The following is a 1,150,696-nucleotide window of genomic DNA, read 5'->3' on the forward strand; positions in this document are numbered from 1 at the left end:
TAATGGGAACTGTGTTCCACCTCAGACATGGCTGCATTCTAGCAAGGAGTTAAGTGATGTGGGGTCTGATCCAAAGCTTATTGAAGTCAATAAATGGAGTCTTTCCATTGACTTCAATGGGCACTGGGTCAGACCCACAATTCATTGGGAGGATAGGTGCTAAATACACATCAAATATTATTAATTGTCAAGACTGGGGGATTATTTAGCCTGCAGTAGCAATAATGTAGGGACTGACGCCTGGCTGAGGGTTAATAGTACTGTACTGTAAACAACCTAAGCCAGCAGTCACCTTTTCCTCACCTAGTCATTAACCCGCAGGACATGCCCTGTGTCTCACCTGACAACAGATACATTTATTTGAATTCATTTCTCCATAAATAAAGACAGCTGTCCTAGTCTAGAAACTAATAGAATTTGATTTTATGCTGAACCATTTTTTTCAAACTTGCAGTTTCTGAAAGAGCTATCCAAAGGTGCATACATTAGATTCTAGAACGTCCTGTGAGGAAACAGCAGCAATTATACAACCAAAAAGCGCTCCCATGCTCACTATTTACTGGAAATTAGCCAGTACGTGGGAGTTAATCTTAGTCTGTTTTGAAAAGTGCCATAAACTCTTCAACTTTCACCTGCGGAGCCACCCAAGAAGGGACCTTAGTTTCAACATCTCTCCCAGCTTCTGTAAGGCACTCTAGCCCATAAAAAGATCAATTTCTAAATTAACCAGAATCTAAAACAACAACACTATATCCCATGCATAGGGGCACATTTTCTGATGCATAACACATGCACATTACATTGTAAATTGCTCAAAAACTAGATGGTGAAATCTAGGGTTCATTTTAATCATCTAACTTTTGTCTCTTTCCCCATAACCACAATCCTCTAACATGAGCTACACAGATTCCAGCAAGGAACATCTGTGCATTGCAGCTTGCCCATGCTTCACTCTTAAGATGGTGGTGCTCAGTCACTGGTATGCACTTATCAGGGGAGTATGCTTAAGGTATTGGACTGGGAATCAGAATATCTGGGGTCAATTTCCAGCACTGGTAACAAGAGTGCCTAACAGAACAGGACCCTGATCTCAGTTGGACTGTAGGCACGTAATAAATGATGAGAGGTAAACCTCACTTGCCCACCAGAAAATCTTGTCGTAGCTGGCCTCATATTGTAAATTCAATGCAGCCTTCTTGTGAGACTCGGTCACTATATTCCATTGGAGTTTGAATGCCTATTCTGAGCGGCTTAAACTCAGTGGCACTGTGCTGCTTACCAACTCTTAGTTTAAAATCTGGTTTTCAGCAGCTGGCTTAATCTAATATGTCCTGATTATGTCAGCCAAGTAACAGATGAAGAATCCTAACAAATGTTGGTCACATATCCATTCAAACCACTTAAGAAAATAGGGAATGACTTATGTGGCAATATACCTTCCTGCTAGCAAGGGGGAACATATCTCACATCAATCTGACTGTCGTTCAGCTGGTTGTTCTCAGCACAGCTGTAGTAAAGGAAAAGCAGCAAACTGAGTAAACCAGCTGGAAAACCAGTCTCACTAGTGAAATGTACCGTTTGAAAAGAAATGAGGTCATGAACTCTGAACTCCTGGATGCATAAGCTAAGTTTCTTTGTATACGGTCACAGAGCGGAGACTTTTTAATATCCTCTTTCCAGGAGGGAAATGTAAAGAGACAGGTGTTGGGTGTGAAAATATGCATGCAACAGGTAGTAATATATGTTTTCTGTGGAACACACACAATCCTTTACACGTCGATTAAGTTTGTTTTAAAACTGTTTGTAAATAATGAGCACATAAGGGAACATCCACCCCATGCAGAAGGAAGGGGAGGGTCAGCTGCATTAATGGCACTTCCTTTCTAGGACTCCATGGAGGTATGATCAGGATCTATGTTGGAGTGAGGGGGAGGGGCAACTTGGAAGGGAGGGAGCTCCCTTCAGTCCTGCCAAGGTTCCTTGGGGTAAGTTATCCAGCCTGGGGCTGCAATATCTGCTGCACGGAGCCCTTTTCATGCGAAGGATCCCCAGTTAAAGAGAAGCCCAGGGCCAGCAGCAGCCAGAGGAATTCCTGGTAGCACAGTCACTGTCAGGGAGGGGAGAGTATTACAGAGGAACAAATCTGGTATGGGGCAGAGATCCATGAGCATCTCTCAGGTTTGTGGGTAGGCCCCAGGGCTCATTCTGCAGAGGGCAAACCCCACTTCGCCAATGGAATAACTGAGGAGTTCTGCAAGGGGATCCTGTTCGAGATTCTCTCCCCTTTAGTCCCCTCCTTTGGGTTTTACCCTGGGGACAAGGTGATCTGATGATTCACTAGCTTCAAGTAAATTATTCTGATACATGAAAATAGCTGAGTTCACGCCTAGGGACCAATCTACCCAGGGTTTGTGATAGACTCATAGATTATAAAACCAGAAGGGACAATCATGATAATCTAGTCTGACCTCCTGCACTTTGCAGGCCACAGAACCTCACCCACCCACTCCTCTAGTAGGACTGTAACCTCTAGCTGAGTTACTGAAGTTCTTAAATCATGGTTTAAAGACTTCAAGGTATAAAGAATCCACATTTACTCTAGTTCAAGTCAGCAAGTGAACTCTGCCCTGTGCTGCAGAGAAAGGTGAAAACCCCACAAGATCTTTGCCAGTATGACTTTTGGAAAAATTCCTTCCTGACCCCAAAGATGATGATCAGTTAGACCCATAGCATGGGGGTGAGACCCACCATCCAGACACCTGGGAAAGAATTTTCTATAGTAACTCAGTGCCCATCCCCTCTAGTGTCCATCTCCAACTGTTGGAGATATTTGCTGCTAGCAGTTGCAGATGGGCCATATGCCGCTGTAGGCAATCTTGTCATACCATTACCTCCATTAACTTATCAAGCTCAGCCTTGAAGTCAGTTGGGTTTTTTGCCCCCATTGCTCCCCTCGGAAGGTTGTTCCAGAACTTCACTTCTCTGATTACTAGAAACCTACATCTAATTTCAGGCCTAAACTTATTGATGGCCAGTGTATGCCCATTTGTTCTTGTGACAACATTGGCCATTAACTTAAATAACTCCTCCCCGTCCCTGGTATCTATTTCCCTGATGTATTTATATAGAGAAATCATATCTCCACTCAGTCTTTTTTAGGTTATGCTAAACAAGCCAAGCTCCTGGAATCTCCTCTTATAAGGTTGGTTTTCCATTCCTCGGATCATCCTGGCAGCCTTTCTATGCACCTATTCCAGGTTCAATTAATCTCTCTTAAACATGGGAGACCAGAACTGCACACAGTATTCTAGATGAGGTCTCACTAGTGCCTTGTACAATGGCAATAACACTTCCCTGGGTCTACAGGAAATACCGCACCTGATGCTTTCAGGTCACACACCTGGTTGACAGCAGGAGCCATGGCTGCCATAGCAATTTCTAGGTAAAATTAATCCTGACTCATGATCTGGGGATAGAATTCTCAAATGTCATTTGAGAGTTCTATCAGGAGATCATGAGTCAGGGCTTAATTTTACTTAGAAATCATGTATCTCTAAATTAATTCGCAAGAGTTGGCATGTCTGCAAACAGGAAGACTGCCTGAGTCACTCAGGGAGTGATGCTTTCAGGGCAACGGGCTTGAGGATAGCCCAACACTGCTTGTGGAGACAGACTTTGAAAGATGCTCCTGGAAGGGGAAAACAGAGAGCAACCTGGCTGGAAGGTCAAATCACAAAGCAGCATTTTGGAAGAGAAAAAAAGTGGGTACGGAACCTGGTGGAGCAATCCCAGAATTGCCAGAAGGAGGTGCCACCCAGTGGTGAGTAGAGCCCCATGACACTAAGGCGTCATTTAGATGTTGAGCCATACCTGGATTATCTTTAATCTCCACCCCATACCCAGTGTCTAGCAGTCCCACTTCTTCTTTCCTTGTTTTCTTTTTATTTATATGGCTAAAAAACTTCTTACTATTGATCTCCGTTACATGGGTATAAATCAGGAGTCAATCCATTTAACCAAAGGGACAAATTCTAACATAAGAACATAAGAATGGCCGTACCGGGTCAGACCAAAGGTCCATCTAGTCCAGTATCTGTCTACCGACAGTGGCCAATGCCAGGTGCCCCAGAGGGAGTGAACCTAACAGGCAATGATCAAGTGATCTTTCTCCTGCCATCCATCTCCATCCTCTGCCGAACAGAGGCTAGGGACACCATTCTTTACCCATCCTGGCTAATAGCCATTTATGGACTTAGCCACCATGAATTTATCCAGTTCCCTTTTAAACATTGTTATAGTCCTAGCCTTCACAACTTCCTCAGGTAAGGAGTTCCACAAGTTGACTGTGCGCTGCGTGAAGAACTTCCTTTTATTTGTTTTAAACCTGCTGCCTATTAATTTCATTTGGTGACCCCTAGTTCTTGTATTATGGGAATAAGTAAATAACTTTTCCTTATCCACTTTCTCAACATCACTCATGATTTTATATACCTCTATCATATCCCCCCTTAGTCTCCTCTTTTCCAAGCTGAAGAGTCCTAGCCTCTTTAATCTTTCCTCGTATGGGACCCTCTCCAAACCCCTAATCATTTTAGTTGCCCTTTTCTGAATCTTTTCTAGTGCTAGAATATCTTTTTTGAGGTGAGGATACCACATCTGTACACAGTATTCGAGATGTGGGCATACCATGGATTTATATAAGGGCAATAATATATTCTCAGTCTTATTCTCTATCCCCTTTTTAATGATTCCTAACATCCTGTTTGCTTTTTTGACCGCCTCTGCACACTGCGTGGACATCTTCAGAGAACTATCCACAATGACTCCAAGATCTTTTTCCTTACTCGTTGTAGCTAAATTAGCCCCCATCATATTGTATGTATAGTTGGGGTTATTTTTTCCAATGTGCATTACTTTACATTTATCCACATTAAATTTCATTTGCCATTTTGTTGCCCAATCACTTAGTTTTGTGAGATCTTTTTGAAGTTCTTCACAATCTGCTTTGGTCTTAACTATCTTGAGTAGTTTAGTATCATCTGCAAACTTTGCCACCTCACTGTTTACCCCTTTCTCCAGATCATTTATGAATAAATTGAATAGGACTGGTCCTAGGACTGACCCTTGGGGAACACCACTAGTTACCCCTCTCCATTCTGAGAATTTACCATTTATTCCTACCCTTTGTTCCCTGTCTTTTAACCAGTTCTCAATACATGAAAGGATCTTCCCTTTTATCCCATGACAGCTTAATTTACGTAAGAGTCTTTGGTGAGGGACCTTGTCATAGGCTTTCTGGAAATCTAAGCACACTATGTCCACTGGATCCCCCTTGTCCACATGTTTGTTGACCCCTTCAAAGAACTCTAATAGATTAGTAAGACACGATTTCCCTTTACAGAAACCATGTTGACTATTGCTCAACAGTTTGTGTTTTTCTACATGTCTGACAATTTTATTTTTAACTATTGTTTCGACTAATTTGCCCAGTACCGACGTTAGACTTACCGGTCTGTAATTGCCAGGATCACCTCTAGAGCCCTTTTTAAATATTGGCGTTACATTAGCTAACTTCCAGTCATTGGGTACCGAAGCCGATTTAAAGGACAGGTTACAAACCTTAGTTAATAGTTCCGCAACTTCACATTTGAGTTCTTTCAGAACTCTTGGGTGAATGCCATCTGGTCCCGGTGACTTGTTAATGTTGAGTTTATCAATTAATTCCAAAACCTCCTCTAGTGACACTTCAGTCTGTGACAGTTCCTCAGATTTGTCACCTACAAAAGCTGGCTCAAGTTTGGGAATCTCCCTAACATCCTCAGCCGTGAAGACTGAAGCAAAGACTCCATTTAGTTTCTCCGCAATGACTTTATCACCTTTAAGCGCTCCTTTTGTATTTTGATCGTCAAGGAGCCCCACTGGTTGTTTAGCAGGCTTCCTTCTTCTGATGTACTTAAAAAACATTTTGTTATTACCTTTGGAGTTTTTGGCTAGCTGTTCTTCAAACTCCTCTTTGGCTTTTCTTATTACACTCTTGCACTTAAGTTGGCAGTGTTTGTGCTCCTTTCTATTTGCCTCACTAGGATTTGACTTCCACTTTTTAAAAGAAGTCTTTTTATCTCTCACTGCTTCTTTTACATGGTTGTTAAGCCACGGTGGCTCTTTTTTAGTTCTTTTACTGTGTTTCTTAATTTGCGGTATACATTGAAGTTGGGCCTCTATTATGGTGTCTTTAAAAAGGGCCCATGCAACTTGCAGGGATTTCACTTTAGTCACTGTACCTTTTAACTTTTGTTTAACTAACCCCCTCATTTTTGTATAGTTCCCCCTTTTGAAATTAAATGCCACAGTGTTGGGCTGTTGAGATGTTCTTCCCACCACAGGGATGTTGAATGCTATTGTATTATGATCACTATTTCCAAGCGGTCCTGCTATAGTTACCTCTTGGACCAGCTCCTGCACTCCACTCAGGATTAAATCTAGAGTTGCCTCTCCCCTTGTGGGTTTCCATAACAGCTGCTCCATGAAGCAGTCATTTAAAGTATCGAGAAATTTTATCTCTGCATTTCGTCCTGAAGTGAAATGTTCCCAGTCAATATGGGGATAATTGAAATCCCCCACTATTATTGGGTTCTTAATTTTGATAGCCTCTCTAATTTTCCTTAGCATTTCATCATCACTATTACTGTCCTGGTCAGGTGGTCGATAATAGATCCCTAATGTTATATTTTTATTAGAGCATGAAATTTCTATCCATAGGGATTCTATGGAACATGTGGATTCGCTTAAGATTTTTACTTCATTTGAATCTACATTTTCTTTCACATATAGTGCCACTCCTCCCCCTGCACGACCTGTTCTGTCCTTCCAATATATTTTGTACCCCGGAATGATTGTGTCCCATTGATTGCTCTCAGTCCACCAGGTTTCTGTGATGCCTATTATATCAATATCCTCCTTTATCACAAGGCACTCTAGTTCACCCATCTTATTATTTAGACTTCTAGCATTTGTGTACACGCACTTTAAAAACTTGTCCCTGTTTGTCTGCCCTTTTCTGATGTGCCAGATTCTTTCTATGTGACTGTTTATCATCTGATCCGGCCCTTACATTATCCTCTTCCGTCCTCTGCTCCTGACTATAACCTGGAGATTCTCTATCATTAGACTCTCCCCTAAGAGAAGTCTGTGTCTGATCCACATGCTCCTCTGCAGCAGTCGGCTTTCCCCCATCTCCTAGTTTAAAAACTGCTCTACAACCTTTTTAATGTTTAGTGCCAGCAGTCTGGTTCCACTTTGGTTTAGGTGGAGCCCATCTCTCCTGTATAGGCTCCGCCCATCCCAGAAGTTTCCCCAGTTCCTAATGAACGTAAACCCTTCCTCTCTACACCATCGTCTCATCCACGCATTGAGACTCTGAAGCTCTGCCTGCCTACCTGGCCCTGTGCGTGGAACTGGGAGCATTTCTGAGAATGCCACCATAGAGGTCCCGGATTTCAGTCTCTTCCCTAGCAGCCTAAATTTGGCTTCCAGGACATCTCTCCTACCCTTCCCTATGTCATTGGTACCTACATGTACCACGACCACCAGCTCCTCCCCAGCACTACGCATAAGTCTGTCTAGATGCCTTAAGAGATCTGCAATCTTCCCACCAGGCAGGCAAGTCACCATATGGTTCTCCCAATTCTGTTCTTAGTTACACTGATATTAAATTTTTATAAGTTCTATTGAAACCAAGGGAACTGGCATAAAACCAGAGTAATAGAGGAGAATCTAGCCTGAAGCGTTCAGCTGTATATCTAGTCTCCTTTCTGTGTCCTTCTCTGGTACAAAGATTGCTCCTCTTACAAATAATTATATTTGTCCCCTGTTATAACTTATGGGGGCTTGATTAACTGTTGGTTTGAGGATTTTTGCTGGCAAGCATTAGCAACATGTACATTTCATTTCTTCTTCATGAATATTGCTTTAATGGGGACCTACAAAAGCTTTGTCCCCTAGCAACAGTTCTCTGCAAGCTCCACTTATAAATCAATGCTAGCTAGACTGAGTGAGTGGAAGGGACTGAGGTATTAAATTCTCTATTGGTCAAATGTATCTTTTTATTATTATTATTCACTTGATTGTTAATTTTAAAAAACCTTTCATTGTCTATTTTTTCTCTTCATCTAATACCCACAGATTCTCTATCAGTGCGCTACAAAAACCTTAACAGTTTTAGATCTTGAAGTGCGCTCTGACATTATATGAATCGGCACAAGCCAAAGCCCAGGGAGACTTAAAGAGATGTGGGCATTTCACTGACAACTGAAACAGCATCAAAGCACTGTAAATGTGATCAACGGCTGTCATGTCTGTATAATGCAAATGATGTCATACAATATTGATCTCCAGCTGGTCTATGTCTTTAGGGACCAGTTTTGCCCAGCGTGGTTCAGTGGTACATTGTGTCTCCCACAGGTATTAGAGTAAACTGTTTTGACCAGCTTCATAAGCCTATGGCCACTCTGAGAGTAGGGGAGAAATTCATTTTGCCAAATCTTTAGAACTTAAATATGATGGATTCAAATGTTTCATTCATGATGTAAGATTATAACTCATTTCCCCTGACTTCCAGCCCAGTGCTCCTTTCCTTCAGCCAAAGAGTACTGTGACACTCTATACCTGGGGGGAGTGCCCTGTAACCCCTATATTCATCATTTGTATATAATTGTGATATTGCAAATAAAGCATGCCATGTGAGGTATCATGGGAAAGGGTATGATCTGCTGAAACCACTGTTACACATATTTAGATGTATCATTAGTGCATATGAAGTTATGAGAATTGTGTTGTATGGTTGTCACTAAAATATGCTGTTGGCTTGGGAAATGCCCAGGTACTAGCTCCCCAAAGATAATAATCAGAGGGATAACCAACTCCTGAATGGGCAGGTGTTGAACAACCAACAGCCATTGTCCAGCAAGGGAGCTACAATACAATGACTCACCTGCACAAGGCCACGCAAGTGGAATTGCTCAACCTTGCCAGGTGGTGACTTAACAATGCCCATCAGAAATGCCTGGACTTGTGTTCTCCAAGCACATGGATTAAGGGTATAAAACAGAATGCAGTGGCCCCATGCTTGGCCTTTTCTCCTCCCACCTACCTACGCTGCAAGCAACAAGGACACTCAGAAGACTGATTTCAACAGAGGAGACTGGCCCAGGTTTAAGGAAGAAACCTATATATTAAGGACTGTAAGATCCAGTGGGATGAGAACATTGCTTGATCTAAATACTGTCTAGTGTGATAGTTTAGTGTCTAGTTTAGACTGCGAGCTTATATTTTATTGTATTTTGGTAGGCAAAAAGTCAAAGTGGTTATCACTTATAATCAATTAAAATCTATCTTTTGTAGTCAATAAACTTGTTTTACTGTTTATCTTTACCAGTGAGTTTGCTTGAAGTGTTTAGTAAATCTGCTCCAGTTTACAAAGGCTGATGTATATCCACTTTCCATTGATGAACCAATTAATAAACTTGCACAGCTCATCTTAAATAGTACAAAATGGTACATTCCTGAGGTACAGTGCTGGGAGTTGAGGGGATTTGGCTGGTACCTTTCTCTATGTGATTCATGAGTGGCTCTGGGAGCATTCATGCAATCAAGCTGGATGTGGGGCTCCACAGGCTGTTGTGCTGAGTGATAACAGCACCTGGAGGGGTTTGCTGCTTGTCACCAACAAAGCATTGTGAGAGACAGCCCTGGCTGGAGAGTTAATGGGGCACAGAAGTCCCACAGTCCCATGCTGCACCTCAGGGATCCCGTCACAGATACTTTGATAGGGGAAAGCAGGTGCAGGAAGAACAAAATCCATTTTGCCAGTGTTCTGTTGAGAGCTATAGCTCCATACAGTTGTCAGGAAATGATGCAGTAGGCTCAGCAGGGTCTAGACAAATGTGCAGCACAACATGGCTGACGTCCTACTGCACACATGCAAATGGTGATTATCTGCTGCTTACAACTCAGTCAAATCCGGAATGATTTTCATGGGGACAGTGAAAGGCACCTCTGATCCCAGGACCTCCCTCCCCACCCCCACCAACCAAATTTCAAGTTCCTACTCCAACCCCTGAGGCACTAAACCTGTTTTTAACAAATAGCTGGAAAAATATTTTACATCAAAGTGATCTATTTTTTCATTGATCTCATTCTCAAAACAGAATGAACCTCTTGGGACCAACTTCTCCAGAAAATCCTAAGAAACACACCAAGTAGGGAAACTTTCAGCCCAAAAGGTTAGTTTTAACAGTTATAAGCAACTCAAGGGAAGAGGTATGGGGGAACTGTTAAGCAACCTTAATAAATATCAAGTATAATTATTTATATATTTGGCTACAATGCTTTCTGCATCAGTTACAGTATTCTGACCTGTGTTAGCACAGAAGGAACATTTAAGTCATTCACTGGTATTTTTCTTAGAAAATGTGAAAAAATTCCCACGAAGATAGAAGTTTGCCATGAAGAAAGGCAAAATCCTTTCCCACTTCCAAAAAAGAGCAGGAAATTTCCTTGCACCACAAAGGATTCCATTATTCGTTTGATAATTTGATCTTACACCCAATGCCAGGCACAAAGCTGATTACACATTCTGCACGCCCTTCAGCTGTAAATATTTCAAAGCTGACTGTTTTATGTCCCTTCTCCATAACAAAGTTACAATCTGCAGAATGTTTGTAACCTATAGTGCTCGTCGTAAAGATTTAATGGCCTCGGCCCCAGAAAGGAATTGTTCTCAAGAAATAAGCTTTGGTCCGTTATGGCAGATTAGGTTTAAATTCAAAGTAAAAAAACATAAGTCTCTAAGCGACACATTCTGTAAAAATAAAAACAAGGGACGTGCTAATGTGGTTGGAGTCCCGGTTAATCAAAGCCAAGAAACCAAGTAGAAAATAGCTGACTTTAGTAAGAACTAAATGCATCTATATGAGCAAAATGGACTGGGCGCTAGAGAGAGTGTATCTGAGATGCGCTTGATACTGCTCAGGGTCAGTGTACAAAGATGTCTGTAAGTCACCTTTATGCTTTCCCCTGTTCCCGGAGCCAGTCAGTGGGTCCGTTCCTGACATAAAGCAGGGCTTTAGGGCGGCTCTACTTTTCAAGAATTTAGAGTAGTTGTTTGCTGAGTACTGACAATGTGCTTGGTGGTGCAGAGAACAGGGAGAAGAAAATGGGGCAGGGATCAAAGAACTTACAAACTGAACAGACAATTCAGCCACACAAAGGGTATTGGAGTAACACTGCAGGGCTTCAAGGAAGATATGGATTTTGATGAGAGAGTTAAAAGGAGAGAGTGGATGCCAGCAGCACTAGGATAAGACATGAGTGGTTTACCAACATACATCTTCCCCTTTTTAACCTGTGCTCTTCTGTCTTGGCTCAAAGATTGGTGGGATGGTTCTAATAATGCATTGTACTTACTAAGCTAAATTGTGTTCTCAGAACCCTCATTGCATCAGAGTCAAGGAAACCGTAATTTTCCCCACGGAGTGAAAGTTACACTGTACAGGAAATTTGAGAGCATGTTGCAAGTATTTTTTCAGCCTCCTAGCATATCTGTGAATTAAGCAATATTTACATCTGGGAGGGTAAATGGGATTTTGCTACAAAAGACATTTTTGATTGGACCTGTATTACTGTTCTGTATAAATTCCCTTCTCTCTCCCGCTCTCACCACACACACACACACACTTCCCTGCTGTGGGAGCTGAGCACAGACATATAGTCACCATGTGCTCCTACACATTGCTCAAGAATGGGCTGGTCTCATTCTGGCCCATGTTGCCAGATTGTGCCCTGTGGCTCTCTTCCCATACAGAGGGCAGGGGTCATCTGCCTAAAGAGCATTTTACACCCTCTTCTCTTTTCCCAGAGCCCATGGAAGTTTCCAGGTGGGGGCCTAGCAATCTGATGGGAAGAGGGATGGGGCTGGACAAAGGGAATGTGACTGAGACTTCATAAAACACCAAGCTGAGCTGGCTTCTTGCTGTGGAAGAGGCTTTCAAGGGACAGGAGCATGAGGTTGATTGAATGAAAACCATGAGTTTCAGAGGCCCAAATCCCCTTGTTCTTGCCACGGAGAAGGCAATCCCCACCCCCGATGGAAAAGTCCAAAGGAAACTTTTAAAAGTAATAGATCAAATTAACTTTTATTTCATTAGCCTACCTGAAGTAATACTGCTAAATTATTGCAAAAGCCTTTGATATCTTACATAAGCATAAATAAAAGCCCAAGCTGCTGCTGCTTGAGAAAAGGGAATAGAATTATTTTTCTCTTTACCTCAAATAAACCCTTGGCTTGATCTTTCTGAGCACGTAGGTAATCTGGAAAGCCATTTCAGTATTCAATGGTGCCCTCTGCTGGAAAGAAGATTCAGCAATCCTGATTCTGCAGTTCTCACTCCAGCAAAACTCCCATTGACTTCAAGTTGGTGTTTTGCCTCACTGCAGACTGCAGCATTGGCACCTGAGGGGGTCTAGTTACCATGTGTTCATTTTTCTTAAAAGAAACAGCTGTTAGATTTGTTTAGCATATGTCTGGAATAACCTTGAATATCAGTTCATTGATTAAAGGCATCAGATCATGGCTGCACTGATCACTTAAATCTCACGCTTTATTTTAATACCAGATTAATTCGGAAAAGATTAGTTGCAACAAAAAGGGACTGAATGTAACTGAATGCTACTTGTTAGTGGTTTAAGTATAAAACATTTAGATATAGATTGATCACATAGCAATTTGTTTTAAGAATTAATCTGCATTTCAAGTGAGACAAATATTTTGCTTTTTTGCAATGGTCATTAGGGTCACTGGGAGAAATTCATCCTTGATGGAATTCCATTTAATTCAGTGGAGTGACACCAGAATGGATTGGATCTGATATGCTTAATATCTATTAAACTGAAACTAGTATGAATCAACTGAGTTTACATGAATTGTAAATCACTTTGCACACTCAGATGAGTCTATGCTGCATCTTAGGCCCCAATCCTTCAATGGAATTCCACTGAGCAGATCCCAGTGCTTGTTCAGAACCCACTGACTTCCATGCAGCTCTACTTGTTCACAGGGAGTTTGCTCACATGGGGCATTCACTGCAGGATCAAGGCCTTAGATTGTAAACTCTTTGCAGTAATGAAGGTGTCTTACTTCATTTGTAAAAAGTGCTGTGTTCATTTAGTGTGCGAATCATTAATGACAGCAGCACCAAACAAGGAAATTGAAAGTAAATTCATCTTCACAAATGTGTTAAGTATTGTGAGAAGGGAAAAGACTGGGAAAAAATCACCAATATTTCTTTGGCTGTGAGCTTGATGGATGCTGTGCCCAATATTCTTGTGTGAGCATCAGCGTATACTGTGCATCCCCCAACTTGCTTCAGAAACAGCTTATATATATTATATGAGGCAGACTGCAATCCTAATGCTCAAGTGCTGGTGCAAAAGGTACATTTTCATATGTCACTCATAGGATTGTTTTCTCACAGCATTTTTCAGATTTTGTGGCTGGCATGAAACAGTTAACTTTTTAAATGGCCTATAGAAGGAAACCAACAGTGACTTTCTCTGCTATCCTTCATTTTAAGACTGTAATTTACTATTGTAAGTGGTCCGCAAATTGGTGAGTGACCAAGAAATTGGATCAACAGTCTCCACCCACCACCTCCCAACCACACAGGCTGTATTTGATCTCTATGCTTCCCACATTGCCCTGGTAAATAGAAATTGAGATCATTTTATTGATTAAATACAGTGGGGCTGGAGCTGGGGGTGCTGCCGTACCCGTTGGCTTGAAGTAGTAATAACCCAAATACATGGCTTACATGGTTTCCATCATCAGCACCCCCACTAAAAATTGTTCCAGCACCCCTGATTAAATATTTCTTATCTTTCCCTCTTGTTCTCCCATTCTCAATTCAGACAACAAAGGAAATCTGTGTTAAAATGGCTGCATTGTAGATTCACCCCATGTTAGGTAGTGTGCTGTTATTCTGTAAAACAAAAGAGGAAACAGATGTCCTATGCTGTTGGAGTACATCAGCCAATGGAGAAGAATGGGGGTATTGGCAAAGAAGGCTTCTTGTAGTCAAACCGTGTCCTTGTCCTTACCTTTAAAGCCCTTGTCACTTATATTGAAGGAGCTCTTCAGAAACCGTTTTTGAGGCTTTGTTGTTCAGTTTGGACAGACTAAGCAGCTAAGTGGCAGTTCAGGGGATTACTCCTCTTTCTCACCTGGATACCTTTCCGGGCTGTTGATTTATTTTAGACTCTATTTGTAAATGTGTCTCAAATTGAGCTGCCTTTTCTACACCTGTTACAACTCACTCTTCTCTCCCTAAAATTAGGTGTACTAACAAGCAAACATCACACTGAAAGGAAGTGCAAATTGCCACACCTGGTCTTAATCCAACATGGAATGTAACACATGGTAGCTATCCTGTCACCAGCCATCATCACTATAGCAATAAGATGTATTATGGGAGAAAACAATGCATGATCTGTAGAGACAGATGGAGGACAGACATTCCATTTCTCAAGGGTCTTGAGGTTTTGAAATTTTGGCTTTTTCAAGTCTCCACAAAGGAAAATTCCAAAAATCCTTTTTCACTTCTGACCAACCAACATATTTCAATTTTGGCTTTATACAATTTTCTATTACAATATACTACAAAATAAAGTAATTCAAAACAAAGTGATTTCAAAACTAAAAACTGAAACCTTTCCTTTTGAAAATGTTGTAATGAGACTTTTGATATTTGTCAACTTTTTTCAGTTTTTTTTCTGAAACAAAATTTTGGCAAAACTGATTTTTATTTTTTCACAAAACATTTTGATTTTACTGGAACTGCATTTTCGAATGGAAAATGGTGTGAAAGGGCAATATTCCCAACAAAACCTTACTGAATTAAGTGTAAGTACCTTAGGAAAAAATGCAACAGTTTATATATTGTGGGATTGTAACATCTCTAGGGAGGAGACCTGACTAATGCAAACCCTGGAAAGTGTTATGAGTTTCAAATGACTATTTGGATCAATGTGAACTTTTAAAGTTAAGTGGGTTTCCCAGGAAATCTCCAGGCAGAGTTATATGCAAATATAAACCCTCTGGTTATGCAAGAATTCAGCTTTTGGACCTTTGCTCTGAGGGGGCCTTTTGTCTGCTGACCACCTGTTACATGGGGGCTGACCAAAGACCCAAACTGTATAAAGAAAAGACTCTTTATACATGCCTGGACCATGATGGGAAAATACAAGTGCAGTTGCACTGACCAGTGACAAATGATTCCATCAATGTTGTTTGTTCGCCCACCTCTAACGATCTTACTACAACAGAAAATGGGAGCATGACCTTGTGCCTTGACTTACTCTTTGCACATATCAAGGACTCGATTCTGCCACCCCCACTGACATCAAGCACTTCCTTAGTCATGTGAACAGTGCCAATGATTCCACTGGGGCTACTGAGCATGAGCTGGGGCAGGGATCGGCAACCTTTGGCACGCGACCCATCAGGGAAATCCGCTGGCAGGCCGAGCCAGTTTGTTTACCTGCAGCGTCCGTAGATGTGGCCAATCGCAGCTCCCACTGGCTGCCATTCGCCGTTCCAGGTCAATGGGGGCTGCAGGAAGCGGTAGCCAGCACATCCAGATCCCTGAACTGGGGCAACAAAATTAGTCCAAAACTGAATGCTTTATTTCTAAAATGATTATCAAAATGATTTCACTTTAATAACAAGAGAAAACCACTGTTGGATAGACTAATATTCTGCATATATTAAAATTCCCCATTACTGTCACATGGGGTACTAGAATAATGCACTCATGCTCCTGAAAACCTCCATTTGATGCTTCTATTTAAGAGAGATTTTTAAGAAGAGTAATTTAACCAAAGCTGTCAGCCTCTCTTCTCATGGCGGCTTTGCAGCAGGGATTTTTGATACAAGAACAGTAGGGCTGCAAATTAGCTTGTCTTTCAATGTGATAATCTCAAAATCAATTACATAAGTGTATTGAATAAACAAGTCAAACACTTCTTTTATAGTGAATCCAGTTTTCATGAAAGGCACTGGGCTCATAATTCTGGGGATGGATGTCCTTGATTTCCCGTAAAGCAAGTACAGCATAGGCCAAAGGAACAACTTCCCCTTATAAAACATAAAAAAGCTTTTACGTCCATTCTATGCTCGAAAGCTCTGTTCCTTCAAGGTGTACAGCTGGCCAAGACATTCTTCCCCCCTCCCTTAAAAGTTTCGCGTTTTTGTCAAAAATTATTTTAAAAATAAGGACATTTTCTATGAAAGTGTCTGTCAATTTTTATTTATTTTCATATATGTATGTTTATATAGCACTCTTCCTCTGTAGATCTCAAAGTGCTTTACAAAGGAGGTCAGTATGATTATCCCCATTTTACAGATGAAGGAAACTGAGACACAGAGGTGAAGTCACCCAGCAGCCTAGCGGCAGAGCCAGCAATAGAAGTCTGGCCTCCTGAGTCCTAGTCCACTGCTCTGGGCACTACCTGACAAAACCATATTTTGTCCAAAAAAAGTATCAGTGGAAAATTTTCCACTAGGTTTAACAATGATCTGCAAGCAGACAGACCCTCTGTCCATGCAGAGCCCCACGGAAGTTTAATGGAAGTGTTTGTGGGCCCAGGAATGAGCCAATATGGAGCTCCATTTCCAGATCAGAGCCTAAAATGGCCTATGATGTCTTTCTTATCTCAATACTAGATTGCCCCTTCCCAAGAAACCATGTGTGGGAGAAGAACTTTGAGTTTTCCCCGCATCATGTGTTGGTGGGGTTGGTGTTTACCCCTCGCGCTGCTCCTGCCCTGGGGGCAGGAAGTAAGGTTCTGCTTCCTTTATAATACTGGTGTGGCAAACAAGAGTTGAAGGAAGAGACTGAACTTTATTTCAGTCTCTTGACCTGGGTCAGGACTAGTGAACTTAGGGCACTTGTCAAACACACTTCTCAAGACCTGAGCAGATCCTGTATAAAGTGACTATATGTTTTAACAAGACAGTCCTATTTTTTCATATGATGTCCTAGGAATTTCTTTGAGAATGCCAGATATGTCCTGATTGCTCATTTAATCAAACAAAACAGTTTATAGTTATAAAAAAAAATCTTCAAGACAAACCACTATAGTGAGTAAAATTTGCCCCGTTCCCCAGGAGACAACAGTTCAGTGGAACAAATGTTCAGCATGCTGAATAGCGTCTGGAAGGAATAGAAGTCAAATGAGTGTAGAGTCTATAAATAATGTTCTTTTGCTTAACATGATATTTGTTCAAAGTTCCATGACACAGTTCATTCTAGCTAAATTGCTAGAAACAGTCCTCCACTCTTAGCCATATGCCATATCGCTAATGAGCCTGAAACTGATATTGGCGACACTAGAACATTTTTTAAAGTGCCCTTTTGTAGGAATATTTGGGGACTCTTAAAAAAAAGTCACTGCAAAAGCATCCTGGGGTTTTACTTCAAAAATATGAATAGTGGTAGCAAATATGGTCTCCAACGATATTTGGGAGATAAGTGCTACCTCCACAGAGACTCTGTGCTTCATCAGTTATGGTACATCTACATTGCAATTGGAGGTGTGATTGCAGCATGTGTAGACACACCCAAACGAGCTCTGATCTAGCTATCTCAGGTACCATTTGCAGTGAAGCATGGCATCACTCGCTAGCCACTCAACTAAGTACCCAGGGTACTGGGTAGATTTGTACAGCCCACACTCAAGCCTGTGCTGCTGCAGTTTCACTCTTGTTAGTACTTGCACTGGATAGATTAAAGCTAGCTCAGGTATGTCTACACATGCTGCAGTCACATCACTGATTGCAGTGTCAATGTATCCTAACTCTTGGGATCCTCTTCTCCCCTCTGTCACCCAGGCAACTTGACTTAAGTGGAGTGAGATCTGCTCCTGGAATTTGCCTGCTGAATTCGGATTGGGGGAAGAGGGGGATGATCAGATGCTTAATCATTATCTGAAGACAACCTGTTATCCTTAAAGTTTTCACTCCAAAGCACTCAAAAGAGTAAATACTGTTCTTTCCCAATCACTTGGTTAAACATTCCCCCTCTCAAATCCCTTTGCTTTCTGTGTTCTCCTGTGTAGCAGAGGCAGAAAGTTTTGTGTAATTTTGTGAATGTAAACACATTGGTTGCCATGGAAGCGGGAGCAGAGCTATGATTACTGCCTACAGCTGCCACATTTGCCAGGAGCCCAATTACCTTACCTGGTTGCTTGAATTCAAGGCAGAATGAACACAATGTGCATTGTTAAAGCAAGTTCTTGCTTCCATTTGAAATTGGAAGGCTGGTCAGGCAGGTCTGTGATCTACAGTGTTCATCTCATATTGGGTATTATAATTCCATGTGTTATATAAGGCGAGGTTGACTGAAAGAGGAGAAAGCAAAAGGGAGAGAAAAAGCAAATCTGGGTATAAAATACTATATATAAATAAAAGGCATGTGGCAAAATATGGGTTGTATCAGGGCCTGGAGTCTCTGGGATTTAGGCCCAGATCCTCAAGGGCATTTAGGAGTCTAAATCCCATTGAAATCCAGTTTTGATTTTGGTTATGGCTCTGGTTCACTTAAGTATTCTATCACAGACTTAAGTAATTTGCTGAGTAGGGAAAGACCTACGCATGAGCTTATAATTAAACATCTGCTAAAGTCCTATTAAAATTAAACACATGTGCTTTGCTGCATTGGGGCCTTAATGTGAACATACACCTCGAGATGCCAAGGACATCTTAGATACCAAAAAAAACAAAGATGAGCATTAATGTACTTAATTGATCAAGTACATAAAGGCTGTAATTTTTTTAATCTAGTGTAGTTAAATGATTATTCCCTCTTTTGAAACCCCTGCTGGCCAATCAGATTTAAAAATGCATTAAATAAGGTAAAAATATATTTATTTAAAAAACAGGTAAGGAGCTAAATTTGGATAGTACGCTGTGGGCCTGCATTGCGTGACATTGCCTTCTATAGACTACTCTTCTAGCCCCAGATTTTCAAAAGATATTTAGCTGTCTAGAAATACAGATAGGCACCTATTACAATTTACAAAACTGCCTAAAGGAGTTAGGCAGCTGTTAGGATTTTTTAGAAACGCCTAAGCAGGTTAGGAGCTTAGCTCCCATTGAAATCAATGGCAGTTTGGTGCTTTAGGGCTAATGGCCAGATTTCGGTATTTAGGCACATAAAGATGCAGATAGGCAATCAGCTGCAAGTCATAAGTGGCTATAAAGCTTTAGTACAGTCAGTATGTAAAACATATTGCTGATGTAACTTGTATCTCCTTGTGCAAGGAAATGAGCTCTAATGGTAGTAGGGCTAGAGGTCCATTAAGTTATAGACAATGTGATTAATCCCTTGCCTTTTTATGATCAGTTAATATAATTCATCATAGAAATGCTGTATTTTAAAGAACACCATTTAGCTTTTATTGTACTTCTCATTACAGAACATGCACAGGAGATTAGAAAACAAACTTCAGAAAGGAGGTAGGAAACTCCCCAGACACCTTGTCTTCTAATTGAATTAATCTCTGAGGTACAGCACATAGATAATTATTTTAGTGTGGGATGTGATGGATTAATCTGGTGAGACAGATCAAACACAGTTTGTCTTTCCTAATTACATTAGCAGACAGGAACTAGAATGAGTTATTAAAATGTATTTGGGAAAGCTCTTTGAGGAGCAAAAGGATGGTGTGAAGATACAGATAACTGATGAAGCTGTGCAGAAGACATTGTGTGTCCATTATAGTGTGAGGAGCTATAATGTTTTACTGAAATGGGCATTGATTGGTTAAAGCACCAGGATTCTGGCCTCAGTCTTATCTGCTGCAGTAAGCTTTGGCTTTTCTGCTAGTCGTTCATTCTTTGGGAAGGGTGGAGGAAGTAGAAGTGTCTGCCCAGACCAATCCAAGTTCAAGACTGGTGCCTGAAAAAACTGGCACCTAAGGTACTGGGGCAGTGAATGTGAGCTGGGCTATTAATTCCTGCACGTTTTCTGTTTTTAATATAATATCTATTCATTTCCTCATCTTTGCTTAGTTTTTACAATAAATTGCTGCAAGTTTATGAACAGTCTAGTAACAGGGTCCCATACACTGTTACTGGGTTCTGTGTGCATTCGGGGTTTGAAATACATTTCATGGATCTATTTTTATTTCTCTTCTGACACTTTGGATTTGCCAGCCCTGCCATATGTTATTTGGGGGAGGCGATGCGAAGTCAAACTGGTGCATTACCTCCACCCCTGGGGCAGCTGTCATGTGGCTGATGCAGGCACATGACAATCCCAGACCACTTTATATTTGAATCCCTGTTGAGTTTGCTACCTAGTATTATAAAAACAAAAACAAAACAAAACAAAAAAGCCCGCTCCATTGGAGGAAGAAGCAGCATTAAAAATGCATTGATGCAAGATGTCCAGGCCCTTAAAATTTTTGTTATGAAACTCAACTCTCAATTGAGATCCTTTAAGTCATAGACAGGGACAGCTCCAGACCCCGGCGCGCCAAGCGCACACTTGGGACGGCGTCCTGCGGGAGGGCGGCAGGCGGCTCCGGTGGCGCTCCCGCAGGCGTGCCTGCGGAGGGTCTGCTGGTCCCGCGGCTCCGGTGGAGCATCCGCAGGCATCCCTGCGGGAGGTCCACTGGAGCCGCGGGACCAGCGGACCCTCCGCAGGCACCTCTGCAGGAGGTCCACCGGAGCCGCGGGACCGGCGACCGCCAGAGCGCCCCCACGGCGTGCCGCCCTGCTTGGGGCGGCGCAAATCCTAGAGCCACCCCTGGTCATAGAAACCCATCCCTGGAATCTATCACTTTTTAAAACCCACCCTTGATCAATTGTTCATTTAAACTTGGCTCCAAACAGGACACGAAAGAACTATTACATCCTCGTGAGTCAGGAAGAATGCTTTTTTCACTCTGATTTACTGAATCTTTTTTCTCCTTGCATGTAAAGAACAGTGAGCCAGACCCATAGCTGGTGTATACTGGCATTACCTCTGTTGATTCCAATGGAACTATACCAATGGACACATGCTGAGATGTAGTATGAATGGCGGGAACTCCGAGTAATTCAGCTTGTCTAGTTGCTGAACACCAGTTAGAGCTGGAAATACTCAAGTTCACACAATGAACCTAAGTAGGTTTGTCATGCAGCATGATCGTGGGCTTCAGCCCATACTTGTGAAAGTTCAACATTATGATGGGCTGAGGGTTGTTAACATAGCTGTGAACTAATGAGCTTAATTTCCCCACCAGCATCTTTCAAGATCAGATCCGTCCATTCATGAGAACCCCTGTGGGACACCTAGGTGAGGACTCCTGACATTTGAGGTCCATTAGTGGAGATAAGAAAGGGCTGCTTGTTGGAGGTACTCCTTAGTAGCTCAGAATTACTAAACTATATGTGAACATGCAATGATTGATTCACTTCCAATTTCTGTGACCCAAATGGCAAGGTTCTGTTGGCAAATGGTGTTTATTGCCTCCACTATAAACATTCCCCTTTAAGTATTGGGGGTAGTCGTGTTAATCTGTATCCACAAAAACACCAAGGAGTCCAGTGGCACCTTAAAGATTAACAGATTTATTTGGGCATAAGCTTTCTTCAGATGCATCTGAAGAAGTGGTTTTTTACCCACAAAAGTTTATGCCCAAATAAATCTGTTAGTCTTTAAGGTGCCACCGGACTCCTTGTTCTTTTTATTCCCCCTTAATTATTTTTCAGCACTCTTGCTTTTGGAGAGTTCACCTTCAGGAATATTTAGTTTTTTCCCCATAGTGCTTTGCCTGATTTTTTCCCTGGTATTGCATCTTAAAGCATAGGTGAATAGTGACAGATGTGCTGTACCATTTTGCAAATTCTTGGGTACTTTCCCATTGCCTTGGGAGTTGGAACAGCTGGTGCATGGCCTTAGACTAGATGGGAACACTGTCACCTCCTATGGATCTACCCTCACTTCTGCAAGCCTCTTTTATTTACTTTAGGACGTTAGTCATGGCTATGGATTGACATCTGTCATCATAATAATTAATATCTAGCTCTCATATAGCGCTTTTCATCAGTTGAACAGCACACTATTTTTTATTGCATTGTTTGGTTCGTTCCCCTTTTCTGTTGCTGAAAATTTCAGGACATTTTGATTACCTGACCGTTCAGGATCACTTTGAGAACATTTGCCCACCATGTATTATTTAAATCAGGCACTATGCAACCAGCTGGCCTATCATTAAAATAATCATATATAATATGTTACATTGTCAAGTCATTTGTTATTCTACACCTCTGATTACACATTCCGTCTGTTCAGTTGTGACTATTTATTAGGTCTCTTTCCTTTGATCATTTAAATTTTTCTGAGATGTAGCCCATAAAAAAGGGGGGCAAGAAGTGACCATCATTCTAATAAAACCCAGAATGAGCCTGCATACCAAAAAGGAGCATTTACCCTCCACAGGGCTTCCAGCGGTATCTCCTTCCAGCTCATCGCCTGAGGAGATTTCATATTGTGCTGATTACAGCCAAAGGGAAAATTGCTCAAATTATTTAATCATATGCACACCGTGTGTGCTCCTGCTCACTTATTTAAAGTGAAATCAACTTTCTTCCCCAGTCAGCTGATATTTACTGTGCTGATTTTCCTTTATGGTAGCTGCTGCAACCTAACAATAGGAAAAGAGACAGAACATTAAAAAATCATTTAATCCCCTTGAAGCAGTCCAAGGCATCTAGTTACCACATCATTGTGGTGTCTTTGTCTGAAAAAAACTTTAACCTCTTACTAAAGTCAGCCACCATAATAGTTTAATCAGTCAATAACCCTGACATACATATTTCCTCTCTCTCTCTGTCTTCCCCCCACCATTCCTACTACATAACAGCAGTTTTGTCTCTTGTGTAGTAGAGGTACATTGTATATCTGTACTTGTCCACAGACAGAGGGTGATCTCATGGTTAAGGCACTATACTGGGACTCGTATCTGGGTTGAATTTCCAGCTCCACCACAGACTTCCTGTCGGTCCTTGGGAAAGTCACTTAAGGCCAGATTTACAAAGATATTTCAACACCTACAGATGCACATAGGTGCCTGATAAGATTTTCTACAGCTCCTAAATGAGCTAGATGCTTAACTCCCATTGACTTTTTCTGAATGCAATGCCCACTGAAGTCAAAGGAAAACCTCTCACTGTCTTCAGTGACTTTTGGATCTGATTCTGTATCTCTGTGCCTCATTTACCATCTGTAAAATGAGTCCAATAATACCTCCTTCCTCCCACACTTTGTCTTCTCACTTTAGATTGTAAAATCTTTAGAGCAGGTCCTGTTCTGCTATGTGTTCGTACATCACTTAGCACAATGGGCTGATCTTAGTTGAGGCCTTTAAGGGTACATCTACACTGCAATAAAAGACCTATGGCACGGTCATGGCTGATCCAGGTCAGCTGACTCCGCTTCATGGGACTTTGCGCAGCAGGGCTAATTGCAGTGTAGATGTTTGGACTCATGCTGAAGTCTAGGTTCTGAAACCCAGTGGGGGCAGGGAGGTGAGTCTCAGGGTATGTCTACACTGCAATTAGACTCTCGTGCAGTCCGAATCAATTGGCCTGGGCTCTGAGACTTAGCACCGCAGGTTTTGCATTATCGTGTACACGCACCCTAAGTTCTACTGTTGTACAACTAAAAAGTAATTGTGATCCATACACAATGTATTTTTAAATTATCTCAAATTCCTATTAACATCAATGGTAATTGCATGGGAGTGTCAAGAGGGAAATGGTTCATGAAATTACATTCTGTAATTCACAGTAGAGGAAATGAGCCCCTTGTATGCTATAATTGTAAGGATTCATATTTGGCCAGAAGCAGGAATTTAAGATCTCATGGCTCAGATCTCATCTGCTAGATACTAACCGCTATTTACTTTAGTATGAATGACTGAGTCAGCTCTGACTGCCATATCCTCATTTAATTAGAAAGATCCCTTCAAACTGTATGTGTTGACTTTTCTGAATTATGCTTTTTCTTGACAGATGGCTTACACTTTCCAGTCTGACAAAGCACTGGCACACAGACAAACAGTACTGGACCCAGTTTCTCTCAAATTTCACTGATGTAATACTATAAAAGATTTGATAAAGCTGCCTACATTATTGATATAGGAAACCATTTGTCACCAGTTTAGTAAATATTGAACTGCATGATTAGTGACAAATTAAGTATAAATTGGCAAAACTTAAATGCAAAAAGCCTGACTAGCGCAAAAGATTAGCCATGACTATACAGATAAGTAAATAATACTCTGTTCGTATCATTACAGCCTGTACCCTTATGTCACCTTTTTTACAAGACTATGATAAATTTTGTACAAAGTATAACTTGTGAGGTATCATTTTAAAACTCATAATCTGCTGAACATTATTGTCCTGGTAAAATGTGTGTCAACATTGTATGTAAAGTTATAAAATTCTACTGTATAAGGCCTGGTCTACACTAGGACTTTAATTCGAATTTAGCAGCGTTAATTGGAACTAACCGCTCAACCGTCCACACCAGGAAGCCATTTAATTCGAACTAGAGGGCTCTTTAGTTCGAATTTGGTACTCCACCCCGACAGGTGGAGTAACGCTAAATTCGACATGGCTAGCTCGAATTAGGCTAGGTGTGGATGCAAATCGAACTTAGTAGCTCCGGGAGCTATCCCACAGTGCACCACTCTGTTGACGCTCTGGACAGCAGTCGGAGCTTGGATTCTCTGACCAGCCACACAGGAAATGACCCGGGAAAATTTGAATTCCTTTTCCTGTCTGGGCACTTTGAATCTGACGTCCTGGCTGGACATCGGGGCGAGCTCCGCAGCACCTGCAACGATGCAGAGCTCTCCAGCAGAGGAGTCCGGCCAATCCAAGAATAGAAAGAGGTCCCCAGCATGGACAGACCGGGAAGTCCTGGATCTGATCGGTGTGTGGGGCGAGGAGTCTGTGCTGTCGGAGCTGCGCTCCAGCAAGCGGAATGCAAAGACCTTCGAGAAGGTCTCCAAAGCAATGATAGAGAAAGGATACAGCCGGGATGCAATGCAGTGCCGCGTGAAAATCAAGGACCTGAGACAAGGCTACCAAAAAGTCAGAGCGGCAAACGGACGCTCCGGAGCCCTGCCGCAGACATGCCGCTTCTACGAGGCACTGCATGCCATTCTAGGTGGGTCTGCCACCACTGCCCCACCAGTGACCGTGGACTCAGTGGATGGCATAGTGAACCTGGACAGTTCCTCCTCGATGTTCGCCGATGTGGAAGATGAGGAACGGTCTGTGGAGGACGGCGCAGGCGACAGCGAACACAATACCGCTTTCCCTGACAGCCAGGATCTCTTCATCGCCCTCACAGAGATCCCCTACCAACCCTCCCCGGCCGTTAACCCAGACTCTGAATCAGGGGAAGGATCAGGCGGTAAGTGCTATAAACATGTAAACATTTATTTTTTATAAAACAGGTATAAAAAAAAAATACTATATATAAAATTTTCAATGAAAAACTATATGAAAAGTAGGTCCACACATATAGGGATTGAACAATAATCCTCCAGGGACAATTCAAGAAAGGTCTCATTTAGGTCCTCGAAAAGCCTCTGCAGGAGGTTCCTGGGGAGAGGTGCCTTGTTGGGTGCTCCATGGAAGCACACTCTTCCGCGCCAGGACATCCTTATGTAGATGGGAATCATCGCCTCCACAAGCATGGCCGCATATGGTACTGGTCTCTGCAGGGCTTCCCTTAGCATCCGCTCTTTGTGACTCCGAGGGACCCGCATCAGGGTGATCTCGTTCATGAAATGCTGCATCTAATTAGGGCAATTAGTGTATTGTTACTGTTGTGAATGGTTGACTTTTACTTTGCATAACAATGACCCTCGCTTAACAGCCACGTGTTGTAGGCCACATAGGAAAAGCATACATTGATCTTTCCCGTGCACTGGCGGGAGTGGCTGGAAAAGGGTCAGAGTATATGATTTCCAGATTGCCTTTAGCGGGAGGGTACAGCTATCCATTAACTGATAAGCAGAATGTACTGTAAGGCTTACCAGGACTGTCTGCTAGACGGATTCAGCTGTCTCTCCTCACTTGTCCGCTCTTCTGTGCAATGCCGCAGCCAATGAGAGCGTATTCCGAAATCTCGAACTTGTCCTGAGATCTCGTGAGACTTGTTGCCCTGTATGGTCTTGTTCAGAGAAACTGACTAGACTGTGTTCACTGTTCGCAAACATGTATCTGTTCAAGGAAATCAGTTACTTTTCCCATCACACAGCTTCGGCTCTTTCCCGGACTGCCCCGGCATCCCCCTCGCAGAGGCTGGCGCAGATTAGGCGGCGAAAGAAAAAGACTAGGGACGAGATGTTCGCGGAACTGATGGCTTGCTCCAGAGCCGAGGCGGCAGAGCAGAGACAGTGGAGGGAGACCCTATGTCAACAGCATTGCACACACATCGAACGGGAGGACAGGTGGCGGCAGGAAGATCAGCAGGCGACTCAAACGCTGCTTGGGCTAATGAGGGAGCAAACGGACACACTCCGGCGCCTTGTTGATGTTATGCAGGACCGCAGGCAGGAGGACAGAGCCTCCCTGCAGTGTATCTGCAACCGCCCTCCCCCGCCAAGAAGTCCTGCCCCCCCCTCACCCAAAAGTACAAAACGGTGGGGCGGTAGGGGCCGTGAGAACTGTCACTGCACCACTGCATAGCGCTAATGTACCACACACCTCTCACGCTATAAATTTGTAGAAGTGCTTCCCTTACAGGCTCACCCAGTCCCAAATCCAAGTTTCATCCCCCCACTGTGTATTAGATTATTAAAAGCTGTTTGCTGTTATTCACTGTTTCGGTCACGTCTTTCATGTCAGAGGATTTTTTTGTGTATGGGGGGGGAGGGGATTTATAATTGCACGGTATAGCCTACATTACCAGGGTACAGACTTGGGGCCATGATCAACTGCAGGGCACACACACACTGCAGTCAGTAGGCACCAGGGTCACTCTGTGTGGTGTATGCTGCCCCGGGTCATTCTGTGATGTGTATGCTTGTCCAGGGTCCTAGCGCCTGCCACCCCCTTAATGTTAAGGCACGCTGCCCTTACCATGCACTTCCACCGTAGCAACGAGCCTCTCCGCTGCCCTGAGCCCCAACAAGAGCCCTCATCCATGGACAGATACTCACCCTTCCCCCACACCCCTCACCCCTTCCTACGCCCAAACCCGCAGCCCACTGCCGTCATCCAAACCCCTATCCAAAGAAGGCACCACTCGCCCCTTCCTGCAAACCCACCCCTTCCTGCAATCCCTCCCCTTCATGCACAACCACTTGCAACCGTCCCCCACCCCAGAGACCTATGTAGGAGCAGGAGGATGTCATTCCTCTATGGAACAAGCGGTCTGTACATCAGTGCACACCGTGCCCAGCACAGTATGCGTCCATGTTTCAACACCTGAACAGAAATGCAAAGTAAAACAAGAATTTATTAATAATGAGTGTTACAATTAATTTGCTTTAAAACGTGCTTTGGAAGTGGGGGAAACTTGGAGAACGGGGTATGTAACCGCAGATCGAAATCGACACATACAGACACAGGCCCAGGGTCAGTTTCTCTTGAAAGCAAGTGGAGAGTCATAGGTTACCCTGCTCTCCGAGGAAACTTGCTTTCAAAGCCTCCCGGATACACAGCGCTTCCCGCTGGGATATTCTCTCGGCACGGGTGTCTGGCTGAGCGTAAACTGCAGCCAGGCGATTTGCCTCAACCTCCCATCCGGACAAAAAGGTCTCGCCCTTGCTCTCACAGAGATTGTGTAGCACACAGCAAGCAGCAATAACTACGGGGATATTATTTTCGCTGATGTCCGAGCGAGTCAGTAAGCTCCGCCATCTCCCCTTGAGACGTCCAAAAGCACACTCCACCACCATTCTGCACTTGCCCAGCCGGTAGTTGAAGAGTTCCTTCTCTCTGTCCAAGGCACCTGTATAGGGCTTCATGAGCCAGGGCATTAGCGGGTAGGCTGGGTCCCCGAGGATCACTGTAGCCATCTGCACATCCCCAACCATTATTTTGTGGTCCGGGAAGAAAGTACCTGCCTGGAGGCGTTTAAACAGACCAGAGTTCCTGAACACACGCGCGTCATGAACCTTGCCCGCCCACCCAACGATGTTGGTAAAACGTCCCCTATGGTCTACCAGTACCATTTATGCAGCACCATTGAAAAGTAGCCCTTTCGGTTAATGTACTCGCTGGCCTGGTGGGCTGGTGCCAGGATAGGGATGTGAGTCCCATCTATAGCCCCACCGCAGTTTGGGAATCCCATCGCGGCGAAGCCATCTATGATGTTCTGGACGTTTTCAAGAGTCACTACCTTTGAGAGAAGTTGCTCAACGATTGCGTGGGCTACTTCAATCACAGCAACCCCCACGGTAGATTTGCCCACGCCAAAGTGGTTCGCTACTGACCGGTAGCTGTCTGGCGTTGCAAGTTTCCAGAGGGCTATGGCCACTCGCTTCTGCACACTCAGGGCTGCTCGCATCCGGGTGTCCTGGCGCTTCAGGGCAGGGGCCAGCAAGTCACAGAGTTCAAGGAAAGTGCCCTTACGCATCCTGAAGTTTCGCAGCCACTGTGATTCATCCCAGACCTGCAGCACTATGCGGTCCCACCAGTCTGTGCTTGTTTCCCGGGCCCCGAATCGCCGTTCCACACCATGAACTTGACCCATTGCCACCATGATCTCCACGGCGCGGCGTAACCTGCTTTGTGAGAGGTCTGCGCCACTCTGTGAATTCCTGTCCTCACCGCGCTGCCGGAGCCTCCTCGCACGATTTCTCAGCAGCTGACTGTGGAAGAGGTGGACGATAAGGTGCGAGGAGTTGACAACGGCCATAAGTGCAGCGATGATCGCAGCGGGCTCCATGCTCGCAGTGCTGTGGCGTACGCGCTGTAACCGACAAGAGAAGGGCGCGAACAGATTTCCCGCCGGAGCTTTCAGGGAGGGAGGGCGTGATTGACGGTTCAATGACAACAGTTACCCAAAAGCACCCTCGACACATTTTTCCCCCAGGAGGCATTGAAGCATTTGGGAAATTCCATTTGACATAAGGTTTGTGCATATCATTTTCTATTAATAAAATGACAACATTTCTATGAGTTTTTATTGTCCAGGAGGGTATTGGACAGTACAAGATGCACATTTCTGGCAACAAATCTGGGACTGTGGATTTGCTGGCATTGCTCTAATATAATTCAGGAGTGGCTGGCTAGAGTACTCATATTTGACAGTTGGGAGTAATTTACATGCAAGAGGCTATGCATGAGCAAACCAGGAGTGGTTGCTCTCATAGTGAAACAGTGTAAAGACACCCCAGGCTGGAGAATTGAGTGGACACAGCTGTTCAACAGTCCAGATTATACCTTGGGTAATGTCACGCATATAGCATGTTATAGCAGACAATCTCAAAACACATTATAAAAATTAACATATCTTAGCCTGGAAGCCCTCTCTGGGGGTATGTCTACACTACGGGATTATTCTGATTTTACATAAACCATTTTTTAAAACAGATTGTATAAAGTCGAGTGCACGCGGCCACACTAAACACATTAATTCAGTGGTGTGCGTCCATGTACCGAGGCTAGCGTCGATTTCCGGAGCGTTGCACTGTGGGTAGCTATCCCATAGCTATCCCATAGTTCCCGCAGTCTCCCCCGCCCATTGGAATTCTGGGTTGAGATCACAATGCATGATGGAGCAAAAACAGCATTGCGGGTGATTCTGGTAAATGTCATCACTCAATCCTTCCTCCGTGAAAGCAACGGCAGACAATCATTTCGCACCCTTTTTCTCTGGATTGCCCTGGCAGATGCCATAGCATGGTAACCATGGAGCCTGTTTAGCCTTTTTTCACTGTCACCATATGTGTACTGGATGCTGCTGACAGACATGGTACTGCAGTGCTACACAGCAGCATTCATTTGCCTTTGCAAGGTAGCAGAGATGGTTACCAGCCCTATTGCACTGTCTGCTGCTTTGGAAATTGGCAATGACGGTTACCAGTCATATTGTACCATCTGCTGCTGTCATGGGTGCTCCTGGCTGGCCTCACTGAGGTCGGCCGGGGGCGCATGGACAAAAATGGGAGTGACTCCCCAGGTCATTCCTTTCTTTATGTTTTGTCTAAAAATAGAGTCAGCCCTGCCTAGAATACAAGGCAAGTCTACTAGAGAATCAGAGAGCACAGCCGCTCTGGGTCAGAGCCCCAGATATCCCGCAGAAATGATGAGCTGCATGCCATTCTAGGGGGTGCCCCTCCAACAACCCCACCCGTTACTTCTCTCCTCCCACACCCCTCCTGGACTACCATGGCAGTTATCCCCCCATTTGTGTGATGAAGTAATAAAGAATGTAGGAATAAGAAACACTTGCATCCGATGAAGTGGGTATTCACCCACGAAAGCTCATGCTCCAAAACGTCTGTTAGTCTATAAGGTGCCACAGGATTCTTTGCTGCTTTTACAGATCCAGACTAACACGGCTACCCCTCTGATACTTGACTTTTTAGTGAGATTAAAATGAGGGGGAGGCAGCCTCCAGCTGCTATGATATTCCAGGCAGGACATCTCCATTACTCATTAAAGGGTGGTGGGGGGAGAGGAGCTCAGCCTCCAGCTGCTATGATGAGGATGGTTACCAGCCCTATTGCACCATCTGCCAGGACTGAATCTCCAGGCCACAAAGCTTAAAGAGGGGAATGACCAGGAGTCATTCCCATTTTTGCCCAGGTGCCCCCAGCCAACCTCACCGAGGCCAGCCAGGAGCACTCACAGGATGATGACAAGGCTGGCTATCAGTCATATTGTACCATACCATCTGCCGGAGAGGATGCTGCTGTTTAGCGCTGCAGCACCCCATCTACTAGCAGCATCCAGTAGACATACGGTGACATTGAAAAGAGGTGTGAAACAATTTTTTTCCCTTTTCTTTGAGGGGGAGAAGGGGGGTAAATTGACGACATATTCCCTGAACCACTGGCAACAATGTTTTTGACCCTTCAGGCATTGGGAGCTCAGCCAAGAATGCAAATGCTTTTTGGAGACTGCAGGAACTGTGGGATAGCTCGAGTCCGCAGTCCCCTCTCCCTCCCTCCATGAGCGTCCATTTGATTCTTTGGCTTTCCATTATGCTTGTCACACAGCACTGTGTTAAGTCCCTGCTGTGGCCTCTGTCACAGCCTGGAGATTTTTTCAAATGCTTTGGCATTTTGTCTTCTGGAACAGAGCTCTGATAGAACAGATTTGTCTCCCCATACAACGATCAGATCCAGTATCTCCCGTACCTCCATGCTGGAGGTCTTTTTGGATTTGAGACTGCATGGCCACCCGTGCTGATCAGCGCTCCACGCTGGGCAAACAGGAAATGAAATTCAAAAGTTTGCGGGGCTTTTCCTGTCTACCTGGACAGTGCATCTGAGTTCAAATGGCTTTCCAGAGCGGTCATAATGGCGCACATTGGATACCGCCTGGAGGCCAATACAGTCGAATTGCGGCCACACTAACCCAATCCGACATGGCAATACCGATTTCAGCGCTACTCCCCTCGTCGGGGAGGAGTACAGAAATTGGTTTTAAGATCCCTTTATATCGATATAAAGGGCTTCGTTGTGTGGACGGGTGCAGGGTTAAATCGGTTTAACACTGCTAAATTTGGTATAAACGCATAGTGTAGACCAGGCCTGGAGGATGGGAGATAAGCCATCTATTTTCCAAATGAAGAAACATGAAGGGCATCTACACTCAGCAAAAATGGTGTTGCTACCAAATGGTGGGCACCACATGCAAAATAAATGCTGTCTTGGTTTGCATCATCGGTTGCACCATTTGGGAGAAAGCATTTAGAGCTTGTGTAAGCATTTAGTCAGGAGCTCAGAGTGGAGGAAGCACTCTACTCCCCCTGCTGGTGAAAAGGGAAAACTCTCTCTATAGAAAGAGTACCATTTTACATATGTTACATACCCACAATTCCATCAGTCACACTTAGAAATCACCCTACTGAACCAGACTTGCCCTTCAGTAGGGAGAGGAGGTTGGAAGTCTATATGGTGGGGGGGTTCCTCTCCCTTGGGAGGGAAGTGCATGTCTGAGTAGCAAGATAGTTGCTTTAGGGTCAGGTGCTCTTAACATCCCCCTCCTGAGGGTCTTGTGGCAGAATAGACTCTTTAGTGGAAACTTGTTGGGTGATAGCACAGCTGAGGCAAGGTCAGTGGGGTTCTTCCTTGTTACTTAAACTGAGCTGAAATACAAAGCATGGTCAGGTGGTGGCACTTTAAAATGGGATTAAAGTAGCAGTTTCAACAGGGCTGGATCCAGATCTGTAGAGAGTACTGCCCTTAGATACTTGGATTGTTACTATTTACTGATCTGAGCTGTGAATGGGATTGGGGGTGGATGGAGTGATGTGCCCAGGGAACTCTTACCTGCCAGGCAGTCACAGTGACTGGAGGGGAGAGCACTGATTGGATTATAGTAGATTTATAGAGCGCTCTAATCTTTGAATGTTATAATATTGCTGAGTTTTCCCTGATTCTATGACCCTGTTTCCACTAATAAAGATTCCCTTGTTTTGCATCTAGACTTGGAGTACAATAGGGTAGTCTGCCCCTTTAAGTACAATAGGATAGTCTGCCCCTTTAACGGCCTGCAGAGCCAGGGACCAGTGCAAGCCCTGGCTTAAGGAGAAGCTCAGCAGGCAGGTGTTGGGAACCAGCTGATCCAGCTAAGCAAAAGCTAATGATTGGCTCTGATTCCCAGCAGGAAGATATAAATGAGGACCCAGGCCTGTAAGGGGGTGGTAGGAGAAACAAATGTATTCCTCAGCAGCAGTGGGCTGCAATGGGGTATATCGGCCAGCCCTGTAGTACCCCTGAGGTTAGGGGAGGACCATGACCCTTGAGTTACTGGATAGTAGAGGACCCTGCAGTATCTGCCTTGGTCAGGACAATCACTTCTAGTTTTTTTCCATATTTCTTGCATTTGTGTGGCAGAAAAATAAAAAAGCCTGTGCAGAAGGCTAAAACAGAGTTGGGTGTGGCTGACTGTATCCCCCCCACGCTGGTGGACAGGCCACCAGACTACACAATGTACTTGCAGGAGAGGAGGTGCTGCCTGTTAAGGGCAAGCAGATTCATTTATTTTTCCTGGAATTCTGGGGGAACAAGCTAGTTCTGCTCTTTGGGAGGGACCCTAGACATACTGAACCTGGACCTCGTTACAGCTCTTAACCACCTGGCAGAAGGGTATAATGAGGTCTGGTCCACAGCTAGGGCTCCTTGGCTCTCTGGTAATACTACTACTAATCATAGTAGTGATACTTGCCTGCAGTTGCGCCAATGAAACGTGCACCAGCTTTCCCATGCTTAGAAATCACAGGCATTGCAGCTGAATGATTCAGCCACTCCCCAAGTTCCAACCCACAGCGCAGCGCCTCACACATCAGTGACTGGAAGAGTACAGCAATACACCCCCTCACCCCAGTATCCCATGGGGCAGTGCTACAGGAAGTTTGTTACCTGTAATAAAAAAGGCAAACATATGTTACAGACAGCAATTACCAGATCAGTTGCATCCACTAGCCAGATCCTTGAACTCCTGTGCTAGTTCCCACTGCTTTTGGATTGTAACACTTCCTGCTGCAGTGAAGAATTTTTTATTGGACTTTTTGGGGGGGCATTTATTCTTGTTTTCTGATGCTAAACTTAATACATTTTTTATTATCTGAATATTCAGAATCACTCTCAGACCGTTTAAGTTGTCTAGTCAACAAATCAGACCCCGTTGGCCTGTGTCATGTGACTATTGAGATAATATGAAGACTCAAACTTATGAGTGAGGGACCTGCTCAGAATGTGGAGCTAGCAGACAATCCAAACCAGCCTTGTCTCTGCCAAAGTCCTGGGTGTTCTACTTGCAAAATGTCACAGAGGCTGACAGAGTTGGACACTGAAGCCGGTGCCAAGCAGCGCAATGATAAGAAAAAGGGGCTGAAGGTGCAGTTCAGAAAGGCCCAGGACAATAACCAGAATTCTGAGGCCAACAGATTCAGCTGCCCTTCTTGAAAAGCTGTATTTGAGCCTCATGGACAGGCCATCCAACAAGTTTACCATGCGTGTGGCAGCTAGCCAAGAGCCCAGCTAGGACATACATAGAAAGGGCCCTAAGGACCAGGAGACGACTTAACTGAAGTCCAAGGATTGGATGACAGAAGAGATAAGGAGCCATTGTTGCAAGGTATAATGCTGCATTTCTTTTTATTATATTTTCCCATTGTTTAACCAGGTACTTAGAAAATGGGGGGGGAGGTAATTTAATTCCATTGCCACTATTGTTATTTTATTACTTATTGTAAAGGCAGACATTCCAGCGCCAATATTCTTGAAAGTCAGCTGATGATGTGATTGCAGATAGCCTTAGAAATTCAATTTAACAGAATACATATGTGGGCAGTTGGGCATTAGAGAAAGGCTTATTGTTAATTTGGGTATGGTTCTTTCTAGAAGCTGCTTCACATCACTGGTAAAGTCTGTTCACTACTTACTCTCTGTCTGACTGCATCATTTCCTAGGGTGTAGATGCTGCCTACATGATACTCCACACAAAGCAAGTAAAAACATGTGATTGGTTCAAAACAATAGAATCACCCGTGATGGCAGAAATTCCCTGGTTTCTGGAAGTGTCAAACAGTACTAAAACTTACTGTACACTCCATTAATGCCACCTATAATAAATTAGTCAGTGTGACAGCCCTCTTCCCATTGCGAAGTAAATATTTAATGCAGGTAGGTAAAAGCTGCAGATTGGAGAAAAAAATTTCTTGAGTATCAGAATAGTTAAATCTCTCCGCCATCCACCCCTCTAGCTCCTGACCATGTTAAACATCTTTTCCAAGTCTCATGAAAACTAACATGCCTCTGACTGCAACAGAGAGTCGGTTCTGATCATCAAATTAAAATGTTTTGTTACAAATTTCCAAGAGACTTTAACATAGAAGTGAGCTGGTGCTGTTAGTCACTATGTATCTACAGGGAACTACAGGCCAGTCAGTCTCACCTCAGTCCCTGGAAAAATCATGGAACAGGTCCTCAAGGAATGAATTCTGAACTACTTAAAGGAGGGGAAAGTGATCAGGAACAGTCAGCATGGATTCACCAAGGGCAAGTCATGCCTGACTAACCTAATTGCCTTCTATGATGAGATAACCGGCTCTGTGGATGAGGGGAAAGCAGTGGATGTGCTATTTCTTGGCTTTAGCAAAGCTTTTGATACTGTCTCCCACAGTATTCTTGCCAGCAAGTTAAAGTAGTATGGGCTGGATGAATGGACGGTAAGGTGGATAGAAAACTGGCTAGATGGTCGGGCTCAACGAGTAGTGATCAACAGCTCCATGTCTAGTTGGCAGCCGGTATCAAGTGGAGTGCCCCAAGGGTTGGTGCTGGGGCCAGTTTTGTTCAATATCTTCATTAACGATCTGGAGGATGGTGTGGACTGCACCCTTAGCAAGTTTGCAGATGACATTAAACTGGGAGGAGTGGTTGATACACTGGAGGGTAGGGATAGGATACAGAGGGACCTAGACAAATTAGAGGATTGGGCCAAAAGAAATATGATGAGGTTCAACAAGGACAAGTGCAGAGTCCTGCACTTAGGACGGAAGAATCCCATGCACTGCTACAGACTAGGGACCGAATGGCTGGGCAGCAGTTCTGCAGAAAAGGACCTAGGGGTTATGGTGGACGAAAAGCTGAATATGAGTCAACAGTGTGCCCTTGTTGCCAAGAAGGCTAATGGCATTTTGGGTTGTATAAGTAGCATTTCCAGCAGATCGAGGGACGTGATCATTCGCATCTATTCAGCACTGGTGAGGCCTCATTTGGAGTACTGTGTCCAGTTTTGGGCCCCATACTACAAGAAGGATGTGGATAAATTGGAGAGAGTCAAGCGGAGGGCAACAAAAATGATTAGGGGGCTGAAGCACATGACTTAGGAGAGGCTGAGGGAACTGAGATTGTTTAGCCTGCAGAAGAGAAGAATGAGGGGGGATTTGATAGCTGCTTTCAACTACCTGAAAGGGGGTTGAAAAGAGGATGGATCTAGACTGTTCTCAGTGGTAGAAGATGACAGAACAAGGAGTAATGATCTCAAGTTGCAGAGGGGGAGTGTAACGGGTTGGGACTCACCACCCTGCTGGTGACTCTGGGAATTAGCTCTGTCCAGTGGAGCGCCCCCTCCTGGTGGTGTCCCGTCCGTCGTTCTGCCCTCTGTTGCTGTCTCTGGACCCACGTTGCTGCCTGCTTGGCAGCATCCTCTTCGAGGCCACTGCCCTCAGGCAGTGCCCCTTAGTCCATCTGCACCCCCTTCCGGGGGTTGGTGCTCAGCAGTCCCACACCCCAGCCACTATGTCCAACCACCCTCTGAGTCCAATCCCCTTTTGTCAGGGATCTGGCGTAGTATAATGGCCGCTCCCTATGGCCATTGGCTGGATGTACTGCAAGGAGTGAAAGGGGGGGGGGGGAACCCAGGCCCACCCTGTACTCTGGGTCCTGGCCCAGGGACCCTCTTGCGTCAGCCTCACTGTCCTTCTCTCCCTTCCGCTGTCTGTTTCCCTGGGCCGCTTCCCCTACGGCCCCTTGCACCCGCTAGGCCCTTCCCTTCAGGGCCTGCAGCCTGGCAGCTATGGGCTTAAGCTCTCTAGCCTCCCCGAACCCTGGCCAGCACTGCACTGTCCATGGTGCTAGTCTCCACCCTTGGAGACTGACCTTCCCCTCTCGAAGGCCTGGGACAGACTGACTGCTCCTGCTCTGGGCAGCCTTTATATATGTCTGAGCTTGGCCCTGATTGGCTGTCTCCAAACTGGGCCCTAATTGGCTCTCAGTAAGCCCTTCTTTGATTGGCTCCCTGTCTGCGCAGGCGCCCTGGCCTGCCGCAGCCCACTCTCACAGGGAGTGGGGCAGTCCGCCCCACTACAGGGAGGTTTAGGTTGGACATTAGGAAAAACTTTTTCACTAGTAGGGTGGTGAAGAACTGGAATGGGTTACCTAGGGAGGTGGTGGAATCTCCTTCCTTAGAGGTTTTTAAGGTCAGGCTTGACAAAGCCCTGGCTGGGATGATTTAGTTGGGTTTGGTCCTGCTTTGAGCAGGGGGTTGGACTAGATGACCTCCTGAGGTCCCTTCCAACCCTGAGATTCTATGATTTAGATTCAAACTCCCCCCACGTAGCCCCTTCTACAATAGGCTGACCCAATACACTCCAACTTCAAAAGTGTTCAGATCTGGATCCAGGGTTTTGGCTTGGGCTCAACTATAATTATAAGGTTAAAAATAAACTATAATTGTTAACAATCAGGATGACTGGTGAGGCCAAATCCTGCTCTCTCTCCATCAGCTTACACTGACCTTACACAGGTGTAACAGAGTTCTGAGTTTGTCATTAACAACTGCATGTTGCATTTTCTCCAGTTTTGTTGATTTCTTCCTGTCTCTTGTTGTTCTCTTCACTAGCTGGAGGAGAAAACATTTTATGTGCTTTTTCACTGTCACGTATTTGTTACACTCCTAGTTCTTTAACTGGCCACTTTTTCTTCCTTAAGGGATGTTGTGAAGTCAGCTGCTACTGCTTCAGAAAGGGACCACAGCGTGTGAGACAGAAGACTAGAACATGGAAGTGGCATGTAACATTTACAACCTGTTCTGTCAGTAAAGAATCCCTCCTAGTTATACTGATATGCCAGCCACTGATAGAAAAGCCCCAGGGAGTGCTATTTACGAAGTGGGGGGGGAGGCGGTAAAGTAACAGTGTGGCATCATGGAGAAGGCAGCCCAAAAATGAGCTCAACAACCTTGCTTAAAAAACCTTGAGTCAGTGTTTCATCAAAGTATGAAACTGAACCCTTGTCATACATTTTGTTGTGTCAGAAAGTGAGTGACCCAACTCACAGAGGGATTCATTAGATTAAGCACTGTAAAAAGAAATCTGCTCTAATTCTAGTCTTGTGGTACTGGTGTCCCATTTTTGAAGATTCCTACCACTGCCACCATCTTCTAACCTAATGAATGTTATGTGGGGATGGCTATGTTCACAGAAGCCCAAGACAAACCAAACTTTGTCAAACTTAAAATAGTGATATGTCAAACATCACTCCACTTGACTCAGAAGTGTGTGCCAGGCACAGAAAGTTTCAAAAGGAGTACAAGAAATATTTGGGGACTGCTTGTTTTTAATGGTACAGTTGCAATTGAATTACAAAATTGTATAAATGAAGTTTTATGGCTATTTTGATTCTTAGGGTAGCTTAATCCATGACTCATCAAATACCCCTGTGTGTGCATGTGCCCAAATCTTTAAATTCTAAATCTCCTGGCTGGACTAATAGCTTGATTATAGCATAGTTTCTCACATAGTGATGATTATGGCTCCCTCCTCCCCAGAAACCAAATATATGACAGGCTGAGACACTCAGCTGGCCCTCTAAATTCCTTCCACCTAGATTAGCTGGGAAGACTCCCCACCCCCTATAGCCTTAAAGGGCCAGTATACTTGTTTACACCATGCATTGCTTGTCCAGTGAGCATGATATCCACTGGACAAAGGCATCAGGATTCCCAGTCTCATTTCTGAACCCAGGTTTCCAGCATGGCAGCACAATAAACTGCCACTGTGCTGCATGGAGTGTCAATGTGTCAAAGGTCATATAATTTCTTGATTTGTTGATATTAAGACCCATGTTTTCATTTCTGATTAAACAAGTATTTAAAAAAAAACTAACATTGGGACTCATAATTAAGTCAATGTCACTGTTCATATGAGTAAAGTTATACAGGTGCATAAGCATTTGCAGGATCAGAAGCTAAGTACATGCTTGTAAAAATATCCTTCATCACCTTGGAGCCCCTCTATAGATTTACATTAATTTTGTTTATATTTTGAAATATATTCCTCTACCTGAGCAATGCAGACTTTTACTTCCTTTCCCAGTAAAACAAAAAAGCTTTGAGTGTGATACGAGGGCATCCTCTGTTAAGTGACTCAGCCAGCTTACACTTCACCGGATTTGACATCTAGCAGTTTGCTTCACTGTTTACAGTTTTGCCATCAGCTTTATCTGTGCTACAGGATTTTCAGTGGTTCTGACAAATGGGTGTTAACAATGTCAGAAACCCTACTGTAAGAAAAGATTTTGGCTACCAATGTGGTTTTCAGCACCATGTTGATTAGCCTGGCCCCAGCAGGGTTTGATGACATTCATTGAAATTGTATCTAGACTAGGGCTTCTAACATTGCTAACATCCATTCACATTAACCAACATTGCACCACTAGGAAATTTTGATAACACTTTTTAGAACAGACATAGCTTCTGTGAGCCAGACCACACCCACCCAGGGTACAAGGCAAGCCATGACAGGTGGCTAAAGCAATAAGAATCTGAAGCTCCCCTAATCAAATTCGTCCTCACTCATTCTGCCAGGGTTGCCTTCCACTAGCCCTGGGGCTCACCCCCAAACCCGTAGGATCCCCAGGTTTCTACATGTGGCTAAAGCCATCTGCATGGCAGTCCTGTGCCTCCACACCATCTCTTTGCACCCAGTGAGCCTACTGCTTCCTGAAAGTTCTGCTGCAATGGAATTGCACTACCAGGAGCTCCTTCCTGCCAACAGCTGCACCTGGGACTCCATAAAGGGGGATTCCCACTACCAAGAAGCTAGGTTGTATTACCTTTTCAGGGTACTCCCTGCAAGACTAGATGGGGGTCATGTACTTCCTCCTATCCCCACCTGTAGCAGGGTGGACCTCTGCTCCTGGTTTTAAGGGGTTTAAAAGTGGCCTGGCAGGGCTTGAGAGCTGCTGCTCTCAAAGCTGGGCTGATTGGGGAAGTGGCTGCAGCTGGGGCCACGCCCCAAACTGAGCAACAGGGCCTTATAAGAAGGCCAGGGACGCCAGAAGCCAGACAGTCTCTCTCTGGATATAGAGAGAGATGGGCCTGGCTGCTTAGGAGCTGAGACAAGGTACCTAGGGTGAAGCAGGGCTGGGGAAAGGCTGAGGAGCTGGGGAAGCTCCAGCCTAGAAAACCCCAGGCTGTGGCCTAGCACAGGGCAAAAGGTACTGGGGGTTGCAGGGGGCAACCTGGGGGTTGCAGGGGGCAACCTAGGGGTAGGCCAAGGCAGCAGGTCCAAACCCCCTTTGCCGATGATGAATACTGGATACTGCAGTCTGCCCCAGTGAATGGGGGCTAGATAGAGACTGGGCAGTAGCCACTACTGAGGCGAAGTGGGGATAGCAGGGTGGGGGTTCCCCTGGGAAGGGGAAACCCAGTTCAAGGTTAAAGGGGCACTGGGGGTCCTGGGAGGGACATGGGGGCCAGTACTAGACAGGCGGATCACCGGCCTGCAGAGGGTGCTCCCAGAGCTGGACTGGAACTGAGCTAATTCCCAGAGTCACCAGCAGGAGGCGCCGCAGGGGTGAGTCTGACCCGTTACACCACCCTCAGCCAATATGTAGTCGCCCATTCCCTGCCTCAGGCCTTTGAGTCCTCGCCTGTTGGGTTCCTAAAAAGAGTGATGTTGCATTAGAGGTGCTGGTCCCACTCTTTTGCCTGGGGTGGGGGAAGATCCACAGGCAGACTGTGGGGATGTGATCTGGCCCTGTGTAAACAGGATGGTGACAAATATAAGTGATGGACAGAGTAGAAGAGCCACATACAACTTACTTTTTACTTGAAAGAGCCTAAGAATGGTCAGCCAAATAAATCAGTTCTCAAAGGGTAATGCCCTAATTTGCTAGTATTGTGTTCTCAGTGTTCATAAATATCTCCAACATGCCGCTAATGTTCAGCTGGTCACAATGAACAAGAACGCTTTAAATACTGTCACCTATTAAATAAAGATGTCAAAGGGTTGGATTCATCTTGCTTTTCTAGACTGTTCAGTAGTGAAAAGAGCAAGAGACAATTTGATACTAATGGTCTGTTAACATTTTCAGAGCCTTTTTTTCAACTCTAATATAAATATTCTGAGGCATTTTGGAGCCTAAAATGTCTGTGCATCTATAGTCTCTCTAAATAACACAAGTGCTGATGATCTTTGTGGTAAATTGCATTTATCTTGCACCTTTGACTATCTCACCTGCACTTTGCACATTAATCCATTTCCACCAGGAATCCTCCTAACATTCCAAACCCCTGAAGAGCTTTGCCTTCAAAAAAAGCAATGAAACTGCCAGCTAAACTTTCCCGCATATTACACTGGCTTGAGGCATAGGATTGGGCAATATTCAGTTCTGTAATAGTGACACATTTAAGTGTGACCCTTCAGGGCTAAGAATGGGAACTTTATACCCCTGGGAAAGGAAGATTCACAATTTTGTAATGGTACAAAGAGCACTTTCTTCTGGCTTCACAGTTTCTAGGATATTGTATCTTAAAATCCTAACATTATTCTATATAGAAGAGCTCCTTTTAGGTTCCTACAATGTTACTTTTCCCTATACAGTTGCAGCAAAGATATTGGCCCTCCTCTTTACAGACAAAAAAAAAATATTAAAAGCTAGTCTATACGACAAAGGTTTTGCCAGTATAGCTATACTGACAAAGTCTCCTATTGGAGCCACAGTATATATTGACAAAAAGTTGTCTTGTCAGTATAGTGAAATTACTTCCAGGAACAACATAAGCTATACCAGCAAAAAGAATCACTTGCCAGTATAAGCTGCATCTACATGGTGTTTTGCTGGCAAAACTTTGTAGTATAGACCTGGCCAAAGACACTTTTTTATAAAACTGTCAATCATTTCAGAAATTATTTCTCTAACAAATATGCACAGGTAGTGAATATATAACAGGGCAGTGTGGAACAAAGGTTTGATTGTCATTGATTTGGGATGACCAACATAATGTAAGTGTGACTTTGCCATTCAGGAATGAGGACATCCTACACTCAGGCCAACTATAAAGCACATCATCATATGTTCGGGGGAGGGGGTCTATAATATAAATGTGATAGGCATAGGTGCTGTAGTCTGGAAAGGGTTAACAGGTCCTTGGTACATGTCTTCTTAGGACAGAATATAAAGGGAAAGCTGAGTCCAAGGGAAACAAAGGAGTTGGTGTATCCTCTTTCCTCCTGTCTGGTTAAAGCAAGAAATAATTTCCAACTGTTATTCATTTGATATTCCTTCAAAAGGCCTTAAAAGATTAACGCTGCCCTAAAGCTTTATTGCCCTGCCCTGGCTGGCTTACTGCCCACTAACTTATGCTTTTTTTTATTTTTATTTTTTATTTTTTTGGGTGATGATAGCTTGAAGTCAAAGGTTTTATACAAGCATGTATGTACCGAATGGCAAACGCGTGGATCCAAGGATCAGGGAAGTTAATACTGCCCCTGAAGACTAAGTGGTGCCCTGAATGTCCCAGGAGCATAGGCCAGTGGGAAGTAGTACAGCTGCTCTGCTCTGCAATGGAAAGAAATTGATCTAGAGAAGAAAGAAAGTAATTAATGCTGGAGATATGAGAAAGCAAGAATATACTGAACTGTCCACCAAGTAAACGTTGATAGATTTATTTTCATTGATTTCCGACCACCTGTTCTGAGGTATCCCTGGTGGAGTGATGCTTTTATTTGCAGAGTCATTGCATGATTTTAAGAGGTTTTTTCCCCTTCAATGGCAATGATGTACTTATTATAGCATACACACAGCCCCTAAGAGCCACCTAGTGTTTTTAGGCTTAAACTGATACTTAAAGAAGTCTCCAAAAGTAATATCAGAATAAGAAAATTAAAATGAGTGTATTAATAGGCCTTTTTAGTCAGTCTTCTCTTCTTTGTAACAAATCATGTTTCCATTCATAAAAGAATTACCTGAACTGAATAGGTAAGCTGAAAAGAAAGGTTTCTGCCGTTAGTGGATTTTGTCAGCCATTCTGGAGTCTTCTCCTTTGCTCAGAGAAATATGTCTAAAAGACCATGGGTGAAATCCTGGGACTTCAATGGGGCCATTAGTTTGGGGCTTTTGTTTTGCCTTTGATCTGTGCTGACTGAACATGAGGGAAATGTCTCATCTACTTAACTAACTCCCTACATTTTGTTTCCTAATGAACAAAATCTCTTCTGTGACAATATTCCTTTTCAAACAATGGGCTGGAGTGTGCATAGCCCTGCTGTAGCAGGAACTCCATACCCCATTCTGTGTGCCTGCATCTGGACTAAATACAATTTGGGTCTTTGCAAACCCCTTTTTCCTGGAAGTAGGATGAATTGTCCATTCACTGGAATTCCATTATGTAGAAAGATTTGCTAATGCAGTACTTGGAGCTGTATTTTTAATTAAGTAAGTTGTCTTTGTGTACCCTTAGAAATCCATTACAGAGACAGATCAGACATGCCGTTAGCAGACGCATATTAAAGGAGGTTTGTGTGTAAAGTGGGAAGGTCTGAACTGTACTTTAATATTGCCTCATGTCCAAGCACTGAAGCATGTGTTTAACTTTCAGTATATAAATAATTCCATTGAACTTCAATGGCCTGCTCATGCTTAAAACTAAGCACCTGCTGACCTGCATTGTTAATCAGATCCTATAGTAGGAACAAACCTTCCTCTTCAGTACCAAGCCTGGGGCCTTGCCTATACTTAAAACTCAGGTAAATTTAGTTACATTTCTTAGGGCTGTGAAAAATTTCACAATCTGTGTCAGGTAGCTAGGTCAACCTAATCCCCACTGTAGATGCAGCTAGGTGGACAGAAGAATTCTTCCATTGGTCTAGCTACCACCTCTCGGAGAAGTGGATTACCTGCAGCCATGGAAAAACCCTTCTGTTGATGTAGGAAGCATCTATGCTATGGCTGTACTACAGCACCACTGTAGCTGCTGCAGTGTAGACATTCCCAAGTAGCTGGCCTTGGTGCAAGAGGATTCTGTGACAGTGAGAGGGGAAATTTTCTTCCCGTGCCTAAATCCTGGGACCACTGTTGTAGCTCGGAGGCTATAACAGACCTTCCTGTTGCAGCAGCATTGTTTTATAAGGAGCAGTGGCCAGAAGATTGTAGCTTCATCTTCCCCTTCCCCTTCTTCCCATCAGACCTCACTGCCCTGCCTCACTGTGTTGGTATGTGAGGGGAGCTACCAGAAGCCAGGCAGCACAAGAGTACAGATCCCACATGTCAGCTGCCTAAATCCTCCCTCCATCCTTTCACACTCAGCACAGTAAAACTGGACAAGTTCGTCAGCTGACAGTGCCAGCCATGGATGCAAAGGATTTGTGCACTATTAAATAATTTAACCGCTGCCTCAAACTGTGAATGAGCCTGACTCTAGAGTGCCAGGAAAAAATAGATATTTTTAACCTAAAAATGACTGGCAGGAGTTTGTGGGATTCCCCCCTCCCCCGAAAAATACAATATAAGGCATTTTTGTGTTGTAAAACTGAACACTTTAAAGTAGTGCGGCAGTTTTATTTTTGTATCATTTCCTTTTAGTGTCTGATTAGAGATAAATGTATCCTTTTAAATTTTGCATTATCCTCCACCACCACTTCATTACTTGGTTCAGGGATAGCATATTAGCATGTGTAAGTAAAAGAGTTTAATTTTTATGAATGGCAAAAGCATTTACAATTATATTTTGAGACTTATCAGGTAACCAGTGTTTGAGCCACTTAATAGCTACCATGTTGATTTTGTATTGTTCTAGCTTCTTAATGAAACTGTCCTACAGAAATCTAAGTATATTACACTATTACCTTTATCAACCAAACTATTGTATTCTAATCAAAAATAGATATGGTCAAACTAACTTGATATCTATTTTTCATACAATCGTGTTAATTGGCATTAATTATATTACCTTTCTTTTAATTCTTTATTAAAACAGTCTGCTATTACCAGTGATTGATGTCAGGATGGCATGCCTATAATAGCTCTTGCATTTACCCATTTAAAATATTGGTACAATTTTAGCTTGCTTCCAGTCCTCTGGAACTGCCACAGTGTTCCAAGACTTATTAAAAATCAATATTAACGATACATTGAGTTCCTCGTACAGCTCTTTTAAAACTCTTGGATGCAAGTTTTCTGGAGCTGCTGACTTTAAAAATGTCTAACTTTAGTACCTGCTGTTCAGCCTCCCCTTTAGTAAATCTGTTTTGATTCTTTTTCTCTTCAAAGTTCGTATTTTTAATCTACTATACAGCACTTAGATCTGCAGAAAAGTGTCTTTTAAAGTTACATAAATAAATAAAACATCTGGCCAGTTTAGGAACATGGGATCTGTCATACTGGATCAGGCCAATGGTCTATCTAGTCCAGTATCCTGCCTCCAGCACTGAGTAATCCCAGCTGTTTCAGAGAAAGGTGCAAGAAACCTTGCAGTAACCAAATGTGAGTAATCTGGTCTCAGGGAAAATTGCCTCCTAATCCCCATTATAAATTGTTTTTGTGCCTTTAAAGCAGAGGATTTACATCCCTTCTAAAACTCTTCTCTTTTTTCCTTTGTGTTTCTTTTTAATCCTTGCTCTTGTAAATAACTTCTATGACAGATGTGGCAATTTCCTGAAATATCCTTGAAAAACCTTACTGAATTAAGGTGAAGTATCTTTGGAGTCCATTGTATTAAGTGCAAAGAGATTATATGTAATCTCTCTACGGGGGAATAAGATATGAACCCTGGGAAGTGTTACAAACTTCAAAGAACTGTATTGAACAGTGGGCCACACAGGAATGGACTTTCAGGACAAATGGCATCAAGTGGTTTTCCTTGTGATCTCTAGAGTGAGCTGAGTGCAAATTTCCCACCTCCAGTTATGCGAAAACCCAGCCTCTTACAGCTACACCCTGGGAGAAGGGACCACTGTCTGTGATTTGTTTCTGGAATCTGAAGTTCAAAGGCCCAAGCTGTATAAAGGAAAGACTGGATTAGTCATGGTGACTCTGGTTCTGAGCTAAGGCTTCATGAACTTGTAACCACAGACAAACCCCTTGGTTTGAAGGATTGACTCCTACCAGAGCCCTGGCTGGAACTGGGGGGATGATCTTTTGTAAGCTTATTAGCATTCAGGTAGTTTCTTGTATTGTTTTAATCTGTTTTCTCTGTACTGCTTTCTCCTTGAGAATAAATGTGCTTGCTTAGAAAGAGCTGTGTGGTAGCTCATAACTGCTGGCAAGTACAGCTTTTCATAGACTTTGGAGAGAGAGCAAAGTGCAGACCCTGGCCTGTTTAGGCAGCCTGGCTTTTTGGGAATATCAGTGTAGGCATGGAACTGTGCAGCCTGGAAAAACCCTGCAAGAAAGTTGTGACAGCTGGAATCCTAGAGTGAGTTCCCTTGGTGGACCACAGAGGGGGAATACAGGTGCAGTTTCTCTTAACTATGGCATCTTCCATTTATAAGAGTGAGTGGTAGACAGGGATCAAAAGACATCACTATCCTGCAATTACATTACCTGCAATTAAACTGCAATTACAATTACAATTATTAATATATAATGTAATTATATTCTGGAGTTACTTAGGCCCAGATCCTATAAACCACTACACAAGTGAATAGCGTTATGTATGTGAGTAGCCCATTGACTTCAGCTAGTTCAGGGGTAGGCAACCTATGGCATGGGTGCCGAAGGCGGCACGCAAGCTGATTTTCAGTGGCACTCTCACTACCTGGGTCCTGGTCATCGGTCCGGGGGGCTCTGCATTTTAATTTAATTTTAAATGAAGCTTTTTAAACATTTTTAAAACCTTATTTACTTTACAAACAACAATAGTTTAATTATATATTCTAGACTTATGGAAAGAGATCTTCTAAAAACAGTAAAATGTATTACTGGCATGCGAAACCTTAAATTAGAGTGAATAAATTAAGACTTGGCACACCACTTCTGAAAGGTTGCCGACCCCTGAGCTAGTTAATTACTGCTAATATCCAAAATATTGTTATATAAAATATGTAAGTTTTTATTGCCATTCTCTGCTACATCCAGATGCTATGATATTGTAGCTAAAGCATGAACTGTTATAGGTTCTCTGAATTTTAATATGCTTAGATTAATGGGCACAATAACTAGGGGACATTAATATATTATTTAACTTATTTGGCTACATTGTTCTTAATACTTATCACTGCTTCTGATCTCTTATAAAACTGGCTTCTCTAATTTTTTGCTTTAAAAACAAAATACACAGCCCTCCCAATAATGTTGTGTTCTTTTCACAAGTTGCTGGAAACATTTTTTTAAAACACCACATGTCATATCAAGAGGATCATGTTGCTGACTAATTTGGCTGCTAGATGTAGCTCACCCACCCCCATGAAACTTTTAATAATATAATTCATTTCAGCTGCAACCAAGGCATTATGGGTTCTGCTTCAGTAATTGTCAGTCATTTTTTTTCATTTTGAAAAGCATAACCTCTCAGAATGCATAATGATCTTTTTAAAATGCAATAGAACTTGTCCTTATTTAGGATGTAAATTGGGCCCTTAATTATTTCTATTCAGAGTAGACCTTGTTGCCATCTGCAATAAATCTGTTCCTTTTGGGAAAATTTGCAGTAAGCACAGACTGATCCCCAGACTTAATCATGTTAATCCACCTTAGGGATGCTCATTGGTAATGTTATAAAATGAGTTAGTGGTTAACATAAGGTCCAACCCAATTAATAGCAAATGTAAGACTATAAAACAAACTACAAAGCTGACTGCAATTTCCATCAATTAGCTATAAATATTACAAATTAGCTTTGTAATTAGGACTAAAGTGAGAAAAAAAGCAAGGGTGGGAAGATACGTTGAATTTCCAGCCAGGCATTCAGGAAGTATGGAGAAAGTTATGTTGTTGAGTGAAAATGAAGGAGAAAAATCATGAAGACAGAAGAGCCACAGCTTATTGGGAATTAAATAGAGTTTGAAGTATAGATGACCTAAGCGGGTTAGTTTTGGTTTTGCCAGACCCTATTCATCAGTCTTTGATCCTGCAAAAACATGATGGGTTTTTCCTTCATACCCATCCAATAATCTGGGGAGGTGGGAACACTTGGATACATTATTCTAATTTGGGTTCATCTGTAGCCTAAAGTGCTTAATTTGAAATGAAAACGTCATTAAATGGGTTGGGGGGAGGAACTCCTTGTCTCAATCTATGACATTTGCAGTCAGATGCACCATATGGTTTTAAGGGGGCATTGTGATCATCTAGTCTGACCTCCTGTGTAACACAGGCCAGAAAATTGTGATTCCTGCATGAAGCCAAACAACTTGTAGTTGGACTATGGCATATCCCTTAGGAAGACCTACAAACGGCAGAGAACTTGCTACATCCCTTAATAACTTGTACCCATGGCTAACCACTGCAACTTTTAGAATCTTTCTAATATCAAATATCCCCTTTCTGGTTTAGGTACTTGTAGACCATAATTAAACCATCTACCTTATACAGTATCTGAGACACTAAATAGACTGAGCTCTTGTAGTGTCACAGGTCAGATCGACACTACAGACTTCAACATAGCTATACTGGTAGGTCAGTCCCTAGATTAGATGCAGCTATACCAGCAAATATTTGTATTTACCAATATAGCTCATTTTGCTTGGTGAGGAGGGTGGTTTTACTATACTGGCCCAAAGCACAGGTTTGTTCGTACAGCTGCATCCACCTTAGGGCTATGGAACGGCTGCCATATGAGGAGAAATTAATAAGCCTGAGACTTTTCATCTTGGGAAAGAGACGACTAAGGAGAGATATGATAGAGGTTTGTAAAATCATGATGGATGTAGAGAAAGTAAGGAAGGAAGTGTTGTTTACTCCTTCTCATGAAAACATAAGAACTAGGGGTCACCTTATGAAATTAATAGGCAGCAGGTTTAAAACAAACAAAAGGAAGTATTTCTTCACACAACGCACAGTCAACCTTTGAAACTCCTTGCCAGAGGACATTGTGAAGGCCAAGACTATAACAGGGTTCAAAAAAGAACTAGATAAGTTCATGGAGGATAGGTCCATCATTGGCTATTAGCCAGGATGGGCAGGGATGGTGTCCCTAGCCTCTGTTTGCCAGAAGCTGGGAATGGGCAACAGGGGATGGATCACTTGTTCTGTTCTGTTCATTCCCTCTGGGGCACCTGGCATTGACCACTGTCGGAAGACAGGATACTGAGCGAGATGGACCTTTGGTCTGATCCAGTATGGCCGTTCTTATATAGTATACTCTGTTCCTATATTGGTACATGGCTCCTAAGATAGACATAGCCTCATTCTAAGGTATGTTTGCCAGGCCACAAATCATTCTTTTATGAACCCTCTGAAATTAGGGTTAAGCATAATCCTATTCCCAGGCCATGCAATACTCAACATTCCAAGGGATTTTTTTGTCAAATTGTGCAGCCAAGGTACCTATTCTGACACACAGTCGTTCACCAAGGGAACAAAGAACATGCAGCACTCTGGTTTTATCACTGTTTAAAGTTTTGAAGGAATTGTCTTATTTTTCTCTTTGCACTGGGTGAAACTTACTCCTATTCAGAGGGTGAGTACAAGCTGCACAATTTAAGCATTATATTGAGGGCTTAAGTGGGATTTTAAGTCACTGATACATGTTGTGTTGGCTCCCTGCACAGGAATCTATTTCTCCTATTAAGAACTTTATGGCCTAGAATGTTCTGTATGAGACAGATTTCCTAGTGGGCAATGCAATGCATTGAATTTGTAGCTGATTTAAACCAGTAATACAAATTAGAGCATGGACAATTATATAGGTAGGACCCAATTCCGATCTCACTTACACCAGTGTAAATACAGAGTAAACCCACTGAAGTCAATGGAGTTAAACTGAATAAGTCATCTATCCCCTGTGCAAAGCTGTAACCAAATTCCATGAATGCAAATTACTTAGAATTCCATACCTGTAAAGAAAAAGCAGCTTGTATTCTCCAGACTAGTACAATTAATATCAATTGACAAGGTAAATACAGATTGATTCAGCTTTTACTGGTAGCCCATAGGTAACCCACAGTTTTGTGACATGAGCAAAGCCTTGTGACTGGAGGATACAGTATTCAGTTTCATTGTGATAATATTATCCTTGAGTCCTATTAGGTTTTTGCAGGACAGTACATTAGACTTTAGCTTTACTGCAGCTATTCTGGACAAATATTTTCACCCAGAACCTTTTTCTAAACTCAGTTCTGAGGTCTTTGGATCTCAGCTCTATTTAGATTCACATTCCAGCATTTCTCTGATCCAGTTGTCTTCTAGAGGGCCCTCAATAAATTCCTAGAGGCTGATCAGAGCAAGAGAGAAAATTCTATATAACATTATTATTAAATCTCTCCATCACTTCCCACTGCAGTATGTTAACAGTATTTTAGGTTATATAGTTGCATTTAATCCTCAGCATTTGATACACTGTTCAGATATAATTCCAAGAAAATGTACAATATTGTTTCATCTGTGGCAATTTCTACAAACAAAAGGGAACGGGGAAATGTGTTTTTGTACCAGGCTTAGAACAATGGAGCCCCCGACCTGAGTTGGAGGCTCTAGGCACTATTGAGATACAAAGAATGTATACCGTAATATTCTGAAATTTAAGAAAACAGGGCAAACATACTGCCTTGAATATCAGCTATGAGCAAATGTACTAGGGAAGAAATGACCCTGCTGCTGAGCTTTTTTGTTTGTGCTACATACTGTCTTTGTCCAGTATGACATATATCCAATTGGTGCTTCGTTCTGCTGTCAGCAGGTCTAGCTCTGTAAAACAGGCTGCTAAACTCATTTTGTCTACAGCCTGCACAGAACAGTGGTTAATAAAATGTCTTTTCTGGTTAAGAAAAGACAAAAACTCAATTTAGATGTATAAAATAACAAATGTTTTCATAGGTGGCCAGCCCACCCACCCAAAAGGCACAACAAAAACACTTCCCCCTCCCACCCTACTCTCCCAAAAATACCCAGGGATTTGGCACCAACAAATGTTTGTGCCCTGGTGGCAACCCTGATCACCCACTCCTCAGGCTGGCCCTGCTTGGCATCTGTTCTGATATTATTGATTTGAAATAACAGAAGCATCTGCTGCTAAATTTTGGACTGGTGTCAAAAAGTTCAATGTAATATAGTGGGCTCAGGATTTATTTTCTATACCTCTACACATGGTTCTGTTTCGATATTTTCTCCCAAGAAATAAATAGCATTGACTGGCTGTCTTTTTCATACATTGTATTCCCTTCCTTAAGTTATGAAATGTAGTCTTGTAGTTCCAAGATTGTTGTAAATTTGTTATCATGTGCGTGGTACTGAAAAATAACTGAAGTAGGCATATTTTATGAACAATATCCCTCTCTGTAGCTCACATGCATGACTGTAAAATATGCAGTATCATCTGATTGACTTTAAGTATTTAGACTGTTTCTGAAGGACATTCCTGAATCTTCAAGAAGGCACTGTGGTCTAGTGGATAAGGCTATGAGGACTCAAGAGTCGTGCATCAGAATCCAGATTCCAACACTGACTTTCTTTGTGACCTTGGACATGGTACTTGACAGGGCCGCCCAGAGGATTCAGGGGGCCTGAGGTCTTCGGCAGCGGGGAGCCCCCGTCGCTGAATTGCCACCGAAGTCCCGGCACTTCGGCGGCAGGTCCCGGGGCAGAAGGACCCCCCGTTGTGGGTCTTCAGGGCACTTTGGCGGCAGGTCCCAGGGCGGAAGGACCCCCCGTTGCGGGTCTTCGGGGCACTTCGGCGGCAGGTCCCAGGGCAGAAGGACCCCCCGTTGCGGGTCTTCGGGGCACTTCGGCAGCAGGTCCCGGGGCGGAAGGACCCCCTGCCACCTAATTGCCGCCGAAGACCAGGAGTAGAAGAAGCTCTGGGGGCCCGGGCCCTGCGAGAGTCTTCTGGGGCCCCCGGAGCGAGTGAAGGACCCCGCTCGAGGACCCCTGAAAAACTCTCGTGGGGGCCTAGGGCAAATTGCCCCACTTGCTCCTCCCCCCCACCCCGGGTGGCCCTGTACTTGACCTTTTAGATGGCGAAATTGAGAATCAGTAATATGGAGATAATCATATTTACATACTAAATAATGGGCCAGATCACTCCATCTCAGGAAAAATCCTAGGGGCCTTCCTTGTTGCCTGGATTCCTCAAAGAACCCATGGGTGCTGGAGGCTGAAACATCTGCCCATTATACTGTGGGAAATCAGTAGCTCTCTAGAACATAAGAATGGCCATACTGGGTCAGATCAAAGGTCCATCTAGCCCAGTATCCTGTCTTCCGACAGTGGACAGTGTCAGGTTCTACCAAGGGAATGAACAGAATAAGTAATCATCAAGTAATCCATCCCCTGAGGCCCATCTCCGGCTTCTGGCAAACAGAGGCTAGGGACACCATCCCTGCCCAACCTGGCTAATAGCCATTGATGGACCTATCCTCTGTGAGTTCTTCTTTGAACCCTTTTGTAGTGTTAGTCTTCCCAACATTCTCTTGTGTGAAAAAATACTTCCTTTTCTTTGTTTTAAATCTGCTGCCTATTAATTTCATTTGGTGACCCCTAGTTCTTGTGTTATGAGAAGGAGTAAATAACACTTCTTTATGTGCTTTCTCCACACCCATCATGATTTTATAGACCTCTATCATATCCCCCCTTAGTTGTCTCTTTCCCAGGCTGAAAAGTCCAGTCTTACTAATCTCTCCTCATATGGAAGCTGTTCCATAACCCTAATCATTTTTGTTTCCCGTTTCTGTACCTTTTCCATTTCCAATATATCTTTTTAAAGATAGGATGACCAGATCTGCACACAGTATTCAAGATGTGGGTGTACCATGGATTTATATAAAGGCAATATGATATTTTCTATTTTATTATCTATCCCTTTCCTAGTGATTCCCAACATTCTGTTTGCTTTTTTGACTGCCGTTGCACATTGAGTGGATGTTTTCAGAGCACTATCCACAATGACTCCAAGATCATCTTTGAGTGGTAACAGCTAAGTTAGATGTATATGTATAGTTGGGATTATGTTTTCCAGTTTGCATTACTTTGCATTTATCAACAGTGAATTTCATCTGCCATTTTGTTGCCCAATCACCCAGTTTTGTGAGATCCCTTTGTAACTCTTTGCAGTTTGCTTTGGACTTAACGATCTTGAGTAGTTTTGTATTGTCTGCAAATTTTGCCACCTCACTGTTTACCCCTTTTCCAGATCATTTATGAATATGTTGAATAGGACTGGTCCCAGTTCAGACCCCTGGGGGGCATCACTATTTACCTCTCTCCATTCTGAAAACTGACCATTTATTCCTAAACTTTGTTTCCTATCTTTTAACCAGTTACTGATACATGAGAAGACCTTCCCTCTTATCCCATGACAGCTTACTTTGCTTAAAAACCTTTGGTGAGGGACCTTGTCAAAAGCTTTCTGAAAATCTAAGTCTCTGTCTCCAGTCTGGCTCCAGGACCTCTGTCCTCTGGGTGTCTAGCTTCATTACCCCAGAACCCCTATAGGGGAGCTCCACAGAGAAGGCGACTGAGTAGGGCTAGTTAGAAATTTGCCATCAGAACTGCTTTTTGCCTGCAACGGTGTTTTTGACTAAATGAAATGCAGAAAACTTCAAGTTTTTGCTGAAACAATAAAAATGCAGCCAAAAAGCAACGTTTTGTTTTTATTTTTATTTATTTTTTGATGAAAATTAAATTTTGTTTTCATCAATTTTCTGCAGGAGAAAAAATCCATTTCCAACCACCTCTATGGCTGGGGCTGTACTGCCTTGATAGTGTATTCACCATGTGGCTGTGTGTCCAGTGCACTCATTCCCTTGGTCTCCCACTCCCCTGTATGCCTGGCGCAGCAGAGGACTCTTCATCCAAAAGGGCAGACTCTTGTTCCACACAGAAAGGTCTGGCCTTTGGGAAATGTGACAGGTAACCTTTATGTCAAAAAAGCCCGGGGGGTGGGGGGGAAGAGAATGGGTGAAATATTTCACCCAGTTACAATTATAACAGAATTAACTCCAATTTTGCCTTTTAGCAGAAGAAAGTAATCATCAGGCTGAAAGAGCGGTTAATATAACCTACATGCAGACCCTAATACAGCAAAGCGTTTAACATATGCTTCAGTCCACCCCTAAGCATGTATTTAAGTGCTTTACTAAATTGGACCCTAACAAGTTTAAACAGACCCTATACAGCCCTTCATAATCTCCATTTCCAGCAGAGTGATAGCCCCATTTTTGTCTCCTGCAGCTTGAAGGAGCATTTTCGCTTCTCTTCTGGGATTCCTAGTGCCAGTGTGCTTATGGCTGTAACATAGCCACTAGTCCATCCTAATAGAACATTTCAAAGGAGTTAGATTATATTTGATCTGATGGTTGTTTACCTGTCCTACTTAGCTTCTTTTAAAGGGTTTATGATGTATCCCAAAGGTTACTGGCATTTAAAGAAACTAATGAAAAATGCCCACATAAATGACATGACATTTCAATAATCTGCACTCAGATTTTCACCCTTATGGCTTTCTGCTGCAGTGAGACAGTTTAAATATTCCCTTTAATGATTATTTAGGATTAGGATATTCAATTGGAGATGAAGGTATGAGCTCATAAAACATTATAGATATGTTGAGAACATTTCCACACTTGCAGACATCTGATCTTCCACATACAGCATGTGTATACATCCATAGGGAGACAAGGTGGGTGAGGTAATATCTTTTATTGGACTGGCTTCTGTTGATGAAAGAGACAAGCTTTCAAGCTACATGGTTCTTCATCAAATCTGGGGCACACATATGCATGCATGCCGATGTTTTATGCCAGCTATAGTTAACGCTATGTTGAGGCTTTCATTATAAATTCCTTATTTCAATGTTTGTTGCATTCTAAAAGATTCTCTTTTGGGGCTCAAATTTTCTGTGGTCGGCCTCTGGGTGGGAATTATTTCTGGAAAGCTGAAGCAAAATTTTCTCAGTCTGTCTTTGAGTTATAAGAGTGAAAAAAATCCAATTGTAGGGGATTACATAGATTATATGTAATCTTTAAAACATCTGAATTGCAATTTGAAATGTTGTAGTCCCACCTCTGAAGAGCAAGGCTGGAATTATCAAAGAATCCTAAGGGAGTTAAACACCTAATTCTCATATCAGTAGGAGCCAGTTACCTCACCCTTAGGCCAGGTCTACACTACAGACCTGTAGCAGTATAACCTCATCGCTCAGGGGTGTGAAAAGTCCACACTCTCGAGCAATGTAGTTATACCGACCTAACCCCCCTTGTAGACAGTCAGGGATGGCTCTAGGCACCAGCGAAGCAAGCACATGCTTGGGGCAGCCCATTTGCAGGGGCGGCAGGGATCCAGCGTGGGAGCTGAGAACCAACAGGGGGCCCTGGGAGCTGTAGTTCCTTGGTTAGCTCCTTGCCTATAGAGCCAGCCCTGGATCAGGGAAAGAACTACATTTCCCAGCATTCCCTTGGCCACTACCAACAGGAAAGGAAGGGGGAGGGAGTGAGGTAGCTGAGACCTCATGCTGCAGCCTGCTGTGAATGGAGAGCTGCTCTGTGAAGGGTAGGGATACCCTATTTTAACATTCAAAAAACAGGACACTTCACAGGGAGGGTAGCTCCACCCTGCCACCATCCACTCCCTCCGACTGCCCCACACAGAAACCCCAACCCATCCAACCCCCACTGCTCCCTGTCCCCTGATCACCCCCTCCCAGGACCCCACCCCCTATCTAAGTGCCACTGGTCCTTGTCCCCTGATGGCCCCCTCCCAGGACCCCTGCCCCCAAGTGCCCCTTGGGACCCCACCCCCTATCTAAGCGCCTCTGCTCCTTGTCCCCTGATTGCCCCCTCTCAGGACCCCTACCCCTAACTGCCCCTTGGGACCCCACCCCCTATCTAAGCCTCCCTTCTCCTTGTCCCCAACTGCCCCCTCCTGAGACCCCCCCAAACTGGCCCCCTAGGACCCCATGCCCTACCTGTCTGTTAGGGGGCTTATTCTTTCATCCTCTCACTTCCCTGGTCCTTCTCTCATGAACAAAGAGCAACAGTACCCGAAGTCCAAAGGCGCAAACAATTCAATGTTTATTGGGGTGAACTTCCAGCAAGCATGATTCCAGTTTCCTTCCTTAGTGTTCCCCTTCCCAGCTCTGACACCACAGAGCCTTGCCTGTGTCCCTGTTCCTGTTCCCATCCTCTCTTCCCATTTCCCCCTTTAGCAAAACATGATTCCAATTTCCCCCATCCCAGTCCCCATTTCCCTCTACTCTCCAATTCCTGGTTGACTGCAGACTATATAGTAAAACTTGAATTCTGCTTAGCTATACCATAACCAATCATTTTACTGAAATTTAACTAATCAATCCTAACATACTGTAACACGGTTATTTAACCAATTATATCCCCAGGGGCGGCTCCAGGCCCAAGCACACCAAGCACGTGCTTGGGGCGGCAAGCTGCGGGGGGGCGCTCTGCCGGCATCGCAAGGGCGGCAGGCAGGCTGCCCTCGGCGGCGTGCCTGCGGAGGGTCCGCTGGTCCCGCGGCTTCGGCGGACCTCCCGCAGGCGTGCCTGCGCAGGGTCTGCTGGTCCCACGGCTTCGGCGGACCTCCCGCAGGTGTGCCTGCGGGAAGTCCGCTGAAGCCACGGGACCAGCGGACTCTCCGCAGGCAAGCCGCAGAAGGCAGCCTGCCTGCCGTGCTTGGGGCTGCAAAATTCCTAGAGCCGCCCCTGTATATTCCACCACCTTAATTAGTTTACACCCAACAAAATTAATTATACAGCAGACAGAAGCAATTACAGAACCAGACAGAGATTATACAGACAAACAATAGGGTAGTGGAGACTACAGTGATAGAACAATACAGAAATGAGGATTTCACATCCCAGCTATTGATAAGTGAGTTCTTGCCAGATGGGATGCTATGAAACAAAGTTTCTTTTACATCTTCTAGGCTCTTCCCTTTCTCTGGAGGTGATAGGAGGATCACCTTCCTAACAGCCCCAGATTGCCTTATTTCAGTATGACTAAACAGGGCCTCAAACTGTCACAGTAAGAGAAGGCCATTACACAGACAGACAGTGATTTTTTATTCTTTCTTTTATATCTCTATAACTAGCTAAGTGATAAGAATACACCTAAATTCTTAAAGTATAGGCCTCTGCAAACAGGCCTGAATATCTGTATCCTAACACTGTCCCCTGACAAACCCCTGGGACTTCCATGCCTATCCAACCGCTGCCTGTCCCCTGACTGCCCCCCCGAACCTCTGACCCATCTAACCCCCTTCTCCATGCCCCCCCTCAGAACTCCCTACCCCTTCTCCAACCCCCAACCCCCTTACCGTGCCACTCAGACCAGCGTGTCTGGCTCCGCACAGCGCCAGACACACTGCTGCATACATGCTGCCGTGCTCCCCTACGGAGCCACAGCCCCCACCCTCCCTGCACCTGCCTTCCAGATTTGAACACCTCAAAATTCAGGAGTGCTCAAGCTCAGTTTGGGCAGCTGTTACATATTTTCTCCCAAATCAAATATACTGATCCACTGTAACTTGCTGTAGAAAAAGTAGGATAAAATTGAGAACGAAATGCTTCCCCAGGGCCGGCTCCAGACCCCAGCGTGCCAAGTGCACGCTTGGGGCGGCATGCCACGGGGGGCGCTCTGCCTGTCGCCAGGAGGGCGGCAGGCGGCTCCGGTGGACCTCCCGCAGGCATGCCTGCAGAGGGTCCGCTGGTCCCGCGGCTCAGGTGGACCTCCCGCAGGCATGCCTGCGGATGTTCCACCGGAGCCGCGGGACCAGCAGACCTTCCACAGGCACGTCTGCAGGAGGTCCACCGGAGCCGCGGGACCGGCGACCGCCAGAGCACCCCCCGCGGCGTGCCGCCGTGCTTGGGGCGGCGAAATTGCTAGAGCCGCCCCTGTGCTTCCCAGTGGTTATTAGGACTGGAATTGCTATTTTCAACAGCCTTTGTTTGTTTGTTTGTTTGTTTGTTTGTTTGTAAGGAAGACAGTGATATTGCATTGGCAAATTCCCCATAGAAACAAAGAGTGGAACAAAAGTATAATAAAGGCACCTTGACTTTTCCTCATTTATGTAGGACAGTCTTATAATATGCATCCAGATATCCTCCAATCACACAAGCTGAAAATTGTTCCACTTTACTGCAGTTCTGTAACCATATGGAAACCAATCCTGTCCATGGGCACCAACTAAGCCCCAGGAATATTCACAGTCAGGGGCTCTGCTCCAGCAATATTTGGAGCTAGGTTTCTCCCCTGCTCTGGGCTGCCGGCAGCCCCCGCGAGCCCAGAGCCTTTTAAATCCCAGCCTCGGCCAGGAGTCAGAGGGCTCTGGGCTGCCCCCCGCTGCCGGCAGCCCCGCGCCCTCTGACTCCGGCCGCGGCTGGTTTTTAAAGGGCTCTGGGCTCCCCGCGGCTGCCAGCAGCCCAGAGCCCTTTGAATCCCAGCCCCTGGCCGCTGATTGCCCCCTCCCCAGACCCCTGCCCTAACTGCCCCCCAGGACCCCCACCCCCTATCTAAGCACCACTGGTCCTTGTCCCTGGATTACCACTTCCCGAGACCCCTGCCCCTAACTGCCCCTTGGGACCTCAGCCCCTATCTAAGCCTCCCTTCTCCTTGTTCCCAACTGCCCCCTCCTGAGACCCCACCCAACTTCCCCCCAGGACCCTCCTACCTGTCCCCTGATAAACCTCCTGGACTCCCATGCCTATCCAATTGCTGCCTGTCCCCTGACTGCCCCTCCGAACCTCTGCCCCATCCAACCCCCCCTGCTCCTTGTCCGTTGACTGCACCCCGGAACCTCCTACCCCTTCTCCAACCCCCAAACTGCTTACTGTGCCACTCAGACCAGCGTGTCTGGCTCCCTGCAGCTCCAGACAGATGCTGCCATGCTCCCCCATGGAGCCCACAGCCCTCCCCCACCCCCAGCACCTGCCTTCCAGATTTGAACACCTCAAAATTCAGGAGTGCTCAAGCTCGGTTTGGGCAGCTCTTACTTCATTTCTCCCAAATGAGTTTCCCCTGCAAGGTGCCAACTGAAGGTGTTGGAGAACAGAGAGATCGGGTGGCCTCCTAATGCCTGGAAAAGAGACAAAGGCCGGAGGAGGGAGTGTCAGTGCCTGTGCGGACTTCTGGGAAGTGCACGGTGTGGAAGGGGATGCTGTGATGCTTTGGAACAACTCCATACAAAGCCAGTCAGGACTCTGGGGGAGCCTCCTTTCTTGGAGCAGACTGTCTCCAGGGCAAGAAGCTTACACCTTCCTGGGGTCTGACCTCGGAGCATTCAGCTTGCCCTTCCACATCATGCACTTTCCACAGCGAGTCTGCCCAGGCTGGTCCTGGGGCAACCAGAGGTCCCTGCACCCCAACTCCGCAGTCAGATGTGACTCTCAGCCAGACAGTAAAACAGAAGGTTTATTAGATGACGGGAACACAGTTTAAACAGAGCTTGTTGATACAGAAAATAGAACCCCTCTGTCAGGTCCATCTTGGGGGGTGGGGAGCCCAGAACCAAGTTCTGGATCTATCCCCATTTCCCCAGCTAGCTCCAAACTGACACTCCCTCTGGCCTCTGTGTCTCTTCCGGACAGGAAGGCCACCTGATCTCTTTGTCCCCAACACCTTCAGTTGGCATCTTGCAGGGGAAACTGAGGCACCCACACAGTATTCAGAGAAAATATTAAGAACATTCCCACTTCATTACAACAGGTGCAACAAAATATAATACTGTATATTGAAGTAGGCAAGTGCTGCTTCTGACTTTCCACTTTTAATTGACCCTTGTAATCTTGTGGCACTGACGTGTTGTAGCTTCATTTTATATCAGCTTACAGGGCGGGAGCTGGGGGGCACCACCATTTTGGGCCCCACCAAAAATTATACAAACCTGCCGCCTATGATCCTGTCTGTGTTCTGTGCACATCCAAAATTCCTGCTGAATGACCCGCCCTGGGAGCGAGTTACCAGTGACCCAGGGCTGTGGCGGAAGGAGGGTGCAGGTGGGTGGGGAGAGCCCAGGGCTGGGGCAGCAGGAGGTGTGGGGGGGGGCAATGGTGGGGGGAAACGGGGAAGCCCAGAGCTGGGGCGGCAGGGGGTGGGGAGGGGAGAGCCCAGGGCTGGGGCAGCAGGGGGGTGTGGCGAGGAGCCCAGGGCTGGGACGGGGTGGACAGCTAAAAAATTTTTTGCTTGGGGTGGCAAAAAACCTAGAGCTGGCCCTGTAGACAGTGCTATGTCAGTAATGTTGGAGCATCTTCACTTAAGTACTACAGTGGTGCAGCCCTGCCAATTCAGTGTTTTAAATGTAGACCTGCCCTCAGACTCCTTTGAAAATCCCAGATTAAGTTCTTTCTTTCTTTACACAAATTGACTGAGTTGGAAGCATTTATATACTTAGTCTTCATTCATGCATAGGAGTAATTTTATGCTAATATTGGGAACTCCAATACTAACTGCAGAACTAAAGCCTGTCTCCAACGCAGAGCCAGTATTAATGGGCTATGCACTGAGAGAAGGAAGGGCAAAGGATTGGAGAAGGAATCCTCCTCCAGACAGCAGAGTGGCACCTGAGATGTTTCATAGCTGCTAAAGCAGGCCCAAGGCCTTGCTCGGTCACTACGCCATTCTGGAACATTCAGTGGCACAGGTAGCCCAGTCCTGACCTGTGCTTCAGAGAGTGCAGTGGGTCTGACAGCCTGCTCAGGGTTTGCCACCAATTCACTCTTATAGTGGATATCTGTACGGAGTGTTTTCAGGAGAGCTGGATGATAAATAGGAAAATCAGTATGTGAAAATTAAATTTCAAAGTTCTTCCCATTTTGCAGGATTCCAAATGGACCCATTTCCTGGTTATTTTTTTTTCAGAAAAATGTCTACTGAATTTTTTTAACTGAAATTGTTTTTTGAAAATTTTTGTTTACCAAAACCCAGTTTTCTTTACAAGACTAAGTTTTTTGGCAAACTGAATTTTGTGATGACAACTTTGAAAACTTTCTATAGATATCTTGGGAAAAGTTTAACAATGGACAATTTTTCTCAAAGATTTTTTGATAAAAGGGCCACTTTTCTATTTTAAAAAGTTGTTCAAGAAATTTTCCATCATCTCCAATTTTCAGTGTAGGAGACTTCCTTCACAGGCAGATTTCAATGCAGAAACAGATTCTGTATTGAATTCTCTATGCTACCAACTCAGCATTTGCAAGCTCAGTGGGAGAAAGGCTCCCTCCTGTGGAACTTATGATCTCTGCAACTTTTCTCCTGCAAAGCAAGTAAGATTTTATTTCCTTTATTTTATTTTCCTTTCTTTATTTTAAAGTTGGCAAAAATTTTGAGACAGCCCAGAGTTCAAGATGGGTGGATTCAAGAGGCCATAATCAAATGGCCATTGATCTTGAAACCTTAGGATGAAATCTTGGCCTCATTGAAGTCAATCACCATTAGGATGACCAGATGTCCCAATTTTATAGGGACAGTCCTGATTTTGGGGTCTTTTTCTTACATAGGCTCCTATTACCTCCCCACCCCATCCTGATTTGCTGTCTGGTCACCCTAATCACTGTTGATTTCACCCTTGGCTTTGGAGAGGTGGCTTTAGGAGGCCTTGTCTAGGGATGACTATGTTCAGAGATCCTGGGTTAAGATCAGCCATATCTGAGAGGTTTTCATGAAAGGCAAGCTTGTTTAGAAGGTGTCAGTTGAGAACATTTGGTTTAAGGAACCTGGGTTTGGGACCTTTTACTTAAGGAAAGCAGCATTCAGAAGGCATAAAAAACCAAACACCCTATGCATCTAAAGATATGGGGAAATTGCATCTTATTACAGAACTATACAGTAACAGACATTGAATTAAGTTTACATTTACCAATCCTTCTCACAGGAAGATAATGCAGGCCACCCACCTCAAGTACAAAATCATCTTTCATCCCTATATCAGCAATTCTTTGATAGATATCTAAAAACATCTATACACCCTCTCTTCCTTGTTACTGTCCAAAATATAAATCAGCATATTCTGAGGATATTCCAACTGTATATCCACAAAAATGTGGGTTTTTTTCTAAACTTGTGGAGTGTTATCCATTCACTAGGGTTTTCATTGACAAATTTGGGGGGGCGGAGAAAAGAAGTAAACTATAAATAAAAGTGTTCATTGATAAATGTTACCGTTTTATGTAAGACTTTCAAAGACTGTTCGGGGTGTATTTAAATACATTTTTGCATTTTTTTTAATGATTACTTCATTTGCAAGATCATTTCTTTGATTCCAGATGATCCATTTGGTGCTGTACTTCACACATTCCAAGGTCCCAGTGTGCTCTGGTGGTTGTGTGATGATCAGAAATCTCAGACAAAACAGAGTCACTCTGAAGCAGTAAGCTGTTAGTGTTTTACCTGCATTACAACACTGAGGATACTAACTTATCCAAACCCAGAGTTTATAGTAATAAATGACTTTCTCTTAGCAATTTGAAGTGGAGGTGTAGCTGCGTTAGTCCCATGCAATTAGAAAGAGGCAAGGTGAGTGAGGTAATATCTTTTATCACCCCAGCTTCTGTTGATGAGAGACAGAGCTGAAAAAGAGCTCTCTGTAGCTTGAAAGCTTCTCTTTCTCCAACAGAAGCTGGTTCAATAAAAGGTACCCTCATCCACCTTGCTTCTCTTAGCAAAGCAACAGTGCACATCCACTAGACATTGATAAGCTTTTTCTACCTACAGGAATAGCAGCTCCCCCTGTGTAGTATATTCTAGATGCATCTGACCCATCACTAGGAGAAGAGATGAACCACTCTAGTAACTAAATTTATTCTGTACATCTGTTAGACTTGCAGGAACATAGCTAACAGATAATGATAGAAAATGGGTATTGGCATTATAGAACTCTAAGCAAGGATTAGGTTAATCATTCCATTTAAATATAATGTACTGTATCTCCCTCCTGGAAGGTGATTATTTACTTTCCTTTGCTGGCATGGCAGAATTATACATTACAATCTTGCTGCAGAGGAATAAGTCAGACTACTGAGTCATAGAAACAATTGGGACATTACAAGCATCCTCAAGAAATACATTTTGAAAAGCCATTGACTTCAGTGGACTTACTCTACATTTACACGAGGGTGACAAAGTGTAGAGACGGGCTCAGTTGTCCTTTAGGGTGTAATATTGTTCTTTAATAAATGAAATACATTAATTTCCCCCTAAACACAAAGGAATCTGCTCAAAAGAGACCGTAGGCTGAGTGGTTGTATTCTGTGTCAGAAAACCCCCACTGGGGGAGTTCTGGAGGCAGCGCACAGTGGGGGAAGCTAACAGAGGGAGGAGGGTGTGAAGGCAGTGCAGAAGCCCCTGGTTTCCAATGGATTGTCCAACAGCCTGGTGGTGTGACAGATTTTCATTACCAATCTGACTGGGCCACATGGAGACGATGATGAAGCTCACCAAGGGTCTAAGTTTTGATGCTTTATTAATAAAATAATAAAATACAGCAGAGAGTGCTGGGAATGCTCCCCCATCACTCAGGGGAAGAAAAAAAGCATTAGAGCCCCAAGCACTAACCCACTTTCATATTCACTCACGCACTACCCAAAACTGGCCAGGCCTGGGTGTGACGTAAAAGGAAGAGCGGGGAGGGTGGACAGGAGTTCTTGCCCTGGGCCCAGGTCGTCCGGGAAATCCGCTGTAATCTCCGAATTGCTCCAGCTTTTGGGAGGGTTTTAAGTCCTGGGTTCCTTTGCGGGTGTCGTCATCCAGGGCCCTCTGTGCCTGGTGCTCTTTGTACCAGTCCAAACAGGCTTGCTGTGGCCTTCCTTGTTTGCCAAAACATCCCGGCTCCGGAGACTGTTTTCCCTTCTGTTGGCCTCTGCTGTTGCTTTCACTGTTCTTGTTATTATCTCTGCAACTCTGCATTTCATTCTCTTCTCACAGCTGGTCGGAGGGGGGGGTGGATTTCCTCCCTTCTGTCTTGGCAGGTAGCAACGGGCCTTGGTGGGAGTCAACTTCTTATCTTCAGTCTGAGCTTGCTAGCTACAGTGTTGAGTTAACCCGTTCTTCTTCTTTCCCCCGCCCCCCTCAGCCTCTCGGACTCTGTAAGGAAATTTACACTCTCCACTCACACACCTTTGACCCTCCCCAAAATGCTTTGCGATGCTTGCAACAGCATTAGCAATATACAGTGCTGATCTGCCTTCCCAGGGGACTCCCTAAGGGGAGGGGCCATTGGATTGTGACACTGGGTTCTGCAGTTCTGCCAAGGGAATCTTATGGCACTCCTGGCTGGTGGCTTTCTCCCAAGGAGGCGGGAGGAGTGATTTGTCCTCAAGCTGAGAATCTTGGCATCACTGTCAACCACACTTAGACTATGGAAAGCCATTTATCAGCCATGATAGAAGTGTTTTTTCCAGGCATTGAATTTATGTAAGTGATGCTTTAATTAAACCTGTGATAACCTCTGAACAGCCATGCATGCCTTGAGACCACAGTATCCTATTAGCAATGTCTAAATCCCCTACGCTGCTTTGAAAAGCTCAACTGTTGTAATTTAATCCAGTTTTGTTCTTATGCAGTACCCTTAGTACCGCAGTAGAGCTCTGCTCTGCAGTATATAGAAATATTTAGTCAGTCAATCACTTTTCCCTACCTTAGACCTTTCATTTGAAAGTTCCTTTTAAAAATGTAACCCTTTCCTGTCAGACATAAGTCAACTTTTACACCAGTATAATTTGTGTCTGTCTTCATTCCTTGCAGCTTGGAAATTATGTAAATTTTTTATATCTCCGAGTTGTTTAGATGTTTTTCATTTCTATGTCAAAATGTAAAATTAGAATTTACACTTAACTGATATGGATGGAAACTGTTAACATTATTTTCCAGAGAAGACTGGAGGCATTTCATTCAGTTAAATCAAGCAATAATCTTGAAAGCCGTGGTCATTTTTTGAACACCAGTATTAACCATCACACACACACACAGACACACACACAGTGTTTGCACATGGAAAGTTTCTTCCATTTGAAAAGCTTCTACTGGCTTGAGAGAAATTCCGTATGCTTAAAAGTTGTGATCCAATGCCTGTTGAAGTCAATGAGTCTCTCCTTGGACTTCATTGGGTGTTCAATGAAGGCTCAAAGTGGGGAATGCTGATAGAACTGGTAATACCTCTCAAATGAGAATTTTTTAGGTTCACCCCCTGTGGGTATGTGTGCATGTATAAAATAGTTCTTCTAATATACAAAGAAAAGGCAGTAACTCAGCTAAACGTATATTTTAAAATGTACTTATACAACTCTCAGTAGCTCCATAATGTAAGTTCCATCTGTCCATGGCAAAGTTGCAGCCTGTCCAATTCCTGATCAAAATAACAGTAGAAAATTAAATCTCAGTATTTATACTTAATGCAAGTAAATTCACTTTATATACTGTACAAACTGAAAGATTAGTGTCAGCCTATCAAACATTCAGTTCTGTGAAGTCAGATGCATCTGTAGAATTAGATTTCAAGTAGATAATCTGCTCAGAGTAACAGCTCTCACTGCAAATATAATTACTCCTGTCTTAATCCATTTCAATTAGGTGAGCAAAAAATAGGTAGGCCAGTTTAGTAAACAAACCTTGATAAATGTAATCAAGAAAGACATTACTTCAAAATTGCTAGCTAATTTTTTTTCTGCTATTTGGTAGAGTAAGTTTAGCCTGCTATTTTTAGTTAGAGGTAAGAATACTTAATTGATAACCTGCAAGATGTAACAGTTTTCCTGGTTAATGAATTCTGCCACACCAACTTTATTAAATTCTAGTCAATATCATGTATTTGTCACAGGCTTGGACAGGTGGGTCAGTAATTTAATTAAAATCAAATTGGATATGGAGATTAGGCATTAGTTAATTTTATTTCAATTATGGTTTGCAATTGGATAAGAAAGCATATTAATACCTGGGTTATATATAATGCACACAATGTTGAAGTGAGCTAATGTAGAAGTTAAAATTTCATGCATCAAAACATATTGAAAATAACAATATAATCAGTCTTGATCCTTTTAAAAAAAATTGGTTTAAATGTTGACTGTGTTTACATAGGAAGTAAAAAAAAAATTAACAATCCTCTCTAGAAAGAAAGAATCGTTGAAAGGCTGCATGGTCCAATGAAAAGGGCACTTGACTGGGACTCAGACTTGGGCTGTGTCACTGATCTGCTGGTGACCTTGGACAAGTCACTTTGCCTTTCTGTGCCTCTGTTTCCCCATTCTATGTAGTGTCTATTATAGGCAGGGCTGGAAGCAATGCCCATTATTAAGGGTTCCCTGACATTTCCCATTATGAGACCCTGTTTTCAGTTATAATGTTGCCAAACTTTTGCCAGTCAGACTGAAATTTTACATTCCGGGTGTATGCCTTAATTTGGGCATTTCCTAACTTTTGAGTACTTGACGTTGCAACCTTAATGTTCTTTTAATTGGAGTGTGGGGCGAGGGGAAAGAGAATAATTTAGGCTGCAAGCTCATTATGTTTTCAGTATGTGTATGTACAGTGCCTAATCTGATGAAACTCCTGTTGTGGCTGCTACCGCTAGGCAGTATTGTAATAAGAAAACATCATCACAGTTGATGGATGCTTGGACACCTTGTACTGCTTGTAGACAGGGTCAAATCAGCACAATTGCCCCAGTCATTGGCTACAGGCAAGGAGAGTACACAATGCAATTTAGAGGCCGACCGTGTGTTCAAAGATGGTTTTAAGCCACCTTTTTTCTCCTTCAGTGGGCATAGGTGGCGAGTTCCATACCCACGTGGTGCTCGGGCAGCAGCAATATTCAGAGCCAGGGGGCCCAGCTCCACCAAAATTTGGGGCCGGGGCGCCCCCACCCTCGGTCCCACCTGCGCCCTCCCACCGAGTGTCCCATGGCCCCGACTTGCTGCCCCTGCCCCCACCCCCCCGCTTGTCTTTCCTGGGCCCCAGAGCAGAGTGTCTCTGTCTTTATCTCCTCCATGCTGCTTCCCTGCAGCAACTGCTGCCACAGGGTCCTACTGCCCCCCATCTCACTGTAGGGGCAGACTGACTCTGAGCCTGCCATTTCCCCTCAAACCCTTCCCTTTTCCACAGCCCTCCCCCCTGAGTCACTGCTCCTGCCCCATGCTGGGCAAGGATGCAGCCCCCTCTCTCAGCCCCAGTGAGGCTACAGTCAGGGGCAACAGCAGGGGAGGAGGTGCACACAGCACCCCCCGGCACCCACCACGGGGAAGGCGAGGGAGATTCCTGGACCTGAGAGGAGCCCTAGGAGCACTTGCAGTGACAGCAGTGAGGGTGAGTGTGCTGCTGGGGGGGGCAGGAAAGGGGGGCTCCTCCCCAGAGCTCGCTGCTGCCAACAGGGAAAGGGCTGGGGGAGTCCTCCTCTCTGGCCCCTGTCCCGGAGCAGCCTGCCTGCACCCCAAACTCATTCCCAGCCCTGCCCCACCCCAGAGCCCACACCCCCAGTCAGATCTTTCACTCCCCACCACACCCTCAACCCTCTACCCTAGCCCTGAGCCCCTCCAGCACTCCAAACACCACCTTATCCCCAGTCCCAGCCAGAGCCCTCATCCCCCCCCCACACTCCTACTCTACCATGAGCCCTTCCCACACCCCAAACCCCCCATTGCCAGCCCCAGACAGAGCCCTCACCCTCTACACCCCTACTCTCACCCTGAGCCCCTCCCATACTCCAAACCCCTCATCTGCAGCCAAATCCCACAGCCCTCACCCCACACCCCACAGCCCTCTGCACCCCTCCCATCCCCAAACTCCCTCCCAGAGCCTGCACCCTGCACTCCAATCCCCTTCCCCAGCCTAAGGCCTGCACCCCAGACCTCCTCCCTCACCCAAACTCCCTCCCAGAGCCTTGGGCAGGTGGGGGGGCAGAGTTTGGGGGGCGGGGTTTGGGCAGGGGCAGGTTCTTGGCACCACCAAAATTTCTACAAACATGCCACCCCTGTCAGTGGGTGATCACCAAAACACAAAGAAGCCCCAACTATACCCTTTTTTTCCATGGTCATTCTCATCCTCCATCTCTCATTCCAACTCAACTCCTCCAGCCAGGACATCTACATCACTTCTCCCAACCTTCTCCAGTCAGCATATTGTTCCTCCACTGTTCGTGACTGACATGTTGTTGCTGCAATGCCCAGCTACTAAACATATGCCCAGCCAGCCTCTCTTCATGGTTTTTCTGTCTGTGCAGTTCCCTGCACAACTTCTGATCTAAGCCAGCTACCTGCCCACATCCTTCTCCAAAATTGCCGCAGCCTAGTCCTGGATCTCATGAACCTGTGGTTTAATACACACCTGCCTACAGTGTTGTGCAAACTCTGTAGTAGTCACTTGCAAGCCATGCAAGTTCATGCAAACCATATCACGCAGGCTAAATTCACGTGTTGACAATGTGTCACTTGATGATATGAGTTCCATAGCAATTGTGCTCTAGGAGAGAGTTGTGATAAGAACACTGGAGGCATCTGTGCCTGCAAGCTCTGAGTCAGCATCAGAAGGAATGGGATACATTCATGCCATTCATTGTCTTCCAGGGAAGGACAAGTGAATCCTGCTTCTTTATCAACCATATATAGGTTGGAGGGGTTCATAGGCTCATACAGGACACCTGCACAAAGACCCTTTTAAAGGTATCAGTGACTTCACTTCCTGAAGATCCCACAGAGATGAACAGGCCACCCAAACACCCTGGGGGGAGGTAGGGGAGGATGATAGTTGGAAAGGGTGACTGGAGGAAGGATGTGGGTGGATAGTGGTAGTTGAACAACATTAACACAAATTTGAAATTGCTGTCTTATCCTTCCACTGTTAGGCCTGATTCTCCACTCACTTCAGTCAACCTGCCACTGGAGTAGCTCCTTTAACTTCAATGACACCTGAGTGACACTGGCATAAGTCAGAGCAGAATAAGGCCTGTTGTCCATCACTTTGTCATCCTTTTGGCCTGATTCCAACTGCTTAGGCAGAAACACCCTAATAACAAGAGAGATTTTCTAGGGAGCGTAATACTGATAATTCCTATGCTTCTTCATATTCTCTCTCCTCTCTAGTGTTTGGATCCAATAAAGGTCATTCCAGAGGTTAATTTATATGGATTTATATGACTACCGGCACTTAAATTGCAGTTAACCACATTTTCAAATCACAATTTCAAGCAGCGTGATGTAGTCTTGGAACGTGTAGCTTGACTTGGCTCCATTTAGCTGGTTCTTTCTACAAACTGTTAAATTTCTAATAGATGCTGAATAGCCAAAGTGATCTCTTCAATTTTCCTTTAGAAGCCACCTGGTTTGAGAGGAATTTAGACCATTCATGACCTCATTTCCACTGTCTCTCATTCAGGCTAAATTTAAATCTAAGCACCCTCCTGACAATTATCATTTTAGCTCAGGTCTTTCAATCCATCACTCTCTGATGACCTGCAAGAAATGTTGAGATTTCTTATTTCAATCATGACTTATCACTGCTTTTTTTATGTAGGAAATTATGGCATTTCTGCTCAAAATAAATCAGCCAGAAGAGACTGAAATTCTTGTCTTCACTGGCCCCAGACATTTCAGTCATCTCTTAATAAAAAACATATTTTATCCTTATTTCTCCTATATGCATGCTGCTTATGTTAACATTCCCTTTCTTGTGCTGGGAGCCCCTGGATTGCTTGTAACATTGCTGTACGCAATAGATTAGTTTCATTCCTGGTCCCTTCGTTGTCCAGTCAGGAGATACTGCAATGTCAGCACCAGCATTTCTCACAGGGGAATAGAAAAAAGGATTCCCAGTTACTAACCGAACTCCTCTTTCCTCTTCAACTTTCCTCATTCTCGGAAATGAGGAAATGAGTTTTCAGTCAGTGCTGAAAGTATCAACCTCCAGTCCTGAGTGACAAGGAGGATGGTAACTTTGACTCTTTCCTTTCCCTTACATCCAGGCCCTCTGTTTCAATGAAACCTAAGGATATGTCTACAATGGCGCTGGAAGGTGTAATTTCTAGCTTGAAGAGACACAGTCACTAGCTCCAGTCGAGCTAGCCTGCTAAAAATAGAAGTGTAGCCGTAGCGACGCTAGTGGTTGAAGGTGCTACCCACCCAAAGTACATACCTATGAGCTCATACTTGGGACAACTAGCCTGGCCCACCACTCACGCTGCTGCGGTTACACTTCTATTTACTCCTTCCAGCTCTAGTGTAGACAAATCTTAAGAAAGGGGGAGAAGCTGTGAGCTAAAGCAGTCATACAGCTGGATTTCCACACCCTTGTAGGTGGCCAAGAGACTTGGAGCCAGCTTGTAGAACTGAGATGGGAGAGGGCCTCAGGGTCCACAACCATGCTGATCCAGCACCCCAAAGACCTCTGAATGGAGGGAGAAAACCAACCATAGATATTCTTACCTAGGCCATGAGTTCTCAACCTTCAGGTCATGACCCCCAACAGGCGTCAAAAGAATTACAACCGCTCTGCCCTTCCTCGCTATGGAAAAGACATTGCAATACGGGTAAAGTTGAGAACCACTATTGTAGTCCGCAGGCTAGTTGCCACGGATTGCCCATGGGCTAGCAGGCAGATTAATTACATAGGCTTGATACAGGAAGAGGGTGACTTTCACTCAGTCTGAATTGCCACTGCAGGGAAGTTTTCCATGTGGTGCAATGGGAATTATGAATCACATAAATTAAAGATAGAAAAAAGTCCATCCCTCTTCCCTTCTGTTAATGCAAAATTGTTTCCCACAAGACATTATCTCGTGCATTGTTCCGTCCAGTTTTAGATGCCCCAAAGTGATAGCCTTTTACACATCCCTTGAAAGACTATGCCACAGCCTAAGAGATCTCACTGTCAGGAAGCTTTTCCTGATATTCAAGCTCTAATTTCCATGTCTTAATTTCATCCTATTAATCCTGATTATCCCTTTGTTTAGTGCTCAAATAAAGACTCTCCATCATTGCTGTTTACACCTTTCAAATATATGCAACTGTTACAATATTACCCCCTTCTTTGTCAGCTCTTAGACCCTGATCCTGTAATGGATTTATGCAGGTGGGCCTATAACCTCTAATGGGAATCCATCGACTTACTTGGGTGTCTACACAGACAGACGGGTTTAACTATGCACCCTTCATTGCAGGATCAATCAGGGTCTTAGTGAAATTACACATTTCAGAACTTGGGGCCCACTTTCCTAAGCACAGCTAAACAAGAGGTCTCTATGCAGTGCTTCACACACAGCACAACTAAAGACTTAAACATTAAACATAGCAGAACTAAGGCATTAAACATATTTTCACATACAAACACTGCTTATAAAAATCAACTATTTTATAAAGTAGTTTTCGGCTTGCAGATGTAAATGTCTTTAGACTTTTTCATAAATAGACCATGCCACTGATTTTTAAAAAAAGTTCCATAAAAAAAACTACTGGGGTTCTGTATACATTATTCTAAACAATAATCTTTCTCTAAGCTTTTTCTGAACCATCCTATATAATTGTAGCTGCTTTCTGTTAAATTCCATAGAAAAGTTCATTTAGTAAGTAGGAAACCTTTTCTCTCCCTGGACCTTTTCCGTAAGGGATGTAAAGTGTAAATGTTGAGACATGCATCGACTTTTTATGAATTGCCACTGTGACTATTAATCAAACACCACCACTCCCTCCCCTCTCCCCTCGCCAGAACATCTGCTGTGGCTTCCGAGACCCAGCATTCTTTATTACATGCAATGACTTTTTAAAAAAAATTCTCTACAAACTGATACAAGTAGAACTTGGAGTTTTCTTTTAACATTTGTCCCAGATTTTATGGCATTTAATATACACTCTCCTCATTTATTTTCTAGTTCCAGAAGCTGAGTTTATTTTTTTTTTTTACTTTTTTTAATTATAACAGTTTAGTATGTACAGGTAACTGCACTGCATTTAAAAAAAATCCTGAAGTTTACTTTCAGTTAGAGAGACTCATAATGCAAACCCCAGATCCAAATATCCCTAAACTTAAAGTGGATTGTCTCCATCTCCATGTTCAGATATATATTCTCAGACTTAGCAGTTTCATAGTAGCATTTCTATCTAGTATGTAATTGTAGAAAAGCACCAGCCCTCCACCTCTTCCCATTCTGTCTCTCCTACATAGTATTTTTACTCTTCAACAGGTCATAAGCATAAGCTCCCCTACTCTCCTGCATAACTACTTTAAGTCCCACTTAACAAACGTCATCTGTTTAAAACCCTGCAGTTGATACACCCTGTACCTAAATGCAGACTATCAAATCCAAATAGTCCTCTCTCATAACATATGGAATTCCAGTGCTCCTTGAATTCAAATCACAGTTGATGCCTTCACTGGTATCATCCTTCTCCTTTCTTTCTTTGTGCTTGTCAATGGTAGGATCTTTGAGAAGATTACATGCTATGCTCCTCCAACACCCTTAAGACATTTTTAGTTCCATCACACCTTTCTCCACTGATGTCAGTTGTTCCCATATTAATTCCATTCAGTGGTATGTACCAGCATTTTTAAGGCTTGCTCTTACTCTTATTGTGGCATACTTTATTCTAGCACCCTCCCAGCAGCCTACTTTCCTTTGTTTACCTTATCTGGACTGCAGGTGTCATGGACTATGTTCCACATTGTGGACAGATTTCTTTGTGAATACTCTCTGCCAGTGCTTGCCATGTGTTCTTTAGTTGAGCTGTTCTTAGTTTGATCCTCCTCCTGTCACATCAAGGGCATGATAGCTATTGTTGATATCAAATTAAATGGTGCCATCCATGTTTCCCTTCTTCTCCTCCTACAGATTCTAATCTCCTTGACATCTCCATCTTTCTTCATTTTCCTACTCTCCCCCATCCAGGGCCGGTGCAACCATTTAGGCGAACTAGGCAGTCGCTTAGGGCGCTGGGATTTGGGGGGCACCATTTTCTTCGGCAGCAACTGCGGTGGCCGGATCTTCGGCCACCCCTGTCGCCACCAGCATTTAGGCAGAGGGAACTGGGGCAGGGGAGCACGGAGAGGGCCGCCTGCAACAAGTAAGGGGGGGAGCGGCACGCAGGGGAACTCCCAGCCCCAGCTCACCGCTACCCCGCCTCCTCCCCAGCACACTGTGGCTGCTTCACTTCTCCCACCTCCCAGGCTTGCATCACCTAAGCTGATTGGCGCCGCAAGCCTGGGAGGCGGGAGAAGTGAAGCAGCGAGGGCGTGCTCGGGGTGCTCGTGCTCGTGCATGGAGCAGGGGTGAGCTGGGGCGGGGTGGGTGCCTCAGGGTGGGGGGTGGGGAGCTGCCGCGGGGGAGGGGGCACCTCAGGGCCGATAGGGGGAGCTGCCGCGGGGGGGGCGCCTCAGGGTGGAGGCGTGGGGGAGGGGGGCGCAAGGTGGAAGTTTCACCTAGGACGCGAAACATCCTTGCACGGGCCCTGCCCCCATCTAATGTATCAACCTGGTATGTCTCACCGGATTGTTCCCATTGGTGTCTCTCCATTAAAACCTGCTTTGTTTTTATCAGGGACTTCAGCTTGTGTTCAGGCTCCTACAACAGTTTTGCTGATTTTTTTTTCTTCTCACAACAGTTTTATGCTAGTGCAATTCTATTGGTTTCAGTGGAGTTGCTTCTGCTTACACCAGTGTGTGAGGAGACTCAGGCCTCTCATCTGCAAATAAGGAACCAAGCCTCAGCAAAGGGCATGTTCAGACTCACTGATCAATCTGTCTCAGGGTTTGCCATTTGGTTTCAAAATTAATATCATACAAGTACATATGTAAAAGCAAGATTATCCTCACTATCAAAATTTCATTGTCCATATCCTAAGTAAGAGACCCAACTGTAGAAAATGGGAATAGGCAACATTTTAGGCAACTTTGACTTCAATCAGAGATTTAATTCAGGAAGTAAATCTTGATGTATTTTAATTTTGCTTCTCAGTAAGATCCGCCAGATATATCACTGCTGCATAACGTCCCTAAGCAGGGAAAATGACTGACAAACACAGTCCCATTTGTTTTCACTTTACAGCAATTGCCAAGTAATAATGGTAGCAGTCATAAACAACACCAGCTTTAGAGAGCACAGTCATCAAGTTGACGTCTGTTTGATTCATGTCCATGCCCCCAGCCTAGCGGGTTTCTCCTCCTTAGGGCTGTGGTTTGCTTAGAGCCACAATAACCATGTGACCAATTCAGTGCTTTCTTGAGGACTAAATTGTAGTCTTTCAACACAGCTGTGCATGACCCCACATCCCAGTTAACACTCCCACATAAGAATACAAGATTTTCAGCATGTGTATGTTTACATATGCTCATATATGAGGAAAGATGTCACTTCACTCACTGCTAAAATCCACCAATCTCAGAAAGCAGAGCACAGCAGCAGCTTACAAAGGCCACAGTGGCACTGCACAGCAGCTAGGACAGAAAATGAAGAAAAATCACCCCAGAAAATTGAAATGGCACCAGAAATTTAGATAAGCAGAATATAAATTACTTGAATGGGACTGTGGCCATGAATCATCCACCAACACATCTATTTTTATGGAAAGTAATACAGAAATCTGCAGTCAGCTTTTCAAAACATTTTTGCGTGCGCAAGTCTGCTGTAAATGAAAGAATTTACGTATACATTCAGCACTTGTACATGCAAGTATCTTTTTGCCTGTGCAAAATCTATTTGCATGTGGGTACCGTAGTGTGTCTGACTGGGGCTCCAAAAGGAGTTCCAAATAGTTCTCTTTGAGTGAGAAGATGACGACTATGACACTGGATCAAAAAGGGTAGAGGGGACATACTGGGGAAGCTCTTTGGCACTCTAAAGCAAGTGCAGAGGACTCATAGACTCATAGACTCACAGACTTTAAGGTCAGAAGGGACCATTATGATCATCTAGTCTGACCTCCTGCACAATGCAGGCCAAAGAATCTCACCCATCCACTTCGATAACAAACCCCTAACCTATGTCTGAGTTATTGAAGTCCTCAAATTGTGGTTTGAAGACCTCAAGCTGCAGCGAATCCTCCAGCAAGTGACCCATGCCCCACGCTGCAGAGGAAGGCAAAAAACCTCCAGGGCCTCTGCCAATCTGCCCTGGAGGAAAATTCCTTCCCGACCCCAAATATGGCGATGAGTTAAACCCTGAGCATGTGGGCAAGACTCACCAGCCAGCACCCAGGAAAGAATTCTCTGTAGTAACTCAGATCCCAACCCATCTAGCATCCCATCACAGGCCACTGGGCATACTTACCTGCTGATAATCAAAGATCAATTGCCAAATTAATTGCCAAAATTAGGCTATCTCATCATACCATCCCCTCCATAAACTTATCAAGGTTAGTCTTAAAGCCAGATATGTCTTTTGGACCCACCATGGTAAAACAAGTTAAGTAAAGGTAATGTTCTGCATATTCCACAGCAACATTCATTTTCATAATTATTGTACAGAAGTATTGTTGACTGAGGGAAAACCTGTAGCAGAGTTTTTACAACAGAGTTACAGACCTACCAGGAATAGAGGCTACACGACATGAAACTCTCAGTTAAACACCTGGCCCCTGGAATCCCAGTAAATAGCAAACACTGCTGAGCTAGAATCCTTTTGTGCAGTCCATTGTGACAGGTAGGGTATGGGCAAGAAATGTACATAGCTGCCTTCCATTCTGTTCGTTGGAATGAATATTCTATTTTAAACTGCTCCCTGGGTAATAAGCAAAGTCCAGGAGCAGCAAAGCAATTATCAACAATGGTATTCTGAGGGATCAATTTGGCCACTGGCTGGGAGAGCACAGCTTGAATAAGAATAGCAAACCTGGTCTAGCACTATGGCAGACCTTGCTAATTCATTAAATAAATTCTCCAAGGATGTTCTACCAAAACAAATTAGAAAGATTCACTGGGCACCATGGACCACATTCATTCTTGATTTATCTCTGTTATCCCCAATGGCACCACATGAGGAATAAGTTTGGCCAGATATGTTCAGATTTCCAGGAGGTGCTTTTACAGAGCTCTCTATTCCCATCTGGACTTATTGTTTAAAGTTGATAAAGAGTCATGGAATGGAAAGGGGAGGGACACTGTGGATTGAAAATGCTCTGAAAGGGGAAAATGCTTGTACTCAACTTCACTGAGCTAAAAAGAAGCAGGATACAGCAGTGACAGAAATTGGAGCGCTAGCATTTTTTATTATTTATTTAAATAATTCCAAGAGTTGGCAATAGAAGCAACACATCCAGATTTGCATCAGATATTTTAATGATATTATTTGGGAGCCACAGCAAATCATGAGAAACAATGTATTGGCACAGAGAACTTCTACCATTTAGGTCTAACACCTGGGCTAACAGATGGCAAGTGACACAAAACTGATAAGTATAAAGGAATAAATCCAAGAAGGGGGAGAAGAGGAAAGAGCTTGAGCATATTGATCAAGCAGCATATTTGTCAAAAAATCCCCAAAGTTTCACTTCAGTTTGCAGATTGTCTGGAGTAAGGGAACTGGATTCCAATCATTTTGTTCCTAGTGATGTTGTCACGTTTAATTCATTATTGTATGCAAAACACCTTGAGATCCTTGGATTGAAGACCCTGTAACTATGCAAACTAATATAATTAGAATGCAATCAAAGGCGAGATCATCACTGCACAAGGTGTTCTCTAATCAATACATTTCCAGCCCAGAAAAAATGAGTCTTGTATATCTTTATGTGGGCGGGCAGGGAGGGAGGAGAATGCATAATGTAGGGTATAGCCTGTTGGAAGTTTGGAAACATTGAAAGAGGTCAGTGAGACTTTTGTTCGAAGTTCACTGTCTCTCGTGATAACAGCTGCCTTCCTCTTGGTTCCTGCATTTTATTCCACAAAAAATTTTCTTTTGGCTGAAAAGCCATTTTCATTGAAAAAGCTTTCCCATAAGATCTTCAAAATAAGATGTGGCTGCGTTTTGGTTTAAACTGAATGATTCTGCACCACTCTCTAGTCTAGGGGGTAAACCATAAACACTACCTAAAGGGGGGGAGGGGATGGTTAAAGCACTGGATTAAGATTCAGGCGGTTTCGGTTCAATTCCCAATTCTGCTACCAGCTTTCTATATGCCCCGGGGTATATCACTTAATCTCTCCGTGCCTCACTTGTAAATGGAGATAATAAGACTTCCTTTCACCTACCAGTTGTCTGTCTTGTTTATTTATACTGTAAGCTCGTCAGGGCACACAGACTATCTTACTATATGTATGTACAGCACAATGGGCCGCTGATGAAAAATGTGGCCTTTAAGCGCTACTGTAATCATGACTCTAATGAACTCCTCTGCTGTGCCCCCTCTTTCAATGAGTCCTGTAGTCTGAGTACTCACGCCTTCACAGAGGCAGGCAGCACCTTTATTATTTATTTATTTATTTATTTACTTGACTGTGGCCAGGTTGTCAAGGCATTGAGAAACAACAGCGGTTCAAGAAGTTTAATCACCCTTGTCATTTAAGGCAATGGCTGTAGCAGGGGTTAACCCTGCTTCGTTGCTTTCCAGCACTGAGCTGACTGTACAAAGAAAGTGACTTTCTCCTCACGTCGGCGGCTCTTTACCGCCAGCTGGTGAGATGATTTGAATGTTCTTCCTGCCAGTTTCCTGGCTGTCTCACTTGTGCCCAGAGCGAGCAAAAAATGACAGAAGCTGAGCTCCCTCCACAACTGGCCCAACTACCTACACATCTGAATCTAAAATATAAACAGTTTCTAATTGTTTCACTGGAATATTAAAGAAGAGAGACATGGACAGAAGGCACAAAAGAGGAAAGAAGGAGCGGAGGGCATGGATGGGCGGCTAATGGTAAAACATGCAGGAAGGGGGTTAAGGGTAGAGCACTCCACAAGGAACTCCTCTACTACCGTTCCATTGAGTGGGACAGGATTGTTGCCCTCACAGAATGAGCTGCAAGTTTGGCCCTACCCCTGTTCTCCACTCCAGAATGAGCTGCAGGTCTAAGCCCAGGAAGTCTACGCTATCTCAACCAGCTCAGGTCCCTTTCCCACATTTCCCCCTGGTCCTCGTGGGCTCCCCATTCCCCTTTTGCCCCTAACTCCTGCATTCCCAGCCCTTGCACCCCCTTCAACCCTAAGCCCTGCCCCCTCCTGTGCCCTAACGTCTACACTGTATCCCTTTGCCTCTAACTCCTGCATTCCCCTCCTGCACCCACAGCCACTTCCCCGCTCCTGCTCCCTCTTCACCCATAACCACTGCACCCCCTCCTGAGCCCACGTGGGGAAACTGATTTGGATGCATGGAGCAGCTGGCATTGCTGCCTGCTCCCGCCGGAATGCTGCTCCTCTGCGCATCCCTAGGGGGCTGGTGGGGGGGGGGGGTGAGGAGCGACCAGGGCTCCCTGCAGGGCCGGCTTTAGGAAGCGTGGGGCCCAATTCGAACAGTTTCAACCGGGCCCAGGCAGGGATGACTTAAAAAAAAAAAAAGTGGGGCTTGTACTCACCGAGCGGTGCTCCGAGTCTTCGGCGGCAGGTCCTTCACTCACTCCAGGTCTTTGGTGTCACTGAAGGACCCGCCGCCACAGACCCGGAGCGAGCGAAGTACCCACCGTCGAAGTGCTGCCGAAGACCCGGAGCGCCGCCGGGTGAGTAAAAATTAAAAAGGCGCCTCTAGCCAGGGAAGGGATTCTCACTGGGCGCGGGGCCCTCTTAGGCGCAGGGCCTGATTCGGGGGAATTGGTGGAATAGACGTAAAGCCGGCCCTGGCTCCCTGCATCCAGGTGACTTTCCCCAGCCAGCCTGCATAAGTGGAGGGCAAAGAGCAGCAGCTTCTAATGCTCGCCTCACAGCACAGCCCATGGAGGAACGTGTGTGGTGGGGGAGGGGTGAGCTGTATCTGTGTGCCACCGCTTCCCCCACATGCCCATGTTCCTCCACTGGGAGGAAGCAGGGAGAAACCTGGGAGCCCCCCAGAAAGCAGTTTCTGACACTACACCAGCAGCACACATCTTTGTACTGTCACAGAGCGCCCCTTTGACCACCAGGTGCCCTGGGCAGCTGCCCGGGTGGCCCACCCCTAAGGCCAGGCCTTGCCTCTAGGTGGCTTTGAACATGTGAATTTAGATGGTCTTCAAAGACAAACTGAGGAGATCTGCCTAGTGCACATGCAGAAAAGGCCTAAAAATGGTACTACAGGTCATGAACTGAGATGAAATGCTGATCGCCTATATGTTTAGTGCAAACAGTGAATTTCATGGTGTTCTAAAAATCCTGAGATCTCCAGGGCTTGCAAGATATGCCATAATACTCTAATGAAAGAAAAACAGATTGCTTGTGAGAATTATTGTGAGATAAATGTGGTTTCCACATGATGGCAGTGTAGCTTCTGCTCTCCCTGAGGTTATATAAGTCCGCAGCACAGAATCAAATTGTTCATTGATCTGAATTCCATGGGGCTTAAACTTACTCTGATCTCTTCTGAGAAGGAGTTCCACTACCAAGGCCCTATTACTGACACTATTTTGTTCTCAATGCCTCATGGTCAGAACCTGGGTCTACCCAGACACATGCAATTGGGGAGTTGTGCTGAAAGAACCAAGTCTTTCTATATTTGTATTATCATAACACCTACGAGCCCCAGTCACGGAGCAGGACCCTATTCTGCTAGGCGCTACGTAAACACAGAACAAAACGATGGTCACTGCCCCCCAGAAGTTTACAATCTAAGTATAAGACAAGAGACGAGTGATGGACACAACCAGACAAGGGAGTACAAGGAAACAATGAGACAGTATTGTCAGCATGGTAGGCATTGTTCTCTGCACACCAGCAGCCTGTTTGCCTTGTTTTTTATAGGCATCTTGGCAAATGAGGGATTTGGGGAGGGTTTTGAAGGGTGATACCGAAGTAGCTTTGCAGCTGCTTATGACGAAGCCTCCCAGGCATGAGGGGCAGCATGAAAGAAAGTACAAAAGTGGCTGCTGAAAATTTCACAAGTGGGCAATGGAGAGGTTGTATCCTGGGTTGATCGGAGGCGAGCATCAGCAGCCTGGTAGCAAATGAGAGAGAGAACAGGTAAGGTGGGGATTTACCATGAACAGCCTTGAAAATGAATACAATCTGCTTTTGTGTGATGTTATACAAAGGGGGAGCCTGTGGAGGGATTCAAAGAAAGGAGTGACCTGGTCAAAACTCCTGTAGTCTTCACTCAGGGAAAAGCTCCCATTTACTTTACTCTTGCTAAGGTTTGCAGGTTTGGGGCCAAAAACTTTACAACAAAATATTTAAGTTTTAACTTGAAATGTTTTTGGTTAAATGACTTAGAAAGTCAGAAAATAAATTATTTCTTAGTATGGGGCTTCTGAATGATTTATTAGTGTTCAGATCTAAACGTCCTGTCCCACTGAACCCTTTGGGAGAACTCTTCTCTCACTAGCTGCTGCTGTCACTCTGGGAATAATTCAAGGAGATGGCCCCGATGAACTGCTTTGTTCAAGAGCAACTCTCACATTTTGTATTTCAGTCAACCCCTCCACTGACCATTAGCAGATTTTGGGAAGTTTCCCACTGGAGGAGAAAGCAGTGACACGAAGTCTGGGTGTTTTCTTAGTGTAATTAATTTCATTGGCACTTTATTCCCCAGACCAGGGGTCGGCAACCTTTCAGCAGTGGTGTGCTGAGTCTTCATGTATACACTCTAATTTAAGGCTTTGCATGCCGGTAATACATTTTAACGTTTTTTAGAAGGTCTGTCTATAAGTCTATAATATATAACCAAACTACTGTTATATGTAAAGTAAACAGGGTTTTCAAAATGTTTCAGAAGCTTTATTTAAAATTAAATTAAAATGCAGATCTTATTAGTTTAGTGTGATCCTTGCACTTGCTTTTCCTTGCTGAGTTTTCCAATGTCTGGTGGCATGTATTTGGATACTTTAAGCTGCACACAGGCTTCTGAGTGATCAGTTGTTAACCACCTGGAAGCCCAGATCGGTAGCTGAGGTGAGTGGAGCTGGCAGCTGGTAGGGCTGAGCAGGGCCGGAGGCCTGGACCCTGTCTGGCAGGGGGCCTACGCTGGAACTCCAACTGGAAGCAAGGTGAGTGGGGCTGCGGTGGGGACCCCAGCTGGTAAGGGGCCAGCAGTTGGAACCCCAGAGCGGCGGCGGGCTGAGCAGGTCAGCCCGCCCAGCTCTGGGGTTTCGGCAGTGGGCTGAGTGTCTCTGCCCACCCCTGCTCTGGGGTTTCAGCCGCCGGCTCCTGCCAGCCGGGGTCTCAGCCCGCTGCCAGCCTGGGGGAAGGAACCCCAGGCCAGCAGCGGGTACTGAGTGGGGCTGCAGGGGGCACCCCAGCTGGCAAGGGGCAAGCAACCAGAACCCCAGAGCAGCAGCAGGCTGAGAGGCTCAGCCCGCCCCTGCTCTGGGGTTTCAGCCGCCGGCTCCTGCCACCTGGGGTCTCAGCCCACTGCCAGCCTGGGGTTCCTTCCGCCAGGCCAGCAGCGGGTGCTGAGTGGCACCGGCGGTGGGACCCCGGCTGGCAAGGGGCCAGCAGCAGGAACCCCAGAGCGGCGGCAGGCTGAGCAGCTCAGCCTGCCCCGCGTGCCATCAAAAATCAGCTCACGTGCCACTTTTGGCATGTGTGCCGTAGGTTGCCGACCCCTGCCCCAGACCTTGAACAGAGGTGGTCACAGATGGCATGAAACAAACTCTTTTTTCAGAACTCTCAGCCCCAACACGAGTGTCTAGGTCCCAGAAAGCAACTCTGCCCCAACAATTGACTTTTCTTGCATTGATTAAGGCAGAGAACAAACTGCCTGGCCTTTTGCATACAGCTTGCCCAAAAGACCCTGCATCTAAAGGAAAACAATCCAGCAGTTCTTCAGAATTGTGTGTAACAGTGCCATCTGGTGACTCCTGCCATAACACTGTTTTCAAAATCTTAAACAAATTTGCTGCACAATTATTGTATATGTGAAATTGGCTTGGTTTAGATTTTAAAAACTATCCATGTTTTGTGATTGTGCTTTAATTCTAAGTCTTAAACTGATTGCTAAGGGAGGCGACTAATCTGTAATCATTGATCATGTGTGCAAATCCCACTCTCTTACTGTCTGGAAAGAAAGTGTAACCTGTTCTTTGCTGGAAACCTTTGTAAATCAGTAAATAGTCCTAAAATATTTTAAAATCATTTCTAGTTCTGGAGTGTCTTGCCTACTGTTTGTCCCTTCCCTTCCTTCCCCACACTTTACATTTTCTTTTTCTCCATTTTCCTGAGATGTTTTCTGGCCATCCACCCCTCTCGACCTACAAATCCTCCCTTACCTCATGACTGCCCCATATCTCTGGTTCCCGCCTCTCCACAAATTCCTGGTCCTTCTTTCTCTCTAGGTACCCCTGCAGCAGTGGTTCTCAAACTATAGAACATTGCCTCCCAAGGGACTTCCCAGATCATGTCTGATCCTCCCTAGTAGTAGCATAGTTTACCTCAAAGAACTGGAAATGGCAGCTGAAAAAGTATAGGGCCAACACCAGGGGAGGGAAAGGGAAGCTATTAGGGACAGGCAGGGAGTTGCAGTGAAGAAAAATGGGAGACAGACAGACTGAATCAGCCCAGAGGAGGGGACCTATACGACTGGTGTAGCAGGTATGTCAATATGGAAAAAAATACTAGTAGGAAATACCGGCTATACCGGCTCTCTTTGTGCCCTGATTGCTCCATAATTCACAGTTACCTGTTGTTGGGGTAATACCCTTTTTTCATTTGCTCCTAATTTTCAAAAAATTCACCCTTTTAACTAAAAATCTCCAAAGTTGGTCCAAAGGTTTTGTTTGTTTTGTTTTTAAATTGAACAACACTGGTTCCTCTATGTCTTTTTCTTAGAACAGGAAAAGTGAAAGTACACACTTTCCCATTCTAAATAAATTCCTGTGGGGTTTTAACCACTTAATTGCCAAAATGGCTGGAAACAGAATGTCAGCACTTGGTTTTGAGATTGTGTGCACAACATTAAGCCTTGATCCCGCAAACTCTTGTGCACAGGTATTCCGTCACCCCCAGCAGTGTAGTTAAGCTCATTGTAGTGGGGTAGTCACCCTGCTCCGGCCCTGAAGGAGTTAAAACAGCCCTGGGAAAGGGCTGCCCTGGGGAGCCAGAAGGCTAGGCTGAGTGGGAAGGCAGCCACAGCTGGGGCCATGCCCCAGTCAGGCCACAGCAGGCCCTATAAAAGGGCTGCTAGACAGGTGCTTAGGCAGAGTCTCTCTTTAGCTGTGGAGAGAAATGGGCCTGGTTGCTGAATAGGGTACCGAGGGCAGGGCTGGGGGAAGGCTAGAGGAGCTCCAGCCTGGAAACCCCCCAGGTTGCAGGCCTTGGTAAAGGCTGGGAAGGGTACTGGGGCTGCAGAGGTGTAGCCCAGGGCAGGCAAAGGCAGCAGGTCCAAACCCCTCTTGCCAGTGATGAGTGGTTTACAGACTGTAGTCTTCCCCTGTGAGTAGGGGCTAGATGGTGACTAGCAGTAGCCCCTGAGGTGAGGTGGGGCTAGGGAGTTGGAGGTTCCCCTTGGGAGGGGAGACTCAAAGTGTGGGGGCACTGCCAGGGGGCAGCACCCCAAGATAAAGGGGCACTGGGGTCTGGGAGGGACATCGGGCCAGCAGCAAGGTGAGACACCAGCCTGCAGATGGTGCTCTGGAGCTGGAGAGCTAATTCCCAGGACAACCAGTAGGAGGTGCCATGCTGGTGAGTCATCACCTTGCTACACGCATGTATAAGGGCTTGGCTACACTTGAGAGTTGCAGCGCTGGGCGTTTACAGCGCTGGTCATCCAGCTGTGTAGGAACAGCGCTGGTGTGTGGCCACACTCACAGCTACCAGCGCTGGTGTGTGGCCACATTTGCAGCATTTGCAGCGCTGTTGGGAGTGATGCATTATGGGCAGCTATCCCAGTGTTCAAGTGGCAGCAACGTGCTTTTCAAAAGAGGGGGGTGGGGTGGGGCGTAGTGTGACAGGGGAGAGAGAGAGAGTGGATTTTTGGAGCCAACACTGTGTGTTAGCTTCCTGTCTTGCAAAATCAGAAAATGTTCCAGATCCCTTACCCTTAACTCTTAACTGCAAACAGCCTGCAGCCAACGGACTCCCTCTCTCCCCTCTGCCCCCACTGTTTCTGTCAAGCAAACACTCACTCCCTGCCTGCCTCATTCATAGGGGTTATCTCATTTGATTGTTCACAGTCAGGTACAGATTGATCACAGCAAACAGGAGGTGTTTGATAAGCAGCTCCCGGAGCACCGGAGCTCCGAGTTCACAACAAAACAAAGAGAGGCTACATAACAAAACAAAGAGAGTAATTTAGTTAAAAGCATTCTGGGATATCTGCTAATACCCTGGAGGCCAATAACAGCGCTGGTGTGTGTCCACACTTGATGAGCAGCGCTGGATCACCAGCGCTGCACTCGCTACACCCCAAGCAGACCAGGTGTTCAGCCAGCGCTGCAGCGCTGGATGTGCCTTGCAGGTGTGGACGGTTACTAATTGCAGCGCTGGAAAGCCTCCACCAGCGCTGCAACTCTCAAGTGTAGCCAAGCCCTAAGTGTTTGAGCCTTAACTTTGGTATCTTTTGATTGTGGTGTGGGGTTTTTTTTGTGTTAGTAAATCATTCAACCTTGCCTTTTTTTGTTGTTGTTGTTGTAATGAACATATATATTTACACATCTCAGGAAGTTCTAATGATAATGTCAGTGTCACAATTTCAGGGCAACTGCGCCTGCATGGTTCACCAAGGGCACCCACTCCATGGTTGTGGTTCCCAGAGGTCACCTCTCTTGGATAGAGACCAGCATCTCACTCCCTCTTGACTGGGGATTTTAAGGCTGTATAGCTCCCTGCCTTACACTGTGATATCCCCATCAAGACAAACTGCCTAAAAAGGCAGTTTGCTCTCTCTCTGAGGGCCATGACTAGTGTATTGCCCATAGTTAAGTTACCACAAAGCGCCTTCTAAGCCAGCACATGTAAAAGCACTATGGACAAAATATTACAACCATCAAAGAAGCTAGACAGATGCTAGCAAGCCTATCAGAGTTCAACTCCAACATAGGGTTCTGGGAGATTTTAGTCCAGGGGTTCTCAAACTGGGGGTTGGGACCCCTGATGGGGGTCATGAGGTTATTACATGGGAGTTTGTGAGCTGTCAGCCTCCACCCCAAAGCTCTCTTTGCCTCCAGCATTTATAAGGGTGTTAAATATATAAAAAGGTGTTTTTAATTTATAAGGGCGGGGTCACACTCAGAGGCTTGCTATGTGAAAGGAGTCACTAGTACAAAAGTTTGAGAACCATTGTTTTAGTCCCTAGAAACCCACAATGGAGGTTTCCCCCATGATTACAAGTTCATATCTGTCTTTGATCTAGAACCAGAACAAAAGTTGGGCAGAGCAGCGATTTCTTTATACAGTTCTAGCTTTTGATCTTGGCCTTATGTATCAGGTAATCAGCAGACAATGACTGTCTCCTCAGGGCATAGCTTCAAAAGGCTGGGTTTTTGCATAACTGGAGCTGGGGAAACCTCTCCCTAGGGATTTACTAGGAATCCACTTGACGCTTATTGTCCCAAAAATCCATACTTGTCTGCTGTGGCTCAAAAGCTTGTCTCTCTCACTAACAGAAGTTGATCCAACAAAAGGTATTCCCTCACCTACTTTGTCTCTCATACTTGTCTGGCACATTTTCAGTGCAGTCTTTTGAACTCCTTTTTGCTTCCCAGGTCTCACATCTGTCACATCTCTCCCCTCAGGGAAGTTGCATGCAATCCCGGCCCACGTTAATAAATTTAATACAGTAAGGTCTTCCCAGGTGATTGCCATATCTGTCACACAGTGAAAACATCCAAATCAGTAGAACTTCATTTTCAGAGTTGTCAGAATCCTGCATAAACAAACTTACTCACCGATTAGTAGTGTCATAGTTAAAGAACTGCCCAGCATTTTGTATTTTAAAATGTTTATTAAAATCCTATACAATATATCCTTCTGTCTGCATGTTTACTGTTTTTAAGATTCAGTTTCTTAGAAACATGGGAAGGAAGGTGTGAAGCTTTTGGGGAGTTGTAAAAAAAGCCCACATTTGTTTCTTTTCAAAGACCAAAAAAAAAAAAAAAACCCCAGCAAGATGATTATATCAGAGATAACAAAGAAAATTATGATGCTGATTTCTTTATTTTATTTGCATATAGTTCTGTCAGTTAAAATGGTGCCTGTAATTTCCTTTGGGCTTTCTCACATTCTGAAAAAGGTATTGCTTCTGTGAAGTCATAGCTGCGAAGTATAGCCTTCACAATACTTCATGGTTATGATATGTATGCTATTACACATGTCAAAACTCGCATTATAGGGTAATAACATATTTTAGCTGTGTTTTGAGGTCTGAGTGCATGAAGCTCTGATCATTCCTATTACAGTATCACATGTCTTGGAATGTGTCATTGCTTCTAGTTTTGAAAAAAATGTGGTTGCTCCAGTAAATCTACTAACTTGGATTCATACTTACATTTGAAGTGATTAAAGCACTATTATAGCTAGGGTGACCAAACGTCTCGTTTTTAAAGGGACAGTCCCATATTTAAGCCCTCCTGCAGGTATCCTGACTCTTTCTTAAAAAGGGGCAAATTGTCCCATATTTTCTGTCTTCCCCTCCTCTTCTCCCCCTCCCACCCCCACCAGCAGTACTGGCGGGTCCTGCTGCTGGCCGGATCCCTGCTTGCCAGCTGCCCGCCCAACAGCAGTGGGGGGTCCAGTGCCGACGATGGAGGTGAGTGTGTGGCCGGGCTAAGATGTAGCGCATAGGGCTGGCCGCTCCCCTGGCTGGCCTATCAGCACAGCCCCTGCTGCGTGCTGGCTCTTGGCCAGCAGGGCCCAACCCCCGTCCCATTTCCTGCCAGCACTGGGCATGTGCTGTGAGCTGCGGTGGCTGGTGCATGTGGGTAGGCACTAGGTAGCAGCCAGTTATGTGTTGTCAGGGGGAGGGATAGCTCAGTGGTTTGAGTGTTGGCCTGCTAAACGCAGGGTTGTGAGTTCAATCCTTGAGGGGACGATTTAGTTGGGGATTGGTCCTGCTTTGAGTAGGGGGTTGGACTAGATCTCCTGAGGTCCCTTCCAACCCTAATAATCTATGATTCTATGCCCCTGCTGCCTGTCCATCAGCCCTTTACATGTTCTCCCTCTTGCTGTCTTCTCCCTGTTTTGCCCCGTCACCACCCACCCAGTCCCACTGCTCCTCCATATCCCCCATGGCAGGGCACATTCCACTCCCAGCACTGTAGGGAGAAGCCACCCCTGGTCCGAGTGCTCAGCTCACTAGCAGGCTCCTTCCTCCCCACATTGCCTGTGGCTGGGCTGACATCCCAGGAAAGCCCAAGACCCTCCAGCCTGGGGCACTGTCCAGGAGGAGCCGAGCCCTGTGTGCAGGGATTTCCCTACACCCCCTGTGAATTTTCCCAACCCCTCCCCCACAGTTTTGTGAACTAGTTACATGCAGTGTTGCCAATTTAGTGATTGTTTAGAAATTTGAATTGAAATTGAAACATTAATACACACTTTAAAAGCATATACAGTGTATGATAAAATACATGTATCTGAAAAAGGACAATAGATTTGAAAAGTATGAACATAGACTAGCTTCCTTATACAGCTGTCGTTTTTTATGACAATGTCAGTGCATTCATTTTGGTGATGTTGGCCAACCTAATAATTTAAAATTATGATTTGTAAGCAAAGTCTAAATGAGCTCTCCCTGACAGCTAGTGATGAGCTAGGGGCTGAGGGAAAAGGCTTCAGGACCAGATTGTATTTACATTCAGACCTAATCTACCTGGGCAACACAGATCTGTTTGTTGGATACCTAAGTGATAGATTTTTGGCTGGGGTTGGGTTACAAATCACTTGAGTGTGTGTGGGGGGGGGAGGTAATGAAATGTTGTTGTTCTTATTGTATGAGTAAAGGGCAGTAGAACTGTACTTAGCCAGTGCTGATTGAGGGCATCAAGAGAGAGGGTGAGGACAGTTGTCTTGCTTGATGATCTGCCTGAGTCATAAGTACTATTTGACCTGCCCCTCTCCACTGTTCAAAGACAGAGCTGATTAGGCTCCATAGATAGTCTTTTGTTTTAAGTGACCACTACAGCTGAAGTCACTGATCAGGTCTAAGTGCTTAGTCCTGCTGTGGGGACAGTGTTTCTGTGGAAGATACAGCCCAGTCTACACTAGCAGCGAGGTTCCCCCACCGAGAGCTCAGCTGAAATCACTGAGAGCTGGGTGGAACCTCAAGAGACCAACTCGCAGAGATCACAGTGACAGGTGGCAACAGAAGATGATGGCGCAGGGCTATCGGCAACAGAGCAATGGCGTGAATGGTGGCACAACGAACAACAGTGGCCAGAGCGTACAGTGAGCAGCTGGGGGAACAAGCAAGGTGCCTCCTTGCCCCCCCAACTGGGAGGTGAACTCATGTGAAAGCACCTCTGAACTTGGTCAGTGGAGACTCAGGACAACACTGGTAAGTGTTAATGAGGCTGTTAAGAATGCTGGAGACACACCAAAGTTCATGTGAACAAACATGGCTGTGGCATCCTACTTCCTATTTAAGCAAGAGATACCACACACTACAAACTGGAGGCCAATGTTAAGTTCACTGTCACTTGTTCATCCTGAAGTTGAACACTGGTTCCGAACAAGACCAGCAAATGCTCACTATCTTTCTGAAAGAAACTCAACTGGCTGGCTAGAAGCATGTAGTGCAACAGTGAAAGACTCAACAGTTGAAAAAGTGAACTCTCTCATCACATGCAAAAAAATTGCATACATGGCTGATGAATGCACCAATGCAAATAGGTATCAAGTATTAAGTCACTGTGTATGTTATCTTGATGTCAGTGGTAGGCCAGTAGATGCATTTCTAGATCTTCAAGTTATAGAAGACACATGGGCTGCATCTGTGACAACCTACATATTAGAGTTAAATGTTTGTCAGTTGGACCCCAAACAGATGGCTGCTTGTGCATCTGATGGAGCTGCAAACTTCTCCGGAAGACATGGTGGAGTACAAGCTTTGCTCAGAGAAGTGTAATCCTAATCTCTCCTATACACACTGCAGAGGGCATCTACTCCAACTAGTGCTAGTACAAGCTGCAGACTCTTCAAAAGATACTTAAAAAGCTATACATTTAAAGTCTTCATTATATTTTTTTCAGTAAGAGTCCAAAAAGACTGAATATCTTGGAAAATATAGAAGATACACTCAGACTGAAGTTTGAATTAGTCCAACCTGGGAAAACCCTCTGACTTTCTCATGAGCGATTCTTGGCTATCTTAAAATTACTGTAGCCGTTATTACTGGCTTTGGAAAGTATCCACCAAGATGGGATGGATCTAAATAGTGAAGCCGGTGGATTACTTTTGCTACTATGTTCAGAGAACTATTGCCATTCTTTCTTGTAAGTCTACTGTTGAAACCACTTGGGTCATTAAATAATACAATCCAGGCATCTGGTACAACAGTAGTAGATGTTTGATCCAAATGTAGCTTCTATTGCTGGACAATCGGAGAGCTATCCATTGAAAAAGTACTGGAAGAAGCAAAGACTTCCATCCAGGAGTTGACTAATGAAGGCATATATATTGAATCCTTAAGTGAAGAGGTCAAGAAGTGTTTCAGACAACTGAAAGTACACAGACTTGATTCTTAAAAATCTACAACAGCGACTTCTAGATTCTACTCAACCTCTACGTAGCTTTTACAGATCACTGTCCTATAAAATACCGACAGTTGAGTGGAGTGAGACACTACCAGCATGGGGGCTGCCATGTGCTCAGGACAGAATAGAGAATTTGAGTGGAATATCATACAACAAACGAATGAAAATTTGACTGACTTTTTTATAATCACTAGTGGCTTGACCCGATCTTTATGCTGTTTCCTGGAATGAAAGAAGTAGTTCATCTCTTGCTACTCCCAGTCACAACAGCTACAGTTGAGCGTTCTTTTTCATCATGCCTGATCATGTGAATGAACTAATGAGCATATCAATTGAAGGAATGGAAGTATCGGACACATGAGAAGCCACCAAAGATGAACGCATTGCATTCAAGAAGTTCATTAACAGAGTTGTGCAAAATTATAACAAGAAACCAAGAATGTAGATGTGCTTCATAGAAGGCTTCAGTAGCCAACTTTAATTTGTGTGATTTTTTAAAACATGAGTTAAATCTAATAAAATGGTCATGAAACATTTCAGTTTTTACTATGATGCCATACAGCCTCCTACCTGTGCACTCATGGTCTCACCCCTCATCAGCCCTGACGCCCATCTTTCATCACCACCACCACCACCCCCGGCAAATTTGAACACCCTCCCGCTAATTTAAATTCCTGGGGTAAAACACTGCCTGTGTGTGCAAAAGCCCTGCACAGCGCAGGCATGGGGAAGCCTCTCTGTCCCTCAGCTAAGCTCTGGAGTGGCGGGGGAAGGAGGGGGAAGCGATTTCCAGCCTGTTCATGCCCCGAACCTGCAGCCTCCAGGGCAGGGGGTTAATACCCTCTTCACACACACACACCCCTGGACCCTGTCTCCAGGGAGTATGGGGCTGCTCTCTCTCCTAAGCACCCTCCCATGCTGAGCCACCTCTCTGGACTGGTTTGCTGAAGCCCCTGCAGTCAGGTTCCCTGGGCCCTTGTGCACAATGCATCCTTATGGCTTAACCCCTTCTGGCCCGTGCTGTAGCCAGAGATGACTGGGTCATAATAGGCTTTGCCTTCCTTGGCACTGACTCACCACCGGACAACTGGGCTACGGTGCCCGCCCTCTTCCCTGAGACCTCCACCACCTCCTCTATTTGTAAAACTGATGAATGAAATTGTTTTTAATCACTTTATTAATGTAACTTCAAAAGTAAAGTTTTATGAATGAAACAACATTCATTCATAAAACCAGTTACCCCAAGAACTGGCTAATTGACAATGAAGATGCTTGTTAAGAGCCATAGCTGTTCAGTCAGCTGCCTTTGTAAGTTTCACTATCAGTCCAATTCCTGCTTAAATCACTGAGACTTGCACTGTTTCAGTATTGTAACTTCTGTTCACCCTTTATTACACTTGCCTACATTGTAACTTCTGTTCACTGTTTGCCATCCACTACACTTGTCTATATTGTAATTCAAACCCCATTTTAAAACGCTCATTCCATTTTGTAAAAGCTTCCTCCAACCTTCATTTTGCAAATCCTGCTGTAATCTTATTAGTTAGTTTAGATGTGTGAATGAGGTATGTATGGATGATGGAATCAACCTCCAGCCACAACCTGTCCTGATGAAATAAAGTTTAAACACCAACAGCTGAAGATGCAGACAAGAGCCATAACAAAGTAAAAAGAATCCACTCTAAAAAGAAAAGATACAATAGAAGGAAGATCAAAGCCAGGTCCCAGGCTGAAAGTCACGCCTGCAATTGACGGGTGATCAATCACCAAACCCAGAGGCAGCGTGACACAGCAAGACCTATAGACACTGGATTCAAACTAAAGCCTACAAAAAGGATGGGTGAGATGGAAGACTTTGGAGGGTAACATTTTGCTGCCAACATGGAAGGGCATCGGTGCATGCTCAACAGAGACCCAGCTCGTCCTTGTGCCCGGCTTTCCTGGCCAGTTAGCCGCCAGAAGCTATGAACCCAAGCTGCAAAATCAAGCCACGAACTCAAGCTACATTCAGCACTGGTAACTATGCAGCAGCTGCAGAACATCTGGGGTGTGTGTGTGTGTGTATTAGGTATTTATTAGATATAATGTGTGTGTATAAGGATTAAGATATTAGTTATTGGTCATAAATCAAATTATCATAATAAATGTGCCATCTTTGTCTTGCCCCCTGAAAAGATCCTGTGTAGTTTTGTCTGTACAACATATTCCACCCCCCACCCCTGAAGGTCTGTGCTGCTGGGGCTGGTAGCTTGGCAGGGGGAGAAGGCCTTTGGGGTGGGAGGAGCTGGTGCTTGGGGAGGCTGCCCGTGGCTCTTGGCCTGGCTCAACTCTAGCAAGGGAAGAGCCCGTGGCTCAGCCCGGTGCTGGGGCCAACCTGGCACTCAGGGGGGCTGGCAGCTCAGCCCAGGGTGGGCTGGGGATCTGGCTGGGGTGGGCAGGCCAAGGCACCACTGGTCAGTGGGAGGTGCCCCCTCAGGGCTTTTCCTTTTAGGGGGGATTTGAGGCTCTGGTGTGCAGGGGGGTGGGGCCGGCAGGCTAGCCTCCCCAAAGCAGAGGTTCACCTGCTGCCCATGGGCTGGGTTATGTCAGTGGCCAGCAGCAGCCTGGAGGTGTTAGCTGCATTTCAACACTATGCAGGTAGGAAGGGACAAGCTGCTTCCAGCCACATAGCAGCGGGGGGAGGGGTGGGTGGGTGGGTGGGAGAGAAGAGATAAGCAGAGAAATCAAGGGAGGGGAGGCATGTGACCCGCCTCCAGTGTGGTGCCTCTGGAAGACACATACCAGGAGAGGTGGGTCCATCCCAGGGCCCAGCCAGGTATGGAGGGTAGAGAGTACTGGGCAGGGAGAGAGGGGTGTGTGTGTGACATATGGCACTCCTCCCTGTGTGAACCCTACAGCCATAAAGATAAGAAGGTAAATAAAAAGAATCCAACTACACAATATTTCTTTTTAACAGGGGCTCAGTCAACTTGTTAATTTGAATGTACTGTATTCACCCACGAAAGCTCATGCTCCAAAATGTCTGTTAGTCTATAAGGTGCCACAGGATTCTTTGCTGCTTGCATAGTTCTGATTGCCATTGAATTCACTTGAATATGTCATTTTACCAGGTGTCCTGTACTCACCATAAGGAAATATAGTCACCCTAGTTATAGCTTTAACATAGCATTTAGCGTAGTACATATTGTCATTATTTATCATTTTAAGTACCCAGACCCTAAGACCCCTGTGTCATGAGAAAGAACTAAAAATAATAAATACCTCCTAACACAGTAGGAAAACAACCACCCGCACACAGGGCCATGATGCTGCCACCACTTAGGCGAGTGCTGAACTTTACTGCCCTGTATGCCTCAAACTTGGCAGGATCAGTGCCACAGTTAATAAAGGAGAAAAGATCTAAAGTCCTGTATGTATGTGTGGACATCTCTAGGTGTGCTTTGGACTATGTGCCCCTTACCCATCTGGATTATACATTCGTTCCTGTTTGGAAAGTGCTCAGCATATTGTGCCGGCGGCTGATCATAAGTAATAATTTGTGTGCGTGTGTGATTGGGGAAGGGAACTGTCTATGTAAATATGTGATTGTGTACCTATCTTTTATGTGCCTTTATGGCTGGTTGCTTGGGTGTGCTTATGCGTGGGCATGGGTGTGCCTAGAAGTGTCTGCATTTATATGTGTGTGCATGCCTTTATGGCTGGTTGGTTGAATGTGTGAGCGAGCACGGAATCATAAAAAGGTAAGGCTAGAAGGGAGCTCCAGAGATCATCGAGTCCAGCCCTCTGCACTAAGGCATGTGGCAGTGTAGGTGTGTATTACTAGATGTGGTTTGATGTTGAAATCAAACTGACACTTTTTTATTCTAAAATATGTGCCCATGTGCTATACTGGCAAAAGGACTTTTTTGCTGGTACAAGCTGTATCTACACTGGGCCTTTTGCTAACATAGCTATGTCAATTGGGAGTATTCTCTCTCTCTCCTCTCCCCCCACCCATTCCTAACAGACATAGCTATGCCAGCATAACTTCTTAAAATGTAGATTAGGCCCCAGACTTTTACCAAAGTAACAACAGGTGTGAGTTAAAACTAGATTAGTTAAATTGGTGCAGCCCAGCCCTGTGGGTGGCTGTGTATGACAAAACTTCTATATCTGTTATTCAATAGGCCTTGGTCTAGGCTCTGTCTACACTACAAACTTTGATGGAGGCCTGTTTTGGGTATAAGTAGTGTCTTGCTCATGCAGGGGCACGCTTGGTGCTATGGGGCGAGAAGAGCTAGTCTGTTGCCTATAGGGTTGCCAGGCATCTGGGTTTTTTACTGGAACACCTGGTCAAAATGGTGGCTGTCAGCACTGCTGACTGGGCAGTTAAAAGTCTGGGCAGCAGCACAGCAGGGCTAAGGAAAGCTCCCTGGCTCCACGCAGGTCCCAGAAGTGGGGAGCATGTCTGTGTCCCCTAGGCGTAGAAGCAGCCACTGGGGCACCATGGGCTCCCCTGCTCCGAGTGCTGGTTCCACAGCTTCCAGTGGCCAGGAACTGTGGCCAACTGGAGCTGCAGGGGCAGCGCCTGCAGACAGAGGCAGTGCACAGAGCCATTTGGCCCTGCCTCTGCCTAGGAGCCAAAGGGAAAGGCCGGCCCCTTCCGGGAGCCACCTGAGGTAAGCGCCACTCTGAGCCCAAACCCCAACGACCTCTCACAACTCAACCTCCTGCCCTAGCCCTGAGCCCCCTCCTACACCCAAACTACCTCCCAGAGCCTGAACCACCTCCTGCATCCCAACCCCCACCTCAGCCCATAGTCCCCTACCCACACCTTGAACCCATCATTTCTGGCCCTACCCCAGAGCCCAAACCCCCTCCTGCACTTCAACCCCCTTTCCCAGCCCCCCACCAGAGCCTGCACCCCCCAGCTGGAGTCCTCACCTGCCCCACAGACCAACTCCCAGCCCAGAGACCCCCCCCCGCACCCTGAGCCCCTCATTTCTGGCCCCACCTCAGAGCCTGTACCCTCTCCCAAACCCTTGCCGCAGACCGGAGTCCCCTCCTACACTCAATACCCCTAGCCCACAGCTCCAGCTGGAGCCATCACTCACCCTGCAACCACCCTCCTGCCCCAGCCCAGAGCCCCACCCTGAACCCCTCATTTCTGGCCTCACGTCCTCCCACACCCCAACCCCCTGCCCAGCCAGGGAAAATGAGCAGGGGAGTGGGGAGATCGATGGAGGGGGCGGGGCGGGGGTGTTCGGTGTTTCTTCCGCAGTCGGAAAGTTGCTTACCCTAGTTACCTACACGCTTTGTTTGGGGGACTCGCCTTTCGGCCCTCACCAAAACTCATGGCAAAGTTGCTCTGTCCCCTCCCTTGCTATAAAGCGCTGCCGGAGCCCTACCCAGCTGGATCCTTGTCGCCCACGGACTGACTCCCTCCCTCGCCAGAGGCTCAGCCCGCCCCGTCAGGTGTCCTTTCCCTGCGGGCGCTGCAGCGAAAAGGTTACCGATCCCCCCCCGCCCCTTCCTGCCACGCCGAGTTGCCGGTGAGCAAAGGCAGGGCGAGGCCGGCTGGGCGTGCGGGATCGGCGGGGGCCGCGCCCACGCGGGGAAGTCCAGGAGCCCTGCCCCCGGGCCAGAGGGAGGGAGAGAGGGCGCGCTCCTCCCAGCTCCCATCGCCAGGCCGGGGGAGGAGCAGGGGGCGCGGCTCCCTCCTGCCCCTGAGGCGGCGGGATCCTGGCAGCCAGCTGCTACCTGCGCTGCGGCGAGGGCGTGGCACAGCCACGGGCTGTCCGGCCCCGTCCGTCCCTCCTGCACTGGGCGCTGGAGCTGGGCGGCGGCGGCGGCTGCTCAGCCAGGGACCGTAGGGAGCAGGCTCCACCGCAGCCTCCGCTGGAGCTTCTTCCCCCAGCTGGACCATGGGCACCCTGGACTCTGCCGCCGCCGCCGACCGCAGCTACATCCGCACCGTCCTGGGCCACCAGACCCTGCAGGAGCTGGACAGTTCCACCCTGGCTCTGCCCTCCGAGGCCAGGCTGAAGCTCTTGGGCAACCGCGCCGGGTTGGAGAAAAGTCTCCGCATCCAGCAGCAGGTCCAGCAAACGCTGGCCAGGAAAAGTAGAGGCTCCCTGTCAAATGGTGAGTGCCCCAAGCAGGGCCCGATCCCGTCCCCCCTTGTGACTCCCCCTTTGCATTCTTTTTGCTTTCCTCCCCCCCACCACCTTTCTTTTTCTTTTCTTTTGATTCTTCCTCCCTCCCCCTTACCAAGATTAATACCAATAGTCTCTGGTACATTTTCCTTTCTTCTTTACAGTTCTCTCACACGGCAGCCTTATCCTGTAGGAAGGCTCCTCCTGAAGGTGATAGTGATATTCCATGGCGCTCTGTATTCCCATCTTGCCCACAGAAAAGTTTGAATCACTCACCTCCAGGAGTCAAATGTTCCCCTTACAACACCCCCCCCCCCCCAACCATTCTGCCTGTCTTCCCCCTTATGGCCTGTTATGCTAAGACCAGCTGTGAGGTTCTCCATTTTTCTGGCTTCTTTCAACTGTGTGTCAGGTCTCCAGTTGAAATTGTTGCTATATAAATGTAACCAGGAGTACCTAAAGGATTTAGGAGTGCAATATTGATTTGAAAGTCAAGGGGTTTTATGCTCTATCAGTGCTTTTGAGGATTGTGGGCGTTTTGATTAAGCTCAGTATTGGTTATGTTCTCTACCTTAGTGTTTGTAAACTGCAATGGCCCTTAGGGAAATGGCCTTGAGATGATCTAATGGGACTTTCCTGCCTCTTACAGTATTTACCATATGATCATAGCTGTGTCTCTTCTTTTTTTCTTTAATGCTCTCTCTTTCCTTTCTGATTAAATAAATTAGCCCTAATTTTCCTCTCTTGCGACAGTATTTTCACAGTAGTATAACTCAATTGACTTCAGCTGAGTTACTCCTGGTTTGCCACGGTGTGAAAGAAGAATCATGTCTCTTCCTCCTCCAACCCGCCATCCTGTAACCATTCCAGTGTGTTTGTTTTAATCCTCTTTTAATTATTTTTTCTAACCGTGGAAAGAAATAAAGAAAATATCTTGCCTGCCTTCAGGCTGCAAACATTAAATAAACAAAGGAGAGGCATAATAAAATACACATGGGAAAGGAGTTATTAGGAGACATGGAAACAATAATACCATAGAACAGGGATCGGCAATCTTTGGCATGTGGCCTGAGGGAAATCCACTGGCAGACTGGGGTTTGTTTATCTGTAGCATCTGCAGGTTCTTGGTTTGTCATTCTGAGGTCAGTGGGGGCTGCGGGAAGCAGTGGCCAGCACATCCCTCGGCCCGCACTGCTTCCTGCAGCCCCCATTGGCATGGAATGGCAAACCGTCGCCAGTGGGAGCTGTGATCCTCCGAACCTGCGGCCACTGCAGGTAAACAACCCCAGACTGCCAGTGGATTTCCCTGACGTGCCAAAAGTTGCCGATCCCTGATATAGAAGATTATTATTCACTGTACACATTGGTGTGTGTAGTGCTTTATAGTTAAATCCCTGCCTTTAGGAGGCTCTGACCTGTGGGTTGGATTCATGCAGCCACACTCTTTGCCCACCACATGGATCCAGGGCCTAAGAACTTGATCCTCTAAAGCGCTGAGAGTTGGGTGCCTTCAGCTCTTATAATATGGCCCTATATTGGTATTAATCGGTGTTGGAAATATGATTTTATTTTAAAACAAAGGCACCCAAAAAGCTGCGGCTATAAGGATCAATTATGAAAGCTTTAATCCTGTTTTTAAAAAAGATGAGGAAATATTGACTCACTCTTTATTATAGTCTGATGCTCCATTTATGTGAAGAGTCTTAAACTGAGTTTTAAGTATGGAAGCGATCATCTTTTTGTTCTCATAAAAATATGAGATAAAGTACCTCTTATGGATAAATATAATTCATCTAGCTGTCTTGTTCCCAGCAAAAAAATAATAATAATAATAATTGTGATCTAGTGCTATTGGTGGCTTCCAGCTTAAAAAAATTCACTAAAAATGAATGGGATGCAGTCACAACTGTACCTTCGTTAAAAAACTTTGCAAGACATCCATCAAAATCATGTACCCTTGGTTTCACAATAAAGTACTCGGTAGCTCTAGACAGAATAGTTTATATGTAAATTCTCAGCTTGTGAGCTTGAGTATAAAAGAAGCTTCCAAAGATTTTAACAATTGCCATTTGTTCTGTTGAAATGCATTTTTACAGATGAGTCTCATCTTACGCGCATTTAACATGCGCGAATTCAGCTTTGCACGGTTGGCAAAAACAAAAAAAAGAGAAAAATAACAATTTAAATACTGTACATGTAGTGCAGGTGATTCCGCCTGCCATTACACTCAGTGTAATTTTGACTATCCGCGATTTTCGCATTACGTGCTGACAGCGGAACGTAACCCCAGCGTAAGATGAGACTCGCCTGTATTTTACTTTATTTTATGGTTGACATTAGAGTTGAGACTTTGAAAAATGCTTCTTTAAACAGAAGCTGACAAATGAGGGTGGGTTAGGAGAATGCTAATGTCAACACACCCAAAACACTCTGAAAGAGAGCTCCAGACAGGGGTGGCACCAGCACACCAAGCGTGTGCATGGGGCGGCGAGCCGCCTGCCGGTCCCTGTGAGGGCAGCAGTCAGGCTGACTTCGGCGGCATGCCTGAGGGAGGTCCGCCAGTCCCGCGGCTTCAGCGGCAATTCGGTGGCAGGTACGCCAAAGGCACGGGACCAGCGGACCTCCCGCAGGCATGCTGCCGAATCCGCATTACCAGTGGACCTCCCACAGGCGCGCCATCGAAAGCTGCCTAACTGCTGTGCTTGGGGCGGCAAAATACATAGAGCCGCTCCTAGCTCCAGACCTACTACTTTCTCTAATTCCTCTGCAGGGTGTTTGCAATTCTAAGGGCTTGGCTACACTTACAAATTTGCAGCGCTGCAGCAGGGTGTGAAAACACACCCTCTCCAGCGCTGCAAATTGCGGCGCTGCAAAGCGCCAGTGTGGTCAAAGCCCCAGCGCTGGGAGCGCGGCTCCCAGCGCTATCCGTTATTCCCCACAGGGAGGTGGAGTACGGACAGCGCTGGGAGAGCTTTCTCTCAGCGCTGGTGCTTTGACTACACTTAGCGCTTCAAAGCGCTGCCACGGCAGCGCTTTGAAGTGCTAAGTGTAGCCACAGCCTAATGGATTTGGGATATTTGGGGGGGAGGGGTTATTACTATTATTATTTACTCTTTTTTTGAAATTCAAGTATTTCAGACATTTTGCATTTTTGAAATGCCAATAATTTTTTTAAATAGGCTTCAGAAACAAGAAGCCTATATTATAAAATGCCTGTGATATGTGAACTAGTTATGGCACTAAGGACTTGAGCAACGGTTCTTCCTTATATGTACCTGTGCTCAATTTATCACACTTCTTTGGGTTATTTCCAACTCAAAACACAGAAAGACCCAAGAAAACTGGATTCATTTCATATTAATGTTTATACTTAGGTAAGCCCCCTCCACAGAGATTTGCTACTATTTTAGATGGAAAAAATGTCCATCTTCCTGAATTATAAAGCCTTTCAAACTTTGCTTTGACACCACTGGCTAAATATACACCAAGTGCCTAATCCTGCACCCCTTAAAGTCAATGGGAAAACTCTCATGCACTTCAAAAGGAGAATGCTCAGTCCCCTCTGGTATAAATGACCCATTAGTAAGCATTTCAGACCCAGTTCATCAAGCTACTTAAGCATACTCACAACTGGACTATTCACACGCTTAAAGTTAGGCAAGCACATAAGCACTTGTTTCTACATCTGTAAAGAGGAATCAATGATACGTACTGCAAAGGGCCTGATCCTATAGTCCCTGAGGCCTAATAATTTCCATTGGCTGAACTGGAAGCTTTGTGTGTGCAAGGAGTATAGCATCAAACAGTATATTTTGTATAAAAGGCACCAGACTAATTGTTCCAGCTTAGCCTTAACTGTGACCTACAAAGAGAAACAGATTGGGTTTGTGCCCTTTTTTGCTGTTTCATAATGCATAAAGAAGCCTGAAAGTGCTCTGTTCTGTTATGGGTTTTTCTTTAGTTTCTTTCTGCTCCTTTTTCTTTGTTAGAAGTTCAGATCCATCTTGAAATATATGTGCATTTTTATTCCTTGAAAAAAATGTATAGTTAGTCTTGAAATGAGAATTATTCCAGTTTCTATACGATTAAAATTAAGTGCTGATTCAGTTCTAGTTCAAAAGAAAAACACCTTGTCAGTGAATCAGTTGCTGTAGCTTTATAAGTTAAAAGTTTGGTCAGAAAGAAATAAAATTGAGTACTAAAGCAGTCAAATGAAAATTTTGATTGCCTACATAAATAAACTCTCTCCCACTTGGTCTCACTGCAAAACAGAATCTGTTATCACAAAGAGAGATAGCAGTATCAAAATGTTATGCAATAATAGGTCTGGAATTCCTCCCTTCAGTTCACATGTGTAATTTAACAGTAGTGGTGATTTCATGTGCTCTTCAAGAGATTAGAACCCATTATATTTCTCCTTTTCACCAATCTGGATCTCTTTGATGTGTCTTTACTGGCTACTTAATTCTGTAGCTGGCATTTCCATTCCTCTAGTGATTGACCAAATCCACACTCCTTTACATCCTTAACAATTTTATTGATGGGTAGGAAAGCAGAATCTGGCACCATAGCTTATCAAAAAGGGCCCTGATTATATAATTAATTTCACTGAAGGAGTTGCATTCTATTTTATGAGTAATAGACCTATAAATCTTCTGAGGTTTTGGAGGACAGTTTTGAGTGTAGGCCAGTTATTGATTAGGTTCCCTTTTATGGCTCCCTTACGTTTCTTCAGTTGTATAGGTCTTAATGGGATTTTTCTCCCTTGCTTTTAGCTGATTTTCTCTCTTCTAGTTTGAGTAGATGTTTCAGTAGAAATGCGATCATACTCAATCTCACATTTTAAAATCAAAGAATCATTCCCTTTTAAAATCATTGTAGATAGAGCCATTAGTAGAAGGAACATTTGCTGAAGACTTCCATTCATATTTTTTCCTGTTAAATTCTTTGCTACTTCTTCCTAAACAATAAAGGCTTTTTGCTTTTCTTAAACTATGAGAAATTGTGCAACTGTTCCAGCCTGGACAAATGTAAAGTATAAAACATTAGGAAATATACTGTGGGGATCACTCCTCCATTGGCAGGGAGATGGACTGAATGATTCGGATGATTCTTTATCTCAAGCATCTGTGATTCCGTAAAGGGCTGATACAATATGGGACAAATCTAAGTGCTTCCGTGTTTCATGAATGTTTGAATAGGAAATTAGATAGGAGAAGGAAGAAAGAAGGAACCCAGAACTCTGAAGGGTACCTATAGGGGACACTTTCACCCACTCTGAGAGGTGGGGGGGAACAGTGATTCATGAGGTGAGAAACCATATCAATATGAGAAGATCATGACCGCTACCGGACTCTGACTACCTGGGGTGTGATTATATTGAGACCTGTTGGGTTTCTTGGCTCCGCAAAGTTTTTGTGGTAGCGATCCAAATACAGGTACACATGGTAAAGAACCTCATAATTGGGATGTGAGCACACACAGAGTTTGAGGCATTTGTTGCTCACTGAGTCTTTACAGACTGACTGTCCCATTCGTATTTTGTGCTGTCTCAGGTACGCCCAGATTTGTCCTATTGTCACTGTAACTTAGAGGTTGAGTAGTAGATAGGTGGACTTTGGCTGCAAGCTGCAGACAGGCTACCATCCATGACCCAGGATTATTGGGAGGAATTCAAAGCACTTTGAAGCCTTTCTGGACACAGGAAAAACTCTGGTACCAAGTTCAAGGGATCAACAACGTCGGGAGGAGAAACACAAGATGGCTGGGAGCTTTTCCCAGAGTCCACTCAGACTCTTCAAGACTCCCTTTTCATTACAGAAGATGTGTTGCTAATTCTCATGATTTTATCACAAGTCTAGTGATGTTTGGTGGCTTTTTTTAAAAAACGCCAGCTTCTGGAGTCCTGTGATTATGTAAGCCTTTTTGTTAAAATGAAAGCTGAGATTAAGCTTCTGGCACCCTAGTTGCAGGAAAAAAAAGCCTTAAAATCTGATCACTAAAGTCAGGAGTGTGCCCTGCTTGTCCACCCTGAGACCCACCCTGGCCTAAAGGCTCAAAAACCAGAAGGCAAATATGGAACACCCAGACTTCATTTATGTTTGGCTTAAAAACCATGAGATTTAACAATCTTCTGATTTTGGTGGCCTAACTTGTGATTTTTGAATATTTGGAGTTGGCAAAACTAAGTCTAAGGGCTTGTCTGCACTTACAGTGATATAGACCAGGGCTAAGAGTTGGAGACGAAAAGCGTATATTTGTCCAGCACAGAGCCTAGAGGAAGGAGTCACTCTCCTTACTCCAGGGAATGCAAAGGCAAATCTGACCCAGAGCTCCTTCTCTGGGTCTAATAGCTAATGCTGGCTTTCTCCATTATGTAGCAACACTTCCTTTAGAAGCAGAGTTTCACAAGAGCACTGAAGATCAGACCAGCTGGCCAGTTAAAAATCTAAAATCCTTTGCTTAATAAAAGATCTCTGAATGCTGCAACTTCTGATCAACAATATTTTGGCTTTGCAAAGAGAACAACTGTGCTTGGTATGAAGCTTAGGCTAATTTAGTTAATGGAGGGCAATGTAATCATCATTGTATTATTGGTTGAGTGCAGACAGTGAGTTCAGAGCTGCACAAAACATGCAGGAGAAAGAGGTCTTGCTCACAGGAGCTTTATGTCTTAACTAAATAAATAATAGACAATATAGACCTCTAGCCTGGGATTTTCAAAGGAATCTAAGGAAGGTAGGTCCCCAAATCCTATTGAATGTCAAGCTGAGTTGGTCTCCAGTCTAGATCTCTTTGTAAATTCCCCAACCATAAAACACTGGGCAAACAGAAAGTGGACTAATGACATGGCATGATTGCAAATATATGTATTTTTAAGGAATAAATAAATAGCAGTTCTTTGAGTGGAGAAGTAATACTGCTCGGCTTCAAAAAACGTTTATAATTGCTGAAGGAGTTACACCAGTGAATTACATCTTAGTACTACTGGGGCCTTGGGAGGACAGTGATGTGTGATATAAAAAGTCTATAAATTAAACAAACTGTATGAACATGTGGGGTCTCAGTTGGTATCGCACAGTGGTAGGCAGAATAACCAGAGTGCACATGTTTGTAGAGCAAACCAGACATCGCTGGCACCACTTGGTCAAATACAGTACTTGGGTATCTCTTGCCTGGTATAAAAGACACACACAGACTTAAAGTGACAGAGCAATGCAGCTGGCACATATGACTGAATTTTGCCCAACGTCTTTAAATGCTTTTCAATAGTATACAGAGGTTCTGATTTATACTTACACTGTTACATTCCAATGAAAATCCATAATAGCTCCATAACATAATCCTTTTTCAGCCTTTTGGTCTGTTTCATTTTTGCAGCTTCAAAATAGTTATCCAGGTCCAGATCCACAGAGATATTTAGATGCCTAAAAGCACCTAAGCAAGTTAATGCTTAACTCCCACTGAAAGTCAATGGGTGTTTGTTTTTGCAAATCCCACTAGGTTCGTAACTTTAGGCACCCAAATATCTTTGTAAATCCGCCCCCTAGAGTTTTAAAGATGCAAATTTCATCCAGTTTTGGCTCAGTTAACTACGTAGTTCTTTGGTTGGGTTCCATCTGGCATTTGAGGACAAACTGCCTTTTGGATCAAAGTGATGTGACCAGTCAGTTGCTCTAGGTCAGGGGTCGGCAAGCTGTGGCTCTGGAGCCACATGCGACTCTTTGGCTGCCCCCTTGCAGGCAGCTGTTTTTTGAGAGGGTGCAGGCTCTGTCCGAGAGGTGCTCACCACAGGTGGCTCGCAGCCAGCAGTGCAGCAGAGCTCTGGCCCCACGCTGCTCCGGAAAGCTACTGGCATATTTCTGTACACCACTAGGGGGAGGGGGGCAGCGGGTCTCTGTGCGCTGCCTGCTCCCGCAAGCATCACCCCCTCAGTTCCCATTGGCTGGGAGCTGTGAGGACAGTACTGGGGGGAGGGGCAGCACACGGAGCTGCCTCCCCCCACCGGGGGCACACAGAGACGTGCAGCAGCCAGCCGCTTCTGGGAGCAGCCTGGGGCCAGAGCCCTGCTGCGCTGCTGGCCGGGAACCACCTGTGGTAAGCACCTCCTGGCCAGAGCCTACACTTCACACCCCCTCCTGCACCCCAACCCTCTGCCCAGGTCAGAACCTCCTCCTGCACCCCAACTCCCTCCCAGACACCACATCCCCTCTCGCACCCCCATCCCCCTACCCCAACCCGGAGCCCCCTCCTGTTTATTTTCAAATTCAAATGGCAGAAGTCACATTAAAAGTATTGGTGAGTAGTAGTAACTTTAATATGTTCAATAATTATTAGCTGATAAATTGTAATTCTACGAGTAGCTTTGCGTGTGATGCATCTCTCAAAATATTTTGGTCAAAGACAAAAACAAAAAAAAATGGCTCTTCTTTGAAAGGTTGCCGACCCCTGCTCTGGGTTCTCCATTGTTGAAGACTAGTTTTCTATCCATATAAACTGCTGCAATTATGCTTCAGTCATATCCTTCCTGAGATTTTGACTTTTACTTTACCCCTGGAAACACCTCTCTATATTTTATGTGTATAACGGTATTTTCAGTTAGTCATAGTCAGTGGATTTTTGTGAACAATAATTTAAATAACACCTGTTACATAGTCAAAAAGTATTTTTTTTTTTAAGCAAGGGACTTTACCTTTAGGAAGCTTTATATTAATTATAGACTCACAATCTGAAAAAATGTTAAATGAAAACAAATAATCTGATTGTAACCAAGGCAATAACAGTGAGTCACAGTTTCACCTTCAGTGCTAGACCTTGGATAAAACGTGAGAGAGACAGTACAGCATGCCTCCCACACTTTCTGCAGGATTACTTAACCTTTCAGGTATGGATTGGGACTGTCATTAACCCCCTTTCCTCTCTGAGGGTCTTATGCCATATGTCTCCATAATCCATAGAATTTGCTCATGGCCTCTTACTGCACTCTGCATGCAGAACTCAAGGGATTAATGAAGCACTGCCTGCTCCAATATGTTACCACTAGATTAGAGCCTAAGGGGAAAAAAAACATCAACAGTTGAGCTAGGTAAGTATGCAGTGCAGATTATATATACCATGTGTGCTGCATTTTTTCAAAGCTGTGTCAAAATTGCCCTTGCAATATATGTACAAGGAATAGCATTGACACATGAGCATGCATTTTTGCAAGAATTTCCATCTGCAATTTTCTGTTTTCAGCCCTGCTAGCCAGGGCTGGTCCACAACATTTTGGCACCTGAGGCGGGGAGCTCAAATGACGCCCCCATTCTCCCTTGCTTGGGCCAAAACTTTGAAAGGTCTCAATTCTGCCTTCTTCCTGTTCTACTCCTCTCATGGTACTGCTCTGCTACCTACCCCAATAAAGGAGAATTAACTTAAAATGCCTTGTTCAAAAATTTTAAGTAACATTTTATTTTCAAATGCCTGAACAGCAAATGTAACTTTTCTTGTCTGCATAGTAAACACTGGCATTTTTATCTGTTTGAATAATCAAAGTGATGCTTTCTGTGCCTTCTTGGTTGCAAAGATTTGAACTGCTTCCTGAAGGGCCACAGTCTGGGCCAGCTCATGCTCTATTGAGATGGTTGCAAGGCTGACCAGCCTCTCCTGTTTCATTGTGGAGCATAGATGTGTTTTTATTAACTTCAGCTTGGAGAAGCTGCGTTCTCCACTGGCAACTGTTACAGGAAGTGTTAGAAGTATGCACAGAGCAAGAAAAGCATTTAGAAAGACAGTGGTCATCTTATTTCTGCACATATATTCCAGAACGGCCTTTGGAGTTGATCCTGCTGAAATGTATCTTGAAAAGGCTTTCAGTTCATCACCTAAATCACTTGCATCAATATCGCGCATGTCATCATGTGCCAACGCTGTCTCTAGTGCCCTGCATTGCTGATGTAGGTCTTCTTCAGGTATAGTGAGGAGTTTTGGAATATCATACAACATCCCAAATATACTGCTGTGTTCCTTGAGCTGCATGAAATGTTCTTCAACTGGCTGTATTGCACAATCTAGCGCCTGGTTAAAGAATTCAACTTTGAATTGTTGTTTGGGGTCTCTTATGGGTTTATCCCGTGCCTCATAATCAAGATGTCTTCTTCGGTGACTCTTGTATTCTTGAAGGGTGGGAAAATAGCTTCAGTGTGAAGTACCTCTGCCAACTTCTGTGCACTCTTCAGAATGTTTTGAAATCCCTCATCTGACCGGTAAGACTGTAGGTATGACTTTGCTTTGTCCAGTTGTTCCATTGCTCCAGATATATCAAGGTCAACACCTTGGAGTCTCTGGCTTACAACATTTATTTCAAACAGTATGTCATGCCACAACACTAAGCCACACAGAAATTTGAAGTTATGTATATTTCTGGTGATTCCATTTCCCTCTGCCACTGTTCTCCCATGAACAGTTCCTGTCATAGCATTATCCTCCATAATAGCAACTATGGCATCGTCTATCTTCCCCATTTGGTGTTTGATAGGCTTTATCGCCTCCACTGGACTTTCCCATCGTGTGGCACTCAGTGGTTTCAGTGTCAGAGTGGATGTTCCCAGATGTTGCTTCAAAATTTGCCATCGATGAGTTGATGCAGAGAAAAATACATATATGCTTTGAATTACATTAAAAAATTTAGCAGCCTCACTTGAAGTTGACACTGCATCACTGACCACCAAGTTCAATGAATGAGAACTGCATGGGACAAAAAAAGCTTGAGGGTTTAACTCTCAGATCCATGTCTGCACTCCTCTGTTCTTTCCTCTTATGTTGGCACCATTATTGTATCCCTGACCTGTCATGTCAGCTATCGCAATTCCCATATCTTCCAGCTTCTTAAGAAGCACATTTGTCACACCAGCTCCTGCAGTATCATCAACATCAATAAATTCTAGAAAATGCTCTCTGACAGTCACCACTGCAGGGACATTTTCACTAGGTTCTGTTGTTACAAAACACACCACTAAAGTCATTTGTTCCGTATGGCTGATGTCAGCTGTGCAATCCAGAATAACAGAGTAATATCTTTCTGACTTCAGGTCTGCCACAATCTTCTGTTTGACTTTTGTTGCCAGTAACTGTATGATCTCATTTTGAATTGTTTTTCCAAGGTAGTGGTGTGTGGACATTTCCTGGATGCTCCTGGAGTACAGCATCAAACTCAGCCATCAGCTCCACAGTTTTAAGGAAGTTTCCATTGTTTGGCATATACAGCTGATCTGAAGTGCCACGCAGTGCTAAGTTTTGGGTAGCAAGCATTCTCACAATGGCAATGAGCCTTTTCAGAACATTTTGCCAGTAAAGAGACTCTGATGCAATCTTCTCTTGATGCTGATCATCTATGGTGGCCTTTAACCTTAGTCTCATCTCAAGCTCTTTCCACCTATGGAATGCTCTCCGGTGATTCACTGCCTTCTCATGGCATGTCAGATTTCTAGCCAGATTTTTCCAGTCCTTTGTTCCTGTAGAACCTAATGTGGCTGGAACATTAGACTGGAAGAGTTTGCAACAAAAACAGTATGCAGCATTCTGAGTTTTTGAGTACATAAGCCATGGCCTCTCCACTTTATCACCATTGGGAATTTCATGCCAGTAATGCGTTACATGGAAACTTCTATTTTCATTGTCTTTGGGGAACATGAAGTTTTTCACTTGCTGTGACCCATGCAGTACAAGGAAGTCCCTCAGGCTACTGCTCAAGTGGGTCCACAGTCCTGGATCATCTAGACTTAAGGAACTAAACTCCACAGCAGCTATTTCTTGCACCTCCACCACACTCTTCTCTGATCTACACTTTTCTTCAGGAATGTGCATGGTTACATCCATTTGAGGTGGAGATATGGATGCTGCAGTAACTGCCAGGTCACCTGCACTCTGACTGGAAGATCAGGCATCTCCTCACCACTCACATCCTCACTGGGGCCGGAAGGCTCACCATGAACATTTGTGTCTGTGTATCTCAGGAGAGCTCCTTCCTGCTTAGATAGAAAAGCTTCCTTTGCTTTCTTTCTTTTTCTGAATGCTGCCCCAGAGGGGCGTTTTCTTCTTTTACTCATGACTGCTGCGTCTTAAGGGCCTAGCTGGCTCCTATTACTTCAGTTGACGGCCTGTTCCCCCTCAAGTGGGTTTAGGGAAGCAGCAGGAAACAGGAAGCTCCCTGAGAAGCTGGTGTTAATCAGTGCAGGCTCTTGGGGGTACTAGAGAGGTACATAAGAGGCTCCTCCTCCTCTTTCTCCCTGCAGCTTCTGCTACTTTTTGTTATTCCCTCTCACCTTTTCTCCGGCCTGCCTGTTATGTCTCTTGTGCCCTCCTTCCTCCAGCACAGCACTCCACCATCTCTGTGCATCTAGAGCAGAGAGAATACATATGCACCAGTAGCAGACACAATCTTTTACACTCTGGGTCCTAGTGGTGCCCCCCCACAGTCTGGCACCTGAGGCAGCCACCTCAGTTCGCCTCATGGTAAGGCCAGCCCTGCTGCTAGCATATTTTGTGTGTGCTTCACACCCTGATTTAAAATTGTAACTTTGTATGCATATATTGGGTTATATGGAAAACTTTTGTTCTGTAGTTGGAAAATGTGCCTTAGAGTATCCATTCATTGCTAGAAGCTATATTAATGTAATCCCTGTATTACTTTAGTCAATCATCCATCAGAACATAGGATGTTTCTAAAAATTCTCACTTGCTGTTATCAAAATATTTTTATGAAGTAGTTGTTTTGGCCTCTGGCCATAAGAAAGCTAAGAGGTAAAAATGATCTAATATTTAAATATCTTTAATATGAGAGACTGAAAAAATGACCTATTGCTATCAGAGAACATTGCTTATCCATTACCTGAATATAATACAGTGAATACCTAACACCTTTTCCATTTCTCCTTGTTCAGTGTCCAGGTAATACACCTCAACCCCAATATAACGCGGGCTGGGGCCGCATCACTCCGCTTCCCGCCGCCGGTGAGTGCAGGGAGGTTGGGGAAAAGACGCCCTCCGCACTCACTGGCGGCGGGAAGCAGAGTGATGCGGCCCCAGCCCGCTTTACTCCACCTCCCAGCCGCGGCACTCCACTTCCCACTGCAGGTGAGTGTGGGGAGGTTGGGGAAAGGATGCCCCCTCGTACTTACCTGCGGCGGGAAGCGGAGCGCTGCGGCTGGGAGCTGGCGGAGTGGAGCGGACTGGGGCCGGGCTGCTCTGCTTCTGCCGCTGCTGGTGAGCGCAGGGGGGGATTCCTTCCCCCAAGCGACACGGCTGGGGCTGGGGTGAGGGAAGCAGAGCGGGCTGCACCCAGCCCCCTGCTAATCCCCCGGGCCACTCTGAGACTGTGGGGCCCCCAAAAGTGCCCTCCCACAGCTCCTGCCCCCCAGACCCTGGAGGGGGGAGCCCTTGACCGCCCCCGACCGCCCCCTTATCGAACCCCCCGGCCTGGCCCAACACCCTTAACGCTGCTCAGAGCAGCATCAGAGCTTCACCGTGTTGTATGCGAACCCACCTTATATCGGGTCATGTTATGTCAGGGTAGAGGTGTATGTATGTTGTTAGCATCATAGGCTGGACATATATTGTCCTTTTGTTATAAAATAGTGTTTCCTTAAGACTGTACTTACGTTAGTCTTATTTCAATTACAGGCAGTCTCCATCGGGCCATCAGTGTTCCAGAACATGTTTATAATCTGGACACAGTTGATAATTATTCTGTTTCAAGACCTCCACATGGAGTCTCATATTATTCATCTCTCCAGGTGAGGAAAATGTAGGAAATAACTGCAAATATGTAGAATTGCAAATTCATGACTTTGTTTGCCGCCACAAACAGTGGCTAGATTTTTTTTTCTATCATGTTAAATGTTCACATTGCCAATCACTGGTTTAAAGAGATTACAATCTGCGGCCCATCAAGTTAATCCACTCACAGGCCACCAGACATTTGTTTACTTTTGCGCAGCTCTTGGTGGCCGCGGTTCACTGTTTCTGGCCAATGGGAGCTGTGGGAAGCAGCGGCCAGCCCAGACTGCTTCTCGCAGCTCCCATTGGCCAGGAACGGCAAACTGTGACCACTGGGAGCTGCAGGCGGCCGCACAAATGTAAACAAACTGTCTATTGGCTCGCCATGGGCGGCAGGTTGCCCAACACTGCTTTAAACCTTGCAAAATGCAAGAATTTCTGCTGGGGTGTCCTTGTCATATAGGGTTAGTGGAAACCTGAGGCTTTAAAAGCACCACATACCCATTCATATTTACTATATGAAGCAATTCAGATCTGAGACAGAAATGTGTAAAGGCACCTGTATAACATCGCCACCTGTGAGGGAGCCTAATCCCTATTTCAAATGCTAGAATTTTTGATCTTGTATGAGTCAGTGTGGGTTCTGTTCTTGTTTTTGTGTCCCAAAGGACTAACATCGCCCTCAACAAAGGAAGTAGACCACTTAGGCTGAACCCATGCTGCCTAGTTAATTAAGTAGGACCCAGTTTTAATTACAGTCTCTGTTTTCTGAATGTATCTATTTACCCTCTTCAGACACCCTCACAACCAATTACATAACTGCACTTGCCTCACTGCCACCCTTATGCTCTCACCCCCCCCAATTAGAAAATATTTGAAATGGGTTTTACTTCACATTACAGAATGAATAGTGTCATCTCTACAAAGGAGGGGGAGCACTGAGGGCAGGAACTGGAGGTAACACAGGAACCTCAAGGAGATGTCATCATTTTGATGGTAGAAATGGAAGAACCAGGGAGAGTGGATGGTATGGGAGAATGCCTTGCAGCCTCCCTGTATCACAGTGTGGGACTGACACTCCTGAAATGAAGCATCGTTTTCCCCCTTGCAGTTCCCTCCGTCACCCTTAAATATGTACCTCTCTTCAATAACAAATGCAATCAACCCTATGAGCCTGACCCAATCTGACAGCTAGATTGTGCACTCCTTCCTTCCACTGGTGAGCATTCCCATTGTTGAGACTAGCCCTGTGAGGAGCTCCTCACCAGTGAGAGTAAAGGAGTTTGTTGTCTGGCCCCTAGATGCTATGGCCTGTACCTTAAATTCATAATTCACATTAACTTTTTAATGGACGTGTATGTAAATAAGGTGTGGTTTAGCGATTATGACAAATTGCCAATATGCCCATTGGTGCCAGAAAAGCTGTTCATCACTGCTCCAGTGCAAGGTCAGATAAGCTGACTGCATGTACAAACCTGACTAGAATATCGTTGTTAATGCTCTTTGTTGACACAGCCTCTTTCATCTGTCTGAGGGTCTCAGATCCTTTGCAGATGTTTAACTTCAGCTGGAGATGTTGGTGTTCAATATCTTTGAAAATCAAGCCCTGGGTGTGTCAATCTGAACACCTAAAAACAGAAATGACTCAGCATGTAGAGGCCTTTTTGAATATCTAGCAATTTAGTGACTTGCCCAGGATAACACTTCAAGATAGTGGCAGAGCAGGGACTAGAACCCAGAAGTCTTGACTCCTAGTCCTGGGCTCCTAAGCACTAGAATGCATTCCCTCCTCGTTTCACTGGGAGGTTAATGAAGAAGTGCAAAAAAACCCATTGTCATCTGCATCCTTGATTGAAGTTCTCATTTTATTATTCTGTAACTCCTCGCTTAACATTGTAGTTATGTTCCTGAAAAATGCAACTTTAAGCGAAATGCTGTAAATGAATCCAATTTCCTCATAAAAATTAATGTAAATAGGGGGGTTAGGTTCCAGGGAAATTTTTTTCACCAGACAAAAGACTAATACACACACACACACACAGAGTAAATTGTTTGTTTAAAACTTATAATACTGTACACCGCAATGATGATTGTGAAGCTTGATTGAGGTGGTGGAGTCAGAGGGTGGGATATTTCCCAGGGAATGCCTTACTGCTAAATGATAAACGTGCACTCAGCTGAGCCCTCAAGGGTTAACACGTTGTTAATGTAGCCTCACAATATACAAGGCAGTACAAATGGAGGGAGGGAGACGGCATGGCAGACAGAGACACACACCCTGTGTGTGTGTGTGTGTGTGTGTGTGAGATGCACATTGCCCCTTTAAGTACGCTGACCCCACTCTAAGTACATTGCCTTTTTAAGTAGATCAGCAAGTTGAGACAGCAGCTGCTGCCAGCAAGCTCCCTCCATCCTGAGCCCTGTCATGACCCCCCTCCCTCATCGCCCCCCCCCCCCGGCTCTATGGAGATAGGGTAAGCGGGGGTCAGGGGGAAGGGAACACCCTGACATTAGCCCCCCTCATTGTCGAGGTCCCCCCACGCGCACACACAGCAAGCAGGAGGCTCCTGGGAGCAGCTCCAAGGCAGAGGGCAGGAGCGGCACATGGCAGTTTGGGGAGGGGACAGCTGAACTGCCAGCAGTTGATAGCCTGTTGGGCGGCTGCCACACAGGGAACTTAGGGGTGTAGGGAGCTGAAAGGGGGGGCTGTCGGTCCACCCTGGTTCCAAGCCCCCACCAGCTAGCTCCAACAAGCTGCTCTTTCTGGTAGCAGTGGACAAAGCAGGCGACTGCCACACAACTTTATAAGGGAGCATTGCGCAACTTTAAACGAGCATGTTCTCTAATTGATCAGCAACGTAATAACGAAACAATGTTAACCGGAATGACTTTAAGTAAGGAGTTACTGTACTATTCTACTAGCAACTGGCGCAAAAAAAAATTATCCACCCAAATTATAAAAGAATAGTTAAGAAAATAAAAAAGCTCTGTTCTTCTGGTGACCTTTGTCCCTTTTTGCTTCTTTTGTACAGGTGAGCTCACCAATCACTTACAAACATGGCTGGGGAAATACAGCCACACAATATAATTCATACAAGACAATGGAGGAGAGGAATCAAAGGCAGCCTCTGAAGAGATTAGAAGTTTCTCCCCAGAAAGGTCCTGAGAAGCTGGCATATGTATACAATGATTTCCGCTACAACAGGGGAAACCAAGTTGGAGTCTCTGCAAGGCATGGTGATAGGAGGAGATCCAATATTATTGTCCCACCAAGATATGCTCGCTCTGAGGTTGTTGGTCACAGTAATCATGATTCTGCAATCAGAAAGCAAATTTATCAAACCCAGTTCCGTAGAGGATCTTTTAATGACACAGTCTTTGACAGTGCCCCCACCAGCCCATCTGTATCTATGTACCCACAAACTGGATTCAGTCGCAGTATGACCAACCTCTTAGAGAAAGAGAACTACCTGACTACAGGTAGTGCTGTGGGACAAGTCAGATCACCCATTGCTTCCCAAATTGGATTGCAGAACAGGCAGTCTCTGAAGTCCAGCTGGCAACAAAGTACCTTCAGAAGCACACAGCCCCTGAGGGAAACTCCCCAGACAGCTGCAGTGACCAGTGCTACTGCCGAAACAGGTGGGAAGAGGATGGCAATGACTGCTGCTGTTGCGGCAGCAGCAGCAGAAAATGTTCTCTTACACAATGGAAAAGCAGGCTTCAGTGGATCTCAGCTAGGGTAAGTCTGACTCTAAATCTCCTCTAGTTCACAAATACCTGGAAGTTTTCATACGGATTTTGTACCCCACGTGTTTCCCAGTTAAAAAAGAAATGATCCCAGTCCATCCGTTCACAAAGAATAGACGCATTTCTGGCTAGTGGCTCAACAGCTGACTCAATCTAAAATATTTCAGTGTGTAAGAGTCAATTTCTGATTTCTTTTTGGACTCTTATTTTGGATGAATGGAAGGAAGAAGGGAAATTATTATTATTGTTAACTATATATACTATAGTACCAAAAAGCCTCATGACTGGGGTCCCATTGTACTAAGCACGAGTCAAACATATAGGGAAACATGTTGTTTGCCTTGAATAATTTACAGTCTAACTTGCAATAATATATTGACAGGCCTTGTGCTGTTGGGTAGATTAGATCATTTCAGCTCTGGTTCATTTGGCTGTTCTTATATAGATTGAACCGCTTGATAACCAGAAGAATATTACACAGTTTATTATACTTCGCGTTCCTATTTCATGTTTTATTGTACATGTAATTTAAATGTTAATTGTTCTGCTAGCACCAACAGTGTAATTAGAGAATTTCCTTTTTTTCCCACAAGTATGTAGGCTTCAAATTCCTTTTTACCAAAACTTTATTTGCTTTTGTATTTTGTTTTTGTTTTTTTATGTTTGCTGCTGTATTTGATGGAGCTTTGCTATGGGTCTTGAACATTTCTGATCAGATAGCTACAGCATCATTTGTTTACCGAGGAATTAAGTGTATAGACCATTAAGGTTTGCAGTATCTGAGTAGAGCATTGTTCTGTATGTTGTCAGGTCAGGACAAGTTATCATACAGTAAAATGATTCCAGTCAAATACAGCCTGTTTAAACAAAAATACTGAATTCCTGATGTGATTCGGATGCTCTTTTAAAGCAGGCAAGGTTAGCAAATTAAGATGACTGAGGCTATGGGGCAGGCAGTGCTGACAACTGAATTTCTATATGTATCCTCTGACTAGGTATGAGGAAGTGACTGGGTGAACCTTAAAAGGTTTGACTGTTCATTTCAGTTGGGATGTGCATGCAAAAGTTCAGATTTTATTTGTACCCGAAAAGAAATATGTGAACCTTAGTTGGTCAGCAAAATTGTCCTAAAAAGCTCTCAGGAAGAGCCTCTCTCATGGGCATTCCTTACTTCCTGTGTCCAGTTGGCCAGTTCTGAGAATGATCTGCCTTGAGGTGTTACGGCACTTCTGGTCCTAGTCAGAACCAGGAAGTACAGAAGCACAGGAAAATGAAACCATCAGAATAAAAATTAGCCACACTTTTTAAAAAACAAAAAACTCAGAACAGGTGGTTTTGGGGACAGTGGGGAGAGGGAAGGGGAGGAGGGAGTTGGTTCAAGTTTTAGCTCATGATTTAGGCCAGTTCTTCCTTATCCGTGCCAGTTTATTTCTCCATTGTATGACTGTCAGTTGTGTCAAATGATGGATTTGATTCACCCTTCGTTAAGCTGTTTCAGCAGATACATTTTATACTGGAGATAAGGTAGACATAAGTCCCATTGCTGCCCTCCCTCAAAGGTCCTGCTAGGGGAAGCAGCCATTCTCTGAGACTTCCCAGAAGATAGGGTAAATCAGTGCATCTCCTGGGTACCCTGGTCCCATGCTCTCCCAGTCTGACTGTATTTACTATGTGAGCAATGTCAGTTGGCTCCAGGTCCCCCAGCAGTGCACAGGTTGGGGACATATTTATACCATTTGCTCCCAATACCAGAGGAAATTTCTACTGCATAAGCCCATATCTTGGATTCTATAGGCAGAATGAATCCGGCCCTCATATTATATTTTCCTGTATAAGCTGCTGCTAATTGTTGAATGGTAATTTATGTGGCTTTGTCTCTCCACTGAGGCCCTGATTCATGAAAGCACTTACATGCCTAAGTCCCATTGATTTAAGTATGTATTTAAAGTTAAACACATGCTTAAGTGCTTTCCAGAATCATATCCTAACTCTGGACTTGATTCAAACTAAACTCATTCAGGGGAAAGAAGAGTTCTTTACCCAGACACCAGTATATTTTTATAGAGAAGGTTTTTTATAAAATTAGAGGAGCAGCATAGAACAAAATACAGAAATGATTCACAATTAGACAACATGCGGGTGAGTTTTCAAGGCAGCACCCAAAAGTAAGTGCCAAAATCCAGTTAGCAAACAACTTGACTTGTATCTCCCAAGGTAACAACACTTCAAGGGCCACAATTTAAAAACAAAACAAAATCCTTTAGCTTTGTGCTGGAATAACTTGTGTTTGCAATTAATTGTGGGCACAAATACTAGAATTTAGATGTCATACTATAAGGATTGTTGGCAAAATTGCTGTTCACACCTGTGAGAGTGTGTCTGTGTTCTGTTGTTGTGCCTATAACTGATTGTGACCATGTTCAAGTACAAAGGCAAAATTAGTGGCCAGATTGAGGTCCTCTTTGAAAGTGTAGCCGTTAACAGCCAATTTTTTCAGCCCAGCTTTTGCGGGTTTACTCTCTGTTTTTGCACCTGCAAATTATGGACACAAATAATTGTGGGAAGCCTGTAAGTCACTTGAGTATCTAAATACCGATATGCTCCAAGTTTAGATGTTCAGGTGCCCTAAATTGCATTTCGAATTACAGCCACATTATGAAAATCTAGCCTTAAATTTCCATAAGGACATGGCATTTACTCAAAGTATAAGAACCTATATGATGGGTCATATTAGTTAGAGCAGGGGTGGGCAAACTTTTTGGCCCAAAGGCCACATCAGGGTTGCGCAACTGTATGGAGGGCCGGGTACGGAAGGCTGTGCCTCCCCAAACAGCCTGCCCCCCGCCCCCATCTGTCCCCTCCCACTTCCCATCCCCTGACTGCCCCCCTCAGAACTCGCAACCCATCCAAACCCCCCTGCTCCTTGTCCCCTGACTGCCCCCCCAGAACTCCTATCCCCTATCCAACTGCCTTCTGTTCCTCGTTCCCTGACCACCCCCTCCCGGGACCCCCCGCCCCTAACTGCCCCTCGGGATCCCACCCCCTTATTCAATCCCCTCTGCCCCCTGACAGGCCCCCCAGGACTCCCACTCCCAACCCTCCCTGTTCCCCATCCCCTGACCACCCCCCAGAACCTCCCCCCCATCCAACCGCCCCCTCCCCCCTGACTGACTCCCAGGACCCCCCACCCTCCACCCCCTTACCAGCAGCAGGAGCTCACAGCCACAGCCCCTGGCCAAAGCCAGCTGCACTCCCCACGCTGCCCAGCGGGAGCGGCAGGCCAGAGCACGGCCCACCTGGTGCCGTCATTGCAGGGGAGGGAGGACAGCGGGGAAGGAACCGGGGACTAGGCTCCCCACCCGGGAGCTCAGGGGCCAGGCAGAATGGTTCTGCAGGCCGAAGTTTGCCTATGTCTGAGTTAGAGATTGGAAAAAACAAATAGTCAAGATATAGTCCCTGAAAAAAGATGTATCACTTGATAGTACACTTGATCTTAGACAAAAAGTAAAGAATAAATTATAATGTAAACTGTCTTTAAATACTGAATTAAGAATAGATGCATTACAGGTGCTGGTGTATAACAACGCACCTGCAGAACACAGGTATCTTATGTTCAGGCACCTACAAAAACTGTAATTACAAACTCTACAAATTCCCCCTTATTAAAAAAAAATCTCTAGATGTGAATAATATTTAAGTAGAGCAGGGATCGGCAGCCATTGGCACGTGGCTCGCCAGGCATCCTGGCGGGCCTGGCTGGTTTGTTTACCTGCTGTGTCTGTAGGTTTGGCCGATCGCGGCTCCCACTGGCCGTTGTTCGCTGTCCCAGGCCAATGGGGGCGGTGGGAAGTGGTGGCCAGCACATCCCTCATCCCGCACCGTTTCCCACAGCCCCCATTGGCCTGGCGCAGCGAACTGTGGCCAGTGGGAGCCGCGATCCGCCGAACCTGTGGACGCGGCAGGTAAACAAACCGGCCCGGCCCGCCAGGGTCACATGCCAAAGGCTGCCGATCCCTGAAGTAGAGTATCTTTTGCAGTTCATTCTATTCCATGTTAACATGGTCCATCTACTCTTACAGACTGCACAGCATAATGTAGAATTAAGTATAAGAGATACCAGACACATTGTGCTTTCATGTACACCATTGTAAATTGAGTAGTGTAACTACACTGAAGTCAAGGCAATAAACTGTGAGCATAAATTGATTTATTCTGGGTTTACATCAATGATACCAAAAACAAAATTTGGCCCTGCAAATGTTATTCTATAATAGTAATCACCATAGGGGAAGAAGAATCAGACAGGTCTTTCTCTTCCAGTAAATGCTGGATAATTAAATGTTATGAGTCCAATTCTGTAGTCCTTTATTGACTTTTTGGGGTCTGATTCTGCACCAATTAAATAAATGAGAGTAGGATCAGGGCATTACTCATGTAAGGCAGAGAGGATGGAATCCTGCCTCCATGGAAGTTTATTGGAGTTTTGTTATTGACTTCAGTGGAGGCAGGATTTCACGCAGAGTAATCAATCGCCTTCCCCAAATATCTCTTAATCTAAGACATGAGTAAAAACTTGAGTATTAAGCCTTAGCAAATTTCAGCATTTAGCCTTATAATAAAGCACACACTGTGTATTTTACAGCTGTGTGCAGGAAGTTATTTAAAACTTAAGGATTCAGTCCTACTCCGACATCTTTAAAGATTAACCGAGAGGACGCAGAATCATTAAACTTTTTTTATATATAAAATACAAGCATTTAAAAACATTTACAGAATATTTAGCTAACACTGTGAATAAAGAGCACAAGGCTTAGAGACACTTGTCCCTATCTTTTGGACGTGCCAATAGGATGATGCACCAGAAAGACTCTCATATCAAAGGCTTAGAGAGTTCCTGGAGTGCTGCTGCTCTTCGATGTTACACAGCTGTTCAGAGAGCAGTTCCTTCTGGAGTCATCATTCTAATTGTGCTGAGTGCCACCTTAAAATTATCAGACAAAATGGTGTATTGCAGCTACTCTATAGTCTGGTAATCAAGATAAAGTGGGAAGCCATCATGGAGTCGTCTGGAAGAGATACAGATATCTTGGAAGTTCATTTGCTTATTTACACTCTGCTTGCTCATTTGTAATATGATAGTGGTTCATCTGTGAAGGTTTTGGAGTTAAGACAAGATCAGAGCTTCAAATTCTGATTTTAAAACGTTGACAAAAGTTTGGGGTGTTTGAACTTTTAAATATGCCATACAATGGCTCACAAATAACATATTCCACTGTCCTGTCAGATAAACTTCAGTGAAGTAAAAATCAGACTAAGCCTCAGACCTGTTATAATTAGCCTTCTTATAACCTTGTGAACATGAATGAGGACTAGTGAAAAGACTGCAGTAGACAACAACAGGGTGGAGCCTTTGGGGAGGGATAGCTCAGTGGTTTGAGCATTGGCCTGCTAAACCCAGGGTTGTGAGTTCAATCCTTGAGGGGGCTACTTAGGGATCTGGGGCAAAATCAGTACTTGGTCCTGCTAGTGAAGGCAGGGGGCTGGACTTGATGACCTTCAGGGTCCCTTCCAGTTCTATGAGATAGGCGTAGCTCCATATATTTATTTATTTTTATATTTATGTGAATGCAGATATCAGCCATGAAGAACCATATATTGCTCTAGTTCGCCTTGCAGAATTACACTGGCTTCAGTGGGAGTTGTGTGTATTCATTTTGGGTAGTACATGACCATGTCTTTCTTGACTGATCTCAGTGCCATGGATTAGCTGTTCCTGATGTACATGTCCTGCTATCAGGCCTACTTTTATAGCAAAAAGCGTGAGAAAGTATGTACTTTTCTGGCTCACATTAAGGGGAGTAAGAGGAAGGAATGTGATTCAGTTTGATCAGTTCACTGCTGTTCAGGTTCATTATGTATGATTTTGATCAACTGTAAGATCCTTACACCAATGTTGCAATTTAGAGTACCTCAGCAGCTGCACTAAATTGCATCGGCGCCAGGGTCAGTTGTGAGAATCAAGGTGCTGTAACTGGCACCAAGCACAGTTTGGTGCACAAGAGAAGCTATCCCTCTTTGATATTATTTTTGCTCATAAGCCTGTTTCTATTTCTCCCTTCCATTGACACTCTCATCCAGTTTCTCCTTCACTTCAGCTTTCATTTTTGTCCTATCCTTTTCAAAGGTATTGATATGCCTAGCAGATGTCTATGTCCTACAAGAGCACACTCCTTGGCACCTGTCTGCTAAATAGATCAGTTCAAAACACTAATTCAGAGAAGAAGAGAAGACAGGAAATTGCATGGTTCATAATAAATGAAAACATAGTGGAGACCTCAGGACATAAGAATGTAATTTAATTTCTAATATGGACGTCACAGTTGTTTTCCTTCTCTTTGCTGTTCTTGCAGCCATACTACAGGGCCGCCCAGAGGATTCAGGGGGCCTGGGGCAAAGCAATTTCGGGGGCCCCTTCCATAAAAAAAAATTACAATACTATATTCTCGTGGGGGCCCCTGTGGGGCCCGGCGCAAATTGCCCCATTGGTTTCCCCCCCCCACCCCCCCATGGGCAGCCCTGGGAAAAATAAACCTGCATCTCGGCACAAATCCAGTTTTGAGAAAACTTCTTTACAAGGTATCACTGGTTCTCAGCATCATCTAGTGCTAAAAGGCACTAAAGCTCATTAAAAGGGTTGGACAAATATGTGCCGTCAAAACCGTTTCTGGATCGAAAACTAGGTTTTTAAAAAGCAGAAAAAAATCACGGACAACATCTGCTTTCCTTCAAAATTTGTTGTGGTTTTTTTAATTGAAAAGCTGAAATTAGTCTGCCATAAGCTGAATATGGTTTGGGGTTTCAGAAGTGTGTGGCCAAATATCTGCTGCTTGCTGTGTTTGATTGTTTAAAGAAACAATAAAAAAATTCTGCTTAAAAAAAAATCCAAACCTTTTTGAACCACCTAAGCTTGTGACCAAATGCCTGAGCCCATCCAGTCAGAGATTTTTCCAGGTTTCTGATACTGTGCTGGCTTTCTTGACTCATATCTGTCTCCATAACTTTGGGTTCATTTAAGTTAGAATATAAGAACAGCCATACTGGGTCAAATCAAAGGTCCATCCAGTCCAGTATCCTGTCTACCGACAATGGCCAATGCCAAGTGCCCCAGAGGGAGTAAACCTAACAGGTAATGATCAAGTGATCTCTCTCCTGCCATCCATCTTCACCTTCTGACAAACAGAGGCTAGGGACACCATTCCTTACCCATCCTGGCTAATAGCCATTAATGGACTTAACCTCCATGCATTTATCTGTTTCCTAGAGACTGGCTCCATGGGGTCCCTCACAAACTGGAGATGGTTACTGTGGGTTTGTCTTTAGTATAGCCTATGTACATACTCCACGAACTGAGCATTTGAGCTTGCTCCAAATCTGGGATGAGCCTATGTTGTGAAAACTGAAATACTCAAAATAGCACATGCATGTGAACGGACATAGGGTGTTAAAATTAAATTAACCCAGGGGTTCTCAAACTGGGGGTCAGGACCCCTCAGGGGGTCATAAGGTTATTACTGGGGGCCGCGAGCTGTCAGCCTCCACCTCAAACCCTGCTTTGCCACCAGCATTTATAATAGTGTTAATTATACAAAAAAGTTTTTAATTTATAAGGGGGGTCACATTCACAGGTTTGCTATGTGAAAGGGGTCACCAGTACAAAAGTTTGAGAACCACTGAATTAACCCCTCTGGAGCCTCAGGAAATGTAGGGGGAGGGGTGTCTCCCTTGGTAGGGTTGGGAAGGAGGTAGGTGGTGTAGGATATTGCTCTTCTCATGTGATCTCGCCCCCAGTGACTAATTTTAAATGAAGCTACCCTCCCCTGACATGAATCCCCCTATGGCACTGAAATGAAATATAGACTATAATTTGGCATTTGAGAAGTGAAAGGGATGGTAGCCCTAATGGAAAAGCTAACAGCTTGGCTCTTTTGCAAGCCTCAAACTGCTGAATGAGCTTTAGGGTAGGGAAGGCTGTGCCTCCCAAACAGCCTGGCCCTGCCCCCTATCCGACCCCTCCCACTTCCTGCCCCCCGACTGCCCCCCCCAGAATCCCTGACCCATCCTGCTCCTTGCCCCCCTCACCGTCCCTCAGAGACCATCCACTACCACCCCAGGACCCCACCCCTGCTCCCTGTCCCCTGACTGCCCCAACCCCTATCACCCCCTCGCTGAGTCCTGACAGACCCCTGGAACGCCCACGATCCAACCCCCCCATTCCCTGTCCCCTGATCGCCCCCCAACCTCTGCCCCCTCCCTGTCCCCGGGACTCCCTGCCCCTTAGCCACCCCCCCACCCCCCAGCCCTGGCCTCTTACCCCCAGCTCCCCTCTCACCCGGAGCCTCAGCGTATCCAGGAGCTTCGCTCAACAGAAGCAGCGTGTTTCCAGCGGGGCCTGAGCTCTGCCCGGCTCAGAGCCACGTGGTGAGGGGGTGGGGCTGGGAGCTCCTCGCTGAGCTCTGCTCCCTCCGCTCGGCCTGGAGCTCGCAGCCCCGCCCCTTCACCACGCCGCTCTGAGCAAGGTGGGGCTCAGGGGTCCCGCCGGAGCCACGCTGCAGCTGTCCGGGATGCTGCTGGATGGGCTGAGGCTCCGGGAGAGGAGGAGACGGGGCTGGGGAGGGAACCTCAGCCATGCTTGTGGGGGCCCCTGCGGAGCCCGGGGCCTGAGGCAAATTGCCCCACTTGCCCCCCCCTCTGGGCGGCCCTGCCATACTAATCACTCTTATGCCTTCTGATGAACCTCCAACTCTAATTGTAAATTATAATCTATTGCTGCTGGTCAGAAAAACTCTGATAAAACATTTTTCCATTGGAAATGTGCCTGGTTTCCTGCCACATCACTCACTTCACAGACTGGGGGGAACACCAGAGCTCCTAGGGTCTGCAGCTCCAGGATAGTTCACTATTTGGACTGTCTTGGAGTCAGTGACCTCTCGGCTTTCAGACTTCTGTGGCAATTGGCTCTCTACTGTTATCTTGACAACAAGAGTCTGGTCAGTTTCACAGTGTTGTTCAGTGGTGGGCACAGCAAATCTGGCAAGATTCATGTTAATTTCAGTCAGAAGCAACCAGGGCTTCCTGAGTCCTGGGTTCAGCTGCAGACCACCAGGTGAGCAATCAGGGATTCCAGGAATATATTTTGTTTTGGAAACACCATGCTTTGGTGTTGCCAAAATAAATTATTGCAGGATTTCAGTTCCATAAATTTTTTTTGTTTTTTTGCCCCAATTCAAAATGAATTTATTTTCTGAAATCTCAAAATTTTTCATTGAACTGAAATTCGGTTTCCTGGCTAGCTCTGCTTCCACTGTAGAGAAACGTGCTGGGGGTGAAAGGGAATGAGGGATGTACCTTACCTGTCCTATTTCTACACATGCACATGTATGCATTTTATTGGCTTACATCCCCTGTAGATACATTTTATGGGCAACATGTGAGCCTGGTGACCTCTCCTTCCAGCTTTTGACATTTTGCCTGATGTCATCATTCAGGCAAAGATGCTGGCAATTAGGGGGAAAATTGGAACATACTTTTGGATGCTCCTGTGAGGCAATTTTTTATGTTTCATTCAGTGAGTGGAAAATAATTTTGTTCCACCATAAACAAGTACTGTCTGTCGGAAACAAAAGCAATTTTCAAGTTCCCCCCCTGCCCCCCCCCCAAAAAAAACCCACAAAGGCCGAAGCAGCAGATGTTCCATGCATAGAGCAGCTGAGAAAGGATAGGACATGGTGCATATATTCCATCATAATGGCATTGCACAGAAAAATAAACATCAGAGAACCCTGACAGTTACAAACACGCTTTCTAATTTGGCCTCCCATGGGGCCCAATCCTTCATGGTGCTATGCACCTCCTAAGGTCAGTGGAAGTGGAGGGATACTTGAACTTCTGGTGTGGTTGTGTAATTCCGGCAGGATTTATTGTGTGCTGACCCACTTCATGTTATAACAACTCCGCTTGTCAGAATTTTTTCCAAAGCATGTGTTAGACTGTTATAGATACCATGACCTTTCTCAACTCTCTCCTGTTATTGGGAGGAGCATCATAGTCTAAGTATAACTAAAGAGTGTTATGAATTGCCTGGTAAAAAAAACAAACCACTGTCTGAATGCTGGTATTCTACCATCTTGATTCACCAAAACTTCCATGGCTATATATTTAGGAGTCCAGAAGGGGAGATGACTCTGGAGCTCGCAGTGAACACTCTGGACACTGAAAGGACATCCTCGTTACCCAGGATCCTTGCTGCAATTAACTTTATACAGCATGAGTGCTTCCAGAAAGCAGAAGCCAGAAGGAAAGTGAGTAATTGTTTTCAACTTCATGCTAGTGGAGCAAGGAATGTTCTGCATTTACTGTACTGTGTTGTCTGCCATTGAAAGAGAAAATGACAGTTTAAGAAGCATCATGGGAAACAATAAATAACATTCTAAGGCAGACTCTCTGCTGCTGCAATTTACTCCAGCACCATTGAAGTCAGTGGAGTAGCTCCAATTTACACTGGGAAAAAATCTGGCCCCCTATTTAGTATTTACGAGCTGTTGTGCTTACCATACAATTAATATGTATTTTCTGTTTCTCTTCTCCCTTCTCCATTTTTTAAAAATTAGGGACAATTTCATTAAAATAGATGTTCAGTTACAGTGGAGATGACAGCCTGATAAATACCTTGGTAGAAAGAAAATAGGTACTTTCATTGTGCCAGTGGAAATCAAAATGTGCTGTGGTGTTTGGACAGGAGTATACACTGTGGGATAATGTGAAAGAGCAAAATTATTTAAGGGTCTTTCTCATTTAAGTTGCAAAATCAGTTACTCGGTTATTTAGCACTACAATAGCTGAGGGTTGGGCATATAAATAAAAAAATAAAAACCCACATAACCTGCTGAATCTAGCTCAGCAAATTGCATGTAAATATAGTAAAATGAGTAGTGTGATTCCTCATTTGAGAAGAAAATGATCAATTATGGACCACTAATTCCAATATTTTTAAAAGATATGTGCCCAGAGTTAGGCTCCTAAATTCATATTAAGGCATCTAAATAGTGGCTTCATTTTCAAAACTATTGAGCACCCAGCAGCTCCCAGGAGCACCTAAATATGAACTTAAAAGCCTCACTTTAGACATGATTTTTTAAAAAGATCTTGGTCAAAATCTACATTTAGCAACTAAATGTCTATTTTAGATACCTAAACCAGTACTTGGATGGTAGTTGTGTGTCTAAATACAAATATGGGTATCTAAGTTTGATCACCCAAGTTTGAAAACTATGTTTTTATGACTGTATCCTGTTTATAGTTGAGGTGATACAGACCTGAGCTGCAAAGTTAAGACCTAAATTTGTACAGTACTTTCTCAGGGTTTAGGAGTAGTGTTTGTGTTGGATTGAGATTCACTTGCTCAGCAGATGGGTCTAACAAATCGTTATTAAGGCAAAACCCTCAGCAAGCGATTGTAGTAAAAATTGTACTGGGTGATCTCAAATCTTGATAGTGTAGGAAAGCCTAGATTTAGGAAGATGGTCTTGCTGTTTTTAATGGAACAAAAGCCTAAAAAAATACAAAATGTAGTAAAGCCCACCTTCCTCCTAAATAACCCAAGTGTTTGTACACCCTTCCAAGGCATACAAAGTAGAAACAGTACTTATTACATAGTTCTTGTTACTGCTGAGCATGCTGTCTTGTGAAATCATTGTGTAGACTATTACATGTGCTGGGTTTGTTTGCTTTGTATGGTAATGTTTAATCACTCTTACTAGACTTTTAACCATTGGAATAGCAAATAGATAAGTGACACAGATTTCTTTATTTTAAAGAGCCCTATTAGGTTATTTTACATAAAGGCTGAATTAAATAGTTTTGTTAAATAGAAACATTTACTTACAATATAAGCATTTTTATCTCTGTTGATTGTGAAACCACTTGTGTCAGACAGTAAAAATGCTGATCATGGTGGACTGCTGAATGTTCCCCAAACAAATTTTTCTATCCTTGGATCAGCAGCTTTATCAGGAATGTAGTGTCCCACAGTTTAGGGGGCGGGGGGAATGTAGACTGTATGCACGCCATTCCTTCTAGTCCATGTTTTATGGCATTTGGAACCCAGATACTGAGTATTTTGTGTGATCAGTTTTCATGATATATTGGATGCTATGTAGTGCTTTATTTATTACTAGGATCTTGTGTAACTGTGGCGGTGTCTGTAGTAATTCCATAGGTAAGGCTGAGTTGAGTTTTGCACTTAAAGCAGAGAATCAATCTCTTTATTATATAAGAGAAATACAGTGTATCTGCCCCAAATTACTGCAATTACTTTTTTAATACAGAATGAATTTTCTGAGAATTTACAAGTAAATCTGTTAATTTGTTTAGGAATTAAAATGAATTAAAAATGGGTCCTTTAAAGAAAGTGAGTATCTACTATCAAACTTTTTTTTTTCCATTTCCCCAAAAATACTCAGTAACACAATAACACAGACTCTTCAAGCGTCCCATTAAGTTAAAACTCACTGAAATATTGGGATATTTTGAATAGATTGATTCTTATCATCCATCCATGGTCATTTTCCCCCATTATTCTTTGTAACTGAAAGTTTCTCCTTCAGCAGAGACTGAAAGGTTAAAATGGCCTACAGAGAATATCACGAAGAACCTCTCTTTCAAAATGGCTGCTTTATCCAGTTGGTCTCAGTGGGACTCACATTACTGCTGACCTCAGCTGGTGGTCATTTTACGAAAGGTATCTTCTCTCTCTCTCTTTCATTGTTCTCAGTGGTTCTGAGTGTGTCTACTGCCACACAGCATAGGGGGCCACCACTGGAGTTTTCCCTGAGGACAGCTGTGTCCTCAATCCCATTGAGAACAAGGGGAGGTGGTAGCCATTTTGAAAGGAGCAGTTCTTTGTGACAAACTTTCAGTTATGGAAAATAATGGCAAAAAATTGCCACTAATCCTAATTATCTTTTCAAAAGCTAGCCTTTGCATCAAATGTACTCAAACTGGTAGGCTGGGAAGAGGGAGGAAAGTAATGTGTGCGCATGCATATGTGCATGCACAGAGAAATGAATTGGGGTGCAGGAGGCAGAAGTAAGCAGATATGTACATACAGGATAATGCACAAAGGTGCAGGAGGGAGAGAGAAATTGGATGGGTGGAGGTTTGTGGTGCAGGGGGGTGGAAGAGGCAGGGGGAATTTGGAGGAACAGAGGGAGGGGGAAACAAGATGTACACTCTGGCTGGTTTGCATTGCTCTAGCTAACTAAGCAGCTATAAACCTATTTTAGCTAGCCCCATATGCTTTGGCTACTATTTGCTGCTCCAGATTGGGGCAAAGTAGTCAAGAGTGTATCAAAGAATCTGGTCAGAAAAGTTAAAATTATTATCTTCATATAAAATATCAACCTTTTTTATATTTTCAAATCACTAAAAATATTACAGGGCAACATTCCCATTGAGTTTCTGGTTTAGGGTTCATGTGTGAATTTTTTAATTTGAAAAAATTAATCAAGGAAATTCCTGGACCACCTTAATTCTGCCCTGTCGCAGACCCAGCAACCTTCTCGTATAGTTAAAACTCATAAGCTATGTTGATTTTTTTTCCCGATTAGTACTTATTATTTTCCCCCATTATGCTTCATAACTGAAAGTTTCTCCTTCCTCAAAAATCTTAATTCTGCTTTGAAATGACAACAGTGCAAGAGCAATACAATAATGTTTAAAGCTTGTTAGTGTTTGTGGACCCTGCTTAGATTAAATGAGTTTCAAAGACACATTTGACTTTTTCCCCCTTTTATAGTGTCAGTACAGGGCAGAGTTAAGGTTGATTGGGTGCCCTAAACTGTGCATTACCAAACCGTAATGTGTTTGGATTTCCTTTAAATTTAATCTCTAAGTGTGAATTTCTTGGATTTCCTTGGTTTTGAGATAATTACAACCACCTTGTAATGTAGTCTACCCTAAATTACTGATATGTACTCTCAACCTTAACTCCATTTTAATGTTGTCTTTTTCTGGGAACATGTTATGTTGCTGTGTATACTAATCTTTTGTATGGATGGATTATTACTTGTTTGTTTCATTAAATGCCAGATGTTGAAGGGATTATATGGCTTACTGTGTTGGGTACATGCTACAGAGCATTTTCCTATTTAGGTCCCAGCTCAAATACACTTATGCTTCTGTTTTTCTGAGTTTATTCATTCAATTTTCTGGGTTTATTTTTAGCAGTTAGAGTTTTATGTAGATGTGAAAAAATCAGCATGTTTCTGGGTTTTCTCCTTGTATATATTGTAATATGCATTATTTATTACATTATGGTAGTATATATTTAGGGCTTTGGATTTTAGATTTTAACTGATAAACACTGATAAAATGCCCCTGATTTTTTTTTTTAAATCTGTTTATCCAATAAACACCAGAAAAAACATGAGAAATGGTTACTTGGATCTCAGGGCTTATCTGCACAGAGCAGTAATACAGACAACAGGGGTGCAATTTCTCAAGCACACTAACATGGTGCGCATTAATTGGCTTGTATAGACCCTGCTGATGTGCACTAAACATTCCTTGCTGTGCTTTAATGTAGTACTGTTTGAAGCAGAACAATGTTAAAGCACACTAGGGAACATTACAAAGAGATTAGTCATTACAGTATATACTACTGTATATACATATATATACATTATAACATATAATATTAAGTATACATTACTCTTTACAGTTTATATCCAGAGAGAGCCTCAAAACCCCCAGTGTTTGGACATCTACATACAACTCACAAATTGCTAAAAATAAATAAAAAAATGAAATTAATAAACCCCCAAAAACCAGAACTCTGTATATACAGTGAAGAATAATCTCTTCGTAATGTGCTGATTATGCTTTTAATATAGTTCTGTTTCAAACAGCACTATATCAAAGCACACTCAGAAACCCTAGTGTACACCAACACACGCTAGTGAGCTTTAGAAATCACACCCCCTATAGTCTGCATTACTGCTCTGTGTAGACGAGCCTTAGCTGCAAGCTACCATTTCCAGTGTTTATTAGACAAATACTGTTTTTATTATTATTATTATTTATTATTATTGGTAGTGGGGGGTGTTTATCAGTTAAAAACAAAAATCAGAAACCCTAAATACAATCTAGGTTAGCAGAGACCAAACCTTGTTCACGACCTTGGTGGTCTTAATTTACTTTCTGATGGACCAGTGTCTGCCTTTTAAAAACTACCGTCATAACTAGCACCCTTATTTTCAGTCTTGGCAGAGAGTCTCAAAATGGGTTGTGAAGGACAGTCCCAGCAGACCAGAGCTTGAGGAGCATTTGTGTGGCATCATGAAGGAAGCTTGTATTGCTGCTTCTTGTGTTGTACTTGTGTGGGTTAACAAAAGAGTTCAGTCTCCAGGTCTGGAAGCTTGACTGTGGGGCCTTTTACCGTTTCCTGGTCCATTCACACATCCAGGTAGAGTTCCTCTGGATGGAGTCCACTGATTCCTTGGATTCGTCTCAAAGCAGTGAATGTAGTCTGGGGTTCTCTACTGGATGTCCCTTTCGGGTTCCCTTGTTTTACACTTCCACCTGCACCTGTCCCCCTATTTTTATTCTTTGCCCCCCATAATCTGTTAGGCCCTGTGGCCCCTTCTTCATCTGAGAGCATGGCCCTCTGTTGTTTGGTGGATATAAATAGGCCAGTAGCTTTCATGAGCTCTAGAGTCACTGACAGTTACAAAAAGAAAGCCAGTAAAAATGTTTAAAGAAAAACTAAGAAAGCAATGTCAAAAGGACGTCAGGTTTGTAGCAGTAAGCAAATAGCCCTTCAGTGTTTGTGCTCTACTTATCTTGAGAGATGGCTATTTCTCTAGTTCACTCTTTGAGAATCAGAGTGCTGAAAGCATGGGGAACCAAGTCAGTAGTGTATTAGCAGGAAACTTTACCTTTTATGCAGCTGAGTCAAAGCAAAGGCAGGCATGCAGAGTACTTTGCCAGGGCATGAAGATAACAGGAGGCTTTGTTGCATTTCATTTCTTCCTATCTCAGCAGCTGCCAGTTAGATTAAATTCTTTTTATCATAGGGCTCCATGCTACCCATAATAGTTATATCACGTTTCTAAGTCTTGTATGTACAATCCTTGCTACACAAGGATGAGTTTGTCCAGAAGACCCTATTACATTATGGGATATTGGATTAAACCATTCCTAACTGCTTGACTGCAAGACATACTGCATAAGAAACATGTTCCTAAAGAAGCCAAAACTCATTTACACCACATTTTGGGATAACTGGGATACTGAGAGTTGCCAGAGCATATAATCCCTGAAAAATATTTTATTTCCCTACTACTGCTGTGATATAAAATGCTCCTTATTTTGCATTCTTTTTGGATCAGATCCTCACTATCTGGTCTTCTAAAAAGAGATTGAAGAGATATCTCTTCTATAGGTAATGCAGTGACTTAAGAATTGTCTAGATTTATTTAATTTATAATTGTGTGTACTCTGAGGCTTCATTTTATGTTTTTATTAAATTATTTTATAGTGTGCTACTGCTAAGAAGTGCCTAGTAAGTAAAATAGGTTATTTATTATGCCTTCAGCCCATGCAGCAGGGGACAACAAGGAAAGCTGCAGGCTGGCTAGCATGGGGAAATAATAATTTTGAACTTCTGTAGCACCTTCCGTCCACGACACTCAAAGCACTTTACAAATATTATTGCATTAAATCTAAGGACAACCCTGTGAGGTGCAGAATTATCATCATCCCCATTTTATAGGTGTAGAAGCTAAGGCACAAAGAGGTTAAATGACTTACATGAGGTTGCACAAGACAGTGGCATATTTGGGAACGGAACACTGCTCTCTCTAATTCCAGCCCCACGCTTTAAACCATGCTACCTCCCTTAGCTGTGGATTTTGACTGGGACTTATTCAGAAGCCCTAAGATAATGGGTTCCATACCAAAATTTATAATCAGAGCTGGGCAAACTTTTATTTGGGGGAAGGGAATAGCACATTTGAAAAATGCAATTTTGGGGTAACTGAAAACCATTCACATTTGACGAATAATTTAGGCTAGATACAAAATGAGGGGGAGGGAAATTTTAAAAAGCCAAAAACATTTTCAAAACAAAGTGTTTTGACATTTCTTTTCTAAACGACCTATTTGGTTTTGAAATGTCACTTCATTAGATCTAAACAAAAAAAATATGGTTTTTCATTTCAATAGGAAAACCTGAAAAAAATTACTTTCCGTTCAAAACTAACCAATTTTTTCCCAGACTTTTTAGTTCCACTGAACCAAAACTCAGTTATTCACTCCGCTCTACTTACAGTCATAGCCGGTTCACTGCCCTAACTATTAACAGTCAGAGCTTCAAATCATTCAGCCCACTGTTAGACCTAAGCGAATGAAAAAGCTCCCAGAAGCTATATTTGAGAAGGCATTTTTTTTCCTCGTAGCTAAACAATGAAAACACTTCTCTTTGGTTTCCTTTCCCAGGTTTATTTACTTGGTGGCATTCCCAAGCTTCTACAGCTTCTGAAAACGCAGAATGAGGACGTTCAGCGAGTGGCATGTGGAGCTTTGAGGAACTTGGTGTATGAGGACAATGACAACAAACTAGAAGTGTGTGAGCGGAACGGGGTCCCAGTCCTGCTCCATGTACTCAGACAAACCAAGGATGTGGAAACTAAAAAGCAGATAACAGGTAATACTTGCATGCAAGTTTGCAGTGCTCTACATAGTACACAGGCTTGCTGTAATATGTGTTTGTTTATTTAGCTGGATGATGGGTGGGTCAAACATAACCGGGAGAGGAACAAGGATTTAAAGGGGCATTGTCAGCTAGATAGGGCTCCTGTCCTCAGCCAAACCCTAAAGTCTTGATTCAAGGCCAGTTTGTTCTCCTAGGGGGTAATAGCCACATAGGAGCCAGGAAACTGCAATTTCCCTTCTCTAATCTTCTTCTGAGTCCTTGCTTTGGAGGGGCTCAATGGCCTACAGCTCTGGAGAAGAAAGTCGGGGGCCCTTTCAGACTCATACTGCTCTGAGAAATCCACTAGGGACAGAGGGCCACTGGTACCGATGCCGTGGATCTCTGCAGTAGCTCTGGCCCCCTGCAGAGTTATTCCTATAATAATAATCCCCAGAGTTATTCCTATAACTTTCCTGCCGTCAGAGCTATGTGAATGTCTTGTTAACCTGTCATAGTTCAGGAAAGTTTCGGAGCTTGGCAGTGCCAGACTTGACTCCTGTGAAAGTGAGAGGCTCATATGCTACAGCCTATGATTTTTCCTTAATGATGATGTAATCTCTGTATAAGACCAGGGCAGGAAGGACGCACATAGGAAGCACAGCACCAGAGTTCTGTATCTGAGGGAAAGAAGGTAAGCTTGAGGCAACGGCTAGCCTTTAAAGAGTATTAGTTAGCTATTCCCTCTGTGAAGAGGGTCAAGAAGTCTTCGGTCAGAATTCTTTGTGTGATATTTATTCTCCACCAAATGACAGAAAGGTTATCTAATTTTCATACACAGGAGAGCAGTGCATCCCGAACTTAGAAGCTCAACTTCAAGGTCACTGATTAGCTAGTGGCAGGACTGTTAGTTTTAGCCAGTTAAATCTACATTAAGCCAGTTCTGACAAGACTAAAATTTATCTCTCCGTTCCTAATATGTGTCTGTCTCTCTCTCTCACACACACGCACACAATGGAGTTCCCCTAAAGAAGCGTGACTCCAACTATATGCCTCTGGAGTATGTAGCCTATAGGTATTGGCTAGGTAAGGTGTAGATATAAGGTAAAATATAGGTATAAATTAAGACTGTACAGGCCCAAGTCTGTAAGACAATAGCTTAGCATAAGGCCTATAAAGCCTTAGCAGAAGTGACCCTATGTCACAAGGTATAAGATAAACATCTATGACTAGATGGCTGAAAGGTAACTGCAAAATATCAGTTGATGCTAGTTTAGATATTTTAAGATATTTTAACATCAGTAGATGTTCAGCATGAAAAGTGCCATGGCAACCAATTGACATATATGCTAATAAGTTTCTTATCAGAAGACAGCACCCCAGCGTTATCACAGTAGGAAGTTTAGATATGCACGGAGGAGGCCAGGCATCCTTATGAATATTCATGGTGGCCACAGAACTGTACATCAGGGCCGACTACGGCCTAAGCCATTGAGATCTTAGAATGCCAGGGATAGGATAGGCAGTCTAATAATGGTTATCTCACCAGTTTTAGGGTCTCTGCCAGGAATGGTGTGGATGTATGGCGTATCAGACGCTAGACGTAGTGACTGTCTTGTATTATCTCTATCTACTTTGCTGGGTCGGAATATTTGTACTTTTGCTAACTGTACTAATAAAAATATTACAAGTATAGCAAGGTGTGACAGGGACACTTGCCTCCTGTCAGCTGGGTGGGATGCTGCAAGCTTTCCTTCCCCAGGTGCTCCCTGTTGGTTGTTGACCTTACTAGGTGGGTCTTCAGTGGCACAACCCTCCAGCCAAGTCACACGGTCTAAAATGAAAGATCCCCTTCTGGGGCAACAAAGAGGTCTGCCGTCACCAGGGTCTTCGGTCCTGTTAACGCCTACCCTTCCCTTGAATATCATACAAGAAGATCTGGAGGACCTTGAAAACTGGAGAAATAGAAATGAGGTGAAATTTAATACTGCAAAGTATAAGGTCATGAATTTAGGGACTAACAACAAGAATTTTTTCTATAACCTGGGGACATATCCAGGGCTGCCCAGAGGGGGGCAAGTGGGACAATTTGCCCCGGGCCCCACAGCAGCCCCGCAAGCCCTGGCCCAGCGGCGGTCCAGGTCTTTGGCGGCATTTCAGTGGCGGGGGACCCTTCAGTGCTGCCAAAGAGACAGAGCGAGTGAAGGGCCCCCTGCCGCCGAAATGCCGCTGAAGACCCGGACTGCTGGCGGGTGAGTACAAGCGCCGCAGCTCCCCCGCTTTGCCCCAGACCCCCTGAATCCTCTGGGCAGCCCTGGACATATCAGTTGGAAGTGACGGAGGGGAAGAAAGATCGGGTATATTGGTTGCTCACAGGATGACTATGAGCCACCAGTCTGATGCGGCTGTGAAAAAGGCTAATGCGGTCCTAGGATGCATCAGGCAAAGTATTTCCAGTAGAGACAGGGAAGTGTTAATACCATTATACAAGGCACTGGAGAGACCTCATCTGGAATACTGTATGAGTTGTGGTCTCCCATGTTTAAGAAAGATGAATTCATACTGGAGCAGGTGCAGAGAAGGGCTACTAGGATGATCCGAGGAATGGAAAACCTACATTATGAGAGGAGATTCCAGGAGCTTGGCTTGTTTAGCCTAACCAAAGGAAGGCTGAGGGGAGATATGATTGCTCTCTATAAATACATTCAAGAGATAAACACCAGGAAGAGAAGGGAGTTATTTAAGCTAAGCACCAGTGTTGACACAAGAACAAATGGATCTAAACTGGCCATCCACAAGTTTAGGCTTGAAAAAAACCTAACTGGCTTCAAGACTGAACTTGATAAGTTTATGGAGGGGATGTTATGATGAGACTGCCTACAATGGCATGTGGCAGATCTGTGCCTGCTATTAGCAAATACCCCAATGACAAGAGATGGAGCACTAGATGGGGTGGGCTCTGAGTTACTACAGAGAATTCTTCTCCAAGTGTCTGGCTGGTGGGTCTTGCCAACATGCTCAGGGTTTAACTGATCACCATATTCAGGGCTGGGAAGGAATTTTTCCCCAGTTCAGGTTGGCAAGACCCTTTGAGGGGGAGGGGGTGTTTCGTCTTTGTAGCAGGGTGGACCCTGCTCCGGGGTTTTAAGGGGTTAGAAAGCAGCCTGGCAGGGCTTGAGAGCTGTGGCTGGAGGCTGCACTGATGGGGAAAGTGGCGGCAGCTGGGGCCACGCCCCAAACTGAAGCCCTGGGGATTATAAGAGGCAGGAAAGCCAGACCCCAGGCAGAGTCTCTCTCTGCTCCAGAGAGAGAAGGGCCTAGCTGCTTAGGGAGCTGAGAAGGCACCTAGGGTGAAGCAGGGCTGGGAACAGGCTGAGGAGCTGGGGAAGCTCCAGCCTGGACAGCCCCAGGCTGTGGCCTAGCAAAGGGCCTATAGGTACTGTGGGTTGCAGGGGGCAGCCCAGGGGTAGGACGAAGCAGCAGGTCCAAACCCCCTTTGCCTGTGATGAGTGGGCTGATACTGCAGTCTGCCCCAGGGTGTGGGGCTAGACCATGACTGTCAGTAGCCACTACTGAGGCAAGGCGGGGATAGTAGCGCGGGGTTCCCCTGGGAGGGGGAGACCCAATTATAGATAGCGGGCACCGGGTCCAGGGAGGGACGCCGGGGCCAGAGAACAGGCGGGTCACCAGCCTGCCGAGGGCGCTCCAGGGCTGGACTGAGGGACATTCTGGGACCAACCAGCAGGAGGCGCGGCAGGGGTGAGTACCGCCCGTTTACAGTGGCACCTGACCAGGGACCGTTAGAACCGCCCCTGATACAAAGGGCCAGGGCAAGAACTGCGGGACAGTTGCCCAGAGGACAACGGCCTTAAAGCATGGCGACAGAGGCTCTCGTTACATTCCTGGCTGAAAGCCAGCGGCAGCAGCAGGAGCAGCTCATAGACCAGCTGGGGGTCCTCCAGCAGCAATGGCTGCAGACCGTGGAGGCCCAGTATCAGGGCCTACAGCACGAATGGCTCCAGCAACTCGCCACCCTGTGGCCGAGCCCCGGTGGCAGCACACCAGGGGGCGCCGCTTCATCCGCACCCCCTGCGCCGCCTGTGCGGCTGACCAAGATGGGGCCCGAGGACGACCCCGACGCATACCTGGTGACGTTCGAACGGGTGGCGGCCGTCGCCGGGTGGCCATCGGACCGGTGGGCGACCATCCTCGCCCCCTATTTGACGGGGCCGGCTCAGAGGGCCTACCGGGACCTCCCCGACGCTGAGGCCCGGGTTTACGGTCGGCTGAAGGCAGCCATCTTGGACAGCTTTGAGGTAACCCCGGAGGCCTATCGTCGACAGTTTCGGGGAAGGCTTTACCCTCCGGGTGTCCGGCCCCGGGCTGTGGCCCAGGAGTTAAAGGATGCGGCGACTCGATGGCTGCAGCCGGAGCATAGAGCTCCCGCGGACATCACAGAGCAGATAGTGCTTGAAACAGTTTCCTGCACATCCTCCCGGCCTCCGCGAGGGCGTGGGTACTGCGGCAACCGCCCAAAGACGCTGAAAAACGGCCGTTAGCCTTATGGAAAAACTTTCTCGAGGCTGAGGCCCCTCTAGGACCGGCCGCCCGGGCCCCGAGTTCGGGGCCGGGCACTCTGGGACCGGCCGCCTCAGGAACGGCCCAGGGCACATGGACCTCAACAGGGGCCAGGCACCTTGGGCTGGAGGCCAGTGCCAGGGCCCAAAGACTGTTTCGCCTGTGGGCGACGGGGACACTTGAAAAGGGAGTGTCCCTACCAGACTCGAGTGCCCCCTGTGACGTTAACAGGGGGCCTCCGAACTTGTTGGGCGTGTGGGGAGCGGGGACACATAAAGAGACTATGCCCTCATAAGGCTCCCAAAGCCCGGGCCAAAGCCCACAACCCAGGGGCTGAGGCAGGGGAGAGGCAGCGAGCATGCTTCCTCTCCCATACTCCGTCCCCCTATCAAGGGCAAGGGCCCCTGGGGAAAAGGGGGGACGGGCCGGTAAAGCCTCGCCGTGAGTGGGGGACCCAGACAACGGCCGGGAGGGCCGACATGGGGACCCAAACGCGCGGGGAAAACCCACAAGGGACCGGGGAGGTCTACGGTGAGGACCCAGAACCTGAGGGAAGTGGACAGGCTTCTCCGAGAAATAGAGGGCCTGCGGAGAGAAAGAGACTCCCTGCGGGTCCAGCTAAGGAGAAGCCTGGGCCGGTAGAGCACCCTGCCTCCCCCGGTGGAGCGGTTCTTGAGGGGGAGGGTGTGTAGCAGGGTGGACCCTGCTCCGGGTTTTTAAGGGGGTTAGAAAGCAGCCTGGCAGGGCTTGAGAGCTGTGGCTGGAGGCTGCACTGATGGGGGAAAGTGGCGGCAGCTGGGGCCACGCCCCAAACTGAAGCCCTTGGGGATTATAAGAGGCAGGAAAGCCAGACCCCAGGCAGAGTCTCTCTCTGCTCCAGAGAGAGAAGGGCCTAGCTGCTTAGGGAGCTGAGAAGGCACCTAGGGTGAAGCAGGGCTGGGAACAGGCTGAGGAGCTGGGGAAGCTCCAGCCTGGACAGCCCCAGGCTGTGGCCTAGCAAAGGGCCTATAGGTACTGTGGGTTGCAGGGGGCAGCCCAGGGGTAGGACGAAGCAGCAGGTCCAAACCCCCTTTGCCTGTGATGAGTGGGCTGATACTGCAGTCTGCCCCAGGGTGTGGGGCTAGACCATGACTGTCAGTAGCCACTACTGAGGCAAGGCGGGGATAGTAGCGCGGGGTTCCCCTGGGAGGGGGAGACCCAATTATAGATAGCGGGCACCGGGTCCAGGGAGGGACGCCGGGGCCAGAGAACAGGCGGGTCACCAGCCTGCCGAGGGCGCTCCAGGGCTGGACTGAGGGACATTCTGGGACCAACCAGCAGGAGGCGCGGCAGGGGTGAGTACCGCCCGTTTACAGTCTTCCTCTGCAGCATTGGGCACGGGTCGCTTGCAGATTTAAACTAGAGTAAATGGGGGATTCTCTGTAACTTGAAGTCTTTAAACCATGATTTGAGGACACCAGTAACCTCAGCAAGAGGTTCTGGGTCTATTACAGGAGTGGATGGGTGAGGTTCAATGGCTTGCAATGTGCAGGAACTCAGACTAGACGTTCGTGATGGTCTCTTCTGGCTTTAAAGTCTGAGACAGAACACCTTTCCTAAGGGTAATTATCTCCCTTGTGCACAGTGGGGCTCTCGTAATAACTCCCAAACTCCAGAGTGTTAATAGGCTTCTCTAATAAATCCATATGATACTAGACCAGGTAACAAGTAGCAGACTGCAAATGGGTGGCATGGACTGACATATAAGGTAGGGAAATGGGGCTGGGAACAATCATACTATGTGTGATGTACCCCTTAATGAAATATGTAAATTATGCTGTGAAACAATGTGGTGATGTATGCTGCTTACAGCAAGTGCTACCTTCTGCCACATACTCTGTGAACCCCAGCAGAGGGTGAGAGGAGGAACCCATGTCAGCACACCAACCTGACTGGCTGTGATGCTAGTACTGGGGATTGGAAGTTTCATAGAATATCAGGGTTGGAAGGGACCTCAGGAGGTCATCTAGTCCAATCCCCTGCTCAAAGCAGGACCAATCCCCCAGGCAGATTTTTGCCCCAGATCCCTAAGTGGCCCACTCAAGGATTGAACTCACAACCCTGGGTTTAGCAGACCAATGCTCAAACCACTGAGATATCCCCGCTCCCTGTTGAACCAGTGTGTTTTATCCAGATGTGGCAAACAACTGCAGGGTTCCCTGTAGCATTTTCTGTGGATCTCTGGCCTAGTCACAGAAAGGTGAAGTGACTTCCTCAGAGTCACACTGGAAGATATGGAGTTGTTAGCTTCATAACTGCATTGTAACTATTAAAGAAAGGAAAAACTTAAATTTGCCCCCAGTTTAACATGCAAGCTAATTAAGATATTTGAATTAGATTCTTTTTAGGCAGGGAAGGAAGTTACAAATTACTTGTAGGAGAAGAGTATGTCTGGTTGGGAAAGTGGGTTTTAGCCCATGAAAGCTTATGCCCACATAAATGTGTTACTCCCTCTAAGGTGCCACAAGGTCTCCTCATTGTTTTTGCTGATACAGACTAACACGGATACCACTCTGAAACCTGTCAGTATGCTAGTAGTGGCATATGTTTCTTCCCTTAGAGAGCTGATTCGTGCAAGATGGGAGGGTTTTCCTTTTAAATTATTATTTCTTTCTATGACAGCTCGGCCTGTCTGTGCTGTAATCCTGCCTGCAGGAGAAATTTTCTTTCATTTCTTAGATGAATGTTGCACAATAACAAGATCAAGAGGTTAGACACTCCCCTGCAGGCTTACCTGGCTCACCTTCAAAAGCTGATTTTTTTTTGTTCTGGGTGTTCTACTTTCTGATCCCTGCTGAACTCTCTACATAATCAACAAATACGCTGTTTGATGCAGACAAGGCGGTGAAATGAGGACAGACCCATGCATGGAATTAAGCAATAGGCCGCAACTTTTATTTAACTTTTGCACACAGGAGGGTTGCTACCCACCCATCACCCAGACTCTCCTGTAGCAGGCATTTAATTGGCTCCAGTGCAGGGGTTACAGGGCTCCTTACCATATAACCTATAATGTGGGGTAGGCTCTCCTCAGCCTACCCTGCCAGGACTCAGCTCTCTCTGAGTCCTAGCACGCTCCCAACTGCGAGAGGCATAGGTGCCAACTCCATGGGTGCTCCAGGGCTGGAGCACTCACGGGAAATAAATGGTGGGTGCTGAGCACCCACCCGCAGCCCCCCCTACCAGAACCTCCCTCGCCCCCCCAGCGGCTCCTGCATGCCGGCAGGCCCCACTGATCAGCACCTCCCCCTCCCTCCCAGTGCTACTGCCTGCCACAGATCAGCTGCTTTGCAGCGTCAGGAGGCGCTGGGGGGGAGGAGGGAGGGCGCAGCATGCTCGGGGGAGGAACTGGGTGGGGAGGGAAGAGGTGGGAAGAAGCAGGGCAGGGATAGGGTTTTGGGGGAAGGGGTGGAGTGGGGGTAGGGTCTGGGCTGAGCTGGGGGGGGGAGTTCTCCCCCCCCCAGCAGATTAGAAACTTGGCATCTATGGTGAGGGAGTCAGAGGGTGCCAGGGCTGGCTCTAGGTTTTTTGCTGCCCCAAGGGGTGGGGGGGAAACACACCTCAGAGAGCGCAACTGCTGAAGTAAAAAAAAAAAAACCCAAAAAAACAAAAAACCCCAAAACCTCTGAGAGCTCCTGGAATGCCGCCCCTGAAATTGTGCTGCCCCAAGCTTGGTTTGCTGGTGCCTAGAGCTGGTCCTGGAGGGTGCAGTGCAGCAGGGTGGGGTCCTCAGCCCACGGTTGCCACAAAATCTGACCCTAGCCCACAAACGCCACAAGGTCTCACCCTAGCACATGAGCCCAAGGCCCATCACCAAAATCCCAGGTCTTTCACCTCTGGGAACCGTCCATTTATCCTTTTCACTGCACTGGAACCTGACTGCAAGCGGCGACGAATTAACAACTCAACCCAAGTACCTGAGTTAGGTACTAAGTGCATTCCTACTTAACCCACTGTGGCTTGAAGGTGCCAAGAGGAAGGCAAATAACTCTCTGATCCATGGCCAATTGGCCCATGAGAGGAAAAAATTCCTTCCTAGCCCGCAAATGGGCAGTTGGCTAGGCCAGCAGCAGCTGTCATGCCGGGTTCCCATTCCTAGTTCAGAGTGGGTCCGGTGGGGCTGCTGGAATGGAGCCAAAAGAGGCTCCACGTAGCCCCTGCACCAGGTTAAATCCTGGGAGCAGGTGAATGCTTCCCACCACTGGCCAATGGGTGGCAGAGGCTCCCAGGAGGGGAAGGGCTACCTAGTGTCCCTCAGCGAGTGTCTCCTCCTTTGCTGCTGAGACTGGATCCCCTCGCCACCGGTCTCATCAAGTTCCCCCACCCATTGAGGCAGATGGGTGGCATTTCTCTCAGCATCACTCTGGTGAAGTGGGTTTTAGCCCACAAAAGCTTATACACAAATAAATGTGTTAGTCTCTAAGGTGCCACAAGGACTCCTCATTGTTTTTACTAGCATACTGTGTAGCATATCTGAAGGTAAAGGGCCTGATCCTGCAGACATTTTTGCATGTGAGTAACTTGATTCACGCCTATAGTCTCAGTGGGATTGCTCAAATGGGTAAAATTAAGCATGTGTGGGAGTGTTTGCAGTATCAGCAACATTTTAAATATTTTGGCAGCTGTGAGTCTTCTGTTCGAGGTGCTTTTATTTTTTTCTCATTTTTATATAACACCTGTGTTCCTGTGACAAATTGATATATGTTGTTTTGTTACATGAATTTTGTTTTACAGTAGCCAGTTCACAACATATTCTACTTGGACCCTCCCATTTTACTTCCTATTTACTGCACTGGTTTTTGTTTGTGTTTCATTTTTCCTAGAAGAAAGTTTTTGTAATACACAAGTGTGGCAGCATTTCCAACATTTGAGTGTTTTTTTTCCCCACCGTTGGCAATTATTGTAATTAAAACACATGTTGTATCTAGGTATTATAAAGGAAACGTTATCCATGAGCTGCTGAGAGGAACATCAGCCCTGCACTGTGCTGCTTTTTTAAAGGATGAGGTTTATAAAAGTCAGAGCAGCAAGCTGGAAAAACAATCATTCTCTTTGTAGTTCAGAGCAGCAGTTTACATATTTCACTCAGAAAAGTACCTTTAAAATCCTTGGCTTAGTCTGTTAGTTTTTCCCCTACACTATTCTAACTAGTTAAAACTAGCTATGTAGACTGTGAACATACACAGTATACAGCACCCCTTCCTGAGTGTTCTTTTGGCTGGCTGGCTGGCTGGAAGATAACAGAATTCCAGACATTACTATTTTCACTCCTGTGACGAATTCTGCTGTTAAATGTGGAAGAAACTTAGTAACAAGAATCTCTCATCTTGGTGTCTGCAATGTATGATGGTGATGTGCAAAATATTCTGTAGTGAAGTATTGTTGGTGAGCTAAAATTCCACCCATGACCAGGAAGGAGGAAGGGGAGTGGGTATGACAAAGGTGGTCAGGGGATTTGCTGATTCAGAGCTTCCCCATTGTGACCTCCACCAAGGGGAACTTCAAAATGCCCACACCTGCATGACCTCAAAGGTATACTGCCTCCCTGCCTCTGGAAAGAAAATAAAAGTAAGAAAAGGTGAGATTTCTGGAGGGCAGCCTTAACGGCCCCACCCTCCAAAAAGAAAGAATTTACTGTCTTATACCATCTCCTGTGTCACACCCACCTCCATCCTCAGTTTGGGATTTTCTTGTCAAACTGCTTATAACTAGCTTTCTTTGAGTACCTGCCAATGGTAAAGAAAATGCAATGACAGTCATAATTATACAGTGGTACCTATTGACAGACCCACATGTTCCAGACCGGTAGTTCTCTTTGCAATATCAGGCTACAGCTTCCACTGCTGCTCCTAGAAAATAAAAGGCAATACATTCAAAGGGCCATATACTTGCTATAATCCACCCATTGAAGTCCATGGGAGTTGTGAGTGCAGATGTTAGGAGACTTAGGATAAGTTTCTCAGGTGACATGAATGGACCTAGTACTTCATAGCTCTGTTGATATCATTGGAGCTATGCCAATTTACCCCGGCAGTTTCTTTACCTATATACAGAAAACAGAACTAATCACATTCTCAGTACCTTTGCTCCCTTTTCTTCTCCATTTCCCTTGAGAGTAGATATGTGAATGAGTAGTTACCTGTTATCTAGTTACCCAGAACACCTTCTCATTATTCCCTTCTGGGCTTTGGAACCCCACCATGTGGTTCAGAGCCTTCCATCTTTATCCTTTGACATAGTGTGTATACTATGTTGCAATAGCTCCATGGTGGGGGAAGGGAGCTCTCACTCATTTGATTTGTGTGTTTAGTTACATTATGGCTTTTTTTTTTTTTTGAAGTATGATAGCTAAAATATATATCTTGAGAGAGAGAGAGCAAGGAAAGTAAATTAAAAAAAAACTCATCAACTCTGAGCGGAAACTCAGAAACATGCAGTCACTTCTGTTACCATTGTAGGCCCCTGGGCACTTCTTACCTGCTTGTGCAGGTACAGTAAATGCCAAATGGAGTTCTTTGATCATTGTTCCTCACTAGCTGCCTGTCTCCTGATTTTTGGCATTGCTTTTCACTAATTGGTCACTGCTACATAGGAGAGAAGTTCTTCTATACTTGGTTGATACTACAGAGTTTTCCTTTCAAAGGAAAAAGACAGTGTTGTATTTAAGGACAAAACCTTAGCTTGCAGACTTCAATTTAAATTGTTTTAAGTCCTTTGTCAATACTTTCAGTATTAAAAGCTATGTACACATAGTAAGAGCAACAGTGCAATACTTGTCCAGTAAACTAGTATTACATGAACTATTAAACATCTGACTTGCTCAGTTAAAATTCCTGTTTAAATTTAAATATATGCAGTAAAATACCATAAATCAATAGTTCTCAAACTTTTTTTTTTTTTTTGGCGGACCATTTGAAAATTGCTGAGGGTCTCGGCGAACCACTTAATGATCTTTCCAAATGTTGTTTGTGCCATTAACTAACTATTGTAAAGCACTTTGGATAAAAGCACTATATAAAAAAACCCTTCATAATTAACGTTTTTTTTGTTCTACAAATAAAAGCACACAACTCATATTTTAATATCAGTAGTCTTACCTTTCTAATGCGATGGATGTGCCCTCTTTCTCCCAGTGCATCAGTTGGGCCTGGGAAGGAGGGGGGTGTCTCCCCCACCCCAGCAGCCACAGAGCTGAGGCTGGGAAGGAGAGACGTTTCTCCCCAGCAGCCGCAGCTCTGGAGCTGGGGAAAGTGCCCTATTTCTCTGGCAGCCGCAACCCTGCACATCCCAAATTCCCCCCACCCCCTCTTCTCACCCCACTGCCCCCTCCCCCCTATTCCCCTCAAGGCCACCACCTCACCTTACATGTGAGTCTTCTCCAGGGTCCAGGCATCTAATTAGTGGAGCCATGCCTGCATAACTCCACTAATTAGGTTGGTGACCCTTCATTCTCTTGTGTGTATCCGCCCAGGTGCACACCTTAGAGGGAACTATCCACGGACCACCTGAATGGAGCTCGCGGACCACTGGTGGTCCGTGGACCGCAATTTGAGAGCCTCTGCCATAAATCACTGTGCCTTTCCTTCTGTGCTTGATACACTGCCATGCCATGGGAATTTGTGATATCGGTTCCATCACATTGATGCTTTAGGTCTAATATAACTGAGGATAGCAGGATTGAGTTGTCTTTTAAAAGTTATCAAATTTTCACCTGATCCAAAGCCGACTGAAGTCAATGTGCGTCATTAATTACAGTGGGTTTTGGATTAGACCTTGTAAACTGAGTTCTTGTTGCCATTCTAATTTATTTTGGCTATTGAAGGTTTGCTGTGGAACTTGTCCTCCAATGACCAGCTGAAGACCCTGCTGATCAGAGACACCCTGGACCCACTGACAGAGACCATTCTTATCCCCTACTCTGGTTGGCCAGATAGAGATTACCCAAAATCGAGTATTGTATCTGACCCTGATATCTTCTACAATGCCACAGGATGCCTGAGGTGAGTTCTCCATCTTCAAATACCCTAAATGCTACTGATGATAAAGCTGGATTGAACACTTTTTTTGAACTTTACATGCTTCCAAGCACAGAGGGGAATGTCTTGTTTTCAGGCTGATGTGTAGGTCAGATTTTGAAATGCCAACCTAGTGCGTATCTGAACTGAACAGCTGCTGTTGAGTATCATAAAAACAACTTTATTTATAAAGTTCCTACAACTCTCTCAAAGGAGTGCAGCTAAACCATTTCAGTAAAAATAACCAGTAATCAAGGACCCAGTTATGCAAGCCTTATTCTTGCAAATAGTCACATTGAAATCAAGGGGAAGGCTCATGTGAGCAGGAACTGTTGCTGTGGCTTGCAGGATTGGGCCCTAAATATTATACTATTAAAGGTCTTTTAAAAAATTGCACCATTACACAGTCTGTGCAGGGGAGGGGAGAGTCATTTAGTCTAATACAAGGGAAGACAGTCATTTTTAAAAAAAAAAAAAAGGAAAAAATATTTTCCAGTCAGTTTTGTAAAGTGTAGAGGGATGGGTGAAGCTGAGTATCCAGCTTTCCACACCGAGGGGCCGTTGCAGCAAAGCTCTCTCACCTACAGATCTAAACTGTGGATGCTGAAAGGTAGTGGTCATCTCCACAGGGAAGAAATGTCAGAGCACATATACCTCGTCCACAAAAGTATTGCCTCTGACCCAGCTGTCACATCACTTGCAGAATCAATGCCTGTTTAGTTTTGTTCCATATAATTGATAGGAACGGTGAAGTTCTCATTCAAATATCTAGTAGCTGGTCCTTTGGCAGTCTCACAAAAACATGTCTGCCCTTTTGCTCTCTCCCTCCCATACACACCCTAAATACTTAACATACTCACACTCAGCTTTGGGTATTTGTCAGTACCTCTGGACAGCTGGGTGGATTTAGGATTGCAGTAAATGAAGCATTATTATTTAAAAAGTAATATTGCAATGCTCAGTGATGCGCGTGGAGAATAACAGTTAAACCAATAAGTTTGTTTAGTTATTTTTTTTATTGTGCTACAATGAAACATTGTTATGGGAAGTACTTACAAATTATAGTAAGTATCCTCAGTACGTACATACAAAGAAACCTGTCTTAAGCATTCAAGTGACTGATGTATCAATTCCTTGATTAGAATGTGGCCCTCTAATAAAGGTGAAGCAGAGCTGTATTGTGTGCATGTATAGCTACTTTGGGGATGGTTTCTTAAGATATTATCAAACAAGGTGGCAGGCTGCATGTTATATTGATTTTACTATAATGGGTATATTTTCTGAAATTCTGGGTTCACTGACAGCTCACAGGCAAGACTTTAGAAATGTGGTCACATTTATAATTAATGAAGCTGAGCATATTGTAAAACAATGGCTTGTGCAGCCTCTGGAGAGGAGGTTCCAGGTACATGAGTAATTCAAGTGCTTCTGTGGTGAGTCTGTGACACTGGGATCAATCCCATGCAGAATTTGCTCCTCTGCCTTCCCAGCTGTTGTAACAGTGCTGTGAAGCTGTGATGTAGCAAGGGGAAGGACATCAGACACATGTTGCATTATTTATGGTCCTCGAGCTGGCCAAAATATTTCTATCCCATGCTGGTGTACTGCATCTGCTTGAGTGAGACTGGATTCCAGAGGTCCCCACACACCCAGCCCACTGAAAAGAATCACCGTAGGTGACAATTTAATTTGTGAACTCAGCAATAAGGCATTTAGGTTCTGATCCAGCACTAAGTAAAAAGGGTCTTTCCATGGACTTTAAGGAGTCAGGATCATTGAATAACCAGATGAGTAATTTACAAACTATTCACTCTGGAATTGTAAAACAGACACTATTCCAGGGGTCGGCAACCTATGGCACGCATGCCAAAGACGGCATGTGAGCTGACTTTTAATGGCACGCTGCTGCCTGCTGGAGTCCCAGCAGGCAGCAGTGTGCCATTAAAAATCCTGCCCAGCCCGGCCCACTCTTCTCTGCCCTCCGCTTCCCCCACCCCCCGTGGGGGCAAGGGGCAGGGGCAGAAGCTTGGTCCTGCCAGCTCCCCTGCCTCTTCCCGTAGTGTGCTGGGTTCCTGCCCCTCCTCCGCCTCTCTGTCCCTCCCTCCCTGCCAGCTGATCAGCTGATGGCCTTCGTGAGGGAGGGGGTCAGGAAGGATTCGAGTCAGCGTGCTCGCTGCTCCTGGCAGAGACAGAGAAGAAGCGGGGGCAGGGCCTTGGGGAAGGTGGGGTGGAATAGGGGCATCTCCTCCAGCCCCCTGTCCTGACACCCCCCCTCACACACACCCAGCCCTCTGCCCTGAGTCCCGCAACCCTGCACACTCCCCAGGCCCCTGCCCTGAGCCCTGTACCCCCTTCATACACACCCAGCCCTCTGTTTGAACCTTCACACACACCCACGACCCCAGCCCTGACTCTTGCACCCCCCACATCCCCACCCCCACCCTGAGCACTAAACGGGAGCTCTTGCCCCCCCCATGTTCCCACCTGCACCCCTCGCACCAAATGGGAGCTGCCAGGTAAGTGCCCCACACCCGAACCTCCTGCCTCAACCCTCATTCTAGCTCCTGGCCAGACCCTTCATCTCCAGCCCTGTGATCAGTCCACTCCCACCCTCAGCTCAGTGCAGAGAGAGGAAGAGAATGGGCCAGAATCAGGGAGAAGGTAGGTACCCACTGTATGTGGGCAGGGCCGGGACCCCAGACCAGCAGCGGGCTGAGTGGATCTGGCAGCCGGGATCCCGGCCAGCAGGAGCCGGCGGATGGAACCCCTGAGTGGCAGTGGGGTCCCGACCACCGGCCCCACACAGCCCGCTGACGGTCTGGGTGAACAGAACCCCAGACCAGTGGCGGGCTGAGTGGGCCGGCGGTGTAAGGTCAACATTTTAATTTAATTTTAAATGAAGCTTCTTAAACATTTTGAAAACCTTGTTTATTTTACAATACAACAATAGTTTAGTTATATAATATATAGAGTTATAGAGCGAGAGACCTTATAAAAAACATTGAAATGTATTACCGGCACGCGAAACCTTAGAGTGAATAAATGAAGACTCAGCACACCACTTCTGAAAGGTTGCCGACCCCTGCACTATTCAGTTATAGTAATTTTATACCAAACATGTATTCACTTTCTTATTCACTGATAATTGTTGTGCCACTTGTTATTGAGGACATGGATGAGATGCAAAATTAATCCATGGAAAGCCTAAGATGTGTCAGAACTGGAGATTAAAACTAGACAGTCAGTGAACACAGTTGTATTCCCCTCTGTCCTTTCTGTCTGCAGGGTATGTTTTTCTTTAAATCTGATATGTGATACACTGAGACACATCTTAGTGGTAGAAACTTTAAAGAAATGTTCCTTCGTCTTTAATTGGAAATAATCATAGAATCATAGACTTTAAGGTCAGAAGAGACCATTATGATCATCTAGTCTGACCTCCTGCACAACGCAAGCCACAGAATCTCACCCACCCACTCCTGTAACAAACCTGTGTCTGAGCCATTGAAGTCCTCAAATCATGGGTTAAAGCAGGGGTAGGCAACCTATGGCACACGTGCCGAAGGTGGCATGTGAGCTGATTTTCAGTGGCACTCACACTGCCCTGGTCCTGGTCACCAGTCCGGGAGGCTCTGCATTTTAATTTTAATTTTAAATGGATCTTCTTAAACATTTTAAAAACCTTGTTTACTTTACACACAACAATAGTTTAGTTATATATTATAGACTTAGAGAGACCTTCTAAAACCATTAAAAATGTATTACTGGCACGCGAAACCTTAAATTAGAGTGAATAAATGCTTTTGTAGATTTCCCTTCAGATACTATGAGATGGTCATTAGAGAATATATTTAATTTGTAAGCTCTTCTTTGGAGCCCCTCCCCGTGATATCCGAGGACTGCACAAACATTACTGAATATATCTTCACAGCATCCCATGAGGTAGGGAAATACTATGGCCACTTTACAGAAGGGGAGGCTGAGGCACAGGGATTAAGTAATGTGACATACCTGTGGTCACACAGGAAGACAACAGAAGAGCCAGGAGTTGATCCTAGACTTCCTGATTCCCAGGCCAGTGTCTTAATCACAAGACTCATTTCTATCAGCAGTGAAAGGAAGTCTCTGCATTTTACCTGCAAAATCCACTATAATTATTTATCTCCTCAAGTTACAGTTTTGATTTTGCAGCATCAGCAGCATGACAGTGTTGTCCTAAAAACTCTGAGGCAGTTTTCTAGAGGCAACTTCTAGTTTTCTGGGAATGAAACAGAAGTGGTGGACACTGCATTTTTTTTATTTATTTTTTTAAACGAAAGGCCAGATAGCTGCAATACCCCTTCCTCCCTTTGGATCTGAACAGTACCCACTGAATGCTCATTAACTTCACTGGGCATTGGATCTGCCCCTGAAACCTGAATATGCTCACCGATGGAATGGCTATTTTTATTTCTACTCATTCAGCATATAAATGACATTTGTTATGGAAGCACCTCTAGGCCCCAGCTGAGACTCAGATCCTATTGTGCAAACACAGTAAGGGATAGTCACTGGCCTCAGGACCTTACGGATTGAATAGACAAAACGGACAAAGGGTGAAAGGGGAGACACAGATGAGAAGAAGCGTTACCCAACATCACATAAAAGGTGAGGAGCAGAGCTCGGAAGAGAACCAGGGTCTCTGGACTCCTAGGCCATAGCCCTGGGACTTTATACCATGGCAACTTTTCTTTGCAAAGGCTAGGTGGACGCTTATTTCTGTTTAAACTTATTTCAGTTTAGTTAGCTTAAGTCAGCTTCTAATCAGACTAACTGGCAAAAGTCACTCTTAAACCAAAGTACAAGTGTCCACACATCTTTTTGCATCAATTTAAATAAATTGGTTATAAAATCAAACCTTTAGTTAAACCAGTGCAACTTTCTTATGTTGAGAAGCCACTGGGCTCTGCATCATATTATGACTTCAGCAGGGCCGGCTCCAGCATTTTTGCTGCCCCAAGCGGCAAAGCAGGGGGAAAAAAAAAAAAAGATAAAGCCGCGATCGACGGCACTTCAGTGGCAGCTCTACCGCGCCGCTTCATTCTTCAGTGGCAATTTGGCGGCGGGTCCTTCACTCCGGGGGGACTGACGGACCCGCCGCTGAATTGCTGCCGAAGACCGGGACGTGCCGCCCCTTCCCATTGGCCGCCCCAAGCACCTGTTTCCTTTGCTGGTGCCTGGAGCCAGCCCTGGACTTCAGACAGGTACACTACACTTGCAAGAGCTAAACACAAGTGTGAGCACAGGAGATTTTTGGTTTTGCTACCAAGTCCAAGAAGATGTATAGTAGATCAACTGTTGCGATTAATTACAAGTCAATTCTATGAGAAAGTAACCTGGCTGTAGTTTTGGACATGCCTCAGTGAAGTCTGTAGAGCTGAATGTGAAACTTCTAGCCTAAGAAGCTGTCCTGTTTCAGCTTGCAGATGTGTGTTTTGTTAACAAATTCTCTTTGGTTTTGGCATACAGATCTCCTTTAGTGGAGTAGTTGTGTATATATATTGCAGAAACCACTGCTGCTGCACTAAAGGTATTACATAAGCCATTCTCCCTTGTCAAACATCATGGTTTTACAGTACACATGCAGTGGTGGTTATACCAGACACATGTTCAACAGTGAAGATTCTGTTCCTGTAGGAGCACTTCAGGGCCACAGATATCCTAACTAATAATTAACTTCAGTTATAGTGGATAATAAACCGGTGTAAAAGGCAAGACATTTTATTTGAGGGATTATAAAATCAACCGAGACAAACATTAACTACTTGGTATAAACTTTTGTGTCCTAGTTAATGTCTACTATGGGGTAGCGTACATGGAACTAAAAAGATAATCCTGGCATCTATAAACTTGCCAAAGCTTTGTGTATACAAAGAGAGATGCCTGTTAGCTGTGCCGCTTTACAATGGGCATCTGTCATCTTAGGCTTGATTAGTTATTTGCTTACATATATAGCCCAGGACAGCCACTTCAAAGTCCGCCAGGATGCAGATGCACAGAATTATTCCCAGTGCTGGCCAGGAACTAGTCTTATTGTAGCAACTTTTCAATTCAATTCATGCCCGTCACCCCAGTCGGGGTATGGGCCGCCAACAACAGATCTCCAGAGTCCTCTATCTTGGGCCATTTGCTCTAACTGGTTCCAGGTATAGCCCATTTTTGTGCAATCAGCCTGAAGGTCGCGTTGCCAGGTGTTTCTTGGACGGCCTCTTTTCCGCTTGCCTTGGGGGTTCCACCGCAATGCCTGTCTGGTGATGTTGGTTGGCTGCTTGCGTAGTGTGTGTCCTATCCACCTTCTTCTTCTAATTTCTTCCTCTGCTGGAGGTTGACGAGTCCTCTCCAATAGGTGGATGTTACTGATGGCGTCTGGCCAGCGGATCTGAAGAATCCTTCTAAGGCAGCTATTAATGAAGGTCTGGATCTTCCTAGTGGTTGTTTTAGTTGTCCTCCAGTTTCAGCTCCATACAGTAGGACTGGTTTCACGTTGGAATTGAACAGTCGAATCTTTATTGCCAAAGATAGCTCTCTGGAGCTCCAGATGTTCTTGAGCTATAGGAAGGCTGCTCTTGCCTTACCAATCCTTGCTTTGATGTCTGCGTCTGTGCCACCCTGCTGGTCGATGATGCTGCCTAGGTAGGTGAAGGACTGCACTTCTTCCAGGGGGCTTCCATTCAGTGTGACTGGGTCGTTGCTGATGGAGTTAATCTTGAGGATCTTGGTCTTGTCCTTGTGGATGTTGAGGCCGACCTGTGATGACGTGGCTGCCACTACGTTGATCTTCTCTTGCATCTGCTGTTTGCTGTGTGAAAGGAGTGCAAGGTCATCGGCAAAGTCCAGGTCATCAAGCTGGGTCCACAACGTCCACTGAATTCCGTTCCTACGCTCGTAAGTGGATGTCTTCATTATCCAATCAATGACGAGGAGAAAGAGAAATGGTGACAACAAACATCCTTGTCTGACTCCGGTTCGTACCTGGAAGCTGTTTGTGAGCTGCCCTCCATGGATCACTCTACAGTGTATGTCGTCATATGAGTTCTTAATCAAGTTGACCACCTTTGCTGGGATGCCATAATGCCGAAGGAGCTTCCAGAGGGTCTCTCGATCCACGCTATCGAATGCTTTCTCATAGTCAACAAAGTTGATATACAACGAGGAGTTCCACTCCATAGACTGCTCCACTATGATGTGGAGCGTTGCTATCTGGTCCGTGCATGATCTATTCTGCCGGAAGCCTGGCTGCTCATCTCGTAGCTGTGGATCGACTACATCCTTCATTCTCTCTAAGAGGACTCGATTGAAGACCTTCCCAGGCACCGACAGAAGTGTGATTCCTCTGTAGTTGGCACAGTTGCTAAGGTCTCCTTTCTTAGGGATTTTGATGAGGTATCCCTCTTTCCAATCTGCCAGAATCGCTTCTTCTTCCCATATCTTCTCAAAAAGGGGGTACAGCATTTCCACTGAAGCATCCAGATCTACTTTCAGGGCCTCTGCTGGAATATCGTCAGGTCCAGCCGCCTTCCTGTTCTTCATCATAGTGATGGCTTTTCTGATCTCGTCTCTGGTTGGTTTGTCGCAATTGATTGGAAGGTCCTCGTTGGCTGGGTCAATGTCTGGTGGATTTGGTGGTGCTGGTCTATTCAGGAGTTCCTCAAAGTGCTCCGCCCATCTACTCATCTGTTGTTCTATTCCTGTTATAGACTTTCCCTGCTTGTCTTTAACGGGACGTTCCGGCTTGCTGAACTTTCCAGACAGTCGTTTGGTAATGTCATACAGCTGTTTCATGTTGCCGCTGTATGCTGCCTGCTCCACTTCTGCTGCCAGTCCATCCACATAATCTCTCTTATCCTTCCTAATACTCCTCTTCACTACTCTGTGAGCTTCAGCATACTCTTTTTGAGCTTTGGCCTTTGCTGCTCTAGTCCTGCTGTTGTTAACTGCTGCCTTCTTCTTCTTTCTGTCGTCGATGTTAGTCAAGGTCTCTGCTGTAATCCACTTTTTCTGCTGGTATTTCTTAATTCCAAGCACTTCCTGGCATACTGACCTAAGTGTCTCTCTCACTTTCTGCCATCTGTTGAGTACACTGTCTTCCTCTTCCTCAGACCGATCCTGTAGTACTGAAAACTTATTCTTTAGCGTCAGTCCAAAATCTTCCTTGATCTTGTGGTCCTTCAGAAGGCTGACATTATACTTCGTTCTTCTATCTGACGCGTCTATCCAGTTCTTCTTCAGCTTCAGCTTCAATCTGGCCACCACTAAGTGATGGTCGGATGCTGCATCTGCTCCTCTTCTAACTCTAACGTCCTGTAAAGATCTTCTGAACTTCTTGCTAATGCAGACATGGTCGATCTGGTTTTCTGTCGTGCCTGCTGGCGATACCCAAGTACTCTCGTGGATCCGCTTGTGAGGAAAGATGCTGCCTCCTATGACCAGGTTGTTAAATGCACACAGATCCACAAATCTCTCTCCATTCTCACTCATCTCTCCCAGAGCGTGGGTCCCCATGACTTGTTCGTATCCTGTATTGTCGGGTCAAATTTTGGCATTGAAGTCTCCCATAAGAATAGTGATATCTTTGTCTGGGAGAGTCTCTAATATTTTCTGAAGTCTATTGTAAAAGTGATCTTTGTCCTCCTCTTCGCTGTCATTGGTTGGGGCATAGCACTGAACAACATTCATCTTAATCCTCTTCATTTTAGTTCTGAAGGATGCTGTGATGATCCTGGGGCCATGTGCCTCCCAACCAATCAGTGCTCTCTGTGCCTGCTTAGACAACATGAAGCCTACTCCCTGTGTATGAGGTGCGTCGCTCTCTTCATGTCCGGAATACAGCAACAGCTCTCCTGTCAACAGTCGCCTCTGTCCAGCTTGTGCCCATCTTGTCTCACTAATACCAAGTAGGGTCAGGTTGTTGCTCCTCATCTCTACTGCAACCTGCGCCATCTTTCCTGACTCGTACATGGTCCTCACGTTCCATGTGCCGATGGTAATCCTTCTGGTTGCAAGAAGGGTGATCGGCTTAGTGGCTTCCTCGCGGCTTTCACCACCCAGCGTCATGCGTCTTCGAGTTGAAGACCCTTCTTTTTCCAGGATAAAAGCCTCTGTTGTCTCTATTGTTGGCGTTTCTGTAGCAAATTGATTTTTTACGGGGTGGGGTTGCTAGCCCCACGCCCAACCCTCCTCCTTTACCCTGACTTGGGACAAGCAGATGGCCCCAAAGGACCGCTCTGGTGGAGTTGTATCAACTTTACAAACCTTGATATTTGCTTACTAAAGGATAAAGAATTCCAATGTGAACTGTTTTTGATCAAATAAAAATGGACATTGAGCCAAAATCGTCGTTGGGGTAGCTCCACAGAGTTCAGTGGAATTACAAAACCTGTTCAGAGAATCAGAAGAATTTTGATTAACATTTTTAAAAATTCTTTTTGTTTGCACTCTTCTGCCCTTCCCACTTTTGTGAAATGAAATACCATGAGATGTATTTCTGACCAAAATGAGATCAGGAAGTACTGGGCAACTCACAAATAAGGCTGACCTGTCAGGTTGTATAACCCAGTTCTTAGGGGGGGGGAAAAGATTCTGATAAGATTTAGGATCCTTTCCAAGCCAAACCTAACCTTATAAAATTGTCCATTTTCAATAAAGGATAAAGAGGAATGGTCTTGATTTTTTTTTCTCTCACACTTCAACATTGTTGTAGTCCCATAGATTACAGTGGAATTACCCCTGCTGTGTGTCTGTATTAAATATGGGAGAATCTGACTCAAAGGATCACTGAAATCCAAAGGAATGCTACAGAAAAGTCATGCAGTGAAAAACAGGGCACAGAAGGTGCTATGCTGGCAAATAATTTGTTTTAATGTTTATACATTGCCAGAATATAAATCTGTAATTAGTCCTTTCTTTTGTAATAACTGACATGTTTGTTGCTCACGTTGTTAGTCTGTAGCCTGCAGCCTGTATTGCAGCAGGAAAGCTGTACTTTGAAGTTTAAAAATTATACGTGGCATATTTCTCGTGTTAAAGGTGAACTGCAAAGCTGCTTTTCAAAAAATTAACACACTCTTCATGATATCTTCATGATACCAAATGAATAGCTGCCGAAGATAAATGCAGGCCAAAGAATAAGTAAGAAAAATGTTTTAAGAAATTTACATTGAAATATTTAAAAATTTATTCCTTCTTTACTTACAAGATAAGTCCTAAATTCAAGATTCACTTTCAACAGCTGATAACATTGCAAATAGCTAAAACACTGCAATGAACACAGGAAAATGCTCACCACCTCTGGGCCAATGTGTATATGATCTTAATCAATTATTTCAGGAGAAACATAGAAGCCCAATCTTGAGCCCAGGATCAGGTCCATGAGTGGAGGCTGGGGTGGGAGGAGGATGAAGGTTGAACTGATTTTCATGTATTTTGCTTTAGAGTGTTTAAAAAATTGGCAATATTTACCCTGGGCATGTGATATGAGTGACAGTGGGTTGTGATTTTTAGAAGAATTTCAAAATCCCTTTCTACTCTATTTGTGATCCCCCTCCAATTGTTTGCTCCCTTTTGCACATACTGCTGGTCATAAAGCTAAACATTAGAAAACAATCAGGCATGTTTCAGTGGCTGCCAGACACTGAGCTTCTGACACAATGGCATGGTTTGTATCTGAAAGAAACTTTGGCATTGTTTCCTGAACACGCAGAGTTAGTTACATCAAAAGAAAGGGTGTGTTGCCTAACAACCAGGCAAATAGATAAAATTGGCTTTACTATTTAATGAGCTAGTCAAGGCAGACCTGGCACTGAACCCAGGGAAAGTGTTGTGGGTTTTAAAGGTAATGTTGCATATCTTTCTCCTGATTTGAAAGTACTGCGCTCTGCTTTGACTTCATTCATTCCCTCAAGTGGAACTAGATGGATTGGGTAGCCTCACAGCCTGAAATGTTATGGTAGCCACTACATACTGAATATATGGCCTCGGGCCTGGTCTACACTGGGGCGGGGGAGGGGTGTCGATGTAAGATACGCAACTTCAGCTATGGGAATAGCGTAGCTGAAGTCGACATATCTTATGTCGACTTACCTCCCGTCCTCACGGCACGGGATCGACAGCCGCAGCTCCCCGTCGACTCCGCTACCGCTGTGCGCCCTGGTGGAGTTCCGAAGTTGACGGGAGCGCATTCGGGGATCCATTTATCGCGTCTAAATGAGATGCGATATATCAATCCCTGATAGATCTATTGCTACCCGCCGATCCGGTGGATAGAGTGGACGTACCCTTGGATATGACAGTGCATGGCTGTGCTTCTAAAATAAAAAACAAACCCCTGTTTTTGGCACAAGACTTCCTGTGTTTCTTTGCTATACTTTGAACACCGATGAGAATGTGATCTCCCTTTTGGCATGAACTACCTGTTCAGAAGGGTTCTTCATGAATAACAGGAGATAAATGCCTCACACTTGTCAGAAGATGATTGTTCTGCCCAAGTTGCTGCAGAAGCAGATTTACACAAAGCAGGCGAGAGGCAGAGCTCCTTAACTGCAGAGCGGGAAGGCTGCTTCCTTATCAGAGCCGTGTGCTGCCCTTACTAGGCTCTGGAATGTTCATTGCCCCTTCACTGTCCACTTCTTCTCCATACCAATACATTCTTCATTTAAAACAACACAGACCTAGGGTGTAGGAGCTAGTGCTCAGCGTACCACAGCCGCCAATCTTTCTTATTTCAGCAGAGGAGTCCTGGCTTTTTAAAATCAGTCCTGTGGGTCGCTTTATAACTGGAATGTCCCACAGCAAAATGCATCCCAGTTCTTTGAAAGGACGGATGGTCTTTTGGTTAAGGAACTGACCTAGGGCTTAGGAGATCTGGATTTAGTTCCCAGTTGTGACTCAGAATTCCTGTGACACCTTGGAAGAGTCATTTAGTCTCTCAAAATGTGGTTGTACAGTGCTCAGCAGACTGGGGGCTTGATCTCAGTTGGAGCCTGTAGGTGCAACTCTAATATAAATTAGTAATGATATTACACCTCTTTGACCCCTGTTGCAGCAGGATCTTTTTACATGATCTCCATTCTCTGAATCTGTCCCTATCTTTTCTGGTCTCCCACCCAACTTAACACCCATTCATTTCCTCCCTGTTCTTTCCAGCTCAGCAGCTTGCAGCCCAGCACCTTAGTTGGTTAACTAAATATGTCGCTGAATTCTTAGCCGTGGCTGCTTTTGCACTTCAAAACTGTGTAAGGTATGAAGGGAATGCAGCTCCCTGAACTTCCTGAGATGTTAGGAATGCCATTGTCCAGTGACACAGGAAAGCAAGGCACTGATCTCTGGCCTTCACACGCAAAGTTTTTCCGGTCACTTTTTAAAATAAAACTTTAGTGACTTTCATTTTGGTAGAAGGAGTACAAAAGTCCTATATTTATCAGCAGAACAGCTGATGCACAGGCCCTCAAAGTACAGTATAAGCAGTCCCACAATGCCCTGCCAATGTGTCTCAGTGCTGGAGGGGCCTCCCCTCTGCTTCAGTTCAACCTTGATATTAGTAGTTCTGTAAAATATTATTTTCTTTCAAAATCTTTTCTCATTTTACTTTATAGTAATCCTTTGCCCTAAAATGCCCCTCTCATCTCAGGATCCAAACATTTTACAAAGAAGAATTAGTTGAGTCTCTAGAAACATCCTTATGAGATAACTAAAGGATTGCTTCAGCAACAGGACATAACACTGTGCAAGAGTTTAAGACGGAATGAAGGAAATAAGCATATTGTGTAGACATTAAATAAGGAATTTAGGTGGGCAGAATTATCTAGACCAGTGTGTGCTCAGGTTTGGCCAGGTCACCAGGACTAGCACCCCTATGTGAACAAGTACCATGAGATTTTTATTGGCCATAGGTGATCAAAACCTCATCCAAAAGAGAGTGCTGCCAGCAGCAGTGTGCTCCCTAACAGTACACTGCAGCATTGATTCAGTACAGCCTCAGAATGAAAAGCACCACCTACTGATTCACAACATCCGCTGTCCTCGTGGTGCTCCCTGAAGGACTCTCATCCACATTCTGACCTGGCCTGACCCTGCTTAGGGCCAAATGGTCACAGCCCTTATGTGGTCATGTACAGGGGAGTATGTCTTCTCTCCACCCTGTTACTCCCCTGCTCAGATTGTGGTAGGGAATGGGAGGAGATATGACCATACACATGCGTGCAAGCTGGGCACACAGTGGAGAGTAAAGGAAGGGATGAAATAACTTACTTCTCCCTAGAGTAAAGGAAGATCAGAGGAGGAGTTGTTCTCGGTTCTGCTCCTTAGGCAGTGCAGCCATGTGCCAGCCCTGGCCCATCACAATTGTAAGGCTGCACCATAGCCCTTTGTAAGATCTGACAGTATTACGCCTCCAAGCACATGGCTGCTGCTGTCAAAAATTCATACATGAGGATGCTTTTTGTGCAGTGATTTTAAACTAGTGTGCTGTGGCATAGTGCAGTTCCATATCAGCTAGTGTATCTTTGCCAGTAATGGAAATTCCGTACTTATCATTCATGATATTTTTAGCTCTTATAAATAGTGAAACTATTTTTGATAATCACAAGCAAGGCTGTTGCACACACCTCTGTAGACATAACCATAAACTGGCAAAAGGGATCACTTGTTTCAAGTGTGTTGTGTCTGAGGAAAATTTAAAATTGCAAAGCAACACTGATGGGTGCCATGTGAATAAGCTTGATTTCCAGGTCCATTAATTCTACTCAGTATCATTTCACGAGGGAACAAATGAACTCAGAATTATGCATACTAACAACAAAGCATGACCGAAAAGAAAACTGCAGTTATAGTGTATCCTTGTTTAAACTGTATGAATACCACCAGAGGCAAAAAAGCACAAGAATTGCATTGGCAGCATATAAAACACCACATCTGTTTTACAGTGCATAAACAATAGGGAACTTTTAAAGTGGTAGCTCATCAGCTTTATGGCATTAATAAAATTTTAAACCATTGTAATTTGCCACCTGGTTGTGTAAAACTTTTTTGATGAATTTATTGTGAGTGACTCATTTAAAGGGAAATTTTGCTCCTTTGTTTGTGATGAACTGTGATATCAGACTGCATTTTATATTCTTTTCCAACGAAAAGCCTGAAATGTGGTGCAGTATGCAGGCCTCTCCCCAGCAGAACTGCCTGAGGTCTAAATAGTGAGGCTTAGATTTATGATGCCATTATTCTGAAATTCAGATCACATTCCGTTATAGACATAAATGTATCTTAAAGTTATTGGCCTCGCTGCTCTCTCCATAAATTGGTAGTTCATTTGGGGCTCAGCTTCAAGTGGGAGTTTTTTGGTTTTTAAATCACTTTTATAGTTAATGTTAAGATTATATCTCACAAACCACAGATCTTCTGACTGAAAGCTGGGGCGGACAGTTGTTCCCTGTTGATCTGTGAGGCAGAAGAAATCATGTAGCAGAGATTCAGTGGTACTCTGAGCTGGAGGGAGAGAAAGGTGGCTTTAAGCTGCCTTTGCACCTCCTATATTCTGGGACTCTTCCAGAGCCCTCTGGGCTCGCCTGACTTAGACTCCAACTGCCAGTAGCCTTCTGTGGGCCATGGAAAGGAGGGAATAGCCAGAGCGTAGTATGCTCTAGCCATGTTCCCTGCCTCTCCACTCCCTTGGTAAATTACCTTTGTCTGGGGATAGCAAGGGAGACCAGTGTAAAGTTGCCCTTCAGCTGTACACGTCAGAGCAAAGCCCTTTACACAGAGGGCATTCCCTGGGGTGGAGACACCTACTTGTTGCCTTTAAGCCCCTTTTTATATAAAGGGGCCTTGAAGCAAACAGGGAATTAGGGCAAGGATCCTATATTGGGACACTAAACCAGGTGAGTGTAAATATCCCCCCACCTCTCTTTCACCTGTGGAAGCCAAGGGGGGAACTAAATATTTATAGCTGATGAGGAGATAGGCTCGACCAGGCGGTCGAGGAGATGAGGTGAGCAAGGAAGAGGTACTTGGCCACTGACCAGTCCATCAGTTCTTCATAGCATCGCTGTGGGGACTCTAGGGGAGGGAAGGGAACCTTTCCCAATGGATCTAGCAAAAGTCTCCTCTCATGCTTACCTTTTGCATGCAGCAGCAGCAAATGTGGCTCATCTCCTAACTCCTCACTCCAAGAGGTGAGGCAAGACTGCTGCTGTCGCTTCCAGGGAAAGCCCACTTCCTGTTCCTTCATGCCACATTCCTATCACTGCTGCAGTAAAGAAGCTCTGGGCCTTTTTCCCAGAAGAATGAATCTCTGGTTCTCATTTGCTCACCAAGTGAGGTGAAGGGCAGTCACAAAAAGGGAGGGAAATATACACTTGTTCACTCTCCCAGTACAGTAGCTGGGACACGGACTCTGATAATGTCTAGGCCACCGCCTCTGGTCTCTGCTTTCAGCCATTAGGAAGTAGAGATAGAGGCTAGGGAAAGAGGAAATACAATATGAAAATTAACTCTAAAAGTTAATTTGAAAAACAAACTCCCAACTGGAGTTCAGCTCCAAAGGAACTACTAATTCTTGGCAACCCTTATGGACAAGTCCTAATATTATTTACATTATTTACATCTAGACACCAACCAAGTTGGTACCCCCTTTGTACTAGTGTTGTATAAACACATAGAAATGAGAGTATAGTAGAAGTGAAGCCAATAGGGTTCAAGTAATCTATAGAATCCTCTTTAAATTCTATAGGTTTTCAATTAAGCCTAATAAATTCTGTTGTGGGAATATAGTTCTCTATTAAGTGCTATATGGTAGGATTTTAAAAAAATCTATAGAAAGGCACTTGAATTTGGCCTCATAACTAGACTTTAAATTGCAGTGATCTGAAGAAGTATGAACTTGTTTTATGGCAATTTGTGGAATTGGGGAATAAGTATTTAGAATGCAGAGTATGGAGAAGGGAGTCGTCTTCCATTATACAACACCTACGTTTTATAGCTAATGTACAAAGGTTGCAGAACTTTTTATCACGTGTAACTATAGATGAGTGATTGTGGTTTGGAGGATTGAATTGGTTTGGATAGCTGCCACAAAGTATGGATGCTTATCCAGACCTGGGGCTTGCCATACTGTAGCAGAAATCTTAAAATAATCTTTCCAGTGATATTTTGACACATCTATTTACAGTCCTGAGTTAAACTAGAAATCTCAGTGGCACATGGAAATTAAATAGTGGAAAAAGTCTAACCAACTTGTTCAAACTTTAACAAGTGTTGGTCCAGCTTCTGGGTGAAGGTTTAATACCGTTCTTATTCTATACAAATAGATTCACCTATCCTTCTACAGTATGTTATATTGTCTGGGAGTACTTCCATGGTTTTAAGATGACAACCTTAGTTAGCAGAGTCTTTTGTTACTTGATGACTTTTTGATTACTCAACATCTGGTGACACCCAGCAGGGGAGTCAAGTCATGGCCCAACAACTTCAGTATCATTTCTACTGTTTAGCCAGTGGATGGCAGGAAGACAAGGAAGTGACCAGTATAAATCTCTTCTTACTAATGTATTCCTTTCTGGACAGAAACATGAGTTCTGCTGGCCCAGAAGGAAGGAAAAAGATGAGAGAATGTGATGGATTGATTGATTCTCTTGTGTATTACATCCAAGGAACCACTGCAGACTACCAGCCTGATGACAAGGTACCTCTTCAAAATGAAAGGATTCTGCACCAGGACTAACTAAGAGGGGGAAACAACCAAACCATTCAATTCATAGAGAGATGGTAGAACCTCAAAGATATGAACACTAGAGTTCTGGACTTACCGGTCAACCAGACACCCTGTGGAATCGGAAGTAATCAGGCAGCAGCAGAGAAGCACACACACACACACAAAGCAAATACTTTACTGCCTCGGGGCTTTAGCCCTGGGGCTCAAGGCTTCAGCTGGGGGGAGGGAGGCTAGGGCTGCAGCTCCAGGGAGGTGAGGAGGTCAGGGTTCTGGGCGGATGTGACATTCCCCTCTGGTGTTATCTGGACTGGTGATCTGCTAGGTCACTCCAATCCTTTACTCTGGGAGCCAGTCTTACCCTGCTCTGCTGTGAGGACCGCCATCCTGGGCTGTTCATGCACAGTCTTTGGCATGTAAGCTGCTCCTTGGATTGTGCAACCGAATGACACTAGCCAATATCTCCAGTCCCAGACACGACCCTAGGAACCTCCATCTTGTAGTGTCCAGTTATGCCCCCTGGATGCTGGAAGCTTATATGAGTTCATCAATTTAACAAAGAAATTGATATGCATTAGGCTTGTTATCCCAAGGTGAGTCTCGGACACACTTGAAACCAAACACACTGCTTCAGGTAGAATAAACAAACAAATTTATTAACTACAAAAATAGATTTTAAGTGATTATAAGTCAAAGCATAACAAGTCAGATTTGGTCAAATGAAAAAACCAAAACGCATTCTAAGCTGATCTTAACACTTTCAATGCCCTTACAAACTTAGATGCTTCTCACCACAGGCTGGCTGGTTGCTCTTCAGCCAGGCTCTCCTCTTTGATCAGTGCTTCAGTTGCTTGGTATAGTGTCTGTAGATGGAGGTGGAAGAGAGAGGAAGAGCATGGCAAACATCTCTCCCTTTTATCATGTCTTTTCTTTCCTCTTGGCTTTGCTCTCCCCGCCCCCTTTCAGAGTCAGGTGAGCATTACCTCATTGTAGTCCCAAACTGACCAAAGGAAGGAGGATGACTCTCTCGAGAGTCCAACAGATCCTTTGTTGCTGCATAGGCTGCCTTGTGTCTTTTGTTCCTGGGAGGCTGGGCTGCGTTTGTGCCATATATGCCCTGATGAGGTGTGAACTGCCCCTCTGCTCTTGGAAAGTTTTTTCCTGGGCTTGTTTTAAGCCATGAGGACACATTTTCAGCCTCATAACTATTTACATGGAATTACAACCTATAACAACAATTAGTATAACATCACTATGGGCAGGTCTATGCTACAGCCGGGATCAACGCTCTGAGATCGATCCACCGGTGATCGATTTAGCGGGTCTAGTGAAGACCCGCCAAATCGACAGCAGATCGCTGTCCAGTCAACCCCTGCACTCTGCCCCCGATGAGAAGAGTAAGGTAAGTTGACGTGAGAGTTTCTCCCATCGAAGCCCTTTGGTATAGACCCCACGGTAACTCTGCCTAAAGTATGTTGGCTTACAGTGGTAGTGTAGACATAGCCTATGACAACAATGCTCAGTGCATCATGAGCCTTCCGAAGACACCCGACATGACAAAATTTGCATTGGATACCACACAGTCATTTTATAAGGATGAACATGGGAGTGCTGGATGTTCCCCCAAGGTACAGAATGTCACAGCAGGAGAGCACCAGGGCTCAGGGCTTTAGGTCTGGGGGGAGTGCTGGGGCTCAGAGCTTCTGCCCCCTGGCTCCTTTCCTGGCTTCAGCCCTGCAGGAGGTGCTGGGGCTCGGGTTGCCTCCCGCAGCTGAAACCAGGAGTGCAGCCATGGGGAGCCCCGAGCCCTAGCACCTCCTGCCCCAGGGCAGAAGACGGGAATGGAGCCATGGGGCTGATGCCCCTAGCCCCAGCACTCCCCCTGGATCTAAAGCCCTGAGCCCTGGTGCTCCCACGGGTCCGAAGCCCTGACCCTCCTCACCCTTCCTGGAGCCCTGACCCACCCTGCAGCCGCAGCTCCAACCTCCCCCAACCTCAGTGGCTGAAGTCCATAATATCTTGTTCAGAGTTATGGACATTTCAGAGTTACGAACAACCTTCATTCCCGAGGTGTCCATAACTCTGAGGTTCTTACTGTATGCCGAAATGATTGTGAAGGAACTATCACATTTTCACTTAGCAGAGGTGAATGTCAGATAAGACACTTTTCATAGGTGGATTTATCATTGTGTCCTATGAGGATAACACACATAGGTAGAGAGTAAAATTTTCAAAAATGCCTAAGTGAATATAAGAAGATGCCCCATATTTTAAAAAGTGATTTACAGCTAGATTTGTTAAAGTTTTTAGAAGCCTAAATATGTAGATGGGTTTTAGTGAGGTTTTCAAAAGCACCTGTGGTTTCTGGTGGCCTAATCACTATTGTCTAGTTCTTCTTCAGGCGACCAGAAACCCAAAGGTTGGCCATGTAAGATCTTGAATCAAACATTCCTCCCATGTCTGTATTGTCTCTTCAACACGTGCAGAGAGCTATAATATTTACTTCTTCATTATTTTAGGCCACAGAGAACTGTGTATGCATTCTTCACAACCTCTCCTACCAGCTAGAGTCAGAGCTGCCTAGCAGTTATGCCCAGAACATCTATGTACAAAGAAAAAATACTCCTACCAATGATAAAATCTTGGGGTGCTTTGGAACACGCAGCAGGAAAGCAAAAGTGGTAATGTGTGAATTTATTATACTTTGAATTGTTAGGCAGTTCTAGCGTGGCTGGTGGCGAATGGTGATCTAACAACAGCTGCAATAGACCTGGGGTCCTTCAGGGTTAATAACTTGTCTGGCAGCGTGAGCCAATCAAATTCATTTCAAATGATTGACACTTAACTAGAAGCTTGTAGGTTTGTGACCTGCTGCTGTTAGTATGATAATGTCTGATGTCACAATATTTTTAAATACTTATCTTTTATAAACCATTGTTTGAGTTCACAGCATACTGTAGTTTGTTATATCTGGGGGTCTGAAGAGCCAAGCAATGAACTTGATTCTGATCTTATACTAGTTTTACATTGATTTAATTCTGTTGACTTCAGTTGGTGGGGTTACTCCTGATTGACATTAGTAAAAATAAAAGCAAAATCAGGTTACAGTTACAGAATGCCTGCTTTAGATTGTAATGAATTGGGCCATATAAGTTCTCCAGTTCTAAAAGTTTGATCTCTTTACATGTTTAGAAGCAACAAGATACTCTGCTACCCGAGGAAAAGAGCAGTCCCAAAGGGGTAGAATCACTCTGGCATTCCACACTTATTAGGATATATCTCTCCTTAATAGCAAAAAGTACAAGAAACTACACTCAAGAAGCATCTTTGGGAGCTCTCCAGAACCTCACAGCAGGCAGTGGACCAGTAAGTTCCTTGTTTCTTTTTTAATTTAGAAATGTGGAGACTAGGGCCACAATGTGAGATGTTTACAGCTTTGAGCTCAGACCCCCATTGTGAAGTTGCAAGTTCACAGGATTAATCAGTAAGAAATAATCTAAGAATATGGACATGGGGGAGCAGGCTCAGAATTGTGGATACTTTCTGCTTGGCGCATTAAGGGACTGTTCCTTCTCTGTATGCATCTCCTTCTATGTAACAAGCTAATTCATTTGGACAGAGATGAAGGCATAGGTGTATAAAATAATGATGTAAAACATTTTTTCTTCTAATATTATAATTATTTCTCTATGAATTTCCTCAAAGAGCAGAAAACTCCCTCTGACACACCCACAGCCAAGGTATTTTTAAAGTGTCATCACTTTTCTAGTATACACCACTGACTGGCCAAACAATCCCAGGATCAAGTGGTATAAAAGGGATTTAAAGCTGCTATTGCATCACCCTTCTCTTCTGTCCAAGCTTCCACATAGTTCAGAATCTGGGCTAATATCTCAAACGTTCCTGAAAATGATCTATAGAGAAACTCGTAACTGCATTGCCTGCGCTTTTCAAAAAATGAGATAACTTAATGTGATGGTTGTTTATACAGCAGTAGAGTCATAACAATTGCTCATTAAAGTTGTGTGCCTTATGACAGATGCCATTTTCAGCAGCTCATACTGTTGTCCAGAAGGCAAATGGCCTTCAGAGTATTCGATTCATGCTGCATGTAAGCAATCCAAGTATAAGGAGGACAGCCGTCTCATTGCTCAGGAACTTATCTCGTAATGCCTCTCTGCAGAGTGAAATAGGTGAGCAAAGTACTGTTTTCTTTCAGATTTTATCTCTGTTTCTTCTCTATTTTCAGTTTTCCTTCTTTTTAAGAAAAGATTGGATTAGTGGATTTAACAGATTTAGGGCCAAACGCTTGCAGTCTTTTTTCAGGTAAAGGTCCCATTGACTAAAATATAGGTTTTGCCCAAATGAGGATCATAGGCTCAGATTCTCTCTGTTTAACAGTATTATGTATTTCTCAGCATATCTTTTCAGAAAAGATTAAATGAAAGAACTTAAATTAGTCCAATTTTGGAGAGGGAAGATAGTTTTGCGTTTAAAGTGATTAACACTCTCACAAGTGTACAATGACGTAATTAATCCCTATATTTGACCCTTTGAGTGTAGCCACTAGCTGTCAAGGTGACTGTATGCTGGCAAATCTTCTCATTGCGGCCTCTTCCCACTGGCACTAGTGTAAGGCCATGTCTACACTAACACTTACGGTGGCAAAACTTTTGTTGCTCAGGAGTGTGAAAAAACACACCCCTGAGTGATGTAAGTTTGCCGGCAAAAGTGGTAGTGTGCACAGCGCTATGTTGGGGGGAGACATAGCTACTGCCGCTCGTTGAGCTGGTTTTATTATGTCGACGGGAGAGCTCTCATAATGCGGTTATACGAGCGACACAGTAGAATTACACTGTGTAAAATCTATGAAAGTGTGTGTAGAATCAGGCCGTTGTTCACGCTACTTGTGTGTTCCACCCCTTCCCACCCCCATCCTGTGTCTCTTGTCTATTTAGATCGGAAGCTTTTCAGGCAGGGGCCATCTACTACTCTGTGTTTGCTCAGTGCCTTGCACAGAGGGGCCCCATTCTCAGTCACTGAGAATAACTGAGGCACTACCGTAACAAACATGATTAGAAACATGAACACAGGAGGCTCCTTACCCACTTTACCAATGCAGCCCAGTGCAGCGTTTAACCAATAACTTCAGTATTTTTTGTTGTAGGGATTCATGCTGCATATTTCTGTGCATCTCTTGAGAAGTGCTGAGTATCCAGAACTCTCACTGATTTGGTCTCTAGCGTCATTTTTCTGAAAGTGTTCTTAAGCACCTGTGTAACTTTAAGCACATTTAATTTTCAGCCCATGCTTAGGTGCTTTCCTGAATGAGGATTGGTTTAAGCACAATCTTAAATTCTTTCTTAAATCAGGGCCTCGAACTGGAGTTCAGAAAGCTCAGTAGCTCATGTGGTCAGGCCCATAATGTATATACCTCACAGTTCAGAATTGCTACGCTAACATTTATGCTATATTCATCACACTTCGCACAGTTAGTGCAAAGATATTTTATAACAGTTACATGAATTAATTGAAAGTTAGTGAAGTGTCCCCAGCTTGGATGGGTTGGAGTAAAATATAATATATGTTAATCTGCCTCAGACTGGGGGGTGCAAAATATACTGTAGGGAGGAAATCTCAGCCTAACAATATTTATAGCTAGGCATCATTATACCCACAATTGGCTATAAAATACAATCATGAACTTTCTTATGAAGGGACAGCCCACCTGTTAGCAGACACCCAGTAACATAGGTGGAGTAAACCTGGTATTAGTGTGTTGTATATACAAAGCAGACTATATGGTACATTTGTAATTGAATTATTTGTTTCCCTTTCATCCTCTAGCCAGAAACGTCTTATCAGATTTGGTCTCCATACTTCCTGACTCTGTCCAAGGGTCGGAGGTTACCAATGAGACCACAGCTTCTGTCTGCTACACCTTGTACAACTTGACCCAGAACAGCTCCCAGAATGCCCGGCTTCTCCTAAACACAGATGGCCTACCAAAGATAATGAACATCAGCATGAGTGACAGGTAAGCCATTTTAAAGTTCCCCCCAAGATAAAAGAGCAGCAGCATCCATTGGAAAGAATATAACTTAAAGGAATAGACAGCCTAAATAATAATTGTAGTGTGACTCAAATCAAACACGTTGGGTAAAACAATGAAGCCCTTTTTAATAACTGCTCTATCCTGTCTTTTTAAATGGCTCCTCAAAAGGTGATAGGTAATGCTGAGAGTCTTTCACGGAGGTCACAGAAGTCACGGATTCCGTCACTTTCCGGGACCTCCGTGACTTCTGCAGCAGCCAGTGGGGCTGACCCCAGGGCTGCCTGAGCAGCTGAGGCGGCCACGGGGCCAGCCACACCAGCCGCTGCTCCGGCTGCACCAGACAACTGGTCCCGGCCACTGCCCGGGAGCAACGGTCCGGGACGAGCATTGACATCCCAGGCCGCCCCACCACCAGCAGCAGCAGTTGTGCCCTGGGCCGCCCCCCCCCCCACACACACACACCCATTCCAGAGCAGCAGCAGTGAGGCCCTGGTACCCACCTCTCCCCCCAAGAAGCAGCAGCAGAGCCTTGGACCGTCTCCCCACCCCCACCCAGCAGCAGCTGCAGGGTCCCAGGCTGCCCCCCACCAGCAGTGCCAGGGCCCCAGGCCAACCCCCCCAGCAACAGCAGTGGTGTGCCAGAGCAGCAGCAGTGTCCACTGGAGTGGCCCCCCCTCCTCCGAGCACCTGCAGCACCCTGGAGCCCCCTAGAGCACCAAAGATTTAGTCAGGGGTATTTAGAATACAAGTCATGGACAGGTTAAGGGCTGTGGCTTTTTGTTTCTTGCCCGTGACCTGTCCATGACTTTTACTGAAATTACTCATGACTAAATCACAGCCTTAGTAACATGCTGTGGCTATGTGTACACTGCACACCACTGGTGGTGTCATGTAGGGCATGTGTAGAGAGACACAGCAGTGAAAAGCAGGCTGTGTCCACCTGCAGTGTGTACATGTGCAGTGTGTACGGCTACACGCGGCAGTGAAAGGCTCTGGCAGGGGAAACGTAGCTGGGAAAGGCTCTGGCAGCAGCGAGGCTGTGGGACACTATGCTGGTAAAAACAGTAGTGTAGACAGGGGAGGCACTGCTAGAGCATTTAGAGAGCTGTGTAAGTAAGGTGCATACCCACAGCGTTCAGGCGTATCTTTACTCTACTTGCCTAAGTGGTGTCTCACTGTCTACACTGCTTTTTATACCTGTACAAGGGGGGTGTGCAACATATGTTCTCTATCAGACACTGTAAGGAGCGAGCAGTGTAGATATACCCTATATTATAGGAAATTCATCTATTGAAGGACTAGGTCTTTTATATAAATAATTCTGTTTGTGCCAGCTCTTCTCTCATAAGGGTGAAAGTCACCTCAGTAATGGGGGCCTACACAGGACCGTCCATAAACTAAAGCCCCACTTTAACCCTTAATATTGGGTTTAACTAGGACAGAGGGCCTTCGATGGGCCCACTGTGCTGCAGTGTCTTTCACCCTTAATTAATACCCCTTAGAGGTGGAGAGTTCAGACTACTCTGTTGGGAATATCGTCACTAATAGCTAAAGCAAGGAAGTGTGTTCTCTATGCTACTTTAGGTGGTAGGGATGTCATGAGCTGTACTGGGGAACCTGAGAGAATGAACTCAGCTCTTCTCAGGGAAATGAAGGAGGAACTGATCATAAACAATCATGTTTTTAAGTCTGAACACACATTGTGTTCACGAATTGGTATTTTAAATGTTTTATATTTATTTTTTACAAATTGCAGTAATATGCTCAGCAAAGCTAGCAAAGCTGCCTCAGTCCTCCTGTACTCCTTGTGGTCACATACTGATCTCCACAGTGCCTACAAAAAGGTAAGATCTGGGTTAGTGCAAACATTGAATCTGCCTTCAGATTAAACTGCTTTGGGGTTTCTTTGTGCAATTCATGGAATGCAATGTCCTGTATACAGAACCAGGGCCGGCTCCAGGCACCAGCAGAGCGAGCTGGTGCTTGGGGTGGCCCATGGAAGGGGACGGCACATCCGGGTCTTCGGTGGCAATTCAGCAGCAGGTCCCCGAGTCCCTCTCGGAGGGAAGGACCTGCCGCCGAATTGCCGCCGACATACAGTCACAACTTTAATTAAACCACTGTTGCATGTCCACACTATGCCTCTTGTGTCAGCAGAACGCATCCACACTAGCAGCTCTTGCATCGACACAGAGAGCAGTGCACTGTGGGTAGCTATCCCACTGTGCAGCTGGCCGCAGGGTGCTTTGGGAAGGGTTTGCAATGTCTCAAGGGGCAGGTACAGCATCACATGATGCAAGTTTCTCAATCCTATCATTCCATGGGCATCCTACTAGATTACCAGCTGCTTCTCAACTGAAGTGTGAGGAATGGAAGGGGGGCAGAGTGTGTGACAGAGAGGAAGGGGGACGGGGGAGAGACAGAGACCACGTGTGTGTTGGGCGAGAGTGAGTGGGTTAATATACTGTCCTATGCATTCCCTTTGTTTTCAGAATTGTCATTAACTATAATTAGATCTTTTTGTTTCATTCCAAAGGCTCAATTTAAGAAGATAGATTTCGTCAATACCCGTACAACAAGAGCGTACAACTCACTCAAAGACTAAGGCAGGCTACAAATATATAGAGACTGTGTGTGGATTTGTATAATTATCTACTCAGTATCAGCCTGGCCACCATGAACTGTCAAGTATCTAAAAAAACAGAGACTGATTTTGTATGATAGCTGATGCTGTCTTCTGCCTTTACCCTATATCACACTGTTCTCGGTGTACTTCAATATATCAATCGTCAAAGATGGTATTGTTAGGGATTCCTAGTGCAAATTTTTTTAAGCTTACTATACTAGTCAGTGTTTCAAACAATAGGTGTTTATACAGAGAGGTTTGAAATTCTGACCTGCAACACATTCTTTATAGGCTACTTTTTAAACATGGAATTTATCTCCACATTCTGTGAAATGGAACAGAATGTACAAAAAGTTGTTTTATCATGTGCATTTTTAAAAGCACCCAGAAAGTTAGGAGGAGGGTTTTTTTTATAGAGGGGGGTGTTTGTCTTTGTTTTATTTTAGTTTTTGTTTTTTTCTATTGCTTGTATTCATGTGCTCAATGGCTCACCAGTCTCTTTTGCTTTGAGATCTCAGCAGCAACAGCAAAACTGACAAGCAGTAATGCAGCTTCAGCCCACTTTCCTCCCTTTCACTGCTGCCAGAATTTTTGGCTGTGTCCCAGAAGGAGTTTTAAAAAGTGTCGGCAAGTTACTCCTGGGGGAATTCTGTGCCACTGCGCAATGCAGAGTTTTGCAGAAATTAATGTTATGTGCGCAGAATTTCTCTTTTTCCCCACAAAAAAGGGCTGCAAAGATGTGGCCCCTGGACCCGTCAGAGCCCAGCTTGCAAATAGAAAGCCAGGCCAGGGGGAGGGGGAAGGAACTGGAGGGTTCCCAGCAGCTGCAGTTCCCAGCAGGGGCGGCTCTACAAATTTGGCCGCCCCAAGCAGTCATGCCCGGGAGGCGCCCCCCAGCCGCGGGAGCAGCGGACCTCCCGCGGGCATGACAGCGGAGGGTCCGCTGGTGGCACGGCTCGGCTGGACCTCCCGCAGCTGCGGGCGGTTCGCTGGTCCGGCAGCTCTGGTTGAGCTGCCGCAGGCATGCCTGCGGGAGGTCCAGCCAAGCCGCGGGACCAGCGAACCGTCCGCAGTCATGCCTGCGGGAGGTCCACTGGAGCCGCCGGCCGAGCGTCCCCTCCGCAGTCATGCCTGCGGCAGGTCCGCTGCTCCCGGGGCTCCGGTGGACCTCCCGCAGGCATGACTGCCGCCGGCCCAGCCTGCCGCCCCCCCGGGAAAGAGCCGCCCCAGGCGGGTGCTTGCCCCGCTGGGCTCTGGAGACGGCCCTGGTTCCCAGCATGCCCTGAAGGAGGGAGGTGGCAGCATGCAGGAAAGTCTATGCAAGCCAAGGACTGAGCATCGGGCTGTTTCTCCCTCTGGATCCCTGGGCTCTAGGAGGTTAGAGGAGTGAGTGTCTGGGCTTTGGAGGGCCCCATGGCTGGGCTCTGGGGGGAAGGGGGCATGAATGTCTGGTCCCCTGGATGGGCTTTGGGAGGGGAGAAACAGGAACTGGGTTGTTGTGGGGGTTTCTCTACTCTTGGGGGAATTTTGTGTGGGTATTGTTACAGACATACTTGCTGACAGGTATTTTGAAATAAATTACCAAAATAATTGAAAGTGGCATGATTATATAGTGTTATTTTGACAAATAAAATTTGCAGAATTTTAAAATATTGTGCGCCAAATTTTTAATTTTTTTGGTGCAGAATTCCCACAGGAGTAATCAGTGTCAGGTACCTTGGGCTAAACTAGAATGTATCATTCATTGCCAATTGGGTTAGAGAACTGATGTTGATTCATGGACAAGTTTGAGAAACATTCAGTTTAAAAACAATTCTGTTGATAGCTATAAATCGGGGGCGGACAAACTTTTTGGCTCTAGGGCCACATCAGGTACAGAAGTTGTCTGGAGGGCCAGGTAGGGAAGGCTGGGGGAGGCTATGCCTCACTAAACAGCAAGGCATGGCTTGGCCCCCACCCCCTATCCAGCCCCCATCCAACCCCCCCTGCTCCCCACCCCTGACTGCCCCCCGGGTCTCCCGCATCCTATCCAAACACCCCTGCTCTCTGCCCCCGACCACTCTCCCGGAGCGCCCCGCCCCCATCCAACCCTCCCTGCTGTCCCCGCCCCATGTTACTTGTGAGGTGGGGGAAAGGGGGGCTCAGTCCTTTCCCTGTATGTTTCCCCTGCTCGTTTGGCTGCTCTCCCTGGCAGTCAGGCAGGGCTCGCTCCCTATCTGGGCTTGGCTGCTGGGGACAGGGGCCAAGCATGCTGGGGGCGGAGGGGGGCCCTGGCTTGCTCTGCCCCGTCCCCTGCAGCAGGGCCTAGGCCCATTGACTGCCCCCCTGCAACCTCCCCTGCTCTTCGCACCCCCCCCTGCTCCCCACCCTCTGACCATACCGCCCTGGAGCACCAGGTCTGGCGGTGCTATAGCTGTGCCACCCAGCCGGAGCTGCAGCCACACTGCCCAGGCGCTGGGGGAACTGTGACTGCGAGGGAGGTAGGGAGGGAGGGGAGCTGAAGGGGAGGGGCCAGGCACTAGCCTCCACCCCACTCACCATGCTGCTGGGAAGTTGGGCTGGCTCCTCTGCAAGGCTGTCCTGACCCCGCTCCCTGGCAGGAGCTTGGGGGCCAGAGGGAAGGGTCCTGCAGGCTGGAAGTGGCCCGTGGGCCGAAGTTTGCCCCCCTCTGCTATAAATGGTAACGAGAGTGGGGATTGGTCCCGTATCTTTATTACTAAGGATTTACGTGAGAGATTAGTGACATTGTTGCTTAGGAGTTCATCTGATCCGCTTTATATGGTTTCACTTGTAGACATAAATTATCCATCGGCAAAATCATAGTCTTTCCACAGCAATTAATTGCAATATGACAATCAGAAGAGTGTGACTTCAGCTGTGGGAGTAGGTAACAGCTGGAGATGAAATTCTAAGTAATACAACACTAGGGGTTTCTGACATGATCCTGTACCTGGAAGAGGGGACGTAGGCTAAAATACAGAAAATGTGCAATGCCCTCAGTAAAAAAAAAAAAAAAACTGTCTCTTAATAAATTTTTCATGGCTTTCTTTGAGCCAGCAGCTGATCTTTAATGTATAAAACTCTATAGGCCGGATTATCAACTAGTATAAATCGACGGCTCTCCATTGAAGGCATTGGAGCTACGCTAATTTTATGCCATCTGAGAATCTGGCCCTATCTATTTATAACCCTCTTTGGCCCAGCCATCACCCTCGCAGCACCTTCACTACCAGCCTCTGGCACAGGCGTTATTACCGTAGCCCTGATCCACCAAAGGATTCCTCCACATTAGGGAAATCCTCAACAGAGCCTGTTTTATGCCAGGGGGACTGGGAGCAAGGACTTAATGGGCCAAGAATTGTACCCATTCATTTTAACAGTCCTTACCAAAGGACTTACCTTATCTAAAGCTATAACCAAACAAGCCACAGCACAGCAGCATATGCAAATGTATCTCTGGGTACTAGGGAGCTAAATTCTGCTCTCAGATGTACATAGCTGTCTTTGACTTCTGTGGGAGCCACATATGTGCATCCAATGCAGAATGTGTCCCAGGAAGTTTAACGAACATTATTTTCCTACCCTAGATCATTTTTATATATTAGTTGAGGCTTTTTCTTTGCTTTGAATAACTAACATCAAATGCATCAAGTGGGAGGTTCTTAAAATAGTTTGATTCTCAAGGGACATTTGCAACAAGTTCTATACCCAAATACAGATATTGCTAAAAAAAAAAAAAAATCTACAAGGGGAAGACAAGAATACAACCTCATGTATGTGAAAATGTTTTCATTATTTTTTTAAATGCGATTGAAAACAGGTATTTAAAATCTGAATATTTCTCTCCGGTGTTCTGAAACCAAACCCCGCTGCATTGTACTGATGAATGAACACTGGGAAGTGGCACTGAACAGTGTTGTACTGCCCTGAAATGAGTAAAATGCAAAAAAGTGTACAAAGAGCACAAAGGGTGAAAGTGAAGAATGAAAACCAAGACCAGTACCATAGAAACAGAGAAGATCTAAGACTTGAGAGGGAGACTTTCAAAAGTGCTCAATATTGGCCTAACTCTGCTCCTCTTGAAGTGTGATTGAATTAATTATGGTGCTAGTTATAGCAGGTACAGATTTGTTTTTTATGTTGACTGTGGCCCTTTAAATCATGAGTGTTCAAAATGTATCTTGCCGTTGTAAGCAGGAAAAGTCAGAGCTGCCATCACTCGCAGTGATAAATAGGGCTGTTTGGGAAGAAATCTAGGGACACGCCTTATTATTAGGCGTGGGAGGATTCGATTTTTATCGGTAAATGGTGAAATCGACATTTACAAACATACATCTACAGAACAATTTAAAAATATTTCCCTCGATAATAATCAAAATGTACAGAGAGGCAAAGTAAGAAACATGCTGCTTGAGAACTTACTAGAGCACCGTCTTCATGTGTGCAAAACGTGTTGTAGTGCCAGCGGTAGCAGAGCTGGGGCTGGGGCTCCATTGAGGTAGCTGTAACTTTTTGAATCTCAGTATCCACTGTCGTTAAGTAAGCACTGTCGGACCCACCCAAATGTCCAGCAACTGTGGGGAAAATGCTTAAAACCCATAATTTTGGGCAACAGAACATTGTAATAGTTAACAATCAAATGCTGCCAAGCCTACGTACCGTATTGTCCCGAGTATAGGCCGCACTTTTTCCCCCTAATTTAAGTCTTTAAATTAGGGGTGCGGCCTATAATCAGGAACTTGAAAAAAAAAACAATAAAAATACTTCAAATCCCAGCCGCGGCCGGGAATCAGAGCGCTCTGGGCTGCCCGCCGCGGCGGGGAGCCCAGAGCGCTTTCAATCCCAGCCACGGCGGGGAATCAGAGGGCTCAGGGCTGCCCGCCACGGTGGGAAGCCCAGAGCCTTTTAAATCCCAGCCGCGGCGGGGACTCAGAGCGCTCTGGGCTGCCCGCTGCGGCGGGGAGCCCAGAGCCCTTCAAATCCCAGCCGCGGCGGGGACTCAGAGGGCTCTGGGCTGCCCGCCGCGGCGGGGAGCCCAGAGCCCTTCAAATCCCAGCCGCGGCGGGGACTCAGAGGGCTCTGGGCTGCCCGCCGCGGCGGGGAGCCCAGAGCCTTTCAAATCCCAGCCGCGGCCGGGACTCAGAGGGCTCTGGGCTGCCCGCCACGGCGGGGAGCCCAGAGCCTTTTAAATCCCAGAGCAGCAAAGCAGGGGAAAAAAAACAGTGCGGCTAGAGCAGGGGGGTGGGGGGACCACGAAAAACTGCGCGGCTGAAACTGCAAAGGGGGGGGGAGAAACAACAACAAAAAAACTTAGTGCAGCGGGAGCAGTAAGGCGGCGGCGGGGAACAAAAACGGTGCAGCTGAAGCGGGAAAGCAGGTGTAAAAAAAAAAAAAAACGGCAGCACGGCCAGAGCGGTAAAGCGGGGGGGAGAAAAGAAAAAAACCCACGGCTGGAGCGGCAAAGGAGGGGAAGAGGGGGAAAACAGCACGGCTGGCAAAGCAGGGGAAAAAACAAAACAAAAAACCCTACAGGGCGGCCAGACCCAGGGTGCAGGGGGACTCCCTGTGCTACAGAGTGGACGCCTGGTCTAGTTGGGGGGAGGGAGAGGGAGGCGGCCAGGGGGAGCGGGGGGAGAGAGAGAAGGGGGGCGGCCAGCACTTCAGCGGGGAGCTCACCCCACGGCCCCAATTGCCGTGCTGTCTTCCGGGAGGGCTCCGCGCTGCTCCGGTCGTCAGGGAGGGAAGGACGCGGGCTGCCCTGTGGAATTTGCTGCAGGGCGCTCCCCTCCTCCGCACCCTATAGGGCAGCCAGAGCAGCAAACAAAACCAAAAAAAAAAAAGCAGTCATTCTACTAATGTGTATATTTTCTTTGTTAAAAAAGTTAAAAATTTATTTTTTTAAAAATAGCACCAAACTTTAAGGGTGCGGCTTATAATCAGGAGCGGCCTATACTCAGAACAATACGGTATTACAGCTGAGCTTCTTTGTTTATATGAAATCAAAAACATTTCAACTGGAGTCCAAGGGGGGAAAACTGTTAACTGGGGAAATAATAAAGCACTTGCTGAAATGGAAAATTTGCCTTTGGATTGTATTGCTGTTAATGGAAATATTTGTTCTCGGTGAAAATGTCCTGCTTTCAAGCCTTATCTACCTTAAAGAGGCCAAGTCCATTTTTGTTATTAGATCTTGGTATGGAGAAACAGAATTGCGGTAGAAGGATCATGTAGTGATGCAGTTTAGCTGTTTCTGGTTATACCAAAGAACCCCTGTATTAATCTGTTTACAGTAGAGTGCCTGTTATGCATTCCTTGCAGATGCAGTAGTGATCTGCCCAAACACTTGGCATTCCTGAGGTTCTCACTAGCCTTGCAGAGGTGTTTTCTATTGGGCTGATCACACCGGTAGTATCTGAGCATCTCATAAACATTAATAAAATGATCCTCACAGTGTTCTGATGAAGCTGGGAAACATTATTACCCCACATTTTACAGAGGGGTAACTGAGTCATAGAGATATTAAGATCCAAGGAGTCTGTGGCAAAGCTGGGAATTGAATCCAGATCTCTTAATCTTGGGCTGGTGCATTAACCAGAAGAACCTCCATTCTCCTTTAGCAGAAATAATTAGGAGTTAATAGTATTGTGCTAGGACCATGGGATATTGAGATATATTCACTGCCAGAGAGTGGTTCATTCTTTTCCTTGTTCCACCCATCTAACTTCCTCTCTCTGCTGTCATGGCTGGTAAGTAAGGGGCAGGGCTCTCTCTTTCTCTCTCCCCCTTGCCAATCAGAGTTCAGTTGCAGCCATCCACAATTATGTATTGTAGCCAAAATAGCTTAATTAGCCTATGTGTATATGATTTTTTTTCCCAATTTGGGGTAGAAATGATAAGGTATGTATTAAGTTAAACCCAACCACTGCAAAGCCCTGAGACTGCAAGAGCTCCAGCCCTTGCAACATTTAGAATTGTTTAGCCTGGTTGTGTGTCCTGGAAAGCAACTTATGAAAGCTGAGGGATTGCTTCTTCTGTTTCTTCAATCACCCTGAGTCTGGATGTCAGTGTGTCTCGGGGGTTATCTCAGCTTGCCCAAAGAACTCAGATTTCCCTGTCCCTTGGGTTGTAGGACAGAGACCAACAGCCTGAATTCACATACCTCCCCATTGCCCAAATTGAGACACATTCTGCCTCCTAAACACAGGGAAATGGCTACCGCTGTGCTGCAAGTGGGGACAGGTCATGGCAGCTCAGGTCAGGTGTAGTAAAGTAATCAAGGAGCTAACTGGGTTACTCAGAGTATGCCGGGAAAATTGAGGCGATAAGTACTAAAAATGAGGATTGGCAGCAATAAATTGAAAAATCAGGCCACTGTTTTCTTGCAAATGAGATTCTAGATAAGGACAGCCGGAAAGCTATTTTCCTCAGTGCTCATGGCAGTAAAACCTACTCCCTCTTAAGGCGTTGGTTACAAATTCACAAACCAGGGGATAAAAATTTGGATGGTCTGCAGATGATCCTAGCAGAGCATTAACCATCCAAACCAAGCATCGTTGTAGAATGTTTCCAGTTCCATTGTAGAATGAGGAGGCAGGGTGAAACTAGCTGGGTATGTGACAGAGCTAAAAAGATTAACTGAATATTGCTCCTTTGGAAACGTCCTAGAGGATATGCTGCAGGACAGATTGGTTTGTGGTATCAATAATGAGAGAATTCAAAGGCAATTGCTGGCTATGATGAAGTGGGAATTTTCCCTTGTTATGTTGTATGTGAGTCTTACTGTTGAGCCTATGTGAGTTTTACTGTTTTGCATGAATACCGTGTGTGCCTCAATTTCCTGTGTGCTGCACCAATACCTCGGTGGTGGGAATAGGGGTGTTTGACATTGGCTGAGACCTCTACGGCAGGCAGCTGCCTGCACATATGCTATGACCGGTGCCCTTCATATCCTGAGACCCAGGGGGGATGCAACCAGGTGCTGACCAGGTGACTCTTTGCCCAGGAAGCAAGACAAAGACAAGGAGGAGGAGCAACAGGGGTGTCTGAGGTCAGGTCGCTGGAAGCTGGGAGTCTGCTTGGGGGAAATGGAAGAGGGTGAGTCCAGGGCTTCTGACCTAGGACTCCCCAAGATGGACTTGGCTGAAAGTCACTGATTTTGGTGCTAACAAGTTCTGTCCTATGCTGTGTTCCTGTCGACTAATAAATCTTCTGTTTTACTGGCTGGCTGAGAGTCACATCTGGCTGTGGAGTTGGGGTGCAGGGCCCCCTGGCTTCCCCAGGAGCCCCACCAAGATGGACTCGCTACGGGAAGCACACAGTGTGGAAGGGGATGCTGAATGCTCTGAGGTCAGACCCAAGAAGGTCGAAGCAGTGTAAGCTTCTTGCCCTGGTGACAGTATGCTCAGAGAGAGGAGGCATGCTCCCCCAGAGTCCTGACTGGCTTCATATGGAGTAGTTCCAGAGCAATTGCAATGGAAGCAGCAGTGGAAAACTTACAAGATTTGCACTTAGAATCAAACTGACTCAAAAAACAAAATGTAAATTGAGTTGCAAGGGATTCAGACTCCTGCGGTGTATTTTCATTCTGGAGAAGTTCATTTTGCACCCCTTTGTAAACTTAAAACAGCCTGTTGTCCTATATGCCTCAAGGTTGGACACTTGGCCAGAAAATGCAAAGGTGACTCTCAAACAGCTGTCATGTCCAGGAGGGTGGACTCGAAAAGGCCAGCCAAAAAGAAGAAAGCAGAGGGCTTTTTACCTTGAGGGGATGGGAGACACAGAGAAGGAGGTACACAATATGTACCATCCAAAGGCAAGAAAGTGGGCTTGTACTAAGTAATGGTAGAGTTTAAACAATCAGTACAAATGGAAGTAGGTAGAGGGGCTTCAGATCCTGTGATCAATGAACATATATATTAGCAGTGCAAAGCAGGACTGAGCCCACTAGTGAATGCACCGTATAGGAGGTAGGTTCTGTGTTTTTTCCTGTAAAATACAAAAACCAGAAGAAAAAGTTACCAATCCTAGTGATCCAGAGATAAAGGCAAAATCTCTTAGGCAGTGATTGGTTGCAACCATGAAAACTGAATTGTGATGAAATTTTCAAATTAGAACCTACTAAAATAGCAGCATTCCAGAAGTCCTGGATGGTCAACCAGCCATGTTTAAAGACTGGTTAGTGGCCCTGGAGGATGTAACAGGTGGTATCTAGGATTGGCTCAAGCCAAAATACCTTAAAGCAAGACCAGTTCCTTACGCCTTCAGAGAAAAAGATTGGGACTGAGTTATCATTTCACCAGTGCAGTTTTCTGAATGGACCCATGAGGAGGCCACCTGTAACAACCTGGGTACAAAAGAATCTTAATGAGGAACCAGAACTCTGAAACTGAACCAAGAACTCTGATTGGTTTTAAGGGGTAGCAATTTAAATTAAATGACATACAAAACACAAAATTCTTGTAGAGAATTAACACCCATTTTTAGCAAGATTTGAGAAGCAATTCCACTCACTTACAATTCCATGCACCACTGCTACATTGTATTCCTTTGAACAAAATTATTTTAAAAATAAGAATGCAATTTAGTAGCTGCATTTGGCTATCTTCTAATGCATTGTTTAGCCCTCCTCAGAACAAAAGAACAAAAGGACAGGGACATTCAATGAAATTAAAAGGCCACAAATTTAAAACTGATAGAAGGAAATGTTTGTACAACACAATTAGCCAGGAAAATTGAGTGCCAGAAAATAACAGCTAACTCAAGAGTTGAACAGGATTCAAAAAAGGACCAAGCATTTCTATGGCTAATGGGAATATCCCCAGTCACATCATACATGTTTTAAAATTTAAAAAAATGGTTGGAAGGAATATGAGCCTTCCTTTTGTTAAGACAAAACCAACCTCTAATGGAGCAGAGGTCAAACAAACTTCCCCACAGGGGATTCATAATTGATCACACCAGAGTTTACAACACAATTTTCTGCACCTTTCTTTGAAGCAGCTCGTAATTTGGACACTGTCAAAGACAGGACAATGAACTAGATGAACCACTATTCTGATCATGGCAGATGCACATCTGAAATAGTTGGATATTCACGTGATGATCTCCACTGCTACCTGTGAAAAGTTCAGACAGACCTTTGCCACAAGGACTATGAGTTGTACTTGTCACAGACAATGGGCCACATGTTATGACCATGAGGTTTAAAGACTTTCTGAGCAAAAATGGATTTAAACGTATACAAACTTCCCCAAAGTCTTAGCAGAGAGAACTGTGAGGAAGAGAACTCATCTGGCCTCAATCCATTCCAGCCTGGATGGAGAAGTGTTAAGAAATCAAGCTTTTGAAAAACAAAACCATGGCTGTCATGCTGAATCCAGAGAGTTGAGCCCAAAGGACTCGGTCTACAGCAAAAGTTTCAATACTTACCTGCCAACATGGATTCTGGGTACCATCCTAGAGCAAAATGGACCCTTGTCTTTTAAAGTCTATTTAAGTAATGGTCAAATAATAAGACATCCTCAAGATCATGTCTACTTGCAAAGAAACGTGCCAGCACCACAACCTTTGTCCTTGGGTAATGACCATCTGAAAGAGCCACAGTCAGGAGAGGACACCGTTTTGCCAGGAATGCCTGGGAGGGGGGGTATTTACAGAACTGCTGGACCAGTAGACTGCGGGTAATGGGTCTCAGCCCCTGTAGGCAGCCCTGGCTGTTGAGAGTTGTACTCTGTGAGAGAGAGAAAGAGAGAAGAGCCCCATTTAAAAGACTACACTTGGGCTCTAAAGTAAGGGGAAGGAAGTAGTAAAGTGGCTTAACTGGGTTTCTCAGAGTATCAGGGCCGCCCAGAGGATTCCAGGGGCCCGGGGTCTTCAGCGGTAAGTCGGCGGCGGGGGATCCTTCCGTTCCGGGACCCGCCACCAAAGTGCCCCAAAGACCCACGGCGGGGACCCCCCCGCCGCCGAATTACCGCCGAAGCGGGACCCGCCGCCAAAGTGCAGCCCCTGCCACCGCCAAAGTGCAGCCCCCACCGCGGGTCTTCGGGGCACTTTGGCGGTGGGTCCCGGAACGGAAGGATCACCCCCGCCGCCAAAGACCCGGCTGCACTCCGGCGGCGGGTCCCGCTTCGGCGGTAATTCGGCGGCGGGGGGTCCTTCTGCCCCGGAGCGGAAGGACCCCCGGCCAGCGAAGACCGGGAGCGAAGAAGCTCCGGGGGCCCGGGGCCCACGAGAGTTTTCCGGGGCCCCCGGAGCGAGTGAAGGACCCTGCTCCAGGGCCCCAAAAAACTCTCGTGGGGGCCCCTGCTGGACCCGGGGCCTGGGGCAAATTGCCCCACTTGCCGCCCTCCCCCCCTCTGGGCGGCCCTGCAGAGTATTATAGGTTGGGACTATGTTCCAACTCTCCCTTCCTGTTTAGTTAGTGGGAGTTTTCCTCCTGACTCTACCACGGTGCAGTAAAATAAAGCAGTCAGTTCCCAGCCTGCAGTCCTAAAGGCCTGGTCTACACTATGAGTTTAGCAGCGTTAAATCGAATTAACGCTGCACCCATCCACACAACGAAGCCATTTTGACATAAAGGGCTCTTAAAATCGATTTCTGTACTCCTCCCCAACAAGGAGAGTAGCTCTGAAATCGACATTTCCGGTTTGAATTAGGGTTAGTATGGACGCAATTCGACAGTATTGGCCTCCGGGAGCTATCCCACAGTGCACCATTGTGACTGCTCTGGACAGCAATCTGAACTCAGATGCACTGGTCAGGTAGACAGGAAAAGCCCCGCAAACTTTTGAATTTCATTTCCTGTTTGCCCCGTGTGGAGAGCTCATCAGCACAGGTAACCATGCAGTCTGAGAATCGAAAAAGAGCTCCAGCATGGACCTTACAGGAGGTACTGGATCTGATCGCTGTATGGGGAGAGGATTCCGTGCTAGTAAAACTACGTTCCAAAAGACAAAATGCCAAAACATTTGAAAAAATCTCCAAGGACATGATGGAGAGAGGCCACAATAGGCACTCACTACAGTGCCATGTGAAAGTTAAGGAGCTCAGACAAGCGTACTAGAAAACCAAAGAAGCAAATGGACGCTCTGGTGTAGAGCCGCAGACGTGACGCTTCTACGCTGAGCTGCATGCAATTCAGTGGGGGGTCGCCACCATTACCCCACCCCTGACCGTGGATTCTGAGGAGGGGATGGGGAAGATGAGGAGGAGGAGGACGACGAGCTTGCGGAGAGCACACAGCACACCATTCTCCCCAATAGCCAGGATCTTTTTCTCACCCTGACTGAAATAGCCTCCCAACCCTCCCAAGGCAGTATCCTGGGCCATGAAGCGGGAGAAGAGACCTCTGGTGAGTGTACCTTTGTAAATATAAAACATGGTTTAAAAGCAAGCATTTTTTAATGATTAATTTGCCCTGAGGACTTGGGATGCATTCATGGCCAGTACAGCTACTGGAAAAGTCTGTTAACGTGTCTGGGGATGGAGCGGAAATCCTCCAGGGACATCTCCATGAAGCTCTCCTGGAGGTACTCCAAAAGCCTTTGCAGAAGGAGGTTTCTGGGCAGGGCAGCCTTATTCCATCCTCCATGGTAGGACACTTTACCATGCCATGCTAGTAGCAAGTAATCTGGTATCATTACATGACAAAGCCTGGCAGCGTATGGTCCCGGTGTTTGCTGGCATTCAAGCAACATCCGTTCTTTATCTCACTGTGTTATCCTCAGGAGAGTGATATCATTCATGGTAACCTGGTTGAAATGCGGGAATTTAATTAAGGAGACATTCAGAGGTTCCTACTGGGCTGTTTGCCTGTGGCTGAAAAGAAATCCTCCCCCGCAGTTAGCCAAGCGGTGGGGGGGCCCCCACTGGCACTGAGCTGTTTGCATTTGGGTAGCAGAGATCTTCCCTGATACCAGCCACGCGGTGGGGGGAGGGATAAAGCAATCATCCCAGAGAATTGGGGTAGTTTGGTTTCTGATGCTGCATGTTAACATGAAAACCTCAGCACTCAACGGGCTTTCCTTGGTATGGGAAAGGAGGGCACTGCTTTTATGAAGGTTGCAGAAGCCGAAAGACAATGGCTTACCATGGCTGCGTGCAAACCGAATTCTGTTGCCCAGCCCTGCATCTGTGATCTCTAATGCCAAAGCCTCAGGCACTCAATATTAAGATGCAAAATGCGACCTTGTACCGAAATCACATGTGCTATGTAATGTGAATAGTGTTGTACACCGTGAAAGAGTATACCCATTGTTCTATAAAATGTATCTTTTAAAATACTTCTCTCCCTTTTTTCCCTCCCGCAGCTGCAAATTTTTCAAGCCTCCCTCCTACGTCCCGAAGGCTATCTCAGATAAGGCAGTGAAAAAATGCATGTGAGATTAAATGTTCGCTGAGATCATGCAGTTGACCCACAATGAAAGAGCTAATCTGAATGAGTGAAAGGACAAAGTATCACAGTACAGGAAAGCCGCCAATGAACGTGAGGACAGGAGGGATGAACATGAGGACAGGAGGGACGCTTGAGATGAGAAGTGGAGGCAGGAAGATCAGAGGAGGCAGGATGCAACGCTGGGGCTACTGCGAGATCAAACGGACATGCTCCGGCATCTGGTGGAGCTTAAGGAACGGCAACAGGATCACAGAGTGCCGCTGCAGCCCCTGTTTTACCGCCCTTCCCCCTCCCCAAGTTCCATAGCCTCCTCACCCAGATGCCCAAGAACACGGGGGTGGGAGGCTCCGTGCACCCGCCCACTCCACCCCAGTGGACAGCCCAAGCAACAGAAGGCCGTCATTCAACAAGTTTTGAAGTGGCCTTTTCCTTCCTTCCTCCCCTCCTCGCACACCCCACCCGGGCTACCTTGTCAATTCTCTCCCTATTTTTATAATCAATTAATAAAGAATACATGGTTTTTAAATGATAGTGACTTTATTTCCTTTGCAAGCAAGCTGTGATCGAAGGGGGGAGGGTGGGTGGCTTACAGGGAACGAGTCAATCAAGGGGGCGGGGTTTCATCAAGGAGAAACAAACAGAACTGTCACACCGTAGCCTGGGCAGTCATGAAACTGGTTTTCAAAGCTTCTCTGATGCGCAGCGCTTTATGGTGTGCTCTTCTAATCGCCCTGGTGTCTGGCTGCACGTAATCAGCGGCCAGGTGATTTGCCTCAGCCTCCCACCCTGCCATAAATATCTCCCCCCTTACTCTCTCAGAGATTGTGGAGCACACAGCAAGCAGCAATACCAATGGGAATATTGGTTTGGCTGAAGTCTGAGCAAGTCAGTAAAGTGCATCAGCAACCCTTTAAACGTCCAAATGCACATTCTACCACCATTCTGCAGTTGTTCAGACTATAGTAGAACAACTGACTACTGTCCAGGCTGCCTGTGTATGGCTTCATGAGCCATGGCATTAAGGGGTAGGCTGGGTCCCCAAGGATAACTACAGGCATTTCAACATCCCCAAAAGTTATTTTCTGGTCTGGGAAGTAAATCCCTTGCTGCAGCCATTTAAACAGACTACTGCTCCTGAAGACGTGAGCGTCATGAACCCTTCCCGGCCATCCCACATTGATGTTGGTGAAACGTCCCTTGTGATCCACCAGTGCTTGCAGCACCATTGAAAAGTACCCCTTGCGGTTTATGTACTGGCTGCCCTGGTGCTCCAGTGCCAAGATAGGGATATGGGTTCCATCTATCGCCCCACCACAGTTAGGGAATCCCATTGCAGCAAAGCCATCCATTATGGCCTGCACATTTCCCAGTCACTACCTTTGGTAGCAGCAGCTTAGTGATTGCTTTGGCTACTTGCATCACAGCAGCCCCCACAGTAGATTTGCCCACTCCAAATTGATTCCCAACTGACTGGTAGCTGTCTGGCATTGCAAGCTTCCGGAGGGCTATCGCCACTCGCTTCTCAACTGTCGGGGCTGCTCACATCTTGGTATTCTGGCGTTTCAGGGCAGGGGAAAGCAAGTCACAAAGTTCCATGAAAGTGCCCTTACGCATGCAAAAGTTTCGCAGCCAGTGGGAATCATCCCAGACCTGCAACACTATGCGGTCCCACCAGTCTGTGCTTGTTTCCCAGGCCCAGAATCGGCGTTCCACGGCATGAACCTGCCCCATTAACACCCTGATCTCCAAAGCGCCGGGGCCCACGGTTTGGGAGAATTCTGTGTCCATGTCCTCATCACTCTCGTCGCCGCGTTGCTGTTGCCTTCTCCTCGCATGGTTTTTCAGGTTCTGGTTCAGCATAAACTGCACGTTAATGCGTGAGGTGTTTACAATGTTTACGACTGCTGCGTTGAGCTGATCAGGCTCCATGCTTGCCGTGGTATGGCGTCTGCACTGAAAAAAGGTGTGAAATGATTGTCTGCCGTTGCTCTGACGGAGGGAGGCGCAACTGATGACATGGCTTACAGGGAATTAAAATCCACAAAGGCGGAGGCTTTGCATCAAGGAGAAACACAAACAACTGTCACACAGAATGGCCCCCTCAAGGATTGAACTCAAAAGCCTAGGTTTAGCAGGCTGTTAATTTCACGGAGAGAGAGGGGAAGCAAATGAATACAAAACAAATCTGGTCTATTTCTTGTTTTGATCCACTCCACAGACCTAGTGGTGCCCTAGGCGGCTGCCTATTCTGCCTATGCCTAAGGACGGCCCTGACTCCATCTATCTTTTACATCTTAGGCTGGCAGCAGACAGTGCAGTGTGACTGCTAGCCATCGTCATCTGGGTGCTTAGCAGAAGATGCTGCATTAAGACCGCAAGCCATCATCATCTCCAGGCTGCTTGCCAGAAGATGCTGCATTATGACTGCTAGCCCTCATCATCTCTTGGGTGCTCAGCAGAAAATGGGAAATGACCTGGGTGAGTCACTCCCATCTCTATATGATAGTGATGGCTTTCAGTCCTAATGCACCATCTGCTGCCAAAAGGCAATGAGCTGCTGCTGCTGCTATGTAGCAATGCAATCCCACGTCTGCCAGCACCCAGGAGACTTATGGTGACGGTCAGCTGTGTGGGCTCCATGCTTGCCATGGTATGGCGTCTGCACAGGTAACCCAGGAAAAAAGGTGTGAAACGGTTGTCTGCTGTTGCTTTCACGGAGGGAGGGAGAGGGGGGCCTGACGACATGTACCCAGAGCCACCCACAACAATGTTTTTTGCCCCATCAGGCATTGGGATCTCAACCCAGAATTCCAATGGCCAGGGGAGACTGCTGGAACTATGGGACAGCTACCCACAGTGCAACACTCTGGAAGTCGACGCTAGCCTCGGTACTATGGACGCCCACTGCCAAATTAATGTGCTTAGTGTGGCCGCGTGCACTCGACTTTATACAATCTGGTGCCAAAAATCAAATTCTGTAAAATCGGAGTAATCCCGTAGTGTAGACATACCCTAAGAATAAACTTATTTCTGTTGCACGAGCCATACCTTTGCAAAACAAGGTGACTCCACATACTCCGTATGCTGCAGAGCTCTGCTTTGCTGAGCGTCTCTGTGATAGAGTAGAAGAGAATTTAGAAAGTGGCCATTGAATCTAGTACCACATGAATTAATAGACTTAAATTCTCCATAGATGGGTGTACAGGGGGGCTAGCTACTAGCATAGCTATAGCAGTGGCAGAGACAAAGCTGAGTAGCTGCTCTTCACTCAGCTACCAGTTTACAGGGAGGGATGCCTCCTCCCCCAACCCCCCGCCACCACACACACATTTTTAAATCCCGCCAACAAAACCCATTCGTTCTGACCTTGTGCAGGAGGAAGGATCTTTTGATCCTTAAGCAAGGCTCACTTACAGAAGCAAACAAGGTAACCCCAAGGGTGTGACTTTCTGTGTAGAGTTAGCCAGTATAGTGCAGTGCTATTGCACAGCACTTTTCTGCTAAGCGGGCAAGTCAGTGACACAACAAAGAGAACAAACAGCCTTTTTATAGCAGGTAATATACTTAAGCTGATGTTTTCCCTACCCCTTTATGTGTACTTTGCACTTTTATAGGTTCGGTGAATCACAGTTCCGGGGAGTGGGGGATGACAATCTGTTCATTTTCTTCACACACTGATCACGAAAGTATTTTCCATATGCAGATAGCAGAAGAGTTACTAATTCGGTATCGTAAATTTGAATTCTTTCCTCTATGTTTCCCAGTGCTTTTCCCAATCTATTTTTAAATGATTCAAGTTAAAGGGCTTTAATATCATGGTTACAAAATTAACCTGTTAGTTATCCTAAGCTCTCATGTCCTTAGTTTTATCCCATTATTCCTAGCGATATACCCCTAAGACTGCCCTAAAATAGCCAGGCATATGAGGAAGGAGAGGAATTGGTTAATCATTTGATATGTCAATATTAAATATAATTTAGAGAAATCACAGGAACACCCCACAGACAGAGACTTCTGAACGTGAGCACCCTCCCAACCAAGAGAGGAAAAGCATTGCGGTAGTAAAGAGGAACTGGGATCTCATGGTTAAAGCACAGGACTAGTAATCAGGTTCTGTTCTGCCTCTGCTATGGACTGTCCGTGAACTTGAGTGAGCCAACTTAGCTGTGCCTTGGTGTTCCATTCTGTAAATTGGGGATAATGCTTACCTGCCTTGCTGGGCTTTTGTGAGGATTTATGAATTAATGCTTGTAAAATGCTTTGAGGTCCTCTAACGCAAGATATTATAAAATGTAACATGGTGATGTGATTCTACTTGGAAATCTTGTTCAGCCCCATAAATGGGAATCTCAGCATGCTACTGACACCATGGAGTATGTGATCTTTAGTGGGAAAACTAGTGGATGGATGCAGGTGCCATGTAATACAAAAAGCAACTATCTCTATTACAGTTGAGAAACCAAAAATAGGAGTTGAGGTTTGGATAAGAAAATTAAGTCTTTAATTCTGAAATAAATGAGCTGGAAATATCGTGAAAACAGATTTTCTTGTCATATTACTGGCACCTCTGCTTTCTTCATGGCCAGAAATGGAAGTGGAGGAAAAAGTCAGTAACTTAACTGACCTCCACACCAAAGCTTTTTTTAGAGTGAGCAAAATTCAGGAAGCAAAATTGTACATTATTTTGCTGAATGTAAGCGCACTAATAAAGCAACATGTCAGGAATGACCAAACCAGGTTGGAAAAATAATGCCCAGCACAATAGGATCAAATTTCTGTTGGAGCCTCTGGCCTCTATTGTAATACAAACCATACTCAGCTGTTTCCTGTTCTGAATGTGAGGTGGAAATTGTACTATCTCAGATATCATTGTATGGCAGCTCTTGACACCATTACAGTGAGCAGTAGCACCACTGTTCAGGCTGCATCACAACTTCTGCATCACAAAATCACTCTTTCTAAGTCATCTAAAATTGACATGCTTTCTTTAAAATTTGGTGTGCCTCAGGTGGGTGAAGGATAGGATTAATTAATTCAATTTCAGATCATCTGAATCAGGGGTTCCAGAGATATAAGCCCTGAAAAAACAGCCATTTTTCAGAAAGTTTTTAGGTGGGTTCAGGGGCAGTGGGGATCTTTCTTTTTTTTTGCACAGAGCTAGAGATCAAACTATTCATGTGATGAGGAGCAAATTGAATCATAGACTCATAGAATATTAGGGTTGGAAGAGACCTCAGGAGGTCATCTAATCCAACCCCCTGCTCAAAGCAGGATCAACACCAGCTAAATCATCCCAGCCAGGGCTTTGTCAAGCCAGGCCTTAAAAACCTCTAAGGATGGATCTTCCACCACCTCCCTAGGTAACCCATTCCAGTGCTTCACCACTCTCCTAGTGAAATAGTGTTTCCTAATATCCAACCTAGACCTCCCCCACTGCAACTTGAGACCATTGCTCCTTGTTTGGTCATCTGCCACCACTGAGAATAGCCTGGCTCCATCCTCTTTGGAACCCCCCTTCAGGTAGTTGGCCTCAATCTGTCATGTTTTACTCAAGGTAGTGCATGGCACCCACTAAATCTTTGAAGAACCCAAACTGAGAGTGGTGTTTAAGAAAATGTACATTTTTTTACAGTGTACATGCAGCAATACAGAAAAACAGTCAGAAGGTTTCCATTCCCACTATTTGCTATGCTGTAAAACTTAACTCTTGTAAATGTTCTAAAATCTATACAGTTCCTCAGATTGCTAGGAAATTTGGTGTGTGTCATTGGGGGGGCATGGAGCAGCATTAGTGATCTAAATTTGGAGTCATTTGACCAAAGGGTTCCCAAGTTACAGGTCCCCCCAAAAACAGCTTCCTTCTGCTGCCTTGTTCTATTAAACTGAGAGGTACTAAATAATGACTGAGTGAATCACAGACCTCTGTGAATTCACTGGCGCTGAATTCACCCTTGAATTAACATAACGAAGGATAAATTAATCACAAGCCCCTACTTAAAATAAAAGGAATTTGGAAGTGTGTGTCTGGAGGTTGCTACAATTTGTGAGTCATGAGTGGTAACTTTATTTGGGGGGAATGTAATCCCAGTCTTTGGGGAAAACAAATCAGACATCTGACTGCTTCCTGGGAGGGGAGGGATATTAGGCGGTGGAGAAATGGGTCGGGGACTGCAGCAAGGAGAGAGGGGTTATGGGAAAGGGGGATAAATGAGGATGAGTGGGAGGGGTGGGTGATACAAGCAGGGAATGTGCTGAGGCTATTGCCGCTGATGTCTCTTGTCGGAACCTTTGTACATTGTGCAATAAAGATTTGCTAACTCATTCTGCTTGCTACACGCTGCCTCTGTCATAACATAGCATGTTTTTATTTTAGGGGGAGGCTTACTGTGAACACAGCAGAATAGTCAGCAGCCAGTCTAACCAAAATTGTCTTATTGGGTGAGGGAGAGCTGGAGACATAGGACTGTGTGTGTGGAGAGGTGGGGATGGTGATAAAGACAGGGACAGGGTTTGCAACCATAGAGGGGTTGGGAAATGAGGATGGGTAGTAAAGAAGCCTTTGATTGGTTGTTTGAGAAAAATCTGTGTTTTACTAGCCTCTAGGGGGATGGGCAGAAAGGGACAAGTGGCTGCTTCCTGATAGGGCAGATTAATGTGGTGTTTCCAAAGACACATAATGCAGAGGGTTGGAACTGACAGCGCAGGTACCTTAACCATTCAGGAAAATGAAATGTGTGCGCTGCCAGTGTGTCAGTCCTGGGTGATTTGTGGATCACAAAGTTGCAGGAGAGCAAGGAGTACACCATGACATGGGGATTGCTGACAACAGGCTGATTTGGGTGGAGAGAGGCAGCCTGTGTTGGGATCGTAATTTTGCCCACACTACAGTGTCTAACTGGTGACTTAAAAGTTTGTGATCTACCGGACATTGGGGTGACTCACATGGAAAGAAATAATCTGGGCCTTTATTCCCGCTGTGCACTTCATAGAGTGTATGAGAGCAGATTTGGATGGCGTCAGGGATTTGTGTCTGGGAGCTGCAATAGTTTTCTCTGATTTGGCTGAGCAGCTGACTAATTGCTACAGTGACAACATGAAAGCTATTAATAAGAGTTGAAAAAACATTAATCAAGAAATTGGAGAGTTCATGGCTGACTGGAAAACGTGTACCGTATGGCATAGAAACATTACAAGCTCTGACATCCCCTGTTTCTTGTAGATGGGGTACATTGGACAGGGGTCAGAGAATCTTTCTCTCAAACATAAAACTGTAAGTCATTTGGAACAGAAACGCCGTCTGTAATTTCTCTCACTGGTCCTACCACAAACTCCACCCTCCAACCATTCTGAAACACCATTCCACTGTAACATAATTGTCCTTGGCTCCAGGCACTGCATGTGAGTTGGGTTACAGGAGGGAGAAAGAAATGGCAATAGATACATTTATATACCAGAAAGTAAGGACTTCAGGGAGATGAGTTCCTTGCTTGCAGGAGGTGGTGCCAGGGCACAGTAATGGGGAAAAGGCTGGGGGGAGGGATGCAGTGAATGGGTCAGGGGTATGGCAAGAGAGATGTGCTGTAGCAGGGATGGTGGAGCCAGCTCATCAGAGGAGAAGCTGACTGGCTTGGTATGCAAATAGCAAGCTATATGTAGAACTGCCTGAATGATTACTAAGTCCTACCAACAATATCTGTTTTTCTGTTCAAAAAAGTGGGAAATTCAATGACAAAAAAACTATGTTAATGCAGAGTTAAGTTTACTTGGTGGGATGTCATCCCCTTGCAGAATTCTGAGTTGAGCAAGACTCAAACTTCTGAAAACTAGGAAATGCACAGTTAAGGTTGCCCATGCACCCTTAACTCTGCCTGCATTCAGCAATGCTCAGTATGCTCCTACCAACATGTCTGGGGATGTAGCTCAGTGGTAGAGCATGTGCTTTGTATGTATGAGGCCCTGGCTTCAATCCTTGGTATCCCCAAGTTCTTTTGGGCAGGGAGGGATAGCTCAGTTGTTTGAACATTAGCCTGCTAAACCCAGGGTTGTGAGCTCAGTCCTTGAGGGGGCCATTTAGGGAACTGGGGTAAAAATCTGTCTGGGGCTTGGTCCTGCTTTGAGCAGGGGGTTGGACTAGATGACCTCCTGAGATCCCTTCCAACCCTGATATTCTATGATACCTTTAGTCTGATACCCCACAGTTGCTGAAATGTACAAGTGCTTTACCTCTTTTTACAATCCATTCACTCTCACCCAACTCAACATCCTCCAAAAGGATGACATACAACCAAGCAACCTTAACTCTGCATTAAAATAGCTTTTTGCCATTGAATTGAATTTTTAACTGGTGCCCATTGTACTCCAGATGAAATAACGGTGTATAATTACTACATTATTTAAAAAATTCCCCTGCATAAAGCAGGGCATTGAAAGGATGTAATGGACCACTTTAGGTGTAAAGGGATGAAAAAAAGGAAATCTATGAGTTAATTGTGTCCTGGGTGTGGTGTGGTATTTTCCAACTGAATATAACCCAGCTCAGTGGTTGGGGTTTCAGATTGATCATGGCCCAACAGAACTTGTTCCAGCTAACTTGAGCAATAACTCAGCTTGGATAGTGAAATAGAATGCTCAGTTTCACTTTGATTTCAATGAGTTTCTCCTTCTGGTTCTCATTCACTGGAATAAAGCTGCTGTGTTTGGGTTCACACCACCACAGGTTAATGTTTTCAGTTTTGAATGTTTCCACTGACTTTTGTTTCAACTGAATCAAAAACATTTCCGTTGCTATGAGGCTTTGTAAAATCTTTTCTTTAAAGAATGAAAATGTTGAGACTAAAACAACTTGTCAGTGTCCCTTCAAGGGAGTCTTAAAATGAGTATCTTCAAAGGGCTTGGCGTATCTCATTTATTATATTTTGCCAAGTTCTTGATTTCTCCAACACCATCACCCGTCTGTATTTCCTTTCATTCCTCCCTTCTCCACCCCCTTCATTATAATTCTCATATTACAGCTCCAATAGCCCCAGCAAAGCAGGTTTGGGACAGCTGCCGCCCTTCTTTTAACCAACTCATTAATCAGAGACTCAGACATAAATCCCACATCAAGAAGAATCCAAATCTCTTAAAGAACTTGTTAAGAGTCTCGTTTAGCTGATGAATGAACAGCATCGGCCAAATGTCAAGGACAACTGAGATAAAGATGAAGGCGAAGCATGTCTATGCAATCGTTTTGGGCTGCTTTAATCAACAGATTGCTTTCAAGCGCTAACCCCAAAGCCACTTTAATATTTCTAGTAAAGGTCCCAACATCTGGAAATTAATCAGTGATGTCCACATCTTTCTCGCTTATTTTTCTGCAAATGCAAAGCATTGTGCTGAGTGGTCATGTAAATTCTTACAGGATTAGTAAAGGCTTTAGGCTATGATCATCTAAATATCTTTGATGCCTAACTCCTATTGATTGCAGTAGGAGTTAGATGCCTAAATATCTTTGAGGATCTGGCCTTCAGCTCCTCCCACTGGTTTATATTGCTCAGAGGGAAAGGCATTATAATCCTTAATTCTCCAAAATGTTGCTATGAAAATCAATCAGTTTAGAAATTGTAGACCTTCCCTTGATAATACACAATATATCATAAACCAGAAAGATAGATTGGCATTGCTCTCCTTTTGCTCTAGCTTCAAATGGGAGATGTTAACCCCACCCTGTGAAACTTAATGTCGTTGATTGTAGGATTAAAGGCAACCTCCAGCTTTGCTTGAAGCAACCACAGTGACTAAGTGCCACAGACAATAAATGAGTGATGCTGACATTGCATCTGGCACTTGGTAAATCCTGGACACTGAGTAAAAGGAATGGAGAGCGGTACCGTGGTATGGAATGAAATAACTATATTTAAGGACATCAGGTGAAAGAACCTCACACAGAAATAGTCAGTTTGTTATGCCTCCAGGCCAAAATACCATAAGACTCTGCTACCCTCGCTATGATGAAGGTGACCTGGCCACAAGATAACACATGGGTTCCTTTGCTACTGAAAGTAGCTTCTGAAGGTGTGCTAGAAAGTGTGTCCCCAAGTTGTTGATACTGCCTGAGAAATATTCTGATAGTGCACAGTTGCCTTGCATCCTGAGTGCCCAGACAGCATGATGGTGGATGACGTAGACATATATAGAATAATTAGCCTTGTGCTTCTAAATGTGCGGTGTTATGGGATTCCATGCAATCTTACGTGGCTCCAGAGCAGTTTCAAAGGATTTCATTCCAGCTCGCACTAGAAAATGTTACCCCTAAGTCATAGTTTGGTGATTTATAAGAGACTTAAGAGGTAAGGGGCTTGTCTGTGCTGCTGCAGCACTGTAAGTGTAAACAAGCCCCTTGGCTTCTCAACCATTCTATGTTTTTGAAAAATTTAGGCTAGGGCCATTGGGGGCAAGGGTTACACTCCGATCTTAGGCTTCTGCATGTCAACGCGCACCGAAAATAGCTGCTGCGATAAACTGAATCTTGAGCCTATCGCTCACTCTGCAGAGAAATGACATGGTTCAGAATGTACTGTAGACACCAACCAACTGGTTTTACCTGTCTTTGCACGCTGTACTTAATCTTCCCACGCCCATAGTTAATCTATTTACAAAAGCTCTGTTGTCAAATTTGTGAAAGGTTCTTTGCTTCAGCAAAATCTACAGTTGACTTGATGCCCTCCAAGTCCAGCACAGTCTTATAAACCAATTTTCACTGGCATCTGCTAGTACGATGATGGGTCCGTTATCCCAAACGATGGTGTCTTCAATTTGTGAGAGAGATGTCATTGGGACAGAGAACTACCTGTTGTTAGTATTATTTATTTGTACTACTGTAGCACTGAGGAGCCCCAGTCATGGACCAGGACCCAATTGTGCTAGGTGCTGTACAAACACAGGTACTTGCCCCAGTGGTCTTACAATGTAAATATAAAAATGAGACAGCAGTGGATACATCCAGAGGGGGAATACAAGGAAACAGTGAGACAGTATTGATCTGCATGCTAGGCAGTGGTCTTTGCACACTGGCAGCCACCCTAAACTCATAAATAAACTGTGACTGGGTGTATCAACCCCTCACCCTTGCTGGGCATGCCCCCAGTGGAAGGAAAATATAAAAGGAAGCAGATCATCTCAGTCCGGGCAGGCAGAGGAGGAGCGTGGACATGTGCTGCATGAATCCTGCTGAGAGACCACTGAGGCGGGTATCTGAGCTGCGCCAAGTGCAGCGAGCTGATCATAGGGACCCAAGGAGATGATGAGCCACAACAAGCAGAGGAGATACCAGAGGTGGAGGAAAGGATAGGAAGCAACCCAGGGAATGCATTTGGGAATACGGAGACTTGAGTCCCTTAACAAGGTAACTGGTTTTGAAGGGTCTTGGTGGAGTAGGGTGGGCCTGGCTTCTCTTCTCCCCTCCCCTGCACTCACCACTTGGTGACCTTGCACTAGGGAAAGTGGCTTACTGGGACTCTAGCTATTGAGCCATACTACCTCTTGCCACAGAGGCTACTGGGACTCTAGCCATTGTGTGGCACTGCCGCTAGGAAAGCGGCCTACTGAGACTCTTTAGTCCTTGGGTGATACCACTGCTAGCTATAGCGGCCTACTGGGACTTGAGGCATTGAGCGATCCTGCCACTGGCCACAGCGGCCTTCTGGGACTTGAGCCATTGTGTGCGACTGCCTCCAGGGAAAGTGGCCTACTGGGAATCTAGCCATTCGGCAATACTGCCACTAGTTACAGCGGGATTGGGACTTCTGCCATTGTATGGAACTGCCACCAGAGAGAGGGCGGAGCCTTGGACTCTTGCCACTAGGCACCCCCACCATCAGAGAGAGAGGGCAGCTCCTTGGATCCCTGCTGACTCCTTAACACAAACTCATAAAATCTAAATTCATTCAGAGCAGCATGTTACTAGTTAAAATCCTCCACTCCAAGAAATAGTCATGTGTCACTAAGGTATTGAGTTAGAAGCCGGCGGTAACAATATCATTCATTATTTAAAGCGCACTTTTGTCTGACTATATCCCAAGTCTACAAAATGTTATTACAAAAGCGTCCTTTTTAAAAATGTTAAAAACATGGGTTTCATTAGCTAAATCACTTTGGAATGTGGCAATCCAGCAACAGCAACAGACTATGAAGAACAGTGTTTGAATTGGGATAAGGTACAGGTGATTACTCCATACATCCATGTCTCACCGCTAAAGAATGTCAAAAGGAAACAAGACTGAGAAAAAGAGAAAAAGGACCATGATGCAGCTGCTTTGCAATAATTTATGAATAGTGTATGTTGACCTGATCACTGGAATGTTCACTGTATGAAGATATTGTTTTAACACGACAGGGACTGTCTCAAAAAATAGTTAAGAAGGACAAGAATAGTTCAAGATAGTCACCTCTCAGCAAACACTTGAGAGCAGTTAAGGGACAATGACAGGACTATTAGCTTTAAAGATTTTGCCTCCTTCTCCAGCCTACCTGCAGAACTGGTTTCGACCAGGACAGGAAAAGACCCCTGACCACAGGAGATCAAAATATTTATGACAGGATTTAAAAGGAACACTCTTTCAAAAGAGGCAGCAGTTGTTTGGGGGGACCAGATTGTGACACACTACACTGCACTCTGAGATTTACCTTGCAAATAGTACATGATTTTTTTTTTCATGAGAGCCAGTGGGTCAGGACCACAATATAGTTCTTCAGCTCATCTTCTGGAGACAGGTGCTAAACACATCCCTCCAAGTAAAATGTTTCCTGACATGTTAATTTTCAGAACTATTATAACAAACCCATATCTAAAAAAAACAACAACAAAAGACCAGATGGCATTATTGCAGAATCTGAGCATTCTGACTGCTTGTAAATATAGCTGGTATTTTCTTTTGGAAAATACTCCACACTCAAGGTCAACTAACTACCTGCTGTGTTTTGCAGTCAGATTTATCCCTTCTGACAGACAAGGCCATATGAAATATATTTAGGCACTCCCACACATTTGACTGTAAGATTTTCTTCATTCATCATGCTAGCCTAGGGGCACTCTTTACCAAGGGAGTTCCTGTAATCCCAAGGCAGTTATTAGAGAGGGTTAGAATTAAGATAGAGCCCTAAGCTCTCACCTGCTCCCTCATTCGTTACATACAAAATAAAACCCTAACAGAATGTTGTTTAGGTTGCAAACTCAAGTATTCAAAAGTTAGGAAATGCTAATGTGATGGTTGGACCCCCCTTCTGGGATGCCACCTGATATACTGGGATTTCACTGAGCCTCTCTTGCTCCACCAGCCTGGGTTCCCTCTCCCTGCTTTGCTGAATTAGGCTCTCCGGCCTCTTGCAGCACCCACACAGAGGTAGGGCCACACCCTGCTGCAGACACAGACACAGAGGTTTCGATTGCACACAGTTCCTGGAGTAATCCTTGTGCTTGTGTGCATTTCCTCAATAAGCCACTAACATTGTTTGGCCTCATCCCACGTAGCACATTTGAAATACAGAGTCACTAGGTCAAGATTCAGGTACAAAAATGATACATGCATGCCAATTGGATAAACACAGTCAGTAAATTATAACTTTTCCAATGATATCTTACAAGACCCATCATGCATAAAGTATATCTTAGTTATACCATAGTCATATCGTAAGCATATTTCCATAAAGAATATGGGGTGTAATGTCATAGCTAGATTTACGGTTGCCCATGTAACCTTAATTCTGCTCTCTTGTGCATCCATCCTATGCACTGAATGAGGCAGGGGTCCCCTGGGAAATATAGCACAAGATCACACAGTTGAAGAGTGTATCATAATGCACATGCACAAGGGGACCGTGAGCACCATAGAAGTAAACTCTGAATGTGGTGGTAATAATTATTGAATCTTCGCCCTTCCCCAGTACTCTGTGGATACTTCATGCGGCCTAAATGCTGATATAGCAGCTTGCTGCTACTATAATAGTGTGTCTCAGAAAATCCACGCAGTCTTAGTATGACTTTAGCAACCCTTTTTCTCAGGGTTACTAAAACTGCAGAAGGCAATTAGGGCCGGGTGAACAGCTCAGGCAGAAATTTGAGCCTGCCTGAACCACCCACATTTATATCTGACCCATGAATCCCAAATTTGGCTTGGCAGAAAGCTATTAGATGTTTGCATGTTCAGTGTTTTGATGTTGTGTCAGGACTCAAATATCTTGTGCTCTCTGGACCTATCCCATGGCAATAGCGTGTACAGGAAAATGACTAAGTGAGCTGTACTCTGGTAGACCATCCCCAGAGCACAGGAGGGAGGAGTTCAAGTTTGCCAAACTTCAGTTATGTTTTTAGGGATAAGCACTTGATACTGTTTGAATTTTGCTGTCAAACACAAACATATGATGCCAATATTAAGAGCACATCCGCTCTTCTTAGAGTGAGGTTCTATACTGAAAAGCAGCTTGGGGGAAATGACAGCATGGGGATCCATATATATTCACTCAGTCACTTTCAGATTCCAGTTTGCTCGGATTACAAGGGAAAAGATGGCTTTTCTGTCTGCGAGCTCTGCAAATTCACTCTGGGATCTCTGAGAAATCAAGCTCTTTTCCTTCTCCCTCACATTATCACTAGGGCCCTACCAAATTCACAGCCATGAAAAATGCATCACAGACTGTGAAATCTGGTCTCCCCACCTCCGTGAAATCTGGTCTTTTGTGTGCTTTTACCCCATACTATACAGATTTCATGGGGAGAGACCAGTGTTTCTCAAATTGGGGGTCCTGTCCCAAAAGGGAGTTGCAGGGGGGTTGCAAGGTTATTTTAGGTGGGGTCGCCAGGGCCGCCCAGAGGGGGGGCAAGAGGGGCAATTTGCCCCAGGCCCCGAGCCCCACAGGGGCCCCCACCAGAGTTTTTCGGGGCCCCTGGAGCGGGGCCCCTCACTAGCTCCGGGGGGCCCGGAAAACTCTTGCGGGGCCGGGCACAGGAGCTTCTTCGCTCCCAGTCTTTGCCGGCGGGGGGACCTTCCGCTCCGGGGCGGAAGGACCCCCCACTGGCGATTTACCGCCGAAGACGGAGCGGGACCCGCCGCTGGAGTTCAGCCCGGTCTTCGGCGGTAATTCGGCGGCGGGGGGCCCTTCCGTTCCGGGACCCGCCGCCGAAGTGCCCCGAAGACCCGCGGCAGGAGCCCCCTCCGCCGAATTACCGCCGAAGACTGGGCTTCACTTCGGCGGCAGGTCCGGCTTCGGCGGTAATTCGGCGGCGGGGGGGGCCCCGCCGCGGGTCTTCGGGGCACTTCGGCGACGGGTCCCGGAACGGAAGGGCCCCCCCGCCGCCGAAGACCCCGGGCCCCCGGAATCCTCTGGGCGGCCCTGGGGGTCACAGTATTACCATCCTTACTTCTGCACTCACTTCAGAGCTGGGCAGCTGGAGAGCAGTGGCTCTTGGTTGGGCGCCTAGCTCTGAAGGCAGCACCCTGCCAGCAGCAGGGCAGAAGTAAGGGTGGCAATACCATACCATGACATTCTTACTTCGGTGCTGCTGCTGGCAGCGGTTCTGCCTTCAGAGCTGGAATCCCGGCCAGCATCCACCACTCTCCAGCTACCCTGACTTCTGTGCTGCTACTGGTGGCGATGCTGCCTTCAGAGCTGGACAGCTGGAATCCCGGCCAGCATCCACCACTCTCCAGCTGCCCAGCTCTGAAGGCAGCATCGCCACCAGTAGCAGCACAGAAGTCAGGGTAGCAGTACTGCAATCCTTCCTACAATAACCTTGTGACACCCCCCCACACACACACACACACAACTCCTTTTTGTGTCAGGCTCGCTAAAATTACACCACCATGAAATTTCAGATTTAAATAGCTGAAATCATGAAATTAATTATCTTTTAAATCCTATGACCGTGAAATTGACCACAATGGACAGTGAATTTGATAGGTCCCTAATTATCACAAGCAATAAAAATTCTTCAGGGATAATTTAGTTGAAAATTGTGTCGGTGAATGACAGAGGCCAATAAAATTGTTTGTTCTGCCATAATGGTTTGGGCTTCTCAGTACAAACTTCTTCTTGTTGGTAAAGAAAGCAGATATGCCATGAAGATCCATAATTACCATTTTTTACAGTATTTTTCTGACCATAACAACACTTTGTGTTTTCTGTCCTAAGTGTACTTGTATCACAGATTTAGAACAAAATTGATCACAAAAGAAAATTGGTTCTTTATATTAAACATTCAAACAGTCCTAGGAAGTTATGACTTTCTCTAACATTTCCACAATGGGGAGACTTCCTTATGAGGGAAGAATTTTCAAAGACTTGGGTCTGTCTGAGGTGTATGAAAACATCACTTATATGTCAAAAATATCCCTCCAGCCCATCTAAAAACAATTTCTCAATGGGCGTGCCTAAGAGAGAGCTTTTTTTGAGGATTTCCTAATGCAAAAGTCAAAACTCAGGCAGACCAGGGTCGTGGTCTTGACCCCAAAGCATCTGTGTCCAGTTTCACTACCTGTAATGGTGATTCCCTATCTAAAGCTCCATCTATACTGCAATCATGATAAGAGAATGGTTAAAGCATGGTTCTGTTTTCCAGTGTAGACAGGGGTTAACTGTGTTTAAATAGTTGTGCTGAAGCCATGACATGTCCACCAAAGCTTGGAAGATTGACTGAAGGGCTCCAGTGTGTATCCAAGATGTATCAAGGCTGTAGCACATCTGGTAAACATAGTTATGCCCTGTCTACATTAGAAAATGGAACCCTACTTTAACCATGTTGGAGGGTAATTATAGTGTTACTGGGTACTCTGACGCAATTGTATTTGCAATGCCCAAAACCAAAGAGGACAGCTGAGTTAAGGTGACTGAATGTTCATATGGATCTTATTGTGATTGCTGTTGAAACTCCATTTTGCATTTGAACTCCTTACTTTGCCATGCCACAGGAAATAACTTGCAGAAGCTTAGCTCTGTTCACTGATCTTTTAAAAAAATATATTTTCTTTTCTTTCATGTGGACTGTTTTTTCTAAGAGTTTATCTCAGGCAGTTGTGCTCCAAAGAGCTATCCGTATACCTTTGTGTTTCCTGGCTTGTATAGGCCCTTTTTCAGGGCTAAAATGAAGAAAATGCTACTGAAGAAAATTGATGGGATAGCAAGAACTCTGGTTTAAGCTTGAGCTGGTTACCTGCATTGCCGGTAGCCAGTAATTAAAGCTCATACTGGCTGAGTCAGGTGCCTAAGCACATTTTCGACACATTTGTGCAACATTTGTTGTGCACTGCAAAATTGGTTGTGTCTTTGATCCTCACACAGGGTGGTGCTAAAATGCCCCAAATCGGAATCTCTGAAAATCGAGATCTTAATTCTGCCCTTGTTGAAGTTAATGGGAGACCTTGACGGAAGCAGAATTGGGGCATAGACTCCCTAATTTTAAATCACCAATTTGTTTCCAGACAGGAAAAGAAAGCAGAAGCAAGTCTAGAGAAAAGGTGTTTAATTGTTTAAGGTGAGATACAGGGGTGTTGGTTATACATTTAAAATGTGTGCAACCTCACCCAGGTTTCCTCAGGCTAGTTCCAAGAATTTGCAGTCACCAAGTTGTCTGACCATCTTTTACCTGCTGTTTGACGCTCTTTTACATTTGATGCCTTACCAATCTGAATGTATTGCTGACCAGTTTTCAAACGTTTGCAACATTTACTTACTTAATGAGCACTAATCAACAGCAGGCGCATTCAGCAGTTTAACAGATGTCAAAGTTAGACTCAGGACTCACAGTTTGTCAGACCACTCTGTTTTATTAGCACTGCGCTCTGCTAATAACATCCAGATAATGTGAGCTCCATGCAAGACACAAACTATCTTATTTATACAGATAAAAGGGTGAGAACTTAACAAGATAACAAAGGAAACAGAATCAGATAAGTTTACCTGGGCTAGGCATGCATATCTTATTTCCTTACTAACTATTATCGATCTTCTGTTAATGTTTCACCATTAGCACCATTGTTTATGCCTAATGTTTCTTTTCCTGGCACCTGTATTTCAACATTTCTTATTTCTGCTTAAAGGTACATACAACATTTCTTTAATCCAGTCTTATTTTTACAATATAATTCATTCTACTTTCACAATCCCTCCTTTTGGTCAAGCTCACGCCATGACCAACATTTTACTGGGTTTTACATATTAACCGTTCTTTATCTCTTTGTTCATCAGCAATATTCAAAATCATCATATTAGCACTCTGGTTTGGGGCAGACACCTGGGTGGCATGCCTTACACAATTTTGGATACAACAGGAGACTAACTGAAAACATACAAAAATTATTAGGATTCCAAACAGGATAGTCAGGGCTCCCTGAAACAACCAGTTTCCTATGCCAGAGAAATTGAACAGGTTACTTAGCCACTTCCATAAAGAACTTGACTCTTCATGGGGAAGATATGCGATTTGTTCTAAGTGGCTAGCGCGATCGATTACCTCATTGGTATCGTCAGGTATAAACACACAACATTGTTTTCCAATGAGAGCACAGGTCCCTCCTTTGGCCGCCAGCACTATGTACTGACGGTTTTGGAGGACCACCTGTCAGATCGCCCCTGTTTCTTTGGCTAGGGCTCTCAAACTTTCTCCAGTTTTATTTGCCATTATTTTAACTACTGCTTGTAACCTCAGGAGCCTTTTTGCCTGGTGTATTACTCCTCCAAGTGGGATAAAGTAACTGCCAATAGTCTCTTCCCAGGTGTAATTGCTGTTCCATATTGTGTTAAACGGACGAGGTCCTCCAGTGAGGTCTGAGAAATTGAGTGGGATAGCCAGGACAGGAACACCAGTTTGAGAGTGGGCTGGGATGTGGCTGCAGACCCAGCATTTAGAAATATTAAGGGTCTGAGCTATCCACACTTGCTGCTGGATAAAAGAATTGTCATTGTGAATTCCCCAGACCTTAAGACACCAGCAGCTGAGGAACAGGCGCCACCAGAGGCGCATGTTGGAGGCAGGGCCCTTCTGGTTCTGATAACCTCAACTGAGGGAACTGCAGTCACGGTTTTACGTCCACCAGGCAACTGGTGCTAGGCTCACTACTGCTTCTTCTTGGGCCTTGCTTTAGGTCATTGTCTGCTTCTGGCAACCCTTAGGAGAGCGTAGATTGTAAGGTATTGCAGGCTGTTTCTCTACATTTTCTTCTGGAGTCAAAATTGACTCTGCGTGGTCCTGAGGTGATGATTGGTTCACTGCGGGTGGTGCATTCTTACACTGCGAAGCATGTATCCACTCTGCAATGCCAGACAGTTTAACAGCCGTCTGGCTAGTAAGCAGTGCCTGATGATTCTTTGATGTTCTTTAAGGCTGTGGCTACACTTAGCACTTCAAAGCGCTGCCGCGGTAGCGCTTTGAAGCGCTAAGTGTAGTCAAAGCTCTCCCAGCGCTGTCCGTACTCCACCTCCCTGTGGGGAATAACGAACAGCGCAGCTCCCAGCGCTGGGGCTTTGACCACACTGGCGCTTTGCAGCGCCGCAATTTGCAGCGCTGGAGAGGGTGTGTTTTCACACCCTGCTGCAGCGCTGCAAATTTGTAAGTGTAGCCACGCCCTAAGTCTCTTTACTACTTCTTCCTTGACTCTGGCTATAACAATGGCCTTCACACCTTATCTTTTCCTAATGCATACAGTCCTCATTCACACAAACAGATTGAGAATACAAACAGTAGTATTTTATAGCCAGCAAAAAGGCATTGCAAATTAAACCTTGCTAAGTTTTACAGTTAATAACCAAGACAATTTACATTGAGACCCAGGCCTTCAATGTTTCTTTAATTTACTTAACATAGACACAATAGAGAATCCTGTCTCTTACTACCTAAATCTTAAAACAAAAAGTTAGAGAGGGCCCAATTTGTAATGCATATGGGAAAACAGAATCTTATAGTCCCAGAGGGTCATTTCTTTCTGCTATTTAAAAAGGGTGGCTAGCAGGATGAAATCAAATTATACTTTAATTCTTATGGGACATTATAAAATCCTGCTCCTACATATCCCCCTTTTGACACTAAGATTATTCTTATTTTTACAATATAATTCATTCTACTTTCACACAGAGAACTTAGAAATCTCAACTTCTTGTTTGGAAGATAATTGACCACAAATAATCATGAGGTTGGGAGGCCAGAGGCAGAAAACAATATGGAGCAGGAGAATTCTGTGTGGTAATTTGGATTTAGCTGCCAACTTCTATGTAATTTTAGAGCTAGCCGTCTGAGCTTGCACCTCAGTCACCAGACTGGGAATGCTCTTGTGAGTTCCTTGTGATTCTCATCTGCGCCAATATTTAAAACAAGACAAAGGAAATATGTTTGCTGCTTCTCTTAATTAGTCCAATTTCCTGATATTTTATATAGTTGAATAGTTTGACATCCTGGGGCTCAAAAGTCAAAAATTTCCACAGGGAAAAGAAAACAGCTCTAGTCAGCACTTCTGGGTCCTGTTGTTCCCAGGCCTGTTTCATTACTGCATTGCTTCAACTTTCTTCCACTGTAACGCCATTGATTTCTGTGCAGTTACATCAATGTGAAGCTGGCATAATATTGTGGTTTATCAAGCCTGCTGTCTCTGTAGCTGACTGCTTCAGCGACCTTGGGCAAGTCATTTATGGGCAAATTTTCAAAAGTGGTGTCTAACTGTGGTTGCCTCCATTTTGGAAGGGGTATCTTTAGTGGCGACACTCTCTGGGCCTTAGTTTACTCACCTACAAAATGGATATAATGAAGCATAACAGAGGTGAGGGGAGGCTTTATCATCATTAATTGTTGTGGACTTGGCTAAAAGGGACTCTGTATAAGTGCCAAGTATTAGTACTATGATGCATATGCAGTGGGATTTCTTTGTGCTCTATTTCTACTGAACAAGATTTATGGTACATAACAATGAAATAGAAATTACAGTGAAAAGCAATATGCTCTGGCTGTGCAGATTATGGACATTCCAGATATGAACTGGGGATACCTGATGTGCTTCTTTGCATGCCTTATCCCAAAGGTGTGTCCCGCTATTTTGTAGCAGCACTAAAGACGTGTGAGCCTTAGGAGCACTCTGAAGGCCATGTTTACACTTCAAAGCAGAAAACCATTTTGGAGTTGGAATAATCCATTGTGGGGGCCGTAGTCATGCAAGTGTGCAGGGCCACTAATATTCTCCTGCTATACAGAACAGTGACTCTCTGCAATGTGCAGCATATAGTGGATGGCTTTGCAGCTATGGGGTTTCCGAACTGTAGTGGAGCAATAGATGGCAGGCACATCGCTATTTTGGCCTCAGGGCATCTTGCCACAAAATGAGCTACTTTTTTATTGTTATGCAAGCACTGGTTGATCACCAGGGATGCTTCACTGACATCAAAATTGACTGGTCAGGGAAAGTGCATGATGTGCGCATCTTTAAGAACACAGGACGTTCAGAAAGCTACAAGTAGGGACTATCTTTCTTGACCAGCAGATTCCCATTGGCGATGTTGAAATGCCAGTAGTGATCCTGCCTACCTGGCTCATGAAGCCATACGCTGGTCACCTTGACAGCACCCAGGAGAGATTCAACTATGACCTCAGCAAGGGCAGAATGACAGTTGAAAGTGCTTTGGGTACATTGAAAGGATGCTGGCGTTGTTTACTCAACAGATTGGATATCAGTGCAAAAAATATCCCCATGGTTATAGCTACCTGTTCTGTCCTGCATAATACTTGTGAAGCAAAGGGAGAGAACTTGCCTCGGGATGGAGGGCAGAGGTGAAGTGGCTGTCTGCTGAGTTTGAACAGCAGACACACAGGCTAGCAGATGAGCTCAGCAAGGAGCTATATGGCTTAGGGAGGCTTTGAAAGAACACTTTAACAGCCAGCCACAGCAATGTGCTGTGGTATATTGTGTTCAACCTAGTGCTGCAGTTTGGGGGCCTGTTAGGAATCATGTATTGCTCACTGCACAGCTGTGCATATATCCCTGCCAGTGCTTGCTGTACATTTCTGACGAGTCTACTGTTTGCCTCTCATCCTGTGGATTGTGAGTGTACAAGACCATTATGTTCACTGCCAGCAGGCACAGTATGCCAAGTGCTGTAAAGTAATAAAGATGAGTCACTTTCAAAATAAGAGTTTTATTCAGTTACGGAAACACCAAACAAACAATCTGAAGAGCATAGTAGCAAATACATTATAATGTCAGAATTTTGGAATCTTAATAACTAAACAAGGGAAAGGCACATTCATGTCCACTGTAGCTACACACACAGCCCTGTGAGAGCTGTGGCTGATGTATATGTGAAGCTGTGGTTGTCCCGGTGTGCAGTAGCAGGGTAGGTGTCCCGGTGTGGAGTAGCAGGGTAGGTGTGCTGGCCCTGAAGCAATGGGGAGTGCTGAGTCGGGGATGTAGGGAGGCACTATGCTGCAGTACTCCACAGACTTCAATAGCAGTCAAACCCACAAGGTCCACAAGAGACTGTAGCATCTGTGTTTGCTGACAGAGAAACTCCATTATATCCTGGTGCATTTCCCTCTCCCTTTCTCGCTGGGACTCCTGGACTTCCTGCTCTCCGGTCTTTCTTGCTCCATACAGTCTGCAGTATTCACCATCTGATGCAGCAATGGCTTGCAGGGCCTTGCAGAATATGTCCTCCCATGTCCTCTTTTTCCTCCTAATTATCTGGGTCAGTCGTTCTGCTGAAGTGGAGGGGGTACCCCTCAAGGCCACAGTGGCTGCAGCTATAGATGAAACACACAGAGGTAACAATGTCAGTATAGTATGTACAGAAAGCAAAACTTCCGATTCAGAAGTACCCCCTTCCCTTGCTCCCGAAAAGAGTTAAACAAGACATACTTATTGGCACTTCTGCTTCAGAGTTCTTGTTCATGGTGCCACTAACTGCACCAGCACTGGTGAGTATGACTTGCCAGGAGTGAGGGAAATACTCAATTGCACGAAACGAAGAGTATAGGGCACTGGCACTGAATACTGGTGACATTTTCCACAGGCAGTGGTTTTAGCTGACATCTCACTCCTGAGGGTAACAAAGGCAGAGAGAGCATAGCTGCAGCTGGCGTCCTGAAATCACCTGGACCTGTATGTCACTAGCCTGTTTAAGGCAATAGTGCCTGCCGAAGTGATCGTCAAATTGTGTGGGAAAGTGTCCTACCACAGAGGAAGAAAAAAGGCTGCCATCCCTAGGAACATTCAGGAAAGGATTGCAGAGTACCTGCATTGAGATCTCTCAGGAGGATGGAAGGGACATCCCTGTGTATATAAACAAACTGCTTTGCATAGCCCCTCCCCCACCTAACTCTAGAGGGGAATGAAAAGCAGGTAACAACTCTACCTCTTTGTTGTTCCTCTACCTCTTCTAGTACAAGTAACTTAATGGAAATTTTATAGCTGTGTCCTTTTAAGATGGGGGTGCCATGAGTTGTTATAGGAACTGTATTTACACACTTACTCAGGTTTCCTTCCCCTGCTTCCCGCTCGCCTGTGCTCAACTGCAAGAATTGGCCCGACTGTGGTGGAGTCAAAAACAGGTCCTGGTTCGCAGTACAGCTGGACCTGCCAATTGTCTGTCCCCCATACTCCTCCTCTTCTTCATCCACCTTCTCCTCATCACTGTTCACAGAAGGAGCCTGTGACTCAGGCTCCTCGGAGATATCCACAGTGGTTTGCAGGGGTCATGGTGGGTCTCCACCAAGCATGGCACTTTGTAAACATGACAAGTCTGCAGCTCTGCACCCAAACGATTGTTGGCCTCCATGACCTTCTGGCACAGCTCCTTGGTTTTCCCGTGGCACTGCTGCTGGTCACTGTCATACCTCTTCTCCAGCATCTCTGAGCAATCTGCGCCTAGATGTTGACGTTTCTATGGCAGGTTTGGAGCTGTGCCTGCCCAGCCTCTTCTCCCCACAGGCCCAGGCGATCCAATATCTCCTGTCTGCTCCAGGCAGGAGCACATCTGGAGCATGTAGCCAGCATGGTCAGCTGGGCAGTTGCGCACAGCAATGGAGAGCAGTTAGGTGGGCTTGCTCAGCTAAGAACCAAGAAAAGCCATTTAAAAATTTTTGCAAGGTTTTAAAGTCAGGGAGGAGAGGCTTGCAGTCTGTGTGACCCCTGGCCAGTGAAATTAACAATTGTGTGCAAAGCAGTGTGTGTCGGGCATTGTGGGACAGCAGCTGGAAGACTGTTAGGGTCCATATAGGTAACGCAGTGTCTACATTTGTGCTGTGTCAACCTACGTACATTGACCCTGGCTCAACGCCGCTCAGGGAGGTGGTGTTACTATATTGGCATAACAATGTATTTACATGGTTTGGAGACAATTTTAAATGGAGACCCAGAGACAATTAGGTTGACGCAAGACCACTTATGTTGGCCTAACTTTGTAATGTAGCCCAGGCCTGAGTTCTGCACCATACTCACTCACCAGGATTGAAGGGTGTGCCTTCATTGAGCCTTCAGGGCCCTGTGGTCTGCAACTTTTCTCTGGAAGTAGTATGGTAATTACCAGCTTATCTGTAGCTGATAAATAATAACTGATTCTTTGTGTGAGTAACAGGCTATAAACAAGACTTCATTGTGGTGACTGGCTGACTGTACGTAAGCCAGGAAAACCACACCCAGCCTCAAATGCAGTTTCAGCTGGATTATTCTGACTCAGCACGTTAAGTTTCCCTGCAGTGTTCTCACCAAATGTACTGCAGCCGTTATTTACGTATTGGAAACCCAGGGATCCTCCCACAATCTGTGCAATCCTCTGCAGCTCAGTGCCTCTGCAATGACACTGGGGCCCACTGCCTCTTACTCAGTTTGACTCCCTAGTACACAGCACCAGTCTAGCTGCGATGCCAAGTGATACCTTCTGGCTACAGCCCCTGAAGTCCCTCCTTAGTTAGGTTCCATAGCAAAGTCAACGTTGACTTGGTTTGTATTATCATCCTATGTTGTAAAACCTAATGAGATTGATGGAGGTCAGGGTCATAGGTATCCTTCCAGCCTCTCCTGCTCAGGTGTGCCCGTTCTCTAGACAGATCCATAACCTTGTGAAAGGCTTCTGCAGGGAATGCTGCTGCAGAGGTGGCACAATGCCAGCTGAAAATCCACACGTTTTTCATCCCTGAGGAAGTGGAGAGGACACTTTGGCCAAATGCACAGCCAGAGCATGCCATTCAGGCACAGGTCTACATTGCAGACCATGCAAAGCTGCACTAACCTATGGAAAGCACCAAAGAGATTTTGCTGCAGAGAGGTGTCCCAGAACTCCATAGAGAGCCTACACAGTATTGCACCTTGAAGGTGCAGCATGCTTCACCCCAGTGTGGCCAAGCAGCGCTACTGGCTGGTGTGTGAGGCAAGGGGAGTTATGGCTCCACCATCTCCCAGTTCATTCCTGCCCCTTTTGGGTCACTGTACTTCCTGTGGCAAGCAACTCAGCAACAACCCAGCACTCCCCTGAATGCAAGTGTCATAAACAGATAGTTAAGGGTTAATGTCTCTTTTACCTGTAAAGGGTTAAGAAGCTCAGTAAACCTGGCTGACACCTGACCAGAGGACCAATAAGGGGACAAGATACTTTCAAATCTTGGTGGAGGGAAGTCTTTTGTTTGTGCTCTTTGTTTTTGGGGTTGTTCGCTCTTGGGACTAAGAGGGACCAGACATCAATCCAGGCTCTCCAAATCTTTCTGAATCAGTCTCTCATGTTTCAAACTTGTAAGTAATAGCCAGGCAAGGCGTGTTAGTCTTATTTTTGTTTTCTCAACTTGTAAATGTTCCTTTTTTGCTGAGAGGATTTTACCTCTGTTTGCTGTAACTTTGAACCTAAGGCTAGAGGGGGTTACTCTGGGCTATATAAATCTGATTACCCTGTAAAGTATTTTCCATCCTGCTTTTACAGAGATAATTTTTACCTTTCTTTCTTTAATTAAAAGCTTTCTTTTTAAGAACCTGATTGATTTTTTCCTTGTGTTAAGATCCAAGGGGATTGGATCTGGACTCACCAGGAATTGGTGGGGGAAGGGAGGGTGGTTAAATTCTCTTTGTGTTAAGATCCAAGGGGTTGGGTCGGTGTTCACCAGGAACTTGGTGAAAAAGCCTCTCAAGGCTGCCCAGGGAGGGGAAGGTTTTGGGGTGACAGAAAGTGATCCAGACACTGAAATTTCTGGATGGCGGCAGTGTTACCAGATCTAAGCTAGTAATTAAGCTTAGAAGTGTCCATGCAGGTCCCCACATCTGTACCCTAAAGTTCAGAGTGGGGGAGGAACCTTGACAGCAAGGTTTGCCAATTCTGGCAGGCATGACTGGAGTCTGTGTGCCTACTGTAAAACAAATAGTGAGTGATAATACCAAACAAACAACCCTGGGAAGAAAAGGTGATGCTGATGCTGTGTGTGGAGATTTTTATACATTGCCAATACACCAGTGTGATGCATGGCTAGAAAGGGTAAAACATCCTGCAAAATAAATAACCCTCAAAAGACATGTGGGGAGATAATTGTGTTTTTGTGTATTTACATATGTATAAGTAGGGTGAACAATGTAATCAACAGTCCCTGTCTATGCTGTATTCTGATAATTCAGAGGTCAAAAGAACATCCTATCATTTAAATGAATTGTAAACACAGGATATCTTGGTTTACATCTCTCTTTGAAATGTACTGTGAATGGTGGAGGAACAAGCAAATGGCCTTATGTTAATTCATATAGCTAAATACCAGTGATGGACCTCCTTCAAAGTCATGGTAATTACCCTTTGTTTCCTGAGGAATTCCAACTTGTCAAAAGACATGAAATTGTATAAAAGATCCTTGGGTCCTGATTCTGTCATCTCAGACCTGCTTAGGCTTCATCAAGGGACGTTTGTGTCGCAAGACAGGTCCCAGTTATGTTGGTACGCCCTAAATATGAGATTTGGACATTGGACTGTAACCTATGAACTATTTCTGAAAGAACTCTTTGCAACTACAAAGCTCACCATCTCTGCTATGAATCTGAACCTCAGTGAACTGAACTCATGTCTGGATGTATATTGATCTTTTAACCATACTCTTTCTCTTTTGTTTTTTAATAAATTTTAGTTTAGCTAATAAGAATTGGCTGTAGCATGTATTTGGGCAAGATCTGGAACATTCAATAGCCTGGGAGGTAATGTGTCCGATCCTTTGGGATCGATAGAACCTTTTCTTTCATATGATGAAATAAGATTTACAGAAATTTTCATCATATTTGATGTGGGTACCTGGATGGAGGCCTGAGGCTGGATCATTTTAAGGGAGCTGAGTAACCAGCGAGGTTAAAAAAAAAAAAAAGCTGTTTTATGCTGGCTTGGTAAATCTAAGTATTGGAATATCCAACAGGTTTATGGGGATTGTCTGTCCCATTCTTTGCAGTTCACCCTAATTGATTGACCATAGCTGGCCCCCACTGGGACCCTGGTCACAACCAGCTACTGTCTACTTTATTAAAAACCTATTTTTGCAGGAGAAACAGACTGGGTGAGAGCCTTATCCCTGCTCTGGCCCCGTTATTCTGCATGAACGGGCTGGAGCAGCTTAAAGGGGCCAAAAAAACAATGAATGATCCAAGCGTTTCAAAAACAGCCAGACCCCATTGCAAGCCCCGGCGTAGCACATGCACTTGGTGGGGTAGGGCAGCAGCAAGCAGCCTGTGGAGATCCCAGGAACTAACGGGATCTATAAGGCAGCCCAGAGAGGCAGCCATACCTTACCAAGTTACATCTGGGGCTTCACCAGCCCCTGCAGCAACCCAGGACTTGGGATGGTGACTTAAAACTACCTTAGTCACCCCCTCCACTTGGGCTGTGAGTTCGGTGATGTGCCTCTCAGAGGCCCAGTGCAGAATCTCACCCACCGTGTATGTATATATTTAATTTGAAGAGATTGTATTTCAAAAAGGAAAGTCCCTCAGGTGGGGGACTCTGGAGGGCTCTTCCAGCTCTACATTTGTGTGTCTGTAGGTATGTCTACAGTACAAAATTTTCAGAAGTGATTTTATACATTCGGTGTTGTGTGCCCCCACTAAAGTGCGTGAATTCAGTGGAGGGCATCCACAGTACCGAGGCTAGCATTGAATGGCGGAGCGGTGCACTGTGGGAAGCTATCCTACAGTTGCCGCAGTCCCCGCCACCCATTGGAATTGTGGGTTAAGCTCCCAGTGCATGGTGGGGCAAAAACATTCTTGCGGGTGTTTCTGGGTGTGTGCCATCACTCGCTCCTCCCTCCGTGAAAGCTATGGCAGATGCCATACTGCCAGCAGACGGTGCAGTACGGTGCACTGCCTGTCTCCTGGTACTATGAATCCACCTCGTGTGTCCTCTCGTCTTTCTATCTACTCTTTTATCTAACTATTTCCCGCCTTTTTTGGGCTACCATGAACCGAGTAGCACAGCTTCCGCCACAAACTCTGCTCTCCCGCTCTTGCATCGCTAGCTAATTTTTCCATGTTGTCTGTCCTGGGCTCGCGGGCAAGCTACAGAAGGCAACAATTCCCCGCCATTTTTTGGCCATCGTGAACTGAGCCGCACAGATTCCGCCACTTTTTCCATGTTGTCAGTCCTGGACTCCCGTGGAAGCTACAGATGGCAACAATTCCCCACCATTTTTCAGCCATCATGAACTGAGCCGCACAGCTTCCACCACAAACTCTGCTCACGCTTCCGCCGCAAACTCTGCTCTCCTGCTCTTGCAGTTCTAGCGAGCTTCCCGACCCCGTGAAAGCTACAGAAGACAACCATTTACTGCCTTTTATCAGCCATCTTGAATTGAACAGCTCTCCTACGTTTCGTGCCCTTTTCCCTGGATTACCCATGCAGGCGCCATAGCGCGGCAATAATGGAGCCCGCTCAGATCTCCGCTGCAGTTTTGACCATTGTAAATACCTCGTGCATTATCCAGCAATATGTTCAGTACCTGCAAAACTAGGCGAGGAAGTGACGACAGTGCGATTACTATACCGATGAAGACATGGACAGAGACGTTCCTAGAAGCATGGCATGTGGCAATTGGGAGATCATGGTGGCATTGGACCAGGTTCATGCTGTGGAACGCCGATTCTGGGCCCAGAAAACGAGCACAGACTGGTGGGACCAAATAGTGTTGCAGGTGTGGGATGATTCCCAGTGGCTGCGAAACTTTTGGATGCATAGGGCCACTTTCATGGAACTTTGTGACTTGCTGTCCCCTGCCCTGAAGCGCAAAAACACCAAAATGAGAGCAACTCTCACAGTTGAGAAGCAAATGACGATAGCACTGTGGAAGCTTGCAGTGGAAGGAGCAGTTCAACTATAGGCTGAGCAAGTGCAGAATGGTGATAGAATGTGCTTTTGGACGTTTGAAAGGGCGCTGGCGCAGTTTACTGACTCGGTTAGATCTCAGCACAACCAATATTCCAATTGTAATTGCTGCTTGTTGTGTGCTCCACAATATCTGTGAGAGTAAAGGGGGGATGTTTATGGCGGGGTGGGAGGTTGAGGCAACTTGCCTGGCGACCAATTTCACACAGCCAGACAACAGGGCGATTAGAAGTGCGCAGCAGAGCGTGCTGCGCATCAGAGAAGCTTTGAAAGCCAGTTTCATGACTGGCCAGGGTACGGTGTGACAGTTGTGTTTGTTTCTCTTGAAGTTACCCGCCTCCTATATATATGAAAGGAAATAAAGTTAAAATTGTTTAAAAACTGTTCTTTATTATTTGTTGCACAATGCATTGAGAGAAATCAGAAGGCAGACTGGGGAAGAGGGGGGGTTGGGTTAGGGGGGTGGAGGAGGAGGGAAGGACAAATCCAGAAACCAAATCAAAAGTTCACATATGCCAGCTTTCTGCTGCTTGGACGATCCTCTGGGGTTGAGTGTGTGGGTCCCCGTAGCCTCCCCCCTCATGTTCTTGGGCGTCTGGGTGAGGAGGCTATAGAACTTGGGGAGGAAGGAGGGCGGTTATACAGGGGCTGCAGTGACAGTCTGTGGTCTTAGTGCCTTTCCTGCATTAGATCCACCATACAGCGGAGCATGTCAGTTTGTTCCACCATGCGCTTGACCATAGCGTCCTGCCTGCTCTCATCGCGTGCGTCCCTCCTCTCTTTGAGTTCCTGCAGTGCTTTACGGGACTCTGCAATTGTTTGCATCCATGCATTCAGCTGGGCCCTATCAGTGCGGGAGGACTGCATGAGCTCAGAAAACATGTTGTCCCGAGTTCGTTTTTTCCACCTTCTAATCTGGACCAGTCTCTGGGACGGATTAGACAGGGGCCACGTTGAAACATTTGCACTTGCGGGAGGAGAAAAAGAGAGGGCAGTATTTTAAAAGATACATTTCAGAGAACAAAGGGGACACTTTGGTGTGAGTAAGCCATCACACGCAGCCAGGCAGCAGAATTCAGCTTGCAGGCAGCCTAGGGGCATTCAGGGTTCTGCTTCTTCTACATTCATTTCAATGCTTTCAAACTGCTGGGCCCCCTTTCCCATAGCAAGCAATGCCTGGTGGGTTTGCCATGTAAAAGAATGGCCTGCAGGCTCTCTGGGATGATCGCTTCACACAACACACACACACACACACACCCCTCTGCACTCACCACGTGGTTCCGATGAGGCTCTGAGCAGGGATGAGCCCTTTAAACTAAATGCGAACATCCCAGCACAGCTGGGTTTCCCCGCCCCCCACTGCGTGGCTCCGATCAGGTTCTCACTCACCAGAAGTACCTTCTCGAGGGTCATGGTCCGGGAACCTGCCTTGGGAGAGCGGGGAGGCTATTGGCTAGGGGGGCAAACAGATTCCCCATTTGCTGCCTGTGCACTGTCCTCCTCCTCCTCTTCATCCTCCAATGACTCTTCCTCCTCGCTCCGTGCAACTCTCCCCTTGCAGGTGTCCACGGACAGTGGTGGGGTAGTGGTGGCATCACCCCCCATAATTGCATGGAGTTCACAGTAGAAGCGGAATGTATGGGGCTGTGACCCAGAGCGCCCTTTCGCCTCCTTGGCTTTTTGGTACGCTTGCCTGAGCTCCTTGATTTTTGTATGACGCTGCTCTGTGTCCCTGGAGTAGCCTCTTTCCGTCATGGCCCTGGAGACTTTAGCGTACTTATTTGCGTTCCTTTTTTTGGAATGTAGTTCTGCCATAACAGACTCATCTCCCCAACACGTGATGAGATCCAGTACCTCCCGTTCAGACCATGCTGGCGCTTGTCTGCAAATCCGGGACTTCATGATCTCTTGTGATGGTGGACTCTGCATGGTCACCTGTGATGGTGGACTGTGCTGATGGTCACTTGTGCTGATGGTGACCAAACAGGAAATAAAATTCAGAAGTTTCTGGGGCTTTTCCTGCCCACCTGGCTAGTGCATCAGAGTTGAGAATGTTGTCCAGAGCGGTCACAAGGGAGCATTCAGAGATAGGTCCCAGAGGTCAATAATGTCGAATTGCATCCACAATATCTTTAACCTGGGATTGTGAGCTTGATTTAAGCGCTACTCCACACGGTCTGGTGGTGTGGACAAAATCATTTATTTTTTTGAATTAACTCAGCTAATTCCGAAATAACTGATTAGTGTAGACCAGGCCTGTGGTTCGTTTTTCAAAGTGTTGATAAACTCTGTGCAGCAAAACCCTTTCTCAGGCTGGTCCCTACTACCTCCAAATCGGAATGTTATTATTCACAAAAAAATTGTCATAGTGCCTGTATAAGTTGGCCCTTCTGTGAGCCAGTAATTGACCTTTTTATTAGTGACTCCAACAGAAACTTAATGGTCCTGTTTTGGAAAGTTAAGATCTGAACTGGAGAAGCATGGAGCATCCACAGCTCTCACTGACTTCCCAGGCCTGGATCCTAAGGCAAGAACTCTAAATCTTTTAGTAAAATATGGAAACGTTCTGGCCATTGAAAGAGCTTCCAGGCAGGGCCGGCTCCAGGCACCAGCTTAGCAAGCAGGTGCTTGGGGTGGCCACTCCGGAGAGGGGCAGCATTTTCAGCTATTTGGCGGCAATTCGGCAGAGGGTCCCTCACTCCCGCTCGGAGCGAAGGACCTCCCGCTAACTTGCCGCAGATCGCAATCGCGGCTTTTTGTTTGTTTGTTTTTGGCTGCTTGGGGCGGCAAAACCCCTGGAGCTGGCCCTGCTTCTAGGATAACTTGTAATAATCTCTGTTTTTCACATGAGTGCAACAGAACAGTTTACAAATAATTAACCCAGCATGCTAGCACCTCTGAGTGTCAGAGCTCAGGACTGACATACTGCTTTATCAGATGTACTTTGGCTTTACTTGTTTGAGTACTTAGTTAATAGAGTACAATCAGCCCCAATCTTCAGTTGAACTGGTCACTGTGTCTCAAGGACAGTGGGATAACATCAGTGTAAACCACATTATTGTGTAGTTCATTGCCGGTTCAGCAGTTTCTCTCTTATTTTCCTGGAATTTTCCAAGAGGGACATGTAGTACCAAAGGGCAATTTTACTATATTATTGATCTGGATCAAGAGTATGTTGCTTTGCCATCAATATTATATTAACTCCACTGTTTTAAGACAATTAATGTTAGAGGCACTCAGCGTGGTTCTACTTGAAACAGGTTTAAGAAACAAAACTCGAACAGACGTCAATGATATTTTTGGTTATAGCATATACACAAATAACAGCCTAGCAATTTTTTGCCCCTCTGTTCACTGTTTTGCTGATAAAGAGGTCCCTGGGCCCAACAATGATAAGATGTGAATGGAACACTTTTTCACTGTTACCTCACAGCACAGTTAGTGTGTCCTGGATTTTTGTGTCAAGTTATCAGTGGCTTATTTCCATTGTAACAACCGCCATTCAAAATCTTTGAAATCTTTTCTTAAAAAGCAGCTTTTATAGGCAAAGCCCCTGTCCGCCATACTTTTTAGCTGGTATTATAGAGTCTTAAATGTTCCTCTGGGGAGGGTGGGGGGTAGAGAAGGAACAGTTAGTTTAGATGGTCCGGCGCGATTGTTGCTGGAGTTTAATTTGTTCCTTTTGGGAGGAAATAGTTAGTTTAGATGGTCCAGACCGACTGTTGTTGGAGTTCAATTCTGTTTTCTTTAAGGGAAAAAAAGCCAAACCCACCCAGAAGGGGAGAGGAAAAGTCTAGCAATAGTAGAAAATGCAGCTTCTGTCTGATATTTTCTTTAACTTGCAACCTCACTGTTGAAGGAACAGCACACAGTCTCGGAGACCTGGCAAACTGCTGCCTGCACTGGGATGTGTGAGGCATTACTTGTAACTGTCTTTCTGGTCACCGGCTTACAGCAGTGCTGCAAAGGTTGTGTTGGCCTGCTAAGCCTAATTCTTATTGGACAGAGACAAAAGGAGACAGGAAAGAGAAGAAAGAAGGTGATAAAGGAAAATGACACCAGGGAAGGGTTAATGACCTATAGCTCACATCCCAGGTGGTGTTCAGGAGTTAGCTGATGCTGTTGGAGGTGGTGATGATATCTGGTTCCCTCTCTGGCCCAGTCTGGTCAGGATGCTTTCAGGATCAGGACAATGAAGGCCCAAAGGTGTCAAGATGGATCCCAGCGTCCCAGGAGATAGTGGGGGTGGCAGCCATGATGGTAAAGCTTGTGTCTTCCAGACCATGTGACCTTACTTTCCCATCAGCAACCCTGACATAAACAACATCCAATTAAAATTAACCAATCAAAACACATTTCAGTGGTTTCAACTTTCAATATTTCCTCTCATTCCTAGAGTCGTTTAGTTTGTTATGCCAACTGTGACTTTGCCAAAAGCCTTGAAAATCTCTTATCATAATTCTTTTAACTTAAACAAACCAGTTTGTACCAATCTGTTTGTCTTCAGCTTTTGCTGACTTTCATAAACAATTTTATGGAACCGGCTGAGTTGGCCTTTTTTTTTACCTTGGGCAACTTAGAGCACAGGACTTTACACAACGCCACAAATCCTCATGATTCCTGCTTCCTATTCCAGAGTCTTAAATTATTCACTCTCTATGCCTGGCTAGGCTCACAGCTGTGTTAAAATGCAGCAGAACTAGCTGATCACAAATGTAGAAGAGCATTTCAGGCTCAGCAGCAGTGCATAGCTGCAGAGACAAGAGGGCTTTGCTTTTTTAATGAAATGTGTGACTTCTGTTGTTATCACTGCACTGCCTCTCACCTCTCAGCTGTACCTCATTCTGTGGGATATCACTCAGTTTGTAGACCCAAAGTTCCTGGTGTTCCACAGAAATTTGGGTCTCCGTCCTGTTATTTCTTGCATGATTGGTGGACTGTTGCACTCACACACAAACAATTGTAGTATCAGGGCCTACACCCTTCTTACTTGATATTACTGAAAAAGGTTTACAGCAGTAATATAAACTGAAGGCACAGAAAGAATTATCAACATGAAAGGAAGGAATCTCTGAGGATGTAAAGTTTCCTGCATGGCTTGCTTTTGTGGAGCCCTCCTTCTGGGTGTTTGTCAAAACCTGGGTCCCACATTTGGGCCTTGGCAGGTCAAAAGTAGAGCCGGCCAACCTTCACAGTTTCCCATGGAAGGGAAATTCCAACGGAACATTTATTTTGGAAAAATCAAAATGTTTTTATTTAATTTTTCAGAAGTGAATTGAAGCAGCTGGCTGCCCCAACGCCCAGGGACTCTGCATGCTGGCCAACACTGAGGGACTCCCCAGGCCAGAGTCAGAGGCAGCCCAAGAAGTTGCCTAGAATTAGGGGCAACCAGGGAGTCAGGTTTCAGAGTAGCAGCCGTGTTAGTCTGTATCCGCAAAAAGAACAGGACTCCCTGTGGCACCTTAAAGACTAACAAATTTATTTTAGCATGAGCTTTCGTGAGCTGCAGCTCACTTCTTCGGATGCATAGAATGGAACACACAGACAGGAGATATTTATACATACAGAGAACATGAAAAGGTGGAAGTACGCATACCAACAGGCAGAGTCTAATCAATTGAGATGTGCTATCGTCAGCAGGAGGAAAAAAAACTTTTTGAAGTGTTCTGTTATTTTCTTTTTTAGGCCTGTCCTGTAGTAGGTGGCTTCTGGGTACTCTTCTGGCTCTGTCAATCTGTTTTTTCACTTCAGCAGGTGGGACCCAGAAGCCACCTACTACAGGACAGGCCTAAAAAAGAAAATAACAGAACACCACTAGCCATCACCTACAGCCCCCAACTAAAACCTCTCCAGCGCATCATCAAAGATATACAACCTATCCTTAAAGATGATCCCTCACTCTCACAGATCTTGGGAGACAGGCCAGTCCTCGCTTATAGACAGCCTCCCAACCTGAAGCAAATACTCACCAGCAACCGCACACCATACAACATAAACACTAACCCAGGAACCTATCCTTGCAACAAAGCCCGATGCCAGCTCTGTCCACATATCCATTCAAGTGACACCATCATAGGACCTAATCACATCAGACACGCCATCAGGGGCTCGTACACCTGCACATCTACCAACGTGATATATGCCATCATGTGCCAGCAATGCCCCTCTGCCATGTACATTGGCCAAACCGGACAGTCTCTACGCAAAAGAATAAATGGACACAAATCTGACATCAGGAATCATAACATTCAAAAACCAGTGGGAGAACACTTCAACCTCTCTAACCACTCAGTGACAGACTTGAAAGTGGCAATTTTGCAACAAAAAAACTTCAAAAACAGACTCCAAAGAGAAACTGCTGAACTTGAATTAATATGCAAACTAGATACTATTAACTGTGGCCTAAACAAAGACTGGGAATGGTTGGGTCATTACACCAATTGAATCTATTTCCCTATGTTAAGTTCTCCTCACACCTTCTATGGGCCATCTTAATTATCACTTCAAAAAGTTTTTTTTCCTCCTGCTGACGATAGCACATCTCAATTGATTAGACTCTGCCTGTTGTATGTATAAATATCCCCTGTCTGTGTGTTCCATTCTATGCATCCGAAGAAGTGAGCTGCAGCTCACGAAAGCTCATGCTAAAATAAATTTGTTAGTCTTTAAGGTGCCACAGGGAATCAGGGGCAGCCCAAAGGCTTCATGGGAATCAGAGAAGTTCCCATCACACAGCAGGGAGTCTAGATACCCCAAGAGCCTTGGCTTCCCAAGCTACCAAGCTCCTGGCTGCATGGCAGGGCACCTGGAAGCCCCAGTGGTTCCCAGCCCCCAGGCAGTCTGCATGGCAGGACTGTCTTGGACTCACAGACCCTGGTAGTGCAGTCTGCCCAGCAGCCCACTTAGAGAGCCATCAGGAAACCAGGCAGGTTTCAGTAGAAATTCATCAAAAGTGAAACATTTTCACAAATCAGCATTTTCCAGTGAAAAACCAGTTTGTTGGGAAATTGCCAACCTGTTCTAGCTGAGAACTGTGCTAACTGCACATGTACGGTTTAACTCCAAACCCAGTTTTATTGGCTAAACAATGTTTCTAAAATGGGCTTTTAGCCAAAGGGCTCTTTTTAAAAGTGTTTGTTTTCCTAATCAGAACTTTTGTTGAGTGCTAGCCTCAAACTGCTCTGTTTTTTAATGCCTAGGTTATAAAGTGCTGAATAGCAGGTTTCATAATGGAACTGCTGCCAGACCTTCTGCCAGACTGGCACTAGCAGGTGTTGAGTGAGAGTCATGGCAGTGATTTGAATCGAGTCACTACCACTGTATCTGTACAAGAACAAACACGGAATCTGCATTGCCCTGACTATACCAAACTTTTAAACCTTCATACTCCTGGCCCCCAAGCCCAGCAAACTCCAGACCTTCAGTGGCCTAAATGTGAAATTTGAGTGTGCAAGGAATGCAGAATTGGGCCCTTTATGATTTTGCATTTACATGGGGTCTGTTTCTGAAAACTGTTATTCACGGGAGCAGTCCTTGGTGCTCCCTGATCTAGCTCCCACTCAGTGGAATTAACTTCAATTAACTTCATTAACTTCAATGGGAGCTGGATCAGGACCTTGTCTAGTCTCCGTAGACTGCAGAGGAATGTCTTGTGTGAGTCAGGGTTTGCAATATTGGATCAATCAGATTCCATCGTCATATAGTAGGAATCATTTTAATAGATGCCTATTTAGGGCAAAATGTGTAGCTATAATGTAAGAAAATTCTTATTCTAATTCTCAATTTCTATAAGCAGCAAAACTTACTCTGGCTTGCATGGATCATTGTACACATTCAAAGAACTGCCTCTCTATTCAATTGTTAAGATTAATGTATTTTTAATTTTCTATTTTTACGATACTTGAGGAATAATAAAGGGAGCCCCCTAGGGCTGAGTTAATGTAGTTTTGTGAAATGCGTCACATTTCAAAGTAAATGAGTTTAAATGTTTTACAGATTGGATTGTGTTAACCTTTTGAATAACTTTGTCCAATCAATGCAATTCCAGAATTCTTTTGACCAAACATATTTCATTCTTTATATTTACAAATAATAATTAAAAAACAAACAGGGTCAAACAAACACTAGTGCCTAGCAAAAAGGGCAGTCCTCCGAATATTATTATTAGCAGCCAAGGAGTCCCAGTCATGGAGTAGGACCACTTCTTGTCTTTTTCGGGATCGTTGAACAACCTAACTTCAATACAATTACAGACTTAACTTCAAGCCAGGGCTGATGATAGATTCTCACAGAAAGCTCTCTTTTTACTGCTCCAGATGAACTAAATTTATCCATAGTGCAACTTGATTGTAGTTAACGGATTGGCACCAGACATGGGTTTGGGCTCTTTTTAGAAACAATCTTTTTTAAAGAATAACTTATGTCTGAATTAAGAACTATCAGTTGATGTATGTCAGATGAGCATTATCTGTATATTCCTGCTCTTCCCAGGACTGATTTTAATCAAAACAATCAAGGGAGCGTCCATATCACAGGGACGATTTTTAAAAGTAAACTATGGAACTAGAATTTGTAACCCAAAATATTGCATAACTCTCTGCTTCAGTCAGTAGCACTAGAACTATCAAAATATGTACTGGAATTGCAGCATTTTTATGATTAATACCTGCATAGGTGGAAACAAAAGTCTGCAACAAAGAGTGGGGCTCACTGCACTGTATCCCTAGATCAATCTCAAAATGATCCACCGTTCAATTGCTCTGCTGATATAGCCACAAGGGTTGTGTGAAACTCAGCAGTTTCAATACGTAGCAGCTCACTGGAATTTTTTTCTTCCTTTTCCATCCATGTGAGGTTCAAACCTTCCTGAGTTTGGATTTGAATCCAAAAACACAAAGCAAAATTCCCTAGCAACTCCTTTGGTTTACCTGGTGTTATGTTGAAAACATGAACAATGGAATATTTCTAATTTGGCACTTTAAAGAAATATACATGAAATATTTTGGATCTGATATATGCCACTACTAAACTCAGATTCACATTAGTAATCTTGTGCTCACCCAGGAGCACTCTGAGCTTGTACTGATGTCCAATGTATTTTGAATAATAGAGAGCATCACCAATCCTAGCATATATGTTCATATTTGAAATGTAACAGCAGTCCAGCATCCCTTTACAGATAAGAAATGAAATATAATCCTTTAAATGAACACATTGTAAAGCTTACTTAATAATGCAATTGCTTAGGATTACTCACTCATCACATGAGTCTGACAATTTGAGTGGCACCAAGTGTAAAATCAGATTGCTGTGGTTTTCCTTATCAATGCAGAAAACCCATTATAAACACAGTGGAAATGATACATATTGGACCAACTTCATCCTTGGTGTAATTCCATTATTAGTGAAATCAGTGGTGCTACACCAGAGGTAGATTTGGCTCTTTGCATTTCTGTAAGGCACATGTCACTTTAAAACAAGTAGAGTGGAATGCTGAGAGAGCCGAATGCTCAGGCAGGTGTCAATCACAAAATGGACGGTGGGGCTCAGTGTTCTGGTTATGGCCACTGGAGCTCACCAGCAAGCGGCACCGCCCTGTATTTCTATGTCACCATATTCTGACTGTTCGGTTACACGGGGGAGGAGAGAAAGAGAGCGAACACAAGCTGTTCTTTATGATGGATATAAGCATAGAGAACATCAGGTTCTGTCACCTGTTCAGACACCTGGATACTCCAGTAACAGTTGCCATTTTAAGCACCTAGGTAAATGTCTATTTCCTGAGCACAGTGAGACATCGTCTGGTAATGAGCTGCAGTTCTGGTTGTGCAAGCTATTATAATGAAGTGCCACTAAAGCAAACCTCATCAGCATGGGGCAGTGTTGTAGAAGACGACTGCGGGAGTTCTCCTCACTTTTTTTCTCTTCCCATGACTTTTTTTTAGTCATGGGAACTGCTTCCAGGTCCTTCTCTAATGAGGTTGGTCTGCAACCATTTTCATACAAACCAAGTATTGAGCCTGTGCTTATTGAACTGCTCTTTAGTATCATTAGCTCCCCAAAGCCAGGAATGAAAAAAGTGACAGATTCAGAGTCACAACTGGAACGTTTGGATACCTTAAATTTCCATCCATCCTGGTGAAGACGTCCCATCACACAAATGAACTACATGGAATAACACTAGCCAGCTGGAGTAACAATAGCAGTGTAGCCAAAGCAACACAGGAGGCTGCCTGGCTTACCCACCCTCTCACATACTTGAGCAGCCATTGCCCATGTCACTGCAATGTTATTGCTATTGTTACTCAAGCTAACTTTGATATGGCTAAACATGCTGCAGTCACACCCCATGACTGCACCATAGACAAACCCTTAGTTCTTATTAGAAAGATGCTGCTTGCCTGCAGGACCAGTTGAATTTTCAATATCCAGGCCTGTAAGATGCATTCTTATTCTTTAGTTATTTTGCAGCACTCAGAAGTGTGCTAAGCACGTCACACACAATATAGAAAGACCCAGCCGCTTCCAAAAGAGCCTCCAATCTAAAATTTGTAACAAACTATAGACCTGGTTGAGGATGGACTGGAGTAAAGCCAATATGATCACATTGCTGCTTACTGTACAGAATGGGCATGTCTTGGCTTATTGTTTTAATGTGCACATGTAAAAGGTGTCCAGGGAAAACAATTGGCTCCCTTACTGAGGGTATCAGAGAAGAACTGAATTTTCAGGCATTGTGGCATTCATTCTTCGTTTGGTGAAGCACTAAGAGTAGGGTTGCCAGGTGTCTGGTTTCCGACCGGAACGCCTGATCAAAAAGGGACCCTAGTGGCTCCAGTCAGCACTGCTGACTGGGCTGTTAAAAGTCTGGTCAGAGGCGCAGAAGGGCTAAGGCAGGCTCCTCACCTCCTGTGGCTCCACACAGCTCCCGGAAGCAGCGGCATGTCCCCCCTCCAGCTCCTATGTGTAGGGGCAGCCAGGGTGCTCCACACACTGCCCCCGCCCCAAGCACTGGCTCTGCAGCTCCCATTGGCTGGGAACCATGGCCAATGGGAGTTGCAGGGGTGGAACCTGCAGACAGGGCAGCACACAGACCTGCCTGGCTGTGCCGCCACGTAGGAGCCAGAGGGGGGACATGCCGCTGCTTCTGGGAGCTGCTTGAGGTAAGTGCCACCTGGAACCTGCACCCCTGCCCCTCTCCTGCACCCCAAACCCCTCATCCCCAGCCCCACCCCAAAGCCTGCACCCCACTGGAGCCCTCACCCCCTCCCACATCCCAACCCCCAGCTTTGATCCCCCTCCCACCTTCTGAACCCCTCAATCCCAGCCTGGAGCACCCTCCTGCACCCCAAATCTCTCATCTCTTGCACCCCATCCCAGAGTCTGAGCCGGAGCCCTCACTCCCCAATCCCCTGCCCCAGCCCGGTGAAAATGAGCGAGTGAGTGAGGGTGGGGACAGTGAGTGACGGAGGGAAGGGGAGTTGGAGTGTGCAGGGCCTCAGCGGAGGGGCGGGGCAAGGGTGTTTGATTTTGTGCAAGTAGAAAGTTGGCGACCCTAACCAAGGAGCATAAGACATGTGCTACTATATATCATTCAATAAGCAATTACAACAAATAATCCCAGGAGACGGCATTTGCAGAAGAACATCTTCCTTACCTGGAAAGGCTACTGTGATTTAAAAGAAGTGAGTTGGTCTGTTGGGCTCTTATATTTGTCCAAATGCAACTCTAAAAATCCAACTCAACTTCTGACCAGGTTCAGACAGAACAAATGCTGCATTAGGCTCTATTTATCTCCATGATAAACACCTCCCTGCCATGGAGCACACTGCAGACACCTCTTGGCTAACGAGTGCATATACGTTTTTTCTTAGTACAGATTTTTGTGTCCTGATGGCTGTTGCACAATTCACTAAGCTGGTCTTTTACGCTGGCTTTTGTTGTTGCTGAATGGTCTAATAAGTTTGATAACATTAAATCAGAAGCTTTACACTGAGCTTTGGGCAATTATGTTTTAATTCTTTTCTCTCCCTTACACATCAGTTTATTTATTCCTCCTTGCTCTACTTGTTTTTTATTATTCCACCCAGAGTGGAATTCAGCTGCCACAACAAAGTGGGGAGGTCACTTTCATTTAGTTTGACCTCCCATAAGTGATTCTAGGGCTTCTTATTAAGATCAGCAAGAAGCTGGTCCAGGGCAGGCAGAGAAAACAATGTCCACCCTGTTTATTCAGTGGTTTACGTGCTGAGACAATAGCCACATAAAATAAAGGAAAGAAGACAGACAAGTGAAAGAAGGGCTAAGAAAAGCTCCAACCCAGAGAGAAATCAGAATCCCTTAGTTCAAATATTTTAAGTAATGCATGTTTTTCTCAAGGTGTCTTTGCTTTTCTGCTGCTTTCTTTAGCACCCTCGGATTGATTTCGCCTGCCTCAGCCTGCAGCCCATGCTGCAAAGGCTTTATTTTTCAGTGCCCCATCACTCCTTTATACTGTCTCTGTCCACAAAGAGTCATAGGTTTTTAAGGCCAAAAAGGGAACATTATGGTCATCAGCTAGTCTGATCTCCTGCATAGCACAGGCCAGAGAACCTCATCCAATAATTTCTGCATCAAGACCATAATCTCTGTTTGCGCCCTAGTACATCTTTTGGAAAGACATCCAGTCTTGATTTAAAGCTACGCAACCCATCGGTGTCTCCTGCCCCATCACCCTCTGTTCCAGTCCTGGGTTTACAATAGCACCAGTGGCACCACGGAGCCAGGCCCATGCTCAGAAGGGGTCATTGCCTGCTCCTCTTGTACTGCGCCCCGACACCCCACCAGCCTGCTGGCTCCCCCGACCCTGCCCATCACTGGGGCCCCACCTGTCTCCCCAGAGCTGAGCCGCCTGGGACTGGTGCAGAAGCCTGGCCAGTCTCAGCCAGGTGGGGAGGGATGTTGCGGGGGGGGCTTGGCTGGGCTCCTCCAGGCAAGTGGGTCCTGAGGGAGCCCAGCCGGGGCAGGTCCTGGCCTGGCTGATTGCGCCACTCCCAAGGGGCCAGAGCGATTCCCGACTGTGGGACCAGCCCTGGTCGCCTCCCAGCAGGGCCAGTGAGTGCAGCCGGGAGGCAGGGTGTGGGGGAGGGAGTCTCTGGGAAGGCTGGGGGGGTGCTGGGCTGTGAGGGGTTGGGGAGGATCTGTGTGTGTTGGGGCACTAGGGAGTGGGGGTTCTATGAGGGGTGCTGGGCAGTTGTGGTGGGGCTGTGGGCAGGGGTGGTGTTGTGCAGTGCGCTGTGCATTTGGGCAGGATCTGGGGTGGGGGGTGCGCTGGGCGTAGCGGGTCCAGGGGCCTCTGGCCATAGGGAGTTGGGGGTGTTTGTGTTGGGTGAGGGGGGCTGTGTGGCAGGGCATGGGCCCACCCCCGAGGGAAGGGGCATGCTGGCAGCACAGGGGATTGATTGAGTGTGCATCTGGCAGCTGCCGGTTTGTAAATAATGCCCTCGCACTGGGCTGGGCGGAGCGGGGCCGCCCCTGCCATGCCGTTCCCCATTGCCTCTGGCTGGCCCCTCGCTCTGGGGACCCTCCTCCCCCATGCCATGCGCCACTGCCTCCATGGGGGCCCACAAATATGTTTGGAGCTGGGCCCACAGAAGGTAAATCTGGCCCTGCTCTGTTCAGCCAGCAATACCAGCCTGGATGGCCTTTTTATTCTCTCCTTCCAGCCATCTCCAGCACCGTGCTGTTTTTCCACACTGCACATGAAGCCTGGAACACTCTTCCCAAATCTGGCCTGTCCCATGCTCCTCCCCATATTCAGGTCTCTCCTTAACACTCTCGTCCACACCACAAAAAGTGAGTTGACGCTGATAACAATTATTTTTTGAAAATGGCTTGAGCCGCCTAGGTATATCTGCATTAAGCCACAGTGTCATCATTGCTATAACTCTTTCTCTCCCTTTCCCCAGTGCCTCCCTTCTCTTTGTTACCCCCATTTAGCGTGTCACCTCTGAAATTAGCTTGTAAGATCTTAAAGGCAAAGGCAGGGCCAGTCTTAGGGGTGGGGCCACCCAAGCGGCCATCCAGTAGTGAAGGGGGCACAATACAGCAGATCAGAGGTGTGCGCTGCCAGTATAGTGCCAGAAACTGCTCCCTGGCGAGTGCCACATGGGGAGGGGGCTCCCAGATTTCTCCCTGCTTCCTTCTAGTGGAGGAACATGGATGGTCAAAATAGCCAGGTCATTTTTCCCACATGGGTGCAGGAGTGGGGGTGCAGGGGTTAGGGGCACAGGAGGGGGCAGGGATTAGGGGTGCAGGAGGGGACCGCAGGAGTTGGGGGTGGAAAGGAATAGTGCAGGTTTGTGGGGAAGAAGTGGGGGTAGTGGTTGGGGCAAAGGGCGGGGAGTGCAGGGGTTGAGGTGAAGCGGGGGGTTGGGAGCCTAGGGAGCCCATGGGGACTGGGGGGCACCCACAGGGTCTATGAGCAAAGAGGGGCACTGCATCCATGGGGGCCAGGGGTGCCAAAATACAAGTTCACCCAGGGTGCCATTTTCCCTAAGTCCAGCCCTTGGCAAAGGTGATGATGGGCCAGCACGCCAGGTCCAGCTATGTTGAATGTGGAGCAAGGACTCATGGTATATTGGTGTAGAAAGGTGAAGCTAAGCCATCCATCCTTTTGTCTGATCCCTGGCCCCCTCTCCTCTGATCCCTGACCCCCGGCACATGTTAGAGCAGGCTAAGTGTTGCTCTAAGTTACTATAGCTACAGTGGTCCCTTAGGGACAGTTTCGCCAACTGGGAACTGTCAGTGGGGCGTGTGCTTTAGCTCCACCATCTTCTGCCAGCCTATTTTGGGTTGCAGATCATGTGGCATAGAGCCAGCTCCATGGGCTTTACACCACCAGGGAATTCTCTGGCTACCCCCTTTGCGCTAGGCCCAAAATATTTTGATAATCTGCAAAGAGCCTTGCACAATTTGGGGGCACTATGATAAATATAACTATTAATCGGTCTCTTTGATTGTACTCAATTGCAGTAGAAAGCCAAGAAATTCAGGCAGCTCCTTGCCTTGTTCTGTTAATGGGATCTTTGTGTAGCGAACACATGCTTTGTCTGAAAAAAGTGCTGAACAACATCCTCATAACAGGTAGGTTAAATTGAGCAAATAGTTTCACACGCAGCAAATTGTTTACCCAGCTGCACCTGGCCTGATGAAGCCCATACAAATCAATGAGCTCCATTGCATTCTGCAGCTGTCTGTTTTTATTTTGGGTTCCGAAATAGCATGTCCCCTTATCTACTTACCCTTAAATATACCGGATCTAAGAAACATAAGCAGTTCATGGTAACACCATAGCAGGCAGTAATGCTGAGCTGCTTCACTGAGTGAGGAAATGGTATTTACACCCATTTTCAGGGGAAATTCAGTAACTGCAGGAGGAGAAAGACATTTCCCTTGCTTGGCATTCCCCTTCTCCCTCCCCTCCACTCCCTTTCTCCCCCACCCACACACACACAGTATCAAGTTTTCGAGCAATGTATGAGTCCTAAAGTAACAGGGCAGATTGTTCATTGCTGTGATATATTTCAAGTATTTGCAGAAAATCTAATGACTAATCCTTGTTATGGAGATTAGTCAAATACTGGCTAAGCAAATTTAGGACTTCCATGGAATTCTCACAGTCTTTGGTGGCTTTGTGGCATTGGGCTGGCTACCGGATTTGCATTGTTCCTATACAGAGCTTTGGTTTTCAAAAATAATCTAATAAACGTCATTTTTCAGCTTGGGGAACATGGCCAAAAATCCAGCTGCTAATGGGAGTGGATGTTGGGCAGCTTCAAAGCTCTGAGAGTCAGCGGGAGTGTTTGTTTATATTTAGCATTGATTGAAGGAATGATTGTCTGGACTGACTGACCATTCAGTGGTCAAGCCTTTGGGCAGTTTTTCAGACTCTCTTGGGTTGATCTGGTTAGTGGATCTGGCAACATTATAACTAAAACAAAGCCACACACACTGCAGAGGATGCAAAAGATACAGAGCAATGTGGGTCATTTTGTAAATTTGGGCCATTCATATGAAATGCCTTTTAATTACAACCAAATGAAAAGTTATAGATCTAGGAACAAGGATTACAGCCCATATATACAGAATGGGGGACTGGGTCCTGGAAAGCAGGGACCCTGAAAAGGATTTAGGGACCATAGTGGTCAAGCATCTAAACATAAGTGCCCAGTGTGATGCTGTGGCAAAAAAAAAAAGGGGGGGGGGAGCAATGCAATCCTTGGATGTATAAACAAGGCAGTAAGAGTAGACAGGTGATTTTGCCTCTGCACAAGGCATTGGTGAGCACCCATACTAGAATACTGTGTACATTTCTGGTGTTCACATGTTAAAATTGTGAAAAATTGGAGAGGGTGCAAAAAAGAGCCACAAAAATGATTTGAGGAGTAGAAAACATACCTTACAGTGCGAGACTTAATGAGCTCAATCTGAAGATTTAGAGGTGACTTGATTATAGTGTATGTACCTTCAGGGGGAGAAAATAGCCAGTACTAATGGCCTTTTTTAACCTAGGAGAGGAAGGCATACCAAGAACCAAAGGTTGGAAGCTGGAGACAGGCAAATTGAAATTAGAAATAAGACACACATTTTTAAAGGTGAGCATAATTAACCTTTGGCACAAACTACCAAGGGAAGTGGTAGATTCACCATCTCTTAATGTTTTCAAATCAAGACCAGATCATAGAATATCAGGGTTGGAAGGGATCTCAGGACGTCATCTAGTCTAACTCCCTGCTCAAAGCAGGACCAATCCCCATCTAAATCATCCCAGCCAGGGCATTGTCAAGCCGGACCTTAAAAACCTCTAAGGAAGGAGATTCCACCACCTCCCTAGGTAACCCATTCCAGTGCTTCACCACCCTGCTAGTGAAAAAGTTTTTCCTAATATCCAACCTAAACCTCCCCCCACTGCCACTTGAGACCATTACTCCTTGTTCTGTCACCTGCTGCCACTGAGAACCCCCTTTCAGGTAGTTGAAAGCAGCTATCAAATCCCCCCTCATTCTTCTCTTCTGCAGACTAATCTTCTGCAGATGCCTTTCTGGAAGATACACTTTAGTCAAACATAAGTTATTGGGCTCAATAGGATGAACTTTTGGGGCCTATTATATACAGCAGATCAAACTATATAATCTAATTGTCCCTTCTGGTCTTTGACTCTATGAATCTTCCAAAGATTCCCCTTCAGGAGGCTCCTGAGAAATCTTGGCTCTCAACTCAACCAGAGGCTGAAAAAAATCCCCACATGAGCAAGTGACTGATGTGCTGGTTCTAGGTTCCAACACAGGGAATTCAGTCAGTGATGGATTTAGGCAGGCTACTTGGAGCCCCAAGATCTGAGCCCTCAGTTTATAGGGTACTAGACTATGAGGGAGGGAATCTCCTCCCTGCTACAGCCTTTGGAACAGAGACTTCGACATGGATCCTTTATATTGCAGGTGAGAGCCCTAATTACTGAGCTGCAGAGTCATTTTTTTCTTGCTCTCTCTGTCTGGCCCAATGACTATTTAATCATTTATACAAAACTGGATCGCTCTAACAGTAGAGATTGAGAGACCCACCCCAGACTACCCACATCACCCAATGGCTAGGGCACTTATTTGGGAAGGCGGACGCCCTCGGTTCAAACTGCTGCTCCAAATCAGTCAACATAGGGATTTGAACCTGGCTCTCCCAGGGTGAGTACACTAACCCCTGGGATAAAAGGTATCCAGGGGCAACCACCTACTTCTCCAGTAGCTTTTGTGCATGGTCCAATCCAGCAGGCAAGACAACGCTTCACTTGGGGATCCTACTGGTGCTTAGTCCTGAGCTGGGCACCCAGATTTAGGTGCCTGGGCACCACCTACTGGCAGACATTTGAACACTGTGGGAATTTTACTAGCACCTAGGGATTTTGACACCTTCAGGGTTAGACAACAGTTAACATGGGGTTTTGAGGCTTTAAATTTGGACATAGGCACCAGAAATATTTTGTAGATCTATCCCTAAGTAACTTGCCCAAGGTCACACATGGCGCCTATAACAGATCAGGGACTTCAACCCACAGCTCTCAGTTCACAATCAGCCTCACAGAGGAACTAGATGATATCTCTGAGTAGCTGGGTATTGTTTCTTAAAAGGGCGTAGCTGGAAGAGGGGCTGACAAAGGTTCTAGCAGAAGTCTGCAGCGAAGTAGAGAGAGAGAGAGAGATACACACACAGAGACAGAGTAACAGTATTTCAATTAACATCTTTGTTCACTGTAAGAAGAAAGCAGATTCTTCTGTGATTCTTTACCATTGTCATACGACAGTGTCACAAACTCCATGCAACTTTAGTAGTACCAGCTACAACTGGTGGGAATGGGAAGGGGATTGACATTTTAGTGATTAAAATAGAAGAATAGAGTTGAAAATGTTCCACGTGACTTGCAATTCGTTTTCGGTAGACCTTTGTGTGCTGTATTAAGCCTGTTTATCACCTAAAACTTTGCTTTAGTTGGGAGGACGGGAACATACATTACGCTGGTACCAGCAGATTTCTCATGCTTTCCTGTTCGCTCACTCTATCTAACATACTCCAACAGGTGAACTAGGACCGGTCACATCTTAATCCTCTACTGATATGAGCAATCAAACACAGCAGACATATTTGGCAATATTGTAACAAGCAGCATTGTGCAAAACAATCAATTTTTGCTTTTTGAATTGCTTGTTGTGAAACCACTGATTTATACCACCCCCCGAAAAAATGTGGCTCTGTAAGTTTGCACTAATTTTCATTATCCCGCACCAAATGAGACCAAATTGCGCGTGAAGCTGAGTCGTAAAGTAGATGTTGTCATCTGTATTTGGTGTCCTCCCATGGAAATGAATTGGTGGCTTCACTGTCATTCCTAATGGACAGGTTTCCACCACAAACCCCTCCCCACCAAAATGGGCACTAAGGCCCAGATCCTCAAAGGTATTTAGGCACCTACCTTGCATTGATTTCAATGGGCATTAAGCACCTTAATACCTTTCAGGATCTTGGCCTAATTGCCCCTCGCCCCTCTGTTGGCAACATCAACAGAGAGACTGAGAGACGAAGAGCCATGGAGACCAAACGCCACGCTCAGCCCGACCAGGGGGGGCTTTCTAGTTCAGGATGGAGGCACAATGGCAGGCCAGCATGGGGATGCTTTGCACTGTGCCTGCCATGTTATGCTTGTTCTGTTGGTAGAGTTTCTAGTATCCAGGACCTTTCACCACTACTAAAGTCACAGTCACTTTTTTCTTTTTTTGAACCCTCTCACCTTAAGCACTTTGCCTCTTTTTTGCCAGAGCATTTTTTTCACCAGGGAATAACAGTTTTTGCCACAGTGACGTTGGCAGCAAGACATTTCTTAGGATAAAAAGGAATTTTCATCTGTGGAAAAGTTGCTTTCGCCTTAGCGAAAAATACCACCTCTGAGGTGAAAACATTATGTTTTCTGCAAATCCAGCAAGACTGTTACTTTTCAGGGTTCTCACCATCTTGAACTTTATGTGATTAGGGACTGTGCCTTTAAGGGCTTCCCAGGCAGTGTAGCTGGGTGGGGTACTGTGAAGCTCTTGTTATGCCTATCCAATTGGAAATGGACACAGAATAAAGCAGATCTCAAGCATCTTAAGCACCAAGTGGTAATTGATAACCACAAACTTCATAGGATAGCCATCATTTTGCTGTGTAGCCATAATATCCTCCATACCAGCTTAGATATTATGGCACTGTGATACTGCAGTGATGGGCCTTCTATAAACATGATTATCTCTTTTGGGATTAATGCAATGTTATCATTTCATGCCATCACAGCATGATGTGCTGTTTTTGCACTGCAGTGAGTTCGTCCAGCTGATCTATTGGTGACACCTGCAACAGGCAGTGTTTTTCATGAGCGCTCCCTCTCCCTCTTGAGAGCTATGGGAATGAATGGCTACTAAATTGCAATGCAAAAGCCTCCCTGCAGAATCCCAGAAGTGCTTTAATGCATTAGCTGTCACTTTTCAATAGTCCCCTCTCTATTTTATCATGAGGAAGAAATATGTCTTTTCACAACAGTTGGGCATATTCATCTGACAAATACAGTACAACAAAGGAGGCAGTCTGTATAATAACGTTTCTTTTTTCTTCTTTGGGCCAAGCCATTTCTTTTAAATTAGTTTGCCATGACAAGGTAGTTCCTTATTAAACTATGCGTGTGAAAACACAGCTCTAGACTTGTCGCAATTTAGTTTTTATACCAGTCACTCCCATTATATTTAAGAGCTATTTGCATTGTCTAGGAAAGGAACAATCTGTTTAATCAGCGAATATGATCTTGAACCAATATTTTGGCAGCTTTGCAGTTACACCTAAATGTAAACATCCCCCACTGAGACTGAATCTAATCTGTCAGTGTTAACCCAAGATCTGGAAAAGTATTACTGTGATAGAGCATTGTAGGAATGGAAGTATACTGTAGACTCTCCTATAACGTTATCTCTGATGCCTGGCCTTTGATGATTCAGGCCTGCTGCAGTTCATCAGAAACCCTTCAGTCAGTTTTTTCCACAAACACACGCCGCCTCCCCCATAGTGGAGGCTTTATACTTCTTAACCACTCCTCTGAGGGCATGTGCTCTGTGTCTTGATCAACCTGAACCCTGGATCAGATAGCTGTGCCTCGGTCTTAAACTACTCTTCAAACTCACTGTGGCCCATCTCCATGGCTTCCTGAAAGAATCCTGCCCAGAAAAATCAAGGGCCTCTGAGCATCAATAACAGACAAGTTGGACTCTAAAATAAAATGTTGCTTTTCTATAGCATCTTTTCTCTATGGTATAGACTATTCCTACTGAGTCGGCTACTCCAGCACGAGTCCATGCTGCTCCACAGCGCAGGCTGGTGTTCTGTATAAATTATTTAATAGCACCCAAAGGTTTTTAAGGCACTTCCTGTTAAGAATGTTTGCATTTACATGACCCAAGGATTTCAAAGCACTTTACAAACATTAGGGTGGATTTCATATCTGTGTTACGCCTGAGGGAATTCTGCACCAAAAATTTTAAAATTCTGTACCATAAAAATTCTGCATGCAATATTTTAACATTCTGCAAATTTTATTTGTCAATAAATAAATGTGTAGGCTCCAACATGGCAGTGGGGAGCATAGGCCACTGACTGCATGGAGGTGGGAGATCACCCTGCAGCCCTCACTTTCCCCCCAGGGACGTGGACTTGGCAGTGAGGCTGCACCAAACCATGACACAGCAGAAGGGACAGGCCTGCCCAGAAACATCCCAGGGCCCTGCCCTTCTGCTCCAGGTGCACAAAGTGTGGGGCAGGCAGTGGGGAGTTTGGCAGGGGGGTCTGGATGCATGGGGGCTCCATATGCAGGGAGTAAGGTGCAGTGGAGCAGAGGTTTCAGGGTAGGTGGCTTAGTGGGGCAGTTATGTGGGCAGGGGGATGAGGCTTCGTGGGGGAGATCTGGGTATCGGGGGGGGGGTCCAGACACACAGGGTGGGTGAACAGGGGTGCAGTTCCCTGTTCAATGACCTCTCTCCCCATGGCTGAGGAGTGATGGGGGCAAGAAGTGTGGGGGTTGGAGCTTCCTGCAGCTAGGGAGGTTTCTGGGGATATGTCTGACTCAGCCATGATCAAGGCCACTCTTTGCAGGGGAAGAGGAAGTCCCGTCCTCCCTTGCCCCCAGCCCAGCTGGGACTAGCAGCTAAGCCTGGTGCAGGATAGGAGCCACTGTCCAGAGCGTCCCCAGCCCCCACCCCTCAGATTTACCTCTTCGTTGGCTGCTCTGGGCCCCCAAAATGACATGCCCACACTGCTGAGCAGGGGCGGGTGACTGCTTTTGCGGCTTCCCTTTGCTTCCCTATCAGAAAGTCATTTTTCTGCAGGGAATCAAATAAATCTACAGGGGACATGAATTTTGCATGCACGCTGTGGTGCAGAATTCCCCCAGGAGTAACACTGAGTACAAGTTCATCAGTGAAATGTTGCCTAAAAAGCCTTCTTTTGAGTGGGTCCATCCATGGCTGTAGTTGGGAACGGCAAGGATCCCCAGCTACTGCTGCTCCAGAAGACATTCAAGCCCATTTTGTTCCTTATTGTTGCTCAGCAAGTGGGAACCTATTTCTCATGCAAGAATGCACTAATGGAATGCCAGCTTTAAGATCACAGCATCGTTATGTTACACATCTAGTGTGTGAAAGCAAGGAACCTATAAACACCCCAGTGTCACATGAAATGTGGCTATTGTCCTCTCTATACGGGGGGCTTTCCAGCACTGTAGCTACACCAGAGCAGAGTAAGTCAAACTGGTGCAATGTGTCTTTACTTGGGGTTTGCACCTACATCAATGTAATTACACCAGTGCAAATTTCCCTTAGCTATGCATACATATGAAAACTACCACAAGAATGCTTTCTAGGTATATTAAACATGAAGGCACTTAACTGCAAATAAATAAATAAGACACATATTAGGTGTGTTTGTCTTCGCAAGGTGTGTCACGAAACTCTTCTCTGATGAAAACCCTGCATTGGAAACTCTGCCGACCTTTTGACATTTTCAGCCTGTCGCACCCTCTATCTGTAGGGTGTCTGTGGCATACTCAGGAGAGGTCCCATGGGCTTAAAGGACGCTAAATGAACTCCTGTTGTCTGATTCGCCATTGAATCATATGGAGGTAGAGGGAAAAGTGAGCAATGAAAAGCCTGAACTAAGTGCATTCACTGGCAATTCCTAGGAAGAAAAAAAGAGAATCCCCTTTGGGTAAAGAATCAGTATTTCATGTTGTTTATCTGGGAAGTATCAGTGACACCTGCGGTGCTGTATAAATAAAATCATGATTATTAATATCTACCTCCACCCTATTATGAAAACATGAGCTGTTCTCTAGCAGTCAACTATGGCTCTCGTGATTCTTTGATGTGGTCAGCAGATGCCTGCTTTTTCAGTGAAATGTTTACTGAATGTTTTAAAACACCATGCATAGAAAAACACACACTAACTCTGATCCATTGCCCATTGAGGTCAGTTGACAGATGCATTGGCTTCAGAGGGAGTTGGATCAGATGTACAGAGAATGCTGAAGACATACAAAAGACCAGCAGGACACGAGTTTGGAGTAGGAATTATATTTGATGTTCTGAATGGTGTATGGACAACTTTTCATGAATACTTACCAATGAAACCACCCTCAGCCTGACTGAAACAAAACATGAAGAATTGCAGGCAGCTTATGAAGACATTCCAAGAAGATTTTCATGCTATTTCAGACTCCTGGCAAGATTAGGAAAAAATATTTCTATAATAACAAAGATCCTGCATTTTAAGGTCGTTTCTGCACATTTCAGAGCCCTTTCCCCCTATCCTACAGTGTCTTAGTCATTACCAAATTCCAGGCAAGAAAACAAATGACATGCTGAAAGCAAAATACAGAAGGATGCCTGCTTATAGACAGTCACCACACAGCCAGCTGGGCATCTCAGAGGATGAAGCTAAATGAAGGAAAATAGGGAGAGTCTCATCTCCTCCGCAAGGTAAAGTATGTAGTAAATAAGCTCTCTACCAGGTATCCAGAGGTGCTGCGTATGAGGGGTCAAGTGCCCCCCCAGATTGGCCTGCCAGGGGCAGGGAGGGAGAGAGGCTCTGGCCTGCTGTCCCTGCGCCTCCCCCCCGCCCCCGACGCTCTCCCTAGAAGCCGGGCGGGGAGCGGGATGGAGCCGCCCCTACCTGAGAGACCCTGGGTGCGAGGCAGCAGTAGCCCACTCCATGCCTGGGCTCGGCTACCAGGGACTGGGGCTAAGTGAGCTGGATCCCACCCACCTGCCCATCTGGCATGCTTGTCACCCCCTGCCCAGGCAGGGAGTGGGCTGCTGCTACCGTTCAGCCAGGCTCTCTCAGGCAGAAGTGACTCCGTCTCGCTCCCCACTCAGCTGCCAGGGAGAACAGCTGAACATGCAGGGACAGAGAGCCTCCCCCCACCCACCCCAGCAGGTAACGTGGGGTGGGGAGAGTGCTGCAGCCCCAGGCTGGGCATGGGGGTGTGTCACTGGGCAGGGGAGACAGGTGGGGTGGTCACAAGCCCTCCTCTTTACATTGTGCCCCCCCAGTAGAGGGCGGCATCAGTCGTCTATGCAGCGGTGACACATGGGAGGGTGATGGGGGTCACAAGCAGCCGAACATGCCAGAGGCAAAGGCAGATTACCACACGGGCCGACAGGGCATGTTCCCGGGGGTCCCGGCCCTGCCCCTCCTCTCCATTGCCCTCAGCTGTGGTAAGAGCCACCCAGGCAGCTGTGGGGCACCCCGGAGCCTCCACCTGCCTTGACGGGGGGGCTGGGATGCACAAGAGCAGCTCCTGGCACATGGCCCTGCCCCCAGGGTATGCCCCAGGCCAGGTGGAGGGTCCAGGGCCCCCACTGTGGGAGCTGTCTGAGGTAAATGCTGCCCAGCTGGAGCCCACACCCCAAACCCCTTCCCGCACCCCTACCCCCTGCCCTAGGTCAGAACCCCCTCCTGGATCCCGCACCCCACACTCCCTCCCGCACTCCAACCCCAGCCCTGAGCCCTCTCCCACACCCAAACTCCCTCCCAGAGCCTGCACCCCCAACCCCCTGCCCCAGCCCTGAGCCCCTTCCCGGAATCTGCACCCAGCACCTCCTCCTGCACCCTAGCCCCGATCCCTCTCCCGCACCCAAACTCCCTCCTGAAGCCTGCACCATCACCCCCTATACCCAACCCCCCCCCCGCCCCAGCCCTGAGCCCGCTCCTGCAGTCCGAACCCCTCAGCTTCAGCCTGGAGCCTCCTCCTATACCCCAAACCCCTCATCCCCGGCCCCACCACAGAGCCTTTACCCCCAGCCAGAGCCCTCACCCCAACCCTGGGAAAGTGAGAGAGAGCCAGCAACAGAGGGTGGGGAATGGAGTGAGTGGGGGCAGGGCCTCAGGGAAGGGAGCAGGGCAAGGGTGTTTGGTTTTGTGCAATTAGAAAGTTGGCAACCTAGGGGAAGCACAGGTACAGAAGGACAGAGTAGCTCCCCCCCCCCCCCACCGCCCCACAGGTAATGAGGGGGCAGGGAGAGCATGGTAGCCCCAGGCTGGGCACGAGGGGATGGTCACTGGGCACGTAGACATGTGGGGTGGTCGCATGTCCTCCCCTTTAGATTGTGCTCTCCCACCCCCACCCCAGTATGGGGAGGCACCACTCATCTATGTTTGGAGGCAAGATTGCTTTGCGACACAGAAAGAAACACTTCAGGGTTGTTGGTAGCATTCACAGAGCAGCTGCAGATGATGGAGAGCTGGTTCTGGGCCCAAGAAACAAGTACTGACTGGTGGGATCACATTGTCATGGGATGACAAGTGGTGGGTGCAGAATTTTTGGATGTGCATTCCTGGATCTGTGCGCCTAATTCTCCCCAGCTCACCTGTGCAGGGACACCAAAATGAGAGCTGCGCTGAGAGTTAAGAAGCAAGTGGCAATTGCACTTTGGAAACTTGCAACCCCAGATTGCTACCAGTCAGTTGGGAATCAATTTGAAATTGGGAAATCCATCCCAGGGGTGGGGCTGGGGCCAAAATGCAGTTGGGCAATAGATGGCACACATATTTTAGCACCAGCCACACAGTGTATCAACAGCCAGGGCTACTTTTCTGTGGTAATGCAAGCACTGGTGGATCACCGGGGTCCTTTTACTGACCTCAGTTTAGGCGGGTCAGCGAAGGTTGCATGATGAACTCATCTTTAAAATCATAAAACTGTTCAGAAAGCAAGAAGCAGGGACTCTCTTTCCTGATTGGGGGATTACCATTGGTAATGTTGAAATGCCCATAGTGATCCTGGGAGACCCAGCCTAACCCTAGCACCTCTGGCTCATGAAGCCTTACATGGGCACCTCAGCAGCACCAAGAAGTGCTTCAACTACAGGCTTAGCAGGTGCAGAATGACAATGGAATATGTCTTTGGCTGTTTGAAGGGGTTGCTGGCATGGTTTACTTTCTAGATTGGACCTCAGTGAGAGAATATCCCAATGGTTATAGCTGCCTGCTGTGTCCTGTATAATTTCTGTGAAGCAAGGCAGGGAAATTTTCCGCTGGGGAGGAGGGCAGAGATGGAGCAGCTGCCTGCTAAATTTCGACAGTCAGATATCAGAGCTATTAGAAAAGCTCCTTGTGGAGTTTTATGGCTCAGGAAGACTATTTTAATAGTGAGCCAGTGTAGTGTGTGTTGCTGTAGTGTGCTCTATCTGGCCTTACTCTTTTGCAGCAGGGCATGAATCGTGTAGCGATTGCTCTGTATGTAGGACTATAACATTGTCAGTGCACCTGTTAATATGGTTTGTGAATGATGTTATTGGTTCTGTGACACAGTACAGTAGCAGGAAATTAGTGGGTGTCAGACCTGTCCAGCAGCAGACAGCATCCGTTGTGAAATAATAAAGATGATTTTTGTTCCAAAAATAGAATTTTATTCTGTTCCACGAACAGAGCATTTTTTTAAAAATTAAAATTTACCAAATTAAGGAAACAGAATGTAATGAAGGGGAAAGAACACACATTTCCATTTCAAGTACACATACACCAACCATGGCTTTCACTGGTCAGTGTATGGGAAGCTGTGATTGTCTTTAATGTCCCCCAGGGTACAGTGGTAGGGGTAGTGTAGTGACCCCTTGATGCCTTGTTGAGGTGTGATACAGGGAGTTCCCGATACTGAGTTCTCTATGAGCTGCGGCGGGAGGTGAGCATGGGCTTGTTGAACCTGCTGGTCTGCCAAAGTCTGCAGCAGCTCAGTTTGCTGTTTAAGAAGCAAAAGTAGCTCCTGCTGCACATCCCTCTCCTTTTCCTGTGCCTCTCTGCTCTCCACTCTATCCTTCTCCATGCTGCCTGCAAGGGTGATCCTCCAGGCCCTGTGCTTGTTCTCTGATACAGCAGGCGCTCCTGGAACATGGCATCCCAGGCACTCCGCAGGTGTGAAGGAAAAGCCCCTAAAGCCACAGTGACAACAGCTGCAGCTACAACACACAGAGGTACCATTGTCAGTGTATTCGTGATGGAAACTGAAACTTAAGAACTCACTGCCCTTGCGCCCCAAAAGTTGTAAGCGCCACATTCTCACTTCTGCTTGGAATTGAGAGGGCACAGCAGCAGTCACAACCCCAGCCATGGTGAGTAGGGCCCCCGGGGGGGCCTGGAGAAATGGGGGAGGGGAAGGGAATAGCTCACGGGCATGATTACAGTTGCAGATGGCAATGGAACTGATTACTGGCACCATTTTCCACAGGCGGTGGTTATTTTAGCTGATATCTCACTCCTGAGGGGAACAGAGGCAGAAGGAGCACAGGAGCTGCTGGCATCCAGATGCTGCCCGGACCGGCCTACTGCTAGCCTGTGCACTGCCAAGGAGCCTGCTGAAGTGATTGGTGAATGGCGTGGGAGAGTGGCAGAAGAAATAAGGCAGCCATCCCCAGACACCTTCGGCAGAGGATTGCAAACTACCACCATGAATGTTTCATTGAGCTCTCTCAGGAGGATTCATGGGACATACCGGTGCTCATAAACAAACTCTCTGCATGACCCTCTGTGCCTAATTCTAGAGAGGAATGAAAGCAGGGAGCAACTCAGTCTCTCTCAGTTGTCCCACTACCTCTTTTAGGACAAGTAAAAAAAGAGTAAATCAACAGATGTGGCCTGCTATGTCAAAGTAAACTGCATACTTACCAGAGCTTCCTTTCCCCTGCATCAGGCTCACCTGTGCTTGACTGCCAGGACCGGCTGGACTGTGGTGGAGTCAAAAACATGTCCTGGCTTGCTGCACAGCTGAATACCCTAGTCACCTAACCCCCATACGCCTCCTCCTCCTCATACACCTCGTTGTTCATGGCAGGGGACTGTGATTTGAGCCCCTCGGAAGTATCCACAATGCTCCTGGGGGTGGGGGTGGTGTCTCCGCCAAGGATGGCTTGCAGCTCATTGTAAAAGCACCAGAGCTGCGACTCAGCATCAGCTCCATCGTTGGCCTCCCTTGCCTTCTGGTATGCCTTGGCTTTCATGCAGCACTGCGGCTGGTCCCTCTTGTAGCCCTTCTCCAGCATCCGCCAAGCAATCTGCTCATAGATGTCGATGCTTCTACAGCTGAATCAGAGCTGTGCCTGCACGGCCTCTTCTTCCCACGGTCCTGTGGAGCCAATACCTAATGGCAGGTGTGTGTCTGCAGTGTGTAGCCGGCATGATCAGCTGGGCAGTTAACGGTAACAATGGAGAGCTGCTAGGTGCGCTCACCAAGCCAGGCCACCAGGAAGACATTTCAAAAAATTCACAGGGCTTTAAAGGGCAGGGGCAGCTTCCTGTGTACCTGGCCCCTGGGTAGCAGAGTTCACAATGGTGACCACAGCGGGCAGCTCCTGGGGGTCAATAACAATCGATCTAAGTGACACAGTGTCTACACTATCACTGTGTTGACCTAACTACATCAATCCTGACTCTACACTGCTCGGGGAGGTGGTGTTATTAAGTCAGCAAAGCAGAGCGCTTACATCAGCAGGAGTGAAATTTAAGTGTAGACACATACACAGCTCAGTTGACATAACCTGCCTTGTGTTGACCTAGCCATGTAGTGCAGACTAGGCCTAAAGTTTGAAAACTTCTGACACTTCACCCTTCACCAAAATGCAGCCAGCTCTGGCATGGAGCATGGCCCTTATGTGGCAGTGTGTAGCAACTCTAAACTTTAGCCCGGGACAAAGAGTAAAGAGCCTCAGCTTGTTAGAATACTGAAATAACAAAATACTATAGTCAGCTGCAACTACAGGGAAATTTAGGTAACTAAAACTATTACTGGACGTGTAATTTGGCCAGGAAATTGGGACTGGTTACCCCGTCTTTTCTAAAGTGTTGCCCATGATCTTAAATATTGGGGGCTGCCATTTTCCACCTAATCCCAGATCTGGCCTCTTTGGCCACACACTGCTCCACCATTGTATTGGCTCAGTACTAACTTGCAGAGGAGACTGCCCATTATGGAATCCTCTTAATTTTCACAGAGGTCACCCATCCAAACAATGACCACACCACATACCTTCTGAAATCAGCCAAGAGCACAGCCTAGGGATGCCTGGCTGCAGGCCACACTGCTATAAACACTCAAACAGCTGATACACACATACAAGAAGGCTAAGTCAGGGATCAGTATAACTATTTGCCTCCAGAAACAGAACCATCCTTGAGGGAGTCTTACACCTTTTCCCAGAAGAAAGCTCCTATTATCAACTTTTAGGACAATGTCTTATTTATAACCTAGCTGAACAGGCAGATAAATGGACATTAATAAGTTTACTGATAGTTGGCAGCACAGCAACTCAAGCCCAAGGGCCTTTTACCAAGAACTGTGTTTAGCGTACTCCATGCATGTAAGTTTGATGACAGCAGCAGAGATGCATATCTAGTAAGCAGAACCACAGTAACTAACATGAGAGAGGGGTGCTGCTAGACAGCTTCTTAGTTCAAAGTTCCTTGCCCTGAAAACTGTTTGCAATAATACAGTCTGTCATGTCCTTGCTCTCTACACAACATTAAGAGTATGGGGGAAATCACTTGGGCACAGTTCGATGTCCAAAAAAAAAAAATGTGTTTATTAACTATGTACAATTATACAAGACCTAGCTCCCTGTGGACACTGCTCAAAGGCGGTGGTTATAAGAGGACAGTGGAGGCTAAGCCTCCCCAAACAGCCAGCCCGCTGCCTTTGGAGCATGCCACTGCTGAAAGGGTGGGTGCCCCGGCTAGGGCCCCGCTCATGCTCCGCCCTGAGGCTCTGCTCCCACTCATCCTCTTCCCCTGAGTCTCTGCCTCTTCCCATCCCTGCTCCGCCCACATGGGAGCCTCACGGGAAGGGGTGAATATGCGCACAAGCTGGTCGGCTGACAGGCAGGTGGCGGGGGTCCAGGGAGGGGGCAAGAGGCATGAGTGGTGGGCCTCGGGGAGGGGGCCGAGTGGGTCCAGGGGTGCAGCATGGATGGGGCTTCAAGCAGAGGAGGTTGAGTGGAGGCAGGCCTTGGGGTGGGGCCCCGGTGTGGGGGCGCACAGCCTCCCCAAATGGAGGAGTCATGCACCACCCATGGCACTTCTGTTCTCGCAGGATCCTGATGGGTTCAGCAATAGACAACAGGGAGGGCCACTACAGAGCACCCAGACTATTTCAAGGGCTGGTCCCCAATTCCCATACACTATCTGGAATTAGGTTTGTAAAACTAACTGTATTTTACTGCAAGTACACAGTACTCATGCCGCTGTGTCCACAACAGATCAGAGAGCCGGACCACACCCAGTACACATTCTGAGTTGGCTTACTAATGCTTCCTTGTTAAAAAAACTCTTAGCTCAAGAGAAACAATTCTACTTCTTATCAGTGTCTTATCTTCTCATGCTCCTTGGTGCTGCTATTCATTTACTTAACCACACAGTCACTCAGTACCAAAAAGAAGAGTTATGCAATATCACACTGAATCATAGTATAGCCCTCAAAAACATGTGACAAAAAAGTTTCCCAATTCTAAGTATTTATATAGCACAATGCAACATAATGCCCTTGATTAGATTCATAGATATTCTCTCTCTAATGCAGGACAATTCAAATTCTGGTAAGTGAGAACAGCAACAGTTCTGCAAGCTGTTATGTCTTTGAGCAAATTAGCAAAGCGCTGGTTTCTGATGGGCTCCTCATCAGCTTGTGTTACTAATCTGTAAATAGTAATGGTGGATACAGTAGACATGTGACACATGCTGCAGAATTAAACAACATATCTCGACTAAGAGCCATTCCTGGCTCTACATAATCAGATTTTTGTATGTCTGCTTTAAGGAAGAAGTAATATATGCTGTAATGCTGTAGATTTAAATTCATCTTGAAGGCATAATGCTGAAAACGGAACAATGTCTTATATATTTTATTCCTCACAGGGTCAGAGAAATGAGACCTTGCTATTGAAGATGATGTTGATGCTCTTAATATTTGGGAATCTGCAACTGATATGAATTGTTTTTAGCAACAAGAAAGGAGGGGAATGATTACCATTTTAATTTGGTTTAATATACTGTCCAAAGAACTAATGGTGATAAGAGTCAGACATGCTGAGAAGTGAATCAGCAACCCAAATGATAAAAAGTATTAAATAAAGAAGGCTGGGGTTTTCAAATAGAACCTAAGAGAGTTAGGCACCTAGCTACTCCGGAAATTCAATGAGAATTGACTTCAGACTCTCTTGAAAATCCCAGACCAAATTTTAAAAGCCCAGTAAAACAGTAGACTACTCTGGGTGAGTTAGAGCAGCTTTATGCCACTTTGGTATAATCTCTCCTGAGCTATGCGGTGTGATCCTAGGCTATCGCTGAGTATCCAGCCCTGAACCTTTTATCAGCTGCTTAGTCTTCCTGAATGTAGGTACCAAGTTACCAGCTGCATAATAGGGACTAGACTTAAATTGTACTTAAGTTTGTATGGATTAACACTTGACCATTCTCAGTTTGTGCACAGAAAAAAAGTTAATGATGTATAATGTGGGATAACTGTTTATTATTATTTGGCAGGACAAACCAAATAATCAAACATAATAGCAACACTAGACATGAAAATATCTCTGTCTCAGTTAACTGAGAATAAATGTAACAACCTCAGCGAATGAATGTTAGCATTATTACTTAGTGGATAAAGCTGTTATACTGCCACCCAGTGGTTAACATATATATGAATTAATTTATTTTTGACATCTGTGATAGGAAAGCCCTTTGTCCACCATTTTATCTGAGTAACTGTTGTACCTGTAGTTTTCATAGGCAGGGTACCTAACTATCATCATGGCAAGTAAATTAGATCAGAGTATTTGTCTCAGGGAATACTTATTTATGGGATGTACTATGCCATATCACTGTGCGCCTGCCAATATTATCCTGCTGATGTGAAAAGCCTGAAGTTGTGCTGCCGAAAGATATTGACACTCAAATGTGGCCAGCTGTCTGGCTCAAAGGAAAAAATGAGCCAATTCTGAAATACTCCCTCTCAGTAACACTTGAGCTTCTGACTTGGTTACCGGATCCTTTATTGGTCATCCAAAACCATAAATGTTCCAGTGAAATTTATGAGAAGCCTAACATCCACATAGAATACAATCCTAGCATATATATGAAGCATATTTTTAACATGTGAAAAAGCTTCTCACAATAAGTTTATTTTTCTCAGGGTATTTCTCCTGTGACCTCCCAATAAAAATCCTTAAATCTTTAACTCAGTGCTAAATTGGATCCTGGACCGGACAAGACATAAATACATGTAAGTTTACTCACATGAGTAGGCTCCTTAAATAATATAATATAATGTGTCATGCATATCAAACTTCCCCTATTGGTGTCCAGTCCATAGATCAATTATTGGGCCAGTCAAATTTACATGCAATTAGTCAGTTTTTGGCTGCTACTTTATTGTATGTACATTTGGACCGGACTACCAACTCCACTTTCAACCTAGCTAATTTGATCTACGGTGATCAGAATGTATATAAAGAATTCCTTGCAGTGACTAGCAACTTACTGTCTGGCACAAGGCAATGTAGAATTTTAAATTTCAACTTGTGCTTAATGTAAATACACCTTTACCTCAATATAACGCTGTTCCCGGGAGCCAAAAAATCTTACCGTGTTATAGGTGAAACCGTGTTATATCAAACTTGCTTTGATCCACCAGAGTGCGCAGCCCCCCTACCCCCCAGAGTACAGCTTTACTGTATTATATCAGGTCAAGTTATATCAGGGTAGAGGTGTACATCTCTGTGGAGTTACTATCTTCCTTCTTAAAAGAGAGAGAGTTAAAAACATGACAGAATGTTAACATACAGTCTCTGTTATGCCAGTTATAGCCTTTGCAAGAAGAGTGTAAATCAGATAAGAATCCATTATTTAGCTATCTATCAATATACTCTATCACGCAGAAACTTCACTTAGTTGCCCTGGCATTATTTTGTTGGTGAGGCCAACATAAGAGTACCATATCCCAGAAAACTAACATGTCACCATCACTAAGCAGTGGATTACATAATTATTTTAGTATGATCCTTCTGGGAAATTCCTGTAATAGTTCAGGAGGCCAGGGAGTGACTCTGAATTTAGTTGGAATTGAGGCAATTCTGTTTTACCTGTAAATTTGTCTTTTTCTCAATTCTTTACAACAAACTTTAACCATAAAACGTACATATCACCATTAATTGGGCATGTAAACAAAACAGAGTTGGAGGCTCATGTATGAGTTTTTGTGAGGCTAAAGGCACGAAGCAGGATCGATTGCTCCTCTTCTTGAGTGACAGTACCATCAGGGGTCCCAAGTGGCCCAGGTCAGACATCTGGGACATGGTGTTCATTGCTAAAACTATACAAATGCATAGGAAACTGCAGGCAAAATAATATTCTCAGATTAAGACTCAATCAGTTGCTCAGCTGGAGAGCATCCAATCATATGACTCACCAATACATATAAAGTTTTTAATTAAAAACAATACAGCTTTATTAGTCTCAGCTCTGTTAACTAATCAGTGAGTAATAATGTCATGTCTGGAGTCTATCTTCCAAAACGTCATGATAACCACACTACCCTTAAAATGTATCCCTGGTTCTGCATCTATTTCTGAAGGAAAGATACAAACAATGCCATGCTCAGCTTTGTTTTGATTCATTTATTTAAATGACTTCCAGTACAAGGTAATTTGACAATTATAGCACTAAAAAAAATGGAAAAAACATGTAAAAGCTGTTACCAAAGCCTGATATCTAATTCCACAAGAGGCTATTATGCTAGTAAGGGCAGGTCTACACTAGAAGCACTACATCTGCCTAGCTGCACCGAGTGCAGGGTGACCAGACAGCAAATGTGAAAAATCGGGACAGGGGATGGGGAGGTAATAGGAGCCTATATAAGAAAAAGACCCCAAAATCGGAACTGTCCCTATGAAATCGGGACATCTGGTCACCTTACTGGAGTGTCTGATGAAGATGCTGTATGCCAACGGGAGCGCACTCTCCTGTCAGCATAATTACTGCACCTCCGCGAGCTATGTCAGTGGGAGAGCGTCTCCTGCCAACATAATGCCAGTGTGAACAGCGCTTAGGTTGCTGTAACTTGCGTTGCTCAGGGGGGTCTTTTTCACACCCCTGAACAATGTAAGTTACAGCGATTTAAGTGGTAGTGTAGACCTGGCCTACACTGTGTGTGTGTATATATATATACAGCTCTACCTCGATATAACTCGACCCGATATAACACGAATTCGGATACAACGCGATAAAGCAGTGCTCCGGGGGGGGCGGGGGCCGGGGCTGCGCACTCTCATGGATCAAAGCAAGTTTGATATAACGCGGTTTCACCTATAATGCAGTAAGATTTTTTTGGCTCCCGAGGACAGCGTTATATCGAGGTAGAGGTAGATTATATATACATACCACACACACACACACACACTCTCTCTGAAATGGGGCAATTACTTCAAAATTCTATTAGTGTATAATTGTTTATATATATGCTACCTGAAGAGGGAGTTTCTTTAAGAATCTAGCATACTTTGATAGACCGTCTTTGAAGATATTGCCAGCACAAGTTTCCAGTTATTTTCACCAGGAAGGATGGTTTATTGTTCAGACTCTGGTGTGGGCTCAATTCCTGACAGCCTTACAGATTTCCAGTGAAAGTCACTTAGTCTCTATGTGGCTCAGTTAAAATGGGCATAATGCAACTTTCTCACAAACTGTGTTGGTCTGATTTTTAAATGACACGTTTGCAAGTGTTCGCAGGTCCAGGGTCTCAGGCTGTGAACTCTTTGGTGACAGGGATTGTCTTATAGTATGTGTTTGCACAGCACTTGGCACAATGGGCCCCCACAATCGCAGCTGGGGCCTCTAGATATTATTATAATAATAAAAGTAATTTTCCTGCATATGTCCAAACATTTCCACATTGTGTGTCACTCTGATTATTTGGGGACTCTAGGTACAACTTATTAATTCTGTTTGATGTTATGAAATTATGAAATTGTTGTATCAGGAAATGCCTCTATAAGGATGTAGATTCCACCTGACCAGGGAGTTGTGAACCTTAATGATTGTTCTCTGACCAAAGGGTCTGCTAAGGAGATTGCCCAAGTAGGGAAATCAGTTCAACCAAGTTTCTCTGCAGGAAGGGGAATCAGAAAATACCCAGCAGGAGAACAAAGAAACCAGATGTTGGTAGTGGCCATAAAAATTTGAGGGAAGACTCACAGATCAAGACACAGGAAGCTTTGGGCAGAAGAAAGGAAGAGAAGTGCATGCGTTCTTAGTAGGGGGTCCAGGGCTAGCCAAGTTCAAAGAAACCTAACTAACTTAGAAGTACTCAGTGATTCTAAAAAGAAACCATGAGCTGCAGAAGAAGGATCCTGGACAGCCCAGAGGAAGCCCAAGTCCAAAGAACTCTCCAGAATGGTTAGGAAACGGAGGTGTGCTTATTCTGTTGTCTGTGTATCTTTTGTGTTGCTAAGTAAAGAGTAATTGTGTTTTAGAATGCTGTGCAAAGTTAGTCTGTGTGTCTGTTGGCTTTCCACTGTCACAGGGGTAAGGTCTGGACTCTGTTCAGGAGACTTAAAGAGCACACAGGGCCCATCTCACTGGATCCCTGGGACATGCCCAACCAGATTTGGGAGCTCTACTAGGGCTGTTTGTGTGGAACTGTCATATAATATGTTTTCAGTTATTTTTGCTAAGATGCCTAGAAACTTATGGAAAGAGGTACCTATACGATTAAAATGCATTATTATTTTAAGTTTATAACATCATATAGTGCCTGGCATCTCAAGATTAATAACCTGATACTGAACTATCTGAGTTTTTGGGGGGTTGCCATGTCCCTAAAACTCTTCTGATTGTTCTGATGTTTATGCTGGTTCATCTTCTGCAGCATTCACAGAGGGCCCCTCTGCATTATGTGACTCTGAAATTATTGCAAAAATATAAGACATATTAAAAATAATTAATTGGTAAGATAATTCCTGGCTGATACTTTGCTAGTCATTGAATTAAACAGATATGGGTCAACTGAGGCTCTCACTCACTAATCTGCACCCCCGTGTCATTTTAGTGACTTACAACTGTTATTCTAAAATCGTCACAGGTACTCTTTCCACTTCCATATTAACGTGCTTCAGTTTGTATATGTAGTTCTACACAGTGCACTTCTCAATTCCACAAGGCCCTGTTTTTACAGAATGTCCTGCACAACCTACACAAACATGTCACTGTGGCACTGGTTTCCTGCTTATTAAATGCAATGGCCCACCTATTGTGGGTCAATTAGTCACTTTCAGACCTCCTCACGGTTGGTCGTGCTTCAAGGAACTGCCTTTCTGTTCTGTGTTTGTACAATGCCTAGTACAATGGGGTTTTGGTCCATAACTGGGACTTCTAGACATTAGAGTAATACAAATAAATAAATAAATAAAATAATAATAATAATAATAATAATAAATGCTACTCTGGCTCTAGCTACTTCCAAAATCATGAGTTACAATGACACAAGGTTACATCCCTGACTCACCTGAATCTGTGTAATGAATTCCTTCAATTGGTGAGACTAAGTATTTAAGAAGCCAAGAGTTAGCAGGGGTTCTTCTTAAGACATTTCCCATGTGACAGAAGGGGAATATGTGCTGTGACAAAGTTCCTCCTCTACCTTGGTGGGTCCTGCGCTTATTGGGAGATTTGCTCACCTCAGTGATCTTCCCCACAGTCTGGGTCAACTCCTGTGTCTGATCAGGAGTGGGGAGGTTTGGGAGGAACCCGTGTCCACCCTCTACTCCGGGTTCCAGCCCAGGGCCCTGTGGATTGCAGCTGTCTATAGTGCCTCCTGTAACAGCTGCATGACAGCTACACCTCCCTGGGCTACTTCCCCATGGCCTCCTCCAAACACCTTCTTTATCCTCACCACAGGACCTTCCTCCTGGTGTCTGATAACACTTGTATTCCTTAGTCCTCCAGCAGCACACCCTCACTCTCAGCTCCTTGTGCCTCTTGCTCCCAGCCCCTCACACGCACTTCCTCTCCTCTGGCTCCCCCCTCGCCTGACTGGAGTGAGCTCCTTTTTAAACCCAGGTGCCCTGATTAGCCTGCCTTGATTGGCTGCAGGTGTTCTAATCAGCCTGTCTGTCTTAATTGGTTCTAGCAGGTTCCTGATTACTCTAGTGCAGCCCCTGCTCTGGTCACTCAGGGAACAGAAAACTACTCATCCCGTGACCAGTATATTTGCCCTCTACCACACTCCTGTACCCCACTGGCCTGGGTCTGTCACAGTGCCAAAATACAATTTAGATTTTCCTGCTTGTCAATTGAGAAAGTACAGGATTCCCAATTTGAACCCCTCAGATAAAACAGAAATATTAGTTCATTGGTCTATGCTATGTACCTTTTGGCTTGTCCAAGGATTCAGTCTCGGTCAATAAAGGATTTGTTTTTTCACTGTCTTCTTTCACTATGCCATCTCTGTGGGATGCAGACGCTTCTGATGAATTTAAAATGGCCTGCTAAAATAGAAATTTAATATAAATAAATAAATAAATAAAATGTAAAAATAAAATACGAATAAATATAAAGTTTCGTGATTGGTTATATACAGTGCAGAGTATAATAAATACAAACTATCTGAACAGAAATACCTTGTTTATAGGCAACGATGGGAACAGTAATTACAAAATTTTCTGTTAAATAGGGGTTGGAGGACATATGGTCTGCATATATTAGACAAAATGTAGTTGAAGAACTGGAAGTTAATTAAATATTAAACATTTCAAGCTGTTATATGGTACTTGAGTCTAATAAAAAAATCTTGCAACTATCCCACAGTTTTAAACCACTGCTTGTACATTAGGGCAGTAGTTCTCAACCAGGGGGCCGTGGCCCCCTAGGGGGCCGCGAGCAGGTTTTAGGTGGGCTGCCAAGCAGGGCCAACATTAGTCTCACTGGGGCCCAGGGCAGAAAGCCAAAGCCCTGCCATACAGGGCTGAAGCCCAGGGCTCCGCCACCTGAGGCTGAAGCCAAAGCCTGAGCAACTTAGCTTTGCGGGCCCCTATGTGGTGTAAGGGCCCGGGGCAATTGACCTACTTGTTACCACCTAATGCTGGCCCTGGCTTTTATATGCAGAAAAACAGTTGTGGCAGTGGTGGGCTGTGGCATTTTTATAGCATGTTAGGGGAGACTCAGAGAAAAAAGGTTGAGAACCCCTGCATTAGGGGAAGATGGGAGGATCCATGCTCCAGATGGCACCTGAAGATAAATTCCCCATGTCCTCTGGTGTAGCTCACAATGCATCAGCAGCTCCAGCACACTTTCAAACAGTGATTAACTCATGATTTTTGGCCCTTTGGGGATGGCAAGCCCCATCCAGGGGTTGAAGTGGGGCTTCCTCCCATCCTCACTGGAAGCTCTGGACTGGGCACTAGAAAAAATTAATGGCAAACCTGCACCTCCAGCATACACCAGTATTGTATTGTGGCAGGTCTTTTCCTTCTTTTACTCTACCTCTTCCTGGGTCATTTGATGTCTTGTCTCTTCAGGGTCTGAGAAACTTACTCCTCCTCAGGATTGCTGTATCTTCATGAACATTTTCCACAGACCCTCCTGGGCTCAGTGCCTACCCAGTTCTATAAGTTGTCAGCCCCACACAAGGCCTGGTCTTTCCAGAGAACTTTCCCCAGCAAGTACATGCTCCCCTCCTTTCTCCAGTCACTTTAAGGAAAGGTTGCCTTTTAAAGGGCCTGCTTTTTCTCCCACCATGCACTGCAGTTCTGCCCACAATTACCAAGTATCTGTGAGAACTACATCTCCCAGAATCCTTAGATTGGAAGGCCAAGCTCTGTTAGTAGGCAGCCCAGCAGTGCCTGCTATTAAAGGGGCCAGCAATCTCAGTTACAGTAGGCAACGAAATTATGATAAATTTGTCAGTCTCAGAAAAGACTAGACAATCAGACCTGCATACTTCTCAAAATGTCAAGTACAATTAAAGTCAAAGGGATAATCCCCAACCAATTAAAAATGTTGGCATTCATAATTTTATTCATCACTCACAGGCCAATTTAGTGAGTTTTTATCTTTACCATATTATTAATTATTATTATTTGTATTATAGTAGCACCCAAGAGCTACTGGGCACTGTACAAATGCAAATACAAAATTAAAGGATGGTTCCTTGCCCAAATTGCTTACTATCTTAACCATTCTAATCTAAATATTTAAAGCATTATGTAGGCATATTTTTCTGGTTTTATCCGGTTTATTTTTTTTTTTAATGTGTTTACCTGACCAGAAGCATGTCCCTCATCTGCTGGTGACTGTATTTCCATTGTCTTTCCTTCCTTCTCTCCTGAGACCTTTCTATTACATTTCTCTCGATCAGCTGTAAGTAAAACTACAACTATAAATACTGCCTGATGAAACTTAGAACTAAACAGAAACACAACTCCCTCTCCTCCTTAAAAGAAAAGTACATTCTTATGTAAGTCATTTGTAAGTCTGGGAAATATGAGTTGCAACAATTTTTCAGAACCATGCTAAGGCCTTTTTGATGGACAGTGGGTTCTTGAGCACAGTTTTGTCTTAACATGATTTAACATACCTGATAATTCCTAAAGGACTAGTGTGGATACACTAAACTGATTTTGAAAGTGATTAGACTAACATACACTTTCAAACTGCATTTAAAATTGGATTAAACTAATGCCAGTGTAGGAAAGGCTAAAAACACTAATCAAACTTCCTGCTGAATTAAACCTTAAAGTCATTACAGTCTTCAGCAGATCTCAGAAAAAGTATTAAAAAGCCAGAAAACTCACCTTGGAGTGCTAACAACTTTTCACCACAATGTTTTTTGATGCTGCTTTTTACCTGAAAGGATTCAGTGCTTGGATTATTTTCTTCTTCTGAATGTGGGATTCCATGTGGGGGAAAATTTAAAGTATTAGTATGTTTAGGCAATATGCACTCAGAAGACAGTTTAGTGTCAGTCTCCAAAGCCATGGAGTCCATCCACCTCAAGAGTTCAATACTTTTACTCCAAATAATTCCTTACATTGGTACCGTTTTTACAAACATATGGAAATACAATAAAATAATACAAATGTGTATCAAGATAGCACTGAAAAACATAGCAGTTCTACAAAATGCTGCAGAAACAGTTGCACAATTTTTGCAAATCAGTCATTTCTCTTGATGTATATGAGCAGTTCTCATTAATATTATGCATAACCTACTAATGTTAACAGGAGTTGCATATTTATTAAAGGAATAAATTACTTCATCATTCTACATGACTTGGTGTTTCTACATTAACTTGACTATTTTATGTATCATTGCTTTCATGATTAAGCAAATGTATGTCAATAAATCACAGTAAGTAAAAGTCAGACTATAACAAATAAGACAGAAGTTAATGTGCATCTGAAATGAGGAAGAGCAGCAGTTCAAGTTGTTTACTTTGTGAACTCACATGCCTACAGAAAGATTAAACTGTTCTGATTCTCGGGGTCCTCTTTACTTTTTTTGAACATATAAATTAGCACCAACTTTCTAGTTTCCATATACTGAATTCTGCTTTTAAGAGAAAGGATGGCAGCAGATCATTGATGTATAGTGTATATTCCTCTCTTCTCAGGGGAGAGTTCATTGGCGGGGCAACAGGATGGTATACAATTTGGGAAAGAAACAGTAGGATACAAAAATAGGAAGTTTCCTAAATAACTTTGATAGGGCTCATGTACTGATGCTAGATAAAAGGACTGTCCCTCTCTCACAAAAAGAGAATAAAAGGCTGAATTGAAAAGGCAACTCTGCTGTGAACATTTATGCACAGGACTAACTTTACATATGTGACAAGTCTCTTTAAACTCAATGGATCTTCGCATATGTAAAGTTATGTATTTGCCGATCAGGGCCTAAAGCAGTATTTTCATGCAATTAATATTAGCTCATATTTTATATAGTTGCCTACCTGTTGGCTCTTTAGTTGCACCTTCTGGTTGCTTCTAGGAGGAAAAAAAAGAATAAATGAATGGAAAATATTAAAAGTGGCACTATTTAGTAGCTTGTTGTGCTGAAGGGATTTTTTAAAATAATCTTCTAGATTAATTTCATAGTGGGGCATAATAGTAACTATCACCCTTGACATGAGTTGTGACTGTCAAATCATTTTATTTCAAACTCTAACCAGGTTAGACAGCTGTGTACATTAATTCTTGTGCTGAAATGACTCTACAGAATAATTTATAGTTATTAAAAAAGATCTTAGTTCAATGAGCTGTATTATCTTCAGAAAAAAGAAGTCTTCATTCTACATTAATAATTATACTGTAGGAATATCCATATATAGGAAGTGACTGCAGAATCAGGCCCTCTGGCCCCAGTCAAGGAACGATTTGTGAACTGAGTTAAATCTCTGCAAGATTGAGACTTGTGACTCCAAATAACAGTCCTAATTCACTCTATCAAATATTAATGAAACACTGTTAATGGAACATCATAGCTGATACATATTTAACAAGCACCAAGGTCAGAAAATTCAGTTACGTTTCCCACAGCAGCTGCAATTGAGCCCCAGCTGCATATACAGGACCAAACCCTGCCCCCTTCCAAAGCAGAAAACTCTAAAATACAGCAAAACTTCCATGGTTTTATCATGCAAGGTGGCTGGCCATAGAGAGGGTGTGCAGGGGAAAATCACATTCTGTATCATGGAAGTTCCAGATTTTTGTGCCTGGGTAATTTCAGTTATAATGCTTTTGTCTGAATTTAATGTCTTTGGCTAGCTAAAAATCATTACACCATGAAATGGAAGTCATAGCACCTGGTCCTGTAACCACTGAAGTCAATGGTAAAACTACCACTAATCTCAATATTGCAGGATCGGGTCCTTAATGCACTATGATTACATATGCAAATAAATGCACTGGAGCCTTTGATTAAATATTAAAATAAAGAAGTGGCTATTCACCCACGAAAGCTTATGCTCCAATACGTCTGTTAGACTATAAGGTGCCACAGGACTCTTTGTTGCTTTTCACATATGTTCAGGCAGCCCTTGTTTGAATTTTCCCATCTTGTAAGAAGAGAGATTTGCCAGGCATTCTGCTAGGTATCACCACTGGAAATTTCCAATGTCATGTATTCTATAGGTAGGGTCCTTCATTTGCAGTTTTAATTTAATTTAATTTAATTGTTATTTAATTAATTCCCAGGAATGTATCAGTGTTTGTTACCACAAAAACAGGTGAAAATCAGTAAAAAAACTATTAATAATTTTTCTGGGTAAATATCAGGGTTTATTTTGATGGACGGAAAAACAAGGGAAAAAAGCATTCAGTAGATTAATGCTTTGAATTCCGTTCATCAATGTGATCCGCTGCAGAACTAAAACAGAACTCAAAACACAATGCCACCTCTGAGTTTAAGAAAACAATGTCTCTGTAATCCCCAAATAAAACTTTTCACTTGAATAAACAATTTACAGTTATAGACGTAGAACTATTAGTCTATAAATATTTACATTTAATAATTGGGCCACATCATTTGCAGCGCATACACTCAACTTCATTCCTTTCTCCTGTTTTTTTTTTTAAACTTTCAAATACTTCCTTGTGTTGTGAAATGTATTCCGATACAGATTTTCGTTTTCTTCCCATTTTCGTGTGTCAAATCTTTAAACAATTATCTGCTAATAGCTTGAAAAGTGTGTGTGGTGGGCGTGAGATTCATCAGTACGTTCAGATGCACACACACTTAAGAGCTTGCATGTGCACCTGTTTGTTTATTGTGTGTATCTTCTAGACTAATACATAACCTTACTTCAACAGGCAGCTTGGCATATACACACAGACTAATGTATTATCGTAATACATATATCTCATGCAATGTATTGTATTTTCCTAATAAAACAATTTATTTTTATATAGATATTTGAATGATACAAAAGTAGGGTGAAAATCAGAAAAAAATGAATAATACTTTTTGTAAAACCCAGAATTTTTTTGGCAAAAATCAGTTTAAACAGAAAATGAAGGGGTTTATCTATAGGGCACAATATTCTCTGGGGCACAGAGCTCATGCAAATTGCCATGACACACTCCATCAAGAAGGCTGATAAATGCCTCTCTTAATGCCACTGTAAAAGTTGGAGGAGATTTCTAAAGGAAATGAGTCAAAAGATGGATTACCAAGAGGGGAGGGGGTCAGGGAACCAATGGTTGACTGGGACTACGTCTACGCTATGAGCTAGGGGTGTGATTCCCCTGCTTGTATACACATCCTAGCACTTGCTCTCAGTGAGCAAGTTCAAATTTAAATAGCTGTGTAGTCATAGCTGCACAGGTAACAGCAGCAGAGGCACAGCTGAGCCGTGCCGAATACTTATCCACTAGTTTCAGGCGAGCCTGCAAACACAAGAGGACAATAGGATTTGCTCTCGGGGGGAGCGAGAGCTAAGGTGAACCAGGGCTGTCTGGGGCAAGCTAGACCTATCAAGGGCCCCTTGGTTATTTTAAGATCCTTTTCTCTTAAGTGCTTTGTGCTTTAGTTAAATAAACAATGCTCTTTTTTAAGGTCTCTGTAATCAGCAGGTCATAGGTTCCCAAAGGGAAAAACAGCAGATACCAAACCCAAACAGCAGATACCAAACCCAGCAGATACCATGAGTAAACATGTTTGGTAAACAGAGTACTGCAGCCTAGGGCCATTTGAGAGTGGGAAAATCATGTGATTCCACCCGACAAGTTGAGGCGATCCACTCAGAGAAGGGGCAGAGTTGCAGTTAGCCCTGTAACTGTGACACATGGCTTTTTGCTGTAAACTTTCTGCTACCTACTTTTCCATCTCGATTAGGCCAAATGATTTTCTCTATCTTCATTGCTTTAATTAGGTTTTCACAGACACTACAGGGCTCACATGTGGTGATTAATTCAGTGCCACTCAGATTATCCTTAGTCCTGTAAAAGACAAAAACACTGTCATTTTTATAAATTAGCTCTTTGTTGGTTGAAGTTATTTCTCTTAGTGTATCTAAAGCGAGTTCTTCTTCCTTCTCTTCCTCTGCCACAGACCAAAGGAGACTAGTAAGGAACCTCAGCCCCATGGCTAAAATTCAGGATATACTGTGGACTCACTGTCATGGGAAGTGATGGAATGAGGTTGCTAGACTCTATCCAAGGAGGAGTCTGCATGGCCCTCCTTTCAGCTGTGTGCTCCCAGCACTGCAGAGATAATACTCCTGTCCTCACACACCCCCTCCACCCACCACCACCCAGATCCTCCCAGTGTCCTAGCTCAGCAGCCTTCCTCCACCTCTCTAGTAGGGTGAGGTAACATACTCTAGTAGGGTGAGGTACCTTTTTGTAATCATGTCCATCCACCATTCATCCATGGCTCTCACCACACCTCTCTTCTACATCATAGCATCCATCATCATCCTCCCTCCCCCTTTCCCCATGGTCTCCGTTTCCTCTTCCTTCTTACTCTCACATCTCTACAGTTCTCATCAGGTCTATCTACTCCTCTTCCCCTTCTCACCCCTATCTCCTTCCACCCACACAAATTTAGGTTCCACATCTGCATACTCCTCCTCACCTCTGGTGACATTTTCCCCTATTCTGCCCCTTCCTCTACCCTCTCCACCTCCCCCATCCACACTCTCTGCCACCACCTCCTTCCCCTTTCGTGCCACTATTCCTCACACTCCTACCTTAGAATAATTGCATTAGCTTCTGCACAGATGATTGCATGCTGGTCACAACTACCATCATCCTTCTGTGCAAACAGACTATTCGCTGTCCCTTTTGGAAATCCATTGTAGCCAACAGCGACCTATAACAACACCAGGCAAAAATAAACAAAAAGAATACTTTCCCAGGACTCTGATGCATTTAGGCCCAATCCAACTCCCAAAGATTGTCATTGACTTCCATAGGAGTTGCTGTATTGTTGTGCACTTTGATCAGCTCATTGTTATTCTTTGAGCATGTAGGTTTCCATCTCCCAAAATGTTTGGTTTTTGAATCATGAATACTAAATGTATCTGAAGTCCCAGTTAGGGTTATAGTTCCTAACAACAAATCCTGTTTTTAGGACAATTTTTCTTTCAATTTCCATGAAATCTTGTTCATGCAAATTTGAAGTTTGCTTTCCATGAACAGACATCTCAGTAAAACCTGATTAGTCATGAAGCCAAATGAAAAAAAGATTGTGGTCCATGAAGTGAATAATTTAAAAATTTGAGCAAGACTGTATTGTTTGCCCAGCTGAGGTGGAATTATTTATTCATTTTGCAAGTATTTATGCTGTAGAGATTGCATGAGTGTAGCAGGACTGGAATGCAGGGAAGTCAGCTGATTAGTAATAATATGTATCAAATTGAGGGGGCTTTGCACATTCCAAGCACTGTGTAAATATTAAATAATTAATCATCACAACATTCCTGGGAAGTAGGTCAGGAAGTATTTTTATCTGTATTCTTCACATGGAGACACAGACACAGAGGGCCTAATTCTGATCTCACAGTGTTGTGACTCCACCGACTTGGTAATGGACCTCAAAAGTGCATTCCTTAGTCCTAGTCCCATCCTCAGTCAGCTACACCATGTTACATTTCAGCATGTGTAATTGTGTGAAATATTAGTAGTGCTATGGGTATACTAAGACAATAAATTCTAAGGCCTATGGAAGACTGCAGCTGCACATTTCATAAGCCTTATTATATTCTATCTGAATGTTTGAATATTTTTTATACTCTGTTAAAAATAATCAAGTGGAAATATGACCATGTGAGTAATTTGCTCCTTGTGCAAGTTTAATTGTCTTTAAAATCCTTTCAGATTTTGACTTGAATGGGGAGGGGTGGTGTAGGAGAGTTTTTAAGAATCATTATTTATGTCAGTAGAATTAACTTGCTCACTTATATAAATAATACTGAGGAAATCCCACAGAAATGCAATGCATATCGATGGCAGACTTGGTCTTTTAAATATTTCTATGCATCACAATACATTGCACAAAAATCCTACAAGCAAAAGTTTAATGTGACAATCAGCTATAATAGATTAATGTTTGTATCAAAAATGAATACTTGACTATGAGACTGAGGGGTTTTCCTCATCATTTTCAAACTGTATCCAGACTAATATTAATAGTTCTTGGGCTGCATATAATGTACTTACAATGTCTTCTTTCCTGTAGATCAGTGTCCCCACTCCAATATTAGGACTGTCTGGCATGAAAAAAAAATCAAATAGTGAAGCTACCAACAAAGTCTCAGGACTTGATTCACCCTGTTGTGCAAATATATGCAAAGTACACCTCCCTGAGCCAGAAGAGGTTGCTATTACCACTACTGCCCTCCAAAGGGGATTCAACCAAGGAAAGAAAGTGTTAAGTTGCAGTGAGGGCTCCATATCAGCACCAGCAGTGAAGACTATCCAGGGATGTGCTGATTCACCACATTCCAGAGTTGACTCACCTGAAAGACTTCAGCCCACACAGCCCTATGTCCCTGTGCAATCCACCTCTACCCCCCTACATGGTGGTGTCTTCTTGAGTAGAAGTGCCAACGATCTGTTACATTCCTGTAGCACTCCTTGCTGCTCATTCCAACAGTTATTGTATCTCCCTGTATCTCAGAAAAAGCATAAAAAATACTATCTCCACCTGAGCAAGCGAGTCATAATGGTTTCTGCTAAGCCTTCTCACTACAAAAGGTGAACTCATCCACTCAGTGAAGCAAAACCAATACAATATGACTCTGGGTTTTTTTGCCTTTCTCTGCAGCATGGGGCATGGGGTCACTTGCAGGTTTAAGCTAGTGTAACTTGAAGTATTTAAATCATTATTTGAGGACTTCAGTAACTCAGCCAGAGGTTAGGAGTCTATTACAGGAGTGGGTGGATGAGGTTCTGTGGTCTGCAATGTGCAGGAAGTCAGACTAGGTGATCATGATGGTCCCTTCTGGCCTTAAAGTCTATGAGTATGACCAATCACAGCCAGTCAATCCAGCTTGAAATGCAAAAAAAGTAATATTGTCTCAGAATTGTTTTAAAACTGTTATAAAATTACTCCAAATTTGCAAATGTTTAATGGACTCAAAACCAGGAAAATCTGAATAAAAAAATATATGTTGGACCAATATGTCCGACATCTTGTATGAGTGCACAAGAGTGGCAGCAAAAGAGTGGGCAAGGGACCAGCCATAACTGTAGTGTCTGCGCTCAGAGCACAAGGACAACTGTCCAATAGCACCCCCTGAGGTGCTAGAAACCACAAAGGGGTGTGGGTGAAGGTAGGGTCATGTACTTGCTGGTTAGTCAGAGATAAAATATGAGCCATCCTCCTAGAGGTTAGTGGAATGGATGTTCTTCCTTTGCTCACCCTGGACCTCTAGGAAGCACTGTGCTTCTTTGGGGCATAATTCTGCATGGAATTCTTGGTAGTGCAGCATGGCTCTTCATCAAATGCAAGCTGGTCTAGGGTTAAAGGTGCAATCTGGGCCTTTGTTATGGATATTTTTGCCGATCTCTACTACCAGCCTTGAAAGTATTTTTTCAAATGACCTGTATTGATTTTGTACTGACGTATAATTAATTTAACCTGGTCTGCATACCACAGGCTAATTTTCTAACACAGGCGATACCACTATAATATTTCACCTCTAGCGTAACAAGTTAGCTAAATGCATGCACAGCTTCCTTGAAAGTCATTACCATGAATAAGGTCACAGAACTCAGTGTTACAGCTTCACACACATTAAATACATATGTCATAAACAGATAGTTAAGGGTTAATGTCTCTTTTACCTGTAAAGGGTTAAGAAGCTCAGTAAACCTGGCTGACACCTGACCAGAGGACCAATAGGGGAACAAGATACTTTCAAATCTTGGTGGAGGGAGTTCTTTGTTTGTGTTTGGGTTTTTTTTGGTTGTTCGTTCTCGGGACTGAGAGGGACGGAACATCAATCCAGGCTCTCCAAGTCTTTCTGAGTCAGTCTCTCATGTTTCAAATTTGTAAGTAACTAGCCAGTCAAGGCGTGTTAGTCTTATTTTTGTTTTCTCAACTTGTAAATGTTTCTTTTTGCTGGAAGAATTTTTACTTCTGTTTGCTGTAACTTTAAACCTGAGGCTAGAGGGGGTTTCCTCTGGACTATATGAATCTAAGTACCCTGTAAAGCATTTTCCATCCTGATTTTACAGAGATAAATTTTACCTTTTCTTCCTTTAATTAAAAGCTTTCTTTTTTAAGAACCTGATTGATTTTTCTTTGTTTTAAGATCCAAGGGGATTGGGTCTGAACTCATCAGGGATTGGTGAGCGGGGATGGTTAATTTCTCTTTGTTTTAAGATCCAAGTGGTTTGGATCTGTGATCCCCAGGGAAGGTTTTGGGGGGACAGAAAGTGTGCCAGACACTGATTTCTGGCTGGTGGCAGCGTTACCAGATCTAAGCTAGTAATTAAGCTTAGAAGTGTCCATGCAGGTCCCCACATTTGTACTCTAAAGTTCAGAGTGGGGGAGGAACCTTGACATGGTGAGCTGCGGTTTGGGATATTTTTTTTAGGAACCAAAAGCCAGTGAGATTTTTTTTTCTCTCCTTTCTAGCTGCTTGGAAAGCAGCCTGAGGGCAGAGGTGTTAAGTTTTTTTAACTAGGGTCTTTGTTAAGAGAAGGCTTCAAGCTGTGAACAAACCGACAGCAAAAGGAATTTACAAGCTGAATTGTTTTCTTTCTTTCTACCTCTTGGGCATAGCTAGTTAGAAAATCTCTGTTAACCAGGCAATGAGCTGCAGAGGAGTGTGGCCAGCACAAGAAAGCAGAAAAATGAGTACCAAGGAAGCAACTAAACAGGAGCTGGCTAGGCTGGACGCAGAAGAGAAAGCCAAAGAGGCTGACCACAGGAGAGCTATAGAGATGAAAGAAAAAGAGATGGAGATCCAGAGGGAGGCCCACCAGCAGGCCCTGGAATTAGAAAAGGCTAAGCAGAATGGAACAGCCAACCCTAACAAACCTTCTCCAGGTACTGTTTCCCATCCCAGGTGATGATACTGAGGCCTTCTTAGAAAATTTTGAAAGGGCCTGCCTTGGGTACAACATCCCTACAGACCAGTACATGATAGAGCTGAGGCCACAGCTCAGTGGACCCTTAGCAGAGGTGGCGGCTGAAATGCCTAAGGAACACATGAACAATTATGATCTTTTTCAAACCAAGGCCGGAATCAGAATGGGGCTAACCCCTGAGCATGCCCGTCGGCGGTTCAGAGCCCTAAGGTGGAAACCAGATGTGTCATTTACCCGACACGCCTACCACATTGGAAAGAATTGGGATGCCTGGAGCAAATGCAAACTCTCTGGCAGAGCTGTCCTTTCTAATGCAAATGGAGTAGTTCTTAGAGGGTGTTCCTGAGGAAATAGAAAGGTACATCCTAGATGGGAAACCCAAAACTGTAACCGAGGTGGGGGAGATTGGAGCCAGATGGGTGGAAGTGGCAGAAAAGAAAACAACTACTAGCAAGGGGAGCGAATATCAGAGGGGGCAAACCGAAAATAAACCCTATCACCGGGGGCAACCCAAGACCCCACCTACAACCCAAGGAAAGCCCCAGACACCCTATTGCCCCACCTCACCAGTCTCCAGCAACCCACCTCGGCCCAGTGACCAGTCAGCTGGGCAATGTTTTAAATGTAATGAACTGGGACATATAAAGGCCAACTGCCCCAAGAACCCCAACCAAGAACAGTTCATTATACCACCATCACACCCAAGATCCCCAGGCCCTGATGCCTCTCAAATACCCTTGGAGCGAAGGGAAACCTTGAGAGTGGGCAGAAAGAAGGTTATCACATGGAGAGACACCGGGGCACAAGTGTCAGCTATCCATCAATCCTTAGTGAACCCCAAATTCATCAACCCAGAGGCCCAAGTGACAATTCGCCCATTCATGTCAAAATCTTTAAACTTGCCTACAGCTGAATTGCCTGTCCAGTAAAAGGGCTGGTCAGGAATGTGGACTTTTGCCGTCTATGACAATTATCCCATCCCCATGCTATTGGGGGAAGACTTGGCCAACCAGGTGAAGCTGGCCAAGAGGGTGGGAATGGTCACCCGCAGCCAGGCCAAGCAAGCTTCCACACCCATCCCTGTTCCTGAGCCGTCCATCAGGGCCCCGTCTGTGTTACCAGAGACCCAGACCGAGGTGGTGGAACCGGATTCCCTGCCAACAACTGAAGCAGTGCATCCAGTCCCAGAACCAGAACTGGAAAAGCAACCAGCACCAGAACCGTTGCCAGCACTGACTCCAGCGCTTGCAAGCCCATCTACAACTCCAACGCCAGAGGGCACCAGCGCGTCTGAACTGGCAGAAGCAGCAGACAACCCTACCCAAGAGGCTCAGCCAGAGCCTGAAATGTCACCTAATGCACCAGCGGAGAGCGGTTCACAGTCAACGGAAACAACCTCATCACCTACATCATTTCCACAGGGACCAAGCCCAAGTCCACAGTCTAAGGAGGAACTGATATCTCCAGCATCAAGGGAACAGTTCCAGGCTGAGAAGGAAGCAGATGACAGCCTTCAGAAAGCTTGGGTGGCAGCACGGAGCACCCAGCCGCCTCTCAGCTCTTCTAACCGATCCCGGTTTGTTGTAGAACGAGGACTTTTATACAAGGAGACTCTTTCTGTTGGACACCAGGAAGACTGGCATCCTCAAAAACAGTTGGTAGTTCCAACTAAGTACCAGGTAAAGCTCTTAAGCTTAGCCCATGATCATCCCAGTGGCCATTCTGGGGTGAACAGAATGAAAGACAGGTTGGGGAAGTCCTTCCACTGGGAGGGAATGGGCAAGGATGTTGCTAATTATGTCCGGTCTTGTGAGGTGTGCCAAAGAGTGGGAAAGCCCCAAGACCAGGTCAAAGCCCCTCTCCAGCCACTCCCCATAATTGAGGTCCCATTTCAGCGAGTAGCTGTGGATATTCTGGGTCCTTTCCCAAAACAGACCCCCAGAGGAAAGCAGTACATACTGACTTTCATGGATTTTGCTACCCGATGGCCGGAAGCAGTAGCTCTAAGCAACACCAGGGCTAAAACTGTGTGCCAGGCCTTAGCAGACATTTTTGACAGGGTAGGTTGGCCCTCCGACATCCTTACAGATTCGGGAACTAATTTCCTGGCAGGGACAATGAAAAACCTGTGGGAAGCTCATGGGGTGAATCACTTGGTTGCCACCCCTTACCACCATCAAACCAATGTCATGGTGGAGAGGTTTAATGGAACTTTGGGGGCCATGATACGTAAATTCATAAATGAATACTCCAATGATTGGGATCTAGTGTTGCAGCAGTTACTTTTTGCCTACAGGGCTCTACCACATCCCAGTTTAGGGTTTTCACCATTTGAACTTGTGTATGGCCACGAGGTTAAGGGGCCATTACAGTTAGTGAAGCAGCAATGGGAAGGGTTTACGCCTTCTCCAGGAACTAACATTCTGGACTTTGTAAGCAACCTACAAAACACCCTCCGCCACTCTTTAGCCCTTGCTAAAGAAAACCTAAAGGATGCTCAGGAAGAGCAAAAGGCCTGGTATGATAAACATACCAGAGAGCGTTCCTTCAAAGTAGGGGCCAGTTATGGTCTTGAAGGCGCAACAGACCCATAAGATGGAAGCGTCATGGGAAGGGCCATTCACGGTCCAAGAGTGCCTGGGAGCTGTTAACTATCTCATATCATTCCCCACCTCAACCCTAAAGCCTAAAGTGTACCATGTTAATTCTCTCAAGCCCTTTTATTCCAGAGACTTAAAGGTTTGTCAGTTTACAGCCCAGGGAGGAGATGACGCTGAGTGGCCTGAAGGTGTCTACTACGAAGGAAAAAGTGACGGTGGCGTGGAAGAGGTGAACCTCTCCACAACACTGGAACGTCTGCAGCAGCAACAGATCAAGGAGCTGTGCACTAGCTTCTCCCCAATGTTCTCAGCCACTCCAGGACGGACTAAACGGGCATACCACTCCATTGACACAGGTAATGCTCATCCAATTAGAACCCCACCCTACCGGGTGTCTCCTCATGCCCAAGCTGCTATAGAATGGGAGATCCAAAGCATGCTACAGATGGGTATAATACGCCCTTCTAACAGTGCATGGGCATCTCCCGTGGTTCTAGTTCCCAAACCAGATCGGGAAATACACTTTTGCATGGACTACCGTAAGCTAAATGCTGTATCTCGTCCCGACAACTATCCAATGCCACGCACCGATGAGCTATTGTAGAAATTAGGACGTGTCCAGTTTATCTCTACATTAGACTTAACCAAGGGGTACTGGCAAGTACCACTAGATGAACCCGCCAAAGAAAGGTCAGCCTTCATCACCCATGCAGGGGTGTATGAATTTAATGTGCTTCCCTTCAGGCTGCGAAATGCACCCGCCACCTTGTAGATGGTCTCCTAGCAGGATTGGGAGAGTCTGCAGTTGCCTACCTCGATGATGTGGCCATTTTTTCTGATTCATGGGCAGAACACCTGGAACACTTGGAAAAAGTCTTCGAGCGCATCAGGCAGGCAGGACTAACTGTTAAGGCTAAAAAGTGTCAAATAGGCCAAAACAGAGTGACTTACCTTGGACACCAGGTGGGTCAAGGAATGATAACTCCCCTACAGGAAAAGGTGGATGCTATCCAAAAGTGACCTGTCCCAAAGTCAAAGAAACAGGTCCAATCCTTCTTAGGCTTGGCCGGATATTACAGGCGATTTGTACCCCACTACAGCCAAATCGCTGCCCCACTAACAGACCTGACCAGGAAGACACAGCCAAATGCGGTTAAGTGGACTAATGAGTGTCAGAAGGCCTTTACCCAGCTTAAGGCAACACTCATGTCTGACCCTGTGCTAAGGGCTCCAGACTTTGACAAACCCTTCCTAGTAACCACAGATGCATCTGAACATGGTGTAGGAGCAGTTTTAATGCAGGAAGGACCGGATCAAAACTTCCATCCTGTCGTGTTTCTGAGCAAGAAACTGTCTGAGAGGGAAAGCCACTGGTCCATCAGTGAAAAAGAATGCTACGCCATTGTGTATGCCCTGGAAAAGCTACGCCCATACGTTTGGGGATGGCGTTTCCAGCTACAAACCAACCATGCTGTGCTAAAGTGGCTTCATACTGCCAAGGGAAACAACAAAAAACTTCTTCGATGGAGTTTAGCTCTCCAAGATTTTGATTTCGAAATTCAACACATTTCAGGAGCTTCTAACAAAGTAGCTGATGCACTCTCCCGTGAAAGTTTCCCAGAATCAACTGGTTAAAAATTGTCCTTGAAATGTGGAAAATCTTGTAGTTTTACATAATTAGTAGTATATGTAAAGGTGCATGTGTTTTATTAATCTGTTTATTCTAAAGTTCTAGGAAGAAATCACCGCCAGTGTGGTTCCACACCATCTGAGATTTGGGGGGCGTGTCATAGACAGATAGTTAAGGGTTAATGTCTCTTTTACCTGTAAAGGGTTAAGAAGCTCAGTAAACCTGGCTGACACCTGACCAGAGGACCAATAGGGGGACAAGATACTTTCAAATCTTGGTGGAGGGAGTTCTTTCTTTGTGTTCGGTTTTTTTTGGTTGTTCGCTCTTGGGACTGAGAGGGATGGAACATCAATCCAGGCTCTCCAAATCTTTCTGAATCAGTCTCTCATGTTTCAAATTTGTAAGTAACTAGCCAGGCAAGGTGTGTTAGTCTTATTTTTGTTTTCTCAACTTGTAAATGTTTCTTTTTGCTGGAAGGATTTTTACCTCTGTTTGCTGTAACTTTAAACCTGAGGCTAGAGGGGATTTCCTCTGGGCTATATGAATAAGTACCCTGTAAAGAATTTTCCATCCTGATTTTACAGAGATAATTTTTACCTTTTCTTCCTTTAATTAAAAGCTTTCTTTTTTAAGAACCTGATTGATTTTTTTTTGTTTTAAGATCCAAGGGGATTGGGTCTGAACTCACCAGGGATTGGTGAGGGAGGATGGTTAATTTCTCCTTGTTTTAAGATCCAAGTGGTTTGGATCTGTGTTCCCCAGGGAAGGTTTTGGGGGGACAGAAAGTGTGCCAGACACTGATTTCTGGCTGGTGGCAGCGTTACCAGATCTAAGCTAGTAATTAAGCTTAGAAGTGTTCATGCAGGTCCCCACATTTGTACTCTAAAGTTCAGAGTGGGGGAGGAACCTTGACAACATATAATTCTCTGCTACCCAGGACTCTAAATTCCTGAACTCATATCTTTCCTATACCATATTACAGTACTTACTGACTTTACCTTAATACTAATCATTCACTTACCATTTCTGGCTGCTAGTAAGTTACAGAGCTGCAATGCATGAGTATACTTGGGCTGTTTTTCAACGGCATGTTTATCCTCTTGAAAATTATTTTCCTTTATTTCGGTATCAATGCCACCTGCCAGTGTCTGAAAAGAATCAATTGCTTTATCAATATCATCTTCATATGATCGTTGGAATGATTTATCTTTTTTAATGTGCGTCAGGTTAAGTATTTCTAAAAGTTTACGTGATCGTTTATGATCATATACAGAGGTAATTGGAGTGGTGTTCTTATCAACTGGAGGTGATCCTGTTCGTGGAAAAATCCTTCGCTTCACCATTTCAACATCTAATATTGGTACGTAGACTGCTGCAGTGATATAGCTTTCCCTAAAGATGTTATCAACATGTTCAGCTTCCATTTCAATTTTGTTCAGATTAACTTCTGTTGTTTGTATTTCAAGATTAGGCCAGTAATACACTTGAGAAACTTGAGCTGTATGAAGAAAAATATATGTAAGATAATATTTTAAAAGAAATATAATAAAGTGGACACACCTTCTTCACTAGTAAAATTAAAGCAGTACTGGAAGTAATTATATTAGTTATACTTTTTCATGTATTATTATTTATTATTCATGAGAACAGCAGTGTGAGGCAGTTACGCCTAATACACAAAAGGGGGCCTGGTCCATGACTAGTGTTCCTAGGTGCTACTGCACTACAAATAAATAATAAATAATAATAATAAATAATAATAATAATAATCACCCTCTATGTGCAGCACCAGCTACACAAACATGAAAAAATGAGAAATTAACAGCTATGTCATTAACAATCTAGATCTTCCTATTAATTTCAGACATAATACATCCTCTTCACTGAACACATTCAGTAAATTGAAAACATAGCTCAATCAACAATAAAACAGAAGCCTCGAAGCAAAACAGATTATTATTAATAGAAATTTTAAAAATTGACATCTTTTGAATTACAGACATAACATGAAACCAGGTACTTATTTTGTGATATTTATTTTAAGAACTTTGTTGCCACTGTAAATGGAAATCTCAATACGACCCTAAAGACGGAACTGTCCACAAATATAAATAATCCATTTTAATGCTCACAGAAATGTACATTTTAAAATTAAATTCACCACTATAAATCTTAGAAACATAACTCCATTTAAAATTCAGCTTAGTCAAGTAGATCTTGATGTTTCTATTTGTTTAAAAGGTGGTCACTACTTAACTGTGATTGGACTAAAGATATATATGATTCCTTTTTATTTAGCATTTACCATATTGTAAAGTGAATCTCTTCAGACCATCCAGGAAAAGATGGTTACTCACCATTGTAACTGTTGTTCTTCGAGATGTGTTGCTCATATCCATTCCAGTTAGGTGTGCACGCGCCGCGTGCACGTTTGTCGGAAGACTTTTACCCTAGCAACACTCAGTGGGTCGGCTGGGCGCCCCCTGGAGTGGCGCCACCATGGCCCCGGATATATACCCCAGCCGACGCACCCACCCCTCAGTTCCTTCTTGCCGGCTACTCCGACAGTGGGGAAGGAGGGTGGGTTTGGAATGGATATGAGCAACACATCTCAAAGAACAACAGTTACAACGGTGAGTAACCGTCTTTTCTTCTTCGAGTGATTGCTCATATCCATTCCAGTTAGGTGATTCCCAAGCCTTACCCAGGCGGTGGGGTCGGAGTGAGATGTGGCGGAGTGCAAAACCACCGAGCCAAAGGCCGCATCATCTCTAGATTGCTGGACTAGAGCATAGTGCGAAGCAAACGTGTGGACCGATGACCAGGTCGCTGCACGGCATATCTCCTGGATTGGTACGTGTGCCAGGAAGGCGGCTGATGAAGCCTGAGCCCTGGTAGAATGGGGAGTGAGGTGGCCCGCTGGGACATGGGCCAAGTCATAGCATGTGCGTATGCACGCTGTTAGTCAAGAGGAGATCCTCTGTGCAGAGACGGGGAGGCCTTTCATACAGTCCGCCACTGCCACAAAAAGCTGGGGGGACTTACGGAAGGGCCTTGTGCGGTCAATATAAAATGCAAGCGCCCTGCGGACATCTAGGGAGTGTAACCGCTGCTCCCGTGGGCATGAATGAGGTTTAGGGAAGAAAACTGGGAGGACAATGTCCTGATTAGTGTGGAAGGCCGAAACCACCTTAGGGAGAAAAGTGGGATGTGGCCGCAACTGAACTTTGTCCTTATGAAAACAGTGTAAGGGGGGTATACAGTGAGTGCTCGAAGCTCGGAGACCCTCCTGGCCGAAGTAATGGCCACCAGAAAAACTGTCTTCCATTATAGGTATAGCAGAGAGCAGGTTGCCAGCGGCTCAAAGGGGGGACCCATAAGCTTGTTTAATACCAGGTTGAGGTCCCAGAACTTGAGGGTAGAGGCGATCCAGGCCTTTTCGAAACCTAGCGACCACCGGGTGAGAGAACACAGAATGATTACCCTCTCCGGGATGGAAAGCAGATATGGCAGCCAAGTGAACCCTCAGGGAAGATATGGCAAGGCCCTGCTGTTTAAGGTGCCAGAGGTAGTCCAGAATGACTGGAATGGGGGCCTCCGAGGGAGTAAGAGTCTGTGACGCACACTAGGCTGAGAAACGCTTCCATTTGGCCAAGCACGTGGACCGAGTGGAAGGCTTCGTACTACTGAGCAGAACATGCTGCACAGGGGCGGAACAGTGCAACTCCGAGGTGTCTAGCCACGCCGTGAGGTGGAGAGCTGGGAGGTCCGGGTGACGGAGACTGCCGTGCTCCTGGGTTATAAGGTCCGGGCAGAGTGGGAGGGTGATCGGGGTGGCTACGGAGAGGCTGAGCAGCGTGGTGTACCAGTGCTGCCTGGGCCACGCTGGAGCAATCAGTATAAGATGAGCTCTGTCCTGTCGGAGTTTTAACAGGACCTTGTGCACCAGCGGAAATGGAGGGAAGGCATAGAGCAGCTGGTGCTTCCACGGGATGAGGAATGCGTCTGAGATCAAACCTGGTGAATGACCCTGGAACGAGCAGAATACTTGGCACTTCCTGTTCGTGCGAGACGCGAATAGGTCCACCTGGGGAAAGCCCCACTTGCGGAAGATTGAATGGATAATGTCCGGTCTTATGGACCACTCGTGACACAGGAAGGATCTGCTCAGTCGATCCGCCAGAGTGTTCGGAATGCCCGGGAGAAAGGATGCCACCAGGTCTATCGCATGGGCTATGCAAAACTCCCATAGTTTGATGGCTTCGTGGCAAAGAGGGGAAGATCGGGTCCCTCCCTGCTTGTTTATGTAGTATATGGCCGTTGTGTTGTCCGTAAACACGGAGACACAACGGCCGTGCAGGGGCTTGTGGAATGCGTGGCATGCCAGGCAAACCGCTCTGAGCTCTCGGACATTTATATGGAGGGACAGATCCTCTGATGACCACAGCCCTTGGGTGCGAAGGTGACCGAGGTGGGCTCCCCAGCCAAGGGATGACGCATCTGTCGTCAGAGATAGGGTGGGCTGCGGTGGGTGGAACGGCAACCCCGCACACATCATGGAGGGGTTCAGCCACCAGTCAAGGGAGCGCAGTGTACTCGGCGGGATGGTGACTAAAGTGTCCATCAAGTCCCTGCCCGGGCAGTACACCGAATTGAGCCATATCTGAAGTGGGCGGAGGCGGAGCCTGGCGAACTTGGTGACATACCTACATGCCGCCATGTGGCCTAGGAGACCGAGGCAAGTGCGGACCGAGGTCGTGGGAAAGGCCTGCAGACTGCGGATGATCGCGGCCATCGCCAGGAATCTTGGCTGAGGCAGACAGGCCTTGGCTAGAGTGGAATCCAAGGTAGCTCCTATAAAGTCCAGCCTCTGAGTGGGGACCAGGGTGGATTTGTCCATATTGAGCAGTAGGCTGAGACGTGCAAACAGGTTCTTTGCCACGCGTACATGTAGTCTGACTTGCTCCTTGGAGGCTCCCCTGATGAGCCAGTCATCCAGGTATGGGTACATGTGAAGCCCTTGATGACGGAGGTGGGCGGCGACCACTGCCATACATCTTGTGAACACGCAAGGGGCTGTGGACAGGCCGAAGGGAAGGATCGCAAATTGGAAATGCCGATGGTCGGCTACAAAGCGGAGGTATCTCCTGTGCAGAGGAAAAATGGCTATGTGAAAGTAAGCGTCCTTCATATTGAGGGCAGCATACCAGTCTCCGGGATCCAAGGACGGGATAATGGTCCCCAGGGAGACCATCCGGAACTTCAACTTTATCAGGAATTTGTTGAGGCCCCGTAGGTCTAGGATAGGCCTGAGACCACCTTTTGACTTGGGGATCAGGAAGTAACGGGAGTAAAACCCTTTGCCCCATTCCTCCTTTGGCACCTCTTCTATCGCTCCAATGGTGAGAAGCGTCTGGACCTCTTGTAAGAGGAATTGCTTGTGAGAGGGGTCCCTGAAGAGGGACTGGGAGGGAGGGTGGTAAGGCGGGGTTGAAGCAAATTGGAGGTGGTAGCCTTGTTTCACGGTGCGCAGGACCCAGATGTCCGAAGTCAGGTGGGACCACGCAGGGAAAAAGTAGGAGAGGCGGTTGGAGAAGGGAGGGAAAGGATCCTGAACGGGAAGTGGTATGCTGTCCTCGGGCGTACCTTCAAAAGGACGACTTTGGACCCGCCGGCGGCTTGGAGGGACCGCGGCTTTGACCCGTTTGTGGACCTGAGTATCGTCTGCGTCCACCGCACCCTCGGCGCCTGCCAAAATCCTGTCTCTGCCGAGGGACAGAGTAAGGACGGAAGGGCTGCGGGCAGAAAGTGCGACGCTGGGTCACGGGGGTATGCATGCCCAGATTTCGCATGATGACCCTGTTGTCTTTTAAGCTCTGGAGTCTGGGGTCACTTTTCTCCGAGAACAAGCCTTTACCATCAAAGGGTAAATCCTGGATGGTGTATTGGAGTTCCGGAGGAAGGTTAGAAACCTGCAGCCAGGATATGCGCCTCATGGTGATACCGGACGCTAATGTTCTGGCTGCGGAGTCCGCTGCATCCAGGGAGGCCTGCAGGGAGGTTCTGGCCACCTTTTTCCCTTCCTCCAGGAAGGCCGCGAATTCCTGGCGGGAGTCTTGGGGAAGCAACTCCCGGAACTTGCTCATCTCCGCCCAGGTGTTTTAGTTGTAGCGACTCAGCAGAGCTTGCTGCTACCCGAAGTTGCAAGGCACCTGCCGAATACACCTTCCAGCCCAGAAGGTCCATCCTCCTGGCCTCGAGGCTTGCTGTCCATGGCGCTCCCTTTCATTAACGGACTGGACCACCAGGGATGAAGGAGGAGGATGTATATATAGGTACTCATACCCCCGGGATGGTACCATGTACTTACGCTCGACCCCCTTCGCTGTTGGCGGAATGGAGGCCGGCGACTGCCACAAGGTGTCTGCATTGGCTTGTATAGTCTTAATAAAAGGTAAAGCCACCCTAGTGGGCGCATCAGCTGAAAGTATGCTGACTACGGGATCCTTGACCTCTGGGACCTCCTCCACCTGGAGATTTATATTCAGGGCGACCCTCCTGAGGAGGTCCTGGTGAGCCTTGAGGTCTATCGGAGGCGGGCTCGAGGATGATGTGCCCGCCACTGCATCATCAGGGGAGGAAGAAGATGAGACGCCGGGAACAAGGGGGTCCCGTATCACCTCCTGGTCTTGTGGTGGTTCCTGCTCAAGCGGCGTCGGTGAAGCAGACGGTTGAGCCAACTGGTTGTCTGTGCCCACTGGTGGAGGGCGACTAACTGTGGCCTCTGGGGCCTGGTGCTCTGATGAGGCAGCATGTGAGGGAACTAAAGGAGCACCCTGGGCCTGGTGGTACGCCCACGGTGTCCAGAAGGGCCACTGCTGAGCACCCTGCGCTTGGGGATGGGCTTCTTGAAACAGGCCTTCGGGCAAATCCGCATCACGGTCCTGTGAGTAATAGCTGTCCGCGTGGGACGACACCGACGGATGTCTGGATGGCCATGGAGGAGCAGAGAAGCCATGCGTGGATGTCCCGACAGATCTGGTGCCCCTGCGCACGGGGGACCGGTGCCGTGGAACATCCCGGTGCCGAGATCGAGACCAGGACCTGCGACCAGCTCGGTGCCGGGAGGTCGACCAGGATCTGGAGTAGCGGTGCCGTGAGCGGCTCCTAGGTGAACGGTGCCGGGAGCGGTGCCAGGACCTTGAGCGGTGCCGAGAATAGTAGACCGGCGACCGGGACAAGGAGCGGTGCCGCGAGTCCGACCGGTGCCGAGCGACGGAGCAGTGCCGGGACTGCGACCGGCGCGAAGAGCGAGAGCAGTGCCGGGACCTGGATCGTCTGCGGGACCGCGATCGAGAGTGGCGCCGGTCAGGGGCGCTGATGGAAGCTGGGCGAATCAGGGCCGGCTTTCCTATTGATTGGATCACCTGCACCGGCGATGCCGGGGGTGGTGGTGGTGCTGGGTCTGTCAGCGCAATCAGGTCCTTCGCCACTGAGCATACCTCCGGCGTGGAGGGTATGATGAGCTCAACCACGGCGGGTGCCGGGGAGGTCACGGGTGCCGGACTCGACGGCCCTTGCCAGACCGGAGTCGACGGCGCCGGCCTAGCAGGTGCCGCGGCGGGAGCGGGCACCAGGCGGTGTAGCTGAGCCGTGCCCTCGTGCCGCGCATCGGGCGGTGCCAGAGCGGCAGAGGTCTTAGTCTTCTTTGCTCTCGGCGAGAGCGAGCGCCTCAGGCCTGGCTTTGGAGCCGGCGACACCCGGTGCCGAGAGGGCTTAGGCGTTCCGGTGTGGCCTGGTGCTGAGGAGGAACTTCTTGAGTCCGATTGAGCCGCACTCGGTGCCGAGGATGGAGGGGTGAGAGCCGCCTCCATAAGGAGCTGTTTAAGCCTGATGTCCCGCTCCTTTTTAGTGTGTGGCTTAAACGACTTGCAAATTGGGCACTTAGCTGTTAAGTGCGACTCGCCGAGGCACTTCAGACAGGAGTCGTGCGGATCCCCTGTGGGCATCAGCCTGTGGCAAGCCGAGCACGGCTTGAAACCCGGGGAGCCGGGCATGTGCTCCGGTCCCGGTGAGGGAAGGGGGCTAAGCCCCGAACCCGACTAAACTCACTAACTATCTAAACTACTAACAACTAACTACACTTATCTAAAAATCCAAATATATCTACAACTATATACACAAAACGGAACGAGAAACTGTGAGAATGCTAGGGAAGTGGAGGTCAGCTAAGCCGCACTCCACTGTTCCAACGACTGACATGGGCAGTAAGAAGGAACTGGGGGTGGGTGGGTCGGCTGGGGTATATATCCGGGGCCATGGTGGCGCCTCTCCAGGGGGCGCCCAGCCGACCCACTGAGTGTTGCTAGGGTAAAAGTCTTCCGACGAACGTGCACGCGGCGCGCGCACACCTAACTGGAATGGATATGAGCAATCACTCGAAGAAGAAGCATTGTTTCACGTGATGTGATTAAACTGAGTGAAACTACAGATTACTCATATTTATCAAACCAGGTGTGCCTATCAAATGCTAATATTAAAAAATATTAAATGGGTTCTATATGGTTTTGTGTTTGGATTTTGTTGTTGTTGATTAGGTTTTGTTTGTTTGTTTTTTTGCAGGCAAATGCACTTCAATAAATGGCAACCAAATATTTAACTATTTGTCTTCTGCCTTTTTTGCTGGGCATAATTGATACATTAATTTTTCCATAGCAACACCCTCCCTTAATTTTTTTATAATTATTCCTCTAGCTTTGTATTATTTTTCTTTTTCCAATCAGAGGTTATCAGTAGCTTAGCAGCTGCAAGCACATGAGAGATGAATTTTTTATTTCTTTGAGTGTGACCATTTCTTCTAGGAAGCCTCAGAAGGCTTGCCAAAGGATCATTTGGTAATAATATCCAACAATTTGTATTATCAGGTTAGAAATTGCATCCTAATACTCTCTAATGACTGAACATGTCCACCATACATGCCTAAAATCTTTCTGTCAAGACAATTTCTACAGCATTTATTCCCATACAACCTCTCTCTATTTTTAACCTGACTGGAAATGTTAAAAAACAACAACAACAACAACACTTTCCTAACCTGAGCATCCAGCAGGCCACCTCTGGTCAGTGTTAAGGTTGCAGTTTCGGTTTTAATTTGACTCATTTACTCGCTCATTTTCAATAACAGGATTCAAAGTTAATTGAAGAGGACAGGATGACTTACCTCTCTAGCTAAACCATCACTCAACAATAGGATGAGTTATTCAGCAGAAGACATGCAGGAATGGGAAAAGAGTAGAGAGGAAAGGAAGTAACCCTTGACATCACTATTTTATCAACCTGTGAGCCTTTCACGGGTATGATGCCAGTTAGTTACAAATATCGTATCTCTGATACTGACCTTGAATCAAAAGTTTTGCACAACTGATGCAAGGCATTCGAGACAGGTAAACTTCACAGCCTCTCAGTGCATTTGGAAATCTTAACAATGCTTTTGGCACAGCATGAAGATCCTTAGTGGAGCAGTCCATTGTGATAATCCTTTTCGGTTTATTAGCTTCACAGATGACAATTCCAGTTTTGAAAAACTACAAAAAAATGCTTTTACAATATCTTTAAAACAAATAAAAGGAAATATTTCTTCACACAACGCACAGTCAACCTGTGGAACTCCTTGCCAGAGGATGTTGTGAAGGCAAGACTATAACAGGGTTTAAAAAAGAACTAGATAAATTCATAGAGGATAGGTCCATCAATGGCTATTAGCCAGGATGGGCAGGGATGGTGTCCCTAGCCTCTGTTTGCCAGAAGCTGGGAATGGGCGACAGGGAATGGATCACTTGATGATTACCTGTTTTGTTCATTCCCTCTGGGGCACCTGGCATTGGCCACTGTCGGAAGACAGGATACTGAGCTAGATGGACCTTTGATCTGACCCAGTATGGCCGTTCTTACGTTCTTATGTTTAAGCCTGCCAATTAAAACAGGGGATGGCAATATCCATTTCACCAAAGAAAACTGCTTGCAACACTTCCTTCTGAGTGGAGGCATGTGCAACCAGCTAGCAGAACACAGAAAATGTTTGGGTTTGACTGGGAAGGTGGTGGGTCTAACGCACCCAGGAAATCTGCTGATTCAGTGCCTCTCCAGGGAAATCTCCATTAGGGCTTGTCTTCACTGCAACAATTAGTTCTAGTGTACTCAAATTACTGCACTCAAGCTTGCCTAGTTTAAATGCAAGCGACCATACTTCAAAACAACCCCTGAGATACACCAAGTGATCTGACTAGCAGCACAGATAATTGAATTAGCTGCTGATGCGTTATTATAACTCAAGGGGTTGCATCCCCACTGCATTACTAGTTTGAGCTTCACTCCAGCATGACTTGAGCTTCAACTCACCATTAGCTAGATGCGCCAGCTAGTTTGATCTTAAAGCACCACTTAACTCAAGCAAGAGCCTGGTGTGTGAATGGGAGTCAAGTTAGGGGTATCACTCAAGTTATAACTCAAGCTAAATGTGCTGTGAAGACACACCCTCAGTCCTAGCTAGAATTATGCTTGCTCCCCATGGTGAATCACATGCAGGAAAGTAGAAGTTGTATGACTGACTGCTTTCCAATATGGTGAACCCTCCCCCAGAGCAACTGCCCCTTGAGGTGCAATTTACGTCCTCTGCAACTGCAGGGATGAAACAAGCACAATAATTTCACTGCAGGACCAAACATAAAAATATTGGCTAAGGGACAATATTTTAAACAGAGGTAAGTGAGATTAAAAATATAGGTAAGAATTATATATTTTAGTATTACTTATTTTAAAGCTTTCTTCAGTATGAAAGTCTTGCTTTTATATTTCTGTCCTTGAAAACTAAGGCTGACTATGCTACAAACTTAAGTTTGTCAAGAGCCAAATGTTATCAAATATATTACTGGTATTATTTAACATTTATATTGCTGTGGTACCCAAAGACCTCAACAAAGTTGAGCTCCATTGCACCAGGCACTGTGCGAACATATAACACATGTCAATCCCTAGCCCGAAGAGCTTACCCTGGACATTTTTAATAAGGAGAATTAGTGAGAAGGAAGGAAAATAGTCCTTCTGTCTGGAAATTCTTCTCCAGACAGACGCACAGATCCATCAATTTCCATAAGGATAGATGGGAACTGCAATAATTTAGTACTAATATAGCCAAACTATTCTGCTTACTACTCCTAGTTCTGCAGCTCCATGTTAAACAATATAAGAACATACTAGACAATATCACATATAGAATTCCTGATTTGGGGGGCTGAATTGTGAAAATGAGGAACTATCAGAGTTGGCTTGAGGCAGATACTTTGTCTGCAAGCCTTCTGTACACAAGTGACAGTGCACTTCAACCCCAACCTGCAAAATCTCTGCTCATCTGGTTCTGAACCACTTAAAAACAGACACTATCAACTGTGCTGTGTGCTTGTTTTATGATATACCAAATTTGGACTATGATGAGATCATGTAAGACTAAACATTACATGACCATGTGAAAACACTAAGATTTGGAAACCACTTCACTCATATGAAACCTTTACCAGATAATGTTGTGATATTTTAAAGGCTATTCCACCACTGTTGGCTGGCATAATGACTGAGTATTTATGCAATTTGGAAAAATAAAAGGAGTTTTTGATTTATCAGAGCTTGTACGTTTTGCATACTATAGGTTAAAATCCTAAACAGTCAAAATCATAATCAGCAATATGTAATAGTTAAAATCCTAATTAACATCATGGCCTCTCTTATTCTGCACAATAGATACTGAATTCACTCAACTCACTTTTAAGATATTTGGGTTTTTTTGTTTGTTACCAACATATTTACATGCTGGCTCTTGACAGTTTGGTGAATTTTCCATATGGAGTGCTAAGAAGATGCACAAGTCTTCTTTATTTGGTAGACGAGAAGGAGGACCTGAAGAAAAAAAGTGGAATTAGAAGCTAGTTCATCAAAACAAGCATGGAGCAAAAGGAGCAAATGGAGTAAATGTAAAATAGCAAATGAGACTGAGCTACAGAGGATAATTCCCAAACTATGCAGTCTCTGGTTAAAACAAATGCTGCTGTACCTTTCATTTCTATGTGTGTTAAAATAAAGAACTATATCCTAAAACCACATTAAAATTTTGTCCACTGACACTCTGAGAATCCTCTTTCTTGAACTTTCCTGATCCTGAGACCAATCTGTGCCTCTCCAGTCCCTGCTGTAAGTTACACTGGCCATTCCAGCAACTGGGGATTGCCAATGTGCAATGATACCCTAGTCTTGCTTCCTTCTCTGGCTACTCTGCCTGCATCTGCTGAAGGGAGAGTAACTCCTATGCCTGCCCCTTCCTTGGGCTGGCACAAGGAGTGACTTCCATTGACTTCAACAGGCTTTGTATCAGGCCCAAAGCGGATATCCTATACCTGGAACAGCCTTTTCCTCACTCACTCTCTCAACTTCACGTTCCTCTCCAAAACTCATTTATTTCAGCTACCATTCTGCCATTTATCTTCTCTTTGATGCTATATGTCCTTCCCTGTTACCTGAGCATTATTTAAATAAATAACTAATTCATAATTAATACAAATAATATAAAATAAGACAATTTATACAATCAGCCTTATTTAAAAACAACACTCTCCCAAAAGCTATATTCCCTTCCCGTCCATTACTGTTGTGTCTATCCCCTTCCCCACAATGATCTGTTGTCACTACCCATTATGTTACCTGTGTGTTTTAGGTTGTAAGATCCCAGGGACCTTACGTCCGTACATGTCGGTAAAGCACCAGTGGCACAGCCGTAGTGCTATACAATTAACAACCCATACTATCAGAACAATAACTTTATTTCTATTATTATAGGAAGAGGCCCAGAAGTGGAATAGCATGGACATTTCAAATTAAGACTGAGGTATATTGCTGGAGATGGATGTTAGAAGTATGCAAATTGCCTGCCCACACTATGGCTCAAGACTTTCAGAACAATTAAATTTATTCAAACATCTTAAAGAAAAAAGAATTATGTAAACCAAGAAATAAGAATATATGAGCAAGTTTGATTAATTTTTTTTGCCTTTATCATTCTTTCTTTCTGTTTCTTCTCCATCTCTTTTTTCTGAATTCTCTGTTTGCTTACTGAAGGGGGAAGCTGGAGGATAAAAGAAAAAAAGTTTAAATTAGGAATGATATATCAGATTTTCTCTGATGAGGTTTAGTAATGGATGGGATCCCATCTATTACCATGAATGGCACCAGATCCCTGCTCACTAGAAAAGGGAGAGGGTGAGGTATCTCAGGATCAGTTTACTACAATATTTGATAAACAAGAATTAAAATCTGGTTGATATTTGGAGCCAAAGGTCCTTCTACGCAAAATTCAGATTTGTCAAAGCTTATCATGAAAAAAATCAAAGACAAAATCAAGACAAAAATGTGAACCATAGTACAAGATGCAGGGGAGTTAGATCATTATCATCATTGCACAGAAAAGACCTTAGACAGACCAAGTCATCCTCAAATGATCATTGTGGGAGCCTTGAACTTCTCCTATCCCAATCTTGTCAATTCTAGCTCCTCTATCCTTTAGTCTTTCTTTGGACATAGACTTCTAATTCTCATGCCTTTGATGTGTAATCCTGTTATTTTATAATAAGGGGCCTGATTCTTTCCATTACCCTAGTGTTACTCCACTGACTTCAGTGGATTTATACCAGCATAAAATGAATGTAGTAGGCTGAAGAATCAAGCCCAAGGAATCCAAGCTGTTCTTAGAGAAAAGAAAAATAAAACGCAGGATTCTGATCAGCCTATTTAGCGCCAGAGGAAAGCACCTAAACACACATCAAAGGCATGAGAATTAAAAGCCTATGTCCAAAATGAAATTTTCATTTCATATTCATTTGAGTCACAAAGAAAGACTAAAGACATCAAAGACTGGTGAGCAAAAGACACCTGCTATTTTGTAAATGTATTATTCATTTTGCACATTCCTATAGCTAATCTGAGGCCCATTACCACATCCAGAAAACTGGGCCACTTACGGTGCAGAGAGCAGGATTCTTGTACACATCAGCCTGTTGTTCATTCTGAAGTATTAAACCAGCAAGTAGAGTGGTAGGATGCAGATATTTGAATTGTATGGCCCTGAACCAAAATAGAGCTAATAGGTCTAATTCAGAGGTCGGCAACCTTTCAGCAGTGGTGTGCCGAGTCTTCATTTACACACTCTAATTTAAGACTTCATGTGCCGGTAATACATTTTAACATTTTTTAGAAGATCTCTCTATAAGTCTATAATATATAACCAAACTACTGCTATATGTAAAGTAAACAAGGTTTTCAGAATGTTTCAGAAGTTTTATTTAAAATTAAATTAAAATGCAGATCTTTTCAGTTTAGTGTGATCCCTGCCCTTGCTTTTCCTTGCTGAGTTTTAAAATGTCTGGCGCGTATTTGGATACTTCAAACTGCACACAGGCTTCTGAGTGATCAGTTGTTAACCGGCTGGAACCCCAGATCGGCAGCTGAGGAGAGTGGAGCTGGCGGCTGGTAGGGCTGAGCAGGGCTGGAAGCCTGGATCCTGTCTGGCAAGGGTCCTGCGCTGTAACTCCAACTGGAAGCAAGGTGAGTGGGGCTGCGATGGGGATCCTGGCTGGCAAGGGGCCAGCAGCCGGAACCACAGAGCAGCAACTCAGCTGCTCAGCCCACTGCTGCCGCTCTGCGGTTTAAGCTGCCGGCTCCTGCCAGCCGCGGTCTTAGCCCGCTGCCAGCCTGGGGTTACTTCACCCAGCAGTGGGAACCCCAGAGAGGTGGCAGGCTGAGTGGCTCAGCCCGCACTGCGTGCCATCAAAAATCAGCTCGCGTGCCACCTTTGGCACGTGTGCTGCAGGTTGCCGACCCCGGTCTAATTTAATAATAATAAAATACCAACTTTAGTAACCTTAAGACACAATGTTCAACTGTATTTAGTTATCTTACCAGAACATTCCGCATATTGAGGTTTCCACTGTTGAAAAACAGAAGGAATTTATGCAAAGCACAGTCCCAAATAATTTTTTTGAATAGTTCTTTTTCTGACCACAGCTGTCTTTATTCATCCTAGCTATTCATTAGATATGTCCAGGGAATTTCTTGGGACATCAGACAATTCCGGGTACCTTTACCCATACCTACATCCCATCTATGTCATTATTTCATTCCTAAATCTTTCAGTCTATTCAGGCAAGGCAAGCTCCAGGTCAAAAAGCTACTTTTATATCAGTATTTATCTAATTTGTCACTAACTCTGCCTCTCCCATTTCTCTTTCCTCCCCCAAACTCTGATTCCTTTACCTCTATCAAACATACTTAATAAATCTTAATTATTTAAGTGACATTGTCTTCCTCCTCTGGTGCTATTCCTGACATTTCTTCTTGTTGGTGTTTCCCACTCTATCCCTAACTGGATGATTCCCAAACCCATAATGAGCTTTCAAGAAAGCCACTAAACACCTCTATTGTGAACACTAGTGTGAATACATATTTAAATAAGTATGCTCCTCAGTTTCTTGTTTGGTGAACTTTCTTACAAACCAAAATTGGCTTGGATAAACATTTAAAAAAAGAAAATCAAAGTGGTCTTGAGCAACATCAAAGTGAATTTGATTTTATTAAATGAGTGTTTGTGAATACTTTTTTGCAACATTTTTCCTGCTTTATACTCCTCAATAAGGATACATACCTGATAATATTCAAAGTTGCTCTTTAAAGAGTCTGTAGAGTCCTGAAAAGGAAAAAAACCTTTTTAAAAATACATATATATATCTGGCCGATCTGGTCTTATTTGTGAATATTCTTTCTAGAATTCTCCATGTCTGGGTAGTCTTTACAATATGCATATTCCCATTTCTCCTATTAACTGGAGGCAGACTAGATATCTGGATGTAAGCCAGGCTTAAGACAACCCCCCAAAAAAGAATTATCCAGAACTATAGTTTCCAAAACTGTAAAATACTAACTATGTAAAAGTTAACAAATCAACTCAAGCCATTTGCAATAGAGCCAAGGAAAGAAATATAAGTATTTCCTTGGAGGAAATGGTCCTCCATTTCAAGTTACTCAGAAAATGAGTAATGGCCAGGAAACTCTGGATACAATACAATGCTCCAAGGGAAGGCCAGACTGTCAGATACAGAAGGTTCAAGAAAGCACATTCACTTGCATGATCAAATTTTCAATTCTCTGTTTTTCTTGTGTCCAACAGTCTTTAAAGTGAGATGTAGAAAGCACTTGTAAAGTGTAGTAAGCCCAGGGGTGAAAGTAACTTAAAGGACTTACCGGTACGCCAGAGTCCTGAGACGGGGGCATGGCCTCAACCGGAAGAGGCGGGGTCTTTAAATACCTAGGTCCTTTAAATCACCCCTGGAGCTACCAGCTGCAGAGGCGGTTGGAAGCCCCAGGGCTCAGGGGCGATTTAAAGGACCCGGGGCTCCAACAGCAGGGCTTGGGTGGCTATTTAAAGGGTCCGAGGCTCCGGCTGCTGCAGAGAACCCCGGGCCCTTTGAATCACCACCGGAGCCCTGCTGCCGCTACCCCGGGCCTCTGGCAGCTAGGGAGGCTTTTACTGTCAGTCCCTAGGATTAAACTGCAGGAGGTTAGACTTTTTCAATGAAGAGTGTCCTAGAATATAGCATTTATTCCCTTTTTGGCTCCAGAAAAGTTTGGATTTAAAGGCTTTCAGGGCACAGTGAAAGCCATATTGTTTTAGTCATTCATTTGTATAATTATGAAAGTTTAAGTATGTTGAAGGTGTTTTGTATAGTGGAGCTTCCTCTACTACATGATGCAGGCATGTACAGATGCTTAGGGTTTTTTAAATTGAGTACGTTGATCATAAACTATAGCACTAAACATCAAATGAATGTATAAATAAATAATTACAATAAGGTAATTGCATTGCATTAGCTTACTTGTTGGTTTGATGATGACTGTAATGATTCTTGTACGGAAACAATTTTCTTTATGCCCACAAACTGTATATAGTTCTGACATTCAGAGCAGGGAGGTTTCGTGCAATAAAGAACATCGTTCTCTTCTATTTTTTTTCTGGATCTGAAAAAAAAAGTAGCAGCATTTATTCTCTGCAAAAGTAAAACAAGAGATCATGGTGAGGTGTCCCTCAAATAAATCCTAGGACTTTCCCTAAAGAACCTTATTTATTGTTAGTTCTCTCTGTCCCAGATTTCCCATCTCACTTTACTTCTGCCTTTGAGCTTCTCATCATTAGTCATATACATTTTCACTTATTATTTACAACAGTAAAGTATTTATGTCTTAACTGAAACCATTCCAGTCTCGTTGAAGTACTCTGTCTTTTCTCTACAGAGAAAATGGCCATAAATTGGCTGCTAAGCCAGTTATAACTACCATCTTTCCCTCAACAGCTGGATGTATAGTCTTCTTGTACTCTCAGTGTGCTCTCAGCTGTGAATCAAGAGTAATTCCACTGAAAATGGAGCTGGAGCAATGTAGTCTAGTGGAAGGGAAGCCAGGAAATTTGGATTAGTCCTGGTCCTAACACTGCTTCCCTTTGTGGTCTTGGGTAAGTCACATAACCTCTATGTGTACTAGTTTCCATATCTGTAAAATGAGGATAATATCTGCCTTCTTCACAGGAATGTTATGGATTAATTAATTAATGCCCCAACATAATTTTGAAGTTATATGCTAAGTATTATTAATGGTAATTACAATATTCAGTGTAAAACAGACGTGAGTTCGCAATCAGGCTCATACTGCAGTACTGGGAATATTGTTATTTAATTTTGGCATATTTTAAAGGAATGTGAAAATTAAATGACAGTGAATATTTTCAGCCTGGCCAGGGAATGCTGTAGGTTGGAGAGGAAAGAGCAGTCTGCTGGACTCAGGGGTACTAGCTAGAAGGAAGGTTTACTCTTGTGCAGTAATTGTGGCTCTTCAAGATGTGTGTCCCTATGTGTGTTTCACTTCAGGTGCATATGCACCTTTCAAGCCCTTGATCGAAGATTTTCTGTAATTAGTGTCCGCTCAGACCATGCATACTATACAACCTCATGCCACACTCAGAGGGTACAGAAGGCTGCACAGGTGAACTACCCTCATTTCCTTCTCTATCCCAACATGCAACAAGAACAGTCCAAAGCAGAGGGGAAGGAGGGCAGGTAGTGGAGCACCCATAGGGGGACACCTTGAAGAACCACAGTTACCGCACAAGGTGAGTAGCCTTTTCTTTTTCTTTGAGTAGTGTCCCTATGGGTGCGACTCCTGAGCAGTATTCTCACAGGAAGCTTCAGAATCAAGTCCAACACTGAAGACAACACAGCACAACCAAGTTCTGCATCAAATCTGATGGTGTGGACCAAGGCGTAGTGTTTAGAAAAGATGTGTGCTGAAACCCACGTAGCAGCTCTGCACATCTGAGGCACTTGGATGTTTTTGAGTCACACTGTGGAAGTTGCTTGTGATCTGGTAGAGTATGCTGTAATCCTTTGAGGAGGCAAAACACCAGCTGCACTATAAAAAGCAGTAATACACCCCGAGATCCATCTCAACAGTCTCTGTGAAGAGAGTGTAGATTCTTTTGATCCTTCCACAATGGAGACAAAGTGTCTCAGTGATTTCCAAAACTGCATGGTCCTATCCAGATAAAAGGTCAATGCTTGTCTAACATATGCCTGTCTAACATACGAAGGGAAGTCTCCCTCTGAGATTTATGTGGTTTAGGAAAAAATACCAGTAGATTAATAGACTGATTAAGATGGAAATCCAACAGCACCTTAGGTAAAAACTTTGGGTGTGGTTGCAGGTAGACTTTGTCCTTGAAAAATACTGTAAATGGGTCAAGGCTCCAATTTCTCCAGCTGACAAGATAGCTACTAGAAAGGCCATCTTCATAGATAAGTGAAGCAAGGAGTAGGTTGCCATAGGTTCAAACAGAGGTCTCATAAGGAATCTAAGTACCAGGCTGAGATCCCAAGTCAGAATATAGATTCCCCAGACCACTAATAAATCTTAAGGACAGAGCCGGGGTCAGCAACCTTTCAGAAGTGGTGTGCTGAGTCTTCATTTATTCACTCTAATTTAAGGTTTCGCGTGCCAGTAATACATTTTAACATTTTTAGAAGGTCTCTTTCTATAAGTCTATAATATATAACTAAACTAGTGTTGTATGTAAAGTAAATAAGGTTTTTAAAATGTTTAAGAAGCTTCATTTAAAATTAAAATGCAGAGCCCTCGGACTGGTGGCCAGGACCCAGGTAGTGAGTGTGCCACTGAAAATCAGCTTGTATGCCGCCTTCGGCACATGTGCCATAGGTTGCCTACCCCTGGGATAGAGGATGTGCAAAAACAGAATACCCCACTAGTGGGGAACGAAAAGCTGATACTGCATCAAGGAGAATCTTAATGGAACTAACTGATAAACCTGTTTTGCTTTTTTTTAAGTTGAGCAGATAATTCAAGATGGCTGAGAGCAGAGACAATTCAGACACAAGGCAGTGAGGGTGACACCAGTGATTGAAGCTCTTCCATTCTGAAGATAAATAATTCAAATTGACTCCCTTCTACTGTTTAATAATACTTGTTGTACTCCTATTGAGCAGATGGATTCTAATCCCATGAGCCATCTAGGAGCCATGATTGGAGACGGAGGACCCCTAGGCTGGGGTGAAGCACATGACCCGCTTCCTGGGAGAGGAGATGAGGGACAGTTGAAAGCTTGAACGGTGGTTGGACACACAGGTGAAGCAGATAAGGATACCAAACTTGTCTGAGCCAGGTCAGTACGACGAGGATAACTCTGGCTTTGTCCTGCCTTATCTTCCTCCTCACTTTTAGAATTAGTCGTGTTGGAGGAAATGTGTAGAACAGGCCGTTTGTCCAAGGAAGGAAAAAGGCATCTCCCAAAGAGAGGGGAACTTCCTGTTGCTGTATGTGGCCAATAGGTCCATCTGTGGAAGTCCCCACCTCTGGAATATCCCATGAAGGATCTGAGAGTCCAACTCTCATTTGTAGTACTGGGAGAAGCATCTGTTGAGCATATTGACTGTGACATTCTGGACTCCAGGAAAGTAAACAGCTGAGATCTGAATCTGACGGGTTATACACCAGTTCCATAACTTTATAGCTTCGGCACACGGGGAGGGGGAATCTTTCAGCTCTATTTGTTGATATAGAACATATAAGCTACATAGTCCATCATGATAAGTCTTTGATTTGCCTTTGATGAGGGGTAGGCATTGAAGGCAGGCATTTCTGACTGCACTGAGTCCCAACAAGTTGATATGGAGACCAGTTTCCTGAGGTGACCATGTGCCCTGAGTTGTGAGTATGTTGAGGTGTACTCCTCACCCTAACAGTGAGGCATCCATTCGCACAGTTATTGTTGGAGCTGGGACGCTCATGCAGACACTGCGTTGATCTTTCCACTAATCCAGGGAGTTCTTCACCTTGAGAAAAACTGTAACCAGTTTGTCCAAGCTGTTACTGGCTGAGTAATAGGTCCTCCTGAACCAGTCCTTGATAGCAGCAAAGACATAGGCCTGGTCTACACTACACAGTTAGGTTGATGTAAGGCAGCTTACTTCAATCTAATTATGTCAGTGTACACACTGCAGCTTTGCTCCCACCTATGTAGGGGCTTGTCTACACTACCGCGCAGGATCGATCTGAGATACGCAACTTCAGCTACGTGAATAGCATAGCTGAAGTCGACATACTTAGATCTACTTACTGCGGTGTCTTCACTCCAGTAAGTCGATAGCTGATGTTCTCCCATCGACTCCACTTGAGCTTCTCGTTCTGGTGGAGTACCGGAGTCCATGAGAAAGCGCTCAGCAGTCGATTTATCGCATCTATAGAAGACACGATAAATCAACCCCCCCGCCCCGGATCGATCACTGCCTACCAATCTGCCGGGTAGTGTAGACAAGCTCTAAGTGCCCTACTACACCAACATAATAACTCCATCTCCAAAAGAGGTGTGGTTATGTCGGTGTAGTTAGGGCGGCACAGTGTCTGTGTAGACAGCAGGAGCTGTGAAACTGACAAGAAAACTGGGCAGCTAGAGCCCAGCTGCCCTCTGCTCTCCTGGAGAGCTGGGCAGCTAGACCTCACTCCCAGCTGGGAGTCAGGCCAAGAAGCCCAGGTGACTGGAGAAGCTGGGAGCAGACAGAGGAAGAAGCTGGGGCAGCTGGACCCTGCTCCCTGGGGGCAAAAAGCTCCAGATAGTTTCTCCCTTGCTCCTGACAAGGAATGTGGAGGTGAGAACCCCAGGGAAGCTTCCCGCCTCCTCCCAGTGGAGAACGGGGAGGTGAGAAGCTCCGGGCGGCTTCCCTCACTCCCAGGGGGGAACAGGGAGGCAAGAGGAGGCAACCCACCGGGAGCTCCTGGCAGAGAGCTGCCAGTTGAGCTGAGACACTTGGGTCTCATCTCCCCACACTGCCCCTCTTAGGTCAGTGGAAGTGCTGCTGGTGAGGACACACACCACCAACCCAAGGAGGATAGTGTGGACATGCACCACTGCAGTAATTACTTCGGTGGTTGTATGTCAACTTACGTTTCTAGTGTAGACATGCCCATAATCTTGCATGTTTGATCATGAAGGTGCAAGCTGCCATATGACCCAGGAGCTGCTAACAGTTCCTTATGGTAGTATGGGGACTACCTTGAATTGTCCCAACTGGATTCAACAAGGTTATGAATCTGTCTGTGGAAAGGGAGGCTCTGGCTGCCAAAGAATCCAAATATGCCCCTATGAATTGTGTACTCTGTGCAGGGACTAACTTGGACTTCTTTAGGTATAGCTAGAGACCCAACTCTTGGAAGAGGGAATAGAGCTGCGTGGGTGGAAGTTAGTATTGCTTTGTAAGATCAGCCCTTGAGTAGCCAGTTGTCAAGATACAAGAAGACTAAAGTTGCTTCTCAATGAAGGTAAGCAGTCACTACCACTAAAATCTTTGAGAACACTTTTGGGGCCAAAGAGAGGCCAAAGGGAAGAACTCTATATTGAAAAGGATCCGGGCCCATGGTGCAGCAGAGATATGTCCTGTGTGCGGGATGTATTGCTATATGAAAATAAGCCTCCTGTAGGTTGAGGGCTGAAAACCAATCTCCTGTTTCTAGAGAAGGGATTGTAGCTGCCAGAGTCACCATCTGGAACTTCTGAGATTTTACAAATTTGTTCAGTTGTCTTAGATCTACGGTTGCTCTTCCCCCTCCATCCTTCTTTGGCACAAGAAAATACTTTGAGTAAAACTCTTTCCTCCTGTGAGGGGATGGGACCAGTTCTATTGCTTCTAATCAAAAGAGGGAGTGTACTTCTTCACTCGGTATACTCTTGTGGGAGGAGTCCCTGAAGAGGGAGGGGGAAGGGGAGATGGGCGAGACCTATAGTGGTAGCCCGATGTTATAACCTCTCTGACTCACTTGTTTGTTGTAATATGCTGCCAAGGCTATTGGAAATGGGAAAGGCGGTCTCCAAAAGTGAGAAGGTGGGCAAAAGGTTGCAGCTTGCAAACTAGAGGTGTGGGAGGAGTAGAGCCCTCAACTGAACTGTCATAATTGCTGTTTCAATGATGATAGGGTACTAGCTGAAGGAGGTTGGGAAGCTCTTTTTTGCTGAAATCTGTCTTTTTCTTGTGGGTTTGGTAGTTATATGAAAACCAGAGAACTGAGCAGGGCACAATCTCTGGGCAGTTTGAGGCCTGCTAAATCTCCCCTTGTTTGGAGGGGTGTATATACCCAGAGATCTCAACATGGGCCTAGAGTCCTTCAGCATGTGCAAAGACTCATCTGTAGTTCCTGAGAAAAGTTTCTGACCATCAAATGGGAGGTCTTCAACCATATTCTGAGCCTCTCTCAGGAATACTGAAAACTGGAGCCATGATGCCCTGTGCATGACAACTCCTGTGGAGATGGATCTAGCGGCAGTGTCTGTGGCATCCAAGAATGGTTGGAGAGAGGTTCTGAGTAATAACTGACACTCCTTAATGACGGCCTGGAAATGTTCTCTATGCTCCTGTGGAAGATGTTCAATGAAGGATGTGAACTTGTTATTCGTGTAGTCATACTTGGCTATGATTGCCTGATAACTTGTGATCCAAAATTGGAGGGTTGCGGATCATTACGCCTTCTGTCCAAAAAGGTTTAACCTTGTCATGGCCCTTGTCATGAGGAGTAGATCTGGAATAATGCTGTCTACTCTGCTCACTTACAGTATCCACCATCAGGAAATAAGGTTGGGATAGGAAAATTAAAATTCTGAGTCCCTGGGGGGAAGATAATATTTCTTATCCCACCCATTTACAAGTTGATGATTTGGTGGTGGGAGTTTGCTACACAGTCTTTGCTGGATGCAGGAGTGCTTCATTAATGGGTAGCACAACCCGAGTGGGTGTTGCCGACTGCAAAATGTCCAGAAGCTTGTAATGTGAGTCTTTAACCTCCTCAAGAGATGTCTGGAGAGTGTCAGCCATCCCCTTCACAAGGTCTTGGAACTGACAAAAATCATTGGCTATCGATGGTGTGCAGACATTAGTGCCTCATCTGGAGATGCATACAAAACAGAGGCTTAAGGAACCTCTCATTCTGCCCTAACTTCCTATTCTTCAAAGGTCTCCTTATGCTGGGGATTTGGTGCTGGAGACTATGTGACCCTAGTTTCCTGGTGCAGTGGAGCTGGAGATCTGGCAAATTGTAGCTAATATGCTGCCCAAGGATCCCAGTATGGCCACTGGGGAGGCCGATACCAGAGAGTGGGTGATACCCAAGACTGAGCCCACCATCCCTAATGTCAAAGCATGGGTTCCTTTAGTGATGTGAAGTGGAACCCTACACTGATAAGAGGGCGAATGACTAAACGTCTCTTTCATCCTCCTCATTGTCCTCCAAAGGCGAGGGCAGAAGAAAAGGGTGGAGAATCCTGCAGTACCAGGAAGCACCAGTAATCCAGAGATTGGGGTCTCAGTACCAAGAGTTGTTTGGTACCCATAAGCAATGGGGACACCGACTCATCAAACACTTGCAAATCCCTGGAGTAATGGCATTCCTGTGGTACTGAGTAGGTTAGCACTGATGCAGCAGTTGACTAGGGCAGTATCAGTGGTTTGGAACCCACAGGTGTCAGGGCTGAAGATAAGTGCTTCGATGTTGTCAGTACCAATGTGGAAAGGCACCATTGGTAAGTCTGAAATAGATGGTCCCAATCTGGAGGCAGATGGTAGCGGGGTCCTGCCAGTGCCATGTTTCTCCAAAGTGCTCCACAATCTGGTACCCGAAGAAGTTTTTAGCCTCCATGGGACCAAGTCAAGAGGCTGATGCCTCTGACACTGTAAACCTAGCAGGAGATTGGGACTTCTTGAGAGCTGCTCCTTGTGGTGAGAGACTGAGTGCCTCTTCTTCAGACCCTTCAATGAGTCCTCTGAGCTCCTCCCCTTCTTAGACAAGACCTTAGCCGAAGTCAAGGAGCACTGGATCTGTCTGGAGATAAATGTATGGGGAGGGAGTCTCCTGAGCTGACTTGGAAGCAGGTCAAAGGGAGTGCTCCATCATCAGCAGCTTCAGTTTGATCTCCTAATTCTTCCGAGCTCTAGATTTTAGAACCAGGCAAAAGTTACACTTTGGGGAAATGGCAGTTCTGGGTGCCAAATTTCAGAAAAGATGTGGACAAATTGTAGAAAGTCCAGAGAAGAACAACAAAAATGATTAAAAGTCTAGAAAACATGACCTATGAAGGAAGATTGAAAAAATTGGGTTTGTTTAGTCTGAAGAAGAGAAGACCGAGAGGGGACATATTAACAGTTTACAAGTACCTAAAAGGCTGTTGCAAGGAGGAGGGAGAAAAATTGTTCTCCTTAACCTCTGAGGATAGGACAAGAAGAAATGGGCTTAAATTGCAGCAAGAGCAGTTTAGGTTGGACATGAGGAAAAACTTCCTATTAGGGTGGTTAAGGGCTGGAATAAATTGCCTAGGAAGGTTGTGGAATCTCCATCATGGGAGATTTTTAAAAGCAGGTTAGACAAACAGGTGTCAAGGATCGTCTAGATAATACTTAGTCCTGCAATGAGTGCAGGGGACTGGACTAGATGACCTCCTGAGGTCCCCTTCTAGTCCTACAATTCTATGTCTAGGTGTTGGAATCTCCTAAGCAACAGATACCTGTACAGGGGCTGTCGCTGATCTTGATAGCCTCCCGATGAGAAAGGCAGTGTTTGAAACCTGGGGAGCCAAGCATGCCCAGTCATGCCAAATAAGCTCCCCAGAAAAAGTGTGGGAGAAAAAAGGAGGAGAGGAAAAATGGAAACCTCTCATAACTATCTAACTACTTCTATACTAGCAGTACCTAATACTAATTAGAAACACTAAACTACTAAATAACTACAAAACACACTGAGGCACACATGAGGCAGACACGCTATAGCTCCTTCTCAGGCCAAGGTGGTAGAGAAGGAACTGAAGGTGGTTCACCCACGCAGCCCTATAGCATGGCATGAGGTTGTATAGAGTGTACACATGGGCTGAACGGCCACTGCTAATAGAAAATCTCCTATCAAGGGCAGGAGTGGCACATGCACACCTGAAGTGGAACACCTATAGGGAAACTACTCAAAGAAGTGTCTGTTTTGAAGGGCAGGAAAGTTCTGTAATTCTAGTGTATCTGAACCTCAGCTAGTCTTAATCTGCTTCAAACACAGCTGTTTGCCTATTGCTAAGGCAGTGGCAATGCCAGCCAAAGCATCTTCTCTCCTTCTTCTCCAGTACCACAGTTAAGTGCCTGCACAAGGAACAGTGCTGTTTGCTTGTTGCTAGGCAATGGAAGTAGAACATTTTCTTCCCAAAATGGCCAGTCTCTGCTATCAACAAAGTAGATAGTAGCAGTGCTGCCCTCATCAGCTCCTCACATATACAGATGTAAATAACTCACCAGCCACTACCGTTGCCACCAGAATCCTCAAGGCAACCCACCTCCCACTACTGTTGCTGTCCTAAGGATCAGCTGATGCTGCCAGGTAAATCTTTCAAAAGGTGCTTGGAGCTTCATGTTGTGGGGAGGAAGTAGGCATGTTGGGTAACTATTCCTGAAGAGTGGAATAGTGAGGTGTTATGGTGAAAAATTTGTGAAAACCCTTTGTTAAAAAATTTGATAGCATATTACTGTGCTCAGAGATGTAGAATATTAGTAGTCGTGGGGGAGATAAATTACTGGGCAGACACCAGGTGAGGTGGTGAAAGGTGAATGCTGAATGCAATTTATATCATGGGTCCACAATTAATCACATGGATATTACAACTGCATTGATAAATAGTATCATAAGGAATTTATGTAAAACCACTGAATTATTTTTAAACAAACAAACAAACAAACAAATAAATAAATAAATAAATAATAACAACAACAACCTGAATAGTAGAGCATTTGCTTCAGCATGGATAAGGACTGGTCCTTTTGCTGTTCCTGACTCTTTTTTGATGTTTCTACCTGCACAAGGCAGGTTTGCAAATATTGCACCAATAGGGTATCCATTATAACCTGCCCCAAACTAAGAAAAAAAATTAGTAGAACCTAACAGAGCTGTAAGATAACAAGAATGACTAAGAAAAATAAGACACATATCACTGTAGTTTAAATAAAGATAAATACAAATACATTAAATTGCCTCTTTTTTTTTTAAAGACGCACACAATTTTCATGTTTGAGAAAACTTTGCAATATACAATAGTTACATCACTTTTACTTCTCAGGGATTTTTCTACTCAAATACTCAGTCACTACCTACTATCGAGACCAATTATTTCTTACATATATACATCAGTCTGAGAGCCCTATAATGAATGTAATATACACTATTTTGTATATTTTAATAAACTGTTTCCCAAATTGTTTTGAGGCAATTTTTCCAATTTACCAGACTAAAATATCTCAACTGCACCAGCAAATAACCTTCTCACACTCACTATCCCATTCAAAACCACTAACTACTATGCATACTTTTTTCCTGCATCCAGTGACCTCAAAATTCCTCCACCATCATAATATCTTTCCCTTCCTACCTTAATAATATAATTAGGGCTAGCTTCTTTGCTGGGCCATGGTGAATCACTTGTCTGGATTTCAATGATAAAATGTTATCATTATTGTTACTGCGTTTATAGTTAAGTGATTAGGAGCTAGCCTTCTGAGGGAAAGGAGGCTGGAAGTGAAATCCAGAATATCGGAGGAGGGAGGTGCCAGGAACTGTTAGCTGCAATTACACAAAAAGAAGGTATGTTTCTTTAAATGAACAGTATGTGGTATTCTAGAAACTGTAGGTGTTTTAATAAGTATTTTTAAGTTTTCAAAGAGGTGAGAAAGGTACAAGGCCGGATTCTGATTCAGTTATCTTGATATAAAATGAAGTCTAGTGTAACTAAGATTAGATTAAAATCTCATCACCAAGGCCCAATGATAGGGTATGCATTATCACTGTGTTACAGAAGTGATTGAGAGTGCAGCCAAAAAGCCTGGGGCTCCTATGAGGTATTGTACCGTATACACTTTACTAAGGGCTAATACTGAATGCATTATCTACTTGTAAGGTAGATACATTAATGCAGCAATGACCAGCCAGGTAACAGTGGCAAAAACTGGAAGTACCAATACTAGTATACTTATTAGCTAATGCACTGGAGAGAGTGAACATTAAAGGAAGTGCATGAAACATTTGCCATACTTACAAAATATCCATTCTGACTGTATAATATGCAACCAACACCTCGATCTGGATCATCTTTTATAAGAAAAAGAGCATTTTATATCACTTTAGTGGTAAGACTTAAATATTATATTGTGTTTTAAGGTGTCACGCTTTAGAATATTGAAACAGAATGTATAAGTAGATTGATCTGTCTAAACTACCACTAGTACAGAGCATACACTATATTAATACATTATCTAGATAGCAACATATACACCGTTATTATGGAAAGGCATTATTATAATCAGATACAAAGAAAAGCATATTTCATCACAACACAACAACCCAATGTAAAGTTTTTCCTTGATTAGTAATCTCAAAATATAAACACAAAACAAAACCCTGAAAATGGAACATAAAACGTTTTATGTACACATTAATTGGGTATGGTGAGGACTCCAAATGCAAGGCAACTTACATACATAGTTTTACCATAAACAGATACTTTTCCTGGTAAACTACAAATGCAAAAGAAGAAGGAGCAAGTATAAGTACTTTACCAAAAAATGTGCCAGTTGATAAATATAGTAACTGATCATTTTCATCTGACATTATCACAAGAAAATATTCAGAGGCCAAACTCATGAAAATAAAAAATATCTAAATATAAACATTCACACATTCACACAATCCAGGGAGTCAGAATTATGGATGCTGTGTTGTGATGAAATATGTACTTCTTTGTACTTGATACAAAACTTTTGTTTATGTTTACTAGCTAGACATTGTAAGATTTACTTATCATTTCCTTGCTTTTAATTGCTTAGGTTTTATAAATGATTTTAGATAAGGACATGGTTGTCACTTACTAATCTTCATTGTTTTTAAACAAAGCTTTTTGGGTTTCAAAATAACTTGTTGCAATTTCACTTGAACTGATTTGAGTTTAAGTCTATTTTCACTCAAATGTAGTACTGGATATGATTTCAATAAACATATCTACTTATTTAAATGAAAAAAATATTTATTTAGATCCTGGGTGAGGAAAGCCTACCAATTCCTGTGTTATCAACATGAGTGATGAAATATTTGGCTTAGCTCTAGCTAAATTTATTAGTAAAAAATACCTGGTTTTCATATTTGTTTGCTATTTTTTCCTATATTTTCAGTATACTTACCGGATCTTGCTGCTAAAAGATAACAAAGCTGCAATGCATGTGTGTGCATTTTTTCCACATCGATCTTTTCTTTTTTTTCAAATTCTCCATGGGGACAATGTAGTAAACAATCAAGGCAACACAATGCATTCTTCATCTGCTCTGCACATATCCTTACATGGCCTTGCATATTAAGCAATGAACTATTTTTTTCCAGGTCTTTAGGGACAGCCTCAGCATAATGGGAACTGCATTCTGTGCACTTGTATATTTTGATTCTAGATGAAATCTTAAATACAGAGTCTGCGATTGGTAGAAAAACACTGCTACTTATATGACTTCTGAGAAACATTTGGTCAACTTGCTTGAGATCTTCCTCAACTGCTGAATCTTCCCCTTTTAGTTCTGGAGACATTGGCCAGTAATAGACTGAAGAAACTGATCCTAAAGATTTACAATACAATTCAATCAGACAGGCTCATTAATGCCTACATTTCTTGATAACAATGGTGGGCCTAATTCTCTGTTGCAGTGCAGCCACTATGTGCAACACTGTTGGTGCATTCTAATGTCAAAAAACTAATGTAGCTGGCCACAGAGAATATCCCCACCCCAGTACAGAGGGCTCCTTGGATGCTGTAGAATCACTGTAACAGCTACTATCACACCCCTCATGCCTGAGGCCAGTAGAGAGAGCATGGTTGAGAAAGGAGCCAGGGCCAGGTTAGCCCTACACCCTGCTGTTCTAACTTTTGCTAGGGGCTGGCCTGGTGCCCAGCCAGCCCAGCAGTGGGAGGGCATAAAAGCAAGCTTTGAACCACCATCTGGAGCTGTAGCATGTGGTCCTTCGGGCAGGGGAGGCTCTATGTATTTTGCCGCCCCAAGCACGGCAGTCAGGCGGCTTTCGGCAGCGCGCCTGCGGACGGTCCGCTGGTAACGTGGATTCGGCAGCATGCCTGCGGGAGGTCCGCCGGTCCCAAGCCTTCGGCGCAGGGCCGGCTTTAGGAAGTGCGGGGCCCAATTCGAACATTTTCGGCGGGGCCCCGGCAGAGATGACTAAAAAAAAAAACCATGTAAAAAAAAGCCTTTCATTTCTTAGCAATCGGTTCCCTGTAAAAAGTTCTGCTTTAAGGGATGTGCCACAGTATGTATTTTTTGTACCAATAGGGTTACCATACGTCCGTATTTTTAAAAATTCCTCCCAGATGGCGATTTAAGAACCAAAAAGCTGGACATGTCTGGGAAAATACGGATGTACGTTAACCCTACCTAAAGTTATTTTTTTAAAAGATGGGCCTGAACTAGAAATGAGCTCCGTTTCACATGTGTGGGTCCCTGCCACTCCCTGGGGGTGTGCTAGGGTGACCAGATGTCCCGATTTTATACGGACAGTCCCGATTTGGGGGTCTTTTTCTTATATAGGATCCTACAACCCCCCACCCCTGTTCCAATTTTTCACACTTGCTGTCTGGTCACCCTAGGGTGTGCACATGTGTGGGTCCCAGCTGTTCTCTGCCCCTCTCATTGAAGCAGGTGTGCAGGGTTACTGCCCTGGGAACTGCAGGGCACCAGTGGACATGGGGCTGGCTGGAGGCAGGGCAGGGGCTGGCTGGAGATAGGGTCTGGCTGAAAGCAGGGCAAGGGGTGTGGGGCTGGCTGGAGACAGGGGGATGTGGGGTGGTTGGCTGGCTTCAGGCAGGGCCGCAGGAGGGTGCGGCAAGGGTTGGCAGGCCTGGAGACAGAGGAGTGCGGGACTGGCTGGCTTCAGGCAGGGGCGTGTGGCAGGGGTTGTCTGGAGACAGGGCAGGGGGTGCGGGGCTGGTGCGGGCAGGGGCTGGGTGCGGGCAGGGGCTGGGTGCAGGCAGGGGCTGGGTGCAGGCAGGGGGTGTGGGTACAGGGGGTACAGCCCACCCTGTACGGTAAGTGCCTCCTCCTCCTCCCTCCGGGGTAGTAGCAGCAGCAGCCCGGGCTCGGGGGCTATTTAAAGGGCCCAGGGTTCCCCTGCTTCCACCTTTAAATAGCCATGGGAGCCCTGGGGAAGCGGCAGGGCTCGGGGGGCTATTTAAAGGACTGGGGCAGCAGAGGCAGCTGGAGCACCCCGCTACCCCAGGACTCTGGGGCTTATTAAAGGGCCTGGGGCTCCCCTGCTTCTACCACCTTAAATAGCCACGGGAGCCCTGGGGAAGTGGCGGGATTCCAGGGGCTATTTAAAGGGCCGGGCAGTAGAAGCAAGGGGAGCCCCAGACTTTTTAAATAGCCCCCAGGGCTCCAGCAGTGGGGCTCTGGTGGCAATTTAAAGGGCCTGAGGCTCCAGTCCCTGCTGGGAGCCCCAGGCCCTTTAAATTGCCCCCTGGGGAAGCTGGGCTACCCTGGTACAGCGCACTGGCAGGGCTTGGGTGCGGGGCCCTCTTAGGCGCGGGGCCCGATTCGGGGGAATTGGTTGAATTGGCCTAAAGCCGGCCCTGCTGGCGTACCCGCCACCGAATTGCCGCAGAAGCCGCGGGACCAGTGGACCTCCCGCAGGCATGCCGCCGAAGGCAGCCTGACTGTTGCCCTCATGGTGACCATCAGGCTGCCCCCTGCGGCCTGCCACCCCAGGCACGCGCTTGCCGCGCTGGTGCCTGGAGCCGCCCCTGCCTTCTGGACAGGGGAGCCAAAAACTGAGAGTTATATATTTTTGGACCTGCTTCATAAGTAGATCCTGACACAAGTTCACATTACATGACATGAGAACTACAATTTATGACCCTAGCCTGCAAATTCTTCCCAGGCAAGTAGTTTCATTGATTTCAAAGGGACTACTTACATGAATAAAGGACTACTTGTGAGAGTCAGGATTTGCAGGAATGAGCTCCATAAGATAACATGATTTTTTCAAACCTGATATTCAGTATGGGCTTATTTCTGACCTCCTTACTCAAAAAAACCTCCCATTGACTTAAATGGGTTAGTCAGTTTATTATTTACCTTGAATGAGAAATGTAGTACAGGTGGAACAGGGTTTCCTGGACAAGTACACAGTGCAGTTATTCAAAGAACAGGGAACCTTCAGCATAACATGTTGCACAGCATGTAGGTTTTCTCTGGAGCAGCTCATTGCTACCACTTTGTGTATTTTGTCTGACTCACACACAACAATCCCAGTTTTATTGAACTGAAAGAAAACAATGTGACTTACTATTTGTTTGCAAATTTTATTTTACAAACACCTATGTTTTAAAAAGCAGCTTCAATGTATTACAGATTTGGCTACACTGTACGTAAGTACATTGATTCTTCAATCCTAATAACCTTTGGCTCTTAATTTGTCTTTCTGCTTTATCAGTCCTATGAATATTTATTTACTTGTTAATTATTAATTCACTATCTTTATATGCGTATGCTGTTTCTGAATGGACACAATCAGTCTCCCTTTGAAGTCACTGATGAAACTCCAAGTGACTTCAAGCAAGCAAGATCAACCCATAGTTTTCTAAAACACCCTCAAGTGAAATTTTTGAGCAAAAAGGAAGCGTGACTTTGTGAGGGCTCTAAATCATTTCTATCAGGTTCTTTTGTCAGCATTACATTAGCTGTAATGGATCCAGTAAGGCAGAGAGACATCAGTGCTACTGATTAGATTGCAAGCTTTTTGGATGAGAAACTATATCCCTGTATAATGGTATGTGTATACAGTGCCCAGCACAATAAGGACCTAGTCCTTCTGGGTGGCTTTGGATTCAAATAATAGATAATATTATCTGACAAAGTTTTCTTATGAAGTTAGTGTATAAATTAAGCTCAACCAAATTCACTCTTAAAGATAAAATTCTAGTCTTCTCTGTGGAGGCAGTAACTGGAATAATCTACCCGAGGGGGTTTCACATGTTATTCAATTATCTTAAAGAACAGTAGCATACTAGTTAATCTGGCCCATTATGCACAGGAAGGATGGAAAGTGATCAATAATAATAATATTTAACACATAAAATGTTTTACATTTTAAAATCGCTGTACTGTACAGTATGAATTAATCTCCACAGCCCTCCTGGGAAGTAGGCAAGTGAGCATTACTATCCCCATTTAACAGATAGGAAAACTAAAACAGAAGTCTTGTATACACTAGCCTTTTTCCAGAAATCTCCCACCACCATACTACCTACCAGCAAGTATGCTAAGAATTATGGTATATTGATATGCTATAGTGGCTGTGAATGATCACATCTCAGCTGTTATCTAATCAGGGAACTGAGCTCTTTATGTAACTGTTCATCTCCTTACTGACTGAAAACTAAACGGTATTGATTACTGTTGGCACCTATTAATTGACATTATCCGTGATTTTAAGGGTTCATCCCCTTTTATTGGAAAGAAACACCTCTTTGCAGTGACATCTCATTGCATACCTTGTCAGATGGGCTAACACACATTGGAGAATTCTCCATATGAAGGGCTAGAAACATACACATGTCTTTTTTATTTCCTAAACGTGTGGCAATCTTGTAACCTACATAGTTTCAAAGAAAGAAAAAGACATATTCAATAGACATATTCAAAAAGAGCCCCAATCCATCTTGTTAAAAACCCTGTCAACTGTTGTAATGCAGGTAATTTACAGAGCATCTATCATGGAAAAAAAAACCAAAAAAACACTTTGGGTGAAAACTTGGCAGCACTGAAGTAAATGGGGCTAAGATTTAACCCTTGGGCACCTTCTAACTATAAGGACAGTTAAGCTCTGGAACAGGCTTCTGTGATGCTGGCAGACCAGGTGCCAGCTCTTGCCAAGGCCTCTAGACATCACTGAACACTGACAAATGCATAGCTGGAAACCAGTCTGGCTCACCTGTGCGTTAGTATTTTTACAACAGATGCTAAGCTTATAAGAATGTGTTTAGCGGAATGCTTGTGAATTGCTGCGTGCAGTAATCTCACTTGTAGTATCTGTATCCCTTGTTATAAGGTAATATGGAAGTGTTTGCTTTGTACTATGAAAGTGTTTGCTATGAAACTGACACACACACACCCCTCACCCCCCACACAGGAGAGAAGAATTACCAAGTGTGAAATACTAGTTTATCATAAGAGGTATCATTTCCTCCCCAACAAAATAAGGCCTGTAGGCACCAGACAAACCACTGTGGAACACCAGTGGACGAATCAACTTTGTTGATTGCTTCCCCCACATCCATGAAGTGGATACTTGCACAAACCCTCCTCCCATCACAGTTTGAATGCTGGGGGAAGGGAATAAAAGTCCCTGTTAAGGATAAATTGTTATCACTATGCTGCTTGGAATTTGGAGAGGGCAACAATTCTAATAAACAAGGGATTCCCCCAGTTGCTTAGGCTGGGTTAGTCCTAAAGGACATATTGAGCTTGCGCATGACAGCAGCTACTATTATCTTTTGAAACCTAAGACAGTAACTCATTTGTGTATGTATGTTTACCTGCTTTAACCTTATAGACCAGCATTTCTCAAACTGGGGTCTGCGGACCCCTGGGCAGTCCCTGAGGTACCCCAGGAGGTCGACAGGCCCCGCTGATCAACTCCTTCCCCTCCCTCCCTCAACTCCTCCCCCTCCCTCCCAGCGCCTCCTGCATGCTAAAAGTCTAAGGTGCAGCTGGGCTAAGGCAGGCTTCCTACCTGTCCCAGCTACACACTGCTCCTGAAAGCAGCCATCATGTCCCTGGGGTGGAAGAGGAGGAGGGGGTCTCCATGGACTGCTCCCACGCCAAGCACCGAGTCTGCAGCTCCCATTGGCCAGGAACTATGGCCAATGGGAGCTGCGGGGGCAGTGCCTGCTGGCAGGGTCAGCACGCGGAGACCCCCTTGGCCCCCCGCCTAGGAACTGCTGCCAGACAGATGTGCAGGTCGGTCGCTGTTGGGGCCACTCGAGGTAAGCGCTGCCTGCCCAGAGTCTGCACCGTGCACCCACTCCCATACCCAAACTCCCTCCCAGATCCTGCACCCCCTCCCACACCCAAACTCCCTCCCAGATCCCGCACCCCCTCCCACACCCAAACTCCCTCCCAGATCCCGCACTCCCTCCCACACCCAAACTCCCTCCCAGAGCCCACAACCCCCGCACCCAAACTCCCTCTCAGAGCCCAGAGCCCACACCCAAACTCCCTCCCAGAGCCCTCACCCCCTCCTGCACCCAAACTCCCTCCCAGAGCCTGCACCTCACATCTCCTCTATGACGTTATCTGATTAAAATATGACCATGTACAAAGGTTGTCAAGCAAGTTGTCTATGGAAAGGTTATGATTTGCTGAACATGATTATGCTATTCGTATGCATGTATCATTTTTTGTATTTAAAGTTACAAGTATTGGCTCTCTACCTGGATTTCAAATATGTTTGCTCCTGTGGCAATGCCCACAAGGTATTTACCCTGCACATCTTGAAGTGATTATTCAAGTTAAGTGGCCCATCAAAAGAACACTTAGCTCACAATGGAAGGCGCCTATTTACTCTTAGTAGAATTTCCTGCTATGACTAAGCGAAATCATGCATGGACATGTGACTTACTCGTGTGACTCCAAATTCCATTTTTTACCTGTAATTTTCCACTAGCTGTCCTAAGGGCTTTGTTTGAAACAATGGATTTCCCTCCACATGGCAGAAGCTATAAAAGGTGCTGGAAACATCTCATTTTTGCCTCTTTCCTGCTCAAACCTCTGGACAATGGACTTGTACTAATGGGAGCATTCTAAGCAAGGGACTGAGGTCCTTCCAATGCTTTGGAAGCAATCAGAGACTTAACAAACCCACAGTTTATTCCATCATTGCTACACGCCTGAACCAAGGACTTTGCAATTGTTGTATGTATTTGATTCCTTTAACCAATTTTAACTCTCATCTTTCTTTCTTTCTTTCTTTCTTTCTTTCTTTCTTTCTTTCTTTCTTTCTTTTCATAAATAAAACTTTAGATTTGAGATACTAAAGGACTGGCAACAGCATGATTATTGGGTAATATCTGAGTGATATAGTGACTTGGGTGTGTGGCTGGTCTTTTGGGATCAGAAGAACACTTTGTTTGATGAAACTGGTTTTAAAGAACCACTCATCTTTAAGTCTAGTGTCTGGATGTTGAACCCAGGACTGGAATGCATAAGGAAACTGCTTTTCTGACTTCTTGTTAGCCAGTGTGGTGAAACAGACGTTTATTTGTGTTGCTGGTTTGGTATATCTTATGGGAGAATAACCACCAATTTTGGGATGTAGCTGCCCTATTTCTCAGCAGTTTGTCCTGAATTTGGTATTCTCAGTTGTGATCCCCGAAGACATGCTGACACCCTCCCATATCCAAACGCCCACCCAGAATCCGCCCCCCTGCACCCAAACTCCCTCCCAGAGCCCGCACCTTGCACCCGCCCTGCACCCAAGCTCCCTCCCAGAGCCCGCACCCAACCTCCTGCCTGCCCCAGCCTGATGAAAGTGAGTGGGAGTGGGGGAGAGCCAGCAACGGAGGGAGGGGGTATGGAGTGAGCATGGGGCAGGGCCTCAGAGAAGGGGGAAGGGCAAAGACTGACTGGGGAAAGGGCTTGGGGGGTCCCCCAAAATGTGTACCTCAAAATTGGGGTCTTCGGGTTGCTAAAGTTTGAGAACTGCTGTTGTAGATAACTCTCTAATTTCTTTTTGTAGTTAATAAATCTTTAGTTAGTTTATTACAGGATTAGCTACAAGCCTTGCCTTTGGTGAGAGATCTAGGTGCTACTGACCTGGGGTAAGTGACTGGTCCATTGGAACTGAGAGTAACCTGAATTTTGTTGTGCTTTTTGGTATATGGGACCATCTATCACAAAAGTCAGGCTTGCCTGGGTGGAAAGATAGACCAGAGTGCCCAAGGAGACTGTCTGTGACTCCATGTTATCATAGAATCATAGAACCACAGAGTTAGAAGGGACCACAAGGGTCATCTAGTCCAGTGGCTCTCAACCTTTCCAAACTACTGTACCCCTTTCAGGAGTTTGATTTGTCTTGCATACCCCAAGTTTCACCTCACTTAAAAACTACTTCCCTTACAAAATCAAACATAAAAATACAAAGGTGTCACACCTCACTATTACTGAAAAATTGCTTACTTTCTTATTTTTACCATATAATTATAAAATTAATTTGAATAAACAAATCATTGTCTGTATGAAATTTTACTTTGTGCTGACTTCGCTAGTCCTTTTTATGTAGCCTGTTGTAAAACTAGACAAATATCTAGATGAGTTGATGTGCCCTCTGGAAGACCTCTGCATACCCTAGGGGTACATGTATCCTTGGTTGAGAACCACTGATCTAGTCTAACCATGTTAGGGCTATTATAGTGCTTGTGGAGTTCACACTTGTTACTTGGTTTGTGAAATCTAAGTATAGACCATACAACCAATTTGAGGATTGTAGCCCTGCTTCTTGACAGTCTGCCCTTAGGTTGGCACCCATGTTCATGAGCCACTCCGAGTAGCCTGACGATTTCTAAGGAAGGTTATGTAATCCACCACTGGAGGTTTTTAAGGCCTTGGCTACACTGGCGCTTTACAGCGCTGCAACTTTCTCACTCAGGGGTGTGAAAAAACACCCCCCTGAGCGCAGCAAGTTCCAGCGCTGTAAAGCACCAGTGTAAACAGTGCCCCAGCGCTGGGAGTGCGACTCCCAGTGCTGTAAGCTAATCCCCACGGGGAGGTGAAGTACCTCCCAGCGCTGGCGTCGCGACTACACTGGCACTTCAAAGCGCTGCCACGGGAGCGCTCCCGCGGCAGTGCTGTACAGCTGCAAGTGTAGCCATACACTTAAGAATAGGTTGGACAAACTCCTTTCAGGGATGATCTAGGTTTATTTGGGCCTGCCTCAGAACAGGGAGTGGGACTTGCTGACCTTTCCAGGTTTTTTGTTTTGTTTTGGAGTTTTTTGGTTTTACACAGCTGTATGCAAAAAACAAACACACAGCCCTTAGCTTTCTTCACTACTCACCAACCAGCCTACACATTGGATGAGGCAGGGGTCTTACAGAAAAAATAATGGGCCAGATCCTCAACTGATGTTAATTGGCATAGCTCCATTGCCTTCAAGGATCTGTCCCAGGACATCATTGCATATGTTAAGACTGAATCATACAACATATGCACAAAAGGAAAGAGTTAAGGTCATGACAACCTCAGCTTTGGTATTTGCTGAATTCTGAGTACTTCACATTACACCCTTTATATTATTTGTAACAATTTTTCTATGGAATTTCTTATATTTACTAAAACATCAATAAATCCATTATGTGGAACAATTTGCTAGACATAGAATGCTCTGTTCTGCACAAGATTGATACTCACTCCACTGCATCAGTTTTACCCATTTAACTTTATAGACCAGAATATAGTTACACTGGATAAGACCAATAGTAATGGAGCAGGGAATCAGGTCCAAGATGTGCAGCCTTGCCTCTGCTGATGCCCAGTCACAACACTGCTGAAGTCTTTCAGATGACTTCAACAAATGTTGGATTGGGCCTTAAGTAAGTGCAATTCTGAGTACTGAGGTACACACGCCAGAGATAATAAAGGATTTTAGAAAAATAATTATTAGTGATTTAATGTTGTTCACACTGAAGCAAGTAGTTGAAAATTATTTTCTATTCCACCCACTTTTTCCTTTAAATTACACTGGAAATTGATTCTTACAAATATTCCACATCTTTCATCAAACTTATCAATGGTACCTACCACTTTGTTCTTTAACTGCATAGTTCTCAGGCCTGGTGGACTATCTTTTGTTTACCATATTTTACCTATTGTAAGACCCCATATTGTATACATTGCTTTATAAATAGTAAGGCACCAGTCTTCTACTAAGAACCATGTAGTCCTGTGACCTGTGGGTCCCTTCCAATGATGTTGTACATCCCTACTATTATTTCCTCTACAGCCACCATCCACAAGTGGGCAGAAAGAAGTTGTTGTGATCCTGATCTATGATTGGAGCCTCTAGGTGCTACCACAATACAGACAAGCAATAAATAAATAATAATAGACCTGGGCTGCCACAAATTTCCTGCATGTCCATAAGCAGCTTGGATCTGCACATCAGATCTACCAGGAAGAGCCCAATTGTCAAATGTGTAAATATTTTTAACTGGGTACCAGTTTCTTCTATTAGTCACCTCAAAATGTAAGACAAAAGAAATACAAACCCCGTTCCATGTCTGACTGTAAAGAGTCTCTTCCTTTGGAAAATATTTAAGAATTTCTTCTTTCCTTCCTCTTTCTTTCATCTGATATCACTGTGGTAAAGAAAGATTATATCATTACATCCAGAATCAAAATCATACATATATGAAAAAATATAATTTCATTGTGCTTACAAATGTGTTTTAAAACCGTATAATAAATCCTTTTCCTCCATATGAATGAAAGGTACATGAACAGGAAATTTGCACCCTCATACTGTTTGCCAGCAAAGTAAACCTTCATAAAAATAAAGAGACGTGAGCCCTTCTTTGTAATTAGATTAATTCAAACATACTATCTAGTTATTTGTAGAACAATAACATTAATATTTCAACTTCTCACAGAGTACTAGAGACACATTCAGTAAATATTGCACCGTCATTTTGGTGTGTCCTCTCCATTTTCTTCTGTTATTAAGTCCAGTTTCTACTTTTCTTTTAAGGAATTGTTTATTATTGGTGACTGAAAGAAACTTTTCTTTGTGTATTCTAAACACTTAAATAAAAAGCCATTTAATATCACAGAGTAAATTTATGCTTTTCTTACCTGTTTCTCTATTACCAAGAGCATTTGCTTCACAGAGATTTAAAAGGCTTTTAAAGAGCAGAAGTGAAACTAAAAAGCTACTTTCAGTTCGTCTGTCCTGATCACAAGCTATTTCCTGTTAATGTTGTAATAGCTCAATCCTGTTTCATATTGCTGTGTGTACTATTTAAAATACACAGTGTTTATTAAACAAGATTAATTCTCTGAAATAATGGAAATTGACCAGACTAATGCAGGGTATGAAGATAAGCTCCAAAAATGCCCTTTGATATGATGAACCAGAGGGTGCTTTATTTTGTACTTTTCCCATCTCTAGCAAAAAAATTATGTCTCCCCTTTTAAATGTTAATTTGCAAGTGAATAGCTCCTTGCTTCTGATTATGGAGCGATGTACTGGAGGGCCGGGGCAGCGAGTTGTACGGGCCCGTGGTGCCCAGGCTTCAGCAAATTCAGGACCCGGGGGACCCGGCTCCACCAATGTTCAGGGCCAGGTCTGTCCCTCTGCCCTGCCTGCCACCCCGCCCGCCTCTCCAGGGCATCCCTCACTGCCCTGGGCAGTGGGCGGCTGCCCCCTGAAGCTCCTTGCTGCGCTGCCATGCCGGCCGCTGCCACAGCCGGCTACAAGGAAGCATCACAGGGGGCAGGCTGAGGCGGTGGCTGCTGCGCCTGCAGAGGAAGGTGGGGAGGAGGCGCATGGCAGCCTTCCCCCTCCCCCCCAAGCAGGTGACTCCTGGCTGGACCTCCTGAGCAACAGCCTGGGGTGAGGGGCTGGCTTGGGTGAGTGTCATGCCAGGGGGCCAGGGGGACCCCCCCCCCTCTCCTGGAGCTCGCTGCTGCCAGTGGGGAGAGGGCTGGGGGGAGTCCTTCTCACTGGCCCCAGCACCAGGGCAGTGTGCAAGTAGAATGAATTATATTGTAAAAATAAGACTGGATTAAAGAAATGCTGTGTGTACCTTTAAGCAAAAGAGCTGAATTGCTGCAATCCAGGTGTCAGGAAAGCAGACATTAAGGTAAAACAATTGCTCCACTTAAGGGTGATTGGTGAAGTATTAGCCTTAGATCCGATAAGAGTTAGTAAGGAAGTAGGATATGCATGCTGTGCCTCAGGTAAATTTTACAGTTTTGCTCTCTTTGTCCCTTTGTTTAGTTCCCGCCCTTTTATCTGTATAAATAAGATAGTTTGTGTCTTGCATGGTGCTCACATTATCTGGGTGTTATTAGCAGAGCGCTGTGCTAATAAAACAGAGTGGTCTGACAAACTGAGAGTCCTGAGTCTAACTTTGACAGCAGCTTGCCTGCTACACCCCAAATTCCTCATCCCGGGTCTACCCCCATGCCCTGCACCCCCTCCCACACCCTAACCTTCCTTCCCAGACCAGAGCCTGCAACCAAACCCCCTCTTGCACCCAGAACCCCAAACCCCCTCCCACACCCTCTTCTGTACCCCAACCCTCTGTCCCAGCTCAGAGCCCACACCCAGCACCCACTCCTTCCCAGAGCCCGCACCCAAACTCTCTCCCAGAGCCTGCACCCCAAACCTCCTCCTGCACTCAAACTCCCTCTCAGAGCCCACATCTCTCCTGTACCCCAAACCCCTGCCCAGAGCCCACACCCAGCATCCAACCCCCCTCCCAGAGCCCGCATCCCTCCTGCACCCAAACTCCCTCCCAGAGCCTTATGCAGGTGTGGGGCGGGGTGGGACTTGGACCCATTCTGGGCACCACCAAAAATTATACAAACCTGCCGCCCCTGCTGGAGAGGGCTTTTAAGGTTGGCAGGGGCCCCCTGTTAAAATCCCACCATCAAATCCAAGAGATAATTGGGATGTTTTTCTTGACTGCCCCTGAACTTCAGTCCCCATCTGACTACTGAGAAATCCTCTCTGACAAAAAATGTATTATCCATTAAAATTATATCTGAAGAGCATTGCCTAAGGAAAACACCAACTTGCACCAGGTGAAAATGTGTGGTATTATTCATAAAAGGTCTGCACTACGTTCATCATAAGGATAGGTACATTAGTTCTTTAAAACTGTAGCAGGAAGTTGCCAAGAGGAAGAATGAAAAAAGAAGTTCTACATTGAAGCAAAGACAAGGTAGATTTAGGAATAATACTGTTTTTCCTACTCTAATTAACTTTCTTGTTCAGTGCTAGAACACAGTGACTCGTGTTATTCTTTTTCATTGTGAAAACGTGTTATCATAAGTTGCCTTATTTTGTACCAGCAATAGAACTAGGCAAAAAACTAGGAAAATATTTTGAAAAACCAATTCAAATTTGTTTGTGAAAAATGTTTATTGAAATTTCAAACTTTTGAAAAATGTTAACAAAAAGAAAAGTCAATACCAAAGTTCAGCCTTCAATAAAATGTTCAGTTTGATAAGCCCACGGAATGACTTCAGTGGATGGAGTAAGTTACCTGATTCAGACCTGCCATAAAGCTTAACATAGAGCATAGCAAAGTGCAGTTCAGTTCATTAATTCATGTAACTGGTAGTGCAGACTATATATAGCAGGGGTCTCAAACTCAAATGACCCCGAGGGCCGCATGAGGACTAGTGCATTGGCCCGAGGGCTGCATCACTGACACGCACCCTTGCTGCCCCTGGCCCCACCCCCAATCCACCCCTTCCATGAGGCCCCGCCCCTGCCCTGTCTCTTCTCCACCTCCTCCCCTAAGCGCGCGACTCCCCGCTCCTCCCCCCTCCCTCCTGGAAAGTGCTAAGCGCCACCAACAGCTGTTTGGCGGCTTGGCGGCGGGAAGCGCCTGGAGGTAGGCAGAAAAAAAAATGAAGAGTAATATAGTAGTATAGTATTAAAATATAGTATGCTATTAAAAGTCAATTTATTAACTTTTTTATTAACTTCTTTAATTGTAATGTGAAACGTCAGTGCTAATTTTGACAGTCATTTCATTTTTGGCCACTTAGCTGGCAGCGTTTTGCATCAACCAGAGCATCAATATTAGGTTTGATATCCTGAGACGAAACCAATCTCAGTGTTGCTTGCAAATGTTCATCAGTGAGCCTTGACCTTAACACAGATTTGTTAATCTTCATGGAAGAGAAAAACTGTTCACATATATATGTACTTCCAAACATTGCCATTATCCTTGCAGAAGCAGAGAATAACATGGGAAATCTTTCTTGTGAAAGAAACCTGTAGAATTCTGGAATTCCAACATCTGTATACTTCTGCTTCAAAATCGTGTCACACTGAAGCTCCACTAACTCCATCTGCATTTCCTCTGCAACATTGTCAATTTCAACAGCAAATGGTGTGGAAAAAAGTTGAAAATGTGGTTCAAGTGCCTTGAAATCTTTAAACCGCACATCAAACTGTTTGTGTAAATTAGAAATGATCTCTGCATATTCTTTCAAGGATTTGGGTTCAACTTTTCCTAAGGAATTCAGAGTTGAGAAATGGACCAAATTGCCAGCAGCCAGCTGTTTCCCCCATAAAGTAAGCTTGACTTTGAATGACTTAATACTGTCATACATCTGTGTTATCACCTGTTTTCTACCCTGAAGTTTCAAGTTCAGTGCATTCAGGTGATCAGTTACATCTGTTAGAAAAGCAAGGTTGCAGATAAAAGTGGAATCAGCAAGCTGTGGAACCTCCTTGTTTTTCATTTTCATGAAGGAATCAATCTCCTCTTTAAGTGCAAAAAAACGCTTCAAAACATTTCCACGACTCAGCCATCTAACTTGAGTGTGATACAGAAGTTCCCCATATTCACTGTCCATACTTGCTAGAAAATAAGTGAACTGTCTGTGATTCAGCCCTCGTGCACGTATAAAATTAACAGTTTTAACAACTACATCCATAACTTCTTTCATTTGTAGACTTTTACTACACAGGGCTTCTTGGTGCAAAATACAATGTATACTGGTGAAGCTAATTCCTGGTATATTGAGGCTGTTCAGTTTGGTCTTCAATAATCCAACCACACCAATGTTTTCAGAGCACATTGATGGCGCACCATCCGTAGCCAAAGATACGAGTTTGTTCCATGGCAGCGCAGCTTTTTCAATGCACTCTTCCAATCCTTGAAATATGTCACGTCCCGTTGTGGTACCCTTCAGTGGCATTAAGTCTAGCAATTCTTCAGTTATATTCAAATTGCAGTCCACACCTCTAATGAACACTGCACACTGTGCGGTATCTGATACATCTGTACTCTCATCAAGAGCAATTGAAAATACTTCAAAGTCTTTTGCCATTTGAATCAATTGTTTTTGCACATTATCAGCTAAATCCGTTATCCTGCAGGCAACTGTATTTGCAGACAAGCTTATGCCTTCAAAAACTTTCTTCCTATCAGGACATAAAATTTCACTGGCCTTCATAAGACATTCTTTTATGAATAAGCCTTCTGTAAAAGGTCGCGATGATTTAGCTATCATTTCGCTTATCACAAAACTTGCTCTTACTGAATCTTCGCTAGACTTGTTAATCCCTGAAAATAAATTTCTTTGCTTGGCAAATGCTGCTTTAAGTTGCTGAACTTTTTCCTCTCGGATTTTTCCGGTGAATGCATCATATTTTTCATGGTGCATCGTGTCATAGTGCCGACGCACGTTATACTCCTTGGGAACAGCAATCGTTTGCTGACAAATAAGGCATTGAATTTTATCTTTTACCTCTGTGAAAAAATATAAATTCTCCCATTTGTCTTGGAAAACTCTCTTTTCTTCCATGAGTGTTCTTTTTTTTGACTAAGTCATTTCCAAGCAGTTTTAATAAATATATACACTCAGTAATGCACCTCACTCAAAGGACAAAACACGCACTTAGATTTACTGCCTAAGGCTCTGGGAGGGAGTTTGGGTGGGGGAGGGGGTCTGGAGTACAGGCCCTGGGCTGGAGTTTGGGTGGGGGAGGGGGTCTGGAGTGCAGGCTCTGTGCTCGGTGCAGGCTCCAGGCTGCGGCAGGGGGTGGGGGTGCAGGCTTTGGGACGGAGTTTGGGGATAGGAGGGGGTGCAGGGGTGAGGGCTGTGGGGCTGAGGGTGAGGGGTTTGAGGCATTGGAGAGGCTCGGGGCATTGGAGAGTCTCAGGACTAGGGCAGAAGGGCAGGGGAAGGGCAGCCTGCCCTGGCCCTAGTGCAGGGGGGCGCTAGGACCCTGCGGCAGCAGGTGATGCCGGAAGCCGGCATAGTGGAGGAGTGGAGTCAGCGTGAGCTCCCGGGCAGGCTCCCGGGCAGTGAGGGGGCAGCAAGTGGGGGCCGGGAGACACTGGGGGGAGGCGCGTGGGGGCGGCAGGTGGGGCCAGGGGAGAGACCCGGCCCCAAACATTGGGGAGCAGCGCGCGGGGAGCTTAGGCACAGAAAATAACTCGGGGAGGGGGGCGGGGGTGAGTGGAGTTTGGCGGCGACAGGAAGTAACTGGGGGAGCTCTGCGGGCCGCAGGGAAGAGCTCCGAGGGCCGCATGCGGCCCGCGGGCCGCATGTTTGAGACCCCTGATATATAGTCTTTGCCTTCACTCAGAAAAGAGATTAAGAATAATTACATTCTTTAAAAGTCTGATAAGCATTCCATTCCACATATGTAATATATGAATGGAATTGCTTTTACCAAAGAGGTGCCAAGGCTCAGAGAAGGCATGGAAGCCTGTTTTAAGGACCTTATATATACAAATAGAGCATTGTGACTGTGGTATCTATAAGAAAGAATAGCTAAGAGATCAATTAAAAGTTTGAATTTTAAAAAGGAACTTTCTCTACAATATGTTATCGTTAATGTCTGAGCTGACAAGTGGTGTAAAAATCACAGATACCTGAGTGGAATAAGTGCGAGTCACCTAGCAAGAAAGCAGTGGGTAACAGCATGGTGCAAGAAGCAAAGAAATAATTCCCATGGAAAAAAGGGAAGAACCATTACTAAAATACCTGAGTTACTGGGCAGAAATGTGGTAGGTGTAGAAAGAGAGGACGCATAACAGATGAAATGGAGTGGAACCAGTGGAAATGTGCAGAGAATGTAAAGAAAAGGGTATTTGTCTTAAAAAAACAAAACAAAACAAAAGGAATCAGCAAGATAACTGAAACAGGGATAATTGAAGCCTATTTCATGGGTTTGTGTATCCAAAGATGGCATGCCAAACAGGTTTGGACTGTTAGTGAAATCCTATTACATTTGAAATTAATTCAGGAACAGAGGTGACAAAAATGAACTCCCTAAAGCTGAAGGTTTAATTTCCTATGGAAATTGTATTGCAGTTCTACATTCTTTTACGATGACATATTGGAAAGGATTCACGAGGCATCCCAAGGCCACAAATTACATCTAGTTGCTTTTGCTTTATTATTTTGCTGTATAACAAAAATCATTTGGAACATAAATTTGCAACATTTTTAGCACTGTTTTATTTTATATTAGTACATAGAGTCTTTCCATATTTCCTTTTCAACTGATAGTCACAAATATAACTAACAACAGGTCATCGTGCTCCAGTACTTCAAATGTATTGTTTTATGTTGGTAAAGAATTTCACCTCCCTCCCAAGGTACCTATAGAGACAGAGTCTGCAACCTCTCTGCCCTTTTCTAGGCACCATTTTAGCTAAGTACTTAAGCATGTGCTTAATTTTAATCACTTCAATGAAGTCACTCACAAACTTTAAACTAAGCACATGCTTAAGTGCTTTGCTGAACTAGAGCCATGCCATTTGGTCACATATGGTCCAGTGAAAAAAACCTCTAGTTTCTCTTCTATCCAGAATAGAGAGTCTCATCTTTGGAAGGTTCAGCTAGAACTTGTTCCCCAATAACGGCAGCCAAATCCGATTGTGGTGTCATTGAAGCCAAATGTTAAGAACAAGAAGCACATAAGGTGGAAAAAGGGAAAGAGTTTAAAACTACAGTAATTTTAACCTATGTAACAATAACAGAGGCTTGAGAAATGAAATTGGCCAGGGAGCTAGTCCTGAAAAGATTTCACAGTAGCAGCCCTGTTAGTCTGTATACACAAAAAGGAGTACTTGTGCACCTTAGATACTAACATTTATTTGAGCATAAGCTTTCATGGGCTACAGACCACTTCATCGGATGCATGTAGTGGAAAATACAGTAGGAAGCAGCAAAGAATCCTGTGGCACCTTATAGACTAACAGACGTTTTGCAGCATGAGCTTTCGTGGGTGAATACCCACTTCTTCGGATGCAAGTGGTGGAAATTTCCTGGGGCAGGTATATATAAGCAAGCAAGAAGCAAGCTAGAGATAACGAGGTTAGATCAATCAGGGTGGATGAGGCCCTGTTCTAGCAGTTGAGGTGTGAAAACCAAGGGAGGAGAAACTGGTTCTGTAATTGGCAAGCCATTCACAGTCTTTGTTTAGTCCTGAGCTGATGGTGTCAACTGGATGCTCAGCTGAGCTCCAGTTCATCTGCAAAATTGACACCATCAGCTCAGGACTAAACAAAGACTGTGAATGGCTTGCCAATTACAGAACCAGTTTCTCCTCCCTTGGTTTTCACACCTCAACTGCTAGAACAGGGCCTCATCCACCCTGATTGATCTAACCTCGTTATCTCTAGCTTGCTTCTTGCTTGCTTATATATACCTGCCCCAGGAAATTTCCACCAGTTGCATCCGAAGAAGTGGGTATTCACCCACGAAAGCTCATGCTGCAAAACGTCTGTTAGTCTATAAGGTGCCACAGGATTCTTTGCTGCTTCTACAGAACCAGACTAACATGGCTACCCCTCTGATACAGTAGGAAGATATCTATATATACACACAAAAGAAACATGAAAGAATGGGTGTTACCATACACGCTACAAGGACAGTGATCAGTTAAGGTGAGCTATTATCAGCAGGAGAGAAAAAGAACTGCTTGGAGTGGTAATGAAAATGGCCCGTTTCCAGCAATTGACAAGGAGCTGTGAGGGGCAGGAAACAAGCATGGGGGAAGCTTTACTTTGCCTAATGACCCAGCCACGCCCAGTCTTTATTCAACCCTAATTTAACGGTGTCCAAATTGCACATTAATGCCAGTTCAGCCGTCTCTCCTCGGAGTCCTGAAAAGAGGAGCCCTTTGTGCCGGCCTGACGACCACGGGGGTTGAGCTGGTCACGTCAGCGGCCGCACGGACTCAGTCTCTGACAACGGACTGTTTTTCGTGAGCGAGGGCAGCGCGCGCGCGCCACTCTCCTCGCGCAGAAACCCCGGCTTCAGGGGGGCGGGGCTAGGAACCGCGCGGGGACAGGAGGGGGGCTGCTCTCCCAGCTCTAACGCAGCGCCCAGGCGCCTCACAGGGCAAAAGGGGCGGGGCCTAGGGAGCCCGTTCCCGGGACAACCCGGGCGGACCCCGCCTCTACTCAGCCTCTCCTCCCGGCGTCCCTCGCGCTGCCCTTCCCAGCCAAGATGGCGGCGCCCATGGTGGTGCGGGTCGGGTGCCGCCGGGCCGCGGGTCTTTGCGGGGGCCTCTCGCGGCGGATCCATCACCAGCCGCAGCGGGCTCCGGCCGCCAAGGGGCTGCTGGCGGCGCAGTGCGAGCGGGGCCTGTTCCAGGAGGTGTTCCCGGCGCAGCGCGCGGAGGAAGGGCTGCCCGCCCTGCTGGAGCCGGGCCAGCCCCCGCAGACCGTTTACTGCGGCTTCGACGCCACGGCCGACTCGCTGCACGTCGGCCACCTGCTAACCGTCATGGGCCTGCTGCACTTTCAGCGCGCGGGGCACAACGTCATCGCCCTGGTAGGCGGGGCCACCGCCCGCCTGGGCGACCCGAGCGGCCGCGCCAAGGAGCGCGAGCCGCTGTCGGAGGAGCTCGCGCGGGAGCACGCGCTGGGCCTGCGCGAGGGGCTGCGGAGGCTCTTCGACAACCACCGCCAGCTGTTCTGGCCCGCGGCGGGCGGCGCGCGCTGGGGCGAGGTGATGCTGCAGGACAACGCGTGGTGGCTGGGGCGCGAGCCGGTGGTGGGCTTCCTGTGCAGGGTCGGGGGGCGCCTGCGCATGGGCACCCTGCTCAGCAGGCAGAGCTGCCAAGCTCGGCTCCGCAGCGCCGAGGGCATGAGCCTGGCCGAGTTCCTCTACCCGGCCCTGCAGGCCTACGACTTCCTGCACCTGCACCGACACCACGGCTGTCGCATCCAGCTCGGGGGAGCCGACCAGATGGGCAACATCATGTCCGGATATGAACTTGTCACTAAGTACGGGCAGTAGGACAAGGGGGCGGCCGGGCTGCACCAGTGGGCTCTGGCTTAATCTCTCATAGGGATGGGCAGCCCCTGAGAGATGCTTCATCTCATCAGGATTGGCAACCCCTGAGGTGCCAGCGAAAGCTGCACCATGATGGCCACCAGCTTCATCTCTCATAGGGATGGCTGGCTGAGAGATGCTGGCACAGCCTGCCAGGTGCCATCATGGGCTATACCATGTGTCCAACCACTTCGTCTCATTGGGCTGGGCAGCCCTTGATAGATGCCAGCATGAGCTGCATCACCATGGTCTCCGACTTCATCTCTCACAGAGATGGGCAGCCTCAGAGAGACCACGTGTCCCAAATTGCCAGGAGCAGCAGAAGCATGGCTGACTGCTTTCTCTTATAGGGCTGGGCACTGGAAGCCCCTGAGAGATGATGGTTCCAACCTGCTAGATGTCATCTTTTGCTGAGTGGCCTGAGGCACCTAGCAGGTTGGAACCTGTTGGTTCTACACTGGGCGGGGGGAATTGATCTAAGATCAGCTACATGAATAGCGTAGCTGAAGTTGCTTAAGTCGAAGTATCTTAGTTCGACTTATCTGGCCATCCTCACGGCGGCAAGTTGACTGCCGCGGTGCCCCCGTCGACTCCGCTTACTCCTCCTACCGAGGTGGAGTACAGGCATCGATTTGGGGATTGATTTATCTTGTCTAGACAGAACATGATAAACTGATCCCCAATAGATTGATTACTACCTGCTAATCCGTGGGTAGTGTAGACATGTCCTAAAAGCAAGGAGGTGGCTATCCCAAGTTCAAGCCTCTTGCTTCACACATGCTAATCCACAAGTGTGACAGTGATGAGGGTGATATTAAAGTACTGGAGGGGTCAAACTTTTTCCTTTGTTTCTCAAGTAATGGAAGGAACTCAGGATGGCCAAGTTCAAGTATTCAAAAATAATGAGTCAGGCCTCAAATAGTTTATATTGGCTTAAAAAAAAACCAGCGGGTATTATTTGTCTTCTGATTTTTCAGCCTTTAGGAACACAAGGATCATGCTTTCAAGCTTTTCCTTGTAGCCAGGAGGGCTAGACATTTTTATTTTTTAAATGAAAGCTGAGAGTCTCACACTCATTTGACTCCAGCATCTGGGGCTTTAAATAAAATATCAGATATGAAACTTGATAAAATTGTAAGGAGTGGTAATGCTAAAGTGGTCAATATTTTCCAAAATTTCAACAAGTTTTCCACCAAATGAAAAATGACCCTTTTTTTAACAGGGCTTTGGAGCTGTACTCCGGCTCCGCTCCAGCTCCAGGCAAAAACCTTCAGCTCCATTGCTCCGGAGCTGCTCTGCACTCCAGCTCTGGGCTCCGCTCCAAAGCCCTGTTTTTTAACATCTCTAGTATATAAGTAGACACAGTTCTTGGGTGCCTGGGTGATAGTACAATCCTGCATTGTCAGGTTGCCTGAGGTATAGCAACTTTGAGGGAGCAGCATTGAAATGCTTGCTCAGACTTTTTTTTATTATTATTAAAGTTACAATCCATAATAAAAGACCAGGGGACACTTACGTTCAGTAATTGCAGTCTGCATCATGGCAACAACTAGCCTGTTAAGAAAAGATGCTTCTAAACATTTCTGACTCTCTCCAAGGTATAAGACTGTTTGTGAGATTTATAGCAGCATCCACTGCAATAGATAAGTGGAAGTAGAGGAGAAAAGGCTGCTGAAAAATGCTTTTAAGGAACAACTGCAGATACCAATGGTGGTGGGGTGTTGCTGCTGTACTAATAAGTGAAATACAAACAGAGTGCTAGGTCTAGCCTGTCTTGGTAGTTGAAATGGAAATTAAGCACTTCTCAGAAAGCTAGACAACATTCAAAGTTATTATGCAAGTTATGTTGAACATAGAATAACATCTACAAGACATTATACATGAAAATTGACATTCGGCGCATCCTAATACAGTATTATGAACCAGATGCTTTAGAAGAACCTTCCAAAAACCCTGTTATGAATAACCTGCCAACAGACAAAGTTTTTTCCGAACCTTTTATTAGCTGCTAGTTGTTATATACTCTGAAACTTGAGGTTTATATATCACTTCTAATTTTTTAAAAACCTAAGTGGATAGTCTCATTATTACATATAAAATTGTAGCTTATTTTGTATCCCACCAATATTGTTGCCTCAAACATTTAGTGGCAATGAGTTCACAAGACACATTTTAAAAAAATGTATTTTAGTATAATCTAATTACTTTGTGAAAGGCTTAGAAGCAGCTCAGAAGAACCAGTAGTTCCAGGTACAAGTTACATTTAAGCTTACCAAGCAATGTGATCTTAATGCATTGTGGTTTTTTCCCCACAGAGTGACAGGAGAAGATGTGTTTGGAATCACTGTGCCTCTTATTACCAGTACCACTGGAGATAAATTGGGAAAGTCTGCTGGTAATGCAGTTTGGCTAAACAGAGATAAGACCTCTCCATTTGAGCTGTATCAGTTTTTTGTTAGACAGCCAGATAGCACCGTTGAAAGGCAAGTAGTTCTTCTTAAACCTCACTTTTCACAAAATTTGCTCCAGAAAACTGTATATAACAGCAGCACTGAAAATGTGCCTATGTTTTATACCGATAGATACAGTGTGAGATCATGCAGTAAGATGAATTTCCACTATCATCATGCCAGTTTTTCTTTTGAAAATGAGTCTTTATTGGTTAAATAACATACATCAGATTAATAAATGTACATGACATTAGCACTTCATTTATTCACACATACCGGTAGACGCATCACAAGTTAGCATCAGAAAAGTGGCCCGTTGAGTTTTAAGTGGCATAAAAGTGTATGAGTGTGCAGTTGAGGAAATAATCTACAAAAGATATGGTTAGTCCTAACTTTGCAAATGGAAATAAAGGTTTGGAAAAAGTAGAATATCTAAAATCTGGATATTTTAAAATAAAAAGACAAATCATTTTAACACGGGGAATTAAGTTTGCATGGGAGAGAGAAAGGAAGTCTACTATACAGACCACTGTAGAGATAAAATAATTCCCTCCCTGCCCTTAGGTACCTGAAACTCTTCACTTTCCTTCCTCTTCCGGAGATTGAGCACATGATGGAGATGCATGCTAAAGAACCTGAAAAGTGGGGACCTCAAAAACGACTTGCTGCAGAAGTAACTAAGCTTGTTCATGGAAAAGAAGGTCTGGAATCTGCTAAAAGGTAAAATTTGACTAATTTATCTGTTCAATTTCAGGCTTATTTAGGAGGAGTGTTCTTCATGACCAGAGAGAAATACTGTGTGGTTAGTTCATGAATAGGGCTCCGTGTCTGTCACGGCGGTCTCAGAAGTCATGGACTTCGTGACTTCCTGCAACCCTGTGACTTCTGCAGCTGCCACATCTCGGTGGCTCCCAGCAGCGGCTGGCCCCCCAGGGTGCTTCCCACCCTCTGGCAGCTGGTGCCGCGGGCCCTCAAGACTCTTTCTCCTCTCTCTCTCTCAAGATTTATGGTATAGGCCATGACTTTTTTGTTTCTTACCCGTGACCTGCCCATGACTTTTACTAAAAATACCTGTGTTTAAATCGGAGCCTTATTCATGAACAGTTGAGTGGGGGAAGGGAGGGCAACAAAATGGTGAAAGGTACATGTCATGTAATTCTGCAGCTACTGTTATCCTTGAGTGGCATGGTTTTATGGGTTTCAGTTCAGTCTTTTTTTTTTTTAATATGTAATATACAGGAAGGTAGGCTACTATGGTAAAAAGCTGAGTTTGGGGAGAAGATCTTAAAACAGGAGAACCTTAACTTGGTTAACCATTTTTTTTTTTTTTAAGATGTACAAAAGCACTGTATTACAGCAATGTGGAGGCACTGGAGGCTATGTCTGACCAAGAATTACAGGAACTTTTCAGAGAAGCTCCATTTGCTGAATTGTTGCTTGAACCTGGAATGAGTGTACTTGACCTGTGTCGCAAAGCAAATGCCATTCCAGATGGACCTAGTGGGTATGTTCCATTTGTATTCTTTAATACCTCTTTGTTATATGAGCTACATTTGTACATTTCCAGGAATTCACTTCTAACAGAAGGTCTGCTTTGTTCAGTCCTCAGTTATATCAAAACAACTAGTAGTCATCCATCTGAGAAATCAATTAGTGAGGTGTTGATGATCTGCCTACCAATACTACAAACTCAGGTGGGAGAAAAGCATAGGTGTAGAACACACTAGATTGATTGATTGATTTATAAGTTAAGGTGAAGTAATTAGATAGGTCTCAACTGTGCTGCTAAAATATCTTCACTCTATTGATTCAAGTTGTAGAATGTTGCTCTCTGCTAAATTTCATTAAGTAACTAAATTTGGCATGCTTGTATGTTCTGGTGCACAGTAAAAAGTTCTAAAGGAATGGCACATGAATTCCAAATGCACTAAAAAGCAAAAAAGCCATAAAGAGTATTGATTGGCTAGAGCAAAATATTGAAATAAGTGAATTTATTGCCGGTGCAATGCACCAAATTAAGAGCCATGAATAATGAAGGGCAAATAAGAACAGCCATACGGGGTTGAACCAGTGGTCCATCTAGCCCCAGTATCCTGTTTTCCGACAGTGACCAATGCCAGGTGTTTCAGAGGGAATGAACAGAACAGGCAGTCAAGTGCCCCATCCCTTGTTGCCCATTCCCAGCTTCTGACAAAGGCTAGACAACCAGAGGGACACCATCCCTGCCCATCTGGCTAATAGCTATTGATGGACCTATCCTCCATGAATTTATCTAGGTTTTTCTTTTGAACCCTGTTATAGTCTTGGCCTTCACAACATCTGGCAAGGTGTTCCACAGGTTGACTGTGTATTGTATGAAGAAATACTTCCATTTGTTTGTTTTAAACGTGCTACCTATTAATTTCATTTGATCACTAGTTCTTGTGTTATGAGGAGTAAATAGCACTTCCTTATTCAGTTTTTCCATACCTGTCAATTTTATAGACCTTTATCATATTCCCCCTTAGACTGGGACTTTTCAGCTTGGAAAAGATGACTGACTAATCGCTCTTCATATGGAAGCCGTTCCATACCCCTAATAATTTGTTGCCCTTTTCTGTACCTTTTTCAATTTCAAGAGACCTTTTTGAGATGGGTCACCAGATCTGCATGCAGTATTCAAGATGTGGACATACCATAGATTTATATAGATAGCAAGACAGAAAGTATCATATTGCCTCTATCCTTTCCTAACGATTCCCAACATTCTATTAGCTTTTTTGACTGCTGCTGCACATTGAGTGGGTGTTTTCAGAGACCTTTCCTGAGTGGTAATATAAAATGATGGGGTCTAAGTTAGCTATGTATAGTTGTATATGTATGTAAAGACAGCAGTAGAGTCAGTTTCCTCCTTTACTTCACCTCTCAACAAAGACATCATATTGCCAGAGTGAGGGATTGGAGTGTCCTTTAGGAATGTGACTGATACCAGTTACAGTGTTGACCTGAAATGAACTTGAATAAGTGACCTAGAGGCAAATGGTTTCATACTCCAGTATGAACTGCCCAAGTTGTCCAGTCTCCCACACCAAAATTAATACAGTAATTTTTTTTCTAAATGGAATGTTTGATTGTTGCTAACTCTCAATCAGTTTCATCTTGCAATTACTGTTTTGTTTCAAGGTACCGAAAGATTACAGATGGTGGAGTCTCTATAAACTACATTCAAGTAACTAATCCTGAAACTGTTCTTGTTATTGGGCAACATATCCTCAAGAATGGAGTGTCACTACTTAAGATTGGAAAGAAAAACTTCTACATTATAAAATGGCTGCAGTTATGACAAAAGGAAATACCTAATTAAAATAAGACACCTTCACACTAAATTTCCCAAAGCCTTTCTTACCTTGTCCTTTCTATATTGTGCATATTGCACGTCTCACAAGAACAGCACAAGAGCGTAGTGTTTCTCATTCTTCTCACAATGTGAGATTCTACCTAATATGTGGTTCAAATAAAAGCAGCTAAATTTATGAAGATGGATAATTTTGTATTTAATTTTGACAGTGTTAATAAATCTGAGAGGTTTGCTACGTACTATGAGTCATGGAGTTAAGAATACAGTAAAGAAACTCAGAGCAAAATATTCCATCTAGTCTACCCCAGAATTCCTTTAGGTATAGAGCAATTGCCATTCCCATAATCAGTCCTCCAAAATAGAATTCTCAATGCAATAAATATGTCCCAGAAGGCAGTCTACTCATTTGCCATCAGGGTTACAAAAAACTCATTTATTCCCTGCCCCCTCTAGAAAAGACATGTTTTGTGCTCTAGTTTGAGACTTTCATGTTTTTGAATAGTAACAGAATTTGAAAGTTTAAACACTGGGCTCTCATTTCAACCAGTGCAAATCAACTTTTATCCAAAAAGGTGAGCTGTGGAGAGATGACAGTTAATGTTTCCTGAAGAGCAGAACAGTAAGTTACCGAAATGTTTAGAAGCTAAACTCATGGGGGGCTTTGGTGATTGGAGGAAGAGGTGTGAGTAAAGAATAGAATGAAATGTCATCAGATGTTGGATTTGCTTAAATGTAGTCTTGCTTTACCCCCTGCAACTCCTTCGGCCTTCTAGTCTCTTGTATAGGAGTTAGCCCACTGGAGAAATTACACAGGTTCCTACTGCTACTTTCCTGGAACACTTGTAAAGAGGATATGCATAAGAATGTAAAAATACCAATTTATGAAGGTAGTTGACCTCAAGGGCAGCCAGAAGCCCTGTATGTAATAGTGGATCTGTTCCTTCCACAACCTGGAGCTCAAGATTCTGATGAAAACCAGTGTGAGGCTGTTGAGTGTGACTCAGGGAACATGGGCTAGAATGTCTCATTCCTTGATCATCAACCTATTAGAAGTGAGAGCTACCAGAGTCCTCTTGTAGAAGAAGCAATCCTTGGCAAACTGACTTCATCCTGACAGAGCAGCCTACATAAATTGGTAAGGCGAAATGAGCTCAAGCTTGAAGACAATAGAGATCCGTTCCTGGGCAGATATGGCTTTCATCAGGCAAGTTACATAAAAGATCCAACATAAAAGCAGACTGGCTGAGCCTCACTTAAAATGTAAGCTGTCTGAAGCAAGGACTATCTTTGTGTATGTATTGTGTCTATTTATAGTACTTGAGCCTCTAGATGTTGTTGCAGTGCAAATAAGCAAGCTGTCAGAACAAGTTTTCCACAGGAGCAGACACATTTTGGACCTCCTAAATTAGACTCTTCAGATACAGACACCACACAAAAGAAAGAGCAGGTAAAATGTACTTTGGTGTGGGTGGAATTGGGTAGGCAAAAATAACAGTGCAGTAACTTGTAGGAAAACACAATTCCTGTTTGTCAAATATTTCAGCAATGTAAAGCAATTTTTTAAAAATAAGTTTTAGTACTTAAATTTCAACAAGGGATAGATTTGATGTCTGTTATAATAAAATTTTTTACATGGTTTAGGTAAGATTTATTGTTTTAGTGATAAACATTGTTTGAATTCCAATTATTCTTTTAAAAAATACCAACTGTAGTGTGGCTTTTTTTTAATAGCATGGGGTAATCTCCTGGGATTTGGTGATCTAATTTTTTTTGTGGGTGGGAGAAGGCTAACAATGCAGGAGCAGAAGTGGGTATTGCAGGACAGGAGGAGAAGTGGGATTTAAAAATAGTCCCATGCAGGGCTTTTTCTAGACACTGAAGCCAACTTCAAGCTCCCCCTACCCTGGCACATAAGAATTAGAGTTGGACTTGTTGGACAACATAGCAGTAACCAAGATATGTACATCTAGACTGCTTGGAGAACAACAAAACCTTGAAAGTAGTTATTGGCGAAATTTCTTGTGAGTATTTTTGAATGCACTCCATAATTGACAAAACTTGTTGAAAGGTTTTTGCTGTATGCTTGAGACTGCCTGTGCCCCTCCGACAAAGTGCTGCAGGTGGCCTAGCTTAGTACCTTCTTTCCCACCAAGGACCTTGTCAGATTCATCTCCTAGAGTAGCAACTATTGCATTGTTTTCTAGAAGGTCCAACAACCCAGCCTATGCTTTTGGTTCCCCATTATATGGTTATGAACTGGAGTCTTGTCTTCTGGAACCCATGCTACCTGGCAACATGGAAACGTATAGGAAGCATGCATGGTAATCTAATTGGTTCCCCACTAACGGGGAATGCTTGAGTTTAAGAAGCAGTTACTAGCAACAAGTCAGTCACCTACTTGCAGCAAAGGATAGTTACAGCGCAAAAAGTAAATTCAGTAGTATTATGAGGAAAAAATGTCAGTCTGGGTCCAAACAGGCAAAGACTAGATGGGTTTCTGCTATATGGAGCCCTCAAAGAGCACAATACATAGTGCAAGCAGCCTGGATGCAGCAATACAGAGACCCTTTTATACCCCCACTCTACCTGAACCTGATACTTAGTAGACAAATTCTAACCCAGATAGGATACATCATGATGTTCTAGCCTCTCACAGGTCATCTACCGACATTATCTATATAAAAATCTGAACTCAGTTATTGTATCAGCCAGGAGCCCCAGACATGGTCCAAGGCCCATTGTGCTAGGAACCTTTTTGTTCAATGTTTATAGTGTGTCTATGTGTATTACATAAATCAATAACACTAGGAAACCAGACATTTTAGTTCTTTTCTTTAAGATAGTCTAGACTTTGGCATTAAAATCCATGCCATCATTTCAGCTTTATAAATCGTTAATTGCCTGCACCTTACCTGTGAGGTTCCTGGAGCAGTCCTAGCCAAATCATTAATCAGACCTTTCCTACACCTAGGATTTGCCCTTGATACTACAAAGCACTCCACAGCTCACGCCATAGAGTCGATGGAAGTCTATTTTTCTTCAACTCTGTCAATGTCCACGTGCTGGTAACAAGCATAATAGCAAGGAGAGTCTGAGACCTTTACCCTACTCCATATTGCATGAAACAAAAGTTGTGCTTTGCACTCAAAAATCATTCCTACGCAAAATCAACACATCCCTTCACGCCTCAAAATGGGAGTCATACCACTATCATTTTGCCCAAAGCCACATCAGAAAGCAAATAGCACAAGACTAGAAGGCAATGATGAACTCTAAAATAGACCAATTCAGGAAATCACCTTCACTGTTTCCTTCATCTAAATTCTCATGGATTGGTGGAAAAGTCAGAATCCAGAAGTAATATAATGGAAATCCAATTTCCTTTCTGGGATTCATCTCATCCTGGCTTTATTTTTCTGTGATCAATTAATCAGATTCTGCGCTTGTGCTCTCTCTATAAAATTCATAGCTAGATAATTTAAAAAAAAAAGAAATTGTGTTCAATATAGCTTTAGAAATACTCTTTGAAAGGGCAGAAGCAACAGTAAACATGGGGGCAGGCAGGTTTTTTTGTTTGTGCGGTGCCAAGGATTATAGAACCATGGTTTGGTTGGCCTCTAGATGCTACCACAATATAAATGTTAATATAATGAGGTCTGCTATCCCAGGATGGAAGAGCCTTCAGTATCTGCACAGAGGAAGCACAGTCAAGATAAGGGAACAGGTCAGTCCTAGAAATCAGATAAGAAGTTTGTACTCGGTACAGCTACAGAAAAAAATTAGATTGCAGGGTTTGAACACAGTAACTCCTCGCTTAATGTTGTAGTTATGTACCTGAAAAATGTAACTAAGCAAAACTGTGTTAAGTGAATCCAATTTCCCCATAAGAATTAATGTAAATAGGGGAGTTAGGTTCCAGGGACTTTTTTTTCCCACCAGACAAAAGATTATTATATATAGATATATACATACATACACACAGTATAAGTTTTAAACAATTTAATACTGTACACAGCAATGATGATTGTGAAGCTTGGTTGAGATGGTGAAGTCAGGGTGGGATATTTCCCTCTAATTTTTGTCTAGACTTTAATACAGTTGAACTCGCTGCTATGGTAAAAGCCATAATTAAAAAACAGTTCTCTCTTCTCGACCCTTATATTCAATAGAGGTTTTTATAACACACTCATTGCCATTGTCTCTGAGCTCTTTCCAATATAGCTCAGTAAGGATTAAGTCATGTGACTACACTTCTGTCACGTTTGTTCTCTCATCCTCTTCTCAGAGGGAATGCCTTACTGATAAATGATGAACAAGCACTCGGCTGAGCCCTAAAGGGTTAACACATTAATGTAGTGTCACACTCTACAAGGCAGCACAAATGGAGGGAGGTGAGACTGCATGGCAGACAGAGAGACACCCTGTGTGTGAGAAAGAAATGCACATTACCCCTTTAAGTACACTGACCCCACTCTGAATACATTTCCTTTTTAAGTAGCTCAAGTTGAGATAGCAGCTGCTGCTAGCAAGCTCCCTCTGTCTTGAGCCCTGTCATGTCCCCCCACCCCCACCCTATGGAGATAGGGTAAGCGGGGGGTGGGGTAGGGGGACACCCTATTAGCCCCCCCCCCCACCTCCCCTCTACAGCAAGCAAGAGGCTCCTGGGAGCAGCTCCAAGGCAGAGGGCAGGAGCAGCACATGGCAGTGGTGGGAGGGACAGCTGAACTGCCAGCAATTGATAGCCTGCTGGGCACAGGGCTGGCCTTACCCTGAGGTGAACTGATGTGGCCGCCTCAGGTTCCAGACAGGGGGGCCACTACTAGAACCCAGAGTGTAGAAAATTGTGTCTGCTGCTGGTGCATATGTGTTCTCTCTGCTCTAGGTGCACAGAGTTGGTGGAGTGCTGTGCTGTGCTGGAGGAAGTGGGGCACAAGAGACATAATAGGCAGGCAGAAGAAAAGGTGAGAGGGAATAACAAAAAGCAGCAGGAGCTTCAGGGAGAGAGAGGAGGAGGAGCCTCTTATGTACCTCTCTAGCACCAGCTTCTCATGGAGCTTCCTGTTTCCTGCTGCTTCCCTGAACCCACTTGAGGGGGAACAGGCAGTCAACTGAAGTAGTAGAAGCCAGTTAAGCCTTTAAGACACTGATATCTTCCCTCTCTCAGGCCCTGATACCAGCCTGCTTATTTAGCCCCTTCAATTGAGTGTTGAGAGCCACTAGAGCTGGCACAGAACAGCAGTCATGAGTGAAAGTAGAAAACGCTCCTCTGGGGCAGCATTCAGAAGAAAGCAAGCAAGCAAAGGAAGTTTTCTATCTAAGCAGGAAGGAGCTCTCCTGAGATACACAGACACAAATGTTCACGATGAGCCTTTCGGCCCCAGTGAGGATGTGAGTGGTGAGGAGATGCCTGATCTTCCAGTTAGTCAGAGTGCAGGTGACCTGGCAGCTACTGCAGCATCCATATCTCCATCTCAAATGGATGTAACCATGTGCATTCCTGAAGAAAAGTGTAGATCAGAGATGAGTGTGGTGGAGGTGCAAGAAACAGCTGCTGCTGCGTTTAGTTCCTTAAGTCTTGATGTTCCAGGACTGTGGACCCACTTGAGCAGTAGCCTAAGGGACTTCCTTATACTGCATAAGCCACAGCAAGTGAAAAACTTCAAATTCCCCAAAGACAATGAAAATAGACGTTTCCATCCAGCACATTACTGGCGTGAAATCCCCAATGGTGACAAAGTGGAGAAACCATGGCTTATGTACTCAAAAACCCAGAATGCTGCATATTGTTTTTGTTGCAAACTCTTCCAGTCTAATGTTCCAGCCACATTGGGTTTTACAGGAACAAAGGACTGGAAAAATCTGGCTAGAAATCTGGCATGCCCTGAGAAGGCAGCAAATCACCAAAGAGCATTACATAGATGGAAAGAGCTTGAGATGAGACTAAGATTAAAGGCCACCATAGATGATCAGCATCAAGAGAAGATTGCATCAGAGTCTCTTTACTGGCAAAATGTTCTGAAAAGGCTCATTGCCATTGTGAGAATGCTTGCTACCCAAAACCTAGCACTGCGTGACACTTCAGATCAGCTACATGTGCCAAACAATGGAAACGTCCTTAAAATTGTGGAGCTGATGGCTGAGTTTGATGCTGTACTCCAGGAGCATCTAAGAAGAGTCACCACCCAAGAAATATACACACACAACAATTCAAAATGAGATCATACAGTTACTGGCAACAAAAGTCAAACAGAAAATGGGAGGGATCAGCAAAGAAACCTACCTTATTGAGGTCAGAGGGTGTAGGGAAGCAGTGAGAAAGGCAAAGAGCCGGGTGGAGATGGACCTAGCGAAGGGGATTAAAACCAATAGCAAAAGGTTTTTTAGCCATATAAATAGGAAGAAAACCAAGAAGGAAGAAGTGGGACCGCTTAAAACTTTAAACGGAGTGGAGATTAGGGATAATCTTGGAATGGCACAATATCTGAACAAATATTTTGCCTCGGTCTTTAATGAGGCTAATGAAGGGCTAAGGAATAGTGGTAGGGGGACTGATGGGAATGAAGATATGGGGGTAGACATTACGGTATCTGAGGTGGAAGCCAAACTTGAACAGCTAAACGGAAGTAAATCGGTGGGCCCGGATAATCTTCATCCTAGAATATTAAGGGAATTGGCGAGTGAAATTGCAAGCCCGTTAACGATGATTTTTAATAAATCTCTAAACTCGGAGGTTGTACCGTTTGACTGGAGAATAGCTAATATAGTTCCTATATTCAAGAAGGGGAAAAAAAGTGACCCGGGTATCTACAGGCCTGTTAGTTTAACATCTGTAGTATGCAAAGTCATGGAAAAATTTTTAAAGGAGAGAGTGGTTACGGACCTTGAGGCCGATGGCAACTGGGACAAATTACAGCATGGTTTTACGAAAGGTAGATCGTGCCAAACCAACCTGATCTCCTTCTTTGAGAAAGTAACAGATTTTTTAGACAAGGGAAATGCGGTGGATCTAATATATCTTGATTTCAGTAAGGCGTTTGATACGGTACCGCATGAGGAATTACTGGTAAAATTGGAAAAGATGGGGATCGAAATGAAAATCCAGAGGTGGATAAGGAGCTGGTTAAAGGGGAGATTGCAGAGGGTCGTATTGAAGGGTGAACTGTCGGGTTGGAGGGGGGTTACCAGTGGAGTTCCTCAAGGTTCGGTTTTGGGTCCGATCTTATTTAATCTATTTATCGCTGACCTCGGAACCAAAAGTAGGAGTGGGCTGATAAAGTTTGCGGATGACACAAAGTTGGGAGGTATTGCCAATTCGGAAAAGGATCGGGATATCCTTCAGGGAGATTTGGATGACCTTGTAAACTGGAGTATTAGTAACAGAATGAAATTCAATAGTGAGAAGTGTAAGGTTATGCATTTAGGGATGACTAACAAGAACTTTAGTTATAAGCTGGGGACGCACCAGTTGGAAGTAACGGAGGAGGAGAAGGACCTAGGAGTCCTGGTTGATCGTAGGATGACTATGAGTAGGCAATGTGATGTGGCCGTTAAAAAAGCTAATGCGGTCTTGGGATGCATTAGGCGAGGTATTTCTAGTAGAGATAAGGAGGTGCTAGTCCCGTTATATAAGGCGTTGGTGAGACCTCATTTGGAGTATTGTGTGCAGTTTTGGTCTCCCATGTTTAAGAAGGATGAACTCAAACTGGAACGGGTACAAAGAAGGGCCACTAGAATGATCCGAGGAATGGAAAGCCTGTCGTATGAAAGGAGACTTGAGGAGCTCGGTTTGTTTTCCTTAACCAAAAGAAGGATAAGAGGAGATATGATTGCTCTCTTTAAATATATCAGAGGGATAAATACCAGGGAAGGAGAGGAATTATTTCAGCTCAGTGCTAATGTGGACACGAGGACAAACGGATACAAATTGTCAGTCAGGAAATTTAGGCTTGAAATTAGACGAAGGTTTCTAACCATCAGAGGAGTGCAATTCTGGAACAGCCTACCGATGGATACAGTGGGGGCGAAGGACCTCCATGACTTTAAGATTAAGCTGGATAAGTTTATGGAGGAGATGGTATGATAGGATAACGGGCTTAGTCAATAGGTCAATTAAGTGCCACACTGGTAATTAGTACAATGGGTCAATGATAGGATATTGTTAGCCTTTTTCTAGAGGGTATAGCTGGAGAGTCTTGCCCGCATGCTCGGGGTTCAGCTGACCGCCATATTTGGGGTCGGGAAGGAATTTTCCTCCAGGGTAGATTGGCAGTGGCCCTGGAGGTTTTTCGCCTTCCTCCGAAGCATGGGGCAGGGGTCGCTTGCTTAAGGAGTGGGTGGATCGGCTTATGTGGCCTGCATCTTGCAGGAGGTCAGACTAGATGATCATAATGGTCCCTTCTGATCTTGAATTCTATGATTCAGAAGATTGTGGCAGACCTGAGGTCAGCAAGATATTACTCTGTTATGCTGGATATTACTCTGTTACATCTGACATCAGCCATACGGAACAAATGACTTTAATGGTGCGTTTTGTAACAACAACAGAACCTAGTGAAAATGTCCCTGCAATGGTGACTGTCAGAGAGCATTTTCTAGAATTTATTGACAATGATTCTACAGGAGCTGGTATGACAAATGTGCTTCTTAAAAAGCTGGAAGATACGGGAATTGCGATAGCTGACATGACAGGTCAGGGCTACAATAATGGTGCCAACATGAGAGGAAAGAAGAGAGGAGTGTAGACACGGATCTGAAGGTTAAATCCTCAAGCTTTTTTTGTCCTATGCAGCTCTCATTCACTGAACTTGCTAGTCAGTGATGCAGCATCAGCTTCTAATGAGGCTGCTGAATTTTTTAATGTAATTCAAAGCATCTATGTATTTTTCTCTGCATCAACTCATCGATGGCAAATTTTGAAGCAACATCTGGGAACATCCTCTCTGACACTGAAACCACTGAATGCCACACAAGTGGAAGCAATAAAGCCTATCAAATACCAAATTGGGAAGATAGATGATGCCATAGTTGCCATTATGGAGGACAATGCTATGACAGGAACTGTTTGTGGGAGAACGGTGGCAGAGGGAAAGGGAATCACCAGAAACATACATAACTTCAAATTTCTGTGTGGCTTAGTGTTGTGGCATGACATACTGTTTGAAATAAATGTTGTAAGCCAGAGACTCCAAGGTGTTGACTTTGATATATCTGGAGCAATGGAACAACTGGACAAAGCAAAGTCATACCTAGAGTCTTACCGGTCAGATGAGGGATTTCAAAACATTCTGAAGAGTGCACAGAAGTTGGCAGAGAAACTTCACACTGAAGCTATTTTCCCACCCATTCAAGAATACAAGAGTCACCTAAGAAGACATTTTGATTACGAGGCACGGGATAATCCCATAAGAGACCCCAAACAACAATTCAAAGTTGAATTCTTTAACTAGGTGCTAGATTGTGCAATACAGTCAGTTGAAGAATGTTTCATGCAGCCCAAGGAACACAGCAGTATATTTGGGATGTTGTATGATATTCCAAAACTCCTCAATATACCTGAAGACCACCTACAACAGCAATGCAGGGCACTAGAGACAATGTTGACACATGACGACATGCACAATATTGGTGCAAGTGATTTAGGTGATGAACTGAAAGCCTTTCAAGATACATTTCAGCAGGATCAACTCCAAAGGCTGTTCTGGCATATATGTGCACAAATAAGATAACCAACCTCTTTCCAAATGCTTTTGTTGTTCTACGCATATTTATAACTTCCTGTAACAGTTGCCAGTGGAGAACGCAGCTTCCCCAAGCTGAAGTTAATAAAAACACAGCTATGCTCCACAATGACACAGGAGAGGCTGGTCGGCCTTGCAACCATCTCAATAGAGCATGAGCTGGCCCAGACTGTGGACCTTCAGGAAGCACTTCAAATCTTTGCAACCAAGGCGGCACAGAAAGCAACACTTTGGCATTTTTAATCTGTTTGAATAATCAGTGTTTACTATGCAGACAAGAAAAGAGACATTTGCTATTCAGGCATTTGAAAGTTAAGTGTTACTTAAAATTTTTGAACAAGACATTTTAAGTTGTTAGTTCTCCTTTATTGGGGTAGGTAGCAGAGCAGTACCATGAAAGGAGTAGAATAGGAAGAAGGCAGAATTGAGACCTTTGTAAGTTTTGGCCCAAGCGAGGGGACATGGGGGCGTCGTTTGAGCTCCCTGCCTCAGGTGCCAAAATGTTGTAGGGTGGCCCTGGCTGGGCGGCTGCCACACAGGGAACTTAGGGGAGTGAGGAGCTGCTAGGGGGGCTGTCGGTCCACCCTGATTCCAAGCCCCCACCAGCTAGCTCCAACAGGCTGTTCTTCCTGCAAGCAGTGGACAAAGCAGGTGGCTGCCAAACAACATAAGGGAGCACTGTGCAACTTTAAACAAGCATGTTCTCTAATTGATCAGCAAAGAAACAACATTAACCTGCACAACTTTAAGTAAGGAGTTACTGTAATTCCTTCAGTTTTGTGGGAGAGAATGTGTCTTCTGGTGGCTGGGTCAGGTTCCTTTGCCTAAGACTAGAGAGTGATGTTTTTTGCTGAACCTTCAGTTATCAGTTTCCCTCTAATTTTTGTCTAGACTTTAATACAGTTGAACTCACTTGCTGCTATGGTAAGAGCCATAATTAAAAAACAGTTCTCTCTTCTCGACCCTTATATTCAATATAGGTTTTTATAACACTCATTGCCATTGTCTCTGAGCTCTTTCCAATATAGCTCAGTAAGGATTAAGTCATGTGACTACACTTCTGTCACATGTTTGTTCTCTCATCCTCTTCTCAGAGGCAGATGTGTGTGTAGAAGAGTAGTTTAGTTTAGTAGTGGATGTCTTTTTATATATAAATGTACCTGTTGTGCGTTTATATTAGAGAAGGCAAGGTCAAAGAAATGCACCTTGCACTTGGAGCAGAAAGTGATGTTTGTTCCTGGGCAAGTTCATTCTACAGTCTCACATCGCCCCTGGAGAAAGCTGTATCTTGCACAGACGAGCTTTACTCTTATTACACTAAGTTTCATTGGGCCAGAGGAGCATAGTTGTAGACCACAGTCTTCCTCCTGGAGCTTTAGGTATGTCCTGGCCCAGGTCATGGAATGCTTCACAGATAAGAGCTGAGACTTTGAACTTGATTTGAGATTCTATGGGAAACCATCATAGGGAGCAGAGGACATCTCCAATGTGTTCCTGGAAACCTGTATTGCTGAGGAGACATGCTGCAAGATTTGTGTACTAGTTGGAGTTTCCTAAGTGCTGAAGGCTTTAGGCCCAAGTATATTGCATTCCTGTAAATTCAGTCGAGAGGTGACGAAGGTACTACTAACTGAAGCTAGATCTTCAGCTGCCAAGATGAGACAATTTCCTAGCCAAGTGGAGATGGCAGAAAGTATTACTTGCGGATGCTGCTATGTGAGAGGAATATATCAGCAAGCAATATCAGCAAGGAATTCAGGAGTACTCCGAGACTATGGCCTGAACTGACCAATAGTGGGTATAAATCTTCAACCAACTGAGACTGCACCATGGCTATGAGATCTTGAAAATACTTTCCTCTAACCACCAGCATCACCTCTGTCTTGCTCAGGTTCAGCTACAGGCAAACGTTCATTATCCACTAGCTGATCTCATTCCAAGCACTGGGACACAGTGATAGTAATATAGTCAAAAGTGGTGAAGGACAGGTAGAGCTGTGTATCATCTACATATTGCTTGCACTTGAGTTAGTCTCATGTGACCAGTTAACCTTGTAGTTGCATGCAGATGTTGAAAAGGACTGGACAGAGAATAGATCCTTGTAGAACTCCACAAATGGGGTATAGTGGTAAAAGTGCAGTTACCCATCAGTAACTCTTGCAGTGTTCTTCCAGGAAGGATTCAAATAATTTTAGCATATTACCCTGGACCCCTGTCATCCGTCTCGGGCGAGACAGCAGAATCTCACATTTAACAATGTTGAATGCTTTAGAGGTCCAGCAAGAGGAAAATAACCCATTGACCAGAGATCATACATCAGTGCCACTAAAGCAGTTTCAGTTCCATGTCCTGACCTGAATACAGAATGTGCTGGGTCTAGAATGTTAACTTCAGTTACATGAGCCTGTAGTTTGCCTTTTGCTAGATTTTTTTTTTTTAAATGAGCCTGCTCAGGAATGGGAGGTTTGACACTGGGTGGCAGCTGGCTAGGACTAAAGTATCCAGGGTGGGTTTCTTCAGTGTTGGTTGGACCAGTGAATGTTTGAAGGAGGAAGGGAAGATTCTCTGAGAGAGGTGTTAACTATTTTGGTCAGGAGTGGTGCCAGCTGTTCATGATTCTTTCACAAGCCAGGAAGGACATGGATTGGATTCACAAGTCTGGGTTGAGACTCATTTAGGGTGTCCAGAACTTCTTGATGTGTTACTGTACTCAACTCTGTGAATGTAGGTGGGCTGTTGGTTGATGGAGGTGAAGCAGATCCTTACTATTTGAGAAGCCTTCCCAAATGTGCGTGGTCTTCTTAGCAAAGTAGGATGATAGCTCTTCACTAAGGCTAAGATTTTGTCATGGTTATTTTAGTAAAAGTCACAGACAGGTCATGGGCAATAAACAAAAATTCACAGAAGCTGTGACCTGTCCATGACATTTACTAAAAATAACGACAAAATGGGAAGTAGGAGAATCCAGCACCCATTTGATTGGGAATAATGTCCTTAAGTATACACACATATCCCACTCCCACCTACCCCCACATAAGTAAAATTTAAAACTGATCACTTAAAAAAAGTAATTTATTGATATGAAAGCTATGTGCAAGTCTTTCACACTATCAGTTTTATTTACAGTAACATACATACGTCAAGTATATTAAATGTCAAATTTCTATTTCTCTAACTTTTCTCCCTTGATTACTTGCTTATGCCAGTAGTTTCATTGGATCCTGGATTTGTTCAAGGTGTGCAAAAAGAATAGCTGTTCTTGATGAACAAATGTTAAATTAAATTTCTCAAGAGGTGTTAGACTTTCATTTCCACAGATTTAGGTTTCTATGGAAGAAAACTTCTAATAGCTTGTGTGCACAAAGCAAAAAATAGGAAGGGTTGGAAATGAAGTCAAACTCCCTCCCTATTCCCTGCCAAGTAAAACCAAATAACTACAGCCTGGCCTACACTAGGTTTCTTTCACTAAAATTTCTATGCCATTTCTTCCATCGATGGAAGTAACAACCAGAGTGCTAGCATAGACAAAGTGCCAGTGACTGCTGGCATTTTAACCATCCCATTATCTAGCACTGCTTAAGCTAGTTGTAGACAATACTGTGCTTAAAACATAAGCAGCCACCCGAGTCCTGTTGACACTAAAACTCCCACTACTGTACTAGATCTAGTGATGGGAAAATTCCGGGAGAACAAATCACAATATAGAAAAAGCTGTACAAGTGTAGCTACATTAGAAACCTAAAGTTCAGATGGTGATGGGTATCTGACCCAGTTCCTCATAATTCACAGTTGACTTATCTGGTATATTCAATACACTATATATAGCAGGGGTTCTCAAACTTCATTGCACTCCGACTCTCTTTTGACAACAAAAATTACTACATGACCCGGGGGAGCGGGAGAGGGACACAACACAAAGCCTGAGCCCACCGAAGTCCCACCACCCTGGGTAGGAGGGCCAAAGTCAAACCCAAGGGCTTCAGCCTGAGGCAGGTGGCCTGTACCCTGAACCTCACTGCCCAGGGCTGAAGCCCTTGGACTTCAGCCCCCAGTGGTAAGGCTCGGGGTTTGGCCCTGGGCCCCAGCAAGTCTAAGCCAACCCTGTCAACCGTATTAAAATGGGATTGTGACTCACTTTGGGGTCCCAAACCACTGCACTATAGCTTATTTAGTCAAAGGATGAAGTAATGTTAGAGCATGGACTGATTTTTTTAAAATATGCAGTGATAATGGCAGACCAAGTTCATTCCTTTCAAATCATTACATATCCTTAGCTTATTTACAAGTTAGTGTGATACCAAAATATTATCACAGCATTTCCAAAAAGAATTCAGGTCACCAATGCTAATTAACACTTAATCATTTGTATCATTTCTTGTGACATTTACTTTTCACTTGTGAGAATTTCTTGAGTAAACTGCACTCATTTGCTTTGTGCAGCCTTCTGAAAGTTCACATGATTAGTGTATTTCCTGACAAGGAGACTAAATTATATTTTCCAATTAATCACTGATTAACCTCTGTCAGCCACTAACATGTTGAAAAGTAGCATTTCTAAACCAAGAGAGTATATAGATGGGTGGATGGGGAGACTAGGGCAAGAAAGAAGCACAGTTGCAGAGAGTTGAACTGTATTAAAAGTGGATTCCAATTAAAAGGCATTTAAAATAACTGTTAGTTAAATTAGTATGAAAACTAACAGTTTGGGACCCTCTCTCTTTTGGTCTCATGTTTCCAGAACCACAGGAAGCATTTTTCCCTGGTAATTAAGAATGCTAAATTGGTTTCTTTATGTTGATTAAATAGGATATTTAACATGTAAAGTTCTAGACTAAATTCCACATTTGTAAGCAATGTGGCATATTAGGGAGACAGGATTCTTAAGCCAAATAATGTTGTTTCCATCTGTTGATCTTAATTCAGTGTATCAGTGATCAATGAAAACTGAGAATTAGCCATTATTTTAAACTAGTCCCTTAAATGTTTGCAAATGATCTGGTTTGTACATTTATAGTTTTAGCAGCTTAAACAGGAATTCAGTTTCTGTTAAGTGATGAAATAGTGAAGGAACTGTGTGTGTGGGAGAAGAAACCCAGGCCTGCTGCACAGAGAAGAGCCATAAAAATGTGGACAGTGATGTCTATTTAATTCTTCTGCAAATAAATGTGCATGTGAGAGAAACAACATCAGGAACAGCATCATGAACATTTCTACTTTATCAAATAAATAAATCTGGGTGAAAAAATACATGCAAGTGTGCTGGAGTTTAAATTCAAATTGTAGGAAGCTATAATGTATAATAAGATTTTAACTTTTAAGAGGCTAGTGTGATCAACATGTACTGTGCTAGCTATGGCCAGAAGAAAATAACCATCAACTTCATTCCCAACCTCACGTTTATCTTACAACAAATTGGGTTGTCTTAGAAAAATTCCTCACAGCACAGTAAAATTTGTTTCCCCAGACGGGGACAGTATTTAAAGTAGACTCTGGTATAAACATTCTAGTCATGCTGTCTCTTCCACAGATACTCTGAGCCTTCATACTTTACAAAATTATTTGAAATGAACTAAAAAAAATCCCACCTCCTTTCTGTCCAACAATTTTAAAAGATACAATTACTATCCCACAACAGTTTTGAAATTCATTTTATTTTTAAATTCTATGAGAACAATTTTGCTAGTGGATGGTCCAGAGGTTTGGTCCCAGAGGGGGGAAGGGGTTCTTACACTTGATTATCATCCCCGACAATGACATGCAAACTCTGGTGCACATTCATTGGTTTGCATCAATTCTTTAGTACATCCTCCTGTTTGTTTTTTAAAGTTCCAGGCTAACTCACCTAAAGTGAAATTCATTTATCCAGTTCAAAAATGTGTTTTATAATGCTGCTTTCTTTTAAAATTCTGAAAAAAAATGGGTGCACACATACTTATATAGAAGACATTTTTACTGTGCCAGGTATCAAATTCAGATCTCCGTTTGCCATGGTGCATGCAGTATACTCATGAAAGAATACCTGGTGCTTTCTCATCTTCATGGTATTTAAACCTCTATTATAAAAGCAGCTTAAAACTATGCAACAAGACTACACTGTCCATCTAACCCACAGGCAACCTGTTTAGCAAGCCAAGCACTGGAACTTTAATGGTTCTGCCTAAGTTTAAATGAGACTGTCACAGGACAGTAAACTTGGTCTGTTTTATTTGCACCAGATAACTGGTAAGGAAACATTTAGAGCCATTTATTATGTGGATTAAATATGACTTGTTTTGCAAAGTACAGCATACTTTTCTGTCTGTAAGCCAAACCAACTGTCTTTACATGAGCAAATTTACACATAGTTGCAGTACACAGATAAGAGTTCATAAATAAAATTCTACCAAGTATACAATGCTTAGCAAATTTTCAAGTCATCAGGATTCTCCACCCATATAAACAGTGTGGCGGGTAGAGATAACCTTCACCAAAGATGCGTCTCTCGAATCTCAGCAATAATCTGACTGGCTCGCTGCAATGCCTGCAGAGAAGGGAAAAACAAAAGAAGAAATATCATTTTTTCCCCTATTTGCTTCTCATATGACAACCAGGAGATCATTCTGTGGAAGACAAGGTTAATTCAGCAATGTTTTACAAAACAAGATCAATCATTGTTTTCACTGTGACAGTGTTGGGAGGATTAATTCACTAATATTTGTAGAGGCCTCTCAGATCCCCAGATGGAGCATACTACACAAGTGCAAAATATGACAAAAAACAAAGGTATTGTCAAGATAGTAGCCCAGAGTTATTGTGTCAAGTCACCCCCTCAGCCTCTCATTCACAAACTGAAAATGTTAGAAATTCATGCAAAACAGGTCTCAGTTTAAAACAAAAAGGTTCTGTTCCAGTCATAACTTTTTTAGACTTTTCTTTTGGTTCGGAGATGTTCTCGCCTACCCAAAGCATTTGTATTAACATTCCATGTGGATCAATTAATCTTTAGGTAAGCTACACAGATATTTGCCACCACATATCATCATAATAAAGAATAGTTTCTTTCTGCAACTAACGTATAAATTGCACTCATTTTGTACCTTTAAACCTCTTCACTAGCATTCTGCCTAATTCATGCACCACTGGACTATGTCCAAATCCTAGCAGCTTTAAAACAGCTGTCATTTTAAACAAACTTAACAAATAAACCAGTTTATGATAAATACTAACAATGCACTCAGGACTGTACAAAACAGATGATTCATGCCCAAAGAGTTTACCATCTACAAGACTCTCTCTGACTCAAACATGTGGGTTAGGTAAGAGCAGAGATTTAAATTTACACTTGCTACATCCAGTCCTGGAACAGTGACAGGTTAGGGAGTCTGGTATCTCAAACATCCAGAGTCAATGCCTGCTGCATTCTACGAGAGAACTGACCCACACTATTTCTCCCTCACTGTGCTGATTTGGTCTTTTAGAAAGCATATTTCTCTATGCCAATTCAGTGCAAATGAATGGAACAGGCAGTATTTGGTACACCACAAAATTAGTGGAAAATTAGAGCTTTGGAAAAAACAATTTTACTGTATTTATGACAAGTTCAAACTCACTGAAGTACAAGAAATACAGGTGCAGCATCTGCAGTCACAGCCAAATCCACAGCAGTATGTCCCTGATCAAAATCTTTAGGACAGGATACTTTAGGACAAAATAGTTTGGTACTATTCACAGAAATAAGCATGGAAATTTGTGGGAGGGTGGGGGTGGGAAGGACACGGGACGACACCTCTTAACCCCACCTTCAAAAGGAAATTCTGTCAAGGGAGGCTTACAGAGCTTTAAAAGAGTATGTTGGAAAACCTAACAAAGTTCACTATTCTAAAACTATTCATCTCCAGGAGCTAGATTAATGATGTATAGTGAACATTACTAGTATTTCATTATTGCTTTCTTGCTCACGCAGGGCTTCTGTAAAAGAATGAACTAGATCAAAACAAAAAACTGACTTGAATCCAAAGAGCATGGCAAAAACCTGAAGACTGTTATATACCTGAAATCTCAGCAGATTTAATATGCTTCAGTTTAATTAACTGTTCATTGGGTGTTTTGATTTTCGATACCTTTAACATGTCAGCTGCCTCCTTTCTGCGCTGTGCCATGTCCTCAGATTCCGTCAGAAGGTCATCTAACAACAAGGATTTGTACAGCTGTCCAACTAGCTCGCTCTGAAGAGTGTCTTTCACATGATTCACTAGAAAATGCATCACCGCCTTTGGCACACTGCAAGCAAAAAAAAATATAAAACAAGCCACATAAAGCTAGGGCATTAGCTATTCTAGATTCAACATGCAGTTTGAATAAATCTATATGTTCTGATGTAAGCAATTATACAGAATCTTGACAGGAATCTTACAGCAATGTCTTAAATAGCTGTAAAGTGATTATGTGCAGTCCAACAGCTGCTGAGTTTATTGCCTGTGAGATGGCCACATTTCAAAGTGAACTGAATCTCATATGTACAACCCTGAACAGTTCTATACCAACTGTTAGGTCTAAATTATTTTTATTACAGTAGCACCTAGAAGCCCTAATCAAGATCAGGCCCATTGTGCTAGGCACTGTAAAAACACTAAGCTCTTCGCAGCAGGTTCTGTTTATTAATATCTAAATAGACAATACAAAGGATGAAAAGGAAAACGGAGGCACCGGGCAGTGACTTGTCCATGGTCACACACTAGGTCAGCAAAAGAGCTGAGAACAGAACATAGGTCTACCAATTTTCTGCCAGTACCCTATACACTGGACGACACTGCTTATAAGGCACCACACAACAAGAAGTGATGGGAATTTCAAAATGCGAGGAGAATTTAGACAAGCAGAATATAATTACCCAAAACAGTTTGGCCATGACCCAGCGTGAAGACTCCTATTCATGAAAAGGCAGCTATGAAATCTTTAATGATCACATGTGGGCAAGATTTCAGTTTTATGTCACACTTGAAATATCAAGAAGGAAGACTGGTTTAGTATGGATTTCTGTAGTTACAAGTGCCCCTGAATTTCCTGCAGTAAATTCAAAATACTGACTCTGCCTTGCTTATGGAATCTGACAGGACACAGCAGAGCTCTTCTGACAAAGTGGAAAAATCAATATAGATAGGAATTGGCAAGATAAAAACCATGCACTTCTTGTGGAGTGATAAGTGCAGTGAAAACATATCCTAACTCAGGTGATCAGCACCCAGGTAGGAGCACTTGGGATAGCCTAACCTGGATGTAAGCAGCTACACTGAAAAGCCATACCCAAGTTAATGTGTCCTCACTGGTGCTATACTATGTCTGTCACTAGGACTTTCTGGGGGCATACCCCAGGGTTTGTTGTGCTGCACTAAGCCAAGCTACTCTATTCTTTCCAAGTGAATTGTGGGAGAACTTGTCTGTCCTTTTGGGCATGTGGGAACATATTGTAGGACAGTAAGCAATCAAGTGATTTAGTCTGTGTCCTCATTGCAAAGCGGGCAGGTTACCAGCTTGAGTGAAAACAGGTTTTAAGCCTACAGTCACAGATGTGATGGCTAACCTAGGTTGAAAGCACCGCTAACCTCAGGTCAGATGGTTGTGCGGATGGGTGGACGATAGAGGGTTAGAGGCGACATCCAAATAAGAGCCTGAGTTAACTTTGCAACTACACTTAGAGATGCAAGTGCTCTTTTCAATGGCCAATTCCTAAGACATCTTTGCATGGGAACACATAGTGGCTCTTAAGTATTGTAAAGTTACACAGTGCAAAAGTAAACAGCCATGACACACACAGTATGTGAGCCTATGGGGGGAAAAGTGCATGAAGAAGGGAGAACAAAATTATTTAGGGGAGAACAAGAGGGTATATAACGTGGAATACAAGGATAAAGTGAAGTAGAGGTAAATCAAGGTTGAACGTCTGAGGTAAAAGGACTTTTGGATAGCATTAAAATGGAAAATGAGGAAACACCATTTGAGTCATTTAAAATTAAACTGGACAGAATACTGGAGAACAATCTTGCAATTGTCAGAGTGTGGCTAGACAACCTGATCGAAGCTTCAAATTATAGAATTCTTTTACTTTGCCTATAAAAAAAAGGGATCAATTGCTGGCTTTTCTGTAAAACCTTCAGTAATAAAACCATTAGTCTCTTCTTTGCTTCATTCTTCTTACCAAAAACAAAACAACTGGGCAACAGCAACTTTAAAGACAGTCTACACAGCAGAGGCAGCATTACTACATCTAGCCTTATGGCTGAGAATTGGCACACACATTAGTCAAAAGAATTCTATATGAGCGTCCTCAGATGGAAAGCTGGTGGCTGCAAAGCTAAGTCCTTTGACTGCACCTTGGATGTATGCCAATTATTTGCCCCCAGTCCATCAATACAGATTGCAGTATCCTATACAAAAGCAGCCATTCTCTTTAAAAGCAAATGAAGTTTAAAGTGCAATACAACAGAGTACTCAAAAACAAGAACTAGTATTGGATGCTTTGAAAAAGTGTGCTCTTTTTGCCTATTAAGTGGACTTCAATTTTATAAGGAATCAAATTTCACAGCTCCTCCTTGTAGAGCTACTAAACTCTGCCTAGAGAGATAACGCAATATAAATGTTATATTCAGCAACAAATGGCATGGCTATATTACACAAAGATTTGCAAGGTTTACATGTCTACATAAAGTTAGCTATTACCTGTCCTGAATGTTCTTCCTGACAATAAGGAAGTAGGATTTGATAAGTCGTTCAATCACTTCGCAGTCTCGTTGCTCACGGGAAGAGAGTCTGCGTGCAACAGGTACAGGCTACAGGAAAAAATAAAGACAATCTTATTTTAATGTTTACAGGTTGATTTTATTTAAAACACTTCACCTACTTTCGATAGCAGCGTGTGAACTCCATTCATCTTTCAGCTTGATTCCAACTGGTCTTGCAACAAGTGTTTACTCTCCCCAAAACAGAACTACAGATGTTTTGATAAGTCAAAAACATGAGCCTGAAACTGAGCGGAGAGGTAGTACAAAGGACAGGAAATTCTCAAGAAAACAACCTCTCAGAGAAAAAGGCAGGAGTGATTTAATCTAATCAGGTGACTTTAGTTTTTATAATAGCTCATGGTTCCTGACAGCGAAAGTGATTGTCCACTTGATCCTGCTGAAGTCTAGGGCAACTTTGCTACTCTGACAAGAGATTAATCTTTTTATAGCATTAATGAAGTAGACAAATAGTCCCTTAATTTAGATGGGTGTGAAAGTAAGTCAGTTTCCCCCAGTTCGTTCCATGAACTAAAGGGAATGGAAGTGTTAATGGCAGAGGACCTCAGAAGGTATCTACCTGTCCATATGCCAATAATAGTTTCATATTCTACAAGTACAGAATTCATATAGATTAAAATCCTGTTTCCTGTGCCTGAGCTAATCATGAGAGGTGCAGATATATCATCTCTTTCACAACTCACCACATCCAACAGGTTTACAGCATGGCCTTTTTGAGGACTGGCAGGTAGGACTGTAACTGGTTTAGATTTTTCCTCCATTAATAGCTCTTCGGCTTTTGAGGGTTTCAGCATTCCTCTCCAGTTGCCTGTTCCAGGTTCTTGAGTCACATCTCCCACCCCAGGAGCAGCCTGCAGAAACAGAACAATGCAAAGAAATATTGGTCAGCCAAAACTCAGGCACTGCAAGGCAGTCTCCTGTGAAGCTTACTACTACCACCACCAGGTGATCATGCATGGCTCACTTCATTTCATTCTTTGCTTCCAACAACTCTTCCCTCCCTCCAAGTTTCATCTTGGGAGATGGATTGGGGGGGACACATTCAATTCACTGTGACAATGTTGAGCAGTGTCAGTGTAAACAAACTGAGTACAATTTTTCAAATATGCATAATAGTCTAACTCCCATTTTAAAAAGTGAATTAGGCACTTCAGAGCCTAAATCCCACAAAAGTCTCTGAGACTTGGGCTTATGTACACAGGACCTTTTCCAATATATTAAGATATTATGATGATTATTATAGTTTAAGAGCTATAGTTATATTGGTATAACTACCCTGCCTGGATATTCTTATTCTTGAATAAGAGATAGAGTCTTCTTTTGGTTTTAGCTTACATTGCTCCCGAAGTGACATAAGCAACACCAGAATTCTGGAATAGGAGTGTCCCTAGGGGGAGTTACACTGGTATGGCTATAGTGCCTTAAACTCACATTCTCCCTTATAGCACTTCAAGATTTCCCATGTAGATCAGGCTTTGACTCTTAAGTACCTAGTTCATTTTGAAAAATGGGAAGTAGGCTCCTAAATCATTCAGGCACGTTGGAAAGTGTTACCCCCTATCTTGTAGCAGTAGGTACCTACAATAACTGAAAGAAGCAGCTTTTGTTAAACACATTTGGTTCGGTAAGTATATTTCTAGGCAACATAATTCTGAAAGGTTTGAACCCATTCAACAGATTTTCTCTAGTGCCTCAATTCAAGTAGAAGCAAAAATAGTCCCTTACAATAACAGTTGTAAAACCCCATGCATTCAGGTTCCCAGGTATTAAAAGCTTATGTGTGTGCCGCAAAGCTTTAGGGATCTGTCTCCAAGAGACCAACTGCCCAGCCCCTCCTTGTGCAAGAGCTGGCATACAATGGGACATAAACCAAAGTTAAATAATCCAGATCAGCAAAACAGAAGGAAATCTCCACCCACTGGGAGACAGGAAAGAACTGGCGTTCTCAGCAAGCAAAACTTCCCTTACAGAGAAAGGCTGTTCTTCTTCATCTCCCAGTAAAAGGATGCAACACTCACTCTGGGTTGCACATTAGGGACACTGGATGAAAAAGTAGTAGTAGGTGATACTGTTGCATTACTTTGAAGGCTACATTGCTAGATGCACCCATATTCACAGAACCTGATCATCCATCCCGCATCACTCTATAACCCTACCGTCTGTTTTATTCACCCTGCTCATGTACCTTTGACAAAGCGATTACTGTCTGTGAAGAGAAATAAATTTAAATCTCATAGCTGAATCACTGAGAACCTTGAAATACTTCTTATATCTTGTTTCAAGTACATGTGGAAAACAAGCCAAACCGCTCCTTCTGTGCTCATGGTTAAAAAAATAATAATTACCAAAGCTTGTCATGGGTCAAAAGGAAACTACAAGCAAGCAAGCAAAAAAAAAAAAAGGTATATATATTCAGGTTAATGATGAATCAATCTAATCAGAAGACAACTCAATTTTATATCTGAGCAACTCAACTGTTGAATTCAAACAGGTGTTTTGGGTTTTTTTTTAAAACACAACTGTTAACAGACAATGTGCATAAAACACACTGATTTGAATTTTTACAGTCGTAATCTTAACCACTAACAAAACAGGAGACATTAAGACAGACAAAGACTTAAGAAGGATCATTACATTTTCTGCTAGTAGTAGGACTGCTGCCAAAAATGACTATCATCAGATTAGGTGCTAAACCACAGAATATGGCTTCATAATAGTGATCTCTAAATGCACCCCATATCCTTTCAGCACAGAATCAGTCACATATATCACTGTCCAAAATATTCCAGAAACAATCTCACAGACAGACTACATTCTGTTAAACATACTAAGAAAGAGTATTAAGATTAGCACATAGCCTTATCAAATTTACAAACACAAATTTTATACAGTGAACAGGAACGTACTTGAATTCAACAGTTCCCCTGTAACCAATCCTGCCATCATAATGCCTAAGGAATACACATCATTAGTACACAAAGCCTAGTCTAAGAAGAGCCGTTTTCAGCTTTTGTTTAGGTGACCTTGGTGGATTAAACCCCCCTAAATCACTTGCTACAGTGTACAAATAAAACTCCAGTTTCAACTAGAATTCATTTTAGGTTCTAACTCCTTAATCAGGGCGGGGGGGGGCGAGAACACGACAACACATGACAGTGTCTTTGCATATATACATGCATCATCTAGCACAACGGGGCATGAAGCTCCTGTGATATCAATATTCAACAGCAAACATTTCTGCCTGTAAAATAATGACGACTGGGGGGGGGGGAAAGGTTTTTCACACAGATGTGCTGTAAATACAACAAAACAGGCAGTACACCGGAGCTGAAATGTAAAGAGCCATTGCAGGATGTATTATACAGATACAAATAAATTGGTTAACAGGGATTATTTTTAAAATGACAAAAAGGGGGTTCAGTTAGAACAGAGCCTAGAGAGATTCCTTGCAGGCAGCAGGAGACTCACATTTTTAATTTATCTTCTGCTTTCTTCCATTAAACATTAAGACATATTAAAACACATAACTTGACAAACATGCTCAAAATGTTGGATTACAGTATGGCAGCTGAATAGACTATTTTGGTGAAACAATTTCCTGCAAATTATGTCTATCCACATTCGCACCACAATTCATTCCAAACAAATACGCAGATAACGAAAGCTATGAAATTTCTATCTGTGTACACCTCACACATTACCTGCCCTGTACAACCTAATGAAATGTGAGTAATGCTAGGCAACCTCAGCACTACAGGACACATGATCTGACAGATGCAGAGGACACTGCATCATTGACAAAACACTATGTATATGAACTACTTTTTGTACTATCCACGGTGAACCACAACAGGAATGAGCATGCAGTGCTAATAGGAAGGATCAGGACAGACCTTGCCATCAGCCTCAGCAGAAGCAGCAGTAGAGGTCTCCTGGGAGGCAGATGTCAATGCACCTGGAGGTTTAGTAGACTAAAAAGGTAAGAAATGCAGAAAAAAATCAACTAAGGGCAGACACTGAATGTGCCTAATACAGTCATACATTGTTCTCTACTAACATCTTAGCTATCCAGAAAGACATTTTTAACTTGTAGATTTACAAGCAGCCCAGCACGAACAGGAGAAGAATCCCAAAGGCCTTAAAAAGCAGCCAATTAAAAATTAAACACCTTTGGCTTGTTTGGCCTCCAAACTGTGGCCAATTCCCATGTTGCAGATTTAAATTTGACTATACAATGAAATCACAGAAAAGCATGATGTAATGGGCATGATCAAACAGCATACAAAACAAACTCTGTACTGCTGCTTAACACTCCCAGTTCTTCCACCAACTGGTTCACACAGGTCCTAGGTTGATCCTATAAAGTAATATTGGATACATTTTGAATGCTTCTCTCACTTGTTTAAAGTTCCGTTCATTAACTGTTTTTTAAATTACAAATTGCAACAATTCCTGCAAAGCTTAAACAGTATTTTGGAGACTCATGAAAAAGATGTTTTGCACCAATCTGGGCTTATAATAATTTCACACAACACAGTGCATGAAATACTCTAAAATGACAGATTGCCCATTTTCACAACTAAGTACACTTTTCTCTGTCACTTAGTGCTGCCTCATGTGCACTTACCAACTTATCCTGAGAACCTTGCACACCTAAACGAGCTGATGGGATACAGTTGAAAGAGCAGTAATGTAATAGTACTGGTCAAAAGGTTGGAATTGAATAGACAGGATCTATGTCTAAGCCTGAGAATAAAATGCTGCATTATTAACTGTAGCTCTAAAAATGGCTTTAAAAGTTTGAATCATCATGTTGGCTTTGGGATCTTAAAAAACAAACAAAAAAAACCACCACTACACCACAGAGGATTAAAATCTCCAGATTCTCCCTCAAACCACATTAAAGCATACAAGTTATGAACCACTTTTTTTTTTTTTTTTAACGCTTGCAAACGCATTAAATATCACCTACTTAACAAGATGCTCATGGACTATAAGTGTGTAATACAGTTCTCACACTTTGGATCAAAGATGGTGCATTAAACAATTTTTTTTTTAAATCAATACTCACTCACCTTGTCTCGTGGCACAGCAGAAGGCAATTCTCGGGCTAACCTGTTACGCCTTTGCTCCTTTAAAAAAAGCCAGCAAAAACCTTGATTATTTATCATTCTGGGTCAAGGCGCATTCAAGCTTTATTGCTTCAGGGACACGCATCTAAACTGTAAAGACTGATGCTAGCAACATGTCTCTCATTTATCGCAAAGTAGCTTGTATCCCACACTATGATGTTTTAAATCAAAACCTGTTAGCTGGACAAGACAGTTTTGAAGGATTAAGTGGCCAGATCTAATTTGCAATATAAAATCTGAACTGAACAAAGTGTTCAATGCACAAAGCATTCAAGGCACAGATCTTTGCAGTACACTCAAGAAATTGAGCTTCTAAGCCACAGCCCTTAAAAACCAAGATACAGCTTGGATCAGGATGGATTCCCTATAGTCTTCATTACGAAGTGTGTTTATGAAATAATATCCATAAGGAACTGACTACTAGAACAGCATAGTCAGGTTGATAATTACTGGCCCAAAAGAAAGGGGTAAAAGGAGAGACCTTGCACTACCTATAGAACAACAAAGTAGCAGTTGAAGCAAGTCAAGGTGAATAAGGAGAAAGATTGGACTTTTATGGTGATTAAGAATAGATCGCTCACTAGTAAGAACAAAGCATTACAAACTTAGAAGAAACAAGAGATTTCAGACCCAGTATTTTTTTTCCAGAAAATGTTAGAAAAGGGGGTATTGTATGCTATTCAGAATTTGTATAAGATACCATAGAAGTTTACATGCACTTACAGAGTCCTCATTCCTGCAATCGGATCATCACAGACAGACTTTGTTCCCACACTAAGTTAATGGGAGTCCACCTGCGCAAATCTGATGGCAGAATTGTGGCCATCGGTAAAAGACTTACCCCCAACGAACTTACCATTATATAACACAAAATAAATAATAAAAAGCATCAAAACATAAGAGACAAGAGGAAACTATAAGAAGTGAATGGACGGTGAGAGATGTGGTTGGAGAAGTGAGAGAAGAAATTAATGTTAGGGTAGGGAGAAGTGGGAAGCCTCAGGATAATGGCCAGTTCTCAACATCTATAAGGCTATTTTCTCTCTCAGAAATAGATAGATATTTAGGGGAGAAAAAAGCCAATCACTTGTGCTAAACAATGTACATTAGTTAGTACTGGCCTCTGTTCTGTGCAGTTTGCGTCTTGTCAATTAGTTTTGTTTTGTACTTTAAGTGGCATTTGAAACACATGGAATTAGTATTTACAATGTATTATCCGAGTTTATTTCACTTCGCATATTTTAAAAACATGCTATTTTAAGAAAGAATAAGGAATACTTACTGATGCCTTAAGAAACATGCTCCAGAGGAACATGTAAGCAATGTCTTAAGTTTATATTTATGGGTTGTAATTATAAAGGTTTTCATATTAAGTATATAAAGGCACAGGACAGTTGTAAGAAAATACAATTTATGTTCAGATTTAAAAAAAAAGAAGGTTCAACTTAGAGTCCCTTCTAAATAATCAGTGCATCACTTAAAATGCTGTGTTTTCCTTACCTCTATGTTGTTGTTTATTAACCCACAGGCATCAGCAAAGTCTGGGTGTTTCGTGTTGATATAAGCTAACTCAATGGCCACCAAATTATGAACCTAGAGGGAGAAAAGTCATTCATAGTTAAGATTTTATGAGTTAATTTACTGCTAGGAAAGCATGTTGGACTGGCAACTCTAGAAACTGCAGTCTAATTATCCACAGTACAGCATAAACACCCACAGCATAGGTTTTGCCCGCACTGCTCTACTGTTGCATTTCATTTCTGACCCAAAAGGACAAATTCTTAGGGCAAGAAGGTAATTCATCCATCATGACCTAAGTTCCCTATAAGCTGCGTGGCCATGCAGCAGCCTATTTAGCACCCCGCAGATGCTCAAGGAAACCGCCCGGGATCTGCCGCAGCCAGGGGAAGGGCACCCCCTACCCTGCCCACATCCAGCCTGGCTCCCAACCTGCCATGGCACCCCTCCCCCAGCCCCACATCTGGCCACCCAGACCCAGCCCCGGCCTGGTCCTTATCATGGCCAGAGGGGTCCAGCCCCAGGTGTAGCCAGGACAGCCCTCTCCTGGCCCGGACCTGCTGGGGCTGGGGTACTTATCCTGCAGTCCCAACCCCAGAGCTGCCGCAGCCAGGAGAGAGAGCTGGGGGGAGTCCTCTCTCCCCGCCATAGCCCCTGAGCACCCTCCTGCACCCCAAACCCCTCATCCCTGGCCCCATCACCCCCTGCAACCCAATCCTCTGCCCCAGCCCTGGGCCCCTCATCCTCGGCCCCAGCCCTGAGCCCAACACCCCCTGCCAGAGCCCTCACAGCCTTGCACCCCCACCCTCTGCCCAGGCCCTGAGCCCCTCATCTCCGGCCACACTTCAGAGCCTGCACCCCCCAGATGGAGCCTGCACACCCCTGCACTGCAACTCTCTGTCCCAGTCCTCAGCCCCCTCCCACACTCCGAATGCCTAGGTCCTACACATCACCTCCATATTGGTGCACATAACAAAATTCGTTCCGCACATGGGTGGGAAAAATTAGAGGGAACACTGATAAACAAGACATATTTAATCTTTTCCCTGTATTGAAATCCCCCCGATCCCCACACAGTGGCACTCTTGGTGGTATTTTCAGGCAGACATCTGTCCACTAGGAATTGGACTAAGTTGAAACTCATTTCACACTGTTCACCTAACAGCTGAGACATAGTAACTTTCAATCACAAGCACTCTGCACCACATTTGAACCAGTAACCTGAGAGACTGTCCCAGAGTTGCTGATGCCATCCAGTGGTGCAACAACCCAACATGTTTTTGTACAATAGTACTGACTACATCATTTTTTATTATGAAGGGTGATCAGTCAAAACTACCATTACATTCACCCACGAAAGCTCATGCTGCAAAACGTCTGTTAGTCTATAAGGTGCCACAGGATTCTTTGCTGCTTTTACATTCAAGTTTGAGCAATGAAATCAAATTACAAAATCCAATCCAAGACAACACAGGCATTATCTTTTACATTTATCATAGGATAATAAAAAAAAATTAGTTAGCCTAATTTTGGTTAAGAAAATACCATTCACTTTAGTTTGTGGCCAATAGGGAAAAGGCCCCAATCAGCAAGTAAATGAAGGCCTTGAGAATAAGTAGTGTTATGGAAAGATGTATGATTTGAAAAGTAACAAAGTAAAAGAGCTGCAGTACCAAGACAAAGGGAAATTGTCTCAAAAGAAAAACCCACACCTTCCCACTGTTCTGCTGTGCAAGCAAAGATTGGGGAGAGAGAAGATGAGACAAGGCCTTGAAGGATGGAAAGTAGTAAGGAGAAACTGCTTCAAACCAGGTTTTTGCTAAAGCTCGTAAATTAGCTGGAAGGTATAAAGAAGGCCATGAATTAGGGTTCTTTGTCAGACCCTACCTGATCATGCTGGAGCACACCAGAGTGTGATGGTCATCCCTAGGTGTGGCCTATTTGTAAGTATAAGTCCATTAATGGCTATTAGCCAGGATGGGTAAGGAATGGTGTCCCTAGCATCTGTTTGTCAGAGGGTGGAGATGGATGGCAGGAGAGAGATCACTTGATCACTCCCTGTTAGGTTCACTCCCTCTGGGGCACCTGGTATTGGCCAGTCAGCAGACAAGATACTGGGCTGGATGGACCTTTGGTCTGACCCAGTATGGCCATTCTTATGATGTATGGTGGTACATGCTATATTACCACTCCACAGCAGCAGTGTCAGTGTCTACATACTAATCAACTATGGAAGTGAAGTGAGTAAGTTTAGTAACGTATTTGTGTGCATCTCTGAGTCTGATAAGAAAGCACAGGTTCCATTTTAGCAATAAAACAGAAGGCTAAGAGGTTTAAAATGTGAATTCTAGGTAAAACTTTTTTGAAAGGGAAGGGGATTTTTTTTTAAATTAGGTCAAGGTGTTCAAAATCAGGAGCCTAAAGTTAGGTGCCTAAATATGGATTTAGCTTCTATTTTTGAATATTTTGGTTTAATCTAATGTTTTTGGAAACTTTAAGATTATATGGTAAACAAAAGCACTAAGAAAGGAAGCCACCAACAGAAACAACGGTTTGCTAGCAAGCAGGAATGGAATACAAGGTGGTAAGTAACAACACTAATTACCATTTCATTTGTAACTGGTAGCCTCTTACGCAGAAGACTGGTCACTACTTCAACTATGGCATCATGTAGTTTGGGAAACCTCAGCAATTCCTAGAATACAAGGAGGAAAAGCAACATAACACAGTCAAAGTCTAATGCCACCATTAGAGTGACCACCAGATCATCTAGTCTGACCCCCTTTATATTACTGGCCACCAACACCACCCAGCAGCCATACAACAACTTAAATTGCCCTTAAAGTTGGAATTGCGATTACAGTTCTTGTTGATTTCAGTCAAAAGCTGGGTTAATACCAAGTCAATGGGCAATAAGAGTTAACAGCAGGGAATGCGCTGTTATCGTTTATAATTTTTGTAGCTACAGCTTGATATTGTTGTCCCACTAGGCACATTTGGGGGAGATTTTCACAGATAAAAATGGCAGTCACCTAACTACAATTTGTGCATTTGATAGTATCCCCCAATGTAAGTTAAAATTAGTGTTACATGCAGATAATTTGGAGATGCTGAAGTCACCACAGTTTACAGTATCCAATTAAAATTGGTGAGAAATTTAGATAGGCAGAATAAAGTACCCAACTGGGACATACCAAGATGCTAGGGTTAACACTTCCATTAATGAATAGCGCTGTGAGGAGATCTTTTATAGCCACATGTACAGTAGTTTGGACCTCGCTTATGTCTCATCCAAAGATGATACACTGATTCCTACCACTGAACTGATTGTGCCTCTAAGTTCCTTCCTATCTCCCATACAAATCTGCTGTGGCTTCTCTCATAAGCCTCGATGAAAGAGGGAGGAAGAATAAAGTTATTCTTAATTAGGCACTTTCCTGCAAGTCTCAGCCCTTCCCTGGTGTTGTGTTGATTCAGAATATGAGAATTTTCAACACATAGGCTAAACTATCAAGGTTAAGAGACCTGGTAAGCAGGAGATTTGTGGAGGGCAAAAAGCTAAAATCTATGCTCATTCTGAGCTATCAGTGAGATGAGAACGGTATTTTCATGAGGACTGCAAAACCTGAGAATCAATTTTATATTCTTGTGGCCCTGCAAACATTAAGTCTAGCGTGGGGAATGACAACTTTGAATTTTCAGACTACCGCATTTAAAATCATAGTCTAAACAATCTCAACCATTGTATTAACTTTTGGCATTCAATAACAGTACTGTATCTGCATCTCTTCTATCAAAACTAGAGCATCTGAACCTGATGGCCAAATCCATTAGTGCCTTATTAGAGTTACATGCCAACAATGACAGTCTGCCCTTATGAATAAGATCCTTTGTATTCTGTGGGAAATGTGCACTTTCACAAGGCTGTTTACACAAGTTCACGAATGATTTTTATGTACACTGACAGAGTCTAACTCTGTGACTTTTTTGTGTCTGTATAAAAGGTGGATACTGAATTTTTACCATAAAAGAGACTGCTCGATACTGTTAGACAAGTCGCAGTGCACTGAAGCTGGGTCTTAAGAGTTGATATTTCTAAAAAAAATACTTGTACATGTTTCTAAACTTAGTAGTCAACCTCTGCTTTTACCTGTGTACTGTAATTGCTACAATGTTGGATAATCCTCTGCATTTCCTCATGAACCAGCTCCACGCAGCGCAAGCTGGGCTCCTCTAAACGTTTGATTTGCCTCTTCACCAACAATTCAAATGACACTTCAGGCACGAACAATGCAGGTCGGGGTCCCTAGTCGAAAAAGGGAAGAAAAAGGGCAGATACTTTTTGTATGATAATAGCACCCAAAGTGTACTAGGTGCTGCATGAACCCTAAAGGGGCATTAGATGATGAATCCCAAAATTAAATCATGTTATTCCCACATCAAAATATTATATTCAGATGAAGAGAAGGTTGAGAATATGTACCAGTAACCTAAGGATTTAAAAAAACAAACAAACCACAGAATAATCCCAAAACAGCACAAGGAAGATGTTGTAATTATTCAAAGCAATATAAACTCATTTTCACATTAAAAGAGAAGCTCACTAGTACACAAACGCTGCACAAAAAACCACCCAATGATGAATCTTGCCCTCAATCTACAGTTGATTTATAGGTTCAGAGGGGTAGATTAGTGAGAATTGTACTATGAAGGGGGAAGCAGGGAGAACCCAGTCCACAAGGCCTGGTCTACACTGGGGGGATGGCTTGGGGCGGGGGGAAAATCAATCTAAGTTATGCAACTTCAGCTACGTGAATAACGTAGCTGAAGTCGACGTACTTAGACCTACTAACCGTGGTGTCTTCACTGTGGTGAGTTGACTGCTGCCACTCCCCCATCAACTCTACCTGCGCCTCTCGCGGCGATGGAGTACAGGAGTCAACAAGAGAGCGCTCAGGGGTTGATTTATCGCGTCTAGACTAGACGCAATAAATCGACCCCTGCTGGATCGATCGCTGCCCACTGATCTGGCGAGTAGTGTAGATATACCCCAAGTCTCTGTGCTTTAAGGTCTCTTCCCTGCACTCATACCTCCTCTGGTAAAGGAGTTGAGGCAGCAGTGCTATGGGGCGCCTTTCAACTATTTGGGGATGTCAAAGCTATTTTGTGACCATTGAACCTTTAAAGACCAGTGTCCACTGTATCAAATATTCCATCAGTGAAAACTCTTGACAGATGCTGTCCAGCCTTCCCCACAGAATTGCTGCATGTAAATTAGCTGTAGAGTAAAGGTGGTGAGTGGTTGAGTTACCTCTGATGCCACAATGGCCCCACTCAAGAGCTGCCTGAGTTGTTGACCTGAGCCTGTCTGTAGCCTAAACAATCATAGTAATGAGATCCAATCATTAATCTCAATTCCAGTCTAGTTTCTTTGCTTTACAAACTATGCATAAGACTGACTATTTCTGTAACTATTAGGAAAGTTTGAAGTGCATGTGTTATTCCACCGTTAAGATTACTTGGGACCAAGAAAAGACTGACACCTTTATATTTCTTGAAGGACCTAGTTTTAAATTAATTTTAACTGAAATTAACTAACTTGTATGGTCTCAGAAAATGTGGGGAGGAAATATTGTTTTCTTCACACAAAAAAGAATTCCTGCTTTAAGCACAACCTTAATTTCATAATACAACAGACATGAATCAAGACAAGATTTTTTTAAATCCCATTTCAAATCCAACAAGCAAAAACCTTAGGAAATCTAAGATAATACTTACTGTAGCATTTCTAATAGCAGTCAAAATATCTATAGTGTTAAGGCCACCTAGTGGATCAACAGATTCTAAGGTTCGTCCAAATGTCTCATGAAAAATGTAGCAAATTCTAGCTCCACCACATCTAAAAAAGATAAAATTAAGATTGAAGTTACAAACGAGGAAGAAGAAAAAATATTAACTGCAAGGTTTTCCTGTGCCAAACACATTGTATATTTTAAAGTTAACATTATCAAAGTATAAATTTTTAAAATATATTATGATTTGCTTTTACTACTACTACTGTAGTTTTAAAGTAATGTGATCCAGTGTTTCATGCCAATTATCACTATCTAGATTCTATAAACAAACAATTATACTTACAGCTCAGAAGTTTCTATATATTTTGCTGTTCCTTCAATGGTGTTGCAATATTCAGTGGCAAACTTGGTAATCAGCTGCAATAAAGTGGCACTCTTGTCCTCTACGGGTTCCCCATAGCTGTTCAGCAGAGACTGATATTGAGCAGCTAAAACATTTATTCTAGTTTTCAGTTCTGGCAAGCAATCTCTGATATGATGCATTAGTAACCTAAAAATAGAGAAAGTATAAATTCCTCTGTTAGAAAAGGGAAGAAATCCTCTTCAAACTTTGTTACCTCCAGCACAACTTAAAATATAAACAATTATTATCAAACAAATATATTCTATGACATTTGCTAAAAAAGAGTACAGTAACCGCAGATACTAAATTTTGTTTCAAATTTCAAATGGAGACATCCCAATGTTTCACTGTAGAGCAGCAGTACTTAAGGGATGCTAAATATAAAAATAATTTTTAAAACATTAATTTTAAAATCTTTTTATTTGTTATTTGCTTTTTGCATTTTGCATGACAATTAATCTGTGGTACCTGTTAAGTGTCCTAGCGAGATACTTGGTTCCATTTCGGTTGGCTAGAGATGGATACTTCTTTTGAAGAAAAGCATATTCATCACGGATAGAATCAGCTACATTCTTCTTATTGTTAATATCTAATTGACTCCTAGAGTAAAAAGGAGAACTATTAGTAAATAAATGTAAAGTGCAATTATTTTATTCACACTCGCACTTTTCCTGACAGTGGCATCCTGAAGTCATCAGAATATCTGGCATTTTTGCCTTCATTCTTAACTCATTTCTCCAACCATTTTCTCTCTTTCACTAACCATGTTTACCCAAAGTTTGGTCAACATTTTCCTCTGACTACGAAGGTGGTGGTTCGGTACTGGGGATGAAGACATGTCATCTCTTCTGAAGGTACAGAAACATTACTCCATGGACTGACTAGTTGGCGTTGTACAGTAAATAGGAAAGCAGTATGGGCAGTAGCCATCCCCAGTAGACTAAGCATGCAGCCTCTACATCAAAGTGGTATATCAGCTCTCACATGGAAGATGTGAGGGGTAAAGCAGGTGGGAAGAAGATTAAGCTTCTGAATCCAGGTACCCACACAGCAGCCAACATTTTGAAACTGGGCCACCCACTGCTTATTTCTTTCTGCAATTAAATACAGATGCTATTATTGTCTCCAAATCCCTTATTCTAAATCCCACACCCATATGCTTGAGAAACCTAAGCATTCCTTCGTATTACAGAAAGATCCAGCTTTCAAAAGAACATATTAATTGCCATCCCCTTCACCAGTGGTCACCAACTGGTAGATAGTAGAGCCTCTGACAGTGCATCTCAGTCTCAGTCACAGTGACTGAGACTGAGATCCACTGTCAGAGGATCTGCGATTGACCAGCCAATCACGATAGGGTTGCCAACCCTCCTGCAGCCAAACCGGGAGATCGGCCGCTAACAGTCCGGCAGCACAGCAGGGCTAAGGCAGGCTCCCTGCCTGCCCTGGCCCCACACTGCTTCTGGAAGTGTCCGGCATGTCTGGCAGCGGCTCCTGAGAGGGTAGGGGGTATAGGGGCTTCACGTGCTGCCCTCACCTGCGGACACCATACCTGCAGCTTCCATTGACCAGGAATGGGGAATGGTGGGGAACCGGCCACTTCCGGGAGCAGCGCAGGGCCAGGACAGGCAGGGAGCCTGCCTTAGTCCCACTGCACCACCACCCGGGAGCCACCTGAGGTAAGCAGTGCCTGGCTGGACCCCCAGCCTGTACCCCTCCCACATCCCAACCCCAGCCTGAACCCCCTCCCGCACCTTCTCCTCTACCCCAACCCCCTGCCTCAGACTCAGCCCAGAGCCCCTCCCACACTCCCAACCCTTCACTGAGCAAGATGGGGCCTCTGAGAAGGGGTGGGGCAAGAGTATTTGGGTTTGTGTGATTACTGTTATTTCTACAGTTTCTTTGAGGTAGATCCTGAGTTTCACTTAAATTCAAAAAGTGATCTTGTACTTAAAAAGTTTGGAGACCACTGCCCTACACTCACCTGTTCACTATCCCAATTATGCCAAGTTTAACTGGAATCACTCTTCCCATAAGTACATCCATAGCATCAGTGCCAGCATCCATGAGATCCAGCTTTGTGATAACAGCAAGCGTTCTTCGACCTATCAAAACAGCAGGAAAATTGTCATTTACAAGAAGTTTGTCAGCCTTAAGCAGTTTAGTAAGGCCACAGAGCAGGGGTGAGCAAACTACGTCCCAGGGGCCACATCTGGCCCTTCAAATGTTTTAATCCGGCCCTCGAGCTCCTGCCAGGATATGGGGTCTGGAGCTTGCACCACTCCGCGTGTGCCATGGCTCTGCATGGCTCCCAGAAGCAGCGGCATGTCCCCCCTCTGGCTCCTACACGCAGAGGCAGTCATGGGACTCCGCACGCTTCCACTGCCCCAAGCGCCACCCCTGCAGCTCCTATAGGCCGGGAACCACAGCCAATGAAGCTGCAGGGGCAGTGCCTGAAGACGACGCAGGGCGCAGAGCCGGCTGGCCACACCTCCATGTAGGAACCGGAGCGGGGACACGCCGCTGCTTCTGGGAACTCCTTGAGGTAAGCACTGCCCGGAGCCTGCACCTCTGACCCCCTTCTGTGCCCCAACCCTGATCCCTCTCCTGCCCTCTGAACTCCTCAGTCCCAGCCCGGAGCACCCTCCTGCACCTCCAGCCCCATCCCAGAGCCTGCATCCACAGCCGGAGCCCTCACCGACCCCCCAACCACACACACACTCCAACCCCCAATTTCATGAGCATTCCTGGCCCACCATACAATTTCCATACCCAGATGTGGCCCTTGGGCCAGAAAGTTTACCCATCTCTGTCTTAAGAGTATTCAAGAAGGTCCACAGCTGAATGCAACGGTCAGAACAAGATGACTAGAACTATGAGCAGCAAGATTCTAGGCTCTATGGAGCTCTAGTAACCTGCATAGAAAAGAAGGTTTGACTGGTGCGCTGGCTGGAAATTCAGATAATTGACGTCAGTGACAGGAGCACTGTGTCAGCTGAGATGGGGTTAGAGTGAGAGAGAACAGGAAGTACTAGGCTCACAAGCTTATAGGTTTTAAAGTGTGAGCTGAAAGAAGAGAGCCCTGGTATATACCTAGAACTAGCCCTGACTTGTTTGCAGTTGTGCAAGGGCTACACTTGCAATACTACCACTATATGAATGGCTAGGGAAAAAAACTATTACTTTTATTCTGTACACAATGAAACAGATTTAACCAGTTTCTAAAGAATATGATCAGATGTTTCTTAAGGAAAATAAGAACTTTATATTTGGATACGAACATCTCTAGACCCAAATGTGGAAAGAAACCTGTGTAGGTATACTGGATTTGCTTACTTATAAAACTTACGCTATCTTGGAGCCTTAACATCTTAAATAAATTTGTTAGTCTCTAAGGTGCCACAAGAACTCCTGTTCTTTTTGCGGATACAGAATAACACGGCTGCTACTCTGAAACCTGGTGAACTAAGCAGAGTTTGACTGGGTAAGTATTGGGATAGGAGACTACTGCAGACAAACCAGGTGCTGCAGGAAGAGATAATTCAGTGTTCAGTACTGTCCCCAAATCTATACTGTATCAGCATCTCAGCCCTGCGTTAGCTGTCGCTGAGCTGTTATTGTAAGAGCCATCTTTCAAATGGATGCAGATCAGCAGTCCTGACCACTGGTAGGCATTAAAAAAATCCTATAGAACTTTTTGCAAGAATAAGGACGTATAATAGCAGCTGCAGACAGCACATCTGTTACAGGCCTCAAACCTTTAAGGCGGGGAATTATGGAAAGTAGTCCTAGGGTTATATGCCTGATCATATGAACAAGGCAATAAATAAGAAGCAGGATCTGTTGCCCTGACAGCCCTGGTTCAAGGAAAGACCTAGGAGGAGGTTCTCCAAAGGGGTTAAGAAGGTGGGACCTGCGAATGGGTACGTCTACACTGCAATCAGACATTTGCATCTGGCCTATGTCAGCTGACTCAGGCTCGCAGGGCTCAGGCTAAGGGGCTGTTTAACTGCGGTGGAGAAGTTCAGGCTTGGGCTGCAGCACGAACCCTGGGACCCTCCTAACTCGCAGGGTCCTAGAGCACAAATGTCTACACCTCAATTAAGCAGCCCTTTAGCCCAAACCCCACGAACTCAGGTCAGCTGCCATGGGCCAGATGGGTGTTTTTAATCTGTGTAGACACACCTTGAGGGGCTTTGCCTGAAGAGGCCCAAGCAGAGACTACGTTCCTGTGCCTGACACAATGGAAAGGGAAAAAATCCCATGCACCAAGGTGAAAAATACTTGGGAAGCCACATTAGAAGGGTGAAGCATTGAATATATTTTATTTAATAATAAATGAAACCCCAGAACAGGGAAGGGAGAGGGGAGAAGAATTTTGTTGTGAACTTCAGCTCTGTGTTTGGGGACTTTGAGTTGGGCCCTGAAGAAGAGGGGAAACCAAGGCAGGGTGGGTGCACTGACAGGTAAGGCAACTGCATGACAGGGTGTTAATCCCAGTGTCTTCGGATAATTTTAACTTGAGTAACTACATTCACTGTCTCTACATATTTCTCCTCTAGGTTCAAATAAATAAAATACTTTTAGCTATTTCAGTGGTTGTGAAAGTGATTCTCACATACATACAGTCAGCAAGTGTGTAGAGTGCTTTAGGACTCATTTGGCTCAGTCACTACATAAATATAAAATTAGTATATATCCACTGCTCAGAAGGAGTTCAAATCAGCAGACTTGCCAGACAAATACAGAGCACTGAAGTGGGCAATAGCTGAAGACCAATGCTTCCAAATGTATTTTCTCCCTTTTGAGACTAGAACAGAACCATATGCAACAGCCAATTACTAACTGTAGAAGTATGCATTTTCCCTGCTACAAGACACACATTTTACTCCTCCAAAATTGTAATCACCTGAGCAGGCCATGCTCAGTAACAACTCTCATGAAAGCAGCCTTCTTCAATGCAATTATATTGCTTTGTAAACAGCGGTGGATTACATGACCATATTAGAAGAGTAACAGGATCTGGACTGGCCTTGCCTGTGAGCCAGCAGGCCCTTAATTAGATACTAATTCATCTCAGCATTGTTAACAGCTTCCGAATGACACAAGCTACAATTGGACAATGTTATTTGTTAAAATACAACAACTGTTTCCTAAGAAAATCCACTAGTATGAAAAACAAATACCATTTTCTCTAAAACTTTAATTTGATTCCTATTTTTCCTAGGAAAATCCATTTTAAGAGAAATGCTAAAATGCAGGCTCCAGTATGTCTTGCTGCTTACCATCTGGATCTACCTCCCGTGCAATTTTAAGTGCCTCTGATGTAGCCATGTCTGTGTTGGCAGCTGTGACTGCCAGAATAATTGAATTTGGGTTACTAATGAATCGAAGGATTAGTTCTCTGATTTGAAGTTCAATGTCCTTAGGCTGATCACCTACAGGTACCTAAAGGGAAACAAACAATATAGAACTAAAGGGGGGAATGAATTATGCAAATCCAAATCACACACTTCTCTCTATTAAAAAACACAACAATATAAAATCAAATTTCTCTGGACTAGAAATCAAGTTTGAAACCAGGTTAATGAAGATACTATAACAAAAGTACAAAAACATGAAAATGGTGCACAATGAGAACCAAACCAAATACTCCAGCTTACTATGTTAATTTTGAGGAGATTTTCAAAAGGAACAAATGGCAGTTCTGCCCCTAACTTGTACTGCAAGTCTAGGGAAGTTACGCACTTAACTGCCATTGGGGACCCTGAAAATAGCCCCCTTCCTGTAGAAAAAGTTACGGTTCAATAAAAAACTTTCATATGGGACCTGAATATTTCCTCCCCTTCAGAGCACCCTGTGTGTCCTTCAGAGCTCAGAGGGTTTCCTCCATTGTTTCCTTGCTTTACACAATTCTTCAAGCATTGCCACTTCTGTAAGATGGGGAGGTGTCATTTTGATTCTGGTCAATACTTACCTAATTAACTACAGTTGTTACTGCTGACACTAAAGTGCTACCTCTCCTATTAGCCAAGCATGCTACCTCCACAACATTTCCAAGCCTCTTAGTGTACATCTACTCTGCAAAAGAAAAAAAGAAAATCCCACAGCAGCAAGTCTCTCAGCCCAGAAATACGCACATGGGCTCAAGGAGCTTGTACTGTAGTGATAAAAATAGCATGTAGACATTTTGGCTCGGCCTCTAAAGCCCAACTCCCTTCCCGGTCTTTAGAGCCCAATCTCCAGCCCAAGCAGAATGTCTACATGTTTATCTTTAGAGCCGTAGTGCAAGCTCAAGTATGCAGACCCAGGCTCTGAGACTCGCTGCTGAGGTTTGTTTTCTGCAGTGTAGACATAACCTTTATAAGAAAACTCTCTCCCCTCAGTGTACAGCACTACCAAAGATCCAAATTCTAATCATAAAATGGGGACACTTAATTTTAAAGCCATACAGAATTGTGGTCAACTTGATGAACAATAACATTTTCTGTTTTTAAAGGGAATCTTAGATGATTTATCAAATGGTACAAAATGGTCACGGCAGAGGTCATTTTGCCCCTCTCAAAAATAATCTACCTGCAGCAAACCAAAAGGTAAAATTCAGTCTCTTACCTTTGTCATTCCTGGCAAATCCACAAGAGTCAGATTGACAACATTTGGTGAAAAAATTTTAAGGTGAATAGGTTCAGGACTGATCCCCTAGAAATACATTAAAATCACCAAGAATTAGAGTTAGAGGATTTGTTTACCTAGACATACCCCTCAAAAAGCCAATTCTTTACTAAAATTAAACTCCTGCACCAGAGACCTCTACACAAGAATTAGTCCAGAAATAAAGTCATCAGTTTATCAAACAATTTCTGTGTGTGTACAATCCTGCCTTCTCCTACTTGATGGATAAAAAAAAATTCAGCAAAGGCACATATGCACATAAACATGGCTGCCGATTTTACAAGCTAAACAAAGTGTCATACATACACACAAAGCTGTTTATATAAACACCATATGGGTTCGACCTAGGGAGGTGGAGGCTACTTCCACTTGTGGCACTACTACATAAACAAGTTTTGAAGCGAATTCTGCCAGCATAATCATTTCATAGCAGTGCTGGTATCACCTCAGAACTATGAACTACCGTATTTATCGGCGTATAACACGCACTTTTTTCCCCTGAAAATAGGGGGCAAATGATGTGTGCGTGTTATACGCCGATATAACCTTAAGAAGCCCCCCAGCGGCGCGGAGCGCCGCCCTAGCCCCCGCCCCCCTCCCGAGCAGCGCGGCCCTAGCCCCCGTCCCCCCCAGCGACGCGGCCCAAGCCCCCACCCCCCGAGACCCGGCCCGCGGCCCGAGCCCCCACCCCCCGAGACCCGAGCGGCGCGGGCCCGAGCCCCCGAGACCCGAGCGGCGCGGGCCCGAGCCCCCCCCCCCCGCGACCCGCGCGGCGCGGCCCGAGCCCCCACCCCCCGAGACCCGGCCCGCGGCCCGAGCCCCCACCCCCCGAGACCCGGCCCGCGGCCCGAGCCCCCGAGACCCGAGCGGCGCGGGCCCGAGCCCCCGAGACCCGAGACCGGAGCGGCGCGCGGGCCCGAGCCCCCGAGACCCGAGCGGCGCGGGCCCGAGCCCCCACCCCCCCAGACCCCCGCCGCGGCCAGAGCCCCCCCCCCCCCAGACCCGGCCCGCGGCCCGAGCCCCCACCCCCCGAGACCCGAGCGGCGCGGGCCCGAGCCCCCGAGACCCGAGCGGCGCGGGCCCGAGCCCCCACCCCCCGAAACCCGCCGGGGGGGGCCCGAGCCCCCCACCCCCGAGACCCGGCCCGCGGCCCGAGCCCCCACCCCCCGAGACCCGGCCGGCGCGGCCCGAGCCCCCACCCCCCGAGACCCGGCCCGCGGCCCGAGCCCCCACCCCCCGAGACCCGAGCGGCGCGGGCCCGAGCCCCCACCCCCCGAGACCTGGCCCGCGGCCCGAGCCCCCACCCCCGAGACCCGAGCGGCGCGGGCCCGAGCCCCCCCCCCCCCGCCCCGCCCCGCCCCGCCCCGGCTCGGCTCGGCTCGGCTCACAGCGCAGCAGCCGCATGGCTCCGGAGGGGGCTGAGCTCTTTCCCGCTCAGAGCCACGTGGGGAGGGGGCGGGGCCGCAAACTCCAGGCTCAGGTCAGCTGCCTCTGCTGGGCCCGGAGCTTTATTTGAAATTTACCGGTAAGTTTTTTTCCTGAAATTTCCCCCTTAAAATGAAGGTGCGTGTTATACGCCTGTGCGTGTTATACGCCGATAAATACGGTACATGTGCTAGTGGATCCACTACATTATTTACTGTACACCGGAGTTGTATGAGTCTTTCCCAATGTTTAACCACCAGATTTTCTGCAAGTAGGATGGGGTGTTTGCCCCACGTCAGCCCCAAAAGGGCCAAGGAAGCTGAGAAAGGGCCAATCAGTGGCCACACATGAGAGGTTAGGCTGCCAAAGCAATTCCTGATTGGAAGACGGCATTCAGCTGAGCAGAAAATGGCTGCAGCGACCCTCTGTGCTTTAGAGAGGAAAGGAGGGAACCTAAGGAAAGAGTAGGATCCTGTGGTCCTGGCCCTGAGAGAAGGGTGTACCTAACAGAGAGATGGGCAGAGAAGAAAGCCTGCTGGAGATGAGTAGGAAGCAGTCCACGGAGAAAAGGGACCGAGCAGACCTTGGCTACATGTTGTAGAGTCCCTGGGCTGGAACCCAGAGTTGTAAGAAGGCCTGGGTTCCCCTACCAGGCACTGATGGAGTGGCATTGCCTTGACAGCAGGTCCACTGTGACTCTATACCCCAGAAGGGGAAACAACATAGTGACCTGGCAAGAGGGCCGAGTCACAAAGAGGAAGCTGCAGTCCCTGGAGTGAGGCAGGGGCTGTAGAGCGAGAGAGAAGACAACAGGCTGAGACCCTGCAAAGAGAGGTGTCGGACCTGGAAGAGAGCTAATCCCCAGAAAAGCCAGGAAGAGGTGCCACCATCGAGTACCCCATGACAGTAAGGAATGATATTCTGTGAATCAGAGTTGAATTCATCTCGTACCAACCTTATTATTTCCTGAAATCCTCTCTGTTTCATTTTCTATTTCTTGTCGAATTTCATCAAAGTCTGTATAGAGCTGAAATACAGAAGCAAAAGTAACTTAAAGTCAGACAGCAATGTACTTACTGCATATATCTATGAGAGAGAGAGAGAGAGAGAGAGAGAGCGCGCGCGCGCGCTATATATCACCAAAATGTTCTTCTTGCCAACAAAGTGATACATACTGTAAGTATGCATATAAAAAGCAAGAATCATCTTCAGCACTATTTTACAATGCTATCAAAGTGAACATTAATAGCTGGAATAGCTTATGTTCTTATGTATCCCCCATCATTCTCCATCTTTGGCTTTGCCAGAAGTTGTAGAAACAGTTTGGCATCAACAGCAAATCAATTAATAGTTCAAAAATAATTTCATAACAGTGTTCTATAAACATGTGAAAAAAACCCTCTACATGAGTGGCCTATGCCATAGCTTCAAGCAACACACAAAGAGGGGGGAAAACACAATGACACAAAATACTGCATTCTGCCACACCTCTTCACAGCAAATTTCTCCTCCCTGACCCAAAGTACAGGGAATCAGAACTGGGGCCCTCTTCAACCCACTCCAAAAAGATCCAAATCAAAATCAACAAGCAAGTCATCAAATCAAGGATGGCTTGCTTCAATCAAGGGAGACAAACTGTCCTTATCGTAGAAAGACTCTTTAGCATTACAGTCCTTCACTGTTCACCACATGGCTGGGGAAGCTCTTTCTATTCATTTCAATCCCCCTCCTACAGTCTTCCACTACTTTCCTCTTATCTCTCTGCTCAAGTAAGTCTCTAGTTAACTCCTTCCCTGACCATCTTAATCTGGAGTAATAAAAACAATTTGTAATGGTATATGTACTTATCTTTGTAATTTCCACTCAATGCTTCACCAAAACACACTAAAAGCAAAGCCAACAATACATACAAATTTGGAATTTTTAAAGCCTAGCCATTCAAGCCAATATAGTGAGGACAAGCACTGTAGAAGAGAAACAACCCAGAGACACCATAACTTTAAACTTCCTTTTCTGAACTTAAAAACCCCACAAACTTCTCAAGAAAAAAGTTCTATCTTGGCATGAAATGTAGCATGTGGAATTCATCCCTTTTAGGGGAAGTTGATGGTGGAGAAAGGGTTGGGATTGAACTTCAGGCTTATAATGGAAAGCTAGCTCACTTTAACTATGAAGGAGCTACTGTCACTCCACAATAAACATACCTTATTTTTGGTGTGAAGAAATTTACCCCATTCTTCAGCATCAATCCCTGAAAACAAAACCATTACATGAGTTAGAGAGGAAAAAAAAAAGTTTAATTTTCAAGGACACCCTACTAAGAGCCTAAGTATCCTCGTGTCTTTTTCACATGAACAGTTTGTTGAAAACCAAGATACATTTTCTTTTAAAGTAGCAGCAGAAATGCAAAAGTTAATCTACTTCCTACTGTAAGAAATTAAATGGCTTTAAATACATTACTTAACATTCTGCATCTCATTCCAAATGTTAATTTGTAGATCCGTTGCCTAATTTCCACTCTCTGAATAATGGATTTGAATAAAAGAATGACTCAATTTCCTATCCTAGCAGTCCCCAGAAATGCTCTGCCTATTTAAAGATCAGTTTGTGACCAAAAAAAATAACTTTTTGCAACATCCTTTTTTGCATACAAGTAAGCATACATACAGCGCACTCTACATGGATCAGATTACAGCTGAAAGAAATTGTTAGAAAAATCTGCTCAAGCAAAAAAAAAAAACAAAAAAAAAACAAAAAAAAACAAGTAGAACACTTATGTATTGTTTAACAATGAAACCTTGGGGCAGAAGTCTTATAAAGCCCAATTCTGCCAGAGGTCAAGCATCCTTAGCCTTATGGACTTCAATGTTGGCTGACAATACTCTGTGCTTCTTAGGACAGGCCAAAAACCAGCAAAGGAGTCACAGAAGTGGCCACTTCTGTTATTGAGTGTACTTAAGTGCAAGCTCCTACTAAAAAAAGTAAGTTTTAGTCATATCTGGAGACATCTGTATTCCCTCAACTAGATCTCCATTTTTTTAAGTGATGTTGCATTTCAGAAATTCACAGTTTCTCTATACAGAAATCAGTTCTAGAAAGGAACCAACAAGAACTCTGCTTACTACTTGCTCATCCAAATACTGCTTATCTAAAAGTAAGTACCATTCAAACTGTCTCATTCTGGTAGGAGTCCCAAAAGAAACTCACCTATACATATGAAAAACACATTACGTAACTAAAATGTTATGAAAGTTATATGATAAAGCAACACATCGCAAAAGAAAAGTTAAATCCATCCCTTAGATGCTAATGCAGAGCAAAAAGACAGAAATTACTGAAATTGAAAAAAAAGCCACAAGACTGACCAAAATAATCATCAGTCAACACAGTAGGCAGTGTGTTAAAGTAAAAGTGCAGTCAGCAATAAAGTAGCATGAAAACAGGTAGTTATAATACATAAACATGCAGATAATGTGTAGGGACAACAAACAAGTGGCTAAAAGAAACCTTTAGTAAGGTGTCTTGGATTTTTCCATGTAGCAGGGTCTGCAGTTAAACAGAAACAGCATTGAATAACGTTTAGTATTTGCCATTAAGTTTTACATAGCATTCTCTTTACCTTTCTGTACCAGACTTAAAGGGATTATAAAAGCATGCAGACAGACATGCATGCTATTCAATTATTAATGAAAATGCATAATGCATTATCACAATACACTGTAAACAGATCTTGAACACTCATCACTAAATGATATCCATTAATCAAATATATCGTCATGTCGTTTATTTGATGCCTTTATTATTGCTGTTCATCTCAGAATTACTGTTTTGAAGTACTTTGATTTCAAACACACAAAACAGTGCCCTTTTCAATAGAGCAATCTAGGACTTCCCTTGATGAGGGTCATTTCTCACCTTGGATAAGCTATAAAACCTATTTGAAAACAAGGATTTAATATGTGTTGTTTTGTTTTTTTAACATATTGCTGGAGATGGCTAATGTTCTGTAGAGAGATTAACTTTTTGCTGCATAAATCACAGTTATGCATGACAACTTCCTGCACATCAATAAGAAACTCATGAAAATTAAAATAAGCAGGATACAATGGCCAGAAATCTGAGATTATTTAAGAAGAGACAGTGCCAGGTAATTTAGACTTTAAAAATGTAGGTTTCTAAAACAAAGTTTATCCACATCCTGTATCTCCCTTTACACTAAGAAGGCTATTTCCTCACACCATCCTCTACTGGGAGTGGAGGAAGCCAACTAGGGTCATAAAAGGCTGCCATCAGAACCCCAAGATGGGGGAGGGATAGCTCAGTGATTTGAGCATTGGGCTGCTAAACCTAGGGTTGTGAGTTCAATCCTTGAGGGGGCCACTTAGGGATCTGGGGCAAAAATTGGTCCTGCTAGTGAAGGCAGGGGGCTGGACTTGATGACCTTTCAAGGTCCCTTCCAGTTCTAGGAGATTGGTATATCTCCAATTATTACTTACTTATTACTTATTACTTCTAGGTTGAGATGGGGACAGCAAGGACTTCCCAAAACAGTAACAAGCAGCACCACTGGTGCATGAAGAGACGCAGCTGGTCTCCCAGCTCTCCCTCTCCAATACTTTACAGTCCCTAAACACCAGTAGACCACTTATTATCTGAAATCTAGACATCATTGTTCCTGTTTACTCATCCCTTCATTCCACCCTATAACAAACAAAAATAAAGAAATGGAACAGAAGAGAGACATGCCCAGCCACACTCTGAAGATGCTGTACCAGTTACTCCACCCTTTGTCTTTTTAGATGGTAAGTTTTTTTGCAGCAGGAACTGTCTTCCTTTGTGCTTGTACCAATTACAACAGGGGGCCCCAAAACCTGACTGGGTCTTCTGCCTGCTACTGAGATATAAACAGCACTTGCTTCAGATATCACAAGGTCCTATGTTTGGAGGTACTGATGTGAAAAGCTGATAAAATAATGTTGCTTTAGTAAACTTCAGATTCTAGATTCAGACTCTTGCTCCTATCTTCTGGCTCCATTTTAACTGTCCAGTAAGACTGCAACATTTAACTTCCCACCCCAAATACTAAAACAGTAACGGTTCCTAAACTGATCCGTCATACGTCCTCTTCCCCTATCCCATCCTCCCACAAAACGGATGAAGTTTAATTGTAAAAATGATTCTTAGCTGCAAGGCCAATTTAATAATTAATGGGGGCAGAAATTTAACAGAGCTCTCTCAATTGTTTTCTTTGTCCTGTAATTTAATAGAAACCAATGCAGCATGCTATTGCCACGAACATGTTATATGACTATCAACAAACAGAACTATTATGAGGTATTTGCTCTGATCAAACCAAGAACCCCTCTCAGACCTCAGTGCAAATGAGAGCTATGGAGATTGTGTCTCTGTCAGATATGATGATGTGAAAATACAGTGCTTACTCCCTCACTTCTAATGGAGTAGACTATTCTCTTTAGTTAATATATTTTCTGTATTTTGGGTTAGAAGCTCTTTGGAAGCTTCAAATTCTGTTCTACTGAATAGCAATCGTATTTACTATCCCTTCATTTCAGTGAAGCGGTATGATTTTATCATGCACAAAAGTGACTCAAAAAATAGTTGCTCTTTGGTCTGGCACAAAAGAAAATCAGAAACATTTACAGTTACATGGTTCTTAGACTTATCCTCCCTACCAGAGTGCTGAGGATCAAACTCAAACACAGTAGGTAGGCTTCTTCAAGAGAAAAATTATATGGGCTCATTCTTCAGGTAAATCACACTGACTCTTGTCAAAGGATATAAAAATGAAATTAGCATCACTGGAAAGTAGAGGTTATTTCCAACTGCCTGTACAGTTATGTCATGTCAATGTATTTACCTTCAACTTCTTTTTGAAAAACAATCTAGTATTGGGCACAATAATATTAAGATCTGAAAACAAGTACAATAGGTGACAATTCGAAAGTCTCTAAACTACAAAACAAGGGAGGAATTTTCTGGGTGAATATACCTATGCTGAAGATAAATTTCTGTTTATAAAAACATATGTATAAAGCCTCACTTTTGGAACCAAAATGTGTATGATTTATATCCAAGCTTTAGTGAATAAAGCTGGTGTTAAAATGTTAAATCAATATCAGCACAATACAAGGAGGCATTCAAATGAAAGCACAAAGAACCATTATGTGTTCTTACGTTTATGAGCAAAGAGTTCATTAACAGTATGTTCAAAATAGTACAGTGCACTGGTGCAGAAACTGAGGACTTCTTGTATAAGATTCAACTAGCAGAAAAATCTCCCCTCACTTAGGGACAATTTGTCATTTTGATAGGCAAATATTAAGTTTGTTTTCCTCATTCTAATTCATTCAAATTAGAGGTGAACCATAATATTTTTTGCCCACGCTAATAATTTTTATTGACCATTTTGCAAGTTTAGTGTATTTTTTAAAAAACTGAAGGAAATATGTCGATTTATTTAATGATCGGATGCTAAAATATGCTTGAGAGAACAGATTTCCACAAGAGCTCTGAAACAGAAACCAAATTTACTAGACTGGAATAACTGGAGCAGCTAAAACATTGTGGATAATATGAAATCCTTCTTTATTATACAATAAATGTCTAGCATTCCTGATTATCCAGCATTCTTGCAAAAATGTCATATGTTGCTATCCAATGCCCTGTCTGGGGATTGCGATATTATGGGCTGGACTTGTAAAATTAGTAGCTAGCCTATGACATTACCTGGCACTTTAACAGGTAACCAACTTAATCAACTACAGTCAAATGCCCCAGGGTTAGTTCCATGAAATGCACTTCAGAGTTAGACGTGTAGGGTTCAGATATGCAACTGTCCTTCGATTTATTTACAAATTGTATTGTATGGCCACCATACACAACTACTATACATCAGTTTTAGAAATATATACTTTCATCTTATTAGCAAGTGGAATATAATTCTAATTATTTTGAAAATAATCCATTATTTGCACTATTTTTGGAATTTTAAAAATGAACTACCAAGTTGTCCTAGTTCATTTGGCAAAACCTTCACACTACATTTCAAAGCTAAAATGGTTCTTATTCTGCATATGCATTAGCACAATGATGTCAGCAGGAACATATTTAATTCTGAGAATAGCATTTGTTAGGGAACAGTATTAAAGGGCCAATAGATTAAGCATCAAATCACTCCTCTCTCCCCCACTGGTGTTTGTCCTATGTTGTCATTCAGCTTCATATTAATAATCTAGGTTTGGTGACAAAATTACACATACAATTCAAATTCCAGAGGGTATTTACCTGCCAAAATGTTTTTGGTTTTTTTAAAATGTAGGTCAAATTCTGGACTTCATCTCCTTAACTGTTTGCTTTATAATATCAACAAAACAGACCCTCTGACAGCAGGCAGCTTTGACGTTGTATGAGAAACAACAGACCATGCTGACTCATTCAGGAAAGGCTGCAGTATGAATGGCTGTAACTCAACAGTATATAATTTTGTAAATACTCAAAAGAAAGCAAAACAAGTTATTTTTTCCAAAAAAGAAAATTCTCTAAATCCCTAAAATTATTATAGGACAACTATGCATAAGGACACTATGTAAGGATAAAGTTCATATGGTTATTCTTTATTTCATGCCATTTTAGTCCTTGAAGCTGGAATGAAAAAAAGACAAGTCTGATGATAATCATAATTAGCTATATATATAGACAGTTGTTTATGTACTTATATCTAACACACAAATAGGGCCCTACCAAATGCTTGAAAAATGCGTCACCAACCGTGAAATCTGGTCTTTTGTGTGCTTTTACTCTACACTATACAGATTTCATGAGGGAGACAAGCATTTCTCAAACTGGTGGTTCTCACCCAAAAAAGAGTTGCAGGGGGGATGGAAGGTTATTGTGTGTGGGGGGGGGGTGGTATGTGTCACAGTACTGCCACCCTTACTTCTTCGCTGCATTCAGAGCTGGGTGGCCAAAGACTGGCGGCTGTTGGCTGGGCGCTCAGTTCTGAAGGCAGCACCCTGACAGCAATACCATACCGTACCAAGCCACCCTTACTTCTGTGCTGCTGCCTTCAGAGCTGGGCAGCCAGAGAGGGGCAGCTGCTGACTGAAGGCCCAGCTCTGAAGGCAGCAGCACAGAAGTACGGGTGGCAAAACCATACCATGCCATCCTTACTTCTGCACTGCTGCTGGCAGTGGCTCTGCCTTCGGACTGGGTTCCTGGCCAGCAGCTGCCGCTCTCAGGCCACCCAGCTCTGAAGGCAGGGCCACCGTCAGCAGCAATGCATAAGTAAGGGTAGCAGTACCACAACCCCTCCCACCAATAACCTTGCAACCCCCCCCAACTCCTTTTCTGAGTCAGAACCCCTACAATTATAACACCGTGACATTTCAGATTTAAATATCTGAAATCATGAAATTTACTATTTTAAAAATCCTATGACCTTGCAATTGACCAAAATGGACCGTGAATTTGATAGGGCCATACCCATAAAGAAAGGTATCTATTGAAAAGTGTCTGTGTATTTTGCTCTTAGTATTTGTCCCTGCTTCTTGGAGCATCCATGCAGTTTGTCTGCACCTTGGTAAAGAAATTCTAACTTAGTTGATAGAAGCCATAAAGCTCTGTCCATTCCGATCAGATGAGCCTACCTTACTCTGAAAATTAAAAATGTAGATATAACACTTGGCACATATATAGAGGCTTTCATCCAAAGATCTCAATGGGCTTTATACCATAAATATTTAATTTAATTCATCATCCCTGTGCAGGAGGTACCATTATCCCCATTTTACAGCTGAAATGACTGAAGCCCAAGGTCACAGGAAATTTGTGACAAAGCTGAGAACAGAAGAGATGCCTACAAACTCCTAATACTCTGTCCTAGTCTACAAAACCATCTTTTCTACCCTTAATCTTGCAGACTAGTACAAAAATTAGTAATTAGCATGCATCTCATTCTACAGTGCATGAAGTGAAAGCAGTTCAAAGGGTACCAAAACATTAAGTGCAGATAAAACGCAAATAATGTGAAATTAAATTTCACAGATACTTTAAAGAAACCAAATGTGTTCTATGGTTCTATTTTAGTATTCATATGCCTCTCAGAGTCCATCCTTGTCAATTAGTTAATTGTGCTGTGTGTTAAAAGCTTTTAACTTTTATACATTGGATTTGTGTTTTCTGTCACTTTCAGCAACAATGGCATTTGGAGCCAGAACACAGTCAAGGTTCTCTGGTGTTTAATGGTAATTTTTCAAGAACCAAAAGATACAAAAAGTATATTAATAAAACAAAACAAGTAACAGACTTCTAGAACCTTGATTTAATATTTTCAGGAATCTGTTCTGAACTAAAGGTTTTAAAAGGAGCTTTATTTAAATTCAGGAAAAAGTAACAATTTTAGTATATATATTTAAGTTTATCATGCCATCAGAAGTGTATGTGTTTTCACTGTCAAATGGAAAGATTTTTTGCTATGATTGATTAATTCTAGTGGCCTTACTCTTACATAGACCAAGAGTATTACTTAACGCAAAGTGAAACTGTTCCAACTTCCAGCGGGCAATTGATCTGCTAATGGGTAAGGAGTAGCCACTAAAAGAGACTAAAGCTTTAGACTAGACAAGATTTAGAATAATCTAAATCATCCTGTTTTTATATGGCTTAGAATTTCTCAATACTGCTTAGTAAAATGATAGCAATAAGCCACTGGAGGTTCCAATTAAGTTTTAAACTAATAAAGGTTGGTTTTCGTCATCCCCAGCCCACTATTTTTTCCAGTGTACATACGTTCTTTAACTCCTCTCTACAGTCATGCACTTGTTGGGGAGGTTTTATTTATCAGCAGGAACAGGGAACATAAGCAAAAATGCTCTGCACACCCTATGCAATCACTACCAGTCAGATACCGTAATACTCTCTTCTCACAGGTGCTCACTGAATTCAAGGGAGAGAACAAAGGTAAGACTAAAAATATGAAACTTAGAAAAGCTACTGAAAGAATCAATTAGCCTAACTGCCAGAACGTTTGCAGCTTCTGTTGTATGGGTAGCATAGTTGGTGACAGTGGCTATGTTTTCTCAACACAATTATATGTATAAAATAAGCCTCAAAGGAATAAGAAAAAAAGTTAGTGATTTTTTTTCCCACAGAAAGGATAGAAATATCACGAGGTATTTCCTTTTAAGGACAACTACATAAACATGAAGATTAAAATCCCAGTTGGATCACTCTTACCATTTTCATCTCCAGATGTTTTCCGACGATCCTCTGGTGAAACATGCACCAGCTGCAGAATAAGGGGTCTCCGGGTGATAATTCCAGTACCTCTTGGGAGCAGATCCCTCCCCACAAGACTTTCCAGCACCGAACTCTTTCCACTGCTCTGAAAATTGAAACACATCCGTGACTTTCTTATATACCTATTATTGCAATGCTGTAATATTAACCTTTTAACATTTTATTTTATTTAAAGGAAAACAAATGCCTCCGCAGATTGTATTCATTTGTTTCACCAACCTTGAAGTAGGAACTTACTGGGCTTAAAAAAATATTTTGCACTTTTTTAGCACTTTCCATCCAGAGATCTCAAACCACTTTAAGAACATTAATCTTCACAACAACCTTTTGGAAATAACTGAAAAGTTGTTTAATTATACTTTAACTTCTATAAAGCACCTCTGTATCTTCTGGGGTGACTATTTTGTTATATCTTACAGTAACACTACAATGAGTAACAGTATAGTAGAGAGTTAATTTTCCTGGCTACACCATGATGGAAACATACAAGCGTCACTGAAAAAGTTGTTTTGCATTTGGGTACTTATCCTTTCTACATCAATACAGTAGAATCTTTCACATGAAAACGAGTACCCCAAGTAGAATTTTGCACGGCTATTGTACACCTCTTGGCAGGTAACTCCACGGATTGCAAAGCTGATGCATCTTGCCTATAGGACAATCAACCAGCAGCTGCTGACACAACACAGCAGTTAAGAAATACTTTCACTGAGGCCTGGTCTACACTGGTGGGGTGGGGAGGGAAGGGAAGATCAACCTAAGTTACGCAACTTCAGATATTTGAATAACGTATCTGAAGTCAACTTACTTAGATCTACTTATCGCGGTGTCGACTGTGGACGCTCCCCCGTTTACTCCGCCTCTCGCTCCAGTGGAGTACCAGAGTCGATGGGAGAGCGCTCAGTGATCGATTTATCGCATCATCACTAGATACAATAAATCGAACCCTGCTGGATCGATCGCTGCAGAGGTAAGTGTAGACATGCTCTAAGACTGCACAATCCTAAATTCCCCCTGAGTGGCATTTCCCTCTGCAGAACTTGTATATGAGGTTGGTAGAAGTGTAACGAGATCGGCAAAAATATCATATACATAAAGGTTCGAGGAAATACCTTGTTAATCACCTACTAACATTTACTACACCTGGGTACATTACCTCAATTCACTACAATTCTGGATTGACAGGTTTGGTTTGAGGTTCTATTAAAACAAAACTCCCTACTACACTCTTCAATTTCTCTGTAGTTTGCAGTTGAGGGGATAAGAATAGAAGGCAGGGAGCTAAAAAGGTCTTTGGCAATCACTGAATTATTGAGTCCCCAAATTATCACCCACCATCATGGTAGTTATTTAATAATCATTGAGCATACAGACATATCTACCTGCTACACATAGCTCTATGGAACCCTCTCCACTGGGTTCCAATCCAGGACCCAATAGTAAGCAGCTACGTCCTGCTACTCCAAGTGCTAGACTGCTGTTTTGCCTCCCTGGATCATTTCCTACCAAATCCCTCTTTTCCCAATGGATAAAGTAAAAATATGAAATAACTGAAATCAAAAAGTCTCAGACCTTCTGAGAGCTGCAAGTCCCTTCTCTGTGGGCTTTGCAAAGGTGGTACAGGTAGTAGCAGCACCTGCAGTGCTCCTTCCCAAGAGATCAGGGTGCAGGTCAGTTCACCTCTGCCAGCCACCTACTGAGCTGATCGGCTCCCCTTCCCTTTTAAGTTCCTCCTCCAGCCCATGCATGCTTTGCAGGTGAGGTGGGGCAGGGCTGCCTGGGCCCAAAGTAGCTCCTTACCCCCTTCCTTTCCAGTGCAGGGTTTGTACACTGTCACAGGGGCACTATTTAAGTCAAAATAGTAAATACAATTTGGTAACAATTGTCTTATTCCCAAGATTAGCTGCTGCTACCCTTCATTATCTTCAGTGTAGAAAGCTGTTTCTTTAACAATAGTTTAAAACCAAGAACTGATATGGAGGACATGAACCTAACCATATCATTGTTTACAAAAGCAGATTAAGGTGTCACAGTGAAAGGAGGATAAGAGAATGGGATTAAAAAGTGACTTGCTAAGGAGTTAAATTATAAAGTGCAAAGTAGTAACAGATTTTTACTGATGTGATGGGACAAGACAGCCAAATCACTATCTGCCCCACTAAAGGAAACACACACAGCAAGAGAGTATTAAGGAGAATATTTATGAATAAGGCTTCTACCTTAGAATGTATCACCTCCTCCTCAAGCATACAGGGCCAAAACCTTCAGTTGTTACTCAGAATTTCAACAGGAACATTGCCTAAAAAGAGCTTCTTGCTGAGGGAGAGAGCTATTTTACCAACAAATAGAGAAAGACTTAAAAACCACACTAAAAGTTATGCTGCTGTCAGATTTGCAAACCACAGCTGGAGTTACATTATGATGAAAAGAAAGTCCAAAATAATCACACCTAAATAATCTGAATTGGAATGTGGACCCACTCTAAAAAAATAACTACATAAATATGGAATATATGGAGTATACTGGCTCAGTCTCTTGTTACGGAATGTATTTATTGATGAAGGATTTGCAGTTGGTACCTTTTTGCTGTGTCTCACCTTTCTGCCAGAAAATCGGCATAAATATGGCACTCTTTCCACAGATCAGGTTGCCGACCCCTGTTCTAGTTTATATTAAATTCAGTGTTGAGTTGCAAGCTTTTGAAAGACCCATAACATTTTGTTCAGCGTTACAAACATTTCAGAGTTATGAACAACATCCATTCCCAAGATGCTCATAACTGAGGTTCTACTGCAGTCTCAAACTGATTCCAAAATCCAAACAAGAAAACTCATTACTAGAGATTTATTATTCAGATATTTGACAACATAAAGACTGTGCCTTGTGATCATCACATGTAGGGATCTTCTCCAACAGCTTCTAACATACATTACAGATTTCTCTGTTTAGAGAATACATTTGTGGTTGTCAAATTGATTTTTTTCTCAGCTGTTTTGGAAACATTTTTTTTAAGTGTGGGCAGGATTAAGGTACGAGGGTAAAACAAAAAAAAATTATCAAGTATTTGGAAAAAGCACTCTGCCACTCAGAAGGTGAACGGAGCCCAGGCAGCAAGCAGGAGTCAGTGGAAAAGAGAGAAAGAAGATCCTCTTATGTATTGATAACCGGTTAAAAGATAGGAAACAAAGGGTAAGGATAAATAGTCAGTTTTCAGAATGGAGAGAGGTAAATAGTGATGTCCCCCAGAGGTCTGTAGTGGGCCCAGTCCTATTGAACATATTCATAAATGATCTGGAAAAAGGGATAAACAGTGAGCTGGCAAAATGTGCAGATGATACAAAACTACACAAGATAGTTAAGCTACAAAAGGATCTCTCAAAACTAGGTGACTGGACAACAAAATGGCAGATAAAATTCAATGTTGATAAACACAAAATAATGCACACTGGAAAACATAATCCCAACTATACATAAAATGATGGGGTCTAAATTAGCTGTTACCACTCAAAAAAGATCTTGGATAGGTCTCTGAAAACATCCACTCAATTTGTAGCGGAAGTTCAAAAAGCGAACAGAACGTTGGGAATCATTAAGATATGGATAAGACGACAAACTATAGTGCCTCCATACAAATCGATAGTACGCCCACATATGGAATACTACGAGCAGACGTGGTCAACCCATCTCAAAAAAGATATATAGGAATTGGAAAAGGTTCAGAAAAGGGCAACAAATGATTAGGTGTATGGAACAACTTCCATATGAGGAAAGATTAATAAGACTGGGACTTTTCATCTTGGAAAAGAGATGACCAAAGAGGGATATGATAGAGGTCTATAAAATCATGACTGGTGTGGAGAAAGTAAATAAGGAACTGTTATTTACTCCTTCTCATAACACAAGAACTAGGGGTCACCAAATGAAATTAATATGCAGCTGCTTTAAAACAAACAAAAGGAAGTACTTCTTCACACAACACAGTCAACCTGTGGAACTCCTTGCAAGAGGATGTTGTGAAGGCCAAGACTACAACAAGGTTCAAAAAAGAACTAGATAAATTCATGGAGGATAGGTCCATCAACAGCTATTAGCCAATATGGGCAGGGATGGCATCCCTAACCCATTTGCCAGGTATGATGCCAGTTAGTTACAAGTATTGTATCGCTAATACTGACCTTGAATCAAAAGTTTTGCACAACTGATGCAAGGCATTCAAGACAAGTAAACTTCACAGCCTCTCAGCGCATTTGAAATCTTAACAATGCTTTTGGAACAGCAGGAAGATCCTTAGTGGACCAGTCCACTGTGATAATCCTTTTCAGTTTGTTAGTTTCACAGATGACAATTCCAGATTTGAAAAACTACAAAAAAATGTTTTTACAATATCTTTACAACAAACAAAAGGAAATATTTCTTCACACAATGCACAGTCAACCTGTGAAACTCCTTGCCACAGGATGTTGTGAAGGCCAAGACTATAACAGGGTTCAAAAAAGAACTTGATAAATTCATGGAGGATAGGTCCATCAATGGCTATTAACCAGGATAGGCAGGGATGGTGTCCCTAGCCTGTTTGACAAAAGCTGGGAATGGGCGACAGGATGGACCACTCAATGATTACCTTTTCTGTTCATTCCCTCTGGGGCACCTGGTATTGGCCACCGTCAGAAGACAGGATACTGGACTAGAAGAACCTTCAGTCTGACCCAGTATGGCCGTTCTTATGAAAAAAATGGTAGTACTTTAAACTTAGGCTTGGCAGAACCTTTTTTTATTATTATTATTTCAACAGAAAATATCAATGTTTAAGCATTTTACTTTTTATTGATTTTAAACTTTCACAGTTGTACAAAATTATAGGTTTTAAGCTTTTATTTTCATCAATTTAAATTTTCATAAGTTACAGGAAATTGGGGGGCAGACAATTATTTAATGACATGTTGCAATTCAAAAAGTTAAATCTTCATAACTGTTAAAACATAAATTGTCCACCTCTGTGTCAACATATACAAAGTATATGCGTGACGGAATTCTGTGCCACTGAGCATGCGCAGAATGTGTCTCCCCCGCAGATTTTTGCTTCCCTCCAGAAAAATGACTTTCTTACAGGGAAGCAAAGGAAAGACACAAGAGTGGTCATGCAACCCTTCCCAGTAGTATGTTTTCAGTGCCCAAGGCAGCCAGCAGAGGTAAATCACTGTGGGGCAGGAGGCGGGAGCGGGGAAGACTGGGCTGGTGGCTTCTACCCTGTGCCGGGCTCGGCTGCTAGTCATGGCTGGGCTGGGGAGGACGGGACTTCCTCTTCCCCTGCATGGTATCTGAGGCCGGGTCAGACCCACCTTTAGATTTCTCCCCAAGCTGTGGGAAGTTCTGCAAACCCACCCCCGCTTCCTGCTCCCTGAACCATCGTTCCTCAGCTGCAGGGGGAGGGATCCGTGTAGAGGGAGCTGCTCCCCCATATGCCCAACCCCCATGCATCCAGACCCTCTCATACCTAGACCCTCCCGCCGAGCCCCACTCCCCCTGCACCTGGACCAACCCGACAAGCCCCAACCAGCTGCACCTGGACCCCTACCCCACTGAGCCCAACTCCCCCAGCATCCGGACCCCACACTGACCCTCCACACCCAGACCCCCTTGCCAAATTCTATCCCGTCGACACAGCCCCCCACTGAGCCCCAACCACCTTTACCTGGACCCCCCTGCAGAATCGCATTACCGTTGCACCCAGCACCCCTGCCCTCAACAAGCCCCCTGTGCATCCACATCCCCCCTGCACCTAGATCTCCCACTGAACTGCCCGCACCTAGATTACCCTACACAGAACCCTCTCAACCCACACCTGGATCCTGCCCAATACTTGGATCCTGCCTTGCTCAGCCTGCATGCCCACACATGGTGCGCCTGGCCCAGAGAGGCAGAGACCTGGGTTGTTTCTGGGGTAGGCCTGGTCCTTGAGCTGTGTCAGGGTTGGGTGTAGCCTCACCTCTGAATCTGTGTCCCCGGGCGTGGGGGAGGAGCTGCACAGTGATCTCCCACCTCTGTGCAGCCAGTGGCTTGTGCTCCCCAATGTCATGCTGGAGCCGCCAGATTTATTTAACAAATGAAATTTGCAGAATTTTAAAATATTGTGCGCAGAATTTTTATTTTTGGGGCACAGAATGCCCTCAGGAGTAAAAGTAAATATCCTTAAAGCAGGTTAGATTTGATTTAAATCAAACTGATTTAAATCACTAGTCAGGAAGACTTGATTTAATCATGGATTTCTACATAAAAGTGCATTCTTGTCGGTTGTTATAACCTTAATACATATTCTTCACAACTCAGAGATAGATGTAGAAGATACACATTATACATTTTTAAAGTGATTTATTTTGAAAACTTTTCAGATTAGTTTTATAGCTATATCAGGAAATGAATGATTGTTTGGTTATTTCATTTATCAAAGGTAATTGAAGCAGATATTTATGAAGTCATTGGAAAGTGAACTATCTCCAATTCAACAAGTTAATCATTAATATTTGGAGGATTTTCTTGCCATGCTGTATTAGAAGGAGATCACCACCAGACAGATGTTTAAATTGTTTTAGTTAACTAAAACAAGAACGTTATGTATTCTGGATTTTTTTCTTCAACAGCAAACATAATATTTTAACAAAACAAGCATATGAATTTTTGAATTTAGTTAAACATTCAAGTTTTTTTAATTAGTTTTTTGTTAAAATTATTTTTAACTAAAACAGTTAAATTAAAATTTAAAAAAAAATTCAAATCGATTATGTCAAAGGTAATAAAGGTAATAATTGGAGATATACCAATCTCCTAGAGCTGGAAGGGACCTTGAAAGGTCATCGAGTCCAGCCCCCTGCCTTCACTAGCAGGACCAATTTTTGCCCCAGATCCCTAAGTGGCCCCCTCAAGGATTGAACTCACAACCCTGGGTTTAGCAGGCCAATGCTCAAACCACTGAGCTATCCCTCCCTCCATCCCTCATGTCAGCCAGGTCAACATGAGAAACTTAAAATATTGGCTTCTGCAGTTAACTCAGTCGTCTTCACCTTCATTTTCCTGTTCATTCAGAATCTGGAAAAGAAAAAACAAGCTTTCCTGCTTTTTCAGGACCCAAACAATTTCTCAATTTGGAATCAATTAGTCCAAAGGAAGAAAATATTCTTTCTACACCGGCAGAAGAAGCTACTGCTGTTAAAAGAGAGTATCACTTCACTTAAGCACTTGGATTCAGAGACTGTTGACTTCCACCAGTTCACTGATGTGACTTTCTTTAAAACATCAGCAGCAAACATATTTCTTGAATGGTTCTTATTCCCAAACTGGGTCTCTTTTACGGCCTGCTGCCATTTTAGGTTTTCCCTTCTAGTGAGAAAATGGTATGGTAGATCTCAAATCAATGAAGGCTACACTCAGAAAGACTGCAAGACTTCTGGAATATGCTGCTCAAACAGTTTCACTTTTGTTTCTACTGCCTGTCCCTCCCTTCTCACATTTATCTCCAGACTTCTTCTCCTTGTCCAGCTCTATTCCGCCCCCAAAAATCTTCAATTCATTGAACTTTTTTAAACTTTGCACTTGTAGAGAGAGGTAAGGGATAGACTCTGTGTACACAAATTTGCAGAGAGAGAACAGGGTTGAGGTCTGTTATTTCTCACCCCTATAGATTATTTATTTATGTATTTAATTTTTTTTTTTTGCTGTTAACAAGCATGTTATCTCTGGAGACACAAATCCACAGTTTGAGAACTGCAAAACTACTCATCTCTGATGGTATCTTCTAGACTGAGCACAGAGTCCCATTGGATAGACAGAAAGATTATCCTAAATAATCTATACAGAAGCCCCTGGAACCCCATAAATTTAGGTCCCTAATCCATGAACTATTGGAACTCATTTACAAAACTTTTCTTAAATATTACATGAATATATTGTCTCATACTATAGAACTAGAATTTATAATCCCTATTCCATGATGAGATATCTTTGAGCTATAATGTATCTATCTTTAGATAAAATGCTTTTTGAGGAAAAAATCTATCAAAAAAATCAGATTTTAAATAAAAAATCCGATTTAAATAAAAAAAATCCGCTTTTTAATTTATTTTTTAAAATCATTGCTTTTTATCCACCCCGCCTTAAAGCCAATTCTAATAAGCTCTCAAGCACCATTTTTCTCTCTTGCCGATCCATAAATTTTTATCATTATCAATGGACATATCTTTTCATTCATTTGTGGGGAAATTGATGTTTACTGACTTTTACCAATCAAAATCTAATCCTTCCAAGTCTATCTATACTCAGCTCTGCCCACACGCTCAAACTAGCTAGATGTACCCACTAAACTGATCGGCAGTAAAATAGTCAACACTGCCATTGGTTTCAATGTTAAAATCCTTTAGATGAAGGGGATACAGTTCATGCTTCTGTTACAACTATCCTTTCATTCATTCATCTGCAGACTCAAGTGCCTCACTGTCTCACAATATCACATTCTGAATGTTTCCTTCAAACCTAAAGGCCCTAAAAAAATTCTGCAGAAACTAATGATTGTATGCTGTACTGGAGCATCTCTGGCCCCATCAAGTACTACTCAATCTGACTTACATCAGAAGTAGATTACACAGTATCTTGACAGTGTAAATAGCTAATTAATGTCAATTTCAAATCACTGCTTCTGCTCAAAGCAGGCACCAGAACAGGCAGGGTATGAACCATTGGGAGGAGACACTTGAGAGGAAGAAAGACAATTGCACACAAAACCAGACACCATGAACAGCAGATAAAAAGCAACAGGTCTGGGAGGAGTTGCAGAGACAAATGCACACTCCTTGCCAGTTGTCTGGATTATGCATTTGCAGTTCTGTCCCATCAGTGGCCAGCCACTGGTGTAGATGCACAGATGCAAACCCCTTCTACAGACACGAAAACTGGAGCTTTCCTAAGTGGAGCACACCCCTGTTTGAAACCTGGGTAAACGAAACTGGTGCAAATTGCAGCTTGCCCTATCTAAAGCAGGGGTTTACACCAACACAGTGCAAGCACACCATTGTTTTACAATTGAGAGCTGTAATTGGGACAAATCCCCAGTCGAGACAAGGCAGGAGAACTCAAATTTAACAAACTAAATCAAGGCTAGCACAAGTACGAGGATATCCCGATAGAACATCTGGTACAGTTGCCCCTGAATCCAAGTAGTTCAGAGTGTACACCTGGCTTCACAAACCTTTTTTCCCCAAACAGTCTCTTGCTGTGAGAATTATAATCTTAACTTTATCTAACAGAATACAGTGGATGTCCAGGATAGCTGTTATGCAGAACCTGACATACCACATTATGACATTCAGAGTGGTTCCATCACTGGGGTACCAAGGACACCACATCCACTCAGCAAGATTAGAAAATTAATAGAAATAAAAGGAAGTTAAGGCAATGCCAAATCTGTGAGACACTCACAGGCATTAATAGAATAAAACAGCTGTTGTCTTTGAAAGATCCATGCAGGAAGACTGTATGTTAAATACTGGGAAGTACACTTAGGCACTTTCCAATAGGAAGCCCCCAAATAGCTGTGAAACAATAGTGAATAAGTCAGAAGACAAACATAAGTCTGAGAGGCAATTTCAGAAGTGCTAATGAGCATATGTGCAGCTAAGTATCACAATATCTCATCTGAAATATTGTCCCAAAGTCATGCCTGTGATGCACAGGTAAGATCACAATTTTACACATAGTATGGGTTGACTCGTAACTCATTTCTGTAATGGTATAATGGTATTTACTACTAAGCTAGTCATTATTTAAATCAATGGGAGAGGCAATGTTTTCTAGGAACCCCCTGCAGAAGGCAAACAATAACCTGGAGGAGTAAAGCTACCTCATTCATAGCCATTTGGATTTACGCCCTCTTGCGATGGACAAATCTGATAATATTCTCATTCTCCATAATGAGCCGTGTGTTTTGACCTCTTCTTGAACCCAGACCTGATTTTGTAGTGTAGGCAATTAACCACAGCAATAACTTTCACAGATGTATTTTGTATGTATATACATTCAAATAGACTCATTGTTTTGGGAATGATCAACATTACTCCTTCTCTCTTTTTATTGTAGTGTTTTGTGCTATTATGTTGAAGCCATTCCATAATGCTTTGTAAGTAACAAGTCTTAACCACAGAGCAAAGTACAGGTATAAGATGAAAACATCAGAGTGGTTGGATGCTATGGCACTATTGTATTGTGTGAGTTGCTTATACAGTATTCCCAGCCTGTGCCTTTTCGTAAAATTTGATAATGCTGAAAGCTAACATCTAAAACCAAAGGAGAAATAAAAGCACATATCACTAGGAATGACAGAATAACCAGAATTAGTGACACAAGATTAGTGTAACAGGAAGGGTTCAAAGGGCAGAAACCAGTAGCAACAACTCTTAACTCCTTTTGCTAAGGCTGGCAAGAATGCTAGCAAAATATCTATACTATGACCCAGAATTGTTGCTCGACGCAATGCCTAGAGAGAACTGGAAAATGAACAATTCTCACACTGTTTGGAGTAACACAGAACATGACTAGAGGGGCAGAGGCATCTGAATAATAGTGCCCAAAGCCCAGTTAGGAAATATTTTATAATTAGGACTAAAATGTGTTTACAGAGAGAAAAAAATAGGACACTGAAGTTCAGCAGAGCATGTTTTCAAGGAATGCAGGAAACACAAAGCAATGGAGGAGCACACTGGGGAAATAGAAAGCGTTCAAAGATAAATTAAGTGCATGCCCGCAGGATATGGGCAATTTCTAGCTAAAAATACTGTAGGAATGAATAGAATCCACACAGCATGCACAAAAACACAAAATATATCATGGATAAGAGAAAGGCATAAGCAAGGTATGAAATATTATATACAGAGAAAGAGTGGAACCATTGTAATATAGAGGGAGAACAAAAGTGATGAGTGTGAAATTAAAATTACAGAAGATTAAAACAATATTCCTCTCCAAGTAGAATGTAGATAAAAAAATAAGGCCATTTAAGGAGAGAAACAGACACAAGGAAAGAATGAGAACAATTCACTGATAGGAGACAGAGAAATTCTCTTTCATTTGACAGTGTCCATTTTCCACAAAGAATGAGGCAGGTGAAGAATACAGAAATGGATCTGAAAAGTCAAAAGGAAGAAAGGCAAAATATTTTTAAAAGTTTTCATATGCCAGCAAACTACTAGGAAATTAGACATCTTAGAAGAACTCCAGGGCCATATGACATTTAACCACAAAATTCTGAAGTAACTGGCCTACACAGAGAATCTTAAGAAGGTTAATTTCAAAATTTACTTAAAATAAGGTAATAAAGCTAAAGTAACAATTTAAGAAGAAATTTGAGGAGTCTCCAGAAATCTGTAGAACCATAAACCAACCTTAATAAAGGAACACAACAAGAACACACCCAGAAGGCTATAATTTCACTGAGGGCAGACAACACAGATTCACATCACAGCAATCAAGGCTAACAAATATAATAATTATTTTTACTTTTAAAATATTAGGAAGGATGCAATTTATCTAGACTTTACAAAGCCCTTTAATATAGTGTCATGAGACTCCCATCTACAAGGTAAGTAGGATAATTATGAAATTATTGAATACAGAGCTGTTATTAATATAAAAACAGAATATTTATAAGAGTGGGCCATTCAAATTACATGTATTGTAAGGAAGACCATTATTTGCTCTATGCATTTATGAATGGTATACAAGGAGAAAGTTGTTAATCCTTTGAGATTCTTACCCTCAAACTGCCATGTCAATAAATTGCACCAAGTTAGGCAAGGAAAGTTTCAAACACAGGGTCAGGTGGAAGAATGCCACAATTACACTTGCTTTGGGAAGTGAATTACCCTGAAATATGCTGTAACTATTGCTTTACAATTCTTTTACATTAATAATATCAGTGGAAGAGATTAAACGTTTTCAGAGGATAATGGTGTCCTTTCTGCTACAAAAATAGTAACTTTTTCCCTAAGAGTAGGAAATATACCCTTGGCAGTGTTCTATTACAAGTATTTTACATCTGTTATACTAAATGACTGATGTATAATTATTCTATCTGATGAATGTTGATAAAATAGAATGACAGCTGATTCCTGTACTTCTCTTGACCACTACATTCTAATTGGCATACAGAGCCAACCTATTATGTGCTTCAGCAATACAGCTGCTTTTGTAGTACAAGTATTTCAAAGTTCAAAATGTTTAGTGCTCTCCTGAATAAATCATTTTCTGAGTAACTGATATTCTATTATTTCCCATTCGCCCCATATATAAATATAACTGATCCTCAAGTATCCAGAAATTGAGTTGGATTTGGTATCACTTACAAAAAGAGACACATCAATCCTAAAAATTAAGCAAATTTTTTCTTCCAAAGTTTTTAACAAAGGGTACTACTTCTACACAGAAATAGGATGTTGCAGTAGTGACTCTCACAGCCCAGATCAATGGGCTCATGATGTGACACTAAAAATAGCTGTGTAGACATTAGGACTTGGGCTGGAGCTCAGGTTCTGAAGCCTAGGGAGGGGAGCAGGCTTCAAAGCCAGAGATTCAGCCTGAACCTGAAGCCTGAGTCTGTAGAGACAGGCTCAGAATCGCTGCCACGGGATTCTGCTTGCTACGGAGATGTACCAATCCTGCAGCAGGATCCATGTGGCCAGACTGATGTACTTGCAGAAAGCTCCACTGAATTCAATGGGAACGCAAGGGTCTGTCCACGTAGATCCACCTGCAGAAGTGCAGCCAAAATATATAGGTTCTGCCTAATTTCCATGAGTTGCTATGGTCATAGGAATACTGTCAATTTAAGTAGCTACGGTAAACTTTTTTTTTTTTTTACCTACAAGAACAACACTGCCTTACGCTACTACAAATGAAAGAATTTTAAAAATCTAATTTAGCTGGTAACTACTTATTTGCTTTACTTTCTGCATTTCTCCAAGTGTAGACAATGGGGGGAAAAATGCAGTACTACTACTTTTAATTCGTTTCACTTTCAGTATCCTAGTGCTCAATGTTTGGGTTTCAAACCCTGCACAGGAACTTTCTCTAAGAACTATTTTCAGTCAGATAGGTAAAACCTTATTAATAGTCTATGATTTTATAACTTGGTTTTAAAAAAAAATAAGGGTCACATTTAAATTGACATCATCCCTTTAAACAACAGTATGGTATCAATCTGGTTTTTAAAACATACTAGCTCTGCTAGATTAAACCAGTAATTTGTTCCAATTATTTTGAGCCAACAGAGGCTTGTGGTTTTTAAACAGGTGCACCCAATTGCCATTTAACACGAAATCAAGCCAAGTAACCGCCAGTGATGTTAAATGACGGTACATGAGAGCAGAGGGCCAGGGTCACAAAGATGCGGAGTTGGGAGTCACCTTACCAGCCCCATCTCACTACACCCCCTTTCCAACGTGATGCAGCCCGAGCTCCGGGAAGGTCAAGCCCGGACTCAAACGGGGGCCTGCTAGCGGCCCAACACGGCAAGATGCTGGAGTGGGCGGCGCCGTCACCTTCAGCGGGACATTTGGAGCCGGTCCCTTCACCCCTCCCCCTCGCTCAGCCCCCCCCCCCGCCGAAGAGGGAACAAGCCTCCACCGCCTCCCGGGGCTGAGGCGCCGTCTGTCACTGACGGGCGGCGGGCGCAGCAATGCGGGACCCCCGCTGAAGGGCGCCGGCGGCTCTCCCCGGGGTGGCCCCGCCCCCCGCCGGCTGGCAGGCCCCGGAGGTGCCCTCGGGCCTCGGCCCCGCGCGAACCCAGCTCCCCGCCCCAGCCCGCGTCCCCCGGTGCCCTTCGCAGCCCGCCCCGCTCACCTGCGTCCCCACCACCACGATCTGCGGCAGCTGGATGATGTCGGCCCCCACGGCGTTGAACACGTCCTGCAGCTTGTTGATCACCGGGATCAGCGCCTCCATGGCGGCGGCGGCGGCGGGGCGCCCGCCCGGCCGGGGACGCGGCGGCGATGAACGGGCCCGGCCACCAACGGTTCTAGCTCCCCACCCCCGCCGGCCACTACCCACCACGGGCGCCGGCCCCGCGCGCAGCCCGGCCCCAGCAGGCTGTGCGCGCGCCCCCGCTGCCGGGGCGGTGGCAGCCGCCGCAAGGCCCGACGGGAGTTGTAGTACCAGGAACCTCGTAGCGCCCTCTAGTGGCTCCCGGGGGCAGCGGCAGGCTGAAGCGGCGCAGGCTGCCCGGCCTCGCCCCTGGACCAGAGGGAAATGGTGCAGCAAAAGCCCACGGGCGGCTCCAGGCCCCAGCACGCCAAGTGCGTGCTTGGGGCGGCAAGCCACTGGGGGCGCTCTGCCGGTCGCCGGCACGCCTGCGGGAGGTCCGCCGAAGCCGCGGGACCAGCGGACCCTCCGCAGGCAAGCCGCCGAAGGCAGCCTGCCTGCCATGCTTGGGGCGGCAAAATACCTAGAGCCGCCCCTGCTCTGGCCCACCCCCATACCATAAACAAACCATAGCCCTGAATTGTCATTAATTATTGTGCCTAATAGAACAACAGATACTCTACTACAGAGGTGCTGCGACTGGGGATGCTACTGCACCCCTTGGCTTGAAGTAGTGACAGCCCCAATACAGGATTTCTGCCCTCAGCACCCCTACTGTAAAAATTGTGGCAGCACCACTGCTGTACTAATACCAAAGTCCCTGCACTAGGTAACCACAGAATAACCAAACCACCAGGCCTTCCCCAGCTGTACAGTGTTTATTTACTACCCCCAGGTTTGCACAGCACCTTCCCTGCTCCCTCCATAACAGGCTCCTCACAATACTCCCAAATTCCCCCCCTTTGCCCTGCCAAGGTGCAGACGTAGAGATTAATGGGGGTGAAAAAACACAAGAGAGACCCTCAAAAAGTATTCCTCAAAATGCTGTGGGATTCCTGCCTTGCGCATGTGCAAGTTAACTCTGCCTTTCACCTCAGTTGCATGCATTTTTATTTCTGTTGTAAGTAATTTTCAGCAGTCACTGTGAGGAGATGGCAAATTAGCATAGGACACAACCTGGGGACTGATTAGCACCAACCCTCGCACTGGGATACGCTGGAGAACAATGTCTCTGAAATGCAATCCTGGGAGACAACCTAGTTGTTGTAAAAGCACAAGTGCCCTGTCTATGCTATAATTTCCATTGCTTCCGCTGATGCAGCTGCACAGGTGTTGAATTACAACTCTGAAGTTTGCTAGAGCTCTGTTAACACAAGTAATTAAAAATGAGTGCATCAGCTTTACCTCCTAAGCAACTTGTCTGAGGGCAAATTGGTGCACTTCCTCAGTGACATTAACCCTGCAAGGTCATCCAAACAGGTGAAAAGGGTAGCCAAAGGGATATGAAAATGCTATAAATGGACAGAAACAAAATTAATAGCATTAATTTTCATAACTTGCCACGTTTAGTAGAGTGGAGATGGGCCCAAACCCCAACATTCAGATCCAGATCCAAAACTTCACCAAAGCAGAAGTAAAGCTGATCTAGCATTTCAGCTCAGATCCGTTTTACCGGGAGTCATGAGGGCAATTGCACATGCACAGCAGGGGGATGCTGTGGAGAGGACCTCAAGGACCTTTTATCCTCCTGTACTGGGCAGGGCCGCCCAGAGGATTCCGGGGGCCCGGGGTCTTCGGCGGCCGGGGGCCCTTCTGTTCCGGGACCCGCCGCCGAAGTGCAGCCCGGTCTTCGGCGGTAATTCGGCGGCGGGTCCCGGAACGGAAGGGCCCCCCGCCGCCGAATTGCCGCCGAAGACCGAGCTGAACTTCAGCGGCGGGTCCCGCTCCGTCTTCGGCGGTAATTCGCCAGTGGGGGGTCCTTCCGCCCCAGATCTGAAGGACCCCCCGCCGGCGAAGACCGGGAGCGAAGAAGCTCCTGCGCCCAGCCCCGCAAGAGTTTTCCGGGCCCCCTGGAGCGAGTGAAGGACCCCGCTCCAGGGGCCCCGAAAAACTCTCGTGGGGGCCCCTGTGGGGCCTGGGGCAAATTGCCCCTCTTGCCCCCCCCTCTGGGCGGCCCTGGTACTGGGCTTTCATTGGGGGCTGGATTAGAAATGAGGTGTTGATCTTCTATTGTAATTTACAGTAATTGAGAATGGGGTGTTTGCAGAGTTTAGCTTCTGGCAGCACTAACAGAGGAGTCCTATATTCCTCAAAACGTGAGTGTTTATGGGAACCCACCAAGACTGTGGAGGCTGATGCCAGGAACATATAATCCCTTGTCGCCACACTTATGGCACACAGTGAACACTACCACACATCTAGAGGACTGGTGTACCATCAGCACTCACAGCGACACCCTGCAATTGAGTCAGTTACATAACCTATTCTCCCCTAAGAGATATCTCCCTTTACTTGCAGTTATATTCTTGGCTTCAGGGAAGAGCAGCAGGTCATTCCCCCACTCTCCAGCATCTGCTGGGAGCATCTCCTGTATGCTTTTTGTTGGGAACTGGGGACTCCTCGCTTTTCCCCTTTTTGTCTCTCTCCTGGGAGTTAGGGAGTTTTATGGTTTCCTCCGTCCCTTAGTCTCCCTCCTCCACCCCCACCCCCAACCCCCCACGCAATCCTGTATGTCCTCTGTTTATCCCCAGTGTCCGGAAGTCAAAATGCCTCTCTAATCCCCCTAAAAAAAAAAGTCTCCCTCCACCCCACTTCCAAAAATAAACCTTGCTCTGCAACCAAATTTCCTGATGCCCCCCTCAACACCACATCATAGCTGCCTTTTGTCTGCCCGCACAATAACCCCATAAAAGGAAGGGAATCTCTCTACCTTGCTGTCCTAACACATGGCACCTTGGTTTGGAACATTTGTAGAAACTTAGAATTGGGCTGGCTAAATGGAAACTGCTGGAAACCATGAAGGAAAGGACTGGGGTAATTTATAGGGGGGAGAGAAAGACTACAAGTGATAAGCAGACTCTATAATATGTAAGGCATCAGCAATATTTGGCAATGAGATGGATCCCAGATTTAAAATCAGATGGATGAGGGTAGAAGAAAGCTATCAGCCAGATTTATTAGCTAACAGACTTTGCATTAAATGTGTTTTTGTTATGTCCATAGCATCTAATTACTGGCAAATCACATCCCAAACTGGCTTCTGCTAACCAATTTTTGCATTTCACCTTGCTGATCAAATCACATCTGATGGGCTTTATCCCTGCCAGCAGGAGCTCATATGACCTATTATACACAGAAATGATAACATTGGGAAACTATCCCCAAGTCCTGAGCACCGCTCCCTAAATATCTACAGTACACTGAAACCAACTTCCTTTATGTTCTGGCACTGGACCGTGTTCAAAGTGTCTCTAGGCAAGGGACCTTTCTGTTGCTTGAGCATCCCCACTCCTATGCCCTATGCTCACTGATGTTCATGCTAAGTGATCACTCCATTATATTTATTCAGCTTGGTTGCTTATTTTAAAATCATTGGCTTTTTCACCTGTTCTCTTCCTATCTGTAACAGCCTCACTCCAAAGCACATAAAATGAGTTTTAAAGAAGGTATATAAGGTAGCTTGTTGAGCCTTTATAGCATGAATACAAGTGTTCACTCAAGAACTACCAAATGAAAGAGTTATGGATATAATGGAATTGAATTTTGTTAACTTTTACCCCACTATTCAGCCAGCTGTAGTACTGACACCCCAGCACTTGTTTGAGTCTCTGTGACAATTAAGTGCTGGATGACATCATGCTTTGTATTCATTCTATGGATAAATTGGTCAGTCCTTTCCCATTTCCGCCAACCATCGAGGGGTGACAGGAAGGTAAAGACAGAAAAGGGGAAAGAGAGCAGAGTAAGTCTTGTCTCCTCAATCAGCATGGGATCTTCTCTGCACAATTCTTATTCCCAGTCAGTAAGATGTATTTTCCAGCCATATTTGGATTTATTATTCATTTATGTTTTCATAAGTGAGACATCCATAGCAAATGGAATCTCAGTGCTACTGGAATGACTAATATTTCATGACAAAAGTTTAAAGCAAAAATTAATTAGTCATAAATTAATATATTCATGAAAGAGAAAAGCAGTTAAAGCTCATGCAAGGTAAAGTGCAGAAAATTGTGCTTGAATGACTGTACTACCAGGGCCGGCTCCAGGTTTTTTGCCATCCCAAGCAAAAAAAAAAAAAAAAAAAACGGGGGGGGGAGGGGGCTATGGAGTGCCGCTGCAGAAGCCAAAAAAAAAAAAGCCAGAGTGCTGCCCCTTGAAAAGTGCCACCCCCAAAGGGCTGGAATGTGGACCCTTGAAAAGGGCCGCCCCAAGCACATGCTTGGAACGCTGGTGCCTAGAGCCGGCCCTGATTGTACCTGATGGGGAAAAGTCCCAGTGGAATGTATTATTCCCAATAATGATACAGTAAGCCATTGTGATTATCCTACAGTGGTATCCATTAACCTTTGGAATGCTAACGCTCAAGTATTCCTGTCAGGCAGGAACACTGATGTCATGGGTAGCAGGTCGCATAGGCTGGGGAAGGCTGTACCTCCCCGAACAACCAGGCATGGCCCTGGCTCCCTGCGTGCGGCAGCTCCAGTCCTGCTCCTACTCCAGCCCCTGAGTGCTCCAGTTGGGGCTAGGGCTGGGGAGGCTGCGCGCTGCCCACCTTCCTGGTGCTCTGGAGCTGTGGAGGCTGGAGCTGTGCATGCTGCCCACCTTCCCGGCGCTCCAGGGCTGGGGGACTGGGGCCATGCTCCGCCCGCCCCACCGAGCTGGGAGACTGTGGTCGCCCACCCTCCCCTGTGCTCCAGGGCTGAGGGGACTGCGGCCACATGCCACAGGCCCTCCCACGCTGCAGAGCTGGGGAGCCTGCGGCCACATGACACCTGCCTTCCCAGACATCCGGGGCCGGGGGAACTGCAGTACGCCCTCCCGTGCTCCGGAGCTGGGAGGACTGGGGCTGCGTGCTGCCCACCTTCCCGGTGCTCAGGGGACTGCGGCTGCACGCCGCCCACACTCCCAGCACTCCAGGGCTGGGGGACTAGCCTGGGGCGGGACTGGGCAAGTGGCTGCGGTGGGGGAGAGGCTAAGGCAGAAGAGGTGGGGCTGGGGTTAGCCTCTCCCAGCCGGTGGTTCACGTGCCACCCAGGACTGAGGTACAGAACCTGAATTCTGGATCCTGGGAATTGACGGGGGAGCTGATGGTTAGACACCTGAAATTGCAGGCTGGCTGTTGACCAAATTTTCCTGTCAAACAAGTCCAGCCTCTTGGTGTCTTTATTTTTCGGTGTACTACTGGCCTGTCCCTTTCGTTGATGATGGACATGACCAAGGACCCCGCTGGAGGATGGGTATACAGTCAAATCACTTCACATGGACTTAGTACTTCTTTTCCACCTTCTTGCAGGTAGGCAGAATAGATGAGGCGGTCTGCCACACAGACTTAGCAATTTTTAGGTCCCCTGGGTGGACGGGCAACATGACCTGGGCCACGGTAGAGGAGGATATGATATTAAAGAGGTCGTCGGACTCCTCTGCTAGCTCCTCGACCTCGAAGTTCAGCTTGGCAGCCCCCCTTGTGAGCAGGGCCTGGTGCTCCTAGAAGTTCTTCGGGAGGGATGTTCATTTGCCAGGGGCCTGCCACTGCTTCGTCAGGAGACGACGAAGATGACTGCACTGCAGGGGGAGGGGCGGCTTCCCCTTGCTTGTCTGGGGATGGCTCCTTGAGCATTAGGGTGACCAGATAGCAAATGTGAAAAATCGGGAGAGGGGAGTATGTGTGTATGGGGGTAATAGGAGCCTATATAAGAAAAAGACCCAAAAATTGGGACATCTGGTCACCTGATTGGGCATTGGTGTCACCACTATGTCAGATTCAGCACCGTGCTCCAACTCTGGTGCCAGCTGTGTCGGGGGCAGTTTGTCTGATGTGGCCTGGGAGGAACGGTGGAAGTATGGGACAGGCATAACACGTACACCCTACAGGTTCCAATACTGCTACTGAGCAGGCCACTGTCCCTGCCTCCATACCGCCACTGCAGGAGCCATGCCAATGGCAATTAGTTTTTTGTTTTTTTTTTTTTTTTTTACAGGCGAGGGGCTGAACTCTTTCTGACTCAGACCATTGCCCTTCCAGTGAGTAGGGCAGGGCTGTAGGTGCCTGAGACCGCCAACTGACCCTCGTCAGCAACAAGTAAGGAGAGGGCGAGGATCAGTGCCTGCCCAAAGAGCGGGACTGGGGAACCAGAAACCGGTGCTATGATTGGGAATAATCCCGCACTGGGAGGGATCCATGCCTGGGAGACCGCTTAGTGATAGTAATCTGCACTGTGGTGATCGCTGGTGGGAGATCCAACAGTGCAGTGGGTACAGGGATCGGCATCGTGACTCAGGTGTCCCGTGCCTTGTAGGTGGGGACCTTGGTGGAGTCTTCTAACCGAGGCTGCCGTGCTGAGGTCCTAGACCATAGTGATGGGGATTGATGTCTGTGGTCCAGGGTTCGGAAATGGCCGCTGCTTTAGAGGATGACCCCATAACTTGCTTGCCCCTAGATGCCGGGGCCTTAGCCGGGTCCATTGCCTGGCTATACATCGGCGGTGCTGGCTGGCCTACTTGATCTTTGGTTGCTGGGCACAGATGGCCCTATGAGGGACTGGGACTCCCTGCTGCTCCCAGGAGTCCGAGGTTTAACATCCCTTCCAACATTTTATCATAATTAATTATAACTGGATATTCTTGTTTTCCATATAGATGTCCAATCTTTGTTTTAATGTTGCCAAGTTCTGGTCCTTAATAACTTCCTGTAACAATGTGTTCCAGTGTCTAATTGCGCGTCATGTGAAAAAGTATTTCCTTTCATCCGTTTTGAATTTGCTACCTTTTAATTTCATTAAATGTTCCTTTGTTCTCATGTTAGGAGTCAGAGAGAATATAAGTTCCCAATTTATCTTCTCTGGGACCATTCATTATTTTATATACTTTTATCACGTCTCCTCTGATTCATTTCCTTTCTAAAGAAAACAGTCTTTTCAATCTCTCTTCCATATGGATTTTTCCATGACCTTAAGCATTCTTGTCACCCTTTTCTGAACTCCTTTAATTATGCAATCCCCTTTCTGAGACAGAGTGACCTGTCCTACACACAGCATTCTGGAGGCTGCAGCACTAAAAGTCATATAATGGTAAGATATTTTCCATATTATTATTCTCCATCCCATTCCTTATGCATCCTAACATCTTATTCGTTTTTGACTGCAGCTGTACATTGAGCAGAAGTCTGAATTGACCTATCTACAGCCATTCAATTCCCTTCCTCAGAATCTTGCAAGGTGTAGGGGTACTTTACATTTTCCCCTCCAGCATGCATTACTTTGCCTTTGTCAACACTGAACTTAACTCGCCATCATGCTGCTCATTTAGTTGGCTTGTTTAGGTCTCTGAAATACCTTAGTCCTCTAGTTTTGATTAATCTAATAACTTTGGGTCAGCTGCAAATTTTGCTACCTTCTCTACTCACCCTCATGCCCTTTTTGCAGATCTTTAATAAATATATAAACTCCCGATTGCCAGCTCAGGCTAGAGCAATAGGGCAAGTCACTTGCATGCGACAATCAAAGAAATGCTAAAAAGTCACAGTGTATTCAAGCCTATCCACTTGTTAGAACAGATCAAAAGGAGATGTATTGTTTTCACCTATCTGCATTCTGTTGTCTGCTATCTCATTACATGTAGTTCCATTATGTATACCCTGTAATTAGCTAATCCTAAATCAAAGGTATATTTACTTGATGTTTAAACTTCATGAAAACTGAGGAAAGATTGTTTGGATTGTTGTAACTAAATGTATTGTGTATGTATCTGTAATTGGATTGTCCAATCGGGATCCGAGCCTTAGAACTGTAAATGAAGAAGCATGCTAACTTCAAAGCATGGGTCATTGTGTTCGACAATGGGAAATCCACAGACCCAGTTTGTGTTTAGTCCGAGGAAAAGCCCATGCTGGAGCCACTTGCCAGATTGCCTCCCAGGGAAGACACCTATAAGAATGGATCTAGGGAGCAATCCGTATCTCTGGATGTCGACTAGGTGGAATACTGAGTGATTGAACAGATACCTAGAGCGATTCTAGGTAATCCTGAGAGATTTATGGAACACTAGCAGATTACAACATTTTTGTAAGGTTGCCAGGCATCCAGTTTTCGACCGGAACGCCCAGTCGAAAAGGAACTCTGGTGGCTTGTCTCTAAAAGTCCAGTAGGTGGCACAGTGGGGCTAAGGCTGGCTCCACATGGCTCCCAGAAGTAGTCGATATGCCTGGCTCTTAGGCGCAGCTCCCATTGGCCTCGCCTGTGGGTATGGGCAACGTGCAGAGCCCCCTGGCCAATGTGCCTAGGAGCTGGATATGCCAGCTGCTTCCGGGAACCACTTGAGGTAAGCACTGACCAGCCACAGCCCACACCCCTTCCCACACTCCAACCCCCTGCCTGAGACCTGAGCCCCCTCCCACACCCTGACTCCCTCCCAAAGCCCACACCCCTCTCCTCTCCTAATCCCCTACCCCAGTGCTGAGCCCCCTCCCACACCCAAACTCCCTTCCAAAGCCCGCACTCCTCAGCCCTCCCACATCCCAACCCACTGCCCAGCCCTGAGCCCCCTCCCACACTACAAACCCCTCAGCCCCAGCTGAGAGCCCTCTCCTGCACTCCACAGCCCAAGCCCCCCCACCCTCCCCCGAGCCCACACTCCAAGCCAGAGCCCTCATCCCCTCCCGTACCACATTCCGCTGTCCCAGCCTGATGAAAGTGAGGGTGGAGAACAAGCGATGGAAGGGGGGGGGGGAAATGGAGTGAACCAGGGGGTAGAGGCTCAGAGAAAGGGTAGGGCAGGGCCTCAGGGAAGGGGCGGGGCAGGGGTTGGAGCAAGGATGTTCAGTTTTGTGCAATTAGAAAGTTGGCAAACCTACATCTCTGCTGGACTTACAAACTTTGACTCACGGGTTAATGTATTTTACCTGCTTTCATCTCTCAATAATTCATTTCTTTTTCTTACCCGATAAACCTTTAATTAGTTTACTAGAGAAACTGGCTGTCAGCTTTGTCTTTGGCGTGAGATCCAGAGAATCCATTTACCTGCAGTAAGTGACCAACCCTTTAGGGTTGGGAGAAATCTAATGTGAGGTGATTTTTTGTTTTAGTAACCTTTCATCACAAATTTGTTTGTCTGCAGAATTCTATTTTTTTTCCCAGTAAAAATACCCCAAATATTCCAATTCCATTAAAGAACCTGAACCTTTCTACTAGGTGACTTCATTGCCAAGGCGACCTTTGACCTGACAAACCCATGCTTAGGTACATGATATTGTCTAGAGAAATTACATTTCAATGCTTGAACATATTAAGTCAATGACCTGCTTTTATTCTTTTGCCACCATGCTTTGGAATGGCATTCATGATAACAGTTTTTATAGTAATGACATAAGAACGGCCATACTGAGTCAGACCAAAGGTCCTTCTAGCCCAGTATCCTGTCTTCCAACAGTGGCCAATACCAGGTGCCCCAGAAGGAATGAACAGAAAAGGTAATCATTGAGTGGTCCATCCCCTGTCACCCATTCCTAGCTTTTGTCAAACAAAGGCTAGGGATACCATCCCTGCCCATTCTGGCTAATAGCCATTGATGGACCTATCCTCCATGAATTTATCTAGTTCTTTTTTGAACCCTGTTATAGTCTTGGTCTTCACAACATTGTATGGCAAGGAGTTCCACAGGTTGACTGTGCATTGTGTGAAAAAAAAACACTTCCTTTTGTTTATTTTAAATCTGTTGCCTATTAATTTCATTTGGTGATCCCCTAATTCTTGTGTTTTGAGAAAGAGTAAATAACACTTCCTTGTTTACTTTCTCCACACGTGTCATGATTTTATAGACCTCTATATATCCCCCCTTAGTTGTCTCTTTTCCAAGCTGAAAAGTCCCACTCTTATTAATCTCTCCTCATATGGCAGCAGTTGCATACCCCTAATAATTTTTGTTGTCATTTTCTGAACCTTTTCCAATTCCAATATATTTTTTTTGAGATGGGGCAACCGCATCTATACTCAGTATTCAAGATGTGGGCTTTTTTGACTGCCGCTGCACATTGAGTGGGTGTTTTCAGAGACCTAGCCACAATGACTCCAAGATCTTTCTTGAGTAGTAACAGCCAATTTAGACCCCATCATTGAATATGTATAGTTGGGATTATGTTTTCCAATATGCATTACTTTGCACTTTCTCAACATTGAATTTCATCTGCCCTTTTGTTGCCCAGTCACCCAATTTTGAGGGGTCCTTTTGTAGCTCTTTGCAGTCTGCTTGAGACTTACAAAATAGCTCAAGATAGGTATCATCTGCAAATTCTGCCACCTCACTCTTTACCCCTATTGAAGTAATATTCAAAATAGCTTCATATCATCAACCAAAATTTATGTTTGTACAGACAGCTTCCCAAATTGAAATAAGCCTAGTTTGAAGTAAAATAAGCATCCACATGACGTTTTGCATTGGTTTAAGATCACACATTAAGTTAAGTCATTACAATCTTATATAGACAAACCCTTAGTCTCCACAGTCATCTATATGCTCGGCACTGTATTTTAAATCATTTATTAGGACAGCAATAAATCATGGACAGATAGTCAACAATACTTAATGATGTTTTATTTTACGGCATACAAACTAAGTATTCAACAGGAATTAAAGTGCTTAATTTTACAATATGCCAGCTCCCATCTTTATGACCAAATATACATATGTTACACAAAATCTGCAAATATTTTACATTCATATTTCTTGACCAGGAAAATTACCACTTATATTTGCACAACTTAAATTTTGCCTCTTTTTTGAAATTTTGCAATTCAGTGTAAAATCAGAGCAAAATTTACCTCTTCGAAACTTTAGGTTTTTTTTTTTTAAACAAAAAAGTCAGTTTCTTCCAAATTAAACTGCAAACAGTGTTTTTATAATTGAGAGATTCTAATGCACTGCATGTATATCTGATATTACACAGAAGGGCTGATCCAACTCCCACTGAAGTAAACAGTCTAACTCCCATTAGCTTAAGTGGTAGCAGGAGATATCTTACTGTATGTAAAATAATCTTCTTCTATTGCAAATGGTTCCCCATATATAACAAACTTGCCCTCCTTCCTCTAAACATTATGGCACCTCTGTGTAAAAGAGGCTTTGACACAGTTCCCTTCCCTTTCTTGAACATTGCCACCATAAATAGTTTATGAATCCACAAGGATAAACTATAAATTGAAGTAGGTTAGTATCGCACATTGACAGAAACAATATGTTTTATTCATGGAAACCATCTGCTTTACCATTTAGTCGAGAAATAAAATCTACATTTATTTGGAGGGATGGGGATGACAATGCCATGAATAAATGTGAGAATAATTTAATGAAAAGGCAGTACAAAAAGCACATTGAATATTTAGACTGAATTTCAGCTTATAAATCAGTTGGAACCAGTAAACAGGCAAGTAAAGTAGATCTCCTTATGTATTGATTTTTATCCCCTTAAGGTATATACAATTTTGTCAAAAGACTACTTATATTTTTAATCCACAGTGTACTTTTGATTGTAAAATGCTGTCTGAATCAGATTATAATTGTCGTAAAAATATATGTTAAATAAATCTCCCTATTGTTTTATTAAAAGGAGAGAGGACTAAAGAAGCAATCTGATTGGCATATGTAAATTTCCATCCAAAGAATATATTTCACTACAGTCCAATGGGTCAGAACCATATTGGTAAGTTAACAACCTCTTACCAATATGGCCATGAAGAAGATAACAGCTGGGTTAAAACAAGTTCTCCTTTTTATAGTTCATTTGAAGCTCATCACAAACAGTACACTACAGAGTTAAACCCATACCGACCTTGACAATTTTTTTTTAAGCATTAGAAGATTCTGCTCATACAGTTGTTGGTATTGCCCACCCCCATTCCTTATTATTTGAATTATCTGCCTGAAAGCAAATTATTTGTTCTCAAGGATTTCCACCTGCTTATTCTCACCTCTGCCATTGTTAAGTTGTTTTGGAGATTGCAACAGTGTGATAGAGGATTATGAACTTGATCCAGCTCAATTTTGAGTTGGATCTGGTCCTACGAGTGCAGGTGAATGGCAGTAGCAGCAGCACGCCTAAAGATGGAGTGATCCTGGTTTTCATGAGCATGCCTTCAGAGAATATAGGCCAGATGTAGCGCTAGTGTAAAACATCATAGCTGTTTAGGCTCCATTGGAGCTATGCCAATTTACACCAGCTCAGGATCCGTCCCTATATACTTTCATGGATGGGTCTCAATTTATTATTTAGAATTATTTCCATATTATTTTTGTTTAAAACTTCCTGCAAGAAAAGCAGGTTCTTAGAACAAGAACTTGTTAAAAAAATGGGAAAAATGGCAACTTCTTTTTTTGAAATTCCATGTTTTGAAATTAAAAGTTTGACCAACTACAGACGTTGTAAAAATGGGAAAAGATTTATTAAAAGTATTTGAAGTTTTCCCCATCTTTTCAAGTTTCAAAGTTTTGACCACTCTACTTAGAACCTATTTGAATTCTTGTCTGTAACCTCTTCTAAAACCTATACAGGCTTGGGGTATGTGTTTTGTATTTAGTCTCCCTGCCTCAATTTATCCCATATATTAAAATGGAAGGAATAATACACCTCTAATCACACAAGGGTATTATGAGGCTTATTAAAGGTTAGTAAAGAGCTTTGAGATCCTCTTTGTAAAAAGCTGCAATTATATGATGCACACACGTACTTTAAATATTTTCCACATTCCACTCCAATGAGAAGAGAATGTTTTTCTTTTTCAGTGCTTGCTTTTTAAAAAAAAAACATTTTCCTGTTGAACTGGAGTACTTAAATACAAAAAATACTCCTGTCAAAGTCAATAGAGTTGAAGCTGCAAGATGCTCCAGGCATTAACAGCTTTTAATCATTCAAGTGTAATTACATGAAGCCATAATAAAATAGATAGGAACAGTAGTGCAGAAATGTTTAAGACATATTAAAAATAATGCAAAGAGTTTCCAATCAAGATTCTGTTCTTGTAGACATCAGGAAAAATATGTTGAAAAAATAATGTTGTAAATCTTACCATTATTTGTCAAATAAATGCAACTAATGCTTTTTGATTAGCCATAGTTCTGGTAGAATACAGAAAAAAATTAAATCTAACAAAAACATTAAGTAGTCAAATATTTGATAAGCTCTAAATTGCACAAAAATATCCTCCATCACATAAAACATTTTAAAATGAGCACTTCTTGAATATAGGGGTCACAGAGCTTAAATACTGTAGCTAAGGCATTCACATACATTATAAATGAATGCCCATTTGTCACTTACACATATGTAGCATTTCTTCATGCTACTAAAATTATCATTTGTCAATGTTTTCTTTCAGGAACTTTGTTTAAAAAAAATCACTCAGGGCTGAAATTTGGACACAATCTAAACATTCGGGTTGGAACATTTTTTTCTCCATAATTCAGATGTTCTAATGTCATGGAAATTAAAGCATAGCAGTTACCACTTTCAGTTTGTGTCTTTACAGTCAGAACATAAACCTTAAAATTAAACAGAAGCTTTTACATGCGGTTATGTGGATTAGCCTGTGAGGTACTGGGTAAAATATTTGGAGGAGTTGTCACTGGGTCCAGAAAAGCAACCTCTCTCCTTCACTGTCTGTACCTTTTTTTTCCAGAATGGTTGGCACGTGTCTATACTTGTAGAATGTACACATAACAATCAAATAATTCTTGCTTTTCAAAGTCTCCCATTACGTGCTGACTGAGAAGAGAATAGGTTTTGAGCAGACTGTTTTATTACTGTATAATAAAGTGAAATAAATTATTGGGTCAAAAACCTAATTACAGATTTACATGAATGTAAATGTGAACGTTATTCACGTAGCTGAAGTTGCGTAAATTAGATCGACACCCCTCCAGCGTAGACCAGGACTACATGATTTCCAGGGTATTGGCACTCAAGGCTCCCAGAACCAGCAGTCGCCTTGGGAACTCCTTTTGAAGGCAGATATCCACTGAGGAGAATGGCCATGGAAAGATACAATACTGACCCTCAGGTAGTTCTTTCTGGCCAGAGCTCAGCCTATGCGTTTCCATGCCCTAAGCCTGGATGTTCCCAGGAGACGGTACCCATTTGGGGAAAGAAGGCAAAGTCACCCTGCACTTTCTGTGTGAGATGAGCAGACCCATGCTTTAGTCTGCCCCTGTGCACCGGCAAGAATCTAAGGGTATGAGTGGGCCCAACTTTAAGGGAAATAGTATGAAGTGGCTTGAATTTCTTTAAACTTCAAAAGGATTTTTAAAAAAATAAGTTGTACATTATATACTGTATTAAAATAAAGTAGTGAACAGGATTACATGCAGAGCAGCCTAAACCTAGTGAAGACTAAGGGACAAACTGTGCAATGACATACATCCTGGGCAACCTTATGAGGCCAGATTCTGATCTCGCATGGGTAAAAATCTGGACTAACTCTGCTGAAGTCAGAGGGTTACACCAGGTTTACACTAGTACAACCGAGATGAGAATCTGGCCCACTGACTTCAGTGAGGTGGCGGAAGAGTTAGCACAGAATCTGCTGTGACTGCCTTTTACTCACCCTGGTCTCCCTAAGTATTGGGCAACACAAAGATTTGGGATGCTCAGAAGTAAATGACATTAGGTGAATGACTATACCTAAGTACAACAGTTGACTGAAGGGTAATCTTTCACCCTCAATGACGATTTTAAAAAAAAGGGTAAGGTCTGTCAGAGTGACAAAAATAAATTTTGGGTTAAAATAAATCTTGACTCAAGTTACTAATTTTTATTTAATTGTAAAGATAGGCCCAATCAAAGCTCTGGATCCATCCCCCAGAGTTTTTGAGAAGACTGTATCTAAATCTGAACTTTGTGACTTGGGACCATCTTAACTAATTGCTGTATTTTAGAAAATAAAAGACTTCATTTAGGTTTTTAAAGTCAGAAATTGATTAACTTGCTCTATTAGAGAGACAGTCATTGCATATGCACCATAAAGACCTATAGTTCATCTAAAATGTTACAGTGGAATCCTCTTATAGCAGAGTCTATTTGCCTCTACATAAAAGACTACTAGAAATGAAGATTCATCACGGGCCCAATACTCAAAGCCTGACTCTCACAGACAAGTCTTTACTCCCAAGAGCAGTCCTACTGAACTCAATAAGAGTAAGGACTACTCATGCAAGTCAAGAATTGCAGGATCAGACTTTATATCTGAGTTCATACAAGAAGGCTCTAACATGATGTATAATCCTTGCAGATAGTTTTTAGTGATCACTAGCTGATGCAATATGTGTATTGGTGAAAGTTAAAACACTTTAAACACGTTCCAAGTGTTCCAATGACCATAAAGGCAAAAAATATATGATCCCAGAAGATCATTTAAGATCAGGATGTTAATTGCTAAAGCACATACTGTATTTTAGAAGGTAGCACCGGCACCTTGAAAAGATAACAGGCACAGAACCAAACCAAACCAAAAAACAGACTACTCTTTTTTAAAAACACAGCTGGAACTCACAAATCCATTACATGCCACTTAAATTACTGCTATTTAAAAAATATTCTTAATGTATAAAAATATCAAGATCAGTAGGTGTAAGCTAGTTAAACAAATCACTAAAGAGTGATTTTTTTCAATTTAGAACCCTCTTCTTAATTTACAAGAGAAAACATGCTTTATTTTAAATAAATTACAGACTAATAACCTATGTATTGTCATGAAGCAAAATCAAGTACAATTTTTTCTAACACTGTACATATATTGTACTTTATTTGTATTTTAGCAATGAATTTCTAAACTGAAACAATTAGATTCTTTTCCTGATAAACTGACAAAAGCCAATATTATTATAAAAGCAATTTGCATTAAAAAAGTGAATATAACATATGTACAGCATTGTGTAAGTAGTTCTATAAACTAGATACAATAAACCCAACTGTCCCTGTATATTTCACTACAGATCTATTTTGGCAACGTGGAGGTATATCTTTTTACTGATAAAGTCCTAACATGTAAAGGATGCATCAAATATCCACATTCTTTAATAAAGTAGCAAACTTTAACCCAACAGCAAGCGAATCATACAATGCAATTTACTTTGAGACAAACAAGAAGTACACTAAAGTTAATAGGTTTTGTTCTTTTAATGGCATTTATGTTTTAAAAAAAAATTCTGTGGAATGGATCTGTACATTAACTTTATTGACAGAACATAAATATAAGAAAATGATCTCTAAATAGATCAGTATCTTTTCAACATAAAGTGCTAAGAGATGCATGTAGTAGTTAGGAGAATTTGCTTCTTTTGCTTGAACAAAGAAAAATCAACCAAGAATCTGACTGGATTATTTTAAAACACAACATGGTCTTGAGCTTCAGCATTCGGATTTTTTAGAAGATTCAGGCTGTTCCTCTAAACTCATCTGCAATTCATTTTGACATTCCGGTGTCTCACCTTTGACAGCTAAATGGATGACTTTCAACCATTTCTCTTTCAGTTCCTCACTGTCTGCTGCAAAGCTGTGTACAGATTTGGACTGGGTCAGTTTAAAGCTATGTGGGAGGTCAGCACTTCTTGGAGTGTCATCTACTGCATAGCCCAGTAGTGGAATTGTAGCCAAAGCTTTAACATCCTAGGAAAAAGAAATAAATCCTGATAAAAACCTGCTTTGGTTCACAATACAGGCTGAAAACAACTCCTTGACTATTCCCAGACATGAAGAAAAGCTCTGTGTAAACTCAACAGTTTGTCTCTCTCACCGACAGAACCTGGTCCAATAAAAGATACCTCACCCACCTTCTCTCTCTTCCCATATATCCTGGGACTGACACTGTTACAACACCACGGCCTACACAGATTTCCCCTTATTCTCACATTACATGTCTTTCCCCCCAGATGCCCCAATGGGGCAAAGGAGTGAGGGGGGCAGGAGGGATTTCCTATTTGTTTTCACGCTATTTCCTCGCTACATACCTGTGGAGCACCATACATGTACAGCACGAGAGCTTCATGTTTAGGAATAACACACCAAGCTTTCTGCCAAGGCTTTGATTTTTCCATATATTGAAGAAAGCTACATATGACACTGTTTCCAGAGACTTCAGCTGATTCAATCTGTGGGGAGACAGTACAAAGTGTCAGAAGGAAAATATTTTCCTTGAGAAAAATTCAAGTTTTCATGATGCTGACAAGAATGCATAAAACAGGACAATTAAATACGACACCATTTATAACAATTTGTAGAAGTTTCTCAGAGATGTTCTAAGGTGCTAATGAAGAGCCAAATCTTGGCAAACTTCTGCTGAAGATCATGGGAGTTTGCTTGATTAAAAACTGAATAAGGGCCTCAGGATTGAATGTATGAAAAATAAAAATGTATCTAGATATATATTCAACCTCCACTGCCTTAAATATGCCCAATCTGCCTTGCTCCCTCCAGAATTTTTTTTAAAGTGCAGGTGGCAGAATCACCCTTAACTTTTCATCTACCTCCACCAATGGATAGTTGCCAGATACTTTAATATCTGAAACAATCTCTCCGATTTCTAGCATGTCCACCATGAAGGCGCCCAAATGTTACCAGCAACCCATCACAATTACACTCCTCTTTTGGCATTCAAAATTTTATGAAGGCATCCAACAGAAATGTATTTTCAAGGATCATACTGGAATTCAACCATTAACCCTGGGTAAACCCAAGAGAAATAACTAAATACATTAATGGAAGAATATTGATAGAGTGATCTATTACTTGGACTCAGCCATCTTGGGAACCTGTAGAGAGAACATGCATGATGATTTAGTTGGGAATTGGTCCTGCTTTGAGCAGGGGGTTGGACTAGATGACCTCCTGAGGTCCCTTCCAACCCTGATATTCTATGATTGTGTAGTGTTAAGATTTTATTGGCATGAATTTGGGATAAATGCATTTCTCAGAAATGGCAAGAATTTAATAAAAACTGACTTGGACAATAATGTATATAAATTGGTGCCTATCCTCTTTATTCCCTGCCTTCAACAAACACACATTTCTAGACCTGATCGTTGATGAGATATTGACCTTACCCTGCACCTCACACACAGAATTTCACAAAATGTTCACATTTTAGGAAGAGGAAGGAAGGAAACATTTTGAAGCTACTTGATTTGCAGTGTTTTAATATTGGATTAGTGAACAGACTACAGTTATGCTGGGCAACTTCTCACAGTGACCACCTCTACTTGTATGTTACAGTGCATGTGTTATATACTTTTTCCCCCCCAACCAATTTTTCAGTCAATCAATCTTAGTTCAATTTCTCTTGATGTTCACCCCAATAGAAATCTCTCTCAACGTGATATGTTTTTGCTAATATTGGGAGGTTTACTGAGTACATCAGAATGCTGCTACATATATTGATCAAAACAAAATCTTGTTTTGGGCATTTGGAATGTCATCAGAAATATCTGAAATTCTCTCCATTCTGGCCACAAATTTCAAAGATGTAGCATATTTTGGGGTTTTTCTGAACTAGCATACTGAAGAGATATATGGTGAAGTCCAGTAAAAAAAAAAATTCAACTTTGAGGATGCATATTCAGTCTGTTTGGCTCAGAGATAAAGAGTAACTTTCACAGAGTTCCATTGCAGCCAGCTACAATGATTTACCTAATTGGCATATGCAATCTGGTTGGGTGGCCTTGCTCCAAACTTCAATATTGTTTATTTCTAAAGTGGTAAAAAAAACAACAGAATTTTACTGGCTCACAGGACTTTTCAGCCAGTGATGAGCCAAGAGATTCTTATTGTATGTAGCAATACAGGCCCATGCAGGAATTTTACAGATTCAAGTATTTCATTTTTTAAACATCATACCTCCAAGATGCCTTTCTTTTTCTTTTCTTCACTATCTGTACAACCCCTTATAATCTGATAGCAGTCCTTACAAACTTTGTTCAATTTATTGCCATCATATTCAAGTTGAGCTTTATAATCAGAACATTTCCAGCAAACCACCTTAGGAAAAAGAAATAAAAGATTAAGCAAGCAAAATTCCCAGAAAAATCAAATGATCAATTTAAAAACTACTAAAATTCAGATCAAGTGAGGTGTAAGTGCTGTTTTCTGACACTGGCAGTGTTATCATTCCAATTGTAATTTAAAAGAAAAACTTAATTTTTAACTATATTTCACTATTTCTTGAATAAGTGAGTGCTTTTTATCTTTCAAATTGCTGGACTGAATAAAATGAGTACTAGGATTCTTTTAAATGTTCTACAATTTAGGTCCTGATTCAGGAAATCACCCACATTCAGGATAGGTGCTTACACAATAAGCTTAACCTTAAGCACATGTTCAAATCTCACTAAAGTCAAATAGAGCTTTCAAATTTATATCTTCACGTCAATATTAAGGACCACTTCAGTGTAAGATAAATTCTCCTGCAGAAACCTCCCCCACTCAGTTTAGCCTCGTGGTCCTTTGTCTGCGAGAAACACGCAAGAGGTACTTTTACTATTTCATTCTCTATACCAATGGTTCTCAACCTATTTACCATTGTGGGCTGCATATGCAGCTCTCTCTCTGTTGTGTGGGCCACATCCACACAATATATACACTACCTGTATTGCCCTGAGGATGTCACATGCATGGGCTGCAGATGTGTGCTGATTTGACCGTGGATTGAGAACCACTGCTCTATACACTCCAATACATATAAAATGATACTGTGTTTTTTTTGTAAAATAAATTGTTGCTTTTATCAGAAACAAACATCTTTTAACTTTGTTATGAAATCTAAGCGTACAGCTTCATAGTTTGTTACAAAACAACCACACACACACACCCCCCCCCACACCCACCAAGGGAGGAACAACTGAAACAGTTCCATGTTGTATCCTGACAGTGAACTTTTTTCTTTTAAAATAGACTAAAACAAGAAAGCTAGACTCCTAAAAGGTGTTGGAGGAAGGTCTTTTATTGTAAATATTTTTCAGCAGAAAATACTCCTGAGGAGAAAAAGAAGCCCAGCGTGAAAAATGAAAGAGTGAAAAGGAAGAGAATCAAAATAACTTTTAAAAATGGTTGTTGTAGTAGCTAACTGGAATAGTACATAAGCGGTACTATGTACTCTGCACTCTGATACACCACCAAGACAAATGTTTTTCGTTGAGCCCAACCCAATCTAGATCACAAGGTCTTCAACCAAAACCCCTAATGAAAATTAAGTGAGCAACATTAATTATCATTTCTAGAAAAGACTTCTGGCATTAACCCAAATTAGCCTTTAAAAATATATTTATATCCCCATGAAACAACATTTTAAAATGAAATGGAAGGAAATGCATTAGAGATTATACAAAACGAAGTCAGTTAAGAATTTCCTGAATCACCAACTATGCAGAAGGAAAAGGAATTATCATAAATTTAACTGGGCACCTCTAAGCTGGAGGAAGCAATCCAAAAACTACTAAAAAAGAGTTAGTGCTAACCAGAAAGAGCTAAATGACAATGCCTGAAGCATAGTGCAAAGCACAAAAGGAAAGCTATGAATGCAATAAAGGCATGAAAATGTACATCAAGCAAAATCACCCAGGATGACCTCTGAGACTAAGATTAAAATCAGAGGTTGCACCATCACTTAGTGAAGAAAGAAATAACTTACTGGGGGATAAGGGAAGAAGCACGGTAGTTTTGCTCTATTTATAGTGCATCCAAAGGTGAGTGAATAGATCATAGTTGATATGGTCTGGACTGATATTTCTAGCATTTTGCATATCTTACACATTTAGATACCTAGCTCTGCTGAGAACAATTGAAAATATATTTTGCCCAGCTTTTGCTCCTTTTCTGGGTTCACCTAATAGAGCTGCTTCTTACAAACCATAAAGGTCACAGCTGAAGTCTCTGCTGCAGTAACATGAACAACCAGCCACCAGATGGGGACTCTAAACAACTGTTTAGATCTGTTCTAGCGTCTGGGTCACCCAGTTAGCAGATGTGGCTTTCCACTTACATGTCCACATGCTCGACAATGATGCCTTCTCCTTGTCAGTGCATTGAAGGGCTCCTTGCATTTCATGCACATTGTTACTTCATTGTCTCGGATCCATCTCGGTGCTCTCTTCCCAAGCTCAGCCTTCTGAAGTGGGAAAAGAAGGACAATTGTGCAGTATTTTTAGTAGAGAAAATAATTATTCTCTTCCTCTGGAAAGGAAATGGCAAAGCACAGCTCAAGCTATGTTTTGAAATCTATGCGAGAGATAGCTAACAAAGAATCCGGTCAAAGATTGTAACACATTGCTGAAAGGACACTCTTTCATTTTAGAAAGAACAGGATTGTTTATAAGGCATGCTCTGGCTCATAAAGGGAAATGGTTGACCAGCAAAATGATTACTTTGTAATTCCATTTCTATAAGAATCTTAAGCCTGAATATGCAGCTTCTGACACCCTCCAGCAATATGGCATTTGTAACTGGAAAAGGACAAAAAGGGCACCAGTTGTACAAAGCTACAGTAACCCGACTTACAGAAACTTCAATGGGCATGTCCTCATATTCTTTTGCAATGGCATTTCTGAAGGTTTCATTCCTCTGCTGAAAAGCTTCTATGGTATTCTGAAGAGCCTATTATAAATACAATGGATAAAGGTCGCAAACATACAATATTTAATAGAGTCTTTGAATTTAAACTATTTAATGACCAACAACAAAACTACCAGAAATGTGAATTAATTATGATCAGCATTTGATTACATCAGAAGTTAATATTTCAACTTAAATATCACAGGCACAGCCCAAAAATAAAGGTTTTTTTTAAGTAAGTCAAAATATAGATGTGTTTACCTTTATCCATTCTTCCTTATCTTGTTCAGAACTAAAACAAACATTGACATATTAGTATAAAACTAGCTTAGGAAACATTAGCTCATGGTAGTTGGTGAATGAAGCTGTAACTTACAAAAGAAGCAGAGACTTTGAAATGATTCCAACATTTATAAAAACAGTAGAGCTCCTGAAACTGTCTAGTTAAAAATGAATCAGAATCATGGTTTGAAGCTTGGTAAATTTAATAGCCTAGAATTAAGTTCTACTTGAAAGATCATCTTAAATGCACTCTTTAAACATATATAACAATGGCATTTCCAGCATTAAGCTTTCTTAAAGCACAATGTATAAAAGAAACAGCACACAAACTTCAGTGTGAATTTAAGATAGCTGTAAATGAAACAAAATGGGAGAAACTGCATCAGTCTACCAACTTTTCCCTGCAGCACTCTTCCTCAAATTAAAGTTAAAGTAAATGAGAGCAGAAATAAAAAGGGTTGACATAATAGGGTGATACTATCTAACAGAAACAAAGAAAAGTTTTGTTTTAACACTATAAACCAAGCATACATATGTTTCCTTTTATTCATTGGGGTAGAAGATCTATAGAGGATGACAGGCTAAGCATTTTCCACCCAGTGTCTTGTACATTAATTGTTTTCAAAGCATCTCAGAAAGGCTTCTAAATTCAAATCCTATGAAAATATGCCTTGTACCCCAAGGAAACGCACTACTGTAATCTAGTGATGGAGCAAATACAAACCCAATTTCCCATGAATTTTGAACCAGGAAAAAAAGACTTGAAATAATGTAACCCACACACCTTCCGGGTGTGGTGTTCTGTCCCATCCAGTGGCACCGAGACCACTTAAAGAGAGAGATAAAATGAGTCTGCTCTACAATGTTGGCTAACAGCCAGTTGGATTTTAACTTATGTGGTAGAGGCTCATGTCCTAAATTCCAGAGGTCCCAAGTTCAATCCTGCTTGCCGACCACTGGGGTCGGTCGATGTTACAATAGCACCACAGTATTTTTTGTTCTGCTACTCATTTAATACTTCCTCCACTCACTTTGGTGAAGTAAGGTGCATACAAAGAATTCTCTCTCTCTCCCCCCGCCCCCCACTCTCCCACACATACACACCCCTACCTCCATTTTGATTTTTCCTACTGCTAGATGGGATGTGCAGGTGAGATCACATACCCATCTATGGTGGGAATGCCTCCAGTGAGACTTTTATATTTTGTAATATTACTGCAACTAGCAATAAAACTAGAATCCTAAAATAGAAGGACAGAGTCCTGTTCCTCATTCTTTACCACCTGTATATTGGAAAAATGAACCTAACTAGACAAAATAATTCTCCCTAATCCAACAACTCAATTAACTTTTAAAAGTAGTATGTAATCCCCATACCAGACGAGCAATCACTCCATGTAGGAAGTGATCTACTATCTATCTGTTTAAAAAAGTGACTGAAACACTAAAATGCACTCAAGCAGTAATCTGAAAATAAATATATAAAATTATCTGGAAAAGGGAATTCCTGGGGCAAACTAAATATTTAATCAGAGCTTCGACAAATTTATAGGATGAGATTTATGCATAGGATACATTAAGAATAAAGTATGCAGCTACTAAGATTATTTTAGTCTCACTGATCTACTTTTAGGATGGCATTTTTGTACATATTACTTCACAATTTTGAATGATCTTTATGAAATACATCCTAAAATGTTCTAAAAAACTAGACAAGCTTTCCCCCTAAACTAAATAACTTTAGTGCTAATGGAAGTACTAATAAGCCTGGAAGTTGAACAAAATAAAAATAGTTGATAACTGCATTTTGTTCACAGTCACAAAATGCTTTTCACATGTGAAATGCATCTGTCTCCAGGTGGAATACAGTGGACATGTTGTATGGTGTTACTTCTGCCACCACACAATTTCTGACCAGTATGATATGTAATAAAAATAATCTATTATTGAATCAAAACATTAAAGACAAATTTACCTTTATGGAAGAGTCCTAATACAATTTAATACAAGTAACTTTTCTATGGGTTTTGAATCATCCTATATAATTGACAATTGTATCCCTGCCATCAAATTATATTGAATAGTTAAAAATCTGTATCAAGATTATAATTTTCAATTATATTTTAAAGCTTTTAAAAGTAATTTATATAGATCTGTTACATTTTTAGAGAAAGCATTATTATAATTCCTATTCAATTATAGAGGATTTTTCCATAAAGCTAAGTAGGCAGATTACAATGAAGTCTTTGTTTATTCACAGAACATATACAACGTGCACAAAAAAGACCACAATAACTTTTCTACAGTGCTTGACAGTAAGCTTCTATCACGAACTGCAAACATAGCTGTTCAGGATGAAAGGTCACTTCTGCATGCCTGTTTAATCCTTGGTCTTTCTGCAGAGGCTGTCAATAAGGGCTAAATGTGGCAGTGATTTCTGAAAAGAGGAAACTTATCCACTAAAACAGAACTAGGGCACCAATTCATTTAAAAAGGCCAAACAGCAGTGAGGACAATTTCGAAGTCCACCAAGCTGGGCCCATTTTTAAACTAATGATTTACAAACAAAAGGCTCCATATCACCTTATCAGTTCTCCAAATCAACCAGTCCAACAATTCTCCTCTATTTTGATATATTTTTAATGCTTCAAAAGTAAAATCACACGTCTCTTACCTGGCCTGCAACTCCAATGTTCGCTCTTTTCCAGACACCTGAAAGGTGCATGGATATTCTTCATTGTGTGTTTCTATAATCTTCATGCCATCAATACCAACTCTTGTTCGCACTGAGTACTTTGATCCCACCAAACTGAATTTGGGTACACAATACAACAACATGTTGTTGAACTATTAAAAAAAAGCAAAGAAAAAGGACACATCAATAACAAAGAAAGTCAAGTACAATATATTAAGAGATGACTCGCACTATCACTTTTCAAAAACAACTTGAAGGACAGCGTGGCTAGGCTTGTTAATGTCAGACAAAATCAAAATGGAAAGAACTGATAATATGGATAGGATTTAGAAATAAAATTAAAAAGTCAACTATTGATGCATTTAAAAACCAGCTACTGCATATGTGCAGTAATTTTCATAATGTTTATAATCATGTGATGTTTAGAAACACTAAGCCTTTTGTTGAGAATTTTCCATGCTGATTTCAATACGCTGAACATCTGGGTAAATAGATTTTTCTTAAAATCTTTATACTAGAAGAGCAGCAAATTGAAGGAATTTCCCATCTATTATATCAAATGGTAGATTTCTGTCTTTTCTTCACAGTACCCATTTTTAAAAAAAAATCAAAGTTATGGTGAGACTACGTAAACCCACAAAACGAACGGAAAAATTATGAGGCCAAGGTGGACATACTGATGACACTGATCTTTTTTGTAAAATGCTTTGATTTCTCTGGAAGAAAAGCACTATACAAGAGCTAGGTATTATTAGTATCATTTATTATTTGTAGCTTTTAAATAATAATTTTTAACAGCCTAGAATTTCAGCCCAGGGAGGCATCCACTGCTATGCATTTGTATTTTTGAAGATTTAAATCAGTTCAGTAGTATACTGCTTGATAGTATTCATCACCATGCATTTTTGACAGCTTTCCACGCCCCTTTTAGGGCTTATGTCCCGCCTTCTCACATTTCTGTTGGCGCCGAAGTGTGGTGCCATCAGCAATTTTGAAAAAATGTGTGTGTATGTGTTTGACTAGGGGAAGTGTTGTGTATGTTTGTGCTTGGGTACATGGAGAGAAAAAGGTTGAAAGAAGTGTGAGAGTGTAAAGATGAAAAAAGAAAGTTTGAGTAAGGTTTAGAGAAAAAAGGAAAGAAAGGTTATTTGGATGTGATTGAGTAAGGAGAGAGGCTGGTAAAGGCAGGTTATGAAAGAATAGAAAGAAAGATTTTTGTTTTTAAAGCGTTAGTTTGAAAGAAGAGATTTTTAGTGAGTTTGAGTAAGGAGAGATGATGGTAAAGGCTGAGTTTGGTAGGCTATTAAAGAATAGAAATGTTTGAGATAATGTAAAAGGTGTATTAAATATCAGGGTGGGTTAAGAAAAAAGCTTTTAAAAACATTAAAAGCTAGGTTTATAAAGGGAATTTACTAAGGCAGAGCCTGTTTCATAAGCACATGGTAAAAAAGTGAATAAAAAAGCATTTAAACTATTCAGTATCAGGGTAGGTTAAAAAAAGAGGTTAAAAGAAAGAACAGGACAAGAAAAAAAGAATAGAGAGCCCTCTTTGCAAAGAGCAAAGAAAGAGAGCACATGGTGGAATCAAAAAGAGAAAACAACGTTGGCGTCAAATCTGGCCATTTTGAAAACATGTGTGTGTGTGTGTGTGTGTTTGAATAGGAGATGTGTTGTGTGTGCTTGTGCTTGGTTACATGGAGAGAAAAAGGTTGAAAGAAGAGAGTGAGTGTAAAGATGAAAAAAGAAATTTTGAGTAAGGTTTAGAGAAAAAGGAAAGAGGTTATTGGATGTGATTGAGTAAGGAGAGAGGCTGGTAAAGGCAGGTTATTCAAGAATAGAAAGATAGAAGTTAAAGAAAAAAGGAAATATTTGTTTTTAAAGGGTTAGTTTAAGAAAAGAGTTAAATAATACCGGTATTTAAAACTAGGTTTAAAAAGGGAATTTACTAAGGAAGAGCCTGTTTGGTAAGCACAGGGTAAAAAAGTGAATAAAAAAGAATTTAAACTATTCAATACCAGTGTAGGTTAAGAAAAAGAGAGAGGTTAAAAGAAAGAACAGGACAAGAAAAAAGAAAAGAGCCCTCTTTGCAAAGAGCAAAGATAGAGCGCTCATGGTGGAATCAGAATATGAGAGAGAGAGAGAGAGACACGCAGGCAGAGTGTTTAGTAAGCACCTGGTAAAAAATGAATAGAAAAGCATTCAGTATCAGGGTAGGTTAAGAAAAAAAGAGAGGTTAAAAAAGAACAGGGCAAGAAAAGCAGGGGCGGCTCTAGAAAATAGGCTGCCCCAAGCAGCCGTGCGCAGCGCCGCCCCTTCCCCGGTCCCGCGGCCGGTCCCCTCTTCGCGCGGCTCCGGCTGAGCTCCCGCAGGCATGCCTGCGGGAGCTCAACTGGAGCCGCGGGAAGAGGGGACCCGCCGCAGTCATGCCTGCGGCAGGTCCGCTCGTCCCGGGCTCCGGTGGACCTCCCGCAGGCATGCCTGCGGCAGGTCCACCGGAGCCAAATGCCGCCCCCCAGGGAAAGGGCCGCCCCACGCGCCTGCTTGGCGCGCTGGGGTCTAGAGCCGGCCCTGAAGAAAAGGGAAGAGAGCCCCTTTGTAAAGGGCAAAGATAGACAACACATGGTTGAGTCAGAGAAAGAGAGAGAGAATTCTCACCTTTTAAGTAAAAAAAGGAGCAGGCAGAAGCACCCCAGGTTTAAAACCCCAGGTTTTTAGTAACAGACAGTTTATATTCCCCTTATTTTGTAAACCATTGAATTAGAAAGAAGATTGCTTCTTCCCCCACTTTTTAACAAATAGAGGTGAAAGTTATATTAAGGCTTTTAAGGGAATAAACACTTGAAAAGACATGCCTAAATGAAGACACATTTCTTTATTTAACCCCTTTGGCATAAGTGTTTCAATGAAAAAGAACAGGCAGAGGGATTTTTATAAAAGTTAAAACCATAAGCTTTTAGTAACAAACAATTTTTAAAAGTTTTCCCTTAGGTTTTAAACTAACAGGGGTTTTTTTTTTTTAAAGTAAAAACAATGTGAAGCTGCAGAAAAGCACCTGTTTGCAAAACTTAATGTAACTTTAACTTGTGTTTGTTAAAAAGTTTGGGAAAGAAGCAGCCTTCTTATCTCTGATCCACTGACTCTCAGAGGCTGCTTTGCTAAGGAATAAAGCTTTGCTTTATAATGACTTGAAAAGACAAACCTAAGATGCATCCCTTTTGTATGTGTTGTAATAAAAAATGATGCAGAAGCACCCTAGGTTTAAAACCACAGGTTTTTAGTGACAGACAGTTCATATTCCCCTTATTTTGTAAACCAGTGGATTAGAGAGAAGAAGATTGCTTCTTCCCCCACTTTTTAACAAAAAGGGGTGAAAGGCTTGGAAAGGAATAAACACTTGAAAAGACAAGCCTACCTGAAGACCCATACCTTCATTTAACCCCTTAGGCATAGGTGTTTCAATAACATGCATGTCCGCAGAAACAACCTAGGCTTAAAAACAGAAAGCCTGTTTATAAAAGTTTTTCCCTAGGTTTAGGCTAGCACTAGTCATTTTTTTTTTTTTTAGTAAGGACAGCAGGCTTTTGCAGCAAAGCAGCTGTCAGCAAAAACGGCTTACAGAGGCTAGTAGATCAGAGATAAGGCTGCTCCTTTGCCTGCTTTTTAACAAATACAAGTGAAAGTTATATTAAGTTTAGTAAAGGAATAAACACTTTAAAAGACAAGCCTATATGAAGACAGAGCCCTTTATTTAACATTTTTACATGCGTGTTTCAATTAAAAAAGAGAGCATGCAGAAAACACGCCAGAGTGAAAACCACAGAACCTTAGTAACAGCTAGTTTATATCCCCCTTATTTTGTAATCCAGTGAATTACAGAGAAATTTATTTTCCTCCCCATATATTTGAAGCATTATGTTTTTTTAAAAGTTTATTATGAAAACGCAGTATTGCCTGAGCTATAACAAAACAAAGTACCTTTTAGGGATATTTTGTAGAAGTTTAGTGAACTAAAAAGGCTTAAAATACTAGCCTGTTCTTTTAAAAAGAGTGTTTTTAAAGTACCAAAAAAACAACCGGGTAAGAATATGAAAACTGGCAATTCAGGGGAGTTTACATATGTGTTTTAATTAAAATAAAACCCCAAGATTGCTTTTTAAAGTTTGGATTTATACAAAAAACACAAGAAAAAACAGCATATGTAAAAAAGTTAGCTTTTTTTTTACTAGAGATATGGAGCCTCTCACACACCCACTCTCCACACACACACACACACACACACACACACACACTTACTTCTCCCCCACACCCTTCCCCCTTTTTTTCCTTCTTTTTTTAAAATGTTTTTAAAAATCTAAACCAAGGACAAACAATTTAAAAAAAAAAAGCCAGAGCCACAGAGATCAGGCCATGGGGGTAAGAAAGCTGTCCTGAGTTTTAGGGGGCATGTTGATAACTCTTTTAGTGAAACGGTTTTGTAGGCAGCCTGCCTGTGTAAGTTGTTATGCTTTAGCATGGGCAAGCATTTATTATTTGAAAGCACTTTCCCACTTTATGAGGTATTATCTCTCCCATCTTATGGCCTATCAGAAATATTAACAAAAAAGCTAAAAGATACATTGTAGCAAGGACTGCAAAGCAATAGTTACAATATTGTTGATTATAACCTTGTCTAAGCCCCTAGAGAATATATTTTGTTTTCTTTTTATAAAACACTTATGCAAACTGTAACCCTGGGTGATGTACAGCATTAAATAATATGAAACAGTAGACGAGAGACCTGAGACATTGTTGAAATCAGAGAGGTCACAATTAAGTCCTAACACAGAGGGCCTTGGGGTGGAAAATGAAAAGGTGCAGCCGAAGCGGAAGATGGTATATTTAAGAGGGGTTCTGGGGCTGCTTTGCAACGGTCCATAGGGAGCCTATAACCCTCATGTACAAACACCAGGGCTGGGTGAGGTGGATGGGCCTTTGTTAGAGGAACAGGCCATTCATATACCTTTTGTTGTTGTTGACAAACTGTAACCTAACTGCACGTATACTACGGGGGCAACTTACTGCCCTTTTGACAAACCCCACACTCCTTGAACTCCATAAAAACATGTTTTACACAGTTATTTTCAACTGACATTTTATTTTACAACACAATCTGTTTTGTTTTCAAAACACACTTTAACTGATAGTGTTTTTTCTTAGCAAGATTTTGTAATTTGCTGAACGAAGACGACGTTCAATATTTTTCATTAAACATTTATCTGTCGGTTTGATGATTTCATCTAAAACGCTATTTGGGTCCTCGGTCTCTGTCACTTTGTCCACCAGTTCTGCCCCTAGAGCTAAATGTTCCTGGGTTAAACAGAGGCACTGCAGCACATATCCCAGCATGATGATGATATTTAACACGCTCTCCATACACAAACTACCGCTAATTTCTTTAATTTTACAATTCACATAATCTAAAGACCAGTACACGCAGGCATGATGCCTCTGACCAGGGGCATCTATGGCACACCCAGGACAATTATAAAAGACTAATACTGCATTTACTCTGAGATATGTTACTAGACCTTCATTTAATTCTGTTTGAAACACATTCTTTTCTAAACGTTTTTTGTCATTTTCCAGAAAGCACTGTGGGTAAAATCTTGGCTCCAGACAAAGTTAATGGCAAAATTTCCCCATTGACTTAAATGGAGAGAAGACTTCACCCTTGCTTTCAGGCAGCTCCTTAGAATTTGAAAGAAGCCTAACATCACTCACACAAACACAAGTTTTGATACTTACTAAGAAAAGGTATCGTTCTTGGGCTGATGTGTTACGAGCGGCAAGTTTAAGGATCTGTCCTTCTTTTATCAGCTCATTTGAGGGGTTGACAATATCTTCCTCTTCTCCCAACATCTCATACACCTCCAGCAACTTCTTTAGATTCTCCTTTTCAATTAAAATAAAATTACATTTGTGAATAAGCGATTTTGCCAGTGTAAAATGGTTTACCTGAAGCTTATGTAAGAGTCTGAAAAATGCTAGTTTAAAAGAATATATACCTCTATCTCGATATAATGCTGTCCTTGGGAGCCAAAAAAATCTTACCGCGTTAAAGGTGAAACTGTGTTATATTGAACTTGCTTTGATCCACTGGAGTGCGCAGCACCCCCCCTCCCCCCGGAGCACGGCTTTACCACATTATATCCAAATTTGCGTTATATTGGGTGGCGTTATATCGAGGTAGCGGTGTATATGAGCCGTTCATATAGGTTGCCAGAACCAGCTTATATTTGGGCATAAGCTGTTTCTAGTAATCTAATTTATCTAACCAGTATTTTTAATTGTACTTATATAGTGCTATTTCATGTCCTAAATATTGTACAAATATTTAACGGTTTATGTACCACAACATCCCTGCACGGGAGATAAGTATTTTCTCCATTTTACAGGTGCAGAAACAAGCACAGAAAAGTTAAGTGATCAGCATAACCTCTTACTGGCAGCCAGGAATAATACACAGAAATCCCAATTCCCACTCCCGAGTTTTAGTTACAATATCATAGTTTATCAAGCATTCCAGGTGACAGTAAAAAGGACAATATAAATAGCAGCATTTTGGAGCAAAGAAACCAAAGTTTGCAAGTTCAACTGTTTGAAAAATCTGCATTTCAAGTATCTGGTAAAATTCACAGAATTTCCTAGCTGTACATGCTATTAAAAACACAAGACTAAGAACAGAGTATTAAGAAAGGGAAAACCTCACAAAAACCACTTACCATTTTTCGTATAGCACTATTGGAGTGACTGGCTGCTGTGGATATAATTTCCAGGGATTCTAGATGGCACCGAAAATGAAAAACAAATGTAAATACATTGTTATTTACGACAGTACACAGACTGCTAGGTCTAATGGTATACTTGTAAATTTCATATGAACGCGAGACTTCTTAAGCCCCAAAATTGTCAATAAAGTAAGCTACAAGTGTTTAGTCCAACTGGGTACTTTTGCCTTAACTGAATATAAAATACAATAAAAGTTAGAGTTAACAGATTAGATGCTGGAAAAGTTTAGCAGGAATCCTTGCCAGTTTTAATCAATTATTGTAGGGTGTTTGTGGAATGAATTTCAAAATTCATGAACTTGAGTACTTGTACCCAAAATATGATTCTAAGAATCATGGCTCCCCCAGTCAGGGAGCAGAAACATGCAGCGTGACCTACAGATCCAACTAAAACAGCTCCAACTTCAATTACTTTTAAGAAATTGCTCCAGGCCAAGAATTATTTGCAGAAGCTATTTGATAAATACTTCTGAATAATAAGAAAAAATATGCTCTGTTCTTGCATAATTCAAACATGAAAAATGATAAAACTTGAAAATGGAATCTATTTTCACAAAATTGCTGAAATGTGTATTTTAAATAAACAAAATATGGATCCCATTTTCAAGGTTCCCCTCCCACCCCAGCAAAAGACCATTTCTATATCAAAAGCCACACAACAGTGTGCTTAAATGCCAGACTAGCCTTCTCCTAAGAATCGTGCATAGGGCGTAGTTTCAGAAAAGGGTGCAAAATCATGTGAAACAAAAGTAGACTTGTTGTGCTCCTTGCCAGGAAGGACAAATTTTAAGTTTCACTGCTCTAATGCTAGCCTAGAAATCAAAATAAACAATGGATCATTTTTCAGATAATATTACAACTCTACATTAACATTTTCCCTGCAACTGTGTTTCTTTACCTCGTTTTTACTGGGATAGCTTTAATTTACAGAGTCCTTTTATTACTGTTTTTTTATTGCTATATTAAGTTATCACACAATCCATGAAATATTTACTTTCAGCATCCTTCCAGTCTGGGGAATCTTGAGGCAGTTTCCTTAGGTAGTCCTTTAGTAGCATCTCATAGCGTGGAATACGTTGTACTGGTTCTAGCATATGATGTTGCAATGTCAAACTCCCACAGACTTTTTGTGTCTAGGAAAATGTAAATATATTTAGATACCACAGTTCAGACAATATTTTTCCATAACTTAATATGTCCTAACACAATACAAAGCTGTGACTGACCTAAATCCAAGACTACTGTATCTTCATAAAAAAGGACTACAAAAACATGGGATTTTAACATAAGAAATCCTGATTGCAGGAAAGTGAGTTAGTTTTTTCATCATAATCAAATAATTAAAATCCTTTCCAATGACTTTAAAAGCAAGTAAAGCAGGGAGAATCACTGTATTTATTTTCTTTGTATCCAGCAGAAAGAATTTCATAAATAGAACCACAAATGACACTGCATTTCAACTTAATTTTTCAAATAATATCTGTAATAACTGATCTTAAACATCTAATTAATTTAATAAGGGACAAACAATTTACCATGACAAGTCATAAGAGCAGGGCATTTTATTCTGGACTCTTGACCTTCTTTCAATACATCGCTATCCATGATGTAAAAACAAGGGTAGCTATTTTGAGAAAAATGTCTGTTTACTTCCATTTCCTTAAAAAGAAGTAAGCTGTAGATTAGACTAAAGCACAGAAAAGAAGTCCCTTACTGAGGACCACACATTCTGCTTAAATTGCATCACATTGCAGGAATGTCTTATTCCTTTCCTAAACTTCTAGTTGGTAGGTCTGTAGGTTGGAAATGACATCCATACTAATTAACAGAAAAATCAAGATGAGGCCCCGGAAAGGAGAAGTTACAGACTTTTCCAAAAAGAGATACATTCCCATGACTGACTGCTCCTTCAACCTTCAGTTACTCAATATTTAGGAATGTAAACATACTTCCTAACTCAGGTGTTTTGGACAACTGCAGGTCATGCACGACAGGTTAGAAATTTAGAGATGGACAAATATGTAATTGTAAAAAAAGTGTTATTTACTTTTTAGTATCTATGACCGACAAAGCAAATTCGTTGGTCCTCACGTGTTTTAACATTTATACTTTGATTGATGATGCGTTTCACTGGAGAGGAAGGATGTGGGGGAAAAAAAAAAGGAAAAATAGGACAAAATTAAATGGACAAAACGAAACCCTGACTTACTTCTAAGGGACCAGAAAAATAGATTGTGTTATGGAATGGGCCACCCAAATACCCCGTGAGAACCTGCTTCATTAGAAAAACCGCACTGACTGCATAGCCCTATTTGTCACCTAACACCCCACACTGGAATCCATAAGGGGTATCAAACAAACAATTACAATGCATACTTGATAGGAACCACATCCTGAAATAATTCTTTCCCAACCCCCTCTTTTGGGCTTCAAACAATCCCCCAGCCTACCCAAGCACATCATCAGAAGCAAGCTTCCCACAGACCAGGAAACATCAATTCAAAGCACCAGACCCTGTCAAAACAACAGATGCAAAACCTTCAGACATAACTCCACTGCTACAACACAACACACCTTTCAAGATCCATGGGTCCGACATACCCATTGCAACATGTGGTATACCTCATCCAGTGCAACAAAGACCTCAACAACAACAAGGGTGAAACCAGACAATCACTACACCCTCGAACAAACTCACATAGAAAAATGATAAAAGACAAAAACCAACCTATCACTCATAAGTGTATATTTTTCACAAAGCAATTACTCCATATCTGACTTCAGTGCTCATCCTCTGAGGCCTGGTCTACAGTAGGGGGGTGGATCGATCTAAGTTATGCAACTTCAACTACGTGAATAACGTAGCTGAAGTTGACATACTTAGATCTACTCACTGCAGTGTCTTCTCTGTGAGTCGACTGCTGCCGCTTCCCCTGTCAACTCCGCCAGTGGAGTACAGGAGTTGATAGGAGAGCGCTCAGGGATTAATTTATCGCGTCTAGACTAGATGCGATAAATTGACCCCCCACTGGATTGATCGCTGCCTGCCGATCTGGTGGGTAGTATAGACATATCCATAGGAAACCTACACAACTCCTTCAAAAGACAAGCCTGGGAACTTAAATTCATAACTCTATTGGACACTAAAAACCATGAACTTAACACAGAGATTGGTTTTATGGCTCATTAAAACAATTTGTAACACACCCTACTGCCTACTCATCCTTTACTTAACATGACGTGGGAAGTTGTCTCCTACAGTGTGTGTGTGTGAAGCCCTTCGACTTGTCCCACCTTGTATTTAGCTCAGATGCTCTGGTTACCTTCTTCAGATCTGAGGAAGAGCGCTGTGTAGCTTGAAAGTTTGTTCCTTCCACCAACAGAAGTTGGTCCAATAAAAGATATTACCGTACCTACCTTGTCTTTCTAAGGGACTGGATATTTAATTATTTAACACCGTCTTTCAGAAATACAGAAAATGACACATACACACTACTTTGTAGCTTTTCAAGAAATAGTCTCTTTCATTACCTGAATGTCCTGAATAATGGATTTGAATAGAGGAGACCGCTCAGTCCACATTTTCACCAGTTCCATTGCATTATCAAAATTTTTCACATACTCTCCATACATCTTGAGGAAAGGAGCTAACTTCTGCAGAATATCTCCAATTCTGGGGGTTGCAGCCCTGTAGAGCAAGAGGATTGAGTCTCAACTTCACAGCAAATAAGTAAAAGCCGACAAGGTATTAACTAGTAGACAAAATGAGGGGAAAATATTTAAAAATCTAAATTAATGAATCCTCCAGTTCAATACTACTACACAAAGGATCCCAGTCTGACCATCAATGGAGACCTGCAAAAGTGAAAACAATCTTTGTGCCCTATCTTGATCATGTATAAAGGCCACAAGTAAGGAATAAAGCACTACATAAAATGTTAATTCTTCTTTCATTATTTCCATTTAGTAAATTGCATTTCTCTGGGCAGCAGTTATAAGTGATATAACACTGCACTTCTCAGCTGGAGGTGAAAACTCAGGAGGCCAATCAATGCAGAACTGAGAAGATTCCAGTATTGCTAGAATTTATTGAACAAAATCAGACAGTTTTAAGTTATACTATGATAAATTCCATACTTTGAAAAAATATTAAGTCACTTAGAAGCTTAAAGTGGTAAAGACTATAGTGTTGCTTATGTCCACAGTAAGCAAATAGCTTTAGCAGCTTTCCAAAATTTGAAAAAATCACTTCACACTGACCTTTTCACAAACAGAGTTTGCAACAAGGTTCCAGTAGTTTTATAAGCCTGCCAAACAAGAAATAGATTACAAATGAAATGGGCTACTTATCTATAGCTGCTAGCTCACCAAAGGTGGTCTGATTTCACTTTCCCTCCAGAGAAACTAAATTTTCAAGGCTGTCTCTAATGCCAGACCTGAAGGTGTCCAATTTCTAAAAGCTTGGGCACTAGGCCATATCAGATATGTCCAAAAAAATCTAGCACATTGAGTCCTGGCAAGAATAAAAGTCTCCTATGACTTCAGAACCCCTCCATAAGTAGGGCCCTTCATTTTCAGTTTTTATTTTATTTAATGTTTCGCAGGAATTTGCTGGTGCTTCTTACAGCCACAAAAGAGGTGAAAAATCGGTGGAAAAAACTATTAATTTTTCTGGGTAAATATTGGGGGGGGGGTTGGTGGATGGATGAACAGGAGGAAAAGTATCCAGAAGATTAATGCTTTGATTAATGGAATTCAATGTGGTTTCCTGCCGAACTAAAACAGAACTCAAAACACAACGCCACCTCTGAGTTTAAGAAAACAATACATCTCTAATCCCCAAATAAAACTTTCCATTTGAATAAAGTTTACTATTGTAGACTTAGAACTATTAGCCTATAAATATTTACATTTAATAATTGGGCCACACTATTAGCAGCACATACACTCAACTTCATCCTTTTCTCCTGTTTTAGTTTTTTAAAAACTTGTGAACACTTCTCTTGTGTTCTGAAATTTATTCCGATACAGACTTTCCTTTTCTTCCCATTTTAGTGTGTCAAACCTTTAAACCATTATCTGCTAAAAGCTTGAAATATGTACGTGGTGGGCATGAGATTCATCAGTATTCTTCAGAGCTTGTGTGCACCTGTTTGTTTATTGTTTGTATCTTCTAGACTAATACATAACCTAACTTCAATAAGCAGCTTGGCATATACACACAGACTAACATATTATTGTAATATCTATATCTCATGCAATGTATTATATTTTCCTAATAAAACAAGTTATTTTTTATATACTTGAATATATAAAAGTAGGTGTGAAAATTGGAAAAAAAAATACTTTTTGTAAAACCCAGGATTTTTTGTGTGTGTAATAATCAGTTTAAATGGAAAACACAAGGGTTCATCCATAAGGCACAGCCTGAAGCACTCTAGAAGAACATGCAGTGCAGAGGTGCCTTGGAAAGAAGAATCTTCTGATGAGAGAACGTATAGTGCCATAGGTGAACTGAGGGCTGTAGATAACCAGTCCATTTCAGATTAAAAACAATTCATGCTTTGGCTGGCTCATCAAAACTACTGGAATCTTGTTACCTGTTCCCAAACCATAATGTTATCCTCGATATATGCCGCTGTCTGAAAATGCTTGATTCTAGTGACAATGCTACCCATTTACCCATAGACTCAAAGCCATACCCATTTTTGGTGGGATATGGGCACCCACAGCAGACAGGCAACAGTTCCCATAAGAAGAGTTAGAACTCCAATGAATAGCAAATTCAGAGGCACTTCCGGACACCAGAGATAACATCCTCACGATGTTCCAAGTCAACAGAGCTAATGTAATAAAAACTTTTCATAGTTATGTAAACCCTGGGACACTTCATATTTCTGCATTATGAGACCAATCTTCTATGGGGAACTTATTGCAGTGAGTCAAGTCTATTTGGTCATTTCTCAAACTCCTCTTTTGCTGTCTCCAAGCTGCACAGCACACAAGAGGTACTTAAGTCTGGTTGTGATATCTCAAGTAGGGCTGTCAAGCGATTAAAAAAATTAATCGTGTGATTAATCATGCTATTAAACAATAATAGAATACCATTTATTTAAATATTTTTTAATGTCTTCTATATTTTCAAATATATTGATTTCAATTACAACATGGAATACAAACTGTACACTGCTCATTTTTTATTACAAATATTTGCACTGTAAAAAACAAAAGAAATTGTATTTTTCAATTCACCTAATACAAGTACTGTAGTGAAATCTCTTTAACATGAAAGTTGAACTTACAAAGGGAAAATTATGGAGAAAAAAACCCTGCATCCAAAAATAAAACAATGTAAAACTTTAGTGCCTACAAGTCCACTCAGTCCTACTTAAGCCAATTGCTCAGACAAACAAGTTTGGCTACAATTTGTAGGAGATAATGTTGCCCACTTCTTGTTTACAATGTCACCTGAAAGTTAGCATAGGCGTTCACATGGCATTGTTGTAGCCAGCGTCGCAAGATATTTACGTGCCACATGCACCAAAGATTCATATGCCCCTTCATGCTTCAACCACCATTCCAGAGGATATGCATCTATGCTGATGACAGGTTCTGCTCAACAACAATCCAAAGCAGAGCGGACCATCGCATGTTCACTTTCATCATTTGAGTCAGATGCCACTAGCAGAAGGTTGATTTTCTTTTTTGGTAGTTCAGGTTCTGTAGTTTCTGCATCTGAGTGTTGCTCTTTTAAGACTTCTGAAACCATGCTCCACACCTCGTCCCGCTCAGATTTTGGATGGAACTTCAGATGCTTAAACCTTGGGTCAAATGCTGTAGCTATTTTTAGAAATCTCACATTGGTACCTTCTTTGCATTTTGTCAAATCTGCTGTGAAAGTGTTCTTAAAATGAACATGTGCTGGGTCATCATCTGAGACTGCTATAACATGAAATATATGGCAGAATGTGGGTAAAATGGAACAGGAGACATACTATTCGCCCCCAAGGAGTTCAGTCCCAAACAGGGCCGCCCAGAAGATTCAGGGAGGCCCTGAAGCAATTTCAGGGGCCCTTCCATAAAAAAAAGTTGCAATACTATAATACTATATTCTTGTGGGGGCCCCTGAGGTGCCTGCGGCAAATTGCCCCACTTGCCCCCACCCCCGGGCAGCCCTGGTTAAAATAAACATTTAGCACACCCCCAGTTTTGAGAACACTTCTTTTCAAGTCACCTTTACAAGGTATCACTAGTTCTCAGCATCAGCTAGTGCTAAAAGGCACTAAAGCTCATTAAAAGGGTTGGACAAATATTTTCCATCAAAACTCTTTTTGGATTGAAAACTAGGGGTTTTTAAAAAGCAGAAAAAATCATGGACAATGTCTGCTTTCCTTCAAAATTTGTTGCTTTTTTTTTTAAATTGAAAAGCTGAAATTAGTCTGCCAAAATCTGAACATGGTTTGGGGTTTCAAAAGTGTGTGGCCAAATATCTGCTGCTTGCTGTGTTTGATTGTTTAAAGAAACAATAAAAAAATTCTGCTTAAAAAAATCCAAAACTTTTGAACCACCTCAGCTTGTGACCAAATGCCTGAGCCCATCCAGTCAGAGATTTTTCCAGGTTTTTGATACTCTGCTGGCTTCCTTGACTCACATCTGTCTCCATAACTTTGGGTTCATTTAGGTTAGAACATAAAAATGGCCATACTGGGTCAGACCAAAGGTCCATCCAGCCCAGTATCCTGTCTACCGACAGTGGCCAATGCCAAGTGCCCCAGAGGGAGTGAACCTAACAGGTAATGATCAAGTGATCTCTCTCCTGACATCCATCTCCACCCTCTGACAAACAGAGGCTAGGGACACCATTCCTTACCTATCCTGGCTAATAGCCATTAATGGACTTAACCATCATGAATTTATCTGTTTCCTAGAGACTGGCTCCAGGGGGTCCCTCACAAACTGGAGACGGTTACTGTGGGTTTGTCTTTAGTATAGACTATGTACATACTCCACGAACTGAGCATTTGAGCTTGTTCCAGAATCTGGGATGAGCCTATGTTGTGAAAACTGAAATGCTCAAAATAGCACATGCATGTGAATGTACACAGGCTGCTAAAATTAAATTAACCGAGGGGGTCTCAAACTGGGGGTCGGGACCCCTCAGGGGGGTCATGAGGTTATTACTGGGGGTCACGAGCAGTCAGCCTCCACCTCAAACCCTGCTTTGCCTCCAGCATTTATAATAGTGTTAAATATATAAAAAAAAGTGTTTTTAATTTATAAGGGGGGGTGTCGCACTCAGAGGTTTGCTATTTGAAAGGGGTCACCAGTATAAAAAAGTTTGAGAAACACTGAATTAACCTCCCTGGAGCCTCGGGAATGCAGGGGAGAGGGGGTCTCCCTTGGTAGGGTTGGGAAGGAGGTAGGTGGAGAAGAACAATATCCTACACATGTGATCCCTCCCCCATGGCTCTCTTGGCTCTATCAATGTTACTCTAAAGTGGCTAATTTTAATGAAGCTACCCTCCCCTGACATGAATTTTCCTATGGCACTGAAATTAAATATAGACTATAATTTGGCATTTGAGAAGTGAAAGGGATGGTAGCCCTAAGGGAAAAGCTCTTTGTGTTAAATAGCTGTCTGCAAGCCTCAAACTGCAGAATGAGCTTTAGGGTAGGGAAGGCTATGCCTCCCCAAACAGCCTGGCCCTGCCCACATCAGACCCCCACCCACTTCCTGTCCCCCGACTGCCCCCTCAGAATCCACAACCCATCCTGCTCCTTGTCCCCTGAGTGCCCCCCCTGAAACTCCCCCAACCAGCCCCCAGCCCCTGTCCCCTGACTGCCCCAACCCCTATCCACCCCCCTGCCAAGTCCTGACAGACCCCCGCAACGCCCACGATCCAACCCCCCATTCCCCATCCCCTGACCGCCCCCCCGAACCTCTGCCCCCTCCTTGTCCCCTGACTGTCTCCGGGACTCCCTGCCCCTTATCCAACCCTCCCGGCCCCCTGCCATGCTGCTTATCCCTGCCTCCCCCCTCTCCTGGAGCCTCAGCACGGCGCATCCAAGAGCGGCCCTGGACAGCGCTGCAGAGGCCTGGCTCCACGTGACCTGAATTCCCGCTGGTCGGCCTAGAGCGCACAGCTCCGCCCCCTAGCCACACCACTTTAGCTCAGTCCAGGGCCACTCCTGGACACGGCGCGCTGAGGCCCTGGCAATGGGAGAAGGCGGGGGCGGGGTTGGGGGAGCCTCCGACATTCTCGTGGGGGCCCCTGTGGGGCCCAGGGCAAATTGCCCCACTTGCCACCCTCCCGGGTGGCCCTGGTCCCAAATTTAATTAACACATTTTTATTTTTTTAAACGCACATCATCAGCGTGTAAGCATGTCCTCTGGAATGGTGGCTGAAGCATGAAGGGGCATATGAATGTTTAGCATATCTGGCACATAAATAACTTGCAATGTTAACTACAAAAGTGCCATGCGACTGCCTGTTCACACTTTCAGGTGATGTTGTAAATAAGAGGCAGGCAGCATTATCTCTCGGAAGTGTAAACAAACTTGTTTGTCTTAGCGATTGGCTGAAGAAGTAGGACTGAGAGGACTTGTAGGCTCTAGTGTTTTACATTGTTTTGTTTCTGAGTGCAGTTATGTAACAAAAAAATCTACATTAGTAAGTTACACTTTCACAATAAAGAGATTGCACAACAGTGTTTATATGAGGTGAATTGAAAAATACTATTTCTTTTATCATTTTTACAGTGCAAACATTTGTAATAAAGATATAAAGTGAGCACTTTACACTTTGTATTCTGTGTTGTAATAGAAATCAATATATTTGAAAATGTAGAAAAACATCTAAAATATTTATTAAATATCAATTGGTATTCTATTGTTATAAGTGCGATTAATCACAATTAATTTTTTTGAGTTAATCGTGTGAGTTAATTGTGATTAATCAACAGCCCTAGTCTCAAGATGTCATGACCTGGTGGAACACCATTTACTCATGATTAAATGCCTGCTGTAATATAAACAGGTTCTCACCGCCATTTGTTCAAAACAATCTTAGTTAATCCACCAAACACAACCCAGCAAAGTCTTGTAGAGTTTATAATTCTAGTCTGGTGCCATTTAGGGTACACGTCTTCGCTGTAGAGTTAGCTTAGACTAGCCTCGCCTGGTGCATCCCCAATGCAAAGTCTTACTTGTGCAACAGTATCCCCAGTGGTGCTGCATTAGTCAATGTACTGGGATGGGATTTCTGGTGGATATCCCATGATTCTTAGTATGAATTAACCTGGGCTGTTCCATAATTCATTTGCACAGTGCTCTCTCTCACTTAGCATGGAGCTGCTGTCTGTGTCAATGACATAAGAACACCTTCTCTAAGTAACTTCCAGGTGGAGCTCCTCATTATTAACGCGGACTGTTCTGTACACAAAAGCAAACAGCATTTGGCATCAAGAACTTCTAATGAGATTATCACTAAGGATTTCAGTCTGCAAGCCACAAAGTGATTCTCAGCACACGTTCATGGGCTGTATCTCTGCTCAAATTCTTTGGAAGCACAGCAAAAATGGAGCGAGAAAATGTGGGGTTAAAGTACTAAGCCAGTGTAGATGACTTCAGTGCAGAAGGAAGGAGGTAGACAAGAAATCAGAGCCTAGATAGATTTGTGGGTTAGCACGGGAGGCCTAACAGAACCTGGGCTTGATTAGCCTGCATTCTCACTGCAAAGCAGGCAGGTTGCCAGACCAGGCTGCAATGAAACTCGACCTCAAGCTATACCCTCAGCTGTGCCTGCTAACCTGGATTTAAAACATCCTCAAGCCAAGGTTACAGATTTGTCTATGTACACAGAAAGTACAGCCTGGGCTAACTGCAGTGAAGATATACCCTTGGAGTGCTCATGCATGAGATCAGCTCAGATCAAGCAAAACTTTACATCAGGGGTAGGTAACCTGCAGCACACGTGCCAAAGGCGGCACACGAGCTGATTTTCAGTGGCACTCACGCTGCCTGAGTCCTGGCCACTGGCCCAGGGGGCTCTGCATTTTAATTTAATTTTAATTGAAGCTTCTTAAACATTTAAAAAACCTTATTTACTTTACATATAACAATAGTTTAGTTATATATTATAGCCTTATAGAAAGAGACCTTCTAAAAACATTAAATTGTATTACTGGCACGCAAAACCTGAAATTAGAGTGAATAAATGAAGACTCGGCACACCACTTCTGAAAGGTTGCCAACCCCTGCTTTACATGACGGTTCTGCGGTCTGATCATTGACAGCTTATTTAAAGAGTGGCATAACACATGAAGGCGTTGGATGTGAAAGTTCCACTTTAGATCACTTCAGCCATACCAAAACACAGTAAAGTTAGGAGTATTGCCTATGTTCTGGACTCCCAGATTTAAGATCTAGACTTATCATCCTAACGGCTGAAAACAAAACAAAACAAACAAAAAAAACCCACACAGCTGAGGAGTTACAGTCAGAGAAGACATTATCCAGCAATTTGTATAGAAAGCCAGAGACGATACCACAATTGTATATGGAGTTACCAGATGATATTCACAGAGTTCCTGGCTCTCGTTTATGGAAATGCTAAGGAAAATGTATGGTCTTTTTTTTAAAATGTCAGAGGACATGATGAAAGAGAGCAGATCCCAGAGACGGGTGAAAAACAAGATCTATCAGATTTCTCTTTCAGAAATATTAAACATTTCTCCTAGGCAACATCCTTCCTTCAAATATGTGCACAATATGACCCATGAAAGGCAGTTAAGCAATTTCCAAGGTATCCAAGATACACCAATCACAGATGAAGATTGCATCCAGATAATACAGGATGGTGTGTTGTTCTTAAAATGCAGTTTATGAGTTTAAGACTAATATTAGAAGTTGATTTAGAGAGGCACTTATTACTTTAAAAATAATCTGAGCATTTACATTACTTATGTATGCTGCTTTTACATACTCCAGAAAATGCAATTTAGTATTTGTGACACTCTGTACCTCAAAATAGCACCCTGGAACCCATATATTTACCATTTTGATATGATTATATGTTTCGTACCAATTATGCCTTGTGAGGTATCATTTAAAAAGTCTTGATCTGCTGAACATTGCTATCCCATTGGATTGTATGTACTATCACTGTATGTGAAGTTATGAAGTATTGCTGTATGTTTGGTACTGAACTATGTGGTCAGTGGGGAATGCTCACAGCTAGCTTGACAGTGGCAACAGTGGAGCAACTATCACTGGCCAGACTGGCATTGATGGCCCATTAAGAAGAATCCATTCTCTTAGAGAATCCTTAGAGAGCACATATGCAATGGTGGTGGCCTAACCCTCCCCTCTCTCACAGCAAGATCTTTCTAGCAGCTGGAAGAAAGTAGAAAAAAGAGGGACAGTGACCTCACCACCTGGCCTCTCTCCTCCCCCATCTCAACACCTGGAAGACTGTCTGGAAGACAAAGGCTTTGAACTGGGGAGATTGGTCCCAGCCTGGGAAGGGAATCCAGCCTGTGTATTCAGAACTGTGAGCTGCCTGTAATATCTATTAGGGTGAGAGACTGATTCAAATCTTGCTTAGTCTCTTAAAGACAGAAACACAGTCTAAATTTTATTTTCATTTCTTACGTAACCAATTTTGATCTGTATGCCGGCTACTCGTAATCACCTGAAAAAAATCTTTCTGTAGTGAATAAATCCATTTTATATTTTACCTAAAACAGTGTGTTTTTGGTTAAAGTGCTCAGGAATCTCAGCTCAGATTACTACGGCTGGTGCAGGTCCACTTTCCTTTGACAGAGTGGTGAACTAATTAATGAGCTTGCACTGTCAAAGGGAGTCTTGAACATGTAAGATGGTATATTTCTGGCATGCAAGGCTGGGGTAATTGGCTGGTGCCTCTCTGTATTATTCATGGGTAAGGCTATGAATCTTTCATGGAGATCACAAAAGTCACGGATTCCATGACTTTTCAGGACCTCCGTGACTTCCACAGCTGCAGCCGCTGGGGCAGTCCCGGGGCCAGCTTCACCAGCTGCTGCTCTGGCGGCCCCAGGCAATGGGTTCTGGGCACTGTCCCGGATCAGCAGCAGGGCCCCGGGCCGCTCCCTACCCACTCAAAGGAGCAGCCGTGGCAGCTGCAGGGCCCCAGGCCGCTCCCCCACCCGAAAGAGCAGCAGCGGCAGCAGGGGGGACTCAGGCCGCCTCCCCCCCCGCCCAGAGGAGCGGCAGCGGCCACCAGAGCACCTTCCCCCCAGCAGCAGCAGCAGCTGGAGTGCCCCCCCTCACCTCATTCCTCAGCACCTAAGATTTAGTTAGGGTTATTTTTAGTACAAGTCATGGACAGATCACTGTTTGACCTGTATGTGACTTTTACTAAAAATACCCGTGACTAAATCATAGTCTTATTCATGAGTGGCTCTGGGTGTGGGGCTCCATATGCTGATGGCTAAGCCATCTCAGTGCCTGGAGGGGTTTGCTGTTTGTCACTGGCATAGCCTTGTGAGAGACAGCCCAGGTTGGAGCATTAAGGGGAAAACAGTGGTCCTACAGTTCCAGGTTGTACTCCGGGATCTTGTCACAGTATTTTACTAATATGACACACAGCACAAAGTATAGGAGACAGACTGTACTTTCTCTAAGGCAGAATGTAGTTTATATATACTATAGCTTTTAAAGCATTACTGACGTAAATCATACTTCCCCCTCCCCCCAAATTGAGGAATTTAATATTTGGGTTCACATTTAGCATCAATTTTTTTTATTTGATGAATACAAAAAGATGAATTTCTCATATACACTATTAAATACTTTATTATAATGGAGTAAGGAATGCAAGCTTACTGTTAAGCATTACTTTATTTCATGCTGCTTAGGTGTTATCTAATTATATTTCCTTGCTTTATAGAAAATGTTTAGTTCTCTCTGTGTTGGTGCATGGTAACCACCATTTTATTTTGAACCCTGTGGGAGCTTACCCTGCCTAGACACCTGGTGCTCTGTGCCTCAAATTTACCCTCCTCCTGTGCCCCTGGAGGAATTCATCCCATACAACTGGTGTTTGAAACTAGAATTTTCTCAGGTTTGTTAATAAACCAAGTCTGTTCAACCCCTTGCCCCCAGATCAGGGTTCCCACGTAGCCTTTGTTATCAGTGTTTCCTGCTAACTTTACTCTGGCTCTGCCCAGCTCCCACTGGGCAGTGAGTGATGTCATTCCCACTGTGGTTCTTTCCTAGGCAACAGCTCTTCTGTAATCTGCTGTGCAGACCTGCCCCCCCAACCAGGAGTTCCACAGCCCCTCATCTCCCTTTGAGCAACAGGCCCTGCTTCTTATTTCCTGCCTTGCACATGACACACACAAAACACGCATGCATGCACACCCTATGCTGCAAGCATATCTACATTGCCTGCAGGCAGTTATGACCCTTTCTTGGTAGAAGGATTAATATTTCACCTGCCAATCCAGGGATGAGGCCTGTGCACCCTGTCACAACCCTTAGGGCTCTTCTATCCCAGTTTCCACCTATTCTTCCTCCATTACCTGGACTGGGACAAGCAGTTATTTTAAGATTTTCTTGGATGTTGCAGGAATCAAGAATTCCTTAACTCTTCTAAAAATGCCCCTGATTTTTGACATTTGGAGTACTTTGTAAATGGGTGTCTGGATGTGACGAGAAGCAATAGAACCTAGGGAGGTTAAACAGTAGGAGCTCAGCTCACTGAGATGACATAGGATCAGACCAGTGTATTGCTGGTGAAAACTTTAATTCTTTCTTTTTGCTAACGAGTTGTCACCTTTTCTTGAGGCAGAGAGAAATGTAATTTTTTTTTTTGTGAAGAATTAGGTTGGATTAAATACACTGAGTTTGTGCTGACAACCGCTATGTCTAGTGTTATCACAGCACAGGTACACTTCCAATTATTTGCACTAAAGATGGAAAATAAAAAGCTTATCCACAGTACAAAATCCCTATTACACAACATATACCACCCTGACTTGCTCTTTTAACATGACTTTCCCTTGAAAAAATGCCATGACAACACCATCCTAAAAATAATCAAGAACCAGGTGTTAATTACTAAATGATAAAGTTAAAACATGTAATTATTCTACATTATTATAGAGTAGAAAGCAACAATAAAATCATCAGGTTATTGCACAATAACTATATAAATATTCCTTTGCACCAATTCCTGTATTTCAGGCAACAAAATCACCAGGTAGCATGTCATCTTAAAAGGCTACCGCTCCCATTCAGCTAAAGGTTTCACACGTGAGTAATCCCACTGACATTCACATGCTTAAACTAAGGACATGCTTAATTCCTCCATTAAACAAAACCCTGATGAACAGTAGAGCAGCAGACATTTTTTCCCAGCAGCAGAACTTCCTTGGAACATTTTAATGGTAAAGGTCTTCTATCTCAGCCACATAACAATTTCTATGCTAGCTCAGACCCATTATTAAAAGGCTTAATATCTTTCAAAACAATTCTTACCATTCTTGCATTCTTTTCTCAAGCTCTGGAAGCAAGAATTTACTGTGGAAGGCGTTGATTGATGAAATATTAGAAAAGATTTTATTGACCACCTCAGCTGGAAATGAACCCCGGTTAGCTTCCTCCAATAGTTTGCCATAGAATACCTGAAACAGAGGAGAAGGACTTAAAAGTTAACAGGCCAATGTGCATTTCTGTTATCTTTAAAAGGTACACAGCAGACAAACACCCCTTCCACCACCCCCAAGCATTTCAAGATGGTTACTTTTGTAGCTCAACTGTGGGAGCATCCAAAATTACTCAACTATCATTGTCCCCCTTCACCTCACCTCCTTCAGGTATCAGTGGAACTCCCCGCCTCAGTGTGCCCTCCAGGAGCCAGAGCAGCAGTGAAGCCCTGGGGAGTAAGGCACTTCCAGAATGCACTGGGTGCAAGTGATGTCATCATACTCTACTTTCTTTCAGTTTGGACTACAGACACTATCTGCTGACTGGCCTTTCTTTCTGGCCTCCTTTCCAGTCTTCCATCCTATCTTCTTTTCCTTGCCTCTCCCTCAACACCCCCTTTCCCTTCCTACTTCCATACTCTTGTTAATTCATCCCCTTGATGCTCCCTTGTTGCCCCATACTGTCTCATAAAACACTGAGCTCAGCATGATGTTTTGCAGCCATCACCCTGAGCACTTTGCTTGTACATTGGATCCCCTTGTCCTTTTAGAATATGAGTGCTTTGGAGACAGGGGCTGTGCCTTCATGTGTGTTCTAAGACATCTAGCAGAACAGGGCTCTGATTCTGAATCTGTGCCTTTTGGTACTACAGCAGAATTAAAAAAACCCACCACCTACAGAATCATAGAAACATAGGCATGGAAGGGCTTATAAACATCTCGTAAGTATTATTTTAACCAAATTTAGGGAAATAAGCTGAGCCGCCACCATTCTCCTTTCTTTTCATGATGCTGGTGGTTATAGGTGCTACCTGTAAACTTCAGAATTTTGCCTGATATTTTAGAAAAACGTGAATGCAGAAATGCATCTAAAATTGGGATAGTGAAAATACTTCTACAATGCCAGTCAAAAGAGACTAAAAGCAAACTCGAATATCTTACTGTGATTTCTTGTGTCCCTAAAACAATGCTCTTATTTGCAAGAAAGGTCTATTTTCAACACAATGTGTTCCTGTAAGACAGCTATGTAAATCATTTCCCTTATATTCACGAGAACCAAAACGGATATGCCTAAGCAGTCTGACAGCTACTAGCTGTTTAATGTAGCAATTAGGACTTTTAAGACCTGATCTTGATTTACAAGCCCATGCACTAGACCAGGAAAATATCAACATGAAATAAAGATGAAGAACAAGGTTAGTTGACAAAGCAATGCATGATCAGAGATATTTAGGTATAGTCAGGGCCGGTGCAAGGATATTTTGCGCCCTAGGCGAAATTTCCACCTTGCGCCCCCTCCCCCCAGAGCATCACTTACTATAAGCTTTCAAAAATGAATACTGAATAATGTGGCATTGTTCATTAGAATTAATACACATTCAGCTTGAAAGTTTATTAATTTCATTGTTTAGTCTACATATTTAATGAAAATAAATGAATAACCTGACAGGGTGTGGGACTGGCTGGCTTTGGGCATGGGGGTGTGGCAGGGGTTGGCTGGAGACAGCGGAGTGTGGGGCTGGCTGGCTTCAGGCAGGGGGTGCGGCAGGGGCTAGCTGGAGACAGGGGTATAGGGCTGGCTGGAGGCAGGGTGGCTGGTACCAGGGCCGTCCTTAGATATTCTGGGGCCCTATGCAGCCCCCCTGCGGGGGTGGGTGTGTGCTGCCTCAGGCCTCTGGGGAGGGAAGCGGGGGGGCCCCAGGCTTCTGGGGGGGAGCAGGCCTCAAGGGGGCAGGGCTCACTTGGGAGGCAGGGGGAAACCACTCCCCAGCAGTGAGTCTGGGGCCAGGTCTCTGCACTCCCCCCCACTGGTGAGTGCAGGCCGGGCCCTGCTGCAGAGCTCAGGGAAGTGGGGGCGGGGCGGGGGCCCTGGGGAAGAGCCAGAGCAACAGGGAGCAGTGCAGCACCCCCGGCGGCCAGAGGAGGAATGACATCACTTCCCGGCCTGCCGGCTGGAGCTGATCAAAACCACAGTGCCCCCTAGCACAGCGTCAGGAAGAGGGCTACATGTTTAGCCGGTGCCGGGTGAGTATCCCAGACATTTTGGGCACCGCTTTTTGGCGCCCTAGGCGGCCGCCTAGTTTGCCTAGTGGTTGCCACCGGCCCTGGGTATAGTGGGTATATATGAGAAAGTAGGCAGGCTCAAAGAAAGATTTAGAGAACTACAGATTGACATTTAATGACTAATACAGTTTGAAGCTGTGAAAAGTGCAAGCGCTCAATTCTTCCATCACAGAATATGCATAACTCCCATTCACTTTAATAGGAATCAGGCAGACCACGTGATGGAAGAATAGAGCAGAGAAGGTTTAAGATGGGATGCTTCTCTTCTAGGTCACTGTTTGAAAGCTGGCTAACAGTAGACACCAAAGTTCTACCAGAGACACTGTTCAGTGGCTTAGTGTGCAGGTGATTACATCAAACACATACCACTATACACTGACTTCCTTGTTGGCAGTTTCAGCAAAAGTCAAGAAATGAATGAGCAGAGAGGTGAAATTAGCCTCTCCTCCTTGTAGGCTGTCCCACTGGTATGGAAGCTTGCACTTCTATTGCTCACACTGTGGTCTAAGTAAACACAAGAATTCAGTTTCTATGTCCATCAGGGACCAGTATGTTTTGCAAACATTAACATTATTTAAAAACAAAAAAAAATGAAGTCGTTGTTGCAAATGACTGCTTAGTTGAGAGAATTAGCAGAAGGCAAAAACCCACAATCCCTTAATGTGGTTTTTACAAACAGATAAAGCTCACATGAACTGCAGTATATGTAAGTAAAAGAATGAAGCACTTCTTAAAGCAAAATTCACCTGGTCTAGGAGGTCAAGTCGGCTGACGTAGGCTCTTTCTGTATGCAAAAGCTCATCGGCAATTTTGTGACGTTTCTGCTCATCTGTCTCCTGAAAAAAACATAAGATTCTTTTTCTGAATAGTTCAGGGTAATTCAATTCACGTTCTACATTTAATTAGTAACTTTTTTTTTCCAAACACAAACTAATTCAAAATGACAAAGTTCCCAAAGGATTTAGCAGGAAGTAAAAATCAGGAGCAGCGCAGAACAAACATGTAACAGTTTTCCTGTTTGTGCAGATGGCTTTGTATTATTACTAGGTATTTGCCAAACCCTTCCATACTCCCCACCCCCAGGTTCCTACCCAGTTGAACAACTAGTGTCCTGATAATTATCATTAACATTTCAGAGCTGTACGAATTAACTCCTATTTTTTGCCAGATGAATTCAACCCTTTTGTTTTTTTTGTTTCCAATATAGTTTAAACTGCCTGTTCTTAGCATGACTTTGTTACTTAATCAAAATTATTGCACAAACATTTTATGTAGACAATCAGTCTATGGATTCCAGATGAAACGTTAGCTGCAGTAAGAGTATTCACTAGGGCTGTGCAGGAAATGGATTTTCTGTTTCGTGGGAAATTCCACAATTCTGAATTCCCCTCCATACTGAAATTCCAAAAAATAATATTCCAGATGGATAGAAACATTTTGTTCCAATTTCAATTTTTTAAAAATATATTAAAAACCAGAAAAAAATTACAATGGAGTCATTCTGAAACAGAAAAATTGAAATGCTCCATTACAAAAAGCTTGAAACAGAACATTTAAACCTCAGGGGGAAAGAAATGACATCAACATTTCCACACAACATTTTGATTTTGATGAAATGGCATTCTCCAACGGAAAAACGTTCCATAGTAAAATTTTGGAACAGCTCTACTATTCACTTGTGTGGCTGTTCACCTTATTCACATGGAGTGAAATCCCAGCCCAATGAAGTCAATGGGAGTTTTGTTATTGGCTTCCCTGGGGCGGGGATTTCATTCAAGGTATTGTTTCCACTACCTGGCTGTAAGAGTAAATCTTTTATTAAGAAGAGAGTATGAATAAGTAATTTGTGGTGCAACTCTTCCAGCAAATACATTTTCATGACTAAAACACACACATGCTGCAGACATCTTTGCAAACGTTTGCAGAACACTGAAGTACATTGTTTTTATTCGATAGTCCGTTAGCGGCTCAATTTTTGTAGTATTCACCCAAGCTTTGATGCTATTACCATCCTTGTAAATGTTAGTATCTGCAAGCAACTGAAACACACTTTGGTCCTAAGCTTCAGGGCTGCCACCAATCATATTGCTGCATGCCAAAACTTCTCCCTTCAGACTTAAGTAACTGCTTCGACAAGATAGTCTCCATTGAATCTGCTTACCCATATAATGGCCACTGTATTACTGAAGCTTATAAAATAGCACTCCTGTGGTCTACATGCACTCAGAAGCATTGCAGAGACCAGAAAAGCTTAAACTACAGGATGCTGTAGGTTAGAATCAGGGATGAAAGCAACTTAAATGACTTACCGGTACGCCAGAGTCCTGAGCAGGGGCATGGGAGCCCCAGGGCCTTTAAATCACCCCAGAGCTAACAGGTGCAGAGGCGGCTGGGAGCCCTGGGGCTCACGGGCGAATTAAAGGGCCCGGGGGGTTCTGGCTGCTGCGGAGCTCCGGGCCCTTTAAATCACCATGGGAGCCTGGCTGCCAGAGCTCTGGCGGCACTTTAAAGGGCGCAGGGCTACCCGCAGTGGCTGAAGCCCTGGGCCCTTTAAATCACCGCCGCAGAAGCCGGTCCAGTCCGGCACGGCATACTGGCTCTTGCTGGTACGTCGTACCGTACCGTACCATACCAGTTTACTTTCACCTCTGGTTAGTATGATAATTTACAGATAAAGTCTTACATTTGGACTTTAGAGGCTACAAAGATTCTTGGTTTTTTTGTAAAAATTATTTGGCCAAAAAAACAAAAAAACAAAAACAAACAAACAAAAAAAACCCCCAGCAGTTTCCTCAAGTGTGCGTGAAGAACCATTTCACTACATATTTTCAGGGGACTATTTTAGTCCCCATTATTTGCATATTTGTATGTATTACAGAACCTAGTTAAAGGAAAAAGCAAGCAGCTAAACAACAGACTTGTTCAAATAATGTAACTGCGATATTGCCAAGCAGCATTAAACGCATCATGAGTTAGGGTCCTCAAATGTGGGAGATTAAAAAAAAATCCTATCATTTTTAAGCCAAATACATTTTAAAAAAAGTTTGCCATCTGCTTTTTGCCCCTTTTAAGGGGAAGCTTCCCACAACCAAAGGGTGAGAGGATTTCAGGTCCAAAATTTAACCTGGAACATACACAAACGAGTCCTTGTGGCACCTTAGAGACTAACAAATTTATCTCGGCATAAGCTTTCGTGGGCTAAAACCCATTTAATCAGATTCATGGAGTGAAAAATACAATAAGCAAAATGTATATTATAGCACATGAAAAGATGAGCTCTGCCTTACCAAATGGGGGGTCAGTGCTAACGAGGCCAATTCAGTTAAGGTGGAAGTGGCCTATCCTCAACAGCTGACAACAACTTGTTGTTTTTGCTGATGTAGACTAACATGGCTACTACTCTGAAACCTATCACCACACAAACGTGTGTATGAATTTCCACTCTGGGCCATCTCTTAAACCCCAGGGGTGGAGAAGCTGCCATTCTATCCTCTTTGGTCCTCTGCTGGATCACTACCCTGGTCTCCCCATGTCCCATTTCCTTCAATATCCCACTGACTTCCGTCTCCTGCCCCCATATTTTCCCCTTTATATTTTCCCCACAGTTACCTTCTCTTCCTCTGCAGCCTTATTAGTCTCTTCCTGAACCTTTTCATTTTCCCATCTTGTTTAGTCTTCTTCTACCTCTTACGTTCCTCTGACTCACCTTAGCCTCCCTCTTGCACCCCACATTCTCCTCTCCAGTCTCTTTTCTGGACCCTGTGGTAAATGGACACCCAATTTCCCCCTCCCCTCATCTTCTCCTGCTCCCACATTACCCCCTCTCCATTAAATATGCTCCTGAATCCTATGCCTCCTCTGTCTCCTGCTGCACCTTTCTTCTCTGTGCCCCTGTCAGGGCTGGTCTACACAGGGAAATTTACCATCCTAATTATATCATTTGCTTTTATGTTGCTTTGGAAATGGTATAAGATAAACTAGACAAAGGTGCTCTTATTCCAGAATGGGAGTGTCCATATGGGGAGTTATACTGCTGTAACTATAACAGTATAATTTACCAGAATCATATTAGTAAATTTGCTCACATAGACAAGCACTCAAACTCAACCACGCCTTCTCCTAGTCTCTCACTCTATACCCCGATTCAGCTATTCTCAGCCTTCTGCTGCCACTGCCATCCTCATGCATGTCCTCACTCTCCTCTGCTCCCCAAATTCTCATTCTCCTCCTCATGGTGTCCTGACTAGTCCCCCAACCACAAAACTCTAAACAAGGCATATTTTGTAAAAAAACAAAAAAAGAACATAAAACCCAACATTTTCTGACTATGATCAGTATTGTGGCAAACTACTAATGATTTATAATTAGATTTCTTTTAGTTGTATACAAACAACTTACAATTTTATACAACAAAAATGGAACATACAAATAAGAATAGTAAAATATATAATGTACTGAGCCACAGCATGCCTTCTTGGTTAAGCAAAACTATCTACTGACCTCAGTAAAGAGGACTGCTTAAAAAAACCAAAAAAAACCTGATGGCTTGATATAGCTCCAGGAAATCATCTATTACATGAAATATCACAAAGGAACATAAGAAAAAGAAGTATTCTCTATTATACACAAAATATTAATATTAAATGAAAACTATAAGATTCCAAAATGTTGATTAACAAGGTGTTGGGGGAAGGAGGGTGCGGGCTCTGGGAAGGCGTTTGGGTGTGAGAGAGGACTCTGGGCTGGTGCAGGAGAGGGTTTTGGGTGCAGGGTCCTGGCAGTGCTTACCATGGCTCCTGGGAAGCAGCCACCAGGTCCTTGCAGCCCCTAGAGGCAAGGGCGGTCAGGCAAGCTCCACGTACTGCCCTCGCGCCCACAGGCGCCACCCCCGCAGCTCCCATTGGTTGCTGTTCCCAGCCAATATGAAACTGCAGAGCTGGTCCTCGGGGCAGGGGCAGCACACGGAGCCTTCTTGGCCGCCCATGCGTAGAGGGGCTGCAGGGACCTGGCAGCGCTTCTGAGAGCCACACTGAGCTAGGGCAGGCAGGGAGCCTGCCTTAGCCCTGTGCCCCTGCTGCACCACCAACTGGACTTTTAATGACCTGGTTGGTGGTGGCAACTGGAGCCACCAGGGTGGGTCCCTTTTTGACTGGGAGTTCCGGTCAAAAACTGGATGCCTGGCAACTCTATGCTGCTATGAGTTACCTATTCCAACCAGTAATTTGGAATAGATAACTTTTGTGTTCAGTCTTTCAACAGCCGTTTTTTTCAAAATATTTAACCACTGTGACAGATCCAAACCAGTGGGGTACAGGAGTCTGGTAGAGGGCAAATATACTGGTCACTGGATGAGTAGCTTTCTCTTCCCTGAATGACCAGAACAGGGGCTGCACTAGAGTAATCAGGAACCTGCCAGAACCAATTAAGGCAGACAGGCTGATTAGAACACCTGCAGCCAATCAAGACAGGCTAATCAGGGAACCTGGGTTTAAAAAGGAGCTCACTCCAATCAGGCAAGGGGGAGCCAGAAGAGAGGAAGTGCGTGTGAGGAGCTGGGAGCAAGAGGCGCAAGGAGCTGAGAGTGAGAGTGAGAGGGTGTGCTGCTGGAGGACTGAGGAGTACAAGCGTTATCAGACACCAAGAGGAAGGTCCTGTGGTGAGGATAAAGGAGGTGTTTGGAGGAGGCCATGGGGAAGTAGCCCAGGGAGTTGTAGCTGTCATGCAGCTGTTACAGGAGGCACTATAGACAGCTGCAATCCACAGGGCCCTGGGCTGGAACCCGGAGTAGAGGGTGGGCCCGGGTTCCCCGTAAACCTCCCAACTCCTGATCAGACACAGGAGGAGTTGACCCAGACTGTGGGGAAGATCACTGAGGTGAGCAAATCTGCCAATAAGCGCAGGACCCACCAAGGTAGAGGAGAAACTTTGTCACACCACCCAGACCAGAACACCTTTCCTGTTTCACCCAACTCAACTGGCAAAATCCATGCATCAGACAGGATTGCAAATAACTAATCAGTTTACAGATGATGCCTAAAATTATGCATTCTATGTGGTCTGGGTACACACTTCTTACTACAAAATTATTAGTGTTACTCCCCCTCAGAATCATTTTACGGTGATACAAAACAAAAAAACAAATAGTTTACATTTAAGTTATTGCCTGAACTGAGACATTAAGCCATAGTGAGAAAAAGTCTGCAGAGATTAAAAAACATACTACACTTCCATACTTAAAATATTAGCAGTATGTAGACATTTTTCATAATCCTGCAATAGATTTACACATCCTGTGAATTTACATCAAACTTTTTCTATGAACTACATCTCAATTTATTTGAGGCAGTTTCTACTGAAATTTGCAGATCGAAGTAAACTAATATCAATCCCTTACCAACAAAGCTTTTCCAATTCTGACAGCAAACATGAAGAGGGTATGGGAGTATAGAATATGATTCTTTCCTTTCCCGACTGAGTCCTTGCCTCAGAGAATTTACAATCTAATACAACAACTGACATACGAAGGGTGGAGAGAAAAATACAAAGTATGTATAATTTTTATACATCACCACTACTGCCAAACTCTCATTCAAAAATCGTTAGTTGGAACCCAAAAATAACGAGTGGCCTAAAAGCAATGAGATTTAAAAATATAATTCATTTGACGTTCCTTTTTATTTGACTTCTGTTTGAGCATTTAAGTCACATGGACTCTACATTTTCAAGCTTTTCTCTGCGATCAAGTGGGCTAGAAATTTAATTTAAATGAAGACTGAAGGTCTCATGCAATCTCTTGGTTCCAGCAGCTGGGGCTTTAAAGCAAACACCACATATTATGAGTCTTGCGATAAAATCATTACAGCTGGCAACATCATATCATCTTATTTACTAAGTACGTATCTCTCTTCAGCTTCCCTTCAAGCTGCCAAATATTACACAAATAAATGTATTGTATATCTACCCACCTCCAAGAAAGGGTATACAGATTTCATTACCCCTGAAGGTAGGACAGCACTAGTTAAGACACTGCTGTCACCCGGATACACAATGCTAAAGGGATGAAATTTCGAGTATTCTTCCCTAGGGAAATGCAGCAATGTTCACACTCTGACTTCTGCCCCTTCAGGGAAGACAAAGCCTGGGGCATAGAGATAAAGGAGAGCTGTTTTCTCTCCCTCACAAGTGTGGCAAAAGGCGTGTCCTTTTCGGGCAGAAAGTTCATCTTACAAGAAACTCTCCCTCCCTCTTCACAGACCAAAAGCATCACATCACACCTGCAGTGTGCATGAACTCTGGGATACTTAAGTGTGCCTACAATATTGCAGCCTGCAGCACTGCCACTAAAAGCACGTCAAACAAATGTTTTGTTTACTGAAAATACACAATTGATTTTCATCTCTCTAGAACACAATCGTTTATATTCTGATTTTCCACTACATTCAAAATGTGTAGTCAGACTTCTTTTGGAGGGGTGTCTTCAGTTAGTTCTAATGGAACACTTCTCCCAGAGTGTTCTCTCATACAGCTGTGGCATTCTTGTACAATTCAGTCTTCAGGTAAAAAACAACAACAAAAAAAGCCACACACATCCTATTACAGAAGGTATTGCTGTAGCAAGACTGGCAATTTTCTTAAGATCTTCTCTTTAAACGCCTTTTGTCATGTGTTATTTGCAGTTCTTGATTTTTTCTTACATCCCGTAAAGTGTTTAAAACTCAACAAGTTCCATACAGGATTATTTTTGCAGCAACAACAGAACAACCCTTTGCCAAGTCTAGTCACAATTTTGTCTGGACCCCTTTACAACCTGTAATTCCATAATGCCTCAGTCAGATCTACCTGCTATAGAACTGAGAAAAGGAACAGGGAAGAGCATTCAGAATTAGCTCTCAATTATGAGCTCTGGCTTCACATTACTCCCCAGCCTCAAACTCACCCCCATCCTTGAAGCAATGGATCAAATCTACTTATTTTCTTAAGATACATAAATTCAGAAAGCAAGGATATTTCCTTCTCCTTCTCTTTTCTTGAGTTTTAGGACTGTGTTTCAAAGCATTAAATTGGTGGTCAAGGAATATAGCTGGTAGTTTACATAGTGGTTCTCTAGCTTTTAATACCGCAGCTCCATTGCCCCATCTTAAAACTTGGTGATTTGACACACCCAATATATATATATATATATATATTTTGGGTATTTGACACTAGATTCCAGGAGGACACAAGAGCGTGAACAGTTCTGTGATTTTAAATGTCTACAGTTTAATTATATGCACTGGTCTAATCTGGGTTTTTAAAACTATAATTTAATTATATGGATTTTTGGCATGTTCAGACACAGTAAGATTTTAGTGAGAAGAGTGGGCCCATTACAAACTGCATATTTGTGTAATATTTGGTTGAATATCTGCTAGTTTCCAAGTGTAAACAATTTCTATGGTTAGTTTTCACAGAAATCACTGCTTAAAACTCAGCCTTAAAGTAATAACTGGGAGCAAATGGAACCAGTATTTTCATAGCTTTATCACTGACTTCTTTGTACTCTCTAACAGAAATCCAGAATTCCTGGTTTGTTGGATTTGAAAACTTGGTCTTCAGAGTGAGTTTACTTGAAAATTCTAAGATTTTTTTTTTGAGATGAAATATCTAAGGTTGGAATGGAGTCAACTGTTACCAATATCAGATTTCGACTCCAACTGGTATTTGGAGATTCATGTCCAACTCCAGGAAAGTATTCATCAAAATGGAAATATAATCCAGAAAAAAATGAGTTAATATTTGGTCTCAATAGAATTTTGATCACTTTCCCTCTTCTAAAAAAATTAAAAAACTCTGATAACATCTCTAAATCTGGAAACACCTCAGTAACTCTTTCCTATGCGGCATCTCCAAAGACAAATCTTTTTTTATAAATCCCCTGATTTTCTCTCTTTCATATCTAGTATATCTGTATTCCTAGTTTGAAGTGTCAGGTTCTTTGCATTCAATTTGCCAAATATGTCCATCAGGTAAATCAGTCAAATGCGGCCAAGCAGCCCCCCTTACAAACGTAATCTGCAAGGTCTGTTTTCCCAAGGGGGAAATTCTCATTTTATCAATCAATTTAAAGATGTGTTGTAACACTTTCCCACATGACAACCACCTGACTTTACTGTGAAGGGACTGTAGTCAGAACCCATCTCAGCACATTATACTAAAAAAAACGTGTTCACTGCCCAGGATTTTATTATATTATTTTAACAACAATGTTGAGGGCTTCATGTATTTCAGGGTGCAACTTCTTTGATGCCAAAGCTAGGCGATGAATCATCCAGTTTCCACATTGCTGCTGTTGCCACTTGCTTTACCCATGGCTGAAACCCCAATAGTCTCTCCAGTTATAGCTGCTGCCCCATCCATGCTCAGCCCCGTCACACATAGCCCAGTTAAGACCTTCATCCATCATGAGTATTTCCTCACTGATTCTTCAGGTCGGGATTTCTTTGCAAAATAAAAAGTCCTTCATCTATTGTACTTGCTTTCATAAATCTCAGATAACACAGAAGTTGAGCCACGTTAGCTACGTCTGTGGTTGATCAAGCTACAGTGCAAATACTGACTCTTCTTAAATTTGTTCTATCAACTGATCCTGGATCTTTTCTGCAAGGTCATCAATGCACCAATGGAAGGTGTTATTTGATAAAGAAATGGTTTTTCAGTGTCATGGCTGCTTGTTTCCCAAATCAGAATTCTACATGTCTATTATTTCTGGAAGGAGACGGGTTCTGCAAATGGTGTGTGCTTGTTTGCTTTTTGTAATCTGCATGGACACATAAGATGCCTCTGAGGATTTGCCCTCTTTAGACATAACTTTTTGGGCGGGGAGGAAAGGTGGGGGGGGGGAAGGATGCTTTAATTCTTCTAGTTTCTGAAGGAAAAATCATGGCTTTTGTTCACGAATTCCAGGTGCTGGTTTCTAAATGCTCTTGGCGTCATACTTTCAGTTACTAACATTTGAAAATAAATGACACACTGTAGCTGCGGATGTTCTGCAGTAATACTGCGACATGAATATCCAGATCTAATGTAATATCATTGTGTTATCTACTTTTCTTCCTCTTCTGTTTAACTTTATTAAAATCACCTTCTTTGGTCAAAGATATGCTACATGTAGGCTTAGCACTTGGCAAAAATCATTCCATTATCAAGATAAGACACACCTGTCTCTACCTCAGTCTCCTTGCCCTATCTGCTGGCACTGGTGCTGCTGCCGCCAGTACTGGGAACCTCTCAATATGTTTATACTTCACGCAGCAGCCCCCCAGTCCGAGTAGACACACTTGGCTGGTGATAGAGTTGCCAATTTTGGTTGGATGTATTCCTGGAGGTTTCATCACATGATATAATCTTTAACTGAAAACTAATCTTTAATTCCTGGAGACTCCAGGATAGTCCTGGAGGGTTGGCAATCCTAGCTAGCAGGGCTCACACTACTGTTCTAAAAACAGCTGTGTAAACTTTGTGGCTCAGGCTGGGAGGTTCACTGCTATTGGCAGTGATTCGGGCTTTGAAGCACAGAGAGGAGGATGGGCTCCAGGGGCTGGAGCTCCAGCCCAAGCCACAACTGTCTAGACAGCTATTTTTAGAGTGCTAGCATAAGGCCCACTAGTCCAAGTCTCTAGCCCTGGGCTGAGGCGGTGGGGGGAGGGGGAGGGGGAGAGGAGAGACGGATGGTTGCTTTGATGTAGAGTCCATGGGTACTATATGCTCCAGCAGGAAGTCTCTCAGCTGAGAGTCCATCCTTGGAGTGGAGGACACAGAAGCTGCCCCTGTCCCAACAGCAGCATAATTGAGAGTCCAATTTAATTGTGTCCTAATTAGGAACAAAAACAGCCATACAGATTAAAATTTGTTCCCGAACACTTGTGGCTCACACATGAGCTCTTCATGGCTCCCCAAGGGAACCACTGTACAGAGTTTGGGAACCACTGTATTATGTTAAGAAAAATATCTACTTCTATTGATAATTGTTAGATATATTTTTTTTGCTAACAGGACAGTGTAAATGCAATCAACTTAGGATGTTAGGCAAAAATTAAATTTCACACGCATTTCTTTTCCATACTCATTCACATCATTTGCTTCTGCAGTTTCTTGAAGATGGTAACAAAAATCTGCACCCAGGACAGAACGAAGGTCTTGTTCGTATTGCAAACAAATACATAGTTCAGAAACAGCTGTCATCTCTAATGTAATATACTGGGTGCTGGTCTTACTGTTCTAGATTTTAACCATTCTGACTTTGTGTCTGCTTCTTTATTCTTCTAGCATCAAAGGATAATGCATCTAGCCATAACTGGTTCAAATATTATACCTATTCTTTTTGGTCAGTTAGGCCAGATAACATCTGTTGGTTATCCACAAGGCCAAGAGCAGGCACAGATGGGATTGCTCTCGTTAGCATTTTCCTCAGGCTTTTGCCCAGTTCCTTCCTGTATTTTATGTTCCAGCAGCCTCACATTTCTGCCTTTTCCTGTACATACTGCTAACACCTGTTGCATAATTTGGATTCCCATTCTGTATTGCCTAAGGAGTGTCTAGTGTATTGTACTGGACTAGACATGCACATAAAAAGAAACAGGCATCACAGAACAGGAAGCAAAGAAATATAATAGAAGGTGTGGCAGGGCAAAGGTACCTTGGATTCCTATCAGATCTATGCACAGATGGGATCCTAACACTCTTCATCAGCAACAAGTATAACCTCCCATTCACTGGCTAAGATATTCAGCTCTGCACATGTGAAAGTTTACTATGCACTGTTTATCCTGCACACACACAGGATCACCATCTATACAAAATTAAATGCCCAGTGATATGTTGTTTCTTCCATAAGTGAAAACCCAAAAGAAAATATGCAAGACAAAATTTGTGGGAACAAAATACACATCAGGGAAAAAAAGCAGTACAAAATCATGAATGCCTACACTCACAAACTGCTAAAATACATAATCCTACAGCAAACAGACATGTAGGGAGAGAGACACATGGTGGGTGGGTGAGTGTGAGAGACACACACACTTGAGCATTGCTAATTCTGTCTGACAGGCCCTACGTTGCCAGAGATTGTCTTTTACTTCAAGTATTAGTGGGCTGTGCTTTCAAGACCAAGAGCTTGGTTCTATTCTTCTCTTCCCTCTGAAGTTCCAAGTGACTCTGGTGTGCAGCAAAGCAGCAATCACACAAATCTAGCTGGCCATGGTTTTGTTACAATACAGTGACTCTTGTACTACATAGTCATCTGAATTTTGAAACAGGATATGATTTTTTTTTTGCAGTTATATTTTCCAAGACCAATTCACTTTCACCCACTCATTTCCTCTTAACAACAACAAAAGAAATCTCTACTAGGAAATCTCAGATTCATCCCCAGTGTAATTCCACTGACTTCAATGGGATTTCAACAAGGGATAAATGTATTTCTTCATCCCTTATGTCTAACTGGGACATCCCAGTGGCTTCCCATTGTCTTGCTAGATCTGTTCAGAGGGTTATACTCGAGCTAAGCTCTCACAAGCCAGTTCTGTCTCCAGATGTCTTGATGCTGCTGTGTTAGTGTGTGTTTTTTGCCACTCCAACCATTTGTTCCTCCACCCTCTCTCATGGCACAAACAACATGACTAGACATGCAAGTTCAGGTCAGTTAGTCTTTTCCACAAATATCCTCTCTTACCTCCTTCACCAAACAATTTGGAAGGGTTGCCAAATTTTGCATATTCAAGATCTTTGAGGAGTCCCAGTTTTGGTGCACTGGGACATCATAATGTCACTGCACAGCACATAACCTGGGTCTATTTCCACAGGTTAAAAGTATTCAGCATTTTCAAAAGTGCCTCATTAAAAGGCTAATCTATTGTTGAAAGGTTTTTGGTTTTATTTGATTTTATTTATTTGCAGAGCTGGTCACATTTTTTTCAAAGTTTAAAAAAATAAATCAGGGGGGAAATAAAAAATATCTTCCTTTTTGAATAGTTCTATAAAACTTTTTTTTTTTTATATGAAACACCTGGAAAAACACAGGAACAGTTATATGCAAGGAAAAAATACAGAATGTAATTTTACCTTTGCTTCTACATGCTCATCTTCCTTACCGAGTTCCTCATTCTGTTTTTCCTCTACATTAGTATTAGTTTCTACAGTTTCATTTTCAGATGGGAACAGTGTTTCCCTGCCTGGAGTCCTGCAGCAGTCAAAAGTTTGTCCTGTGCAGATCATTGTAGCTTGCAGGGATTCTGTAGTTGTGCTTTCTTGTTCCCCATTTACTAAGTTACTGTTGACTGCAATATCTGAAGCTGGAGTGGATGTATTGGTGCTATGTTCCAGTAATTTATTGTCATTGCATTCCATCTGGCTTTGTGCTACTACTCCATTGGCCGTGTGCTTCTGTACAACCTGAGTTTGATCTGTATTATTTCCCTGCTTTTGTAGTGGGTGTTGGGAGATGAGTTTTGGCTGAGGTGATGCTGACCCATATCTTCCTTGAGATTTAGCAACCGTTACAACAGAGGATTCTTTCTTCAAATCACTATGACTTGAGGAACTAAAATGTTAAAAAAAGAAAAAGAAAAAAAAAGTTAAGGGAATCATTAGAAAAATATTTTATTTTAGGACGGCATTTATATTGCACAACTTTAAATTTCTTCAAAGGTATTTTTTATTTGCTAATATTAGAAATGTTTAATTATGCAGAACATGTCTAATATAGGCCTTCCATGATGTAATGCCATATTTAATTCAACAAGTCACAAGGGCAACAGTACACATCCTTCTAGAAATTAAAATAGTGTCCATTATCTGCCTGTTAATAAACAACTTATGACACTCTTCACTAGTAGAACTCAAAAGAACATTACAAAGGTGGCCAGTGTTGTTATCCCCATTGTATAGACAGGGAAACGGAGGCACACAAGTGAAGTGACTTGTTCATGGTCACTCAGCAGGCCAGCAGCAGAACTGGAAATAGAATACAGATCTCCTAAATCCCAGTCCAATGCTCTGTCCATGGCTACACTTAAGTGTGCAAGAAACATTCTTTTAATTTTTCCCTATTCCTTTCTTTATCAGAATATAGTAAAAGCTTTATATTCTTAATCTAGCTCTATATGCTTATCGCAGGTCAGTCAACCTATTTAGTGCCACCCTTTCAGATCCTTGTCACTATCAAGAGGAAAGCTTTCTTTCTCTTCAGGCCTCATCAGTTCAAGTCAGTTCCAAATATGCATCCATCCCTGGCATGTACCCCAAATTTTATCTTTCTGCGGTATTCTTTCATGGTTCCAACTCTGGGTTACTGTTAACATTAAAGATACTCTATAAAATAAAGTTATATTGCACTATTGTAAAATCACTGGGATGAAAAGGAATACTTGCATGTTGATGTTTTACTTGAAATTCATATTTACCAAAAATAAAAAATTTTAAGAACTGTGGTGACAAAACTATTTTGTATAAAGTGATAAATAATGCAGTTTTCCTACTGCACTGTTTGTAATATGTGAAGACCATTAATTCCATTGCAAGCTTAATTTAGAAAGGTTAGAAACATCAGGTTTACTACCAAATAACTCTTCCTTAAAATAACGATTACAACCATATTCTGGACTCTACAGGTTTATTGGTGGTTTGATGAATGCACTTCATTTGGATTTTGGTTTTCTGTGTTTGTTTTTTTTGCAGCATGTAAACAAATTAAAATTGCTTTGCAATTTGTTTTGTGAAAATTATACCCTTTAAAAAACTCAGTGAAATGCATATTATGCTACATTCATTTATAAAAATAGTTAACTTTCTATAGATTCATTTTGGTTTTCTTATGCCAAATTTTTTTTATATATTACATTGCTGCATATAGTTAAGAATCATTCTAGATCTTCCCCATTTCTATTAGCTTTTGTGCTGTGCAAGCTAACAAAAACCTATTACTGTAATTCACAATCACAATTTACTACTGCACAGTTTGGGTATATGAAAACAAAAGATTAGCAGAGGCTATCAGTCTTCCTGCTTTAAAGCAGCAGGACACTGCCAACTGAGGATATGAAAAAAATTCTCTTTTCACAACCCGCAATAACAACACAGAACTGGGTAGGTGTATTATGGAGGCTTCTTCTCAAAGGAGGATTAGCCTTGCTCTAGAAATCAGGTACAGGCTAGTGTGTAAAATTAAACACTAGATAGTTCGATCAATTATCTCTTCATGTAAGGTAATTCCCATGTTTATAAGTAAAAGTGAACAAACATTGTAAATAGGGAATAATAGGGCTTTAGCATAATATTTATAGTCCCTTTTGGTCATAAAATAGTACAGACTTCTCAAAACCTTTCAGACATCCCCAAAAGATGGAACCAACTGACCACCTTCTGAGGAGGACAGATATCAAAGCATGCTACCTGTGCAATTCCCAGTCAGGAGACCCTGATATTAGAGGGTAGTTAGAAAGTTCCTTGCCTTTTTTTCCAGCATCAAGGAGATGCATGAGATCATCTCAGATCTCTCTCAAGAAGATAAAACCTTGGAAAAAAGCTGGAAGGGGTGGAGTCCTATGGCTATGTTCGGATTTCTTTTATTTCCCTCCTTAACCAAAAATGAAGCAGTTCAGTTTGAAGGATGGGTGAAAATTCATCATGTGGCATAACGAGAGTCAGTTAACCCATCCTGTATCATGCAGCTCCATCATGACATTTCCTCTCTTTTGTTAAACAGGCCTCATAGTAGGTCACTGCCAGACTGGATAACTATTAAAGCAGATGGAAGAGTAAGAGTAGCTTTCCTAAGGATACCAGACTGTTAAAAGAATTCTGAGACTGATACTTCAGGAGAATTATAAAATGGAAAACAAAAAGGAAATTGAGGGCGGGCCCTAAACTGAAAGAATTCTTGTAAATCCTCCAACACTATATTTCCCCTTTCCCTATTCACAGCTGTCACAGCAGTGTAGCAGTGAGATGAGATCTCGGGTTGGTTAGAGGCTCCTTTTCCTTTCACAGATCAAGCTCATCATCCCTGTGATAGTCTTGGTCTTCTAGTAAAAGTCTCCTCTTCCAGTACTGGACTACTCCTATCTTAGGATACATTCCACCGCCTGGAGGCCAAATTCTGCCCTCTGATGCATGTGTGCACATTGGCCCTAAATTAGTGGACTGGCAAGGCATAATAAATCATACATTCATGTACAAAATGTTCCTTCAGAATGCTGATGTCCTTGAGATATTGGAAGGCCAATGCTATATATACCCACTACAGAACTCTCGCTGCTCCTAGAATTGGCCCAGTCTGAGGTTTTACAGCTTTCTGAAAGATCATCGTATAATATTTAGGACCATTTATCCAATTGTTTAAACAAAGAGCTACCTGGGGTTTGTTTTTATTTGATATGTCTCCTTTTAAGATGAAGATAACACCAGAAATTATGTTCACTTAAAATGTATTCCCTCTTCGGATGGTAGTTATTCCAGTTTTTTTCTTTTAAATTTATGTTCGCACACATCATATCTTGAGTGAGGAATTGACCTTTCATGTGTATAGAGAACTATGGAAACCTCTTGGGACATGGATATAAAAAGTTTGTTATAGTACACCACTACCTCGATATAACGCCACCTGATATAACAGGAACTTAGATATAAAGCGGGAAAGCAGTGCTCGGGGGGGGGAGCGGAGGGGGACTGCGCACTCCGGTGGATCAAAGCAAGTTCAATATAACATGGTTTCACCTCTAATGAGGTAAGATTTTTTGGCTCCCAAGGACAGCGTTATATCAAAGTAGAGGTGTATTATAAATATGTTTCTTCTCACTGCCTAAAAAAGTGTGTTTTTTGAGCATTTAGTCCCTTCATGTATATTTTGATTGACAAAATATGATGTGAACAGTAAATGTCATCACAGCGGATATTTTTCAGTGTTCTAAATATCTGCCTGCACGTTTGTAAAATGAACAGCAGCAGCAATGTTCTAATTCACTACAACCAGAAAGTGAAACGGACCATAAACAGATAAGTGAAGGTGACCCATTTAGTTTTCCTATTTATGCGGAATGATGTCAGAAAGGGTAAGCCTGCATGAAAAGTCAAAAGGAAAATTAAGATTTCAAATGATTCCACTAATAACATGATGATTATTATTAAACACAAAAGGAATTAAGGTTACCTGAACAATTTCATTTTAAATGTTTATTCCAAACTATGAACATTTTTCAGGATGTTTTAATCATGCAAATTATTTACTTCACTTCAGATTGTGCTTGAGAAACTAACCTTGAAAAAAGTGTGTATTCCAAGGCCTAAAAAAAGTTAAGTTTCTATTATTAATTATTAATATTCTAAATCAACATTTACAAGTATTAGGCAGACCACCACAAGTTAGATTTGTTTAAACACATTTTTCCTTTTAGTGAAATACTGCAATTAGACAATATATTGTAAAGCAAGAAGCCCTGTGTTGCAGCTAATCCTGGGGAGATATCAGATAGTTATCATAGGCATTACTCTGTTCCCATTTAAATCAGTAGCAAGACTGTCATTGACTTCAGTGAGAGCAATACTGGAGTTTATACTTTCACAACGTATGCCATTCATTTACACCATACATTATAGTTCATTAATCTACACACAGTGTTGTTAAAAGAATTAGGACACGTCCTTTACCCCTTACTTTTAAAAGAAAGCAAGTGACGTACCCGCCTCCTTCAAAACGACTGATGAGATCTGACACCTTGCTGGGTTTTTCCTTTGACACACAAGAAGCAGAGGTAGGTGTGACTTCCTCCATTCTTGGTTGTGCAGTAGCTAAAGCTTTCCGTGTAGGGGTTTGGTGTGTGATGGATAAAAATGAATTCTGCAAGTGCACTGGCTTTGGAGGCACTGTAAGAAAAAAATGGAAAAAAAAACCCACACCACAGACATTAGCTGTTACTTTGCATTGCTAAAATGAAGACAGATAGACCGACTGACAGAAACAGATACCAGGAGCATCAAGAAAAGTTCCTTGAGTTCACCTAAATGTAATTATTCTCTTACCAATTCATACCTGAGTTCAACGTTTACTGTATGCAGTCAGACATCTAGTTAGTTATTGGATAGAAGCCAGTCAATGTGCTACTTTAACAGTCTAATCAAGTTGCTTTATAGAATCTACTGCAGTCAAATGGAGCAGTTTTGATCCTCATAACCAGCAGTTTTACCCAAAATAAGAACTAGTATAATTCCAAGATCTAGCTGTGATGAAGGGCACAGGAATTATTCCAGTCACTCTTCCCCAGCACAGGCTAAAAAAGGCGCCAAACAAAACTTTGGTGCTCACTCTCTCTCACACCCACACACCCACCAACTGATATCAGAAGGGCTTTGCTTCAGGAAAGCTTCGGTTTTGGTTGTCCAGTACCAAGAGACATTGCCCTGAGCACTAAGGCTAAAGTCTATGAGCTCTTATATTGGCGTGAACAGGTGCAGCTCCATTTACTTCACTGGACCTGTGCCCTTTTGCAGAGGCTGACAATATGGTCCTATATATAAACTAATCTAGATTTATACAAACTTTTATAAATACCCACCCTTTGAAATACACAATATAAAGCAAAATAGAAATAACGACTTGGATATGAATAAAAATCCAGCAAGTCCCTCCCTTTGATCACCCCCTTTCCATAACACCCAAAAGGGATAAGCTTTGCAGCACATCCAGAAAGTTGGGGGGGGGGGGAGAGAAATCAGGCATTGGCAGACCCAGATGGGTAAGTAAGCTCCCAAGTCATGGGTTCCTAGAGGAAAATGCCCCGCTACCACCTCCCTTGTTTATAGCAATGGAACTACAGGTCACTAACCAACAGCAGCAGTATGGTAGGGCATAGACAAGAACAGTAAGAACAGATAGCTTGCTAGTTATAAAGCAACTGTTGTACAGTTTCTTAATCTAAAATGAGCCAACATGGATCCTTTTGCTTTCTAGAATTTGCCTCAAATCCTGGGGCTTTTCAGTCTCCACCCCAGCATCACCAGCTCTACAATGAAGTTTAGCCTCCTTCCTCCCACCAAAATAGTTAGTGATATTTGCTTACTGTGTCCAGAACGCTTTCATTCCCTTCCCCTCATCCCTTATCCCTACAATAGCCAAGTGTTTCTGGAATTGTTAGTAATCAACACTGGTTTTACACAGCCGTAGCCAAGAGGCAGCAGGCCAGGCTGCATGAGAAGCACTGCCCTTCAGAGTCACAGCTGCTGGCAGCTTTCAAACTAATCTTATCCCTATCAGAAACCACCACCCCCCACATCTGAGAGGCAGAGCTTCCACTGTGGCCTGACACTGCTTCCTGCGATCATTTCAGAGCAGCAAACCGGCTTCTGAAAGGCAAGGAAAGGGGCGGGGGAGGAGAAATCACATGTAACAGCCCCCCAAAAATTAATTGTGGGTAGAGGGAACAACATGAGAAGTGGAAAAGGAAAAAGTTCACACACACACACACACACTTTCACTTTCTTTAACAAACAAATAAGTTACTGATTGGAAGTCAAAAGAGCGGCCACTTTGTTACTTCCTGAATCACACTTCCACTAAAGACCATCAGCTTTTGAAAGCCTGCATCCAGCCAATAAACCAAGACTCCCACCAAGCAGGGCCGCCCGGGGGGGGGGGGGCAAGAGGGGCAATTTGCCCCAGGCCCCGAGCCCCACAGGGGCCCCCACGAGAGTTTTTCGGGGCCCCTGGAGCGGGGTCCCTCACTCGCTCCGGGGGGCCCGGAAAACTCTTGCGGGGCCGGGCGCAGGAGCTTCCTCACTCCCGGTCTTCGCCGGCGGGGGGTCCGCTCCGGGGCGGAAGGACCCCCCGCTGGCGAATTACCGCCGAAGACGGAGCGGGACCCGCCGCCGAAGTTCAGCTCGGTCCTCAGCGGTAATTCGGCGGCGGGGGGCCCTTCCATTCCAGGACCCGCCGCCAAAGTGCCCCGAAGACCCGCGGCGGGTGCCCCCCGCCGCCGAAGACCGGGCTGCACTTCGGCGGCGGGTCCCGCTTCGGTGGTAATTTGGCGGCGGGGGGGTCCCCGCCGTGGGTCTTCGGGGCACTTCGGCGGCGGGTCCCGGAACGGAAGGGCCCCCTGCCGCCGAAGACCCCGGGCCCCCAGAATCCTCTGGGCGGCCCTGCCACCAAGAGGGGATAGTAGATGGCACGAGTACAGGGTATGTGTCACCCATGACTAAGAAGAGTAAACATCCTAGAAGCTACTGATATATAGTACTGTACATGGTTAAAAGCCACACAATTCCCTAGCAGCACTGACACGCCTTTCCCTGTGATTCTACTGATTTTGCATATATTTTACTTGAATATCAGACCTTCACATTGTAATTATTCACAGAGTTAAACAGGGAGAGGGACTCCATTCTTAGGAAAGATTGAAGAGTTAGGTCATAAATAACTATAGTTTGACTGAAGGACAAACAGCGTGCACACTATTTAAATGATGCCATCAAGGAGAGGGCAATCATTTAAGGCAGTTTACGAGACATAGGTGCGCAACCAGGTGTCCCCTCCTCCCCCCTTATCAATAAAGCCTACTTCTAGATCCTGAAACAGTTCCTCATGGAAAGCAGTTTAAGCCCTATCATCCAAGATTTAAAGACCGTGTTGAAGAAAATAGTTATACTCCGGAGGGCATTCTGCACCCAATATTTTAAAATTCTGCAAAATTTATTTGTCAAATAAACATGGAGGCTCCAGCATGGCATTGGGGAGCACAGGCCACTGGCTGCACAGAGGTGGGAGATCACTGCGCAGCTTCCCCAGCGACACTGACTCAAAGGTGAGGCTGCACCCAACCCTGACACAATCCAAGGACTGGACCTGCCCCAGAAACACCTCAGGGCCCTGCTCTTCTATGACAGCTGCACCACTTGTGGGCAGGCAGGCTCAGCAAGGCATGACCCAAGTGTGAAGGGGCTTAGTGTGGGGGGATCCAGGTGTGGCTGAGAGGATTCTATGTGGGGCAATCTGAGTGTGGGCAGGTCAGTGGGGGATCTGGATGCACAGCGGCTTGTTGGGGGGTTCTAGGTGCAATGGTAATGGAACTCAGCGGGGGAGGTCTGGGTGTGTGGGGGTCCAGATGCTGGAGTAGTGGGTCTCAGTGGGGTGGGGATCCATGTTCAGCTGGTTCGGGGTCAGTAGGGTGGGGATCTGGGTGTGGGTGGCTTGTCGGGTGGTCCCAGTGCAGGGGAAGTGGGGCTCAGTGCAGGGATTCGGGGGGTGGGAGGGTCTGGATATGAGGAGGTCTGGATGCATGGGAGTTGGCCAGATGGAGGAGCAGCTCCCTATACAGTGATCCCCCCTGCAGCTGAAGAGTGATGGGTGCAGGAAGCTGGGAAGGTGGGGGGGAGTTTGCAGAGCTTCCTATAGCCAGGGGGAGAAATCTGGGGGTGGGTCTGATACAGCTCCGGATGCCGTGCAGGGGAAGAGGAAGTTCTGTCCTCCCCAGCCCAGCCAGGACTAGCAGCTGAGCCTAGCACAGAGTAGGAGCCACCAGCCAGGTCTTCCCCAGTCCTATCCCCTGCTCCCCAGTGATTTCTCTCTCTGCCAGCTGTCCTAGGCATATGAAACACACTGCTTGGGAGGGTTGCATGACTGATCTTGTGGCTTCCCTTTGCTTCCCGGCAGAAAAATGAGTTTCTGAAGCGGAACCAAAAGACATCTGGGGGAATTCTGCGCTACTGCGCATGCGCAGAATTTATATCCTCACAGGAGTAATAGTTGCATATATACCATACTGTCAGGAACAACCATGCCCTGGCAGAAAGATGGACTTGATCTAGCAGAGCTTTTCCATCTCTACCTTGCATTAGTGTATGAGAGGAAATAGTGAATTCTGCTACCAATAGAGAACTTCACTACCAAGGAGTAGCTTTAGTGACAGCTTCAGTACAAACAGGAGTGTACATGTTACTTTGAATAGATTAAATAGCCAAAACCCTTTCCCAAAGAGTTTATAACTTCAATCATATGAACATCAAATGATGATAAATGAAACAACAATAGTATGAAAGAACAATGGAGAAGGATGAGGGTCACAGTAAGAAATGAGACTTTTCTTAGGTATGTAACTGTCCTTGGCTCTTAACATTTATATGTATTAATACATATCTATGGTCCAGGATATAGACTAGACTAAGAATGGTGGAGCGGATATCAGCACTGGAAGGGTAACTCAACATGCCATATTTTAAAATGATTGCTTTATAATCATTGAACAAGTGAAACAATTTTCTCATCAGCATTTTGTACAATGAGATGCTTTCCAGAGAAATTAAAAATGTTTGTTCCATCTGCCTGCTTGCTGCTGTAAAGCACTGTTTCCTCTTTACTGTTCTCCCTTCTCTCATGCAGTTCTCAGAAGGACTGGCAGATCTAGGCCAGTGAGCATCAGATAATTGTCAGAGAGCTGAATAGCTAGATAGCTAGCTGAACTCAAAAAAAAAAAAAAAAAAGTAATGAGATAGCTAAAAAAAATCATCAGACAGACTGACTGGGAAGAAGCAGGACACAACTGAGTATCGGCATTCCAATTTCCCTGGGGGAAGAGATGGAAGGACGAGAGGAGTTTGGGTGGATTTAAGACCAGAATTAAAATGATGTATAGCAACATTTCCTGTGATGCATTTCGCAGAGTAATTGTAATGTGCCTTGTACAATTGCAGAAAATCAGTTTGTTAAGTAATTAATACTGAAGTGAGAATTCATAAAAATTGCTGGTGTTGATGGAGTTTATGTTGAACAAATACAAGTGGTGCATGTCTGGAGCAGAAATCCACCCCCCACCATTGGACCCTACATCCATTTTGAGGCAAAATCAGTTTCTAAATCCTTCCTAAACAGACCATGGCCAGAGGTGGTCAAGACATCCTTCTAGCTGGTAGAAATAATATCAAGACAAAATCCTGGTTCCACTAGAACTGACAAGCACTGGGACCATCCTAACTGTGACAATCACAATATGTTAGAACATCTGGTCAACCTGAAGATATTAAAATTTGTAGGTGGCAGGACACACAGGGAATGAAACCAGACAGCCACACTAGTCCCATTAAAGCGAGTTTATTTTCATCTTCTCTCCTTAATAAATACTGCCTTTCTATGAATTTTTCCTGTAACCGAGCAATGTCATTACTGCATGGAAGTCGGTGAATCAGAATGGGACATGACCTCATGAGGATCACTGTTTGAAAGCCACTGATAACAAGGAAATAAAACTGGTAGTTTAAAAACCTTACAATAAGGTGAACCTTTCAGTAGGGATTGTGGAAAACAAATTAATCCTATTAATTCCTCATTCTATGTACCTTCTGTAGCTATTTAGTTTAATCACAGATTATTTCTTCTGTGTACACACAGGAGATCTTGAAGAACAAAGAGGAAGAGACTGGACCACGGTAATACACCACTGGATAATTTAAAGCTCTTTTCAACAATAAAAATTTCCCAGCTTCTATGCTGTGCAACTATGAGCACATCTGGGGATGCATGCTGCATATCCAGCCCAAAGAAAACCTATCACGGTGCCCAAGTAGCCACTTCCATACACTACTGACCAAAACTAGTTAATCAGGATTTAATATGTAGTATACGGCTGTACAATCAATTGTGTGTGAACAGACAGTGAATAGGGAAAGTAGGTGCAAAAGCTGCAATGAACACAGAATATCATCTCCACAAGGCATGAGAGGAATTTTTCCCTTTCACTGGAGGCCTCTTGACTTGCCTGGCCTTTTCCCCTGGCTGTTACTCTAGGAAGTTTGTGGGTTTGGTTTTTATAAATAAAACTTTAAATTTCTCCCTGGCTCACTGATATTAGCCAGAAGATTTGTGGCATCTTGATTCAGTGAGAATACAGAAGTTCCAGCACTTAGGAGTGTCATCTACATTACAGTTCCCCTGGCTGACTTGCATCAGTAATCATCACGGAGCATGCTCCATCACCTTCCAGTAAATTGTCAAACGAATTTGGACAGACAGCTGCCACAGAATCTCTGCAGGAAAAAGCAATGCAGAATAATACTCTGGATCCAGCAAAGAGAGGAAAATTACACCAGTCTATTCTATTCTACATAGGTTCTTATATCATGCTAATCAGCTTAGTATATGAGCACCTTTCAGCAGTGCAGTAAGCAACGTGACTGATATCTGTCATGTTTCACTTCTCTCATCTGCTATCCAGGGGGAGAAGAGAGAGTGCAGTGAAATGTTTTATTTTGGTAGAGGTTTTCTTTTTTTGTTACTATATATTACAAAAATGTGTTGCTACGTGTTAATGTTAGAGAGAACAAGGTCAAAGAAATCCATCTTGGCCTTGGAACAGAAGGCAGCAAGGTTTGTGATGGTCCTTAGTGTGACAGACTGACAATATCCTGGACAAGCCTTACTGATTAAATGGAACCTTACTGAATTAAGTTTAATACCCCTGGGGTCCATTGTATTAAAAATGTAAATGTTTGTTTATGTACTATTGAACACTGCATGGAACTTGCAGGAAAATGGGGTTAATGCGCTCTCTGGGAGATAAGAGGAACTTCAAAGGACTTTTGGAACAAAACATGTAAAGTGGATCTTGTTGGAAATAGCGAGGGGGTGAGGAGAATGTAAATGATCCACTTAAATCTATCCTTTTTAAACTCTGCCCTGGACCTCCGTGACTTCCGCATCTGCAGCGGCTGGTGTGGCTGACCCCAGGGCCCCCCAAGCAGCTGGGGCAGCCCTGGGGCCAGCCACATCAGTTGTTGCTTTGGTGGCCCCAGGCAACTGGCCCTGGGCACAGCAGTGGCACCACAGGTCACCTCCCAGCCTGGAGTGGTGGTGGTGGGGCCCTGGGCCACCTCCACCCCAGGAGCAGCAGCATCTACTGGAGCACCGCCGCCACCCCCACCCATCCCCCAAGCAGGTAAGATTTAGTTAGGGGTATTTTTAGTAAAAGTCACGGACAGGCCACTCGCCGCGACTTTTCGGTTATTGCCCGGGACCCGTCCATGACTAACTAAAAAATCCGTGACAAAATCGTAGCCTTAGCTGTGATGAACCTAAAATCATAAGGAAACCCCTTGTGTAGGGTTTTGAAGGACTGCTCCAGCCAGAGCCCATGCAAGGGCTGGGGTGAACTCTGGTAAGCTTATTAGCATGTGTGTAGGTCCTTTTATTGTTGTTAATGTGTTCTCTGTAGTGCTTCAGTTTAAGAATAAAACAGGCTTGCACAGGAACAATTGTCTGGTAACTCATAACTGTGGGCAGTCACACTTATTAGTCTCTGAAGAGAAGGCAAAAGAAGCTTGCTTAGGCAGCCTAGCTTGTGCTGGGAATAACAGTGAAGGCAGGGAACTTGGGAATCGCATAACAGTGTGAAAGCAAGTTACCTAGAAGGGAAAAGTACAGAGAAAAAAGTATCAGTCTTTTCAGGAAAGAGACAGTGGAAAATGAATTTTTGAACAGCTGAAGAAAAACTGGTTGGTTGAGCTATGCAGAGAAAGGCAGCTGAGAACTGAGGACCAGACAAAACTGCAGCTAGTACATTTGCTGTATTCTAACGAGCAGCAGCAGAACAGTCCAGGTTTGCAGAGAACCTCCAGTCTGCTGGCAAAGGATCCAGCAGATGGGAGAATCTTGGAGCCAACTCCCTGGAAAGAAACAGGGCAAAGACGGACAGATGCAGCAACTGTGTTCGGTCCAGACCAGTACATCACTGCAACAGGAGTTGTGGAGAGCCCAATAGCCAGAGCAGGAAAAGCTGCAGCTGGAGAGAGACAAAGTGCATCTGGGAACTTAGCAGCTTGAAGATCAGGAACAAAGGAGAGCAGATCGGGAGCAGCAGCATCAGTGGAGAGAGAAGAGAAAGAAGAGCCAGAGTCAGCACGAGAAGGAAAGGGACAAGAAGGGGCACTATCAGCTCAAGATGGAGAGACTGTGCCAGATAGACCAGGAAAGACATCATCAGTTTGAGGTACAGAGACTGCCAAGTAGAAGAATAGTCCATAGGTAAAGCCAGTCCCCAGGTACCTGTCCCAATGGGAGGCCTAGACTCCCAATTACTTCCTGGCTTTAGGGAGGGGGATGACATGGATGTGTTCCTAGACGTTTCTGAAATGGGGTATGAATTGAATAAGATGAAGGAAGGAAGACATGATAAGGAACCTGGGTCCACTACTGCCTTGGACAAAGGTCTTGGACATTTTTACCCTTATGGGTAGCCTATCAAGATTATGATAATTGTAACCAAGCTTTGCTGCAAAAGTTTAAACTGACACTGAAACATTTAGGAAAAGGTTACGGGGAGTTCAGGAAAAAATGGGCCATGATCTATGATGAGGTTTTAATTCAAATGAGGGGTTATGTAAAGAAATGGGGAACTGGTCAGGGAGCTAAAACAATCAGTGAGGCCTAGAAATTAATGGGTATAGAATGAGCCTATAAACTCTGCCATGCCAACCTGAAATCATGTTAACAGACAGTAATCCTAGAGATGTTACGATGGCTGGAAAACTGACAGGTCAGGATATGGATAGTCATCCTGGTTTGGAGAGAAAACTAACAAGGATGAAATGGCATCAGAAGACAGGGATCAAACCCAAGAGGAGACCCACACCCAGCAGGGAGGGAAACCATCTCCCAGAAGCCTTGGGATGGGCGGGGATACGTGGTGTACCATATGCGGCCAGCAGGGTCACTTTGTCCAAGAATCCCTGCGACATCTACTAAGTCCCTTGGGGTTCTGAAAGGCCAGCTATACCCCAGCCACAGAGTGAACTGCGTGACTGAGTCATTCCAGAGTCTTGGATGGGCTGCCGAGAGAGCATTGCCTCCTGCAAAGATGAGTTTTGGCTTTACTGGGGAACGTTCTGTTTTGCCAGAGGAGTGCCATGGTATTCACCCTGGAGCTTTAGGAGACCTTTTAGATCCCCTGGGTCCAAGTCATTCAGCATCTTGAAGATAAGGACAGAGACCTGGAACTTTATTTGAAGTTCTACGGGAAACCAGTGTATAGAATGGAGGACAGCTTTGACAGGGCTCAGTGTAGCCTGCATAGCTGAGGAGATGTGCTGAAGCATTTGGCACTAGCTGGAGTTTCCTAAGCACTGAAGTCTTCATGCTGCAGTATTGTAGTCCAGCTGAGAGCTAATTTCTCAAAGCAATTAATAAATCAAAACCCAGCAACATTAAAGACTGAATTGTGATCTACAAACTGCTGAGCTTATTTGTTGTTGAAAGGAGTCCTTAGGAAACAAGAACTATCCTTTTACCTTTGATATCTTAGACAAACTAACTTGTGTTCAGCTTAAAATGCCAGGAAATAATATAACAAAAATTGAGGGGAAATAATTTTATATTGGACTCTGTTCAGCAATTTATTCACTTGCTCTGGCTGCATCAGGACTGGTATGTAATGAGTGATTATTTCCAAAGATTTAAGTTATTTTTCAGACAGACACCAAGTACTTACACTGAACAAAGACAGGTTCAAGGTCCAAGGTTAGTTTCAAATCCAAATCTTGGGTAATATGTAGGACTGTGAACATTCTACACTTTATTTCCAAAACAGCACTGATGAATTAAACACACACACTTGGCTTTATCTTTACTTCTGGTTATTTCTATCTCCTAAACTTTGGTAGGTTAGATTAATCACTAAGTGACATTCGTCTATCAACAGCAAAGAAACTGGCATTGCAATGCAGGTCTGAGATCTTATTTCCTTTCATCACAGATAGATATTCAAGGTTGGCAAGACTAAAGCAGTCGCCCCAAAAAGTATTGGAGAGGGAAAAAAAAAAGTGTACGGTACCTGTAAACTAAAGCTACAATTCTGTTAAAAATACAGCTTCTCAACGGAAAAAGAACAGGAGTACTTGTGGCACCTTAGAGACTAACACATTTATTTGAGCATACGCTTTCGTGGGCAACAGCCCACTTCATCGGATGCATGCAGTGGAAAATACAGTAGGAAGATGTATATATACACACACAGAGAACATGAAACAATGGGTGTTACCCTACACATTCTAATGAGAGTTATCAGTTAAGGTGAGCTATTACCAGCAGGAGAGAAAAAAAACTTTTTGTAGTGGTAATCAAAATGGTCCATTTGCAGCAGTTGACAAGAAGGTGTGAGGAGCAGTGTGTGTGTGTGTGTGGGCGGGGCAATAAACATGGGAAATAGTTTTACTTTGTATAATGACCCATCCACTCTCAGTCTTTATTCAAGCCTAATTTGATGGTCTCCATTTTGCAAATTAATTCCAATTCAGCAGTCTCTCGGAGTCTGTTTTTGAAGTTTTTTTTGTTGTAATATTGTGACTTTTAGGTCTCTAATCTAGTGACCAGGGAGACTGAAGTGTTCTCCAACTGGTTTTTGAATGTTATAATTCCTGATGTCTGATTTGTGTCCATTTATTCTTTTGCATAGAGACTGTCCGGTCTGGCCAATGTACGTGGCAGAGGGACATTGCTGGCACATGATGGCCATGGGATTCCTTGAGGAATTCCACCATGATTTCAATAATTTCCACCCCACCATCAACCTCATCCTGGACCAGTCCACACAAGAGATCCACTTCCTGGACACTACAGTGCTAATAAGCGATGATCACAACCACCACCTTATACCGGAAACCTACTGACCACTATATTTACCTACATGCCTCCAGCTTTCATCCAGACCACACCACACGATCCATTGTCTACAGCCAAGCTCTAAGATACAACCACATTTGCTCCAACCCCTCAGACAGACACAAACACCTACAAGATCTCTATCAAGCGTTCTTACAACTACAAGTTGCGGAAGTGAAGAAACAGATTGACAGAGCCAGAGGTGTACCCAGAAGTCACCTACTACAGGACAGGCCCAACAAAGAAAGTAACAGAACGCCATTAGCCGTCACCTTCAGCCCCCAACTAAAACCTCTCCAGCGCATCATCAAGGATCTACAACCTATCCTGAAGGATGATCCCTCACTCACAGAACTTGGGAGACAGGCCAGTCCTTGCTTACAGACAGCCCCCAAACCTGAAGCAAATACTCACCATCAACCACAGACCATACAACAAAAACGCTAACCTAGGAACCTATCCTTGCAACAAAGCCCGTTGCCAACTCTGTCCACATATCTATTCAGGGGACACCATCATAAGACCTAATCACATCAGCCACACTATCAGAGGCTCGTTCACCTGCACATCTACCAATGTGATATATGCCATCATGTGCCAGCAATGTCCCTCTGCCACGTACATTGGCCAAACCGGACTGTCTCTACGTAAAAGAATTAATGGACACAAATCAGATGTCAAGAATTATAACATTAAAAAAACAGTTGGAGAACACTTCAATCTCCCTGGTCACTAGATTACAGACCTAAAAGTCACAATATTACAACAAAAAAACTTCAAAAACAAACTCCAATGAGACAGGGCCGGCTCTGGCTTTTTTGCCGCCCCAAGCAAAAAAAAAAAGGGGGGGGGGCGGCGCCGGAGCGGCAAAGCAGGGGAAGAAAAAACAAAAACAAAAACACAGCACGGCCAGAGCGGCAAAGCAGGGTGGGGGAACAAAAATACGGCGCGGCTGGAACGGCAAAGTGGGGCGGGGGGGGGGACAATGGCGCGGCTGGCAAAGCGGGAAAAAACAAAACAAAAAATCCCTACAGGGCGGCCGGAGCCAGGGGACTCCCTGTGCTGCAGTGCGCGCGCCTGGTCTAGTGGGGGGGTAGGGGAGGAAGCGGGGGGGAGAGACAGAAGGTGGGCGGCCAGCGCTTCAGCGGGGAGCTCGCCCCACGGCCCCGATCACCGCGACGCCTGCGGGAGAGCTCCGCGCTGCTCTGGTCGGTGGGGAGGGAAGGATGCGGGCTGCCCTGCCGAGTTTGCTGCAGGGCGCTCCCTTCCTCCACCCCCCACAGGGCGGCCAGAGCAGCAAACAAACCAAACCAAACCAAAAAAAAAAAAAGCGGCCATGCCGCTCTAGGTTTGGGCGGAATGCCGCCCCCTAGAATCTGCCGCCGCAAGCACCAGCTTGCTCAGCTGGTGCCTGTAGCCGGCCCTGCAATGAGAGACTGCTGAATGGAATTAAATTTGCAAAATGGACACCATTAAATTAGGCTTGAATAAAGACTGGGAGTGGATGGGTCATTACACAAATTAAAACTGTCTCCCCATATTTACCGCCCCCCACCCCCACCACTGTTCCTCAGACCTTCTTGTCAACTGCTGCAAATGGACTATTTTCATTACTACTACAAAAAGTTTTCTTCTCTCCTGCTGGTAATAACTCACCTTAACTGATCACTCTTGTTAGAGTATGTATGGTAACACCCATCATTTTGTGGTGGTGGTGGTGGTGTGTTCCTACTGTATTTTCCACTCCATGCATCTGATGAAGTGGGCTGTAGCCCACGAAAGCTTATGCTCAAATAAATTTGTTAGTCTCTAAGGTGCCACAAGTACTCCTGTTCTTTTTGTGGATACAGACTAACACGGCTGCTACTCTGAAACTTCTCAGTGGAACAACCCAAACAGTTTAAGGCACTGGGATTGTTTTGGTTCACGCAGGTACACCTTATTCCATCCCTCATTTCTGCCTGCTTGCTTTTTATGAACAGGCAGGCCCAATACAAAATGCTTTAAGATAATTTTGATACCCTGAATGCACTCAGAGGAGCAGAAAGAGGGAGACACACAGCAGGCCCCAAACATACCAGGCCCAAAACTATTTGCAATAGCATTATTGCTTTTTAGCTGCAAATCTGTACTTCTCATCTTGCAACAACATTGCTGGAAGTGGCCCTGTCTGGAGGAGGTTCTTTTGAGATAAACACATTGGACTCATGGCTAGGAGGGAGCAGTATCAGCTGCAAAACTACCTGAATTAGACATGTTCACAGTTACCCAATAGACAGGTGGCCTTGTAATCTATAAGTTGATACAAACTGGTGTTTAAAAAAAAAAAATCAGTCTATTTTTATGGACTTCCTACTGCTCTTCATCCATTAATTTTGTGTGATTTTGTTTTTGGGGAAAATAACTTTAAAAAAAACTTTTTTAGCTTGGTTTCAAATACTCAGTTACAACAGGACATTAAGGCAATACAGAAAGGCTATTAAGCTGAGCAACGTTTATATACGCCCTTCACTATAAACAAGGTTCTTTTACGAGGGGTTTTATGTACCAAAAGCACAGCTTTGTTTTGCTCATGTTTCCTGAACCAAAACTTGCCCTCAACACCCACTGATTTTTTCCTCCCTTAAATGTGAGATGAATTTGATATTTATGAAAGGTGCTGGAGTGGCACCACTAGGGAGTGGCCTCCCCATTTATCCACAGTACAGGCAAAAGCAATGCTAGTTTCCACCACACCAGGAATGTGCTTCAGCCTAACCTGGATGGGAATTATCTTAGGAAGAGAGGCTCAGTTTCCATACTTGTTCATTTCTCTGTGGAGACTGAGATAAAGATTACTAATCATCACAGTTGCTGTCACAACTGGCACCCATGGACACGTCCATTCAGAAGTAAATTGAGATCTTTTTATTTCCTAGAGGACAACATTTTTAGATTGCAATGACTTTTGGTCACTATCAACCTGGGCTAAATGTTAAGCAGTGACCTCAAGGTGAAAAGGTTTACATCCCACTACCAGCATTCTTAGTGCTGACATTTTTGTAAACCAGAGGAATGTATACTGCACACAAAAATATGGTTTGTGTTTTATATATTCTAACTCAACTTGTAGCTATGAAATTATAGAAATGTAGGACTGGACGGGACCTGGATAGGTCATCTAGTCCAGTCCCCTGCACTGGGGCAAGACTAAGTATTATCTACCACCCCTAACAGGTGTTTGTCTAACCTGTGCTTAAAAACCTCCAATAAACACAGATTCTACAACCTCCCTAGCTAATTTGTTCCAGTGCTTAATTATCCTGACAGTTAGGAAGTTTTTCCAAAAGTCTAACCTAAATCTTCCTTCCTGCAATTTGAGCCCATTGCTTCTTGGCTTGTCTCACTGTTCTCCTTAATCACTGAGATCACTCTCCTCTTCAAGTACATAAAAGGTTGTTATAAAGTCTTATGTTCCCCATCTTCTCTTCTGCAGACTAAACAAACCCAATTTTTTCAATCTTCTCTCCCAGGTCATGTTTTCTAGACCTTTAATCATTCTTGTTGCTCTTCTCTGGACCTTCTCCAATTTGTCCACATCTTTCCTGAAGTGTGGTGCCCAGAAGTGGACAGTGTGGAAGCAGGGAAAGCTTCAATAAGGATTTGAAGGGGATTTTAATGTGTGTCAGTCAGTTAGCAAGAGTCAGGCCATACTGTAACCCTAATGACGTGAGACTTGTAGGAGCAAAGATAGTGCGAGGCGACAGGACAAGAACTGTGTACAAAGTTATTACGACCTTGCAATCACTAACCAAAATGCAGGCTTGCTTTTCTTAAGAGAGAGACAAATAAGATAAGCCTTTCTGCTATGTATAAACAAAATGTATTTGTTGCTTTTTACTGTCTCCATGATTGCTAGAAATTGTCTGTAACAAAGGTATAAAGGCTTGATGTAATTGTTTACCAGTTGAGAGACCTGTCCGGGACTGGGGTGACCCTGTGTCCTATGGCACTCTCTCCCTCCATTGTAATTACTGGAGAAATAATAAAGTATTTGATTTTGCTGCACCCAAACAAAAAGCGAGAACTGAGTTTTTCTTCGACAACAGTATTCCCACTGAGGTCTTATCAGTGCTGGGTAGAGTGCAAAAATTATTTCTTGCATCTTGCTTACAACATTCCTGCTAATACATGCCAGAATGATGTTCACCTTTTTGCCACAGTATTACGTTGTTGATTCATACGTAGTTTGTGATCCATTATAACACACAGAGCCTTTTCTGCAAAACTCCTTCCTAGGCAGTCATTACTGATTTTGTATTTGTGCAATTAATTATTCCTGCTTAATTGTAGTACTTTACATTTGTCCTTATTAAATTTCATCTTCATTATTTCAGACTATTTCTCCAGTTTGTCAAGATCATTTTAAACTCTAATCCTGTCCTCTAAAGTGCTTGCAACTCCTCCCAGCTTGGTACTGTCCACAAATTTCATAAGTGTACGCTCTATGCAATTATCCAAATCATTTATGGAGATATTGAATAGAATCGTATCCAAGAAAGATTCCTGAGGGACCCCAGTCGATATGCCCTTCCAGCTTGACTGTGAATCATTGGGAAACTGTACTCAGAGAGCAGTTGTCAATCACTTGTGCCCCATTTTATAGTACAGGAACTCCTCACTTAACATTGTAGTTATGTTCCTGAAAAATGCAACTTTAAGCGAAACGATGTTAAGTGAATCCAATTTCCCCATAAGAATTAATGTTAATGTGGGGGTTAGGTTCCAGGGAAATTTTTTTTTTACCAGACAAAAGAATATGTTACACACAAAGTTTTAAACAAACAATTTAAGACTGGTACCCAGTGATGATGATTGTGAAGCTTGGTTGAGGTGGAGGAGTCAGAGGGTGGGATATTTCCCTTACTGCTAAATGATCAACTAGCAATTGGCTGAGCCCTCAAGGGTTAACTCTCTCACTCTACAAGGCAGCAGGAATGGAGGGACAGAGGGGAGGGAGGGGAGACATTGCAGTGCGAGAGAGACATGCACATTTCCCTTTTAAGTACACTGCCTTGTTAATTAGATCAGCTTGTTGAGACCGCAGCTGCTGCAAGCTCCCTCCATCCTGAGCTCTCATGTCTCCCCCCTGCTCTGTGGAAGATGGGGTAAGCGGGGTGCAGGAGCAGGGGGAGGGGGACACCCTGACATTAGCCCCCCTCTTCCTTCCCTCCCCCGAGCACAGCAAGTAGGAGTCTCGGGGAGCAGCTGCAAGGCAGAGGGCAGGAGTAGCATATGGCAGTGGGGGGAGGGACAGCTGAACTGTAGGCAGCTGCTGCACAGGGAGTGGGGAGCTGATAGGGGGCTTCCGGTCCACCCTGGTTCCAAGCCCCCACCAGCCAGCTCCAATGGGCTGCTCTTCCTGGAAGAAGTGGACAAAGCAGGCGGCTGCCAAATGACGTTAGACGGGAGCATTGCAAACTTTAAAAACGAGCATGTTCCCTAATTGATCAGCAATGTAACAACAAAACAACCTTAGCCAGGATGACTTTAAGTGATGAGTTACTGTAGGTATGTTTAGGCTACGTTTCCCTAGTTTGCTTATGACAATGTCATGTGAGACAGTATGAAAAGCCTTATTAAAGCCAAGATTATATCATATGTACTGCTTCTGCATCCCACCCTCTGCTTCACAAGGCTTGTTACCCTGTCAAAGAAGGATATTAGGTTGGTTTGACATGAGTTCTTGATAAATCCATGTTGACTGTTACTTATCTTTTTAATATCTTCTACGTGCTTCCAAACTGATTCATTATTTGCTCCATCGCCTTTATAACTGGGCTATGATTCTCTGGGTTATCTTTATTCTCTTTTTTATAGATAGGTACTATATTTACCCTTTTCTAGTCCTCTGGAATCTCTTCCCATCATCCATGAGTTCTCAAAGATAATGGCTTAGAAATCTCCACAGCCAGTTGCTTCAGTATCTCGTCAGGCCCTGCCGACTTGTTTAAGTAATTCTTAACTTGTTCTCTTATTTTAAGCCTCAGATCCTATCCCATTTACACTGATGTTCACTATATTAGTCATCTGATCACTGCTAACCTTTCTGGTGAAAAATGAAAGAAAAAAAGGCATTTAACACTTTGGCTGTTGCTGCATTTTCTGTTACTATCTTTCCCTCCTCGTTAAGTAATGGACCCACCCTGTCCTTGGTCTTCCTCTTGCTTCTCACATATTTGTAAAATGTTTTCTTGTTATCCTTTAGCTATCTTTAGAAGGCAAATCAAAGTGAATATGTAATTCATTGGCGGGAGTGAGGGAAATATACTTCCTCCATTCAATGTGCACATTTGCATAATAAAGAGTAAAGAATAATACGTTCAATATCAAGTGTTCTTCTCCCACTCAAACCACCCACCTCACTATCTAGGGTTCCCATTTCTGCTAGAACCTGAAATGCCTCCTTAACGCCTCCTACTCAGCTGAGCTGTTTTGCTCACCATCTAGTTTAAATATAGGATCATATCCTTCCAGCTCAGGGATGTAGGACTCCTTCTGAAAACTAGCATGAGACTCAGGGAGCCCCTCAATGCCAATTGGCAGAGGGTAAACCAAACCATAACTCATCAGGCCTGACCCACTCATTGCCCCAATTCACCTTTGTCAATCTGTAGCTAAATGGTGTTGTGTGAAGTGTCATATGCAAACTGGTAATATACTGTGCCTAAACCCTAACCCTATTGTTTTGCAAAAAGAACAGGAGTACTTGTGGCACCTTAAAGACTAACAAATTTAGTCTTTAAGGTGCCACAAGTACTCCTGTTCTTTTTGCGGATACAGACTAACACGGCTGCTACTCTGAAACCTATTGTTTTGCTGGCTTGACTGTGTCTCCAATGTAAATTAAGCAAAGTAAACCAAATACAATGAAAAGGACATTTACTTGTAAGGTAAACGAAGGTGAACAAGAAGACCACTTAATAATCTCAAAGGAGAATGGAGGCTGCACTCCCCAGGAAGCCTGCCTGCCTCTTGAAACAGGGTCAATTAGCCACAGAATGACTTATGTAAACAGAGCATTTGCATCTGTACTTACCTTGTGGCTTTGGACTTGAAGCTGAACGTGGGGACTGTTTAACTGGCACGTTTCCATTTATTCCCTGAGCCGCTTCATTGGATGCGTTCTGCTTGACTAACCAGGTTGTGCTATTTGCTGAGCAAGACTTCGTTAGGAGACTCTTTGGACAGGTGCTGCTGTCTGTAGGGGGAGAAAAAAAAAAGCAAGCATGAATAATGCGTAGGATAGCAAGGATATAATGTTCTACACCAGTGGTCTCCAAAGTGGGGTGCGTGCACCCCAGGGGGTCTGCAAGAGGATCCTTCGGGGTGCGCAGAAAGGGGAGTGCCGCTGGAGCAGTGCCATTCAAGCAGCTTTTTTTTTTTTAAGCGTGCTTTGGCAGTTCGGGTGGGAGTCTGAGTGGCTCTTTTGGGGGGGCGCTTGGGGCAGCAAAAATGGTAGAGCTGGTCCTGCAGCATGGCAGGTGGAGCGTGCTCAAAATTTTTTTACTGATAGGGGTGCACAATCAAAAAAGTTTGGAGACCACTGTTCTACACAGTATGTTCTATCATTTCACTTCTACAGAGAAAGTTATGAATGATTTTGTGGCAGCCCTGGGTACTGAGTTTCACATTTCCAGCTACTGTTCCATTTAAATGTCTATAAATAGTATCACTCTAGATGTGTGTTCTTTCTTGGAAAAATTAAAGAATTTGTCTAGTTTTAAAAAACGTGTTGCCACATAAAGACAACCTCTCAAATGCTTTCATATCTAGCAATGTTTTGCGAACAGATTTAGATATGCAAAAAGAGTGACCAAACAACTATTTCACTTCTCTACATTGATTTTGCCAAGATGCACACCGAGCTACCTAGATTGGCAAATAGATACTTCAATAAAGACTACCGTAGTGGACATTTGACTGGCTAAAGGTAACAACTTTCCTATACGATCAACCATGCTGGTGATAATGGGGTACGTACATAAAGAAGGAATCTTAAAATTGCCTTTTATCTCATCTAACTGTATTTGTTATTTCCTTCTCCAAGCATTCTATTATAAGCATCTGAAAAGAAATCGGCTATGTTTCTCCCAGCAAGATGTGATTTATGCCAACAAGTGAAAAGGTATGTTATCTTCTTTGCCTAAAGACAGCTTGATGCAACACCAGAGGTTAAGATTATTTTTCACAAACACATTGGAGATTACAAATGGACTAGCTGTATTATTCACTCTTTTCAATCTCACATTCAATTAATATTTAATTCTCAGGAAGCATTTCTTGACCGGCTACTTTTACAATTCCACTAATTTAATAATAGAAAAATAAGATAATCAGATATTTAAGACCCTGAGTCAAAGTTTTCAAAAGTAAGAGTCTTTAGTGAGGTCAGTAGGAGCTGTTCGGTGCACAGCATTTTTGAAAGGCAGGCAGGTGGGCTAAATATAGCTTTAGGAGTCTTAATTGTAGGCTTTTATGTTTGAAATTTTTGATCATGGTTTCTTAAACCCTAGCGGCAAAGTAATAAAAGACAAAGACTAGCATAAAAGGTTTCCAGAATCGTTTCCACTGCAAAGTTGATGGTTAATAAATTATTTGAGATTTAAAACATATACCCCCGCCCCACACACACACAAAAAATCCCACCAAGGGGCTGGTTTTATGAATGGGCTAGACTACGTTCGAGATTCCTGTCAAATGAACAATCTTTTATTCAAAATAAAGGAACACTTGTCCTGTTTACAACACAATATTTGTTGGAGTTTTAAAAGTTGTTTAGAAATTTAAGTTATATTTCAAACTTTTGGTGCTATTTTCTTCAAAAGCACATGAACTGGCTACTATGAAGTGTAGTTTATTCTGGCATGGTTAATAGGTTATGCTTAGTTTTCATGAAGGGTACCCAGAACTTAAACTGAGGTAGTGCAAGGAAACCTTGCTGTAAGATATCCTTATACAATGTTTAGTACTCATACCCTAGGGCAGGGGTAGGCAACCTATGGCACGTGTGCCGAAGGCGGCACGCGAGCTGATTTTCAATGGCACTCACGCTGCCTGGGTCCCGGCCACCGGTGTGGGGGGCTCTGCATTTTAATTTAATTTTAAATGAAGCTTCTTAAACATTTTTAAAACCTTATTTACTTTACATACAACAATAGTTTTGTTATACATTATAGACTTATAGAAAGAGACCTTCTAAGAACGTTAAAATGTATTACTGGCACGTGAAACCTTAAAATTAGAGTGAATAAATGAAGACTCGGCACAGCACTTCTGAAAGGTTGCCAACCCCCACCCTAGGGACATCTGATGTACAATAAATCTCAGGAACTGTCAGCGTTGGCTTCAAACCAGTGTCTTAAAACAAACTTAATTTAGCCTGGAAGGCAACAGAACTTGGAAGTGCTACTTACAATCCTATTAGGCGTGCAAGAAATAAAATACACTGCAAAAGGCTGCAGATTTTAATGGACTGCAATAGGTTTGTATTGCATTTGTTTTCAACTGGAGAAAAACGAAACATTTGTTTACCCCTGCAAATTTGTTCTCTGCATCAAATATTTACAAATCTTGACTGAAACTCCCAGAATTTCAGTTGTTTACCAATATAATGCTAGCTAGTTACTTTTACGGTGTTAATACAGGAATAACTTTGGGGATGGTAAAATTAAACACATTGCGGGAGGACAAAGGAAGAGAAAAAGATTGTGTGAAATATATCCCGGTGAGATTTTCCAATCTTTATTTATCTCTCTATAATCTATATATCTCATTACCAGGAAGGAGGGTTAGGCACCAGAAATTTGATGAGTATTTTATTATTCACTTTTGCCAATCACCTGCAGTGAGGTTAGAAGGAATCCTCCATCTGTTCTAGGCTGTGAGATACAGTATCTAATTTTCCAGAAAATTTTAATTAGGAACATCTAGTCATATTTCATCTGCCACAGTTAGAAGTGCCAAAAAGAGGGCTGATTTGCATTTGTAGAAAGTAAAAAAATATTTTGGCAAGGTGCAGATTCTTAAACTGTGGTTCTGTAGGGCAGGCCATAGGAAGATGAAACAAGATCATTAGGTTTTAGGTCAGATTTTTTTTTTTACTTTCAATCCTGTTCAAGACACCTAGGTATCTCCAACAGTATGCAATGTTTTAGGGTGTAGTCTAAGCCAGTGGTTCTCAACCAGAGGTCTGAGGCCCTATGGGGCTGCAAGCAGGTTTCAGAGGGGCCACCAAGGAGGGCCGGTATTAGACTCGCTGGGGCCCAGGGTAGAAAGCTGAAGCCCCATCGCATGGAGCTGAAGCCCAGGGCTCTGAGTCCTGCTGCCCGGGGCTGAAGCCTGAGCTATGTAGCTTCACGGAGGCCCCAAGCAACTGCCCTGCTTGCTACCCCCTAACGCCAGCCCTGGCTTTTATATGCAAAATACCAGTTATTGTGGTACAGGTGGGCCGTGGAATTTTTATAGCATGCTGGGAGGGACCTCTGAAGGAAAAAGGTTGAGACCCCCTGGTCTAAGCCACAGGGATACATAGACTTATTCTTGTCACAAATGAAAAAAAAAGTCAAATGTTTTCAGGAGGAAGAACTATTACAGTCTCAAAGTCAGTTTAAGAGTACAGATTTTTTTTTAAAAAGGTCACATTAATGATTACTGAATTCACATGTACATTCCCATGCACGCTGTCCACAGCAAATACAGTTTCTCACTGTCGTGGTGCTAAACTAATTCAAGGATATATTCCACAGACGTCTTAACTAATATTTTTTCCACACTTCACAAAATTAGAAAAACGATCTAATTATCCGACTACCCAAGCCCTTAATTAAATGTTCTTTTCTGCTTTGCAGAGCAATTTCAGTAAGGTTGAAACCTGAGAGAAAGCTAGTCTGACAGATAAAACAAGAGAACAAACTGCAGATATCCTGAAAGGCCAACAATTTTAGAATAAAATGGCGTTTATCAAATTGTTTTCAAAGCACTTCCTGTTAGAGTTGAATATTCTTATTACACCACTATCTTGATTTCTTAGATCTCCTGCAGTTTTGATGACTATCATTTGCAATAAAAAAAGGCAGGTTGCTTATCAAAAGATGATAATATTGCAAAAGCTTTCCAACCAGCTACCCTGGATTTGCTTTTGGAAATAGAAAATATGGGAAAGGGAATCCAGTGGATTCATTTCTGATCCACACAGACATACAGCGCTTCCACAGAGCTGAGCTTATTAAGCACATGGGAGGCATCAGCATCCTGCCCCTAACTTTATGTAAGAAAACTACACCAGTTCTACGATTGCCTGGGACTGCAGTAAGGAGTGAAGGATTTGCTCCATAAGGTACAAGTCTTTCCCCAAAGCTATCATTTGGTAGAGTGAGATCTATGGTAAGAAAATCCAATTACCCAGAACAAGCCAGAGCACATAATGCGAGTGTATGGTAATTCTGAATACTTTAAGTGAGAAAACGTGACCCAAAAGGGAGTGGGACTCAGAACACCTGGATTCCACCCCTGGCTACCTGCTCAGCTCCTCTTAAAAAAAAAAAAAAAAAAAAGTCATGTATGTATCACAGTGGACACTTCAAAAGCAAAAGTTCCCAAAAATCAGTGGGCACTTTTGAAAATGTCAGCATAACATCTCATCTGCCAGATGGCGTTACTTAACATTGCTTACCCAACTTCGTAAAGTGACGTAAGAGAAATATGGATGAAAAAGTGGTATGAACATTTTATTCTATTTAATACAATTAACTTTATGGAGGCTGATTTGTGAAGATCCCTCAATTCAGACTCACGTCTGGTAAGTGCAGTTTTGTGAATACAAAAGAAGCATGGGGTTACTTGATATAATTTACACATCCCACTACAGTCGCTGATTTACTAGCACAGGGGTAGGCAACCTATGGCACACGTGCCGAAGGTGGCACGCAAGCTGATTTTCAGTGGCACTCACACTGCCGGGGTCCTGGCCACTGGTCTGGGGGGGCTCTGCATTTTAATTTAATTTTAAATGAAGCTTCTTAAACATTTTAAAAACCTTATTTACTTTACATACAAAACAGTTTAGTTATATATTAATGACTTATAGAAAGAGACCTTCTAAAAAACATTAAAATGTATTGCCGGCACGTGAAACCTTAAATTAAAGTGAATAAATGAAGACTCAGCACACCACTTCTGAAAGGTTGCCGACCCCTGCACTAGCACAATAAGGTAGATTTGTAAATCCCATCAGCTGCATCCACTAAACTGTACATGCAAGAAAGGACACAATTCAAGGAAACTGCAGGATTTCCACTGGTTTTGGAATGAAACCATGGAAAACCAGAAGTTTCAAGCATCTTTCATACAAAACTAGAAAGAGCCAGCCCCAGCTCATGAACAGTAATTGTTAGAACCAATCTGGGCTTTTTCAGGTTTAATTGAACCTGAAACTAACTAAAACTCAAGAGTGTGAGGCAGGGAATCTACACATTCAATAGCTGGGGTGGGAGTGGGGGGGGGACTGCTGACTTGCCCTCAATTGTTTACACATTTGTATTTTGAAGCAATTGTCAGTTACAAACTGTAAATGCTTTAAAGAGTCTGCTCACTCTGTTCTGCAAAGAGTTCTGAGGTTAATTTAAGGTGGTGCTTGCAGTGGTAAGCCAGTGATTAAATGCTTTAGGCAGTCAATGATGCTGTTAATAAGAGAAAAGCAACTGTCTGGGTAGGTCTACACTACAGCAGCACATCTATCAGGGGTACCAATGTAGTGTTGTAAACAGTTCCTCCACAGGTGGAAGGAGGGTCTCTTGATGCAGGTAATCCACCTACGTCGACCAAAGAATTCTTCCATCGACTTACTTGGGTCTACACCAGGTGTGAGGTCAACCTAACTACAGTGCTCAGGGTATGACATTTTTCAAGGCTCTGAGGGAGATAGCTAGGTTGACCTAATTTTTAAGCATAGACCAAGCCCTCTATCAGAAGACTAGTGGGTGGAATATTCAAGAGGAAACTAGCTTTGCTTCTTTGCAAAAACCTAGTTTGCTAAAAGCATTGTGTAAATTTCCACTGGGCAAATATCTGGGATTATGTTTGAAGGGTTGAATTTAGGCAGATAAAGAACAGATCTTTATTGGCAAAACATATGCCAAAGAGCAAATTCAAGTAAATATTAGTTCTGATGTGTGAAAATTGGTTATTTTTACTATGTTATTCTCTAGACCAGTGGTTCCCAAACTGGGGTTCATGAAATGTTACAGGGAGTTCTCAGGGGAAAAAAATTCCCTAATGGAGGACAGAGCTTCCCTAGGGACCCCGGGCAGCAAGGGACCAGCAGCTAAGCAGATCAAAGCAAGCATATCTATCACACTGAGGAGATTTAAACTTCAAGAAATGGAAAGGGAGGTGGATATTTTTTGCTATTTTTAAAATTAAATAGGCAGCTAGTCTTGTTTTTAAAATTATTATGAAGAACAAGTTTAAGCTTTGTTGTAATATGCGTTGTTTGCCTGGACTGCTCAAGCCCTGAATGCTTGTGTAAGAGGAACTCTGAGTTGGCTTCTTAAATATCTTCATGCTGTTTCACATCTGATACTCCTTGATGAAACATAGGAGCCTTGTCTTATAAACATAGGAGCCAGGCTTATTCAAAGTGATACAAGCTACGGAAGTGAGACGAATGTTGCCATTTTCATAATGTAATAAAAATACTGTAATGATAAATAATTAATAAGTGTGTAATAAGCATGTCAAAAAACAAATTTTATATTTCCAAGATCACTGCTTTTATAATTTATACTCAGGTAAAGGAGAAAATACCTAGAAATATTCATTTTTAGGAGGGGGTTCACAAGACTTGACATTTTATTGAAAGGGGTTCACAGACTGTTAAAGTTTGGGAACCACTGCTCTAGACACAACCAAAGAGATTTTGTATGTTGCAGTAGACAGTAGAAGCACATCCCCTCCCCACAACCTTCCCCACAAACCTTCCTACCCTCCCTTCCCTGCATTATTTTCAATGGTTAAGTGTATGTTATACATCCTGCTAATGTTCTCTGGGCTACATTAATTCCCTCTTCTTTTGCTGTATACCATTTGCTGCAGGGAATAAATCAATCCTCACCAGATTTGTCATATCATTTTAGAGGAAGCAAGAAGGCATTTACCCTGTTTTCTCCTTACTAATAATGTTTAGCACCTTTACTGATAATGTTAATAATGTATTTCCAAAGACATTGTTCTGTTTTATCTCAGGTTCAATTTCACACCAACAATATTCAAGCCAAAGCCTGAGCTGGATGCTGAGTATTTACTACCCAGTATTTTCTGGGAGAGGCAAAATATTTAACAAGTGGGTATTTAATCTAGAAATGTTTTTCTGGTGTTTTACTCCCCCGGTTACCCAAGCATGACCAGTTAGTACCCTTCTGTTGATGTTGCACCAAGTATTCAGCTTTAATAGAGGTTGTGCAACATATAGATGGAACAAACAGGAATATAGGATTTTAATAGCATACTTAAAGCTGATAAACCTAAAATTAGATACCAAAGCATTGCTTGGCTTATGGGTGTGAATGAGACACAAACAACCTTTCCTTTTCAAGGATGGTCAATTCTTGATACCAGGCAGGGTGTTTTATGATCAGTCATCTTCACTACCCTCTCTGCTCGTAAGTTTGACACAGAAAGGAGGATAAGAAATAGGGCAACATGCATGTATGTGCACACAACCTGTTGTAGAACTCATGCTGGAAGATAACAGCTGAAATGCGGAGATTTTATTTACAGTGGTTGCTATTAAACTATAAACTTTTGCCAACAGTTACCCGATATGGGTGTCGCCCTATTTTGTCCCATACTTTAAATAGTAGGTATCTGTGGCAACTCTGTGATAACAGTCAGTCAAGTTAAATTTTCAATAGCTTCTTGATTTTGCAGCCTTCATTATAAAAAAAGGCTATAGAAGTTCACAGAAATTACATTTTAAATAAAATTTTAAGGGTAAGAAAATGTCAATCATTTATTTTTTGAAGTATTCTACAAGATTATATAATACTGAAACTTCTCTTAAATTCTATAGACTACTTTAATACAAAATACCCTTACTAATCTCTTATGGACTTTTCTATAAATGTAGGAAAAGGCAAAAATTTCCATCCTCTTTATCATGAGGAACCCCACCCCAAAAGGGCTCAAATCAGTTTTAGGACTTCAAACAAAAACACCCACACAAACACCCCTCCCCCTCAAAAAACTACCCTGAACCCCACACAAACCTGGAGGAATTTAACTTATTAAAACAATTTGAGTGAATATATGCAGAAGATTATTTCTTCTGCAATACTCACCCAAATATACAAAGATGACTGCCAAACCAAGTAAGCTCATTTTATAACACACACCTAAACAGAAAGAGGTTGATCTGAGGAATTTAAAATAGTTGGACTTTCTAGTATTTTTCTATATCTATCAATTGCTTATGTCCTTATTTAACCAACAGGTTTTCTTGATCAAAATCACGTGTAATCCTTCAGTCTTGACACAGACAAATTCTCAGATAGGTCAATAAGAGTTGCGCCTCCCTGAGAACTGTAGGATTAAGCTTTAAGGATAGAGTGGAACATCAACAACATGATCAAGATTTACAGCAATAGGTTTTTGGATCCCAACCTGGAATCTTGATGTACGGTACATCATGCAAACTAAGTGACCAAAGGGGAAATTCAATACTAATTCACTAGAGGTATTACACTGACACTGGGCAATTTATAAAATCCAGGAGATTGCCAAGAGTCAATTTATCAATCCAGTCTTGTGTGTTGCATTGATCTTCATCACTTGGCCCTGATCCCATAAGCTGCTCCACGCAGGCAAACCTATATGCTCACTCTGAACCCAAGTAAAATGAAGGGATCCAAAGAATAGGGTTTACATACATTACCTTTCAACATTTTTTTAAAACTAGTTTTAACCTGAACAAACTCATGGTATTGTTTCAATAAGATAAAAGCATTACCACAAGATTTCAAACAATCCCTTGAAATCTTGAAACTGAAATCTGTGCTCTTCACAGAAAGTAAAATTTCCCTCCATCATGGGAGCACACACTCATTTGTTACAGTACAGTTCCACATCAGTGTTAATATGTGGGGGCATCTTTTTGTTCTGTATTTGTACAGCACCTTGCAAAATGGGCTCCTCAGTGCTAAGATAACACAAATAATATTTGAGGGCCAGATAAAAGGAAATGGGGGAAAAAAAAGACAAAAATGCAGCATGTGAAATTGATCGTTACCAACCAGGACAAGGTCTTTCCAATAAGAGACAGTTTCATGCTTGAAATTAAATGCAAGTCCAGGCCATATATGCTCTTCTATTGCTAATTATTATAGTTTAATAAAATTAAACAAAAAACAAAGCAATCATATTTAAAGTAGGATAGTGGGTATGATGATAGTGCTAGAATTACATTCTGCTCTCCAAGAGTTACTTATGATTCTGCATTTTGAATATCACTGAAAATTTATGAGCATTCCAACCTAAAGGCCTGAACCCAAAAGACAATGAGCATCCCCCTTTACATCAAGTCTCATATGGAACATTTCAGTGATGGAGGAAGTAATCTACACTAACATTTGCATGCACTAGGATAATGACCTATTGATGACAGTGGTTATCAACTCGTTAGTGACAAAATGGAAAACAATGTTTTTTTAAAAATAATTGGAGATATACCAATCTCCTAGAACTGGAAGGGACCTTGAAAGGTCATCGAGTCCAGCCTCCTGCCTTCACTAGCAGGACCAAGTACTGATTTTGCCCCAAATCCCTAAGTGGCCCCCTCAAGGACTGAATTCACAACCCTGGGTTTAGCAGGCCAATGCTCAAACCACTGAGCTATCCCTCCCCGTTTGAAGTAAAAAAAAGTTTCAGGTATTCTGTATGTTGATTCATTTTTTACTAACCTCCTAGAATATTCTGGACCTTTGTAGAATCTCATGGAACCTTCCAGACTTTTTGAGAACTACATTTTTCTTAAACTCCTAGAATGTTGTCACCCATGTCCTTGCGGGTATATAAAGGGTGGGGTGTCACCAGTCAGTCACATATAAAAACAAAGTGAGAGCCCAGCTGCACTATAGGGAACCTTGTTTTATTGTGTAATTGCGAAAGTGTACTTGTGTTTTAAGACTTGAAGAGTGTAAGTAGCAACTAATAAAAGACAGATTTAATGAGACACCAGAGATACCTATCAAACCCCTATGTAAGCAACAATATAAAATAAATACTATTGCTTCTTTTGCCATGCTTAACACATAATGTTTGGTGACTTTCTAATACTGTCTGTTTTCCCCTGTAGAAGATAAAAGATACCCCTAAAGAAGACTTCAGGAGCTCAGTATAGGAAGCGAAAAGCTCAATTGCAATCGAGTTTGCAGCAAGGAGCAAATCTGATGGGAAAATATCTGAAACAGAACAACATAGACTAGGCTTTAGGCAACAGTGATCATGCCAGTGCTGAAGAAATTGAGAACCAAAGCCTAAATGATGGAAGGCCTATTACTAAGGAATTAGCAGATTTACCTGAAGATAAAGAATAGAAATATGAGGAAAGTGAGAGAGAGAAGAAAATGAAGAGACCAAAAGGGGAAGCACAGCAGGCCTCAAGGGCCAACAGTGCACTGGCTTTATCTTCTGGTCCTGCACTTTATGCCTGCATTATCTGTGCCAAGAACTGTCACATGAGAATTGGACATTTTAGATACTCATACATCATGCTGTAGTACAACACATGGTAAATGAATGGCTTTGGAACTTACACCATTGTCTTTTGAGATGTACGCTTGCCATTCATTCATAACATTTGTACAGTTACACTAGTTAACCTGGAACATGATTATGCTTACAAATACACCTCAACCTTGCTATAACACTGTCCTCGGGAGCCAAAAAATCTTACCACATTATAGGTGAAACTGCATTATATCGAACTTGCTTTGATCCACCAGAGTGCACAGCCCCGTCCCCCAGAGCACTGCTTTATCGCATTATATCCAAATTCGTGTTATATCGGGTCACGTTAGATCGGGGTAGAGGTGTATTAGTTTTAAATCAAAAGAAAGCTCTTCAATAGAATGGAGCTAGAAATTGTTATACATATCATGTATTTAACTATTCCTTCAGCTTAACTTTATGTGATTTACCTCTTTCATTTATGTTACAATCAAGAACTCTTCTTTCACATGCTTAGTTCTTGTCTGACAGAATCTTACCTCAAATCATGTCTGACTCTGGTTTGAAGACTGGTAAATTCCCAAAACAAAAGAAAAAACCAAAAACGTTTAAAAAAATGTAAGGAGTACATAGTAATGATCTTTATCTTGAGAGACTTTTAATCGCTGGATTTTTATAAAATAACGTAGGTAGGTATATGTATAAGTAGTTCAGCCCAACATTTGGGGGTATTTTTGTGTCCCCCTGCCTCTGTAAGCAGACAGTTCTGTTATGACGACTTACTGTCATCTCTTCCTCTATATTGAAAACAGCCATGGTTAATCCATAATGTCATATATCACTGGGTATTGCAGTGGTTCTCAACCAGGGATACCCATACCCCTGGGGGTACACAGAGGTCTTCCAGAGGGTACATCAACTCATCTAGACATTTGCTTAGTTTTACAACAGGCTACATAAAGCATTAGAGAAGTCAGGGCAAACTTGAATTTCATATAGACAATGATTTGTTTATACCAGGGGCATAGCCACAGTGGGCCCACCCAAATCTGAGCAGGGGTGTAGTACTGCCACAGCGACCTAGAGCATCACTCAGGCACCTGAAACCCAGGATGAAGCTATGCACCCGCCCTTCAGAAAGCTACACTCTGGCAGCTCTGCCTTGCCATCTTCTGAGCTGCCCCATGCGCATGCCCAGCTTGGCAGGTGAAGCCCTGATTAGGGCTGCAAACTTTCTTATTGCAGAAAACTGAACACCCTAGCCCCGCCCCTTCCCAGAGGCCCTGGCCCCAGCTCACTACATTCCCCCTCCTCCGGTGGCTCGCTCTCCCCGACCCTCACTCACTTTCACTGGGCTGGGGTGCAGGAGGGGGCGAGGGCTGTAACTGGGGATGGGAGCTCTGAGATAGGACCAGAAATGAGGAGCTCAGGGTGTGGGAGGAGGGAAGGGGTGAGGGCTCCGGCTGGGGCCAGGGATGAGGGGTTCAAGGTGTGGGAAGAGGCTCTGGGCTGAGTCAGTGGGCTGGCATGTCGGGGGGTGCGGGCTCTGGGATAGGGCCAGGGATGATGGGTTTGGGATGCAGGAGGGGGCTCCAGGCTGGGGCAGGGGCTCCGGCTTACCACCAGCAGCTCCTGTTAGCAGCGCAGTGGGAGGGCTAAGGCAGGCTCCCTGCCAGTCCTGACTATGCTGCACCCCGGAAGTGGCCAGCAAGTCTAGCTCCTAGTCGCAGGTGCAGAAGGAGGTTCTGCACGCTGCTCTCACCTGCAGGCATTGTCCCCGCAGCTCCCATTGACCAAGGCTCAGGGCAAAGGCAGCGCACGGAGCCCAGTGGCCCTCCCACCTAGGAGCCGAACCTGCTAGACGCTTCCCAGGCACAGCACGGAGCCAGAACAGATAGGGATTAGCCTGCCTTAGCTCCACAGCATTGCCGACCTGACTTCTAATGGCCCGGTCGGCGGTGCTGATCATATCCGCCAGGGTCCCTTTTTGATCAGGTGACAACTGGTCACTCTAGCCCTGTGTCTGGGGGCACGGGGGCTAGGAAGAGGGCATGGCATCAGGGGAGAACCTGAGCTAGCGTAGTCTGTCATTGCCTGTCTGAAAGTCAGGGCCCACCCAAATTTCCACTCTTAGTTACAGCCCTGGTTTATATTGCTCTACATACTAAACACTGAAATGTAAGTGCAATGTTTATATTCCAATTAATGTATTTTATAATATTGTGGTAAAAATGAGAAAGTTAGCCATTTTTCAGTAATAGGTTTGATTTTGTAAACAAGTAGTTTTTAAGTGGGGTGCACAAGACATATCAGACTCTCCAAAGTAGTACAGTAGTCCAGAAAGGTTGAGCGTCACTCAGGTATTGTGTCTGAGGGCTGATTTCTTCCTCCTCCTCCTCCTCCTCCCTATCTCTTTGTTGGCTTTTACAGCTTAGTGCACATGTGACTGGGGAAAAGAGGAAACCAGTCAAGTTTCAGTTGCTTTTGTAAGTCACTCCCTACATCACTGGTAGTTTCAATTGTAAAATATACCTCTGCTGGAAAGCACTAACCAGAAGCATTTCTGTAATGATACTCCAGTGGATTTTTCCCTTTATTCTCATGGCACTACTCTGGAATGTGAATAACTCTGCAAATGTCTGCGTTCTACATCACTGTTCCCACTGGAAATGTTCTGCTTAAGGCTTATAGCCAGGATCCCAGTGAAGTCAAGGGGAATCTTTCCACTGACTTCAATATGCTTCGGGTCAGGCCTCAAACGTTCTGATTTATTTTCTAAAGAGCTCAGTTCTGCAGTCCTTAACATAGGGAATCCTTACTCTCACAAACAGAGTCATTACATTCAGTGGGATTACTTGCATGGATATGGGCTGCAAAATGAGGCCCTAAGTGAACAAAATGAAAGATACATTTTCTTCAGGGCATCAGTGGGGTTGCCAAGCATCCGGTTTTCATAGGGACCCTGGCAGCTCTGGTCAGCACAGCTGACTGGGCTGCCAAAGGTCCATTTGGCAACAGCGGGGCAGGCAGGCTCCGTGCCTAGCTCCTGGGAAGCAGCAGTATGTCTCTCCAGCTCCTAGGCGGAGGGGTAGCCAGGGGCTCCGCACACGGCCCCAGCTACAGGTGTAGGCCAAAAGCCTAATGGGAAGAAATTGTCTCAAATAAAATTGTATTCCATTTGGCTAGCTTTGAATTCGTAAGAAGAAATTGTTCTGAGTTTATTTTTTGCTGATTATGTTAACATTGGTTCTTAGAAGGATAGAAGTTTTACGGCTGTAATTGCCTTATTTACTGTTTGGTGTGAGTGAAGAATGTATTGTAATTAACTGAAAAAGGACAACTAGGCCGGAGTTGGGGAGTGGAGGAGTCAAGAGGCACCAACTTTATCATCAATCACCCGGATGGCAGATTGATGACCCTAAATCAAAGGCATACACCCCAAGGACAAGATAAGGAGTTGATCCAAAGGGACAGATAAGAAACAGCTGCGGATCCTTCTGGTAACAACTCAAAATAATGCTAATTAAGAATAACCTTGACTACCTTGTGGGTGTGACACAGCAAGATATGGGAATTTATTGCTATAAAAGAAGAGTGTATTGCCATGGGACTTTGGGTTTGTTTTGCATCGACATCGGAGCTTTGAACACATTTGACAGAGGCCTAGCTCCCCTCCCTCGTGTGCAGTTTCAGCTGGCCACTGGAACTGACCGAGCAACACTAAGGGCCGGTAACTATAAGATCCGGTTGCAGAACTCTGTGTGTGCGTGTGTGTGCGCGAGCATATGTTGATTTCAATGCTTAAATTGTACTCTCAATAAACTCAGCGTATTGCCTTATCCCCTTTAAAAAGATTTCCTGTGCTTCTTATAAGCATAACACAGGCACCACGCTGAACACCAGCTCCACAGCTCCCATTGGCTGGAAACTGTGGCCAATGGGGCTGCAGGGGTAGCACCTGCAGGCGCGTGGAGCCCCCCTGGCCGCTCCGCCTAGGAGCCGGAGGGACAGGCCACCGCTTCCTGGGAGCCATGTGGACTTCTGCCATCCCCAGGAAATGTCAGGGCCACCTGAGGTCAGCACAACCCGGAGCCCGCACCCTGAACCCTGTCCCACACCCCAACCCCCTACCCCAGCCCAGAGTCCCCTCTGCATCCCAACCTCCTGCCCCAGCCTGATGAAAAAGAGCGAGTGAGCAAGGGCGGGAGAGAGCAAGCGACAGAGGGACAGGGAATGGAGTGAGTGGGGGGTGGGGCCTCAGGGAAGGGGCGGGGTGAGGGCAGGGCAAGGGTATTCAGTTTTCTACAATTAGAAAGTTGGCAACCCTAGATACCAGCAATATACAAGACACCTATCATGGAATTATGCTCTGTAACAGAGTAAAAATCTAACATTCTTTAGCATGGCGATCCAAATACTATTGGAGAAGCTCTAGTTTAAAATAAAATAATAAATACATTATTATTATTATTATTATTGAGAAAAGAGAGTTCTCAATGTTACATAAATACAAATAGCTGTAGTTACAGTGGTAGTTGAGGTTCTAAAATACAGTGAAAATGTTAGTGTATTTGCATTCCCTTTTTTAAGCTAATATAGAATAATGGTATTGGGCAACAGGCTTCCTAAAAAAGAATAAAAGCTAAATATAAACTCAAATTCCTTCATTCCTTTATTGCTCATCATATGAAAATGCTTAGAACACATTTTTAATGCATCTCTATAATGTCTTTTGTAACCTTCTGGTCCGTCATTCTTACTGGCTGTTGATCTGTGCAGTTAAGACATCTCTCAAGCAACTTGCTTATTTTAAAAATAGCTACATACATTTTAAAAGATGAGCGCAGATATCTTTCACTGAACGAAGGCTCTCTGCTACTAGGTAATATTTTTAGAAACAGGATGCTGCAAGAAAATAACCTCATCCCCAAGAAGAGAAAAACAAACTAATTAAGAAGTTTTAAAATGGACTATTCCTTTGATTAATTTAAATGCAAATGTACAAATCTTGAAGATTATACCACATAAAATAAACTGAGGTAAAGACTCAGTATAAAATCTGCCTGAAATATAGAAGAGGCACAAAAGAAAAAAAGTCAAAGCAAATTTCAAACACTTGACCCAAACTGTTAATAGTGTGAACCATCTCTTTTATTTCTAAATTCTTCTTTCAAATTGCAGAAGTGGATAACGTGTATGGCATAACCACTTATAGCCCCACTAATTCAAGCATGAAAAGAAAACCACGACTCTAAGATCTGTGGATTCAAATATGAAAAGAAGTTTTAAAAGAAGTGCCTTAATTCTAGAATGCCGTGCACTGGGGCTAACTCCATAACAAAGGCCAGACACTAACATTTAGGGCTGAAAGACAACAAATCATGTAAAAAGGGAAGTATACCTTAGAAAATCATCCCGTTTGTTAGAGCAGACTGAAGTAGGCTGTGAGTCCTGTGCTTGCTGCCCGCGACATAGGTAATACCAGCATTGCCTCTCTGCAGCATTACAGCTGCTCTGTTTAGCATGCTTTTTCTAATCTTTGGGGCACACAGCCCATTTTCAGGCTACTTAAGTAGTCCCAGCTTGCTGCCAAGTAATTAACAGCCAACATCTACAAAACACAGAACAAACAGCAGCTCCCTGGGAACGTCTGCAGCACCAACTCAGAAATATAAAGAACTCAAGCTGCAAACCTCACAAGAATGCCAGTACTTCCTGCTTTTGACCTGGTTGGAAATACCATAAGAATTGCCTTAAATGGCTGATTTAAGCAAATGTAGGGCTTCCTGTGAAATCATTCAGTTGGAACCCCTCCTGCAGTCTCCTGTCATTCTCCTCTACTCAACTTGTCACAATGGTGCCAGTTTTCATGTGGACATTGCCTATGAAGACTTAGACCTCCATATATCATCAGAGCAGGGGTCGGCAACCTTTCGGAAGTGGTGTGCCAAGTCTTCATTTATTCACTCTAATTTAAGGTTTCGCGTGCCAGTAACACATTTTAATGTTTCTCTTTCTATAAGTCTATAATATATAACTAAACTATTGTTGTAAGTAAGTAAATAAGGTTTTAAAAATGTTTAAGAAGCTTAATTTAAAATTAAATTAAAATGCAGAGCCCCTTGGACTAGTGGCCAGGACCTGGGCAGTGTGAGTGCTACTGAAAAAATCAGCTTGCGTGCCGCCTGCGGCACATGTGCCATAGGTTGCCTACCCCTGCATCAGAGCATAATGGCCATCATTAAGGAAGTAAGTCATATTCACATAAGTATTGTCTTGGATTCAAAAGAAAAATTAAAACAAATCTCATCTGCCAGAGAACATTGTTTTGCTGTTCAAATCCTCACTTCAGACTGAACGTTAAATGGATTTGCATCAATTCTTTCAACTACTCTGGGTAATTAAATGCTAATTTACTCTGCTTACATGTTACTATGATCAGGTTGACAGAAATAATAGAAATCCAGAAAGACCAAGCCCAACAGTTTAATGTTTTTACATTGTTCAAACCCTTTGTCCCTCTCCCTGCCCTCACCTCCCAGAAATGTATTTATTTCAATCCATCGACTAGTATTAGCACACATCACTTGATTAATTCCCAAATTGGGAATCCTTTGAAGTTATTTTTGATGCAAAAACTTGGATAATTGCTTATCGGAAGCACTGCACACTGAAAACAGCTGAAGTGTCATACAATGATTTAAAATTAATCATTTTCCTGTCCTGGCATTTATAATATTCCTAAAATAAAGAATAGGAACTTCCCACAAAATCCCATGCTACTGGAAAAAAAAATTCTGAAATAAGCCTCCTTGTAAAGTTACCAGTGTTTCATGAAGGCAAGTGTCTTTGTGTTGGGTTTGCCAGAGCCAACGCAGCATCCACTGTGGCCTGTCTGGGAAAGGCCTTCAATCTCCCAAACCCTTCTTTCTGCAAATACCCTCCTTCAGTTTATCAAATTAAAGCTTCAAAACCTTTGGCCAGGTAAAAAAGACAACTTAAAACCAACAGATTTTTGCCAACTCACAATATTTGGTGTTCTTCTGAAAGCTCCAACATCATTTCATGGTAACTGCGGTCCCTCGAAGGCATTCATTCTAGGTTCCCAGCCATCACCTCTCTTGGGCAAAGACCCACATCTCTCCCTCCCGACCAGGGTTTTTCCAAGCTGCACAGTTCTGCCTGCCTACATTGTTATATCCCCAGAAAGCCACACTGTCTCAACAGGTCAGCACCTGCACTTGGCTCTCTCTTTGAAGGTTATGAGCAGCTGTAATTGCCAGCAGTCACAAGTTACCACACAGCTCTTTATAAGCAAGCACATTTATTCTTAAGGTAAAAGCATTATAGAGAAAACATTAAAAATAGTAAATATATGCATGCTAAAAGCTTACGAGAAGTCACCCATCAGTCTTATACAGCCTCACTAGATTAAGTCCTTCTAACTCCTCCCTGAAAGGACTGAGGGCCCCCTTGAACAGAACGCCCTGTCTGTTTGCTGGACCAGAAAGACAACCCTGAGTCTGTTTAAACTCAAGCTATCTATCCAAAAGTCCTTTCTTTGTCTGTTGGTTGCTGGAGAACACAGTTTGAACTAGTATATGCAAGCCTCTGCAGGTAGTAGTGCTTTTCTGGAGGAGTTACAACTTGAGTGAAATTGCCTGATCACCATTCCCCCCCCACATACACACACAGTTCTTAGCTCTTGAAGGAAGCTAAGAACAGCCTACTCTTAGGTTCTCCCGTTCACTCAGATATGAATCTCACAATATGGTAGTATTTCTCTTAACAGTGTTTTACCGTAAGACCTCCCCTTGTGCTGGAAGTCCATTTCCTACCTTCATGTCTTCTGCTTTACGTCAACAACTCAAGCAACCTAGCTGCAATGCAGCACAAGCCCAAAAAAACTGTCAGTTATTAACCGAGGCCTCCTAGTAACACACAGGCAAGGTCATGTTAAATTCCCTTGTGGAATATAGGAGTCCATTTAATATTTGGCCTTTCAAGATCAAGATTCTCAACTTCATCCTGCCAGTTTGCATCCAGACTATTAGCATGTATGTTCATATTTTAGCCCAATGTGAATTGAGGTGGCCAAGTAATAAACTCCTGACACACAGAGAGAGATTAATTATAAACAGCAGCTGGGGCAGCACTGCCACAATGCAGAAATCCATGCTCCTCAGCAATGTCAAGCTAGTACAGCTAGTTTACTTACCGGTATTTAATATTGATCGGTTTCTGTAAACTAAAAGGCAACCGCTGCCCATCACCAATTGTTCTATCGCAATGGTTCTCAAATTCCCCCCCACCCATTTCCCCTCCCCCCCCCACACACACAGACCACTTGAAAATTGCTGAGGATCTCGGCAAACCACTTAATGATCTTTCCAATTGTTGTTTGTACCGTTAACGAGCTACTGTAAAGCGCTTTGGATAAAAGCACTACATAAAATCAAACTTTTTTTGTTCTACAAATAAAAGCACACAACTCATATTTTAATATCAGTAGTCTTACCTTTCTAACGTGATGGATGTGCCCTCTCTCCCCCGCTGAAGCAGCCCCTGAGCTGGGGCTGGGAAGCAGGTGGGGGGCGGGGGAAGGCTCTCTTTCCTGCCACAGAGCTGAGGCTGGGAAGGAGGGTCATCTCTCCCCAGCAACCACAGTCCTGGAGCTGGGGAAAGTCACCTCTTTCTCTGGCCACCGCAGCCCTGCACGTCCCAAATTTCCCCCAGTCCCTCTTCTCAGCCCACTGCCCCCTCCCACCTACCCCTTATTCCCCCCAAGGCCACCACCTCACCTTACATGTGCATCTTCTCCAGGGTCCAGACACTTAATTAGTGGAGCTACCCTGCACAGCTCCACTAATTAGGTGGGTGGCCCTTCATTCTCTCATGTGCAGCCACCCAGGTGCACACCTTAGCGGGAACTATCCACGGACCACACTTTGAGAACCCCCTGTTCTATCGCACATCACTCAGATGCCAACTAACCTTAAAGAATTTTGCTCTTAATACCATGTGAACAGAATTTGACCACAATAACCATCCTAGAAATTTTTTCCCCTCAAAAAGCAAAAAATGTATGCATACTATGTACAAGGACCATATGCAATACTATCATTTACTTCCAATGCACAGCTGTGCCCATCCTGCTAACTTTCTTTCTGCAGTAATTTGTGTTTTACAATACAACTTCATGAAGCATATTTTTTATGAAGCATATTCTTTCACAGACATCGTGTCCCCAAAACAGGTTGGTGTTACAAAGTTGAAATAAAAATACAAAAGCAGAGAAGGGGAAAAAATGTAAAGAGAAAAATTCTTGCATCCGTCATGGTGAGATTGTGCAAAGGTGCAGAGAAAATAGTACACAAATTGAGGGAGTTAGGAATAAGAGACCAGTTCTTTGAGCTAAGACACAAAATCAGAATGGTTTAAAAAACCTCTGGGCCTGTGCATTGGTACATGAAATGAATGAGGAGCCAATAGGAGTTGCTTGATATGGGTGACATATCACACTTTATACCTGTGAGAAGTTTGGCACCAGCAAAAGCTGAAGTTGGGAGGACTGTGCTTGGGGTGGATAGACCAGCAGAGAACGGAGTCCTGCAGAGTTAGCTGCACAGTTTACCCCAAACTTCCTCAGCAGACTGCTATCAAAACCCCAGACCAAACCCAAGCACATAGAAGTTCTCTCCTCTACTCCTGCCAACTGGTTCTGTGCTTTTCAGAACAGCCAGGGGTGATGGGCTTTACAACGTACCTCTTCACAAATCTATTTCATCTCTAATTTTGGATTAGATTCCATTTTCAAAAAATATTATAGTTTGCTCTTAGGATTAGAGAATGTTTACATTGTGTGTCCTGCACAGTAAGCACTTGTCAAGGCTGAAATTACAATGCAACTATATTTTTTTAACACTATTCCTTACTGCAAAGCAAGTTAGAAAAATAAGCATAGAGTAGGTGAAAGTGGCCACTGCAAGACCGCATATACAGAATTAATTGGCAAAGCAAACTTCTCTCTCAAATTAGCCAGGTGTACTTAATTCATGAACCACTGAGAAAAAAATAAATATTTCAGACAATACTGATTTATAGCAACAGTCTAGGGACCTTTCAACTGTAAACAGAATTGTTGCTGTCAGCTCAATAGCAAACCAGAAATAGAAAGCACTTAAATATCTGCAAACTCAATTGTTTGAGAGTTGAGGTGAAAGTAGCAAGATGTGCAGAAAGAAACAGTATTTTTGCATGATGAACTTAGCAAACACTGGAAGAAAAAAAAATCTACAAACTGATTAGTCAGTTAGAACAAACATGTTCCAAATGTATTACACAATCAAGCAGCTGAATTTATAATATGTTTATACATCTAAGGCACCAGATATAAAACTTTGCTTTTCGTTTGTCTTTGGACTAAAACACTATTAAATATTCTGCAGGTAACAACTCAAATTCGAAGACTTAACAGTCAACAAAAACAATTCAAAAATCCAAACAAGTCAGTCTTACCTAGATCAAAAGACATGGTTTTCATGTATGCTGATACCAAATTCACTCTAATGCTGCTGTATGCACCAGTAATCGAGTTCACAATGTTAATGATCATATGACAGGTTCACATATACCCCATTTACAAATTTTGTAGCCCATTGAGAAGGAGTTCTAATCAGATGCTCTGTATATACTGAAAGTTTACAGTTCAAAGACACAGCATGTAATACGCCACACCTCTTTGACGGCATGCCTGTTTTGTGTAGGGGAGAGAGAGCTCGAGCAAGCAAGCAAAACTAACGAGAGAGGAGAGAGAGTCAGTTGGAAGAGGGTTTATTCCTGTTAAATAGAAAAACAAGGGAATCAACTTACGTAACCTTCAAACCACAGGAGCAAAGCACGGGGAAACAGTAAGTGGTTTTCATCTAATGCCTCAGCTATTTTGGAAGTTTCTACAACTGTTGATTTCACCACTGTATAAAAAAACAAGGTTAAATGATAAAATCAGTAGCCCTTTCCTCTGGTTGGTACTTACAGTCCCATTGTTACTAAGTGACTTTTGTTTCCAGAATCCTTTTCATTGTGCAAATAGAGCGTGTTTAAACTGCTTCTTTGAACTAAAGTAAAGTTGAAGATTAGAACTCCAGAGCAGAGGAACAACAGAAAAAGATTCTACAATGTATTCATAAAATGCTGGCCTTTTTGGTGTAGACTGCAAATAGAATGGGGTCATTGGAATGAATCCAGTTTTAAAATAGTAAGGCTCTTGCACCCTGTGCTTGGCAATGCCTTGGTACATATTTTGATGGCATCTCAAAAAAAACTGACATGATGCAGCATTGTGAGTAGCTAAAAAGTTCAATTTTTGAGGAACAGTCCTTGCCACAAATACTGAAGGAAGGTGCAGGGTCAGAGGATGAAGCCAGTACACTGGTAGCACTTGAGGCCTACTGACCGCACTTTCCTCTTCACTCTCCTCTGTCTCAACCACCTCTCTTCTGACTCTTTGCTTGCAGGTAAATGTAAGGAAAGAGATAAATCAGAGTCAATTTTGTATTGTGTAAATGCAAATCATCTTAGAAAAGTACAGACATGACAGATGAACTGGAAAGAGTAATGTTATTATTTACAAACAAACTGTTGAAGATCCCCAAGTCTAGTTTGCTAAGAACCCCACCCCTTTTCCTTCATGCCCTGTTGACCTTGTAGGACAATTACCCTGTTGCAGGTGTAATTTTGCTCAGACCATATCAAACAGTATCCATGACTAACAAAGTGGTCAGCAAAATAAAATACATAAATGCAACGTATCCAGTTTCCTCCTCACCCAAATAGATGGTGTGACAGGGACAAATGCTCCCTGAGCTTGGGGGGAGGGAGGGACAAGGAGAAAAGAAAAGAGACAAAAAAAAAAAGCTTAAAAACCCTGGATTAATTTCATTCTGGGGCAAGAGGAACAGAATGGGTTAAACCTGACTGACTGTTCTTGGTAAATTTGGATAATGTGAACCAGAACATGGCACATGTTCATAAACAGCACTGAAGTAATCTTCCTCAATAACTGTTCAGATGATATATTTGCTTTGCTTTCCTCTGACTTTTTGCACATGCCACAACTCTGCCTCTGTCTATAGGAAGACTGGAAGGTGGTATGTAAGATGGTGCAAGTGAGTATATGCTGGTGTAACTTGCACACCAAGTGAACAGAAGAGATACATATAGCAGGAAAAGTAACTGACAGGATAGCGTAGGTCATAGGTGCTGGAACTAGGGGTTATGGGGTACTGCTGCACCCCCTGGCTTGAAGTGCTTTCCATCATATATGGGGTTTACAGTTTGGCTCAAAGGCTCTCACCACCCCCACTATATAAATTGTTCCAGCACTCTGTTGTAAGGTAAATTAAAGTTCATACTTTAACTCAGCTCCTCTTTCAGTACCTGAGCACAGAAATTATACCATCTTAGACTTGCATCATGTTCAACTTTGCTCTCTTTTTTTTATTATTATTCCCTGTCCAAATGCCTTATTTCACCACTTCCTTTGTATCTTTATCCCACTCCTGACTTCCTGCTTTCTTCTATATTTTCTTTAATGCTTTCTTGCTGTAACTGGGAACTCTTTCACCCTAAAGGTGCAAGTAACACCACTTCCATTCAAATTCCTTCTTAAAATTCCTTTCTTCCAAGAGCTCACCAGTCAAAGCCACCTGCATAAAATCTCTTACTCATCTATCGTAGAAATCCTGCTACACTTTTAAGACAGAGCCATTTGGGGTCATGCAGTGTACTGGGCATGTGTTTTGTACCATGGCAAATACAGTGTTAGAGGTTTTAAAAAACCACTATCACCATAATTCATCTAATACCCAGTTCATGCTGAAGAATTTTACCAGGATCTAAGCCCCGAAGAAGCATTACAAGAGCTAAGTGCCTCTGTTACTGACTAGTTAGCCTCACTTGTACATCCTGGTGGGAATTTCACTTTCCCCACTCTGAAATATGTTTTAGTCTCCATCTTCTCCTCACGTCTGGATGTGTTATGAAGCAGGTGGTGGGGTTGAACTGCGCTTCCTAAATCTGAATCCAAATTTGTATGAGTTCGTATCAGATCATTCACTCTGTCTACCACCTCCCAGCTTTGATAGATAGGACTACTTGATCATGAAAGTACATATTTAAAGGCACGGTCCACTACAAAAAAACATTTCCTATTACCACACACAGGCAATTTTAGTAGGGAAACCTCTTAAAAGCCAATCCAAATGGTGTTTAGCCTCCATAACGGATGCAACATTGGATCCCAAAAGGATATGTAACCTACTTCAAAAAAAAAAAAAAAACACAACAAACCTATTTTGAACATTCAAAAACCCCAAGGATAACTAATCCCCAACAAGTAACATTTTCACCAATTTTAAGGAAGCAAGTACCTAAAAACTTGTATTCCCCACAGCCCTGCTTAGTGCTATATATATGCAAAACAAGCTATTATTATTACGTTTGTTAATAATTAGTTTACTATCTTTGTATTGAATAGTCGGTTCGCTGGAACTGGGCCACTAATTATTTCCTTTCTGGTACAGATGTTAAGTCCTATCAGCAGAGTTTTGCCAAAACACACAATATAATTTATAACAATTTTGCTTCTGTTATTTTAAAAACTTTGACACATGTTTTGACTTTGAATGCTCAAATGCAAGTCCAACTTGTATATATCTGAAACCGGAATACAACCTTGCAAATCCTAGTTTTCCTCTACTCCAAAATGTTTAGAGATGATCTCATTCACTCTCTCACCGAGGTGAGCAAGCAGGAAAACTCAATTTCAGCAAACAGTAGGAGTCCATGTTTCCTTCAAAAATAATTTTAAATTCCACTGTTTCTTTGTTTTGAAATTAACCCCTCCCCAACAATTGTGTTTTCTCGGGAGTGGGGGGGGGGGGGAGTGACAGCAGGATAGAAAGACATGCTATCAAATGGAGCTCTGCCCACTCCAGCCGGTTTAGTAGGTTTGAACCCATTACAAATATCTTAAAGAGAATATCAATATATTGATGAACCCTTGGAGTGAACACTGGGTAAATTTAAAAATGAGAAGAACTGTAAAGAGGAGAAGCTGCGATTCCCCATCCTTGAGGATCTGAATGAGAAGCCCAAGTCCTCTCAAACCAACAGACAAATACCTTTCAATTTAATTTCCAGCAGTAATTCAAACACTACCAAGTACGTATTGCAAATTTAGCACATTCAGAGATGAAGGGTGGGTCAGTGGTTAGGTTTTCACCTGGGAAAACTGTTTTCATTTCTTCATATTATTCATCTGGATTTCAGAGCCAGGCTCAGGAGCCCATTGTGCTAGACCCTGTGAACACACAATAGAATACAGTCCCCCGCCCCCAAAGAGACTATCCTCTAGCAGACAAAAAGAGATGTAAGAAAAACACACAACACAAAAGCCATTTGCTGTAAGTATAATACAATTTCTCTTTTCCATTTCACGTACGTAAACCCCCTCCCCATGACCTCCTGTGTCCAGCTTCTTCACACTCCTTGCTTGGCCTGACTGTCCTCCTCCTGCCCTTCCCATAGTAAAAAATTCAGCCTTGTTTTCAGAGACTCTCATGCAACAAGGAAAAAAAAAATCTTTTCAAAGGTGGTTCTGTCCCACTTTCCCTCCCCACCATGTGTGGATGTGGTGGAGAGAGAGGAAAGGAGAGCTTCTGATCACCCCTGAACAGTCCACGTGGCACAAGCCCACAATGACCCACAGTGCCCTGGCTCTGGTGGCTTTCGATCCCTTTCCCTGCAGGCAGGCAGGCCGGGGGGGGGGGGGGAGAGAGAGTTTGTGTATCCTCGTCCCAGGGTCAGTATCTGTTCCCCTGGAGACTTCCCATGTGACCATGAGCTAATGACTCAGGGTATTGGCCCATGGGAATTAGCCTCCCAGCCTGGGTCAACAGACTGAGGCTAGTGGGGCTTGTGCTAGCAGTCTAAAAATAGCTGTATAAACAGCACTTTGAAGTTGCAGCTCAGGCTGGATCTTGGGTGTTGGACTCAGCTGCAACTCAGCTCCCCATTTGAAAAATAGGATAATAGTCCTTCCCTACCTCAAAGGGGTGTTTTGAGGATAAATACATTATAAATGGCAAGGTGCTCAGATAATATGGTAATGGTGCCATAAAAGTACGATACACAGTGACTGATTTTAAAGACAAAGATACTATCATCAATATAGTCTGAACTCCTGCACATGATAAGCCATATATCTATGTAGTAAGCTACTGTTCAGTATGAGAAAAGGTTGCAGAATATAGAGATCTGCTCAGATAACAGTAAAAAAAGAGAATAGTTTAGCAGTCTGCCTATTAAATAAGGTACAGAACAGGGGTCTCAAACACACAGCCCGTGCCCACCCCCTCGGCCTACCTCCAGGCGAGGGGTGGGAAAACTACACCCGCGGGATTGCCCCCTCAAGCCTCGTGCCTCTCCCTGAAACTGCTGGCATCGTATCCCGCGGAGGGGGGGGGTAAGAAGCAGAGGGCTCCGTCCATGTGTTGCCCTGACTTCTAGGCACCTCCCCCTGCAGCTCCCATTGGCCGGGAATGGGGAACCACGGCCAATGGGAGCTTCGGGGGAGGTATCCTGAGGCGCGGCAAGCAGCATGCAGAACCCTGCGTCCAGTGGTGAGCTGGAGCCGGTTCCCACAGGTTCCCAAGAACTGGTTGCTAAAATTAGACCTCTGTGGAGAACCGGTTGTTAAAGGGCCAGGGGGTGGGCAAAGAACTCCGGTCCGTGGGCCGGACCATCCTGTTGCTCCCAGGATTCCCAGCTGGGGAGGCTGAGGCTCCCCCGGCCCTTCCCCCGCTTCCCCCCAGCTGCAGCGTGGCCAGCCGCCGGCATCAGCTGGGCAGCTCAGCTGAGCTCTGGAGTTGTCCTGTTACCACTTTTTGAGAGGCCCGGCAAGGTGTGTGTGGGGGGTCCTGCTGCAAGCTCCAGGGCTGGCTAGAGGGGAGGGGGCAAGTGGCCCGGGCCCTGCAGGGGTCCCTGGCCCCATGAGGATGTCTCCCCCCAGCCACCCCCCGCAGAGCTGCAGCATGGCCAGCAGCTGGGCAGCTCAGCTGAGCTCCTGAGTCGTCCTGCTGCTTTGAGCTGACCGCAAGGTGAGTGGGCTGTAAATTTTAGGGTTGCAGGGGGGCAAGTGGGGCAATTTGCCCCAGGCCCTGCAGGGGCCCCCGGCCCCACGGGTATGTCTCCCCTGGCCCCTCCCCCGCTCCCCCCCTTAAATCAGAACTTTTTATAGGGAACCGGTTGTTAAGATTTTGGCAGCTCATCACTGCCTGCATCCCCCTCCCCCAGGGGCCACAGGGACATGGTTCCAGCTACTTCCGGGGGCAGCAGCCTGCCCTGGTCCCGGCCCACACCGCTGCCACCCCAGAGCCCGAAGCCCTCCTGCACCCCTCACCCCAACCCCCTGCCCTGAGCCCCCTTCTGCACCCCTCACCCCAACCCCGTGCCCTGAGCCCCCTGCTGCATCCCACACCCCTTCTGCACCCCAATCTCCAGCCCTGAGCCCCCTGCCTGAACCCCAACCCCCTGCTGCACCCCCACTCCCTGCCCTGAGCCCCCTGTTGCACCCCACACCCCAACCCTGTTCACTGAGCCCCCTGCTGCATCCCAAACCCTTGCCCTGAGCCCCCTGCCTGAACCCCAACCCCCTGCCGCACCCCCACTCCCTGCCCTGAGCCCCCTGCTGCACCCCACATCCCAAGCCCCTGCTCTGAGCCCCCTGCCTGCACCCCCACCACACCCCTCATACACCCTCTGGGGGCAGGGAGGGGGCAGAATTGGGGTGGAGACTTCAGGAAAGGGGTTGGAATGGGGGCAGGGCTGGGGGCAGCGATGGGGGAGGGTGTCACTGATGCAGCCCTCAGGCCAATGAACTAGCCCTCATGGTCATTTGAGTTTGAGACCTCTGGTATAGAACATGACCATCAAAGACACTGTAGCCCGGGGAGCGTGCGTGCGTGCGCGTGACGACAGCTGAGTAATCTCAGAGCTAGGGCTGTCGATTAATCGCAGTTAACTCATGCGATTAACAAACAAATTTATCACGGTTAGAAAAATTAATCATGATTACTCGCAGTTTTAATCGCACTATTAAACAATAGAATACCAATTGAAATTCATTAAATATTTTGGATGTTTTTCTACATCTTCATATATATTATATTGTGTTGTAATTGAAATCAAAGTGCATTATTTATTCCAAATATTTGCACTGTAAAAAAAAGATACAAAAGCAACAGTATTTTTCAATACACTTCATACAAGTATTTGTATTACAATCTCTGTTGTGAAAGTGCAACTTACAAATGTAGATTTTTTTGTTACATAACCAGTCAAAAACGAAACAGTGTAAAACTTTACAGCCTACAAGTCCACTCAGTCCTACCTCTTGTTCAGCCAATCGCTAAGACAAACAAGTTTGTTTACGTTTACAGGAGATAATGCTGCCCTCTTCTTATTTGCAAATGTCACCAGTAAGTGAAAACAGGTATTTGTATGGCACTTTTGTAGCCGGCATTGCAAGGTATTTACGTGGCAGATATGCTAAACATTCGTATACCCCTTCACGCTTCAGCCACCATTCCAGAGGACATGCTTCCATGCCGACGACACTCATAAAAAAAGAATGTGTTAATTAAATTTGTGGCTGAACTCATTGGGGGAGGAATTGCGTGTCCCCTGTTCTGTTTTACCTGCATTCTGCCATATATTACATGTTATAGCAGTCTCAGATGATGGCCCAGCACATATTCATTTTAAGAACACATTCACTGCAGATTTCACAAAATGCAAAGAAGGTACCAGTGTGTGATTTCTAAAGATAGCTACAGCACTCGACCCAAGGTTTAAGAATCTGAAGTGCCTTCCAAAATCTGAGAGGGACAAGGTGTGGAGCATGCTTTCAGAAGTCTTAAAAGAGCAACACTCTGAAGCGGAAACTACAGAACTCAAACCACCAAAAAAGAAAATCAACCTTCTGCTGGTGGCATCTGACTCAGATAATGAAAACAAACATGCGTCAGTCCATACTGCTTTGGATTGTTATCAAGCAGAACCCATCATCAGCATAGACGCATGTCCCCTGGCATGGTGGTTGAAACATGAAAGGACATATGAATCTTTAGCACATCTGGCAGGTAGATATCTTGCAACGCCGGCTACAACAGTGCCATGAAAACGTCTGTCCTTACTTTCAGGTGACATTGTAAACAAGAAGAGGGCAGCATTATCTCCTGCAAATGTAAACAAACTTGTTTGGGCAATTGGCTGGACAAGGAGTAGGACTGAGTGGACTTTGTTTTCTTTTTTAATGCATTTTTTGGTACACAATTGTACATTTGTAAATTCAACTTTCATGATAAAGAGATTGCACTACAGTACTTATACAGCAACTCCTCACTTAAAGTCATCCCAGTTAACGTTGTTTTAATGTTAAGTTGCTGATCAATTTGGGAACATGCTCGTTTAAAGTTGTGAAATGCTCCCTTCCAATGTCATTTGGCAGCCGCCTGTTTTGTCCACTGCTTGCAGGAAGAGCAGCCCATTGCAGCTAGCTGGTGGATGGTTGGAACCAGGGTGGACCAGCAGCCCCCAACACCAGCTCCTCACTCCCCTAAGTTCCTTGTACAGCAGCTGTCCCTCCCCCCACTGCCATGTGCTGCTCTACCCTCTGCCTTGGAGCTTGGGAACCAGCTGTTCCCAAAGACTCCAGCTTGCTGTACAGGGGGAAGGGGGCTGTCAGGGTGTCTCCCCCTATCCCCTGCTCCTGCACCCCATTTACCCCATCTTCCATAGAGCAGGGGGGACACACGATGGACGGAGGGAGCTTCTAGACAGTAGCTGTGGGTCTCAGGTCTCAGCAAGATGATTTAATTAACAAGGCAGTGTACTTAAGCCTGGGGTCAGCTACTTAAAGGGGAAATGCACATTTTTTTCCTCACACACAGGGGGTGTCTCTGTCTGCCCTCCCTCCTTTCCTGCTGCCTTGTAGAGTGTTGAGAGAGTTAACCCTTGAGGGCTCAGTCAATTGCTAGTTCATTTAGCAGTAAGGCATTCCCTGGAAAATATCCTACCCTTTGACTCCTCCACCTCAACCAAGCTTCACAATCATCATCATCACTGTCTACCAGTATTAAATTGTTTGTTTAAAGCTTATAGTGTATGTGAGTGTGAGTGTGTGTGAGAGAGAGAGAGATTAGTCTTTTGTCTGGTGAAAATTTACCTGGAACCTCACCCCCTCATTTACATTAATTCTTATGGGAAAATTGGATTCACTTAACATTATTTCGCTTAAAGTCACATTTTTCAGGAACATAACTACAATGTTAAGTGAAAGCTTATGCTCCAATACGTTTGTTAGTCTATAAGGTGCCACAGAACTCTTTGCTGCCTCTACCTACATAGAAAACAGAGTGCCATGAAATGAAATCTCAGTAACTCTGGTTCAAAGAAATGTTTTCATTACTGGTTAACTAAGAGAGTGTTTCTAACATGGATAATTTTGTCCACATTAAATTGTTCAATATAGAAAATATACATCCAATAAAACAGCATATTGTTGGTTCAAGGACATGCATAGTACATAGTTGAATTCCACAGGAATTAGTTTACCACTGTCTACAAATTGAGGCCACTTGCTAAATAAAATGCCCCTTGCTTCAGCACTCCAGGAACTGGAAAAATTAATGCAAATGCATCTTGATAAAATACTTGGCACTTCTGTTTTGCCTTCCATCTCAAAGCAGTCTTCAAGCCATAATTAAGCTTCACCAGCACCCTGTGACTCAGTCCTGTGCTCTGCCCTTTCTACAGGTGATGAAACTGAGGAAGAGAGGTTAAGTGACAAAGTCAGTGCTAGAACAAGGAACAGAACCCAAATCTCCTGATGCCAAATCCTATGCTTTTTATCACTAGACCAGGGGTAGGCAACCTATGGCATGTGTGCCGAAGGCAGCATGCGAGCTGATTTTCAGTGGCACTCACACTGCCTGGATCCTGGCCACTGGTCCGGGGGGCTCTGCATTTTAATTTAATTTTAAATGAAGCTTCTTAAACATTTAAAAAATCTTAATTACTTTACATACAACAATAGTTTAGTTATATATTATAGAAAGAGACCTTCTAAAAACGTTAAAATGTATTACTGGCACGCGAAACCTTAAATTAGAGTGAATAAATGAAGACTCGGCACACCACTACTGAAAGGTTGCCGACCCCTGCACTAGACCATGGTTCTCCAGCTTCATATTTGAGTTTCACATTTCAATTACATACATTATACTATAGCACTTATCTGTATGACTATGAAAACAAATGCATGTGATAATCTTTTTTTAAGCAGCACACAGGTGAGATGTACATTCCATGCCCGTTGTGCCTCTGCGGTCTATTTTGTTTCATTCACAAAGTGTGAAGCTAACTGCAGTTTAAAAAAAAAATTTATTAAATGCCATAGCCTGATTTGTTTATGCGATGGGGAGTTTTAGCCTAACTCCCCATGTTTCCTGTTCTACTGGTGACATGTCAGTAACAGTCCCTTCAGGGAACATGGGCCCTCTGACTCCAGTTCCACTGATTACAATTCACTTTTCCTATTTTAGGATAATTTTAATACAAACATTAAAAACAAATCATTGACACCCAGGACCTCACCCCGGGTCCCTTTGGCCCCAGGCTACTAGCACATAGCAGAGATGGAAACTTGTCTTTACCACAGACTCAGCTGGTCACTGAGTCTTTGAGATAGTTTGATCTCCTCAGCAGGCAACCAACATGGGGGAAGACTTCTCTCTCTTCCTGTCACCTGTCTCTAAGTCTAGCAAACGCTCCTCCCTCCCTGTGGAGTTGGCTTCTCATTGGTTCTCTGTTACTCCATTCTGATGATCTCTGATCACCTACCACTCTTGGGTAGTCACCTCATATAACCTGGGTGCCATTGCATCCCCCAGAACTGCTTTAGTCCACTTCTTCTGCTGTCTCTCTAATGGCTGAATCCTCACACGAGTGCCTGTCTCCAGGGCCAGTAGGACCTTGGCAGACCTGCAGTACTCCAGTGCAGTGTTTCCCAACTTATGTGCCAAGACATGCTATTGTGCTGTCAAGCACGAACAGAATTTTGGAATTGTCACTTGTGGGGAAAAATAATCTCATTTATTTTAATTAGTGTCAGACCCAAATTGCATTTGGTGTTGTTGATCTTTGGGTAAATGTGCGTGAGACAGAAATTGCATCACGCTACACTCAAATGACCTTGCCACTTTCATGGTATTATACAGTAGCCGTGTTTTCTTATCAACCTTTCAGTTACAGTGGTGAATTTTGAATTGAAGACTCAAAAAATGGATACACGTTTGAAGAAAGATGCTGGCACGGCACCACCACATCTACTTTCAGTGATTAAACGGAATGTGAACACAGCGAAGTCAAAGTGGTGAGCCAACGCTACTGGGAGACTTATTTGCTATTTGGATTTTTATTCACAGATGAACCATCTTGCCCTCTTCCACAATGTCTCGTATGTGGGAAGAAACTCTTAAGCCATGCCATGGGGCCAGATAAGTTAAAACACCTTACAAGCAAACATCTGGCCCTGGCCAACAAGCACAACATTTTTTCAAGTGTTTGAAGGACCATAAACAAATGACCAAAGACTGTAACAGTTTCTGATTAAGTGCTGGACGCAAGCTCATGCTGAGCTTGTGGTGAAGGCAAAAAAGCTGCATACAATCACAGAGATGTTAATTTTACCAGCATGAAAGAAAAATGAGAAAGTAACATTAGGTGCAAATGCAGTCAATGAAATCGCAAAAGTTTCCCTTTCAGATAATACGATAAGTCACCATATTGACATTCAGATTGCTCCAAGAAAAAAAAAAAATCAAGCAGAAGGTTTACACTGCAACTTGATAAATCAACAGATCTCAGTGGTCATGCTCAACTCTTGGCTAACGTCAGGTACATTGACGGTCCTCTGTGGCTCGTCGTCTGGTGCCCACCAGATGAAAAAGGTTGGGGACACTGGTATAAGATATCTATTTTTTTATTTTGCAAACAACTGCCAGGTCACACAACTTGAGACGCAATATTAAAGGTGACAAGAACCTTCCCTGAAGAGGGAGAACTGCACTGGAAAAATTGTCCTAGTATTCGCACGAACAGGGCAGCCTCCATGACTGACAAAAGTGAAAGGGATTGTAAGCAAGGTCAAAGAACAAAACCCAGGTGTGTTGGTGACCCACTGTTTCCTACACTGTGAAGCTCTTGTGGCCAAAACACTAACAATAAAGAAAGTTCTCCTGGCAGAGGGAGCAGTAAAGATAGTGAACTTAATAAAAATCACGGTCCTTAAAATGTTGCCTTTTCTCGCTGTTGTGTGAGGAAATGGGAGCAGAACACCCAAATTTACTTTTGGACACAGAAATATGTTGGTTTTCCCATGGAAAAGTTCCCTCACGTTTGTATAAGCTGAGACACTAATGTAAAATGTTCTTAACTTTGAAGGAATCTGTATATACAGACTTGATCGCAAATGTGGCATGGTGTGCAAAACTTGCCCACCTGGTTGATATATTCTACATCCTAAAATGAACTGAACAAGAAAATGCAAATCTTCTACCATTAAACCACATTCTGCTTTCAGCTTTCTAATGCCTGAGATACAAAACATTGTGGGTCAAATTCCACAATGTTGTACACCCCATGCAATTGCATTCAACTTATTTGTGGAACTGATGTTCAATGCTCACGATGATTCTCTGGTCATGAGATGAGCTGCCACACTCTGCATCTACTGAAGCTTTCATTAGCCAGCTTCCAAAATCCAACGTGTGAGACAGAGCCATTGCACCACAAAAACAGTAGTGCTGCAATCACCCAGTGTGCCACCTAAACCTCTTTACACTAGGGCTTGTCTACACTGGCAATTAACAGTGCTGCAACTTTCTCGCTCAGGGGGGTGAAAAAACACTCCCCTGAGTGCAGCAAGTTGCAGTGCTGTAAAATGCCAGGGTAAACAGTGCCCCCAGCGCTGGTAGCTACACCTCACTTTGAGGGTTTTTTTCCCCCTTTTTTAAGAGCGCTGGGAGAGCTCTCCCAGCTCTGCACCGCGACCACACAAGCAGGGCCATCCTTACCCATACGCATAGTATGCAGCTGCATGGGGCACCAAATTTCCTGGTGCCCTGTGTACCCTGTGTGCTGCTCCAGCCTCTGCACCGGCTCTTCCCCAGGGCCCCTGCCTCTGGCCCTTCCCTGCCCCTGCCCAGCCCCTACACCCCTGAGCTCTGCAGTAGGGCCAGGGCTGCAGTCACCGGCAGAGGGAGTGCAGCGACCCGGCCCCAGCCACGCTGCTGGTGAGTGCTGGGGGTGGTTCCCCCTACCAGGGCCGGCTCTAGGTTTTTTGCAGCCCCCCCCGACAAGCTGCTGCCGGGCTGTTTAGGACCCGGGGAACAAGCGGAGGAGGAGCGGCCCGTCTTCTGCAGCCAGGCGGGGCCGCGCTACCGGTAAGGGGCCATCCCTCTCCCCCAAGCGGAGCCGGTAGCGCGGCCCTGCCCGGCTGCAGGGGACGGGCCGCTCCTCGGCTCGCAGCGGCAGGATGAGCTGGGGCCCCAGCCCCAGCCTTTTGCCGCCCCCTATATTTTGCCGCCCTAGGCAGCAGCTTGTTTTGGTGGTGCCTAGAGCCGCCCCTGCCCCCTACTCCCCAAGCCAGGCCCCCTGCTCCCTCCCTCAGAGGCCTGTCCCCCCACGGGGAGGGGGGGGAAGACGGGGCTGCGTAGGGACCCAGAATAGCTAGGGATGGCCCTGCACACAAGGCACGTTAAAGTGCAGCCAGGGTAGACAGGGGTAGTGAACATTAATGCTACGTTACAACGTGTGCATGCAGGGGGGCGGGGACAAGGAGAGTAACATGGAAATAAATATTATGGACACATTCAAAATTAATCTGAATTAAGATCATTGCAAAGGAAGCCAAATTAACGATCTGGCAGACTGATGCTCTTTGATGAAGCTGGCAGTTAATATGTCACATGATTTTGAGGTTTATTACAAAGTCTATATGGAAGTTTCACAACAAAGTATAAAATAGCTACTTGAAGTTTGTATTGATGTACACTCAGGGCAATCCCATCGACTACAAATTAGTTCAACTGACAGTGACGCACTTGAACTAAGGCTTTGTGCATTTACAGCATGAATCATTATTGCAGACTCCTTTGTAACGTAGCACATTATAACGTCCACTCGCTTTGAAGAAAAACAAGGAGTACTTGTGGCACCTTAGAGAATAACAAATTTATTTCCAACTCTATTCACATATCTGTTCAAGGGACACCATCATTGGACCCAACCACATCAGCCACACAATCCAGGGCTCGTTCCCCTGCACATCTACCAATGTGATGTATGCCATCATGTGCCAGCAACACTCCTCTGCCATGTACATTGGCCAAACCGGACAGTCTCTAAGCAAAAGAATAAATGGACACAAATCAGACATCAAGAATTATAATATTCAAAAACCAGTCGGAGAGCTCTTCAACCTCCCTGGACACTCAATAGACTTAAAAGTGGCAATTATTCAACAAAAAACCTTCAGAAACAGACTCCAATGAGAAACTGCAGAACTAGAATTAATTTGCAAACTGGACACCATCAAATTAGGCGTGAATAAAGACCAGGAGCGGCTGGGTCACTACAATAACTAAAAACTAATTTCCCAATGCTTATTTCCCCCAATTGTTACTCAGACCTTCTTGTCAACAGTTTGAAATAGGCCACCCTGATTGCCAGTACAAAAGTGTTTTTTCCTCATGTTGATAACAGCCCACTTTAATTGAATTGTCTCGTTAGAACTGACCCCCCCACTTGGTAAGGCAACTCCCATCTTTTCATGTAGTGTGTGTGTGATATATATATATATTCCTACTGTATTTTCCACTCCATGCATCTGATGAAGCGGGTTTTAGCCCACGAAAGCTTATGCCTAAATGTGTTACTCTCTACGGTGCCACGAGGACTCCTGGTTGTTTTTGCTGATGCAGACTAACATGGCTACCTCTCTGAGACCTCTCACTGTGAATAGTTTTGCATAGGATACTGCACCGTAGTATCAAGCCACTGCAAAACAATGATTTTGTTTCATAGACCAAATCTTGAGAGGTCTCAACCCAAACTGTAGCTCCAAGCTGATGGCAAATGCAGCAGCTTGTCTCTCTGATGGAGTGAATTGTTCTGAGTGTTGAACACACCAGTGCTCTGCACTGAGTGTGCTGGTTTCGCAGGGATAGACCCCACTCTCTTAAGTCCCCTTTCCACTGCTCCACTGGTCTAATGGGGATTAAAACTGACCCCAAAAGAGACATCCAGAGCTTCCCCTTGCACAGAGAAACCCCCAACTGGTGAAGGCAGGCAAGGCTGGCTCCATGCCACCTCCTCTTAGTCGTCCTACTGCACAGGGGGCATGCCAGGGAGCATTCTAGGAGCAGAACAGGGCGTGGCCAAAGCACACTGTGCTTCTGCAATCTTCACCGATATAAATGGCCCTTCTGGAGCTGGTACAAGCCTACTGCTGCTCTAATTCACAGCGGGTGCCCAAACCAGCTACCAGCTCTTCCCGGGATCTGATGGAGGAGAGGTAGATAGGGGGCATTGTTTTGCATCCTCCCACATCCCACCATGACTAAGGATTGAGCCCCTGTTAAAAAAAACTTATCTGATGGGCCCCTATTGTTTTGTTGAATTTTGGTGTACTCTGCAATCAGTAGCAAGATGACATTCTCCCTGGAAGGCCCATAGCACTGAAAACCTGATGTTTTTCATGATTCATCAAAGCAAGAAAGTGATGAGATTCAGCATGAAACTTAATGACGTCTCCATTCATCAATATTGTAATTCACCTGTTGACCATTATATGGGTATAAGTACTCCTATTTTACGTGGATATGGTCCCAATATAGGAAGACTATTTTAAGCTAGCAGTGTAATATCGCAATTGGCATTTAAGAGACTATACAGCAGAGTACTCGAGGCTCCATGTAGTATATCTAAGAAATCTAACCATGCTATGTTATGTATGTGCATACATAAGCACACAAATGGATTTCAGTAACTGCCAAATGTACTTTACTGCAATAATTACCAACAAAACAAACAACCCCCCACCACATCCTTCTGACCATAGACTCCCATGAAAATGTAATATTAATAAAAGCTGTGAGCAATTTTAAAATAGGGCAACAGCAAAAATATATTTGGATTGGTGGTAGGCATTCACACGTGAAAAGGTACTGTGGCCCAGTGGCTAGGGTACTGGAGTGAGAGTTGGGAGACCTAGCTTCTCCTCCCAACTCTGCCAATGACCTGCTGTGTAACCTCTGTTTCCTCTCCTATCCTTCATCTTTATTGTCTATTTACATTGTAAGCTCACTGGGGCATGGACAGTCTTTTACTTTGTTTTTGTGCCATAGGGCCCTGATATCAGAGTCCTCAGTCTGATCTGTAATGCAAAAACAACAAGAAAAGATAATGATCTATCGCCTTTTCTTTCAGTTCCCTTTCATCAACCTGTTAGACATTTCCCCAAGGGCAGACTGCTCCACATCTGTCCTTTACAGGGATTCTTTTAACTTTTTACAGAAGCCTCTGGTCCTGGCCACCACTGAATAATGGACTAGAGGGACCACTGGCCACTACTGAAACAAATTTTCAACTATATTAACACTGACAACAAGACAATTCCTACATTCCTATCCAAATTATACAAATGGGAACATTTTTGGCCACTCAAAGATTTCTAAGAACTTAGCACATATAATAAAACCATGCTACTTATTAGAAATGAGTCCAAACTACAACTCTAAATCTCAAACCCCATGTATATTTTGGGGTGGAAGGGAAGAAAAAAAATTGGATTCAAGTACATGGGGCCTTTTCAGAAGGAAAAAACAAAAAACCGAAGTTAGCTTTTTTAGCTGCAGTTCAGTGCACAGGAATCACAAAAGAAAACAAAATAAATCACAATACAAATTGGATCTGCAATCATTACATCAGAGTTACTGAGCTAATACTATCTTTTTTGAGTGGAGCTACTTTGTATATCTTTCAAACTTCTTTCAAAGGGAGCTCGTTAAGTGCTGCAGAGAGAAAGCCATTTGCAGTGTACAACAACAGTTTACCTAGATTGAAAGTCCCTGCCTCAAAGAGCTGTCTTTTTGTTCTGTATTTATACAGCGCCTAGCACAATGGAGTCCTGGTCCATGACAGGAGCTCCTGGGTGCTATCATGGTACAAATAAAAAAGTAAGTTTTACTGATTTTACAAAAGCCAGCAATTGTGCTACATATTCTTGCGTATCAACTACTGGCTCCTTATCTAGTTACACAAAAAACAGAGTGAGCACTCCTGCAACTTTTACTATGCATGCTTTATTATGACTACAAAAAGTGTTTTCCGCTATTTTCACATCCTCTACAAAAAATGGGAACTTGTGGCTCATTTGCTAATTCTCTCCAACAAAGAGACTTTGCCTTTATCAGCGTGGGTTTAAAATGTTATCTAACTTTGTAGACTTTACCATTAGTGGTTTCTCCTTGTTAGTAAAGTTAATAGCTCAATATTTATTAGGCTTCATCGTTAACCTAACTCTAATTTCAGAGAATTGTGAGAACCGTTTTGATATAGAAGACTGAAAATATCATATTGCCTCTATATAAACACATGCTATGCCCACATCTTGAATACTGCATGCAAATTTCGTCATCCTATCTCGAAAAAAAGATATATTGGAATTGGAAAAGGTACAGAAAAGGGCAACAAAAATGATTAGGGCTATGGAACGTCTTTCATATGAGGACAGATTAATAAGACTGGGAGTTTTCAGCTTGGAAAAGAGACAACTAAGGGGGGATATGATAGAGGTCTATAAAATCATCACTGGTGTGGAGAAAGTAAATTAAGTGTTATTTACTCCTTTCTCATAACATAACATAACTTTGGGGTCACCAAATGAAATTAATAGACAGCAGGCTTAAAAACAAACAAAAGAAAGTATTTCTTCACACAATGCAGTCAACCTGTGGAACTCTTTGCCAGAGGATGTTGTAGAGGCCAAGACTATAATAGGGTTCAAAAAAGAACCAGATAAATTCATGGGAGGGTAGGTCCATTAATCGCTATTAGCCAGGATGGGCAGGGATAGTGATCATCACCTATCTTTGCCAGAAACTGGGAATAGGCAACAGGGAATGGATCACTTGATGATTACCTGTTCTGTTCATTCCCCGTGGGGCACCTGGCATTGGCCACTGTTGGAAGACAGGATACTGGGCTAGAGCCACCATGGTCATTCTTATGTGTTTTTATTTCTGATTTGCCAAAAAAGTAGCTATTAATTACAATGCTTGTCCATTCTATTTTAGTAGCACTAGTGCAGAGGTGGGCAAACTACGGCCCGCAGGCCAGTCTGCCCGGCCCCCGAGCGCCTGGCCTGGGAGGCTAGGCCCCGGCCCCTCCCCTGCTGTCCCCCCTCCCCTGCAGCCCAGCTCGCTCACTCCACCGCTGGTGAAATGTTCTGGGCAGCGGAGCTGTGAGCTCCTGGGGCAGCACAGCTGCAGAGCCCGGCCTGACCCGGTCTCTGCGCTGCGTGGTGGTGTGGCCCTGCTCCAGCCAGGCAGCGTGGCTGTAGCGCCGCCAGCCACTGGTGCCCCATGCAGTAGGGGGGGTTGGATGGAGGGCAGGGAAGTTCAGGGTGGTGGTCAGGGGGCAGGGTAGTCAGGGAGGAACAAGGGGTTGAATGGGGTCAGGGTTCCCGGGGGGGGCCAGTCAGGAAGGAGGGGGGTTGGATGGAGTGGTGGGGGGCAGTCAGGGGCAGGGGTTCCGGAAGCAGTCAGGGAACAAGTAGAAGGGGTGGTTGGATGGGGTGGCAGGGGTCCAGGGGCAGTCAGGGGACAGGGAGGAGGGGGTGTGGATGGGACCGGGGTCCCCCAAAGGGGCTATCAGGGAACGGGGGGGTTGGATGGAGCAGGAGTCCCAGGAGGGGGGGCAGATAGGAAATGGGGGCCGGACCACGACCCCCTCCCCTAACTGGCCCTCCATACAATTTATGAAACTGGATGCGGCCCTCAGGCCAAAAAGTTTGCCCACCCCTGCACTAGTGTGTATTGATTAAATATAAACCAAGTTATAGGAAGATTTTTAAACTTTGTTTTTGATAGTAGTGGTGGTGGTACTTCTCACTTAATGTAGATTTACTTACACCTGTTTAATCCTCACTGAAATCAGTTTAGTTTAATAATTTACTAGTATATGCTAAACAAGGATTGAGTGGGTTTAAGTGCATCTACATTAGAGGGTATCACCTATTTAACTACACAGACTTCAAATTAATTTAGTTAAGACTGTACAACTTGTCTAATATAAACAAGCCCTAAGTATTAGGACACAATTGCAAATATTGACATTTACCCAATGTGCATCCATGTATTTGTATAATACCACAATTAATCTGCTCATTAGATTTGCTTCATTTGAGTGTGCAATGTTTTCTCTTTTTTTTTTTTTTTTTTTTTTTTAATTTTTAAAAAGGGCCCCTGAGAAGGTGAGTGGGGAAAGCCTACCTACAGAACAGGTGAGACATTTAATGCATGCCCTAATGCTAGAGGTTTTGTCTACATCAGGGGTAGACAACCTATGGCACGGGTGCTGAATGCGGCACACAAGCTGATTTTCAGTGGCACTCACACTGACCGGGTCCTGGCCACCAGTCCGGGGGGCTCAGCATTTTAATTTAATTTTAAATGAAGCTTGTTAAACATTTTAAAAACCTTATTTACTTTACATACAACAATAGTTTAGTTATGTATTATAGACTTATAGAAAGAGACCTTCTAAAAACATTAAAATGTATTACTGGCACAAAAAACCTTAAATTAGAGTGAATAAATGAAGACTTGGCACACCACTTCTGATCTACGTGATTTTTCTGTGGAGAATTTTGTTGTAGAAAAGAATCAAGTATGAGAAAAAAGCAAAGAACACACACTTCTTTTAAACCTCTCATACTGTTCTAAGTCTCATGAATCAGCACTATCTTGCTCAATCACACCAGCTTCCTCAGAGGAGGAGGCAAGCAAGCGGAGAGAGAGAGGAGGGACGGAGGAGGGCTCTGGGGGAAGAGACAGGGCAGGGGTGTCTGGTTTTCAACAATTAGAAAGTTGGCGACCTTATTAAATCTTACACCAGTGTATGTGTTTTAATCAAACTACTGCGTGGCTAGCACATTTTTTTCTTCAATAAAAAACTATGACCAATCAACCCCTACCCCACAAATCACCATTGTAGTTTGGTCCTCAGCAATGTACGCTACAATACGTATACATCAGTAGGGCAAGGCACCTTTTACTCAAAGTGATTCTTGCAATGTTAAAGACACAAGATAAGAAGGTGGAGTTCCCAAGCTGGTCCCATTACAGTTACTCTTGAGTGAATTCTGTGCCCCCCCTTCCCCTCAAAAAATAAAAAAAACTCTTCAAAATTCTGCATATTTTGTCAAAATAACACAATATATGGAGATATACCTATCTCAGAGCTGGAAGGGACCCTGAAAGGTCATTGAGTCCAGTCCCCTGCCTTCACTAGCAAGACCAAGTACTGATTTTGCCCCAGATCCTTAAGTAGCCCCCTCAAGAACTGAACCCACAACCCTGGGTTTAGCAGGTGAATGCTGAAACCACTGAGCTATCCCCCCTTATAATCATTCTATTTTCAATTATTTTGGTAATTTATGTCAAAATAGCTGTCAGCAAGTATGTCTGTAACAATACAGACAACAAAAAAGATTCAGGAAATGTTTTTTTGATAAATAGATTCCTTACTAGGCATGAAGAACGAGGAGTACTTGGTGGCACCTTAGAGACTAACACATTTATTTGAGCATAAGCTTTCATGGGCTAAAGCCCATTTCATCAGATGCATGCAGTGGAAAATACAGTAGGAAGAGATATTGTATAACACACACACACCATGAAAAAATGGGTGTTGCCATACCAACTCTAATGAGACTAATTGATTAAGATGGGCTATTATCAGCAGGAGGAAAAAAAATTTTTGTAGTAATAATCAGGATGGCCCATTTCAAACAGTTGACAAGAAGGTGTGAGTAACAGCAGGGGGAAAATTAACATGGGGAAAGAAAGTTTTTAGTTTGTGTAATGACTCATTCACTCCCAGTCTTTATTCAACCTAATTTAATGGTGTCCAGTTTGCAAATTAATTCCAGTTCTGCAGTTTCTCATTGTAGTCTGTTTTTGAAGTTTTTTGTTGAATAATTGCGACTTCTAGGCTCAGTGGTTTGAGCATTGGCCTGCTAAACCCAGGGTTGTGAGTTCAATCCTTGAGGAGGCCACTTAGGAATCTGGGGCAAAAATTGGTCCTGCTAGTGAAGGCAGGGGGCTGGACTTGATGACCCTTCGTGGTCCCTTCCAGTTCTAGGAGATTGGTATATCTCCAATTATTACCAGGGAGGCTGAAGTGTTCTCCAGCTGGTTTTTTGATATTATAATTCTTGACATCTGATGTGTGTCCGTTTATTCTTTTGCGTAGAGACAGTCCGGTTTGGCCAATGTGCATGACGGCATTGCTGGCACAAGATGGCATATATCACATTGGTAGATGTGCAGGTGAACGAGCCTCTGTTAGTGTGGCTGATGTGATTAGGTCCTATGATAGTGTCCCCTGAATAGATATGTGGACAGAGTTGGCAAGAGCTTTGTTGCAAGGATAGGTTCCTGGGTTAGTGTTTTTATTGTGTGGTTGCTGGTATTTGCTTCAGGTTGGGGGACTGTCTGTAAGCAAGGACTGGCCTGTCTCCCAAGATCTGTGAAAGTGAGGGATCGTCCTTCAGGATAGGTTGTAGATCCTTGATGATGTGCTGGAGCGGTTTTAGTTGGGGGCTGAAGGTGACAGCTAGTGGTGTTCTGTTACTTTCTTCGTTGGGCCTGTCCTGTAGTAGGTGACTTCTCGGTACCCTTCTGGCTCTGTCAATCTGTTTCTTCACTTCCACAGGTGGATACTGTAGTTGTAAGAACTCTTGATAGAGATCTTGTAGGTGTTTGTCTCTGTCTGAGGGGGTGGAGCAAATGTGGTTGTATCGTAGAGCTTGGCTGTAGACAATGGATTGTGTGGTGTGGTCTGGATGAAAGCTGGAGGCACGTAGGTAAGTATAGCGGTCAGTAGGTTTCCGGTATAAGGTGGTGTTTATGTGACCATCGCTTATTAGCACATCTACATGGCTCCACAGAGCAGATGGCAACACTACTATTTCCATGTATGTCAAGCACAGATGACTTTAAGGGTATGTCTACACAGCAATGAAAAACCCGCAGCTGGCCCGTGCCAGCTGACTCGGGCTTGGGGGGGGGGGCCCTCAGGCTGTGGGACTGTTTCATTGCTGTACAGACTTTCAGGCTTGGACTAGAGGTGGAGCTATGGGACCCTCCCACCCTGCAGGGCCCTAGAACCTGGGCTCTAGCCCCACAGAAGTCTACACAGCAGTGAAATAGCCCCACAGTCTGAGCACCACGGGCCCAAGTTGGTGGGCACAGGCCAGCTGCGGGTTTTTCTTTGCTGTGTAGACATGCCCTAAAGGGAACACATCCTTAGGAGTGAAGTTAGGCCGAGATCTGGCCCAGCACTTAAATATGTGCATAAAAGTTCAGCACCTGAGTATCCCCATTGAAACTAATGCTTTGCCAGACTGGGGCCTTAGTGAACGGCATGACTAAAGTAGTACTTGGTACACCTCTACTTGGTCACTGGTCTAGAATTTAAATTGTTGCAGACAATAGATTAGAAGGGCAATAGAAATGAGGCTCCAGCACGGCAATGGGGAGCACAGACCACTGGCTGCACAGAGATGTGTGATCACCCTGCAATTCCCAACCACCCTGGGACAGGGACTCCGCAGTAAGGATTCACCAGCCCCTGACATAGTGCAATTGCCGGACCTGCTCCCAAAACACTCCAGGGCCCTGCCCCTCCATGCCAGGTGTGCTGCAATAGCAAACCAAAGAGATAGTCTTACATACATGCCCAGCCCAACCCTGCCCCTCAAGGTGGTAATCGATGTCTCCCCTGGCACCCAAACCAAACGCACATGTTTGGGACTGCTGCCCAAGAGGGGCACATGAATCTATTATTTTTCAGGGAAAGAGAAAAATCTGTGGAGGACATCAAGTCTGCGCTTGCACAGTAGCACAGAATTCACCCAGGAGTACACGGTGTACACACGAAGTCTGATCCAAATACAGCTGTTGTCTGGAGTTTGCTTACACACAACTTAAACAAAACCACCACCACCACATAAGGTATGAACAACTCAAAAACAAATAAATAGTCTTGCATATAGCTAGTATACATATATTCCTATCCACGTAAACATCACACCTCTAATTTTATGCCCATTTTTAATATTTTGTCTTAAATTAAACTGTAAACTCGTTGGGGTAGGGATGTTCTCTTCCTACCAATTTCCTTAGCAGCCTGCATGATGCTCTCTATGCCCCCCACCCCCCATTCTCTCTGATAAAAAAAAATCCTCATCTTAAGTTTTTCCTGAGCTCAACTGTTCTTAAGGGGGCTTATATCTAAAGATACTTATTCTCTGTCCATGCCCTTATTGCCTTCTGTCTCAGATGCACAAATTATTTTGTTCTTCTGGCTTGGCTCTATTAGGACCCACATAATCTGGTATCAGAGCCAGTGAGCAAAAACAACAGCATTTCTACACAGGGTCCTAGCATCCGCCATCTTAACATACACAATTGCTACAACTGGCATCCCATCTACCCCAGTTGAATTTACATTTCGAGTTAAAAAAGGTTGAGAGGAAGTTAATAAGACACAGTCAAGGGTAAAGTCCATCTAAAGAAAGAAGGTAACACTTTTATGTGAAACTAACAACTAAATACTGTTACATCATTTATATTTGTAGTTCTTGTGTTGAAGGTACAAGACCACATTTCCAGGACCACCCTGCTTTTTGTTTTATACAGGAAAGAATCAAGTTACACTGCTGGTTAAACACATAGTTTACAATGTAATTACTGCTGAAGCAATTTCTGAAATTTCTTTTAAATTACTACTGTCTACATCAAAGCCTACATCAGCCATTCAATAGTGGCTTTTCATCATTTATTTTAACAAAAGAGCAATCAATTATCTTTTCTCACGTTTCCTCTGCTGCCATCTACTTGAGGAGCTCTGTGGAATTTGAAGAACAAAATATGTTTCCTATAAGCTACATGATTATTTAAAATTTCATGTTTTCCTTTCTTACCATAATCAAAGATATAAAAGTTTTACTCTCTTCTGAAACCGAGCAGGGCCACCACGTCTGTCTAGATATTTTTAAATAAACTGGTTTTGCAATATTTGCATTGAAATATATGGGAAGAATCTGAATAAACCAAAACATGATCAGCAGACTAACATACTATTGTATCTTATTGAAAAACCTAGCTAGATCAAGTGTATTTTCACAAATTGCTTGCCTCTCTCCTCTTTGTCTTTATCTCTGTCCACTACATAACTGGTTATAGACAGCTCTACTCTAACAGCTATACTCAAGATGCATTCTATACTATACCATACTATAGTCAGCATTAGCAGATTGCAGCAACATCTTCCAGTTTGCACAGAATATAATTCACCAAATATCAGAAGGCATTTTACAATTAAAAAAGAAAACAAAGGGAAAATAAAGATTAAGTGGCCTACTAGCTAAAGTTTTAGCCCTATAAAGTACTGAGAAAAAGCATCCTTGCAACTTGTGGAAATGTCAAATACTCAGCAGGCTTTCAAGCAGGGGTGGGCAAACTATGGCCCATGGGCTGGATCCGGCCCATCAGGGCTTTGGATCCGGCCCGCGGGACTGCCACCCCTGTGGCACCGGGGGCCCTGCCCTGCTCCCAGAAGCAGCCGGCAGCACGTCCCTGCAGTCCCTGGGGGGCAGGGAGGGAACAGAGGGCTCTGTGTGCTGCTCTTACCTGTGGGTACCTTCTCTAAAGCTCCCATTGGCTGGGAACGGGGAACCGCGGCCAATCAGAGCTTCGGCGGAGGTACCCGCAGGCAAGGGCAGCGTGTGAAGCCCTCTGGCCCCCGCTCTCTCAGGAGCCACAAGGACGTGGTTCCGGCTGCTTCCCGGAGCAGCACGGGGCCATGGACAGGGAGCATGCCCTGGCCCCAGGGCGCACTGCTTCCACTCCGGAGCCGCTCCAGGTAAGCAGTGCTGGGCTGGAGCCTGCATCCCACACCCACCCCTCCTGCACCCCAAACCCCTGCCCTGAGCATCCTGCAGCACCCCAGTCCCTGCACTGATCCCCCTGCTGTACCTCACACCCCTCCCTGCACCACTGCCCTGAGCCCTCTCCTGCACTGTGCACCCCTCCTGCACCCCAACCCCCTTCCCTGAGCCCCCGCATACATCCTGCACCCCCTCCCAACCCCCTTCCCTGAGCCCCCGCATACGTCCTGCACCCCCTCTCACACACTTCAACCCCTTGCCCCAGTCCTACATTCATGGCCCTGCATGCAATTTCCCCACCCAGATGTGGCCTTCAGACCAAAAAAGTTTGCCCACCCCTGCACTGAAGATATGTTTCAGGTATTGGTGCTATCTTATACAAAAGGCTGAATGCAAAAATCACAACTCAAGCAAGAATCACTGCAGCATGCTGGAAGCCAGCTACAGTATTCTGAACCAGGTGAAAAACAGCATTTAGCAAAATCAGGATGCTGGCAGAAAGAGCACTGCAGTAATACAAACTTCTTTTGTTAGTAAGCACTGACAGACAATGATCCCTGCATCTACTAAGGAAAGTGACTATTTTATCCTGAACAGAACACCACAGTTTTCATGTGTTGGGATTTATGTAGCAATAAATTTTTAGATAAAAGAATTAAATGTGACCACCACGTTATTACCAAGCATCTGTTCTTAAGAGAACCTCAGCTCTCTATTCAGACACCTTTTATAATACACCACCAATCCATAGCTATAGAAACAAGCTTCTCTGCAGTAGATTAAAATTTAGTCATTTATAGACAGAGGAGAAAATTGTCACAACAGGACCAAAGGGCAAAAATGGGTCACATGGATTATAGTAAATGTCCAATCATAACACCAGAATATGGCCCCAAGCAATGGCACATTCAGTGGCTATTGAAGAGAACTGGTGCAGAAAACCCACATAACCTAAATCATGCACTTGCCAAGGAGCGATTACTTTAGTCTGAAGTAATAAAACAGGACTTTTGAGAAAGTAAGGGTGGTATCAGATCATCCAGATGAAGCCCTTTGATAGCACAGCAACCCCCTATACTTCAGCATTAATCACAGTACTGAACACAAACTATCCTGTCAAGACACCCCTCTCAGAAAGCTCACCAGTATGAGGCCTAACCAAGACAATCCCAATACTCTAATTTGACCAAATACCAGGCACGAAGCTATCACCAAGCATTCTTTCTTATAAATACATATAAATTTGTTGAGTTATTCATCTTCAGGAGCATCAGAAGTTTCTTTATTAAAAGAAGGAATACAGTAGAGCTTCAGAGTTACAAACACCAGAGTTACTAACTGAAATGTAAATGTAAACTGCTAACAAATAAAGGGAAGTTTAAAAAAAGATTTGACAAGGTAAGTAAACTTTCTGTGCATGTTTCATTTAAATTAAGATGGTTAAAAGCAGCATTTTTCTTCTGCATAGTAAAGTTTCAAAGCTGTGTTAAGTCAATGTTCAGTTGTAAACTTTTGAAGGAACAACCATAATGTTCAGAGTTACAAACAACCTCCATTCCCGAGGTGTTTGTAACTCTGAAGTTCTACGGTAAGAGATATAATAGAAGAGAGCATGTGTAGGACACAGGACAGAAATTAGGAGATTTGGGTTCTAAATCTCCTTCTGCCACTAACATGCTGAAGTACCTTGGGTAAGTCACTTCATCTGTCTGTGCCCACCTTCCCCTCAAACCCTTTCCCTTCTTGTCTACTCTGTAAATTCTTCGGGGCAAGGGACAGTCACTATGTGTTTGTATAGGTACCTAACACAATGCGGTCCCATCCCAGCTTAGGCCACTAGGCACAATTATTTATTAAATGGTAATAATAAAAAAGGAAAGCCAGTATAAGGTATTCCATTTGAGACCCTCACAGTCTGAGCTACTGGGAACCTTAAAGCTAGCCTACTATTCTGTTATGAAAAGATTTCATACATAACTGTTGCAATGCAGGTTAAGGCCCATGAGACTTGCATTTTCATATAGAAGTAAGCGTAGGCTGCTTATGCAGTTTAGTATCACTGAAAACGAGATCCCCCAGGACAGAAGCCTGATTGGTATTTTGAATATCACACAATTTAAGTGCATTTAGAATTAGAGTGCAAAGGGGGCAGGACATTAGCATGGGAAACCCCAAATCTGGAATTACTACCCTGGAAGAGAAGGTTACTACAAAGTGATCATTAACAGTCTGTAGGAGGATGACGAGTCTTTTTCTTCAGATGAGTAATACTCTTTAGAGAACACTGCTGCCCACAAATATATGGAGAGCCTGGTAACAGTAAAGATGGCCCACAGTTCTCCAGCTGATAGTACACAGACTTCATGTTGCTAAAAGCCAAGCCAGTCAACCAAAATGAAAAACCTCAATATACAGAAGAGGATACAGTGCTTCAAGCACAGGACTGGGATTCAGGTGTTTGAGGTTTAGTGCTGACTGTTAGACTTATGACCTTGGGCAAATCAAACTGTGCCTTATTTTCCCTTCTGTAACAGAGAAAAGATGGCATACCTACTTCAAATGGAGGTGTCTTGCAACTGATGTCTGTGTAACAGCTGTGGATGGAAAGTTCTGTATAGAAGTACAACAATCAGCATTTTCAAACTCAGCGTTCAAATCCATACTTACGACCCCAAAGAGCCAGATTATCAGAGTTGTGGTGCACCCACAACTTCCACTGAAGTCAGAGAGCATTGTGGGTACTCAGCACCGCTTTAAAAATAAAAAAAGATCAGGGCTTTCATTTAGGCAATTAAATATGGATTTGGATGCCTAATCAGCATCCAAGTTTAAACATTTATACTAGTAAGAGTTATGACCAAAATGAATTTGGCGATCCAGAATGTGGTTTAAACACAGATTGTCCACTTGCTACATGAAATCATTAACAGAGTTTAGTGCTGTTTTCTTAAACACAACAGATATCAGTAAAAAGCATGGTCCAAAGCCCATCAGTTACTGTATATAGACATTTCCAAATATACAGATGAGAACAGGTTAAAAATTACAGCAAAGGCTATTAATAGAAACAAGTGTGGAAAAATTATTTTCATTTAAAGGATGATCCCTGTGGTACGACACTGTAGGATCCCTTTGCAGGAATACGCTCCTAGCATGTAGCAAAAATAGCCAGTACAGCAATTACTGCAGCTCAATTATTTCCACAATTCTAGTCATTAAAAGGCAGCTTATAATATGATGGCATTAGTCATCATATCGGAAATTAAAATTTCCGTCTTGCATGTTTTTGCCTTGGGTAATAAAGTTAAGCTCCCCTGACAGTTGTGTAAAAAGTAAAGTTGGTCTAATAATGAACCACAGATTTGTGAATAAACAGCTCGATTTAGATTTGCTGCTACTTGTGGAGTCATATTATTACTTACAAGTATTAAGATAACCATCAGGGATTCATAAAAATGGCATGAATCCCTGAAGTTTCACAAATTGATAATGTACTTGGCATTCTTCAGCTAAGTTTTAGCTGGCCAATCAGGGAGTAGAAGTACCATGAGCCAAATACATGCCATGAATAGGGAAGAGTCAAAATGAAATATTCATAAGCCATTCACAAATGACCCACAGTCTGAAAAACAATTTGTCTGAAATATACAGAGTACTAATGAGATCAGTCTCTATTCTTAAAGAAAAAAATTAATTGAATTTTCAGTTGAGAGAATGTAATTTGACCAGCTCCAACCAAAAGCCAGGCAGCTATTTTTCATTATGTATGCAATTGTTGATCCAGCACAAAAACACCTATGACAACAACATAACACGTTCATAAGTCGCATTCACATCAATCAATCTAAAAACACCTTACTAACTAGCAGACTGATCCTAAGCATGTGAGTAACTTTACTCACATGAATAGCCTTTCGGAACTCAAGAGGGATTACTCACATTACCATCATGCATAAGTGTTTGCAAGGTCAGGTTTTAGGACTGTTTGATTTAAATACTCAAGTAGCCAGTTTGCTCAGTCATTTCTTACATACAATAACAAACACACATTTTGTTCCATGATGGCATTTAAGTAGCATCATCTTGCATTTAACTACTGGTTAATTATATATAGCAGAGCAACTGGATGATAAAAAGCAACATTATTTTTATAATCTCACTTTAATATACTATTCCTGCCTCATCTGCCAACCCACTTACCCTCTGTACTTACTTCCCTATATGCAAAATGAGAATAAGGCTACTTACCTCACAGGTAAATTGTGAGAATTTATTCCTCTTTATAAAGCAATTTTGAGGCCCTCCAAATCTTCAGTTAGATGTTGGTAACGGAGGGTAAAAAAGTATTATATTCTTCCCTACTGAATAGAAATCCTTTGTAAAACACTAAAAATTCTATTATAAATTTATAGGTGTATTTTAATCCTTAACTGCCACTCTGAGTTTCTTATATTTAGCTATAGTTGTTAGGCAAAATCTCATGACACCAAGAGCACTGATTTGCTTTCAACCAAATTAAGCTATTTCACAAATTTCCTAAATCCTTATATAGCAATTTCTAATTTGAGAGGGGAGAAAATGCAGACATCAGCAATATTTTTAAATAAAAAAAGGCATGGAAGGCACAAGTAATTTCATATAGAGGACTTACAAATAGACCAGCAGTAGCAACAACCATGTCAGCAGGATTTTCCTCCCACATATAACATCCCTAGACCTCCATTATCTCACACAAGTTGCAAAGAGAGTGGCTTGTAAACAGACGCTATGGCTTTCCAAAACAGTGAATGTTGAGAGAGGATTGCCAGCTTTAACCTTGAAGCTAAGGAGCATCCCCAAGGAGGCAAACCACAAGCTGGGTTTTGTTTTGTTTTTTTAATTCAAAACATATCAGTAAGCAGTAGAAAAATGTATCAAAACTAAACTTGTATACAAATGCTGCAAGCAAACAGCCTGGATGCAATGCATAAATCCAAGTCATGTCAGACAGCATTCCACAATAATGTGTCAAAGAAAAAGCAGAAAGACTTGTCTGTTTGTGGGAAACAATTGGGTCAGTTTGCTGACAAGCCCTTTAGACTGCTTTACATTGAATCAAACCCATTATTCAATGCCAGGTTTCCTTTATAGTTTAATATACAGAGATATTGCAAATGAGACTTAAGAAATGTCTCAATTAAGTACCTACACTATACATACAGTTCTGGCCATAGTATGTTGGTTATGTCTTTTTTTGTTCATTAATTAAAATGCATCTTGGAGTAGGTTTTTTTTGTTTTTGGATGGGGTGGGGAAGGAGGTTGTGGCAAGATGCACTGAAGGTGATCTTTCCCTCATGTACATCTCCTATAAAGGTAGCAGTGTTGCTCTCGGATAGTTTTTAGGGAGGAATTCCAAGGAGTGAGAGAGTCCTCCTTTACGGTACTCCTCGGAGGGGCTCAGTGCAACCTATTGACTCTGCTGACCGAGACAGCCAGCGTTCCAGGATAGGTCTCCCTCATGACAGTGTATTGGATAAAGGCATTGCAGTAGCCCTCATTTGTCACTGAATCAAGTAGGAAGGAAGGTCAGGGACCTTTGTTGTCCACAATATATTAAATTAACTGATTCCATAAGAATCAGTGTCCACGTATTTTAATATGGATTCGGGGCATCCAGAAGATTTAAAAAAAAACAAAAAACCCTGTTATGAATGGCCAGATGCTTTAATGGATTAAATACTGACTGGCCTTTAAATCCCTCTGTCTGCAGATCAAGACTGACCCAGTGACCAAAGTTACAAAAATTCACATTTTGCAGCCTCTTATATAAATTCCAATTTTAAAAAAAATCTTTTGTTGAAAACCTTTTACACCATGACATTTACACCATGTTCATCATTGTCATTTAAAATCCAGAGATACATCTGAAAATGTCAGTTGTGAAGTCCTCTATTTACTCTGGAAACAGAACATAGGCAGTGGCAGTACAAATTCCATGCCAATCATATAGCCAAAAAAAAAAATCCACACAAGAAGCCACTTTTAAGTCCATTCCACTGTTGGCCTCTCTGCCTACACTTGCCAATGAGATACTAACGGTGTCAACTGTGATAGTGAATTCTGTGACTGACACCAGTCAACTAGGAAATGAACTGGGACCAACAACTCATTTCACATAGGCCACAAAATAACCTTTACATAAAACTTTTGACCCAGCTAAATCCATAATGTTCTAATGGTGAAAGTCTAATCTCTTTCCAACCACGAGCCAGTCTGCCCCTTGAACCTTCTTTTAAATAGCACCCAAATAGAATAGTACAAATACAAGTAATACACATGAACAAGTGCACCACAACTTTAAGTCCAATAAAACAAGCTCTAAATAAATGACACTGTTCAATGTCAGAACACTGTGAAGGAGGAAAGGCTCTGTCCAAAAGCAAAACCATTTAATTATTACAAAAGATGGTACAGCCTCTACCAAAACTACTCTCCCACTTCCACCATGTATAAGCATGGCATTGTTCCTTTATACATTTAAAAGCACTTTAAGCCTATCTACCTCCCTCCAGAGCACATATGCAGTCATGCTACTGTGCATTCTACATAACAAACCCATATACTGTATGTAGTGCTGCTACCACCATAACTGCTCCAGGGATAAGAACTAAATGTTCAGTACTTCAAGACTTTAAAAAAAAAAAAAAAAAAAAAAATTCACAACACAGCCAGATTAAAAATTTACCATTTCAACTGTTATTTTGCACGCTGTTGACTTATTAACCATATCATTTTCAAACTTTCCTCACAGACTCTGACCTACTGACATTTTAAGTGTACAGATCAGTGGAATGAGGAGGACTGACATGGCATAATTAAAAGGCTTTAGTGCTGCCCTCCCCCATACAAAATAAAAATGGCAGTCTTGGTAAGATGCATGCAGCATAAGCGCTTTATTTCAAAAGAAAATCCCAAAACATGGCCAGAAATCCTTGCAAAAGGGACACTATCTTAATGATGATTTTTGGTACAATAGTGCTTTAAGACATATTTTAGAAGTCCCTTGTATAAAGGCAACAGTAATTTTAATGGTACACAAAAAATGTTAAATCAAGCATGTGTTATACCTACTACCTCCTACAGCACAACAAACACGTTGTTTAAAAAGGACTCCATGGATACAGAAGAAAGGAGCCTTACAAATGAAAGTGCATCTCCCTACTTGTTTTTACTGAAACCCTGACATGAAAGCACTGTCACGTTGTTTCCACACGCACAGCACCAGCACCCTGAGAACTCGTGCAAAGTCACTGCACAATTGAACTGCATATTGTTACAAAATAAAGATTCTAAACGTTTGATCTGTCAGTGAGTTCGGGGTGGCAGTGAAGGGGAGAGGGGGGAATTCATCTTGCATTCGACTACCATTTCATATTCCGTCCAAGTCACTTACATGAACTATCTAAACCAACCATGTATCTATTGTACTGGTACCTCCATTGAATGCCACCCCCCGCATCCCAATCCCCCCTTCCAAAAGGAAACAAACGTGAAGCTCACCACAAGCTACTCAAAGAAAAAGCAACTAACATAAAAAGGTGTGTAAATCAGTCAGTCAATTAGTTCAATGTGTAATGGGGGCAAGGAACAGTATTTCACATAGAAAAGAGGTATGAATTGCCCCAATTCGGCTAGTCATTCTTATTTCCTACTTCAGAGATCCAAAAATCAACTACTTAAAATGAGACAAAAGAATCTTTAGAACATTAATATTTCCAGTCTTTACTGATAAAAATTGCTAGACTGAATGACTAGTAGTAATTAATCTCTAGATCATTAAACCATATATTGAATTAATATTACAAAAATGTATATATATTGCATTTAGTACTAACCTTATAAAAGCTGCATTTGCTCCTCTGGACTAGAAATCATTAATAGTTTTGGTAAAATCCCTTTATGTGCTCTTCCAGCTTGCTAATTCAAAGCTTCCATTAACACACTCCATTGCAGATAATTGCAGACAGCACACGCTCCCCTGCTTTTGCTAGTCCCCAACACAGTAAGGATAATCACATTCCAGCGGGGAGTGAACAGATGGTGGATTCCATGGTAACCAACTCTCCTAAGGCTATTGGTAGAGTGTGTGACTACCACTTATTGGGTAACAATCACTCTTTGTGCTTCAGCCTTGCAAATCCTTAATGAAGGGACATATAAGCTTCTAGCACTCACTGGGCATGCCTAAGCAGGTGTTTTGCCATTTAAACAAGGCACTGCACCACAACAAAAGCTTTCATCAGGATTTAACCTTGCTGGTGCCTATGTCTAATATTTTGGGTAGGTTTAATGCTGAAGAATAAGATCACACAAAGCTCAACTTGAAGTCTATTAAAAATAACTCTCAACAGTTATGAACACATGTAATTATCTTCTAGATTTATTCTTCACTTTAGTAATTTCCAGAAGGGTTAAGTGCACTAATTCAGTCTTTTTTTTTTCCTAATGAATTAATTTCCAAACCATAGTGGATAGATTGAGATTTACATTATCTCACAAGCAAACAAACCAGCTGTTAAAAATTTAAGTCTTATTCATAAAATACAAGAATGCAGGAGTGTAAGGTAAACTAAGTCAATGCTAGTATGGAACAAAAATAATTGCCAGAACAATTTCCCAAAGGTTGGTTTATTTCCACTGGAAAAGGTTTCATACCTACTCTGTTGGAACACTTGCTGCATTTTCTGGAGCTACTATGCTTTGCCTTACCTACAAATGTTCTAATCTCCTAATTTAGGGTTTTATTCAGCAAGAATATTGCAGTCCCTTGCTTTTGTTGTTAGAGCCTCTGCTGGGTTCTCTGTCTCTGCATCCTGCGAGACTAAAGCTGATTCAGCAGCCAGAAGCTACCTGTTCTCCGCAGGCAGTCTGAATATGAAGCAGAGAGGATTGTCTGGAAAATGCTTTTTGGACTGTGCAGTAACTGAAGCTGCTCATCTCACCTGACCATACCCATCTAACAAGACGCCTACATTGACACACGTAGCAGCTCAATGGAGCAGTCTTGGCAAAATCCTCAGTGACATTACCTTGAGGACAGGAAGAGCAGGGAAGTGGTTTTTCAAGAACAATTGATAGCAGTCTTGCCTGCAGAGAAGAGCGAGCCTCAAAGGCATACATTGAGGCTTTAATTGCATGCCATCCTCATTCAAAATAATAAGAGCCCTATTTAGTGACAGAACATGCCTGTCAGTTTACCAATATTTTGTTGGTGGGATCTGTTTACAAGTTCAGCCTTTCACTGCCTCGCCCTCCAAACTCTGTCATTCATACTTGACAGTGCTTTGGAGAATGGAAGAGGAATTTTGTAAACTGATGCCAAACCACCTAGTATCTGGATCCATCCTAAGCATGAGGAGTTTCCAATTCAACAGACTTACTATATGGAAAGAAAAAATCCTTTCCCCCCCTCCTTCTCCAACAATATCGCTCTTATATTCTGCTAGCTAACTCTGATCCTGCAGGCCCATTAGCAATTCCTAATGGAGAATGAGAAGCCCTCTATTGGAACTCGCTGTGATAAATCTTGCGATTTCCCTGCAGTTGATGCTGCACACCATGAGACCACTCAGTGCTGCCCTTCATTCCTGGATCCTCAATTCCTTTCATCCTCACTGCACCGCTGAGCTATATAAAGTTGATTTAAAAGAACTAAGCTGATATAAAAGAACAAAAAAAAACTAACTACAGTTATAAATTAAAATAAACCTAACTATTGCTAATAATTTGTTTTAAGGTAGCACCTAGAGACTGCTGGAGAGATTGGAGCCCCATTGTTGTAGCCACTGTACAAACATGTAATAAGAGTCCCTGCCCCAAAGAGATTACAGTCTAAATAGATGAAACAGACAAAGGGTAGGAGGAGAAAGAGGTACAGGCAGGCTAAGTGGCTTACCCATGGTGTCACAGCAAATCAGTGGCAGAGCTGGGACTAGAACCCAGGCAGTACCCTGTCCATTAGACCACACTGGTTCGCAATGTTAACTGATGTCTGAAATGCATTACAAGTGACATTTGGGTTCAGAAGCCCAAAACTAGACCTGATATTTCCCCTCATGTCTATGTCGACCCCAGACAATTCTCTCTGCAAATTCTAATCTATTCCCATTCCAAAACCATGACACGTGAAATGAGAATACTCAGGTGGAACTGGGTAAGAGGAGAATTGATAGGTGAAGCAATGAAATGGTACAAGCTGTGATGCAAGTAGGCCCTGTGATGTTTCACTCCATATTCTTTATGAAAATATGTTTATGATACGAATATAATATACCAGATATACTTTAAGCAAAACGGGTCTTGTAAGATATCGTTGGAAAGGTTATAATTTATTGAACATAATTATCCAATTTGTATGCCTGTATCATTTCTGTATCTGAAGTTAGGAATATTGACTATGTTATTTTAGGTGACACCCACTGCCAACCTTTCAGGTACAACAATGGAAAAGCCAGACAGGGTGGATGGCCCATCAGCAAGGAAAATGGACTGTGAAAAGGCTTGGCCTCTCTGCAGACACTCCATACTGCCACTGACTCATGAATGCTGTGATACTATGGAGTCAGGTGGTCTTGTCACCTGATACTAAACATTACCTGGGACTTCTTGTAACCTTCCACTGGAAGGGAAGGGGTGAGGGGAGGTGTCAAGTTTGGGAAACAAAGGATTCCCGCCTTATGTAAATCCTATTTAAGGGTGGGGAGGAAGGCAAATAGGACAACTCCTCTCCATGGCCTGTCCGCCCAAGAAGAAAGACTGCTAAAGCCACCTGAAGGGAAGGCGGGGGGGAAGTTGCGACTGAAACGGGGTCTAATCTGAAAAGAAATATAACTGGAACTCTGAACCACAAAGAAACTTTGCAACCTACCGAAAAACAACATTTAAGGTAAGAAATTACATTTTGTAACCTGTTTCTTTAGTATCTTGAGCTTAGCTTGCGTACTTTGTTTTATTTGCTCAATAATCTGCTTTGTTCTGTCTGTTATCTCTTATATTCACTTAAACTCAGCTTTTGTTGTTAATAAACTTATTGCTTTTTTATAATAGAAATTACATAAACTGCATTATAACTGGGGGGGGAGGGGGCAAGAAGTTGTGCCTATCTCCCTCCACACTGAGGGAGGGGGCGAATTTCATAAAACCTTTGTGTTTGTACTCCTTAAAGGGAGACAGCATGTGAGTGCTGGGGGATCCCTCTCACACAGAGCTGACTTCAGTGTGTCTCTGCGGTGGGGTGTGGCCCTGCCTATGTGCTATGGAAGAGGCTTGTGAGTCTAACCCAGCAAGACCAGGTAAAGGGGACCCAGGCTGGCAGAATAGGCTGATTGAGTAGGGAGAGGCTCAGTTAAACCCCAAGACATCAGGTGACACCCCAAAGGGCCCAAACCCCTCACAGCCCCCGTCACGGAAAAGCTGAGGGAACACCGACTGAGATCGCTGGGGAACGTGAGACAATGAAATGTGGGATATATTGGACAGAGTACAAGATCTAGTAGTTCCAGGAAAAAGACTATGGGAAGACCCAGAAAAAGGTGATTTGAGACACTGAAGGAGGACACAAAAAAGATCAGCGTTAACTTGGAAGACCCACTCGACAGGAATGTTTGGAGATGAAGAACAAGGACCGCTGACCCCAACAAATGGGGCAAAGCAAAGGCGAAGAAGAAGATATGGCAGACTAATATAGGTCTGTATTATCTGAACACCTCAATCTTTAATGTATTTATCCTCAACACCCCTGTGAGGTAGGGTACTATCATCACCATTTTACAGATGGGGAACTGAGGTACCAAGAGGCTAAATGACTTGCCCAAGTTCCCACAGAAGTCTATGACAGAGCAGGTAACTGCAATCAGATCTCCCAAGTCTTAGCCCAGTGCCCTAATCACTAGACCATCCTTCCACTTCAACTCCCAGTGCCTGTGCCACCTCGGATAATGGCTAAAGATCCCTTAACTCACTGAAAGCTGAGGAGATTGGTACGAACTGATTAACGCACAGGAGTTGCTGCTGCCCTTGAGGATTTTTAGAGTGTTTTGCTGAGGAGGGTGAAAAGTGTGGATGGGAACTGTGGGGCTGCCATTCTTCTCTGGCTCTAAGGAGCTCAAATCACACACACTTGTATGCCATGCCATGGTCTCCAATCTTTTTACACACAAGATCACTTTTTGAATTTAAATGCAACCCAGGATTTACCCCAGCCCTCTCACTCCATCCCCCCTCCCTCTGTCACTCGCTTTCACTGGGCTGGGGCAGGGGGTTGGGGTTCGGGAGCAGGCTCTGGGCTGGGGCCGAGGGGTTTTTGTATGTGGGAGGGGGCGCCAGACTGAGCGTGGGGCAGGGAGTAGGGTGTAGGAGGGAATGAGGGGTGCAAGCTCTGGGAGGGGGCAGAGTGCTGGGGTGCAGGAGGGTGTGTGGGCCCAGTGCTGGTGCAGGAACGGAAACAGGGCTGGGAGGGGTGCGGGCTCCCGCTGGGCAGTGCTTACCTTGGGCGGCTCCTGGTCAGCAGCACAGCGGGGCTAAGGCAGGCTCCTCGCCTGCCCCGGCACCGGGCTGCTCCTGGAAGCAGCTGGCATGTCCCTGAGCCCCTTGGGGGTGGGGACATGTCGCTCCGTATGCTGCCCCTCTCTGCAGGCACCACCCCCACAGCTCCCTTCGGCCTCAATTCCCCGTTCCCGGCCAATGGGAGCTGCAGGGGCGGTGCTTGCAGACAGGAGCAGTGCAGAGACCCCCTGCCCTCCCTGTCCCCCGGGGCCACAAGGATATGCCGGCCACTTCCATGTCCGGGAGCGGCATGGGGCCAGGGCAGGCAGGGAGCCTGCCTTAACCCCGTTGCGCCACTGGACTGTTAGTGGCCAAAGATCGTGACTATCAGAGGCTCTAGGATTGACCAGTCGATCGTGATCTACCAATTGGTGACCCTGCTGTAGAGAGACTGTGAAGTCATCACCTTAAGAAGAACAGAGGGAATGTATAGGTGTATGTACTAAGGCAGCATTTTTCAAAGTTTGGTTCACAACCCAGTACTGGGTTGCGGCATGTCAGGCACTGGGTCGCTCTGGTCAGCTCTGCTGACCAGGACGTTAAAAGTCCCATTGGTGGTGCTGCCCAGCTAAGCCAGGCTAGTACCTACCAGCTCCAATACCATGCTACGCCTCGGAAGCGGCCAGCAGCAGGTCGGGCTTCTAGGCAGAGGGACCACGGGGCTCTGCGTGCTGCCCCCACCCTGAGCACCCACTCTGCACTGGAGTGCAGCACAGTCCACGGTGCCAGGACAGGTGGGAAGCCAGCCTCTGACCCCAGCTGCACCGCTGACTGGGAGCCACCAGAAGTAAGTCCGCACCCCAACCTGTGCCCCAATCCTCTGCCCCAGCCCTGAGCTCCCCCCAAACCTGGAACCCCTTTCTGTACCCCAAACCTCTCATTCCCAGCCCCACCCCAGAGTCCTGACCCCAACCCTCTGCCCCAGCCCTGACCTCCTCCCACACCCCAAACCCCTCATCCCCAGCTCCGCTGAGTTGTTGGCATCAACAATTTTCAACTGGCTCCCCAGAAAAAGAGCTTGAAAAAGTCACTGTACTAAAGTACATCCCACAATAATAATTATTTAACTACAACAGAATGGTGAATCCTATGTGGAAAAAAACACCAATATAGTTACCACCCCATAATAACAAAATTATTTATAAGTATTTCCAGTGCTAGTTGTATATGTTTATATATATTAAATCCTTGTTCATTAAACCTGAAAGACTGTCATACAATGGCCTAACTCTGTATATCATCTTTTAAGTCCTGAAGAGACAGAGCTCTGGCCTGTGTTTCAACAGAGAGAGAGATAGCCTACACATCAAGCTAAGGGGAGTATATTAGAGTTATATGTAACATTACTCAGCATCCTCTCTTTACCCCGGTACAGGTGCCTAATGCATTAGTCAAAGAGACCCTGTAACATCAACTAAACAGATGGCAAACACTGTATCAAGAGAACAGTTTGATGCACCTTAAATTCTAACTGCCACAGGAGGAAAGTGATGCAGAAAGCACTACTGGCAATTCTTTGCCACCAGTTGTTAGGCCTTAGAACTGCCTTTGTTCGATGTTCATGCACACAGTCTTTTTGTGCTGCTGCAGAGTATGAAAAAGTCTTGCACAGCAATTTTCTGACAAATTGGCACGTCTATTTTGTAAGTCATCTTGCTGCTCTCTAGCCTGAAGCCCCTTCAGTGGGTGCTGGCTTAGTTAGCAGTACCGTTATCCAGGAAATCAGGTCCTGATATTTAATCATGCAACTACCGAGTCTGCCCTATCTGTGACCACAGCTGTCCACTCTAATGCCAAGCGCGCGAGAGGGGGGAGGGCAAAGGGGGAAAGAACAGCAACAGCTCAAGTTTTGCTAACAGCAGCAGAAGCTGTGCCAATGAATGAATGCTCAAGATACCGTGGGGGGGGGGGGCGCAATTGCCACAACTTGTGTTGGTCATGCTGTCTGGAGTGGCTCAAGACCACGAGTGCCAACCTCAGGGCAGACTGTCAAAAAGCAGGGCAGAGACACCAAACTAGTTGTATGGTGAAATCTTTTTATAGAACAAACCAGTAACAAGCGTGAACTCCTAAAGCTCTCCAACAGTCTTACCATCGCATCACAGACGGTCCCCTTGGGCACTCCAGTTTATCTTGCCACCCAGGCAGGCTGGACTACGTGATAGATGGTCACTTCACCCCCAAAATCACAATAATATTCAGGTTACAACCAGTCCCAAAACACCAGTCACTTCCTATATGTCAGCTGTACTCAGATCTCAAACCAATGACCATGCCTGTAGCCAATCCTGTAATAAACTAACTCAAGATGTATTAATGAACAAAAGAAATGAGAGTTTTACAAGGTTAAAACAGGAAACATACATACACCAATGAGTTACAGTTGTAGACTTAAAGAAGCTCATATTAGCTTCTATAATAAGCAGCTGTATGCATCCTTTAGGGCTGAGCCATACCCAGCAGCAAGGGGATCTCTTGCTTGTGTTTACAAATCTTTGCCCTTCAGAGTCCAGACACCATAAAGAGACTCAGTTTCCTTTTCAGGGATTTTTATCCCCTTCACCCCAGAAGCCAAGCTGATGGGATGAGTTCATCCCCAGGCCTCCCCTTCTGGAGGGAGAGAGAAATACAATCAACAAGGTTTCCTCTCCTTTGAGGCTACATAATGCCTCATTTGCCTTCAATGGGTCATCTTGGGTTAGGGTGACCAGATGTCCCGATTTGAGGGTCTCTCTTATGTAGGCTCCTATTACCCCCGACCCCCGTCTTGATTTTTCACACTTGCTATCTGGTCACCCTATCTTGTGTGCTGGATGAGCACTTCACTTTAATTAATGCTTTTTCTGTTTGGTAAATTACACAATTGCAGAAGTTTACAATGCAAACACTGAATATAACTTTATACTATGGGTTACAGATATTATAAGGTAGGATTAATACATGCAGCATCCTACAAGCAATTCCATAAAGTCTAAACACTGGACACATTCTTATATCTATTTTAACTATACTAACCCACAGATAAACCAGACTGGCCAGACCAGCTATTCATTAGTCAGTGCTCACTGAGGCCTGGGGCCCTGGCATAAAATGGCACCTTGTCTGCAAGCACCACAGTGTTAGCTTTCAGCGACCCCATGTATAATACTGTTTGCCTCTCTAGTAACATACACTCCTTGTTATCACTTAAAGAGTGCACAATCAAAAACTTTTTCCCTCATTTCAAAGTTTTAGTTACTACGGTGGTTCCATATTCCCCTGTGCAATCTCACTATAGAAAAAGGAAGCACACACAGTTCCCTGATTGCAAAACTGGATTACTCTACTTGAATCTATTTCCTTATGATAACTATCCTTACACCTCTTGTCAACTGTCTGTAACTAACCATCTTGATCACTACAAAAGTTTTTTTCCTGCTGATAACAAGTCATCTTAATTAATTAGCCTCTTAGAGCTGGTATGGCATCTTCTCTCTCTCTCTCTGCACACACACACACACACACACACACACACTCTTCTTATATGTTTCATTCTATGCATCCGATGAAGTGGGCTGTAGCCCACGAAAGCTTATGCTCAAATACATGTGTTAGTCTGTAAGGTGCCACAAGTACTCCTCTTCTTTTTACAGATACAGACTAACACAGCTGCTACTCTGAAACCTGATTGCAAAAAGACATTTTAGTAGTGCCTGTCTCTATGTGCGCTAGGTGTTATGCATACACAATGGGTTCTTGATCCTGAGTGGGGTCTCTGGATGCTGCCATGATATTATAAATAGTTTTATGAAACTATAAGATCGAAGATACAAGGTCATTAAAAATAATCTCTCTATTTACTTTTGTGTTTAAAATAATGTTTCCCTCTCTGCTGATTTACATGGAGCTTTACAATATTATGAATATGTATTTCAGCAACAATAGAGTGAACCAGAGGGCCAGCAATACCTTTCTTTCCATCAAACCCGTAAGAATCAGATATTGGCATGGTGACATTTGCAGAAGTGGCAAATAGGAATTTACATTTTTCATAATTTGTCCATTAACCTCTTAAGTAATCTGTAGTAGTTTTCATGTGTACAGATGGCAGGGGGTGGGGGTGGGGGGAACCATGAAAAAAATATTCATAAAAGAGTACCATTACTTGCATTTCCAATGATTGCACAGAACAAAATGAAGTGCATCATAAACTGAAGAAATATTGTTTTGCTAGTAAGAAACAATTTTTCAGACAGACATTTTCAGCATTGTCAATAGTCTATTGACATCAGTATTGAAGCACTATCCCAGTCAAAGGAATACTGAACGCATTTTTACCCATCTGTATGGATGCAGCTGTATAAATTTGCTACATTGTCAAATGCTTTACTTACTATAGTGTAAGTTCCACCATCACCTGGCAACGTGTTATGTCACATAGTCTCAAGCCAGGTAGGGATACACAAAGTTTTGCCAGCCTAGCTATTCCATTAAGGATGTGATATTTTATTTTTATTTTTAAGTTTAGCTATGCCAGCAAAAGCCCGAATGCAAATGTAATTATGCTGGCATAAAAGGGGCTTGTGCAAATACAGCTTGTTTTGTTTGGGGAACAGTTATAAGATATATTAGCAAAAGCATTTTTTTGCCAGTATTAGCTGTATCTGCAGTAGGAGGGTTTGCCATTATAGTTATAATGGAAAATCTTTTAAATGCAGACGAGGCTTCACTGTTAAGGAACCAAACAAAAGACCACTTAATGAGGCACTACAACCATCCCCTAATTACAGATATAGGCAGTAACACCAAGTTCCATTTCCCATCCCGTGAGCCGCACAGATCGACCGGCAACAGAAGCAGAAAGAGAAAATTAAACTGTTTTCTGCCACCAACATTTGAATACAAGACTTGAGCACAAAGCATATCTACATTTTGCCATTGCTATGAAGAGACACCTGCACAACACACCAACATTCTGCTTACTCCACTGACTCTCCAGTGAGCACAGAGTCCAATTCAGTGTGTCTGACCTGATGTTCAAAACCCTCAACAAGGGAGGGGAGAGCGGCTTTATTTACCTGAGAGATGAACTCTCCCTCCTCAACAGCTACATGTGTGCATGGGAGACAGAAGTCTCAAAGGAGAAGGACCTAGAATGTGAAACTGAAAGGCAAAAATGACCATATAGGTCTTATCACGTCCAGCAACAAATACAGAACATATCTATTTGACTTACGTTTCCCTCAAATTATTTTTTAATTCCCTCACTCTCACAAATCAGATGTATAAATTAATCAAGCCTTTCCTAAAGGCTGGAAAGGAGGAAATATTTCTCATCTCAATGGGGGGATGCTCAGATACTATGGCGATAGATTGTTATATTTAGCTAGCTAAATATATACCAAGGAACTATACTATACTTAAAATGCATTAGATTAAAAATAGCTTACTTACAGCCTCCCATGCCTTTCATCAAACAACCAACCAACGATGTGAACTGAACTTCTCCTTAATCGCAAATATTTACCTGTTAATGCCTCTACACATTTTGGATTTAGCCCATAAACTGGGCACAGAAAAAGGTTTACAAAACACCACATTTAAAAAAAATAGGAAGTTCTGAATTTCATAATAGTTACTAACACTGACGTGACTCAGGAAATATGCAATACAAATTTCAAAACACAGTAAAGAGCAGCCAGGGGTTGGGAACTGGAGCAGAATTATAATTTTTTTTAAAAAAATCATACTTTTAAAGGATTTGTTAAAAAACAAAAATACCACTTAATGTTCACAGATCTCATGCCAGTTCAACTCAGTGTCCTGGGCAAATTTATCTTGGTAACTAAATTCTGTGACTTAAAAGTTCTGTCCAATTACAGCTATGCAGATTATACTTCCCTTTCTTAAAAACCTGGTATGCAGTGTTGTTCGTGAAGAATGACTATATAATACACAAGAAGTGGTATTTCAGTTTATAAAGCAATTTGGGCTCTTTGAATGACTTGAGTTAGGATATTAGCTTATTCTCTGGTTACTTCCATTTGCAGGATCAGATTAAAGTTTGTCCTCTAAATTATATTTTAAATATTCAATTTATATCCAAGGAAGAGATGCAGTGTCTACTCAGGCTAAATTATTAGCCTTCAGCAACAAGCTGAGACTAGTAAATAGGACAGCCTTATATTTTTAACTGTTTCATACTTACTATTGATTTAGTACAAATTACATAAAAATAAGATGCATTAAATATTTGAATCCTCTATTATGTATTTCATTCCTGCAAAAAGCTAATACAGATACAATCAGTCATTGATGTGACTTCCCAATTCTTTTCCTCTTTTGAATGCCAAGTATTCTACTAAAGCTGTACTATTGTTGCAACAGTGTTTCCAAAAGATTTAGTGATCTGTTGGCCTAAAATGCTCGTACAGCAAGCCATGCTTTCAACTCAACATTCCCTCAAAGTCACAGACTTCCCACACATCAAAGTAGCAAACCCTTATAGAATAATCCTATAGAATTATGCGGAGATGAAACCAACAGGTTTCTAAGGAATTTTTTCTAAACGACTATCCTTTCTATAGAACGTCTCTAAAAATCTATAACTTATAGAATTTGTTCAGGCACATTACATAAGGAAAGAGAAGTCCATTTCAACAGATTTCCACGTGTGCAAGCTGTATATTGTACTTAAAATACTGTAGTGAACACTCAGTGTAACATATTTCTTTCATACACAGTCCTCCTCTTTCCTTGAAGCTGGACTGTAAAGCATGGTCATTCTAACATTTCCTTTTATGAGTATACCTACACAGGTAACAGCCATAGGCAAGGAATTAGTTGAACAAACAGAATGTTGCCAACTCTCACAATGTTTGCCATTCTTCTCAAAGCCTCAGTTTCTGTTTTTTCATTCACAAAGTGTGAAGCTGAATGGAGCTTAAAGTTGAATAAGTGAAAGTTTATTAACCCCCCCCGGACTATTCTGTCCACATGTCTGAGCTGCTTCCTGCCTAATTCCCTGCATTATCTATTCCACTGGTATCCCATCAATAAGAGTCATTCCAGGGAATACTGACTCTCTGACTCCAATTCCACTGATCATAATATACCCAGGAGCCATGTGATTATGTGAAAATTTCAGCTTCCATTTAAAATGCATTTTTTTCAGTTGTGGAGAAAAACTTGACCCCGCTAAAACCTCAGAAATCAAAAAGTAAAACCACATATTGTGGCTCTGTTTTTAAAGTGTCATGATTTTTAAACAATTTCAAGATTATATTTTTAGGACCGAACATTATTTTGTTGGGTTGGCAGTACCAAGATAGGCCCAGAGATTAAAAGTAGTGAACAGATTTTATGAAACACTGTGTCTTTAAGAACTGCCCACTAGCTGATAAGCAGTTCTCCAACAACTTAGTGCTTATACATTCAGATAAACAGAACTAGGAAGACCATCTGCAGTGGTTCCATCTGGTGATGCCCAATAGTTACCTCCATCTCAAGGGACAGAAACAGGAAGTACTAGGAACCAAGACAGCCGAGAGAATCTGGGAACATTAAGCTGATTCCTGTTGAGCTACTGGTCTATCAAACATGAGGCTTTCCTGAAATCCAAGAACTCACTCCTTGATCAACAAGAGTTGTCCCTGAAAGCATAGCTGGACCATGTTACCGTATGTACACATCATGCCGAAACAAACATATTTACTATATCTAAAGAACCCAGTCAGTCAATGATGGATTCACAGTTTAATTATTTTTCTCTGCGCCTTTGCCAAGAAATCTGCTTGCTCAGAATGCCTATTACATGACATTTATTAGCATTTCTGTTTTTTTCTGCAACGCCTACTAGCTAACATCTCATGTGACAATGGTACAGAATAAAAGAATGAGTCACTTCTAACACTCAACAAGGAATTTGTCAGAATAAGCAAAACACTATTATCCCCAAAACTGCTTTCTCTCATCCCTTTACGGTACAATCTTGATCCAGAACACTCCTTCAGTCCCTTTCCTCCAGGCATCATGCCACATATTTAAACAAACAGTACACAATGCCTTTTTAAAGCAACATTTTAGTCCTATAACTTCCCTTTGCTTTTAAAGCATGGACAGTAAATTCTTCTTTATCCCACCCTAGTAATTTTGTGTTCTGAAAGGAGCAATAGTGTGTCTGGCACAATTAATTAAAACATCACTAAAAAACCCCACTTTTGTTACACTTTTTTGTCTGAGTTAAATTTGGTTTCATCACTGCCATTGCTAGAGTTATTGCTCACATCAAAAACAAGGAGGAGTTATTCCATCTAAATGCATACAGAGCAATATCAGTGCTATACCACAATTATCTGAAACAAAATAACGCTTCAACATCTACTATACAAACAATACACTTTATATTCAAGCTTACTTTAGGTCACCCATGACATTCAAATAACTAAGGTTGTACTGTTAGACAATATCCATTTTTGGCTCCTCCCTAATCCATTTTCATTGCACCAATTTACATTAATTGGGTCTTAAGATGCTCACATACTACAATGAAGAATCCTGTGGCACCTTATAGACCTTATAGATAAGGTGCCACAGGATTCTTTGTTGCTTTTACAGATCCAGACTAACACGGCTACCCCTCTGATACTTGACATACTACAATGACTGACATGATATAACCTAGGTAGAACAGAATTTGAGATCTAAGTTTGAGATCTATTCTTCAATGCAGCTGTTGATTTTGGTAGCAACTATAGGCCCTAGCCAAGATGGGGGCCAAATTGTACTAGGTGCTATACACTGATATACTAGCAGTCCCTCGTCCTAAAAATCTTACAATCTAAGTAAGCAAACGAGATAAAAGAAGTATTGTCTCTATTTTAAAGATGAGAAGATTGAGGCAGAGATTAAATAACTTGCCTGAGGTCACACAGAATCCTGAAACACAGCCATTAACTGACCCACGTTCCCAGTCCAGTACCTTAACCAAAGACCATCTCTTTCACCAATCCACAATTGACTTTGATCAAGCCACTTTTTCTACACACGAGTCTGCCACAGTAGCTTTAACATTTATATAGACAAGCAAGTCCTCGGTAAGTGTTTCACACACTGATTACCAAAAATGTCTTTGTTTTTCTATTTCAGGTTTTCTGTGGTGATGTCAGTTATATATTCCCACGGCTCTTATGTCTTCTTCTTCCAACTCCCCTTCAACTCACTTTTGAAGAGTCCTCTTTTCATTTGGTTTCATTGCTACTTTTTATTTGTAAGCATGAAATAATTTATTTCACCCAGATGTGTTTTCCACTTCTCTGTTGAAGTTCTTGCATCTGGAATCTCCTTTTACAAGGATTGCTTAATCATTTGGAAAAAGTCCTTTTCACTGTCTTAAACAAAACAAAAAAAGCAACAAAAAACAGGTTTAAGTGGGGCGGGGGGGAGGACTGAAAGGGTTGGCTACCCACTGCAGAAGTATTTCAAGGTTTGATACTTAAAGATTGTCAATGAAGCTTCATTTTAGTTAGATTTTCACAGTGATGACTAACAATCTTAGCCTCATATTAAAGCTGGCTACCCCAGTCTTGCCCCTTGTCCCAGTTGGTTTGTAAATGAGGAGGCGCTGAGGCAGCACGTGTTGGGTGTTCAATAGAACTTGCCAGCTACAACACCTGTGGTTTAAATGGGCTGCTGGGCTGTAACTGTTCAAGAGCACTTTCTGCTGTCCTTCCAGGTCAACTTCTTTTATTTAATTTCCTCTTTATTTTTATCTGATTCTCATGGTCCTATCTTGACTGCACACCAGGGACCAGTTAGAGAAAGATGGAGCAAGTATATCCTGCTTCTCTCTCTCCTTTTTTTTATGCAGTGTTCATAAAAACTGCACTCCCTTCCCACTTTCAAATTTCCTCCTACCCACTCCCCTTATTGTGTCACTTACATTATTGAACTGTATAAGATTTTGGTTACTTTTTTACCATATCATCCCTCCATCTGTTTTAAACAAATAAATAAATAAACCTTCAGTCACACATGGTTCAATAGAGCCGCTAAGCCCCCTCCTCAGCCCTCTAACAAGGATGTATGTCCCCAACACACAGCCCTACGGAGAGGGTTGAGCATCTTTAAAATGTAAGACACATTTAGTTGAGTAAGTTAAGGCACCCAAATTTGAATGTTCTGGCCTCCATTTTCCAGGCTGAATTTAATACAGTGTCTTTCATGACACCAACAGGGACCTCCACCATCACGCAAAATGTTCATCAAAACATAAGCAAACATTTAACCTCAAACGTAGCAGAGTTCAATATACATATTGTGGAGCAAGACAGTCATTTGGTTTAGGTTATTCAACATTTACATAAGTTTTACTTTTAAATGCAATTATTTACATAGCTTTACAGGTCCAATACATAGGTCAAGAATTGAGATCTTAGCCTTGCATGTAAGCGGATATGAACATTACTACAACAGTGTGCCTAGAGCTCTCTAGCATTGAAAGACAAGACTAAAAAATATGGATCACATTTTAGCATTTAAAGCACCTGACTGGCGGTGCTCCAACAAAATAAATTTTTTTAACAAATATGAGTTTGGTCCAACAGGTGAACCAGAATAGAAACAATACGCCATTCAGTAAAGGGCAGGGGAACTCAACTCACACCAGTGTTAGAATACATCCTAAGAGTTTCCATTTGCCAATATTTCTCCAGAACATACTAGAGAGAGTGTACTCATTTATTTTATTATATAAAATATACCTAATACAAACTGATGGGTACCTTGCATAATGGGGCTCTGATTCATGACTGGGACTCCAAGGTGCTGCTGCAATACAAATAATAAGGTACATATAAACAATTTCCTTTTGAATTTTATATGACTTAATTAAGAAAAATGTAATAGGCCTGCTCAAAACAAAATCAATACCATTCTAAAAAAACCCACATCCCTTCCAATTAAAGTCTGATAAGAGACAGGCCCAACACCATACCCTAAATGCCAGACTGATTGAAAATTGTTTCCCTTGCTGGCACAGGGCCATCGAGCTTTCGTTGCACTGCAAACACCACACCACCAGCCCACAGACATTTATATCTATATCATTTTGTTGACGCAACTAAAGTGCTCTCAGACGCCAGTGGAACATGGGGACAGAGCTGGCCCCTCAGGTATCCAAGTCCCAAGCTATTCAGGCCTTTATAAATCTAAGACTCCATCTTGATTTGCACATGAGAGTAAATAGTAAGCCACAATTTCTGGCTACTGATTCCACTTGAGTTTCCAGGAACAGTCAGGATCTCGAAACATCCCCAATGTGTGAAATGTGAAGAAACCTCCTCAATGCTGATGGCTGTAACCACCTCTGCTATTTAATCAGCATCTCTCCTCCAGTCCACATCATCTCAATCTTTTCTAGAGGAAACTTCAACCATTTGTTCTCATCGACACCCCAGGCTTGGCCAGGCAATATGAACGCAACCTGAGGAAAATGCAGCAACGTTTCATATCACCTGGACACAGGGGTGGCTCTACAAATTTGGCCGCCCCAAGCAGTCATGCCCTGGTCGCGCGGCTCGGCTGGACCTCCCGCAGCTGCGGGCGGTTCGCTGGTCCGGCGGCTCTGGTTGAGCTGCCGCAGGCATGCCTGCGGGAGGTCGAGCCGAGCCGCCGGCCGAGCGTCCCCTCCGCAGTCATGCCTGCGGGAGGTCCGCTGCTCCCGGGGCTCCGGTGGACCTCCCGCAGGCATGACTGCGGCAGGTCCGCCGGACCAGCCTGCCGCCCCTCCAGGAAAGGGCCGCCCCAGGCGGGTGCTTGCCCCGCTGGGCTCTGGAGCCGGCCCTGCCTGGACAATGACACCACAACTCAGAATGCCTTGCTATCTCCTTCAGCAGCCTCTCACACACATTGGCTAGAAGAGGTGACAGACTAAGTGGTTGCTTGGCTGTTTTTTGTTTGTTTGGTGGGGTTTTTGGGGGTGGGGGGCAGAAGAGGGGAAATCTTCCAGGATCTCTACATATCTAGAGATGATGAATGCAATTGCCTTTTCTCCCTCTTCAATAAAGGCAATATTTGATAAAATAAAAACTCCACAATGTTAAACAGCCATATTTTTCCAGAATTTACCAATGTCTATAGTATAAGGTTGAAGGAAATTAAAAAATGGGAACTGACAGAGGTTCTCAGGCTCAAGTTTTTCTCTTGAAGGAAGGAAAAAAACCACACATTTAGGTTTATCTTATCTTATAAACCACTTTGCAAACCATCCTGTAAAATTCTGAGGTTTGACTTCTGTACTATTTGCCTTTTTGTCTTCACGGTAGTAGTGCTTTTTCTCCAAAAGACTGTCAAATTGTTTCTGCTGCTTACACTGTACATGCTAAGAGCCAGAATTCAGTGCATTTTAGGAAACAGCATTTAGTTATATATATAATTTTTTAATTTAATAACATTTATAAATATAAATATATAAATAATTTATTTTAGTTACATGCCATTGCCCCATCATCCAACTTGAGCCACCATAGGTAAAAGAAATGTGAACTTGTAAGAATACACTATTAGTGGATTACACACAAGATTTCAATATAAATGCCTCCAATCCACCACAAGTGGCTCAGAAGTTTATCTCCTATTGTCTACTTTGTAACAGGGCAACTAGAAGTGAAAAAGGCAAGTGAAGAGGAAGGAAAAAGCAACAGCAAGCATTCAGAAAGAAAGTGGAGCTTTGATAACGCTGGACCAAAGCAGCAAGAAGATGAATCCACATGTTGAAGCTGAAGCAATGACAAGAACCTAGCTCTAGGAAGCTTGCTTTGGTTTTAAAGTTGAGATTTTAAAGAAAGCTCCTTCCATGTGTATTACCAGCCACATGCCGTCATGCCCTGGTGGCATTCTAGCAGCGTGTAGGTACCCTAATAGAACAAGTGTACCACAGATGGCTCAGAAAAACTGAAGCACTTAAATTATTTTTTTAAAACTAAGAAGTACATTTGATTTATCATCTGCTAGTTGTGGGGAGATGGTTGCAGAAGGGGAAATTCTGGAAGCCTAGAGAACATGCACCAATAGTCACTACTGTACAGTAAGAAGAATGTCAAGGAAGTGCATTAAAAATGAGTAAGTCAATCAGCAATAATATAACACCAAGAACTTTTCAATAAGGTCTTGACAGCCACGTAAGCAAGAAAATAGCTTACGGAGCCAGAAAAGCACAATAACCCTTCACTAACAAAGTTCAATGTCAATCCAGGCCAAAGGTCCTGTTCCCTATTTAGCTAAACACATACATGTCAAAAATTTCAGAGGATCCTACCTAAATAACAGGCGCTTTTGAAAATGTTACTCGTTAAATTTTACTTGGACTTTGTTTTCTAAGTTACAATGGATAAAAATTTCAAAAAGGTATCAGCTTGCTCCTGAAAGGCTGATCCTGCTAGTCAATCCTTACTATGGCAATGGGTGTAGAGCCAGGCCTAGACTCTGATCCTGTCCCTTGATGAGTGGTATAGATGGACAATGCAAGAGAAATTATAATTCTGTCATTTGGTCATCTGTTTTTTCCATTACAGCAAGTCCTGGAACAGCTGGCCCTGTTGTTGCCATGCTCACGGCTACATACACTCATGACTCTGACTCATGATTTTATTGTACAAACATTATTTTCCTCTCCTTTTTGGCAGCTTTTTACATATTTTATGGTTTACAACTCCATCTTACTCTTTCATTTGAAGTAAGTTCCATCTGGAGAATAAATACTAAAAATCTATTCCAATCTAAAAGGTCTCCGATTTCCTCACCACTATGTTTACTGCTAAGTTTTTGAACGCTGCATCAAAAAAATACCAACTACAAATGGCACAGAAATAAGCAAGTTTTGCCTGTTTCCAATTTTTTTTTAAATTTATTCTCTATGGAATTCGAACACCTGTTTTATGTGTTGCTGCCTCCTAAATCTGTCGACCACTTGTCAGTGAGATTTAATTGTTGAAGTGGGAGACGGAGGGACTTTTTTTGCACCAACAAGCATGACTGATTGCGAGGGTTTTTTTTCTTTTTGTTTTAAAATCATAACCTTTTCCACAACTGTAAGAAATAAAAATGGTCTGTGCAGTAATACTCTGTTGCCAAAGTTAGGCAACTAAATCCCTATTTAGGCACATCAGTGGCCCAATTTTCAGAAGTGAGAACCTGCATCTTCCATTGAAAGATACCTGCTTTTGTAAATGTTGGCCTCAGTATGTGCATTTCAATATTTTACTATGTTGCATTTCATTTGGCACCTGAATACTTAATTATACAGAAAAAAAGAAAAAAAACCCTTTATCCAAGAATGAAAAAAATTATATCTATGGTCACCAGCTTGAGAGGCACAGACACCAAAGTGGAGACTGGGAACTGCGGGCTTGAAATAGAATCAGAGAAATATCTTTGTTTCCCAAGTCAAATAACTTGTGAGAGAACACCATTCCTAGAGAAGAAAGATGTTCTTCTGGTTAAGGGACAGGCAGGGCCGCCCAGAGGATTCCGGGGGCCCGGGGTCTTCGGCGGCGGGGGGCCCTTCCGTTCCGGGACCCGCCGCCAAAGTGCCCCGAAGACCCGCGGCGGGAGCCCCCCGCCGCCGAATTACCGCCGAAGCGGGACCCGCCGCCGAAGCGCAGCCCGGTCTTCGGCGGTAATTTGGTGGCGGGGGGGGGTCCCCGCCGCGGGCCTTCCGGGCACTTAGGCGGCGGGTCCCGGAACAGAAGGGGCCCCCCGCCGCCGAAGACCGGGCTGCGCTTCGGCAGCGGCAGCGGCGGGTCCCGCTCCCACCCCCCGCCCCCGGTCCCGGACCCGGCCCCAGCCTCTTACCAAGCACGTCTCCGGCGGGGCCTGAGCTCCGTCCCGCTCAGAGCCGCGTGGTGAGGGGGCGGGGCTGTGAGCTCCACGCCGAGCGGAGGCAGCTGCCCCGCCCCCTCCCCACGGCGCTCTGAGCGGGGCGGGGCTCAGGCCCCGTTGGAGCTCCCAGCCCCGCCCCGCTCACCACGCGGCTCTGAGCGGGACGGAGCTCAGGCCCCGCCAGAGACGTGCTCGGTAAGAGGCTGGGGCTGGGGCTGGGGCCGGGGCGGGACCGTCTCTGAGCGGGGCGGGGCTCAGGGGCCCCGCCGGAGACGCTGAGGCTCCAGGAGAGGGGCGGAGGCGGGAGCCTCCGCTCTTCTCTTGGGGGCCCCTGCGGAGCCCGGGGCAAATTGCCCCTTTTGCCCCCCCCTCTGGGCGGCCCTGGGGACAGGACTGGGACTTGTGTTGAAGAGGTGGGAACTGAACTCAAAGCCCACTTCCTGCATGATTTTACTTGCCCAAAGTCACTCTCTGCCTCAATTCCCCAGCTGTAAAATGGAGATACTACTACTTCATCCGTCTAGCCTATTTTACTTGTAAGCAATTTAGGATGGACACAGTCTCACTGGGAGCTTGATCTCAGTTTGGAATCTATTGTAATACAAATCTTTCCTGTAGCATTGCTCTATACCAGGGATCAGCAACCTTTGGCACGCAGCCTGTCAGGGAAATCCGTTGGCGGGACGGGACCATTTGTTTACCTGCAGCATCCGCAGGTTTTGGCGATCGGAGCTCCCGTGGATCGGAGTTCACCGATCCGAGCCAATGGGGGTGCAGGAAGTGGCGGTCAGCACATCTCTTGGCCTACGCTACTACCCGCAGCCCCCATTGGCCTGGAACAGCAAACTGCAGCCAGTGAGAGCGCCCATCAGCCAAACCTGTGGATGCTGCAGGTAAACAAACCGTCCCGGCCTGCCAGCAGATTTCCCTGATGGACCGCATGCCAAAGGTTGCCGATCCCTGCTCTATACTAATAAGTCTTTTACAAATACAAGTACAATCAGAAGATGCCATCCCTGCCCTAATGATTTAACAATCTAAGTTAGACAAATAGTATGACTGTCTCTGGGAGAATTGAGGGGGAAAGTGCAAAAAGAGGAAGAATTGTTCTCATCAGAGGGTCAAGACCAGACTATTTGTAAATGTGTGTTAACTTCCTTAGTTCCTGATTTTTTGGCAGTGGGGGAAGAGCTTTTTTTTTCTTATTTGTTGAGGAGAATAAGAGAGAAGAAAGCAGGTAGATCAAGAGAGTGAATATTACAAAATTTTCCTCTAAAGGTGACTTAGAAGGCAGAGTATCAAAGTTTAATAGTTTTAAAAATGTGCAGGAGAATTCAGGAATTTTGTGGCCTGCTACAGTAAATTACAATGGTCATGAACTCACAGAAGCAGAGGCCTTTGTATACAGCTGAAAGTTTGGAACTTCTAGTAGAGAAATATAAAACATTCAAGATAACTTATTGACACTCCATATTCCCCTGCTGTTCCACGATAATTAGTGATTCATTATCACACAGTGAATTAGATTCTGCATAGGATTTGTTTGTTTGTTTTTTGTTAAACAACAAAAACTAAATCACAGAAGTGTAGAGCTGGAAGGGACACCAAGAGGTCATCAAGTCCAGCCCCCTCTATAAATCCAGACCATTCCTGACAGGTATTTGTCCCACCTGTTCTTAAAAACCTCCAGACACAGTAATTCCACAACCTCCCTTGGAAGTCTGTTCCAGTGCTTAACTACTCTTATAGTTAGACAGTTTGTTCCAAATACCTAACCTAAATCTCCCTAGGTGCAGATTAAGCCAATTACTTCTTATCCTACCTTCAGCGGACACAGAGAACAATTAGGCACTGTCTTCTTTATAACATATGAAGACTGTTCTTAGGTCTCCCTGTAGTCTTCCTTTCTGAAAACTAAATATGTTAGGGTTGGTTTTTTTTTAAACCCTTTCCTCATAGGTCACATTTTCCAAACCTTTTATCATTTTTGTTGCTCTCCTCTGGACTCTCTCCAATTTATCCACATCTTTTCTAAAGCATGGCACCCAGAATTGGATACAATACTCTAAGCCTCATCAGTGCCGAGTGGAGCAGCACAATCATCTCTCATGTCTTACATATGACATTCCCATTAATACACCCCAGAATAGCAGTCTTTTTCACATATCCATCACATTGTTGACTCTCATTCTACTTGTGATCCACTATAACCCCCAGATTCTTTTCAGCAGTACTACCACCTAGCCAGTTATTCCCCATTTTGTAGCTATGCATTGATGTTTCCTTCCTACATGAAGGACTTCACACTTATCTTTATTAAACCTCATCTTTTTAAGTTCAGACCAATTCTCCAATGTATTAATGTTGTTTTAAATTCTAATGCTGTGCTCACAGCTTGGTGTCATCTGCAAATTTTATAAGCACACTCTCCACTCCATTATCCAAGTCATTAATGAAAAAATTGAGTAGTACTGGATCTAGTACTCACTCTGTGGGACCCCAATAGATATGGCCTCCCAGTTCAATAGCAAACCACTGATAACTACTGAGTACAGTATGTTAACCAGCTGTGCACCCATCTTATCATACTTTAATCTAGACCACATTTCTCTAGTTTGCTTCTGAGAATGTCATGTAAGACTGTGTCAAAAGTCTTGCTAAAAAAGAAGGCATACCATACGTCTACCGCTTCCCCACTTCTCACTATACTGGTAACCCTGAAAAAGAAGGACGTTAGATTGCTGTGGCTAATGCTCTCTCTAAATTTGCCAGCATCAAGAGTAGATGAGATGCTGGACCAGTTTCACGGGTGAAACACACCTCAACCCCAGACCTAAGAAAAGGTTCCTGGCAAATCCTCTGGGATCTACCACTGCACTTTAAGACCACATTTGTGACACCAGTTTGGAAATTTCCAAAAGTTATCTGCTGCAAGAGCTCATAAGGTACTGTGCTGCATGCCTTGACATGGTGATCTCGATCAAGATTTAGGAAAACAGAGGCACCTACGCCAAAAATCCCTAACCTCAGGTCTAATTATTAACCCATATACATGTTATTCTGGGTAGAGCGTATTCGATTCTTTTGGGGGCAAGGGAAAGATGAAACCTAAACAAAAGAAATCATAGACGATCAAGTCCCTACCACAAAGAAAAGGCTTTTTTATAGAATTAGCTTGGTATTTCAGGAGGCTTATCCCCAATGTCTCTAAAATTGCTACTCCATTAATGGACCTCACTAAAGAGGAGTTAAAAAATTTAGTGGAGTGCAGAATTCAACAACCCTTTCAAAGAAAAGAAAGTTGTGTTCTTCTGTTTAATGTAGCAGAATAAACGGTTCTCAAAATCTGGACTAGCAGATGCTTCTAAATTAGGAGGATCACAAGAATTTTAAGGACTGAAACCTCTTTTCCTTGTATAAGAGTAGAAAACTCTTCCCAAGAGAGCAAATATATTGCACAATAGAATGGAAATGCCAAACTATTAAATGAGCTATTGAAGGAGTTATTTCCTAGGATGAAGATTTAACCTAGGTTAATTGCATGAAAGATAATGATGGTTGTCTTGCAGTTAAGCCATTAGACTGCTAATCAGGAGGCCTGTGTTCAACTCCTGGCTGTACCACAGACTTCCTATGCGGTCTCGGGCTAGTCATTTAGTTTTGTGTGTCCCATTTCCAAATCTGTAAAATGGGGATAATGATTCCCTGTCACATAGAGGTGTTACAATTATTAAGGAACCTGTCCTTGCGAGTTACTCAGATGCTGCAGTGATGGGAACCATATAGGTATAAAGGAAGAGACGAACATACACAGGTTCTAGGTGGTATTTAGAACACTAGCCATATCAGAATATAGTAATATGCTGCCCCCTTCAAAAAAAAAAAATCAACAAAGTTACAAAATGTATATCCTACTGTGGGATGGAAGAAAAAAAAAAAGATTGAGGAAGTTTGTTTCCTCTTGACTGAGGAAGAGAGCATGTGTGTCATCGCCTAAATAATAAGAGAAGAGGAAAACGTAATAGGATAACTCACCAGCAGCAGGTGGAAGAGGGAAGATACAGAAGGCAGCTGCCAGTTGCCAAATTACCACTTTAAGCTTGCAGCTACTTGTCTCTGCCAAATTTAAAGGGTCAGCTATTCTAAAACTACACTGGAAAAAATGACACGGGATTTTCAGAAGTGAGCTTGTAAAGAAAGGACAGGGGTTGAATTCCCTCTTCATTAAGGACAAGGCATCTGGTTGAAAGTCATCCCAAAGTTTGCCAAGTTTAGATCTCAGTGTTATTTTTATATATATAATATATGAAAACTATAATAAAACAGAGATGTAATTTGGTATCAACTGATACCTTTCAGTTCGTACCACTTCATCTCCAAACTACCCATTCCTATTGAGCAAAGTTGGAAACAACCATAAAGATGGCACTTTTTAAATTTCTCTATCAAAATCAGACTCATTTATTGCAAAAACAGTAGTAAATCTAGGCAGGCAATTAGCATGGTAGGAAGACCAATATTGTTTCTAAGTGATTTATATATTATCTGCCCTGAACATAAAAAGCTTGATGTTTCCATAATGCGCAAAAATACTTGCACTGGCCTACTGGACCTTTGAAATATTCCTCTTCGAGTTCAATAGTTACTTTTCACAGAGATTAACAAAAAAGCAGAGTGTTCCACAAACATGAATCTGAAGGCTCCAACAATACATATATCACAGACTCTCTAAACATCAGTTCATGCATCCAATTTCACTCCTGCAGCATCTTGAAAGTCCTACCACAAACTGAAAACACGAGTCACAGACTATTTACAGTTATTTATTGTGCATACTTTGAAAAGCTTTTGCATCAGGCAGCAACACATAAAAGGCTCACAGTCGTATTCTTCTTGTTCAAGGAAGGATTCCAATTGAAATAAAACAGAAGTCACTGGAGATATTTAAGCAAGTAAAGCAAGCAGGATATGACTCAATGTCTTTGCTGCTAAAAGAAAAAAAGTTTAGTGGGAAAAATTTTTTTTACATTACTGCAGTTACACCCAAACCCCAGACATATCCCTATAAATTGTTCAAAAGTTTCAAGTTGTTAGCAACCGTTTGCTGGTGATAATCATATTAGAAAGTTCTAATGTACACTGGCAGCTGATGTTTAAACTAGTGTGTCATCTAACCCCTCACAAACTAGCATCTACCAGCACCTATCAACTGGAGTTCTCTCCACTGATATCACCATTGGAGCTGCACTGGTGATGGCAACTGTGGGAAATTTTAACAAAGGAGTCTAGCACAGGCCTATGCCTAGTCTACACAAGAAAATTAAGTTGTCTTCTCTACATCACTCAGGGGTGTGAAATATCCACCCCTCTGACAGACATTGGTATACCAATCTAAACCCTGGTGCAGACAGTGCTAAGTTGATTGAAGAATTCTTCTGTCAACTTACCTACTGCCTCTCAGGGAGGTGGATTCCCTACACTGACAGGAGAATCCCTCCCGGTGGTGTAGATAATGTCTACACTCAAGTGCTGCAGTGATACAGCTGTCCCACTGTAGCATTTTAAGTGTAGACATACTGCAACTCTTGTAAGGCCTAATAGAACACCTGTTGAAGTAAACAGCCAGGCTCCCCACAGACATAAATGAGAACAGGACAGCCCACTGTGAATAATAAGAAAGAAGAGTTGGCAATAGGTGGTGGCTCTGGTACCATTTTAAGACTACAGTAAGTCAAATCTATATTTGAGACTAAATTGCAAGAGCACATGACGAGTTATTTCCTATAAAATATAGTTGTTTATTAGATTTCACACACACAAAAAATGTAAGTTGCCTTTTAGAAATGTATTGCAGAAATTCTGCCTATGAGTCATATGGCTGCTTTAAGAAAAAAGAAGATACGAGAGACAAAAAAGTAACTATTTCTGAGTACTTGACATATGCATTCAGAAAGTGTAGAAGGAAGGAGTCACCTAAAAGTGTTAATATCAAAGACCAAATGACTGACACTTGATTCCTGCAATAATGAATTTCAAATAGATTGCCTTGAACATCTTATGGGTGAAGAGAAGGGTAATGAAACCAAGGAAGAACATCAGATTCACACATACAGTGGGGAACATTTCCTCTAGTCACACCCTTGAAACTAATGGCTACATTGTCCTTTATTTTAAACCCTTACAAAGTGTTTACGAAATACTTAGTCCAGTCTATGAACTTTTAGCAGGATTCCAATTGGTTATACTCTTAATTAAAAGCAACTGAACAGTCTATAGGTTAATAGTTCTGAAAGTTTCCATAGTTCTGATAGTTTCCATTCTATCTCCTCCACTAGTACGTGTGTGTGCGTGCATGCAAGCAAGCAAGGGGAAGGACTTTTTTTTTTAATTAAATATCTTACTAAATGACACCATTTGCCACATTAGGAATTCAAGACCAGTAGCATCAAATGTTGTTATATAGACATTAGGATTTCATAGCAAGTTTTATCAATGGTGGAAGAAAATACTTAAATCCCCATTTGACTCTGCCCATACAAGGTCCTAGATCTTTACTGTTAATGGTTATTACAATTATTTTACAGCACCTCTCTCAGCCATTACGAAATATAGTAAACATGATTAAAACATAAGAACTTCATCGTAACTCTATTGTAGAGATTAGGCTGGCTGATACTATTCATTGGTGGTCAGACACGAAAACTGACAGGCTGTGTACGCTTTCTTCTGAAAAAAAGATACCAAGGTAACCTTTCTTGAAATGAATGAGCTGCTAGTGGTTTGCTTTTTCATCTACCTGAACTCCTAGCTCCAAGAATTATGATTTGGAGGCAGCATAAGGCTAGGGGCAGCCTTGAAAGAAGCTATTCTGAAGAGCTCAAATAGAAATAAACGAGGTTTGTAATTACTATTTTCGGCATTATTAGGTGGTCAGACTACATTAGGAGGTGGTTAGCAAAGCTTTTGACATCCACACAGTGCAAAGTTAAGTATAGGGTTTGGGGTTTTTATTTATTTGTTTTTGGTTTTAAAAAAGTGTTGACAAGGCATTTCTTACTACACACATATGTACTTACTGAAGATATCAAAGACATCAACATGTGCACAAATGCACATGCTATGAAGTAGAGGGATGTGTGTCAAGGCTGATAGAAACCAAAAAAAAAAAAAAATCAAGTTTGAAGGTCTCTTGTAAATGTAAATGCTTGCTGTGCATTTTCAAGCTTAGGCCAAAATTATCTTTTATTAAGACATTTGGAATACACTAAAGAAATTAGTACAGTTTAAAAAACTTAATAGCACATCCCTTCAATAGACTTTTTAATGTGACAGTAATAGAGAGATAAGATACAATGAAGCACTTTTTTTTTTTTTGGGTGTGAAATGGGACCTCAAAGAAAAAGGAAGAAAACTAATGACTAAACTCTCTCCTCTGATGGCTGCTTGGGGTGACTGGAAACCTCCAGTCCAGTGTACACCCAAGGGCATACTTCGCTGACAAGTATTTTTCTTTACTAAAGACAGGTGTAACAGATCAAAATCTCTTTAACGTATCTCAAGTTGATTGCTTCTTTACATGCAAAGCAGTCTCCTCCAGCCCGTCAACCTCACCACGGCAGCGGCAGCCATTTTGAGGCCACATGCAGCCTCCAACAGAGAGATACAGAGAATGCATTCTGTGCAGGTCCAGGTTCAAGTGGCAAGAGGCTCAGGTTTTAAACAAAAATCCCTCTCTGGTGTTTCTACTTCATTTCAGGAACAGATTTAAACAAAAAAGCATGAACTTGCCCAAAGTCTTTGGCTTCACGCTTACCATCAGGCCTGCCAAGTGTTGCACATCAGGCCTGGCAGTCAGTCATAACTGCATGTTTCCCATCCACCCAATACATTGCAACAGCCCTGCTAGAATGTCACCCATCTTGCAATGGTAGGGACTGATTATACCTCCTGGCAATCAAATCCTGTATATGATGGCAGCATGGCTGTCTGGATGCTCTGGTCCCCTGCTGTCCCCCAACTCTCTGCAGTTAGGGATGCCAGGTGTCTAGTTTCTTTTACTGGAACACCTGGTCAAAAAAGGACCCTGGCGGCTGCTGACCGGGCCGCTAAACGTCTGGTCGGTGGTGCTAAGGCAGGCTCCCTGCCTGCTCTGGTTCCACATGGCTCCCGGAAGCGGCTGGTACGGGTGTGCGTGTGTCGCCTCTGGCACAGAGTCCCCTGGCCCCTGTGCCTAGGGGCCAGACAGGCTGGCTGCTTCCAGGAGCTGCCTGAAGTAAGTGCTGGCCAGAGCCTGCACTCCTGAACCCTCTCCCACACCCTTGGCCCAGCCCTGAGTCCCCTCCCGCACCAAAACTCCCTTCCAGAGCCCACACCCAACACTCCCTCCTGTACCCCAGTCCCCTGCCCCAGCCTGGAACCCCCTCCTGCACTCTGAACCCCTCATCCCCGGCCTGGAGCACCCTCTCCTGCACCCCAAACCCCTCATCCCCCAGCCCCACCCCAGAGCCTTCACCCCCCGACAGAGCCCTTGTCCCCTCCCGCATCCCAAACCCCTGCCCCAGCCTGGTGAAAGTGAGTGAGGGTGGGGGAGAGCCAGAGGGGAGGGAGCAGGAGTGAGTAGGGGCATGGCCTCAGGAAAGGAGTGGGGCAAGGATGTTCAGTTGTGTGTGATTATAAAGCTGGCAGCCCTATTTGCAGTAGGGAAGGAAGGGAAGGCACCTGTGGTCAGACGCTTCCCTGCTGTGAGAAGAGAGGGGCAATGGGGGAGCAGACGGGGGAGGGGGAATGGATCAGGGGCTAATACAGGATGGAGTGCTCTCTAACATAGCAGCTGGAGATTACCCTGACAGAAAGGAATCTTTGTGGCATGGAGTGATGGAGGGTGGGTGGGGAGAAATGTAGGAACACTCCTGGGTGGGTAGGGAGCATGTCAAGGGGCAAAGTCAGAGAGAAGCGATCCAGCAGAGTAGTCCTGAGGAGCCAGCACACAAAGCCGTTTGAGGAGTGCTCCAAGTTATGCTAGGAGCTAGTATTGGCCCCACCAAACCCAGTACCAACGGAGTGAAAGAGTGGCTTTCATCCTGACCAGGTCCAGCACTGAGCACAGCTTGGCTGGAGCTGGGTCATATGTAAACAAAAAAAATCCTTTAAAAATAATTCAGGATATACATGCTAAATAAAACACAGCACAAAAACTGTATTAAGTCACAGGGTCCACATAAAAAAGGGTGTTATTTTTCATGCAAGTAGATTCAATTTAAAACTGGCGAATTTTTAGCCCTAACTCCTTGACAATATCTTCTTAATTCAAAAGAACTCTGATTTCATCCTCACACAGAAGGCTGTGCTGTATAGGAATAGGCTGCAAAAACATATCATATTAGGGTCTAGTTTAAAAAAAAAATTGTACCCAAATTTGGAGACTGGCAGGCTGTGTGCTGTTAAATGAAAGCTAGAGAGGAAAAACTCATGAGATTACTGGGGTTTTTACTACTCAGTTTATTATGCGGAGGGTAGCTAGAAACTTAGACTCAAACTCTATATGGGAGCCAGTCAGGGCCTGGAAGTTCTCTACATATTGACTCAGTGGAAGCAGGACAGACATTTTGCTATCCCAAGTGAATTTCAGGGCACAAACTGTGCCCTCCCGTCTCAACTGAACCATATTTTTTAAATTTGTGTTATTTGACTGGTTAAAAAAAAAAAGCCATCTCCTTCCCCCTCTCCATCTTCTGTATAACTTTTCCTCCTCCTGTTTTCCATTAAAAATATTTCCCTGAAATGATAATGGTTTCCTCTATGTTTCATCATCTCACTCCTCCCTGAAGCATATTTTCAGTCTCTCTGCTCATCCCACCTCTTCCTCCTTCCACTTCTCCCCATTGCCTCAGTTTCAGCCCTCTCTTTTCTACTCTTCTTTCCTCCCAGGCTTTCCCCCTTTGATATGCCCTCCCGTACTGACTGCCCTCCCCACATCCCCACTCAAATTCCCTGGATCTCCTGTACACACATCAATTCACATTCTGCTCCCCAGCACCTACCTCTCTGCCCTTGTCAACATTTCGGCTCCACGGGGTTTACAAGAAGTTTCAGTATGGGGAGAGGAAGCTTAGAGCATCCTTTAAAGGTCTTTGCTCAGCAGATTCTTCTCTTCCCTTGGTTCCTGTGGCAGGATCTGAGTTTCCCCATTCTACCCTTTTCATTTCCTTGTGAAAGAGGGAGTTGCACATGAGATAGCTCATTTTCACTCCCTTCCCTACCAGGCACACAACTGCAGAGAGGTGGTCCCTGAATGGTACTGCAGTGAACGCACCACTGGGTCCTTATAGATGCAAGGCCCTTCGCAGTCTATGTTTAGCAAAGAACTCTGCTTTCTCCTTTTATTCCCCTTTCCCTTTAATAACCCATTATGCGGCAAACTATAGTTAATGCCTGTGTGATTTACAATTTGACCCCAGATTATTAGTGTCTTCTGGGTCACAACTGAATAATTCAAAAACTGAATATTTCTGATTATTTTTCTCTTTCCACCTACCATCCTCAAAATAATCCCCAAATAATAGCTGCCTTTTTCACTAGGAACTAAACTACTGACTTTTAAAGATTTGTAAATCAATGTGGCATAGAAGTGGTGTGAGCATTTCAACATGCCTTGCGTAGCCAGACTGCACCAAACCATTTAATATTTGACATGTAAGTAGAAGCTGAGGGACAGGGGAAGCGTTATAAGTGACATAAGCCAACATTTTCTGTAGAGTCAATGATTAGCTGACTGCAGAGGACGTGTTTAAAGTTTCTTCTCTTTTACTCTGTACTTACACAAGTGAAACAAAAATTGGCCTAATTCTGTCCTTTGTAGTTTGCAGAAACTGGAATAAGCAGAAGACAAAAATTGTATATTCTTCTTAAGTGATTTGTTTACTGTCTACCCTTCCCTGGAAAAACAAACCACCACCCCCCGCTCCCACCACACACACACACGGATATTTCCTGTTCAGAATTGACTCATCTTGCACTTTGTGGTAAAAATAATTTCTTAGGACACATCTACGCTGGCAAAGTTACAGCACCGCTCTGAGAGCACTGAAGGGAAACTGCTGTTGTGTGTTCACACTGTCACCTGCCTGCACAATGGCATGATCACACTCGCAGTGGTATTCAGAGCGGTGCACTCTGGGCAGAAATCCCACAGAGCATCTCTTCCTCTTCTGCTGCTAACAGTTGTAGGAAGGTGGAGGGGGCCATGGGGCATCCTGGGTCCTGTCCCAATGCCCCGTGATGCATTGCTTTGTATCCCAGAAATCCCTGTGCTTCCATCTGCATTTAGTGCCATCTTTCAACTGTTTTTGTACTGCTCGCCCTGCCTCTTTGGGCTGCAGGAATGGATCCCGAACTGTTGACCAGTATGCCATTCACTCTGACTAACATGTCACGAGTGGCATGTTATTCCTTAAACTACAAGAGGAGTGCGACATTGATCTCACTACGGGTGATAGCTACGAAATGAAATTGCTTGTGGCATTCACAGAGGTGCTGACCACAGTAGAACGCTGTGTTTGAGCTCGGGAAACAAGCACTGAATGGTGGGATTACATCGTCATGCATGTCTGGGATGACATGCAGTGGCTGCAGAACTTTCATATGAGACGAGCCACATTCATGGGATTGTGTGATGAGCTCACGTCAGCCCTGTGACACAAGGACACGAGAATGAGAGCTGCCCTGTTGTTGGAGAATCATACAATGTCAGGGCTGGAAGGGACCTCAGGAGGTCATCTAGTCCAACCCCTGCTCAAAGCAGGACCAATTCCCAACTAAATAATCCCAGCCAGGACTTTGTCAAACCTGACCTTAAAAACCTCATTCCAGTGCTTCACCACCCTCCTAGTGGAAAAGTTTTTCCTAATATTCAACCTAAACCTCCCTCACTGCAACTTCAGACCATTAGTCCTTGTTCTGTCATCTGCCACCACTGAGAACAGTCTAGATCCATCCTCATTGGAATCCCCTTTCAGGTAGTTGGAAGCAGCTATCAAATCCCCTCTCCTCCTCCTCTTCTGCAGACTAAATAAGCCCAGTTCCCTCAGCCTCTCCTCATAAGTCATGTGCTCCAGCCCCCTAATCATTTTTGTTGCCCTCCGCTGGACTCTTTCCAATTTTTCCACATCCTTCTTGTAGTGTGGGGCCCAAAACTGGACATAGTACTCCGGATGAGGCCTCACCAATGCCGAATAGAGGAGAATGATCACGTCCCTCTATCTGCTGGCAATGCTCCTACTTATACAGCCCAAAATGCTATTAGCCTTCTTGGCAACAAGGTCACACTGTTGACTCATATCCAGCTTCTCGTCCGCTGTAACCCCTAGGTCCTTTTCTGCAGAATTGCTGCCTAGCCACTTGGTCCTTATCTGTAGCAGTGCATGGGATTCTACCATCCTAAGTGCAGGACTCTGCACTTGTTCTTGCTGAACCTCAGAGTTCTTTTGACCCAATCCTCTAATTTGTCTAGGTTCCTCTGTAACCTATCCCTACCCTTCAGCATATCTACCACTCCTCCCAGTTTAGTATCATCTGCAAACTTGCTGAGGATGCAATCCACACCATCTTCCAGATCATTAATGAAGATATTGAACAAAACCGGCCCCAGGACCAACCCTTGGGGGACTCCACTTGATACCAGCTGCCAACTAGACATGGAGCCATTGATCACTACCTGTTGAGCCCGATGATCTAGCCAGCTTTCTATCCATCTATCATTCATCCAGCCCATACTACTTTAACTTGCTGGCTTGTGGCGATTGCACCATGGAAGCTGGCTACTTCAGAGAGCTACCAATTGGTTGCCAACCAGTTCGGAGTGGGAAAGTCGACCATTGGATTTGTGTTGACGGAAGTGTGCAGGGAGCATCCTTCTCCAACAGACTGCGACTCTGGGCAACATGAATGACATTGTGGATGGCGTTGCACAAATGGACTTCCCTAACTGTGGAGGGGCGATAGATGGCACGCATATTCCAATTCTGGCACCAGACCACCTAGCCACTGAGTACATTAATCGGAAGGGGTATTTCTCAATGGTTCTCCAGTCGCTTGTGGATCACCGTGGGCATTTCACAGACATTAACGCAGGCTGATCCGGAAAGGTGCATGCTGCAAGCAGGGACTTTCTTCCTGGACCAGAAGATCACCGTAGGGGAAGTTGAAATGCCCACTGTGATCCTGGGAGACCCTGCCTACCCCTTAATGCCGTAGCTTATGAAGCCATACACGGGGCATGTTGACAGCAGCAAGGAGCGGTTCAACAACAGGCTGAGCAAGTACAGAATGGCTTTTGAATGTGCTTTTGGCCATTTCAGGCCCGCTGGCCCTGCCTCTATGGGAAGCTGGACCTAGCAGATGACAATATTCCTATGCTTACAACCGCATGCTCCATAATATTTGTGATGGGAAGGGTGAAAGCTTGACTCAGGGTTGGACCGCACAGGCTCAGTGCCTGGAGGCTAAGTTTGAACAGCCAGAGACCAGGGCTACTAGATGGACACAGCGCGGGGCCATAAGGATCAGTGATGCCTTGAGGTAGCAATTTGAAGCCGAAAGCCTCCAATATGTGTTGCTATGCTTGGGACTGCAGTGCTTGTAATGCCAGGAGGTGATTGGTGCACATGCAGGGGTGAAAGTAACTTACAGGACATACCCATACTGCCGGAGTCCTGAGGGGGGCGTGACCTCTCCTGGAAGAGGCGTGGCCCCTTCAAGATTTAAAGGCCCTGGGGAACCAGCTGTGGCTGGGAGACCCAGAGCCTTTAAATCAACCAGGGGCTCCCAGCTGCAGAGGTGGCTGGGAGGGTCCGGTGCTCCGGCCGCCAGGGGGAACCCCCGAGCTTTGTGGGACTGGGGCTGGGATTTAAAGGGCCCAGAGTTCCTGCCGCTGAGGGAAGCCCGGAGCCCTTTAAATCTTGGCCCCAGTCCAGCCGCCAGAGCCACGGACGGGATTCAAAGGGCTCTGGGCTGCCCGCAGCCGCGGGGAGCTCTGAGCCCTTTAAATCCCGGCCCCAGCCCGGCTGCCGGAGCCACGGCCAGGATTTAAAGACCGGCAGCCCAGAGCCCTTTCAGTCCTTGCCGTGAAGTCGATGCAGTCCAGCACAGCGTACTGGCTCTTGCCGGTATGCCGTACCGGACCAGACCGGCTTACTTTCACCTCTGGAGCAGCAGAAATACTGTCTCCCCTGTCCCCCCACCCCTCAAAAGGGCACCGGCGCCCTCCCCACGAGATATTCATACACATACATACAGTATGTACTACTGTGTCACAAACAATGCAGCTGCAGCCTGCCACCGACCAGCAGCGACCCCAGCAACCAGCCCCTGTGGGCTGCTACCTGCAGAGAGCCAGCAGGTGCCGCTGGGCTGGGTCTGCCAAGGAGTAACCAACCAAGGCAAAAACCACAGCCAGCCAGGGAGGGGAAGTCAGGGGTGAATGAAGGACAACTGGAATAGCCTTCATGAAATATACAAGATATTTAGAGAAAAAGTTTTGTCAATTTCAGCCTCTGCACTCTGCAGGCAGGACAAAACAAAAAGAGATCTGAGATTGCACCCGATGTCCTAAGGACATTTCAGGTGTTTAAATCAATATATAAAGAGAGTGGATTGGAATGAAAACTACTATTTCTTTCAAAGGAGGCACAATAATTTCCCTGAATATTCAGTTTTCCCCTCCAATCCCTTTGTGGTTGTGTCTATGGGGGCTATTTGCTTTCCCTGTGAATCTCTAGTTGCTTTAGCACAATTGCTTTGCCCAAAATAAACCCTAATCATCATGACATCTTTCCACCATGTTCTCCATGTTTTCTGTGTAGTTTTTTTTTTTTTTAAACAGTAACATTTCAAAGAGGATCTGCAAGCGGTTTGGATATCACAACCATGATCATCTGCTGGGGAGGGAATGGGATAGATTTTAACTTGGAAATGGTTCCTGATTTTGATTGTGTTTAGGAGATCCCCTCATCCCGGGGGCAGAAAAGAACTGCCCCTGCCATGGTCACACACACACACACACCCTTCCCTGGACTCCCTTCCCCCAGCTACTGTGAGTGAAATTAACAAGGATGCCAGAAACCTAGCCCTGAGGGCTGAACCATCAGGGAACAGCTGAGTTTAAACTATTCTTATGTGGGGAGGCTTCTCTCTCCCTCCCTCCGTCTCCTTTTCTTACCGGTCCTCCGTACCGGCCCGTACCAGCTTACTTTCACCTCTGTGCACATGATGCAATAAGGGGGTTTAACATAATTGTATGTTGCTTTGCAGTGCTCTTTTTGCTTTCAATTAATAGAATGAAGATTGCTTTCAAATCAACATAATTCTTTTATTAAAAGACAACAACCAGAGGAGAGAGTCAAACAAACAGGAAAAAACCATCAGTAGGGAGTGGGATGGGGGAAGATAAGGTTTCAAGAGGAGGTGGGGTTCTGGGACAGCTACAGATATGTTTGTGTCCAGGGATCATATCCAACCTTCTCCTTTGGAGTACAATGCAGTAGGTACTGTACTTCAGCAGGGCCAAACTGCAGAAGGACGGGTGTTGATTGCAGTGGTTAGTCGGAGTCCCCAGTGCTGGACTGTGAGGGGAGAGGAGTGGAATGCCGTGGATATAAACTAGAGCCAGGAGGCTGATAAAATTGTGTTGGCGGTGTCTGGGGGCGCGTATGGGAAAGAGTTTTGTGACTGTAGCTGCAGGGGAGGGCAGGTGTGGAGCTGCTCGGTTTGAAGAGCTAATATCGCCTGGAGCACATCTGCTTGGTGCTCCATAACCTTTAAGAGCTGCGCTGTGGCTTCATTCTGTCAAGCCGTGTTCTCCTTTCAGTCCCTCTTCTTGCTGTCCCACCACTCCTGTAATTCCTGGTTTTTGGCCGTGGAGTGCATCATGACATCACGCAGAAAGTCCTCCTTAGTTCTTCTTGGCCGCTTTCTAATTCTATGCGGCCATTCAGCCACCAACAACAAAGAGGGAGGTTGGGATCCCAGGGCCATCTCGGTGAAGTTTAAATGCAACATTTTATAGAAGCAGTATTGTTTGCAACACAGATAACACTGATACAGTGCCTTAAAACACAGCCAGTAGTCACACACCTGTCACTAACTGGCTGACCTCAGGCAAGCACACATGAGCCACAAGACCCCCAAAATGATGAGTAGCCGCAGGAGAAGGGTAAATCACTCTTCCTGGACCTTGCTGTACACTGGGCACATGGCTCTTGGGGAGAGCCAGCACTGTAGGGTGGGCTTGATAATCATTCCTGTCCCCACACTTTCCACAGGACGTGATCATTATGGAAGATACCTTGCTGCAGAGGATGAGCAGGGAATCAAGGGAGGGTCTTCTCCAAGCCTGTGGCTTCCACCCTGGCCCCTATGTGTCTCACCGGTGTGCAGGACTGCCCCCCCCACCAGTGACAGCACAGTGGCGCAGGAAAGTTATCGTTAATGGGACAAGAAACAAAGCAGCTCTGACAAAGAACCTGCAGTGGCCGATTGCCCACCATCTCCACAAGAGTTTCCTGGAGATCTGAGGGAGATTCCCATGAAGTGAGGGAGCCAATCAACAGCCTGTTCTGCCTCTCAGATTAGGCGTGTGGTGGGAGACAAGCCTGCTTTCTGCAACCCTCCTGCTCCCAACGACTCGCTTCAGCAATTCCCAAAATCAGATCCACTTAAGAGGGGCCTCCTCTCCTGTTAGCGCTTCGCCAATCTCCAACAGCTGTGACTGGCTAGCCTCCTCCAGGGTAGAAAAGAGCTCCTGGATGCATGCATCTCAGGCCTCCGAGTCATCTTCTGCCTCTGGGTCCCCCTTCCCCTCCCCATCCTCGTGCAAGATTTCCTCCTCCTGGCTCAGTCCACTTTCGATTGGCACGTGAGCCACCGAAGTATCCACAGTGGTCTTCGCAGTGGACGTGGGGTTGCTACCAAATATCACGTCCAGTTCTTTGTAGAACCGGCAGCTTGTGGGCGCAGCACCGGAGCGGTGGTTTACCTCCTGTGTCTTGTGGTAGATGTTCCACAGCTCCTTCACTTTGACCCTGCACTGCAGTGTGTCCCGGTCATGGCCCCTTTTTGGCATGCATCGTGAAATCTGTCCATAGGTATCATAATTCCTACAACTGGAGCACAGCTGGGACTGGACAATTTCCTCTCCCCAAATGCGGATGAGGTCCAGCAGCTCAGCATTGTTCCACACGGAGGATCAGCTGGTGCTTGGAGCAGGCACGGCCACCTTGAAAGATGCGCTGAGACCACTGCACGCATCACCGAGCAAACAGGAAGGGGACTTTCAAATTTCCAAAGGAATTTATGGGGTGGGGATGGTCACTTGAGGGCAGGGCAGTAGAGTTGAAACCGACGAACAGAGAGATGAGAACAGGCATTGTGGGACACCTCCTGGAGGCCAATCACAGCACTGTAATCACCATGGTGTCTACACTGGCACTGCAGCACTGTAGCCCCGGAGCAGAAACCCGTATGCCTCTCGTTGGGGTGGTTTTTTTACAGCGCTGCAACTGCACAGTTTGTGCACTAAGTAGCTTGGCAGTATGTACCCCTCAGGAGTTACAGTGCAGAAAGCTGCTTTACTGCACAGAAACTTGCCAGTGTAGACAGGGCCTTAGTGTAGCACAAGTGTCTTGTTTAAAGGTCATTTCCCTTTCTTCACTCCCATTTAGTCATTTCTAAGGAGAAGATTTTAATGCTTTTGCTGACTTGTATGGGCACAGGGAAAGCATCTAAATTTAACAAGGCTTTTTATCTGCCAGACATTATACAAGCACATAGCTCCTATGTGGCTCATTCTTTAGCCATGAAAAACTGGTGTTTTCACACTAAACCTTCATAGTCTGAGCCTTATTTCAAATTAAATACTGGAAGAAATTTTCCCAGAGAAAAGCAAGAGTTTTACAAGATGACATGGGCGTGAGCTACAAAATTCAATTCTGGTTTGGATTCAGTCTCTCTCAAAGTTCAGTGCTGTTTGGATGCAAGATTAGAATTGGACCCCTCTGTACTATTAATAAACACCACAAATGTATTAATGGAAGTCCAAATTACTACCCATCTCCTCTTTTTCATGTCTCCTACTCTGGTGGCATAGAAATCAATGGAATGGTGCCTGTACTGGCAGGAAATTCTGTTCTACTGAGTGGGTGGGGATGAGTAATTAGACAGTTGTGTAACCCCAAAGATTTTTTTTGTAGTTCCTCTTTCTTACATTTCCCCGAATACTTTTATTTCTTGTTGGGCCGAATCTTGAAAATGCTCAGACAAGCAGCATTGCCGAGTTCAACATGAGGACTCCCAAGGGTAAGCCTATTGACAGTAGCAAGCATTGGCAGGGTTAGACTCTCAATCTCCATGGTACTACCAGAGACTCACTGAAAAAGGAAGTTTGGTGACCTATCAGTGCCCTATCTCACAACTCCTGAAACAGTATAGCCATGGCAGAAGTCATTTCCAACAAAATATAAAGGTTTTTAGTGGCAGTGGTCCACAGTGCTGACTTGTAAGATTTTAGTTTCAATAAAGCAAGCCTTTTCTAAGAGAGAAAATTGGAGCAATAAACACAAATTTAGGCTTGCAAATGCTGAGACAGTCAGTAATGGTTCAGATGAAAAGGCCCAGGATCCAGCAGATGTTGAATCTTTTTTTTTTTTAAAGTGCAATTGCTACTCCTGGAGTAATTCTACACTACTGCACAATGCAGAATTTATGTTCCGTGCAGAATTTCATTTCCCTCCTGCAGAAATGGGCTGCTGGGCTCAGCAGTCCCCAACTTCCTTGTAGACAGAGGACACTGCCAGGTGCAGGGAGAGGGGGAGTCAGAGGATTCCGGGCAACTGTAGTTCCTGGTACCTCCTGAAGGAATGAGGCGATGGGTGGGCTGCAGCCTCACAGTGAACAGTCTACCCGGCCCAGCAGGAATGAAGGCCCTGGGCAGTGTCAGCCCTGCACAACCCAACACTCAAGTCACCACAGGAAACGCCATACAAAAGTCTGGTCTGACCAGCACCAGGCTGTTTCTCCCTCTAGACCAGAGGGGCAGAGTTTTCTCCCAAGATGTGCCCAGCTGGCACATGTGACAAACTCAGACTGAGGTGCCCAACAAAACCACAACAGAGAAACAAGGGTTTGTGGGGATTTCTTCAGGGCTGCCCAGAAAGGGGGGGGCAAGTAAGGCAATTTGCCCCATGCCCCGCAGGGGCCCCGCGAGCCCTGACCCGGCGACGGTCCGGATCTTCGGCGGCATTTCTGTGGCGGGGGGGCCCTTCGGTGCTGCCAAAGGCACAGAGCGAGTGAAGGGCCCCCTGTAGCCGAAATGCCACCGAAGACCCAGACCGCCGCCGGATGAATACAAGCGCTGCAGCTCCCCCACTTTGCCCCAGGCCCTCTGAATCCTCTGGGCGGCCCTGGATTTCTTTAACTCTCTACTCTTGAGGGAATCTTTTTTGTTGTCTGCATTGTTACAGACATACTTGCTGACAGATATTTTGAAATAAATTACCAAAATAATTGAAACTGGAGTGACTTATTTTCACAAATAAAATCTGCAGAATTTTAAAGTATGTGCTGAATTTTTAATTTTTTTTTTGGCACAGAATTCCCCCAGGAGTAAACTGCTCTGGAAATACAGTGATATGACCAGCTTACTCAGAGCTAGGGAGCTAACAGTATCCTTATGATTAAGAGTCATGAAAACAATCAGAGGATAAGCTCAGTTATGCTAATAAATGTAGGAAGGGTGCTAAGCAGGCAGAATTGCCTTTTGAACAAGTTTTTCTGGTTCATGGTAATACAAAAATTTACCTGCTTTGGAGAGAATATATTTAACGTGCTATAGCAAATACGCTTTGGGTGTTCCTGCAGGAATACATTCATGGTCCTTTCATTTCACCAAATCTTGCTCTAAACTGAAACATAGCAGCAGCCTTTAAAAAAAAAAAATATTGCAAACTGTTCCCTCACATTCTTAAACAATGCCACAATTAAAGAAAAATGCATGTGTGGAATGACATCCACAAAGGCCTCAACAGCATTACACAGCCCTTGCTTTAAACAATATTTAGAAGCACCTTAAAAGAACTACTATGCATATACGCATTTTCTAGCACAAACTGGGATCAAGATCTCTCCTCCCTCAGATTCTCTTCAGGTATAAAGCCTGATTTCAATGTAATAGATGACTCAAAGGAACATTTTAAGGGTTCCTCCCCACTCAAAAAAAAAAAAAAAAAAAAAAAGAAGAGGATAGTAGTCATGTCCTAGAAACACAGCACGATTTTTTAAATGCAGTTTATTAAAAAAGTTAAAAATCACATGTAGATATGGATTTCAAGCAGGATCTGTATTCCAATTACATGGGTGCTGCACTTGTATTATGAAAGATTCCCTATGGCAACGGAAGGCTTCCAATTATTTTGGATTATTGCCAGTGCTTTTGGAAAACAGATTATTTACTCCAACAAGTGTGCCAGTGACTTGGTGGATGAGCTATGTAACTGGACAGCAGCTGCTGTCATGAGTCAATAATAAAAGGCATTCCAGTCATTGCAGTAGTGTTTTGTTTTCACTTTAAAAAACAGAGCACAAGCATTGTTTTTTCTTATAGGTATTGAATGTCTGCTCTAGTATCGCCCTCTCTACTTCCCAATTTCACTGGATCATAAAACTCAGCCTTCAGATGTTACTGCCCTGGAAGTGGATTTTGCCCTTCTTAATACAAAAGTAATGCTCCAAACATGATGGAAGAAGAAAACTAGAGCACAGGCCTCGGGCCACATACATCTGCAACAATAAGACTAGAAGTTCTGATTACTGCCAGCCATCTAACAAATGAAGACTATGCCTGAACTGCCAGATGTAGGTGTAACTTTAGACACCCAAATCTGTATTTAGGCACATAATTAAATAGCCTGATTTTCAGAGGAACTGAGATTTTTGGAAGGGTTCAGAGCACTCAGCTACTCTGAAAATCAGGCCACTTAATTATGTGCCTAAATATGGATTTGCTATTCAAATTGAAAATACTGGCCACAGCACTCTGAAAGCAGTCACTCCCATAATCACTTTATAGTAAATTACTCTCAGTATTAGTCTTTGGTTAATACACATAGCTTTTATATTGTCTTAAAAATTATAACTGTCTACATTAAACATCTGCAGAACCATAGTATGACAAATATTCCTTCAGAAAAATCAATAGTTCTCTCATAATTCTGAAGCACCTTCATCTAACCAAAACAATAAATTAACTTACCAGTGAAGACAGTCAGAACATTTGCTAAGAAACAGATGGATTCATTTATGCTGTTTAACCTCAAATACGGCTCTTTTTTTAAACTTAGCTAAGCTCACTTCCTGTTCACACCATGAATATTGAGACACCCAAAGCAGGACATACATACAACTACATACTGACAGGGCTAGCAGTCTCATTTCCTTTGTGGCTTCCAAGACCAAGACAGAAACTGTCTTGCCACTGGAAGATCATTGCACTTTTCATAAGAAGTCACCACACCAATAAAACCCTTTGAATATACACATTCGAGTAAAGACAAAAATGAGGGTGGGAGTCTCTTCACTTACTATAGTATCTATAGCTTTGATTCTCTTTTCACTGTACTGCATCTTTAAATGTAAGTGCCTGTCCTCTCTGCTAGAGGGCAGGGTTGCAAGGCGATTCAAAAAAGCATGCGAAAGAGAGAAACACTAACAGATGTTTGTTTTGTGTTTTCCTTAATCTAAAGTACATATTTTGGTCTTTGTGTAGGGAAATATAACAATCCTTTCTACTTCAAGTGTATCATGTCCATAAGATTGTCAGACACAAATAAAGGGTGTCTATTAACCTTTCAGAATTTCTCTTCAAATCCTAATGGTTAAAAATCAGTCAGGTTACTAACATACAGCTGCCCTCCCAAGTGGCCAATTTACATGTTAAAAGGATGCATCACATGTAAAACATCTAACATACACACTCTAATTGTGATCCTGATTTCTTAGGTCAAATCTGGCAATTGAAATATCTAAGAATTATTACCTTCGTATTAACATGTCAGTACTAGTAGTCTGGTAAGAATTTGCTTTTGACAGGCATACATTCAACAAAGACAAATTATACTGTAAAACATATCCATATACCAAATCAATTTTCTAAGAAAACTTCTGTTATACTCTTCTTGTTGCACAGTAGGTCTGTTGAATTGATCTGTGCTTTTATCTAGTATTGTATTTAATTGGACTTATTTCAGCATACATTTGGGTGAATGGAAAGCATACACTTTTGTCAAATTTCTCTCTCTTTAGCAGCTACATCATTTGACTGTACTTCATTATTATGCAGTCATTTGGTTACCTAGTACTTATATGTTGCTTAATATTTCTGTGGGAAACAGTGATTATCAACAACAAACCATCCCTGAAGGCTGATAGTTGCTTTAAAAACAAGTGACCATTTCTAAAGCAGCAACACATACAGGTTCATAAAATATCAGTAACGTGAAGCAAAACAAAAAACCTCATTTTCTTGCTTGTGGCATGTTTTCCAAACAACTGAAAGTATTGCTAATTCTAAGGAAAGTTTCACCAAGGTACACAACGGCTGCTTTTCTTTACAAAGCAACAAAGGGCAAGATTCAAAGCAAATCTCTTTGCTCAAAATTTACACAAGTTTGCATTTGTTTTCTTCAAAGCTTCAGGGCCTATAACCAGTTTGTTATAGTTTTACAAAAAAAAGTAGAAAATTTTCTGGAGGAGGGAAGGGCACAAATTAGGTGAAGCAATACAAATTCAAACCGAACAAGCAATTTCAGTTTTACACAACTGTAAACATGCTCTAATCTTCCTAAATTGTTTGGAGGGCACAGGGAGGAGGAGGAGGAGGAGGATTATAAACTTTACATAAAAACAAAACATCCGGGCTTGCAACAACTTGCACAATCAATTTACAGATTATATAAGGGGATCATGTCCCCAAATGGAAACCTTCAGCAAGGCTTTTTATATAAAACAACAGCACCTCCTTGCAGCTACCTCAGCACTGTACATAGACCCACACTTCTGGGCATATTACACAATATAAATACTTTGTAAATATATATGAAGAACCATTACCTTTGTGCTAAGACAACATACCATTTTTCAGTGGCTTGCCAAAATATCCAGCTCGAAAACCTATTAATTCAATTAAATGAAATTTGTTTTTTCTGAAAATGTCCTGTAACTTCTTTTGTTCTGGCTGTATGCTATCCTATAGCACAAAAACAACAAAGGGTATGGCTACAGTTGCGAGTTGCAGCGCTGGTGGAGGTTTTCCAGCACTGCAATTAGTAAGTGGCCACACCTGCAGGGCACATCCAGCGCTGCAACTCCCTGGCTGCAGCGCTGTCCGTACACCTGGCTCTGACTGGGGTATAACGATTGCAGCGCTGGTTCTGCAGCGCTGGTCATCAAGTGTGGACACTCACCAGCGCTGTTATTGGCCTCCAGGGTATAAGGAGATATCCCAGAATGCTTGTAACTAAATTATTACCTTTGTTTTGTTTTGTTATGCAGCCTCTCTTTGTTTTGTTGTGAACTCTGAGCTCCGTCCTGAGCTCCATTGATACCGGAGCTGCTTATAAAAACAAACTGACAGCTCCTGTTTCCTGTGATCAAACACAGCTCCTGTTTGCTGTGATCAATCTGTATCTGGCTGTGAACAATCAAATGAGATAACCCCCTGTGGATGAGGCAGGCAGGAAGTGAGTGTTTGCTTGACAGAGAAAGGCAGTCCCTTGGGATGCAGGCTATTTGCAATTTAAGAGTTAAGATTAAGGGGTCGGGAAGATTTTATGATTTTTCAATGCAGGAAGCTAACTCACAGTGTTGGCTCCAAAAATCCACTCTCTCTCTCTCTCCCCCCGCTCCCTGTCACACTACACACTACACCCCACCCCCCTCTTTTGAAAAGCACGTTGCTGCCACTTGAATACTGGGATAGCTGCCCATAATGCATCACTCCCAACAGCGCTGCTAATGCTGCAAATGTGGCCACACACCAGCGCTGGTAGCTGTGAGCGTGGCCACACTCCAGCGCTGGCCCTGCACAGCTGGACGACCAGCGCTGCAAACTACCAGCGCTGCAAACCGTAAGTGTAGCCATACCCAAAGTCCTAGTGCGACAGTTTGTATCCCTATGTTCATCTCTTTTATAAGACTATGTTAAATTCTATACAAAGCATACTGTACAAAGTACCATCTGAAAACACAATTTGCTGATCATTACTGTCCTGGTAAAATGTGCAGCAACATTTACGTAAGGATATAAGTGACACACTGTATCTCGGGGGAACACCCTGCACCCCCATGTTCATCCTTATAAAATGATTGTGGGGTATCCAATGCAAAGTTTGTCATGTCGGGTGTCTTCGCAAGGCTCATGATGCACTGAGCATTGTTGTTATAGGTTATAACTATATACATGAAATTACAAGGCTGAAAATGTGTCCTCATGGCTTAAAACAAATCCAGGCAAAAAACTCTCCAGGAGCAGAGGGGTAGTTCACACTCACTCCTCAGGGCATGTATGGGACAAATCCAGCCCCACCTCACAGGAACAAAGGACACTGACTGGCCTAGGCAGCAACAAAGGATCTACTGGACTCTTGAGTGAGTTGCCCCCCTTCCCTTGGTCAGTTTGGGTCTGCAATGAGGTAATGCTCACCTGACCCTGAAGGGGGGGTGGGGGTCGCAAAGCCAAGAGGGAAAAAAGGACGTGATAAAAGGAAGAGACGTTTGCCATGCTCTTCCTCTCTCTTCCATCTCTATTGCCAGCCTGTGGTAAGAAGCATCCAAGTTTGTAAGGGCACTGGAAGTGTTAAGATCAGCTTAGAATGCGTTTTGCTTTTATTTCATTTGACCAAATCTGACTTGTGCTTTGACTTATAATCACTTAAAATCTATCTTTTGTAGTTAATAAAAGTGTTCATTCTACCTGAAGCAGTGTGTTTGGTTTGAAGCGTGTCAGAGACTCCCCTGGGTATAACAAGCCTGGTGCATATCAATTTCTTTGTTAAATTGACGAAGTCATATAAGCTTGCAGCATCCAGCTGGCATAACCAGACACTGCAAGATGGAGGTTCCTAGGGTTGTGTCTGGGACTGGAGATGTTGGCTAGTGTCATTTGGTTGCACAATCCAAGGAGCAGCTCACATGCCAGAGGCTGAGCATGAACAGCCCAGGAGTGGGGGTTCTCATAGCAGAGCAGGGTAAGGCTGACTCCTAGAGTCAAGGATTGGAGTGACCTAGCAGATCATTGGTCCAGATAACACCAGGGGAATGTCACAATAAGAGTCCATAATGTTACCAAGACATGTTCCAACATGTTCTGGAGGGCAGTCACAAACAAGTTCCCCACAGGCAAAAGGCTAGCCAATGCCTCAGCCAGGTGTCAATGGGATCAAAGGGACCATCACCTGATTAACTGGCTACTCTTCAGCAGGAGAGGGTGTGGGCAAAAGATCTACATTTTTACAAAGAAGCAGCTTAAGGTTCCTGGTCACGCTGCCTGTCTGTCTCCTGAACATCAGCTGGAAACGATTCTTGCACAAGAGAAAGGGTGGTAAGAGGAGAGGGCAGATACCCCAAATCATCTCTTCCTTGATCTCTACCCACAGCTGCATCAACATCTGAAGAACAAAGGAAGCAGCACTGGACTGGGGGAGAGATCCTCACCGAAAGAGGTTCAGCCAGTAAGACTGATAGAACATGCGGGGAGAGAGACCTGTGCTTTGTATTCACTTAGGTGTTATTGCATTTTATCTTTTATTTCTTTTTAACCAATTCTGACTTATATGCCTCATTAGCTGTAGTCACTTATAAATCTTTCTGTAATTAATTCATTTGTTTTGTGGATTTATCTAAACCAATGTGTTTGAGGAAACTCCGTTCGGCCTAACAAGATTTGTGCATACCATTTTCCATTAATAAAATGACGGACTTCATATGAGCTTGTATTGGCCCAAAAGCTGCTGGGTAGTACAAGATGCACATTTCTGGGACAAGTCTGGGGCTGTGGCTACACTTAGCACTTCAAAGCGCTGCCGCGGTAGTGCTGCCGTGACAGCGCTTTGAAGCGCTAAGTGTAGTCAAAGCGCCAGCGCTGGGAGATAGCTCTCCCAGCGCTGTCCGTACTCCACCTCCCTGTGGGGAATAACGGACAGCGCCCAGCGCTGGGGCTTTGACCACACTGGCGCTTTGCAGCGCTGCAATTTGCAGCCCTGGAGAGGGTGTGTTTTCACACCGTGCTGCAGCGCTGCAAATTTGTAAGTGTAGCCAAGCCCTGGGACCGGGAGTTTGCTAGTGTTGTCCTGTAATGCAATTTATGAGTGGCTGGTCTACAGCACTCAAGCTGTATAGCTGGGAGTGATTTACATGCTGGAGGCTTTGTCTGGGCAGACCAAGAGTGGTTGCTCTCACAGCAAAGCAAGGTAAAAAAAGACACACCAAGCTGGGAATTGAGGAGCTACTGCTGTCCATCACTCCAGATTGTACCCTGGGTAATGTCACACCTGGTTACCAGGAAGTTTGGATGTATTTCATGTAGCAATTGTTCAGAGTTAAGGTTTTGTTTACCTCATGACTTAACACAATAAACTATAGTAAATAGGTCACAAGCATCACATTGCTTTGGAATGTATTTTGTGTCCAAAACAAAACAACTTCCGGATGCTGAAGTGCTGCCTCAGAAAAGAAAGTCAAATCACAATGCAGAAAGGAACATTTAAAATAGTAATAGAGTATTTTTACAAGAAATATTTTTAAAGGTGTCTAAAATCAGTTCCCATTTTCCATAGGCTGTTATGCAGAGCTGGTTGAAAATAACCTATTTTCATAAATAAGTTTCCAAATTTCAAACTTGTTTTCAATTCCAATTGTTTGAAGTGGACCTATTTCTTGGATTGTTGAAGTTTTGCAAATTTATTTTTATTCAAAAAACATCTGATATTTTCAATAACTTTAAAAATGCAGTTTTTCCACAAATGATGAAATTGTTGACAATGCCAAAACCTATTTTGTGAACAATTTTCTTATTCAATTAAAAGAAAAAAGGGCCACTTTCGGTGAAACTTTTCATTTGAAGAATGTTGAACAGCTTAGACCTCAACTATAATGAAAAAAAACCAATGGTTACCTACCTTTCATAACTGTTATTCTTTGAGATGAGTTGCTCATGTCTATTCCATTTTAGATGTGTGCATACCCACGTGCACAGTCGGAGACTTTTGCCTTAGTAATATCCGTAGGGTCGGCTGCGGTGCCCCCTTGAGTGCCACACACATGCATCGGTATATCACGCAGGTAATAGAATGGACATGAGCAACACATTCCATTCTAGGTGACTCAGAAGCAGTATCCTTGGAGATGGGCTCAGAGGTCACAGTCTATGGCTCTACCGAAGCCAGCATCGACCCACGCCTGCTGGGTAAGCACGTAATGGGACATGAACATGTGGACACACGACCAGGTGGCTGCCTTATAGATGTCCTGAATAGGCACTTGGGCTAGAAAAGCTGCCGAAGAGGCTTGCGCCGTGGTTGAGTGGGTGGTGACAACCACCAGAGGTGGCACCTTAGCCTGGTCATAGCAGTAGCAAATGCAGGCGACGATCCAAGAAGCAAGTCTTTGAGCGGACACCAGACGGCCTTTCATTCTGTCAGCCACTGCAACAAACAGCTGTATAAATTTATGGAATGGCTTGGTCCATTCAATGTAGAAGGACTAGCACTTTTTTTTTTTTTTTTTTTTTGACATCTAGGGAATGCAGCCAATGCTCCTCCTGCAACTTATGCAGCTTTGGAAAAATGACGGGCAGATAAATGTTCTGGCCCATATGAAACTGGGAGACCACCGTCAGCAGGAAGGCTGGAAGTAGATGCAGTCTGACCTTGTCCTTGTAAAAGACCACATAGGGTGGTTCCAAGGTAAGTGCCCAAATCTCAGAGACCCTACGGGCTGAAGTTATTGTGACCTTCCAAGAAAGGAGGAGAAGAGAACATGGCACCAGAGGCTCAAAGGGGAGCCATGAGCCAGGATAACACGAGATTTAGGTCCCACAGAGGAACTGGGTCCCTGACATGTGGATAAAGGTGCTTGAGGCCTTTGAGGAACCTGGCAGTCATGTCATGGGCGAAAACTAATCCGTCCTTGAACGGCAGATGGAAAGCTGAAATAGCAGCCAGATGGACAACAGACAGAGGCCTTGGAGTTTGAGATGCAGAAGGTAGTCCAGGATTAACTGCAGCGAAGCCAGCTCGGGACGAATGCCTTTGAGGACCAGTACATAAACTGCCTGCACTTGGCCATGTAGATTGTTTTAGTGGAGGGCTTTCTGCTGCCCAGCAAGACGTGCTGGACTCTGGCTGAGCACTCTTGCTCCTCCACATTTAGCCATGCAGCAGCCAAGACACCAGGTGCAATGCTGCCAGGTTCTGGTGCAGGAAGGCACCGTGAGTTTTGTGACAGCAAAACCAGCCAGAGTGGTAGCTGTAATGGAGCAGCCACAGAGAGATCCAGCAGCATGCCAAACCAGTGCTGGCGCAGTCAAGCCGGCACTACGAAGATCATCTTTGCCCTGTTCTGCTTGATATTCATGAGGACTCTGTGGATCAACAGAACTGGGGGAAAGATAATTAAAGCCCCTGACCATGGGAGCAGAAAAGTGTACGATAGAGCCTCTGTCAGACCCCTGAAATGAGCAGGGAACGTGGCACTTCCTGTTGTGCCTGGATGAAAACAGCTCCACCTGGGGAGTTCCCCACCTGTGGCAGATGATGCTGACCACCTCCGGATGGAGAGACCACGCATGGCGAGACCAGATGATCCCGCTGAGGTGATCTGCCAAGGTGTTCCTGGCCCTGGGGAGGTGTGCGGCTATGAGATGGATGTCATGTTGTACACAGAAGTCCCATAGCCTGAGGCCTTCTTGGCAAAGGGCAGACGACCTGGCCCAGCCTTGCTTGTTGATATAGAACACAGCCGCTGCACTGTCTATCAGGGCCTGGACCACCTTGCTTTTTAGGTGAGGTAGGAAGGCATGGCAGGCGAAGTGGACCATTCTGAGCTCCCTGACATTGATGTGTAGTGAACACTCGAGGTGGGACCAACAACCTTGCATGCTGAGATTGCCCAGGTGGGCTCCCCATCCCAGGTCTGAAGCATCAAAGATGAGGGTAACATGAATGGAACTCCCCCTAACACCGATGCAGGATTTTGCCACCATGCAAGTGACGACAGGATGTGGTCCGGGACCTTGACTACACGGTCCATGTTGTGTCTGTTGGGGATGTAGACCAATGCCAGCCATGCCTGCAGCCCCCTGAGGTGGAGTCACCCATGCTGAACCATGTAAGTACAGGCTGCCAGGTGGCCCAACAACCGCAGGCACCTATGAGCAGTGGTGAGAGGGTTATCTTGTATACATGAGATCAGGTCTGCCATGGCCAGGAACCAAGCCTTGGGGAGGAGGGGGAGCCCTGGCCTGGGTAGAGTCAAGTACTGCTCCAATGAACTCTGTGCACTGCATCAGGACTAAGGTTGACTTTGTCTCATTTATTAAACAGCCCCAGGTCATGACAGGTGGAGAAAACCAGGTCGAGATGACGCCGTACCTGATCCCAGGATCGATCTTTTATTAACCAGTTGTGAGGTACGGGTAAATCTGCATGCCTTTGCGCCTCAGGTAAGCGGCCATTGGCACTATACACTTTGTAAACACTTTTTGCCAACAGGAGGCTGAAGGGTGGTGCCATGAATTGAAAATGGGGGTGGCTCAATAATAATAAAAAAAAAATTAAGGAAGAAACACCTGTGCCCCAGGAAAATGGAAAAATGCATCCTTTAAGTTGAGAGCGGCATACCAGTCCCCTGGATCCAGGGAGGGGATAATTGAGGCTAGAGACCTCCTTTTGGGATTAGGAAATAACGGGAATAGAACCCTTTCCCTCTCATGTCTGGATGGGCCTCCCTCCACCACCCCCAGGCACAGGAGGGTCTCAACCTCTTGCACTAGTAGTTGCTCATGAGAAGGGCCCCTGAAGAGAGATAGGGAAGGGGGTTGGGAGGGAGGGTCAGCCACGAATTGCAGGATGTAGCCCAAATAAATTGTTTCAAGCACCCAACAATCCGAGAGCAGCCACAGCCAGGCTGACCCGAAGGAGCATGGAGGGTTGAGGAAAACGCAGGAGGGTGGATTCTGGGCAGTGGCTGTGGCGCCATCCTCAGACACATCCTCAAAATGCCCGTTTCTGGCTGCCCTGGTCTCTGGAGGGGCCAGGCTGGGCAGAGGAGCAGGAAGACAAAGGGTGCTGTCGCTTAAACCCCATGTCTGTCTTCTTTCTGTAGAAGCAGGACAGAGGGACACTCCACAACCTTGACGGCGGCAGAGGAGGCAGCGGCTGGAATGGCTTTCTAGCCTCTTGAAGGGTGTGCAGGCCCAAAGACTGGAGGATGGCATGGAAGTCTTTAAAGCTGTGGAGCCATGCATCGGTCAGCTATGAGAAGAGCCCTGCTCTCTCAAACGGGAGATCCTGAAGGGTAGTCTGCATCTCCTGGGACAGCCTGGAGGACAGTAACCAGGAGCTGCGCTTCATGACCACCGCAGAGGCGACCACCCTGGCCAACAAGTTTGTAGTGTCCTGGGACATCTGGAGGGCGCCTCTCACCACTCCTTTGCCCTTATCCATGAAGGTGGCAAACGCCTGGCCTTGGTTCTGTGGTCCTCCATGAGCTTGCTGATAGAGTTCCACAAGGTAAAGTTGTATCTGCTTAACAGGGCCTGATGGTTAGACACCCAAAATCGCAGGCTGGCTGTTGAATACATTTTCTTGCCAAATAAGTCCAGTCTCTTGGTATTTTTATTTTTGAGTGTGCCACTGACCTGGCCCTACCCGTCCCTTTTGTTGACAGCAGACACTACCAGGAACCTTGCTGGAGAGTAGGTGTACAGATATTCAAATCCCTTTGCCGGGACATATTTCTTTTCTGCTTTCATTGAAGTAGATGGAATGGAAGAGGCACTCTGCTACACAGACTCGGCAATTTTCAAGACCCCTTTGTGGACAGGCAACACGACCCAGGCCAGGGTGCAGGAGGGTATGACATTGAAGAGGTCGTTGGAGATGGAGGAGACAGTGGAAGAGTCCAAGTTCAGGTTAGCAGCCACTCCCTTGAGCATGGCCTGGTGCTCTTTGAAGTCTTCAGTTTGGGGGGTGCTCGTTGTCTGGAGACAACAAAGAGGACTGTACCGTTGGGGGAGGGGTGGCAGAGTGAGAGATGTGGCTTCCCCTTGCTTGTCAGGGGACAGTTTTGGGCATCGTGGCGCATTGCATCGCTCCCGCGTTGGACTCAGCACCGTGCTCCAATGCCAGGGCTGGCTGGGCCGGAAGCAGTTTGTCCAATGTGGCCTGAGAGGAATGGTTGGAGTTCGGGACCAGTATGATGGGTACATCCCATGGGCTCCAGTATTGCCACTGGGTGGGCCACTGTCCCTGTTTCCATGCCACTGGTGCCATGCCTGTCTTGTGAATCACCAGTGGCCCACCTCTCCTAGGTGAGGGGCCGAACTCTCCCTCCGACTCAGACCACTGCCCTTCCAGTGACCGGGGCAGAGCTGTAGATGCCCGAGTCTGTCAGCCGACCTTTGTCACCAACCCATAAGGAAAGGGTGAGGAATGGTGCCTGCCCAAAGAGTGGTAATGGGGAGTTGGAGATCGGTGCCGCACCCAGGAACGATTCCGCACTCATGTCTAGGTGATGAGGATCTGCGCTGTGACTATTTCTGGCTTGAGGCCCAGCAGTACCATGAGTACAGGGATCAGTGTCATGACTCGCGCATCCCGTGCCTCATAGGTGGTGACGTTGGTGTTAGGGACCTGGATCTTCTGACTAGAGACCAAGGCTGTGGCACTGGGGTCCTCGGCCATGGTGACGGAGGACGACGCCTATGGTCTGGGGATGCTACGTTGCTTTAGAGGGAGGTTCCATAATTGGCTTGCCCTTTAGAGATCTGGGCCTTAACCAGGTCCATCACCTGGCTTGGTGTCTGAGGTGCCGGCCAGCTTCCTTGGTCATCGGGGAGGCCTCAGGCACAGGTGGCCCTAAGAGGAGCAGGGATCCCCTGCCACTCCTGGGAATTGGAGGTGGATCCCTGGCTGGCTAACAAGTCTGACCACAGCTGTACTCCCATGAAGCTCCGGGGCAGGCACATGCCCTAACACAGGTCCTTTGCCCAAAGCCCCCTTGTCCTGCAGTACCGATAGGCCCTTGGGCTTCAGCTGCTCCTTGGGCACCAGTGCGGAGGAATGGTGCCAGCAGTGCACTGTGCACCAATGCCAAAGTACTAGGTGTGGAGTGTGATGAGGAGGGCTCCAAGGCAGGACAAAGCACAGTCTCCATGCAGGGGCGGCTCCAGGCACCAGCACGCCAAGCGCATGCCTGGGGCGGCAAGCCACAGGGGGGGCGCTCTGCCGGTCACCGTGAGGGCGGCAGGCAGGTTGCCTTCAGTGGCATGCCTGCGGAGGGTCCACTGGTCCCGCAGCTTCAGTGGACCTCCCGCAGGCGTGCCGCCGAATCCGTGGGACCGGGGACCTCCCGCAGGCAAGCCGCCTAAGGCAGCCTGCCTGCCGTGCTTGGGGCGGCAAAATACTTAGTGCCGCCCCTGCCTCCATGAGGAGGGCCCTCCAATGGATATCCTGCTCCTTTTGAGTTCAAGGGCAAAAGTTTTTACAGATCCTGTACTTGTCTTTTCTGTGTGATTCCCCCAGACTCTTCAAACAGCTATTGTTGGGGGTCCCTAATGGGCAACGGCCAGGTACACGAACATGACAAAGCCTGGAGAATGCTTACATGCTAGAGACTATGCGTGAACAGCCCAGGAGTTGGGGTTCTCACAGCAGAGCAGGGTAAGGCTGGCACCCAGAGTCAAGGATTGGAGTGACCCAACAGATCACCGGGCCAGATAACACCAGGGGAACGTCACAGGGATCTATCTCTATTTTGTTCCTTTTATGTTTTATTAAAAAAGGTAACATGCTCTAAAGATTGTTTTAAAGAAGCCAGAAGCTCAGATTCTCCACATGACACTTAGGAGGGCTGTCTGCAGCCAGGATGGGAGTTCACTCTCAAAGAAGCCATGTGCAGAAGTTGTCTTCTCCAAAGATATTTTCTTCTCCAAACCATGAAAGATTTCCCCTCTCCTTAAGCACCTGTGAGATTGCACCACACAACCACCACCTTGGTTAAGAAACAGACAGCTATAAGGATTTATGGACCCAGAAATATTTAGACTCCTTAAAGCAGTTATAGCCCTTCCTCCCCCAAATCTCCCACAGCACCCAGCCACTTGGTTCCCCACCCCCCCCCCAAAAATTGTCTCATCCTGGAATTCAATGAGATTTGGGCACCTACCTCCTTTAGGCTCCTTTGAAAAACCCAACCGCTATGCCAAACAACTTCTGTCAGATGATCTCATATAGGATCACTCATGACACCTCCTTTTCTAGTGTACATGAGGGAGAAATTTTAAAATAAACTCGAGTTTCATGAGGCCTTCCTTTTCAGATTCACAATAAAGCAATTTTGCTGTCACAGAAGAAAAAAAAAATCTGAAAAACAGTTCCTGACTGTTCCAGAAAGGTTTCAGCATTTGTCTAAAAGAAGATTAAATATCTGCCCTTTGATTTTGTAATTTGTTTTCATGTTCAGAGGCAAGCTTTCACAGCAGCACATGGAAAGGGTATACTATTAAAATAGGAGACTACTTTTTTTGCATATTTACATGTTACAAACTTATTCCATACTCGAACTCATGTTTACATATATTTGATACTTTTCATATAGCTGTGTACGTGAAACATTCCTAGTATATGTGAAACCGAAGTCGGCCCTTCGCTGTACTAACTGCATTGCTATTAGTCCATATAGCATCTGTCCATCTGAGAAGCCATCTGTTGCACTATCTCCAGTCTTAATTAAAATCACCAGTGTAGGAAGCACTAACGGTCTCTGGCCATCGATGATTAAAGAATTTCAGTCTACAAAAGCTGTCAACCCAGAACCTTCTTCAAATCATTAAAATTATTATAATCGCATAGCACATTACAAACAGTTCCAAGTCCTCTTCGGGATGAGAACCATACTATTGAGAATTTATTGCTGGCCAGTCCATACAACCATAGCCAATACTTTTACTAGTTTGATTTGGGAAGGATTAACCATCCACTAAGTGATTTGAGTAGGAAATTGGGCAAAAGAACAAACTTAGGAGAGAGAAATCATTTAAATATTCCTTACTGGAGCTTTAGGCTTTGTCTTCACTGCACACCTTAGAGTGGCATAGCCATGCCACTAAAGCCTTGCTATTGTAAAGCACACAGTGTAGCCACTCTGTCAGCAGGAGAGAGCTCTCCTGACAAAATAAAACCATCCCCAACAATGTCGGCAGGAGCGCTACTGCCGACAAAGCGCTATCCACACTGGTGCTTTTCATTGTTAAAACTTTTGTCGTTTGGGGGATTTTTTTTCCACAAAAGTTTTAACAACGAAATTGCAGTTTAGACATAGCCTTAATATTAACTAAATTCAAAGCTATAGGTAATTAACAGAGGAACTGTAGATGATAATGAGATGCTTCACTAAAGTAGCTAAATATAGACTCAAAATTCAAAGTGCTCTATAATCCATGTTTTGATTAGTTTGTCAGATCATTACCACTTTCATAACCACATTGGTCATTGGGCCATCATCATTGATAAGCAATCAACCTATTGTCTCTACCCTTGACAATTGTGTATCGGTGCTTGAGTCTCCGCAAAGTCCATTCCAGTACATATTTATTTTACCAATCCATCTCTTCTTCTGTCTACTTCTTCTTCTCTTCCCTTGTACTGTCCCTTGAAGGATGAACTTGGATAGGCCAGATGATCTTGTTACATGGCCGTACCACTTCAGCTTGTGCTTCTTCACGGTTGTCAGGAGGTCTTCATATGACCCATTGCACTGGGTGATAATGTTGTGGACCTATTCATTAGTGACGTGGTTGAAGTAGGAGATACTTCTGTAAAATTCTGGGTCTCTCTACTACCTGTATTTTCCATTCAAGTTCTGCTGTAAGGATCCATGTCTTGCACATATACAAAAAATGGAGATGACCTGTGCGTGCTGCAGTTTCAATTTGGATTCCAGGGAGATGTTCTTGTAACTAGCTTCAGCTTTGCCACTGTTGCTGTTGTTTGCATAGTTCTTATTAGAATTTCTGCCTTTGATTCTTCATCAGTAAAGACTGCCCCCAAATACTTGACCTGTTTCACTGTCTCCAGCTCTTGTCCACTGACAGTGATGTGAGCTGATCCCGTCACGTTTGTCTGTCATCAGCTTGGTTTTCTCTGCACTGGATTTCCATACCATATTTTGAAGAGGTTTTATCCAATCGTTTCACAAGGTTGGCAAGTTCATCTTTGCTAGTTTGTCATGTACTTAAACTAAAACTTTCCTTTTCCATCCAACCCACTTAGGCTATGTCTACACTGCAAAGTGCTGATCTATCAAACTGCTGTATCACCCAGTAGTTAACAGTAACCTGAGAGAAACTTACTCTTCTCTTTACCCAGTTAAGGACCTAAACATTTCCTGCCCACTGCATTATTCTCAGAATGACATGGAAACTGCCATTACTATTCCCTGAGTAACATTCCCCCCAACTCAGAACCAGAGGTTCTCAAACATTTCCCATAGCGTGGCCCATGTTTTAATAGAGAGATTGTCCCCTGGACCACTTCTCCCTCTACTCAAGAGCAAATAAATATCCCTGTTACAACTACAGCATGGAGAAAATAAAGTAAGTGCTACATATATGTAACTCCTTTGAATGCAACGTAGCAGCAAGAAATGAAGAGGAGGAACCGACACCACATAATCAATTTATTCTCTGCCAGCCACCAGTGGTCCATAGAGTTCAGTAACCTCTGCTTTAGATATTGAAGACTAGGTCAAAGAATGCCTGTTTCTACAAAGATATTAATGACTTAAGCTTAAAAACAAGGAATTTCATGTTCTCTTTATATTCTTGTATAGGTAACCATCACCATATGATGTGAATATCACCTCCAAGAGTAAGAAACAAGACATCATCATCTCCCATCTTGCTGGCTTACAATATAGGAGTTTTTCCCCGTTTTGGCGTGTGTGGGGGCAGGGATGTGTAGACGGCTACTGTGGGAAAGCTAGGTTGAAGAGAGAAGTTTTGCATTTAGTTCTGAACGCAGTGAAGTTAGAGGTCAACCTCTTATTTCTGCTACCAGAAAGTTCCACAGTCTTGGTCAAAGTTCTGCCATGCACAGTCTTGAGTGTTGCCCTACCTTCGTCGTTCCAGTCAGAGCCATTGGGAGATGGACACTCTTGGGTAGATGGGGCCAATGCTAGACTGGGCTTTGAAATCCAGACAGCAACTTGTACCATAACTGTCGACTGTAGCTATTTTATGACAACTGTAAACTTAATTATAAAACCTAAATCAACCTCCTATCCATAAGAAATTTTATTGAGGGTGAGAAAGATCAGTTATAACGAGACTCCAATTTTCTGCCCCGATCATATTTTGTTCAGTTGGAACAAAAGAAAGAACAGGAATGCTTAGATATGTACAAAACTAGATTATCTTCTATATCACATGGCCCATGTACATAATTGTATCATTTCTTTTCAACCACCAGTGTCTGGCACAGATTGGTAAATCATTTATCATTTGTCAACACTGAGGTTTAGTGCAACTACATATTATGAATGGCTCCAGAATAATGTTAAATTATTTTTAAAATGTTCTTGGACATATGAACTTCAGCCTCAGATGTGGCTGGTAATTTTTTGTTCAGTTTTTGTTTTGATACATTAAAACTACACTGAAAAAGGAGATGGGAATAGAAGATGAAATAAAGGAAATTCCAAAGAATGTATAAAATATGGAGCAACCCTATTGGTCAGGTAGATTTGGATCAGGTAACAAGTATACACACACATCCATAGTTACAAGTACTGTTTCATATGATCACACATCATAATGCTGTCCCTTTTTCATGGTGATACATAAATTATTTAAAAACAACTTTATCCAACAAATTTTATTCCCCTAATAATGGCTAAATCAGTACATTCTAAAATGCCTTTTGCACATCAGAAACTCAAAAAACACAGAAAAAAACCCAGTGACAAATATAAAATAAATGAACTTTTATGACAAGCTAGAAACACAGTAGTTAGCCCTAGTGGAAATATTTAGTATGGCCTTCACTGACATTCCTCCCCTCCATCCACCTGATGAAAATGGCATAGCACAGGTCAGTGTCTAGAAATCATAACTCTCACCATTGTAGTGCTACAAGGTGAAAAAAGTTGTGTTGGAGTTTTATTTGCGAGGAGGAGGGTTCATCAGCAAATTTTCTCCAACTTTATTAGACTTTCTCCAACTCTCTTGGAACACTTACTTGTTTTCTAGGAATATGATTAATACTAGAAAAGTATTTCGAAAAAAATTGGTGATGATCTTCAGCACTCTAGTTTTAAAAAGCAGAGTGGCTATGCTGGAAGGGAGGAAGAGTAGGAAACGTCCCCTGCAACTTTTGAGCTCCTAGAGAGTTTATTAACTGAGTCAGCCTGGAATTGCCTAGTAGTAGGTCTACACAATCCATTTGTTTGGAATTACACCTAGACAAGAATTATGCATCTTCTCAGTCAGTCATCATGATGCCTATATATCGCAGAGTGCCATTTTTTTCACACAGGTAAACCTAAGACAGACATGGCTATATGAGGACAGAAAAACAAATGACTTTAAAATTAGTATGAAGCCAGTTTTCCTCTTCCTTAAATCCATCACAAGAGAAGGGTGACATCTGACAAACAGTTATAAAAAAAGTAATCAACTCATGGATTGAGGAAATAAAGCAAATTTAAGAGCTCATTGCCAATACAGGGCAACTTATCTTTCTGTTGATACATTGTATGGGAAAACCTTCCATATGTGCCTATTTCTTATATAAATATTTCTATATTGTTCATACTATACTAGGTAGCTGCTCAAGATCAAGGAATTCACTACTGAAAAATCATATATGCAGGAGCCCAAAATTATAAGATATGGTAAATACCATCATTTGTTCGCTACAGGAAAGGGCTGTTCTGGTTACTCTATTTTTCATTGAAGAAAAAAATCATTCAACCTTAAAGACTCAAGAAACTCTCCCTGACTTTTCTGAAAAATTAGGAACAAAGCTAAAATACAGGTCAAACACCATATACCATTCTGTCTATTAAGTTATACTAGAAGGGGTTTTATTTTGAAATTTTCCTTCAAATGTCTATTCGTGAGTATTACAGTATGGTTGTAGTCAGAAAATTGCCTGTAAAAACATGAGCTATAAATTCTCATTAGCTTCCATATCAAAAGTTGCTCAGTTTAGATTTACAAGATAAAGTTGACACTGAGCTATGAAAACTCAAATTGGGATCTGAATGAGACACTTTTCTGCCTCTTATACGAACACCAATAAAAGTTCTGAAGTCAGTAGTTTACTAACAAATTAATTGATGAGTGAATAGAACAGAATCCAGTTCACACTGCCACAGGCTTAGTGGTACTGCCAATGCTGAGAAAAATAAAAAATAAAACAAAATAAAAGAGCACATCAAGAAGTAGATAATCCTAAATAAAGTGTGATTTTATTTTATTGTGCCAACTTCTGAGCTACCCAGAGCTCTTCCTCAGGTCTGGAAAAGGTAACAAGTATGTCCCAGCTAAATTCAAGGCAGAACAGGTTGTTTAGTATAAGTAGACCATTCAAGGCGAAGCAGTCGGTTAACACTTCTGCAGGATAGGACAAAACGGGGGTGGCGGAGAGGGGGAAATTAGTGGATTATAGATTGTTGTAATAAATAACTCTCTAGAACACTCCTGCATGAGCATCAACTTCCTGGACACCATGATCAGCTTCAACAATGGAAACCTACATACAACTATATACAACAAAACCATGGATGACCAGATTTACCTTAACAGATTTTTTGGTGTGTTTGGGTCCATAAAACCAATCTCACCAAACAAGGACACTTCACCAGAGAATTAGATCTCATCATGGAACGTGCCACCCAAATCCCCCGAGAGAACATGCCCCAATATGCCGGGGGGAGGGAGGGGGCCAGAACAGTGTTGCAACCGCTCATGATTTTGTCATGAGTCTCATGATAATTATTGTTCTTCTTAAAGCCCCAGCTCCTGGAGTCAAGTGGATATCTGATTATTTTAGCCTTCATTCCTTTAAAAAAAAGTAAGTTTCTAGCCTTTTTGGCTGTGGAGAAAGCTTCAAAACGTGACCTAAGTGTACCCTAAAGGCTCAAAAAGCAGAAAGCAAATAAAAAGAACACCAAATCTATTATTTTTACATAATCTCATGATTTTTTGTGAGCCTGACTCATGATTTTTGAACATTTGGGGTTGGCAATACTGAAAAAAACCTTCAGACTGCACACCCCTAAGGTATCACCTATCATCCCACACAAAAACCCATATGAGGTATCATTAAACTACAACCTATACTCAATAGGGCCCCCGCCCCCATCCTGAAAGAAATCTTTCCCAAACCACCTCTTCTGGCCTTCAAACAACTCCCAAACTCCTCATCAGAAGCAAGTTCTGCACAGATCAGGACCCACCAACTCAAAGCGGCACCGGACCCTGCCAGAACAGGTGTTAATGGGCCACTTCACCATGAATGGCCATACTGGGTCAAGACCAATGGTCCATCTAGCCCAGTTTCCTGTCTTCCAACTGTGGCTGCTGCCAGACCTTTGAGGGAATGAACACAACAGGGCAATGATGTGTTAACCACTTACATTAAACAATCTGTACCACCTTGTATTTAGCTGTGACACTCTTAGGGCTAGTCCACACTAGAAGCACTACAGCGCAGCACCACTGTAGTGTGTGAGGTGAAGAGGCTCTCTGTCGACAGGAGAGAGCTCTCCCAGTGGCATAATAAAACCACCTTCCCAAGAGAGGGTACTATGTCGGCAGGAGCAGCTTTCCCAACTACATAGTGCTGTCCACAGCGGTGCTTAGGTTGGTGTCAGGGAGGTGGCTTATTCACACACTAAGTTATACCAACACAACCTGTACTGTAGACAAGCCCTGAGCATCTTTCCCAGCCCTGAAGAAGAGCTCTGCATAGCTCAAAAGGGAGAGCTCTCACCCATTGGCATAGAGTGTCTTCATCAGATGTGTTACAGCGGTGCTGCTGCGCTACTATAGCACTTCTAGGCCTTGGCTACACTTGCAAATTTGCAGCGCTGCAGCAGGGTGTGAAAAAACACCCTCTCCAGCGCTGCAAATTGCGGCGCTGCAAAGCGCCAGTGTGGTCAAAGCCCCGCTGTACGTTATTCCCCACAGGGAGGTGGAGTACGGACAGCGCTGGGAGAGCTCTCTCCCAGCGCTGGCACTTTGACTACACTTAGCGCTTCAAAGCGCTGCCGCGGCAGCGCTTTGAAGTGCAAGTGTAGCCAAAGCCCTAGAGTAGATTAGCCCTTAGTCATTTAGATTCTCTCCACACATGCTTGTGCTATTCCGTTGTACTCTTGAGAAATTTTTTCACATTTCCATTTTTTGTAGGATTCCTTTTTGATCTTCAGGTAATTAAAGAACACCTGATGCAGCTGACCTTTTACTAATCTGCCTATCTTTCCTTTTCATCAGGATAGTTTGCTCTTGTGCCTTAAAGACTGTCTCTTTGAGAAAGAGCCAAGCTCTAATTTCTTTTTCCCCCTCAGATTTTCTTCCATGGAACCTTACATAACAGTTCTCAGAGTTTGTTAAAGTCTGCTTTTCTAAAGTCTATTGTCCTTATTCTGATGCTCTGACTCCTCCCTTTCCTTAGAATCACATCATCTATGGTTTCACAATCACTTTCACCCAAGTTGCCTTCCTCCTTCAGATTTGAAAAGCTTGTCTCTCATGAACAGAAGTTGGTCCAATAAAATAAAACAAACCACCACTTTATTTAGGTCCATTAAAAGATATTACCTCACCAACTTTGTCTCTCTCATACCCTGGGACCAACAGAGGTATAACACTGCAAACAACATATTTTATATTTATTTGAAAACCCATGAATGATCTATGTTTAAAACCAGTTAGTAATGGTAAAGAGACATTGTGCTTGACCTTTATTTGTTGACATGAAGAACAATAGCCCATGATTAAGGTCTATAAATTGCATATTATACAGCTGAAGGTATTAACCATATTGAAATGCTAAACACATTGAGTTGGGTTCAGTCTGTGGAGTTACCCAAGCAATTATTTTGACCCATTGTTGTTTTACACATGAAGAAATTTTTAGATTACCACTAAAGCTGCTTAACTGAATTGCCTCGGCTGAGAGCCAATACACTGAGAAGTCATTCCCATCTGCTGCCACAACTGCAGCACAGCAACTCATTTAAGCAGCCTTTGTGGTGAGAAACTGGAAGCTGCCTGATATCTTAATATAGAAGTGTTTACCCAGTAAATTTATAGCTAATTCATCTACTCTCTAGTCACACTTTTTGTTAAGAGGGGTGAGGGATTCTTTACTTTTCAGGAACATTCAGTAGATACGATCTGTGTGCATCTCTAAGTTGTTACAGTCATGTGAAGAGAGCCTGTGTACAACATATACTTCCTTTGTGCTCGTATTCAACTGCTGGAGAAAGAGACTGACTCATTTCTGTCAAATACAGAGATTTTTTTATTGTCGTTTCAGCAAGCCTCCTATAATCTCTAGGGTGGGGAGAAAAAGCACCCAACCTCCTTTTATGACGTGTACAAAAAATTGTATATACATAATAGTTTGAAAAAACACTAATATATGTGGTCAAATCTCATTCATTGCAGCAATACATTTTAATTAAAACACAAGGTTTTTCTTACTCACAAGAATCCAAATCACAAATCTTTTGTTTTAACCTGTATGGGTATATTCCTGCTAAGGTAACTGTTGCACAGCAGCTTTACTACTTATTTGCAAACAAACAAAATCCCCCTGTTCTTTTAGGAACCTGGCTTCAGGCATTACTTTACATGATAAAGAACACACTTGTTATCAGCTTGCAAAGCAAAAGAATTGTGTTCATTCAGTTAAGTGTATTACTCCTGAAATACCTTAGCCCAGGGGTTCTCAACCTTTTTTTTCCTGAGGCCTCCCCTCAACATGCTATAAAAACCTCATGGTCTACATGTGCCACAACAACTGTTTCTCTGCATATAAAAGCTGGGACCAGCATTAGAGGGTAGCTAGCAGGGCAAATGTCCGGGTCCTGCAAATCTAAATTGCTCAGGCTTTGGTTTTACCCCGGGGGCGAGGTTCAGGGCCCCGGGCTTCAGCCCTATACAGTGGGTCTTTGGATTTTTGCCCTGAGCCCTAGGAAGTCTGATGCCAGCCCTGCTTGGTGGACCCTCTGAAACTTGCTTGCGGCCCCCTAGGGGGCCCCAGACTCCTGGTGGAGAGCCACTGCCTTGGCCTATGAATTACTGTTTAATGCTGGTCCTCAATAAACCCTATATAAAAGTGCAGTCAAGAAATATAAAAGTTAGTATATATGTTGGGACTACACCCAGTCAGATACACACATATGGTTTGTTAACATGTACTAAAATCACATGCATGTAGTGCTCAGTATCATAGAAAGCAACAGAGGTTCCTCAGAATAAGCACTACCTAGCCAGTATGGTTTTAGAGTTAGTCTACACTGCACACTACTTCCAGCAGCATGTAGAGTACATACATTGCATGCCGCCTAGCACGGGTATAAACAGAGATGGTGAGGCACTAGTTAGGCAAGTAAAGACGCACCTGAACCTACCCAAGACACACCTAAGCTGTGTATCCCCAGTCTATACTGTGATTTTTAGCTGTGTAGTATCCCAGTGCCGAAGCCTTTCCCTGCTGCAGGGAGCTGCCCGGTGTCTTCCCCCACCATAGGGGAGGACTCTGGCAACAAGGAAAGGCCCTGGCAAAGTGAAGGCAGAGGGGAAAGGCTTCCGCAGCTCCCTGCTACCAGAGCCTTTCCCCCCTGCCAGAGCCTTTCACTGACACCACAGTGTGAACAGAGTCTGGTTCTCATGCAGCATGTAGCTACATGTACCCTACACACCACTGCCAGTTTGTTACTATCTGCCATGAACCAGCTCCAAAACATACATTTATGAGTCTGCTGTACTTACCAGCTTTCAGATGTCACCAGCCTCCCCTCAGAGAGAGACCTTTCCATGTGAGGTATCTAGGAAAAACTCCCTCCAGCTGAGGAGCTCTTCTGGCATCAAGCAACTGGAATGCAGTCCTCTGCTCACTTCAAATCATTAACCTGCTTCTGCTTTTCTAACCACCACCTGTTCACCATATCTGGAAAGAACACTTATCAGAAATCTGATCCTAGCTCTAGAGGCAGGCATGCACAAGCCATTGCAAACAATAGCACAGCTCAAACTTCTTTGGCTCAACACACCCCACCCTCCTGCACTTCCAAAAAGAAGTCTGTTCAAACTACAGCACCAACACTCCCCTCCCCCCCCCTCCCCACTTCCCCAACACACACTAGTACTGATACTAGAGCTGGTCCAACAACTATTCAAGTTCATTTTCCAGGATTTTCCACATTTAACGGATTTGTTTGTTCAAGGCCCAGTTTCGCTACCCTTACGCATATTGAGTAGTACCTTACATCACAAGTAGCACAACTGATTTAAACAAGGCAGAGTAAGACTCTTCAGTATGAATGAAGGTGGCGAAATTGGGCGTTGAATATATAAATTAATAATCCATCAGATTTAACTAAAAACAGACACTTAGTCGTTAGCTAAATGATTTTTAAATGTATTTTAACAGCTGGGTCTTTAAAGGAAATGTACATACAGTCACATTGTGGTTCCCTTCATTCCCACCCCTACCTAAAGAAGCCAGACAAGTGTTGTATATGAAAGGGGGTGGGGGTGAAATGGAAGGGGGAAGAATTTCTTGAGCATTTTATACACACAGAGAGGCCTTAGTTTTCTTCTGTCACAAATGCATTTTTAAACTAGCAAGCAGAGTTGGACAAATTGCATTGTATATAGCATAGTGGATTACCAAAAATATGCACGTATGCATTGGGTAGCCTATCCCCACTCAAGCTTTATGTTCTATATAATACTAATGCAAACAAAAAAAAGTAGAGCAGCCATTATTTCTGTCCAGTTTTCTTCTCTCTTTCTTTAGTGAGTAGGTAAGGAAAGAGATGGGACACAGAGGGAAGTGTTTTGCTGGTGCTGGTCCAACAAAAACAATTACATTTCATACACTGAAGGACAACAGTTGAAAACTGAATTTTCCTCTGCAGCCAATTCTTTGTGAAATGCTATTGCAATTGAGCACCTCTGACTTCTGCTGATCTGTAGTGCATCACCTAAATGCGTCCAGACTGACAAAGGACAATAGTCAAGAAGTGTGATGAAAAAGCTTATAGCATGCATGATTGAATTTTCTCCTCAGGTCTATCAGCATAATTAACCAGCATAATTTGAATTTACAGTGGCACTGGTTATGTCTGTCTCTTTACAGTGGGTTTTCAAATTGTGCTTTCACTGTACCTATTCACACACCCTATTGTGCCTTGAGAAGGATTTGAGGATCCTAGAATATAGCATGTTTCAAAGATAATTTGCCTATTTTGTCAAATGCACTGTGTCAAATGGATTAGCCCTTCTCACTGTATCCAATCTGAATTGCATTTGAAATAAATAATGGTAAACTAGAGGGAGAAAAGTAAATGAATATTCCGGCCCTTGCAATGGCAGGTGTCAAACTACTGAAGCCAGTGACTTGGGATACTCCCAGAATCAGTTTTGAAAAGACACTTCTCATTCTGCTTTATTGGAAGGATGTTTAAACAGTTGGGTTAGGACTGGAAAGCCCTGGGTTTAAGTCCTGCTTACCGAAGACTTCCTGTGTGACCTTGGGTAATCTTGTGACCTCTCTGTGTCTCAGTTCCTCATCTATAAAATGCAGATAATAGCACTTCTACCTAACAGATGCGCTGTGAGAATACACTAAAAATTCCAAGGTGCTCAGATATTACAACAATGGGGGCCATATAAGTACCTCAAATAGAAATAGGTCTATTTCGATATTCATACATAACTGAACATGCTCCTGGATTATTTTGCTAAAGAAATTCTGAAAGATTGTATGAGGCATTTAAAAAAAAATAGAGAATCATCTTTAAAAAGAGGATCAATGCTCCTTTTCCCCCATTGTCATGTACTGCATGTTGCTCTATATGTATGCTGAAGACCAAGTGTTTTATCTGTATTGTTAAAAACCTGATCTGGTGAGACCAGTATTAGAGCAATGAGGAGAGGGATTGGCAAAAGGCTGTTTAACAGAGTTGGCTTAATAAAGGGAAAGTAGAATTGCCTTTGGAACATGTGAGACACTCTCTTAGAAGAGGATGTTGACTAAGGAGGTTTCCCGATACAGCTTCTTTCACTTGGTGTTTTCTAGATTTACTTCTTTTGGAAATTAAGTTTTAAAGTCGGTGATATTCAAGACCTGAAAATCTTGCTGTCTTTTAAACCTTCTGGATTTTGTAGTACCAGACTTCTTTAAAAAAAAGGGTTGAAACTAATCAGAACCCAGCTTCAGTGAGATTGTTTAATGGCAAACAGGAAATACTGAAGAGGTAAAATATTCATGACAATAGGGTTCATTTGCTATGTGTAGCTGCCAAATGTAGCAGCTCAGTTTTTAGCTGAGGCTCAGGCCATGGCTACACTTGCAGGTGTGCAGCGCTGGGAGTTACAGCTGTCTTCGTACAGCTGTGTAGGGAAAGCACTGCAGTGTGGCCACACTGACAGCTACCAGCGCTGCAATGTGGCCAAATTTGCAGCGCTGCTGGGAGTGGTGCATTATGGGCAGCTATCCCAGCGTTCAAGTGGCTGCAACGTGCTTTTCAAAAGAGGGGGGTGGGGTGGAGTGTGACAGGGAGCGTGGGGGAGACAGAGAGAGTGGATTTTTGGAGCCGATTTTTGTGAGCTCCCTGCCTTGCAAGTTCTAAGGACTGGAAGATACACAGCACCAACCTTCAATCATTTTAAAATGTTCGACCCCTTCCTCCACCCCTCTCTTATTCACTAAATGCAAATAACCTTCAGACCACATAAGCAGCTGTTTCAAAATGGATTCCCCCCTCCCCCCGTGTCTCTCCTCAAGCAAACACTAGCTGTGCACATTCCAAAGGAATTCCCCTGCCTGCCTCTGCTCCAGCAAACAGGAGCTGTGTTTGTTTTTTAGATAAGCAGCTCCGGGAGCCCGGAGTTCACAAAAAAAACAAAGAGAGGCATCACAACAAAACAAAAAATGTTATCTGGTACTTAAAGCATTTTGGGAAGGTTCTGGAGGTCAGTTACAGTAGTAAGATTAATCACTGTTTACACTTGCTCCCCAGCGCTGCATCACCAGCACTGCACTCATTATACCGGAGGCAGATCAGGTGTACGGCCAGCACTGCAGCCAGGGAGATGCAGCGCTGGATGTGCCTTGCAGGTGTGGACAGTTACTAAGTTGCAGCGCTGTAAACACACCACCAGCGCTGCAACTCTCCAGTGTAGCCAAGCCCTCAGACTTGAAATAATAGCCAGATTTATGCTAGGATTTCTGGCTACAAATCATACAAGAGATAAGGAAAAACCCACAATGGGCTAATTAGTTACACAATTAATAGAGGGTAATTAAGAAAAGCGGCAATTTAGTTATTACTGTCAAAATCACCTGCTGATATATTTGCCCCAGCTGTTAAACCAGGAACAAAGTATAACTATTATGGGGAAGGGGAGCAGAAATCTGAGCAAGTCAAGTTACAATAGTTAATTTTAGGGGAGAAAAAAAAATAAAAATCCTCAGAAATGGGCAGCTAACTAGAGAACCTTCAAAAGAGCTCATTTGGTTTTCAAGTTATTTCCAGATTCTTTCCTTCTCTCTCAGATACACACACAATTGTTCTCAGCGCCATGAATAATAGGCTACCTTTCAACATTTCCCATATAATCTTGTTACAATGTCAGCCTTGAGAAAAGCCAAGGGAAGTACTTTCATTGCATTGCCATTGAGAAGCTTTAAGTTTAGGGCCACTTTCCGATCCAGTCACACACAAGTGACTATCTTTAGTTACACAGATGCAAATTAAAGAAAAAATTGGGCTCTTCAGCTCTTATTTGTGCCAAAGAGCCAAGAAAATATGTTGAGAGGCAGATTAAAAAATGTGTGTGTGTGTTCCTGCAGTTTTAGTCTAAAGATACCACCCATGTTTGGTATGGGACAGGGGTCATCTTTTAGGAAATTTGGAATTGGAGCTATTCTTGCAGAAATAGTAACAATGCAGCCCCTAATAGTGGCAAATATCAGTGGACACTACCGGTGTTCATTTGTACAGAGCACCAGTGTACTCAGGTGTCACATTAGCACTCTTTCCTTATACACTTTTTCCATACACCAGTCCTGACCTTCAAACATCTACGTGTTTTTAACTTTACTCTTGTGTGAAGTCCCATTAACTTCAAAATTAAGTATGCATGTGTTTGCAGGACTGAAGTCTGAGTACATAGGTAGTACTCTGAATGGATTCAAATTCTAGGGAACAATGGTTATTGCATTATCTCTTACAAATCTGGAGTAGGTGGGAGCAAGAATAATTACAAGGCTAACAGTTGATTCAAACCACTGGTAAGACTCTGTAAACTTTTTTTTAAATAAAATATTCTTGTATTAATAGCTGCTAGTTATCTGCTAAGTGGAGACTTATTTTCACCTTATGACCACACTGATTAGCGTGATACAAATAGGTAAGGCTGCAATTAAGTGGGAAAGTCAAAATGGATTTTTAATAAAGTTTACGTAGTTGCATATTTAAATTAATAGGCATCATAACTAAAATTCAGACTTGGAATGATCTCACCCACTGGTGTCAACTCATGGTTTTATTGCAAGTCTCCAGCTCTTTGGTGTTTCTCTTAAAAGTGCCAGCTCATGGAATCATGGTTATTACATGAAAATCTGAGTTACTTATTTTAAAAGTGATCGCTTCTAGCCCTCATGGCTGCAGAGAAGATCTGGAAAATGTGAATCCTAGAAGCTCAGATGGCACAAGGCAAATAAAAAGAATCCCGCACTTAACTTTTTAATTCAGTCTCACAGTATTTTGGTGTCCCACTCATGATTTTTGAAGGCTGCAATACCACTGGCCCTGTGGCAGACTGGTTAGAGCCGAAAAGGACTCTGCACTTCTAGATGGAGCTGAAATACCTCTGTGGTGGGCTGTACTATGAAACAGTAAAAGGCATGTAAAGCGCATCCATTTGAAAATAAAAGTGGTATAGATGGACCCAACTGAAAAATGTCACCGGGGGGGCAAGACACAACCTCAAGAGAACTTTTGTTTAAATCTACAAGAGTGGCTTCCTGGCCCACAAATGCCAGTTACGCCAATGTCATTAGCCACAATTATCCATTTCCTACTCGCATTAAACCAATCTTTGATTAACTATTTTTGGCTTCATAGTCATTTACTTGAGTCCTGCTGAAGTGTCACATACTGCACAGACAACTGCGGCATTTTAAGCACAAACAAAAGATTAGAAGATTATTCCATCACAGAATCATCATCATGTGCTCTTTTCATGCAACATGAAGCCAGACTCTGTTTTTAAGCTAAAACTTGCTTCCAAGTAGTGTTTTTGTTTCAACAAACTGACACTTGGGGGAATCTGTGTATATAAAATGTTAATTCCATTTGGTTTTATGAACTATTTCTGACTGTAACCTTTGGATGGCATTAAAACACCCATTTTATAGCAGAAGGCAGACCAGGTCAGAGTATCTGAAACAGGACCATCAACAAGTGAATAGCCCGTCCCTAGTGGAACACGGAGGTGCTACTCTCAGAACTATTAACTCTGTCTGCAGTCCTACCTAGGGGTTGGAGAATGGGAAATCCCTAATGGAGGAGGAAAGGAGGAAGAGGTGTCAGACCCTACCCAGCAAGAGGGGGGCAAACCATCACTAGAACCAAGACTGAGCAAAAGGAGTGAGGGTCTGAGGGACCTGCCCCCCCCCTTACAAACACTGACCAAACCCCAAAAGACTAGAGTTAAGGATAGTGAAGAGAGGGGTTTAAATTCAGGTTTCTGTTGCTTTGTCTAAGCCTGTGTATCTTCTGCTTTCTGTGGCTATGTCTAGACTTCGAGCTAGAGATGTAAATTCCAGCTTGAGGAGAGACACCGGTGCTAGCTCTGAACGAACTAGTGGCTGGCAGGTGGGGCCATACCACAGAAGCTACACATTACTTTTAGCACACTAGCTCAATCAGAGCTAGCGCAGCTATATCTCCTCCAACACACCCCTCTAGCTCAAAGCCTAGACATACCCGAAGCATAAAGTGTGTGTTTACGCCTTTACAAAAGCTATCTTCCTCACTTGAATGGTCACATGGTCCCCAAAGAGTTAAAATCGTGCACTGAAGTGCACACAAGATTGGAGCTTTGGGGCGGGAGGTGCATAAACTGTTGGAGGAGGGTCTCAGAACTGGTACTGAGGCTTAGGGCAGCTAGACTGCAGGGTCCCACCCTCCAAGGAAGAGATGCCAGACAAAGTCTATACCTGGGAGTGTGCCTAGAGGCCAGAACTAGAGATAGCATCTGAACACTGCTCAGACCCATTTGGCTTGCGAGCAAGTCGGATCCAAGGATCAGGTCCAATTAGAGCAGCCTGAGGCCCATCCACAAAAGGGGATCTGTCAGGGCTACAACAAACAAAACCCAATAACCCCTTAACAATGCACGAAGGATTCAACTACAGGGGAACAAAGTTAGAGACTACGGGGAAATCCAACCTCTATTTATGTCACAGACACAAAGTTATTTTATACTATTCTTGCCAATATCTATGTGTAATTTCCACTGACGTCAACAGGAGGTGCCCAAGTACATATTGAGGAAAGGCTAGATCTGTGAATTTGGTGCATTTTCATGTAAGAGGCTTGGAAGTTAAACCCTAGGATTTAATTCAGTGGGCCAGGGCTTTCACCCCGTGTCTTTAATCCACCACAACAAATGACCTGGGGAACTTGTGCTGTAGTAGTAACAGCACAAAAGCAACATGCTTCCTGAGCAGGTTCCTTTTATTTTTTCCAAACCATACACTTATTTTTGGCAACATCCAAACTTCTCATGTTGCCTGCACATTGGATTAGTTAAGAGGAACGGTGTTTTACATGCATGAGCCAGTTTCAACATTGTAGGCATGCAGCTAGTCCAGGAACTACCACCACCATTGCCTCTTCATTTCCCACCTTCTACCAAACATTCTAAAGGAAGTGACTAAATGGGCATATTTTTATTATTTTGACATGTTTGGATGCAAACCTCCCTCTCTTACTAACTGGTCATTGATTTATTAACAATGACTTAATTAAGTGCTAAATCCTTTTTCTCCTAGAAGTTAGTGTTATGGGTTTGACGGGGAAATTCTACAGTCTATGTTACACAGTAGCTCAGATTGGAGGATCATAATGGACACTTCTGGCCTTTTAAAAAACAAAAAACCTAATCAACTAAAGAGTGTTAGCTCTTGGTCATTTTAGTCCTAAATGGTGAAAAACAAAAAACGAACAGGAAACAAATATGCACACTTAATGTTTGAGAAAAGCCGTCTGTACCAAATATACCAATGACAGACTACATATCAAATTCAGTCAGGGTGTGATTCCAATAGCATCAATGTTTTAAGTAAAGTTTGATGCCTGTAGTGCTGACAGGACCATTAAGACTTAGGATACCAAATTCTGCATTTTTGTTACTTTCACACAACTCTGAGTTACTTCAATGGGAGGTATGTGCACATATATCTGCAAGCAGAATTTAGTCCATAGTGGTGGTAATCTACAAAATAACTGCAGACTGGAAGATTGTATAGCCAACACAAATTTCCAACATGATTTTCCATAAAATAATTGCTAGTACATTCCTCAAATTTTGTGGAGAGAGAAAATATTTTGAAGAGAACTTCACCCTGTTCTCCCCAGCTTGTTTTCAGATATTACACTAGTCAGAATTTGTTTGACAAGTCATGTAGTACAGTACCAAAAAAGAAAAATAAGAAAAATCCTGTGCATACCAGGGAAGTCCAATATATGACAAGCTTTAGGTCACAATGGCTTCCATTGTGTCTAGTACTGTAATTGCTATCTGCATTAACTAATGCTCATTTTGGTTTTCCCTGAATACATCATATAGCGATCAGATATTCAATCACTACAATCCAATCAACCATAATGCGGTGGGTGACTCACACCCAGGAGCAAGGAGAGCGGATGCCCAAAGGTAATTATTCATTTCCAGAGGCAGGAAAGAGAATCAGGGCACTGTTTATTTTGTTCAGAGCTCTCAGCCTCTATTAGATTCACTGTTTTAACACAGACATCCCTTAAAGCACTGCACAGCACGTTACTGAAGTCTCCTTTATTTCATCCCCTGCAATAAGCAGCAAATTTTTAAAAAGCCCATAAAGTATTATTTGAATAATCCTATGAGATTATATCCATTTGACGAGCTGAGGTACAGCAGCAATAGAGGGAAATCACTATCTTTTCTGCTAGACTTTGCAAATATCTTGCTGCAGCAATACTATATGGAATGCAGGTCACCTCAGTTCTCTGAAAGCAAGACAGGGATATAACACGATACTGCAGTATCTAACACTGCTAACATGTAAGAGCCTGGCAGGCAATCCTATACAGTGGGGAGGTAAGTGGGGCAGAGGTGAGCCAGTAATTTTTTTACTCGGAGGAAGAGAACCAAGATAAGCACGTGCTACGCATAATCGGCCCTCCTCCCCACCAGACTTTTTAAACAAACAAAACCCCACACACTCCTGTCATACATAAATATGAACTCTTTCCTCTAAAAATTGAAAAAAGCCATTGATGACAGTAAACAATCACTGGTCTATGTGCTTTGAGCAACGTCTCACATTATCTACCCTCAAATGAGTCCTCTCGAGATAGCCTACCTACCTTGGCTGAGAGTAGCCACACTGCCATATTGCACTCAGACTGCACAGAGCGACTCGATTAGAAACTGATGGTTCTGCGAACTTGAGCAATAGCCTATATCCGCTGATAGACCAGCCAACTCAAATCAAAAGCACCACCACACTTAAGGGTTTACTTGTGTGGTCGGGACTCAAGTTAAGGTCAACACTAGAGTTCTAGCTCAATTTAACTCTGCAGTGAAGACAAATCCTTAGCTGTGATCTTCATAATCTAGGATTAACCAGATTTCTACAGGCCAAGGTTTCTCAACACATAGGCCGTGACCCAAAATTAGGTTCCCCAGAACATGTCAAAGGGTCCCACAGCTCCAGTCCGGTGGAGTTGGCTGGGCTTGGCTCCAGGGGGCCAGCTGGGCCAAATTTGAGTGAGTGATGCTGCAAACCCCACGTACCAGGTGCAACACCCAAAGCAGAGAATCAAGACCAGCCAGCTATGTGGGACTGGAACCACAGGAGCCACCACTGCAGGGTGAGTGCAGAGTGGGCTCTGCAAACACCCATAAGGGCCTGCCACCATACTGGAAGCAGGACCAGACTCCCCACCCCCAGGGTCTGTTTACTGGGTCCTGACAGGCCATCAACATTTACAAATGGGTTCTGAGCCCAAAAAGGTTGAGAACCACTGCTGCAAATCATACGCCCTGCAATTTGCAGCCACCCCTTTAATATCTCTCTTAAGTTTCCAGTACAATTTTGTTCAGCTTTTAATTACATGTCAACTTCTAAATAATTTGTACTGGTCCCTTAGGTAGTCACTTAAACCAGGTTTCAGTTTAGTTTTAATATAATCAGACTGGCATTGAACGCATCACTAGGAGTTACTGTGGCTCAGTTAGTAGCACATTTGCCTAGAAGCTGGAAGGTCTTGTATTAAAAGCCCACATCTAGATTTCACCTTATACCAAAGGCTGATGTGCAGTACAATCCTTAAGTGGGGGGGAGGGGGAAGGAGAGAAGAGTATGACTATTAGGAGGTGCTATTTTTCATTCACAACAATGAATTGGAATACTTACCGCTTGACTATATAAATTAGAGTCTATAGTATGTCTCCCAAAGACTAGATATAACCTACAATGTTCACTACATGAACAGATTCTAATGCCCAGGCCGGTGCAAGAACCATTGAGTGCACAGTGGTTACTCCAGTTCCTGACTCTGCTCACTAACCATACACAAAACTTACTAGTTTATGAAGAGCTTTTAAATACCAGCTGTATAAAAAAAAAATCTAAAATGTGCTCTAATCTCTTCATAGTCTTCCATACAAGCCCATGGCACGTGGGTAGTTTTTCTATTTATCTAACACCCAGACACAGTACTTCTGATGCTAAGAATGTTGTGAGAATTCTCCCAGCCCCTTACAGTAACCTAAATAGCTGACATATTTTTCAAAGGCCTGGCATGAGAAATATTTCAATATTTCTATGATTCAATGCACACAATACCCGACAAGGTACAGTTAGGTAGGGAGGCTTCCTCAAGGTCCAGCTAGCATTTTATGAAATATAGACTGCACAAGATCTGGCACCCTTCCTATCATGCCAACACCCAGCTTTACAATGCATTATGTTGTGCCTGAAGGCTAAAGTCTATGTTTGCAGAATAGGAGCTAGTCTGAGTCACACTTTTCCCTGGGCAAAAATAAAGGAGAAAATTTCCCAAGTGATAATGAAAAGAAATCAAATTGGCTGCTCATTTAGTTGGTGTGGTCTTGTGATCCAGACACAGGGAACACAGACTTCATCTAGGGGCTTACAGTGGTGTGGTTGCCTAGGTGTCTAACTTGCAAGATAGAGCCTAACATCCTTTGTTGCCTTGGGGATGTCAATGTAACCTGTCTGTCTCCATTTCCCTATCTGTAAATGAAGATGTACTTAATACAAGGATGTTGTGTGGACTGCATTTAGGAAGCAACCTGAATAGGAAGTCCTATATATTTGATATATTATTATTCTCTTAGACTTTTGATATTGTTCTTGCTCAAGTAAAAAAGTTAGCCCCTGCTCACTATTCAGTTTCTCCATTTACTCAGTGCAGCAATGAACAATGTCCTATGACTGCAACGGTGTCACTATGGAAAAGTTATAATAAATTCAGCTTAACAGCATCACTCATAAGGTGCAGATTGAGGCAGTAGGTTAGAGTAGCAGTCGTATGGTTCCCTACACCTGCAATTCCCTTTCTGACCTCATTCACCTGATCTCTGTTCTCTTCTGCTTCAAATTTCTCCCAGTAAAAACTTGCTTCTTACACAAGGCCTCTTAACCCACCACTCCCCGCTGAAATGTTGTAATAAGTGAAAATGAAAGACCCACAGAACTACAAGAGGAACGCTGACCACCACCACTTAGTCACATTTTTCTTGATTCCCATCCGTCATCTCTTGACTTCTCCATACTATTTGTCCAAAGTGTGGTAGGCACTTTAAAGACACTATAGATGTAACATGCAGCGCCTTTAAGCATAAGCATCCCCATAATCATCGAACATGACAAGAAATTAAAGTTTTTATGTATGATATTGCAGTGTATAGGAATCAAGCAGTATTTCTTAAATAGTTTGTGAGCCCCCTAGTGGCTCTCATGGTCCTTTAGGTTTCAGAAGCCACCAGAGCAGTGGTGTGTGAATGTGTAGCAAGGCCTTGCACGTATATACTCAGTCAACAGGATTACTGTGTTCATGTGTTTCCTTCATACTATGTATGTTGTGTAAGGAACAACCAGTGGGGAGGATGGGATACTAATCCAAGAGTGTTGTCAGAAAGAGGGTAACTGCAGACGGTTAGTGAAAGTGCAAAGGAAACTATAGCCACTCGGACTGAGCGTTAGCTGCTCATTTGGAGGAACAGAAGAATTACTACCCAAGTCCTATACCAGGGGTGGCCAACCTGTGGCTCTGGAGCCACATGCGGCTCTTCAGCAGTTAATACGTGGGGTTCCTTGTATAGGCACTGACTCTGGGGCTGGAGCTACAGGTGCCAACTGCCCAATGTGCCACGTGTGCTCTCTGCTCAATCCCTGGCTCTGCCACAAGCCCTGCCCCCACTCAACCCCTTCCCACCCCCTCTCCTGAGCCTACCATGCTCTTGCTCCTCCCTCCCTCCCCCCGCCTCCTGCAAGCCACAAAACAGCTGATCATGAGCACGGGGAGGGAGGGGGAGGGGAAGGGGCTGATCGGCGGGGGCAGAGGAGCTGATGAGGGGGCTGCTGATGTATTACTGTGGCTCTTTGGCAATGTACATTGGTAAATTCTGGCTCCTTCTCAGGCTCAGGTTGGCCACCCCTGTCCTATACACTACATACAATATAAATAAAATATGAAAATCCCCCTCCCACTACAGAAACCCTATGCAAAATCCTTCAAGTAAATGAAAAGAGGAGGGTTAAAGGCTTTTTAAAAAAAAATCCTTCTCTGGTAGCAGTAGCAAGAGCACTAGCATATCATATCAACCTGCTCATAAACAACTTAAAATTCCAGTGCAGCCACTGTAACTGATCATGAGTTTTATAAAAAGTTTGTTCATATGAGGTTCACATGTGCAGGCAAATCTGAGTTGACAGTTTCCCTTTAACACTGTACTTTAAGTTAGGGGGTGGCAGCTGGCATTTCAAGCCTGAATCTGTGTCAAACAGCAAATTAACATACAGAGTTTGTTGCTTATCCACAACAGGTGAATTTCTTCCTTTCTTATAAGGAGTAGCGCTCTGAGGCATGAGACATAGGGAAAATATCACCAAGGATGGAGTCCCATGTTTACTGCTTCTACAGTTTCCATGTTAGATGTGCTCAATATACAAGTAAAAAGGAAGTATTTTTCCAACCTGCAAGCCCAGCACATTCAGACCGGGCTCTCGGAGCCAAGGTGTCTCCCTTCTATCCCCCGCAAATCACCACCAGTAATAAAGGTTCTGCAGGCTTTAAGTGACGCCTGTGTAACACCCTCCTCCCCATCCCTTAACTGCACAGGTGTGACTGATGGAAATTTAATAAATAAGCCTCTTCAGGAGGAATGAGATGAAACAGAATCCCCAGATCATTTTGTTATAGCCATGTTAGCTCTGCAGAGCCAACAGAGAATCCAAAAAAAAGTGTGTCATTAAAAAAGTCAGAGACAACACTGAATGCACACATGGAGCATAGCTACATCGTATGATGGTGCTATTTTGTCCATAGTCTTTTCTCAGTTCCAAACCAGACACTTCTGTACAGACTCACTAAGCAGGACCTGCCAAGTCTCTCACATTGAGGATTAAAAGGCTCAGACAACACAATTTTGAACCTCAAAAATTAGTTCTTGCAGAAACAAGCACTTTTGGAAAACAACCAACAACACGCCTAAGACTTTTTTTACCCCAAAGAGAATTTTTAAAGCCAACAAAACATCCCTGTGCTAATCTCCAGAGAGAAAATACCTAATCTACTTTCATTGCCTAAACAGAGCAAACCACCACCAAAACCAGAGTGAAAAGTTATTAACACCCTACAATGTTAGTCATGACAAGATAAAAACATTTTAAAAAGGTATTATTGTATTAGGCTATTATTGACCCAAGGGTCAAAATTCCAGCTTCACCAGGAGGAATTCATTAGCCCCTGTAATGTCAGAGCCATTCTGAAGTCTTGCCATTTGGTGAAGGATGTTGCTTGTGTTTTTCCATTTTTATCAGTTCTTGGTATGACCCTAGCCCTTCGGAGCCCTAGTCTTGAACCCCATTGTGCTAGGCGCTGTACAAACAGAATAAAAAGGCACCCTGCTTGCACTCAATGAGACATTGCGGACCTCAGCCAGTCAGTGCGGAGGGAGAAGCCGGACAGGAGGAGAGAGCCAGGCCGGCGGGCCAGGCTCAGCGCTGGGGGAGAAAAGGGGAGGCGCGCGGGGGTTGTTACCTGCTGCTTCCTTCCGAGCCCCCTCTCCCGGCGGTGGGCAGAGCCTGCCTCCTCCAGGGGGGCCAGCAAAGACCAGGGCCGAGCTGTGCAGGGTCGGGCTGGATTTCCTCCGGATCGCCATCCGCCTGAAGTTCGCGCTCTCCGCCCCGCTCATGCTGCCGGCGCGAGGAGGCGGCAGCTCGCGCGCCCTGGCTGCTCAGCGCCCCGGGCCCGGCAGGGCTCGCATCGCGCCGGCCCGCGCTCGGGCTAGCGCAGAGGGGCTGCTGCTGCCCTGGCGCTGGGCTCGGGGCCGGCAGCCGAGGCGAGCAGCCCGCGGTCCTGGAGCGCTGCGGAGGCCGGGCTGGCAGGAAGCCAGCGGCGCAGGGACCCTCCCCGGCAAAGCGCGCCCGCTCCCTGCACCGCAGCTACCTCGGGCGCTTGGCTCCAGGCGTCCCCTGCACCAGCCCAGCGAACGCAGCACCGCCCTGGCTTTGTAACTCCTCCTCCCTCCCGCACCTGCCAGGTGAGTCCTGCCTGCGCCCAGCGCCCTCCCCCTGGGAGGCAGCCGCGCCGCAATGCAAACTCCGCAGCTCCTCCCCCTCCGCCAGCAACTTCTCGGTGGCGGCCCCTGGCTCTCCTCTAGCTGCTCCGCTTGCCCCCTCCCGCGTCCTCCACACCCCTCGTCGGATCCTCCCCGCCCCCAACTTTTTGATGCACTCGGGCAACCGCCAGTCTCTCAGTACCTGCCTTGAACTCTCCGCCCCCGTCTCCTTTCCTGCACCACTAGCCCAGTGTTGCTGCAGCTGCAGTGCCGCGGCACACACCCTGCCCAGGTAAACCCTTTGATCCTCCAGCTAGTAAACACAACTGCCCTTGATTCGGTGTCTGCTAACTTTCAGACTCCGCTGGTCTCCAGACCGCCCTTCCACTAGCACCAAGACACAAAAACACACTTGTCTCCTTCCTCCCGGCTACAACTCCGCAAAGTTCCCACCCGCAGGAGGGAGAAGCAGGCGCCTGAGACAGCATCGGCTTCCGTTCCTTCTGATTTATGTTCTGCTTCCTGGACTCGCCTGTTCCTTTCTCTGCTGATGCGCTGGCTTCTCTAGAGAAGCCAGAATAAGCATGCATGAACATGCCTGTACCGGGTACAGTGTACCCACACACTAGCACTCATTGGGTTGGGAAGCACTTAGATCAAGTGAAACCTGTCTGATATGGGTATTGAGAGCCTGGGTAATCCAACCACCTGGTGAGAACAGATAGATCCCTGTTTGAGAGAGCTCAAAGAAGTCCGGGGCAAGTGAGAAGAAATAATGACCAATCTGTGCCAGCAAACCTTTTAGGCAGCAGTTTGGAGGAGCTCTCCCATACTCCAGGATTCCAATCCCCTCCCCACCTTTCCATCCCCAAACAGATCCTCCTCACCAGGCAGACTGTCCTTTCCCCACAAACTGCCCCTCCACCATCACAACTTATTTCTGATGCCACTTCCTCAAAGATTTCTCCGTGTCTGTATTAGAAATGGGCCTTAGCTTGTCACATGCCAGCAGGTCACCCCACCAGATATTTTTATATATTTATTTATCATTTTTATTAATTTGTCCAGATACAATAACTAAACTACCAGATTCATCATAATATCCAAAGTAAATGAAGAGAGTTAGGACAAAGGGAGGGAAGGGGAAGTGACATATCCATCTTCAGGGTCTACATTCATTATAGATCTCTCAAGTCAGCCCAGATTGCTTTGAATGTTTCAGGCATTCCCTTTCTGTGGAGAGCCCATCTGGAACAGCCATATAACTGACCTAGGCATCAGTATTTGGTGGGGATTGACTTTTCCATTTTTGCAGGATTATTTTTTTAGTGACCAAAGCTGCATGTTGGCCCCATGCTGCCTTGTTAGCAGGTAACTTCCAGATATCAGGATGATATCCCAGAATGAAACTTAAGGGGGAGGGCTCCCATCAATTTTTTTTTCTCTTGACTTGTGATATACCACTTATGAGCATGTTTATGTTCCCATTTAAACAACTATACATTCATGTCCAATGGTGAGGCAAGGCCGCACTGCTTGTCAACCAAACATACATTAGTACTCTTTGCTGGAAATGTATATGTTTCTTTATGGAAAATATGCAGAGCATAGTGCTGATAGACAGAGTTCCGCTTGAGTAATTTGAAAAGAGGAGTGTGTGAGACTGTCACATGCTCAGATAACACAGTGATAGCAGCTATATAAAAATCTAGACTGTAATCTCAGCTAGGGATGACTCAGCAGTATCCAGAGAGGGAGTGCCTCCATTGGAATAAGGGATGGAGGAATAAATATAAGGAATAAGTCACCCTCACATCCTGTCTAGCTATAGGTGCAATTTTAATAAGGGATCCTGAGGGCCCATCGAACACCTCACTATGTATAAACCAGTCATCGCTCTACCCTAAATTTTCCAAAGCAACTGGTGATTTGTCTGGATCCCAGCTCAGCACTTTACAGGGGCGTGATTTTTAAGAGCCAGATAGCTGCTGAGCATTTTCTGAAAATACCCCATTAAGGTATCTCAGAGTTAGAACAAAACAAATCAAAACTTGTCCTAGTTAAAAAAACAAAACCACAGCCAACACTTCAGGAACTAAAATAAAAATGACCACTCTAAAGGTTGCAGTGTGTCTAAGAATCTCAATGTGGATCATGGAAATGCTTGCAGCCCAAAAAATGAGAGACCCCAAATCACTGGCCACTTTTGAATATTTAAGTCCCTATGTCGCAGCAATACCAAAGAGGATAATATTGGTAATTCTTTAATATCAAGTTTTACAAATTCTTACAGCACAAAGAACCTTTTTCTTCACCCCTTAGAGATTGCAGATTTGTAGGCTGTACATCACAAATCATTACGTCAGGGCATTCGTTTGGCTGGCTGGCCAGTGAGTTTCCTACAACGTAATATCAGGCCTGTCAGGTGTCTCTTATTTAAAAACAAAAAACAAAAAACAAAAAAAAACCCCGTTTATAACTATTTATTTTTGGGGAGTGACGATCCCAAACAATATATAGTAAAACAAAATGGAATCCTCCATATACAAAATCCATAGTCAAATATGTAGCCGGCCAAGCCAAATCCTGCTAAGAGATTTGGGTGTCACATTGGTCACATATTCTGACCTTTGAACAGAATGCTGTGGAACCAACAATCTGACCTGCCAAGGGGAACTATACAGAGCAAAAGTAGATATAGCAAAAGGGAGACTAGATCAGGGTTTCTCAAACTTCATTGCACCGTGACCCCTTTCAGACAACAAAAATTACTACAGGACCCCAGAAGGGGGGACTGAAGTCTGCGCCTGCCTAAGTCCTGCCACCTGCAGGTGGAGGGCAAAGCCAAAGCCCCACCTCCCCAGGCAGGGGGCCTGTAACCTGAGCCCGGCTGCCCAGGGCTGAAGCCCTTGGGCTTTGGCCCCGAGCCCCAGCAAGTCTAAGCTAGCCCTGGTGACCCCATTAAAACAGGGTCACAACCAGGAGCGGCACCAGGGTTTCTGGCGCCCTAGGCAGAATTCGGGGGGCGGCATTTTGTGCGCTCCCCACTGGGCGCGCGGGAGCTCCTGGTTCCACTCCCGTCGCGCCGCCGAAGAAGGACTCTCTGCCGAAATGCCGCAGGTCACAGCAGCAGTCATTGAGCTGCTCAATTGCCTGCCGCTGTTTCCCGCGGCACATCGGCAGAAGGTCCTCCTTCGGCGGCGCGATGGGAGCAGAACCGGAAGCTCCCGCCCCCCGAATCCTGGCGCCCTAGGCGACCGCCTAGGATCGCCTAATGGAAGCGCCAGCCCTGGTCACAACCCACTTTGGGGGTCCCAACCCACAGTTTGAGAACCGCTGGACTAGATTTACTGATCAGACCAGACATCTCTGATCTCATGCTCTCTGTTGCATATTCCATATGAAAAACCTCTGATGGCAGCAGAAGTCCTCCGCACAGAGTATCTGCAGGGTGGGCCGTAGAGAGCCATGTGAGTAGAAAGAGATTTTACATACATATCAGTTAAATCAGAAAGCAAATGCAATATCTAGCAGTTGAGGATGGTGTGTGAAACTGACACACATGCTGGTGGACTTCAGGTTCTCGAACCAGTGAATAGCCTACAGTGACGGTGACCTCAATCATCAACACCACTTAATAGCAGTTGGGCTCAGTTCAGTGGGGGAGAAGTAGCATCTCCCTGATCCTGGGGCAAATTGAGGGCTTTTATCTCCCCTCAGAGCACACACCCCACCTCCCATTAACAGACATACTTTATTTTTAATAGTTACCCAAGCAAATGTGGTTTTGGCTTCCTCCAGCTATTTTTCAAAGTGATGTTTGGTTTTAGATCCTTTCCCCATTTTTCCATCAAGGTAGTTTTATCTTCCAGATCCAGAAATAACTATTATGTTATGTGGAGCTCAGGTTCTTTGAGATGATTTTTCCTGTATTTAGTGTTTCTATTCTTATTAATGGTCTCCTGAAACCTTAGCTTTCTACATGGGATTTAATATAATGCTTTAGTTGCAAATAAGCCAAAACTGGTCTATTAATATTCCCTGTAACAGTATGTTTCCATAATGCTATCCTTACAGAATGGTTGAGCAGTGGTTATATGCACTTCTTTCCTCACATATATTATCTATTGATTATATAACCCTGGTTAAAATTCTGGATTGTTTCTGAAGGGTGTAAGCAGGGAGAGAAAAGGGTTATTACCTTGACATTATTGGCACACACTGTATGTAACAGTACTTAGTGCATGTTTACATCACAAAATGCATTCCCATGCTTCAGCAGAGAGACTAAGGACTGAATGTGGCTGTAGATAGAATTAGTTTGTCATTGCTTCAAGCCGCCTCTTACACGATCTTGCCAATGTCTTTCATCACGCATTCGGGGAAGCTTTCCTGCTGCTGCCTGTGATGGACAGTTCAGGTAGATAAACAGATCTTTCAGTGCCAGCCTTCTACTAGAGAAAAGGAATGGCTGGTAACTTTGAGATGACTCAAAGAGGTGGTGGTGGTGGTGTGGGACACACATGAAAGATGTTGAATGAAGATACCCTCAGAGAAGTTAAGGTCAGCATTGTCAAAACTATCTGCTATTTTGGGTGCTCAACTTGAGAGGCCTGGGGCCTGATTTTTCAAAATACTTAAGATTTTTATCATAGTTTACATGTTCAAAGCATTGTTCCCTTTGACATCCGTTGCAGCTGGGAGTGCTGCTCAGCACTTCTGTAAATCTGGCTGCATGTATCTCAGATCAGGTGTCCAGAAAATAAGGAACACACAATTAGTGTCCCTCCCCCTCGCAAAGATCTGGGCTTACGTGATTTGCCCAGAATTCACCCAGGAACTCTGTGACAGAGGCAGAGATAGAATCCAGTTCTTCAGCATGGCATTCAGATACCTTACCATGAGGGCAACCTTTCTCTTCCACTACTCTGATCATTCTCAGCCCGTTTCTGTTTCCCTGCACCTGTTTCCCTCTGTCTGCTCTATAGTCCTACCAACCTCTGCCTGCTTCACACTCCTCTGTATTCCAACAAAAGCGGTTGTTTCCTCCACCAGCAGTAGGGTTATTGAGGGCCCAAGAAGAATTGTCTCTGCTTAGTTTTGGTGGCTGGTGTCACAATGGGAGTGAGGATGAGTGATTGCAGGAAAAATCCTGCTGTCCTTGTGCAGCCCTGGGAAGACCCTCAGTCTGGTGAGCACATAGACGCTGTGAGGAATCTTCAGTGGAAACAGAATCTGCTAAGCATGTGCAAACAGTGGGTTTTAGTTCCTTTTCTCTCTCTCCGGAAGCTTATAATATTAGAAAAGTTTGGGCAGATTTTTATGGGGAAAGCAAAAAGTTCCAATCCTCACACGAGGCATGACTCAGCCTGCCAAACTTCAAGTCCCTGTTCCACATCGTGGAAGCACTAGGGCTTCTTAATGAAACTGTAAAAGATTTTTTTTTTTAAAAAAAGGGGCAAAAAGGGTTTTTTTCTCTAACCTTGTAAACAGGTAAGCCACCTTAGCTGAAACTTAAAAATAAAACAAAATAAAATAAAAATTCATCATGGACAGCCATCATGGAACGTTTCAGCCCAACTAGTATAAATTTGGTAGTTATTATAATGCAAAATTACTCTTAGGCAACCTTAACTGAAGGCAGCAGCAGCACTGCTTGTAATGAATACAGAAGGGTTGGTGAGTGGTGACCTCTCTACCTTTACCCAGCAGGGCAAAGAAAGAGGACAGGTAAGTGGGAAGGATATCAGACAAGCAACAGTTCTCAGGCTGCTGGCTGCATTTATCTCCACAGACACAAACAGATCCTTTTACTATAGAAAGGACCCTGCCACTCTGGTCAAAACAAATACAGCCTTACTTCCACCTGTCCCCAAAGTGCCAGGGAGAAAAGGGTTACTTCAGCTGTCATGCAGGCCAAGCCTGGTAGGCAAATCAATCCCTTCTACAGTTTCTCTCTCATCCGGCTGCCAATGAGGCTCATCAGCATTGCGATGGGGAACACCTTCCTATCAGCAGAATACAGAGTGATTGGCTGTTTGGGAAGGATTTTGACCCCCCCTTGCTGCCGGATCCTACTCAGACTTCTGCAAGGGGAAAATGTTTCTAGCTTTGCAAGATGCTTCTTGCTTTGATGTACAGGTATGGTTTGCTGCACAGCATTCCTAACCCCATTTTCTGCTGACTTCAGCTCTTCCTTTGCTTGCACATTGCTTGAGGCCAGAGATTTGCATTTTACAGAGCTCCACAGGATGAAGACCCTCTGCAGATATTGGTGTAATTCAGAGATTATACGAATTTCTGGAAACACTATAAATGGATTTGGTCCTTACTCCGGTGTCTGCCTCAATTTCAGTAAAAGGAAACAGCAAACCGTTTCTATTCAGGGCCGGACTAAAGTTTTGTGGGCCCAGAGCCAAATATATTTGTGGGCCCCCATGGGACACTAAGCAGGACCACCAGAACCTCCCCCTGCCCCACCTCTTCCCCCTCCCAGCCAGGACCTGCCATTCGCTGCTCTCCCTCCTCCCCCTTTCCCATCGCTCCATCCACTCCACCTCCCGAGGCTCCCTCCCATCTCTCCCAGGGGTTTAAGCAAAGTGAATGAAGTCACTGCATGCTTTGCCTTTATATGGCCATATGCTTCCTTTCTGACAAAGGCCTGGTCTACACTAGGCGTTTAAATCGGTTTTAGGAGCATAAAACCGATTTAACGCCAAAACCGTCCACACTAGGAGGCACCTTATATCGATTTTAATGGCTCTTTAAACCGGTTTCTGTACTCCTCCCTAACGAGAGGAGTAACGCTAGTATCGGTATTAACATATCGGATTAGGGTTAGTGTGGACGCTGATCGACGGTATTGGCCTCCGGGAGCTATCCCACAGTGCACCAGTGACCGCTCTGGACCGCAATCTGAACTCGGATGCAGTGGTCAGGTAAACAGGAAAAGCCCCGCGAACTTTTGAATATTTCCTGTTTGCCCAGCGTGGAGCTCCGATCAGCACGGGTGGCGATGCAGTCCGAAATCAAAATAAAAAAAAGAGCTCCCGCATGGACCATGCGGATGTGATCGCTGTAAGGGCAGGCAAATCCGTTCTATCCGTTCTATCAGCGCTCCGTTACAGAAGATGAAATTCAGAATCCTTTTTTAAAAATCTCCAGACAGACGCCAGAGCAGGGACTCAGCGCACTGCAGCGTGACAAGCGTAACGGAAAGCCAAAGAATCAAATGGATGCGCATGGACTGGAGGACTGAAGCTATCCCACAGTTCCTGCAGCCTCCTAAAATTATTTGCATTCTTGGCTGAGCTCCAAATGCTTCTAGGGTCAAACACAGTGTCTGCGGGTCAGGGCATAGCTCGGCAATCTACTCACCCACCCCCCACCCACCCCCAGAAGCGAAAGGTAAAACAATCCTCTGACTCTTTTACATGTCACCCTATCTTTACTGAATGCTGCAGATAGACGCGATAGTGCAGCACTCAACACCAACATCCTTGCTCCCCCCCCGTCATGGGCGGCTGATGGTACAATACGATGGAAATCCATCCTCATCATCAGCATAAGCTGATCGTGCAAAAAGATGGAAATCCATCCTCATCATCAGCCTCAGCTGATGGTACAAAAGGACTGGTAACCGTCCTCGTCATCAGCCTATTGGCCCTAATTTTTTCTGGTGGATGGATGGTGCAATATGGCTGGTAACCATCCTCATCATAGCAACAGGGGGCTGAGCTCCATCAGCCCCCACCCTTCATGTGTAAAGAAAAGATTCAGTTGCCCCTGGACTAGCAGTGGGATGCTGGGCTTCTCTCCTACACACTGCTTAATGTCCTGTCTGGACTATCATAGCAGCTGGAGGCTGCCTTCCACTCATTTCTCACTAACAAGTCAGTGTGTCTTATTCCTGCATTCTTTATTAATTCATCACACAAGTGGGGGGACAATGCTACGGTAGCCAAGAAAGGCTGGGGGAAGAACGGAATCAACAGGTGGGGTTGTTACAGGAGCACCCCCTGTGAATAGCATACAGATAATAATTTCTGCGGGCTCTGACACAGAGCAGGTGGTTCTCTAGCACACTTGCCTATATTAGGCAGCACTGATTCTATTTTTTTATACCAAAAAGGAGGGATTGACTCAGGGAGTCATTCCCAATTTTTGCTTTTGCGCCCCTGGCTGATCGGCCAGGGGCACTTATGACAGCAGCCAATGGTACAAAACGATGGAAGGTACAATATGGCTAGTAACCACTCTTGGCTTTTGCGCCCCTGGCTGATTGACCAGGGGCACTAGCAGCAAATGGTACAAAAGGACTGGTAGCCATGATCATCCTCAGTTCCAATTTATGGAAGGGTTTGGATGGTGCAATATGGCTAGTAACCATCTCTGCTGTCATGCAAAAGCAAAAGCATGCTTCTGTGTAGCGCTGCTGAATCGCCTCTGTGAGCGGCATCTAGTACACATACGGTGAGAGTCACAAACGGCAAAAAAAGCTCCATGATTGCCATGCTATGGCATCTGCCAGGGCAATCCAGGGGAAAAAGGCGCGAAATGCTTGTCTGCCGTTGCTTTCCCAGACGAAGGAGTGACTGACGACATTTACCCAGAACCACCCGCGACAATGATTTTTGCCCCATCAGGCACTGGGATCTCAACCCGGAAGTTCCAAGGGGCGGGGGAGGCTGCGGGAACTATGGGATAGCTAGGGAATAGCTACCCACAGTGCAACACTCCAGAAATCGACGCTAGCCTCGGACCATGGACGCACACCACCGATTTAATGTGTTTAGTGTGGCCGCGCGCACTCGATTTTATAAAATCTGTTTTACAAAACCGGTTTATGCAAATTCGGAATAGTCCCGTAGTGTAGACGTACCCAAAGAAGAAAACTTAATCACATGGACCAACTATCCACTTCCAGGAAATACAGGCATAAACACGCATGAAACTTTCCCCCATAAATAAGCGTAGTTTGGTCCTTCATAACCCCATACAGTTTTTGACCACTCAGTGCATGGCACCTTCTAAAGCCAGATCTTAATTACATTTATTACTAAATTAATGTCTTAATCTGATAAATAAGAGTAATGGTTAATTTCTTTGGCATCCAAAAATCAAAGACTTCTGGACATGGTAACAAACTCTACATAATAAAAAAATTATAAAATAAAGCAATATATTGTATATATACCAGAGCAGGATTAGAATTAAAATCCTTGAGATTTCAATATTTGTACAGAGAATAAAATGCACAACTTCCAGTAACAACAATAGAAAAGTCATGTCTAATGCTCTTTTCACTGGGCTGAAGAGGGTGGAGTTTATTTTTTGCCTTCATATATCACTATTCCTTAATTTCTGGGGGGGAGCTCAGGGCTGGGTTGGCAGGGGGCTGCGGATCAGGAGTGAGGGGTACTAGCAGAGCTGTGGGGGAGCCCAGGGCTAGGCTAGCAGGGGGCTGCCCAGGTTGGTTCCCAGAATGAGGCAGGAGCCAGGGACAAGCATGGCAGGGGTCCCCCGAGTGAGGCAGGGGCTGGGGACAAGGGCACAGTGAGGCAGAAGTGGGGTGTTGATCCCCAAAGCAAGGCAGGGACTGGAGGCAAGAGCACACCGGGGGGATGGGGAGTCAGTCTTCAAGCAAGGCAGGGTCCGGGGGCAAGAGCACAGCGGGGTGGGTTTGTGGACAGGATCCTCCTGGGTGCAGCACGGAGCCGGTACCTACCTCTCTCTGCCGGAGCCAGGTCCTTGGGAGCCAGTTCTCTCTCTCTCCAGCTGAGCTGCAGTCCTCCAGGCAGCAGTAGCTGCTCTTCCCACCCTCCTGGCGGGGAAGCTGATTGCGTTTACTCCTCTAACTGGACTTTTAGTGTATTGCCAGATCCACTTTTCAACTGGAGTTTCTGGTCGAAAAACTGGACACCTGGCAACAGGGACACCAGAAGACGGGCCCCGTCATTTTTAAAAGTGGGAGGGCTATGCTTTCCTACGTTTTTCCTGCCATAAGGAGCAAGGAGCAAGGGCTTTGGGGAGAAGAGGCCAAGCATGGGTGGGGCCTTAGGGAGGAGCAGGGCCACCATCTGGGTGCTGGTGTGGGCCCCTTCTGAGTGTGGACCCAGCACCACAGCACCATTGTAAACCTGGTACTGTTTCTATTAATTCTGATACTTTTGAAAGTAACACACCCCCTCCCCGCCCCCCCCCCCCCAAAAAAAAAGCATACAGCAAACTACTTACAGAGACAGTAAGGTAGGGGAGAGAATGAGAGAGAGTGTGAGCATAGAATTAAATGAACAAAAAATGGCCAGTTTATTTACTGGGACAGTAATACATTACACTGTAATTTTAATGGGAACATAATTATATGTATATTGGCTTCTTTTAATTGATTTCTTCAGCACTGGATTGTTTTTCTTAACCATTTGACTGCATCGTCATACTACATATGTACAAGCACATACTTTATGAATCCCTCACAAGGCATTCACCTAGGATTATCTATAGATATAAGAAACATGGCAGGGAAGGGTTAACATGGGGATTATGTTAACTTGAAATACAAATAATGCATTTTTGGAACCAAGAATTATTCACCATTTTTTGCTTTTAAACAAAAGGTAGCAACAAGAAGAGTTTCTCATGTTCAATATTTTAGTCAATGAGCACATATACTTTTGTATTCTTCACCATCCAAAAACACTCCATCATTTAAGCCCAGGAAGGCATTACAACATAATTTCAATTCAACATAGGAGTAGCCAAGTCATAACAGCAGTAAACATACAGTATACAAATTTGTGTTTGTCACAAATATCACCAATGTTAAAACTATTTGGAAATTAACACGGCAATTGGTATGGTTTGTTAGATACAGATCACCATGCAAATGGAAATGTTCAGTAGATTATAAAAGTCACAAAACATCAGATTTTTTTGTTTTTTACATTTTTTTCCCCAAAGGATCAAGTTAATTAACCCTTTAACAGTCAAACCATAGGGCTTGAAATTAGTAGGGCAATAATTAATGAGATGCACTTAATTTACCCACTGGCATGGTGCACAAAGCCATACCTGTGAATAATAAACAAATAAATAATAATAATTAATAACAATAATAGTAACCATTTTAAAAGCTAGATTTTTCTTATTTCTTCTTCACAGCTGATTAAATGAACCAGCTAGCAAACCAGTTCATTTGGGTCAGCCTCTTTTGTTCATTAATCTCCAGCACACGTTTTAAATCAAACACAAGTTTTAATAAAAAAACCATTTGTTTAACCATGTTTACTAATGCTGAGAAAAACCATACAGTAATCTCCACTGTTTCTATTACAGCATAATAATGATGAGCAGAACAAACACCTCTATATAAAGACAGTAATTGAAACCCAAGGCCCCATCACCCAGAGTCTGACAACAAATGAACTACATTTATAGAATATGGGAATTTTCCTTTATCTCATGTCAGTTTGTCACTTTGTTGACTTTAGATTTAATAGAGGGGGATTTTCAAGAACTCCACAGGAAAAAGATTAAAATGCAAGGAGGATTTAAACCATGCTTATGATGTAAGGTACAGATTCTGTGTAACATCCGTCTTGCATTTCTGACACAGGGAATAAGGGAATCATACAAGAAAAAAGAATTCTCTAGCTTCATCATCATACTTATGGAAAAGGCTACATGATTTAAAGAATCTCATGCACAAACTTTATATTGCATATGTAGGTGCATTTGTGCCTTAAGGCTAAAGGCAATTAGTTGCTTTTTTGTGTATTTCTTTTTCACAGAATATTTAAAAAATAAAAAACCCAACACCATCAATGGTGGAAAAAGTTCTGAATACTGTATGTCTCCTTAAGACATACTGCATGTACAGCAGGAGAAAAACTGAAGTAAATTGATGGCTATCATTTTTAAAGAGGTAAATAAAGCAATGATCATGCTTCAAATGTAAAACATCAGTGCCTGCCATTTTCAAATAAAGACTTCTTTAGTACAGAAAGAAACAAATTTACTGCAGCTCCAACAGATGTACATCTATCACTTAAGAAAGAGAACAGACCTCTGAAGAGCTTGTGTAATCTATAACCTCATTATGCACTCAGTCCATTTCTACTGAAGTTGATGGCAAAATTCCTCCAGTGATGCCAGGTGAAGTTCTAAAGTAGCTAGCATAATATGGGCCCAGTTCTGCTTGCATTGCATTCGGTGTAAGCAGGATTGCTCCCCATGTAACTAGCTGCTTTACGTAAACACTGATACTAATATGATTTCAGGTTAGCAGCCTTCATTGGTGATGTCTTTATCATCTTTTAAAACATCCTCCTCCTTTTGCTTACAGATATGTATGGCAAATGGTTAAAACACTCCAAATTTTTAAACAGGAAAAAACCTGAAGCATAATCTTGGCATTAAAACTCTCCACCTTATCTTAATAATAAACAGTTTTAGTCTACTAATCCTACTGTATAGCTATAATTACATTAATTCTACTTGGGTTGAATATGCATGGAGATGCCAACCTGTCAGAGATCAATTAAAAAGGATCTCCCTGCTGCCTCTGTCTGGAAGGCAAAGACCCTTACATGATTTGAGATGGGAAATAATCTATATTTTCTCTTTCTATAAAAGTCTCAAGGTTACCTTCTGATGCTGGTACAACATATATTCTTCCCCACTCCCCTGTTTTACAATTTTCTATTAATTCACTTTCTTCTCACTTATTTGAATTTGATTTACACTGTTTATTTTGTTTTCCTTCCACAAATTTCCAGTAACTGGCTGTTCAGACATGGATCATTTGTTTCTATCAGGAAACAACTCTCCCAAGGTCAGAAAAAAGGACAAAACGGTCATGCATTTATAGGCTACCTGACAACCAGAGACTCCAAGGCCCTCTTTATGAACAATAGCTGCATTTCAAATATGAAAGTCTGGACAAGCTTTTGAAAGGCGTTTCTTTGCTGTGGGGGATACACATCAGCATTTCTAAGTATACCTAGCCTCTAAGAATATATGTATTCTTTTTTTTCCCTTCATTTTAAAATCAGGATAGATGGCAACATGTTAGGAATGATTTTTAAAAATGGCTACATACAACATTTTGCCAACATTAAAAACAAGTTGGATTTTCTGTGTTCAGAAACAATTCCTACCAGACATTTGGTAAAACTTTACATCACTAATTACCATCTAACCAAGAAGGCTTTATGTTTTCTGAAGTTTAAGATACTTTTTTCCCCCAGTGAACTGACAAAAGAGGCAAGACTGCTCTGGGGCCTACAAAGCTTTATTTCTTACAATGCAATAACCACAGTCATTTTTACATTTAAGTTGGTTCTTTCCTAGATCTCTTAAATTTCAAGCATGTATTCTTGCTTTATTATATTTAAAAAATTATAAATTGATTAGGAATTAAAGCATCACAGGAGAATCAAAACTTTAAAAAAAACTACTTATTTCTGTAAAACATGACCAAAATTTCTAATCCATGGAACACTCTTCTATAACTCTTGATCCAAACAGGCATACCATTACAGTCTTTCAGAGTTGCTAATTTTACTTTGCAAATCACAATTAAAAATGAATATATTATTGAATGAATATTTCAAAACAAGTACCGTATTTATCGGCGTATAACACGCACAGGCGTATAATACGCACCTTCATTTTAAGGGGGAAATTTCAGGAAAAATTTCAGGGTGCGGCGCCTTGGGAGGGGGCGGCGGGCGGGCCGCGCCGTTCGCGGGGAGGGGGGCTCGGGCCGGGCCACTCGGGAGGGGGGCGGGGGCTCGGGCCGGGTCGGGCCACGCCGCTCGGGAGGGGGGCAGGGGCTAGGGCCGCTCGGGGGGGAGGGGGGACGGGATCTCGGGCCGCTCGGGAGGGGGTCGGGGGCTAGGGCCAGGGCCGCTCGGGGGAGGGAGGGAGGACGGGGTCTCGGGCCGCTCTGGAGGGGCGCGGGGGCTAAGGCAGCTCGGGCCGGGCCGCTCGGGAGGGGGCTAGGGCCGGGCCGCGCCGCTCGGGAGGTGGGGGCTCGCGCAGGCCGGGGCTTGGGGCTCAGGCCCCGCCGCTGGGGGGGGGGAGAGGGCGGGGGCTCGGGCCGCTGGGGGGGGGGGCTAGGGCCGCGCTGCTCGGGAGTGGGGCAGGGGCTAGGGCGCCGCTCCGCGCCGCTGGGGGGGGGCGGCGCTTTTCTTTTCTGCCTGGGGTGGTTATATCGGCGTATAACACGCACACATCATTTGCCCCCTATTTTCAGGGGAAAAAAGTGCGTGTTATACGCCGATAAATACGGTATTTTCTCCACAGATTCATATCTATATAAAAAGAAACTAAACCATATAGGATTTTTTAGAATTTGTTTTTAAATTAGAGGGAAAGAAATGTTCTTTGTAGTTTCAACAGATGTCTGGTTTGGATATGAAAACAGGAGATAATATTCTAAATACAGTTTACAGCAACTGTATACAATGTGGCAATACTAATTCTTTTCTCACTTAACTGATATGCAGTAGCTATCTTTGTTGGACACAGATGCTACCACTGAGGAATAATAATACACTGATCTAACATTGTCAGGTATTCCGAGGTGCTTTTTAAAGGCAGCATTTGCCCAGACAAAACAGTTCTTTAATAAAAATCTACATAGCAGCTAATCTTAGTGCCAAAACAGCATGATAATGCTAAACAAGTTTTATCAGACTTTTCTGTTAGAAGAGTAGGTTATGTATGGCACTAAATAGTTATGTGAATGCAGTACAAGAAGTGAACATCTTGGAAACGTATATAGAAACAATGCAAAGAGTTGTTAGGTTGGTATGATTAGACTTTTACATGAATTTGTTTCTATTTTTCTCCACCTCCGATTCTACACGTTTTGTTATATTAGCTCAATGGCTCTGACAAGGTTATATAGTGTACATTGTTGATTACATTAGAATACTTCTATTTACAGCACCTTCATTACTGGTACTATGGTAATGATTGTTAGGCACACTGATTGGCCACTGATTTTTTCCTCCACCTATATACTGTACGTTATTACATTTGGTAAGCACTGTTAGTATTGGAGGACTGTGTTTATTTCCTCAAATTCAGTTATATTGAATTATTCCAACTATATCTGCACCAATTTTTCTTTTTTAATTGCTGCAAATAGTAAGCTGTATTTGTATTTCCCTCTTGTGGATCATATTAACCCCGCAGAGAAGGAACAGACAGAAACATGGAAATATCAACGCCTGTCTTCTTTAAATAAATTAAGGCCACTGACCAAGAGCAAGGAGTATGCTAATTAGCAACGACTGGGCAGTACTTGTATTTTTCCATCTTGATGATCAGATAAGAAGCCCAAAGGTGCTAAGACACCACAGTTTATTTAGCTACTCGCCTTGCTGTCAGATTCTGTGCAAAATAAATTCAGCTATCCTTCATTTTGCTGTGAAAATCCACTACTCTGCAACACAGCTTTATCCAGCCTTTAGAGGAGAGATTCTTGAACTAGGAACACTGTGCACCATAGGTCACCTGAGTATTTGTCATAAACTGACAATGAGCTAAGGTTCTGTATTTGTTAATATTTGGCAAGGGAAAAAATGCACTACAGTAAAATCCTGCCAATTTCAATCCAAGCCATTAACCCTACATGCATGAGGTATTTCACCATAGAAAATCTCATGCTAAATGTATATAACCTCACCATTCTTACTCTTTATCCTTTCACTGGTAAGGCCTCAAACAAGTACCCTCAATTTGGGAGCAGGAACAAAACCGGAAGATTTTAATTAACACACAACAATTTATTTCACGTTGTTTTAGCTTTTCTTTCTCAGATACCAGACAGAACCCTCCCCACACCCCCCAGAAAAAGCACCAATTCATCTACTTGTCTGAAATGCAAAAATATACTTAAAATGTAAGCAAATAACTGAATGAAAATCAAAGCATCATTCTTTAATCTCCTTCTTAGGTTTAATAATTAGCTTCCAGTGAAGACCTAGAACAAAACCAGCAGCTAGTGTAATAGAAATTAGAAAACAAGTGCATAAACAATATCAGTGCAGCAGCAAAATACAAAGTCACTGTTAACATTCCAATTCACCCCATTTTCAATGTTTTTGTGCAATAAAAAAAATAGGCCATACTCTCTGGCCAAGATAACAATCATCATTTTTTTTTAAATACCAACTCAATCATTCTTAACTTAAGCTATTTCTGGTTGTCTTTTAAAAATAAAATAAATTAAATACAACTCTCACCAAAAAGAGAAACAAAACAAAACAAAATCCAAAAACCAGGACCACATTTTATAAACACAAAATTATGGTGCAAATAAAGTAAAAATAAATATCACACTCTTAATGACAGAAAAGAAAATCGGAACTGGTTCGTATGGCTGAACGTAGAGGATGTGAAAATAGGATTTTGTAACTTTTTTTTTTTTTAAATATTGGCTTAAGTCTCTCAATATTTCAGAGGTAAAGCCAAGCAGCTGGGAGGAACATTTTCTCACTTTATCAAATTTCACTAAACTTCAGGTGTGATAGCAAAGTTTGAATATAATTAGAGGAACCATAAAAAGTCTTCTTGACAGGCAGGGCTCTGTGCTTTGTGTTCTTCTTCTCAACCAACACTTGGTTGCCAAAACATTGGATATGAATCCAGAGTTATCAATGCAGCAACAAGGCAGGATTGTCTACTGAATCCTTGGGAGCAACTTATACCTTTGTTGTGTGAGCTCCACTCCCGTTTGTTTGTTTGTTTTTTCTCTTATGTTGCATCTGAAGATTAGGAATAAGGAGGAGGCTTGGAGAGACAGTTGAGAGGGGCACACTGAGAGCTGGAATGTGGCTGCTCTTCTGGAAGGGCTACATTAGGACTGAAAATTAAAAGAAGAGAAAAAGTGCTTAAAACACATGGCCAAATCTTTACACGAACATAAACAAAACAGGTGTGGGCACAGATTTTCAAAGGGGATGAAACCCAGCTTGCAAATTTGCACTCTCCATTTAATTCAGGCAGTGATCTGCATATGTAACATCCCTAATGTGCACATACAAAATGGCCCTTGCACATGTAAATCAGATGCTGACGGTGTCCTGCTGTCCAATTAGCACCACACTGGCACAGATATAGCAGTTTCTAGTAATATCTTGCATAAACCTTATTGAATTAAATTTAATCTTATTGAATTAAGTTTATGTATCTTTGGTGCCCATTGTATTAAAATTGCAAAGTTTATATATGATTGTGGGGTTGTATGTGACTTCTCTAGTGGGGAGACATGGCCAGTATAAACCTTGGGAAGTATTATGACTATATTTAACAATATGATAGACAAACATAAGAATGGCCATACTGGGTCAGACTAATGGTCCATCTAGCCACAAAGTTAAGTGGGGTTCCTAGGAAATACCTGGGGGGAGGTGAATGCAAATTACCACCTCCAGTTATGCAAAGACCCAACCTTCTGAAGCTTTGCCCTGAGGAGGGGACCCATTCTCTGGCTGATTATCTATCCACAGTTTCTGCACACTGAAGACCCAAACTGTATGAAGGAGTGCTTGTTCTGAGCCAATGAAGTTATGGACTTGTAACCACAGAAAACCGCCTGTTGTGGTTTGAACAACTGACTCCTACCAGAGCCCTTTTTGAGTTGGGGTGATCTCTGGTAAACTTTTTACACCATGCTACTTTCATTTATTGTTTTAATATGTTTTTCCTGTAAAGCTTTTACCTTAAGAAAAAATGTGCTTGCTTAGAAAAAGCTCTGTGGTACTTTATAACCAGGGATCCAAAAAATCTGTTTGTGGCAGAAAAACACGGAATTTGTGTTTTTACAGAGACTCTAATTTTTACATTTTGTGAAAAAATAAAAACATATATTAACTATTAACTAGATTTTACTAAAAATACCAGTGTCGCTTATTCAGTGTGTGCAATCTCCCCCTCTTGTGGTTGATTTTTGAATGCACTTTAAATGTACATAGCTAAACATACTTCAATAAACTGCTTCTGGCATATACTGGTTACTCAATGATGGATAGGGTTTGTGTTTTAATGCATCTCAAATTTCATTTCAGCCTCTACATGTGAGTAATTAAAGTTAGGAAAATATACTGAAAACTTTAAAAATTACCCCTAAAGATACTGTCACTGAGTTTGGCAAGGACAAATTTCATATTAATGGTTCTGTACTTGTATGCAGCAAGGCTGTAGATTACAAATTGGAATTCTATTAATTTTATTTTATTATAATGATTGATGGCACTGGTAGGCTTCAAACTTGCTTAAAATTTGTAAATCTATCAATAAAACATTGTGTTCAGCTGATTCCTATATATAGTGTGGCTATAGGGTGACCAGACAGCAAGTGTAAAAAATCAGGACGGGGGTTGGGGGTAATAGAAGCCTATATAAGAAAAAGACTCCAAAATTGGGACTGTCCCTATAAAATCAGGACATCTGGTCATCCTGTGTGGCTAGGAAAACTAAAATTCAGCATTTCATTTTAATCGTCGTGTGGCAAAGTACCTGCTTCTCCCCAGCTGGCTCAGTCCCTTTTTGCCTTGGGGACACAGGCTTGGGCAAAGTAAAAACCTTCCCAGTCACGCAGGGTCTGGCTGATCCTCCACTCAGTCAGCCCCTTGCTGTTTTTCTCCCCTTCTGGGGACAGAGTGCAGTCTTCCTTGCTGGAAGAGGGCAGAGCCTTGCTGCACCTATTTGCTGGCAGCTTCTCTGCTTCTCTCACTCCCCCCCGTTTCCCTGCCAGGGAGGGTTTAAAAAGGTCACCAGCAATTGGGGCCAGCTGAACCAAATTAGTTCCCTGGTAACCCTTGTTCCAGCTGAACCTAATGTCTCACAGCTGCCTCTCCTCAATGGATAGGGAGAAGCCTTTTAACCCCCCTGGGACTAATTCCTACCCCCCCCCTTTGTAGCCATTTGGCCTGGGTTTGCCACATATCCCCCCCCCCCCCGCTCAACACTACAGGGTTGGGCTACTTGGGTCGGAAAGCAGTGCACCCTTGACAGGCCATCTGCATTGCCATGTTGGGTTCCAGACCTATGTCGTACTTTGAAGTGAAAGGGTTGAAGCGACAGAAACCATCTTGTTACCCTCGCATTTTTGTCCTTGTTTTGGTGCATCCACTGCAAAGGGGCATGGTCCGTCACCAGGGTAAACCGCCGCCCAAGTAGATAGTAGCGGAGGCTTTCTATGGCCCACTTTACTGCCAGGCATTCCTTCTCCACTATGGCGTATTTCCGTTCCCTAGGTAGGAGCTTCCTACTGAGGAAGAGGATGGGGTGTTCGTCATCTCCAACCATTTGTGAAAGCAGCGCCCCCAGCCCTACTTCTGAGGCATCCGTTTGTAGGATAAACTCCTTCCCCCAGTCCGGAGCTACTAGTACGGGGTCTATGCAAAGGGCCGTCCTCAGATCGGCAAAAGCGGCTTCTGCTGCAGCAGACCATTTTACTATGTCTGGGCCCCGAGCTTTGGTTAGGTCTGTTAATGGGCATGCCCTGGTGGCGAAGTGGGGAATGAACCGCCTATAGTACCCCACTAGTCCCAGGAACGCTCTGACCTGTTTTTTCCGGAGTGGTCGGGGCCACTTCTGTATAGCTTCCAACTTGTTGAGTTGGGGCTTCACCACGCCCCTCCCCACTACATACCCCAGGTACTTGGCCTCAGCTAACCCGAGTGAACATTTGGACGGATTTGCAGTCAGTCCTGCCTTCCTCAGGGTGTCCAGGACTGCCTCCACCTTCTCCATGTGTGTCTCCCAGTCGGGGCTATAGATAATGACGTCATCGAGATAGGCTGCCGCATACTTTCCGTGGGGTCGTAACAGTTTGTCCATTAGCCATTGGAAGGTAGCGGGAGCCCCATGCAACCCAAAGGGGAGAACAGTGTACTGATATAGTCCTTCTGGAGTTGCAAAGGCCGTCTTCTCCTTGTCGGCCTTGGCCAGGGGGATCTGCCAATAGCCCTTGGTAAGGTCAAGGGTAGACATAAACCGTGCCTTTCCCAATCGGTCAATCAGCTCGTCTATCCTGGGTATAGGGTATGCGTCGAATCGGGACACCTCATTCAGTTTGCGGAAGTCATTGCAGAACCTCGTACTGCCGTCCGGCTTAGGCACTAAAACCACGGGACTGGACCATTGACTATGAGATTCTTCGATGACTCCTAAGGCCAGCATCTTCCTGACCTCTCTCCTAATCTCTTCTCTCTTGGCCTCCGGGATCCGGTATGGCTTGATGTTCACCTTCACCCCGGGCTCTGTGAAGATGTGATGGTGAACCTCAGTCGTCCTGCCTGGTTTTTCTGAAAACACATCCTGGTTGCGTTCTATCAGGCTGATCACTTCTGACCGTTGTTCCGGAGTCAACTCCGAGGATATTCCCACCAGGTCGGGCTGGTTGCTTGTAGGGGATGGTGCCCCCAGCACAACCACCGGAGTTTCTCTATCCTGCCATGGTTTCAACAGATTTATATGGTAGATCTGCTCCAGCTTCCGGCGACCTGGCTGTCGGACCTTATAGTCGACTTCTCCTATAGCCTCTATTACCTCATATGGCCCCTGCCACCTGGCCAGGAGCTTGCTCTCCGCTGTGGGTATGAGCACCATCACCCGGTCCCCTACCTGGAACTTCCGGGTCCTCGCTTGACGATTGTAGTACATCCGTTGTGCCCCTTGGGCCTTCTTCGCACAAGGGGGGCGACTCGGGCTATTCTGTCTTTCATCTCCAGCACATGTTCTACAACGTTTCTCCCCAGGTTCGGCTGTTCTTCCCAGTCTTCTTTAGCCAGGTCCAGTATGCCCCTGGGGTGGCGACCATATAACAGCTCGAAGGGGGAGAATCCAGTGGAAGCCTGAGGAACCTCCCGTACAGCAAACAGGACATAAGGCAGGAGGGCATCCCAGTCTTTCCCATCACGACTAATCACTTTCCGTAACATGTTTTTCAATGTCCTATTAAAACGTTCAACAAGGCCGTCGGTCTGGGGATGGTAGACCGACGTTCTAAGGGTCCGTATATGGAGCATGGTACATAGGTCCTTCATCAGTTTAGACACAAAGGGGGTCCCTTGGTCTGTCAGGATCTCCTTAGGTATTCCTACTCTGGAAAAAATTTGGACCAATTCTTTGGCTATGGTCTTGGACATGGTATTCCGTAGGGGTACGGCCTCGGGGTACCGGGTGGCATAATCTAGCACTACCAGAATGTACTGATGGCCCCGGGCTGACTTCTCCAATGGCCCTACAATGTCCATAGCTATTCGCTCAAATGGAACCTCGATAATTGGCAGAGGTACCAAAGGGGCCCTTAAGTATGGTCGGGGCCCATGTATTTGGCATTCCGGACAGGAGGTACAATATCGCCGGACGGCCGCATAAATGCCAGGCCAAAAAAACCTCTGTAGGATCCGATCAAGGGTCTTATCTACCCCTAGATGGGCCCCAAACAGATGACTGTGGGCCAGATCCACTACCGCCCTCTGATGCTTTCGGGGGACCAAGTTGTTCTATAACTTGGTCTTGGACCCGGACTACTCTATATAGCAGATCTTCCTTAACCATGTAATATGGCCCTGGGCCCTTAACTCTCCCCTCCACTGGGACCCCATTTACCTCGACTACTTCCTTGTGAATATTGTGGTATATGGGATCATTGTCCTGATCCTGACCAAAATTCCCCCGTGTGGTTCCCATTTGACCAAATTCTGGGGGGTCTACCTCCGTCTCCTCCTCGGGGACAGCCCCTGGGGAACCAGGCCCAACGATAGGGTTTTGGATGGCCGACCCAGTCCCGCTGTCAGCCGAGCCCCTTCTTTCCCCTGCCAGCGTAGACTTCTGGTACCGGGTCAGGATCCTCGTCCCCCTCCTTTTATCCGCCCTCCGTTCCCTCCGAGTCTTCCTGGGCTTCCCCGGCGGGGAGAACAAATCCTGGCTAAACTCATGGAAGGCTGGGGAAGGGTCATCTATCTGGACCACGCCTTGGCTCCCAGGGTCATTATTTTCTTCTACCTCGTCCCCGGGGAGTAGGCCCTCAAACCCCGGGAAATCTCGTCCGATAAGGACAGGGTACGGGAGTTTCGGAACTACTCCCACTGTCAACTTAGTGGGGTTTCCGAGAACTTCTATGCTTACGGGGATGGTTGGATAATAGTTGACATCCCCATGCACACAGGATATTCCCGAGCGTTTGGCCCGGGATAGTTGGTCCTGCCTGACCAGCTTCCCCGAGACTAATGTGACTGCACTTCCCGAGTCAATTAATGCCGTGGTCTCTATACCGTTCATCTTAACAGGCCTAGTGTATCTATGCGGGACCATCGCAACCCCAACCAGACTTATTAGATCACATAGCCCCCTTATATCTCCCAGTTCACACTGCATAGGCTCTCCTAGATTTGGGCATTGGGCAGCAATATGCCCCAATTCGCCACAAGCATAGCATCGGTACCCCGCTTGGGGCAGCCCCCTATTTTTCGGGCTGCTGGGATTTATCCCCCGAGTCTTTCTGCCCCAGTCCTCCAGCCTCTCCGGGACTGCCGGCTGCTCTCCCGCCTCCTTCCTCCTCTCCATTGTCCGGCCTGGCGTTAGGGCAAACCGGGGCCTCGGCGCAGAGACTGGTCTCCGATTCTGGCGCCTCCCTTCCTCGGTGGTCCGAGAAAGTTCTTGGGCTGCCAAGTGTCTCTCTACGAGAGCAACTAGTTCATCACAAGAGGAGGGATCATTTTGGCAGACCCACCCTCGTATGTCTGGCGGCAACCCCCTCATGTACCTGTCCAATACCAGGATTTCCACTACCTTCTCTGGCCCATGGGTCTCAGGGCGGAGCCACTTCCGGGCGAGGTGTATCAGGTCAAATAGCTGGGACCTTGGTGCTTTGTCGTCCCGGTATTTCCACTCATGGAAGCGCTGGGCCCTCATGGCCGGCGTCACGCCTGTCCTCGCCAGGATTTCCGCCTTCAGCTGGGGGTAATCCATAGCTGCGTCTGCGGTCAAGTCAAAGTAGGCCTTCTGGGCCTCCCCACACAGGAATGGGGCCAGGAGGCCTGCCCACTGGTCTTGGGGCCAGGCCTCCCGCAGTGCCGTCCTCTCGAATGCGAGGAGATATGCCTCTATATCGTCATCTGTAGTCATCTTCTGTAAACAGTTGCTAGCCCGTAGCAGCCGGGTCCCCTGGGCCCCGTGCGTCAGCGTGGCCAGGGCTTTCAGCTGGTCCACTACTTCATTCAGGGTGGCTCGATCTTGGGCCGCCTGGTTCATCAGCAGCTGGTTGGTCTCCTGTTGGACACGTACCGCCTCTTGCTGGGCCGCCGCCTGTACCCTGGTAGCCTCTTGCTGGGCTGCAGTGGCCTGTAACAGCGCCTTCACAACGTCCTCCATTTTTTTTAAATTAATTATTATTATTATTATTTTTTTTGTGATTTACCTTGCCCTGAGGTGGCTTGCCACAGAGCCACACTCACTAACACATCCCACTCCTGACACCACGTGTGGCAAAGTACCTGCTTCTCCCCAGCTGGCTCAGTCCCTTTTTGCCTTGGGGACACAGGCTTGGGCAAAGTAAAAACCTTCCCAGTCACGCAGGGTCTGGCTGATCCTCCTCTCAGTCAGCCCCTTGCTGTTTTTCTCCCCTTCTGGGGACAGAGTGCAGTCTTCCTTGCTGGAAGAGGGCAGAGCCTTGCTGCACCTATTTGCTGGCAGCTTCTCTGCTTCTCTCACTCCCCCCCTGTTTCCCTGCCAGGGAGGGTTTAAAAAGGTCACCAGCAATTGGGGCCAGCTGAACCAAATTAGTTCCCTGGTAACCCTTGTTCCAGCTGAACCTAATGTCTCACAGCTGCCTCTCCTCAATGGATAGGGAGAAGCCTTTTAACCCCCCTGGGACTAATTCCTACCCCTCCCCCCCCCTTTGTAGCCATTTGGCCTGGGTTTGCCACAGTGGAAAACCACAGATTTTAATTTTTTTTCAATTGGAGATTTTTTTTTTTTTATCATGGAAAACTAGGATCCCTGCTTATAACTGGGTAATTACGCTGTTTATAGTCTGGGAGGAGAAAAGCAAAGCAAACCTGCTTAGGCATTCTGACTCTACCAAACAGAGGTAATGTCTGGAGAGGTGGAAGCCTGAGAGTGGGTGCCCCTGGTGGACCATGGAGGGGAAGACAGGTGATGTTGCCCTGAACTGTGACACACAACTTTTGTTTACATACTTAGATGAAGAATGTTGTGAGGGTAAATGAATACATGGGCAAAATGGTGGGATCAAATTTAAACAGCAATTAACAAGTGTCATTTGATTTGCACACTACGGATTTTATATGTTCATATGATGATCCATACTAAACTGAGGGTGCCAGTTCAGAAGCAAGGTTTCATCTGCTTTGAATACAATGTACCAACTAGTGCATTTGTCCAAATCCACTGAAACCTGCCTTTAGGGGCAGCACTACTGATAAGTACCCTCTAATGCAGGGGTTCTCAAACTTCATTGCACCGCAACCCCCTTCTGACAACAAAAATTACTACACGACCCCAGGAGGGGGGACTGAACCCTGAGCCTGCCCAAGCCCCACCACCTCGGGTGGGGGTCCCAAAGCTCAAGGGATTCAGTCCCAGGCAGGGGGCCTGTAACCTGAGCCCCGCCACCGACAGCTGAAGCCCTTGGGCTTTGGCTCCAGTCCTGGGCTTCTGCTTTGGCCCCGGACAGTGGGGCTTGGGCTTCGGCTTCAGCCCCTGGGTCCCAGCAAGTCTAAGCCAGCCCTGGTGACCCCTTTAAAATGGGGGTGCGACCCACTTTGGGGTCCTGACCCACAGTTTAAGAACAGCTGCTTTAATGCTAGCAACCACTTTAAAACAGCCCCAAGATTTCCAGTAATGCTTTGTTTGGTCTCTAACCAACTTTGGTTTGTCGCTTAAGACAGGCTTCATTGCCTATTGTTTTAAATACTAGTCTAGAAACAATATTCACCAAGGGTAAACTTCACCCCTTACAGCATCTCATTTGGCCAGGCTGTCTTTGCAGGGGTGAATTGCACTGCCAGAAAGCTTTTACATCTGAGCCCTGCTTGAGTTACAGTCCTTAATTTTTCAAGTAAAGCATCAGGCATATCAAGCTTCAGCTACAGTGTGTGAATAAAATCAACCCATAAACACCTGCCGTTTTTCAGGCTGTCTGGGAAATGTCTTTTTTTTTTTTTTACTCAGTATGTATTATAGCAGGGATAGGCAACCTATGACATGCAGGGGCAGCTCTAGGCACCAGCAAAGCAAGCAGGTGCTTGGGGCAGCCCATTTGCAAGGTCAGCAGCTGGCAAGGATCCAGCCTGGGAGCTGAGAACCAACAGGGGGCCCTGGGAGCTGTAGTTCCTTGGTTAGCTCCCTGCCTATAGAGCCAGCCCTGGAGCAGGAAAAGAACTACATTTCCCAGCATTCCCTTGGCTGCTATCAACAGGAAAGGGAGGGGGCAGTATGGTAGGTGAAACCTCATGCTGCAGCTTGCTGTGAATGGAGAGCTCACTGCTAGAGCGGGGTGGCACTGTGAATGGGGAACAAGTGTGCCCAAGGAGTAGAAGGCTTTGGCCCAGATATCCCCTTCAGAAGACATCCCCAGACTGGCTTAGGGATACTGGTGTGACCTCACCTTGCAGCCCCCAAAGAAGGAATTGGGTGGACTAAATGGACAGTGCCCCTCTCTATCTGAAGCCTAGCAAGGGAGGTATGTCGATCCCACTAGAATTTAAAATGAAAAGTAAGGGAGGGGAGGCTCTACTGGACCTGGGCAGCTTTAGATACAGTACCAGGCACGTAGGAAGATTTCCACTTCTGAGCCATGGAAGTGGAAATTGACTTTTCCAGATTTAGCTAATATTCAGAAAGGGAATCTAGCACCTGGCTTCCAGATTTGAACACCTCAAAATTCAGGAGTGTTCAAGCTCAATTTGGGCAGCTTTCACTTCATTTCTCCCAAATCAAATATACTGATCCACTGTAATTTGCTGTAGAAAAAGTAGGATAAAATTGTGCAAGAAATGCTTCCCAGTGGTTTTTAGGACTGGAATTGCTATTTTCAACAGCCATTGCCTTTTTTTTTTTAAAGTTTTATTTGTTTAAAAGGAAGACAGTGATATTGCACTGGCAAATTCCCCATAGAAACAAAGAGTGGAACAAAAGAATAATAAAGGCACCTCAACTTTTCCTCATTTATGGAGGACAGTCTTATAATATGCATCCAGATATCCTCCAATCACACAAGCTGAAAACTGTTCCACTTTACTGCAGTTCTGTAACCATATGGGAACCAATCCTGTCTGTGTTCTGTGCACATCCAAAATTCCTGCTGAATGACCCGCCCCTGGGAGCAAGTTACCAGTGACCCAGTCCTGGGGCGGAAGGATGGTGCAGGTGTGGGGGTGGGGAAGAGAGCCCAGGGCTGGGGCAGCAGGGTGTGGGGGGGGGGAGAGCCCAGGGCTGGGGTGGGGGCAGCCAAATTTTTTTTTGCTTGGGGCAGCAAAAAACCTAGATCCAGCCCTGATGGCATACGTGCCGAAGGCGCACGCAAGCTGATTTTCAGTGGCACTCACACTGCCCGGGTCCTGGCCACCTGTCCGGAGGGCTCTGCATTTTAATTTAATTTTAAATGAAAGTTCTTAAACATTTAAAAAACCTTATTTACTTTACATACAACAGTTTAGTTATACATTATAGATTTATAGAAAGAGACCTTCTAAAAACATTAAAATGTATTACTGGCACATGAAACCTTAAATTAGAGTGAATAAATGAAGACTCGGCGCACCACTTCTGAAAGGTTGCCGACCCCTGTAATATAGTCTGTTTGGCAAGCACAGTGAAGCACAACTGCCCTTGAAACTGCACTGTCTCATGTATATATTATCCTTCCAGGACAGAATTTTGGTGCATTGCAGATATTGGCTGAGGGACTGGATCAATTGGAAATGCCAAAGATATTTATAGCATGTTGAAAAGGTGTAAATATGCACATAAAGGATTTAATTAGGGAAACAAAAAAAAAAGGAGTACTGGTAGTTCCATTTGTTCAAAGACAGAAAAGAATGCGGTACATCATCACCACTGTGGTTTTATTATGGCAGGCCACAGTTTTCAAATTTGGGAAGCCTAAGAGAGTTTGGTGCCTCACTCCCATTGGAATTCAATTGGGCACCTAACTCCCCTTTAGACTCCTCTGAAAATCCCTATCTAGCATGCCTAAAATTAAGCTCTTAATTCCACGTTTAGGCCTTTAAATAGAAGATGCCTGATTACGGAATGAAACCTGCAAGGTGCTGGGTACCTTCACCCCCTACTGGCTTCAATCACTGTTGAGGGTGTCCAGCACCTTGAAGAATGAGGTTCTCTAGGAGGGACTCACCAGGGGAAGCAGGGTTCAGCACTTTTGAAATCAATCCACTTCTCTTTGGGGGCTCTATCCTGCACTGGGCTGAGCACTGATCCAGCCAAATGCTTAAGCACATGAGTAGACCCACAAGCTGGGTCAATGCCAGAATTCTCAGCACCTTGTAAGATTGAGCCTCATAACATATGGAGGTCGAAACTTAACTCTAGGAACTTGGGCTTGTATATTTTGGCCCAAATATTTTCCTAGTTGGATTTGTTTTACATTGAAAAAATTCAATGTAATTTACTATGATGTTACTTTCCTTTGTATTGCGGTTAGTGTGATGCTACAACGTGTAAATAGAGTTGGCATTAGGGGAGGGATTTGAATTAGCTCTTTGCCTATTCTGGTCATCCTCAATAAAGGGAGTGTGTGTGGGGGGGAGCGGTGGGGACACAGAAAAGGGTGACATTTAGGGTGAAATTCATCCATTTACTGAGAGCAGCACAAGGCCTCTGCACCTCTTAAGTCTTCAAAATAGGGCTTAAGTGGGACTTAACTCAGGCACAGATCTTGTTTTCCCCCTCAGTGAAGGAGTGAAATTCACCCTTAAAGTAGCAGGTGATAAGGATTTACTACGAGGTGGCCCCATAATCCTAGAGAGGTCCCATTTTTTCTAGGATTCCTGTGATTGGTTGATAATGGTGAAGTGGAACAGAAAGACTCATGCAAATTTTTCTTGTTTAAAAAGAAATCTATCCAAATGTGTTTCCTTTCAAATCTACCTTCCTACCTTTAAAAACAAATATTAGGAGGAGGACGTGATTTCAGTTGTTGTAATACAAAAATATCCCAGTACTCAGGACATTAAGCATGGGCTCATTTTCTGTCCATGGAACTGCTAAGTTGGATATCATCTTAGTATATAAAAACATTTTTTTGCATAAAGAAATATTAGACATTTCAGTCTCACCAACCTCTTAATGATATTAATAAAAAATTATGATGAGATAACTGGCTCTGTGGATGAGGGGAAAGCAGTGGATGTGTTATTCCTTGACTTTAGCAAAGCTTTTGATACGATCTCCCACAGTATTCTTGCCAGCAAGTTAAAAAAGTATGGATTGGATGAATGGACTATAAGGTGGATAGAAAGCTGGCTAGATCGTTGGGCTCAACGGGTAGTGATCAACGGCACCATGTCTAATTGGCAGCCGGTATCAAGCGGACTGTCCCAGGACAGACTCCTGGATTTTTTCAACATCTTCATTAATGATCTGGATGATGGGATGAATTGTACCCTCAGCAAGTTCACGCATGACACTAAGCTGTGGGGAGACGTAGATAGGCTGAAGGGTAGGGATAGAGTCCAGAGTGACCTAGACAAATTGGAGGATTGGGCCAAAAGAAATCTGATTAGGTTCTGCAAGGACAAGTGCAGAGTCCTGCACTTAGAACAGAAGAATCCCATACATTGCTACAGGCTGGGGACTGACTGGCTAAGCGGCAGTTCTGCAGAAAAGGACCTGGGGATTACAGTGGACGAGAAGCTGGATATGAGCCAACAGTGTGCCCTTGTTGCCAAGATAGCTAATGGCATATTTGGCTGCATTAGTAGGAGCATTGCCAGCAGATAGAGGGAAGTGATTATTCCCCTCTATTCGGCACTGGTAAGGCCATATCTGAAGTATTGCTCCAGTTTTGCCCCCCCACACACACACACACTACAAGAAGGATGTGGATAAATTGGAGAGAGTCCAGCGGAGGGCAACAAAAATGATTAGGGGGCTGGAGCACTTGACTTATGAGGAGAAGCTGAGGGAACTGGGCTTATTTAGTCTGCAGAAGAGAAGAGTGAGCGGGGATTTAATAGCTGCTTTCAACTACCTGAAGGGGGGTTCCAAAGAGGATGGAGCCAGGCTGTTCTCAGTGGTGGCAGATGACAGAACAAGCAGCAATGGTCTCAAGTTGCAGTGGGGGAGGTCTAGGTGGGATATTAGGAAAAACTTTTTCACTAGGAGAGTGGTGAAGTACTGGAATAGGTTATCTATGGAGGTGATAGAATGTCCATCCTTAGAGGTTTTTACGGCCCGGCTTGACAAAACCCTGGCTGGGATGATTTAATTGGAGTTGGTCCTGCTTTGAGCAGGGGGTTGGACTAGATGACCTCCTGAGGTCTCTTCCAACCATAATCTTCTATGATTCTATGATTAGAGGCATTAGAAGAAAATAAAATTACAAGTTCATCAGCAGGGGCAATTTTTTTGCAGCAGAAATGCACACAATACTAATAATTTGCAATCCTAGTCAGTTTGAATCTTGTAGAGAATATTTATCTTATCATTGTATTGACTCTGACATTGTCACTATCTCTGTTCAGAGAAAAAAATATAGTTGAGCAATTCAGATTAATACAGCTGTACATAGACAAGAGTTAGATCATCTATAGCATGGGCGGGCAAACTTTTTGGCCTGAGGGCTGCATCGGGTTTCGTTTATTGTATGAAGGGCCGGTTAGGGGAGGGGGTTGTGGCCCAGTCCCCACCTCCTATCTGCCCCCCGGGAATCCTGCCCCATCTAACCCCCCCTGTTCCCTGAAGGCCTCCCCGGGACCCCTGCCCCACCCACATACACCTGCTCCCTGTCCCCGACTGCCCCCAGACCCCCTGCTGCCTCATCCAACCCCTCCTCTCATTTCTGATGGCCCCCCTGGAACCACTGCCCCATCCAACCACCCCTTCTCCCTGTCCCCTGATTGCCCCTAGAACCCTGCCCCTGACTGCCCTCCGCCACCCCATCCAACCCCCGCTCCTTCCTGACTGGCCCCCCGGGACCTCTGCCCCCATTCAACCCCTTTCCCTTCCTGAATGCTCCGGCCCCTATCCACACCTCCACCCCCTGACCACCCCCCAAACTCCCCTGCCCTCTATCCAACCCCCCATATTCCCTGCCCCCTTACTGTGCTGCCTGGAGCACCGGTGACTGGCAGCGCTACAGCTGTGCTGCCCGGCTGGAGCCAGGCCATGCCACCGCCACCACACAGCACAGAGACCGGGTCAGGCCAGGCTCTGCAGCTGTGTTGCCCCAGGAGCTCACAGTCCCACTGCCCAGAGCATTGTGCTGGCAGCAGAGTGAGCGAGCTGAGGCTGCGAGGGAGGGGGGACAGCAGGGGAGGGGTCACGGGCTAGCCTCTCAGAGCAGGAGCTCAGGGGCCGGGCAGGATGGTCCCGTGGGCTGGATATGTCCCACAGGCCGTAGTTTGCCCACCTCTGATCTATAGGATACAATCATTAAAGGATACATTGCAACCCACGTGTTTCTAATGATGGTACATATGAATGAAATCAATGTGGCAATGTATTCTTGAGTTCAAGTGTCAGCTATGTTGAGTAGTGTAGGCAGTATGAGAAGATAGTAAATTACTAACAATAAAACAAAAAAATACAAAGGTAGGGGGAAATGTGGAATTTTTGACACATATTTGGGAATAAACTTGAAAATTACTACAACTGGCCATGTGTATCTCTACACATGTGATGTGTGCTGCTTTTACAACATAGTTTTAATGCGTGTTTTTATTAAATTCTGTTTAATGGTTAATATTATATAGGTAATAAATGATGACTGCCATTTCTTTGAGCTAGAATTACTGCATATTTTTAAGTGGATTTCAACTATGATTGAAAAAGCTAATCATGTGTTTCTAATGCCAATTGGAAAGTACTATGCAAAGCCTTTTAATGTTATTCTTAACTAGTATTTTCTCTTTCCTAAATAGATAATATACCATACAATGTTATTTAATTAACATTAAGCCTGCCTAAAATGAATCAGCAGTGAGGCATATTTACAAACTATAGATGCCTAATGTTATTTCATGAAAACTATGGCTTTGTACAGATAACATGTCAGGTTTTAGAAATACTTTATTTCATATAAAAATAATCAGCTCACTTCCTTTTACTTTAATCACTTGTAAATTTATGACAGATGACCTGGGGCTATATTTTTGGCTTCATATATATACATAGGGTTCCCAGTGAATTAGATGGAAGCCTGAATATGGCCCAAAGTAAATATCATAACATACAATCTCAGGGTAATTATATGGTAATATACTCTCTACAGTAATTCAGATAAGTGGTTACAGGTGATGATGGGAGAAGAGGAGGTTATTTACTTCATAGTAGCTGGAGGTTCTTCGAACGTGTGGTCTCTATCTGTGTTTCACCGTGGCTATGTATGTGCTGCATGTGCCTGGAGTCAGAGAATTTTGAAAGCAGTGTCTGCTGACCCTAGGATGACCAGACCTCCTGATATTATCAGGACTGTTCTGATATTAGGGGCTTTGTCTCATATACACAACTATACCACCTCCCCCCCTGCTCCTGCGAAAAAGAAAGTGTCCCGATTTTTCACACTTGCTGTCTGGTCACCCTAGCTGGCCCACACATGCATCCTTGCTCTCTTCATGCCTCCCACTGAAGAGATAAATGGCAGAGCAGGCCAACTGTCTCTTCAGTTATTTTTCTACTGTGAATCCAAGTATGGTCCGAAGTAGAGAGGAAGGAGGACGAGTAGTTGAATACAGAAGGGAACAATACATCTTGATGAACTTCCAGTTACTATAAGGTAGGTAACCTCCTCTTCTTCTTTGAGTGCTGGTCCCTATGTGTATTCCACGGTGAATGACTGACAAGCAGTAGTCAAGAAAGAGGAAGGTGCAAGGATGCAGGCATCAGAGCTGTTTGAAGGACCATTGTCTCAAAGGATGTGTCAGTGGTGGAGTCCTGTGGAGACCATAATGTCTCGTGAATGTATGGATGGAAGTCCACATAGCTGCCTCAACCAGAGGCACTTGCTCTTGTAGAATGAGTCCTCACCCACTATGGGGGAGGAAGGTGAGAAAACTGCTAGCAAAATAAGATACAACCTGAGATCCTCTGAAAGGAGATAGTGTGACCTTGGAGTCTTTCAGGTATAGCAATAAACAGTCTGGGAGATTTTCTAATCAATTTTGTCCTTTGTAGGCAGAAGGTGAGAGCATGTCATAGGTCAAGGGAATGAAGCTTCCTCTCCTCCACAGATGCATGCAGTTTCAGAAAAAAAACAGGTAAATTGATTGGTTTATTTATGTGAAACTCCAAACCAACCGTAGGAAGGAATTTCAGATGTAGCCGTAAACAGACTTTGTCTTTATAGAATAAAGTATATGGTGGATCTGCCATTAGGATTCTCAACTCATCTATACTCCTGGCTGAGATTATGGCCACAAGAAATGCAACTTTCATAGATAGCTACATGTTCCATGTCTCACCTAACAGCTTGAAGGTATGCTTAGTGGGAGTGGACAGCACAAGATTCAAGTCCTAATGAGGGGGAAGGCTTCCTTAGTGATGGAAAGGTCCTAATTAGGCCCTTTAAGAATCGGAGTGAAAATTGAATAGCCATCTGCTGGTGGATGGCGCACACTGATTACTGCCAGACAGACTTGTATAGAGTGGAGGGAAAAGCCAGCCATTTTGACAGAAAGAAGACAGTCCAAAATGAAGGGAACATCTGCTGACTTGGGAGATATGCACATCTGATGCACCCAGATGGAGAAACGCCTCCACCTGGATGAATACGATTTCCTAGTGGAGCTTTTTCTGCCATTTTAAGAATGGTTTATATGGCTTCTGAACAGGAAAGTTCTAGTGTTGATGCCCATCCAAAAATACGCTATGAGATGAAGCATCTCAGGATTGGGATGCTTGATTCTGCCCCTCTCCTGGGAGAAGAGAACAGGAAACAACTGGATGCTGATTAGAGGGCAGGATGACAGCCACAGGAGGTTCAGGAACCAAAACTGTCTGGGGCAGTAGCGGACAATGAGGCTGACTCATGCCTTGTCTTGACAGATTTTCTGCAAGACTCAAGGTAGGAATAGTAAAGGAGGAAAGGCATAGCTCAGATGACCCGACCAGGAAAGAAGGAGAGCATCACCCTGAGAATGTAATCTTACAGCACCTTTGGAACAATGTGTGTTACATTTCCTGTTCATTTGGGAGACAAACAGATCCCAGATGGGAGTCCCCCACTGAGCAGAAATGTTATTTACTACTGAATTCCCACTCCTGACTGATGGTGAAATGACATTGTGATTGGATTCTTGATACCAATTTCATAGGGTGACTGATTCTGCGCAGAGGGATTGATCTCATCCCATCCCTGTCACATTGTGGGGACATGATTGGACCATATAAATTGCAAAATGACTTTGAAAGCATCTCAAACTGTCCAGAGTTCCAGAAGGTTGATGTGCATCCTGGCCTTTCAGGACATCCAAGTGCCCTGAACCATATGGCTCTCCACATGGGCTTCCCAGTCTAAGAGAGAGAGTCTTTAATGATCATCTTGTCTGGTAGGATGGTAGGAAGAGGACACCCACACACAACTGATGGAGATCCTTCCACCACGTTAGAGAAGCTGTTATTCTAGCAGGAATTGTTACCATGGTGTTCATGTTGTGTTTGGTTTGTGAATACACAGTGAGAAGCCATGCCTGAAGGCAATGCAGGCAGAGTCTGGTGAATGGGGTAACCTAAGTGCATGAAGCCATGTTCCTTACGAGAAAGGAAAGTTCTGACTGAAGCTCAAGAGTTGCATACAGCCTGATCTATCAGGTTGCTCATGATGTGAAACCTGTCCTTTGGCAGATAAGCTCTCGCTGTGGTGAATCGAGGGTGGCCCTTATGAAGTCTGTTGACTCTGACTCGTAGGGAAGAAAATAAGAATGAATGAGGTCGACTTGTGGGCCTCCTGATATGTCTCAGCAATGAGAAGGCAATCATCAAGATAGGAGAAGACTGGGAAGTCATTCCATTTTAAATAAGCTGCTATAACCAGGAAGACCTTGGAAAAAATTCTGGGGCCTGTAGCAAGGCCAAATGGGAGAACATTATATTGGAGGTGGTTGGGGCCCACCATGAATCTGAGAAAACATCTGCATGTAGGGTGAATATCCATGTGTGACATTATATGATTAAAATATGAGCATGTGGATCATTGTTGCTACCACTATTATATAATTGCAACAAATCTTATACAAAATGTGCCATGTAAGGTGTCAATGGAAAAATTATGATTTGCTAAATGTGATTATCCTAATTGAATGCATGCATCATTTTTGTATCTGAAGTTATGAATATTGACTATGTACCTGTATTTCAAATGTGTTTGCTCCTGTGGTAACACCCACAAGACAGTTTACATCCAGTCTAGCCAGCACATTGTGAATGAAGTATTCAAATTATGGCCCATCAAAAAACACAATGGGCCATGGAAGAAGATTATCCATACCTGATGGACTTTCATGTGGAGGTTTTAGCTAGAATACGGGTAACAGCTGCCCTGACTCATCAGAGCATGCAAGGGCATGTGACTAGGTCACATGGTACTGAATTGCATCTTGTGTGGCTGTAATTTTCCACAAACTGTGCTGAGGGCTTTGTTTGGGGCAATGGGTTTCCCTCCACATGGAAGAAGCTATAAAAGGCCCTTGAAACATCTCCATTTTGCCTCTTTCCTGCAGAAAAGGACCTAGGGGTTACAGTGGATGAGAAGCCGGATATGAGTCAACAGTGTGCCCTTGTTGCCAAGAAGGCTAACGGCATTTTGGGCTGTATAAGTAGGAGCATTGCCAGCAGATCGAAGGACGTGATCATTCCCCTCTATTTGACATTGGTGAGGCCTCATCTGGAGTACCGTGTCCAGTTTTGGGCCCCACACTACAAGAAGGATGTGGAAAAATTGGAGAGTCCAGTTGAGGGCAACAAAAATGATTAGGGGGCTGGAGCACATGACTTATGAGGAGAGGCTGAGGGAACTGGGATTGTTTAGTCTGCAGAAGAGAAGACTGAGGAGGGATTTGATAGCTGCTTTCAACTACCTGAAAGGGGGTTCCAAAGAAGATGGATCTAGACTGTTCTCAGTGGTACCAGATGACAGAACAAGGAGTAATGGTCTGAAGTTGCAGTGGGGGAGGTTTAGGTTGGATATTAGGAAAAACTTTTTCACTAGGAGGGTGGTGAAAAACTGGAATGGGTTACCTAGGGAGGTGGTGGAATCTCCATCCTTAGAGGTTTTCAAGGTCCAGTTTGACAAAGCCCTGGCTGGGATGATTTAGTTGGGGGTTGGTCCTGCTTTGAGCAGGGGGTTGGACTAGATGACCTCCTGAGGTCCCGTCCAACCCTGATATTCTACGATTCTATGAAGAAAGAATCTATATCCACTGATGGTTCTGGTAGAGAAAAAGCATAGCTGGAAGAGGGGATAGACTTCTGTCCAAGGTAACAACCCCGGTGGAGTCACAATCTTCCTCATAAGGGAAAGTCCTGATGATGGTGGAAGAGCAAAGATATTCTCCAGTGTGATATAGGTCTCTGACCTTCTTGGAGTGCAAGGGGACTGATGCACTCATACCAAAGGAGTCAGAAGAGGCAGACTTTGGGCTTGTCTACATTTGAAACACTACAATAGTACAGCTGCAGCACTGAAGTGTAGACACTCACTACGGTGATGGAAGGGATTCTCCCATCAACAGAGGTAATTCACCTCTCCAAGAGGCGATAGTGAGGTCGACAGAAGAATTCTTCTCTTGATCTAGTGCTGTCTGCACTGGGGGTTAAGCCAGCTTAACTGCGTTGCTCAGGAGTGTGGAGTTTTCACTCCCCTAAATGACATAGTTGGGTACAACTTAACTTCTGAGTGCAGACCTGGCCTTTGTATTGCTACCACCACCAGTGGAGGTATCTTCGATCGTACCTAGACAGATGGATCCTGATATTTTGACTTGGATGGTACTGGTGGAATGGGTGCTGTCAGTTCAGGTCCAGTATCAAAGAAGCCCTGGCTTTATGGGCTTTAGAGTCCTGCCCTGGGACCTTGTACATCCTAAATCCTTAGAGGTGGACAGAGTAGGTTTGCTTGACTTATGCACAATTGTGTTAAATGATTTTATAACCGACTTAGAAAGGGACCTACTTTTATGTTTGTGTGAGTGATCTCTGCCTTCCTGATGAGACCCTGATGGGGGTCTGTGGATACGGACTCCCCTGTAGCAGTCAGATCTCGTGGTGGGAGGTGCATTCCATATAGATGCAGGCGGGTGTACAGGGGGGTCCCCTGACCTGGGTCCAGCTGTGGCCTCATGACCTTTTCTAACCTGCAGTTTCTGCGCCTCATGGGTATGGCTAGGAAGGAACAGGAAAGGCAGTCAGCCCACTCCATCCTGTATCTCCTTGACTGGAGGCATGAGGAGAGCAAGGGCATTTCAAAAAGTGGGATGGCCCTGGAGCCCTCCCTCACTCCCCCCAGTTCTGGCACCACTGCATGGAACGCATGCATATCCCCAGTGGATTACACATAGGGATCAGCACTTGAAGAAGAAATCCAACATTTGGTAAACATCTAAAAATGTGACTGCTTATCCAGATCTTTTTGGGCCTAGAAATTCAGATGGATTGTCATGCAAATTTTCAAGCTATCCAAGGTACCCTGTCTTTGGTTTAGTTGGAAACACAGCAAGAAAATAATCTCTTATAGTGTTTCCAAATCAGGTTCTAGCTGAAATATGCAGAGCCAAGCAAAACTGTAAACATAAAACAACAAAATAAATTGACCAAATGTTTCTAAACCTTAAAGTTTCAGGTTCAATTCAGTTTGAATCTTCTCTTAAATTTATCATAGGAAGTTCACCAGAAGCTATTTACAAAAGCTATTTGTAAATTAGAATTACACTGGAATGAAAACACATCTGTGGGGATGTGTAATTACAGTGTGAATTTCAGAGTATGTACAGGATAAAGTAAAACCCTACACAGGTGCCATTTAAGTAAATGTGCAGCCCCATTTGAGTAAAGAGCTCATGCCACATTTCATATTTGTGTTATGGTGAGGAACGTAAACTATTTTGAACATGACTAGACTTGACATATCGTGGGATGCAGAAAACATTCATGTGAATTTCAGTCATAACAAGACACTCTGTAGTTCCAGGTTAGAGGCCTAGGGAGGTCACATTCCTGCAGGCATGGTAGCAGGGATTTGTAAAAGCATGCACACATCTCTCTGTTACAACTGAATAGGCAATTTGCTCTTCCCTCAAATGCCTTCAGTTTTTATTCCAGATCCCAATTATGGTACTCAAAGCAGTGAAAAATTCATGCCATCATGCTGTTGTGCAGATAATGGAGCTGTTGCTGTGTTTTCTCAAGACACAGTCCAGGATATGCAGCTATGTGGCCTAGGCATGCCAGACATACTTATGAATATTTATGATTGGCATTACACCCAACAGCGCATGTATATTCTTATCAAGAAGAGCATCAAACTGGTGATGAAACCGATAATCTTTTCAAAGCCAACAGATAGGCTGGATATAGGTCTACTTGTTTCTTGTGGAATGACTAGTCTGGATTTCTGAAAATTATTAACTACAAAACTCTAATTTCCCCTGTACCCTTGTTTTGAGTTAGGTGGACACTGCAAGAAAAGCTTCTCACACAAAGTTTCCAAATCTGGTTCTAGCTGAAGTATCCAGAGGAAAGCAAATATGTAAACAAATGAACAAAATAAATGACTGATCTTTCTAATTGGGGAGAGACCTAATCCATGTTTACACAGTCTGGATACCTCAGCACTTTACAAATGTCCTTATTTTCCCCTCTCCCATAACATGTGGAGGGGCTCTAAATCAAACCCCTGCATGTGCAGAGGAGGGGAGGGAACTGTGGCTCTGCAACAGGCTCTCTGCTTCCCCAAAGCCTATGGAAATCCCTTCACTGTCATAGCACAGGACTGGGGCTTTGCACACCCACAAGGAGCAGGGGCAGTAAACAGCCACATGAAGTGACATCTACTCACTCTACATTCATAGGAGTTTACTCGCGTAAATTAATGCTGACCCTGTTGTCATTAGCTTATGAAGTATCCCTCCTCTGCAAGCTGATCTTCCCTCAAGGAAGAGATCAGGGCAGCCAGTGAGAACTACATGAGAGCAGAGGTCCCAAGGCAGGGTAAGGAAGAAAGGTGGCAGGAGGGGAATGAGGGACAGGCTCTGCATGGATGCTTTGGGCCTCTCTGTGGATTCTTCAAGATTGTAATCATTTATAGTTTAAAAGGATTAACTCCCCTGGTCTCTGCACTGGAAAGTGCAAGGAGCAAAATGGGACAATTCAGAGGACCCCGGGACTTTCCATTGGACTTGCCTCTCTCCACACTTTTGTTTGCAGTACAGATAATATAGCCAAGTGAATTTGCAATAGTAGCAAACGTGGTGTGGTTCTTCTGTTCTTGCAGAATCAGACCTGCAAGGTCTGACTAACTAGATTAGATTCAATTTAGTTTAGGCTAAATATAAAACACAACTGGGAAGACTGTCTGTTCTACGAGATGCTTTGCTATTTGTTCACCAGGCATATAAACACACTGGCGATATGACCGATACATTTCACAGCTGGCATCGCTGCATTTCATGCTTGCGGAAGAACTGATGAGCAGTTCTGTGCTAAGTGGTATTAGATCATTTGGAGCACGTCTTTTCCCTGATAGGAATTGGAGAGCCTTGCAAAGTTCTACTCACTCAATTAGCAGGGGCAAATTTGGTTGTTTTTTTGTTTTCTGAGGTGCAGACAGGAAAGCAGAGACACAAAGGGTTTAAGGGACTTCCCCAAGGCCATAGAAGGAGTCACAGTGACATAGCAGGGATTAGAATTCCCTGGTTTCTAGTCTATTACTCATATCTCACCTGTTCTCTAACCTGATTAAAGGGAACTTCTATATGTACTGTAATGAAGTTCATCTTTGGAGGGTGGGTAAATACATAAATACATAAGAGGTTTTATTATACATTAGGGGAAGATATGAAAAATAACTTTGCATTCTCCAAATGAGCAGGTCAAAACATGGGTAAATATCTTGCGCAAAGCATATATCGGAACCTTCATCTATCTCTAAAACAAGTGTACCCTATTTATTTTATGTAGATTACAATTTATATGGCAAAAAAACTTTTTGAGTACCAACGACTTTAAGATGACCTTTTTGTTACATTTTTTCAGTGGCAGGTCAGTACAACATAGTTGAAACGTGATTTACACACTTTAAAAACTCTTGTGTGGAGATGTTTCCTCTTTCAAACCAAATGTTTTGATTAGTTTTTTTTATAATAATACTTAGAACTTATATAGCATTTTTTATCCTAAACATTTCAAAGGTATTTAAGTTTCATTATCTCCATTTTACAGATGGGAAAATTGAGACTCACCAAGAGGTGAAGTGACTCACTCAAGGTCATACACAGAGTCAGTGGCAGAACTAAAACTGGAGCCCAGGTCTCCTGATTCACAGTTCCCTGTTTTAATCACATGACAACACTGCCTCCCACTGACTAAGAAAAAATTAAAGACTAGTTTGTTTTTTAATGTAGAGTCACCTGACACTGCTAATTCTGCTGTCCTTACTCAGGCAAAAGTCTCAAGAATTTCATCCAAAATATATTAATTTTGATGTCACTGGGAAACTGTCTGGGCTAAGGAGTGCAAGACTGAGCCCTAAATTATTTTCCTTATTTTTGATATATGTACAAGTAACAGCTTCCCTAATACACATAAGGGAAAAAAATCTCCTATGCTGTAACTACAGAAAGTATTAGACTAACTCAAATCAATACTTTGCTTAAAAAGCAAGCAAGCCTCCCTCCTCACACACACAGTTCAGAACTTTATAAACAGGAAAGGCTATTTATATAGGAAAGGAAGGGTAGATGCAGATGCAAAAGTAGTGGCATGCAGCTATATGCAAAGAGAAAAGAGTTAGCTAAAGTTACCTGACAGTCTGGCAGTCTGGCCCCCTGGCTAGTTGTGAGCTGCGTAGTGGTATGGAGGCAGCAGGCTGCTGATAATCTACAAGAAACTGATAAATTAGACATATATACAAAGAGATGACAAAGCAAGGGGTTAGTAACAATAGTAAACAGACTATGCAGCTGATGGAGAGATTTAGTGAGGAATGTATGTTCAGTTCTTATTAGCTAAGAAACAGTTTCTTTCACAAATACTCATGGAAACAGTTGAGCTTATTTTTTTCCCCAATGGCAAGATATTATTAGATGGGAGTTTTAGACCAACCATATTTAATGAGCACATACTGACGGACCTTTTGCAATATGGGCCTGATGGTAGTCTTTTCACTGACTTCAATGGGGTCTGAATCAGGCCATATTAACCATTATTTTATCATAGGGTATGAATGCAACTGGTTTGCTTACTAGTAATATAAAATGTCAATAACAGCTACTTTAAAATTCTCAAGATATCTTATGCCTATTATATATATAAGAAAAAGCCCCTGTGAACTTGCAGAGTAAAAAAAAAAAAAATCCTGTGGCAGTCCCAGCTGCCATCAAAACATAGTTCTTTCAAAAAGATTTAAATCAGACATTACAACCTGCAAGTAGTGGCAGTGAGATTGTGTGTGTGAAATAAATGTAGAGCCACTGTAATTCTTGTGACTGTGTTTATACTGGAATGAGGAAACAGGTTTTAAATCCACTAACAATGTTCTCTGTTTTCTTGATTTAAAAACCAAATCAAACAACAACAAAACAAACCCTGAACTGCTAGCCTCTTACCAACTTCCAAGTCTGAGCAAACCCCACCACTGCACAACAACATAAGAAACTAACACAGTCTGACTCTTTATAATGGAGCTAGTCCAAACATTCAGCAGCCTGTGTTATACACATAGTCAGATGGATGATCGTCATGGTCTTTTCTGGCCTTAAAATCTGTGAGTGAAATCCTGACTCCATTGAAATAAATGGAGTTTTGCCATTGATTTCAGTGAGGTCTGTGAATCTCTTGCCTGCCATGAATACTGCATCTTGATTCTCTAGATCCCAGCTTTTGATTCTCTAAGTTTCTTTCTCTAAAGCAACTGCTCAGGAAATAGGAAGTTATTCTAACGTCATTTTTGTTTTTAAAATTCACAAGACATCATAGTCAATCAGAATCTTTTTTAGGAATCATGAATCTTTTCTTCTTTTTCTCACTGGCTGCCACTCAAAGCACAAAACTCCTTTTGAAGGAGGTACAAATAATGTCACAGTCTCTGCTCTGGTGTAGAGGAAGATTGTTCCCTTGAAATTCAATTCTGCTGTCTCAATCAGTTGGAAGTTGTTGTTGGTACTATATATACACAAAGACTCCCCACATGTAACTGACACTGTTGGTACTGTTCTTCTTTCACAGAGGGCAGGGTACTTGCCTGAAAATACTGGGAGTCATTCTAGTACCACAGTCACCCCTTCTCAAACAAATCCATTTAGTCACCATATAGGGATCTGTCTCCTAAGGTGATCTGTGCTGCCCTCTAGTGGTCTAAGTGGGTGTGGACAAATCACATTTGGTGCCTCCCTTCTCACCTCAGTAAACATCATAGATTTTTGGACCCTGAGCATGACCTTTGGCAGGAAGAGGAGGAAAGAGTGTAAGGAATTATTATTAGGGGGGAGGGATAGCTCAGTGGTTTGAGCATTGGCCTGCTAAACCCAGGGTTGTGAGTTCAATCCTTGAGGGGGCCACTTAGGGATCTGGGGCAAAAATTGGTCCTGCTAGTGAAGGCAGGGGGCTGGACTCAATGACCTTTCAAGGTCCCTTCCAGTTCTAGGAGATTGGTATATCTCCAATTATTACCTAACACATCAAAATGTGTCATATGACTTGAGTTGTCAGAGCTGCTCTTTTGTTGCAGTTTGCAGAATAGTCTATTTGAAGTGCTGGTCTTAGACCCAGAGCTTTCTCTTGGTAAATCAATGTATAGCTTGGTAGGGGGGTGTCTTATGCAGCAAGATGGCTGTTCTACTGGTGAAAAACATTTTTACATTGTGTGATGCCTGAATGGCTATCAGTGTGTAGTCTCTCTAGCTCCCAGGACTGATAAAAGATTAGTTAAGCCATAAAATGCAGGCATTGCTTATTGCTGGTGCAGTAAAGATTTTTACTTTATGATAAGTCTCCTAAAATCAGCATCAATGACCTGATTAATGCAAGAGTCAGACTGGTTTATTCCTAAAGTCTCTGTTGCCAGGAAAGCCAAATACAGTGTTGATTTCAACCACTACAGGGACAGAATGACTATTTTGTATGAGAATCCCCCAATCCAATTCATACTGAAGTCAGTGGGAGTACTCCCATTGACATCAGTATAAAGCCCTGCACTAGTGATAGGCAATATATAAAAGGTTCAGCATGGTTCAGAATAGCATTCTTTGAAACTCTAAAGGCACAACTCCCATCACCACTCGGCCTCGTCAGCCCTACAGCTTCTCATCATTCTAGCAACTCTCCTTCACTGTTGGACTGGCCAGAGCTACTTTCTCCTTTCAAATCTAATGCCCAGTGCTAGCCATGGGCCAAATTTAGTCCTAGTGGAACAGCTTTAAATTCTGTTAATTCAATTAAGTTGCACCCACTTACATCAGGACTGACACTGGCCCTATAGATACCGTTAAACCAAGAAACTCTTTGTGAAAAATGTGGGAATTTTGGTAATATTTTTTATGATGCCTGTGCGTGCCTCAGTTTCCCTTGGGGCTTTGCATAGCTATGCACTGAGGTTGAAGAGAAGGGATAAGGTGGTGACTCAGCAGCCTGGTTGGAAACCAGAGTCATTAACAAACTGAATAAAAGTCTACACATGTGAATGGAGGATCCAGAGAGACAATGGAAACCCCAGTGGCCAGTGACCCACACTCCTAGTGACCAAAAGCCAAGAGGAAGGAGACCTCCCCACCCCACACACCTCTCTGCAAGGAAGCAGAGCAAAGGCCCCAAGCAGTAGAACAAAGGGGAAAGTTGCTAGGTGGCTGTGATAAAAGCTGTGCTCACAGAGATCCAGCATGCACCCCGCCCCCCGGAACCAAAGTCAAAGGGACAGAGACAGGGCCAAAGTGGATTCTACAGCAGCTCGGCTAGGTAGAGCCCTCACATTGGCTAGACTGAACAACGTCTTAACCTTTGCTTCTCTACACCAGTGGTTCCCAAACTTGGTTTGCAACCTGTTCAGGGTAAGCCCCTGGTGGGCTGCGAGACGCTTTGTTTCCCTGAGCATCCGCAGGTATGGCCGCTCGCAGCTCCCAGTGGCCGCAGTTTGTCGTTCCCGGCCACCGGGAGCTGCAGTAAGTGGTGTGGGCCGGGCCACTGCTTCCCGCAGCTTGTATTGGCCGGGAACGGCAAACTGCAGCCACTGGGAGCTGTGAGCGGCCTGGACCTGCAGATGCTCAGGTAAACAAAGCATCTCGCAGCCCACCAGGGGCTTATCCTGAACAAGCCGTGAACCAAGTTTGGGAACCCCTGCTCTACGCTAACCTCAGGACTTTCACATTCTGAATGCTAGGTAACCAATAGATTATTTTGCTTTGAAAAGAGTGCTTGGCATTGCTGAAAACACTAACTGGGAGCACTGCGTCCTGAAGGAATAAAGAACAAGCCTCCCACAGGAGCCCAGCTCTGCAGGACTTGCTGCGGGGAGTGGGAGCCCCAGAGGAAACAGGGATCATTGGCACCCAAAGGTCCAGTTTTGGAGTCTCGGCGGCTGCCGGCCTGCCCCTGTGAACTGTGTGGATCTTTGGGGGCCTGGCATGCTAAAGGGGTCACTCCCAAGGGACTAGTGGCAGGCTGGGGCATAGACCAGACCCTGTGGATCCCTGACACTCTTCTAAATCTTTTCCTGCTCTGTCTTCCTCTGGCTAAGCACCACACGTAGTGTCACAGGTGTGTTCAGCCCTTTGGACCATAAAATAGGTGAATCCAATCAACATTATCACGTGTGGCTGTGTTTTTAATGTCTGAGAAATGGGCATGCAGTTTTGCTGCTGTCAGCAATGTCCTCAGTGAAAATTTTACATGCGACTATAGAATCAGCATAATGGAACTCCCTTTGTACATTCTGTCGTTGGATATACGAAACAAGCTGTCTATATAAAGAGTGACTTGGTATTATCAAGGAACAAGAATAGCAAGGGATCCAAGACCAAGAAAAGCATCAAGAAGAACATGAGTGGTGCTGCAAATAAGTGACTGGTGTCTTCTGATTACAGTAACTCAAAATTCATGAAATGTTTCTATAAAAATCTCACGGGTAAAAATTAAGAGCCAAACACTAAATATAAACAATATTTTAAAGGGACGGTTCACATTAGGAAAGCCAAATGTGTGAATAAAGATTTGCAGGATCAATCCCTGAAAAGAAGAAAATGAATTTCTTATTGCAAAATGTGAAGTTGATGTTTTGGTGTTTTATGTAAAACTCACCCTTGAGACGGAAGAATCCCTTCATTTTGCAGAACTTGCAGAAAAGTCTCATTTCCTAAGCTCAGATTTTCATAGTACCCACCCCATTACTGTCATGCCACCCAACGTCAGTTGCACTTGCTGCATAAATCTTGCAGGAACTTGATAATATGTTCTGCTGAGACGTGCTATTGATAGTTCACCTGAAAACAGGAGCAGTCTCCGTTTACCTGAGAATGAATTATTCTCTTTCCTGGGATTTCAAAAACAACGACTACGTTGATTTAATGTAACTCCTGGCTAACAGAATGAATCAAGAGTAGTGAGCAAGAAAACCTTTTCTTAAAAACAACCCCCCCCTTCTTCTGAACACTAGCTGTGCAATAGGCAGAAATGCAGTGTTTTACGCTGCAAAATCTACTGAAACAATTTGTTCCCTCTGCTCTAAGTTTCTGATTTGGGTAAATACGTCATTACCAAAGTCAAAGGCCAGTGTGATATGTCAAGAAAAATGGCAGCTTGGAAGGGAGAACACTCACCTTGCTGATATGAGACAAACTCCCAAGACATTCTGAAACTCTAAGCTGAAAAGGTGGGAGAAATCTTAACAGCCTTTAAGATGAGAAATATATTTTTTCATCTATGTTATAGGTAATATTTCCATACTTTGTAACACGAGGTTTGGGACAGCTTAGTGCTGCTTTTGTCTCGGTATGTAACAATTTGAGTTTATTTCCTACCATCAGTTAAATTTGTGATTTTTCTCTTGATTTCCTAACTTATGCCAAAGAAACACTGCTTTTATTAAAACAAACTGGAATTTGATGTGGTGATTTCAATTGGGATGATTGCTGTTGGCTACCTCAGAGAGAAGGCAGCATGAGAAAAGTAACACTTAAAAGATGAGAAGAGCCTACTCACTCTTAAAAAGTGAGAGTCCTGTGGCACCTTATAGACTAACAGACGTATTGGAGCATAAGCTTTTGAGGGGGAATACCACTTGCGTCTGACGAAGTGGGTATTCACCCACGAAAGCTTATGCTCCAATACGTCTGTTAGTCTATAAGGTGCCACAGGACTCTTTGCTGCTTTTTACAGATCCAGACTAACACGGCTACCCCTCTGATACTACTCACTCATAGAATATTAGGGTTGGAAGAGACCTCAGGAGGTTATCTAGTCCAACCCCCTGCTCAAAGCAGGACCAACACCAACTAAATCATCCCAGCCAGGGCTTTGTCAATCCGGGCCTTAAAAACCTCTAAGGATAGAGATTCCACCACTTCCCTAGGTAACCCATTCCAGTGCTCATACAATCACACTTTAGAAGATCATGGTGGTCCCTTCTGACCTTAGTCTGACTTCCTGTACAACATAGGCCACAGAATCTCACCCACCCACTCCTGTAACAAATCCCTGACCTATGTCTGAGCTATTGAAGTCTTCAACTTGTGATTTAAAGACTTCAAGGTGCAGAGAGTCCTCCAGCAAGTGACCCGTGTCCACGCTGAAGAGGAAGGCAAAAAGCCCCCAGGGCCTCTGCCAATCTGCCCTGGAGGAAAATTCCTTCCCAACCCCAAATATGGCGATCAGTTAAACCCTGAGCATGTGGGCAAGACTCACCAGCCAGACACCCAGGAAAGAATTCTCTGTAGTAACTCAGATCCCACCCTCTCTAGTGTCCCATCACAGGCCATTGGGCATATTTACCCCTAACAGTCAAAGATCAATTAATTGCAAAATTAGGCTATCCCATCATACCATCCCCTCCTTATCAAGCTTAGTCTTGAAGCCAGATATGTCTTTTGCCTCCACTGCTTCACCACCCTCCTAGTGAAATAGTGTTTCCTAATATCTAATATAAACCTCCCCCACTGCAACTTGAGACCATTTGCTCCTTGTTCTGTCATCTGCCACCACTGGGAACAGACTAGCAACATACTCTCTGGAACCCCTCTTCAGGTAGTTGAAGGCTGCTATCAAATCCCCCCTCATTCTTCTCTTCTGCAGACTAAATAAGCCCAGTTCCCTCAGCTTCTCATCATAAGTCATGTGCCCCAGCCCCCTAATCATTTTCGTTGCCCTTTGCTGGACTCTCTCCAATTTGTCCACATCCTTTCTGTAGTGGGGGGCCCAAAACTGGACACAGTACTGCAGATGTGGCCTCACAAGTGCCAAATAGAGGGGAATAATCACTTCCATCGATCTGCTGGTAACGGTCCCCAAACAATGCTCTAAGAAAACCAGCCAGTATGGTCACAGAGGAGAGCAGAATAGTTGATGGGTGCCAGACCTTATTACAAACATGTTAACAAACAGATGCATGGGCCAGGGCTTGCTGATCAGTAATTTAGTGGAAGCAGTGACTGTGGTACAGTAGGAGCACAACAGTGTGTATAGTATTTCTTCCGGGTACAAGGCTGACAAGCACTAGATGGCACCAAATCTACTATTTGATTTAGTGCAGTAAGGTTGACTTACTGTGATATTGTGTGGCAAGTCTTGCAATGATCCTTCATTAATATTGTGTCAATGCTGGAGATTACACTTATGTTAAATATGTTATCTGCAGAAAATCACCATTCAACATTTTTTATTGAGTATCTAGCTGGCTAGATCATCGGGCTCAACAGGTAGTGATCAATGGCTCCATGTCTAGTTGGCAGCCGGTTTCAAGCAGAGTGCCCCAAGGGTTGGTCCTGGGGCCGCTTTTGTTCAATATCTTCATTAATGATCTGGAGGATGGCATGGACTGCACCCTCAGCAAGTCTGCAGATGACACTAAACTGGGAGGAGTGATAGATACAATGGAGGGTAGGGATAGGATACAGAGGGACCTAGACAAATTAGAGGACTAGGCAAAAGAAATCTGATGAGGTTCAACAAGGACAAGTGCAGAGTCCTGCACTTAGGACAGAAGAATCCCATGCACTGCTGCAGACTAGGGACTGAGTGGCTAGGCAGCAGTTCTGCAGAAAAGGACCTAAGGGTTACAGTGGATGAGAAGCTGGATATGAGTCAACAGTGTGCCCTTGTTGCCAAGAAGGCTAACGGCATTTTGGTAGGAGTATTGCCAGCAGATCAAGAGACGTGATCATTTCCCTCTATTTGGCATTGGTGAGGCCTCATCTGGAGTACTGCGTCCAGTTTAGCAAAGGTGTAGAAACACACACAGTACTGATTGGGTTAAGATCAGCAATGCAGGGAAACTTCCACAGGTGTAAATCTCATCACTCCCCAATGCCTGTTTCAATAAGTGTTTACTCTTGAAGTATGTACAAAAGATGCAGTCTCATAACAAGCATGGAAGGAAAGCATTAGATAAACTAAAGGCTTCTTATCAGCAAGAACCGGTGATTGGTTTATTGGACTGGCTAGAATATGTCATTACTGGGATAAAGAAAAGCATTTAGAAAGATGCCATCTGTATTACTGACTACCACAGAACAATGTGATAAAGCACTGTTAACAATAATAATTTAGTGCTATACTTTGGTTTGACCATAAAGATATATGGCTTTATGGATCAGTCTGTTTAAATTGCTTCCTGGAATATCTCAGGCTTCCCTTGCTACACTATTACTGATCTCTTTCATCTAAGCAACATTACAACTACAGTTTTTTTCTTCCTCTTAGCATTTAGCCAGGTAATTTCCCAGCGCAATGGAGATTTTAGCAAACACAGAATTCCAGATATTTTAGCCCTGCAATGCAAAGAAAACTGTAGGAAATGATGTAGATTTTGCTAAATCCTGACCTCTGCTGAACCAAGCGGTGGGGCCATTTTCCTCTTTTCTCCCATTATGTAAGAAACAGGCAAGGATGCTTCAACCCACTCAAGAGCACCAGAAAACATGTTCCAGTGGTGGCATGGTTTATAGGTTAGGAGATGCAGCCATCCAGCTAGCAAGCATTATCCTATAAGCAGCAACCATTATCCAGATGCAACAGTGATAATTGATAAATTAAACAGTAATAAGTCACCAGGACCAGATGGTATTCACCCAAGAGTTCTGAAGGAACTAAAATATGAAATTGCAGAACTACTAACTGCAGTATGTAACCTATCATTTAATGATGACTGAAGGATTGCTAATGTGATGCCATTTAAAAAAAAAAAAAAGACTCCAGAGGCGATCCCGGCAATTACAGGCTGGTAAGCCTAGCTTCAGTACTGGGCAGATTGGTTGAAACTATAGTAAAAAACAGAATGATCAGATACATAGATGAATACAATTTGTTGGGAAAGGGTCAACATGGTTTTTGTAAAGGGAAATCATACCTCACCAATCTACTAGAATTCTTTAAGGGGGTCAACAAGCACATGGACAAGGGGGATCCAGTGGATATAGTGTACTTAGATTTTCAGAAAGCCATTGACAAGGACTCTCACCAAAGGCCCTTAAGCAAAGTAAGTTGTCATGGGATAAGAGGGAAGGTCCTCTCATGGATCAGTAACTGGTTAAAAGATCAGAAACAAAGGGCAGGAATAAATGGTCAGTTTTCAGAATAAATAGAGGTAAATAGTGGTGTCCCCAGGGGTCTGTACTGGGACAAGTACTGTCCAACATATTCATAAATGATCTGGAAAAAGGGGGCAAAATTTGCAGATGATACAAAACTACTCAAGATAGTTAAGTGCAAAGCAGACTGTGAAGAGTTACAAAAGGATCTCACAAAACTGGGTGACCGGCCAACAAAAAGGCAGATGAAATTAAATGTTGATAAATGCAAAGTAACTCACATTGAAAAACATCATCCCAACTATACATATGAAATTAGGTGTTACCACTCAAGAAAGAAATCTTCTGACAGTGGCCAATGCCAGGTGCCCCAGAAGGAATGAACAGAACAGGGAATCAAATGATCCATCCCCTGTCGCCCATTCCCAGCTTCTGGCAAACAGAGGTAGGGACACTATTCCTGCCCATCCTGGCTAATAGCCATTGATGGACCTATCCTCCATGAACTTATCTAGTTCTTTTTTGAACCCTGTTATAGTCTTGACCTTCACAACATCCTCTGGCAATGAGTTCCACAGGTTGACTGTGTGTTGTGTAAATAAATATTTCCTTTTGCTTGTTTTAAACCTGCTGCCTATTAGTTTCACTTGATGATTACCTGTTCTGTTCATTCCCTCGGAAGACAGGATACTGGGCTAGACGGACCTTTGGTCTGACCCAGTAAGGCTGTTCTTATATTCTTAGTGCTCCTGCTTTGAGCAGAAATGAAATGTGCCCCACTGCTTTGAATCCTGCTCCAGGATGCTAGATTCCTTTAGCAGATGACTCACTGAGCAGTCACTGCTCCCTCTCTCAGTGTAGGCTGGGACAGGTTTTGAAACTTAATGAACAGGTAATGTTCAAAGAGAGGGACAGGTTGCATTAGAGTTCTTTATGCAGGGAACAGAAATTAAAGCAATAGGAAAAGTCTGAGGGGAGGCAGCAGAAGTGGCACAGAAGGACCCAATTTTCACCCAAGATTTAGGAATGAAGGTGAGAAGGTGCGGGCCTCTCTTTGCTAAGCCAGCATTTAGTAAAGAAAGGCTCAGGGGAAACAAAGATTAAGTAAACCAGAAGTTGGGAGCCAAACCTATCCCAGCTACACAAGCTTAAGGGCCAGGTGATTTTACATCAACTGAAAAATCTAACCCTGAGAATGATCATAATATCAAAGGAAGGCAAAGAGATATGCTAGTGCAGGAGATGCTGATGCTGTCTTATCTGCACTGGCCTCTTGCTCTTTTCCTTTTAACAATGGAAAATTTAAATTCTTTAATTATATTTCCTGTCTTGGGTTGCCTGTGATAGCAGGGGATTGGACTCAATAACTCAGTTGGTCCCTACCAGTCATATGTTCTTATATTCTTTTTTATATCTGTATTTTATCAAAATCTTGTACCCATTGCCCAACACTATAGAAACATTTTCACCTATCTGAAAGCATCATTCAAAATAATCTTTTAAAAAAAGCCATGCTGGTCCCCCCGCCCCAAGTCTGTTCCACTTCTCAATTCACTACACCTCTCTCTGTCTTCCCTCCCCACCTTTTAACATGCTGTCCCATAGCAGGAGACCAGACAGCTGATTTTTCATAATTTTTTAGTTAGTTTTATTCAGTACTTTCTTCTGACACCTGGATTACCTGCCAGCCCCAATTAAAGTCTCCCCCTGGTCTTTCCATGGACTTTTTTATTGTAGGTCATGCTTTGGCATTTTTATAATGAATATAATTTGTGGGATATTTTTTAAATCATTCCTCACTAAATCTAATGAAATGCTAAATAGGGGTTAGTAAATTAGCAGAAATGGGAATGGACAGAAGCTTAAAAAGATATTATGTTAAGGGTGTTATACAGTTCACAGAAATAGCATTTCTACAGATCCAAGCATCTACCGTGTACACACTTATATTAAAAATGTGATATATCATTTAGAGGCTTCAAAAGCAAAAAGGAAAAGGCTTATAAACATATCACTTGTGATACTGTTGTCTAGGTTATCAATTTTCAGTTTAAGACTGGTGGATACATTTCAAAGGTCATTCTGGCCTGCAAACATGGCCAAGGCCATGGTACAATTTGTACCATGTCAGGGTACAAGTAAGGTCTGATCCAAGCCTGCTGAAGTCAAGGTGAATGGGATTTTGGTAGGCTTTGGAACAGGCTCTAAATGCACAGTTGGCAACCGTCACAGCCCAAAACAGCAATATATCTACAATAATGAATATGTTCATTTTGATAACAGAAGTTACTGGTGAGATTAGATGACGACCTCCCAAGAAATAGTTCTGCAACAGAGATAAAAAAATCCCTGCTTCACTAACTTAAACAAGCGGAGACTCCCTTCCGCACCATCTTACGTTTTCAGATGACTAGCACAATAATTAATATTCAGGTATTATTGGTGATCAAAATCAGTAACTCATGAAACTGCATTAAACCTTTTCATAGAACATAAAGACAGACAGTATTTGTTAAAGGAATTTTGAAGACGTGTCAATAATTGTTTCAGATAATTGAGGATGGTAGATTCAGGAACACAATCTTTTTATGGAAAGTAACAAGAGTACTGGTAATACATTTTTTAAAGGTGTGATGTGTTACCTGCCTATACACTTGGTTGGAAACAGCTTAAAGTCGAATGGATTCTAATCAAGAACTTCCAACAGAAGTTGCTAAAATTTGTTATTTAAATGAGACAAATTCAATCTAATAACCAGGTAACAATTTTTATACACATGGAAAAAAGTCAATAACCTCTTGATAATGTTCAGCCTTAAGACATGGACTTCACTGCAATCCTTTATTTCTTTATTTAATTCTGTTTTGTAGCTGGCAACATATCTTCATAAGGAGTGGGGGTTTAAACGCACTTTAAAAACGTAATGAGAAAATACAAAGAGAAGCGAATACAACCAGTGGCACAGCAGTAAATTAATGTCATCATAATAGTTAAATGATATTGACCTTTATGAAATGTATGCCATCGGTCTTCTCTGTGGTAATTAGGAAGCTAAACATAACAGAGAAAAAGCATAAAGCAAAGTGGTCCTATTCACAGTGGCACCAAGAGGTAAAAGTACATTTAGCCAGCTGATTTCTTGATCAGTTACAGCCAGCTAAAGTCCTTGGCAATGATACTTCTCTTCAGTTTTGTAGTAGCTTTCACAAGGACAATGTACCACAGTAGGAGTGATGTAAATGCATAATGCTCATTAAGCTTAGTTAAGTGAGCATATCAGATGTAGAACATGTAGACCTAATAGCAAGGATCTATAGCTATTTCTAGATGTATGCTCTAACCCCACACATTAAACAGTGAAAACAAATTATACACACACAAATGGTTCATTACAAAAATAACAGAAAACAGAGAAACACAGAACAAAAAATGGACACGGGTAATAACATTAAATTAAAGACGTCTAAATTATCCTTTTTGTATGTAGCACCTGATTTAGTTACAGTTCATAACCCTGAAAAAATTGATTAAAATAATTTCTATAAACAGTGTAAGATACATTAAACTAATGTTGCAGGAATCCTGTAAATGTCAATAGCTTGTCTGTGTATAAAAATAGATAAGGCAACTTGCGCATATGAATTCAGACCATAAACATGAATGCATTCACTGCACATACAAATATATTTTATGCATATTCAGGGGATCACAGAGAAACTCAGACCAAGACCCTCTTGCCCATGACACATCCAAGAAAGTAATTTGTAGTTTACCTCAGTTTTGTGAATTTGGAGGATTTCCAGAGTTAGGACAATATTTTTAAAATGTTGGACCAGATTCATCAGCATGCTCCAGCTGCTTTGTGTTGCTCCAATTACATAGACCAGCCAAAAATGATCTGATCTGGCTGGTTAAGCCAAGTTTATGGCTGCTTTTCATCACCGTAGAAAGCAAACAGAGCCTACTGGTGAATCTAGCCCAGTGTTTTGAAGGTATGTTAAAATTTTGAATGAATTAATTTTGACAGATTCCTTTGAAAAGCAGGATTATGTTGTACAGTTGAATTTTTATCTATATATTTGTGGATTAATTAAACAAAAAAGTTAATTATTTATCACGATGTATACATAAAATTGTATCTTACACACAATAAAATTCTGAGTCCAGAACCCCGTTACAGAATCAAACACTTAGTCAACAGGTAACTAGCATAGAAGGAATTGTCATTTTCTGTCCATATGACTTCTCTTTTCTGAATGTATTCCATTGACCTAAATATTTAATTTAAGACAAGGAGAAGAAAGGATTTTTAAAAAACTGTCCAAGTCTACAATCAACCTCGCTCTAGAGACAAGTGAGGCATTATTAGGGCTTGGTTGAATAGGCTGCTGATATACTTTAGAAAAGCAGGCTAACTGCAAAATTAGTACCCGAGCTAAGAAACAATTCTTTAAAAAACCAAAAACAACAACTGGAAATGAAAAAATAAAAGCTATGTGAATTTTTCATCACTTGTGAGCTGATCTAGCAAGGTACTAAGCACCTCCTGACAGATGCTCAGTGCCATCTATCTCCCCTGATGCTAATGAGATTTGAACATGCTGAGCCCCTTTGAGACACTCATTACCTTAGAGAATTGAACCTCTTTGTGATTTAAAACCCTTTAAACAGGTTTTTATTTAAACAAAAACCCTTCCCAGGTCACTGCGTTATTCTTTATGCAAAGGCTGTATAGTAATTAATAAATTAATTAGTCATTAATAGTAATGAAATCTAAAACCTATAGATCCAAATCCTCAGCTTGTGTAAATAAGCATAGCTCCAATGGAACTACACTGATTTACATAAGCTGGGGATCTGGCCTCAGCTAGTCTCTGAATTTCAGAGAGTAATGTCACTTCTACAGGATTTCTTGTGTGTTTGTTTTTCAAACCGATTATATAGAGTTCTATAGCACAAACATAATTATCCATTAAATAGTACTTTTCTATCAGAAAAAAATGGGTGATTTCTCCTCTTGACAAATCTGAAACACTTCAACACATATCCTGTACGGTATTTTTACATATTTAAAGTCTACTGTTGGTAAATATAAATATAACAATGCACAAAATGTGAAACCTGCAATAGTTTGATTCAGTAGCATGCAAAAGAAGGGCAGAGATCTGTATGTCCCAAAAAATATTGTGGGTGACCTCTTAATAGCAGTAAGATTGAACATCAAAGAGAGTAATACAGAACAGTTTAGTACCCACTACTTTACGGTGGGTCAAACATTTTATGGAGAATAAACTGCAGGCATTCATTTTTCTACAGCGTGCTTAAAAGCCTCCTATGAAACCATTATCTAAAGCTTTTTTCTCCAACTCCAACTCCAAGAATCTCAATGGAGTGAAATGTATTATTTTAAGCTCAAATTGCTACAAATAACAAAGAACTTTTATGTCAAAATAAAGGATGTGACAAAGAAAGAGAGCTGAGAACCAACCTTGGACCTTTTCCCCTTCCCTTCATTGCCAAAGTCAAGAAAGGACAACAGGAACATGACCTCTGTCAGATTTGGGGTAGTGGAATATTAAAGACCATCTAATCACATCTACTGAGCTCTGTGCATGAAAATTAGAGAGGAAGGAGTTCAGATACAACTGAAAATAAAAGGTCATTGGTGATACAATGTTGCATGCTGTGAGGCTGTCAAATTCAGCATCAAATTAATTACTGAGACTCCTTTAGAAGGAATAAATGATGTTATGGGGCCTTTTGCTTCCTTTTTGCTCTCATTTTCTCATGTAAATAGGAAAACAACCACACACAACAAAGAGGGCTGCAGCTGCACGTTGCACATCCTGGTTGGCTCAGCCTAGTGGAGAAGTAATTTTTATCAGCATAAAAAAGCTTATTGATAAAGGAAGAGGGGGATAGGGAACAAATCTCAATCCTAGATGTGATCCATAAACTGAGATCTCAGTGTAGTGTGCAGCAAGACTACAGTACAGCTAAACACATATTATCCTGAGGAAGTCAAACAATATGCTTTGTAGTTGAACTGATCGGTGTTCTTCAGCAATTGTGATTAGAAACCATTAGCTCAATAAAGGAGCCCAGGTGGATCATACTGCAATAATCTGAAATCAGAAGGGTCTATATGTGCTGATTTAGTTGCACATTGGAGTCAACTGGGATCAAGAAGGAATCAAGAATTCTTTCCTGAGAATTCTTTAACTCAGCCATTCTGTACTGGAGCCCCTCACTGCAGATACCAACCCAACTTCTCCTCTGCCAAAAGGCTAGTAGTGCCAGCACTTCCCTAAAAGTAGGAAGCAGTGTCCAGGAATGTGGCATGGCTAAAGATAGACAGCGGATGTGCCAAGCAGGAGAGCTAAAAGAAGGGCAGCATCAAGGAACAAATGAACAACACAGATGGGAATGTAAAAATGGGAGCACAGGGAGCTGATCACAGATAGGGAGGCATAACTGATATCTTTCCACACCAAGTTCACTTATTTTAGTCCTTAGTGTTCCTCATCAAATACATCTCTAATTCCAACACACTGGAGATTAAAGAATGACTAGAGACGTCTAAATGTCATATGGTGAAATTGTCTTATGAAGGAAATGCAGATTTTAAACATGCATAACTTAAAAAAAATTACTCAGCCAATAGTATTTTTTTTTCTCACTGTGGACATTGAAACAATACAAGTTTGAAGTTCCTACCTTTAGCCATTTTTTTTCACTCTTGCATAACCTGGACTAATTTTTCTCAAACTTCAGTGAAAAATCCATCTCAGAACTCAGACCAAGTATGGACAATTTCAGCCCAAGGGCCATATGTTTGAGGAAGTGGGGGAGTTATGGAGGGGTTAGAATGGGAGGCACAGTACAACCTTACCTTGGTGTTCACTACCTGTAAGCACTAAAATAAGTAGAAAGATGTTCATTTATAAGATTAAATATAGGAGGTTTAAATTGTAGATGAAGAGAACAAACCATATCAATAGGGACACTTGATAAAAAAAATAGTGAACTTGATGGGCACCAAAGAGACCGCCAGACAGTCCTACTGGACCAGAAGGCTCGTTTCTTTGAAGTGGAGATTCAAAGAAGAAATGTATAAAACACTAAAGGAGTCGAAGTGGGAGCAATGGGTTATGGAATCTTCTTGGGACTGTGTCATAGGAGTTGGGTAAGAAGAACACAGGAAAAGTTTGCTGAAGAAAGGTTGCAAACTTCTTTGGGATGGTTGTGGATGTTTTAATTAATTCTGTGTCATCATTCTTGAATTCTATTGCTAATTCTACTTGTGATTTCTCATTTAAATGAAAATGGCTGCTACAAGCTTTGTATTTCATCCTGTTGTGTGATTTGGGTTTGGATGCTGTTGTTATCTGACAATCCACACGATGAAGAGGTATTGCTATTTGTTGAGCACCAAATGTGCCCGACTCAGTACAATGCATGGAGAAATACCCAGTTCCTGACACAAAGAGCTTACAAAATTCCCGTAAAAATGGACTATGGATTAAGGTGTTTTATGCTTTCTGCTTTGGGGAACAAGAAAATACAACTCAGCCTGCTGCAATAAGAACAATGTTAGTCAATTTCCCACTGTCATTCACAATCCCTATTCTAAAATAGGCCCAAGGTAATCTTTAAACCTGAAGCGGATATAAAACTTGGATCAACATACTCAATTGTAAAGTAAAATGAGGAAATGTAAAGTAAAATGAGAAAGGCAAAAACGATCTTCCTTCATCAGGATTAAGTGCTCAGTAGAACATTCATTTGAACAAACCACTATAATAGGTTTACTTGAAATGTAGGCCGTACGAAAGCATAAAAGGCCAATAAACCACACCCACGAAACCATTTTAGGGGTATTTTACCTTGAGAAGGAAAAGGAATACATGAATATATAACACTGTCTTAAGAACTTAATAGTCTTTGAGGATATGTTGGTGCACCTACAGTGCACTGTTTGACTAAAGGCATTTATTATCAATGGAACACTTTTGCTTTTCAAGTACCAACAAGTTATTTGGCCTCTACTATGCAGAAGGTCAGATGAGATTGTTGTAATGGCCCCTTCTGGCCTTAGAAAAAAAAAATCTATGAATCTTGTAAATTCTGCATTAACAAAAGAAACTCCTTTACAAAAATCTACTTTTGCAATGTTTGAGTGCAGCCATACCCTCCACTGATTTCAAGTTGGGAGTTCTGGGTATGCGAATAATGCAAGATCAGTTTCTTTAGGGGTGTGTAAGTGGCTCCCAGAAATAGTGATCATGACCCCATTCTAAGAGGAGGAAGAAACAACAGATACCATCAGTGTTTAATTAACAGATTCCTGTCTAGAGGGTAGTTATAGACACACATGATCTCCTCTTTCTTGGCACACTTACCCTTTCCTCCAAATTATGAAAAATATTGACACAACTGCTCCCATATGCTCCTATTGAAATAATCAATTCTATCAGGTAAGGACTGATTGTTTATTCTAAGTAACCCTGTATGGTGCTGCTAGAGCAATGCAATGGGAATATTTGAAAGGAATTCCTGATGATAGACCAATATGGTTTGCTGTGCAAGGTTGTCATTTCTTAGCTGCTGCCTTCATCAGTCAGCCATTCAATTTTTTGACAGTAGACTCTTATGGTTGCCTGCTTTGTTCAGGCTTCCTACAGTCCTGCATCTGGTATATGAGCCAGTGTCATTTGAATCACACTTCTGTAAGCCTGCTGTGGTATTGCTTTCACTAAGGGAGACATAGCGTATTCTGATATATTATGCTGTTTTCTTATAGCGGGTATTTTATTTATTTCAGAGGATGCCACCAGTCTGGTCTTTACTTCTTACATTTTCTGTTTGGGCTTCTCCTGTTTGGCAAGCTTCAAAGAAAACAGTTAAACATATCTATTGACAATCAAAAGTGTGCATGTTAATAGGTTAAAAGCACTGCTCAGTCACAGACCATCCTAACTGCTTTCTGATTTCTAAGGAAAAATAGCAATTATTAGTTTGGCACCACGAAGAGTACGATGACATGACTTTAGGAACCAGGAAAGCTTCCTGGCAAGATGGACCCCATGAATCAATGTACATAAAATAAATCTTTTGTGAGCTTAATATTACCTTTAAAAAACTCCATCAAGTAGCCAAGCACAAGCAGGACACAGATACTACTGTTGGCCTTTGCCTATTTCCAGCCATTATATGCTATAGTGAGTGTTTTTGAACTCCTAATTCCTCTCTCACTTTCAGTTTGTATTTTCATCACTGGCTAACAAAAGAGGCACTGGACCAAATTTCAGCCCTGGTGTAACTGGGTGCAACTCCTGTGGATGCCAATGTGAGTTGTGTCTGCTTTTACACAATGGATTAACTTGTCCCACACCATCTAGAACCAGTTTTTGTACATGTGGGGGCTGATGTTCTGCCAGCAGCTGCAACAGATTACATAGGAGAGGACATTTTGATTTTAAAGTTGACAGAAGGTGCCCAAATTACATCATGTGTGCAGTTTTGGGGTTCCCTATTCTGCTAATCACTTTGCACCACATGCACCCAAGGAAAAAATGTTTACCTGGTATGGCCACGGTTAACCTTTTTTCCTTGCTGAGACGGTACTCATGGATGAGTTCACTCATGGAAGGGGGGCCCCTCAGAAGAAATGATTCTGTGGAGGTGGGATCAAGGGGGGCTCTTAATATATTCTGTAGGTAGGTCCCTGAAGTCCTGGGATGGCTCTGATCACAAGGGGAAGGTGAGAATAGTCTTGCAGGAGATCCAAGAAAAATACATATGGAAACAAAAGAGTTTTACTTTAATTATCTTTAAATGCCTCATGAATGACAACAGCATGCTAATTTGTTTAACAGGTAAAACCAGCTAGTGTTGCCACCTCCTATCGTTTCCACAACATGGCATGTTGCCTGCGTTGGAAATTCTTTTTCATAGTTGAGGAGGAGATGAGGTTTATATATTTATTCTCCACCCTCCTTCCCACCCCCTGATCATTATATTCAGCATTTAGTGGGCTCCCTGAACATTTTCTTATCCTTTGCATTGTGACCAGAAAGTACAGGGAAAGGGAATGAACATCCAGCACACTTCTCTAATGGAGTCCTTTTCATTGTCAGAACCATTGACATCTCCACAACTACACAGCTTTGGCATGACAGTCAGAAGACAACATGAGAATTCACTGCTTGAACAACCAGAACATCTGCTTTAGGTTATAAACCACAGTCATTCCCTTTGAATATGCAGAAAAGTTCATCCGAGTGAACACATCCATATCCTTCTCCCACTCATGAGGAGACAGAGGCAAGCACTATAGCATATCAGAAAGATTGTGTTGGTTTGTTTTGAAAAAAAAGCATGGACATGCTCACAGAGCAATGCTTTTTTTTTTATTTCTGGAGGTTATTTTGCTGTGTGCAAAACGTTAACTCATTTTAAAAGGACATACAAGGTGCACTGAAACACTGACAGAATATAGTCTAAAACTATAGGAAAAAGGAGGAGATAACATTATGGGTAGATGGAATCAGAAACACACTTAGCCAGGCTTTGAGTTTCAATCAGCCACTATTTTTATCCTCCCCTCTCCCTTCTCCCCAACCAAAATAATAAATAATAATAATAATTAATAATAATCTGTTTACAATTCAGTGAATGACTTTAACTAAAGTCTGGCCACTGCACTGTACTATAAAGATCACTGCATGCATACCTTTTCCTCTGAGTGCCACTGCTGACCAGTAAGTTTGGTTGCTGTGGGCCCTGACTATGCAGGAGGAAAGTGTCTATGGTTGGCACGGTGGCTGATGCTTCCTCACTTACTTTAGAGCGGCTGTCCTTGCTCTTTCCAAGCTTGCCTTTGCTGCGTCGGGACTGCTCATGATCGAACTCTAAATCCTCCAATCGCTGGGTGAGGGCAAGTTTTTGCTGGATAGCCATCCGCAATAGAGAGTTTAAGGTCTTCTTCTCATCCTCTGCAGCTGCCAACTGCCTTTGCATCTCGTCCAACTGTGTGACATACTCATCACACCTGGAGAAACAAATGGAACAGAAGCCTAGTGAAGTATTCTAAGAACCAAACAGAGCAAAGCAGAGATGGGCCTGAACCAACACCCCAAATCTAAACCATAGACCAAGATTTGTATCCAGTTCACAGCGCAAACTCATCTCTAGGAAAGGCCTAATCTCAACCTTGCCCCCCACTACTCTGAGAAAATTTGGATTCAGATCTGGATTTCAAACTCTCAAGTTCAACAAGAGAATTTGGATCCAGAGCACTGGTGCGGCCCATGAAAACTTTTCAGATTTCAGATCCAGCTCATGAATTTAGCTCTATGGTTTTGGTTTAGGACCATCCCTAATTTTGAGCACAATTGTGATGTGGGCAAATTAAATGGATAATTTACATAACATGAAGGGGGTCATAAATAATAAATTCTACCTACAGCAAAGTATTACATAAAACAAGAGCAGGAATATCTTCATTCAGTACCCAGTAGTGCATAGATTGTGTGATGAGATGCTTTCAATTATTAGCCAGTGCTAATTGTTCAAAGGGTATATGCCATTTTTAGGGATCAGGAGGCTGTTCGGTGTTTAGGCCCATTCAGTCCTTGACCAGACTTCCAATAAGGGAGCGAGTGAGGCAAATTGTAGTGATTAGGGTTTTGTGATGTGGACACTTGCTCATTTTACACAAAAGCTGTCAGGTGATAACTTTCAGACACTCTAGCTCACCCCCTTAGCAGAATTTGAAATGGTGAACTGTAAACAAAAGCTTCGTTTCCCATTACCATTCTCCTGATCCACCTACTTCTCCCAACACTTCAGTGTTGGAGCTAAACAATAATTCACATCTGATCATACCCCTTATCTACCCCTCACTTATTTTACATCTACGTTTTAGTCTTACAACAACCTGACATTCTCTCACTATTCTAAATGTACATTATTTACATCAGAATGGTTGAATCATGAAACTCACTTTGTACAGAAATGTCAAAGAAATCAATCACTCAATAGTTTGAGTTTCTACACCACAGTTCTCCTTGTCTCACTCATTTTGGGACTTCGACCCATATTTCATCTCATATTTGGTCTTTGGCAGGTTTTGAGGTACGACTATATCCTCCAGGTGATATAGTTAATGTTTATAAAATGCTTTGAAAATGAAAAACGAGTCTGACTTGATATGGCTTTAAACAGGGATTTCTAAAGCTAACAGTGGGCCAAGACATTATGTCATGGCATTAGTCAGTTGCTGGAGTGAAACAGCTTTTATTCTATTAAATGCAGAGTCTCTTTTCCAGTCAGAACTCTTACTAGATGCAGTCCAATTGTCCTGATAGTCAAACTGCTCTATGGATAACTAGAGTGGGATAGTATCACTCACTCATTCTCAGCAGCATCAAATGCTTCCTACATGCTTTTTAAAAAATACTAAAGTATGCACCCACTATGTTAGAAATTTCATTACAAAAATTGTTTGAATTCACCATAAAATAAAAAAAGATGTATTTAAATAACAAAATCCTACCATTTCTGTACTAAGGGCAAAACCCTATTTAAGTGTCACCCCACAGTAACTCTGCTGAAGTATAAGGAGTTACTATGGATTTACAACTGTGTAACAGAGACGAATTTAACCCTAATAGCTCTATCAACAGGAAATAAACACCCAGTCCATCATTTTATTTTCTCTCTCGAAATGTCTGACTCACAATAAACCTCTGAATTCTCGCTAACTGAATGATGAAACCATTTAGTCTATAACTTTTATCCTTCAGTTAGAAAGCAGGATCGCAGTGTTTGGAAAATTTTTACTCAATCTATATAGACATAGTGCTCTTCTTTCAAGTGATTTTAGCAATTTTAATTGCAAACAAAATCACTGTAAACCAGCCATAGCTTCAGTAATATATGCTTTCTACAGAGCTTTAACAAGCAGGACTGCATTTGATTGTTCAAACTATGGGGGAAACAGATACTGCCGCAATGTTGGCTGGCTTACAGTCGTCTCTGACACCTCTCGCTGATAGAAGCAGTTTTATGTTTATGGGTGTTTTAATAAATCTATTTGACAGGGCCACTAGAATGATGTCAGCATCCTGGAAATTAGATCAATTTGAAATACAAATGGCTGTAATACCCACGATTTCAGATTTAAATTCTTACTCACTGGGATCCGACAGATCTTGTATCTCCCTTCTCCAGTTCTCCTCTTCAGTTTACCCAAGAAGAGATAAAGAAACTTTGACTTCTAACTACATCCCCAATGGGAAATTTACAAAAAAATGTAACTACTAGATTCAACAACACAAACACTTGCAGGATAACACTAGCAACAGAACTGATTGCTTTGCTTTCATATGCCAATGATGCAGTTTCCTTGTTGGGATAAAATTAGTTGGCCTTAGACCTCAGAGAATACATGCTTTGCAACTGCACAACTGCCCTGTAAAACAGTGTAACTGTGCAGTTATTATTTAAACATAAGGCTTAATGAAGATGTGTGTTACTAAAACCAATTTAGACAAACACACTTCTCACTGTTGTACAGGAAATCGTCATAAATTGGCTTTAGAAGTTTGGACATACTAGGAGGTTTTTTTTACTGGTTGGTTGTGACCTCACATGCATGTCACTGATGACCTAATAAAAGCAGTTTTCTGACTGTTATCCTTAATTTTCTATACATCTTAAACTTATTTTCATAACAGCAATAAGGCATTCTTGACAATTCATTGCAGGGCAATTAAAGTCACTTGATCTACACCACTACCCAAAGTATGCTATAATCTCTCAGAAATGTACGGCCCATTGTTTCTATGGTTTGTTGAGAACCAGTGTTCTAAAAGGTTAAGCATAGCCACAAACCAGTCAAGTCAAAGGCTATGATTGGCTTTTGAGGCTGCTGAATCACCAAAGTGCTACAAGTCTCCTTGAAGTCCACAGTGGTGGAAGCTATTCCCGTTTACAGGAGGTAACTACCTGTTGTAGCCATGGTACTTTCCCTCTGTTAAATATTCCATACAACATGCAGTCATGGGATAAAAAGGTAAACATTTCTGATTCAAGAAATAATAATATGCATATCTATAGGGCCTTTCACCCAAAATCTCCAAACACTTTACACACATTAATTAAGCCCCACAAGATATTGTGTGGAAAGAAGTTAAGCGCTAAAATGACGTGGAGTGGTGGGTAAGCGGGGCTCCAAGAGGCATTGTGGCTCAGAATGGGAGTTTTAAATACACCTCAGTGATTTAGAAGCACAAATTCTACTGACTTTCAGTGGGACTTGTGCTCTATCCTCAGAGTCACAATTTTCTCCTTAGTTACCCCTTCCTCTGGAATGGAAGTAAGCTGATATTGGCCCATACCACCAGTCAGTTACCATCACCAACACCCACTCCCAACACAGGCTCAGCCGTGATGGCCAGCAAGAAGGTGGGGTGAGAGCCAAGACCTCTTCTCCCTTCCTTCAGCACTAGACCGCTTTTTCTCACCCCCTCCCACTATATTGTCTGCTGTGGCATGTGGAAATTAAGATTGTTTTTTAAAAGGCGTCAGTCTATTACTATGCTCTCTCCATGTGTGTTACTCTGTCACACTGTTTCACAGGAGTGATGCTCAAACCCTCTGCCACTCACTCAGAAGGAGTAGAGAGGACAGGCGTCTTGTATCAGGTCTAGGGATACAGGAAGGAGCAGCAGATTGAGTGGGTGGGTTAGGGATCAGATCTGGGGCTCAGGTGAGCAGCAGCAGTTGGCAGTGGATTAGATCAGCTGCTGCTCGTCCAGGCAATAAATAGGAATTCAAATTCTACTCTGCCAGCAGGGTTCCATCTATGTCTATGGCTCCAGAAGATCACTTCCTCTGTTGAATAAGCTTCAGCATGAATTCCTATTAATATTCACAAACAAAAAATGCCATTATAAAAGAATTATGACTGAAATAATCTTTTAATGGAGTCCAGCTAGTGCCCCAAAACATGATTACACTTAAACTTCCTCACTTTGAAAAAACCCCAAACATTAGATTGTCTGGAGATGACTAGTTAAGAGATCAAGCCTGTTCTCCACCACCACATAATATTTCCTCACTCAGTTAACTTGGCTCATCTGGCCTTAACTGACTCCCTAAATTTTGCAAAAATCCATGCAAAGGTCAAAATAACAACGGTCTTAGGAGAGCATGGGAAATGGATCCTCCTTTAAACAGGAAATGGATTTTTATCAAATCTTCCCCTGTGGTGGGTGGGAGGAGATCTAGAGTTGTGGGGAGCATGTGCTCCTGGCAGGAGAGGGGGAGCAGATGGGGGATCTGCCTCTTTAGCATCCATGTGAGGAACAGGACTGCTGTTTCCCCCTTGAAGCAGGGGCGGCTCCAGGCCCCAGCACGCCAAGTGCGTGCTTGGGGCGGCATGCCGCGGGGGGCACTCTGCCGGTCGCCGGGAGGGCGGCAGGCAGCTCCGGTGGACCTCCCGCAGGCGTGCCTGCAGAGGGTCCGCTGGTCCCGCGGCTCCGGTGGAGCATCCGCAGGCACCGCCAGAGCGCCCCCCGCGGCGTGCCGCCCTGCTTGGGGTGGTGAAATTGCTAGAGCCGCCCCTGCCTTGAAGACATGCATTTAAAATGCTGCATCACCACAAAGATGGTATATCTGATTTTGTACAGCGGAGCACCAGAACAAACAAACAAAAGTTTCCCTATAAAACAGAAAAGTGTACTTCATAGAGGAAAAAATACTCTCCTTGCAAATACTATAAGACAGAAGAAATCATTTTAATATCCATATTTATAATATAACTCTTCTTTCAAGAAATGCCCTTCCTGCAGTATGGACTCAGAAACAGAGATCATGTGATGCAGGGTTGCCATAGGGACCACTCTACTTTTCTTGAACAGCAGATTACACAACTGAATTTTCATGCTCAAGGTTATGCTACAACAGAGTCACGATTAGAAAAATCTCACAGTCTCCCATTTTTTTCCAGACAGATTTTTTTTTCTTGAATGGATGCCTACAGTACATTGTTTGGAGTAGCACTTTTTATTTAGACATACAGCGTTTCAAAACAGGGGACAATGACTTGCTGTATCATTTGAGCATTTGGAAAGAGAGACAAATATAAAATTCCTTAGATTTTTGGGGGGAGGGAGAAGAGAGGGGACATTTTCAGCAGAACAGAACCAAACACTGCACTGATACAGATGATCTGCAGTGAAATTTAAAAAACACACTGACTTTTTATGACTGTCTGTGCCCACAAAATACTATGCAACCCCCTTTGAATACTTCAGTGCCACTACCTTGAACCAACACTGCCTTCTATAATTCATGCAGACACATTTTTAAACACTGATGCACATCACTATGTGATGTTACTCACGGTTCTGATTAACTCTAACAGACAAGTGGAGCCTAATTCCAAATAAACCAGCCTGCAATAGTGTCATCCATATTTTATTGTTTTTACTCTATACAATTAGACTCATACAGGAAAACTCTATAGGCCAATAAAAGGCATTTGATCTTGATAAGTGATCCCTTGATTACGGTGGCCCCAACAATGCCCTTCCATGGTGTGACACATGGCCAGAAAGGGCCATGACTCAGATATAAATGACTCAGATTCAACCCTTAAAGACATAGGGGGAGATAATGTTTGTGGTTTTGTGTATTTACACATATATGTTTCAGAGTGGTAGCTGTGTTAGTCTGTATCAGCAAAAACAATGAAGAGTCCTTGTGGCACCTTAGAGACTAACATATTTATTTGGGCATAAGCTTTCGTGGGCTAGAACTCACTTTTAGCCCATGAAAGCTTATGCCCAAATAAATGAGTTCATCTCTAGGGTGCCACAAGGACTCCTCGTTGTTTTTACATATATATGTATAGTGGTGGACAATGTAATCAACAGTTCCTGTCTATGCTGTATTCTGATAATTCAGAGATCAAAAGAACATCCTGGCATTTAAATTAATTGCAAACATGGGATATCTCTGTATACCTCTCTCTTTGAAATGTATAGCGAATCATCTGTGAATGGTGGAGGAACAAGCAAATTGCCTTATGTTAATTCGTATAGCTAACTATGCGTACATTTGGGTAAGATCTGGCATATTCAATAACCTGAGAGGTAATGTGTCCAGTCCTTTGGGATTGGTAGAATCTTTTCTTTATGTGATGAAATATGATTTTCAGACATCTTCATCATATTTGACTTGGGTACCTGGATGGAGGCTGGGTACTTTAAGTTATTGACTTTGTGTTATTGACTTCTGAATAACCAGTGAGGTAATGAAGAAGCTGTTTTATGCTGGCTTGGTAAATCTAAGTATTGAATTATCCACCAGCTTTGGGGTTTGTCTGCCCCATTCTTTGCAGTTCACCCTAATTGAGTGACCTCAGCTGGCCCCCACTGGGACCTCAGTCACAGTGGTATAGTCATGCTAGGCTACACATTACCACAGGTTAATTGGGTTTTTGGATCAGAACCACACGCTTGTCAAAATTAATTTTGATATTGGAGCGTTTAAGGGTTAAAAATCAGTTACAGTGAATGACCCACGATCCTATAAAGATCATAACAGAAAAAGCCTTGAAGAATCGTGCTCACAGAGGGGGTTGTCTTTTAAGAAAATGGCCCCGGAGCAAAAACTGAAAAATCTGCTAATGACAAGGGATCAGGAAGCAGACTCAGTAAAAATGCTTGCAGTGAGAAACCAGCAGCAGTTTGAACAAAAACTGGCAGAAATTCAAATGCAAAAGAAGCAAGCTTTGGCCCAGCTGGAGAAAGAATCTGCTCAAAGAAAGAAGCCCATGCAAGTCACATGGAATGGCTGGCTGCTGAGGAGAGGGTTGTCAGACTTAAGCTCCAAATCAAAAAAGCAATGGAAGAACAGCAAAACCTGTATCATTCTGAAAGTCCAGTTTATAACAATGTTGGTATGTTATTTGACTTTAGACAGTTGTCTGTGTTTAACCAATTTTGCTATGACCAGGAAGAGGGTGTTTCTAACCTCAGGAAGGTGGAAAATAGCTGTTTGTCTGTGTAAAAAAGCAGTTTGTCTGTGAATAAAGTTTCTAAATGTCTGTCTAATATCCCAGAAGTGAATCTGGCATTAGATAAGACTCAGGGAAATGTTTCTCTAGAGCAAAATAAAGTTGGTGATCAGGTTAAAGCCCTAATTGAGGAAGGAAAGGGTACAGTCTTGGTGAGTGATGTTTTGTTGGCTAGTAAAGCTTGTGAAAGTGTGCCTACCAATGTGAAAATGATTTGATTAAAGTAGCTCAGTATAATGTGGAGAATAGCAGTTTATGTGTTGGGGGTAGCAAACTTGCCTGTTAAGGAAGCTGCCTCACTTTCCAGGTATGTGTCTGAAATCAGCCATGGGTGCTGGGACAAAGAAAAAGATATCGCCAATTGTTTGTCTGTTTTGAATAGCAGCATGCCTGCTGAGAAACAGTGTCTCTCTCTAGTTCTCTGTCTGTAAAGCAGACAGAAGAAGCCTGTCAGCCTCTGATGGTTGAAGATTTATCAGTTGACCCAAAGTTGATTCTGGATACAGCTAAAGCCCAGGAAGGAAGTGGTCCTAAATTTGTGTCTGCTAGGGATAATGACATTGTAACTAGGTTGCATCCAGTTAATGTCACAAATAGCTCCCAGAGACCAAATGATTCTGGTGCTTCTATTTTGCCTGTTGCTAGTGTGTTGCTGGGTAAAAATATGGCAACCATGTCTGATCAGGTTGATATCATAGCCAGCCAGGGCACAAGGAAAGCATGAAGGTGATTTGACTATGTTACCCACTGACACTGTGGAAACTTGTAACAAGGAAGAGAATGCTTCTAATCTTTTGACTATGAAGTCTAGCAGTTTACCTGAAAGGGGGTTGTGTAAAAATCCTCCTGATGGGCCAGAGGTGATTCTGGATGTAAGTGAAACTCAGAAGGAGTTTGGTGTTTTGTCTGTTGTGCCAAAGTCGGTTCTGGACATAAATAAAGCTCAAAAAGAATCTGTTGCAGTACATGATATTGCAGAAGAAAAGGAATTTCTTGGTAAAGTCTTTGAAGTCTGTGAAAAGGGATTATTTCCCCTGGCTCTTAATGGGCCATTGTTGATGGTAAACAGTCTCTCTTCTGAGGAAAGTGTGTTGGTGCCTAATGGTCAAAGTCTTTCAAATGTGCATGGATCCACTGGCCTTGCTTTTGAAAAAATCCAGTGCGGATAGCTTTGAGAAGATTTCAGATAAATTAAAAATTGTTAGGGAGTTTAAACAGCCCTACAGCTTGTTGGGGAGACAATGTTGTTGGGACAGGAATGTCTTCATGTTTATTCTTTGAGTAAACAGTCTATATCTCAGGTTCAGAGGGAAAACTGGATAGCCGAATCTGCAGAGCAAGAGAACAGCTGTGCAGTTAATCTGTCGAGAATACAGGGGATGGCAGGTAAACTTAGGGTGACCAGACAGCAAATGTGAAAAATCGGGATGGGGGCAGGGAATAATAGGAGCCTATATAAGAAAAAGTCCCAAAAATTGGAACTGTCCCTATAAAATCAGGACATCTGGTCACCCTAGGTAAACTCTCATCTCTAGATATTTTGGATATGTCTTGTAGTCTCTTAGTGGTCTTGACCTCTGAGTCCATGTGGAAGCAGAGGTTGGTAGGGGAAGGACAAAAGAACCTTAAATCTAACATGCTAGTGAAAATAGATGGTATCTCTTTAAGACAGAGTCCAGCCTTGGAATTGGTAAAGGCTGAGGATCTGAAAACTGGTAAACAGGCTAGTGTCTGTGTTGATGCAAATTACGTGACTTGACTGGGGGAAGACCGACTTGCCCATAGCCATTAGCAAAGAGGACATACCCAGCCAGCCAATGGATTCTGTTAAGCAAAAGAGCTCAGATTTTGACCCTCCAGAACAGGGAGAAAGGGAAAAAGGTTATTATGTAATGGAAGTACAGGTTAACTCTAAAATACCAAAACACCAAGGAAATGGTTAAAGTGAAATCCTATGTTAAGGAAAACCCTAAAGTAAAGAAGAAGCTACAAAGGTTCAACAGGAACATGGAACAAGCTGACTAACACAGGATTTGTCTAAAGAAAAGGCGAGGCATGACAAAAATGATTGTAGACATACGCAGGTGATAAAACTGATGTTAATATTATTGCGAATAATTGTGACTAACTTGTTGATAACAAAAACTGTAAAAATGTACATTGTGCACAGTCTTTTGGAAAAGTCCTTGAACATGTCAAAAGTGGTACATAATAGACACCCTCTAATTATGCTGTTTGGTTGAGTAAGAACACACTCTGGATTAAAAAGCCTAATAACGTTAAAGTTTCACAGCTAATGCCATGCACATTCCTAAAACTTTTCCGCAGCAGAAAAACCATTACAAGCTTAAACTGCTGTGCAAAATGGGAAATTGAGGTACAACACCTCCCAGCCTTCATGGCTGAATGCCAGAGTAAGTGCTCTCTGAAGAACATTAATGGCTATGTTAAGTCAACATGGCCAAAAATGGTTAAACATCCTGTAAAATAAATGACTCAGATTCAACCCTTAAAGACATGTGGGGAGATAATGTTTGTGTTTTTTGTGTATTTACATATATATATGGGTAACCCCCTGATTTACATTAATTCTTATGGGGAAATTGGATTTGCTTAACATCATTTCACTTAAAGTTGTATTTTTCAGGAACATAACTACAACATTAAGTGAGGACTTCCTGTATGTGTAGTGGTCGACAATGTAGTCAACAGTCCCTATCTATGCTGTATTCTGATAATTCAGGGATCAAAAGAACATCCTAGCATTTAAATTAATTGTAAGCATGGGATATCTCTGTATTCATCTCTCTTTGAAATGTATAGCAAATCATCTGTGAATGGTGGAGGAACACAGTGTCCCAAGTGGGATAAAGAGGTGCATTCAGTACACCAACAACCTAACATTACTTTGACATTTCCTTTCTCAAGCTTTCCAAAGTGCAGCCACATAGCAGATTATTGGCTCATGCTCTACATGATAAGCAGTCTGCTTTATGCCACTGACGCCACACCCTCCTCAGGTCCTTGCTGCAGACTGGAATGGCCTACATCTATGTATACCTCACAAAGCGTGCTTTTTAAAAGATGAATAAGCAGATTTTTAAAACCTATACAAAACCATGCATTTCTGGAGTGAAGTCATTGAAGCTACATTCACTCAAACCAGCTGTTGATCTGGCTCCTACTTACTATAGAAAAGTTCCAGTATGAAACTGTGCATGTAATATGGTTAGATTAGTGCAAAGGTTCTCAAACTTTTGTACTGGTGACCCCTTGCACATAGCAAGCCTCTGACTGTGACACGTCCCCCCGTATATATTAAAATCACTTTTTTATTAGGGCTGTCAAGCGATTAAAAAAATTAATCGTGATGAATTGCACTGTTAAACAATAATAGAATACCATTTATTTAAATATTTTGGATGTTTTCTACATTTTCAAATATACTGATTTCAATTACAACACAGAATACAAAGTGTACAGTGCTCACTTTATATTTTTTTCTTACAAGTATTTGCACTGTAAGAAAACAAAAAGATAGTATTAGGTGAATTAAAAATATAAGTACAGTAGTGCAATTTCTTTATCATGAAAGATAAATTTACAAATGAAGAATTATGTACAAAAAAATTGCATTAAAAATTAAAACAATGTAAAATTTTAATCTTCAAGTCCACTGAGTCCTACTTCTTGTTCAGCCAATTGCTCAGACAAACAAGTTTGTTTACATTTGCAGGAGATAATGCTGCCCACTTCTTGTTTACAAGGTCACCTGAAAGGAGTTCTCATGGCACTATTGTAGCTGGCATCGCAAGGTATTTACATGCCAGATGCACTAAAGATTCATATGTCACTTTATGCTTCAACCACCGTGCCAGGGGACATGTGTCCATGCTGATGATGGGTTTTGTTCGATAACAATCCAAAGCAGTACGGACCAACACATGTTCATTTTCATCATCTTTTGAGTCAAATGCCACCAACAGAAGGTTAATTTTTTTTTTCAGGTTCTGTAGTTTCTGCATTGGAATGTTGCTCTTTTACGACTTCTGAAAGCACCCTCCTCACCTTGTCCCTCTCAGATTTTGGAAGACATTTCAGATTCTTAAACCTTGGGTTGAGTGCTGTAAATATCTTTAGAAATCTCACATTGATACCTTGTTTGTGTTTTGTTAAATCTGCTGTGAAAGTGTTCCTAAAATGAACAACATGTGCTGGTTCATCATCCAAGACTGGTATGAACATGAAATATATGTGAAATGCAGGTAAAACAGCAGGGGGCATACAATTCTCCCCCAAGGAGTTCAGTCAGAAATTTAATTAATGCATTTTTTTTAAATGAGCCTCGTCAGCATGGAAACATGTCCTCTGGAATGGTGGCCGAAGCATGAAGGGGCATATAAATGTTTAGTATATCTGGCACATAAATACCTTGCAATGCTGGCTACAAAAGTGCCATGCAAATGCCTGCTCTCACTTTCTGGTGACACTGTAAATAAGAAGAGGGCAGCATTATCTCTTGTAAATGTAAACAAACTTGTTTGTTTTAGCGATTGGCTGAACAAGAAATAGGACTGAGTAGACTTGTAGGCTCTAAAGTTTTACATTGTTTTGTTTTGAATGCACTTATGTAACAACAACAAAAATCTACATCTGTAAATTGCACTTTCACAACAAAGCGATTGCACTACAGTACTTGTATGAGGTGAATTGAAAAATACTATTTTATTTTTACAGTGCAAGTATTTGTAATAAAAAATAATATACACTTTGGTTTCAGTTACAACACAAAATACAATATTTATGAAAATGTAGAAAAACATACACAATATTTAATGTGCCACAGGATTCTTTGCTGCTTCTACAGAACCAGACTAACACAGCTACCCCTCTGATACTTGACAATATTTAATAAATTTCAATTGGTATTCTATTACTTAACAGTGCAATTGAGACAGATTAATTTTTTAAATTGCGATTATTTTTTTTTAGTTAATTGCATGAGTTAACTGCATGTAATTGACAGCCATATTTTGTATACATATTTAACACCATTATAAATGCTGGAGGCAAAGTGGGGTTTGGGGTGGAGGCTGACAGTGACAGTTCATGACCCCCCATGTAATAACCCCGTGACCCCGTGAGGGGTCCTGACCCCCAGTTTGAGAACCCCTGATTTAGTGCATGATAGGGCACTACATGAAGCAGGAACCTGTAGTAAATGTGGTGTCAGATTAGAAGGGGAAAATAGGGTGATTTAATCCCATAAAGTGCTGAATATCTCTTTTTCTTTGGTTAGTTGGGGGAATTCAGCATATATTGCTGCTGGTATTGGATCTTCTGAAAATAATTATTTGCAGGTCACCTTTAAGAAACCAGCTAAAACTGAAAGTTCCCTTTAGTAAAAACAAAACAAAACAAAACAAAAAACCCCACAAGATATGATTAATTATGATCCTGCTGGGAAGAACTGAAAAATTCACTGCAGAAGGTGTGTAACATTTTTAAACCTATTAATGAGAAGATAATAAATGAAATACCAACAGCTGTAGAAAATAATAATTTACAGTGCAATGAGAAATTGCAGTCACCTGATAATTATCAGTGCTGGGTTATAGCAGAGCCATACTGATAGGGAATTATAGATTTTTTTTCAATGTGAAGGATTTTACATGGCAGAATCACTGTGTTATCTTTTCTGAGTGTGAACAAAAAGCACATAAATCTAATGTTTATTTTCCACTTCAAAAAACAGAGTATAAATCCAAATATAAAGGGCTCTAATATAGTTATTTTTAACACTTTACCCAAGGCTGTACTGGCATTGCCACTTAAAAGCATTATTTTCAGAGGCATGCAGCTTGGTGCCATTTGGAAGCTTGAAACTTTTGCAGAGTCTGCATTACAAACTTCATTCTCCTTCATCCAACAAAGCTTTGGTATTGCAGAAAGCTCAAAAGCTTCCACCAACAGTAAAAGATATTGCCTCACCCCCACCTTGAGGAAAGTAGCTTTTGTATCCAGATACTAGGCGCATCAAGAGCATGAGAAGAAATGCATGTAGATGATAATGTACTCTCCCTCACATCATAGGCTTGCCTTTCAACTATTGAGCAGGAGAGAAAGCTATGAGGCAGTTTCCCTTACCTGGTTGCAAACATTGCTCTCAAGGATGAGAAGGTTGCTGCATCTTCTTTCAAAGCCTTTAATTCATTTCGCAGTTTGGTCATGGTTTCAGTCACCATTGATTTTTCATTCTCATATTTATTCTTCAGATTGGCCAGTGCCACTTCAGCTGTCTGAAAAAGAGAGTGATATATGCTTCTGAGAAAGGAATTTGCTAACAGCTAAGAGGCAAGGTTATGATTTCATTTCTGGCTTCCACCTTCATTCACAAGTTAATGCACCATGAAACCAGTGATATACCTGAGATACATTGATGATACTTTCATCCTCTGGACAGACGACCTAAACTCCCTCGCAGCTTTCCACCACAACTTCAACAACCACCACACTCTCTCTAGAACATTCTCACACCAGCATCAACCTCCTGGACACCACAATCAGCTTCAACAATGGAACTCTACAGACAACTATATACAAGAAATCCATGGATCACCACAGTTACTTTCGTAGATCCAGTAACCACCCCAAACGCACCATGAAATCTGTTGGCAGGTGTTATTTGTCATGTTGTTGGGATGGAGGGGAAAGGAAGTTCACTATGGAGGCTTCCGTTGCAACTCCATAGTTATAGGTGAGTTCTATTTTGCATGTAAACCAGAAATTCAATCTTTGTTTTGTACATGAAGTACAGTGTATCCTCCCCAAACTTACAGCATTTACTGAATATAACATGAATTTTCTAAGAATTTACAAGTGTATCCATTAATTAATTTGAGAGTTAAGACTAATTAAAATTTGATCCTTTAGGAAATGTAGTATCTCCATCAGTTTTTTCTTTGTCTCAAATGATTTTAAGAAAGGAATAATGCAGTCACTTCAAATTTTCCAGATAGTTAAAATTAACTGACATTTGTGTATAGGCCATTGTGATAGACCCAGGCCAGTTGGGTACAGCAGAATAGCAGAAGGCAGATATACTGGCCACTGGATTAACAGTTTTCTGTTCCCTGACTGACCAGAGCAGGGGCTGCTCCAGGCTAATGAGAACACCTGACTCTAATTAACCTGCAAAGAGTCAGGTGAGGCCATTAAGCTAATGTCACCACCTGTCTCTAATTAAGGCCCCACTGATACTATAAAAAGGGCTCACTCCAGTCAGGCAGAAGAGAGCCAGGGGAGAGGAAGTGTGGCTGAAAGGCTGGTTAATGAAGACACCCTCATCAGTAAGGGAGCCCTAAGGTAAGGGTGAAGAAGGGAGAAGCAGGAAAGCTGTGGGGAAATGGCCCAGGGAAAATGTAGCAACTCCAGCAGTGAAAGGTTGGCTGCCAACAGCTGCTACCATTAGGGTCCCTGGTCTGGAACCCGGAGTAGAGGGCGGGCCCGGGTTCCCCCCAACCCACCACTACAGGAACATCTCCTGGGAGGGGAAGTCAGGCCCCTGTCAGGACAGGAGGCTAAACTGTTCTGAAATAAGCCCCTAGGGATGACAGAGACTGTGGGAGTTCTCTCACCAACCTCCTTGCTGGCCTATGATGAAAAGGGCTCAGTAGACTGTAACCCTGGCCCTAGAGAGAGAAGGGCTATGTGGAGGGTCACAGTGAGCCACTGAGGCTAGCATAAACCACCTAAAAGCGCAGGACCCACGGGGACAAGGTCAGAGCTCTGCCACAGCCATATTTGAAGAAATCAAGTTGTAATTACATTATTAATGACTGTTGTATCTACTTGTTTGGCGGTAGTGGTTCAGTGATATGAGGGAGACAGGACACGTGTCAAGAGTTCTCATCTGCAGATTACTTAGCCCAATAGTCACTGTCGTTTAAAGATGCCACGGGTGCCTTACGGAGGTGTTTGTAGTGACTCCATAGTTAAGGCTGAGTTCTGTTTTGTACTTAAAAGCAGGAATCCAAACTTCTTTGCTTTGTATGAACAATACTGCATATCCTCCCCAAATTTACCACACTTCTTGTTTGAGTATAGAATGTATCTTCTAAGAGTTTACAAGTACAGCTGCTGATTTGTTTAGGAATCAAACTGACGTAAAGTAATTTAGTATCTGGTGCTAGACTTTGCCCTTCCCCACCCCCAATGATCTCAGTAATGGAACTACACACTTCCCATACACAATAACTTCCCATAGAGTTAGCACTCAGAGAAAATGTATGCATTGACTGCATTTTAATAATTTATTTTTGGATTAATGGTAATTTTTCCTATTCTTGATAACTGAAAGTCTCAATACAGCGTTGTACTACTGAGAACTCTACAAAGAAAAGCCCTTTTTCAAAATGTCTGCTATCTTCCACGGTTCTCAATAGGACAGGAACTATGACACTCACCCGTCGGTGGCCATTTTGAGGAAGGTCTCTCTCTCTCTCTCTCTCTCTTTCCCTCATTGTTCACAATGATACTGAGTATCTCTACCTCCACACAGCACAGGAGACTAACCATCATCCTATAGGGAATTTGGGGCCTTAGTCTCATTGAGAACAATGGGAGATGACTGCCATTTTGAGAGGGACAATCCAAACATTCCTCTAGAACCTTACTAGTTGATAATGTGGATTTCAAGGAAACATCTGTCTGGTAAATCATGGCTGTGTTAATTTCCTCTGAGCTGGTACAAGAATATTTTAGAGAACAGTTACCGCCCATTCCTGAACTGTCTCCCACTGCCACTCCCCATCTAGGATACACACTGTCAGACTTAAAATACAGTCTGTACTCCTCTGCTACAGCTGACGTGATTTCTCAAGGATCTTTTTCTTTGGTGCCACAGTGCTAACAAATTGTACAACAGATACATGGATATGGCATTCTGTATGTCATATCATGTTTTGATATTGCTGCCGACAGTGCTGCAACATTCCACCCCAGAACAACTGTGTTTCTTTGCTGGTTGAAGCGATCCCAACATTTAGTTTGTATTTCAGTTTAAATTTGTAAACAGTTTTAGGACCATACAGGGCAAAAAGAAATGTATAAATGTAAATTATTATAACTACTCCTGAATTCCCATAAAAAAATGAGAGTCAATGCACCAAAACCTTCAGGTCTTTCTCTTCTCAATACACTGTAGTCTAAAAGAATAGGTATATAACAAAATTAAAAACTGAAAATCCTCCAGGAGGTCCCCAGTGAGCTTCCTCTGCTCCACTCAAGCTTTTAAATGTAAAATTATGTAGTCTCAGGCAACTCTTCTCAAAGTCATCTTCAAACATAAGCGAGTACAAGCGCGCCAAAGGCAAAGCAAACAAAATCAAGAAAAATACAGCTAGACGAGATAATAGAAAACAAATTCCTCTATCAAAAACCTGCAGATATACCTAAATGGCTTCCAAAGGAATAGGGCAGAGCATCTGTACATACATACGTTTGCACTGCCTGTCTCAACTCTTCCCCCCAGTCTATCAATATTATAGAAGGACTCTTTTTCTGTTCCAAATTCAATCTCTCAAAAGTTGTGGCCTTAAAACTATAGCCCACATGCAAACTTTGCTTTGTTTACTCTTTTTCAGTTTAGATATTTCAAGTTTCAAGACAACTTTACACATTTAGAAATGTCTTGCCACTTGCTTTATGGTAACAGTGTGTGAAACAAAACAAATGAGCGATACTTGTTACTGAAAAAAATGAAAAATGCTAAAATGGTAAGTACTTCATTTTTTACACATAAAAAAGCAAAACAGTGGGCCTGCTATTTTAGTTATGGAAAATACATAGCACTTTGAGGAGTACTTAGTATCATGATCTACATTTGCATTCAAAGTACAAAATCTGCATTTTACTATATCTGCCTAACTCCAGGCTTTTGGCTTAAGGCTCAGGCTTTGGGGGATATTTTAGGTCCTCAAGTAATTCCTGCAATGTCTCAGGACTTGAGGAGACACCCCAGTTGTCAAAGATAGAAGCATCATGGCTGCAGCCAGCACATATGTAAAATGGATACTGAATAGACTAGAGGGGACTAGAGAGTCCTACTGTTCCCCATATTTGCCTGCAGTAGGGGATTTTATTTAATGTATGTATTTATTTTTAATTAATTTAAAGGAAATTCTCAGACTGTTGAATTTCCCCATTGTAGGCAGGTTTATTTTATTTTCTACATGTTATTTGAAACAAAAAATCAGAACCATTATTGATGTGAGCCTTATGGTTAGTATAATTACTTTACTATTGCTTTAGATTTTTCAGATTCTATGTTTTGCTCCCAAACTAGTGTTGATACAGCAAGTGAAGTGCTGAATAAATGTATGCATAAAATAAAAGAAAGTGAACTAACAAAAGGTATGTTCATCATCATAACCTTGGTCAAATTGCTTGATCCCATTTTCACCACCCTTTTTCTGTTTTTTTGTCTGGATATTTTAGGTTGCAAGGTCTTTGAGGCAGACACTGTCCTCCTCTAAGTTAGTATATTTTTTTAGCATAATGGGACTCTAATCCTGTTTGGCGCTTTTGAGAGCTACTGTAATATGAGCAAAGAGGACTGTAAGTTCCTTGACTGTTTTCCTTCAGTCAGATAAGCATAATTTAAGTTAAGAGGCAGTACTGTACATTTTTTTTTTCCAGGAGCTACTGGTTATAATGCCAACTTAGCAGAAAATGTTAGTGAAACACTTCATTGTACTGTTTCTTTTAGCAACACGATGCAGTTTTCTTTTTCAGAATGAAGTTACAGTGCTACTTGGCGGCCACTAGATAGCACCCATGTTTCCTAGGTTTACTGTGTAATGTCATTACCTAAGCAATATCCAAACCATAATCCTGCATTTTGTTTCTAAGGAGCCTTTCCTTTTGTTGAATGATGGTAAGAAGAGAGTAATATGCTCTTCTTAAATAGGTATGTTTTCCTAAACACACTAACTTTTTGGCATTAATTTAATGCCTCTTTTTTAGTATTATGCCCACTGTTCCTCACCAGAAGATGTTATCGAAAAAGCAAAATTATTCATTGCTGTGATTGTTTACTTGTAAAATTACATACTTGTATTGAAGATCCCATGAAGCATGCTGTATTTCAAAACATAAACAAAGTCATTTAACCCTTTTGTACTTTTCATTGTGTTTCTTTATGAAAAATCAAATAAAAATTAATCACAACAATAATAATAATAATAAACAATAGGCATTTTTTTAAAACAGTGGTGCCATTTCTAAAAAGGATTTTAGACATTATTTAGAATACCAAGGCCAATGTAGCATGAATCAAAGAGGCCAGGGATGTGATGGGTCTCGACTGCTTTCTTGGACACAAAGGGTGAGAATGTGCGCTGACCTTTCTAAAAGCACAGCACAGTATTTGCAACCCAGAAGGAGGTGGGCCTATGGTGGCTTTGTGCCATTGTCTCCTCCCAATCCCAGGCAGCCCTGTGGCCCCTGGCATAACATAGACAGTCCTAGGAGACTGTCTGAGGGTGTGTCTTGAGTGTCACCCCTAACTTGACTCCCATCCACACACAAAAATCTCTAGCTTGAGTTAAGTGGTACTTTAAGCTTGAGCTAGGAGATAGCTGGCCTGTTAGTGGGGTGGGTTGAAGCTTGAGCTAATAATGCAGTGAAGATGCAACAGCTCAAGTTATAACTCATCATCAGCTAATCCAATCACTCCGGGCTGTTAATCAAATGACTCCATGTAACTCTGCTGTCTGTTGTCTTGCAGTGTGGTTGTTCTGAGCTACACTAACTCCAGTGCAGTAAAGAGAACATATTAACTTGAGCTAACTGTTTTACTTAAGACAGGCCCTAAGTTACCACAGCCTTCCCAGGCTGCTATATGGGCTGCAGGGCTGCCTGGAATCTTCTCAGCTCTGAGCACTGCAGCCCCAGCAGCCCCCCAACCACACATCCCCAGGTCCTCTGAGTGCAGCCTCAGGACTCTCCTCTGGGGTTCTGTGCTGGGGAATCCTCCCCTGGTTGGGTCTGAGGCTTTTACCTCTGCCCTTTTACCTAGATCAAAGGGCCTAGAGCAGGGGTAGGCAATGTATGGCACGCGTGCCGAAGGCGGTACGTGAGCTGATTTTCAGTAGCACTCACACTGCCCGGGTCCTGGCCACCGGTCCGGGGGGCTCTGAATTTTAATTTAATTTATTTTTAAATGAAGCTTCTTAAACATTTTAAAAGCCTTATTTACTTTACATACAACAATTGTTTAGTTATATATTATAGACTTATAGAAAGAGACTTTCTAAAAATGTTAAAATGTGTTACTGGCACGTGAAACCTTAAATTAGAGTGAATAAAGGAAGACTCGGCACACCACTTCTGAAAGGTTGCCAAGCCCTGGCCTAGAGCAAGGGTGTATCTCAGTTACACCACATCTACATCGACAATATACCTGTATTAGGATGGGGTTATTCATGCTCAGACACTATAGTGATAAGGGCCTCATAAGGACCTAGATTAATAGTTAGATCAGGGGTCGGCAACCTTTCAGAAGCAGTGTGCCGAGTCTTCATTTATTCGCTCTAATTTAAGGTTCCGCGTGGCGGTCATACATTTTAACGTTTTTTAGAAGATCTCTCTCTATAAGTCTATATATTATATAACTAAACTAGTGTTGTATTGTAAAATAAACAAGGTTTTAAAAATGTTTAAGAAGCTTCATTTAAAATGAAATTCAAATGTTGATCTTACGCCGCTGGCTCGCTCAGCCCGCTGCTGGTCTGGGGTTCTGTTCACCTAGGCCGGCAGCGGGCTGTGCGGGGCCAACGGCCGGGACTCCAGACCGGCTGTGGACTGAGCGGCTCAGCCCACTGCCACTCAGGGGTTCCATCTGCCGGCTCCTGCCAGCCGGGATCCCAGCTGCCAGATCCGCTCAGCCCGCTGCCAGTCTGGGGTCCCGGCCCTCCCCACATACAGAGATTTCACCACTAAAATTAAGAAAAAATGCTCTGCAGCTGCTAAGACACCCCCACCTCAGGAATGCACCTAACGAGTTCTAACACCAAGGGTTGTAAAGTAGAGACACCCAGGCGCTGGGAAGTTTAGGGAGGATACAGAAAACCCCCAACAAATGGGGAAATTGGTCAGAGCTTATCTTATCTGTGAATTTATGCTGACAATCTGCACAAACAAAGGAGGTCATAAATAAGGTACAATTTGGGCATGAAAGATAAAATGTAAAGAGCAGGGAGAAGAAAACATAGGTGCCAGTGCATGACTGGTTAAATGTTGTTACCTAAGGGTGTTGAATAATGTAATAGGTTTAGTAAATTTGAAGGATGGAGCTAGTTTTACCTATATAATGTAAATGAAAAACAATGCTCTTTGGGAACCATCTCCGTCCTGCAGTTCAACATCAAACTGCTAGAACTCTGACCCCCTTGCATGACCATGATGTGCAGAGGCAGCACCAGCATCCCCAGATGAGTGGATCCTGACTGGCCATCAGGTGAAATTTGTCTATATTTTGGCAGTGGTGAGCATAATAGCTTTGCTTGGCAGATGTATTTTGTGTATGTTGCTAATAAATAGATGTTTAGAGCACAGCTGTGTAAGGCTCTTTCATTGGGAAAACGTTACGCAGACCTGTATAGCCCATAGCCCCATGGGAAAGGGGGGGTACTTAAATTGACCAGGTTTACCCTGAGCTCCATGGGTATGTGCTTTACAACCCGAGCTCTCTGTAGGGAAAGGGTGGGGGTACCAAAATTAACCAAGTATCAGAGGGGTAGCCGTGTTAGTCTGGATCTGTAAAAGCAACGGTGCCACAGGATTCTTTGTTGGGCAGAGAACAACGTGCATAATAGTTTGCAAGACTGGTGCCTAAAGATACAAAAGCAAAGGGTTGGCGATAGGGGTATAACACAAATAAACGAACATGGTGATGATTGACATTTTACATTTAACATACAATGCACCTTATTCTCGTCTTACTATACAATATTAAGAATAGACCTGGTCACAAAATGAAAAGAAAATTTGAGACAAATTTTAAAATCTTTATTTCATTTTTGAAAATTTTTAATCTCCTTTTTATCATTTTCAAAATAACAATTAAAAAAGTGGTGTTTTTGATCAGCTTTTTCCCAAAGTGATGCATATTTTTTTTAAAAGTCAGTATTTCTTATTTTAGAAAAGACAGACAAATTTCAATGGCAATAAAATGGCATTTCTGAAAAACAAATATTGGAAAAATTACAACCCACTCAAAATCAGGAGTAATTGCATTTAAGTCAATAGAGTTTTACTGATGTAAAACCAGTATAGAAAGGAAAACCAGACCCATTATATCTGGCCAGGTGACTGCAGTGACAAACTAGTATCCAAATTGGATAAGAGATTTGCATACTCAAGAGAGTTGTGTGATCCACTCATTTGTATTAAATGATCAGACATTGTTCAATAATCAGAAGGGTCTACAATTTTGCTGATCATTTTGCTTTGCAGAAATAAATGTTTTCCCCTACCTAGAGTGCGTGGGTTATTGCTGCCATTTAACTACTGTTGACTATAAAGGGATCAATCACTGAATTTGTTTAGCAGACAGCACCCACCGTTGTTAGGATAGCACAAAGACATAGTAGTCTAATGGTTACAGCTGGGGAATGGGAGTCAGGAGGCCTGGATTCTAATCCTGACCCACCTCATGTCTTTGGTGGAATCACTTAGCCTTTCTATGCCTCAGTATCCCCACCTGTAAAATGGGGTAATGATACACACATTTGTAAAGTGTTTTGAGATCTTTGGCTGTGTAACTGCAATGAATGGTTTTTTTAATTCCCAAGCACCCTGGAGTTGCATACTGCCTCAAGGCTACGGCACATCATGTTACCATTTGGAAGACCCAGGTTTGGTTGTGGCCTTCAAAACCTGATTTCTTCTCAAATCAGGAGACCCACTAGGGAGCCATGTTAGGGCTCGGCTCTAGCTGTGCCTTTCTTACTGCCCTTCTCCTTCTCCTGTAGGCTGATCCAGAGGTGAAAGTAACCTGGTACAGACTGGTACGCCATGCTGGACTGGACTGGCTTACCCAGGCTGGCGATTTAAATGACCCAGGGCTACCTGCAGCAGCCAAGGCCCTTTAAATCACCTCCTGAGCCCCACTGCCGAAGCCCTGGGATAGTGGTAGCAGGGCTCAGGTGGTCCTTTAAAGGGCCGGGTCTCCCTGCAGCGGCCGGAGCCCCTGGCCATTTAAAGCCCCATGGTAGCCCTGCTGCTGCTACCCTGGTGCTCTGGCAGCTGGGCTCGGGTGGTGATTTAAAGGGCCTGGGGCTCCTGCTGCTGCAGGGAGACCCAGGCCCTTTAAAGCGCTGCCTGAGCCTTGCTGCCACTACCCTGGGGTAGCGGCAGCAGGGCTCCTGTGGGGATGTAAAGGGCCTGGGACTGCCCACCACTGGAACCCCAGGCCTTTTAAAGTGCCACCTGAGCCCAGCTGCTGGAGCACTGGTAGCTCTGCAGCTGGTAGCTCTGGGCATAGGCACTGACTCTGTGGGTGCTCTGGGGCTGGAGCCCCACAGGGAAAAATTGGTGGGTGCAACTCCCCTCCCCCCCCACAGCTCACCTCCACCTCCGGCTCCTCCCCTGAGCACTCCTCCGCTTCTCCCGCTAGCTCTCAGTGCTTGCCACTGCAAAACTGCTGTTTTGTGGCAGAAAGCGCTGGGAGGGAGGGGGGAACAGGGGGAATGCGGCACGATCGGGGAAGAGGCAGGGCCAGGGCGGGGATTTGGGGAAGGGGTCCAATAGGCGCAGGGATGGGGGGAGCTGGAGTGGGGACTTTGGGAAGGGATTGGAATGGGGGCAGGGGTGGAGTCGGGGCAGGGCCAGAGGCGAGGGAGGGGGTCGAGCACCATTGGCGCCAGGAAAAGTTGGCACCTATGGCTCCAGAGGTAATTTAAAGGCATCCTCCTCTTCTGGTTTAGGCTATGCCTCTTCCAGTTGAGGCCACACCCCTGCTGAGGACTCCGGCATACCAGTAAGTCCTTTAACTTACTCTCACCCTGGGCTGATCCATGTAATGACATTGAGGTCTCAAACTCTGCAGCAAGTCACTCACTCTGCCCATCCTTTAGGACAAGGTTGGGTGCTGTAAAAAGACTATGCAGAAAGATTGCAGGGAGTTAAACAAGAAAACCCTCAGCCTCATTGTGACTGACTGGAAAGATGGTCAGCTGATTCTTCAATGTCTATCACAGTACCTGCTGAAAGGCACATAAATCAGCTATGAAAATACTGATCACCACAAACTGACAGCATTGCTACTCACTTACCTGTTTGTTGGCTTTCAACACTGCCCTCAGGGTTGCTATCTGCTCCCGTTTTGTACTCAGCAGGGACTTCAGTTTCAGTATCTCTTCCATTAAGGCCTCCTTGTCCTTATCAATCATGGGCACCAATTCACGTGCTGCCGCACGCTGGCGTGACAGCTGCAGTGACCGATCTACAGCCTTCTGCAGGTGCTTGATTTGGTCCCGTATTATTGCATTTAGGTTGTAGATGTTCATTGGCTCTTTGCGTATGTCACTGGTGTCAGAGACTGGAGAGGAAGGAGGGGCCGTGATGACAGGAGAAATCGTAGGTGTCTTGGTTGGACTTTGTTCTTTGCCAGCCTCTATGCTCTCTTTCGAAACATGCTCAGTTGGGGTCCTGGCTTCTACCGGGGATGCCGTTCCTCTTCTGGTGAGCCGTGGAGACAGGAGCCCCCTAGGATCATCAGGTCCCTTCAGGCTCCCACTACGAGTGACTCTACTTTGCCTGTAATAGTCCAACATGACCCTATTGGGAGTTTCATTATTACACAAACATACATGGTGATAGAGCTGAGCCAGCTCTTCACTAAATGTCACCAGCTCATCCTGGGCTGTGTTGAGGGTATTATGGTTTTCATTCGCTACGCTTGTCATCCTTTGCAACTCTTTTTCTATGTGAACCATTTTCTCGTAACTTTCCTTAGTTGATTTTTCCAGGTTCGTCACCTGCTCATCATACCTCTGGATCCTGCTCTCATACTTCGCCTTTTCTTCGGTGTATGTTTCCACACATTTATTGTATTTCTCCTTTAAGGCCTTTATCTCAGCTTTAAGGTCAATCACTTCTGTCACGGCCACTTTGTATTTACACTCTAGGATCTCCAGGCCATTGATGTCTACTTCATAGTCATGAGTTTCCTCGCTGGAGTCTCGGCCCTTCTCACAGTCCAGCTCTACTTTCAGCTCCTTGTTGCTCTGCAGTCCCCTCATGGCGTTGACGTGCTCTGTGAGCCTGTGGACCCGCTCATGTTGCTCAGTCAGGGCTCCCTTTGTGTGTTCTAGCTGCGTTTGGGACTCCTGAAGGTTGGCCAGGAGAATAGCCTTTTCTCTCTCCACCTGGAATGATATAATAAAGAATATTAACATTTGAGAAGGGAATTAAACTAAGAGACCTAGACCCATAGGCCATGAAGCCTATGCCATGGCCCAACTTTTTGGCCAAGCCAAACCTCAGCGGTGCTGTGACCACGTGTGCCAGGTCACAATGCCAATCGCTCAAATTTGTCCTGGCCTCCTCTCTGTCATGACGGAGAGGCTGCTGGGACAAACATGAGTGGGACAAACCTCTTCACCAGGTTGCAGCATGATTTGCTCAAATTTGGAGGAGGTAGGTGGACGGGGTCACAGGCCAGGAGGGTCATGTTGATGGTGGGGTGCCAGAGAGGGGAAGAGAAGGGTCAGGAGGGGGGCAGGGATCTATTCCCCCACACACACTTTAAATGGTGCTCTGCAGCCCCTGTATAGGCCAGTTCTCAATCTTCATGTGCTGGTCACCAAACATTGCCAATAGCATTTCCCCCCCCGCAACTATGTAACCTAGTTGAGGTTTCAAAGCACTTGAGGAAATTTAGACACACCAGCCATTAATTTTAAAATTAAATTGTAGGTACACATATAAATCTCCTAGAGAGTCTGAAAATCTCAACTCCCCCTCCCATTTGCAGTAGTCTAATGACAGGTGGTCATTATTTCTTATTATTAGTGCTTATTTCATCAAGAGCTACCCACTTTCCTAGCAATTCTGCTTAGCTATCTAAATTGACAGTGACTGGTTTCTCATTAAATATCAGATTTATCCCAAAATATGTTCTCTGAATTTTAAACAACCACCACACATTATTCAGCCTACTTCATGATATAATGCATCATAATGATACATATACATTTCTCCCCTAAGTGTACAAATTAATGTAGGAGTTTCTGTGAAAAACTCTGCCATTCTTTCACCATCATTATTTATTTATTTATTTGGATTTTTACCAACAATTATGAAAAGCACCCTATCAGTGCTCTTGGGTATCCCTGACAATCTTTTAAAAATACATTAAACAGATGCATAAATTCTCCCAGCTCAAATGAAGTAATGCAGCAACAACATAAATAGAAATAGAAATTACAGCACACACATAATCCCCAGACGTGCACTCCACCACTATGTACCCCCACTTGGCACTCATCTCCTCAAAGACATGGGAGAAAACATGGTCCTTGCAGCACACCCTGGGGACTAAAACTGGCTCTGTTACAAACCTGGAGGTGGACACAGATGGTGTCAATCAAAAGGCAGCAATCTGTACGTGTGCTATAAAGTTTTGGGGCCACATCATCTCCTGCCTGGGAGAAGGAAAGCAGGGGCTGAGCTGCCATTGGCTCTGAGCTATATTAATTCTGTCCTAGCTTTCCACAGAGAAATCTGGAGGTTAAAAAGGAGATGGTGCCATGGAGAATGGCCATTCCTCCAGTGGTTTAATACAGAACGTCTCAAAGCAAGGGAACCAGGTTAATTGTTAGTAGTTTGGTCTCTTCAGATGCAGATTGTCATACATAAAAAAAACCCAGAAAATTTAAAGTTTCCCATGTGTCTTTGTCCAGATCAGAACTGGTGATGCAATGGAAGGTAAAAGACTGTGGGTCTATCCCTGCTCCCATGGTTTCAATGGGTGTTTTTGACAGTAATTTCAATATGTGCAGGATTAGAGTGTGGGTTGTGAGCAGGTTAGATTTAATTGTGAATGACTCTGTGTGCTCTTTGGTAGCCACTGTTGCGTCTTCCCAGCTCTCTATTTATATATTTGGAGAAAAATGCCAATTCCATCTTCGTTTTATGGGAAACAGGATTACTAAATCAGAGCTTCCTGTTTCTAAAAGCCTTTTAAAAAGCATTTCCCTCTAATAGGTATCTCCCCAACCAATATCTGGGAAAGTCAAAACAGTCTCTGCAAAATTTATATGGGGAAAAAAAGGCTTTTAAAGACTTTATAAAAAAGAATATTAATACCATTAATGTTCATTCAGTGTTCTAAAGTGAAGTTCAGACTCTCCTATAGCTAGGAATTCTGCATTTCCCAATTTAAAGGGTTAAGTGCATGATGGATGGTTTATATGTCTGCTTTTAAAACCTGGCCTCTATTTTTGCACCTGTAGTCAGCAGCAGACCCAAAATTGTAGGTGGAAAAATAGAAGCCATTTTAAAGCCTCTTTAAAATGCTTAATTCTTTTGTGTGCAGGTGGAAGAGAGACGATGGCTCTTTCTCTAACCCACTGAGTACTTAAGCAGAAAAATTGGGGCCAAATTGTATTACCGTTTTCCTCATATCTGTGTTACAACACAAACAGCACATCCACTTCCTCAGACATACAGAACTGCATTTCTGCCAGAGTTTAGTCCCCACTGGAATCTAAAGCTACTGAAGAGGTTAGTCTAATTCCATGGTTGTAGCAGGGACTTCTTCAATTCAGTCTTGGGCTCTGCCACTGCCTGAGTTTCCCCTGTTAATCAGACATCACACTGCGAGTGTTTTCGCTCTAGCCCTCCCTTTTATGACCGTCTGGTTTATTAAAAAAACAACAGTTTACAATAACACAGATCTTCCAACCAGCCTTCTTAGCTGGCTCACACCCTCGTAGTCCAATGCCTGCTGAGACTTTCTTCCTAGCAGCATGGGCGGCGTGTGGAGGTGGTATTTGTTACTCAGCTTCCTGGGTTCATCAGTAATCTTTCTGGAGTCCAGGAAGACTACTGATGAACCCAGGAAGCTGAATAGCAGATACCACCTCCTCAGCCACCCCGGAACCTGCATGGAGCATAATAAAGCAAAACCTTCGCCTGCCAAACCCCACAACCGGGGGTCTGGAAGCCGCAGCAGTGGACTATTATACCTGCCACCCATGCCAAGCAGGCTTCTGCTTCCTGCAAGTCTCTCTCTCCTCAGCCTAGTTTTCACTGACTCTCCACTCTTTAATGGAACACTGGTGTAGCCCAGTGGGCTAGCTTACCTCTATTACATTTTCTGCTTTGCATTATATTCTGCTTTATTATATTCAGCAGTAATGCAAGGAGCCTACAGGCTTGTATCCTGTAAGACATTGGTTTCAGCAGTTAGCATGAGACTTGCGGTCTACAAACTTTGGCATAGATAAACTTAGGTAACCCATAAGTTTTGGGGAACTGGAAGTAGAATGTAAGAGGGAATTTTGTCCATAATGACATCAGCCAACCATAGCAACATGAACTAACACCAGCTTCTGGAATGTTTTGGACGGAACATCCAACTGCAAGACTGCCATGGCAACGAATTGACGTATATGATAATGGGGTGAAATCATAAATATATTAACCTATAGAAAAAGGATACGGTAAAGGGAGGAAATACAAATAAGGAAGAGGGAGAAACCCCTACTGAATATGCATTAGACATGGTAACGTCAGCAGAACATATTATAAAAGTGGGAGAGAGAGAGATGTAGCCCTTGGGAGGGGCCAGAATGATGGCCATTGGTGAAGACGAGGAAGGTGACGGTGATGAGGAAGATAATAGCTAACATTTCAGGTTGTTCTGGAAGGGATGGTGTAAGTATGGATGTTCAGATGTACTTTTGAATTATCTCTGTCTACTGAGTTAGAGCATGTGTGACTTTGCTAAATGTATTACTAGATTATGTATTTGTAAATATAGAAGAGTTACTATAGTGTGAGTGTTATACCTGTGCACATTGGGGTTCCCAACTATATAATAATTTTAATAATACTGGACCTGATCTTGGGACAAGAACCTGTCTACCCTGAAAGTGATAACTGGGAGTTTTTATTCATAATCTATAGATCAGGCTATACTGACTTCCCGGGTCTGCTCTCCCTGGAATCTCTCTTCTGACTGAACTGAGGCTGCCATCATGTCTCCTAGCAGGCCTTGTTCTTAGTTGCATGCTCCTCACCACATGACCCGTCCTACTCATTCCATTCATCTGGCAAGGTGGGCTACACCCTGGCACAGATGAGGCTGAATATCAACCATCTTGAAGTGCCAGCTCTTCCTGTGACAATAACCATGTACTGAAAAGATATATGGATATTGTTACAAGAAGAGCTGGCCCTTAAAGGTAAGTAGTGCTACAGCATGAACATTAGGAGAAGTCCTTGAATTTGGCAGCTAACAGTGGATTCTACTGATACAGAAATAAAGATGGCTGCATGAGGCTCTGTAGGGAGGCGGTGTGGTTCCCTGGTGGAGCCGGAGCACTCCAAGCCTGCCCCCCAGAGGGTCAGAGGCCAGACAGGAAGTATAAGAGCTTAATCCCAGAGCTCACTCAAGAGGCAGCCGCTGGAGAGGCCGGACACCTCTGGCTAGGGTGACCAGATGCCCTGATTTTATAGGGACGGTCCTGATTTGGGGGTCTTTTTCTTATATAGGCTCCTATTACCCCCTACCCCCATCCTGATTTTTCACATTTGCTGTCTGGTCACCCTACCTCTGGCCCAGCTCCCGCCGGGGAGACTCCAGCAAACAGCGGTGGACCTGGGGACTGGCCTGACACTCGACGCGGACCAGCATGTGGGAGAGTTGCTAAGCCCACCCCTCACCAGCTACCCCAAGGATCCAATGGTGATTGACCCCCCCCTGAGGACACCACCTTGACCCAGGTACCTCCAGAGGGGGAGTTGGGAAGTAGCCCAGGGGCAGCCGACCCCAGTCTGGCTGCAGCACAGCCGGAACTCATATCAGTGTATTGTGCCCAGGATTCCCCACTGACAGCAGTGGGCCTTTGGTCGCTGCTAGGGCCCCGGGTCGAGATGCAGTGGAGTGGGAGGACCTGCCACCCCCCTCTTCCACGCCGCTCGGAGCCTGAAGCCTGAGTGTGCTATTTACCTGTGTTTGCTCAGCCCGTCTGAAAGCCTGAGCCTTGGACTCTACTGCCCCGCCCTGACCCAGGGCCTGGGCAAGTTATCTTTTAATTGTTACCTGTGTGTGCTCAGCCCCCTGCTGGACGGCTTGAGCCAGGACTCCTGCTGCCCGACTGATTCCCCAAGGGGCTGTGCAAGGACTAAGGACTCTCCAGGGAGGTGGTTCCCCGCCGCCCTGGAGAGGGATGAGCCCTGGCTAACCTCTATACAGGCTCATTGTCAAATAAAGTTTTACCATTTGTTACAGGAAGTTGGCCCTATAGAGCCACTGTATTCCAGTGACCATGACTGCTTAAACTAGTTAGAAAGAATTGACTCTTAGTACATTATTGTTCAGTGCAGACATCTACTATGGAGAAGGAAATTAATGGGAATGTTTATGATATCTTTAACAAACACAAACCAGGTTTGGAAAGGTTGCTTCTCTTGCAAAATTTCAGACTGGCAAAATAAAGAGAGAGCCTGCATGGAAATGATTATCTGTTTGTAGATACAAAAAACATAGTGTTAGAAGTAGTGTATCTGGAACCCATATGCTAACTGGTATACTAGGTGAGACATTTAAAGACATATATGGAATCAATATAAATGTATTATAATAAGCAGTACAATACTAGGCGACACTAGGATGTTACTGTGTGTTTCAGTGACTAATATATGCTTCTGCCTTAAAAAAAAAAAGCAAGAGTAAACTCCTAAATAACAATGACTTTCTGCTGTTCCTAAGTATTTCACTTTCTATAATCTGCCGTATTTTTATTTCCACCCACAGCAATCCTCTAGAAACAGGGTGTTACATTTCAGTGTTATCTGGGTTTTTTGGACAACTAAATTAGTAGTTTCACTAACTAACTTTATAATTATCTAAAACTAAAATACCAACCCAAATGAGCTGTACATGTTTCATGCTGAATACTTCTCTGCAAGGATTTCTGTTTGGGGGTATTTTCCCCCAATGTGTGTTAGCAGATTGCTTTGAACTATGGGAACCAAATTTATCATTATTATTTAGTTTGTTTACAAGCGAACTTAGCAATGAACTGATGGTGGGAAATGTGAAGAACTTCTGAACAGAAAACTTCCATTATGGAACCTGATGTCTAGTCTAATTTTCTTGGTTCTCTGGACAGAAAAGCACTGAAAGTGCTAAGGAAGCTGAAGGAGAAGGTCAGAGAGTGAAAACCCTGAACATTGTTCAACAGCCACCACATGGAATGATGAAGAAGGGTCAGCAGATCTGAAGATTTGTCTAATCCTCTCCACTCAGAAGAAAGGTGGCTATGAGGTGGGGCCTCAAGAATAAGGAGAATAAAGTGGTGGAAGGAATCACAGGGCTCTGAAAAGGACATGGATAATTCCTCTTTCCCAAAACAGAGAAGACATCTTCGCCATTAATAACCGTTAAAATTTTAATTGAGGCATGGACCTTCGCTGGGAATTGGTGAGTCATATTACTCACCTCATTTAGAAAGTGTGTCTTGTTTGCACTATTGGAATACAAGCAGTGACAGTAAGGTCTCCTCGGCACTAGCCAGGAGCTGGCCTGTCAAGAGGTATGAAGGAGTGCAGCCCCAGAGCTGCAGGAGGAATTGTACCTGCCTGAACCAATATTTTGATGTGTGTGCTACAATAGGCCTATAGTTTGATAATAGGGCAAATAAATGGCTCGTGTACAAAAATTTCAAATAGCTAAAATACACACCCTTTGGTGGAAGTGCTTATACCAACCTTTGATACATGCCTCCATGAATATATCACCACAAAGACACTGCTGAAGATAGCAAATCCTATTTTGCTGAAGCATTACCAGCATGAACATATAATTGAATCCCCATGTCCAACATAAAGAAACTTCCTGGAGGAATTCCGCACATTTAATTTGTGAGACCATAGGTGAGCTCGTGTGGCTCTAAATAGAAAGGACAGTTTACTTAAAAAGAACAGCACACACCAGCATTCTAGGGCAAACCTTTAAGTGTCTATAGCTGTTGTCCCCAAAATTTTCAGGATCACATCCCCCCTTATCCCTGTCTGTGCCCCCTCCCCCACCCCCGAGCCAGGCCGCAGCTCCTGGAAGGTGGGATTCGGACAAGGATAAGGGGGCCAAGGCTGGAGCCAGGAGCAAAGCCTTGGCCAGGCCGTGGTTGGGGGCTGAGGCTGGAGGGCGGGGCCGGAGCAGAGCTGGGAGCCGAGCGGGGCTGGGTGGTGCTCCCTCCCAGCCCCAGCACGCTGATCTATAGAAATCATGTCAGTTTTCTTGCTGTGCCTATTTTTAAAAAAAAGTTCTTAACATGCTTAGGATGCCTAGTAAGGGCAGTTGCTGTCTGTATTACACACAGTATCAAGTTGCTATGGTCAGGAATATCCACTCAACTACAAAACCTGCCCATGTATATATACTATTTGGAATACACTTAATAAAACGTGAAGAATGATATTAGGCTGGTCATTGTCAGTAGACTGACAACGTTACTGAGAATAGTTACCAAATGAATACTGTTAACACGTTTGTGTATGCTTTTCCTCACAAAACTAATTGTACAAAGTTCCAGGCACCATATCATCACTGCTTTCTTATGTCATAACCAAGATTTAGTAACGAAACAGGTAAAACAGTTAGTACTCCAGCAAAATGTCACTTAACATGTAGGGGCACTTTTTTCCCCATTGAGCATAATAAAGCGAGGTTTATTATATTCTCAATTTTACTTCTGTGCATCTCTCACTTTTTTCATGAGTCTCCCTTTAGCAGAGGGATATAGTGATGGCACCTTCCAGGATTAGGCCCAAGAACACTCAGGGTACGTCTATACTACCCGCCGGATCGGTGGGTAGTGTTTGATGTATCGGGGATCGATTTATTGTGTCTCGTCAATCCGTGAATCAACGCCTGTACTTCACCTCAGCAGGAGGAGTAAGCGGAGTAAACATGGGAGCTGCAGCAGTTGACTCGACGTTGTGAGGACGGCCAGATAAGTCAAACTAAGATACTGAAGTTGCGTATTTTAGTTCGCACCCCCCGCTAGTGTAGCCCAGGCCTCAGTTTGCACTGAGCTGACATGCTGTGCACCCCACAGGAATTGCTTAACAGCTTGCATGGTTGGACCTTTAGGCTGCGTGGCTTTGTATTATTTCTTTCTGGGATGATGATACAGATGTTGGCAACTACTACTACTACTACTGGTTTTTTTTTTTTTTATTAAGTATGTATACACTGGATCCCTTCCCAGTTCTGAGAATGCCTCCTGTGGGTATGGAGGAATGGAAAACAAACTGCTGGTATTATGCTCCCCAGTGCATCAGCAGGGGATGATAATGTGGAATACAACATTGTGTTATGTCTCAAACACCAAGAGCTCTTAGGGTAAGTATTCAACAAAAGGAACTCTTCTCCCATTTTGTTCTTTCTTGATTGAATGCCAAATCTTTTTCCAACTTAAGTTAATGGCAAAAACTCCAATTGACTGTAACAGAAGCAGAACTAAGTCTACATACACTAAGGACTAATTCAGATACCCTTACTCACATTGAATAGCACCTTAGTCCACAGTCTCACTGAAGTAAATGGGAGTAAGGTGCTACTGAACCAGTGTAATGGTATCAGAATGTGGCCCTAATTTATTCAGCAAGAGGAACTGGATCCTAGTACAGAAAGTGGTCTAGAAAAAATGAGTCATAGAATCATAGGAATGTAGGGCTGGAAGGGACCTTGAGAGGTCATCAAGTCCCACCCCTTGTGCTGAGGCAGGACAAAGTAAACCTAGACCATCATCTGACAGGTGTTTGTCCCACCTGTTCTTAAAAACCTCCAACAACTGGGATTCCACAACCTCCCTTGGAAGCCTATTCCAGTACTTAACCACTCTTATAGTTAGAACGTTTTTACTAATATCTAACTATAAATGAGTTGGCTGCTCCTATGTGCCCTCCAGTGGCCTTGTGCCTCTGCCCTGCCTTGCCCTTATTCTTCCTTTTCCAGGTCCTTTTACAGAAACTCCACACTTGCTCATCCAATCACCACCCTTATTGGGGCCTGGCTTTATTCAGACAAATAACTCAAAAGTAAAACTCAAGAGTCCCAAAAATCTGTCCTGGGGCATGGCTCTTACCTCAGAGCCTGCGGAACCAAAAGGGTTCCTTGTTGGAGTTCTTACAGGGTGACCTGCCCTGGAGTTCAGCTTGCAGCAGTCCTGCTCAGAGCTGATTCCCCTGTAAACTTCCCAGAGTCAGCCTTCTCAAACAACTGTCAGCTCTATTATAAGGAACCAGCTGCTTGAGGTTCTCTCCCCCCTGCACCAGGTGTCTCTTGTTAGCTCATATAACAAGCCTGCTCCAGACTGTGACTGCAGTTTCCTTACTCCCTCTGCTCTCTCACACTAACCTAAATTCCTTGCTGCAGATTAAGCCCATTACCTCTTGTTCTACTTTAAATGACATGGAGAACAATTGATCGCTGTCCTCTTTATAAGAGCCCTTAACATATTTGAAGACTGTTATCAGGGTCCCTTCCCAGTTGTCTTCTCTCAAGACTAAACATGCCCATTTTTCTTAACCTTTTATCATAGGTCAAGTTTTCTAAAACTTTTATCATTTTTGTTGCTTTCCGTTGGACTCTCTCCAATTTATCCACATCTTTCCTAAAGTGTGGTGCCCAGAACTGGACACAGTACTCCAGCTACTCCCCAGGGCTGAGTAGAGTGGGCCAATTACCTCACATGTCTTACATACTACATTCCTGTTGATACATCCCAGAATGGCAGACTTTTTTTTGCAGCTGCACCACACTATTGACTCGTATTAAATTTTTGATCCACTATAACCCCCGGATCTTTTTTAACAGTTTTACCACATAGCCAGTTATTCCTCATTTTATAGCTGTGCGTTTGATTTTTCCTTCCTAAGTGAAGTACTTTTCATTTCTCTTTATTGAATTTCATCTTGTTAATTTCCAACCAACTTCCAATTTGTTTGAATTCTAATCCTTTGAATTCTTTCCAGCTTGATGTCATCCTCAAATTTTATAAGGACTCTCTCCACTCCATTATCCAAGTCATTAAATAATAGTGGACCAAGGACTGAGCCTTGCAGGACCCCACTAGATATACTCTCCCAGTCTGTCAATGAACCATTGATAATTACTCTGTGAGTACGGTCTTTCAACAAGTTATGCACACACCGTTCATCTAGACCACATTTCCCTAGTTTACTTATGAGAATGTTATATGGGACTATGTCAATAGCCTTGTTAAAATCAAGTTATATCATATCTACTGCTTCCCCTCATCCACTAGGCCAGTAACCCTGTCAGAGAAGGAAATTAGGTTGGTTTGTCATGATTTGTTCTTGACAAATCCATGCTGGCTATTCCATATAACCCTATTGTCCTCCAGAGGCTTACAAACTGATTGTTTAATAATTTGTTCCAGTATCTTCCCAGGTATCAAAGTTAGGCTGACTGGTCTACAAATCCCTGGGGGTTGTCTTTGTTCCCCTTTTAAAAGATAGGTTATATTTGCTCTTTGACAGTGGTAAACCAGCTCAGGATAAAATTAACAGACCAATTCACCTGAGGGTGATCTTAAAGGCATGTCAAGAGGCATTGCAAGGTAATCAAGCTAATTCACAGTGTGTAAGTAACAAAGGAATGTTAATGGGCTTCCAAACATAAGAGGTTTCAGAGTTCATAAGAGGTTCACTTGTGTTGATAAGAATCAAGAATAGATACTAAATTAGGGTGACCAGATGTCCTGATTTTGTTTTGTTTTTTTCTTATATAGGCTCCTCTTACCCCCTGCCCCCGTCCCAATTTTTCTCACTTGCTGTCTGGTCACCCTGTACTAAATTGCATTTTGACAGGTTTCAGAGTGGTAGCTGTTAGTCTGTATCAGCAAAAACAATCATAGACTATCAGGGTTGTAAGGGACCTCAGGAGGTCATCTAGTCCAATCCCCTGCTCAAAGCAGGACCAATCCCCAGACAGATTTTTGCCCCACATCCCTAAATGGCCCCCTCAAGGATTGAACTCACAACCCTGGGTTTAGCAGGCCAATGCTCAAACCACTGAGCTATCCCTCCCCCCTAAATGAGGAGTCCTTGTAGCACCTTAAAGACTAACAAATTTATTTGGGCATAAGTTTTCATGGGCTAGAACCCACTTCATCAGATGCATGAGGTGGAAAATACAGGAGCAGGTATAAATACATGAAAGGATGGGAGTTGAACTCTCACCTTCTTGTCAACTCTCTGAAAAGAACCACTCTTATTACCACTTCAAAAGTTATCTTTTCTCCCTTGGTATCCTGCTGTTAAGTGAATTGTCTCCTAGACTGACCTCACACTTGGTAAGGCAACTCCCATCCTTTCATATAGACTTGGTGGATATCACATTGTGTTTACAAGACTGAAACCTTAGGGCTGAAGCATTCAATCTTCAAAGCAAGGCCATTAGGACTTGTCACAGACTCAAGTATCTATTCTTTTTCACACTAGATGCCCAGACTGTCTTTCTAGGAAGACACCTGTGAACTTGTTCTTTATGTCAGAGAGCTATAAATATAGATTCATGAGACTGATCCAACAGCTTTGATCTTTCTGGATGCTGTTGGAGGCTATCCCAGATACAAGACAGATCTCCCCAAATCTGCTTTGGTAAAACCCTGAGGAACTTATGGAAGGACACGAGACTTATGGAGAATTAGCAGGCATTATACCTCTGCTAACAACTGGTCTCTCAGATTCTGAACCAACTGTAATGTTTCTTATATGCTTAGAACTTTTAATAACTCTTATTTCTTTTCCTGAATTAATAAATCTTTAGTTTTGTTTTCTAAGGATTGGCTTCCAGTGCTGTTTTTGGTGAGATCTGGAAGTATCCAGTGAACCTGGGGTGAGTGACTGTTTTTTTGGGACTGGAAAAACCTAATGTTTGGTGGCTTTGGTTTTAATAACCGTACATCATAAAGTCCAGCTTCTCTGGGCTGGAATGCTAAGGGAGCTGTATGTGACTCCTTGGTAAAACTAATATAGTGATCCAGGGGTACACTTTTGTTACTGGCTTGGTAAAATCTAACTGTAGAGGGGTGTGTCTGCCCTGTTTTCTGACAGCATGTTCTGAGTTTGGCATTCTTAGCTGTGACCCACTCTATGAACCGTGACACTCTTCTCCAGTGGTTTGGAACCATGCCTATCCCCCATCAGTTCTCGAAATCTATCATCATCAGGGAGGAGCAGCTTTCGTAAGACAATACTTAAAGGGTGCTCTTCAGTTTACTAGCTAGATTTTTAAATTATTATGTTTGCTAGATCTGCAAATCTGCAAACCCTTGTGAACTCTCCTCTCCTGCCCCAACCCCATACACACTTCAAGCACTGCTGGGTCCCTTTCTCCTCTCTTCCCCTTGTTTCTGATCATTTCAGGCCATGCACGTACCCCATTCTCTCAACTGAACTTTTTTTGAGAGATCTGGAAATTAGAAAACACCTAGGCAGAAAGCTAAGAACAGGGAAAATGGATGGTGGGGAATAGGATCATAGACAAGTAAATCAGTCATTAGTGTTACAGTCTGGTATAATTATGTGGAAGTCTTTATGATTTTAAGCTGAGCTCTTACCTGCACAAGTTGCTGCTTCAATTTCTGCATTTCCGATATGTTGAGCTCACTGAAGAGATCAGAGACTGGGTGCAGAGATTCTCCTTTCCTAACTGCGGGAGTCCGGTAATCTCCATTCAGTTTCACAAGAGGCCCATGGATGTGCCCGTTCATTTTGTCATCATTATTAGGTTCGCTCCCATCCTCTGCAAACTTTAATCCATCTACCGATATATTAATGTGATTACTGTACATACTATCATTGAGGTTGATATACTGGGAGAGTTCCTTCCTCAGATTGTTCTTTTGCTCCCTTTCATTTTTTAAAGTCTCCAGGGCTTCCTCCAGTTGATGTTCGGCAATCTCCTTCAATCGGATGGCATCTTCTAGCTGGCTATTAAGCAATACTGTCTCCTCCTCAAATCGTTTAATCTCATGCTTTAAACCTTCATATTCAACCTGAATTAGACAAGACAAAGAACATTCATAACACTAAAACTTGGGTCTTAAAAACCTGCCATATATTAGCCTGATTGAACTAGGCACTAAATAGCCAAATATTACTTAAACCAGGCATTGCCAGTAGCTGCAAAGAGCATCATTCTCAGAAAATTCATGAGGAAAGGTGTACTGCATGTACCCCATTTTATTAGTTCTCGGTTTTATATTGTACTGCACACATTTTCAAGGAGTGAGAATCAGAATCTGTGGGTGATTTATTAGGACACATACTGTATTTCAGAGGTTCTCAATCTTTTTCTTTCTGAGCCACCCCCCCCCCCCACACACGTGCTATGAAAACTCCATGGCACACCTATGCCACAATAATTGTTTTTTTGCATATAAAAGCCAGGGCCAGCATTAGGGGGTAGCAAGCAGGGTAATTGCCTGGGGCCCCATGCCATAGGGGCCCCCACAAAGGTACGTTGTTCAGGTTTCAGCTTCAGCTCTGGGTGGCGGGGCTTGGGGACCTGGGCTTCAGTCCCATGCAGTGGGGCTTCAGCTTTCTGCCCTGGGCCCCAGCGAGTCTAATGCCGGCCCTGCTTGGAGGCCCCCCTGAAACCTGCTCGAGGCCCCCTAGGGGGCCCTGGATCCCTGGGTGAGAACCACTGCTGTATTTCATGCAAGAACAGTCACTGACCTGAAGCTACACTAGGAAGTGCAGCTTTATTATTAGTTATCATAAGTAACGTTTGTCTATTATGGCATTGCGTATAGATAGAGGTTAATTATACTGTTTGACTTATCACTCATAGCTATTTCTAAGGCATCTATCACCATGACATCTAATTTCTTATCCGATGTAATCACTGCGTGCCCAGTTTTTTATACTGTAGGGACATATAGGTTTGTTTTATGAAAATTATTCAATACGGTTTTATTTAAAAAATGAAAGCACAGACTAATAACCCAACCTGTTTAAAACTGCCAGATGTCCTCAAGTGGCAGCAATTTTAAAATAGAGGTTGACTTTTGCCATCTTAGGGCACTGACAGCTGGTCTTCTAGTCCTGTAGCAGGCCAGACTGAAATTCTTCCCCTCCTGAGCTGGTGTTGGCCACTCCAGTTTTCACTGAATGATAAATCTCTCACCTCATCACAGAGCAGCCACCCAGCTCCACAGGCAAGGAGCTGGATTTTCACAATACATGTGATAATGTGGCTGAAGAAAATGGCAGCTGCTTCTCCTAGAGTAACTACCATGTTTTTGGAAAGGAAGAGAGTTCCCCCTCCCATCACAACTATAGCCACTCACTGTAGCGAAGAAAATGGAGAAGCTATCTGCTATGCCAGGCACAGACAAAAATGCAGGCGAGAAAAGGAGAACTACCTGGTTCTAGGCAGTTTACTTCCAATGCTGAACAATTCACTTAGAAAATGAACCAGTTTGACACAAACTCAAAGTTTCACATCAACAGAGCCAAAGAAAGAAGCTAGTGGAAGTGTTGGTCCAAATACATTTGAGACCAGTTTGTTAAGGACCCAATCCTTCTCCCACTGAAATCAATGGTAAAACTCCCATTGATGTCAAAAGGAGTAGGCTTGGGTTCTAAATCACATTGCTGTCATGATGACCAGCCATTAAGATGGAAGAAGATCTGCATTCCTTGGCTCTCATTAGCATTCCAGCTGCTCTGATCCTCACCTCCACTATTATCCAAAAGAATTAGGAACTGACATTACCAATACAGTGGTTTAGTTCCATTGTAATTTGTTGGCAAGGAAGAATTGACATTTTTACAATTTTCTCTCCTTCCTTATGGAAAATTTAGTACTGCTACTGCAAATTGCTTTGTACATGTGATCCCCCTGCCTCCACACACAGCCCCATTGGCTCATGAGTCTGCCTATGAAGAGCAGCTTGCAGGACTTGGGACCTGTAATAATTCCTTCTTTCATCTTGTCTTGTCTTGATTGAATCACTAGCTCCAAAAAAGACAGTTCTACTCTGGGAGAGTCCTGGCTGCTGAATTGGAATGGGAAGGGTTCTTATGCTAGAATAAGCATCTGACCAGTCAAGACACAGGAATGTGTTGGACAAGAACCATTATGAAACTGACCAAGCAATTGTGGCATTCTGATTCTTCCCTCACTGATAAGCAAAGTGACACAAAAATAAAGGATGTTTAATGAAAACAAAATAGCTTTATACCTGGTACTTTTCCCCCTCAGAATAAAAATGATTAGAAGTAACTCTCAAACTTTATGGACAATAAAGACAGATATTTATTTCACCCTTGTGTCATAGGAGTGGTGTCAGAGGGTGGCGGGGGAAGGGTTGGAGAGGGGTGAGAGAAAGTTACAAGTATTTTCTGATACTACACCTGCCCCTGAATCCCTTGAACAGTTTCTGTGGCTTTACCTAATCATATTTTTAGGTTTATAGGAAATAATTTCCCAATTTTCAATTTTTTTCCAGTTCCTTGTTGCTGTACAAAAGACCCACACAAACAAAATGGAAATGTACTGACCATACACTGCAAACTGACTGATACACAAATTCCTGTTAAATCCACAAAATACATTTTAAAAAAAGGAAGAGAAAAATATTTTCTGACTAATTCCTTTCAATTTCTTTTCTGTTCATTATAAAATAGAGCCAGACAATTTTTTCACTCAAACAAAATTTTGATAAAGATTCATTAACATTTCCATTTTCCAATCAGCTCTACTTATAAAAATGGTAGCTTTAAACAGACAGTGGTATGATTTTTAATTTGATGATATTCCTTTAATATTTTTAATTTGTAAAATTCAAATTTTAAAATAAATCAGCTTAAGTAGTGCAATAATGTCTTTTGGTGGAGGAGGGAGAAATTTAGTTTTCAAGTAAATGCTGAAAAATTCCCAAGTAAACAATTCCCAAGTCAAACAATTTGGCAGACATTACTAGTTGGCAGGCATTACTAGTTGCATCTTCAGTGGATGGTCTGGAATTTTGTTTCATTTGGTGTCTACAGAAATATTTTAAAAGCAGAATTTAAATATAATACAAGGAATGGGTCCCTGCGAATAGCAAGTTCCTTTTGGGCTTGGATATTCAGTAGACAGTTGAAGACTTTTATTTGGGAGCTGGCTGAAAAGGCAGTTTTTAGAATTTGAACCTTCAGATTGCTCAGTGACATATCAAACAGCTCAGGGAATTTAGTGACTGATGGTACTGGGAATTTTTTGAAAATCTGGAGGTTTGGGGTTTATCCCAGATTTTGAGATTTGGATTTGGGGGTCACAAATCTGTGTTGCTGTTGTTTTGTAGGGAAATTAATCCTGAAAACACAGGCCCTATTAATAAAATCCAGTATCTATATTTTCTTGATTATACACATAACATAAGCGGTGAAATTCTCATGAAAATCAGAGAGACTTGCACTGTCTGAACAGTAACTGATTTTTACATTGCCATTTTTCATGGATTCTACTTCCAAATGCCTAAAAAGATTTGATCATAAAATATCAAGGACTACATAATACATGATTTTATAAATTAAAGAACATACAACACTAAGCTCTTATGAAATTTCATCTTGTAGATCAAAACTATTTTCTGAGTTACAAGAACACACAAAAAGTATTTGATACAAAAATACTGTGTTTTTTTTAAATCAATCAAAATATGCCAAATATTTTTTCCTCTTTATGGGGCCCTGGTATTCAGTTTCATTAAGAGTGAAGTGTTCTAACAGATACAAGCACTTGTGAAAAGATTCTCTTCTGGTGGAAACTATGACAGTCCATTCATGGGTCTAGTTTTCCCAAGATCTGTGCAGATCATTTCCATGAAGCTAGTGAGAATCATACTTGTGCCTCAAAGGGGGGATACAGTGGCCTGGATAATACCACTCTGATAAAGACAATCGACTGGAAATTTAGTTTTAGAAATTTATAAGTCATGGTGTCTCAATATAAGGAAAGGAAAGTATGGATCTGTTTTTATTATCTCCATGTCCCCTGTTGTGCTACCTTGTTGTTCTAAGTGCTTCACTCACCATGTCAGGATGGGTAAAATATTAGTAAAAGTTAGATAAAATAGTACTGCAAATCCTGACAGGAACAAGATAGCTTTGTTAACAAACTCCCTCTAGAAACTGTGGCAATCTTGGATACTTGATAAAAGCCCTATTTATCCCGTTGAGCACGTTAGGCCTTAAAAAGCAACTGCATGTTATGGACGCAGGAAGCAATTACAATCTGTTCGAAATGAAGGCATTGCCTTATAAATGTAATCTGGTGCTGGCATGGAATGTGTTTAAAAGAAGAAAAATATTGCCAGTTTAATCACCTGAATTGCATATTTACTGATTTATCATGACAAGACAGCACTTTTGTCAGAGGAACAAATCCCTTTTGTCCAAGACAACAGTTTTCTTGATTACTTTGCCAGCAATAAAATTTTCCACAGAAAAATTTACTATTTTTCAGAGTAACATTTCTAAATGTCATATATGTATAAGTGGGCCTGAGTTTCCCTTCACATCATTGCGAGTTGTGCACGCATATTAAGTGGAGAGCAATCCTGGATATTGTTTACAGCTGGTTGCAGTGGGGTTTTAATTTGTCATGGAACTCTCCGGATGCATTCAGCACTTTATTAAGATTTCCAGTGTGTTAGTTTGCCAATACTATATTTAACAATAACCAGCAAGATATGAAAAATCTCATACCAGATTAATTTAAAATAGGTTAAATTATGCAGTTTAAAGTCAATCAGTGTTGTATATTTTTTTTAGTCTAGCATCTAAAATCTCTTCTGTGCTTACTTGGTTCTGTTTCAGTGTGGACACCAGTTTTTGCAAAGTGATATTTTCTTCTTCAAGCTCTGTGTAATCCTGAAGAAGTCTTGCCTCTCGGAACTTGTATTCTCGAATTTCGTCTTTCATCCGTATTCTCTGCAGCTCTGCCATTTCGTTATTCTGAAGAAGAGGAAAAAAACCCCAACATATTACTATTTCATTTACAGCAGCATGAAAAGTAAACATGGCCCCAGTGTATAACAATGGCAACAAACAAGTAATCAAAATGATGTAACACTACATGTCAAAACGGCAGCATCACAATTAATATGTTGTCATACCATAGTTTCTGTACTTTGTTATACAATTGGATGCATACAAATGAGCATATATGATATGGAAACTTGAATAAAATAGTTCCAAGATTAATTTTCTCTTTAAATTAAAAAACCCTCCAGTGCTTTATCATCTCATTGCTTTTATTTGCTAAAAGCCTGGTTGAAAGGCTTAGATCAAAACACAATTGTCTACTGTTTTTCACTAAAGGACAACACACTAAATTCATACAGCAGAAAAATGAATAATGGTGTCTGTCTTGCAAAGATAACTATTAACCAAGATGAAGTAATATAAGAACCAACTTCATGTTTTGAAATCAAGTACAGGTCTTTGTGTGCTGTACTATTCAGTGAAACCTGTTGCAAGTGACTCCTCAAAGGATGGAAAACTCAGTTGTCTAACAGATGTGGTCTTCTAATAAAGCCAGAGTATTTCAGGATAACATGAGGCAGCTTCTTAAGACCAGAGTTTACCCATTAGGGTGGTCTCTTGTTTCAGGTTCTGCTGTATGTATAAAGTGGTATACGTATGTGTCATTTAGACAATAACCCTACCAGTTTTCTAGACAACATTCTTATATATGTTTCAAGAATTGCCACCAAAAAGTTATTTGACTGCATCTAATTCTAGGTTTGATTAATTTTTTGCATCCAGAGCTTGGGTTTCCTAAGGTTATTCTTTGTGGGAGATTCAGATGCTGAAGTGACCTTTAATCTCTCTAAATCATCAGATATCAGAGGCCTGATTCTAATGGTACACTTGTGTAACCCCACTGTCTTCTATGGAGTTACTCCTGATTTATAATTAGGCTTGGAATGAGTCGATTTTTATCGGTAAATGTCAACAAAAGTTGATGTCACCATACCCAAACCAATGAGAACCATTTCCTTCAATAATAATCAAACTTTACAGATAGGCAAAGTAACAAATATGCTGCTTGACAACTTATTACAGTTTGATTTAAGGGTAAAATTTTGACATATGATGTTGATAGTTTATATTTTAGCAGATATAAAGCTTTAATTTTTTGAATCTCAAAATTTACTCTCATTAACTAATTATTGTCTGACACCCATAACTTTCTGCAACTGTGAAAATTTAAATTGATAAAAATAAAAAAGTGTAAAAATAAACATCAATATTATCCATTGAAACGATAAAAAAAATAAAAATCCAATTCTGCCAACCCTATTTATAATGGAGTAGGTGAAAGTGGAATCAGCGACAGATATGGTCTTTCAGGGCAACACTGCTCTGTATGTGAGCCCCTTCAGTCCTGATTCATGGCAGTAAGGACCATCAGTTGCATCTCCCACCCCCTGCAGGAATGATGAGCACTGCAGTAGCAGTGATACCTGGGGGGCACGACGGAATATTCTACAAGAAGAAGAAAGGCTCCATTCATAATGATGGCATAGACTCTGTCTCTGCTGTGATGCCAGGAGGAGCAGAGATAGAAAATAATATAATCTATGATTTCTGCAGAGGGAGAGCAATCACAGACATTATATCTTTCTGAAAAGTTGAACATCTCTGTAAGAAACAGGCACTATAGAAATTGCATTCAGTGACCTGTGTGTATCTGGCTCTGTATGCAGTGGCAGATTAGCCACTGGGCCAACGGGGCCCATTCCCAGGGGCCCCAGCCAATTGGGGTACCCCCGCGCTCCAGCCTGCTCCACCTGCCCAGGGCTCCTGCCAGGGAGCACGGTCATAAGAATATAAGAACGGCCATACTGGGTCAGACCAAAGGTCCATTTAGCCCAGTATCCTATCTACTGACAGTGACCAATGCCAGGTGCCCCAGAGGGAGTGAACCTAACAGGTAATGATCAAGTGATCTCTCTCCTGCCATCCATCTCCACCCTCTGACAAACAGAGGCTAGGGACACCATTCCTTACCCATCCTGACTAATAGCCATTAATGGACTTAACCATCATGAATTTATCTAGTTCTCTTTCAAACCCTGTTATAGTCCTAGCCTTCACAACCTCCTCAGGCAAGGAGTTCCACAGGTTGACTGTGCACTGTGTGAAGAAGAACTTTCTTTTACTTGTTTTAAATCTGCTGCCCATTAATTTCATTTGGTGGCCCCTAGTTCTTATATTATGGGAACAAGTAAATAACTTTTCCTTATTCACTTTCTCCACACCACTCACGATTTTATATATCTCTATCATATCCCACTTTACTCTCCTCTTTTCCAAGCTGAAAAGTCTAGCCTCTTTAATCGCTCCTTTCCAAACCCATTCCAAACCCCTAATCATTTTAGTTGCCCTTTTCTGAACTTTTCCTAATGCCAGTATATCTTTTTTGAGATGAGGAGACCACATCTGTATGCAGAATTCAAGATGTGGGCATACCATTGATTTATATAAGGGCAATAAGATATTCTCCGTCTTATTCGCTATCCCTTTTTAAATGATTCCTAACATCCTGTTTGCTTTTTTGACTGCCACTGCACACTGTGTAGATGTCTTTGGAGAACTACCCACGATGACTCCAAGATCTCTTTCCTGATTAGCTGTAGCTAAATTAGCCCCCATCATATTGTATGTATAGTTGGGGTTATTTTTTCCAATGTGCCGTACTTTACATTTATCCACATTAAATTTCATTTGCCATTTTGTTGCCCAATCACTTAGTTTTGAGAGATCTTTTTGAAGTTCTTCACAGTCTGCTTTGGTCTTAACTATCTAGAGCAGTTTAGTATCATCTGCAAAACTTTGCCACCTCACTGTTTACCCCTTTCTCCAGATCATTTATGAATAAGTTGAATAGGATTGGTCCTAGGACTGACCCTTGGGGAACACCACTAGTTATCCCGTCCATTCTGAAAATTTACCATTTATTCCTACCCATTTATTCCTCTGCCCGCTTGCCTGGTGCTCCTGCTGGGGAGTGGGGTCAGGGTGGTGGGGCTTGCCCCGCTCCACCCGCCTGGTGCTCCTGCAAGCCCCTGCACCCCAATCTCCACTCCCTGGCAGGAGCACCAGGCGGGCAGGGCAAGTCCCCATGCCCTGATCCCACTTCCCCAGCAGGAGCACCAGGCAGGGGCTGTGGGGGGACTGCAAGTGGAAGGGATGGGGGGACCCCCCCATTTGCTCTGGCCCAGGGCCCTACAAAAGTGTAATCTGGCTCTGTCTGTATGTACAGATTAATTCCTAGTACATAAGGGTGTAGTGGTAAGTGTTCTCAATTCTGAGTTGATTTGCAAGACACAGATATTTAGTTTTGCATCTGGGTTAAACAAGTGTAAAATCCTAGAAGATAAAACTATAAACCACTATAAAATATGTTGATGCACAAAAAAAAAAAAAACCATGCAGTGTAGCTGCAGGAGTTCTCCTGCCAACAAAAACTTCCACCCCCACATGAGAAGCAGCTGCTTTGTCGGCAGGAGAGTGCTCCTGCTGACAAAATGCTGTTCACACGGGCGCTTTTCACCATTAAAACTTTTGTCGTTTGGAGGGGTGTTTTTTTAACACCCCTGAACAATAAAAGTTTTGCCGACGAAGTGCCAGTGCAGACATACCCTCAATTTTATCTAGATTAAGACTGAAAATAGGGGTGAATTGTCTCAAATTGGTTTTAACTGAAGTCAGTATCTGGCAGTGACATCATTTGTTTGTTAAAGGCTATAAAAAATGATGAAATTGAAGATTCTTTGTCATACTCTACCTGATCATGCTGCAGCACACCAGAATGAGACAGTTTTCCCTAGGTCTCACCTAGCTGTAAGTATACTGATCACATGTTTATGAACACTTTGTTACTGTACTGGCTGTAGTGACTGCTTATTTTTAGGCTGTCAGGCATGTTTAGAGCAATTGTATAAAATACCATTTGATGTATACATTAAATAAAGGAATTAATGGTTAAATTAGTATCTGGTGATTTCCCACATTAGTATTAATAATGTCTAATATTATTAATAATTCCAATACCACTGAACAACTGCCTATGTTTTCCATTTCTGACATTATGTCTTTAATTTTGGCTCCTGTAGGGTCTGGGTATACATGCAAGTCTACTTTCATGAGAAATGCGAGACAAAATGGACTGAAGGGGTAGCAGTATGGGGACAACACCCAGCCCTAAAAGAGAGCTTATACCAAGCATAACTGTGCTATCTCACAACCTTACCGATGGCTGGAAGAAGATCAGCCCCTGGATGAAGAGCAGGTGGCTGAAAAATCAACTCAGGCAACAAGTGTGTTTTAAAGAATTCTCCTTACACATAACAGTCCCATCCATTAAAGGAATCTATCTCAGGACTGCTGAAGTGGTCCACAGCAGGTTCAGGCCCGTAGCCAATTGCAGTTTAGGAAAGGCGTGTGATAGGACAGGATTAGGGTGCATTAGCAGAGTTACACAGGAAAACTAATGTCTGTTCACATTAAGTCTAATCCAAAGCCCAGTGAAGTCAATGGAAAGACTCACATCAGGCCTATTATGCTGTCTTTCATGAGCAATAACAAATTTACACATCAAATTTAATTTTCAAAAACACACAACCAAAAATATGTTGAAGGTCAAAAATCTTAACTAGTAATTTGTAACTGTTGGATCAAGCAAAGGGTAGGAAGGTTGAAAAGTTGATAACATAAAATTAAGGTTCTGACAAAAATTACACAAAACTAATCAATTATTTTATCCTATACTTAATTTTTACAAAATCCATCACATATTTACTGTATCCCAGAGTATTAAAAAAACAACAACCCTCCCCCACAAAACTGGCTCAGCAATTGGCTACTTTGATCAAAAGGAATAGCTCTTAGAAAAAGCAGGAAGGGGACAAAATGGCCAGAGAGCAACGGACCTGAATAAAAAGGCTTTTTACCAAATCACTGATGCGTTATTTCACTGATGCACTACAAACTACTTTATTTTGGAAACGGTTCTGAGATTAACTGAATGTGTAAGACCAAGGAATGGAACCAATTTTCCCCCTAATACAACATATAGCAACTGTACAGGAAGCTTGAATGGCCATCTTTCTTAAATTCATCATATTAAAACAAACAACAGAATGCTCATTCCTTCGCCACATACCACGGCTTCTCCTACACATTCCTGGAAGTATAAACAGAACCACTTATAATGTTTCTCCTCACTCCCTTCTTTTATCCATATAGAAAGTGTTACTACAGAACAATATTCTATTTGCTCTGGTTAAAACAAAAAACAACAGCAACAACATAAGAACCAGCCAAAAATTATGTCTGCTAACAGTTCTGTCTGCGGTGTTACCTTAAGTGTCTATCCAAAGCATCGGGTGGAAGCAAGACAGTAATAGTACTGTCATAGGGACCAACACCAACTCAGCATGTTATTTTGAAATGATGATACAATATTTCACTAAGGTAAAACACAAATCTTGTTACTGAAAATGGCATAACATTGCACTCTATACTCCAACCTCTCCCTTGGCACTTGCAAAAGCCTGCATTATGCTGGCAAAGATCCAGCTGTAAAGCAGTGTTTCATTTTCAATACCACACATAAAATGCTGTGCTTTACTAGTACAGCCCAATATTTTATAAAGGCTAATCTAAAAGCAATCTATAGAGGGTTTTTTTCAAATTAGTACCTAGTATGAGCAAACGCCAGAAGAGGTCTTTCAGGATAGCATGTAATGTTACAGTATTTTCATTGTTATGCTATTTTTATGTGGTTTGCATTGGTGAAATATTCTTTCGTCTTTTCAAAATAACATGCTAAGTTTGTATTTGGTCCCTGTCACAAGTATTATATTTGCTTCCACCAAATGTGGACAATTGTGTTTATTATTTTTGTAAGCTTTTTTTGTTAAATATTTTGACTGAACAATACATCATTATGACGTATACAACAGTCTTCTGATACAGAAGTCAGGGTCGGAGCATGACGCAAGTGTCACATTTTGATCATCACATCAAGCCTCTCTAAGGCATTTTTGAAATGCACCAAAATACTTTTATATGATGTAAAATGGGTGTATCAGCAGGGCAATTTTCCAGATGAGCCACTAGGGGACAATTCTAACCCAAATGATTCTATGATCAGCAAAATAATTCATAATTCAACTTCGCTTTTAATCATGTACTATTAACGTTCCAAGGGATGGCTGCTGATCCACAAATGTTTGCAAGGGTTTAACCAAAAGATTTTTATCACCTCCAGAGAAGATTCCCTTATTTGTATTATTGTATCTGTAAAACACTGTTAACCCAAGAGGTGGAGCTAAAGGTACATGAGTAATGTTTTAATGCCTAGAGGTTATTTTCTGCCCCAATCACAAGAAGAATGATTTTAATGCATCTGTGCCAAAAAAGCAAGAAAGAGACACCTATGAAACTAAAGAAAACAACAGACTTCTTGTCAGCATGGCATCAGACCGTGACTAGTGTGCATTAATTACTGTAGGTGTTAGCATATTGCTTAATGCGCTACTGGAAGTTATTCAGATGCTACAGTAATAAGGGCAATATAAGAACTTATATAGGATTGAACAGAATAAATCCTAAACAATATAAAATGGAATGCACCAATTAAGATGGAACTTAAGAGTTAATATCTGCAATCATCAGGCACATCTTCAATGGCACTACTCAGATATGTAAAGTAAAGTACGTGTCCAAGTGTTTGGGCATATGCCTAAGGCCCATGGCCATGAACTGTGAACTCTTCAGTTCAGGGAACTGTGTCTTCCTATGTGTTTAGTTAACACGTCTTTTTATTCTCTGGAACAGAGCTAGGCCGATTCCCCAGATGTTTAATTGATCCTTTACCAGTATATAGTTAGGAGTCTCATTTAGCCTTATATATGGACATGGGGTCATGAGCATTTTTTCCACATTACTTCACATAAAACTCAAGGGAGGGATTCCAAGTCAAGCAGAAGTCATGCCGGCAGCCTTTGGCACAATAAAAAGCCTATTTTCTTCCCCAGTGAAGGGCTTATCAGTTCTGTTAATCAGAAAACAACCAGATATGTGCAGCAAAGCTAGTCTACACTGGACCAAAGTTTAAGTCTTATCTGGTGGGAAGTGCAGCCACAACCACTTGCACTGTATGTGAATTTCTACTACTAATTTAGTAATTCAGGAGCAAAAACAATGAAAATTAGGTAATTTGGTTTTAATAACCGAATATTGTATGTATGCAATACAAAAGCCCATTTGAATATGACTTTTGTAATGTACTAACAATAAATGGGATGTTTTGAAGCCGATTATGTCAGTTGGACAATTTATGGTTAAACTAATATCTGCTTTCTTGAGTATGGGAACACCTGTCATTGTAAACTTGGGTGCCAAATTCACTTTAATCTACACAGATGAAAATAAAAGGTGTGGGTTTTGTAGACACCAATACTTAATAAATACTTTTAGTTATATTTTACCTTGGGTTAGAATTTAACATATTATAAGTAATTTCTGTTTCTTTCTCCATCCTAAATTTGTTTCTTTTTGGCCCTAGGAAAACAAAAATAAATGAATGAAAAATTCTTGAGACTAAAAAAAAACCCCCACAAAAAATGTCAAAATGTTCTTATTCTACTGCCTTTGGGGTAGACTGTTAGGAGCTATATGGTCCAATTACATCTTTTCTTTTTAAAAAATTGATTTGTGTTTGGGTTTTAATAAATAAACAATCAAAATGGAAGAGTAAATCTATATCTGCATCCTATAGGACATATTCCACCCTCCTGGCGTGGTTTACAAGGAAGCAAACCAACACATAAAGGGGGAGATGAAAAGCCATGCTCTTTCCCTTCCCGCCCTATAGAAGCCCCTATCAAGGACAACATTACCATTAGAAATCTGTGGATTTTGGTGGACACAGAGGGAATACATTCAGCGATCAGCTAATCTATACAGGATGATACCCTCAAGAGTTAGCAGATTTCAAAGAAAAAAATCCACTCAGACATTAAGGATGCACCAAACCAGGAATGGAATAATGTGATAGGTGGTCCATCCAAACAACATTAATTCACCATATAAACCCATTCCATGCATGCGAGGTGCCACAACACCATTATTCCTTCCAACCTGGAGGGCACCACATGGGATTGGGGACCTAAGCAGAGTACGAAGAGGTCGACCAGAAGGGAGGATGAGTACATAGTGCCCATTGTTTCCCACAATTGCATGTGAAAGCTAATTAAAAGTGAACTAAAGTCTCATTCCTGATCCTGCATCAGGATCTGCTAGTGCAGGGTTAGGGAAAACTTTTTGGCCCAAGGGCCACATTTGGGTATGGAAATTGTATGGCAGGCAATGAATGATCACAAAATTGGGGTTGGGCTCCGGTTGGGGGAGTGGGCTCTGGGGTAGGGCCAGAAATGAGGAGTTCAGGGTGTGGGAGGGGGCTGGGGGTTGGGGTGCGGGCTCTGGTTGGAGGTGCGGGCTCTGGGATGGGGATGGGGGTGAAGGGTTGGGGATGCAAGAGTATTCTCTGGGCTGGGGCAAAGGGTTTTGGAGGGCAGGAGGGGGAATCAGGGCTGGGACAGGGGGTTGGGACATGGGAGGGGATCAGGGTGCAGGCTCTGGGTAGCGCTTACCTCAAGCGGCTCCCTGAGCAGCAGCATGTCCCTCCTCTGGCTCCTATGCGGAGGTGTGGCCAGGTGGTTCTGCATGCTGCCCTGTCTGCAGGTGCCACCTCCTATTGGCCATGGTTCTCAGCCAATGGGAGCTGCCGGGGTGGGGGCATCATGCGGAGCCCCCGGCTGCCCTTTCGCGTAGGAGCTGGAGGAGGGACATGCTGCTGCTTCTGGGAGCCGCAGCATGCACAGAGCAGGGCAAGCCCCCAACCCCGCTCCCTGGCTGGAGTGGGAAAAGCCCTGGATCCCGCTCCACAGCGGGAGTTTGAGGGCCAGATTAAAATGTCTGAAGGGCCGGATGTGGCCCCTGGGCCGTAGTTTGCCCACCCCTGCGCTAATGCCATCCGTGTGTCCTTGAAGAGCCCTGTAGATTAAATGGGCACAGCAGTCTACATTAGAGGATCCTGATGCAAGATCCAGGCCTGTAGCAGTTGAACTCCCGTTTAGGGAAGGGTTTCAGCAGTAGCAGCAGGTAGGGGAATCCTTGGTGGTGCAGCCAGGCTCCCCACAGCCCTGACCAAGCCAGAAGATCAAGATGTCACTGACCCTTGCCTCCAGAATACCACCTGCTATCAGTGCGCTTGAGGACTTAGCATTACCGCAGTGGCATGATGAGATGAGGAAGAACAATCAAAGTCACTGCACCCTTCAGCGACTAGAGGACAAGGCGACTAGTAAATTGGCTGCTCTCTGCAGTCTGCAAACAGAGCAGGACAGTGGAAGATCATGTATTGTATTTTTCACTCACACACGGTATTTCAACCTAGCACCCTGGAACCCCCCTATTCACCACTGTCATATCATTCTGATATGTTTTGTACAAAGTATGCCTTGTGAGGTGTCATTTTAAAAGTCTTGATCTGTTGAACATCAATATCCTGTTGAATGGTATGTGCTATCTTTGCATGTGAGGTTATGAAGCACTGCTATATGTGTTACTGAAATATGTTGTGAGGTTGGGAGATGCCCACAGCCAACCTTTCAATTGCAACAAAGGACCCCATCAGACATATGCTGATGGCTCATTAAAGGGAATCCACTCTCCCAACAGCCATCCCTGAGACTTCTCAGAGAGACCACATATGCAATGGAGACTGCTTGACCAATGGGGACTGCCTGATCCCCACATCCCAGTAAAGATCTTTCCAGCATACTGGAAGAAATTATAAAAGAGGGGAAGTGACATCATCAAATGCATCTCTAAACCCCCTCCCCCCAACCCAACACCCAGAAGAATATCTGGAGGACCAAAAACTTTGATCTGGGGAAGGGTGGTCCCAGGCTGGAAGGTGGTCCCAGCTATTGAGGAGCTGTAACCTGCTTGCACCATCTGTTAGGGTGAGACACTGATTGATTCAAATCCTGTTTAGTTTGTAGAACTTAGACTGTGAATTTTTTTTATTTCTTAAGTAACCAACTTGGATCTCTACGCATGCTACTTATAATCACTTAAAATCTATCTTTACATTTTACCTAAAACAGTTGAAGTGCTTGGGAAATCTTAGCTTAGTTTACAAAGGCTAGTGTGTGCTCACTGCACATTGAGGGAATGGTGAATGGGGTAATGAACGTACACTGGCCAGGCTTCTGACCAGGGCAGGATGGTACAGCGCTGGGGTGCAAGGCTGGGGAGCAGGGGGAATTGGCTGGAGCCCCCCTATTGATGGTTCATGAGTAGCTAGGAGATTGTTCACGTAACTCTGTTGGAGGTGTCCCTGCCTGTGGATGTCTGCGTAAGTGCAGTAACTGCCAGAGGTATGTAGCTTCACATCAGCATCACAGTGTGAGAGGAATACCCTGGGGTTGTTGGGTTTGGAGGGCTCAGAGGTCCCACAGTCCTGGTTGCACACCGGGGACCCATCACAGAGGCTCCCTCCCCAGTGTGTTTGAAACCATGATAGAAACAACTGTCCTGAAAAACAGCCAGGTGCCACTCGATGGAGTCCCTCCTATAGTCGTCATGCCCACCTTCTCGGTCTTTCCTTGATTATTATTTCTCTCCTAATGCAGTCTTTAGGCCTTCCTGCTTACCAAGCTCAGCACTAAACAGGAAGGAACTATCTTGATCCTATTTTCCAACTGTCCCTCTTTTCCCATAAAACCCCACCATTTCCTTACAGAGATTCCCCTCTTCGTCTAAGATCAGTATCTCTTGTTCACCTACCTTACTATATTTTTTTTTTAAGTTTGCAGACTAGACAGAGCTTGCATTCACATTAATGTCATTCTTATTCCCTCCCTCCACATTGGCTTTCACACCTACCTTCATGTCTTCTCCCAGTCCCATGAACATTTATACATGTGCTTGACTTTAAGGATGTCATTAATCCCATTGAACTCAAGCATACACATACGTGTTTGCAGGATCAAGACCTTAGACTGTCAACTTTGAGGCAGGAGCTGACTTTTGATTTACCTTTGTACAGTACTCAGCACAGTGGGCCACTATAAAGTAATAAAAACAAACAAACTACCACGACCAAAGTAACACAGAGAAAAAAAGGCTTCTCCAGAGCTGGCTTTAGCACTTTTGGGTGGGCTGCACAACAATTTTTTCCAACTCCTCTACAAACATACCCAATTTCTGCCACAATTAAATGAAATCAAAACAGGGATTCCTACATTCTATAATGTCTCAGGTTTGGAGCTGTTAAGAAAGGGCTCATGCGAGCCCGCTCCTGCTCATCAATTGCAGAGACTGAAAGTGATCAACTCTTAAAACCCATCTAAGTGGTAATTTGGAAGTGACATCTGCCAGTTGCTCTTTTTTAAAAACAAAACCAGCCATCGGTTGGGTGTTACATGCCAAATTTCCCAGTGGGCCTAAAGGGAGATTGATTGCACACAAAACAAAAGTAATACTAACTGAAAGAGCTATATATTGGCCGCAAATTCACTAGAGCAACAAAGCAACTTCAGATTGCTTTCGTTTGTTTTTATTTTGCGGTTGAGCAATGACGACACAATTTTCCTCTACCTCTAAGGGTAAAATCCTGGCCTCACTGAAGCCAATGACATAACTCCCATTGACTTCAATGGAGCAAGGATTTCACCCTACTGTGGGCACGGTACAAGAACCTAAATAGAGTAAGAGTGAGACTGATCATTTTTATATATGCCACAGAAAATTAAAATGAAAAAAAATTGTGCATCCATTAATGGTTTATTTTTGCATGACACTGTTATATGCTAGTGTTTTTCCTTGAAGATGGAAGGGAATAAGAGTTCTTTATCATAATCAATAAGTAAGAAGGCTGAATTGCTGTTCCATTTCCCTGTTTCAGATGCAGTAGAGTCAATCTTATCATAAGCTCTCCATTCCCCATGGCAGCTGACTCCTCTTCCCAGGATTCAGAAATATTTTAATTACATCTTATTACTAGCTCAATCCTAAATTCTTTAAAGCAGCAAACATGCTGTACTGTTGAGAGATGAGCATGAGAGTCTGTGATATCCTCAGCTGAGACACACCATTTTACGCAGGAGAGGAGCTTAGCATCCAACCTCTGTCTTTACAGTTGAAGGGTGTGCCCAGGGGCGGCTCTACAAATTTGGCCGCCCCAAGCAATCATGCCCGGGAGGCGCCCCCGAACCGCGGGAGCAGCGGACCTCCCGCGGGCATGACTGGTGAGGGTCTGCTGGTCGCGCGGCTCGGCTGGACCTCCCACAGCTGCGGGCGGTTCCCTGGTCCGGCGGCTCCGGTTGAGCTGCCACAGGCATGCCTGTGGGAGGTCCAGCCAAGCCGCGGGACCAGCGAACCGTCCGCAGTCATGCCTGCGGGAGGTCCACTGGAGCCGCCGGCCGAGCGTCCCCTCCGCAGTCGTGCCTGCGGCAGGTCCGCTGCTCCCGGGGCTCCGGTGGACCTTCCGCAGGCATGACTGCGGCAGGTCCGCCGGCCCAGCCTGCCGCCCCCCCGGGAAAGGGCCGCCCCAGGCGGGTGCTTGCCCCGCTGGGCTCTGGAGCCGGCCCTGGGTGTGCCCATTACACACTAAGTGAATCTGATCATGTAAATGCCACATGAAGGTTACAACTTTATTTGCCATCATCTGCAAGCAAGCACTCTCCTCTTCCCTCTGTTTCGCTAGAAAAATTCACAGGATGCACATTCTATCTTAAATGTTAACAGCACTAAAAGCTTGTAGGAGGTCATAACATTGTAGCATGATTAACGCAAGTCCTACAAACAAGGTGGTAGAAGGAAACTTGTGCAAATGGTCACCTGATATTGTAACTACAGTCACCTGTCCTAATAGCATACAAAATCTCAGTCACTTGTTATAAAGAAATCTTTTTGTGGGTATTACTAGCAGGTTTCACAGTATTCAGAAGTATACTTGGAAAGAAAATCAGTGGACCAGAAGAGGACATAGTATTCACCTTTTACTAATTACTGGATTGATTCTCCGTCAAATAACACCGGTTTTGACTTCAGTGAAGTTACTCCTGATATGCATCAGAGTAAATAAAAGGAGAATCAAACCATATATATATATTTTTCCTAACAGAGCCTAATATCTTGTTTAGAGATTTATAGAAGTGGTCACAATTATTTCACAAAAAGTTTTGCTTGGAAATTTTCATAATTTTGGGCAACATCACACATCTAATATTTTACTTCTCTTCACAGGTTCTTGACAATAATTATCTCACTCTAAACATGTAAAAATGGGAGAAGCCAGACTTTGCTCATAATTGCTCTCATGTTTAGCGTCTTCGAGGAGAGGAAGGTATCAGGAAGGGCTACTGCCCCACCAAATCTAGGATGGTCTTTGGAGGAAAGAGTAAGCTGTCTTCACTTTATTATTTATTAATTGCATTACATTAGCTTCTAGCAGTCCCAGTTAGGATTAGGCTCTTGTGTGATAGTGCTAATAATTAGAGCTTTTGATTAATCACAGTTAACTCATGCGATTAACTCAAAAAATTTAATCATGATTAAAAAAATTAATCATGATTAATGGCAGTTTTAATTGTACTGTTAAACAATAGAATACCAATTGAAAATTATTTAATATTTTGGATGTTTTATACATTTTCATATATATTGTATTCTGTGTTGTAATTGAAATCAAAGTGTATATTTTTTATTACAAATATTTGCATTGTAAAAAATCAAACAAAATAAATAATAGTTTTCAATTCACCTCATACAAGTACTGTAGTGCAATCTCTTTGTTGTGAAAGTGCAACTTACAAATGTAGATTTTTTTTTGTTAAATATCTTCACTCAAAAACAAAACCATGTAAAACTTCAGAGCCTACAAATCCACTCAGTCCTACTTCTCATTCAGCCGATCGCTAAGACAAACAAGTTTGTTTACATTTACAGAAGATAATGCTACCCGTTTCTTATTTACGTCGTCACCAGAAAGCAAGAATAGGAATTTGCATGGCACTTTTGTAGCTGGCATTGCAATGTATTTACTTGCCAGATATGCTAAACATTCATATGCCTCTTCATGCTTCAACCACCATTCCAGAGGACATGCTTCCATGCTGATGATGCTCATTAAAAAAATAATATGTTAATTAAATTTGTGACTGAACACCTGGGGGGAGAATAGTATGTCCCCTGCTCTGTTTTACCCACATTCTTCCATATATTTCATGTTATAGCAATCTCGGATGATGTCCCAGCACATGTTGTTCATTTTAAGAACACTTTCACTGCAGATATGACAAAGCGCAAAGAAGGTACCAATGTGAGATTTTTAAAGATAGCTACAGCACTCGACCAAAGGTTTAAGAATCTGCAGTGCCTTCCAAAATCTGAGAGGTTTGGGGTGTGAAGCATGCTTTCAGAAGTCATAAAAGAGCAATACTCAGATGCAGTACCTACAGAACCTAAACCACCAAAAAAGAAAATCAACCTTCTGCTGGTGGCATCTGACTCAAAAGAGGATGAAAATGAACATGCATTGGTCTGCACTACTTTGGATTGTTATTGAGCAGAACCCGTCATCAGCATGGACGCTTATCTCCTGGAATCATGGTTGAAGCATGAAGGGACATATGAATCTTCAGCACATCTGGCACGTAAATATCTTGCGACACCAGCTACAACAGTGCCATGAAAACATCTGTTCTCACTTTCAGGTGATGTAAATAAGAAGCAGGCAGCAGTATCTCCTGCAAATATAAACAAACTTGTTTGTCTGAGCCATTGGCTGAACAAGAAGTAGGACTGAGTGGACTTGTAGGATTTTTGAATGCAGATTTTTGTACATAATTCTACATTTGTAAGTTCAACTTTCATGATAAAGAGATTGCACTACAGTACTTGTATTAGGTGAATTGAAAAATCCTATTTCGTTTGTTTTTTTACAGTGCAAATACTTGTAATAAAAAATGTGAGCACTGTACACTTTGTATTCTGTTTTGTAATTGAAATCAATATATTTGAAAATGTAGAAAACATTCAAAACTATTTAAATAAATGGTATTCTATTATTGTTTAACAGTGCGATTAATCACAATTAATTTTTTTTAATCACTTGATAGCCCTACTAATAACATAGAAAGCCTCACAAATTCTGGGCTTGTCTATACAGTGCATTAGTCTGCAACAGAAGGGTGTAAATTCTAGTGAGCCCTAGTGGATGGCTTGCTAACTGGCCCATGAGGACCCTGCTGGCAAGTGCTCAAAGTTCACTAGTGCACATTAAGGTAGTACTGTTCGAAATGGGATTTACATTAATATGCACATAGGAATTTTTAGTGCATGCCAGCAGGGACCACATGGGCCAGTTAGTGCGCCAGCCACTAGTGCGCACTAGGATTTACACCCCTCTGGTGTGCACTAATGTAATGTGTAGACAAGCCCTCTATTTCTCATGGTTCTATCACCAAACTCAGTGGTTTAGGCCAAGTTTTACATCAAGTTCCTGAGTGTATTCCAATCTGAAATTCAAGGACTGTGAACCCATGTGAAGCAAAATGCAAAAAAATGTATGCGCTGACCCATGCACAGCACGAACAACCAGTTAGATGCATGTGTGCAGTGCATACTTATTTACTTAAGAGTTGTGCAATATGCTTTCATCACTTCTTCCTCAGGCACAGAGGATCTTGTTTCCCAGAAAAATAGAACTAACATCAAGCTAATACAAAGAGTTGCTCCTAAGGGTAAACTGAGATGGAGCCAGTATATTGAAGGAAATAGAAGAAGAAATCAATTTGAATGTGCTTTAGAAAGCAGTTTGCATAAATTACTACAGGCTAGAGAGAAACTGGATTTTAGTTTCATAGGTATGAGCACTGAAAAATTGGGCAGCTAACAAGTCATCCTTCAAACTACAATGAGTCAGCTATGCAGAGCTCCACTTCAAAAACCACATACTCTATATACCTGTAGGTCTTTTAGAATAGTTTTACTAGAAAAACATGTTCTGTAAATTGACAGTTGCCAGTGCGTCTTAGAAGCTCTGACCTTGCATGCAGAGCACACGCTTGCTTTTCTATGACATCGGGCACATTTGTTGGTGTTAAGAAGATGGCAAAGTTTCAGTGACTATTTCCTTTCTTCCCAGAACATTTGGCATTTTTGCTTTTCTCACTGTGTTTCAGTGATTTCAGCAATGACTTATGAACAAAGATGAGATTCTTCTGTGATGGTAAACTACATCTTTCAGGGCTGAATGTTAAATACCACTTCTTTACAGTTTTTGGTGCACGTGGTAATTCATTAATATTAATTGCTATGTGCAAGACATAAGCACGTCTTCACTGGCAATGTTAAAGGGCTGGCAGCGCTTTAATATGGCTTGCATAGTCCTGACACAGCGCTAGGAGCTCTAAAAACCCCACCTCCATGACGGGGGGTAACTCCCAGCGCTAGTGCACTGTCTATACTGACACATTACAGCACTGACACTTGCAACCGCCATTGGAGGTTATGTGAATTCCTTGATAACTGACATTGTTGTGTTTTGCCAGTTCATTATAAATTGATTTTAAATGTGGTCTTGACTTTTTTGCTCTTACCTTTCTTTTATTTATTTAAAAAATACAGATAACACCTCCAGTACTCTTACTTCATGTAGCAGGGTGGACCCCTGCTCCTCCTCTGAAGGGCTTAAAACAGCCCTGGGGGAAGGTTGTGGCTGGGAGCTACTAAACTGGGCTGATTGGGAAATGGCTGCAGCTGGGCCACACCCCAATCAGGCCCAGCTGGCCCCTGTAAGAGGCTGTGAGCCAGAAGCCAAGAAGTCTCTTTCTAGCTATAGAGAGAGATGGGCCTGGCTGCAGGGAGCTGGACACAAGGTACCTGAGTGAAGCGGAGCTGGGGAAAGGCAGAGGAGCTGGGGAGCTCTAGCCTGGAAAGCCCCAGGCTGCAGCCTAGCATTGGGCTAATAGATACTGGTGGTTGCAGAGGGCAGCCCAGGGGTAGGCCAATGCAGCAGGTCCAAACCCAACCTTGCCAGTGACGAGTAGGCTGATACTGCAGTCTGCCCCAGGGCGCAGGGGCTAGACAATGACTGGCAGTAGCCATATACTGAAGCAAGGTGGGGATAGAGGGTGGGGGTTTCCTGGGGAGGGGAGACCCTAAGACTGAGCGGTTACTGCCAGGGGCAGCACCCCAGGTAAAAGGGCACCGGGTCCAGGGAGGGACACGGGGCCAGAGGACAGGTGGATCACTGGCCTGCAGAGGGTGCTCTGGAGCTGGAACCGAGCTAATTCCCGAAGTCACCAGCAGGAGGCGCCGCAGGGGTGAGTCCGCTCATCTACACTTCACATCTTACAGTCATCCAAGGTGACTTTTACAGTGATAATTTTCTATCTCAGCTTTAAAGGACTGATCAGGTGAGAAATATCAAGATACGCTGCATGATACCAGAAAACGTCCCAGACATAATACATTCTATGGAAACAGAATACAAGGGCCAATTTCTAATGATATAATCAGCCTGAGAGCTACTCAGACATGAGATACATGGTAGCTGAACCCTACAATTAAATTATTGTTTTAGAAGTCAAATAAGCACGGAATGTAGTGGCAAGTAACAAACAATATCCCTTTGCCCTGAGGGTTTGCCTGAAACTCAAAAACATTAGAAATGGAGGGGGAGAGGAGAGGGAATGAGGTTAAGATCATATTTAAATCCACTTTTTTTCCATTACTCTTGCTTGTATTAACCCTTTGAAAGCTTGAATTTAAAATGTGTTGCCTTAGGACGGTGTTTGTTTTTACTTACCACTGAGCTTCTATATGAGGTTATTACTGTAGGGCTTCTTAGGAAGCTGGGCTGATTGCAATAATTATCTTGAGAAAAATCTCAGTGAAATCTTTGTGGGTTTTTTGGTTGTTTTTTTTTTTTTTTTTAAGGAAAGAATTAAATATACTTCATCCAAAAAGTCTTCACTGAGAATGCCCAGAAGTAAGGATTCAAAAACAGCTCATTCTTTTACACACCAGGATAATACACTCACTAAAGAATCAATATTTTAAAGTATACAAATACAGCTAGTTGGGAATTGTTTGATGAAACTCTTTTTCCATGGGAAAATGTAGATTCACTGAAACTCAATGTGATGAAGTGGCCAAAAGAGTTAATGCAATCCTGGGATGCATAAACAGGGAAATCTCAAGTAGTAGTAGAGAGGTAATTTGATCTCTATATATGGCACTGGTACAACCGATGCTGGAATAGTGTGTCCAGTTCTGGTGTCCACAATTCAAGAATGATGTTGATAAATTGGAGAGGGTGGAGAAGAGCCACGAGAACGATTACAGGATTAGAAATCGCACCTTATAGTGATAAACTAAATAGATTGAGCTTTTTGAGTCTAACAAAGAGAGTGTATCAGGGTAGTTACCCTGCTCCTGTCCTAAAGGGCTTAAACCAGCCCTGGGAGAGGGCTTCTGGCTGGGGCAAGAAGCCTGGGCTGATTGGGGAAAGTAGGCTCAGCTGTGGCCAAGCACCAATCAGGCCCAGCTGGTCCCTATAAGAGGTGGTGAGCCAGAAACCCAGACAGTCTCCCTCTGCCTGTAGAGGGAGAAGGGCCTGGCTGCAGAAAGCTAGAGACTGGGTACCTGAATGGAGTAGAGCTGGGGAAAGGCAGAGGAGCTGGGGAGCTCCAGCCTGGAAAGCCCCAGGCTGCGGCCTAGCATGAGGCCAACAGGTACTAGGGGTTGCAGAGGGCAGCCCAGGGGTAGGCCAACGCAGCAGGTCCAAACCCAACCTTGCCAGTGATGAGTAGGCTGATACTGCAGTCTGCCCCAGGGCGTGGGGGCTAGATGATGACTGGCAGTAGCCTGATACTGATGCAAGGTGGAATAGTGGGTGGGGGGTTTCCTGGAGAGGGGGGACCCGAGAGAAAGGGGTTACTGCCAGGGGGCAGCATCCCAGGTAAAAGGGCACTGGGTCCAGGGAGGGACACGGGGCCAGAGGACAGGCGGATCACCAGCCTGCAGAGGGCGCTCCAGAGCTGGAAATTGAGCTAATTCCTGGAGAGACCAGCAGGAGGCGCCGCAGGGGTGAGTCCGCTCCTCTACAAGAAGGTTCAGGAGTGACTTGATTAGAGTCCATAAGTATAAACATGAGGAAGAAATATTTAATAATAGGCTCTTCAACATAGCAAAAAAAAAAAAGTTTAACACAATCCAATGGCTGGAAGTTGAAGCTAGACAAATTCAGATTGGAAATAAGGCATCAATTTTTAACACCAAGAACAATTAGCCATTGGAACAACTTACTAAAGTTAAATTTACTGACGACATTTTAAATCATGAGTGGATGTTTTTCTAACAGAGATGGTCTAGGAATTGTTTTGGGGAAGTCCAGTGGCCCGTGTTATACAGGAGGTCAGACAAAATAATCACAGTGTTCCTCATATTCATAGATTCAAAGGCCAGAAGGGAACGGAACTGTACTGGGGGCTGTGAAGCTGATTCTTTTAAACATATGTATTATGAAATCAGCATATATATTAACAAAAATGTCAATTGCTTTATTGCTGTAACTACAAGTATGATTGCATAAGGTGTTGTGTAACAAACATAAGAAAGTGGCTAGTAGTAAATAAATCTTATGTTTAGAATATTTTATATTCATGCTAAATTGTATAACTTTGAACTGCACTGAAGTTAGATGGCTGTAATCTCTGTGTTAGCCAGCATCCTATACAATACATAGTGCTCATATACATGTATGTATTAATGCTGATGTAAGCAGAGTCAGGATGAGCTCTACCCTGACATCTGATGGTGAATTATGGTGAGTGTGGAAAAGAATTTCAGGGGCTGATCATGTTTGCATAGGCACACCCACCTCGCCTGGCATAGCCCATGGCAGCCTGGGATGGTTGCTTTGGCAGCTGTGGGATCCCCAGTTTCTTTGTTGTTGGGGCAGGAGGAGTGGAGTGTTGTCACTCTGATTGTGTGGATGAGGAACTGTGAAACTGCTTTGTGACAGGGAGTCTCACCATCAATTGAGTGGCACTCGCTAGACAAGGGAGTGGGCTCCTTGTGTGAGCCAGAAGCATCAATTGCACCTCCTCCTCTCTCCACTGTTGAATACCAGAGCTGATTTTTGATTCCCTTAAGAATCTAAGTTACAGGTCCCTGAGCTGAACTCACTAAAGAGCTGTGCTAACTAGTGGGGGAACCTGAAGCTATATTGCGGAGTAGAGTAACTGGCAGAACAGAGCAGTTTGTGGGACAGTTGGAGTGCCCATGGAGCGAGCGGAGCCGAGCAGTTTGCGGGGACGGCTGGAGCAGATCACGGGACGGCTGGTGGAGCAGAGCAGCTGGCAGAGCAGAGCGGAGCGGAGCTGAGCTGAGCAGTTAGTGGGGAAGGCGGAAGCAGAATCCCAAGGAGAGGCAGAGCAGTCGGCCCCGGACCACGTAAGGTGCCCCTTTCTACCCAGGGTGGCGGGGGAAGGAAAACCCTTGCAGATAAACTCTTGAACTCTGGGGCTGCACTGACCCGGGACAGAGACTTTTGGGACTGTGGGACTTTTGGGACTGTGGGTGATCTTTGGGTTGCTGGACTCTAGGGACATTTGGGGTATTGGACTTTGGAGTCTTGGGGTGATTTTGGGGTTGCTGGACTCAAGAGCCCAGGGAAGAGGACATGGCGAAATTTCCTGGGGTGGGTCTTTGCTCATGGTTTGGTCTATGAACTCTAGTTGAGGTGTTTTCCCAATTTAATGCTATGTTGTTTATCTCATGTTGTTAAACATTTTCTGCTACACCGAGGTGCTGTGCTTGCGAGAGGGGAAGTATTGCCTCTTCGAGGCACCCAGGGGTGTGTGTAAGATTTTCCCAGGTCACTGGGTGGGGGCTCGAGCTGGTTTTGCATTACGTTTGTAGGGAAGGGACCCCTATGTATTGAACCCGGCCCTTGCTGCTATCAATTCGGCCTGGCAGAAGGGTTACACTTCTATATAACTATGAATTGTATTCATGTTAAGCTCTTCCCAGGATGCTGTTTAACCAAGAGGAGATGTGAAGTGTTATGTTTCCATAGCTCACACTGAAATACATCAGAGAGGCCCTGGCCAAGACAAACAATTTTGTTGATGCTCAGCTAACATGCTCTCTGTACCAAGCTAGGTTAGGGCAGCATGTCTCTTAAGTTTTGCTGACTTCTGGAAAACTATGCTCAAAACAAGATAAAAAACTGATAAGAACTGGTGCATAAATCCATGGGAATACTGTGGAATTTGTGAATCTTCCATGTTCTTGTAAACAAGGATAATAATAAGCAAAAGTGAGTCCTTATTTTTGGAACAGATTGAATGCTGAGCGAGGCTGTTTCCCAGGTTGGTTTGGTAAAGTATTAACCCTTTCCTTTCTGTGTTGTGCTCTCTTGTGTGACTAATAAAGCTGACTGAGCCTCAGTTTTCTGATGGCTCCTCAATAATCTAAATCAGACCCTCACACAACTAAGATAAAATACCAGGGAACAATTACCTAAATGCTCTCGTTTCAACTTGTATTCTAGTTTGTGCTCTATGGTTTAATACTGCTAAACAGTAACTGGTTATATATTGTAAAGTAAGAACAGATGAAGCAGTCTGGTAAAGGGGCTGTGTATCTTTCCTTCTCAATTGCTCCACACTCACTATCTTGACTCATGATGTAATTTCACTCATTCCTCAGTCAGTTTTCAATGCCAGATAGTAGCTGAATTTCTAATGTTAAAAAAACAAAACAAAACATGTTAGCTCTTTATGCATCATTTAAAAAAAAAAAAAGGGGGGGAGGACAACCCAAAATCCCCAAAGCCATGAGTGCTCTGGTCTCTGTAGTGGCATTTCCCGTAATGTTCTGTGAACTTTAGGATCCTCCGGCAACCAAGTTATCTTTTTGATTAAAACTTCCAAGCTCCATAATCTCACCAAGATCATGTGCCTGGGAAGAGATTTAGAATTGAAGCAGAAACACTTCAGAGAAACAAGAAAGTGAATGTAAATATGACAGTCATTCCATGCTGTTGGCCTACCAAGGGAGTGGGGCTGGGAGGAACGCTATCAATGCATTTAGGCTATGGCTACACTTGCACTTCAAAGCGCTGCCGCGGCAGCGCTTTGAAGCGCTAAGTGTAGTCAAAGCGCCAGCGCTGGGAGAGAGCTCTCCCAGCGCTGTCCGTACTCCACCTCCCTGTGGGGAATAACGGACAGCGCTGGGAGCCGTGCTCCCAGCGCTGTGGCTTTGACCACACTGGCGCTTTGCAGCGCCGCAATTTGCAGCGCTGGAGAGGGTGTGTTTTCACACCCTGCTGCAGCGCTGCAAATTTGCAAGTGTAGCCATGGCCTTAGGCTGTCTGTTCCCTGGGAAAAAATATTTTAACACCTATTAGCTAACATATTAACTAGCATGTATTAAAAGCCTAGTGTGGACAAGGCAACTTGTAATTGTATCACATTACTAGGTTGAGAAAAACCCTCAGAGGGAATCTCAAGTGTATTTCTACCAGCTAGCACATGTTAAAATCATCACTAGTCTTGTCCACAGCAGTTATTAGTGTTGTTTATTGGTATTAACATACTGCCTAGGAGCCCCAGTCATGGACCAGGACCCCACTGTGCTAGGTACTGCACAGACACAGAACAAAAAAAATGCCCCTGCCCCAAAGAGTTTGAAATCTAACATTTTAGCACGTTGGGTACTATGCATTAGCTAGTGTATTAAAATGCACCTTTTTTCCCTAGCGTGGGCATGACCTAAAAGTTTGTATGAACTAGGAAAAGTGGTCAAGGTTAGCTAGGGGGCAGTTAACATGTCTTAGCTTAACCTGACCTTTATCCTATTGTTCATGCAGGTTAACACCTTTTACCTCAATATAACTAGCTGAGGTAAAGTATGTTAACTTGTATCTAACACTAGGGAAAAGATTGTGGTTAGACCAAGGTTAGGGAATACCTGTTAGGTAATGCTGATTTAATCTCAGCCTCTTTCTAATTTAGAAAAGCCCTAACAGGCTGATCCAAACCCACTAAAGACAATAAAGGAAACACAACAAAAACCATTGTCTTCACTGGGCTTTGCATCAGATCCCAAATTTCTGGCCATCTTGGAGGTAGAATGAATAGGTATAAGAGTATGTGGGGAGTGAGCAGTGTGCAGCTTTCTATGGCCAAAAGCATGGTCACTCTCATGCAGGGAATTCGAAACAACAGGCTCCTCCAGACTGAGTGATGCTCAAAGGTACCAGTCCCTCCCATCTCTGGGAAAAGATTTGGAGACTGAGCTCCTTCTTACAGCATCAGAGATGTACCACACTCATTAAAGGATGCTCTAATGGTTTCTGGATCGAGCTGTTGGGCCCTTTGAAAACACTGATATGCTACAGCTCTCATTTCATACAAGATCTACCCTTTGTTCTCACAGGTGAAAGGGCACTGCTTTATATGGAACAGTCTCCATTAATATGGGCTTTCACAGATAAACAAAAACCAATGATGCAATTTTTCCTGCTTAGAATCTCAATTAGAATCTTGGATTTAGCAACACAAGACAGCTTTGAAAGTGACTGGGAAATGGGAAACATAGCTGATGGGGAGAGAATATTTTTAAAATGAAACATTTGTTTAAAGTATAAATTATATTACAAACCCTTGTCATTAAATTAGGGACACTTAATTTATTAACAAACCTTTGCTGACTGTAAAGTTTATAAAAGGAACTGTACTTCACTTTAATTAACAATGCCACCATAAAATACTAACGTGTTCTGTATTTTCCTTACATTGGGACTATAGTAGTTAGAGGTGTGAAAAAAGCTACTAACTCATGGAGTCCATCCCCTCCTGGGGAAGGAAACAGAAGAAATAGCAATGATAAACTAGTACTAATAAAATTAGAAAACATTCCACCAATATGGCAAATGAATAATAAGTTGCATTAATTGATTCTTGATGCACACCCGGAGTGGGAATATGCAGAGGACATGAAGAATGAATGAAGGTTACCTACCTTATTAATGTAAGTTTACTTTACTTCCTTGGGGCCAATGTGTATGCATCATATTGTATTACTACATAATGTGTTTTTACTTGAAGTGGAGGCAGAGGGAAGAATGAACATAGTCTAGCGGTCTGAACATTAGACAGGGAGCTAGGAACTCCTGAGTTTTAGTCCTAGCTGCATCACTGACTCCCACTATGTCCTCAGTCAAATCACTAAAGGCCAGTTTAAAAAAAAATATTTAGGCACCTAAAGCTGCAGATAGGTTCCTAAATACCTTTAAAAATCTAGCCCCAAGTAGCAGAGGCCAGTGTGCCTTAGTTTCCCCATCAGTAAAATGAGTAGAAATACACTCCCGTCACTCTAAAGTTGAGAGGATTAATACTTGTTCAGTGCCTGGAAGGTGAAAAGTGCTATGGTATGTAAGTGGCAAACAGATATTAGCTAAACAATATCATACTGTACAAAAAAAGCTGTACAAATTATATATTTACAATTTTAAAAAAATATATATAATTTTGTAAGCAAAAAGTTCTGAGCACAGATAGCAGACTATGGAGAAATATTCTATTTCACATATGAATATGATTAATGTTTGCTGTGGAACACATACTGGTTACATTACCTCTGTGAGCCTATGGAGAGAAGAACATACGGCAGCACTACTGAAGAAGCAATAGGAATTGCAGTATTACTAGTACGAGTTGAGAAAGTGATTCATCTGTGAAAGAGAATGTTATGTGGCTAGCATGGTAAAATGCTGGTATGTTTTGGGTTTTTTCCCCCCAGAAATGGAAGATCATGGGATATTTAGAAAACAGCACCAAATGTTTCCTGATACTTCCAAGAGTAAATCCATACCGCAATACATCACGTCCCTGCCAACAAAAACAAGCAAAACTCACAGCCAGGGCTGTCCTTAGGCATATGCAGCTGTGTTGGGCACCCAAAAATTTGGGGCGCCCCTGGGTCTTAGTGTCCACTATCCCGCTTCTTCCTATCCCTGTTCTGACCCTTCCTGCAATTTCCCATCACAGATGGCTGCTGCAGCCTGGTGAGTCTTACTCTGGAGGGGATCTAGTATTTAAAAGTGAAAAAGCCTTCCTGCCCGCCAGACCTATTAGCACACCATTGAAACTGTTAAAGAGTCATTCAAGCAGTAATGAAGCCATTTAACAGGCATTTGCCAACCCCCAGGTATATACTGCCAGTTTCTGAATTTACGGACAAAAACAGTTGTGCATGACTGTAATATTTACTCAGAATATGTTAGTCTACAGGACCTTAGTTTAAAATTTGCTTAAAAAATATTTCATTAGTGTGTTGAAGATTAAAAGTCACAGCTCTAAAAAAAATCCTTGCACAATTTTTAGATGCACAATCTGAGTATTTATCTTTAGCCTTAAATGCTTGGATCTTCAGACACACAGGTTTTTAAATAAATCCTTCAAAAGACCACCCTTATCTAAAATACACATGCGAGCCCGGGCTGCCATCGGGCATAGGGGCACCAGTTTAATAATACTGCATAGAGCCCCATAAATCCTAAGGACGGCCCTGCTCACGGCCACAGGAAGAAGAACAACATCTGTTCTAAGATAAGAACTGGTGGGTAAAGTCAGTGGGAGTAAAAGCAGAGCTGGGAGCTAACCAGATGAAAGTTACTTTCATCAGGATAAGTAAAAATGTATTAATTTAGGTTAGATACTGTGCAAAACTCATGAAGATTTGCCTATCACTTTGCCAATCCTAGAGAATAAGATGAAAACAAAAGAGTGGAAAAGAGCTTCTGAAGTCTGGTCTGAGAGGATGGCTGTTTCTGGCAGCCATTTATCTGTCTTCTTATAAAAAAATCCCAAACTCACCAGGGTGGTTCTTCTGCAGGATAAGACAACAGAACATTCTCTGTACATTTCAAAGCTTTATGCCAGTGCAAATCTAGTCTGTTTTCCACAATAACTATAAGGTTTATAGTCTTTGAATCAGGTCAAACACACAAATGTGAATGGTCATGACACTTCCATAATGGCATTGTGGAGTATTACTCACTATTTCAGTAGAAAATGGAGCATATGCATGGGCCTACTTTAATCCTGTTTAGATATTATGGATGATTGAAACATAGGAGTCAAGCTCAAAAGGATGTAAGGCTACACATGAAAAGCAGGTGGTGAAGAGCGAATGAGCAGGCTGGAAAAGGCTTTAGCCCTTTTGGAAAGTGATCCAGCCCCCCGTCTGGGTGCAAAGGATGTTTAGGTGACTGGTGATGTTAGGGAAAAAATGAATTTGCAGTTGCCCCTTTGCCCAGAGATAGCAGATTTGTGAGCTTTGCAGTGGGTTATTATCCCATTGGAAGAGCAATGGGTGACCCAGGTTCAGGCTATTTTCCTCCTTGTACGTTTTTATTCACAAAACATGCAGCAGCCCTGTTTACCTTTACCGGAATGATAGCAAACAGCAGCAGTGAAACTGCACAAGGGCAACTCCACTCACAGAAACCCCAAATATGGCCCCATTATTTATAAAGGCAATTATGCAGTTGTTTGTGGGTCCCAGGATAGTAGAGAGATAAGATGGATGAGTTAATAGCTTTTATTGGACCAACTTCTGTTGGTGAGACACAGGGGCGGCTCTAGACATTTCGCCGCCCCAAGCACGCCGCGGGGGGCGCTCTGCCGGTCGCCGGTCCCGCAGCTCTGGTGGACCTCCCACAGGCACGCCTGCGGGAGGCCCTCCGGAGCCACGGGACCAGCGGCGACTGGCAGAGTGCCCCCCGCGGCATGCCGCCCCAAGCACGCGCTTGGCGTGCTGAGGCCTGGAGCCGCCCCTGGTGAGACAGACAAGCTTTAGAGCTTATACAGAGCCCTCCTTCAGGTCTGGGAAACTTAATCAGTGAAACAGATTGTTTAGCATATGTAGTTAATACATCTTTCAAGGGATAATTCAAGGTGAAGTGCCTGTTACCACTCCTCTAGTCATAGAGGGGAGTTGTCAATGGGTTATAGATTTTTGTAATAAACCATAAATCCAGTGATTATATTCAGTCCATGATTTTTAGTGTCTAGCAAAGTTATGAATTTAAGATCCCAGGCTCATCTTTTGAAAGCATTGTGCAGGTTTCCTATGAGGATGAGGACTGAGAGGTCAGATATGGAGTGATCACTTTGTGAAAAGTGTTCACCCACAGGTGATATGGTGTTTTTGTCTTATCATTTTCCTGTGTGAGTTCATTCAAGAACATAGTGACTGTCTTGTTTCTCCCACATAGTTGTTGTTGTGACATTTAGTGCACTGGATTAGGTACATCACATGTTGTGATAGGCATGTGCAGGACTGATGGATCTTGAAAGGTGGGTTGATCACTGTAGCAGTGGAGATATGTCTGCAGGTTTTTCATTTGTTGTTCTGGCAGGGTCTGGTGCTGCTTTGAGTTGGTGTGTCCTGGTCTGTGCGGAGCTTGCTTCTGATGAGGAGCTTGGAGAGGTTAGAGTGATGTTTGAAGGCCAGAAAAGGGGATTCAGGAAACATTTCTTTCAGGATGGGATCTCCACTGAGTATGGGTTGTAGTAGTTTGATGATACCCAATATGGGCTCCAGTGAGGTGGTAGGTGATAACTAGGGGTGTGTAGTCAGAGGGGATTTTATTTCTGTATTGAAGAAGGTTTTCTTGGGGTATTTTGGGGGCCTATTCCATGATGTGATCTACATTTCTAGTGAAGTGTCCTTGTTTGGTAATGGCGGTTTTGAGTGTGTTAAGGTGGGTTAAGGAGCATAGTCTGTGGTATCCGAGTGCCCAGCAGTAGCTAACAGATTTCACGATGTGGTTGGGGTGGTTACTGGACCTATGAAGGTAGGTGTGGTGATCTGTGGCTTTCTTGTATATGGTTGTTTGTAGGATTCCATTGTGTGTCCGGGAAGTTGATGCTAGTGTGGCAGTGTTCCAGAGAGAATTTAATGGATGGGTGGTGATTGATGAAGTTGTGGTGGAAATCTATGAGGGATTTTTAAGTTATCTGTGCAGAGGATGAAAATATCATCAACATATCTCATTTATAACATTGGTTTCATGGTGCAGTTGTCCAGAAATTCTTCAAGCTGGCCCATGAAGAGGTTGGCATATTGAGGAGCCATCTCAGCAGGAGTGGTGCCAGAGTTTCTGGCGCCCTAGGCAGAATTCGGGGGGCGGCATTTTGTGTGCTCCCCACGGGGCACACGGGAGCTTCCGGTTCCACTCCTGTCACGCCGCCAAAGAAGGACCATCCGCTGAAATGCCGCAGGCAACAGCGGCAGTCATTGAGCTGCTCAATTGCCTGCCGCTGTTTTCTGTGGCACGTCGGCAGAAGGTCCTTCTTCGGCGGCGCGACAGGAGCGGAACTGGAAGCTCCCGTGCGCCCCGTGGGGAGTGCACAAAATGCCGCCCTTCGAATCCTGGCGCCCTAGGCAACCGCCTAGGGTCGCCTAATGGAAGCGCCGGCCCTGCATCTCAGTACCCATGGCTGCAAAGTGTTTGTTGTTGAATGTAAAATTGTTATAGGTGAGGATGAAATGGATGAGTTTGGTGATGTGTTTGGAATGGATATCTGAGGGTTGTCCATTGGCTTGTAAATATTTGAGGTAGGCAGCTATGCTGTCATTGTAAAGGATGTTGGTGTATAGGGAAGTGACATTCATGGTAGCACAGATGTGTTCTGAGAGAGGTTGTTAATGTTGTGGTCCAGTTTGTGGATGAAGTTGGTTGTGTCCTGGAGGAGGCTGGCCCTTTGTGTAAACTCCACTAACAGCCCTCCCCTCCCCTAGTTGCCTTTCCCTCCACATACCTTCCTTTCCTCTCTATGACTGGATGGGTGTTAATGGGCCACTTCACTATGAATGGTCCCTTAAAATGTGTTAACTACTTATGCTTAACAATCTGTTCCACCCTGTATTTAGCTGTGACACACTAACTACATTTTCCAGACCTGAAGAAGAGCTCTGTGCAAGCTCAAAAGCTTGTCTCACCAACAGAAGCTGGTCCAGTAAAAAACATTACCGCATCTATAAAAGACATTATTTTGTCTCTATAAAAGGAATTGTATTTTAGCCAGAAAAGCTGCTCCCTCTCTGACCCTTGATTACTAGGAGCTAGTCTACACTTATAACACTGGATTTTCCACATACTTGAGTGATGTAGTTGTACTGACATAAGTTTGTTGCATAGACCAGGGCTCTCTCAACTTTCTATCGCTGTCCTGCTTACCTCACCTATTCTCTCTTGGAAAACACCTCTGCCCAAAGTCACATGACATAACTGCAAGAAGTCTGTTAATCTTAATCCTGAGCACAGACTAGTTCAGACAAGCCTGGGGGCTAACCTTCCTTTCTGCCAGCTAGAGACACAAAGAGAACTCCTCAGACAGCTTCAATGATAGCCAATGTCTACTGGAGCCAGCTTATCTGTGAGTCATCATCCAGACAAGAGGATGCTTAACCTACCCAGTTCTTTTAATGAGTTTGTCTCCACTGGAGAAATCTTCACTATTATGTTGAAAAAAGAGGCAAGTTAGCTAACACTAGTGTCATAGGTTTCACCCCCACTTAGAACTGTTGGGTTCCAATATGGGGACCTGCATGGACTCCCCTAAACTAAAATCCTAGTTTAGATCTGGTAAAAGCTGCCACCACCCAATAATGTACGTGTATTGGGACACAGTCCTTCCCCAAAATCCTTGGGGATCCCAAGAGCCCCAAATCCATGGAGTTCTTACACCTAGGAGAAGTAAACCATTCCCCCCTGCTTCCTCCCCCCTCCCTTTTCCTAGGAGAGATACCGGGATTCAACTACAGAGGGATGCCTTCCTCCTCCCTCCTCCCCTTTCCCTGAGAATTTACCCAAGGAAAGATCAACCAAGTCCTTAACAGAAAAGATTTATTAAAGAATAAAAAGAAAGTAACTGTCTCTGTAATACCAAGATGGAATACACAGGGTCTAAACTTATCAATCTCTGGAGAGAATTCCCCCTCCTTTCTTTCTCAGTAAAAGCAATAACAGCAACAGAAATAAAGAATTTCCTTCAGCAAACACACAATTGCAAATGTAGAAATTAAATTATAAGACTAATCCACCTTTCTAATTAATACTCACTATTGGATAGTAGGAACTACTCCAGGAGAACTTGGAGACATGTCTGGCCTTTCTTAGATCCAAAGAGAGAACACAGAGCAAACAAGGAACACACACAAAGGCTTCCCTCCACAGAGATTTGAAATTATCCTGTCCCTTGATTGGTCCTCTGGTCAGGTGTTTCTCAGGTTACTGAGCTTGTTAACCCTTTCCAGGTAAAAGAGACCTTAACCCTGATCTATTTATTTATGACAACTAGGTTGACAACAAATGGTTGGCCAGCGTGGACAAGCACAAGTCATGCTCATCATATTTAAAACACCCAGCATAGTGAGACCCTGATCCTGACAGGGGGCTCTGAGATTAAGGCCATGGCTACACTTGCAAATTTGCAGTGCTGCAGCAGGGTGTGAAAACACATCCTCTCCAGCGCTGCAAATTGCGGCGCTGCAAAGCGCCAGTGTGGTCAAAGCCCCAGCGCTGGGAGCGCGGTTCCCAGCGCTGTACGTTATTCCCCACAGGGAGGTGGAGTACGGACAGCGCTGGGAGAGCTCTCTCCCAGCACTGGCGCTTTGACTACACTTAGCGCTTCAAAGCGCTGCCGCGGCAGCGCTTTGAAGTGCAAGTGTAGCCATAGCCTTACTCTAGCGATATTTAGTAATACTTACACTGCAAAGCATTTTGAGAACTATAATGGAACAGCATGAAATACACACAGGGTTTGAAAAATGATTTTCCAAGGATGAATTAAGATAGAGGCAGAATTGTTTCAAAGTGGGATTTTTCAAATTTTGCTCACTGCATCAGTAGCTCTTTAAATAAACTAGGCTGATTATTTTAAAACTGATCTTTTTACTTAAAAGTGTATGAAAATGAAGGCTTCCTGCAGTAACTGAATTGCTGTTTAGCTAGGCAAGGATGCTTGCACTATTTACCTACTGTTTAACCAGGCAACTGAAAGAAGAGGTATAATATGCTTAGTATCTATCAATAGGAGCTGCAATAGAGTTGAAAGCTGCTTCTTTGAGAATTCAGCTTTACCATCACAACTGCACTGTGCTGAAAGATCAGGGTAATGCTTCAATGCTTGTTATGTCACTTGTTACTTTTTTTTTTTTTTTTTTTTTTAAGAAAATTAGCTTTACTGTTAGTGAAAATTCCAGTAAAACCTTAATTTAAAAAAATCATTCTGGATTCTGGGGAAGACTGAAGTTCTGTTTCTAAAATAAATTGAAAGGACAAACTGCCAATTTCACTTTTAAAATATCCATCACACAAAATTACATTTTTTCCATCCCTGTTCTGAGCGATAATAGGTTATCGACTCTGCATGAACTGCACCATAGAAACACAGGGTTACGAAAAACAAAAAACTGGAATCCACCCAGAGGACAGTTAACTTGAAAACACAGATTCCATCTCCGTAATTGTAGAGTAGGCTACAATAAATCATTATTAAAAGTTTAGAGCTAATCTCAGTGAAGTAATAAAAGTTCCTAATGAAGGAACGAAGGCAAGGAGACTGAATGCAGAGACTAATAGGTGGAAATGGCACATTCTTTCATGTGATGGCACTTGACGGGCCCTAAGTTATGTGCATCGGACAAAGCAGGGGGTAGGAAACCTATGGCCTGCAGGTCAGGTCTGTCCTGTTGCCTAATTTCATTGGGACCGTGGCAAGTCTCTGCTCCGCAAGCCGGAAAGCCCCAAGCCTCAGCACCTCCTCCCCCCACCCCCCGCAGGGCTAGAGCCGCAAGTGCCAGCTTTCCCCGCTGCGGGGGGAAGCTAGGGTTGCCAGTCTGTTAAAAGTCCGGTTGGCTCAGCGCAGCTCCCAGAAGCGGGCAGCATATCCCTGTGGCCCCCCCAGGCACGGGTGCAATCAGGGAAGCTCCACGCGCTGCCCCCACCCCGAGCGCCACCTACGCAGCTCCCATTGGCTGGGAACTGCGGTCAATGGGAGCTGTAGGAGCAGCACCTGTGGGTATGGGCAGAGCACACCCCTCAGAGACGCCTGGCCGCACCTCTGCCTAGGGGACATGCTGGCTGCTTCCGGGAGCAGCGTGGAGCCATAGAAGGCAGGGACCCTACCTTAGCCCACTGCTCTGCCAACTGGGAGCTGTCTGAGGTAAGTGCTGCCCAGCCAGAGCCCACATCCTGAACACCTTGCCTCAGGTAGGAACCCCCTCCCGCACCCTAACTCTCTCTTGCATCCCAATCCCCTGCCCCAGCCTCCTCCCACACTCCAAACCCCTTGGCCCCAATCTGGAGCCCCCTTCTGCACCCCAAAGCCCTCATCTCCAGCCAGAGCCATCACCCCCTCCCGCACCCCTGCCCCAGCCCAGAGCCTCCTCCCACACCCTGAATCCCTCATTTCTGGCCACACACCTGAACCTAGGGGAATCCCCAAGCCTTTTTGCCCCACTGCGGGGGGAAGCCCTGAGCCCATGGGGCTGTGTGTGGCCCACGACTGATTTTTTCTGTGGGTCAATGGCCCCTGATAGAAAAAAGGTTCCCCACCCCTGAGGTAAAGGAAGTGACATGCATTCATTGTACTTCAGAACTTTCACTCCCCGTATTACCACAATCTGGAATCACATCACTGTTGGGCCTGAAGATACTTTGTTCCTCTGTCTACTGCAATGCTAGCTTTAAAAAACTGGATTCTTTGAGTCATAGAAGACTAGAAAGGAGTTCAGTTCTACCTCTACAAAGCCAGCAGCATAACTAAAAGGGCCACCTTACAGAGTATGGCATAACAAGTTATCATTAAACAGAAGTGATTAAATACATGGAATGAAAAGCCATGCTAGCCTGTGGCTATTGTGGTCGTCTTTGCTAATTCCTCCTTACCTCTTTCATTGCTGGCAACCGCTGTGCAGCAATGGAGCCCAGTTTTATTATTTTTAAATTGCCCCTGTTCCATTGAAAAGTTGCCACTTCTCATAGATTCATTCATACAGTTTAAGGCAGTGGCCAGGGCTGGCTCCAGACCCCAGCGCACCAAGCGCGTGCTTGGGGCGGCGTGCCGCGGGAGGGTGGCAGGCGGCTCCGGTGGACCTCCCGCAGGCATGCCTGGGGAGGGTCCGCTGGTCCCGCGGCTCCGGTGGAGCATCCGCAGGCGTGCCTGCAGGAGGTCCACTGGAGCTGCGGGACCAGCAGACCCCCCGCAGGCACGTCTGCAGGAGGTCCACCGGAGCCGCGGGACCGGCGACCGCCAGAGCGCCCTCCGCGGCGTGCGGCCGTGCTTGGGGCGGCGCAATTCCTAGAGCTGCCCCTGGCAGTGGCGTAGCTAGCATGGGACATTTAGGTGGGCCTGACTTCGGGTGGGCAGACAATGACAGGGGAATGGGAGGGATCGGGGGGCCTGCTTGTGTCCACCCCCTTTGGTCCAGCTGGCCTTGCAGCTGATGGGCACTCTGCACCCATGGGGCCCCACACATACACCCAGATCCAGGAGGAGTTTTCCTACCCCCGCTCCAGTTCACGTGGCTCCCGGCACCCATCCCCTTTGCACTGCCCCACACTGGGCCCAGCTCCCTGAGGAAGCAGGCCTACATTTTTTGATGATCACCCCACCAGGTGGCCAGGCAGGTCAGCCACCCTCCTCCTGCTGCGGTGTGTGCGGCACACTTGTCAGGCGCTCCACTGCTATCCCTCCCCTTCCAGTTGGGCCAGGGGTGTGTGCACCCAGTGTGCGGCGTCCTCCAGGTCTGGGCAGGGCTAGCACTGGGGCCAGAGCAGAGCTGGGCTGGGCCTGAATGCAAAGTGGGTGGGCCACAGCTCATCCAGTCCCACCCATAGCTACGCCCCTGGTTTAAGGCAAGAAGGGACCACTAGATCTAGTCTGATCACCTGTATACCACAGACCATTAAATTTCACCCAGTTACCCCTGTGTTGAGCCCAATAACTAAAGCATAACTTCCAGAAAGCTACCCAGCCTTGAACTGAAGACATCAAGAGGTGGAGAATCTACCATATGCTGTGGTACTTAGTTCCAATGGTTAATTAGCCTCACTGTTTAAAATGTGAGCCTTATTTCCAATTGGAATCTGCCTGGTTTTACCTTCCAGCCATTGGTTTTTGTTGTGTCTTTCTCCGCTAGATTAAAAACGCTTTAGTACCCAGTATTTTCTTCCCTGAAGGTTCTTACATACTGTAATCAAGTCATAAGAACGATCATACTGGGTTAGACCAATTGTCAATCTAGCCCGGTATCCTGTCTTCAGACAGTGGCCAGTGCCAGGTGCTTCAGAGGGAATGAACAGAACAGGCCATCATCGTGCAATCCATCCCTTGTCAACAACTCCCAGCTTCTGGCAATTAGAGGCTAGGGACATCCAAAGCACGGGGCTGCATCCTTGACCATCTTGACTAATAGCCATTGATGGACCTACCCTCCATGAAAATATCTAGTTTCTTTTTTTTAATCCTGTTGTAGTTTTTGCCTTCACAACATCCCCTGGCAATGAGTCCCACAGGTTGATTGTGCATTATATAGAGAAGTATTTCCTTTTTTGTTTGTTTTAAACCTGCTGCCTATTAATTTCATTGGGTGACTCCTGGTTCTTGTGTTATGTGACAAGGTAAATAACACTTCCTTCTTTGCTTTCTCCACACCTGTCACGGTTTTATATACACCTCTATCATATCCCCTCTTAGTTGTTTCTTTTCCAAGCTGAAAAGTCCCAGGCAGTCTTCTTAATCTCTCCTCATATGAATGCTGTCCCATGCTCTTAATCATTTTTGTTACCCTTCTCCTTTCCTTTTCCAATTCTAATTTATCTGTTTTGAGATGGAGTGACCAGAACTGCACACAGTATTCAAGGTGTGGGCATACCATGGATTTATATAGTGGCATTATTAAATCACCTCTCACACTTCTTTTTGACAAACAGATTGAGCTCCTTACATCTCTCACTGCCTCTCATTTTCTTCAGCATGGATATAATTTTTGTAGCTCTTTTCTGCACCCTCTCCAATTTTTAAAATGTGGACACAGAACTGCATCCACTCTTCCAGTACAACTATTACAGTGTTGGTCTTATCAGTGCTGAATACAGAGGTATAAATCTCTATACTCTTACTTGCTATTCCCCTGTTTATACATCCAAGGAACTCCTTATCCAGAGCATCACACTAGGAGCTCATGATGAGCTGCTTTTTCACTATGACTCCTAAAGCCTTTTCAAAGTCACTGCATTACAGGATACAGTCCCCATTCTGTAGGCATGGCATTCCTTATTCCTAGAATCTGGCTGTATTAAAACATATTTTGTTTGAAAAAGCCCAGTTTACCAAGCAATTCAGATGTCTCTGTGTGGCTGCTCTGTCATCATTATTACTTACCATTCTGCCCATCATTGTGGAATCCACACATTTTATTCAGTAATGATTTTATATTTACTTCCAGATCATAGATGAAAATATTGAAAAGTATTGAGCCCAATACCGATCCCTGCAGAACTGCATTAGAAACACCCTCATTTGAGGAAGATTCCCCATTGACAACTACTTTCCGAGTTCTGTCATTTAGCCCGTTCTTAATCCATCTAATATGTGTACTTTGGTGATATTGTAAAGTGGTCATTTCTTAATCAGAATGTCATGAGATACCTGTGAGGATCATATCTCTTTAATAGCTAGTCTATGACTCTGCTCTCTTTTCTCTCCGTGGCAGCTCTAATAAACTGATGCATTTAACCTGAGGAGTTCAGTTAAATTGGAGCAGCTGTACCTCCAAGTTAGACATGCTGTTACAAGCTGGGTGTTAACATCAATAAAGAAACATCTTCCTCAAATACTGGCTTCTGACTCCTTCATCAGATCCCTACAGAGCACAACATGGTAATCGGAGTGGGGTTGGATATAAGCGATCAGATTACGTGGCATGAACACTTACAAAAAAAAAAGTAAAAATGGAGCAACTGAGGGCTCCAGGGGAGAGTAAATTCTCCAGTCATGCAGCAGACAACTGGAAGAGGTTCAAGCAGCAGTTCAGCCTTTACACATGGGTGAGTAGAGCCATTGAGAATCCAAGCAAGGAAAATGCAGCTGGCTTCCTAAATATAGTGGCGGGGCTGAGGTGCTGGATGTCTACAATAGTCAGCAGTTGAGCAAATCAGAGCAGGCTGATTGTGAGACAGTGCTCCTAAAGAAACAAAGTGTACATTCGCTGCACAAAGAGGAGGATCACAACAGTGCAAGCAACAACAAAGAACTTTTCATAGGAATTTTGCAAGAAGCAGCATCAAATTACTGGACTATTACACTGGAAACAACTGGAACCCTTGTGACTTTAAATTGGACACTGACGCACAAGCCAATGTTATACCAGACTTGCGTATAAAAAAACGTGGGCGAGGGGAAACAAGAATTCACAGCAAGCAGATAAAACTGAGAGTTTACAGTGTGGAGCTGATTCCCACTGTTGGTGAATGAAAGCTAGAGGTAAAGGTGAAAATATCAGTGAAAAGATCAAGTTTGTGATTGTGCCTGGGAAGCGTGTACCTATACTAGAGTTAAAAATGTGTCAGACATTAGGGCTTATTCAGAAAGTATGACAGAGAGGGGCAGGGGCAAATCAAAATTGAAGATATCAAGATGTCTTTGAGAGGACTGGGAAATTGACTACAGAGTATAAAATTGAGCTGTCAGAGAGCAGTAATCCCACCATACATGTTCCTAAGAATGTTCCTCTGGCTCTAAGAAAAAAGTTAAAGCGGAACTAGATAAATTGGTTGTTTGAGGCATTACTGAGAGATTGGAAGAACCCACAGAGTGGGTCCATTGTCTAGTTATAGAACCCTTCTTCTATGCCTAGACCCAAAGGAACTCAAATATATAAAAATGGAACATTTTCCTGTTCCCACAAGGGAAGAAATTTTTGGAGAAATGGCACAGCTAAATATTTCTCCACATTAGACGCATCATCTGGGTTTTGGCATTTTCCACTAGCAAAAACTAGCATGTGTTTGCATAGGCGGCAGGTTTGTATAATTTTTGGTGGGGCCCAAAATGGTGGTGCCCCCCCGCTCCCGCCAGGGGCGGCTCTAGAAATTCCGCCGCCCCAAGCAGGGCGGCGCGCCGCGCCGCTTGCGCCACCCTTCCCCAGTCCCGCGGCCGGGGCAGAAGTGCCTGCGGACGGTCCCATGGTCCCGCGGCTCCGGTGGAGCATCCGCAGGCATGCCTGCGGGAGCTCCGTCCGAGCCGCGGGACCAGCGCACCCGTCGCAGTCGTCCCTGCGGCAGGTCCGCTCTTCCCGGGGCTCCTGTGGACCTCCCGCAGGCATGACTGCGGAAGGTCCGCCGGAGCCAAATGCCGCCCTGCCAGGACAATGCCGCCCCATGCGCCTGCTTGGCGCACTGGGGTCTGGAGCCGGCCCTGGCTCCCGCCCTGTAAGCCGATATAAAATGAAGCTACAATGCATCAGTGCCACAAGATTACAAAGGTCAATTAAAAGTGGAAAGTCAGAAGCAGCACTTGCCTACTTCAATATACAGTATTATATTTTGTTGCACCTGTTGTGATGAAGTGGGAATGTCCTTAATATTTTCTCTGAATACTGTATGGGTGCCTCAGTTTCCCCTGCAAGATGCCAACTGAAGGTGTTGGGGACAAAGAGATCAGGTGGCCTCCTTGTCCGGAAGAGACACAGAGGCCAGAGGAGGGCGTGTCAGTTTGGAGCTGGCTGGGGAAATGGGGAGAGACCCAGAACTTGGTTCTGGGCTCCCCACCCCCCAAGATGGACCTGACAGAGGGGTTCTGTTTTCTGTACCTACAAGCTCTGTTTAAACTGTGTTCCCGTCATCTAATAAACCTTCTGTTTTACTGTCTGGCTGAGAGTCACATCTGACTGCGGAGTTGGGGTGCAGGGACCTCTGGTTGCCCCAGGACCTGCTGGGCAGACTCGCTGCGGAAAGTGCACAGTGTGGAAGGGCATGCTGAATGCTCCGAGGTCAGACCCAGGAAGGTGTAAGCTTCTTGCCCTGGAGACAGTATGCTCAGAGAGGAGGCTCCCCTAGAGTCCTGACTGGCTTTGTATGGAGTTGTTCCAAAGCATCCCAGCATCCCCTTCCACACCATGCGCTTCCCAGAAGTCTGCACAGGCACTGACACTCCCTCCTCTGGCCTTTGTCTCTTTTCCAAGCATTAGGAGGCCACCTGATCTCTTTGTTCTCCAACACCTTCAGTTGGCACCTTGCAGGAGAGTGGCCCAGGCCATCAGTTGCCTGGAGACAGGGTGTCAGCCATTCTCTGTGCAGACAGCATCACACTGGCCCTCTAGGGCTTTACAACAATCACACCCCCTTATCCCACCATCTAGAGCCTTAAGAAATGCATTGGGGAAACTGAGGCACACAGACAGTATTCAGAGAAAACACCTGTATACGACCAGTTACATACTTTGAAGGGTGTAAAATAATCAAATATTGTGCTAAATACAATGATACTCCAAACTGACCACCAAATTTAAGTTGCATGTTTTTCCCCTCAGGTGAGGGTCCTGGGGTGGGGCTGGGGATGAGGGGTTCACAGTGCAGGAGCGTGCTCGGTGCTGGGGGTGCAGGCTTTGGGGTGAGGCAGGGCTGAGGAACTTGGGGTGCAGACAGGCTGCCCCAGGGCTAGGGCCAGAGAGGACTCCCCATCACCACCACTGGCAGCAGCAAGCTCCAGGGGAGGGACCCCTCCTCTCCCCCCTGCCCCCCACAGCACACTCACTCTGCACCACAGTCACTGCATATGTTCCTTCCTAGGGCCCCTCAGGTCCAGAAAGCCCACTCACCTCCCCTGTGATGGGTACTAGGGGGTGGGGGTTGCCATCACAGGTGGCCTTCCATGTTGCTGCCCCTCACCATAACTTCACTGTGGATGGGGCTGCCCCTTGCCCAGCATGGGGCAGAGGTGGGGTCTGCATGGTGATGGCTATGGGGCAGGGGAGCAGGGTGTCATAAAATTCACCCAAGCCCCAGCTGCTCAGGTAGGTCTATGAATCCCCCTCCCCAATCTGCCCTGTGGTGGGTGGATGCTGGAGGGGAGGGGCACTGCCTTCACATATGGCTTCCTGCCTCCCTGACCCCTGCTGCAGCCTGCAGCCCCTCACCGTAGCTTCAGTGGGGGGGGGACGGTGGGAGGGGATGGCATGGGGCTGCCCCTTCCCCAGCATTGGGCAGGAGTGGGGGCTGGGGGGGAATCATAGGGTCAAACACTCATGGAAGCCCAGGACCTGCTCAGGTGGGTGAGGTCAGTCTCCGAGTCCTAGCCGGAAGTGCCCTTTGCATCTCCTCCAGGTAGGGGGAGGGGAGGGATGCCAAACATGGCACAGCCCCCTCCCCTCCCCCGGCCGGTGCTCCAGCAAGCAACAGCAGCCGGCAGCAGCAGAGGCAACAGGCAAGGCAAGGGAGAGAGACATGCCTGCGTTTAAGCCTCCAGCCTCCGGGGTGGGGCAGAGGAGAGGGCTGCCACCAGCACGGCGGGCCCCCCTCCCCCTCCACTCGGAGATGGTACAGTCAGCAACAGTCAGCAGCAGCTTGCACTCACTGCTGACTGCTGTTGCTGTTATGCTAGGCAGCTGAGCGGCAAGGAAGAGACTGAGACACGCAGACGCAGCTGCCTGCGTTCAGGCAGTTAAGCTCTCTGGGGCCGGGCGGGGAGGGGAGGGGGGAAGCTCTCCAGCCCTGGCGGCGGCGGCGGGGGGGCACTCCAAGCAGGGGAGAAAAAACATTGGTGGGGCAGAGCCCCTGCTTGGGATTTATTCCTGGGGCTAAAGCCCCAGAGCCCCATATAAGTCGGCGCCTATGTGTGTTTGTGTATGTTTAAACACCATACAGGAGATACTGCTTTCACAGGCTGCCTTTTGGATTGTGCTCAGCCTCAGAAGTGTTTCACAGAATTGTACCACATGTGGGGAGGGATAGCTCAGTAGTTTGAGCATTGGCCTACTAAACCCAGGATTGAGAGCTCAATCCTTGAGGGGGCCATTTAGGGATCTGGGGCAAAAATCTGTCTGGGGATTGGCCCTGCTGTGAGCAGGGGGTTGGACTAGATGACCTCCTGAGGTCCCTTCCAATCCTGATATTTTATGATTCTAAAAATGTGATGGATTCCAAAGTATATACACCTCTACCCCGATATAACACAGGCTTGCATATAACGAGGTAATCCCAGGGCTCAGGCAGTAGTTTAAAGGGCCTGGGGCTCCCGCGGCTGTGCGGAGCCCCGGGTCCTTTAAATCACTGCTGGAGCCCTGCCGCTACTACCCCAATATAACAGGGTTTCACCTATAACATGGTAGGGATTTTTGACTCCTGAGGACCGCGTTATATCGGGGTAGAGGTGTATTGATGATGTTTTAATATGGGGCTGTACGTTGGAGAAACAGGACTAGAGACTACAGAGAGCTCTAGAAAGGGCTCACTCAGCAGGGTTAAAATTAAATAAACAAAAGTGCAAATTTAGAGTCAGAGGAATAAGAGCAGTGGGGGCATAAAACCTAACTTGTTTCAAGACTGAGCTTGATAAATTTATGGAGGGGATGGTATGAGGAGGTTGCCTACAATGGCATAAGGCCCATGCACAACTACCACTAGCAAATCTCTCCAACAGCTGGAGATGGGACACTTGATGAGGAGGACTCTGAGTTACCAGAGAGAATTCTTTCCCAGGCATCTGACTGATGGATCTCACCAACACACTCTTAGACTAACTGATCACCATACTTGGGGTTGGGAAGGAATTTCCCCCCAGGTCAGATTGGCAGAGATCCTGGGAGGGGATTGCCTTCCTCTACAGCATGGGGCAGGGGTCACTTGCTGGTTTGAACTAGCATGAATGGTGGATTCTCTGCAACTTGAAGTCTTTACATCAAGATTTAAGGAGTTCAGTAACTCAGCTAAAGATTAAAGGCTTATTACATTTGTGGGTGGATGAAGTTCTGTGGTTTGCAATGTGCAGGACATCAGATTAGATAATCATTATGGCCCCTTCTGTCTTAAAATCCATGATCATCATATTTGGGTGAAAAATTAACAGAGCAAGGGATACAGACAGACCACAGTGAGGTAGAGGCAATTACCAATATGACATGTCCGACAGATAAAGTAGTACAAAGGTTCATGGACATAATAAACTTTGTGGAGAAGTTTGTACCTAATTTGGCTGCTAAAACTAGCAAGCTAAGAACATTACTGTGAAAAAACAATCAACACACTTAGGAGGCACATCACAAGGAGGAGTTTGAGAAACTGAAACAGTTAATAAAAGAAGCAGCAAAGAATCCTGTGGCACCTTATAGACTAACAGACGTTTTGCAGCATGAGCTTTCGTGGGTGAATACCCACTTCTTCAGATGCAAGTTTCTTCATGAGGTTGATGGATTTCCACTCCATACGGCTAAATGCAGTGCCTTGCATGGTGTCAAGTATCAGAGGGGTAGCCGTGTTAGTCTGGTTCTGTAGAATAATAAAAGAGGCTCCCATGCTTAGGTCCTATGGCAGCAAACATCAGACTAAACTGTCAAGAGATGGCTCTAGTGGTGCAGCACTTCTTCAAAAGCATGGTGAGCACTGGCGGCCTGTACCATATGGTTCCAGAGCTTTTACTAAAATTGAGTGTCAGTATGTTCATACTGAGAAAGAGGCTTTGGATCTGGTGCATGGTTGCAAGAAGTTCCATGTTTTCATATATGGGAGACCAATGTTAGCAGAAATAGATCAGATGCAATAGGAAAAAAGGATTAGCTGACACTCCTCCTAGATTACAGAGATAATTCTTTCAGGTGCAGCTATATTAAAATGAGAATACCAAGTTGGGAAAAATTTAGCGGTGGTGAGCATTCTGTCGAGAGCTTGAGATAGAACAGTAATAGAATCAAGCCCAGACTCTCACATTGTGCATGTGAACCTGCTATGGAAAATAAGTCCCGTTTCAGAGAAAATGTGGACTGTAACTGCTGATGTCACAGCCCAATATGAAACTTTACAAAAAGCAACACAAGCTATGAATGCAGGGTGGCCTGTAAGGTACCTGCCCAGACCTTATCACCAGTTTGAAGGAGAATTGTCAGTAATAGAGGGGATCTTGTTCAGGGACATCGGACTTGTAGTTCCCAAACTGTTACACCAGGATATGTTACATAGGACACATGGGTATTAAAAAAATATAAAAGAAGGCTAGAAATATTCTGTACTGCTGTTATGTTCTGATGCACTCCAGAACAGCAATCCCCAAACACAAGGGAATTTAAGCAAGACACACAGATAAGTGGTCAGTCAAAACATGTCATAACCATAGAATTGGAAGAGACCTCAGGAGGTCATGTAGTCCAACCCCCTGTTCAAAGAAGAACCAATCCCCAGACAGATTTTTGCCCCAGATGCCTAAATGGCCCCCTTGAGGATTGAACTCACAACCCTGGATTTAGCAGGCCAATGCTCAAACCACTGAGTTATCCCACCCCCATGATCTAGTTAAGTCACCAAGAATCTGAACAAAATGTAACAGTCCAAATGACAGGTATATAGCAGCAGGCCCTGAGTAACTGCACATACCTAATGCTATGCGTAGGAGCGCGCGCACACACACACACACTCAGTTTAAGGAGCAGGAATCAATAAGCAGGAAGGCAACACACACACACACCTATATTGTCCCAACTGGCCCCAAGTGAACTCGGATGGGGGGGGGAAAGGCTTGTGAATATAGAATGCCAAACAAAACAGCCTGTGACAGTAAGTGAAGAAATTTTGGCAGCTTGGTCTAAAATAGGCATGGATCTATTTATTTATGCTGGCAAGAATTATATATGGGTTTTAGATTATTATTCCCACTTTTCCAATATAACAAATAGGTAATAATTGGTGATATACCAATCTCCTAGAACGGACCTTGAAAGGTCATTGAGTCCAGCCCCCTGCCTTCACTAGCAGGACCAATTTTTGCCCCAGATCCCTAAGTGGCCTCCTCAAGGATTGAACTCACAACCCTGGGTTTAGCAGGCCAATGCTCAAACCCCTGAGCTATCCCTCCCCCCAGGGACTTGAGAACACTATTGTAAAACACATTCTTGGGAGTATCAAAGCTATCTTTGCCAAGAATGTAGTCATGTCAGACAATGGACCACAATTTGATGGTTATGAGTTCCAACATTTTGCAAGAGAAGACACATTTAAGCATATTACATCTAATCCAAGATACACACAGTCTAATGGATTTGTGGAAAACGGTGTTACGATAATAAGACTACTGAAGAAGGCAGACAACTCTAACACAAACCTTTATTGGTCATTACTAAATTATAGGACAGCTCCTTTGAAACATGGGTTTTCACCAGCAGAGCTTTTAGTTAACAGGAAGATCAAAAACAAGATTACCAAATTTTGTAGCAACTGATGATGAATGTAGTAGCCATGTGAATATTTATAGGATAAATGACAAATATAAACAAAAGCATTATGATAAGGGGTCATGGGAAGTAGGGCCTTTGCTACCAAGAGAGGGTATGTTTTTATGATGGTAAAATGTGGATGTAAAAAGCAGTAGCCTCTTGTGACATAGCTCCTAAGACAAATCTTCTTCTTTCATATGGCTTGGGTAAGTATCAACTACAAATGTATATCTAAGTTTGATAGCCAGCACATTGCCCAGCAGTGAGCTGTTGAATGTCCTTCAGGCTCCCAGCAAAAGAACGAAGGGGACATTCAGATATGATCTGCTCTATCCTTTGTGCCTGGTGACCATAGCCTTATACAGATGTTTGCCTCATTTTCCATTTAAAGAGGGTTTGTCTACATCTCCCATGAGATGTCCTGATGCAATTCAATCTGCACCAGTCTTTCCAATATAAATCACATCCCAGTGGTTTCTCAACAGAATCAAGGACGTAGTGTTTGTTTTGAGCAGTTGAAGTGCTCCATGTGACTCTCCATTGAGCCACAGCATCAAAGTTGGGTTTAAGGATCTTGACACGGTTCCATAGAGGGTTGCGGGATTTGAATCTTATTTTTAGCGGGTTCTGCAGGTCATGGTGCAGTGGGATCCTCGTATTTGCATTGACATGATTAAGAAAGCGAGATGTCTGAGCAGCTCTTCTAATCTGTGGAGGCTGGATGTGCGATGGCAGCCAGTCAACTGGCGTAGATTTGAGCGTCCCCAACACTATGCGCATAGCATAATTGAGTTGAGTGTCAAGGAGTTTAGTGTGACTGCTATGAGACCACACTGGTGCACAATATTCAGCTGTAGAATATACCAAGGCAACTGTTGCGGTTTGTAAGGTTTGTGGACTGGAGCCCCAGGATGTTCTGGCCAATTTTCTAATGAGCGCGACACGAAACTTGACCTTATTGCGGGTGTTCTTGAGGTGTTGTAGAAAGGTCAAACTCCGGTCCAGTGTAACACCGAGATACTTAGGATTAGCTTCATGGCTGACACTCTCACCACAGAACTATGCATCAAGTTTGGTATTAGCCATTTTATTGTACTGGTGGAAAGCAGTTACCATGGTTTTTTTGGATTAGGCCTAGGTTTCCAGCCTTGGAAATAATCAGCCATCGTGCTAAGATCTCGGGTAAGGGTGCAGCTGATGGTATGGAGGCTTGTGTGCTGAACAGCTAGGGCAACATCATCTGCCTACATGAATTTCCTTGACTCTGTCACTGGCATATCTGCGGTGTATGGATTAAAAAGTATTGTAGCCAGGACAGAGCCCTGAGGGATGCCCAAGTTAAGAGTTCTTGGTTTACTGATCTAGCCATTAAGGTGTACCTTAAAGTGGAGGTCCCCAGTCATTGCCGCCAAGAGGCAGATTGTTTGCTAGCAGTGAATGACACGGGAGACCTTGAGGAGAAGGCCCTGTATCCAGCCAGTGTTGCATGCCAAGGACAGATCAACATGCGTGATCCCTGTCTTCAACTTACGTTGGAATCCTGCCTCAACGTGGCTGGTAAGTGAAGCTACTTGGTCACAGCGGTTCCTCTTTGGGAAAAATCCTGCCTGCTGCACTGAGAGGATGACTTCAATAATATCAGACAGATGGTGGAGTAGCACCTGTTCCATGAGCTTGCTGGTGGTTGAGAGGAGAGACATGAGGTGGTAGCTGTCTGCATCCACTGGGAGTTTCCCAGGCTTCAGTAGGGCAACCACTGTTGCCTGTCGCCAGCTTGTTGGCACTTCTCCGGTTCTATGCACGGAAGTAAAAAGTGCCGCCAACCATTCTCATCCCCGTCTCCCCAGATTCTTGAGAAACTCTGGAGGAATGCCAACAACCCCTGCAGCTTTCCGGCTTTTGGTTTCCAACAGCGCAACTTTGATCTCCTCGACAGAATATGGGGGAGAGTGGGGATTCCTCTGGGCATTGTTGAAGGTTTTTGCAGAGTTCCCGCTGGACCTCCTGGCATGTAATCTTGTCTGTCGGCATCTTGCGGTTAGAAAGAAGATGAGAGGCAATAGCATTTGCTGTCACCTTTGCTGAGCGTTGCATTACTGGCTGGGATCCTCCAAGTTGCCACAAAAGACCCCATGCCTTATGGCTTGAATGGGTGAAATCAAGGCTTTCAGTGGTCTCTTTCCACCTTTCCAGGAGCACCAAATTCAAGGACTCAAGCAGCACAGTGGCTTTATCTGGGTTGCTGCTCTTTTCATATTCCCTCAGGAGAGACTCGGATTCTTTTGTCCACCGGGGGCAAAAGCCTTGTGGTGACCATGTGGGATGTACTTCTTAGTGGTCGATTTTAGGATGTTTGCCCCCACACCACCAGTTGCCTCTGCCATCACGTCATAAAAACCTATGTATTATATACATAATTATATAAAGGGCCTGATGCAAAATTCACTGCAGTCAGTGGAAAGACTCCTACTGATTCCACTTGGCTTTGGATCAGTCCTTTATACACACACATTATCTACCCACACGCATGTGCACTCTCATGCATAGTCCATCTATCTATCTAAATACAATGTCTCAGTGGCTGAGGATGTGTGGAGTTCACTCCTGCAGCAAAATTCTGCTGTGATTATCTTCTCATGAGTATCACCACCACCACATCATGTTCAAAGTATCAAGGTGTCTCCCAGAGGTCATGTGACAAAACAGACATTAAAATTGTAATATAAATAATTTTCATAACTGAGGGACAGGCTGCGTGGAACAGGAGGATTTGCTGTTGCAATAACTCCTCTCGTAAGAAAAGAAAGAAAAAAAAATTCCAGTCTCCTTTTGTGCAAATATTTGCAAAAGGGATTGATGTTCACCCTGGAGATTAAAAAGACCAAACAAACAACAGTAATACATTGTGAAGGAAGATTTTAAGCCTAAAGACTGGGAAAATCTGTTCATTTTTTTCTTGCTTGCCTGATCATTTCTACTTCGGACTCAACAGAAGCCAAATCTTTTTGGATGTTCAGGCTATTCAGTGTTGAAGGAATCATTGTGTTTTTACTGCATCTTAAGTGAAAGTGATCCAGCAAAAAAATAAGGACTGAGCCTTCTCTATTTTTCACTAACCCTGAGGCTTGCTTGCTGTTCCCTGAGAAGAGGTCAATGCTGTTTGATTTGATATACACGGCTTTAATAATTCTTGAACAATAAAAATTGTATCTTCGCTTTCGATTCCCTGATGGAAAGAACACCCCTGAGATCATTCTAAATCAGTACCAACAGAATCCACAAATAATTCACTCCCCGTGAAAACAAGTACTTTGTAGTTTTTAGTTAAAGAATGTTGTTACACTAACCATCCTGCCTTTAAAATGTTAAGTAGATGGTTAAGGCGCATTCTCCTTCAGACACACCAGTTACAAGGGCCGGATCGCTGGCTACTATGAATATGTAAAGGATTGGTATCTTTGACATTTCTGTTTCATGTGCAGATGCTATGCTAGGGAAACTCAGAAGGGCTTCAATCTGTAGCATATGCATCTGTCTTACTGTCTCTTCTTTGGGAAGAAAAAAAAAGTGTGTGTGGTACACAAAACAGATTAATTAAATTACAGGAAAAAATGCCTCTTAAGCAAAGTTGCTAGTTGGTTTATTTTTGTCTTCTAATTGTTGCAATGTGAAGCTAGGTAACAGTATTCACTGAATTCTAGTAGACTAGCCCTTGGTGCACTCATGCAATTCACAAGCTGAATTCAGCAGGAGGCAGGTGATGTGGCTGCCCTCGATTAGATCTGACAGGGTAACAAGGCAAATGTATTGCTATTGATAACGTTCTAAATGGAGGAGGATGATTTCATAAACAGGAGTACCACAGTTGTTGTTTCATTATTTCATGTTTCCAAATCCAAATGGGTTTTCTCAATGGTCTGAAACCTTTTACATTTAAAGCTTCAAAACATTCACTGTCATTTTTGTTTTTCCACTTGGAGAAGAAGTTAATAAAAATAACTTCAAACAGAGAATAATTTAATGGTATTTTTAAACTCGTACAGTAATTTAAAATTCAGAGTCATTTAAAATGTATAGGATGATTTATTTTTAACTAGAATTACCACTTTGATGACTAACTCCATCTCTCATAACAAATTGAGGAGAAAGAAATTATATAGCTGCTTTAGGAGGAAGAACAGGAGTACTTGTGGCACCTTAAAGACTAACAAATTTATTTTAGCATGAGCTTTCATGAGCTGCAGCTCACTTCTTCAGATGCATAGAATGGAACACACAGACAGGGGATATTTATACATACAGAGAACATGAAAAGGTGGAAGTACGCATACCAACAGGCAGAGTCTAATCAATTGAGATGAGCTATCGTCAGCAGGAGGAAAAAAAAAACTTTTTGAAGTGATAATTAAGATGGCCCATAGTGACAGACTTGAAGGTGGCAATTTTGCAACAAAAAAACTTCAAAAACAGACTCCAAAGAGAAACTGCTGAACTTGAATTAATATGCAAACTAGATACTATTAACTGTGGCCTAAACAAAGACTGGGAATGGTTGGGTCATTACACCAATTGAATCTATTTCCCTATGTTAAGTTCTCCTCACACCTTCTATGGGCCATCTTAATTATCACTTCAAAAAGTTTTTTTTTTCCTCCTGCTGACAATAGCTCATCTCAATTGATTAGACTCTGCCTGTTGGTATGCATACTTCCACCTTTTCATGTTCTCTGTATGTATAAATATCCCCTGTCTGTGTGTTCCATTCTATGCATCCGAAGAAGTGAGCTGCAGCTCACGAAAGCTCATGCTAAAATAAATTTGTTAGTCTTTAAGGTGCCACAAGTACTCCTGTTCTTTTTGCGGATACAGACTAACACGGCTGCTACTCTGAAACCTGTCATTAGGAGGAAGAGTAACTCATTACACCTCTACCTCGATAGAACGCTGTCCTTGGGAGCCAAAAAAATCTTACCACGTTATAGGTGAAACTGTGTTATATTGAACTAAACAGCTAAGCCAGGAGTAACCCTAGAGATAAGATATCACAAGATAGAACACTGTAATGACTAACCTGCTGCTAGGTAACCACAAGATGCTAGTTTATACCAGCATGGAATATTTTAAATCAGGAAAATCTGCTGATGCCTGACCACAAGAGTGCCATAGCAACTAATTGATAAGAAGCTTGAGGTAAAAGGCCTAGAACCTTTGGGAGAATGGCATCCCAATCAGTAGGGTGAAGAAATACAGATAAGGAGAAGGGGATGACACCCCTACTGAATATGAATTAGACAAAGTGGAGTCAGCATAACACACTATGAAAATTGTATCCCAGCCTGCATCCCTTGGGGCATGCCACTTTTGGGAGATGCCAGGATGACAACCACTGATGCTGATGGTGATGGGGTTCGTGAAGAGGAGGAGGACTATCACTTCGGGTGCTTTTGCAAGGGATGGTGTGAGTAAATGGATGCCCAGATGTACATTCTGCACTCTCTCTATCTACCTTGCTGGATCAGAGTGTTTGTAACGTTGCTAAGTGGCTTAATAAAACTATTGCAAATATAGATGGTCTTTCCTAAATGTGCGTGTTGCAATTGTGCACATCGGGATTCCCGACTAATTTAATTTTAATAACACTTAGGCCTGATTTTGGGACAAGAACCTACCAATCATCAGAGTGTTAACTGGGAATTCTTCAGTAATCAATATAATGAATACACAATCTATAGATTAGGCAATACAGGGGTGAATTACTCCATAATTGCCCTGTTCTGTACACTCCCCCTGAAGCTCTGACATGGGCCACTGTTGGAGACGGGATACTGGGCAAGATGGACCATGCTGTATGCCACCTCTTAGGTACTTAATTTTAAGTTTGAAAACAATTACACTTACATATCACAGTTTCCTTCCTAAGAATTTCCTAAAATGTTTATTAGGCATAAAAATGAAAAATAACTTGTGAAGAACCAGTATACCAAATATGCCAAAAGAAGGGACACAAATGCAGCTAGTGATTTGGACAGACAATGTGCATTATGAGGAATACATGTTTTATACTTGGGATCGGGGGGGACAGACAAGGCACAATATGAACACCTCTGCCCTATACAGGGCCGGCTCCAGACCCCAGCGCACCAAGCGCGCGGTTGGGGCGGCATTTTGCTGGCAGGGCGGCAGCCAGCTCCGGCGGACCTTCCGCAGTCATGACTGCGGAAGGTTCGCTGGTCCCGCGGCTCGGGTGGACCTCCCGCAGGCATGACAGCGGATGCTCCACCGGAGCCGCGGGACCAGCGGAACCTCCGCAGGCATGTCTGCCAGAGGTCCCCCGGAGCCGCGGGACCGGAGACCGCCAGAGAGTGCCCCGCGGCGTGCCGCCCTGCTTGGGGCGGCGGGATTCCTAGAGCCGCCCCTGGCCCTATAGTTAGAGCCCTGTGCAGATACAAATGTATATCCATGGATATAAATCGGTATCTGTGGAGATGCAGGGCTGTACCGGGAACCATAACAGTGAAAGGAGCAGCATGTGGGGCAGACGCTCCCAGGAGCCAGCGCCCTGCGCTGTACTTCTCCAGCGCAGCTGTACCACCTGCAGCCTCGCCTCCAGCCCCGCCCACTGGGGCGGGCACCAAGCTCACCAGCAGCTGTCCCTGGTCATGTTCATGTATTCAAGCAGCGTGCACAGCTCCGGACAGGAGTCACAGACTGCTGCTTGGAAGGGACTCCTGTCCTGGGCCGTGCGACCACTTGAGCACCCGAGCGTGACCAGAGACAGCTGGGCTCTGCCTATAGTTTCCCCAAAATAAATAAACAAACAAACCAACCCAATCTGCAGTTATTTCTCAGATCTACAATACAGTGTGGACCAAAGGCAGTTTCAAGCTAATTGGGGAAATCTATATCAACCTTTTTGAACAGTCAGAATCTTTATTTCATATACCTCTACCCTGATATAACGCTGTCCTCAGGAGCCAAAAAATCTTACTGCGTTACAGGTGAAACCGCGTTAGATCGAACTTGCTTTGATCCGCCAGAGCACTGCTTTACCGTGTTATTTCCGAATTCGTGTTATATCGGGGTAGAGGTGTACCTGTTTGACTGGAATGGCTGCACAGGAAAATGTTTATCATAATAATTACCAAAAATAAACCCAGGAGAAATCAAATTGAGGGTGTCCCTTAAGCTTATAGGCCTCCATTCAGCAAGGTGGACAAGAACATGACTAAGGATATGTCTACCCTTCATGCTGGACAAGGGATTCCCAGCTCAAGGAGAGACACTCATGCTAGATCTGAGCAAGTTAACCCACTAAAAAATAGAATGTAGCCATGGTAGCTTGAGTGGCAGGAGGGGCTACACTCCCTTAAGACACTAAGTGTGTATTTGGGGTGGCTAGCCCCACCTGCTGCTCACGCTGCTGGGTTTCATTTTATTTTTAGTGTGCTAGCACAATGAGAGATGGCGTGAGTGTCTCTCCTTGACCTGGGAATCACCTATGCAGCTCAAAAGTGTAGTTAACTGTATAGTTAAGGAGACTACCCGTGTGCTAACATCTTATGTGCTTTAGTGAGATTATCCACATGCTTAAATTTAGGCACATGGTAAGGTGTCTTCTTGAACTGGAACCTCAGTTCTGGAGCCGTATCCTAAGCCCTTGCAAGCAGGGCTTTGGAGCTGTGCTCCGGCTCTGCTCCAGCTCCAGGCAAAAACCTGCAGTTTCACTGCTCTGGAGCTGCTCCGCGCTCCAGCTCCGGGCTCCGCTCCAAAGCCCTGCTTGCAAGAGGACCTGCACATCTCATTCTTCATTCTGACTGTAACTTCTGGCCACATTGCAAAGCCTGCCCCTTTAACTAAGCTTTTTCTGTGGGTTGAGTCAAGTCAGGATGAATTGAGAGGGCCTTGGTGCTCACACGAGGTTAGCCAAAAGACTGATCTCCTCTTCAATTTTTTTCCTCAGTTCAGTGCAGGAAATTGCACTGGGTACTTCAAAACCAGAGGTGGGCCAAGCAATCCTAATGTATATTTTTATTTATTCTAATGCTTATCTTCCTGTTTTCCTTTCTACATTTGAAGCACGTGTGTGCCAATTTTGGGAGGGGTGACACCACTTTTCCTGCCCTGATCAGAACTTAGCCCGTGAAATTTTAACCAAAAAAGAGCTAATTTAAATACATTTCTTTTGCTACACATATTTTGCTCAAAATACAGGATAGTTCCTCATCTTGTTACCATCTCTCTCATGAGAATGTGACCAGCTAACATAGTCTGTGAGTTACTGTGCAGGAGATGGAAGTGTCACACAAAGCCATAACTCACAGGAATATAGCTAGCATTAGAATTCTGATATCCCATTCTCACCACCAAGTCCGCAACACTACTGGGAAGTGGGCCGTAGTTAAACCTCTCTCTCTCTATAATGCTGACATTGTCATTCCATGGTAATTCTTTAAACGCAATTCTAAAGTGAGCAGAAACATAGGCCTTCTGAGTACATTCCCTTGACATTTAAAAAGGTATCTACTGTGATGTTTTCAAGGACTTATTTGGGTGAAGCGCTGCTGTACAAAGAAACGGGGCTGTGTATAAAGAAAACACCACAGTAAAGAAAAACTGTATGAATACCCAGTTCGACCCACATTGTGTTTTGAAAGAATTAGTTACAGAAGCTGCCAAGTTGTAATTTCGTATGATCATCTGCACGTACACATCCAAAGCATTTGCCAGCAAAAGTGCATTTCCCTCAATCCTGAAGCTTAAAAGTGGATTTGACCATCACAATGAAAGGGTGATAACACTGTCTGACCTCTGATTGACTTGGTGCCCTCTTTCTGGATGCTGACAGGCACTGGTTATTGAGAACTAAAAATAAACAGCTTGCCTCATACATAGCAATAAAGTAAAAAATACACTGGAATGGAATCCTTGAGTTTCTCACTATTTACCCTTTGTGCCATCTTCCTCTGGCATTTTTCCCCTTGAGAAAAGGGGATGACCCGGAAGGCACAATTAGACTTCATGATGAAAGCCAAGAACTTATTAGCAATTTCATTGAAGTGCCAAATTGGTAATGAGTTTTGGGTTTTCAGTGAGATGAGGGAATTGCATGAGACACTTTACCCTGTGGAGGATGGTACCTAGCAATAGCACCACATTGCCATGCGAAGGAGGACTCCTGATTTGCATAGCAGCCTTTTGTTTTCAGAGATGAAGGTCCCACTGAATTCAATCAGGAGTTCTGCCTGAGAATAGCAGCATGACATGGAGTACAAAAAAACACCAAACAAACAAAAACACAGGAGAAATTAAATTGAGGATATGCCTTAAGCTTATAGGCCTCTGTACAGCAAGGTAGACAAGAATGTGCTTAAGGATATGTCTACCCTTCAAGCTGGACAAGTGATTCCCAACTTGAGGAGAGACATTTGCACTAGCTCTGAGCAAGATAGCATGCTAACAACAGAATGCAGACATGGCCGTTTGAGAGGCAGGAGGAGTTAGACTCCTCTGAGTGCATCTGCATCAGGGACACTAGGTGTGTACTGGGGATGGTTAGAGGCATCATGAGTAAGGCTTCGTGTCTGTCACAGAGGTCACGGATTCCGTGACCTTCTGTGACCTCCGTGACTTCTGCAGAGGTCACCTGGACACCACTGGCACTGGTGGTGGGGGAGGGTTGGCAGGGCTTGCAGGCTCCCTACCTGGCTCCCACTGGCAGGCCCCTGCAGCTCCTAGGCTGTGGTTCCCAGCCAATGGGAGCTACGGAGCCGGCGCTTGTGGTGGGAGCACCATGTGGACTCCACGGAGTGCCCCTGGCCTTCCCTCTCCAAAGGAGCTGCAGGGACATGCCAGTGGGAGCCAGGTAGGAAACCCACCAGCCCTGCCAACCCTCCCCCCCCCACAAGTGCCAGCAGTGTCCTGGGTCACATGCCACCACACCCCCCGTGGGAGTCCCAGGCCACGTGCCCTGCTACCCTCCCCCAGTGGGGGTCCCAGGCCACGCACTGCCACCCACCCCAGCCCACAGGCCACAATCCGCCCCCGCCAGCACCAGCGGGGCCCCAGGCCACCCCTTCCAGCACATGCAGTGCCCCTGTCCCACCCCCCCAGAGCACCCCCAGCCCAAGTTTTAGTTAGGGGTATATAGTAAAAATCACGGACAGGTCACGGGCTGTCAAGGGCCACATGACCCTCCCCAAATGCCGTGAGGGAGGGTGGGGCAAGGGACCAGCAGCCATCAGGGACAGAGCCTCTCCTGTTCTGGTCATTCTGCCCAGCGGGAGGTGCTGCCCAGCGGGGAGAGCATGGGGGCTCCGGGCTAGGTGTGGGGCGGGGAAAAAGCATGTGGGAGTGTCACGTGGTGAGGCCACATGCCCCTCTTTGACTGGGGCCCCCATTGTGTCCCTCCTCCCTACTAAAATGTAGCCTTGATCATGAGTTTTGATTCTGCTTGCTGCTTTGGTTTTGTATGTAAATTATTACTAGCAAAAGACTTTACCAAAAGGTGAGTTTTGCACTTCAGTCTGGGCTCAGTCTGGTTTCATCTGAATGTTTTTCCTGCTGGGGTCATGTTACCATTGCTGGCGAAACTGAACCAGAGTCCCATAATGCTCTATGGCTAGACCAAAGGTGAAGTGGAAAAATATTGCCAGAAAAACTATAGTACTGATAGAAACAATGAGGAGTCCTTGTGGCACCTTAGAGACTAACAAGCTTATTTGGGCATAAGCTTTCGTGAGCTAAAACCCACTTCATCAGATGGGGGTTTTAGCCCACGAAAGTTTATGCCCAAATAAATTTGCTAGTCTCTAAGATGCCACAAGGACGCCTTGTTGTTTTTGCTGATACAGACTAACATGGCTACCACTCTGAAACCTATAGTAGTGATGTTGCAGTGGTAGTTTCCATATGAGGAGTGGAACTGTACTAAGGACATGGAAGTGTACTAAGAACTGTGAAACCAGTTCTCACAAACAGAGACATTAACTAAAGTATGTAAATGGTTTTATGACCGTAACTAAAAAGGTGATGGGATAAGGTATGTTGTGCAACCACATAAGAAAGTAGCTAAAAGTAACCAAATAAAATCTAGCGTATATTTAAAAATGCCTTGTATCCATTTTAAGTTGTAAAACTAAGAACTGTAAGTAGAGCTATGTGAAGATGCATTGTGAAGATCTACTAAGAAGCTAAACTATTGCAATCTCTGTTCTGTGTAGGTATAGCTCTGTTCTTTATTTGCCAAGTCTGTCAGAGATAAAAGGTATGCCCTGGTGAAGCTTGGGAAAGATGTGCAGACTACCAGGTACAGATATCTGTGCTGGGGTCTGCTTGGTCTCGGTGTTTTGCAACATATTTATGTAACTAGATCAGAAAAGACAGGGCTGTAACCAGGGTGGGGTGAGCAGGGCAGCGGCCCAGGGTACAAAGCCATGAGGGCAGAAAAATGACAGCAAAAACACAGTAGGTGCAGAGGCAACATGAGAGTATTGATAGTGACAAGGACACAATTTAAAGGTTCTCTGCGTGATGTGATCACCCCATAGAGGTTTCCAAATTGTGCAGCACACCCCTGGAGGGGTGGGGGGCATGGAGGAACATTTGTGTGTGTGGGGGGGGGGAGCGAAACCCAGCCAGGTGGGGCTTGGTCGCACCTGCATGGTGGGGCTTAGAGAGGGAGCACCACCTGCAACCCAGTTCACCTCAGAGGCCCAGTCAAACTGTCGGGGTTGCAGGAGGTGTGCAACCAAAAAATTCGAGGGGGGACACGTGACCCTGCATGCCCCCCTCCATGCATTGCCTCTGGTAGGAGGTACAAATAGGCTTGCTCGTCCCAGGTGCTAAAATTCCTACTCATGGCTCTGAGAAAAGATTAAAGGTTCATGCATATATAGTGGAGTTTGGGGCACCTTCATTTGTTATAAACAAGGGTAGTATAAAATGAGAAGTAAGCCCATGATTTCAGGACTGACATTGCAAGACAGGTCCCCAGAGTTGGTAATGTATAACCTCTCTGTATTGTGCTTATTGATCTTGGATCAGCAAACTGGTTGAGTCTGGCTTATCCGACATTAACTAAAACCAACTTTATAACACCCTGAACCTGCTGCTCCTCAGCACGTGAAGACATTCCTCTTAGACCTTAACATCCAGCTTGCGATCACAGTGCAACCCCCATGAATAAGGATAAGATGAGATTTGGCATTTGTTTAATAAATAAGGAAACGGCAAATACGCTAACCTGAGTTACTCATATTTTCCTTGCCATTTATTATTTGTATTGTGGTAGCACCAGTCAGGGTTCTGTTGTGATAGGCACATAATGAAAAGATGGTCTCTGCCTCAAAGAGATCATAAAACTTTTGATTTTGCTAAGTGAACTCATAATGAATCTCTAAACCTTTGAGGCCTTACGTTACAATCAGTTCTGTGCTGTTAGCTATTACAAATGCAAAAGTGAAGTAGTTCCCCCCCCGCAACAAAATGTCTTCTGCAGGAAATCATATTACATTTCGTACAATGCCATACAGAAATCCTGCACTTATTTGGCTCATCATCAGACTGGCCACAGTGTGCTTTACAACAAAGAAGGCAATATGAACATGATCCTGAATTGGTTAGGGAGCCTGTAAGAGGGTTTATACACCCCATACTGAGCACGGACAGAAGAAAGAGGAGAGTCTTCCCTACATATAAGCAATCAGGCTGACCACACCCCATATAACTACCAGAACTGCCAATTGTAGAGCCATGCACCCACAGCTGTGACAAATAAGGAAAACAAGCCCAGTTCGAAGGGGGGGAGAATAGAGAGGGAAAGGGAGACAGAAAGGCCTGGGACAGCCGAGGGGCAAGAGCCCCACACCAGACTGCCTCTGAGAAACTGACAGGGAGACAAAAGGAGACGGCAAATCCTGGAGTTAAAGGGCCGATAGACTCAAGTTAAGAGCTTATAGACTGGTCTAACAGTAGAACAGAGGTGCTCAAACTGGGGGGGCACGGAATGTATTCTGGGGGGCGTGAGATGCAGAACATTATACCAAAGTCATTGCCATCTGTATGTCAATCCATTTGCTATAACGTGGTGTGTACATTTAATTGTAAGCATGGCCCACAATCGCAGTTTTCCTTTTGTTCTTATTACAATGGATTGTTGGCTCATTCATGCAACGGGGGGAAAAACCCCAACTCAAGTGAAAAAACAAAGAAGCCGAAACTGACTGAAGTGAAGCACAGCCACATATAATCGGTATATGTACTTGTGTGGTGGGGTGGGGTAAACTACTCCAGACACAAAGATGGCGGGGCACGATCAAATAAGTTTGAGAACCACTGCTGTAGATGAATTGAAGGGGGCCACTTAGGAGAAAGTTAGGACCCCTAGAGAGACTGAACCAAGAGCAGCTGACAGCACCAGTAGATTGAGAAGGTGGGCACAGATATGCCCTTTCTTGGTGAACATGAGAAATGTTAAGCAAGTCGTAGCCACAATATAATCTGCAGTTCCCAGGAGACAGATCCATGTTAGTCTTTCCACTGTGGCATGAGACTACACTGTTTGCCTGTTGACTACTGGGAATACTTCAACTTTATGAGATCTGCTATTGTTTTCTTTCTCTCTCTCTCTCTCATTCTCACACATACCCCCCAAGGCAGAAAACTTATGACGCATGGAAGAGGTCTTCTGATACTGAATAAGTAACAAGAACTTCAGCCTGTCAAGCTGTTTTAACTCTCTTGTTCTAGCAGGTGCTCAGGATACCTAGCAACATGGACCACTGCTTTCCTTGTCCTTCTTACTATTCTTAAGAAATTCTTATCAATGGACACGTCTCAGACTTCCATGCTGTCTGCATCTCCACTCAAGTGTTGAGGACTTTCAGCAGACATTTCTGATTCTTAGGTTAAGTTTTTTATTCTTTTTGGAGAATCAAACACTAGAACAACAACAATCCCTATGATTGTTTAATATATCAACCAAAATCTTTTTTTTATGTATAAACCAAAGTGATAGGTATAGTGCACAAAGTAGAGAACAAACTGAAAACGTTGATTGAATCTTAGAGGGTGACCAAATGATGGAATGTATTTAAATTAATAATGGAACGTGTGTACTCCCTTGCTCTCATCCCACTGACCTGTAGTAATTGTGTCTACACTGCAATAAAAGCTCTGCAGCACAGCTGTGGCTGTCCTGGGTCAGCTGACTAGGGCATGTGGGTCTCACGCTACAGGACTAAAAGTTGTAGTGTAGACGTTCAGACTTGGGCTGGAGCCAAGGCTCTGAGAGCCCCCAGCGAGGGAGGGTCCCAGAGCCTAGGCTCCAGCCCAAGCCCAGAGTACACGCTGCAACATTTAGACTCAAAGCCTGAGCCCTGCAAGCCTGAGTCAACTGACCTGGGCTCTGTGACCAGTGCCATGGATTTTCTGTTGCAGGGTAGGTATGCCCCCAGATGTACAGAGAGGGACCACTGGTGACAGGGAATGTTTGTTATCGGATGCGTTCTGTGATTAATGAAATAAAGAACCATTGACTGATGTTTATGTCAATAAGAATCACTTTTGTCACTTTCTTCTTTGGTGGCAATTCGGCAGCCCGTCCTTTCCTCCAAGAGGAACCGAGGGACCCGCCACTGAATTGCTGCTGAAGAGCCCAACATGCTGCCTCTTCTCTCTGGCCAACCCAAGCACCTGCTTGCTGAGCTGGGGCCTGGAGCTGGCCCTGTCCATAACAAACTGAAGCACACTGAAGCCTCAAAGTGTCGGACACACAAGGTAAATTTCTTTTCTGATTTACACCCATGCAAGCCCCTGAAATCATTGGGAGAGAGTCAGCACAGAACATGGCCCACTGCTCCTGAAGAACCCAGACCCCTTTGCAAAGATTCTTAAAACTGGCCACTCACGATTTAATAGCAAATACGAACAATGCCAACAATTGACATCATTTTGAAAAACATTAGGCTGGCCTAAGTTATTTTTAACCAACAATAACTATATAAATCTGAAGCAGCACAGATGTTTCCCACTGGGGCTCCCTCATCTATAAACAAAGACCCATCAGTCAATTGTTACATATTAGAAAAAATTTCCCAATAATGATCATCATAGGGATCACATAAGATGACTTAGGGTTTAGTGGCAGCATGGTCCAGTAAATAAAGCACTGAACTGGCACTCACTAGACTATGGTTCTATTCCTGACTCTGGCACTAATCTGGCCAAGTCATTTCACCTCTATGTATCTCTACTTCCCTTCCCACCCTTTGCCTTGTCTATCTAGACTGTAAGCTCTTCAGGGCAGGAACTGTCTCTCATTACGTGTTTGTACAGTATCCAGCACCAAGAAGACCTGATGTCAGCAGGGGCTCTAGATGCTACCATGATACAAACAGAATAATACTACAGGGCTAATAATTTCCCAGTAGTTTCAGTAGGTACCTCCACTGATTTATCCTGCTCCAGGCTCTTGCTTTGATTTATTACTTCATAGAAAGTAAAAAGCACTGTTGAAAGTGCATTTGTTTTTATTTGGCGCTTACAATCTTAAAAGACCCTTTCTGCTAAGAAAAACAGGGAATATGAGAGAGTAATGTAACAGACATGCTGTAAATTATGCAGTGTCCTCTTGGCAATGATCCATCACTCTGCCTAACCCTTGCTTGACCTCTCCTCTGTCCATTGTTTAAGTCTTTTTATTTGTGGCAGATATAAATGCCTGAATGTTGCCCAAGGAAAACAGTGTTACTTATGTGTCAGATCAGAAATGTGTGTCCTAAATCCCAGTCCCAGATTCATCAACAGGAAACAAGACCAATCAACAAATGTTTATGTTCAAATGTAGGTGGCTGTTTGATTACAACAAACTATTGGATGGGGTGAACATTGCTCTGAAAAAAACAAATGTTAAAATCACATTTAATCAGTGGGTCTGTCTTGTCACCTTCCTCTCATGTTACACATACTGAAGAGGTCCTAGGGAAGGCTTGTCTTCTTTGACTGTATGATCAGATTATGAACAGTAATAATATTATGAACTGTGTTTCAACAAACGTTAAAATTAATGCAATATAGCCCTCATTTGGTTTCAGATACAAGGGCTGAGTGAGTCATTGGGGGAAAGCATGAAAATTTAGAACTGCGGGGGAACTATACAATGATACACAATAAGTGGGTGGGGATGAAGGGCTGCCTTGCAGTTCAACTGATCTACTGCTTAATAGGTGTATTCAGCATAAGTTCAAACCAATTGCCATAACCACACTCAAGAAAGTTCTCCCCCGAATTCAAAGCTGTTCCTGTGATGGACAGATAATGTCATATTGTAGCATATCAGTATCCTTTTATAGTATGAGAAAAGACCTAGCAGGGTTACCAAACCACTCACCCAGAGAAGATCACTTAGTTCTCTGGGTCAGTGGTACGAAGAATGCTAAAGTTTCCCATCTGGTGCTTTCTGGAAGATGCACCAAAGACAGGAAAACTGGATACAAAGGACAGAGGAAGTGACCCGATAAATATAAAATTGTTACATGCAAATTGAGGCACGGGAAAATATTTTCATGAAATCTGGGTCAGCGCTAGCAAACACTATTCCACAAACTCGCTACAATTTTGTATCTCTCTAATGCTTTGTGCAGCCAAATCAAGTATTACTCTTCAATTTGCTTAATTGCTGCTTTTTTCCCCACTAGACCACTTACAGGATAACAACTATTTTCCAAACCAACTGAGAGCTACATTTATTACTTGTAAGAGACACGGTGGCCTCTTGGGAGACAAGGGAGGTTTCTTTTCAGACAGATCCCTTCCTGGTCCATGTAGATCTGAAAGGACCAGAGGGAGAAAGCAAGATTGCCGTAGGTGTAAATGAGGAAATACTAGATACGTTCATGGAGGATAGGTCCATCAATGGCTATCAGCAGGATGGGCAGGGATGATGTCCTTAGCCTTTGTTTGCCAGAAGCTGGGAATGGGTGACAGGGGATGGATCACTTGGTGATTACCTGTTCTGTTCATTCCCTCTGAGGCACCTGGCATTGGCTACTGTCAGAAGACAGATACTGGGCTAGATGGACCTTTGGACTGACCCAGTATGGCTGTTCTTATGAGAAAACCCTCAGGAAAAAAAAGTTTCCTACTGAAATCAATAGGACCCTACTGGCTGCAGCACTCATGGGTACTGTTATCCAGCTTCTCCTGTCCCTCCACCCTGTGCATTTTTAATGTGCTCATCACTGAAGTATCCCTCCATCAAACACCTTTAAGAAGTCAGACATGGATCAGAATCTGATCCTTTTAGGTATTTGGGGCCTAATTTTCCATTGCCATGCATCTCATATAGTCATTACACAAGCGTAAAATGAGTGCTAAGCGAGCTACAATGCTACCAAATCAGAAGGATTTACATCTACTTTGTGCTCACTTTGCATCGATGCAAGTGACTACACAAGTGTGATGGAATGCGCCCTTATATTCACACCCTGCACACTACTGTAATAATCTTTGAAAACTAATAACTTGTTGGTCAATAATATTCTGGTTAAACATTATGTGTACAGTTATTAACATAAGATGAAATCATGACAGAAGTGTGTTTACTAGACAAGTCTGGGAAGTGGGTAAACCTGTTCCTCAAAGACAAAGGACAATTTGACGCCACAGCCAGGTGTCAAAGCTGATGGGCCATAACCTATCAAGTGGCCATTCTTTGGCAAGGAAAGGGGGCAGGAATAAATAAATCTGCATCTTCGCAAACAGCAGCAAAAAGCCTCCTCCCCACCAGACTCCATGTCTCCTTGCTTTCAGCTGGAAAGAACTTTATCTAGGGGTCACTCTCAGGAAGATGCATTTTAAAGTGTAACTGAACTATAAGAGTGAGGGGCAAAAACACCCCAAGTTCTCTCTCCCTATCCATCTCTCTTGAACCAAAGACGACAAAAGGCTCCAGCTCTTTGACTTTGGGATCCTGACCTGAAGATCGGCCAGTAATGCTGTTGGGAGCATGTGGTAAGAATTTTATCTTGAACCAAGCCAAGTCTGTAAAGTTTTAGTATCAGGAAGTATTTTATCTCTATTTCTCTTGTAACCATTTGTGACACTATTGCCTAAGCCTGTACTGACTTAAAATCCTATCTTCTTTTGTTAAATAAACTTGTTTTATTCTTTAGTCAAAATTAATCCAGTGTTGTGGTTAAACCCGTAACTCCATTTAAAAGGAGCACATTGTTGTATATTGTTCCCTGACGGGGACAACAGACCTAAAATGTCTGGAGAGGGCTGGACAATGCAGAACAAACATTGTTTGGAGGGGAAATTCAGGGAATATGTTGGGATCACCCTCCATGTAGTAACCAAGGCTGCTGTAAGCCAGAGTGAGGCTGGTGTTTAGTGACAGAGTATCGGGGTCAGAATTGCTGAATCAGGACTGTGGCTATACACACACACACACACACACACACACACACACACACTCAAGCTGTGACCTGCATGTTGTCTGGCTGTTTGTGAGGAGCCCAGGTTGGGAGCCACAACAATGAAGCACTGTGAGGCACCCAACCTTGTTATCTAGTCTAACCCCCTGCCAAGATGCAGGATTTGTTGTGTCTAAACCATCCAAGACAGATGGCTACCCAGCCTCCCTTTGAAAACCTACAGTGAAGGTGCTTCCATGACCACCCTAGACATCTGTTCCATTGTCCTACTGTTCTTACAGTTAGGAATATATAAATAAAAAACTTCCTAACTAGATGAACAACCAGACAGGAAACCACTGATGCCAATTTTACAGGACTTACAACTTACAACCTGTCTCATGCCTGAGCTACTCACTGCTACTACTTCTGTTTTCGTATCACTCATTGTGACAAGAGTGCTCTCTTGGCATAGTAAAAAGATGAATTTAAGGTCAGCTGCCACTCGTGCCTCAATAATAATTCTTTTCTTTGGCAGTTCTAGACTCTCAGAGCAATCTGTGTGGGCCACTCTGACATCCAGCTACTATGCTTCTTTTCAAATAAAAGTTATCCACATACATTGTGAAATAGGTGCCAGTTTTGAAAGCCATACTAACCACTTCTCATTTCTTTCCTTCCTACCTCTCTAGAAATGGATCATTTCTTACAAGCTACACAGGTGTTTGTAAGGCGATAATACAATTACTCTGCAGCCTTCCATTTAACATTTCATGGCAAGAATGCTCAGTTATTCTTCAGTAGATTGAGCAGATTCAAAATATGGCCACTAGCTAGCAGAGAGACAACAAGATCAGGAACCAGGGTAGCGTGATAAGAATTTTGTATTGATTTGTGTTTTAACTGCAAAAAAAAAATTAAAACCTCAATATTTGAAGATTTCACATCTTATTTTAAATTTTCAAATATATTCCAGGGTTTTTTTGGGGGGGGGGGAGGGGAAGGAGCTATGAATAATTGTGTCTTTTTTAACTGATTAAAGGTCTATTTACAAAATGAAAATAGCCCATATTTATTTTTAAAGGGCTCTTTTTTTTTTTAGTATAAAAAGCAAACATTCCAATGTCTCTGGAATGAAAATCAATTTGGATACAAAACTTGCTCAAGTTTTGGAAGCAAAAAGGCCATTTCATGCACAGTTAAATTTCTCCATCATTAAATGGCCCAGAACAAAAGGAATTACAATAGCTAGTGATTAAGGTCCTAGTAGTAGCTATTCATACTTGGAAAGAATCCACAGCACAACTATTTCAATTGCTAAAGCAGTGAAGTCTGGCATGGGTTTGAAATAGAAATAGTCCAAAGGTTCATCCACCATATCCCTTTGGTATTAAAAGTGAAATCCTGATGCCAATGAAGTGAATAGAAGTTTTGCTATTGACTTCAGTGGAGTCAGGACTTGATCCCAAAGCTTTTCTCTCAGGCCACTCTTAGTGTAAGATTGGGCACACTCCCCCCACAGGCCGCTGTTCCCTTCTCCCCACCCACTCTTTCACTGTTATTTATTTCCCCGTGCCCTCTGGAAACCAGGTGTACACTGATGGTTAAGCTCCTTAACATTCCCATCACTGAAGTCTTGATATTCGTTTATTTTATCAACTGGATTGCAAGCAGCCCTGGTCTGTGGTGGCTGTACCTTTCTGCAGTCCTAACAGCTACTGCAGAGGTTTCTAGTGACACAGAATATGGTTTCAACCCTTTGTCTGCCAGGTTTCATCTGAAGTTCATCTTCTATAGGTTGAAGAGAGAGAGGAATGAATGGCAGCCCTTAAAACTGTTTGGAGACTAAAAACGGGATTTATCTGCATCATGTTCAAATTCCTCAGTCTAACCTTTTAAGCTTTGCACAGCTCCATCTCTACCTATATCTCTGCTCTCTTTTCCGCCTACGTCCAAACTCAGGATCTTGGTTTTGCCCAACTTGATCTCATAACTGCCCCCCCCCAATACTGTTTTCCATTCTTAATTTCATGCTTTTCTTCATGCTGCCAGCTGTGCTCGGATCAGAGTTACAGTTCCCATACATTTAGAGTCATTCCACAGCTGGTCCCCTTGCAACAGCTTCCTGCTCCAGCTTTTGAGTCCGATCACATATTGTTTATATGGAATTAGCTTAAAGTAGGGCCGTAAGCTCCTCAGGTCAGAGGTCTCATCTTTGTGCTGGACTATAAAGCACTGAGCCCCCTTTATGATATTGTAGGGGGAAGATTTTCAATGGCACAAATGGCACCTAACTGCCATTTGTGCCTTTGAAAATCTCCCCCATAAAAACCAGAAATATGTTAAATATTGCAAAAATTTACAGCAAAAGTGACAGAAGATAAAGATTATATTGTAAAAAGATCCGGTTACATTGTGACACTTTTGGCTTTATTTTCACCAGTTCATGTGCAGCTACATAAAAGGTTAAATAAGCTATTAACTATATTGATTTCTAGAGATACACAGGCAGCAACCATTCACATAATATATCTGAACTTTGCCACTGATTACTGAAAAATGTTCCTCTTGACTATAAACCTAGTAAATGAAAATGGAATATGGTCTCTGGTTCAGATTTCTGAAAGATTTTAAGAGGCCCTAACCAATTTTGGTTGTTGGGTTTAGTGTACGGCTGCTAGGCAGGGGCGGCTCTAGGAATTTGGCCGCCCCAAGCACGGCGGCATGCCGCAGGGGGCGCGCTGCCGGTCGCCGGTCCCGCAGCTCCGGGGGACCTCTTGCAGACGTGCCTGCGGAGGGTGCGCTGGTCCTGCAGCTCCGGCGGACCTCCGGCAGGCATGACTGCGGAAGGTCCGCCGGAGCCGCCTGCCGCCCTGCCGGCAAAATGCCGCCCCAAGCGTGTGCTTGGCGCGCTGGGGTCTGGAGCCGGCCCTGCTGCTAGGTAGTGTTGCCGGCCTGTGATATACAGGTGGTCAGATGAGATGATCTGATGGTCCCTTCTGGCCTTAAACTCTATGACTATAAATTTTGAATGTCACAAGTCAGAGGCCATGGGTGGGGAAGACAGAGGGCATGCTTACTTTTGAAAACTTTTCTATTTATTTATTTATTTAGATTTAAATAATAATTTAAGGATGCCTAGCTGAGGTTCTAGACCTCACAACACATCATTAATAATACAGTGAAGTCTCAGCAGCATTAATGTAATCATTTCAACAGGAACTCAGCCAACCAGAGACCTCCAGACACTCCTTCCCACCCTTCGTTGTTGTGGGAAGTGTACCTTCAGCCCTCTCAGACAGGTGTGTTTTGCACCAATTTGAGGCTATTTCTGAGTGTGCATGACAGAGAGACAGAGAGACACACAGACACACGAGGGTGGGTGGGACAAGTTCCAGAGTCCCACAGCCCTCACAGAGAAAGGCCTGACAGCCTCCCCCCATCCTTTTATAATGAGGAAAATCCAGCTCAAACAGCTTGGCAGACTGTAGTATGGCACATCCTTGCAGTAATTCATGTTGTTGTTTTTTTAAACTCTGGGATTCCTCAATTCACAGAGCTCATAAGAGAGATTGGCTTTCAAGTATTTCCTGATTGTTCACAATACCCTTGCAGGGATTCAGATATTTCTGCCCTGTTGGAAAACTGCTGACCAGACACTCCTACAGTACATGGTCAGCATCCTGATTCTGAAACACATGACCAGAACCCAATTGGAAGAGAGTTCCCAACATAGATTGGGGTTGGAGGTGCACTTTCCTCAAGCAATTTAGCCGCATGGTACCTATAACAGGGCCTGCACTGGGAGAATCCAACAATCCGTTTTCCATACCAGAGAGGATCAACTGAGTCCAGACCAGAATACTGTGAGGTTAGTATTTCTGTGAGTGCATCATATCTCCAGCATTATGGAGGAGTGGTTAAAAACATTTTTTAAAAAACATGGGGACGCTAATTTTAATTTGTACTTAATAAAAAAATCAAAGTATTTTAAAAAACCAACAAATGACAGCCCCTCTTTAAAAAAAGATGACTTTGGTCTTATATTTGCTTGTTTTTCTAACTCACACAACACAAGACCACACTCTTCTCCAATTTCTCTTTTTAAACAGATTATTAAGCATACCGGTTGAATATTAGAGAGAAAACATGGGTGAGGTAATATCTTTTATAGGACCAACTTCTGTTGTTGAAAGAGAAGTTTTCAAGCTACACAGAGCTCTTCAGGTGTGGGAAAGGTAATCGGAATGTCACAGCTAAATACAAAGTAGAACAGATTATTAAACATAGGAGTTAACACATGTAGCAACGGACCATTCAAAATGAAGTGGGTCTAACAACTCTGCAGTTATAGGACAAATAAGAATTAGTAAGTTACAGATTGTTGTAAAGAAACAGGCTGGTCTACACTAGGAAATTAGGTTGGTATAACTATGTCAATTGGGGTGTGTGTGTGAAAAATCCATAGCTCTGAGCAATGCAGTTAAACTGACCTAACCCTGGGTGTAGACAGCACTAGGTTGATGGGGAAAATTCTCCCAACAACCTAGCATCTCGGATAGGTGGAGTACCTATACCAACGGGAGAGAGTCTCCCATCGGCGTAGGTAGTATCTTCACTGAAGGGATACAGTGGCACTGCTGCAGCTGTGCCGCTGAAGTGGTTTATGTGTAGACATGCCCACGTAAACCTAATATGTCTGAATCCATGATTTTCAGTGTCTAGCAAAGTTATGAATTTAAACTTTCAAACTTGTCATTTGAAGGTGTTGTGCAGGTTTCCTTTGACGAGGAGACCTGAAGGGCCAGATATGGAGTGATTGTTTTGTGAAAAGTGATTACCTTTTCCAGATCTGAAAAAAAGCTTTGTGTAGCTTGAAACCTCATCTCTTCCACTAACAGAAGTTGGTTTAATAAAAGATATTACTTCATCCATCTTGTGTCTCTCATATTCTGGGACCAACACATGGCTACAACAATGCTGCAAACAAATGGCTGAACGATTAAAGGTCTTGAGAACAAGACCTACGAAGGAAGGCTGAAAGAATTGGGTTTGTTTAGTTTGGAAAAGAGAAGACAGAGGGGACATGATAGCAGTTTTCAGGTATCTAAAAGGGTGTCATAAGGAGGAGGGAGAAAACTTGTTCACCTTAGCCTCTAAGGATAGAACAAGAAGCAATGGGCTTAAACTGCAGCAAGGGAGGTTTAGGTTGGACATTAGGAAAAAGTTCCTAACTGTCAGGGTGGTTACATACTGGAATAAATTGCCTAAGGAGGTTGTGGAATCTCCACCTCTGGAGATATTTAAGAGTAGGTTAGATAAATGTCTGTCAGGGATGGTCTAGACTGTATTTGGTCCTGCCATGAAGGCAGGGGACTGGACTTGATGACCTCTCGAGGTCCCTTCCAGCCCTGGAATCTATGAATATGGCACAGATTGGGAGAGTATGTACTAAACAGCTTTCTGAAAACTGAGCAATCAGGCAAGAACAGCCAATAACGACTACATTAGCACTTATTAGTTCTGTTATTTTCTAGCTCCCAAAAATTGGTAGGCATTTCTCCTACTTGTTTCTACGTATTTGGAATCTGATTCTGCCTACTCTATTTAGATTATGTCTACACAAAGCAGCTTTTAGCGACATGGCTGTGCCACTATAGCGTAGCCACTGTTTGTCAGCGGGAGAGAGCTCTCCTGCCGACAAAAAACTCCCACCCCCAAAGAGCAGCGTTAGTGTTGTTGGCAGAAAAGCATGTCTGCCAACAAAGCACTGTTCACACAGGCGCTTGTCATCAGCAAAACTTTGTCTCTTGGGGGGTGTGCTTTTTTTTTTTTTTTTTTTTTTTTTTTTTAACACCTCTGAATGACAAAAATTGTGTTTTCACTTGCAAGTGTAGACAAAGCCTTAGTATCAGTAGTGGAACACGGGACAAAGTCCAGAGCCACTTAAAGTAGAACAGCACCTCAGTTCTTGACTCCCTATTGACACATAGGACCTATGATATTAATCTCAATGAGATGTACATGCCTGGAAAGAGAGAAGCAATGAGCTATGTAAGCAACAGGACACTTCTAGATATGAAGTTGATGTGAGATGTGCCTTCCTCAGGCCAAAGGCCTACAAGCACCTGAGATGTGTAGTTACCTCCAATTATTACACTTCATTCAGTGTGTCATTATTCTATTAAGAAAATGGTAAGATTAGGAAATCTGGAGACATGTATTCACTGGAGTCTGTAACCTTAGCTAGCCAGTTTGTTTCCTCCCTAATCCCAACCTTCAAAACATGAACAAACTCATGAACCCTGTACAGTAAACAGGAAAGAAGTGAAAGTATGGCTAGGTGTAGGATCATAGAATATCAGGGTTGGAAGGGACCTCTGGAGGTCATCTAGTCCAGCCCCCTGCTCAAAGCAGGACCAATCCCCAGACAGATTTTTGCCCCAGAGCCCTAATTAGCCCCCTCAAGGATTGAACTCACAACCCTAGATTTAGCAGGCCAACGCTCAAACCACTGAGCTATCCCTCCCACCAAAATAGCCAACCCAAAATAATTTAAGTGAGAAAACAGAAAGTGAGAGGAAGAGAGAAAATCATCTGAACAGAAAAGAATGCAAAAAACAGGTATTTATGAGAAGTGCGTCTTTCTGCAGACCCTGAACAGCAAGATGAAAACCCTGCTGTGCTTTTAAAATTATGAATTGCTGACCTGGTTTTACTTCAAATGCAGCTTTTCAAACAGTGACTTTTTTCTTGTTAAAAGTCCCCCCCCACACACACAAACTGGGTTGTGGTGTCCCTGGGACTGATTACAGCAGGATACTCCCGTATTTATAGATACAATGCTATTTTTGTGACTCAGAGCCATACCATTTATCAAACTCAAAGAAAACCCATTCTTAGTCCCATCCCCCACCCTCCTCCCTCACCCTCATCAATTTACCTCTTTCAGGTCATGGACGATAGCAGTGAGCCTCTCATTCTCTGCTTGAACCTTGGTGACCACTGCCCTGCTCTGTTTCAGCTCATTTTGCATCTCCAAAATCTTCCCTAGGTAATAAGCTTCCTTTGATGCAGACTCCTGCAGGAGAGTCTCTTCACGTGTTTCACCATCTTCGGCCACTTTGCGGTGGATTGAGAATGATTGTCCAAATGCCTGCAAGAGTAAAATAATGGGAGCCCTTAAAAATCTATTCACTGTAGAGAGCAACTCTATCCTGCCATGGGGAATGGACCACATCTGGGGCCTCCACGCTATGACCAACTAAACATTGTATCAGCAGCTTTCCAAGAGATGAGGGTGTGACAGGTTGAGCCCCCTGTCCGGGATGCCACCTGATGTGCTGGGGTCCCACTGGTTCTGCCCCCTCCACCAGCCTGGGTTTCCTCACCCTGTCCTAGCTGTGCCAGGCCCTCAAGCCTTCTCCAGCACGCATACACAGGCAGGGACACACCCAGCTGCAAATGGACACAGACACTGAGATCAGCTCCGTGTGAGAGGAATCAGCTTGGGGACTGCCCAGCACTCACGTGGGGTATACCTCCTTTGGGGGCATAAAACCAAAATATTGTCTTGAACTATATAGAAAGACCGGCACAGTGCAAGCTCATAAAAATTTGCGCCCCCCCCCCCAGTATGAATGGCACAAACTGGGTTTTTAAATAAACAAGAAAATTAATTAATTACAAAAAGTAAATTTTAAGTGATTAAAAAAGAACAAAGCAGATTATTGAGCAAATAAAATAAAACACGCAAACGAAGCTTAATACACCCAAGAAACAGGTTACAAAATGTAATTTCTCACCCTAAATGTTGTTTTAGGCAAGTTGCAGAAATTTCTGTAGCTTAGAGTTCCAGTTATTTTTCTTTACAGACTGGACCCGTCTCAGCCTGGACTCAACCCCTGCCTTTCCCTTCAGGTGTTTTTAGCCATCTTCCTTCTTTGACTGGGAGGCAATGGAGATGAGTCCTGTTTGCCTTACTCCCCAGCCTTAAATAGAATTTACATAAAGGCAAGAACCTTTTGTTTCCAGAGGAAAAATACAAGCAGCGTCCAAGATGGTACTCTGTATCAGGTGACATCATCAGACGACCCTGCAGTATCAAAAGCAACATCCCAGGAAGCTCCTCAGGATGGTGTGAGATTAGTATCTCCAAAGTTCTATTTTTTCTTCTTAAATGGTTCATTCAGGCTGATGGAGGAATGCCCACCAGACAGTAGGCATTCTCCCAAGTACACACACAGTTGTAATTGTTACAAAGTCAATATTCCTAACCTCAGATACAGAAATGATACATGCATGCAAATAGGATAAACACATTCAGTAGATCACCACCTTTTCAACGATACCTCACATGACCCATCTTGCATAAAACATATCTTAGTTATGCCATATTCACGCCATAACAATATTTCTATGATGAATATGGGGCGTAATGTCACAGAGCACCCCACTTAATTTGCATGAAATAAAACACATTGAAGCTGTTGTCATCTGTAACATAGATGTAGCCCAGAACAACACACAGGTACCACCGTGCAATATTTCATCTTCTTCCAGGTAGTCTCCTCTGAGATCTAGATGGTGCACTGGCTTGCTGAGAAATTCTCTCTTATTTGTATTACCATAGCACCTAGGAGACCTGTTCATGGACCAGGACCCCGTATATTGCTAGGTGCAGAACAAAAAAGACAGTCCCGGCCCATAGGGCTTACGCCATCGGTAGCCATTTGGCCATCACTGAACTAGGTGATTAATATCTGCAAGTGCTCTTTTTCTCTAATTTATATTAAATAGGTTTTTTAAAAGAGTGGACATGGCTAGTAGCGCTCTCCACATTGTCTTCCATTTTCAACAGTGCCTTATGATGTGACCCAACTTCAGGCAGTCAGGGGCGCAAAGACAACGTGTGAAGGCTCATCATAATTCACAAGGAAGTTGAGAAGGCTACATAGGCAATGACCATCTATATTACTGTACAGCAAATAGAGATGCTGCTTTTAAACTCTTAAAAAAATAAATCAGAGAGAGTTTGACAGCATTACCATTTTTATTTGCTTTCTTTTAGCCTCGTCCTCCCCGTTTCCCTGCTCCAATCCCTTCTTTTCTATCCCCTATGCCTCTCATGAAGAGAGTAGTATTATTATTATTTAGGGATGAAAAGAAATTTCTAAAGGAACAGATATTTGCCAGTTATTCTTTCCCTGCTGCTGGCTTGAGTGATCCCCTTTCCTGCATAGCATTTCCCAGTGGTTAATGAGAGAGATGGCTGCTTTAGACAGCTCTAGTTCGGTACTACAGCAGGCCCAGTAGAGATCAGCAGCATAATTTAGCTCGATAAGACAGATAAAAAGGCACATAGCGAAGAAACATCTGCCACTTCATTTTAATTACTGTTAGTCAAAACCATGGATAATTTACTCAAAACCAATGGAAGTAACCAAGTATAAAGAGCCACTATCTTAATAGTAGCTAAAGCTCTCACACATTTCTTAACCTGAAAAATTATTCTTGCTTGAAGATGGTGATAGTCTTCCCATTTCAGGGCTGACAAAGGTTGCGGAAGCATCTCTTCCTCTAATGAAGACCCTCCCAAAAATTTAATTTCTGCTGTACTCATAGCTCCATTCTCAGCCTGATCCCCCAAACCCAAAGTATACTAGAGAGTTATTTTTGTAAACAATACTCTCCTTTACCTTCTCATTAACAGAAATGTCATGCCAAATTAAATCCATTGCCAAATTAAATCCATTGCCTTCCATTTATAGCCTTCTCAGAACACATGCAACATTTTACTGGCATCGCAGTTGAAAGAACCCTTGAGAATTTCATCGCAAAACTGTTCATACCTTTGTACTTTGTAAGTGTGGTTTACTTCAAGGGTATTGTGAAATCAGCATTAAAGGATTCTAAATATATTCAATAATATATTAATCCAGCTGTCTCTTCAAAAGGCTGCAAGTTCTGAAACAGCAGGAGTCAGCAACTTGCTGGATGGGTTATTTTAAACAAGAGGTTCGATTTAAAATAATGAAACTGTTAATTGTGATTCCATCACTACACCTGTTAATATAACAGTGAGTTAGGAACACTGCTGATAAAGTACAGCTTATGAAATAAAAGGTGCATTCAGTGGCTCACTATTAATGATTAAAGGCCTAAGCAATAAAGTGCCTGTCTATCGAAGGGACACAGATACTGTGGTGATGAAAGCTAGAGACAAAAAGCACATCTTTTAAAAAGTGGAAGTCAACTCTGACTGAGGAAAAAACAGAAAGGAACAAACTCTGGCAAGTCAAGCATAAAAGTATAATTAGACAAGCCAAAAAAAAAAAAAGAATTTGAAGAACAACTAGCAAAAGAAACAAAAACTAACAGCAAAATCTTTAAGAACATCAGAAAAAAGAAACCTGCCAAACAATCGGTGGGGCCACTGGACAATCAAGATGTTAAAGGAGCACTCAAGGAAGATAAGGCCATTGTGGAGAACCTAAATAAATTCGTTGCATCAGTCTTCACTGCAGAAGATAAAAAGGAGATTACATCTCAGCCATTCTTTTTAGGTGACAGACCTGAGGAACTGTCCCAGATTGAGTTGTCAGTAGAGGAGATTTTGAAACAAACTGATAAATTAAATGGTAATAAATCACAAGGACCAGATGGTATGCACCCAAGAGTTCTGAAGAAACTCAAATATGAAATTGCAGAACTACTAGCTGTGGTATGTAACCTATCCATTAAATCAGCCTCTGTACCAGATGACTGGAGGATAGCTAATGTAACGCTGATTTTTTTTTTAAAAGGGCTCCAGAGGCAATCCTAGCAATTATAGGCCAATAAGCCTAACTTCAGTACCAGGCAAATTTGTTGAAACTATAGTAAAGAACAGAATTATCAGGCACATAGATGAGTACAATATGTTGGCAAAGAGTCAATATGGCTTTTGAAAAGAGAAATCATGCCTCACCACTCTATTAGAATTCTTTGATGGGGTCAACAGACATGTGGACAAGGGAGATCCAGTGGATATAGCATACTTGGACTTTCAGAAAGCCTTTGACAAGGTCCCTCACTAAAGGCTTTTAAGCAAAGTAACCAGTCATGGGATAAGAGGGAAGGTCCTCTCATTGATCAGTAACTGGTTAAAAGATAAGGAACAGCATGTAGGAATAAATGGTCAATTTTCAGTGGAGAGAGGTAAACAGCAGAATCCCACAAGGATCTGTACTAGGGCCAGTGCTATTCAACTTGCATATAAATGATCTGGAAAAAGGGGTGAACAGTGAGTTGGGAAGTGTGCAGATGGTACAACATTACTCAAGATAGTTAAGTCCCAGGCAGACGCAAAGAGTTACAAAGTGATTTTGGGTGACTGGAAAACAGTGACAGATGAAATTCAGTGTTGATAAATGCAAAGTGAGGAACACTGGAAAACACAATCACACCTATACATACAAAATGATGGGTTCTAAATTAGCTGTTATCATTCAAGAAAGATCTTGGAGTCATTGTGGACAGTTCTCTGAAAACATCTGCTTAATGTACAGCAGCCATCCAAAAAGCTAAACACAATGTTAAGAACCATTAGGAAAGGGATAGATAATACAACAGAAAATATCTTAATGCCACTATATAAATCAGTGATACACCCACACATTGAATAATGTATGTAGTTCTGATTCTCCCATCTCAAAAAAGATACATTAGAATTGGAAAAAATGCAGAGAAAGGCAACAAAAATGATGAAGGGTATGGAACAGCTTCCATATGAGGGGGATATGATAGAGGTCTATAAAAATCACAAATGGTGTGGAGAAAGTGAATAAGGAAGTGTTATTTACCCCTTCACGTAACATAAGAACCAGGGATCATGCAGGGAAATTAATAGGCATCAAGTTTAAAACATACATAAGGAAGTATTTCTTCACATAATGCACAGTCAACCTGTGGAACTCATTGCCAGGGGATGTTCTGAAGGCCAAAAGTATAACTGGGTTCAAAAAAGAATTAGATAAATTCACAGAAGATAGGTTCATCAGTGATTATTAGACAAGATTAGCTGTTCAGTGATAGAACCAGCTATTTACTTGATCTTTTACTGTGCTGGTAAATCATTTATCCAGAATCACTTTTTACAAAACCACTAACAGCAAATTATGAATTATACTGTTCATTAATAACTGGACTTCTACCAATCATCTTCAAAGCTGTACCATACATCACATCCTATAAACTAGTTCTCACACTATAAGAGCTTTAAGCTTTTTGTCATCACTTCACCCCATCGCCTACCTTCCTACCTCTCACAAAAATGGATATTTCACAACTAGGAAATGTCCAAATATAATAGAGGTATCCAGCATGAGGGTGCAACTGAGCTGATGAGTTTTTATGTACATTTTACAACTCAAAGGGGAGTGATTCCCCTGCTTATGTACACATATACTAGCTGGAGCAGTGTCACCGCAGTAGCATGGGTAGTGGTGGCAGAGATATGGTGCTCCAGGCCCAGTACAAACCTGAAACCAGTGGATAGATACTTGGCATGGCTCAGCCGTGCCTCTGCTGCCACTACCCATCCTTCTGTGGCTATGTTGCTATTCATAGTTGCAGCAGCTTGATGAGAGCCAGAGCGACTATGTGTATATAAGCAGGGGAACCACACCCCTACTGTAGGCATACCTATAGTGAGAGAGAAATAAAGAATTCAGTATTTTTTCTTGTGAATTCTAATTTGTACACGTAGTCTGTAAAAATATTTTATGCTAAGCCATTAAACTACTCCACAAATGGCTGTCAATTTATTCCCCAAGCCCACCCCCACCTTTTTTATTTTTTGTGCATAATTCCTCTTAGCATGGTTGGAAATTATGCAAACCCACACATCAAAGGAAAGAATATCAAAAAGTATCCTTTTGTCAAAGTGTACGCAAGCGGTTGTCCTCCTTGTGCATTTTAAACTTCGATTAGAACAATTTGCATGTAGAATGGTTAAATTTTTCAAAGAGAAGTAGGCTTCAATGGGACTATTCACATGTTTAAAGTTATGCACATGCATTAATATTTTCAAGATCAGAGCCTAAGGCATGTGTGTAGAAAACAGTAATTCCTTATATGACCATGTAACCTTGCAGTAGAGGTTCCAATAAGCTGGTTGTTTATTTCGCCAGCACTATCCCTTTAAGAGGAAAAGTTTGCTGCTTTTGAATCAGTTCAGGTTAACAAAACTTGAAACAGGCTTGATATAAAAAGAATATGAATACTTGTGGCACCTTATAGACTAACAAATTTATTTGAGCATAAGCTTTCGTGGCTACAGCCCACTTCTTCAGACGTATAGAATGGAACATATAGTAAGGAGATGTATATACATACAGAACATGAAAAGGTGGAAGTAGCCATATCAATTCTAAGAGGCTAATTAATTAAGATGAGCCATTATCAGCAAGAAAAGAAAAACTTTTGTAGTGATAATCAAGATGGGCCATTTCAGACAGTTGACAAGAAGGTGTCAGGATACTTAACATGGGGAAATAGATTCAATCTGTGTAATGACTCAGTCATTCCCAGTCTCTATTCAAGCCTAAATTAATGGTATCTAGTTTGCATATTAATTCAAGTTCAGCAGTTTCTCATTGAGTCTGTTTTTGAAGCTTTTCTGTTGCAAAATTGCCACCTTTAAGTCTGTTACTGAGTGACCAGAGAGGTTGAAGTGTTCTCCTACTGAAGCAGCAAAGAATCCTGTGGCACCTTATAGACTAACAGACGTTTTGGAGCATGAGCTTTCGTGGGTGAATACCCACTTCTTCCAAAGAAGTGGGTATTCACCCACGAAAGCTCATGCTGCAAAACGTCTGTTAGTCTATAAGGTGCCACAGGATTCTTTGCTGCTTCTACAGAACCAGACTAACACGGCTACCCCTCTGATACTAGTTCTTCTACTGTTTTTTTAATGTTATGATTCCTGATGTCAGATTTGTGTCCATTTATTCTTTTGCATAGTTTTTTGATTGATTAGATTACTGAGAGTCATTCTAGTTGTGACTACCCTAGAAAGTTACTCTAAAGATACTGCTGGCCCACAGCTGGCTTTTAGTTACAGGAAACATATTGCATGAGTTTTCTGACAATTGTGTTGGCTTCCTGATCCAATTCAAGACACTAACATTGCTATATAAAGCCCTGTATGGCTTGAGTCCTGTCAGAAACCACTGGCCTCCTTGTGTAGTGCCACGACAGTTTAAATTGGGTGTGACGCTCAAGTTAGATTTAAAGTTCTGAAGCCCGAATGCCACATTTTCAGTGGAAGACCTCCCCGACTGGTCTGACAGAGGTCAAATGTGAGATCACCAAGGCATGATGCTGTTAGCAGATGAACCAGACCCCCACGATCCTTTGTAGATAAACCAAAGTCCCATAATGCTTTATAACTATAATCCTTCATATTCAGGCTAAATCTCTGTGTGTTGTCAAATGGCGGATTGTGCATGTCGTCTTGCTGTGACCCTCTGATCTTTAGAAATATGTCCAGAAAACCAAGAAAGTGAACACTTGTTGTTACAGATGTCTTCAGTAATTTGTGAGATAAGGACTTGTTGATAGATGTCTTTAGCTTATCACAATTATATAAGTTGAGATGCCATGAAAGGAATCCCACAAGTCAATAGGTCATGAGAATGAAATTTTCTGAGTCTTTTTTGTAAAGAAGTATGATTATATAAAGGGGGAATTTCTGCAAGATAGTTGGAATGCGTCAGGGTGCAAAACCACTTCCCCATGTTGATAAGGTATTTGCCTTTTTGTATCATCCTGATTAATCTTTGATTATTAAATTGAGCCTGGAATCAAACCTTTAGTTAACAGTGCAGAGCCCATCTTTTACCTCAGGTATTTGCCCAAGGAGGCAGTTGGTGATTAATTTTGGGGGGGGGGGGGGAGAGGAGAGGAGTATATTTTCCTTTTGAGTTGTTCACAAAAACTGTACAGTATGATGTCATTAAACAATGAGCATTTGCCCTGAGACTTTGAAACCTCATAACAGTATATAGTGTGATTTTTATTCCAAATGGATTCTGAACACTCTGAATAATGAGAATTCAGCAATGACAGAAGTTCATATCAGTGCATTATAAGGGATTGTGTTAATGGACATGTATAGGCCAGGGAGACTGTGATAGATGAGTTAGAAATAAAAATGAACACAAGGTCATTCATCATAGATCTTAGAATCTTTATGTGTGGAATATAATTGGCATGCAAGAATGCAGGGAAGGAGGTGGACATATGCTCCTGAAGGAGTGGAAGAAAAATAGGATTGATCCAAACAATTCCACAGTTGTGAATATTATGACATAACCAGGTAACAGTCAGAAAGACAACGCCTATTCAGAGACAAAAACCATCATTGGAAAATGAAAATCATGTTCAGTACTTCTAAAAAAATCTCAGAGTTAATTCAAGGATAGAAAGTACCACATATGCAAAAGATCAGATAAAAACAGTAGTATGTAATAGAAGATGCTGTGGGAAGTCCCTCTGAGTTTCTGTTTTATTTTTATTAGTTCACTCTCAGGGCTGAAATTTGGAAGAAGAGTTCTGCAGAAATTTACCGTTACAACCTGTGATTATGTAGCAATAAAGTTTAGCGTAAAGCACGACTTGACTTCTGCCACAAATGGGCAAATGATGAGCCTATCTGTATGACTGATATTTAATGCAGTTTCCCCGTACATATAATGTAACAGCACAGAACTTGTTAAAACAATCACCTGTTTAAACAGCTAACTCAATTTAAGTAGGAATACATTATATGCTAGTAAATTCCACAATTCCAGCACAAAGCAGGAAACAGGGGAGAGGAGGAAGGGTCAGGATCTGCATAGGGTTGTGCAAAGGACAAGAGAACTCCCAAATTAAAGCATCAATATGATGCTCCTAGCTGGTGAATACTTAATCATCTAGTCGTATATGATTTACTGTTTGCTCTGACTTCTTTCCTTTTCAATCCCTCCACCTCCAGTCACAGGACTCCTGCCCTCCATGCTTTGTCCATCCTTCCCAACCTCCTGTCGTACTTGTTACCGCTATTCTATTGAGGTTTTTATACAGCCATTATCACCGTAATAGCTGGATGCCTTCCCAAAGTGCATCAAGTACCACGAAGGCTCAGAAACAGCTAGCATGCACCAATATGCCTGTGACATTCGGGGATGCAATCCAGAGCAATGAGGGCCTCTCTCACCACCTGCCCCACAACCCTGGGTGCCTCATAATGCTTTGCTGTTGTAGGTCCCAACCAGGGCCTCTCAAACAGCCAAAAAGTATGCAGGTCACACCCTGAGTGTGTGTATATAGCTGCAGCTGTGATCCAGCAGCTCTGATCCTAGCAGCCTGTCAACAATATGCGAGTCATAGTCTAGCTTTGACTAGCCTTGGTTACTACTTAAAAGGTGACCACAACACACTCCCAGTCCTTAATCTTCCCAAAAACATGTGTTCTGCATTTTCCAGCCTTCTCCTGCACAATTCAGACCGTAAAAGTCCATTGCCCCTGTTAAGGGTCAATATTCAACAGTTTGCTACTTTAATTGAAGTTAACAGTTCAGTTTATATAAAACACTGGATTAGTTTGCATTAAAAATAAAACAAGTTTAACTACAAAGAGATTTTAAGTTAGCACAGCTATAAGGTATTAAAGTCAGAAATGGTTACAAGAGAAATAAAGATAAAACACTTTCTAGTAGCTAAAACTTGACAAGCTAGACTTGGTTCTAGGTAAAAACCTTACCATAGGTTCACAGCAATAGGGCTGGCCAAATTATCAGGTCAGGATCTCATCACAAACTCAAAGGACTGGTTCCTTTGTCTTCTTAGGCAAAAGAGAGAGAGATAATCTGTGGTGTTTTTGCCCCTACTTTTACAATCCAATCCCCCTTTGAAATGCATTTTCCTTAGGGTTACCCCTAGATAAAGTTCCTTCCAGCTGTGAGGAAGGAGACATGGAGTTTTGTGGTGAAAGAAGTTCCATGTTGTTGTTTGCTAAAATGTAAATTGATATGTTTCTGCCCCCCTTCCTTGCCAATGAATGGCCACTTGACAGGTGATTGCCAATTAACTTTGATGACACCTGGCTAGAGGCATCAGCTCGTTCTTAATCTTTGAGAAAACCGTTTGCACCCCCCCCGACTTATCTTGTTAACACATGGTAATCATAATTTCAGCTTATGTTCATAACTCTTAATAGACATTTCATACATACATTCCACAAGAATATTGATTATTAATATGTGGTTAGTTTTTAAAATGATACCTCACAAGGCATATTTTGAGCACAACTTCTTACAATAGCGTGTAGGGTGCTTTCGGTCACAATACCATACTGGCACCTCTCTGATTGTACTATTTTTTTTAAATGCTGGGCTATTGTAGTTGTGAAGAATACACAGTTCACCTATATGAGGTTATTGATGCAGAGCTGTATCGGCACAGAACCTGGAACAATAGCTCTGAGGGGAGTGAACTGTGCTGGTCATGTCAGGGAGGTGCTAACTAAAGATGCCCAATGATGATAGTTAACTAATGTTGACAATTAAATTATTTCATTGCTCATGTAGGAAAGCAGAGGCAGGATCACAGAGCTGCACAATTCACTGTGAATGATGTCTCATTTTGGTGCCACAAGTTGGTAGCATTTGAGAGATACCACCATTACATTCCCCCCGCCCGCCCCACTTACAAAGGAACCAACCCCAAGAACCTAGCAGAGCCCATGTGCATACCGAAGACCTATCTATCAAGGAGAGAAGTTCAAGGAGCGCAGTGGAGCCAAGCAGCATGCATGATCATATTCTGAATATATGCATAATCTCGTTTTGGTGATTTAATGTGGACAGTGCTTATTTTGTGGGAGGAGCTTGAATGTCCACTTCAAATATCTACCTACAAGCATCTACTTTCCTTCTCCCCTGACCCCCAAGTCTATCACATGTAGTTCTTTCTTTCTGCCTTCCTCTCTCTGTGGGAGAAATGTGTGGAATATTTTAAAGCATATATATTATATGCACACTGTACTGTGTGTTTGTATTAGCAAAGTCAAGGTCAAAGAAGTATGCCTTGCACTTGGAATGGTGAGGTTTGTAGCAACTCTTAGATTCTGTGGGGGAGATCCTGCCTCTACCTCCTTACATCCCTTCTCTTCTATATTCCCTGTCCATTCCTTTGTCTTTGCTGCTAATCAAATAACCTCCTACCTTTCTTCCTTACCCCACTAAATGTATTATACGGTTTAAAAATGCGGGGGGGGGGAAGGGAATCCGAGAACTAACGACCTTTGCCAACCTCATTTTAATCACTTTAGTTTTATGCTGCACCTTTTGTCTGCCTTGCCTATTTAGACTGTAAAGTTTCTTTGCAAGGATTGTCTTATTCTGTCTGTACAGTACGTATCACAACGGGGCTCCAATCCTGACAGGAGTCTCTAGGCACTACTATAATACAAACAACAAACAACAACCTACCAGAATTACTTTGGTGGTGTTAGCTCATTATCTCATCATGTCACATTATAAAAAATAAAGAATGGTGGATCTTTAAATCTATAGAGTAGCCATCAAAACACAATTGTGTAACATACTAGCAGCAATCCAGCTGCTTGTCTTTTCAAACTATAGCTGCTAGCCCTGGAAAGATGTATATTTTTCCATACATTACCAACATGACCCAAGATTATTTTTGTATATTAACAACATACTTTTCTTGATATATCTTATCATAAAGTGACACTGCTAAATAGCTTAGGATCAAGTGTTAAGCTCTCTTAGAATTTGTCATTGACTGGGTATGGTGATTGAGAGGCTACATGGCCTTGTAATTAAGGTCGTAGAATGAGTCTCCAGAGACCTAGGTTAAATTCCCTAACTGCCACAGAATTCCAAATTGGGCCTCAGGTCCCGATCTACAAAATGGGGATAATAGTATTTCCCTCACTCTAAAGAGTGTTGTGAGAAGGAATATACTATTAATTGTGATATGGTGAGGGCCATAGGCCCTAAAACAGAAGTCTAACTATTACATATATAAGATATTTTATTGCCTTATAAACAAGAAAGTATAAATCTTTTATCTCCATATACGAGTAGACTTAATTTATTACATTCAGCAGTGATTTAAGCTGGTCTGGAAATAGATATAAATGACAAAATAGTGTTGTGACAGGTTCCCCACCCAGAGTGCCACTTGGAATTGGGGTACCACTGAGCTCGCCTGTTCCACCAACCTGGGCTTCCTATGGAGCCAGGCCCTCAAGCCTCCTCCAGCACACACACAGGTAGGGACACACCCTGCAGTGTCAAAGCAGCCATGAGTCAAAGGCCATTTGTAGCATCTCAGGAAGGTGGGAGATTAGCATCTTCAAAGACCTATGGTTCTCCCTAATAGTTCACTGGCTGGTTAGCTGGGCACATGTCAAACTGGTTGCATACTGTCTGGTGGGCGCTCCCCGGGTGCAAACACTTTTGTAGTACAGTTGTATAGTCAATATCCCTAACTTTAGATACAAAAATGATACATGCATACTGTAGCAGGGTGGATTCCCTGCTCCGGGGTTTTAAGGCAGGGGTCCCCAAACTTTTGAGGACCAGGGACCGGTCGGGAGCGCTCATTCCGCGGCTCAGCTGGACCGCCCGCAGGCGTGCCTGCGGGAGGTCCACCGGCTCCGGTTGAGCTGCCGCAGGCATGACTGCGGACGGTTCGCTGGTCGCGCGGTCCAGCTGAGCCGCGCGACCAGCGAACCATCCGCAGTCATGCCTGCGGGAGGTCCACCGGAGCCCCGGGAGCAGCGGACCTCCCGCACGCATGACTGCGGAGGGAGCGCTCGTCCCGCGGCTCGGGTAGACCTCCCGCAGGCATGCCTGCGGGAGGTCCACTGGGTCGGTTCGCGGCCCAGTTTCTAAGAGGCCGCGGACCGGTACCGGGCCGCGGACCGGGGGTTGGGGACCCCTGTTTTAAGGGGTTTAAAAGTGGCCTAGCAGGGCTTGAGAGCTGCTGCTCCAAAAAGCTGGGCTGATTGAGGAAGTGGCTGCAGCTGGGGCCACGCCCCAAACTGAGCCACAGCTGGCCCCTATAAAAGGCTGGAAGCTAGAAGCCAAGGCAGTCTCTCTCTGCCTTCAGAGAGAGATGGGCCTGGCTGCTTAGGGGCTTGAGACTGGATACCTGAGTGCAGCAGGGCTGGGGAAGGCTGAGGAGCTGGGGAGCTCCAGCCTAGAAAGCCCCAGGCTGCGGCCTAGCAGTGGGCCAACAGGTACTGTGGGTTGCAGAGGGCAACCTAGGGGTAGGCCAAGGCAGCAGGTCCAAACCCAACTTTGCCTGTGATGAGTAGGCTGATACTGCAGTCTGCCCCAGAGTGTGGGGCTAGACAATGACTGGCAGTAGCCAAATACTGAGGCAAGGTGGGGATAGAGGGTGGGGGTTCCCTGAGACAGAAGGGGAGACCCAGAGAGAAAGGGGTTACTGCTCGGGGGCAGCACCCCATGTAAAAGGGCACCGGGTCCAGGGAGGGACACAGGGGGGCCTAAGAACAGGTGGATCACCAGCCTGCAGAGGGTACTCCAGGGCTGGACTGAGCTAACTTCGGAGAGCAACCAGTAGGAGGTGCCGCAGGGGTGAGTCAACCCGTTACACGTGGCAAGCCAGGCAGGAGAAAGAACCGCCCCTGATACAAGGGGCCAGAGCAGGGAACCCAGGGGAGGATGGATCCCTGTTACGCGGGGGTCTTCTATGCGGAGGCCCCGGATGCAGTCTCTGGTTGGGCCCCGGTGTCAGTGCCCCAGAGAAAGGGGACTGACCACTTGCAGGGGATCCAGGAGGCCCACCAGGACATGTGGGAGGTGCAGGAGGCCCTCCAGGAACAGTTGGGCCAGCTGCTACAGGAACAGTGGGCCCTGGTAAACGTCCTCAGGACGGAGTTCCGGAGGCATGGTGGAGACAGACAGGAGAGGCGGAGAGCCGGGACCAGGAGGCCCGCGGCTGAGCGCCGGACGTGTTATGCCTGTCTAAGGCGAGGACATATAAAGAGGGACTGTCCCTACTGGGTTGGGAGCAGGGTGCCTTACCCAGAGAAGGGGCAGCGGCAGGTCCCTCGGGCAGTTCGCCGGGTGAGGGAACCCAGGCAGCTGCCAGCATGTTGGACTTGTGGGCAGACGGGCCACTTTTGGAGGGACTGTCCAGGCCCAGAGAGCATGCGGCAGGGCAGCCCAGGAAAGGCTAGGCCCGTGAAGGGACAGAGAAGGCCCAAGGCAGTGAGGAGGCAAAGAGCCTGCTGGGGCTGCCAGAAACCAGGCCATATTAGGAGGCACTGCCCCCTCAAGAAAGCTGAGGGTCGGCCAAGGGAGGTGCCGGGAGGTTCAGAAGGGGCCACGTTGGATCCCGAGGAGGTGACACCAGCGGAGATGGCAATCGTGGGGACCCCGCAGGAGGCTGGGACCCAGACCATCACTCCACCAGTCACCGAGAGAGGGACCCAGACGGAGTGGGCCCCGCAGGAGGCGGGAGCTCAGAAGAAACAGGTCCTAGAAACAAAATGGACCCAGGTGGTTATGGGACAGGCCACCAAGGGAACCCAGACCCTGAGGGAAGAGGGCCTGGGGGACTCAGATCTACGGGTGCAGCTAGACGCCACGGAGCAGGCTTGGAAGACGGCCCTAGCAGAGCTCCAATAAGTCCGGCAAGAGAAGGAAGCCCTGGCCTGCAAACTGCAGGACAGTGAGGAGAAGCAGGCACGGCTGGCAGGACACCTCCGGGTCGCACAGGCCAAGAAACCTCCCTATCCCCAGGGGTGGGGGTTTTAAGGGGGGAGGTGTGTAGCAGGGTGGATTCCCTGCTCCGGGGTTTTAAGGGGTTTAAAAGTGGCCTAGCAGGGCTTGAGAGCTGCTGCTCCAAAAAGCTGGGCTGATTGAGGAAGTGGCTGCAGCTGGGGCCACGCCCCAAACTGAGCCACAGCTGGCCCCTATAAAAGGCTGGAAGCTAGAAGCCAAGGCAGTCTCTCTCTGCCTTCAGAGAGAGATGGGCCTGGCTGCTTAGGAGCTTGAGACTGGATACCTGAGTGCAGCAGGGCTGGGGAAGGCTGAGGAGCTGGGGAGCTCCAGCCTAGAAAGCCCCAGGCTGTGGCCTAGCAGTGGGCCAACAGGTACTGTGGGTTGCAGAGGGCAACCTAGGGGTAGGCCAAGGCAGCAGGTCCAAATCCAACTTTGCCTGTGATGAGTAGGCTGATACTGCAGTCTGCCCCAGAGTGTGGGGCTAGACAATGACTGGCAGTAGCCAAATACTGAGGCAAGGTAGGGATAGAGGGTGGGGGTTCCCTGAGACAGAAGGGGAGACCCAGAGAGAAAGGGGTTACTGCTCGGGGGCAGCACCCCATGTAAAAGGGCACCGGGTCCAGGGAGGGACACGGGGGGGCCTAAGAACAGGTGGATCACCAGCCTGCAGAGGGTGCTCCAGGGCTGGACTGAGCTAACTTCGGAGAGCAACCAGTAGGAGGCGCCGCAGGGGTGAGTCGACCCGTTACACATACAAATAGTATAATCATATACAGTAAATCATAACCTTACCTCACATGACCCATCTTGCATAAAATACATCTTAGATATACTATCATCATATTATAACAATATTTCTAAGAAGAATATGGGGCATAGTGTCACAAGTGTAACTTGCACCTTTTGTCATTGTGTATCTAACTTGGTTTCTTATGGATACAAATGTGACAGGTGTGTTATCTATACCATAGATACAAAGGAGTTCAGTGTACATGGAAAATGGGGATAATTTCTAGGCTATAAATGCTGAGCTGTAGCATGAAAAGTAAACAATTCTTAGTATTCCCCCAAAGGTGGACTTGAATAAAAGGAAATAAACTTATGTGGACTTTTTCTGCATTTTGTCAATAGACCCCTATAGAGTCTAAGATCCCTGTTGAAGTCCATATATCAAATGCAAGTCAACAAATGCTGTCAGAAATTTACCGGGGGTGGGGGGCAGTTTCATTCAGCGCAGCCAGTGGTATCTCCACACTTGTGTAGCCTCAGTCCATTCTGTGCAGATTTCAATCAATATGGCATGGTGTGAGGGCCTTAGGCAAACATACATAATTTCCAACTTCATTTTTTTAAATGAGGAGCAAAAATATCCCTAAATATATCGCTATGGACACATTTATAGTCAAGGATAAGAAAGAGCTACCATGGAAATTAACGTGCAAATAATCTCCATTGTTAATCAGCAATCTAGCAAAAGTGTGAGTTGAATCAGAATCCTCCTCTAAAAGGCATTACAGCATACAAGAGGCTCTAAATATCCTTCCTGAGAATTCTCTCTAGGTACAGAAAATACATGAAAGTAGAAGGTGGCAGCAAAGAAAACGATTTATCTATAACACAACTAATTAGATTTATGATGGTAGTTTTAAGCAATTCTATTATTGACTATATTAGTTAGGAATAATTTTAGTCCTATAAATAGTCAATCGCACATTGTTAACAAACAAGATCATTAAAAGAAACTGTAGCTATAGCCACACCTATCTAATTTACACTTATTTTCAGACCAGCTTACATCACTAATCGAAATCTACTATTTGGAGATAAAAGATTTATACTTTCTTGCTTATAGAAGTCCATATTGTTATTAGGCCAAATTCTTCAGCCCTTACTAAGTCTAAAATCCCATTAAAACTAATGAAAGCTTTGTTTGAACAAGAGCCACCCAGGACATTCTTAGTGAAATGTCTGTTTGAACTATTAGTCAGAACACCTTTCACAGACTCCTGCAAACATTGTAAATAAAAGTGAAGCCCCAAGTTTAAGTGAAGTTTAACAATGCACTGCTTTCCATTATATGCACAAAATAGGCAAGCTAACTGTTCTTTCCTTTCACTTGTTTGCCTGTAAGTGGCTTGCAGAGAATGTCTGGTTGAAGTTTGATTCCTTAAACATTAAGTCACTGTATAAGGGCAAGATTATTTCTAGCCTTATTGCAGCCATGCAGAACAGGGAGGGAGGAAGGACCCTCTCACCACATGGAGATATCAGGGCTGGCTAGATGCTGTCTCCCCCATGCCTGGAGCTGCTAAAGGCTGCATGCCGAATTCTCCCCCTTTAGCACCATGAGGAAGTGGGTGGGAAGGAAATGGGGAGTGAGGAGACACCATTGCTCCTTCCACTTCTACATCCTAGCCAGTAGGGTTGGGGGGCAGGGATGAGGGGAGGAATAAATAAAAAGGATGAAGTATTTTCCCCTTCCCCCCTGCACCCCAGAAGACAAAAAATCTTCACTGATACGCTCTGCAGATGATGCAAAAATTGGGGGAGTAGTAAATAATGAAAAAGAGAGGCCACTGAGGTCTTGTCTACGCTGGCAAGTTTCTGGACAGTAAAGCAGCTTTCTGCGCTGTAACTCCCGAGGTGCACACACTGCCAAGCCTCTTAGGGCTAGTCTACACTGGGGGGGGGGGGAGGAGAAAAATCGATCTAAGACACGTAACATGCTATTCGTGTAGCTGAAGTCGAAGTATCTTAGTTCAACTTACCTAGCCGTCCTCACGGCAGCGAGTTGACTGCCACGGCTCCCCCATCAACGCTGCTTACTCCTCCTGCCGAGGTGGAGTACGGGCGTCAATTCGCAGTTCGATTTATCGTGTCTAGACAAGATGCGATAAATCGATTACTACCCGCCAATCCGGTGGGTACAGATGTACCTTTAGTGTACAGAAACTGCACAGTTGCAGCGCTGTTAAAAAAACCCACCCCTACAGAGGCTAACAGCTTTCTGTGCTGTGGCTACAGCGCTGTGGTGCCCTGGTTGATTATAGCACTGCAGTTGGCCTCCGGGAGGTATCCCACAATGCCTCTTCTCGCCTCTCTGGTCATCGATTTGAATTCTACTGCCCTGCCCTCAGGTGACCAACTGTCATCCCCACCTCTTAAATTCCTTGGGAATTTTGGAATTCCCCTTCCTATTTGCTTGGTGATGCGTGAAGTGGTTTCAGCACATTTTTCCAGGTGACCATGCCTGCTCCATGCACCAGGTGATTCCCTTCTTGGAGCAATGCCGAGCTGCTGGACCTCATCAGCATTTGGGGGAAAGGAGGCTGTCCAGTCCCAACTGAGCTCCATATGCAAGAATTAGGATACCTATGAACAGATTTCACGATGCATGACAGAAAGGGGCCATGCAGTGCAGGGTCAAAGTGAAGGAGCTACGGAACGCCTACCACAAGGCGTGGGAGGCAAACCACCACTCTGGTGCTGTGCCCACAAGCTGCCAGTTCTACAAAGAGCTGGATGCGATACTCGTGGTGACCCCACCTCCACTGCGAAGGCCACTGTGGATACTTCGATGGCTCATGTGCCAGTCGAGAGTAGATCAAGCCAGGGGTCGGAAATCTTGGATAAGGATGTGGAGGGGGACCCAGAGGCAGAGGACTACTCAGAGGTCAGAGATGCATGCAGCCAGGAGCTCTTCTCTACCCCGGAGGAAGCTAGCCAGTCACAGCTGTCAGAGCTTGGTGAAGCGCAAATAGGAGGCGGCGGCGCCCGGTAAGTGGCTTTGATTTTGGTAATCACTGAAGTGAGTTGTTGGGGGCAGGAAGGTTGCAGAAAGCAGGCTTGTGTTTGTATGGTGCACGTACTGCCACATGCCTAGTCTGAGCAGCAGAACAGGCTGTTGATTGACTCTCTCGCTTCATGGGAATCTGCCTCAGATCTCCAGGAAACTCATGCAGATACTGGGCAATCCACTGCCACAGGTTCTCTGGCAGAGCTGCTTTGTTTCTTGCTCTATTAAGGGTAACTTTCCCATCACTGAGGGGCGGGGGCAGGACCATTGCTGCACGCAGGTGAGCCATATAAGGGCCAGAGTGGAAGCCGTAGTCTTGGAAAGACTCTTCCTTGATTTCCTGATCACCCTCATCCTCACCCACAATTTTGGGGGTCTTGTGGCTCATCTGTGCTTGCCTGGGGTCAGCCAGTTAGTGACAGGTATGTGAATAGTGGCTGTGTTTTAAATCACTCAGTGGTCTCTGTGTTGCAAACAATCCTGCTTCTGTAAAATGTTGCATTTTGGCTTCACAGATATGACCTTGGGAGCTCAGCCTCCCTCTTTATCATCGCCAGCCGAACAGCTGTACAGAATTAGAAAGTGGACACGAAGAACTAAAGAGGACTTTCTGCGTGATGTCCTGATGCATTCTGTGGCTGAAAAACAAGAACTGAAGAAGTGGCGGGAGAGCGAGAAGAGGGTCTGAAAGAAGAACGTGGCACACCAGAATGAAGCCATGGAGCAGTTTTTAAATGTTATGGAGCACCAAGTGGACATGCTCCAGGCACTACTAGCACTGCAAACCAAGCAGCTCCGTGCCCACCCTCCCCTGCAGCCGCTAAACTCTTTCCCATGCACCCCCGAGACATTGCCAACACACTCATCAACCTCCTGGCTCCAGTCTGTACCCGCTGCATTCCACTCCTACCCTATCACAGTCCAGCCCCGCGGACTCTCAGTACCCACTGCACTCACCACCTCTGCAGTTTAGCCCTGCTGAAGTACAGTACCCACTGCACTGTACTCCAAAGGAGAAGGTTGGATAGGATACCTAGATATAAACAAAACAAACAAAAAACCACCACATCACCACTGAGGGGGCTGGGGGAATGGAGGGTTCCAGGAGGAGGTAAGGTCCGGGACGGTTAAAGATTTGTGTCTCTCTCTCCTCCTGTTTTTTTAATAAAAGAATTGCTTTGGTTTGAAAGCAATCTGTATGCCATTAATTGAAAGCAAACAAAGCCCTGCAAAGCAACAGGCAATTTTCTTACACCTTCATAGTGCATTGTCTGCACCAATCACAATCACCTCCTAGCATTGCAAGCACTGCACTCCCAAGTATAGCAACAAATATTAGTGGCTTTCAACTTCAAATTGCTGCCTCAAGGCATCCCTGATCTTTATGGCCCCGCACTGTGCCCCTCTAATAGCCCTGGACTCTGGCTGTTCAAATTCCGCCTCCAGGCACGGAGCCTCAGTGGTCCAGCCCTAACTAAAGGTTTCACCCTTCCCTTCACAAATATTATGGAGCATATAGCACATGGCTATAAGCATAGGAACAGTATCATCAGCCAGGTCCAACCTCCCATCTAGGCAGCGCCAGTGGGCCTTTAATTGGCCAAAAGCACACTCAGTCATTCTGCACTTGTTCAGCCTGTTGTTGAACTGCTCCTTGCTGCTGTCAAGGTGTCCTGTGTATGGCTTCATAAGCCACATCATTGAGAAGTAGGCAGGGTCTCCTAGGATCACAATGGGCATTTCGACTTCCCCTATGGTGATCTTCTGGTCCGATAAGAAAGCCCCAGCTTGCAGCTTCTTGAACAGGCCAATGTTCCGAAAGATGCGTGCGTCATGCACCTTTCCAGACCATCCTGCGTTAATGTCCATGAAACATCCACAGTGATCCACAAGCGACCGGAGAACCATTGGGAAATAACCCTTCCAATTAACATGCTCAGTGGCTAGGTGGTCTGGTGCCAGAATTGGAATGTGCGTGCCTTCTATCACCCCTCTGCAGCTAGGGAAGCCCATTTGTGCAAAGCCATCCACAACGTCACACATGTTGCCCAGAGTCACGGTCTTTCAGAGCAGGATGCAATTAATGGCCCTGCACACTTCCATCAACACGAGTCCAACAGTCAACTTTCCCACTCCGAACTGGTTACTCCAGACTGCTACCGATTGGTCGCTAGCCAGCTTCCACAGTACAATCGCCATGTGCTTCTCCAACAGCAGGACAGGTCTCATTCTCATGTCCTTGCGCCGCAGGGCTGGTGCGAGCTCATCAAACAATGTCATGAATGTGGCTTTCCTCATGCGAAAGTTCTGCAGCCACTGCTCGTCATCCCAGACATGCACGACTATGTGATCCCGCCACTCAGTGCTTGTTTCCCAAGCCCAAAAGCAGCATTCAACTGTGGTCAGCACCTCCGTGAATGCCACAAGCAATCTCGTGTCATAACTACAATGCACGGCGAGATCAATGTTGAACTGCTCTTGCCTTTGTGGTTTAAGGAATAACTCCACTGCCACTCATGACGTGTTAGTCAGAGCAAGCAGTGTATTGGTCAACAGTACAGGACCCATTCCTGCAGAAAGAAGAGGGAGAGCACGTAGTACGCAAACTGTTGAAAGATAGTGCCAAATGTGGACGGAAGCACGGGGTTTGCTGAGATGCGAAGCAATGCATCATAGGGCATTGGAACAGGACTCAGAATGCCCTGCGACCCCCTCCACTTTCCCATAACTCCTAGTGGCAGAAGAGGAAGAGCTGCTCTGTGGGATAAGTTGCCTAGAGTGCACCACTCCAAATACCGCTGCAAGTGCTGCAAACGTGAAGATGCTATTGCGCAGGCAGCTGACAGTCTGAACATACAACAGCGGTTTCTCTTCAGTGCTCTGTGAGCGATGCTGTAACTCTGCCAGTGTAGACACACCCTAAGTGAGAGAAGTCTGGATTGCTTAATAAACTGCATGCAAGGAAACAATATGCCTTTTAACTAAAGGAGTAATCAACTAAACATTATCTTCCAGGGCAACACTCTGGCCAAAAGGGAACTGTGTTTAAACTTAATAAGCCGTGATGTCTTATTTAAACTAACTGACTTATTTGACCACTAAGGGTATGTCTACACTACCAGATTAGTTCGATTTAACTTGATTCAAATTTGTGGAATCAACCTTACAAAGTCGAATTTGTGTGTCCACACTAAGGACACTAATTCGACTTTGTGAGTCCACACTAACGGGGCAAGCGTCGACATTGGAAGCGGTGCACTGTGGGAAGCTATCCCACAGTTCCCACAGTCCCCGCTGCCCATTTGAATTCTGGGATTTCCCCACAATGCCTGCTGGGGGGAAAAATGTGTCGAGGGTGGTCTTGGGTAACTGTCATCATTCAACGTGCTTTCGGACGTCTCAAGGGGAGATGGAGGAGCTTACTGACTCGCTCGGATCTCAGCGAAACCAATATCCCCATTGTTATTGCAGCTTGCTGTGTGCTCCACAATCTCTGTGAGAGCAAGGGGGAGACCTTTATGGCAGGATGGGAGGTTGAGGCAAATCGCCTGGCTGCTGATTACGCTCAGCCAGACAGCCGTGCAATTAGAAGAGCCCAGCGGGAAGCGCTGTGCATCCGGGAGGCTTTGAAAGCTAGGTTCCTCAGGGAGCAGGGTAACCTGTGACTGTTCAGTTTCTTTACAGAGAAGCTGAACCTGCCCCTGCTTCAGTTACTGTTGACTTTCTTCTACGGTTACATACCCCGTTCACCACGTTTCCCCCCTTCCAACACACGTTTAAAAATAAAGTTAATGGAATATTGTTAATTAACAACGTTTTCTTTATTAATGAATTCGCGTTAAAGGGTTGAAACAGGGACGCAGACTGTGGTGGGTAGGGTGTGCAGTGATGTTAACACCGCTTCTACACTCGAAGAATGATAGGCTCCTGCTCCTAGAGCGGTCTGCAGTGCTGGACTGGTTGTTTCAATGGAGCCTGCCATCCCTCCTTTTCGGGACTCTATGTGCAGGGGCTACGTGACCTTGTGGCGGGGGAGAACGGTTACAGATTCCCCTGCTGCATGGCTCTGTGGTCCGGAACAAGGACCGCTGCATAAGTTCTGTAACTGCCCTCCCATGCCACAAAGTCACGTACCCCCCACCCACACAGAACATGGAAAACACCTCCCAGACCGACCAGGGTGCCTACTGACTGCACTGTGTGTGTGACCTGCTGTTGATCCTGCCCCCGTGTCTGTACCCTGGTAAAGGTGACTGTCCTATGCAATTAACAACCCCCTTCACCCACCCCTTCACAGACAGTCTTCTGTAGAAAAACTTGACGGAAATAGTAATTAACAGCAAACTACTTTTAATAATCAACTGCACAGTTAGGGGATGAAACTGGGATTGGGGCTTCGGTGAGCCAGGAAGGGAAGGACTTCTCAACATTTAGGGAATGAGAGCCTTCTTGTATTTATGCACTCTGCAGGGGTGCAGTGACAGGTTTTCACGGCCCCTGTCGCCCCTCCTTCTTGTTTCTTTGGGTGAGGGGGGTTTGGGACTTTGTGGCGGAGGAGGGCGGTTACAGATACAGCGCAGGGGGGCTCTGTCCTCCTGCCTGCGGTCCTGCAGAACATCCACAAGGCGCCGGAGCGTGTCAAATTTTCCCTGGGCATTTCCTGTGTGGCTGGTCAGGACATCCAAGCTCGGACTGCTGTCCAGAGCGTCAACAGAGTGGTGCACTGTGGGATAGCTCCCGGAGCTAAGGTCGATTTCCGTCCACACATAGCCTAATTCGACGCGCTACTCCCCTCGTCGGGGAGGAGTATAGAATTCGAACTAAAGAGCCCTCTAGGTCGAACTAATTAGCTTCCTGGTGTGGACGGGTGCACGGTTAAGTCGAATTAACGCTGCTAAATTCGACAAACTCCTAGTGTAGACCAGGCCTACGTAATACAGAACACAGAAAGAAACATACATTACCATCTCTACGTAACTGGTGAAGTGAAAGCAGCTTTTTCACTCCCAACTAACTTCTCAAAATTCATTTCTTATCCCTTGGTTTACGACAAAGAAAATTACCTTTTTGGTGGCGGGGGGGGGGGGGGAAGCTACTCCCCCAAAACTAGGGTGGCCAGATGTCCTGATTTTAGAGAGACAGTCCCGATATTTGGAACTTTGTCACATATAGGTGCCTATTACCTCCCACCCCGTCCCGATTTTTTACACCTGCTGTCTGGTCACCCTACCCAAAACTGATCCTATTGAGTGATCTGTTTTTAATATCTCAATTTACCTCAGTACTTATAGAATTTCTTGTATGGTATATCAGTTTAAATGACTAATAAGCAAAAGGACTTTCTAATCTAGTTATTACTAACAGCTGGGGTAACAGGCAATTCCTAATGAGTTATACATTTCTTTCTATGGGTCATTATATCATAAAATCACAGAAAACATGTGCAACAACAAATATCTCATCAACTGCAGAACATAACTGGATTATAAGCACCCCCTATCAATTGCCCCCACTTGTTCATTTTAACACTTCTGTAGTAACAGGCAGCCATTTTAGTGCCAGGAATCCCTTCTTGCATGTTGAGACTAGGTCAAGGGAGTTAAAAGTTTATATGCATTTCCTTACTGAATACACACCTTCCTTCATTTTGTCACCCACTAAGATCCAACGTCAATACACAGAACTTTTCAGTTTAATAGGTACAAAGTACTAAATTGTATAAATAAATACACAACAAGAAAGGATTTTAGTTAACATAAAAGAATTGTAGTAGTTTTAATATCTACTAAAAGAGCTAATGCAATCCTTCAATGCACCTATAGGGGAATCTCAAGTTTGAGCATTGGCCTGCTAAACCCAGTGAGTTCAATCCTTGAGGGGCCCATTTAGGGATCTGGGGCAAAAACCTGTCTGGGGATTAGTCCTGCTCTGAGCAGGGGGTTGGACTAGATGACTTCCTGAGGTCCCTTCCAACCCTGATATTCTATATTCTATAGGAGTAGAGAAATTACTTTACCTATGTATATGGCATTATTGTGACTGCTGCTGGAATACTGCATCCAGTTCTGGTGTCTACAATTCAAGAAGGATGTTGAAAAATTCAAGAGAGAGTTCAGAGAAGAGCCATAAGAGTGATTGATGGATTAGAAAATATTCCTTATAGTGTGTGACAAAGTTCCTCCACTACCTTGGTGGATCCTGCACTTATTGGCAGATTTGCTTGCCTCACAGATTCACCCTGTGGGTCGGGAAACAGCCCAGAGACCTTCCCCTCTGGTACAAGCCACAGTCCAGGTCAATTCCTCCTGTGTTTCATCAGGAGTTGGGAGGTTTGGGGGGAAACTGGGCCCACCCTCTACTCCAGGTTCCAGCCCAGGGCTCTGTGGACTGCAGCTGTCTAGAGTGCCTCCTGGTACAGTTGCGCGACAGCTACAACTCCCTGAGCTACTTCCCCATGGCCTCCTTCCAACACCTTCTTTGTCCTCACCACCGGACCTTCCTCCTGATGTCTGATAATGCTTGTACTTCTCAGTCCTTCAGCAGTATGCCCACTCACTCTCAGCCTCTTGCACACCTCTTGCTCCCAGTTCCTCGCATGCACTGGAGTGAGCCCTTTTATAGCATCAGAGGAGCCTTAATTTGAGTCAGGTGCTTAACAGCCTCACTTGACTCTTAGCAGGTTAATTGGAGTCAGGTGTTCTCATTAGCCTGAAGCAGCCCCTGCTCTGGTCAGTCAGGGAACAGAAAACTGCTTACCCAGTGGCCAGTATATCTCCCTTCAACTACTCTGCTGTAGAGGGTAGGGGGGAAGAGGGCTGCTGCTGCTGCTGTTCCTGCTGGGCCCTCATTGCTGCTGCTGCTCCGGCTGCTCCCCTGGCTGGGCTAGACACCACCACCCACCCCCTTTCTCTGCTGTCTGCTTGCTGGCTGGCTAGTAGATTTCCCCACCACCACCCAGTTGCTGCTGTTGCTCCACCCACAGCCCCTTGGGGGAGGGCTGCTGGCCTGCTCCCCAGAGGAGGGGAGTGAGGGACCCCAGCTCCAGGCCTTGTTGCTGAGGAAGCCACCACCACCATCTTCTGAGCGGGGTCCCTCTTGCCTAGCCCCCAGACCACCGCCTGGAGCTGCTGTGTGTGCTGCTGGGGAGCTGCTGGAGCCAGGAGGAGGAGAAGGAGGAGGAGGAGAGTGCTGCCTGCTGCTGGAGGATCTCGTAGAGACTCTGAAGGTCACTGTGGAGGGGGCACCTAAGGACTGAGTATTTTTCGGACTGTGCTCTTGTGGTGGGGGCTTGGACTGTGTCTGTTGGGACACTGGGGGTGTGGCGTGGAGCCTGCCCCCGGTCCATCTGTGTCCCCCTTCGTCCCCACCACCGTCGTTGCCCCCTCCACCACCCCCGCTGGCTGTTTTCCATCTGCCTCATTCTCCTGCCTCTGGGACTGAGCTGCTCACCTGGCTTGCCACGCCCACCTCCACCATTTGGGCCTGCAGCAGCAGCCAGCTGCATTGACTTTTTGCACAAGTGCCCGTGGGCGCACCCCCCGCCCCCACCCCCTTGGCCTGGCCCCCTCTCCTTTGCCACATTTGTCTGCCCCAACCATTTCCCTTTGTGGCCCTGATTGTCCTGCCCCAGCCCTGCAGCTAGCCCCGTGGTTCCTCTACCCCGCTCCTAGCTCAACTTCCCCCCCCCGTGATCCCCCAGCCCTCATTGGCCCCTCCCCTCGTGCGCCCATGCCCCCTTCCATGCGCTTGTGCCCTTCCCCCGTTTGAGTTTGCCCTTGTTCACTGCACCTCCCCTATGCTGTTTGGCCTCCTGATTCCCTAGTGCATCTAGAGGAGCCGGAATTCCCCTCTGGGTCGGTGGCCTGCCACCCTCCCACCCCCGGGTCCTCGATTGCTCCCCACGCCCCTTTAGCCTTCCCTTTCTGGCACCCTCCTCCCCTGCCTGCAGCCTAGCGGGGAGGGGTGGTCGCCTCCTTTCCCTCCCCTCCCCTCGCTGTTTGTCCCCCTTTCCGCTCTCGTTATGGCGGGGGACGCGGCGGGGGAGACCCCTCGCGATGCTCCCACCGCCCCTCCTCCCGAAACCCCCGTGTCCAATCCCCAAGCCTCTACCTCGACCGCCGCTGCCGGTTTACCTGCCACTGCCCCCGCTGGGGCACCGGCAATGGCGAGTATCGGGGGGACGTCCGCTGCTGCCACGTCCTTCGCCCCTTCCAATTCGGAGGGAGCCCCCCCAGCCGGTCGGAAAGGTCGGGGTGGGAAGAAGGGTAAGGGCCCAGCTAAAAAGACCAGGCCCTCCATGGCGGGGACTACCCCCGCTGCCGTGGTCCCGCTACCGGCCGCGGCATCCCTCCCCGCTGTTCCCTCTACCAGCTCCGCAGGTGTCCCTCCCCCGGCCCCCAGGGCATATGCCCAGGTGGCGGCGGCCCCCCGCCTGCCGCTACTCCTCCGCCTGCCGCTTCCACTACCATCTCTAGCGGCCGGGGCCCCTTCCCCACCTTGACTAGGAAGCACAGCGTCCGTTGCCTCCTGGTGCCCGCCTCGCCCCACGTCGAAACCTATGTGAGGGCGTTGGCGAGGGTAGTGGGGCCCACGGCCATTGTGGCGGCCTCCAAAATGTACGGGAAGGTGGTCTTCTTCCTGGCGTCGGAGGCCGCCGCCCAGGAAGCGGTAGAGACGGGTCTGGCGGTGGGGGGCGTGTTTGTGCCCCTGGAGCCCTTGGAAGACCTGGGGGTCCGCTTGGTCCTGACCTCCGTCCCTCCCTTCCTGCCCAATGCCGCCCTGCTGCCCGCCCTTTCTGCCCTGGGGCGCCCTATTTCTGTCATCAGCCCTCTCCCGTTGGGCTGCAAGGACCCCGCCCTCCGTCACGTCCTCTCGTTCCGCCGGCAAGTGCAGCTTCAACTGCCGCCGGCGGCACGTGATGGAGAGGCGCTCGAGGGGTCCTTTGTGGTCCCCTACCAGGGAGCCCGCTACCGGGTGCATTATTCAACGGGGGAGGCCCGGTGCTACCTCTGCCGGGCGATGGGGCACGTCCGGAGGGACTGCCCCTTGGCCCGGCACGGAGGAGTGTCCGGGACCCCTGAGCCCCGGTATGGCGCCGGCCCCGTCACCGCCAGTGCCCCTGGCCGCCCGGCACCTGAAGCTGCCCCTCCTCCTTCTCAGTCCACCGCTGTGGAGGAGGGTGCGGCGGAGATAACGCCGGGCGTGGGAGAGGGCCCGCCCCAGGGAGACTCCTCCCTCGTTCCTGTTGCCCCTCCGTTGCCTCCCCGAGTCCCTAAGCCGCTGCCCTTGCCCCCAGACCTGACCCCTGTTAGCCAGCCCCCGGATGATGCCATGGAGGGCTGGTCCTTAGTGCAGGGGAAGCGGGGCAAGCGGAAGGCTCCGGTCCCATTACATCTTTCGGATTCGGAGGCCCCCCGGAAGAGCAGGAAGGGGGTCTCTGATGCCGAGCCTTCCGCTTTGCCCCCTGATGACGCCCGTTTTGTGGTGCTGGCTGGGCACGACGTGGCAGCACCGGATGGTGACGCTGCCCCTCCTCCGGGGTCCCTTCCTGAGGAAGCCCCCGAGGGAGCCCCCCTTGCCCGCTTGCCATCCGCAGCCTCCACGAGGACTGAGGTGGGCGTCGCTTCGGGTGTTGGCGGGGAGGGCCCCGGGGTGGCGGACGGCGATCTCCCCTCCATCTACGAGGAGATCGAGGCCCTGGGTCTGACCCCGGTTACGCAGGGGGAGGACGACCCTTTACTAGCGGGCCTCGATCTGAGTGACCTCACCTCGGTCCCCCTGTCCCCGGTTTCCCCTCCCCTGACTGCTGCTTCTGCTCCTGCCTCTGAGGGTCCCCTGGGATCCTCCATCATCCCGGCTGCGGGTGGCACCCCGCTGACGGCCGCCGAGCCCATCGAGGCGACGGCCAATGCCCCGCTGCCCGGACCCGATTCCCAGGGGGTGTCCCTCTTGGGTGTGGGCCAACCGACCCCTTGCCCTACTCTTGTCCCCTCCACCTCCCGTGATGCCATTGCCGCCCCTCGGGATACTCCCCAGGGTGCGGCCTTAGTTGTTTTTCCCTGCTCTGACCCATCAGGGGCTGCTGCTCTTCTTCCGCCGCCCCCTGTTTAACTGGGGAGCGGGGCGGGCCGCGTGGCGTCGGCCCATCGGACGCCACGTCGAGGGTCTGCCCCCTGCCTGCCCGCCTTTGTGGGCCACAGGGCTGTGATGAGGGCCCCGCTGGGGGACGGTCATCGATCCGTTACCCCGCCCCCCCATGCGCTGAGGGAGGAGCTGCGGGCGTTCCTTGAGGACGTCCGTGGCTCCCGTAACAAAGTCCAACTCGCGCTCCAGCGGTGGGGGGATTTCCATCTAATCCTCCGGGCCGCAAAGGCCCTCATAGGGGAGGGTAAGGGGACCGGGAAGCAGGCCGCCGCGACCTACCGGCGGGTCTGCCTCTTCCGTGACTCTCTCCTCACCCACGGGTTTGGTCACGGATTGCTGCGCGGCCCGACGGAGGCCATGGGCGTGTCTGCCAGCGAGGATCCCCCCCAGCACTCCTCATGGCGACGATCATCTTTGCCACTTTGAACGCCCGGGGCTGTAGGATGGGTCTCCGCAGGAGCCAGGTGCTCTCCTTCCTTCGGGTCGGGGGGTACTCTGTGGTTTTCCTGCAGGAGACCCATACGGATCCGGCCGCTGAAGCTAGCTGGCGGCTGGAGTGGGGGGACAGGGTCTACTTTAGCCACCTCTCGGTTCGCTCGGCGGGAGTGGCGACCCTGTTCTCCCCCGACCTACGGCCCGAGGTGCTGGGGGTCGCCGAGGCTGTGCCGGGCCGCCTGCTGCACCTCCGGGTCCGCATGGAGGGGCTTGTGGTTAATCTCGTCAACGTCTATGCCCCGACATCGGGCCCGGAGAGGTTGCGTTTTTATCGGCAGGCGTCCGCCTTCCTCGGCTCCCTGGATCCTCGTGAGTGCCTGGTCCTGGGCGGGGACTTTAACACCACCCTCGAGGAACGGGACCGCTCGGGGACCGAGCAGTGCCCGGCCGCAGCGGACGTCCTCCGGGAGATCGTCGAACGCCACTCCCTGGTGGACGTCTGGCGCGACCACCACCCGGACGACGTCTCGACTTTCACCTTCGTCCGGGTGGAGGCCCATCGGTCGCGCCACTCCCGGCTGGACCGCATTTATCTGTCACGTTTCCACCTTTCACGAGCCCACTCCTCCAGCGTTCGGCCGGCCCCCTTTTCTGATCACCACCGTGCCACCGTGACGGCCTCTCTCTGCGCGGAGAGGCCGGGGCCGGCCTACTGGCATTTTAATAATAGTTTGCTGGAGGACGTGGGCTTCGTGGCGTCCTTCCGGGAGTTCTGGCTGGCCTGGCGAGGGCAGAGACGCGCCTTTCCCTCGGCGCGGCGATGGTGGGACCTGGGGAAGGTGCGCACCCGGCTCTTCTGCCGCGACTACACCCGGGGCGCCAGCCGACGGAGGGATGTGGCGATAGAGCAGTTGGAACGGGAGGTTTTGAAGCTGGAGAGGCGTCTGGCCGCCAGCCCCGTGGATCCATCCCTCTGCGGAGCGTGCCGGGAGAAGCGGGAGGAGCTCCGGGCCCTCGAGGATCATCGAGCCCGGGGTGCCTTTGTTCGATCCCGCATCCGCCTCCTTCGGGAGATGGATCGCGGCTCCCGCTTCTTCTACGCCCTGGAGAAAAGGAGGGGGGCCCAAAAGCACGTCACCTGCCTCCTGGCGGAGGACGGCACCCCCCTCACGGATCTGGCGGAGATCTGCGGGAGGGCCAGGGCCTTCTACGCGGCTCTTTTCTCCCCGGATCCGACCGATCCTAACGCTTGCAAAGTGCTCTGGGACGGACTCCCGACGGTCAGCGCGGGCGACCGGGACCGGCTAGAGCTGCCTCTCACTCTGGCCGAGTTCTCGGAAGCCCTCCGTCGCATGCCCACCAATAAATCTCCGGGCATGGACGGGCTGACCGTGGAGTTCTACCGCGTGTTCTGGGACGTCCTCAGCCCAGACCTAGTCACCGTCTGGGCCGAGTCTTTGCGGAGCGGGGTCCTCCCTCTTTTGTGCAGGCGAGCCGTGCTCGCCTTATTGCCGAAGAGGGGGGACCTCCGCGATTTACGGAATTGGCGTCCCATCTCGCTCCTCAGCACGGACTATAAAATCATTGCGAAGGCCATTTCGATTCGGCTAGGGTCCGTGCTGGCGGACGTGGTCCACCCGGACCAGACCTACACCGTCCCGGGCCGCACGATCTTTGATAACTTGTATCTGGTCCGGGACCTTCTGGAATTAGGGTGTAGGGATGGTCTGTCGTTCACCCTCTTGTCCCTGGATCAGGAGAAGGCGTTCGACAGGGTGGACCACGGGTATCTCCTGGGCACTCTGCAAGCGTTTGGCTTCGGACCCCAGTTTGTGGGTTTTCTCCAGGTGCTGTACGCTTCCGCGGAGTGTCTGGTCAGGCTCAACTGGACCCTGACCGAGCCGGTCAGCTTCGGGCGAGGAGTGCGGCAGGGGTGTCCCCTCTCGGGTCAGCTGTACGCTCTGGCGATCAAGCCCTTCCTCTGTCTCCTCCGTCGGAGGATGACGGGGTTGGTGCTCCGGGAGCCGGAGCTGCAGCTGGTCCTGTCGGCATATGCCGACGATGTGCTCCTCGTGGTCCAGGACCCGGGCGACTTGGCGCGGGTGGAGGCTTGCCAGGCCATTTATTCGGCGGCCTCTTCCGCCCGGGTCAACTGGGTCAAGAGCTCTGGCCTGGTGGTAGGGGCCGGGTGGCAGGCGAGCTCCCTCCCACCCGCGCTTCAGGCCATCCGGTGGAGCGCGGGTCCGCTGCTCTATCTCGGCGTTTACCTTTCTGCCACGCATCCGTCTCCGCCGGAGAACTGGCATGGTTTAGAGGGTGGGGTGCGGGCGCGGCTCCGGAAATGGACAGGACTACTCCGGTGCCTCTCTCTTCGAGGGAGGGCGCTGGTGCTGAATCAATTAGTCCTGTCCATGCTCTGGTACCGGCTCAACACCCTGGTCCCGGCCCCGGGGTTCCTGACCGACCTCCGGACGGCGGTTCTGGAGTTCTTCTGGCCAGGAACACACTGGGTCTCTGCAGGGGTCCTCCACCTGCCCCTGGAGGAGGGGGGGCAGGGCCTGAAGTGCCTGCGCACTCAGGTCCACGTCTTCCGCCTCCAGACCCTGCAGAGGCTCCTGTATGGTGTGGGTAGTCCGGCGTGGAGCGTATTGGCGCACACCTTCCTCCGCCGCTTCCGAGGGCTCCGATACGACCGGCAGCTCTTTTATCTCCATCCGAGAGGTCTTCCGCGAGACCTCTCTGGGCTGCCGGTCTTCTACCAAGACCTCCTCCGGACCTGGAAGCTCTTTTCAACAACCAGGTCCGTGGCGGCCACCGTGGGGGTTGATCTCCTCGCGGAGCCCCTGCTACATAACCCCCAGCTCTGTGTGCAGGTGGCGGAGTCCCCCGCGGTGCGCCAGAGGCTGGTCTTGGCAGGAGTCACCAGGGTCGGAGACCTCCTGGACTACGACCGGGGAGACTGGCTGGATCCCCTGACACTCGCTCAGCGCATGGGGCTCTCCAGCCCTCGTACCCCCCGGCGCGTACTTCAGGAGGTGAAGGCTGCTTTACTGCCCGCTGCTCGGGCCTACCTCGACCGGGTCCTGCGAGAGGGCACGCCCCGCCCACCTTCCACCCCGGGCCCTGTGGACCTTTTTATCGGGCCCCTGCCCCGTGGACCCAATCACCCCCCTCGCCCTTTCACTGCGAGCCGGCTGCCTGATCTGCAGCCGGTTCTGTTCCAGACCGCGCCAAGGAAACATCTGTACACGCTCGTGCTCCACACGCTTCACTACCTCACCCTCGCGTCCCGCCCCGATACAAAATGGCGGGACCTCCTGCCACCTCTCGAGGGTGAGGGGCCCCGGTGGGCCAGCCTGTATTCTGCCCTAGTCCCGAGGCCCGCCGGGGATGTCAGTTGGCGGCTCCTTCACGGGGCCGTGAGCACGGGCGTGTACTTGGCGCGGTTTACCCCTGTCCCCGACACCTGCCCCTTCTGCGGCGTGAAGGAGACCCTGGCGCATGTTTATTTAGAGTGCGCCAGGTTGCAGCCCCTGTTCCGGCTCCTCTTGGCTCTCTTCTTATGTTTTTGGTTGCACTTTTCCCCTCACCTGTTTATCTATGCACTCCCCACTTCCTGGATACTAATAGGACTACTCTGCTGTTCCCAACTGGCCTGGGTCTATCACAAGTGCTAGACCCAAGGAGCTCAATCTTTGTTAGACTAAGGAGAAAGTTAAGAGGTGACTTGATTACAGTCTATAAACACCTACGCAGGGAACAAACATTTAATAATGGGCTCTTCAGCCTAGTAGAGAAAAGGCTGGAAGATGAAGCTAGACAAAAATCAAACTGGAAATAAGTTGTACTTTTTTTTTTTTTTTAACCCAGAGTAATTAACCATTGGAACAATTTACAAAGGGTCATAGTGGATTCTCCATCACTGACAATTTTTAAATCAAGACTGGACGTTTTTCTAAAAGATATAATCCTGGAATTCATTTGTGCACCTTGTGTAGCAGGGGTAGGCAACCTATGGCACGCATGTCGAAGGTGGCACGCAAGCTGATTTTCAGTGGCACTCAAACTGTCCGGGTCCTGGCCACCAGTCCGGTGTCTCTTCATTTTAATTTAATTTTAAATGAAGCTTCTTAAACATTTTAAAAACCTTATTTACTTTACATACAATAATAGTTTAGTCATATATTATAGACTTATAGGAAGAGACCTTCTAAAAATGTTAAAATGTATTACTGGCAAGCGAAACCTTAAATTAGAGTCAATAAATGAAGACTCGGCACACCACTGCTGAAAGGTTGCCGACCCCTGTTCTATAGCCTGTGTTATACAGGTGGCCAGGCTACATGATGGTACCTTCTGGCCTTGGAATCTATGCATCTATGAAGCAGCAGGAATGAACCAGAAGCTCCTTGTGGGTTTCCAAGCCTACCAAGAGAATCCTGCCACCCTGCTTCAGTCAACTATATACCTCTTGAAATAAATTCTTACACATATCCTTTAACACAGCAAAATAAAAATTCACTTTAGCAATAAAAGCTCCATTTATGGGATAAATTGTCTTCCAGTGAACAATTTGCAAGGGATAACAGTTTTAACAGGATAATATGCTTCTTGCCTTATCAGCAGTTTTGTCTCTGGTTGATCTCATAGACTCATAGACTTTAAGGTCAGAAGGGACCATTATGATCATCTAGTCTGACCTCCTGCACAAAGCAGGCCACAGAATCTTACCCATCCACTTCTATAACAAACCCCTAACCTATGTCTGAGTTACTGAAGTCTTCAAATTGTGGTCTGAAGACCTCAAGCTGCAGAGAATCCTCCAGCAAGTGACTCATGCCCCATGCTGCAGAGGAAGGCGAAAAACTTCCAGGGCCTCTGCCAATCTGCCCCGGAGGAAAATTCCTTCCCGACCCCAAATATGGCAATCAGTTAAACCCTGAGCATGTGGGCAAGACTCACCCGCCAGCACCCAGGAAAGAATTCTCTGCAGTAACTCAGATCCCACCCCATCTAACCTCCCATCACAGGCCACTGGGCATACTTACCTGCTGATAATCAAAGATCAATTGCCAAAATTAGGCTATCCCATCATACCATCCCTTCCATAAACTTATCAAGCTTAGTCTTAAAGCCAGATATGTTTTTTGCCCTCACTACTCCCCTTGGAAGGCTGTTCCAGAACTTCACTCCTCTAATGGTTAGAAACCTTCATCTAATTTCAAGTCTAAACTTCCTAGTGTCCAGTTTATACCAATTTGTTCTTGATCTATCTTCAGACAGCAAAATAATTAAGTGAGAATAAGCAAAATGTGCAAGCTCGGAAGCTTGTCTCTCTCATGAACAGAAGCTGGTCCAACAAAAGATATTACCTCACCCGCCTTCTCTCTCTCTCATAAGCAAACAAGCATTCAGTTCCCCTGAGAAAACTTAAGTACTAAGGGTGAAGTTCTGGCTCCACTGAAGTCAATGGCAAAATTCCTATTGACTTTAATGGTGTCAGGATTTCAACCTTAAGTATTTATTTTTGGATGATGTATTGTATTCTGACCACAGACTCCCTGCAAGCAGAGAGCAGGAACTATTTGCTATTAAAGCAACTATAGCTTTTTAAATTAACAAATCCTGGCAACTGTAGCTCTTCCAAGTATAGTCTTATTTTCAGAGAGACTTTCACACAACTTAGCAGATGTAATCAGCATTTTCCCTTTACACTCTTTCTTCCTATAGTGGCAGTTCCCGAGGAATGAAAGAAATTCATTCCTCACTTTATCCATGTTATCATGAGGAGCAAAGTCAGTGCCCCTGGAGAAATCAGTATCAACCAAACAGAGGAAAAAACTGTTATCAGCAACAAGAAAATGCATAGCGAGCAAACGGAATCTGCCATGAAGGTCACATCTACACTTGCAAACTTACAGCTTCACAGCTGTACCGATGCAGCTGTGCCTTGCAAGATTGTTCGTGTAGTGGTTCTACACTGTCTACACTGGGGCAAAGCCACTCTTCGGTGCTTACATGTTCTCTCTTCCTTTCAGAAAGGCAGTATCTAACTTGTCTCTGAATTTTAGAGGTAACAGTTTATAAAGCTTAGTTCAACCCTATGCAATTTAGGTGACCACTTACACAGCTGCAATATCAAAATGCAAATATCAGTTCCTCCAGCAAATGCTCACAGTGAACAGTTTCCTGCCCTTTCATAGGCTGAAGTTTCTTTGTACAAAATATTTGTTGAATAATTTTGAATAGTAATAAATAAAATGTAAAACACTCACAGTCTGTGTGCATGGACAATTTACAAAGAGGAAACCCCCCACAATTCTCCTAAATGTTCAATGTACATGGTCTGCCCAGTTCTGGAGGTAACATTTTTCTAGTGTGTCTCTCCGATGTTAAAAGCTCATTACAAACTCATCTCATGCCATCTAGGCTGGGTTATGCTTTGGTGGGTAAACCAGAGTGTAATGTGCCTGTTCTTTTGCTCAGTGAGAGGTGTATATTACAAGTTAAAGTGTGTGTTTCAATCTACTTTTACATTTTTACAAGCAATTTCCATTTAGCTGTGAAACAGTTAAGTTACGTGGAGGTCATTTTTCATTTGTATTAGTAATTTACACTGAATCACACCGGGACAACTCATTAAATAAAAACTATTACCAACACTGCATCTGACACAGACGAAAAAAAATGCCATATATGGCTGAGTATAGTTCATTCATTTTTTCATGGACCCAGAGTCCTCCAGAAAGTGTCCCAAATCCACACATCATGTCTCTGAGTATTGCGTTTTATACTCAGATCTCAGTTAACTGAATGATTCGTAATATTACAAGTGGGCATAGACCTCCCTATTGCCTTCACATTTGAGACAACTCTTGCTACCTGTTTATTCCAACAAATACACAAAATACCTTGAACTCAGTAACTGCACTACAACTTCAATAGCTTTCGACAAGAATATGAAAGTAACTGAAATGCAAGATTTTAAAAAGACAAAAACCCTTTTGGGGGGGCGGGGAACAACACACTTCTTTTGCAAGCGTTCCAGGGAAGATGAATTAGATAGGAATAAATGTCCTAATAGTATCTTTATGAATCCAAGACATGGCTACCTTCACGTGGAGAGGCTCCAAGCTAGCCCATCAAATGCAGCAATAGCTCCACTTTAGGAGCTATACACAAGAAGGTTTCAGTTCAGAATTTCTCCGTTAGGACTCTCTGCACCTATAGGGCAGATTCCTAAGAAGTGCCTAGGTTACTTTGGTACTCTTAAAATCAATAATGTCCTCCTAAGTCACTGAAGTGATTTTGAAAGTTCCAGTTATGCATATATACATAGATATGCCCACTGCATGAGGGTGTAGTACAAAGCAGTGGTTCTCAACCAGGGGTACATGTATCCTGGGTCTTTCAAGCAGTACTCAACTCGTCTAGATCAGCATTAGGGGGTGGCAAGCAGGGCGACTGCCCAAAGCCCCACAAAGCTAAGCTACATGTGTCACCCTCAGGCACCATGTCGGGCTTCAGACAAGGTTCACAGGTGTAAAACAAGCTCAAGGATCACATTCAAATGTAAGCATAATACTTATCTTCCAATCAACTTTATAATTATCTAGTAAAAATGAGAAAGTAAGCAATTTCTCAGTAACAGTGAGCTGTGACACTTGTGTATTTTTATTAGAACTGTCAAGCGAAAAATTAATCCTGTGATTAATCAATAGAATAACATTTATTTAAATATTTTTGGATGTTTTCTACATTTTCAAATATATTGATTTCAGTTACAACACAGAATACAAAGTGTAGAATGCTCATTTTATTTTTTTTATTACAAATATTTGCACTCTAAAAAACAAAAGAAATAGTTTCTCAATTCACCTAATACAAGTACTGTAGTGCAATCTCTTTATCAAGAAAGTTGAACTTAAAAATGTAGAGTTGTATATAAAAAATAACTGCATTCAAAGATAAAACAAAGTCGACTCAGTCCTATTTCTTGTTCAGCCAATCACTCAGACAAACAAGTTTTTTACATTTGCAGGAGATAATGCCGCCTGCTCCTTTTTCACAATGTCCAACTTAAAAGTGAGAACAGGCATTCGCATGGCACTGTTGCAGCCGGTGTCGCACGATATTTACATGCCAGATGTGCTAAAGATTCGTATGTCCCTTCATGCTTCAACCACTATTCCAGAGAACGTGTCCATGCTGATGACAGGTTCTGCTCGATAACTATCCAAAGCAGTGCAGATTGATGCATGTTCATTTTCATAATCTGAGTCAGATGCCACCAACAGAAGGTTGATTTTTTTTTTTTGGTGGTTTGGGTTCTGTAGTTTCCACATCTGAGTGCTGCTCTTTTAAGACTTCTGAAAGCATGCGCCACACCTCGTCCCTCTCAGATTTTGGAAGGCACTTCAGATTCTTAAACCTTGGGTCAAGTGCTGTAGCTATCTTTAGAAATCTCATATTGGTTCCTTCTTTGCGTTTTGTCAAATCTGCAGTAAATATGTTCTTAAAATGAACAACGTGCTAAGTCAGCTGAGACTACAATAACAGGAAATATATTGCAGAATGTGGGTAAAACAGAGCTGGAGACATACAATTCTCCCCCCAAAGAGTTCGGTCACAAATGTAATTAACGCATTATTTTTTTAATGAGCATCATCAGCATGGAAAAATGTCCTCTGGAATGATGGCCAAAGCACAAAGGGGCATATGAATGTTTAGCATATCTGGCATGTAAATATCTTGCAATGCCGGCTACAAAAGTGCCATGCAAACACCTATTCTCACTTTCTGGTGACATTGTAAATAAGAAGCGGGCAGCATTGTCTCCTGTAAATGTAAACAAACTTGCTTACCTTAGTGATTGGCTGAACAAGAAGTAGGATTGAGTGGACTTGTAGGCTCTAAAGTTTTGCATTGATTTATTTTTGAGTTTAGTTATGTAACAAAAATCTACATTTGTAAGTTGCATTTTCATGATAAAGAGATTGCATTACAGTACTTGTATGAGCTGAACTGAAAAAATACTATCTTTTTTATAGTGCTAATATTTGTAATAAATAATATAAAGTGAGCAGTGTATACTTTGTATTTCTGTGTTGTAATTTAAATCAATATATTTGAAAATGTAGAAAAACATCCAAAATATTTAATAAATTTCACTTGATAGTCTATTGATTAACAATACCATTAAAACTGCGATTATTCGTGATTAATTTTATTGAGATTAATTTTTTTTGAGTTAATTGCATGAGTTAACTGCGAATAATTGACAGCCCTAATTTTTATGTCTGATTTTGTAAATAAGTAGTTTTTAAGTGAGGTGAAACTTGGAGTTCATAAGACCAATCAGACTCCTGAAAGGGCACAGTAGTCTGGAAAGGTTGAGAACCACTAGTATAAAAATTTCATCAGCATGGGTTTGGGAGGGAGGAAGAGGGGGAGGTTGGAAGAAGTAAACTCCTATGTACTTGATTTTTCAATCCTACTCCAATATCCCCCGATTTTACACCACCCTAAATAAAACAAGGGGAAGGCAGTGACACCCAGGAAGCCCCTGAATGCCAACTGGTGGGGGCACTCCACACTGTAACTCATATCAGGCATGACACAGTCATTGTCCCAGCATGGCGTTGTCCTAGTATACATCCCAAAGGTACCATGTAAGGTACCACATGTAAACTGGTGACACCCCAGTCCTGAAAAATCGCTACATGATTTACGTACGAGTTGTGCACAATGAGTTACAGATGTATGCTGGAAATATGTTTGGGAGGCAAAGCATGAAACGAACTTGCCTAGACAAAGGAATTTGCATTTACCTGTCTGGCTGGCTTGGTTACAGGCAGAGACCAATGAAAGTACATTTACATATAAGATAAAACAAAACCATCAAGTTAACTGAGCAGGGGAGAAGACCATTTAACTATCATGCTTGGGGACAGAACCTGTATCCCAAGAAGCCTCCCCGGCTTGAGGCAGAGACAATGGACTTTGAGTAATAAGGGGAGGGGTAAAAAACATTTGATTTATCTTTCACTTAGGAAACAATAGGGGATAGCACCCTTTGGGTCTATGGAAGCTGGATCCTCTTTGTCAGGATGGCAAGAGTTGCTGGAGACTTAATGTAAGCAAGAAATCTGCTTAAACAAAGATTGTAACTTGCTGAAATTAAGTTTCACTCAGTAGAAAGAGTGTTTTGGTTTGTTATGTTTGTAACCATACTTGTCTTCTATTCATACTTAGTATCACTTAAATCTCTGTTCTTTGTTAATAAACATATTCTTGCTTTATTACAAAACCATCTCAGTGCTCTGTATTAAACAGGAGAATGAGTCCTCAGCTAGCCAAACAGACCAGTGCATACTCCGTCTCTTTGGAATCAGCAAACTTGATAACTTCTGTGAGTGGCCAGTGAGAGGAACTGGACACTGCAAAGAGACATCTCTGGAGAACTCAGGAATTGGGGCACACTGATTGTTACTTGCAAGTCAAGGTTTAGACTAACAGAAGAGTTCGCTGGCAAGGCAGACAAGTCGGCGTATCAGGGATCCGACATATAGCTTAGCAAAACTCTGAGTCGCTGAGGCTGAGAGAGGTAACACAGGAGCTCACAATTCTGGGTACCCCAAGCAAGACATCACAGCCAGCTGTTTGAAGCAGCTCAGTGGTTTGGGACGTTAGAAGCCTTAGTGGGTATCATTAGGGGGCAGAGTGCAAAGGTGAGCGGTAAACACAATTTAACACATGACTCTGCAGTTTATTACATGACTATCACCATGACATATGTGGTTTTAAGAACAGGTTAGATAAACACCTGTCAGGGATGCTCTGGGTATACTTGGTCCTGCCTCAGAGCAGGATGGGGGTGGGGAAAACAGATGACCTCTCAAGGTCCCTTCCAGCCCGACATTTCTGTGATTCTATATCAGATGACATAACTTGACATTTTCACACCAGTCTAGGAGATTAACAGATTTTCTGTTAAAATTATCATCTCTAAATACCCTAAACTGCTTTGGTATATCAGCTCATAGATTTACCTAATAGATTTGCTAGCCAAGGCTAGATGGATAATCACAGCAAAACAAAAACAAAACCACTAGGAGAAAATATCTGATTCTGGTCTGTGAAAAATTATCCCAGCTATTATTACACATGATATAATTGATTTCCATAAAAGCTGCAGCAGATACTTTGACAGCTTGGAAATCCATTATATTAAGCCAAAGAAGTGGTGCTGCAAACAGATTGCATGGAGGAGGAAAAGAAGTTCAATTTTTTTAAATAAATACAAAATGAAGTAACAGATATTTTAGTTCCTTGAAAAGGCAACAAACAATTCAGACAGTCCAGCTGTCACAATGTGATATTTGTTAAAAGTTTAATCCAAAGGTTAACCCTCATGGGTCAAAAAGGTAAAATGCCTCAACCGCTGCAAGGGTTACAGGTGGCTGGGAACTATTCCAGGCCAAAAGGTCACCTGAAAATTTTGCTTCAGTGCAGACCCTGGAAACAATGTGGAAGAGTAAAGCAAACAGAGAATAATTATGCAGGCTAACCTTTGGCAGCTATAGAGATACCTGAGAGGGAAAAAAAAGAGAGGGATAAAACCAACCTTTTAAATTCACTGAAACCCTGGAGGAGGACAGCTCTTGGGAAGGTCTGAGTGGAAAGACAATAGATATTTTGCAAAGAAAAAGAATATGGACCCTAAGCAAATGTACTGATGAAGATTCTGAGACTTCTAGGAATACAAACGCCCTGCACATAAAACCATGGAGAGACTGCCAGCATTACATTTTTAAAAGTCAACATAAAGGATATGCTATAGCTCAAACAGAAGCTGTGGGTGTAATGCAAGAACTCTGGGTGAGGTTGCATGGCCCATCACACTAGATGATTGTAGTGGTCCCTTTCTTGCCTTAAAATCTGTGAATTATTCTTAATAATAACTTTGAGTTGACTGAAAAAAATTTCCAAGTTCAAAAAATTTTTCCACCACATACATTTTCATGAGATGTTTTCCCATTTTTCAGCCAGCTTTAAACAAAACAACAACAACAACAACAACAACGTAGTGGTCACCAAGATGTAATAACTTTTTCTTATATTGCTGATGTACTTTCAATTTGACAGTTTTCCCACAACAAGTTATTTTTTTAAACACCTGAAGCACTTTATCCAGAGAAGAGCAACAGTACATGCTGTTCCATATTCCCCTACCAGCATGACTTTGCAATGACACATTCAGACTCATTCAATACTTTGCTACCTCTGCCAGGAATACACTTTAGGTTTTGAAGTTGTGGAGCATTTGGATTATCTTATCAGAGATACTATAATTCTGCAATTACAGAATATCTTGATGCTCAAGCAAGGACAAATGAACATGTTTATTTCCTTGGTTATATTAACAAAAATCACACCAATACTACTCTTTCAAATGCATAGTTGCAACAAATTTTCATCCTGAGTGTGTCATTTTTGTTTCGGTATGCATGACAATTTGTAATCTCTTTGTTTCATTTCATTTTCAGCATCAGGTGTACAGGGAGATTTTGGCAAACCAGTAAAGTGCCTGAATCACTATTGCTTATTGCTAAAAGTAGCCAAGTCAGCAGGCCATAAATTGGCCATGCAGTAGCCTTAACTTAACCAAGGCAGGAGGGGAAGGGGTTTTGGATACCACAGAAAAGGCACTTGACCCTGCGTCCTTCGTGCTAAGAATATTGAAATTGCTGTTATATGTATTTTAGAAAAACAGGAAGCTTGTCTATATGTGCCCTCAGGAACGTGTCTGTCAGGGCCTCAAGGCATGCACATTCTGAAAAAATACACCTGGTTAACTGATGATCAGAAAGAAACCTCTTGCTTGACCTTTGAAACTGCTTGCTTAACAAGTTTTCTTTAAATGACATGTCATTGTATTAACTAATGTATAAATAAGGGGGAAACGTTTGAGGTAGCTGGACTCTTCGGGAGGGACTATTCAGGTACTCTCCCTCTGGACGCATCCTGTGGTCCCCACCGGCAGATGGAAGTTTGGCCAATGGAAGACTGTTGCTGTGCCACTTGAGAGCCACACGCAGCTTCAGTAATTATCGAGGGCTGGAGTGTTTTACTAACCTGTTGCAGACGTGTGTAAATGCTTGAGACTGAGGCCTTGGCTACACTTGCAAGTTACAGCGCAATAAAGCAGCCCCGGGCACCCTAGCTCACTCCCCGTCCACACTGGCAAGGCACGTAGAGCGTTCTGACTCTGCAGCTACAGCGTTGCTGTACTCCACCTCATTGAGTAGAATAACATTTGCTGCGCCCCCGCTGGAGCACCACGGCGCCAGTGTGAACGAGGTGTTGCGTTACTGCGCTGTGATCAGCCTTGGGAAACATCCCATAAACCCCTTAAGTCAAGTGGCCACTCTTGTCATTGTGAAATCGGCTGCAGGAATGCAGAAATGCCCTTTCAAAGCTCCATTTCGCTGGTTGCTTATCAGCTCTGAGAAAAGCAAACATTTACTGTTTGCTTTGGGTGAGTGAGAGAGAGGTGGGGGAGGGGGATCTGAACTTACAAGACAGCATGCTGACACACTCAGCACCCCAAAACACACACAACACACTCCTTGTCACATTCCACCCCCCACACACCCCATTTGAAAAGCACGTTGCAGTCACTTGTATGCTGGGTTAGCTGCCCATAATGCACTGCTCCCAATGCTGCTGCAGGTGTCGCAAATGTGGCCATGCCAGTGCGCTTGCAGCTGTCAGTGTGGACGGACTGAAGCGCTTTCCCTACTGTGCTCTATGAAGGAGGGTTTAACTCACAGCGCTCTACATCTGCAAGTGTAGCCATGCCCTAAGTAAAGTTTATCTTTAAGTGAAAGCACTCGTGTTGTTCTGTTTGTGCCAGCCATCTATCGGTCAGATGGCCGTGTCTCCCTTGATTTATTTCCTGACACCACCTCACACAGAGTAAAAGTTACCAAGAGCTTTGGGTTGAAAGAACCCAGGGTAACACAGGAGCTCAATCTGTTTAACTTAATCGAAAAGCAGATTGAGAGATGACTTGATTACAATGTATAACTATTTTCAATGGCAGAAAACACCAGGTAATAAAGAGCTTTTTAATTTAGTGGAGAAACAAGAACCAATGGCTGGAAGTTAAAAGTGACAAATTCAAATTAGAAATAAGGCACCAATTTTTGTAACAATAAGGGTTAACACTGTAACAGCAGGGGCGGCTCTAGCCATTTCGCCGCCCCAAGTACAGCGGCACCGGTGGACCTCCCGCAGACGTGCCTGCGGAGGGTCTGCTGGTCCCGCGGCTTCGGTGGAGCATCCGCAGAGCACCCCCCGATGGCACACGCTTGGCATGCTGGGGCCTGGAGCCGTCCCTGTGTAACAGACTACTGAAGGAAGTGATGTCTTCAAATCAAGACAGAATGCCTTTCTAGAAGAAATGCTTTAGTCTTGCAGTACCCAAATTGCAGTACATATATGATACATGGTAGTACATGAGCTTGATGTTCCATCAGTTTACTTCACTACATTATAAAGTGTTACATGAAACAATGAAGTTTGGAAGACACTGCTTTAGTCAAACACCAGTTATTAGGTTTAATACAGGAGTAACTGAATGACATTCTATGCCTAGTTTTATACAGGTCAGGCTAGAGGACCTAATAGCCCCTTAGGTTCTCAAAAAAAAAAAAAAAAAGAGATATAGAGATAGATATTCTGTGAATTTATCCTGACTACCTTTAAACCAGCACTGGAGAACTAGGGGGGGGGCAATTTATATTTTTTCTTTTTCTAAAATGTATCATGGAAGATGAGGCATTGACAACCATTAAGATAGTTAATGGTGACACACTGCTTGAAGCTTTGTAATCATATTGACAGACAGTAACTACCTCAAGAAGCTTATATTCTAGTTCAGACACCAATAAAACAGCTCAGGCATAGAGCACATCAGGTGATGGAACAAGCAAGAGGTGATGGAGAAACCATCATAAGGCTTCATTGAAAAAGCGTGTCCCAGGAAAGGAACTGAAATGGGGAGTTACATTCTAGGCATAAGGGAGGAAGGATGGTCTTGACAGTCAGGCACTAGATTACAACTCAGGAGACCTGGTTTCAACTCCTAGCTCTGCAACAGATTTGGACATCCAAAAATGGCAGGACCCAAAGTCCTTACTAGTCACCTCTGAAAAACTTAACTACTGCCTCAAGTGGCAAGAACAGAGTTCAGTCTCCTTGCCCGTGCAATTCTTAATCTTGCTGTTGGCTCTCCCAACAAGGAAGCCCATTGTGACTGGGTGTTAGATTGAGGCTGCCAGTATGTATTAAATTTATGTTTGGGTTCGCTCCCGTCAAAAAAATGTTTTAGACTAGCAGCTTGGTTATACAAAGTACACAAACTCTTCTATTTAAGTAAACTGACCATTAAATGTCATATTTGTCCATACTGATAGAGCTGAAAAAGCATTATTGGGAGTGCAAGGTGGAAAACCGAGTAATAATTTAGGGTTTAATCCAATTTAGGGTTAATCAATTTTTGCCTTTATTTATATAATTTCAGACAGAATTATTGTCACATATGGTGCCTGAACATACATCTATACCAGACAAATGACACCTACACTGTCTTGTCTAAATGAGCCCAAGTTACCAAAGTCCAGAGCACTGAGAAGTGCTTCTACCTGCCATGATGGTCATCACCTCCTCTGATCTCTTGTTCTGGTCCTTCAGCCCCATGTTTCAGTTTCTGGTCCCAATTTGGGCCTACGTTCACTTGGATTCATACACAATTTCACATTCTCTTTTCTCAACTTTTCGCCAAACAGCTTTTAGCACATTACCCATTGATGTTTTATGTAACCCGTACACTATGCACATGCAAGCTTCATTTACCCACCTTCTGCATTTTCATGCTGTTCTGCAAATTCTGTGTCATGCTGTTCAGTGTCACCCTGTTCCTAGGTCTTCCCAGAAAAAGGGAGGATTTTTATTCATCAATTACATGTTTGTGTTCTTCTCATTTACATCTTCCAACTCAACATATTACTTGTCTTGCCAGTAATAATATCGAAGAAGAAGAATCAGCAAAAACACTCTCATGACTGACAAGGCCTTGGCCTTAGTGCAGTGGTCCCCAACCTTTTTGTCTGGCAGGCGCCAGACGAAGGACCGTGGCAGCGGTGGAGCATTCGCCGCAATGCTGCCAAATTTCGATGGCGACGCCTCTCGATGATGCCACTTGCCACCGACAAGTGACGTCATCGAGAGGCGTCGCCGCCGAAACGCTGCAGAAATTTGGCGGCATTTCGACGGATGCTCCACTGCCGGCCAGGACGCGGGTGCATTTAGATGCCCCCGTGGGCGTCATGGTGCCCACAGGCACCACGTTGGGGACCCCTGCCTTAGTGTTACCCTAGCTATTCTCATTCACGGTCCATAATTACAAATGATTAAAATATACCTATCAAAGCTTTTAATTTTATCACTCGCAAACCTTCATTTTTATTTCAGTATATATTATCCTATTCCACCATTTCAATCTATTAGAAGTGAGCATTTTGGAAAGCACATTATGATTTTTTTAATGTTAAAATTTCTTTATCTTCTCCAAACAGGTTTGTCAGTGGATTTTTTTATTAGTCTAAAATATTATATTTGTATACTGCCAAATCTTGTCAGTGGATTTTTTTTCCCTGCTACAAATTTTGAGGTACTTATATTTTGGGGCCTTGATATGTAATTGCTTTTAATGGTACTGAAACAGCATTTTCTAGGAAACAAGAGAAATTTGAATTTAGAGGTGAGAAATCCTTTGGTATTTGCATGCACCCTGGATTGAGACGGGGAGTGTAAAGAGACAGTTCTCAGTTAATGGTCCGGAGTTGCTCCCTGGCACAAATGTTTCCTACTCCAATGTGCCACCACCATAATTTGATTTAGAGGAGGTAGTTTTACTATTCTAATACATGACTAGTTACCATGGATTCAAGCAGGCATACACTTCCACAAGCATTTTTAATTTCCTTTGGGAAAACATTTCCTAAGGTCACTGCATGTTCTTTATTGGTCCTTTCATTTACACTGTCCTAGATCTCTCTAACTGCACCTGCTGCTTTGGTCATCCTTACTGTGAATGATAACATGTCTATATCGGCTTGTTATGAGCACACTGTAGGTGCGGCCATGGCCCAACCAAGGGGGCAAAGTTCAAATGGCTAGTTACATCCCAGCTTGCCGCAACTTTCTAGATCAACCTCTGCTGAGCTCCACAAGCATGCAATCGCGGTCCATAGCGTATGGTTAGCACCCCTCCCCAAAAGATGAGATTTGCGTTAACAATCTCATGGGATTTTTACCTGTACGCATTCTTCCTGCATCCCAGATCCCCCAATCCTAAAATGAGCCTGCCTATGTTAGGAATCTTAGGTTTCCAATCCAATAATTTAAATTTTGGAAGTATCTGAAACAGTTTGTTACCATTAGTTTTTTGGTTTTTTTTTTAAAAGCAATAGCTAACCTTCTCTAACTTCATTCCAGCTCTAAGCCATAAATGGTCCAACTCTTTTTTTAAATTTGAATCTTCCACAGCATTTTTCAATTTGAAGAGTGGGAATTTTGGAAACAGATTATTCTGAGAATCAAAATTCCATTGACTCCTTTTCTACATTGACCTTGAGTATACAGAACAGTGCATCCAGGGAACAATTCTTTTTTTAAATAAAGATTGTCCAGAAGACAAAATAAGTGGGGATTTTCCTTCTATAATTCTTTTGCTTAACTTATTTAATATGATCTTGTCACTAATTTTCCACAACATACACCTTTATTGCTTTAATTTTCCAGGGATATTTTTAATAGTGACAAACTCTAAAAGAATGCAGTTAATTTTCCTGTACAGATTCATACGATATTCACTACATTGAGTGGTTAGGCAGTTATGAGTTTATTCATTACAAAAAAGGAGCTACATAAGTGTGTCAAATAAGCTCTTAAGTGATGGCACAAAAAAATAGGACCCTTAAAAACCAAACCGTAGACCTCAGATTTCCTCTCTTCTTACAAAAATTGGTAATAAATAATGTACTATACTTTTCTAAAACTGTTGTTTTAAAATGTAATTCTACTTAGCAGCAAAAGCTTTGAGATAGGACAGTGTGTATGTCAGATAATGCTTCAGTTCTGCATTTATAGTAGCTAGTCAGAGATTGCTTCAAAAAAAATGTACATAAATAACCAAAGGGTATTTTAGAGCAATTCCCAACCCATAGACACCTAAAATGCAGCCACATCCCTGAAATGAAAACATTATGTTCCAAATATACTAAACCACAGAACTGTGATTACTGCATCCATTTTTAATATTGCTGAAATAACCTGCTGATTTAGAAAATAACTATGTTCTTCTCATCAGGTACTGGTGAGGTCAACTGTGAATATTACTCAGACCACAAAGGTTAATGTGTTTCTTTACACAGAAGTTAAATGAGGATTTGCCAATTATAAGCAGTAATTTTGAGATAAACTAATTAGATTTTGAGCTGCTAAACACTCACAGTGAGTGATGGCCTAGATGATTGACTCATTAATTCCACTGAACCAAGAAAAAAAAAGGAGCACCTATAAGAACAAACACATATTAGTACAATCTGCAAGTATTTTACAATGACCACTGCAGTCTTATATGACAATGACAGACTAAGAGTCAGTCACATGTTGAAGCCAAATTTAAGGTTTACAGTACAGTGTGAAATCAGCAAGGTTTCCAAAGCCTCCTGTGTAATTGGAGTATGCTGCTAGAGAAGAAGAAGAAAGGGGCAGGAAGGCAGGCAATCAGGAAAATGGATTAGAGGAAAAACAACAATACTCTGGACTTGTCCTTCACAAGCCCAATAGCGACTATGGAGCTTTGCAATGGACATCAGTGGGCCAGAATTAGTGCCCATCTGAGGATCTCACAGCATGTTACAAATATTAGCTAAGCCTAACCACACCTATGTGAAGTATGTTTTAATATCTATTTTACAGAAGTGGAAACTGATGGAGGCAGGGGGGCTGGAACGGGGGGAGGGGGTGCTACAGAGGTCATGGTCTCCTCCACTTTTAAAAGTTCCCTAACTCTAGCCATCCAAGTTTAAAAACATTGACCTCAATATCTTGCCCATGGTGACACAGGCAGTCTGTGGCACAGCTCAGAACAGAATCTATGGGTATGTCTATGCCAGTGTTTCTCAAACTAGGATCGCCGCTTATGTAGGGAAAGCCCCTGGTGGGCCAGGCCAGTTTGTTTACCTGTCCTGTCCGCAGGTCCGGCCGATGGGAGCTGCTGGAAGCGGCACGGGCCAAGGGACTTACTGGCCACCGCTTCCAGCAGCCCCCATTGGCCTGCAACGGCGAACCGCAGCCAATGGGAGCTGCAAATCGGCCAGACCTGTGGACAGGGCAGGTAAACAAACCAGCCCGGCCCACCACCAGGGGCTTTCCCTAGTGGCGACCCCAGTTTGAGAAACACTGGTCTATGCTACAGTACTAGAGTGGCACAGCTGTGGTGGATTTAGCTGTGTTTACAGTGGGGATTAGGTCAACCTAACTACATTGCGGAGGGCATGAAATTTTTCACAGCTCTGAATGATGTAGCTAGGTCAACCTACATTTTAGTTGTAGACCAGACCTAGATCACCTGATCCCAGCTATGTGCTCTACCACATGACTACAGACACTAGGAGAAGAAGAAGAAAAAAAGAGGAAAGACGGGAAAGCAACAGAAGAGGGAATCACCACAGATTGAAGGGGAACAGAGAGAAAGCATTTGCAAGAGGAGAAGGAAAGAGGGGCAGCAGCCATCAGAAGGAAGGGAGTGTAGTTAGTTAGGCATAACTAGTTTTCTTCTTTCCACATCATCCCCCCACGCCAACCCCAACCCTAAACAGCCTGTTAATTCTGGAATATTTCAAATATTATAATATTATGGATACAGTAGAATACAGACCAAATGCCAAAGGACTCACTGGATTTGCAAATGAAAAGTATTTTCATTCCCCAATTTCTTCTTAACAGATCAGCTAACTTTCATTTCATGAAAATAGAACACTACATATATAGTTCACAGACAGTGATACTGCAATTGCAATTCATCCACTAACACAAATACAGACGCATGTTCACATTTCTTTTTGACAGCTTGATCAGTTCATAAGCCAAGTCATGTTGTCCAGTCCGGAAGCCATATTTGTAAATAAGTCAACAAGGACATTTCTTAAAGTACGGTAAGTCCAGTCAATGTTAAATGTGTCAGAATGCTATTTAGAATTGATTACTCATAATTTCTGAAGTGAAATAAAGGGTACAAGGTCAAACATTTTAAACTGAATTTCTTTATCCATCAAAATAAAAAGAATGCTCACCTTTTCAGGAAATGATGAGCTAGGAAGGTTGTTATGAGCTTCTGAGATGCTGACATAGAAAACTTGAAGGGAAATAACTTTCAAGGCTAGTTAGGTTTTTAACTTAAGAGATCTTTGTAAGCAACTCAAGAACCATCTCTCTTCCTAAAAACCATGAACATCAGGATAGATTGGAAACTATACAAGGATTTGGATGCATTTCTAGCACCCGCTCTCAGTTACAGATGTGGAGCACTCTGGTTCCAATAAGGCTGTCGGTATGTAACTCAGACTAGAGCATTATTTGGCTGTTACATTAGAGGTCAAACAAAAAAGTTACATTTCAAACCATGCAGCATCAACACCACAGACTCTCACTTCAATCGTCAGAGAGGGAACAGAGCCTAAGTAAAAGGGCTGCACTGGCATGAAACTCCCATGGAGTTGTGGCAAAGAATCCCAAGACCTATACCGAAAGTAAGTCTCAAGGAGCATGGGTGGTCGGGGGAAGCAGCTTCTGTGGGAAATGCAGGGGAAATAGTGGACCTAGCCTGCTGGTCCTCTTCTCCACAGACTGGGGTCATGGGGATACCTACTGAGGGCAGGTCCTTGGGCCAGACAGGAAATTTCCTGGCATATGTGATTTTCATAAAGGATGCTGAGCTCTCTCTTGTGGGGTCACCACAGCTTTTTCATCCTGCACTGCAGACCCAACACTTTGGGCATGTAAGCAGCTACATGAGCCAATTCAAGATTGTGTTTAAATAGATAGCAGACAATATCGTGCTCAGCTATATTATGGGGATAGGAGCCATATAATTAGAGAGGAAAGCAAAACACTTTGCAAGTGGACAGATAGGTCTAGTGACTTCCCCAAGTCACTGAGTGACTTTGTTAAAGCAGAGCATAATACTCAGGAGTCTTTATACTTATTCCATTGTCTATCCTACATTTACACATGCAATGCACCAGCCATTAGCTGTCCCCATTCCTTAGTGGTCACCAGGCTTTCTCCGTGTTTCACTGTTTGCAGCCAGAGTCTGGGCATCATGGTTTTGGGGATGGACAGTCTTTTGCCCAATGCCAAGGGATAAGTGTCCTAGGTGAGTACCTTTTACCCCCTTCTGCTTCTCTTAAGAGGACAAATGCTCTGTCTTTTTCAGGCCAGCGAAGTCTCTCCCAACTCTAACTGCCAAGCTATGTTTCAACAACTCAGGCTCTGTCAGTATGCCAACCATTCCTCACTTTCTTACCCAGACACCTGCCAGTTGTACTCTCTGAATACTTTGTGATATGTGTGGGTCACACCTAGCCACACTGCTTATTCAGTGACTTCTGAACTACCACGTTCCCTACAATTTCATTTTATAGTCCTGTGTTATAAAATATTTGATATAAAGCTGTTGGCTGGAACCATAGGCGCCGACTTATATGGGGCTCTGGGGCTTTAGCCCCAGGAATATTCCCAAGCAGGGGCTCTGCCCCACCAATGTTTTCTCCCCTGCTTGGAGCGCACCCCCCCCCCCGCCACCGCCACCGTCGCCACGGCTGGAGCTTCCCCCCTCCCCGCCCGGCAGGGGCGGCTCTAGGCACCAGCAAAACAAGCTGGTGCCTAGAGCTGGGGCCCCAGCTCATCCTGCCGCTGCGAGCCGAGGAGCGGCCCGTCCCCTGCAGCCGGGGCAGGGCCGCGCTACCGGCTCCGCTTGGGGGAGAGGGGGACCCCTTACCGGTAGCGCGGCCCCGCCTGGCTGCAGAGGACGGGCCGCTCCTCCTCCGCTTGTTTGCGCCGGGTCCTACACAGCGCAGCAGCAGCTTGGCTGGGGGGGGCGGGGCTGATCTCCGCCCCGCTCAGAGCCGCATGGTCAGGGGGCGGGGCTGGGAGCTCCGGGCCGAGCGGCTCCTCCCCTGACCACGCGGCTCTGAGCGGGGAAGAGCTCAGCCCCCTCCGGGAGCCATGCGGCTGCAGCGCTGTGCAGGGCCGCTTCTCGAGGCGCGCAGTGAGCGGGGGGTAAGCAGCCGGGGCGGGGGGCGGGTGTGGCTAAGGGGCAGGGAGTCCCGGGGACACTCAGGGGGCAGGGAGGGGGCACAGGTTCTGGGGGGGGGGGCGGTCAGGGGCCAGGGAAGGGGGGTTGGATTGGGGGGGTCTCAGGGAGGTGGTTGTCAGGCACCCCCCGACCCCATTACCCCCCAGGCCCAGCCCTGACCCCCAGCTCCAAGCCCAGCCCCTTTGAGATGGGCACCCCCCAAACCCATCCTCCCCACCCAGCCCTGACCCCCAGCTCCAAGCCCAGCCCCTCTGAGATGGGCACCCCCCCAAACCCATCCTCCCCACCCAGCCCTGACCCCCAGCTCCAAGCCCAGCCCCTCTGAGATGGGCACCCCCCCAAACCCATCCTCCCCACCCAGCCCTGTCCCCCAGCTCCAAGCCCAGCCACTATGAGGTGGGCACCCCCCCAAACCCATCCTCCCCACCCAGCCCTGACCCCCAGCTCCAAGCCCAGCCCCTCGGACCTGGGCACACCCCCGGCCCCATCCCCCTCACAGCCCTGACCCCCAGCTCTGAGCCCAGCCCATCTGATCCGGACATCCCCCTGTACCCATTCCCCCCACAGCTCTGACCCCAGCTCCGAGCCCAGCCCCTCTGATCCGGACATCCCCCTGTACCCATTCCTCCCACAGCCCTGACCCCCAGCACCGAGCACGCTCCTGCACAGTTTGGAGTATCATTGTATTTAGCACAATATTTGATTATTTTACACCCTTCAAAGTATGTAACTGGTCATATACAGGTGTTTTCTCTGAGTACTGTCTGTGTGCCTCAGTTTCCCCAATGCATTTCTTAAGGCTCTAGATGGTGGGATAAGGGGGTGTGATTGTTGTAAAGCCCTAGAGGGCCAGTGTGATGCCGTCTGCACAGAGAATGGCCGACACCCTGTCTCCAGGCAACTGATGGCCTGGGCCACCCCCCTGCAAGGTGCCAACTGAAGGTGTTGGAGAACAAAGAGATCAGGTGGCCTCCTAATGCCTGGAAAAGAGACAAAGGCCAGAGGAGGGAGTGTCAGTGCCTGTGCAGACTTCCGGGAAGCGCATGGTGTGGAAGGGGATGCTGTGATGCTTTGGAACAACTCCATACAAAGCCAGTCAGGACTCTGGGGGAGCCTCCTCTCTGAGCATACTGTCTCCAGGGCAAGAAGCTTACACCTTCCTGGGTCTGACCTCGGAGCATTCAGCATGCCCTTCCACACCATGCACTTTCCGCAGCGAGTGTGCCCAGGCAGGTCCTGGGGCAACCAGAGGTCCCTGCACCCCAACTCCGCAGTCAGACGTGACTCTCAGCCAGACAGTAAAACAGAAGGTTTATTAGATGACAGGAACACAGTCTAAAACAGAGCTTGTAGGTACAGAAAACAGGACCCCTCAGTCAGGTCCATCTTGGGGGGTGGGGAGCCCAGACCCAAGTTCTGGGCCTCTCCCGATTTCCCCAGCCAGCTCCAAACTGACACTCCCTCATCTGGCCTTTGTGTCTCTTCCGGACAAGGAGGCCACCTGATCTTTGTCCCCAACACCGTCAGATGGCACTTTGCAGGGGAAACTGAGGCACCCACACAGTATTCAGAGAAAACATTAAGAACATTCCCACTTTGTCACAACAGGTGCAACAAAATTTAATACTGTATATTAAAGCAGGCAAGTGCTGCTTCTGACTTTCCACTTTTAATTGACCCTTGTAATCTTGTAGTGCTGACGCATTGTAGCTTCATTTTATATCAGCTTACAGGGTGAGAGCGGGGGTGGGGGGGACACCACCATTTTGGGCCCCACCAAAAATTATACGAACCTGCCGCCTATGGCTGGAACTCCACTTTGCTGAATAAACAGACTGCTTTCCATCATTTGTCTCTGCCCATCTATTATTTCTAAGATTCAGTGCAACTGCACCATGGGAATTTCATGCCAGCTCAGCCCTTTTACCTGAGGCAGTATCAAATACTATTCATCTTTTTTCTGTATATACACATCATGGGGCCTGGCTCTCCTCCTGCCCAAAACTGCATGGACTTCAGTGGTTGTGCCTTCACCGTATCCTTTTATTTTCAGTTCCCTCTACCATTCCTACAATGATCCCCATGCAACAACCTATTTACAACACCAACAGCACTTTTTTTTGGCCCTCTCCCTAGGACTTAAGGGGAACAGAGGTCTCCATCCCTTGAGGCCTCTGTGTTACTGAGCTCAAGTAGCCCTGGTTCGTGTTTTTTTCCTCTCTCTCTCTCCCCCTCCCCCCTCCCAGATTCTTTATCAGCCCTGGGCTGATGGGCTAATTGGATCCTTAACCCATCCAGTCAGCCAGCCCGATTGTCTAATTACAGTCCCCATCAGCTTTCTCAAGGGGAACTAATTAACATTGGAGTGATCAGAGCACAGGCTCACCTGTTTGCTTCCTGCACTCTGTCACAATATAATTTATTCCATCTGCATGCATCATAGACAGTCGTCCACTACAGTAATAGGCAACAAGCCATTCTCTTGAAGTCACCATCTTAAATGTTAAGTACTATATTTTTTTAATAACTCCAGAGTATATCAAAGATGATTTTTTTTAAAAACAGGTAACCATCCAGTCTGTCACAGCAACCTGTGAATATTTATTGGAAACAGCAAAAACGCCTGCCTTTCTACAACATTAGACTTTGTAATAATTTTCCTTCAGCTTTTGCAAAGTTTCAGCTTTGTACGTGTGTTGGGAGGAAGATGTGGAGGGATGTTATTTACAAAAAACCCCAAAAAACAAAACCAAACCCCACCTCATCGTGCAACATTATGCTCCTGGATTTTTTCCAAGTCAGAGCTAGTTATACGAAGCAGCTGAGAAATAGTAAAGAATATTCAAATACATAAATAATGGATGACTGTAACTGCTTTTGAAGAAGTGTACCACTTATCTGCAGAAAGAACATATGTAGACTTCATACTATTATATGCCACGATAAATTTGCATAATTTTATACTTTAATTATTTGCTTCCCTTTCAATTATGGAGACAAACAGGAGGGGAAATAATTGTTTTCCACTAAACAGTATAACCACTAAACGGTCCTGGAACACTAGTAGGACATTCGAGTTCAAAACTTGTACTCAGTCACAAAGACAGATCCACACAGTAGGGAAATAGTGGAAATCTTTCCTAGATTATAAGATCGTCATCATCCAGCCTGACTCCCTGGATCACACATGCCATAGAACTTTCCTGAATAAATTCTTACGTGAATTAGAGTACATATTTTAGAAAAATCTGATTTTTTATTTTAAAAAATGATAGAAAAATCCACCACACTCCCCCCTTGATAAATCATTCCAGAGGCTAATTATTCTCAATGTTAAAAATTGGCATCTTATTCCTAGTTTGAATTGGTCTAGCTTCAACTTTCAGACATTGGCTCTTGTTATACCTTTGTCTGCTAGATTGATGAGCCCTCCATTATCAAAATTTCTATTTCCTATATTAGGCATTTATAGACAGCGATTAAAACATAAGGCAGCTACAGAGAGTAATGGCACCACCACATTTGATCAACTGCATTTTGTGGAGAAGGAGGAAAGATTCAAGGACACAAAAGAAAAAAAATTATATGTACTGACGAAAAACAACAAAATTAAAAAAAACACACAGACAACGTGATGCTGCAATTAATGGATCAGGAAAACAAAAGGAACACTGTAGAGGACTGAGAAGCTACAACATCAAGCCAATCATTCTGCATCAAATATGCCAGAGGGATGGGTCCCCCGTGAAGACATGCATTAAATAAAGGCAGGCCTATAATGTTAGGTTACTATGCATTAATAATTAGAAGAAGAGAACAATTGCCTTCTAGACAAAGAGGCCAGAGATTTTAGGAGTCACCTTAGAGGAACAAATAACCCGATTAGCACTGAACATGCATTCAGGATCTAAAGGAAAGATACGACGCAGGAAGAGTACATCTGTAGCTCAGTGATTTTTCAACAATCAATTACTGGTAAAAGGTGAAGAAAAATGACCTGATTTTCAAAGTCTTCATATGTGGAGTCTGATTGCAAAAGCATGCACTGGGCTAACTTCTCACTAAAGACGTCTGTTTTCAGAGATGGAAACAGAGGCTGCCATCTTCTATGCTGTGAAATTCACGGTGAAGTATAATGTCCAAATCTGTCTTCTGGGGGGAGAGAGACCCCACCACATTTGACAGACATCTCAAAAAACAAAAACAAAAACAAAACCCCCACAAAACAACTCCTGTGGAATCAGACATCGTGCCTAATCTCACTCCCACTGAAGTTGATGAGGGTTTTGCCATGGACTTTAATGGGAGCAGGATCCAGCCCACTGACTCAGCCTGGAGACTCCAATCACGAACTGTCAGATACACACTTCTGAAATCTCCACTAGCAGCTCTACCAGTGCTTGGAATCCTCTCAGGGGGGCAATTGCTCTGTTTATTGAGTGCCCGTGTGTTTGGCCTGCTAAAACTTGTTTGTTTGTTTTTTGTTTTTTTGTTTTTGTTTTTTTTTTACAGTGCCTATGTATTCAACTAGTCTAAAAGACAGTGAGACCCTTTTTAGGCTAGGACCCTGACCCCCATTTATAGCTCGTGGTTTCACAGGTCTAATTTGGGATCTTGATTTTGTTGGTTGACGCCAGCCCAAGTGACTTTAGCCTTCCAAACAGTAGCTCAGTCTTAAACCGGATCTGTGCTTAAGGTGTTTTCTCTAATTTATTTCTGACAGGAGGACACAACATAGATAAGACACATTGAGCCTTGAGCCTCCTTTGTCAGTAAACGTTTTGAGGTGCAGCCCTGCTCTCATCATGAGTAATTTGGTACAAATCTGGTAGCCAGCGGATGTGGTAATGACGTTTGCCATTCAGTTTCTAATATTGTTTTGCCTACATCACCAATTAAAGCAAAACAGAACAAAAAAAAAATCCTAAACTTTTTCTATCCAAAAGACTGACTGAATAGGGTACAATATTCCCCCCTTAGACTGGACAGGTCACTTTCATTGATACTATTGTGAATACCCTTGTTCTTTCACCAGCCATAAGGAATTTAAAAAGAAAGGGGAAACATTCATTTCCAGTAGTAAAGAAAAGAGCATTAAAAACAAGGCAGAGCAGACTCCATTCGAGGAGTCAGAATAGCAACTGGGTTCATCTTGAATTTCTGTAAGCGGATTTTCACAAAAGAAATGATATTGGCCCCAGTTCAGCAAAGCACTTAAGTACATGCATAACTTTAAGCACATGAGCAGTTTTATTGGGCTCAGTGGCACAAATCACATGCACAAACATAAGAACATAAGAACGGCCGTACCAGGTCAGACCAAAGGTCCATCTAGCCCAGTATCTGTCTGCCGACAGTGGCCAATGCCAGGTGCCCCAGAGGAAGTGGACCTAACAAGCAATGATCAAGTGATCTCTCTCCTGCCATCCATCTCCATCCTCTGACAAACAGAGGCTAGGGACACCATTCCTTACCCATCCTGGCTAATAGCCATTAATGGACTTAACCTCTATGAATTTATCCAGTTCTCTTTTAAACGCTGTTATAGTCCTAGCCTTCACAACTTCTTCAGGTAAGGAGTTCCACAAGTTGACTGTGCGCTGCGTGAAGAAGAACTTCCTTGTATTTGTATTAAACCTGCTGCCCATTAATTTCATTTGGTGACCCCTAGTTCTTGTATTATGGGAATAAGTAAATAACTTTTCCTTATCCAATTTCTCCACATCACTCATGATTTTATATACCTCTATCATATCCCCCCTTAGTCTCTTTTCCAAGCTGAAGAGTCCTAGCCTCTTTAATCTCTCCTCATATGGGACCCGTTCCAAACCCCTAATCAGTTGCCCTTTTCTGAACCTTTTCTAAGTGTCAAGTATCAGAGGGGTAGCCGTGTTAGTCTGGTTCTGTAAAAGCAGCAAAGAGTCCTGTGGCACCTTATAGACTAGACGTTTTTACAGCATGAGCTTTCGTGGGTGAATACCCACTTCGTCGGATGCAAGTAGTGGAAATTTCCAGGGGCAGGTATATATATGCAAGCAAGAAGCAAGCTAGAGATAACGAGGTTAGTTCAATCAGGGAGGATGAGGCGCTGTTCTAGCAGTTGAGGTGTGAAAACCAAGGGAGGAGAAACTGGTTCTGTAGTTGGCAAGCCATTCACAGTCTTTGTTTAATCCTGAGCTGATGGTGTCAAATTTGCAGATGAACTGAAGCTCAGCAGTTTCTCTTTGAAGTCTGGTCCTAAAGTTGTTTTGCTGCAGGATGGCCTCCTTAAGATCTGCTATTGTGTGGCCAGGGAGGTTGAAGTGTTCTCCTACAGGTTTTTGTATATTGCCATTCCTAATATCTGATTTGTGTCCAATTATTCTTTTCCTTAGAGACTGTCCAGTTTGGCCGATGTACATAGCAGAGGGGCATTGCTGGCATATATTACATTGGTGAATGTGCAGGTGAATGAACCGGTGATGGTGTGGCTGATCTGGTTAGGTCCTGTGATGGTGTTGCTGGTGTAGATATGTGGGCAGAGTTGGCATCGAGGTTTGTTGCATGGATTGGTTCCTGAGCTGGGGTTACTATGGTGCGGTGTGCAGTTACTGGTGAGAATATGCTTCAGGTTGGCAGGTTGTCTGTGGGCGAGGACTGGCCTGCCACCCAAGGTCTGTGAAAGTGTGGGATCATTGTCCAGGATGGGTTGTAGATCCCTGATGATGCATTGGAGGGGTTTTAGCTGGGGACTGTATGTGATGGCCAGTGGAGTCCTGTTGGTTTCTTTCTTGGGTTGGTCTTGCAGTACGAGGCTTCTGGGTACACGTCTGGCTCTGTTGATCTGTTTCCTTATTTCCTCGTGTGGGTACTGTAGCCTTGAGAATGCTTGGAGGAGATTTTCTAGGTGTTGGTCTCTGTCTGCGGGGTTAGAGCAGATACGGTTGTACCGCAGTGCTTGGCTGTAGACAATGGATCTTGTGGTGTGTCCGGGATGGAAGCTAGAGGCATGAAGGTAGGCATAGCGGTCGGTAGGTTTTCGGTATAGGGTGGTGTTAACGTGACCATCACTTATTTGCACCGTGGTGTCTAGGAAGTGGACCTCCCATGTAGATTGGTCCAGGCTGAGGTTGATGGAGGGGTGGAAGCTGTTGAAATCGTGGTGGAATTTTTCCAGAGACTCCTTCCCAGGGGTCCAGATGATGAAGATGTCATCAATGTAGCGTAGGTAGAGAAGGGGCGTGAGTGGACAAGAGCTGAGGAAGCGTTGTTCCAGGTAGGCCATAAAAATATTGGCATATGGTGGGGCCATGCGGGTGCCCATAGCGGTGCCACTGATCTGGAGATATATATTGTCATCAAATTTGAAATAGTTGTGTGTGAGGATAAAGGCACAGAGCTCAGCAACCAGTTGTGCTGTGGCATCATCAGGGATACTGTTCCTGACAGCTTGTATTCCATCTGTGTGTGGGATGTTTGTGTAGAGAGCCTCTACATCCATGGTGGCTAGGATGGTGTTTTCTGGAAGGTCACCAATGCATTGTAGTTTCCTCAGGAAATCAGTGGTGTCACGGAGATAGCTGGGAGTGCTGGTAGCATAGGGTCTGAGTAGAGAGTCTACATATCCAGACAGTCCTTCAGTGAGAGTTCCAATGCCCGAGATGATGGGGAGTCCAGGATTTCCGGGTTTGTGGATCTTGGGTAGTAGATAGAATAACCCCGGTCAGGGCTCTAAGGGTATGTTGATTTGTTCCGGTGTTAGTGTAGGGAGTGTCCTGAGTAGATGGTGCAGTTTCTTAGTGTATTCCTCAGTGGGATCTGAGGGAAGTAGCCTGTAAAATTTGGTATTGGAGAATTGTCTGGCGGCCTCCTTTTGGTAGTCAGACCTGTTCATGATGACAACAGCACCTCCTTTATCACCTCTTTGAATATAATGTCAGGATGGTTTCTGAGGCTGTGGATGGCATTGCGTTCTGCACGACTTAGGTTGTGAGGCAAGCGATGTTGTTTTTCCACAATTTCTGCCTGTGCACGTCGGCGGAAGCATTCAATGTATAGGTCCAGACTGTCATTTCAACCCTCAGGAGGAGTCCATGTGGAGTTCTTCTTCTTGTGCTGTTGGTGGGAGGGTAACTGTGTATCAGTGCATTGTTCAGTGTTGTCCTGAAAGTATTCTTTGAGTCGGAGACGGCGAAAGTAGGCTTCCAGATCGCCGCAGAACTGTATCATGTTGGTGGGGGTGGCAGGGGAAAAAGAGAGTCCCCGAGATAGCCCAGAAGAACAGTCTGTCCTGAGTGTGTGGTTGGATAGATTGACGATATTGCTGGGTGGGTTAGGGGGTACCACGGTTGTGGCCCCATGTGGCAGGTAGGAGTTTAGACAGCTTACAGTCCTTTTTCCTTTGTAGAGAGGTGAAGTGAGTAATGTAGATCTCCTGTCTTATTTTAGTGAAGTCCGTTTGTATGGAAGTTTGGTTATTGATGAGAGTCTCCAGGTTGGAGAGCTCTTTTTTGATGTTTTCCTGTTTGCTGTACAGGATGCTGATCAGGTGGTTTCTCAGTTTCTTTGATAGAGTAAGGCATAATCTCTCACTGTGGTCTGTGTAGTATGTAGATAGTAGTGGATTTTTTACCTTTAGTCCATTAGGTATGATGTCCATCCGTTTGCATTTGGAAAGGAAGATGATATCCGTCTGTATTTGTGCAAGTTTCTTCATGAGGTTGATGGATTTCCACTCCATACGGCTAAATGCAGTGCCTTGCATGATGTCAAGTATCAGAGGGGTAGCCGTGTTAGTCTGGTTCTGTAAAAAGCAGCAAAGAGGCCTGTGGCACCTTATAGACTAACAGACGTTTTGCAGCATGAGCTTTCGTGGGTCAATACCCACTTCGTCGGATGCAAGTAGTGGAAATTTCCAGGGGCAGGTATATATATGCAAGCAAGAAGCAAGCTAGAGATAACGAGGTTAGTTCAATCAGGGAGGATGAGGCCCTGTTCTAGCAGTTGAGGTGTGAAAACCAAGGGAGGAGAAACTGGTTCTGTAGTTGGCAAGCCATTCACAGTCTTTGTTTAATCCTGAGCTGATGGTGTCAAATTTGCAGATGAACTGAAGCTCAGCAGTTTCTCTTTGAAGTCTGGTCCTAAAGTTGTTTTGCTGCAGGATGGCCTCCTTAAGATCTGCTATTGTGTGGCCAGGGAGGTTGAAGTGTTCTCCTACAGGTTTTTGTATATTGCCATTCCTAATATCTGATTTGTGTCCATTTATTCTTTTCCTTAGAGACTGTCCAGTTTGGCCGATGTACATAGCAGAGGGGCATTGCTGGCATATATTACATTGGTGAATGTGCAGGTGAATGAACCGGTGATGGTGTGGCTGATCTGGTTAGGTCCTGTGATGGTGTTGCTGGTGTAGATATGTGGGCAGTGTTTTACTGGATCTAACACTGTTTCTAAGTGTTTTACTGGATCAGGGCCATCATCTTTTCTCTCCCCTCCTTGTGGCTATCCCAAATAGACCCTAACAAACCTGAAATGATTATCACCCACACAGATAACCTTAAGATATCTGCCATCAACTACAGGACAAAATAGCAGAACAGATCTAACAACCAAATATAATCTTGGGGAATTTTAGTAATCTTAAACCTGTAAAGATTTGTCATTTTTCTTTTAAAGAAGTTTCCAAAAAAGCCCAAATATTTAATTAAAGCAACATCTTCTCACATACATCTCTTTTAAATGTTCAAATAAAGGGGTGAAGTTCAGAAAGCTTTCCTTTTGAGTACTTAGATATTACATTTATCCTTCACTAGCTGCTAAGTATTTTGGAAGGAATCAGATTATTAAAATTAAAGTAATTGACAATTTATATCTTCAAAAAGGTCACTCTTCAAAATGGCATTTATAAATAAATAGTGAATATCCCCCAGAACAAACTGAAATGAGATCTTGATCTGTTTTCCTAAATGAAGCTCAGTATTCCATTTTATAATTAAAAATTAATTCACATCTACTCTTTAACATAACACCATGCCATCAGTCAGGCAAGAAAATCAAATATCCTTCTGATTAAACAACTCCATTTCTTGAGACAAGGAATTCTAATGGCAATTCAATGCCTATTCCATACACTCATTATGTACTGCATAAATCAGTGTTTCTTAAACTGGGGGGGTCTCGACCCAAAAGACGGTCACAAGCCTATTTTAGAGGGGTCACAGTATTGTCACCCTTACTTCTGTGCTGCCTCCAGAGCTGGGTGACCCAAGAGTGGCAGCTGCAGGCCAGGCACCCAGCTCTAAAGGCAGGGCAAGGAAAGGCAGCCGCCAGCAGCAGCACAGAAGGGGGTGTCATCACTTTTTTGTGGAGAGGATCACAAGAGCCTGAAATATTTTCAAAGGGGTTTCAATCAAAAAATGCTTGAGAACCCCAGGCATAAATGAATGCTGGAATCCATCCCAAACAGCCATATATTCATTGCTTAGCCAGTATCTTGCAAACCTGTTCATCAAACAACATGTCCTTCTTTAAAGATGCAGTGAAATGTTGGTATCCTGTGGCAACATATTCTGAACAGTGCACTCACCAAACAACCTTATCTGTTTTTTTGTGTTTCTTCCTCTAGTTACAGTGCTATTTATAACCAACCATCATAGTTTCTTAATGAACTTCTGGATGATCCCATAAGACTTCAGCATCCATTTTGAGTTCATTTGATTTTATTAATTTTATATTGCATCAAGAAGTTGACTTGTTAATTTGAAAGTTCTGAACCCAACTGCTAGCCAAACCACACTTCCAGGATGCCCTGAATTTTTGCTAAGCTATATCGTGGAAATATACTACTAGGTAAACTCTCAATAACCCTTGTTCTTCGTGTGCGCAGAACCTGTCAGGAGAAAGATGTATGTTCTGTTAAGCAATGTTATATATTAATTGTTGCTGGGAACCATTAGGCCAAAACAATTCATGTCACTATGCTCTGATACTATTTGTATTCTTTGGTTTACTTACACTTGAAATATTATATATGGTTGGCATAAATGTGTCTGTATTTTGACAAATAGATATGAAACTAGGTATGCAAAAGTAAGGTATATTAATCTTCTGCTTGTCATAAACAAATATACTATAAATCTAAGTCAAATTGAACTCTCACTTTGGAGAAGAGACAGATGATCTGAGCTGTAATCACTGCATGACTGCTTCCCAGAGACTGGTAATGAGCCTTCTGTTTGTGCTTTTTGAGGGATCCTGCCTGGCAGAATGCAAAGGAAGGATCCCTATGCCATCCTCACTAACCCACTTTGGGCTCTACCAGGGAGGATTTAGCCAGGTGTGTCTTGGACTTAGGATAGCACAATTCCAGGTTGTCATAATCTTTCTCTTTTTAATTATTTATGCTTTATAATAACCTCACATGTCATCTGTAGTATTGTCTCAAGTTTCTCATTAATAAAAAAAGCCAGAACAGCTATGAATCAACTTGCTTCTTCAAATTCATACAAGGACTGTTTTAGTCTCATCACAATGTTCTAAATTGTTAGAGGGAAAAAATAGCACTATAAATCATCTTAAAAAACTGGAACAATATGGCCAAAGAGTTTGAAGAGTTCGACACATTCTATATTACACTTAGGGGAATTCTGCACCACTGCACAGGTGCAGAATTCATGTCCCCCACAGATTTCCCCCTCCCCACCCAAAAATGCATTCTGATGGGAAGGTGCTGCAGTTACACCTTTCTACCACCAGGGTCTTCTGTGGCTCCAGAAGAGAGGGCAGCTGGCTCAGCCAATTACGGACAGAGAGGGACCAGAGATTGTGTTTCTCACAACACTCTGCCCATGGGACCAGCTGAGGAGGCATGGGATATGGGGGTGGACAGACTGTGGCACATGGGACTGCACATGGGGAGTCAGACTGGGGTTCAGAAGGGCTAGTGGGAGGGAACAGACTGGGGTGGGGTCCCAGGAGCTAGTGGGGGTGACAACATTGAGCTATGGGCTGAATGGGAGTGGGGATGCACGGCCACATGGAGACACGGGGAAGTGGGTGCAGGGACACTTAGGGATGGGGCAGCTGAGTGGAAGAGCAGAGGCACTTGGTGACGGGGCAAGGAGGGGTGGCTGAGTGGAGGTGCAGGGACACATGGGGAGCGGAGGTGTAGGGACACACAGGGACTAGGGGAGATGTGCCTGACTAAATGGGAGAGGCCAGGGGTCAGCCAGCGTCTGCATGGGGGAGGCTCCCCAACTCCCTAACAATCCCTCCACCCACCCATAAAACCGTGTTCCATACTTCACACCCACACCCAACAACCTTCCAAGTTCATACCCAGCCTCCTTCCCAGCAATTACTTCCCTCTTCCTCAGCTCCTCCATTACCCCTGACTTCCCCAAGCCTTTGCACTGCTTCTGAGGGGTGCAGAAAATATATTTCTGCATTGTAGTTTAAATTAATTTTACTCAAATTCTGTGTTAATATGCCTAGTAAGGAATCTATTTGTCAAAAAAACATTTCCTGAATCTTTTTTGCTGTCTGTATTGTTAGACATACTTTCTGATAGGTATTTTGAAATAAATTACCAAAATAATTGAAATGGGTGTGATTATATTGTGTTATTTTGACAAAAAAATTGCAGAATTTTAACAGTTTATGTGTAGAATTTTTAGTTTTTTGGTGCAGAATTCACCCAGTACTATATAGAGGAATGAAAGACAGAAACTACACTGTAATCATAAAAATATTTTGTTTAGCATTCCTCATGTGCATAGTATCAGGATGATATCTTTATTATTTCAAAGCCATATCAGCATAGCTCTTGACTATCTTATATTTATGATACAATGCAAACCTATTTATTTCATTAAAATTTCCTACTGTTTTCAGTGCCCATCTTGAAATTCACTTCTACCATACAAATGCAGGCTTTAAATGCTTATACTTTAAGCCCAATAACCTAAGTAATGTTAGCTATGATTACTGTTGTTTTAAGGAGTGACCACAACATAGTTAGCTGTGCTAACACCAGGCATAGATGCTGACCTTAAACTCTAACACAAGGAAATTGAAGATGGAGGATAGGGGAAAGATGTAAAATGCTAGCAAAGGGTTGGATAGTAATTTATCATGTCTTGGCAATATCATATGGTAATAATTGTACTTTTCTTGGTAAGATACAGAATATCCCCAAGAACCCCACAACCTTGACACAATCATCTGTTTACTTTCTTGTAGGTGTCACAATACAAGCAGGTAGTCAGTGGAATACCACAAGGAAAGTTTAATACACTGGCAGCTCAGAAGACAGGACTGGACAACAGGGGATGGATCTCTCAAAATTGCCCGGCTCTGTTCATTCCCTCTGAAGGATCTGGCATTGACCACTACTGGAAGATAGTATACTAGCCTAGATGGACCATTGGTCTGACCCAGTATGGCCATTCTTATATACTAATTAAACAGGTCTAGAGTTCTCTCAGGTCTTGAAGGCAAGGAAAAGAATTTTTAACTTTATGTGCTGGAGGAAGAGGAACCATTAGAGAAGTTCAGAGAGGGGAGTGACATGGTCAAAGTAACAAGCTGAGAAAATGATCATAGTGGCTATGTTTTGTATGGATTGGAGGGGGAAGGGGTTTAACATGAGAAAAGTGAAGAAAGTGAAAAGTGGACAGGGCCAAGGACAGTGCCCTGTGGGACCACAGTGGACAATGGGAAAGAAAAGAAGGAAGACAAGCTATATAAGTCACTGAAGGAAGAGTCAGAGAGGTAAGAGGAAAGCCAAGAGAAGTTATTACCCCATGAGCCAAGGAAGGACAAGAAAATGAGCCTGGATGGACGACATTAAATGCTGCAGAGAAGTCGGAGAGGATGAAGATGAAGAAAAAATTATTAAAACAGAAAGGGGAGAAAAGACAATAGATAGAAGGATATTGGGGTTGCCCTGGGGTAACACTTGAAGAATTTGGTCCCACAAGTTGCAATCACATCAAAAACAGCTGTTTCCCTCCCCATAATATACATTCAATGGACTCTGGATCAGGCCCTTGGTTAGTTGGCAGAACTGTCTTACCCAACTGTAACGTGTTCAGTACAGGTCTAGATTTTCCCCTCCCCCTCCTTAATTAAAAATACAAAACATATACAAATTTAAGCATATTCTTGGAAATTAATTAATGAATTAATGCATCCAGCAGTGGCCTAATCTAAAGCGCTTTCTCTGCAGAACCACTTAATGAATCAATGTCCCTGGATATTTCCAAGGAGGCATGTGCAAATTGGTTTGGTATCTTTAATTATTTCCACAATTTAGAGCAAACAACAAGAGATTTGCAATTGCTGCACGTGCATATACCTCACCATCTGGAAATAATGTGCTCTCTAAGAAGAGCCTATTATGTATTAAACATTCTTCTGTGTTTCACCCTGTATTAAATTTCTCTCTTTCAAATATATTATCCTACTATAAATAGCATACAAAGTTAGTGTTCTGTATAGTATTACTGCCATAGCTTGTCAAAAAGAAAAAAAAATCTAGATTGAGGATTTTTTTTTAATTTTGGAGCCAAATTCTGTCCTCAGTTATACCCATTCAACTATGTCAGTGGGTTTGTGTTAGTGCACCCAAGGGTAGAACTGGTGCATTGTTAGATTAGGATTTGATTTGGATTATTAATAAGGACTTTAAATAACCAGGTTCAACCAGAATTTATTATTATTATTGTGAGGAAGTCTTATCTGTCTGTGTTATGGGTCAGCTCTGAGATCATCAGCCTCTGGCAACACAAGCACAGCCTTCTATACCTCAGCAGGCCTCCCTCTCTCTGTACAGGTTTGTGATAGGCACAGACCAACCCCTGAATCCTCCAAGCATTCCCTGTAGCAACCAGCCCCTTATCCACTGAACACTCACAGAACTACCAGGCCTGCTATTCCCAAAGGAACAGTACACGACAGCTTATTAGTTATACCTTAGAAGAGAGCTCTGCTGACACACAGCACTTACCTATATTTATAGTGAAAACAAGAATAAAGTTTATTAGCAAAGAATAGAGATTCATGTGATCGTGACTAAGAATACTGGAAACAAATGGTTACTGTAGCAGGCCGGTGTGGCTACCCTCCTCCCCAGGGAGGGTTGAGCCCCGCCAGGCACTGGAAGGGGCGGGGCTACAGAGCAGTGAGCCCGCCCCTCAGAGGGTCAGGCGGCGACCCGGCAGTATAAAAGCCGGCAGTCAGAGCTCAGTGGGAGCCCAGCCACCGTCGGGAGCAGAACTGCCAGAGAGGGCTCGGGACTGGAAAGACTTTGGAGCCCAGGGCAGTTGCCCTGACTGGCCGGAGCTTCTCCTCGCCCGCTACTGGGAGGAGCCGCCGGAGCTTCCCTGCGCCAGCTACGAGGAGGAGCCGCTGGAGACCTGCCCCCCTCCCTTGCTGTTACCCCGAGGAGCCCCCGGAGCAAACCTGTCCGGACTTCCCAGAGGAAGTGTCGGATCTACCCCCCAGCCCCGGCTGCGAAGAGCCCATGCTATTGGACTTCCCGGGAGCTGACGCCACAGACCAGGTAGGCCCAGAGGGGGAAACTGGAAGTGGCCCGGGGGCAGCCAACCCCAGTCAGGCTGCAGATCAACCAGTGCCTATGTCAGTGTGTTGCGGTCAGGAACCCCACTGACCGTCAGCGGTGGTAGCCGCTGCTAGGGCCCCGGGCCGGGACGCAGTGGAGTGGGTGGGCCTGCGTCCCCCCTGCCACCTCCACTCGCGGGTGGCAGTCTTCCCCCTCACCCCAGCGCTCAGGCCTAAGGTCCTGAGCCCTGACTGTTGTTGCCCTGCCCTGAGCCAGGGCCTGGGCCTCTATACTAACTGTTTGTTGCTCAGCCCCTGCACCAGAGGGCCTGAGCCCCTAACTGACTTTGTGCATGGTTGCTCAGCCTTGAAGAAGCAGGGCAGAACCCGACTAAGGGCAGCAGGCTGGTGTGGCTCCCCTCCTCCCCAGGGAGGGTTGAGCCCCGGCCACACACCTTTACAGTTACATACAAAACAAAATCACAAGCAAGCTTTCTAGAGACTAAACTTAATGGACAGGTTAACTGCCTGTCCAAAGCAGCTTATCTCACCCAAAGTTCTCTCCAAGACTGGTTAAAACCCCTCTTGAATGAGTCAAACTCACCGTCCATTTAGTTCCTAAGTAAAAGATGCTTCTTGCACCACACATGCCAGAACAAACCTTTGATGTGCTCTTCAAGATAGAGTTTACCCCTCCACACACAGTTTACTTTTTCCTGCTAGGCCATGTCTATACCACCAATGTCGGCAAAACGTATATTGCTCAGGGGTGCGAGAAGAACACCTCCGCTGGGTGATGCAAGTTTCACCAGCATAAGTGATGGTGTGCACAGCCCAAGTCTCAGGGTCATAATGACTAATTTGTGTTCTGCCTCTATGGAATCAAGTTCTTCTTTAACTGATGGAATTGACACATATTGAAACTTTTTAGGACGCAAAAAATAATTTTTTTGACATCCAAAGTTAATTTTCCAAGTGAGATACCAGTAAAAGAGTAACATACTAGTAAGATACTACATAAAGGACAGCCATGCTGGGTCAGACCAAATGTCCACATAGCCCTGTATCCTGTCTCTGGCAGTGGCTAGTGCCAGATGCTTCAGAGGGACTGAAAAGAAGAGGGCAATTTCAAGTGATCCATTCTCATTTATCCAATCTCGGCTTCTGGCAATTGGAGGTTTAGGGACATATGAAGCATGGGGTTGTCCCCCTGACCATCTTGGCTAATAGCCATTAGTAACATACTAGTAAGACACCGGTAATATAGTAATACACCGCTACCTCGATATAACGCCACCCGATATAACGCAGTAAAGCAGTGCTCGGGGGGGCGGGGCTGCACATTCCGGTGGATCAAAGCAAGTTCAATATAACACGGTTTCACCTATAAGATTTCTTGGCTCCCAAGGACAATGTTATATCGAGGTAGAGGTGTATATGTTTTGCATACAGGTGATTAAGTTCTATTTGTGAATATATCCACAAAATGTTATTACCCTTGTGAGACCCACATCTATAGTAGAGATTATCACAACAGAACTCCACAGACAGCCCCAATTTATTAAGTGGAACAAATATTCTTTTCCATTACAGTGGCTTTATGATGGCACATGCAATTACATTAACAAAAACAATAATATCCATTTTGACTAAGAGAATGAGAATTTACTTTGTAATAGGAAGGAAAAAAAAACCAGAGCATATTATTTATATGTGAAGATAGATGAAACGTAAATGATATTTCAGGCATTATTCCCTATCCAAAGGCTATCAGAACAATCACTGAGTGAGTGTTGCATCATTTGTGCATATAAAAACAAACTGAAAAAGTTCTATGGCATGGAAATAATGCAAGTTCAATTCTTTATCATTTACACCATTCTCTATCAGAGATCTTCCTGTAAAACAAAAACCTGGAGAAATTAAAATAATTTTTTTCTGAGAAAAAGTCATATGCAGAATGCCTTCCACAAGTCACCCCATTCAGCCTGAACTAACATTTGCCTTGGCTGGACCACGGAAATTCAGACACACTATAGCACCTTGCAGCCGAGACTATCAAACATCCTTACACAAACTTTAAAATGTTACTAGTATTACTTAAGTCTCACTACACCTTTGAGACATATTCAAGTATCATCCTTGTTGAACAGATGTGAACACCAATGCATAGAGAGGTTAAGAGATGTGACAGTTCACACTGAGATGGTCAAAGAGGGAACCCGGATTTCATGACTTGGTCAAATGCTCTGTTACTCTATATTTCTTGAAGCCTCAGATCTTTCTGGACTGCATGCAGCTGTCAACGCTGCTCACTATTCAAAGGAATAAAGTACCTCTTAGTACATTAATGGTTGCTGAGCCACTCAAAGGGTATTTCATGGCTGCCTTAAATCTATCTACTTGGCTGGTGATGGAGAGCCAACCAGATCATCATCATCTGCTTGGCTCGCCCGAGAAGGCATGGGGAGAAGCTAGCACTAAGCCATCTATGCACTCACCCAGTCCTTAGGTCTGGTGAAGACTGGTTCAGCCACTGTCACAAGTTAGAGCAGCTCTGAAGCCACTCTGACAATCTCCTGAGGGTGAGGTGTTCATTGCAAGCTGATGCTGGTCAAAGTGCAGCATGCTTCAACCATGCCCTCTCCTGCCTCCAGCACACTGCATATCTCATGGGGCTGAAGGAAGGTGACTATTTCAACTGGAGAGAGTCCTCCATACTTAGGGATTCTCCAACTAACTAGACCAGGCAACTTGAAGGTTGCTTTGCACCACAGCCTTACTGGTAGCTAGGATCTGACTCAGAGTCAGTTACTTCACTCAGCCTAATACCATACTTTGGGCAATCAAGGAGCAGGGTGGAAGGTAAAGTAAAATGTGGTGGGCAGGTTATTTCTCAGCTGACTGAGCAAACAGGGAAATATTCCAGATAAACCACTGCCTGGAGACATTAACATCCCCTACCTGGCTGGCAGCACTAAGGAGATGCAGGGTCAAACTGAAGAAAAGAGGAAGAGCCTTGCTGAGGACTCTCCAGTGATATGGGCAGGCATCCATATGTACTCCTTTGCTTTCAGGGAAACAGCCTCCTGGCGCTCCCTCAGCTGATAGTTTGTTGGTGCTATACGATAATGGAAAAGCAACTCATAGGTCAGGCCCAGGATTTATCTGTCTCACTCCTCTGGGATGCACAGATGAATTTTTTTCCGCCCCGCGGCAGAGGTTCTCTGCATCCTCTTACATGTCCCTGAGAACGTCCCACATCCTCCCCCATGCGCTGAGCAGATGTGATCCTATGATGTCCCCAAAGAAATTACATTTCAATCTAATTTTAGGTTTAGTGATAGAACAGAGACTGCACTGCTGAGGCACTGCAATGATTCTCTTTGACAGGTAGTTCTGGCATGGTGTCTCTTCAAGTTTTGTTAGATCTAGGCTGACAGCTTTCAGTGCAGTGAACTTTGCTGCCTTGAGCATCCCAATGTCCTTCTGATCTCACATGGTTTTCATCACCTTCATCCTCCATGGTGCTGTCAGAATTTGTTGTTGATTTTATTTATGGCTCCAAATGCTAGTCAGCCTGGGAGGGTTTGGGACTGACCCCTGTACTCTTCACTGCTGCAAACTCACTTAGGACATCCAACCATATGCATTTACTCAAGATCACTGCGGTGGCAAAGACATCCAAAAGCAGCCTCAGCCATATCATTTTGTCTTTGCTTTAACGAAAGACTGTTACAGAACTCATTTAAAGCTAGTTTTTTAATCCAAACAGGACAGCTGAAGATTGGCTCCCCGTGTTCACTCAAATCTACCCCAGATTCTGGGATTTTGATGAAAATTGGATTATTAATCCTGTAAGAAACAGATTCACTTTAGTCTTTTGAGGCCCTTGTAACCGACATTTTTTTCCTTGTTATAACCATCAAGGAATCACTGTGCTGGCATATAAAGGCCTAATGTCTAAGAATTCCCATGGCTATGCTAAAAGATTTGCCAAGCAAGACATAAGGCCTTACAAGTAGCATTAGGTAGAAAGCAGTGGAAATGTATGTGTGTTAGCAGTTATGCTTCTTTTGCTTGTGAAAATTGTCAGGTTTTTTTCAAATCTATTTTTGAAGAAGCTTTCTGCTAAACTAACTGAAACTGAAAAAAGGATGGAGATGACAGGAAATGTAACTCACCATGCAGGTGTATGAAAATCACGATTTTGCTTGTGCTAGAGTTTCATGATAGGTAGGTTAGAGTTGTCCGATGGAAATATGAAACACAATGGACTGTTTAAAACAGTTTACCAGCACTCCCAGCTACCTCTGTGACACCACTGATTTCCTGAAAAAACTACAATGCATTGGTGACCTTCCAGAAAACACCATCCTAGCCACCATGGATGTAGAGGCTCTCTACACAAACATCCCACACACTGATGGAATACAAGCTGTCAGGAACAGTATCCCTGATGATGTCACAGCCCAAATGGGTGCTGAGCTCTGTGACTTTATCCTTACACACAACTATTTCAAATTTGATGACAATATATACCTCCAGATCAGTGGCACAGCTATGGGCACCCGCATGGCCCCACATTATGCCAACATTTTTATGGCTGACCTGGAACAACGCTTCCTCAGCTCTTGTCCACTCAGGCCCCTTCTCTACCTACGCTACATTGATGACATCATCATCATCTGGACCCCTGGGAAGGAGACTCTGGAAAAATTCCATCACGATTTCAACAGCTTCCACCCCACCATCAACCTCAGCCTGCACCAATCTACACAGGAGGTCCACTTCCTAGACGCCACACTGATGGTCACGTTAACACCACCCTATACCGAAAACCCACCGACTGCTATGCCTATCTTCATGCCTCCAGCTTCCATCCCGGACACACCACACGATCCATCATCTACAGCCAAGCACTGAGGTACAACCGCATCTGCTCCAACCCCTCAGACAGAGACCAACACCTAGAAAATCTTCACCAAGCATTCTCAAAACTACGATACCCACACGAGGAAATAAGGAAACAGATCAACAGAGCCAGACGTGTACCCAGAAGCCTCCTACTGCAAGACCAACCCAAGAAAGAAACCAACAGGACTCCACTGGCCATCACATACAGTCCCCAGTTAAAACCTCTCCAGTGCATCATCAGGGATCTACAACCCATCCTGGACAATGATCCCTCACTCTCACAGACCTTGGGTGGCAGGCCAGTCCTAGCCCACAGACAACCTGCCAACCTGAAGCATATTCTCACCAGTAACTATACACCACACCATAGTAACTAACTCAGGAACCAATCCATGCAACAAACCTCGATGCCAACTCTGCCCACATATCTACACCATCACAGGACCTAACCAGATCAGCCACACCATCACTGGTTCATTCACCTGCATGTCCACCAATGTAATATACGCCATCATATGCTAGCAATGCCCCTCTGCTATGTACATTGGCCAAACTGGACAGTCCCTATGTAAAAGGATAAATGGACACAAATCAGATATTAGGAATGGCAATATACAAAAACCTGTAGGAGAACACTTCAGTCTCCCTGGACACACAATAGCAGATTTAAAGGTAGCCATCCTGCAGCAAAAAAAAAAAAAAAAAAATTCAGGACCAGACTTGAAAGAGAAACTGCTGAACTTCCGTTCATCTGCAAATTTGATATCATCAGCTCAAGATTAAACAAAGATTGTGGATGGCTAGCCAACTACAAAAGCAGTTTCTCCTCCCGTGGTGTTCACACCTCAACTGCTAGAAGAGGGCCTCATCCTCCCTGATTGAGCTAACCTCATTATCCCTAGCCTGATTCTTGCTTGCATATTTATACCTGCCTCTGGAAATTTCCACTACATGCATCTGACAAAGTGGGTATTCACCCACGAAAGCTCCAGCCACCCGAGATATGCTCCAATACGTCTGTTAGTCTATAAGGTGCCACAGGACTCTTTGCTGCTTTTTCAGATCCAGACTAACACAGCTACCCCTCTGATACTGTTTAAACCACGTAGTCAACAAATTAACCTCAGTTAGTAATTGGATAACGCCAGTCATGCAGTTACCTATGAATTGTAATACGAGATAAACACCTTGCTTATAAAAATCTAGTGAAACTATTGTAATTTAGAATAGGACAAGTGACAGAATGGGCTCCCAGGATTCGTGGTAAATGTCACCTTTTCTGTTAGTGCTGCTTAATCCTAGATGTCTAATCTTTGGTTAACAAACAGCTTGAGTCTGACCAACTGATGTCTTGTTAATCAATAATCTAAATGAACCCAATTATTGACTAACTATTAGGATCTGAAATATTGAAGGGTATTAATTATTGATAATTAACAATTTATCACTAATATTTGTCATTAATAAAATGCTTAATTGTGATTGTTTACTTAAGAGAATCTTATCACTACAGATTAGTTTAATCATAACAAACTTCAGATAAGTCACCCTTGGTTACATTTTATTGATTTAACAGTTATTAGCGATAGCACATACTCAGAGAGGCATACAGTTAGCAATAGCTATGGAAAAATGTCCTTGTAGTTCTCTGACAGCCTGTTTCCAGCCTGCTGATGGACCTTACTTCCTCATGATGTCTTCAAGTACGTCTACACTGCACGTTTCTTTCAGCGGTGTGTAGAGTACATACAGGAGTAGCCCTGAGCATAAACAACAGTGTAGACCATGAGACACAGCTTAGATTAGTAAAGACACACCTGAAGGATGTGGTTATGTACTTGAATACATAGAAATGCAGGGCAGGCCACTGCACTGAAGCAAGACCAAGTAACCTAGACCATCCCCGAAAGGCATTTGTCCAACTTTGTCTTAAAAACCTCCAGTGATGTGGATTCCACAACCTCCCCTGGAAGACTATTCCAGAGCTTAACTAGCCTAACAGTTAGAAAGTTTTCCTATTATCTAACTTAAATCTCCCTTGCTGCAGTTTAAGGCCTACTTTCAGTGGACATGGAGAACAGTTGATCACTGTCCTCTTTACAAGAGCCCTTAACATACTTGAAAACTGTTCTTAGGTTCTCTCTCAGTAAATCTTTTTTTTATAAAAGGTTTTTTAAGGAAAAAACTTATCTAGATAGTTTTAATTAAGATAAGATAGCTTTGAGCTATAATGCATCATGGAATAGGAATTATAATTTATAATTCTATAGTATGAGACAATATGTTCATGTAATGTTTATGAAAATTTCTGTAAATGAGTCCCAATAGTTCATGGATTAGAGACCCACTCTTCTGGTGTTCAAGGGGCTTTTGTATAGATTTAGGTTAATCTTTCTATCTACCCAATGGGACTCAGTGCTCAGTCTAGAAGATACCATCAGAGATGCTTAGTTTTGCAGTTCTCGAACTGTGGATGGTGTCTCCCCAGAGGTAACATGCTTGTTAACAGCAAAAATGTTTTTAAATAAATAAGTATTGTGACAGGGTCAGGCCAGATGGCTACAGGAAAAAGTGTTAGAAGGCAGATATATTAGTCCCAGATGAAGTAGATCCCTTTTCCCTGGGTAAGGTAACGGGCAGTTCCAGAACAAGCAGGAACTTGCTGGAACCATCTAAGGCAGCCAGGCTAATTAGGACACCTGGAGCCAATTAAGAAGAAACTGCTAGAATCAATTAGGACAGGCTGGCTAATCAGGGCACCGGAGTTGAAAAGGTTTCAACTTCAGTCTGTATGCATGTGAGGAGCTGGGAGCAAGAGGTATGAGGAGCTGAGAGTGGGAAGACACATTGCTGGAAGACTGAGGAGTACAAGCATTATCAGACACCAGGAGAAAGGTCCTGTGGTGAGGATAAAGAAGGTGTTGGTAGGAGGCCATGGGGAAGTAGCCCAGGGAGTTGTAGCTGTTGTGCAGCTATTCCAGGAGGCACTCTAGACAGCTGCAGTCCACAGGGCTCTGGGCTGGAACCCGGAGTAGAGAGTGGGCCCGGGTTCCCCCAAACCTCCCGATCAGATACAGAGGAAAGTCTCTGGGCTGATTCCTGACCCACATGGTCATTCTCTGAGGTGAGCAAACCTGCCAATAAGTGCAGGACCCATCAAGGTAGAGGAAGAACTTTGTCACAATATATAGAGGTGAGAAATAACAGACCTCAACCTTATTGTCCCTCTGCAAATTTGTGTACACAGAGTCAATCCCTTCTCTCTCTCTCTCTCTCTACAAGTGCAAAGTTTCAAAAAGGTCAAAGAATAGAAGATTGTTGGGGGTGGAATAGATCTGAACAAGGAGAAGAAGTCTGGAAATAAATGTGAGAAGGGAGGGACAGGCAGTAGAAACAAAAGTGAAACTGTTTGAGCAGCATATTCCAGAAGTCTTGCAGTCTGAGTGTAGCCTTCATTGATTTGAGATCTACCATACCATTCTCACTAGAAGGGAAAAACCTATAATGGCAGAAGGCCGTAAGAGACCCAGTTTGGGAATAAGAATCATTCAAGAAATATATGTTTGCTGCTGTTAGACAAAAAGGCCAGATATATGCTTAAGTCAAATATATGCTCATGCATTTGTCATTCTCCCTGCTTGTTTTTCCAGTTGCTACCCCCGTCTAAAGTTACATGGACACAGGATATATATGATGTATACCAAAAAGGGGAATGAGTTAAACAGATGTGCCTGCCCATGGGAAAGGATGTAAAGAAAGGGGAACCATAAAGAAGGAATGTGAGGGAAAGGGGGAGGCGAACAGATGGTCCCTAATTTCTACCAGACACAAATGTAAAGAATGTATAGGTTAGCAGAATTCGACACGCTAAGTTGTTTGTTCATGGGTATAAAAGGACATGCTTTGTGCCTGTATAGTGTGCTCCTTCTCAGGCACGAGTCGAGAAGGACACCCGCTCAGCTGATTGAATAAAGAATCTGGTAACCGTCCCCCTGTCTCTCCGTGCCTCCTTGGGGTAATTGGGAAAGCTCCAGGGGGAACGAGCCTATTTGGCTAACAAATGGCGACTCCGCCGAGACTTCTCTCCCTGTAGGGGGCGTTTGACCGGCGGCCGAGGACAACCCAGGAGAGTGGCCACCTCGGGCTGTGGTTTGCTCGAGCTCCAGGTCGCCTCAATCGGCCGGGATGGCTGCGCCCCCTCTATAGAGAACTCCACAGGCCACGGAAGCAGGGCGGACGAAGCAGAGGGGAGTCCAACTGCCGGACGCGGCCACTCCAGGCGGTAAGTGCGTTTGCCTGTCGGGTTTGAGGTATAATGCCTAACAGGAGCGCCCCTGCAGTGTAGGTTGGACACGGGAACCCTCTAGGCAGCACGTGCATGGGATAGTGGACTGCAGTATGCTATGTTGTTATATCAAATGTGTAATGTTCCTTGCTAAATAATTACTTGCCAATGACTAACTCCACCAGTTCGTGGGCTGTTCTGGGCAATTACTGGGACTTGGAACAACCCCGGGGATTGATCCTGTTTTTGACAACAGTATTCTTGTTCTTTCTATTAATGTTTTGTTGGAGACCGAAATTATAATCATTCGAGCAGGCAGTTAGGGAACCTGTGTATGAAAGGAGTGAATGCCGCTGACCAGGTCTGGGACTTAAGCTGATCCTAGCCGCCCCAAGATTTCTGCGAGAGGAAACTCGATGACCGGAAAATCTTGATCGCAAGGGGGGTCAGCCGAACCTCGTGACCCAGTGGAAACCTGAATGAATGATACTCCTCCTCTCCTTTCCCTCTCTCTAATAGATCAGGTCGAAATATAATGGGGTCCTCTCAAAGCACCTTTCCTGGGACACCCTTAGGGTGTATGTTGAATAATTGGAAAGCGTTTAGACGCCAGGCTGATTATGGCATTGTATTATGTAAGGACAATCTTATAAAGTTCTGTACTCTGGAATGGGCAGCACTCGGGGTGGAATGGCCCGAGGGGGGAACACTCAAACCAGAAATCGTACAAGCTGTGCATAGTACTGTGACCCGAAAAGGCAATTGGGATCAATATCCTTATATAGATATTTGGCAGGACCTCGTGGCCAACCCTCCCCCATGGTTGCAAAAATGTAAAACACGGACTATTAAAACTCTAATGGCCCGTGCCCCTGTTAGAAAGCCCGGTCCCCCCGCTAAGAAATCCTGCCCGCCAACTATAATTCCTTCTGCCCCGATCCTATGCCTCCTCCCCCTTTGTATCCTGGCCTTCCAGTCATAGCAGACAGCCCCCCCTCCCCTGCGAGTAATTCCCTAGGCACGGGAGAGGGTACCAGCTCTGATCAGGACTTCTCCGATCAGGGGCCCTCCCTGATTGCCAGCCGCCTTAGGAGCAGGGGTAGGAATGAGGCTGACCCTGGGGAAATCCAGGAGAAGAGGGACGGGAGCTCGGCTCTAGATTATAACCCTAGGAGCAAGGTGACGATTCACCCCAGCCCCGCAATGACTCCCAAAAAGAGGGTGTGGAAAATGGCACCCAATTACACACCTGGGGATACTCAACTAACCCTTACTCGCTCCCCAGACGGGGGTGAGGGTAACACGGCGTACACAATGCCCTTAAGGGAGGCTTTAACCTCAAACGGTCAACTCACTATGCTTTATGTTCCCTTCACTAGCAGTGATTTATATAATTGGAAGCACCAGAATCCCCCGTTTTCGGAAGATCCCGCCCCGCTAACGGCAATATTTGAAACTTTGATCTCGGCCCATAATCCTACCTGGGGCGATATGAGAGTAGCTCTAAATACCCTGCTCACTGCTGAGGAAAGGCGTTTGGTCCTCTCAAAAGCCCATGAGGGGCTAAGAGCCAGAGACAAGAGCACGGATGAAATAGCTGAGCTGCTCCCTGAGACTAGTCCCGATTGGAAGTATGGAGATGATGGGGGTCGAGGGAAGCATCGCGAATACGCTGCAGCCATAGTAGAGGGGATGAGGCGCTGTATTAGAAAAATACCAAATTGGGCTAAGCTGTATAATATTCGACAGGAAAAGAGTGAAAATCCAGCTGCCTTTTATGAACGCCTGTGTAACACTTGTAAGAGGTACACAGACCTTGACCCGGAAGATGCCAATGGAAAGCGGGTATTGATTCCCCTCTTCATTGGACAATCTTATGAGGACATCAGGAAAAAGTTGCAGAAATTGGATGGGGCATCGGGTAAAAATAGAGAGGAGCTTTTAGAGATTGCAATGAAGGTTTATGATCGCAGAGACGATGAGGAACGAAAGAAAGGGGCCCGCGTTTTGGCACTGGCCCTAAGGGAGGGAAATGAGGAGAAGGGGGGCAAGGCTAAAGGACGATCGGGGCCACCGAGTAAGAGTAAGGGAAAGGGTCCCCGTTTAGGGCGAAATCAATGTGCTATCTGTAAGGAGGAGGGACACTGGAAAAACGAATGCCCCCGGCGACATGCCAAGGGAAAGGAGTACACGGACAGGGTTTTTCCCTCTCCTGTTTACTACAGTGGCACAGGACTTTCGGGGGAGGGATCTTCCCCATAGGGGGGCCGGGGGACCCATCGGCCCCTCCTGGCAGCACAAGCTGCCAGCTTGGATCCCACGGTAAAAATTAAAGTGGAGGGCTGCCAAATTGAAGCCCTAATCGATACTGGGGCTACCCTTAGTCTACTCCCCCTCAATAAGTAGAGCTCAGGGACGTGCCATTGTTCAGGGGATTGAGGGACAGACTACAGCTTTGGAGAAAACTCTCCCTCTCCTAGTAAAAGTCGGGGATCAACAGATCTCTCATCAGTTTGTTTGCAGTCCCTCCTGTCCCATAGCACTGCTCGGACGAGACATCCTCACTAAATTACAGGCGGAGATCTCGTTCGAGAATGGAAAAATGGAAGTCAGAATCCCGAAGCAACAAACCTCTAACTACCAGATGGCTCTCATAAGTGCAAGAAATCACTCCTCGGAATGTCAGGAGAGTAGCGAGAGCCAGCTGCCGGGGGTTGGCCTTGAGGTTTGGGCGGAGGGGGGAGGAACTGACCGAGCTAAAAACGCTACACCAGTGCATATCTCCCTTAAGGAGGGAAGCAGCCCGGCCCGAATTCGACAATACCCCCTTAAGCTAACCACTCAGATCGGGCTGAAACCTCTGATTCAAAAGTTCCTGCAGTGTGGGTGGCTAAGGGAAGGCACATCCCCATACAATACTCCGATAATGGGAGTGCCTAAGCCTAACGGACAGTATCGATTGGTCCAGGACCTGAGACAGATTAACAAGCTAATAGAAGCCCCCTACCCAGTCGTCCCAAATCCCCATACGATTTTAGGCCAAGTACCTAAAAACCACAGCTGGTTCTCGGTAATAGATTTAAAAGACGCCTTCTTTTCCATTCCCCTTGATTTAGAATCTCAAAAGTTGTTTGCCTTTGAATGGGAGGATCCGGACACCCACTACAAGGCCCAATATCTCTGGACCGTTGTCCCACAGGGGCTTACCTGTGCGCCTGAGATTTTTGGCAGCCAGCTAAAAAGGGACCTGGCCCCATTCCTAGCTAACCACCCTGCATGTAACATAGTCCAGTATTGTGATGATCTGCTCTTAAGTACTGAGACAGGGGCAGCCTGCAAGTAGCACACTATAGAGCTCCTTAATTACCTTGGGGAACAAGGATATAAAGTTTCAAGGGAAAAAGCTCAATTAGTTAAGCAGCAGGTCACCTTCCTTGGGTACCACCTCTGCCAAGGGAGTCGTAGTTTGGGTAAAGAGCGGATCCAGGTTATACTTGATAGCCCTCAGCCCCGGAATCCCCGAGAATTAAGGGCATTTCTGGGACTGACTGGCTTTTGTCGGCTTTGGATCCCTGACTATGGAGGAAAAGCCAGACCATTATATGAGTCCCTGACTAAGGAAGGTTTGCTTCATTGGGTATGGACCAAGGAAATGGAAAAAGCATTTCGAGAGCTTAAAGAAGCCTTGGTTCAGCCTCCTGCCCTAGCCCTCCCAGATTCCCGAAAGCCATTCACCCTATACGTTCATAAAAGGGGAGGGGTGGCAGCTGGAGTCCTGTGCCAGAGATCAGGACCAACCTGGCGACCCATCGGATACTATTCAAAAGTCTTGGACCCCGTCGCCAAGGGATGGCCTGCCTGTTTACGGGCCGTAGCAGCAACCGCCCTCCTCATTCAGGAAGCTGAAAAATTAACCCTGGGTGGAGATACTGAAGTTGTGGTCCCCCACAGGGTGCCTCAGATACTGGGAACAGGTGCTGGGGAAAAACACCTAAATCCCAGTCGACATACTAGATACGAAGTGGGGCTCTTGTTAGCCCCCAATCTGACCTTTAAGACAGTTAGTTCTCTTAACCCGGCCACTCTACTGCCCGATCCCCAGGCCTCTTCTGAGGCCGGTCCTATTCATGACTGTATTGAAGTCTTGCAACAAGAAACCAAACCCCGATCTGATCTTTCAGACCTGCCTTGGCCCAACCCCGATGTTGAGGGATATGTTGATGGGTCTAGCTATGTGGTAAATGGCAAGCGATTTACTGGGGCGGCGGTGGTGATTAAGGATAAAGGGGTACACAAGTTTAAACTCAGCCCCAACTTATCTGCTCAGGCAGCGGAACTAGTGGCTCTCATTGAGGCTCTCCGCTTGGGGGCCGGGAAAACCCTTAACTTGTATACTGACAGTCGGTATGCCTACATGGTAGTGCATGCACATGGGACCCTGTGGAGAGAAAGAGGATTCATTACGGCCTCAGGCCAAAAGATTGCACATGGGATCCTCATTAAAATGTTGCTCGAGGCCCTAATGCTCCCTCTCCGGGTTGCCGTGATACATGTGCGTGCCCATGGGAAAGCCCCCGAGGCCGAACAGCGGAGGTATAATCAGCTGGCTGATCAGGCCGCGAAGGAGGCCGCCCGGGACGGGGCCTTATGGCTTCTCATGGTTCAGGACACTGAGGCTAAAACCCCTCCTCCCCAATACACAGCCGAGGAGATTTGCCGGCCTCCTGCAGCCTGGGCTTGACCTGTTTCCTCTGGATGGTGGAGGCTGCCTGGGGGAGAGGTTTTTGTCCCCAGGCTAGTACTCCAGGAAATCTTCCGGCTCTTGCATAAAGAGGGACATCTAGGGTCTGGGGCAATGGTTGATTTGGCCTCCAGATCCCTTAAGGGGCTGGGTATGCACATGGAGGCCCAGAGAATTGTTAATAACTGTGCCATCTGTCAACAAACAAACCAGAAGGGATGTGGCCCTCCTGCCCCGATGGGAGGTCGACCATGGGCTATGTTCCCTTTTCAAAGGTGACAAGTTGATTTCGCCGAGATGCCCCCTTGCAGGGGCTATAAATACCTGCTTGTTTTTGTCAATCAACTTACCGGATGGGTGGAATGTTACCCCAGCCGGCATTGTCAGGCCCAGGCTGTCACCAAAGCCCTGTTACAGGAGATACTTCCTCGTTTCCATCTCCCCGAGGTAATTGAGTCTGATAGGGGAAACCACTTTGTTTCACAAGTGGTCCAGCAGGTATCCCAGGCCCTCGGCATACAATGGAAACTACATACACCCTGGAGGCCACAGAGCTCGGGCCAAGTAGAAAGGATGAATAGAACTCTCAAAGATACTCTTACTAAAATATGCACAGAATCTAACTTAAAGTGGCTCGACGCTTTGCCACTCGCCCTCACCCGCATTCGAAGGGCCCCACGAAAGGGTCTTAAACCTTCACCCTTTGAGCTGGTCTTTGGGTTTCCTCCCCAAATACTTATCCCAGGGTTCCGGGAGGACGTAACCTGGGAAGTGGGAAATGACTTACTATGGAAACAGGTTTCCAGGTTGCAATCTGTTTTGTTACAGCTGCATCGATACGCGGCGCCTTTCCAGGCCCTTCCCTTGGACCAGACCGTGCATCCATTCCGGATCGGTGACCAGGTCCTTATCAAAAAGTGGAAGCGCGACCCCCTTATGCCGAGGTGGGACGGTCCACACACTGTTTCGCTCATCAGCCAGGCCGCGGTTAAAATTCTCGGGAGCGACAAATGGACACACCACACACGGGTTAAGCGGTACCTGACCCCGAATCTGGAAGCTGACTCCACAGAAGAGGACATCAGCCCTCTGTCCGCCCCGGCTCCGGAGGCCTGGGGTGGCATGGGCGAAGACACCGTCTGGGAATATCAAGGACTTGACGGACTGAAAGGACTGTTTAAGAAAAAACGATAATGAACTTATTACTGATACTATTGCTTATGTATTCACACTGCTACTATGGTTGGGAAAATAGGTTTGTACAACTAGGGGAAACAATAGCTAATTCCTTTAATCTTAGTAGTTGCTGGGTATGTGGGGGCCCAGGGGATTGGAATGAATGGCCCTGGGTAGCCCAGCCGGTGCCAGCTAAATGGTGGATCAGTAATTTAAGTGTGGTCCACCAAGGAACAGGAAGCTGGACCGAGGACAGTGAGCCTTGGCGACTCTATTCATCTGGAGTAGGGATCCTTTGTCTCAATCGGACGCGACAAGAGGGGGTGTATGTGGGAGAAAGCCGATGTGACTGGACCCTATCTCTAGGATATGACTGCTACCATCACCCTAGTTGCCATACGTATGATTGTTCTAAATATCAAGGGCGATGGAACCACACCCATGTAAAACTCACCAATCATAGCTGGGTACGATGTTCCTACCAACAGCATACTGGCGAGGGTTGTAAGGCCGTAGGACTGGATGGGTTCTTTGATGCCCTCTTTTTAAGTTGCCAGCGCGATAATACCATAAGTAAAGACCATGTGGTACGCTGGTATCAGTGGGCATGGCAGCACCTTAACGGAACTCGGGTAACCCATTTTAACCATTTCTGGTCTACGACCAATAGCCCTAAATTCGGCTGTAATTGTGCTTGGAGGGAAGGGGCTGGGGCGTGGAAATGTGACTATTGTAATCCCGACGGTACATCCATCATACTAGGGGGTCCCCTAGAAATGGGTAACTCTTTATACTATGGAGAGCCGGGCCCCGAAGACTACCCCGAAACCTGGGAGGGCCCCTTTGCAAAAGGAAAATGGGCCCTAAAAGGCCATTACTGGGTATGTGGGCAATACGCTTATCGAAGATTGCCTCCAAATTGGTCAGGAATATGTTATGTCGGATACATCAGGCCCTTGTTCTTTCTACTACCCCAGGTGCAGGGAGGCAAATTGGGAATTAAGGTATATGATGATCTGATTAGGGAGAGGCGGTCTGTGGATTCCTCATTGACCGCTGGAAGCTCCCAAACGTGGGGAGCTCAAGAATGGCCCCCTGAGAGAATTATAAAACATTATGGACCAGCTACATGGAATCCAAATGAGTGGATCTCAGGGGCAAGGGAGCCCATTTACAACTTAAATCGGATAATTAGGCTGCAAGCCATCTTGGAAATAATAACTAATCAGACGGCTGCGGCTCTTGATCTTTTAGCCGATCAGTCCACTCAGATGAGGAATGTGATTTATCAGCACCATCTAGTTCTTGATTATTTGTTGGCAGAGGAAGGGGGAATCTGTGCAAAATTAAACGAGTCTAATTGCTGTTTACAAATAGATGATAATGGAAAGGCAGTGAAACAGATAACAAAAGAAATGAGGAGATTAGCCCATGTCCCGGTCCAAACCTGGGGTGGGTGGAATATGGATTGGTTCACGTCCTGGTTGCCGCAACTAGGATGGTTCCGAGAAGGCTTTCTTCTCTTTGTGCTCTTTATTACAACCCTATTAACCCTAGCTTGCTTCGCCCCCTGTGTAGTTACCTTGATCCGACGAATGGCAAACCGAGTGATACATCAACAGATGATGGCTATGTATCAGCCAGTAAAAGCTGAAGACTGGGGGCCATAAGGCTCTCAAATTGCTTTTTAGGGGGGAATTGTTAGACAAAAAGGCCAGATATATGCTTAAGTCAAATATATGCTCAGGCATTTGTCATTCTCCCTGCTTGTTTTTCCAGTTGCTACCCCCGTCTAAAGTTACATGGACACAGGATATATATGATGTATACCAAAAAGGGGAATGAGTTAAACAGATGTGCCTGCCCATGGGAGAGGATGTAAAGAAAGGGGAACCATAAAGAAGGAATGTGAGGGAAAGGGGGAGGCGAACAGATGGTCCCTAATTTCTACCAGACAAAAATGTAAAGAATGTATAGGTTAGCAGAATTCGACACGCTAAGTTGTTTGTTCATGGGTATAAAAGGACATGCTTTGTGCCTGTATAGCGTGCTCCTTCTCAGGCACGAGTCGAGAAGGACACCCACTCAGCTGATTGAATAAAGACTCTGGTAACCGTCCCCCTGTCTCGCCGTGCCTCCTTGGGGTAATTGGGAAAGCTCCAGGGGGAACGAGCCTATTTGGCTAACAGTATGGCAAGAAAATCCTCCAAATATTAATGATAAACCTGTTAAATTGGAGATATTTATGTAGTCATTCAGAGGTGAACTATATGCTTCAACTACCTTTGGTAAATGAAATAACCAATCATTCATCTTCTGATAACTGTAAAACTAATCTGAAAAGTTTTCAAAATAAATCACTTTAAAAACGTATACTGTATACCTTCTAAAAATAATACATATTCTTCACAACTCAGACATAGGTTTCAAGGTTATAACAACCAAGAATGCACTTTTATGTAGAAATCCATGATTAAATTGAGTCTTCCTGACTAGCGATTTAAATCAAATTAATTTAAAATTAAATCCACTCAGATCCTCACATTTAGTCTAAAAGAAGGGTGGCTGGCACACCCATCAGCTTTAAGGAGGTCTATGATTCAAAGACCTACTTGATGGCTGCATTAAAATCTTCTTGATTAATAATAATTTCATAGACATAAGAAAAAACTAACCCAAATTTCCATTTGAATGGAGAAAAGGGATATCACAACACATTCATACATATGCTGAAACAGCCCTCTAAGTGATCAATTTTCTTCTATTATACACGGGGCTGGTAGCATCACCTATACTTAAGGTGGCCTAACACTCTTCATAAGACCCATGGATTAGTTGTTTATTGCTTTGTCAAATTTTAACAGTTCAGATTCAAATTTTCCATGATGATTGCCTCAAGTTGAATTACATTAGAAAAATCTTCAGCTGAAATGGTTCAGCAATGTCAAAGAACAAGACTAGGGAAAAATACTTTGTTGTTTTATTTATGTAAAAAATATATATATTTTCTTTGAACTATTCTGTTGAGGAGCTCCAGCACCTCCATGCTTTGGAGCAAGGAACTTGAAATTTGACAGGAGGGTTGCTCAGCCAGGGATGTGCCTTTTGCATCTGAAAATTCACCCAAATTTGGCCAAATTATAAGCCTCAGTAGAGGCTTGCTACAGTTTGGCAGCTAAAATTCTCCAAAGAGCATGCTCCTACTCTCACAGCTCCTGTGTGCTGAGTGGACTGTGCATGCACCATCGCCACTGAGCATGCTCCATCTTGGGGCTAAGCAGAACTTTCCTGCCATTGCTTCTTCTAGCTATGGGGTTCTCAAACTGGGGGTTGGGACCCCTCAGGGGGAGGTGAGGTTATTACATAGGGAGTCATGAGCCGTCAGCCTCCACCCCAAACCTCGCTTTGCCTCCAGCATTTATAATAGTGTTAAATATAAAAAAGTGTTAATTTATAAAGGGGGTGGGGGGGAGGTCGCACTCAGAGGTTTGCTGTGTGAAAGGGGTCACCAGTACAAAAGTTTGAGAACCACTGTTCTAGCTGCTGCGGGCCACTGTGGTGTCAAACACGAACTGAGAGCAAGGAGCCTGTTTCTTCTGTGTTTTCAATGCCTGCACTACTGGCACCCAGGGAGTGTGTAGGGGAAGAAGGAAACGACCTGACTGGAATGCAGAGGTTGAGAAATGAGCATTTGTAGGAGCCAGAGGATAGAGGGAAACAGAGTGGGAAGGGGGCAGAGAGCAGGAGGTGGGCAGGAGATGGAGGAGTTGGATAGGAGCATGAGCAACCTTCATTCCAGAGTTTCCTAACTTCTGAAGGCTTGATTTCCAATTTTAACTTTCTTTTATGGTAGATTTTTTTGGATGTACTAATTTAATTTACATAATGCCGACTGTGTCCTCAAAGCTGTATAATTCCCAAAAATAAAGACACTGTCCCCTGAAGTTGAAATTTAAAAGGCAGTCACAGAAGAAGACTCTGAAATCCAGAGAGGGGGATAACTCAGGGATAACTTCTGCTCTCATAGGCTGTTACTTGTGAGTACATAAAAGACTTGGGGTTTTCTGAGGGGTTTCACTAATGAAATAGTAGCTATGTGAACTGGATTAATGATGTCACTAAAGTAGATGGAATTCTACACCTCGAAAACTTGCAAGATCAGTTCCCAAATGGAGATTTCAAAACCATGTATCTCAGTTTGCCCACTCAGTCTTCCCCTTAATACAATTTGCCTGGATCAGGACCAAGATCACTGGACTGTGGGGCAGAGGAAAAAATTGTGCTCTGTATTTCCTCACTGGTCAAATGAAAGGACACAAAAAATGTGGGTGGAATCCTGGCCCTAGAGAAGTCAGTGGCAAAACCTCATTGACTTCAATGGAGCTAGGTCTTCACCATCATCAAGATACATGTGAGAATTCTACCAAATTGTCTTAAATTCAATGGTCCCACACACTAGATATCTTCATTTAAATGAAATAGAAGTCATGCCTTCTAATTACTTGCCATTGCAGCTTTAATTCTTTTTTTGCTTTCAAGTAGAAATAGTTCTTGATTTAAAAAGGTGCAACACTGAACTCCCTAGTAAAACAGACAATTATCAGGGAAGAGGGTGATGAATTTGGCGAGAGAGAGAGAGAGAGAGAGAGAGAGAATGTGTGTGTGCACATGCAAAAAGTAATTTTAAGAATAAAGTGCAACTGGAATAAAGACAGATCTCCACAATCAAGTGAGGGTCTTGGACTTGAAGCAGCAGGGGAGTCTCCTTTTGGGGCTACTAAATAAGGCAGCGGATATTAAAAATTGCATGGTGAAAGTACAGTAATTACCCAGTAAATATTAACAGAAGGCGACACCTAAACCAAGTTATCTAGTATGCGCACCTAACCTGGGACACCATCAGTATGGGACTGTAATCTAAAATATTCCCCCCCACCACCACCATGAATTTTGTATATATGGTACTCACCATATTTTAAGCACTAGACAAATATTTCAAAATAACCTGGATACAACAGTACACATTAAGTTGTACTAAGGGACAAATTCTGCCGTGACTTACATCTTGCACAACTCCACTGAAGTCGGTTGTTATGGTTTCCAGATATGAAAGAAAATTGAATTGCACTAAAGTGTCAGTCAAGGGAGATTGAGCATCAGGGCCTTTTCTGACTGAGGGGAGTTTCTCTCTTCATTTCAGTGGGTACAGGAACAAGCCTAAATGAGGATCTCAAGGATGACTAACTGAACTTGACTTCTTTAAAGCGTTTAACAGAGACTGTACCTTTACACTGAACTAACCACTCCCACAAGCAAAAAAATAAAACAAACTGAAGAACTGAGCACATTTGTTTCAGAAGTTACATGCAGTACTGCGTGGAAGAAAGGAAGCATTCGTAGGACTATCTATTCTGACAGAGGCCTGGTTTCACAGAGTGGCAAACAATGATCTCTAGCATCCTTGTGTCGGCCTTGCTTCTCTAACACCATTTTGGGGGATTTCTTTCGCTGCTGGAGGAACATTAGAGAAATTGCTACGTCACTTAATACTACCTATTCTCTTCTAAAACTAAACCACCTTTTTTTAAAAGATAGGAGAAAGCTGGAAACTCTCTCATTCACCATCACCCAATTGCTTAACCTTGGAGATACCCACGGCACTTCCTTAATCTAATTCTAACCCACATGTGGGGAGTACATGATCACCAGGAGAGGCACTGTTCTCACAAATTCCATACCCCCTCCCTCCATGAACAGATCTCCCCACTCCTGCGCTGAAAGTAGGAGCTCAGCAACCTCTACAGCATAGTTTCCCATGGCCCATTTTTCCATGAATCCCATAGAGTCCTGACTACTCCAGGGAAACATACAGTAGGAAAGGAGCGGAGATTGTGAGGATCAGGCCAGGACCAAATAGAGACAGGCGCATGGCAGGTATGAAGATGCAAGACTTCTGCACAGGTAGGCATCCGCAGGATGTCAGGGTTTGTGGGGAGTCTCTCCAGTCTGTTCCACACGAGACCAATGCCACCTCTGATGGATCACCATGACACTCCCTGTGAGGGGATGCAGTTTCCCCTACACCTGCACTTCCTCCTGAGCTTGAGGTCAAAGTTAACAAAAAATGTGCAATAATAGGGAATTTGTTTCCTCTGATATATCTTCTGTTGACATTATGCTCTCCTGTTTATATTTCAGCCATGGAAAAAAAGCTCTTTTAGGTTGGATTAAACCAAATGGATACAGAATGTAACAGTCTTTTACAAATAAAGCAACTTTAGCCCATTAAAGTATAGTAGCTTGTCCCTGTTTTGATGCAAGCCATCATCATTTGTTATACTGGAGCCCTTGTGCCCAATTTTGCAATTCTTACACAGGGAAAGATCTTGTTGACTTTGCCCTCTGTTTTCCAAATGTTTAGGATACCCAGTTTAATGGTCAGTCATTAATTATTGTATGTTACACCTTTATTCTTACTCATACATATGAAAACAGATAAGCATTTACCATCATCTACTAGTATGTTTATTTTAAACTCTAGGATCTGTTGTCATGTATTAAGGTGGATAGGTGGAGCAGGCCAGTGCAATAATTATGAAATCAACACCACAAAACTCCTTGTGATGTTAAACATATTAATTATAGTGGTTGTAGTTATTTCCTTTTCTTTAACTTATTACATATTTATTGGGACACAGGTGCTGACTTTCCAATGTGCAAGTGAGTGCTCGACCCCCGGCTCTGCCCCAGGCCGTGCCCCCACTCCCCATCTTCTCTCAAGGCCCTGCCCCTGCTCTGCATCATCCTGCCCCATCCCACCCTTTCTCCCAAGCCTCCACCCCGGCCCCACTCCACCCCAACCCTGCCTCTTCCCACCCTGTTCTGCCCCCTCCCCTGAAAGAGTCCTTGTTCCTCTCTCCTTCCCACAGCCTCTTGCATGCCACGAAATAGCTGATCGCAGTGGGGGGAAGGTGCGGGGGAGGGGGGAGAAGAGCTGACCAACAGGGCCCACCAGTGGGTGGAAGGCACTGGGGGAGGGGAAAGAGGGGAGCTGATAGCGGTAGTGAGTGAGCCAGGAGCAGAGCTGCCGAGTGAGGCTGGCTTCAGCTCCATGCACACGGGAGCCCCGGCGGAGGTGAGTAGCACGTTCGTGGTTAGAGGATGGACATCCCAAGATTGTCTCCATGTAGGTGTTGCCATTTTTGTGCCTGTGACTATTCTGTTTGGAAGGGAAGAACTTTTTTCACTTGTTGAGGTTTTTTAATCTGTGCCCCCTTTATTTAAGGCCCGTTCTCTTTTTATTTGTGGAACATTATGGATCGGGTGCCACCGTTGCACCTCGCTCTGTTCCTGTCATCAAATAAACCTCTGTTACTGGCTGGCTCAGAGTCACATCTGACTGCGAAGTGGGGGTGCAGGACCCTGTGGCTTCCCCAGGACCCCGCTGGGGCAGGCTTGCTGTGGGAAGCGCACGGAGGGGCAGAGGATGCTGAATGCTCCAAGGAGAGACCCAGGAGGTGAAGACATGTGAGCTTCTTGTCCTGAACAAGTCTCCTCCAAGGGAGCCCTCCCCCCGGGTACTCCAGTCCCAGAGCACCCACAGAGTTGGTGCCTATGTATGGGGAAAAGATATAACATGAATTCTGGAGACAGGAACAACCTGGGATACAGTTCATCCCTTTATCAGATCAAAGAAAGGAAAGTTTGGCACATATTTTATAGTACAGTCCCCATGAGATTGAATCTTGCTGGCAAAACTGATATAACTGGGTTGCAGCGTGGCCTAGAATACCTCACCATTAGCAGCATGGATTCTGCAGGGGAAGGGTTAAGTATGTTTTGCTCTCTCACGGCCTAACAGGATATAATGGCAGCAGAAACTGGTCTCTAGGCAGAGAGCATCTGGGCTATGGACTGAACAGTCCTAAAGGAGGAATGCAGCCAAACCGGAGATTATCTTGTTTATTTTATTAATAAAGCAAGACAAGAAAGGCATAAATTTGGACTTGGATTTGTGGAGTCTGCAAAGCTGTAACTGGGCATTGTAGTGCCTGGGGCAAGCAAACATATGGGGATGGGGGGGGGGGAATATCAGGTTTTTCTTAATTTTTCTGCCCCTGCAGCTTTGCATCCTGGTCAGCTGTCATGCTCTCCCCACCCTCGGAATCTGTAGAGGAAGTTAGGAAAGGTGACTGCTCACAAACAAACAATGGAGTAGGGCAGCTTAATGCTCAGGCAAGGGAAAAAGACTTGCAGTCAGGCATGTCATATTAAAACACAATGAAAAATGGTCTTGAGCCAAGTGTATTAGATAATTCTTCTAAACCACAACATCTGCAAACAAGCTGGGCATATAACCATAAATTTACAGAGAAGTTGCTAAGATTAATAATATTGAAAGTTGCTAAACTCATTAAAAAAATTAATTCCCAACTCTCTTACTGACCCGCTATGTGACTTTGGGCAAGTCATTTCCTTCTCCCCTCCCACCTTTTGTCTCTCTTGTCTACTTAGTTTCTGTCCTTGTTATATGCTGGTACAACATGCAGCACAATGGGGCCCTGACCTTAGTTACTGCCTTTTGGTCCTATTGAAAGACAACTGCCCTTTCAGATTGTGAGGGCTGTCCAGGCATTAGCAGAGAAGCCAATGGCAGCAGGGTAGAAGGTGGGCAGCACCATGGAATTCTGGGCACATTCTGGTATAGAAACTTACTTTTTCCACAGGTCCCCGAAATCTGTAGGATCTGAAAATTACACTGCATGTCCCAACCATGGTTCTACAAATCTTCGCCCTGTAGGCCATTTTAGAGGAAATTCTCTGATGCAAGCCACAGCATTTCCTAGTCCCTCAGCACCTCTCCCACAGGACTGATCACTGCTGAGAGTTCTCATTAGCATCAGTGAACCTAACTAGAAACATCTGTAAAAACAAGTATTCCCTTTCTTGGTTTCCTGTGCACATTTTCTAAAGGTCAGAGCAAGGGGTCTTGCATAATCCATCATTCAACAGCACAGATTTAGCCTTAATACAAAAGATTACTGATACAAAGCATTATGGGACTTTGGTTTATCTGCTAACAACAGTAACATTTTAAAAACTGTCTTTGGAATTCAAAACCATTTTGCTATTTTTCTTTAAGGCATCCTTTTCTAGAGAGTGTTATTACAAATTGCCATTAAAGTAGTAACAAAGCAAACAGGAAACCACAACAACATCTGTTGTAACAAAGAAAATCTTCCTAGAACAAGATATGCAAATATTTACATACAAAAGTTAATGAGGGAGAGGGGAAAAAACCCCAAATCATAATCTATGAATAATTAGTATTTGGCACTTCTCACTCATAGATCTCAAAGTACTATAAAAAGGTAGGCGAGTGTCAGCATTCCCATTTTGCATATGGGGAAAATTGAGAGTGGCTTGCCCAGGGCCAAACAGCGAGTCAAAATAATATAACCCAGGATTCTTGAGTTCCACTCCAATGCTCTATCCATTGCACCTGCCCGGGAAAACACATAATAGAAGCCTCTAGCGCTACCTGTGATATTGCACCCCATAATGCTTTATAGAAATATGCTTATGAGTGTAAATATGATATAAGTGAAATATGTTTTATGCTAGATATGCCATGTAACATCTCTGCAAAGGTTATGATCTACTGGATATATTCATCCTATGTACATGCATGTATCATTTTTGTATTCGACGTTATGAATATTGGCTATGTACTTGTTTGATTTTAAGCAGCCTCAGTGAAGCAGTTGGTTAGCTTCTTGAGAAAAGACTATTCTCAGTAAGGGCTCAGTCAAGAATGAACTTTGAAAGATGCCAATACACATCTAAGCTTTCCTGGGAATGTAGCTCAGCCTGTAAAGTTCTGAGTCATGCATGGACATGTGACTCAAACTTCATCTTGCAGCTGGATTCTGCATTGGAGAGAGGAGGGGGTCTCCACCCACAAGAGAGAGTCTGTTTAAGCCCCTGAAAACCCCTCCATTTTGTCTTCAGCTGGCTCAAGAGATAGCCTTTGGGGGTGGAGAGGCTACCTGAAAGCAGGGGCGGCTCTAGGCATTTTGCCGCCCCAAACATGGCAGGCAGGCTGCCTTCGGCGGCTTGCCTGCGGAGGGTCCACTAGTCCTGCGGCTTCGGTGGACCTCCTCCGAAGCCGCGGGACCAGCAGACCTTCCGCAGGCAAGCCACCGAAGGCAGCCTGCCTGCCGCCCTCGCGGCGACCGGCAGAGCGCCCCCAGTGGCTTGCCGCCCCAAGCGCGTGCTTGGCGTGCTGGGGCCTGGAGCCGCCCCTGCCTGAAAGAAACTGGAACAGAGAACAGTAACCACAGGGGTGTGAATGATTGCTGGACTCAGACTAAAAGGAGGCTAGTCTGTAAAAGAAGCTTATTGGAACATCTCTGAGGGTGAGATTTCATCTGTAATCATTTTCTTATTGTATTAGGATTAGACTTGCATGTTTTATTTTATTTTACTTGGCAATTCACTTTTTTCTGTCTGTTATTACTTGGAACCACTTAAATCCTACTTTCTGTATTTAATAAAAGTAACTTTTTACTTATTAATTAACCCAGAGTCTGTATTCATACCTGGGTTGGCCATCAGCTGTGCATCTCTCTATCAGTGTTATAGAAGGTGAACAATTTAGGAGTTTACCCTAGATAAGCTTTATACAGGGTAAAATGGATTTATTTGGGGTTTGGACCCCATTGGGAGCTGGGTATCTGAGTGTCGGAGACAGGAACATTTCTTAAGCGGTTTTCAGTTAAGTATGCAGCTTGTGGAGGACATGGTTCAGACCTGGGTCTGTGTTTGTAGCAGGCAAGCATGTCTGGCTCAAACCAGGCAGGGCACTGAAGTTTCAAGCTGCCAGAGAAACCGGGCTTCGAGGTAGTCTCAGCACATCAGGTGGCAGTGCCCAAGGAGGTTTCTGTGATCCAACCCATCACACCACCATCATCCCTTGTAACCTTAATAGCATCCCCATGCAAAAGGGCAAGTGGCTCACAGGTATCTGGTAGCGAGTTTCAGCTGGCCAGACCAGTTAAGTGTGCCCCAATTCATTGTCAAACTTTATCAGAAGTGACATATAAAAAGGTATCATTGGAACAGTAACAAACACCACATGGATCATTAATATTCTTGCATGGTGTATGTATGGTAAATGCCCACGGGACCATACAAATATGGAGAAAATGTGGAACTAATGTGTGTTACCAGACAAGTCTGGGGAGTGGGTAGACAAATTTCTCACACACAAAGGATAGGCGGATGCCTCCAGCCAGATGTCAGCAGACAGTCAAGTCCATTAGCTATTACATATCAAGTGGCCAATTAATTTGCATTTTAGCAAACACCAGCAGAGAAGAAACCAGCTTGGCATTTCCTTCACCAGTGGACACCATATCTTTCCCCACATCTTGAATGAACTTGGAACAAATTTTGAAAGAGAAAGTAGTTAAGGACACAGAGGCGAAAAGTAATTGGAATAAAATACATTATGGTTTTACAAAAGGAAGATCATGCCAGACCAACCTCATCTCCGAGAAGATAACTGATTTTGTAGACAAAGGAACTACAGTAGATCTAATCTACCTGGATTTTAGTAAGGCATTTGATACAGTTCCATATGGGAAATTAGTTAAATTCGAGAAGATGGGGATTAATATGAGAATTGAGACGTGGATAAGGAACTGGTTAAAGGGCCGACTAAACTGGAGAAAAGTGAACTGCCAGGCTGGAAGGGGGTTATTAGTGGAGTTTCTCAGGGATCAGTCTTGGGACCAATCTTATTTAACATTTTTATTACTGGCCTACTCACAAAAAGTAAGAGCGTGCTAATAAAATTTGCAGATGATACAAAGTTGGGAAGTATAGCCAATATGAAGGAGGACTGGGATATCATACAAGAAGATCTGGATGACCTTGTAAACTGGAGTAAAAGAAATGGGATGAAATTTAATAACCCAAAGTGCAAGGTCATGCATTTAGGGACTAACAAGAAATCCTCAGCTTATAGCAAAAATTATCAGTTGGAAGTGACAGAGGAGGAGAAAGACCTGGGTGTATTGGTTGATCACAGGATGACTATGAGCTGTCAATATGATGCGGCTGTGGGGGAAAAAAAATGGCTAATGCAGTCCTAGGATGCATCAGGCGAGGTATTTCCAGTAGAGATAAGGAAATGTTTGTACCATTATACAAGGCTCTGGTGGGATCTCATCTGGAATACTGTATGCAGTTCTGGTCTCCCATGTTTAAGAAAGATGAATTCAAACTGAAACAGGTGCAGAGAAGGGCTACTAGGATGATCTGAGGAATAGAAAACCTGTCTTATGAGAGGAGACTCAAAGAACTTAGCTTGTTTAGCATATCCAAAAGAAGGGTGAGGGGAGATAGGATTGCTTTCCATTACTACATCAGAGAGGTAAATAATGTGTGTGTGTGGGGGGGGGAGTTGTTTAAGTTAAGCGCCAATGTGGACACAAAAACAAATGGATATAAACTGGCCATCAACAAATTTAGGCTTGAAATTAGGTGAATGTTTCTAACCATCAGAGGAGTGAAGTTCTGGAATGGTCTTCCGAGGGGAGAAGTGGGGGCAAAAAATCCTAACTGGCTTCAAGACTGAGCTTGATAAGTTTGTGGAGGAGATGGTATGATGGGTCTGCCTAAGATGGCATGTGGCCCATCGATGACTGCCAGTAGCAAAAATCCCCAACTGCTGGAGTCGGGACACTAGATGGGGAGGGCTCTAAGTTACTACAGCGAATTCTTTCCTAGGCACATCTTGCCCGTATGCGCAGGGTCTAACTGATCACCATATTTGGCACCTGGAAGGAATTTTCACCCAAATCAAAATTGTCACAGACCAAGGGGGTGGGGGCGGGGGTCACCTTCCTCTGCGGCCTGGGTCACTTGCAGATTTAAACTAGTGTAAATGGTGGATTGTCTGTAATTTGAAGTCTTTAAACTCTGGTTTGAGGACATGAGTATCTCAGCTAGACATTAGGTGTCTAGAGTGGGTGAGGTTCTGTGGCCTGCAATGTGCAGGAGGACAGACTAGATGATCACAATGGTCCCTTCTGACCCTAAAGTCTATGAGTAACTTACTTTGGGGGGCTAACCTTGAGAAGAATCCATTTCAAAGTTTCACTGGACTATAAAAGAGAGGGGCAAAGAGGCCCAAGTTAATCTTTCACTTAAGGAATGGAGCACTCTGGACTTCATGGGAGATCCTGACCAGAGGGGTGGTCAGTCATCTTGCTGGAAGGTAGATTGGTAAGGAAATTGCCTTGAACAAAGGCTGTAGCTTGTTTTTGTTCATTCTCAGCCAACAGAAAGTGTGTTTCACTTTTTATTTGCTTCTAGACATTTCTAACACTATCCTTTATGCTTTTACTCATGTTAAATTCTATCTCCTTTTGTTAAAACTTGTTTTACTTTCCACCTAAACCAGCCCAGTGCTGTGTTTCAGTTGAAGTGATTGCTAACTGCAATTAAAGTGATAAGCTGTGCATTTTGTCTCTTTAGAGGAGCAAACAAACCTTATTATTCCCCTGAATGGTCCAGGAAAAGGCTGGACATTGCAGGGCACGTGGTCTTGGGAAAATTCAGTACTGTGGAGTGTTGGGGTCACAGTGCCAGGTGTAACCAGAGCTGTTATGTGCCAGAGTGCGGCTGTGGTGTAACAAGCAGGCTGCTAGCATCAAAGTTGTTGGTTCAGAGCTGCTTATCTAGACATTCAGTGCTTGCTTTTCTGCTGGCCGTCAGCATCCAAGCTGTGAACCAAAGCAGCAGAGTATTTAAAGGTACCCAGGGTTACACAGCAGTCAGTGACAACTCCTCACCCCTGTGGGTTGCACCCTAGAATGTGACACTCTGCCGCCCCCCCTCCCCCCCACACACTTCCCTGTAGGCCTTCTACAGCCCTCTCTGAAGCTTACTCTTACTTTACAGATAGTTCTGCAACCCTGATGGATTAACAGGATTTCTCACTGACATCGCCACCAGGGTACACCCCAACGCAGCACTGCAGTACTTTTAACTGTAAACCTCACAGCAGCCTCTAGTGCTGCCTGTAGCTTCAAAGGTTACTGGGGGAGGAAGAGGCAAAAGGTACAGTAGGAATTGGAGGAGAAATACAGTGCAGGTCCCCCCCCCCCCCAAGAGAGAACTGTGGATACAGGTTTAAGTTACCTAGTAAGCGGAACTGTTGTGTACGTATGTTTCTGCACTTTCATAACTCTGATGTCAGCACTTGTGAAAAATAATCTGTCATATTGACACATAATTAATGGATCCTGCATCTCTAATGCAATATTGATTTCACTAATGTCCTTCTATGCCATCATCTTGGAACAGAGTATCTTTATTTGTTATATAGTAAGCCGGGCTCCAGTTCACGCACGGTAACAGTCAATGTTATTATGAAGTTATTTTGCAATAAAAAGATGTTCCGAGTTTTGTACTCAAACAGCGATCACCAACGTTAGGAAGACTAACAGTCGGGAAAATAAGTTGTATCCAATTCTAATTGAAGGACATAAATCCACACCGTGTAGAGGTCAAGCATAGGAGTTTATTACATACAGCGCTGGCAGAGTGTCACCTTGCTTATCAGGCTCAGAGACACTGTCAATCAATTGATTACAATGACGGGGTAGGCAGTTCCACACCCCGGGATAAGTTTTGCAGCAAGACAAGGTGGCACATTAGCCAATGTTTAACAGGTTACATCATGTCTCCGTCCATGGTCTTAAGTTAGCAATTAACATTTAATTAATACTTTGATAAAATGTTATTAGTATAAAATATATATGTTGAATTCTGATTTGGGATCCATAGGAATGGAGCAACTCCTTTGATTGTCCAACAGGTACATTCCTCGGGGTTAAAGCAAAGAAAAAGTGAAAGTATATGGCAATGAAGATTGTCTTCTGTGTCTCTTAAGGCAAGGCACTGGTCCCTGGGAAGGGAATGTGGAAGGATGCCATATTTTATACTGGACATGCATCCGACAAAGTGGGTATTCACCCACGAAAGCTCATGCTCCAAAACTTCTGTTAGTCTATAAGGTGCCGCAGGACTCTTTGCTGCTTTTACAGATTCAGACTAACACGGCTACCCCTTTGATATCTTATACTGACATGTGCCAACTTTTCATAAATTCAAGGTTGGATCTGTGGGAAGAATGTTTACCTACAGAAGAAACTAACAATAGGAACAGGGATTCTTTGTTCAATCTGCAACTCTGAATAAGACACAATTATTTAGTTCTTAGCGCCAACACCTGGCAATTTGCTGACTAGTCTTATTTTAGCTAAACAAGATTATCTGTTTACCCCAGCTCTCCCCTAGCTGATCGCTATTTGCTAGGTCTCTGGTCTCTTGACCATACTCTGGAAAAGAGTTGGCACAATCCATATACCAGGTTTATATAAAATGCACATGGATTTTAGCTCTTCACTAATGACTGCTTACTCACTGTTTGAGGTCGAACACATCTGCCATGCATCTGATTGCACAAGGCATTCCCTAAGAAAAGGGCAATGATGGCAAAGCAGGGCAGTAGAGGACCAGGAGCTAAAAGGTTAAAACAATATTTCAAGTGGTAAGCTGTGCTGCCTTTAAAGGTTCTTTCTACTGCTTTCACATAAAAATATGAATGGTTTTTCAAAAATGGCTGCCTAAAATTAAGCTCCTAAATCCTATTTAGGTGCCAAAGTAAATTGTCTGATTTTCAAAAGTGCTGAGCATTCAACAGCTCCCACTGACTTCAGATTTATACCAGCAGATGATCTGGCTCTGTACCTGTAAGTGCCTAATCTAACTAGAATGCTGGCAGGGCAGGTCTTAGCATTTTTTGCTAAGCCTGTAAAACATATGCTACTAAATCTTCCCCACTGCATGCTGCCTCTCCATCACTCCCCTCTCTCACCCCCCCCAAAAGAGTTGAACTCCTGACCCATTCTCCCTCCAAACCTCAGCTGACTCTTGTCCACCATACCCATAGCCCCTTGAATTAACATGAGTGAATAACACAATCACAGTTTTCCTAAATGAAGGAAATCAAGGTCTCAATTTTTAGTGCACATCATTGCCTGTTGTGCAGAAAACCATGTTCTGCCCTGATTTTGTACACTCCAGACACCAGCCACATAAGCTAGTGAAACTGAGAGCAAGATGAATGAGCATGTATGCACTTCAGAGACCACCCCCATACCTGTTATACAATAATATTGCCATTTTGCCCTCCATGACCCCTCCCAGGGAGCACACCTCCTCAGGCCACTTACACAGAATTCAAGTCCACATAAACAAAACTCTGGGCATTGCTGCAAGCAGCAAACCTACAGACAACTGAGCTGCAATGCCACCATATGCAGACAGCTACTAACTCAGACTGGGGGCCAGTGTCCCCCCCCCCCCCCCGGCCACCACAGGAGAGCAGTAGATTGTGGCAGCGTATTGAGTGTAAAGACGGGGGAACAAAAGTACAGAGAGAGATGAAGGACAAGACTGGTGTGGAGGAGCATCTATAGCAGATGGAGAAAGGGAAGGGGAGTAAAAGGCTAGGCAAGAAAGATGAAAGGAGGAAGAAGATTAAAGAAGGGAAAGGAGAAAAAGGAGCAGGCTGCCAAACCTTCTGATGCACACATCCCTGCCCCCATTAAAACCATGCACTATGAATTCAGGAAAAGTGCCCCCATTTTTCACACTGAAGTCAGAAATGCTACGTAGAGTATTTTTATTTTAAAATATAAAACACTCTCTCTTGGATTTAGGACCATTTGCAGCCACTCAAACTGGCTGTTCACAGGAATCTGGTTTTTATGGCACAAATTCACTGTTTTACACAATGCTTAGCGATTAATATTCAACATCATAAATCCTGGGAGTCTCTTAATTCATTAAATAACTCAAAGTTTCAAAAGACTATAGGTGGCAACTCTAAAGCAAACTTGTTTGGTACATCTGAACTATTGTACAGCACCACTTATATGTTGACATGTTTTACTGCACATGTGACCGTATTTCCCTATGCTGAATACAGGATGCCTGGTAAAATTACTTATATTCAAGCGAGTTCAATGGCAACCAGAACTACGCAGCACAAACATTCAAATTGACATCAAGTCGACTGAGCCCCTGTCAAAAAGAAATACCGCATAGTTGGATTCTTTTTATTTAATTTCTTATCTTTAAGGCTTTAGGATTCACACGGGGAAGAGGTGACACACACACTCCCGTAAACCTCTCTCATGCTGAGGCGTGACTGACTGACCTGACCCTCCCAGCCCAGCATGCCCCATGCCTGGCTGGGCCCCAGGATGGCCCTGCCTCTCGTGGTACCAGGTGCCATGTCTTCCCGAGGCAACATGTTCGGACAGGGGAGGGGGCAGAGGGAGGAGGAAGCATGCAGGGTCACATGTCCCCCCGACCTCAGATTTCTGCCAGGGTTCACTCCAGAATGTGGTCAGCAGCAGCCTTTTGGCACTGTACAGGAGGGAAGGTATGGGAGCTGCTTCCAGCCAAAGGGGGGACAGGGGGAAGGGATGACCTGGCCTGTGTCTTTGCAGAGCTCATCTCTTGTCCCCTCCCTGCTCCCTTGTGACTGGAAGAAGCTTGTCCCTTCCTGCCCACACAGTGTGGAAAGGTGGCTAACACCTCCTGGCTGCTGCTGGCCACTGACATCCTGTTCCTGGCGCAGGCAGGAAGGGGTTAAGTCCTAAGGATGCATTGTGCACCAGGGCCCAGGGAACCTGAGAGCAGGATTTCAGCAAACCTGGCCAGAGAGATGGCCCAGTGAAGAGGGTGCTAAGCCCCTACCCAGGGGGCTGCTGTGGAGCCTGCAGGTTCGGGGCATGAAATGGCTGGAAATCACCTCTCTCCCTCCCCTGCCCCACCACTCCAGAGCTTAGCTGAGGGGCAGAGAGGCTGCCCCATGCCAGCGCTGTGCGGGGCTTTGGCACATGCAGGGCTCGGCTCCTCCTGGCCAATGCCCTGGGCCGGAAGGTCTTGGGCTTTCCAGGGGGCCAACCCAGCCAGAGGCAGTGGGGGAAGGAAGGAGCCTGCCAGCCAGGCTGTTGATGAGCTGAGCACTCTGACCAGGGGCTGGTTTGCTGCACAGCGCTGGGAGGAGGACCCGTCTCACCTGGGGGATACGGAGGAGCAGCGGGGGTGGGGGTTAAGAAGGGGAAAAGCAGGGAGAGGACAGCGAGAGGGGAGGAATGTAAAGGGCCAATGGGTGGGCAGCAGAGGTGACACGTAGCCACCACTGCCTGCACTCACCAGCAACCACAGCTCACAGTGCACAGCTAGTGCCATCCAGAAATGGGATGGGGACCTGCTGGCCAAGAGCCAGCACACTGTGGGGACTGCACTGAGGGACCAGCAGGGGGAGCAGCCAGCCCTACACGCTGCAGCTTTGCCCCGCCACCAGCCGTGCACACAAACCTCCATCGTCGGCCACTGGACCACTCAACTAACTGCTGGTGGGCAGGCAGCTGGCAAGCAGGGATCTAGCCAGCAGCAGGACCTGCCAGTACTGATAGCAGGGGGAAGACAGAAAATATGGGACAATTTGCCAACTTTTTCTTAAAAATGGGGACACCTGCAGGAGGGCTTAAAAAACAGGACGAATGGTCACCCTACCCTTTGTTTACATGTAGTAAAGCACAAGGAACTACTTCTGACGCAACTCCATGCACGTGTAAGTTGGCTTGGCAGAACTAAATTTTTTTAAAAAAATATAATTGACATTTTTAAAGCATTTTTGCATTTTATTGATTTAAAATTCACAGTTGTAGGAAATTATTGGGGGGGACATCAGAGAATCAAGGTGTCAGACAATTATTTAATGATTGTAGACATTGATTCAAAAAGTTAAAGCTTTATAACCATTAACACAAATTGTCAACATCATGTCAAAATATACAAAGTAAACATATTTAAATAAAACTCTAAAGTTCAAGCAGCATTTTTCTTACTTTGCCTATCTGTAAATTGAAATTGTCAAAGGAAATATTTTTCCGATCTGTGTGCATACAGTGAAATTGACAATTTACTGACATTTACCGATAAAAATATAAGCCAGGGATCGGCAACCTTTGGCATACAGCCTGCCAGGGTAAGCACCCTGGCAGGCCGGGCCTGTTTGTTTACCTGCCATGTCTGCAGGTTCAACCGATCGCGGCTCCCACTGGCTGTGGTTCGCTGCTCCAGGCCAATAGGGGTGGTGGGAAGCGGCGGCCAGCACATCCCTCTGCCTGCGCCGCTTCTCGCAGCCCCCATTGGTCTGGGACAGCAAGCCATGGCCAGTGGGAGCCGTGATCAGCCGAATCTGAGGACGCAGCAGGTAAACAAACCGGCCTGGCCCGCCAGGGTGCTTACCCTGGCGAGCCGCATGCAAAAGGTTGCTGATCCCTGATCTAAGCCTTCCAAGCCTATATAAAAGCCAAAGTTACCAAAAGCAACTAGTGATCCTGGGTACCTTGGGTTTTTTGCGGGGGGAGGGGTCCCCTCCATTAAAGAGGGCTGATTTTCATGAAGCACAGAGCATCCTCTTCTGAAAGTCGGCACCTTCAAGGTATATCAAGTTGGATTGGGCAGTTGAAAACAGATGCCCAAAATTACTCAAACACACAAAAGAGACCAATTCACCAAATGTGCATGGGCAGCAAATACATTTCCATGTTTAGTTTTGTGCTGTAACACTGAAATTCAGAATAATGGTGCAAAATAGGAAACCCCACTAAATCTTTTTTTTCCCTAGTCTAACATCTCTTAAATTTTGGGAACAGTGAAAAAAGACTTTAAAATATGGCAATGTGGTAGTAAAGAAATACCCCACCCAACAATTTGAAAGTTCAAAAAGTCAGAATACCTTCTGTCTATGAATTAAGTGTGCAATATATTTGAAAATGTTAACTATAATTGGATTTTCTGAGTGAGTGAGTCATGGTGCTGAAAATGACACCCTCTGTCTACATAGAATTCCCAGCCTTGCAGATGTGAAAGTCTGCTTTGTCTGTTTCAGAGCAGTCCAGCTATATCTATGCTAAAAGGAAGCATAGCAGCATCTCTACCACTCCATAGTGAAACTGGCGTAACCCCATAGCATAAATAGATTCTACAATGACAGAGTGGGTTTTTCCATCACTGTAGGAATGCCACCTCTACAGCAGACGGTATCTAGGTCAATGGAAGAATTTTTCCATCAACCTAGCTATGTCTCCATTAGGTCGGCATAGCTAGGGACCTCAGAAGTGTGAAAATTTCAGTTGACATAGCTATGGCACCCAGGTATGTGAAAAATAAAGTGTAGACCAGGCCTCAGACTCTCTGTCTCACTCTGACCTAATGAATATTTAATTATTCATACAAAATGGAAGAGCTCCAACAGAGCAGACTGAGAAAAAGAGAAGGAGACTGACTCTCTAGCACAGTGGTTAGGGCAGTCACCTGGATGTTGAAGAACCCGATCCAAGTCTCAATTTTGAGAGGCCTGTTTCATCCAGAAGCAAAATAAAAACAAAGATTCTGACACCTCAAATTTTCACACAGTGGAATTCTTGTTTTCCAGCCAGTCCCAAAATAAAAACATGTTCTTTTTCAAACATGGGGCTTCTTTTTCAAACATGGGGCCAAAGTAATTCCAGCTTTAGGCCAGTTTAAATCAAGGCAGAGCGTTCCCTGTGGTGCAAGTTCTAACAGGGAGGAGATGACAATTGGCAGCATGGCCATAAGCCTGGTTCTGTTAAAGGGCTTGCTGACTGACAATGATACCCAAAAAGTGAGTGGCACTGGTCAGGGAGGAGGTATCACTGGGGTGGTCGGATGATGTGGTAGTTCAGCATATTTCTGAAGTCTCCCCCGTTGGGGTTCAGATGTAATTTTAAGTTGCTGCTGCCCAACAGAACACCCAAGGTAAGGTAGAAGGGGGTAGTGGGAGCAAGGGGCTATGCAGGGGTGAATTTGGCTCACTAATTACAAAGATTTGAGAGCATTTCATACGTGACTGGGGGGGGGCGCGGAGGACAAATTACACAGATATGTGGTGGATTCCACTGGATTAGGCCCAGGTAGGGAGTCTAGCAGTGGCAAGGAGTTATGGGGGAGCAAGATCAGTCCACGAAGCAGGCAGAGCTGTCCTGGAAGGGGGCTGCAATGTTTGGGAAGGGTCTATGCTGAATTGGCACATAAGGGTCTCTGGTGGGTTTTTAAGAGACTGTCCACCCTGTGGAAATCATGAGGGAAGGCAGGCATAGCACTACAACCTCCAGCCCTCCCTCAATTCCACCTAGGGTATGGGGAGGTCACTATGTAGCACCCTCGTTGGCAGTCTGAGCAGAGGTGCCGAAGACTGAGTAGTCATGGAAATGCAATGACCATATTACCCACAGAGGTGGGCCTACCACTGCAGATTTGAAAGAACCTGGGAGGGCAGTGTGAGAAAGACCATACTGCCACTGTTAATGCCATCACCGGGCAAATAATGGACCTATTTCTCCTGGGCTGTTGGCCCAACACATCTCATCAACAATGATGGCACATCGAGCAAACCCTTAATCAAGTGGGAGTCTCACTGAAATCAATGAGATACTGATGCAAGTCAGGATTTGCAGGATCTGGCCCTCAATTCAACTGAAAAAGTGAGGGAGTTAGTCCTAGTGCTACTATGGAAGAGGACTGTGCCACTTTAGATTAAGAAAACACCTGCATCTTTTAAACATGAGTGGGAACAGGAAGAGTATGAGGTGTCCCTGGGGCTCTTTGGGCCACAGTCTATCCTAGGTGAGCATGTTCCCTGTGGCAATCTACACGCAAGATTGCACTATTTTAATTAATGTGTTTTTCTAATTGATATTATTGAACTGGTGTAAAATCCAGAGTGGACTCTCAATTATATTTAAACCTGGTTTATAGCAGTTTAGCTTTAAATCAATTTCTTGCCAATGCAATAGAAGGCAGGGTTAAACTGAATGAAGAGAGTCCACCCAGGGTTTTGCACCAATTTAACAAAAATTGATTTAAAACTATTTTCATTAAACTGATGCAACTTGTGTGTTAAGACAAACCCATGGTGTTTCTCTGGGCAGGTTGATCTGTGAACATGTGATACAGAATCAACCACGCCCTCACGATTCCCTTTGAGACCTGCCTTTCACAAACAACATAATTCCCAAATTAAACTAGCCTACCAGATAATTGCACATTCAGATGTCCAAGGTGTGAATGAAACAATTCAAACCAAATTCCATGGCATGTTGCACTATGCAGATAGGTTACAAATTGCACTGAGAAATATGGAACAGATGGTAACATAAAAAAATCTCCAAAAGGAGTGCTAAAGGAGTGGTGATTTCTGATTTTTAAATCCCTCCATGTACTTAGAACATCTCTTCACAGGAAAAGAACATAGAAACACTGTATCAGAGGGGTAGCCGTGTTAGTCTGGTTCTGTAGAAGCAGCAAAGAATCCTGTGGCACCTTATAGACTAACAGACGTTTTGCAGCATGAGCTTTCGTGGGTGAATACCCACTTCTTCACTTGCATCCGAAGAAGTGGGTATTCACCCACGAAAGCTCATGCTGCAAAACGTCTGTTAGTCTATAAGGTGCCACAGGATTCTTTGCTGCTTCTATAGAAACACTGGTGGTTTACCTAGTCTTCTATTCCAATATCCTGTCTCCAACAGTGGTCAGTACCAGGAGGTGCAGTGAGAAGTTATGGAATAATTTACTGATAGGCAAATTCTCTCCATAATTACAGTTAGATTAGTCAGAGGTTAGTTTGTGCCTGAAGCATGGAGGCAGGGTGTGTGTGTATAATTTATATTTATACAATTTTTAAAATCCTTTACTATTGTAAGGCCTTGTCTACACTACAGAGAAATTCAATCTAATCTACGCAATTTGAGTTACATGAATAGCGTAACTCAAATTGACGTAGCTTAGGTCTACTTACCACGGGGTCCACTCTATGCAATGTCAATGGGAGATGCTCTCCTGTCGGCTCCCCCTACTCTTCGCAATCCGGTGGAATACAGGAGTTCAACTGCAGCTCACTCTCCTGTTATTTAGCAGGCCTTCACTAGACCCACTAAATCAACTGCCAATGCATTGATCGCCACTTGTCGATCCCCCGGTAAGTGTAGACAAGCCCTAACTCTGGTTGTTCTTGATAGCCATAAGAAGTGCCATTCTTTTTCTGAATCCTCCTAGGCTCTCAGTCTCAATGACAAGTTGGATGCATAAAATGGTCAATATGCCAGTAGGGCAGCTTAAAATTACTTTCTCTTGGCACAGTATCTGCAGCAAAACTAATGCTTTGTGATGGAGAATTCCATCACAAAGCATCTCTAAAGTAGGCTTAGTGGTACAAAGGACTAACAGACCAGTTTACTGTAAATATTATAAAAGAATATCAAACCATGAAAATAAATGTCATTTTTAGACATCTGGCCATCTATGTACTTGTTTTTTAATTTCAGTAACTGAGATCAAAATTGCATGTGGGCTTTACGTTTGGATACTTCTCAGAAGAAGAATTGCTATGGTTCTACTACATTGGGATGGTGGAGGCTGCAGTAGAGAGAGGTGCTGGGGCTGAGTGCAAGGGTGTAACTATGTGTCTGCAGACTCTGTAGATCCACTGAATAAGACTTCCGTATCAGGAGCATGCATCAAGCTACCAGCTGAGAGACTGCAGTAGTGGTCACAGAGTGGATATATGGTTCCCCTGACTTCCCCCACCCCATCCAGAGATTCATCCCCACTCAATAATTGCGCAGGTTTCCCCAGCCAATCTTCATTTACTCAAAACGTGAGCAAGGGCAAAATTCGCATCCCTTTACCCTAAAATTACTTTCATTTATTTTCTTCATTGGGAAGGACACAGAATAGAAATGGTGTTTCAGTTGAAGAAGCTTTACAAAGATCTATTACTGGCCCCTTAAAGTATGTTAATTGTTTCCATGAAGCTGGAAAATAGAAACAGAAGGAGATGAAATATCCCCTACTTTTGTCTTGCAGCTGGTATCCTTATATTCCTTCCCAACTTGCTACACTGAATCATTCAAAGCTATAGTGATGATTCAGCACAGAGAATGCTATATTGTCTCTTAAGAGGTAACTGGAATTTACTTATACTTCCAATAGAAATTCAGGATGACAAAGTGGAGCTAGTGGGAGAGAAAAGTCACAGTCATTTTAAGTAGCAATAAACATCCTCAGCCTGGGACAGGATTATATATCACCCACCACTTTTTTCCTCCAGGACTCATACCATGAAACCAAAACAGTGCAATATTAATGAAGAATTTCAGTTCCCACAGGCATTAGTGATTAAATTATTCGCATATTACTAAGTCCAAGAAAAAGTGCTGACACGTAGTTGTACAGATGAGAAGATTCTCAGTCTCTACTATCTATGCTCAATTCATAGTCTTTGCAATATGAAAAGGCATGTAAAACATCTCAGTGCAGTAAGACAACTTAGCAATTACTGATCTGCTTTTATCCAAATCAATTTTAAATAAATTAGTAAATTTCTAGATGATATTGTTTCCCAAAACAAAGCAGCACAGTCTGTCCACTCTATTTCACCAGTATTCAGTAAATTCCTTCCCTCATTGCTGCTGCTCATGATAATTAATAATATCCTTACAGGTATTACCAGAAACAAAGCGAGTTTCTTTATTAATTTATCCCAAGCCTTTGATCGAGTAAGTCATTTATCACTGCCCTCTGGGAAGACATGAATAATTTTTGCATAAGGATTTATCAAGGGAATAAAACATTTTTTTAAAAGGGGCCTGAACCCAACCTATAATTTCTTTTGCCTATAATCAGCCTATCGTTTCTGCTGATGAATACACAGACTTCTGGCTGCCTGCACTTGGAAATCAAGTAGATGTTTTACTATTATTGCTCAGACAATTTTTCACAGCCATAGAACTAGACACCATTTTAAAAGTTTGGCCCAAAACATCTGAAGATGCAAAACCAATTTCATCCAAAGCCTGCTGGCTACAACAGGTCTAATAGAGGACCAGGAGGGGGTCTTGGTATAAAATTAAATCACTAACTTGGTGATCCAGAATTACTACAAAAATGTGACATGAATATACCATGCAAGGCTAAACATCATTAACAGAAAAGACATCTTTAATAAAGTTTATTATTCAAACTAGTGTGTTAACCTGGGAAGACAACCCAAGAATGCCCATGTAACATTTATTCAGAGGCAGTTGTTTAGAAGCATCTCATACTGTTTTCTCTCTTAGGATCCACAGACTATAGCAGGGGTCGGCAACCTTTCAGAAGTGGTGTGCCGAGTCTTCATTTATTCCCTCTAATTTAAGGTTTCGCACGCCAATAATACATTTTAATGTTTTTAGATGGTCTGTTGCTATAAGTCTATAATATATAACTAAACTATTGTTGCATGTAAAGTAAATAAGGTTTTTAAAATGTTTAAGATGCTTCATTTAAAATTAAATTAAAATGCAGAGCCCCCTGGACTGGTGGCCAGGACCCAGGCAGTGTGAGTGTCACTGAAAAATCAGCTCGCATGCCGCCTTCGGTATGCATGCCTTAGGTTGCCTACCCCTGAACTATAGCAAATATGCAAAGAATCATGGGTGGAAAGTGAGACTTGGCAAGCAAGCAACTTTTTGTGGTGGATGCCACCTTGTGTTCAATCTTTCATTTAAAAAAAAAAAAAATCAAGTCTCTCCTCCGAGAGCAACTTCAAAGCTTCTTACTTCAATAGAAGCCAAAAAGCCCTGCAGAGATTACTCGGTTCACTGTTGGAGCACAGTGGGAAGAATTACAGGAGGGATTTATGTTTCAAGATCTCTGTGTACACATAAAGAGTACAACTGATGGAAATTACAAATTTCAGTCTCCCAGGATATTCTGAAATTTCATAAATTGGTTTTGTCCTGAACTGGGACAAAAAGTCAAAATCTCAGAATGTTTTGCAAGACAAAATATCCAAAAAATATTTTGTTTCAATCTTATTGAAACATTTAATTTAGACAAGGTCAGAATGTTTTGTTTCAAGTTTATCATTTTATATTATAATTTATCATAATCAGTCAAACTGGTCAAGGCTCAATGAAACATTTTCATAATTTCCCCTGAAAATGTTTGTGCAAACTGTTCCATCAGATAATTTTTGACCAACTCTAGTAAACAGCTATTTAAAAAGGATAAAATGCCAGCCAATGGCACTCAGAAATACACGCATTGTTCCTAGGTTTTGTAGGACTAGTAAGAGTTGTTGCTATAAGTGGCTTCCTCAGTGAAGCTCTGTTCAAGAAGTATACATAGCTACTGCAGACTCCATGATGGTTGGCTGCAGAGAAGCCACAGACTTAGTGGAAGTCACTACCCCTCCCAGTTTTGACACAACTTCCATGTTCAGTAATATTTGCACAGCCATTTTGTTTTTAAAGAGTGTATTGAATATATTACCTACGTATAATGTAACAGGATACCTTATCTGCGGATGTTCTCTGAAACAAGTTGCAGCATTTCATGAAATGGAATGCAATTTCTGCAAACAAGTAAACTACAGGGGAGACAAAAGGACCTTATCCTCAGCTGGTGTAAATCAGTAAAGGTCTATTGCCAAACAGGACCCTGAATAAATTGGACTGAATGAAAATCAAAACCCCTGGCTTAGATTGGATTTCTTTTCCATTGCCTCAAAGTCAGCGGACATGGGTTTTATTGAAGAAGAGCAAAAATAGGTGGGGGAGCCTAAGATTAAATGCACAGAAGCGTTCCAGCAACAGGGTGTTGTTGTTTTTTTAAATCTGCATACATGTCATTTCAACTAAAAGTACAGTTTATTTCACTTACAATAGTCAGTGATAAAGACAGACATGTATATTAGATAGGACTTAATTGGTTGTTTTCTTACTATTGTTTTTAAATTGACCTAAAAGCAAAAGATCTTAGTGCTTTTGTTACATTAAAGCACTACAGATTTCAGTTTGTTACATTGTTTCCTCTCAATTCCGTATAAGTTTTTGTGCATTTTTTAAAAGTAGTGCATCTGAACCAAATAGGGTGCCCAGATATCCCGATTTTATAGGGACAGTCCCGATTTTCAGGTTTTTTCTTCTTATATAGACACCTATTACCCCCCCACCCCCGGCCCAATTTTTCACACTTGCTGTCTGTTCACCCTAGAACCAAAACCTCAAAGCCATACACTTCCAAAAGTTGAACACATTCAGATCCAAACCTTAATTCCATAGGCCTAACAGCAGGGCTCCACCCTCTTCTAGAAAAGGGTGAGCACCAAAAGGTTCATTTCAGATAAGGTTCAACAGTTCAAATGCTTATCCAAACTATCTGAAAAAACTCTCTGGTCTACAGAACAGCCTTTCTTGCAATGTTTCAACACTTTATCTTAAAGCCCCAGCAGGAAACAAGAGACGCAAAAAGGTATGTGAAGATGAAAAATAAAGTAGCATTTTTTTTGGTGCTAAAGCTATTCAGAGCAGATCTAGGACAACTTTTTATAGGAAGGCTGGAGAAGATTTTATTTTGCCAAAGCAAGATCACCAAGCCCCATTTTTAATCTCCTTTGTTAGACCAATACTAACATTTATGCTGGGTCATAACTTACACCTGTTAGCCAAATAGGCTCGTTCCCCCTGGAGCTTTCCCAATTACCCCAAGGAGGCACGGAGAGACAGGGGGACGGTTACCAGATTCTTTATTCGGTCAGCTGATCGGGTGTCCCTCTCGGCTCGCGCCAGAGAAAGGAGCACGCTATACAGGCACGAAGCATGTTCTTTTATACCCATGAACAAAACTTAGCGTGTCAAATTCTGCTAACCTATGCATTCTTTACATTTGTGTCTGGTAGAAATTAGGGACCATCTGTTCGCCTCCCCCTTTCTTTACATCCTCTCCCATGGGCAGGCACATTTGTTTAACTCATTCCCATTTTTGGTATACATCATATATATATATCCTGTGTCCATGTAACTTTAGACGGGGGTAGCAACTGGAAAAACAAGCAGGGAAAATGACAAATGCCTGAGCACATATTTGACTAAAGCATATATCTGGCCCTTTTGTCTAACACACCCATATGTCTGTTTATTATGAAAATGTGTAGTTAGTACATGTTAGAGACAGAAGGTGGGTGAGGTAAACTCTTTTTACTAGACCAGCTTCTGTTGCTGAAAAGAGATGGGATAGCATAATTTTGGCAATTAATTTATCTTTGATTATTAGTGGTAAATATGCCCGATGGCCTGTGATGGGATGTTAGATGGGGTGGGATCTAAGTTACTACAGAGAATTCTTTCCTGGGTGTCTGGCTGGTGGGTCGTGCCCACATGCTCAGGGTTTAGGTGATCGCCGTATTTGGGTTAGGAAGGAGTTTTCCTCCAGGGCAGATTGGCAGAGGCCCTTGGGATTTTTTGCCTTCCTCTGCAGTGTGAGGCACGGGTCACTTGCTGGAGGATTCTCTGCACCTTGAAGTCTTTAAACCACAAGTTGAGGACTTCAGTAGCTCAGACATAGGTGAGGGTTTGTTACAGGAGAGGGTGGGTGAGATTCTGTGGCCTGCATTGTGCAGGAGGTCAGACTAGAAGATCATAATGGTTCCTTCTGACTTTAAAGCCTATGAGCTACACAGAGGCTCTTCTTCAGATCTTGAAAAGGAATTCAGAGGGTATGTCTATACTGCAACATAAGCCCAAGGCTAATAGAACTCGAATTAACAAACCCCGGGTTTGTTAACTTGCGGCTTGAGCATTTACATTCATTTGTAACCCCAGGTTAGAGTCCCAATCTGGGACTCCAGCATCTATGCTGCATTATGTAGGCCCGAGTCCAATCACCCAGAGATGGGCAGCTGGAGAGCGGTGGCTGCCAGCCAGGAGCCCAGCTCTGAAGACAGATCCACCTCCTGCAGCAGCACAGAAGGGTAGCAGTACCACAACCCTCTCCCCCATCACACACAATAACCTTGTGATCCCACCTCCCAACTCCTTTTTGAGTCAGGACTCCCAATTTGAGAAACCCTGATCTCTCTCTTTAAATCTGTGTAGTATAGTGTAAAAGCACACAAAAGACTAGATTTCACAGAAGGAGACCAGATTTCATGGTCTGTTACGCATTTTTCATGGCCGTGAATTTGGTAGGGCCCTACCTATTGGAAATAGCCCTTCATGCAGGTTTCACTGCCAGTTAGTTATATGATAAAATTCTAATGGGAACTTTGTTTGCTAATGCACTAAAATCACCCAACAATCCATAAAAGGAACCCTTTCACCCTCTTTTCTCCATCCTTTCAGTCTCTTGAATGTAGTTACCGTGCTATTACCCCACAAGCCAATGACGGTACTGAAGCTGTAAGCAGGAAAACTTTCCCCAATCCTAACTTACAAAGCAAGGCAGAAGAGACAGTTTCGGAACTGCTAAGTGTGTCTGCACAGCATGTTTCTGCAGGGGCTGTACAGTGTGTTTTTGTAGCTCAGACATCGAGACTGATTGCTAGGAAGCAGACTGAACTGGAATAGTACTCTGGAGATTGACATGCAAATGATTTAACAATGCAATTAAAATGCTCTTTGGGGTCTCAATCTACATTTCACCATCTCCTCCCCACTACACATCTGTGATCAGTCACCCAGTACTCTCTGGCCTCAGGTTCACCTCACATACTGTACATACACACACAAAACCCCTATTCAGAGTGAGATCATGCTGCTGTAATAGAGTGTTCAGAAAATGCCCTTGTGATTCAGCAGGCACACGGTCTACAGAGTTTTAGGGAACGGGTTGTAAGGATTTGCTCTGGTGGTTTATTTATTTGTAAGTGCTCATTCTTTATAACCAGCTGAATGGGACAGTTCAGGCTCACAGTGTAAGGAGGGGACAGCCAGAGGGCTAACAGAACTTATTAGGCAGAGGACCAGAAGCTTAGGAGCCTGGAAGGGCTTGTTTCACCAGAGCTAATGATTCTGGTAAACAGTTCCGGGAAGCTCTATTTAAAGAGACAGTCAGGTAGATTTGGGGCCAAATTTTCAACTCAACCTTCAGATGGACAGTTTTTTCCTCTCACATAAACAAAACAAAACAAAACATCTCTGCAGAAAAAAATCAAGAGCACTTAGATGTCTACATGTCTATTTGGACCCAGATGTCAGGCTGATAGATGCACAAGGAATAGTCAGTACAGGCAGAGATAATTGACAGTCGCAGAATTAGATTGGTCTTAAAACCTGTTTAGAATCCCAGCCAGATTATAATAATATCTAGGATCATGGGTTTTTTTGTGTAGAAGAGATAAATGCTTACTGGCTAATCACCCTCTCCAATTCTCCTCCCCTATCCAAGTTAATTACCATTAATTATGCCTCCTAAAACACCAGATAATAAGGCAATCTCTTACATAAGGGAGGGTTTGGAATTAGTACACCCTGTACTATGAACACTACTGGTCAATGGTTTTTTTTAAATCAACAATTTGTGCAGCCAGCTACACAGAGACAACTAATCCAGCATTCTTCCTCCATACCCAGCAAAATGGGGTCAAGCAGTCCTCACCAGAATGAGCTCCAGAAATCCATCCCCCAATCAGTTTAATACAATAACAGGCACTCACACAGTCTGAGAGAAACCAAGTATGGGAGGGTCACAACTGAGTTAAGTGTCCTTTTGGTAGGCCACTCAATTTGAACAGTCCCTCCAAGATATGCTGGCTAACTACTACCTCATGGGTGTTACCCCAGGAGCAAACATTTGAAATCCAGGTATAGGGCCAATACTTCTAACTTCAAAGACAAAAGTGATACATGGATACAGATAGCATAATCATAACCAGCAAATCATAGCCTTTTCATAGACATCTCACATTTTGTACAAGATTTGTTGCAAATATACAACAGTGGTTGCAACAATGATCTACATGGTCATATTTTAATCAGATAACATCACAAACAGTATGGCAAAGAACAAGTGAGTGACATTCAAATGAATAAGGCTGCAAAGAAATTTAAAAAACAAACAAACAAAAAAACAACCCCAAAAACCCAGGAAAATTCTTAGGCCGCCCACCTTCTCTCTCTAGTATCCTAGGGCCAACACAGCTACCAGTACACTGCAAACACAGGCCAAAGAAGTAAGCCATTAGATAACAATATGAGTGCAGGGATGTATGACTAAGGCATGCTAAGAAAATGTGTCTCAAATCAGGAAAATGCAGCATATGTATAGCATGGACTACACAGAAAAGGGTGATAACTTATCAGGTAGGCAACACTGGCAAGAGCAAGGATGATGCACACATGATGTATGGATTAGATACATGTATTAGGTACAGAAGGAAAGTGTCACAGGGCAGTGTTGCTCCACAATTACCAAACACCCGCTGCCATGCCCAGGCCCCTTTAAAAAGGTTCATTCTCTTAATACAGGCAGGTAAATCAACAGAAAACAATTTTAACTCACTCCTTTGTCTCATGCTTCCAAGGTCTCTAGCACTCTTGTTCCTAGCAGCTTCCCAATTTCAATCACCTCTGCTCCCTTCCTGGAGCTTTAGCCCCAGGGCTGCTTCCTTGAGTCCCTGGCTCTAGGGACTCCACACAGGAGATAGCTCTGCTCCACAGCCACATTCTTCCCCAGACAGAACCTAGCCCAATCATTCTCTTTTCCACCTCCTCATTTCCTGCCCTCTGGCAGCCCTTTACAGGCCCAGGTATAGCCCAGCCCCCTTTAATTGGCTGGATGAGGCTCATCTGCTCCAACACAGGGGAGCTGCTCTCTGTAACTAGAACTGGGCTTAGCTCCCCTGTGAGGGAGTGCTAGTTACTGACCATGTGCAGGAAAACACTGCAGGATCTACCCAGCCAAACTAGTATGGAGGTAAACAGCCTACCTGTGCCTCAGGCCTGGGGAACTGATCACTAGCCTACCCTGCTCTGGTTTATGTTTGATTACACTTGTGATATATTGTCCTGCATTTTTTTCAGTAAGACTTTAAAATTGATTAAGCTTAATAATGGGCATTGGCCATGCTTTTTGCCCAACAACAGAACCTAAAAAAAGGCAAAGGATCATCCCCCCCGAAGGCCCAGCATGCTCCCATATTGACTTGGGTCACAGGGTAGGCTCCAGCCCAGCTTATAAGCACTTTCCCTTTTTGTGCACAAAGCCCATCCAAATGCAACTTTCCCATCTGAGGTAAAAACAGGAGATCAGAAATAAAGCTTTGCCCTCTCGGTATGAGTTCACAGAAAGAGTTTTATTCACACAGCAAGCTCTGTGCTGTAAAACAGTACATTGCATTCTCCTTCTAAGTTCAAAGCCAACTTCTCCTCAACCCCACTGCCTCTTTTGCTGGCATTTGTAAGGCAGCTGACCCCAAATACCTGATGGGCTCTAGATGTTCTTGCCTCTTAGCCTCTTTGCCCTTTCCTCCCTGGACTTCCACAAAGCAAAAAAGAGGTGCTATAGTTTACCTCTGCCTGGGTGACCCCAGTGGGCAGTGTACCCTGTCACACCATACCAGGTGTTAATATCTATTTTAATGTAGTTGGGGAAAAGACAGGAACATTAAACTGGCACCTTCACAACCAGAGAAATCTGTATGGAAACATTCCAGACTTTAAACCCTTGCTCCTCCTCAGATGTCACTCTTCAGCAGGTGATAGGGATTCCTGTCAGACTAAAATTGAATTGGGACATTACAATCAAATAGATATTGCTCATTTCAAAGTGATGCTGGATTTTTTTAAACATGCATTCTTATTTTAATCCATTTGGACATAATTATTTGGGGGCAGATTTTAAAGATGTTTAGGTGCCTAAAGATGCAGAAAGGCACTTAGTGGATTTTAAAGAAGAACGTAGGTTCTTTTACAAATCCCACCAGGTGCCTGTCTGCATCTTTAGGCATCTAAATACTTTTAAAAATCTGGCTCTGTGTGCTCAGAATTACAGTTACTTGCAGGTGCTAATAGACCTTGAGGCAATCATGTTTCTGATAACAGCTGCATGTTAATATCTTTGTTACTTAATTTTAAAATGTAAAATGTAAAATAATATTGGTGTTAATATTTCATATTGAATATAGATATCCTTTTCCAACAAAACAAAGTGTTACAAATCACATCATCTGAGACGTTTTTAAATTTCAAAGATTCTTCTCTCTGCTTTTGTAGTTTAAAGACACTTTAAATAGTAAAAAACAACATAGCAACCCAAAACTAGGGAAACAAGCACCAAGGACGTGAAGTCGTAATTTTCCATGACAATGGTTATGGAATAAATCACACTAGGCGAAAAACAAAACACTAGCTGCAGCTGAGAGCTTCAAATGCCCTCTGCCCTCTCCCTGGAGCTGCCTTACTGGTATTCTAAAAACACTGCATTGTTAGGAGGAGAAAATGCTAAACATTTCAAGCAGATAACAATATTGACATTTAAGTGCACTAAACAGCAATTTTCAGATGGGCAATGTGGTTAGCATAAATTAATCGTCATCCTTTCAAATGTTCATTCTCATCAGATTGTTCCTAAATAGCCTAAATGTCTGGCTACGTATAAAATATATTTTGTCTGTGCTAGAAACAACAAGGCTATTTCTGCATTCCTCCTTATATACAGCCAGACCAAAAAAAAAATAGAAAAAAAAAAAGATGATTCACGGAATAAGCTGTTGTATGAAACAGAAGCTGTTTTATTCTGTGCATAATCCTGTGACCCTCGTTCTCAACAAGGCAGTATAATAGCAGGACTAGAATAATACTGCTGTTTCAGGCTAAAGACTTATCTGGGTTTGTACTGTTATGAGGCCCAATCCTCAGCTGGCATTAATTAGCACAGCTCTCCTGAAGTTATTCAAGGTGGGGGCCTGTGGTCCAGGCTCCAACACTGGGAGTAAATCAAGCCCTTTCTTAATTGTTGAATATTAGACCTTGTCTACAATACATAATTTTGTCGACAAAAGTCAGCTTTCGTTGACAAAACACTGAAATGCTCCTCCTGACGATGTAACTTCCCTGCTACACTGACATAAAACCGCCTCAATGGGAGGTATAGGGCTTTTTGCAATGTAGTTAAAGTGACGCAGCATCAGTGTAGACACTGCGCTTGGTTATATCACCCTAACTGGCCTCCAGGAGGCATCCCACAGTGCCCATCCTGACTGCTCTGGTGAGTACTTTGAACTCCGCTGCCCTGAAAGTACACAGATATGCGCCCCTTCCACCATGTTTAAAGGCCCAGGAATTTTTGAAATGCCTCTTCCTGTTTGCTCAGCGTGCACAGTTCACACAGCATCTTCCCAGCTGAATATGCCAGCTTTCCACACCAGACACATTCCTGCATGGTGTGCACCAGAGCTGTTGGATCTGCTGGGCCTATGGGGAGAGGACGCTGTGCAGTCGCAGCTTTGCTCCAGCCATAGAAACTTTGATACTTACTGGCAGATTGCTTGTGGCATGCAGGAGAAGGGGCAAGAAAGGGAGACACAGCAGTGCTGTGCTAAGATCAAGATGCTCGGGCAGGCATACCAGAAAGCAAGGGAGGCTGACCGTCACTCTGGTGCAGCACTGAAGACATGCTCTTCTACAAGGAGCTGCATGCTATCCTCAGCACTGACCCCACCTCTGCTGCCAAGAGCCCCGTGGATACTTTGTGGGGACTGGAGGCAGCAGCCAGTAGACTCAACCCCAAGCACGCAGTGGTAGACAAGGAAGTGGAGCTGGAGGACGCTGTGGAGCACACGGCAGGCTTGTCCGATGTCATGGTGAGCCAGAATCTCTTTTTGACTCCGGAGGAGTCTAGCCAGTCCCAGCACTCTGGCTCTGGCACGCATGATGCAGGAGCGGGGACCTCCGGTAAGTGCTCATTTTGCTTTGATATTGCATGGTGCGTGGAGATTGAGCTCTCATTTACTTTGTTATATGGTAGAGGAGGGATAAGGGACAGAAATTAACAACAGAGCCTGTCCATCTATGCAGTAGAGCCACAGTGTAAAAGTTTCTTAATGTACACGGGGATGTCTCTGGAATCCTCCACAGTGATCCCTAGGAAACTTTCCTGTAGGTATTCTGCAATCTTCGGCAGAAGGTTCCTTGGCAGAGATGCCTTGTTTCTCCCCCCGCTGTAGAAAACTTTGCTGTGCCACTCAGCAATTATTTCTGCAGGGACCAGAGCGGTACACAAGCAAGCAGCATTTAGAGCCAGTCTGAAGCCACACACATGCAGGAGATGCACTCTTGCATCATGGGTTACCCTCAGGAGTGAGATATTGGGTTTGATTATCTTAGCCTCTGGAAAAGGGTACCAATATTCAGAATAGGCTCCCTAGGTGCTTGTAGTAACCCCCTTCACAACCCAACCAGACCCTTTGTCCCTTCTTGCCAATTCCCCCTTCCCCTTCCCTCCCCGCAGCAAACTCATGATATCTGGGACTCGTGCCAAGCTATGTGCCAGCCAAGGGACAGTGAGGAAGAGGTGTATGTAACTTTTGTGATTCACAGCTGTGAGCGCACTTACAATACTATCTCTATTCATTGTTTCTTAGGTTTATGTAGATGTGCCCTTGAGGACCCACTCCTCCACACTGGCAGAGGGCATCAGTCAGATAAGGCCACGAACCAGGAGGAGTAAGAAGGATGTGTTTCGCGAAGTGCTGCAGTCACTAGCGAAACAAGAGCATGGAGGGAGACAATTAATGAAAGAATCAGACTGGATAGCCTGGAAAGGAGAGAGGGGGAGGAGTGGATGATAAAGCTCTTGGAGGGCCAGACAAATTCTGAAGTCCCTCATTACGCTGCAGTCTGAGCACATCCGTGCACGATTCCCCCTGCAGCCAATACTCATCTCCATTTCATGCCCTCCCCTACCTCCCCACACACACATTCCTTGTGTTTTCCCAGTCTCTCACACTACCCTATGCACTCCATGCCTAGGGACTGGTTTCACAATGAAAGCTGTAGTTACACACAGCTGTGAGAGCCCTAGCAGAGAGACTGTTCCTCCTTGCCATGTTCCGTTTGATCAAAAATTTGTGCTTTGTCCTGGTATTAAACTTGAGTCTCTGAAATAAAATGAGAGTCTTTAGTTGTGTCATACATACGTTGGCCAGTGCTAACATTCAAACACAGAGGCTATAGGCAGGAATATTTGCTCAGCACAATTAACACTCAGGAAGCAAGCACTACAGAGGTCATTCAAGGCAGCACGTAAACACTGACTGGCCAAACGCATCACATAAAGACACAATACTGGGAATCATTGTAAAAATGCTCCTTCAATGCTGCCCTGATTCAAATAACCACCTGCTGTGCCCCTCTAATTACCCTGGTATCTGGCTGCTCAGAAACAGCAGCCAGCGGATCAGCCTCAGTGATCCAACCCTGGGGAAACTTTTCCCCCTTCACTTGACAAATATTATGAAGAGTACAGCAGGCCGTAATGAACATCGGAATATTTTGCTCACTGAGGTCTAACTGGCCAAAAAGGCAGAGCCAGCGACCTTTTAATTGGCCAAAGGCACATTCAGTGGTCATTCAGCACCTGCTGAGCCTGTTGTTGAAGTGTTCCTTGCTGCAGTCTAGCCTTTCCAGTGTAAGGCTTCATGAACCACAGAAGCAAGGGGTAGACAGGGTCTCCAAGGATCACTATGGGCATTTCCCCATCCCCCATTGGAATCTTCTGGTCTGAAAAGGAAGTCCCAGTGTGCAGCTTTCTATAGAGTCCAGTGTTCTGAAAGGTGTGTGCATCATGCACCTTCCCTGATCACCTGCACTGATGTCAGCAAAAAGGCCCCGGTGATCCACCAGTGCCTGCCAGACCATAGAGAAAGTAGCCCTTTTGGTTGATGTACTCTGTTGCAAGATGGCCTGGGGCCCAAATTGGGATATACATGCCACCTCTCACCCTGCTGCAGTTAGGGAATCCCATCAATTATTTCCTGCACATTACCAAGAGTCACAGTTCTTCAGCATTTACGTCACACTCCCTGTCAGTACCCAGCCCAAGCCAGAGAAGCTAGTGATCCAACCAGCAGACCAAATTCAGTGATGAATCCTGGTAACAAGCATATTGCGCATACAATAAGTAGCAGCAGCAGGAGGCAATTAATGGCCCTAAACACTTGCATCACCGCAACCCCCACAATGGACTTTACAACTCCAAATGATTTGCAACTGATCAGTAGCAGTCTGGAGTTGCCAGCTTCCAAACAGCAATCACCACTCACTTTTCCACAGTGAGGGCAGCTCTCATTCTGTTGTCCTACCGCTGCAGTGCTGGGGCAAGCTCCTTACATAGTTCCAAGAAGGTGGATTTGAAATCCAAAAGTTCTGCAGGACTGCTCATCATCCCATTAATGCATCACTATGCCCTCTCACCATTCAGTGCTTGTTTCCCGAGCCCAGTACCGATGATCCACCATGTGCAGCTGTTCCAGGAATGCCAGCAGCAGTCTTGAATTCTTTGTTTCCATGGCAGACAGCAGGGCAGGCACCACCGATTCACTCTGTTTTGCAGCTCATGAAATATTGCAGGACCAGCCGCGTTGTGTTCATAACACTCTGTGACATTATTGACGTGAACTGTGATTGTATAAATCATTGTTGCAACCAAGGTCCTATAGTTGCACCAAATCTTGTACAAAGAACATCAAGTAAGGTGTCTATGGAAAGGTGGCAATTTGTTAGTTATGATTAAATAAATATATGGAGATATACCTATCTCATAGAGCTGGAAGGGACCCTGAAAGGTCATTGAGTCCAGCCCCCTGCCTTCACTAGCAGGACCAAGTACTGATTTTTGCCCCAGATCCCTAAGTGGCCCCCACAAGGATTGAATTCACAACCCTGGGTTTAGCAGGCCAATGCTCAAACCACTGAGCTATCCCTCCCCCCATATGCTGTCTATATATGTGTATCATTTTAGTATTTGAAGTTATGAATATTGGCTATGTACTTGTATCTCAATGTGTTCGATTCTAAGTAGTATCAGTGACACATTTGGTCAGCTTCTTGAGAAACGACTATTCTCAGTAAGTGCCCAATCAAGAAACACTTAACTGACAATGGACTTTGGGAGATGCCAATCCACATCTGAGCTTTCCTTGGAACATTCAAACTAACATGTAAACAATGGCGTCAGCCTGCAAAAAGCTGAATCATTCATGGACATGCGACTTGCCCAGGTGGCTACAAACTCCATCTTGTTGCTGTGATTTTGCACTGAAGAACAAAGGGGTTTCCGCCCACAAGGGAGAGAATATAAAAGGCCTTGGAAGCCTCTCCATTTTGTCTTCAGCTGGCTCAAAAGATGGCCTCTCCACCCTAAAGAGATGCCTGAAAGAAACTGAGACAAACAACTGTTACTATGGGGGTGTGAGTGATTGCTTGACCCAGGCCATAAACCACAATGTTGGTCTGAAAAGGATTGGGCCCAGACTAGGAAGGAGTCTAGTCTGTGAAAAAAGCTTATTGGAACATCTCTGAGAGTGAGCTTTACCTGTATTCAGTTTCCTACTGTATTAGGCTTAGACTTGCGTGTTTTGTTTTATTTTGCTTGGTAACTTACTTTGTTCTGTCTGTTATTACTTGGAACCACTTAAATCCTACTTTTTATACTTAATAAAATTGCTTTTGCTTATTAATTAATCCAGAGTAAGTAATTAATACCTGGGGGAGCAAACAGCTGTGCATATCTCTCTATCAGTGTTATAGAGGGCGGACTATTTATAAGTTTACCCTGTATAAGTTTTATACAGAGTAAAACAGATTCATTTGGGGTTTAGCCTCCCAGAAAGACTGAATACTGAGTGCTAGGAAAGTCCCTGGTAACCGAGAAGCCCCTGGGCTAAATTAATCTTAGTTTCTGTAAACTGCAGGGGGGTGTGGCCCAACTTCTTGATCTGTGCTGTAGCCGACTGGTGTATCTAGCGCAGCAAGATGGGAGTGGAGGGAAGCCTTCTCTGGCAGGGCGGTTTGTTCTCGGTAGTATCCCAGCACATCTAGTGACAGTCTTGAGGGAGTTTCAGTGACCCAACCCATCACATGCTCATCACCAGACTGGTCAGCAGTTCAGGATCCATGCTGTCAGGCAGAGATGGCAGGCACACAGTTTACAAGGGCAGTTGAAAAATAACAGTGCAAAACAAAGTAGGAAACCCACAGAATTATGAGATGGAAAGAACTGCATCATGGGATGGCAAGCACACCCCCATGATCCACCAAGATCTGTTCCCAGAGCTCCCAGCAGCAGAGGGTGACAGAGGGTGGCGAGCTGCACTGTGGGATAGCTACCCATGATGCAATGCTCTCTTTGTCGATGCAAGAGCAACGACTGTGGATGCGCTCCACTGACACAAAGAGTGTTGTGTGGATGTGCACAATGGATGTAATTTAAAGTGGCTTATGATTGTCAACTTAAGTTAACTCTGCAGTGTAGACCTGGCCTTAGTCACATAGGGCCCCTCCATGGGACAGAGACAGGGGGCTGAAGGCTCTGGGAGGCTAACTAAGCAAAGTTTTTGAGAAATCAGCTCCTCAGGTACTAGACAAAGAGAGAAACCTCCCAATAGCAAGGAAACTGGGGATCTATGGAAATAGACAGCCTAAAAATCATTCTCTTCTGGCAGGGCTGCTTTGCCCTCCCCCAACCAGCATAAATCTTTCAGCAGCCATGGTGCACTGGCAAAGTTCTTGGCAGCTTTCATCCCATTCATACTATATATCAATAAGCAGATTTATTTCTCTGTATCATGAATTTAGGCCAGATCTTCCAGTCCACTTTGGTACATTTGCACTTGTGATTTATCTTACAATGAAGAAGTGGCTACTCAACCCTTCCGCAGCATTAAAGAATGGAGGAGATCATCAGTAAGTATGGAACTGATACAATCCTCACTCGGGCAAAACAGCCACTGAAGCTAATGGGAATGAGCAAGGCCTGGAGGACAAGGCCCTGTATGCTTAAAAAATAAGTATTTTTCCATGAAAACAAAGAGTGTACGAATATTAGAAATACCAAGCCAGGTCACGATGTTAATTTTAATCAAGGACACTGGAGTATGCCCCAGTTCTTATAGAGTACAAATTAATTTTTGATATCTGTGTAGATTTTACAGGACCTCAATATTAAGGTCTCATTTAAGTGACATTAAACTCCATGGAACTCAACTGATCTACCTTAGGCCAATAAAGGGATCCGTTAAAACTGAAGCTTTAGCCTTCCTACTTTATATAAGTGCACCAGGCCAGTTACCACTGGAAACTGAAATCAAATTACTGCAGGCTCAGCAAGGTCTGGAATCACTGAGGGCAATGCTGTCCCTGGGGAGAGGAATTTCCTCATGCAGCACAACTGTTATCACACCAGTTAATTAAGAAATGGCACTGACAAGTTACCAAGAAATTCTCTACCATTCTTCTTAGCTGGAGGGATGGAGATAAAGCACTCTTCTTCGTCAAGGGCACCTAAATACCAGAGGAGATAAGATTCAACCAAAACGCCTGCTCATCTTCAGAGCATGCTGCAAAACTCATCTTCCATCTGGACAAATAATTCTTAAAGGTGTTTGGGAAATTTTTGATGAAAGTTTTTGTTGGAAATTGCAGATTTGTCAAACCCCAAATGTTTCTCAGGAATGTGCAAGTTTTCCAGAGGCAAGGTTTCTCAGATCCAGGATGAAATTTCTGGTCAGCAAGAACCCACCATACACACACCTCCCCCTGAGAGCAGCCAGGCACTCGCCTAGAACATGGGAGACCCTGTTCAAGTCCCTGATCCAGAGCAGAGTCAGGGCTTGTTTACACTTAAAAGCCTGCAGTGGCTCGGCTGTGCCGATGCTACCTATACGGCCAGGGGGCTTCTCCCATCGGCGCAGGTAATCTACCTCCCCAAGAGGCGGTAGCTATGTTAACAGGAGAAGCTGTCTACACCATGGGTTAGGTCGATATAAGTGTGTCGCTGAGGGGTGTGGGTTTTCACACCCCGAGCGAAGCAGTTATATGGACACAATTTGCTAGTATAGACCAAGCCTATGTTTCTCTCGCTGGAGCAGTTTCACTTTGTATAAGTAAATAAATATTCATTGGGCCAGAGAGAAAGATAGAGGCTGACTCTCTGCCCCAAGGGTTATGACATTCACTGGGGATGTGGGAGACCTGTGTTCAAATCCTTGCTCCAATAAATATTTAATTATTTATACAAGTGGAACAATTCTAACAGAAGCCCTTGAGAGAAACTAGCTTGCTGGTAAAAGCACTCATCTGGGATGTGGGAGATACAAGTTCAAATCAAGGCATGAATTATGCAGGGCAAGGGCTTGAACCTGGGTGTCCCACATGAGTGTTCTGACGCTGTTAGAATTCCCTCCGAGACCTTTTTCCCGTCCGCTTCCCAAGAACTCAGTTCAACTCCAGACTTCATCACTCGGATATCTTTACTTGGCACACAGCAATGCTCCATGGAGTTGAGCAAGGTACATCACAGATACAAAGTTACACAGAAGAACTCCTCTTTCTTTATATACATATGCACACCTCATTGCATTTACTATAAACATTGCATCACACATTTTGGGATTGGCTTGGTTACTGTGTAGGAACCAATCCCCATTCCTCATGCTTTGTCCATATCTGACCTACTCTTTACCTCATCTTTACATTCTCAACTTATCTTGTCCATTGTTATTTTGTTCTTTGTAAATGGTTCCCTGGGTGTTCCCTCCCCTTATCTTAGCCAATTCAGACATTCTGTCTCTCAGCTCACTGACCCATTTACCTATCTTAGTTAGCACACACACATTCTGTTTTCACCCTAATGATCTGTTTACCTCCCTAATCCTGTCTCCCAAGAAATGAGGCTCTGTACTCATGTCAAGCCAGGCCTACAACCACCGTAGCTATAGACTAATCTGGGGAGCAATGTAGGAGGGTCTCTTTCTCTCTCTCTTTCACTGAAAAACTTTGAAAGGTTTCCATTTCATCTTGGTGCAGAATTGGAAAAGTTTTAAAATCTAACACACAGACAGACACACACAGACACACACACAAAGCCAAGTGCCTCTTCGACAGGATGAAGATGCATTTTGGGGCAGCAAACTCCAACTGTGACCTGCAGCTGCCCAGGGAATGTCAAGACATGGAGGTTCCGTGTGGCCAGCAACAAGTAGAATTTATGAAAAGATCACTGTGAAAATTAAACCTACCCATTCAATCATAGGACTGGAAGGGACCTCGAGAGGTCATCTAGTCCAGTCCCCTGCACTCATGGCAGGACTAAGTATTATCTAGACCATCCCTGACAGGTGTTTGTCTAACCTGCTCTTAAAAATCTCCAATGATGCAGATTCCACAACCTCCCCAGGCAATTTATTACAGTTCTTAACCACCTTGACAGTCAGGAAGTTTTTGTAATGTCCAGCTTAAACCGCTCTTGCTGCAATTTAAGCCCATTGCATCTTGTCCTATCCTCAGAGGTTAAGGAGAACTTTTTTTTCTCCCTCCTCCTTGTAACAACCTTTTATGTACTTGAAAACTTCTCCAGACTAAACAAAACCAATTTTTTCAATCTTCCTTCATAGGTTATATTTTTTAGACCTTTAATCATTTTTGTTGCTCTTCTCTGACTTTCTCCAATTTGTCCACATCTTTCCTGAAATGTGGCACTCAGAACTGGCCACAATATTCCAGTTGAGGCTTAATCAGCACGGAGTAGAGCAGAAGAATTACTTCTTGTGTCTTGCTTACAACACTCTTGCTAATACATCCCAGAATGACGTTTGCTTTTTTTGCAACAATTGACTCATATTTAGCTTGTGATCCACTCTGACCCCCAGAGCCCTTTCTGCAGTACTCCTTCCTAGGCAGTCATTTCCCATTTGTATGTGTGCAACTGATTGTTCCTTCATAAGTGGAGTACTTTGCATTTGTCCTTATTGAATTTCATTCTATTTACTTCAGACCATTTCTCCAATTTGTACAGGTCATTTTGAATTTTAATCTTATCTTCCAAAGTACTTTCAACCCCTCCCAGCTTGGTATCGTCCGCAATCTTTGTAAGATTACTCTCTATGCCATTATCTAAATCACTGATGAAAATATTGAACTGAACTGGCCCCAGAACTGATCCCTGTGGGACCCCAGTTGATATGCCCTTCCTATGGTCTCTATTTCAGGAGGTGACTACACATATTTGAGCAATAATGTGCTCAGTCATGGAGATGCAGGAGAATTGGCTGTGCTGCCCTTACAATCAGTCAGTCAATGTATTGAGCAGAGCAACTAATGGGCAGTCAAACACATTGAGTGGTGATGTGATCAGTTCTGGAGCAAGTGACTCGTGATAACACCACTCATCACCTGCCTGTAGCTGATGAACACCACAGAGATGGCATCAACACCACAGGCAGCAACTGATGAACAAAGTTTTAAAAAGAATCCACTCCCAAAGGAGATGATATTAGCCTACACTGTCTTCAGACAAAAAGAAGTGTCTCCTATAACTGGAGGGGTGTTAACAGGCCACTTCACCTTGAAACATATGTTAACTACTTATGCTAAACAGTCTGTTCCACCTTGTATCTAGCTGTGATTGAGTACGTTACATTTCCCATACTTGAAGAAGAGCTCTGTGTAAACTCAAAAGCTTGTCTCTCTCACCAGCAGAAGTTGGTCCAGTAAAAGATATTGCCTCAGAGTGGAGACAAAGCACTTTAGTTTTATCCCAGAGTAAACTAGGGGTTTGGCTACACTTGCAGGTGTGCAGCGCTGGGAGTTAAAGCTGTCTTCGTACAGCTGTGTAGGGAAAGTGCTGCAGTGTGGCCATACTGACAACTACCAGCGCTGCAGTGTGGCCACATTTGCAGCATTTGCAGCAGTGTTGGGAGTGGTGCATTATGGGCAGCTATCCCAGCATTCAAGTGGCTGCAACGTGCTTTTCAAAAGAGGGGAGTGGGGTGGAGTGTGACAGGGAGTGTGGGGGAGAGAGAGAGAGTGGATTTTTGGAGCCGACACTGTCAGCTCCCTGCCTTGCAAATTCTGACCACTTCCCCAACCCCTCATTCACTCTTAAATGCAAATAGCCTGCAGACCAGATAAGCAGCTGCTTCGACGGACTCACTTCCTCCCCCTCCCCCCGCCCGTGCTGTTTCTCTCCTCAAGCAAACACTAGCTGTGGACATTCATCCCCCTGCCTGCCTCATTCACAGCAAACAGCAGCTGTGTTTGTTTTTTAGATAAGCAGCTCCAGGAGCCCCGAGTTCAAAACAAAACAAAGAGAGGCATCATAACAAAACAAAGAGAGTTCTTTAGTTAAAAGCATTATGGGAAAATTCTGGAGTTCAGTTACAGCGTAGTAAGATTAATCACTGTTTACACTGGCACTCCAGTGCTGCAGCACCAGTGCTGCAGTCGTTATTCCCCAGGCAGACGTGGAGTACAGCCAGCGCTGTAGCCAGGGAGATACAGCGCTGTATGTGCCTTGCAAGTGTGGATGGTGAGTGAGTTGCAGCGCTGTAAAGCCACCACCAGCGCTGCAACTCTCCAGTGTAGCCAAGCCCTAGGTGAGGTCAACCAAAGGCATGAGGTAGAGTACTGGTCCTGTTTGTGGCAATGAAGGCAGGAGAGGTGGCCACACTGCAGTAAATCATTATCAGCAGAAAATATAAAGGCCTTAGGCAGGGGCAATGTTGCATATAATCTCAGCCATTTAACAGAAGAAGTAGATAGAACAACATCAAACCTACAAATGAACACATCAAAAGGAGTCTGAACAAGATACTGGAAATATGTTTGGGAGGGGATATAGGAGGCACTAATTCAATCTGGAATCTTTGGTGTGAGCTTTGAAAAACTCCCTGTAACCGTGCCTTAATGGGTCACAACTGAGGGTACCAAATTCAGGACAAACTGCTGAGAAATAGGGCAAACACAACCCAAAACTGGTGGTTGGTCTTTTATAAGATATACCAAACCAGCCACAAAAGTAAATTCCTGTTTCACCATACTGAAAACATAAAGGTAGTTTCCTCAGGCACTCCAGTTCTTATGTCACCACCAAAAACACTCCTTATCCCGAGTTGTATGACAAAATCACATGGCGTTGGATTATTTGTTAGCTATTCAAGGTGGCATTTGTGCCTTGATTAATGAAAGTTGTTGTTTTTATTCAAATCAGGATAAGCGCATTGAAACTGATGTTCACAATACGATGGACCACTTGAAAGTGCTGCATGATGTGGGCTCTGAAACTTCTGCATGGGATGACTCTTGGTGATGGCTGACCTCCTGGCTTCCGGATCTCAGCACTTGGGGGAGACGCATCGGGCTCCTGTTATTATTGGGACTAGTGGGATTTGTATGTGTGTTTGTCCTTCTGCAATGTTGTATAAACTGCTTCTCCACCCTCCTGGCCCGACTGGCAGACCCCAAACCGGTGCACGCGCTGGTGGCAGTAAATACACCTCAGTCCGCCAAGGGTTGGAGTGTAGGGGCAAGATTGCGGAAGATTGACGAGGAGCTAAATGGCAGACCAAGTACATGACTGAATGTGAGCGGCAGATGCAGGCCGTTCAGTGAACTTTGCCTGATAGACCCTGCCAAGATATGGTTTAGTATAGTTCAGTATATTTTCGTTTGTAAACAAGTCAGTTTATATAATGTGTGCAATTTATGAATGTAATGAATGTAGCCAGCTGTTGACCCCCTATGACCCTGAGATAAGCGTGGGGGATATAACATCATAGAGAACTCCCCTCGCCAGAGTCCTGCCTGGCCAACTATCCCGAACAGCCTGAGTCCCCTGCAGCCGCTCCACGCGCCTCAATGACTCCCCGTGCAGCTTGGAGTGTAAGTTCTTCCCTCAGTAAAGCCTTGCTTATTATTCTCAGACTGAGTGTCATTCTTTTGCCGGTATATTGGCCCCCCTTCCAGGCACAGGAAGGGGGGCCATTGTTCTTACTGTGGAAAATTACAGCAACAAGATGAAGTTTGGAATCACCTGGGCAAGTCCCATGTCCACGCATTTCACCTCCTCACAGCAGGAAATTTCATTAAGTGTAGATGGGTGTCTCCCATGGTTCATTATCAGTTAAATGTTCTTTTGATGGGTCATTCAATTTGAACAGTCCCTCCAAGGTGTGCTGGCTAATTACTTCGTGGGCGTTACCCCAGGAGCAAACATTTGAAATCCAAGTATAGAGCCAATACTTATAACTTCACATACAAGAATGATACATGCATACAGATAGCATAATCACAACCAGCAAATCATAACCTTTTCATAAACACCCCACTCGACACCGTTTCTACAATATTTGCTGCAAATATATAACAGTGGTTGCAACACTGATCTATCTCGTTATATTGTCATCAGATAACATCACACTCCCCGAATAAATAAAGTTTATAAAACACTTTGGGCTCCCTCCAGGATGAAATGTAAATACAAGTTACTTCTTACTGCAATTTATTTTTTCAGATCCCTGATTAAGAGAGGGCCATTTAAGGTGTGTCTACACTGCAATTAAAAACCCACAGCTGGCCTGTGTCAGCTTGGTCAGGTTGCTGGGGCTTGAGCTAATTGCAGTGTAGACCTGGAGCCTGGGCTTTAGGACCTTGTGAGGCAGGAAGATCCCAGAGTTCAGGCTGCAGCCTGAGCCCACATGTCTACAGTGCAGTTAAACAGCCCCTTAGCCTGAACCCTGTGAGCTGAAATCAGCTGGCACAGGCCAGCCACAGGTGTCTAATTGCAATGTACACTTAAAGACCATGGGTTTATCTACACTTGAGATGCTACAGCAGCATAGCTACATCGCATGTTGGGAACTGCTGTGCTGGGGAAGAATTAACAAGCTGATTTTTGTTCCATTGCCCAAAGTGCCAAACCATGTAGGACCAGATCCTCAGCTGTTGTCAATTGGCATAGCTCCATGAAAGCTGAGGATCTGGACTTACTGTACCAAAGTGAGATAGGCCTGGTCTACACTAGAAAATAAAGTTGGCTTAGCTACACTGCTCAGGGGTGTGAAAAATTCACAGCCCAGAGTGGTATAGTTCAACCAACCAGCAGCACTTAATGCAGCTCCCAGGAAGTGGCCGCCAGATCCCTGCAGTCCCTAAGCAGAGGTGTGGCCAGGTGGCTCCGCGCACTGCCCTCGCGCCCACAGATGCCACTCCCGCAGCTCCATTGGTCACGGTTCCCGGCCAATGGGAGCTGTGAGCAAGCACTTGGGCAGGGGCAGCGCATGGAGCCTCCCTGGCCGCCCATGCCCCTAGGGGCCACAGGGACCTGGCATCCACTTCCAGGAGCTGCGCAGCACTAGAGCAGACAGGGAGCCTGTCTTAGCCCTGGGCCCCTCCTGCGCCACCGACCTGACTTATCAGTAACCAGTTACCAGTCACCTATGAAAATAACTAGGACAAAATCTTAACCTTGGCCATGGCCCAGGCCCAGGAAGGAGAGGTGTGGAATTCCATAATCAAGTGGAAGGAGCTGTGAGACCAGAGCAATAGTAGACCTGAGAGACACACTCACCAGAGAGGCCAGAGGCTGCAGTAGGAACTGGGAAACTGGGTGAACTGAAGCTGAGGCTGCCTGTTGCCCTGATAACCTCCCCCCACACACTTCCAGCCACGATTCCCACACCTCTCTACCCCTCTCCAACCTTTTACACACACACAGTCCCCACACACTCCAGCTCAAACTCCTTTCCTCATCTAATCTTATTAGAGCTGGGCAGAAAACAGGTTTCCCAGCTGTTTGGCGGTGGTCAGGCGGGAAATGCTGGGAGGTAGGCGAAGCAGCGGGGATGCGGCGCATTCAGGGGAGTGGGAGGAAGAGGAGTTTGGGCGGTGGGTGGGGAGAGCTTGGATGCCGGTTGGTGCAGAGCACCCACTAATTTTTACCCATGAGTGCTGCAGCCCCGGAGCACCCACGGAGTTGGCACCTATGCTCTCTTTAGTTTAAGAAAAGGTTAAGGGGTGACTTGATCACAATTAATAAGTGTTTACATGGAGAACAACTATTTGATAATAGAATCTAGCAGATAAAAAGGTATCACAAGATCTAGTGGCTGAAAGTTGAAGCTAGACAAAGTCAGACTATAAATAAGGTGCAAATTTTTAATAGTGAAGGTAATTATTCATTAGAACAATTTACCAGGGATGGTGATATATTCCCCATCACTGGCCATTTTTAAATCAAGATTAGATTATTTTTCTAAAAGATATGCTCTAATTCATACAGGAATTAATTCAGGGAAGTTCTATGGACTGTTATACTGTATTTTAGATTAGATGATCACAATGATCTCTTCCGTCCTTAGAATCTATGCCTCTCCTGACCATTACATGCAGCCTTGCAATACAAAAATGAAGAAATTCAAATCAATATTTTGCATTATGTTTAAAAGGTATTAACATACATCAATTGTCATCTCATAAAACCTCACAGGTATGAAGCAATCAAAAATGTAACTGTTCCTTCTGAAGTGCAATTTAATGTGTTCAATATTCCCCTGACTGTCAAAATCTTTGCATAGGGAGGCCGCCAATCACAGTGGCGGCCTCCCTATGCTAGCTTTAGTACAAATATATAGAAATGGACAGTCTTGTGTCCCAAAGACTTTACAATTTAAATAGACAAGACATACAAAGGGTGGGAGGTCAAACGGTATGGCTATACTGCTCTCAGGCTAAGGTCTGTTGCAATCCCAGGGGGTGTGAAGCACACAACAGCAAAGGCCTCAGCATGGGTTGTCTGTGCCCACCTGGAAACCTGGATATTTAAGCAGTTAGCCAATGCTCAAGTCTGTGCTGCTGCAGCATCACTGCTTCAGAACCTGAGCTAGCTCCATTAAAGCTAGCTCTGGCATGTCTACACAAGCAGTAATCACACCCTGTCATTGTACTGCCCAAGAGGAAGTGACTTGCCCAAGGTCAAACAGCAGGTCAGTGACAGAGCTCCTGATTCCCAGCCCAATGCCCTATCCACTACTCCTCGAAGGCTCTCTTCCATGTTCCATTGTAACCCTAACCATTGTGTACAGCTCCACAACAAGGACTTGATCCTGGATGGTGTCAAATGCCTCTTGTGAGGTATTGGAACTGCAAAGGCTCGCGTCTTGCAGGGTCAGAGATTAAATGTACATTTCTCAAATACCACAATTGCAAAGAGCATCCCACGTTTCAGAACTCCACACAATAAACAATTGCAAGCTAACTTCTTAACACATAGCGTTACAACAATGGAAACTTTGTCGTGAGAGCGAGTATGAGATTAGACGGAGACAGCAGACGAGGAGAGGCACAAAGCCATGACAATAAGAGAGTTGGTTGGAATATATTTCCCCCCACAGAATAACTTAGACTTTGTCAAAAAAAAAACACCTAAAAATTTTGACCCAAATGTTTTTTGGCCAAAAGTCCAATTTTTCTATAGAAAGCACATGTTTTCTGCAAAAAAAAAATTCATTTACTCAACTCCCCTACCTGCAATTTTCCATTGAAAACCATTTTCAGTGGCAAAACTGCAACCAGCCCTAGTTAATAGCAAATGCCAATGTGAGGTTCCCATTCATAGCAGGGAAGAGGAGGGTTTGAAGCTGTTTTGGAAAGAGATCAAGAGAATGTAAAAAGAAAGGAGATAGGTAGACTACTACAAAAGCCTGGAATGGCAGCAGGAAAGGGTCAACCTCTAATGGAAAAAAGAGGATAGAATGGAGAACAGAAGTGGCAGAGCAGAAGGGGCAAACAGGGGAAGAGAGAGAGGAGATTGCAAAGGGAGATGGGTGAATAACAACAAAAGGCCTTTTGGAAGAGGAAAGTAGCTATAGACATAGATGGAGAATCAGTGAAAGTTTTTCATGACTGCGCTGATACTTCTAACACACAAATGTTGACAGGCAATGGATCAAGAAACCAAAATCTTTTTTTGCAAGGGAAATTTTCCTTCAGCCGGTTTTCACTCTGATCCTTCATTAAGTTTTTACAGTCGAGGAAGGGAGAGGGCGGGTCTTGTGATTAAGGCACTGGACTAGGGGTCAAGAGGGTTCAATTCCTGGCTCCTGCACAGACTTCCTGTGTGACCTTGGCTAAACTGTTTGACCTCCCTGTGCCTGAGCTCCCCATCTGTAAAATGGGGATAATACTATTTCCTTTGCCTGTCTTGTCAATTTAGATTGTAAGCTCATTGGGGGCAGGGACTGTCTCTCATTTGTTTGGGCCATATTGTGCTAGGCACTGTAGAGTGTCAGTGCCTCTAGGTTCTACTTTAATACAAGTAAATATGAACACACAATAAGTACAGCCGACATTGCTGACAGCCCAGGAGGTGGAATGAAATTTGGTGATCCATACAGTACTTTGGCTTGCTCTTTAAAACAGTGCAGCCTGCAATATGAAATCATTGTAGCTACTACAAGCAAAAGATAGTGTTACAAATGACAGATTTCAGTATTATGCTGAGGTAGTTTCTCACTACCAGTGTAGTCCTCTTTGTCCCTTTCGCCAGTCAGACACATAGCATGCTTTTTCATCAAGGCTTAGTCAGTGTGTTTTATATCACGGCAGGCACTTCCTGCTAAAGCACCCTACCAATGGCAACCATTGTTCAGGCTGGGTGCATTAGCCATCGCTCTGGCAGCAACCAAGGTCATGCTGACTCACTCCCTCTGGCTTTTCCTTTACATCCAGGGGCCGCTCCTGCCATAGACACTTGGGTATTCATAATCTTCCTGTCACTTCAAAGCTGCAATGCCATTCTTTACAGAGGGCACAAAGAATTGAATTGCAGTCTCTTAAAGGTTCTATGTATCAGATTTCTGACTGTTTTCCAAGTAGTTACAGATAAAAATGTGATTACTTTCCACTAAGGAAAGCTGATAAACCACTTGAAGGTTTCTTATTTTGAATAAGACAATACTCCTATGGAAATACCAGAGTAAAGGCTAGGGGGAGAAAATCCCCACAAAGGAGCTCCTTGTGGATTTCCCATAAATCATTTGGGGGAGGGTGCAGGGGCCCGTCCCACTCTCACCCTCCCTTCCCCCACAAACTTCTTCTGAATGGATTGAGCAGGAAAACAAGCAGATCCCAGGGAAGCAGCAAAATAGCAAGTGTCATCGGTATGCAGGCCCTGTGCTCTGTGCTGGCTCTGGGATGCCTTATTCTCCTGGCATTTCAATTCCAATGGGACGTCTTACTGCCAAGGTCCATCTTGCCCACTGCAATCCCTATGATCCCTTCAGTGAGGACTCCACACAAAAATAGTCATGCAACATTAGCTTTTCCTATTAAACATAGATAAATGATGCACCAACTCCCCAGCAAGGCCGTCCTCCCCATTTTACTTGTTAAGAGATTGGGGGGGGGGGGTGAGAGTTCCCCTGAGGTTAATATTGACTACAAATGCAAACCAAAAGAGCAACAAAATATAGGAATGACTGTAAAGCTAACTAGTCATAGCCCAGAGTATGACTGTAAAGTACTTTTCAAATGCTAAGTGCCAATGGTCTGTTATGGATGGCATTTCATTTCCTGCCCCCTTGGATCCTGAGCCACTCTACTGCACAGAAGAATGGAAAAAAGTTAGAGTCCTCTGAACCTGTCATGATCTACAGCAGTGGTTCTCAACCAGGGATACGTGTACCCGTGGGGGTACACAGAGGTCTTCCAGAGGGCACATCAACTCATCTAGATATTTGCCTAGTTTTACAACAGGCTACATAAAAAGCACTAGACAAGTCAGTACAAACTAAAATTTCATACAGACAATGACTTGTTTATACTGCTCTACATACTATACACTGACATATAGGTACAATATTTACATTTCCAGTTGGTTTATTTTAGAATCATATGGTAAGAATGAGAACGTCAGCCATTTTTCAGTAATAGTGGCTATGACACTTTTGTATTTTTATGTCTGATTTTGTAAACAAGTAGTTTTTAAGTGAGGTGAAACTTGGGGGTACACAAGACAAATCAGACTCGCGAAAGGGGTACAGTAGTCGGGAACGGTTAAGGGCCACTACACTACAAATACCCACTGTATCCTTTCATGGAAAACGGTGTTATTTAGGTGCCTTAAAGTTGTGCTCTTAAACCTACTTGTAGGCATCCAAATAGAAGTGACCTATATTCCAAAGTGGGTGAGCAAATGAAGGCCACATTGACGTCAATGGGAGCTGGGATTGCTCAGCACTTCTAACAAAACAAAAACAGCTGCTTCTGTGTAGGTGAGTAAAGGCAGATTTTATGTACCTCACTTTTAGGCCCCAAGATTTGAAAATTTTTGGCCTAAAACTTTAACAGGGACTTTACTGAATGTTCTGGAAATTCCAAAAATCACCATTTAACATCAAATCCAGCCAGTTTCAGTTGCACAGGTGTAAATCTGGAGTAACACCAACATCCTAAGTGGTGTTACTCCAGATTTACACCTACAATATGCAACTGAGAATAGTATTTGGCTCTGTATTGAGTGAAGCAAAGGAAAAGTTTAAAAATTATGATTTTTTTTAACGAAATGGACAACCACCAGCCTCTAAATTCTAGAGACGATAAGAAATTATCTAATACCTGATGAGTGCAAACCTTGAAAGTGCTGGACTCCTCCCAAGAGTTGCTGAGTGCTTTCACCTCCACAGGAAGTCAGTGAAATTAGAGGGCCCTCAGCACTTGGCAGCATCAGTCCCAAAGGCAGTCAATGCTGTTTGAGGACTAACCCATCAGACTATTCCTATGTGAAATAACTGTCCTTACTTTATATTATACAAAGAGTCAGGAAGACTGGAGCCATATCTTTGTGACCCACAACAGTTAGGTGCTCAAGCGTGGGATCTTTGTTACCCCTTCTCTGTTTTTTGTTTTGTTTTTTGGTGGGAAGGAACCAAAAGTGACAATGTATAACGTTCACGTTCCGCTAAGAGTGCGTAAGAATCCTGACCCCACTTAAGTCAATAGGTGTTTTGACATTGACTTCAATGGGGCCAGGATTTCATCCCAGGTCTTCAGATCTACTGATGTGCAGTACTGAAAGGATGGTACACTGTTAAAGAGGCCATTCTTCAGGTGAGGTGTTAAAATGAAATCTTTTCTGTATGTCTCTATCTCACTACATTTTCAGAAAGATTAAAAGATAACCCAAATCTCCTGACCAATACATTCTCTCAACATCAAGGTTTAAATCCAAAACTGTGTACAGCTGTTATTGCTCAGGGCACAAACCTTTCAGGTTTACTCAGACCAGTATAATTCTTTACTGCTTTGTAAAACATTGAGAAACCTTCAATATCTGGAAGAAAAATTATTGTCTTTATTTATGCAAGATATCAATGTTACAAATTATAATTCAGTGACTACTTTGAATTTTTAACAAATGAATAAAACAAGTGACAGGGCATGAGATTTTAAGCATCCCAGATTAAGCATGAGATTGGGAGCCAGAGTTCACTGGATTTTATTCCAAGATCAACCAGCAAATTACTACAAAGCCTTCACCTGAGGTTTATCTGTAACAATTACTTGGAGGCAAACTGGGGTGTGAATGCAAAAGAGGTTAAGTGACACGGGGCTTGTCTACACAAACAATTAGTTTGAGGGAAGCTGGGGTGTGAATGTAGCCTGCTGCAGATAGTCCATGTGGAACCTGCTGTGTGCATTAACAGTTTTTTAATGAGCTTTGATCTAGTCTTATTTGAAACAGGAGTAGATCAAAGCACATTAAATTGTTAGCACAGGTCAGCAGGATCTACACAATTAGACTGCAGCAGGCTAGTGCAGGGCACATTCACATTCCAGCTTCCCACAAACTAATTGCTCATGTAGACAAGCTCGATGTCACTTAACCTCTCTCTGCCTCAATTTCCTCATATGTAAAAAAGGGTAATAAAACTTACCTGTTTAATAGGAAAATGTAGCTAAATGTATTTTCCCTGTGCTCTCCCCCTCATCCAACCCAATTTTACAAATCCCCTAAGGGACTATCCCACAAAGCAGGATCATGATGGTGATACTGCCACAGAGCGAAGCAGCCAAAAACCTACATAGGTTCACTCTCAGCCTTTGGCAGGCCAACTGAAAGAATCGAGAATGTATCTAGCACTTACACGTCCCCACTCCAGTCACCGTTGTATCTGTGCGCAATATGGAAGAACACAAGTCTAGTATGTTTCAGAGGGACAGCTCCTCATTTATAAGGCACAGGTGTAAAGGGACCTTAATGTAAATGAGAATCTGGCCCAGAGATTATTCCAGATTGGCAAGAATGAAACTGACTCGACATCTTAGATGTGGAGCAGAGAACAAAGAAAGGGGAGGTGAAGAGGAGCAGAGAATGCTACAGAGGCAGCAGTCAAAAGCAATTTGAGAATGAAATGGTGGTGAGGAGGAACAAAATGTTCCAAGTATTATCCTAGACATGAGCAAGGAGAGAGATTGAGGAAAAAGCATAAAAGAATGAACTAAATTCAGCCATGGTAGAACTCTACTAATGTCAATGGACTTTCACCAGGGATGGATTTGTCCCAGTACTTTTCAGTTAGGGTGGAGATTGTATTGCTGTTTCTTTTGACTTCCAAATGTTGTTAAGTTTGATGGTGAAAGAAGCTCAGAAATAAAGCCTGCCTCCTAAAAATATTTTAATCCTTCCCCCCCAGACACACACACATACACACTGAGGAGTGGATGAGGAGAGTCCCCAATTTAGAAAAAAAATTAAAGCCCTAAGTCATGGGCTAGCTCTTTTTCACCCACTAAACGGTTCTAACTACTTCCATGGGTAGCTAGTTCAAAGGAACTGATTGGTTTAATAGAACACACAATTACGTGTCTCCCCCTCATATTCCTCTGTTACTACTGGTGCAAATATTGTACAAACTCCTGGGGAAGGGGACAAAGGGAAAGCACAGGCACTTACATTTCATCCAATATAATTCCTCCTAAATCAGGAGAATCTTCCTCCTCCTATCCCTCATTTAAATTTTTGTTTTATTGAGGTTAAAAAGAGAAGAGAAAGGAAAATGAGGAAAAGATGGGTATTCCACAAATAAAAGACAATTCAATATAAATTAATGGATTTAAAACCGCCCAAACCTGCCATTAGAAATGTAACAGCTATCCAACCCAACAGAAGAAGTGTGTAGTGCAATGTTGTCAGTAACTAAGCATTACACCAACTTGCCTTATAACAATGAGCTATTGAGAGAAATTCGATAGCAGGGGTGAGCTTGAAACAGTCTTGCATTGCAGAACTGCTCTTGGACACAAGGGAATTCATAAACCAATGGAAAGTCAGGTTCACAATGTACATAAAAAAATATGCTAAAGAAGAGCCTGGTAGAAAAACAGGCCAGGAAGTAGGATGCTGAAGACCAAGGATGTTTGTGCCCACTTGAAAAGTTGTTCAAGAAGTGTTGGTCCCTCCATAGACAATGCCAGAGATTAGGGGCATGTCTACACTGTAATTAAAAACCCACAGCTGGCCCATGCCAGCTGACTCAGACTCATGGGACTTGGCTATGGGGCTGTTTAAGTGCAGCGTAGAGGCTTGGATGTGGGCTGGAGCCCAGGCTCTAGGGCCTTGAGGTGGGACAGTCCCAGAGCTCAGGCTGCAGCCCGAGCCCAAGTGTCTACTCCGCAATTAAACAGCCTCTTAGCCTGAGCCCCGCAAACCCGACTCAGCTGGCACAGGTCAGCTGTGGGCATCTAACTGCAGTGTAGACATACCCAATGTAACCTTGAAATATTTTCCTCGGAATGTCAGTGGCACAGTGTAAATAAAAGCAACCCAGGTGCTGTTTTAACCTGTGTATTTGACTTTGAGAATTTTCCTAATCTTACTCTGATAAATTTACACCAATTGTTACTTTCGGCCAGAACTTCCTCTTCCCCACCATAGCCTCACCCCAATCACAGTTGCAAGAGAGCTCCATGTTCAGTTCTAAGTACAACAAATATCCAGATTGCGCATGCCGTGCCTTCAGGAGGGCAAAACTGCGGAGGCAGAAGATTATTTTTTCATAACAGATTCAAAGAAAAGATGGCAGCCAAATTATACAAAACAATTCCAATACCAAGGGCCTAATTCCACACAGATTAAGACCCTTAGGCCTGGTCTACACTAAGAAGGGGGGTCGAACTAGGGTACGCAAATTCAGCTACGTGAATAGCGTAGCTGAATTCGAAGTACCCTAGTTCGACCTACTCACCCGTCCAGACGCGGCGGGGTCGAACTCCGCCGCTCCCCCGTCGACTCCGCCACCGCCGTTTGCAGTGGTGGAGCACCGGAGTCGACCGCAGCGCTTCCGGAGTTCGAACTATCGCGTCTAGATCAGATGCGATAGTTCGAACTCCGAGAAGTCGAACTCTCCGTGTCGACCCAGAAGGTAAGCGTAAACCTACCCTCAGACTTAAAACTATTCAGTCATCCAGGGCTGGCTCCAGGCACCAGCGCAGCAAGCAGGTGCTTGGGGCGGCCAACAGAAAGGTCAAAACTCAATACTTCTTCTCCCACTTGTCCAGTCTAGGAACCCTGTAGAACACTTCCTCTTACCTTGGCCTTCCTTCAGGCCCTTTTCCATGGCCCTCCCCGGTCCTACTGTACCTCTGCATCTCTCTAGCCCTTCTTTCACTCTCTAGCAACCACAGAGGGACTGCAGAGATCTTTCCCTACCTATCTTCCTACAGCTTCCTCCCTTCAGGCTCACCACCCCAGCTCCTCCCACAGCTGGGCTTCTTCTTCAGTTGGGCCTGATGCACTCGCTAGGTGCAACCTGGTGTTTTAACTGAGGTCTCTGCTGCCGGTTAACTTTTTAGTGAAAAAGTGATTTTAGTGAAAAAGTTATTTTAGTGAAAAAGTGATTGCAAACATTATTCTTATTGCAGGAATTTGCACTGCAAGTGCTAATATGTGAACATGCAAAAACCCAAACTCTATAAAAGAACAGAAGAATAGTTTCCAGAAAACAATTAAATAGTATCTGTGGCTACACTTAGCACTTCAAAGCGCAGCCGCGGCAGCGCTTTGAAGCGCTAAGTGTAGTCAAAGCGCCAGCGCTGGGAGAGAGCTCTCCCAGCGCTGTCCGTACTCCACCTCCCTGTGGGGAATAACGTACAGCGCTGGGGCTTTGACCACACTGGCGCTTTGCAGCGCCGCAATTTGCAGCGCTGGAGAGGGTGTTTTTTCACACCCTGCTGCAGCGCTGCAAATTTGTAAGTGTAGCCAAGCCCATAGACAGTTAAGCCCCCAGTTTAACAAGATTTGAATAGTCCTACTGAATCCCTACCCCCGTGATTACAGGTACACATGTGCTTAAGTACCTTGCTGACTTGGTGCCTAAAAGCAAGACATTGCCACTGCAAGCCTAAAATTCAGTTTTTATACTTGAAATGTAAACTAGTGATGAACAGAAACATTTGTAAGATGGGGAAAAAATCAACAGAACTAAAAGAGCTTTTAAAATGATAAAATTCATGGAAATTTGGCATACTGTTACAACACTGTTCTGTCAATCCTCCCTTAAAACCTACAGCTATTACAATTGCATGTTACAGCCTTGAAAGCTGTAAACTCAGCAAAGCAGCATCTCTCTTTTCACCTTCCTACTAATTGGTCCAATACTTGGAAAACATAAGGATAATAGCTGATTGATTCCTCATTTCTTCCCACTGAATGCTCTTAAACCTGGATGGCAGACTTAATGTAATAACTACTGCGCTTACTGGAAGCCAAGTTTTCTATTAGGTCATTGATTACAGCCTCACATCTTTTGTATCATGTAACATCATGACACCTCAAAACACCAAACTCTTTGTTTAAAATATGGCCATTTTAACTATTGTACAAGAAATTTCAAGGGCCGCCACAGCAACTTGTATTTTAATGGTGGCACAGCATAAATCATATGTACAGAAATTAATATTTAATGTAATGCATTACAATTGAGTGCACCGCCACTCCCTACCGTGTATTTACTTTCCCATTTCACTGACCCATAATACTGAAAAATATTTCATTCCTTCAAATTTGAGACTTCCTGCTGCAGTCCTTATAGAAAAGTCCCTTTGAAGTGATGGGAGTTTTGAATGTGTAAGGATGGTAGGATTAAGATTAGTGGTATGTTTCTTACATCCAATGAGGCACATCCATTAGAGACAAAGGTTAAAGTGACAGGTCTGTCTGATCAGAGATCATGTGCAAAGAGTTGCTAATAGCAGAATGCAAAGGTATAATAATGAAATAATTCATTAACTGAATGAATACTTGTTTCAGTACAAATCTAGACTCAAATTCTATCCCAGTGTGCAAATGACTTCAGACACAGCTAACTCTTGTAGAAGCAAAATAATCTGTGTTGGGAGTTTCACTTATATCAGGAGCGGATTTACCACAAAACAAACTATAAGGTGGAACGGGGCCCCCAACAAAGGGGAGCCCCCAAAATGCAGGACAAATCTCATCTGATAACCTGCCCCCGTGTCCCGGCCAGAGGTGCAGCAGGGCTCAGGCAGGCAGGCTGCCTGCATACTATGGCTGGTGGCCCCACGCCGCTCCCAGAAGTGGCCGGCTGCTGGCACATCTCTGCGCACCCCTGGGCAGCGCACGGAGACCTGCTGCCCCCCTCGCCCCAAGGGCTAAGCAGAGACGTGCCAGCAGCAGTGCTAAGGCGGCTCCCTGCCCGCTCTGCCTCCCTCCCTCCGGGCTGCACCACTCCCAGAAGCTGCCAGGAGGATGGGGGAGGTGCCGGTTGCTTTGGGAGCCATGCCGCTCGAGGTAAGCGCCACCCCCCTGCGCTTCTCTCACACCCCCATCCCCCTACCCCAGCCCAGAGCCCACACCCAGCACCCAAACTCCCTCCCAGAGCCAAACCCTGCACCCCCTCCGCCCCCAACCCCCTGCCCCAGCCCAGAGCCAGCACCCAAACTCCCTCCTAGAGCCCGACCCCCGCACCTCCTCCTGCACCCCAACCCCCTGCCCCAATCAAGGTACCTCACTTTATTTTCATTTACTTCCCATTACTTGTAATATAGCAGGAGGAGGAGGATGAAAAAAAGAATGAAAAACGGGGGTGGGAGGGCGCGATAAGAGAGAATGTTCTTTTTCTTGGGTGGGTCCTGAGGGGGGGGCCCCCCAAAATGAAGCTGCGCACGGGGCCCCACTAACTCTAAATCCATCACTGACTTCTACCACTGCCTAGTCAAAGGTCTTTGTTGCCTACATGTGCAGCCCACACCCCAGAATACCCTCTGCAGTGCATGTTTCAGAAGACATACACAGGCTATTTTTCATAGGCTTTGGAGGGAGCCTGAACTGGGGCAACTGACTTTAGCCCCACCACACTACTCTGTCTGTCCATCCTGCTGTATAGGATCAGACTGGTTTAACACAGTAGTATGGGACACCTTCCTCCTTTTTAAGTTTTTGTTGTATTGTACACGTCAGTAACTGATCACCAGTGAAATAAGGGTTCACATTCTGGGCTACAATCACGATGCACCGAATGCAAGTCTGACAGCATTCTTCTTTCAATCTTACCGACTTGTTTCCATTGCATGTGTCACGGATCCACAGGATCTGTGCTATGCTCCAGCTTTTAATTGGTCTCTTAGAGGAATCCTTTTAGTGTGGCAGACTCCCAAGGAGTCTTACACTTCCTTCAGGTCAGGGCAGGTCACACAGCCTCACCACCTCCTAGACTGAGCATCTGCTGAGCTCTGCCCAGTGCTGGTGGAAGTCCAACTGAGATAGACTTCTGCTAAAGACTTGTACACTTCCCAGGGACTGAGGCAAGTATTTGCAGGGTCACCCAAGCAGCATTTTCAAAACACAGTGGGATTTGTTCGTCCACTGGAACACAGCACTGGAAGTCCTTAGGTCAGCATAGAGGAACAGAGAGGTCAAAACACAGTCCATTCTGGTCAAGCCAGAGCAATTCACCAGCCAAGCTGTAGAGAACTCAATTTCAGCCTCTCTCTTTCTCTCTCTGACCACCTTAGTCAGTCGCTAGAGAGAGCATCCACGTTTCTCCAGAACCAGAAGCCCACACTCTGTCCTGGGCTGGCCACATCTCAGTTCTTTGTTCCTGAGCTGGGGACTTGGTTGTGGTTTCCTAGGTGTCAATGTTTAAGTCACTGGGGATTTCTATAGTCTCGCTGGGATTCTGCATTGATATGGAATCACTTTCAGCAGGTTCCAGCCAGTTCCTTAACAATCCCATTCACTGTGGCTCAGGCAGCAAAGCAACACTCTCACCTCATGTCCTGCATTGCCCCCAAGCACAGACTTAACACTTTTCTCTCCACTGGGTAACAACACAAACGCAAAGGGAAACTGAAGATTCATATAAATGTGATAGAAAATTCCCACTTTGTCACAGTCTGCATCTTGGCTTGTCAACAGCAGAAAGCCGGGAGTGCCTGTGGGGTTCCTGCTGTGCCGCTATACAACCAAAATCCCTTAGACCAGTTTGACTAGACCACCTCTGACTGAATTCTAACTCCACAACGTCAACAGATAGACATAATTTGCTTTATTTTGAGCAGTTCTGAAGTTCACTCAGGCCACAGTGTCAATGGGTGTATTAAAAAATTAGATTAGAAAAGCAGATTAGAATGACAGACAGATTTGGGGTGAATCCTGCCTTCACAAGTGTAGAGGGCCTTATATGTAGAGCCCTGCAAATCTGCGGATACCCACTTTATATCTGCGGCTGTGGATACCCACTTTACTTCTGCTGATGCCGATACCCGCTTTACTTCTGCGGATGCGGATACCCACTTTATATCTGCAGATGTGGATACCCGCTCAACTTCTGTGGATGTGGATACCAGCTTTATATCTGCAGATACGGATACCCACTTTACTTCTGTGGATGCGGATATCCATGGACCATGTTTGTAGATTGCGGATCAGATGTGGATACAAATTTTGTATCTATGCAGGCCTATACTTATATGTAACAAAATCAGTGGCTCTTCTGCAGGGAGTGGGAGGAAGAACGGAATTCTGGGAGCCTGTTGAGAGGGTGTAAATGCCCTGTACACCACCATGTACAGCTCAGGTGAGTCGCCCTCCTCTCCAGAATTGATACATAGGCCAGAGAGGGCCAGGATCCTGGAACTCAATTAGCAACTGTGGAATGGTTTCTCTGCCATTTCATGTCAGGGAGCAAAAGGATTCTTCCCCTTCCTCCCTCAATGGTTATTTCCTATGCCCAGCCTGTGGGTCCAGAGACAAGGATTTGGTTCTGTGGACTCAATTCTGTGTTGATATGCACCCCATGCAATCCCACAGACTTCAGTGGGGGGTAAATCAGAACAGAATTTATACTTACAGGTTTTCTAATGTCAGCAAATCTTGTCAACACAGACATCAGGGGCTGAATAATTGTTCAAGTTTAATTTTTTCTTATTTAATCTAATTCCTTGCATTAACCATTGCCCCTGTGGTAATGCCCAACCCCATGTCCTCAGTAGTTCCTGATCAGCACTGATGTACACTGCTTTGAGAAGATCACAGCCAGATACCGTTACTTAGATCTCCTTTTTCCTATCAGTTACATTTTATAATTGCGCCTTAGAGTTCCCTTTTACTGCTGGACCACTTTTACCAGCTCAGCCCTCATGACAGTGCAAGTTACCCACCCCAATCCCTGAACCTGAGGGCACTGGTTTCAAAGCCTGAGCCCACTGCACTGGACCAGCGAGTTTTGGAGGTAAACATCAGCTCTACCTTTTATATAAGAGCTTAGTAAGCGCATGAGTGTGTGCAGCACAACAAATCAGATAACTCTGTTACAAAAATATTATTTCTGAAAACTATCCTGGTCACTGGAACAAAGTAGTTAACTTATCCCATTTATCAGGAGGTAAATCAAAACCTTTGCATGTATAAACAAAAATGTATAAAAGTGCTTACAGCTTATTTAGATATTTTGTTGTTTATAAGCTTAGTCAACATATTACTGTTCTCAATGAGAAATATCTAGTTCACTGTTTCTCACTGAATAGATCTTCCCTATATTTGATTATAAATGGCAATATAATTTTACAGAAGAAAAACATTACTTTAAATTTTCAGAAAAGATCATTCTTATACGCTTCCTCCTCTTCTCCAAAGGTTTACTTAATGACATCAGTGTAATTTTTGTGTGCAAATTAATTTGCTCTGTCTTTATATACAAAGATGAGAACATTTTAAAATGTAGTGATTAAATAGGATAATACTGGATATGCAAACACACACTACCATAGATGGAGTGTATGCTCATTGTATGAATCTTTGTTACTTCTCTTAATGATAAATATAGGTAGCAGGATGACATCCAAAGGTGAGGAATAAATAAAAGATTACGTGATCAAAGGTTATGTGTAACACTCATAATTATACTTCCCAGGTTCTACAAACTCAGCTGAAAGACACTCCAAAAATATGTATCAGATCAAATACTTCATCCTTTAAGGATGAGCTAGAAGTTTAATTTTCACTGATTAGTGTGATCTCATAACTATCTTCTGGCTGCTTTGCCCCTCCTGAATGAGAGGCTGCCCCCTAAATGTATATAAAGGTGTCTCTCTTTCCACATATTCCAATATACTGTACACAATATACTTATCACCCAAAATGTTACATACACGATTGTCCAGGTTTCACTTTAAATGAGAGCCAAACATTCAGGTATGACTGAAGTATTTCCCAGCGCTGCAGATGCCTGCCATTAGAAGTTGTGGTTCCCAGTTGCTATCTTACTACACAGGTTAGGGCAATGCCTGTGTATCATTGGTATCTTAAGTAGCCTTCGGTTTAAAACATCATATAATCCACTCTTAAACGCTACAGTCATTGCTGACTCTTGAGCCCTCAAATAAATCACTCCTCCCCAGCTCATAAATTCATGCCTCCAGGGTTCTTTACACACATTCACCACAAGGCCATTTTTGCTTCCATGTCTGATCAACCGGCTCAGGTAGATTAACACGGAGGGCATCAGTGAGAAGAGCTCCTTAGGCCCCTTTCCTGATTTTGTTTTGTTTAGTGCAAGGGGTTTATTCGGGAGAGGTAGGGGGAAGGGGAGAGCAAAGCATCAGCTAACTCACCTCTCTCAGCTGCTCCAGCTCCTGTTTAAGGCAATCGTAGTCAGCCTCCAGCTCGTCATATTGCTGCTTCAGGGTGAGTTTTTCCTCCAGCACCACCAGCCCATATTCAGCTGCCTGGATCTTTTCGTGGGTTGTTTCGGTGAGCTCCTTAGTCAGCCTTTCGATCTCAGCCTTATAGTGATCCACTGTCTGCAAGCCCTCTTCTGCAGCCATAGCCCTTGTGGATGGATAGATGGATGGACAGATAGATGGAGAGGGGGTGGGGGGAAGGGAGGGAGGGAGGGATGGATGGCACTGTCCCTGGATGCTCCTGCTAGCAGCAGCAGCAACACTGACTAAAGCACTGACGAGAGATGCAACATGGAGAAGAAGGGGAGGAAATCAAAGAAAAGGCTGCCGCACCATTTGTCCTCTGGCCGCTTCTCTCCTTTCTCCTTGGCCTGTCAGCAGCAGCCCAGCGAACCGGGGCTCGGAGGGGAGGCAGCTTGGGGATTTTTTGCTTATTCACAGGCACTGATCCGCCATGTCTCGAGGGCAGCTTCACTGCAGTCTCTGAACTCTCCACCTGCTCCCTCTCTCCCCGCTGCTGCTGCAGCCTGTGCAAAAAATGATGCAGTCTGTCTGCTGCCTGCCTGGAACCAAACGAGAGGAGGAGAAAGCAGATGGGGAGGAAGGCTGGGCTGGAAGGGGGGGTGGGGAAGGGACAGTTATTACCATAGCACAGCAAAAGAGAGACTACAGCCACCTCCCCCGCCAGCCACCCCCCTACACACCTCTCCCCAGCGGCCGGGAGGAAGGGGAGGCAGAAATGAAGAAGGAAGGAAGGAAAGATGTGAAAGTGGCAGTGGTGTCGCCTCCTCCCACTATCTCTCTCCCCTCGAGGGCAGGAGTGTTTGTGGCTGCCTCCACACAGGTTTGTTGATAAGTATAAATCTCTCTCTCACACATACACACACTGACACTCTCTCTCACACACACACACTGTCTCTCTCTCCCACCCCCAGACCAGAAATCCCACACAGACACACAGCAGGTTATTCTCTGACAGGTTTGCAAAAGGAGGAGAGCAGGAAACAATCTTCATCTGCTTCCTGTCAATGCATCTTCACATTTGCAAACAGAGCGTTGCAAAGAGGATATCAGAGAGGGGCAGCTCAGACTCCCTAAAAATTCACTGTAAGGCAACACCCTCCTCAGTACACACATGTCCTGTACCCCAAACTCATTCATCCTACTCCAGAACACACAAACACATCCTGGCTCCCACCCTCCCTGGGATTAGGCTGAAATCTTCATGAAAGGCAGGATTCTTATACCTTCCTTTGAGGTATCTGACGTTAGCCACTGTCAGAGACACTATACTGGACCAGTTGGACTTTGGGTATGAGTCAGTATGGCAAATCCTATATCCTATGGGAGGCATCAGTCTCCCCAGGCTGTCTCAGTACAACTCTGTCCTAACCATACTGAACATTGGGAAGTGTGTTTATGTGAATGGAAACACTCATTAGTTTGAATAATTTAGCCGCTGAGAAGAAAGCGCCCTTTTTCTCTTCCTCCTCCTTGCAAGAACGGAACAGAGCCTGCCACCCTGCCTACACAATCCCGACCCTGTGACAGTGCCGCCCCAAGGTTTGGAATTCTCCACTTCATCGTCTAATAAATTGAAAAATCAGGGAGCTTATTCTAACACACACACAGAGTGTGTTATACTGACCTCTGTGTTGTTCACATCATACCCACAGCATACGTGCACTCTTAGAGGACTATGTCCTGTGTCTGTATTTCTAAGATGCTCCATGTTTAGTAAGATCAGCCAACTGTAGTTTTGAAGTCTTGCCTGTACATATTCCTTAGGTCTCTTGACAGGGGAGAAAAACTGGGGAACTGTGGTGTGGTTCTAGCCCTTTTGCTTTTTGAGCACGTTTCTCTGATGGTTACAATACTGACTGTGCTGTTAAAAATAGTAGCTGAGATTCAGTCCAGACCATTACATGGACAAGAGCACAACCTGTAGCTTTCACAGGCTTGTTATGGAATAACGGACTGGTCCTTCACTGGGAAACACGTACGTGGAACGGAAATTGGACTGTGGCTCTAATTTTCATATAAAGTCAGTGCTGAAAACTAAGAATGGAGTCCTAATCCCTACTAAAACCTATTGCATCAGGTTTTTCTGAAAATCTTCTGCTTTCAAAATATTAGAAAAATTAGATTTACTAACTAGAATGTGATTTGTCTGAGAAAGACTAATTATATTTTAAATGATGTCTTTAAAACCAGGGACAATATAGTCCAGTGGACAGAGCACTGTACGAGGAGTCAGGAGAGCTGCATTCTAATCCCAGCACTGCCACTGACCTGCTGTGTGACTTTGGACAAGTTATGTCATCTCTGTGCCTCAGTTTCTCCATTTTCAAAATGAGATAATGATACTTTTCTTCGTATGTAAGGTACTTTGAGATTTGTTGCAAGACATATTAGAGTTCAATATTATTATTCCAACATGGTCCATCTGCTTTAAATACTAAAATTGTGTTTATTTCCTGCTGCCTTGAAGACAAAAATGAGATAAATAAACAAAGCAATGGTTATTTTTTAAAACCACCAAACAAACCTTGCTACATTATTCTGTAGTTGGAGAGTAGCTTTTAAGCAAACACGGAAGCTTCTAACAAATTGTAGTTGAGAAATAAGGGTGAATATTCACAGCAAAGGAGCATACAAAGCAGCGACAGGCTTTTGCAAGTGATTAAACATCAAAACAAGGCCAAAAAGCCAGTTACTCCAGGCTTGCTTCATCCAGCAACATTTTTTCCTAAAACAGGATGAAAGATACAAGAAACCAACAATAAAATGGGTGGGGGGAGGGAAGGGGGTGTTGTGTATTTGGTTGTCATGGTTTTGTTGCTATGGCAACTGAGTTAGATTATTATGGGTTAGCTCAACCGGTTTCAACTGGCTGAGGAGCTCTCTGTATATATGTAAATAAAATGGAGGTTTTGGTTAGCTGCCTGCTCTCTGGCCTCAAGTGATTGCTTCCTACACTGGCTGCCCCAAGGATATAACAGGGGGCATATAATTTCCTTGCCTTGATAGGGTTTGAAGTGCTGTGTTGCTGTTCTCTTGAACTTTCTACTCATGCCACTTTAGAAGCAAAGCTTACATGAATAATTGTTTAATAATAGATTGAAAAACAAACTGTTTACGTTCAGAGCTAAAAAGTACATGGTTGTTCATGAAAAAGATCTGTATGGAAATCGATGGATGCAACTGGACGTACAGGGCTACTCCAGCCTTGGTCTAAATCCACTGAAATCAGTTTGTTCATTGTCTCATACACAAGCACCGTCTTGCCACATGCACAAACCCCATCTGGGCACAGTAAGAGATGAGGGGCCTGACTGATTACATTTTGGCATCTTGCTGCCATATTTCCACACAGTAGGTGAGTGAGAATTTTTTTTTAACTGAGATTCCTAGCACAGGGTTGACACAGGCAATGTAGGAAAACTTATGCTGCCCCTTCCCCATAGAGTCCTTGATTTTGGGGAGTGGAGATGGGAGGATGCAGCAAAGCCAAGAGTGGGAGATGGAGTATACTCCAGCTGTTCTGGACTGTGGAGCAGCTTCCTGGCAGTTGGGGGAAAGTTGCCCTAACTGAGAATAACTCCTTTGGCTGTTATGCTAATTATGCTGTGGGCCATTCCACCTCCAGAATAGCCCATCGTTTCCCACCATTATCTCCTCACTCTCCTGGGCTGTGCCTCCTGTGCTGCATCTTCTAGCAGTCGCAGCATAGCGTCCCATTCTGGGGTGCAGTCCAGACCCATGAAGAGCTGTGTCACCTCTTACCCTGTAACTCTGAGTGCTACACAATGCCTTTCCCCTGTGGCTCTCTGTCTGGGACACCCAGTCAGCAACAAGCATACACTCTGTGTATGTATTGGGCAGTGCTGGTCCAATGCTTTGAATCCTGGACCCTCTGTGCAATACCACAGATTTCCACTGGCTTCCATCAGCCTTGGTTAACAACTAGAATGGTGACTTCACACTCTCCCCAGCCCTGCATTTTCCCAAAAATGTGAGTTCTGAAATGTCTAGTTCTGTCCTGGAACAATCAGAGGGCTAGTAACATTCATTGGCCTTTCAATATTTAACAGTTTATTACTTTAACTCACGTTACCAAACAGTTCAGTTCAAACTCAGCATAAGGTTAGTTTAGATTAAAAATAAAATAAATGTATTAACAAAAGACGATAGGCTTTTAAGTGAATTCCAGTATAAGAAAGAAAGTTAGAAAATAGTTCCCGGCAAATAAAAGTGAAAACACACATCTACAAATTGAAAACTTAATCTAGCAAGTTTTGGTTCAAGGCTTTGTTCTAGATGGTCTTTGTCTTCCAGCAAGACGGTGACTGACCTTCTCCTCAGTCAGGGTCTCTTCCAGAGCCTTAAAGGTGCTGGGTCCTTTGTCTCCTTCGGTGAAGCAGATAACTTGGGGTTCTCTGCTCCTTTCTTTTATAGTCCTTTGAAGTGCATTCTGCTGAAGGTTACCCTTAAAAGAAAACTTTATCCAAGCAGTGAGGGAAGCAACATGGAGTCTGGTGATGAAGGAGGCTCCATGTTCTTGCCATACAGGCTGTCTGGTTTTGAACATATGCTAATAACAACATACAGGGGGAATTCATAACTTCATATATAATATTGTTACATGCATTTCACTACAATATTATTAACCAGTGAGTTATTAGTCTTCAAGTGATACCTCGCAAGGCATATTTTATACAAAGATTATTACAATAATGTGCAGGGTGTGAACACAGGGGTGCTTTTGGTCACACATGAAATATGGCCCATTGTGTCTATACTTTTAGGATTTTGTACTGATGACCACCAACATAGTATCCAAATGCCTCCGACTTTAATTGGATTGGCACAGCAAGGTCCCTAATGGACTTCATAGACTCCTTTGCTCTTCTCCCTTTCTTGGCTTGGGGTAGTTTCTGGTCTTGCGTTTTTTGTGGGGAAGTGGGAGGGGAAGGTGTGACACACAGGCCCATTGGTGCCAACTGGCAAAGGATTCATTGGTCTTTACAAGCAACTCCTGTCTCAGACCCGAAAAACTCACTACACCTAACATGCCGCTTGCATGGTATTTATCCATGAAAGGTAGCATGTGAGGTCTCTCCTGGAAGCTTGGAACTTATCGATACTCATAATCATTGCAAGATGTCTGTAAGGGTAATATTTAAGGAATAATGCAACTACGTTGAAAGTCATGCTTTTATGGTCTTGGAGAGAAAGTGAGTCACTAGGAAATCATATGTCTGGTGATGACTCATTCAGATGGGAGGGAGTTGTTACCCTCCCTGGCTAGCCAGTTATGTAATGCATTGCTCAGCATCCACCTTTGCACCAACCCAGAAAAGTCAATGGAAACCCATCAAAGAAACTATAAACATCAGAACCACTTGGGAGTGAAAAGGAATGATAGCAAGGGATCGCCCTCTCTGTGATTAAAGACAAAAGAAGACTGATTCAGTATATCAGATGATAGAGAAAGACACTCTGGGTCCATTCACTGAGGAGGGACCTTGATGAGCAGGGATATGTCATGAAAGACTGGATCCTACCTCTGTGGGGCTAGCAAGCACTGCAAAAACTGAACTTAGGGATAGGAATCTACTTTATTAGATAGGAAAAGTAATTATTAATAAGTGTAGGCTCGACTCCTTGTTTAAGTTTTTTTTTAAAAAAACATTTGTTTCCATCACTCACACTTGTTTCTGTCCAAATCTCTATTCTTTCTTAAATAAATTTCCTATTGTTTTGCCATCATTGAATTCATGTGTTGTATGATATACAGGACCAATGGTCTAAGAAGTAAAACTGGTAAACTGGGATACACTGTTCCTTTGGGAACAGAGGATCTGGGATTTCTTGGGCATCCAGTGATCAGGGGCTGGACGCTACAGAGAGGCATTTTGAAGAGACTCAAGAATGCATCTATTGTCAATCTGCAGGACAAAGGCAGGGCTGGCGTGGCCCAGCAAAGAAAGCTTGCATGGCAGATAGTGTTAGAGAGCTAATACCCAACTGGCATAGGCAACACTCCTCCATGATGGAGGCAAGTGGCAGTAAGGTGAGTCTCAGCCCTGGCTGCCATGAGAAGCATCACAGAAGGGCACTTGATGCTGTAAATGTCATTCTGTTGATGGTGGCTTTATCAAAGAAGGTGTTGGAGCATGAGCTATCCACTCAACTGGATCCCCCATGGCTGAGACCCCCCCTCCCCCATCCCATCCTTATTTCCCATGAAAAATACAAGTTAAGGCTGCTGCATGGAGGTACAAATTAAGCACAGGTTCTAGGCCACAGTTCTGGGGCTATCAAGTATTTACTTAATAGTCAAAGTGCACAGCCCTAAGCATTCTGACAATTTTAAATAATTTAATTGCACAAACATAAGTCATCTCATGGACTTTTATGCCCTGCCCAGATCTCTCTTTATGCTTTCTGCCTTTGACAGCTCAGAACCCTTGTGCCTGCATCTTATTAAGAGTTGGTAGATCTGATTTTATTATTTCTTCTTCACTTTTATTCTTTAGAGTTAGTTTCCTCTTGTGTGATGATTTCAGCCAGTCACCATCTAGAAGGCTTGAACAGTAATAATTAGTACTAATAGTGGGTTCTATATTACGTCTCATAGGAGGATCTCAAAGCACTTTACAGATATTTAAATAATCTCCCATGAGGCAAGTATTATCATCATATCCATTTTACATACAGAAGTTGCACTTTACATGCCTTTGGTACAGGCACAGGTACTTTCTGTGCTAGGAACAATAAATCCTGCAATGAAGTGCAGATTTTTGAGGCAGCCAACCATTCAGGGACTGGTAATAGGATATAACTCAAATCAGCACAGGTCAGTACTATCAAAAGTCATTGCCATCTAGAGGGTACTCAGTGGCCTGTGTGAAATGAGCAGTCAGTCTTAGTCCACATCCTAGTGATCATTGCAGTGTAGGCAAGATATAAAGGCCCTGATTCTGCAAACTGTTCCAGCTAGGCAAACCTCTGTGCCCCCACTGAGTCCCATTTGCTTCCCAGGTGCAGGGGGTCTGTATAGAGCATCTTGCAGGATCAGGGCCACAACCCACAACTGCTATTGGGCATCCTTTAAAGCAGGCTCAGCACAGTGGCCAAAGAACGACTAGGTATGGGGACTAAATAGTCCTCTCACCAGATGTGGTTCCCGGCCAGGGCCGGCTCCAGACCCCAGCGCGCCAAGCGCGCGCTTGGGGCGGCGTCCCAATGGGAGGGCGGCAGCCGGCGCCTGCGGAAGGTCTGCTGGGACCACAGCTCCAGTAGACCTCCTGCAGACGTGCCTGCGGAGGGGCCGCTGGTCCCGTGGCTCCAGTGGAGCATCCATAGGCACGTCTGCGGGAGGTCCACCGGAGCCGCAGGACCGGCGACCGCTAGAGCACCCCCCGCGGCGTCCCGCCCTGCTTGGGGCGGCGAAAATCCTAGAGCCGCCCCTGTTCCCTGCAGATCGAAATTGAAGCAGGCTGCAGGCCATTGGAGGAAACAGGCACTACCATGGCCTGTGCTGGATAAGTGGATAAACAAGTGACTTCACACTCCCTAACTGACAAGCCTGCACCTTCCCGGAGCATTACATGTACACAACATGCCCTAAGTTCCCAGCCTATATAAAAAGCAGGAATTGGGGAGAAAATATAATTCAAGAACATGTTTGAAAAGTGTAGTGCAGAAGGAGGAGTCACAGAATGTTAAGTAAAAACATTTCTAGGGAATGTTAAGAGAAGCTTCAGACAAAAATGAATGAAAGGGAAATTATATTATCGTGATGAGCATAGCTCTTGTAACAGAATATAAAATGGCAAAAAGGAAAGAGCAGGATAAAACTGGAGAGGTTAGCGGGAAACTATGGAAAAGAAGAGCCCATAGAAGAGCCAAGAAAATTCAGATGTAATGAGGAGTTGGGTGGAAATCATTAAAATTATTTTAAGAAAAAAATGGCAAGGCAAAAAATAGTACAGTGATAATTACAGACAAAAAGCAGCAAGAGTAAAGGTGATGCCTGATGTAGAAAAAATATAAAATAATAATAATAATAATAAAGAAACTGACAGATATTTAACTAAACCAGCTCCTCAGTTTGAAATGTTGTTTCCCACAAGCTTTGTGCTCATGGGGCCAGACACAGTTCCTTTGAAGTCAGCTGAAGTCTTTTCAGTGACTTTCAATGGTCACAAGATGAGGCCCTTGGCTAGGAACAACTTCCATGTTCTACAAAGAACCCTAGAATACAGGAAGAGCCCAAGGCAGCGAAGAGGATAAGAAAGGATTCTTAAATATTCATTACTATTTTAAAGTGCTAGGGGCCTGTTTTCGTGGGAGAAATTTTCTAACTAATTTCTAATTTTTTAAAGTTTTTAAACCATTTCATCTAAAACTATTAGAACCTTAGCATGGACCCATTTTTCCTGATCTGGTTTACCACCAGGAAGGGGTGAGAGGGATGAAATTTATTGCAGACCTATAAAGTCAGCATCCAGTATTCAGCTTTAAGCCCGTCAATGTCTTTGGAGCAAGCAGACATACAGAATTCATTCGTAGACGGAATATTTACTTCTTCCATTGCTACACATGACCAGGAAAAGAAGCATGATTAGATGAGCTAATAGCTCCCTTCTGGCCTTAAAAATCTATGGAACTAAAAAAGAGGAAATAAATTGCATTTAATAGCCCTTCAAAAGGAGCATTACCTTCTTCACTTTATCAACCTTCTCTCCCCACCTTTTAATAACTACTTATTGAAAAATTTGGATTGGTGTTTAATCAGGTTCTTTAAGTCTAAACCAAAAATCCAGAATCTGTAGCATGCCTATATCCAAAACATTATTTTTCTATATAATTTAGTATTTTCTTGACTAACAGTTATCACAATTATAAATCAAACATCTGTATTTTTAAAACCTTTAAAGGCAGCAATTATTGATAAAGAAAAATGGAGATTTTCACAAGAAACTAATTTGGTTAATAAATAAGGCACAATTGTAGCTGATTTTTTTAGATAGAAATAAGGTAACATAAGCATCTAGCTTGATTGTAGGCGGCTTCCACATCCATCCTGCTAAACAAACATTATTATAACAAATGCAGGACACACATAATATTTCACAAATGCAGGACACACATAACCACTATTTCATGTGGTTTCAATTTCTGGCAACCCCAGAGGATAAAAAAATCAGGCCCCATGATGTCATGAGATTACATTTTGTTCATGATGTTTAGCCAAACAAATAGGGTATGGGTTGTTTTAATTTGTCTTCTTGTTTTTGAGCCTTCAGGGTACACTTGGGTCACAATTTCAAGGTTTTCCCTGCAACCATGAGGTCTAAACACTTATTTCTTTTCAATGAAAGCAGCGAATCTCACATTATCACTTATCTCCAGGATCTAGGGCTTTAACTAAAACACCATCATGAGATTTGAGATAAAAATCACAAGATTTGGCATCACTGGGTTTGTAGTTCAGAGCATTTGACTGAATGCTTAGACTATTGTCGGAGAAAAACTCAGTTCTCGCTTTTTTGTTTGGGTGCAGCAGAGTCAGATACTTTATTCTGTTTAGCAGCTACAACAGGGAGAGAGTGCACTAGGACATAGGGTCTCCCCTTCCTAGACAGGTCTCTCAATAGGTAAACAATTACAACAAGCATTTATACTTTTGTTACAGACAATAATAAGCAACAGCTGCATTTTGTTTATACATAGGTCGTCCTGATATCTTGTTTTTCTCACTTAAGAGATGCCAGTCTATCTACACACTATCTACACAAGGTCAAAACAACTTCTCACACAGTTCTTTTCTGCTTGCCTCACACAATCCTCGCTTCTACAAATCTCGCGTTATTAGGGTTACAGCTAGCCTAACTCTGGCTAACAGAGACTGTTATGCATTAAGATCCCCTACAAATCCCTGTCAGTTCTTTCTCTACTTCCACACTATCATGAAAAGGAATGGATGGATTTGGGAAGGAGACTATTTTAAAACAAGAAGGCCACTACGAGTGAGTGTAGAAAGATTTGTGTCACTATGACAGCTTTGTAAGTCCTAGCTAAATGCATCTAGCAGGGAAACAACAATAATATGGGCTTTTTTTCCCCTAAAAAGGCTGAACCCAATACTGTCCTGCCAGTGGGCCTGAGCTCCTCGTCCTATGTGAAACCCACGAGATGGGAACAGGGTTAACTGGTAACTTCTAGAAGGTGAAAGCCTCATGAGTTGTCTTTCCCTCCCATCAAGGGGGAGAGATTTCTCAAAGTGCTGCAGATAGTGCGGCTTGGGAAATATTTAAAGCATTAGCCATAAATACTGCTCCATAGTCCATGGATACCACAGGTTCAGGAGTGCTTGCGGGAGCTCCTGCTGCCCTGGGGAAAAAGGTAGGTCCCAAAACATGATGTCCTTCACCTATCTCTGACTGGCCAGTGGATGACTGGGCAGCAGAGGAAAGTCTGAGTTCTGGAGCAATTCACACACAAGGAAACAATTTGTGGTCACTGAGGCATTCCGGTTTTATCTCTACCCCTGCCTCTGCCTGATTTCCTACTGCTTTTGCTCTCCTCTGCCATCTTACAGGGAAGGGGCATCTGGACTATGTCCAGAGGCAACTGAACAGATGGGAAACATACATAGAGGGCAAGACAGGCCTCCAGGGAGGAAGGCCATATAGGTACCTAGATAGAGCTATAGCAGTTTGTATGATATATTTCAAGGGTTAGAATTCACTTTCCTTAACCTAATGTAAGCAGAGTCAGGATGAGCTCTACCCTGACATCTGGTGGTGAATTGTGGCGAGTTGTGGAAAAGCACTTCAGGGGCTGATCTTGTTTGCATAGGCACACCCACCCCGCCTAGCATGAACCCACAGCAGCCAAAGTGACCATTTGGGCTGCTGTGGGATCCCCAGTTTCTCTGTTATTGGGGCAGGAAGAATAAAGTGTTTTTACCCTGATTATGTGAATCAAGGACAATGAAAGTGTTTTATGACAGAGGGACTCTCCATCAACTAAGTAGCACTCGCTTGACAAGGGACATGGGTTCCAAAACCCAGTGAACTAAGAGAGGCTGGGGATAGATATTTGTACTTGGGGGTATGGGCACCAAATACCAATTGCACCTCCTCTCTCTACTGTGGAATATCAGAGCTAATTTTAATTCTATTAGGAGTCTAGTTACAGGCTGCTGAGCGGAATTCACTTTGGGCCAATAGTGCACCAGCAGTGAGGCTCCCCTACTACAAGCTGAAATCACTAAAGAGCTAAAATTACTGAGCTGAAATCACTGAGTGCTGGGGGGCGGGAGGGGGGGGCTGAATACATGTTCCTGAGCAGCTGGCAGAGCAGTTTGCAGGATGACTAGAGCAGCTCACGGGACAGCTGGCGTGTAGTATTAAATGAATGAATAGTCATTGTAATAGAGATAGTGAAAATGTATGTATTTGGGCAGAGGAAAATTGGTATGGAATGATGGCTTTGGCAATATGGTAACAAGAAGATGTGAGAACTGGCAGTTATGGTGGGAGAAATTAGACAATATTTGTTATATTCGTGGCATACACTCAGCAAAGTTAGATAAAAACATGAATATTCTGTTTGGAAGGTTGCAATGTAACACTATTTTATTTGTTTGACTCCAGAATGATAACACAAGAACACCAAAACAGAAAGAGACAAAGCAGGCTGCTCTCTAAAACAGAGAAGCACAACTCACCCCACCTTAGGGTAGGCTGGCTGGCTGCAGATTGACTGCTGCTAGATCCGGATTACAAGCTGGTCCAGAAAAGCCCCTGAGAAATTAAAGTGATAGCATATTTTTAATAGTTTTAAATATACCACAATACTGAAGATGCCAGAGCTCAGAAGGGAACCTACCACAAGCACCATGGAAACAGAAAGAATTGGAAAGAGCCTAACAGCACTCCTATGGTGAATTCATATTCCCCTTCCTGGCAGTCTTTTTGAGACTGGCTGGTTGCGTGCAACTCCTCCTCTCTCCCACAAATATCTTGGGAGACAGCCAACTGGGCCTCTCTCCCTTTCTGAATGTCTGTCCAGTAATTGCACAGCTGCCCCCAACCTCACAGGAAATATTTTTATGGAAACGGGCTGCTTGATAGCTACAATTCTGCAGCATCCCACATGATTCCGTTTTTACCTCAGTCTCTTTCTTGTATGCAGTCATCAGAGCTCAATGCCCAGGTTCTGTAACCAGATGTTGGCAGCTGTATCAAAGAGATGCTAGGGAAGCTTGAACAGAAATCCCAAAAGAAAAATTATTTAGGTGTCAGAACTTACCAAAAAAAAAATGATATTGTACTCAGGAAAAAATTGTTAGGAGACTACATGTTGCTGTTCAAAAGTAGTTCAAATGTCACTTTTTCTATACTGAAGGGATCAGAGTAAGTCAAAATATATTACCATATTAAATAAGAGATATCTTTGTGTGTGTTTATCCAAGGCAGCAATACTCAACTCATTTCTCTTCATAACCCTGCAAGCAGATTTCTTCCAGGGTTTGAGTGGTGTCATGTCTGCAGCTGCAATTTGCTAATAGTTTTCCCACATATAAGTTTTGCATCACTGGAATTCACTCTGTTGGTTTGGTAATAAGCTTCTTACTCAAGTGCCTCTGGGTCACACACTTACATGCACTTTCTCTTCAATCTTTCCCTGCGCTGTGAAGCCAGCTTTCTGATTTTAACTGTGCAACCCTAGGAACGCATTGACATACTATTGTTTTTTTTTCCATGGTGGGGGAGAGATTGTTTGTTCATTTGTTCTGGGACCCTATGTAGTTTTGGTTCCCCCTTATTAAAGAAGCACAGAAGCATAAATTTAAAAAAATTAAAAAGGAGGCAGAGATAAAAATGATGATTGGTGGCAACTTATTTTGTGCATAAATCTACTTGTATTGAATTCTTTAGAGCCAAGATTTTCAAGACCAGATATTGACCAAAGGGGCCTGCTCAAGCTACTCAGTACTCTGCACTTTTGAAAACTCAGGCGACTTATGTCTTTTTTCTAGGAATAGATTTAGGAGCCTAATTTTGAAAATGTTGGCCAATGTCTATTTGTCTGCTCATTTGGGGTCTGACTGGAATCAATGGAACTGCCATTGATTTCAAAGGGCTCTAAGCCAGGCCCATAATTTTTGTTTGCATTTAGATACATTCTAAACTGACTGGTGGATCATCAATACCTAGAAGGATATTCCAACATTTTGGTTATCACTTTAAATCCTTCTCTTTCCTCTTCCTGCATTCTCATTTAAATCACACCCTGGACTGAAGAAGAGGTGAACATCCTTGCAATGTGTTACCTTTTATTTTCACACTAATTTGATTTTGTTCCCTGGACTCCAGTGATAGGACTTCCTTACAATGATCACTGACTTCTCTCTGGGACACTGAATACTGTTAGGATTTTCCATAGCTCTTCCATACAGAGTAATCCTATGTTTTATTAACTTCAAGAAAACCTAAGGAAAAGGATCTCCTTTTAGTTACATCATAATTTTTTCCTGATCTTCTTAACATACTAACCAGCTCTATATTTATAGTAAGTATTCCCTAAATTAAGAATTACTTTTAAATGAAAGCAATGCTAATGTACAAAAAGAAAAACAATTTAATGGGGAATTTTGCAGATAATAAGTTGCAGTACCTGCTGATGCACAAGGGAGATTAAATATATCTTTCCTAGAAGCCAGCATGACTTTTCAGAGTTAAACCATTAACCATACTTTCCATGCTGATGCACCAGGGTAGCTGAATTACAAGAAAGCTAGTATAGGTTATTAATATTTTAAATGAAGAGAGTAGTTCAAGTTGTTAGTTTTGTCAATAGAGGTTATATATTCATATAAGTACCGCAGACTCCAAGGCTATCAAACTGGCTGGGAAACCAGAAATTTCATGTCAGAAAATTATGAGTTTCCTCAGAACAATTAGAAATGAAATGAAAAAATATTTTTGGTTGGAAAATAAACAATTTTAATTTAATTTCAGCTTAAAATGTCATTTCAATTTGGTTTTCAGAACCCAAAATATTTTACCTTGTTCTGATTTTCCCATCTGGAAATGAAAAATGTAATGAGAAAATGTCAAACCACACTTTCTGATGGGAAGATTTGTTGACCAAAAATTTCAACCAGCTTTACTTAGAAACGTATCAACACACATCTTATTTGATGCATTAATATATTTTGATTCAATATAACCTGATAGTGAATTGTTTGTGAGAACATTAGGATAGATACAGTAAAAGGGCCCAGTTCTGCCAAACTTACCCATGTGAATAATTCTATTGACTTCAATGGGGACAACTCACATGCACAAAATTAACAATGTCTATAATTCTTAGCAGAATTGGGGCCTGAGACACATTGATTAAGTCATTTTAATTAACCAGTTTCCCATACCATGTGTCTTATGTATTCATTGAACTTTCACCTGCTTAGCTGAAGAACAGACCAGACTATATCATATATTTATGCTTTATTAATCAAAATTAAAATTAAAAATAAGAAATTACAGCAGGTAAAATAAAGGGGGTTAAATAAAAGTGTTTACAACCCAGTTCACAAGAGCATGTCGGACATGCTGGTGCTTAGTGAATAAAGCATTGCACTGGGACTCAGGAGACCTGGGTTCTATTCCCAATTCTGTCATTGGCCTTCTGGGTGACCTTGGGTAAGTCACTTTAGTACCCTGTTTCTCAGTTTCCCCATCTGTAAAATGGGGATAATGATTCTTACCAGCTTTATAAAGCTCTTTGAGATCTGCTGACAAAAAGTGTGTTATAAGAGCTAGGTATTCAGAAAGTACTTAACTCGTGCTTAAGATCACTCCTGAATAGGGATGGACTTAAGCACATGCTTGACTGCTTTCCTGAATCAGGGCCTATAGGAATCAATTTATCATGAAAAAAATTACCAAATGGTAATAAATCAAATCACAATAAATAAGTTTTATCACATAGTGGTAACCTTATTGTAATTCTGTAGGAAGATGTTTTTTGTTTCGACACAGACCTATGAATCCGTAGTACAAGTCCTTATCAATCTGCCATTCAAGCTCTATAACAATCAAAAGTTATGGGAAATTAAAGTAGCCTGATTTTCAAAATGTTATGGACATGAGGCCCCTTAAAAGTTTCTCAGACTGAGCAACCAAGAAACAGAGGCACCTAAAATCATTAGTTATTATAGAATATTTGTGCTATGCTGTTTAACATTCCTTTGTTTTTCACATTTCTTTCTTGCAATCCACACAGTAAATTAAAAAGAAAAAATTAATTCCTAGATATATGTACATAACTTAAAAGGTACAGATGGTTACTGAATAGTATAAAAGATCATCAACAAACTGGTTATTAAACTTAATGTCATGTGTAGTTTTGCATTATTTACTACAGCTTTTTTAAAGATATTACTCAATGATAGTTAGCAGATAGAGAGACAGCACATAAATATTGAAGAATTAATTTGCCACAAGCACTAATTCTTTGAACTTCTGCCTTTTTCCTCTCCATGGGCACCTATGTCAACAGTTCCCAAGCTACTTCAGTCTCTTACTTAGGATACAAAAAAGCAATTTGTTTGGTCTTTGCAATACTCTGTTTTCCTTAAATCCCATTTTTTCACATCACACAAAACTCTTTTCCCTGTTCCCTCTCTTCCCCTTCCTGTACTCCATCCTTTTCTATTATCATTTGCATCCCCTGCTTTCCTCAGATTTCTTCTGCAGACATGCTAACTATTCTATCAAATAACTTTGGGAAAACTACATTTTTTCAGATAAGTTAGTTTCATATTTACCTTGTGTAAAGATTAAACTGGAAAATCTGTATTTTCTAGAGCCATAGCATTTCTATATACTTTTCTACTCTAGATATATTGCCCTCTTACAGGGAGCAACGGATGTCTAAGATCTGGACTGTCCAGGAGAACACACTTTTCGAGGAAAAATCTGGGTCTGGGAGTGTGTTAGGATCAACCTGCAAGTGATAACCAAGGCGGATGGAAGACAGAGTGTTGACGGCAAGCTCCAACTATACACAGATACTTAGGATGTGACCTGTAAGTTGTTTCCGAGGGGACCAGTTTGGGTGTACAGCACCAAAGCATTGTGAGGCACCAAAGGCTGCAGGGCAGGTGGTGACACAGCCCCTCACTAGTCTGGATTTCCCCCAGGCTTGTGATACTCCCCCAATAGCTTAAACACACCTTTTCTCATATCTCCACCTGAAGGTGTGAGCCTTCTGGTTTAGCTCCTCAAAGGGCCACATGGAAGGTGTAACACATGAAATGTACAGACACTGTGCACAGTGTTATATCCTTGGGGCAGCCGATGTAGGAAACAATCACTTGAGGCCAGAGAGCAGGCAGCTAACCAAAACCTCCATTTTATTTACATATCTACAGAGAGCTCCTCAGCCGGTTGAAACCGGTTGAGCTAACCCATAATAATCTAACTCAGTTGCCATAGCAACAAAACCATGACAACCAAATACACAACATATTCCTCCCCCCCAATAAGAACATCCCCTAAATAAAACACACACTAGACTAGAGAAGGAGGGTAGACTGCCTCCATTCCCGGCTAAACCCTGGGGATTATTTTGCCCCATAACCGTGGGTTCGCCCTAGCTAAAGATCCAGCCGATGAGGAGGCCTTCTGTCTCTAGGTGGATTACAGCGAACTACTGGTGTTATTGCACCCGAAAGCACTAGGGGCTCAGGGTCCGCAGCACGAACAGGTGAGGAGGTGGTATCAGCTCGTGCTGGGCAAAGGGGTATCTCAGCCGCCGGCAGTAATGGAGGAGAACAGTCAGAAACAGGTGACTCGTGATTCGATCCCTCACCAGAAGAGGTGAAGTCAGACCCCTCAACTGCAGATGGGTCCTGAGGACTGGCATGACCTGGCAACAGCTGATCTACATGTCGCCGCCAGGTAAGATTCTCTGCAGTCCGGACTGTGTAGGAAACAGGTCCTGTTTGAGTGATGACTGTGGCCGGAACCCATTTAGCTCTGGAAGTATAATTCCGAGCCAAAACTGGCTGTCCCGGGCTAAAGGTTCGGTCTTTTGCTCTGGGTGCCCGTCTGATGACTTGATATTGCTGCTGATGTTGCACAATTTGTCAGGGTTCAGAAGGTTTCAGCAGATCAAAGCAAGTGCGCAGCTGTCGTCCCATCATTAGAAAGGCCGGAGATGCGTGGGTCGTAGCATGAGGTGTGTTTCTGTAGGAAAGTAAAAAGGTATCCAGACGCTTTTGAATGGAGTGTTGTCCCCTTGCTGATTTCAAAGCGTTTTTCATTGTCTGCACAAATCTTTCAGCTAATCCGTTGGTGGACGGATGATATGGTGCTGATGTGATGTGGTGTATCCCATTTGCTTTCATAAAATTTTGAAACTCCTGAGAAACGAACTGCGGTCCGTTGTCGCTCACAAGTTGTTCTGGCAGACCAAAACGACTAAAGAGTCCTCGTAGTTTTTGGATAGTACTCTCTGCAGAAGTGGACTGCATTATAGAGACTTCTGGCCATTTAGAATGGGCATCTATTGCCACCAAGAACATGCTTCCTTCAAGGGGGCCAGCAAAGTCAACGTGAATACGTTGCCACGGGTTTTCAGGCCAGTCCCATGGGTGTAGGGGTGCCCACTGGGGTGCATTCCTCACACCCTGACATGACATACAAGCTTTTGCCTTCTCTTCAATAGCGCTGTCCAGTCCAGGCCACCAAAAATAGCTTCGTGCAATTTCCTTCATGCGCACTATTCCACAGTGACCGGAATGTAGCTGTTCTAACATCTGTGATCTCAGTGGTGGTGGAATAATGACACGTCTCCCCCACAACAAACAACCAGATTGGACCGATAACTCCGTCCGCTTGGACATGTAGGGAACAAGGTCGGATGAGACCGGAGAGGTTTGTCGAGATGTTCCATGCATCACCAGGTCCATAACGTGGGACAATACTGGGTCAACGTGAGTTGCCTTCTTTATCTGAGTAGCAGTGATGGGTGTATTCTCTACCTGTTCAAAGTAGAAGATTTCCTTGTGGGCACTATCTTGGTGTTTGACCGGCAAAGGCAACCTTGAGAGGCCATCTGCATTGCCGTGTAGAGTGGATTTCCGATATTTGATTTCATATGTGTGTGCTGAAAGTAACAATGCCCAACGTTGCATACGACTAGCAGCTAATGGGGGAATGCCTGTGTAAGGTCCAAAAATTGATGTCAGAGGTCGATGGTCTGTGAGAAGAGTAAATTTTCGCCCAAACAGGTACTGATGAAACTTCCGAATTCCAAAAACAATTCCTAATGCCTCACGTTCGATTTGGGCGTAGTTAGTTTCTGCTTTGCTTAGAGTGCGTGAAGCAAAAGCAATAGGTCTCTCTTCTCCTGAAGGCATAATATGTGACACGACTGCTCCCACTCCATAAGGGGAGGCATCGCAGGCCAATTGCAGTGGTAAGGATGGATCAAAGTGCGTTAGAACTTCAGAATTTAGCAATGCATCCTTAGCTTTGTTAAACGCAACATCACAGGCTTCAGTCCACTTCCAGGCCTTGTTCTGCCCAAGGAGCTCATGAAGTGGTTTTAGCAGTGTGGCTAACTGTGAGATGAACTTTCCATAATAGTTCAGGAGTCCTAGAAACGAGCGCAGCTGGCTTACATTTCGAGGTGGGGGAGCCTCCACAATAGCTTTAACTTTTGCAGGGGCCTTATGAAGACCTGCAGAATCAATGATATGTTCCAAATATTTAACAGAGGGCTTGAAGAATTTACACTTGTCTTTGCGAACTTGTAGGCCATACTCTTTCAGTCTTTGTAGGGTAGCCTCTAAATTCTTTAAGTGATCCTCTTTATTTCTTTCAGTGACCAGGATATCATCCAGATAGCACTGAACTCCTGACAAGCCACACAAGATCTGGTCCATAGCCCTCTGGAACAGGGCGGGAGCAGATGTTATTCCGAAGGGTAGACGACAGTGACTTTAAAATCACCGCAAATCCGGAGAGAGCCATCTTTCTTCACGATTGGAACGATAGGAGTGGCCCATGAGCTACGGGTAACTGGTATTAGGACTCCATTGGTGACCAGGCGCTCCAGGTCTGCTTCAACTTTTGGCCTGATGGCATATGGCACAGTTCGGGCTTTCAGATATTTTGGTGGACTGCCAGGTTTAATGTTCAATGTCACAGTGATTCCTTTCATACTTCCCAAATCATCTCCAAAAACAGCAGCATGTTTCCTTAGTATAGGGGTTAGACTGGTTTCTTCTTTAGTCATCCGGTGCACTTCTGCCCAGTTCAGTTGAATCTTCCCAAGCCAAGACCTACCCATTAAGGCTGGGTAGTTACCTCTCACCACAAACAGTGGCAATTTAGCCACCTGTCCATTGAGCTCCACCTTAACATCAATAGTGCCCAGCATAGGCACAGCTTCTCCCGTATACGTCTTCAGAACAGTTTTTGTTGCCTTAAGCGGAAGATGCTGTAGCTTTTCTTTATACACAGTCTCGGAGATCAGTGAGACGGCTGCACCAGTGTCCAGTTCCATGCGTATACGTTTGCCATCCAATAACGGGGTTACCCAGTATTCATGTGAGCCCATTGCCAAAGACAAAACATGTAGTGGCACTTCCTCTTGCGATGAGATGTCACCTTGATCATCCTGGGTCTGCTCTAGGGTATGCAGGGTTCCTCTTTTTGTCGGCCAGACCACAGGCCTCTTTTTCTTTTGTTTACAGGCACACTCAATGTGTCCCTTTTTGCCACAGTGTCGACACACCAGGTCCTTACACCAGCATTCTGATGCCTGGTGACCCGGCTTACCACAGCGGTAACATTCTTGACTCTGCACAGTTTTGTGGGTCGGTTCTTGTGACACTTTTTGCACCCTAGGGGGTGCACCGATGTATTGTGCCTCCGTTGTAGCCAGTTCCATGGAGACAGCAATATCAACAGCCTTCTGTAAGGTAAGCTGAGCCTCTGTCAGTAGGCGCTTCCGTATAGCTTCACTGTACAGGCCACACACTAACCTGTCACGCAGGGCATCATGTAACATTTCTTTAAATTCACAGTGTTCTGCTAGCTTTTTTAAAATGGCTACAAATTGTACAACTGTTTCATCTTCCTTTTGGTCTCTTTTGTGGAACCTATATCTTTCAGCAATTACCAGTGGTTTTGGGGAGAAATGAGACCCCAGGATTTCCACAATGTCACTGTAAGATTTAGTCTCAGGCTTAACAGGGTGTAGTAAGCTGCGTAGCAGAGAGTAGGTTTTAGCCCCTACAACACTTAAGAATATTGGCACCTTCTTCGCTTCTGTAATGTCATTTGCAATACCAAAAAGCTCAAAACGCTCAGTATACACATGCCACTGCTCTGTATTCTCATCAAAAGGCTCCAGGGGCCTGGTCAGAGTAGCCATGATTTTTAGTTTCACTTTCACAGTCAGTGCAAACAAGCAGCTTTTTTTCTTTGTTTGGTCTTTACCTTGACTTCTACTTCCTTCTGTTACTGGTGCAGCACCGGAATCCCATCCTCGTCGCCAGTGTTATATCCTTGGGGCAGCCGGTGTAGGAAACAATCACTTGAGGCCAGAGAGCAGGCAGCTAACCAAAACCTCCATTTTATTTACATATCTACAGAGAGCTCCTCAGCCTGTTGAAACCAGTTGAGCTAACCCATAATAATCTAACTCAGTTGCCATAGCAACAAAACCATGACAACCAAATACACAACACACAGTATTCTAGCACACTATTTATCTTTCTTTAAAAGCATGAAAAATACACAGATTGATACAAAAATAATAAACCCCACATTCATTTCCCTGCCTCAGCTTCATCGCCACTCTAGAACATTTGTTGGGCTGTGGTCAGAGCTATCTGGGCCCATCCAGTATCCTTCAGCTGCAGAGCACGACATGGGTCCTGAAACCTAGAGTCTTTTCTCTCCACTATGCCTTCTCTCACCTTAGCCGGTTCATCCCCTTCCCCTCTCCTGCCCAAAATTTCTTGTGTGGCTCCTTGAATCTTCCCTCCTGGTTTGTCACCTCTGTCTCTTTGTCCTGCTTGGGGAATTTCCACTCTCCATACTCCAGCCTCCTACAGATAAGCTGAAGGAAATGGCTTCTCCCAGCTATACCCAACCTATGTATTGACTGGTCCAAGTATAGTCATTAAAGTTAAGTACTCTCCATTGTCCCTAGTCTGGTGGGTATGACACACGCTTGCCAGCAATGGTGGATACACATGGATGTAGAGGCAGTCCATGATACAGAAATTTCATAACTTCACATCATCAACTAGAATTGATAAATTGTATGGACAGATTTCTCAAATTGTCACAATATGGAAAGAGCAAAATAAATTACTAGTTCATTTGAAATTGAACCTTTGAATAAGTTATGTGATTTTATAATATCTATAGTAATTTGTTATTTTGCCCTACGTGTATAATTTTGCCAGTTTGGGGCTTGAGCCTACACCAGTGAAATCAATGGAAGCTTTACTAGTTGCTAAAATGGGTGTAGGATCAGGTAATTCATTAGGAGGTCATGTTGGGTGTGTGGTGTAAATTGCCCCTCAGCAGCAGAACCAGCAGGGTAGCACCTTTGTAAGAGGGCTGGGGAAACTTAGGTCATGCCAGTTGTTCTGGCCCCCCTTGTTGTGCTTTTCCTTCTCTGTGCTCCCTTGTCCTCACCCGTTCTCGAACCATTCAGAGACAAGGGAGAGGCATCAAACCATGCAAAAAAAGAAATCGGGATAGCAGGGCCGTCCTTAGCCATAGGCAGAACAGGCAGCCGCCTAGGGCACCACTAGGTCTTGGGGCACCACTCTGCTGTGAGCCCGGACAGACGGGAAGCAGTGGAGCATGTAAGAGCAGGGCTGCTGAGTCCTAAAGAGAGCCGAATGCAGCACAGTCTGAGGGAGAGGATTGGTTGCTGGGGTCTCTGGGAAGGAACTCATCTGTAGGGTGACCAGATGTCCCGATTTTATAGGGACAGTCCCGATTTTTGGGTCTTTTTCTTATATAGGCTCCTATTCCCCCCCACCACCGTCCCGATTTTTCACATTTGCTGTCTGGTCACCCTAGGTGGGGATAATTGGTACCTATATAAGAAAAAGCCCCAAATATTGGGACTGGCCCTATCAAATCAGGACATCTGGATCTGGCCACCCTAGCTGGGGAGTGCGTCTCTCCCCTGGGCTGGCAGCGATCCATCTCATCCAGGGGGAGCTGCACAGGGCAGGATGCGCTGCTGTGGCTCCATTGGTGCCCCGTCCCTGAGATCAGATGCTGTGCTAACCTCACTATGGTCATTGGGCTGGCGGTGGTGCCCATTGGCGTGTGATCGGAGATGAGGGTTTGCTGCTGCTGCCGCCACTCTGCACCCCAAGAGGTGGATTTTGGGGTCCTGCAGTTTTCCACCTATCTCCTCCTCTACTGTAGCTGTTGGACCAGTAGGCTGGGGGGTGAGTCAAGCATGAAAGCAGTACTGAGTTGCCATTTAGATTGTCATTTAACAAATTTGTTTGCCAAAAGAGCTTGCTAACAATCCTGAATTCAATTTCAATATTTTTTTTTTAAAAAATCAATATCTTAGCCAAAAACAGAAAATTAAGTTGTTGGCAATTATTTGTGACAAGTTTGGTATGGGGAAGGGAGTGGGCCAATTTTCACCAGAGAAACAAAAAATGTTGACTGACCTTCCTATAGCCTTGTTACTGCTAAATAGAGCCCTCCAACAACTGTAATATGCTCATCTCCTTACTAATGTATAGAGCAGGGGTCAGCAACCTACGGCCCATGTGCCAAAGGTGGCACGCAAGCTGAATTTCGATGGCATGCAGCGGCGGGCTGAGCCGCTCAGCCCGCCGCTGCTCTGGGGTTCTGGCTGCTGCCCCATTGCCACCCAGGGTCCCGGCCGCCGGCCCCACTCAGCACCCACTGCTGGCCTGGGGACCCCCAAGGAACCCCAGGCTGGCAGCGGGCTGAGCAGGCTCGCGGCTGATACCCTGGCTGAGCCACTCAACCCGCTGTCAGCCTGGGGTTCCATCAGGGCCGGCTCCAGACCCCAGCGCGGCAAGCACGCGTGTGGGGCGGCAGTTGTCCTCAGGGGCGGCAGATTGGGCCGGCGGACCTGCCGCAGTCACGCCTGCGGGAGGTCCACCGGAGCCCCAGGACGACCGGACCTGCCGCAGGCATGACTGCGGAGGGGGCGCTCCTCCCGCGGCTCCAGTGGACCTGCCGCAGGCATGACTGTGGACGGTTCGGTGGTCGTGCGGCTCGGCTGGACCTCCCGCAGGCATGCCTGTGGCAGCTCAACCAGAGCCACCGGATCAGCCAACCGTCCGCAGCTGCGGGAGGTCCAGCCGAGCCGCGCGACTAGCGGACCCTCACCAGTCAAGCCAGCGGAAGGTCCGCTGCTCCCGGGGCTCCGGGGCGTCTCCCGCGCATGACTGCTTGGGGTGGCCGAATATGTAGAGCCGGCCCTGGGTTCCATTCACTTAGCTGGTAGCGGGCTGAGCAGGACTAAATTCAACGAAACAGGAAAACAAGAGCAACTAATGACAAAGTGCAAGAACCTAGAGCAGTGATCCCCAACCTTTTTTGTCTGGCGAGTGCCAGACGAAGGACCGTGGCAGTGGACGAGCCTCCGCCGAAATTCGGTGGCATTTCAGCGGCGACGCCTCTGGATGACGCTGCTTATCGGCGGCAATTTGGCGGCATTTCGGCAGATGCTCGTCCGCCAGCCAGTACACAGGTGCAATGAGAGGCCCCTGGGGCACCATAGCACCCACAGGCACTGCGTTGTGGACCCCTGACCTAGAGAGCCTCCTGAAGCACGGCAATCATTTTGATTTAAATGGACTTGAACTGTATGAAGAATTGAGGACACTGTCATCAATGTTGCTGCATGCAAAATCGATAATGGACATTGTAGGGTTTACTCATACCAGCAAACTTGTTGACATATCCTAATGTGTACGTTGCCACTCGTATTCTACTGACAATTCCTGTAACAGGAGCATCAGGAGAATGGAGTTTCTCCAAACTAAAGCTCATTAAAAACTATCTCCGCTCTAGAAGTCAGGAACACTTGACTGGTCTTGCTATTCTTGCAGTCAAACAAGACATCACTTTGTCTTTGTCATACAATGACACTATTACTGATTTTGCAGCCAAAAAAGCCAGAAAGATTGCTTTTAATTAAAAACTAATCCTTGTTTCAATACCTCTTCATATAAATTTCCAATAAAATGTTGACAAATTTAAAAAATTATATTATTTGCATCATTCTGTCAAATCAGAATTTTTTCTATAGTGCTACTTCTTTAGTGCTAGTCCATCATCACTATAGTGTGCTTAATTAAGTTAAACTGGTTTTAATGGTTGCATGTGGCAAGTTTTCCAATAGTGTAAGCTTATGTTTGTGTTGCTAAGAGCAAGACAGGCACAGGGGCACCAGTTTAATAATCCTGCGTAGGGCACCATAAATCCTAAGGATGGCCCTGGGGGATAGACTGTAAGGACCTTTGTTTCCAAAGAAACAGAACTTCACTATATGGGTGAAATCCTGGCCCCATTGAAATCAATGGGAATTTTGCCATTGACTTTAACAGGGCTATGATTTCACGCTAAGGCTTTCATTTTCTGTAGAATAACCATTAGCGGCAGTGGTGTATATATACACATACTAAACAATCCATTTCCAACCCAGAATGTGGCAAAAATGAGAATATTTTTCAGTCGCCTGATTTCAGAATTCAACTGATAAATAACATTTCCCATCGCTGGAACAGTTGCAGCAGTTATACAATTAATAAGCACTGAAGCTGCACCGTCAAACCTAGTACACTTTTTCAAATCATATGTGAATGTGAAATCAAGGTAATCCAGGGTGAGATAATCAAAAGAATTGCCATAATATCAGTATTTAACCTACCACACCCCTTATGTTCCCGTCACACCAAATATATAGTAGGAAATTTGTCGGTGAGAGATCTGATCTTAAGGAAAGTTAATTACTGAGAGTCATCATGATAGATAACTACTTTAAGAAATTATTACAAGGATAAAATCTATTTCTCTAGCTAAAATAATAGACTATCCTACATCAATGACTAGCAGCTCTGGAGAAAATATCCTTTAAATTATACAATGTGCATGAGAGAGAGAGATTTTTAATATGCAGTAGTCTTCCTCCTTAGAAACCTGGATTAATTATGTCATCTATATACATGCAAATGTACCCAAGAAATGCATTCTTAATAATTCAGATATATACAGGTGACTCTTTACTCTCTACAGAAAGCTTGCAACATTTTCCATTCTGGACAGACTATTCACTGTACATCTCTTCTCTTTTTACATCGATAATTGAAAATTGAATCAAACTATTATAGATGAAGAAAAAGTTAATGATTATAGAGTGGTCCTTATAGTGCAATGGCCATTTAATTAGTGTAGATGAGGAGGAAAACATTTAAATGTACTTAATTCATTTATCTGACTAAAGTGAAATATGGAGGTAGCTATTTAAAGCTGCTGATTTTTCCCAGTGTCCAATACTTATGAATACCTAGGTGATGTAATTCCATATGAGCTTGCAAGCAGGACAAATAAGTGTTTCAATATATTTTCAGGGAGCCAGTGCCATTTATAAATTATTTAGTAGAAATTCCAATAGATTCTATTAACATCTTTCAGATGGATTCTGTTGCCCTAATAGCATGAGTAGACTAAGGCCACTTTACTGCTGTATGAGAGCATCCATACAGGGGTATAATGTGCTTTAATTAATGCTCTTTAAAGTCAGATCTTTTGTTGATGTGACTTGTCAAAGTTAGACTCAGGACTCACAGTTTGTCAGACCACTCTGTTTTATTAGCACAGCGCTCTGCTAATAACACCCAGATAATGTGAGCACCATGCAAGACACAAACTATCTTATTTATACAGATAAAAGGGTGAGAACTTAACAAGCTAACAAAGGAAGCAGAATCAGATAAGTTTACCTGGTCTAGGCATGCATATCTTATTTCCTTACTAACTATTACAGATCTTCTGTTAATGTTTCGCCATTAGCACCATTGTTTATCCCTAATGTTTCTTTTCCTGGCACCTGTATTTCAACATTTCTTATTTCTGCTTAAAGGTACATACAACATTTCTTTAATCCATTCTTATTTTTACAATATAATTCATTCTACTTTCACAGACTTAACTTTCCTGAGTATCACCTAGTAGACAAGCCCTAATAGATCATTTGCATTGTTCCATAACCCCTAGTCACTGGCAGGAAACAGAGGGATCAGGTGGAACTTTTCAACTGAAATTTCCACTAGAGTTACATTCCGTGTGCTTTGATAATACTTTACAGTACAAGAGAGCAAACAATGATAAATTGTCATCAAATCATAGATGTTACAGATGGACACTTGAGTCTCATTCATTTTAATATGCATCCCTGTCTGGTATTTCTTGATATTCAGAGTACATTGTTTCATTGTTTAATTTATTCTTCTCATTATATCCCTTTGTACCACCCTAAGTAACTCCTTTCTTCATACTGATGAAAAAAATCAAATGAGAATTTGAATTAACTTCTTAAAAGCAGAAAATATATTAATGATTTGCAACATTTGGGAATTTAATAATTCTTGGGCATTTTCTATGTTACTTTAAAAATGAATTGTGAATTATCTTTTTTAGTCTCCTATTCCATATATCCTCTACCCCACTAATTCACACCAAAATTAGTAGGATTTACTCCAAGTCATAGTGGGCCAGATTTTCAAAAGTATTTAGGCATCTAAAGATGCAGATAGGCATCTAGTGGAATGTTCAAAAGCAATTAGGTACATAATTACTATTGTATTTGTGAAATTCCACCTAGATACCTATCTGCATCTCTAGATGCCTAAATACCTTTGAAAAATCTTGCCCTGCATGCATAAATACCTATTCTGATATAGCAGTAGGTGTGCTTATTTACATTTCAGATGGCCCTAAGACAAAATATTTGGTTATCTGGATCCTAATCTCTCCAAAGGTCTAGAGTATTCTGATTTGGAGTCATCTCTATCATCTCTCTCTCCAGTTGTGCTGATATATTTTTGTCAAGCATGATCAAATTTATAAATAAAACATCACTGAAAATTTTATAGAAACTAAGATATTGGGCCACATTTTCTTCTACAGTATGGCCCCTAGGAACCACCCCAGCTGTGCAAAAGGGCTTTAAACCCAACAAATCCAGACAAATGGGGATTTCTTTGGCAGGGGAACCTCTGGGTGGCACGGACCCTGCATAGCCAGCTCTTTTTCTGGAAGAAAATTTTTTATTTTTCCAGTTATCCAACAGGAAATTTATAATTAAATATTTAGTTTTGGGTGTATTAAACTGAAATTGGAATATTTTGTTTTGTTACACTGACCCAAAACGTGTTTTGAATCATTGCTTCATGGCAACGTACTTAGAGCCCCATTCTCTCCTATGGGCTTTGTTCCCTGACTGGACTACTTCTGCATGTGCTCCTCCCTCTGAACAAGCTATATGGTGCACCATGGGAGATGTAGTTTAGCCAGGGTGTCCTGCCCATATGAGAGAATGGGGGCATCTGACTCCTGAACTACAACTTCCATGAGGCAATGCACCAAAACAAGAAATGTGAAACTGACTTGAAATAAATTGTTTTGGGTCAGTTCAACAAAACAAAACATTTTGATTTCAGGTAAGTCAACATATTTCGTGTCAATCCAAAATGCTGAAATAGTTTGATGTTTCCAAATCAAAATTTTTCACAGTATTTTATTCTGTGAAAAGTTTTGATGTGTCGACTTTTTGTCCCCCCAAAAATATTGAAATATTGGAATTTCCAACATCTCTAGAAATTACTTGTAACCCTGAACCATGTCATGTGATTTGCCCCAGGTAATCATCATCAGACTGGTGCCAGCACTTGTATGTGTCATATTTTTATCACAGCTACCACCAGTGAGAAAATATTTTCTGCTTCTACAAAGATGATGTGATTCTTTAGGAGTCACCTACCTCTAAGAAGATTCTATGGCACTGCTATTTGGTTGAGTAATAACTGGTTTTGTTTTGCAAATTTAAGTCATTACTCTTTTCTCATCTTTATGGTAGAGCTGCATAACATACTGTATTGTTCCTGCAGCTTGCAAAGAGATGGTTGTTTTTATTTAAATTCAATGGGAGCCGCATTAGGTGCAACATCTTACTCTGTATACAACTTTATTACACAAATCTCAATATAAATAATTTTTTTAAAGTATTGGAGTACCAAAAGAAAATCAGTTAAAAAACCCTCTAAAAATATTGATAGTTATTTGATGTATATTAATGAGGCTAGAGGTTTCTGCTGAGAAGCATTTGAAAGAGAAATCTATTCCTTTTAAAATCAAGGTATATGCAGGACAAGTTTTAACTGTTTAGATCACAACCATTTTAAGAACTTCTGGCAGTTTTGTGAAGTTTGGAAGCATTTTATCATAACATGACTGTTCAGAATATAATTACCTGGATATTTTGCCATGTGAAACTTTCAGTTAGTAAAAGGCCAAATTCTGCTCTCTGTTACACCCATGTGATCCCATTAATTTTAACTGGGGTTGCACCGGTACACTGGGGGGTTGCACAAGAGTACGTGAGAACAGAATTTGGCCTAACAACATGGGTTACCATTGCTTGGTTACTAACTGCTGACCAGTGTAAATGGGGGTGGGGAAGGGCAATCTGTCCCTATATTAATAATAAAAAAAAGTTTGTTCATAAACTGTATGCAGGGGCGGCTCCAGGCCCCAGCACGCCAAGCGCGTGCTTGGGGCAGCAAGCCACGGGGGGCGCTCTGCCGGTGCTGCGAGGGCGACAGGCAGGCTGCCTTTGGTGGCTTGCCTGCGGAGGGTCCGCTGGTCCTGCGGCTTCGGTGGACCTCCCGCACCCTGCAAAATGCCTAGAGCCGCCCCTGACTGTATGTCTCTAAGGTGTCACAAGTACTCCTCGTTCTTTTTGCTGGATAGAGTAGTAACTAATGGGAGATTGGGTAGAATACCTTTCAGCTCTAATTATTTCATTAACAGACAAAACCTCTGAGAACTGTAAAATGTATAAATTAAAAGGCCTGTTAGATCATCTTCTCTTTCTCCATGTCAGTGTTGGATTACATTTATTACTAACATTTTGTCCAGCATAGTTTTAAATGTGGCAGGTAATGAGGCTTCCGTGACTTCCTTTGAACAGGATTCCTCAGGCAAAAAGATCAGACTAAATATGCTAATATGAAGGTTTTCCCTTAGATGCCTATCCTAAACTAGTCCTATGAGTTAATTTTTTGTCATTACTGTTTCAATTGCAAAAATTCCATCACTGGAGCATGATGTAGACATTTTATGGTATTTTACCACAACATAGACAAGATGAGTAGCCACAGAATTACAAACCAGAAATTATGGCAGCGGCTTCCAAACTCCAGGTTGTGACCTCAAATGGGGTCACACCCTCAGCAGATGGGATCGCAGCAATCCCTACTGTGCGGACACTACTTTGTGTTGCACAGTGTGACCTCTCCTGTACGGTGTGTGTGAAGTCACACTGCATGGAGGACACCATTTTGCTCTACAAAATGGTTACTGTGCACAGGGTTGGATTAACTTTTTGTGGGCCCGGCGCCAAACATATTTGTGGGTCCCCCTGGGGAATGATTGTAAAAGGGGCCGGGGGTAAAAGCACAATGGGGCAGGAGCTAGGGTTGGAGTCACATCTTACATGGGGGTTAGGTTCTAAAGTCACAGCATAAGAGGAAAAATCACATATAGTGAAAATTACCATAAAGTACAGTATACACTAGAACAGGAGTCTTCAACCTACAACACGCGTGCCAAAGGTGGCATGTGAGCTGATTTTTTTTTTTTTTTTAAATTCACTCAGCTGCCAGCCGGGGTCCCAGCCGGCGGCTCCGCTCAGCCTCCTGCCGTTCACCCAGGCTGGCAGGAGACTGAGCTCCCCGGTGGCCGAGACCCTGGCTGGCAAGGGGCCGGCAGCTGGAACCCCAGACCGGCAGCGGACTGAGCGGGGCTGGCGGCTGGGACCCCGGCTGGCAGGAGCCGGCCCAGTGCCAGCCCTGCTCAGCCCGCTGCCGGCTGAGTGAACAGAACCCCAGGTCAGCAGCAGGCTCAGTGGTGACCGGGACCCGCAGCCTGCCATTAAAAAAAAAAAAAAAAAATCAGCTTGCATGCCACCTTTGGCATGCATACCATAGGTTGAGGACCCCTGTTCTAATGTATACTGTACTTTATGGTAATTTTCACTATACGTGATTTTTCTCTTACACGGTGACTTTAGAACCTAACCCCCATGTAAGATGTGACTCCACTGTAGTGTAAAAAAAAATTTTGGGCACTACTTTTTGGCACCCCCAAATCTTGGCACCCTAGGCGGTCACCTAGTGGTTACACCGGCCCTGACAGTATCCCCAGCCCAGGTGATGTGACAGCCAATGGGAAATGTAAGGAAATGCATAATGAACTGTTTAACAGATAAATATTAAATAATGTTAGAGAAGTAGCTATTATATAGTTAATAGCATTTTAAGAAAATGTAAAAGGAGGCTTCTGCTTTCTGTATGTTTCTTTGTTAGCACAGATTTCAAAGGTTGTAAAAAAATCAGAAAGTTTGCTTATGTCTTATCTACACTGAATTCTTGGTCTGTGTAAACAACATGTCAAAGCAAACCAAACAAAACTGTAATTTAATAGCCAGGTGCAGATCTCCCTACTAAAAGACTGGGAAGAATGGGTACTGACTGAACAGAAACAGATAACCCAGCCAGTAACTTCAAGGCCACAAAAAGAAAGACTAAAACAATTGTTTTTAAAAAATAGCCAATTACCTGAAAGCAATGAAAAGAGAGCTGGATTGAGTAAGAAGGGGAATAGCAATGGCTAAAAATCAAAGGGAAAGATAAGAAGATGCATTTTTATTTATCCTGTTAAAACTCTAATTGGTATCAATTAAAAGGATTTGGGGATACTATTATGAAAATATATTTAGAATAGAAGGTTTATAGATGAGATGGTTTTAATAAGATGTGCCTGTGAAATGTTATGAAACAAGGTATAAAGAATGTGTTTCACAAATGGGAATGGAGCAATGGAGGACTCACCCCTGATCGGACCACCATAAATCTCATAATGACAGAAACAGCCTACCTGTGCCCCAGGATTGCGTAATTAATCATTACGCTATCCTGTTTTGCTTTATTTAAGCTCTATGTTTAACTAAGGCAATTATATACGGCCCTAACATTTTCTTTTTAAAACTAAGCTAGTTAAGCATTAATTATATGAACTGTGCTTTTCACTCAATATTCTGACGTCTCTGGGCACACATGGTCCAGACATATTACAACATTCCTCCATTTTGGGATAGTGACTTAGATTGCAGTGCTAAGGCGGCTGAGTGGCTGTAGACAGTCATGTATCCAGGGTATTTTGTAAATTTCCAGATAGAGAAATCGGCTGAATAAGATGAAAGGCTACATTAAATAACACAGTCTCCCACAAAAGTGGAAATTTGGTTCAGACTATGGGAGACCTTGAGAAATGGTGCAAAAAGTATTTGAATGATATTCTAAATAACAAAAAAATGTAAAGATTTGTAATGACTGGGGTGTGTGTGTGTCTTGCCTTCCTGCTCCTTTTTCCTGTTCATTTCCTGCCTCCTGCTCCCTGAACACAATATTTCAGTTCCTGTGTGTGTGTGTGTGCGCGTGCGTGTACTTACTGTAATGTTTTGTTCAGAATGTTGGTGACAACTGGTTAATGGTTATTACACATTTTGACTGACCATCCTGTGTGTTACTTCACTTTTTTTTTGTGTGTGTGTGTGTGATTGCTGTTCTGGGGTGCCTCAGAGCATAACAAGTATTCTATAAGAAGGGATGGTGCATAGAGGCTTTATGTCTTCCTATACTATGTTTGCAAAACAAATTAAAGCATGTGAAAGAATCTTGCAGACAGTTAAAGGCACACAAAAATGAGATGATTGATTGTGGTGCTGAGTTAGACTATGTCTGCACTGCCGGGGTAAGTCGACCTACACTACACAACTCCAGCTATATGAATAAGATAACGAGCCGACATACCTTACGTCAAGTTACTGTGGGGCCTACACCATAGGGGGGTCGATGGGAGAAAATCTCTCATTGACTTACCTTACTCTTCTCATCACGGGGTAGAGTATAGGGATCGACTGGATACCGATCTGCTGTTGATTTGATGGGTCTTTACTAGACTCACTAAATCAACCACCAGTGGATCGATCTCATAGCATCGATCCTGGCTGTAGGGTAGACCTGCCGTTAGAGGGGAGAATGAAGGAGACATCAGCCCATGCTGCTCCGCTCTATGGGTGCTCCACTGTAAGTGTATCTGCGCCCCTCTGCCTCTGATCTGATATTTTAGATAGCAGTGTTCATTTGAGCTGCCCATGTGCTGTCCCTCTCATGTTCTGCCTTAAGGTTAATTAGCCTTGCGCAAGTGAACCACCCTCAATTCCTTCATCGCAGAACCATTATTGAGAACTCTGAAGTAGAGGGGAGGAGAGCGAGTTGCGAAGCACCCATAGGGACACTCATCTCGAAGAGCCATCATTACTGCACAAGGTGAGTAACAACTTCTTTAAGGAGTAGTGCCCTTATGTGCTCCACTGCAGGTGACTCCTGAGCAGTATTCCTGATGCAGGGTTGGGGTTTCAGATTCAAGTCTATTTTGGATGACAATGCTGTGGAGCCGAAGATAGCATCGGAAGCTGAGTTGCTAATGATTACGTAGTGTTCTGCGAAATTATAAGCAGATGCCCAAGTCATTGCCCTGTAGATTTCTGAGATGGGAACATCTTTAAGGAAGACAACCGAGGTGGAAACTGATCTCGTGCATATGTATGCATTCAGGATGGAGGTAGCAAATTACAAGTATGATAACAATAGTTAATACAGTTTGAGACCCATTTGGAAAGTGTCTGAGCTGGTATTGCAGTGCCTTTTGACCTGTCTGCAATTGAGAGGAACAGCTTAGGAGATTTCCTGAAGAATTTTGTCCTGTTCAAATAAAAAGCCAAGGCTTTCCTAATGTCAAGCATATGAAGCATAGTCTCCCTGTTGTCGCAGTTTGGGTAGCAGGTGGAAAGGTGAATGAGCTGGTTGATGTGGAAACATGGGGTCATCTTAGGGAGGAACTTTGTATGTGGCCTCAGGGTGACTTCATCTTTAAAGAAAATTGTGAAGGGGCATGTGTGCCATTAATACCACTATTTTCCTTATTTGACGTGCCAAGGTGATGACTACTAGGAATGCTGTCTTCATGGACAGATGCATAAGAGAACAAGAGGCCATAGGTTCAAAGGACAGTCTAGTTAGGCTCTTTAGAATGAAATTCAGATCCCACATTGGAGTGGGGTGCCTGATTTGTGGGAAGAGATTTTTCAATCCCCTTGATTAAATCTCTTTGTTGTTCAATGGCCAAAACCGAGTGTCCATCTATCTGTCGGCGGAAGGCCGTGGTGGCCATAAGATGTACCTTGAAAGAATTAAGAGATAGCCCCACTCTCTTGAGGCCAAGCATATAGTCCAGCACAAAGGGGAAGGAGGAAGATATTGAGGCAAATTGCTTGGAATTACACCAGACCTGGAATCTTCAATTTTTGCAGGTAAGTGAGGTGGGTAGCCAATTTCTACTGTGTAATAACACTTTTCACCTCCTCAGAACAGCAGCTCTCTATGTATTGGAACCATGAAGGAGCCAAGCCTTGAGCCAGAGGATCCATAGGTTGGGATGGAGGGTTTGCCCATCATTTTGGGAAAGGTTTAGAATGGGCTGGAGAGGGATTGGTGGACACATCGCTAGCTGTGCCAGGTATAGGTACCACATCTGTCTCAGCCAGGTGGGAGTAATCAATCGCTTACACTTTTTCTCTCTTTATTTTTATCCTGACCTTCGTCAGCAGAGGGAATGGAGGAAAGGTGTATAGAAGGCCTTTGTCCTGTGAGAGAAGGAGAGTCTCCTAAGGAGTGTTTTCCTGAGACTGGCTCTGGAGCAATAAAGTGGGTATTTTCTGTTTAGGTAAGTGGCAAATTTGTTTGGGTTCCCCAGTGAGAGAATATGCAGCAGAGCACTGTTGGGTTAATTTCCCATTTGTGGCCGTGCGAGACCTTGCGACTGAGACAATCTGCTGTTATATTCTGTACTCCTGGCAGGTAAGCAGCTGATATGAGAACACTGTGGCAAATGCACAAATTCTAGAGTTTTAGTGCTTCCACACAGGGAGGATGATCTGGCACCCCCTTGTTGATTCATATAGAATGTGCCTGTCATGAATATAAAGGGAAGGGTGACCACCTTTCTCTATACAGTGCTATGGGGTCCCTCTTGGCCAGAGGCACAAAATCCTCTTACCTGTAAAGGGTTAAGAAGCTCAAGTAACCTGGCTGGCACCTGACCTAAAGGACCAATAAGGGACAAGATACTTTCAAATGTGTGTGTGGGTGGGGGGGGGAGGTGTCTGTCTGTTCTGTGTGCTTGCCGGAGTCAGATCAAGGAAGCAAGCAATCCAACTCCTATAGAGTTAGTAAGTATTTAGCAAGGAAATGGGTTAGTTTACTTTTATTTTGGCGTGTGTTTTCCTTTGTGTAAGAGGGAGGTTTATGCCTGGTTTTGTAACTTTAAGGTTTTGCCTAGAGGGGAGATCCTCTGTGTTCTTGAGTCTTTTGTTATTCTGCAAAGTACTTACCATCACAATTTTACAGAGGAAATTCTTTTACCTTTTCTTTAATTAAAATTCTTCTTTTAAGAACCTGATTGGTTTTTCATTGTTTTAAGATCCAAGGGTTTGGGTCTGTGTTCACCTGTACCAATTGGTGAGGATATTATTCCCAAGCCTCCCCAGGAAAGAGGGTGTAGGGGCTTGGAGGATTATTCTCAAGCCTGCCCAGAAAAGGGGGTGTAGGGGCTTGGGGGGATATTTGGGGAAAGTAGGGCTCCAAGTGGCCCTCCCTAAATGTTTAAATCACTTGGTGGTGGCAGCATTATTTACTCCAAGGTAGAAGAGAGAAATTGTGCCTTGGGGAGTTTTTAACCTAAGCTGGTAGAAATAAGCTTAGGGGGTCTTCATGTGAGTCCCCACATCTGTACCCTAAAGTTCAGAGTGGGGAGGGAACCCTGACAGTACCCATTATGTTGTCTGTCACGATTTTTATGAGAGTGTCCTTGATTAGCGGAAGAAAGTGTGCACAAGCATTTCTGACCTGTCTTAGTTCTAAGAGGTTGATATGGATAGTCAATGCCTTGGGAGATCATTTGCTCTGAACATTTGCAGAGCATGAAGGAGAGAGAATGCATGTGCATGTCAAACAGACACTGCAATCTAAAATCTCCAATCAGAGAAGCAAAGACACAGAAGAATCTAAAATCTCCAATCAGAGAAACAAAGACACAGAAGAAGCTTGCTAGCTGATTTTAAATACCAGCAGAATCTCATACTATATCTGGATGGTTTGTCAATACTCACTGTAATATTAACTCAGGAGCACCATTTTGTGATGATAAAGGCTTTGTTAATGAAATTAATACAAGGAGATTTAAAATTAAATCCACTGAAGGCACAACTGGCGAAGCAGAACGTAAACTTCTCGAGACTAACTGTGCAGCATAAGGAAAGATCTGTGGATCAGCAAAAGGTAAAAGTAGTTTTATCTTTCAGAAGTGGGCAGTGGCAAACTGCTTAAAACAATTTTGGGGAATGTCAGGGTTTTTCCTGGGATTTCATACCAGGATATGCAGAAACGGACGCTCCATTATATGCTTTGCTTAAAAAAAAAAGCAGCAGTTGGGAGTGGAATACACAATTAACTGCAGCAATTGGTAAACTGAAGCAGGTGTGACAGATTTCTGTTACCAATCTGCCTGAGGTGTCAGATGATCAGGCTAAAGCCACAGGATCTTTTGGGGAGGAGATGAAGGAACACATCAAGCATTTAAATTTTAAAGTTTTATTAATAAAATAATAAAACAACAGCAGAGTGTGCTGGGAATGCTCCCATGTTACTCGGAGGAAGAAAGAAAGTGTTAGCACCCCAAAACCTAACCCACTTTTATACTCTCACATGCACCACCCAAGACTGGCCAGGCCTGTGTGTAAGGTCAGAAGAAGAGGAGAGAGGAAGGATGGATAAGAGTGCTGTTCTGGGCCCAGGCCATCCAGGTCTGCTGTTGCTCTCCACATTGCTCCAGCTCTCAGGAGGGTTTTAAGTCCTGGCTCCTGGGGGGGGAGGGGTGCTCCGTTCAGGGACCTCTGCTCCTGGTGCCATCTGTGCCAGTCCAAACCGGCTTTCCATGGTTTCTTTAGCCTTCCCAAAACACCCCAGCTCCTGGGACGCAAGGCTCAGCCCCTCCGCTTGTTGTTTTGTTTGTGTTTTTAATTTCCGCGGCTCTGGACGTTGTTTTCTTTTTTGCTGTCTTGCAGGTCTGTACAGTTGGATTTTTTTTTCCCCACAGCTGCTTAGGCACATTCAAGCCCCCGTCTTTCTTGGCTGTGAGCAGTGTCCTTGGACAGCTGGGGCCAGCGTCTTATCTTCCGACTGAGCTACCTAAAACGTTCTTTGCTTTCTTCTTTTTTCCCCCCTGTAAAGGAAACTTCTACTCCCCACTTACACACCTTTGACCCTCCCCAAGCTTTGCGATGCTTGCAACAGTGTTAGCAATATACAATGCTTATCTGCCTTCCCAGGGGACTCCCTGAGGGAAGGGGCCTTGGAGTGTTACACAGGCACTGGCCTCAATGCTCATGTTAATCCAACCTAATTATTCTCAACCATTTGTGTTGGAATTAGCTGCTTCTGTGGTGGCATTAGCAGCCACCCTGGGTCAACATAAAAACTTGAAGTTAAGGCCAACTGCTTATGCATCTAGGGTTCTAATCTTTATGAAATAAAAATATTCATGATGTAAGAAACAAATGTTAGCAACGCTGGATGCAAAGTCGAATAAATGAAGCTGACCTGGCCGCTAAAGAAGCAGCTATAAAGCCTCCGGAATGGAAATTACAATTCAGCACAACTCCTGTTAATACTGGTAAGGCACAGTGGAAAAATTTTAATTTGGTGGCCCTGCAAAACCAGGACAGCAGCATACAAAAACTTGTTCCAGGCAGGAAGTGCTCAGAAAATAGGGGGACCCCACTAATGGTAATCCTATCCCCCTTGGGAGAAAATTTATGAATGGCTCAACCCTCAAATCAGAGGATGTAGTTGTTCCTAAACAGCTACAATTTGAACTGATATACCCATGACATGACTTACCCACTGGGGGGCATCAGGAAGTTGAAAAGGGAGTGGCCCACATATAACAAGTTGATTGGTGGCCACAAATAAAGTTAAATGTTAAACTTTATGCTAAAAACTGCCTGATATGTGCTCGAACTAACCTAGGGCCTACAAAACGTAAGGCCAAATAAGGACATCAACAAAAAAAGGGACCTTGGGTCCAGTTAAAATTAATTACACTGACCCCTTACCTAAGACTGTTCAAGGCAATATATTTGCCTTGGTAATTGTTAAAGCTTTTTCTAAATCGGTAGACGCTGTTCCCATGAAATCTAACAGAGCAGCTGTGACTGCTAAAGTTCTTCTACAGCAGGTCTTTACCAAATGGGGCTCTCCTGGGTAATAAACTGAAATCAAAGGACACACTTTACCAGGGAATCACATCAGTGATTTTACTGAGTACACAGCAAAAATATCACTGCCAATCATCCTCAGTCTTTTGAAATAGTTTTAAAAAAAAATCATACCCTAAAGCTAATACTCACTAAGAACCTAAAAAAATAAAAAGAACTGAAATGTTAAGTTGCCAAGAATACTAATGGCCTTGTGAGCTACCTTTAGATCTTTTTAAAATGATAACTGGGTGTAAAACAACACTTGAAAAAACACTGTGTTAGCCCAGACCTTGTACAGCAGGGGACACTAATGAATCAATGGCTGTCACAGTTAAAATGGCAACTTAAAGAAGCTGGGCAGCTAAAAATTTAGGGGTATGTCAGCAAAAGGAAGCTCAATAATTCAGTCACTGTAAAAAAGTAGCAAGTAGGAAATAGGGTAATGGTAAAACTGTATAATGCTAAAAACAAACAAACAAACAAAAAACCTTGCAACCTAGCAAAGTAAAGGTATTTATGGTGAAAAGAAACCACCCTCTGGTCCCCCTGATAGCCATTAATAAAGAAAAGTGAAAGTGGAACAAATGGGTTCATATTACCCTGTTGCTTTTCTTAAAAAAAAATAAATAAATTATAATACTGCTATTAATATTTTACAGAATAGACTTGTACTGGAATAATTTGTTGAACTATGAACTTGAACTATACAAATTAACCAAACAAATCAAATAATCCAGACCTTCCGACCAACAAACTTTACAAACTCATCACAAACTACTACTGGGCAATTGGACGAAGCCAAGGACAACAGGAATTTCAGTGCCTGCCATAAATGAACTGAGTACTAAAAAAATTAATGTAGTCAAAAGATTGCATAGTAACATTTCATTAAAACTACACTAAAAACACTGGTAAAAGAGACTTAACAGTACCATATTCTCAATGTAAAGAAGGGGTGTCGTATTTTCATGTTATAGAAATTTAAAATGGGGGCACAACGCCCGAACGTTGTAAAATTACAGTGCACAGTTTTAGAGCCAACGTACTACCTTAGAATGTAATGGGCACAATCCCACTAAAAACATCTGAAAAGGCAGCCCAAATAAAAATGTATATTTAAAACATATAACTTAACACGTGTATTGGAAAATCAGGAACACTTTAAGTTATATCTATGGGTTGTATACAAGAAAGAAATAAAAAGGCAAATCCAAATTTTTACTTATGGAATCCGAATAGTTCAGAAGTTGTGTGTAGTGTCATTTGGCAAAACAGCAATGGAGCTGGGTACCATCTGGGTTTAATGGGACTTGTCTGCTGCATCTGAACAAGTAGCATCTTGGGGTATTCATAAATTGGCAAAAGTGTTTTCATGGTTACACCAAAGTAAAGCAAAATTTAAAAAAAAATAGTTAATAGGAACCAATGCAACTGGTTACCAGTATACATACCAATTTAATCTCTCTGTAAAATGGTGTTCTAAACCTGAGGTGTTCTGAGGGCTGCCCTAAAATAATTCCAGAACCAAAAAGTGATTTAAATCAGTCCCTCGTCAAAAGTAAAAATAGCATATTATACAATAATGTGCGTCAGTTCTATGTCCCGGTACTTCTTAATATCATTCAATGGAATCTTTAAAAGGTCAATGTTTGTAAAGGTAGCCAACTAAAACTTTGTATAAAAAAAATTCATACCGCAACCATAAAAACAGCCCTAAAAACTAAAAATAATAAGTTAGTAGAATAATACGGGCATTCAGTGCATAGTTTAAATAAAAAATGTCCTTAATGAACCAAGGTAATATACAAAAGAACAAAGCCAGATAAATAAATTAAAATAGTGACTAAAAATAAGGTGCTCAATCCCCTCGCTAAAGTTAAAAATAAATTGATTTTAAAAGCCTATTAATAAAGACAGGTTTCAGAGTAGCAGCCGTGTTAGTCTGTATCCGCAAAAAGAACAGGAGTACTTGTGGCACCTTAGAGACTAAAATTTACTTGAGCATAAGCTTTCATGGGCTACAGCCCAAGGTGCCACAAGTACTCCTGTTTTTATTAATAAAGAAACATACATGATATTACCACATCACTTAAAAAAACCAAAATAAGGTTAACCACTTAATTAGTCATAACAAGGCTGAAATCCACGCTATGGCTAAAAAGGTAACGTGTTCGACAGTAAGTACATAATGTGCAAGACAGTAAGTGCTCACGAGGTGGGTTTGCCAAAGTGATGCCCTTGGAGCCATGCAATCAACTTGTAGTATGAATCATAGTAACAATGAGATAGGACTCTTGGAAAAGGCCTATCTTATGTGCCCAATATGGACATAAAACCAGAACCACATACATGAAAAATAAAAAGCACTGTACTTACACAGCAAATAAAATACAATTATACAAAAAAAGGGTCTAACTTACCAACCCAATTTGTGTTTTACCCTTAAATTTAAAACTGTAATTGAATAATACCCATACCTAAATTTATTAATCCAACAGTGATCAAAAGTCAGCCAAATTTTTGTAATAAAGTTACTTTGTGGCTCCTTAACTTTACAACACCCATTGCTAAAATAAATTTACATTTAAAATCTCTTCCACATGTATAAAAAATTAGATTAGGTAAATAAACAAAATAAGTGTTATAACCAGTCAACTGGTAAAAACAAATAATCTTAAAAAAAGATCCAGGTATTGGTTTGTTGCTGGTGCCAGTAATATTCATTGTAATAATGACTGTATTGTGCTGTAAAATAAAATATATGCTTTAAAGCAAAAAAACAAAAACAAATGTTAAATCACATAGCCCCCACTGCACAGCTCTAAATGAAGTAAAGCCCTGGTCAAAAAGCTAAAAACCCAAAGGCGAGGTCTATAAAAATTTATAAACTGGGTTAAATATATGTATATAAAATAATGTTTAAAAAATAGATAATGTAAACAAATATTTTCTGCTTTCTCCGTGTGTTTTGTTGACAGCTTTCAACAGCTGTAAAAAAAAATTAAAATAGTTGGTTTGTATCTTATCTAAAGTGAATTCTTGGTCTGTGTAAACAACATGGCAAACCAAAGAAAACAAATATGCAATTTGTCTCCCTAGAAAAAAACTTCTCTCCCCCATTAAACAAACAAAACTAGCCAAACAGTAACACCAAAGCCATAAAAACCGAAGTAAAAAAAATAAAATAAAACTGTTATACAAAAATAAAATAAAAGCAACTGAAAATAGCTAAAATAAGTAAAAATATAGGTTAAAAATAAAATTTTAGCAAAATAAGTAAAAGGTTATCAATTACGAAACTGGGTGTGTACAAAAATATTTATACATTTTTTATTTGAAATAGAATTTAGTTTTAATAATCTGTGCCTGGCCAATGTTACAAAACAAGATTTAAAAATATATGCTTAAAAAAAGAGGGTGAAGCAACATAAAACTCACACCAAATAGAACCAGTACAAATTAAATATGACCAAAACAGCCAACTTGCACTTTAGGATTGGGTAATTAATTAATCTAATTAGTTCTAATTAGCTACCCTGCTCTATCTGCTTTACTTAATTAAGGTAGCAATAGAGTGTCCTCAAATTCTTCAAGTTTAAAACTAGTTAAGTTTAGTAATTGGTGTAAACTGAGCTTTTCACCAGACAGGAGGGACCTCTGACTGACAGCCTAGGAGCCAGTGTGCAGGGGAAGGCAGAGTCTGCAAAGATCCCGGGGCAGAGGGGAAGAAAGAGGGATTGGCTGAGCACAAGGAAACAGGGACAAGGAAGCTGAGTTAGTGGAGACTACTGAGATTAGATGAGAAACTGTGGAGAGGGGGGAGGACTATGAAGAGCCTCTAGAAGATGAGTGGAGTGAGGGTGGGTGGACTGCCAAAAAAACCAGTGAGAGACTGATACTGAGACAGGCTAGGCGAAGAAACTAGGATTGGCACAAGGACCCAGTAGGGAGCATGAAGGAGGGGAAGATACAGGGCTGGGTCAGTGACAGACTAAAGGGGACAGGATCAGAAATGTCTGAACACAACAGATCTTCCCTTCAGGAGTCTGTCACCAGCAGTATTTAGTGACCACTGGATTTTTTATTTTTAATAAAATTGTGTGAACAAAGCATTTGGGAAAAAGGATTTCAAAACAGTCTACATGCATGTCTATCTTACCACCAACCTATCAACAAGGTGGCTGCCTCCTTGCATGCCCCCCCTCACAGACTGGGAAGGCTCTGCTTCAGTTCCCTCCTCAATAACTGCACAAAAGCTTGCGTCCAGTAACAACCCTTCTTAGGGTCTGGTTTATTAACATAAAATTCAAAACAAACACACAAGTCTTCTATCCCAGACTCAAGTTGGGCACAGCCCCTTTCCTGAAGACTGTTTCCAAACAGGGCACAGCTTTGCCACTCTTTCCAGTCTTTGCTTAGTCTATGGCTACACTTGCACTTCAAAGCGGCAGCGCTTTGAAGCGCTAAGTGTAGTCAAAGCACCAGCGCTGGGAGAGAGCTCTCCCAGCGCTGTCCGTACTCCACCTCCCTGTGGGGAATAACGTCCAGCTCCCAGCGCTGGGGCTTTGACCACACTGGTGCTTTGCAGCGCCGCAATTTGCAGCGCTGGAGAGGGTGTGTTTTCACACCCTGCTGCAGCGCTGCACATTTGCAAGTGTAGCCGAGTCTCTCCCCTCATCCACTTCTGAGCTCCTTTGAGTGACTCTGCAATCTTCTGAGCAGTCACACCCTAGCTTCTCTACCTAGTCTTCCCAAGGCTCGCAGTGACCAAGAGGCTATCCAGGGTCAAACATACCCCCACCACCCTGCAGGAACCTCCTGCTCTCTTCAGCACCTGCCTCAGCTTCCTCCATCAAGAGGCTGTTAATGAGGCACAGTTGGGCTGGACCAGTTTTCTCTTAAAGGTTCCAGTCCATCCTGTGAGATATCCTCTGATGGTCAAAAAAGGCAGGCCTAGCTTCTTCCAACACCCCACTGAATGCCTACATCGTGGGCTGGTACCCATGAACAACTTATCCCTCTCTTGCAAGAGTATTCCTTTTGAAAACAGCAATACCTAGTTCTTTTGTTCGGTGTTCTTGGGCTTTCTGGAAAATAATGAACACCACCTCCCTATTTTTGCAGGTCGGCTGAGGGAGGTGGTAAAATCTGCAAAGCCAACAGCTCAGGCATTATTCTTTAACAAGTATTTGAGGGATGACTTATCCTGAGCCATTCTTTGCCTTTCCCACTTATTTCCCTTACAGCCCTGTAGAACTAAACCAATATATTCATACAGTAAACATCACAAAAACCAGCTCGACATAAGTATTCATAAATTAGAGCAGCTCCACTTCTGTCCAATGTTGTGAAAGAGGCAAGGGGCTACAGGAAGAGAATAGATGCTAATATAGTTCAGGCAGTTAAATACTATCCTGGAGAATTGGATTCTATCCCTGCTTCTGCTGCAAGTTACCTGAGAGATGCTAGGTATGTTTGTAAACCAGACTTCTCACAGGTGGCCAGTAACTGTTTTTCTGCATGCCCAACATGTGACCCTGGGGTCTGATCTGTAGAAGTGCTGAGCATTTACAGCTGCAACTGAACAGGAGATGTGCTTTGAACATATAAAATGTTAAGTACAGTACTCAAAAATCAGGTCCTAGGTGCCTCAACTTGGGCATCCAAAATTCATTGATACTTTTTACCTTAATTTCTGTACTTCACCTGTAAAATCGGGATACCATCATCCCTTTACAGAGATGTTGTGAAAATGAATTCATTAATGATTGTGAAGTACTCGGTTACCATAGTGATGACCACCATAAAAAAGCCCATCAGGAAATAATTCTACCTTCATAATAAGAGATGTAATAATGGACAGTAAATACAAAGCCACACACTGAAAAATGAGAGTAAGACAGAATATTGCATATCTGCTCATTTGGTGAGCAGTGTCCATCCTGCGCACTGAATGAGATGGGACTTGTGGAAAAAGTAATATGCGACCATGTAGTCAAAAAAATGCAGGGAGCCCAAATTAAAGTTGCACAAGCAACCTTAATTCTGTCATTTCTTAGATTCTGCAACCTTATTGTTCCTTTCATGTATTTCTTGTGTGTAATATACATTTTATTGTCATATAGCAAGATGTTAGCCTCACAAAGTCAGTCATCCAGATAGAGAGAATTATAGTGATACCTTCTGGAGGACCATCATAATATTAAATACTACAAAGGGGCCAAGAACATCTCAAAATATAGAGCACAATGAGTCCAGTCTAGTAGAAGCCTACTATTTATGACCGTGTGCAACTAATTCATGTCTCTTAAATATTTTTAAAGGCCTATATACAATAGTCATGGGCTGATTGCTCAAATGATATCTTATTGAAGGGCCCTCCTGAATGAAAACAAAAAAAAATACTATTCATTCATTTTTTATTCATCTAAGTCAGGTGAACACCTTCAGATTTTCTAAAGCAGAACAAATCTACACAATTAAGTTCTGGACATGAAATGGGTACCATTAGCAATTTGGTAACTAATACATGTAAGACTAGAGAGGAACTTTTTCTTCATGGGAGTGGAGGTCACAAAGGCGATGGTAAGCTTCAAGGTTAAAAAAAATAAAAAGAAAAGCAAACACACCAATAATTCCCAATAGTATTAAAAATTGTCCAGGGACAACAATTCCTGTAAGCCACCGGAGGTTGTGCATCTTATTATGGAAAACTTAACATGTTATTAGGATAGTACACTTTCTCCTGCCATCTACCCCTCAAACACTTACAAAGCCCCTTTTCTATTTTGAAAGAAGGGAACCACAGGTTTTAATATATTTTTAGCATAGTGTCATGTGGAAATGGTAGTGGGATTGGTCTGTTGTATAACTCCTAGGTTGTTCACATCCAAAGTCCAACACAAGTATGGGCAGGTCTTCTGAGTGTTGGTGCCAATTCATTACCAACTCATCTATGGGCTTCTTCCCCAGTCAAAGAAAGAGGGAAAAAATGCCAAACAAGGAAGGTGATCCTGAATTTCTATGAGCACCAATCTATTGTTCAGATGCAGAAGCTCAGGACCAAATCCTCCCTCAGTTACACCTATGCAACCCTTAATGAAATCAGAATTGCAAACTAACTAAGGGCCTTTAAGATAAAATTGCTCAAAAAGATTAAGAAAAACATTTTCACACAATTTTTGGTTTCCTTCAATATCTGTTCAGCTCATTAAAAAAATATGCAACCAGCTACAATTAACTGCAATCAGTAAATCAGAAAAATAACCTGGCGGAGAAATACCGAAATGTAATGCTCAAAATAAGTTTATTTAATATATGAAAATGGTTCAGTTAATTATCCACACTGGCTATATTTTCAGTATAAACATGTAAAAAATTAAATGACAAAAGTTCTGAAAAAATACAATTAAATTCAAAATTCTGAACACTGTGAGCAAAAGGAACAAAACAACCATCAATAATGAATATAATCCATATCACAGTGTGTGCAGTTTTAAACATTAGCTAATGTAGCTTAGAAACATAGAAATCCACTTTATTCACTTTAACCAGTGACTGTAATAGCTTAGACAACATGAACTCAAACTTCCTAGAATTCAACTACTGCTCCTTTTCTTTCAAATATAAAGAAAGTAGGAGAAAATTACCCTAAATTCAGGATGAAAAGCATCAACTGGTCATCAACTTGCAGTACAATGTTAAGATAAGGAATTACTGATTAAGGGCTAATCTACACTACTGCGCTACATTCTGGTGAAGACGCGTTATGGTGACGGGAAAGTGTTCTCCCGTCAGCATAATTACTCCACCTCAGCAAGAGGTGGAAAATATGTTGTCAGGAGAACATCTCCCGCCGACACCGCGCTAGCCTGGACAGGGCTTAGGTCGATATAACTTGCATCACTTAAGGGGTGGCTTTTTCACATCCCTGAGTGATGTAATTTACATTGACTTAAGTTGTATTGTAGACAAGCCCTTATTTTCTAAGGAGTTTTATAAAGTTCAGTTTAGTAAAACTGAGTAGCAGCATAAATACTTCATGGTATCCCTTGATCAGTACGCTCAGGTTCAGTTGCTTTGTTGCATTGTTCTGTCTGCCACGTAAAAAAATATTAACATCTCACCCCCCCACCCCCCGACCTCAAATAAGAAAGCCTTGTTAAAAACAGAACTAATTAGAACAGGATAAATAGAAGATATTATGTAACATTTAGGAATCTACCACTGATCCCTTTGCACTGGTCATATTTCCATTGCCAGCAATGGAAAGTCTCTGAGGGGAGGAGATTTTCCAGAACCAGAAAGTAAAGCAGTTGATCTATTGATAAAACAATCTGGATGGTTTAAATGCTCTTGAAATTTTGCTAGCTTCAATTAAAGCCTGTAGTTTGAAAAAGAAAAAAAAATCAAATACATTTGATAAGGGTTAACATTTTTAACACTGACATTTTCAGCGTAAGATCTTATTTGCTTAAACAAAAAATAAATGTATACTGAAGATCAGCAACACACAAATTTAGTTCGCACAAATGGATTTTTGTTGTTTTATGACTGAAGACGACCTATTTTGAACAGCTACTATCAAGGCTTCTGCTTCTTTTTGCCAGATACATTTTCCTGTAGGTCTGAAACATCGTTTTCGAGTCCTTGACTGGAACATGAAGAGCCTCATTTCCTTCCAGGATTTGTATTGCTGCATCAAGTGGAATATCATCATCAACTGAAAGACAGATATGAAGTCAGTTACACTGAACGTCACTACTGAACATTCATTATTTATAAAAATTTCAGCAAGCTACGTTTTACCTTTTAAAATAAAGTGAAATACAAATGCAAATATTTAAGAGTTCAGAATGAGCATTTTACCTGTGTGGTATTTAAGACCACCCACTATGAAAACAACTGTTACATAACCTGATATACTAAACAATCTAGCATTTAATTCCATTCCCTATAACCATTTTTAATACTGAATTGTAACAACTGCACGAAGAAATGTGGACGAAAAGGTTTAGGCCTTGTCTACACTATGGAATTACAGCAAAATATTCCCACCGATGCTACCGTTGGTTCAGCTGCATCCAACTGGAGCTGAAGCGTAGATGAAGCTTCACCTGAGGCATTACCACATTGTTGGGGCAGTAACAATCTCCATAAAGTACCAGAGCCATGTCTGCACTCAGGCTCCCATTAGTGCAGTTGAACTAGTGGCAGCACCAGAGATAATATTTTGCTAAAGAGTACATTAACAATTTTTGAAGCCAAGGAAACAGTATTTGATATTTATTCCAACTTGAATAATCAAGTCATCTCACCTTGAGCTGTTCCTTCAGTTTTTCTTTGCTTCATTGGGATATAATTTAACCAATCTTCCTTTTTGCTTTTGACCCCTGAAAATTAAAAAAAAAAAAAAAAAAACTGAATGGAGCAATAAATCTTACAATAACCATTAATTCTTACCACTCATGTTATAAAGCACACAGCCAGGCATAACAGGAGAGCCAGTAAGTGTTAAGGCTCAAATTGTTCTATATAGCTATTCACTATTTATAGTAGGAGTGGCCAAACCGCAGCTCAGGAGTTGTATGCGGCTCTTTTACAGTTAAAGTGTGGCTTGCAGAGCCCCCTCCTCCCCCAAATCCCCACTCCATTCTCCACCTACCAGACTGGGGGTGGGGGAAAAAAGGGGGCAGAGCTCAGGGCTTGTGCCCTGTGGGAGATGCCTGCCAGGGCTTCAGCAGGAATGGGGATGAAGCTCTGAGCCCCAGCTGGTGCACCTGGCTCTTGAACTTTTGAAGATTATCGTATGTGGCTCAGAGGGATAGTACATTCAGCCACCCCAATTTATAGTTTTGTATAATATGAAATCTAAAAGATTGGAATTTCTACTGTTTTACTTAACTTCACAAGAGAACAATAAATCATAAAATTATAATCAATTCTCTTCCCCCCACTCAAAAACGGATAAGAACAGATATAGCCAGAGGGAGGGGTTTGGACATAAGGAAGAGGGGGGGATGGATACTAGACCAATACGTCATACTGGTGGTACTGTGTCCCTACCAAATTGGGTAACAAAGGTGAGAGAAGCCAAACAGCAAAAATTAGGATGTTTGTTCACCAATGCGAGAAGCCTAGGTAACAAAATGGAGGAATTGGAGCTCCTGGTCTGAGAATTGAAATCAGATATCGTAGGAATAACCGAAACATGGTGGAACGGTAGTCATGACTGGAGTACAGGTATGGAAGGGTATGTGCTGTTTAGGAAAGACCGAAACAAAGGTAAAGGTGGGGGAGTAGCATTGTATGTCAATAATGAGGTAAACTGTAATGAAATAACTAGTAATGGAATGGATAATACGGAGCCTGTTTGGGCAATGGTCACATTAGGGAAGAAAACTACTAGAGCCTCCCCTGGGATAGTGATTGGGGTGTGCTATAGACCGCCGGGAACTAGCCTGGATATGGATAGAGAACTCTTTAATGTTTTTAAGGAGGTAAATACCAATAGGAACTGTATGATCATGGGAGACTTTAACTTCCCGGATATAGATTGGGGAACAAATGCTAGTAATAATATTAGGGCTCAGCTTTTCCTAGACATGATAGCTGATGAATTCCTTCATCAAGTAGTTGCAGAACTGACGAGGGGGGATGCCATTTTAGATTTGGTTTTGGTGAGTAGTGAGGACTTTGTTGAGGAAATGGTCATAGGGGACAACCTTGGCTCGAGTGATCATGAGCTAATTCGGTTCAAAATAAATGGAAGGATAAACAAAATTACATCTGAGACTAAGGTTTACGATTTCAAAAGGGCTAACTTTACTAAATTAAGGCGACTAGTTAGGGAAGTGGATTGGACTAACATATTTAGGGATCTAAAGGCGGAAGGGATTATTTCAGGTTGAAGTTGCAGGAGCTGTCAGAGGCCTGTATCCCGAGAAAGGGAAAATGGTCCGTAGGTAGCAGTTTTAGACCGAGCTGGATGAGCAAGCATCTCAGAGGGGTGATTAAGAAAAAATAGAAAGCAAGAAGTGGAAGATGGGAGGGATCAGCAAAGAAACCTACCTTATTGAGGTCAGAGGGTGAAGGGATGCAGTGAGAAAGGCCAAAAGCCGGGTAGAGATGGACCTTGCGAAGGGAATTAAAACCAATAGTAAAAGGTTTTTAGCCATATAAATAGGAAGAAAACCAAAAAAGAAGAAGAAGTGGGACCGCTTAAAATTGTAAACGGAGTGGAGATTACAGATAAACTAGGCATGGCACAATATCTAAACGAATATTTTGCCTCGGTCTTTAATGAGGCTAATGAAGGGTTTAGGAATAGTTGCAGAGTGACTGATGGGAATGAAGGAGCGGGGTTGGAAATTACAGTATCCGAGGTAGAAGCCAAACTTGAACAGCTTAATGGTAGTAAATCAGGTGGCCCGGATAATCTTCATCCTAGAATATTAAAGGAATTGGCGAGTGAAATTGCAAGCCCATTGGCGATAATTTTTAATGAATCTCTAAACTCGGGGGTTGTACCGTTTGACTGGAGATTAGCTAATATAGTTCCTATTTTCAAGAAGGGGAAAAAAAGTGACCCGGGTAACTACAGGCCTGTTAGTTTTACATCTGTAGTATGTAAAGTCATGGAAAAAATATTAAAGGAGAGAGTAGTTACGGACCTTGAGGTCAATGGCAATTGGGACAAATTACAACACGGCTTTACGAAAGGTAGATCGTGCCAAACCAACCTGATCTCCTTCTTTGAGAAAGTAACAGATTTTTTAGACAAGGGAAATGCGGTGGATCTAATATATCTTGATTTCAGTAAGGCGTTTGATACGGTACCGCATGAAGAATTACTGGTTAAATTGGAAAAGATGGGGATCGAAATGAAAATCCAGAGGTGGATAAGGAACTGGTTAAAGGGGAGACTGCAGCGGGTCGTATTGAAAGGTGTGCTGTCGGGTTGGAGGGAGGTTACCAGTGGAGTTCCTCAAGGTTCGGTTTTGGGTCCGATCTTATTCAATCTATTTATCACTGACCTCGGAACCAAAAGTAGGAGTGGGCTGATAAAGTTTGCGGATGACACGAAGTTGGGAGGTATTGCCAATTCGGAGAAGGACCGGGATATCCTCCAGGGAGATTTGGATGACCTTGTAAACTGGAGTATTAGTAATAGGATGAAATTCAATAGTGAGAAGTGTAAGGTTATGCATTTAGGGATGACTAACAGGAATTTTAGTTATAACCTGGGGACGCACCAGTTGGAAGTAACGGACGAGGAGAAGGACCTCGGAGTCCTGGTTGATCGCAGGATGACTATGAGTCGGCAATGTGATGTGGCCGTTAAAAAAGCTAATGCGGTCTTGGGATGCATTAGGCGAGGTATTTCTAGTAGAGATAAGGAGGTGCTAGTCCCGTTATACAAGGCGTTGGTGAGACCTCATTTGGAGTAGTGTGTGCAGTTTTGGTCTCCCATGTTTAAGAAGGATGAATTCAAACTGGAACGGGTACAAAGAAGGGCCACTAGAATGATCCGAGGAATGGAAAGCCTGTCGTATGAAAGGAGACTTGAGGAGCTCGGTTTGTTTTCCTTAACCAAAAGAAGGTTGAGAGGAGATATGATTGCTCTCTTTAAATACATCAGAGGGATAAATACCAGGGAGGGAGAGGAATTATTTCAGCTCAGTACTAATGTGGACACGAGAACAAATGGATATAAATTGGCAGTCAGGAAGTTTAGGCTTGAAATTAGACGAAGGTTTCAAACCGTCAGGGGAGTGAAATTCTGGAACAGCCTACCGAGGGAAACAGTGGGGGCGAAGGACCTCTCTGGCTTTAAGATTAAGCTTGATAAGTTTATGGAGGGAATGGTTTGATAGGATAACGTGATTTAGTCAATAGGTCAATAACGTGCCACCACTGGTAATTAGTACCAAGGGTCAATGTTGGGATATTGAAAGTCTTTTTCCTGAGTGTCTGGCTCGAGAGTCTTGCCCACATGCTCGGGGTTCAGCTGATCGCCATATTTGGGGTCGGGAAGGAATTTTCCTCCAGGGTAGATTGGCAGTGGCCCTGGAGGTTTTTCGCTTTCCTCCACAGCATGGGGCAGGGGTCGCTTGCTGGAGGATTATCTGCTACTTGAAGTCTTTAAATCAGGATTTGGGGACTTCAACAGCTGAGTCAAGGTTGAGAATTATTTCAGGAGTGGGTGGGTCAGCTTTTGTGGCCTGCATCTTGCGGGAGGTCAGACTAGATGATCATAATGGTCCCTTCTGATCTTAAGTTCTATGATTCTATGAAAAAAATATCGAGGGTATGTGGTTTTAAGCCCAATACCGGCAATAAACTGCTCTTGGCTTTGCATCACAGCATTCAGCTTAATTTTTGCCTCATTTCATACACAAGACCATACATTATTATTTATATGGTTTCACAGATAAGGAGAAAACTTTAATTTATACTGCACCTGCCACAAGGGATGTGTCTCTTTCAGAGGAGTGTGCAATATCCAAACTCTCTCCATCACTGGCTGTATTTCTGAAGAGTATCTCTGGACACAATTTAAACTCAAGCATTTGTGGTCTGTGTAGTTTATCCTCTTCTGAAGGTGAGCTATCAGTTTTCCAGTCCTGGCTGGGCTCTGGAACTTTATTAGATTTTATATGCCATATGGGTTTGGCAGGTGTTGTGTCTAGTTTTGTCAGACAAATGCTTTCTTGGGCAGTACGTATAAACGCAACTCTATTCAGATAGTTTTTCTGTTGTTCCCTTTTAAGAGAAATGTTCAGTCTACTAGTTTTTCGATTTTTTTCAGACTGTTTCTCTCTATTCTGAACATCCAGGTCTTTCTCTTTGCCAGAAAAGTAGGTTTTAGACTTTTTAGAAGGGCGCCCTTTTTTTTTCTTTGGTTTGGGGATATAATTATGATTTGCTAAGAATAAGTTTTTATATTTCCAGACATTTTCTTCTTTCGATGTTGCAGATTTCTCAAAATATGCCACATCAGTACTTTGTTTATTATATCCTGCACGTTTGAAAGTGTTCGTTTCATATTTGATTCTTTCACTATCCAATTTTGATTTTTTGGAGTCTCTCTCCCCAATCACGTTTTCTTTCCGTTTTTGTCTATATAAACGTTCCTGTGAAGGTAGGATATTTATAGATTTATGCTGAGAATATTCATACTTTCTTGAGCTTGCATTTGGGGATTTTCTTGTGGCTCCATGATGATTATCTGACTTATGTTTTATTTCCGTTGGCAATTTTGTCTTCTCTTTAATTTGTCCATTCTTGCTAAATGTGTAATTATGTCTCTTAACTCTGTGTGCTTCACCTGCACTCTGTTCAAGTTTTTTATATTTATGTTCTTCATATATTTTAGTTTGTTTGACCTCAATGGTTTCTGAAATTTTTGAATTGTGGACATGTGTCTTGGATTTCATGGCCAACCCTTCTGTTTGTGTTTGATCTTTTTCAAAGGATTCCATCTTACAGACTTTTTCTTTTTTTTTAGTTGATATTATCAAGTGTTCTACATTTGTATGATGGACCTTTCCTGAAGCAAATTCCTGCCTCGTGCATTTCTGAGAATCTGTTTCACTAGTCCAAACTTCTTTCTCCGAAGAGGGAGTCAATACATGGAGTTGCAACTCTCTGCTCCGCTGGCCATTCATTCTTTTGAATTGATCAGTTTCTCTTTTCTCAGAAGAATGAAAAGGTCTGATTATTTCTTGGTGTGCTTTAGCTGATTTGTTTAGCTTAATATCTTTGTTTATTGTAGAGTTTTGGGCATTGTTTAGCTTAATATCTTTGTTTATTGTAGAGTTTTGGGCATATTTTCTATCTTTGTCTAATGTGGGAAGATTTTTGCTTGTATCATGTAATTTGACAGGAAGCTGCAGGTTGTTTCCCACTGCACAGTTAGTCTTTGTTATGAGACCAGTTCTACTCGTTGTTTCCTGTCTCCCTTTAAAGCCAGTGTTTTCAGATTCTGAACACTGATTGCCACCATCCTGTTTCTCCGAAGCAGCATCCTCTTGAGATTTGCATGAGCACGCTGGCACTGCATAAACTGCAGCTAGCCAACCCATTAAACAACAATACGTAAATTTTTTATCTCGTTTTGGGGCTGCGGTTTCCTGCGTGTTCTTTTCCCTCTCCATGCCTAGATTCTGATCAGGCTGGATTTGGCTTTCTAAAGTCTCTCTCTCTGATGAACTGATTTCCAGTTGTTGATTTTCAGTGTTTTCCACCATGACTTTGTTACAGGATTGGTGACTATGTTCAGGGAACAGTTCTTTCATTTGTTCTGAATTTAGTATTGTGATTTTTATTTGGTTTATTGGATCCTTAGGATCACAGCTTTTGCTATAAGCTTGAGTTCCTTTTTCAACTTGATTCTCTGTTGGCTCAATCACAGAAACTTCATTTTTAGTCAGCTCTTTCATCAGTACGTCTACACCTTCAATCCCATAAGGAAACTCTTTTAAAAGTTCAGTCAGCTGATCATTTAGAAAGGTTACAGGTACGGCTCTATTACCACTAATCCCATTGTCCACTGTATTTTCCCCTTCATTGAATATATGTTCTTGTGTATTTTCTTCCTTTGCAGTAGAATAGACATCTGTTTCACCGATTACCTTAAATGATAGGTCTTGTTTGTTTCTGATCAACTCCTGGTTAACATCAACAACATTTTCTCCATTCCCGGAAACTATATTTTGCACTATTTTTTGTCCCGAGCTACAAACAGTTTTAGAAGTGTCTTCATTTTTTTCTTCCTCCAAACTGCTTACATTTACATCATCAAAAATCCTTTTATTATACTGATTTGTAGCACATGGAAACATCTCTAAACTTGGTACTCCTAATGGCTTTGTTGTGGAAACTGCTTTAGACACAGGTTTTTGCAATGGCAGAAAACTCTCACCCTCTAACATATTTGTTTTCATTTCAGATTCTCCTTTACAAGTGTCCAATTGTTGTTCTTTATGCTTTGTATTAGAGATATTTTCTTCTAACAAGGCATCATTTTTCTCTAAATGCATCAAAGGGACAGAACTGAACATATTGGCTATTTGTGAATTATAAGATGCATCACTTTCAACAAGTGAACATACACTGGAAATCTGTAACATGTCATCCTCTGATACAATCGTGGTAGCGCCCCCTGGTTCTACAAAGTCCTCACAATCTTTATTCTTTGTTAGATCATCTTGAGACACTAGACTAGAACCATTTGTGCTTGTTTTGGGCAAAGAAGTTTTGTTTTGTAAACTGAGCTGCATGTTAGTTTTTTTCACTTCTTGTGCAAACTGATCAGCTTTCCTTTTGTTTACATCATATGAGTAGTTTGAATTTACAGCATCTTTTACTATTTTGTTTCCATTAGCTGATTTGGTGTACTGCATATCTGAATCCACTTTCTGTATTGGAATACATGTATTGGATAGTAAGTAAGTAGTTTCCACTATCCCTTTATTGGTATTTCCCACTACTGAAACATCTTCTTGTTTCTCTTCTTGTAGACTACATACACTACCTCCTTCAAACAATGGATAAATTTCAGCAGAAAATGTATTTTTTTCTTGATGTTCACTTAAAGTTCTCTCTTTAGAAAGTATTAAAGGAGAAACTACAGCAACTTGGGGTTCAAAACCCTTGATCAAGTTGGAACCCAATGTATCATGTTTTTGCCCAACAGAAGGAGTTGTAGAAGACAGAGTTGTTTCATTTGTACTTATTGTAACTTTATTTAGGTCACCTTTAGTTACTGCAGTTTGGTTGTTTTCCAAGATACGACATGTACTCTGATCATGAAATCCTTCATAAGATGATGAAATCAGATTTGATTCTATGCTTTTATTTGACTGACTATATTGAACATCCACAGATTCTGAAGGACACTTTCTCCACAAAGCAAGACATGCCGCTAGCTCTTCCATAGAAGTAGTACAGCTGTTCATTTTAGAAAATGAGTTTCCAGTAGCAACTGGTGGTGATGTATTCTCAGCTACACCATTAGTTACACCTAGTTCAGCTGTTTCTGAAGCAAGAGGATTTATGTGAGAAGTACTGAGTATCTTCTCGTTGTTCAACATTTTGCTGTTCTCCGTTGGCTGAGAACAAACGCCTTTAGTGTGCTGATCCAATTCAGGACATGCTGATATTGAACACTGCACTGTCTCTACAGCACCTTTTACTTCTCTTTTGTTGGCCAGTGAACTTCCTCCTGACAGTGTTAAAGTGGAAGCTGTTTTTTCATTCTGAAGGAGGCTAGACATTTTATTAGCAAGAGCACCAGACTTTTTTTCTTGCAAAATATTCATACTATTTAGAACAGAGTGGAGAAGTGAGGCTTCCCCAGTGCTAACTGATGTATTTTCTGGTAGGACTCTGTCAGAGCTACTAAGTTTGGTAAAACCCAAAGTGTTTTCAGTGCATTTCATGGTCTCTCGAGTAGGACCTGCAGCTGGTGCATTCTTTGGGCCTAATACTGAAGTTCTCTCAAGATTATTTAAATGAACTGGGAGTTTATCCTGATAGGCAATCAAAACAGAGCTTGAAGCAGAATTTCCTTGGTTAATCCAATGACTATTCTGAGTCTTATCTAATCCTTCACTGCCAGTGTTGGTAATGTTTTTGTCATTTCTTTCTTCAAGTGAAGACTGACGAAGCGGCAGTTGTTGACTCTTCATTCCCACTGTACCAGAGTGTGAAAATGTTCCAGTCTGATTGGCCACATGTGGAAAAAGTTTAAAGTTAGTGTTTCGATTTTGTGGAGGAAGGTCAGAGGTCATTTTATTATGTTCTGAAGATGCCAAGAGTTTTTGTTTTATTAAAAAAACCCTTTCAAGTATTGCATATTTTTTTTTAATTTCCAACAGTTTCTGAGCTTCCATAGCCAGACTCTCTTTTGTTACTTTCAATCTATCATCTGTTGATGAAATACTTTTAGAATTATTGGGCAAATCTGTTGAACCATTAATTGGGCTTTCTTGTACTGAAGCTATTTTATTCGGTGGCTCAGAAGGAACTGTCACAACTTCTTGCATGCTGTTAAAATACCTTTCTAAAATGTATGTTGAAGGCTTAGCTGTTGCATTAGAAGACTGATTTGCTGTCACATTTCCACTTAAATTATAAACATTTCCAGTTGCCTGACTGGTTTCTCCAGACTCTAGTTTCTGCCAGTGCTGTTGTACATCTTTAATGTAAGAAACATTACTGTGATCTGACATAGGTTTCTGCTGGTTCTGAATATGTTCATTAGATATAATTGGAACTACCTGTTGAAGACCTGTCAAAGATTGTGCTGCAGCTCTACAATCATAACTAGAAGGATAGCGTGGAGGATTTCCATTATGATCTTCAGAGCCAATTTGGGCTGACGCATATTGTTGCGATTGTACCCCTATTGCAGTGTTTGTACTTGATGAATGTGTATCCTGAAATGGAGTGCTTGGACAGTGTACTTGTTGCTGGAGATGTTGTGTAGGCAAAGCAAAAGCTAAAGAGTTCTGTTGAGAATTTACACACTCATTTGATGACTGATTAATGGGTACTGTAGTACATTGTTGAGAAGATGCAGGCCCATTCAAGTTATATTGTGGTACCCATTCTATTGGCAGCTCCTGTGAAGACATATTGCATGCTTGGTTACCTTGATAAAACATCACAGTTCTTGTAAAATTAGGTTGTGCTATTTGAGGCTGCATAGGATACGCATTTGTAGTCACATACTGATTCTGTGGCTTCTGAGGTATACTCTGTAAATTTTTTGCAGGGCTTGTTTGTGATGATGCAGTAGCTATTCTTGATTGGGGAAAAACATGCATGTTGGACACCGAGTTTGGCCAAAGATTTAGAGTAGTCTCTACTGGCACATGTGTAGCCTGTTTTGGGGCAAGCCGCCTGGTTTGTACACGTGAAGGTGGATGCCTCTCAAATGAACGTTGCGAGGTAACAAGAACTCTACCAGGTACAGATTCTTTTGAAAATGCTTGTTGCAATGTTTTGTATCCCTCAGTATTTTGGAAAGGTAATGGATTTGTAACCATGTTCATGTTAGACTGGAGATATACCGTCTGGTTACTTCCAGGATAAGTACAAGCATTCTGAGTAGAGTATGTGCTTGTCTGAGGGAAAGCACATGCATTAGCAAGCGTGTGAGAAAAATGAATTCCTTGACTTTGCAAGTTCTTCTGATTATCAGCATTTTGGGGTGGTCTTACATTCCAGTTCATCCTGTCTTGGTGTTGCTTTTATTTCTGTTGAGTTTAAATTCTGAATTCTAAAAAGAAGTCAAAATATTAATTATATTTATGCCAATAAATGTTTTTATTCTAACTTTCAAATATCTACTACTAACAGAATTGTTTGAATGAAATGAAGTTGCTAGATAAACTTCACTTATGAGCCATAATACTGACATCAAAAATCCCGAATGCTAAAAAGTACGTTAAAGATCTTTCCCAGAATATGATCTAGTTTTGAAAAACAAAGTCATAGCATATGAATTTGGATTTTTATATTTGTTTTCACTCATTTTTGCTTAAACAAAGAAATGTATGCAATAAGCAGCTAAAATAAGCAACGAGTAAAAACAGTTGAACTCAAACATTTACAAAGCATAATATCAACTCAAGGACTAATAAAGCACAAGGCACATTTTATAAAAAAGAAGCTTCACTTTGAAAAGTCTGTGATATACAGAGAAGCAGACTTCCAAATATTGGCGGGGGGAATCATTTGTAGTTAAAAGATTTCCCCTCAAATATTTGTGTCCTATTTTTCTCCAGTTCTATTGGAGATGTAATTTCACCCTCCTTGCAGTTAGGGCCAACCACTAATTACTGTATGCAAAGTTGTAAAATTTAGTATAATCAGTTTGATATTCTTAACTATATAATATAAATACTCATCTTCATTTTTTAATATTGTTTGTCAACGTTAAACTTATTCAGTAGCCAGAAGGGATGGAGTCAAGCACATATATGACATCAAGAGAAAACAGGAACTTGTCAAATTTACATATGACAAAGGGCTCTGGTGTCCAACATTTCTGTTTAATATAGATATTCCAGGTACCCAGTATCACATCATAAAGTTTCCTGAAAATCAGAGAATAAAAAAAACTTACCTTTTTGCTTTCAAGATCTGAATTAAATAACTACTGGACTGCTCAAGCATTTGTATATATTTCAAGAAAGATGACTAAATAATTTTAAAGACTAAAATAATTAATAAAGCAAGTTGCAAGATAATTGATAGACTATATAAACTAATAAAAACTAAGCATCTACAGTTGCTTCACTCAAAAATTCCTAGCAAATGTGGTAAGAGCCAACTATAGTAGTTGGCACTAGTAAGAAGAAATGTATGGATTAAAAAGGTAGTCTGAATCTCTCAAATGACTATGGGGCAGAATTAAGGCTGTTTGTAAACTGTGAGCCTCAGAACATTCTTTAGGGGTGCCAATCAATCCCTCCTCTTCCATGCAAACCCAAGACAACTTATTTCCCTTTCTAAACTAGAATAGGACAGTCATTCAAGAGCCTATGTGGGGCTGGTGACTTTTTTGGCTGTTTCGGATCCGCTAATCCTAAAGTGACTCCCAGATGGCGAGGCTGTTTGTACCCCACAAGCCTATAAAGTTCCTTCATGCTCCAGATGAATTTAAGGGGGAAATTGCTCCAAATAAACTCCTAAAAAGCACTGCAGGGAGGGGGATTACAGATATCCTGAAAAGCCTCCATAAATCAGTAAGAGGAGTGAAACAGTTCCCGTGCCTTCTTTCTCCACTACTCTCTCCCATGGATGCATGCTCATCCTGCCCACTCCACTCCACACCCCACTTCCTCTCATCACTACCAAAACCTGTAAAGTGGTCCACTTGCTGGCTGTGGAGCCATAAAGAGGGAGGGAAGCCCAGTGACCTTGGAATAGGCAGAAGAGTTATAACTAGGTAAATCCCCAGCTAGATGAATAAATAAGTTTAATTGTTTACTTTAAGAGGCCTCTCACTAAGAGCTATAGAGCTGAACTTAAAAAAAAGATTAAAGGAAGACAGTTTTCCAGCAGACATGACATCTTTCGATATCTTGTTTTAAGTCTATTGGAGCAGACAAGCCATTCTGATATAACTATTTAAAATCATAATAACTTACCAAATTAGTATTTAATTGACCAGTGTGTAGTCTGTGTACTCATTGAAGTCATTGGTAAAGCTCCTATTGACTTCAGTGAATGAAGAATCAGGCAATCATCTCCACTGAATGAATCCTAAAACTTAATTTATTAATTTTTTTCCTTCCCCCACCACCCTTTAAAAGTGACCAAACAAAAGTTGAGATATTTTGGCCTCTACAGAACCCCTCTAATTTTAAGCCCCTCTCATTTTTAATTTTAAGTCAAATAGGAACTCACACAGTCAAAGACATAACCTACCAATTTTGAAGGTTAATTTCTCAGTTCATCAGGGAAAAGAAGTGCGTCAAAACAACCGCTCCTGGCACACCCTCCTCTGGCAGGGCGCAGGATGGCAAGTGCTCCTGTCACAGTTGCCCCTTGGCCCAGCCATAAAAGGAACACAGCCCCAATGATTCAGCCCCATTCAGCCTCTCTTGCTCAGGAAGGTCAATAAGCTAGCCCCTCCCCAGGAAAAGGGAAGAACTGGCTAGGAGACCAGTAAAGGACCTGCACACCTTTCCATTCTCTGGAGATTTTGTCCCAGGAAGCTCTCACCTGCCAGCCTATGCTCTAAGTGTATGTCTAATCAGGAACTAGACACCAGCAGCTAGCCTGTGCCAGCTGACTTGGGCTCACAGGACTCAGGTTGTTTCATTGTTGTTGTCGACTTCCAAGCTTGAACTCCAGCCTGACCCCTGGGACCCTGTGGGGTGGGATTGTCCCAGGGCTCGAACTCCAGCCTGGGTCCAGAAGTCTACACAGCAATGCATCCTGAGCCCAATGAGCCCGAGTCAGCTGACACAGATCAACGGGGTGTCTAGTTGCTGAGTAGACATACCCTCAGTCAACCTTGACTCACTAGGTCTCCACTCCCCTCTAGGGCCCATGTGCCCTCTTTAAGCCTAATCAGGAGGCAGCTAAAAAGTGTACTGTCCTCTTCCCTCTTAAAGGGCCAGTGCAACCCTGTGACAATGAATTCCTCGTTTTTGGAGGGAGGAGAGCACTTATAAGAAGGTCAGTTGGAATGAATAAACTGATCACTGCCAATTCATAATTCAACATCTAGTATAAAGAATTGTCTATTTTAAGTCCATCCAAGAGCCACTGTGCATGCCATTCTACCGTGAAAACTGATTGCCTCAGACAGCACCTTCAAACTCATTTAGTCCATGTGTTTGTTCAAAGTCATATTTTCTTATTGTAGGGACAAAAAACAAACAAACACCATTTAGTGCTTTTTCCTCATTAGTATTACAGCATCAATACAGTCAAAAGAGGGAAGCATAGTCACTTTTGAAAATTTTGCCCAAGTGACTCATGAGCCTAAGTCCCATTTTCAAAAATTACAGGATCTTAAGTGCCTAAGCTAGGTCTACACTTGGAAGGCTTTGATGATATAGCTAAACTGCCAATGTGTTCCTAGCATGGGTGCAACTATGCTTTTTGCTGGTATAATTGCACCCACACAAGGAGATTCTGCTGGCACAACTATGTCACAAATCACGTCACTCCCTGCGCGCGCACACACACACACACACACACACACCCCTACCAAGCTATGCTGGCAAAAATTTGTAGTGCAGACCTGGTCTAAGTCTCATTAAAAATCCATGGGATTTAGGTGCCCAGCTGCATAGGCCATTTCTGAAAGTGGGACTTACAAATTTTGTAAAATATTTATCCTATATTCCCTTTGTGTGCATTGGTAGAATCGTGAGCAAGTTCAAACTGAAGTGCCAAAAAACAAAAAACAAAACAAAACCCACCAACCATGCAGCAATGACATTTGTGACATGTCAGTTGCACTGTAGAGGACTTCTACTACCTGATTTGAAGTAACCGTGTTATTTAGTGACAGGCACAGGGAATCCAACGTATATTTCAATTCTTAAGGGTCACCCACTCGCAGTACCTGGTAATATTAAAAGTAGAAAGGTCTTCATTTATTTGAGGGTCTTCCTGAACTTGGCCTTTGATTTCTGAATATTTTAAAACAGCTGAACTGTATACTTGAGTACTAATTTTAAGGACTGAATGCTGTTACATGTTTGGATGTAATAAGACATGCTGCCAAATAAATAAATCTTCAACTGAGTTGGTTAAGACAGACAAAATCAATACTTTATACAGTGCTACACAGAATACAGAAAGGAAAAGATATATATACACCAATCTCCAACTGCAGAAGTTTGGCATGACCAACTCCCCAAAATTTAACCCTTTATATAGCAGTAAGAAAGAAAATCCTTTCATGCTTTAAATTTTATTTTGAATCAATAATAAACCAAACAACATTTGTAACTAATTCATCACTAAACCAAAGTGGAACCAGACAGCTGGCACTAAACATTAAAAAGGTTGTAGAGCAGTTTTTAAACTAGGAGATGGGGGAAAGCCAACTGCTGCAGAGGAGCGTGTGGATCGGACACAGACTTTTCTTAGGGGAGAGACTGATGATAGAGAATCTTCAGGTTATAGTCAGGAGCAGAGGACTGAAGAGTATAATGTAAGGGCCAGATCAGATGATAAACAGTCACATAAAAAAGAATCTGGCACATCAGAAAAAGGCAGGCTAATAAACAGGGACAAGTTTTTAAAGTGCTTGTACACAAATGCCAGAAGTCTAAATAATAAGATGGGTGAACTAGAGTGCCTTGTGATAAAGGAGGATATTGATATAATAGGCATCACAGAAACCTGGTGGACTGAGAGCAATCAATGGGACACAATCATTCCGGGGTACAAAATATATCGGAAGGACAGAACAGATCGTGCAGGGGGAGGAGTGGCACTATATGTGAAAGAAAGTGTAGATTCAAATGACGTAAAAATCTTAAGCGAATCCACATGTTCCATAGAATCTCTATGGATAGAAATTTCATGCTCTAGTAAAAATATAACATTAGGGATCTATTATCGACCATCTGACCAGGACAGTAATAGTGATAATGAAATGCTAAGGGAAATTAGAGAGGCTATCAAAATTAAGAACCCAATAATAGTGGAGGATTTCAATTATCCCCATAGTGACTGGGAACATTTCACTTCAGGACGAAATGCAGAGATAAAATTTCTCGATACTTTAAATGACTGCTTCATGGAGCAGCTGGTATGGGAACCCACAAGGGGAGAGGCAAGTCTAGATTTAATCCTGAGTGGAGCGCAGGAGCTGGTCCAAGAGGTAACTATAGCAGGACCGCTTGGAAATAGTGACCATAATACAATAGCATTCAACATCCCTGTGGTGGGAAGAACACCTCAACTGCCCAACACTGTGGCATTTAATTTCAAAAGGGGGAACTATACAAAAATGAGGGGGTTAGACAGACAAAAGTTAAAAGGTACAGTGACTAAAGTGAAATCCCTGCAAGTTGCATGGGCCCTTTTTAAAGACACCATAATAGAGGCCCAACTTCAATGTATACCCCAAATTAAGAAAAACAGTACAAGAACTAAAGAGCCACCGTGGCTTAACAACCATGTAAAAGAAGCAGTGAGAGATAAAAAGACTTCCTTTAAAAAGTGGAAGTCAAATCCTAGTGAGGCAAATAGAAAGGAGAACAAACACTGCCAACTTAAGTGCAAGAGTGTAATAAGAAAAGCCAAAGAGGAGTTTGAAGAACGGCTAGCCAAAAACTCTAAAGGTAATAACAAAATGTTTTTTAAGTACATCAGAAGCAGGAAGCCTGCTAAACAACCAGTGGGGCCCCTTGACGATCAAAATACAAAAGGAGCGCTTAAAGACGATAAAGTCATTGCGGAGAAACTAAATGGATTCTTTGCTTCAGTCTTCATGGCTGAGGATGTTAGGGAGACTCCCAAACCTGAGCTGGCTTTTGTAGGTGACAAATCTGAGGAACTGTCACAGATTGAAGTGTCACTAGAGGTGGTTTGGGAATTAAATTGATAAACTCAACATTAACAAGTCACCGGGACCAGATGGCATTCACCCAAGAGTTCTGAAAGAACTCAAATGTCAAGTTGCGGAACTATTAACTAAGGTTTGTAACCTGTGCTTTAAATCGGCTTCGGTACCCAATGATTGGAAGTTAGCTAATGTAACGCCAATATTTGAAAAGGGCTCTAGGGGTGATCCCGGCAATTACAGACCGGTAAGTCTAACGTCGGTACCGGGCAAATTAGTTGAAACAATAGTTAAGAATAAAATTGTCAGACACATAGAAAAACAAACTGTTGAGCAATAGTCAACATGGTTTCTGTAAAGGGAAATCGTGTCTTACTAATCTATTAGAGTTCTTTGAAGGGGTCAACAAACATGTGGACAAGGGGGATCCGGTGGACATAGTGTACTTCGATTTCCAGAAAGCCTTTGACAAGGTCCCTCACCAAAGGCTCTTACGTAAATTAAGCTGTCATGGGATAAAAGGGAAGGTCCTTTCATGTATTGAGAACTGGTTAAAAGACAGGGAACAAAGGGTAGGAATAAATGGTAAATTCTCAGAATGGAGAGGGGTAACTAGTGGTGTTCCCCAAGGGTCAGTCCTAGGACCAGTCCTATTCAATTTATTCATAAATGATCTGGAGAAAGGGGTAAACAGTGAGGTGGCAAAGTTTGCAGATGATACTAAACTACTCAAGATAGTTAAGACCAAAGCAGATTGTGAAGAACTTCAAAAAGATCTCACAAAACTAAGTGATTGGGCAACAAAATGGCAAATGAAATTTAATGTGGATAAATGTAAAGTAATGCACATTGGAAAAAATAACCCCAACTATACATACAACAGGATGGGGGCTAATTTAGCTACAACGAGTCAGGAAAAAGATCTTGGAGTCATCGTGGATAGTTCTCTGAAGATGTCCACGCAGTGTGCAGAGGCGGTCAAAAAAGCAAACAGGATGTTAGGAATCATTAAAAAGGGGATAGAGAATAAGACTGAAAATATATTATTGTCCTTATATAAATCCATGGTACGCCCACATCTTGAATACTGTGTACAGATGTGGTCTCCTCACCTCAAAAAAGATATTCTAGCACTAGAAAAGGTTCAGAAAAGGGCAACTAAAATGATTAGGGGTTTAGAGAGGGTCCCATACGAGGAAAGATTAAAGAGGCTAGGACTCTTCAGCTTGGAAAAGAGAAGACTAAGGGGGGATATGATAGAGGTATATAAAATCATGAGTGATGTTGAGAAAGTGGATAAGGAAAAGTTATTTACTTATTCCCATAATACAAGAACTAGGGGTCACCAAATGAAATTAATAGGCAGCAGATTTAAAACAAATAAAAGGAAGTTCTTCTTCACGCAGCGCACAGTCAACTTGTGGAACTCCTTACCTGAGGAGGTTGTGAAGGCTAGGACTATAACAATGTTTAAAAGGGGACTGGATAAATTCATGGTGGCTAAGTCCATAAATGGCTATTAGCTAGGATGGGTAAGAATGGTGTCCCTAGCCTCTGTTCGTCAGAGGATGGAGATGGATGGCAGGAGAGAGATCACTTGATCATTGCCTGTTAGGTTCACTCCCTCTGGGGCACCTGGCATTGGCCACTGTCGGTAGACAGATACTGGGCTAGATGGACCTTTGGTCTGACCCGGTACGGCCATTCTTATGTTCTTACTAATAGGACCATCGGTAGCCACAATTAACTCTTAATGAGTAGACATAAATCAATGCATTACTCAGTGGTTTGCTGTTATACTGATTATAGAATACATCTGTTATAACAAATGTTCTCTCCATGTTGTTAATTACTAGTAACTTATCAATAACAGTGTGCAGTTATAAGCATCCCTTATCAATTACACAATCCTGTCCATTACAACACACATCTATTAGTTGCCTGAGATCCGTTCCTGACATCTGAACCAAGTTAGCAAGGTGAAGGGGAAAAAACAGATTAGATCATTAAGCACAGTCCAACTATGATTACAGATATCCATTTGTCTAAAAATCACACACAACATTCTGGGATTTTTGGCCAAGGAATCATGAGAGTTTAATATACAAAAGAATCATAAGATTAATATTTACTAACAAAGCAAACATCTGGTGTCTGTTACAGGCACGTTAGTCTCTCCTCCTTCTAGTCCTTTCTGTCCTACTTTGTTCCCAAGCAGCCTCAAAAACTGAAAGTAACTACATTCACTCCCTACTACTTTCACAGCCCATCAACACATTATTAAACTGTGATAGGCACAATATAAAAGCCTTAAAAAGGAAAAGAGGAGGTTACTTACCTGTAACTGAAGGTTCTTCAAGATGTCTGGTCCGTATCTGTATTCCATTGAGGGTTATGCATGCACACCAGGCATCAGAAGTCAGAGAATTTGAAAGTAGCCGCCGCTGGTCCATGCATGTGCCCTGGCTCGCCTCATGCTTCCATGTAAGGCAATAAAGGACAGAGCACATAGACCACATCTTTAGTTCCTTCTCCACCATTAATTGACCAATCTGCAGCAGAGGAAAAGGTGGGCAGGAAGTAGAATACAGATAAGAACCACGCATCTTGAAGAACCTCCACTTATAGTTAAGAAATCTCTGCTTCTTCTTCGAGTGATGGTCCCTACTGTATTCCACTGAGGGTGATTAACAAACAGTACCTAAGCTGGAGGAGGGTGCAAGGTTGAGGATGGAGTGGTCACGTGGAGAACTGCCATGCTGAAGGAAGCATTCACTGCCAAGTCAGAACTCCACCTGGCTACTATACATATGTCTACAAGGAACACGTCCTAAAGGGAGGCTATGGTTGAACCCTGAGCTCTTGTGGAGTGAGCCTGCAACCGTGTAGGGAGAGTTAGGCCTGACAACTGGTAGAGTTTAATGCAAATAAAAATCCACTTGGAGATTCTCTGGGTGGAAATGGTTTGCCCAGAGTATCTCTGCTATTGCAACAAATAGTCTAGAGGACTTCTTAATTGGTTTCATTCTGTGCAAGTAGAAAGCCAGAGCTTGCTGGATGTCGAGGGACTCTATCGCAGAGGACTTCACTTAGAACTCCAGAGTAAAGGGGAGGAGGATGGGTAGTGGAGCACTTGCAGGGGAACACACCTTGAAGAACATCAGTTACTGCACAAAGTGAGTAACCCTCTCTTCTTTCTTCAAGCGTTGTCCCTGTGGGTGCTCCACTTTAGGAAATTGTAGAGCAGCACCCCCCCAGGGGGAAGGAGAAGCTTCGGAGTTAGGTCTGAATGGACAATAAGACTGTCTCTCTCGGCAGAGTGTCCGATGGTGAATCCTGGTCAATGACATAGTGTTGTATGAACATGTGAGATGATGTCCAAGTAGCTGCTTTACATACGTCAGTAATAGGCACGTCATTCAAGAAGGCTACCAATGTTGAAACTGATCTTGTGCAGTGTGTTCTGACTCATGATGGGGGTTGTAGCTCATGTTGACAGAAGTAAAACTGGATATAACCTGAAATCCTTTTGGAAAGTCTCTGCTTAGATATGGATTTGCCTTTAAACCCCTCTGTAGTGTGGAGAAACAATTTAGGAGTTTTTCTGAACAGCCTGGTCTGTTTGAGATAAAAGGCTAGTGTCCTTCTGATGTCCAGGGTCTGGAATGCTGCCTCCTGTCTGTTCTTAGTTTAGGGAAGAATGTAGGAGAATGAATGGGTTGGTTGAGGTGGAATGAAGAAGGGACTTTAGGTAAAAATGTAGGATGCGGTCTTACAGTGACCGTATTCTTGAGAAAGATCATATATGGTGGATATGCCATAAGGGCCCCAAGATACATGCCTAGTGGACACAATGGCAACGAGAAAGGCTACTTTCATGGAAAGGTGTAGTAGTGAGCATGCAGCCAAAGGTTAAAATGGGACGCTTGTGAGAGATTGAAGCACTAAAGCGAGGTCCCATGGAGGAGTTGAGGCTCTAGGTTCTAGGTAGAGATTACGTACGCCCTACAGGAATCTTTTGGTAATTGGATAACCAAACGCTGATACCTCATCCACCTTATGGTGGAAGGTTGTGACTGCTGCCAGGTATACTCAGAGTGAACTCATTGAGAGACCGGATTTCTTAAGATGAAGTATGTAGTCCAGGACTAATGGTATGGGTAGAGATGGTGGCTTAGGCAACATGTTTGGAATTTGTTCCATTTGTGGAGGGTGTAGTTGACTGTCTACTGTTTAACACAATGTCTGACTTCCTCAGAGCAGATCATCTCCTCGCCTTGGAACCAGTGAGGAGACAAGCTCTCAAGTGGAGTATCTCCAGGTTCAGGTGCAAGGTCTAACCTGCATCCTGTGAAAGGAGATTTGGAAGAAGTGGGAGGACACGTGGTGGGCATGCTGACATCCGCTGTAGGTATGGATACCAGATTTGCTTGGCCATGCAGATGACTTTGGCTTAGCTGGTCCTCATATGACCCCAGACAGCAACAGCGTAGGAAGGAAGGCATACAGGAGAGGTGTGTCCCATTGGATGAAAAAGACATTGCCTCTGGATCTTGGTCCCAGGATCCTATTAAAGTTGTAAAGTGAAGAACTCAAAGGTTAGGAAATGTCAGAATTGCCTGTGCAACCTTGGCAGCTCTGTTTCCCCTCCACGTCCAGGCCCCACCACTGGTTCCCAGTCTGCTCATACTGCCAGTCTCAGTTTCCTTTACCTCCCAGCTCAGTTTGCCTTGCTGGCTCCCAGACCTAGTCTTTTTACCCAGCCTATCCCAGTCTCCACCCGCTACCAGCCTCCAGTTTCAGTCTCCATCCCAGGATTCTTGTCGGGGAAGACCAGAGGAATAGATTGGGACATGTCCTACATCTGGCTCATATCCCCTCTCTATTTGAGTCAAACAGTCTTCTTCTCCACAAATGCTCCCCACTGCGGGCACCCAGACGTGTGTCATTGAGAACACTGGAGAAACAGGCTCCCTGCTCTCATTTCCAGTGCCTGGCCCCACCCCAGCCTGGAGAAACCATTACAAACATGGGAAAGACTGTCTTCACTCCTGTAGGCTTAGGCTGAAGTATGCTCACTCACTCTGGAGATGGCACATGTAGTCTGGTCACATGTAGAAGCTGTGAGAGGAAGAAGCATGTTCAGTTGCTCTATGGGGATGTCAAATCTATAGCCTGGTCAGCATTAGGAACTGTTAGGAGATGGTGCATAGTCAGTATGAGCAGAATCTTCAGAGATTTTAGCTGTTAAGCTCTAGCAAGTTTTCACTGAGCATGTGTGAACTGCAATTTAACGGCTTATAACTTGACCAAATTTGAGTGCATTTTCACAGGGACAACAAATGATGTATCAGTGATACAAAGCCACCCCCCTGCCAAATTTCAAGTTCCTGCTCCAAGTCAGGGGAGCACTAGAACTTTCCTAAGAAAAGGAACCAGGGATTTTTAAACAGTGAAAAACAAGCTCCATTCTCTCTAGCTCCACTCTCAGAAACAGTTGAACTGTTTTGGCTGAAGTCTTCCAAAAACATTCAGACTGAGAAACCTTAGTAACAGGCAGTGCTACCTGCGCCATCTATAATGAAAACTCCCATAATCTTTATGAGGTAGTTTGATATTATCCTCATTTTACAAAAGGGGAACCTGAGACAGAGTGGCTTGCCCATAACCACAAAGGGCGAGTCACCTGGCACCCAGAGCTGTGGTTTAGATCGAGAACATTTAGTTCAAGTCTAGCAGAAATAAGGTTTGAAGTTGATCAGTCTAGCACTCTTGCAGTTTAACTGGATCATACAGTAAAAATAATCAATAGGATACTTTTCGCAATTATAGAAGGAAGGATAGTCTTGTGGTTGAGGCTCATGAGAGGGAACCAAGAGTTCTGGTTTTGCTCCCAATTCTGATCAAGACACTTACACTTTACCCTGTAAAGTGGAAATATTGTTCAAGTTCACGGAGTAGTGAGAGGCTGAAGTCAGTGTTTGTAAAGCCATTTTGTGTTCCTTTATTAACTTTCTGTACCTTTTTAGCACCTAGTAGGTTCAAGGGCAGTCACTTGCAGACATCTATTTAGGGAAGTATTACAGACCTACATATACAGAGAGATGCAAAAGGACAGTGATAATCAAAGGAATATAAAAGTGAAAATAAGATTCCGTAGAAAGAGTACAAAAAACCCCAAACCCTGAATCTTTATGAGGAAACCTAAATGCCAGATTTGAACAAGCATTTTTTACATACATGAACCTTATTCTTCCTCCAAATTAGGGTCAAGTTATGTTTTATGCGTTGGAAAATAATTTCACACTTACCAAAACCATGACAAACTCTTTGATCAAATCCACTATTAAGTTTGTGTAACAATGAAAACCACTTACTGATGGTATTCCGGAAAGGAGGCTTCCCGTCTTCATACAACCTGCAATATAACAGAAATTATTAGACAATAGAAGCCAACATAAGTTGAGAACAGCAGCCCCTAGTCAAAAGGAATTTTAACTTTATTGCCTGTGCTTACCTCAAGCTAATTTGAGAGCTTCTATTTGTTTATTTATTTTTAAAAAGCAACATTTAGACCAGTGGAATTTTATTTCTCCATCCCCTTCTCTAGTTTACTACTTCATGCATATAGACAGGTAGTATTCTCTAAACTGCAATTAAGTTATCAGACTGTGGCTCTTTAAGATACTGTCAAAAAACAGACCATGTAGCTTAACTGGGCTTTGATTTTATTTAGTTTAATAGTGCTTTAGAGAATATGGTTATTTTCTTGGAAAATTACTACTTCATTTCATCACCATCATTGGTACTTATTAACCTCATTTTGTATTTGCCTTTTCTCCTTTAAAACAAAACATCTAAATCTAACAGCCTCTCTCATTTGAGGGCGAGGGGAGACGGAAAGGAAATTTTATCCCCTTATACATGTCACCCTTGGCCTACACAGAGTTCTGCTTCTTCAATTACCAGATTGATTTGTTAGAGAGCTCAAGGGACTTAAGGCCTATAGTTAGGCACCTGCAAGTGCAGATCTAACACTGAATTAATGCATTTGGAAGTTTCTACCTGGGTGTCTTGTTTTTAGTTTCTCTCATCAGAAACTTCAGGCATTCTATCCAAGTGCTTTATAATAACAGAGCCTCATCCATACATCACGTGGCTCGTATAAATAATATAAAATAATAATAATTTGAGATTATACCTATCTCATAGAGCTGGAAGGGACCTTGAAAGGTCATTGAGTCCAGCCCCCTGCCTTCACTAGCAGGACCAAGTACTGATTTTGCCCCAGATCCCTAAGTGGCCCCCTCAAGAATTAACTCACAACTCTGGGTTTAGCAGGCCAATGCTCAAACCACTGAGCTATCCCTCCCCCCATAGAGCATAGCATGGTGCTATAACAACAAATGCCTTGAGCTCTAACCAGGAAAATGTCTCTAACCTGTAAATTCAAGCAAAAAACCTCCAAATCATTTCTCCATAATCATCCTTATTGGCCTGACCATACTATAGAAGTTAAGGGAAAGTAATTAATGGTGCATAATTCCTAAGATTTATTTCCCATACTTCGGGGAAAGGGAATAAGAGAGACTGGTTCATGACGAAAATACAGTCATAGGGTTTGGTTACACTGGAGAGTTGCAGCGCTGGTGGTGGCTTTACAGCGCTCCAACTCACTCACCATCCACACTTGCAAGGCAAATACAGCGCTGTATCTCCCTGGCTACAGCGCTGGCTGTACTCCACCTTGGCCTGCGGAATAACGACTGCAGCGCTGGTGATGCAGCGCTGTTCCGCCACTGTGGTCACCAAAAGCGCTGTTATTGGCCTCCAGAGGTATTTGGAGGTGCCACTCTGCTCATCAGTTCAAACTCTACTGCCCTGGCCTCAGGTGACCCGCCCTTTAAATGCCCCGGGAATTTTAAAAATTCCCTGTTTGCTCAACCAGGTGTGGAGTGCAATCAGTGAATCCTTCCAGGTGACCATGCCTCCATGTGCCAAACGAGCCCCAGCATGGAGCAATGGCGAGTTGTTGGACCTCATCAGTGTTTGGGGGGAGGAAGCTGTCCAGTCCCCCAGCTGCGCTCCAGCCGTCGGAATTACGATACTTATGGGCAGATATCAAGGGCCATGCTGGAAAGGAGCCATGACTGGGACGTGCTGCAGTGCAGGGTTAAAGTGAAGGAGCTGCGGAGTGCCTATTGCAAAGCCCGCAAGGGAAACCGCCGCTCCAGCACTGCACCCACGACCTGCCATTTTTACAAAGAGCTGGATGCGATACTTGGGGGTGACCCCACCGTCAATCCGAGGACCACAACGGACACTTCAGAGTGGGGGGGGAGGAAGAAACCAAGAGTGAGGGTACTGGGGTGGGGGGAACATCCTGGAGTCCCTGGAGGCATGCAGCCAGGGGGCTCTTCTCAAGCCAGGAGGAAGGTAGCCAGTTGCAGCAGCCGGTACTTGGTGGAGGACAAACAGAGGAGCGGGTTCCCGGTAAGCGGCTTTTATTTTCAGGATGGAAATTTTTCGGGAGAGGAGGGAGGGTTAGGGCTGCATGCATGCCTAGATGTGGAATAGTGTGGGCAATGTGCTTGCGCAAGTTTATTGGGAGAGCCACTGTGGTCCTTGTCCCAGTCAGGCTAACGCATCCGCGCCACTGTGCCGCAAGGGGTGGGGGGACCATTGCTGCACACAGGCAAGCTGCATAAGGGCCAGGGCGGAATCCGCATTGCTGTAGAAGACCCTCCCGCTCTTCCCAGGTGACCCGCAGCAGCAAGATATCTTCCAGAATCAACTCCTGTGGAAAATGTTGGGAGAGTGTTCAGTGTAGGTGCCCCCTGCAGCTGTCTGCTTTCCCCAATGCACAGAAACCCCGAGGACAGTACAGCCCTGAAGCAATCAATCCCCCTTACTCACCATTTCGGGGCTCCTGTGGGTTATGTGCGCTCTTTGGTATGGGAAAATTATACTATTGTGAAGACTGTAAACTCCTTCACTGGGTGGGAATAACTGTCTGATATAAACAATGCTGCCTCTGTTAAGTGTTGCCTTTTTTGCCTTTCCACAAGCAACCTTGAGATCTCGGCTGTCCGTGTTATCAACAGCTCAAAGACTCCAAAACCTCCGGAAGAAGCTGTGAAAAAGCAAAGAAGACATGCTGTAAGCAGTTATGGATCACTCTGTCACAGAGAATCAAAAAGTGCAGGACTGGAGGGAAAGGGAAAGCAGGATCCACCAGAAAAACACAGCGGACAGGAAGAAAAGCACAAAGCAGCTGATAAGCATCCTGGCACGCCAAGCGGACTCTATCCAGGCGGAGCACTACTGCGCCAGCCCCCGCCCCCTAGCTCTTTCCCTTGTGCCCCAATGTCAGCTCCAAACCCCCTTTCCCAGCATCCAGGTTCTTACCACCACCAGTTGCCTCCAACACCTGTACGTTCACCAACCAGCCGTGAGAACTACAACCCTTACCCTCTGCACTCAACCCCCATCACCATGCAGTATAGGCATCCTGAAGTGCAGCAGTCATTGCACAGCACTCCAGACAGGACATATTCAAACCTATGACTGTACAGTTCCCCACCCCACCCCAAAATGTTGTGTCTGTCAGTAAAGTTATTTTCTTTTCAATAAATGAATTCTTGGCTTTGAAAACAGTCTTTATTATTGCAGAAAGTCAAATATACCTTAGCCCAGGAAAGAAACAGGCACTGCAAATCAACTTAGGAAACACAGATTCCTACTAACATTGTAACCACTGCACTTCACTCCCGTGCAAGGCACCAAACATTACTGTTGGTTTTCAGCCTCAAATTCCTCCCTCAAGGCATCCCTAATCCTTGCAGCCCTGTGCTGGGCCTCTCTAGTAGCCCTGCTCTCTGGCTGTGCAAATTCAGCCTCCAGGCGTTGAACCTCAGAGGTCCATGCCTGACTGAATCTTTCATCCTTCCCTTCACAAATATTATAGAGGGTACAGCACGCGGATATAACTGCAGGGATGCTGCTTTCCCCCAAGTCTAGCTTCCCATACAGAGATCGCCAGCACCCCTTTAAACGGCCAAAAGCACACTCCACAGTTATTCGGCACCGGCTCAGCCTGTAGTTGAACTGGTCCTTGCTCCTGTCAAGCTTCCCTGTATACAGTTTCATGAGCCAAGGCATTAACAGGTAAGCGGGGTCTCCAAGGATCACAATGGGCATTTTGACGTCCCCTACTGTGATCTTCTGGTCTGGGAAAAAAGTCCCTGCCTGCAGCTTCCTGAACAGGCCAGTGTTCCGAAAGATGCGTGCATCATGCACCTTTCCAGGCCAGCCTGTGTTAATGTCAATGAAACGCCCACGGAGATCCACAAGCGCCTGGAGAACCATAGAGAAATACCCCTTCCGATTAACGTACTCGGATGCTAGGTGGGGTGGTGCCAGATTGCAATAGCCACCCGCTTCTCCACTGGCAGAGCAGCTCTCAATCTCGTGTCCTTGCGCTGCAAGGTGGGGGCGAACTCCTCTCTCAGTCCCATGAAAATGGCTTTTCTCATCCAAAAGTTCTGCAGCCACTGCTCGTCATCCCAGACTTCCATGACGATGTGATCCCACCACTCAGTGCTTGTTTCCCAAGCCCAAAAGCGGTGTTCCATGGTGCTGAGCATTTCCGTGAATGCCAGAAGCAATTTAGTGTCATACGCATCAGGCGACTCGCTATGATCGTCGGACTTCTCATCACTTTGGATCTTAAGGAATAGCTCAACTGCCAAACGTGATGTGCTGGCGAGACTCGTCAGCATACTCCTCAGCAGTTCAGGCTCCATTTCCCACAGAAACCGTTGAGAGAGTCAAGATGGCGCCAAACGTGAACGGAAAAAACAGGGATTGCTGGGATGTGAAGCGATGCATCACGGGGCATTGGGACAGGAAGCAGAATGACCCGCACCCTCTGCCCCCTTCACACAACCCACGGCGCCAAAATGGGACGAGGTGCTCTGTGGGATAGCTGCCCATAATGCACCACTCCCAACACCGCTGCAAATGTGGCAACACTGCAGCGCTGGTAGCTGTCAGTGTGGCCACACTCCAGCGCTTTCCGTACACAGCTGGATGAAGACAGCTTTAACTCCCAGCGCTGCACACCTGCAAGTGTATCCAAACCCTAAATCTATGGTTACCAGCAGTTGTATTTTCTGATAGTTAAATTGTTGCACCTTTATGGGGGGCGGGCTGGAAAAGTAGACAGTGATCTGAATGGGAAAGTGTGTGTCTGAAAGATGTAAAATTGTCACATTTCTTTCCATCTACAATCAGAATTGTTGTAAACATGTAGGATATAAATATAGTTATATAAGTGAGTGATTTTTGGAACACAGTGAAGCTGCGAGCCTTTCCCCAGAATGGGTAAAATATTAACGCTTTCCATGTTGAGTTATCTAAATCAAATCCTCTTACATTCCCTTTGTCAAACCATCTCCAAATTTGAGTTTTACTAGCGGTTTCCCTTCAATTTGCTACTCACTGAAAACGAACAGCTTTTTTAAACAAAAGGAAACAGACTTCCTATTTTGGCAGCGCCCAGACATGACTGATTTTTCAAGCTACCACCAGCCTTATCTTTGCCTCAAATATCAAAATCTTCTTAATTCTTTACATTGAGAGTAATAAAATACTGTTATTAGAATTTTTAGTATTTCTTGTCCTTTCCACAACAATTAAAATTATTTCAGTAATCTTCCCTCTTAATATACTCTGTACTATAGAGGGGTGAGCAAACTACGGGCCACGGGCTGGACCTGGGCTGCGAGCTGTTTTAAGCCGGCTTATGAGCTGCACCTAGCGGCTCAGCCCCGCTCTGGCACTCTGGCCAGGGTGCAGGGTCGGGAGCAGCACCACGTGTCTCCAGGAAGCTGCAGCATGGCCCCATTCCGGCTCCTATGCGCTCAAATGGGAGCTGCAGGGGCGGTGCCTACAGATGGGGCAGTGTGCAGAGCCGCCTGGCCGTGCCTCTGCGTAGGAGCCGGAGAGGGGACATGCCACTGCTTCCAAGAGCCACTTGAGATAAGCACTGCTCGGAGCCTGCACCCCCTGAGCCTCTCCCCATGTCCCAACCCCCTGCCCTGATCCCCCCCTCCAAATCCCTCAATCCCAGCCCAGAGCACCCTCCTGCACCCCAAACTTCTCATCCCCAGCCCCACCCGAGCCCACAACCTCAGCCGGAACCTGCACCCCCTCCCGCACCTCTGCCCCAGCCCTGATCCCCCTCCCGCCCTCCGAACCCCTCGGTCCCCACCCAGAGCACCCTCCTACACCCCAAATGCCTTAACCCCAGCCCCACCCCAAAGCCCTCACGCCCTCCCACACCCCAACCCCGATTTTGTAAGCATTCATGGCCCGCCATACAATTTCTATTCCCCGACATGGCCCTTGGGCCAAAGTTTGCCCATCCCTGCTCTACTAGAAGATTTTAAAAGGTATGCTTCTGTATCTCTTAAACAAGAGGAACTACACGGAATTTATCTAATCTTTTTTTGAACTTACAAAGCATACTTCACAGACAAGCTCCAGTGCATGTACAAAATTACCAAATCACAGAATCTTAATTAACAAAATCAAAGTAGAACTGGACCCATGTTGCTTATTGAAAGAAATGTGACTATCAGTTTTTATAAGTTGTATTAGAACTAAAACTAACCAAACTCAATTTAAGAAAATGTATTTACAAAGCAAATCTATGATTAACATTAAACTTTAAAAAAAAAGCATTGCAACTATCAAACCGAACAAGTTAGTCTCAATATTGCATTGGAGGTTAAATCAAATCAAGTTAAATACAAAAATTAGTTAATCATTCTAAGGATTAAGGATTCCAAGATGTCTACCCATTTGCTTATAAATCCCAACTAAAGATTTCCCAGACTCAATTAAATTTACAATTTGAATGGTTAAACATCTTAATATGAAATCAAATTATCTAATGTCTAAATCACTCTCTGAGCCAATTATAAAGCTTCCTTAAGACTTCAGTTCTTATGCGGTGGCTAACCCTATTTCCCCAAGAGATATTTATCCGAACACTTTTAATAAGTAGAAGTTTGACAACTCTTATTTACTATCGGGGCGGCTCTAGGTATTTTGCCACCCCAAGCACGGCAGGCAGGCTGCCTTCGGCGGCTTGCCTGCAGGAGGTCCCCGGTCCCGCGGATTCGGCGGCTTGCCTGCAGGAGGTCTGCCGAAGCCATGGGACCAGCGGACTCTCTGCAGGCATGCCACCGAAGGCAGCCTGCCTGCCGCCCTCGCAGCGACCGGCAGAGCACCCCCCGTGGCTTGCCGCCCCAGGCACGCGCTTGGCGTGCTGGTGCCTGGAGCCACCCCTGTTTACCATAAATTGTCATCTGTAATCTGAATTTCTCAAGACTTTAAAACATAAAACACAGAACACACTTTAATGAATAATTTTGTGAAAAGTATTTAAAGCTGTTTAACCCTGCAAAACATTTGAGGCCTTCCCCAGATGGACTTTATGGGTGTGATCACGCACATAGCCACACTTTCACATCCTATCCTAAAAACCCACGACGTAAGAAGACTTGGACATCTGCAATTTAAAAAAAAAAGGGAAAACAAAATAAAAGGAGGTTTGCCAACTCTTCATTCAGCTCTGAGTCTTCTGGAGCTAGAACTGCAGACAAGGATCCAGGTGGTGATGTTCTGCTGGCACAGCACTTATTGCTAGCAGTTCTTTGGGTGCAGAAAGAGAATGGTTAAAAGGCTGGAGTGGCTTGTTTGTTGACGTCATAACTTCTCCCCAAGGTCTTGGGGTTTCTGAAATGTCAGTCTTCCTTCAGATGGCTTGTTGACCTGAAAAGTCAGGTTTCTCAAACTCACCCTTGATTCTTAGTTTGTGAACTTTGCTTCCTCTGCCTTGTATTGTCTTTCTCTTTTGACAAATCAGATGTGAAACATACTGTGCAACTTGGTCCAATCAAAATTAGGTTATCCTTAGCAAGGATTGTGTGTCTGAGTTAATGACTACTTGAGATTCTTGAACAGGCAAAACTGAAATTATTTAACCAAAGATTATCAGTCAGATTTGTACAGCACTATACAGAATACAGCAAGAAGAGATACATAAAGGATGGTAATGTATGTGATAAAGAGCTGGCTCTGTGTCTCTTCTTCACTGCAACTGGTGGCAAGCAGTTTCATTCTCCAAGTTCCAAAAACAGTGTCATTATATAGTGTTTTTAAACCAATAACCCTCTTGGCCAAAAGAAACTTACATTCTTTTTTCATTTCTTATTCATTCTCAGTTTACCTGATTTATGTGTGAAGGCATAACTATAGCTGAGAGGAATAGCGATTCATCAAAATAATATCTTTCAATGGGTCTTTCTTCCCCCTTAATCATTCCCTAATAGGAAACATCTGTTGTAACAATCATCCATCATCAGTGATAGGGAAAATATCCCCCCAACGCTCCCCCCGCCCGCTTATAGGCTCAGAATTTTAAGCGTACCTTAACCCCTTTGCCTCGCAGGCCCAAGGCCTGTAGCTAAAACAATTGCTATATAAGAGCAAAAGGTTTAAACTTCTGCTAAACTTGTTTATCTGTACAAGGGGCACTGGGGAAGCAAGAAACCAGGAAAAGGGGAACTAGGGAGAGAGACGAAAGAGGGCCCCATATGTGCCTGCTCAGTTTGTGACAATTAGAATGTGGCAAGAGCCTTTGCACAATGTAACTGCAAAGTAGGGATCGTTAAGACAGTCAGACCACCAACTTGACTGCCAAAGAACAACAACAGGAAAAACCTAAAATGGATAATAGTGAGGTGGCTTGCTTGTTTGCACATATTAATACCAAATAAGGCAATGTATTGAATTATAGTTTGTGGTTTTAGCCTTTATAAGCTTGATGAAATTTGTAAAGGGCAGAGCAGCAGCCTGCCTCCTGCGTAAGGTCTATGCTGTCTCTCCCTGCATATATGCTTGTATGAAATAAAGGTGCCTCAGGCTGTCTGATCTAAAATCAACCGTGTGGTCAATTTTCCACAACATCAGTTCCCCAGGTTTATATCTGCTTACGTAAGCATTATATAATTTATTTATTTTAAGGGAATGGTTTCTAAAACTATCTTGACTTTTATAGACATGGAGATGCCAAGGATTCTTAGATACACCCTAATACATACAATTCCTGAATAGGGTTACTTACAGGTCAAGAGCTAGTATTCTGGGCTTTAGAATTCACACACACTCTTTGCTAATATAAAGATTCTAAAGAATAATTGATTTATAAATGAATGAAATATGCAGAAAGAAAAGGACTAAAAGGGTCAATATTACTACCAGGTACTGACACAAGCATCAATTTGTAAGATTCCCCACTTAAATCAGTGACGCAAAAAAAAAAAATTGGTGTTATTGATACCTCAAAGACTGTAGGTTTGTAACCTCTGAAAAATATATTAACAACAAAAGCAACATGTGACCACTTTTAAGGAAGCTAGATGGATGAAAAAAGTCACAAGACGACATTGTATCACCAGTTTAAGGACATAAAAATATATAAAAACGGTATAAAAATCGCTGATTGGGAAAAACTAGCAACAAAATATACTCTATTAATTCATCAGCAAAATTCAAAAGTTCAAACTTATGATCAGTTCCATCATCTACAGTTTCTCCTCCACTAATTTAGAACCAGACCAGTGATCCTATCAACAAGGCATTTACATTATCTTTTGGAATCAACATCTTAATAGAAAAAAATCCCTTTAAGCTTATAATGAAACTCATTTGAAACACAAAAGACTTAATATTTTATCTGAGGTCTGTATATCCACACATGCTATTCTCTTCAAATCACTTCAGAATTAGGGACCAACAACATTTCAGTGTTTTGTTACTCACAAATCTCAGATGATATGTGATACTATCTTACATCTGGCTCTGTCAAACACACTAGATACTAAAAATTTCACACTACACTGTGTGCAGTCCAACCCCAGACACTCGAGATCCTCAAAGCACTCGTTTTGATCAGACGCCTGATGTTTGCATTGTAATTCCATCTACATCAGATCCAGCTACACCCTTGTTCTCCAACTGCCTCTCCCGCTTCCTGGATGCCTGGACTCAGATTACTTCAGATCGCTGGGTTCTCAGCACAGCAGAACTGAGTTACACCATCCAATTCATAGCCAGCTACCGTAACACCAGGTGAAGTCCTGACAACTCCCTGATGCTTGGCAGCACCAGTGCTGCCGAGTCTTGCCCCTCTGGGAATACTAGTACCAGTAGAGTAAGATGATCCCTGGCTCCTGCCATACCCATTCATCTTTATTAACCCCCCCCCCACACACACACACACACACACCACTATATTATAGCTGTGACCATACCTGTAACTATAAGTTTGTCTGACAGACTTACTCCAGTGACTATGCTGCATTGTCTCTCCTGCGTGCGCTCAGAATCTCTCGTCTCTCTCCTCACTGTCCCTCTCTCAACTGCCAGACTGACCTTTATAGCATTTTTCAATTCTATTTTTAGACGTGACAGCATCCTACTTAATTACCTGCTTATGCTAATTGTCAGTTCTATTTTTAGACTTTCAACCATTATTTACCTCAGTGTTATGATCTCTTAAGTCATTGTTGTTTATCACCCTTTTCCTGCCAATTCTCCATTTAGCCCTATGTGATCTGCAGTTTCCATCTAATGGTGGAGTGACTATTACTTATTGAAAATAGAAGCCAGGGACACAAAACAGAATCTGGGGACTTCAAAATGGAGTTTCGCTGGTATCAGTCCTAATTTTCGTCAATTATGCTGATCACAAACAACTGCCTGTTAGCTTCGCACTGCTAATATTATCCTATCTCAGTACAGCAAAGCCTAAACCCCTCTGTGGATGTTACTTGCTTGCCCTGCGTATGTTCCAAGTTAAGTTATAACAAGTTTTATCAGTATTATACCCTGCTGCACAAGACCATCATTGGGAGAAAGGTTGGGGCCTGGAAGCCAGAGCCAGAAGGCTGAGCTCCAGCTAGGAAGAGCAGGGAGTGGCAGCTTTGCAAAGAACAGACTGGGGCAGAAGAATAGCTCTGGGTGTGATGGAAGATTCCAGAGCTGAGTATGAATTTTGTGTGGGGGATGGACTTTATTTTGGGACCTTGAGGATTGTATTTGATTTTTGTTGTTGTTGTTGTTATTAAACCAGCTCCAAGCAGAGATGGTGGTAGCCATGAGAGAGCCTGTTTGGAGTTCTTAAAGGGCCCTGAAGACGGGAAATAGGGGCACGGTGCCTCAGAGCCATCCCTGGACACAAGAGAGTGCTTTGGAGACAGCTGAACTTGTTACAGCCTTAATTTTGTCATAGGTCTCACCCCCACTTAGAGCTGTTGGGTTCCAAAATGGGGACCTGCATGGACTTCTCTAAACTAAAATCCTAGTTTAGATCTGGTTCTCGCTGCCACCAGTCAGGTTAAAGTGTCTGACACACTGCCTGTCCCCCAAGCTTCCCCTGGGGAACCCAGATTCAAACCCCTTGAATCTCACCAGAGAGAGAGAAACAGCCAGTTCCCCCCCCCCCTTCCCTCTCTCCAGCCTGCTCCGGAGAGAGAGATACCTTGATTCAAACTCCTTGAATCTCTACACACAGGGAAGCAGCCCTCTTCCCCCCTCCCCTTCCCTTGAATCTCCACAAGAGAAGGAATTAACCAAGTCCAAAGAAAAGAAAAGAATTTATTAAAAGAACAAAAAAAGAAAGTACACCATCTCTGTCATACCAGGATGCAAAAATACCGGGTCTAACTTATCAATCTCTGGAGAGAATCCCCCCTCCTTTCTTTCTCAGTAAAAGCAAAGTAACAGCAAACAGAAATAAAGAATTTCCTTCAGCAAACACACAATTGCAAATGTAGAAATCAAATTATAAGACTAATCCGCCTTTCTAATTAATACTCACTATTGGATAGTAGGAACTACTCCAGGAGAACTTGGAGACATGACTGGCCTCTCTTAGATCCAAAGAGAGCACGAACACTTACACAAAGAACACAGACAAAGGCTTCCCTCCACAGAGATTTGAAATTATCTTGTCCCTGATTGGTCCTCTGGTCAGGTGTTCCTTAGGTACTGCATGTTAACCCTTTACAGGTAAAAAAAGAGACCTTAACCCTTAACTATCTGTTTATGACACCAGCTCCAAGCAGAGACAGTGGTAGCCATGAGAGAGCCTGTTTGGAGCTCTTAAAGGGCCCTGAAGATGGGAAATAGGGGCACGGTGCCTCAGAGCCATCCCTGGACACAAGAGAGTGCTTTGGAGACAGCTGAACTTGTTACAGCCTTAATTTCCCACCCTCCCCCCAACTTCTGTGAATCTTGACTCTACTAGTCGCCAAACAACTCTGTTGATCTATGACCCTTCCCTCTCATATTTCACTAGTACAGCTGGGACAACAGGCAGTTCTCACTGAGTTAACATTTTTTAATGCATCCCCATTTCATCATTTCAGAAAACATTTCAATCACCATTTGTTGTTGCAAAAGGAACCAATCCTGTTCATATTTCTGTAGACACTTTTAGCAGTTTGAGGGGCCTCTTTCCTGGGCATCTGTTTTCCCACAGACTTGGGCCAGCCATAATGAAATACAGTCCAATATTCAATAATATGAAATTCCTAAATATAGGTCATTCACAGGTTGTCCTGTTAAGGCAGCTTTCAAGGTACAAAAGTGATGAAATGAAGACTGAGAATCTGGTCTTTTCTCTGCCATGCTTGTGTTCGCTCTCACACACATTCTTCTCCCCACCTTCCCCTCCTGCCAACCTGGCTTCACTCCACTTCCTGACATTGATCAGAGGTGGCAACGCTATCGTCTCCAGCCCTATAGCAAAACGGGCAATGGTTGTAGGCTACTCTGGTCCTTTGTTCCCTTCCAGAGAAAAGAACAGTGTTTCCTTAAGATACCATAGTCCAAATTAGATGACCTAATGAAGCTGACTTCTCAATCACCTAATTATAGAAGCCATTTTTTAATTACAGTATCCTCTTCTGCAGCTGTAAAGGAGTATTTTCTTGATTTCAATTATTGCGTCATATATGAAAAACCAAGAGAAAGGGAAAAGCTAAGTCTAAGCATTTCAAGTAATTAACAAAACCCAAGTTGATCGGTGAGATTTAACATAGTCAGGCCAAGACATTTAGGTTTAGTCATTCAAACCTTTATTTGTACCAAAAAGCATACCTTGCTTTTACAATATTAAAAGCAATGACTACTTACACATAAGCAGAAAAAAACAATGGCAAAGTTACCCATTCCTGTGGTGTAGGCAGGTCTCGGAGGATTTCTCCTACTATGCTTCAACTACCCCTTACAGTTGAGCATATTTATACCTATTCAAATTATATGATCATAACTTTCCTCCCATCAACATTAAGCATTGTATGTCTAACGTAACTCATACAATACATTAATTTACATAGCTTTTCCTATCTACATTACAGACCTCGGGATTGGCGGTTGTTCGTAACTCTGAAATGTTCATAACTCTGAACAAAACATTATGGTTGTTCTTTCAAAAAAAGTTTACAAGTGGACATTGACTTAATACAGCTTTGAAATTTTACTGTGCAGAAGAAAAATGCAGCTTTTAACCATCTTAATTTAAATGAAACAAGCACAGAAACAGTCTCCTTCCTTAATCAAATTTTAAAAACTTACCTCCTTTTTTTTAGTAGTTTATATTTACCACAGTATTGTACTTGCTTTTATTGTCTCTGCTGTTGCCTGATTGCATATTTCCAGTTCCAAATGAGATGTGTGGTTGACCAGTCAGTCATAACTCTGGTGCTCGTAACTCTGAGGTTCTACTATAGTTTCATAATGTATCTCTTTTCTAATTTATTTCCACCGATCACTCATGCCTACCAGGCCATCTACCTATAATGACTTAATGGTCTGAGTCAATGATCAAAAACTTGGATTGTTGGTTCTATTAGCGCCAGTGGTACGGGAAGGGAGGTCAGACTCTTGACCAATGCTTCAAAATTGCTTCTTGTTTGAAGGTGCTTGGGACATCGCAGCCTGGGATTGGGTAGGGCAACATATCTGTGGTCTCTGCCTTTGTCTTTGATTAAAAAGGCCTCCGTTGTCGCTCTCTGGTTGTGTTTCTATTGCACTGATAAAGGTTGCTGTCTCCCACATCTGTTGGCGGGAGGAGGAGGAAGGTATAGATGCCCAGGGTTCGGAGCGTCGTTCAAGAGTCCTTCATTGAGTGTAGGACTTCCTCTGTTTTTGCAGAGAATAGTTTTTCCCTGTCAAAGGAGAGATCCTCAACTTTAGCCTGGAGGTCCTTTGGAATTCCAGAGGATTGTAGCCAGGAGGCCCTCTTACTGCCATAACTGTTGTGCAAGCAGCTACATCCACGACTTAAAGGGACACGTGTAAAGCTGTACTTGACACAAGTTGACCTCCGGTAATGGTGGACTGAAATTGCTCCCTTCTGCCTTCTGGGATGTCTGCCACAAATTCGTTGAGTTTTGGTAATTATCATGGTCGTATTTTGCTAGTACTGATCTGTAGTTGGCCATGCGGAAGTGAAGGGTCGCCGATAAGTAGATTTTTCGTCCAAACAAATCAAATCTCTTCGCGTCCTTGTCCTGTGGGGTAGATTTATAATGGGTTTTTCCCCCCTCATTAGTTCACCGCCTCCACCACCAAGGAGTTTGGCGGAGGGTGTGAAAATAGGAACTCCATACCCTCTTGGGCACATAATATTTTCTATCCACGCTTTTGCATGTCAGAGGTACGGTTGCTGGTATTTGCCATAATAATTCTGCTGTTTCCATCAGGGCGCTATTAATTGGTAGTGCAATCTTAGTCGAGGATGCTGGGTGTAGTATTTTGAGGAGCTGATGTTGGTTTCAGTCACCTCTTCCAGCTGGATGTTCTGGCTTTGTGCCACCCGTTTGAATAACTCTTGAATTGTTTTGAGTCATCTGCAAAGGGGGGCAGGGGTGGCATGACTGCCTCATCCGGAATTGGTGATTGTTCTTGGTTATTGGAATCATCCAACTCCTCTATAGAATCCTCATGCGTTTCTGAGGGTTAATTTGCAGTAGCCGTAACAAGGCTTATCTGTCACCTCTGCAGCATGCGGAGCCTTTGGGCCTGTGCTCAGTAGACTACCCATGGCTCCCACTGTGCCCACTGCATTGAGAATGGCATGGGGGGCACATCCATGGGTTAATCAGCCATGGGGGCACGTCCCTGTGTAGACGTTCCCTGGCACATTCCCTGCCCAATGAAGAGAAATGTCCGGAGTAGAAGACAGCCTCATCAACATCAGCTTCGTCATCGCTGGAGAATCTGGAGGCATTTGGCGAGTCTGGTTGTACTGGTGCCATTGGCACCAGAGAACTGTTGGTTCTGAATATTGGTGATCCCGGTGTGGATGAAGTTCTGATATCAGCCTCTTTAGCAAGGAAGCATGGTGCCATGGGCAGCGGTGCCGTGCTCTTACATGAAGAAACCTGGGAGATCGATCCTGTCTGCTTGTGAGTGGCCTTGATCAGTGCCAACTCAATGCAGTCAGGTATCGGCTTCGTAGTGTGCGGCACCGCTGGAGGTGGCATAGTGAGCTGAGGTGCTGTCAGCACCATGTCCTGCCTTGTAGTTGGTGCTGTGGAGAAGGAGGCTGACTTATGCCTGCAATCCTTATCTCTGTCAGCAGAGGTCTTGGTACGGACGGTGCCAGAGGCGCCCGGAGTATCAAACATGCTCACCCTGCTGGTCGTCGGCACCGCAGGTAGTGATCTTGGTGTAGACCATTTTCTCTTCAACGGTTCTCCATGAGCAGGAAATATCTCCCTGTTTCTTCACTTTCTGGAGAAGAGGGTACTCGATCTGTCCAGGGAGCAGGCGCCTGGAGAATCCTCCAATGGGGTTGCTCCCGAAGTGGACAGTGGTATTAGGGATTTATTCATAAGAATCATTTTGATTAGGAGATCGCTGTCCCTCCTCACTGTGGCTTTAAGATTGCTGCAATGGGATCATTTCTAGGGAATGTGCTCCTCCCCTAAGCAGCAGACACACTCAGTGTCCATCGGAGATGGACATAGCATGCTTACAAAGAAGTGCATCTTTTAAACCCAGGAGAGCCTGGCATTTTCAGAATCCAACTTCAGTCGTAGAACTAAAAGAAACAGAGGGCAAACTCCCTTAGGGAGGGGTTGTTTTTTTTTAAAGGGAATTTAACTGCTTAAAAACACAGAAGCCTAGATCAACAATGAACTAACTATTGAGGAATAAACTTAATAACTATTTCTCACTCTTTCCTAGATGATTTTGTGACATTGCCATTGGAGCTCCATCTGCAGCTGAGGATGGTTGAGAAAAAACTGAGGGGGCTGGGACGTGCAAGCGCTGGTTGAATCGCCAGTGACACTGCAAGACAGCTACTATGCACATGCGTCCCAACAAGGCACTGCTCCTGAAAATCTCCAATCAGCAGCGCCAGGATGCACTGACACCTGAAGTGGAGCACCCACAGGGACAGTACTCGAAGAATAAAAATTATTCTATAAACCTTGTGAACAGATGAATTAGACTGTTCTGATCTCAGCCATTGTTTCGTTTTTCCTCTTTTCCATTTAACCATATTTGATATGCAATATGCTTTAGATTCTGGAAAGAGCTTCTCTCTAAAGACATCAGAAGTACTGAACTGAGATATGAATAATTACAGAGTTGGCCAGGATATAAAAATTCTGTCAACAGATTTTATTAAAATAAAACATTGTAGGTACAGTATCCACGTCAGGCCCACTTCAATAAGGAATATATAAATACAATGCATGAACAGGATAGATTAACAGGTTCAGCTAAATACTTAAGTTATAAAATAATCTTTGTTCAACAAAAGATTACTAATTATTATTTGTTTTATCATAGCACCTAGAAGCCTTGGTCATGGACCAGAAACCCACTGTTTCCAGCACCGTACAAACATCACAACAAGACAGTCCCTGCTCCAAAGAGCTTAAAATTTACTGAAACAATTGGCTTGAGTTAGTGCATTCTGTGTTAGCCTAGCTCAAGTGAGAGCAACCACACTTCAAAACACTGGAGTTACACAGAGTGATTTGGTTAGCAGCAGCATCGACTGGTTTAACAGCTGATGACTTGTCCAAACTTGAGTTGTTGCATCCTCACTGTGTTAGTAGCTCAAGTATCAACATCACTGGAGCTTTATTAGTAAATATTAATTTTATGATTCTTTTGTATGCTTCATCTAGCATTTGCTTGCCAAGACACCCAACAGCAGCTTCATCAGCAGAATGAAGGGTCCTAAGCCTACCATGAAATCTAGTTAGTTAACATTTGTCAACAAAATGAGCTATTGACTGACAGCGGCAGCGCTGACAATGTGGGTCATCGTGTAGACCCAAGTGTAGAGGTTGGCTGCACGTATTCCTTGGCCAGTTTGGAACCTGTTCAGCAGAGTCCAAAGCCGACATAGCAGGTCAAATCCCAGGGGTCAAAAGGCTGGATCATCGACAAGCAAAAATACTTCAAACATCTGTAGCTGACCTCTCATTGTGCCATTGGGTAAGCTGCTGACAGATTCCACAGTGGACGCCTTGACATAAATTGTGCTCTGGGGTTGCTGAAGATGTCCATATACAGTGGGAGAACTGGATTGGCACATAGCTTTTCCACCAGTCCACCTGTAGACTCTCCATGATGAACGTGTGGTGGAGCTATGTTGCTCAGAACTGGTAGCCAAGAATAGGAGTGGGGCACAGGGTGCCTGTGATGATGCACATGGTCAAGTTCAATTCAGTGTTGACCAATTTACTGTGAGGTGAATGACACCACACAGAGACACCGTATTCCACTAAGGAACAGCACAGCATCAAAGCCAATGTGCAAAGTATACACTAAACTGTCATGATTCTTTGGTCAAAGAACAGAATCCTTATCGTGCAGCACTTTGTTTTAGACTGAACTAGTGTGTGACTAGTGATTAGGAAAGTTTGTACTCTATATACTCTACCTTTATCTTGCTGATTTAGTCCAGATGCCCACAAAGGGACCATTAGCAAAGTACACCTCTACCTCAATATAACGCTGTCTACGAGAACCAAAAAAATCTTACCATGTTATAACGCGGTTTCACCTATATCAAACTTGATTTGATCCGCCGGAGCGTGCAGCTCCCCCCCCGAGCGCTGCGTTACCGCATTATATCCAAATTTGTGTTATATCAGGTGGCTTTATAACAGGGTAGAGGGGTAAAAGACGGTTACTCACCTGTAGTAACTGTTGTTCTTCGAGATGTGTTGCTCCTATCCATTCCAGTTAGGTGTGCGCGCCGCGCGTGCACGGCATCTCGGAACTTTTTACCCTAGCAACCCCGGCGGGCCGGCTGGCGCCCCCTGGAGTGGCGCCGCTATGGCGCCCATTATATACCTCAGCTGGCCCGTCCGCTCCTCAGTTCCTTCTTGCCGGCTACTCCGACAGTGGGGAAGGAGGGCGGGTCTGGAATGGATAGGAGCAACACATCTCGAAGAACAACAGTTACTACAGGTGAGTAACCGTCTTTTCTTCTTTGAGTGATTGCTCCTATGCATTCCAGTTAGGTGATTCCCAAGCCTTACCTAGGCGGTGGGGTCGGAGTGAGACGTGGCGGAGTATAATACCGCAGAGCCGAAGGCTGCGTCGTCTCGAGACTGTTGCACCAACGCGTAGTGGGAGGCGAAGGTGTGGACCGAAGACCAGGTGGCCGCTCGACAGATGTCCTGGAGTGGAACATTGGCCAGGAAGGCGGCCGACGAGGCGTGCGCCCTTGTCGAGTGAGCGGTGAGTCGGCATGGCGGCACGCGAGCAAGCTCGTAGCAGGTCCGAATACAGGCAGTGACCCAGGAGGAAATTCTCTGGGAGGAGATCGGCTCACCCTTCATGCGGTCGGCGACGGCCACAAACAGCTGGGTCGAACGCCGGAAAGGCTTCGTCCGCTCGATGTAAAAGGCAAGCGCCCTGCGGACGTCCAGGGTGTGAAGCTGTTGTTCCCGAGACGAGGTATGCGGCTTCGGGAAGAAGACCGGGAGGAAGATCTCCTGGTTGAGGTGGAAGGCCGATACCACCTTGGGGAGGAAGGCCGGATGCGGCCGAAGCTGTACCTTGTCAGCATGGAAGACGGTGTAAGGTGGACCCACCGTTAGTGCGCGAAGCTCAGAGACTCGTCTCGCGGATGTAATGGCGACGAGGAAAGCTGTCTTCCAGGAGAGATAGAGCAGGGAGCACGTGGCCAAGGGCTCGAAGGGGGGACCCATCAGCTTGGCCAGGACGAGGTTCAAATCCCAGGTCGGGGCAGGACGCCGCACCGGCGGGTACAAGCGGTCCAGGCCCTTAAGGAAGCGGGAAACCATCTGGTTGGAGAAGATGGACCGACCTTCCAGCGATGGACGAAAGGCGGACACCGCTGCCAGGTGAACCCTCAATGAGGAGACTGCAAGACCTTGCTCCTTAAGGTACCAAAGGTATTCGAGGATGGTAGGTACCGGAACTACGAATGGATTCAGGCTTCGCTGATCGCACCAAAGCGCGAACCTCTTCCATTTCGCGAGGTAAGTGGAGCGAGTGGAAGGCTTTCGACTCTCCAGCAGGACTTGCTGAACTGCCACGGAGCAGTCCCTCTCTGCATGGGTCAGCCACTCAGGTACCAAGCTGTAAGATGGAGGGACTGCAGGTTCGGATGGAGGAGTCTGCCGAAGTCCTGGGTGATGAGGTCCGGCCACGACGGGAGGGGGACGGGATCCCGAACGGAGAGCTCGAGCAGCAGGGTGTACCAGTGCTGCCTCGGCCAGGCCGGCGCTATGAATATGACGGTGGCTCTGTCCCTCCGAAGCTTCAGGAGCACTCGGTGCACGAGTGGGAACGGAGGGAAGGCATAGAGGAGGCGATCTGTCCAGGGGTAGAGGAAGGCGTCGGACAGGGAGCCTGGCGAGCGACCTTGGAATGAACAAAACAGGTGGCACTTCCTGTTCTCCCTGGAGGCGAATAGGTCTATCTGGGGAAACCCCCACCTCCGGAAGATTGTGTGGACGACATCTGGACGGAGGGACCACTCGTGGGAGAGGAACGACCTGCTGAGACGGTCGGCCAGCGTGTTCTGCACTCCCGGAAGAAAAAACGCTTGCAGGTGAATGGAGTGGGTCACGCAGAAGTCCCACAGGAGCATCGCCTCCCTGCAGAGGGGGCTCCGCCCTGCTTGTTCACGTAGAACATTGCTGTTGTATTGTCCGTGAACACTGTCACACATCGGCCTTGCAGGTGGGGGCAGAAAGTCTGGCAGGCTAGACGGATAGCTCGCAGCTCACGGACATTGATATGCAGGGCGAGCTCCTGGGTCGACCAGAGGCCTTGGGTGTGGAGATCGCCCAGGTGAGCCCCCCAACCGAGCACCGAGGCGTCCGTGGCGGACGGGCGCGGAGGGTGGAACGGGACCCCGGCACACACAATCTCCGGGTCGAGCCACCATCGGAGGGACTCGAGGGTCGCGCTGGAGACCGTTACCACCATGTCGATGGGGTCTCGATGAGGCCGGTACACCGACGCGAGCCAGGACTGGAACGGGCGGAGGTGGAGCCGCGCGTACGCGGTCACATACGTGCATGCTGCCATGTGGCCCAGGAGGCGGAGGCAGGAGCGCACCGTCGTGGTCGGAAAGGTGACTAGGTCCATGATGAAGGTGACCATCGTGTGGTGGCGGGCGCGAGGGAGACAGGCCCTGGCTATGGTGGAGTCGAGGACCGCTCCGATGAACTCCACTCGCTGAGAAGGAATCAAAGTGGACTTCTCGGCGTTGATGAGGAGGCCGAGCCACCGGAAGAGCGACCGGATCTCCGCCATCTGGCGCATCACGAGTTGACGAGACTGTCCGCGGACCAGCCAGTCGTCTAGATACGGGTATACGTGGATCTGACGACGGCGGAGGGCTGCGGCGACTACCGCCATGCATTTGGTAAAGACCCTCGGTGCGGTGGAGAGACCGAACGGCAACACAGCAAACTGGTAGTGGGTGTTGCCGACCACAAATCGGAGGTAACGTCGATGAGGGGGATAGATGGCGACATGGAAGTAAGCGTCCTTCATGTCGAGGGCGGCAAACCAATCTCCCGGATCCAGAGAGGGAATGATGGTCCCCAAGGTGACCATGCGAAACTTGGGCTTGAGCAGGTACTTGTTCAGCTCGCGAAGGTCCAGGATAGGACGTAGCCCGCCTTTCGCTTTGGGGATAAGGAAGTAACGGGAGTAGAATCCCCTGCCCCGCCTGTCTTGAGGCACTGCTTCTATGGCCCCCACGCTCAACAGAGTCTGGACCTCTTGTAAGAGGACTTGCTCGTGAGAGGGGTCCCTGAAGAGGGACAGGGAGGGTGGGTGGGAAGGTGGGGGCGAAACAAATTGAAGGCGGTATCCCGACTGGACTGTTTGCAGCACCCAGTTGTCCGTTGTTAATTGGGACCACGCCGAAAAGAAATGGGAAAGGCGGTTGTAAAATAAGGGGGTAGGATCCGGTAGGGAGAGAGATGGGCCGTCCTCGAGCGTCCCATCAAAAAGCAGGCTTGGCCCCCTGGGGGGCCTTGGACGAGGCCTGCCCCAGGTTCCGCCGATTGCCTGACGGACGACGGCGGTTCTGGGCCGGTCGCCGGTTAACATACGGCCGGTAGCGCTGTTGGTAGCGGGAAGGTTGCGGCCGGAAGGGCCTGCGCTGCGTCGCCGGCGTGTGCATCCCGAGCGTACGGATGGCGATGCGACCGTCCTTCAGGGTCTGGATCCGAGAATCCGTCTTTTCGGAGAACAGACCCTGGGTGTCGAAGGGGAGGTCCTGTAGGGTATACTGCATCTCCGGCGGCAGGGTGGAGGACTGCAGCCAGGAGATGCGCCTCATCGTCACGCCGGATGCCAAGGTCCGAGCCCCGGAGTCCGCGGCGTCGAGGGCGGCCGTGATAGAGGACCTGGAGGACTTCTTTCCCTCGTCCAGCAAGGCCGAGAACTCCTGGCGGGATGATGATGGCAGGAGCTCCGTGAACTTCGCCAGGGACGTCAGAATATCAAAGACGTACCTGGCGAGAAGGACCATGATGTTTGCAATCCGCATTTGCAAGCCCCCTGCGGAGTAGACCTTACGGCCGAGCAGGTCCATGCGTCGGGCGTCCTTGGACTTGGGTGCAGGGGCCGGTTGGCCGTGCCTCTCGCGGTCGTTGACGGATTGAACGACCAGGGAGTCCGGGGTTGGGTGGGAGTAGAGGTACTCATAGCCCGTTGGGGGGGCTGAGTACTTACGCTCGACCCCGCGTGCTGTGGGTTGAATGGAAGCGGGGGTCTGCCAGAGCGTAGTGGCGTTCTTTTGAATTGTCCGCACAAAGGGCAACGCCACTCGGACAGGAGCGTCCGCGCCCACCACGTTGGTGATCGGGTCCTCGTCCTCTTGGACCTCTGCGACGGGGAGACCCATGGCAGTCGCCACTCGGCGAAGCAGGTCCTGGAAGGCCCGAAGGTCAATGGGCGGGGGTTCGCTGGCCGCAGCACCTGCCACCGCCTCGTCCGGCGAGGACGATGAAGATATGCCCTGCACAATTGGCTCAGTCGTCGGGGCTGTTGGTTGAGCCTCCGCCGAGTCGTGCGGTGTGGCTGATTGGCGGTCCGTAGGAGCGGAGGGCTCGTGCGGAGGAGAGGGAGGCGGGCGGCTAACTGTCGCCTCGGGGACCCTGGTCCCGGTGGTCACATCCCGCAGAGGAAATGGGATGCCCTGCGCCTCGTGATGCGCCCAGGGGACCCAGTAGCCCCATTGTTCATGATGGAGTCCTTGCGGGGTCGGCAATCGGTGGGTGGCATCATCCGCACCGGAGGCCACCGATGCTGGGCGGGATGGCCAAGGCGGTGCCAAGGCGCCGAGGGATTGAGCCGCTGAAGACGGGAGTCCCTCCGCCGACGCCGCCGAGGGACGATAAGTGTATCGCCGGCGGGACGGCGATCGTGAACGTCGGCTACCGCGGTGCCGGGAGCTCGACCGGTGCCGGGAGCTCAACCGGGACCGGGACCTGCGGTGCCGGGAATGACTCCGAGAGTCGCGGTGCCGTGAACGGTGCCGGGATGGAGACCTCCGCCGGTACCGCCGGTATGGTGACCGGGACCTGGATCGGTGCCGGGAGTGCGACCGGTACCGAGATTGGGAACGGTACCGGGACTCGGACCGGCGTCGGGATGGTGCTCGGTGCCGTGATGAGGAGCGGCGTCGAGATCCCGAACGACGGGACGGCGACCTGCGTCGGGACCGGGAACGGGACCGGGAGCGCGTTCCGTGCCGTTCGCCCAGAGAGGGGGGCCGTGTCATTCTGACCGGTTTCCCTGCTGAGACGACAGCCCGCACCGGCGGTGCCAGGGGCTCGGTGCCTCTATGAGCCGGATCAGCTCACGCGCGGAGGAGAATGTCTCCGGCGTCGATGGCAGCCTTGGCTCAACCACGGTCGGTGCCGGGGAGCGTGGCGGTGCCGGACTCGACGGCGCTTGCGGTGCCGGAGTCGAGGGCCCAGGGCACGTTTTACGCACGGCCGCTGCTACTCGTGCGGCGTCCTCCGTGCGGGCCTTTGCCACTGCCTTCGCCAGCTGTTGTTTGGCGGAAGGCGAAAGCGAGAGGTGTCGGGTCTTCTTAGCCGCCGGCTTAGGTACCGGGGCCGCGGTGCCGGAACTGCTCGGTGCCGCGGGTGCACTCTGCACCGATGACGCCCTCGGTGCCGGCGCGGACGGTGCCGGGGGTTGGAGGGACGCCTCCATGAGGAGCTGTTTTAAACGAATGTCTCGCTCCTTACGGGTCCGCGGCTTGAATGCTGAGCAAATCGCACACTTGTCCGTGCGGTGTCCTTCGCCCAGGCAACGGAGGCAGGAGCCGTGAGGGTCACCAACCGGCATAGGCCTCTGGCACGCTGCGCAGGGCTTAAAGCCCGGTGCCTTGGGCATGAGCCCGCACCGGGGAAGGGAAGGGAGGAAATACCCCCCTTATCCTTACCTAAATACTAACTAACTAACTACAGAACTAACTATATTAACACTAAACAAACTATGTACAACAAGAAGTAGCGAGAGCTAGGGTTGTGGAGTACAGAGAGCACTCCACCGTTCCAACTGGCTGTCACGGGCGGTAAGAAGGAACTGAGGAGCGGACGGGCCGGCTGAGGTATATAATGGGCGCCATAGCGGCGCCACTCCAGGGGGCGCCAGCCGGCCCGCCGGGGTTGCTAGGGTAAAAAGTTCCGAGATGCCGTGCACGCGCGGCGCGCACACCTAACTGGAATGCATAGGAGCAATCACTCGAAGAAGAACAAAGGATGTCTGTTACTACAAATGACGTAATGAACAAAGCATATGATTGATATGATCAAACTATGTTTAGTGATGGTTAAGAGATCTCTTATTTATGAAGTAATCACCCACTGACAAAATTTTTTACTCAAAAAAATTGCTTGCTACTACAATTGCACTTAACAACAACGGCTGGGTTAGAAATCCCTGAAGCTTATCAATCATGTAAACTGTATTGAGAATTGTTTTAAGGATCATTTCTAATGCATAAATTTGGACATATAGGAATGATACTTAAGACAAGCAATGCTGGCTTCAGCCTAGTTTGCTTAACATGAGGGCAATGTTGCCTTACAGTTGTAACTGGAGGTAATGATGTCCTATACATGATTATAGTCACTGCTTCTTTAATTCCTTATTTTGTAGGGTGGACTGATTAAATCAAGGCAATTTAAATCACCAATTTAAATGCCTCAACTGAAATTAATTTTAATCAACTTTTCCATTTGTACTTTAGTTATTTTCTCAAGTTACATTCTCATTGGTTGATACCATTAAAACATGACTTACAACTACACAGAACCTTTACACTAGATTTGGCACTTTTTTTTTTTTTTTAATATCTAGGAGGGTACACCTTAACTATACACACATTTAAACTATGACTGTCACTAAGACTGTCAAGCAATTAAAAAACTTAATTGCGATTAATCTCACTGTTAATAACAGAATACCATTTATTTAAATATTTTTGCATGTTTTCTACATTTTCAAATATATTGATTTAAATTAAAACACAGAATACAAAGTGTACAGTGCCATGCAAATGTAAACAAACTGTCTGGCAGCCCATCAGTGGATTACCCTGACGAGCCGCATGAGGGCGTGTGCCACAGGTTGCCCACCACTGATCTAACCATCCCTGACAGATGTTGGTCTAACCTGCTCTTAAAAATCTCCAATGATGGAGATTCCACAACCTCCCCTAGACATACTAGTTTAGAATAAAAAACATTTTAAAAGCCTTTTTCCCCCAGGGATTGTTACCCAAAAACAGGTTTGGGGAGCCCCTAGAATAGCCTATCTATTGCTCCCATAATCTGTCCTTCCTAGAGTATGGGTTTCCAGGGTAGTTAAGGAAATACACCACTACCTCAGTATAATGCCACCCAATATAACACGAATTTGGATATAATGCAGTAAAGCAGTGCTCCGGAGGGTGTGGGGGGGGCAGAGTTGCATGCTCCAGTGGATCAAAGCAAGTTCAATATAACGCGGTTTCACCTATAATACAGTAACATTTTTTGGCTCCCAAGGACAGCATTATATCGAGGGCAGGCAGCTATCAGCTTGGCTCTGCTCCATCCCAATCGCTTCAACTCCTCTGGGAGCTCCTGTCCTCTCCATCCCAATCTTCCCCCTACTGCTCTCTCTGCTCCTGAGTGTCTACTTTTATACTGTCCTATCAGCTCCTTACTGCAAATGGTCACTGACAGTTGTTTACTTCAAAAGTTATGATCTGTTGATCTTTCACCCCCTTGGCTTTCTGCCAATGTTATGTTTTCCCCTCATTTGAAGCTCAAGCAATTTTTCCCCTTCTGCACCACACAAGCTCAGAAACATTGATGGGTGACTTGATGTGACCCATCAGGTTTTTTTTTTTTTAAAACTACTTTAACTTACCTTCTGCTTTTGACCTATTTTCAGTGACTATGTGACTTGCAGCGTCCAATGGTATGTGACATGCAGCTTCTAATGGTAGAGTGATTTTTGCTTATTCCAAATGGAAGCCAGGGACAACAAAATGGAGTCTGAGGAATTTCTTAGGTATCAGAATGTCCTTACTGAAATTTTCTCCCTCGTGTTTTAACCTTATTTAACTTACCTAATCAATAAGCCAATGACAGCTGTAACTATTTAATCACTACTTATACTCCTAGGGGAATTCTGCACCAAAAAGTTAAAAATTCTGGAACAAGTTTCTTGAGGGAGGCGGGAGGAACTGTTAGGGAGCTTCCCCCATGCAGACACTGGCTGATCCCTAGCCTCTCCCATTCAGTCAGGCACGTATCCCTCCACCCCCACTCAAGACACACACACCCCATCCCTATGTGGCCCTGCCCCTCTGCCCATGTGGCCCTGCGCCTCCACTCCCATTCAGCCGCTGCCCTAGTCTGTCCTCCCCCACTAGCCCTTATGAACCCTTGTCTGTGACACACACCCTCCAGCAGCCCCACACTGCCTGTCTCTCCCCATAGTCTGTCTCTTGACCTGGCCCTACAGGTACTGTGAAGAAGGCTGTGCAGGCTCTCTCTCTTCCCTAGCTGGCTGGCAGCAGCAGCTGTGTTCTATCACCCTCTGGCGGGCAAAAGACGGAACTGCAGCAACTTTTCAGCAGATGCTTTTTTCTGTGCAAAAAAATTAAAATATGCACAGCTCATTAATTATGCACACATGCAGTGGCGCAGAATTCCCCCAGGAGTATACTGAGGCCATCTGTGGCCATAATTCTCTCTTAATGACTTAGATATTAATCAATTCATTACTCAATGGTTTGCTATTACACTGACTATAGAACACAACACTTGCAATAAATGTTCCCTGCCCATCTGGTCAATTACATTGCCCATTTATGACAACTATCAACTTTTGTTAATTAGTCCTTTCTGCTTCTGGACTATGTCAGCAAGGTCAGGATAAGGAGAGTGGATATTACAGTACAGTCCTACTAATGATAACAGATGTTTGTCTACAATAGTGCTTTATTTTAAACTGAGCTACCGTGAGACTAACTTTGGCCAACACAGCAAGAATTCTGAAATTTGTGGCCAAAGAATCGGGAGTTTAATACACAAAGAACTATAAAAGATTAATATTTTACTAGCATTGGTTTACATAATTGGTAAGCTGAAGACAGCTGTTTCAGGGATAACGTCAGCAGGAACCATTGTGGTCATCTAGTCTGACCTCCGGTATAACATAGGCCAAGAACATCTTCAAAATAACTCCTAGGTCACATCTTTTGATAAGAAGATCCAAACTTAAATCTAAATATTGTCAGTTATGGAGAATCCACCACAACCCTTAGTAAATTGTTCCAATGATTAGTTACTCTATTAAAAATGTATCCCTTATTTCAAGTCTAATTTATCTAGCTTCAACTTCCAGCCATTGAATCATGTTATATCGGCCTCTGCTAGACTGAAGATTCCATTATTAAATATTTGTTCTCTCTGTAGATTCATATAGACTAATCAAGTCATCCCTTAGCTGTTGATTCTTCTTAGCCAAGAGAAAGTTATTAGCCAAGATGGTAAGGGATACAACCCCAAGCTCGAGGTGGCCCTAAATCTCTGACTGCCAGAAGCCAGGAGGTGAGAAACAGGGGAGCATCATTCCAACTGCCCTGTTCGGCACACTCTCCCTGAAACTCTGGTACTAGCCACTGACAGAGAGAGGATAGTAGCCTAGATCAACCATTGGCCTGACCCAGGTTCTTAGAAGTAAACTCTGAGTTCTTTGAGTCTACCATTATCAGGCATGCTTCCTAATTCTTTTATCATTCTGACTGCTCTTTTCTGAACCCTTTTCAATTGATCAATATCCTTGATAAAATAATGGATTCTTCAATCATAAAAAGGTATTTGTAGCCAGATCATTATGACAAAACATCTGTTAGATGCTTTTAGTTTATCAGGAACCACTCTATCAGATCACTACCTTCAACAATTACAGAAAACAGCTACCCACTCCTCAATTGCAAATAGCCCTTTTCTGGCCATCTGGACACATTTCCTAAGTCAATGGGTCAGAGGACACACAACCCCTTACTAATAATATGCTACGGTCAAGCAAAATTCAGCTTATTGATAACACAATAGGGCAGATAAAGTTAAGCTTAAATACAAAGAATTATAAACACAAGGCACGGTGGGACTCTGGCTCACCTACAAAGAATCAAAGTGTAGTCATAAGTTACTATGCTGAGGGTTTTTTTTGTTTTTTTGTTTTTCTTTTTTTTAAATCATCCCGTGAGGCTGACTAGAGTAAGGAAGCCTGCTATTAGCTCAATGACCTGAAAAAAACAAGGTTGAGAGGGCTGGACAACATGGTTCTTAAGCCTCAAAATCTTCAGCATTCCAATAGCTTTTTGGAGACACAGACCAAGCCTCCTCAGCTTTTATTTGTAGAGAGAACCTTCCAATGGCATGAGCACGAGCTTATGGAGCAAGTTTTAGTGATTCTGTTCTTGTATTTCCTTTTTCCGCTGTATGCTTTGGCTTTGCAAATAGCATAAACTAAGTTTTCAGTGCACTTCAGAGAATTCCAGTTGTTCATATCTGTGATGCTAACAATTTATGTCCCTTATGATGAAAGTTTTCTTCTTCTTTAGCTCTACAGATAGGTTTGGTAGTTCAGTCACACCACTCAGCTTCTGGGCGTCCCCTTCTAGCCAAGCCAGTTTTATATCCTCACAGTATAACCTTGGTTGTGCATTAATGGTTCTAGGCTGAATCATAAATGCAAGTCTGAATGTATGATGGTATTGAGGGATATATGGAGATTGGCACAAAAACTGATGACTGGGGGATTTTTATTTACATCACCAAAATTACCATCTTTAATTGAACATGAAAACATCTTTGGAAACTATATTTTTCTTTGTGTTCAAAAGAATTCTAATCTGCACTCTAGTCTATAAAGTTTGTATATCATGGTCACCACTTTGGTTCTGAGCAGTCTGACCTGATGTGGCACAGGTATCTGAAGGGTCTGCCTCCTCCCAGGTGAGTGCCCTGGGCTATGGCAGGTCTTTCTAGTCTCTCTGGTTGAAACTGTTCAACTGTCTATAAACAGTTAAAGGAGTGTGTTAGAGTAAAACTAAAGTGATATGTCCAAGACAAAACCTGGAACTCAAGTTTTAGAAATAGTGGAAATCTCAACACCATCTATTCTAAAGATGCATATATTCTGAAGATACTATGCACACTAAATAGAAAACTTTTCATTGTGTATGTGAGATTATCAAACAAAACTGTTAGTGGACTGAGTTGCTTTGTAGTCATACTAACCTTTATTGTGAAATCCAACTAGTAGTTCAAATTGTCCTAATCTGTTCTTTTTATATGCAGACTAGGTCAGAAGCAAGATGCAAGTTGTGTTGTTTGCCAGATATGAACTGGGTGCTAGGTACAGTTAACGCAGATGTCTCTATGGGCCCCACACTACAAGAAGAATGTGGAAAAAATTGGAGAGAGTCCAGTGGAGGGCAACAAAAATGATTAGGGGACTGGAGCACATGACTTATGAGGAGAGGCTGAGGGAACTAGGATTGTTCAGGCTGCAGAAGAGAAGAATGAGGTGGGATTTGATAGCTGCTTTCAACTACCTGAAAGGGGATTCCAAAGAGGATGGATCTAGACTGTTCTCAGTGGTATCTGATGACAGAACAAGGAGCAATGGTCTCAAGTTGCAGTGGGGGAGGTTTAGGTTGGATATTAGGACAAACTTTTTCACTAGGAGGGTGCTGAAGCACTGGAATGGGTTATCTAGGGAGGTGGTGGAATCTCCTTCCTTAGAGGTTTTTAAGGTCCAGCTTGACAAAGCCCTGGCTGGGATGATTTAGTTGGGACTTGGTCCTGCTTTGAGCAGGGGGTTGGACTAGATGACCTCCTGAGGTCCCTTCCAACCCTGATATTCGATGATTCTACTGGCATCCTCCTGAATGCTGTATACAAAACCACTGATTCATTCCTTTTACACTATTTGAACTAGTACCATCCAAGTATATATGCACTAAGTTCTGTTTTTAAACTCCAAACAGTTCTGAATAACAGGAACACCGAAGTATCATTATTTCTATACGATACATAAATACACACGCAGAGTTTATTGCTCGAGACACAGCTAATCACTGCGTTTCCCTACACCTACCCCCTGGAAACCGCAATGAATAACTGCGCAGCATCGCGGCCCCAGGAGGCTCAGCCCTGGGAAATCTATATCCTTTGGGCGATCCCAGGGAGCCCGTTTTAGTCACAGCAACTCGGCACGGGCTGGGAGAGGGATCACCCTGGGGACACGCCCGGGCCTCCGGCTCCCTCCCTGGGCACCCGCGACAGGGAAAGCGGGCGGGGAGGCGCCGCTCCCTTCCCAGACAAAGCCCCCGCCCCCGCCGCTCAGCCCCCCCAGCCCCTCTTCGGATCCGCGCCTGGCAGGGAAGCGGCGAGGCCGGCGGCAAACGAGCCCCGCGGCAGCTCCCCCCACCGCCGCCCGCGGCTCCCCGCGGCCGCTGGCCCCTCCCCCCGCTAGCGGGGTCGCTAGAGCCGGGACAGCGGCGCAGGCTGATGACCCGCAGCTCCCCCCCCCCCCGAGGAGGAGCGACGCGACGACCATCCCCCCCCCCGCGGGCAGCGAGGCTGATGCGCGCCCCCTGGCGCTGCTGAGGGCGCAGAGCTGCCCAATGACGCGGCGGGGGGGGGGGGTGAAATCTCCACACTCCGCCTCGCGGGGGGGGGAATCCGCTTGCCCAAGCGCCCCGGCCGCCACCTCTGCCGCCCGCTCCCAGCCGCCGCGGCGGCGCAGGTACCTGAGCATGTAGCGGGCTCGCAGCGGCGGGCGGGACCCGGACGGTCCCCGTGAAGCGCAGCCGGCGGCGGGAGCTGGAACGAGGCGCGACCAATGGAGTTGTTGGCGCGGGGGGGGGGGGAAGCGAATCCGTTGTTGGTCCCCAGAGAGCGCGAGCCGTTGCCTCTGCTCTGCTCGCGCTGCCCCAGCTCCGCGTTCCAACCCGGTCTTGGACTGACCCGCAAACTACCCAACCCCGCCCCGCCCCGGCTGCCTGGACCCGCCCCCTGGAACGCTCGCCCCAGAGGAGCAGGCGGCGGCAGGAAAGCAGCGTGTCGCGCGGTCCTAGCGTCCTCCGAATTCCAACCGCTCCCCCCTCTCCCCCCCCCGCTAGCAGAGCCCAGCGCCAGGCACCCGCGCGCTGCTTCCCCCAAGCCGAGCGAGGTGGGCTGCCCTCTGGCCCCCAAGGCTGCCCTGCAACCCCGCAGCCGCGGTGTGGGGAGCTGCTGGGCCAAAGTGTTTTGGGAGGGGGCGGGTTGCAAGCAGTAAAGAAGCTTTTGCAAGGAATTGGAATTTGTTCAGCAAAGAGAGGCCCCCGCTGATGCAATTGGGTCGGTTCATCACTGAAAACAAAAATGTGAAATAAAAAATATTGGGGGGGGGTCTCTCTACCCCCACCTCCACCATTGGAATAAGCCCAGCAATCACTAGGGGTTGGTTTGCTGAAAAGTCATAAATTTGCAAATAAAACAAAACTATGTTATTGATTGATTGATTGATTGATTGAGGCAGCAAAGTCACTTAGTCCAGAATCAGAGTGACTTGACCACACTGAGAGTTACACCAGTGTTGATGATAATGGAACCAGACTCCCATAATGCTTTGAGCTAGGCCAAAGGAGAAGGGGGAAAATACTGTCTGAAAAAAAGCAATGTTGCAATGGCAATTTCCATATAAGGAATGAAATTATGCTAAAAGACTACAAAATCAGTTCTCACTAGCGGATAAATAAGAAGTGTAGTATCAGAGGGGTAGCCGTGTTAGTCTGGATCTGTAAAAGCAGCAGAGAGTCCTTTGGCACCTTATAGTCTAACAGACGTATTGAAGCATGAGCTTTCGTGGGTGAATACCCACTTCATCGGAGCATCGACTAACAGACATATTGAAGCATGAGCTTTTGTGGGTGAATACCCACTTCGTCAGAGCATCCGACGAAGTGGGTATTCACCCATGAAAGTGATAGATAACGTGATTTGTGCTTAGTTGTCTATTCTGGGAAACAATGTTATTGCTAAATGATCCTATGACCTGCTTGCATAACCAATAATAAACATTGAACAGCACCTTGGTCAAGGGGAAAAACGTGGAATGTTTAGAGTACAAGTAAATAGACCTATGTACCCCACGTCTGCAAAATCCTGAAAATACGCTTTGTCAGTGTGGTCTGATATGACGTCAATAATGGTATATATATGTACTCTCTGTTTTGTATCGGGGTGTCCTTCCTCTGGCACTAGTCGAGGGAGGCACCCGCTCAGCTGACTGCTCAATAAAGGGTCTGTGTATCAAATTCAGTCTTGCTCTCTGTGTCTCTCTTTGGAGAAATTGACTAGCTCCGGGGAGAAACGAGCCCATTTTTGGCTAACAAAAGCTCATGCTCCAATACGTCTGTTAGTCTATAAGGTGCCACAGGACTCTTTGCTGCTTATAAGAAGTGTGTTTTGCTTTATTTCTGTAACTACAAACATAATTGAATATGGTGTTTGTGTAACTAAAATAAGAAAGTAGCTAATACTAAATAACTGAAATATATGTAGAGTGCTTTGTATGCATGCTTAATTGTATCACTTTGGAGTGCATTGAAGATGAATGCTTTAATTTCTCTACATGCAGAAAGCTTAGCAGAATCTGTCAAACTGTTGTGCCAGCTGCAGAGCCATACCAGGAAAGACAGGAGAAGATGAATGATTTTGTTGATGCTTAACCCACACTCCTTCTGTACCAAGCTAAGGCTAGTGTAGGATATCTTTATGTTTGCTGAGTTTTGGAAAATTATATTCAAAACAAGATAAGAACCTGGTAAGAACTGTTGTAGAAATCTTGGGTAATGCATGGAGAGTTCCGTCAGTCATAAACAAGTGTGCTATATAGATAGGCTTGCATTCGTTTGAAACAGACCTACAGTCTTATTATTACCTACAGTGTGTTATTCGACATCTCATCAAAAATCTAAGTCAAACCCTAACACGGTGTAACTATATAGTATTATACCGGTAAATTTCCTTATGTGGACAAGTCCTTTTGCACCATATTTGGATACCTAAGTGGCTAAGTAGCTGCAGCAGCAAAAAATGCTGTCTGCCATCTATAGCTGGCGAAAAGATTGTACCTGATCTAAATGAATGCCGATTTGGCCACAATGATCCACACAAGTGTGACATCTAGCTGGGACTATTTCAAGTCTCTTTATTAAGGAAGCAAGTCTCCTGCCTTGAGGAAGCTCTAGCAGCCATCTACTCAGCAACACAGGTTACCAGGAACACATCATCCCACTATGCCACTCTCTGTACAGATTGAATACAAAATATAGTTCAAGGTTGATCTCCTAATTTTCAGACCCCTAGCTGGAATGGGTCCATCTCTCCCCCTGTAACCATAACCTCCCACATCAGCTGCATTCACTATAACAATGTTACTGTTGACAGATAGAGTTATGTGGGTACAAGTGTTGGCAAACCACGCTGTCCCTGCATTGAACCTTGGTATTGTTCCCCTCATAGTACGGTACAGTAGGTACACTCTGTTATGCAAGTCTTAGTTACACGGAAGACACAAGACAATGGCCCATTGAGGAAAGCCAGCCTTAACCAATTAGTAGGAAATAAACAAGTATATCAATCATGTAGTAATGAGTAACCTGTTTGATGTCAATCATGTAGTAATGAGTAACCTGTCTGTAAGAAAGGGAATAAAAGAAAAGGTCCGGGACTTTCTTAGGACGCCTCTCTGCAGCACCGTCTCTGTTTCCCGTTACTACAGAGTTAGGCCTGTGGGAGTTAGGAACTGAACCAGAAATATGAACTGTGTTGCATTCAGATCTTAATATAAAACCTCTCATTCACTTCAGTCAGGCTTTCCCACAATAATACACTCAGTCTCACAGATACATTCATTTAAAAATAGAAAAACCCCTAAACTCTCTTCCCTTTAATAATATCCTTATTTCACTAATTCTCCAATCATAATGTCTTCCAGGCTAGGCAGGAATTGAATTTTTAATATAAATAAAGCTTTCTTCTGGAAATACCTTTCCTCATAAACAAGCAAAAAATGTGTGAAAGACCTTTTTCACCCCCATTTTCAGAGTCACCTTTAAAAGCAGATAGAGATGAATAGACACATAGGCCTGGTCTTCACTAGAAAAAAATGTTTGTTAACATGTTAAAATCCTAGTGTAGACAAGACAAGTATTTTTAACACATATGAGGTGGTGAGTTAAACCTGGGGATCCTCACTAGAGTTAAAGAGTTAATACAAATCTATGCTAGGGTATTAATGTGTTAGCTAACACACTTTTTTCTTTGTGAAGACATGGCCTATAAAGGTGTGTTCAAAGCTAATATACATCAGCAGTTAAAACGAGTGATTTCAGACACAACAAAGTTTTTATTCTGTCTCCCTGAGCAGCATCTGCTGAAAGAAAGAAAAACAAGATGGAAACAGTTGTCTCTGCTCTGATTGTTGTTTATGTCCTGGATGAAGGAAGAAGAGCTCTGGGAATTCAACTGAGATATATGTATCAGAGGTTATCTGGATTACTAGCTTGTTATTTTTATAAAGGGCCAGAGAAAGCTATTATGCTGGCCATGACATCCTGGGAGTGAACAAAGATTCTTTTGCAGGAATGTAAACCACCTCAGCAGATGCCATCTAGTTGAACACATCCTTTCATATGTTACCTCAGAGCACAGAATAAATTACTTCCCTAATGATAAAAAATTGCAGAGTGGCAAGGCCATTAAGCAAAGCCATTGTTTCACATGTATCTCATGGAAACAAAGTACTAAAACCCCACACCCTCCTCAATACATATGATGACTGAATACATATGGGAAAGGCACTGCCATTAAAATACTGTAATGCAAATCAGTAGAAGAAAAACAGACACTTTTGTCTCACCTACAATGGGCATTTAATCAAATTAGCTGAACTGATTTTAAATGGCTTAAAAGAGGTTAACAGTTTTAACATGGATTGACTGAGCAATTTAGCCTGGGCTAGACTGAATGTATCTATCTAAGGTATTTATCTGGTCTCTATCACTGCAGTATCTGAATACCTCACAATCTTTAATGTATTTATCCTCACAATACTCCTGTGAGGTATGTAAGAACTATTTTTACAGAAAGGAAACTGAGGCACAGACCTCAAGTGTTACAGAGGAAATCTGTAGTGGAGCAGGGACTTGAACCCAAGTTTCTGGCTAGCACCTTATCCTCTCTAAACCCAGTTTAAACTTTTAAATATTTAAACAGTTAAAACATTTTCAGCTAACTCGAAGGCTCAGTGTAGTCAGGATCTGAAGAAGGAGTGATCTAAGAAAGTCTAGGAGAAAACAGAATTAAAACTGTAGATAGTAAGATTAAAAGAGGAACCAATTACAACTGGAGAAAATATCACTTTGGAGAGTGAAGGAAATGATTGTCTCTAGTCCAATTTATCAATTCAGGGGACTGATGACTCAGAGCCTTTCATCTCTAGTTTGCCAATTAACATATAACCCAGGGTTGTAGTTAGAGACAATTATTACCATCTTATGTTTGGCAGACTGTTCAATGAGTGTTGGTGGTCTGAGTGCAGTTCTACGTCACAGGAGTGAGTGTAGCATAATTTGGAATTTTGTTGGTACTTGTAGCCTAAGCAGATAAAGCAAGGATTGAATGGACATGGAGAATTCACTGTCCTTGCTCAGTTGAGGTGGTTGCTACAACGGTTGAGGCAAACAACAGGATGCTACATGTCCTGTATCTGTTCTTTGGACAGAGAACTACAGTCCTCAGAGCTGGCAAGCTGACACATTTGCTGAATACTACATTCAAATCATACACAAATAAAAACTTAACAACATAAAGAAAATGATCAATCTTACTATGATCAGAAATAGGGTGACCAGGCTTAATTGCTTACCAACATTGCCCAGGCTTTGATCAAAAAAAGTATGTTTCCTGATAAAGAGACTAGAGTAAAAAAGCTTTCAGGGGCTGAGTATACTTACCAAAGGCTCTCAAACTATGGAACTTCCTTCCATCACAGATCAGGATGAGCCCCAGTTTCACAAGTCTCAGCGCCAGATACATCTCTGTGTAGATCTTCCCTTTACCTGAACTATAGGTCAATGTCCTCCAGGTAGACAACCATTAGGTACTAGAATCATTTGGGATAACAATGAAAGAAGGGTAAAGAATGTTTTTGCTTTTAGAGCAGAATCAGTGTGATCCTCATTTAATTGTATACCACACCTAGATACTAGAGTGATTGCTATGTTACAACTAATGAATTAGGTTAGATTATCAAAGAGATAAAAATGGAAACCTGATTTGAAGGGAGGGAAAATATGAGTTTTCTACTATACTAGGAAAGAAGAAGCTAGACATAGCATTTGAGTATGGCTACTTAAGAAGGGTGGAAACAGGCTAATTGATTTTCCGATGTTCAAGTACCTGTTGTGGAGGATATCTCCTAAACAAATGTAGTTAACACTGAAAACAATAAATCTGTCTGTTTCCTTTGCAGGACTAGTTGCATTTCAAAGAGAACAACTTCAGCCTTTCAGAAACTTGTCTCCAGCCAGCAAATGTGTGCACTCTACCCCCATGCCATCCAATACAACAAGATGTTATCTTCATTGCCTGCAAAAGCTATTTCAGGCAGCACAGACAATATATCAGCTAGTAGAACCTTAAAGATATGAACACCAGAGTTACAGACTGACTAGTCAACTGGACAGCATGTGGAACTGGAAGTAAGCAATCAGGCAGCAGCAGAGACCAAAAAAACAAATCAGGAAATCAGGGCCGGCTCCAGACCCCAGCGTGCCAAGCGCGCGCTTGGGGCAGCGTCCCGCGGGAGGGTGGCAGGCAGCTCCAGTGGACCTCCCGCAGGCAGGCCTGCTGAGGGTCCGCTGGTCCCACGGCTCCGGTGGAGCATCCGCAGGCGTGCCTGCGGGAGGTCCACCGGAGCAGCAGGACCGGCAACCGCCAGAGCGCCCCCCGCGGCGTGCTGCCCTGCTTGGGGCGGCGCAAATCCTAGAGCCGCCCCTGCAGGAAATACTGTACTGCAGGGGTTTTCAACTTCTCTCTTTCTGGGCCCTCCCTCCAACATACTATAAAAATTCCAGGGCCCAGCAGGGGGGCCTTGGGGCTTCAGCCCTGCAGGGCTCAGGGCTTCAGCCGTGGACTCTAGACTTCAGCCACAGGGGCAGGGGGGGTTGGGGCTGCAGCTGCAGGGTGTGGGGTCAGGGCTCCAGGCGGGGAGGGGGGCTCAGGGCTTCTAACCCTCAGGAGCACCAGGGCTCAGGGGTTTAGAGCCAGGGGGAGCTCTGGGGTGGTGCTTCAGCCCCACAAGGGGATGCTGGGGCTCGGGGCTTCAGCCCCATGCGGGGATGCTGTGGGCTCTAGCTATGGAGGAGTGTCAGTTTCAGCACATCATCAGCATGGAAGCATGTCCTCTGGAATGGTGGTTGAAGCATGAAGGGACATATGAAGCTTTAGTACATCTGGTACATAAATATCTTGCAACACCAGCTACAACAGTGCCATGTGAACACCTGTTCTCACTTACAGGTGACATTGTAAATAAGAAGCAGGCAGCAGTATCTCCCCGCAGTGTAACCCTCCTTGTTTGTCTCAGTGATTGGCTGACCAAAAAATAGGACTGAGTGGAGTTTTACACTGTTTTGTTTTTGAGTGCAATTATGTAACCAACAAAAATCTGCATTTGTAAGTTACCCTTTCAGGATAAAGAGATTGCTCTACAGTACTTGTATGAGGTGAACTGAAAAATATTTTTTTTTGTTTTTTACAGTGCAAATATTTGTAATAAAAAATATAAAGTGAGCACTGTACACTTTGTATTCTGTTGTAATTGAAATACATATATTTGAAAATGTAGAAAACATCCAAAATATTTAAAATAAATGGTATTCTATTGTTGTTTAATCACGCAATTAATCGTGATTAATTTTTTTAATCACTTGACAGCCCTACTCTTTACAGAACAACAATTCACAATCCTAACCTCCTAACCATACTAAAAACAAAATGGAACAATCTCTTCTCACTAACATCACAACAGAATAGAACCATTTCTTCTTACCAATTAAAAACACATCCTACTAACAAAATACAAATATTGCTACATAAAACAATTCTCAGATTATCACTTAAAACAATTTTCTCCATTAGACTCTCAGGCCTACAAGGGTGTGGTCAAGGTGAAAAGGGTGGGACTTAAAAGAGGAGATAGAAGGTCAATTAGGAGAAAAATATGGGGAGTTCCCTCTCTCCGAAAAGCAGCCTGAATGAAGGCTGAGAAGCAGATTGGAGAAGAATAGACTGGCTACTCCCAAGGTGAGCTGGAGGAAGGAACCCTGATGAGTGGCACTGCCTGATACATGAGCAAAAATAGGAATGTACCAGCGCCTGGGCAGTGGGATTGTTTGAGGCAGAGGAGTTTGTGATGTGGTGAGAGGGAAGATGGTCACAGCCGAGGCCTGCCTGTGAGGATGAGGTGGCCAGCCCCAATGGGCTCAGTGGAAGATTCAGTTAGAATCATAGAAGATTAGTGTTGGAAGAGACCTCAGGAGGTTATCTAGTCCAACCCCCTGCTCAAAGCAGGACCAACACCAACTAAATCATCCCAGCCAGGGCTTTGTCAAGGCAGGCCTTAAAAACCTCTAAGGATGGAGATTCCACCACCTCCCTAGATAACCCATTCCAGGGCTTCACCACGCTCCTAGTGAAATAGTGTTTCCTAATATCCAACTATAGTGAGGCGGTGTGGCACAGGAATTATAAAGGCCCGACCTCAGAGCCCCAGAGAGAGACAAGCCCCTCCGGACACCAGAGTGGGCAGAGCCATGAAGCTCTGAGCCCACCCCCCAGAGGGTCAGGCGTGGCACAGGAATTATAAAGGCCTGGCCTCAGAGCTCACTAGGAGAGCAGCTGCCAGGGAGACCAGACACCTCTGGCCTACCTCCTGGTTGGGAAGCCCCAGCGACCTGCGGTGGACCCAAGGGCTAGCCAGGCCTGCCCCAGGCCAGCTATCCCGAGGAGTGGCCGAGCTTGCCCTGCACCAGCAGTCCCGAAGAACCCATGGTGTTGGACGCCCCCGATGACTCCACCCTGACCCGGGTACCTCAAGAGGGGGAGTTTGGAAGTAGCCCAGGGACAGCTGACCCTAGTCTGGCTGCAGCACTGCCAGACCCATGTCAGTGTGTTGTGGCCAGGATCCCCACTGACACAGCAGCAGATCTACCACTGCGAGGGCCCCGGGCTGGGACGCAGTGGAGTGGGAGGGGCTGCTTCCCCCCTGCCACCTAACTCATAGGTGGCAGTCTCCACCTCTCCTAGGCCTTCAGACCCAGGGCCTGGGCTCACTGTTGATAAACTGTTGTTGCTCAGCCCCTGCCTGAGGGCCTGAGCACCTGACTCACCATTGCCCCACCCTGACCCAGGGCCTGGGCTCACTGTTTATATACTGTTATTGCTCAGCCCCTGCCTGAGGGCCTAAGCATCTGACTCACCATTGCCCAACCCTGACCTAGGGCCTGAGCTGACAACTAACTGTTTTGTTTCTGCCCTCACAAAGGCCGCAGAGGAAGACTACTGTGGCCGGACTAATTCCCTGCTAGACCTCTTCCCCACCACCCCAGAGAGAGGCAAGCCCCCACTAACTTCTCTACACCAACCTAGACCTCCCCCACTGCAACTTGAGACCATTACTCCTTGTTCTGTCATCTGCCACCACTGAGAACAGCTGAGCTCCATCCTCTTTGGAACCCCCCTTCAAGTAGTTGAAGGCTGCTATCAAATCCCCTCTCACTCTTCTTTTCTGCAGACTAAACAAGCTCAGTTCCCTCAGCCTCTCCTCGTAAATCATGTGCACCAGCCCCTTGATAATTTTCATTGCCCTCCATTGGAGTCTCTCCAATTTGTCCATATCCTTTCTGGGGGGGGGGGGGTGGAAACTGGATGCAATACTCCAGATGTGGCCTCACCAGTGTCGAATAGAGGGGAATGATCACTTCCCTCGATCTGCTGGCAATGCTCCTACTAATGCAGCCCAATATGCCATTAGCCTTCTTGGCAACAAAGGCACATTGCTGACTCATAGCCAGCTTCTTATCCACTGTAATCCCCAAGTCCTTTTCTGCAGAATTGCTACTTAGCCAGTCGGTCCCCAGCCTGTAGCAGTGCATGGGATTCTTCCATCCTAAGTGCAGGACTCTGCTCTTGTCCTTGTTGAACCTCATCAGATTTCTTTTGGCCCAATCCTCCAATTTGTCTAGGTTACTCTGGACCCTATCCCTCCAGCGTATCAACTTCTTCCCCCAGCTTAGTGTCATCCACGAACTTGCTGAGGGTGCAATCCATCCCATCATCCAGCTCATTCATGAAGATGTTGAACAAAACCTGCCCCAGGACTGACCTTTGGGGCATTCCTCTTGCTACCGGCTGCCAACTAGACATCAAGCCATTGATCGCTACCCATTGAGCCCGACAATCTAGCCAGCTTTATATCCACCTTATAGTCCATTCCTTCAATTCATACTTTAACTTGCTGGCAAGAATAACGTGGGAGACCATATCAAAAGCTTTGCTAAAGTCAAGATATATCACCTCCACTGCTTTCCCCATATCCACAGAGCCAGTTATCTCATCATAGAAGGCAATCAGGTTGGCCAGGCATGACTTGCCTTGGTGAATCCATGTTGACTGTTCCTGATAACTTCCTCTTCGCCAAGTGCTTCAAAATGGTTTCCCTGAGGACCTGCTCCATGATTTTTCCAGGGACTGAGGTTAGGCTGAGTGGTCTGTAGTTCCCCAGGTTCTCCTTCCTTTTTTTAAAGATGGGCACCATATTTGCCTTTGTCCAATCATCTAGGACCTCCCCTGATTGCCACAAGTTTTCAAAGATAATGGCCAGTGGCTCTGCAATCACATCAGCCAATTTCCTCAGCACCCTTGGATGCATTAGATCTGGACCCATGGACTTGTACATGTCTAGCTTTTCTAAATAGTCCTTAACCTGTTCTTTCACCACTGAGGGCTGCTCACCTCCTCCCCATACCGAGTTGCCCAGTGTGGAGATACAAGAAGGAGGAGGCACACGTCAGGACATCAATGGGGCCCTGGGTGATCACTACTTCCCACCACCCAACACAGATGTAATCAGGTTGAGCAGTGTCCGTATAAGAGAAAACTAAGACTTGATTATTCCTCAAAAAAGGATTTTAATTACTTACAGCTATAAATGCAACACAGACAGAATAGGAAAAGGAGAAATAGAGACCAGCATTGAATAAAGATTAATATAAATGACAAATTATATTGCAAACAAGCACAAGTACAGATAATATTATGCAATAGCTACTTACTACTATAAAAGCACATCCTTAACATTGAATATAAATGGCAGTTTATACTGATGATAGGCATGAGTACATGCAAAGCTACTATTGATAGATAACATGATTTGTGCTTAGTTGTCTGTTCTGGGAAACGATGCTATTGCTAAATGATCCTATGACCTGCTTGCATAACCAATAATAAACATTGAACAGCACCATGGTCAAGGGGAAAAACGTGGAATGTTTAGAGTACAAGTAAATAGACCTATGTACCCCACGTCTGCAAAATCCTTAAAATATGCTTTGTCAGTGTGGTCTGATATGACGTCAATAATGGTATATATATGTACTCACTGTGCTGTATCGGTGTGTCACTCCTCTGGCATGAGTCGAGGAGGGGGCACCCGCTCAGCTGATCGTATAATAAAGGGCTGATATATGTTTATACTCTATCTTGGTCTCTGTGCCTCCTTGGGGTAATTGATTAACTCCGGGGAGAACGAGCCCTTTTGGCTAACAACTGGTGACTCCGCCGGGACCCTCCCTGTAGAGGGCGCTATCGCTACCGGGGACTAGTGAGCTGGTACCGAGAGAAGTGGCCACCTCGAGCTGATTGTGCGGCTCGTGCTCTCGGATCACCTCGGCCGACCGGGGCGGCGATGTCCTCTTTAGAGAGGGTCCACGAGGACACAGATCGTGCATTTGCCCTGTTCCAAGTCCCCAGAGCCGGACGCGGCCACTCCGGGCGGTAAGTGCGTTTACCTCTAGGTTTGAGGAGTAACGCCCCCGAAGTGTGGGAGGACTAAGGGAATCTTAAGAGGCTGCCTGTATACAGGAAAGTATAATGTGAGTATGTTGGTTTAACTTTATGTGTTAGTATGCATGCACAGTGGGATTCAACTAGTTTGTGGGTTATTCATGTTTTAGGCTTTGTACTCTTATTCAGTATGTTAATATTTTTTCTTTTTATTTTGTACCAGAGAATGAGTGTATGTTAGAGAGTTATTGATATATAGTGACTTTTTAGACTCCTGCTAGGGGAAACCCGATGACAAGGATATCTTGATTGCAAGGGGGGTCAGCCGACCGTCTGAAGGTCTCTTCCTTTTAAGTGTGTGTATCTTGTGCATATAGTTTACGACTAAGAGAGGACCCTAAGATGGGGTCTACTCAGAGTTATTACGCAGGGACACCCCTTGGCTGTATGCTAGACAACTGGCAAGCATTTAGACGCCAATCAGACTTTGGTATCCCGTTAAGTAAGGACGATCTCATAAAATTTTGTACAGTAGAATGGCCAACATTCGGAGTAGATTGGCCAGATGGGGGTTCATTGAAACCGGATGTAATACAAGCCATACATAATATTGTAACCCAAGACGGGCATTGGGACCAGTATCCGTATATTAATATTTGGCAGGATCTGGTGTCCGATTCCCCGCCTTGGCTACAAAGATGTAGACAAAAAACTTTACAAATACTGATGGCCTGGATCCCGATGAAAAAACGACCCCGTATGCCTATGAAAAAGCCATGCCCACCCTTAAAGCCATGCCCACCCTTAAAGCCATGTCCACCCCCTGTAATTCCTCAGGCCCCAGATTATGTACTCCCTCCTCCATTATATCCCAGCTTGCAAGCCCTGGATAAACAAATAACGACAGGTGAGGGCCATCAGCAGCCTCCAACTGTAGTAAAAGAGACAAGCCCCACCGACATAGGGATCCAACATACGTTCCTACAGGAGAACGGTGTATATAGACACCTAAGGAGCAACACGGATGAAACCACAGTGCATAAGGCACTGCCTCTCCGCGAAACGATAGGGCAAGAGGGAAAGCCTGCCATGGTATATGTCCCCTTTGCCACAAGTGATTTATATAATTGGAAACTACAAAATCCCCCATTTTCAGAGGACCCGGCCCCCTTGACAGCAATTTTTGAAATGCTTATAACAGCACATAATCCAACATGGGGGGACATGCAAGTAGTATTAAATGTGTTGCTAACCCCAGACGAAAGGCGTATGGTCTTAGCAAAGGCCCGTGAGTGGGTAGCAGAAACCAAGGGCAATTTAGAAGCTGTAGGTGATATAATGCCCGAAAAGGAACCCGATTGGCTGCATAGTGAGAAGTGGTTACCAGCCCATCAGAGATATGCCGCTGCTATAGTGCAGGGTATGAAAAAGTGTATTCGGAAAACCGCTAATTGGGCCAAATTGTATAATATAAGGCAAGAACGGAAAGAAAATCCAGCAGCCTTTTATGAGCGCCTATGTGAAACCTGTAGGAGGTACACGGATTTGGACCCGGGGGATCAAAATGGGAAAACAGTGCTAATTCCCCTCTTTATTGGTCAATCTTATGAGGATATTAGAAAGAAATTACAAAAGGTGGAAGGCGCATCAGGAAAGAATATAGAGGAATTGTTAGAGATTGCTTTAAAGGTATATGATAGACGGGACGAGGAGGAAAGTAAGAAAGGAACAAAGGCTCTCGTTATGGCTTTGAGGCAAGGACAGGATAAGGATGAGAAACAGAATATGAGGAATGAGTATGTTTTTATAGGGGATAGAGGAAAGCCACGACGTCCCCGATTAGGACGAAACCAGTGCGCTCTGTGCAGACAGGAAGGACATTGGAAGAATGAGTGTCCTAACAGGCACATGATACGACAGGGACGTAGGACTGAAACAATCCCACCCCCAATCCTTTACAACGCAGGAGGCTCGGATAGCGAGTCTCCCCAATGAAGAGACCAAGGGACCCAGCGGCCCCTCTTAGCAGCACAACCTGCTAGACTGGATCCCACGGTAGAAATTAAGGTAGGGGGCCGCCAAATTGAAGCCCTGATTGACACTGGGGCTGCCCTGAGTGTACTCCCCCTTAAGTCAGCGCCGCCAGGCAGACCCTCGGGGCATACTATTGTCCAAGGACTTGAAGGACAAAGTGTAGTAGTAGCAAAAACCCTTCCCCTTTTAGTGAAAGTGGGTAACCATCACATCGTACACCAGTTTGTTTGTCACCCCTCCTGCCCCATTGCATTGTTAGGACGAGTAATCCTTACTAAACTGCAAGCGGAGATCTCGTTCAATAATGGTACCATAGAAGTACGCTTGCCTAAACAACAAACTTCCAACTATATAATGGCTCTAATGGGCGATAGAATCCTTTACTCAGAAAGCCAGGGAACCGAAGGGGATTTGATATCAAGGGTTAATCCCGAGGTTTGGGCAGAGACAGGAGGCATGGCACGAGCTCGTAATGCTTCCCCGGTACAAATTCAATTAAAAGAGGGAGGCGGGCCGGTTCGTGTCTGACAATACCCCCTGAAAATAACCACACGAATTGGACTAAAACCGCTTATTCTAAAGTTCATACGATGTGGATGGTTAAAGGAAGGTACCTCCCCATACAATACTCCAATAATGGGAATCCCCAAACCTGATGGACAATACCGTTTAGTACAGGATTTGCAACAAGTTAATAAACTTGTAGAGGCCCCCTATCCAGTTGTCCCGAACCCCCACACAATCCTCAGTCAGATTCCCAAAGAACATACCTGGTTTTCGGTAATGGATCTGAAAGACGCTTTCTTTTCAATACCTCTTGATACTGAATCCCAGAAACTGTTCGCTTTTGAATGGGAAGATCCGGATACACTTTATAAAGCTCAGTATCTGTGGACTGTTCTTCCACAGGGACTGACTTGTGCTCCCGAGATTTTTGGCAGCCAGCTAAAAAGAGACCTGGCCCCATTCCTAGTTAAACATCCCTCATGTACTATAGTTCAGTACTGTGATGATTTGTTGTTAAGTACTGGAACAAAAACAGCATGTAGAAAGCAAACTGTAGAACTCCTGAATTATCTTGGCAAACAGGGGTACAAAGTCTCAAAAAGCAAAATCCAACTAGTAAAACAGCAAGTTACTTTTCTTGGGTATCAAATAACACAAGGTAGTCGCAGCCTAGGTAAGGAACCAATCCAAGCTATACTCGATAGTCCCCAACCACAAAATCCGCGTGAATTAAGGGCCTTCTTAGGCCTAACCGGATTTTGTCGGCTCTGGATCCCTGACTATGGAGGGAAAGCTAAACCCCTGTATGAATCATTAACTAAGGACAGGTTGCTTCACTGGACGTGGACTAGGGAGATGGAGAAAGCATTTCAAGAGCTTAAAACCGCACTAATTCAACCCCCTGTCTTGGCTCTCCCGGACCCACGGAAACCGTTTACCCTATATGTCCACGAGCGAAAGGGAATAGCGGCTGGACTCCTGTGCCAGCGATCAGGACCAACCTGGCGACCTATTGGTTATTATTCAAAGGTCTTGGACCCTGTCGCCAGAGGCTGGCCTGCCTGCTTGCGTGCCGTAGCAGCTACCGCCCTTCTTGTGCAAGAAGCTGAAAAATTGACCTTGGGTGGAGATACTGAGGTCATAGTCCCACATGGAGTACCCCAAATATTAGGAACAGGAGCCGGAGCTAGACATTTAAATCCCAGTCGACACTCACAATACGAAATAGGACTCCTGTTAGCTCCTAACCTGACCTTTCGACCCATTAGTTCCCTTAATCCAGCCACCTTGTTGCCTGACCCTGGGGACCCCCGTAAGCCCAGACCCATACACGATTGTATTGAGGTCCTGCAGCAAGAAACTAAACCACGCTCAGACCTCTCTGACGTACCATGGCCTAACCCTGACATCGAGGGATACGTAGATGGATCTAGCTACGTAATTAATGGCAAACGATATACCGGGGCAGCAGTGGTAATTAAGAATGACAAGACCTATACATTTAAATTAAATCCACATTGGTCAGCCTAAGCAGCAGAATTGGTGGCTCTCATTGAGGCCCTCCGAATGGGCACAGGAAAGATTCTTAATTTATATACAGACAGCCGTTATGCTTATATGGTGGTGCATGCTCACGGTATCCTATGGAAAGAAAGAGGATTCATTACAGCCTCGGGCCAAAAGATAGCACATGGAGACCTTATTAAATCCCTACTAGAGGCTCTAATGCTCCTGCTACAAGTCGCTGTAATCCACGTGCGTGCTCACGGCAAAACTCCTCAGGGGGAGCAGCGAAAATACAATCAATTAGCCGATAAGGCTGCACGAGAGGCAGCACAAGATGGGGTTGCATGGCTTTTGATAGTAAAAGATACTGAATGTAAAGTCCCAACCCCACAGTATACTACTGAAGAAACACAGTATGCCCAAAGTATAGGGGCCCGTTTGCTCCCCTCGGGATGGTGGAAATTACCTGGAGGGGAAATTTTTGTGCCTCAGCCAATTTTAAAGGAAACCCTTCGACTGTTACATAAGGAAGGGCATATGGGATCAGCAGCTATGGTTGACTTAGCTACCCGAACCCTTAAAGGATTAAGGATGCATATGGAGGCCCAACGAATTGTTAACACTTGCCCAATTTGCCAACAAACATATCAAAAGGGCCGAGAACCTCCAGCCCCAATGGGAGGTCAACCCTGGGCCACATATCCATTTCAGAGATGGCAGGTTGATTTTGCCGAAGTACCCCCATGCAGGGGCTACAAATATTTACTTGTCTTTGTTGACCAACTAACTGGGTGGGTGGAGTGTTTCCCCACCAGACATTGCCAAGCCCGAGCTGTTGCTAAGGCCTTGATACAAGAAATAATCCCCCGATACCACGTACCAGAGGTTATTAATTCTGATCAGGGTAGTCACTTTATTTCAAAGGTGACACAAGAAGTATCTCAAGCCTTAGGCATCCAATGGAACTTTCATACAGCATGGCGCCCCCAAAGTTCAGGCCAAGTGGAAAGAATGAATAGAACACTAAAAGAGACTCTTACTAAAATATGCATGGAGTCAGGATTGAAATGGCTTGATGCTTTGCCCCTAGCGCTAACTCGCCTGCGAAAGGCCCCAAGACGAGGATTAAAACTGTCACCCTTTGAACTGGTATTCGGATTTCCTCCCCGAATTCCTATTTCAGAATTTCGGGAAGATGTGACCTGGGAAGTGGGAAAAGATACCTTATGGAAACAAGTTTCTCTCCTACAGACTGTTTTATCCCAGCTACATCAATACGCAGCATCTTTCCAATCCCTGCCCTTAGACCGGCCTGTCCATCCGTTTCAAATTGGTGACCAGGTCCTCGTCAGGAAGTGGAAACGTGACCCCCTTACACCACGGTGGGAAGGTCCACATACCGTCTCCCTCATTAGCCACGCCACAGTTAAGCTCCTTGGGAGCGACAAGTGGACTCATCACACAAGAGTAAAACGGTTTCTCACCCCCGACGAAGGAGCCAAACTGCCAGAAAAAGACTCCGGCTCTCTGTCCACCCCGGCACCGGAGGCCCGGGGAGGCACAGGCGAAGCCTCAGGCAACTGGATCGACCCTCTGCCTACCTCGGCACCGGAAGCCCGAGGGAGCACAGGAGAAGTTTCAGACTGGACTTACGAGCCCCTAGACGGACTTAAGGGTTTGTTTAAGAAGTCATAATGCAAATAACACTGTTAATTTTAGGTGTATACCTTCCTCATTGTTATGGTTGGGAAAATACCTTTCTAGAGCTAGGAGAAACAATAGCAAAGTCCTTTAATCTCAGTAATTGTTGGGTATGTGGAGGACCAGGAGACTTAAATGAATGGCCATGGGTAGCCCAACCAATACAGCCCAAATGGTGGGTCAGTAATTTAAGCATGGTCCGTAACGGATCAGAACTATGGGCCCAGGATAGTAGCCCATGGCGACTCTATTCCTCTGGGATGGGTATACTATGCCTTAATAGAACAAGGCCAAAAGGAGTATATGTAGGGGAAAGTCAATGTGAATGGACCTTATCCCCAGGATTTGATTGCTGGGATCCCGATTGTTTGCCATACAATTGCTCTAAATATCAGGGGCGATGGAATCAGACCCATGTACAGCTGACTAATGGCAGCTGGATAGCCTGCTCCTATCAACTTTATGATAGTGATGATTTTCCCAGCTGCAACGCAATACAACAGGATAAATTCTTTGATAATTATCTGTTTTTAAGTTGCCAGCGAGATAATACCACAGCCGAAAACCATGTGATACAGTTCTATCACTGGGCATGGCAACATTATAATGGGACTCGAACAACCCGCTTTAAGCAATTTTGGTCTGGTACTAATCAACCTACAGGGGGCGGTTGCAATTGTATATGGAAAGCAGGAGCAGGAGCCTGGAAATGTGAACATTGCAACTCTGAGGGCAAAACAGTCACTCTATCTGGGGTCGTACCTCTGGTGTTGCTAGCATTGCAGAGTGGATTTGCTTCCACAGCAGCAGGACCATTAGGACCCGGCGATCATTTATATTTTGAACTACCAAAGTATAAAAACAATAATTGGGCTCTGTCACCTGGTAAGACTCCTGACCCCTGGGATGGACCCTTTGCTAATGGGACATGGGCCCTAAAAGGCCACTATTGGATTTGTGGTCAATATGCTTACCGTCGGCTACCGCCCAATTGGTCAGGGGTATGTTATATAGGATATATCAGGCCCCTATTCTTCCTACTACCTCTCCTACAGGGAAAAACTCTAGGAGTCAAAGTATATGATGATCTTATTAGGGAACAACGATCTATTGATTCCACTTTAACCGCCGGAAGTTCCCAAAAATGGGGTACACAGGAGTGGCCTCCTGAAAGAATCATAGAACATTATGGACCAGCCACGTGGAACCCCGATGAGCTCGTAACAGGAGCTAGGGAACCAATTTATAACCTGAATCGAATAATCAGATTGCAGGCTGTTTTAGAAATAGTAACAAACCAAACAGCCACAGCACTCGATCTCTTAGCTGATCAGGCAACTCAAATGAGAACCGCAATTTATCAGCATCATATAGCTCTTGATTATCTGCTAGCAGAAGAAGGAGGATTGTGTGCAAAATTGAATGAATCAAATTGTTGCTTACAAATAGATGATAATGGAAAGGCAGTTAAACGATTAACAAAAGAAATGAGAAAGCTAACCCACGTCCCAGTGCAAACCTGGAAAGGGTGGGACACAGATTGGCTTACTTCATGGTTGCCACAAAAAGAATGGATACGCCAAAGCTTCCTCTTTGCTATATGTATTATCATAGCCCTATTAGCCTTAGCCTGCCTTACCCCCTGTTTGGTGACATTAATCCGACGATTGATTAACCAAACTATAAATCAACAAGTCATGGTGTTACTCCAGCCAGTAAAAGCTGAGGATTGGGGATATTAAAACTCTTAAAATGCTTTCATAAAAAGGGGGGATTGATAGATAACATGATTTGTGCTTAGTTGTCTGTTCTGGGAAACGATGCTATTGCTAAATGATCCTATGACCTGCTTGCATAACCAATAATAAACATTGAACAGCACCATGGTCAAGGGGGAAAACGTGGAATGTTTAGAGTACAAGTAAATAGACCTATGTACCCCACGTCTGCAAAATCCTGAAAATATGCTTTGTCAGTGTGGTCTGATATGACGTCAATAATGGTATATATATGTACTCACTGTGCTGTATCGGTGTGTCACTCCTCTGGCATGAGTCGAGGAGGGGGCACCCGCTCAGCTGATCGTATAATAAAGGGCTGATATATGTTTATACTCTATCTTGGTCTCTGTGCCTCCTTGGGGTAATTGACTAACTCCGGGGAGAACGAGCCCTTTTGGCTAACACTATTACTTATTGACTACTAACTTCACATGTACTGTTCCTGCCCTCAGTAAGTACAAGTACAAGTAGAGACCTTAAATATTGTGTGATAGACCCAGACCAATTGGGAACAGCAGAGGAATAGAAGGCAAATATACTGGCCACTGGATAAGCAGTTTTCTGTTCCCTGAGTGAGCAGAGCAGGGGCTGCTCCAGGCTAATGAGAACACCTAACTCCAATTAACCTGCTAAGAGTCAGGTGAGGCTGTTAAGCCTTTGACTCTAATTAAGGCCCCTCTGATGCTATCAAAGGGCTCACTCCAGTCAGGCCAAGGAGAGCCAGGGAGCCAGATGAGCGGAAGTGCGTGCGAGGAACTGGGAGCAAGAGGTGTGCAAGAAGCTGAGAGTGAGTAGGCATACTGCTGGAGGACTGAGAAGTACAAGTGTTATCAGACATCAGGAGGAAGGTCCTGTGGTGAGCATAAAGAAGGTGTTGGTAGGAGGCCATGGTGAAGTAGCCCAGGGAGTTGTAGCTGTTGCGCAACTGTACCAGGAGGCATTCTAGACAGCTGCACTCCACAGGGCCCTGGGCTGGAACCTGGAATAGATGGCAGGCCCGAGTTCCCCCCAAACCTCCCAACTCTGTATCAAACACAGGAGGAATTGACCTGGACTGTGGCTTCTACCAGAGGGGAAGGTCTCTGAGCTGTTTCCCGACCCACAGGGTGAATCTGTGAGGCGAGCAAATCTGCCAAAAAGCGCAGGACTCACCAAGGTAGAGGAGGAACTTTGTCACAATTGATATAACCTCAAGCAACCCTGAGGTTTTCTTTACCCTATACTGCATGCAAGCAGATGATTTTTTTTTTAACTTTAAAACCTTACCCTGCCGAGAATACGTTATCCTTTAGTTGACTGCTCTTTGCATTGGCCAGATACAGATAGTTGGTGAAGTTCAAGTTTCCTCGGTTCAGGGGGTGCGGGTTAGACCGATTAAAGAGAGCGACCTCTTAAACCAAGACACACACACAAACCCACCTGAGGCTCTACACATTTTATCTCATCTGCCTGCCGTGTTTTGAAGCAGGTCAACCAATCAGGGGAGGCCACAGTTTAGGGGGGTTATTGTGGTTGCTTTGAGATCATAATCTATGCACAAGTGCACAGGCCATCTAGCCAATTGTCCTAATTGTGGTTAATGTGTCAGACACAACATCTGAAGCAGCCTAAAGTAGTGCTTGGTTGCTTTACACTTTGATCACAAGTCCGTATCTAATTTTGCAAAGCTTGCTTTTTTAAGCTGACCACAAGTCTACAATATTTCCTAGCTCAAATTTTCTACGCTTGATCTTTGAGGCTTCCAGAAGTTTCAGGCCTAACATTGAATAAGCTTGACAATACTTTTGCTTGATAAGACTTTATCACAGTAATCACACCCAGGACAGCAGTGTGGGAGCTGACCTTGTCTGTGAAGACTGAGGCAAAAAAACAAAAAAAAACAAAAAAAAACGATTGAATACTTCATCTTTTCCACATCACCTGTCACTAGGTTGCTGCCCCTATTCATTAAGGGTCCCCCACTTTCCCTGACCTGTTTCTTGTTGCTAACATACCTGTAGAAACCCTTCTTGTTACCCTTCACATCCCTTGCTAGCTACAACTCCAATTGTGTTTTGGCCTTCCTTAGTACACCCCTGCATGCTCTAGCAATATTTTTATACTCTTCCCGTGTCATCTCTCCAAGTTTCCACTTCTTGTAAGCATCCTTTTTGTGGTTAAGCTCAAAGATTTGCTTAGCCTAGCTAGTTGCCTGCCATATTTGCTATTCTTTCTGCACATCGGGATGATTTGTGCCTGTGCCCTCAATAAGGCTTCTTTAAAATACAGCCAGCTTTCCTGGACTCCTTTCCCCCTCATATTAGCCTCCCAGGGGAACTTGCCCATCAATTCCCTAAGGGAGTCAAAGTCTGCTTTTCTGAAGTCCAGGTTCCATATTTTGCTACTCTGTCCGAAATAGATTGCGGTTCGATCAGCTTTATATTGGCAGAGGAAAATCAGGCAGGACCAGAATAAGGTGCAAAGCCAAGTGGCTGCGTTTATTTGGGAGAAAGTTACAACTTGGGCCAAGGGAGAGAGGCAATTTTTAGCTGGGATGTTGTTAGGCAATATAAACAACCCAAAAATCATTAACAGTACAATTCTATACTGTTCACTGCACCACACTGGATAGGCACACCAATCACACAAGATGGGAATCGGGTTCGTCAGGGCGGTGCCCGGTGCAACACAGGAAAGAGACCCACAGGCCACTGCCTCAACCGCCCTTGCTTTCACACTAAGGGTAAACCCAGAGTGTGGGCGGCTGCAGTTGGGCAGATTCCACTCACACAGACCGCGGGGACAGGAACCCCTTGGCCAGCTAATCCCCAGGTGGAGACAGCTCCCAGACACAAACACTCCGGACAAAGACAGAGCAATGACTCACACACTTAAAACAGTTTACAATAAACAATTTATTAAAACCTTAGAACAACTATACACCTAGGCAATTGTGCAATTATGAGCTCAATACTTTAATCCTTAACACTGTGTACACACTTGGTACTGGGTTAGGGAGGGGAAAAATAGGAGGCTAGATAAGCAAACTGCCAGAAATTAGAAAACAAATACCGCACTCCAGGCGCAGCTGACCAGCAGAGCAGACACCAGAAGCATGATGAGGTGCCAGGAACAGGTCCAAGGCGACAACGAAGACGACACGACACGAGCTAGCTATACCGGGAGGAGACCCTGGCCGAAAGGTTGATCAGGTCCTTCAGCTGACACGCGGATACTCCACACAGATTTTGGGGGGAAACCTAGTTTTATAGAAAGGGTCTCACTCACTCGTGTCAACATCTGATTGGTCCCTGGTTCCCCCTCCCTCCAGGCTCCGAGCTGGGGCCCCAGAAGGGGTCAGACTCCTGAAACTGGCTTAACGGGAGGGTCAGGCTATTCCTATGGCTGGACTAGACCAAAGAACACAAGAGAAACTGAGACACAGGCATATAGAAGAGTGGGGTATTTAAGATGGTAGTGCCCTCAGTGGAGAGTGAGCAGCACCTAGAAAGAGGAGCAGGGCTCCCACACTGGGAAGGAAAAGAAGCAGGGGTCCCATGGCACCTGTGCAATAGAGACTAGTGAGAAAGAGTTCCATATGAGAAATTAGTTAAATTGGAGAAGATGAGGGTTAATATGAGAATTGGAAGGGGGTGGAGAGTAAGGAACTGCTTAAAGAAGAGACAACAATGGGTCATGCTGAAAGGTGACCTCTCAGGCTGGAGGAAGGTTGTTACCCCAAAAACAGATCTGGGGATATCATAGAATAGTTCACTTATTGCCCCTGTCCTGGGTTTATCAAGAGTTCCCTTTAAACTAGCCCACCTTCGTATTATCCCATTCCCTGAGGAAATACTTGGGTTTACCAGAGATTCCGCTGTTGTTAACACTCTAGAACAGCTTGGATGTTACCCCTGGAGGGCAGAGATACAGCCCTCCGATAAAATGATTGATGCACATGCAGTATTCTTCCAAAACAAAACCTCTTTATTAGCGCAGATAATACCTTCTAATACAATAGTAATCTGAACACAAATAATCTAAACACAAATTCCTCAAAGCACAAATACAAGTTAAAGTACCTTAACAATAATGGGATATGGTTGGAATAGTGCTAAATGGCTGCTTATGGTTATCAGTCATCTGCAGTTGCTGACAGCTTTTATACACTCTGCATATGCATGTTACGAATTACGCCAATAGGCTACACACTGTTCGCTTCTAGGCTGAGGCACACAAATAAACGCCCAATACGCAGAGTGTCCAAATACCAAAGTTTATTACGCTATAGCGTGGTGTGCTCCTGCTAATCAGGGGCAGATCCTGGCTGCAGGTTACAGAGGGTTTATATACCTTTCAATCATGCATGCGATCCTCGGGTATCGGAAGCTTAAGCCAATAAACAAGCCATTTTCTTATCTTTAACCTATCACAGCTAAATATTGTCCTCATGCTGGCTAGTGTATAGTCCAGCTGTTATCTTGCATACTGGAATTTCCTTAATTGTGCTGTTGCTAGCTGTTTTCCTGGCCTTTTTTCCTATTTATGGTTTTATCCTGTTTTAACCCTGCCCTTGGGATCCTAGCACGTGATGTGCTCGCTTTTAGTTAATGGTGGATACAGAATAGGGGAACTTACAAAATGGAGTCACTCATGCTAACTGATCTTAACATGCATAACAGGTACACACCCCTTTAACTCAAACATACACATGTACACACTAACACTATTAGGCTTACTCTTTCTGCTGGCTTCTTTCCTTCAGCTCTGGTGTTACCCCAATACTGGCTTGCCTATAATTATAAATTGATAATTTATTGTGCCCAAATGGGGAGAAAGGTGGTGACCCACCATAAAAGAATTGCCAGGCTATTACCAAGGTTTGTCTCTGACCCACAGGGGACTCCCCAGAACAGGTTAATCTTTCTAACCCTTGAAAGGACACAGATACAGCCCTCCGCTCAAAGGACGTCATACAAGCAGCAATTCTTTGAAAACAAGGTCTTATTTAATGAGAGAAGTAGGTGATTCTTGCTTTACTGAATATATTGTAAAGAAATCAATACAATATATAATAGTCAGTAAGGCACAATTACATTACATTTAAAGGTTATATATTCAATTGACACAGAAACTACAGACTATATGATGGATACAATGTTGCGGTATTGGTACACTTTGACTCCTTTATACATATGCATAAGACCTTTAACATTAGACTTATCACAATATAGCATACAAATACTGTTCTAGACATGTGCAGAGAGTAACACTAAACATAATCAGCATAGTACAATGGTGTAAATAAGAGACAGACCATGTGTAGTTACAATGCACTACTTAAAACATATAAAGACCTCTCCTACATATGGACAGAGCTTTTAATAATTGTTACAGTACAACATTGAATCCACAATGATGCAACATGCAGAACTTCTATACATATTATGACAAAGTTCCTCCTCTACCTTGGTGGGTCCTGCGCTTATTGGCGGATTTGCTCACTTCAGTGATTTTCCCCTCTGGTGGAACCCACAGTCTGGGTCAACTCCTCCTGTGCTTCATCAGGAGTTAGGAGGTTTGGGGGGAACCCGGGCCCGCCCTCTACTCCGGGTTCCAGCCCAGGGCCCTGTGGATCGCAGCTGTCTATAGTGCCTCCTGTAACAGCTGCAACTCCCTGGACTACTTCCCCATGGCCTCCTCCAAACACGTTCTTTATCCTCACCACAGGACCTTCCTCCTGGTGTCTGATAATGCCTGTACTCCTCAATCCTCCAGCAGCACACTCTCTCTCTCAGCTCCTTGCACCTCTTGATCCCAGCTCCTCACACGTGAATCTCACTGACTAACTGGGAGGCTTTTAACTAGTTCCAGCCAGCCCTTGATTGGCTTCAGGTGGCCCAATCAATGTAGCTATCTCCACTGCCTTCTAGAAATCTTAACTGGCCCCAGGTGTCTTGATTAACCTAGAGCAACTGCCATTTGGTTACCATGGTACTAGGGATTTGGTTAGCCTGGGGCTAACATACCTGTTCCTTACTACTTTACTGTAGCCATCTGGCCTTGCCCCATCACAATATGTATGACACCATTACAATATTGCATGTTTTTTTAACATTGTTAAATAGAAATTATCATCAATTAACTTTTTTTTTTAACATTGACATTCTGAGAGTGCTGGCCAGACAATCAAAGAATGGGTAGGGTGGATACCACTCAAACACCGACATCCTGCTTTATTGACAAACACACCCACAAGCAGTCTTTTAAAAAGACAAGAAATCAGATTTACACTCCTTCACTAATCCCTCTGTTTAATCTCAGGTCCTCCACACCAGTCTTTTCCTTTTATTGCTGCTGCCTGGTTATTTTCTCTTGCTATGCCTCTCCTCTCTCACACAAAGCCTGCTTCTGGACAGCCTTATATTCAGTTTCTGGCCTTTTCTGATTGGTTCACCTTTCAGAGTGAATCCTCCCTGCAAGGGTGGCAACTATTCAGCCAATCAGCTCCACTCTGGCATCATAGCTAATCCTCCTCCTGACCCCTCCCAGCAGGTGTTTTGAATGAGTTGAGTCACACTTTCTGAACTTTGTTCGACCTTTGTTTCTGACTTGCTATTGATCAATTTAGTCTGTGTCCTTCATTTTAAGAATTTCAAATAGAAAATCAGTGTGTCCACCATTTTGGATTTTAGCTTCAAACTATCATTATTTATAGCTTGGCTAAAGCATCTAGCCTAAAACTAACTACTATATTATGCAAGCCAAAGTATCATGATACTGTCACCATTTTTGTTAAGCTGATTGGGAGAAGTGAATTTTATGGCAATTTAAACCCTGTTCCAAGACTTTTCTTTGCAGGCAGATGCAATCGCACATGCCTCTGTCCTGGGTCTTGCCAGTTGTTTACATAGGATTTGAACAGTTTAAAAAAAAAACACTCTTGTATCACTGGTAGGGTTCCTTCTGCTCTGTCACAGCTGCTGGTGCTGCTGCGGTTACTGTCATGGCTTTTTATCTTCTCCATCTGACCCTGACCTCTGCTCAACTCCCTAATGATCTCCTCCCTCCTACCAACCTGCTTCTTCTCCTGTTCCTGACTTCTCAATCTTCGGCTGCTGTCTTTTATGCAGTTTTACCAGCCACAAGACTCTTTCTGAACATGCTCACTTTCCGATCATTCCAATCATTCCATCGGCTACCTTTCAATCCTCTCTTTATCCTCCAATCATAATTGTTGGAACCATAACGATCAGTTGTAGTATTATGGTCTGTAACCTTTAGCCTATATTCACACTGAGCATACTTTACTAGATTGCTTCTAGCCCACATTTCTACTGTGCATGCTTCGTTTTTAACTTGGATGCATGTCAACAGTCCACATATGTCACACTGTAAACCATTGGTTCCCAAACTGGGGGGCGTATGAAGAAATTCCAAGGGGGGCACGAGGTTTACCGGCCCTTGAGCTCCCAGCCGGGGAGGCTAGTTCCTGGTCCATCCCCTGCTGTCCACCCTCCCTTGTAGGTACGCCGCTGCATGGGCAGTGTGGTTTGCGCCCGCCCACCTTCCATGCTTTCCAATGAGCCAGTCCTGCTGCTCTGAGCAGTCTGGTAAAGGGGCAGGGAGCGGGGGGGGGGGGTTGGATAATGCGCAGGAGGTCCCGGGGGGGCAGTCAGGGGAGAGGGAGCAGTTGGATGGGGCAGAGGTTCTGCGGGGAGCAGTCAGGAGATAGGGAATGGGTGGGTTGGATAGGTATGGGAGTCCCGGGATGAGTCTGTCAGGGGGTGGGGGTGTGGATAGGGGTCAGGGCACTCAGGAGACAGGGAGCAGGGGGGGTTGGATAGGAGGTGATGTCCCGGAGGAGTGGTTAGGGGCGGGGGGTCCCAGGAGGGGGCAGTCAGGGGACAAGGATTGGGGGGGTTGGATGATGGTAAAGGAGAGCAGGGGGCATGAGGATGTCTTGAAAATTTAAAAAGGGGACGTGATGCCGAAAAGTTTGGGAACTGCTGTAAACAATTACCTCATCCTTACATTATGTATCCGATTGACTGTTTACTTACCCTAGTGTTATAGTCTGTTACCACCTTATTTCTTTGCCAATTTAATTTATATCAGATAACTTTTTCCCTATATTCAGCTAATGGGGCAAGGTAATGCTTTTGGTGCTGTGCTTTAAGGAAAAATAGAGTTGTCTAAAGATCTTTGGTATCAGTTACTAGTGGAGTTCCTCAAGCATTTGTCTTGGAACCAATCTTATATCACATTTTCACTAATGACTGTGTCACAAAAAGTGGGAGTGTACTAATAAAATTTGCAGATGACACAAAGTTAGGAGGTATTGCCAATACAGAGGAGGACCAGAATATCATACAAGTTTGGGTGGCCTTGAAAACTGGAGTAATAGAAATGGGATGAAATTTGATAGTGCAAAGTGCAAGGACATGAACTTAAGGGCTAACAACAAGAATTTTTCCTATAAGCTTGGGAGGAGAAAAACCTGTGTGTATTGGTCAATCACAGGATGACTATGAGCAGCCAATGTAATGCAGCCATGAAAAATGCTAATGCAATCCTAGGATGCATTATGCAAGGTATTGCCAATAGATATAGTGGTATTAACATTAAACAAAGCTCTGGTGAGACCTCATCCAGAATACTGTGTAAAGTTCTGGTCTCCTATGTTTAAGAAAGATTAATTCAAACTGGAACAGGTGCAGAGAAGGGCTACTAGGATGATCAGTGGAATGGAGAACTACTTTACAAGAGGTGACTTAAGGAGCTTGGCATGTTTTACCTTACAAGATGGAGGCTGAAGGGAGATATGATTGCTCTCTCTGAATACATCAGAGAGATAAACACCACAGAGAGAAAGAAGTTCTTTAGGTTTAAGGGCCAATGTTGGCACAAGAACAAATGTATATAAACTGGACATCAATAAGTTTAGGCTTGAAATGAGTTGAAGGTTTCTAACCATCAGAGGAGTGAAGTTCTGGAATACCCTTCCAAGGGAAGCAATGGAGGCAAAAAAACTAACTTTTTTTTTAAAACAACTGAGCTTCACAAGTTTATGGAGGGGACAGTATGATGAGATTGCCTACAATGGCATATGGTCCATCCACAACAGCTATCAGCAAATCTCTCCAACAGCTGGAGATTAGACACTAGAGGGGGAGAGCTCTGAGTTTCTACAGAGAATTCTTTCCCAGGGTGTCTGGCTGGTGGCTCTCACCCATATGGTGAGGGTCTAAATTGATTACCATATTTGGGGTCAGGAAAGAATTTCCCCCCAGGTCAGATTGACAGAGACCTTGGAAGTTTTTTGCCTTTCTTTGCAACATACAGGTCACTTGCTGGTTGGAACTAGAGTAAATGGTGGGTTCTCTATACCTTGAAGTCTTTAAATTAAGATTTGAGGACATCAGTAACACAACCAGAGGTTATGGGTCTATTACAGAGGTTATGGGTCTATTATGAGTGGGTGGGTGAAATTCTGTGGGTTGCAATGTGCAGGAGGTCAGACTAGATGATCATGATGGTCCCTTCTGACTTGAAAGTCTATGAGATGTGGCAGTGGGGATGGTGGCCCTCACAGATACGCAATAGTTGCACCCAACAGGAAGGAATCTGAAAGGAGTATAGTCCCCATGACAAATTGGGTAGCAGTTGGGATACAGATAGAGGCAAAATAATTCACTGGGGTACACAGACATGATCTCTAATGGAAGTAGGGGATCAGCAAGCTGGAGATAGGGGCGAGCAAGCTGGAGATTGGGTGAGGATCCATGTGAAAGCACTGGTAGCAGATGGGCTGAAGGAGACTGAGACTGAGGATGCAATAACAGAGATGGAAAAGTCATTGAGAGAGGCTAGCGATGATGTAGCATCTCAATGTAGATGTATCCTCTCCCTCGAGATGGTACATGTGACTATATGTGACCCCTGAACAGGCACTGAAAAGGTTAAAAGAGCCTGAGAATGCTAGTCACCTCACCTGGGGAGAGTATAGTCAAGTGAAGAGAATGGATTTGAAAGAGGGTCAGTTGGCAGAAAAGACCCAATGGAGAGGAGGTGAGGCATTCCCTCCTTCTGAAAGCAGCCTGAAAGAAGACTGACAAGGAGAAAAGAGCAGACTGGTTACTTCAAGGGAGAGCTGGAAGCCTGAAGGGACCCTGGCAAGCAGCAGCCAACCTGGCCTCTAGGCAAGAGGAGGAGTTTCCCAGTCCCTGGACAGTGGAATTGTTTGGGGCACAGGAGTCTGTAATGAGGTGTGGGAAAACATTATTGCAGCTGAGGTGTGCCTATGAGGAGGATGAGCTCGCCGAGTCCAGATGAGACTGCAGATTCATTTGTAGTTTTGTTGGCAATGTTAAGGGACTCTGGGGCTCTGGAAGGGGTCAGACTCCTGAATGTATTTTGGTTGGAGGGCAAGACCACTGCTATGGCCAGAATAGGCTGAATAACAGAAGAGGGAAACGGAAGTTCAGCTGCTGCAACACCACATCCAGCCAGGAGGGGGCATGTTGGGGTGGCAACTCTGCTACACTCTACCAAAAATGTTGGCAAGTTTGATTGTTATTACTTTCATGAGCTAATTTATCTCTACCTTAAGGATCAGTCAATGGGTCCCAATGCAGTCGATGAGCATTTTACATGTGAATTTCCTGCAGGACTAGGCACTGAAAAAATAGACAAGAAAACTACTTTGTCAGCAATTTCTTAATTGTTAAAAGTTTATATGAAAACAAGTAATCCTGTTCTTGCTCAGCAACTATTGGACTTAATAGTCTTGCTCTGGGTTCAGTTTTGCTTACATGGAAATCAGCTGGAACTATGTGGGCTCTCCCTGCCATAGCCTGGGATATGGCCCTAGTAGATATAGTGTATGGACAGCCTTAAAATTAAAAACAAACATTTTAAAAATCCTAGATATTTAGAAATCATTTCCACTGTCCCACAAAGTTGAGGGCTCTGTGTACTCCTAAATGATCACATTTTGTGTGTGCTGGGGTATAACCTTAGATAGAAGCTTGGGTCTGTTTAATTTTTTAAAGCTCATCTGATAAAAAGATGTGAAGAGGTAAAAGCGCATACACTTCAAAAAACGACTCTAGCATTGGTATAGTCAACTGCTGAATGTCACTCACCAGTCTGGGTGGGCAGCTCACATACCAAAGTCCTGCAGCTTAATGCTGTGAAAAGAATCATAACTGGAACATTAAAATCAACAGCTGTTCAACAGTTGCCTACTCTAGCACATATATCCCCACGCAAAATACAGACACACACACACACATACAGCTGGTGAGTACAATTGAACTATGGCCAACCTGAACTTACCAATTCATGAGGATCTCTGGAACCTTCTGAAGACATGCCTGTTAGTAAATATCAACCTTTTTAAGTCTTCTTTTTTTCTTGTATATTAGATTCATTTGCATATTAACTATTCTCCCAGAACTTTTTTGATATTAGCAAAGAGTGTATTTGAATTCAAAGGCCAAGACTGTTGGCTCTTAACCTGTGAGTGACCTGGATTCAGGAATTTCATGTGATCGAGCATTCAGCTGTAATTCATTATTCCTGGTGCCTCCAAGTCTGGGAATCTAGATGTCTAGGGAAAAGACCAATCAAACTGACAGTGTCTACAGCAGAATGCTATAAACAAGACTGGGTGATAAGGTAAGATATAATTTAATTATGTTCTGTGATTGCTAAGAGGTACTTCTTGTTGTAGATCTTTTCTGTAATGAATGAAATAAGGATCCATTGAAAGATGACTAAGTCATTAAGAACTGTTGATTGTCACCCCTGTTAATAACAATGAGCGGATTAGAATTCCTTTTAGTTTACCAATCATGTAACCTAAAGATGCCATAAAATTCCATAAATAACTGGATAAAACGAAAATATCAAAACCAAAACACACACAGTAAAATTAATCATGGGAAAGCAATTTTCCCTCCAAAAAGGAATTTTTGTCTCACCTCCCATTACAAGAAAGAACATTAGAAAGTTATCTGGGAATGAACACTGTCAGTATTCCAACAGAGGTACAGAGGAAGGGACCAAATTACCTTTTCTTCACCATTTACAGAGAGTGGTAAAATATGTTTTCTTTCTGTATTCTGTATAGTGCCGTATTAATCTTTGATTAAATAATTCCATTTAAACCTATTTGACAATCTCAAATCGTTATTAAACTCAAACACACAATGCGCCTGAAATCTTGGAAGCCTCTTTGGGGTTAGGCCAAAGCTCTTAAAGATCCTCATTCAATCCTGAGGCACACTAGAAAGAATTCTGGGATAATGCAAGTGTCCCAAACAAACACTGGATTGTCACCTCCACACAAGAACTTCCAGGTTTTAATCTACCCCAGGGACAATTGTCACATTGAACCATTTCAGAACATTGGATGGCAGATACTGTCATCTCATACACCTGTAGAAGATCAGAGACAATGTGTCTGTAGACACCAGTCACAAATGATAGACAACATTGTATATCAGTGCTCATTTGCCGGTTGCATCTCAGACTTACACCGAGCCACTCCTAATGTTAGGGGAGACAGCTACAGCTCAGCAAAACGCCTAGGCCTGCCAATAACTGGAATATCAATTATCACGCTTATTGCCAAAAGCAGCTGTAACGCCTTTGTAGCAACCTTAGTATAACTAGGCTAGATGGGGGGGATGAGGTGACCACAAGAATTGAGCATGATCCTGCACCATCTCATTGAAGTTTCTTTTAAACTGCTGAAGTATGTGGTTTTGAAAAAAACAGGAAGTCTGTCTATAATTGACTTCTCGTGTGTGTTTTTCAAGGCCAACAAGACTGTGGACTCTGCAGAAACATATCTGTACAACTAACGGCTTGAAACTTCTTCCTTAACTAACGAATACTGGTGATTGACAAGCTGTGTAACACAAGCATAAATAGGGGGAAACGACTGAGTTGAGGGGACTCGTCTTATGATCCCCAGCAGCAGATCGAAGGCTGATCACTGGAAACCTGCTGTCGACCACTCAAAGACCACTCCAGATTTTGGGTAACTATAAGTTTAGCGTGCTCTAACCTGTTGCATATGTGTATATGTGCTTGAGACTAAATAAAGTAAAAGCTTAAAGTGAAAGTACTCTTGTTTGTATCAATCATTTATCAGATGGAGGAGCTGTGTCCCTGATTGATTTGATTTATTTCCTGACATCGCCTTGCAAAGAATAAAGTTATCAAGAACTTTGGGTTCAGAAAAACCCAGATAACACTAAAGCTACCCACAGGCTCACTGCTATGGATTTGGTTAATTGGACTTTGCTAATCACCTCTCGTCACACAAAAGAACCACACCCGACACACCACAAACAGTGCAAGGACTGCAGCTGATTTTAGTTTTCTATGCTCTCTGCAGTTTTCTTTTGAGCTCAATCTTTTAGAGCAGTGGCCCCAAACTATTCACATCACATCTCCCCTTATCCCTGCCATGCCCCTCTGAACATTCCTCTATGTCTCCTAGGGGGTGTGCCCCACAGTTTGGGAACCACTGTTTTAGAGGCTGCTGATCCTTTAGGCCAGTCTTCAGACTTGGTTAACATTGTATAATTTTAGGCTGAGTCAAAACAATAAGTTTTATCAATTTAATTAGATTGATTTAGGAATTTATGGGATACTCAGATCAGTTGATGTGCCAACTATAGAGGAATCACACTCCTGTCGGTGCCAGGGAAGGTCTTTAACCGAGTCCTCTTAGAGAGAATGAAGGATGCCGTCGATCCACAGCTACGAGATGAACAGGCAGGTTTCCGGCAGAACAGATCATGCACGGACCAGATAGCAACGCTCCGCATCATAGTCGAGCAGTCTATGGAGTGGAACTCCTCGTTGTACATCAACTTTGTTGACTATGAGAAAGCGTTCGATAGCGTGGATCGAGAGACCCTCTGGAAGCTCCTTCGGCACTATGGCATCCCAGCAAAGGTGGTCAACCTGATCAAGAACTCATACGACGGTATACACTGTAGAGTGATCCATGGAGGGCAGCTCACAAACAGCTTCCAGGTGCAAACTGGAGTCAGACAAGGATGCTTGTTGTCACCATTTCTCTTTCCCTCATCATCGATTGGATTATGAAGACATCCACTTACGAGCGTAGGAATGGAATCCAGTGGACGGTGTGGACCCAGCTTGATGACCTGGACTTTGCCGACGACCTTGCTCTCCTTTTGCACAGTAAACAGCAGATGCAAGAGAAGACCAACGTGGTGGCAGCCACGTCATCACAGGTTGGCCTCAACATCCACAAGGACAAGACCAAGATCCTTAGAATTAACTCCATCAGCAACGACCCAGTCACACTGAATGGAAGCCCCCTGGAAGAAGTGCAGTCCTTCACCTACCTAGGTAGCATCATTGACCAGCAGGGTGGCACAGACGCAGACATCAAAGTAAGGATTGGTAAGGCAAGAGCAGCCTTCTTACAGCTTAAGAACATCTGGAGCTCCAGAGAGCTGTCTTTGGCAATAAAAATTTGACTGTTCAACTCCAACGTGAAATCAGTCCTACTGTATGGAGCTGAAACCTGGAGGACAACCAAAACAACCATCAGGAAGATCCAGACCTTCATTAATAGCTGACTCAGAAGGATTCTCCAGATCCGCTGGCCAGACACCATCAGTAACATCCACCTCTTGGAGAGGACCCGTCAACTCCCAGCAGAGGAAGAAATCAGAAGGAGAAGGTGGGGCTGGATAGGATATACACTACGCAAGCAGCCAACTAACATCACCAGACAGGCACTGCGGTGGAACCCCCAAGGCAAGCGAAAAGAGGCCGTCCAAGAAACACCTGGCGACGCAACCTTCAGGCTGATAGCAAAAAAATGGGCTATACCTGGAACCAGCTAGAGCGAATGGCCCAGGATAAAGGACTCTGGAGATCTGTGGTTGGCGGCCCATACCCCGATTTGGGTGACGGGCATGAGTGAGTGAGTGATCAGTTGAAGAGTGCCTTATGTTAACTTAGCTTAAGCTAATTCCTTACCCTTTGTGTGTGTGGACAAGACCTCCAGGTGTTATCTGAAAGTCTGATTCTGTTAATAAAAGGTCAGCTAATCAGGCTCAATAAGCTTTATTAATCAAAGATAAAACAGCATGATACCAAAGGAAGATCCATACATTACCAAATCGATTAGGGGAGCAGCTTAGCAGCATTGGTCTCTTCCAACTAGTTCTCAGAATTTCACCCTTTTATATACTATGTGTATTTACAGAAAAGAGAGAGAAAATGACCTATTGACTCATGGAACTCTTTTCATGGTATCTTGATTTTTACATAATTGATAAGCTATTTTACATAATTGATAACCAAGTCATTACAAGAGAAAACATCTGTAACAACAAGTAGTTCTTGATAAGCTAAAAGTATCTCTCAATAAATCCATTATCTTAGCAATCATTGAAAACATCTGCCCCTTCCTGGCCATCTGAACACATTTCCTAAAGATTAATGGGTCAGAGTAAGAGGATGCATGCAATCCATTATTGACAACACACTCAGAGAATGTCTACACTACAGGATTATTCCGATTTTACAGAAACCGGTATTTGGAAACAGATTATATAAAGTCGAGTGCACGCGGCCACACTAAGCACATTAATTCGGCAGTGTGCATCCATGTACCGAGGCTAGCGTCGATTTCTGGAGCATTGTACTGTGGGTAGCTATCCCATAGTTCCCGCAGTCTCCCCTGCCCATTGGAATTCTGGGTTGAGATCCCAATGCATGATGTCACGGGTGATTCTGGGTAAATGTCGTCACTCAATCCTTCCTCCGTGAAAGCAACGTCAGACAATCATTTCACGCCCTTTTTCCCTGGATTGCCCTGGCAGACGCCATAGCATGGCAACCATGGAGCCCGTTTAGCCTTTTTTCACTCTCACCATATATGTACTGGATGCTGCTGACAGATGCGGTACTGCAGTGCTACACAGCAGCATTCATTTGCCTTTGCAAGGTAGCAGAGACGCTTACCAGCCCTATTGCACCGTCTGCTCCTTTGGAAATTGGCGATGACGGTTACCAGTCCTATTGTACCGTCTGCCATTGGGGAGGAAAGGAGAGGGTAAGGGATGCTGCTGTTCAGCGCTGCAGCACCACGTCTACCAGCAGCATCCAGTAGACATACAGTGACATTGAAAAGAGGTGAGAAATGATTTTTTCCCCTTTTCTTTCACAGGCGGGGGGCGGGGGGCAGGGGAATTGACGACATATACCCTGAACCACCCGCAACAATGTTTTTGACCCTTCAGGCATTGGGAGCTCAGCCAAGAATGCAAATGCTTTTCAGAGATTGCAGGAACTGTGGGATAGCTCGAGTTCTCAGTCCCCCCTCCCTCCCTCCATGAACGTCCATTTGATTCTTTGGCTTTCCGTTACGCTTGTCACGCAGCACTGAGCTGAGTCCCTGCTGTGGCCTCTGTCTATCATAGCCTTGGAGATTTTTTCAAATGCTTTGGCATTTCGTCTTTTGGAACATAGCTCTGATAGAACAGATTCATCTCCCCATACAGCGATCGGATCCAGTATCTCCCAGACGGTCCATGCTGGAGCTCTTTTTCGATTCTGGGACTGCATGGTCACCCGTGCTGATCGGCACTCCACGCTGGGCAAACAGGAAATGAAATTCAAAAGTTCGCAGGGCTTTTCCTGTCTACCTGGCCAGTGCATCCCAGTTCAGATTGCTGTCCAGAGCGGTCACAATGGTGCGCTGTGGGATAGCGCCCGGAGGCCAATACTGTAGATTTGCGACCACACTAACCCTAATCCGACATGGCAATACCGATTTCAGCGCTACTCCCCTCATCGGGGAGGATTACAGATACCGGTATTAAGAGCCCTTTATATCGATATAAAGGGCTTCGGTGTGTGGACAGGTGCAGGGTTAATTTGGTTTCACGCTGCTAAATTCGGTATAAACGCGTAGTGTAGACCAGGCCTTAGGTTCAGTTTCAACACAAAAATTCATGGGAGTTTGGTTTGTTTGCTAACAAAGGAAATTTCCCACTGTTGCACCAGCACCCATGTAAGCAATGGTACATGTCCCAGTGTACACCAGCTAACAAGGATCTAGAAATATCAAACATGCAACAGTTTGTTAGTCAAAACACTAGTGAAATATCTACATTAAAGATGTGTCTATACTGCACACTCTTTATGGCAATGTGTAGAGTACATACACTAAACACCAATCTAGCATGGGTATAAACAGCAGCATAGACAGTGAAGCACTGCTTAGGTGATTAGAGTAAAGACATGCCTTAACCCTGTAGATATCTATCCTACAAGGCTCTCTACATGGCCAAGCAGTGCCTCTCCAGTCTATACTGCTATTTTTAACAGTGCTATGATCCACTGCCACCTTGCTGCTGGAGTCTGTCCCAGCTGCAGGGAAAGGCTCCAGCATCAGGGAGAGGCAGCAAGGAAAGACTGTCATCTCCCCACAATCAGAGCCTTTCACTGACTCAGGAAGCTTCCAGGGCTTTTCCCCACTGCTGGAGCCTTTCCTCATCTCAGTGAGAGCCTCTGGAAGCACAGAGCTGCCAGAGCCTTTTCCCTATGGCTCCCCCCAACCAGAGCCTTTCACTGCAGCATGCAGCTACACATACCTAGATACAACCACCAGTGGTGTGCAGTGTAGATGTAGCCTAAGGCTCCTACCAGTGCCAGTAGGAGCACTTCTACAGCTGTATGAGTGCTAGTACAATAATGGGATATTTCCCCAATATTGGATGCATAGATACAGCCAGTGATGAGCTGCCAAAATCTTAGGAACCGGTTCCCTACTGGGTCTTCGGCGGCACAGCTCCGGCGGCTGAAGGACCCACCACCGAAGACCCGGTAGGGAACCGCCCAGTGAGTACACCCCCCACCCACGTCCTGCCCCCCATCAGAAACCACAACCCATAACCCCCCCTGCCCTGCTCCTTGTCCCCTGACCACTCCTTCCCAAGACCCCCAACCCTAACTCCCACCCAGGACCCCACCCCCTGCCAAACTTGCCCCGCTCCCTGTCCCCTGACTGCCCCGACTCCATCCACCACCATCCCAACAGACCCCAGGAACTCCCACGCGGCGCCTACCCAACCCCCCCTTCCCCATCCCCTGTCTCCCCCCCCCCCCCAGAACCTCTGCCCGATCCAACCCCTCCTCCCCCGCCCCAGTCCCGGCCCTGGCCCTGGCCTCTTACCCCTGCCGGGTCGGGACCGGCGCCGGACCCGCGGGGCCTGACTCCCCGGGCCGGGCCGACACCGGGACCGGAGCCGCAGCCGCAGCCGCGGGGCCCGACTCCCCGGGCCGGGCCGACACTGGGACCGGAGCCGGAGCCGCAGCCGCGGGGCCCGACTCCCCGGGCCAGGCCGGCACCGGGACCGGGGTTGGAGCCGCGGGGCCCGACTCCCCGGGCCGGGCCGGCACCGGGACCGGAGCCAGAGCCGCGGGGCCCGACTCCCCGGGCCGGGCCGACACCGGGACCGGAGCCAGAGCCGCAGCCGCGGGGCCCGACTCCCCGGGCCGGGCCGACACCGGGACTGGAGCCAGAGCCGCAGCCGCGGGGCCCGACTCCCCGGGCCGGGCTGACACCGGGACCGGAGCCAGAGCCGCGGGGCCCGACTCCCCAGGGACTGGAGCCGTCCCGCCCCCTCCCCCACACGCCCGGCTTACCTGCCTGCTCCTTTTTTCAGGCTTCCCGCGAACATTTGATTCGCGGGAAGCAGGGGAAGGGGAGGAGAAGGAGGGCGGAGCGTTCAGGGGAGAGCGGGAGGTGAGCTGGGGCTGGGGCTGGGCAGACAGCTGCCGGAGCCTTTGTTAAATTTAAAAGCTTTTTAGAATCGGTTGTCCTGGAACAACCGGTTCTAAAAAGGCTTCTAAATTTAACAACCGGTTCGCACGAACTGCTGTGAACCGGGTGGAGCTCACCACTGGATACAGCCCATGAGAAGGGTATGTGAACTGGTGATTTTTTTTTCAGATTCTCATTTCTTGTGCTTTTTATATCCAGACTTCTATTTTTGCATTTCCTCAGTGCCTTTCATCCAGATATATCAGTGTTTTAAAGGACAGTATCAACTTCAAATCTAGGGTTGTTTAAAAAAAAATGAGTTTAGAGCAATTTCAAGTACTGTATTCTGCCAATTGTTGCGGTCTTGCGATCTCAATTTCCTACCATTCGAAATGTGTCTCTCTCCCTTGCTGTCCTATATCTCCAGAATTCAGCCAGCAAATTAATAATGTCCTTGCTTTGATAAAGAAACAGCTAACACAAAGAAACAATCCTGGAGGTTCCAGCAAGCAGGCTTTAATTGTGGTTCACTCTCAGTCGGTGTTGCACATACCATAACTTGCCCAGCTACACTTTCTGGTGTGGGCCCAAGTTCCCTCTAAGCTGTGCGACTGTGCAGCCATGCAGCAAGCTATCAAGGGCCACGCAGGCAGTGAGAGGCACCTCTCCCCTGGTCCCAGCCTCAGAGCTGCCGCAAGAGAGGGTTCGGGGGGAGTCCTCTCTCCCCACCGCCATCCCGAGGCAGCCTGCACCCCAAACCCTTCATCCCCAGCCCCACCCCAGAGCCCACACCCCCAGCCAAAGCCCTCACCCCCCCACTGCAACTCTTTTTTTACTTCTCTACCCATAACGATCCCAGTGTTCAGAGCACAGTAACCAAACAAAGTCAGCACAGTTCTCAAAAATTAACTACCTGTTATTGTGCGGAAAGGCCCATACAAACAGGAGAAACTGACTAAGCGCTTGTCACTGACAACTGCACTGAGTGTAATATCAGAGCCTAACCAGCTAACCGAGGAGACACTGAAAATGACTATCCTCAAAGTGCTGCAAAATAAACTGAAAAAAGAGATTTTTTTCTCTTGTTTTTTAATTCATAGTACTCTGAGGGTATGTCTACACTACAAGACTATTTCAAATCTACTTAACTCGAATTTGTGGAATCGACCTTATGAAGTCGAATTTGTGTATCCACACTAAATACACTAATTCGAATGTCTGAGTCCACAGTAACGGGGCCAGCGTCGACTTTGGAAGCGGTGCACTGTGGGAAGCTATCCCACAGTTCCCGCAGTCCCCGCTGCCCATTGGAATGCTGGGTAGAGCCCCCAATGCCTGCTGGGGGAAAAAATGTGTCGAGGGTGGTTTTGGGTAACTGTCATCATTCAACCGTCACTCCCGCCCTCTCTCCTTGAAAGCACCGGCGGGAAATCTGTTCGCGCCCTTCTCTGGTCGGTTACAGCTCGGACGCCACAGCACTGCGAGCATGGAGCCCGCTGCGATTATCGCTGCACTTATGGCCGTTGTCAACTCCTCGCACCTTATCGTCCACCTCTTCCACAGTCAGCTGCTGAGAAATCGGGCGAGGAGGCTCCGTCAGCGCGGTGAGGACAGGAAGTCACAGAGTGGCGCAGACCTCTCACAAAGCAGGGTACGCCGTGCAGTGGAGATCATGGTGGCAATGGGTCAAGTTCATGGTGTGGAACGGCGATTCTGGGCCCGGGAAACAAGCACGGACTGGTGGGACCGCATAGTGCTGCAGGTCTGGGATGAATCACAGTGGCTGCGGAACTTCAGAATGCGTAAGGGCACTTTCCTTGAACTCTGTGACTTGCTGTCCCCTGCCCTGAAGCGCCAGGACATCCGGATGCGAGCAGCCCTGACTGTGCAGAAGCGAGTGGCCATAGCCCTCTGGAAACTTCCAACGCCAGACAGCTACCGGTCAGTAGCGAACCACTTTGGCGTGGGCAAATCTACCGTAGGGCTTGCTGTAATTCAAGTAGCCCACGCAATCGTTGAGCAACTGCTCTCAAAGGTAGTGACTCTAGGAAACGTCCAGGTTGTCAGAGATGGCTTCGTCACGATGGGATTCCCAAACTGCGGTGGGGCTATAGATGGCACTCACATCCCTATCCTGGGACCAGCCCACCAGGCCAGCCATTACATTAACTGAAAGGGCTACTTTTCTATGGTGCTACAAGCACTGGTGGACCATAGGGGACGTTTTACCAACATCTACGTCGGGTGGCCGGGCAAGGTTCATGACGCACATGTGTTCAGGAATTCTGGTCTGTTTAAACGCCTCCAGGCTGGTATTTTCTTCCCGGACCACAAAATAACGGTTGGGGATGTGCAGATGCCTACAGTGATCCTCGGGGACCCAGCCTACCCGCTAATGCCCTGGCTCATGAAGCCCTATACAGGCGCCTTGGACAGTGAGAAGGAACTCTTCAACTACCGGCTGAGCAAGTGCAGAATGGTGGTGGAGTGTGCTTTCGGACGTCTCAAGGGGAGATGGCGGAGCTTACTGACTCGCTCGGACCTCAGCGAAAAAAATATCCCCGTTGTTATTGCTGCTTGCTGTGTGCTCCACAATCTCTGTGAGAGCAAGGGGGAGACCTTTATGGTGGGATGGGAGGTTGAGGCAAATCACCTGGCTGCTGATTACGCTCAGCCAGACAGCCGTGCTGATAGAAGATCCCAGCGGGAAGTGCTGTGCATCCGGGAGGCTTTGAAAGCTAGGTTCCTCGGAGATCAGGGTAACCTATGACTGTCCACTTGATTTACAGAGAAGCTGAACCTGAGCCTGTTTCAGTGACTGTTGACTTCGATCTGCGGTTACATACCCCGTTCTCCAGGTTTCCCCCCTTCCAACACACGTTTTAAAATAAATTTAATGGAACACTGATTATTAACAAAGTTTTCTTTAATTATGAATTCCTGTTCTAGGGTTGAAACATGGACGCAGACTGTGGTGGGTACGGTGTGCACTGATGTACAGACCGCTTCTACACTAGAGGAATGACAGGCTCCTGCTCCTACAGCGGTCTCTGGGGGGAGGACGGTTGCAGGTGGGTGTGCAGGAAGGGGTGGGTTTGCAGGAAGGGGTGAGGGGTGCCGTCTTTGGGATGGAGTTTGGATGCAGGCTCTGGGCTGGGGGTTGGGGCGTAGGAAGGGGTGAGGGGTGTGTGGGAAGGGTGAGTATGTGTCCGTGGATGAGGGCTCTTGCTGGGGCTCAGGGCATCGGAGAGGCTCGTGGCTAGGGTGGAAGGGCATGGTAAGGGCAGCCTGCCTTGCCATTTGTGGATGGCAGGCGCTAGGACCCTGGGGCAGCATACACCTCACAGACTGACCCGGGACAGCATACACCTCCCAGACTGACCCTGGTGCCTAGTGACTGCAGTCTGTGTGTGTCCTGCTGTTGATCCTGCCCCCAAGTCTGTACCCTGGTAATGGAGGCTGTCCTATGCAATTAAAAAACCCCTCCCCCCCCCCTTCACACAAAGTCTTCTGACAAGAAAAACGTGACGGGAACAGTGAATAACAACAAACTACTTTTAATACTCAACTACACAGTGGGGGGATGAAACTTGGATTTTGGACTGGGTGATCCAGGAAGGGAAGCACTTCTCAAAATTTATGGCATGAGAGCTGTGTGGTACATGAGCGCTCTGCTGGGGTGCAGTGACAGTTTTCACGGCCCCTAGCGCCCCTCCTTCTTGTTATTTTGGGTGAGGGGGGGACAGGACTTTGTGGCGGGGGATGGCGGTTGCAGATACAGTGCAGGGGGGCTCTCTCCTCCTGCCTGCGGTCCTGCAGAACATCTACAAGGCGCCGGAGCGTGTCCGTTTGCTCCCTCATTAGCCCAAGCAGCGTTTGAGTCGCCTGCTGGTCTTCCTGCCGCCACCTGTCCTCCCGTTCGCTGTGTGAGCGCTGGTGCTGACATAGGGTCTCCCTCCACTGTCTCTGCTCGGCCGCCTCGGCTCTGGAGCAGGCCATCAGTTCTGAGAACATGTCGTCCCTAGTCTTTTTCTTTCGCCGCCTAATCTGCGCCAGCCTCTGTGAGGGGGAAGCCGGGGCAGTTCGTGAAAGAGCCGCAGCTGTGTGATGGGAAAAAGGAAGTGATTTCCTTGAAAAGATACATGATTGCGAACACTGAACACAGTCTACTCAGTTTCTGTGAACAAGACCATACAGGGCACCTAGTCTCACGAGCTCTCAGGACAAGTTCGAGATTTCGGAATACGCTTTCATTGGCTGCGGTCTTGCACAGGAGATCGGACAAGCGGGGCGGTACAGCTGAATCCGTGTAGCAGCCAGGCCTGGTAAGCCCTACACTATAGGCTGCTTAACAGTTAATGGATAGCTGTGCCCTCCCGCTGAAGGCAATCTGGAAAGCATAAAGTCTGACCCTGTTCCAGCCCCTCGCGGCTGTGCCCGGGAAAGTTCACTGTATGCTTTTCCTCTGCGGCCTCCAACACATGGCTGTTAAACGAAGATCATTGCTATGCAAAGTAAAAGTCAAGCATTCACAATAGTAACAGTACACTAACTGCCCTAATTAGATGCAGCAGTCGCCGAACGAGATTACCCTGTGGCGGGTCACTCAGAGAGAGAGAGAGAGGATGCTGCTAGAATCCCTGCACAGACCAGGACCGTATGCTGCCATGCTGGTCGAGGCAATGATTCCGCTGTACGTTAGGATGGCCTGGCGCGGAAGAGTGTGCTTCCACGGAGCACCAAATAAGGCACCTCTCCCCAGGAACCTCCTGCGGAGGCTTTTCGAGCTCCTCTACGAGAGCTTCGTGGAAGTGTCCCAAGAGGATTTCTGTTCCATCCCTATATGTGTGGACCTTCTTTTTATATAGTTTTATATGGAAAACTTTTTAGATAGTTTTTATATAGTTTTTATTCCTGTTTTTTTAAAAAATAAATGTTTCCATGTTTATAGCACTTACCGACTGATCCTTCCCCTGATTCTGAGTCTGGGTTAACGGCTGGGGAGGGTTGGTAGGGGATCTCTGTGAGGGTGATGAAGAGATCCTGGCTGTCGGGGAAAGCGGTATTGTAAGCGCTGTCGCCTGCGTCGTCCTCCACAAACCCTTCCTCATCTTCCCCATCGGCGAACATCGCCGAGGAACTGCCCGTCGACACTATCCCATCCTCAGAGTCCACGGTCACTGGTGGGGCAGTGGTGGCAGACCCACCTAGAATGGCATGCAGTGCCTCGTAGAAGCGGCATGTCTGGGGCTGGGCTCCGGAGCGTCCGTTTGCCGCTCTGACTTTTTGGTAGCTTTGTCTCAGGTCCTTGATTTTCACGCGGCACTGCGTTGTATCCCGGCTGTATCCTCTGAGTGCCATGGCTTTGGAGACCTTCTCGTAGGTCTTTGCATTCCGTTTGTTGGAGCGCAGCTCCGAAAGCACAGACTCCTCGCCCCACACAGCGATCAGATCCAGGACTTCCCGGTCTGTCCATGCTGGGGACCTCTTTCTATTCTGGGATTGCATGGACTCCTCTGCTGGAGAGCTCTGCATCGTTGAAGGTGCTGCTGAGCTCGCCCCGATGTCCAACCAGGACATCAGATTCAAAGTGCCCAGACAGGAAAAGGAATTCAAATTTTCCCGGGTCGTTTCCTGTGTGGCTGGTCAGAGAATCCAAGCTTGGACTGCTGTCCAGAGCGTCAACAGAGTGGTGCACTGTGGGATAGCTCCCGGAGCTACTAAGTTCGATTTGCATCCACACATAGCCTAATTCGAGATAGCCATGTCGAATTTAGCGCTACTCCCCTCGTCGGGGTGGAGTACCGAATTCGAACTAAAGAGCCCTCTAGGTCGAATTAAACGGCTTCCTGGTGTGGACGGTTGAGCGGTTAATTCGAATTAACGCTGCTCAATTCGATTTAAAGTGTAGACCAGGCCTAAGATGATCCATAACTACAGTAGATAAAATATTTCAGGCAGAGTGTGACTCTAAAGTGACGGTGCCCCTATAAAAATATTAAGATAAAAATTTCAGAAGTGCACACTGACTTTGGATGCCCGTTTTTGGGTGTCCATCTTGATACACCTGTGGGCCTGTTTTTCAGAGGTGCAAAGCACCCACTGATCTCATTTACTTCATTGGACTTGGCAAAGGATTTACTATATGAAATTCTCTGGACTCTGTTATACAAGAGGTCAGCCTAGATTATCATAATCTTTCATCTGACAAGAGAAGTGATTAGTAACATTTAGACAATCAAGTTCAGATTAGTGAGCCAGTAAGTAGTTTTGGGAATGGCTTGGTGATAGTCTGAGGCTATGTCTACACTGACGTGGTAAATCGAGCTAAGTTACGCAACTCCAGCTACGTTATTCATGTAGCTTAGGTCCAGTGGCACTGGAACAGTTTTTGGAAGCACCCACCTTTACCCCTGTCCGCGCCCCTCACCGTCCCCTAAAGCTGGGGCCGGCAGTCGGGACCCAGCATGGAGGGCTGGCGGCCAGGACCCCAGGACCATAGCAAGCCCAGTGGCCAGGATCCCGGGTGGCAGGGGCATGGGGCCGGCAGCAGGGACCCTGGGCGGCGGGGGTGTGGGGCCAGTGGCCAGGACACTGGGCGCAAAACCTGGGGGTTCTGCAGCAACCCCTTCACCCTTACTTCCCACACCTATGCTTAGGTCGACTTATTGCAGTGTCTACACTGCACTGAGTTGATGGGAGAGTGACTTACCTCACTCCCCTCTGTCTTGGTGGAGTACCAGGGTCAACCAGAGAGCACTCTGCCATCAATTTAGAGGGTCTTCACTAGAACGGCTAAATCGACCCCTGGTGCATCAATCGCTGCAGCGTTGAGCCAGTGGTAGTGGAGACATAGCCTGAGATGTCACTGGCAAATTGTTGAAACAGGTGCTAACTTTCAATTCAATCCATAGTTTGCAAGTGGTGTCCACAGACATTTATGCATTCTCTCCCATCTTCTAGAGATGTTTGGAGTGACTGCATCTGCCATGCAATATTCTGAAAAGGTTCAGTGCAGAAGTTTTTGTGGGGTCGGCAATCCAGTGTTTTTTTGGGACATTAGCATTATCCTAGAATTCTTTTAAGTGTGCCTCAGGACTGAACGAGAATGCTTTCAAAGTTTTAGCCTGCTCCAAAAATGCTTATGAGGTTTCAGGAGTGAATTCAGATGGTGTGATGAAGTAGGAATTTGCTGTAATATTTTCATGAAGCCTATGTGTGCCTCAGTTTCCCTATGTCCTTAGCATTGCTACCCAGTCCATGCAAAAGGGTTAATGCGGCTCTTTGAGCGGAGCAGGAGACATGAGATGTGTGTATTGCCTAGCTGTCTAGGGTGGAATGAATGGGTCATTAAAGAACTGGTTGAAACCAGCCCAGATCAACGGAAGATCTGGACCGAGCATGAGACCTCTAATCGCTGAACAATCAACACCTAACAGCAAGAAACCCCGGCAGGTAGAACATGTGAACTGAAATAGAGGAGAAAGTTGTCAAGCGGCTGGAAAAAGGGATGTCCTTTCATGAGACACAGGTTCCCACCCAGGAATAAAGTCAAAGGGAAGGAGTCAGAACCAGAAATGGAGGCCATAATGCTGAATGCACTGGCATGGCCAGGGTGGACTATGACATAACTTCTGCTTCTCTTGGTTGACCTAAGGACTTTCAGATTTTGTATGCCAGGAGACTAATAAATTGCTACCTTGTTCTGAAACAGCTGTCTGCTGTCACTATAAATAATCACTGAGAGCATTGTGCCCTGAAAGTGTACAGTACAAATCGCCTGCAGGAATCTGGCTCGGCTAGACACCCTGCAGGAAGTCATGGAGAGAGAGAGAGGGATTGCTGGTGCCTGAAGGCCCAACCTTGGAGTCTTGGAGGCCATGGGCCTGCCCTTATGGAACTCGGTGGAACCTTGGGGTTTGGCACATTAAGGGGTCGCTTTCAAGAGACTTGTTACAGGTTGAGGCATAAGCCAGAAGTTGTAACTCCATGATAGAAGTTTCTGGAGGTCCTCATGAATTGGTAAGTTCAACTTGCCCATGGTTTGATTGTACTCAGGCTGTGTGTCACCCTCCAAATCTTGGGTGAGGATACATATGCCATTGAATGCCTGTTGATTTTAATATTCCAGTTATGATTATCATAATGGCATTAAGCTGTGCATCCAGAGTTTGGTACGTGAGCTGCCTGCCCAGACTTAAGCACAATATTCTGTAATCAAGTGTACCAATGTTAGAATCACAGTTCAAAGCTGTGCGCATCAGCACTCCATGTTGTGCCTGTAAGTCTTTAGATGAGTCTAGTCCTTGCTTTTACCTTTTCATGTCTTTTCCAGATTAGCTTTAGAAGTCAAGCTTCTGTTCCCAACTAACTACTTAGGGTAGGGCTTTTTTCATACCTGTTGATCACAGAAGGTGACGGTGAATGGTTCATTGGCATCTTTGTTGTTTAGGTGAAAGGCTATTACCAAAGTTTTGGATCAGAGGGGTAGCCGTGCTAGTGTGGATCTGTAAAAGCAGCAAAGAGTCTTGTGGCACCTTACAGACTAACAAACGTATTGGAGCATGAGCTTTCGTGGGTGAATACCCACTTCGTCGGATGCATGTAGTGGAAATTTCCAGAGGCAGGTATAAACATGCAAGCAAGAATCAGGCTAGAGATAACGAGGTTAATTCAGTCAGGGAGGATGAGGCCCTCTTCTAGCAGTTGAGGTGTGAACACCAAGGGAGTAGAAACTGCTTTTGTAGTTGGCAAGCCATTCACAGTCTTTGTTTAATCCTGAGCTGATCAGATTTGCAGATGAACTGAAGCTCAGCAGTTTCTCTTTGAAGTCTGGTCCTGAAGTTTTTTTGCTGCAGGATGGCTACCTTTAAATCTGCTATTGTGTGTCCAGGGAGATTGAAGTGTTCTCCTACAGGTTTTTGTATATTGCCATTCCTAATATCTGATTTGTGTCCATTTATCCTTTTACGTAGGGACTGTCCAGTTTGGCTGATGTACATAGCAGAGGGGTATTGCTGGCATATGATGGAGTATATTACATTGGTAGATGTGCAAGTGAATGAACCGGTGATGGTGTGGCTGATCTGGTTAGGTCCTGTGATGGTGTCGCTGGTGTAGATATGTGGGCAGAGTTGGCATCGAGGTTTGTTGCATGGATTGGTTCCTGAGTTAGAGTTACTATGGTGCAGTGTGTAGTTGCTGGTGAGGATATGCTTCAGGTTGGCGGGTTGTCTGTGAGCAAGGACTGGCCTACCTCCCAAGGCCTGTGAAAGTGAGGGATCGTTGTCCAGGATGAGTTGTAGCCATCCTGGAGCAAAAAAACTTCAGGACCAGACTTCAAAGAGAAATTACTGAGCTTCAGTTCATCTGCAAATTTGACACCATCAGCTCAGGATTAAACAAAGACTGTAGTTGGCTAGCCATTCACAAAAGCAGTTTCTCCTCCCTTGGTGTTCACACCTCAACTGCTAGAAGAGGGCCTCATCCTCCCTGACTGAACTAACCTTGTTATCTCTAGCCTGATTCTTGCTTGCATGTTTATACCTGCCTCTGGAAATTTCCACTACATGCATCAGACGAAGTGGGTATTCACCCATGAAAGCTCATGCTCCAATACATTTGTTAATCTATAAGGTGCCACAGAACTCTTTGCCAAAGTTTTGGAGGCATTTGGGAGGAGCTTCCAGTCCTAAAAGTATTCCACCTTTATCCTGATATTGGTGGAGAAGGTGTCTCCAATAGTGGTGAGGTCTTTGTCTTGTACTGCAAAAGCAATGTCATCAGCATAAATGAATTTATGCAAAATTGTATCAGACAAATCTCTAATGTGAATGATGTACTGTGAAGGAGTCAGCACAGATCCTAGAAGTAGACCATCATCGAGCATGTGCGCTTTGCTGATCTGTCCTGTCAAAGGACATGGTATCTCTGGTTGCTCAACATTGTGGTCAGGAGTTGTATACTATGGCATTTGAAGACCTTTAATGCCTTCAGCAATAGCCCATATCTCCATATGGTAAACCTATCAATACCACTCCAGTTTTTTAATTCTGTTGGAAGCCAACTTCAACATGATTAGTAATGGTGAGAACCTTGTTGCAGGAACTTCCTCCTGGTCTGAAACTGACCTGTTCCTTTGGCAGGATGGCCTCAAAGATAGGGGTAAGACTCCTCTCCACAACTTGCAAGTTAATGGTGCGGAGTGATATTGTGCAATAGCTGGTGGTCTGATTCCAACATTTTGGGATTTTACTGTTGAATGTATGGCAACAGATAGGTCTGCCAACTATGCTTGTCCCTTGGGCCCCAGATTCTTAAAGAATTTGCGATAAATGCTGTCCTTGCCAGAGCTTTCCTGCTTTTAGTGGCCAGGAGGGCCATGTTTATTTCCTCTGTAGTATATGGAGATGATAGAAGTGAAGTAGCAGGACTCTGTTGGATGTTTGGAAAGAGCTCTTTCTGAACCTTCTGTTTAGTCAGCTGGCCGGTTTTGGTCTTCAAATTATGGAGAAGGTTTGAGGCAACAGCATTGACCATCACTTTCAATTGAATGTTCTACCATATCAGTGCGAGGGATCGCGGGTCTATGAACACAGGTCCCCAGGCGGTACTCAGACCATGGCTGCACCCACCATCCCACCAGAACCAGTGGAGAAGAAGACTATCAGAGCCCTAACTCACCAAAGCCTCTGCCCACTAAGCTCCTGATTTGGGAAGATGTCCGGCCACACTGATTGGCTCGAATGCACTACTCTGTCTGCAGCTCTGACCGCTCGTTCCTGTTTCTGGCTCCCAACTCTGACCATTAGGCATGATTGCCTACACCCTGGTCCATAGTCCGTGACTCCTAGTTTACAGAGGCATGGCCAAGCTTCACAACTGGAATGTGTGAAGTCAAGACCCTCCAATGTTGTGTTTCATTTCTTCAGCTGGACAGAATTCAGTGATTCTATTAGTGCTTTTGCTGTGTCCAGATCACTGCTCTTCTCATACTCTTTGAAGAGTGCTTCTGTCTCTGGCTGCTAGGAAGGAGTACAGACCTTTTGATAGCTGCAGGGAATGTGTTCTTGTCAAAGCTGCCGCAAAAGGTGAACAAAGTTTTCTAGGATTGACTGGGTACGGTGCATCGTGTCTTCAACTTCTGCAATTTATGCAACCCAGTTCTCAATGCAGAAAATTCATGGTTTTGGCATTTATTCAGTCAGTGGGACTCCAAAGCAGACATGCAGAACAGTGGGACAGTATTTCTTATGAGGAAATTTTCCAAGCACTGCCCACAAATTTTGCAGAGGAACTCTGCTATTGTTTTTCTTCAGAAAGCAGAGGACCCCATTGTGTTCAGTGTTTCATCTAGCAAAGTGAAAATTTCCTGGTTGTTTTGGGTCAAAAAGAAGGTGGACATCTGCAAATGAAGCCCAATCTGTGAACAGCTCACCCTCTGCATCATTTCGCTATAGCTCCATTCAGTGATGAGCTGCCAAAATCTTAGGAACCGGTTCCCTACTGGGTCTTCGGCGGCACGGCTCCGGTGGCTGAAGGACCCACCACCGAAGACCCGGTAGGGAACCGCCCAGTGAGTACACCCCCCACCCACGTCCTGCCCCCCCTCAGAAACCACAACCCATAACTCCCCCTGCCCTGCTCCTTGTCCCCTGACCACTCCTTCCCAAGACCCCCAACCCTAACTCCCCCCCAGGACCCAACCCCCTGCCAAACTTGCCCCGCTCCCTGTCCCCTGACTGCCCCGACTCCATCCACCACCATCCCAACAGACCCCAGGAACTCCCACGCGGTGCCTACCCAACCCCCCCTTCCCCATCCCCTGTCTGCCCCCCCAGAACCTCTGCCCGATCCAACCCCTCCTCCCCCGCCCCAGTCCCGGCCCTGGCCCTGGCCTCTTATCCCTGCCGGGGTCGGGGCCAGGGTCGGAGCCGCGCCGTGCGGCCGGAGTTGGGGCCGGGGCCGGGCAGTGGCTGGAGCAGGGCCAGGCGGCGCCTGGAGTCCTCATCGCGCCCCACCCTGCCCCAGCTCACCTGCAGGAACGGCGCCGCCCGGCCTGGACTCGGCCAGGAACCGCACGGCCCGGACCCGGGCGGCCCAGACCCGGGCAGGAACCGCGCCGCCCGGCCAGACCCGGGGAGGAGCCGAGCTGCCCGGCCGAGGTCGCAGCTGGACCCTGGGCGCAGGAGCCCAGCCGCCCGACCCCAGAGTCTCGCTACGACCTCCGGAGCGGCGCGCCGCCTGGAGCCCTCCTCCCGCTGGCACCCCTGCCCCCAGCTCACCTGGTGGAAGCGCTGCTTGCTTCTCAGCCCTCCCAGCTTCCCGCGCGAACAGCTGATTCGCGGGAAGCTGGGGAGGTGGAGGAGACGCCGGAGGAGCTTCAGCAGAGGAGGCGGAGTGAGGTGAGTTGGGGCTGGGGGAAGGGCAGGGAGCTGCTAGAGCTTTAGTTAAATTTAAAAGCCCTTTTGGAACTAGTTGTCCCTCCAGGAACAACCGGTTCTAAAGGGGGCTTCTAAATTTAACAACCGGTTCGCGCGATCCGGTGCGAACCGGCTGCAGCTCACCACTGGCTCCATTGTGAGTAGCAGCTATTAAAGTCACCCAAGTTCATAGCTGGATGAAGAAAAGATGGTTATGAGGGCTTCGGCCATTCAAGATTTGGAGGGTTTTAGATGTTTGTTATGGTCAGTTGGCAATTCTTATTGCAGCAATAGAAATTCCTATGGTCTTGATTTCCTGCAGAACTGGAACATTTTTAACCATGCCTGATGTACATGGTGAGGCTATACTTTGAATCATTCACGTTACAAAATTCATGGCGAGGAACTCATTGTATCTTGCAGCTTGCTCGTAGTCTACAGCATGAGTTTCTTGAAAAGCAACACCATCAATGTTGTTAACAAATTAAATTTTAGAAACCAGGTAAACAGGAGTTGTGTGAGTAGCCTGTTACGTATAGATAACAGTATGGGAAAAACAACTGAGTCAGGGTGACAGGTCAAATGAATAAGGCTGCAAAGACAGGTAAAACTGAGAAACAGGAAAGCACTTAGGCCACACCATGTAGATAACAATATCAGCAGAGGGATCCGTGACCAACATGTCGCAATCCGAAACAGAATATTATGTAAAAACGCAGTATGTATATAGCATGGAATCTACCAAATATGGACAAGGGTGATGAGTAATCAGTTAAGTAACACAAGCAAGAGCAAGGATGGTGTATGTGTGATGTATGGGTTATGTAAGCATATAAGGTATATAAAAAAGTGGTAATTATGACCACAGGAAATGTAGTGCAAGATCTACACAGTTGAACGAATATGGAATTGATAATGCCAGAAAAAGGTATCATCGCCCCAGGCCTGGGCAACTGATTATCCTATCCTGCTCTATCTGTTTTACTTATACTTTATGCTTGATTAAGGTGGTGCTATATTGTCCTAAACATTTCCTCAATTTACCTTTTAAAATTGATTAAGTTTAGCATTGCGTGTGGATCATGCTTTTTAACAAACAATGTTATTCACCTTGAGAACTCTTGAAAGATAGCCACAGAGTATGTGACAAACCTTCCACATTAAATTGGTACATATGTAAAGCTGGTCTGATGGTTTTTCAGTGCTGTCCCAGACAAGGACTCTTTAAAATTTCACTTTCCTAATTATATTGGGAAATATACAAATCAATATCTGTAGCCTATTGACAACATTTGTTGTGTTAAGTCAATAGCACATAACGAGAGCACTATGTGAAGGTGTCCTCTTGCCCCCATGATCAGAACAGCCCCATCTGACCTTAAATCCATGAATCTATGGATTTGAAATTGTGGGTGCTGAGAACTTCTAATAAGATGCCATAATGCTAAAATGGGACACCCAAAAAATTGGGGCTCCAAAAATTAGTGCACATTTCAAAAATCTTGGCCTAATTATGGAAGCTACACAACATGCCTATGGAGAGAAGGCCCAGATCCACAAAAGAACATAGGCACCTTTTTCCTGTAAAATGGGGACAGGTAATTTCTGTTAACTCCCACTTTAGTACCTAAGTCCAAAAGTCAGGCATGACTGAGCTCCTTAAAACACCTACTCAGCTGCTGCCTAATTCTGAAGGCACCTAAATCACCTTGGCACCTAAATGTTCACTGCAAAAAGTTTCCATATTCCCTAAGTGCCTCTGGGCTTATGCACTGTTGCCTCAGGCAGGTGCCTGAATGCCTGTTTCATGCCTAAACCTCAGCACAATCCTCAAACCAGGGAAAGATAAGTGTTGCTAGGGTAGTGGGGTGGTCTGTCATATAACCTATATCCCAGTGGTTAGTTAATTCACCAGGATGTGGGAGACCCACATTCAATTCCCCACTCTGCTTGATGAGGAGCAGGAAATTTAAACAGTGGTGATTACTCAACTAGAGTCATTTTCTCTCTGGCCCAATGCATATTTAGTTATTTATGCCAAGTGGAAGGGCTTCAAAAGGAGAGACTGAGACTCACCCCAGAACACAGTATATAGAACACTCACCTGAGTGGGGGGAGACCCATGTTCAAATCTATTTCCTGCATCAGAAGGTGGATTGAGCTACATCCCAGATGAATGCCCTATCCCAGGTGTTGTGTATTTGGTTGTCATGGTTTTGTTGCTATGGCAACTGAGTTAGATTATTATGGGTTGGCTCAACCGGTTTCAACCTGCTGAGGAGCTCTCTGTATATATGTAAATAAAATGGAGGTTTTGGTTAGCTGCCTGCTCTCTGGCCTCAAGTGATTGTTTCCTACACCGGCTGCCCCAAGGATATAACACTGGCGACGAGGATGGGATTCCGGTGCTGCTCCAGTAACAGAAGGAACAAACAAACAAAAAAGCTGCTTGTTTGCACTGACTGTGAAAGTGAAACTAAAAATCATGGCTACTCTGACCAGGCCACTGGAGCCTTTTGATGAGAATACAGAGCAGTGGCATGTGTATACTGAGCGTTTTGAGCTTTTTGGTATTGCAAATGACATTACAGAAGCGAAGAAGGTGCCAATATTCTTAACTGTTGTAGGGGCTAAAACCTACTCTCTGCTACGCAGCTTACTACACCCTGTTAAGCCTGAGACTAAATCTTACAGTGACATTGTGGAAATCCTGGGGTCTCATTTCTCCCCAAAACCACTGGTAATTGCTGAAAGATATAGGTTCCACAAAAGAGACCAAAAGGAAGATGAAACAGTTGTACAATTTGTAGCCATTTTAAAAAAGCTAGCAGAACACTGTGAATTTAAAGAAATGTTACATGATGCACTGCGTGACAGGTTAGTGTGTGGCCTGTACAGTGAAGCTATACGGAAGCGCCTACTGACAGAGGCTCAGCTTACATTACAGAAGGCTGTTGATATTGCTGTCTCCATGGAACTGGCTACAAGGGAGGCACAATACATCGGTGCACCCCCTAGGGTGCAAAAAGTGTCACAAGAACCGACCCACAAAACTGTGCAGAGTCAAGAATGTTACCGCTGTGGTAAGCTGGGTCACCAGGCATCAGAATGCTGGTGTAAGGACCTGGTGTGTCGACACTGTGGCAAAAAGGGACACATTGAGTGTGCCTGTAAACAAAAGAAAAAGAGGCCTGTGGTCTGGCCGACAAAAAGAGGAACCCTGCATACCCTAGAGCAGACCCAGGATGATCAAGATGACACCTCATTGCAAGAGGAAGTGCCACTGCATGTTTTGTCTTTGGCAATGGGCTCACATGAATACTGGGTAACCCCGTTATTGGATGGCAAACGTATACGCATGGAACTGGACACCGGTGCAGCCGTCTCACTGATCTCCGAGACTGTGTATAAAGAAAAGCTACAGCATCTTCCGCTTAAGGCAACAAAAACTGTTCTGAAGACGTATACGGGAGAAGCTGTGCCTATGCTGGGCACTATTGATGTTAAGGTGGAGCTCAATGGACAGGTGGCTAAATTGCCACTGTTTGTGGTGAGAGGTAACTACCCAGCCTTAATGGGTAGGTCTTGGCTTGGGAAGATTCAACTGAACTGGGCAGAAGTGCACCGGATGACTAAAGAAGAAACCAGTCTAACCCCTATACTAAGGAAACATGCTGCTGTTTTTGGAGATGATTTGGGAAGTATGAAGGGAATCACTGTGACATTGAACATTAAACCTGGCAGTCCACCAAAATATCTGAAAGCCCGAACTGTGCCATATGCCATCAGGCCAAAAGTTGAAGCAGACCTGGAGCGCCTGGTCACCAATGGAGTCCTAATACCAGTTACCCATAGCTCATGGGCCACTCCTATCGTTCCAATAGTGAAGAAAGATGGCTCTCTCCGGATTTGCGGTGATTTTAAAGTCACTGTCAACCCAGTGTTGTGTGCAGAGCAATACCCGCTTCCCCGCATCGATGACCTCTTCGCAGGCCTGGCTGGGGGACAAAAGTTCAGTAAGATTGATCTGAGTCAAGCATATTTACAGATGCACGTCGATGAAAAGTCCCAAGAGCTGTTGACTATTGTGACTCATAAGGGGCTTTATCGATACTGTCGTCTACCCTTCGGAATAACATCTGCTCCCGCCCTGTTCCAGAGGGCTATGGACCAGATCTTGTGTGGCTTGTCAGGAGTTCAGTGCTATCTGGATGATATCCTGGTCACTGGAAGAAATGAAGAGGATCACTTAAAGAATTTAGAGGCTACCCTACAAAGACTGGAAGAGTATGGCCTACGAGTTCGCAAAGACAAGTGTGAATTCTTCAAGCCCTCTGTTGAATATTTGGGACACATCATTGATTCTGCAGGTCTTCATAAGGCCCCTGCAAAAGTTAAAGCTATTGTGGAGGCTCCCCCACCTCGAAATGTAAGCCAGCTGCGCTCGTTTCTAGGACTCCTGAACTATTATGGAAAGTTCATCTCACAGTTAGCCACACTGCTAAAACCACTTCATGAGCTCCTTGGGCAGAACAAGGCCTGGAAGTGGACTGAAGCCTGTGATGTTGCGTTTAACAAAGCTAAGGATGCATTGCTAAATTCTGAAGTTCTAACGCACTTTGATCCATCCTTACCACTGCAATTGGCCTGCGATGCCTCCCCTTATGGAGTGGGAGCAGTCGTGTCACATATTATGCCTTCAGGAGAAGAGAGACCTATTGCTTTTGCTTCACGCACTCTAAGCAAAGCAGAAACTAACTACGCCCAAATCGAACGTGAGGCATTAGGAATTGTTTTTGGAATTCGGAAGTTTCATCAGTACCTGTTTGGGCGAAAATTTACTCTTCTCACAGACCATCGACCTCTGACATCAATTTTTGGACCTTACACAGGCATTCCCCCATTAGCTGCTAGTCGTATGCAACGTTGGGCATTGTTACTTTCAGCACACACATATGAAATCAAATATCGGAAATCCACTCTACACGGCAATGCAGATGGCCTCTCAAGGTTGCCTTTGCCGGTCAAACACCAAGATAGTGCCCACAAGGAAATCTTCTACTTTGAACAGGTAGAGAATACACCCATCACTGCTACTCAGATAAAGAAGGCAACTCGCGTTGACCCAGTATTGTCCCACGTTATGGACCTGGTGATGCATGGAACATCTCGACAAACCTCTCCGGTCTCATCCGACCTTGTTCCCTACATGTCCAAGCGGATGGAGTTATCGGTCCAATCTGGTTGTTTGTTGTGGGGGAGACGTGTCATAATTCCACCACCACTGAGATCACAGATGTTAGAACAGCTACATTCCGGTCACTGTGGAATAGTGCGCATGAAGGAAATTGCACGAAGCTATTTTTGGTGGCCTGGACTGGACAGCGCTATTGAAGAGAAGGCAAAAGCTTGTATGTCATGTCAGGGTGTGAGGAATGCACCCCAGTGGGCACCCCTACACCCATGGGACTGGCCTGAAAACCCGTGGCAACGTATTCACGTTGACTTTGCTGGCCCCCTTGAAGGAAGCATGTTCTTGGTGGCAATAGATGCCCATTCTAAATGGCCAGAAGTCTCTATAATGCAGTCCACTTCTGCAGAGAGTACTATCCAAAAACTACGAGGACTCTTTAGTCGTTTTGGTCTGCCAGAACAACTTGTGAGCGACAACGGACCGCAGTTCGTTTCTCAGGAGTTTCAAAATTTTATGAAAGCAAATGGGATACACCACATCACGTCAGCACTATATCATCCGTCCACCAACGGATTAGCTGAAAGATTTGTGCAGACAATGAAAAACGCTTTGAAATCAGCAAGGGGACAACACTCCATTCAAAAGCGTCTGGATACCTTTTTACTTTCCTACAGAAACACACCTCATGCTACGACCCACGCATCTCCGGCCTTTCTAATGATGGGACGACAGCTGCGCACTTGCTTTGATCTGCTGAAACCTTCTGAACCCCGACAAATTGTGCAACATCAGCAGCAATATCAAGTCATCAGACGGGCACCCAGAGCAAAAGACCGAACCTTTAGCCCGGGACAGCCAGTTTTGGCTCGGAATTATACTTCCAGAGCTAAATGGGTTCCGGCCACAGTCATCACTCAAACAGGACCTGTTTCCTACACAGTTCGGACTGCAGAGAATCTTACCTGGCGGCGACATGTAGATCAGCTGTTGCCAGGTCATGCCAGTCCTCAGGACCCATCTGCAGTTGAGGGGTCTGACTTCACCTCTTCTGGTGAGGGACCGAATCACGAGTCACCTGTTTCTGACTGTTCTCCTCCATTACTGCCGGCGGCTGAGATACCCCTTTGCCCAGCACGAGCTGATACCACCTCCTCACCTGTTCGTGCTGCGGACCCTGAGCCCCTAGTGCTTTCGGGTGCAATAACACCAGTAGTTCGCCGTAATCCACCTAGAGACAGAAGGCCTCCTCATCGGCTGGATCTTTAGCTAGGGCGAACCCACGGTTATGGGGCAAAATAATCCCCAGGGTTTAGCCGGGAATGGAGGCAGTCTACCCTCCTTCTCTAGTCTAGTGTGTGTTTTATTTAGGGGATGTTCTTATTAGGGGGGAGGAATATGTTGTGTATTTGGTTGTCATGGTTTTGTTGCTATGGCAACTGAGTTAGATTATTATGGGTTGGCTCAACCGGTTTCAACCTGCTGAGGAGCTCTCTGTATATATGTAAATAAAATGGAGGTTTTGGTTAGCTGCCTGCTCTCTGGCCTCAAGTGATTGTTTCCTACACCGGCTGCCCCAAGGATATAACACCAGGGGTTCTCAAACTGGTGGTCGGGACCCCTCAGGGGGTCACTAGGATTTTACATGGGGGGTTGCAAGCTATTAGCCTCCACCCCAAACCCTGCTTTGAATCCAGCATTTATAATATAATATAATGTTAAATATATTAAAAAGTGTTTTTAATTTATAAGGAGGGTTGCACTCAGAGGCTTGCTATTTGAAAGGGGTCACCAGTACAAAAGTTTGAGAACGACTGCTCTATCCCCTCAGCTAAAAGTTATAAGGAAGTCATCCTTCTTGTCCTCCTCCCTGTTTCCCACTTCCTCCTGGGGCTGTTTTGTGTGGAGTTAGATGTGAGCCACCACCTTTCTTGCAAAAAACTTCTTAGGCACCCAACTGCAGGAGAGGGTTCAAAGTGGTGGATTCCAAGCAGAGATAGGCACCTCCCTCCCTCCCTCCAATGCCAAACTCCCTGAGGAGACAGAGTTTAGGACACACCCCTTTCTGTGGCATCTGCTATTGGTTAGTTTAGGCAGCTTCCTGCATAGTGTGCTGGCTTTTGTGGATCCCATTCTTAGGCACTTATCTCTCCCCGTGTATTGTTTTGGGAGCCTAGGTACCTAACCCAGGCTTCGTGGATACTGGGTGGCTAGATGTCTAAAAGTTAGGTGCTGCAGTACTGAGCATTGCAACCTCTAAGTCTCTTTGTGAATTTTGGCCAGTGAGGATTAGTGATGTGTCCAAAGTCACACATTTAAAACATGGCAGAATGAGGACTAGAACGCAAAGGCCCTACCTCCCAGCCTCCTTCTCCAGTGATGAGCTGCCAAAATACTAACAACCAGTTCCCTCCTCCTCACCCCATGAGGGGTCATGCCCCCTCCCGGACTCCTGCCCCATCCAACCCCGCCATGTTCCTTGACAGCACCCCCCCAGGACCCGTGCCCTATCCACCCCCCTTCCCTGTCCCCTGACTGCCCCTTGCCACCCCATCCAACCCCTTCTCTCATTGCTGATGGCACCCGGGGACCCCAACCCCATCCAACCACCCCTTCTCTCTGTCCCCTGACTGTCCCTGGAATCCCTACCCCTAACTGCCCCCCACCGCCCCATCCAACCCCTACTCCTTCCTGACTGCCCCCACGGGACCCTTGGCCCCATTCAATCCCCCTGTTCCCTGCCCTCTGACTGCCCTGACACTAATCCACCCCCCCCCAACTCTCCTGCCCTCTATCCAACACCCGCTCCCTGCTCCCTTACCTTACAGTGCTGCCTGGAGATGGGGGCCCAGCTGGGCTGGGGCCAGGACCGGAACCACCCGGCGGAGGTCGGGGCCGGGCAGGAGCCGCGCCGCCCGACTGAGGTCGGGGCCGGCCCCGGGGGCCGGCAGGAACCGCACCGCCCGGCCGAGGTCGCAGCTGGACCCTGGGGGTAGGAGCCGCGCTGCCCGACCCCAGAGTCCCGCCACGACCTCGCCGAGCGGCGCACCACCTCCTGCCCTCCTCCCGCTAGCACCCCCGCCCCCCGGCCCCAGCTCACCTCGTGGAAGCTGCTGCTTCCTTCTCAGCCCTCCCAGGCTTCCCGCACGAACAGCTGATTCGCGGGAAGCTGGGGAGGGGGAGGAGAAGCCGAAGGAACTTCAGCAGAGGAGGCGGAGTGAGGTGAGCTGGAGCTGGGGGAAGGGTAGACAGCTGCTAGAGCTTTAGTTAAATTTAAAAGCCCTTTTGGAATTAGTTGTCCCTCCAGGAACAACCAGTTCTAAACAGGCTTCTAAATTTAACAACCGGTTTGTGCGAACCGGTGCAAACCGGCTGCAGCTCACCACTGTCCTTCTCCAATAATCAGCAATCTTTCACCTGCTCCTGAGCATATTGACTATTGGAGTATGGATGTGGGGACTTGACTAGTCCAAAGTCACTCACTGACTGTTTGATGATGCAATAGCCATGAACCAAACTGCAATAACTCACATCTGAGCTCCCGTCCCTAGAAGGAACAAAATTCCTCTCTCCCTTATGTCCCTTTGAAATCCAACTATAGGACACCAAACGGACCCAAACTAGGCACTAGTGTCTCAATTCAGTTTCTTAGGAGAGGGAAGAAAGAAGGGACAGGTAGAGGAGATAGGCAAAGGGTTGGAGGAGAAAAGGGGCAATTCTGAACTGCCCCTTCCTCTTGTCACCCTTGAGCTTAGCTCTTCTATCAGCAGCAATCTGTGATCCAACAACTTTCAGTCCTAATTTTCCACTGAAAAAGCTAAGCTAGAAGCCAAGAGGAAATCAGTTTACTTCAGGGGCGCCGGAGCCTTCTCAAAAGTGGGGGAACCAGGGCCTCCACCTCCTCCATGGCCCCACCCCTACCCCTCCTCTTCACCCCCCAAGGTCCCACCTCCAGTCAAGCCGGAAGCCAGAGCAGGGCTGGGGAACTTGGGCCCTTCTACCTGCCTGGGGTTGGGGGGCCCCAACAGAAGCCCCCGGACCATGTCCCAACCCCCGAGGAGATGGAGGATCCACGGCTCCCTACAGCTGCCTGGGCTCCCTGGCTGGGCTCCAGCTGCCAGCCTGGGTGAGGCCTCAGGGGGAAGAGGAGATGCAGGGGCAGGGCCTGTGGTGAAAAGAGGATAGGCCAGGCCCTCTGGACCTCCCTGTTCCAGTGCCCCAGTTTAGTTTCTTTCAGTAGGGCTTGTAGAACTGTGAGTTAGTAGGCTACTGGTGCACGCCTATAGGTGGTTGATATACTCTAGAAAGGGTTTGTCAGTACATCTATACCAGCAAACCCTCCTACTGTAGATACATCTTATGCTGGCAAAACCATATAAGCTATATTGGAAAAATACATTTGTGCTGATATTACAGTATCTACACTATGGCTTTTGCAGTGTAGAAATGTTGCAAAAAAAATTCACATATCTAACCAACATTTCTGTGCTGGCAAAAGTCTCTAATGTAGACCTGGCCTTTGCTCTTGTCTTTCAACATAACTAACCTGAGGTATGTGGCAATAGTCCACTGGAGTCTGATCCAAAGTACATGACATTCAGTGGGAACCTTTCTATTGATTTCAGTGGGCTTTGGATGAAATCCCTAAGAAATATCCTGTACTGGTGTATCGCTATAACCACATCCTGACTACAATGACATTTTTAACTGCTTCCTAAACAATGTACTTATTTCTACTGACAAGGATATTGTGTAATTTCCTAAATTCTAGTTTCAGCACATTTCTGGTGGAGTTATTGCACTTTTTCTCCAGTCATCTCAGGCCTTGGCTACACTTGCAAGTTAGACCACATTAAATCAGCCCTGGACGCCCTAACTCCTGAGGTGTCCACACTGGCAAGGCACTTAGAGCACCTGGACTCTGCAGCTGGAGCGCTCCTGGTAATCCACCTCCACTAGAAGCATAGTGTTAAGTCCTTGGGGCAGCCGGTGTAGGAAACAATCACTTGAGGCCAGAGAGCAGACAGCTAACCAAAACCTCCGTTTTATTTACAGAAAAAGAGAGCTCACTCAGCCGGTTGAAACCGGCTGAGCTATCCCTTAATAGTCTAACTCAGTTGCCATAGTAACAAAACCCATGACAACCAAATACACAACACATAGAGCATGGTGCGCTCTGGCTGAAATGCCTGGGTGTCAGTGTGGATGACATGTTGCATTACTGCGCTGTGATTGGCCTCCAGAAAAGTCCCATAATCCCTTGAAGTCAAGTGGCCACTCTTGTCATTGTTTTGAACTTGGCTGCAGGCATGCGGATATCCCCTTTCAAAACTCCATTTCTGACAGCCCGCATGCTTATCTGCGCCGGGACACAAAGCAAGCCATTACTGTGGAATGCTGCTGCTGCCGAGGCAGGCGTGTGTGCATGTATGTGTGTGTGTGGGGGGGTGGCTGATGTTGGAGTTTCCCCCTGCTGCTGTCTTAACTTACAAGACAGCAGGGTTACACATACTCAGCCCCCAAAAACACACTGTCTCTCCCCCCACATACACACAACACACTCCCTGTTGCACTCCATCCCCCACATTTGAAAAGCACGCTGAACTCACTTGCACACTGGGATAGCTACCACAATGCACTGCTCTCTGTGGCACTGCAAGAGTTGCTAATGTAGCCACACCACTGCGCTTGCAGCTGACAGTGTAAACACACGGCAATGCTTTCCCTGCAGCGGTCTCCAAGGGCCGGTTTAACTCTCGGCGCTCTCCACAATAACCTTGCGACCCCCCTTACAACTCCTTTTTGGGTCAGGACAATGACAACGCCTGAAATTTCAGATTTAAATAGCTGAAATAATGAAATTTATTATTTTTAAAATCCCATGACCATGAAATTGACCAAAACGGACCATGAATTTGGTAGGGCCCTAAGTATTTTATGTCTTATGCAACTCATACAATATGTATACACATGCTTCAGTTTGCTTAGCTTTTGCTATCCACACTTTTTCTTGTTGTTGTGAAATGCTCATATCATGCATACTTGATCAGGTCATTTTACCATTTACTTGATATAGAGACTTCCTTATCTTTCCTGAATGAGCTTTTTGCATTATTTCCTGTCTTCTTGCCAGCATTCTGTGGTCAGAACATATCACCCTGGTCTCACACAGCAGCTTATGAACATTACTTAAGCAAGATTACATAAAAATAAGTTACAAAAGCAACACCCATGCCAAAGAAAACTAGGTCAAAAGCCAGCCCAGTCAGCATAAATATCATTTTGGTCTGTCCAAACTTATTCATTAGACATGACCTATATGACAGTTCCCAATATCTGCCCTAGCCTGCTTGTGAAGGGAAGGCTTGAGGTCTCAGGACAAGTATTTTTTAGGGAAAGGGGTGCAAAAGTCAACCAAAGGTTTGGGCTAACCACACTCAACCAGGATTTGATGATACCATTGGGGTAAAAAACCTGTGATCCCTTGATTTGTTCAAAAAATCTCTGGGAGATACAAGGGGCATTCCCAGCTCAAATGGCAGCATTCAGAAGCCAGGTGAACAAGGAAGAAAGGTGCTTCTTCCTGGGTCCCTGCTACAGCTAGGCAACTGATACTCCCTTTTCCCTGGGTTGGTCTCAAGGAAAGAGGAGACAAAGGCTATATTCCTGGAAAAAGGGGTAAACAGTGAGGTGGCAAAATTTGCAGATGATACAAAACTAATCACGATAGTTAAGTCCAAAGCAGACTGTGAAAGGTTATAAAGGGATCTGGCAAAACTGGGTGATTGGCAACACAATAGCAGATGAAATTGTTGACTGTTGATAAATGCAAAATAATGCACATTGGAAAACATAATCCCAACTATACTTATAAAATGATGGGGTCTAAATTAACTGTTACTACTCAAGAAAGATCTTGGAGTCATTGTGGATAGTTCTCTGAAAACATCCACTCAATGTGCAGTGGCAGTCAAAAAAGCTAACAGAATGTTGGGAATCATTAAGAAAGAGATAGATAAGACAGAAAATATCATATTGCCTCTAAATAAATCCATGGTATGCCCACCATTTTGAATATTAAGGCTCATAAAAGGACAACAAAAATGATGAGGAGTATGGAATAGCTTTCATATGAGGATGGATTAATAAGACTGGGACTTTTCAGCTTGAAAAAATGATGACTAAGGGGGGGATATGATAGAAGTATATAAAATCATGATGGGTGTAGAGAAAGTAATTAAGGAAGTGTTATTTACTCCTCATAACACAAGAATTAATAGGTAGCAGGTTTAAACAAGCAAAAGAAGTATTTCAACACTGTCAACCTGTGGAACCCCTGGCCAGAGGATGTTGTGAAGGCCAAGACTACAACAGGGTTCAAAAAAGAACTAGATAAGTTATGGAGGACAGGTCCATCAATGGCTATTAGCCAGGATGGGAAGGGATGGTGTCCCTAGCCTCTGTTTGCCAGAAGCTGTGAATGGGTGACAGGGGATGGATCACTTGATGATCACCTGTTCTGTTCATTCCCTCTGGGGCACCCAGTACAGCCATTCTTATGTTCTTATATTCTAACAGTTCTTACTCTGCCCAACAACAGTTCCTGCTTTACGCAGCAACAGTTCCTGATTTGTTAATCTGCTTACCTGTCAATAACTCCCTCATGCTCTGTATCGATTGGTCAATTGTTAATATATATTCTGTATACTGTTATCAGTACTTCTTTGGCATCATTTGGCTGGGAGTTATCTGCTACCTAGGTTGCCCCATTGTGACTCTGCCTGACCAACAGAGTTCTAGTGTTTATTATTTCATTTCTATAATAAAAGCTATTATTTAAATACTTACTAAGGACTCTGGAATTGAATATCTTGAACCAGGCAGGTAACAGAAGGAACCTACAAAAGAAGACTATTGCTTGGGAAGGGAAAGGCTTTGACTTCCAGGGAATAGGGAGAAGAGGGCTCTGGAAAGGGGGAGGGAAGAGCATAAAAAAGACAAAACATAAAAACACAACCATATATATAACAACTTCATACCAAGCACAGTAGATCACGATGAAAAGGCAACAATTATCAAACACTTAACACTACAGACAAAACTAAACCAGTGCATAAGTTCTTGAGGGGCTGGGCCGTGAAGACATACCAACCAGGCAGGGACCTCTGCCAAAATCCATTATTTAAATTATTATAACTATTATCTTTATTTTAACAGGCATCCTACTTTCCCATACCACAAAGTAGTAGCTACATTTTAAGGAGATCGAAAGGGAGCACACATTCCACAAATGTAATATTTTTTTAACCTGTTATCTCAAAGATATGCCTGTGTATTATCCCCTAATTTGTAATCTTTTCAATTTGCCAAATCAAACACCAGAGTATTGGTAATACAGCTTGGTGCACTAAGTGAGACATTGTATGTTGTGGGGATTATTTGCCCAGGATCACATGCCCTCTCCCTCTTTTAGTTTACAACCAAACATTCAGTTTCCCTTCCCTATACTAAATAACCATACAGCTAACAGGGGGAGAAATTTAACTGCTCCCACACACTGTAAATTACTGCACCAAAAAACACAATCCAGTTGAACAAGTGACTCTTCTATATTAACTTCATACTTCATGTTCATGCACTCAGTGTTCGAGCTTATAGAAGGTGTTAATAACACCCAGATAATGTGAGCACCATGCAAGACACAAACTATCTTATTTATACAGATAAAAGGGCGAGAACTTAACAAGATAACAAAGGAAGCAGAATCTGATAAGTTTACCTGGGCTAGGCATGCATATCTTATTTCCTTACTAACTATTACCCATCTTCCATTAATGTTTCGCCATTAGCACCATTGTTTATGCCTAATGTTTCTTTTCCTGGCACCTGTATTTCAACATTTCTTATTTCTGCTTAAAGGTACATACAACATTTCTTTAATCCATTCTTATTTTTACAATAATTATTTTCCCATAATACAAGAACTAGGGGTCACCAAATGAAATTAATAGGCAGCAGGTTTAAAACAAATAAAAGGAAGTTCTTCTTCACACAGCGCACAGTCAACTTGTGGAACTCCTTACCTGAGGAGGTTGTGAAGGCTAGGACTATAACAATGTTTAAAAGGGGACTGGATAAATTCATGGTGGCTAAGTCCATAAATGGGTATTAGCCAGGATGGGTCAGAATGGTGTCCCTAGCCTCTGTTCGTCAGAGGATGGAGATGGATGGAAGGAGAGAGATCACTTGATCATTACCTGTTAGGTTCACTCCCTCTGGGGCACCTGGCATTGGCAACTGTCGGTAGACAGATACTGGGCTAGATGGACCTTTGGTCTGACCCGGTACGGCCTTTCTTATGTTCGTATGTTCTTATGTTCTTACAATATAATTCATTCTACTTTCACATGGGGGAAGGGGCTGAAGTAGTTGAGGGGGGTTTCAGAGCAAGTGGGGATAGGAAATGAGACTGGGGACGGCATGGGGGAGAGCAAGATAGGAGACATGGAAAAAGGGGCAAACAGGGGCAGGGTGAGAGGGAGGAAGTAGGAGGTGATAGGAAGGCTAGAAATCACTGCATGTAAATCAGCACCCCTCATGGGTTGGCTCCTCTGCTCTGTTGGCCTATAGGTGTAAAACAACATTGCTCAGCTCCTGTGCAGCTTTCCATGATGCATTGAAGGGAGAAGAACCCTCTCTTGCATTTCTAGCACATGGAATGTAAGGCTGCCAGGCTTTGAAGATCCCCAGCAATAAGGCACAGTGACACAGCAGGATCTCCCCCGGCACCAATTTTAAAAAGTGGTATTAAAGCTCCCACATTTCTCCAGAGCAACAGGGAGCCATCCTTCCCCCTGGTGTATGACTTTGCGATCATACAAGGCCTGTGTGTTAGCTTAGCAAACAAATGGTTCATTCTGATCTGTCCATTTAGGGATGTTATCAAATGTTTCATTAATTTCCTAGCGCATATACATACCTATCTTATAGAGCTGGAAGGAACCCTGAAAGGTCATTGAGTTCAGCCCCCTGCCTTCACTAAGCAGGACCAAGTACTAATTTTGCCCTAGATCCCTAAGTAGCCCCCTTAAGGATTGAACTCACAACCCTGGGTTTAGTAAGCTAATGCTCAAACCACTGAACTATACATGAGCACTAGCACATAATACTGCTAATACACAATTTAAATAAATCCTTTCCACAGTCAGTTCACTGCCATTTGAGATGAGGTGTTCCCTTAGCTTCCCTGCTAGGGTGATTCACATCCAGCTGTTTGATGAGAACTGATATACATGTCCCAAAAGTTGATAAGGCATAAGCTTGGAGCAGAAGAAATAACAAAGATAAGTAAATTAGTTAGGCCAGGTCTACACTACAGACTTCTTGTGGTAGAACTACATCACTCACAAATGTGAAAAATCCACAGCCCTGAGCAACATTGTTATAGCAACCTAATCCCTGGTGTAGACAGTGCTATGTTGGCAGGAGAGCCTCTCGCAGAAGTGAATTAACTATGTCAATGGGAGAAACCCTCCCATAAGCATAGGAGCGTCTTCACTTAAGCACTACAGCAGCGCGTCGATGCCACGCTTTAAGCGTAGACCTGCCCTTAGTCACAGTAACTGGATAAGTCCATAAGTGCAAGTAGGGCAGACATAACTGGCAAGTAAACTTGATATAAAACAGAACAGGAACTTAATTCACTGCTGGCTATTTAAAAGATGTTGTGATTCTTGTGGCTTTTCAAACGGATGCATTTCCTCACCAACACTGACATGAGACTGAGCTGGAAACACAATATTTCAGTCTCTGCTGCCTGGCAAATTCGCTTGCTCTTCTAAAAGCTGATCTCTCTTTAACTACATCTTTTGCAAACTCTCAAAACATCATTCTCTTGTTTTCTTTTGTTTTTTTGCACAAGCTAGCTGCATTATTTTTTCTTTTACATTAAATTTGAGACATTTGACAATCAGTGCACATGATTTGGCATCTAAGGCTCCCTTAGGTGCCGGGGATTGATGTGCTCTCTCTAAATCAAATTTAAAATCATCCAGCAGGCAGAGTATTTCTGAAAGGAACTGGGGAACAAATTCTAGGGGAGTGCCTTCCTCTGTGCTCCTTCAGGTACAACAATAAATCTCAAATTATTGTGGCGAGACCTTCCCCAGAGGTCTGCCACCTCAGCTTTAAGAGCAGATAAGTCTGTGAGGCTTCTTTGCACCTGGGCAGAAAGCCCTAGTACCTGATCTTCCACTGATGATAGTCTTTCTTCTGCATCATTCACTGTTAGCACTAGCAGAGAGGAGTTAATTGGGGTTAATCGGGGTAACAGTCAATTGTATTGTGGAGACAAAGTGGGAGAGGTAGTAGTAGTTTCTTGTATTGTACCAACCTCTGTTGGTGAGAGAAACAAGTTTTCAAGCTTTACACAGAGCTTTTCTTCAGGTATTGTGGCTATTGTGGCCTTGATATTTACTGTGTCTGCAGCAACTTTCTCCAGCACAGCCATCATAGACACAGTGCCCTGAGCAGCAACCATCTTGTTGAGATGGTGAGGAGCCTCTGTTCTCCTTGTTTTTCGGCTACTTGTGGCGCTCCCTGTAGACAAATCTTTGCCTTCTGACATTCCAGTGATTTTGGGGTACCTGTTTCTTTATTGGGGGAGGGTTGGTCAGAGGCCCTGTATGGAAATGGGTATTAGGGGATGGCTCTGGAGCTCAAAGGATGTGCCTTTCCGTGATGCACAGCGCTCCCTGAGGTCCAGTGACAATTTTTAAATAAAAACAAACAACAACTTTCTTTTAAACTTTTATTATTCAATAATATGCCCCAATCCTGCAAGCCACTCCATGCAGGCAGGTCCCTATACACACATGCTTCCTCACTAACATCAGTGGGGCTCTGCATTGAGTGCAGAGGTCTACCTGGACAGAGCAGTTTATAGGGTTGGGACCTTAGCTAGGAGACTGTTCAATGGAAGACTTATTCAGCTGTTTTGGGGTTAGTAGAGAGCCAAAAACATATTTTTAAAAAAGTGGTACATGAACTGATTAAGATGAGAAAAGGCATGTTTTTCTTTCAAACAAAGAATTTTTCTCATACATCTATCAAAATAAGTTGCATCTGGTCTGAGGCCAAACAGGTCTAAAAGGAGAAATGGTAAGAAAGCTACAAGGATGTGAAAGCATGCTACTCTGGAAGCCTGAATATGTACTTCATTATGCGGACTAGCTTTTGAAAACAGAAAAGATAATATTATTTACATATAGATGCACACACCCATATTACACATATAGAGATACACATATACCATCTTCAAATGTGTAATAATTTTACACATATGCTCCTAGCTAAAGTTGGACATTTTTCTGGATAAAAAAAATCCACATTTAGATTAGGATAAACATTTATAACAGATAATAAGCCTTTGTACTACAGGTCAACCACTAACTGACCAGGGCAAGGAAGAAACTTCTCCTATTGATAGGTTATTTCATAGTGGTGATGCACCTTCTTGCACCTTCTTCTGTAGCCTCTAGCACTGGTCACTGTCAGAGACAGGATACTGGATTAGATGGACCACTGGTATCATCCAGAAGGTCAGTTCCTATCTAGAATCAGGTCTATGCAAATTGGTAATGGGTTTCAGAATTCCTGAAAGGTGGTGAAGAGAGACAAAAGGATTGGCAACTTGGACAACTAGATAGGTGATTTGGCAGCTAGAGGCAGTAGCTTCTGCAATGGCAATGTTGCTTGTTTCAGGGATAATGGTGTAAAAGAGATAGGGTATAAAACAAACTTTAGTATAAGAAAACTGCTTAACTGATTACTCATACCTAAGGCTGCGAGTCTGTCACGGAGGTCATAGAAGTCATGGATTCCATGACCGCTGCAGGGGCAGTCTCGGTCCACCGCGCCCCCAACTCAGCATCAGCAGGAGTTTGGGTGTGGGAGGGAGCTCAGGGCTGGGGGTTTGGGGGGCGGGAGGGGGTGATGGCTCTTGGTGGTGCTTACCTCGGGGGGGGGGGTTCCCCATATGCAGTGACATGTCCCTCCCTCATCTCCTAGGTGGAGGTGCAGCCAGGCAGCTCTGAGCACTGCCCCAGCCCACAGGCACTGCCCCTGTAGCTCCCACTGGTTCCCAGCCAATGGGAGCTGTGGAGCTGGTGCTTTGGGCTGGAGCAGTGCGTGGAGCACCCTGGCTGTGCCTCCACCTAGGAGATGGGGAACATGTCACTGCTTCCGGGGAGCCATGCAGAGCCGGGTAGGGAGCCTGCCAGCCCCGCCAACACCCCCGCCCCTGCAGCAGCAGGGGTCACTCCAACACTGCAGGGATAGGTCAGTCAGGCATGCTCAGTCCAAAACTAGGGGAAGGTCACCAGACCATAATAGTAAACAGACCATAATACTAAAACTTGTTATGTAACAGCTTTGATTGACAGCCAGATTTAGCAGTTGTGATTGGACTATAAGTATGGACCAATTAGAGAGGGTTTAAAGATGATTGGAGGATAGAGGATGCTAATGTCAGGATTGGGAAAGCCGCCAATCCGAAAGGACCTAGTAGCTGGTAAAACTGAATAAAGGACTGGCAGTCAGTAGGCAAAACTCAGTCAAGATAGGGAGCCAGAAGAAGATCAGATCAGAAGAAAGAAACCTAAAAGAGCAAAGAACACCAAAGAAGATCTAAAAGAAGAAGCAGTAGCTGCAGCAACAGCTGTACCAGTCACAGAACAGAAGAGCCTTAGACAGAGCGAGGGAGAGAAGCCTATAGAGCAATGTCTCCCAAACTTGGGATGCCGCTTGTGTAGGGAAAGCCCCTGGCAGGCCGGGCCAGTTTGTTTACCTGCCCCGTTCACAGGTTCGGCTGATCGCGGCTCCCACTGGCCGCAGTTCACTGTTCCAGGCCAATGGGAGCTGCTGGAAGTTGCAGCCAGCACATCCCTCAGCCCGCGCCACTTCCCACAGCCCCCATTGGCCTGGAGCAGCAAACTGCATCCAGTGGGAGCTGTGATCGGCCAGACCTGTGGACGGGGCAAGTAAACAAACCGGTCTGGCCTGCCAGGGGCTTTTCCTACGCAAGCAGTGTCCCAAGTTTGGGAAACACTGCTATAGAGAGTAAGCATCTAGTTATAGGGCAGGATATAGAATAGAAATAGAATTAATGTGTGTGTATGTTTGGGATAATAAAGATGGGTATCAGTGCTGTATATGTCTATGTTACTATGTATAAAGTATGCAACTTATATTCAGTGTTCAAAACTGGGATTTACATTTAATAGTTGAATTAGGCCTTGTCTTGTAGTGTAGACTATTTCGAATCAACTTAGTTCAAATTTGTGGATTCGACCTTATGAAGTCGAATTTGTGTATCCATACTAAATACACTAATTCGAATTTCTGAGTCCACATTCACGGGGCCAGCGTCGACTTTGGAAGCGGTGCACTGTGGGAAGCTATCCCACAGTTCCCGCAGTCCCCGCTGCCCATTTGAATGCTGGGTAGAGCCCCCAATGCCTGCTGGGGGGAGAAATGTGTCGAGGGTGGTTTTGGGTAAGTGTCGTCATTGAACCGTCAATCACAACCTCCCTCCCTCCCTCCGTGAAATCGCCTGCGGGCAATCTGTTCGTGCACTTTTCTGGTCAGTGACAGCGCGGACGCCACAGCATTGCAAGCACGGAGCCCGCTGCGATCATCGTCGTTTTCTCCTCCTCGCACTTTATCGTCCACGTCTTCCACAGTCAGCTGCTGAGAAATTGGGCTACTTTTCAATGGTGCTGCAAGCACTGGGGGACCATAGGGGACGTTTTACAAACATCAACGTCGGGTGGCCGGGCAAGGTTCATGATGCGTGTGTTTTCAGGAACTGTGGGCTGCTCAGACGCCTGCAGGAAGGTAGTTTCTTCCCGGACCACGAAATAACTGTTGTGGATGTGCAGATGCCTATAGTCATCCTCGGGAACCCAGCCTGCCCGCTAATGCATTTGCTCATGAAGCCCTATACAGGCGCCTGGGACAGCGACAAGGAACTCTTCAAATACCAGCGAGCAGCGAGCAGCGTGACCTGTGACTGTTCAGTTTCTTTACAGAGAAGCTGAACCTGCCCCTGTTTCTTTACCCAGTTACTGTTGACTCTCCTCTTCGGTTACATACCCCGTTCACTCCGTTACCCCCACTTCCAGCACACGTGTAAAAATAAAATACATGTCCCATTATTACTTAACAAAGGTTTCTTTATTCATGACTTTTCGTGAAAGGGTTGAAACTGGGACGCAGGCTGTGCTGGGTAGGGTGTGCGGTGATGTAAAGACCGCCTCTAAACTCAAGGAATGACAGGCTCCTGCTCCTAGAGCGGTCCGCAGTGCCGGAAGGCTACTTTCAACGGAGCCTGCCATCCCTCTTTATGGAATTCTGTGTGCGGGTGGATATGTGACCTTGTGGTGGAGGAGGACGGATACAGATTCCTCAGCTGCGTGACTCAGCGGTCCAGGACAAGGACCGCTGTATAAGATCTGTAACCGCCCTCCCCCGCTGCAAAGTCACATCTCCCCCGCCCACACAGATCCTGGAAACCACCTCCAAAAACCGACCAGGGTGCCTACTGACTGCACCGTGTGTGTGACCCACTGCTGATCCTGCCCCCGTGTCTGTACCCTGGGAAAGGTGACTGTCCTATGCAATTAACCACCCCCTTCCCCACGCCCCCCATTCAAACACAGTCTTCTTTGAAAAAACATAACGGAAACAGTAATTAACAGCAAAGCATGTTTATTAATTAAGTAGACAGTTAGGGGATGGGACTGGGATTGGGACTACTGTGAGTCTGGAAGTGAAGGACTTCGGCAAATGTAGGGTATGAGAACTTTTGGGTACTTGAGCACTCTGCTGGGGTGCAGTGACAGTATTCACGTCCCCGGCCGCCCCTCCTCCTGGTTATTTTCAGTGAGGGGGGTATGGGACTTTGTGGCGGGGGAGTGCGGTTGCAGATACACTGCAGGGTGTCTCTGTCCTCCTGCGGTCCTGCAGAACATCCACAAGGCGCCTGAGCGTGTCCGTTTGCTCCCTCACTAGTCCAAGCATTGTTTCAGTCGCCTGCTTGTCTTCCTCACGCCACCTCTCCTCCCGTTCGCTGTGTGAGCGCTGGCACAGAGAGACGGTCTCCCTCCACTGGCTCTGCTGGTCCGCCTCTGCTAGGTAGCAGGCCATACGTTCCTCGAACATCTTGTCCCTTGTCTTTTTCTTTCGCCGCCTAATCTTTGCCAGCCTCTGCGAGGGGGATGCTGTGGCAGGTCTGGAGACAGTGGAAGCTGTGAGATGGGAAACAGGGAGTGAATTCCTTGCAAGGATACATTTTTGCGAACAATTAACTGAGTCTAGGCTGTCTCTGTGAATTCTGGGTTGAGACCCCTGTGCCTGCTGGGGCAGAAATCATTTTCGCGGTGGATTCTGGGTAAATGTCGCCAGTCATTCCTTCCTCCGGGAAAGCAACGGCAGACAATCATTTCAAGCCCGTTTTCCCAGAATTCCCCTGGCATACGCCATAGCGTGGCAACCATGGACACTGTTTTGCCTTTTGTGTATGTCACCGTATGTGTACTAGATGCCGCTGACAGAGGCGGGCCAGCAGCGCTACACAGCAGCATGCTTTTGCTTTTGCATGACAACAGAGATGGTTACCAGCCATATTGCACCATCCAAACCCTTCCATAAATTGGAACTAAGATGATCATGGCTACCAGTCCTTTTGTACCATTTGCTGCTGTCATAAGTGCCCCTGGCTGCTTGTAGCCAGGGGCGCAAAAGCCAAAATTGGGAATGACTCCCTGAGTCAATCCCTCCTTTTTGGTATCTAAAAATAGAATCAGTCCTGCCTAGATTATGGGCAAGTGTACTAGAGAACCACTGTATCATAGAACCAGAGAGCACAGCTGCTCTGTGTCTGATCCTGCATATATTATGAGCTGTATGCTATTCACAGGGGGTGCTCCTGCAACAACAACACCTGTTCATTCCGTTCTTACCCCAGCCTTCCTGGGCTACCGTACCATTGTCCCCCCACTTGTGTGATGAAGTAATAAAGAATGCAGGAATAAGACACAGTGACTTGTTTGTGAGAAATGAGTGGAAGGAAGCCTCCAGCTGCAATGATAGTCCAGGCAGGACATTAAGGAGTGTGGATGAAGGAGCCCATCATCCCTCTGCTAGCCCAGGGGCAATTGAATCTTTTATTTACAATGAAGGGTGGGGGCTGATGGAGCTCAGCCCCCTGTTGCAATGATGAGGATGGTTACCAGCCATATTGTACCATCAGCCATCAAAAATTAGGGACAGGCGCCCTTGATTAACCTTACTGATACTAGTCGGCATGGTTACCAGCCCTTTTGCACTGCCCCATGTGCCAATAGGCTGATGGTACAAAAAGATGGAAATCCATCCTCATCATCAGCCATCCATAGCGTGCTGCACCATCACGTCTATCTGCAGCATTCAGTAAAGATAGGGTGACATGTAAAAGAGTCAACAGAGGATTGTTTTCACTTCTGGTGGTGGGTGGGGTGTGTGCGCAAATTGCCGAACTATGCCCTGACCCACCGCAGACACTGTGTTTGACCCTAGAAGCATTTGGAGCTCATCCAAGAATGCAAATACTTTTCGGAGACAGCAGGAACTGTGGGATACCTTGCGTCCTCATTCCCCCCTCCCTCCATGAGCGTCCATTATATTCTTTGGCTTTCCGTTACGCTCGTCACGCAGCTGCGTGCTGAGTCTGTGCTATGCCGTCTGTCCGTAGATTTTTTAAAAATACTTTGGACCAGGCGTAAAATTACAGTAATTAACCTAATTAGATGCAGGAGTCTCCGAGCGAAATCACCCTGAGGAGGGTCACTGAAGGAGATAGAGAGCGCATGCTGCGTGAAAGCTAGCACGAACCAGGGCCCGATGCAGCCGTGCTCGGGGAGGCAGTGCTCCCTGAGTACCTCATGAAAGCCTTGCGCGGAAAACTGTGCTACCACGGAGCACCCAATAAGGCAGCTCTCCTCAGGAACCTCCTGCTGATGCTTTTCGATTAACGCAAGGAGAGCTTCGTGGAGATCTCCAAGGATGATTTCTGTTCTATCCCCATATATAGAGAGTCCTCCTTTTCACACAGTTAAGATTCCTGTTATATTAAGAATAAAAGTTAACATGGTTAAAGCACTTACCGACTGCTCCTTCCCCTGATTCAGGGTCCAGGTTAATGGCCGGGGAGGGTTGTTGGGGGATCTCCGTGACGGTGATGAATAGATCCTGGCTGTCGGGGAAACCAGCGTTGTAAGCGCTCTCGCCTGCCTCGTCCTCCACAAACCCTTCCTCATCTTCCCCGTCCGCGAACATCACCGAGGAACTGGCCGTCGACACTGTCCCATCGTCAGAGTCCACGGTCACTGGTGGGGCAGTGGTGGCAGGCTCCGTAGCGTCCGTTTGCCGCTTTGATTTTTTGGTAGCCTTGTCTGGGGTCCTTGATTTTCACGCAGCGCTGCGTTGCATCCCGCCTGTATCCTCTGTCTCTCATGGCTTTGGAGACCTTCTCGTAGGTCTTCGCATTCCGTGTTTTGGAGCGCAGCTCCGAAAGCACAGACTCCTCGCCCCACACACCGATCAGATCGAAGAGTTCCCAGTCAGTCTATGCTGGGTCCCTCTTTCTATTCACAGATAACATGAACTCCTCTGCTGGAGAGCTCTGCATCGTTGCAGGTGCTGCGGAGCTCGCCCCGATGTCCAGCCAGGACGTCAGATTCAAAGTGCCCAGACAGGAAAATGAATTCAAATTTTCCCGGGTCATTTCCTGTGTCGCTGGTCAGAGAATCCAAGCTCGGACTGCTGTCCAGAGCGTCAACACAGTGGTGCGCTGTGGGATAGCTCCTGGAGCTACTAAGTTCGATTTGCATCCACACCTAGCCTAATTCGAGCTAGCCATGTCGAATTTAGCGTTACTCCACCTGCCGGGGTGGAGTACCAAATTCGAACTAACGAGCCCTCTAGTTCGAATTAAATGGCTTCCTGGTGTGGACGGTTGAGCGGTTAGTTCGAATTAACGCTGCTAAATTCGAATTAAAGTCCTAGTGTAGACCAGGTCTTATTGCTGAACCAGTTCTTGTCAGTAATAATAAAAATATTATTGTTTCAAAAAAGTACTGCCTGTGTGTCAATCCTTTGAGCAGAAGGCTGTAGCCGTGTCCTCCCAGTGGTGAACAGATCTAGTCTGTTTTGGGGAATTTCCTGAAGGGCATAGGGAGATCCTTGGTAAACCTTGGCAATTCTACTGGGGCAGGTCCCCTCCTTTCACCTTGCAGGAACAGATTAATAGGTCAACATCATGGGAACCCAGAAGTAAGCAATAGGAGGGCTACTTTGTGGTCCCTGAGTCTGTTCTTGGGGTAACAGCTTCAATACATAGGAGGTGGAAAGTCAGCTAAATGAAGATATAGAAATGTATAAAGAAACACCAGAAGATAAAAGTATGGAGAGCAAGAAGAAAGTATAAATATTGATTCAAGTAGTAGTCAGGTAGATATTACAATTAGTGAAAGGGCTATAGCCAGGGCCACCTCCAGGCACCAGCGGAGGAAGCACGTGCCTGGGGCATCACATGCTAAGGGGCGGCATTCCATCCATTCTTGGGGTGGCACAGTCCGGGCAGCTTTTTTTTTTTTTTTTGCTTGGGGCTGCAAAAATGGTAGAGCCGGCCCTGGCTACAGCTAATCAGGCTAGAAAACTGTAGGAGGTGCAAGGGAAACAACTGAAATGCTTGTATGCAAATACAAGGAGTCTGGGCAATAAAACAGAGGAACTGGAACTACTGGTGCATGAGGTCAAACCAGATATTAAAACTCTTACAGGAAAATGGTGGAATAGCACTCATGACTTGAATACAGGTGTTGACCAAACTAAATTAGAACCCATAATGCTTCATGGCACTGGTTGACGAGACTGGACCAGAGTGCTTTGCAATTGAGCTATTGATTAAACTGAATCAACATACTTTGCAGCTAAGCCAAAGACAAAGTGGACAAATACAGCCAGTGAAACCACAGCACTGGTGTTGCACTGACAGCTAGTATATATAAGCAAATGGAATTTTACTAAACCTGAGCTCTCACCAACAGAGCTAACTGAAGTCTGCAAACCTGAACTCTTACAATCAGAACTATTAACCAGGAATGTAAATCGCTTTCCTATGGAATACCAATTTGTGTGAATAAAATGTATTGGGAAATCAGTTCTTATAAGTAAAAGGTTGAAAGGTATTGATTAAAATATGGGAATTATAGCTATGAAAAAGGCAAATGCAATCCTAGGATGTTTCAGGAAAGGCATTTTCAGTAGCGATAAAAAAAATCAATGCCATTGTACAAGGCACTTGTAAGACCTCATCTGGAATACAGTGCACAATTCTGGTCACTCATGTTCCAGAATGCTGAATTTAAATTGGAATGGGTGCAGAGAAGGGCTAGTAGGATGAACAGAAGAATGGAGGGCCTATTTTATGAGAGGAGACTGGAAAAGTTTGGCTTCTTTAGTCTATATAAAAAAGAAAGCTGATAGGGGATATGATTGCTCTCTATCAATACATCATGGAGTCAATACCAGGGCGGGTGAAGACCTAATGGGTATAAACTGGCCATGAACAAATTCATGCTAGAAATTAGTTTTGAGGGAGAGCTGGACAAATTTATGAGTGGGGTTGTATGACGGGTTTGGTTCTGATGGTGAGGGCAGGGCTTGGCAGCCCGGGAGTTTCTTCTTCCTTATGTGTAAAGCTCTTCCTTCAGGTCTTCAGCCAGCCCCCCACAAGCGTCAGGAAAGGTTTTGCCCCTTCCGTGTTGTTGGTTTTTTGTTTTTGTCTCTTTCCTCTGAAGCATCAGGGATAGCCAGACCTGGAGATGGGACACTGGATGGGGTGGGCCGAAGCTACGAGGTAGTACTGGGAATTCTCTCTGTCACATGCTTAGTGGATGGTCCTTGTTCATATGCTCAGAGTCTAATTGATCACCATATGTGGGGGTCATGAAGGAAGTTTTTCCCAGGTCAGGTGGGTAGTGACCTTCATGGTTTTTCGCATCCCTCTGCAGCATGGAATGTGGGTTACTTGCCAGGATAATCTGGGTATATCTCATTTGATCAATTCCCTGACATTGCAGGGGCTCCAGAATTGGTACACCTCAGTCCTGCAGCAACTAACAGTTAAGTCTCTTGTAACAGTTGTAATACTTCCGTACAATTTTGGTTGTTGAGTTTAGTGTTCAAGTACTGGGTGATACTATTAGGCTGTGATATGCAGGAGTTCAGACTAGATGATCTGGTAGTTCCTTCTGACCCAAAACTCAGTGACTGTATAACTCTAGGTAGGGTATAAACACCCACAGAAATGTAACCAATTTGAAACATCTTGAAATACGTGAGCTGGTGTAGCCCATAGGGCTAGCTTGCATTACCTCTGAATATAATGAAGGTAAGGAACCTACCAGCCTGTACCCTTTAAGGCATTAACTTCACCAGTTTTAGCATGAGGCTTGAGGCCTATGAACTGTGGCACACAGATAAACCCCAAGTATTGAGGACCTGCAAATAGAGTGTTTAAGGGGAGTTTCCAACCACAGGAACTTGAGTACAACCACAAGGATGTCATGGCAACTAATTGACGTACATAACAATAACAGGTACATGACCTACATCCTCAGATACCTAACCACAAGAAGGCCATGGCAACGAATTAATGTATATGATAATAAGTTGATATCATTGATATACTAACTTATAGAAGGACACTTCAACATTAGTGAGGAGAAGACATACAAATAAGGAAAAGGGAGGAAACCCCTACTGAATATGCATCAAACATAGTGGCATCAGCATAACATTATAAAACTGTCATCCCAACCTAGGAGCTGTAGGAGAGAGAGATGTAGCCCGTGGGAAGTGCAAGCATGATGGCCACTGGTGATGCGGGGGAAGGTGATGGTAATGAAGACGATGATGGCTAACATTTCAGGTTGTTCTGCAAGGGATGGGGTGAGTATATGGAAGTGCAGGTATACATTCTGTAGTATCTCTATCTACCTTACTGAGTTGGAGTGTTTAGGACTGTGCTAAATGTATTAATAAACTATTAGTAAATATAGAAGAGTTCCTATAGTGGCAGTGTTGCAGCTGTGCACATCAGGATTCCCAGCTATATAATAATTTGAATAATACTGGGCCTGATATTAGGATAAGAACCTGTCAACCCTCCAAGTGACATCTGGGAATTCTTGAGTAACCAATATAATTAATACATAATCTATAGATCTGGCTACACTGCATGGGGTTTCCCCAGATTGATAACAGATATGGCTTTCTGTTTTACTGATATTGTATCTTAACAATAAACCTGATTGAGCTTGGGCTACCTGGTATCTCATGAAATTAAATTATCATCAGTTTTAAACCCTCAAACAGCAGGAGTGTACATTGCAAATGCAGGAGGAATGGAGGACAGACAACTCTGGTCTTTTCCTGGTGTGCAAATAGGCAAGTATGTGTGTGTGTGGGGGGGGGGAAAAGACAGTTAAGGGTGCCTATCTAAAATAAGGTATTTGATATTACCAGGAGTACTCCCAGGTGGCCAGCCCAGGACTTCAGTCTTCTCCCTTTCAAAAGTGTCTTTTGGGAAGTAACGTGCTGAAGAGGACAGGCTGTTCTATCCCATTTCTGCTGGGAGGTCAAATGTGGTTCCTCTTCTTGGGAATGCTGGCATGCACCAATCAGATGGTGACTGTTGGGAAAGAAATGAAATGTCCAATTAACCATCCAATCAGAGAATGAGGCATCACTTTTAAATTCTTGCATCTGGGGCTGGAATATTCCCATCTCCTTGCGCAAAATGTCTTGTCATACCAGTTTGTGCAAGACCAGTTAAGCCATAACTGTTGGTACAACCATCTTGGGGCTCACACTGAACCACTGCTGGTTAGCACTGGTCAGCAAATTACTTTCTCAAATCGCTTTCCCTGGATCTCCATTGCAATGCTTCCATTGGCATGATGTGTTTGCTTAAGTTGCAGTTTCTCCATTAGCACTCTGTTAGCTGATGAACATCCAGTTTAAAGTTCACATAGAGTTTGCTGGGATTCCGTCCAAGAGCTTTCCACTCAGCTTATCCAGAACACTTTGTACACCTCTGGGAGAATACTTCATCCAGTTCTCTGGGATCCAAAACATTCAGTTCAATTCCAGCTCATCATTCAGGTAACTTTATTAGGCATGTAGCAGCAATTTGTCCATGCTGGCCAGGACCAGATGCAGGGGGTTTAGGTACAGGGTGATACCACAATTCACGCATAGCACAGTTTACATACATCTTTCTTAGCTACTAATGTCTATACTTCTTGTATGCAATGACCAATCACTTTGCAGCTCACGTAAAGGCCAATCACTCCGTAGATTGTGCAAGGCAAGTTTATTAGGTTAGGGTGTTCTTGCCCACTTTGTTTACTATAAAAATACCCACAACCACAATAGTTAGTTTATTTAGTTTCTGCCTCCCTTATTTACTATGAACATCTTCACAATAGTTAGTTGTTTCAGCAATTACTTGTTCAACGGTTACTTGTTCAGACTTGTCTTTTCTTAAGCTGGGCCTGCTCATGTCAGCTAAGTTAGCCCTACAGAGTTTATACAAAGTACCTCCATAGTTTTTGATGATCTTTCGTATAATTATAGAATCATAGGGTTAGAAGGGACTACAAGGGTCATCTAGTCTAACACCCTATAAACTTGTTTTAACTGTCTATTATACAATCACAAAGTCATGTCAAGAACTGCTGTTCTCCTGCAAGCCAGAACAGCTGTTTAAATCTTCCATTTGTGTTCTCCTTATTTTAACAATAATGGTGGAAAGCTTGTATGTATGGTAGAGCTGTATCTGTACATTACTGATCAAACAATCATACTTCTGATTATCCAACTCCGTGATCAACTGTCTTTATAACAAACATTTTGTTCGGTTTCTCTTTTATTTAGTACCTCTTTGTTAAGGGCAGTTAGCATGAGTGATTCCATTTTGTAAGTTCCCCTATTCTGTAAGGCTCAGATCCACCATTAACTAAAAGTGAGTACATCACGTACCAGGGTCCCTAGGGCAGTGTTAAAACAAGGTAAAACCATAAACAGGAAAAAGGACAGGAAAACAGTTAGCAACAGCACAAATAAGGGAAATTCTGGTATGCAAGATAACAGCTGGACTACGCACTAGCCAACACAAGGATAATAATTAGCTGTAATAGGCTAAAGATAAGAAAATGGCTTGTTTATTGGCTAAGGCTCATGACCCACGAGGGTAACATGCATTGCTAAAAGGTATATAACCCCTATGTAACCTGCAGCCTGCAGGTTTTGTCTGATGGAGCCACATCTGCCCCCTTCAGCATCACCAATGGCGTGAAACAAGGATGTATTCTCGCTCCTGTCTTATTTAACCTGTTCTTTGCATGCGTCCTCAACCATGCAATGAAAGATCTAGATCAAGGTATATATTTGAAATACCGGCACGATGGTTCACTTTTTGACTCTGTCGCCTGAATGCAAAGACTAAGACAGTGCAGAAACTCCTTCTTGAGGCACTCTTTGCTGACAATTTTGCCCTCATGGCTCCCACTGAAAATGATCTTCAGCACATTGTCAACAAGTTTGCCGAGGCCTCGCAATTCTTTGGACTATCAGCCTCGGAAAGACAGAAGTTCTCCATCAACCTGTACCTGGATCAAATGCTTCTGTCCCAAGTATCTCCATTGATGGCACTCAGCTTAAAGTAGTGGAGAACTTTAAATACCTGGGTAGTGTCATATCCAGTGATGGATCACTGGATAATGAGATCAACACACGAATATCCAAAGCAAGCCAGGCACTTGGCTATCTGCATGTCAAAGTTTTAAACCACCACAACATCCGGATGTCAACAAAACTGCTTGTGTACAGAGCTGCTGTTCTTTCATCTCTTTTGTACGGGTGTGAAACATGGACACTATATAGGTGTCACCTCAAGCAGCTCGAAGCATTCCACATGCGCTGCCTCCGCAACATCATGAAGATCCGCTGGCAAGACAAAGTGCCCAATCTTGAGGTCCTTGAGAGAGCCCAGATGACAAGCATCAAAATGATGATCATGAAGTCACAGCTACGTTGGACCGGTCATGTCAGCCGCATGGATGCCAACAGAATCCCCCACCAGCTTCTGTATGGTGAGCTCTCCCAGGGCATCCGGCATATAGGTCATCCACGAAAACGTTACAAGGACACCATCAAAGCCAATCTGCAGTACAGCAGTATCAAACCCAGGGACCTTGAGGACGCCGCCAGCGACAGAACACAGTGGCGTGTAACAGTCAGGAATACCTGCATCGCCTTTGAGGAAGACCGCTGCCGGCGTCTACAAGAGGCATGCGAACAACGTCACAGAGCATCAGCAGCGCACAATCCACTGACCGTGAACTTCCCATGCACCATCTGCAGCCAAATGTGCACCTCTAGAATTGGCTTGTATAGCCATCAGAGGGCACACCATGAGACCAACAATAGATGATCTGCGCAGCTTTGTCATCATCGGATCGATGGACTACCAAGAAGAACCTGCAGCCTTTGTCTCTCCCTGACTAGCAGGGGGATACCCCGTTCGAACGTTGTTTGAACCTTGCACAATAAAACCTTGTTGTTTGGACACTCCGTAAATCTTTAGTCTTTGTGCCTCAGCCTAGAAATGAACGGTGTGTGGCCTACAGGCATAATTCGTAACATCTTCCAGCATGGGTGTATTTCATTAATTTGATAAAGTAATCATTTGTGTTTGCAAATATTAGTCTTACTACTTCGTTTTATCACTAAACTAAACAAAAATATGAGCCCCTTCTTTTCCTAACAGGATTGCCCAGGAGATAAACCCCGTCATTAAAGTTTATAATAATTTGCCCAAAGCTGCACCACTATTTGTTGGCTCCTCTTTTACATATAACTTCATTTAATTTTATTTAGTCTTCTTCCCTAGTTTCCCCCTACTACTGCATCTGGCAAAATCATAATATCTTAATATTTAGTATCTATATTTTGATGTATTTTTTCGCAGTATACTAGAGAAGGGAAAAGGGGAATTATCTTAACCACATCCTTGGTGCAGTTGACAAGCTTCCATTCTTGCCTGTTTTGGGTTGTACTACAAGCTTGTGAAAAGCTGCAGGAACTCTGAATTTCCTCAGGCCTGGTCTACACTAAGATTTTAGGTCGAATTTAGGGCTCTTTAAATCGATTTCTTTACTCCACCTCCAATAAGGGGATTAGCGTTGAAATTAGCCTTGCTGGGTCAAATTTGGGGTAGTGTGGAGGCAATTCGACGATATTAGTCCCCAGGAGCTATCCCAGAGTGCTCCATTGTGAGCGCTCTGGACAGCGCTCTCAACTCAGATGCACTGGCCAGGTAGACAGGAAAAGTCCTGCAAACTTTTTAATCTCATTTCCTGTTTGGCCAGCGTGGCAAGGTGCAGGTTGTTAATGCACCATAGCGCCCCCCCCCCCCCGCCCACAGCTTTGGCCAGGCCACTTCTCGACTGTGCGGCGGACCCCGAAGCCAGGAAAGGGGCCCACAATAGGCTGCACAACCTTATTAGGGCATAGCCTATATCACAGGAAACATTGTGGGTTGCTTCACAGACAGGAAACTTTGTGGGTGACTTCACTGAGTTTACTACAGAAACCGTTCTCTTCAGTTTCCACACTGAACTATTGAAATGTTCTTCCTAATAAGGGGGAAAAGAGATAGGGCTCTAAGCAGCCAATCAATGTGTGCCACGCTCACCTTCTAAACTATATACTTAGTCGCCCTAGTATAGTAATCAGAGGGTCCCGAAAACGACTCAACGTCACTGCCAGTCCAGGTCTGATCAGCCAGGACTTGACCCTCCCACTCCGAATCCAGCCCGAGCGCATGTCTTGTAGCCGGTTCGAACACACTATGTATATGCTCTCCTATCTGGCTGTCATATGCCTGGTTGTAAGTAACTAGCTAGATAAACAAGAAATTCTATTTCATTTTGTTCATTTCCCTCCATTGCGCTTTTCATTAGGGAGGGAGGTTTGTTTTGTTTTGGTTCTGCTATTTTTGTTTTTATTATTTGCTTCCCCTCCTCTGTCGTGTTTGTTTAAATTTACTTATATAGCATTGTACTCATTTTAATAAGAAATCTCAGTATTAATACTTGTTATACTTATCCTATAATAAAATTGCGTTGTATTCAGTCTTCTCACTCTGGGTCATTCATCTCAGTCCTTCACCGAGAATCCCAAAGAACCCTCAATCCTAATTGGGTGGAACACAGGTGAGTGCAGATCTCATCAGCAGAGGTGACCATGATGGAGTCCCAGAATTGCAAAAGAGCTCCCTCATGGACCGAACGGGAGGTACAGGATCTGCTCGCCATATGGGAAGACGAATCCGTGCTCACTGAACTCCGTTCCAGTAAATGAAATGCCAAAACATTAGAAAAAGTCTCAAAGGGCATGAAGGATAGAGGCCATCAGAGAGATGCACAGCAGTGCCGCGTGAAAATTAAGGAGCTAAGGCAAGCCTACCAAAAAAACCAGAGAGGCAAACGGCCACTCCGGATCAGAGCCCCGAACATGCCGCTTCTATGATGAGCTGCATACTATGCTAGGGGGTGCAGCCACCACTACCCAAACCCTGTGTTTTGACTCCATCAATGGAGAATCATGCAACACAGAAGCGGGTTTGGGGGATGAGGAAGATGAAGATGAAGATGAAGATGAAGAGAGATTGAATATAGCTCACAGCAAGGAAGAGGAGAAACCGGTTTCCCCAACAGCCAAGATGTGTTTTTCACCCTGGACCCAGTAACCCCTGAACCCACCCAAGGCGTGCTCCCGGACCCTGAAGGCGGAGAGGGGACCTCTGGTGAGTGTATCTTTGTAAATATTACACGTGGTTTAAAAGCAAGCGTGTTTAATGATTAATTTGCCCTGGTATTCATGGCCAGTTCAGCTACTGGAAAAGTCTGTTAACATGTATGGGGATGGAGTGGAAATCCTCCAGGGACATCTCCATAAAGCTCTCCTGGATGTACTCCTAAAGCCTTTGCAAAATGTTTCTGGGGAGGGCGGCCTTATTCCGTCCACCATGGTAGGACACTTTACCATGCCAGGCCAGTAGCACGTAGTCAGGAATCATTGCATAACAAAGCATGGCAGCGTATGGTCCTGGTGTTTGCTGTCATTCAAACAACATCCATTCTTTATCTCATTGTGTTATCCTCAGGAAAGTGATATCATTCATGGTCACCTGGTTGAAATTCTTCTTCTTATTATTCACTCCCCGTGGAGAATAAGGCGCCAACCACTCTCCTCCATTCATTTTGTTCTTGAGCGAGACAGCAGATTTCATCCCACTTCATTCCCATACCTTTCATTTCCTCTTTAATGGTCCTTCGCCACGTCCCCAATGGTCTACCTCTCCTCCTTCTTCCTTGTGGTGTCCATCGTAGGGCAATACGAGGGTGTCTGTCAGCATCCATTCTCAACACATGCCCCAGCCACTTCCATCTTCGTTGTTTAGCTTCATCCACTATATTGTTGATGCCCGTTAATCGGCTCACTTCAACATTGGTGATACGCTGCGGCCAATGTATGTTAAGAATTCGCCTAAGACACCTTCCTTCAAAGTCCCGAAGCCGACTTTCTATCTTCTTGTTGGTCCTCCATGTTTCCGCCGCATAGAGCAACACAGAGCGGACGTTCGACCTGTAGATCTCTACCTTGGTTTTCATTTGCAAGATGGTTGACCTCCAAATATTCTGAAGTCTATAGAATGCATTTGCTGCAAGACCGATTCTGGTAGATATCTCCTTCTGAATATTGCCATCAGCCGATATGTAACTACCAAGATATTTGAAGTCGTTCACCTCCTCCAAGTCTACGTCACATAACACTGTCTTCGTCGAGCTGGCTGTTTTTACTTTCATTATTTTGCTCTTACCGGTATGGATATTAAGTCTTACGCAACTTGCTACTCTGCCTACTCTATCAGTCTTCTCTTGGAGGTCCGTTTGAGAGCTTGAAATCAGGGCGATGTCATCCGCAAAGTCACAGTCTTCAATATGACCAGAGGGTCCCCATGCAATCCCTCTTGGCCTATCTTCAGTGGCTTTCTGCATCACCCAATCTATGACCACAAGAAATAGAATGGGCGAAATAACGCACCCTTGTCTAACTCCCGTTCTCACATGGAACCACTCGCTCTGCTGTCCTTCATGGTGAACACAACACTTATTGCCGGCATACATATCTTTGAAGATGTTATCATTTTCGAAGGGAATCCATATATTTTTAAGATATTCCAGAGAGATGGATGGTGGACACTATCAAATGCCTTCTCGAAATCAAGATAATTAATCAACAGTGGCGAGTTCCATTCAAGAGATTGTTCCATTATCGTACGTAGTACAAATATCTGATCAACGCATCCTCTCCCACTCCTAAATCCTGTTTGTTCTTCCCTCAGGATTTCTTCTACTGCTTGTCTTATTCTCTGCAACAGAACTCTGCAGAAAACCTTCCCGAGCACTGATAGTAAGTTTATACCTCTCCAATTACCACACAAAGACAAATCACCCTTCTTTGGTAATTTCACGATGATACCTTTCTTCCATGCTTCAGGTACCTTCTCTTCTTCCCACACCTTGTTGAATAGCTCCTTTAGAATCCCGGCACTCATTTTCAGGCTGGCTACCCACAATTTTATGAATTTCTGAAGATTTGGTTGATGTTTCTGTAGCGCTTGTTTTTTACGTGGTGGGTTGCCAGCCCAACGCACAACCCTCCTCCTTTCGCATCTTGGGCTTGGGACCAAGCACCGGCGGAGTTACCTGGTTGAAATAGGGTGCTTTTATTACAGGGACATTCAGAGGTGCCCATTCCTGCTCGGCTGTGGCTAAACAGAAATGTTCCCCGCTGTTAGCCATGCAGTGGGGGGGAAGGGTGAAGTGTGAATGATCTCTCACACCAAACCGGAAGGCCCTCAAGACAAGAGGCAAAATGCAACCTTGTAATGAAAGCACATGTGATGTGCAATGTGAACAGCAAGGTTTAATGTGAAAGTGTACTCACTGTTCTCTAAAATGAGTCTTTTTAACTACCACTCTCCCTTTTCTTTCACCAGCTACAAATGTTTCTCCTTCACAGAGGCTAGCGAAGATTAGAAGGCAGAAAAAAAAATGCACTCGGGATGAAATGTCCTCTGAGCTCCTGCTGTCCTCCCACACTGTCAGAGCACAGCAGAATGCGTGAAGGCAGACAATGTCAGAGTGCAGAAAAGCACAATATGAACGTGAGGAGAGGTGGCGGGCTGAAGAGAGTAAGTGGAAGGCTGAAGATGATAGGTGGTGGCGAGAGTCAACGCTCAGGCTGCTGGAAGATCAAACTCATGCTCCAGCGTATGATTGAGCTGCAGAAAAGGCAGCAGGAGCATAGACTGCTGCTATAGCCCCTGTGTAACCAACAGCCCTCCTCCCCACGTTCTATAACCTCCTCACCCAGATGCCCAAGAACACGGTGGGGGGGGGGTCCTCTGACCACCCAGCCGCTCCACCCCAGAGGATTGCCCAAGCAACAGAAGGCTGGCATTCAATAAGTTTTAAAGTGCAGTGTGGCCTTATCCTTCCCCCACCAGGTGCTTCCCTCCCCCCCATCCCCAGGCTACCTTGGCAGTTATCCCCCTATTTGTGTGTTGAATTAATAAAGAATGCATGAATGTGAAGCAACAATGACTTTATTGCCTCTGCAAGTGGTGATCGAAGGGAAGGGTGGCTACCTTCTAGGGAAGGAGAGTGAAGCAAGGGAACGGGGGGGTTTATTAAAGAGAAACAAACAGAACTTTCACACTGTAGCCTGGCCAGTCATGAAACTGGTTTTCAAAGCATCTCTGATGGGCACCGCTTCCTCCTGTACTCTAACCGTCCTGGTGTCTGGCTGTGTGTAATCAACGGCCAGGCGATTTGCCTCAACCTACCACCCCACCATAAACATCTCCCCCTTACTCTCACAGATATTATGGAGCAGACAACACGTAGTAATAACAATGGGAATATTGGTTTCGCTAAGATCTATCCAAGTCAGTAAACTGCACCCATGCGCTTTTAAACATCCAAATGCACATTCTACAACCATTCTGCACTGTCTCAGCCTATAGTTGAACAGCTCCTGACTAGTGTCCAGGCTGCCTGTATATGGCTTCATGAGCCATGGCATTAAGGGATAGGCTGGGTCCCCAAGAATAACTACAGGCATTTCAACATCCCCAACATTTATTTTCTGGTCTGGTAAGAAAGTCCCATTCTGCAGCTTTTGACCTGAAGACGCGAGTGTCATGCCCGTTTCCCAGCCATCCCACGTTGATATTGGTGAAACGTCCCTTATGATCCACCAGTGCTTGCAGCACCATTGAAAAGTACCTCTTTTGCTTTATGTCCTCACTGACTTGGTGCTCTGGTGCCAAGATAGGGATATGGGTTCTGTTTATCGCCCCACCACAGTTAGGGAATCCAATTTCAGCAAAGCCATCCGCTATGATCTGCACATTTCCCAGAGTCACTACCCTTGATAGCAGCAGCTCTTTGATTGCATTGGCTACTTGGATCACAGCAGCCCCCACAGTAGATTTGCCCACTCCAAATTGATGCCCAACTGACCGGTCACCCTGTGGCGTTGCAAGCTTCCACAGGGCTATCGCTACTCACTTCTCAACTGTGAGGGCTGCTAACATCTTGGTATTCTGGTGCTTCAGGGCAAGGGAAAGCAAGTCAAAGTTCCATGAAAGTGTCCTTACGCATATGAAAGTTTCGCAGCCACTGGGAATTGTCCCAGACCTATAACACTAGGCGGTCCCACCAGTCTATGCTTGTTTCCTGGGCCCAGAATCAGCGTTCCAAAGCATGAACCTGACCCATTAACACCATGATGTGCACACTGCCGGACCCGTACTTTGTGAGAAGTCTGTGTCCATGTCTATGTCCTCATCATTCTCGTCACCGCTCTGCTGTTGCCTCCTCACCTGGTTTTGCTTTGGCAGGTTCTGGTTCTGCATATACTCCAGGATAATACGCGTGGTGTTTACAGTGCTCATAATTGCCGCGGTGATCTGAATGGGCTCCATAATCCCAGTGCTATGGTGTCTGGGCTGAAAAAAGGCGTGAAACGATTGTCTGTCGTTGCTCTGACGGAGGGAGGGGCAACTGACGACATGGCTTACAGGGATTAAAGTCCACAAAGGGGGTGGCTTTGCATCAAGGAGAAACACAAACAACTGTCAAACCGAATGGCCCCCTCAAGGATTGAACTCAAAACCCTGGGTTTAGCAGGCTGTTGATTTCACAGAGGGAAAGAGGAAGAAAATGAATACAAAACAAGCGGGTCTATTTCTTGTTTTGATCCACTCCATCTTTAGGCTGGCAGCAGACGGTGGAGTTCAACTGCTAGCCATAATCATCTGCTAGGTCGAAGATGCTGCATTACGACTGCTAGCCATAGTCATCTCTTGGGTGCTTGGCAGAAGATGGGAATGACCTGGCTGAGTCACTCCCATGTCTGCCCAGGCACCCCGACTGACCTCACCAAGGTCGGTTAAAAGAGCACCCAGGAGTATGACAATGATGGCTACCAGTCATAATGCACTGTCTGCTGCCAAAAGGCAATGACTGCTGTGTAGCAATGCAGTCCCATGTCTGCCAGCACCCAGGAGACTTACGGTGACCATCAGTTGTGCAGGCTCCATGCTTGCTGTGGTATGGTATCTGCACAGGTAACCCAGGAAAAAAGACACGAAACAATTGTCTGCCATTGGTTTCATGGGGGGGGGGGTGGAAAAAGAGCTCATGGCATGTACCCAGAATCACCCACGACACTGTTTTGCCCCATCAGGCATTGGGATCTCAACCCAGAGTTCCAGTGAGGAGACTGGAGGAACTGTGGGATAGCTACCCACAGTGCAACGCTCCGGAAGTGGAAGCTAGCCTCGGTACTGTGGATGCAGTCCGCCCACTTAATACACTCAGAGCATTTTTTGTAGGGACACACACAACTGACCGTATAAAAATGATTTCTGAAAAACCGATTTCTATAAATTCAACCTAATTTTGTAGTGTAGACATACCCTCAGACTATACAGAAAGTCTGAAGAAATGCTGCCACTAGACTGAGGTCTCTGTCCTTTCTTTTCTAAAGAGCCTTGAGACCTGGGCAATTCTTAAGCAGTAATAATTAGTAATTTTGAGGCCTTAGTCTAGGGTGACCATAGGTCCCTGTTTTCCGGGGACAGTCCCCAACTGAAGTACTATATCCCTGGGCAATGTACCCAGAAGAGTCCCTGGTTCACGAAAACTCATGAGAAATAAAAAGTAAGGGTATTCAAGGATGTTAGTTAATATGTCCAATGCATAAATGCATGAGAGAGAAATATCCAGAACATTTCTATTATCGTTATTACTATTAGTTATAACATAAATAGTACAACATTATTGCAGTTGCCATAGCTACTATGCTGACTGAATGGCATATGATGTAGAACACAAGCAAGATTTGAGAGTCGATGTAAAGTGAAAAAATGGCAGTGTCAAAAAAGTGTAAATGCTGTTTTAACAACAAACTTCAGAAGGATTTTCCATATTTATGACCTGCTAGAAAAGAAACAGCTTTATTATGTTCAATATGCCAATCAGTATTTTTCGTTTCAAGTGGAAGAAGCACATCTATAAAAGAACATGAAGATACCACTAAAACATAAAGCTGCTCTTAAAAGTATGTGCTAGTTCAAATTCTGTTACTGATTTTTTTCACAAAGCTGAGCTAACACAGAGTGAGTATGACCTTGCTTTGCAAGAATAAATATATGCATATCAAACCATTAGTCATAATCACAGTTTCAGGTCAGTAGACTGTATTTCCAATTGAAATAAAAAAAAATTCAGCAACCCAAAATTCTCCAGTGCGTGGACATAGTCTGAAGCAATGATTGCAAATGTTTTTGCTCCACAGGCAAATGAACTAATTGACAACCTGAAAGATGTTGAATAGGTGTCACTGTCTGTTGATGCATCGAATCACGGACATGTAAAATTGCTTCCTGTCTTGGTTCACTATTTCAAGGCTTATGAAGGCAGTTTTGTGTGCAGACTAAACTTGTGGATTTTCTCAAACTTAAAGAAGAGACATAAGAACGTATTGCAGTTAAGATAAATGTTATGAATAAGTATGGAATCGAAAATAAGGGTGTAGTATTCTAATAGATAATACAAAAACTTTGCTGGCCTATAAAGACATGGAAAAGAAAATCTGTACACCAAAGTAAAGATGACCTTAAAAAGGGAAGTGATAGGCCTTGGATGCCCTGTTCACATCATGCACAACTGTGCCCAAACTGCAAGAGATACAATCCCAGTAGACATTGAGAGCATTTGAATTAAGATTTTTCAATATTTTCATATATCCATTGTTCTCATGAAAAGATTGAAAAGTTTGTGAGTGCATGGGACAAGAGAATATCGGGACAGATAATGTGAGATGGCTATTGATGTTACCTGCTTTAGAGAGGATCCTTCAAACTTCATGAGTTGTTGAAGTCATTTTTCCTATCAGAGGAAAAGTGCCCACTAGTTCTTCTCAAAATATTTGAAGACCCATGTACCGAACTCTGGCTTGCTTTTATCGACACAAACATGACTCTTTTTCATGACACAATCAAATCGCTTGAGGGTGATGACTGTTGTGCAGTACAGTGATCCAATATCTTAAACAATCTCAAAAAGAAGCTGGTTACAAGGTATGAAGAAGACTTTGTGCCTGTTTTAGTGAGAAATCTACTTAGACCTAGAAGAAATGGTGGTCATGACACATCAGTACTATCTTAATTTGTGAAGACCTTTCCTTGATAGAATTGTAAAATACACATGCATGGGGAAAGCATACAGATGATTTGAGAGATTGAAGTGTCTGCTTTTAAAGAAAATTCCTGTAAGATCTGAGATTGAAACAGCAGTGAAGTTATTGCAGAAGAAATGCTGAGTGTGACAATTAACAATGTACTGTTTGATGAAGTAACTTTGTTAAATGAATTTGTGACAGGGTGTATCTATTGGGTTTCTGGGAACCGGGCGGGCGGAAACCCGCCCAATGCTAAAGGATCCCCCCACTCCAGCCTAAGGGGAGGATCTACAGAACCTCAGAAACCTACTGATTTCGGGGGACAACTAATAAAAGAACAGGGACAGGAGTGCGGTCAGAGGGTCATAAGAAGGGAGCCTGACGGGGACACCGAGCAGAGAACCCCAGACAGCGCCCACTGTTCCTCGAAGGCGTCAAGGGAGCCAGTGGACGCCGCCCAGAGGAACTCTGCCCGGATACGTGAATGGACAGAGGATCAGAACCAAGCCCCACAGTCACAGGAGTCTCCATTGGCCAACCTCCTCTCCCTAGTTGCGTAGATGGCCATTTTAGCCAGGGCGAGGAGGAGGTTGACCAGGAGGTCCCACGGCTTTGTGGGGCCACAGATAGGGAGTGCATGGAGAAGGAGGTGAGGGGAAAAGTGCAGCCAGAAACGTAACAGGATATTGGTGAGGAGCCGGTATAGGGGCTGCAACCTGGCGCACTCTAAGTAAACGTGCGCCAGGGTCTCCCTCACGCCGCAGAAGGGGCAGGTGTCCGGGAAGGGGTAAACCGCGCCAAGTACACGCCCATGCTCATGGCCCCATGGAGGAGCCGCGAACTGATATCCCCGGCAGGCCTCGGGACCAGGGTGGAGTAGAGGCTGGCCCACTGGGGCTCCTCACCCTCCAAAGGTGGCAGGAGGTCCCGCCACTTGGTGTCAGGGCGGGACACGAGGGTGAGGAAGTGAAGGGTGTGGAGCACGAGCATGTAGAGATGTTTCCTTGGTGCGGTTTGGAAGCGGACCAGCTGCAGATCGTGCAGCCGGCTTGCGGAGAAGGAGCGGGGGAGCCGGTCGGGTCCATGGGGCAGGGGCCCGATGAAAAGGTCCGGAGGGCTCGGGGTGGGCAGGGCGTGCCCTCACGTAGGACCCGGTCGAGGTAGGCCCAAGCAGCGGGCGGCAAAGCGGCCTTCACCTCCTGTAGTACGCGCCAGGGAGTACAAGGTCTGGAGAGCCCCATACGCCGAGCGAGCGTCAGGGAATCCAGCCAGTCTCCCCCGTCGTAGTCCAGGAGGTCTCCAACCCTGGTGGCTTCTGCCAGGACCAACCTCTGCCGCACCGCGGGGGACTCCGCCACCTGCACACGGAGCTGGGGGTTGTGTAGCAGGGGCTCCACGAGGAGATCCGCCCCCTCGGTGGCCGCCATGGGCCTGGTCGCGGAGAACAGCTTCCAGGTCTGGAGGAGGTCCTGGTAGAAGACCAGCAGCCCGGAGAGGTCTCGCGGAAGACCCCTCGGATCGAGATAAAGGAGCTGCCGGTCGTATCGGAGCCCTCGGAAGCGGCGCAGGAAGGCGTGCGCCAGGGCTCTCCACGCCGGACTACCCGCACCATAAAGGAGCCTCTGCAGTGCCTGGAGGCGGAAGACATGGACCTGAGTGCCTCCTCCAGGGGCAAGTGGAGCACCCCTGCAGGCACCCAGTGCAGTCCTGGCCAAAAGAACTCCAGAACCACCTTCCGGAGGTCGGCCAGGAACACCGGGGCCGGGACCAGGGTGTTGAGCCGGTACCAGAGCATGGACAGGACCAGTTGATTGAGCACCAGTGCCCTCCCTCGGAGGGAAAGGCACCGGAGGAGTCCTGTCCATTTCCGGAGCCGCTCCGCTACCCTGCCCTGCAAACCTTGCCAGTTCTCCGGTGGAGACGGATGCGTGGCAGAAAGGTAAAGGCCGAGATGGAGCTGCTCTACCGAATGGCCTGAAGCGCGGGTGGGAGGGAGCTCGCCTGTCACCCGTCCCCGACCACCAGGCCAGAGCTCTTGACCCAGTTGACCCGGGCGGAGGAGGCCGCCGAGTACACGGCCTGGCAGGCCTCCACCCGCGCCAAGTCGCCCGGGTCCTGGACCACGAGGAGCACATCATCGGCGTACGCCGACAGGACCAGCCGCAGCTCCGGCTCCCAAAGCACCAACCCCGTCAACCTCCTGCGGAGGAGACAGAGGAAGGGCTCGATCGCCAGGGCGTACATCTGGCCCGAGAGGGGGCACCCCTGCCGAACTCCCCGCCCGAAGCTGACCGGCTCAGTCAGGGTCCAGTTGAGCCTGACCAGACACTCCGCAGAAGCGTACAGCTGGAGAAAACCCACAAACTGGGACCCGAAGCCTAATGCTCGCAGAGTGCCCAGGAGATACCTGTGGTCCACCCTGTCGCACGCCTTCTCCTGATCCAGGGACAGGAGGGCGAATGACAGACCATCCCTGCACCCAAGCTCCAAGACATCCCGGACCAGATACAAGTTATCGAAGATGCTATGGCTCGGGATGGTGTAGGTCTGGTCTGGGTGGATCACGTCCTCCAGCACGGCCCCCAGCCGCAGCGAGATGGCCTTGGCTACGATCTTGTAGTCCGTGCTGAGGAGCGAGACGGGACGCCAATTCCGTAAGTCACGGAGGTCCCCCTTCTTTGGCAGTAAGGTGAGCACGGCTTGCCTGCACGAGAGAGGGAGGACCCCGCTCTGGAAGGACTCGGCCCAAACGGCGACCAGGTCCGGGCCGAGGACGTCCCAGAACACGCGGTAGAACTCCACAGTCAGCCCGTCCATGCCCGGAGACTTGTTGGTGGGCATGGGACGGAGGGCTTCCAAGAACTCGGCCAGAGAGAGAGGCAGCTCTAGCCGGTCCCGGTCGCCCGCGCTGACCGTCAGGAGCCCGTCCCAGAGCGCTCTGCAAGTGGCAGGATCGGTCAGATCCGGGGAGAAAAGGCGCGCGTAGAAGGTCCGGGCCCTCCCGCACATCTCCGCTGGATCTGTGAGGGGGTGCCGTCCTCTGCCAGAAGGCAGGTGATGTGCTTCTTGGCCCCCCTCCTTTTCTCCAGGGCATAGAAGAAGCGGGAGCCGTGATCCATCTCCCAAAGGAGGCGGATGCGGGATCGAACAAAGGTGCCCCGGACCCGATGGTCTTCGAGGACCCGGAGCTCCTCCCGCTTCTCCCGGCATGCTCCACAAAGGGATGGATCCTCAGGGCTGGTGGCCAGAAGCCTCTCCAGCTCTAAGACCTCCCATTCCAACTGCCCTATTGCCGCATCCCTCCGTTGGCTGGCGCCCCGGGTGTAGTCACGGCAGAAGAGCCGGGCATGCTCTTCAATCCCATTCAGAGGTCACCCACCAGAGTCATTAACCGTGATGTGATTGGAATAACAGAGACTTGGTGGGATAACTCACATGACTGGAGTACTGTCGTGGATGGATATCCCACCACTGCCGCGCTGAGGGAAAGGCAAGCTGCTGTTAAAAGCTGCTGCTGCAGGCCCAAACGGTGGCAATAGGGCGTGGCAGGCCAGGCGAGCAGACGAGTCCCAGAGGCAGGAACCGAGGCAGATGGTAAGTGGCCTGTGGGGGTGGTGGAGAGGGCAGCGGTGGTGGTGGGGGTTGGGGGGGACACAGATGGACCAGGGGGCAGGCTCCACACCACACCCCCCGTGTCTCCACAAACACAGTCTAAACCCCCACCACTAGAGCACAGTTAGAGAGTTACTCAGTCCTTGATGTCCCCCTCCACGGTGGTCTCCAGAGTCCTGTGCGCTCCCCAAGCAGCCGGTGGTTTTCTCAGTCCCCTTCTTCCTCCTCCAGGCTCCAGCAGCTCCCCAGGGCAGCCCCAGCTCCAGCAGCACCAGCAGCCCCAGCAACCCTGGTGGCCAGGCAGGAAGGACCCTCACAGGTGTAGCTGTAGTGGTGGTGGTGGGGTCCTGGCTTCTCCCTCCAGAGGCAGGGGAGGGGGGGCTGGCCAGTGTTGTGTATTTGGTTGTCATGGGTTTTGTTACTATGGCAACTGAGTTAGACTATTAAGGGATAGCTCAGCCGGTTTCAACCGGCTGAGTGAGCTCTCTGTTTCTGTAAATAAAATGGAGGTTTTGGTTAGCTGTCTGCTCTCTGGCCTCAAGTGATTGCTTCCTACACCGGCTGCCCCTAGGACATAACACTGGCGACGAGGGTGGGATCCTGGTGCTGCTCCAGTAACAGAAGGAAGTAGAAGTCAAGGTAAAGACCAAACAAAGAAAAAAAAGCTGCTTGTTTGCACTGACTGTGAAAGTGAAACTAAAAATCATGGCTACTCTGACCAGGCCCCTGGAGCCTTTTGATGAGAATACAGAGCAGTGGCATGTGTATACTGAGCGTTTTGAGCTTTTTGGTATTGCAAATGACATTATAGAAGCGAAGAAGGTGCCAATATTCTTAACTGTTGTAGGGGCTAAAACCTACTCTCTGCTACGCAGCTTACTACACCCTGTTAAGCCTGAGACTAAATCTTACAGTGACATTGTGGAAATCCTGGGGTCTCATTTCTCCCCAAAACCACTGGTAATTGTTGAAAGATATAGGTTCCACAAAAGAGACCAAAAGGAAGATGAAACAGTTGTACAATTTGTAGCCATTTTAAAAAAGCTAGCAGAACACTGTGAATTTAAAGAGATGTTAAATGATGCCCTGCGTGACAGGTTAGTGTGTGGCCTCTGCAGTGAAGCTATACGGAAGCGTCTACTGACAGAGGCTCAGCTTACCTTACAGAAGGCTGTTGATATTGCTGTCTCCATGGAACTGGCTACAAGGGAGGCACAATACATCGGTGCATCCCCTAGGGTGCAAAAAGTGTCACAAGAACTGACCCACAAAACGGTGCAGAGTCAAGAATGTTACCGCTGTGGTAAGCTGGGTCACCAGGCATCAGAATGCTGGTGTAAGGACCTGGTGTGTCAACACTGTGGCAAAAAGGGACACATTGAGTATGCCTGTAAACAAAAGAAAAAGAGGCCTGTGGTCTGGCCGACAAAAAGAGGAACCTTGCATACCCTAGAGCAGACCCAGGATGATCAAGGTGACACCTCCTCACAAGAGGAAGTGCCACTGCATGTTTTGTCTTTGGCAGCGGGCTCACATGAATACTGGGTAACCCCCTTATTGGAGGGCAAACCTATACGCATGGAACTAGACACCGGTGCAGCTGTCTCGCTGGTTCCTGAGACTGTGTATAAGGAAAAGCTACAGCATCTTCCGCTTAAGGTAACAAAAACTGTTCTGAAGACGTATACAGGTGAAGCTGTGCCCATGTTGGGCACTATTGATGTTAAGGTGGAGCTCAATGGACAGGCGGCTAAATTGCCACTGTTTGTGGTGAGAGGTGACTACCCAGCCTTAATGGGTAGGTCTTGGCTTGGGAAGATTCAGCTGAACTGGGCAGAAGTGCACCGGATGACTAAAGAAGAAACCAGTCTAACCCCTATACTAAGGAAACATGCTGCTGTTTTTGGAGATGATTTGGGAAGTATGAAGGGAATCACTGTGACATTGAACATTAAACCTGGCAGTCCACCAAAATATCTGAAAGCCCGAACTGTGCCATATGCCATCAGGCCAAAAGTTGAAGCAGACCTGGAGCGCCTGGTCACCAATGGAGTCCTAATACCAGTTACCCATAGCTCATGGGCCACTCCTATCGTTCCAATAGTGAAGAAAGATGGCTCTCTCCGGATTTGCGGTATTTTAAAGTCACTGTCAACCCAGTGTTGTGTGCAGAGCAATACCCGCTTCCCCGCATCGATGACCTCTTCGCAGGCCTGGCTGGGGGACAAAAGTTCAGTAAGATTGATCTGAGTCAAGCATATTTACAGATGCACGTCGATGAAAAGTCCCAAGAGCTGTTGACTATTGTGACTCATAAGGGGCTTTATCGATACTGTCGCCTACCCTTCGGAATCACATCGGCTCCCGCCCTGTTCCAGAGGGCTATGGACCAGATCTTGTGTGGCTTGTCAGGAGTTCAGTGCTATCTGGATGATATCCTGGTCACTGGAAGAAATGAAGAGGATCACTTAAAGAATTTAGAGGCTACCCTACAAAGACTGGAAGAGTATGGCCTACGAGTTCGCAAAGACAAGTGTGAATTCTTCAAGCCCTCTGTTGAATATTTGGGACACATCATTGATTCTGCAGGTCTTCATAAGGCCCCTGCAAAAGTTAAAGCTATTGTGGAGGCTCCCCGACCTCGAAATGTAAGCCAGCTGCGCTCATTTCTAGGACTACTGAACTATTATGGAAAGTTCATCTCACAGTTAGCCACACTGCTAAAACCACTTCATGAGCTCCTTGGGCAGAACAAGGCCTGGAAGTGGACTGAAGCCTGTGATGTTGCATTTAACAAAGCTAAGGATGCATTGTTAAATTCTGAAGTTCTAACGCACTTTGATCCATCCTTACCCCTGCAATTGGCCTGCGATGCTTCCCCTTATGGAGTGGGAGCGGTCGTGTCACACATTATGACTTCGGGAGAAGAAAGACCTATTGCTTTTGCTTCACGCACTCTAAGCAAAGCAGAAACTAACTACGCCCAAATCGAACGTGAGGCATTAGGAATTGTTTTTGGAATTAGGAAGTTTCATCAGTACCTGTTTGGGCGAAAGTTTACTCTTCTTACAGACCATCGACCTCTGACATCAATTTTTGGACCCTACACAGGCATTCCCCCATTAGCTGCTAGTCGTATGCAACGTTGGGCATTGATACTTTCTGCACACACATATGAAATCAAATATCGGAAATCCACTCTGCACGGCAATGCAGATGGCCTCTCAAGGTTGCCTTTACCGGTCAAACATCAAGATAGTGCCCAAAAGGAAATCTTCTACTTTGAACAGGTAGAGAATACACCCATCACTGCTACTCAGATAAAGGCGGCAACCCGCGTTGACCCAGTATTATCCCAAGTTATGGACCTGGTGATGCATGGAAAATCTCGACAAACCTCTCCGGTCTCACCCGACCTTGTTCCCTACGTGTCCAGGCGGACGGAGTTATCGGTCCAATCTGGTTGTTTGTTGTGGGGGAGGCGTGTCATTATTCCACCACCCCTGAGATCACAGATGTTAGAACAGCTACATTCCGGTCACTGTGGAATAGTGCGCATGAAGGAAATTGCACGAAGCTATTTTTGGTGGCCTAGATTGGACAGTGCTATTGAAGAGAAGGCAAAAGCTTGTATGTCATGTCAGGGTGTAAGAAATGCACCCCAGTGGGCACCCCTACACCCATGGGACTGGCCTGAAAACCCGTGGCAACGTATTCACGTTGACTTTGCTGGCCCCCTTGAAGGAAGCATGTTCTTGGTGGCAGTAGATGCCCATTCTAAATGGCCAGAAGTCTCTATAATGCAGTCCACTTCTGCAGAGAGTACTATCCAAAAACTACGAGGACTCTTTAGTCGTTTTGGTCTGCCAGAACAACTTGTGAGCGACAACGGACCGCAGTTCGTCTCTCAGGAGTTTCAAAATTTTATGAAGGCAAATGGGATACACCACATCACGTCAGCACCATATCATCCGTCCACCAACGGATTAGCTGAAAGATTTGTGCAGACAATGAAAAACGCTTTGAAATCAGCAAAGGGACAACACTCCATTCAAAAGTGTCTGGATACCTTCTTACTTTCCTATAGAAACACACCTCATGCTACGACCCAGGCTTCCCCAGCCTTTCTAATGATGGGACGACAGCTGCGCACTTGCTTTGATCTGCTGAAACCTTCTGAACCCAGACAAACTGTGCAACATCAGCAGCAATATCAAGTAATCAGACGGGCACCCAGAGCAAAAGACCAAACCTTTAGCCCAGGGCAGCCAGTTTTGGCTCGGAATTATACTTCCAGAGCTAAATGGGTCCCGGCCACAGTCATCACTCAAACAGGACCTGTTTCCTATACAGTCCGGACTGCAGAGAATCTTACCTGGCGGCGACATGTAGATCAGCTGTTGCCAGGTCATGCCAGTCTTCAGGACCCATCTGCAGTTGAGGGGTCTGACTTCACCCCTCCTGGTGAGACACCGAATCATGAGTCACCTGTTCCTGACTGTTCTCCTCCATTACTGCCGGCAGCTGAGATACCCCTTTGCCCAGCACGAGCTGATACCACCTCCTCACCTATTCGTGCTGCGGACCCTGAGCCCCTAGTACTTTCGGGTGCAACAACACCAGAAGTTCGCCGTAATCCACCTAGAGACAGAAGGTCTCCTCATCGGCTGGATCTTTAGTTAGGGCGAACCCACGGTTATGGGGCAAAATAATCCCCAGGGTTTAGCCGGGAATGGAGGCAGTCTACCCTCCTTCTCCAGTTTAGTGTGTGTTTTATTTAGGGGATGTTCTTATTAGGGGGGGAGGAATATGTTGTGTATTTGGTTGTCATGGGTTTTGTTACTATGGCAACTGAGTTAGACTATTAAGGGATAGCTCAGCCGGTTTCAACCGGCTGAGTGAGCTCTCTGTTTCTGTAAATAAAATGGAGGTTTTGGTTAGCTGTCTGCTCTCTGGCCTCAAGTGATTGCTTCCTACACCGGCTGCCCCTAGGACATAACAGCCAGAGGCAGGGGAGGGGCCCCACCCCTCACTCAGCAGCAGTGGCAGCAGCAGCAGCAGTCCAGGGAAGGAGCACTCCAGCCAGCCAGCAGCAGCAGCCCAGGAAGGGAGAGAGAAGGAGCTCCAACCAGCAAGGCAGCCAGAGAAGGGGGAGCGCTCCAGCCAGTCAGCAGGGCAGCTCAGGGACACAGAGCGCTCCCAGTAGCGGGGTGGTCACCCGCTCCTGTCTTAAAAGGCTTAAAACAGCCTGGGGAGAGGGCTGTGGCAGGGAAGGAAAAGCAGGGCTGATTGGGGAAAGCAGCCTCAGCTGGGAGCCATGCCCCAATCAGGCCAAGGCTGGCATAATGAGAGCCCAGCTGGCCCTTATAAGAGGGCTGGGGCCAGAAGCCAGAGCCAGACTCTCTCTAGCCTTGAGAGAGAGGGACCTGGCTGCAGAGAGCTGACAGAAGGTACCTGGGTCAGAGCAGAGGGAAGGCCAAGGGAACTGGGGAGCTCTGGCCTGGAAACGCCCCCAGGCTGTGGCCTAGTGGAAGGCCAATTACATACTAGGGGTTCCCGGGGGCAGCCCATGCGTAAGCAGAGACAGCAGGTCCAAACCCCCCTTGCTTATGATGAGTAGCTTTTACACTACAGTCTGCCCCAGTGAGTGGAGGCTAGATGGTGACTGGCAGTAGCCCATGCCTGAGGCAAGGTGGGGATAGGGGGTTGGGGGTTCCCCTGGGTGGGGAGACCCTGAGACTGCAGGGATATTGCCAGGGGGCAGCACCCCAAAGACAAAGGGCACCAGGTCCTGGGAGGGACATGTGGGGGTCAGTGGCAGTGGGACACTGGCCTGCAGAGGGTGCTCTGGAGACTAGAAACACTAAATTCCCTGAGATGACCAGCAGGAGGCACCGCAGCTGTGAGTCACACACTGTGACACGGGGAAACTGTGTGAATGTAATGACAAAACTACAACGATCACACTATGTGGCAGATGGAATAGAGTAATCAAGTATTTCAGGGAATCCTCAGTACCACATGCAAATATAAAAATAACTGGCAGAATTGATCTTCTGCCTGCCTGCCAGTAATGCTTCAGTTGAGACAGTGTTTTCTATCATGAATGACCTGTGGACAGCAGAAAAATCCAGATACAAGGTTGAAACTGTGAAAGCCAGTCTCATTGTCAAAACAAACTTCACTTTGCCCTGTCTTGAGTTCAGCAAATTGAGCAAGACCATGAAAATTCTAAAACAGATACACTCAGAGAAACACAGCTATTAATCCAGTGAGCTTCTCTAGTGCTGCCAGCATCAGGAATAATGGTGATTACAATTTCTTGTGTGTGTCCATGGGTGGGAGTTTACCATCTATAAACATTTTTGGGAAACTGAAAAATTAAGAGCGACTTTTTTGTATTACTGTATCTATAAGCTGTATAAAACCATTTTGTTTGTCGTTGATTGCGTGGCTGTATGATGGTTAATCTCTAGATGGATTCCACTAGCAGAAGCAACAAAGTAGTCATGCTGGTTTTCTTGAAACGTGGAGATAACAGCACTCATTGAAAAAATCTGTGAAAAATAAATGGTGTTGGCAGTGGTGCAAAGAGAGTCTTTTTAATAGGGAGCATGAACAGTGGGTACAGAAAACTGACATTCCTGAACAGTGTTCTCGTATTTGTGAACAGTGTCTGAATGCGCTTCTTTAGTATGCGGTCACATCCATGGTGCTTATATTCATATTTGTTTTGTATTGTATATGTACAACTGTTAAAATATAAGGTGCTAAAACTTTGCTTTGCTACACTCCAACTTACATTTTCTTTGTCTTGGCTATTTTGCTGTGCTCCCACCCCCCATGTATCCCAGATTTGGCTTAGAAAATATGGTAACCTTACCTTAGTCACTATAATGGGGAATGCACATCTGTTGGAAAGAGCTAGGCTGGAGAAGAGCGATTTAGTGGGTGATCAGGTAGAAGGTTTGGCCACATAAGGGGGTGGTTGTGCTGCTTGTTAAAGCATTACAAGAAGATACTGCAGCAGGAAGAGGGAATGTTGTGGTAAGGCTAGGTTGCTTTGGAAGGTGGAGCTGATCAAACAGTTGTAAATTACAAGTCAGTAAACTTAATTGGCATGTCCAGGGATACCTGTGTTACCATGTTAAATACACTACAGCTGACCACAGTAGCTGAGGGTTTCTACACTTCATATCTATGTGGTATCCTTGTTCACTTATAATTCTAGTAATAAAATACTCAGAGGCAGTTCTACCATGTCTTCCACTTCTCCTGAACCTATGCCCAGTTTTAATTCCTTGTAAAAATAAATCAGATTTATATACATAAATCTAATCCATTAAAAAAAACATGGGGGGAATCAATTAGAATCTATTAATAGTGCTAAGGAGACATTCATACTGCATTTCATTTTGTCCTTTGCAACTGGTGTTACCTGGGGTTCTTTCAACCCAAAGCTCTTGGTAACTGTACTCTTTGCAAGGCAGTGTCAGGAATAAATCAAAGGAGGACGCAGCACATCCATCTGATTAAAAGATTGGCACAAACCAGAGTGCTTTCATCCAAAATTTCTATTTTATTAGATCTCAAGCACACAGATATGGAAAAAGGTTAGGGCACCCTGAATCTATAGTTTACCTCCAGTCTGGAGTAGTCTCGAGTGGTCAAATGACAAAGTTCAGGTGGCCAACCATCTGCCTGTCTCTGGGATCTCAAGAGGTGCCCAGAAGGTCAAATCTGACTCACTGAGACCGGTTTACCCTTTTTATGCTAGTAAGTGTTACAATATTAACATGTAAATAAAATGAATAAATAAGTTAAAGCAATTTTCCAGCTGTTAGCTATGCAGCTGTATTTCCATATCAAAAATAGCTAGACTTCCTGTTTTTTAAAGCCGCACACTTCAGCAGTCTGGAAAGAGAAGATCAACAGGTTGGCAGCAGGGTCATGCTCAACTCTCGTGGTCTCTCACCCCCTCTCTCCAGCTTGCCTAGTTATACTAAGATTGCTCCAAAGGCCTTATAGCAGCTTGTGGCAATAAGCATGATAATCAATATTTCAATTACTGGCAGTGGCCTAGGCATTTGCTGGGCTAACAAAAAAATCTCCCATAACACTGGAACATCCTATGCAGTTGCAAAAATGGAGCATCCCCTAGATATCTCTGTTCCATACCCAATACAAAATTGATCTGCATAACCACTCAAAGCTTCATGAGAGTCTGACCTATGTGCTAACACAGGTTAGCTTAATTCAAAGAGCCTTAGGCTTAGCCAATATAACACTGGTTTGCACCAATTTAACTAAACCAGTGCAAGTTTGTTTGTAGACAAGGCCTATTTCTTAACAAGACACTGAAACCAAAGCAAGAGAGAGGGGAAGGGAAAAATTAGACTGTTTTGAAACTCTTTAGTGTGCATTTTTTTAAACAACTTTTTAACTCAAACTTTCAGCAAATACTTCGGACATATCAAATCTGAGACTGGAGAAATGTGGCAGCTTACCTCAGTTGACTTAACTAACGTCCTAAAACTCACCTCTTATCTTAAGATAAAGAAAATTGAACCAAAACAAAAATATATTTTCTCATATTGTTAGAAAATAAGCAGAATAGAGGCCTGTCCTGTGAGCAAGACACAGGCCCTCGAACATAAGTAAGACAAAGGCCTTGGAACATAAGTAGGGAGAAAGGCCTGTGTCAGCTATTATCAGCTTACGCTTGGCCTGTGTTAGCTAACGCTTATCAGTCGGCCTACGCTTGGCGTAAAGTAGATGCAGCTGTCTTCTCATGCTTGTAGCCAAAAGTAATTTAGTATAATGGGTCAAAAGGGACATCTTATGTCTTCCTTACAATGATAAGTGTATCCACCACAGCTGTACCCTTATCATGATAAATTGTCCGTGACAGCTCTATGTATCTAGTTCCTTTTTGATTAATATATGCATGCTATGTACTCCATTATTCCCTATAGGTACATTTACAGGGTCTATAGGTCAGCCAAATAACATAAATAAGACGTCAACAAAGTTGTTTGTTACTGGGTATAAAGGTAAGCCGGTTTGGCCATAGGGTGTGTCTCTTTTTCTCTGGCATTAGCCGAGAGGAGCACCCGCTCAGCTGATCGATCAATAAAGGGTGTGGTACTCGTCTTCCTGTCTCCGTGCCTCCTTGGTGTAATTAGGTAAGCTCCGGGGGGAAACGAGCCCATTTGGCTAACACATATGATTTTATTTTGAATCAATAAGCCAATGACATTTATAACTACTTTATTACTACTGGTACTACTTGTGACCACACTTAGCTCTTAATGCTTAGACCAGGGGTTGGTAACCTTTCAGAAGAGGTGTACCAAGTCTTCATTTATTCACTCTAATTTAAGGTTTTGCGTGCCGGTAATACATTTGAATGTTTTTAAAAGGTCTCTCTATAAGTCTATAAACTATTGTTGTATGTAAAGTAAACAAGTTTTTTTAAATGTTTAAGAAGCTTAATTTAAAATTAAATTAAAATGCAGATCTTATCAGTTTCATGCAGTGATTCTTAACCTGGGGTGCACGCACCCCCTGGGGCAGGGCTGGTGCAAGGATATTTTGCGCCCTAGGCGAAACTTCCACCTTGCCCCCCCCCCTCCCCACCCCCCTGCACATTGGTTCATTGAGGGGCAAATCCCAATGAGCCTGATGAGTGTGGTTCTGGCCTAGTTCTGCTTAGCAACAACACAGCAAGGCCTGCTGGTTAATTTACTGGCTGGGGTAGACAGGCCAGCACAGACTAGATGGGTGACCTCGCTAGATAAGACAGTGCTTGTAGAGGCTGGGAAAGAAAAATGCTTACAGACACTTTTTAAAGTAACGTATTTTTTTTGTACTAAGCATGAAGTTATCAAGAAGTAACAGTTCTTTGTTTTGTATGCTGGGAAGGTAGAGTGATGACATGACAGAATAGCTAATAAAAAGCAGTTTGAATTTGTGAAGGGGGGCTGGTTCTGTATGGAATGAGATGGGCAGTTCTGTGTTGTATGGCATGCTACAATAAAGAACTTGATAGTGGGATTCTTGCTGGTCATTGCCTGTCTCTTTGCGGTCGGACAACGAAACCTAAGCTGTCTGGGATAAGAGAGATCCCCGACAAGCCTTTATAGACCCCAGGGGCCAGCCGTGCCCAGGGGCTGCTCCCCAGACCAGGTTCCCCCCTCCCCACCCCCTGAACTCCCCTGAAGGGTGCACAGCCCTCCCACGAGCCCCTCCTACCCCACCCAGGTGGCCCCCGCCCCGAGTCCACTCACTGGCTTTGCCGGGCTTGGGCATCTGCAGCAGCTCGGCAGGGAGGAGTTGCCTTCCAGAGGCACTGGAGAGCCAGAGCGTCCTGTTCGTGGCAGCAGCAAGCCCCAGCCATGGAGGAGCTGGCACTGTGCAAAGGGGCAGCAGCCCTGCACAGGCAGCGGCGCCACTAGCGGGGAGAAGCTGCGCCCCTCCTGCCCAGGCTGTGGCATGGTGCCCCCTCCAGGGGCTCCTGCAGGCTGCAGTGGATGTATGCGGGCGCCCGCACCCATGCACCCCCCTCACCTAGGGTTATCATATTTCAACAATCAAAAAAAAAAAAAAGGGCGATCCCTGCTCTAGCCCCACCCTCATCCACTCCCTCCCACCCCGATTGCCCTGGTCAGAACCCCCAATCCCTCCCCCGCTCCTTGCCCCCTGACTGCCCCCTCCTGGGACCCCTCCCCCAACTGCTCCCCAGAACCCCACCCCCTACCTAAGTCTCCCTGCTCCTTGTCCTCTGACAGTCCCACCCCCAGACAGACCCCCAGGCACTCCCAACCACCTGACAGAACCCCCAACCCATCCAACCCGCCCCCTCCTCCCTGACTGCCCCTTGGGACTCCTCTTACCAGGCCCATGTCAGTCAGATGCTGGCTCCATGTGGAGGCAAAAATCCACATAGAGCACTGAGGCAGCTGGAGGATGGGGGCTGCGAGAGGGGCAGCGGCAGCTCACATTTCCGGGAGCTGCAGAACCCGAGCGCGGTGATGGGGAGGCCGGGGGGTGGGGTGTGTGTGCGCCTGCCCAGGCTGTGGCCTGGTGCACCCCCCCGGGGGGCTCCTGCAGCAGATGCATGCGGGCAGTAGTCCCCGTGTGCCCCCGGCTCCCTCCTCGCCATGCTTGGGCTCTGCGGCTCCCAGGAGTGTGAGCTGCCACCGCTGCCCCTCCTGCAGCAGGCTCAGGGCCCTGCGCCCTGTCGGCTCACTCCCAGGAGCTGCAGAACCTGAGCACAGTGAGGGGGGGAACCAGGGGGCACACCTGCCACCGGTCTGGGGTCCCAGCTGCTGGCCCCGCTCAGCCTCTTACCAGCCTGGGGTTCCGTTCACTCAGCTGGCTGAATGCTGAGCAGGGCTGGCGGCTGGGACCCCGGCTGGCAGCCACGTGCCAAGCAAAATTGGCTTGCGTGCCAAAGGTGGCACGTCTGCCGTAGGTTGCCGACCCCGGCTTAGACATAATCAATAAATTAATAGTTTGCCATTACATTGATTACAAAACAGATCTGCTATACCAAGTGTTCCAGGTCCATTTTATCAATTAGAAAAAACAGACCTGCATTAGCGTGCATTTAAGAATATCCTTTATCAATTACACCATTTTGTCCATTACAACATGCTTCTATAGTAACAGGCATCCCTTTCTGTACGATGCATGTTCACAGAAAAGAGACAAAGAAAATGACCTACTGACCATGGATCTCTTTTCGTGGTATCTGGTTTGCATCATTTATAAGTAAAGGCATCTGTTCAGTCATCATTTTATGACTTACAAAAGATATCTATAACCAAGTGTCATAAATAAACAGATCAGGGTTAAGGTCTCTTTTACCTGGAAAGGGTTAACAAGCTCAGTAACCTGATGAACACCTGACCAGAGGACCAATCAAGGGACAGGATAATTTCAAATCTCTGTGGAGGGAAGGCTTTGTCTGTGTTTTGTTTGAGCTGTGTGCTCTCTTTGGATCTAAGAGAGGCCAGACATGTCTCCAAGTTCTCCTGGAGTATTTCCTACTATCCAGTATAGTGAGTATTAGAAAGGCGAATTAGTCTTATAATTTGATTTCTACATTTGCAATTGTGTGTTTGCTGGAGAAATATCTTTATTTCTGTTTGCTGTTACTTTGATTATTCTGAGAAAGGGGCGGGGGAGCCTCTCCAGGTTTATAAATTAGATCCTGTATTTTTGCATCCTGGTAATACAGAGATAGTGTACTTTTTTCTTTTAATAAAATCTTTTCTTTTTAGAACTTGATTGATTTCTTCCCTTGTTTGGCTTTTCAGGGGAAGGGGAAGGGGAAAAAGTGAATCCCTCTTTGTTTGATTCAAGGAATTTGAATCCAGGTATCTCTCCTAAGTACTCGGAGAGGGGAGGAGGGAAATGGATTATTTCCCTTTGTGTTGACATTCAAGGTGTTTGGATCTGTGTTCCCCAGGGGAAGTTTTTGGGGGAACAGGGAGTGTGTCAGACACTTAAAACTGACTGGTGGCAGCGAGAACAAGATCTAAACTAGGATTTTAGTTTAGAGGAGCCCATGCAGGTCCCCATCTTGGAACCCAAAAGCTCCAAGTGGGGGAGAAGACCTATGACACCAAGTCATTGTGATGTCTTAGGTCTTGAACCCAGGCCTGGGCTCCAACCAATGGCTACTGTCAAACCAGGTGGCTGGAAAGCTACTATCCAAGGCACCCAGGGGAGCTCTGATTGGAGGATTGCCTGGCTCCACCAATTGGTCCAATTACTTGGCTATTTAAGCCAAGAGGAGGAACAGGAAGTCTGTCTGAACAATAAGGTGGTTTCTTGTTTTGGCTTTGACCCTGCTTGTGACCACCTCCTGCACTCAACCCTTTTCCTGGTTCCTGCCTTACCCCTGCCCTCGCTCCTGTTCCCACTGAGCTTCTGCTCCATGCTTGATCCTTGCCTGTCCTCACACCTCGACTCCAATCCTCAGTGCCCAGTCCTGGCTCTGACCCCAGCCTCTGACTTCTGACCTTGACTCTGGCTTGATGCTTGCCTCTGGCATTGGGTATCTGACCTTGGCCTGACCCTCAGCTTTAATTCCTGGTTCTGACTCTGGCTCGGCCCCTGGCTCTGATAACTGGCAGTTGACTCTGGTGCCGAACCTTGGCTTTGTTCCCCAACATGGATGCCTGCTCCATCCATGACACCTGACTCCTGCTCTGACCCTAGGTCAGACTGCCTATGTCCTGGTCCATAACAGTCATTATGACAGAAATAATCTGTTAGAGTAATTCCTGGTAAGCTAAAACGATCTTTCAATAGATGGTCTTATTAAGTATTAACTGCCCCATAACAGTTACAAGTGGGTCCTTTCTGGCTACCTGGACACATTTCCCTAAGGGTCCAGGGCAAAGGGGCACACAATCCATTATTTAATAACACACTAAAGTCCAGCTAAACTTCAGCTTATTGATAGGGTCAGCTAAAGTTCAGAATAAAAACCAGAGTGGACCACTGAGTATAGGCCTCCTATGATTACAGGCATTCATTAGTCGAAAACAAAGCAGTCTTTAACATATGCCACCCACCCACATGGGGAAATTGATGGGGCCAGCAGTGAAAGGGCAACAGTCCCAGTAGCAAGGGAGGGAGGCACTTGCCAAGGGACAAGAGGTAGCTCCTCCCATGGGAGTCTCTGGTACACATTGATCTGCTGTGGGGGAGAGGTGCTGGTTGGCCAGTATTCTCCAGCTCCAAGGATTTAGCCTAGTGCAGGGGCCATGTGGATCTGTTCCAGCAGGGAAAGGGTTACTCACCAGCTTTCAGCAGGTCCTTCTCCTCTTCAGGATACAAAGGAAGATGGGTGAGGATTTGGGGGCCCTCTCCAGAGGGAGAGGGTCTGCCCCAGCCAGGGGGCTTTTATTCCTGTCCCCATGACTCTGCTTGCTATCAGGGCAGATGTTCTGTGATAAATGAAGAGGGGGGCTCCCTTTGATGGACACCCAGCCAGACAGTTAGATATCAAATCCCTCTAGATAGCTGTTCTCTACTTGCTTTACCTGTAGAGGGTTAAAAAGTCCCCCAGGTAAAGAAAAAAAGTGGGCACCAGACCAAAAAAGAGCCAATGGGAAGGCTAGAACTTTTTACAATTGGGAAAGAAACTTTCCCTTGGTCTGTTTTTTCTGGGCTGAAGAGATGGACAACATGAATGCATACAGCAGGAGTGGGAACCCAATGACACCATTCTTTCCAACATTCTCCAGACCTTGGGTTATCTCCAGCTGGATCTATTTGCCACAGCAACAAACAAAATGTCTGACATTCTGCTCCAGAGCAGGCCTGAGGAAACACTCACAGGGAGAAAACTGTATAAAGTTTGAACCACATATGAAAATCAGCTCATATCTAGAACTACTTTTAACAACCCAAATATGTAATGTGGCAAAGTACTTCCCCTCAGCAGGCTCAGTCCTTCTTAGCCTTGGAGACACAGGCGTGGGCAAAGCAAATCCTTCCAGGTAGCATAGGGTCTGGCTAATCCTTCCCTCAGTCAGTCCCTTGTGTTTGTTTTCTCCCCTTCTGGGGACAGGATGCAGCCTTCCTTGCTACACCTAACTTGCTGGCAGCTTCCCTCACTCTCCCCACTGCTTCCACACCAGAGAGGGTTTAAAAAGGTCTCCAGCAGTTGGAGCCAGATGAACCTAATTAGTTCCCAGTAACCCCTTTTCCAGCTGAACCTTATTTCCCCCTGGTTATCTCTCCTCAGTGGATTGGGAGAGGCCTTTTAACCCCCTGGGACTAATTACTACCCCTCCCTTTGTAGCCATTTGTCCTGGGTTTGCCACAGTAAGTAAGTTAAGAATGCTTAGGAAGATGTAATTAGGTTTATTTTAAGGCTTGTGGACGCCTCTGTGCTAACCCCAGACGCTTTTGTTTGCTTGTAACCTTTAAGCTAACCTCCAAGAAAGCTATTTTGGGTGCTTAATTTTTGCAATTGCTCTTTTAAAACCTAGAAAAAGCCTAAGTTCCAAATGTCTTCTTCCATTTTTAAAAAAATTTACATTTTTTTAAGAACAAGATTGGATTTTTGATGTTCTGAGGTTTGTGCATGTGTAGATGTGCAGACTCACCCCTGCGGCACCTCCTGCTGGCCTGTTTCAGGAATTAGCTCTCCAGCCTCCAGAGCACCCTCTGCAGGCTGTTGATCTGCTGCCTCTTGACACTCCCCCCCCCTGCCCCATGTCCCTCCCAGGACCCAGTGCCCCTTTATCTGGGGTGTTGCCCCCTAGCAGTAACTCCTTTCTCTTTGGGTCAGGAAACCCCCACCCACTATCCTCACCTCAGTATAAGGCGACTGCTAGTCATTGTCTAGCACCCATGCCCTGGGGCAGACTGCAGTATCAGCCTACTCATCACTGACAAGGGTGGGTTTGGACCTGCTGCCTTTGCCTACCCCTGGGCTACCCTCTTGTGCTAGGCCACAACCTGGGCCTTTCCAGGCTGGAGCTCCCCAGCTCCTCTGCCTTTCCCCAGCCCTGCTCCACTCAGGTACCCTGTCTCTAGCTCCCTGCCACCAGGCTCATCTCCCTCTACAGCTAGAGAGAGGCTGCTGGCTCACAGCCTCTTTATACAGACCATCTGAGTCTGTTTGGGGCGTGGCCACAGCTGCAGCTGTTTCCCCACTCAGCCTGGGTTGTTCTCCCAGCCTTCCAGCCCTCTCCCAGGGCTGGTTCCAACCCTGTCAGGGCCGGAGCGGGTCACCACCCCGCTACAGCATGTTGTTTATACTCCCCTTAGGCTGGGGGGAGATCCGTTAGCATGGGGCGGGCTTCCACTCGCCCAGTTCCTAGAAACCCAATAGGTACAGCATGTTGTTTAATTAGCTGGTAAAACAGCAAATTTCCTTTGTTTTTCTTTCTCAGCTCTCCCTTAGACGGGGGGTGGGTGAAAGGGCTTGAGGGTATCCCACATGGAGGAATTCCCAAGTGCTCCTTCCCGGGTACAAGCGTTTTTTTTGCATTTGGGTGGTGGCAGTGTTTACCAAGCCACGGTCAGAGAAAAGCTGTCACCTTGGGAGTTTAATACAATCCTGGAGTGGCAAGTATTAATTTTTTAAATCCTTGTGGGCCCCCCACCTTCTGTACGCCTTCGGGAGGTCTGCCGAAGCTGCGGGACCAGCGGATCCTCCGTGCTTGGGGCGGCAAAATGTCTAGAGCCGCCCCTGCCTGCCCCACATCCAGCTTCTGGTGTGGGGAGGGGAAGGGCTCTGGGGCTTGGACCAAGAGCATGGCTGCCTGCCTTCAGGTGCCTGCTCCAAGAGCCGCTCTGAAGGAGCCAGGCAGGATGTACAGTCCTTATCTCCCCTGCCCCCCCAGGGCGAGACAGCAGGACTTGGGGCACCGGTAGTAGAGGTCCTCTTCCACAGTCACAGGAGTGACCCAGCCCTGCATAGGCACTGACTCCGTGAGTGCTCCAGGGCTGGAGCATGCACAGAAAATAATAGTGGGTGCTCTGCACCCACTGGTGAGGAGTGGGACCTGCTGAGATGCTGTTTTTCACTGTGGCAGCTGCCTGAAACAGCCTGGCTGGGGAGGTGGCTTCTGCTCCCTATATATAGAGAGAAACCTACCTGATAGAACGGGAAGGGACCTTGAAAGGTCATTGAGTCCAGTCCCCTGCCTTCACTAGCAGGACCAAGTACTGTCCCTGACAGGTGGTGGTTTGTTTTTGGTTGGTTGGGGGGGGGTTGTTTTGTTTTGTTTTGTTTTTTTGCTTTCGCCAGATCCCTCAATGGCCCCCCCAAGAATTGAGCTCACAACCCTGGGTTTAGCACTGAGCTCTCTCTCCCCTCTGGGCTCAGGTGCTGGGGACTGGGGGAGAGAGAGAGCCAGAACTCCCCCTCCTCCCTGGCATAATTCTGAGTTGCTCAGCCATGGAGGGATTGAGAGTGCTGGCCTCAGAGCGGGGTCAGGGCTCGTTCAAGCAACTTTGCTGGGGAATTGTGTGTTTCGGAGCACAGTCCTGTAGGGAAGGATGTGCTTGGTGAGAACCAGTGGCCTGTGACAGGCACTGGAGGAGAGTCACAGGTCAAGGGGAGCAGCTGGGCAGGAGCTTTGACCTCAGCAGGGACAGTTCATTTTGAAGATGGTCATGAGTCGGAAGAATGTGTCCTTCCTGGCTGGGGCCCAGAACCCCTCACACAGGAAGTCCATGGGAATGGATTTGGATTCTGAGTTGGCGGATAGCGAGGGTCTGAGACTTATTGAAGTGAATGAAGAATATGAGGAGCAGCTGAGTGCCCCCGGATCTGCGCCTCACTCCCAACACCTGACAGGAGTCCCCCAGGCATCCTCAGGATGCAACTGTGCAGTTCACCAGCAGCCCTCATGCACTGAAAAGGGGGATTGTCAACCTTGGCACACTAGGACAAGGGTGGCTGCCTAGGTCCTTTCTCCTTCGGATGCCCCCACCCCAAGAGATATGGGCTGACCTGGCAAAATCGTTGGTATTGGTGCATAGGTTGGGCTGTCTGCCCGATAAAAGTGAGCCCCTCTCAAATGAGGGGGTAGCACAGTCACAGGTTTGGGGTGGGACTGATATCCCGCAAAGGAATACAGAGCAATTAAGGAGGGACTTCCCACCCCTCCCATTGCCAGGTGGCATCACTCCTAATGTAACATGGGCAGGAGACACAACAGCTCATGTCCCTAGAACTTATGTGGGATCCAATTGCCCACTCAGAAATCATCTGTCTAAAGGGGCTAAAAAAAATTGCATTTGGAAAGGGGAATTTGTGGATTGATTTACCTTGCTGTTCAGGGAAGAGCAGACAGAGGAAGGGGGCAAAAAGTACAAAAACAAGGAGGACAAATGCCACAGACGTAAGGTGCATTAAATGGCTGAGAACTGGTCTGCAGCCTTTCACATTTATGTGAATATATCTCTCATATATATTTATGTGAAAAGCATATTTCCTTGTTTATGTATGCAGACACATGGATGGGTAGCGTGGGTAAGGTATGAGAGAGAATTTAGGCAGAGGGCAGCAGAGAAGCCTGATTTACCTTGGGGTAAACTAGACCAGGAACTTTGGCTCGAATGTGTGACTCTTTATTGCCCCACTCAGCTGGCATTCACAGACAGTGGGTTGCCAGTGCCAAAACCTCAGCTTCAAAATGCAGGTATAAAAGCCAACATGTGCTCTGCATTTAACTACGGGAAATGTTTTTGTTCCCAATGCAAGTACAAACACCTCTGTAGAGAGTGCAGGGGCAGCATAGCACACTCTCCTGATATGGGGGGAAAGGCACTTCCAACAGGGCAGTAGGAAAGGGGATCTGCAAGGTCCCACTGCTTCAAGAGATGCTACAGGGAAGCTCCTTCTCCAATTAAGATGCGGGTGTTATGGAACTTGTTATTTGACTATCGTAAGAAAACAGATGCTGCTTATTTATGGAGTGGATTTACAGCCAATTTTCAAATCCTTTATGAAGGCAGGAGGTGCCAGTAGTGGGCAGAGAACTTGAAGTCCAAGCTCAAAGGCTTTGAGCATATAGTAAAGGCAAAGTTCACCTCAGAGGTGGCAGCAGGGAGAATGGCAGACCCCTTCCAATGTATTCCAATGCCAGATTTGCGTATATCTCCCCTGGGTGTGGTGCCAAAGAAGGAGAACAGGGAATACAGTCTTATTAGCAGATGACCATATTGACCCCCAGCTGTGTTCAGTAAGATATTCGTCATTTGATGCTGTGGGAGCCATGGTTAGTGAGCGTGGCACTGGGGTACTGTTGACAAACTGGGACATCAAGTCTGCATTCCAGTTGCTTCCACTGCATCCTAGGGACTTTAACCTGCTTGGGTTTCAGGGTACGTCTACACTACGGGACTATTCCGAATTTGCATAAACCGGTTTTGTAAAACAGATTTTATAAAATCGAGTGCGCGCGGCCACACTAAACACATTAAATCGGTAGTGTGCGTCCATGGTCCGAGGCTAGCGTCGATTTCTGGAGCGTTGCACTGTGGGTAGCTATCCCGTAGCTATCCCATAGTTCCCGCAGCCTCCCCCGCCCCTTGGCATTTCCGGGTTGAGATCCCAGTGCCTGATGGGGCAAAAATCATTGTCGCGTGTGGTTCTGGGTACAGCCTCACCCCTCCCTCCCTGAGCAGCAGACAACCGTTTCGCGCCTTTTTTTGCTTGGTGAACTGTGCAGACGCCATAGCACAGCAAGCATGGACCCTGCTCAGCTCCATACCGCAATCGTGAATGTTTTAAACACCTCGCGCACTCTCGTGCAGTCTATGGTGAACCAGGACCTTCAATCCGAGGCGAGGAGGAGGCGGATACGGCAGCGCGGCGATGACAGTGATGAGGACGTAGACACAGAATTCTCTCAAACCGCGGGCCCCTGCGCTTTGGAGATCCTGATGGTAATGGGGCAGATTCTATCCATTGAACGCCGATTTTGGGCCCGGGAAACAAGCACTGACTGGTGGGACCGCATTGTGTTGCAGGTGTGGGACGATTCCCAGTGGCTGCGAAACTTTCGCATGCGTAAGGGCACTTTCATGGAACTTTGTGACTTGCTTGCCCCTGCCCTGAAACGCCATAATACCAAGATGAGAGTAGCCCTCACAGTAGAGAAGCGAGTGGCGATAGCCCTGTGGAAGCTTGCAACGCCAGACAGCTACCGGTCAGTCGGGAATCAATTTGGAGTTGGAAAATCTACTGTGGGGGCTGCTGTGATGCAAGTAGCCAAAGCAATCACTAAGCTGCTGCTACGAAAGGTTGTGACTCTGGGAAACGTGCAGGCCATAGTGGATGGCTTTGCTGCAATGGGATTCCCTAACTGTGGTGGGGCGATAGATGGAACCCATATCCCTATCTTGGCACCGCAGCGCCAGGGCACCCAGTACGTAAACCGGAAGGGGTACTTTTCAATGGTGCTGCAAGCACTGGTAGATCACAAGGGACGTTTCACAAACATCCACGTGGGATGGCCAGGGAGGGTTCATGACGCTCGCGTCTTCAGAAGCACTACTCTGTTTAAACGGCTGCAGCAAGGGAATTACTTCCCAGACCAGAAAATAACAGTTGGGGATGTTGAAATGCCTGTCGTTATCCTGGGGGACCCAGCCTACCCCTTGATGCCATGGCTCATGAAGCCATACACAGGCAGCCTGGACAGTGGTCAGGATCTGTTCAATTACAGGCTGAGCAAGTGCAGAATGGTGGTGGAATGTGCATTTGGCCGTTTAAAGGCGCGCTGGCGGACATTACTGACTCGCTCAGACCTCAGCCAAACCAATGTCCCCTATGTTATTACTGCTTGCTGTATTCTCCACAATCTCTGTGAGAGTAAGGGGGAGACCTTTATGGCGGGGTGGGAGGCTGAGGCAAATCACCTGGCCGCTGATTACGCGCAGCCAGACACCAGGGAGATTAGAAGAGCACACCAGGAAGCGGTGCGCATCAGAGAAGCTTTGAAAACGAGCTTCATCAATGGCCAGGGTACAGTGTGACTGCTGTGTTTGTTGATGAACACCCAACCCCCTTGATTGACTCAGTCCCTGTAAGCAACTCCCCACCCCCTTCGAGTACAGCTTACTTATGCAAATAAAGTCACTCTCATTTAAAAAGCATGAATTCTTTATTGATTCATTATAAAAAGAGATAGAGAAGTAAGGGTGTGCTTTGGGAGGAGGATAGGAGGGATGGAGAAGGCCATTAAAAAAAATTCACAGTAACGACAGCCTTCTGGTTGGGCTGTCCACGGGGGTGGAGTGGGCGGGTGCACGGAGCCTCCCCCCACGCGTTCTTACACGTCTGGGTGAGGAGGATGTGGAACATGGTGAGGGATGAGGGTGGTTATACAGGGGCTGCAGCGGCACTCTGTGATCCTGCTGCCGTTCCTGAAGCTCCACAAGACGCCCGAGCATGTCAGTTTGATCACGCAGCAGCCCCAGAGTTGCATCCCGCCACCGCTGATCTTCCTGCCGCCACCGCTGATTTTCCTGCCGGTCTTCCTGCCGCCACCTCTCATCTCGGTTGTCCCTCCTGTCCTCACGTTCATCCCTCCTGTCCTCACGTTCACTGGCCTCTTTCCTGTAATTTGAAACCACGTCCTTCCACTCATTCAGATGAGCTCTTTCATTGCGTGTAACTTCCATAATATCCGAGAACATCTCATCTCGCGTCTTCTTTTTCCTCTGCCTTATCTGTGCTAGCCTTTGGGATGGAGGAGGGATGGTTGAAAAATTTGCAGCTGCATGAGGGAGATAAATATTTAGAAAGATACATTTTACAGAACAATGGTTATACTCTTTCACAGTGAAAAGCAGTATTCACCTAGCACATGTGATTTCCCTACAAGGTCGCATTTTTCATCTTAATAGTGAGTGCCTGCAGCTCTGGAGTTACAGATCTCTCAGACACAGGTCCAGGCATCAGAATTCAGCTTGCATGCGGCCATGGTAAGCCACTGTCTTTCGGCTTCTGCAGTGATTTACCCCTCCCCCCAACGCATGGCTAATACCACGCTAGCTCCCTGCTAATCAACACCCTTCCCACCCCCCACCCCCTGCGTGTCTGGTACCTTGGGGAAGATCGCCGGTGACCAAACACAGAAAAGATCATCGGCATTTCACTCCTCCCCTCCCCCCGCTTCGCTACGTGCAGGAAAGTTTTTTTTTTAAGCTGATGCATTCCACGAACCCAGTAGAAAAATGGCCACCCCCCTTACTTAAATTCCTGATTTTTAAACAGGTTATCCTGAACGATATCACTTTGCTGAGGATAACAGAACAAGATAAAGAACGGATGCTTCTTGAATGCCAGCAGTCACCGGGACCATACGCTGCTATGCTTTGCCACGCAATGATACCTGATTACTTGCTACATGCATGGCGTGGTAAAGTGTCCTACCACGGTGGGCGGAACAAGGCTGCCTTGCCCAGAAACCTTCTGCAAAGGCTTCTGGAGTACCTACAGGAGCGCTTCATCGAGATGTCCCTGGAGGATTTCCTCTCAATCCCCGGACATGTTAACAAACTTTTCTAAGTAACTATACTGTCTGCGAATGCATCCCAAGTCCTCAGGGCAAATCAATCATTAAAAAAGGCTTGCTTAAAAAAATAATGTTTGCTATTTGCAAAGGTACACTCACCAGAGCTCCCTTCCATGGCGTCATTGTCTGGGATAGTGGCTTGTGAGGGCTGGGAGGACGGTAATTCTGCTTGTGAGGGCTGGGAGGACGGTAATTCCGCTTGTGAGGGCTGGGAGGACGGTAATTCCGCTTGTGAGGGCTGGGAGGACGGTAATTCCGTCAGGGTGATAAAAAGCTCCTGGCTGCTGGGGCTCACGGAGTGCTGTGTGCTCTCTGCTAGGTCTTCCTCCTCTTCTTCATCTTCCCCGTCTGCATAATCCTCAGGCATGGAAGAGATTACAACCCCCACCTCGGAATCCACGATCAGGGGTGGGGTACTTGTGGCGCAGCCCCCTAAAATTGCATGAAGCTCAGCATAGAAGCGGCATGTTTTTCGACCTGCCCCGGACCTTCCGTTTGCTTCTTTGGTTTTCTGGTAGCCTTGTCTGAGCTCCTTAACTTTCACTCTGCACTGCACTGAGTCCCGGCAGTGGCCTTTATCCGTCATAGCCTTAGAAATTCTTTCAAATACTTTTTCATTTCGTCTTTTGGAACGCAGTTCTGTTAGCACTGAATCCTCTCCCCAGATAGCAATCAGATCCAGTACCTCCCGTGCAGTCCATGCTGGGGCTCTTTTACGATTCTCAGGAGACTGCATTGTTAACTGTGCTGATGAGCTGTGTGTGGTCACCTGTGCTGATGAGATGAGATCTCCACGCTGGGGAAGCAGGAAATGAATTTCAAAAGTTCGCGGGGCTTTTCCTGTCTACCTGGCCAGTGCATCCGAGTTCAGAATGCTGTCCAGAGCGGTCACTGGTGCACTGTGGGATAGCTCCCGGAGGCCAATGCCGTCGATCAGCGTCCACACTAACCCTAATCCGATATTTTAATACCGATACTAGCGTTACTCCTCTCGTTAGGGAGGAGTACAGAAACCGGTTTAAAGAGCCATTAAAATCGATATATGGTGCCTCCTAGTGTGGACGGTTGTGGCGTTAAATCGGTTTTGCGCTCCTAAAACCGGTTTAAACGCCTAGTGTAGACCAGGCTTCAGTTTGAGAGACATTACTATTTTGACAAAGCCATGCCCATGAGGTGCTTAATGGTATGTGCAGCTTTTGAATGAGTCAGCTCCATGCTGGAGTGGGCAATCATACATGAGACTGGCCTGCCTCACGTGGTACACTCTCACAACAACTTATTTGCAGGAAGGTTCCTGGTCAGGCATTCTGTGTCTGTCTGGTGCCTGCCTCCTCTGGAGTGCAAAAATCCTACCACTTTATCAGAATGACAAGGGGAATGAATAAAATATTTTAGAAGTGTGGGAAAGATTCCCGGAAGAGTTTAATGGTGTTTCCATATGGCATTCAGACTGGTGACTGAAAACTGAGGGCAGGTACAGTCTGATGCCTCAGGAGGCATACGTTTTGGAGTTCACTTTAAAGGAGAGTGGTGTGCACAGAGGTAGCCAACTATCTTGATTTCAGGACAACAGATTCCAGGAACTCACCCCACAAGCCATCAAGCATCTGCAGGCAATGCCCCAACAACTCTGGAACCTTGGCTCAAGAGCAGCCGTGGGACTAGAAGAGGACTGTGTTGCTCTGCAGGCCTACAAGGCTAGCCTTTTCAGAGTTCACGGAATTAGGAGGTGCAACATGTGCTGCCTTTCACCCACTGTGGTTTGACTCCGTCCACTATTTCTGGCCAGCTAGTGGGTCTTTCCTACTGGAGTAGGTTGGTGGGTTTCCCATATCCATGTGGCTGTTTTATAGTACAGAAACTCTTAGAAGGGTGGGTCAGAAGAGGTGGATGCCAGAGGGATTACGGGTTACCCATTACACTGGAAAACTGTGACAGGATTAGTAGAGGCTCTACCCTAGGTCTTCCACTGTGGGAAGGAGGCCACTTTATTTAAGGCAGCATTTGTTGTTATCTTCTTTGTGCTTTTTGAGTGAGTGACCTGGTGCCTATGGCAGCTGCAGACAGGTCCCAGTATGTGTTAAATGTAACAGACGTAAAACTATCTGCAGGAGTGGTGTGCCTGCACTTAAGGTACTTGAAAACATACCAGAAGGGAAAGGGAGCTTATGTGGTGTTGAAGGAATGTGCAGATGGGCACTTGTGCCCCGTAAATGCAATAAGGAATAAAAATTCAGGGCCTGCAGTTAGGATGGCTTTTCATACATGGTGATGGCAGCTGCCTGACAAGGTACCAATTCAATGCTGTCATAAACAGATAGTTAAGGGTTAAGGTCTCTTTTACCTGTAAAGGGTTAACATGCAGTACCTGATGACCACCTGACCAGAGGACCAATCAGAGACAAGATCATTTCAAATCTCTGTGGAGGGAAGCCTTTGTCTGTGTTCCTTGTTGGCTCTGTGCTCTTTTTGGATCTAAGAGAGGCCAGACATGTCTCCAAGTTCTCCTGGAGTAGTTCCTACTATCCAATAGTGAGTATTAGTTAAAAAGGCAAATTAGTCTTTTGAGTTGTTTTCTGTATCTGCAATTGTGTGTTTGCTATAGAATTTCTTTAATTCTGCACTGTTATTGCTTTTACTGAGAAAGAAAGGAGGGGGGATTCTCTCCAGAGATTGATAAGTTTAAACTCTGTGTATTTTTCCATCTGGGTATTACAGAGACAGTTACTTTCTTTTTATTCTTTAATAAATCTTTTCTGTTAAGGACTTGGTTAATCTTTCCTTGGGTGAATTCTCAGGAAAAGGGGAGGAGGGAGGAGGAAGGCATCCCTCTGTAGTTGGATCCCGGTATCTCTCCTAGGAAAAGGGAGGGGAGAGGAAGCAGGGGGGAATGGTTTATTTCTCCTAGGTGTAAGAACTCCATGGATTTGGGGCTCTTGGGATCCCCAAGGATTTTGGGGAAGGACTGTGTCCCAATACACGTACATTATTGGGTGGTGGCAGCTTTTACCAGATCTAAACTAGGATTTTAGTTTAGGGGAGTCCATGCAGGTCCCCATTTTGGAACCCAACAGCTCTAAGTGGGGGTGAGACCTATGACAAATGCAGTATTGAGAAAAACCACTTCTGCAATCTTGACCCCCGCAAAATTTGGTACTCTTTCAGGATCGGAGAGGAGACGTCAGCAGCTGCAGAAGTTTTGGCCCACAACAGGTGCAGGAAATAGGACACTGGAAACCCAGGTGTTACAGGACTTACGTCTGCACCAAGGAAAAGATGGCAGGGAACAGCAAAACGTATCTAACCTAATGTGTTTGTTTGGTTTCAGGAGCGTAAGAAATATCTGTGGATTTGCTTTGGGCCCACAAGAGAGTAGCCAGGCTGGCAGCTGGATCTCAGCTAGGCATCAGGGCCAAAGCAGTTGGCATGCAGTAGTTCGGCAGAAGAGGAGTATCAGCTCAGCCCACTTCTGCACTCACTGACAAGCAAAGTGCACCTACCTCACGTCCTTGTTATTCCCCTTGGGGAGATGATCTCAGGGGCTGTACACAAGGTAATTTAAGGGACAGGATCCAGAGTGATGTTAGCTTAATTAGGTAATCCTTGCTGGAGATGAGGCTACTATGGTCAGAAATGCTCGCAAGCCGAGTCTGGTGGGGAGCAGTAGACCCAACCCACGTTGACAAGGCTAGAAAGAAAGTAAATAGAGACATCACCAGGATATTCCTGGAAACAGGGGGTTCAATGATACAGCATAAGCACATCTGTTACAGTCAGCCAGAAGTTTTCAGGGTTGATGGCATACATTTGTCACATAGAGCTGCTGACATATGGCTACAGGCTGCGAGGGAATGGATTGGTGTGATGGGATGTACAAACCCCACACTGAACAACAAGGGTTTAAGGGCTCATTCTGGGCTCATCCAGCCCCACCCCACCACACCTGCAGCAAATGCTCCATCTTCTGGAGGAATTAAAAGGCAGTGAATTAGCTCAGTTGGGGGGCAGAGCTGGAGGTGAGCAGACCTGCAGCTCACAGCTCCAGTAGAGCAGAGCAAAACCTCAAGTCTCAGACACAGCTGCCCAAAAGGGTCCTGCTTGAGGGAAGGGAGGAACCAGCGCAGAGAGAAGTATCATGTGGCCCTGAACAGTGGCAACTCCCTCTTGTTTCTTTTGGATTTCCCCACTAGGCAAAGGCCTTGGACTGAGCTGACCCCGGGCGGGGGGGAGGAGGGGAGATGAGAGGAAGAGGCCCAGGGAGGACAGCCTTAAGTAACCTTGGTTGCCAGATTACTGGTAGCTCAAAGGGCTCTGGGTCAGAGCCCAGTGGAGTGGGATGGCCTGGGCTCCCCTCCCCAGAACCCCTTCGGCAGTCCGGGGTTGTGGTCGTGACCACTAGGCCACACTTCGCAACCAGACCCCAAGTGGGGACCATTACAATTGGACAAGAGTAGTGATACCAGGTAGCACAGTTGGGTGGGGGGAAGTGACCAAGCTAGTTGCTGGTGCCCCCTGTGGCCAGTTTCCAGTGTGGTTAAGAGAATAAAATGAACGGTTCCCAGAGGTAAAAGACCTGGAATTTTGGCGATGGACCCTGAGCTAATGTGATAGGGTGAGACTTTGTCACCCTCACAGGCCGAGATCCCCACCCTTTAGGGATGGGGCGGTGCTAGGACTCAGAGACAGCTGAGTATGGGTGAGTAGGCACTGGGTTATATGATAAGGAGCCCTGTAACCCTGGTGCCAGTTACTGTGTTGGGATACATATATATATACATATCCATACTTAATCCATATATCCATGTAAGATGTTATTGGACTAGTGTGGATGAAGTGTGCTTGATGTGAGTTGTGTGTTGACAACTGAAGCAAGAATTTGAGGTTTTAAGAGATCAAGAGCTGTTTGTGAAAAATAGTTTTGTTATGAGAAAGATGGAGAAATACCAGGTAAGGAAATAACATTGTGGGCATTGCCATGGCAATGTACCTGTTGCAATGTATTTGCTGCAGTTGCAAATGAGAACTGGGGAAAGAGGAACATCTTGGGCCTGGGATTGTTTCTAAACATCTTGGGTTTTGGCAATTTGCCCAGAACTGTCTCTTTGAAATTGCCCAGACAACTGATGAGATGGAGTGGATTATAAAAGATGTTCTATACACTTGCAAGTTGGAGTCGTTCGTGGATCCAGAGCCCTGTTTAGATTAAGATGTGGTAATGCTGGCTCCCCGCATCTTGTAATTGCACTGAACGTTGACTAGCCATCGGGACTTCAGTTCTGATCTTCAGACTCTGGTGTAGTATGCTTGGGTTATGAATGGAGTGAGTGGTTTATTTTGTAAGCAATAAAGAGTATTTGTGGATTATTACATGTAGCCAGATGTGCCCCCCACCCTTTGCACTTTTCAGTGCAGTCTGCACAGTTTCCTGTTATGTTGTTAGAAAGCCACAAGCAGAGGAAGTGCTCTATGATGTTAGATACTTGCTTAAAGCTGCATTGCTCTATATGATCAATTGTATTCATGCTTATGAATACGTAATCAATTAATGTAAGATATGAGTGAGAGAATGTGAGTGACAGCCAATGGCAAACACAGAGGCAAATATCATCTTTTATGGAACCATGGTATTATCTTGGTAAAGGTATAAATCTTGAGATGGGTGGCCAAATCAGGGGTATTAACAAGGAAATGTAACAGCACGCTAAACTCGGGACCGGACCGGAAGCAGTAGAACTCTCCCACGGATCCGAAGGGACTTCAGGGACTCTCGTCACCTCACAACCGATCTCTGGGCAGCTGTCATCTGGCCAGCCTCAGCCACCTGTGAAACTGAAACCAACATCCACGCCTGCAGCCTGCCAGCATGAGTGTGTGTGTGTGTGTGTGTGTGTGTGTGAGAGAGAGAGAGAGAGAATAAGTGTGTAAGTAAGGGAAGCAATAAATCCACTCTCAGTGCTGCTCTAGTTCGACTTTCGTCTGTAGTTATTTCTTGGCTGGTTCCAGGAAAGGGTGACAATACCAACACTTTGTCCAGTATCTGCCTGCTCCCCTATCTTGTGGGGAGACTCCTGCTGCAGGACTAACACTAGATTATACATTTAGGAGCCCTGTAAGCCTTGCACTGGAGCCAATTAAATGCCTGGTATAGGAGAGTCTGGGTGATGGGCAGGTAGTGCCCTTCCTTGGGTTAGAAGTTTAATAAAAGTTGCAGCCTGCCACTTAATTCTATGCATGTGTTTGTCCTCGTTTTGCCACTGTGTCCATATCAGTAAAGTTTAGCCAGCACTTCTGGCTAACACCGAAAAGATTCTGGGATGTGTGGCCAACAAATCATGAAAGTTTTTTATATAGAAAAGAATTAATATTAATATTAATTAAGATTAATATTTACTACACCATCTTCATCCAGATGTAGTCAGAATAATATTTCACAACCCTGATTTAGGCCTTCTAGCACAGGGGTGGGCAAACTTTTTGGTCTGAGGGCCACATCTGGGTGGGGAAATTGCATGCAGGGCCATGAATGTAGGGTTGGGGCAGAGGGTTGGGGTGTGGGAGGGAGTGCAGGATTGGGAGGGTGTGTAGTGTGCAGGAAGGGGCTCAGGGCAAGGGGTTGGGGCACAGGAGGGGGTTTGGAGTGTGGGAGGGGGCTCAGGGCAGGGAGTTGGGGTGCAGGAGTGGTGTGGGGTGTACAAGAGGGCTCAGGGCAGGGGGTTGGGGTGCAGGAGGGGATTCGGAGTGTGGGAGGGGGCTCAGGGCAGGGAGTTGGGGTGCAGGAGAGGTACAGGGTGTACAGGGGGGCTCAGGGCAGGGGGTTGGGGTGCGGGCTCCAGCCTAGTGCTGCTTACCTTGAGCTGCTCCAGGGTGGCAGCAGGACACAGCGGGACTAAGACAGGCTTCCTGCCTGCCCTGGCCCCACGCTGCGCCACTCCCCGCAGCAGCCAGCACCACGTCTGTGCAGCCCCTGCAGGGCAGAGGGCTCTGCGCACTGCCCTCCCCTGCGGGTACCTCCACTCGAAGCTCCCATTGGCCACGGTTCCCCATTCCTGAACAGTGGGAGCTGCAAGGGGCGTGCCTGGAGGCGAGGGCAGCACACAGAGCCCTCTGCCCCCTGCCGCCGCAGGGTCGTGGTGCCAGCTGCTTCCAGCAGCGGCGCAGGTCCCATAGCGCCACGGGGTTGGCAATCTCGCGGACCAGATCCAAAGCCCTGACAGGCCAGATCCAGCCCGCGGGCCATAGTTTGCCCACCCCTGTTCTAGCAGCTCTTCAATATCAGCTTCCCTCAGGAGTAGCCTATGTTTATCTTCAACACCCAAAAACCAGCCAAGGGTCAGTCAGTGATTATGCCACAAAAATAACTGAAAAGCCAAACTTTGAAATTGGTAAGAAAGTTGTAGCATTCTTTCATAGTAACAATCATAACTGTAACACAATATTAGCAATTTAAATAAATTATTGAAGGATTTTTTTTTTTGCCCCAGCTATGCTCCTGCAGACATAGCCCCAGAGTTTTTGAACATTTGAGTATTTGGCTGGTCCCCTCGGAGTAGAGGGCGAGAAGAGTGGTTTGAAAGGGCAGCTAGACCCTGCCTCACCTCTGATTGCTGTGCCTTCAGTGTAGCACAAAATCAATAAATTAAAGAAACGGTTTCACCTGGGATATACCTGTACAGACGAACAAACCCAGAGGTCTGCTACTAGATGTTGTGAGTGAAGAGACAGAATTAAAATTAAAAGAATCAACATTGGCCAAAATGCAAAACAGTTAGCTGAGGATCAGTAAAGGCTTCCATAATGCCCACAAAATTTGGTAAAAGTTGGGCTCCTGGTGTGCTGAGACTACAGCCTATCAGGCTGACTAATATTGTCTCAGTGTTTCCTTGTACTCCCGCATCTGTCTATATCCACCTATTGTCTCTTGTTTTATATTTAGATTGTAAACTCCTTGGGGCAGGGCCTAGCTTTTTCTTCTGTGTTTGTACAGCACCTTGCACAATGGAATCCTGGTCCATGACTGAGGCTCCTAGGGACTATGATAATATAAGTAATAAATGCAATCCTATCTAATGCTCTTTACTTTATATCTAAATAGAAAAACAGTCTTATGTCAAAATTGCTCAAGATGCCAGCTCAAAATGCAGAAAAAAGTATGACCAGGAGGTCTTTGCCATTTATGTAGTCAATTAGAATAAAATGAAAAAGTTGAGGGAACTTCAGAAGCAGTCATCCTGAATTTAGGACCTATGAGTGTTCAGCACACAATCTGAACTTTCCTACGCTAGAACAAAACAGTCACAAAGCATATGATAGAAGTTTAAAAAAAAAATCAGCAATAACTATCAACCTCATGGATGGTTAATTGAAAATAGAGGGTTGATGTCCCAGGAACTCTGAAAAAGTTGGTCCCTACACTGGCATCTAACTACCATAAACATGTCGAAATTTGGAGTTAACATGTATTTTACACAGGGACTTTTCAGAGTGACACAAAACTTATAAAAGTAATTGAAAAAAGGGGTCAAAGAGACTTGACAGCTCAGGTTGATGTGATTACTATTCCAGCTCAAGTGGAAACAATGAAGAATTGTAACTACACAAGCATAAAACTGATACAGAGAAGCTATGGAACCTTTACCTTAATTAGCTTACACGAGTGATATCAGATCTGGGGAGAATGACATGTGAGTGATGGAATGGAATTCTGTATTCCTTTCTTCTTTCTTGCATTTAAAATTGGAAATCTAAATTTTTGTCCCAAATCTGTGTTCCAAATATGTTTTGTAGAAGTTTGTTCCATAAAGATTGTGGAAACTTGTGGCATCAAAGACAGAACGGAATAGTTGAATTTAGAATTCTGTCAATATTTAGAAGAATTTTTGAGCCAGCTCAAAATCAATGGACTGAGATGTTTACCATGTTCCGATCAGGTGTTGCCTGATTTTTAGAGGTTAACATTATATAGGCTCACCAATTGATCTGATCAGAAGATAATAAGGTTCTTATCCCAGAATCAGGCTACACAGAATAAAATATAGTGAGTTCAATATCTTGTAAGGACCCTTGGGGTGCATGGCAAGAATTCTTACGAGGACAAAACATAGCTTTAGTTTTTAGAGACTTTTATTAAAGTAAGTGAAAAAGCCACAGAACCAAAAGGGAATAGTACAGTTTGGGGGGTACGGGTGGTATCATCCCTTACAGAAGCTACTTAGATTAGCATACTCATACACTTCCTTGCAGACCTGGTGGTACAAGATAAACGACCAGCCTCATCCCTGGCATGCCAAATGAGTAGAGCCCTGCGCAGATACAAAATTTGTATCCACATCCAATCCACGAGCAGCAAAAAGTGTCTGCAGATATCTGCGGATTTGCAGGGCTCTACAAATGAGTCAGATGGTCCAAGTTCCTCAATCCTTGAGATTGATGGTGAATAATAGAGCTGAAGGGTCAAATGCTGAGTAGCTAAGTTAACAATAGACAGCTAAGAGACTCAAAAGCTAAAGAAGAAGAAAAACCTCCCTACACATGGTGGTTTTCCCTCTTATAGGGCCTGAGCACTATTCTGAGTATTCATACTAACGCTCAACCTTCCATGCCCAAATCTAGCTTCCTCGCCCACATAATACTGTGAACTTATTCTATAGGCAATCACATCTATGCATAATAATGCCAATTAGCTTACTCTCAAACCTGCCACTTCTTGCCCTTAGTGGCTTAAGCTTGTTACTCCCATTTTCCTGCAATGTTCCTTGTGGTCACTACTAAGTTCCTGTTCTTAGGTAAACATGTTTAGCTCCCCAAAATCTAAACGGATAACCGTTAGGCCATTTATCTATGCCAAAGGTCACAAGCCTATTTAACTATACTTATGCTATCTTGCTTAAGCTAATCATACAGGATACAGGCCTGTATGTTCCTTGTGTTACAGCCAAACACAATAAAGTGATCGAAAACAAAATACAAACAAAATAAACCAGACAAGCAAACCAATAAATAAAGGCAGAATATAATAAAGCAAACCAGCAGGCTAGTAAACCTGGTTGTAAACCAGTAGGTACTCAAAAAACAAATAAATGGGGAGAAATATATTGGTGCCTGGGTGTAAATACAAAAGAATGATACATCTAACTAGCTTAGTTGACCGATAAACCCAATGACACTGGCTTGAAGCACACCAGTGAGAGAAAGTAAGGAACTCGTGGTGCTGCAACTTTTCTGTTGATAGAAGATTTTGGTTTCCTAACCTGTCAATCTTGCTCTTTTTACTAGTACAACATTCACCACCAGGGCCGGCGCAATCCATTAGGTGACCTAGGCGGTCGCCTAGGGTGCTAACATTTTGGGGGCGGTGACCGCAGTGGCCGGATCTTCAGCTGCCCTGGTCAGTGGCAGTATTTCAGGGGCAGGACCTTCTGCCGCCTCTGTCGGGGGCAGGACCTTCCACCACCTAGGGTGGCAAAAAAGCTGGCGGCGCTCCTGTTCACCACTACACAAGATGGTATAATCTTGTGTGGAATAAGAATAGGAGTACTTGTGGCACCTTAGAGACTAACAAATTTATTTGATGAAGTGGGCTGTAGTCCACAAAACCTTATGCTCAAATAAATTTGTTAGTCTCTAAGGTGCCACAAGTACTCCTGTTCTTTTTATGGATACAGACTAACATGGCTGCTACTCTGAAATTTGTGTGGAATGATATAAGATAATATACCAATCTCCTAGAACTAGAAGGGACCTTGAAAGGTCATTGAGTCCAGCCCCCTCCCTTCACTAGCAGGACCAATTTTTACCCCAGATCCCTAAGTAGCACCCTCAAGGATTGAACTCACAACCCTGGGTTTAACAAGCCAATGCTCAAACCACTGAGCTATCCCTCCCCCCTTTATAGCTATCAACAGTTTGCCTACCTGAGCTGTCCTTACTAATTGCTTTTTTGGAGTTTGGCAGTATGTGACATTGAGGGGTTCTCAAACTGGGGGTTGTGAGCCCTCAGGGGGTCATGAGATTATTATGTGGGGGTCGCGAGCTGTCAGCCTCCACTTCCAAACCCCACTTCTCCTCCAGCATTTATAATAATTTTAAATATTAAAAAAGTGTTTTTAATTTATAAAGGGGGTTGCACTCGGAGGCTTTCTGTATGAAAGGGGTCATCAGTACAAAAGTCTGAGAACCACTGATATGGTGGTACCTTCTTACTGAATCATTTGTTTATACAAAGGAGAAACAGTGAACAGAATTCACAACTGTTTGCTAATGCATGCATGGCTGGATTGCTAGGGTTGTATACTCCTCCGGATACCAGTGATATCCTGGGGTCCTCTCCTTCAGAAAACCTGAGAAGGAACAATGCCTGGTGGCTTAATTAAACAGAGTGTATCTCTCTTTTAAAATATTTTAAAATAAAGTCCTAGTTGACTGAATCACAGTGTTGCCGGCACAAAGGCCTGAGGCGACAGCAACAGTGGTTCGTTGCCCGGAGTGCCTCGCTCCAATTAGACACACCAGGGTGGAGAAGCAAAAAAAGTTTATTTGAGATCTCAAAGCACGTGCTCGGAGACACAGACAGGTCTCAGATCAAGCACACCCCATACAAGCAGCTCTCTGTCTTTATACATGATTTTAGCTAAGCATGTCTATTACCCCCAATGCCCAGCTCCCCCTTCCCCCCCCCTCTTCTCCCTCCTTTTTAGTTCCCATACAGCAAATACATTATAACGTAGCAATTACTCTAAACAGGTTAGATCATACTTGGCAAAAAACATATTATCTCGTTAGTAACTTTTCTTGACCGGTCATTCTGTTTCACTCCCTTCAGCCAGGTGCAAGCAGGCTGTATAATTGCCTCCTGGTACTGATAACTAGTTGCCACACATTCCATTCTTTCCATCTAGCCTGTGGAGTTAATTAAAGTCTAAACATGGAAGCGGTTCGAACAAGCAGAGGCCTAATACAGGGAGCCTTCATTGGCACTGTCATTTTCCACCCCTCTGTTAACACTGGGCCATGCCTGGTGCCACCAACAACAGGATTGTTCACAATAGGTTTCACAATCTTGTGATTGGCTCTAAAGCAAAGGTGGTTTATCTTTAAAAGAAAATACATCTCTGTCAATCTAGTCTCATGTAGCTCAGTGACATCCTGACTCTTTAAGTACCAGACTGGGCTCTGGGATCTTTGAAGTAAGGCTACTTACTCTAAACACAAGTCCAAGCCATTTGGTTTACGAGTTTTTAGGTGTAGATTCTTCTCCTACCACAAAGACTCTTCTATATTAAACCATTAACCATTATGAATCTTCTTGTCTTGATGCCTGATCCCAATCTCCCAGTGAAGTTTTGCTGAAGAAAAGACTGCAGGATCAGAACCTCTGTATTTAAAAGTGAACTACAAAGGTTTATTGAGCGTTTAAAAACTTATTTTAGTAATAAATAACTGACCTTAAAGTAGACAGACCTGAGTCTGCATGAGCAGTGGTACACTGAAATTTGGCACTATTGGTAGCTATGCCAACCATAACACAAATCCTGAATGCAAGCCCAGTGAATACACCAACTATTAATCATGTGGTTATCTAACATTTGGTGCTTTCACTGATGAATGACACTTACACACCAGGTTCAAAACGAAAGAAGACTTTTACTCTCAGTCTGGCAGACATAAAGGAAAAGACAGGAGTCAGCTAGAATGTAGGGTAGGTCAGTGAAAGGAGTTATATTTAAAAGCACTAAATAGCAGTAGGACATTATACTACTAAGAGTTCTGATATAATTATTAATGATCGCAATAACCCTTCATGTTCCAGAGGAGATCCAACTTCCATGGACCCTCTCACTCCTCCAAGAAATAAAAAAAACACCCCTTGGTCATGCAGTTCTTCCCAAATCTGCATTCTTTAGATATTTAGGGCTTATGTGTGACACACAGATGTTTTTCCATTGTGATCGCTGCTGGGACATTGGTAAGCCAAGTGACATTTCTGGCCAAGGCCTAGATATCAGCTGAGATAAACTCAGAGCTGGAAGCCAGGCCAATTCACTTGTGTATAGAAGATCTATGTTATTGTATAAGAATGTATTTGGTGTTTAAACTTCATGAAAACTAATTGGATGCTGCATGTATTGTTCTCATTCAACTATACTTATACTGTAACAGCAAACATTTGCATTGTATAAACCCCTGTACTAAATAACACATCAAACGAGGAAAAAACCCTATGTAATGCAGCTGATAGTCTCTTGCAAGAAGATGTTAAATCCTGGTCACTTAAGCTATTGTGCAAGATGAAGGATCAAAGACTTTGTTAAGTGCATTCCTCCCCCCACTCCAGGAAGAAGAGACCCCTGTGGGAACTGTTGCTGTCAGCTTGGTTTCTGTGAGAAGAAACTATAAATAAAGACACACAGAAAAATTCTTCATCTCTGAACTGTTTGGATTCTAACTGGGCAGAATAACTGAGTGAGAAGACAGAGATCATTAGAGTTACTCTGGGTAGCCCTAAAAGACATTTTGGAAACTGGCAAATTACTACATCTGCTACCTTTTGAAATTATGGACAGTGACTCACTTGTACATATATTTTTAACCACTTTAACCAATATTAATCAATAACTCTCATTCCTTTTTCTTAGCTAATAAACCTTTAGTTAGTTTACTATAGAATTGGCTATCAGCAATGTCTTTGGTGTGAGATCTGAGATACAAATTGACTTGGGCGCATGACTGGTCTTTTGGGCCTGGGTGCAACCGGAATATTTTGTGATTATTTATGTGACCATTTATCACATTGTCCAGCTTGCCCAGGTGGCAAGATAGACTGGAGTGTCTAAGGGGACTGTCTTTGACACCATATTAAGACTGTTACAGTGATCCAGGAGTTCACATTCATTATTGTCTTGGTGAAATCTAATTATAGAACATACCTCCAGTTTGGGATGTCTGCCCTGCTTTTGGCAGTTTGCCCTAAGGTAAGCACTCAAGGTGTTGAGCAACTCCAGACAGCATGACAACTACCCTCATGACTTGGGCATCCTTAAATTTCTTTGCTGTAGCATGGTAGCACAGATGCTTCTACAACAATAGAAGGGGTTTTTCAGGCACTGTAGGTAATCCAGTGCCCCAAGCAGTCGTAATGAGGTCAATGGAAGCATTCTTCTGTTGACCAAGTTGCATCTACATCTGGGGTTAGGTCAGCATAGATACTGCATTCAGGGGTGTGGATTTCCCAACCCTCAGCGAAGTAGCTACGTTGATCCAAATTTTGTGTGTATACAAGGTCTCAGTTACTGCTGCACTTCCTGGGTTGAGGTTTCTCCTCTTGGTCCCACCAAGCTGTCTTTGCCCTTTAATTGGATTCCCCACAGATCTTTACCTTTGGCCCTTCCCTTATCTGTCTCACTCCCCGACCCTTGAAGTCTTTTCCTTCCCAATGTTGACAACAAGATGGCAAGACAATTTGTGAAAGGCTCCTTTCAAGCAAAACCACCTCATAAAACTCTCTCCTTCCTCTCAGACTCCCTTCACAATCTACTGAGTATTTAATCCCCTATGCAATAAATTCTCTCTTCCCCTAAATCAATTCTTCCCATCCACCCTGAAATTGAATTCTCCACCCAACATATATCAACTTCCCTATTCCTCAGTCCGAAATCAGTTACTCCTTCTGGTACCTTCTAGGGCTCAGCTCCCCTTTATGACAGCTTTGGCCTGCCTCCTTCTGGGCATATCCATGCATGCAGGCTTTCTCAGCTTCTGCTCTGAACTCCCACCTCTAAGGCAGGGTGAAGCAAGTGAGGGGAAGACAGTTCACAGAAAGATAACTCCATCTGCTCTGGGTGATTCCATCTACCAGGCAAAGGCACAGGAAAAAAAATCTGGCAAGTAGCCAGAAAGTTGAGCCAGCGGAGGCTGTAAATTTTTGGCCACAAGCTGGAAACTAGACAAACCTGCACTAAACTGTGGGAATGCTAAAGTTTTTTTGTTTTTTGTTTTTATTTTTTTGGCACCAGTATAGCTCCACCAGCAGTAGCAATAATGGAAGCTGTGGGTTTAGGCAACACACAGTTAAAACACTTGAATCTTTCTCCACTACAGCTTCTACCTTTGTTGCTACCCATGAAGTTGGACTAGGGCTGAAAAGAACATTTGCAAAAGTTCCTAATGTAAATAAAGCCCCAGTAAGTTCAGCTGGAATGTATGTTCATCTGAGGGTAGAATTTGGACTGATAAGGAGGGAGTTCCAAGTGCTGGGGCCGATGTGGAAGAAGGTACAGAGAGAAGAATGGAAAGAGAACAGGAGTACTTGTGGCACCTTAGAGACTAACAAATGTATTTGAACATAAGCTTTCATGGACTACAGCCCACTTCATCGGATCATAGACTGGAACATACAGCAAGAAGATATTTATACATACAGAGAACATGAAAAGGTGGAAGTAGCCATGCCAACTGTAAGGGGCCAATCAACTGAGATGAATTTGTTAGTCTCTAAGGTGCCACAAGTACTCCTGTTCTTTTTGCAGATACAGACTAACATGGCTGCTACTCTGAAACAGAGAAGAGTGGGAGACTTTAGCTTTTGGGGGATTTCTCAGGCCCTGAAACCTACTTTTAAAATATGAGTACTTTCAGTGGTGCAACATACCTGTAGACAGATATAAAAGTCAAGTGGATTTGACTAGAAGAGGAATACAGTTGTGTCCTATCCAGGTGAGACATTTAGGCTTAGGCCCCACCGTGATCCAAATTTACCCAAAATAGGGGGTTATATTGTTTTTCTGATTCATATTTCCCTTGCCTAAAGCCTGCTTTTCCATCTATAACAAAACACTGGTTTCACTGTGACATTTGAAAAAAAACAAGCATTTATTTTCTCAAATGCCACAGAAAAAAAAGCACATTTTTTTTTCTAAGAAGAAAATCTGAGCCTCATTCTCTCCACTACAGGCAGATCTTTCACAAA

General features: G+C 44.3%; 8 protein-coding genes and 3 long non-coding RNA genes across 31 annotated transcripts; 5 read left to right on the plus strand and 6 right to left on the minus strand.

Annotated features, from left to right (window-relative positions):
- The first annotated feature begins 95,649 nt into the window (after positions 1-95,649).
- PKP2 (plakophilin 2) lies at positions 95,650-170,093 on the plus strand. The gene is made up of 13 exons (XM_044989975.1): positions 95,650-95,951; positions 109,622-109,734; positions 112,750-113,459; positions 123,687-123,825; positions 131,021-131,228; positions 143,653-143,830; positions 160,439-160,556; positions 163,103-163,264; positions 163,776-163,949; positions 164,623-164,776; positions 166,431-166,620; positions 168,395-168,482; positions 169,175-170,093. Exons 1-13 carry the CDS (start codon positions 95,732-95,734, stop codon positions 169,241-169,243), a joined length of 2,523 nt encoding a protein of 840 aa, XP_044845910.1. The 5' UTR covers positions 95,650-95,731; the 3' UTR covers positions 169,244-170,093.
- Positions 170,094-246,404: 76,311 nt separating this feature from the next.
- Positions 246,405-278,743, minus strand: LOC123361909 (cytidine and dCMP deaminase domain-containing protein 1-like). 2 transcript variants are annotated; one of them, XM_045002121.1, is made up of 12 exons: positions 278,478-278,743; positions 277,200-277,333; positions 274,782-274,968; positions 266,406-266,882; positions 258,275-258,324; positions 256,804-256,925; positions 255,931-256,051; positions 253,066-253,099; positions 251,912-251,998; positions 251,378-251,475; positions 249,490-249,604; positions 246,405-248,022 (listed from the first exon to the last, which is right to left on the minus strand). In XM_045002121.1, the coding sequence occupies exons 2-12, from the start codon at positions 277,275-277,277 to the stop codon at positions 247,967-247,969; spliced, it is 1,425 nt and encodes a 474-aa protein (XP_044858056.1). In that variant the 5' UTR covers positions 277,278-277,333; positions 278,478-278,743; the 3' UTR covers positions 246,405-247,966. The 2 variants fall into 2 exon arrangements, with proteins under 2 accessions (XP_044858056.1, XP_044858055.1); XM_045002120.1 differs by having other exon boundaries at positions 249,490-249,607.
- Positions 278,744-280,305: 1,562 nt separating this feature from the next.
- Positions 280,306-305,055, minus strand: LOC123361910 (cytidine and dCMP deaminase domain-containing protein 1-like). Its single transcript, XM_045002122.1, has 10 exons — positions 304,993-305,055; positions 304,410-304,499; positions 298,638-298,738; positions 297,220-297,406; positions 294,274-294,696; positions 293,136-293,188; positions 291,822-291,961; positions 282,352-282,493; positions 281,124-281,165; positions 280,306-280,409 (listed from the first exon to the last, which is right to left on the minus strand). Exons 2-10 carry the CDS (start codon positions 304,417-304,419, stop codon positions 280,359-280,361), a joined length of 1,149 nt encoding a protein of 382 aa, XP_044858057.1. The 5' UTR covers positions 304,420-304,499; positions 304,993-305,055; the 3' UTR covers positions 280,306-280,358.
- An 8,238-nt stretch (positions 305,056-313,293) lies between these two features.
- On the plus strand, positions 313,294-320,153 carry YARS2 (tyrosyl-tRNA synthetase 2). The gene is made up of 5 exons (XM_044998907.1): positions 313,294-314,138; positions 316,503-316,670; positions 317,202-317,357; positions 317,971-318,141; positions 319,800-320,153. The coding sequence occupies exons 1-5, from the start codon at positions 313,357-313,359 to the stop codon at positions 319,957-319,959; spliced, it is 1,437 nt and encodes a 478-aa protein (XP_044854842.1). The 5' UTR covers positions 313,294-313,356; the 3' UTR covers positions 319,960-320,153.
- Positions 320,154-332,765: 12,612 nt separating this feature from the next.
- DNM1L (dynamin 1 like) lies at positions 332,766-385,851 on the minus strand. 5 transcript variants are annotated; one of them, XM_044990124.1, is made up of 20 exons: positions 385,627-385,851; positions 371,686-371,833; positions 364,939-364,977; positions 363,636-363,682; positions 362,387-362,458; positions 359,947-360,033; positions 358,620-358,782; positions 355,319-355,439; positions 353,803-353,934; positions 353,275-353,481; positions 352,915-353,035; positions 351,287-351,442; positions 349,742-349,831; positions 347,119-347,211; positions 345,562-345,618; positions 344,380-344,457; positions 341,170-341,337; positions 340,407-340,516; positions 337,811-337,970; positions 332,766-336,231 (listed from the first exon to the last, which is right to left on the minus strand). In XM_044990124.1, exons 1-20 carry the CDS (start codon positions 385,726-385,728, stop codon positions 336,175-336,177), a joined length of 2,208 nt encoding a protein of 735 aa, XP_044846059.1. In that variant the 5' UTR covers positions 385,729-385,851; the 3' UTR covers positions 332,766-336,174. The 5 variants fall into 5 exon arrangements, with proteins under 5 accessions (XP_044846059.1, XP_044846068.1, XP_044846078.1 ...); XM_044990133.1 differs by lacking the exon at positions 364,939-364,977 and having other exon boundaries at positions 385,627-385,850; XM_044990143.1 differs by lacking the exon at positions 344,380-344,457 and having other exon boundaries at positions 385,627-385,850.
- Positions 385,852-396,432: 10,581 nt separating this feature from the next.
- FGD4 (FYVE, RhoGEF and PH domain containing 4) lies at positions 396,433-601,877 on the minus strand. 3 transcript variants are annotated; one of them, XM_044990291.1, is made up of 18 exons: positions 571,445-571,595; positions 540,131-540,176; positions 470,740-470,901; positions 452,710-452,893; positions 448,097-448,574; positions 435,745-435,834; positions 432,768-432,913; positions 420,776-420,932; positions 418,239-418,377; positions 417,179-417,237; positions 416,202-416,348; positions 410,397-410,569; positions 407,702-407,732; positions 407,387-407,482; positions 406,872-406,997; positions 404,732-404,872; positions 402,850-402,990; positions 396,433-402,508 (listed from the first exon to the last, which is right to left on the minus strand). In XM_044990291.1, the coding sequence occupies exons 2-18, from the start codon at positions 540,153-540,155 to the stop codon at positions 402,251-402,253; spliced, it is 2,553 nt and encodes an 850-aa protein (XP_044846226.1). In that variant the 5' UTR covers positions 540,156-540,176; positions 571,445-571,595; the 3' UTR covers positions 396,433-402,250. The 3 variants fall into 3 exon arrangements, with proteins under 3 accessions (XP_044846226.1, XP_044846217.1, XP_044846236.1); XM_044990282.1 differs by lacking the exons at positions 540,131-540,176; positions 571,445-571,595 and adding an exon at positions 601,353-601,877; XM_044990301.1 differs by lacking the exons at positions 540,131-540,176; positions 571,445-571,595 and adding an exon at positions 534,804-534,821.
- Positions 572,112-575,050, plus strand: LOC123351119. Its single transcript, XR_006573927.1, has 3 exons — positions 572,112-573,653; positions 573,869-573,987; positions 574,650-575,050. It is a non-coding gene; the product is annotated as an uncharacterized LOC123351119 (long non-coding RNA).
- A 14,293-nt stretch (positions 601,878-616,170) lies between the features above and the next one.
- BICD1 (BICD cargo adaptor 1) lies at positions 616,171-919,519 on the minus strand. 12 transcript variants are annotated; one of them, XM_044990174.1, is made up of 11 exons: positions 918,893-919,519; positions 773,410-773,622; positions 704,254-704,406; positions 699,018-699,455; positions 685,467-686,561; positions 675,277-675,428; positions 664,240-664,281; positions 661,774-662,091; positions 660,622-660,812; positions 642,111-642,186; positions 616,171-618,748 (listed from the first exon to the last, which is right to left on the minus strand). In XM_044990174.1, the coding sequence occupies exons 1-11, from the start codon at positions 919,103-919,105 to the stop codon at positions 618,658-618,660; spliced, it is 2,982 nt and encodes a 993-aa protein (XP_044846109.1). In that variant the 5' UTR covers positions 919,106-919,519; the 3' UTR covers positions 616,171-618,657. The 12 variants fall into 12 exon arrangements, with proteins under 12 accessions (XP_044846109.1, XP_044846128.1, XP_044846120.1 ...); XM_044990193.1 differs by having other exon boundaries at positions 642,111-642,196; XM_044990185.1 differs by lacking the exon at positions 664,240-664,281.
- LOC123351126 lies at positions 664,940-678,906 on the plus strand. Of its 2 annotated transcripts, none has more exons than XR_006573929.1 (3): positions 664,940-665,043; positions 675,405-675,886; positions 678,774-678,906. It is a non-coding gene; the product is annotated as an uncharacterized LOC123351126 (long non-coding RNA). The 2 variants fall into 2 exon arrangements; XR_006573928.1 differs by lacking the exon at positions 664,940-665,043 and adding an exon at positions 668,905-669,012.
- On the plus strand, positions 691,043-704,561 carry LOC123351112. 2 transcript variants are annotated; one of them, XR_006573925.1, is made up of 3 exons: positions 691,043-691,146; positions 692,538-692,848; positions 704,269-704,561. It is a non-coding gene; the product is annotated as an uncharacterized LOC123351112 (long non-coding RNA). The 2 variants fall into 2 exon arrangements; XR_006573926.1 differs by lacking the exon at positions 704,269-704,561 and adding an exon at positions 694,612-694,700.
- A 44,519-nt stretch (positions 919,520-964,038) lies between the features above and the next one.
- RESF1 (retroelement silencing factor 1) lies at positions 964,039-974,624 on the minus strand. The gene is given in 4 exon segments (XM_044990430.1): positions 964,039-965,471; positions 966,067-966,141; positions 970,212-974,454; positions 974,457-974,624. Coding segments are annotated over 4 exon segments (4,509 nt in total). The 5' UTR covers positions 974,490-974,624; the 3' UTR covers positions 964,039-965,313.
- Between the last annotated feature and the right edge of the window lie 176,072 nt (positions 974,625-1,150,696).

The sequence above is a fragment of the Mauremys mutica genome, chromosome 1, assembly GCF_020497125.1.
Source record: "Mauremys mutica isolate MM-2020 ecotype Southern chromosome 1, ASM2049712v1, whole genome shotgun sequence".
Classification (NCBI taxonomy): domain Eukaryota; kingdom Metazoa; phylum Chordata; order Testudines; family Geoemydidae; genus Mauremys; species Mauremys mutica.

Bases quoted from the DNA above. Each gene is read 5' to 3' on its own strand.
- PKP2 (XM_044989975.1), top strand. From the start codon at position 95,732: ATGGGCACCCTGGACTCTGCCGCCGCCGCCGACCGCAGCTACATCCGC. The intron at 95,952-109,621 runs GTGAGTGCCCCA...TTTCAATTACAG, and splicing joins TAGAGGCTCCCTGTCAAATG to GCAGTCTCCATCGGGCCATC. The intron at 164,777-166,430 runs GTGAGCAAAGTA...TTCATCCTCTAG, and splicing joins CTCTCTGCAGAGTGAAATAG to CCAGAAACGTCTTATCAGAT.
- LOC123361909 (XM_045002120.1), bottom strand. From the start codon at position 277,277: ATGGAAAATTCACCAAACTGTCAAGAGCCAGCATGTAAATATGTTGGT. The intron at 256,052-256,803 runs GTAGGAGTGTGA...TGTCTTTTACAG, and splicing joins GCTAATGCAATTATTCTAAG to GACTAAGGATAATCTGAGTG. The intron at 253,100-255,930 runs GTAGGTAGCAGA...TTTTCCTCCTAG, and splicing joins GGCCTAATCGAGATGGAAAA to AAGCAACCAGAAGGTGCAAC.
- LOC123361910 (XM_045002122.1), bottom strand. The intron at 297,407-298,637 runs GTATGCAATGAG...GTTTTCTTTCAG, and splicing joins GTGTTAGCCCATCTGACAAG to TTCAATAAAACTGGGATTGT. The intron at 294,697-297,219 runs GTAAATAATAAA...GTAAATCTTTAG, and splicing joins TACTACATTTCTCATTCAAG to GATCAGTTTCTTCAGTCTAT.
- YARS2 (XM_044998907.1), top strand. From the start codon at position 313,357: ATGGCGGCGCCCATGGTGGTGCGGGTCGGGTGCCGCCGGGCCGCGGGT. The intron at 314,139-316,502 runs GTACGGGCAGTA...TTTTCCCCACAG, and splicing joins GGATATGAACTTGTCACTAA to AGTGACAGGAGAAGATGTGT. The intron at 318,142-319,799 runs GTATGTTCCATT...TTTTGTTTCAAG, and splicing joins ATTCCAGATGGACCTAGTGG to GTACCGAAAGATTACAGATG.
- DNM1L (XM_044990124.1), bottom strand. From the start codon at position 385,728: ATGGAGGCGCTGATCCCGGTGATCAACAAGCTGCAGGACGTGTTCAAC. The intron at 353,482-353,802 runs GTACCACAGATT...CTCTATTTTTAG, and splicing joins CTCGCTAGGACACTTAACAG to GTTACTAATGCATCATATCA. The intron at 344,458-345,561 runs GTGAGTGAGTAT...TTACCTTTTTAG, and splicing joins CTGCTGTGCCACGAGACAAG to TCTACTAAACCTCCAGGTGC.
- FGD4 (XM_044990282.1), bottom strand. From the start codon at position 601,506: ATGAGCGGGGCGGAGAGCGCGAACTTCAGGCGGATGGCGATCCGGAGG. The intron at 402,991-404,731 runs GTATGATGTTTA...GTCTCCCCACAG, and splicing joins AAAAGAAAGGCATCTTGGAG to ATTGAATCAGCTGAAGTCTC. The intron at 402,509-402,849 runs GTATGTAGCGAG...TCTTTTTCCTAG, and splicing joins ACATGTATGGTGCTCCACAG to GATGTTAAAGCTTTGGCTAC.
- BICD1 (XM_044990174.1), bottom strand. From the start codon at position 919,105: ATGGCTGCAGAAGAGGGCTTGCAGACAGTGGATCACTATAAGGCTGAG. The intron at 704,407-773,409 runs GTAAATTGATGA...CCTCTTCTTCAG, and splicing joins TCGTCCATGACCTGAAAGAG to AATAACGAAATGGCAGAGCT. The intron at 660,813-661,773 runs GTATGCATGCAG...ATCTCCTGCAAG, and splicing joins AGTGGCACTCAGAGGAAAAG to ACTATTCTCACCTTCCCCTT.